The 862,993-nt window shown below is 46.5% G+C and overlaps 1 protein-coding gene across 5 annotated transcripts; it reads right to left on the bottom strand.

The window, feature by feature from the left end:
* Positions 1–181,427: 181,427 nt before the first annotated feature.
* Positions 181,428–798,987, bottom strand: PRDM4 (PR/SET domain 4). Of its 5 annotated transcripts, none has more exons than XM_069628794.1 (13): positions 798,903–798,987; positions 680,458–680,550; positions 680,245–680,343; positions 640,769–640,902; positions 613,940–614,125; positions 570,839–571,633; positions 566,319–566,468; positions 526,086–526,204; positions 488,153–488,238; positions 487,084–487,211; positions 404,346–404,660; positions 271,333–271,501; positions 181,428–182,086 (listed from the first exon to the last, which is right to left on the bottom strand). In XM_069628794.1, the coding sequence occupies exons 3-13, from the start codon at positions 680,253–680,255 to the stop codon at positions 181,768–181,770; spliced, it is 2,412 nt and encodes an 803-aa protein (XP_069484895.1). In that variant the 5' UTR covers positions 680,256–680,343; positions 680,458–680,550; positions 798,903–798,987; the 3' UTR covers positions 181,428–181,767. The 5 variants fall into 5 exon arrangements, with proteins under 5 accessions (XP_069484895.1, XP_069484894.1, XP_069484896.1 ...); XM_069628793.1 differs by having other exon boundaries at positions 680,245–680,285; XM_069628795.1 differs by lacking the exon at positions 680,245–680,343.
* Positions 798,988–862,993: the final 64,006 nt, after the last annotated feature.

Below are 862,993 nucleotides of genomic sequence, written 5' to 3'. Positions count from 1 at the left end.
AACGGTACGCAAAGCAATGAGTTTGCTGGGCATGATGGCGTCATGTTATTTACCTGGTCCCCCAGGCGCGCCTGCGCATGCGACCCATGCAGGAATGGTTGGCGAAACAGTGGTCTCAGGCAAGTGGTCAGTGGGACGATCTTGTGGTCGTTTCGCCAACACTTGTACAAAGCCTTCACTGGTGGACAAGAGAAAATCTGTCCAAGGGAAACCCTTTTACGATCCCGAGATACAGGCGGCAGTCACAACCGATGCATGCCTGACAGGGTGGGGAGCTCACCATCTCCACCACACAGCTCAGGGTCTCTGGTCTCACTCAGTGGCCAAGAATCACATCAACCTGCTAGAGCTTCTGGCAGTATTCAGAGCGCTTCAAGCGTTCAAGCCCCACCTACTAAACCTGTCTGTGCAAATCCGGACGGACAGCACAACAGCCATGTTCTACCTAAACAAGCAAGGAGGGACTCGTTCGCCAAATCTGTCCAAGCTTGCCCAGAAAATCTGGATATGGGCACTCAGACGGAACATCTTCCTGTCATCACAACATGTTCCAGGGGAGCTCAATTCCCTAGCGGATGCTCTGAGCAGAGACTCCCTCCCAGAAGAACACGAATGGGTTCTACACAGAGGGGTTGTAGAAAATATCTTCTGAGTGGGGTTTCCCCACTATAGACTTATTCGCCGCAAGCGAAAACAGACAATGCCCAGGATTTGCATCCAGGTTCCCCCAACCAGACTCCCAGGGTAACGCCCTGTGGATGAACTGGTCAGGGATGTTTGCGTACGCTTTTCCACCAACATTCTCTCCAGGAAGGTGGTCAACAAGATGAACGGAGTCGATGACGCTCGTCCTAGTTGCTCCCATGTGGGCAAGACAACCGTGGTTCCCACACCTACGCAGGATGGCGGTGTGCGAGCCCAAACTTCCAGCCTGGTACAATCTACTGTCCCAGCATCAAGGTGAAACAGTGCATCAGCAACCCAACTCAATGAACCTGGCAGCATGGCTCCTGAGGTCATAGAGTTCGGACACCTCAAATTACCACAAAGGTGTATGGACATCCTAAAGGAGTCTAGGAAACCAAACACAAGGCACTGTTACTTTGACAAGTGGAAGAGATTCGTTATCTGGTGCCAGAGTAGACAAATCAACCCAGTTGATTGCACTCCTTCCACTATTGTTACATACATGCTCCACCTGCTAGATGCAGGATTGGTTTTTAACTCGCTGAAAGTACACCTGGCAGCCCTGTCGGCATACACCACTTCCCATAACAAGGTCTTGTGGTGGAAAGTACCAGTAGTTAAAGCCTTCATGGAAGGAGTAAAGAGACTTCACCCTCCTATTTCAAACCCACCTCCAGGGTGGGACCTTAATGTGGTGCTATCTAAGCTCATGGGCCCCCCTTCAAGCCCATGCATAAAAGCAGTCTCAAACACCTGACTTATAAAACGGCCTTCTTAGTAGCTATTACTTCTATAAGAAGGGTCAGTGAAATTCAGGCTCTGTCAGTGCAGGATTCCTTCTTTACTGTCCATAAAGACAAACTGGTTTTACGCACACCCTAGGTTCTCACCTAAGTTTATATCTAAATTCCACGTAAACCAGTCCATCGAGCTTCCGGCTTTCTTCCAGGACACTCAAAGCTCGGCTGAAGTGAAACTACACACCCTAGATGTGCGTAGGGCGGTCCTCTATGTAAATAAAACCAGATCGCTAAGGAAAACGGGTCAACTGTTTGTCTCCGTAGCTACAGGCAGAGAGGGGGATCGCGTCTCTAAAGGTGCCATCTCGAAGTGGATTATTAACTGTATCCAGCTGTGTTACTCACTCTCTGGAAGAACTCTGCCTTTCACGCCAAGAGCCCACTTATTTGCTCATGACCCTTCTCACATCCAACCTCCTTCGGGTACTGCTCGCTAATCTATGCACAGCATGTGATCTAAGCAGATTCCACAAGCCTCAGAAGGGATACATTACTCACCGTAATCGTATTTCTGATGCTTGTATCTGCTTAGATTCACATGCAACCCACCCTTCCTCCCCTCTGAGAGAAGGCGCATGGTTGCTTGTAGTCTTACCTTTCTATCTGCTTGGATTATCTGTACTCGCGCTACTCCTCATGTCAGAAAAAATACAATCTGAGGATCCTAGACGCGCGAGGGATCTTGGGTACAGTGGACGTCACACTAGGGATAGTATTACTGGCACGCCCTGTGTCGACACCCATTTTCGAGTTTCGAAAAACAAACTGTAATACTCCGCAGCTTCCACTAGATGTCGGCCTATGCACAGCATGTGAATGTAAGCAGATACAAGCATCAGAAATACGATTACGGTGAGTAATGTATCCCATATATCGCATCGCCCCATGCTTTAGTTTCTTTTTTCCGTGCGCTTACAAGCTGCATCGGGAACATGACTCTAGTTTACTCAACTTTTTTTGTACCTAGTTGTAAGTTTTCTCAAACCTTGACGCAGTGTTGTCTCACAGGGTATCGGGCTTCAAGCGATGCTGCGATTGTGAGGCCAAATGTCTGTAACCAACCACCACGTTGTGTCTGTGGTGCCTAGGTGTGGTCACGACATGGAGGCCTGCATGTTGTGCGCAAAGATGCACCCCAAGTCCCTATGTTGGAGGGCTGGGAAACTGGCTTTGGGCCACCCGGTCGACCAAATCTCCGGCCAGGTCTTCTCAGACCGAGACTGAGAAGCCCACCCCCTACAAAGCAAAGGAACAACATTGCAAGAAAACAAACTGTCGCACCGCAGGAGCCATTGATCTTCCCTGTGGAAGAAGCAAGTCCAGCTCTTCGTCAGATCGAGGTAAGACCTCAGTGGGGCAGACCACTCGGGAAGAGTGGGAAAGATTTAGGACTTCAATGCTTGAAATGTTTAGGCAACAAGCTGCTGTAGGTGCGGCTCCTGCCCCTGACCCGCAAAGCTTGGCGGCAAAAGCGTCGCTCGGTGGTCCCAATCCAGTTACTGACGTCAACCGCCTTCGGAGTCACGCCTACCAGGCATAAGTTGTCGGAGGGCCATAAGGCCGAGGCCAACGACGCCCATCGGTCATCAGAGCGTCCCTCTGCATCGAAAGAAACTTCGGCATCGACGGCTTCGGAACCCATCAAGCCCTCTGTACTGACTGTTTGTTTTGTGCCGCTTTCAAGACTGGTGTTTCTTCGACTCGATGCAATCCATATTTGGCGTTGATGACCCAGTTTACATAGGAGTCTGCTACGTTTGTTTATTGTTTCCGCCGACAGGCCGATTTTATTGGCTATAGCAACAGGGTCTACAAGACACCAGTGGTATGGATACTTCCCCAGACTTTATATTAGCATGGGTATAGGGCTGGTTCTGTTGTAATGCAAAGTTCAGGGATCTGGTTCACAGGGTTGTTGACACCTTTGGGTTAAAGGTGCCCACCACACTTCTTCAGGGGTATGAGCTCCCTGACATTTTGGACTAGGGTCCCACAGTTGAGCATAACCTGCCATTCAACCAGCCATTGCGGACCCTTTAGCCACCTTCTAGCAGCACCCTTGTACTATTCCCCCTGTGAATGCCAATTTTACAGGGGAGTATAGGCTGGCAAGAGGAGACTCTTGTTTCCTTGCCACACACCATTCCCTAGAAGGGTTAGTCCTACAGGCTGCCACGATTTCCGCCAGATCAGCGGCATCCACTTCAATCTGCCTACAGACAGAGGGAAAGAAATCTGATGCATTGGCCAGAAAGGTATTCAGATCTGGCAGCATGGCGCTAAAAGCCACAAACATAGCCTGTGGATTTGCCAAGTACTCCTTTTGGCTATGGAAGGCTATGCAACATGCTGCAGAATACATCCCAGGGGGTGCCATGTAGGACGTTTTGTTTACAGCTTGTGGAGGATGGGAAGGAGGAAGCCAAGCAGTCATTGCAAACTTGCCTGGACGTAGCGGACTGCGTTGGCAGAGCAATGGGTTCAGCAGTAGTAATGAGATGCCAAGCCTACCTGAGAACTTCTGGTTTCTCTCCGAATGTTCAGAATAGGCTGTTGCACATGCCCTTTGAGGGAGATCGGCTTTCCGCTCTCAGTGGACAAATCCTTGGAAAAATTTAAGGAATCTAAATTGGCTGCCAAATCATTGGGTCGGCCTTCAGCTTGTCCTCTAGACAGGAAGGCGCAGCTCCCACAAGCAAGGAAAGGGAACAGGCGTTTCTCTGGTCCCATAAGGGCCAGAAAGGGCAACAACGGCAGGGACACCCTCTAAACCGCTTTGATGTTCCCCTCCCACGATGCACCGGTTGATGGACGTTGGCCCCAGTGGCCGGAGATGACCTCTGATGACTGAGCCCTGCAGTTGTTCGTTGGGGTTATTTGCCTTTTGTAAAAAGGCCTCCAGACAGACTCCCCAACACCCCCAATCCAACCGGGACAGGAGCTCAAGAAGAACTGAGCACCCTTTTATTGAAAGGTGCCTTGGAAGAGGTACCTCCCTGCTCAGCGATTGGTCTAGTTGGTATTTACAGTATTTTCTGGTGCCCAAGAAGGGAGGAGGTCTCCATCCCATCCTGAACCTCAGGGCCTTGAACAAGTTCCTGGGGAAAGACACATTCAGGATGGTGACGTTGAAAGAAATTATGCATGCTCTCGAACTTCAGGACTGGCTAGTGTCCATAGATTTACAGTACGCTTATTTCCATGTGCTGATGCACCAAAAGCACAGCAAGTGCCTACGGTTCCTTATAGGAGACGGTCCTGGTCAGTTCAAAGTGCTTCCCTTTGGTTTTACCTCCATGCCAAAGGTCTTTGCCAAGCTCATGGCGGTAGTTGTGGCTCACTATGTATTTTCGTACCTGGACGACTGGCTGATTCAGCAGAGCAGGTTTTGTCTAATCTAGAGGACCCCTGCCTGCTACTGCACAGGCTGGGTGGCTCCAGTTCATTGGAGCAGTCCTTGAGACCCGGGTAGGGAAGGTTTTTCCTCCCAAGGATGGCGTCGGCAACATAGCCCAGATGGTACATTTGTTTCAGAACCCCACCACCCTTCCACCGGCTGCCTTCCTCCACCTCTTGGGTCTCATGGCCTTCTGTATTCTAGTGCCAGAGGCCAGGCTGTATGAGATCCCTCCAGTGGCTCCTGAGGGACCAGTGGTCTTTTTATCTGGGAGCACTCGCAGATCACTTTTCAATGTCCAGCTAGGTAGTCGCGAATTTTGCTGGTGAACATGTGCAGCAATCTATTGGCGGGGAACCTTTCTGGCCTCCTTGGCCCAGGCTCGGGTTGTCATGGATTTGTCCCTGAAATGTTGGGGCGCCCACTGCAAGGATTTGCAGGTGAGCGGCCTCCATCAGAAGGCAGGTGGCACATCAACCGGCTGGAGTTGCAGGCCTTCTGGTTAGCCCGGAGGGCTTTTGCCCAGTATCTCAGAGGGAACCATCCCCTCATCCTGACGGACAACACAGTGGCCATGCACTACCTCAACAAGGAGGGTGGTGTGCCCTCTCGCCCACTCTGCACTGAGGCAATTCAACTGTGGTCCTGGTTGTGAGAGAACCAAATCTCGGTCTCTGCAGTTTCTCTGGCGGGGGCAGAGAATACCTTGGCAGATGCTCGGGGCAGGCAAAGCACGGTCTCTCACGAATGGGCAGTGTGCCAGGAAGTCCTGGAGGAGGTCTTCGCTCTCTGGGGTATCCCAGCAGTGGATCTGTTCGCCACAGGAAGTGCAACAGGAAGTGCAAACAGTTTTTGCTTGAGGAAATTCCAGCGAAGGGTGCACTGGGGGATCCGTTTCCGGTGGATTGGATTTTCCCTCTCCACTACCCCTTCACCCAGATTCCCGTCATCCCTTGGATTTTCAGGAGGTTGAAGAGATTTTGAGCGATCTTGATCGGGTGAGGAGAATGTGGTACTCCGTTCTTCTGGATCTGACCATCTGTTCACCTCACCGGTTGCCTCAGCGTCCAGATCTCCTAATCCAGATGGAGGGTTGAGTGCTCCACCCACCCCAGATTCCCTCAATCTAGATGCGTGGCTCTTGAAAGGATGAGGACTGGGATCGCGAAGTTACTTGAGGTGTTGCTGTCTGCAGGCAGACCTACAAGATCTCTGTACGTGTGCAGGTGGAGAAGATTTGAGGCATGGTACAAGGAACATGAGACTGACCCATTCTCTTGCCCCACCACCACAATAATGGAGTTCCTTCTGACGCTGTCCTCTTCAGGCCTCCGGGTTGCCACAATCCAAGGGTATATGGCGGCCCTGTATGTGTTGAAGAGGTCCCAAGACCAAGGTTCCTTTTTTACTATTCCGGTCATGGCCTAGTTCCTGAAGGGCCTTCTCAACAAGTTTCCGCCAACCCCATTTGTTGTCCCGGATTGGGATCTTAATCAGTTTTTTTTTTTTTACCTAACTGATGGCGGCTGTTTGAGCTTATGCACTCATTTTCCTATGTTTCTTGTACATCTGAGTTTAGGAAATCAGACCAGTTGTTCGTGGCCCATTCCTTGTCTAGGAATGGTCTTGCCATCACTAAACAAACCCTGTCATGTTGGATTATTTTGTGCTTATCCGAGTGTTACTAATCTGCAGGCAAGGAGCTTCCAGCGGGCATCAGGGCCCGCTCAGCCAGAGTGGTTTCAGCCTCTACAGCCCTCCAGAGAGGGGTTCCTGTTAGGGAAATATGCAGAGCAGCCACTTGGCCATCCTTCCATACATTCACCATGCACTGTGCCTTGGATGTTGCACGGGGAACTGCTGCAAGGTTTGGTAGGGCGGTTCTACAGAATCTACTTGTTTAAATCTTTCTGCCCTCCTCCATTATTCTAACTGCTGTGGGAGTGTATCAAGATGAGGAATTTGCGGGAGGAAAGCAATCCATTGAAGGAGAAACTACTCACTGTAATCTTTCTATGGATTCTTCTCCCGCAAATTCCTCATCAACCCTCACATTCATACCTGCTCAGTTCTGTAAATTGTCGCTTCTGTCCAAACGAAAAGGCATCTGGTGATGACTTTTTGATGACCTTTCTGTCACATTTGTTTAAAAAAATAAAATGTTCAATCTTTGTTGGGGGGGGGGGGGGGGGAGATCACCGTGTTGTATGTATCCTTCTTAAAGTTTTTAATGGCTGATCAGCCTCCTCCTGTGGTTTATCCTTCTGCAGTGTTGAAACGAGGGGCAGGGGGAAACTGAAGCATGTGTGTGTGTGTGTGTATATATATATATATATATATATATATATATATATCCATCCAAGTCGAGGTCCACTACGCCCACTGTCAAAGTTTCTGAATAGAGCTGGATGATGGATATCTATCAAGATGCATAATCTGCAGGAGAAGAATCCATAGAAGGATCATTACGGTGAGTAATTTCTCCTGCACTTTCGTCGTGTCATTTGCATCAAGCACTATAGTGGTGCATTTGCAAGTGACATGCAAGTCTTGTGTTGTGGTGCTGTCCGGTTGTTTCCAAACTAACTCTTAGCACGTTATTGAAACCTGCACAGTAAGCGTGCACGGAATAAAATGAATACTTGTCATCTTTGTTAATCTCTTAATAGAGCTTGTAAAGCTGGCTGAGGATCCACCAACAAGACCCAGATTCGCCAGACTTACTGGTTTCTTTTAAACCAGTACAGTATTTTAGTACTTGGCTGCGTTGCACGGAGTACTACTAATGATTCCAGCTATGAGCTGACACACATTTACTCGCCAGTTACTCCAGGCAGCACTTTAAAGTGAATACCTCTCAAAGCTACAGGGCATTACCCTGGTATTTTCAACCTGGTCACTCCTGTGGGGTCCATTTGCGCTACAGCCAGGGACACTGCCTTAACATTGCCCTGTCTGGTTGTCCCTCTCACCACTTGCTTAGGTTTAAAAACAGCCCCAGTTTCCAGCTGCCCCATTCTCTAGATGACATCCCACTGAATGTTGTGGGCCCTCCTCTAGAAGAGCCCCTAAAGTGTTTCTGAACACCCGGTCCCTAAACAAACATGTGTGGACGTTCATGACTACATCCTAGACTCAGATATTTTGTGCCTTACAGAGACTTGGATAACTGAGACAAGTGGCACCATGATCTCTATTGCTGTCCCAAACGGATATTCTATTACCTGTCAAAATCGTCCACAAGGCCGTGGGGTGGCGGTTATCGCCCAAAAAGACATTTTTCACGTCCTTTAGCCACTGCCAGAATTGCAAAATTTTACATCTAAAGACGAATCCCACACCGCAGAGCTGTGTAAATCTGTCTTTCGAATGGATTGTGTCCTTCCACGTATTCCTCATCTTATGATAAGTCGTTATCTCCAGCTTCTGAAAAAAAATTCTCGGCAGAGGGCGCTGTGCTCGAGGTTGTGGTGCCGATTGTCCCTCAACGGACTCCGTACTCTGTCGACGTCATCGAGGGTATAAATAGCTCGAGCCGCGCCCGTTGCTTCAGTTCCGTTTTTGCGATCGCTTCGCTATTGAGAACGGCGCGCTTGACATTTTCTGTGAAGAAAATGTTGTCTTCTTCGACACCCAAGACTGGGTGCAAGAAGTGCGTAGATTGTGGATCGAAAATGTCGATCACGGATCCCCACTGAGTTTGTCTCTGGTGTCTCGGTTCAAGTCACCGAACCGACGACTGTGGTTCCTGCCAATCCATGACCGAGAAGGCCCTTCGTGAGAGGAGAGGTAAACTGTCGGTGGGGAGGGAAGCCCCTAAGAAGGCTATGTCCAAAAAACATTAAAAAGCAACCGATTCGAAGGAATCGATCACCATAGGCATTCCAAGAGATCTCGATCTAGGAATAGATCGAGACACTTCTTCCTCGTCCAAAAAAATGAAGAGACATAGATCTCCATCTTCTGAGTCGACCGAAGAAATTGGATGTCCGACAAATTGGGATTCCCCCAGAAAATGGGAGGAATTTCGTAAAAAGATGGAGGTATTCGAGAATGCGGCCCGACCGCCTCTAATGAACCTCGGAAGAGCCAGACGCCTAAAGTCGCTCCATTGGACGACAAAGGGAAGTCTAAAACTGCGATGGTAAAAGCCAGTAGTGTCGAGGATACTCGAGTCGACAAGTCGTCGAGGTCTCTTCGAGAGTCGAGTACCTCTCCGGTGCCACATAAACAGAAGTCGTTGAAGGCTTTGACGACTTCATCGGCGTCGATCGTTTCGGCATCGTAGCCAAAAGCATCCTCGACGCCTGTATCGAAGTCATCGAAGATTCCTTCGACCACTTCGAAGGATTTTTCCATTCCTTCGACGCATATTTTAGAGGAAGAAAGGAGATTTACTCCATTGCCCAGGTCAGACTTTTTTTTAAATCCATGTCCTCAATTTATGAGGAATCTGGCTCGGAGGAAGATGAAGTCACTCCTTTCGTGGTTTCATATGGCACAAAATAAGTTCCTGAGGAACTCATTGATCAAGAGTCTAAAATGAGACCTGAGTGATATTCTACATTCTGCTAGTGGAATCGACACCTCCCCAGAATTAGTTTGCCAGACCTGATCCTGCAGAACATGCAGACTCAGGGTACAGGAGTCTTATGACCAGAGTGATTGAGTATATGGGTTGGGGTAACACTTCACCCGTTTTCGAACAGGACGACATGACAGATATAATGGTCAGAGGTCCTCAAAAAGATCCAGTTCTCCCTTTCCACAGTGCTCTTCAGAGGACGGTGGAGAAAAACTGGGAAAATCCTGAGAGCATTGCTGCTGCAAATAGTAATTTCCCCAAGAAATACAGACCAGCTGGTACGGATCCCGAATATTTAAACAGGCATCCGACTCCAGAGAGTCTAGTTAATCAGGCAGCATCCACATCAAAACAAACTGCATATCCCTCTATCCCTCCGGATAGATAGGATAAAAAAGTTGATGCTTGGGCCCATAAAGTTTTCACTTCAGGCAGCATGGCCCTTAAATTGACAAATGTCACCTGTATCCTGGCCAGGTTTACCCATACCCTGTGGGACTGTATTTCGGCGGCAGCTGATCATATTCCGGAAGGCGAGGAAAGGGAAGGCTTCCTGAATATAGTCAGACGGGAAGGAGGCAATGGGGGAATGTCTCCAGTCTGGACTGGATACTGCTGATAGCATCAGCAGATCCATGGCTGCAAGCATTGTGCTACGCAGATTTGCGTGGTTGAGGAAGTCGGGGTTTGCACCAGACATGCAAGCCAGACTCCTCAACATGCCCTTTGATGGCTCGAGGCTGTTTGGCAGTAAGGCTAAAGCCTAGAAAAACTTCAGACCTCGAAAGCGGCAACTAAATCGCTTAGTGCCTCCATGCGCCAGCCTCAAAAACCCTATTCCGGCTCATCTTCCTGGAGGGGTCGTTCTTTTCGTTACTACTCCTCATTTGGTAGAGGAAGAGGACAGGCTTCTCAAAGAGGCAAAAGAAATTTCCCTCGTGGTGCACGAGGAAGAGGTGCAAAATCAGCCTCAGGAGCGGCATCTTTACCCTCAGCCGCCTCCAAATCCCTCTGAGACCTTGTTGCACAAAACACCAGTGGGAGGCAGGATCTCTCAGCATCTGAAGGAATGGCGGGGCATTACCTCAGATGCTTGGGCACTGGAAACAGTAGCTCAAGGTTACTGTCTCCCCTTCCAAAAAAGGCCTCAGAATCATCCACCGGGAGCCAACTCCTTAAAAATTACAGACCCGCTCCTGTTGCAGGAAATTTTAACCCTGCTAGAGAAAGGTGCCATAGAACAGGTACCTGTAGCGGAGAGGAGCAGGGGTTGGTACTACCCATATTTTCTCATCCCAAAAAAGGACGGAGGATTGAGACCCATCTTGAACTTAAACTTGAACAAGTTCCTCAGGAAGGACAAGTTGAAGATGGTGACCCTTTTTCAGATCCTTCAGGCTCTCCAACTCCAAGACTGGTTGGTATCATTAGACCTTCAGGAAGCTTACTTTCATGTGCCAATCCATCCAAAGCACAGAAAGTACCTGAGGTTCGCAATTGGCAACTCTCATTCTCATTATCAGTTTCGAGTTCGGCGATTCGGGTTGAACTCCGCCCCGAGGGTTTTCACCTGTTGGCGGTTGTGGCAGCGAGTCTCAGGAGAGGGGGTATTCACATCTACCCCTACCTGGACAATTGGTTGATCAGAGCAAGTTATCCGAAATAAGCTCAGGAACATCTTTCGATCACCTGCCACTTCCTCCACAAATTGGGCTTCTCCCTCAATTTCAAGAAGTCCCATATGATACCATCCCAAAAGCTCCAGTTTATCGGAGCAGTCTTGGATACTTCCTCAGGAAAAGCCTCGCCCCCCGAGGTGAGAGCTCTCCACATTCTGCAGATGGTAACAAAGTTCCAGAATGCCCAACGTCTACCGGCCTTCAATTTTCTCAGGTTGCCTGGCCTCATGGCATCCTGCATTTTCCTAGTACCAGAGGCCAGGTTGAGAATGAGATCCCTTCAATGGGCACTCAGAAATCAGTGGTCCCAGTTCTCAGGGAATATGTCGGATCTTCTGCAAGTCCCGAGTTCAGTTGCTCCGGATCGTCTATGGTGGGCTTGCAACAACAAAATTCTCAAGGGAGAATCTTTTTGGCAACCATGGCCGGAGATAACATTAGTAATGGACGCCTCACTCGCGGGGTGGGGAGCACACACCAACGATCTGACGGTCGTTGGTCTCCATCGGAGTCCAAACTACACATCAACCTTTTGGAGCTGAGTGCAATCAGACTGGCGCTGAAGGCCTTTCTGCCCTTTGCACAGGGAAAGAATGTCCTGATAATGACGGACACCACAGTGGCCATGTACTACCTTAACAAGAGAGGTGGTGTAGGGTCACTACCACTGTGCAGAGAGGCAATGCAGCTCTGGTTCTGGGCAATCTCTATCGGCAGGTCACCTAGCCGGAGAGCAGAACACGGCGGCAGATGCTGAGCAGGCAGAGCACAGTCTGTCACAAGTGGGAGCTAGCTCAGGAAGTCCTTCAAGAGATCTTCGCCCTTTGGGGAACCCCTCAAGTGGATCTGTTTGCCACTGTAATCAATCGTACGTGCAAGCAGTACTGCTCAAGGGAATTTCCTCAAAGAGGAGCTCTGGGAGGCGCATTCGTAGTGGAGTGTTATTGTCCACTACTGTACGCGTTTCCCCAGTCCCCTTGATTCCTCAAGTAATCAGGAGGTTGAGAAAGTTCAGGAAAACCATGATTCTAATTGCCCCAGATTGGGCCAGGATGACGTGGTACTCGGACCTTCTAGACATGTCCATCTGCCCTCCAGTACGTCTTCCACAAAGAGGATCTTCTCTCGCAGGAGGAAGGTTGGGCTCTCCAACCAGTGGTCAAGACACTCAACCTTCACGCATGGTTTCTGAGAGGTTGAGATACAAGGATTGGGATCTTCCGGATGACGTAATGGAAGTCTTGCTTTCAGCCAGAAGGCCAGCAACAAAATCTTTGTACCGATGTCGCTGGAACAGGTTTAGTAACTGGTGCAGAGATAAGGATGTGGACCCTTTTCAATGTGGTACTCCAGTGCTTTTTTTCTATTACATCTAGCCAATTTGGGGCTCCAGATAGGAACAATAAAAGGGTACCTTGCTGCGCTGTCCATTTTCAAGCGCACCTCGGAAGAGGTTTCATATTTCAAAATACCATTATCATTCAGTTCTTGAAAGGGCTTACTAAGGTATACCCTCCAGTACCTTTTGATGATGATTTAAATTTAGTACTAAAATGTTTGACTTGCATACCTTTTGAGCCTCTGCACTCCTGTCCATTGAGGCTTCTAACATTAAAACTCCTTCTTGTGGCCCTATCATCAGCCCGCAGGGCAGGGTTAGTGAACTTTAGGCTCTTATGCAAACCACCATATAAAAAAAATAGTATAAGTCCTTAAAGTTAAACCTTCCTTTTTACCAAAGATAGTTTCGGACTTCCCATTTGTCACAAAAAAATAGTACCAACATTTTATCCTCCTCCTCCTCGTTTGGGCAAGGAAGAGGAGAGACTGCATAGACTAGATCCCAAGAGGGCTCATAGTTTTTTCATCTCAAGGATGTCTAAATTACGACAAGATGACCAACTGTTTGTGGGTTATACTGGTCATAAACTGGATTTATCAGTAACAAAACAGACCATATCCCGCTGGATCATTTTGACCATAATTGAATGCTACAGATTGGCGGGAAAAGACCCACCAGATGGGCTTCGAGCCTATTCTACAAGGGGAATGGCTACTTCTGCGGCTCTAAAGAGGGGAGTCCCGGCAGCAGATATTTGCTCAGCTGCAACTTGGAAAACAATGCATACTTTCATCAAGCATTACTGCCTCCTCCAATGAGGGGTTATTTGCCAGGGCAGTTCTACATTCTGTCCATGAAAACTGTAATTAGTACTCCCACCTCCAAAATTGCCACTGCTATGGGAGTCTATCATAAAATGAGGAATACGTGGGAGGACACAATCCATTTGAAGAAAAAGTTACTTACCAACTGTAACGTTCTTTCGACTGGATGTTCCTCCCACGTATTCCTAATCGACCCTCCCGTCCTACCCCACAGTACAATTTACGTTTTCTTATGCTTTCCTCTCACAAAGAAGGTAGCAGTCATGGGGCACGCCTGGGTGTTCCTCTTATATGTTCATCGAAAAAACAGAACTGAAGCAACGGGCGTGGCTCGAGCTACTTATACCATCGGTGATGTCGACAGAGTACGGAGTCCGTCGAGGGACAATCAATCGACGCCTCGAGCACAGTGCCCTCTGACGAGAATTTTTTTTCCGAAGCTGGAGATAACGACTTATCATAAGATGAGGAATACGTGGGAGGAACATCCAGTCAAAAGAACGTTACAGTTGGTAAGTAACTTGTTCATCTGCCACCTGTTGACATGCCAGAATTTAACAAGGAAACATCTCCATGTATCTGCTCAGATCACTACATAATCGACTTTCTTACTCAGTTTCCTGGCCCTCAGCCGAATCCAGAGGTTTCTAGCTGAATCAAGAATCCAGAGGTTTCTAGCTGCAACTACAGTAAAGTACATGCCCCTGTCCTACAGGAATGTATGAACAACATCATGGCCTCTACACAGAACACTCGACTCCGCAGAAGGTCTTATTAATGTATTTAACGCCACTCTCAGCTGCTAGATAAACACACCTATAAAGACAAACCGTTGGGGATAACTGTTTTCGAAAGAACTTAAACTACTGAAAAGAAAAGGAAAGCAGAGTCCGATTGGCTCAGGCAACAGTATGAAATAAACCAGAACAAACAGAAAGACCTGGATATAATCTATAAATCCTTACAATTTTTTTTATTGTTATTGGCATTTTGAAATTATAATCACAAACAGTACCTCAGCCACCCGTAACCCCAACAACTCCCATGCCCCCCCTCCCCACTCGCCATCTGCTTAGCAATCCGCTTAATTCAGTTGTATTGGTTAGACCACTGTACTGCTTTTCCTTAATTTGGCATATCAAGCAATGCCCAACAAGTTCAGTCTCTGAGGGCAGTACTGGATATTAAAGTATTTATTTAAGAATTTCAGCACTACATTCCAGTCTTCAGTAAATGAGGAGTGATTCCCCCCGTAAGGCATGTCGTCCATTCTAAAATTCCACGTCTTGGAAAACCATTCAGAGACTTGGTGGATCTCTTTGCTTCCAGTTCTGAGCAATAACAAGTATTGCTGCTAACTCCAATATTGCATACGCCTTCTGAACAGCTTTCTGCCTTGGTCTGAAATCTTCGTCAAACATGACTAGCAGACAAGCTCTTGGTGAGCGGGGTATGCAAATGGAGAAGGTTTTAACACAGATATGGATTCATATGGAATTGTTTTCCATAGAGTGCCATCCATGATTAGTGACCTCTTCCCCCACAGTAGCCTGCCAACGTTTTATAACTGATCATCGTTTTGGGTGTTTCTTCCCCCAATATTTTATATAAATTAGAAATAAGGGCCTTGTTCCCTGGATTGGATGACACGTATTGCTCAAAGTATGTTAATTCCCTGGTGGCCAAGGCCTTGATCGGGGCAGCTAAAATCCAGTGTCTCCTCTGGAAATATTGAAACCTGGATTTTTCAGGTAGCCCTAACTCTTGTTTGCATTGTGTAAAAGGTGTTGGCGTTTCCCCTGAAAACATCTGAGATTCTTGCACCCTGCCGCCTTCATTCCCTGAATGCGTTCGGTTCTAAGCCTGACGTGAACTAGGGCGTGAAGGTGAGGGAAATGTTATGCCATGTTTAACTGCTGTGTCCCAAGTATTTTCCAATGTTCCTAATTTCACTTGCGTGTAAATGGGCAGAGCGATCTTTTTCGGTAACCATAATACTTCTTTAATCTGGGCCCCACCCCTCTGCTTGTTCCATCTGTACCCAACGCTTCTCGAGTGTACCCATGGACCATTCCTAACAGGAAGTTAGGGAGGCCCATCCCTCCTTTTATCCGGTGGCAGCATTAACGTGGTTAGAGCTATATGCAGAGTTTTATTTTGCCAAACAAAAGCAGAAACTGCCCTATGTATTTTATGGTAAAATGATTGGGGGACTGTGGAAATGGTCACTCTCCCCAGAGCACTCTACTTATTTCAAGCATTACCCACCCGAGTTGATTCTGCCCAGCCATGTGATCCTAAGTAGATCCCATTTTAAAGAAAAAATGTATATTCCATTTCTTTTTTTAAACTTTGGTTTTATTGGCATTTTATTAGTTTTACAAACAGGGCTGAGTAACCCATAAGGCACACAAGGCGATTGACTGTCCCATTCAACCCTTAAACCCCCCTACCCTCCGCCCCCCCAACAAAGCCCCCCCCCCCCGCAATCCTGCAATAACTTCAAACGAGAAAGACAATGAGCGGCTTTATCCTCCCCTGTGCTCAGGAGACGATGTGGTAGGTGACCATTCTTTCTGGCTGTGGTCGATGGTGCCGTTCCCCCCGGTCGTGGGCATTCAAGGCGGGCCCAGCTGGGCTCCGAGCCCTCCTCCCCTCCCTCGGTGTGAGCCAGTGTCTCAGGTCAGTGTACATCCCATCCCCAAGATTGTTGCACCCCATACCAATGTGCCATGAAAGGCCCTGAGTCATTGTTCACCATAGCTGTGAGTTTGTCCATCAAGAACATATTCTTTACTTTCTTCAGCCAATCCTCCTTGGAGGGGAGTTCCGGGCTCTTCCACTTCTGAGCCAGGGCCACCCTCCCCACCCGCAGCATTGTTTCCATCATCCTTGGATATCTATATTTTTCCAAATCTTCCGGGGGTACCCCAACAATATTGACAAAGGGTCCTGGGGGAGAGGTTTGTCCGACACCTCCGCGATCCAGGTCCGTACTCTTCCCCAGAAGACCTGAACTTTCAGGCAGAGCCACCACATGTGCTTCCTGGATCCCCTCTGGCCACAACCCCTCGGGCACATTGGAGTAACCCCTGGGAACATTTTAGACAATTTTACTGGGTCCCTATGCCACCCCTGCAATACCCTGAAGTTATGCTCCATGTCTGCGGTGAACAAGTTCCCATGGAAATCGATTTTGAAAATTCTTGACCAGGTGTCTTCCGAGATGACCTCTCCCACCAAATTGTCCCAAAATGAGCGGAAGCCCCTTCTCCCGGGGAGGTTCAAAGTGTTCAAGATTTTATACATGTTCGACACCGCGCCCTTTCTCGAGGTCGCTGTATATAAGAACTTTTCAAAGGGGGTCAGCTGCCTCCTCAAGTTTTGGCCCCACGATTGGTCACACAGTATGCCCTTGAGGCAGAGGTATTCAAAAATGGTGAGGGACCCCCGGGCGAGAGCCTCCCTCAGGTCCTCGTATGAGAGAAACTCTCCCTCCCTGAACATCTGCCCAGCCCATTCCATCCCCAAGTCGGACCAGATCTGGGAATTCCGAAACCCCCTCCCGCCCAGGTCAAGTGGGAGCCCCCAAAGGGAGGACATCGGGGACGGCCATGTAGTGAGGTAGGCTGTCTGTGGGCCCTCCTTCCAGATTTCCCAAAGGACTCCCAGAGTCGGGTGACCTCTTAACTTCCCCGGGATAGATTTGCGTGGGGCCCACAGGAGATCCCTAACCTTCAGGGGGTGGGCGTCCATGTCCTCTAAGTAAGACCAGTATGTCCCCATCCCTTCTTTCATGTGTTCCAAGAGTACCCTCCATTGTGCAGCCCGGAAGTACAGGCGGAAATCAGGGAGCCCAAATCCCCCCTCCGCCCTCGGCAATGTCAGGGTCGCTCTTCCGGTCCTTGGGGTTTTCCCCTGCCATATAAATTCTTGGCCTGCGTTTTGTAGGACCCTGAAGGTCTGCTCTGGGATGATGGTGGGGAGCGCTGTGAACAGGTACAAAAGCCTCGGTAAGACATGCATCTTGACCGCTGTCATCCGGCCGTACCAGGACAGGATCATCTTGTCCCATCTCCTCAAGTCCGACCTGATCCCTGCAATTATGGGGTCATAGTTAGTGGAGGCTAGTTTAGATAGGTCCCTAGTTAGCAGGACTCCCAGGTATCGGATGAAGGTCTTTCCCACCGCGAACCCCTCGAACCTGTCCAGGGGGTCCAACTCGGGGTCTCGTACTTTCATTGGGAGCAGGACTGATTTGGTTGTGTTGATTCTCAGTCTGGAGAAGCGGCCAAATGTGGACACCAGGGACAAAAAGGGGGGGAGCGAGGTGGCTGGGTCCACCACATAAGCAAGGGTGTCGTCTGCAAAGAGGGAGAGCTTAAACTCTACGTCGCCTCTGTTAATCCCCCTGATGCCCGCATGCGCTCTGATCGCTATAGCTAATGGTTCTATCGTGAGGACATATATCAAGGGGGAGAGGGGACAACCCTGCCTGGTCCCTCGTGAAAGTGCGAAGGACTCAGTCAACCTCCCATTCACCTGGACCCTCGCTGTGGGGGCTCTATAGAGTGCCGATACCCAGCTCCTGATGTGCGACCCGAAGCCCATTTTCTGGAGGAGTTCCATGTATCTCCACTCCACCCTGTCGAAAGCTTTTTCGGAGTCTAAAGAGAGGACACATGCGTCCAGGTCAGATTCCTGTACGAAGTGGAGCAGATCTATTGTTTTACGGATATTGTCCGACCCGTCTCCCTCTTATGAAGCCCACCTGGTCCCCATGAACCAACCTCGGCATTATCCCCTCCATCCGCCTCCCCACCACCTTAGCCAAGATCTTGACGTCCGTGTTCAATAATGATATTGGGCGGTATGAGGAGCACTCTGCGGGGTCTTTCCCCTCCTTGGGCAGTACTGCTATAATGGCTCCCATCATGGAGTCGTGGAGAGTGCCTCCCTTGAGGACAGAATTGAAGACCCTCTCCAGATGCGGGGCCAAGCTGGAGCGGAACCTCTTGTAAAAGTACACTGTATAACCATCCTCCCCCGGGGAGGTTCCCACCTTCATCCCACTAATCACTTTGTCTATCTCCTCCTCGTTGACGGGACCCTCTAACCCCTCCGACATCTCTTTTGTTTGGGCCGGGACTTGAATAGACTCCAGGAAGCCCTCTATCTGGGCATCGCCCTCGTCATATTCTGAGGTATATAGTTTCTCATAGAAGTGGCGGAAGGCCTCTCCTATGTGGGGAGCGTCATAGCCTATCGTCCCCTGGGCGTCCTTCACTGCCTTGACCATTCTGCTTCGTTTGACTTCCCTCAGTTTCCAGGCTAGGATACTATCTGCCTTATCCCCTTTATCGTAAAATTTTTGTCTCACCATCTGGAGGCTCCTCTCCGTTTTGTGCAGGAGGAGGTTTTTAAGTTGGAGTCTGTAATCCTCCAGGGCAGTGACCTGGTCACGCTCAAGTGGCCGTTCCGGAAGACAGCCAGGCCGATGCTGGGCTATCTTATCCCTTAGGGTCTTTTCCAGGGTCTCCCTTTCTCTTTTCTTCTGGGCTCCTATTTTAATGAGCACACCTCGTAGGGTTGCCTTGAAAGCATCCCACAGCGTGTGTATGCCGACTTCCCCATTGTCGTTCAGGTCAAAGAACTCTGTTATGGCTTCTAACACTTCCTGTGCAACGACCTCGCCTTTGAGAAGGGAGTCATTACATTTCCAGCGGCCTCTGCGTTCCGCGTGCCAGCCCTCAGCTATAGTGACGCGGGACATGTCATGGTCCGTCCAGGGGATCGAGTCCACACTGTAGCCCGAGACGTGTGGGCGAAGCGTCTCGTCCACCAGAATATAATCGATTCTGGAGAATGAGGTATGAATGGCCGAATAGTACGTGAACGTCGGACCTGGGGAATGGAATCGTGTCGACCAGGCCCAGCTCGGTGTTGACCCTCCGGAAGCAGCGTGCTGTGGCCTCGTCCACCGGTCTGACGTTCGGAGGGCCAAGTCGCTTCCTATCTAAGGCCGGATCTAGGACCATGTTGAAATCCCCCCCCCCCCTACCACTATTTTGCCGTGAACAAAGAGTTTAAGCCTGTCCCTTACTTCCTCCCAGAACTGGGCTTGGCCTTCATTTGGGCCATATACAACTACGAGGGTTAAGGGGGCCCCCTGTAGTGAGCCCCTCACCATTAGGTAGCGTCCCTCGGGGTCCTTCAGGGTCGCCTCCTGCTCAAAGCCTACGCTCCTTGCTAGCAGAATTGCCACTCCCCTCTTCTTAGACTTATGTGATGCACAAAAAATCTCGCCGATTCCTCCTCCCCTCATCTTGGGTTCCTTCCCCCGGGCCCAATGAGTCTCCTGCAGGAAAAGCAGGTCTAGCTTAGCTCTTCTGAACTCCCTGCAAACCAGGGACCTCTTTGTGGGGGTATTCCGACCTCGCACATTCAAGGTGCCCACCCCCAGGGCCGGCAAGCCATCGGCCATTATCTATGTAATTCTCCCGGCTGGCCACCCACGTCATGTCGAAAAACCTCAATCGCTTCATTTGTCTCGCTTCTGGATTGCTTGGATTCTCCCTACCCCCTTCCCCAGGTGCCCTAAAACTGACCCCGAACATCCCCTCCTCCCCCCTCCCTGAAAAAACAACCCCCGCCAACTTGAAAGAACCCCCCCACCCCCCTACCCGACGTCCAGCCAGTAAGTTCCGCCATCACTGGCATGTGGCCGGACCACCAGCATGACCTCCCTGGCTAGGCCCACAGTACAATGCTCATCTCCTTGAGCCCCCCCTTCCCCGGCCTCTTCCTTGTCGGTTGCCCACTGTATACTTGCTGTTCCAGGGGACAGAGTCGTCACTAGGACCTCACGTACTTCCACACCTGTCTCGCAGCATGTCGGGGCTCCCCTGCCGTCAGCCCTCCGAGTCCATTTGCCCTCCCTCCTGGGCGGGAGGTGGAGTATTCAATTTTTTTGTATTTTCGTGAAGCTGTTTTCCTTCTCCTGGGTCCCGACTGACCTGACCCACCCCTGGCCAGAGCCTCCGGGCCGATTGGGCTTCTTCGGGGGGCTGGGTCTACCACGTAGTCGTGTATGGCTCCTCTAATATCCTCTTCTGTGACCAACGTAGTGCGCTGGCCCATGCGTTCGAAGGACAGGGAGAAAGGATACCCCCACCTGTAGCGCACCCCCTTCTCCTTGAGTAGCTGCGTCACGGGACGGCACATTCTGCGCTTCGCCAAGGTGTAGGCGGAGAGGTCCTGAAAAATAGTGATCTGGGCATTGTTGTAGGTGATCACCCCTGCCTTCCTCGCTTCTTCCAAAACCTTGGTCTTTTCCGTATAGTAGTGGAATCGGGTTAGGACAGATCAGGGGTTCCCCGCCCTGCCCCCAGCTCTATGCACCCTGTCGAACGTGGGTTCCGTGGTCATCTCCGCGAACAGAAGGGTGATAATGTCTTTCACGACTCGGGTTAGGTCTCTCTCTGTCTCCCCCTCCGTTTCCGGGATCCCGAAAAATCTTAAGTTATTCCTCCTTTCCCTGTTTTCAAAGTCGTCAAACTGTCTGGCCTTCTCCTCGTCCCTTTTCTCCAAGGCCGAGAGCCTCATGTCAAATTGGACCTCCTGTACTGTTGACGAGGACTGGTTGGTTTCTACCCGTTGCAGCCTCTCCTCCACTTTGTCCACCCTCTGTTCCATTTTTTTCGAATTTCTGGGCGATGTCTGATCGCATTTCCCTAATTTCCTGAAGGATGGAGGCGAAGCCCCTTTCCATCGCTGTCGAGGATTCCGACATGTTTCCCGGGTGGGTCGGAACACTGGAGCCCGTGTGGCTGTTGTTGCGATCCCTGTACCTAAACGCTTGCAGAGATTCTAGCCAGTTCATGCGATTCCCCCCTCTGTGCCCCCCTCGGGGTCCGCTGCTGGCCCAGAGCCCCCATGTCTTGGTGCGGTCCTGTGGGGAGGGGGGGGGCTGCCAACGTTGTGTTCCAGCCTCTGTCTGCCGTCCGAGTTCTCCACCCGGGGGGGAGTCAGGCGGGCACACGCCCCGGGGTTGTCACCGGGGGCCACCACCTGATTAAGCCTGGTCTCTGTACCTCCGGGCTCGCTGGGTTCCTTGTTGGGTGGGAGGGTGATATCCCCTCTCCCCAGCGTGTTTGCGCTGGGCGGCAAGGCCAGGGCCCCAATGGGTCTGTGGTAACGGGGGTGGGGTGTGCTGCGGGGGTCGACTTGGCAGCTGCCAATCCCAGGTGTGCTCCCCTTTTCCTGCGACTGTTTCCTGGGGGGACAGGGGGGGTGACGTTTTCAGGCCCCGGATGCTGGGCTCGGGGCCGCCGGCTGGTTCGTCCCGGCCCGGTGCGGGAGCAAGAGCTGGGGGTCCGGTTCCCCTTTCGGAAGCTGTTGCCCGGGGTGGGCCCGGAGTATGGAGCTGGTGCCGGCGGGAGGGGCTGTTCCTTTTCGGGCCGCTTCCTGCCGCCGGGGTCTGGCAGGGGTGGGCCCGGGCCGATCCTATGAGGCGGTCCGCCGGAGTCTGCCCGGGGATGGCCTGGCCCGCGAGCCGCCTCGCTGCCCCCCTACCTCTTCCGCCCGGTGTTGGTGGCCATCTCCGTTCGCCCGCCCCCTCTGGGTCAGCGGGGCGCTGCACTCCAGCTGGCGGTCGGGATCCTCTGCTGGGCTCCGCACGTCTGCAGGCCTCTCCCCGTCCTCACTCGCTCGGCCGCGGCTCCAACTCCGGTTCTCGGGGGGCGGCGAGATCCGCTCCTTCGTGTCGGCGTCTCCCGGGGGGTCACCAATCGATGGCCAGTTAGCTGTTCCGTCTGGGGGGGGGGGGGGGCTCAATCCCGCTGAAAGGCCCTGTCCTGGCGGGAGCTCAACACTAGGCAGCCATTGCCTCTGCACCCCCTGGTGGTCCCTCTATTCCATTTCTTTTAGTAGGGGGATAGTTAGCTGTATATAAATCTTTGAGAGATGGGGTAATTATTACCCCTAATGGTGTGATTCTCTTTCACCTATCTAAATTGTCTCTGTCCCTGCAAGTAGAGTTTCCTCTGGAGATGGTGATAGATTTAAGATCTCAGATTTATGCATGTTTATTTTCAAACCTGCCACTGGCCCAATTTCTCAAATGCACATGTGGCCTCCAGTATTATGCTTAGTGCTTCAGTTGCTGTAAGCAACAGATCGTTGGAGTAAGCCATTATTTTGTGCTGGTCTCTGCCGAACATCACGCCTCTGTGATTTTTTTTTTTTGCCAGTAGGGGTTCCAAATGTAGTGCATATAGCATGGGGGGGGCACCCCAGCTCGTACCACACTGAAGGGAAATTACAGAGGATAGTTGTCCATTTGTTGATAGTCTAATGGTAGGATTCTGATAGTTTGCCCTGTTCCACCTTCTATAGTTGTGTCCAAATCCCATCTAGTGTTAAAAAGAGGAATGAGCATTCTATTCGATCAAATGCCTTTTTGGCGTCTATAGAAAAAAGTACTGCAGGGATCTGTTTCTTCTCCACTTTCTCCAGGATATGGCATACTTTTCATATATTGTCAAGCATTTTTCTAGATTTGATTAAAGCAGTCTAATACGTATGTATTAATATTGGTAAAAGATCTACTATCCGGTTAGCCAACTCCTTAGTGAAAATGTTTTTGCGGCTATAAGAAGACCCCTCGTGGTGGCTTTAAAAGCATCCCAGGTGATATTTAATGAGGTCTGCCCCAGCCCCCACCTTAAAGTTTAGGTCAAAGTATTCCCTAATGTGTGCAGAGATCTCCTCTCTGAAACTTGATCTTGTAATGAAGTGAACGGAAATGTCCAGGACCAGAGCTTTGGATTGTCATTTGTGATCTCTAATGTTAATGTGATTGGGTCATGAGCTGAGGGAATAATTGCATGTGGAGTAATTTGTGTAATTGTTCCCAAAAGTGGGGTGGAGGACCAGGCATGATCTGTACGGGAGAAGAACCGATCCACGTGTGAATAAAGAGTATCCCTTTTCCTCCCCCTTAAGGGCAAACCAGATGTCAACTAGGGAAAGAGCTGCAAATGTATGTTGCAGCCCACTTGAGGGGTAAGGTGGAGCCCATTGTGTAACCCTGCTTCTGTCGAATAGGAACCCACGCCAAATTGAAATCCTCCAGTATTAATAGTTCGTCATCCATATATTGTCCCTATGAAAAACATCCTGACCTGTATTAGGGACATATATTGATGCTACAGTTAGTTTGAGGGACACCTTTAGGACCGCAAACGCATATCTGCCATCCCTATGGGTTTTGGTGCAGATTACTTGGAGACCACATCCCTCCTTCACTACGGTCAGTGCACCGGCTGTTTTACTCTGCTCATACCTGTATTATTGTAGGGTAATACTGTAGGAAGAGTTTTCCTCTTGTCTGATTTGCAGATATGGGTTTCTTGAAACGTCACCAAGTCCGGTTGGTGCTGCCTCAAGAGAGACTCCACTTTTCTGCATTTGTGGCGTATTAAGCCCCCTTATGTTCAATGTCAAACACTTGAATTGTGGTTGTGTATGATGTGTGCTAAAGGGAATTGGTATATTGCTGATTGTATACTTAAAGAAATTACTTTCATTTGGGACCCGCACCCCCCCAAATTAAATACCCCCCACTACCCCTACCAACCCCTTAACATAACTATCTAGTATGTCCCTCCCCTCTCTCCCTAAAGACCCACCCTCCCAAGAGTGCCCTGGTGTGAATCACAGTTCCTAACATATTCCAGGAAGAACTCACCCAGCTGCAATCCAACTTTTAACCCTGGGAGAAGTGCGGGATGTCCTAGCTCCACCATCTGTAGTGTCGCGCTCCGTCTTGCTGTATGGCGGCGCTCCACCGGATGATGATTTAGGTATCGGGCCTCTTAATCGAGATCACCAGTCCTCCTTTTGCAGATCCCTGCGATTTTGCCATGTGCTGATTTTGCCATTCCTCAGCGTTGTGTTTTTTTTTTTTTTGCCTTTTGTCGCTCTGTGAAGCTGGGCACTTTTAAGATGACACCCCCATTGAGTCTTCTATTTGTAACAGTCATTCCTGCCTCCCTGGACGTTATTCTTTGCTGCCTGTCTCCCTTCCAGGGTAAATCCTAGTCCAAAAGGAAATGTCCATCTATATCTTATGACCCTGGCTTGAAGGACTCCCACGATTTCCAGCATATCTCTGCGTTTTTTGGAGGGTTATCCTAGAGAGATTTTGGTATAATTTAATTTCTGTCATGTTGTATGAGATCATCACAGAGGCCCTCGCCTCCTTGATAATACGTTGTTTTTGAGGATATAGTGTGCATGCAGCCAAGACATCTCGGAGGCGGGAGCTGGGTTTGAGACTCCTCGGTCTGACCCTATGAATTGTCTAACTGGATGTGTATAGGTTCTCCTGCAAAAAAGTTTGCGAATATCCAGACCAATGTTCCCTCTAAGCTGTGCGCTTGCCCAGCTTCCTTCTGGGTGCCGCTCAGAAGATTGTTAGCAGCGCACACAGACAATTCTCACCTATTCAGAAAGATTTATTAAGGCATCAAGCCACAGCAATTACCTGAAATTGTATTGCTTTTAAATTAAGCAACCAGTCCTGATATTCTGCTAATTTGCATTACACTACTATGCCTGGGTGACAGTAAACACCAAAAATCCTTAACAGCAAAATACACACACGAGGTGAAAAACTGGCTCCATGAACAGAAGAATCCAACCAAGATATGCCTGCACACATTAACGAAATAATGTTCCCTCTCCACCCATGACTCCTAAACCTGACTCTACCACACTTTTACCTTATGACTAACTTCGGCCCCAGAACACATTAAGAAACTACCGGACAACCTTGACGCTTTCTCTCTTGGATCTGCGAATGTTAAGCAGACTTGTACCTGCATCCACTTATGTAACATGAATAACTTCATGCGCCAACATTTCTGTTACTCATTGTGCCTTACCAAAAGCGTCACCCACAATATATAATCGCACGACCATCTTAAATATTGGATACTGACTGTAAGTAAGCAGGCTTCTCCAGCATGGGGTCTGCCATGGATTCACATGCTCATGAATATTCCCCGTCGTCAGGCTGGGAATCCTCGGTAAAGAAAAAATCAGTATCAGTTTCGTTTCTGATCTGTCTTTCGTAGTAGTAACCAATCACTGATCTCTGCGTCATACTGACCACAGCCAATGACTGCCATCTACCTAAGCCCTGCCTCTGGCAGCCATCTTCAGATTTTTACCGCACTTTCAAGTGTTGGGATCTTTGTGCTATTGCTCTCGAGACTTAGTGCTATTTTTCACGTTTTTTTCTCAAAAAATTTCTTTTTCGGTCAAAAGAGCCTCAAGCTCCACCGTTTCTTCATCCGATCAACGGGGACCCGTGTCGGATTCGTCTACGCCCCTCAAGGGTGAAGATTTCGTCGAGCCACGCTTTTGGAGGACTCCAGAAGTTTCTCAGGCCCATCTCGGACATGGCCCAGGAGAAGGGAAGCTCGACGCCCGGAAAGCTGTTCAGGGTCTGCCCTGGATGCCAGCTTCAGAATGTCTTAAGGAGGACGAACACTCCCTTTGTCTTTACTGCCTACATGAGGACAAGACGCCGGGGAGAAGGACTGTGCGTTTTGCAGCAATATGTCGGAGCGGACCATGAAGGACCGCCATCAACGTCTCGCCAACTGGCTGGAAGGAAAGAGCCCGTCAGGCGAGAAGAAGAAGTCCGAGCGGTCTTCTAAGACCTTTGAGGGCGCCCCGGTGACAGGGGTCCAACAGAAGGCCAAGCACCGCGAGTCCGCTGGCACCGGGAGCGCTGAACCTCATCACATACTTCCTCTTTTTACGAATGTGCTTTGAAGCGGCCCCTTTCAAATTAACGCATTATAAAACTCAAATATTAATTTGCCCTCTAAAGATTTTGAGAAGACAAATGTGATGCTTAGCGTCTCCTATTTTATCATTGCTAACATTACCCTATACGTGGAGAGCAACATTGTAATATTATTTACTTAGCCTCCAAGGGATCACCGGCTATTCAGACAGGAGATTGGTTTTCACACAATCTGCACTGTTTCCAAGTGTTAGAGTACCTTTGGGCATAGACCTTACATTATATTGTAACTCGCTTCTATACAAAAACGGTTTCACTGAGCACTTGTGTAATCCTTCACAAGTGGGGTATGTTGCAAACAATCTAGTATGCACTGCAGAAGAATTTGGAGCCATGCCATTCTTAAAATGCAAATATGTTGAGGCATGCAAAGTATTGTGGGTCTGCAAATATCCCAGTGATAGTATTGGAGGCTAGCACAGGGGCTGGGGAAGGCTGTGGGTGGAAGAGCACAGAATCACTCCTTGCGGGAAATGAACTGTTAGCCAAAGTTTGAATGCAGTACCCTCTGGGAACACTACAAGCAGCTATGACTACAGATATAGGCAACCCAACCTTTGTATCGTAGAAGCATATACCAGTTTTGGTAGCGTGTTGAGCAGCCAGGCTTATCTCAAGAGGGGAAATGTGGGCAGTAGTGGAGTTGCACAAAGATTCACAATTACAGGTATTCAAATCAACTCTTACACTCAAGGTTTCTTGCATAAACAATTATTTATCAGTCAGTTATAAAGCCTTCTTTAGAAGGGAGCAATATACTAGTAATATACAAATACACTTCATTACTGTACACGCTGAGTATCTGAATCAGACCAGACCCTTTTGGGATGGCCCACAGACACAACCTATACCCACAGGTGACTTCAGTAACAAGGGTGCTGGGGACATTAATATCTTACTGTTGGCATTCAGAACACTCTTAAAACGTTGGTAAAAGGCAAAGGTTATTAGAACACAAGAGATCATCAATTTCCTAAGCAGGGCAAATGCTTTAAGATAGCAATAGAAGAGTCATTCAATTCAATAGGCTAAGCCAATGTCATTAGGCCAAAGTCTTTGTATAGGATGTGGCACTTCAGATAAGTAAATGGAAAAGACTTTGCACAAGTTCTTAGGAGTCTTTGATTAAAAAAAGAAGCATTAAATGTAGGGCCACAAGCCGATTAGACCTGTGAGTTGCAGAAGTTACAAGCACTGCCACAGTAAGGGGTAAGTTCTCTTAGACTTGTTTTACAGTACTTGAAGAAGAAAAGATGCAGCTGATGACTTCTGTTCCTGGGCAGCTCTGCAGATCTCACTGTTCCTGGGCCTCAGTCGTGGGGACAAGAGGGAGGACGTCGGGGGGGGGGGGGGGGGACTGGCTGTCAAGGTGGACTGTCCTTACTTCTGGGGTCCCGCACTCTGCTGAGGGGGCTCACGCTTCGTCAGTCCTGCTTCCTGGGAGTCCAGAGGATCTTCCAAAAGCTTTAGGCCAGCTTAAAAGTAACACACACAATCTTGTGTCCCTCTCACTGGCTATACAGTTCCTGCAGTTACTCTGAGGAAAATCAACCAGCTCCGAGATGGGTGTCCAGGTGGCTTACTTTGGAGTTTATTGGTCCCACCAACTCAATGAGAGAAGTCGTCCTTGCAGGGGCTTCTCTGTCATGCGAACTTGCCGATTCAGACCTGCAGCAGGGCTTCACTGGGCAAACCAACGGTCCAGGAGTTGCAGCAGCCGTCCTCTTCAAGCTCTTCTTCGATTCCTTCCTCCAGTGGTCGGCTCTGCCTTCCAAGCCAAAAGGCTTGCCTTTTATTCAGTTCTCTCCCATTCATTCCAGCCTAGCTGTCACTCACCCAGCAGGGTGGCTGTCCTTGCCGGACAGTCAGCCAACCAATCACCACAGAGTGCATTCGGGTCTCCTAGGAGACTAAGCACAGTGAGTTTTGGGCACTTCCCTCACTTCCTGCCTACCCCAGACACTCTGGAGCCAGAGGTGGGTTAAGAGACCAAACCTGGTTTGGCGTGCAGAGAAAATCTCTTGAAGGACATTTCCAAAAAGACCTGGCGACAAAAGATCGGGCACCATTTTAGCAAAAATGGCTGGATGCCATTTTGAAAAAGATGACTCCCACGGTTCCTTTACCGGAGCCGCGAACAGTCATGGTAAATGCAAACCAAGGTAGTTCAAAACGAAACCACTGCCACCAGCCAGTCATTTGAGGGAAGGTAAACATAAAAAATGTTACATGATCATTTAGACACGGGATACTAAGTAACCCCTCCAGCACTCTTGTAAAATGGGGTGTGCTCGGTCTAGCAGTACAATGATAAGTAAAGTCAATTTCACTTTACTGCCCTGGGAAACAGTTGATCCCAGAGAAGGTATTTAAACTTTGGGAAGTCTAAAAGACTTCTCTGTGCCACTGCACTGAAGGTGCTTTGGGACATGATTGTAAAAGATGATGCCTATGGAGTTGGTTAGACTCAATAACCAAAAGAAACAAACATAGAAAACACATTGAATTGAAAAGTTCAAAGTTTAGCAATAGAGCTGGAGGGCTCCAAGGTGGGAGGAATTGGCACATTTTTAAGAATTCTCCCCAACATGAACAAAGCAGCATATTTCAAAAACCAAGGCAGATGTTTCGGCAGTACACTGAAGGACACGTGTTGCTTGGTTGCTAAAGGATAGGAAATTCTAGTACCCGTCTAGACCACAGCACCTTCTTTTTCTTTCTATGCTTAGCTGCCGAGGGCTTTTCAATATAACCTTGTGTTATGTGTGTATCATCTATAGCAGCTCCCTGCATCTTATTTAACTGATCACAAAGAATTACAGAAGAGGGATCCATAGTTACAGAAGAAAGCACTCCACCAGTTGCATCTGTGATTAAATTGATGCTATTAACTTAAAAGGCATATATTTGATTTTCTTCAGTAAGGCTCTTGTTCGAATTGCATCTAGGCTGTGGTGTGGGAAGGTGGGCAAAACTATACACTTTACTATGTGCCCTGTCATTTCACTTCCTATGTAGGGGTTCAAGCAGGGCTCTAATCAGATTCTGCTCACTACTTGGAGTCAAATTATTTTTCTGGGGGTAGAATGTAATTCGCTTTGCCAATAGGGATACTACCTGCTTATTAAAAGATGTTCTTTCACCTTAAAATTCCACTTGAGATTGGGCATTAATATTAGAATTCCTTCCTATGCTGCTGCTCTAATGGGGTCACATTTTTGATCCTCATATTCTGAGGGGCAGTTATTCTGATGCAATTATCAACCTTACACAAATTATTAAAAGCATGTTCTCCTGGCCCTTGAATCCTTCATTAAAGTGGCACTTTAACTCCTATCAACATGTTTTTTGACACATTGCTTTTAATTGACATTAAGCCATCAGCAAATGTATTCTGTCTGAATTTCTTGACAGCCACATCAGATATGCCAAGAGGTATTTGTTTTGTAATACACACGAGTGATTTTCCAGTGGCATAAAACATACATTTTTCTCTGCACAGAAGTACGTTTGCAAGTTACTGTGGCAGATGTTGAAGTCTTGTACTGGTTGAGTTTTCTCTATAATCACATATGACACTGTTTATTTTAGCTTATGTGTTTGGAAAAAGTGTTGTAAGATTTGTAAAGAATTGCAGTGGCTTGGAAGAGGAAATTACTTTCCAAAACTCTTTTCTGCAATTGTAGCTCACAAAGTGTCTTACCTCATTAGGCCATTGCGCAAATGGAAAATAATGTGCACGCAACAGCCAAGCAGTTCCGCACATAGAGAAAAATAATGAGGGGGAACATTGATCCAGACCATTGCTTCTTTTAGTTCTGAGTCCAACACCGTTTCCGGGAGATTCTTGATCCGAATATTGGATCGTTGAGATCTATTTTTGAGGTCCTCATATTGAAATTCTAAATTGTGATTCTGGACAATTCTTCCATTGTGATATTTATCTTCAAGAGTTTGAATAGTTTGTTCATCCAGGTCCACATGTTCAGCTAATGATGTGATTTCTTTGCTAACTTCAGCTAGCGAGTGTCTTATGTCGGACGTGAATTGCGATTGAAGGTTCGAGGTAAAGCGTTCTGAAACTCCTGAAAACCTTTATTAAAGTCTTCCCTGGAGGCTGCCATGTTGGGGGCTGGGGGGGTTCTCGTAGCAGTGTTGGTGGAGAGGGGTGCGTTGGTGTGGCAGTGGGCCCAGGGAGGGTTTTGTTGCTTGCCCAAAGTTTTTTCCAGTGATTTTATTATTTTATTTTTTGCGGAGGCTGGGATTGCCCCGCTTGACTTCTTTTATCTCTGCTACCCGACATATAACTATTGGTGTTGGATTCTTGGTGATGTACTCTATATTACTCTGATTGCCTGCACACTGCCTGTCCCCTTCTGGGGTCTTATATCGCAAACATTGATGCCTATGGAGGTATATGCCTGTGTACTTCAAACCGCCCACGGGTCACCTGTGCTGTCCTCATTTTCAATTATGAAACACCCCTTTCACTTGTGTGCACTGATGCACGTGTTCCTTGTGGCCGATTGATGTCGCACAAACTCGGTTTAATGCCTTACTTTAGAGGACAGCTGGCAGGAGGTCACAGTTAGCAAGGAGTAGTGTTTTCTCCCTTGCTGGAGAGAGCTCTAGTTAATCTTGAGTGGCTCGTGTTGAAAGAGGCAGCTACTTACAAGAAGTTGGTTCCCAATGGAACTTTCATGACGGGGTGTGCCCCGGTTCATGCTTTGCCGGCGCTGCTAGTTTGCAGATCTTTGGGCTGGAATCTCCTCACTTGCGGCGTCTTTGTGCTGCCCCCCCCCCCCCCCCCAGAATGTTATCCGAGCTTCGTGCCCTCGAGATTTAATACTGTCTCTGTGGTTGCGTTGTGAATGCGTTTAACTTGCTGTAGTCCCTTTTTGTCCGTGGAGGCCTGTTTCCCCTTGAGCTGTGAGGGATAATGCATGGGGCGTGCTTCCCAGATCCCGCCGGGGCGCCTGTGTTTATTATGGACTCAGTGTTGCTGCGCGGCCCCTCGTTCTTGGGCGTGGTCGATAACAATGCTGTTCGGCAGTATTTGATACCTTCTGCAGTGTTGTGGTGTTGGGAGGGTGTGGCAGTTGTCCCCTGCTGTAGCTTCCCTGGGGCTGGGGAGTATTTCTGCAGTGATTTCTGGATGGGAACGTTGTTAGGAAGACGGAGAGCGCGCCGACATGTCTTCTCTATACAGCAGCCATTTTGGAATCGTAAATCCTTAATTTTTGATGCAAAAATACTTCTTCAATTTGCAGATTTCCAAGGCCAATAACATCCCAAAAAGCTTTTTGAAATTCTTAAGTCCCTGGAAAAGCCAGAAGCTTTACTAAGACTTTACTCTGTGTACCCAGGATTGCACAAAGGCCCAATTAGATTTTGAAAGAAAGGTTGCAACAGCTCGGGGGAGGATTAAAAACAACCTTACTAAGGAGCCTCCTTTTACCTCTTCTTCCTCAGTCCGCTGCGGAAGAGTATTCCAGCTTGTTATTCCTCCCAAATTTGGGAGATTTTGCTATTTGGGAGATTTTTGCTCTGTTCTTTGCTCGTTTTGTCAACTCCACTTTTCTTGGAAACTGGTGCCTACTTCCATAAAGGCAGTTACTGTCACTCCCCTTGTGAAGAAGCCTGGCCTGTAACAACTTAAGACCAATTACGAATTGTAACTTCTCGCGACAAGATCGCAACCACCCAATATCAAGCTTTTATTGAAAATGTTGTGTTTTTACACCACAGACCATCAGGTTTCAGACCGTTTTATAGCACTGAAACAGTCCTCATTGACTTGCAGTCTCATATGCTTGACACTATTGACAGGGGCAAAGCAGGCCTCTTTGTCCTCTTGGACCTGTCAGCTGCTTTTGACCTTCTGGATCATGAGCGGCTAATCTCCACCCTTGGAAACGTTGGCAGATGTTGTGAAGACTCCACTTTGTTACAGTCTTTTATATCAGTGTGCTGGGGTGATGCCATGTGACCGTTGTCTCCTATTACTTGTGGTGTTCCACAAGGGGCCTGTCTGTCTCCACTTCTTTTCAATTTGTACGTCAAACCCCTTTGTGCAGTCTTGGAAAAGAACAAGATCTTTTTTACGAACTATTCTGATGACACCCAGCTAGTCCTGGAACTAAAGGAGGTTGGTAAGAACCTTGAATATTATGACCAGTCCAGATAGCAAATGTATGCCAATAAAGCAACACTTCTAACACAACTGCAAGACTTATCATTTACTTGTGCCTGACGTACTATCTAAACTGGTCATAATATTCAAGGTCCATCGCCGTAACAGACTGGGTTCTTATCAACCTCCTTCACCTCACAATACGGGACTCCAGGGCATTGTCCTGCAAGAACTCAACAACTGGCAGCAGGACATAAACAGCATATTTGGTAAGATCAGTGCAGGGATCCATTTTCCTAAATGCTCTCCCCATTACCCTAAATAGTTCTGGGACTATGTGGAACCTACCAGCAAATCGCTAATCTCCTCAGACAGACATGTGCTCAAATTGAGTCGTGGGTGAACCACCATTGGATGTGCCTTAATGGCAATAAGATTGAGCTACTGATTTTTGGCCTTTCCCATACAAGAGATAAGCTACACCCTGATTACCAATCCTTTGTAATTCCTAACTGCACCATCTCAGTTGCAGGAAAAGTAAAGACTTTAGGACCCTACCTGAATTCCACTCTCAGTGCAGACACTTGGGTTAACCAAACCGCTAGATCCTGCTCATATCATCTTCGCCTACTTGTGAACATTCGCCCGTATCTTTCGGAGACCAATTGTGCTTCCATTGCACGTGCCACCATCCTTGCGTTTTGATTACTGTAATGCACTGCTACTGGGCACTAGCAAGAAAAAATTGGCTAAACTACTAATCTCCCAGAATGATGCTGCACGAATTTGTAAAGGCAAATCTAGGAGGGATCACATTTAGAGTAGTCTGAAATCTCTCCACTGGCTGGCTGTCTGTGCACCTATACCATTCAAATCTGCATTGCTTGTCCACATATGTCTTTATGGACATATGGCCCCAGTATATTTTAAGAACTTGGTGACTCCTCACCTTCCAGCAAAGAACCCTTTGCGCCTCCAATTAGGCCCTGTTGACTCAACCTATTTTCAAACGTGTAAATGGCTTAAGGAAGGCTTTCCCAGTAACTTCAGCCGACTCTGGAATTCCCTACCTTTTTGTCTGAGACTCGAAACAAACTTGCCCAATATTCGATTAACCTGTTTTCTTCCTCTGGGGTAATTTTCACCGACTTCTCCTATGTTTAGTTTGTCGTATTTGTAAGTGTTCCCCCGCCCTGCACCCTGATGCCTGCAGGCTTTCGGCACAATACAAATAAAATAAGTGAGTCTATTGGGTAATTGAGGGTGTAAAAATAAATGAATGGGAAGACCGGTAGCTAGTTTGTTTTCCTGACTGCTCCAGAAGTTTAGTAACTCTTGCCCTGTGCCACCTGCAATGACCAGCGCATAAAGGCAGCTTTAATCCTTGCTGTGAAGGTCCTTTCTACGGAGTGATTTGTTGGCGAACAATCCCTTTAAACTTTGGCATGGTAGAAGACCCTTTTGGAGTTGCATTTCTTGGCTTCATTAACAATAATTTCTTTGTACTAGAAAACCCAAAAGATGTGTTGCATTTTAAACCTGCCAGTCTACATGATATTAAACTGAAATTCACAAGAATTTGCTGAAACATGGACCCCCGTCCCCAATAAATCAAACTATTGTTTGATCTGACATTGAAGAAGAGGGCCGCTGCTGCTCCTGTACATCTCGCTCCTTTGTGGCTGCAGCCAATTCAAAACTTCAGTCTCCTGCCACGGGGAAAAATACTGCATGCACATTAGTCTCTGCCCCTCTTCACGTTTCGAGAGGCATTCTTCAAGCCACCCCTTTACCCACGGCCCCACATAGATGTGAGATGCTGCTGGGAGTGGCGGTGACTCAAAATAGTCTGTTAGAAGGAAACCACTGTCCCAGAAGAGCACTTGGGCCAGAACCTTCCCTCCCCTTGGCCAAAGATGGAAAACATGCAGCAGAGGGAGGGTGTGCAGAGAAAGCAACTCTACTAGCATTGGCAAAGCCAATAGTTTTGACATTGTATTGCATTTGACATGTATAGTTAACAATGCAGTAAATAATTGGGCTTTACTTACCCTGAAATTACAAAACTGTCTGTAAATTAGTGCTTGAAGAATAATAACCGGGCTAGACATAGTAGAAAGGCTTCATGTAGGTGTATGGAAGACTTTGCTAAACGGACACTAAGTTTGGACATTTTAAGTTTAATAGTGGCTGTAAGGGTGAAAGAGTGGGGGGTAGGGGTGAGCGAAGGGGTGAACTAAGGTGGGAGGTAGTGATCGGGTTAGCATGGATGTACTAGGGTAGATGGGTGTGCAAGGGGGATTGGGTTGGTGGAGATCGGCACAGGTGAGGCAGGGTGGGTGCACAGTGATTGGGGATGATATAAGATTAGTGGGGGTAGGCAGATGTGAGCTTGGGTGGTTTGTTGATGGGCACGGGTGAAGTAGTAGGGTGGGTCGTGGTAGATTGAGGTGGATAATGGACTAGAGTGAGGTAGCATGGGAGTATACTGGTGGCTGGGTTAGAGTGGGGGCTTAGACTGGTGGTGGTAATGAGTGACTGAGTCCACTGAGGAGAGTTGGAAAAAAAAGAACAAGAGCAGGACACGTGCCTCTGCCGGCACTGGGCTGTGCTGCAGCATGCCTAGAGTGAGGCAGGGGTGGCGGGGGGAGGGGCAAATATCTGAGTAAGCAGTGGCCTCCCACACCCTGCAGCAGTCACTGATCTGATCTTACTCCAGGTCTGTACTTTCAGGGTTACCATGGTTACCTCAATCATTCCCAGTGACAGGATTGACCTTCCCTTACCTCTCCACCTTGAAGGGCGATCGCCCAGAGTACACTCATTTTAAGTGCCATTTTCATGCCAGAGTAAACCTTCAACCAAAACTCCCCACTTCCCACCCCAAGCCCTCCCCCTTCCAACACTCCTCTACAGTCCGCCACCTGGTAAAATCATCATCCCAGAGCCTTCATGGGCCAGATCCTGTACACCACTCCCCTCCCGCACCGACAATCCCAAACAGAACAATCGGCATACACCCTCCGACAAACACCCTCAACCCCCCAGTCATGCAAGCAGAAACTATAAACGGCTTCCTTCATGATGTTCTAGGTTTTTCCACCGTAGTCAATGCGTAACCCAAAGGGAATGGTCCAGCAGTAATGCACATCCACTCCCGCAGCCAACCAGTAACCAGCCTTCGCCTCTTCCGTAGTATCATTTGGGCCAGATCATGGAAAATCTTCATGGAGGCATCTCTAAACCAAATCACTTACGGATTTCTTGGAGCACCCATAATTCTCTCCTTTGTTTGAAACAAATGGACCCTAGTCAACACATCCAGGAGCAAATTCTTATTCTGCTGATATCTAGTGTACACTTGATGCGTGCGGTCCAGTAATATCACCTCTTCTGCAGGGGCATTTAATCTTGTTGGAACAATGCACAAGCCATAAGCCTTCCAGTCCGCATCTGCTACAGATCTAATAATCCCCCCATAGCCGGATGTTACGTCTTGACCTGTTTTCTGCATACACTTGTTTATTTATTGCTAGTTCCAATTGTTGTTCCATTTCCTCCATGCATTTCGAAGTGGTCTCCTGCTCAAATCCCTGTTCACCATGGGGTAGATTCCACCTTGTCCACTCTTTTCCGCCACCACCTCGTGTTTGCTCAGATCTGCAATTGACTTAGAGAGCGTCACAATACTATCTTTGATTGCTTTTATTTTATTTCAGACTGCATCAGCTGAAGATCCCATCTTCTCATGGGCGGATCCTCAAGATCAAGCTGTTGAGTAGTAGGTAAAGTTAGTGAGTGAATTTGGGCCCCTTCAGACCCTCCTGCCCCTGCAGTAGAGCTTTTATGTCTCCAGCTGGCAGTCCCTTGGCTTTGGTTGCCTGCTTGTTCATAGTTGTAGTCAGTACACACTCCCCCTCTTCCCCCCACCCCCAAGCAGGCAGTTGTATACAGGGCAGAGGGCCACCCAAACCCTCTTGTTTGCCGTCAGATAATGGGCGGGAAAGGCGCTCCTTATCACACAGGGCCCCTCAGAAACAGACCCCCTGTGGCAGCTGAAGTTTCTGCCACTATTGCCGCTTCAGTAGAAAAACGTTCTGCCAGGCTCTCCTGGGCAGTCTACTCTGCTATGCAACCAGGAGCAGTCCTTCCCACAAAGTCCACCAGAGAGCGCTGGTCTCAGATGCCGCCTCTCATGTGCTGCCCCGTGTTCTCAAAGAGTCTCCCTGCCGTGTGGCTCTGATCCCATGCCAACAGGTCATACTCACCAGACCAGTGCTCGGCCTCTCGCACTCCCAATACGTTCATCCCCATTAACGGCAGTTGCCGTGCTCCCGTCCCGCTTTGCCACAGCTCCTGCCGCCATCTTGGTCACCAGGGGAGTCACGCTGCAAAATGTTTCCATAATTCCAGGGCCGGTGCAGCCCTTCAGACACCCGCTGGGATGGTGATGTTAGTCAGTGCTCACATCGGAGACTGCGTAGTACGGAGCTCACCCGAGCCACGTCTCCATGGGTCTTCGGTCAGCCATGCCCTCCTTGACTTGTCTTTATGATTTTGTCTTATCAAGGTAAAACATCATAGCTCTGTGTAAGTCCAATGTGTGTAGAGCTCTTTCTGCCCTACTCTGTGGGTTTGTGTTAGGAAAGATTTTCTTTTTGCTGCTTTCCTCTCATAGATTTCTATGTGACACCCTTTCTTTTTGCTTTGTTTAGACTCCTGTTCTTGACTTTTTAGAGGAAAGTTTTACTACCCCTGTCAGTTCGCTACTTCTTGTGGGGAAATTGATTAGTCCAGAAAGCCATCAGTAATGAGATTTTGTTGGCTCTTATTGGATTCCTTGGTATTGTTACAATTGCACAAAATCACCCTAAAGTGAAGCACAGTTAGGATAATGTGTATCCTTATAACTTTTTCTATAATGGATTTTTGGTTACTTTTACAATGTCCCTAGGATGAGCTGGTGGCAAGCAGATCTTTTTCTGCTGTGTTTTTAACCTTTTACTCAAGCACTTTTGCATTTACTGCAAAAGGGTGGCTAGCACCCTAAGATGGCTATGCCACAAGGTTTTTGCTTGTCCTTTGGCCATATGGTTCTTTGGATTTCTTCTTGCCTTCCCAGGTCCATATATGGAATGCCCTTTTCCAGAGAAAGCTGTTACTTTCATGAGCAATGAGGCAGTGTGCGAGGCCCGATGTAGAGGCTGGGACTGTCTGGTCCCAGTACACATCTTGGTTCCTGAATGGCTTGAATAGCCACCGGCAGTTTGAATGGTGCAGATCCTTACCATTGGTGGACCTGGGCAAGCTTCCATTCCAGATCTTGGATAAAAGGAGGACATCTCCAGCCATTCTTCAGATGATCGTTTGAGCCACATCCTCTACAAAGAATAGCACCTGGCTGACGACCCCTGCAGCTTACCAGTTCCAGTGAAGTCCCGGGTTAAGATGGATTTGTAGAATCTGGCCTGGTGGACAGATTTTAGGAGGCCACCTTAGTTCTATTGAACAGGAGAACTCTGAAAGGTTAGCCAAACCCAATCCCAATCGAGGTAAGCGTGGAGAGCGGTCAAGACTTAGTCTCAGGACAGTGTGAGTGGGTTCAGGGGCCCACAATAAGTCCACACAGTGAAGCACACAATAATTAGACGGGTAAGTACCAAATACTATATTATAGGCCCAAAACACGCACTAAGAAATGAAATAAGCAGGTAGTAATATCACACAATACTCAGTTATAAAACATATACAGTCACCTCTGGGTTATTGGGAACGTAATCAATAACTTAGACAAAAGAATGAAGGTAAGTAGTGAAGCAGCAGAATGACACCAGTTCACAAGAATTATATGGGATACATTACTCACCGTAATCGTATTTCTGATGCTTGTATCTGCTTAGATTCACATGCTGTGCATAGGCCGACATCTAGTGGAAGCTGCGGAGTATTACAGTTTGTTTTTTGAAACTCGAAAATGGGCGTCGACACAGGGCGTGCCAGTAATACTATCCCTAGTGTGACGTCCACTGTACCCAAGATCCCTCACGCGTCTAGGATCCTCAGATTGTTTTTTTCTCAAATGCACATGTGGCCTCCAGTATTGTGCTTAGTGCTTCAGTTGCTGTAAGCAACAGATCGTTGGCGTAAGCCATTATTTTGTGCTGGTCTCTGCCGAACATCACGCCTCTGTGATTTCTTTTTTTTTTGCCAGTAGGGGTTCCAAATGTAGTGCATATAGCATGGGGGGGCACCCCAGCTCGTACCACACTGAAGGGAAATTACAGAGGATAGTTGTCCATTTGTTGATAGTCTAATGGTAGGATTCTGATAGTTTGCCCTGTTCCACCTTCTATAGTTGTGTCCAAATCCCATCTAGTGTTAAAAAGAGGAATGAGCATTCTATTCGATCAAATGCCTTTTTGGCGTCTATAGAAAAAAGTACTGCAGGGATCTGTTTCTTCTCCACTTTCTCCAGGATATGGCATACTTTTCATATATTGTCAAGCATTTTTCTAGATTTGATTAAAGCAGTCTAATACGTATGTATTAATATTGGTAAAAGATCTACTATCCGGTTAGCCAACTCCTTAGTGAAAATGTTTTTGCGGCTATAAGAAGACCCCTCGTGGTGGCTTTAAAAGCATCCCAGGTGATATTTAATGAGGTCTGCCCCAGCCCCCACCTTAAGTTTAGGTCAAAGTATTCCCTAATGTGTGCAGAGATCTCCTCTCTGAAACTTGATCTTGTAATGAAGTGAACGGAAATGTCCAGGACCAGAGCTTTGGATTGTCATTTGTGATCTCTAATGTTAATGTGATTGGGTCATGAGCTGAGGGAATAATTGCATGTGGAGTAATTTGTGTAATTGTTCCCAAAAGTGGGGTGGAGGACCAGGCATGATCTGTACGGGAGAAGAACCGATGCACATGTGAATAAAGAGTATCCCTTTTCCTCCCCCTTAAGGGCAAACCAGATGTCAACTAGGGAAAGAGCTGCAAATGTATGTTGCAGCCCACTTGAGGGGTAAGGTGGAGCCCATTGTGTAACCCTGCTTCTGTCGAATAGGAACCCACGCCAAATTGAAATCCTCCAGTATTAATAGTTCGTCATCCATAAATTGTCCCTATGAAAAACATCCTGACCTGTATTAGGGACATATATTGATGCTACAGTTAGTTTGAGGGACACCTTTAGGACCGCAAACACATATCTGCCATCCCTATGGGTTTTGGTGCAGATTACTTGGAGACCACATCCCTCCTTCACTACGATCAGTGCACCAGCTGTTTTACTCTGCTCATACCTGTATTATTGTAGGGTAATACTGTAGGAAGAGTTTTCCTCTTGTCTGATTTGCAGATATGGGTTTCTTGAAACGTCACCAAGTCCGGTTGGTGCTGCCTCAAGAGAGACTCCACTTTTCTGCATTTGTGGCGTATTAAGCCCCCTTATGTTCAATGTCAAACACTTGAATTGTGGTTGTGTATGATGTGTGCTAAAGGGAATTGGTATATTGCTGATTGTATACTTAAAGAAATTACTTTCATTTGGGACCCGCACCCCCCCAAATTAAATACCCCCACTACCCCTACCAACCCCTTAACATAACTATCTAGTATGTCCCTCCCCTCTCTCCCTAAAGACCCACCCTCCCAAGAGTGCCCTGGTGTGAATCACAGTTCCTAACATATTCCAGGATGAACTCACCCAGCTGCAATCCAACTTTTAACCCTGGGAGAAGTGCGGGATGTCCTAGCTCCACCATCTGTAGTGTCGCGCTCCGTCTTGCTGCATGGCGGCGATCCACCGGATGATGATTTAGGTATCGGGCCTCTTAATCGAGATCACCAGTCCTCCTTTTGCAGATCCCTGCGATTTTGCCATGTGCTGATTTTGCCATTCCTCAGCGTTGTGTTCTTTTTTTTTTTGCCTTTTGTCACTCTGTGAAGCTGGGCACTTTTAAGATGACACCCCCATTGAGTCTTCTATTTGTAACAGTCATTCCTGCCTCCCTGGACGTTATTCTTTGCTGCCTGTCTCCCTTCCAGGGTAAATCATAGTCCAAAAGGAAATGTCCATCTATATCTTATGACCCTGGCTTGAAGGACTCCCACGATTTCCAGCATATCTCTGCGTTTTTTGGAGGGTTATCCTAGAGAGATTTTGGTATAATTTAATTTCTGTCATGTTGTATGAGATCATCACAGAGGCCCTCGCCTCCTTGATAATACGTTGTTTTTGAGGATATAGTGTGCATGCAGCCAAGACATCTCGGAGGCGGGAGCTGGGTTTGAGACTCCTCGGTCTGACCCTATGAATTGTCTAACTGGGTGTGTATAGGTTCTCCTGCAAAAAAGTTTGCGAATATCCAGACCAATGTTCCCTCTAAGCTGTGCGCTTGCCCAGCTTCCTTCTGGGTGCCGCTCAGAAGATTGTTAGCAGCGCACACAGACAATTCTCACCTATTCAGAAAGATTTATTAAGGCATCAAGCCACAGCAATTACCTGAAATTGTATTGCTTTTAAATTAAGCAACCAGTCCTGATATTCTGCTAATTTGCATTACACTACTATGCCTGGGTGACAGTAAACACCAAAAATCCTTAACAGCAAAATACACACACAAGGTTAAAAACGAATATGAAAAACTGGCTCCATGAACAGAAGAATCTAACCAAGATATGCCTGCACACATTAACGAAATAATGTTCCCTCTCCACCCATGACTCCTAAACCTGACTCTACCACACTTTTACCTTATGACTAACTTCGGCCCCAGAACACATTAAGAAACTACCGGACAACCTTGACGCTTTCTCTCTTGGATCTGCGAATGTTAAGCAGACTTGTACCTGCATCCACTTATGTAACATGAATAACTTCATGCGCCAACATTTCTGTTACTCATTGTGCCTTACCAAAAGCGTCACCCACAATATATAATCGCACGACCAGCTTAAATATTGGATACTGACTGTAAGTAAGCAGGCTTCTCCAGCATGGGGTCTGCCATGGATTCACATGCTCATGAATATTCCCCGTCGTCAGGCTGGGAATCCTTGGTAAAGAAAAAATCAGTATCAGTTTCGTTTCTGATCTGTCTTTCGTAGTAGTAACCAATCACTGATCTCTGCGTCATACTGACCACAGCCAATGACTGCCATCTACCTAAGCCCCGCCTCTGGCAGCCATCTTCAGATTTTTACCGCACTTTCAAGTGTTGGGATCCTTGTGCTATTGCTCTCGAGCGTTAGTGCTATTTTTCACGTTTTTTCTCAAAAAATTTCTTTTTCGGTCAAAAGAGCCTCAAGCTCCACCGTTTCTTCATCCGATCAACGGGGACCCGTGTCGGATTCGTCTACGCCCCTCAAGGGTGAAGATTTCATCGAGCCACGCTTTTGGAGGACTCCAGAAGTTTCTCAGGCCCATCTCGGACATGGCCCAGGAGAAGGGAAGCTCGACGCCTGGAAAGCTGTTCAGGGTCTGCCCTGGATGCCAGCTTCAGAATGTCTTAAGGAGGACGAACACTCCCTTTGTCTTTACTGCCTACATGAGGACAAGACGCACGTGGAGAAGGACTGTGCGTTTTGCGGCAATATGTCGGAGCGGACCATGAAGGACCGCCATCAACGTCTCGCCAACTGGCTGGAAGGAAAGAGCCCGTCAGGCGAGAAGAAGAAGAAGTCCGAGCGGTCTTCTAAGACCTTTGAGGGCGCCCCGGTGACAGGGGTCCAACAGAAGGCCAAGCACCGTGAGTCCGCTGGCACCGGGAGCGCCGAACCTCATCACATACTTCCTCTTTTTACAAATGTGCTTTGAAGCGGCCCCTTACAAATTAACGCATTATAAAACTCAAATATTAATTTGCCCTCTAAAGATTTTGAGAAGACAAATGTGATGCTTAGCGTCTCCTATTTTATCATTGCTAACATTACCCTATACGTGGAGAGCAACATTGTAATATCATTTACTTAGCCTCCAAGGGATCACCGGCTATTCAGACAGGAGATTGGTTTTCACACAATCTGCACTGTTTCCAAGCGTTAGAGTACCTTTGGGCATAGACCTTCACGCATTATATTGTAACTCGCTTCTATACAAAAACGGTTTCACTGAGCACTTGTGTAATCCTTCACAAGTGGGGTATGTTGCAAACAATCTAGTATGCACTGCAGAAGAATTTGGAGCCATGCCATTCTTAAAATGCAAATATGTTGAGGCATGCAAAGTATTGTGGGTCTGCAAATATCCCAGTGATAGTATTGGAGGCTAGCACAGGGGCTGGGGAAGGCTGTGGGTGGAAGATCACAGAATCACTCCTTGCGGGTAATGAACTGTTAGCCAAAGTTTGAATGCAGTACCCTCTGGGAACACTACAAGCAGCTATGACTACACATATAGGCAACCCAACCTTTGTATCGTAGAAGCATATACCAGTTTTGGTAGCGTGTTGAGCAGCCAGGCTTATCTCAAGAGGGGAAATGTGGGCAGTAGTGGAGTTGCACAAAGATTCACAATTACAGGTATTCAAATCAACTCTTACACTCAAGGTTTCTTGCATAAACAATTATTTATCAGTCAGTTATAAAGCCTTCTTTAGAAGGGAGCAATATACTAGTAATATACAAATACACTTCATTACTGTACACGCTGAGTATCTGAATCAGACCAGACCCTTTTGGGATGGCCCACAGACACAACCTATACCCACAGGTGACTTCAGTAACAAGGGTGCTGGGGACATTAATATCTTACGGTTGGCATTCAGAACACTCTTAAAACGTTGGTAAAAGGCAAAGGTTATTAGAACACAAGAGATCATCAATTTCCTAAGCAGGGCAAATGCTTTCAGATAGCAATAGAAGAGTCATTCAATTCAATAGGCTAAGCCAATGTCATTAGGCCAAAGTCTTTGTATAGGATGTAGCACTTCAGATAAGTAAATGGAAAAGACTTTGCACAAGTTCTTAGGAGTCTTTGATTAAAAAAAGAAGCATTAAATGTAGGGCCACAAGCCGATTAGACCTGTGAGTTGCAGAAGTTACAAGCACTGCCACAGTAAGGGGTAAGTTCTCTTAGACTTGTTTTACAGTACCTGAAGAAGAAAAGATGCAGCTGATGACTTCTGTTCCTGGGCAGCTCTGCAGATCTGACTGTTCCTGGGCCTCCGTCGTGGGGACAAGAGGGAGGACGTCGGGGGGGGGGGGGGACTGGCTGTCAAGGTGGACTGTCCTTACTTCTGGGGTCCCGCACTCTGCTGAGGGGGCTCACGCTTCGTCAGTCCTGCTTCCTGGGAGTCCGGAGGATCTTCCAAAAGCTTTAGGCCAGCTTAAAAGTAACACACACAATCTCGTGTCCCTCTCACTGGCTATACAGTTCCTGCAGCTACTCTGAGGAAAATCAACCAGCTCCGAGATGGGTGTCCAGGTGGCTTACTTTGGAATTTATTGGTCCCACCAACTCAATGAGAGAAGTCGTCCTTGCAGGGGCTTCTCTGTCGATGCGAACTTGCCGATTCAGACCTGCAGCAGGGCTTCACCGGGCAAACCAACGGTCCAGGAGTTGCAGCAGCCGTCCTCTTCAAGCTCTTCTTCGGTTCCTTCCTCCAGTGATCGGCTCTGCCTTCCAAGCCAAAAGACTTGCCTTTTATTCAGTTCTCTCCCATTCATTCCAGCCTAGCTGTCACTCACCCAGCAGGGTGGCTGTCCTTGCCGGACAGTCAGCCAACCAATCACCACAGAGTGCATTCGGGTCTCCTAGGAGACTAAGCACAGTGAGTTTTGGGCACTTCCCTCACTTCCTGCCTACCCCAGACACTCTGGAGCCAGGGGTGGGTTAAGAGACCAAACCTGGTTTGGCGTGCAGAGAAAATCTCTTGAAGGACCTTTCCAAAAAGACCTGGCGACAAAAGATCGGGCACCATTTTAGCAAAAATGGCTGGATGCCATTTTGAAAAAGATGACTCCCACGGTTCCTTTACCGGAGCCGCGAACAGTCATGGTAAATGCAAACCAAGGTAGTTCAAAACGAAACCACTGCCACCAGCCAGTCATTTGAGGGAAGGTAAACATAAAAAATGTTACATGATCATTTAGACACGGGGTACTAAGTAACCCCTCCAGCACTCTATTGTAAAATGGGGTGTGCTCGGTCTAGCAGTACAATGATAAGTAAAGTCAATTTCACTTTACTGCCCTGGGAAACAGTTGATCCCAGAGAAGGTATTTAAACTTTGGGAAGTCTAAAAGACTTCTCTGTGCCACTGCACTGAAGGTGCTTTGGGACATGATTGTAAAAGATGATGCCTATGGAGTTGGTTAGACTCAATAACCAAAAGAAACAAACATAGAAAACACATTGAATTGAAAAGTTCAAAGTTCCAAAGTTTAGCAATAGAGCTGGAGGGCTCCAAGGTGGGAGGAATTGGCACATTTTTAAGAATTCTCCCCAACATGAACAAAGCAGCATATTTCAAAAACCAAGGCATATGTTTCGGCAGTACACTGAAGGACACGTGTTGCTTGGTTGCTAAAGGATAGGAAATTCTAGTACCCGTCTAGACCACAGCACCTTCTTTTTCTTTCTATGCTTAGCTGCCGAGGGCTTTTCAATATAACCTTGTGTTATGTGTGTATCATCTATAGCAGCTCCCTGCATCTTATTTAACTGATCACAAAGAATTACAGAAGAGGGATCCATAGTTACAGAAGAAAGCACTCCACCAGTTGCATCTGTGATTAAATTGATGCTATTAACTTAAAAGGCATATATTTGATTTTCTTCAGTAAGGCTCTTGTTAGAATTGCATCTAGGCTGTGGTGTGGGAAGGTGGGCAAAACTATACACTTTACTATGTGCCCTGTCATTTCACTTCCTATGTAGGGGTTCAAGCAGGGCTCTAATCGGATTCTGCTCACTACTTGGAGTCAAATTATTTTTCTGGGGGTAGAATGTAATTCGCTTTGCCAATAGGGATACTACCTGCTTATTAAAAGATGTTCTTTCACCTTAAAATTCCACTTGAGATTGGGCATTAATATTAGAATTCCTTCCTATGCTGCTGCTCTAATGGGGTCACATTTTTGATCCTCATATTCTGAGGGGCAGTTATTCTGATGCAATTATCAACCTTACACAAACTATTAAAAGCATGTTCTCCTGGCCCTTGAATCCTTCATTAAAGTGGCACTTTAACTCCTATCAACATGTTTTTTGACACATTGCTTTTAATTGCCATTAAGCCATCAGCAAATGTATTCTGTCTGAATTTCTTGACAGCCACATCAGATATGCCAAGAGGTATTTGTTTTGTAATACACACGAGTGATTTTCCAGTGGCATAAAACATACATTTTTCTCTGCACAGAAGTACGTTTGCAAGTTACTGTGGCAGATGTTGAAGTCTTGTACTGGTTGAGTTTTCTCTATAATCACATATGACACTGTTTATTTTAGCTTATGTGTTTGGAAAAAGTGTTGTAAGATTTGTAAAGAATTGCAGTGGCTTGGAAGAGGAAATTACTTTCCAAAACTCTTTTCTGCAATTGTAGCTCACAAAGTGTCTTACCTCATTAGGCCATTGCGCACATGGAAAATAATGTGCACACAACAGCCAAGCAGTTCCGCACATAGAGAAAAATAATGCGGGGGAACATTGATCCAGACCATTGCTTCTTTTAGTTCTGAGTCCAACACCGTTTCCGGGAGATTCTTGATCCGCATATTGGATCGTTGAGATCTATTTTTGAGGTCCTCATATTGAAATTCTAAATTGTGATTCTGGACAATTCTTCCATTGTGATATTTATCTTCAAGAGTTTGAATAGTTTGTTCATCCAGGTCCACATGTTCAGCTAATGATGTGATTTCTTTGCTAACTTCAGCTAGCGAGTGTCTTATATCGGACGTGAATTGCGATTGAAGGTTCGAGGTAAAGCGTTCTGAAACTCCTGAAAACCTTTATTAAAGTCTTCCCTGTTGGGGGCTGGGGGATCTCGTAGCAGTGTTGGTGGAGAGGGGTGCGTTGGTGTGGCAGTGGGCCCAGGGAGGGTTTTGTTGCTTGCCCAAAGTTTTTTCCAGTGATTTTATTATTTTATTTTTTGCGGAGGCTGGGATTGCCCCGCTTGACTTCTTTTATCTCTGCTACCCGACATATAACTATTGGTGTTGGATTCTTGGTGATGTACTCTATATTACTCTGATTGCCTGCACACTGCCTGTCCCCTTCTGGGGTCTTATATCGCAAACATTGATGCCTATGGAGGTATATGCCTGTGTACTTCAAACCGCCCACGGGTCACCTGTGCTGTCCTCATTTTCAATTATGAAACACCCCTTTCACTTGTGTGCACTGATGCACGTGTTCCTTGTGGCCGATTGATGTCGCACAAACTCGGTTTAATGCCTTACTTTAGAGGACAGCTGGCAGGAGGTCACAGTTAGCAAGGAGTAGTGTTTTCTCCCTTGCTGGAGAGAGCTCTAGTTAATCTTGAGTGGCTCGTGTTGAAAGAGGCAGCTACTTACAAGAAGTTGGTTCCCAATGGAACTGTCATGACGGGGTGTGCCCCGGTTCATGCTTTGCCGGCGCTGCTAGTTTGCAGATCTTTGGGCTGGAATCTCCTCACTTGCGGCGTCTTTGTGCTGCCCCCCCAGAATGTTATCCGAGCTTCGTGCCCTCGAGATTTAATACTGTCTCTGTGGTTGCGTTGTGAATGCGTTTAACTTGCTGTAGTCCCTTTTTGTCCGTGGAGGCCTGTTTCCCCTTGAGCTGTGAGGGATAATGCATGGGGCGTGCTTCCCAGATCCCGCCGGGGCGCCTGTGTTTATTATGGACTCAGTGTTGCTGCGCGGCCCCTCGTTCTTGGGCGTGGTCGATAACAATGCTGTTCGGCAGTATTTGATACCTTCTGCAGTGTTGTGGTGTTGGGAGGGTGTGGCAGTTGTCCCCTGCTGTAGCTTCCCTGGGGCTGGGGAGTAGTTCTGCAGTGATTTCTGGATGGGAACGTTGTTAGGAAGACGGAGAGCGTGCCGACATGTCTTCTCTATACAGCAGCCATTTTGGAATCGTAAATTCTTAATTTTTGATGCAAAAATACTTCTTCAATTTGCAGATTTCCAAGGCCAATAACATCCCAAAAAGCTTTTTGAAATTCTTAAGTCCCTGGAAAAGCCAGAAGCTTTACTAAGACTTTACTCTGTGTACCCAGGATTGCACAAAGGCCCAATAAGCTTTTGAAAGAAAGGTTGCAACAGCTCGGGGGAGGATTAAAAACAACCTTACTAAGGGAGCCTCCTGTTACCTCATCTTCCTCAGTCCGTTGCGGAAGAGTATTCCAGCTTGTTATTCCTCCCAAATTTGGGAGATTTTGCTATTTGGAAGATTTTTGCTCTGTTCTTTACTCGTTTTGCCAACTCCACTTTTCTTGGAAACTGGTGCCTACTTCCATAAAGGCAGTTACTGTCACTCCCCTTGTGAAGAAGCCTGGCCTGTAACAACTTAAGACCAATTACGAATTGTAACTTCTCGCGACAAGATCGCAACCACCCAATATCAAGCTTTTATTGAAAATGTTGTGTTTTTACACCACAGACCATCAGGTTTCAGACCGTTTTATAGCACTGAAACAGTCCTCATTGACTTGCAGTCTCATATGCTTGACACTATTGACAGGGGCAAAGCAGGCCTCTTTGTCCTCTTGGACCTGTCAGCTGCTTTTGACCTTCTGGATCATGAGCGGCTAATCTCCACCCTTGGAAACGTTGGCAGATGTTGTGAAGACTCCACTTTGTTACAGTCTTTTATATCAGTGTGCTGGGGTGATGCCATGTGACCGTTGTCTCCTATTACTTGTGGTGTTCCACAAGGGGCCTGTCTGTCTCCACTTCTTTTCAATTTGTACGTCAGACCCCTTTGTGCAGTCTTGGAAAAGAACAAGATCTTTTTTACGAACTATTCTGATGACACCCAGCTAGTCCTGGAACTAAAGGAGGTTGGTAAGAACCTTGAATATTATGACCAGTCCAGATAGCAAATTTATGCCAATAAAGCAACACAACTGCAAGACTTATCATTTACTTGTGCCTGACGTACTATCTAAACTGGTCATAATATTCAAGGTCCATCGCCGTAACAGATTGGGTTCTTATCAACCTCCTTCACCTCACAATACGGGACTCCAGGGCATTGTCCTGCAAGAACTCAGCAACTGGCAGCAGGACATAAACAGCATATTTGGTAAGATCAGTGCAGGGATCCATTTTCCTAAATGCTCTCCCCATTACCCTAAATAGTTCTGGGACTATGTGGAACCTACCAGCAAATCGCTAATCTCCTCAGACAGACATGTGCTCAAATTGAGTCGTGGGTGAACCACCATTGGATGTGCCTTAATGGCAATAAGATTGAGCTACTGATTTTTGGCCTTTCCCATACAAGAGATAAGCTACACCCTGATTACCAATCCTTTGTAATTCCTAACTGCACCATCTCAGTTGCAGGAAAGGTAAAGACTTTAGGATCCTACCTGAATTCCACTCTCAGTGCAGACACTTGGGTTAACCAAACCGCTAGATCCTGCTCATATCATCTTCGCCTACTTGGGAACATTCGCCCGTATCTTTCGGAGACCAATTGTGCTTCCATTGCACGTGCCACCATCCTTGCGTTTTGATTACTGTAATGCATTGCTACTGGGCACTAGCAAGAAAAACCTGGCTAAACTACTAATCTCCCAGAATGATGCTGCACGAATTTGTAAAGGCAAATCTAGGAGGGATCACATTTAGAGTAGTCTGAAATCTCTCCACTGGCTGGCTGTCTGTGCACCTATACCATTCAAATCTGCATTGCTTGTCCATATATGTCTTTATGGACATATGGCCCCAGTATATTTTAAGAACTTGGTGACTCCTCACCTTCCAGCAAAGAACCCTTTGCACCTCCAATTAGGCCCTGTTGACTCAACCTATTTTCAAACGTGTAAATGGCTTAAGGAAGGCTTTCCCAGTAACTTCAGCCGACTCTGGAATTCCCTACCTTTTTGTCTGAGACTCGAAACAAACTTGCCCAATATTCGATTAACCTGTTTTCTTCCTCTGGGGTACTTTTCACCGACTTCTCCTATGTTTAGTTTGTCGTATTTGTAAGTGTTCCCCCGCCCTGCACCCTGATGCCTGCAGGCTTTCGGCACAATACAAATAAAATAAGTGAGTCTATTGGGTAATTGAGGGTGTAAAAATAAATGAATGGTAAGACCGGTAGCTAGTTTGTTTTCCTGACTGCTCCAGAAGTTTAGTAACTCTTGCCCTGTGCCACCTGCAATGACCAGCGCATAAAGGCAGCTTTAATCCTTGCTGTGAAGGTCCTTTCTACGGAGTGATTTGTTGGCGAACAATCCCTTTAAACTTTGGCAAGGTAGAAGACCCTTTTGGAGTTGCATTTCTTGGCTTCATTAACAATAATTTCTTTGTACTAGAAAACCCAAAAGATGTGTTGCATTTTAAACCTGCCAGTCTACATGATATTAAACTGAAATTCACAAGAATTTGCTGAAACATGGACCCCCGTCCCCAATAAATCAAACTATTGTTTGATCTGACATTGAAGAAGAGGGCCGCTGCTGCTCCTGTACATCTCGCTCCTTTGAAGTTTTGAATTGGCTGCAGCCACAGTCTCCTGCCACGGGGAAAAATACTGCATGCACATTAGTCTCTGCCCCTCTTCATGTTTCGAGAGGCATTCTTCAAGCCACCCCTTTACCCACGGCCCCACATAGATGTGAGATGCTGCTGGGAGTGGGGGTGACTCAAAATAGTCTGTTAGAAGGAAACCACTGTCCCAGAAGAGCACTTGGGCCAGAACCTTCCCTCCCCTTGGCCAAAGATGGAGAACATGCAGCAGAGGGAGGGTGTGCAGAGAAAGCAACTCTACCAGCATTGGCAAAGCCAATAGTTTTGACATTGTATTGCATTTGACATGTATAGTTAACAATGCAGTAAATAATTGGGCTTTACTTACCCTGAAATTACAAAACTGTCTGTAAATTAGTGCTTGAAGAATAATAACCGGGCTAGACATAGTAGAAAGGCTTTATGTAGGTGTATGGAAGTCTTTACTAAACAGACACTAAGTTTGGACATTTTAAGTTTAATAGTGGCTGTAAGGGTGAAAGAGGGGGGGGGGGTAGGGGTGAGCGAAGGGGTGAACTAAGGTGAGAGGTAGTGATCGGGTTAGCATGGATGTACTAGGGTAGATGGGTGTGCAAGGGAGATTGGGTTGGTGGAGATCGGCACAGGTGAGGCAGGGTGGGTGCACAGTGATTGGGGATGATATAAGATTAGTGGGGGTAGGCAGATGTGAGCTTGGGTGGTTTGTTGATGGGCACAGGTGAAGTAGTGGGGTGGGTCGTGGTAGATTGAGGTGGATAATGGACTAGAGTGAGGTAGCATGGGAGTATACTGGTGGCTGGGTTAGAGTGGGGGCTTAGACTGGTGGTGGTAATGAGTGACTGAGTCCACTGAGGAGAGTTGGAAAAAAAAAAGAACAAGAGCAGGACACGTGCCTCTGTCGGCACTGGGCTGTGCTGCAGCATGCCTAGAGTGAGGCAGGGGTGGCGGGGGGAGGGGCAAATATCTGAGTGAGCAGTGGCCTCCCACACCCTGCAGCAGTCACTGATCTGATCTTACTCCAGGTCTGTACTTTCAGGGTTACCATGGTTACCTCAATCATTCCCAGTGACAGGATTTACCTTCCCTTACCTCTCCACCTTGAAGGACGATCGCCCAGAGTACACTCATTTTAAGTGCCATTTTCATGCCAGAGTAAACCTTCAACCAAAACTCCCCACTTCCCACCCCAAGCCCTCCCCCTTCCAACACTCCTCTACAGTCCGCCACCTGGTAAAATCATCATCCCAGAGCACCGACAATCCCAAACAGAACAATCGACAAACACCCTCAACCCCCCAGTCATGCAAGCAGAAACTATAAACGGCTTCCTTCATGATGTTCTAGGTTTTTCCACCGTAGTCAATGCGTAACCCAAAGGGAATGGTCCCGCAGTAATGCACATCCACTCCCGCAGCCAACCAGTAACCAGCCTTCGCCTCTTCCGTAGTATCATTTGGGCCAGATCCTGGAAAATCTTCATGGAGGCATCTCTAAACCAAATAACTTACGGATTTCTTGGAGCACCCATAATTCTCTCCTTTGTTTGAAACAAATGGACCCTAGTCAACACATCCAGGAGCAAATTCTTATTCTGCTGATATCTAGTGTACACTTGATGCGTGCGGTCCAGTAATATCGCCTCTTCTGCAGGGGCATTTAATCTTGTTGGAACAATGCACAAGCCATAAGCCTTCCAGTCCGCATCTGCTACAGATCTAATAATCCCCCCATAGCCGGATGTTACGTCTTGACCTGTTTTCTGCATACACTTGTTTATTTATTGCTAGTTCCAATTGTTGTTCCATTTCCTCCATGCATTTCAAAGTGGTCTCCTGCTCAAATCCCTGTTCACCATGGGGTAGATTCCACCTTGTCCACTCTTTTCCGCCACCACCTCGTGTTTGCTCAGATCTGCAATTGACTTAGAGAGCGTCACAATACTATCTTTGATTGCTTTTATTTTATTTCAGACTGCATCAGCTGAAGATCCCATCTTCTCATGGGCGGATCCTCAAGAACAAGCTGTTGAGTAGTAGGTAAAGTTAGTGAGTGAATTTGGGCCCCTTCAGACCCTCCTGCCCCTGCAGTAGAGCTTTTATGTCTCCAGCTGGCAGTCCCTTGGCTTTGGTTGCCTGCTTGTTCATAGTTGTAGTCAGTACACACTCCCCCTCTCCCCCCCCAAGCAGGCAGTTGTATACCAGGGCAGAGGGCCACCCAAACCCTCTTGTTTGCCGTCAGATAATGGGCGGGAAAGGCGCTCCTTATCACACAGGGCCCCTCAGAAACAGACCCCCTGTGGCAGCTGAAGTTTCTGCCACTATTGCCGCTTCAGTAGAAAAACGTTCTGCCAGGCTCTCCTGGGCAGTCTACTCTGCTATGCAACCAGGAGCAGTCCTTCCCGCAAAGTCCACCAGAGAGCGCTGGTCTCAGATGCCGCCTCTCATGTGCTGCCCCGTGTTCTCAAAGAGTCTCCCTGCCGTGTGGCTCTGATCCCATGCCAACAGGTCATACTCACCAGACCAGTGCTCGGCCTCTCTCACTCCCAATACGTTCATCCCCATTAACGGCAGTTGCCGTGCTCCCGTCCTGCTGTGCCACAGCTCCAGCCGCCATCTTGGTCACCAGGGGAGTCACGCTGCAAAATGTTTCCATAATTCCAGGGCCGCTGCAGCCCTTCAGACACCCGCTGGGATGGTGATGTTAGTCAGTGCTCACATCGGAGACTGCGTAGTACGGAGCTCACCCGAGCCACGTCTCCATGGGTCTTCGGTCATGCCCTCCTTGACTTGTCTTTATGATTTTGTCTTATCAAGGTAAAACATCATAGCTCTGTGTAAGTCCAATGTGTGTAGAGCTCTTTCTGCCCTACTCTGTGGGTTTGTGTTAGGAAAGATTTTCTTTTTGCTGCTTTCCTCTCATAGATTTCTATGGGACACCCTTTCTTTTTGCTTTGTTTAGACTCCTGTTCTTGACTTTTTAGAGGAAAGTTTTACTACCCCTGTCAGTTCGCTACTTCTTGTGGGGAAATTGATTAGTCCAGAAAGCCATCAGTAATGAGACTTTGTTGGCTCTTATTGGATTCCTTGGTACTGTTACAATTGCACAAAATCACCCTAAAGTGAAGCACAGTTAGGATAATGTGTATCCTTATAACTTTTTCTATAATGGATTTTTGGTTACTTTTACAATGTCCCTAGGATGAGCTGGTGGCAAGCAGATCTTTTTCTGCTGTGTTTTTAACCTTTTACTCAAGCACTTTTGCATTTACTGCAAAAGGGTGGCTAGCACCCTAAGATGGCTGTGCCACAAGGTTTTTGCTTGTCCTCTGGCCATATGGTTCTTTGGCTTTCTTCTTGCCTTCCCAGGTCCATATATGGAATGCCCTTTTCCAGAGAAAGCTGTTACTTTCATGAGCAATGAGGCAGTGTGCGAGGCCCGATGTAGAGGCTGGGACTGTCTGGTCCCAGTACACATCTTGGTTCCTGAATGGCTTGAATAGCCACCGGCAGTTTGAATGGTGCAGATCCTTACCATTGGTGGACCCATTCCAGATCTTGGATAAAAGGAGGACATCTCCAGCCATTCTTCAGATGATCGTTTGAGCCACATCCTCTACAAAGAATAGCACCTAGCTGACGACCCCTGCAGCTTACCAGTTCCAGTGAAGTCCCGGGTTAAGATGGATTTGTAGAATCTGGCCTGGTGGACAGATTTTAGGAGGCCACCTTAGTTCTATTGAACAGGAGAACTCTGAAAGGTTAGCCAAACCCAATCCCAATCGAGGTAAGCGTGGAGAGTGGTCAGGACTTAGTCCCAGGACAGTGTGAGTGGGGTCAGGGGCCCACAATAAGTCCACACAGTGAAGCACACAATAATTAGACGGGTAAGTACCAAATACTATATTATAGGCCCAAAACACGCACTAAGAAATGAAATAAGCAGGTAGTAATATCACACAATACTCAGTTATAAAACATATACAGTCACCTTTGGGTTATTGGGAACGTAATCAATAACTTAGACAAAAGAATGAAGGTAAGTAGTGAAGCAGCAGAATGACACCAGTTCACAAGAATTATATGGGATACATTACTCACCGTAATCGTATTTCTGATGCTTGTATCTGCTTAGATTCACATGCTGTGCATAGGCCGACATCTAGTGGAAGCTGCGGAGTATTACAGTTTGTTTTTCGAAACTCGAAAATGGGCGTCGACACAGGGCGTGCCAGTAATACTATCCCTAGTGTGACGTCCACTGTACCCAAGATCCCTCACGCGTCTAGGATCCTCAGATTGTTTTTTTCCGCCATACTGGTCGGAAGCATCTTGCGGAGTCCCCTGGCCTTAGCCATACTTTTGATAAAATTATAAAATAATAATCTATTGACATCCTTCCCCACCCCAACGTCGAACTTCGACACTCGACGCCGGCTGGAGAAGAAATCGACCGTCGGCTGCTGCACGACGGATTTGGGCCTCGGAAGGCCGCTGGCCTCGGCCCGGGCCTGGTAGGCCACTTGTCTCGGCCCTGCAAGTAGGGAGAGTGGGGGGTGGTACATACTCTACACTCTTGGTATATAGGTACACCTTATATATTTCCTACACTTAACAGCCCGCTGCCTCAAGGTGCGTATGGAGGGTACCACTTTTCAATTCTGCCCCAAGTGCAACCGCAAATACCCTTGGGTCGACAGGCACGCCAGGTGCAATCTCTGCTTGCCGAGGGACCACCCCGAAGCGAACTGCAGAGCGTGTAGTAGGTTTAAACCTAAGACACTTAAGGACCGTTCGACGAAGCGTTGGGCCCACCACATCAGGCAGGCGGCCATGGCAGCGGAGGGCGCCTTCAGCGATGGCAGCGACGCCGTACTTTCGGACGGCGAGGGCATTACGGCATCGAAAGACAGCCGAGCGCAGGTCCCCGACCTCGGAAGGTCATCCGGCAGGGCGGCTATGGGGAAGACCCCCGGCGACGCAAGCGCTTCACATACTACACACACTAAACACACTAAGTCCAACCGAGACTCGACGACGTCGAGTTCTCGGAAAGAGGCACAGACAGAACGGTCCGACTCGGTGTCCTCTGGGCGCTCTCGATCGAGATCGCCGCATGACGCCAGGCAATCATCCACTCTTGCCAATAGTGCCTCGCTCCCTAGGCTAACAGAAGTTCGATCGTCGGGAGACGAAGACGACTTCCACCCCCAGGCCGCGCTCCAGGAGGCGGAGCCCGCAATTAAACCAGCGAGGCCCCACGCTCGAAGGACAGGGGCACCTCTCCCGATCCTCGACGCCAGGCGTCGAAGAACTCCGGAGCCACTAAGGGACAGGGAAAACATTATTCTACGCACAGGGAGGGGGGAAAACAGCACAAGAAACTATCTGTACATTCTTCCACACCTGTGAGACACTCCAACCCCCCTAAACAGACAGACAAGTCCAGGTCTGCTGATAGGTCCACAACCAGCAAAGCTACTCAGGAGAAATCCCATAGACTTGCTGAGAAAGTCATTCCCAGTTCCAAAAAATGGTCCAGTGAAGACATAGATAGGGTCATGTCAAGAATGTCTTCCTTGGCTGATTTTTATGATAAAAATCCTGAGCATTTCCTCTCGTATGATCCACAAGGGGCCACACCCTCAGGCTCTACTGATCCTATCCCCCCGAGTAAGAAGGCCCGGTTTGAAACCCTGATGAGGTCTGAACCCTTCGAAGTACAACCTTACGCAACACCATACTCTCGGTATCAAGGAGAGGCTTCCTTTGTTGGAGACCAAGAGTTTGAGATGATAGAGGAGCAAACCGAGACGGGATTCTATGGGGATGATGAGGACCAGGAAAAAGAAGAGGATGACCCGGAAACATACAGAGTACATTCCGCGGTAGAGAACGAAGCCCCGGTTACTGACTCCCTGGTCGATAAACCAGCCCCATCTAAATGAGGTTCTCGCTCGTGCAGCAGAACATTTTCACATTGACACCCATGGTGTACAGGAGGAAAGGAACTTCGCAGAAGAGTTAGTGGGAGAAAGGAGGCCGGTTGCCCAGACCATCCCTATCCTTAAATCCATTCAGCGAAGAATAGATCCGTCCCTGGTGAACCCTAACCTCACCAGAGCAGTCAATCCCAGGGTTGAAAAACTTTTCAGGGCAGCTCAGTCTGACCCTTTCTATATAAGAGGACATCTGAAGCCAGACTCCCTAGTTGTTACCAACACTCGTAAGAGGGCTGGAACACCCTTGTCTTCGTCAGAAGCTCCTCCCGACAAGGAGAGCAAAAAACTATACAGTTTCGCGGGAAGGTAGCCTCAACGTCCGCCTATCAAGCAAGGATTGCTAACTCCACCACCCTGTTGGCCAGCTACAACTGCCATCAGTGGGAAGAAGTTGCGGCTCTCATAGCCTCTGCTCCTGAACCATTAAAGGGCCAATTAGCTCGGATTTCCGCAGAGGGTAGAGCCGTGTCTGGTTGCATTTTGAAAGCAACCTTCGACGCCGCGGACAACGCAGGCAGATTGATAGCAGAAGGTACTGTTATCAAGAGACATGCGTGGTTACGGCAGTCTGGTTTTAAGACAGAAACTCTGGCATCTTTGTTAGACAAACCGGTGGAAGCCGATCTGTTGTTTGGGAAGGCGGTCGAAGACGCACTGAAAAATGCCAAGGACGAATACGAGACACTCAAATCCCTTGGCCAGTTAACCAATAAACACCCCAACCTGAGAGGGAATAGTAATTTTCGTCGCCCACGCGGCCAAAATTCCCAGAGAGGATCTAACTATTCCCAGGGGCAGGGTACACAGTGGAACAACAACCAACAGTCTACCCAGGGTTACGGCAGAGGTAATAGAAGAGGTTGTGGTAAAGGCAGAGGCAGCCCCAGCAAGGGAGGCGGCACGCCTCCACCAAAGCAGTGACGCTCCGTTCAGGGTCCCTTCTCACGCAACCCCAGTAGGGGGACGCATTTCAAACTTCACCCAGGCTTGGGAAGGGATCACATCAGACAGATGGGTGCTGTCAACAGTATCCACAGCATACTGTATAGAACTACTGCAGCGTCCCCGGAACCATCCTCCACGACAAAAAGTACACTCCCTAGAACATCAGAAGATTCTCCTCGAGGAAATCGCCATTCTTCTACAAAAGGACGCGATAGAACTCGTCCCGGGACACCAGGTAAACAAGGGTATTTATTCAACTTACTTCCTTGTGCCAAAGAAAGACTTGACAATGCACCCAGTATTAGACTTACGGCCTGCCAACAAGTATGTCAAGCCCCAAAAATTTCGTATGACCACGCTACAAGAGGTAATCCCCCTCCTAAAAAAGGGGGATTACATGGCAACCTTGGATATGAAAGATGCTTATTTTCATATTTCCATGTTCCCAGCGCACAGAAAGTACTTGCGCTTCAAGGTGGACAGTCGCCACTACCAATTCAAGGTACTGCCCTTCGGGATAGCTTCAGCACCAAGGGTATTCACCAAGGTACTGGCGATGGCAGCTGCACACCTACGCAGGGAGGCAATCCCAGTGTACCCTTATCTGGACGACTGGCTCATAACGGGGGAAACCCCAGGAATTTGCAGGACAAACATTCAAAGGACTATCGACCTCCTCCACGAATTAGGCTTCTCTATCAACGAGAAGAAGTCAAGCCTAGTGCCAAGCACCTCAAAACAATTCCTAGGAGCAATCCTGGATACCCAGGAGGGGTTGACCTTTCCTTCAGAAGAAAGAATTCGGAATATACTACTGCAAATTCCGCATTATCAGTCCGGTCAACAAATAACAGTACGCAAAGCAATGCGGTTACTGGGCATGATGGCGTCATGCATTTACCTGGTCCCCCACGCGCGCCTGCGCATGCGTCCCATGCAGGAATGGTTGGCGAAACAGTGGTCTCAGGCAAGTGGTCAGTGGGACGATCTAGTGGTCGTTTCGCCAACACTGGTACAAAGCCTCCACTGGTGGACAAGAGAGAATCTCGCAAAGGGGAAAACCTTTTATGATCCCGAAGTACAGGCAGTAGTCACTACAGATGCATGTCTGACGGGGTGTGGAGCTCACCATCTCCACCACACAGCACTAGGTCTCTGGTCTCACTCAGTGGCCAAGAACCACATCAACCTGCTAGAGCTTCTGGCAGTATTCAGAGCGCTTCAGGCGTTCAAGCCCCATCTACTAAACCTGTCAGTGCAAATCCGGACAGACAGCACTAAAGCCATGTTCTACCTGAACAAGCAAGGAGGGACTCGCTCGCCAAATCTGTCCAAGCTTGCCCAGAAAATCTGGATATGGGCACTCAGACGGAACATCTTCCTGTCATCGCAACATGTTCCAGGGGAGCTCAATTCCCTAGCGGATGCTCTGAGCAGAGACTCCCTCCCAGAGGAACACGAATGGGTTCTTCACAGAGAGGTCGTAGAAGATCTCTTCTCTCAGTGGGGTTTCCCCACTATAGACTTATTCGCCACAAGCGAAAACAAACAATGCCCAGGATTTGCATCCAGGTTCCCCCAACCAGACTCCCAGGGGAACGCCCTGTGGATGAACTGGTCAGGGATGTTTGCGTACGCTTTTCCACCAACTCCTCTCATCAGGAAAGTGGTGAACAAGATGAACAAGGAATCTATGACGCTCGTCCTAGTTGCTCCCATGTGGGCAAGACAACCGTGGTTCCCACACCTACGCAGGATGGCGGTGTGCGAGCCCATCAACACCAAGGTCAAACAGTGCACCAGCAACCCAACTCAATGAACCTGGCAGCATGGCTCCTGAGGTCATAGAGTTTGGACATCTCAATTTGCCACAGAGGTGTATGGACATCCTAAAGGAATCTAGGAAACCAAACACAAGGCACTGTTACTTTGACAAGTGGAAGAGGTTCGTTATCTGGTGCCAGAGTAGACAAATCAACCCGGTTGATTGCACTCCTTCCAACATTGTTACATACATGCTCCACCTGCTGGATGCAGGATTGGTTTTTAACTCACTGAAAGTACACCTGGCAGCCCTCTCGGCTTACACCACTTCCCATAGCAAGGTGTCGTGGTGGAAAGTACCAGTAGTTAAAGCCTTCATGGAAGGAGAAAAGAGACTTCACCCTCCTATTTCAAACCCACCACCAGGATGGGATCTTAATGTGGTGCTAGCCAAGCTCATGGGCCCCCCTTTCGAACCCATGCATAAAAGCAGTCTCAAACACCTGACTTATAAAACGGCCTTCTTAGTAGCTATTACTTCTATAAGAAGGGTCAGTGAAATTCAGGCTCTGTCAGTGCAGGATCCCTTCTTTACTATCCATAAAGACAAACTGGTTTTACGTACACACCCTAGGTTCTCACCTAAATTTATATCTAAATTCCATGTAAACCAGTCCATAGAGCTTCCGGCTTTCTTCCAGAACCCGCAAAGCTCTGCTGAGGTGAAACTACACACCCTAGATGTGCGTAGGGCGGTCCTCTACTATGTAAATAAAACAAGACCGCTAAGGAAAACAGATCAACTGTTTGTCTCCGTAGCTACAGGCAGAGAGGGGGATCGCGCCTCTCAAAAGGTTCCATCTCGAAGTGGATTATTAACTGTATCCAGCTGTGTTACTCACTCTCTGAAAAGACTCTGCCTTTTACGCCAAGAGCCCACTCTACTAGAGGCATTGGGGCCACTCTGGCTTTCATTGCAAATGTTCCCCTTGACACCATTTGCAAAGCAGCTACTTGGAGCTCTATTCACACTTTTACTCGGCATTACTGCATTGACACCCCTTCCAAGGCAGATACACAAGTGGGACAAGCGTTTCTAAGACACTTATTTGCTCATGACCCTTCTCACATCCCACCTCCTTCTTCTGGTACTGCTCGCTAATCTATGCACAGCATGTGATCTAAGCAGATTCCACAAGCCTCAGAAGGGATACATTACTCACCGTAATCGTATTTCTGATGCTTGTATCAGCTTAGATTCACATGCGACCCACCCTTCCTCCCCTCCGAGAGAAGGCGCATGATTGCTTGTAGTCTTACCTTTCTGCCTATCTGCTTGGATTATCTGTACTCGCGCTACTCCTCATGCTACCTCATGTCAGAAAATATGCCCTAACTTTATAAATCCAATCCCTATGATGTATGGGGCCTTGGACCCAAAAGTCACAAAGCTTCTTAGGAGAAAGGTCAGGTTTAGGAAGAGTTCTTCTGGTGGTGAAATGTTCCAGAATATATTCAACAATATTACAGGTAGCTAAAATGATATTCCTATCTTTCAGATACAAGCTTTTAGATCTGATGATCAAAAAGCAGTGGAATGGAATAACAAAGGTTTATTCGAAGGAGAACAGGAGGGTGTGAATGCGTGGCAGTTATTTAATCCCAAACTCAGATTTTCCCAGATGACTATGCGAGTTGACTGGGAAGGCAGGGAGGGGAGGGGGCAGCAGAGAGGGAGGGGTCACTGGATGCAGGTTTTCCCGCAGTTTGTTCCTATGCAGGATGTATATGTGTCGCAGGCCCAAGGATTGCTCCGGTCAGCTGCTGGTGCAGAATGTAACCCCTGGCGAAAAAGCCAACCAGGATTCACTGATGCAGGACTCTTCTGGACACCTTACAGGGAAGCAACTTCCACTGATGGTCACCCCACACCAACAATGGCAGGCGTCTCTCCAGTCTCAGTTGAAGGCCTTTTAGAGAAGGATCTCTAGAAGCTGGGAAGCTGAACCTTGGCAGGAAGGCGAATTGTGGTAGGAGTTGGCGACTTCCAAAGTTCTGGCGAAGAATGCAGAACAGTGACTAGTCTATCGAGGTACCCCACTGGAAAGCTAGTCAGTCCACAGGATGGTCCAGGGACATTTCTAAAGGCTGAGGACAGCTGCATCCAAGACTAGTTGGTCCCACCAGTCCAAGGGCTAAAGCACTGCTGGGGCCTGCTCAGATCAGGAAGTGCAGCAGGGCTTCACTGGGCCAAACGCAGGAAGGGGATGCCAAGCCTCTTCGGGAGTCATCTACAAATCTTCAGTCGGCTGCTCTTCTACATAGGATACTTGGCTTCAAGGCTGAACTGAAGAAATGGCTGCAGGAGTCCCTCTTTTTATCCTAAATCCTGGCTGTAAGCAAGTTTACATCCACCAATGGTAAGGATCTGCACCATTGAAACAGCTAGCAGTGGTCCAATCAGGGACCACTGCAGGTTTCACTCATGTCCCACCCTCAGACTTTCAGGCACCAGGGATGTGGAGTGGGACCAGACAGTCCCAACCCTTCTTGGGCAACACACAAAGACATCACTAGCCTGCGAAAGCAGCCGCTTTTCTGACCGTTTATGGGATTTCCTGACCCAAGAAGGCCAAACAGTAACCGGGTTCCAACGCTGTACTACAACGCCGAGGGAAAAACAAGTAGACTAAAGCAACGATATTCGCCCAGATATGCAGCAAGCAGACTTATGTGGATCAGCTTGTCTCATTTCGTAACGGCTCTTTGTGAGTCCATCCACTCACAGAACTACATCCCAACACTGGGTATCAATAACTGTGACATGCCCAGCAATCCCAAGCTCGCCTGTGAGCACATCCATACATTGGACTACGCTCTACAATGGGGATCCTTTCGTCTTGGTGAATCTGTTGGGTTACTACTCCAAAGACACAATACACATTTTCTGTGTACTCTAGAAATTGTATTCCGTCCTGATGAAGGCTGCATAATTGTGACACCGCAGTTGGTTGAAGAGACGGCCGAAACACACTGGATCGACTTTAGATACAGCTACTACCAACACTGCAAAAGCTAGGGCAGGTCAAATACAAAGAAAAAGAACCTGAGAAAGGACCCTGGAAAATACCAGAGTCTGGAAATTGTACAGTGACAAGAAGGATCTACGTAGTTCATGGAGCATAACTGTAAACATTGGTTCAATGTGCGTCTGTAACAGATATGTCTTGTCATGAGTGTTTAAACATTGTATGAAGACCCTTGTAGACTAATGCATGTGTATACATGAATTGTTTTAAAAGAAAAATGTATTATCCTGGTACAAAATAAAAAAAAAGATGTTTTTATAAGAAATAGAAAAATCTATGCTACCGGTCTGAATAACTAGATGGTTGGAGTGTGACATAATAGCCTTGGCAATTGTTGTTTTTGTTTTGCAAACAACAATATTGCCAAAGAACAAGTGCAAAATCTTGTAGCATGGCCATTTTAAAGCAGAAGACACATTTAGTAACCACAAGTGGTAAACCCAATGTGCACACTAAAAATAATGCAAAAATGGTTAAAAAAAAAAGGCATCAGCCACCACCAATTTGTCTTCATGCACATATAAAAGTAACCAAAAAAAGTGTAAAAGACTAGGGTGATACAAAAGTATCTTCACTGCCCTGCATTGTAAGATGCTGTGTGCACTGTCAAAAGGGTATCTGTAGATGCACCAGACCAGTCAGAGAAGTGACAAGCAGTTTATTGATAGCTTACATATCACTAAGATAGAGACCCCCAACCCTCTGCCCAGCATAACATCAACTGTCTCTCCTCAAGCAATAACATTCCATATGATGCTACAGAGTGTATGTCATGGCATTCTTCTTACATCATTCTACTGATAAGATCTGCATTGTCAGCCTGCACTGAGACATTACCATAACACTCCCCCTCCCTTCTCAAATAAAACTATATACATACATGTTAAACATTTCAAGCAAAGCAGAAAAAAAAAACATATAAGATTGTGGGTTCGCCAAATGTTAGCACACCTTATTTCCTCACCTTGGCAACCCGCGACAGATTCCACACTTGCCCACTCTCCAATTTCACAGCACCCTCAAAAACCTGAGCCACCTTAACAGGATCTGAATACAGAGGATCCCCTTTCTTTGCTATGACCGCCTTTCTTATTCTGATCTTGTCACCTACTTCAACATTTGTCCTCTTTCTAGGGAATTTCTTATTGACCTTTTCAACCCACTTACTTTTCCGCTCATCCATCCTTTTTTTTTTTTTACTTCTTCCACTACCTTATCTGTCTCTCTTGCCCGGCCCAACCAAGCTGGCGACAATACTGTGTTTCCCTTCCGCCCTCTCATCAACTCAAATGGACTAACTCCTGTTTCAGTATTGGGAGCCATTCTCAGAGCATACATTCGTTCTTTTACAGTCACCTTCCTGTCCAAACCACATGCACTGCCTCTTCCGATACCCTCCATAATGCAACGGTTGATCCTCTCAATCATGCCGTTGGCTTGGGGATAATACAATGCCGTCTTTTTGTGCTTAACACCACACTTGTACATGTACTCTTGAAAGAAGCTTCCTGTGAACTGTGGACCATTATCCGTCAACATACTCCTAGGTAATCCTTCCCTTTCAAACACTTCCTCCAGAAATGCCACTATGGACCGTCCTGTGATGTCCCTCATTATTTTAAACTCCGTCCACCTCGAGAACATGTCCACTAGTGCAACAATAAAATTACCTCTACCCTTGCCCATGTCTACAGGTCCTAAAATATCCATTGCCAAATCCTGCCAAACACCCTTGGGACTTCCAGTACCCTTCACTGGCTGTGCCACCGCTGATATGTTCCCTGACTTGTAACAATCAATACAATCTCCAATTACCCTCTCAATCTCACGGTCCAGCCCCGGCCACCAATAATCGGCCTTAATCACCTCCTTGGTCTTATACGTACCAATGTGTCCTTGATGGGCAATATCAATACGTTTTCTCCTCAGGCAACTCGGCACAACTAACTTGTCCCACCGATATATCAAACCATCCTTCACAGATAATTCACACCTCACCTCCCAGAAGGCCCTTTCATCATCCGATAACCTTTTTTCTGGCCATCCCCCTCTAATGAATGACATTATGCGCTTCCACATGTCATCAAGAGCAAATGCATTGTTCCATTCTTCTTTGTGAATTACACCTCCTCCAGTGGTAAAAACCATAGACTCAATATCCGCATAATCCTCGATGCCATGCTCATCTTCCACTCTTATTCTTGACGCATGATCAGCTTGTACAACCTCTATACTAAACTTATGACATTGTAGTCTGGTTACCCAACATGCAACCCTTCTTGACACTTTGTCCAGTCCCTTACTTTCAAATATGGCTTACAAAGGCTTATGATCTGTTCTCAATACAAAGTCTTGGCCCCACACAAAGTTTTTCAACTTTTCAATTCCCCAATAACATGCTAGTGCCTCTTTTTCCAAGACAGAATAGTTGAGTTCAGCTCCCCTCAACATGCGTGAAGCATGTAACACCGCCATCTCTGATCCGTCCTTTCCAACTTGAGACATCACCACACCAATTCCAGTTTCACTTGCATCCACCGCTAGTATCGTCTTTTTCCTAGTGTCATACATGGCCAAAGGTTTGGCCATGTCAATTTTCGACTTAATCTCATGAAATTCTCTTTCGCACTCCAAACTCCAATCAAACTCTACACCCTTTCTCAATAATGCCCTCAGCGCAGTAACATTATCAGCATAATTCTCTATGAAACGATGATAGAATTCTATTGTCCCCAAGAAAGACTGTAGTTCTGCCTTATTTTTAGGGGATTGCATTTTCTTTATACCATCAACTAGCTCTCTTCTTGGTTTCAATCCTTCTTCAGATATTTGATGAGCTAAATATTCCACTACCCGAGTGGAAAAGACACATTTCTCCCCCTCTCAAAGTAATTCCACAGGCTCTAAATATTTCCAATACTGTTTCCACTTTTTTCTTTAGATCCTCTTGGGTATTTCCACAGATTAACACATCGTCCTGGAAACACCACACATTGGTAACACCCTTGAATAACCCATCCATCACTTTTTGGAAAACAGAAGACGGTGAAATTAAACCAAATGGCATGCGCCTAAACTGGTAAATACCGTTATACGTAATGAACGCTGTCAGTTTGCGTGACTCAACATCTAGGTTAATCTGATGATAGGCGCTAGCCATATCTAATTTGGCAAAGAATTTGGCATTGCCAATACTGCTCAACAGCTCCCCCATGTTGGGTAGAGGGTGTCGATCTGCCACCACACAACGGTTCAATTCTCTCAGGTCGATGCATACCCTCAACTCCCCACTTGGTTTCTTAACAACAACTACAGGGGAGATCCACTCAACCGCCTTGGCTGGTTCAATGATACCAGCTTTCATCAATTTCTCCAATTCTACACTCGCAGCATTGCGTATCGATAGCGGCAGTGGTCTGAGTTTAGCCGCCACCGGTTTGCTACCATCCTTTAGGACAATTTTATGAATCATACCTTTGAGGCAACCAACACCTTTGTTGAAAACATCAGGATAATCAGCAATCAGACTGTTGGGAATCACTTCCGAACCCTCACACACAGATTCCATCCCTACATTTAAAACCTGTTCTTCGCTATTGGGATCTAACTTGATACATAGACCCCTTTGTTCCTTCCATCCTAATATCGTCTCACCATTCTTTGTGACATACAACTTGCCATACGTAACTCTGTCTTTAAATTTGAACCTTGCCGTACAACACCCTAACACCTCAATTCTGCTACCATTATAGCCACCAGGTGTCTTGTCCGACGGGCTCAACTCATCCATCCTTCCACCAACCACATTCCCATATACAGTTTTTGACATCAAGGTAATTTTAGAGCAAGAATCTGCAAGCATCTTAACCTGACACCCATTTACCTCAACCCATGCTGAAGGGTGCTCGCACTCATCTATCTCTTTACACTGAACCATATTCACCGTCACAATTTCATTATCTGAGCCTTCACATTCCTCTGATTAAGGACCATCAACCATTCCTCTGATTAAGGACCATCAACTTCCTCAATTAACATTATACTTTACCCCGCACCAATATTATAATTAGAACAACAGTTTTCGAAATGCCCCCATCTTTTACAAATGTTACACTTTGACTTCCTCCCTGGACATATCGGTGATGAAGATAGACTTCCGCATCGATAGCATAAACGTTCATCTCTCTTTTTTCCCAATTTCTGTATAGCTTCCCTTTGGGGAATTCTATTAGATATCTGGGTCGCATTGCCACCTTTCCCTTGGTACACATCACCAGATTTTGATGTTTTCCCTTTCTGTCTTTTCTGTGTTTTGGCCGCATCCCTTTTTTTGTCACTCACTCTCAGAACCTCAACCTGTTGCTGAACTTTGGTACCCTTCGTCCCCAACTTTGCAACACACTGTAGAGTATGTTCAATTCTTTTCGCTATACCGATAACCTCATCCAGGCAGGGATCATCCTTTAGCCAGACTTCCTACCTAATCTTGTCATTGGAGCAGTGCAACATGAATTAGTCTCTAATGTGTTCATCTAGGCTTTCCCCAAATTTGCAATTCAGAGATAGATGCCTCAGAGCGGTGACGTAGTCTTCTACCGATTCGCCCTCATGTTGTGATCTCATCCCAAAATGATACCGTTCCAAAACAGTACTTATCTTTGACTTGAAATGTTTATCGAGTTTGGCTAGTGCCGCATCAAAATCGTTCATGCCCTCTTCAGCATCCAACTCACTGACATTGGGTAAAGTTTCAAAAATCTGCTGCCCCTCATATCCCAGCAAGGGCATAAGCATAGACACCTTCCTTTCCACTGACATGCCATTCCCACAAGTGGCTTTCACGTAGTGGAGAAAACCCTTCTTCCAGGGTCCCCATTTTATCCTTGGAAGACCAGGGGAGGGCAGGAACATCTGTGGCCCCGGTATGCCTGACAAAGCCATGCGTGCTCAGCACGGAGTCTGACACTACAGGAACAGGAAAAACCACCAATATACACACTACTACACCCCCAGGCGGTGCTGGGACCCCCAGGCAGTGCTCACCTCAGTTGGAAGTCACTGTATCCACTGAAATTCAAATGGCAGGAGTCGGGCTTCCAACCAGCTCCACAAGCTTTGGCTCGCAATGGAGCCTTTCCCACGGGTGCGTAGTTCAGCTTCTCTCCGTGCAGCACGTGCACACTCCCTTCCACAGACCCGCCAATGAGCCTGCCGAGGGTCCTTTCCACACACGCAACGAGGGGGGTCAGCCAGCCAAATCCTCCCCCCTCGGCCGTGCGTGTTCACGCACCACTTCCGCACACGTGATGTGCACAAGCGCTGTCCGCGGATTCTCTCCACTCGTACGCTCAAGTCCATGCGCCACTTCCGCACACGTGATGTGCGTGTAAAATCGGAGGGTGCGCGCCTCGCGACAATGCCACCCTCCTCCCGGCCTCCTCCCAATAAGATTGGGACAGACAAACGCTTCCCCCGCTCACCTCACACGGGACTGCATCCGCGAATATAGCGCCGGATGGCACAGCGATCCGGGGAGCGGCGCGCTGGGAACCGCTCTGTTCACTAGGCAGGTGAGCTCCGCTCGGGGTCGCCGCTCAGGCTTGCACACGGCTTGGCATCCGCGGGCCGGCAAGCAGGTGTGGAACCGCAGATACACAGTTCAGTCGTGCGAGGTGGTGGGACGACCTCTCCTCATCAGGCCTCCCGGCTGGGTGTCTCAGAGCCTCGGGACCGCTTTCTTTTGCTGAAACGCGGGTCCGTTAAATGGGCGGCAACAGTCCTTTTCAATGCGCCAGCGTGCCACATCCCATCCTCGTCGCCATATGTAGAGGCACCAGACCAGCTAGAGAAGTGACAAGCAGTTTATTGATAGCTTACAAGTCACTAAGATGGAGACCCCCAACCCTTTGCCCAGCATAACATCAACTGTCTCTCCTCAAGCAATAACATTCCATATGATGCTACAGAGTGTATGTCATGGCATTCTTCTCACAGCATTCTACTGATAAAATCTGCACTGAGACATTACCATAAAAGTATCAACAAGGTAAAAAGACAAAAGGCAAAACTAGTTTCCCAGTACTGATTGTCTTCGTTTCTCCACAATAAAATTAGTAAAAGGCCAGAGGAGTGAAGCTGAAGGCTTTTCTTCCCTATAAAAAAAATATGACCAGTTCGAAAACAAAAGCAAAAAGTTTGGGGGTCCACGGAAAAAGGAGGGAAGGTGGCCTAAAGAGAAATCTTTCCTAACAGCAGGGGAGGAGGAAACGGGAGTGGGAGGGATCATCATCATCTGGTGACACAATGACAGTCCTGTGGGTCTATGACGTTCTGGTATCTCTGATGAAAGTCGGTGTCCCCTGTATGACCATGGTATTCCAGACCTAAATATAGGGCAATTTTATGGCTAGCTGTGCTTTCTTTTTTCAGGTCGACCTTGTGACAAACCTGTCCATTGCCTGTTCTTTTATGATGTTCCATGAAGGAGACCATTTTGGACATGGTTTCTTTAAAATCCCTCATGGACTACTCTTTCTTATGTTCAGGAGTATCCTCTGACTGAGTCTATTGAAATTTGGGGTGCCTGTTTCAAAAAGCCCCAGAATGGTACGGATTCCCTTCCATTCCTCTTTGGCGTCTGTAATATCCATTAGGGCCTCCTGCTGTATTACCACAAAGTGTTTTACCTCTCTGTGAAATCTTCCTGAACCGGTTTATTTTGCATAGTGGAGGTGGAAACGGCTTAAGTGTTTTGAAATCTGTGCTTTTGTGTTGACTGTCCTACTGTGCTCAACGTCCGGGAAACTGTTGGCTTGCCCTTATGGGTCGATCCTGGCCCTTCTGCGGCTTTGCTCCTACTTCGGTCTTGCTGGTGTTTTTGTTTGTGTCTCTGTTTTTGCAGCCTTGTGATCTCCAGGCGACTTTACTTTAATTCATGTTGTTGATTGACTGCGGGTCCTTGCCTTTGTTCAGCTGTTAAGGGTTGACTGCGACCCCGGCATCCAAAAACCCTGACCTTGAATTTCGAGATGTGCGTTTCGGACTCGGCCTGGGCCGATTCTGTCTGCATGGCGTATCCCTGACCGGTGCACAGAGTTTTGGGTTTACATTTCAGGGACACGCGGCAGCGATCCCCGGCATGGTCTTGGGCACTGTCAGACTGGGCCATAAAATTGTCTAGGGCACCATTGAAAAAGTGGCCCACAGTTGCAAATGGCAATTCATTCCTTTTGTGACACTGTTTGAATGGTACCCAAGGGGGGAGTTTTTTGATAAAGTGTGATGCAAATTGTGCATTTCAAAGAATTTGTATTCAGCAACAGTGGTTAAACGTACTAGCTGCAGAGTCAATGGCCCACTTTGACCCAAAAAAGTGGCCCACACCAGAATTTTCTGTTTTTGGTTAGGCCCAGGGCGTATTGCCCTATAGGCCAGTCTGAGCCTGGTCTTGGGGTAAAAAAATGATTGCACACTTTATGTATGTCCCGTCAGATGAATTTGGAATTACATCGCAATCAAAATTTAAATGGGGTATTTTCCATTTGGACCTCGAGAATTGGGCGTAACCTTAATATAGAGGGGAAGGGAGAAAAGGCGTCCTTTAAGCTTGGAAAGTGAATAAAGTGTGTGTGCCCCTCCCCTACCCTACTGTATGCCTTGTTGCAGATCCAGTACCAGTCGGCACTGTAAAAGGCGATCTCACATCACATGGCATCAAAATGTTCTTCAGTCACAAAGCTGCTGCCAACCAATGGCAGGAAAACAAACCAGAGGACGTTGATGCATGAAGCATCATGGGCCCCTCTAGCCATAGTGTGACAAGAACGCCTGTCGACTACCTGTTTTTCGAATTCGAAAAAATATATAATCCTCTGAGCCAACCACTAGATGGCCTATGCAAAGCATGTGCACATAAGCCGATTCACAATCCCATGATCTGGCTTTTCTTTTCATTATTTTAGGTACAGTTGTACGCCATACAAATCACATTTGTGTGGTTTTTATACAAATATGCTATGTGCCGCCATTGAAAAATTAGACCGCGAAATAGATGGGACACTGACATGAGTCTTTAGCTTACTCACATCCTGCAGTGTAGCGACTACTTTTTAAAAAAAATGTTTCAGGACAGAGAGAAAATGACTCTCCTAGTGAGTGGTTTACAAACTAAAGCTACCCATGAGGGATCAACCTGTGTCAACAAAAGAAACAAAACAGAGGTAGAAGTCTTTAAAGTGATAGAAGAAGGGCTTCTTTCTCCGCTGAGACTACAGAGATCACTCTCTTCATTCAGCTTCACCTCTCAGACACAGGGCCCTAAAACAGAACCTTGCTGTGCACACCTCGAAAGGAGGGTAAAGTAATTGTGAAAACAAGGTGATCACTGTCTCTGCGCTCTATTCAAATGTTGTCAGAAGCAACTCGAGTGAAGAAATACATCACACCTTTCTTACAGCAAAGGAAGCCTTTTCCACGTAGAGATCACTGCCAAGGGTGTTCCACTGCTCAAACCCATGTCTCCTTGAGACCAGTGATGTGTTGAGAACTCAGGAGGCACGTAAGGAGCATTGGCATTAACCAAACGTTGTACAAATCTCACAAGGCCCCACTTTATTGAAAAAAACAATGCAATTCTCCAATCCTATCAAAACACGGTCTCTACAAATGCAAACAGAATCCAAGCTTTTGGCAAGTGGAAGAGAATGGATATTAATGAAAGGCAAATAAAAGACCGCGCAAACACCACTGAAAGTATCAGGATGACCTCTTTTGACAGGAAACGAAAGCATAAGATGTAAAAAAAAACAACAACAAAAAACAAACACTCTCTAAGATCTTATTTCAAGATTCTTGGAATACCTGCGAAGGCCGACACATTAGATGTTAAGGAATTGCCGCTTGCTTTACTACAGAAAGCATCTCCTTTCCTGCCAGAGAGGGGTTTCACATATTAAGTAAAACAAATGACATCATTTTAATCTAGTTGTGGCATTCCTTGCATAGAGTGAGTCCGGCTGCGAGTCCAGTCTTTCTCCAGTTTCACGTTGATTTTCGCTGTGTGGAGTTGCTGCGGTCCCTTTAATGCAAAGAGACTGTCTTCATAAGCTAGAAGTGGCGTGTGTAGCGCCGGCATGCGAGTCCAGTCTTTCTCCAGTCCTTCACGAGTCATGAGCAGAAGTCCTGCCCTTCTTCTATTTTGGAATACTTCACTGCGGCATTGTGTAGTGACCTGGTTCAGTCAGTGTTATTAACTAGCTAGGCTGGGTGTGATGTCACTGGGATGGAATGTTGGTGTGGAATGTTTAGGCTGGGGATTTGAACTGTGGGCAGTTGGTGGCCAGCCTACACAGGGGCTGGCGGATGTTTCCTTGTACCAGACTGGTGTCGATGGCGACCGTGCTTCAAGCGACGATGACGAGCTACAGGACAGACCCATGGTCAATGCCCTCCACGCCATCACAGAAAAGCCCCACTGCACCATTAAAGTGGACGGCATGGAAACACGTGTCATGGCAGACTCAGGATCAGACCTCACAATCCTTCCCATAGACACGTATAAGGAGATGATGGGACAAGCAAAAGTGGAGATCAGAACGACCAGGCAAAAACCGACGGTCTTCGGAGGTGCAACCGTCGACCTACTGGGCTACATCAGAGCCCAAATTGAATTCAAAGGGAGGTCTACCACCACCAAGGTGTACTTCTCACCCAAAGGCCAAGCAGTGCTTGGATCGGACAATCAACACAGACTCAGCATTAAACTAGACCCCAGCACTCCGGAACAGGTACTCATGGTCTCCTCAGGAGCAGCGCAAAATTTCAGGGAGATTTTCCCAAGCCTGTTTTCAGAGAAACCGGGGAAAGTGAGAAACTTTGTCCACAAGATTCGTTTGAAACCCAATGCGGTGGCTGTGAAACAAAGTTAGACTGGTGCCTGCCACGGCGAGGCCTGCATTAGCTGCCCATCTTCGGAAGATGGTCGTAGAAGGAACCATCGAGACAGTGGAATACTCAGAGTGGCTGAGTCCGGTGGTTCTAGTTGAGAAGAAATCCAGCAACGACCTCAGTATATGCATCGTCCTGAGAAGTCTGAATCTAGAGGTTGTTACCGACAGCTTTCCACTCCCCAGCATCAGCGAAATTGTCCTCATGATGAAAGAGGCGGCAATCTTCTCGAAGCTGGACATGCGTGACGCCTATCACCAGATTCCACTACACAAATCTTCGCGCCCCCTAACGGCGTTCATCACTCCCTTCGGCACCTTTCAATACACCCGCATGTCGTTTGGGCTGTCCTCGGCAGCGTCCGCATTTCAGAGAATGATGAATTCCCTACTCAAAGGACTCACAAACATCTCATTCTTTCAGGACGACATCCTTGTGTATGCCAAGGACAACGAGACCCATGACAAAGCACTCAAGGCAGTCCTGAGCAAGCTTCAAGAGGCAGGCGTTCATCTTCGCCACAAGAAATGTGTTTTTCGAGTGAACAAGGTAGAATACCTTGGGTACTGAATCTCAAGCGAAGGGGTGAGCCCCAAGAAGAACCTTTATGGAGGCCATAGCAGACGCCCCAGCCCCGATGTCCAGAGAAGAACTCTGCTCGTTCCTGGGCCTAGCGGAGTACTACGCAAAATTTGTCCCAAGGTTCTCTGAAACCACGTCCCCCATGAGAGGACTTCTGAAGAAAGGGGCACCTACTCCTGGGGGTCATAGCAAGATAAAGCCTTCACTGAAATCAAAAGAAGGATTCTGCACGCACCATGCCTAAAACCCTTCAACCCTGAATGGGATACCTGCATCACTGCAGACGCCATCGCGTACAGACTGGGGGCCACCCTGACCCAGAAGAAGGGCGACACTGAATATATCGTGGCATTTGCATCAAAAGCTCCATCATCAGCGGAGAAGAATTACTCCACCGTAGAGAAAGAAATGTTGGCTTGTGCCTGGGCCGTTGACTACTTCAAATCTTACATTTGGGGCACGAAATTTAGATTGGTCACTGACCACAAACCCCTCATTCACATGTTGAACCCGGGCGGCACCTAGACTGCCACCCCGAGACTGGCCAGGATCGCCGCAAAACTTCAAGAGTACGCATACGAAAGGTCCCACGAGTGCACAATCAGTGACAGGCCCCTGTCTGTGAGACAAGCACCATTGCTGCCCACCGAAGTCGCCAAAGGGGTGTGGCGCAAACTAGGGTTGGACTTCATCGGGCCTCTGGACAGCATGCCCCCAGATCATAAATACGGGATAGTCACGGTCGACTATTTCTCAAAGTGGGTCGAAGTTGACTTCACTTCAGACATCACCACAAACACAGTCATTGAAGCACTCACCGCCATATTCCAACACGAAGGCCTCCCCGAGGAAATTGTGACGGACAATGGTGTCCAGTTGGTCTCTCGAAAAATTGAGAAATTCCTCAAACTCAACAATATTCAGCAGCGAAGAGCAAGTCTCTACCACCCACAGGCCAATGGCCTGGTTGAGCGGGCAAACCGCTTCATCAAAGGAGCGCAACTAGCGCATGCCTCGGGCCTAAACCCGTACAAGACTGTCAAGGAGGCCGTCGCAGCCCACCGCATCACTCCCAACGCCGTGTCACCATTTCATCTGGTAAGGGGGAGAAGGGCAGCATCCACACTGGTACCACCGTGGCTCCATCAAGTGAGGGCTAACGAAGATATGGACATGGAAGACGTAGTCTTTCGCATGCAGCGGAACAAAGAAGACATGAAGGCTCAAGGGGACACGCAGCGGGCTGCTCGCCACACAGCAGTCAACAGAGGCGACCTGGTCAAGATACGTCTTCCCCACAAAGACAATTTGACCGGCTCCAGATACAGCAGTCCCATAGAAGTCATTACGAAAGGGTCAAACCACATTTGCACCAGCGACGGAAGGAAATGGAATCTAGAAAGGGTGGCCATGTACCGCAGGAAAGAATCTATTGAACAGCCACACTGGGAAACCAGAGAAGATCACGACCAACAAGAGCCATCTGAAAACCCTCGCCAGTCAGAAAGAGATGCCTCGGAGTCACCCTATGGCAGCGAGTTCTTAAGCACCAACTCCCCTACCCCACTCAGGGAGTTACAGCGAAGGGCAAGACGAGGAGAACCTGAATCACCCGCACCTCCCCAAGAGTGCTCCCGCAACCCTGCCCTGCTTCCAGATTAAGGTAGACCACAGAGAGAGAAAAGGAAACCCAGCAAGTTTGCAGAATGACCATCCATACTTTTCCCAGCAAAGGAGGTGTGTGGGGATGTCACGTGATCGCGGTCTCGCGAGATCTCGGCATAACGAGATCTCGCGGACCTGCGCTCCGCGATAGACCATTGACGCCAGTGAGAGGCTGGCAGAGCGCCAGACAAGTCGGTCTGGAGAGCGCTGCTCCTGATAAGGAGCCAACGTAGGTGAGGCCCCAAGAGCCTGTGCAGCTCAACTTCCAGGGCATAAATCCAATGCCACAGGAGGCCTCATGGGGGCCCTGGAAGTTTACAGCGTGCAATTCACTTGCGCATCTTGCCTCCAGTAAAGTAACTGGGAGGCCTGCCCCGCACATGGACAGATGAAGTCACTTGTTTGTTAAGTAATAAAGGCAGTTAGAATCTCTCCAGGCGTCCTGTTATCCTTAGAGGCCAATACACAGACTTATACGCAAATATATGTTCTTGTACAATCAGTAAACTCAAGAGCATCAATTCTGCCTCCGACTCTAATTGAGACAGTAGTCCTTTCACATTGCTTGCAATCGAAAATGGACCAACTAGGACCAAGAACACGGCAACAGCAACGGCTGCATGCTGTTTTGCCGAGGCACAAGGAAATCGACTTTTCCCACAAGGTGAGTGAGCAAGTGGCGCCAAATACATATGGAAACTTAAATGTCTCAATTTATCCTACACCCTTCTCCATAAGCAGACTATGAGTGACACACGCACAAACATGACTCACAGTGTAATGAGGAGTAAGACTGATATGGGAAACAAAGTGACGACTTTGGACGTAACTGACGCTGAACTTCTGCAGGTCGATACACTCTCGGAATGTACAAACATCCAACAGCAACAGAGCTCGACCTTAGTACGAGATGCTGGAAGTCAGCATGAAAAGAACAGTTGGCAAACAACATCTCAAATAAATAACGAGATCCCTGAAAAAGTTAAGAAATCCACCGGCTTTGAATGTGGAGCCATGACGGAGACGAGATTTGAAAATGAAAACCCGCACAACAGATCATCGCTTGAAAGCATTGCTTGTGAAATTGAGCATCTGAAAAAATCAGAGCACGGGGAGCATGGAGGCCTTTGCAACAGGTCCCTCCAGTATAGGTGTAGAGGTTAATAATAGCGAGCAAAAGGAACGAATGGACTGTGAGCATCTTGCTGCAAATTCTGAAAAAGCAATAACAAAAGACCTTACTAATGAGAAACGCACCGCTCTAGATTTGACACAAGATGCCGATATGGAACAAGGAAAGCATACTATGGCTAAATTAAGAGATGACGCAACAGAGATCCGAAAGCGCATATGCAAACTGTCCCTGCGTTTCTCTTTTGAAGAAAGGTGCGCAAACAAGGATGGCACTAATTACATCTCAACACCTACCTTCACATCCAAAGGAAAACAACATTGCATGGCAGGCGTAACTGCCCGGAATGCTCTGAACAAAGCCTTGAGTGGTGTTACTAAAGAGATGGGTCACAAGGCGGAAACTGCAGAAAACGTGATCAGACATAATGATGATGATGTATCCACCGGAGACATTAGTGACACTAGTGACACACATGCCGAAGGCATGTTCACAGGCATTGAGTCACCTAATGTGCAGTGGTCACTGATCTTTTCACCACTAAATAACCAATGCTGGGAGAATGAATCAAATCTACACAGACCGCAACTCCCAAACAATGTGACACAGATCAATGTGATGGCAGCTCTTACAATATGGCTTGCTCCTTTTTTAAAGTTATATGAGGACATCCATATCAGTTTGAAAGATCACAACACTCTGTTCGCTCTGACACACTCAAAACTTCTACATCTAGAAACATTTACGACGACGATTCGAGGCAGACTCGACACTGAAGCAGAAACCTCGGGGAGATGGCAAGCTCGTCTAAGTGACGTGGCACATGGTGAGCATATAGATTACAAAAATATGATGGAAGCATTGCTAGAATCTCTAAAATGGATGAGAGCAAATGTGAAATCCTCATCCACCGATTTGATGTACGATCAAAGAATTAATTATACTAAATCAGCTCTGTGTGACAAAAGGATATATAAAGAACCAAGGGAAGTAAAGAAAATCAATGGAAAGAAAACTAAGGAAGTGTCCCTACACTCCATCATTGACCAAACAACTGAAGTGGTGAGGGACACAAGTATGGCAACAACAGAACCACTATGTGAGATCCAACTTAGACAATGAGCAAAAGAGTGCAACTTTGAATAATAAACCTCAAAAGGTCAGCACTCAAATTAATCATAAAGCCAAAGTCCAATTGGCCAGCTCTCGGAATAATGTGCCCACAAAGAATTCAACAGAATCTAATCATGATGTCACATCTAACCTGAACAATCACCTGAGTAGGAACAGGACTATGTGTCCTGAAAAAGTGAAAATATTTGACATATTTAAAAGACAAACAAAAAGAAACACGGAGTAAAGCCCAACAAAAGGATGAAGGACGACATGACAATGAAGGCTAATCCAAAAATTTGAAAGGAAAAACTAGAAACAGAGCAAATGGTCGCAAGCCTTCTTAAGAAATCTCCATATACCCGCTCTACGGCCTACAGATGAGCACAAAATGAGAAGAGAAGTACAGTACAAATCAATGCATACTGATATATTCCACAACGAGACAAAAACGGATATGGAGCCTTTGGTGACTCAATGCGTCTTTCAACACAAATAGTCACATGATACAAAATGGTCTGGCATCAAGGCAAGACTTCAGCAACATAGAAGAATACCATCCGCTAGAAGATCGGATGCAATTTTTTGAGGATAGCGAAGAGATAACAATAAGCGGTCAAGATATTACACTAACATCTGCAATCCAACAGAATATTGCCTAAAAGAGGAAGCTAGAAATAAGCAAAAGCAGATAGCCGAAAACCTGAAGAGAGATCAAATGCGAGGTGTTTGCTCACACTTTTTGACTATCTCACAGAAACAGAAAAAAAGGATGACCTAGATGACACTAAGCCCTAGACTCAAAGGTGCTGCACCGAGATTGAGGTCTGCTAGATCTCTTAATCCTATAAAACCTCATCCTAGAAGTCAAAAACAGACAACGAAAGGCCATTATTGTCACGACCCTCGCCCAGAACCCCCTCTGGCCAGGTGGAGTCAGGACTCGGGCCTCTAGAGCCTGGCATCCTCTTCAAAAGCCCTCATGTTGCCAGTCCTGGCACCTATGGGCCAGGCTCATACACCATGAAAAACAATGTGCTTGGGAACTACTTTATTGTATTGTCAGCCAACATGGAGGCATCCACATAGCTTGGGTCCTGAGAACCAAGCTATGCGGTCTAGTGTTTTGGGTGTGGTAGCTAGGGACTACTTTTCCTGGACTATTTTGTTGGGGCTATTTAAACCACACCCGAGCAAGACAACACGCTTCGCGTTACTTTGCAGCTTGCAACATGACGCTCATCGTGTCCAACTATTCCCTCGAACCTCGGAGAAGCGGAACCTGCAAGGAGACAAAAGGAACATCATTAGCAGCAGCATCTTACCTGCAGTCTTCATCTTTAAACACTCGCAGCTACTGAGAAAAGCTTCCTCGAATCTGCACGCCTCCCGGACAGAACGACCTGAAAGAGGAAGATAGAGGCAACATTAAAGAAAGCAGTAGAGACATTTACAATTACGAACTGCTCAAAAGGCTTACCTGGCTGGTCGCCTCTCGGCTGGCACCACTCCGGACATTCCACTCGATAATACCGCGACCTACAAGGAAGGAAAACACAGGTTAGCAAAGGGAAGACTTCGCAGCGCTGCGCATAGCGCTTACTTTCCGCATCATAGCGCTCTTAATGCGCCATCATTTACCAGCAGGGCTCAACCAAGCCAGTTTGCCACGCTGAAGCTCTGCATACCTGAGGGAGAAAAAAGAGACATTTTAAACAAAGAAAGGCATGCAGGATAGCAACAAAACTAAAGAACAGCAATAAGACCTACCTGAACAATATCAAACGGGCTGGCGTCAGTGAAGTAACTGGACCGCACTCGCCCATGAAAGACAACGCGCCCCTGCAAAGAAGGCAGGACGGAGAGCACGCCTAATTCTACCAGAAGGTGAGGAGAGGGCACCAGAGGGACTCAAATCATAAGAGGGTGGAGGGAGGATACTTACCCCAGTCGTTCAGTCTTGAACACAGTCCTCCTGTAATTTCAGGCAGAACCTTCCCCGCAGACCACATCAGGGCAAAGCTGAGAAGCATACCAGCGAGTAACCCAGCTGGGTGGCGTCCCTGTGGATACCAGGTGAGTAACAATTATCACAAGAAACGGGTGCACGAGTCAACAAAACAATGGAGCAAAGTGGTCCTTGAAAACATACTCCCAACACAAAATGAAGTGAACATGAACAAAACAAATGTAATGCAATTACTACACTCGGTTCCATCTTTAAGAACTGTCTCCTCGGATGACATTGCAATCGTTGAATATGCAAAAGAGAATAGAACAGACTGGGTAATTTTCCACATGCAATTAGAACTGGTAAAAGACATGTTAACTGCTAGGACATCAATTTTATCCTTTGGATTTGAAGATAATGTATTTGGGCCAATGACCATACTAATAACTATAACCACAAATTTGAAGCAAGCAATTCCAAAGGCTTAGTGGAGAAAGAATAATATCTGAAAAGCATCCATAATTCTCCAGCATGGGGTCTGGCATGGATTCACATGCTCATGAATATTCCCCGTCGTCAGGCTGGGAATCCTCGGTAAAGAAAAAACCAGTATCAGTTTCGTTTCTGATCTGACTTTCGTAGTAATAACCAATCACTGGTCTCTGCGTCATACTGACCACAGCCAATGACTGCCCTCTACCTAAGCCCCACCTCTGGCAGCCATCTTCAGATTTTTACCGCACGTTCATGTGTTGGGATCCTCGTGCTATTGCTCTCAAGCGTTAGTGCTATTTTTTCACGTTTTTTCTCAAAAACTTCGTTTTTTCAGTCAAAAGAGCCTCAAGCTCCACCGACTCTCTATCCGATCAACGGGGACCCGTGTTGGATTCGTCTGCGCCCCTCAAGGGTGAAGATTTCATCGAGCTACGCTTTTGGAGGACTCCAGAAGTTTCTCAGGCCCGGTCATGGCACAGGAGAAGGGAAGCTCGACGCCCGGAAAGCTGTTCAGGGTCTGCCCTGGATGCCAGCTGCAGAACGTCTTCAAGGAGGACGAACACTCTTTTTGTCTCTACTGCCTACATGAGGACAAGACGCACGTGGAGAAGGACTGTGCGTTTTGCGGCAACATGTCGGAGCGGACCATGAAGGACCGCCATAAACGTCTCGCCAACTGGCTAGAAGGGAAGAGCCCGTCCGGCGAGAAGAAGAAGAAGAAATCCGAGCGGTCTTCTAAGACCTTTGAGGACGCCCCGGCGACGGGGGTCCAACATAAGGCCAAGCACCGCGAGTCCGCTGGCACCGGGAGCGCCGAACGGTCGGGCTCTATGGGCGCCAGGCAGGGCGCACCCTCCCCGGCACCATCAACCACGAGCCAACGCTCTGGGTCGGGTAAGAGGAAGGCCGAGCACCCGGCGAAGCTCCTGGAGGGGCCCCGGTCGAGCTCGAAGGCGGAGGGGGAGCGAGGCGGTGTCCCCCCCCTCAAGGATAAGGCGGTGAGCGCACCTATGGTGGTGAAGGCCTTAATCCATCTGGCCAAGCCCTCTATCGAAACTGTCGCGGCGGCCCTGGCTCAGCCTGTGCAGGCTACACCAGTGGTGGCGACCTCGGGGCTCAGAGTCTCCCTGCCACCTCGGAGGGAGTCCTCTTTTGTGCCCATCGATAGGACCCCCGTGAAATCCCCCGAGGGGAAGAGAAAGGGGGGGCAGGGCGTCGTTGTAGATTCGGCTTCAACCTCGGAGGAGGAACTGGTCGAGGTCTTAAGCCACGGCCTCGGCGTGGAAGAAGACCGGCCCGTCGGGATGGATCCCGACGCAGGTGACAACGACATCGTCGAGGGTACCGACGGGGCCCCTGATCGCCCGTCGGATTCCCCTCTGCCAGCACCGCAAGACAACTCGGCGGCCATTTTGTTGGCTATACAGTCCTTATGCTCAGAGATAAGGACGAGACTACCGTTGCCGACGGAGGAACCTCTCCCGTCGGGGGACCCAGAACCGGGACCTTCTGGTGTTCCCCCTACTAAGAAAAGAAGGATCCACCCTCCACCTCCTTTTCAGCCGTCGCGCCCCGTCCAGTCCTCCTCCCCGTCCACCCGAGGGGATGATACGGGGACTGACACGGCAGCGACGGGTACGGACGACGAGGTATACGACGAGGATGTACCGTCGTCGCCTCCCACCAGGGCTTCTCCGCCCGACGAGATTGGATCGTTCCACTCCATGATCACCAGGGCATCCGAGCTTTTCCAACTCTGCCCTGAGGAGAAGAAGAAGGAAGGTTTCCTTTATCAGCGGCGCGAGGCCAAGAGGAAGACGGTCCTCTCAGTGCCTCTATTGGACGACATTTGGGATGAGGGCCTCACCCTCCTCAAGAACCCTTCCACGACGCCAGCTAGAAGAGACCGGTACGAGAAGAAGTACCGGGTCCCGGACACGGCCCCCCTGTGCCTCTGGGCGCAGCCTACCCCGGACTCCGTCGTCTCTGCGGCAGCCAGGAAGAAAGCGGGGGGGGGGGTGCGGCCTCCACATCGACTTCCCCACCGGACGGTGAGGGAAAGAAATTGGACGCTATGGGACGCAGAGTCATCTCGTCGGCAGCGACGACGATTAAAGCGGCCAACGCCTTGGCTATCGTGGCCCCCTACGACAGGGAGCTCTGGTACAAACTGGCTCCCCTGCTGGACTTCCTGCCGGACGACAAGAGGACAGAGGCCCTGGAGATCCTGCAGGAAGGTGAGGTGGCTTCGGACCACGAGTCCTGGACATGCCCTTCGATGGGAACAACCTGTTTGGGAAAACAGTGGACGATTCCCTTCAGGCCATTAAAGCGGACACTGAGACGGCCCGGGCCCTGGGAGTTCTGCAACAACGACGGACGCCCTTTCGGAGCAGCGGAGGCAAGGGCGCCTCCAAAGGTTCCGGCGGCGGTTTCTCCACTTACCGTCAAGCGGCCCGCTCGTCGTCTCAGGAGGCCTACAGAGGACGAGGCAAGTCTGGCGGACCCCGCCGTCGTCGCCAAGGAGGTCAAGGCGGCAAAGCCTCGTCGAAGCAGGATTGAACCGGCCGTGGGGTCGGGCCCCCACCGAAGCACCCCGGTGGGAGGCAGGCTGGCGAGCTTCGTCAGCGTGTGGGAGTCCATCTCCACCGACCGTTGGGTGCTGGACGCCTTGGCCCGGGGCCACGCGCTCGAGTTCCAGAGAAGGTGCCCGCGCGTCCCCCCCGTGGCCAGGAAAGAACTTCACGTCCCTCAACTTCTCCTGGAGGTAAAAGCGATGCTTAGGAAGGGCGCCATCGAACTCGTCCCAAAGAGGCTTCGGGGCTCCGGAGTCTACTCGAGATACTTCCTCGTGAAGAAGAAGACGGGGGGATGGCGCCCCATCCTGGACCTGCGACGTCTGAACAAGTTCATCAAGGCGCAGAAGTTCCGGATGGTCATCCTCCAGCACGTCCTGGGTCAGCTGGAGGAAGGAGACTTCCTGTCGTCTTTGGATTTGGAGGATGCCTACTTCCATATTCCCATCCTAAAGGGGCACCGAAAATTCCTCAGGTTTGTGGTCCAAGGGCGTCATTACCAGTTCAAAGCCCTCCCCTTCGGACTACGGTCGGCACCCAGGGTATTCACCAAGTGCCTCGCACCGGTGGCGGCGCAGCTGCGCCGCGAGGGGGTCCACGTCTACCCCTACCTGGACGACTGGCTCATCCGAGCCAAGACGAGGGAGCTCGCCGTGGTTCACACGGCAAGGACCGTCCAACTTCTCACGGACCTGAACACAGTGTCCCTTCTGGCCTCCCCGTCGCAGGAGAGGACCAGGACCATCCTGGGCAAGGTGCAGCGGATGTTGGTGGCCGACGCGGCCAAGGTGAGGTCCATCAAGTCCCTCCTCGGAATGATGTCTTCCTGCATCTACCTCATTCCCATGTGCAGGCTCCGGATGCGCCCGTTGCAGGAGTTCCTGGACGCGCGCTGGATCCAAACGACGGGCAGCTTCGAGGAAAGGATCACACTCGACAAGAGTTTCCGATGAGCGATCCGGTGGTGGGGCACCCGCGCGCATCTGACGGCGGGCTTGGACTTCCAGACCCCAGCCCACCAGGAGACAGTGACCACGGATGCCTCCCTGGAAGGGTGGGGAGCGCACACCGAAAATCTGCACGCGAGAGGCCTTTGGCTCCCGATGGAGAAATCCCTACATATCAACGTCCTGGAGCTCCGTGCAGTGTTTTGGGCCCTCAGGTCCTTCCTTCCGTCCCTCAAGGGCAAGGTGGTGAGGATCTTCACCGACAACACCACCACCATGTTTTACATCAGGAAACAGGGCGGAACCAGGTCCCCAGCACTGTCCAAGGAGGCGCAGGACCTGTGGCATTGGGCCATCGCCCAAAGGATATTTCTGGTGCCGTTTCATCTGGCAGGGATAAAAAACACCATCGCCGACTCACTCAGCAGGGAGCTGCGCTCGTGCCACGAGTGGGAGCTACGGCAGGATCTAGTGGATCGCCTCTTCCGACGGTGGGGCACACCCCAGAACGACCTGTTCGCGACGGCGACGAACTCCAAGTGCCGGAGGTTCGCCAGCAGGTTTCCCCAGGCGAGGAGCATGGGTGATGCTTTCTCGTTCCCCTGGGAGGGCCTGTTCCTCTACGCGTTCCCTCCTTTGCCACTGCTAATCCGGCTCGTCAACCAGCTCAAGAGGTCACGGTGCAGGATGATCCTCGTCGCACCTGCGTGGCCGAGGCAGATATGGTTCCCGGACCTTCTGGACTTGTCGGCGTCCCCGCCAATCAAGCTGCCGGTGTACGCGGATCTACTCTCCAGAGAAGGAGGGGCCGTCCTCCACCACGACCCGAAATCACTGAACTTGCAGGCCTGGCTCCTGCAGCGCTAGAGTTTGGAGGATACGACATACCGGCCGACTGCAGAGAGGTTCTTGCAAAGGCCAGGGCGTCCTCGACTCTTAAATGCTACAGACACAAATGGAAGAGGTTCTCTGTCTGGTGCCACGCACAGAAGATTGACCCTCTACGGGTTACGGCCCCCCAAGTACTGCCGTACCTGCTGACGCTGGCCAAAGCTGGACTGGCACACGGGTCCATCAAGATTCATCTTGCTGCGATCTCCCGATACACCAGAACCACGGGGCGGACGTCCTTGTGGTCTCATCGTCTGGTGAAAGAGTTCATGAAGGGACTGTTCAGATCGTTCCCGCCGGTGAAGGCTCCGGCCCCGGCGTGGGAGCTCAATGTGGTGCTGACCAAGCTCATGGGACCTCCGTTCGAGCCTCTGCACTCAGCTCCGTTGAAATTTCTGTCGTGGAAATCAGCGTTTCTTGTGGCCATCACCTCCGCACGACGAGTGGGAGGGATCCAGGCCCTTTCCTGCAAGGCCCCGTACTTGACTTTTCACGACACGAGGGTAGTGCTCAGGACGCACCCCTCCTTCATCCTCAAGGTACCGTCGGACTTCCATCTCAACGAACCCTTGGTGTTGCCTGTGTTCTTCCCGTCGCCTTCGTCGCCGGCTGAGAGGACTTTGCACTCGCTGGATGTGGCTAGAGCGCTGAAGTTCTACGTGGACCGCACGAAGTGTTTTCGGAAGACATCACAACTCTTTGTGAACTTTGGACCTGTCAATCAGGGGAAGGCTCTCTCGAAGGCTTCCATTTCCAGATGGCTCTCCGGCTGTATCATGTACTGTCACCGGTTGGCAAACCTACCGCTGCCTGGCCGTCCGAGAGCCCATTCCACCAGAGCGATCGCAGCTACCACGGCGTTCCTATCTGGTGTGCCCCTGCTGGACATATGCAGGGCTGCTACGTGGAGGTCGACTCACACCTTCACGAAATTCTACTGTGTCGACCGGGATTCCAGGGAGGAGTGCAGGGTCGGCCAAGCAGTGCTGCGCAACCTGTTCGCCTGAGGTGAGCCTGGTGAGGAGGTAAGATGCTTAATGTTGAGTTTGATGTGATGCTTAATGTTGAGCCTTTGCCACCTCCCGTGGTTGTGCATGTGTGTACTGCTATGTATTCTTTATTCATGAGCATGTGAATCCATGCCAGACCCCATGCTGGAGAAGGAACAAGTTACTTACCTGTAACTGTTGTTCTCCAGCATGGGTCTGGCATGGATTCACATGCGAACCCTCCCGCCTACCCCTCTGCGGCTCTTCACTTGGTCATACTGCCACTTCACGTGCTTCCAAATCTGAAGATGGCTGCCAGAGGTGGGGCTTAGGTAGAGGGCAGTCATTGGCTGTGGTCAGTATGACGCAGAGACCAGTGATTGGTTATTACTACGAAAGTCAGATCAGAAACGAAACTGATACTGGTTTTTTCTTTACCGAGGATTCCCGGCCTGACGGCGGGGAATATTCATGAGCATGTGAATCCATGCCAGACCCATGCTGGAGAACAACAGTTACAGGTAAGTAACTTGTTCCTTCTCAAACGAGGGAAAAATGACTAACGGTCACGTTTGAGAATAGATCTGTGAGAAACACACAAGCCTTGCAACTCAAATCAAAAAGCCTAGACGACTCTGAAGATTGGACCTAGCTATCAAGAGCCCTGGTAAAAAAGGCCTCTGATTACCCACAAGAAAAAGGCACATACATATTAGGCCTATTTCTCTCATTTAATACCAGAGGGTTGAACACCTCTTTAGAAAGCATATAAACAAACAAGACCAATATGATATAATCTGTCTACAGGAGCCATGGCTCCATGAAATACCATCTCGAGACGGGTATACTACACTACTTAACCCTGCGTTAAAGGCAAACATGGGAGACTGTATGCTGGATTGTTAACAAAGATCAAAATGTATCTCGGATGTGCGATCAAAAAAAGTGAAAACAATCACACTGCCTATTCAAGTAACGACCCTTCAACACTTACTTACAGAGAGTGACATTCTAATTTACACAGTGATCGTTAATTTATACTGGAATCCGGGTTTAATCTCCACATCAGACTTTATTCAGAGAATAAACAAAGTGATTGACAAATGTAATGTGACTCGTAAATGTTCATCTTTTACTATGTGGTGATCTAAACATAAGATCTATAGACCAAAATGGTATACCAATTGATTTTGAGCATAACACAGTGATTAACAATTAACACAGAAACTTTTGATGGCATTAAAAAATACTTCTCCGAAATTGCTACATGCTAAATGGGCAAACAACCGGGGATATCCCACCAAACCAACATGTAAAGGGACAAACAGCACTTTGAGTACTGACTATATATATAGTTTGTGTAACTTTCAACATAACATCGAAAGACTAGAAGTGATACCAATGGACCAAAGTGATCATGACGCAATCTGCCTAACTTGGGAGGTTCATAATAAATCTGTAACGAGAATTCATTTACTGGAATCACTGGTAAATCAAGGAAGAAACAGGCTAAAATTCACAACGAACGATAATAGAAAGTTAACGGAAAATTATATAATTTCTCTAAAGAAAACTCTACCGGAGTTTGTTACACTCCACTATTAGCAGGGTACCAAGTGACACAAACGGGACTAAAAACTCCATATGATAAACAAAAATATCACTGAGATGGCACAACAAAAAAAAAGTTCTAAGGAATAACCTTAAAAGGGCCAAGAAGATCAAAGAACCAAGGAGACAAGCTGTGATTAGGCACATAAAGAAACGATATCAAAATTGGATCTCTGCATTCCAAATACATCGTGAACAAGAACAAGGATAAGAGATGCTTAGGGTAATATGTAAATCAAACAGCACACACACATGGGCGCTGATAAACAAAACTACACTAAACCAGCAGTTGGTCATGAGTAAGGGTGTAACTGAAGATCGATGGATAGAACTTTACACCAGATTATTCACAGATGGCAACAAAGAGGCAAGTATATGTACTCCAAACCACCAGGGGCCTTGGAATATAAAAATTGATCAAATTGAAGTAAGAGACGCCATCAGAAAATTGAAAGATTCAAATGCACCGGGACCTGGCAGGCTTACAAATAACATCTTAAGAAAAGCACCGGATGAGTGGGCTAAACTTATACATGAAATATTCATGACGACACTGACAACTGGCAAAATACCTCAATCTTGGGCGGCTGCCATCATAGTCCCAATCTTCAAACAAGGGAATGAATGGAACCCTATAACTACTGACCCATAGCCCTATTCGATGACATCAGAAAATTGCTTGCTGCACACATTCAAAAACTCCTTGTAGGCTGGGCAAATACAAATAACATTATGGACAAAAGGCAAACCGGTTTTACAAAGCGAACAGGTACTGATCTCACCCTCTTCATTTTAAACATATCAAAACTACAATCAATCAGAAACAAGACCAATCTACACCTGGTCTTCATCGATCTTCAACAGGCCCTTGACAGTGTAGATAGATTTAAACTATGGGACAAAATGCGAGCTTGGAATTTTCCTGAAGTACTGGTTGAAATTACAAAGGAATTCCATACTAACACTTCAATCCGCATACGATTAAACAAACAAGCAGACTTGTCCTCTGAAATAAAAACAGACAAAGGTGTGAAGCAAGATGTCCGCTTGCATCTACACTATTTAATCTTTACTTAGCGGACTAACGGCTAAGTCTTGAAGAAGTGGCCAACTTCCCAGCAAAAAGTAACAAACAGCATATTGCATGGATTCTATACACGGAGGACCTAGTGTGGAGGGATCACACTCAAATAGGTCTCCAACGAAAATTAAACCACCTAGAAGAATACATGACCAAGAACGATCTAACGATCAGTAGCACAACATCAAAAATCATAACCTTTGTACGGGGCTCCAAGAGAACAAGAACATTTGTATGGAAAATAGGACATGAACTGTTGGAACAAATTGACTATTAAATACTTAGGCATCCAATTTAACAAAGCGCTGGGGCAGGCAATCCGGATACATTTGTTTAAATCAAAAATCAGATTGCTCGCCTCACAGGGTGCCATACTTCACGCACAATATGGAAAATGTACAATGCTGTCATTACTAAAGTTTCATAAACAAAAAGTGATTCCAGCATTGACATACGGCAGAGAGGCTGCCTTAAGTTTAATTGGGTCAACATGGAACGTGCTTGAAGAAGCATTTTGGAAATCTGTACTACAATCGAAATGTACCCCAATGAGTTATCAGAAATGAACTAGACGTACAATCTTTATATTCAGTAACACTGTGGAAAAGCTCATCATTCCTTAGGAAAATCATAATGAAGGAATCAGCAGTCCCATATAACATTCTATTCAAGCCAAAAAAAAAAGGTACATAAATGTGGACCATGGATGTTTGGTATAATGCATGCATAAAACAACTTGAAGATCTGGATGTAGATCCTGAAACACTGATAAAGAATCCAAACCTGCTGAGAAAATAAAAGTACAAGAGAGAGATTGGATTGAAACTCTGAACCAAATAGCAACATACAAATCCCTGTCTCTCTTTCCAAATGAGACAGTAAAATTAAACACACTGCCTAAATATTTGCAAACATTTCCGAGTCAACATCATCGGAACCAATTTTTGATATTAAGACTCAATCTATATTATTCAAAGGAAATCATGTTCAGAAGAAACTGTTAGAGACAATATTTGTCGATTTTGCAACTCCTCCAAATACATAGAATCCTTGAAGCGTCTAATAACTGCATGCCCAGGTCTAACAGCACAAAGGATTCTATACTTGGGAAAATACTTCAACAACATGAGCTCACTGACCATTAACGAATGGTGGAGATTATTCCTTCTAGGTGAAAAAACATCTTGGGTATGTGCTCGAATAAACTTTGTAGACAAAATTCTGAAGCGATAAGTGACGTTATTGGCTAAGATGAGAACTTTTGTTAATAGAGATCATGATGATAAATAATCCTGAGTGGAATAGTTCTGAATTGTCTTCTCTGTGTAAAGAAAGTTTGGACCAAACTGAAACATATTAAATAAAAATAGAAACATACTGATCTTAAAAGAAAACGTAAGAGTTTTGAGTTTATAGGTCAATTTCATATGTAATGTTCCTCCCTTTTTCTTGCATGAAAATTGAGGGACTTGACTTGGTGGCTAGTTCACAAGTTGTATAATGGCCTCTCTGATGGGGCCAGCGTGAACTTCGCAGGGCCATCTCAGCCTTTCATCCTCCAGGGTCGATACATTTAGTACCACTAAAAGGGATAGTTACGCCGGTCAGGAAATGCAACATGCAGGCCAAGATCAGAGACGATGAAGGAAGTGTAGTGCTGCAAGGATACTTAATGTCCAATTTACGTAACTTTTGTTGCCGTATATGATGTGCAGTGAATCTATTTTTATTCTACAGTGCACTACTGTGCACCCGTCCTTGCTCTTACTGTGAAAATCCCTTTTGAGTACCATATACTCAAAGTGACAACTCCTTCTGCTATCTTGCCTTTTGGCTTTCATTCTGCTCTTTCAGGATGGAAATGGCCATATTTGGTCATGAATATTCATGGGTTGGCCATAGACTCTCAATCAGTACTGTGTGTTTCTGAAATGACATACCTGGACTTGGAGCTGTGTGTCCCCTACCCAAATTGCAGCCAGGGGGATGTCTGCTGCTGGGGAGACGTGGGGGCAGCTGGCTCTTCATGATTGGAGGGCTGGGCTAGCTCCCATCCTGAGTTTGTGATATAAGGAGAGTATGGTGCCATTCTGGAAACCACCCACTGGAACCAAGAATCCAAAGACTGAGGATATCACAAAGGAATGCAGATGACTGCCGGTGCAGACAAGTATTGTCAAAGCTATCCACAGGGGACCCTCTGGACTCTCCGCTACTAACAAGAGGATACTGACTGGGTATCTCACTCTATTAGGCTACTGGGCTTAAGCAGTCAGAAATCCTGCACACATTGGACCTCAGAGGGGCGACTGCCAACATTGTGGGAGTCAAACTGTTTGTCCTTCATAGTAGTCAGCCCTGTTCAGCTTGTGGGCCACTAAACAGGTGAGAGGCCGGAAACTCTGCTAGCCCCGCCCAAACCAAACACGGAAAACAACTGCACCCACGAAACCTGGCCTGACACAACTAGACCAATTGTGTGACTAGTTGTCCCCAAGGGTCCCTGTTGACCGGGGGGTTGTTTTTCTTTCATTCCGAGTTCAAAGCTGAGATAGCATGTCAATGCAGGTAAAGTCCTATCCCTTTAACTACCGCTACTTGAGCATGGGCAGTGCCGTTCTGGTCTAGGATTCATCAGTGGTTAGGAATTGGGAGCTGCACCATCCCATTTTCTGGTGCATCACTATCCAAAGACTTACCACTTGGCCACTTTATTTGAGGGGACTTTATGACTACCTTCTCCAACTTTCCAGGTACTTCCCACTGAACTGGTCCCAATGGCACTCATAGTTTGAGTATTGACTGTACTTGCATTAAGGAATATCTCTGTGCATATACTAAATTGGGGAGTACACCTTGTGTAGTTTACCAACTGTGTATGTATATATGTAGATTCTGCTTTGACCTTCTGAGTAATATTAACACATCTGTGTGGCCATTCAAATACGTGTCAAATGTATTTGGTGCCAGCTCTCCCTGCCGTCAAGCCGCTGATCTCCTAAGTCTTACTGCTCAGCCTACACCACCCAGAGAGTTTGGTTAGAGCCTTGAAAAGCCCTTGCAGATACACTAAATTGACTTCCCAGAAACCCACACCAGTGTTTGTTCTGAGACACTCTCCTAACAGCAGTTTCGTGGTAGTTTCTACTCTTATTCTCTTCAGAAAGTGCCGACACGTGTTTCGACCAAAAACAGGTCTTTATCAAGGCTGGATTCCAATGGTGGCCGGTTGCCGCGGGGCACCATTTCGAAACAGGACCCTGCGGCAACCGGCCACAATTGGAATCCACACGGTCAACAGATGTACCCATCTGGGAGCACAATCCAAGCACAGGGCCAACCGGCCGTCTTCACCCTTCCACCCTTTCAATTGGACCAGAGTGTAAGGCTACCAGCCCCCACAACTATCTCTCACAAACCCAGAATCTAACTTCCAGCCTTGATAAAGACCTGTCTTTGGTCGAAACATGTGTCAGCACTTTCTGAAGAGAATAAGAGTGTAATAAAACACAAGTTATACATCTCAAGCAAACTTGTGGACTTTACCTACATCACCCAAAAGAGTGAAATAAATCAGTGTTTATGACCTGAGACACCAACGCCATATGAGTAGAAACTACAACAAAACTGCATTTACCTATACCCTAGGCACCAAAAGCGCGGGCCCAGCAGTTTCTAGCAACGGGCTGCAGGTGCAACGGGAACCTAACTATTGAATAGCGAGTAAGGCGCGGTCACCACTAGTTCGTAGTTCTCAAACTCCCCCCTCTGAACTCTCCTAACAGCACTAACAGCAACTCAGTTGTGATGTTTGGGCTAGTGTCTGGGAGTGTGTTCCTGCGATTTTATGAAAAACATTGCTGTTGTGTTGTCTGTTCTTATGAAGACTCCCCTTTCCTTGTATGCGTGTGTACAATCCTGCCAAACCACAATGCCAAGATATTGATTTGTAACTGTGCTGCTAGATGTGCCAAAGTCCTTTAAGCTTTGTAGGACTTCAGGCGGGCTCACCGTCACATAATGGAGGAGTCTTTTGTAATGTATTACTTGTATGAGTATTTGAAAATGGGCATCCTTTCACCATGTTTGGTTAGCGTCAGCATTTTAGGGCCTGGGCAGCCTTTTGGATTAATAACAACAGATATTTGCAGTCCTCAGTTGCTTGTGAATATTGTACACTATGCCATTATTCCAACAGTCTCCTGTGCAGTTTTGTGTGTGGCACCAAATATATATACGATGCCATTGTTACTAGAAGTTTCATCACACAAAAATGTTGATTTTGTGTGATGGCTGATAAAATGAAAGTCTATATTCTTTCCTTGGACAGAAAAGCTATGGCCTGATTTGTGTCTAACTCTTGGACAGAAAAGCTATGGCCTGATTTGTGTCTAACTCTGCCCTTAGAAGAAAAATTAGTTACCCCTGATAATGTTCTTTCAATTGGATGTTCCTCCCACGTATTCTTCATCTTCGATATCTCCTACAGAATTTAATTTCACTCATAGGGCGCTGTGCATCATTCACTCGATGCCCCTCGATGGCCTACGTCTGCCGAGCATGGCACCACCGACTGTATATTTAGCACGCACTGTGCCTGTTAGTTCAGTTCTAGTTTTTTCTCTCTCTTGAAAAGCAGACATTCACTAGGCCAAAATGACCAGACAGTAAAAGAGATATATACACGGAAATTCTTCTGAGGGGCAGAATGGAAGGGGCGATGAAGAATATGTGGGAGAAACATCCAATTGAAAAAAGAACATTACCAGGGGGAAGTAATGTGTTCTTTGAATGGATTGTGTCCTCCCAAGTATTCCTCATCTTTGAAAACACTGCCAAAGCAGTATGATGTAGGAGGTGGGACCAAAAACAGCTTTCCCAAATGTTGCCTCCTGTCCCAACGCAGAATCCAGGCAATAATGTTTCGTAAAAGTATGCAGAGAGGACCAAGCGGCCACAGCACAAATGTCCTGTACTGGTGGTACTCTTTGTAAGGCAGATGAAGTGGCCACACCCCTACTTGAGCGCACCCGTAAACCAATAGGAATGTCTTTACCTGCTAAATTGTAGCATTCTGATATGCCTAGTATAATCAAGCGGGACAAGGTTTGCTTTGTCACAGTCATTCCTAACTTATATGACCTGCGTAACCCACAAAAGGTTGGTTGTCTTGCCTAAGTTTCACCAGCCTGGAGATGTAAGAAGCTCAAGGCTCTCCTCGGATCAAGACAATTAAGTCTATCCTCCTGCTTGGAGGTATGCGTGGCGGGAAAAAGGTAGGAAGTACAATTTGTTGAGCTAGATGAAATTCAGAAACTACCTTAGGTATAAAGGTAGGACAGACCCTCGAAACAACCTTATTCTTGTAAAAGGTGGTAAAAGGAGGCTTGCACTAGAGAGCCTGCAATTCACTGACTCTACACGCTGATGTAAGGGCCATTAGGAAAACAGTTTTGATGGTCAACATCCATGAATGTAATGGTTCAAAAGGAGCATCTATAAGGAATTTCAGAACAAGGTTCAGGTCCCAAACTGGTATAAAGAAAGGGACTGGTAGGCATATATAGGTAAACCCCTTTAAAAAGTGGACTACAATGGGGATCTTAAAATAGGATCCCTGCTCTGGCGAGAGCTTAAAAATAGATAGCGCTGCCAGATAGCCTTTTACAGTGGCAACCTGAAGACACTGATGGGCCAAATGATGCAAAAAGGACAACACCACTGGTGTGTTGTAAGCAAAAGGATCCACATTCTTAGCTCTGCACCAGCTGAAAAATGTAATGCAACGGCAGCAGTACAAAGACTTTGTTGCTCTCTTATAGCCGAAAGAAACACTTTCATTACATCTTCCTGGAAATCCCAATCTTTGTACCTCAACCTTTCAGGAAGCAGGCATGACGGTTGAGAGTCCTGATCTCTGGGTGAAGAATGAGACAAATTGGAGTGCAAATGTACATGTCAGAAGTTCCGGGTAGCACGTCCTACTGGCCCAATCCGGAGCAATCAGGATCATGGATTTCTTGAACTTCCTCAACCTCCTGATGACCTGAGGAATGACTCGGGCTGGAGGAAACTCGTCTCTGAGGAAATTCCCTGGAGCAGCACAGGTCACACTTCCACAGATCCACCTGAGGGATGTCCCCAAAGGGCAAAGATCTCTAGAAGGACTTCCTGAGCTAGCTCCCACACATGGAAAACTGTGCTCTGCCTGCTCACATCGTTTGCTGCCATGTTCTCTTCCAGCCAGGTGAACGGCCACAAGAGAGATCCTTTCTTGCAGTGCCCAAAACCAGAGATGCATTGCCTCTCTGCATGGTGATAGTGACCCTACACCACATCTTTAGTTGAGGTAATGGATGATCACTGTTGTCCGTCATTATCAGGACATTCTTTCCCCGTACAGAGGGCAGAAAAGCCATCAGCCCTAGTCTAATTTCCGTTGGCTCCAAAGGTTTGATGTGCAGTTTGGACTCTGATAGAGACCAACGACCGCTGATCATCAGATCGCTGGTGTGGACCCCCCAACCTGTTAGGGAGGAGTTCCGAACTACTGTTCACCGGCCATGGTTGCCAAAAGGGTTTCCCCTTCAGTACATTCTCCTTGCAGGCCCACCACAAGAGATCCTGTGTGACATTGCTCGGGACCTGAATTAGGTCAGTCATTCTGCCAGAGAACTGAGACCACTGGGATCTGATGGCCCATTGAAGAAACCTCATTCTCAGAAGGGACTCTGTCACCCGAAAAATGCAGGATGCCATGAGACCAAGCAACCTCAGAAAGTCAAAGGCTGGTAGATTTTGGGCATTCTGAAACTTGACAACCATCTGCCGAATGTGTTGAGCCCTCACCTTGCGAGGCTTTCCCTTGGAAGCATCCAGGAACGCTCCAATAAAAACAACCTATTGGGAAGATATTATATAGTACTTCTTGAAAATGAGGGAGAAGCACTGTTTGTGGAGAGTGGCAGGTGATGCCAAGTTCTTCCAGGACTTGTTCCGTAGAACGGGCCCCGATCAGCTAATCGTCCAGGTAAGGGTAGATGTGCATCCCTCTCTCCCCTCCAGAGATTTGCTGTCACTACCGGCATTAACTTGGTGAAAACCCTCGGGCAGAGTTGAGCCCGAACGGCAGAACCCGAAATTGAAAATGAGAACTGTGAATTGGCGAACTTCAGGTACTTCATGTGCTTGTGATGGATAGGTACATGGAAGTAAGCATCCTGAAGGTCCAATGAGACCATCCAATCCTGGAGCTGGAGGGCCTGGAGAATTTGAGAAAGGGTAACCATTTCGAACTTGTCCTTCCTGAGGAACTTGTTCAAGCATCTGAAGTCCAACATGGGCCTCAATCCTCTGTCCTTCTTGGGGATAAACAAATAAGGGGAGTACCACCTCCGGATCCTGTCTGCCGCAAGCACCTATAGCATGGCTCTAGGGCACCTTTCTCCAGCAGGATGGAAACCTCCTGCAGAAAGAATGATCTGGAACTTTGAGGGAGTGACTTCCTGGTGGATGATCTGGAGGCCTTTTTAAGGAAGGGAGATATTAACCCTGGGCTACAGTTTGCAAATACCAAGCATCGGAACTAATACCCCGCCATTCTTCCAAATGCTGATAGAGCCTGCCCACGCCCCTCGCATCCCACAACAGTCCTGTTGACGAAGGCCTCAGAGGTTTTGGTGTAGTTGTGGTAGTGGTTGTCTTTCCACCATGACCTTGTTCACCTTGAGGAAATCTTCTTTGACCCCCCCTTGGTTGGCCTGGCCCCTCACCTTTCTGAAAGATGAATAATTTCGAAAGGGCCAACCTCTCCAACCTTGAGGAGTTTGACGGGGCTGTTGTGGTTGTCTTATTGCCACTCCAGGCGATTTTGCTGCCACTTTGGATGATTGGAATGTTGCCAAACTGTCATCTGCCTTCCAAATAGGTGGGAACCATCAAAAGGCATGTTCAATAATCTAGATTGAACATCAGACGCAAAGCCAGATTTACACAGCTTTGCGAACCTGCCGAAACAGTACGGGCTGACACTGTCAGCAGAATCAAGGCCAGACTGCAGAGATTCACACATGGCCTCCTTTCTACCCTTAATGATGTTTAGGAAACCATCCCTTTCCGCCCCTTCTGGGATATGTTCCGCTGCCATAGCTATGACATCCCATAGCGTGAATGTAAATTTGGCCAGGGCACAAGTGGAGTTAATGGATTTTAACACCATACTGCTTGCAGCCAAAACTCTTGGCCAATGTATCAAACATTTTGTCATCTCTCTCAGGTGGTATAGTCGGGTAGGGAGCAGCCCTAGATGATGAGGTAGCAGCCTGCACGACCAAACCTTTGGGAGTCTGATGTTTAGACAAAAAAATCCACACTAGATGGTTTGTATTTTCTAGTGAGGATTTTACAAACTGCAGGATTTGTATTTGGGGCTTCCAGATGGTCATTATTCTGCTTTTTAAGGCAGTGTGGAATGGTAAAATAGGATCCTTTTCTGGACCTTTATCTAGAATATCAATACGGTCCTCCTGCTGGTAAACAGTGGCAGGTCTTCCCCATACTAGATGGTCTCTAACCCTATTCATAAGTGACCTGTAAGAGGCCTCTACATGATCAGTAGAGTCTGATGAAGCAAACTCCACCTTAGGAGAGGTATCTAGGCCACTTGCATCTTTTAAAGTGTCAATTAAAGGTTCCATCCTAGCCTCCTCTAAAATCAGAGTCTCAGGAACATTTGGGGTGCCAAACGTGAGCCCAAAAGGAAGGGTGTCCTGGTCTGAAGACTCATTCTCTTCAAAAATAGATATCGACTTAAAGTCTTGTTTCGGTAGAGGTTTGAAAACCTTTACTGGCTCTGTCGCAGACCTTGATGGCTTCGCCGTTGAAGAACCGGACTCGTGACTCGAGTCTATGCGATGGGGTCGTGGGCCGCCTTCGGCTCTTTGGAAGCGGTGGGAGAAGCTGCGTTTTCAAAAATCTTTAACATCTGAAGGCGAAACTCACCCCACTTGGCCTTAGCGGCCGACTTACCTGGGCAAGAGACTGTGTATGGGAGAGGAGTTGGAAGACGCAGAGCTGGACCTATGACTCCTTTTCTTGGCCTTCTTTCGAGAAGCCTAGGACGAGTGGCACGAACCACTCAGACCACGGGCACTTCTTGGAATGCTTCCGCAGTGGTGAATCTCCCCTCAAGCTTATTTAATTTGAAGATCTCTCTTTGAAGCAGTCGTCAGTGGGGATTTAGATAAAAGCCTACCCGTAGAGAGTTTCCCCTTCCACTCTTTTAGCACCTTCCCAGTCATGGATTGACAGGAATCGCATTCTTCTGTCTTGTGCTGAGCCCGAGACACCAGAGGCAAATGCAGAGGGTTTCAGTGATGGACATTTTGGCCTCACAAAGCCAGTCTTTGGAGTTGACATTTTGAAAATAACTGTTGATACAATGACATTTAATCGATCCGAAGCAAACTGTGCAGTGGAAAAACGGAACTAACGAGTGCAGTGTATGCTGTATATGGCATACCCTACTCACCGTAATTGTATTTCTGATGCTTGTATCTGATTAGATTCACATGCTATGCATAGGCGGACATCTAGTGATAGTCACAGAGTATTACATGATTTGTTTTCGAAACTCGAAAAGGTACGTCAACTCGGCGTGTTAGTAATAATATCCCTAGTGTGACGTCCTCTGTACCCATAGTCCTTCACGCGTCGAGGTCCTTCAGATTGTTTTGTTTCTGACATGACGTTGCATGAAGTGTAGTGTGAGTACAGAGATAAGAAAGCAGAAAGGTAGATAGAGCAAAAACATCTATGCACCTTCGCTCCAGGAGGGGAGGTGGTGTGGGCACATATGAATCTAAGCCTCAGAAACATATATGGGATACATTTCTCATGGTAATCGTACTTCTGACATGAGGTTGCATGAAGTGTAGCGTGAGTACAGATGTAATAAAGCAGAAACAGTGATAGACGAGAAAATATCTATGCACCAGTAGGAGAGGAAGGGTGGCTGCATGTGAATCTAAGCAGATACAAGCATCAGAAATACGATTACAGTGAGTAATGTATGCCTTCTGAGGCTTGTGGATCTGTTTAGATCACATGTTATGCATAGATTAGCGAGCAGTACCTGGAGAAGGTGGACTGTGAGAAGGTACAGCAGCAAATAGACGTTTTAGCACTGCTTGTCCCACCTGTGAATCTGCTTTCGAGTGTGTGTCAATGCAGTAATGCAGAGTAAATGTATGTATGGAACTTCAAGTAGCTGCTTTGCAAATTGTGTCTAAGGGAACATTTGCAATAAATGCTAAAGTAGCTCCTGTACTTCTTGTAGAATGAGCTCTCAGTGTAAAAGGTAGAGTCTTTGTTGATAGTGAGTAGCAAAGCTGTAAGCACTATACTATCCATCTGGAGAAGGTGTTCTTTGAAATATGAGCTCCTTCCCTACCGGGCGCTAGAGGAATAGGTTTAGTTTTGTTTATGTAGTACAAGAAGGCCGTCCTCGCATCTAAGGTATGGAGCCTTCTTTCAGCCAAGTTTGATGGTTTTGGGGAAAAAAGTATATAGTTCAATGGACTGGTTAATATGGAACTTACATATGAATTTAGTTGAGAACCTAGGGTGTGTTCTAAGAACCACTTTTTCCTTGTGGATGACAATGAAAGGGTCTTGTACTGAGAGTGCCTCTAGTTCACTGACTGGTCTTATAGAGGGGATAGCTACTAGAAAGACAGTCTTGTAAGTTAAATGTTTTAGGTTGGCCTTTGTGCATAGGCTCAAAAGATGGACCCATGAGCTTTGTGAGGACAACGTTAAGGTCCCAACCTGGTGGAGAGTTCAAAAAGGAGGGTATAGTCTCTTTACTCCTTCCATAAATGCTTTGATAACTGGTACCTTCCACCAGGATGTACTTTGTTGGAATTAAATACCAAACCAGAGTCTAGAAGGTAAAGTATATAATGGAGAATGTTAGATGGTAAATATTTGATCTGCAACAGACAACAAATCTTTTCCACTTGCTAAAGTAACATTGCCTGGTGGTGTGTTTCCGTGCATCATTGAGGATATCCAGTCCCCAAATTCTATGACTTCAGGATCCAAGCTGCCAAGTTCATAGACTGAGGGTGTGGATGGAGTGCTGCCCCTCGTGCTGGGACAGCATGTTGAAGGGGCATGGAAGTTTGATCAGTTTGCACATTGATAATTGAGTAGGTGAATAAACCATGGTTGTCGTGACCACAATGGAGCGATTAGGATATGGGTGACTTCCTGGTGCATCATGTGCACTATCCTCTTGATGAGTGTTGTTGGTGGAAATGCGTAAATGACCCTGACCAACTCATCCACAGAGCGTTCCCCTTGGAACCTGGTTGGGGAAACCTGGATGCGAAGTCTGGGCATTGTGTGTTTAGGATTGTTGCAAACAAATCTAGAGGTGGATACCCCCACCGGGTAAGGAGATCATTTAAAATATCCTTGTGGATTTGCGACTTGTGTTCCTCAGGTAGAGGACTTCTGCGTAGAGTGTCTGATAGAGCATTGAGCTCCCCTGGAACGTGTTGAGACTAGGAACATGTTCCGCTTGAGTACCCACTACCACATCTTCTGGGATTACCTGGATAGACTTGGATAAAACATGTCAGTGGTGCGGTCTGTGAGGACCTGTACTGTCCGACCTACTAGATGTTGTTGAAAAGCTTGCAGTGCCTCGAGTACTGCTAGGATTTCCAAAAGGTTTGCGTGGTTTTGGGCTGTAGTTTGTGTCCACATGCTGTCTGCTGTGTGATGAAAGCAATGGGCTCCCCACCCTGAGAGTAAGGCATCTGTTAGGCTTGCTTGTACTGGTGGATTGTAAAAGGGTTTTCCTTTTAGCAAGTTGTCCTTGGACCACTAGCAAAGAGCTTGTACTAAGTCTATTGAAACAACCACTAGAACGTCTAACCACTCTTGCATCAGGCGCAGGCGCATGGGGAACTAGGTAGATACACAAGGCCATCATCCCAACCAGGAATATTGCCTTGTGTATGGTTATCTGGTGACCGGCTAGTTAAGGAGGTACTTGAAACATGTTTCGTTTGAGGGCAAGACTAGCTCCTCTCGAGTCCCAGAAATTGTTTTACTTGATTGGGGACAAGACTTTTTTCTCATTGATGGAGAATACCAATTGGAACAGTAGATTGATTGTTCTTTGGGTGTTATATTTGCATATTTGAGGAGTCTCCCAGTCGTCAGTCTACATAAGGGTATACTGGGATTGACTCTGTGTAGGTGCACTGCTACCACTGCAAGTACCTTTGTGAATCCTCTCGCAGCTGAGGCTATGCTGAAGGGGAGTATCTTTAATTGGTCATGTTTTCCCGCCATCTGGAAGCACAGATACTTTCTGTGCACTGGGAGCATTGAAATATGAAAGTATGCATCTTTCATATCCAGAGTTGCCATGAAAGCCCCCATTTTAAGAGAGGGATTACCTCCTGGAGTGTTGTCATGCAAAACGTCTGTGGTTGGACATATATGTTAGCTGGGCGCAAGTCTAGTACAGGGCGCATAGTTAAGTCTTACGATTCCCTTGTTGATCTGGTCTGCTGGGACTATTTCTATTGCATCTTTCTCCAGCACAGTCTTTACTTCTTCCAGTATTAGGAGTCTTTCTTCTGGTGACATTTTTCTGTGTCCTGGCGGATGGTTGAGTGGTTTTGGAAAGAAGTTCTATGCAGTACCCTCCTCCCATGGTGGACAACATCCTCTTTTCCAAAGTCATCCCCTCCCATGTGTGAGTGAATTGAGCGATGCGACCTCCTACTGGAGTAGCATGGGAGAGGACCTGAAGCAGGGTGTCATTGTTTAGAGGTAGTGGAGCCTCTGGTGGTGGAGGCCCTACCTCTACTCCTGGATCTTTTGTATCCTCTCTGAAAACTGCCAGATGACTGTCCCTGTTAGTTGCTCCACAATGGTGACTGGCTTCTCTGACAATAGTTTGAGGAGTGATGTTGTCCACAAAAAAAATCTTCTGGTGTTAAACACTACTCTTTGGACAAAAGGTTTATTAGACATTTGTCCTAATGATTCTAAGGTGTCATTCTTTCTTGGCACATTTTAGTGCATCAACTGCCTTGCCAAACAAAGCGTTAGGTTTGATGGGCATGTTAAGTAGTGTGGCTCGCGTCTCCAGCTTGAAGCCAGACTGCCTTAACCAGACACCAAATTAAGGTGACTTCACCTATAATGCAGCCTGCACTGTCCGTGGCGTCCAAATAATTGTTTAGAATGCAATTAGCAATTTGTTTGCCTTCTGTAATGGTTTTTGCAAGCCTAGACTTAAGAGGCTTGGGGCGGCTTCAATCTGCTGTTCCGAGTCCCACACATGGTAGCAATAACTAGCCAGAATAATGGTATTATTGGTGATTCTGGTTTCCTGCCAAAAGTGTACATCTTTGTACTTTCCTTGTCATGCAGTGCCTCAGCAAAGGCTAGAGTTGTGCCTGCCCTCTTCCTGCTTGTGGCGATGACTAGGGAGCCAGATGTTAGCTGACCTCTGATATAAAGTGGGTCAGTTGGTGCTGACCTGAACACATTTTCAATGCAGGGGTTGATCACCCCTGTGAGGTTTGGTGTTAGTAGAGAGGGCAGAATGCACCTTCGTACTGACTTAAGGATGGAAATTAATTGTGTTGCAGACTTCCTGTCCCCCAAAATGTCATCCACAAAATCCTTGTCTTGTTGAACCTCTTGAGTTTCTATTTTGAAATGCTGGGGGGTGTTTAGCAGCTCGTTATACTGGAGCTAATTATCTATGCGGTTGTCAGCCACTGTCTGAGCTCGATTGTCTGGGAACTGAATGAGAGATATTGGGGTCAGCATAGTATTGATCCTGGTCTTGACTATACTGATCGCCCTGGGAACCTGGATCCTGTGAATCTGAAGGGTCACGCTATATAGCTCCTGTGAGGGATCTTGAAAATACAAGGTGACCGGAGTTTGGGTAGAAGTTCTGGGTTGGGAAGTGTCCAACCGTGGCACTTTAGAAGGTGGTTCACCCCTAGAGACCCTTTCACCCTGTGCAGAACCCTGTTGGTTTGTAAACTCATCTGGGTGGTGGTCCATGAAATCTACGAAACAAGATATCCTTCTCATCACCGTCAAAGCTTTCAGGTGTCCATTCAGTGGACCTTCGGAACACAGGGAGGGCAGGAGTATCCTGAAGGGGGAGGGTCTGCATTTTGTGACTTAGAGACCCTGATAGAGTGCCCTCAGAAGGAGTAAAGCCACTCTCCTGTGAAGGAGGGGGTTTAGATGGCATATCCGTCAACGTTTTTGAGGTTTTCTATGTCTTGGACTTTACCAGGACATGTTTTTAATGAACTCTTGCATTTTCAATGCGTTAGAAGAGGGCGTCTAAGGTTTTGGTTTCGGCGCATTCCCTGTCGACGATGTGTCCATCTGTCAAGAGGCGCCAAAGATGTTGGAAGCGGCAGGTGATGGGCAGTTGTACGAAAGAATAAAGTCTAAGGTTAAACTTTAGAATATCAAAGGTGTTGGCCTGAAGAACTCTGCAACTTGCGACAGACTCCGATGGTGGAAAAAGAAATCTGTGGGACCTCGACGCTTGAACGACCATGGGTACAGTAGATGTCACAGTAGGGATAGTATTACTAACACGCCCAGTCGCCGTCCCTTTTCGAGTTTCGAGAACAAATTCTGTAATACTCTGCTACTACCGCTAGATGTTGGCCTATGCATAGCATGTGATCTAAGCAGATCCACAAGCCTCAGAAACATATACATGGGATACATTACTCAACATAATCGTATTTCTGTTGATTGTATCTGCTTAGATTCACATGCTCTGCATAGTCCGACATCTAGTGGTAGTCGCAGAGTATTACAAGATTTGTTTTTGAAACTCTAAACCGGACGTCGACCTGGCATGTTTGTAATATTATCCCTAGTGTGACGTGTACTGTACCCATAGTCCTTCACACAAGCGAGGTCCCTCAGATTCTTTGTTTTTGACATGAGGTTGCATGAAATGTAGTGCAAGTACAAATGTGATCAAGCAGAAACAGTGATAGACCAGAAAACATCTATGCACCAGTAGGGGAGGAAAGGTGGGTGCATGTATATCTAAGCAGATACAAACATCAGAAATAGGATTACGGTGAGTAATGTATCCCTTTTGAGGCTTGAGGATATGCTTAGATCACATACTCTGCATAGATTAGCGAGCAGTATCTGGTGAAGGAGGTAGGATGCGAGAAGGTACAGTAGCAAATAGATGTTTTAGAACCACTTGTCCCACCTGTGAATCTGCTTTAGAGCGTCAATGCAATAATGCTGTGTGAAAGTATGAATGGAACTCCATGTAGCAGTTTTGCAAATGGTGTGTAGGCGGACGTTTGCAATGAAGGCTAACGTAGCTCTGGTACCTCTGGTAGAGCGAGCCCTGGGAGTGAAAGGTAAAACTCTTTTGGATAGGGAATAGCAGAGCACTTGACTATCCATTTGGTGATGGCGTTTTTTGATATGTGATCGCCCTTTCTCCCAGGTGCTATGGAAACAAAGAGCTGGCCTGTTTTCCTTAGATGTTTAGTTTTGTTCACATAGTACAAGACTGCCCTCTCTACATCAAGTGTATGAAGGCTTCTCTCAGCCGAGTTGGATGGGTTTTGAAAGAAGGTAGGCTGTTCTATGGATTAACATGGAACTTTGAAATGAACTTAAGTGAAAACCTAGGATGTGTTCGGAGGACAACCTTGTCTTTGTGGATTATGAAGAAAGGGTCTTGTACAGAGACAGCCTGTAGCTCACACACTCGTCTTATTGAGGTGATGGCTACTAGGAATGCAGTTGTGTTTTAGGTTGGCTTGTGCATAGGCTTAAAGGGTGGACCCAAGAGCTTTGAGAGCATAACATTAAGATCCCAACCCATTGGAGGGTTAGAAATGGGAGGGTATAGCCTCTTTACCCCTTCCATGAATGCTTTAATGACAGGAACTTTCCACCAGGGCACCTTGTTTTGTGAAGTGGTGTAAGCTGACAGGGCTGCCAGGTTTACTTTGATGGAGTTGAATACTAGGTGCTCATTCAAGTGAGCTACACGTGTGCTGTTGAGCTGTGTGGAGCACCATGCTGCGAATTCTGTTTTTCTGTTCAACTATCCATCTCCAAACTTATATGCACAAGGAGAAGTGCTGCTGCCATTAAAAAGGCGAAACGCTACCAACGGCCTTGACTTCCCTAACCACACCCCCACTGCATGATCTTACTATGCCCCTTAAAGCACCCAGAAGTGCTACTTCTACACCTGATGCAGCGCATTCAGCACGTGCATTCAAGTGTGCTGTTGAGCTGTGTGGAGCACTGTGCTGCGAATCCTGTTTTTCTGTTCCTCCATCTCCAAGGCATATGCACAAGGACAAGTGCTGCTGCCATTAAAAAGGCGGAAACGCTACCGACTGACCTTTCGTGGACTTCCCTAACCACAGTATTTGACTTTATCTTCATTTGTCTTACGGAGCGAGAAGTTGGGCTGGGCTGGGCTGGGCTTTAGGAAGTGGGCTGGGCCTCGGGCTTTTCCAATTTCCCTTTCCTTTAGTGCCCCGTATGCTCACTGTGCCCAGTATTCACCCCTCCCTGTTTTTTGCCTTGCAGACCCACTGCGTGATCTTACCACGCCCTTTAAGGCACCCAGAAGTGCCACTTCTACACCTGATGCAGCACATTCAGCGCGCGCATTCAAGTCGGCTACAACTGTGCTGTTGAGCTGTTAGGCTGAGAGGGTGAGTGGTTGCTTCACATCTATACCTTGATTTATAGTCAAATAAGATATTATTATACAGCAAAGTTTTTGTTTTTTAGATATCGTAGTTAGCCATTTCTTGGAAATTCCTTTTTTATTTTTTCCTTTCTTTGGTTGCTCTCCTGCGAAATGGCTACTGGATTACGTAGCAGTCGCTGCATTGACACAGCGCCGCCTGGTGTAACATGTAATACCATTGATTTAACAGTTTGTCCGGGGAATACCTCCTATGTTGATCTCATGTTTTTAGATGTAGCCATGTTAAAAGAAGCTAAGCAGCCGCCTCATTTGGGAGGCGAAAGGTAAACCTCTGAATTCACCAAGTGCAAGCTCCAAAGGGAATGAGGTATTTAACACAGGGCTGGAAACATTGGCGAACTTGGATAGACCAGTGCGCCTGTCTATTGGAATTTTAACCCATTAGTTGCGAGGGCATTGGAGAGGGCGCCCCAACCAACTACGTCCTTTGGTGAGGTCCCTTCTCCAACTCGCTCTGAACTACAACCTCAAGTCAAACATAACATTTATCGCATGAATGACAACATTAACAAACAAAGCATTTGTGAACCACTATGCTACTCACCTGAATTAAGTCAGCCTATGAACAACTACAGTTTGCAGGAGTCTCTTTTAAAGGTCCACTCCACCTTTAAGCCTGAAGAGGGAAAACTCTACACCTTTGCAGTGATAATTAGGATCTTGGATCTATTAGATAAAGGACATGATTTATCACATTTGGAATTAAGAGAAATTAAAAGTTCCATGAGTCAAATGCTTTCAAACATTGACAGAATAGAAAGATTCATACTAGCTAGGGAGTCCTTTATGACTCCAAATCCACTGCCTTCTAATCTACCTAGTTTTCCTTCTAAGCAGTCCACTTGTGAAAAAAGCACTCAGTTTCCCATATAGAAATCATTGTTACACCCTCGCACATTTCTGATTCCAACCTTAACCTTAAAGATTCTAAAAACTGCTTATGTAGTATGTTTGAAATCAATGTGGAGTTAAAGGCCTTGAGGGCCATTATAGATGAACGAAAGCATCATTTTTCTTTTTCACTGTTTGAAAATAAAGTGAATGTCTCTTCTATCCAAGCAACTGAGCATCCCGATAGTCCGTCTGCACTCCTAAAGGTAATGGAGCAAATTGAAAATAACACCTCATTCTTAGACACACAAGATGGTGCTGTTTTTATGTCATGCCATACAAACAAAATCCACTCACGTGCTATTAAACGGACAGCAAAAAGACAAAAAGAAGCACTGCTTTGCCCTAAAATAGGAAAAAAGAAACGAAAAGATGCTATTAATTCGACCATTGACAATCCTATTTGTTCTAAAGAGTTGCATATGGAAAAACCAATTGGAGCTATTGATGAAGAGCCCATTGATGTGGTTCTACTATCAGTAGATAGCCAATCGGTGTTATTACCTGCAGTCTCGAAACAGACGGAGTGTCCAACATTAAGGAGCGGTAGCAATAAAAACGCACTGCCTGTCCCCAAACTCCCCTTGAATGTCTCGCAAAACATTTCATGTGCTAAGGGCCTTCTACGGCCCTACCAAGCTTAAAACCACAAAAAAAACGTACATTCCTATTTCCCAACTAATGAAAGGAGCTGTACCTCGGCTTTCTTGACATCTCCCATTAAGGTACTGCCTGAGGTGCCCACTTCGGTTAAAATTCCACAATCGCTACCTGAGGCGCACAACATGCTTCAGAATAGAAAGTCCTATCTTGAAGCATGCCTAGTAAACCAACGTACTCGTGACCGCAATACCTCTTCTGATCACAGGGACTTTATTATAATTAATGGAGTTAGCAAAGTAAGGAATTTATCAGGAAATATCAATCAATTGAAAGCTGCAGACTCAATTAACCTACAAGGAAATCTTATGAACCCCCTTACTGACCACCAATGGTGACCATGATATTTATTCACACGGGGCAGGAGCCTCCAAAGAGTGTACTAACATCCTACTGAATTTTACGGATACCGAAAATCGCTCGCACATTTGAAGAACTTTGAGAAAGGCCTTAGAAGAGGGATCGATCACTTCCAAAGCTGTAATCAAGGAATTCGCATTAAAAACTCATGCTGAATTACCTCCACCTTCTCGTACAAATCCAATTCCTCTACCATCTAATGCGAACACAGCCACGGTAGTGAACAAGACTCCTAATACAGAGCGCCTGATTACAAATACCACAATAAATACTCAACTAACCTCAAATGAAATACATTTCATCGGTTTAGAAGGCAATGCTGAACTCCTTAGAAAGGCTCATATTAATTGTACATACTTCCTTGGGGTACGATCTCGCATTCCGCAGCTGAGAAGCCTGACAACCGCAGAACTTATAAGGATCTCACTGGCCAGGCATAACAATTACAGAATATGTTATCTTCCATCTCCAACGATTTTGAAATGTATTTGTTCATGTAGAGCTGAGTTTAAAGAACTTTGCCTCTCTCTACTCACTTTCGGTAACGAAAATAGTGCACAAGAATTTATCTCTCAATTATTACCAGGTCAAGTCTTCAATGTGGGTAATTCAATAGAATGTAAATCTAACACTAATGATGGGAACCAATCTTTTGCTCAATAGTTGGAACTGGCAGGGAACAACAAAGACATGATATGGGTTGAACCATTGTTAAGAATGATCTTGACCTCCAAAACGGCATCGCCAGTACCCTAGCCATCCGTAGAAAGAGTTTAGTATCATTTCATGGAACTCTCGTGGATTTCACAACCTCCAGAAATGGTACATTATTCTAACTCCGTATCAATATCCTTGTGTGATGATGTTGCAGGAAACTATGGAAATGGATCCACTGATACTTTCAGGGTATAGTACTTATTGTTCCTGTGCGACTAGGGAGAATTGTGGCCGCCCTTCTGGCGGACTTGGGATTGCTGTCAATAACAATGAATGTCACTCGCAACTCGTTTGGAAGTCAGATAACATCCTGGTTGTACTACTGAATTTGCAGAATAATAAACAAACCTATTCTTTTAATAAATCTATAATGGAATCCAGTAGCTACTACAATTGAGCTTATGCTCAATGAAATGGACAAATGTCTGGAAACTCTGTTTCTGGAGAGGGGCGATTGTGAAATCATAATTGGTGGGAATTTCAATTCTGTATGCAATCAGTTAACCACAGATTCCCAGGCAAGTAGCGTAGTAAAAATAGCTAAGAGGAGAGGTAGGGCCTGGATTTCATACTTCAATGATTGGGACATAGATTTTGTTGAGAGTGATGTTAAAGGACAACAATATACTTGGAGTCGGGGCTCAAAAACATTGTTGATAGATTATTTATGTCTATCCCATAACATCAGCCTCCTAGGGGGCCCATTGACCATCCACCCCATCATATATGGGGACCATGCCCTTCTATCTATATGTATACAAATAGATTACTCAAGGCTGGATGTTGTTCATGCACTAACATTCCCAGAGGTACATTGTGATACTATATCGCTACGATGGAACCCTTGGCTATGTGAACAATTTACTCAATATGTATCCATTAACATTAAAAAGAATTGTATAAACTACTATACCTCGCCTATCCAAAAGGAAGCTATTTTGACAAAAACAATCACTAATGCACTGCAATACTTCAGAGCCAAACGTGTTGCAGATGGTACAAACCATCTCCATCAGTTCGACCCTGTATGTAAAGTACTGAAAAGGGAAAAAACAGGGCATTGAGGAATCTAAAACACAATAAATTGTACACTCCTAATTATCATACGTTGCGGAAACAGCTATTGCTGAAATTTAAAAATAAGATGAGAGGTGTTTGTATATCGAACTACAACAACGTAAATTGTGCACTGATCAAAGCTATATGTAAACACAATACAAGGTTAATTTGGCAAACCATTAAAAGTTCACACCACAAGAATACAGTCCTATCCTCAAATCTCATTTCGGCAACAACCTGGTGTAATTATATCACAGCTAAATTGGAACTCCCGGTCAGATTTAAAACGCTTATATATCATCCATTGTGTAATGGAGAGGTGGGACAATTACAATGGACACTTCATGACATAGAATGGGCAATCGGCAAACTGACACTTTCAAAAGCTGCTGGTCCCAATGGCATACCGCCTTGTGTATTCAAGGCAGATCCCTCTCTATGGGCAAGCATCTTGAAAATGAAGTTCGATTCGATTATTTCAACTGGAAAGATTCCCCATTCTTGGGTAACCTCTAATATTATTCCAATCTTTAAAAAGGGGGATCCATCTTTACACAGGAATTACCATCCTACCTCTTTAATAGCTACGGAAGCAAAAATCTTTGCTATATTGATCTTATATAAACTCGAACAACATATTGAGCAGCATGGCCTATATTCAAAATTTCAAACACGCTTCAGAAAAGCTACGAGTACCACCATCATGTCACACATATTATCTGGAGCAAACACAATAGCGCATGCCCAGTATACATTGCACTTATAGATATATCTGCAGCCTTTGATTCTGTTAGAAACATACTATGGAGTAAGTTGGCGAAGTTGGGAATCCTGCCCTTACTAATATATCGGATCGTACAACTTCCTACTGATACATCCTATAGAATAAGGATCACAGGCGAAGGGGGGGGGCAGTAAAAACATATCTTGGATTAAAGCAGTGTTGTAACCTAGCCGCCACCCTCTTCAACCTCGATATGGCAGATTTGGACCACTGCTGTAGAGAGGAAAACCTCTTTGCAACCAAACTAGGTTAATTACGTTTACAATGGTTCGCTTTCGCTGATGATATTATCATCCTTGACCCAACTCCAGCTTCCAAACGAAATTGCATCTATTTGAAAAATTTGCCAGAGCTCACAACCTTAGTCCAAACCCGACTAAAATGGCTATTATGATATTTGGAAATAAGAAAAAGACTAAACAATATCATTTGGAAATAGTAAACACAACGATACCTCAGCTCACCGATACCTTTTATCTGTGGTGCTATATCTCAAATAAGAATTTGATTAAGCTCTGGACGGTCCAATTAAACTCAAGGGCTAGACCTCTTCTCTCGCAGCAAAAAATAATTTTCATGAAATACTGCAAATATTCCCTGCTGCCTCTAATCAATTTCTTTAATTTAAATGTCGAAAGTGTGCTCCTCTATTCTTTGGATATATGTTTATTGAACATGAACAAATGCCTAGATTCATTACAAGGACGGCTTCTGAAATCTGATCTGCATCTTCCACTGGCATTGCCCAACAGTAAAAGACGACATGAGTTAGGACTTATTTCGCTGTCCTCTAGAAGGAAATGGAGACAATTATCAAACTATGCCAAAATGAGTATTCCTCCGACTAACTCTTTATATCTTGTGTACTATTTTGTTCAGGAGTGTCGTCGAGGGAAAGCGTAAGCAAATTTCCCTGACCATTTCCATCCACAGCGTGTTCCCCTTGGACACTGGTTGGGGAATCCTGGACGCGAAGTCTGGCAATGCGCGCTTAGGTATGTGGCGAACAAGTCAGGGGTGGGGGGGTGATCCCATTGTGAGAATATTCATTCTAGGATATCTTTTTTGAGTTGCCACTCCCGTTCCTCCGGTAGATGGTATCTGCTTAGTGTCTGCCAGTGAATGGAGTTCCCCTGGAACGTGTTGAGAGGTTAGGATCATGTTCCGCTTAAGTGCCCACTTCCATATTTTTTGGGGTAGCTTGGACAGACTTTGAGAGTGTGTGTGCCTCGCTGCTTGTTTAGGTAGAACATGGCAGCAGCGCTGTCCGTAAGGACTTGCACTGTCTGACCTGCAAGATGTTGCTGAAAGACTTGAAGAGTCTTGAGGACTGCCAAAATTTCCAGGAAGTTGATGTGTCTTTGGGCAGTAGCACGTGTCCACTGGCCATGGGCTGTGTGGTGAAAGAAGTGAGCCCCCCATCTGGCAAGTGAGGAGTCTGTAGTTAGGATTGCTTGTGCTGGTGGAAAGGTTTCCTTTTGGCAGGTTGTCCCAGGACCACCAGCGAAAAGCCTGTACCAGGGTTAGCATTGGGCACAGGCGCACATTTGGAACCAAGTGAATGCATGAGACCATCATCCTGAGCAAGCGCATTGCTTTGTGTACAGTTATCTGGCGACAGACTTGTAGTGAGGTACTTGCAATAGCATGTTTTGTACACTCTTGTTTGACGGGAAAGCCAGCTCCTCTTTTGTCTTTAGAATAGCTCCCAAACACAATGAAGGGAGGGGTACAACGCCGGGTGAAGACTTGTTCTTTGTGAAATGTTTTAAGATGTACCCAATCCACCCTGGCCCCACACCTGGTGAAACTATTCAACGCAGTTTTGGAGGGAGGGACCCTCACTGAGAAAGTGATGGGGGCCATTATAGTGGTAGTCCCAAAAGAGGGCAAAGATCTGACACAGTGTTCATCGTACTAACCAATCTCCCTACTTAATACAGATGTAAAAATCATGGCGAAGGTATTGAGCAAGAGGCTGGAGGGGGTCATGCCATCTCTGGTACACTGTGACCAGGTCAGCTTCATCAGTGGGCGCCAGGGATCAGATAACATCTGGAAGACAGTCGACCTGATTAACTATGCGCAAGTGACCGACCTTGATGCATGCATCTTCTCGCTCGACTCCGAAAAAGCCTTCGACAGAGTGGAGTGGAGATACAGGACTATCTTCCTATAAAAAATGAGAATAGGGGAAAACATCTGGAAATGGGTGGAGGCGCTTTACAGGGCACCATGCACACAGATCCAGATTAACAGGGAACTGACCGCTTCCTTTTCGCTTACTAGAGGTACAAGACAGGGTTGTCCTCTGTCCCTCCTATTGTATGCTCTTACAATGGAACCCCTTGCAATAGCAAAGGAGTCCTCTTTTTTATATGGGGGGCTAGTGGATGAAGAGAGAAATATGGATAAACAGACAATATCCATGAAGCTAACCTGCTTTTACACAAAATGGCAATGGGTTCAATAGATGAAACCCTTGACATAGCTAAAGGGATCAATTTAGCTATGCCATCAATACATTTAGCCCAGGCCTAGACCACAGAAGAACAAGTTACTTACCAAGTGGTAACGTTCTTTCGACTGTATGTTCCTCCAACGTATTACACATCTCTGACATGTAATGTCCACAGCTGTGTAGTTCGGAAACTATTTCGGCAGAGGGCGTCCTGCGTCGGGTCGATGTCCCTCGAAGGCCTCCGTCAAGGGCGACATTACCGGATGTTATAAATAGGACGCACGGTGCCCGTAGCCTCAGGTTATGTTTTTTCCCCCATAACGTGTGACATGCACATATCCAATGCCTGCTTGACTGCACATAGCCTTGCGGAAACGTAAGCTGCAATCGCATAGGAAATTCTCCAGAGGGGCAGGCTGGGAGGGCGATGTGGAATACGTTGGAGGAACATTCAGTCGAAAGAACATTACCAGTTGGTAAGTAACTTGTTCTCCGAATGGATTGTGTCCTCCAATGTATTCTACATCTTTGACGGACTCCCAAAGCAGTACCAGAAAATGGTGGAGGGAAAAGAATTTAGAGTACCCAATCAGATGGCAGAATAAAGAACTGCCTTACCAAAGGCCATATCTTGACCATGAAGTGTATCAAGGCGAGTAATGTTTAACAAAGGTGTGGCTAGAAGCCCATTTGACTGCATCACAAATGTTCAGAATAGGAACTCCCCTATGCAGGGCTGTCGAAGTAGCCACGCCCCTAGTGGAATGAGCTTGCAACCCATCAGGAGGGCCCTTACCCGCCAAACGGTAACATTCAGTAATGGTGAGGACAACAGCCTGGTCCAATCGGTGACCAGCATACCCCACAAAGAGTTGATCATGCACTCTGATCCTGGACATCCTAGAAATATAAAAGCCGAGAGCTCTCCTAGGATCCAACCTATGGAGTCACTCCTCATCCTTCCTAGGATGAGGAGGATAGAAAGAAGGAAGAACCACTTTCTGGCTCAAATGAAATTCAGACACTACCTTAGGTAGAAAGGATCGACGTACCCTTAGTACAACCCTATCCTTGTGGAACACAGTAAAAGGGCGGCTTAGATGAAAGTGCCTGCAATTACCTCACTCTGCGAGCAGAAGTAACCACAACCAAGAACACCGTCTTGAAAGACAATAACCACAAAGGACTAGAGTGCAAAGGCTCAAACGGAGCACCCATAAGGAATTTCAAAACCAAATTCAGATCCCAAACCGGCACCTGGAAAGGGGATGGCGGGAAGACATTAGTGAGGCCTTTAAGAAATTGTGAAACCAAAAGGAATCTTAAAGTAACAACATTCTTCAGACGAGCGCTTGAATATAGACAATATGTGGGCCAAAGAAAGTAAGAAAAAAAAAACCATGGGAACGGAATACTGAAAAGGATCAATATTTTGTCCTCTGCACCAGTCGCAGAACTTACGCCAATGGTACAGGAATTTTGTTGCTGGCCGCCTGGCAGAAAGCAACACCTTCATCATGTCATCCGGGAGGTCCCAATCCTTATACCTCAACCTTTTAGATACCAAGCGTGAAGGTTGAGGGTCCCGACCTCTGGATGGAGAACCTGACCCCCGCCCTCACTCCTCCCCTTGTGCGCGAGAGCAGGTCCTCTCTGTAGGTAAGGCGGGGTGGAGGGCAGATGGACATTTCTAGAAGGTCCGGGTACCACGCTCTCTTGGCCCAATCCGGAGAAATGAGGATCATGTGGGATCCAAACCTCCATAACCTCCTTCACACTTGAGGAATGATGGGGACTGGAGAAAACGCATACAGCAGTGGGAATGACCAATCCACCATGAATGCGTCTCCTAAGGTTCCTCTCGGAGGAAATTCCCTTGAGCAGAATCTCTCGCACTTCCGGTTGGCCCTGGTGGTGAAGAGATCCACTTGTGGTGTTCCCCAAAGGGTGCAGATCTCCAGAAGGACTTCCTGAGCCAACTCCCACTCGTGAGTGATTGTGCTCTGCCTGCTCAGAGCATCCGCCGGCGCATTGTCCTCTCCGGCCAGATGAACTGCTGAGAGCTAAATTTCCTGCTGAATTGCCCAGAACCAGAGCTGCATTGCCTCTCTGCACAACGGGAGTGACCCTAGCACCCCCTTTTTTGTTGAGGTAATGCATGGCCACTGTTGTCCGTGATGATCAGGGCGGTCTTCCCCCGCACAGATGGCAGAAAAGCCTTCAGGATCTGCCTGATGGCCCACAGCTCTAACAGGTTGATGTGGAGTTTGGACTCCGTCAGAGACCAAAGACCGAAGGCGGTGGCATGTGCTCCCCATCCTGTCAGGAAAGCGTCCGTCACTACAGTCACCTCCGGCCATGGTTGACAAAAAAGTTCCCCCTGCATCAGGTTCCCCTCGCTGGCCCACCACAGCAGATCCTGGGAGACCGAGAGTGGAATCTGAACTGGATACGACATCTTGCCCAAGAACTGCTACCACTGCATCTTGAGGACTCGTTGCACGGATCTCATCCTCAGCCTGGCTTCTGGCACCAGAAAAATGAAGGATGCCTTGAGGCCGAGCAATCTTAAGAATTCGAAAGCCGGGAGACTCTGGGCATGTTGAAACGTGTTCACCATCTGCACAATGTGATGAGCCCTTCACTTGGGAGGCGAGCACTTCCACAAGGACGTGTCCAACACAGCCCTGATATACTGGAGCTGTTCAGAAGGTGTCAGATGCGCCTTCTTGAAATTGAGGGAGATGCCCAGCTTGTGGAGGGAGCAGCAGGTGAGACTGAGGTGAGCCAATGCTTGCTCTGGAGAGCATGCATGGATCAGCCAGTTGTCCAGATAGGGGTTGACGTGAATCCCCCCTCGTCTGAGATACGCTGCCACCACCACCATTAGCTTGGTGAAGACCCTCGGGCGGAAGTCAATCCGAATGGCAGAACCCGAAACTGAAAGTGTGAGTCGCCAGCCGCAAACCTAAGGTACTTTCTGTGTTTGGGATGAATCGGCACATGACAGTAAGCATCCTGTAGGTCCAGAGACACCAACCAATCCTGAAGTTGAAGGGCCTGGAGGACTTGCGAAAGAGTAACCATTTTGAACTTGTCCTTCCTGAGAAGTTTGTTCAACCAGCATAAATCCAGGATGGGTCTCTAGCCTCCGTCTTTCTTTGGAATGAAAAAGTCTGGGGAATGCCAACCCTTGTTCCTCTCCGCTACAGGCACCAATTCTATAGTGCCTTTCTCTAGCAGGGTCAAGATTTCCTGCACGAGGAGCGGATCCGGAAGCTTTAAAGAGAGATTCCCAGGTGGATTGTCGTGAGGCCGCTTTAGGAAGGCAAGGCAGTAACCGTGGGCTATTGTATCCAGAACCCACGCATCCGAAGTAATTGCTCGCCATTCTTCGAGATGCTGTGGCAGCCTGCCCCCAACCGGCGAACCATGGGACATGGCCTCATGACTGCTTTGGAGCAGCTGTGGCAGTGCATGAAGGCAACGAGGCAGCTGCCTGAGCGGCTTTTGCACCTCTGTTTCCCCGACCACCATGGGTACTTTTTCGCTGACCCCTTTGGCTGGCGGCTCCTCTCATTCTATCAAAAGAGGAGTAATAACGAAAACAACCTCCCCTCCAGTCCCCTAGGATGAAAAGGCGGAGGTTGACTGCAACCTGGTCTGCAACCTCTCAAGGCTCTCGTCAGCCTTGCTGCCAAACAAATGCATCCCATCAAAAGGGCATGTTCAAAAGACCGGCTTGCACATCCGGAGCAAAACTCAACTTTCGCAACCGCGCAAACCTGCGTATCACGGTGCTCGCAGCCATGGACCGGCTAACACTGACGGCCATGTCCAAACCCCACTGAAGGGATTCACACATGACATCCTTGCCATCTTGCACGAGAGCAAGGAACCCATCCCTTTCTTCCCCCTCGGGAATATGCTCAGCCGCTAATGAGACACAATTCCACAGTGTGTGTGAAAATCTTGCCAAGGCACAAGTGGAGCTGGCTGACTTCAACGCCATACTCCCTGCAGAAAACACCTTGCGTGCCCAACCGTCGAAGCGTTTGTCGTCCCTATCAGGAGGGATGGTAGGATACACCACCTGCCTCGAGGTGGCCATAGCCGCCTGACCCATCAAACTCTCGGGAGTGCGATGAGATGAAAGGTAGCTGGGGTCGCTACCGGAAGAGCGGTATTCTTTGGTTAATGACTTGTTAACAGCCGGAAGAGATTCCGGAGACTGCCAAGCAGCCGCCACCCTTTTCTGTAATGCCATATGAAAAGGTAACACTGGGTCAGAGGACGGACCTTGATCTAAAATGTCTGTTACATCATCTTGCACAAAATCTTCAGGAGGACTGGACCAGCCCAGATATCTGTGACCCTAGCCATGAGCCTCCTGTAGGAAGACTCAGCATGAGCCCCAGGCTCAGGCCTGCCAAATTCCGCTTCGGGAGAAGTGTCCAAACCACTGGCATCATGAAGAGTTTGCCTCAACTCTTCCAACTGGTTGAAAAGACAGGAGCTACATCAGGCTCAACAGGGTCCAGATCGAAGTCTGACCTCTCCTCCTCCTCATATATGTCATTCAGAGGGAGGTGAAAACCCTGCATTGGGACAGAAGAGGGTCTGAAGTCCACCACCGGCCTCACAGAGTTAGAAGTAGCCTTCCTAGGAGGATTCACAGCATCAGGGACCTGCATCGGTAAATACCCGAAGGCGATGAAGGCTTTGGCGTAGAGAGCGCCGCTGATGGCGCCGAGGGCTGGAACGAAGGCACAGCTTCGATGTCGGTATCCGACGGACACAGCACCGATGGAGTCGATGCCGCCCTTGAGCCCTTGCCCGGTTTCTGTGATCTCGCTGGATACGAGGACCGAGACCAGGAAGCACATCTCTTGCGAGTATCCTGAGCCTTGTCCGAACGGGACCTCGAAGGTTCCCGATGAGTCGCGTCGAGGACCCGAGCCCGAAGGCGTGCGAGCCACGGTACGAGACCGTTCCTTGCCGGCTTCGTCAGAAGGCGCGGACGCAACTGTGCCCTGCGATTGAAACATTGCCAACATCTGTGTCATGATGCCTGCCCCCGGGAAACCAGACCAGGCCCAGCAACCCCGGAAGAAGGCATCATGCCATTTGGAGCAAGCCCAAAAACCCCAGCTAGGGGCTGTTTGGGTGCACTCCTGGTGCCTATGGCACCAGGTTCATAAGAATAGAGTCAGTCCTGGCGCCATGGGTGCCAGGCTCATAGTAGAAAACCTACCTGATGCAGACCATGCTGCAAACATACCTGATGCAGACCATGCTGCAAGAAGCCACAAGCCAAATGAGGCTTAGGAGGGACTATTTTACCTAAGGGACTACTTTTTACTCGGGTGGGGCTGTGGAAGAATACTTACCTGGGACTACTTCCAAGGCTATTTAAACCACGCCCGGACAGCAGCACACGCTTCGCGTTATTCTGCATCCAGCAGCGTAACGCTCACCGTGTCTGCAGCAGCCTCCAGTCTTCAGCCACGCCCGCCTCGAGTCCAGAGCTCCTGGAAACAAGAAGAAAGGAGGAGGAAAGGTCAGAACAGGAGTTTTACCTTTAATCCTTACCTGAATCCTGATCCATCACGCCACGGAGCTGGAGAAGAAGTCTTTACAAACGCCTTACTTCGCATCCTGCAGCACCGCGCTGTACTCACCTGCCTTGCAGCACTTCAGCATTCCATCACGCTCTTCTCCATCTCGCGGCCGCTCTCCGACACCTAAGGAGACAAAAACAGCAAGGTGAGCCAAGGGGATACTCTAAGACTGTACAAGCTACCCCCCAAGACTTACCTGATTTACCACAGGGGGTACTTACCTCATTTCGGGTCGGCGCAGCCTCCGCTGCATCTCCGCCGTGCCCCGGCCCCTATGGGGAAACAACAGAACAGCAAGGCGCAATAACCTGGTTTTACCGCTGGAGGCATCAATCCCCAAGACCGCATACCACATCAGCACCTGAATGGGGGAAAAGCCACAAAGACACCATTTAATCGAAATGAGCCGGATAATATAAACCCTTACCTGCATCTTACCGGTTGCCACGTGGAACTCTTCATAAGGGCAATTCAGCAACCTAAAAGGAATTGGAAAGAGTGAAGGTCAGACGTTTTTTGAACTCTTACGAACTACAGACTTACGGCGTCTCACCGGCATTCTTTGAGTCAATATCGTTCTGGAACTCCCCAACTCCTCCACGCCAATGAAGAAACTGGTCATCTACGTGCCCCTGCGCTCGAAGCAGGAAGGAGAGCTCATCTTTCCAAACCATCAGGTGAGAGCATAGAGGGAATCCAAAAGTGACCTGTGGGAAGAACTACGGGAGAGGGGAAGGTGGGGTTAGCGCTCGAACTCCACAGGTAGTTAATTCCCTTTCTCCATTACAGAAGGATATTCCTACGAGCCAAACAGACGAAGCTGGGTGGGCCAGTCCAGTCCATCATCTCGGCACTATGCGTCTCACTGGTGGAAACAACAGCTGGCCAGTTCAGATCGACGCCCCCGTGGGAGCCAGGTGAGCGTAACAATCTGCTCTCGAAAAGCAGCCCATTCCTCTGAAGTCGAGGACTTGGTCAGACAAGCCACTTTCCTCGTGGCACCATCCTCTGAGGAGACAGCGCTTCCTAGAATGCAGAGACGAGGAGGACGAATCGTGGGAACCACTTCGGGACCGAGACCCCCGGGACTCCTCCCGACACGGAGAATCCTACCTGAAGCTTTCCTTTACGCTCCCGCAAGGCCTTAGCAGTCAGCGTCTGGCATTTTGAACAGTCGTCTGTGTCGTGCCTCACGCCCAAGTATCACAAACAAATGCGATGCGGGTCGGTTATTGACATTTTAGACTTGCAGTCCCGGCAAGTCTTGAAGCCAGACCGCGGAGTCGGAGGGGTCGAAGAAGAAGACATCTTCACAAGGTAAAGCACGAAGCGCGCCGAGTCTATGAAGCAAACCCGTTTGCGGAAAAAACTGAACTGAGGCTACGGGCGCCGTGCGTCCTATTTATAACATCCGTTGACGAGGCCTTTGAGGGACAATGACCCGACGCCATCGACACAGGATACCCTCTGCCGAAAAAGGTTCTGAACTACACAGCTGTGGACATTACATGTCAAAAATGTGGAATAAGTTGGAGGACACAAACCATTCAAAACCAAATGTTAGGGATAAGAAATGAAAAATCTGCGATCCCATACCTAGGGGTACAGCTCGCATGAAACAGTAAACTTTGAACCGCTGCTAGTGGCAGTAAAAGCACACTAGAAGCAGTGGGGCACCATGATACTATCCTGGTATGGATGCATGACAGCGATATAAATTAATATCCTCCCTCGACTTCTATACCTGTTTACGGCCCTATCCACAAGAATCCCAGAGACTTTCTTTAAAGACCTCCACCGCAGTGTACAGAATTTTGTCTGGCAGAATAAGACCCAGAGGATAAAGCGATCCACCCTCTTCCTGCCCCAACCTATACCATAAGGCGGCTCAATTGCAAGTGATCTTGGAAGACACGCGAGATGACCTGGGGACCTATTGGACATACCTAGACAACATGGACACACACCCGGCCAAATTTAGGGATTTACTCTGGGCCCCTATAGGAACATACTGAATAGGCATAAGGACCACCCTAGCCTGGGAGTAGTATGGTCCCTTTGGAGGGGGACGGGGAAAGACACACAGAGAACCTTTACACATGGCTTTCCCCGATGACCTCAGTTTGGGCCCCAAACATAGGACTGGGAGACAAAGGTTTCTGCAACGCACAAACATGGTCAGAGAGAGGATTGGAGAGCGTGGGACAGCTATTCAGCTGTCCAGGGTGGCAGAGGTCGAAGGGGGTGACAAGATTACCATATTCGAATATCTACATCTGAAGGGCATTTTAACCGATCACAAATGGGGGGGACAAATTAAGACGGCCGCTCACATCATTTGAGAAAGCACTGGACTCCTCACAAACGAGGAGAGGGATTGTGTCTAAGCTTTACAAGGTTGTGAAAATAAATGACAAGGAGAACAGGCAAGTTTTCAAAAAATTCTGCAACAAACTAGCTGGGGAGGACATTTTAGAAGAGGCTTGGGGGAAGATACACAAAAATAGTATTTCATGGGAACCTCTTTACAGCAGCATGGAACACAATTTCAAAATAATACAAGGGTGGCATAGAGACCCCCTGAAGATTTCACAAATGTTTGCAGGGTCGTCCCAGTTTTTCCCAAGGGGGTGTGGCTTGGTGGGGTCGAGAGAGCACATGTGGTGGCACTGTCCGCACATCCAACTGTACTGGAAGGACCCTCTGGTGTGGATGTCAGATTATAGGTGAGGCCCTCTCCCTGAACCTCCTTCAGATGCTATTGGGGCTCCCCCGAAGGACTCTGACACTTACAGATACTAGAGAATGTGGGAAACAATGTTAAGGGCGGGTAGAGTGGCATTGGCCCAAAAATGGAAGGGCGCAACAGTTCCAAATAAAAGTCAATGGATGCAGAAACTAAGACATGTATTCGATGGATAAGCTGATATGTATGGTGAACGACGAGATGAGTTTGTTCACAGAGGAATGGAACTCGGCCATATGCAAATGGGGATCGGATGTGCACTAGAGGGTGTGGGAAGCCTTACACTACGCCAGGGCAAGGGGAAGCGAGAAATGAGGGGGCAAGGAGGGATAACCATAAAATTATGTTTGGGGGAGATGAACGGGAAGATGATGGTCCGGCAACACAGGAGTAGCCTAAGGAGACTTGGGAGTTACTGGAGGAGCAAAATAGACTTGAACCTGACCCGCCTGAGAACTCAAAGGAAACATTGTTCACAACCAGGAAATAGAGACACTCGGCCCACAATGGAACACTGCATGAAACCACTTTTCTTTGTTTGGTGGGGGAGGGCGAGAGGGGGTTGGTGGTGAGGGGGTGTTTACATTGGAAACCTGTACGGCTACGCTGTGATATGTAAAACTGGTTACATAATACAAATTTCAAGTTTAAAAGAATAGCACCCAGAAATTATTTTATTTGGCTGGAGACTAGACATGATTTCTTTTCGTTGATGGAGAAGCCCAGATTAAAAAGAAGGTCTATTGTCTTTTGGGTATTTTGTTTGCACATTTGAGGAGATTCCCTGCTAATTAGCCAGTCGTCCAGATAAGGGTATATAGGGATTGACTCTCTGTGCAGGTGTGCTGCCACTACTGCAAGCACCTTTGTGAATACTCTTGGCGCTAAGGTGTCATGATGCCTACCCCCGGAGCGCCAGGCCAGGCCCAGCACCCCCGGAAGCAGGCATCATGCCCTCGGGTAAAAGCCGAGCGGCCCCTTATAGGGGCTTTTTGGACTCAGTCCTGGCGCCTTTGGCGCCAGGCTCATGTTGGACATCGCGCCAGGCTCATAAAGGGAGGTGTTTTGTGCACTTACCTGATGCAGACCATGCTGCACGCTTCAGGCCTCCCTGAGACCTGAAAGGGACTATTTTTTCACTCGGGCGTGGCCAGGGAAGGATACATACCTAGTTGGGGAAGGATACATACCTGGGACTTCTTTGGAGGCTATTTAAGCCACGCCCAGACAACAGCTCATGCTTCGCGTTGTTCTGCTTCCTGCAGCTTAACGCTCACCGTGTCTGCTCCTGCTCCTGGACTCCAGCCACACCCGCCTCGAACCTGGAAGACCTGCAAGGAAGGAAGAGAAGAGAAAGGTGAAAACCAAGGACTATTTCAAACTTCTTACCTGCATCCGGAATCTTCTCGCCAGCATCCCTGAAGAAAGACTTCCATTTAAAAGCATTGCGTCGCTCGCTGCAGCGCCACACTTCACTCACCTGTCCTCGAGACATCTCCCGGCACCATCGCGGCTGTCAGCATCAGACGCCACATCTCTGCACCTAGGTGAGAGAGGAAGAAACAAAAGGTGAGCAGAAGGAACACAGAAGGAAAGCCTGATTAACAGCCATAATACTTACCGGCTTTTCTTCCACATTTCGGGTCGGCGCCGCCCCGTTGGCAGGTACCGTACCCCGGCCCCTATGGGGAAAGGACAAGAGACATTTCTGGGGAATGATAAGGACATTTAGAGGGATCGCCCTCATCACTACTCACCTCGGCAGTTTAACCCCTCGACGCATCGCCTTCATTCTGCACCTGAAATAAAGGACAGATCACAGGTTAGAAAGACAACATAAAGGGGGCCTCACTTGAACTTTGAACTTTCATACTTACGGCGCATCGCTCAGGAAAGTCAAGTGGATTTTGCCAGCACCATTCTGAAAACCAGTGAAGTAAATGGACGAACACGCGCCCCTGCACCAGAAGCAGGGTGGAGAGTTCATCCTTCCAAACCATAAAATGAGCTTAAACCGGGGTTTGGAGGAAGTTAGAGAGGAACGAAGGGGGAAGGGGGAAAGGGTGGAGCTAGCACACTATTCTGCATACTGTTAATCCCCTTTCTCATCTGCAGAAGGATATTCCTATGGGCCAGGCAAGCACGATTTGGAGGTCCTGTCCAATCGGTGTTCCGGGTCCTGCGCATCACGCTAGAAGAGGCCACAGCAATCCAGACTAGACCAGCGCCCCCGTGGGAACCAGGTGAGCGTTACAGAACGCGAAGCCTTCCTACAAATTCCCACCCAGGCGCTATGGAAACTTCCGAAACTGACCAGTTGGCCCAATTACTGGGGAATTACGGGCCGAAGTACACGCCGCTCATCAAGAGACTAGTGCCCTCAGGAGGGAAGTGATTGTAATAAAGGATAGAGCTGATGACCTGGCTAGACAGCTTTTGCAAGGTCAAGCTGGACAAACTCCTTTACCCGGTTCCGGGGGGAACCCCGCTCCTGTGGTTTCCAGTAACCCGGTGCAGATTAATCTACCTGGAAACATGCCGCTGGCCCCACCTGAACGCTTTGCTGGGGACCCCAAACGATTCGCCGTATTCATGAATCAGTGTTGTTTGCACTTCCTATGCAGACCAGGGGCCTTCCCTAATGATCAGACCAAGGTAGCCTTTGTGTTGTCATATCTCAGCGGCTGTGCTGCCGATTGGTCAGTCCCACTGGTAACTCAAGATGACCCGATTCTTCGTGATTTTCAAGGATTTCAAACAAGCATGGAAAGGTTATTTGCTCAACACTCCCAGGGACAGGCTCTGGATGACGAACTTCTATCTCTGCGACAGGGCAATCAAGACCTTCTATCCTACATTGCAACCTTCAATAGACTAATTGTGGAAACTGGTTGGCCAGAGGATACAAGAATCACGTTATTCTATCTAGGTCTACGCAGAGAACTTAAAGATGTCCTGGCACAAGTTGTAAATCCGCTCCAAGAATGCACTGAATATATAGACTTAGTGGTCCAATTGGATCACAGGCTGCAAAACAGAAAAGCAGATCGGTCCAAGTTTGAAACCCGGGTGTTGGCCAAGACCCACGCTAACCCCAAGGGGGCTGATGCCTCGGAGCCTATGCAAATCGGAGGTGTTAAAGGACCCCCAACTCAAAAAGAACGGGAAAGAAGACGACAGATGCAATTATGCCTTTATTGTGGGTCCTCTGGACACTTTCTACGAGATTGCCCGGTTAAGCCGCCCAAGAAGGTGGTAGGAGCCGCTGATAAAATCCATGGAAACTCTGTATCGGGAAACGACCACGCCTGGCAAGCGTAGGGGTCCGCTTGCCGAGCTTGAAAACTAACTCTCAGACCTCGCATTTCATTGTGCTAATGGTCCTCGTAGATCCGGAACAGCCTAAACGGTTGCATGCTATAAAGGCATACATCGATAGCGGGGCTATAGGAAACTATGTGGATCGAGAATTGGTCTCTAGGATAAACCTCCCTCTGCGTCCTAAAACCAACAAAGATGTCATCACCACAGTAGATGGAACCGAAATTGCCTCTGGACCAGTAACACATTCCACAGCTGAGGTGACACTTGTAGGTCCGGATGGCCATCGGGAGGCAGTTGTGTTTGATGTAATCAAGGCTCCACAGTTTCAGCTTATTCTCGGAATCCCTTGGTTAGAGACACATAATCCTCGAATTGATTGGCGAGCGAAGAGAATAACCTTCCCGGATTGTGCACAAACCTGCTACCCAGAAAATCCAAAGATTAATCTAGCATCAGTAACCTCTGTCCCCGTGCAACTACCTCCAGAGTACCAAGACTTTCAGGACGTCTTCCAAAAGGAACAGGCCAACACGTTACCTCCCCATAGATCGTACGATTGCCAAATCGATCTGGTGCCCGGTGCACAACCCCCTTGTAGCAGGATTTACGCCCTTACTGAACCAGAGAATCTGCATTTGAGACAATATTTAGATCAATACCTCGCCAATGGTTTCATTCGCCCGTCAAAGTCCCCGGCATCCTCAGCTTTGTTCTTCGTGCCTAAAAAAGAAGGCGACCTTAGAACTTGTATCGATTACCATGCATTGAACCAGATAACTGTTAAAAATCGTTACCCTCTGCCTCTGATCCCTGAACTCCTTGACCAGGTGAAGGATGCTTGCGTATACACCAAGTTAGATCTCCGGGGGGCTTATCATCTAGTACGAGTAAAAGAAGACGACGAATGGAAAACGGCCTTCCGTACAAAATATGGACTATTCGAATACCAGGTGATGCCTTTCGGGTTGTGCAACGCGCCTGCAGCCTTCCAATTCTTCATGAACGATGTCCTTCGGGAACTCATCGATGTCTGTATTGTCGTGTATATCGATGACATTCTTGTGTTCTCCTCTTCGGAATCTGATCACAGAAAGCATGTCAGGGCCGTCCTAGAGAAACTGCGCCATCACAAACTGTTTGCCAAGCTGGAAAAATGTGTTTTCCATACCACCGAGGTTGAGTTTCTCGGATTCATCCTGACGCCTAAAGGGGTCCGAATGGATTCACAGAAAATGGATGCCATCCTCAAATGGCCATCACCTAATTCGGTGAAAGGTGTCCAAAGCATGCTTGGTTTTGCCAACTTTTATCGCAGGTTTATCCCAGAGTTTTCACGTGTGGTGCAACCCATCACTGCACTCTTGCGAAAAAATAAACGTTTTGAATGGACCGAGGAAGCCGAACAGGCCTTTCAGGAGTTGAAAGCTAAGTTCACGTCCGCACCTATTTTGAAGCACCCGCTTCCCGATCTCCCATATATAGTCGAAACCGACGCGTCCAGCTTAGCCATGGGAGCTGTCCTGTCTCAGAGAGACCCTGAAACCAACCAACTGCACCCCGTAGCATTTTGGTCCAGAAAGTTCTCGCCGCCGGAGATAAATTATGCGATCACCGATAAGGAACTATTAGCCATTAAGTCCGCCTTCAAGGCTTGGCGGCATTATCTCCTCGGCGCCCGGCATACCATCACCGTGATCACTGATCACCGAAATTTACAATATTTAAAAACTGCCAAGGCTCAATCGTCTCGACAGCTCCGATGGGCTTTGTTCTTTGCCGAGTTCGATTTTGTAATCACCTACCGCCCCGGCTATAAGAATGGTAAGGCGGACGCTCTATCCCGAATTGGAATGGAAGAAATAGACACAAACTCAGAACCTGTGCCGATAATTCCCGAACAAAGAATTTTGGGGATAACCACTTTACAAACCCTTGAAGACATTCAAGCACGAGTGAAACAATTCCTGGACTCTTCAGCCTTGCAGGATTGGATCAAAAGGGGGTCTAACTTTTCAGTCAAGGATGGCTTACCTTACTTCCAAGGAAGGTTATTTTTGCCAGAAAAGGAATTGCAAGAACTGGTTATTTCCCGTCATCATGATACCCTGATGGAAGGACATCCTGGCATTGCCAAAACAGAGGAAAAGGTTAAACGACAATTCTGGTGGCCTTCCTGGCGAAAGGATATTAAATCTTTCGTGATGTCCTGTGGCGTTTGTGCCCAAAACAAAGGTCAAAAGACAAGACCCGCCGGTCTTCTTCAGCCCTTAGACATTCCACCAGCACCTTGGCACACCCTGTCACTAGATTTTATCACGGACCTGCCCTCTTGTAATGGTTACAATACTATTCTGTTCGTGGTGGATTTATTTTCCAAAATGGCCCACTTTATTCCGTTGAAAGGATTACCTTCAGCCTTTGTTCTTGCCAAAGAATTCCTCGAAAATATCATCCGTTTGCATGGATTCCCGTCCATGCTAGTCTCCGATCGGGGAAGCCAGTTTATTTCTCATTTTTGGAAAAAGTGTTGTCAACTGGCACAAATCGACGTAAGACTCTCGACCAGCCACCACCCACAGACCGATGGTCAGACGGAGAGAACGAACCAGACCCTTGAACAATATCTACGATGTATGTTGCACCAATCGGAGGGTAATTGGAAGGACATTTTATGGGTGGCAGAATATGCATACAATAACTCGATACACTCTGGAACTGGTCAGAGCCCCTTTTACACCCTATATGGACATCACCCTCGTAATTCAGACTTGGACTCACCTCTGAGCCTTGAAATGCCCGCAGTGGACCATTTGCATTCTACGATTACTCAAGCCTTCAAGGATGCAACTGCACATTTGCAACATGCGAAAGGGAAATACAAAAAGAATGCGGATCTGCATCGAAGAGAGGCGCCTCCATACCAAATAGGGGATCGAGTATGGTTGGCTACCAAACACCTATCACTCAAGGGGCCTCGAACTTTTAATCCAAGGTATTTAGGCCCTTACTCGATCAAAGCTATAATCAACCCAGTGGCAGTCAAGCTCGATCTACCAGCTAACATGCGGATTCACCCCGTTTTTCATGTTTCACTTTTGAAACCAGTGCACCCAGGAACCAGATTAACAAAGCCACCAGAAACGATTCAGATAGATGGGGAGCCTGAATTCGAGGTGAAGAAAATTTTGGATTCTAAGATCTCAAAATCAAAACTTTTTTATCTAATTGATTGGAAAGGGTACGGGCCTCAGGAAAGGTCTTGGGAACCCAGTGATCACGTACATGCACCTCGGCTGGTAAAAAGGTTCCATCGGAATTTCCCAAACAAACCGAAACCTACAGAAGGAACGACCTTGGGAGGGGCCTTGGGGGGGAGTGCTGTCATGATGCCTACCCCCGGAGCACCAGGCCAGGCCCAGCACCCCCGGAAGCAGGCATCATGCCCTCGGGTAAAAGCCCAGCGGCCCCTTATAGGGGCTCTTTGGACTCAGACCTGGCGCCTTTGGCGCCAGGCTCGTATTGGACATCAGTCCTGGCGCCATAGGCGCCAGGCTCATAAAGGGAGGTGTTTTGTGCACTTACCTGATGCAGACCATGCTGCACGCTTCAGGCCTACCTGAGACCTGAAAGGGACTATTTTTTCATAGGGACTATTTTTTCACTCGGGCGTGGCCAGGGAAGGATACATACCTAGTTGGGGAAGGATACATACCTGGGACTTCTTTGGAGGCTATTTAAGCCACGCCCAGACAGCAGCTCATGCTTCGCGTTGTTCTGCTTCCTGCAGCTTAACGCTCACCGTGTCTGCTCCTGGACTCCAGCCACGCCCGCCTCAAACCTGGAAGACCTGCAAGGAAGGAAGAGAAGAGAAAGGTGAAAACCAAGGACTATTTCAAACTTCTTACCTGCATCCGGAATCTCCTCGCCAGCATCCCTGAAGAAAGACTTCCATTTAAAAGCATTGCGTTGCTCGCTGCAGCACCACGCTTCACTCACCTGTCCTCGAGACATCTCCCGGCTCCATCGCGGCTGTCAGCATCGGACGCCACATCTCTGCACCTAGGGGAGAGAGGAAGAAACAAAAGGTGAGCAGAAGGAACACAGAACGAAAGCCTGATTAACAGCCATAATACTTACCGGCGTTTCTTCCACATTTCGGGTCGGCGCCGCCCCGTTGGCAGGTACCGTACCCCGGCCCCTATGGGGAAAGGACAAGAGACATTTCTGGGGAATGATAAGGACATTTAGAGGGATCGCCCTAATCACTACTCACCTCGGCAGTTTAACCCCTCGACGCATCGCCTTCATTCTGCACCTGAAATAAAGGACAGATCACAGGTTAGAAAGACAACATAAAGGGGGCCTCACTTGAACTTTGAACTTTCATACTTACGGCGTATCGCTCAGGAACGTCAAGTGGATTTTGCCAGCGCCATTCTGAAAACCAGTGAAGTAACTGGAAGAACACGCGCCCCTGCACCAGAAGCAGGATGGAGAGTTCATCCTTCCAAACCATAAGGTGAGCTTAAACCGGGGTTTGGAGGAAGTTAGAGAGGAACGAAGGGGGAAGGGGGAAAGGGGGGAGCTAGCACACTATTCTGCATACTGTTAATCCCCTTTCTCATCTGCAGAAGGATATTCCTACGGGCCAGGCAAGCACGATTTGGAGGTCCTGTCCAATCGGTGTTCCGGGTCCTGCGCATCACGCTAGAAGAGGCCACAGCAATCCAGACTAGACCAGCGCCCCCGTGGGAACCAGGTGAGCGTTACAGAAGGCGATGCCGAAGGGGAGTACCTTGAACTGGTTTTGAACTCCTGCTATCTTCAAAAGCAGATATTTCCTGTGGGCAGGGAACATTGAAATGTGAAAGTATTCATATTTCATATCCAATGTTGCCATGTAGTCCCCTGTTTTAAGAGGGGGATTACTTCTTGAAGCATGGTCATGCAAAACATTTGAGGTTTGACATATTTGTTCGCAGATCTAATAATGGACGCATGGAAAGGTCTTTCTTTGGCACAAGGAAGTAAGTTGAATAAATACCCTTGTTTACCTGATTTGCTCGGACGATCTCTATGGCGTCCTTCTCCAGCAGTGCCTTTACTTCTAATAGAATGCGCCTCTCTTCTGCCATCATTTTCCTCTGTCTTGGCGGGCGGTTTCTGTAACAGTTCGATACAATACCCGCCTGACAGAGTGGACAACACCCACTTCTCTGACGTTATCCCCGCCCATGCGTGGGTGAAGTGTGAAATTCAACCTCCTACTGGAGTGGAATGGGAGGGGATATGTAGTGGTGTGTCATTGTTTGGGCGCAGTGGAGCCTCTCCCAGGTGAGGTTCTGCCTCTTCCTCTAGATCTTTTATTTCCTCTTTGAAAGCCAGAAGAGGAAGATTGTTCCTGTAATGGGCCCCAAGATGAAGGCTGTCCGCCCTGAGTGTATCCGGAAGAGCGTTGCAAGCCCTGACCCCGAAACCTTCTGGAGTTTGTCCAGGTCCAATGCTGTCTCCTCAGTGGCCTGGGGGCCCCCTCACTCCGCTGCTGCCACACCCTCCACTCTGCGGGCGGCCGTCCTGGCCACTTGACCAAGCAACACTCCCTCCACCAGTGGGCTGCCACTTACTCCAGCCCTCCAGGCCCGCTGGGCCTCTCCTTTATCCTGCGTTCCTACGCTCTGGGCTCAGCTCCCTCCAAGCTCCCAGACCCCCAGTCTGTGGGGGTCCAGGGGTATGCTCTGCTACCAGCCCTTAGGATCTGGAGCTAGTCCGCTACTGAGCCCCTTGCCCTCCTGCGTTGAGAGTGGGACTTCCGCTGTCCTTTGCTCTGCTGTGGCCCCTCCCTTGTCGGGGACCTAACTGTCCCCCGGGCCTCTGCTTCTTGATGCCGCACAGAGGTCTGCCGCTTGCTGGGGGCCCACAGTTCTGTCACCGCCCTCCACCCGCCTCCGCAGCGCGTACCGGTGCTTCCAATTTCCAGGCCGCTCCACCGGGTGCGCCCCCGCTCTCCTTACTTGCACCTGGGTCTGCACACTCAATGCCCGCCCCTCTCTGTCCTTCTCTGCTCCCCTTCTCCACTTCTGTTCGCTCCTCACCTCTGCTCTGTTGTTGTGCCCCGGGGCAAGACGCCCCTCCGCTGCTCTCCTTCTCTACTCAGTCATCAGCCCGCACCGCAAATCGGGCCACAGGTCCCTGCAGCCGCGCCCGAGAGGCCGCTCCTCTCGCCAGTCTTCTGCCCCCTCCCACAAGCAGGCTTGTCCCCGAGGTCCACTCTTCCTTGCCGGCTCGCACTCTCCCTGGGGAGGGGAGGTGTCAGGGGCCTCCTCGCTTCGCCGACCCGCTGCTGCTACCGGGGCTTCGTTGCCGTACAGATACCTCAGCAAGGTTCCCCAAAGACTCCTACCTCTGGAACCGTGCCTTAACTCTGGGGGGGTGGTGGGGCCGCCAGAACAAGGTCTCGGAGTCCTGGAGCAGCGGTAACTCAGCAACTGTCCTCTTATTCCACTCGAGGAAGGACGAACTGGAACTGCCTGTCGAACTATAACTGATTAGGACCCCCGGACCACTCGAGCAAACTTCCTCAAACTATCGACCTTTACTTCGCATTCAAGTCGTCTTCTGATCGTCTCCTACAATAGATGGAGAATAGATTGTGAGGGCGGGAAAATACTATCTGAACATTAAAAAATACCATACATAGGTTCAGATTGTCACATTTATCGGGTGGGATATAATGCTCGCCTCCTTGTCTTTAATAGAATGAAGACTTCCTGAGCTGTAAGCGTGGGCAATCTTTATTCTATGACAAGACAGGAGGCTTGCATTATGCTTGTTCAAAGCTCGCCACCACTGCTTTTGTTATATCAGATACAGGCTTAAAATAAAAGGTCTTAAAAGTTGACTCAGAAGACCAATCTGCTGATTTCTTTATATCCTGAAGTGACTCCCCAGCAGTAAAGGCTTTAGATGCCATAGCACCCCTCGCTGAATGCGTGCCAAATACGGACAGGTCTATCCCTGCCCACTGCATCACTTCGCGCACCCATCTAGCGATCATTGCCACTGCTACTGCATGGTAAGGCTTTCTGCGCGCTATAAGCAATTGGGTCACCCCTCGAGGTTGTTAGGGAGAATTCTCTCTTTAGGCTGAATTTCCTAACCTAGTGAGTCCCCCAGCAGCTTTGCTGGATTTTTGGAGTTTGTTTTTTCTCCTGCTAAGAGTGAGACTCTTTTTTTCCCACTCTTGGACATGATTTATGGTGTTCCTTTGACTGTTAATGTGTTTTATGGGCTATGGGTTCCTTTACTCCATAGGGTCTCATGTGTTTTTATTATGTGTGTTACACAGCACCCTCCGTTAAGTAACACAGGGGTGTCATAGTGACCCCCCACCATAGACTCCATACCCTGGGACTGACTACTGTCTCCCAGGGCCTGTAAAGTCACCATTGGCTTTATTAGTCCCAAATTATTAACAGAAACCAGTACAAACTATCATATTGTGGACGTACTGGTCGGGGCAATTCGATTGCCCCGGGGTCTGTTAGTCAAGGAGGCACTTCTCCGTCCCCCCTGATCGAGTTTTGGCTGGTGGCAGTGGAAACTACTTTTTATATTCGACCGCGAATATTTCCCTATGGGATTTTCCCATTGTTCGAGGCTACCAACTTTAATTATTTAATTCTCATAACCTCGAACATACCGCCGGTTTATTTAATTAATATTAATTTGCCGGTTGGTATTTTTTGCCAGGACTCGATTCTAAAATGGCATTTGTGTTCTCTTCTGTGACTCCAACCCAAGTCGAGCCCTTTGTTCCACTTTTTGGCGGGCTTCTCCACAGAAGCCTCCAAAAGTGGTGCCACTCTGTCTGGGTACCACATGGGGTATGGGAGGGGGTTTAGGCACCCTGGACTGAGTTACCTTGGTAACTCAAGTCGCACTCTTGTGTGATTGGCCCAAGTGGTGAGCCGGCCGGCTCACCACTTAGCATGTTTGATTGACAGCTAGGCTGAGTGAATGGGGGTATGCTGCATAAAAGCAGGGCTTTGGGGACTGGAACTTCAGAAGTCGCCACAGGACCTGAGAATCCGACGAGGGAGAAGCTGAGCCGACCTACCACGACGACACCACCAGTGGAGCCCTGCAGAATCGACTCACCACTTCCCGACGACAGAGAAGATCTCCCGGCAGGAGAGGCTTCTTCCCCTGACTGGTGGGCACAACCAGTTTACCTTCTTTCTTCGCACCCCAGACCGGTTTGTGGTCGAACTGCGCGTGCCAAGCACCCCGGCGGTCGGATAGCCACTCACCACTGAACCAAGAATCAACGGACCGCTCCTTGTACCTGAGAAACTCTGCAGCTGGTTTCTTCCCTGGGAGTGCAACGGACTCCTATCTTCCTCCACGACGAGATCCTCTGTTCCCCCGGATGAAGCACCGACTTGCATCCGCTGCCAGGAACAACTGCCCCTGCTGGAGTGTTCTCACCACTTTAAGGTACTGTGTCCGCCAGGCCTCCCTTTCTAAAGATTGCTACAAGGTAATAATAACCCCTCAACCTTCTGGATTGGGCTGGCCGCCTTGACCCTCTAACTGGTCCCTTTCTTTGGTCCAACTCCTTTTTGAACTGTTACAAGACTTTTGTGGCCTGCAAACCGTGTGACCTTGGACACATTTCGTTTTGATCCTCTTAAAGCGGATCCGGCCTACTGACTCTGAATTCACGGTGTTACTTTGCCTTCCTCCTTGTGTGTTCGTGAAAAACTGTTGGGATCTGTTTCAATTTATTCTCTGCTTTTCTCTCACTTTTTTAACCGAAGTATTAGAGTGCCATCTACGTTAAGCGCTCACCGCTGTCTGAAAATAAGTGGGACTTTACTTAAGACTTGTCTAATATTCTTTTAAGGGAGTGTATATCTTTTAGTGACCGTGTTTTTGAATTGCTTACTATTAGTGCCTGTGTGTTTTTCTAGATGTGGTTTTAAATAAATAATTATATCTCTTTTACACCAAGCCCTGGTCAGTGTTTACTTGTTCTATTGTGTCCTCTTGACCTATTGTGAATACTCTGTATACTGCCTAACTCTTCTTGAGGGAAGTCTGACTGCTCAGCCACAGCTACCAAGTGAATCTGTGTGGTACAGACTGCTACCAAGTGAGTTTACTGCCAAACACCTGTAGTCCTAAATCTTTTGCAGTGGTCCCAGAGGGAACTGCACAGGTTTCTGCCTAACACTGGTGTACAGCGGTGGGATTTGTATTGAGTATACACTTTAGAGTGCTTGTTGAACACTTTAGGACAACTAACCACAGAGTTTAGCACTAAAAAGCTGATTTTCTAACTATGTCTGCTATGGAGAGTTATACCCTAGAATCATTGTCTGCCAAAACTGCTAATTGCTTAAAAGTATTGTGTAGACATAAGAATCTCTCTGAGAAGGGCAAGAAAATGGAACATATAGAAAGATTGTTAGAAAACCAAAGTCTGGGTGGTACAGAGGAATCTACCCCCCCCCCCCCCAGCAAATGTAGAAAACAGTGATGGTATTGATCTGAATCAAAGTCTTGATAATGAGTCAGAAGAGGAAAGTGAACCTAATGAAGTTAGCCACTCTGAGCCTCTGTCTGCCTTACCTACTGTACCTACTGGCCCAATACCAGGTCCCACATGTAACCCTGCTTATTTTGAACTTGAAAAAATGAAGCTTGAATTAGAGTACAAACGTTTTATTGCTCAATCTGAAAGAAACCAAGAGCTAGAGTTCAGAAGAATGAATGCCCAGGCTGAGCAGAAGCAAGCAGAGTTAAGACTCCGAGAAATAGAGCTTAATCATGAATTAGAAAAGAAAAGGTTGTCTGTGGAAAATGCTTCTCTCCCCTCTGGTTCTTCTAGGAGTTTCAGTCCCAAAAGACCCCGGATGCCTAAGGAATTAGTGGGTATGTATGAACCTAGATTGGATGTGTTGGATTGGTTGAAAATGTTTGAGTACAATCATGGGCTCCAGGACATCACAGGGAATGAGTTACTTCCCTGGTTGTTCTCTAGGCTTCCCCCTGTTGCAACTGATGTGGTAATGGAGTTGGGGGAGGTGGATAAGAAGGATTCTGAATGTGTGAAACTAGCTTTGATAGCTAGATTTGGGAAGACCCCTTCCCAGTACCTTAAGAGGTTTAGGACCCTCAAAAAGCATGATGGTACCCCTTCGGCTACTTGGGTGAGTGAAAGTTTGAAAAACTTAGAGGGATGGATTAAGGGTTACAGAGTTAACACTTATGAAGGAATGAAGAATCTTGTAATGTTGGAGTCAATTTATGATACCTGCTCTCCTGAGTTCAGACAGCACTTGGCTGATTCAAAGGAATTAGATTCCAGGAAGTTAGCTAAGGCTGCTGACTTGTGGGTTGCCAACAGAGCCACTCACAAGGATTCTGGGGCTACTCAGAAAAAGGATGAGGGAAAACAGCCAAAAAAGGACTCCAAAGAGAATTCTAATAATTCCAATTCCAAAGAGGGCCCCAAACAAAACCAAAAGGGTAAGCCACAAGGGAAACCAAATCAGACTAGTGTACCTGCTGGTGCCAAACCAGAAGGAGGTCAGAACAAGCCACCATTCCAGAAAGCATTTGGTAAATGCTTTGTTTGTGGCTCTACTGACCATGTGAAAGGAGATCCCAGATGTAAGGGTAAACCTTCAGGGGTCCAGCGTGTCTCCTTAGCCTTCGCTCCAGAGGAGGAAGTACAAATGGCAAGTGGAAACTTTCTATTACTGGCTGATGAACCCATTGGAGTCTCAGCCAGTGTTTCTTTAGTATCTCTGGGTCTGTGGGAACAACAGAATTTAGATGTCTATAATTCTATCCCAGATAATACTAAAGGGTATTATAAGGACAGTGCCCAGGTAAATGGTCAGGAGACTCCTGCCATTAGGGACACTGGGGCCAGCATAACTGTGGTGGACAAATCGTTTTTTCAGGCTGAGGATGTTGCTAAGGCACCCAAACGCCTCACCAAGTTAGCTGGAGGGCCTGTGCAGATGCTTCCCCAATTACCAGTTCTCATCCAGTGTAATCACATGACTGTGAAGATACCTGTCAGCATACAAAGTGAGATGCCAGGAAGGGTTCTGCTGGGTAATGACTTGAAAACTCTTGGAGTAGTGTCACATACCCCCAGACCTCCTAGTAAAAGGTTACAGGAGCTCACCAGACCTGCAAGGGAGAGAACCATGAGAGGTACTCCCAAGGAGATGATGGAGAAAGAGATCACTCCTGCTCCACTGGAGATGTCAGATGATGTCTCTAAGAAACTAGAAGAAAAAGGGAAACCTAAAACTTCTAAAAAGAACCTCACAGCCAGCACTCCAGTGCAGCCAACAAGGACTTCCCCTAGGTTGTCCAAAGTTACACCAGTAACTCCCCCTCCAGCTGAGGCTGAGAGGGAGGTACAACCCTGTGTGGTTGAACTAGACTCTGAAGAAGAGCTAGTGGAAGGCCAGGAACTCATTGGAGATCTAGATCCTGTTAACCATCCTGAGCTGCAGTCTTTACTCGCAGAAGGTGGACCCAACAGGGCATACTTCAGTAAGGGACAGAGAGAATTTCCAACTCTGGAAGGTCTTCGCCACCAGGCAGATGCTCAGGCTGAAGGGCAAGAGCCTGGGAAATATAGGTTACACTGGGAAGATGGCCTCTTCTACAGTGAACCAACCGGGTCTGCACCTGGGGACAACAAACGACTTGTACTACCCCAAGAGAACAGACCACAGTACTTGCAGTTAGCCCACGAGATTCCTTTGGCTGGTCACTTGAGTTTCAAGAAGACTAAGGAAAGGCTCTCACTCTACTTTTATTGGCCAAAGATGGGAGCTGAAGTAGATAAATACTGCAGGAGCTGCCACACCTGCCAGACTTCTGGTAAGGTTGGCTCCAAGAATGTGGTACCTTTAGTGCCTCTCCCTGTAGTGGGAGTCCCATTTGAGAGAGTAGGGATTGACATTGTCGGTCCCCTTGATCCTCCAACTTCCTCAGGCAACAGGTTTATACTTGTTGTAGTAGACCATGCTACTAGATACCCTGAGGCAATTCCTATGAGGACTGTTACAGCTCCGGCTGTGGCTAAGTCCCTCCTTGGTATTTTTACCAGGGTTGGGTTTCCTAAGGAAGTAATCTCCGACAGGGGGTCAAATTTTATGTCCCACTACATGAAAGCCATGTGGAAAACCTGCAGAGTTACTTACAAGTTCTCAACCGCATACCACCCTCAGACAAATGGATTGGTTGAAAGGTTCAACAGAACCACGAAGAGCATGATAGGTGCTTTAGAAGACCCCCTTAAAAGAAAGTGGGACCTTCTACTGCCATGCCTTCTCTTTGCTTATAGAGAAGTCCCTCAGGAGGGAGTAGGTTATGCTCCCTTTGAACTTCTTTATGGTCATCCGGTCAGAGGTCCACTGGCCCTGATCAAGGAGGGGTTGGAGAGTGTTCCTTCCCCCAAGCCAGTCAGAGTAACTGACTATGTGATAGGTCTCCCGAGGAGAATGTCGCAAATGATGGCAGAAGCAAGTGATAACTTGAAAGCTGGACAAGCATTGGTCAAGCACTGGCATGACCAAAAGGCTAACATGGTCGAGTTTACTCAGGACCAGCTAGTTCTCATTATGATTCCAACAAGGCAGAGGGCCTTGCAAGACAAATGGATGGGACCCTTCAAAGTTGTGGGTAAACTTGGAGAGGTCAACTATCTGGTGGACTTGGGCAACCCCAAGGAGGCTCCAACAGTCTTCCACACCAACAGACTAAAAGCCTATGTCTCCAGACCTGATGTAGGAGCTTTGCTTCTAGCATCATCAGAGGAAGAAGAAGAGAGTGAAGCTCTTCCTGATCTCCTCAGAGGCTTACCTTTAGACGAAAAGATTGAAGGAGTAAATCTCTCTTCAAATCTGACACCTGAGCAACAGGAAGAGTGCAAGTCTATGTTAAATCAGTTTGCCTCTCTGTTCTCACTTTCACCAGGCTTGAACCCTTGGGGACAGCATGACATACTCACTGGTGACTGTCTGCCAGTCAAAAGCAGAGGATATTGAATGTCAGAAAATGTTAAGAACCCACATCAAAGGTGAGGTCAACAAGATGCTTGATCTCGGGGTAATAGAGCCCTCTACTAGTCCATGGTCTAGCCCAGTTGTGTTAGTACCAAAGGCAGGATCTAAAGAACTTAGATTATGTGTGGATTACAGAGCTCTTAATGCAGTCACTAAGACTGATGCCCACCCTTTGCCAAGGACAGATGAGTTGGTGGATAGACTTGGTGCAGCCAAGTTCCTCAGCACATTTGACTTGACGTCAGGCTATTGGCAAATAGCCCTGACAGACCATGCCAAGGAGAAAACTGCATTTTCTACCCCAGTTGGCTTATACCAGTTTAAGGTTATGCATTTTGGATTGAAAAATGCACCTGCTATGTTTCAAAGGATGGTAAACCAAGTTCTGAATGGGATGGAGGACTTCTGCATGGCATACTTGAATGACATAGCACTGTTCAGCAATTCCTGGGAAGAACATGTGGACCACCTGAGATATGTTTTGCAGGCTCTTGGAAAGGCCAATCTGACCATAAAGGCAAATAAATGCCAGCTTGGACAGAGTAAAGTGGTCTACCTTGGACATGAGGTAGGAGGTGGAGAAATAAGGCCTACTACTCAGACCCAGGTGAGAGCCTTCTTAGGTCTCACTGGGTATTACAGGAATTTCATTGAGAACTCTCCGCTGAATGTCATCTCCTCTCCTAAATTCCCTAAAAAGGTTAGGTGGAATGAGGAAAGCAATCGGGCCTTTGAAACCCTGAAAAAGGCTCTTTGCCAAGCCCCAGTACTCAGAGTTCCTGACTATCACCAAACTTTCATTGTGCAAACAGATGCTTCAAATGTAGGAATAGGTGCAGTCCTAAGTCAACTGGATGGGAAAGGTAGGGAGCACCCCATTTGCATCATCAGTAGAAAACTGAAGGATCCTGAAACAAGGGGGGCAACCACTGAATGAGAGTGTCAGAGCCTTCAGTCTTCTTCTCCTGGCACAGAGGCAGCACAAACGCCTCCCTTCCCGTTAGGTCTTGGGGCCTGGAGATTACACCATCGCAGGCTTCCGCGACCCTTCGGGGAAAGAGGGTTAGGGTCTGTGGAGTGGATAGGTTGAGGGTTGTAGGATCACCGGGAAGAGGAAGAGGAAGGAGTTGTGGATAGGAATGGGGAAATTAGGGTAACATGCTCCTTGGCTCCTGCTTCCTTTCGGTGGAGTTGTAACCTGTCAATCCAATACTCTTTACAACATCTAGTAAACACTCAATACGGGAGCCTTTGTGCTGGAGCTCCAACCAGTTTGGCCAACTGCTTCTGCAGAGCCAGTGAGTATGCCACTGTTGTTCACAAACACCTGCAAAACATTTCTCAGATTATTGCATGCAAGATTCCCACATTACTGCATGTAGAAATAAGCGCCCCCCACATTGCTTCATGTGAGATGCAGTCCACCTAGACGTGACTCACTAGGCTCGCTCTGTCATTAATTGCAACAAGAAACATAAACATGAACTTAGTTTCGTTCTCAGGTGATCTGCGGCGACTGCCGTCTTTTCTGTCCATGCACCGTTCTGTGGAGTCGTCGTCCACTAGAAACAAACGAGGAATGTCAGAACGGATGCGTGCGCTAGTTCTACCCTTACGGGGTTTATTGTTCTGAAATTGGGCGGCCCGTGTCTTTCGTTCCCCACACGAGTCCTAAGGAGTCTGGACCATGCAATGCCCCCCCAAGATGCATGCGGTAGTTATGCAAGCACTACCCATGCAGGATTAATAGTTTGTGCCCCAAGAGTTCGTTTCGTTTTGCACCCGACTTGGTTTTCGTGGTTTTCATGTTAGTTTAGGAAAATCCCTTCCATGCAATTAGCCGCTGCGCGTAGAGAACATGCGCTACTTATCTCAAATGTGACGTAGGGCCTGGGGTATGCTTTCAGGCGGGCTGGTGCCCCGCTGATGCTTGCCGACCGGAGCTCTGCAGATACACGTCAGCTCAGGTTGCCGGTCAGGATTGCGAGCGGCGCTCGTGGGGCACAGCTCGCGCATGCGCCCTCCCGTGCGCGCGGTTCCCATGTGTCCTGCCGCCGGGGTTGCTAGGAAACTTAGTTTCTTGGCTGCTCTCCACCCCTGGCCTTGTGACCTGCTAAAGGGGTGGAGAACACGTCTTGAGAAGCCAGCCGGGCGCCGAAGAGGCCCCCTTCTCCCTCCAAAACCCAACATAGGGGCCCTTTTCCCTGCCACCACCCCAACACTTGCCAGGGTCCTGACAGTACTTCCCCCCCTCCCTCCTGCAGGCCCAGGTTTAGAGGAATTCCTTCGGTGGAACTGGCGGAGGAGCCGAGAAGCATGAATATTAGATGCTGGTTCCCAGGACCTATCCTCAGGGCCATAACCCACCCAATCCACCAGATACCACAGTGCACCTCGTCTTACTTGTGAATCTAGGATATCTTGGACCTCGAATTCGGGGTACTCATCGATCTGGACAGGTGGAGGTTTCTTGGGCGGAATGAAAGACGGGGCTGGTTTGAGCAAAGCAACGTGAAATACTGGGTGCACTTTCATGTTTGCGGGTAGATCCAGTTTTGCTGCTACTGGACCTAGGCGAGCCCTGTAACCGAAGATTCCGTGTTGACAGCCAAACCTTGTCCCCAATCCGGTATTGCGGGCTGGGACGCCTTTTCTTGTCTGCCTGTAGTTTGTATGCCTGTTTGGCTTTATCCAAATTGTCTCGTACCTGTTGCCAGATAACCTCTAGCTGCTTCTTCTTTGTCTCCACTGCTGGTACCTCTGGATACTCGTATTGAGGCACCGGCTGAAAGCGAGGATGATGCCCATACATACTATAGAAGGGCGAGGTTTTTGTTGATGTGTGAAATGCGTTATTGTACGCCAGTTCGGCCAGCCATATCACCTTTGCCCAATTGTTCTCTAAATCTTGTGTCAAACAACGAAGGTATTGCTCTAAAGATTGGTTCAAGCGTTCAGTTTATGTAACGCTCACCTGGTTCCCCCGGAGGCGCAGGTCTTGATCTGGCGAGGATACTGTCTTCAGTGTTAGGCGCAGGGTTCGTTTTGCTCCCGGACTGGGCCCCCTTCCCACCGACAGTTTAAGCTGGAGAGTGAGATGTCTGCAAGGGTAAACCAAGGTATTAGTGTTTGGAAGGTTTGGAAAGTTCCTTGCCCCTCTCGCCCTTTCTTTCCCCGTGGAACTGGGTTGATATTGCGCTTACCTTATATAGGTAATTGCCGGGCTCTCCATCCTGCGTCCTGTGCAGGGGCGCTGGGTCCAGTTGCTTCACTGGATGCGAGCTCTGCCTCTTGATAGCAGAGGATTTGCTGAGAGCGAAGACGCCGTTAATGCACGAGCGTGCCTTGTAAGTAATAAAGTTCCTTTTAGATTGTTCTCTTCTCTTTCAAAAGTCTTAAGGTTTAAAGTCTATGTCTTTTCCCTTTTCAGATGCTGTGGCGATGAAGATTATCCTTCTAATGGCACGTTAGTAGAAAGACTGTTCTAGCGCTGTAGAATGCACCGTAATGTCTCTTTTGTCTTTGCAGGTGCCGAGGAGCCGCGCGAACAGATTGGAAGCAAACGTAACACAGGTGAGCAGTCTTGTAACTAAGCGTTACTAACCGAAGTATCTTGCCTTGCAGGTGCCGGAATGCAGCGCGAGCTGAGTTGGTATGAGCGTAACACAGGTAAGCAGGCTCTGTAGTTAAATATTACTGACCGATGTTCTTTCTCTTTGCAGATGTCGGATGCCGGAAGAGAAAGGCAGAAAAAGGCGCTTCGGATGCTGCCGTTGGATTAGGTAAGTAGATTCGCTGCCTTTGCTTTAGCCTAACCTGTGCCCTTATCTTGCAGGAGCTGCAGAAGACTGAAGGTTGGATCCCAGCAGGTTATTTCGTATTCACAGGATCTGGAGCTGGAGGTTTCCTGGAGCTGACACGGTGAGCGTCCTGCTGCAGATGCAGAATAACGCGAAGCACGTGAAACCAATCGGGTGTGATTTAAATAGCCTTCCGTAGTGCTTAGGCGTCTTCTTCCACGGCCCCACCCAGGTAAGAAAAGAGTTCCAGATTTCTAGAAGAGTTCCTGTGTTCTGCTTCCAGGGAGTGGCTCCTGCTCCACCCAGACAGAAAAGTAGTCCCAGGCAGACAAGGATCAGGAGACCAGTTAGCTGGTAAGTAAGCAGCATGGTCTGCTACAGGTAGGTCCACCAAGCACTCTTACCTAATATGAGATATGAGCCCGGCGCTTCAAGTGCCGGGACCGGTCACCATCATGAGCCTGGCGCCACTGATGCCAGGACAAGGTCCAAAAGGTCCCAATCGGGACTGGCTGGTTCCTGGGATCAGAGTTATGGGCCTGCTTCCAAGGTCGTGGGGCAAGTCCTGACCCCTTGGAAGCAGGGATCATGACAGCACCCCCCCTCAAGGCCCCTCCCAAGGTTGACTTCTCCGGAGGTCTTGGTTTGTTAGGAAATGTCCGATGAAATTTCTTGATTAGTCGGGGTGCATGTACATGTTCTGCAGGTTCCCAAGATCTTTCTTGGGGGCCGTAGCCTTTCCAGTCAATCAGGTAGTGTAGTTTTGATTTGGAGATCTTGGAATCCAGGATATTTTTGATTTCAAACTCAAGTTCTCCGTCGACTAGGATAGGTTCAGGAGATTTAGTCAATCGGGTTTCTGGTTGAACAGGTTTTAGTAGTGAAACATGGAAGACTGGGTGCATTTTCATGCGAGGGGGTAAATCCAACTTGACCGCTACTGGATTTATTATGGCAGTGACAGAGTAGGGTCCTAGGTATCTTGGGTTAAAGGTGCGTGGTCCCTTTAGGGGTAAATATTTGGTGGATAACCAGACTTGATCTCCTATTTGGTATTGAGGGGCTTCCTTTCGATGTTAATCTGCTCCTTTCTTGTATTGTTCCTTGGCCCTTTGAAGGTGGGTAGTAGCTTCCTTGAAGGCTTGAGTGATGGTTGAATGTAGGTGGTCAACTGCTGGTGTTCCAAGATCCTGAGGTGGATCCAGGTTAGAGGTTCGAGGATGATTACCATACAAAAGAAAAAACGGGGTCTTTCCGGTTCCAGAGTGGACTGAGTTATTGTAAGCGTACTCGGCTATCCAAAGGATGTCCTTCCAAGTTCCTCCTGTCTGTTGCAGCATGCAGCGTAGGTACTGTTCCAAAGTCTGATTGGTCCTTTCGGTCTGACCATCGGTTTGTGGGTGGTGACTGGTGGAAAGCCTCACATCAATTTGAGCCAACCGACAGCAACTCCGCCAGAAGTGGGAGATTAATTGACTTCCTCTGTCTGAGATTAAAACTGAAGGAAAGCCATGCAACCGAACGATGTTTTCAAGAAATTCTCGAGCCAGGATTGCTGCTGACGGTAACTCCTTTAGTGGGATGAAATGTGCCATTTTTGAAAATAAGTCTACGATTACCAGGATTGTATTGTATCCGGAACAGGGAGGTAAGTCGGTGATAAAGTCCATGGAAAGGGTATGCCAAGGATGAGGTGGGATTTCAATTGGTTGTAAGAGGCCTGCTGGTTTTTCCTTAGGACTCTTGTTCTGGGCGCACACTCCACAGGACATGACAAAGTTTCTGATGTCTTTTCTCCAAGATGGCCACCAAAAGTGACGCTTGACCTTTTCCGAGGTCTTGGCCATACCGGGGTGTCCTTCCATTAAGGAGTCGTGACAACAAGAGATGACTTGATTTTGTAAGCTGGTACAGGGTAGATAAAGTCGTTCCTTGAAGTATAATAAGTCATTCTTTACTGTGAAGTCTTCCCCCCGAAGCTGCCATTTTTGTATGTCTGTTGGAGTTACAAGTTGTTTAACCTGGGCTTCAATTTCTTCAATGGATTGCATGCCGATCAGACCCAGGATTCTTAGTTCAGGAATAATAGGTACGAGCTCAGGGTTAACCATGTGTTCATCTACTCCAATTCGAGAGAGGGCATCCGCTTTACCATTCTTATTGCCTGGTCGGTAGGTGATTATAAAATCAAATTCGGCAAAAAATAATGCCCAGCGAAGTTGTCTGGAGGATTGAGCTTTGGCTGATTTAAGATACTGTAGATTACGATGGTCAGTAATGACAGTGACTGTGTGTCGGGCTCCTAGGAGATAATGCCGCCAGGCCTTAAAGGCGGACTTAATAGCCAACAGTTCCTTATCGGTAATGGTGTAATTGATTTCTGGGGCTGTTAATTTGCGAGACCAAAACGCCACGGGGTGCAACTGGTTGGTTTCTGGATCTCTTTGTGAAAGCACTGCTCCCATAGCAAGGCTGGAGGCATCGGTCTCGACGATGTAAGTTAGTTCCGGGCGGGGATGTTTTAAAATCGGGGCGGAGGTAAATTTAGTCTTTAGCTCCTGAAAGGCTTGTTCTGCCTCGGTAGACCATTCAAAACGTTTGTTTTTTCTGAGGAGAGCTGTAATGGGTTGGACTACTCGAGAGAAGTCTGGAATAAACCTGCGATAGAAGTTGGCGAAGCCCAACATACTTTGAACCCCTTTTACAGATGTTGGTGAGGGCCTCTTGATGATTGCGTCTACTTTCCTCGAGTCCATGTGAACTCCGTTAGGTGACAAAATAAATCCCAAAAATTCGACCTCCGTGACATGAAAGACGCACTTCTCTAATTTTGCAAAAAGTTTGTGTTTGCGGAGCCTCTCCAGTACTGCGGTGACGTGTTTTTGGTGTTCTGCCTCAGAGGACGAATAAACCAGAATGTCGTCAATATATACAACTACACACACATCAATGAGTTCACGGAGCATGTCATTCATAAAGAATTGGAATGCGGCCGGTGCGTTACACAACCCGAAAGGCATCACTTGATACTCAAACTGTCCATACTTGGTACGAAAGGCCGTCTTCCATTCATCGCCCTCCTTTATTCGCACCAAATGGTAGGCTCCTCTGAGGTCCAACTTAGTATATATGCAGGCGTTTTTGACTTGGTCAAGTAGTTCTGGGATCAATGGCAATGGATACCTGTTCTTAATTGTAATCTGGTTCAGGGCACGGTAGTCTATACACGTTCTTAAGTCTCCCTCCTTTTTTGGTACGAAGAACAGAGCTGAGGAGGCCGGGGACTTCGAAGGACGGATTAATCCATTAGCCAGGTACTGGTCCAAATATTGCCTTAGGTGGAGATTTTCAGGTTCAGTAAGGGCATAAATCCGACTGCACGGAGGAGTGGATCCGGGAATCAGGTGTATCTGACAGTCGTATGATCTGTGGGGAGGCAAAGAATTAGCTTGGTCTTTCCGAAAGACATCTTGGAATTCCTGGTATTCAGGAGGCAGTTGTGGACTCTCAGAAACAGTTGCAGCTAGTTTGGTGGAGGGCTGAGGGTAGCAGGTAGAAGCGCATTCTGGAAACCGGATTGTCTTTGCTCGCCAATCAATTTGAGGATTGTGTTTCTCCAACCAAGGAACTCCCAAGATGACTTGAAACTGCGGGGCCTTGATCACATCAAACACGATCTTCTCTTGATGCCCATCTTGGCTTACTAAAGTTACTTCCATGGTGGTGTGAGTTACGGGTCCGGAAGCTATTTCCGTCCCATCCACGGTGGTAATGACGTCTTTCACCGTCTTTGGACAAAGAGATAGATTCATCCTGGCGGCCAATTCACAGTCCCAGTAATTCCCGATTGCGCCACTATCAATGTATGCTTTAATGGCATGCATACGATTAGGTTGTTCAGGACTCACGAGGACCATGGGCATGATGAAATGCGAGGTCAAAGAACTGGTTTTCACGCTCGGCAAGCGGACCTCTACACTTGCCGGGCGAGGTCGTTTCCCGGCTCAGAATTCTCGGTACCTTTATCAGACGCCCCTACTATCTTCTTCTTGGGCTTCACTGGACAATCTCGAAGAAAGTGCCCTGAGTTTCCGCAATAGAGGCATAATTGCAGTTGTCTCCTCCTTTCTCTCTCCTTTTGGGTTAAAGGTCCTTTTACACCCCCTATTTGCATGGGTTCCACAGAATCAGTTCCTTTCGTAGAACTTTGTGGCCTTGAAAAAAGTCGGGTTTCAAATCTGGATCGATCGGCTTTCCGATTCTGTAGACGATGATCCAATTGCACTACCAGATCGATATATTCGGAACAGTCTTGTGGCGGATTTACCACTTGAGCCAGAACGTCTTTTAATTCCCCACGCAGACCTCTGTAAAACAGTGTGATCCTCTTATCCTCCGGCCATCCGGTTTCCACCACTAGTCTGTTAAATGATGCAATATAAGTCAGAAGATCTTGATTGCCCTGTCGTAGTGAAAGAAGTTCATTGTCCAAGGCCTGTCCCTGATAGTGCCTTGCGAACAGTTTCTCCATACTGGCTTGGAAGTCCTGGAAGTTATGGAGAATGGGGTCATCTTGAGACACTAAAGGAACAGACCAATCTGCGGCACTGCCACTGAGATAAGAGAGCACGAAGGCCACTTTAGCCTGGTCCGTTGGAAAAGCGGCGGGTCTGCACAAAAAGTGCAAGCGACATTGATTGAAGAACACAGCAAACCTTTTCGGATCACCTGAAAAGCGTTCGGGCGGAGCCAAAGGTATATTTCCTGGTAGATTGATTTGCACCGGATTCGAGGAAGCTGGAGGAGCGTGGCCCCCACTTGGGGTTGGTAGAGGAGTTTGTCCAGCTTGGGCTTGCAGCAATTGTCTAGCCAAATCGTCTGTTCGCTCTTTGGAGACCACTAACTCCCTCCTTAGGGCATTTGTTTCCTGACGTGCAGCGTGTACTTCCGCCCTCAACTCCCCGAGTAATTGGGCCAACTGGTCTGTGTCTGAGGTTTCCATTGCGCCTGGGCGGGAATTATGTGGTAAGGCTTCGCGTTCTGTAACGCTCACCTGGTTCCCCCGGAGGCGCAGGTCTTGATCTGGCGAGGATACTGTCTTCAGTGTTAGGCGCAGGGTTCGTTTTGCTCTCGGACTGGGCCCCCTTCCCACCGACAGTTTAAGCTGGAGAGTGAGATGTCTGCAAGGGTAAACCAAGGTATTAGTGTTTGGAAGGTTTGGAAAGTTCCTTGCCCCTCTCGCCCTTTCTTTCCCCGTGGAACTGGGTTGATATTGCGCTTACCTTATATAGGTAATTGCCGGGCTCTCCATCCTGCGTCCTGTGCAGGGGCGCTGGGTCCAGTTGCTTCACTGGATGCGAGCTCTGCCTCTTGATAGCAGAGGATTTGCTGAGAGCGAAGACGCCGTTAATGCACGAGCGTGCCTTGTAAGTAATAAAGTTCCTTTTAGATTGTTCTCTTCTCTTTCAAAAGTCTTAAGGTTTAAAGTCTATGTCTTTTCCCTTTTCAGATGCTGTGGCGATGAAGATTATCCTTCTAATGGCACGTAAGTAGAAAGACTGTTCTAGCGCTGTAGAATGCACCGTAATGTCTCTTTTGTCTTTGCAGGTGCCGAGGAGCCGCGCGAACAGATTGGAAGCAAACGTAACACAGGTGAGCAGTCTTGTAACTAAGCGTTACTAACCGAAGTATCTTGCCTTGCAGGTGCCGGAATGCAGCGCGAGCTGAGTTGGTATGAGCGTAACACAGGTAAGCAGGCTCTGTAGTTAAATATTACTGACCGATGTTCTTTCTCTTTGCAGATGTCGGATGCCGGAAGAGAAAGGCAGAAAAAGGCGCTTCGGATGCTGCCGTTGGATTAGGTAAGTAGATTCGCTGCCTTTGCTTTAGCCTAACCTGTGCCCTTATCTTGCAGGAGCTGTAGAAGACTGAAGAAGACTGAAGGTTGGATCCCAGCAGGTTATTTCGTATTCACAGGATCTGGAGCTGGAGGTTTCCTGGAGCTGACACGGTGAGCGTCCTGCTGCAGATGCAGAATAACGCGAAGCACGTGAAACCAATCGGGTGTGATTTAAATAGCCTTCCGTAGTGCTTAGGCGTCTTCTTCCATGGCCCCACCAAGGTAAGAAAAGAGTTCCAGATTTCTAGAAGAGTTCCTGTGTTCTGCTTCCAGGGAGTGGCTCCTGCTCCACCCAGACAGAAAAGTAGTCCCAGGCAGACAAGGATCAGGAGACCAGTTAGCTGGTAAGTAAGCAGCATGGTCTGCTACAGGTAGGTCCACCAAGCACTCTTACCTAATATGAGATATGAGCCCGGCGCTTCCAGTGCCGGGACCGGTCACCATCATGAGCCTGGCGCCACTGACGCCAGGACAAGGTCCAAAAGGTCCCAATCGGGACTGGCTGGTTCCTGGGATCAGAGTTATGGGCCTGCTTCCAAGGTCGTGGGGCAAGTCCTGACCCCTTGGAAGCAGGGATCATGACAGTTTAGCCGTCTGTCTCCGGGTGATAGCTGGTTGAGAGCCTTATTTCCCTTCCCACTGATTTGCAAAAGGCCTGCCAGAACCTCGATGTGAACTGTGGTCCTCGATCCGAGATTACACTATAGGGTACACCATGTAACCGGATTATATGTCGTAGAAACAGGCCTGCCACTGTGCTGGCCGAGGGGGTACCTTGGCAGGGAATGAAGTGTGCCATTTTGGTGAGATAGTCCACTACAACCAAGATGGCATTGTAACCTTGACTTTGTGGTAGTTCCACTATCAGATCCATAGACACGGTATGCCATGGGGTGGGTGGTGTTGGGAGTGGTTGTAAAACCCCCGCCGGTTTCTGATGCTCCGACTTATTTCTCAAGCAGGTTTCACATTTGGCGATGTGTTGTTGAACTTCCTGGTTTAACCCTGGCCACCAGAAATGCCGGAGAAGAAGTTCTACAGTCTTTTTCTTCCCTGGATGTCCCACGAAGGGTGAGTCATGGCACCATCGAATGGCCTGTTGACGAAGAGGCACTGTTGGGAGATACAACGCTGATTTAAAGAAAGGCAACCCGTCTTTCACGGTTTTGTCCTTGTCTCCGGCTGTCCAATGCACTAATTCCTGTGCCGACATGGCCTTTCTAATATCTTCAAAGATAGTATCCACAGCTATGCTACCTATGACACGACTTGGGTCCAAAATCGTCTTTGGTGTTTCCATCATGAGTTCTGATTGGCTGGAATCCGAACTAGGTTCAGGGTACCGTGAAAGTATGTCAGCTTTCCGATTCTCTATTCCCGGACGGTACGTCACCACAAAATCGTATTCCGAAAATCGCATTGCCCACCGAAGCTGTCTTGGACTCAATGCTTTGGCTGATTTCAAAAACTGTAAGTTTCGGTGGTCTGTATATATCGTGACAGTGTGTCGAGCTCCCATTAAGTAGTGGCGCCATTCGTCGAAGGCTGTTTTGATAGCCAGTAACTCCTTATCTGCTATTGCATAGTTTTGTTCAGCTGGCAACAACATCCGGGAGTAAAAGGCAACTGGATGCAACTGACCGTGTTCATCTCTTTGTGATAATATTGCCTTAACAGCATAACTGGAAGCGTAGGTTTCCACAATATACGGCTTGGCTGGATCCGGATGTCGTAGAACTGGCGCAGTGGTAAATGCCGCCTTCAAAGCCTGAAAACCTTCCTCTGCCTTCTCATCCCACTGGAACGGAACTCCTTTCCGTAACAGTCGTGTCATGGGCTGCATCTTCTTAGCAAAGCCATCGATAAAACGGCGGTAGAAGTTGGCAAATCCTAAGACAGTTTGAATATCTTTCACTGAACCAGGGGAGGGCCAGTTTAGAATGGATTGCACCTTCTTCTTATCCATAGAGACCCCTTGAGGAGACAGAATAAACCCCAGGAATGCTACTGTTGTTTGATGGAATTCACATTTTTCTAGTTCGGCGTACAAATGATGTTCCCGTAGCCTTTGCAGAACGGCCTTGACATGACTCTGGTGTTCTTTAGGGTCTCGTGAGTAGATTAGTTTATCGTCGATGTACACTACTGTAAATACATCGATGTAGTCATGCAAAACTTCATCTAGAAAATGTTGAAACGCTGCTGGCGCATTGCAGAGCCCGAAGGGCATTACCTGATATTCATACAGGCCAAATTTCGTGCGGAATGCTGTCTTCCACTCGCCGCCTTGTTTTACCCGTACCTGGTGATATGCCCCACGGAGATCTAGCTTGGTGTAAATTGTGGATCCGCGTACCTGATCTAGTAACACAGGTATCAAAGGCAGGGGATAACGATTTTTTATGGTTATCTTGTTAATTGCCCTTTAGTCAATGCATGTTCTTAGATCCCCTGTTTTCTTTGGCACGAAAAACAGGGGTGAGGAAACCAGAGACTTGGAATGTCTAATAAACCCATTAGCCAAGTTCTTTTCAATATACTCTTTCAGATGTTTATCTTCTGCTTCCGTAAGTGCATATATTCGACTGCAGGGCAGTACTGCTCCTTCCACAAGATCGATTCGGCAGTCAAAAGGCCGGTGTGGGGGTAGGGTCTCGGCCGTGGCTTTGCTAAAGACGTCCCGATATGCTTCATACTCAATAGGCAGGTCGGTTTCTGAACTCCCTCCTACACAGTGAGTTACCTTCTCTGATGTCCCACAGTTCGCATGACAGTGAGTGGAATTAAATTCCAGTACCCCGGTGCTCCAATCTATGGTTGGGTTGTGCAGCCATAGCCAAGTCAACCCCAAAATAAACCCGAACTGGGGAGCCGCTATTACGTCAAAGCGGATCGTTTCCTGATGTGTTACTCCACAACTCAAGTGTAAGGGTAGTGTTTGCTGTGTAATCGGTCCTGAAACCCAACTGTGAACCGTCCACCGATTTGACTTCTTCTGGACGGGATTTGTCACACAATGGAATTCCCAGTTTCAAGGCCACATGACGATCCACGAAATTCCCTGTGGCCCCAGAATCCACCATCAATGACACTGATGTCCGTTTTTATTGCCATCTGAGGTGACCTGCTATCAAAACATGACCTGCCTGGCTATGTTGCACATTCGCTAAAATTTCAGGGGTGTCTTCAACTTTGCTCGTCCTTGCCACCCTCATGGGCGAGCGGTCACGTTTCCCGAAGGACTTCCCTTAACAGGCTTGTTCGTACATTCCCGCACAAAGTGGCTGGCTTTGCCGCAATATAGACACAGTTTCTCTCTTCGCCTCTTCTCTTTCTCTTCTTTAGACAGGGGCCCACGCACAGTTCCGATCTGCATTGGTTCGTCTGTTCCTTTTTTTTTTAGGAGTCTTTTGTTGGTCGAGCCTCACTAGAGGCTTGTTCTCCCACCTGCGCCGGTCTTGTCGCCGCTCATTTTGTCTTTGGTCCAATCTAAGAGCTAGATCAATCATTGTTGAACAGGTCTCTGGTTGTGGGTCAACCTGTGCTACTAGGTCTTTTAGATCTTCCCTCAGCCCCTGATAGAACAGAGCCATCCTTTTATCCTCGGGCCAATCGGTTTCCATAGCCAGTCGATTAAAGGCCGTGACATAAGTAACCAGTTCTCTATTGCCTTGTTTTAGTGTCAATAGTTCTCGATCCTTTACTAGAGTTGCAGCCCTACGATTGAAGATTTTACCAAACTCTTCGAGGAACAATTCCCAATCGTAGAGCAGACCGTCGTCCTTTCGGTCCAAGCTGGTGGCCCACCAGGCCGCATCGCCCGTAAGGTAGGAGATTACAAATGCGGTGCGCGCTTGGGCTGTCCGAAAAACTGCTGGTTTGGTTAAGAAATGCAGTTGGCATTGCATTATAAACTGATTAAAGTTCTGAGGATCTCCATGGTACCTCTCCGGGGCTGCTAGGGGTATTGGTGGTTCTGTGGACACTTGCACCTGTAAGGGGGTAGGGGATGACACTCTAGGGGTTGGTAGTGGCGTAGCTTGGGCCTGGCTTTGGATTGTTAAGGTATGGACCTGACCCGCCAGATTCTGATAATCCTGTCTGGCTGCGGTCAATTCCGCTTTCAATTCCTGAAGGAGTGTAACCACATCAGCCATGGTTGTACTGCCTGGGCGCCTGATTTACACGTGGGCTCGCAATTCTGTCAGAGCCTTCAGTCTTCTTCTCCTGGCGCATAGGCAGCACAAACGCCTCCCTTCCCGTTAGGTCTTGGGGCCTGGAGATTACACCATCGCAGGCTTCCGCGACCCTTCGGGGAAAGAGGGTTAGGGTCCGTGGAGTGGATAGGTTGAGGGTTGTAGGATCACCGGGAAGAGGAAGGAGTTGTGGATAGGAATGGGGAAATTAGGGTAACATGCTCCTTGGCTCCTGCTTCCTTTCGGTGGAGTTGTAACCTGTCACTCCAATACTCTTTACAACATCTAGTAAACACTCAATACGGGAGCCTTTGTGCTGGAGCTCCAACCAGTTTGGCGAACTGCTTCTGCAGAGCCAGTGAGTATGCCACTGTTGTTCACAAACACCTGCAAAACATTTCTCAGATTATTGTATGCAAGATTCCCACATTACTGCATGTAGAAATAAGCGCCCCCCACATTGCTTCCTGTGAGATGCAGTTCACCTAGACGTGACTCACTAGGCTCGCTCTGTCATTAATTGCAACAAGAAACATAAACATGAACTTAGCTTCGTTCTCAGGTGATCTGCGGCGACTGCCGTCTTTTCTGTCCACGCACCGTTCCGCGGAGTCGTCTTCCACTAGAAACAAACGAGGAATGTCAGAACGGATGCGTGCGCTAGTTCTACCCTTAAAGGGTTAATTGTTCTGAAATCGGGCAGCCCGTGTCTTTCGTTCCCCACACGGGTCCTAAGGAGTCTGGACCATGCAATGCCCCCCCAAGATGCATGCGGTAGTTATGCAAGCACTACCCATGCAGGATTAATAGTTTGTGCCCCAAGAGTTAGTTTCGTTTTGCACGCGACTTGGATTTTCGTGGTTTTCATGTTAGTTTAGGAAAATCCCTTCCATGCAATTAGCCGCTGCGCTTAGAGAACATGCGCTACTTATCTCAAATGTGACGCGGGGCCTGCGGTATGCTTTCAGGCGGGCTGGTGCCCCGCTGATGCTTGTCGACCGGAGCTCTGCAGATACACATCAGTTCAGGTTGCCGGTCAGGATTGCGAGCGGCGCTCGTGGGGCACGGCTCGCGCATGCGCCCTCGCGTGGGCGCGGTTCCCATGTGTCCTGCCGCCGGGGTTGCTGGGAAACGTAGTTTCTTGGCTGTTCTCCACCCCTGGCCTTGCGACCTGCTAAATGGGTGGAGAACACGTCTTGAGAAGCCAGTCGGGCGCTGAAGAGGCCCCCTTCTCCCTCCAAAACCCAACATAGGGGCCCTTTTCCCTGCCACCACCCCAACACTTGCCAGGGTCCTGACAGAGTGTTTTGCTATTGTGTGGGCTCTGAAGAAGTTTAGGCCATACTTGTATGGTTCTACTTTTGTCATTCAGACTGACCACCAACCCTTGAGATGGTTAATGCAAATGAAAGGGGAAAACCCAAAACTATTGAGATGGTCAATCTGCCTGCAAGGGTTTGATTTCACCATTGAGCACAGGTCAGGGTGTCACCACCAAAATGCTGATGGTCTCTCTAGGATGTATGTCATCGACTAGAGGTATGAGATTCATCCAGGAGTGGATTAAATCCTCCTGTCCGTTAGTCGGGGGGGGGGGGGTGAGTGTTAGGGAGAATTCTCTCTTTAGGCTGAATTTCCTAACCTAGTGAGTCCCCCAGCAGCTTTGCTGGATTTCTGGAGTTTGTTTTTTCTCCTGCCAAGAGTGAGACTCTTTTTTTTCCCACTCTTGGACATGATTTATGGTGTTCCTTTGACTGTTAATGTGTTTTATGGGCTATGGGTTCCTTTACTCCATAGGGTCTCATGTGTTTTTATTATGTGTGTTACACAGCACCCTCCGTGCAGTAACACAGGGGTGTCATATTGACCCCCCACCATAGACACCATACCCTGGGACTGACTACTGTCTCCCAGGGCCTGTAAAGTCACCATTGGCTTTACTAGTCCCAAATTATTAACAGAAACCAGTACAAACCATAATATTGTGGACATACTGGTCGGGGCAATTCGATTGCCCCGGGGTCTGTTAGTCGAGGGGGCACGTCTCCGTCCCCCCTGATCGAGTTTTGGCTGGTGGCAGTGGAAACTACTTTTTATATTCGACCGCAAATATTTCCCTATGGGATTTTCCCATTGTTCGAGGCTACCAACTTTAATTATTTAATTCTCATAGCCTCGAACATACCGCCGGTTTATTTAATTAATATTAATTCGCCGGTTGGTATTTTTTGCCAGGACTCGATTCTAAAATGGCGTTTGTGTTCTCTTCTGTGACTCCAACCCAAGTCGAGTGTAACGCTCACCTGATTCCCGCAGAGGCGCCGGACTTGACTGGGTGAATGACGTATCTTCAAAGGTGATGTGTAACACACGGTTGGCTCTTTAGGCTGGACCTCTGTGCACTGTATGTCTGACTCGAAGAGTAAGATGTCTGCAGATAGAAAATATGGGATTAATGAACTGGGGTTATTGGGTGCCTCTCTCCTCTTCCCTTTCTCTTCTCCTGTAGAACCCCAAAGGTTAACACCCTCACCTTAGGTAAGTGAACGCCGAGCTCTCCATCTGCCTCGGGGCAGGGTGCCGTAACCAGTTTCTTCACTGGATAAGGGTGCAGGCCTCTTGACCTCAGAGGACTGCTGTCCGTCGTTAACTGCACGAACGGTAAGTTCTGGGCACTTCAAATGTCTTAAAAGTCTTTTGTAATGATATCTCTTGTTTTGCAGGGTTCCGGCGATGGCGGATGGCGGGCTGATGAGAGTTGAGGATCGAACCCGCGTGAGGAATAGAAGTGCCTTGAAGCACGTAAGTAAGCGCTTGTAGCCTGCTTCACGATGCGCACTAACTGTCCCTTTTATCTTGCAGGTACAAGTTCGGAGCTTTAGAGAAGCTGAAGGGTGCTGGAATACCCACTGGATTCGGCGTGGGAAGGAGTAATGGCACGTGAGTAATAAAGTTGCCCAATGTCTTTAAACGCACCTTCTTTTGTCTTTCAGATGCGGGATGCAGCGCCGAAGGCCTCCGGAGCGTGCGAAGAGCTGGTAAGCTTTTGTCTTTCAGATGCCGGAATGCAGCGCGAGGCGTTGGTGACAGCCGATGGACCAGGTAAGAGATGCGCTGCCACTGAAGACCGTAGTGCTAACCTGTTCTTTCTTTGTCTTTACAGGTGCTGCTGAAGACTGGATTCCAGGATGGTAAGCCTTTGTTCCCTTAGGCCCAGGATCAGAAGCAGAAGACACGATGAGCGTTCTGCTGCAGAGAATGCAGAATAACGCAAAGCAAGATTCATCCATCGGGTGTGGCTTAAATAGCCTCCTGTAGTGCTTAGGTGTCTCCTTCCACAGCCACGCCTAAGAAAAGAGTTCCTGCTTTCCAGAAGAGTTCCAGTGTTCTGAACCTAGGGAGTGGCTCCTGCCCCACCCAACAGGAAAATAAGTCCCAAACAGAAGAGGATCAGGGGTTCAACTGGCAGGTAAGTAAGCAGCATGGTCTGCTGCAGGTAAGTCCACCCAAGCATTATGAGCCCGGCGCTTCCAGCGCTGGGACTGGGCATCTTTATGAGCCTGGTGCCACTGGCGCCAGGACAGGGTCCAAAAGGTCCCAATTGGGACTGGCTGGCACTCGGAACCGGGGTTATGGGTCTGCTTCCAAGGGAGTCGGGCAAGTCCTGATCTTTTGGAAGCAGAGATCATGACATCGAGCCCTTTGTTCCACCTTTTGGCGGGCTTCTCCACAGAAGCCTCCAAAAGTGGTGCCACTCTGTCTGGGTACCACAGGGGGTGTGGAGGGGGTTTAGGCACCCTGGACTGAGTTACCTTGGTAACTCCAGTCGCACTCTTGTGTGATTGGCCCAAGTGGTGAGCCGGCCGGCTCACCACTTAGCATGTTTGATTGACAGCTAGGCTGAGTGAATGGGGGTATGCTGCATAAAATCAGGGCTTTGGGGATTGGAACTTCAGAAGTCGCCACAGGACCTGAGAATCCGACAAGGGAGAAGCTGAGCCGACCTACCACGACGACACCACCGGTGGAGCCCTGTGGAACCGACTCACCACTTCCCGACGACAGAGAAGATCTCCCGGCTGGAGAGGCTTCTTCCCCTGACTGGTGGGCACAACCAGTTTACCTTCTTTCTTCGCACCCCAGACCGGTTTGTGGTCGAACTGCCCGTGCCAAGCACCCCAGGGGCCGGATAGCCACTCACCACTGAACTGTGAATCAACGGACCGCTCCTTGTACCTGAGAAACTCAGCGGCTGGTTTCTTCCCTGGCAGTGCAACAGACTCCTGTCTTCCTCCACGACGAGATCCTCTCTTCCCCTGGACGAAGCACCGACTTGCATCCGCTGCCAGGAACAACTGCCCCCGCTGGAGTGTTCTCACCACTTCAAGGTACCGTGTCCGCCAGGCCTCCCTTTCTAAAGATTGCTACAAGGTAATAATAACCACTTAACCTTCTGGATTGGGCTGGCCGCCTTGACCCTCTAACTGGTCCCTTTCTTTGGTCCAACTCCTTTTAGAACCGTTTCAAGACTTTTGTGCACTGCAAACCGTGTGACCTTGGACACATTTCGTTTTGATCCTCTTAAAGTGGATCCGGCCTACTGACTCTGAATTCACAGTGTTACTTTGCCTTCCTCTCTTGTGTGTTCGTGAAAAAGTGTTGGGATCTGTTTCAATTTATTCTCTCCCTTTTTTAACCGAATTATTAGAGTGCCATCTACGTTAAGCGCTCACCGCTGTCTGAAAATAAGTGGGGCTTTACTTAAGACTTGTCTAATATTCTTTTAAGGGAGTGTATATCTTTTAGTGACCGTATTTTTGAATTGCCTACTATTAGTGCCTGTGTGTTTTTCTAGATGTGGTTTTAAATAAATAATGATATCTCTTTTACACCAAGCCCTGGTCAGTGTTTACTTGTTCTATTGTGTCCTCTTGACCTATTGTGAATACTCTTATACTGCCTAACTCTTCTTGAGGGAAGCCTGACTGCTCAGCCACAGCTACCAAGTGAATCTGTGTGGTACAGACTGCTACCAAGCTGGTTTACTGCCAAACACCTGTAGTCCTAAATCTTTTGCAGTGGTCCCAGAGGGAACTGCACAGGTTTCTGCCTAACAGAGGTCTAAACTGCGCCGTGACGCTTTCGTAATCTTTAATGCATTGAGCGACGCATAACTTACTATTCTCTGTAAAATAGGGATATGAAATGACTTGAGAGCCTGTCTTAGTTCGCTTCGCTATGTTAAAGGCTACCCCTTCTGTATAAAAGATCTTCCCATTGATCTCCAGTGTTTTAACATCTGACACTCTTCAGCATGCCGCAAGGCACAATAACATCACCAGCTTGCCGGATAACTGTGATCGTGAAAGATTTTCGTTCGCTGGCCAATTAAGCAAAAGATCAAAAACTACTCTAACATCCCATAACACCGCGTACTTCGGCTGCAGGGGTTTTCTCATCTTCATGCCTCTCAGCAATCCCAGGACTGCGGGGTGTTCCCCTAGTGCGATCCCTTCAACTTTATCGTGACCAGCTGAAATTGCCGATCTGAACACTCCTATTGTTCTAAAAGCACTTCATGCTTGGAATTTGGCTGCTAGGAAGTTAAGAACTTGCACTACAGGGGCTGAAACGGGATCCACACGCTGTCTGTGCACCACTGAGACCACGCCCTCCATGCGCTGCTATAGCTCCTAATGGTGGAAGGCGCCCAGGAGTCCTTGATGCAGTCTGCAGCGAGCTGCGAAATTCCTGGCAACTCCCATTTCCTTCTGAAATCCTGCAGATCAACAATTGGAGCTTGCCTGATATTAATAGAGGATGCATCTGGCCGGTTGGTCCTAGAAGAAGGTCCGGCTGATGAGGAACTATCCTTGGAAAATCCAAAGAAATTCCATCGCTACTGGAAACCAGGGCTGTGACTTCCATAGCGGTAGCACCATCACGAGCTCGGCTCGTTCTCTACGCATCTTCGCTAGTGCTCTCGTGATCATGATAAATGGAAGGAAGGCATAATGGAGCGCTCCTTGCCATGTTTGTAGGAAGGCATCCGTACCAGCTGCACCCGGGTCTATCTCCAACTGAAGTACTTCTGCGTCTGAGCATTCAACCTGGACGCAAATAGGTCTGTGCGCACTGGGCCCCAGCGTTTCTGTAACTTCTCGAACACTCGCGGGTGTAGTTTCCAATCGCTGGAATCTATCAGATACCTCGAGTTCAAATCTGCTACTTCGTTGAGACTCCCGGGTAGATACTCTGCTGACACCGCAATCTGGTGTTGGAGGCAATAATGCCAGAAATCTTTTGCTAACTTTGCTAGCAACCTCGATTTTGTTCCTCCTAACTTGTTTATATAACGTACTGCTGAAATATTGTCAATTTTGAGCAGTACACAGCATCTCGCCTTGTCTTTCGTGAAGACGCGCACTGTAAAGGAACCTGCCAATAATTCGAGACAGTTGATATGCAGATGCAATTCTTGTTCTGACCATTTCCCTCCTGTCTGTATGTGCTCGCACCTGGCTCCCCATCCTGACCTGCTCGGGTCGGATTCTATAACTAGGTCTGGGGTGTCTCCAAATATCGCTCGTCCGTTCCAAGCGTCCATATTTTGGAGCCAACAGTGGAGCTCTGTAAGCACTTCGCTGTCTAAGGTCACCAGTTGGTGGTACCCCACTCCTCCTTGTAAATGCCTGATCTTGAGGCGCTGGAGTGCTCTGTAGTGGAGGGGACCCGGAAATATCGCTTGAATTGAGGCCGCTAGTAACCCCACTACTTTGGCTAGATATCGAAGCGAAATAACCTTCTTCGCTATTACTACTCTGAGCTCCTTCTTTATCACCCTCACCTTGTGTTGAGGGAGCTCGAGAATTGCTTTTGTTGCATCTATCGTGAAACCTAGAAACTCCAGCTCCTTAACTGGGTTTAACTGAGATTTGTCCAAATTCACTAAGAATCCGAGCGAGGACAAGAGTGTGAAGATCCACTGCTCATTTTTGGAGAGGTATTCTTGTCTGAAGGTAGAATGAGAATATTGTCTAGATATATAATGATACAAATTCCCCTCTCTCTTATGGCGGCCGCTAATGGCTTCATCACTTTGGTGAAAGCCCATGGCGCGGACGCTAGGCCAAATGGGAGACATGAAAAGCGCCATATCTGCCCTTTCCACTTGAAGCGTAGATACTTCTGAAATTCTTGCACTATCGAAATCGTGAGGTATGCGTCCTTGAGATCTAGACGCGCTAAGTAGTCTCCTCTTCGGAAGAGGTCTCGCAGTAGATGGATGCCTTCCATCTTGAAATGATTGTACTCGAGCCATGCGTTCAAGTTTTTAAAATTTATAACCAGCCGTGTCTTGTCCCCCCTTTGGACCAGAAACATGTTGCTGAGGAAACCTGGCCCCCTTTGCCAATCTCGCTCTATCGCGTTTTTCTGCGCTAAGCTGAGGAGCTCGTTGTGCAATAGTGCTGTTTCTGCGCTTGCCATGTATATGGAATGTGAATATGAGTGTTGGACGGATTTCCCACAAACTCTAGGCGTAGCCCTGCCACTGCTTGTAGCACCCATGCATCACGCGACAAAGCTCGCCATTCGCTTAAAAATTGGAGAGTCCTCACTCCTATTCTCATGTTTGATGTACTCCCCACCGACGGCACTGGGTTGCCGATAAGATCCTCTCACTCTACGGCCCCTCAGGAATCTGGCTCTGTACGGGAAGAAGGTATCCTGTTGCTTCCCTTCCCAGTATTGGGCATGTTGTCCTTGGGGTCTGCGATGATAGTTGTATCGACCGGACGCTCGACCCCTGTGTCGTCGGTCCCGGAGAAAACACGTCCCAGGAAGATCTTCTTTATTGATCTCTGGGCTCTCTCAAGTGCTGAGTATGAGCCTACAAATTGTGCCATCTCTTTTGTGAAAGCTTCATCAAACAAGAGACCTATAGCATTCTCGCCTGCCTCGTCAGAGGCTAGGTCGCTCAATTTCCCATCTAATTTTAACAGGACTCCTCTCCTCCTTTCGGCTGAGAGGGCACAGTTGGCATTGCCCAGAAGACACACTGCTCTCTGGGCCCAATTACAAAGAGCAAGGGGAACTACCTTGGTACCCGGTGTCTTGGGCTTTCTCTGCCAGGTCCATTATTTTCCCTAAAGGACCTGCCATGTCCAAAAGCTTATCCTGGCATCCCCTCCAAGCGCGGTCAACTTCCTTTCTGATATCACGCGCTCACTGTCACAAAAGTGACCATCTTGGGATCTAAATCTGGAGTGTCTGCTAGTCTTCCTGGCAACTCCTGTCTGGGACACTCTGAACTCATGCGTGAGCGTACCTCTCTATCCAGCGACTTCCGCATATGCTGGGCCATGTATGCTGCTACTCTGGGCGATGGTACCCATTCAGAAGGCTTTGGATGTCTGATGGCCTCTGGGTCAAACATATCTATGATGTTATTCACTTCTTGAGGGCCGACGTTCTCTTCGAAGTTCCTAGAGGTATCGTCATCTCCTTCTCCCTCATCATCGGGCGAATAGCCCTCATCAAGATCCCCTAAATTATTCACCCCTGGGGTGGGGGGTCTGTCCTGGCATTCTTTTGTTTCTCCAGGAAAACTCTTTTTAGCCTGGCGACAGGGTAGCTTATGTCTTGGGGAGCAGTATCCTCCCTTCCGCCTGTGCTCGGGGGGGGGGGGTCAAAAAGTGTTTACTCTTCCGAGCTATTTTACGCCCCTTAAGTTCAACCCCTTCTGGGGGGTGTCTGGCTGACGGCCCTTCATCAGGGCTTTCTGTCTGTCTTTTTCTGGCAGCAAGCTGCTCCTGTTGCTCTGCTATAATTGCCTCTAAAATCTCTAGCCTTTCCGTAATGGGCTTAACACCTAGAGATACTGCTTGTGTCAGCGAGTCCCCTAGCACCTTCTTAAAACTTTGTGACAGATCTGGCTCTATCTGGGAAGGGTTCTCTACCCACTCTTCTTCACTCCATTCTGGAGAAGTTGATGGAGTTTGGCCAGGGCTTTTATAGCTAGCCATCCTATATGTTGGCAGAGCCAACTCAGGGCTGTCAGCACTGAGGGGTGGAAGGCTGTAGCAGATATGGTAAAAACCTGCCTTTGTAAATTTTGCTAGCCTGTCCAACAGGTCTTATTCCCTCTATAAGGCAGAGCTTCAATTCCGTTTCACAAAAATTATTTATTTTTTTCTATGAGCAACTGTGGAGGCTCCCGTTACCCTCCGCTCTGCAATCACAATGAAAATATTGCGCGCGAGCGTTGGAGCTCCCAGGGGACACCGGGAGGTTTACCGCCTCCCGCTCCCCTGGATTTTAGAGCTCGCTGTGTTTTCGGTGATGCTTTCTCCACGGAGCGGGGCCAGCTGCCTGATGCGGGCGCATTCACTTGCGGCTCCGGCCCCCGCTCCTCATACATTACAGTAAGCACCTCCCCCCAAGCTGTTACATTAACATATATATATATAAACAGCGTAGTATGCAATAAACTACCGGATGCGCAAATATAAATAATAGCGCTTTCTACGGTTCTAAACACAAATAGAACCTCATAAATCAATAAAAAAAGGACATGTACTTATCTCAAAATGGCAGCAAAAAGAAAGAGGAAGATATCTAAGATGGAGGGTTCTTATACTAGGACCTGATCCCGGATAGGTGGAGGAGGAGAGGTCAGGATTACCAAGCCCCAGAGGATCATGCGTGGCGTAGTTTTGGATGGGACCTTGACTATTGACCTTTTTAAAACCTCAGATTTGATATATTTTTTCTTCAAGTTGGAAAAAAAGAGCACAAATGTTTCGGTTTTGAAAAATGGTTGAAATATAGCAGTATTAAAGAAAGCAAAGAATAATGCAAGCCTCCTGTCTTGTCACAGAATTGTGATTTTAGGGGTCCTGGAACCGCTTCAAACTGGTGCTCCAAGTCATCTTTATAATACTGTTAAATTGTTCCGGAGTATATAGTGACATGAAGGTGGGAAGCCTGACATTGTGGTGGTGGCCTGGGAGGGTGCCTGGTCCTTGAGAGGCATAGCCCCTGAGAGTTTGTCTATAGGAGAGGAAGAATCTATAACCTGAATGCTCTTGGAAGACAAAGGCGTCAGGTGACTTTGTGTTGAACAGGGTAGCAGGGACCAGTTTGTTAATTAATTCTTGCATTTTTGGCATATGATTAGGGGACCTGATGCGCCTTTAGCTGCCTGTTTTATGGCTCATGAAAGGAGGGCCTTTTTATGCGCAGTATCCAAACCGACCCTTGGGTCTGGTTTCATAGGCCTGTCGCGAGGCAAAAGCGTAAGCTATGGCCCAGAGGATAGGGGAGATCTAGAGGCTTTTTCTGGACACTTGTGTGGGCCTCGACGCTTGACAATTTCGTTGAATGCCATGGGGCATGTGCTTAATGTTCTTGGATGCATCGTTCTTGGATGCGTGTGTTCGCTATGGCCTCTGGGTTTCATCTCTGTCACAGAGCCGTCTGCCTGCTTATTGTAGTCGGGGGCGGCACATGAGTTTCAGACAAACGCTGCTCGCCTTCAGTGTCACCAAGGACATCGATACTGCCCTTGTAAAACTTTTTGGGGTGATCCCTAGGGAGACCGTAATTGAACACTCAGTGTGTTTCTTTCCATAGGAATTTTCGATGGCAGGTAGAGCAAAAAAGGTGTTTTATCCATTATTAACGAAAAAGGCAGTTAGGGGAGGAGAAGGGAAAGAGGATGGCAGAATATGAATTCTCTAAAAGAAATCACTATGAAGACCTCCCCTCTCTCTCCCTACTGTAAGGGCCGAAGCCCGAAGAGGCCCGTGAAGGCAGCACCTGGTCGTCGATTCAGTCAAGTCATTGACAATGGATTTGTCTGAAGGCTGTCGAGCAGTTGGAAAATGCAGTGGCAAAAGTGGACAAGAAAGAAAGAGAAGTCTACAAATAAACTAGTCAAAGGCATCAACCTGGAAAGGAACTCCGCAACTTGCGACCAACCACGATGGTGGAAAGAAACAATCCGAGGGACCTCAACACGTGAAGGACCATGGGTACAATACATATCACACTAGGGATAGTATTACTAACACGCACTGTCGAAGGTCCGTTTGAGTTTTGAAAACAAATCTTTTAATACTCAGCTACTTCCACTAGATGTCAGACTATACAGAGCATGTGATCTAAGCCTCAGAAAAATATATATGGGATAAATTACTCACCGTAATCTTATGTCTGATGCTTGTATCTGCTTAGATTCACATGCTGTGCATAGGCCGACATCTCTTGGAAGCTGCAGAGTATTACAGTTGTTTAAGAAATTCGAAAAGGGACGTAGACAGGGCGTGCCAGTAATACTATCCCTAGTGTGACGTCCACTGTAGCCATGGTCCTTCACACGTTGATGTCCCTCAGATTGTTCTTTTTCTGACACGAGGTAGCATGAAGTGTAGCGTGAGAACAGTTGTATCCAAGCAGATACGTATCAGACAAGCTCATAAGCATCCATATGCCTTCTCTCCGGGGGGAGGAAGGGTGGGTCGCATGTGAATCTAAGCAGATACACGCATCAGACATATGATTACGGTGAGTAATGTATCCCTTCTGAGGCTTGTGGAATCTGCTTAGATCACATGCTGTGCATAGATTAGCGAGCAGTGTTAGAAGGTGGTGGGATGTGAGAAGGTTCAAAGGCGAACAGATGTCTTAGAACCGCTTCTCCCACCTGTGTGTCTGTCTTGGAATGAGTGTCAATGCAGTAATGCTGAGTGAAAGTGTGTATTGAGCTCCATGTAGCTGCTTTGCAAACGCTGTCAAGGGGGACATTTGCAATGAAAGCCAGATTGGCTCCTGTGCTCCTTGTGGAGTGAGCTCTAGGCGTGAAAGGCAGTGTTTTGTTTGATAATGAATAGTACAATTGTATACATCTGACTATCCATCTGAAGATGGCATTTTTGGAAATGTGGTTTCCTTGTCTGCCTGCTGCTATGGAGACAAAGAGTTGGTCTGTTTTTCTTAGCGGTCTAGTCTTGTTTACATAGTAAAGGACGGCTCTCCTCACATCTAGTATGTGGATTTTTACCTCAGCTGAGCTGGTGGGGTTCTGAAAGAAAGCCGGTAGCTCAATAACCTGGTTTTCGTGAAATTTAGAGATGAATTTAGGTGAGAGCTTAAGGTGAGTACGTAAAACCAGCTTGTCTTTATGTATGATAAAGAAAGGATCCTGCACTGACAGAGCTTGTATTTCACCAACTCTTCTTATGGAAGTATTAGCCACTAAGAAGGCAGTCTTGTAGGTCAGGTGTTTAAGACTTGACTTGTGCATAGGCTCGAAGCGGGTCCCATGAGTTTAGCGAGTACAACATTGAGATCCCAAGCTGGCGGCGGGTTGTAAATGGGAGGGTGGAGTCACTTCACTCCCTCCATAAAAGCTTTGAAAATGGGCACCTTCCACCATGAGACCTTATTGTGGGAGGTGGTGTATGCTGACAAGGCCGCCAGGTGGACCTTTAAAGAGTTGAATGCTAACCATGAGTCTAGCAAGTGGAGCAAATAATTTAGAATTTGGGATGGAGAACATTCTATGGGGTTCATTTGTTTAGACTGGCACCAAATTACATATCTTCTCCACTTGTCAAAATAACAGTGTCTAGTGTTAGGCTTTCGTGCTTCCTTCAGGATATCCATAAAACTCTGTGGTAAATTAAGGTGACCAAACTCTATGACTTCAGGATCCATGCTGCCAAGTTCATTGAGTGAGGGTGCACTGTTAATCCCCCGTGCTGAGTGAGTAGATCGGTCAGCACGGGAGCTTGATGGGATCGCACATCGCCAGTTTGCGCAGATGAGGATACCAAGGTTGTCTTGCCCACATAGGAGCAACTAGGATGAACGTCACTTGTTCCTTGTGGATCTTGTTCACCACCTTCTTCATGAGAGGTGTCAGGTAAAAGAGTAAGCAAATTTCCCTGAACAGTTTATCCATAGGGCGTTCTCCTTGGAGCCTGGCTGGGGGAACCTGTGAAGTCTGGGCATTGCCTGTTTTCGCTTGTAGCAAACAAGTCTATTGTGGGGAAACCCCATTGAGAGAAGAGGTGCTCTACAACCCATGCGTGTAGTCGCCATTCGTGTTCCTCTGGTAGGGGATCTCTGCTCAGTGAGTCTGCAAGAGAGTTGAGTTCCCCTGGAACGTGCTGTGACGATAGGAATATTTTCCATTTGACTGCCCGTTTCCAGATTTGCTGCACAAGCCTGGACAGATTTGGAGTATGTGTGCCCCCTTGTTTGTTGATGTAAAACATTGCTGTAGTGCTGTCTGTCAGGGCTTGCACAGATTGGTTCGCTAGATGAAGCTCGAATGCTTGAAGGGCCTTGAAAACCACCAGTAGTTCCAGCAGATAGATGTGGTTCTGTGCCGCCACACGAGACCACAGACCCTGAGCTGTGTGATGAAGGTAATGAGCCCACCACCCAGCAGTAATCACTTGTACTTCCGGTTTCCCCTTCAACAGATTTTCTTTTGTCCACCAGCAAAGATTTTGTACTAGTGTTGGCGAAACGACTACTAGACTGTCCCACTGACCACTTGCCTTAGACCACTGTTTCGCCAACCACTCCGCATGGGTCGCATGCACAGGCACGCGTGAGGTACCAAGTAAATGCAAGATGCCATCATGCCTATCAAACGCATTGCTTTGCGTACGCTTATCAGGCGGCCGACTTGATAATGCAGTATTTGCAGTAACATGTTTTGGACTCTTTCCTCTGATGGAAAGACCAACCCCTCTTCTGTGTTTATAACAGCTCTTAGGAACTGTTTGATTGTGCTTGGCACTAGGCTTGATTTTTATCTCGTTGATGGAGAAGCCCGATTGAAAGAGAAGGTTGATAGTTATTTCAATGTTTTGCCTGCAAATTAGGGGAGACTCCCCTGTAATCAGCCAGTCGTCCAGGTAAGGGTACACTGGGATTGCCTCCCTGCACAGGTGTGCTGCCACCACCGTAAGTACCTTTGTGAATACCCTTGGAGCAGAAGCTATTCCGAAGGGCAGCACTCTGAATTGGTAGTGCTGGTTCGCTATCTTGAAACGCAAGAATCTTCTGTGCCCTGGGAACATTGAAATATGAAAATAGGCATCTTTGATATCCAGTGTTGCCATGTAATCACCCTTTTTTAGTAGAGGGATTTCCTTCTTGTAGCATAGTCATGCAGAACTTTTGTGGCTTGACATATTTGTTTGCAGGGCGTAAATCTAATACTGAGCGCATTGTTAGATCTTTCTTTGGCACAAGGAAGTAAGTTGAATAAATACCCTTGTTTACCTGGTTGGCCGGGACAATTTATATGGCGTCCCTTTGGAGTAGCGTGGCGATTTCCTCGAGGAGGATGCGTTGGTCTTCTTTGAAGTGGGTTTTCTGGCATGGGGGTGATTTCAGGGTCGCTCGAGGAGCTCTATACAATATCTGCCTGCTACGGTGGACAGTACCCATCTGTCTGAGGCGATTCCCTCCCATGCTTGGGGGAAATTGGAAATGCGCCCTCCTTCTGGAGAGGCATGGAAGGGCACCTGAAGAGGGATGTCACTGTTTCTGAGGTGGGGTACCACGTCTGGAGGAGGGACCCCATCCCCGACCGCGTGATCTGCGCGGTCCTCTCTGGTAATTCTGAGAGGCTTGGCCATGATCCCCCCAGGCCGTTCCCTGATTTTGATTATAGTTAGAACATCTCTGGGAAATTTGTCTGTGTGAGCAACGAAAATTGCTGTTTCCCCTCTGGCCAGGTGGTTTATTGGTCAATTGTCCCAATGATTTAAGTGCATCATATTCTTCCTTGGCTGTCTTCAAGGCGTCCTCGACGGCCTTGCCAAAGAGTACATTGGGCTCGACGGGCATGTTAATGAGTGGCCTGCGTCTCTAGCTTACACCTGGATTGGCATAACCAAGCGTGACTCTTAATAATGGTTCCCTCAGTTATGATTCTGCCGGCATTGTCTGTGGCGTAAAGACTGACTTTTAGCAAGCAGCTTGAAACTGCCCTACCTTGTGCAGCCACCTGTGCTAATTGAGTCTTGAGGGGTCCTGGGGCTGTGGAGAGTAAAGCTCAGACCTCATTCCATTTATGGCAGTTATAACTAGCTAATAAAGTAGAGTTATTAGCCATCCTGGTATGGAATATTATTATTATTAATGCAACGGAAAAGGCAACCTTCTTGTCCATTGTGTAGAGCCTTTTACTTTCTTTGTCTGGAGGAGCCTCAGAGGAGGCTAGGGGAGTACCTGCCCTTTTCCTTGTTGTAGTAGAAACAACGAGCGAGTCAGGCTTTAGCTGCCCCCTAATGTACATCAAGTCTGATGGTGCAGGTCTGAAAAGTTTCTCTATGCAGGGGTTTACAGCATGCGTCTGGTTTGATGTTTCCAGCGAGGGTTGCACCTTTCGCTGGACAGACTTTAGTAGGGGAATAAACTGAGTTACAGCCTTTTTATCTCCCAAGATTTCGTCAACGAAATCCTTATCCTGTGATCCTCTTGGGTAGATATTTGAAAATGTTCAGCCGATTTGATAAGTACCTCGTTCAGAAGAGGCTGATTATCTATGGGTGAGTCTACAACAGGGGGTCCTTATCAACTTGGGAGTCGATGTTGTACATGTCTGTATCTGGATCACCCTCATTGTCCTCATTATCCCCATAATAAGGGTTTGCGGCTTTTTGGAAATAGATGTCTTCAGGATCAGTGTCCGGGTCATATAGGTCGATAACAGTGGGATCTTGTTCTAGCTCACCGAGACGAGAGATTTTAGCAGGGGGTTGAACAGAGTTCTGAGACCCAGAGGCCGCTGTTGGGGGGTTGGGGGGGGGGGGAGTGAAAACTTGTGAAGTAGTTAGGGTCTTTTTAATAAAGATTTGCCATGAAGGACATTCTTCCCATGACCCTATCTATATCTTCAGCTGACCATTGGGCAGAACTATGAATGACCATTGGTTGAGGTGTGAGACCTAAATCTTCTGGAGTAGATGGAACTACAGTAGAAGGCGTAGCCATTTTCTTTAAAGCTGAAGACAGGGAATCCTGCACCTGAGGTACCTTACTTTTGTGAGGGGACCTATCCTTCTGTGATTTATCTCTATGGGTCTTAGAAGAATTCTTCTTAGACTCCCTTGATTTAACAATGCCTTCTAGGACATGCTTTTTAACTAAATGGGCTAGTGTATTTTTTTTTTACCGATATCAACGCATAACGTTGAATCTCAGCTACGGTCAGATCCGAAGTCTCGTCAGCTGCCGCACGACCTTCTGGAATATTTTTATCCACAACCTCTGTTCTGTCTTTCGACAGTCGGGACCTGTCATGTGGCGATCTTGATATGGAGTGCCCAGAGGACAGCGATTCAACAGACCTTTCTCTAGATGTCGTGCGTTGCCGTTTGCTCGACACGTTTGTCGAGTCTCAGGCCGGGGGTTGTGTGTTTGGTGGAGGAGTTAAGGAGGGCGCTTCCACCGCCGGGTGTCATCCCGGTAACCAGGCCGCTGGCCTGTCTGTTGGGGTCGGGGGCGTGTCCTTGGGAAACCGGAGTAACCCAGTCGCCTTCGGATACCATAGCGTTGCTGCCGTCGCTGAAGGTCCCCTCCACTTCCATGGCCTCGAGCTGCCTGGCGTGTTGGGCCCAGCATTTAGTTAAGCAGTCCTTCAATGTCTTATGTTTGAAGAGTCTACACGCTCGTGAGGTACCCTCGACGTGGTTCTGAGGGAGACAAAGGTTAAACACGAGGTGTTTGTCGACCCACAGGAACTTTTTATTGCACTTAGGGCACAATTTAAAAGGGGTCCTATCCATAATGGAAAGGCACAGCAGTTAGGCAAGTGTAGTGTACGAAAAGTGGTAAATACATCCTAAAATACCCCCCCCCCCCCCCTCTCTACTGTGAGGGCCGAAGCGGTCTTCCAAGGCCGGAACGGATCCGTCGACGGAAGTCTTCAACGGTCGTTTCTTTTCTTCACCGCTGTCGGATGGTCTCGATAGTCGGTGAATATAAAGGATAGTAAGCAAAAAACTATCATTCATTGGTAATAATAAATGGCGATGAGCCGAAAGGAGAACTCAGCGAAATAGCGTCTGTTTACGATGGCGGAAAAAAACAATCTGCGGGACCTCGACACGTGAAGGACCATGGGCACAGTGGAAGTCACACTAGGGATAGTATTACTTGCACGCCCTATCAACGTACCTTTTCGAATTTCAAAAACAACTGTAGGGGGGCGCTGTTGTGCACGAACGAAAATGGCTGCCTGATTTCGGAGCTCCTGCTCCACCGAGACATCCTGTGCTAAATTATCCTTTCAGAGGCTGCCTGAGAAGCTGGAAAGCTGAGTTACCGACGGCCCAGACATCTGAGCACATTCAGAGAAAGTCCTGGTCAGCTGCGACCAATATTCGCCAAGATATGTCCGTGGTGAGATTGGCCGACACCCAGCGCTGAGGCGATCCGGCAAATAGAACCGGGCAGATCCACCAGTTGGCCGGGGACGCAGAGGGACTGCAGGCCGCAGGTGGGAGGAGCCTGCAACTGCGGCTCGCGCCTAAGCCCAATACACGGATGTTGGTTGAGCCAAGCGGGGAAGACGGCTGCGACTGACACCAACCAACAGACTCTGTGCATGAACGAGACCCGTGGGGTGCTCCGGCTGACCGACAACGGAAAACACTTTCTTCCCTCCCGGACGCCGTGATCGGATGAGGTCCAGCAGCAAATCCCCAAGTAACACAACAGGCACTGCAACTTTCTAAGCAGCACAACACACGCACGTAACCCCAAGTAAGAGGCCGGGAGGTGGTGGGGAAGGTGTGGAGCAGTGTGTGGCGGACTTAACCCCGGCTGTTTGCAGAGCTCGCTGCTTGTCATAGCTCCCGCTCAGACCGCAGCTTAGCCTCGCGGCTGGAACGGCTGGGTATATTATTGACTAGAGAAGACAGCCGTCGCCTGTGCCTGGGATGAGGGATGCTAACAGGGCGGAGGTTCTGGGAACACAGATCCACAATTTAGAGTGACACTAACCTTCCAATACTCTGAGCCCACCAAACGTTGGCGCTCCGCGAGCAATACAATATCCTGATCTGAGGTGGACTACATAGCCCAGAGCTCACTGAGCAGTGGAACTCGGACCCCCGTGGCAGGCGCACGCGGTGCGCCCGGCCCTTAAGGACCTTGTGGAGGCGATACAGCGTGCTTGGGCGGGGGCTCATCAGTTTTAAGGGGCGCTGATGCCTCTGATTGTTCACTGGAGGGATACCACACTGCTGCTCAGCGCCTAATATATTACTGCCTCTTGATCACCTGGAGGCATGCAGAGGCTGCCCCCACGGCCCTTTATTAATAAAAGAAAAACACCTGATGCACACATAGGCTTCGCAAGTTAAAACGGAACTCAGTGCCAAGAGACATTACGAACTGAATACTACATACGTGGGAGGGCACAGTCCATTTGTGGCCAACACGCCCTGAAGACCTAAAACACGAAGAAGTGTGTTGAACCCCATTGCTCGCCGGCCAAACAAACCATATTGTGACGGTGTGAACGTTTACAGAAAATCATTGCCCTGAACATTGATAACAGTGAAATTGAAAGCAGCACACTGCTCTGTGCCACCATGGGGGAACCACATAAAGCAGGCAAAACATCTCAGACCCCTAGTAGCAAAAAGAAAGGGCCAATGGACACTTACACCAGCAGCCAAAACCAAGCTGTTGCAGTGGAGATGCATGCGGAGCCCACTGTGACTGGCGAGCCTGAAGGAGGGGAACGAGAAGACAAGCTGGCAACACTAGTGCAAAATGGGTTCCTGGCAGTTAACGTGATGCTGGATGAGATAGTGGCCACTATTGGCTCCATGAGGGCCAGAATAGATAAAGAAAGCGCCCGTGTCACGGAAACTGAAAATAGAATAAGTGCAAATGAAGATACCATTGCTCACCACAGTCGAGACATTACCCAAATTAAAGAAACAATGAGCAAGCTACAAAATAAATGTGAATACCTTGAATCTAGATCAAGGAAAAACAACGTTCGGGTGGTTGGCGTAGCGGAATCCTTCGGGAAAGGCCAAATGGAGAAGCAACTGGAAACACTGTTCAGATCCTTGTTTGGGCCTGAGTCATTCTCTGAACACTTCCCGGTCGAGAGATCACACCGTACACTGGCACCAGTACCCAAACCAGGTGCACCACCACACACGATAATTGTATGTCTCCTTAATCACAGAGACAGACACACAATCCTACGCCTGGCAAGGGAGGCTGGGACATTGCAGTATGAGGAAAACCGAATACACATATACCCAGACTTCTCCGCCGGGGTCCAGGCAAGCAGACCATCTTACGAACCAGTTAAGAAACTCTTGAAAGCACGCCAGATTACATAAGCCTTGATGTTCCCCGCCAAAATGAGGATTCAACATGCAGGAAGAGCACGCTTTTTTGAGACTCCGGCTGAAGCCATGGCCTATATAGAAACTTCTATACCCCTTTTTCCCAAGAGGGGGCAGACCGGTGCAGAACAGACCCCGTCCAGAGGATTAATGACACATGCCAAGTGAACTATGTTTGGGCTATCAGATCCTTTTTTGTCCGGAATTAGGCTGAACTAGCGTCGAAAGCGGCCCCATGGCTAGGTGGAGTGGGGAGAACCGGAGTTGGCGGTCATGTGAAGCAACATGGCTACCCCTGGAAAATTCCACAAGTTCAAGTGGGAACATCGTCAAGTTGGGGGTGATGAGGGAGGGTGGGTGGGAAGAGGGTATGAAGCATGTTGTTATATAGACTCATGGTGCGAAACGGCGACTGGGCCCCATGTTATGGAGCCTCGTGCCGAGGGGAGGATGAAGGAGGCAGAATGTTTGTTAATGGTTAAATCAGTGGTTAAACGGATGCTGGCACTACCCATGCTATACAAACAGTATATCACTAAGAGATGAGGTATCGTCGGAACATTTCCCTATGAAGCATTGGTGACGTGCTGAAGGTAAAACTGCTGTCAGTGGAATGTAAGGGGTCTGAATAACCGGATAAAGACTAAGAAAGTGGTCAATTATATTACCAGGCATGGTCCCCAGATCCTAATGTTGCAAGAAACGCACACAATGGATGCGAGCAATTTACACACATTGCCCAAATGGGGCAAATTAAGGTTCCACACTAATTATTCATCCCAGTCCAGAGGGGTCATCACTCTTATCCATCCAAGTGTGGGGTTCAAACTGGTGGGCCAAAAGGTTGACCGGCTTTGCAGATATGTTCTGGTGTGGGGTGAGATCACTGGCCAGCAACTATTGCTGATTAACACATATGGGCCTAATGTTGATGACCCTGCCTTTTACACTAATATGCATCAATTAATCGCTTCAATTAATGTGACCACTATAATACAGGGAGGGGATTTCAATGTGGCCCTGGACCCCAGACTAGATAGATCCAGGACTACGTCAGAGCACCTAATAAAACAGTCCTCACCCTGAAGCACATTCTACCACAGCTTTCACCTGTGGACGCCTGGCGTGTGCTGCACCCGGACAGTAGGGGATACACGTATTACTCCTCGGTGCATGACTGAGTCTAGGATCGACTATTGGTTCGTCTCCCCTGCTGTGGCCACGGCACTGAAGACATGCAAGATACTACCCCGCACACTGTCTGATCATTCCCCTGTGTTGATGGAGGTGGAGCGTCGCGATGCCCCTAGGCCCGTAAAAAGATGGAGAATGCCAGGAGGAATGTTGAGCAACCCTGGGGTTGTGGAGGAATTACACACAGACATTGCAGAGTTTTTTTACTAACAATGTCGGATCAGTTGATAGGTACTCCACTGTCTGGGAATCCTTTAAGGTTTGGACTAGGGGAACCTTGATATCTAAGTCCATAGGTCTCCTGAAGGGGGTCTGAGCTGAGCTAACTGAAACTGAACGTAAACTGGGGGAACTTGAAGAGACTTACACTCACACACAAGACAAGGCAATATTGGCTAAAATTCAGACACGTCTTCAAGAATATGGCAAGTTGGCCTCTAGAGAAGTGCGCTATATGGCGGTACCGGTACGCGGCCGTAGATATGGGGATGGGAATAAAGCTGGGAGGACACTGTCCAATCTGCTCAAACAGGATAGGCAAACGAACTAGATTACGAGCATACAAACACCACAAGGGGAGGTACTTCTAAGTGAAGAGGGGATCAATAGTGAATTTGCTAAATTCTACCAAGAACTATATAGAAACAAAGATAGCAAAACAGACACTGAAATTAAATCTTACCCAGAGGCACTTTCCATGCCAAAACTCTCTGAGGAGGTCCGACTGGCAATGGAGCAGTCTGTAACCGCTGAGGAAATAGCGGAGGAGGTTGAGGCATTGACGTCGGGTAAGGCTCCAAGGTCAGACGGATTAAGCGCCGAATTCTATAAAGAATTCCGCAAGGAGCTAGTACCAGTACTATTGTAGGTATGGGAGGAAGCCATTCAGACCAATATACTACCCCCGACAATGAGAGAGGCTGCTATAACCGTACTCCCTAAACCTCGTCGGCCACCCCAAGATATATCATCCTACAGGCCCCTTTCACTTATAAACACTAACGCCAAGATATTTGCAAAAGTACTGGCCAATCGACTTTTGCCGGCAGTCCCGACACTGGTTCATCCCGACCAAAACTGGTTTATCCCCGCTAGATCCACGGCCCTTAATCTCCGTAGACTTTTTGGCATTATGGCACAGATAGACTCGGGAAGAAATGCAGTGGCCATATCCCTTGACAGCGAAAAAGCCTTTGACTCGGTGTCATGGGCTTATTTGTTAGCAGTACTGGAGGCATTTGGGATGGGCCCTAATTTTATTAGATATGTGAAACTGTTATACACGGAACCCGGTGCAAGAGTATCAACTAATCGATCCATCTCTGAATTATTCCTACTGGGAAGAGGCACCAGGCAGGGGTGCTCATTCTCGCCTATACTATTTGCGCTGACCCTAGAGCCAATGGCAATCGCGATTAGACTTAGACACTCAGACAGGGGGATAAAACAAAGGCTCTACCCAACTAATCTCCCTATAGGCGGATGATACGCTCCTATATGTTCGTGAACCAGAAAATATTGCACCCACGATGGCGGATATTCAGGAATTTGCAGCTTACTCTGGATATACTATAAATAATGACATCCGAAATATTCCCACTTACACTGACAACCAAGTGTCCAGACACTCGGTGCGGGCTTAAATGGTCCGAACAAACTATTAGATACCTGGGGAGACTTGCCTCTAGGGATAGACATACACTATACACAGACAACCATGAATGCGGATTACACACTTTAAACACCAAATTACTGATGTGGGGGCACCTGCCAATCTCACTACATGGCACAGTCGCAGTTCTTAAAATGATAATCTTACCCAAATTACTGGGTTTTTTTGTGAACGTCCCTAAATGGGCGGGACGGCCCTTCTTTGCCAGGCTTCCATCCATGGTGGTAACTTTTCTGTGGAATGGGAAAACAGCAAGGATAGGGTGGGAAAAAAATGACTGAACCATACTCCTCAGGTGGCATAGCGGCACCCGATTTTGAACTGTATTATTACGTAGCCCAAGCTCAATTTGTGAAATACTGGTAGAGTGAAGCCGATGGCCCGCCCCACGCGTGGATAGAGGAATACACCACACATCCCAGGAATATACAGTCTGTAATTTTTGATACACAATATAGAGATACATGCTATTACAACCCAGTGAGCTGCACGGTCGGGGCATGGAAGGCTATATGCAAATGACTGGGCTTGAAAACCCCTTATAACCAAGAGTTGTCCCTCTGGAACTACCCAGGCATACCTCCAACACACGATAGCAGCCTACAGGAATCCTGGGATCCAAATAAAGAAAAGAAACTGGGCGACATGTTCATTAAAGGGAAATTCGCAACCTTAAATGACGTGTTGGGGGCACTGGGCGGGGGATCGCTTAAGACACTCCAATACTACCGCAGAGATCAGCTTTGCAGAAGTACTGGCCGCTCTTCCCAGATGAGCCCTTTGCACATCCATGTACGCAGCTGGCAACGGCTGGGGATAGCGTGGGGATTTCTAAACCATATGTGGCGGTCCAAGCACATACCCCCACAACAAAACAGGTCAAAGACAAGTGGGAGAGAGATCTACAGGCCCCCATTGATGATAAAACCTGGGACAGGTATTGCTCGCTTACCAAAAGTATATAATTAAATGCTGGCCTACGCTTAATCCAGTTTAAGATTTTAAATAGACTACACTACACAGCGAGTTCACGTTGGATGGTTCGGGTGAATGTCCCAAATGTAGGGCTCCCCAGGCGGGTGCATTTCACAAGTACTGGGGATGTCCGGTCGTGGCTGGATTCTGGAGGGAGGTGGCGGAGATGCTAGAAGAAATTACACAGGTTCCCCTTGAACTAACCCCACAGAAATACCTGTGTGGTGACATAGGCAAGTGCTCCAAAAAAAATCAGGAGACGGTTTAATATTGCATGTGCGGTGGCCAAAAAATGCATCTTACAAACTTGGAAAGGCCCTGGTCTGCCGAACATGAAACATTTCCTTCGGGAACTAACATATGTTAACAAATCAGAAGAACAATTTGTCCTGACCCAGCCAGCTGCAAGTAGGCCCAAAGACATATGGGGCCCTTACAGAATGTATTTATGCGACAGTTTCTGATGACGAGACTTTGTAATCTTTAATGTTCAAATGAGCTATGTGTCATATCATTGTTGAAATATGTGAAATGTGATGTGATAAGTGCTGTGTATCTTTTGTGACCACTAATAACAAGAGTTTAAACAAAAAACAACAACTATAATACTCCGCAGTTTCCGACATCTCTTGGAAGCTGCAGAGTATTACAGTTGTTGTTTTCGAAACTCGAAAAGGGACGTTGACATGGCGTGCCAGTAATACTATCCCTAGTGTGACGTCCACTGTACCCATGGTCCTTCACGCGTCGAGGTCCCTCAGATTGTTATTTTTCTGACATGAGGTAGCATGAAGTGTAGCATGAGAACAATGTATCCAAGCAGATGCGCATCAAACAAGCTCATAAGCATCGATGCGCCTTCTCTCCGAGGGGATGAAGGGTGGGCGCATGTGTATCTAAGCAGATACAAGCATCAAAAATAAGATTACGGTCCCTTCTGAGGCTTGTGGAATCTGTTTAGATCACATGCTGTGCATAGATTAGCAAGCAGTGTTAGTGGAAGGTGGTCGGATGTGAAAAGGTTCAGGTGCGAACAGAGGTCTTACACCGCTTGTCCCACTTGTGTATCTGTCTTGGAATGAGTGTCAATGCAGTAGTGCTGAGTGAAAGTGTGTATTGAGTTTCATGTTGCTGCTTTGCAAATGCTGTCTAGAGGGACATGTGCAATGAATGCCAGAGTGGCTCCTGTGCTCCTTGTGGAGTGAGCTCTGGGCATAAAAGGCAGTGTCTTGTCTGATAGGGAATAGCATCATTGTATACATCCGACTATCCACCAAGAGATGGCATTCTTTGAAATGCGGTCTCCTTCTCTGCCTGCTGCTATGGAGACAAACATCTGATCTGTTTTTCTTAGCAGTCTGGTTTTATATACGTAGTAGAGGACCGCCCTCCTCACATCTAGTGTGTGGGGTTTTACCTCAGCTGAGCTAGTGGGCTCCTGGAAGAAAGCCGGTAGCTCAATAGACTGGTTTACATGAAATTTAGAGATTAACTTCGGGGAGAACCTAGGGCGAGTACGTAAAACCGGCTTGTCTTTGTGTACAACAAATAAAGGATCCTGCACTGACAATGCTTGTATTTCACCAACTCTTCTTATGGAAGTGATGGCCACAAAGGAGGCAGTTTTGTAAATCAGGTGTTTTAGACTAGACTTATGCATTGGCTCGAAAGGGGGTCCCATGAGCTTAGCGAGTACAACATTGAGATCCCATCCTGGCGGTGGGGTAGAAATTGGAGGGTGGAGTCTCTTTACTCCCTCCATGAATGCTTTGATGACAGGTACTTTCCACCTGGAGTCTTTATTGAGGGAAGTGGTATGGGCTGACAAAGCAACCAGGTGGACCTTTAAGGAGTTGTATGCTAACCCTGCATCTAGCAAGTGGAGCATATAAGTTAGAATGTGGGAAGGAGTACGTTCTATGGGGTTAATTTGTTTCGACTGGCACCAAATTGCAAATCTTCTCCACTTGTCAAAATAACAGTGCCTAGTGTTAAGCTTTCTTGATTCTTTTAAGAAATCCATACATCTCTGTGGCAGATTAAGATGTCCAAACTCTATGACCTCAGGAGCCATGCTGCCAAGTTCATTGAGTGAGGTTGAGGGTGCACCGTTAGTCCCCCGTGCTGAGTGAGCAGATTGTACAGCCAGAGAATTTTGATGGGATCGCACATCGTCAGTTTGCGCAGATGTGGATACCAAGGTTGTCTTGCCCACATAGGAGCAACCAGGATGAGAGTCACTTGTTCCTTGTGGATCTTGTTCACCACTTTCCTCAGAGGTGTTTGGGGGGGGGTAGCATAAGCAAATTTCCCTGACCAGTTCATCCATAAGGCGTTCCCCTTGGAGCCTGGCTGGGGGAACCTGGACGCGAAGTCTGGGAATTGCCTGTTTTCGCTTGTAGCAAACAAGTCTATTGTGGGGCAAGCCCATCGAGAGAAGAGGTGTTCTACGACCCCTGCGTGTAGTTGCCACTCGTGTTCTTCTGGTAGGGGATCTCTGCTCAATGAGTCAGCAAGAGAGTGGAGTTCCCCTGGAATGTGCTGTGATAGGAATATTTTCTGTTTGAGTGCCCATTTCCAAATTTGTTGCACAAGCCTGGACCGATTTGGAGAACGTGTGCCCCCCTGTTTGTTGATGTAATACATCGCTGTAGTGCTGTGTCAGGATTTGCACAGGTTGGTTTGCTACGTGAGATTCGAAAGCCTGAAGGGCTTTGAATACTGCCAGTAGTTCTAGCAGATTGATGTGGTTCTGTGCTGCCACGTGACTCCACAGACCCTGAGCTGTGTGGTGAAGGTAGTGAACCCCTCACCCAGCGAGTTAGGCGTCCGTTGTGACAATCGCTTGTACTTCGAGATTGTAGGAGGGTTTCCCCTTCAGCAGATTTTCTCTTATCCACCAGCGAAGATTTTGTATTAGTGTTAGCGAAAAACGACCACTAGATCGTCCCACTGACCACTCGCCTGAGACCACTGTTTCGCCAACCACTCCTGCATGGGCCGCATGCAGAGTCGAAGGTGAGGAACCAGGTAAATGCAAGATGCCATTGTGCCTAGCTAACGCATTGCAGTGTGCACCCTTATCTGGCGGCCGGCCTGATAATGTGGTATTTGCAGTGACATATTTTGGACTCTTTCCGGTCATGGAAAGACCAACCCCTCTTGTGTGTCTGCAGCTGCTATGAACTGTTTGGTTGTGCTTGGCACTAGGCTTGATTTTTTCTCGTTGATGGAAAAGCCCAATTGGAAGAGTAGGTTGATAGTCCTCTGAATGCTTTGCCTGCAAATGAGGGGGAACTCCCCTGTAATCAGCCAGTCGTCCAGGCAAGGGTACACTGGGATTGACTCCCTGCGCAGGCGTGCTGGCACCAGCGCCAGTACCTTTGTGAATACCCTTGGAGCAGATGCTATTCCGAAGGGTAGCACTTTGAATTGGTAGTGCTGGTTCGCTATCTTGAAACGCAAGAATCTCCTGTGCGCTGGGAACATTGAAATATGAAAATAGGCATCTTTCATATCCAGTGTTGCCATGTAATCCCCCTTTTTTAGTAGAGGGATTACCTCTTGTAGCGTAGTCATGCTGAACTTTTGTGGCTTGACATATTTGTTTGTCAGGGCGCAAATCTAATACTGGGGGCATTGTTAGATCTTTCTTTGGCACAAGGAAGTAAGTTGAATAAATATCTTTGTTTACCTGGTTGGCCGGGACGACTTGGATGGCGTCCGTTAGTAGAAGTGTGGCGACTTCCTCGAGGAGGATACGCTGGTGTTCCTCGGAAGGGGTCTTTGTCGTGGGGGGTGGTTCCGGGGTTGCTGGAGGAGCTCTATACAATATCCGTCTGTTACAGTGGACAGCACCCATCTGTCTGTAGTGATTGCCTCCCATGCGTGGGTGAAGGTGGATATGCGCCCTCCTACTGAAGAGGCATGGGAGGGCACCTGTAGAGGATAGTCACTGCTTTTGAGGTGGAGTGCCACCTCTGGAGGAGTTGCCTCTACCGCGTCCCTGGGATCTGCCCGCTCCTCTTGGGTAATTTTGGGAGAACTGACCCCGATTGTTTCCCCAGGCAGTAACTTGGCTTTGGGTATAAGTGGAACACCTCTGTGAATTGTGGCCGCTTGAGCGACAAAAATTCCCGTTTCCCCTCTGGCCAGTAGGTTTATTGGTCAGTTGGCCCAATGTATCGTATTCTTCTTTGGCTGTCTTTAAGGCGCCCTTCGACAGCCTTGAAAAAGAGCACATTGGGCTCAACGGGCATGCTGATCAGGGTAGCTTGCGTCTCTGGTTTAAAACCTGATTGGGGCAACCAAGCGTGACGCTTGATAATAGTCCCTTCTGCTATTATCCTGCCTGCGTTGTCCGCGGCATCAATATTGTTTTTTAATAAGCAGCTTGACACTGCCCTGCCTTCTCCGGCCACCTGGGCAAGCTGAGACTTGAGTGGTTCCTGGGCCGATGCTAGTAAGGATGAGACATCATCCCAGTTGTGGCAGTTGTAACTGGCCAACAGGATAGAATTGTTTGCAATCCTAGCCTGGAATGCCACGGAGGAGGCCACCTTACTGCCCATCGCGTAAAGTCTCTTGCTTTCCTTGTCAGGCAGGGCCTCAGAGGAAGCTAAGAGAGTACCAGTCCTCTTCCTTGTTGTAGTGACAACTAATGAATCGGGCTTCAGTTGCCCTCTGATATACAGCGGGTCAGAAGGGGCAGATCTAAACAGTTTCTCTATGTGGGGGTTCACAGCCTGCGTAAGATTAGGGGTCTCCAGCAATGGCTGTATTTTTCGCCGAATGGACTTGATATGATATGATCGTTTATTTATATAGTGCCTATACACAATGTGTTTCAAAGCGCTTCAAGGCAAGGGAGGGAACAAGGGAAAATACAACCACATTCTTACAGGCCATGAACAGTAAGGATGTGAAATTAACTATCGTACTCGGCCTGACGACATTTCAGATAGTGCAAGAGTTAAGACATAGATAAGGAAGGGAGGGGGGAGAGTGGGACGGAAAAAGAAATAGACAGGCGACTACCGTACTAGGCCTGACGACATTTCTGGTAGAGACACTTGAGGAGAGGGATAAACTGCGTAACAGCCTTATCATCTCCTAGGATTTCTTCTACAAAACAGTTATCTTGTTGTACTTCCTGAGTTTCTATCTGAAAATGCTCTGCCGCATTGACGAGCACTTCATTTAGTAGGGGTTGGTTTTCAATGGGTGAGTGCATGACCCAGAGGTCCTGATTAACAGGAGAGTCCATGGGATACATGTCTGTCTCGGGGTCACCCTCAGGGTCTTCATCATCCCTGTAATAAGGGTCTGCTGCATCTTCCCTGTAATAAAGGTCTGCTGCCTCTTGAATAGAGAGGTCTTCATGGTGGGAGACCGGGTCATAGAGGTCAATGACTGTGCCTTGCACTGGATTTTCAGGGCGAGACCTCTTAGCAGGGGGTTGAGCAGGGATCTGCGACCCAGAATGTGCTGTAGTGGGGGTGTGGAGTGGAAACCTTTGAAATAGGCAGGGTCCTTTTCATACAAGTTGGCCATGAAGGACATCCTCCTCATGACACTGTCTATATCCTCGGCCGACCTTTGTGCAGAGCTAGGGATGACCAATGGTTGAGAAGAGAGACCTAAATCTTCATCTGTTGGAAGAAGTAATACAGGTTCTTTGGGCCTAGCCTCCTGAGACTTCTCCCTCTGAGAGGTGGGCCTAGCCTCCTGAGATTTCTCCCTATGAGGGGTCTTATCCCTATGAGGGGTCTTAGAGGACCTTTTCTTGGACTCCCTCTCTTTACCCTGCCCCCCTGAAGCGCGTTTCCCCGACTGTACGGGGGTTTGTACCTGACTAGACGCCAAACGCCGATTTTAGGTGTGGGCTGAACCAGAGCCTTGTCTGCGGACAATCGGCCCCCGGTGGGAGGGATCCGTCATGTGGCGATCTTGATCGAGAGTGCCCAGAGGACAGAGATTCCATGGACCTCTCCCTAGACGTTGTGAGTTGCCTTCTCGACACGTGTGTCGAGTCTCGGCTGTGGGTTGTGTTCTTGGTGGAGGATGAAGTGATAGCGCATCCGCCGCTGGGTGTTGTCCCCATAACAGGGCTGCCGGCCTGTTTTTCGGGGTCGGGCCTGCGCTTGGGTAACCGGAGCTACCCAGTCTCCTTCGCCGTCAGATACAGCGGCGTTGCTGCTATCGCTGAAGGCACGCTCTACTTCCATGGCCTCGAGCTGCCTATCGACCCACGGAAATTTCCTATTGCACTTGGGGCAAAATTTAAAGGTGGTCTTGTCCATAACGGAATGACACGGCAGCTAGGCGAATGTAGTGTAGAAAAGAGGGCATATACATTCTACAATGACCTCCCCCCTCTCTCCCTACTGTGTGGGCCAAAGCCCATTTCGGCCTGCCAAGGCCCAAATGGACTTGTCGCAGGAGTCTTTCGACTGTCGTTTTTCTTGTCCTTCACCGGCGCTGGTATTTCGATAGTCGGTGATATGAAGGATAGAAAGAAGGAACTATCGTTAATCGGATAATAGCAAATGGCTATCAGCCGAAAGAAGAACTCTGCTATAAGCACCCGTCTAGAATGGCGGAAAGAAACAATCTGAGGGACCTCGCCGCGTGAGGGATCATGGGTACAGTGGGCTTCTCACTAGGGATAGTATTACTGGCACACCCTGTCGACGTCCCTTTTCGAGTTTCGAAAACAACAACTGTAATACTCTGCAGTTTCCACTAGATGGCGGCCTATGCACAGCATATGATCTAAGCAGATTCCAGAAGCCTCAGAAATATATATATATATATATATATATATATATATATATATATATATATATATATATATATGCACACACACACACACACACACACACACACACAGTCTGACGTCATGCTCGAAAGTGGACGGAGGCAGTAGAAGGGCATTGAGTTGACGACGCGTGGCACCCTCAACTGAGAGAGAAGAAATTGCTGAAGCAGCCGACACTAGGAGATATCAAAGATGAGGAATACGTGGGAGCATGCAATACATTCGAAATGTCAGTTTTAATTGGTTTAGACAACTTTGGTGCACTGAACAGGAATCCAAAGGCAAAATGTTGGATTGTAACCTGTGTGTGCACTGTTCCCAATTATCAGCCAGTCGTCAAGGAAGGGGTCCGTCTGTACAGGTATCCTGCAACCACAGGGCACTTTTGTGAAAACATGTGGCGCCAAATATACTAAAATACACCTACCTTGAACTTAAGGTAACTTGTGTTCTTTGGGAATATTACATTAAAGTGTGCATCTTTTGTGTCAAACGTTGCCATGTCGTCTCCATGGTTTAAGTGTGGTATGACGTCTTGCAAGATGATCATCTGGAATTCGTTTGACAAATGCATTGCCAGAAGCAAGTCTAGTATGGGATGCAACAGTTTGTAATTTATTTGGTACGATGTAATAGTTTGAATACATTCCCTTGTTTTGACGATTTATAGGTACCTCCTTTATGGCCCGCTTCAGTAAGAGATTCCATGGTGGAATGTTGCACAGTGAAATCTGGAAATAGGTATAGTGCCTGTACTGTTGTAGCCAACCGCATTATATTTCTGGGAGGGCCTGGAAAATACATGAGACTCAAGTGCAGCATAACCGCAGTCACCGTTGGAAGAATGACTGGACAACACGGCCATGTTTGGTGAGGCGGTGTGGTGAAATGTCTCGGCTGGCTTGCCTATGCAGAAAACCATAATGCATAATTTCTGGGATGGGGATACTCTGCCAGTGTGCCTGTATACTTCTACCCAGCTGTATGGAAATAAATCATGTGTCTACTTTTGCCACCTTTGGTCATTTTTTAGATTACTTAGTGATTGGTTTTCTGATTGCTACAACTGGTGCCATCACGCCTCATATTCGTCATGCCTAGCTGAGACAATTACGGGAATAGCATACCGCTCCCACTCTAACTCCTGTGTGTACATGATGGATAGATATGGGGCCTAATTGAAACCTCTAAAAGGAATTTCGAAGCCAAGATGCCAATGAATGTTTGTGTTTATTCTTGGGCTGCACTTAAGCCTGCATTATTGTATCAAAAGAAGCAGCATGGATCAATAGAGAGGGGTAGACTAAATTGCAAGATAAAAAATAGTAAAGGGATAAACAATGTGGAGATATCAAATTGGTTGGATGAATTAACAGATTTAGGGGGAAAAGTTAGAATGGACCCGAAGGCAGAGGCTTTTAGAGCAATATCATTCTCTTCTCTTGGATGGGGAATATGGAAAAAAGTTACCTTAGACTTAGGTCAATAAGGTGAATCCAAAGTCTGTGTTAGGAGGACTCAAGGTAGGGGTAAAATGGGAAAGGGTCGGTCAAAAGGCCTTCGAACCCAGTAAGGGGCACAGCAGTGTACGTTATGTACATTAATTACCAACCTGAGACTTAAAAGAATTGAGAAAAATGGAGCTCCATGACACAGGGGGATAAACATACACAATTCCCTGGGGTAGGCATCTTTGATTTGAAAAGACATTTACGGAATGTGTAAAGTGACAATAATGGAAATATAAAATCATAAGAATGTGTAGATACAAATGTAAATTTCAGTTTACCACTAGGTGTCTCCTTTTCCTTGAGGGAACCCCCAGTACCCAGTTGTGGCTGTGGCTTTGGCTTTCTCACACCGCAAACACAAGGTTGGGGAATACCCTCCTAGCATCAACTATGAAGACTCCATGTTTTATTATTTTGTAGCTCTACTAAGCATTTTGTTTGCAACTGAAAATGTTAACCAGTCAATTCTGCCATTCAATTGCAGTAATGGCAACTATAGTACAAATAGTTTGCCTAACTAATTTCAATGTGCGATTCTTGGTAGCTCAAAAACCTGGCTCTGGTTGAATTATGTGGAGTCTTTGTTCTTCTGTGTGAATCAATAACATTCGAAAAATAAATAATTTCCAGTTCACGTTTTTTAATGTTTTGATTGAGTTAACAAAAACAAAGAGCTGCTAAAATGTTGGTTTCATTGTAGCTTTATCATCATGATTTTCTTTTTACATGCCATGAGCCCGCCTGTTGCCAGTTTACTGCACTGTACAGTTCATCCATTAAAGCGAGAAAAAAAAAACAATTAACCCAAATGACTGTATTCTACCGTATTATAAAAATGTGGTTATTTACATGATGGGCTGTTCGAATCAGTTCCCTCTAAATGAGACCCCCTAGTCTATTGACCAAAAACAGAATATACAGATAAATAAATAAATAAATATTAACATTAGGGACTGGCTCCTGTCACTCTGGTTCAGAGACAGCATTATTTGAGGCATATACATCATTGCCCTGTATAAGGTCCTCTGTATCTGCTGAACCCAGTAATTTTTCATCCTCCGAGTCCTCGCCATCCACATCCTCTGGGTCGTTGGAGGAGTGGCCTGACTTGTGTCCCTTGCATATGTTCAGGTGCCGGGTTAGATGGTACTTTGTCAAGAAGGCTTTGGAGCATTTCTCACAGATGTAATCCCGCTTGTCTTCATGAGAGTTCAGGTGCTTCTTCAGGTGGCTTGTCCTGCAGAAGATCCTGTCACACTTTGGGCACTTGATCTGCCGTTCCCTGCAGGAGACAAAGAACAAGTATAAAAAGTCTGAACACTCAGACTTTTGCAGAGCATTTTTTACCAGCACTATAGGACTTGTGCATTAGCTGGTCTCCTTTTCCAACGTGTATTGACAGAGCCCACTACAATCATCCTTCACTATTTATGATCAGTGAGACTGTGTGCCACACTCAAGTGAAATCACTGAGTAAAAGCACGATCGTGGACAGTCCTGCTTGATACAAATGCAGCATTGTTAACTTTAGACAACATGTAGCAATTATACATTTCATGTTTTTTCTCTGCACCAAAAGCCCTCTCGCCAATCAGTTTTTCTCAGATTCTCTGATTTCTCAGAGCTTGCAAAACATGACTTTGCCCTCAATAAATGGAATCCAAAGTGGTGTGAGGTTGGGGAAGGAGCCAGGAAACGACCCTACATGGGGAACATTATGGGGAGGGATGGGACGTAGATAGACCGACTAGATGGCATCGGGTAATCTCAGAATTGTGACCTGGAATGTATGGGGCCTCAACAGCTACCTTAAACGCAACAAAGTGATGATGTATTTAAAGAGGATGCGCGTAGACATAGCCCTGCTGCAAGAGACCCACCTCACTAGGGAAAGGCTGGAGGTGGTCGGGGGGGAAATGGAAGGGCACCGTTGTGGGGGCGGCGTACTCAGCGTATGCCAGAGGGGTTGTCACTTGGGTGGCACCCCACGTGCCGTTTCGAGTGCTTGATTCTATGGTGGACCCGGAGGGTAGAATGGTGGTGGTAACGGGTCTCTTGGAAAACAGAGAAATACACATCATAAATTTGTACGCCCCCAATAACCATACAGCGGCTTACTTTAGGACCCTCTACGGTAAACTTGGCCCCCTAGCGGGGGGTACGGTAGTGTGGGGGGGGCTTTAACTGTACCGTAGACCCCAGTATGGATAGGTCCAAGGACAGGGCAGGAAAAACGGCACCGGCGGCTAAAGCGCCGAGTACCCACTGAAAGACCTAGGCCTAGAGGATGCGTGGAGAAGGCTGCATCCCACGGTCAGACAGTACTCACACTACACAGCGCCACATGATTTGTACACAAGGTTAGATTACATGTTTGTAACAGCCGGGATAGTGAGAGAAATACAAGGAGCAGAATACAAAGTCCGAGTGCTGTCGGACCACTCGCCCTTGGTGGTAGACTGGAGACACCAGCCCCCACGCCCGCAGATCCCTACATGGAGACTTAGGACCGAGGCTCTGCAGGATGAGGGGTTTCGGGAGGGCATGAGGGACGCCATTAAAGAATATTTTGATACAAACACGGGAAGCGTAAGCTCTGTGGGCACACTGTGGGAAGCGTTTAAGGTGGTGGTGCGTGGGGTAGCTATTCCCCAAGTTAAGGGGCTACAGGGGGGGGTCGAAACAGAGCTCTGGGAGGCGGAAAGGGAGCTAGAGGAGCTCACGCGTTGCGTGAGCACCGCTCATGATAACAGAACCAAAGTAGAGGAGCTACAGTTGTCCTGCAGTGCACTCTGGGATAGACTGTGCAGACTCAGCCACAGGAAATATACTGAGAGGATACACGCAGGGGGCGATAAGCCGGGCAGATTGCTGGCTTGGCTGTACAAGAGTGAGACCCCCCGCTCAGTGATTAGTGAGATTCAGGGCGAAGGAGGTAGCATATGCAACACCCAGAAAGAGGTAAATGAGGAATTCCTTAAGTTTTACAGACACTTGTATGAGGACACGGGGGAGGATATGGGCCAAGACATACTAGACACATTGGGGGACATTGAGCTGCCCACCTTAGATGATCTAGAACGTTCTGAGTTCGACGCACCCGTCACCTCGGATGAGCTGGAGGTAGTGATTCGGAACTTGCCCACTTGCAAGGCGCCGGGTTCGGATGGGCTGCCCAGCGAGTTCTACAAAACATACCAGCAAGAGTTGCTCCAGCCACTGCTTGCCACTTTCAACGAGGCCTATGAGAAGGGAGAACTCCCGTTGCCCCTCCGTGAGGCTGTAATCATCCCACTCCTGAAACCAGGCAAGCCGGCCGTGGAGCGCGGGTCTTACAGACCGTTCTCCATGCTCAACCAGGACAGCAAAATACTCACGGCGGTGCTGGCTAATAGATTGAAGAGGGTGATTAAGAAACTGATACACCCAGATCAGACTGGATATGTTCCGGGCAGGAACATCACCGATAACCACCGGAGGCTACACAATGTCATAGACCAAACTGAGGAGGACACGGGCGAGGTGGCTATAGTGTCGTTAGATGTGGTCAAGGCCTTCGACTCGGTACGATGGCCCTGGCTGAAAGCGGTCCTGAAGGGGTATGGAGTGGCACCTGGATACCTCAGATGGGTACAGTTGTTTTACAGCACCCCGATGGCGAGGGTCAAGACAGGGTCCACGGTCTCAGATTCTTGGCAACTGGGCAGGGGGACCAGACAGGGATGTCCCTGGTCACCTATGCAATATATACTGGCATTGGAGCCGCTGGCAATATGCCTGCGTCAACAATATGGGGAGGTGGGCATAAACACGGCCAGTGGAGAGCATCTGATATCATTATATGCAGATGATATGCTCCTTTATTTATGCTACCCAGAAGAAAACCTACAGTACGTCCTAGAGGTGATAGAACGGTACGCCATCCTCTCCGGTATATCGGTGAACCCTGGAAAGTCCAGCCTGTTCCCTTTGGGTAGATATAGGAATGTCCCGGTGCAGGGGCTGCCTGTTCTGCCAATACCATGGCGGCCCGTAACATTTAGGTATTTGGGAATAAACATTTACCACAAGATCGAGACAGAACACAAGCACAACACGGAAAAGGCGATAGAGGGGATTAAGAACAGTATGGTATTTTGGTCCAGACTGCCCCTGACCATGATGGGGAGGGCGGCCTTGCTCAAGATGGTGGTCCTGCCTAGACTCTTGCACTTTTTTATAAACGTCCCGTTTCTGATACCCAGGAGCCTATTCGCGAAACTTCACAGTGTGTGTAGGGGTTTTGTGTGGGGCAGCTCTAGGAATAGGGTGGCCCTGTGGAAGCTCCAGAACCCGTGCGACGGGGGGGGGGGGATAGGCCTGCCTAACTTCGAACTCTATTACCTGGCGGGGCAGCTGCAGTACGTGGCCAGGTGGCTCTCGACTGAAGATTCGGCAGAAGCCAGGCTCCTGCGCGAAGATACAGCCCCATACTTTCTGATGGAAGTGGTGTGGTTGGGCAGAGATAAACTGGTGGGCAAGGGGCGGTTACTGAAGTTGGGCTGGGAGATCTGGCACAGGACATGGAAGATTGGGGGGGACTCGGAACCATACTCCCAGCAGGCCCCTTTGGCTGCTCTGTGTGGGAGCGACTCCCAACTACTTGAATCGGTCCGCAGATACTGGGAACAGGTAGGCCTAGCCACCCTCAGGGACATATGGCAGGAAAGGGAGGCAGTGGACTTTCAGCAGCTGCAGGAAGAGACGGGAGTACATGGTGGCCAATATATAACCTACACTGGGCTGGTGAAAAAGACTAGAGAAAGATGGCCGGAGACAGTGCTCGCGGAGGATCCAGATGCCTCCCTGGAAACCATGTATGATGTATCAGAGGGCGGGCACGAAATATCGAGGATATATGAGCTCCTGCGAGCAAGGGCAGGGAAGGAGTTGCTCCAATTGAGACAAGATTGGGGGGAGGAGGAGGTGGGAGGACCCATGAAGGATGGGCAGTGGGAACGGGCCCAGAGGGCCCAGAGGTACCATAAAAAGGTGTCCCGTAACGTGAGAACAGCTTCAATTGTACGTTACCCACAGGGCTTATTTAACCCCTGGGAAGTTTGCAAAGTTTGGGGGATCAGCTATACAGCAATGCCCCAGGTGTGGGGAGGTGAACGTGGGACTGCTACACATGTTTTGGGCTTGCCCGGAGGTGCATAGATTTTGGAACGAGGTCAAGACGAAACTGGCTGGCGGGGGGGTGGTGCTGGATGTGGAATCGGCCTGGTCATGCTTGCTTGGACTATTCCCTAGACCCCGGCATTTGAAACACATAAGCAAGATGAAGGACCTGGCCTATGTCTTGGCCAAATTTAGGATCGCCATGGGCTGGAAGGCGGCCCACAGACCTAGGGTGGAGCTATGGTGGACAGACCTCTTGAGGTGGGCGGAAGCTGAATCCGTAGTCTGGTTTGAAGCGGTCACCAGGGGGGGCGAAGAAGAAGTAGGGCCCTTGCTGGCCTGGCGGCAATTGGTGGCCTCGTTGGCAAACCCTCACCAGGGTGACAACAAAACAGAGGACCCGGTTGATGGCTGTCTAGGTAGTGTGCCACCCAATGATGTTCCCGTAAACGATATGTGAGAACTGGCTCTAGTTTAAAGGGGGAGGGGGGAGTTGGGGAGTTTGAAAATGTGTTGAAATATGATGCTTTCTATGTTTTGAAACAGTTGTAGTGTGTTTGTTTGACTTTAAAAAATAAAATAAAAATATATTAAAAAAAAATAATAATAAATGGAATCCAAGACCAGGCCCATTTGTCTAACCTAAAATCATTGTCACCTAACAGAGAATTGAGAACCGGGACAAGACTTTCCCAGGCATCAAGCCTTTTAATTTCCCTGTCAGGAGGTAAGGCAGAGAAGAACAAGTTACTTAACCTTCTTTCGATTGGATGTTCCTCACATGTATTGCTCGTCTTTGACCATTATCTTTCCAGCTTCACCTGTTCAGCTGCTTCAGCAAAAAGAATTTGACAGAGGGCGCTGTGTGGTAGTGTCGATGACTCGATGTCCCTCGAAGGCCTCCGTCTGATCGTCGTCATCCACAGTATATGTAGAATGTGAGCGCCCGTTGGCTTTAGTTCTTGTTTTCCCATGTTTAGAGGAATTACTAGTGCCTCCTTAGGCCTTAGAAGACCTTAGATGACAGAGCGTAGAGTGTAAAACATATACATTCTGCACCGGGGTAGGTTGGGAGGGGCGATGAGGAATACGTGGGAGGAACATCCAATCGAAAGAATGTTACAAGGGGCGTAACTTGTTCTTCGAATGGATTGTGTCCTCCCAGTATTCCTCATCATTGAAGTGGTTATCATGGACAGAGTGCAGGACAGCTTTCCCAAAAGCTCCGTCTTGAGTAGAGGAAGTGTCCAGGCAGTAATGTTTTACAAATGGGTGTATGGTAGACCAAGTGGTTTAATTGGTACTCCTCTCTGAAGAGCGAAAGAAGTAGCAATGCTCCTGGTTGAGTGAGCTCTTGGACCCTTTGGGGGATCTTTACCAGCCAATCTATAGCATTCTTACACACCCAGAACAATCCATCTAGATAGAGTCTGTTTTGTTATTGCTAAACCCTATTTATGACCTGTATATCCAATAATAATCTGTAAATAATATGTCGTCCTGGCAAAATTTTAACATTTGCGAAATATAAAAACCGAGAGCCCTCCTAGGGCCCAGCCAATGTAACCTCTCCTGCGTTCCAGGATGAGGAGGGGGATAGAAAGTTGGTAAAACTATCCTTTGGCACAAATGGAAGTCAGAGGCTATTTCTGGCAGAAACAAAGGTCTTACTTTAAGAATCACCTTATCCTTTTGGAAGACCGTATATGGAGGTTTACAAGACAGTGCTTGTAATTCACTCACCCTGCGGGCAGATGTGATTGCAACTAGCAAAACCTTTTTTAGTGTTAATAGTCTTAACGAACATGAATGCATGGGTTCACAAAAGGGATGCATGTTAAGAATTTTAATGCAAGATGTAAATCCCAAACAGGGACCTGAAAGGGAATAGGAGGAAACACATTAATCATTCAGTTTCTTAAAGGAATCACTAAAGGGATTTTAAAGTATGAGGTTTTCTCCGATGAGCGCTTGAAAATCGAAAGCACTGCCAGATAACCCTTTATTGTTGTGATCCGGAGCCCCAGATTTGCTAAGTGAAGTAGAAAGGATAACACCGTAGGTGTATCGCACTGAAATGGATCCACATTCTTATCCCTACACCAGCCGTTGAACTTGTTCCAACGACAGCAGTATAAGGATTTTGTTGCTGGCCTTTTGGCCGAAAGCAAAATCTTCATTAGGTCGTCCGGCAGGTGCCAAACCTTGTACCTCAGCCTCTCAGAAACCATGCGTGAAGGCTAAGTCTTTTGACCTTTGGATGGAAAACCCTCTCTTTGTGGAAGATGCATTGAGGGCAGATGGACATGTCCAGAAGGTCCAGGTACTGCGTCCTCCTGGCCCAATCCGGGGCAATTAGGATCATGGATTTCCCAAACTTTCTCAATCTCCTGATCACGTGAGTAATGACGGGGACTGGAGGAAACGTGTACAGCAGTGGAAACTCCCAGCCCACCACATACGTGCCTCCTAGAGCTCCTCTTGGGGGAAATTCCTTGGAGCAGTACAGTTCGCACTTCCGGTTAACACTGGTGCAAACAGATCCACTTAAGGGGTTCCCCGAAAGGGTGAAGATCTCTTGAAGGACTTCCTGAGCTAGTTCCCACTCGTGGGAGACTGAGCTCTGCCTGCTTAGAGCATCCACCACTGTGTTCTCCTCTCCGGCTAGCTGAACTGCTGATAGAGAGATTTCTTCTTGAATTGCCCAGAACCAGAGCTGCATTGCCTCTCTGCACAGTGGTAGTGACCTCACCTCCTCTCTTGTTGAGGTAGTACATGGCCACTGTGTGGTCTGTCATTATTAGGATATTCTTTCCCCATACAGAGAGCAGAAAGGCCCTCAGCCCAAGTCTGATTGCTCTCAGCTCCAAAAGGTTGATGTGTACTTTGGACTCCCATGGAGACCAATGACTGCTGATTGTCAGATGGATGGCGTGGGCTGCCCACCCCATGAGTGAGGTGTCCGTCACTACTGTTCTCTCCAAACATGGCTGCCAAAAAGGTTCTGCCTTCAGAATGTTGTCCTTGCAGGCCCAAAAAGCTGAAGGGAGCAGGGAAACTCTAGCCTCTGGACCAGAGTATTATAATAACATAGAAAAGCGGAAAAGATATGTGCAGAGAATATATATTTGAAAATTGTGTATCACAATTTATTTTCAGTGATACCAACAATTTAAGCAATGGTGAATCAATCACAAATAATTAAACACTGATCATTTTAGTAAAACAAAACAGCATATGCCTAAAATTGGCTAAAACATCGTCGCACATACTAGCCATTCATTGAGCACTCATTCAAACAACTCATCATACCGTGACATACATCCAAGAAGCTAAAAAACAAAGAAATCATGCTAAAATCCTATGAGGAGAAGGAATTCATAACTAGTCCCCATAATAACAGACATTGTAGTGTTCGCAATCAATACAAACAATTTAACAGATAATCTATTGTCAGGGTGGATCGGAAGAAGCAGTGCAAAAGATCACATCCCTGTAGGGTTTATCTCTGTGTGTGGTGTGGTCCGTCATTATTAGGATATTCTTTCCCCATACAGAGAGCAGAAAGGCCTTCAGCCCAAGTCTATTGCTCTCAGCTCCAAAAGGTTGATGTGTACTTTGGACTCCCATGGAGACCAATGACTGCTGATTGTCAGATGGATGGCGTGGGCTCCCCACCCCATGAGTGAGGTGTCCGTCACCTGTTCTCTCCAAACATGGCTGCCAAAAAGGTTCTGCCTTTAGAATGTTGTCCTTGCAGGTCCACCACAGAAGGTCCTGTGCGACGCTGCCCCGAACCTGAAGGAGGTCTGACATCCTGCCTGAGAATTGGGACCATGAGTCCCAAGAGCCAATTGGAGGGATCTCCTTCTCAGGCGAGCCTCTGAAACTAGGAAAATGCAGGATGCCATGAGGCCGAGCAACCTCACATTAAAAAAAGACAAAAAAAAAATAATAATTGAAGGCCAGAAGACGACGCTGGGCACTCTGAAATGTGGTGCCCATTTGCAGAATGTGAGGAGCGCTCACCTTGGGTGGCAAGGCTTTCCCCGAGGAGACATCCAGGACTTCTCTGATAAATTGGAGTCTTTGAGATGGTATCATGTTTGACATCTTGTAATTGAGGGAGAAGTCCAGTTTGTGGACAAAGTGGCAGTCACGCTGAGATGTTACAGGGTCTGTTTGGGAGAACGAGCCCTGATCAGCCAATTGTCCAGATAGGGGAAGACATGAATCCACCCTCTCCTGGGACTCGCTGCCATCAACTTGGTGAAAACTCTCGGGCGAAAGTCAGCCCAAATGGCAGAACTCAAAATTGATAATGAGAACCACCAAACTGCTAGCCTCGGGTACCTCCTGTGCTTGTGATGGATAGGCACATGAAAGTAAGCATCCTGCAGGTCCAATGATACCATCCAGTCTTGGAGTTGGAAGGCCTGAAGGATCTGAGAAAGGGTAACCATCTTGAACTTGTCCTTCCTGAGAAACTTGCTCAAGTTTCTTAAGTCCAAGATGGGTCTCAATCCTCTGTCCTTTTTGGAGATTAGAAAATACAGGGAGTACCCACCCTTGTTCCTCTCCGCCGCAGGTACTGGTTCTATTTTACCTTTCTCTAGCAGGATCAACATTTCCTACATAAGGAGCGGATCTGGAATTTTCAATGAGCTGTTCCCCGGTGGATGATCCCCAGGCCTTTCTTAGAAAAGGAAGGCAGTAACCCTGGGCTACCGTTTCCAGTGCCCAAGCATCTGAAGTAATGTCTCGCCTCTCTTTCAGATGCTGTGAAAGCCTGCCTCCCGCTGGGGTCTTGTGGATTAAGGCCTCAGATAGGTTTTGAGGTGGCTGAAGCAGTAGCTGAGGGCCAAGTTGCAGCTGCTTGGGCTGATTGTACACCTCTCCCTCATCCACCACGAGGGAATCCTCTTTGTCCTCTATGACTGGCTTGCCCTCTCCCTCTTTCAATTGAGGAGTAGAAACAAAAGGACTTACACCTCCAAGATGATGTACCAGAGTAGGAATGTTGAGGCTGTCTAATAGCGGCACTAAGAGATTTAGCAGCCGCTTTTGAGGTCTGCAGCCTTTCCAGACTTCCATCAGCCTTGCTACCAAACAGTCCTGAGCCGTCAAAAGGCATATTGAGTAATCTAGATTGCATATCTGGTGCAAATCCAGACTTCCTCAACAACGCAAGTCTGCGTAGCACAGTACTAGTCACCATGGATCTGCTAATACTATGTGCAGAATCCAGACCTGACTGGAGGCGCTCACACATTGCCTCCTTACCATCCTAAGGGATAGCCAGGAAGCAGTCTCTCTCTTCCACTTCGGGGATGTGGTCAGCCGTCATTGCTGCGCAATCCCACAGGATGAACAAACGTTTTGATAAGGCACAAGTGGCATTTGTCGAATTCAAGGCCATGATACCGGCAGCAAATACTTTTCGCGCCCAAGCATCCACCCGTTTATCATCCCTGACTATAGGAATGGTAGGGTAAGCAGATTGCTTTGTGGACGTGGCTGCTTGATCACCACATTTTCTGGAGTTGGGTGCTTGGTTAAGTAATCTAGGTCACTGCTTGATAGCCTATATTTCTTGGCAAAGTTCTTATTAACTGTGGAAATAGAATCTGGGGTTTCCCAATATATGTTGTAACCCTTTTTTGCTAAGCAATATGGAAGGGCAAAATGGGAACCCTCTGTGGGCCTTAGCCTAATACGTCCGTTAAGTCATCTTGTTGAAAAGGAGGAGCAGGTCTACTCCATACCAATTATTACACTATTTTGCTGATTATTTGTCTATATGAGCCATCAGCATGATCTGCTCGAGCTGGCTTTGTAAATTCCAGCTCAGGAGATTTATCTACCCCATTGGCTGATTGTAGTTTCTCATACAGATCTTTAAGCCAGGGTTCATCTGAAATAAATTCATCTGGCACATTTGTAGTGCCATATTGAAGGCCACAAAGTGTTTGAACACTATCAGATGGTTCATGATCTTCATAAATTGAAGAAAGGTTTGAAGAAAACATTTTGTGACAGAGGCTTATAAGATGTCTCTTGTGTAGCCTTCAATGGCTCTGAAAAAGTCTTCTGAGTAGGCCTCCAGGCCAAAGGTCTTGAACTCTTCGACTTTGATGGCTTCGATATGGGTGTTGAAGGTTCCGACGTCGAGGGCGTTGCTGGAACTGATTTTGTTTTCCTCGAAGATGTCTTTGACAAAGCCCTCGAAGGGCTGTACTCTAGACTTGTCGAGGTCCTCTTTGCCTTTTTACTCTTTCGAGGCTTCGAAGGCTCTCGATGTTCGTCAGGCGTGCGCCCCGGACTCGAGGGTGCACAGGGGTTTGTCTTAGACTTCCCTTTGTCATCTTTTTGCAGAGCGACTGGGACATGGTCTTTCTTTCGTTCTTTCGAGGGAGTAGAGGCTTCTCTCCCAAAGATTTTCATAATTTCCCTCCAAAACTCTTTCCATTTAGTTTAGGAGTCAGATTTCATTGGACAAGTGATTCTCTCTGGTGAGGAGTCACTCGAGGAGGAAGGAAGACTTAGACTTCCTGGAAGAAGATGAATGTCGCAAACAACTTCTCGATCGAGATTTCTTCGATCTTTTTCTACAAGGAGACTCATCAGAAGTAGGTTTTTTTGGAACAGAAGGGGATTTATGAATTCTACCCACTGTCAATTTACCTTCATGCTCTCACTGAGCCTTATCAGTCATCACCGGACAAGATTTGCACTCCTTCATACGATGCTCTGTGCCAAGGCACCACAGGCAAACGCGGTGGGGGTCGTTGATGGACATCTTTGACCCACAATCCTGACATTTCTTAAAACCCGTCTTGGGCGTCGATTGAGTTGACGGTGAAGACATGATCTTTTTTCCTTTAACGATCTGAAGCGTTCTTTAATTTATCTCGAAATGAAAGCTTCATCGGAAGAACGGAACTAAAGCCAACGGGCGCTGTGCATGCTACATATACTGCAGATGACGTTGACGATCGGACGGGGGCCTTCGAGGGACATCGAGCCATCGACACTACTGCACAGCACCCTCTGCCGAGAAATGTTTTTCAGAAGCAGCTGAAGCTGTAAAGATAATTATCAAATCTGCGTAATACGTGGGAGGACACAATCCATTTGAAAAAAGTAATCTTCAGTTTTGCAGTGGTGGCCCGGACTACTAGGCTCTCAGGGGAGGCGTGTACAGATAGGAAAGACGGGTCCGAAGGTGCCCCCCTGTGTTTTAGAAAGATTCCAGAAGCCTGTTCAACCATGATTGCAGGCCAAGGGCCTCGACTGCTGCGTTCAAGGGCAGGAGGATATCCCTCTGCAGACCTTAATCAAGAATCTCCATCAGTTGAAATTGGACCAGTGGTCTGGAAGGGACTGACAACACTAGGATGTCCACCTACTTGGCCATCAGGCATTGAAATGAAACCAGAGGCTTATCTGGAGTAGGTGCAGGGAGTATATCAAACTCTGGAGAAGTATACAAACCACTTGCGTCTTGCAAATGAGCCAGCAAGATCCTGTAAGTCTCCCCCCTCTCCATAAAACTCCACAGGGAAGTCCCTAACTTCTCTGGGGCATAAGATTCCAGTCTGAAGGAGACAGGATAACTATCTTCATCATAAAGGTCTTCCATTCGAGGCAAACATTTCTAGGGGGCAGGGTGCACTCCTGAGGGATCTATGTGCTTGGAGTGTGGCACTGAAGGCGGAGGATGGAGCAGTGCAACACAGAGACGGATCCTCACCCATAGGGGCCTTGGAAGAGCATGCGGTCATAGGCTTTTTCAGGGTCGCTGCTAGCTCGTCCAAGCAAAGTGGACCCCAATGGCACTGTCACCGCTGATGCCTTGGAAAAGAAGTCAAGCATTTTGTGCTGAAAGGTCTCCTATTCCTCCCACGTGAGGTTTGGGTCGGGAAAGGTACCTGTGGCACCTGTTCCTCAGAGAAGTCCCTAGAGCAGTGACTTCTTTTCTTCAAGGAGAGAATGCAGTTTCAACAAACCGCTGGATGAATGAGAGCTCTTGCAGTGATTTATTTGTTCTTGCGGACTGGTAACCATTCTCCGGTTCAGCACTTGTGATGAATCACAGGGCTTTGTCCCTTCTCCTCTAGCATCTAAAGGCAGCAGACGTCTGACGAGGAACAGAGAACAGGAAACCGAAGAACAGCAAATAGAGCGAGAAGCAGTGCCTGAGCGAGAGCAGTGTCCTGCAACCGTTCCCTGTATACCGAGGGGTACCAGGGAATCATTATCTACATCAAGGAACTAGCCCCAGTCATAAGAACGGAAGAATAACCAGAAAGTTGAATGATTGGAACTGTAAAAACCTATGCGAATGAATAATAAATAACCTGTTCATGAAAGTCCAGGAAGGAGAGGAACTCACCCCAATCCTGTGGGCAATGTATTATTGAAGACTCCAGTTAACAAAGGAATTGAACAAGATATAAGAGGAAGATTTAAACAAGCCAGGTGATAAGCCAACAAAGACTCAGAAGAGAACCCCTGGGACCAACAACAGCAACTCTATACATTCAAAGTTGAAGGCTTGAGAAAGTGTAACCCTGAATCGTATAACAAGAAAAATGAGATAAGGCTCTCAATTGAACAGGATAAAAACAGTGAGCCTCAGAGTATCAATAGAAAAGAAAGTCGGAGAGGAAATGCAAATAACTATAATTTGGAAAAGGCTAAGCAAATAGACTGCGAAGAGCATGTATGTGGTGACATGAGCGAGGAACTATTGTAAGAAAAAGTACTACAAAGAGAGGACCACAGAAAGCAAAACATCCAAGTGTTATCTTGAGGAACTACAAGAGTTGATAAGAAGGACTATGAAAGGAGATTACGCTAAAAAGTATATAATCCTAAACAAAACCTGTATATAAAAAGGACTATCCAGACCAAAGAGAAGACCAAACGTAAATTACATTTAGTGGTAGGGAAAGATCGGGTTAGTTTGGACAGAGGACATATTTACTTTGGACTTACTGACATCAGATGAGTACCTTAAATTTCTTTAGATAGGTAGGGTATTCCCTTTAGCCATACGGAGAGAGGAACAAGTTACTTACCTGTAACTGTTGTTCTCCAGCATGGGTCTGGCATGGATTCTCATGCTCATGAATATTCCCGTCGTCAGGCTGGGAATCCTCGGTAAAGAAAAAATCAGTATCAGTTTTGTTTCTGATCTGTCTTTCTTAGTAGTAACCAATCACTGATCTCTGGGTCATACTGCCCCCAGCCAATGACTGCCCTCTCCCTAAGCCCCTCCCCTGGCAGCCATCCTCAGATTTGGTAGCACGTAAAGTGGCAGTATGACCAAGTGAAGAGCCGCAGAGGGGAAGGAGGGAGGGTTCACATGTGAATCCATGCCAGACCCATGCTGGAGAACAACAGTTACAGGTAAGTAACTTGTTCCTTCTCCAGCATGGGGTCTGGCATGGATTCACATGCTCATGAATATAAGAATACATAGCAGTATACACATGCACAACCACGGGAGGTGGCAACAGGCTCAACATTAAGCAATACAACAACTCAACATTAAGCATCTCTTACCTCCTCACCAGGCTCACCTTAAGCGAACAGGTTGCGCAGCACTGCTTGGCCGACCCTGGACTCCTCCCTGGAGTCCCGATCGACGCAGTAGAATCTTGTGAAGGTGTACGTCGACCTCCACGTAGCAGCCCTGCAGATGTCCAGCAGGGGCACACCAGACAGGAACGCCGTGGTAGCAGCGATCGCTCTGGTCGAATGGGCTCTCGGACAGCCGGGCAGCGGTCGGTTTGCCAACCGGTGACAGTGCATGATGCAGCCGGAGAGCCATCTGGAAATGGAAGCCTTCGAGAGAGCCTTCCCTTGATTCACAGGTCCAAAGTTCACAAACAGCTGTGATGTCTTCCGAAAACTCTTGTGCGGTCCACGTAGAACATCAGCGCTCTAGTCACATCCAGCGAGTGCAAAGTCCTCTTGGCCGGAGACGAAGGCGACGGGAAGAAAACTGGCAACACGAAGGGCTCGTTGAGGTAGAAGTCTGACGGCACCTTGGGCATAAAGGAGGGGTGCGTCCTCAGCACCACCCTCGTGTCGTGAAAAGTCAAGTATGGAGGCTTGCAAGATAGGGCCTGGATCTCTCCCAATCGTCGTGCAGAGGTGATGGCCACAAGAAATGCTGTCTTCCATGACAGGAACTTCAACGGCGCCGAATGCATAGGCTCAAATGGGGCCCCCATGAGCCTGGTCAGCACCACGTTGAGCTCCCAAGCCGGGGCAGGGGCCTTCACCGGCGGGAACGATCGGAATAGTCCCTTCATAAATTCCTTCACCAGGCGATGAGATCACAAGGACGCCCGTCCTGTAGTTCTGGTGTATTGGGAGATGGCCGCCAGATGTATCTTGATGGAGGCGTGAGCCAGTCCAGCTTTGGCCAGCGACAGTAGGTATGGCAATACTTGAGGGGCCATAATCCGCAGAGGGTTAATCTTCTGTGCACGGCACCAGACAGAGAATCTCTTCCACTTATGTCCATAGCATTTGAGAGTTGAGGACGCCCTGGATTTTGCAAGAACCTCTCTGCAGTTAGCCGGGATATCGTATCCTCCAAACTCTAACGCTGCAGGAGCCAAGCCTGCAAGTTCAGCGACTCCGTTGCGATGAAGAATGGCGCCTCCTTCTCTGGAGAGAAGATCCGCGTCTGTCGCCAGCTTGATAGGTGGGGACGCTGACAAGTCCAGAAGGTCCGGGAACCAGATCTGTCTCGGCCACGCCGGTGCGACGAGGATCATCCTGCACCTGGACCTCTTGAGCTGGTTGATGAGACGGAGCAGCAACGGCAACGGAGAGAACGCGTACAGGAACAGGCCGTCCCAAGGGAATGAGAAAGCATCGCCCATGGTCCTCGGCTGCGTGAACCTGCTGGCGACCCTCTGGCACTTGGAGTTCGTCGCCGTCGCGAACAGGTCGATCTGGGGTTTGCCCCATCGTTGAAAGAGCTGATCCACCTGGTCCTGGCGTAGTTCCCACTCGTGGCACGAGCGCAGCTCCCTGCTGAGTGAGTCGGCGATGGTGTTTTTTATTCCTGCCAGGTGGAAGGAACCAGAAACATCCCCCGGGCGACGGCCCAGTGCCACAGATCATGGGCCTCCTTGGATAGGGCTGGGGGTCTGGTGCCTCCCCGCTTCCGGATGTAGAACAATCGTGGTGCTGTTGTCGGTGAAGATCCTCACCACGCGCCCAGAACACGGCTCGTAGCTCCAGGATGTTGATGTGGAGAGGCCTCTCCTCCGGGAGCCAGAGGCCTCTTGCGTGGAGATCTCCGGTGTGGGCCTCCCATCCCTCCAGGGAGGCGTCCATCGTTACCGTCTCCTGATACGCCGGGGTCTGAAAGTCCATGCCTGCCGTGAGGTGCGCACGGGCACCCCACCATATAATCGCCCGACAGAACTCCTTGTCGAGCGGGATCCTATCTTCGAAGCTGCCCGCCACTTGAATCCAGTGGGCGTCGAGGAACTTTTGTAGCAGACGCATCCGAAGTCTGCAAAGGGGCACAAGGTAGATGCAAGAGGACATCATCCCGAGGAGGGACTTGATGGACCTCACTCTGGCCACATCTGTGGCTAACAGGCGCTGCACCTTGCCCAAAAATGGTCTTAGTCCTTTCTTCCGATGGAGATGCCAATCGCTTCACTGTATCGAGCTTCGCTCCCAGAAACAGTGCCACCTGCGACGGGACCAGATGGGATTTGGGGTAGTTGATGGCGAATCCAAGCTCCGTGAGCAGGCAGACGGTCCTCGCTGTGTGTTCGAGGGCGAGTTCTCTTGACCTTGCACGGATTAGCCAGTCGTCCAGGTAGGGGTAGACGTGGATCCCTTGCAGGCGCAACCACGCCGCCACAGGTGCGAGGCACTTGGTGAACACCCTGGGTGCCGACTTTAATCCGAACGGCAGGGTTCTGAATTGATAGTGACGCCCCTGGACTACGAATCTGAGGAACTTTCCGTGTCCTTTTAGAATGGGGATGTCGAAGTAAGCATCCTCCAGGTCCAGTGACGATAGGAAGTCGCCCTCTTCCGGTTGTCCCAGCACGTGCTGGAGGGTGACCATCCTGAATTTCTGTGCCTTGATGTACTTGTTTAACCGACGCAGCTCGAGGACGGGGCGCCAACCGCCTGTCTTCTTTCTGACGAGGAAGTATCTAGAGTATACGCCGGAGCCCCGGAGTCTCTTGGGGACGAGCTCGATGGCACCTTTCTTGAGCATCGCCCTTACCTCCAAAAGCAGTTGAGGGATGCGATTCTCCTTCCTGGCCACGGGAGGAATGCGAGGACACTTCTTTTGAAATTCTAGCGAGTGTCCGCAGGCCAGGGTGTCCAGCACCCAACGGTCGGTGGAGATAGACTCCCACACGCTGACGAACTTCGTCAGCTGGCCTCCCACCGGGGTGCTTCGGTGGGGGCCCGACGCTACGGCCGGTTCAGTCCTGCTTGGAAGAGGCCTTGCCGCCTTGGCCTCCTTGCTGACGGCGGCGAGACCCTCCTTGATTGCCGCGGACTCTGTAGGCCTCCTGGGACGAGGAGCGGGCCGCCTGGCGGTAAGTAGAAGAGCCACCACTGGATCCCTTGGAGGCTCCCGGTCTGCCTCTGGAGCTCCGAAAGGGCCGCCGTTGCTGAAGGACTCCTAGGGCTCGGGCTGTTTCCGTGTCTGTCTTGATGGCCTGGAGGGCCTCATCCACTGTCTTTCCAAACAGGTTGTTGCCGTCGAACGGCATGTCCAACACTCTGGTCTGGACGTCCTGGCGAAAGTCAGTCGCCTTGAGCCATCCTCGTCGTCGGAGGCAAACCCTGTTGCCCAGTTGGCGAAATCCGGTATCGGCAATGTCCGTTGCCACCATTATGGCGTGATCCGACGCCACCTCGCCTTCCTGCAGAATCTGTACGGCCTCCGCCCTCTTGTCATCCGGTAGGAAGTCTAGCAGAGGAGCCATCTTGAACCAAAGCTCCCTGTTTTAACGGGCCACAATCGCTAAGGCATTGGCCACCTTAATCGTCGTCGTCGTCGCCGCCGACGAGATGACTCGTCGTCCAATGGAGTCCAACTTCTTGCCTTCGCTGTCCGGCGGGGAAGTGGAAGTTGAAGCTGCCGCACCCGCTGCTTTCTTCTTGGCCGCTGCCGAGACGACAGAGTCCGGCGTGGGCTGGGCCCTGAGGCACAAGGGGGCGGCACAAGGGGACGGCCCTGAGGCACAAGGACCCGGTACTTCTTCTCGTACCTGTCCGTTTTGGCGGGTGTCGTGGAAGGGTTTTTCAGGATAGCCAGCCCCTCGTCCCAGATGTCATCGAGCAACGACACCGCGAGGACCGTCTTTCTCTTGGCCTCTCGTCGTTGGTAAAGAAAACCTTCCTTTTTCTGTTCCTCAGGGCAGAGCTGGAAGAGCTCGGATTCCCTGGCCATCATGGCATGAAAGAACAAGTTACTTCGATGGGATGTTCCTCCGACGTATTCCTTATCTTAGATATCTCTTTCCAGCTTTGCTGGCCTCGGACATTTTTTCTCTCTAGAGGGCGCCTTGCGCGTCGACGTCCGCCGAGTCGATGTCCCTCGACAGCCGCCGTATCGACGTCGACGTCATCCTGCCTATAAAGGCCGCGCGCAGCGTCCGTTGCTCAGTTCCGTTTTGTAGCCCACAATAATTCTTTCTGGACTAGACTAATCAACCTGAAGGAGCGTAAGCTGCAACAACAAGTAGTGCTGCGGGGATGGATGGGAGGGTCGATAAGGAATCTTCGGCGTCTCCTTTTCGAGTGCTTCGATCTCGAAGAGTGATGGGACCCGCTTCGAGACCTGGAGCGCGAATGGTGACGAGGAGACGAATGTCTCGACTTCGTCTTACCTTTTTCTAGCTTCCCCCTACGCTCCTTCAGGGCTTTAGCTGTCATGGACATACAGTCCTCACACTCCGAACAATGGTGTTCAGCTCCCAAACACCACAGACAGACCCTGTGAGGGTCCGTTAGCGACATCTTTTTTCCATAGTCTCTGCATTTTTTAAAGCCGGACCGAGGGGTCGTCGGTTCAGACGAGGAAGCCATCGAGTATGGATCGAATATCTCGAGGAAAATGGAATAATATATCTACGAAACTGAGCAACGATATTCCGAGGCACTGAGTAAGCACGGAAAAACGGAACTGAACAACGGACGCTGCGCGCGCCCTTTATAGGCAGGATGACGTCGACACGGCGGCTGTCGAGGGACATCGACTCGGCGGACGTCGACGCGCAGCGCCCTCTAGAGAGAAAAAATGTCCGAGGCCAGCAAAGCTGGAAAGAGATATCTAAGGTAAGGAATACGTCAGAGGACACAATCCCTTTGAAAGAGCCAATTTCGTTGGGCGGAGAGGCCCGTGGGGGGGTTGATGACGGGATGTCCGTTGCATCATCACCGCCGTCGTCGTCGTCCGTCCCCGTTGCTGTATCCGTCGCCGTATCCTCCCGAGGGTCCGATGAGGGGTCCACAGGCCTCGCGGGCATGAAGGGCTGCGCAGGGTGGACTCTCCTCCGCTTGTTCGGAGGGCTTCCCAACGGTTCTGGTTCTGGATCCTCCGTCGGGGTCCGTGGTAACCTCGTCCTTATCTCAGTACATAAGGATTGGATCGCCAACAAAATAGCCGCCGAGCTATCCTGGGGCTCGGGTAATGGCTGCGACGGACGGGATGGCTGCTCCACTGAGCCCTTGTCGTCGCTATCGTCGCTATCTTCGATCACATCAGCGGGAACCTTCCCCTGGGATCGAACCTTCTCGAACCTCTCGTTGAGGCCTACGAACCTCTCGTTGAGGCCTTTCACGGTATCCACCGGATCCTCCTCGGAGGCTGAATCCGAGTCCGTAATGGCCACCGGCCCCCCCCTCTTTTTCCACCGGGGTCTTCACGAGGGTCTTAACGATGGTCTGGAAAGAGGATTCCCTCTGCGGTGGCAGGGAAACTCTGGGCCCCGAGGCCGCCTCCACTGGCAAAGCCTCTGCCGGCTTCACCAGGGCCGCTGCGACAACATCGATAGAGGCCTTTGCCGGTTAGATCAAGGCCCTCACCACCTTAGGTGCGTCCTGGGCCTTCGCTTTGGGGGGGAAGGTCATCGCCTCGCTCCCCCTCGGCTCCCTTCGAGATCGACCGGGGCCTCTCCAGAAGCTTACCCGGGTTCTCGGACTTCCTCTTCCCGAACCAGAGCGCTGGCTCGTGGTTGATCGTGCCGGGGAAGTCGTGCCCTGCCTGGCAGCCGAGGAGCCCGACCTCTCGGCGCTCCCAGTGCCCGCGGACTCACGGTGCTTGGCCTTCTGTTGGGCCCCCGTCGCCGGGGCACCCTCACAGGACTTAGAAGACCTCTCAGACCTTTTCTTCGCCTTCTCACCTGCTGTGCCCTTCTCCAGCCAGGCGGCGAGGCGGGAACGGCGATCTTGCTTGGTCCCTTCCGACAGGTTCTTGCATAACACACAGTCCTTCTCCATGTGCGTCGTGTCCTCATGAAGGCATTAGAGACATCTGGAATGCTCGTCCTCCTTGAAAACATTTTGCAATCGCATCCTGGGCAGCTTCTGAACAGCTTGGATCCGGGCGTCGAGCTTCCCTTGTCCTGGGGCCATGTCCGTTGAGGTAGGCCACAGATCGTCTGGAATCCTCCACGAAGCGTAACTCGACGAAAACTTCACCCTTGAGGGGCGTAGAAGAATTCCGAAACGGGTCCCCGTTATCAGAAGTAGAAACGGTGGAGCTTGAGGCTCGATAAAACTGAAAAAATGAGAAAATTCTCCTGAAAAAGCATGAAAACGCAGTAAAAGCTCGAGAGCTAAAGCACGAGGAGTCCCAACACTTGAACATGCGGTAAAAATCTGAGGATGTCTGCCAGCGGAGGTGCTTAGGGAAGGGCAGTCATTGGCTGGGGGCAGTATGACCCAGAGATCAGTGATTGGTTACTACTAAGAAAGACAGATCATAAACGAAACTGATACTGATTTTTTCTTTACCGAGGATTCCCAGCCTGACGACGGAGAATATTCATGAGCATGTGAATCCATGCCAGACCCCATGCTGGAGAATAGGTCTTATTCTTTTATTTTTATGACCAGTATAGAGAGAGTATAGAAAGTCCTCAAAGTGTCCGACTCCTCCTTCTGACCCACCACACACTCCCAGTAACCTCAGTCACATTTTTTCCTTATAGCGGAAGGTAAAGAGCTTTGCTGTCCACTAAGGAAGTGCCTTGAGGTGCATGGACTGACAACCTGCAATCTTGCGAGTCGTGTTTCTCCATTAGGCAGTACAGGCAAGTGTGGGTCGGAGACGTCATTGGACACCCACAGTCGATAAAGGGTTTAAAAACAGAGTACTTCGGCAGATTCAGCATGGTGTGAAATGAGTACATTAACACTGTAACAAAGCAGTTTCATGAAGTGTGCAGAGGAAAAAAGGAACAAACAACATGCAGCGCCAAACCTCTAAATATACTGGCTCGACAACATGTCCACCGCTAGGCGAGTAGAGGCATCGGAAGCGGGTGGAGCAGCGGTGCACCCCCTGCCAGCGGTAACATTTCCAAATAGCAGCTGTGCAGGGAGATGGACATCAAAGATGAGGCTATGTGGGAGCAAGGATTCCATTAGACATGTGTTTCCGTGATGAAGATGTGGTCAGCGATATCTTGAGAAATTGCATGTTGTGGAGTTTATTTGTGTCTTGGCCCTGACCTGGCATTTTAGAGTAAGCAAAGTAGGGCTTGCTGGGGTTTCATTTGGCAAGTGTAAGAAAAGCAGGTGTCCAAGGGTGCACAAGAGGGATTATGATGTGCAAGTGCTACAGCCAGTACAGAGGGTGTTGGGGGAGTGGGAAGGGTAAGGTGAAAAGGGCTGGGTGAGCTGCTGCCAGTCACTGGTGGATGGTAGCAGGATTTCTCTCTGCCCCCGTGTTCATGGTGTGAGAAGTATACCCACAGCTAGGCAACAGCGTTATACATCTCACTCTTTCATTTGTCAATGTGGCAGAGCAGCCAGTGCAGCACTCACAATGGTAGCAGGGTGGTTAATTGAACAGTCAATAGCAATCTATGCAAGGAAAAGGAACTGCATAATTACTGGAGAATACTTTTATAAAATGGACAGTTAAAGTCTTGTATGTGTGACTGTTGAACAAATTATGTCTCGGACTGGTCATATGTCCGAAGAGGCTGCGAAACCCCTGGTTGAATGAACCATAAGATTCTGGGGTGGCTCTTTCCCTGCCAGTTTAACATTCCAGAATGGCCAAAATAATCCACCTGGAAATGGTCTGTCTTGTTATGGGTAGTCCCAACTTGTGACCCGAGTATCCTACAAACAGTTGGTCTGCTTGCCTAATCCTAGCCAGTCTGCTGATGTAAAAGCTTAGAGCTCGCCTTGGGTCCAGCCTATGTAGCCTTTCTTCCTCTTTCCCCGGATGGGGAGAAGGGTAGAACGAAGGTAAGGTAATTTTCTGAGTGATGTGAAATTCAGAAACCACCTTTGGGAGGAAATTAGGCTTCACCTGTAGGACAACTTTGTCCTTATGGAAAATTGTATGGGGGGGGGGGGGTTTACACGGTAGAGATTGTAATTCGCTCATCCTCCTAGCAGATGTTAGTGCTACTAATAGGATAGTTTTAAGAGTGAGAAATCTCAGCGAACAAGAGTGGAGTGGTTCGAAGGGAGTACCCATTAGGAAATTTAAGACTAAATTTGAGTCCCATAAGGGAACTTGGAATGGTCTTGGGAGGATAAACATTAGTTAATCCCTTAAGAAATTGTATTACCAGGGGTAGTTTGAAATACGATGGTTCCTTCGCAGTGCGCTTGAAGATTGATAGCGCTGCGAGATAGCCTTTTACAGTGCCAACTTGAAGGCCTGAGTTTGCCAAGTAGAGCAGAAACGATAACACCGTTGGGGTACCACATGAAAAAGGGTCGATTTTCTCTTCTCTACACCAGCTGCAAAATTTGTTCCAATGGCAGCTGTATAAAGACTTTGTTGCTGCCCTTCTGGCCGAAAGCATCACCTCCATGACGTCATCAGGGAGGTCCCAATCCTTGTACCTTACCCTTTCAGAAGCCAAGCGTGAAGGTTGAGGGTCCTGATGTCTGGATGGAGAACCTGACCTCCCTTCTGCGAGAGAAGAATCCTCTTCGAGTGCAAGACGGATTGGAGGGCAGATGGACATATCTAGAAGGTCCGGGTACCACGTTCTCCTGGCCCAGTCCGGGGCAATTAGGATCATGGTTTTCCGGAATCTTCTCAACCTCCTGATCATTTGAGGAATAACAGGGACTGGTGGAAACGCGTAAAGGAGTGGGATCTCCCAGTCCACTACGAACGCGTCCCCTAGAGCTCCTCTCGGGGGAAATTCCCTTGAACAGAACAGATCGCACTTCCTGTTGGTGCTGGTGGCGAACAGATCCTCCTGAGGGGTTCCCCAAAGGGCGAAGATCTCTTTAAGGACTTCCTGAGCTAGCTCCCACTCGTGGGAGACTGTGCTCTGCCTGCTTAGAGCGTCCGCTGTCAAATTCTTCTCTCCAGCTAGGTGGACTGCCGATAGAGAGATTCCTTCCTGAATTGCCCAAAACCTGAGCTGCATTGCCTCTCTGCACAGTGGCAGTGACCCCACGCCTCCTCTTTTGTTGAGGTAGTGCATGGCCACCGTGTTGTCCGTCATTATCAGGACATTTCTCGACTGTAATGATGGCAGGAAAGCTTTCAGCGCTAGTGTGATCGCTCCCAGCTCTAATAGGTTGATGTGAAGTCTGGACTCCAATGGAGACCAACGACCGCTGATGGTCAAGTCGTTGGCATGGGCTCCCCACCCTGTGAGCGAGGCGTCTGTGACTACTGTTATCTCCGGCCATGATTGCCAAAACAGTTCTCCTTTCAAGATGTTCTCTGGATAGGCCCACCATTGAAGGTCGTGGGCTACCTTGTCCGGAATCCGCAGGAGATCTGTCATTCTTCCTGAGTATTGTGACCACTGGGTCCTTAATGCCCACTGGAGAAATCTCATTCTCAGGCGAGCCTCTGGCACAAGGAAGATGCAGGATGCCACGAGGCCTAGTAACCTCAAAAAGTCGAAGGCTGGGAGATGTTGGGCATTTTGAAACTTGTTGACCATCTGCAGAATATCTTGAGCCCTCACCTCTGGTAGCGAGGCTTTTCCCAGGGAAGTGTCCAGGACCGCTCCGATGAACTGGAGCCTCTGTGATGGTATCATCCGTGACTTCTTTAAATTGAGGGAGAAGCCCAGTTTGTGAAGGGAGTGGCAGACATAATCTAGCTGGATCTGAGCTTGTTCCGAAGATACAGCTCTGATCAGCCAATCGTCCAGGTAGCGGTAGACGTGAATCCCTTCCCTCCTTAGACGTGCAGCCACTACCAACATTAGCTTGGTGAAGACCCTTGGGGCGGAGGTCAGCCCAAATGGCAGAACTCGAAATTGATAATGAGAGCCGCCAATTGCGAACCTCAGGTATTTCCTGTGTTTGAGATGGATTGGCACATGGAAATACGCATCCTGGAGGTCCAGAGATACCAGCCAGTCCTGGACCTAGAGGGCCTGAAAGATCTGAGAGAGAGTTACCATCTTGAACTTGTCCTTCCTGAGGAACTTGTTCAATTCTCTTAAGTCCAAGATGGGTCTCAGTCCTCCGTCCTTCCTCCGTCCTTCTTCGGTATGAGAAAGTAGGGGGAGTACCAGCCCTTGTTCCTCTCCGCTACAGGTACCGGTTCTATGGCACTTTTCTCTAGCAGGTCTACAATTTCCTGCAAGAGGAGCGGATCTGGAACTTTTAGAGAGCTGTGCCCCGGTGGATGACTCTGAGGGATATGTAGAAAGGGTAGGCAGTAACCCTGGGCAACTGTCTCCAATGCCCAAGCATCTGACGTAATAGCCTGCCATTCCGTCAGATGGTGAGTTAACCTGCCCCCTACAGGTGTTTTGTGTGGAAAGACCTCAGAGTGGTTTGGGGACGGCTGATGTAGATGCCTAGGGTAAAGAGGCACCTGCTGCTGCTGCGGCCTTAGAACTTTTGACCCGTCCACCTCGGGTGGATCTCCTTTGGCCTCTTTGAGCCGGCTGTCCTCTGCCTTTCCCGAATGCGGAATAATAGCGAAAGAACTTTCCTCTCCCAGAGGTTCCTGAGGGGCGAAAAGGAGTTTGGCGGATTGCAGCTTCTAAAGATTTTGCTGCTGCTTTAGATGTTTGCAACTTTTCCAGACTGTCATCAGCCTTTTTACCGAATAAAGAAGAGCCGTCAAAGGGCATATTCAAAAGTCTGGCCTGTACATCTGGAGCAAAGCCAGACTTTCGCAACCACGCATGCCTGCGGATTGTAGTACTTGCCGCCATGGCCCTGCTGATACTGTCAGCGGAATCGATGCCAGTTTGAAGAGATTCGCACATGGCATCTTTGCCATCTTTAATGATGTTAAGGAAGGCTTCCCTTTCCTCTCTTTCAGGTATGCAGTCAGCCGCTGATGAAGCACACTCCCACAGTGTGTGACTGAACCTGGCGAGTGTACAAGTGGCGTTGATGGACTTCAACGCCATACTACAAGCAGAAAATACTTTTTTTGCCATAGAATCATACCTTTTGTCATCTCTATCCTGTGGGACAGTAGGGTAAGCGGATCTGCTGCTTGATGAAGTTGCCGCTTGAACCACCAGGCTCTCTGGAGTCGGGTGTTTTGATAAATATTCGGGGTCAGCCGCAGCTACCCTATACTTGGCTGACAATCTCTTATTGACGGCAGGGATAACCTCAGGAGTTTCCCAATTTGATGCAATCTTCCTTTGTAAGGCTGTATGGAAGGGGACCACAGGATCCTCCTGTGGACCTTTGTCTAGTATGTCTGTAAGGTCATCCTGTTGAAAAACAGGAGAAGGCGCAGACCAACCCATGAATTCAATAGTTCTTGCCATCAGGGTTCTATAGGGGGTTTCGGCATGTTCCTCTGGGTCTGGTTTGACAAATTCCACTTCTGGGGAAGTGTCCAGCCCACTTGCCTCATGTAATGATTCCTGTAGGTCTTTCAACCTTCTTTCCTCAGAGGTAAAATCCTCTGAAACAGGTGGTGTGGCCCTCTGCTGCCCGAAGGGTCTTTCTTGGTCAGAATCCTCCCCTTCTTCATAGATTGAAGATAATCTGGGGTACTCTGACCTCGGAAATGGTGTAAAACCCATTTCTAAGGCAGAAGGAGCCAAACTCGTCATTATTGGGCGAGAAAGCGTCGATGTCGTCGATGTGAAAGGCTTCGAAGGCGCAGAGAAAGGCGTCGAGAAAACTGGAAGAGGCCTCGGAGAACTCGAGAGGATCGGGATCCTATTCGAGGATGTCGACGACGTTCTCGGCATCGTGCTGGAGGCTCTGGGTATAACCGTTGGCTGTGAAGTAGCCGTGGTTTTCTCTTTTATCGGCGTCGATGTCGACGATGGCGTCGATTCAATCGACCGATGCGTCGAAGAACCCTTCGACAACGGCGTCGATGGCGCCGATCCATGCGTCGAAGATGGTGCCTTCCTACCCGATGGCCCGTGGTGCTCTCGGGTGGACTCTTTTGCCGGGTGCAACGACTCGCGGCGTTTCGATTTTTTGGGTTTTTCACCCAGGGTATCACTCTCAGCTGTCTTCGAGGGGGTCGAGGTCGCTTTCTCGAAGACGCTTAGCATTTTCTTCCTGAATTCCTCCCACTCAGCCTGAGAGCTGTGTTTTGTGGGGCAGGAGACCCTTTCTGGGGAAACAGAAGATGACGAGGAAGGGGATCTTCAACGTCTCTTCTTTGAGTGTCTAGATCTCGACGAGTGGTGGGAGCTACTTCGAGACCTAGAATGGGAATGCTTTCGACGGCGAGGAGACGAACGCCTCGACCGAAGAAACTTTCGAGGAGGTTTTGACAGTCTTACCTCTCTCGAGCTTCCCCTTGCGCTCCTTCAAGGCTTTCGCCGTCATGGACATGCAGTCCTCACACTCCGAACAATGGTGCTCGACTCCCAAACACCACAAACAGATCCTGTGAGGATCCGTTATCGACATTTTCTTTCCGCAGTCTCGACATTTTTTGAAGCCGGACCGCAGAGGAGTCGGTTTGGATGAAGAAGCCATCGAGAACGAGTCGGTTTTATCGAGTGAAATATAAGAGGTTTATCTGACTGAAATGAGCAACGATATTCCGAGGCCCCACGAAGCGCGGAAAAATGGAACTGAGCAACGGACGCCGCGCGTGGCTATTTATGGGCATGGTGACGTCGGCGCCGATACGGTGGCTGTCGAGGGACATCGACTCGGCGAACGTCGATGCGCAGCACCCTCTACAGAGAAAAAGATTTCCCAGGCCAGCAAGCTGGAGACGAATTATCAAAGATAAGGAATACATCGGAGGACACAATCCCTTCGAAAGTGACATTACTCAAAGGCATTATTTCTAGGGCCCAATATATTAAACTACTAGGCTTAATTTGAGCTCCTAGCCCTCCAAGTGGCAAAATGCCCAGTGCAGTCAAGGCACCCTTCCAATAGATGTGAGCTGTTTTAAAGGTACAGTAAACACTTATTGGGTTTTACAATCCCCCCATATCCCCAAAAAAGGCCACCCACATGAGTATGTTTCCCAGTAAATCTAGAGGGAATGCACTGGAGAAAAACTGCCAAGGTAAAAGGGAAGAGGAAAGTGAGCAAACAATAACTTACTTTCTTACAGTGACTTGGGTTAACATATGTTCAGAGCAAACCGCGGCCTCTGTTACCAAAGTAACGGTTAGGTTGCCCCCAGGTCAGTGTTTATTCCAAAGGTGATAAACCTCTCCCACAGAAGTCTATGTAGTAGTGTAGAGATAATAGGCACCTGCTTGAGGTCATAGAAAAGTAACAGCAATGTATCACAAAGTTTACAAATCGCCCGGAAAGTCAAAGGACACCGCTTTCAAAGAGTATTCAGTTTAAAACAAGGATTACGGTGAACACTGCAAAGGTTCTTGGTCATTCAAAGCATTGGTTATCTTTCTGGGCACCCTACCCCCCCTAAAGTTTCTCAGAAAGCACATTACAGTATAGCACCTTTAGTGGGGACTGTGAGTAGGGATTTTAGTGGGAGTAGAAGAAAAAAATGATCCTGGTGTTTGAACACTGCTTTTGAGGTTGATTCCAAGATGCTCACGCTGGGTGCTTTGTACACCCAGGTGTGTGTAGAAGTGAATTAATTAGGTGAAGGTGGATCGCAAGGGCTGCAACATCAGGCCAATGTATTAGAATGATTTTGAGGAAGAAACCGAGGTGACCCACTATGGAGTGTTGGCTGTCTATTTAAGCAAGCAACTCTGGAACAGAGATCAGGTTAAAAGAAGATCAGCAAGACAGATACAATAAAGTCCAGAAGGACATCTTAGAATTATATGGGATCTAATTGCATTGGTAAGCATTAAGTATGATGGGTGGTTTCTCGCCTTTCACCCTCCATCTTTTTCCTCTTCTTGGTCTTTGCCCTATCCTTCGCTACTTTTTTCCATCATGTTTTGCACAGGGTAAGGTAAAACATTGAGATATTATTCAATTAACAAGTTACTTACCCACGGGAAGGTTCTTTCGATTGGATATTCCTGCCACGTGTGCCTCAACTTTTGATATATCAATTTTCAGCTTTAGTTGCTTCTGAAAAAAAATTCAGTAGGGGGCGCTGTCGACTCTATGTCCCTTGAGGGCATCTGTCCCGATGTCACCACTGGTACATATAGCGCACACAGCGACTGTTGGCTTCAGTTCCATTTTGATGTATTCCCTCCATACTTTATGGTGTTACTTTCCGTAAAACAGTATTCTGCATTGAAAAAACGTAAAGTGTAACAATACGGCAATTCTACTGCGGGGTAGGTTGGGAGGGGCAATGAGGAATACGTGGGAGGAACAACCAATCGAAAGAACGTTACCATGTGTAAGTAACTTGTTCTTCGAATGTATTGTATCCTCCCAGTTACTCCTCATCTTTTGATAGACTCCCAAAACAGTGTATTGGAGGAGGGAGTATCAATTTAGGAGTTCCTTATGCGTTTGTAAGAACGGTATGCAACACTGCCTTCCCAACCCCTACTACCGGTCTGAGGAAGAGTCCAGACAACGAACTGATGACTATGTGGCCGCCACACAAATATCTTGGATTGGGACTCCTCTCTGTAAAGCAGAGGATGTAGCCATGCCCCTGGTCGAATGAGCCCTCAGACCCTCGGGAGGATCTTTTCCAGCTACTCTGTAGCACTCAAATTCCTAAGATAATCCACTTAGATAAGGTTTGTTTTGTCCATGGCATCCCCAACTTATGGCATGCATAACCAACCAACAGTTGATCGTCCTGTTCCAGGATAAGGAGGTGGATAAAAAGAAGGTTGTTCTGTTTTTTGTTTGAGGAACATTTGACACAATTTTGGGCAAACATGTGAGTTTAACTTTAAGGACCACGTCCTTGAAGAAAATTGTACAAGGAGGCTTGAAGTTCACTCACCCTATGAGCTGAAGTAAGAGCAATTAAAAGAATGGCGTTGAAGCTTAATCTAAAAGGACCAAAATGAATTGGTTCGAAGGGAGTGCACATGAGAAATGTTAGAACCAGATTAAGGTCCCAAACTGGAACCTGAAACGGGATTGGATGGAACACATTCGTCAATCCTTCAGAAATGGTATCACTAGTGGCATTTTGAAGAAAGATACCTCTACAGACGAGCGCTTAAAAATGGACAGCACTGCCTGATAACCTTTTATTGTGCCAACCTGAAGCCCCAGATTAGCCAGATGTAACAAGAACGATAACACCACAGGTGTACTGCACATAAAGGGTTCACATTCTTGCCCCTGCAACAACTGCAGAACTTGTTCCAACGGCAGCAGTACAAGGATTTTGTTGCTGGCCTTCAGGCAGAAAGCAAAATCTCCATCACATTATACGAGAGGTCCCAATCCTTATATCGCAACCTTTCAGAAACCATGCGTGAAGTTTGAGTGTCTTGACCTCTGGATGGAGAACCCAACCTTCCTCCCACGTGAGAAGATCCTCTCTTTCCAAACGACTTATTGAAGGGGCGGAAGACGTATTGGAGGGCAGGTGGGCATGTCCAGAAGGTTCGAGTACCATGTCGTCCTGGCCCAATCCGGAATAATTAGGATCATGGATTTCCCAAACTTTCTCACCCTCCTGATCACATGAGGATTGACGGTGACTGAAGGAAACGCATACAGTAGTGGAAACTCCCAGTCCACTATGAACGCATCCCCTAGAGCTCCTCTTGGGGGAAATTCCCTGGAGAAGTACAGTTCACACTTCTGGTTGACACTGGTCGCGAACAGATCCTCTTGAAGGGGTCCCCAAAGGGCGAAGATCTCTTGAATGACTTCCTGCGCTAGTTCCCACTCATGAGAGACCGTGCTCTGCCTTCTCAGAGCATCTGCTGCCATGTTCTCCTCTCTGGCTAGGTTTGTTTTGTTTGTTTGTTTATTTTATTTGTATGGCGCTCCAAACCCAGAGGTAGAAGGGCGCTTAAGAATTTGGTTACAGAGTTGAGAAGTATCTGTGTGTTGCATACTTCGTACAGGTTTATAATATATACATATATGGGATACATTACTCACCGTAATCGTATTTCTGATGCTTGTATCTGCTTAGATTCACATGCTGTGCATAGGCCGACATCTAGTGGAAGCTGCGGAGTATTACAGTTTGTTTTTCGAAATCGAAAATGGGCGTCGACACAGGCGTGCCAGTAATACTATCCCTAGTGTGACGTCCACTGTACCCAAGATCCCTCACGCGTCTAGGATCCTCAGATTGTATTTTTTCTGACATGAGGAAGCATGAGGAGTAGCGTGAGTACAGATAATCCAAGCAGATAGACAGAAAGGTAAGACTACAAGCAATCATGCGCCTTCTCTCGGAGGGGAGGAAGGGTGGGTCGCATGTGAATCTAAGCAGATACAAGCATCAGAAATACGATTACGGTGAGTAATGTATCCCTTCTGAGGCTTGTGGAATCTGCTTAGATCACATGCTGTGCATAGATTAGCGAGCAGTACCAGAAGAAGGAGGTGGGATGTGAGAAGGGTCATGAGCAAACAGGTGTCTTAGAACCGCTTGTCCCACTTGTGTATCTGTCTTGGAATGAGTGTCAATGCAGTAATGCTGAGTAAAAGTGTGAATAGAGCTCCAAGTAGCTGCTTTGCAAATGGTGTCGAGGGGAACATTTGCAATGAAAGCCAGAGTGGCACCAATGCCTCTAGTAGAGTGGGCCCTTGGCGTAAAAGGCAGAGTCTTTTCAGAAAGAGAGTAACACAGCTGTATACAGTTGATAATCCACTTCGAGATAGCGCCCTTAGAGACGCGATCCCCCTCTCTGCCTGTAGCTACGGAGACAAACAGTTGATCTGTTTTCCTTAGCGGTCTGGTTTTATTTACATAGTATAGGACCGCCCTACGCACATCTAGGGTGTGTAGTTTCACCTCAGCCGAGCTTTGCGGGTTTTGGAAGAAAGCCGGAAGCTCGATGGACTGGTTTACATGGAACTTGGATATGAATTTAGGTGAGAACCTAGGGTGTGTGCGTAAAACCAGTTTGTCCTTGTGGATAGTAAAGAAAGGATCGTGCACTGACAGAGCCTGAATTTCACTGACCCTTCTTATGGAGGTAATGGCTACTAAGAAGGCCGTTTTATAAGTCAGGTGTTTGAGACTACTTTTATGCATGGGTTCGAATGGGGGTCCCATGAGCTTAGCTAGCACCACGTTGAGGTCCCATCCTGGCGGTGGGTTCGAAATAGGAGGGTGAAGTCTCTTTACTCCTTCCATGAAGGCTTTAACCACTGGTACTTTCCACCACGAGACCTTGTTATGGGATGTGGTGTACGCCGAGAGGGCTGCCAGGTGTACTTTCAGCGAGTTAAAAACCAACCCTGCATCCAGCAGGTGGAGCATGTATGTCACAACGTTGGAAGGAGTGCAATCAACCGGGTTGATTTGTTTATTCTGGCACCAGATAACGAATCTTTTCCACTTATCAAAGTAACAGTGCCTTGTATTTGGTTTCCTGGACTCTTTTAGAATGTCCATACACCTCTGTGGTAATTTGAGATGTCCAAACTCTATGACTTCAGGAGCCATGCTGCTAGGTTCATAGAGTTGGGTTCCTGATGCACTGTTTGACCCTGTTGCTGGGACAGTAGGTTGTACCAGGCTGGGAGTCTGATGGGCTCGCACACCGCCATCCTGCGTAGGTGTGGAAACCATGGTTGTCTCGCCCACATGGGAGCAACTAGGATGAGCGTCATCGATTCCTTGTTCATCTTGTACACCACTTTCCTGATGAGAGGAGTTGGTGGAAAAGCGTACGCAAACATCCCTGACCAGTTCATCCACAGGGCATTCCCTTGGGAGTCTGGCTGGGGGAACCTGGATGCAAATCCTGGGCATTGTTTGTTTTCGCTTGTGGCGAATAGGTCTATAGTGGGGAAAACCCCACTGAGAGAAGAGATCTTCTACTACGTTTCTGTGAAGGACCCATTCGTGTTCTTCTGGGAGGGAGTCTCTGCTTAGAGCATCCGCTAGGGAATTGAGCTCCCCTGGAACATGTTGTGATGACAGGAAGATGTTCCGTCTGAGTGCCCATATCCATATTTTCTGAGCAAGCTTGGACAGATTTGGCGAACGAGTCCCCCCTTGCTTGTTCAGATAGAACATGGCTGTCGTGCTGCCCGTCCTGATCTGCACCGACAAGTTCAGTAGATGGGGCTCGAAGGCCTTTAGCGCTCGGAATACTGCCAGAAGCTCTAGCAGATTGATGTGGTTCTTGGCTACTGAGTGAGACCAGAGACCCTGAGCTGTGTGGTGGAGATGGTGAGCTCCCCACCCAGTCAGGCATGCATCTGTAGTCACCACGGCTTGTACTTCGGGATCGTAAAAGGGTTTCCCCTTTGCGAGATTCTCTCTTGTCCACCAGTGTAGGCTCTGTACGAGTGTTGGCGAAACGACCACTAGATCGTCCCACTGACCACTTGCCTGAGACCGCTGTTTCGCCAACCATTCTTGCATGGGACGCATGCGCAGACGCGCGTGGGGGACCAGGTAAATGCATGACGCCATCATGCCCAGTAACCGCATAGCTTTGCGTACTGTTATCTGTTGACCTGACTGATAATGCGGAATTTGCCGAAGTATATTCCGAATTCTCTCTTCCGAAGGGAAGGTCAATCCTTTCTGAGTATCTAGGATAGCTCCTAGAAACTGTTTTGAGGTGCTTGGCACCAGACTTGACTTTTTCTCGTTGATAGAGAAGCCTAATTCGTGGAGGAGGTCGATAGTCCTCTGAATGTTTGACCTGCAAATTCCTGGGGTTTCCCCCGTTATGAGCCAGTCGTCCAGATAAGGGTACACCGGGATTGCCTCTCTGCGTAGGTGTGCAGCTGCCACCGCCAGTACCTTGGTGAATACCCTTGGTGCTGAAGCTATCCCGAAGGGCAGTACCTTGAATTGGTAGTGGCGACTGTCCACCTTGAAGCGCAAGTACTTTCTGTGCGCTGGGAGCATGGAAATATGAAAATAAGCATCTTTCATATCCAAGGTTGCCATGTAATCCCCCTTTTTTAGGAGGGGGATTACCTCTTGTAGCGTGGTCATACGGAATTTTTGGGACTTGACATACTTGTTGGCAGGCCGTAAGTCCAATACTGGGCGCATTGTCAAATCTTTCTTTGGCACAAGGAAGTAAGTTGAATAGATACCCTTGTTTACCTGGTGTCCTGGGACGAGTTCTATCGCGTCCTTTTCTAGCAGAATGGCGATCTCCTCGAGAAGGATCCTTTGATGCTCTAGGGAGTGCACTCTTTGTTGTGGAGGATGGTTCCGGGGACGCTGCAGTAGTTCTATACAATATCCTGCGGATACTGTTGACAGCACCCATCTGTCTGAGGTGATCCCTTCCCAAGCTTGGGTGAAGGTGGAAATGCGTCCCCCTACTGGGGTTGCGTGACAAGGGACCCTGAACTGAGCGTCACTGTTTTGGTGGAGGCGTGCCACCTCCCTTGTTGGGGCTGCCTCTGCCTCTTCCACGACCTCTCTTGTTACCCCTGCCGTAACTCTGGGTAGACTGCTGGTTGTTATTCCATTGTGTACCCTGTCCCTGGGCATAGTTGCCTCTTTGTGAATTTTGGCCGCGTGGGCGACGAAAATTACTGTTCCCCCTCTGGTTAGGGGGTTTGTTGGTAAGCTGGCCAAGGGATTTGAGAGTCTCATATTCATCTTTGGCATTTTTAAGTGCGTCTTCGACCGCTTTCCCAAACAATAGGTCGGGTTCCACTGGCTTGTCTATTAAAGAAGCCTGGGTTTCTGTCTTGAATCCCGACTGCCGTAACCACGCATGTCTCTTGATAACAGTACCCTCTGCTATCAATCTCCCTGCGTTGTCAGCGGTGTCGAAAGTTGCTTTTAAAATGCAACCAGACACGGCTCTCCCCTCTGCCGAGATCCGAGCCAGCTGGCCCTTTAACGGTTCTGGAGCAGAGGCAATGAGCGCCGCGACTTCTTCCCATTGATGGCAATTGTAACTAGCCAACAGGGTGGTGGAATTCGCAATCCTTGCTTGGTAGGCGGACGTTGAGGCTACCTTCCTGCCAAACCCGTAAAGTTTTTTGCTCTCCTTGTCGGGAGGAGCTTCTGATGAAGATAAGGGCGTGCCAGCCCTTTTTCTAGTGTTGGTAACCACTAGGGAATCTGGTTTAAGATGTCCCCTTATATACAGAGGGTCAGACTGGGCTGCCCGGAAAATCTTTTCAATTCTGGGGTTGACAGCTCTGGTGAGGTTAGGATTCACCAGGGAAGGATCTATTCTTCGTTGGATGGACTTGAGGATAGGGATGGTCTGAGCGACCGGTCTCCTTTCTCCTACAAACTCCTCCGCGAAGTCCCTTTCCTCCTGTACACCGTGGGTGTCGATGTGGAAATGTTCCGCTGCTCGAGCGAGAACCTCGTTGAGGAGGGGCTGGTTATCAACTGGAGAGTCGGTAACTGGGGCTTCGCTTTGTACTGGGGAATCTACTCTGTAAATTTCCTGCTCATTTTCTCCCTCCTCCAGGTCCTCATCCTCTGCAAGGTAATCTGTCCCGGTCTGTTCTTCCATAAATTCAAACTCCTGGTCCTCTTCAGGGAAAACTTGTCCCTGGTAACTGGGGAGTGGAGTAGAATATGGAATGGGGTAAGGCTGAACCTCGAAGGGTTCAGGTCTTTCGAATCGGGGCTTTTTACTTAGCGGGATAGGATCGGAGGAGCCTGAGGGTGTGGCCCCTTGAGGGTTATATGAAAGAAAATGTTCTGGGTTCTTATCATAAAAATCAGCCAAGGAAGACATCCTAGACATAACCCTGTCTATGTCTTCACTGGACCATTCCCTGGAACAGGGTATTACTTTAGTAGGTGATGATTTATGGGACTTTTCAAGGGTAGACTTGTGTTTGCTTGTCTGCCTAGGGTGAGAGGATGGCTTTACAGGAGTGGAAGGCTGTGCTTTCCGCTGCTTCCCCCCCTCCCCGTGCGTGGAAAAATGTTTTCCCTGTCCCTTGGAGGCCCCAGAGACTTTCGACGCCTGGCGCCGAGGGTCTGGAGAGGTATCTGTGTGCTTTCGTGGGGCCTCACTGGTGTTAACCGCGGTCTCGGTATCTTGGAGCGCGGCCTGGGGGTGGAAGTCGTCTTCGTCTCCCGACGATCGAACTTCCGTTAATGTGTGTAGCGAGGCACTCTTGGCAAGAGTGGATGATTGCCTTGCGTCGTGAGGTGATCTCGATCGAGAGCGCCCAGAGGACACCGAGTCGGACCGTTCTTTTTGTGCCTCTTTCCGTGAAGTCGACGTTGTCGAGGTCCGGTTGGTCTTAGTGTGTTTAGTGTGTGTTAGGTGTGTAGCGCTTGCGTCGCCGGGGGTCTTCCCCATAGCCGCCCTGCCGGACGACCTTCCGAGGTCGGGGACCTGCGCTCGCCGGCTGTCTTTCGACGCCGTAATGCCCTCGCCGTCCGAAAGTACGGCGTCGCTGCCATCGCTGAAGGCGCCCTCCGCTGCCATGGCCTCCTGCCTGGCGTGGTGGGCCCAACGCTTTGTCGAACGGTCCTTAAGTCTCTTAGGTTTAAACCTACTACACGCTCTGCAGTTCGCTTCGGGGTGATCCCTTGGCAAGCAGAGATTGCACGTGGCGTGCCTGTCGACCCAAGGGTATTTGCGATTGCACTTGGGGCAGAATTGAAAAGGGGTACCCTCCATACGCACCTTAAGGCAGCGGGCTGCTAAGTGTAGGAATATATAAAATGTAACTATATATCAAGAGTGAAGAGTATGTACCACCCCCCACTCTCCCTACTTGTAAGGGCCGAGGCCAGCGGCCTACTAGGCCCGGGCCGAGGCCAGCGGCCTTCCGAGGCCCAGATCCGTCGTGCAGCAGTCGACGGTCGATGACTTCTCCAGCCGTCGTCGAGGTCGAGGGTCGACGTTGGGGTGGGGAAGGGAATGAATAAGAATTATAAATATAATAACAGCAAAAGTATGGCTAAGGCCAGGGAACTCCGCAAGATGCTTCCGACCAGTATGGCGGAAAAAAACAATCTGAGGATCCTAGACGCGTGAGGGATCTTGGGTACAGTGGACGTCACACTAGGGATAGTATTACTGGCACGCCTGTGTCGACGCCCATTTTCGATTTCGAAAAACAAACTGTAATACTCCGCAGCTTCCACTAGATGTCGGCCTATGCACAGCATGTGATCTAAGCAGATTCCACAAGCCTCAGAAATATATATACAGTGGTCAATAAACAGAACATATGCAGTACGTACAATACACAATTTGCAGAATAAATACAGTGTCTAAACCGGGTCTAGAGTTAGTGGTGTTATTCTTTGTTTAGCAGCCAGCTGATGACCTGCTTCCTAAAGATCTGGAAGGATTCGACAGTTTTGACGTTAAGCGGTAGGGAGTTCCAGAGTTGGGGGGCAAGCACTGTGAAGCTTACCCCTCCAGCTCTTTTTAGGTGGAACCTGGGCACTAGTAGGCAAAGAGTGTTGGAGGATCTGGTGAATCTGGTGGCAGGTTTCAGGGTGAGTTTATTAGCTAGATAAGGTGGTGCTAGGTGATTGAGGGCTTTGTACGTGTGGCAGATGATTTTTAGATCAATTTTTTGGCGTATGGATAGCCATTTGCAGGCTTTCCTAGTGGCAGAGATATGCTCTTGTCTGGGAATGTTGAGGGCTGCGCGCAAGGCGTTATTTTGTATTACCTGCAATTTGTTGAGTACGGATTGATTAGCGCCTAGGTACAGGCTGTTACAGTAATCCAGTTTGGATTGTATTAGGGCCCTGGCAAGGGTGAGGCAGCTGTTGGGTGATAGGAAGGCTCTGCTGGCCCTAATGAGCTTGCCGGTATAGGCAGCGGCTGAGGCGGTCATATTGGTGTGTTTGCTAAGGTTGGTGTTGGCATCTAGATAGAAGCCAAGGGTTTTTACGCTTTTGGCTATGGGAATGGAATGACCATCGATGGTGATGTTATTATAGCTAGGGTCAAGTTTAGTTAGAGTGTTGGGGGAACCGACAATTAGGAGCTCTGTCTTCTCATCATTCAGGCAGAGACCATGGGAGGCCATCCATGCCTGAATGATGGAGAATATTTTGTTGATCCGGGCGGAGTCTTCTTGGTAATTACCAGAGATAGTGAGGAGTATCTGGGTGTCATCTGCGTAGTTTGTGTAGGTGACACCCAGATGGTCCAGTTGGTCAAATAGAGGCTTTGTAAATATGTTGTACAAAGTGGGGGATAGACAGGAACCTTGTGGGACCCCGCATGTGATGGGGATGGGGTCTGCTGCAGCTGTAGTGGAAAAGACTCGTATGGTTCTGTTTGCCAGGAAGGATTGTATCCATGTGATGGCAGGGGAGGAGAAGTGGGCTGCGGTGGCAAGGTGATTACAGAGGACCTCATGGCTGACCAGGTCAAAGGCCGCTGAGAGGTCTAGGAGGAGTAGGATTGCGGCATTGCCTTTGTCTTTAATTTCATCAATCTGGCTTTTGAGATCAACAAGGGCGGTTTCAGTTCCGTGTTGAGGTCTGAAGCCAGATTGACGTATTCCTAGCAGTTGGTTGGATTCTAGGTATTCCTGAATTTGGATGTAGGCGACTCTGTCCAGGATTTTCAGTAGGAAGGGGACTGTGGTGATGGGCCTGTAGTTTGTGGTTGTGGCCGGGTCGAGGGATTGTTTTTTCAGGAGAGGGAGAACCCATGATTGTTTTAAGTTGCTGGGGATGGAGCTATTGGTGAAGGATAGGTCGATGAGTTTGGTGATGAACTGGTGATGAACAGTTAGGTGAACTGCCGATAGAGAGATTTCCTCTTGAATTGGCCAGAAGCAGAGCTGCATTGCTTCTCTGCACAGTGGTAGTGACCCTATACCACCTCTCTTGTTGAGGTAGTACATGGCCACTATCTTGTCCGTCATTATCAGGACATTCTTTCCCCATACATAGGCAGAAAGGCCTTCAGCACAAGTCTGATTGGCCTCAGCTCCAAAAGATTCATGTGGAGTTTGGACTCCAATGGAGAGCAACGACCGTGGGTTGTCAGATCGTTGGTATGTGCTCCCCACCCCGAGAGTGAGGTGTCCATAACTACTGTTCTCTCCGTCCATGGTTGCCAAAAAGGTTCTCCCTTCAGAACGTTGTCCTCGCAGGCCCACCACATAAAATCCTGTGCTACGCTGCTTGGAACTTGAAGGAGGTCTGACATTCTGCCTGACAATTGGGACCATTGAGTCCTGAGAGCTCAACCTCAGCGAGCCTCTGGCACCAGAAAAATGCAGGATGCCATGAGGCCGAGCAACCTCAAAAAAATCAAAGGCCCGGGAGACACTGGGCACTCTGGAATTTGTTGACCTTCTGCAGAATGTGTTCAGCCCTCACCTCGGATGGCGAGGCATTTCCAAGGATGAATCCAGGACTGCTCCGATGAACTGGAGCTTTTGAGATGGTATCATGCGGGACTTGTTGTAATTAAGGGAGAAGCCCAGTCTGTGGAGAAAGCGGCAGGTTACACTGAGATGTTCCAAGGCCTGATCGGGTGACCAAGCCCTCGTCTAGGTAGGGGTAGACCTGAATCCCCCCCTAACCCCTCTCCTAAGACTCGCTGCCACAATCGCAATCAACTTGGTGAAAACCTTCTGTGGGGGTCAGCCCAAAAGGCATAACTCGAAACTGATCATGAGAGCTGCCTACGGCGAACATCAGGTATCTTCTGTGCTTGTGGTGGATTGACAAATGGAAGTAAGCATCCTGAAGGTCCAATGATATCATACAGTCCTGAAGATGGAGGGCCTGAAGATCTGAGAAAGGTAACCATCTTGAACTTGTCCTTCCTGAGGAACTTGTTCAAGATGGGTCTCAATCCTCCATCCTTCTTAGGAAAGTGCCAACCCTTGTTCCTCTACACTACAGGCACTGGTTCTATAGCACTTATCTCCGGCAGGGTCCAAATGTCTTGCACAAGGAGCAGATCTGAAACGTTGAAAGAGTCGCTCCCCAGTGGATGATCCCGAGGCCTTTTTAGAAAGCGAAGGCAATAATCCTGAACTACTGTTTGCAATGCCCAGGCATCTGAATGAATACCCCGCCAATCTTGCAGATGCTGTGAGTGTCTGCCTCCCACCAGGGTTTTGTAGACTAAGGCCTCAGAGAGGATTTGAGGATGCTGATGCAGAGGCTGAGGGTAAAGTAGTCATTGCCTGGGCGGTCTGGGCACCTCTCCCCATTCACCATGGGGGAATCTTCTCTGACCTCTGACTCACCAGTCCTCTCGTTCTTCCAGCTGAGGAATAAAAAAAAAACAAAAGGACCTGCCCCTTCAAGCTGTTCCACTGGGGCGAGTGTGCGGTTGTCTGATTGCAGCACCAACGGATTTGGCTGCCGCTTTGGAGCTTCTCCAGGCTCTCGTCAGCCTTCCTGCCAAATAAGTGTGCGCCGTCAAAGGGCATGTTAAGAAGTCTTGATTGCACATCCGAAGCAAACATCACCATGCTAGCCGCCATCGCTCTGCAGATACTGTCTGCAGAGTCGAGACCAATTTGAAGGGACCCGCACATAGCCTCCTTCCCATCTTTAAACATTTTCAAAAATCTGTCTCGTTCTTCCCCTTCGGGAATATGATCAGCCGCCATCGCTATACAGTCCCATAAGGTTAATGTGAATTTAGCCAGTGCGCATGTGGCATTCACTGACTTAAGGGCCATACTCCCAGCCGAGAGGACTTTTCTTGCCAGGGCATCATAAAGTTCGTCATCCGTGTCTGGGGGAATTGTTGGGTAGGTAGTTTGTTTTGAAGTCGATGAGGCTGCCTGTACCACCAGGCTTTCTGGAGTTGGATGTTTCGACAGACAATAAGGATCGCTACTAGAGGTCCTGTATTTACTTCTCAATTTTTTTTATTTACTGCCGGAATTAACCCTGGCGTATTCAAGTTCACACTGACCCGCCTTTGCAAGGCTATAGGGAAGGGGAAAATGGGATCTTCTTGGGATCCCTTGTCCAAAATTGTAAGGTCATCCTATTCATAAGGTGGTGCCGGTCCCGCCCAACCCCAAGAATTCAATGACCTTGTTTTCTATACTCCAAGGCAAAAGGTCGATTTTCATCATCTGATGGCTCATGTTCCTCATATATTGCCGAAAGTGACTTGAAGAAGTCTTGCCTTAGCAGTGGAGTGAAGGATTCTTTAGACTTCTCGACCCCCTTCGACAATTTCGGCATTTTTGTCGACAATGGTGTCGAAGTTTTTGGCGACGGCTTTGACAACAATGGCGTCAAAGATTTACCCGATACGGATGTCGAGCTCTTTGTTGTTGAAGGTGTTGAAGATTTTTGGCTTTGACATAGCAGGTTCATGATTCAAAAGAACACTCGAAGGTTCAAGGTTTTTTTTCATGGACACACAGGTTTGAGGGTGCACTGGTTTTGTCCTTTGCCTTTTCCTTGTTGGGTTCTTCCTCGACAGGGGCATGGCTCCTACTCTTCTGTTTCAAGGGGGTCGTGCCGCATTCTCAAATAGTTGTACCATTTTCTGTCTGAATCTCTCCCATTCAGCCAGTGAAGCTGATTTCGTCGGGCAAGTTACCCGTTCCAGGAAGGAACTCTAAGTGGACAGTGAAATGTGACGCCTTTTCTTCATTAGTCATGAAGACAAAGATGAGTGGGTGAGATCCACTCCTAGATCAAGATCGTTTAGCTTTCTTCCGACAAGGAGAGTCGACCCTCTCGACTTGTCAGAGGATCGCTTTTTTGACTTCAGTCGTCAAAGGGGATTGATGTGTCCTACCTGAAGCCAACTTCCCTTTACGTTCTATCAGGATTTTCCCAGTCATCGAAAGGCAGGATCCAAACTCTGATGTCTTATGATCCGATCCTAAACACCACAGACACACCTGATGGGGGTCCGTAAGGGACATCTTCGCCCCGCAGTTGTGGCATTTTTTAAACCCTGATCTTGGAGTCGACGATGCTAGCGAAGATGCCAAATTCTCTGCCCACAAAATAATAATCAATCCTCGTGTGCATGCATGCGGGGTTGAGAAGTGTGAATAATGTCTGACGTCTGGGTGCAGAACCCTACAGGAGTCTTCCAACGCAAAGGAATCCAACAACGTCCGCAATGCCCTGACAGGCGGCGCAGATTTAATATATTTGGTGGCTGACCTGTCCAGGGTTGGGTCCAGAGGCGTTGCTAGGGGGTGGCTAAGGGGGCTATACCCCCTGGTGTTTTGGTTGTACTCCCGGATAGAATCTCAGGAGCTACAACCAAAAGGCCAGCTAGCCCCCAGTCCTGAAAGTTCCGACATTAGCATAGCCCCGGGTCTTTTCCAGACCTAGCAACACCCCTGGTTGGGTCTAGTGTACAGTTAAGATCTCTCCCCCATATCATGTTACTCTCTCGATAAGGGCCCAGTCTTCAGTTTAATGTTTGAAAAAACCCGGGCGCACCATGATTCGGGGCATACATATTAACCAGGTAGGTATCTTTTTGTTCCAAAAGGTCTTGTACCAGCACCATCCTACCCCCCATTGCCCGTTTTGATATGTGTAACCTTAAAGGGCAACGAGGGCGCTATCCATATCAAGACACTGCTAGCATAGGCGGAATAGGGGCAGCCGAAAACCTGCCCCCTCCATTTACTTGCCAACAATGCTTGTTTTTTCACTGTGAGATGCGCTTCCTGCAACAAGGCTATGTCAACTTTACATCGCTTAAAATATGTGAATACCCGGTTTCTCTTAACATATGCGTTCAGACCTCTCCCGTTCTAGGTTAATAGGTTTATGGTTCCCGCCATTTACTACTGACCTCTTCTGACCAGCTGACCTTTTGTAACATCCCATGAAGCTTTCCTTCCTGCGCTTTCAGTTTTCCCTCCCGTAATGCAGTGCAATTTATCCCATCTTCCTACATGCAGGCAACCCTTTCTCCCCATGAACTTCCCCAACTATAAACAACTGCCTAGCTTTGCTAAACTTGCTCAGGAATATCCGCCTCTCGCCTGCGCCCCTAGCAGTACTGCCTGGGGCTGGTGCACAGCAGTTGGGCACAGAAACAAGTGCCCTCGAAACATAGATCTTGAAGGGTGTGGCAGGCGCGGCCATTACATGGTCTCCACTTCCGTATTACATAGCATGGACTACTAGAAATAGACCATGCCATGTACAAATGTACAAAGCAACACCAGTTATGAGCATCTCTGACTGTTTCCTCTGGGAACTTATCTTACCACAAAAGCACACACTTCCCCAGGCGTACTTTCAATTATAGTGTTGCTAGAGCCCAGAGCTGTTTAGGCCAGCTAGCGCAGAGACCCTTAGCTATCTTTAGTCTCCAATTGGGTGGGGCTTCTCTTACAGATTCTGTGATTATCCCCATATTCGGTTTCCTGGGGTCTTATCTGCTCCCTGTCCATCCATGCCTGTGCCTTCTCTGGGAGGTCAAAAAACCAAGTCTTGTGCTCATGTACAATCTTGAGTCTAGCAGGGTAAATCAACATATATTTCAGACCAGCCCCCCGGATCCTAGCTTTAGCTGCCGTAAATTGGGCTCTGCTCTTCTGCACCTGAAACGTGTAGTTTGGATAGACCGGTAGATCCACGTTGCCTGGAGTAGGCCAATATTTTTTCTCTGTCCTTACAGTCCAGGACTTCAACTATGATCGGTTTCAGAGGTGCTGCTTGGGGGGCGCGGCGCCGAGTTAATGCATGGTGCGCTCCTTCAATAGTAAAGCCTTGTGTGAGGTTCCCGGTCCAATCTCCTGTAGCAGCATGTTCTCTATATATGCTGTCGGGTCTGCACCTTCTTCCCCCCTCGGGCAAACCTACTATGCGAATATCTTTTCTCCGGGCCCGCCCCTCAGCCTCTTCCACTCTGTGCTCCAGAAAGCTGACTTTTTGCTGCAGAACATGGACATCCACTTGGGTGTTTCGGAGCGCCCCCTAATTCTCCTTCACCTGTGACTAGTGATGCGCTCTGCCAAGCTCTACACATCCTGGCGGAGCAGTTCAATGTGTAATTTCACCTCCTCAATCTGTGTCCCCAACAAGGCCTTTAAGTCCGCTATGGCAAGCATGGTTTTGCATTTCCATTGCATGCACTTCTCTCTCCTGCACTGATTCCATACTTCCTGCGGATACCAGCTACATGGTTCTGGCAAAGCTATCCAAGGTTGGCTGATTCACCTTGGTCTTGGCTGACTTCGGAGGCATTCAGACAGCTTACGTTCCTCACAATTAGCCCGGGTACTCTGTTCAATCGGTAGCACTTATGAAAACCCACCTCTAGATGCCACCTGGGTCACTGTGCCTATGTGCGCAAAGCTGTATGTGGATCCTCAGCACGGTTGCACCCCCAGATAGGCCCAGTATGTAATTCCTCTAAAGGGAGTTAGTGCGTCCCTCCACCCCCAGCGCATGTGCCTTAGTTTGGTGCTCAATGTGCACAGCCTACAGTCCCTGGGGGACCTATTGCGGAGCATTTCCCACAGTGTTTGCCAAGTGTTAATACGCGTATTGAGAATTGAGATGTAATTGCCCACCAAGCAGCTTTCCGTGGCCTGTATAATTTGTTGTTCTTCCTCTTAAAGGATGCAGCCTTATTCTGTCGTCGTTGTACTGCCACTCTTCTTTGCCAGCCAAACGCAGCCCGTGTTGCTCATTGCTGTTCTTCACACAGCCCAGGTCTACTTCCGCCCACATAGAGCTTGCGACCCACTATTCTGGTGTTTCTTTTGGTTTTTGGGAGTCTGACAAACCCCATAGGCATCTTTTTACATTGTGGCACACAGCAACTTCAGTGCAGTGGCACAGGGAAGTATTTCAGAGTTCCCAAGGGTTTAAATGCTTTTCTCTTGGATAACTACTGTTTCTAAGAGCAGTGAAGTGAAATTGACTTTACTTAGATTTGTAACTTTCTAGACCCACCACACACTATCTTACCACAGGGTGCTGGAGGGGTTACTTAGAATCCCCTTTGTCTAGTTTCTCATGTGACATTTTCATTTTGCCAATTAATGGCTGGTGCAGTGGTTTACCTTTAACTACCGTTGTATGTTTTTACTGCGGGCTGTGTTCGCAGCTGCAGTACAGCACCCATGGGTGCCAATTATGTAAAAATAGCCCAGGTCTTCATTTTTCACCATTTCTTGCTTGAACAATCCTTCTTGAGATTTACTCTGCGTGCCAAACCAGGTTTGGTCCCTTTGTTCGCTTGGACTTTGACGGGATTCACGAGTGAAGCCTGTCTCTGGCTCTAGTATGTCTGGCAGGGGCAGGAAGTGAGGGAGGTGCCCGAAACTTCCTGTGCTTAATCCCCTTGGTTACAGGAATGCACCCAGGAGGTGATTGACAGCTAGGCTGGAATGAATGGGAGAAACCTGCATAGAAGGCGAGGCTTTTTGGCTTGGAAGGCAGAGTCGACCACTGGACGAAGGAATCCGAAGAAGAACTTGGAAGAGACGCCTGCTACAACTCCTGGACAGTTGGTTTGCCGGTGAAGCCCTGATGCTGTGACAGAGAAGACCTGCAAGGACTACTTCTCCCCTTGAGTTGGTGGGACCACACAACTCCAAAGTAACCCTCTCTGGACATCCTCTCGAAGCTGGCTGTACTTCCACTGCTGCTGCTCGAACCGAAGTGCCAGGGAGAGGAACACCAGATCGTGTGCATTGCTTTTAAGTCGGACCCGAGGTCCACAAAGATCCTCCGGACTGAATAAGCCTGAGCCACCTCAACAGAGTCCAGCACTCTGTTGAGGTGTTCAAAAGTACTTACCTGCTTCAGAATATTTGTCCAATTACTTGTTTTATTCTGAAACCTCTTTTCTTTGACACTCATCTAAGTAATGCTCTAAATGTACCAGTGATATATTAATGTCCACAGTGTCCTAGCTATTTAGGTTACCTGAGGGTGTAGGAAGTGTGTGTGCCATCCTAAATGGGTATTTGCTGATTTAGAGAAACTAAGAGTGTGTATTTTGGAGTGTATTTGTGTGTTACTATTATATTGCCCCTTCTGAAGAAGGCTTATTCAAACTGCTACATAAATTAATAATTATTTAAACAAGAAACCTTGAGAGCAAGTGTTTATTTGGATACTTGTCACTGTGAATATCTGTGTAACTGCCCTACTGCTCACATTGACCCCTCTTGAGATAAGCCTGGCTACTCAGCCACACTACCAACCTATATAGTACAGACTTATACCAAAGGTTGGGTTCCTATTGCCAGGAGGCCAAGGTTGTTGTAGTGCACCCTAAGGGTACTGCTCCAAATTTTGCATAATAGCCACATACTTTACAAGCTCACCCAGGAGCCCCAAATCTCCAACTCTGCCGCATAGTTCGTTCCTGGGACCTGCTCCTTCCCATATCACAGTGCTGCCAGCAAGCCCCTTACCCTGCTCCTCAGATCTCACCAGTCGCAGGGCCTCTGTCCCCTGACATGTAGCGAGGCACTCTTGGAATTGCATACAAGCTCTTCCGTTATTACAGGCTCTGTGTATTTCCAACTGCCGCTGCTGCCGGCTTTACACTATGCTACTGGACACGCTCTGCAGTATCACTGCGCAGCCCGGGATCTTCTGAACACCTGCCCAGACTGCGCCTTCTGCTCCTTGTGTGCCATGCCCCCAGTAGGCTCCACTAGTGTTCCTAAAAGCCTTCACGGCTTCCCTGCATGCTCTCCTTCGGTGTTCCGTGGGTGCCTTGTGTAAGGCGAGTGAGCTGCCGACAACTCACTGTCTCTACGCAGCCCGTAGGGAATCTGCCACTTCAGGAGAGGGGGGCCGGTGGGGAGCACAGACTGCACTTGCCTGTTGTATCTGCAGGAAACGCTGCCTCCGGATGATCTGCTGCCGACCCTCACACCATCCTTTTCACCAAGCGGATTGAGTCTGCAACGTTCTACTGCCACACTTGATCCCGATAGCCACACTAGCTGCTCCTCTCCCGATCCGTTCGCAGCAGCTTCTGTTGGGAACCTCAGCTTCATCAGGATCTCGGAGCTCTCCACTCTGCTACGGTGCCGTCTTTGTTATGTGGGTGCCATTTTGCCTCCAGGCTCAGCTATCCTCCTCCTTGTTTCACGCTCCGTATCTCAGCTTCCAGCGAACCTTCACTTTCCTCCTTACAGTGACGCACGCCTAGGAAGTTCATATACTCTTCAGCCCGTTTCCAGGCAATATTTCCTGCTCCAACTTGTAGTTATATCAGATCTTTCAGGATCCGGTGGGGAGAAGTCACTGAAGACGACCTACTCCATCGGCCGAAAGCCACGCCCCCCCTAAAAAATCTTTATTTCTGAGACAAACATGCAATAAGCGGTAAGCATAGCACTGCATAATGCTCATTCCAAAGTTCATGTATTGCGATACACATGAGAAGCATATTAAACCTTAAATAGCGAAACAACACAATCACAGAGATCTACATTACAAGTTTCACATTCCAGATTGCTCTGTAACTTCCCCCGTCCCACTCATCATCAGACCAAATACATTCTAAGTGGATTCCATATATCCTTGGATCTGCTTGCGACTGCAGTTGTAACCCAGCCTTCCTCATTTTCGCTAGTGCATATAAGTTTGCGCAGCCATTCATCGCCGCTAGTGGCATATTTGGACTTCCAATGCCACAGTATACATTTCCTCGCTACAGCACATGCAACGTTAAAGAAACAACGTTTTAACGGACTTCCCAATGTCCCCCTGCAAACATTAACAAGTTATCGATGGTGGGATATCCAATATTTCATCCACAATAGTCAAGATTTTGCACCAAAACAACTGAACGGGGGGGCACTCCTAACACATATGAAATGAGGCAGCTCGCGCCTTACCACATTTCCCACAGTCACCACTTACTCCCAGAAAGAATTTGACCATTTTGGTCGGGGTGTAGTGCAAATGGTTCAGTACCTTATACTGTATCAGTCTGAGACCTGCATTCATTGAGACAGTTTTAATCAGCCAACACCACCTACTCCACTGAACATCCCCCATTTCTAGCCCCAAATCATTTTTTTCATTGGGCGCATATCGTGTTTTTGGATTTAAGGCGAGTCTGAAGTAGGTTGTACAATCTGGACAGGACATGCCTAGTTCCCATCTCCCGCCATAATTGCAGTGATGCATTTGTGGGTTTCTGTCTCGGCCGGGAAAGAAGGCCATTGGCTACGGGATGCTGCCTTCATTCAATAATAATGTAGGACCTTAAGGGGCCACCACCCAGCTTTTGTACGAAGTCCTTCAGGGGCACAAATTGACCCTCCGGGAACATGTCCACCCCATAGTCAGCTGTCCTAACACATCCCAGGGCCTCTTCAGCTCCTTCAAATGCAGGGGGAATTCCGGGAAAATTCCCTAAGGATATATTGCTAGATCATGTTTTGATGCCCAATTCACTAAATATTCTGAAACAGGCACCGACTGTGGTTCTAACCAGGTCGAAGGTGCAGGAGTCAATATAGCGATCACAGAATATGACCGATCTAAGTTAAGTTGATTTATACCACGCACCGCTACTACCCAGGAGCAGTCTCCAGGCGCTCACGTGCCTCACATACCTCCAGGAACCACTCCAAGCGTTCTAGTGGTTGCCGTTTCCTATTGGTAGCCTCCAAGTAGAAATAGACGAAGGAACCCAGGAAGGGTTGTCAGTCACTCCCTGCAGGAGTCTGGAGCAAGGAGGACATGATGCTGCTGGACGAGCGGCACTGAACCAGAAAGCCGGAGGACCCTCGAAGGTCCAAGGGAGGGAGGAGGGGCCTACCTACTTGGGTGCTATAGGAAAGACTACCATCACCCAGCTAAGGCGGCAAGCTGGGGACCTGGGTTCACTGCAGAGGGCAGACCCTGGGAGAGTCAGTCCCTCCCTGGTGGACTTGCAAGGAAGCTGCTGACCTGCGATGAGCATGGTTCCTTAGTGTCCTGCAGTCGGCAGGACAACCACAAGGCAGAGACTGGCTGGGCCGCATGTAAGACTGCTGCTTCCAATTGCGGAGACGGAAGGATCCGTCCACCGAGCCATACGCCACTGCAACAAGAAGAAAAGCAAGCCAGGGTGCCGCCCCAAGGGTCTAGGACCCACCATTACCCAGGGCAAGCCTGCAAGCAAGAGAAGCAAGGCAGAATGCCGCCACCAAGGGTCTGGGATCCACCATTGGCCAGGGGAAGTCTGGGACCAAGGAAATCTGGGCTGAAGGCCATAACCTACCCAGGGAAGCCTGGGACATTTGAAATCAAGGGTCTGGGATCCACAACTGTCCCAGCAAGGCCTGGGCAACCAGAATTGAACAAAGAGAGAAACCCGAGGAAAGAGACCCCAACTCAGTAGTGTGTGTGATCTGGGAGATAGAAATTGTGAGACTGATGCAGAGGAACACACGAGGGGAAGGGAGACCCCAGTGTGTGTGAACAAACTAGTAGGAAAACAACCTCTTGTGGAGCTATTACTGGAATACACTAAGGCAAAGGGATCACCCTGGTTGTCCACAAGTTAACATTCTTTGTTTGTGCCAAGTTTTCTTTCGAACTGCAGTTAAACATTCTATCAGAAGGAAAAACCCTGGACTTCTACACATTCATAAAACTGTTCCAAACGTTATTTTGAACTATCTGTAAATATTCTAGGGGAAGGTAAGACCCCCTACGAATATACAAACTAGATGAACTGGAACATATTATGGGAACTTTGTGAAGATCCTGAAGCCTTTTCTTCCTGTTAGGACGACCCAAGAAGAAATTGCCCTTTTTTGAACATTTGTTGGAACACTGTTTGGAACTTTAACATTGGAACTGTTGCCTAAACAAGACAACCCTATGCACCTTTTTTCTAAAGATGACCTTGTAAGTACTGGCACGAGGGATAAATACAGAGAAATGAAGATTACCTCCAGGAACCACTCTAAGCAATCTAATGGTTGCCAGTTTCCTATTGGTTCCCACCCAGCAGAGGAAGGTAACCAGGAAGGGTTGTCAGTCACTCACTGTAGAAGTCTGTTCCCCTGAATGAGTGGAGACCTTTTTCCACACTCACTCATTTTTTACCTTATCTTTTGGGATACTTTGTATTTCTTTTGATACCTTTAGCCTGAAGTTATATTTGTGTCCACGTTTTATGACATATGTCCTTTGATTTTTGGATCATATATCAGCACCTGTGCAGTGTTGCAGGGAGCCCTTTGGGCATCACTTTTTATTTTCTGTTATAGGGGGCTATTTGTATCCTTCCTATCCTTTATATTTTGAGATCAACACGCCCAAACTTATGTGGCGTAATGAGGGGTTAGGACTGTATCCCCCTTCTCACTGCTCCTGTAACATTTTGGTTCCAGTGACAATCTAATCTGAATGGCTGGTTGCAGTGGTTTTATCATCCATAGTTGTGTGCAATTTTGACTTCCAGGCTGTACTTACAGCTTCGGAAGTGCAGAGACGGGTCACCATTGACTACCAATGGCGACTATTCTTTTATTGCCAATTCAAGATAGCTTGTCCCTCCTTGGTCCTTCTGCCGTGCCGGGTGGGGGAGGTCCTGGTTTGACTTTGCCTTCAGCAGGATCTCTATGTGAAGCCTGCCAAGGGACCTGTGTGCCTGTGAGGACAACAAATGGGAAGGACTGCAAAACTCTGCTGTTCTTTGTCTTCTGCTGTGCCTGCCTGGAACCAGTTCCAACTGGGAGGCTGACTGTCCTTAAAGGACAGCCACCACCCAGAGTTTGAATAGTGCATGGGTGCTGATTGGCTGGGTTCCTAAATAATAGGAATGGATCCTGAGGCTGAAGACAAGCTGACCCCTGGAACAGAAGAATTGATGAGGAGGAAGAGGAGATCTCTGCAGCCACTTCCAGATGATTGGGGATGCCCTCTGAGTAACTGCTGCTAACCGATTCCTTCTTCGAAGAGTCAGGAGAACACCGAAAAAATGACTCTCTCCCTTACGACTCGTGGGTCCAATCAGTCTGACGAGCTGTGACATTTACAAGCTGCAAACCGCTAATACCCTGGGACCTGTAGCCACTGTGCAGTGCATAGACGTTCGAAGATCGAATCCTCCTGAAACTTTGGTGGACTTCTTATGGACCTCCCGAGTTAAGATTCCACCCCTTGAAGTCCCCTCTCCAGTGTGCTGGACAGAGAAAGCAAAACAAATTGCCGGGGCAGTAATCGTTCTTCACTGGTGTCTTGAAAAGGGTGCTAAAATCCCAGAACCCCAAATAATCCTTTATCTGAAGCCTCTTTACTCGACTGCTGCTCCGAGAATTATTCCAGTGTCCCTTCTTTCGTCTGCCGGACCAAGAATCCAGTGACCAGGTCTGCTGCTGCTGGATCATGGGGGCATTGTGCTGCATCCGCTTCTTCACTACCAAGGTACTTTGAGACTCTTGATAGAACTTACCTAGAGCTGAATACCTGCCCCTGTGTTGCTGGAGTGCCGTGCTTGGGAGTTTGTCAATACACGTTTGCCCAGGCCTAACTAACAAGCCTGTGTGCCTACACGAAGCCTTCTCCGAAGTCCCTGACCCTTTTTCCCAACTAAAAGTATACTTACTTGTTACTGAAGACTTCCTCTGGAACTGTTGGACTTTCTACAGCTGGTGCCTTAACTGTTTTGCTCTCCAATCTAACTCTGAGACACTCATACATAGACAGGGGTGGACTGTTAGGCCTGAGAAATTATTACAAGTATTGACCTGATTTATGTTGGTTTTGTTTAATCCATTTGTACCTGAAACATATTCTGAAAGTTATTACAAAAATGTTACTTACCTTTGAATTGCATACTGCCCTTCTAAAAGTATTATAAAAGTGATTTACTTACTGTAAGATTGCATTACTTGTTCTAAAGTTACTTACTCTGTGTTATAGTATTTACCTTTCTGAAGAATTACTTTACCTTAGGGTATATATAAAATAAATGACTGTTAGTGTTTTTGGCCTATGTGTATACTCTAGGTTCTTTGTACTGCCTACAGCCCTTTCTCCATCCGAAGGTAACCTGGATGCTCCATCATTGCCACCATGAAAATGTGTGGTCCAGGCCTAAACTAAGAGTTAGAGCCCTGTATCCAAAGTGTGAATCTTCACAAGTACTCCTATTGGTGGACTTTGGTTAAACCAACACAGCCCAAGGTTGGTTCAAGAACCACCTGGCCATGGAGGGCTAGCTGCAGAAGATATACGAGGACCTGTTCCTGTCAATGGGAAACCACAAAGGTGGAGTGGGGTTGGCAGGGGAGGGGCACACTAAGATTCCACTACACCGGGACCCCACTGATGAAGCCTTTGGAGAATATATCAGGACCCGGGGACAGGCACTCAAGGTGCAGGTCAGGGCAGATTCGGGTGAAAACCTGGTAAAAAAAAGGGGTCCTGTTTATGTCTAGCTAATGGTGGCAGAGCTCCGAGGACTTTGGGCACTCAAACTCTCAACCAGCAAGGACCCAGACGGCTCAAAGGATCAATAACCTGGCTATCCAACGGGACAACCTACCAGGCAAAAGCAATTAGAACGATCCCATGAAGACTGAGGAAACCGACCAAGGGTTTTGGATGGCTCAGAGACCCGGAAGAGACAGCCAGCCAACAAGAGAACGGACCAAGGGTGGCAGCGGCAGAGGAGCAACAAAGCATCACACGTACAGGCCACAAACACTCTCCACAAGGTGACTGGACCAGGAAGATTTTTGACAGAAGGCATCACTGCAAAAGCAAGGAAAAATCTCACCAGTGAGCAACAAATTGAGCCAGATAGGATGAGTGGTGTGAAGCAAGGGAATAGACAAGTTCATGGATTCCACAAGCAGGACAATGCAAGGGGGGATTCAGGCAGAAAATGTACTGAGGGCCCAGCCAGTATGGACAGCCAAGGATCGTCAGGAGCAGCCCATCTACAAGAACAACGTTCAGTAGTTCAAGTAAGAGCAATAAATAGGCTGGGTCTCCCAGTGATTCCCTCATCCTCACAGGGACTGACTAAGTCAGCTAACCAACCTGAAACCAGGGTAGCATACAAAGCCAATCAGGCCGACTTCAAACACCATTACACACTGGTCCCACTCACACAGAAGAACAAGTTACTTTCTTACCTGGTAACGTTCTTTCGACGGGATGTTCCTCCGACGTATTCCTTACCTTTGATATACATTTCCAGCTTGCTGGCCTCGGAATTTTTTTCTCTGAAGAGGGCGCTGCGCGTCGACGTCCGCCGAGTCGATGTCCCTCGACGGCCACCGTATCGGCGCCGACGTCACCATGCCCATAAATAGACACAAGCTGCGCCCGTTGCTCAGGTCCGTTTTGTAGTATACGAAAGACATGCCTGAATTGGTTAGTAACCTTGAAGGAGCGAAAGCTGCAACCACAAGGGAAGTTATCACTGCAGGGATGGATGGGAGGGGCGATAAGGAATACGTCGGAGGAACATCCTGTCGAAAGAACGTTACCAGGTAAGAAAGTAACTTGTTCTTCGAAGGGATTGTGTCCTCCGACGTATTCCTTATCTTTGATAGACTCCCATAGCAGTGGTATGTAATTGGAGGAGGGAGTGATAGTGTTATATATCCCTTTAGGGATGGATCGAGTGTAATACTGCTTTGCCAAATCTGGTCTCTTGAGCAGTGGAGGAATCCAGATTGTAAAATTTTGTGAATGTATGTGCGGACGACCATGTGGCAGCCGCACATATGTCCCGGACCGGTACCCCTCTCTGGAGAGCCGAAGAGGCTGCAATACCCCTGGTTGAATGAGCCCTGAGTTTTTGGGGTGGCTCTTTCCCTGCTAGTCTATAACATTCCAGGATGGCCAAGATAATCCACCTGGAGATGGTTTGTTTTGTTATGGGTAGTCCCAACTTGTGACCTGAGTATCCTACAAACAGCTGGTCTGCTTGCCTGATTCTAGCCATTCTGCTGATGTAAAAGCTGAGAGCTTGCCTAGGGTCCAGCCTGTGTAGCCTTTCCTCCTCTTTCCCCGGATGGGGAGGAGGGTAGAATGAAGGCAAGGTGATTTTCTGAGTAATATGGAATTCAGAAACTACCTTTGGGAGAAAATTAGGCTTCACCTGGAGGACAATCTTGTCCTTGTGGAAGATTGTATGTGGGGGTTTACAGGAGAGAGCTTGTAGCTCACTCACCCTCCTAGCCGATGTTAGTGCTGCAAGTAGGACAGTTTTAAGTGTAAGAAATCTTAATACGCAAGAGTGAAGTGGCTCGAATGGAGTGCCCATTAAGAAGTTTAAGACTAAATTTAAGTCCCATAATGGAACCTGGAATGGTTTTGGAGGGTAAACATTAGTCAGACCCTTGAGAAATTGTACCACTAGAGGAATTTTGAAATACGATGGTTCCTCCGCAGTGCGCTTGAAGATAGAAAGCGCTGCAAGATAGCCTTTTACAGGGCCAACTTGAAGGCCTGAGTTTGCCAAGTAGAGTAGAAACGATAACACTGTTGGTGTATCGCATGAAAAAGGGTCGATATTCTTTTCACTACACCAGCTGCAAAACTTGTTCCAACGGCAGCGGTATAAAGACTTTGTTGCTGGTCTTCTGGCCAAAAGCAACACCTCCATGACATCATCCGGGATATACCAATCCTTGTACCTCAACCTTTCAGAAGCCAAGCGTGAAGGTTGAGGGTTCTGATGTCTGGATGGAGAACCTGACCTCCCTTCTGCGAGAGAAGATTCTCTTTGAGTGGATGACGGATTGGAGAACAGATGGACATATCTAGAAGGTCCGGGTACCACACTCTCCTGGTCCAGTCCGGGGCAATTAGGATCATGGTTTTCTGGAATCTTCTCAACCTCCTGATCATTTGAGGAATAACAGGGACTGGAGGAAACGTGTAGAGGAGTGGAAACTCCCAGTCCACTACGAACGTGTCTCCCACAGCTCCTCTCGGGGAAATTCCCTTGAACAGAACAGATTGCACTTCCTGTTGGTGCTTGTGGCGAACAGATCCACCTGAGGGGTTCCCCAAAGGGCGAAGATCTCTTGAAGGACTTCCTGAGGTAGCTCCTATTCGTGGGAGACTGTGCTCTGCCTGCTCAGAGCGTCCGGTGTCAAATTCTTCTCTCCGGCTAGATAGACTGCCGATAGAGAGATTCCTTCCCGAATTGCCCAAAACCAGAGCTGCATTGCCTCTCTGCACAGTGGTAGTGATCCTACGCCTCCTCTTTTGTTGAGGTAGTGCATGGCCACCGTGTTGTCCGTCATTATCAGGACATTTCTCCCCTGTACTGATGTCAGGATAGCTTTCAGCGCTAGTCTGATCGCTCTCAGCTCTAATAGGTTGATATGTAGTCTGGACTCCGATGGAGACCAACGACCGCCGATGGTCAAGTCGTTGGCATGGGCTCCCCACCCTGTGAGCGAGGCGTCTGTGACTACTGTTATCTCCGGCCATGGTTGCCAAAACAGTTCTCCTTTCAAGATGTTTTCTGAATAGGCCCACCACTGAAGGTCGTGGGCTACCTTGTCCGGAATCCGGAGGTCGTCTGACATTCTCCCTGAGAATTGTGACCACCGACTTCTCAGTGCCCACTGAAGAGATCTCATTCTCAGGCGAGCCTCTGGCACAAGGAAGATGCAGGATGCCATGAGGCCTAGCAACCTCAAAAAGTCGAAGGCTGGGAGACGTTGGGCATTTTGAAACTTGGTGACCATCTGTAGAATATCTTGAGCCCTCACCTCTGGTGGCGAGGCTTTTCCCAGGGAAGTGTCCAGGACCGCTCCAATGAACTGGAGTCTCTGAGATGGTATCATCTGTGACTTCTTTAAATTGAGGGAGCAGCCCAGTCTGTGAAGGAAGAGGCAGACATAATCCAGCTGGGTCCGGGCCTATTCCAAAGATACGGCCCTGATCAGCCAATCGTCCAGGTAGGGATAGACGTGGATCCCTTCCCTCCTTAGACTCGCCGCCACTACCGACATCAGCTTGGTGAAGACCCTCGGGGCGGAGGTCAGCCCAAATGGCAGAACTCGAAATTGATAATGAGAGTTGCCAATTGCGAACCTCAGGTATTTCCTGTGCTTGAGATGGATTGGCACATGGAAATAAGCATCCTGAAGGTCCAGAGATACCAGCCAGTCCTGGAGCTGGAGGGCCTGGAGGGCCTGAAGGATCTGAGAGAGAGTTACCATCTTGAACTTGTCCTTCCTGAGGAACTTGTTCAATTCTCTTAAGTCCAGGATGGGTCTCAGTCCTCCGTCCTTCTTTGGTATGGGAAAGTAGGGGGAGTACCAGCCCTTGTTCCTGTTCGCTACAGGTACCGGTTCTACGGCACCTTTCTCTAGCAGGTCCATAATTTCCTGCAAGATGAGCGGATCTGGAACTTTTCGGGAGCTGTTCCCCGGTGGATGACTGAGGGATGTGTAGAAAGGGTAGGCAGTAACCTTGGGCAACTGTCTCCAACGCCCAAGCATCTGACGTTATAGCCTGCCATTCCGTCAGATGGTGAGTTAACCTGCCCCCAAAGGTGTCTTGTGTGCAAAGGCCTCAGAGTGGTTTGGGGGCGGCTGATGCAGATGCCGAGGGTAAAGAGGCACCTGCTGCTGCGGTCTTAGTACCTTTGACCCGTCCACCTTGGGTGGATCTTCTTTGGCCTCTTTGAGCCGGCTGTCCTCTGCCTTTTCCGAATGCGGAATAGCAGCGAAAGGACTTTCCTCTCCCAGAGGTTCCTGAGGGGCGAAAAGGAGTTTGGCGGATAGCAGCTCCTAAGGATTTTGCTGCTGCTTTAGAAGTCTGTAACTTTTCCAGACTGTCATCAGCCTTTTTTCCGAATAACGAAGAGCCGTCAAAGGGCATATTCAAAAGTCTAGCCTGTACATCTGGAGCAAAGCCAGACTTTCGCAACCACGCATGCCTGCGGATTGTTGTACTAGCCGCCAATGGCCCTGCTGATACTGTCAGCGGAATCGATGCCAGTTTGAAGAGACTCGCACATGGCATCTTTGCCATCTTGAATGATGTTAAGGAAGGCTTCCTTCTCCTCTCCATCGGGTATGCAGTCAGCCGCTGATGAAGCACACTCCCATAATGTTTGACTGAACCTGGCGAGCGTACAGGTGGCGTTGATGGACTTCAACGCCATACTACAGGCAGAGAAGACTTTCTTTGCCATAGAGTCGTACCTCTCGTGATCCCTGTCCTGTGGGACAGTAGGGTAAGTAGTCCTACTGCTGGATGAAGTTGCCGCTTGAACCACCAGGCTCTCTTGGGTCGGGTGTTTTGACAGGTATTCAGGGTCAGCAGCCGCTACCCTATACTTTGTCGACAGTCTTTTATTGACTGCTGGGATGACTTCGGGAGTCTCCCAATTGGATGCAATTTTTCTTTGTAGGGCTGCATGGAAGGGGACCACCGGGTCCTCCTGTGGGCCTTTGTCCAATATATCCGTTACATCATCCTGTTTTAAACAGGTGAAGGCGCAGACCAACCCATAAACTCAATTATTCTTGCCATCAGGGTTCTATATGGTGTTTCGGCATGTTCCCCTGGGTCTGGCTTTACAAATTCCACTTCTGGGGAAGTGTCAAGTCCACTGACCTCATGAAGTGAGTCCTGTAGTTTCTTCAGTCTCCTTTCTTCAGAGGTGAAATCCTCTGCAGCAGGCAGTGAGGATCTCTGTAAACCAAAGGTTTCTTGGTCAGAGTCTTCTCTTTCTTCATAAATTGAAGAAAGACCAGGGTATTCTGATCTCTGAAATGGAGTAAAGCCCATCTCTAGGGCTGAAGGAGCCAAACTCGTCGTTATTGGACGAGAAAATGTCGAAGTCGTCGACACCGATGTAACCGGCCTCGAAGGCGCCGAAAATGGCATCGAAAAAACTGGAAGGGGCCTTGAAGAATTCGAGAGGATCGGGATCCTACTCGAGGGCATCGACGACGGTCTCGGCGTCGTGCCGGAGGCCCTTGAAAACACCGTTGGCTGTGGAGCCTTGATCCTCTCTTTCATGGGCGTCCACGTCGGCGATGGCGTCAAGTCGATCGACTGATGCGTCGAGGAACCCTTCGATAACAGCGTCGATTGCGCCGACCCATGCGTCGAGAGAATCTTCGACGACGGCGTTGAAGACGGTGCCTTCTTACCCGATGGCTCATGGCGCTCTCGGGTGGAATGTTTCGCCGGGTGCTGCGACTCGCAGCGTTTTGATTTTTTGGGTTTTTCACCCGGGGTATCACCCTCAGCTGTCTTCGAGGGGGTCGACGCCGCGTTCTCGAAGACGCTTAACATTTTCTTTCTGAATTCCTCCCACTCAGTTTGAGAACTGTGTTTGGTGGGACAGGAAACTCTTTTTGGGGACACCGAAGACAACGAGGAATGGGACCTTCAACGTCTCTTTTTTGAGTGTCTAGATCTCGACGAATGGTGGGAGCTGCTTCGAGATCTAGAATAGGAGTGTTTTCGACGGCGAGGAGACGAATGCCTCGACTCAGCCGACGAAACCTTCCAGGAGGTTTTGGCTGACTTACCTCTCTCGAGCTTCCCCTTTCGCTCCTTCAGGGCTTTCGCCGTCATGGACATGCAGTCCTCACACTCCGAACAATGGTGCTCGGACCCCAAGCACCATAAACAGACCTTGTGTGGATCCGTTATTGACATTTTTTTACCACAGTCTCGACATTTCTTGAAGCCGGATCGCGGCGTCGTCGGTTCTGATGAAGAAGCCATCGAGAACGATAAGGAATATTTGTCGAAATAGATTTAGATAAACCTGACTGAACTGAGCAACGACGTTCCGAGGCCCCACGAAGCGCGGAAAAACGGAACTGAAGAACGGGCGCAGCGCGTGTCTATTTATGGGCATGGTGACGTCGGCGCCAATACGGTGGCCGTCGAGGGACATCGACTCGGCGGACGTCGACGCGTAGCGCCCTCTACAGAGAAAAAATTCTGAGGCCAGCAAGCTGGAAACGTATATCAAAGATAAGGAATACGTCGGAGGACACAATCCCTTCGAATATTGAGTTTGGTTCAAATAGAGTTAAACTGGTTTAAGCCCCTCGACACCCCCAAACTAAGGCTGCACCGGTGAACTCACATCGGCACAACAGTCATTTTAAGCCACCCCTTTAGTACACAGAGACAGTAAAAGGGCTGGTAGTTGCTACTAGCCTACACCACACTGGGATCAAAATGGGCCCTTCCCTGGTAGCAATATGGTCTACTAGGGCTCTGCATCAGTAAAAGGGTTGCAGTGGTCCTCTGCACCCAAAATTCATTTAAACTTGACAAAGGTTTAGAGGGACTTACAAAGTGGGTCAGGAAAAGCAGCAGAAAGTCTGCTAAAGTGACACATTTTTACATACTGTTAATTTCTTCTTCAATATTTTTTATGAGATGTGGCAGCATTTTATTTTTTAGAAAGATCGTACAGAATTTCAGCAGTTAATATTAACCAATCCCTGAATCAACGTAAGATTAAAGCTACTGAATATACATCTGTTTTCTGGGTGCACACCCGAAAATAGATCAACAACTCCATATTTGCTGTTATTTATGTTTTGATCACTACGAGAGCACTTTTAGTTTCTAACTTTAATTCCAGCTTCACCAGAGGCTCCGAGACCTTTTATTTTACAATCCTCATGTTGCCACCTTGGAAGAGCCATTTGATGGTTCTGTGGAACCAGCACTTAATACCCATTTTATTATTAGAAGTTGTGCAAAGAGTCCATCAACAATAGCGCAGCACCCGAATGCTCCACTTCCTAGACCTCTATTGCAAACTATCCTTTTTTTAGAAAGGAGTCATATATATAGACAGTAGAACTATGCATTTCATTAAGTTTTTCTTGTTTGTGCTATGATTTAGGCACCAAAACTCTAAATTTACAAATAAACTGCAAAATTCTGTGAAAATGAATCTATATGAATGAAGTTAGATAGTTACCAGCTCTATAAATCAGTGTTTAGACAAAAGCATGTGCTCCCACTTTGCCCTTACATTGTTTGGAAGTGTAAGCACTCCAGTTTTCAACACACACTTTCTAAAATGCATAAACATATATAAATCTTGTTCTTAATGGAATTACCACCAGTTTCACGCACTGCCATAACATGAGTCTGGAGCTGAAGTGGAGGATTCATGTCCAACAAAATGTGGCAGGTGAATCCTTCACTCTACCTCCAGAAATGTTCAAATTTACTGCAGCAGAATTATCGCTCGAAGTAAATCCAAGAAAATCCCATGGGTGTCCTATGAACTCCAAAAAATGTAGATCTACAATGCGTTACCCCACTTGTGATCCAGTAGGAAAAGTAATGAGGCCCAGAGTTCTCGCTTTGGAAAGATGCCACAACCCCCCACCCACTTTTTCTTTCTTGATACAAAATTTGAGTTTTAATCCAGTCTGCTTCTCCTTGCAGAATTCTTTTTCCAAAGGGGATAACATTTCTTGCCTCCCCAGACCCTACTAATATCTTCAGTTTAGTGGTATTACATAAATGGATTACTTTATCCCATGTTAAAATCAACCCCAGGAATTCCAAGATGGCCGCCGGAAGGTAAAGCCACACTTCTCCAAGCTCTGTGCCAGCCGAAGACATAAGGTGGTAACTAAGCAAGCCAAGTAAACAGAATTGGCAGAATAACTTTCCCCTTCGCTCCCTACGGTGATTGGAGTCGTGGACAGCCTGGGAGAGCGAGGAGACTGCATTCTGCCCCGTAGGCTAGACGGAGCAGGGGAAGGCAAAATAAAAAAAGGAACGCCGACTCCCATTTCAGAGATTAGCTGAGATCCCCAGGAGTGAGGAGCGGATGAGCATGGCATCCTGTGAGCACGGAGAGGCATTGTCGGTACTGCAGAAGAAGCCCCTCTGATGTGCAACGGGTTGGCAAGGAGCGAGCAGCAGATGCATGGCCCATCGAGATGTGGCCCAGGATATAATGGAGGTGGCAAGGTGAGAGGCGCTGCAGGGAGAGCAGAGAGCTGAAGAAGCGGAGGCATCCCTGCCCCCAGATCACACCATGCGTACTTCAAGGAGACATAACGGCAAGGTGTAGACTTCACACCGGGCCCAGTGGAGGCAACAGGGCAGTGTAGTGACCCGCAGAGGCGGGGTGGGGGGGTGTGTGGGCATATAGCTTGTAGTCGGTGTGTGGCAGCTGTGGCCCACCCACTATCAGCAAAAGCCAGAGCAGTCAGCAGGGCTCAAGGAGCTCTTCTCCCCCCCCCCCCCCCCGGTGGCCCAGAGAGACGGGAAAGTATCCAGTACAGCCGCAAGCAAGGGGGGAAATTTAAAAAAGAAAACTAGGAGAGACGGGCGGAGGGGTCGAGAAAAATAGAACCTGCCAGGGAGATCTATGGAGACCCAGTCAGAGGTGGCACACTGAGTGTGCCTTGCATACAGGGCCAAAGGGCAGCAGAGCTGCCTTATGGCCTCAGACAGGTAGAGGAGAGGAGCAGCAAGTAACGAAGAAGGGGAAAGGCCAAAGAGCGCCTGCAGGAAGGCACACGGCACACTTCTAGCTGTGGGTACCCCCCCCCCCCCCCCCCCCCGTCTCCCCAGATAAAGATACTAGGTTGACAAATGCCCAGAAGCCCTGACAAGTGCTGTCTGGCTTGAGAGTTGCTCATAAAGAGCTTAAGAGGACCCTGTCCCACACTCAAAAGGGACACAGACTCTTGAACTACAGAGAGCAAATAAAGTCACAAAAAGGGACTAACTCGAAAGGTACTGGGGGCAGAACTCTGAAGGAAATTCAGTAAGTGAGGCAGAAAAGCATCATTAGAGGCAAGGGCCCCCAGGAGGACAGGGATATGTGCTCAGTAAGGAGGACTTTAAGGACTGTTTGAAGGGTATGAAGGAGAAGATGATGGCGACCTTTCAAGACCAGATGGCGAGCCTGAAAGAAGAGCTGAAAAAGTCCATGAAAGAGGTTAGGGAAGATATCAAGGCCCTGCGAAAACCGGGTAGACACTATGGAGCAGGGTTTGTCTGAAATGTGTAATGACGTCCAGCAAAACTCAGACCTGCTGGAACAGATTGCTACGGTGACACACAATCTAGAAATACAGGCAGAAGAATGGAAGAATCGGTCTAGAAGGTGAAATGTAAGAATTAAAGACCTGGCAGAGTCTAACACAGACACAGATCTGAAACTAAGAGTTCAACAATGCTTCACGACCCTTTTGATGGAGGCCACCCCAGAGGAAATCCGTATTGACCACATTCATAGGGTCAGCCCTAAAATATCCAGACCGGAAGACAGGCCAAGGGATTGCTGGCGGCACTGGCCTGCTACGAAGAAAAGGAAAGGATTCTCCGAGCAGCAAGGGGTCAGACTTCCATTACAATAAACGGGTTACAAGACCTCTTATACCAAGATCTGGCGGCTTCTACATTGCAGAATAGGAGGGCAATCAGTCCAGTGACAAAGGTATTAATAAATAAGAAAATCCCCTATAAATGGACATTCCACTTTTGCTCTGCTGTTCTCTTCGGAAGGAAAGCAACAAAGTCACCACGTGCACCGAAAGCCTCTCGGTCCTCAGGATGGAGGAGGTTGAGGATTACCCCAGAGGCAATAGGCGAAGGGTCGCTCAATAAAGGAGACGGTCACGGGACTGGTCAACAACATTGGTGAGAAGAGGAGATAAACTAAATGGCCCTTTCGCAAAACAGAGTGGTGACAAGGACTGAAAGAGAAATAAAGCCGACCACTAACTGATAGAATGACTTATAGGTGGCGCTTGGAGAATTTTGGATTGGGGGGCCAAAGCAAAAGTGAGGAGCAGCGAGGTGACAATAGCTCCAACAGGCTCAAGTTGGATGGGCCGGGCTGTAGTTTGAGAACAAGTTGGAATCGTTAAAGGTCAGTGGTATCTTACTTTCTGGGATAAAACTTGGGCCGGTTCCCAAGTATATTGGGATGAATCGTAAAATACTGAGCCTAGACTTGATGGGGGGAGAGTGTTGAGGCAGGGGGGGGAAGAGGGGAGTAGGGGTTGGGGACCAGGGTACGTAGTGTCAGATATCATCAAGTCAGGGAAGGGGCCCAAAAGAGAAAGTACAATAGCAAAGCCAATGTCATTAAAGTTATACTTTCATAACGTCTGGGGGCTGAACACCCCAGGGAAGCGAAGAAACTGGAAGCATAACTAAAAAGGGGGGCGGTGGATGTCATACTGCTACAGGAGACTCATGTTAAAAGGGGAGACCGCCCAAGGCTACACATACACCAGTTCGCACAAATATACCAGGCGAATGCCAAAAGTAAGACAGCAGGGGTCCAGATAGGCTTCAGGAATACGCCAGAAATCCAAGTACTCCACATCCAGGCTGACCCAAATGGCAGATATATGTTCCTCCAAATTACAGGGTATTAACTATTGGGACGCTATATGCCCCCAATTCGAGCCAGGAAGCGTTTCTATGTAAGGTTTTGAGGAAACTAGAAAGATTTTTGGGGGAGAGGAGGGAGATCCTTCTGACCGGGGACTTCAATGTAGCTTGGGACTCGGATAAAGACAGGAGTGGCACGGCGTCTACCAGTGGTCAGGGCCCGCCCAGCACCCTACGAGAGAAGTTCATGGGCCTGGCATTGAAGGACGTATGGAGAGCAAAAAAATGGGATGAGGTTGGGTACACGTGCTTGTCCCATGTCCATCGCACATTCTCCAGGATATATCAAGCCTGGGCACCCCCAGGGATACTGGGGCCTTGGCAGAGATCTGGACCTATCCGAGCTCTTTGACCACACTCCTATAGGTGTGCGATTAAAGGGGATGAAGCCCTGTAACATGTTGTGGTCATGGAAAATGCCCAGGGAGGTACTGTACAATACTGTAGCACAAGAAACGTTGAGGGACAAAATTAGAAATTACATTGAATTAAATAATACACAATGGGTTCCTCTGGACATCGTCTGGGACGCTTTTAAAGCAGTGCTCAGGGGAGAAATAATATCTCAACGTGCAGAGGTCGAAAGTGAAAGATAAGCTAGAAAAAGATCTGGAGGCTAATCTGAGAGAAGCCCAAAGAGAATTAGCATGGAGGAAGAACAAGGGGAATTATAACAGGTTAAAGGAGTGTATGAGACAATCAGAACTTCTCTGGATGAGTAGAGCAGGGAAATCTCTACTGAATCTAAAATAGCGCTATTACATGAAGGCAAACAAGGCAGACTGAATGTTAGCGAGACTCTCGAAGCAACAAAGTAGTAATCAAAATAGGTATGTGTTAAGCTAGCAGACAGCACAGTTTCAACCGCATCTAAGGACATTATAAACTACTCCTCGACATTTTATACACAGCTTTTTTCCTCAGAGCGACCTGATCAAGAAACTATACAGGATTACCTCGATAAAGTGGAGATGCCCAAGGTGACCCGGGAAGACAAGGAACCCCCTAGAAATGAAATAACAGAAGAAGTACAAAAGATGATTAAACTTCTCCCTAATAATAAGGCGCCGGGCCCAGACGGGTACCCAGCGTTTTTTTTTACAAATTTCTGCATAAAGATCTTGTACCCTTTCTAACCAGACTATATAATTCATTCCAGCAAGAGGAGAGAATTACTCGCTCAATGTCAGAGGCAAAGGTGGTCCTCTTTAGAAAACCGAATAAAGACCCAACACTTTGCAGTTCTGATCGGCCCATTGCATTATTAAACAGACGCCAAAATATATACCGGGATATTGGCGGACAGATTGAAATATGCACTGCCGTATGTGATAGGACAAGATCAGTCAGGTTTCATAGCAGGGAGACAGACATGGGACAATACAAGTAAGGTCATACACCTGATAGAGAAGTGTGAAATCAAACCGCTTCCAGCAATATTGATCTCCCTAGATGCCAGAAAAAGGCTTTCGATAGGGTAGAGTGGTCATATCTGTTCCAGGTTATGAAACATATGGGTTTTGGGCTAAATTATATGCAAATGGTAGAGGCAAACTATAAAGACCCATTGATATGTTTATTAAAACACATGTATCTGATATAACACAAATAGAGCGCAGCACGAGACAGGGATGCCCCCTCTCTCCCCACTTATACGCAATATACTTAGAACCACTATTATCCTCAATTAGATTGGACCAAAACATAAAGGGGATCCCATTTGGAGGTGAATACATAAAACAGCTGCCTACGCAGACTACATGCCACTGACACTGAGGGAACCAGAGAAGTCGATCCCGGCATTAGTAGCGAAATTGGGGAAGAAAAAAAAAATGTGGTGCTTAAAAGAAACATGGCCAAGTCGGAACTGCTAGAACTGGGCCCAACAAGAGGCGGCTGTGCATATGTACTCCCCTTTCAGATCTTTCGGAGGCACCATAGCATACCTCGGGGTAAGACTAACCAGTAAAATATCCACGCTGTATAAGGCTAATTACCCAGAGTTAATAAAGAAAGCTCAGGAAGATTTCATGAGATGAACGCCCCTGTGGATTTCCTGGCTGGGGCCAATAACAGTTAAAATGGAGTTTCAGACTTTCGCGATCGCAGTCCTCCAGACATTCTTTAACGTAATAAATGCAATGATGTCCAAATTTGTTTGGCCCGAGGGTGGCCCTAGATATGCTTACGTCCCAAAGGAATAATGGGGGCTGGGATTACCCAATGTGCGGAGATATTATGAAGCAGCACAATTGAGGGTGGTGCAGGAATGGTTTACGGTAAGCAGGGAAAATGTCTGGGCCCAGATGACTAGGGCAGTGGCAGGATGCCCACTAGCAGGGTTATTGTGGCTACCAGGGACAGATAGGCACCAGTGCGCTAAATGCAGTGTGGACCTCCGGACAACTTGTGACATTTTGGACAGATGGTTAAAGAATGGCCACCTCTCGTCCTGGCCTTCCCCATTTTCACCCCTGTGTGGGAATCCTAGCTTCACCCCAGGGATGGAGAAGGTCAAATTTAGTCCATGTCGGAAACAAGGGTGCAGCAAGATAGGAGACATGGTGTGGGAAGATGAAGTGGCTACATTTCAGGAATGCAAGACCGACATAGGTATAAAAGAGACAGACATGAACATATGCAGTTGAGGCACTGGTTAAGGCAACCAGATATCCGTCGGGCAGCGACTGGCAGTTGATGAAATTTGAAATGTATATAAGCACACACTCTGGGGACAAACAACTAACCTCGAACATATATTAAATTCTTCAGGAATATTCAGTTCGCAAGGTCTAGCCATATCAAGCAGCCTGGGAGGGAACAACCGGAAAGGATATTCTGCAGGATTATTGGGGAGGGTTGTGGAGGAACATCCCGAAGCTTACCAGGTCAATATAATTACGTGAGGCCTGGTATAAGATAATTCTTCAATGGCACTACACACCCAGTAAATTACACAAAATGTATAACAGTATCGGGGGAATGTTGGAGAGGCTGTAAGGGGGTGGGGGACTCGGGGCACATCTGGTAGGACTGCCCCAGGATAAAGAAATTCTGGGAGGTGGTATTGGGCCAGATAACATGTATGATGCCCGAACTAGATGTCCTTTCCCTGGGTGAAAATGTGTGTGGATTGTTCGACCGAGAGATGCATGTCATTTCGAAACCCCAAAGGATGGCCCCGATGACAATATTAATAACGGCTATGCTGGCAATAGCAAAGAACTGGAAGCAAAAGGTTCCACCCACATTGACGGGCTGGTTACATACATTTTGAGATATTGTGGCAATGGAGTGGACCACATATCGGATACAAGGAGATGCAGACAAATTTGGGAAGGACTGGGGAGAGTTGTTAGACTATTTGTAAAGGGAATACATGCAACAATCGTGTCCACAAAATCTGAGAAGACTCGACATAATGGTGATCTAAAGCGCAACACGGACTGGGCCTCTTGGTGATGGAAAGGGGGCAATCAAGCATGGTTTTAGGAATTCTTTATCACACACTGCATGATCTGAGGATGAGGGGGGTATGGTGGGGAGGCGGGGAGTTAATAGTGGTAATGTTGTAAAATGCCAATACAAATAATTTAAAAAAAAAATGTATATCAACCCCACAAGTTGACTTACCCAAAATCTTTTCTCTTACAGGTTACAATAACGACAGTGATTGCTCCCATAAATACAACAATTAATGTCATACATTGACACAGGAGTTTTCCGGTACATCAACGTGTAAATGTGGTGTGACCTCCTGGGCATAGAAGAACAAATTACTTACCCCGGGTAATGTTCTTTCGATTTAATGTTCCTCCCACGTATTCCTCATCTTTGATACCTCATTCCAGCGTCAGCTGCTTTGGATTTTTTTCTCAATAGAGGGCAGCATCTGTCGACTCGATGCCCCTTGACAGCCTCTGTCCGGTCTCTAGCATGACTTCACCGACTGTATATATAGTACGCACACCTCCCGTTACTTCAGTTCTAGCTTTTCCAATCTTCAAAAGAACAGACATTCGCGAGATCAAAAGGATCAGACAGTAAAAGAGAGGTAGGTGTAATACACAAATTCCTTTGAGGGGTAAGATGGGAGGGGCGATGATGAATACGTGGGAGGAACATCCAATCGAAAGAACATTACAAAGGGTAAGTAATTTGTTCTTCGAATGGATTGTGTCCTCCCAAGTATCCCTCATCTTTGATACACTCCCAAAGCAGTATGATGTAGGCGGTGGGAAGAATACACATCATTAACGCTGTAAAACAGCTTTCCCAAATGTTGCCTCCTGTCCCAACAGTCTAGGCAATAAGGTTGTGTAAATGTATGCAGGGAGGACTAAGTGGCAGCAGTACAGATGTCGTGTACCCCTCTATGTAATGCCGATGAAGTGGCCACACCCCTAGTTGAGTGCGCCCGTAAGCCAACAGACCGACTTTATGCGCTAAATTGAAGCACTCCGATATGCAAAGCACAATCCACCGAGACATGGTTTGCTTGGTCACAGCCAGTTCTAGCTTATGACCCACGTACCCCACAAAAAGTTGGTTGTCTTGCTTAAGCTTAGTCAACCTGGAGATCCAAAAAGCTCAAGACCCTCTTAGGATCAAGACAATGAAGTCTCTCCTCCTCTTTGGATGATGTGTTAGTGGGTAAAAAGTAGGAAGCACAATCTTTTGAATTAGGTGAAATTAGTTAGTTAGAAAGGTAGGATGGACTCTCAAAACCACTTTCTCTTTGTAAAAAGTGGTAAAAAGAGACTTACCCAAAAGAGCCTGCAATTCGCAGACTCTACATGCAGATGTAATGGCCATTATGAAAACAGTTTTGACGGTCAACAACATCCTTAGAGGACATGACCGAAGAGGCTCAAAAGCAGCACTCATGAGGAATTGTTGCACAAGGATCAGATCCCAAACAGGTATAATGAAACAGCCCCTTCAAAAATTGGACAGCAATAGGGATCTTAAAATAGGATGCTTGTTCTGGTGAGTGCTTACAAATAGATAGCGCTGCTAGATAGTCTTTACTGTGGCAACCTGAAGTCCTTGATGGGCTAAATGAAGCAAAAAGGGCATCACCACCCGTGTGTCACAAGCAAAATTATCCACATTCTTAGCTCTGCACCAGCTGAAAAACCTATTAGAGTGGCAGTGGTACAGAGACTTTGTTGCTGGTCTTTCTAGCCGAAAAGCAGCACTTCTATTAGATCTTCTGCAAGGTCCCAATCTTTGTATCTCAACCTCTCAGAAACCAGGCGTGAAGGTTGAGAGTCCTGATCTCTGGGTGGAGGTGAATGTGACCTCCCTCTGGCAGGCAGGTCCTCTCTTTGGAGAAGACGAACTTGAGGGCAGATGGGCATGTCCAGAAGGTCCGGGTACCACGTCCTATTGGCCCCATCGGGAGCAATCATGATTATGGTTGTGCCGAACTTCCTCAACCTCCTGATGAGGAGAGGAATGATGGGGACTGGAAGAAATGCACATAATAGTGGAAAGTCCCGGTCCCTTCTCCTCTCTGGAAGAAAGTCTCTGGGGCAGAACTGGTCACACTTCCTGTTGACACTGGATGCAAACTGATCACCTTCAGGGGTTCTCCAAAGGGCAAAGATATTTTTAAGGACTTCCTGATCTAGCTTCCACTCATGAGAGACTGTGCTCTGCCTGCTCAGAGCACCCGCCACTGTGCTCTCCTATTTGGCTACGTGAACGAGCGCGAGAGAGATTCCTTCCTGTAGTGGATAAAACCAGACCTGCATTGCCTCTTTACACAGTGGTAGTGACCCAATACCTCCTCTCTTGTTGAGGTAATGCATGGCCACTGTGCTGTCCGTCATTATCATAGTGTTCTTTCCCCACACAGAAGGCAGTAAAGTCATCGGCGCTAGCCTGATTGCTCTGATGACTCAGAGTCACTGTTGATCTCCCGACAGGGACCCCCTCCCATGTGGCCAGGGGACGGCATCTGCTACTCGATCCGGACCCTGGGGGTGGATATATGAGGGAGGATAACATGGGAGGAGACAGCCTCCGGGGAGATGTAATGGCTTTGTTTGATAAGACATGGTATCCCCATTTGCCCTTGAAGACAATCCTCTCATACCCAAAAACCTCATGGCCTATTGCCATATGTCTACACATCCCCCTAGGGCGAATAAGGAAAACATTTGCCATAATCAGATAGATCAAACTTCCAACTCTGCTGTACTTTGTGGAAATTACAAGACCGCATCTTCAGTTCTAATTTTACATCATCTAGAACTGATTTGCTATTTGGAACTATTGAAATTGATTATCCAAGCATTTTTTACCAACCATCAATAATGGACTTCTTTTCCCAGAATCACTTGAATACTGGGACGAGTAAGAAGGAAAGAGCAGTGCAGAGCAGAAGAAGCCACAGATCCAATGAGCGCTCTAGTTTTTTTCCGAAAACATCGGTGTTTGGGAAATTTAAAGGATGGAAGCCAAGTGATAGAGGCTGCTGCTGTCGAGAGAAAAGAACAAGTTACTTTCTTACCTTGTAACGTTCTTTCGATGGGATGTTCCTCCGACGTATTCCTTATCTTTGATATTACCCATTCCAGCTTGCTGGCCCCGGAATACATTTTCAGTAGAGGGCGCTGCGCATAGACGTCCCTTGAGTCGGTGTCCCTCGACAGCCTCTGTATCGGCGTCAACGTCACTGTGCATATAAATAGACTCGTGCAGCGTCCGTTGCTCAATTCCGTTTTGAAACTTAAAATTGCTTTGCATTAATTAGTTATTAACCTTGAAGGAGCGTAAGCTGCAACTACAAGGAAAGTTTTACTGCGGGGATGGATGGGAGGGCGATAAGGAATACGCCGGAGGAACATCCCATTGAAAGAACGTTACAAGGTAAGAAAGTAACTTGTTCTTCGAAGGGATTGTGTCCTCCGACGTATTCCTTATCTTTGATAGACTCCCATAACAGTAGTGTAAAAAGCAGGTGGGAGTAAAAACATGAAATATTTCCCTTTAAGAATGCACAGAATGCAACACAGCTTTCCCAAATTTTGTTTCCTTACTAGAGGAGGAATCAAGGCTGTAAAGTTTAGTAAAGGTATGTGCGGACGACCATGCGGCAGCCGCACATTTGTCTCTAATTGGAACCCCTCTTTGGAGAGCCGAAGAGGCTGCAATACTCCTGGTTGAATGAGCCCTAAGATGTTGAGGTGGCTCTTTTCCTGCTAATTTGTAGCATTCTAGAATGGTTAAAATGATCCATCTTGAAATGGTCCGTTTTGTGATTGCCAATCCTAATTTGTGCCCTGTGTATCCTACAAACAATTGGTCTGCTTGCCTTATCCTAGTAAGTCTGCTAATATAAAAACTCAAGGCACGCCTTGGATCCAGCCTGTGTAACCTCTCTTCCTCTTTCCCTGGATGGGGAGGAGGATAGAATGAAGGTAAGGTTATTTTCTGAGTAATGAGGAATTCAGAGACCACCTTTGGGAGAAAATTAGGCTTCACTTGTAAAACAACCTTGTCTTTATGCAAGATTGTATGAGGAGGTTTGCAAGATAGAGCTTGTAATTCGCTCACTCTTCAGCCACTAGAAAGACGGTTTTAAGAGTGAGAAATCTTAATGGACAGGAATGGAGTGGTTCAAAAGGAGTACCCATCAGACATTTTAAGACTAGATTTAGGTCCCACAATGGAACTTGAACAGGCTTTGGGGGATAAATCTCAGTTAACCCCTTCAGAAATTGGATTATCAAGGGTAATTTGAAATATGAGGCTCCTCAGCAGTACGCTTAAAGATTGACAGCGCTGCGAGATAGCCCTTGATTGTACCAATTTGAAGACCTGAATTTGCTAAGTAAAGCAAGAACAATAACACCATTGGTGTATTGCATGAAAAGGGTTCAATATTCTTTTCTCTACACGAGCTGCAAAATGTGTTCCAACGGCAGCGGTATACAGTTTTTGTTGCTGGCCTTCTGGCCGAAAGCAACACCTCCATGACGTCATCCGGGAGATCCCAATCCTTGTATCTCAACCTTTCAGAAACCAAGCGTGAAGATTGAGGGTTCTGATGTCTGGATGGAGAACCTGACCTCTCTTCTGCGATAGAAGGTCCTCTCTTTGCGGAAGACGAATTGGAGGGCAGATGGATATGTCCAGAAGGTCCGGGTACCACGTTCTCATGGCCCAATCCGGGGCAATTAGGATCATGGCTTTCCGGAACCTTCGCAACCTCCTGATCATTTGAGAAATGACAGGGACTGGAGGAAACGCGTACAGAAGTGGAAACTCCCAGTCCACTATGAATGCGTCCCCTGGAGCTCCTCTCGGGGGTAATTCCCTTGAACAAAACTGATCGCACTTCCTGTTGATGCTGGTGGCGAACAGATCCACCTGAGGGGTTCCCCAAAGGGCGAAGATCTCTTGAACTTCTTGAGCTAGCTCCCACTTGTGGGAAACTGTACTCTGCCTGCTCAGAGCGTCCGCCGTCAAGTTCTTCTCTCCGACTAGATGAACAGCCGATAGAGAGATTCCCTCTTGAATTGCCCAAAACCAGAGCTGCATTGCCTCTCTGCACAGTGGCAGTGACCCTATGCCTCCTCTTTTGTTGAGGTAGTGCATGGCCACTGTGTTGTCCATCATTATCAGGACATTCTTTCCCTGTACTGATGGCAGAAAAGCTTTAAGCGCTAGTCTGATTTCTCTCAGCTCGAACAGGTTGATGTGTAATCTGGACTCCGATGGAGACCAACGACCGCTTATGGTCAAGTCGTTGGCATGGGCTCCCCACCCCGTGAGTGAGGCATCCGTGACTACTGTTATCTCCGGCCATGGTTGCCAAAACTGTTCTCCTTTCAAGATTTTCTCCTGACAGGCCCACCATTGAAGGTCTCAGGCTACTCTGTCCGGGACTTGAAGGAGATCTGACATTCATCCTGAGAATTGTGACCATTGGGTTCTTAGTGCCCACTGGAGGGATCTCATTCTCAAGTGAGCCTCTGCTACTAGGAAGATGCAGGATGCCATGAGGCCTAGCAACCTCAAAAAGTCGAAGGCTGGTAGAAGTTGGGCATTTTGAAACTTGGTGACCATCTGTAGAATATCTTGAGCCCTCACCTCTGGTGGCAAGGCTTTTTCCAGGGAAGTGTCCTGGACTGCTCCAATGAACTGGAGTCTCTGTGATGGTATCATCTGTGACTTCTTTAAATTGAGGGAGAAGCCCATCTTATGAAGGAAGTGGCAGACATAATCTAGCTGGATCGGAGCTTGTTCCGGCGATACTGCTCTGATCAACCAGTCGTCCAGGTAGGGTTAGACGTGAATCCCTTCCCTCCTTAGACCTGCAGCCACAACCACCATTAGCTTGGTAAAGACCCTCGGGGCGGAGGTCAGCCCAAATGGCAGAACTCAAAATTGATAGTGAGAGTTGCCAATTGCGAACCTCAGGTATTTCCTGTGTTTAAGATGGATTGGCACATGGAAATAAGCATCCTGAAGGTCTAGAGATACCAACCAGTCCTGAAGCTGGAGGGCCTGTAGGATCTGAGAAAGAGTTACCATCTTTAACTATTGGGGGAATACCAACCCTTGTTCCTCTCCTCTACGGGTACCGGTTCCATGGCACCCTTCTCTAGCAGGTCTACAATTTCTTGCATACGGAGCGGGTCTGGAAACTTCAAAGAGTTGTTCCCTGGTGGAATACTCTGAGGAATGTGTAGGAAGGGCAGGCAGTAACCTTGGGCAACTGACTCCAATGCCCAAGCATCTGACGTAATAGCCTGCCATTCTGCCAAATCTTGAGTTAACCTGCCCCCTACTGGTGTCTTGTGAGGAGAGACCTCAGAGGGGTTTAGAAGACGGCTGATGCAGATGCCGAGGGTAAAGTGGCACCTGCTGCTGCTGCGGCTTTTCTACCTTTCCCCCGTCCACCACGGGTGAATCGTCTCTGGCCCCTTTGAGCTGGCTGTGCTCTGCCTTTTCCGAATGCAGAGTAAAAGCGAAAGGACCTACCCCTCCAGGAAGCTCCTGAAGGACGATTTGGAGTCTGCCGGATTGCAGCCCCAAGGGATTTCGCTGCTACCTTGGATGTCTGTAATCTCTCCAGGCTGTCATCAGCCTTCTTCCCAAATAAAGAAGTGCCATAAAAGGGCATGTTCAGAAGTCTGGCCTGTACATCTGGAGCAAAACCAGACTTCCGCAACCACGTAAATCTACGGATTGTGGTACTTGCCGCCATGGCCCTGCTAATGCTGTCAGCAGAATCAATGCCTGTTTGCAGGGACTCGCACACTGCATACTTTCCATCCCCGATGATGTTTAAGAATGCATCCCTTTCTTCTCCTTCAGGAAGACAGTCAGCCGCCGATGAAGCACAGTCCCAAAGTGTGTGGCTGAATCTTGCTAGCGTGCAAGTGGTGTTAATCGACTGAGGCGCCATGCTACATCCTGAAAATACTTTTTTTGATATGCCATCAAATCTTTTATCATCCCTATCCTGTGGAATAGTAGGGTATGCTGACTTTCTGTTAGATGAAGTTGCTGCCTGTACAACTAAACTCTCTGGCGTTGCAAGCTTGCTCAGATATTCAGGATCTGAAGCCGATATCCTGTATTTAGCAGAAAGTTTATTATTTACTGCAGGGATAACTTCAGGAGTTTCCCAATTTGCAGAAACGTTTCTTTGTAGTATGAAAGGGAACAACAGGATCCTCCTGTGGACCTTTATCTAAAATATTAGTAAGATCATCCTGCTGAAAAGCAGGTGTAGGTGTAGACCATCCCATGAATTCAATTATTCTGGCCATCAGAATCCTATAAGGGGTCTCAGCATGCTCTCCAGGGTCTGGGCTAGCAAACTCTACTTCTGGGGAAGTATCTAAACCACTTGCTTCATGCAGAGAATCCTGAAGGTCTTTTAACCTGTTCTCTTCAGAGATTAATTCCTCTAGCATGGGTATTGTAGTCCTTTGTAAACCAAAGGGTCTCTCATGGTCGGAATCCTCCCCTTCCTCATATATAGAGGACAAGGCTCTAAAGTAGTCAGATCTAGGATATGGTTTAAAACCCATTTCTAGAGCAGAGGGAGCCAAATTGGTTGTCAAAGGTTGAGAAAAGGTCAAGGTTGTCGATGTGGAAGTAAATGGCTTCGACAATCCTGAAAAAGGCGTCGAGAAAGTTTGAAGGGACCTCGATGTACTTGAGAGGATCGGAATCCTACTGAGCGTCTTCGAGAATGTCGATGGCATCCTCGACGTCATGGTCGAAGCTCTCGACACCTCTACTGTCTGTGTCGTAGTGACAGTTGTAGGTTTCTCTTTTATCGGCGTCGACAGTGGCGTCGAAGACGGCGTCGATGCAAACGATTTATGCGTCGAAGGACCCTTCGACAAAGGCAACGATGACGCAGATTTATGAGTCGAAGGAACCTTCAACGACAGCGTCAATGACGCGGTCTTACTGTTTTTACTTGAGGGTTCATGACGCTCTCGAGTAGTTTCTTTTGCCGGTTGAACGATTCGCTGCGTTTTGATCTTTCGGGTCTTTCACCCAGGGTATCACCTTTTGATGTCTCCGAGGGGGTTGAGGCTTTCTCGAAGACGCTAAGCATTTTTTATACGGAATTCCTCCCACTTAGCTGGAGAGATGTGTTTCGTGGGGCAGGTGACCCTTTCTGGGAGGGTAGAGGAAGAAGAATAAGAGGGAGATCTGCAAAGCCTCTTCTTAGTGTGTTTTGATCTCGAAGACTGATGAGAACCGCTTCGAGATCTTGAACGGGAATGCTTCTTTTGTCAACGAGGCGACGAATGTCACGACTCAGCCGAAGAAACTTTTGAGGGAGTAGAAGTTTTAAAACTCTTACCTCTATCTAACTTCCCCTTACGCTCCTTCAAGGCTTTCGCCGTCCTGGACATACAGTCCTCACATTCCGAACAGTGATGCTCCGATCCCAGGCAACACAAACAGATTCTGTGAGGATCCGTTAACATTTTCTTCCCACAGTCACGAAAGTTTTTTAAACCGGACCGTGGAGTTGATGGTTCGGATGAAGAAGCCATCATACTAAGATAATAATCTTCTAAGAATAAAAGATTTTTCCTGAAGAAAGGAACTGAGCGTCACGTTTCCGAGGCCCATGAAGCGCGGAAAAACGGAACTGAGCAACGGACGCTGCGCGAGTCTATTGATACGCATGGTGACATTGGCGCCGATACGGAGACTATCGAGGGACACCGACTCGAGGGACGTCGACGCACAGCGCCCTCTAAAGAAAAAAATGTCTGAGGCCAGCAAGCTGGAATGGGTAACATCAAAGATAAGGAATACGTCGGAGGACACAATCCCTTCGAAGTTTACCTCTCTGCAAGGCTCGAGATCCAGAGAAGCACAGACCTGTGTGGGGGAGCCGAGCAGCTCACCATACAGGAAGTAGGGAGATGCTGCAAGGTTGAGATGCACTGCAGAAATGCCAGGAGTCTGGGGAAGACTCCTGGGTGTTCACCGACCACGGAAACAGTACCTTACCTACTGGAGACCGAGGGTCAGCGGGCATGCTGAAGTGAAGCCGCGAGCGACTCAGGAACAAAGAGAAAGCAGTCAAGAGAGGAAAGCAGGTGGTGCACCCTTACCGGTTGGCCGTGAACGAGACCGAAGACGCCAGGAAGAGCCGGTGAGTTAACCCAAGAATTGTGGGGAGCCCTGGGCGTATCAGCGAGCATGCCAAATATGAAAAATAGTAAACAGAACCGAAGAAAGAGAAAAAGCAAAGAGACATAATGAAGCAAGAAAGTGAATTGCAAACAAGACCCCCATCAGTATGTGAATGTATAGAATGCAAATACATGGGGAACCCAAATCAGATAATATAGCAAGAGGATATATTATGCAACAAAGGAAAAGTGTGACTGTGAAAGTGGAGAGAAACATTGGATGAATATAAGAACCCATGACACGAGAGTATACCAGGCAAGTACAAGAAGCCTTGGCAGGAGAGAATACGGTTCCATGTGTTAATATCCCCGCAAAAATATCACAATACAAAAATATTGCCATATTTTTGCAGCAATATTGACCCATGGGCCCTGCGGCAGACTCCCCCGCAACCCCTGCATTATTTTAAAATGTGCGGGGGACACCCCCACAAAATATCCACCCCAAAAATATTGCCTATGGCGAGACAAACGCCCATATGTTCAGCGATATTTTCGGTGGGGATATTTTGTATGGATACCGAGAATACCAGGCAAGTGTATGGATACACGCCATTTTAAAAATAAATATTAGAACTGTGTTGATCAGACAAGAAGGAACAAAGTTCTGGCAGAAAGAAAAAAACAGGAATTCTGAAAGAAATAGAATTACAAGGCTCAGCAGCTATATTTATGACAGTGCTATTGTGGGCCAATAAAGACAAGGAACTGTTATCTGAAACGTTGTCTGTATTAAAGAGGAATTCAGGTGAAGCGAACCACCCTCTGGAACAATGACCCTCTGTCCTTGGAGAACTTTTGAGTTGGAACAATTTATTCTTCATTTTACAAACTCTTTTTCAAGCACCTAAGGTTAAAGACATTTCCATTTTCACCTTCTAGTTTATTTCATAGTGTGAGGGTCAGAATAGAACGTTTGGACACAAGGACAGTTTTGATTTTGACATCCTGACACAGACAGATCTTAGTTTTAGGTAGGGAAACTCCTCTGAGATCAGGGTCAGAGGTTTTATTTTCAATAAAGGTCTTTAACCAAAAACATGGCTATCTTGTGTCCAGGTTTCATTCCCGACTCCTCACATTGCCCTCAGCTCTAAAAGGTTGATGTAGTTTGGAATCCGATAGAGACCAACGACCGCTGATTTTCAGATCATTGGCATGGGCTGCCCAACCTGTGAGAGACGCATCCGTAACTACTGCTTTCTGTGGCCATGGTTGCCAAAAGGTTCCCGCTTTAGTACGTTCTCCTCGCAGGTCCACCACTGGAGATCCTGCATGACTTTCCTCTGGACCTGAAGCAGATCTGTCATTCTGCCAGAGAACTGAGACCACTGGGACCTGAAGGCCCACTGAAGAGATCTAATTCTCAAAAAGGCCTCTGGCACCAGAAAAATACAGGATGCCATGAGACCAAGCAACTTTGAAAAAATCAAAAGCCGGTGGACGTTGGGCATTCTGAAACTTGATGACCATCTGTTGAATGTGTTGCGCCCTCACCTCAGGCAGCAAGTGTTTCCCTGAGGAAGCATCCAGGACAACTCCAAAGAATTCAGACTTCTGAGAAGGTACTATGTTGACTTCTTGAAATTGAGTGAGAAGTCCAGTCTGTGGAGCGAGTGGCAGGTGATGCTGAGATGTTCAAGGACCTGTTCAAGAGAACTGGCCCTGATCAGCCAATCGCCCATGTAGGGGCAGGAGTGAATCCCACCCCATGTACTGCCATTACTGCCATCCACATGGTGAAGACCCTCAGGGCAGAGGTGAGCCCGAATGGCAGAACCGAAATGAGAATTGCCAATGGCAAACCTCAGGTACTTCCTGTGCTTGGTATGAATAGGCACATTAAAGTAAGCATCCTGAAGTTCCAATGATGCCATTCAATCATGGAGTTGAGAGGCCTGAAGGATCTGAGAAAGAGTGACCATTTTCAACTTGTCCTTCCTGCGGAACCCATTTAAGACTCATGTCCAACTGGGTCTGATGGTATTTTTGGTGGATCAAAAAATTAGGGGAATACCACCCCTGGTTCCTCTCCGCCACAGGCACCGGCTCCATGGCACCTTTGTCCAGCAGGATGGAAAACTCCTGAGGAAGGAATGGGTCTGGAACTTTTAGGGAGTGGCTCCATGGGGGATGGTCTGGAGGCCTTTTTAAGAAAGGTTTGCATAGCCCAAGCATCAGAAGTAATGCCCCACCATTCTCCCAAATGCTGAGTGAGTCTGGCAGCCACAACAGTCCTGTGGATCAAGGTCTCAGAGGGTTATTGGTGTAGTTGTGGTAGTAGCTGATGGCAGGGAGGCTACCGCCTGCGCAGTCTTTCCATCACAACCTCGTCCACCTCAAGGAAATCTTCTCTGGCCCCTTTGGTTGGCCTGGCCCATTTGGTTGGCCTGGCCCCTTGTCCTCCCGAAAGAGTTTAATAGCTAAAGGACTGACCCCTCCAAGATTGAGGAGTCCGTGCTAAGCGACTTTGCTGCTGCTTTGGATGATTGTTTTTCCAAGCTTTCGTCTGCTTACTTCCAAATCGATGGGAACCATCGAAAAGCATGTTCAATAATCTTGATTGAACATCAGACGCAAAGCCAGATTTACGCAGCCATGAGAACCTGCCTGAAACAGTACTGGCTACCATAGCCCTGTTGATCCTGTTGGCAGAATCGAGCACAGACTACAGGGACTAGCACTTTGCCTCCATACCATCCTTAATGATGTTAACATAAAATAAAAACACATCCCTTTCCTCCCCTTCTGGATGTTCTGCAACCATAGCTATGACATCCCATAGTGTGAAGGAAAACCTGGCCAGGGCACAAGTAGCGTTAATGGACTTCAACGGCATGCTACTGGCAGAGAACTCTTAGCCAATGTATAAAATCTATTGTCATCCCCGTCAAGTGGTATACTCGGGTAGGCGGCAGATTATAGCCTGCACTACCAAAACGGTTGGGAGATGGATGTTTGAACCAAAAATCCGGATCCGCCCTTGAGGTATTGTACTTTTTAGTGAGGTTTTTACTCACTGCAGGATTGGTAGATGGGGCTTCCCAATTAGACATTACTCTACTCTTCAGAGCAGTATGGAATGGCAAAATAGGATCTTTTTGAGGACCCTTATCTAAAATATCGGTAAGGTCATCCTGAGGTAAACTGTGGCAGGCCATCCCCAATCCCAGATACTCCATAACCCTATTCAGTGACCTGTAAGAGACCTCTGCATTATCAGATGTAGCAACCTTCACCCTGGGGGAGGCATCAGGGCCACTTGCCTCTTGCAAAGTGTTTATCAAGTGTTCAATCTGAGACCTTTCTGAAATCAGAGCCTCAGGAATATTTGGGGTCCCAAACACAAGCCCAAAAGGATGGGTGTCTTGGTCAGAAGGCTCATTCTCTTAAACAATGGAAGATATGGACTTAAAGTATTTTGGAAGAGGTTTAAAAACCTTCACTGGCTCAGTCGACGACAGACCCGACCAGTGACTCGATGGAATAGCAGAGGAATGAGGCCTAGACCGTTTTTTTGTTTCAAGGCTTCGAGTCTACTTGAAGGGTCGAAGGCTTTGAGCCCAGGCTCAAGGGCATGCAAGTTGAAACCTTGACAGACACCTTCTTGGCCTTGGCCTTACAAGGCACGATAGGGGTGCTTCTTTGCCTCTTTAAAAAGCAGCCTTTCACATAATTTTAACACCAGGAGGCGAAAATCCTCCCACTCTGTGTTAGAGGCCGACTTACCTGGGCAAGTGATTTTGCGGTTAGGAGAGGAGTCGGAAGACGTGTAGGTGGACCTATGATGCCTTTTCTTGTCGTTCTTTGGAGAAGCTGAAGACAAGTGGTGCAAATCACTTCTAGAGCTCAAGTGCTTCTTGGAGCGCTTCCGGGGCGGCAAGCCACCCCTCGAGCTCCTTTTGTCTGAAGATCTCCTCTTTGAAGGAGTCATTGATGGGGATTTTGATATGGGCCTACCCGTAGCGAGTTTCCCCCTCCACTCTTTTAGCGCCATCCCTCTGATGAACTGTCAGGAACCGCAGTCTTCCATCTTGTGCTTGATACCGAGACACCAGAGACAAATGCAGTGTGGGTCCATAATGAACATTTTGGCCCCACAATCCGCACACTTACAAAAGCCGGTTTTAGGAGTCGACATTTAGAAAAACATCCATCGATACGTCGTCAATGAACCGAAGCAAACTGCAGCGGAAAAACAGAATTGAATTAACGGGCACGTTGTGTGCTATGTATAGCCAGTGGTGTCATGCTTGAGCGTGGACGGAGGCCATCGAGGGGTATCGAATCGACAACGCACAGCGCAATCTGAGAGAAAAATAATCTGAAGCTGCTGATGCTGGAAGGATATTAAAGATGAGGTATACGTGGGAGGATACAATCCATTCGAATGAGTAATGTGTCTAATGATGTAGCTAATTTATTCTATACAATTGTTTATACATTGCTCAGCAATTTCATTTGTTCCTGAAAGGTATAAGCTGAAACACATGTCAACAGACCACTCGATCCTAGGAGCATAAAGGAAAATGGTCAATTTCTCTTCTGCAATTTGTATTAAAATGTGTTTTTTACATGATTTGCCATTGGATATGGTCAGTTAAAGGAGAGTTCCGGGACTTTTTTTTTATTGTCCCTACGGTTCGGCCATGTGTTTTTAAGCATAACTCGGTAGATCGTGGAAAACTTTCCTATGGACCTTACCCGACTTTTCGTCCATTAACGCACTCGAAATCAGCCGCCATTTTCTGATAATCCTATCACTTGCCGCATCGCCCTGGCTCACCTGCTTTTGCGGCACTAAATCAAATCCCCCGCCCCTGAAACAGACTTGATCAAAACATTCATATTCCCCGCCTCTATCCGTGACGTGACTGAGCTGCGTAGGCAAACGCGCCCAGGCGTCTTCTACGTGACTCCACACAGAACCAGGAAATCAACACAGATGAGCTCAAACAACACAGCGCGCCACAATTGGGAATATGAAACTGTACTTTTAAATTAAACCGCAAGATTGTAAATTTGGTAAAGTAAATTTATTTGACATCAAATGTTTTGAGAATATTCAGCGATTAGCATTTTTATTTGCACATGTTCCAAAAAGTTCCGTTTCGAGGCACACGATGTTCCTTTGCTGTACACAGGGTCTTAGATCATCTCACAATACAGCGCCACAATTCGGAATATGAAACAGTGGTTTAAAAGCAAACGGCAAGATTGTACATTTGGCAAAGTACATTTATTTGACATCAAATGTTTTGAGAATATTCAGCGATTTGCATTTTTATTTGTTCACGTTCCGAAAAGTTCGTTTCGAGGCACACGATGTTCCTTTGCTGTACACAGGGTCTTAGATAAATGAATTTTTATTTGCTCTCGATCCAAAATATTTCGTCTTGAGGCAAGCGATGTTCGTGTGCAGTAGACATGGTGTTGGTTTACGATAAAATAAGCTCTTCGGTCGCACTGATAATCGCATGGCTGTTCCAACAACGAGGCACTAGGCCACCACAACGGTCTGTATGTTGCATCTAGCCGTTAGTACCGCGTAAGGGCATACTTGTACTTGGCGATCGTCCCATAAAATGGTCAGGGTGGTAACGTTGTTCACGCGGAGAAGCAACTGGCGGTTAAAGAAGCCGTCCGCCGGTGTCTGGTACTCGTGACACATGCAGTAATGCATGATGTACCTGTTTGAAAAACATAAACAATGAAATTAGTCTCACCATCAGATCTTTATTAAAATTATTCATTTTATATATTCGGTCGGTAAATTATTTCATAGCTAGGACAGTGCAACTGGGTTTTAAACGTCAAGGGGGGGCTGTAGGATACTGAGACAGTCCCTCAGTGCAGGGGTTGACAGGGAGTGCAGGTGGAGAGTGGAAGGGCCCAGGACCGAGATCGCAGACAGTGGACCAGTTGTTGCAGGGGAGAGGGAGAGAGAAAGCAGAAGCAAAGGTTTTGAGGTGCTTCCGTAAAAGTAGACGGTTCTCCCCAAGATAGTGTGCGGTACAAAACAACATGCCACATAGAACGAACAAGTACAACTTAACCCGTCTTTAAAGCAACTGTATAGTAATTAAATTGCGGTATAAACTCATCTAAAGAGTTACTTACATTATATTTGCATTTTCCATTGCGTCTGTGCGTAGGGCAGCCCCGAAATACCACTCCTTCTATGCCGACGTTATTTCTTCTAATGAACGAACATGAAATGGCTTTCGTTTCTGAAATTATATTCATTATCGTTTCTTACGTGGTCCAGGCCTGTCAAGGTCAAAATACAATAGAACCTTATTCTGAGTCGTGGGCCATTCTGGCACCCGAGAAAAAATCAAAGCAGCTGACCTTCACTTCGAACGAGCACACATTCCAAGTTAGCTACATTCAGTGTAAGGCATTCTCACAGGACTTGAAATTTACACTCCATCTTTGCATTTTGTCTGCGTGCTTTGCAGCCACACAGAACCATAAATACGGAGAGATTCTATATTTATTGAAAAATGATTTATATTACTGTTTGGTTTAATTTAATGCGCAAATGAACAAGGGTGGAGAGACACATTGCATGTACACTGAGCAATCACTTTTATTTAGACAATACATAGATACACATATTCAATGGGCCTGCGACATGAGGAGACTTGAGAGAACAGACAATCAAATTACAATCATTTAAACCGTGATGTGTATTTCTCAATGAGTTCTTCTTTAGGTGGACATGGAACAGATGCAATGTTGGGTGGCAATGCAGTTGTCCCCTGCACAGGTTCGTTCACAACTCCATTTATGTGCCTATCTAGGACGTCAACAATAAGTTTCTCAATAAACTCATATTGCATATCCTCAAACACTGGTTTGATCACCCATTGTTTACTTCTTTTAGTGAAGGCCTTATTGTAGCGAAGCGTCCCTAAAGTTCCGGTCGTCCTACTTTGTTGACGGCCAACATTATGGTTATGTGCCAAGACCGCTAAAAGAGTCCGATTTATCATGCCCTCCATGCCAAAATGCAATCGTTTTGGCCTGTACTTTAGGCACATATTGTGGAACACCTCCAAATCTCCTGTGTGGCAGAATTCCGTGAGTCCCCTCAAAGCTTTTGTTATAGTTTTATCAAATACAATCTTTTCAATGGCTTTGTGAGTGGGTGATGAAGGAATCAACCACTTCTTCTTCCGTGCCTCCTCTGTGGACAAATGGCCATGTTCACAATTGTGGAAATGTTGGTTCGTGTTCCATCGGTGAACATTTGTACAGTGTGGCATTACTGACCGCCATTTTTCCAGTAGAATTTCCAACGACCCTCCACATGTTTTTGAGCTCCACCAAAGATGGTTGCTGATTGACTTGGACCACTGTGAAATACCTTGCAATTCTTTTTTTTTACCTGCAGCCGACAATTTTTTATTGATTGATTTTGCAAGATGCCAAACGTCAAATTGGTGATTTATATTTTTGTACTGTTCTCTCATTGTCTTGGCAATTGAAACGTGTCTGTCCGTGGCTATCAGGTCGATCACCATTCCCCGCGATTGTAGTTCTTGCAATGATGCTACAAAGCCAACTTTCTCCATGGCCACTGAGGATGTACTTTGTGACACCTGCACGACCACCGAACTCACAATTTTCTTACTTTCCATGTCCTGAAAGTGGTAGGTGCAGTACTTGGCTGAAAATCCTGGGCTGTCGCACTGTCCATCACCGGCTAGCCTGAACCGTTTGCCCGCGAATGTACTATCAATAGACATTTTTTCCATTCTCCAAGCTTCGCTAATGGCTGGAAATAGATAATCGGTTTGGTATTTGTAGAACTGAGTTTTCGCAATGAAATGGATTCCCACAAACTGAAAGAAAGACTCTAATTTTTTAAAACTTGAACCACTAAAAAGTGCAGCCGCTGCACAAAGTAGATTGCCTGCTGGCAGTTGTCCCAGCATAGGTTGTGCAGACCATGTGAAAGGATGATATTTTGTACAGGTGGCATGTATTTTAAGGTTAGTGCCTCGAATTGCACGAGTCACATTAATCAATGGCTCCCCACATACTTCCCCACCTACCAAATGCCCACATTTAATCCGAATAATAATATCAATCAAACAACTATCGAATACAATGAATTTGGCCTCTTTCCTTATACTGTCACTCTGCATCCCAGCTGGTTCGGCCTGTAACGTTGAGGACATGTCACTCACATGAAAGGTAGAATCTCTGATATCGTCTTCCGCTATGTTCAGTGATATTGATGGTGTTTCATTGTCGTCTACTTCATTCTCTTCCATTGCAACATCTGTTCCTTCTCCGGCGATGGGTGAATAAAACAATTTCTTCAACTTTCTCGCCGTCTTAGTTTTTGCGGGTGTGGATTCTGTGAATTGATCTCCGACTGCATCCGAACTACCAGGAGGACATTCACTATCAATGGCTGGTGGTGGTATAGCTCCGTTGTCAATCACTTCATATTCTTCCCATTGGCACGATGCTTCTCCAGTCTCAAGTCCCTGCCAAAAGGTTTGACAAGCAACATCTCTCGTTCGCTTCACTGTCTGTGTAGATCTAGTTCGTACACCCACTCGCAACTAGAGGACAGATTGGAAAAGGGGTGTTCAGTTTAAACACAACTTACAGTATTGAACTATTAACAGTGAAAAACAACATAATATAGTGACCAGGACACTAACCTTCTTTTGCTTTCTTTTCTTTGAAACTTTCTTGCCTCAAACTTCAACATCAGGACGCTGTTGCTCCGACTCGTGTGTGCATGTCTCCACTTCCTCTTGCGCTGCAACGACTATGTTTTCCTGATAAGCACATCCATCACGCACTGACGCTCCATGGACTCCCTGAAACATAGAACTTTCATTAGTATGTATAATAATATCGAAAACACAAAATGTACTTGGGGACCAATACCCACGTACATCTCAATAGCAAAACACGAATGAACGCTTTGTGTAGAACATTCAAACGACAATTATTCACGCATTGTTGATCTAGTTAGATGGAACTGTCAAGATCCATACCTCGGGCTCCTCATAGACTTCCATTGATGATATTATTGAAGATGATGCTTCAGTGACTCCCTGAAACACAGTAATTGCATTAGTATGGTTTTCTATTTTGATAAAAAGAACAGAAAGTTTGTGCAGGCGTGAACGGCTCATCTAAATAGACCTGCACAAATGATCAGTTGTCTAAAATAAATAATGGATATCTAAATATGATTCGATTTGCTCGATCGTTGGAAGTGTCACCACCCAGAAATCTGCATCAACTACTAGGGGTGATGTTCTTGTAGAAGAAGCTCCGTCATCTCCCTGAAACATAGTACTTGCGTTAATAAAGAAGGAAGTATAGCGGATGTAATCACGTCATATGATCTCGCTTGATCGAGCTGTCAGTATCCATACCTCGAAATGTATAAGAACATCAAGGGACGATGTAACTGCGGTGCACACTTCTGCAAGCTGTTGCGCCGACCCGTAACTGCACGCTCCCCCTTCTTCTTGGACTAATGCTCCATCGACTCCCTGAAACATAGGACTTTCATTAGTAATGAACACAATATTGAAAAAAGAAGACACATAGGAGGGCGACGACAGAAGGACATATCAATGGCTAAAAACGAAAGAAACATTGTGTGTAACAATCACGCTACAAGAATGTAAGATCTGATGATCTCCATCGATGGAACTGTCCTGAAACGTACCTCGAGCATCTGAGTGACATCAACGGTAGTCGTCAATACGTTGGACTCCTCAGCATCTCCCTGAAAGACAGTACTTGAATTATTTTGGATAACAATAATTATAACTGAAAACAAAGACTAGAGGACGAGTACAAGGGTGTACCATTAGGTAAAATAATTACACGATAAATTAAAACTATTGATTTACATGCCTAAAACAAGTCAGTGGCAGAATAGCCAAGTAATATTACCCGATAGGCGCTTGAAGTGGCTGATGACTGCAATAACGACACGGATGGAGAATCTTCCGCCTTCATATTGAGTGGATACATAAATGGGGAAATTATTGTTAGCTAATGCTACACACTACCGCAAGGCCGAGAGATAAATACGTAAACTTGACTCACCAGTGGAGGGATGTGGACGAATAGAGTGGGAATAGCGGTTGAGAGCAATTTTCACCTCGCTCGCGGTGTGTTCTTCTTTATTAGCAATGATGTGGAGTACATGTCAGAGGTAAAGTGCCTGCTGCAGATGCGGTATCGATCACCCCTCTTGTCCGCAAAGACTTCTAGGACTCTACTTTCAAGCTCAGAGGGTGGATATCCGCAATATCGGACCCATTCTCTTATCTGATCTATTGTCTTAGGGAAAACATGCATTATAGTACCTTCAGATTTATTATGGGTCTTCGAAGGACAACCGCCAATGGAACAGGCAGGCATTGTGGAAAGTTCTGAAAAGTAAAGATCAACAATTCTCTATGAATCCCAATGTGTTAAAAAATTAAATACATAAAAGGTTCAATGCAAGGTATGTTTTGGTTTTTGGAACTATACACGGTATTCACATGCGGATAAGTATTTGAATAACTTTAAAAAAATACAAAAATAATTTGACTAAACTCAGAACATGTGACTAGTTCCTTGCATGTACTGTCTTGAACGAAAAGAAATTGGACGCAAAATGAGTATGGTACATGGCCTTACCTTGACGAGCAAACAGTTAGATGCAGGGATCAGAGTAGTTTCTTGTCGTAGAACAGGGAGCAGATCACAGGTTGCAAACTGATGAGTTTGCTCAAAGTGGTCACGGAAGTTCACAGAGACGAAGAGCAGACAACCAGCACCTTCACGGGTTGACTAGCAAAGCGCAAAGAAGTTCTCATTAGAAATATGAAGTGGGTTATAAAGAATTCGAAACAGGGGTGTGTTTGTGAATGAATGACGTGTGGGGAGATGCTTGGCAGGAGACACGGGGTCTGGCGGTAGACATGGGAACAACAACCCATGCTCTATAGACCACTTTGAAGTGTACATGGTCTTTGGCACCTCTTGGCCTTTATCGCTCCCTGACAGCTCCACTTGCCAGCGCAAGTACCCCGGTGCGAACTGCCTTTGATAGGGCGGGGGGTGGATTGGGGCGGTGGTCGTGCAGACAAGACACAGGAAGACTCGTGAATGGAGACACACTTATGTGGATTGCAGGGGGCCGTCCAGCGTGAGGGGAGATGCTTGGCAGGAGACACGGGGTCTGGCGGTAGACATGGGAACAACAACCCATGCTCTATAGACCACTTTGAAGTGTACATGGTCTTTGGCACCTCTTGGCCTTTATCGCTCCCTGACAGCTCCACTTGCCAGCGCAAGTACCCCGGTGCGAACTGCCTTTGATAGGGCGGGGGGGTGGATTGGGGCGGTGGTCGTGCAGACAAGACACAGGAAGACTCGTGAATGGAGACACACTTATGTGGATTGCAGGGGGCCGTCCAGCGTGAGGGGAGATGCTTGGCAGGAGACACGGGGTCTGGCGGTAGACATGGGAACAACAACCCATGCTCTATAGACCACTTTGAAGTGTACATGGTCTTTGGCACCTCTTGGCCTTTATCGCTCCCTGACAGCTCCACTTGCCAGCGCAAGTGCCCCGGTGCGAACTGCCTTTGATAGGGCGGGGGGTGGATTGGGGCGGTGGTCGTGCAGACAAGACACAGGAAGACTCGTGAATGGAGACACACTTATGTGGATTGCAGGGGGCCGTCCAGCGTGAGGGGAGATGCTTGGCAGGAGACACGGGGTCTGGCGGTAGACATGGGAACAACAACCCATGCTCTATAGACCACTTTGAAGTGTACATGGTCTTTGGCACCTCTTGGCCTTTATCGCTCCCTGACAGCTCCACTTGCCAGCGCAAGTACCCCGGTGCAAACTGCCTTTGATAGGGCGGGGGGTGGATTGGGGCGGTGGTCGTGCAGACAAGACACAGGAAGACTCGTGAATGGAGACACACTTATGTGGATTGCAGGGGGCCGTCCAGCGTGAGGGGAGATGCTTGGCAGGAGACACGGGGTCTGGCGGTAGAACTGGGAACAACAACCCATGCTCTATAGACCACTTTGAAGTGTACATGGTCTTTGGCACCTCTTGGCCTTTATCGCTCCCTGACAGCTCCACTTGCCAGCGCAAGTACCCCGGTGCGGGCGGTGGTCGTGCAGACAAGACTCGTTTGCCGTAGGGCCTCACCAAGGAGAGGCCATCTAACTGCATGTAAGAGGCAGGCTGCAGGATCTAGTACATGGAAGGCAGGGGGGTGAGTTTATAAATACCTCAGCCTCCCAGGAGAATATATGGGTGCAGTTCACCCTGGAGACCCTGAACAAAGTGGTGTGGTAAGTATTTTTGGGGGAGGAGGCAAGGCCGGGAGGCTTGATGCCAACCCGCAAAATAACATATGTATGTCTGCTGCATATGGGTTCAACGGTTATGTGGATTGAAGGTGGGCGGCCAGCGTGAGGGAGGATGCTGGCCGGAGACATGTGGTGTGACAAGACAAGGCACAGGAAGACTATTCAATGGAGACACACTAGATTCATTTAAAAAATCAAAACAACCATTGTTAAAATATATGTTGGGTTTTATTTTAGATCTTAATTTCAATTGAACATAAATAATAAACATTACACATTGTAAAGTTGCGGTTGCAGCACATCCCGGGAAAAGCCGCGGTATTGTCCACTGTCGCTGGGGAAATGTTGTCTAATGGCAAGTACCGCACAGGCAGGTATTACTCTCCGAACGCGGTGTCCGAGCCTCCCGTGAAGCCACCAAGTGAAGCAACGATAGGCCACCAGCCTGTACCACCTGTGAAAATGAAAGATGCAAACTGTATTAAAATGACAACTTTCTTATCACTGTCGATTCAGGTACAAAAATGTCATTCTGCTTTGAAAAAAATTCTATCTAGAAAATGCACAACATGGAACCAATTTACATGCATTCGAATGATATGTAGATGTAGTTTTATATGTGGGAGACGACCATGAAATAGTAGTGGCATCACTGACATCACAACCAGAGTATACTTACTCGTTACTCGGATTACGCGGACGAACAGTGCCGCAAAGTTCGTGCATAAGCACCATCATCATCCTCAACACTGTCCGTGAGAGGCAGGCTTCCCTGAACTCTGGCAGCTCGGTGATGCATTGCGGACTTGGCTCGCCTTCCGAAATGTAGGCCAAGCACCCGGAATTTTCACGGCAGCAGCAGTTCTCCTCCTCAGTTGGCATTAGCTCGCAACGATTGCATGTGCACCAGGTGGAGACGCCGTCCATGCGACATGGTCCAGGCTCTTCATCCGTTGACTGGTCCTCCCAACTGCCGTCCGAATCCCCATCGTTTTCGCGTGCTTGCCTTTCCAGTAGTTCTTCCTCGGTGTACTCGGGCTCGTACATATACGGCATTATTGTAGCCATTGTGTGGTAAAGAAAGTAAAATAATTTATAGCGGTGGTACTGGTATCTGTTCACACGGGCTACAATCAACGAAGGTAGCTGACCAGAGCACAGAAACGAGTCACAGAATACTCAAAGTAACACAGCGAGAGTAATGGAATCGAAAATCTGCTGCTGTGTGTTGTGAAACGGTGTGTTTATACTTATTGAGGAAAGAGGCGTCCTGCCGTTTCCATGGCGACACTTCATTAGCTGAGGCGCAGCGATTGTTGACACGAAACGTGCTTTGGCGTTGGGAAATGGGCGGTACGCGTCTGCTGATGTCAGCCTCGGGGGCGGGGGATTTGATTTAGTGCCGCAAAAGCAGGTGAGCCAGGGCGATGCGGCAAGTGATAGGATTATCAGAAAATGGCGGCTGATTTCGAGTGCGTTAATGGACGAAAAGTCGGGTAAGGTCCATAGGAAAGTTTTCCACGATCTACCGAGTTATGCTTAAAAACACATGGCCGAACCGTAGGGACAATAAAAAAAAAGTCCCGGAACTCTCCTTTAAGACAAAAAAGTTATTACACACCCTTGAATACGATTTACGAGTCATATCCCCAAAATGAATCTTTCTAGCAATTGTTTTGGTTTTGCTTCTACAATACTTGTAATTGTTTTCACTGTAGTAGTCACTTTTCGTTTAGTTAGTAATGCAGGGACATTCAAAATAATGCCTACGTGGCATTTTTCCAAATTGTATTCTTTAGGTCTTTAAATATTTTGTCTGGCATTATCTACTTTGAGTTGCTTTAAAATATGATGGCAGTAAGCGGCTGCCCAAAATTTTCTTGAAAGCTCTAAATAACTTGTTTTAAAAATTCCAACAGAACCGCCTGTCTAGAATTGCCAACTGGACATCTCTGCTCCCTGTTGAAATAATCCTTCAAAATAGAAGGCAGGCTAATCCCTGGGACAATATGTAATTAGACCAACGCCTGCATGGGAAGCTCATCGAAAAGAGTGTCATACTTTTCTGCATTCTCCACAAAATCTTCCCCAGTACAAAAACCTGGACACTTATCCAAGAATCTCACTAGCCGAAGGCCTGGATCACTATACCAAAAAGCTGCTTCTATAGCTTTTCCCGCTCAACTGAGTATTTGTAATAATAGAAGGCCGGACATCTGCACCACTTCAGACTTGCTTCCCTTTTACAGTGCTGCACATTAGTACAAAAAGATCGAACAAATGTTTATTCTAGCTCCTTGCAAGCTGATGTATTGCTAATTACCTTGTGTGGATCAGCACATGCTGTTTCAGGTCCTGACGTCTCATAAACATCTTATCGCAGAAGTCACACTTCATGTTCTTTTCTTTAGTGTGAATCACCATGTGCGATGTCTGGTGAGACTTCTGGGTGAACGACTTGTCACACATTCCACAGCGAAAATTCTTCTGACCTAAAATGCAAACAATTGGACTGTCACAAATAGCAGCTTAACTTTTGTCCGACATCAAACCTCATTTAACCCCCCCCCCACACTCTGAAATCAGGCAAACATATAATGCCCCAGGAAACCGCCTATACCGTGGAACTGCAGCAGGTATTACTACCACATTGCGGGCTTGCAATTAATGCAGGTGCCAGGAAGTAGGATGTGGACATCCATGTACTCTGCAATACAAAGTGATAGTGTAAAAGACGTGGGCGTTCACATTCTCTGCATATAAGTGGTTAATAAACAGCACTTGGCGACTGCTTGCAGGACGTAGTGCTTTTAAAGAGTTTCAGTGATCCCCTAGTTTAAACAGATCAGCAGTTCCGTGCTAGATAGGCCTTGTATCAATGACCAGGCGGAATAGTTGCAATAGCAGCTACATGTGGACAGAGTGGCATTCAGAGAGGCCGGTTCCCACTACACAATACCCAATCAGGACATAGGACTGTCAAGATTGCACAAACATATTTTCCTCTTCCCCTCCTAAATATTTATATACGCACATCCTCAGTCACTGGGCTGATTTATCGTTCCTCTGCTGTGGACATAGACATTTACTGCTCATCACTGTTGACCAAGGGCCTACCCAGCAGAGATCAATAGGACTTAATGTGCATGCTGTTGCAAAATACATTTGATGGAAATACTCTAGCTGTTTATAACTCTAATATGCCCATGTCAGCACCCCAGACCATAAGTTAACGGATTCAGTAAACCGTAAGGAAGAAAGTTGAACATGCCTAAACAGTTGTAAATTACAATTATTTTGCAGGTCGGCTATGATACTAGATATAGAGAATCCGGCTCTTTAGGAAACAAATCATACAACAAACATTCACACTCTAAATAATTAACTGGCACTTTCCCCAAAGCCAGTCTCACATATGATGGTCTAGCCACCTGGGAAGGTTTACTAACAGCAGGGCAAAATTCTCGTGTTGGAAATGACAATGTACAATTTTGTTACACTCAAATGCTTAAAGCAAACTATCCCGCATGATGCTGGTAGCATGAATACATGAAGATTTACATAATTACCTTTATTGTGCAATGTGAGACAGATTTTGGTTCCTAACATAATCCCGATTTTTTTTAAATATTCAGAGACATTGAAACTTAGAAACCTGGGCACAGTGCCGAGCAAATTTAAGGCGAAAGCCAGATGGTAAACAGGTAAGGAAAACAAACCAGAGATATAGATCCAGATGTGTAATGTCTAAAGCCACAGGTGTACCTACTTGCCACAAGAAGGCAGCACAAAGCTGCCCAACGGGGTCTACATTAAAGAACCTGCAACTTGCATGTTAACTTTTGCGAAGGTGTAGTAACAGATGCAGTGCAGTCTTACAGCTGTTCTTTTTAGATTGAACTCGAAAACATGTTCACCCAAGTCTTGGGTTAAAAAGTAATATTTAGCACGTTCGTTACCTTAAGCATCAATGTGCCGGGAAGGATGCTAACCTGAATTGTGTCAGGATCTTGATACTGATGCTGGAAACTCCTGGAATGCTGTAGACAGGAACAATTGAATACCTTCCTATATATATAGGTTAAGACATACTATATACCTATAGGGTATAGGTTAAGACAACTAGTCATGAAGTCAAAACTTGCAATCAGGGAAAAGAACTCAAGACCTTTACTGGCAAGAGCTTGTTGTCAGAGGGTGGTGGGGACATTAATTATTTCTCATCTGGGAGCCCCGATTTAACTCCAAACCCAGCAATGTGTTAAATGGCAAAGTAGGGCGGTAAGGGTTGTACATTTTCTGCATACCCTGCACAGCGGAGGAGGCATGGGGCCCCATCTGCCCATGCGCACTGCCCCAACCCCCCACGGCAGGTGCACGGTGCCCCCATGCACTTCCCCCCAACGTGTGTGGGTGCTGCCCCCCGAAGTGCGCACTGTGCCACAGCAGCCCGCCATCTCCATCCCCACCGCCCCCACCCAATCCCACCAACCACCACCCGCCGCCACCTCAGCCACCCCCCCCACCACGGCTGCCGCCCACCACCCCACTTCCCATGCCACCACCCGTTCCTCTCTCACTCGCACCCTCTTCCACCACAACCTATCCATCACTCTTCCCCTTCACCCTTAACACCTCCCCCCCCCCATTCAAACATTTGGCAGCTATCCACCTAGTGCTTGCGTCCAGACAAACATTTGTGGGCATCCACCCACCCACCCCCCAGGCAAGCTCATGGGCCTGGATACCAGAAGAATCCTACACATCCTATCTATGCAATCACTCCCAAGTAACCCCACACATTCCATGTGAGGTCATGACTGAAGTTCATGTCGGTAACATGAGCTTACATAGTCATTTCCTGTCTTTACTCAATTACACTGAACAAGGCAACTGTTGTTGCATTTATCGGATTTAATGACACTAGAGGCACCATTTTGGAAGCCTCAAGGAAGAAAGGTTCTTGTGGGCTGAACCTGATGCAGCCTCTGCCATCAACCAGAACCTGTCTCTAGGGTACTGACAGAGACTAAGGTGTACCTTGGCGGTAGCTCCACCTTTGGGATCGATCATGGCTTATGCTCTCATTTTGAAGTAAAGCAGAAGTGGTGTACAGTGCAGCATGATTTGAGCCTCTTCCGGAAAAGCAGACGGCTGTGCGCTCCTGCAACAAACACCTTTGCCCCCTGTCAGGGGCGTTGATAGGGGGGGGCTAAGGGGGCTATAGCCCCTGATCTTTTGGTTGTAGCCCCGGATAGAATCTCAGGAGCTACAGCCAAAAGACTAGCTAGCCCCCAGTCCCAATAGTTCTGACATCAGCTTAGCCCCGGGTCTTTTCCAGACCTAGCAACTCCCCTGCCCCCTGTCATATAGTACACAAGAGGACATGGTTCAACTTAGAGGTTTAGTAAAAGAAAAAGAATGTCTCTTTTGGCCCTACAAACTATGACGTTGATCTCTACGCTTCAAAAAAAAAAAAAAAAAAAACAGTGCTTGTGAGTATGCCTCACAAAAATGCAGTCCAAATCTATTCTATCCTATCTTCTCCTTACCACCAAAGCTAAACACCAGACACAGCCTAAGTAAGTTGGAGCGAAGAGCTCAAGAGGGGAGGTATTTGCGAAGGGATAGCTACACTGGACTCCTGGTGTATGGTCTCTGACTGCCACCTTCCACCCAATTGTGTCTTTGGTCCCCTTTTTCCTCAGGCCTCAGCTTGTTGACAGTGCAGAGTTCCAACTGTTCTTTCAAATTCACAAGTATTCTCTCCGCTAGGAATAATTTGTTTCCTCAACATATTCTGTGCACCGTAGCACAATGATTTACAGTTCGTATTGTTCTCTGCTGGTGTTCAGCAGCTTGCCTATTCTTTCTGAGTCTTTTATATCCCTCTCTGGCTTATTAGGTGCTTATGTACAGCATGGATTGTCTGGCCATGCAGGTCTTCTGGATAACATGGAATATTTTCTGGGTCAGTCAATCGGGGACTACTAAGCCATGCCCCCGTGAGGTAGTCACTGGGTCAGCACCACATGGGCTATTCTGGCACCTCACCACCCTCCTCTTGCTTTTTTTGTTCGTCTCTGTACCAGTTCTCCTGCACCATGACTCTTCAGGGCCGACGGCTTCTCTGTTGAGGAACCATGACTCGGAAATCTTTGCAGTCGGGTCTTTCGCTTCAGTTCCTCCTGCCTTTGACTAGCAGGACTTCAGCATCCGGACTGCTGGACACCAGTGTGCAACTGCAGCAGCTTGCATCTCCCGCAGTTTTCCTGTGCTGCGTTTCTCAGGCTATTTTCCTGAACTCAGCAGCATTCTGTATGCTCCAGATTTCTTCCACCATCCACGCACTGAGATCGTACCTCCAGGTCCCTCAGTAAAGGGAAGCGTCCCTTCCTCTGAGTTCCCGCACAGGTTTCCCTCACTTGCCGTTATTCTAGCACACTATGAGGTGGTTCCTCTCTTCAGGCATGATGGGATGGGGGTGGCAATAACACTGGGACAGAAACCAAGCCGCTTTAAAGGGCCCTGTACATGTTGATACGGGTCAATCCCCATACATTGGGAGCCTGAATAATAATAATTTACTTGGATATTCCCTATCCCCAGGGGACACTCGGGGAGTTTCACTTGTACTGTCCCCTAGGGGAGTTAAGCGTAGCAGGCTCACCTTGTTCGTCCCAATGGGGGGTGAGCTCCTGGATTTGTTGCACCCCTTCTCATCAGTAAGAGCAAGGAAGCGTTCTGCACTTTTGTTTATATCAGTGCAGCTCTGGAGCAGTGACTGTTATTCTAAACATTTCACTCTTAAAAGATGCAGGCACGATGCATAATGTTTGGACTTGGGGCTAAAGCATGAGAGGGTAAAATGGCAAGCTAGGGTACAGGTTGTAGGATTTAAAGCCAAGCTGTTTTACAGAAACCTGATGGTTGAACTTACTAGTTTCCTTGCATTAATGTACCTGGCTTGGGGCTGCGGCACAACTTCTACCCAGATGAATAGGTATGAATAAGTATGAAGGCCTGTAACCTGTTACGGGCTCTGGGGAATCCCCCGCCTCCCTATACGGTCTCGTCTCATAGCATGGAGGCATCCCTGGTGCTCAAACCCATCAAGACTTAAAACAAGGGCCGATTAATGCAGCTTTGTCATATATGCAAAAGCAGAAAAATTGAATGTGCATACTTCATATTTCTACGTATTATTTACATAGCTTTAGCAGAATTGAAAATACAGCGTGTTAGGTAAGAATTGGTGCAGTCACATTGTGTGAGACTACATAACGCTTATCTGCTTGGTATTAGGTAACCCACCTTTTGGTATGGGTCTGTAGTATAAATGTAAATGTGAGCTGTTGCAATGAAATTTGTCAATACAAGTAACCAAGTAACACTTGCACTCAAGGTTTCAGTTATAAATAGTTATTTAACATCAAGTTTTAAATAAGCATTCTTTAAAAAGGCAATTCATGAAAACATTTAAATATACTTTTAAATTACTTTTAAGAATCAGCACAAGTTAGTGGATAAACTTTGGATATGCTTCTTACACAATTCCTACACCCCGAGGTGACTTCAATCACAAGGACAGTCATGCCATTTATATATCACACTAGTTCTACTTTGCAGATTCTGAGGTTGCAGAAAGGAAAGGTTTAAGGAAGAAAAAGGTTAAACAGGTTCTCACTATATGCAAGGACACTTAAATCTTCCAATGAAATCTAGACAAGCCTTTACCAGCAATAACAGTCTAAAACATGTTTCCACCTATGAGGACAAACAATACCAAAGTCAATGGGCTAGAAGAGTCTGCAGGGAGCCAGGGTAGCCAAAGTTAATTTGAAACAGTCTATGGAGCTGAGGCAATTCTTAGAATCAAAGTCTTGCACAAAGTTAGAGAGTTTGTAGAAACCCACAGCTGATCCTTCTTGTCCAGCTAACTATCGCCCAATTTCCATTGCTCCCTTTCTTGGCAAACTTCTGGAAAAGTTGGCCATCTCTCAGCTTAACCTTCATTCCAATTCTGTTGGCTGTCTCCATGACCACCAGTCTGGCTTCAGAGCTGCACGGAAACTGCTCTCCTGAACATCTGTGAGGATCTGCTCTCCATTCTTGACTCTAACATTCCCTCTGTCCTCATCCTCCTCGATCTCTCTTCTGCCTTCGTCACAGTCAACCATACCATCCTGCTCAACTGTCTCCGTGAAAACCTGGGTATCACTGATCAGGCTCTGGCCTGGCTGACCTCTTTCCTCTCAGATCGACCCTCCCAGGTCCAACTTGGGTCCTTCCTTTCATCTATCTTCCTCTCTACCTGTGGTGTTCCCCAGGGGTCTAACCTCTCGCCCTGGCTTTTCAACCAATACCTGGCAACTCTCGCCCACTGCATTGCCATTTTCTGCTCAAATTTCCAGTGCTACGCTGATGACACTCAACTCATTTTCAGGCTGCCCTCTGCCACCTCCTCTCCCTCTCTCATCTCTGATTGCCTAACTGCCATTCAAGATTGGTGTGCCGCCAATGATCTTTGTCTGAATGCCAGCAAGACGGAGAACCTCCTCATCGGCACACCTTCACAATCCTTTCCCCTCACTCTCTGGCCGGCCTCCCCTGGCCCTCCTCCTACCCCCACCTGCGAGGCTAAGAACCTTGGGGTCATCTTTGACTCCACCCTTTCCTTCTCTGCCTGCATCTCTGAGGTCTCTAAAAAGTCAAATTTCTGACTGCACCTCCTCAGAGGTACTCTGCCTTTCCTCTCCTTCCCCCAGAAGCTCATGGTATCCCAAGCTCTGGTTCTCTCTAGCTTGGACTATTGTAACAGCCTCTTTCTAAATCTACCTGCCTCTACTCTCCGCCCTCTGCAACTAATCCAGAACAGGACTGAAAGACTTGTCCTTGGCCTCCAGCCCTGGGATCGTCTCTCTCCAGCTCTGAAATCTCTCCACTGGCTCCCAGTGGATGCAATGATTAAATTCAAAACCCTCTGCATTGTCCACAAGGCTTTCTGGGGCCTGGGTCCAAAATACCTTCAGCTATCCCTCCGCAAATACCTTCCCTCACGAGCTCTTCGCTCTACCTCCAACTCCCTCAGGGTCAGTCGTTATTCTAAGAAACAACCTGGGGTAGATCTCTGTCTTCGGCTGGGGCCTCCCTCTGGAACAGCCTCCCTGCCACTCTAAAACTTGAGGAGAACCATCTCCGGTTCCGGAAGCACCTCAAGACCTTCCTATTTTCTTCTGCCTTCGCTCCCCCTCTCCCCTGCTGATCTGTTCTCTCTTGGCACCGTGCACCTGGCCACCCTCTGTCCTTATCTGTACCCATACATCCCCCCCTTTTTCTTCCTGCACTTATCAGACCTACCCTGTCTGCTGCCTTAAACCTAGCACTTGCAAATTGCTGGCTGCATTACCACTGTTTGTTGCCTTCATTATTTATTTATTGTTATTTATCTGTTTCTCTGCTTCGCACTTTCCACTTCTCCCCCCTTCCATGCACTTTTCCCCTCCCCCTCTCCCATGCACTTGCGCGTTCTCGATGTCACTGGGCCTAGTAAGATCGCTGTTTTGTTCTCCACTGCTCCCCTCCCTTGCCTTGTCCCGCTCGGAAACACTTGTGTACGAGCGCGATAGAAATAAAATATCAATCAATCAAAAAACATCACTTGTAGGGTCAAACTGTCAGCTTTTGAGAGTTAGAATCTACTCTAAAGGCAAGCCAATGCAATTCCCAACTGAGAAAAGCACAGCTAAAAAGACAATGAGGTAAGCACCCCAAGTCTAAACAGTACCTCAGGTTTGAAGAAGAGTGCTCCAGCTGGATTCTGTCCTGTTACAGCGATGTAGTCCCTGTGTTCCTGAGCCTCAGTCGTGGGGACAACAGGGAGGACATCTGGAGGGCTCCTGCAGTGGTAGTTGAAAAGTAGTCGGCAGCTTCGGGCTCTTTTCGGTTCAGTGACACTTCGCGATTTCAGCACTTAGCAAATAACACCGTCGCAGATCTTGGATACCGATTGGGCTTCCTTCACTCCTTGGGTCTTGCACTCTGGTGAGGGGACTCTAGCTCTGGTCGTCCTACTTCTGGAGGGTCCTTAGAAGACTCCTGGAGCTTCTAGCCAAATTTCAGACATTGCACTCGACTATGGATTTCTCGACCGCTGGCACTCGTTCTTGCAGCAGCAAAGTACATCCAGTCGGGGAAGAAGGTCAAGTGGAGTTTGTCTCGGGGTTAGTTGGTCCCACTAACCCAAGGAAAGAAGTCGTCCCTTCCAGAGCTTCTCTGTCGAATCGAAAAAGGAGTTTCAGCACAGCAGCAGGGCTTCACCGGGCAATTCAAAGGTCCAGGAGGATGCAGCAAGCTTGGTTCACGGTTTCATCATTGGGTATTTCTCCCAGTGGTCGACTCTGCCTCTAGTCCCAAAACCATCACCTTTTAAGCAGATTTCTCCCATTCATGCACAGCCTAAGCTGTCAATCACACAGCAGGGTCGCTGTCCTGAAAGGCCAGCCAGCCAATCAGGACGGATTGCATTCAGGCATTCCTAGAGACAAAGGACAGGGGATTTTTCAGGAACCTCCCTCACATCCTGCCTTTCCAGACACACTGGAGCCAGAAGCAGGCTTCAGGGCTGACGCCCACCAAAGGTAAAACGAACAAAGGGCTCAAAACTGGCAACGCACAGAGTGAATCCCAAGAAAGACTTCACTAACAGAAAATGGCAAAAAAACAAGACCAGGGACATTTTGACAAAATGGTCACCCATGGGTGCTGTACTGCAGCTGAGAGTTCGGCCTACGGTATAAAAACCCTGGTAGGAAAAAAAAAACACTGCCACCAGCCATTTGAAGTAGTGAGGGTAACATAAAAATGTTACATGAGAATGTAGGATAAGGGGCTACTAGGTAATCCCCCAGCACTCCACATAAGATGGAGTGTTCTGGACCTACAAAGAGAAAAGGTAAGTAAAGTCAATTTCACTTTACTATTCTTGGGAAATGTAGTAACCACAAGAAAAGGTATTTAAACCTCACAAGAAATCTAAAGGATTTCTCTGTGACACTGCACTGAAGGTAGTGTGTGTCACCATACAAAAAGTAGGTGCCTATGGAGTTTGTCAGACTCCAAAAACAGAGGAAACGCATATCCAAATCAGGTAAAAACGCATGTGAGAGTGAGAAAAAGGTCCCACTCATTCTAGGGTTAAAATGAAAAAGTCCTTAAGTCCAGCAAAAGAGCTCGGGGTCTCTAAGGTTGAAGGGAATTAGCACAGCAATTATGATTCTCCCCAACACAGTCTTCACAATTTAGTAGCTTTCCAGCATAGTCTTTGGTGCAGTGACTTCCACAGAAGAACTTTAGAAAACCCAATGGTTTCCTACAGCACAAAGAGTCTCAGTACAAGTACAGCAGTGCGGGTATTGCTTTTACCACCGCAGTACTACACCGCTGTACTACATGTTTGGTGGTAATTAAGGATTTTCCACCAACAACCGGCATTATTACCTGATGTACTCAAAATAAAATGGGGATTAACACTGCCCTACCACCACTTGTAATACCAAAGGAACAATTGGCGGTCACTGTAATCAAGTTTGGTGGTAATTCAGCAGATTTACCTCTGAATTACCACCAAACTCATAATGAGACCCAAAGTCATTAATGAAGCTCTGTGGTTATGGTAGAAACAAATAGACATAGTGGGTAGAGACAAATATCACAGTTGTGCTTAGCTTACATCCCAATTCTTTCCTATGTGCCAATGTTGTACACTGGGACACAGGCAAGTGGAAAGCTTCCAGTTGGCATGAAAAGGAGCGGTCATCGCCGTGGTGCAGCTATGAAGGTGCAGGCTGTGGTGCCAGACAAGGACAGCAACACAAAGACACTGAACAAAGTTGTTGGGAGCAACAAGGAAGAATCAGATGCTGGGGATCAGACTCTGGTAGCTCAGATGGCAGACTAGTATGCCTAGCAGCTCAAAGGAGATAGGATTAAGTCTTGACCAGTTCTATGTCCTGGACACTGCTTACAGTCTGTATGTTGCAGCAGTGGGACTTCCAGACACAAGGTTACCAGGACAGCGACTACAACTGCGAGTCAAATTGAACCTCGAGTCCTGATGGCAACTACACTCTGCCTACTGAGGTCAAAGGAAGAGAGCACCAGCCGGGTTACCTTTAAACCTGTGGAGAGATCTGGAGTATGCAGGTCCCAGTAGCACTTTCACATCGGATTGTTGAGTGCAGTAGCAATGCCTCTGTATTTTTTGGGAAAGATGCACTTCCTGCTGCTACAGGACAAGCCACAGCAAATGAAAAATGTATGTGGAGGGGGGCGCTGTTGAGCAGCCAAGATGGCTGCTGAACTAAGAGCTCCCGTTACAGTGCCTAAAATAAACAGAGCCGTTTTAACTACATCAAAGAAGGAAGAATAACCAGCCGTGTGTTCGTGTGGATATCCTGTGTGACCTGGGAACATTTTATGGAGCTACTTCCAGCCGTCTCCGAGCTGTGTGCTTCTGTGGCGGCCTCCCGTCCTCTCGTAATAAGAGACTGATGCCGGACTACGCGACGGTTTGAGGGATGATATGGCACCTCGATCGAGAACACACTGAGAAGATCGCAGAAGGATACAAGAAGGCCGGACGAAGTGCGAGCTGTTAAATATAAGAAAGTGAATGGACACGCGGTGTCCCCCTCTAGAACAGCCGTCGGAAACACAGCCTCCGCAACAGCCGCCCGAAGACAGGCCCTGCGAAGAGTGAGGGAACAGCAGGTCGACACGGGCAGACACAGGAAAACCTCAAGCACAAGGTAACGGAAATACCGCAAGGCCCGTTGTAAAACCGCACACTCCTCCCTCCTTCCCCCATTGTCACTTTGGGGTATATGAGCACGCCGGGGGCTGTTAAGGTACCATCAGTAAAATCCTTGATATTGAACCCGGACAGAGGGATTTGGGCTACCTCCCAGAAATGGTAATGCAGCTCCAAACTCTGCAAGGCACCACATACGCCCGCTGCTAGGAAACGCATAGAGCCCTCTGACAACGGCTGCCGTGACAAGCATACATCTGTGTCTGACACAGATAAACATCGGACATCAACTGGAGAGTGAACTGATCTGGGGTGTTCCTGTGAATCCTGGGATCCTATTCTCCCCCCCCAACCCCCTGGCTACCTCCAAGCGCCCCATGGGGATAAACAGTGCATAAACCTGCAGTAAGACTAACTCTCATACTAAATATAAACATTGAGCCCGAGTCCACTTCGCAGCCCTCAAACACAATCGGCATAACTGTGCGCCCTGGACTAACTGCTGCATATAAACCATTGCAGGAAATACTCAGCTAGATGCACACTGCGTCACTCCCGGACATCAGCACGGTTGAGGATGATGTACACACTCTTAAATCGCAGATGGTGACCGTAACTATAGACCTGAAGAAAGCCCTCCCCAAATGTGACTACTTGGAATCTAGGTCCAGGAGAAGCAACATTCACATACTGGGCCTCCCTGAAAACTTTGGATGTGGCCCCATGGAAACTGCTGTGGAAGGGCTACTAAAAGAACTACTGGGCGACCAACCATTTTCTCCAAGGTTCGTAGTGGAACGGCCCCATAAACGCCTACTGTAAGGCCTAAACCTGGAGCCCCATCCAGAGCAGTAATAGTAAAACTCCTAAACTACTGCGACAGAGATACGATTATCCGTCTGGATAGAGAAAAGGGCCCATTTTAGTACGACAACCCGTCTCTACATATATACCTAGACTTCTCTGCGGCAGTACAGCAGGAGTGAAAAAGCTTCATGGGTGTCAAGCGCATGATGCAGGAAAGATCTATACCATATGCTATGCTTTTCCCAGCAGAGACTCCGGATACAACACAGAGGGAAGTCTATTTTTTACAATACCCAAGGAGGCAGCCTCTTTTTTACAATACCCAAGGAGGGAGCCTCTTTTTTACAATACCCAAGGAGGCAGCCTCTTTTTTACAATACCCAAGGAGGCAGCCTCTTTCATCAAAGCTCACATACCTATTGAACCCCAGACGGGGGAGCTGGAGGAAGTGGGAGAATCTTCTACGTCTACCCGACTGTGACAATGGGTACAGAGAAGTCAACTCTATCCACCCACAGGTCATTTATTGAAATTCATGTTGTTGGTACCATTTATCTACTCTAGCACCAAGATACAGAAATAAAACCTATGAACTTGATACAATGCAGGCTCACTAATCCTTAGTTTACTGGCATAAGGCACGCCGTTTTCGGAAGGTCCACATGCATAGGCAGCAGCCCCCAGGCAAGGGTGCAGCTGTTTGTTCTAGTATTTATGCACAAGTTGGGGTTAAGTGCAGAAGAACAAGTTACTTACCAAACTGGTAAAGTTCTTTCAATGGGATGTTCCTCCGACGTATTCCACATCTATGACAGTTGTGTCCCACAGCTGTGCACTTCGGAAACCTTTCAGCAGAGGACGTCTTGAGTCGATCCCATGTCCCTTGAGGGCCTCCGTCGAGGGTCGACGTCACTGGATGTTATATATTGGACGCACCGCGCCCGTTGCCTCAGTTTTTTATTTTCCCTCAGAACATGTGGCACCAGTCTCCTGCCAGTATAACAGCCTACAGCCTTGCGGAATGGAAGCCGCAATCACAGAGGAAATTCTCCAGAGGGGCAGGCTGGGAGGGCGATGTGGAATACGTCAGAGGAACATCCCATTGAAAGAACGTTACCAGTTTGGTAAGTAACTTGTTCTTCGAAGGGATTGTGTCCTCCGACGTATTCCACATCTATGACAGACTCCCAAAGCAGTACCACACTATGGAGGAGGGAAAGAATTTAGAATGTGAAATTTAGAGTGCCCAATCAAATGGCTGAATAGAGGACTGCCTTACCAAAGACCAAATCCTGCCCATGGATGGATTCCAGGGAATAGTGTTTAACAAAAGTATGGACAAAAGCCCATGTGGCTGCTTCACAAATATTGAGAATAGGAACTCCCCTTTGTAGAGCAGTGGAAGCAGCCACACCCCTAGTGGAGTGAGCCCGTAAGCCTACCGGAGGGTCTTTCCCCCCCAAACAGTAGCACTCAGTGTTAGTCAAGATAATCCATCTGGACAAGGTCTGTTTGGAAACAGCCTGACCCAACCGGTGTCCAGCATAACAAACAAAAAGCTGATCGTCCACTCTGACCCGGGACATCTGCGAAAGATAGAAGCTTAAAGCTCTCCTAGGATCCAACCTATGGAGCCTCTCCTCTTCCTTACCAGGATGCGGAGGAGGATAAAACGCCAGAAGAATCACCTTCTGGCTCAAATGAAATTCAGACACAACCTTCGGAAGAAAAGAAGGTCGCACCCGCAGGACAACCCTGTCCTTATGGAAAACAGTAAAGGGTGGCTTGGCAAAGAAGTGCCTGCTATTGACTCACTCTGCGTGCGGAAGTAACAGCAGTTAAAAACACAGTTTTAAAAGACAACAGTCACAATGGACAAGAATGTAAGGGCTCAAACAGAGCTCCCATTAGAAACTTTAACACCAAATTCAAATCCCAACCCGGCACCTGGAAAGGTGACGGTGGAAACACATTAGTTAGTCCTTTTAGAAACTGAGAAATCAAAGGAATCTTAAATTAAGAACACTCCTTAGACTAGCGCTTAAATATGGACAGCGCCACCAGGTAACCCTTAATGGTACCCACTTGAAGGCCCTTGTGGGCTAAAGAAAGCAAAAAAGACAACACCAGAGGAATGGAACATTGAAAAGGATCCACATTCTGTTCCCTGCACCAATCGCAGAACTACCGGCAACGTCAACGGTAAAGGGATTTCGTTGCGGGCCGCCTGGCCGAAAGCAACACCTCCATCACGTCCTCGGAGAGGTCTCAATCCTTGTATCTCAACCTTTCAGATACCAAGCATGAAGGTTGACAGACCTGATCTCTGGATGGGGAACCTGACCCCCCCCCTTCCATGAGAGCAGATCGTCTCGATAGGGAAGACAGCGTGGAGGGCAGATGGACATGTCGAGAAGGTCCGGGTACCACGCTCTCCTGGCCTAATCTGGAGCAATGAGGATCATTCGGGAACCAAACCTCCATAACCTCTGCAACACTTGAGGAATGACGGGGACTGGAGGAAACGCGTACAGCAGTGGGAAGGACCACTCCACTAGGAACGCCTCCCCTAATGCTCCTCTTAGGGGAAATTCCCACAAGCGAAATCTCTCGCACTTCCAGTTGACACTGGTGGCGAAGAGATCCGCTTGTGGGGTTCCCCAAAGGGCGAAGATCTCCAAAAGGACTTCCTGAGCCAACTCCCACTCGTGAGAGACCGTGTGTCCGCCGCCGTGTTTTCGTCTCCGGCCAGATGAACTGCAGAGATCGAGATTTCCTGTTGGATGGCCCAGAACTAGAGCTGCATCGCCTTCCTGCACAACGGGAGTGACCCTGCCCCCCCTTTTTTGTTGAGGTAATGCATGGCCACTGTGTTGTCCGTCATAATCAGGACAGTCTTCCCCCACACAGACGGCAGAAAAGCCTTCAGGGCTAGCCTGATGGCACTCAGCTCTAACAGACTGATGTGGAGTGTGGACTCCGACGGAGACCAACGACCGCTGGCTATCAATTCATTGGCATGAGCGCCCCATCCTGTGAGGGATGCATCCGTCACGATAGTCACCTCCGGCCATGGTTGCCAAAACAAATCCCCCTTCATCAGATTGCCTTCATCGGCCCACCATAGAAGATCCTGGGCGACCGAGGTCCGAATCTGAACGGGATCCGACATCTTGCCGGTAAACTGCGACCACTGCATCTTGAGAGCCCACTGCAGGGATCTCATCCGCATTCTGGCCTTGGGCACCAGAAAACTGCAGGATGCCATGAGGCCGAGCAACCTTAAGAATTCAGAAGCCAGGAGACTCTGGGCACGTTGAAACTTGTCCACCATCTGCAGAATGTGATGAGCCCTCACCTGGGGAGGCGAACACTGCCCCAGGGACGTGTCGAGCACTGCTCCGATGTATTGGAGCCGCTGGGAAGGTGTCAAATGCGACTTCTTTAAATTGAGGGAGAAGCCCAGCTTGTGAAGGGAATGGCAGGTGACAGAGAGATGATCCAGGGCTTGCACCAGAGAGCGCGCCCTGATCAACCAATCTTCCAGGTAGGGGTAGACGTGAATCCCCCCATCTCCGAAGGTATGCTGCCACCACCACCATCAGATTGGTGAAGACCCTCAGGCTGAGGTCAATCCGAACGGCAGGACCCGAAAAAGAAAATGCGAGTCGCCAGCCGCGAACCTCAGGTACTTTCTGTGCATGGGATGAATCGGCACATGAAAGTAAGCATCCTTGAGGTCCAGAGACACCAACCAATCCTGAAGTTGAAGGGCTTGGAGGACTTGAGAAAGAGTGACCATCTTCAACTTGTCCTTCCTGAGAAGCTTGTTCAACCAACGCAGGTCCATGATGGGTCTCAATCCCCCGTCTTTCTTTGGGATAAAAAAATAAGGGGAATACCATGCCTTGTTCCTCTCCGCTACAGGCACCAGTTCTATGGCGCCTTTCTCCATCAGGGATAGGATTTCCTGCGCAAGGAGAGGATCCGGACGCGTCAAAGAGCGCTTCCCCGGTGGATTGTCGTGAGGCTGCTGAAGGAAGGGAAGGCAGTAGCCGTGGGCTATGATATCCAGAACCCACACATCTGAAGTAATGGCACACCATTCTCCAAGATGCTGCGCAAGTCTACCCCCAACCGGCGAACCATGGGATGTGGCATCATGACTGAGCTGGCACGGCTGCGGCGGTGCCTGAGAGCAAAGAGTCAACTGCCCGAGCGGCTTTGGCACCCCGAGTACCTTGTTTTCCAGCATGGGTACTCATACGGTGGCCCCTTTGACTGGCAGCTCCTCTCGATCTACCAAAAGAGGAGTAGAAATGAAAGGAACCTCCCCTCCATTGCTGTCCCCTAGGCCGAAAAGGCAGAGGTTGACGCACTGCAGTGCTTAAAGACTTTGCTACAGCTTTGGAGGTCTGCAACCTCTCAAGGCTCTCGTCAGCCTTGCTGCCAAATAAATGAACGCCATAAAAGGGCATGTTCAGAAGACAGGATTGCACATAAGGAGTCCAACCCCGACTGAAGGGATTCACACATAGCATCCTTGCCGCCAAGCACGATGGGTAGGAAACCATCCCTTTCCTCCCCCTCAGGAATATGCTCAGCCGCGTAGTAAATACAGGTCCCACAGAGTGTGTGTAAATCTTGCCAGAGCACATGTGGAGTTGACAGCCTTAAGTGCCATGCTCCCTGATGAAAAGACCTCCCGAGCCCATCCGTCGAAGCGCTTGTCATCCCTATCCGGAGGGATGGTAGGGTACGCCTGCTGCCTTGAGGTGGTCGTAGCCACCTGAACCACCAAACTCTCAGGAGTGGGGTGTGTAGACAAATAGCTGGGGTCGTTAACAGATGGGCAGTACTTTTTCGCCAAATTCTTATTGTCCGCCGGAAGGGATTGCGTGGTCTGCCACGCCGATGACACCCTTTTTTGCAACGTAAGATGGAAGGGCAATACTGGGTCAGAGGGGGGGACCTTGGTCCAAGATGTCAGTAAGGTCATCAAGAATAAAAAAATCCCAGGAGGACTTGACCACCCTAGGTATTTGCAAACCCTAGACATGAGCCGCCTGTAGGAAGGGTCTGCATGAGCCCCCGGCTCAGGCCTACCAAACTCAACCTCCGGAGAACTATCCAGGCCTCTGGCGTCATGTAGGGACTGTCTCAATTCCTCCAATGGGCTGTCGCCCAACAATCCCGGAGCCTCATCCTGAGAACCAGGATCTCCATTGTTTGATCTTTCCTCCTCTTCAAAAATGTCAGGCAAGGGCTCGGAAAACCCAGCCAAAGCGACAGAAGAGGGCCTGAAGCCCAACACCGGCCTTCCAGATGTAGAGGAAGCCCCAGGAAACTCCACAGACACAGTACGCCCAAAAAACGCTGAAGGCGCCAAGAGCCTCGACTCCGAGGGCATCGAGAACATAGACGTTGAGACTGTCGAAGGCTTTGACCCTGGAATCCGCCCCTAGGGGTCGACGTTGCTACAGCCATGGGCTGCTAGGACGGAACAGCATCATCTGAGTCCGACTGGACCGGCGCCCAATGAGTTGATGCCAGCGTCAGTACCTCCACTGGCTGCACCGATCTCGCTGGGGTCAAGGGCCGAGACCTGGATGCACGTCTCTTGCGACTGCTCTTATCCGCACGGGACCTCGAGGTCTCCTGGTGCGAGTTGCGGCACAAGCCTGAGCCCGAAGACATGCAAGCCTACGGATCGAGAGCCTTCTCTGCTGGCTTCGGGAGAAGGCGCGACAGGAAACGTGCCTTGCGACTGGAAAAATCACCATCATCTGCTCTTTAAACGCCGCCCACGCCTCCGGTGTCGAGGACTTCGTGGGACAGGCGACCATACGCACGGCACCATCCTCCGAAGAGGACGGGGAAGGCGAACGGTGGCGGCACTTCCAAGAGTGCCGCGAAGACGAGGAATGGCGGAAACCACTCCGGGACCGAGAACCTCGAGCTTCCTCCCGACGCGGAGAGTCGCCCCTCTAGTCGTCAGTGGAAACCCTAGAATTCGATCTGGTTTTACGGGACGTTTTCGATGGATTACCTGCACGGAGATTCCCCTTCCTTTCATGCAAGGCCTTGGCTGTAAGAGACTGCCATTTGAAGCAGTCGTCGGTGTCGTGGGACTCACCCAGGCACAATAAGCAAATACGGTGCGGGTCGGTCAACGACATCTTGGACTTGCAGTTCCGGCAAGTCTTGAACCCGGACCTTGGAGTTGGAGGTGTCGAAGAAAGAGACATCATAAGAGATTCGAAGAATCCACGAGGCGTGCCGAGTTTCACGAAGCTAACACGTTCGCTGTCGGAAAAAACAGAACTGAGGCAACGGCACCATGCGTCCTATATATAACATCCGGTAACGTCAACCCTCGAGGGACATGGGATCGACGCCATCGACGCAAGATGCCCTCTGCTGAAAAGCTGTGGGACGTAACTGTCATAGATGTGGAATATGTCGGAGGACACAATCCCTTCGAAATAGATGGGTTAGGGAGGGGGGTGGTGGCGATTCACATAGCCATAGTTGGGAGGGCAATGAGGGTGGGGGAAGGGAGGAAAGTTGGGAAATCGAAACGTTTGAGAGAAAAAGGCCAGTCAACCACAAAGCTCAATATCATACATGCATCTATATTAAAAGTAGTACATGGATCCATTCATATTGGTGGTACATCTATTGTTAATTGCAATGTACTGGGTATGCTTAATATTTTAAGTTGGAATGTGCGGGGCCTAGGCAACTTTATTAAAGCGAGTAGGGTGATATCCTATATTAATCGCCAAGATGCCCAGATTGTATTCTTACAAGAAACACACGTAAAAGGAGGAGCAAATATCACATTCCCCAAGAACCTGGGCCCAAACAGATTCTTTACCAATTACTCCACACAATCTAGAGGAGTATTGACACTAGTCCATAGAGAAGTAGCCTTCACTCTGTTACACTTACATAGTGACCCGGAGGGTATATATCTCCTAGGTCACGGCAAAATACGCACTAGTGAAACACTGTTAGTGAAATCCTATGGTCCCAACCTGGACGACCCAAATTATTATCGGCGGACACTGGCAGACATCATCATGGGCTACCCAATGATCCCGGTGATATGGGTGTTGGGGGAGAGGGGTTCTGAACACAATCCTTAATTTAGACCTAGACCACACAGGACGAGCGCCCAGGCCATTATCAAAAGTGGCTGATTGTATAATAGACTCATACCCTTGGTTTACAAGATATATGGAGACTACAACACCCATCTGAGAGGGGATATACATATTACTCCACGGTACATGATATGTCGTCCAGGATAGATGTGTTATTCATATCGGACCACCTGGTACGGTCTAATATACTACCCTGCACCTAGTCCGATCACTCCCAAATAAGCTCTCCCTATATGGGACAGAGTAGCTCGCACCCGATACCCCTGGAGATTGAAGCCACTATCTCTACAAGACCTAGTATTTCGCACTGACCTAGAAAATGATATACGTACATACTTTGCTTTTAATGACAACGGATCAGTGACACAAGCTACACTCTGGTAAGCCTTTAAGGTATACATCAGGGGACTGGCTATGTCGCGCGAATTTGGGGTACTGAAAGATATACGCAGAGAACTAAAAGCGAGAGTAAACTCCAGGAACAAGAGACTGAATATGCAGAAAACCCTGAACGCAATAAACTAGCAGATATTAAAACACAATTAGAGACCTATAGGGAACTAGCATACAGGGAAGTGAGCTATTTTGCTAAACTGGCCTTGGCTTGGTGCTACGGTGAAGGTGAAAGACCGGGCATGGTGCTATCCACATCTGTTAAATTAGATAAGGGGTGTGGGCACATAGTGGTGATTAAATATAAAACCTCAAACTGCAGTACTCTGAAACAGAGATCAATGAGGAATTCACAAGTTTCTAAAAGGAACTATACCAAGTACTAAACCCAGGAAGCGGGCCGGAGCACGGGACACTTCTCGACTCTATCCCTCTATCCGAGGGAAGCCAGAAATGAAATCACTTCCCCGTTCAGGACTGAGGAAATATTCTGAGTAATAAAAGAACTGAGACATAAAGCCCCAGACGGCCTCGCAGCTGAATTTTATGCAGAATATGGAGTCCACTTGGCACCTCACCTACTTAAGCTGTGGCTGGAGGCAGTTGTGGAAGGACAGCTCCCACAATCTCTCAGAGAAGCGGTCATAACGGTCCTGCATAAAGTGAACAAACCGCGTCATGAGTGCAGCTCCTACAGACCACTGTTGCTAATGAACGTCGACAGTATAATGTATGCAAAGATACTGGCAAATATATTACTGCCACTCATGCCACCATTAATACATCAAGATCAAGCCGGCTTTATACCTGGAAGAGTGACGTCACTTAATCTTTTAATCTTAGAAGGCTGTTCAATGTCATGGCCCGCATATCCGAGACTCACGCATTGGCCGTAGCCTTGGATGCCCAGAAGGTGTTTGACATGGTGTCGTGGCCGTACATATTCACGGTCCTTCAAAAATGCGGACTGGGCGAGTCTTTTATTATCTATGTTAAAATATTGTACACCAAACCCATAGCTTCTGTCCTAACACAACACAAACAGCCCCATTTGAATTGGGTAGAGGGACACGCCAGGGGTGCCCGCTGTCACCACTACTTTTGCCATGGTAATTGAACCAATGGCAGATCTAATCCATGCCAGAGTTGTGAATTAAGGCATACGAATAGCCGGCAACCCAGAGATAATCTTGCTGTATGCAGATCACATCTTACTTTATGTTAGAGACCCACAACATAATTTAGATCCTATCATGCAATATGTGGCCCGAATCGGGGCATACTCTGGATTCACAATTAATTTTGAAAAGTCAGAGATGTTCCCTCTTGCAGAGGTAACTACCCAACCCTTGATACAAACCCCACTAAAATGGAAACCAGACAAACTGGGATATTTAGGAATAATAGTCTCTAGATCCAAGGAGGTATTATTAACAGAAAATGATACCGCCCTGATGAAATATGCGAACCCAAAAATATTTGCATCGTTACGAATCCCCCTTTTGGCAGCAGGTAGTTTGCTAATAAAAATGATACTAGTACCTAAAATGCTGTACACCTTTGTAAATGTGTAGTTCTGTGAAAAATCTGGAGCCTGGCCAGATGGGCAAAACACCTTATAGCTAGGTTCCTATGGCACTCCGGTTGTCGTACACTAAGGGTGAGTTCAATGGACCCAACCTGGAGGTCTACTGGATGGCATCCCAGGTGCAATTTGCCTCATACTGGTACAATCTGAGCAAAACCCCATCCCATGTTAGGCTAGAGAAATCAGCGGCAGAAGGACTAGAAATGAGGATACTTATAATGGACAACACATTCAGAGACGACTGCCCATACGACCCTGTCTCCACTACATTAAACGCCTGGAAGTGCATATTTCACAGAACGGAAGGGAAGAACCCATATCACTGGCTGCCACTGTGGGACTTTCCACATCTCTCCCCCACACAAGATGTTAATATCCGCAGACGATGGGAACCCCTCGGGTATAGATGCATTGGTGACCTGTTTCCCAAGGGACGTTTTTGACGACTGAGGGACTCAACTGAAACATGTAAACGCTAATGGGGGCTATTGCCATACTATAGATTACGTGCAGCATATATAGTATCAAAAAGATGTATACTCCGAAAATGGAAAGCTAGCTGCCTGCCGTCTAACACAAGAATGGTTGAAAAATTTAACCTGGGTGAATGAAACTGAAGAATTGTATACATCATTGACTCTGCGTATGTCTCGACCTAAAGATATCTGGGGAGAATTTAGAACCTATCTGGCTAAAGACTAAAACCACTGCAGAAGGTACGAACTGATGAGCGCACTATTCATCTCAATTGCACCACTTGGACTATATTATGCATTGAGATAATGTATGCTTGGTTATTGCACTAGATATTCTCATGTTTTCTTTCACTGTATTCACTCTGATTGCTGACCTGAAAAAAATTAAACAAAAATAAAATAAAGAAAAAAGAAAAATGTGTGAGATTTTTGCACAATCCACTTGTGAGGGCCGTGAACCTAACCTAATGGCAGAATCACAAATCTAACCAAAAGGGAAGCCAAACATCTAAAGGTAAGTAGTGAGGCAAAGCAGTCAGGCTTAACTTCAGGGGGGGAAGAGGACTGGTAGGGAAGATCAGTTGGTCCACAGTGTTAACCAAAGAACACATCCAACATTAGTATACTGAAAATAGACATCTTGGGTTACTTTAAAGTGTATATAGCGGGTTAAAATAATTACTTTAGGCACAGACCACAAGACAACCAATGTATTGTGTCGAAACGAGTAAATGTCAATTAAGACACTTCTCACTCCAACTGCTTTGATGTGAGCACCATCTAGTGGTATGCCCTACAAATGGTCTATTTAGTCTAAGGGTTGGGGAGGACAAATGGCCTAGACAGTGAAACACTGCATTTACACAGTCATTATCAGTATCCACGTGGAACACAATGATTATAGTAGGGGAAAATATTTCGAGCTTCAAGGAACCAGCCAGGCTTAACAATTCACTTCCTTCTGAATTCTTCACATACACAGCACTTAATTTCATACTGACAAAGATTCAATTATCACTAGCCAACGGCTTGTGCTGAGTGCACATTTTGAGTCCTGTTTACAGTATTCCTAACCCATAGAAAATAATGGCTAAGACTACACATTACATATATATGGGATACATTACTCATCGTATTTCTGATGCTTGTATCTGCTTAGATTCACATGCTATATATAGGCCGACATCTAATGGAAGCTGTGGAGTATTACAGTTGTTGTTTTCGAAACTCCAAAAGGGACGTTGACAGGGCGTGCCAGTAATAATATCCCTAGTTTGACGTTTACTGTACCCATCATCCTTCATGCGTCGAGGTCCCTCAGATTATTTTTTGATAAGCTCATATAAACATCCATGCACCTTCTCTCCAAGGGGAGGAAGGGTGGGCGCATGTGAATCTAAGCAGATACAAGCATCAGAAATACGATTACGGTGAGTAATGTATCCCTTCTGAGGCTTGTGGAATCTGCTTCGATCACATGCTGTGCATAGATTCGCAAGCATTGTTGGGAGAAGGTGGTGGGTTGTGAGAAGGTGTAGCGGCAAAAAGATGTTTTAGAACTGCTTGTCCCACCTGTGTATCTACTTTGGAAGGAGTGTCAATGCAGTAATGCTGAGTGAAAGTATGTACTGATCTCCATGTAGCTGCTTTGCAAATGGTGTCTAGCGGGACATTTGCGATTAAAGCCAATGTAGCTCCTGTATCCCTTGTGGAGTGAGCTCTTGGTGTGAAAGGCAGTGTTTTGCTTGATAATGAGTAACAGAGCTGTATTCATCTGGCTATCCACCTGGAAATGGCATATTTAGAAATGCGGTCTCCTTCTCTGCCTGGTGCTATGGAGACAAACAGTTGGTCTGTTTTCCTAAGCAGTCTGGTCTTGTTTACATAGTAAAGGACCCCTCCCTCCTTACATCTAGTGTACAGAGTTTGTTCTCAGCTGAGCTTGTTGGATTCTGGAAGAAGGCCGGTAGCTCAATGGATTGGTTCACTTGAAATTTAGAAAATAATTTAGGTGAAAACCTAGGGTGTGTACATAAAACCAATTTGTCCTTGTGTATGACAAAGAATCGGGCCTGCACAATGCTTGCAGTTCACTAACTCTTCTTATGGAAGTAATAGCCACTAAGAAGGCAGTCTTGTATGTCAGTGTTTAAGATTGGATTTATGCATAGGGAGGTCCCCTGAGCTTTGCGAGTACTACATTGAGATCCAAGCCTGGCGGTGGGTTTGAAATTTGAGGGTGGAGTCTCTCTACTCCCTCCACGAACGCCTTAATGACTGAAAATTTCCATCACGATACTTTACTCTGAGAAGTGGTATAAGCTGATAAAGCCGCCAGGTGGACCTTTATAGAGTTGAATACTAATCCTGAGTCTAACAAGTGGAGCATATAGTTAAGAATGTGGGATAGAGTACATTCTATGGGGTTTGTTTAGACTGGCACCAAATTACAAATCTCCTCCACTTGTCGAAATAACAGTGTCTGGTGTTTGGTTTACATGCCTCCTTGAGGATATCCATACACCGTTGTGGAAGACTTAGATGTCCAAACTATGATCTCAGGAGCCATAATGCCCAGTTCACTGAGTGAGGTAGAAGGTGTAGTGTTATCCCCCTGTGTTCGGTCAGCAGGGGAGTTTGATGGGATCGCACATCGCCAGTTTGCGCAAATGTGGATACCATGGTTGTCTTGCACACATGGTAACAACTAGGATGAGCGTCATCTGTTCTCTGTGAATCTTGTTCACCACCCTGCTCATTAGAGGAGTTGGGGGAAAAGCGTAAGAACATTTCTCTGACCAGCTCATCCATAGGGCAGTCCCCTTGCAATCTGGTTGGGGAAACCTGGACGCGAAGTCTGGGCATTGCTTGTTTTCTTTTGTAGCGATCTAATCTAGCGTAGGGTAACCCCACTGTGAAAAGATGTGGTCTACGACATTTGAGTTTAGTTGCCACTCGTGTTCTTCTGGTAGGGGATCTCTGCTCAGAGAGTCTGCTAGAGTGTCGAGTTCCCCTGGAACGTGTTGGGAAGATAGGAACATCCCCGTCTGAGCGCCCATTTCCATACTTTCAGTGCTAGCTTGGAAAGATTTGGAGAATGTGTGGCCCCCTGCTTGTTGATGTAGAACATTGCAGGGGTGCGGTTGGTGAGGATTTGTAACAACTGATTTGTCAGCTGTGCTTTGAATGCTTGAAGCGCTTTGAATACCGCAAGAAGTTCTAGCAGGTTGATGTGGTTCTGTGCCGCGATGCGAGTCCACAGACCATGTGCTGTGTGGTGAAGGTGATGTGCCCCCCACTCGGAGAGTGACGCGTCTGTTGTAACGACTGCTTGCACCGCTGGATCGTGGAAGGGTTTCTCCTTTGTCTGCCAGCGTAGGTTTTCTACTGGTGTTGGCGAAACAAGTATAAAAAATGTATAATACAGGCTCTAACCACCATTAGCGCACCTCCAGGCAGCATACGCTTCATTGGATCGGCCAATCTTTGAGCTATACAAACTGGTTTAGCTCACAGATTGTGGCAAGCGTCATAGCGACACACACTGTGGAGCCGTTGGCAACACCCAGATTGTATACAAACAACCACTAGATCATCCCACTGACCGCTTGCCTGAGACCATTGTTTTGCCAACCATTCCTGCAAACGTGCGTTTCGGACCAGGTAAATGCAAGATGCCATCATGCCGAGCAAACTCATCGCTTTGCGTACGCTTATCTGGTGACCGGCTTGATACTGAGGTATTTGCAGTAGCTTGTTTTGAACTCTTTCCTTTGATGGAAAGACTATTATGACAGCTCCTAGTAACTGTTTGCTTGTGCTTGGCACAAGGCTTGATTTGCTCTCATTTATTGAGAAACCCAATTGGAAGAGAAGGTTTATGGTTCTTTGAGTGTTTTGCCTGCAAAGGTGGGGTGACTACCCTGTAATTATCCAGTCGTCCAGGTAGAGGTACACTGGGATTACCTACCTGCGCAGGTGCGCTGCCACCACCGCCAGTACCTTAGTGAATACCCTTGTAGCAGACGCTATTCCAAAGGGCAGCACCTTAAATTCGTAGTGCTGGTTTGCTATCTTGACACACGTGTTTTCTGTGCGCTGGGAACATTGAAATATGAAAATAGGCATTTTTCATATCCAATGTTGCCATGTGGTCCCCCCGCCCCGCTTTATCAGAAGGATTACTTTCTGTAGCATTGTCATGCAGAATTTTTGTGGCTTTACATAAGTGTTTGCAGGGTGTAGGTCTAACACTGGGCCCATTGTTAGATTATTTTTGGCACAAGGAAGTAAGTTGAATAGATACGCTTGTTTACCTGGTTCACTGAGACAATTTCTATGGCGTCCTTGAGTAACAGTGCTGCGACCTCCTCGAGAAGGATGCAGTCTTCCTTCGTGGTTGTTCTTTGTCACGGGGGATGGTTTGAGGGTCGCTGAATTAGCTCCATGCAATAACCACCCGCTACGGTAGATAGCACCCACTTGTCTGAGGTTATTCCCTCCCATGCGTGGGTGAAGTGTGAAATACGCCCTCCTACTGGAGAGGCATGGGAGGGGACCTGAAGTGGGTGGTCATTGTTTCGGGGGTGTCACTCCATCTCTGGAAGTGGAGGACTTCCCCCGGCCATGAGATAGACTCTGAAACCTTGCAAGGCTTGTCCCTGATCGTTTCCCCAGAATGAGCCCTGACTTTGGCCATAACCCAAACCCCTTTGTGAGCTTTGACCTCTAAATCGATGAAAACTGCTTCCGCCTCTTTGGCCTGGTGCCTTATTAATTAGCTGGCTTAGTGATTTCAGAGTTTCATACTCCTCCTTGGCAGATTCTAAAGCATCCACCACGGCCTTCCCAAACAGGACATTGGGTTCTACTGGCATGTTGCAGAGTGTAGCCGGTGTTTCAAGTTTGAAACCAGACTGGCAGAGCTATGCCTGGCGTTTAGTTAAGGTACCTTCGGCAATGATCCTGCCCGCATTATCTGCAGCATCTAAGTTGTTTCTTAAGATGCAGCTGGATACCGCCTTGCCATCTGCTACTGCTACGGACAGTTGAGATTTGTGGGGTTCAGGAGCTGAAGCTATTAGGGGTGCCACCTCGTCCCATTTGTGGCAGTTGTAGCTTGCCAACAGCGCTGTGTTATTTGCAATCTTTGTTTGAAAGGCTGCTGAAGAGGCCACCTTTCCCCCCAGAGTGTACAGTTTCTTACTTTCTTTATCGAGGGGCGCTTCCGATGAGGCTCAAGGTGTTCCGGCCCTCTTGAGTTGTGGTTACCACAAGAGAATCCGGTTTTAGCTGCCCCGTGATGTACAGTGGGTCTGTGGGTGCAGGACGGGACAGTTTTTCAATACGTGGGTTGACTACCCGCATTTTGTTAGGGGTCTTCAGAGAAGGTTGTATTATTCTTTGGATGGACTGAAGGACTGGTATAAAAAGGGTGGCGGCTTTCCTGTCCCCCAAAATATCTTCCACAAAATCCTTATCTAGCTGAGTTTCTTGGGTCTGAATTTGAAAGTGCTCAGCTGCCTTCATGAGCATATTGTTATACAGCGGTTGATTGTCCACTGGTGAATCTGCCACTGGTGAGCCTAGGTTAACAGGAGAGGGTAAATTGTACACATCCTCTTCATCATCATCGTCGTCGTAGTATTGGTCTGCTTCCTGTATTGTATCATTGTCCTCCGTGTCTGTATTTAGATCATATAGATCAATATGGACTGGATCTTGCTGAGGTGAAATAGGAAGGGTGTCAGGACGTGGCCTCTTTGCTGGGGGCTGAGAGGACGAAGCAGCAGCAGTTGGTGGCGTGGTTTGGTAATTTTGGACAGCCTGGGGGTTTTTCTCAAAGAAATCTGCCAAGAATGTCATCTTTCTCATAACCCTATCAATGCCCATTGCAATGAACTGGTATGGATACAGGGTTCTGAGATGTAGTCTGTCCCGGAGGTGTAGGCTGGCCCTCGTTCTTCAAGGCCTCTGTTATGGCCTCCTCTACCTGGTAAACAGAGTGTCTTTCCCTGTGAGGTGTGCAAGACTTCTCTTTGTGAGCGTGGCTCTTTGAGGAATGTTTCTTTGAACTTTTTTGCCTTAAGAAGGCTTTCAGGGACATGCTTTTGCACCAAATGGGAGATTCCCAAGCTTTTGGTGTCTTTGGCTGTTTTTGACATTTGGGCGGAGTATCGAACTACGGCGGTGGTGAGGACCATAGCCGTGTCTTCCGACATTCGGCAGATGGTTTGGACATGGCGTCTGCATCGTCTCTCGACTTTCGGGGCATGTTGTGTGGCGATCGGGACCTTGAATGCCCACAGGACAGGGAATCAGTGGACCTCCCCCACAATGCAGTGTGCAGGCATGTAGACGACATTGCCGTCGAATTCTCGGCCCTTTGGTTTGTCTATTGGGGTCAGGGGATAGCACGTGGGAATTGATTGGCTCCCCTTTGCTGTCTGAAAAGACTGCAATGCTGGCATCGCTGGAGGCCCCTTCCACGTCCATGGCAACCTCGGCCGGCATGGCGTGATGGGCCCAGCTCTTGGTTTTTTCAGTCCTTAAGTGTTTTTCGGCTTGAAGAGCTAACAGGCTCGACAATGGCCCTCTTCGGGGTCCCGTGCTAGACAAAGATTGCACACCCGGTGCTTGTCTACCCAAGGGAACTTTTTATTACAACTAGGGCAGAATTTAAATGGAGTTTTTCCATTCTTAGAAGAAAAGGCAGCCAGGCGAGAATAGAGAGGGTAAAGGGGAAAATGCATGCTCTTAGATCCCTAAGAAATGTCTAAAACTCGTCCTACTGTCTGGACCGAGGCCCGGTGCGGCCTTCCAAGGCCGAAGGGGTCAGTCGAAGCAAGGTCTTTATTCAACGTTCGTCCTTTTCACCGCCGAAGAGGTTGCTGAAAGTCAGTGAGTAAAAGGATAGAAAGAGTAACTAACTATAATCTAAAAATCAATGGCGTCAGCTGAAAGGAACTCTGCGATTAAGCATCCGTCTAGGATGGCGGAAAAAAACTATCTGAGAGACCTAGCTGCGTGAAGTGGAGGTCACACGGGGTAGTATTACTGACACGCCCTGTCAACGTCCCTTTTGGAGTTTCTAAAACAACTGTAATACTCTGCAGCTTCCACGAGATGTCGGCCTATGCATAGCATCCTTCCTTCTCCTGCTGTCCCCGCTCTTCCCACCGCGGCTTCCTTGCGCCCCCCTGCTGTCTCATCCTTGGCTACCTTGCCCTCTCATCCTTCCGCTTCTGTCCCCCCTCAGGCTACTTCTACACCTCTGCAGGGCATACCTCTGATTTGTACCCCTCCCCGGAAGTCTTTCAAGGACGGCAACCTTCTCCATATTGCAACTCTAAACTCTCGCTCAGCTGTCAAACACTCCTCTGACATCTGCCGCCTCCTTGAAGAACTTGACCTTTATGTCCCCGGTCTCAAGCTTTGACACTCCTCCCTGATAGCTACAAGATCCTCTCCGCGCCCGGGTTAAACTGTTCCGGAGGGAGTGTAGCCCTGATCTTCCCTGAGTGTATTCCTGCCTCTGTCATTCCTACACAGGCCTACTCCTCTTTCGAATGCCTCGCCTGCATTCTCTCTCTGTCCTAGCCATTCCCTTATTGTGGCGACCATCTATCGGCAACCTGTTCAGATCTCCTCCTTCCTCTCCGAGTGGGCGGACCTCTCCTCCTCCCTCCTGGTCTCGACCACTCAACTCCTCCTGGGAGACTAACATCCACCTGGATGCTTCCTGTCTTTCCTCTGGACTCTTTCGCGACCTCTGCGGCTCTCTCACTCTCCATCCTCCCCTCTGGCCCGACTCACTCTGCAGGGCACACTCTGGATGCTCTGATCTCCTCAGACCTTCCCCTATCTATACCTCTCACCACTCCTCTCTCCTGCAGTGATCACTTTCTCCTTTCCTCCCAGCTCACTCTCTCCACCCCTCAGGCCAAGCCAACTCCAGTACTGCCACCTACCTTCTCGGTTATCCAACCTATGAAGCGTGTGTCAGTTGAGGCCTTCGCCGCCACCTTCTCACTCCCCATCCCCCTCTGGCTGACTCACACCCTGACACAGCCCTCTCCATTCGCCACTCTGCTATCTCTGACACTCCTGATGTTCTTGCCCCTGTCATGAGGATCCGCTTGAAACCCAGAGCCAAGTGCCACTCCTGGTACGACTCAGACCTCGCCACCCATAAACTTAAGTCTTGTGAGGATAGCTCAGAAGCAACGTGCTCGTCTTGGAAGCAAGACGACACAGAGCACCACAGGTTCGATCCCCGGGTCTGTGCTTAGAAACCTCTGGGTATTAAGTGTGTTATAAATAACCTATCATATCATATCAAGTGCAGGGTGGCTGAGAGGAAATGGCATGCTTCCAGTACATCCTTTGACACACTGGCCTGCTGCCTGCTCCAAAGGCAATGCCGGCTCTCTGTCCGCACCAAGAAGAGAACCCAGATCCAAGTCTGCGTCTCTGCGGCATCTAACAACTAGGCAGAACTCTTTAAAATCTTCAAGGATCTGGACAATCCTGCTGCAATCTGTACCTCTCCTGTTCCTCTCCCAGTCCCTCAGCGCGGCCCTGGCTTCTCATTTCATCTCTAAAACCCAGGATATCATGTCTTCTCTCTCCCTTCCTCTCCCCGTACCCCCTATACTCCCTGCCCCTCCTCTGGCCCCCTTTCGGCCACTTCTCCTCCCTCCTTCTCTGCCTTTCCCGTGTTCTCCCCAGACAAGGTTTCTAGACAAGTCTGATCCATGAAAGTCTCGTCAAAAAGGTTCACTTCTGTTCCTCAAAAACCATCCATCAAGGACCATATTGACACATTGGCCCCTGCTCTGGCTGACTTCTGCAACCACTCCTTTGCCACTGGGGTCTTCCCTTCCCACCTGAAGCACTCCCTTGTGCGCCCTCTTCTTAAGAAACCCTCTGCCGACCCATCCTGCCTGGCTAATTATGGCCCATCTCCATCACTCCTTTCCTGGCCAAACTCTTGGAAAAGCTGGCCATCTCCCACCTTAATCGTCACACTGAATCTGCTGGTTGTCTCCATGACCATCAGTCTGGCTTCAGAGCTGCCAGAAGCAAGGAAACTGCTCTCCTAAACATCCATGAAGATCAGCTCTCCAACCTCGATTCCAACACCCCCTGTGTTCTCATCTTACTTGATCCCTCTTCTGCCTTTGACACGGTCAACCATTCCTGGCTGACCCCTTTGCTCTCAGATCGACCGTCCGAGGTCCGAATTGGGTCCTTCCTCTCCTCTATCTGTATCTCTACATGTGGTGTTCCCCAGGGATCTAACCTCCCTCCCTGACTGTTCAACCAATACCTGGCACTTCTTGCCCACTGCATTGCTGCTCTCTGCCCCAACTTTCAGTGCTATGCGGATGACAACTCATTTTGAGGCTTCCTTACGCCACTTCTTCTCCTTCTCTCATCTCTGACTGTCTGCTATCCAGGAGTGGTGTGCCGCCAATGATCTCTGCCTTATTGCCAGTAAGACTGAGATTCTCCTCATCGGCACACCTGCTCCTTCCTTTCCTGCCGCTCTCTGGCCGGCCTCTCTTGGCCCTCTTCCTGCTCCCACCTGTGAGGCTAAAAACCCCAGGGTCATCTTCGACTCCACACACTCCTGCTCTCCTCACATCTCCGATGTCTCTAAGAAGTCACAATACCAACTGCACCTCCTCAGAGGTATTCTTCCTTTCTTCTCCTTCCCCCAGAAGCTCACTGTCTCCAGAGCTCTGGTTCTCTCTAGGCTGGACTACTGCAACAGCCTCTTTCTAAATCTGCCTGCTTCTACTCTCCGCCCTCTGCAACTCACCCAGAACATCACTGCGAGACTTGTCCTTGGCCTCAAGCCCAGGGATCGTATCTCTCCAGGACTGAAATCTCTGCACTGGCTCCCAGTGACTGCAAGGATTAAGTTCAAAACCATCTGCATTGTCCACAAGGCCTTCTGAGGCCTCAATACCCTCAATTTTCTCTTCCTAAATATCTTACTTCTCTAGCTCTTCGCTCATCCTCCTCCAACTGCCTTAGGGTAAGTCGCTTCTCCAAGCAACAAGTTGGTGGTAGATCTCTTTCTTCGGCTGGGGCCTCCTCTGGAACAGCCTCCCTGAAACTTGAGGAGAACCATCTCCGGTTCTGGAAGCACCTCAAAACATTCCTCTTTGCTTCTGCTTTCTCTCCTCCTCTCCCTTTCTGAACTCCTGGTTGAAACTGAATCTGCACTGGTCACATGGCCACCCTCTGATCTCTGGCCCAGGTCTCCTCCCCCGTCAGTTGCATCCTGGCACTGCCGCCCTGGCAACCCCTGCACTTGGGGACTGTATTCGGTATCCCTACAGTCCCCTACCAGCACTTGGCACTGATATATGCACTTACCAGCTGGCCGCACTTTTTACTTATTGTTCTATTTCTTCTTTTTAATTTTACTGTCGATCCCATGTACTGCACTGGCCCTCTCCCTTGTCCCCCACTCTTTACTCCTTCCCCTGCACTTGCATGATCTCATTGTCACCTGGCCTAGTAAGATTGTTGACTCGGTCTTCCCTCTTGTGTATAGGCGAGTTATAATAGCGATATCATATCATGTGATCTAAGCAGATTCCACAAGCTTTAGAAAAAATAAATATATATATATATATATAGCGAGAGAGCGAAAGGAAAACAAGGTCTAGACTATAAAACACAAATCCACGTGGCAACGTTACTCTTACATCACTAGCCACAAGGACTTACTACATTCCAAGAAAAAAAAGATACACATTTAGCAACAGACAACACATATTAACAAGGCATTTCAATCACATGAGTGTAAAACAGGACTCCACAAATCCAGCACACAAGGGAAGACAAAATCAGACTGACAGTAATAGTCATTAGGATGCCTTAAATTCATAGGGCAAAGATTGATACATGAGTGAAACACTGTAACAAAGCATTTCCTAAACAAGAATGTAATGCAGGAATTCGAAATTGCAGAGAAAATAAGGAGCACCAGCTAACATTCTAATCTTTAAGCAGCATAAACTCCAGGGACCCAGAGGGAAGCCAGGAAATTCACATGCTTCAATGTTAAAGTCAGATGCAAAAGAGTTGAAGGAAAGTGGTTAAAGTTACCAATGAATAAAGGACACAAATCAGTAGACAATTCATCAGCAGAGGTTTAATTTGTTTTTGTTTTTAAAGCAGTAAGGCAAGTCCCAGTTTTAACCCACTGGTGCAGAAATGGCAACAACATAGTACAGGGGGACAACAGAGAAGACACCCTTGAAGGCCAGGTTCAAGAAGTGGCAGCTCCAGGAGATGCAACCAAATATTACTCCGCTCCCAATGCAAGCCATTGGGGACACAGTTGAAGCACACATGCAGAGATCTACTACAGACCACAGGGACCCCCCCAAGGGTAAGTACCAAGAATAACCCATCAACCCAAGGGACACAGTCAAGTACTTACAGTCGTTTCTGAGAATAAAATTCAAGAAAGACTAAACAATCTGGGTAGGACAGCTCTCGACTCGCAGGGCAATTTAAGAGATATTGTCACCCAGGGACTATAAGCCCAGACCAACCATGACCAACAGCCAAAAAGAACAATCAGTAGGAGTAGGAACCCTCTCCTCCCCCACCAGCCAGATGGAGGTTGTCCTAGGAGAAGCCAGTAAAGGAGGTTCCAGCAGCTCGGTGAACAAAGGAACGCATCTGCATAAAGTGAACCCAAGAAGATCCCAGGGGTCCCAAGGGGAAGAGTGCAACCCACGACAATCCTGACAAGCAGATGAGCGAACACCTTTACAGGTGGCAGTAGCCTCACACACCCAGGCAGAAAAAAAGGAAAGCTGTGGTAAACCAGTCCAGAAACATTGTATGAGCACAGAAAGCCTGGGCCAGCTGATGAGGACCAGGAGCCAAATATCTGAACCGTGGATAAAGCCAGGAGGAATCAACCAAAATTACAGAGATTAAAAGACTGAATGGGAGATTTGGCCGAAATTCGGCCGGTCAAAAATACAGAACGGCCGAAACGTTAAACCAAACCCCACATTTGGTGGCGGGGTCCTCCCCCGAGACCCTTGCTCACTATATTGTGAGTGGGCTTTGCTGGGGAGTGCCCCGCAGCCAGTCACGGAAAATAAAATACTAATAAAGGAAAGGACCCTATGGCGCTGGTTCCCGATCACAGAAGTGAAAGGGAACAGGCGTTTCAGGGACACAGCGAGTCAGCAGTAGCGTAAGTAGGGGGCTGGGGTTGTGGGTGGGGGCCAAGTCGGAAATGTTCAGGGGAGAAAAGACAGAAGGTTATTTCGGAAAAATACTTCCATCTCAGGCTTTCAACCCCGATCCAGCCAGGACACTGGATCCAGTCAATATGGGCATATCTGGTCCTAAAAAAATGCAGCAACAGCCAAAATGGTGAAAAACATCCAGCAGGTAAATAAGCCTGCTTCTTCTGAAAATTCAAGAATAATTGTGTATATTCCCTGGTTATTCCACGCACACTGGGGCTGGCCTAAGCTAGTCCACCAATCACACAAAGGGTCTCGAAACAAAAAGCTTGCAGTGATCCAAATAAGCAGGCCCCAAAAAACACCAAGGACCATCCCGACAGGAAGTGTGAAGGCATGCCCAGGGTCAGCAACTGGTCCAGACTAGTACAAGCCATTTTGCAGGGTGCATAGCTGGAGGACTGTAGGCACACAACAACCATTTTAGGTCTGCCTCATGGTTTCCCTAGACAAAGGAAGCACAAGAAACAAAATTGCAAAGGGTAAGAATTACATTGGTACCCCAATGGGTATCATAAAGGTACATTGGGATACCAATGTGAAATAATCTGCTTGAACCCCTGGTGAAGCCACATCTAAATGAAAGCTGCCACCAGGCTACCCCCAAAAATCAATTTAGGGTGATAAAAAAACTAAACATGGGGGGCTTAAAAACACCCCTGACCCAGGGGACTTATGGGCTACTGTTGAGAAATATGTCCTTTTTGCACTTTTCCCTCCATAGATTATTATGGAACCCAGAGACATCTTAATGGGAGGGCAAAAGGGGCCCAAACCCCGGGAGCCCAACTGGCTGTCAATTTCAAAGAAGTCGGTGCCCATTATTTACAAAACATGTCAGGAGGTTTATGGTGCTCTGCTAGAGCTCTTAAACTGCAGCCTGAAAGGTGTCCACAACCACATTCCTTTCTGATCAATTAACCATGTAAAGCTTTCTGCATTCAGTGGGCCTGATTCTCAAACATCTTTTGGTCGCAAGTGAATAAATGCACTAGCTCATCTCATCACTTGCAGCAGAAAAGGTGCACCCAAATCCACAAAAGTCCTCTGAATAGGTGCATCTTAGATGCTCACATTCGGATGTCTCCTTTCACACCCTTTTCTCATTTGCACAAATAAGGGGCATTGTTGCACATTTCAATGCACGTGCCAAAACCACAAATAGGATGTGCTTTCAAATGTGGAAAAATTATGCACCTGTTTGGACTAAGCACAGGGGAAGTACCAATGCACAACAGGTTAATTTCTGATCTTTTCATGCATTTACTTTTAAGTGGGAGCGCAGCGGTGTTAACCTCTGCTCTCCCACTTGCATTACTATCCTTCAAAGTTCGATAGGAATGTATCCTTTTTTACAACATTTCAGTGACAAGAGCGCCCGTCACTCTGAAATACGCTCCAAGCACCCTTGTGGGTGCTGGAAGCCTGTAATGTCAGGAGCACACCCCTGACACAAATGTAAAAAAAGGGGGCATGTTAGTGCATATTTTGCACATTTCAGTGGTGGCTGAACAGTAGCGGTCCACTTTTAGCATACAGTGACCTCCACATTTCTGAAATGAGCACAAATAAAAAACTGCATCCTCTTCACATTTATCATTTGCACTCAGTTTCGAGAAGCTGCCCCGGTTTGTTCATTCACTATAGCAGAACTCCTTTAGCGTTCTCACTCTTCTGTGCGGCCTATATTGATCATTTGCAATCCTGAAAGCTGAAATAAATATTGAGACACATGAATTAATTTATTATTATTATTTTAGAAGATCGCTCATTGTGTTTAACATTCATTACAGAGATTTGCATGCATATGCCAGATCAAGAGTACCAAATTTCAACTAGGTAGACTCAGCCTTTCCAATGTCTGTGGTTTATAAACTTTCATGTTAAATACGTATGTGATAGTGACACCGACTTTGCAACAAAATAAAATGGACCTCGGACAGTGCTAGCTATAAAAAGTAACAAGTATGAGAGAAGGCAAGGTTTGCCTTCGCACATATTAGAGCCATTGTTTTTTTTTCAAATATGTTTATTTTAAACCAAGGCAGGGTGACAATGGTACAACATAAATCAAGACATGTAGATCAAAACCAATAATACCCTCCAATCCCACAACCGCCACCCCCCCATGGCCCTTAGTCTGGAGTCGCTTCCCATTAGTTTGTGTTTTCTGTGTCTGATTCCGGTATGCTTCCCTCTCAGGGAGCATCCCGATCCCTCAAGGCCCACCGGATATTGGTAGGCTCATAGGTCAATGCTGGGAAGTTCAGGTCATATTCCAACAATAGGGCCCAAATGTTCTGGAAACGATGGAGGAGTCCGGCCCTTGCTGCCGTTACCTTCTCCGCGATCAGAATGTCCCATATTTTCCCTCACCATTGGGACAAGAAGAGGCTGTCCGGGGCTTTCCAGGAGTGGGCTATTATCACTATTAAGGCATTGGGTCAGCAGTTTGGCTTTGTTTCCGGAGCGCGGATAGATCCCGGGGACCGGGACCCCCAGGAGGACGGGTTCAGGCTCCAGAGGGAGAGCTGCCTGGGTGATCTGCTCAATGGTGGCTAAACATAGTTTCTAGAACTGTTGGATCTTTGGGCATGCCCACCACATGTGGAAAAAGGAGCCCTGTCGGCCGCACCCTCTCCAGCAGGCGTGGTTGAGAGATTGGTTCATGAGCCTGGGGGAGGCAGGGGGGTGCAGTACCAAAGAAGCTGAATTTTGTACGCGCATTCTCTATTGGTGACACAAGCGGATGTGTGCGTTCGGTTCCAGATATCCACCCAGGCCTGGTCCTCAATCGGGTGTCCCAGATCAGCCTCCCACTGATGCCATACACCGGGTTTTTGAAGCAAGAAAGTCCCCTAGAAATCGTCTGCATAAGGTGGAGATCCTGCCTCGGGCTGGGAGGTCCTTGAGAGTTAGTTCGAGAGGGGTGAGGGGGCGCGTGGCAGCTTGAAGAGTTTGGGGGTGGGAGCACCAGTGACATAGCTGAATGTACGTGAATCTGTCTCTTTCTTGGAGTAGAAAAAGCTCCTTACATTGTTCAAAAGTGCGAGATAGGTCTCCCACATATAGCTGATCCAAGGTTTCAATGCCTCCCGCTATTCAGTTCTTGAAGTTCGGGGGGTTCGCCCCGGGCGAGAAAATCGGATTGTGAAAAATTGGAAATAGGGGGCTCAGTCCCCTCTGGATTCCCTTATGTTTCAGCTCCCAGTCCCAGTGTGCTTAGTCGCCAGCCTTCCCGTCGTTCTCAGAGAGGGAAGAATGTGTGGAAGAAACCGCAAGGGGAGCGGAAGCCGTGATTGTTCTAGTTCCACCCATCTAGGGCGGTCAGTGGTTATTTTCCACGCACGAATGTGCGCTAATTGCGAGGCCACCCTGTAGGATTGCAGGTCAGAGACCCCCAGTCCGCCCAATCTTGCGTTGCCTACCATTGTTTTTTGGGGGATCCTGGCTTTCTTTCCCCTCCAGATGAATTAGAGCATTTTCCTCTGCAAGTCGCGGCGGGCGGGTGCTGGGATTGCAACAGGGAGGGAGGAGCAGGCGTATAGGAATCTTGGGAGCAAGTTCATTTTACAGGCCGTTATGCGTCCCATCAGTGAGATTTCTTGGGTCGCCCAGCGCTTCAAATCACCTTCCAATTCTTTAAAGAGCTGGGGAAAGTTAGCGTGATATGTGTCCTTCAGGTTAGCAGGTACTTGGACCCCCAATTAGGGAATAGCCCTCACTTTCCATGCAATTGGACACATCAGGACTAGTGCCTCCTGTTCTTCCGGGGAGAGTCCTACACCTAAGGCTACAGATTTGTTAAAGTTGAAGGAGAAGCCGTTGACCTCCCCATAGCTAGTTATTTTAGTCAGGGCATGCCTTAGTGAGGAGCGGCCCTCTGAGATCGTGAGCAAAACGTGATCTGCATAAAGGGCGATTTTGTGTTGAGATGGGCCGACCTGGGGGCCCTTAATGTGGTTATTCAGTCTGATCTTCTGGGCGAAAGGTTCCATGATAAGGGCTAATAGCAGTGGGGATAACAGGCAGCCTTGTCTGGTTCCACAGGTCAGGGGGATTGAAGCAGAGAGTGAGCCATTAATCCTAAGGAAGGTTTTCAGTGATTTATAGTTGGCCAGGACCATCGCCTGGAACGCCGGGCCAAACCCAAAGGCCTCCGGTATAAGGCTCATGAAGGACCAGTCCACCATATCAAACGCCTTGGTGGTGTCTAGGGCCATCAACACCAGCCCCTGGGAGCTTCGGGAGGCGACGTCTACCAGGTCCAGGGCTCTGCAGATGTTATCTCCTGCCGATCTGTTCATAATAAAGCCTGCCTGATTGGGGTGAATTATGTCGGGTAGTATGCATGATAGGCGGTTAGCGAGAATTTTGGAGTATATGTTAGCGTCAATATTCAGCAGGGCTATTGGCCTGTGGGAAGCCGGGTCTCTCGGGTCCTTCCCTGGTTTGGGCAAAAGGATGGTGGTTGATTCTTGCATTGAGGGGGTCACTGTACCTGTCTCCCTAAAAGAGTTGAAGAGCACCACCAGGGGGGGGGAACCAGCTGTGGTTTAAAGATTTTGTAGAACCTAGAGGAAATTCCCTCAGGGCGCGGACTTTAAGGGACTTAATGGTCTCTTCGACCTCACCTGTGATCAGAGCTTCCAGGCTCTCCCTAGTCGAGTCGTGCAGTCAGGGGGAGAGGCGCTTCCTGTAGGTATTCTTTTTGTTTATTCAAATCCCGCGGTCGCGCATCCATTACCTGGGCCAGGTGGTCCACCGCTAGCTGTTGCTTTTTTGGTTCTGCGTATTGTATTACTCCATGCGGGCCTCGCAGTCCAATAATGGTGCTGCTACGCTTTGCTTTAGCCAATTTAGCTACAAACAGCATGTTTGCCTTATTGTTCTTCACATAATAGAATTGTTTGGCTTTAGCCAAAAGCTGTGCATTGTGTTCGGCGTAGTGGGCCTCTAGCTTCTTTCTGGCAATGCGGATGGCTCGCTGTGTCTTAGGGGACCAGCCTTTTTTCTTGTGAATTTCCTTTGTTGCTTTGAGTTCCTCCTCCTACTTCGGAGAAATACCACTCCCTGTGCGATCAGTTCTCCCCTGATCACCGCTTTCAAGGCATCCCAAGAGTTTGCAGGGGAGGTTTCTTTGACCAGGTTTTCTCTGAGGAAGTTTTTATTCGCTGTTGCAATCATGTCCCTTAGCGGCATTTCATTAATAATTGGATCGTAAAGAGTCCATCTGCATGGAGAGTTGGGCTTGGGTTCATGTGCGCGGATCTCCAGGATTACTGGGGCGTGATCGGACAGAATCCGTGGACCGATAGATACATCATTGGTGTAGGCAAGCATCTGGGGGGATGTCAGGAGGAGGTCAATCCTTGAGAAGGTTTGGTGAATGTAGGAGTAGAAGTAGTAATCTCTTTCGGAGGGATGGAGCACCCGCCACGAGTCTACCACTTCTAGAGATCTGAACAGGTGTAAGAGACTGAGCGCCTGAGTGAAGTTTCGAGGAGTGCGGGGGGGGTGAGATTTATCTTTTGTAGGGTCTGGTACTCCATTGAAGTCTCTCCCAATTATGACTTGGCCTCCTGTGAAGAGGGAGAGGGAGGAGCCTAGTGAGTCACAGAAGGCGGCTTGCCCAGAGTTGGGGGCATATACTGAGACAAATGTGTATAGTTCTCCCAGCAATAGACATTTGGCTGCCATAAATCGGCCGTCCAGGCATGTTTTTGTTTCCAGAACCTGGGGGTTCAGACCCTTCCTGAAGAAGATTGCGTGCCCCCCTTCTTTTAGCTACCTGAGGTGAAGAGTTGGAGGGGGTAAAATCGGGAGCGGAGACACCCAAAGTCCACCGGTAGTAGGCGAGTCTCCTGGAGCAAAGCTACAGCTACATCTTCGTCCTGAAGCTTTTGTAGAATCGACTTACGTTTGGCGGGGGAGATCAGTACATTGACATGGAGGGAGAGAAATGTTAGGGTTTTAGCTCCTGGGCTAGGTCCCTCCCCGCTGCTATGTGTGTGGGGGGGAAGAGGTCAGAAGGGTGTGAATTAGCCGTCATCTAAAAGAAATGCTAGGAATGTGTCACCCTGCTCTTGGGGTTTTAACACAAGCCCCCAACGGGATGCCGTAACTTTAGCTGGGGGAGTGGTGGTGGAGGGGGGGGACCACCCCCCAGGACGTAGCGTTGCGGAATGGGTCCGTTCCGGAGCCTCAGGGGTGCTGCCCCACGAGAGGAGCCTGGGCCGGGCGGGCCCACATCCGCAGTCACGCTGCGTAGTGCAGGCTGAGGCCGTGTCCCAGGTCGATCCCCCTCCACTCGAGTGGGGGGAGTGGGGAGCAGGCCTGAGGAACGTGCTTGATGCTGGGCCGTCGTTCCGCGAGAAGCTGGTGGAGCGGTCTACCAGAGCTTGAAGCAAGGGGGGGGGGGTGGAGGAACCTCACCCCGCTGCTCCGGCGCCTCGACTTGCGGTCAGGGTGCCAGGTGCCACCGGGAGGGTCCCTCTACGCAGCCCGAGCCGGAGCTCTCTGCCATGAGAGCGCTGTGTTCTGTGCTGGGTGCCCGGGGCTGACGGGCTCAGAGCTGCCAATGTGTCCAGCGGTAAGGGGGTCCTCAGGCAGGGGTCGCAGTCCCCCCAGGGGAGTGATTAAGAGGGGGGGCAACGTAGCTTGGGTCATCAAGGTTTAGGAGGCTCGCCACCGGGACTTTATCTTGCATCGCTGCGAGCTCTGCTAGCTCCGCCCGCCATTTTGGAAGGAGGCAGCGGAGGGGCCGCAGAGTTTGAAGGCTCGTTGTGTGGCTTCCTGGGGATCGGCCAGTCCTGATTTTTGTTTCCTCAAGTGCCGCAGGGCTTCCGACGTCCCAGGTAGGGTTCTGTCATGGTATTAATGGCTGTAACTTGACCAAATTCGCTTGTGCAGCGGGCCCATCACGGAGGCCTCTTAGAGAGCGTCTGCATTGCCGGAGCTCCAGGCCACGCCCCATATTAGTGCCATTGTTAAGTACATTTCCTGATCTTACTTTTTATTAAGCCATTTGAATGAAGGAGCTATATACAGAAAAGAGCTACCCATGGTCACCTGCCTCTGGTGGGAATATTTTCAGGTGTGCTTATTTAGCACAAGAAATGGGTTGCTTTTTCTTATACAATTTCAAAAGTACCTCTGCGTATCATAAATGACAGTCAACAAGTGTGTTCTGGGTATATTTAAAGCTTTAAAACACAAAAAAGTCCATATTAAATGTTTTAAGCTCACACCAATTAATATTCTTGCACGTGTATACTTAACTTGGAGAAACTGGAATTATTCTTTTGCATAACATGCTTCTATAAAGTTGTTTTCAAACATTGTCAAGTCAGCTTATTATGTGATTTATGTACTTACCAAGTAAGTTATACAAAAACAGGGTCTTATTTTAATTCATGAAATTCAAACATGCACAAATAATAGTACCTTGCTCTATGTTACGAACTGGTAAACAATGTGTCAATTACAGACTGGCTCAAATCCCTGCTTCCCATCATAACCAACTTGTGTGATCCAGAGCAATTCTTTTAATCATGTGGTGCCTGTCAAAATTACCATCCTCTGAAAATATCAGGTTGTCAGCCCGTGACTAAATTTTCAAGGTAGTCTATTCAAAAAAAGTCTCACTCATGATTTAACAAGACAGTGCTGCTTCATTTAAAAGAACAGTGGCCTTGATATATTGCACACCACCAAGTCATGCACACCACCAAGTTATTTGTTTCTTCGCTGACTAATATCAGTACAACTTTAAAATCTTAGCTCTCTTCTAATCTCAGTCTTTGTTAGCATACATACACCTTTCTGGTAGCATCTAATTTATAGCCACTATCAATTCTATTCAATAAAACACCCGTCAAGTGCAATAAAGCACGCTTCGCCCTTGCTGCAAAGGAATACAAAAAGGCCATAATCTAAGAAAAGAGCTCCACCTACGATGTTCGAATTGACAAATCTAACTCCGGTGCCAGAGAGCTTGTTGCTATACTTAGTGAGCTTGAAGCCCCAGCGCCCCCCACCAACCAACAAACTGCACTCAGGATAGCACCGTGTGTGCTAATATTCAAAATGCCCTACTTCTCAAAATTGACAATCTAATATAAAATAATGGCAAAAAAATGAACACCACATTGGGCATCATAACACCTACCATTCCCAGTGTCGGGCCCCAAGCGACCCCACATAATCCATCTCCCTTTGACTTCAAACCAGTCACAGAAGCAGAGCTCATTCAGATCATCCAAGATCTCAAACCCTCTCACTGCCAGGTTGACATCTTCCCAGCAGCAGTCAAAGTACTGCACGGAATCCCTCACTCCGTCCATGGCCACCCTCATCAATACACCCTTTTCCTCATGTTCGGTGCAGAATAGCCTTAAAGATGCATGGGTCCTTCCACTCCTAAAAACAAAAAAAGCTACTCTTGATCGAGCCAGCCCCACTAATTATCGCCCTATAACCACGGTCCCCTTTCTTAAAATTCTGGATTGTGCAGCGTACCTAAAGATCCAGCTCACTTGGAATATAACAACCTCCTGGGCAGGCCTATGTAAATCTCGGCCCCGACCTGGTTTTGCCACTGAATCTGCATTGCTGGATCTCAAAAATCGATTAGATGAGATCAAAGATGTCATCAAAACAGCCTTAGTCCTGCTACTAGAACTGTCGGCTGCCTTCGACCTGGTGGACCACCGTACCCTGTGTTGACACCTGGCGCCAGCAGCACACTTCTCACCTAGAGTCATCTCCTGGATCGCTTCCTTTCTATCTGACAGGTCCATGAGAGTGCTCTCCGCTTATGTGGCAGACCCACCAGGCCCTGTCACGTGTGGTGTCCCGCAAAGCTCTCGTGTCTCCCTGACCCTCTACAATATTTTTACAAAACCCCTATTCAACCTGCTTGATGACATCTCCAACACCAATTACGTGGATAACATGCAGATCCTCTTCCACCTCACTGGTGACTACGCCACAGATGCCAACAACCTGCATTCAGTCTACCACACCATCCAGGCATGGATGGCCTTGCACCTTCTATGCCTTAATGACGTTAAGAGAACTTTTCTTGGTCGGCTTCCAAACCTCACTTAGTAAGCTTGACCATTCCTACAAAACATTCACCATAGAGGGTAACATCATCCAGCAACATCAAGACACTGGGTATTTACCTCGATGCCACCTTGTCTTTATCGAGACAAGTCAATGCAATTACCTCCTACGCTGCACACACATCCAAACTAATCAATGCATGTAGACCTTTTCTAACCCCAGATAACTGCCACCATTGCCAGTGTGCTTATTGGCTCTAGATTGGATTATTGCAATGCCCTATTCATAAGTACTTCTTCACGCAACATTAAACTCCAAATCATTCAAAACAATGCCCTCAGAGCCGCACTCAACATCCCGAAGTGTGAACACATTTCAGCGGCAAGAAGAAGCGTCCTCTGGCTACCTATATGCAAGCGTATTAGTTTTGAACCCATACACGTAGGGTCCTTTAAGACGAGGCAGCAATACTTAGAGGTGGATGGGGATGCAGAAGTTACTCAAACATCAATACGTTTCAAGAAGTTGGCAAAATCTTGGTTCTGTTTTAATATCAATTGTCTAAAACAGGGAGTACAATGGACATCATCCGACATCGCACAGGACGATCTCAACACATATTGCAAAAAAACATATCTTTTATAGCAAAAAATCATCATCACTGACATCATACTACGTGGCAAACTACAAAAACCTACGAGTAACAATGGTTGGCTGCTAGAGGAACATCTAAGTGTACGTTCTATATAGCCGGGGGTTGTGATTGGGTGTCTAAATCAGGTGGGCAAATAAGCCCATCCCAAGTGAACAGTCACCTTCATTGTCACTAAATACACAATGATTAATTGTTTACTCAAACTATAGGGGGCTCTCTACATCGTGGACCTCTACAATTGGTTTGTACCACTTGTACCCTTTCTGGAATATTCCACACGCTAGCAGCACGCAGGCTAGCATCCCAGGTACATGGATGTTTGGCATGGTCTTGCCTCCCCACCAATTAGCCCAACATCTAGCATCACTCCTACAGTCTGCCAGTAAATTAAGGCTTTGAACTTGGCCTTGCAGAAGCCGTTTGTGCCTGAGAAATAAAGGGAATGTGGCATCGTTCTGTCTTCTGGTTTCGGTGTAGCTTGACCCAAGCTATTTTTGATCTCGCCATGTGACTGGAGACCACTCTTTTGAGACTTTTCCTGCATTTAATACTATTAAATGATGAACTCTTGACGCCATCAGTTTTTTTTCTTTCTGCTTCAAACAGGAGTTTGTTCTTTTCTCACGATCTTTGTAGCCTTTTTGACAGACACCCAACTCACTGGGGCCTCTACCTTTTTGGTGCTGGGCCAGCCAAGCCTTTCTTGAATTTTTCCTTCGCCATCAGTTATTTCCAACTGCGCCACACTGAAATCCTTCCCAATCATGGGGTTTCAAGCCTTGCAAAAGTGTATTGTGGAATATCCAGGTTCGGTACATTCCTATTTGTATACATTGGCGCATCACCACAATCTAATTCACTACGTAGCCAGACTTTATGATTACTTTACCATACTAGCGTTGCTGCATCTGTACAAGTGTAAAATTACTCTTCTTCAGTGCTTCTTTGTACGAGCATCTTCATTTCGATCCTGAAATACTTCATCTTCAGTTTCTATAGAGTGTCTATATCTTATCTTGCGTGTCTTTTCTAGGTGCGTTAGTTCTTACTTCGCATGACATCTGTAACGCTCACCTGATTCCCGTAGAGGCGCCGGTCTTGACTGGGCGTATACCGTATCTTCAAAGGTGATGTGTAACACACGGCTGGCTCTTTGGGCTGGACCTCTGTGCACTGTATGTCTGGCTCGAAGGGTAAGATGTCTGCAGATAGAAAATGTGGGATTAATGAACTGGGTTATTGAATGTCTCTCTCTTCTTCCCTTTCTCTTCTCCTGTAGAACCCCAAAGGTTAACGCTCTCACCTTAGGTAAGTGAACGCCGTGCTCTCCATCTGCCTCGAGGCAGGGTGCTGTAACCAGTTTCATCACTGGATAAGGGGAGCAGGCCTCTTGACTTCAGAGGACTGCTGTCCGTCGTTTACTGCACGAAGGGTAAGTTTCGAATAATTCTAATGTCTTTAAAGTCTTTAGTAATGATGTCTCTTGTTTTGCAGGGTTCCGGCGATGGCGGATGGCGGGCTGAAGTGAGTTGAAGATGGAGCCCGTGTGATGAATAGAAGCGCCTGGAAGCACGTAAGTAAGCGCTTGTTGCCTGCTTCACGATGCGCTCTGTCTTTTTATTTTGCAGGTACAAGTTCGGGGCGGCTGCCGGGTGCCGGAATACCCACTGGGTTAGATGTTGAAAGGAGTAATGGCACGTGAGTATTAAAGTTCCCCAATGTCTTTAAACGCACCTTGTTTTGTCTTTCAGATGCGGGATGCAGCGCCGAAGGCCTCCGGAGCGTGCGAAGAGTTGGTAAGCTTTTGTCTTTCAGATGCCGGAATGAAGCGCGAGGCGTTGGTGACAGCCGATGGACCAGGTAAATGAAGAGCTGTCACTGAAGACCGTAATGCTAACCTGTTCTTTCTTGTCTTTATAGGTGTTGCTGAAGACTGGATTCAGAATGGTAAGCCTTTTTCCTTAGGCCCAGGATCAGATGCAGAAGACACGATGAGCGTTCTGCTGCTGAGGATGCAGAATAACGCAAAGCAAGATTCATCCATCGGGTGTGGTTTAAATAGCCTCCTGTATTGCCTCCTGTAGTGCTTAGGTGTCTCCTTCCACAGCCACGCCTAGGTAAGAAAAGAGTTCCTGCTTTCCAGAAGAGTTCCAGTGTTCTGAATCTAGGGAGTGGCTCCTGCCCCACCCAACAGGAAAAGTAGTTCCAAACAGAAGAGGATCAGAGACTCAACTAGCAGGCAAGTAAGCAGCATGGTCTGCTGCAGGTAAGTCCACCCAAGCATTATGAGCCCGGCGCTTCCAGCGCTGGGACTGGGCATATTTATGAGCCTGGTGCCACTGGCGCCAGGACTGGGTCCAAAAGGTCCCAATTGGGACTGGTTGGCACTCAGAACCTGGGTTATGGATCTGCTTCCAAGGGAGTTGGGAAAACCCTGACCTTTTGGAAGCAGAGATCATGACAACATCACAAGTCTCCTTTCTCGTTCAAATGCACACTTCTTCCGGCACCCCAGACAGAAAAGCACTGTTTCTTTGTGCTTGTATGTAGGGTTTTCGCAATGGATTCCGTGTCTGGAAGATTCTTTGTGGTACAGGCATCCTCACTGGCATTGCTCGTGTAGCCATTTTCAGTTCCGAGCATATAGGCAACATGGGTGTGTAGCTTTTGATGGGGGTACTTGGCTCCTCCTCTACACTCCCCCCCCGCTCACCCCTCTAGGCGATTCATCAACCTTCACATCAAGGACATCCTCGTCTGAAGAAATGCTTCTTTGGGACCCATATCTTCATGACTCCTTTCAAGCATCCAGCTGATTTCACATGTTCATCAACACACCAGGTTAGTCATATCTTATCACATGATTTCCTGTGAATGTCCTTGCTCTTGTCTTCACGTCTTGGACATAATCATCTTTATCTAGGCTTGACCATTATGTTGCCCATACCAATGATGCTGTCTGACCCATAAACTGACCTCTTGTCCGGCAGAGTGCTACGTGAGATAGGCAATGAGCTGTTTGGACATCTATTTTAATAGCTATGAATACCTTGGACTTTCCCATTGCATAAGGCAGGAGTGCACATACATAGCATTCCTCTTCAGAAGTTCTTTTGCCCACCTCTTTCATATGTTGATACCACATAGTACTGCACATTTGGGCAACAATGTCTAGATAATCATTTAATTCATAATCATCCTTCCTTGCTCTTCTCTTGGGTCTCTTTCCCATATAATGAGTGTGCAGCCAAAGATCATGACAAATTTCGAAAGCGGATCTCCCTCTAAAGGGAAGCCCAGAACTATTTGTCACAGAATTAGGTGCTTTCTCATGCACCACTGGTGTCAGGACAATCACATAGGGCCTAGGCTGTCTCACAATGTCTAGCTTTTCATTAGTTACTGAAGTGTGAAGAACGAAGGAACTTTTCCCTTCTTGGGCCAACATACACAGCATGAACTAAACATTGAACAAGCATTTATTATGCACCAGTAAATTATGCTCCACCATCGCAGTGTCTCCACTCGACGTGGTCTTTGCTCACTGGTTGGAAAGCTAGGTGGTTTATGGACCACGACTGCCTGTAATTACTTTTAAGGAAATGTATTCAGGCAATCTCAGGAAACACTCAGGTAGCCACTGAATTTGCTCCACAATCTCCACAAGTAGCTGACTGATTGCAGGACAATTGATAGGATTTTGTATGAACACATAACTGTTATCTTTACGTCAAACAATATGAGGATGTACTTCAAGCAAATAATAAAAGATCACGGCAAGTAAATTGTGAACATCGTTGTTAGAAAGAACCATTTGTACGCTTAAAGTGATGCTCAGGTAATTGCCTAATCTGGACTAGAACTGCTGCCAGAAGCCGTCTTATCGATGGGCCATTCTTAGGATCTTAAACGAAAGTGCACACATCAATGCGGCGTCCAACAAGAGCGGGGTAAGCTCCGGGTATAAAAACGAAGACGCAAGAAGTAGTCTGTGTATGTCGACATCAGCGGGCACCACATGGCCCACCAACGAGAAACTCGTCTTGAAATAAGTCTGGGAACTGCTCCCTCTTCCAGTCGTCAAACAGGAAGTCCAAATCTGGCATCCTTAGCTTTACTTTCACACTTCAAAGTCTAATGTCAACACACTTCTGTGGCTTAAAAACAGTAACTTTCTCACTCCTTGCTGTAGCAGTTACAAAGAGTGTTTCCAGGAAAGCCACAGTCCAATGTCATTGAATTCCTGTGGCTCAAGAACAATTGCTGTTTTGCACTCCTACTAAATATCTATAAGAGTGCCCATGAAGGAGCCACAGTAGAAAGTACTCTTTATCTACTGGAAAGTCTGTGCATCCTTCTTCCTCGATCTATTCTGCATGTGCCTAACTACTTTTTCTTGACTTGCTTCCGAATGGGTTGGGGGTTTGATGGTCTCTCCAGCGTAGGCTTTAACACCACCTTGGTAAATTCAAGCTCGTCTTCCTTGGACTTTGACTGCTGATGGAGTGACGTTCTCTACAATGAACGGGACGCCAAATCTAGGCTTGTGCCACTTCCTCGTGAAGTTCCTAATTAAAATGTGATCTCCTGGAATGGGTCTAGGTACAGGAAGTTCTTGCGCTCTGGTTGCTGTATGGTCTTCATCTGTGTTCTGAGACCGACACCACGTCAGCTTGATTTGATCTGAAATGACAGCGATACTAGCTGTCATACACGTTAAGTACTCACGTAGCTCAGTTCCTAACAATTCTGCAGTTGTCTGGGCATCACTCCTAGTCCTCGATGGAGGAGTTAGAGGTGTTCTCATTTGCCTCCCTGTGACTAGTTCATGGGGTGTGAGGTGGTGATCTGAGCCAGGCTGATTTCTTAATGCATATAATACAAGGGGCAGGCAATGCAGCCACCCCTTTTTCAGGGTTAATTTCAACTTTGCTATCCTCTCTTTGAGCAGACTGCTGAGTCTCTTACATATCCCGTTCGCATGCGGGTGATTGTCACGCGCCTGCCTTCTTGGCGCTTGTGGCATTCCTGGAGGCTTTGCCGCCATTGACTCTCCCTTCACGTTTGTCACGTTTTGCTTTACTACGCTCTAGTCTCTGAGGTCGGGTGCCTGCTTTCCCTTCTTAGCCCTGCTTCTCTTTCTGTGCTTAGCGTTGCAAACACTGTGCTTTTGCTTTGGGTCCGAAAGCTAGCAAGTTTTTTCCTCTAGCGGCTGCTGCCGCCAGTCTATCCGGTGTTCTTTTCTCCTGGGTTGTTTCGTGTCCTTCTTGCCCTCGTCCCAGCTCTCAGGCGGTCTTTCTAGTTATTCTTCTCCACCTAGCGTTCACCATGGTATTCGCCCGGTACCGTGGTGGATCTTTTTCTCTCTGCTTTCGGCTTTTCTAACTATCTCCTCTCCGCCTCTCTGCTGCACCTGTGATTGCCAGGTCACCGATTCCTTTTCAGTGGACCGCCTTTACTTTTCCCGCTGGTCTTCTCTACCGCTCCTCTGTATGCTGTTTTCTCTCTCCCTTACCACGGTTTTCCGCTGTCTCCTTTTCCTCTTGTTCTTGTGCGCTCTCAAGCATTGTAAGTACCGCTCCTGCAGGCTTCTTGCCCCTCAGAAACTTCTGCTTGGGGCTTTATTTTGTCCTTTGGAGATTCTGCATACGTAAGGCTTTCTCTGGAAACACAGAACTCGTATTCCCAGAATCCTTCAACACCGCTACCAACTATGAAGCAGCTGGACAATACACAAGAGGGTTTTTTTTAGCCATTGGCTTTTTCCTCTTGCCCCAGGCGTTCTCGGGCGGGGGTTCTCTGTCAGCTGTGCTTAGTACGGTGACAGTGTGGTTTCCTTCCGAGGAAGGCCGTACCTCTTCCAAAAGGAAAAGGCATCACGAAGTAGGAAAGAAAAGAAGCATTCATCTACAACTGAAGAATCAGGTGAGGAGAAGGAGGAAGGGGTGCCTGTTGGGCAATGTGATTCTACAGAGGACATTTCTGACAGTGATAAGCAGAAGAAAACTTGTATTTTATGAGCAATAAACTAATTTGCTCGAATACCTCATTCACAAAATGGGGGCGATTATCTGATCTCAGCACCTCACATACTCCCCATCTAGGAAATACTTCTCAGACCACAAACCTTGCAGCGCAAGTGGCATCTGGGTGTGCACATGGACCAGCCTCGATCCACCTTGAGAAGGGGCAAACTAACACTATCATATACATATAACCATTACAGACCTGCAGTATAACAACATAGTCAATATGTAAATGCTGAAATGGACCATTCAGTCGAGGAATAACTCCTCTGACTGTTTGCAGTGTGTGCTCAGCAGTAAACCTTTGACATACAATGCAATTTACTACATAAAAAGCAACGTGTTCTAACAGGTTCGGTACGAACCAGTCCTCCGCAATGGTTGCCGCAAGGCTTTCCCTAGTGACATGCGCAGGGTAGTGTAGCTGCTCTAACGCCACCCTTAATAAGGCTACAGGCATCCCCGGTTTACCAGTGCTGTCTTGTCGCCACAGTGCTTTGGTGAGGGATAAAGAACACCCCCTCCGTGTCCATAAGTCTTTCTCTTCCTGTGGGGCTCCACCTTGAATTTCCATTAAATGAGTCTTTGGCAAATGGTTAAAACCTGTTTTCATTATTACAGCCATGATTACTCCCTTGCTTACATAAGGAGTGTCAAAACTCAAAATCTTTGAAGAAGTTGCAACTCTTTTGGCTTCATCATCTGCGGCTTGGTTTCCACGTGAAATAAAGTCAGTTCTCTTAGTATGTGCTGCGCATTTAACTATCGCTATTGCTGCTCGGAGCTGTAGTACTTTTATGAGTATGTCCAATAATGCGCATGTTGCACTGGAGGGCCATCCGCTCGGAGGTAATCCTGCGTGCACGGTTGACGACACATAGGCAGAGTCACTGTACACTGTCACTTCCTCTCCTTCGTATTTCTCGAGCGCGATAAGTGCTACCAATTTTGCAGCGTGTGCTGAAAAATGAGATGGCAGCCTTATGCTTGCCACAATGTCAAATTCACGATTCTCTCTGTAGCCAACTACAGCTGAGCCAGTCAGTCTTTCCCCATTCCTTTGATCAATTTTTCAAAGAACCATCAATAAAGAGGGTCTCTCCTTCAGGTAACGCGTTTTCTTTACACCCGGTACGTCTTCATATGAGTCTTCATAACTAGCGCAGTCATGCACATGTGCACCCTCTGCCAAAGGTTCGGTTACAAACGTAGCAGGGTTCACTATCCTGCACCTGACTATTTAAATGGCAGGATTTGATATAACCGCCTCATAAGCAGAGGCTCTTTGAGATGTCAGCGTACCTTTAGGTTTCTCCAAAACAGCAAATAGTGCATGTTCCACAAACAATATCATAGAACACCACATTACTATGCTTGCAGATTTCTCAATGGCGGACGCGGCTGCTGCCAACTATTGTTCGCAAGGGAAGTGACCCCTCATTACTGGGCCCAAAATCCCACTGTAATATGCTAAGGGTTTGTATCCCAATGTAGTTTCTGCGCGAGTACTGCTGTCATGACTGTTCCATGTGAAAAACAAAAAACTTCTCTGTATAATTGGGAATTCCTAAAACTGGAGCTGTGCAAATTGCTTTTTTCAACTCATCAAACCCCTCCTCCATCTCCTCAGTGCATTCAATCTTTTCCTTATTCACCGGTGCCTTCTTTAGGGCTTGCAACAAGGGTATAGTTTATGAACTACAATCAAATACCCATGCTCTCACATAATTACACAATCCCAAAAACGGTTGCATTTGCTTAATCGCATGCGGTTTTGATGTTTTCATAATCACCTCAGCTCTTTCAGGTGTAACCTTCTTTCCTTCATGCGAAATTAACTGTCCTATTTACAACACCTCTTCCTGGAAATACTGCAATTTCTCCTTATCAACTTTATATCATTTGTCTGCTCGGATAATCATTAACTGAATCCAGTCCCACCTGCACTCTTCCTCTGTCATGCTGCAAACTAAAATGTCATCTACGTACTGCAACTACACTTGGCAAATCAATATTGCTCAGGTCCATCTGCAGGACCCTATTGAAAATCGATGAGGACTCACAGTATCCCTGTGGTAAACTTGTGCTTTTCAGCTTTGTCTGACGAAACGTAAATGACATCAGATCTTGGGAGTCTTTATGCAACGGGATCGAGAAAAATGCATTTTTCAAGTCAATCACCGTGAAATATTGTGCTTCTGGGGGAATACTGCACAGAATTGTTGCAGGATTCGGGACTAGAGGAAACTCTGCCTCTACAATCTGGTTAATCGGCCTCATGTCCTGAATTAAACTCTACAAATCCCCCATTGATTTCTTGATCTGATACACCGCGGTATTGCATGGCGACTGACGTCACTAAGATGACTTGTTCCATCATAGCCAATAGTCTTAAAAATCCCCTCTTCTGCCTCTCGAGACATGGTATACTGCCTTGCTTGAGGTTAAATTGCTCCTGGCTTGGGGGGGCACTGTTGAGCAGCCTGAAAATGGCTGCCTAGCCATGGAGCTCCGTGTGGCTGGAACATATAATCCGGCAACATCAGCGGATTGCTTTATTTTCGCTACACTGTGCTGGCCCTGATTGAAGCCACACACTCTGCTGCTTTTTCGGCCCGAATCGGGCTCTGGGAACCCCACCATCCTGTCTTGGAGCTTCGGCCCGCTCTTCTGTGTAGGCCTCGCCGCTGCCTGAGGCCCGGCAGGGGTCCTGCCTCCGTTGAGGCTCCCCGCCGCCTGGCTGCGGGTCGTGGGGGCGGCGCCCGTAGTGACCGATGCTGGCGGGTGACGACGTGTGAGTCTTCCGGCCATCAGTGTGCGGGGGCCTCCCCTGCCTCTACCACGCAACTCCGGAGGACCGGAGCAACGTCTGGGCCGGTGCTGGCACCTACCCTGCCCCCTCACCTTGACATTGTGGCCCGCTCTGGCACTCGCGAGGACCGGAGCCCTACAGCCGTGGAGCACCGCTGGCTGGCCGCGCCTGAGGCCCTGGAGCGGTCGCAGGATCCAGCATGATCTGGTATCCGGCGGTCTGCCTACTAGCGCCTGCGGACCCGCGGCGGCTGCCCGCGGTTGGTGGCCCTCGCCCACGGCCCAGGTAAGGAGCTGGGTTGTGGCGAGATTCGCCCACGTTGAAATTCTGCACTTCCCTGCCTCGGCGCGCATCCCGCGGCTGCCTCTTCAGCCAGCCTGCCCACACTGCCTGCACTACGGCCCACTCCTTGGGCCCACGTGGTCATTAGGAACTGCGGCAAGCACGGGCGAACTACGCCACCAGCCCACCCGGCTGCAATTCACTGGATTAGGGGCTCCATCTCCCACGCTCCCTCTTACATGCTACGAACTGCCCATATTACACTGGAGCCCTGACACCTGAATCCAGGCCCCATACACATATGTCACAGGCTGGTGACCGCAGACTGCCGGCCCTGGCCAGTGCCACTCTCGGTCATCCACTGGCAACGCTTTACTTGGCAGAGGCCATCCTGCCTACTCCATTTGGCGTAACTTCACACTCGCAGTGCCCTGAGGCGGCTTCCCCCGCCAACTCTTGCACCTCCTACGCTGGGGGGCCGCGCTGTCCGCTGTTGTCATCTTGCTCATGCGGCGGCCTGGTTGCTGCCTAAACTACGGATACGGCAGCGGGGTAACCGCCCATCACTACCCTCGCTCGACCGGGGCGACCTGCTGCGACTGGAGAGTGCGCCCATCCATTACATCCCTCCTCCTCATAATACATCTGACCTGACCTGCTGGGTTCCCCCTCATCACAAGCACGATGCCCAACAAATCCAGGGGGACGAACAAGGTGGGCACCATGGATAAATTTGCTAAGGTGGCCCCGCGTGCGGACCAGGGTGCTGCATCATCCGCCCAGGAAGATCCTGAATCTGAGCTACCCCCTGGAGTAACAGCCCCAGACCTTACTGCTATGATGGAATCTATGGCCAAAAACTTCGCCTCGTTCCATGAAAAATTGGACGACATCAATGCCAACGTCGCTTCCCTTAAATCCCGAGTTGACCAGGCGGGAACAAGAATAACCGAGGCGGTAAAAAGAATTGGGGCTAACGAAGATCAGCTTCTCACCTTGCAAGATGCTGTGGCCACCCAAACCCGCAACATGAAGGTGGTGAAATTGAAGTGCGATGACCTCGAATCCCGCTCGCGCAGGAACAACCTGCGCATAATTGGGGTCCCCGAAAATGCCCTGAAGGGGTGCATGGAGTTGGCAGTTGAAAATCTGCTTAAAGACCTATTGAGGAACCCTGCAATATCCCCCTTCTTTACGGTTGAGCGGGCTCACAGGGCCCTGTCCCTGCGTCCCAGGCCGGGCGACTTCCCTAGACCCATCATCGCCGGGATTCTCAATTATAGAGACCGGGACCTCATCCTACGCCTGTCACGTGAAAAGGGTGATTTATGCCTCGACTCAAACACCATCCGGATATTCCCCGACTTCTCTGTCGGGGTGCAGCAGGAGAGACGTCAATTCCTCGGAGTCAAGAAACTGCTAAGGGAGCGTAACGTCCCATATGCCATCCTCTTCCCAGCCAGGCTCAAAATCACCTTCAAAGCAAAGCTGTTCTTTTTCACGGTGCCTGAAGAGGCGGTCAAATGTATAGAGTCACAGAAACCGCTGCCAAATCCCACTGGCAATCCCATTGTTGATGACTGAACTCAGGCCACGTTGTATCATAACTCCTTGTTCACCATGGCTGGTCTTTCCATGTGCTGATAGAAATATAGCCTTACGGGCTCACCAGTATACACGTGTTGAATACCTATGTTGATCACCTATGCTTTAATTACTACCGGAGACCGGGGGCGGCTCACCGCTGTGCAGTCTGGCCTGTCGCTACTGAATGCTCCACCTGATGGGCTGCTGGCCAGCTTGTATCTACAGGCCTGGACGTGGCGTGCACGGCATGGCGGGCCTCTCCCCCGGCCAGCTTAACCCTTCTTCCTCACTCGCTCGGGCCCAGCCACGGGTGCCGAGTGAGATTTGCACGCATATGTGTTGCTTAAGGTACCGCTGGTATCCTATTGCTATTCCTATTCTTCTAAATGTCCACCACACGGCAACGGCGCACCCCACTGCGATTGCAATGTTTAATCTTGTCCATTTAAAGTTGGGAGTTGGCTCACGTTGGGCCAATGAGTTTTCATACCCACGTTGGGAACCGCCTGTTGTCCCCCCTTTCGGGGGATGTGTTGGTATTAACTGGGAGGGGCAGGGGGCAGTACACTGCCTGCTTGGATGGGGTGGCGCGGGAGGTGGGTGGTGGGTGTTTGTTGTGTGTTATGGAAAAAGGCAGAGGTGGATCAGCAGACCACAGAGCATCGGGGGGGGCCCCGGTGGGGGCAGTTCTCGCCCGGGATTCACTTTACGACAGTGGTGGGATGTTACTTAGATCATTGAAATGCCTGTAACAGTGATGTCCTGGAATGTACGGGGCCTGAGCAATTACACTAAGGCTCGCAAAATCATGGCGTACGCCAACAGACACGGGTGTAAAATACTGCTTCTGCAGGAGACACATTCAAAGGGCCCTCTGACCCAAAGCATAGCGCCGACATGGGGCTCACACAGGTATTTCACCTCATATTCCACGCGTGCCAGAGGAGTGTCTGCGATGATCCATAAATCACTAAAGTTCGTTCTTCATAAGATCTATATTGACCCCGAAGGGAGATCCGTTGTATTGCATTGCGCCATAGCCAACAGGGACTACTTGCTGGTGAATACCTACAGCCCCAATGTTGATTCTCCCGACTTTGTCGACCAGGTGGTATCCATTCTGCTGGGTTGCGTGGGGGAACAGATCATCTGGGGCGGGATATGAACACTTGATACCACGATGGATAGGACTGGCATGGCCCCTAGGCCCCTGTCTGGCGCAGCGCGTAAACTGCAGACCCACAGCGCGACACTTGACATTCACGATGTGTGGAGGGCATTGCACCCAAAAGCACGTGAGTTTACTTACTACTCTTCGGTGCACGATAGTTCCTCCAGGATCGACATGTTTCTGCTGTCCGGTCCTATGATGCGCAGGGTAGTTGAAACACAGATACTCGCACGCACGCTGCCGACCACTCACCAATTTTGATAACCCTGGAACTGGGAATACTTGCCCCCACTATCAGCACATGGCCATTCAAATCATCCGCTCTGCAGGACATTGTATTTAAGGCAGACAGCCTCGCCGACATGCAGTCCTACTTCGAACACAATACGCCCCAGTCCACCGCCCTAGGGGTCCACTGGGATGCTTTCAAAGCCTTCATTAGGGGTGCGTCCATCTCTAGAGAATCTGGCGTCCTCAAAAATATAAGAGCCACCCTGTCCCGTGCCGAAATTAAACTACGGGACCTGGAAAGAGCCCACCCATCCTCGATCGCCCCGAGTGTCCTATCCCAGATCAGCAAGGAGCTCAAAATCTTTAATGAACAAGCCGCTAGGGAGGTCCAGTACTTCAGTCGTCCACAAGCAGCGCGGAAGAACGGCGAGGGTGATAGAACCGGCAAAACGCTGGCCGCATTGGTAAGGGGAGAGTGGGGTCAATCTCCAATTACCTGTGTCAAGGACGGTCGGGGGCGATGCAGTGGTCCGATCAGCAAATCCTTGAGGTCTTCACAGGCTTCTACTCGGAATTATATTCCCAGCCCACCGAACATAGTGAATTCCAGATGCGGGAGCTCCTGGAGCGAATACCCACCACCTGTGTCTCCCCGCAACGAGGGACCAATTGGATTCCCCCATCACACAGGATGAGATAGTGGAGGCTATATCTAGTCTCCCTAAAGGAAAGGCACCCGGCCCTGACGGGCTAACAGCCGAATTTTACCAGCCCTCGAACTGCTCGGGGTGTGGAATGAGTCACTCCGGCTAGGTTCACTTCCCCCGACACTACGTGAGGCCGTTATTACGGTTCTGCTCAAGCCTGCTAAACCTAGCGATGAATGTGGATCCTACCGCCCCTCTCACTGGTGAATTTGGACACCAAAATCTTTGCTAAGGTGATCGCTAACCGCTTCTTGCCCGTCATGTCCTACATGGTGCAGGATGATCAGTCGGGCTTCGTGCCCGGGAGATCCACGTCCCATAATATCAGAAGGCTTCTAAATGTTATGGCATGAATCGATCAGGGTGTGAGTGCAATTGCAGTCACCCTGGATGCTCAGAATGCCTTCGACATGGTGTCCTGGAGGTACATGTGGCTCGTCCTTGAGACCATGGGCATAGGGCCCAGGATGATTGCATACATTAGATTGCTATATACCTCTCCGGTTGCCAGGGTCCGTGTCAACTCCCAAACGTCGGCTCTGTTCCCTCTCTTCAGAGGCACCCATCAGGGGTGCCCGTTCTCCCCGATCCTATTTGCCCTTGCTATCGAGCCCATGGCGGACTATGTCAGGGAGCACCACTCACGCAAAGGGATACGGCTACAGGATACCCCTGAAATTATTTCACTCTACGCGGACGATGTGCTGCTGTTCATAAGAGACCCCAATGTCCACTTAGATCCGATCCTGCGTGACATCACCCGCATCGGTACATACTCTGGCTTCACATTCAATTATACCAAATCCGAACTCTTCCCTCTCACAAGTTCCACTGTACAGCCTGCTACTGAGTACCCGCTCTGTTGGTCCCCCGACAGGATTAAATACCTGGGAATCCAGGTGTCCCTGACCAAAGACACTCATGTCCGACAACTACCTGGCCGTGGCGGAACAAGCAGAAGCTAAGATAGCGCGCTGGCGCTGACTCCCGCTATCACTAGCGGGGAGACTATCACTGGTAAAAATTATTCTGCTCCCTAAGCTGCGGTTCATATTCACTAATGTGCCTATCTGGCCCGGTAAGAAATACTTTGCAGACTTACACAAACTGTGCGCCCAGTTTCTGTGGCACTCGGGAGCCGTGCGTAAAAAATGGCTTGGTATGACACTTCCCTACAATAAAGGGGGGTTCACTGCCCCTGGTATGCTGCGGTACTGGATCGCAGCGCAGGCACAGTTTGCCTCCTACTGGTACCCTGTCCCCCCCCCCCCATGCCCTCATGTCAAGCTGGAAACCCTTGCGGCATCTGGCAGCAACATAATTTCTCTAATATTACATAGACGTTACGAGCCAGAATCCACCATTGACCCGGTCCGAACCACGGTGCATGCATGGGGGCGGATATTCGCCATATGCACTGAGGAACATCCATATTATAAGTGGCTCCCCGCCTAGCGGTTTCCTGGGCTGGAACCCACAAGCGACATAGCCCTGGCACGACACTGGCAGTCCTTGGGATACCTAGCCCTAACTGACTTCTATCCGGACGGGCAGTTCATAACATCGCAGACCTGGAGGCCGGGCCACTCGGGCTCACCGCTGGAGCTTTTACAATTCTACAGACTCCGAGCTGCCTTCCGTAGCGCTTGGCCTGAGTTTCCCAATGAACCCCCTGACTCACCTGGGATTTCCTACATTGCCAACTCGGGGCGTGCCCGCGGGGTGGTATCCTCATTATACACATTTCTCAAGACTATCACCTCTCCACGGCCCTCCAAGACCCGGGATGACTGGGCATCCGAACTGGAGCTGGAACTCAGACCAGCTGTGGGTGAAAATGTGCTCTCACACTAGTAAAGTCTCCCTGAACTTTCGCTACCGCACCATTCAGTATAAGTTATTGAGCAGGCTATACTACACCCCGCGCAGGACCTTCAAGTTTGTTCGCTCTGACCCACGGCTCTGCCCTCGAAGCAGTGCAGAGGGTGCAGGTCATTTGCATATGTTCTGGGACTGTCCAAGACTGGCCTCGTTCTGGGATGAGATCCTGAAAACTTTCAGAAATCTGTGGGACACTGCTGCACTATCACCATTCTCTGAGCAACTTCTAGCTTTTCTGTCCTAATCCAATAAGTGATGCTCATCTCAAATAGCACTTCATCATCTGACGGGTCGTCTCCAAACATATCCTTGTCGGTGATATCAATCAATCTATATCCCTCCCCAATGGCGAACACTGTCCTCCATGGCCTGCCCTTATCCCATCCTTCGAGCATGGGCAATTCCCCTCGTGCTACAGCTGCATGTAATTCCAAGGGAAAAACGTGTTCCCCTCTTTGTCCATGGGTATCTGTGGCCCGAACAAAAATTAATCAGGTATTCTCTTAACTTTACCCACTAAACCAGGTAGCCATGTTAACAATGTACGTACCCCATAGTGAAAAACCTCAGGCTCTAGTGGCTTCCCTCACAAAGCTATTTGCGCTGTAAATGCCATGATGAATTCACTTACATTTAAATAATGTATTCCTGGTGTCGAACATACTATGCCTTCATCAGTAAAAGAAATCGTCATATTTAACTTTGCCATTAAATCTAGTCCCAGTATATTAACTGGAGTCTGTCTGGAATACAATAATTAAACAGACATATCACATTCTCCTATAGAGACTGGCAATTGCTCAGTAAAAGGAACTCTGCTTGTAGCTCCAGAGAACCCTTGGGCATTCATGGCATTTGCCGACAATTAACATTTTCCCTCTAGTATACATGAGCGAGTTGCCCCAGTGTCTACTAAAAAGGAAAAGGATTTGCCTCCTATCGTAACGTCAACCCTTGATTGCTATTGAAGATTTGGCATCACAGACAGTTCTGAACACATCAAGTCACCTTGTGAGTTGTTCTATTGTGGGTACATACTTAGTCACGTACCTGTGAAAGGATTCCGACCCTCAACGGTGACACCTCATATTTTAGGGGTCAATAACTGCCCTGAGTTTGCACTCAGCTGTATCTGCATAGGTGCGTGCTGCGTCAGCCCTTGCGGCGGATTCAATGGTGCTTGCTGTGATTGCAAAGCTTGTTGTGCTCGCGGTTCTTGCGTCTGATACACTGTCTGATCTTGGGCGAACTCATCCCTGCTTTGTGGGCTACATGCTGGAGGATAAACAGTGCCGCCTCTTGAGAATTGCCCGTTCTATACATACCCCTGGCCCCCACGTTTGTGCTACATGTCCTGTCATTCCATACATCCAACATAGAGGAGGAAGTCTCCCAACCTGTCCTCCCTGCATGCCTTGGTTATCTTTCTGTACATTTTGAAAACCACCTTGGTTATTCTGGAAGCCTCCCTGATTATTCCGGAAGTCTCCCCCTTCCTCTGAAACCTGTTACTCTGCCTCTTGGCATAAACCCATTTCCTCCTTGATCTGACTGCCGTTGGTTATTCACCTGCAGAATACCTGCTGTCTGTTGTGATCCTGACCCTTCTCCACTAGGCAGCATTGTCCCTTCTATAGCATGTTTAGACAGTTTCTTCTGCACTAATTTAGATTCCTCGATCTTGCTAGTATCCTCTTTCTTCCGATTTTTCTCTTGCAACAATCGCCAATGGTGCACGATGGTCAGTTGTATTTCTGGCCACAGCTTCGCTTCCATACCCACCAGCTTCTTAAACTGTCTCTCTACTTGTTCTGGCAATTCCCGACATAGAATATGATAAAATACCGGTATAGATTTCCCCCTTGGTTCTCGAGTTTCCAGGGACCACTGCTCTTGAAAACTCTGAATATACGCAAGCAGATCTTCGCCATCCTGCATTTTGCGTGCCATGATTGCTCCCATATCTGACGTATCAGGATATTGTACTGTAAGCGCTTTCCAGACAGCAGCTCTGAAATTATTAAATGGTGAGACTCTTAACGTCCCCTATGGCCAGAGTATTTCCTCGGGTCATCTTTTCTAACTCATATCCATTTTCCCTCACCCGACATTAGGCTGGTTAACTTACATCTTAAATTGTCCTTATCCATCTGAGGCCATGGTATATATTGCGGTCTGGCCCCTCCTTTCTCTAATAAAGGAAATTGTGAAATCCCCAAATCGCAATCGGCTGCCATCGTCTGCCTATCCATAATAGGGACAATGGTCCCTGATCGCCTTCTTCCCGGCAATAGTCTGCTCACGTATGGTGGGGATTCCCCCCTCTCACTATGGGATCGTCCTTTAGATCGTACAAGCCATAGGCTCTGGCGTTCTTTCTTTAGGTAGGTCCAGATCCGACTACCTAACTTCCTTGTCTATCTGAAAACAATCCCTCGGAACCACATGCACCAAGTTTTCCCTTTCTTCGTCTGACATGTCTTGCCCCCAACTCGTATGGCTGTCCTAGAGTCAGCCTGTCCAAAGACAAAGCTCGGTGCTCGATACTAATGAGACTTCCCTCCTTACCCCGTTGCTGGGAAATCTCAAATTGATAATCTTTCCCTTTGCTTTATAATTCACTTTTCGTTCTCATCTCGTGATCTGCTTTTGCGATTCTGTTTTATATAGTTCCTACCTCAAAATCCTCCTCTAGGTCTACCCTAGAAGGCCCTGGCATTGGTTCTTGCGGTGGGAAGAACTCCTTAATGTCCTCCCATGCTACTACTGGATTTGGTTCCATTAGCTCTTTTTCAATGTGATCAATGTCGCATGCTCTCGGTCTTCCCTTTCTTTCCATTTCCTCATCAAATGCCCTTCGGTCCTTTGCTTCTTCTCTAACCGTCTCTTCTTCCTGCCTCTTTGCTTCTCTTCTCTATTTTTCCCTACGCACCTCTTCATCTCGGCCTCTTTGCATTCTCTTTTCTCGTAGTTTCTGCTCTTCCTCTTCTTTTCTAGCCTGTCTCGTTCTTCGATCGCTCTCTGCCTATTATCATATTTTCTTTGCTCTTCTGATCTTTCTTCCTTTAACTGTTCTTCCTAACACATTTGTTCTCACCTTTGTCTACTTTTTCGTTTAGACTCTACTTCTTTCAATCGTTTCTCTCGTTCCCTGTCTTTTTTTTTATCTTGCTCGTCCTGATCTTCTCTTTGCCGTACTTCCTCAATGCTCTTCCCATCAAGTTTGAGCAATTGTCTGACCACTCATTGACTCGTTCTGTATGAGCGCCATCTCGCCAGTTTTATCTTTCTCTCCTTTCCATCTCTTAATTTCTCTTTCTATATCTAGGTTCACACTTGGTCGCTCACTTTTCTCTTTGTCCCGTGGGACTTTAGAGATCACATCTTTTTCCGGAGCTTTCTCTGGGCTCTCGTCACCGATATAAGCAGGAAGTTCATACGTTGGATTGCTATATCCTGCCACTGCTTTAAGCTCTCTTAGCAGATTTACTCCATCTTTTGTACATTGCCATTTAATTCAGGTGCGGTAGGTGGAGCAGAAGGCTCAACACTCCCCTCATTACACTGGTTAAGCATCCAGTCTACAGGAGGCGGATCTTCCCTTTCCCCCTGGTACATCTTCCAAAGCTCCAAGCTAGTTAACCTCTTTATCAATTTCTTTCCTGTGTACGCAGCGTGAAAGTACTTGGTCATGTGTTGCAAAACTGCCTTTAACAGCGATCCCCCTTGTGGCCATGGCATGAACATTTTATCTGCTGTTCCCTTAACCCATTCTGCACTGTACTGCTAAACTTGGGTGTGTGTTTTGGCAACTGTTTGCACAGCTGTATGAGCGGAGTAACATCCTCCATTGTGACAAGTCTCAGTTGACTGTCGATATTTACCGTTCTTTTTACAGACAATACTTTTCAAACAAACAATACAATATGAGCGTGCACCAACTGTCGCAGCTGCAAGCCTCCATATCTCGCTTTACTTTAATCTACCTAGTCAATCAACGCTCTCAATGTCTAAAAAAAAATGAATATATTTTTACTCTCGCCTCTTTAAACACAATCTGCTATTTGTCGCTCTTCGTCATTTCACTTTTTTCTTTGCACATAAAAATAAATAACATATAATACACAGACTAACTGGCCAGCCCACATATATCTCTGCCAACGCTCCTCGTGGCCACTCTATGCCCCTAAAGTGACTCCTGATAGGGAGTTTAGATCGTTTCCTTTAGCAAAATCTATTTTGCTCGTCGCCTAAAATATCCGCTTCGGATTCTGAAAAAACCTCTTCTGACGTTCCTGAACTGGGCTTTCCTATGGATCGCTCCTCATCCATATACTCTTACTTGACACTTTGTTATCGTTAAGCTAATACCCAACCAACCAACCAACCAACCAACCAACCAACCAACCCCAAGTTACTTTTCCCCCATTATCATTCTTTCCATGCAATGTACTTTTGCCACATTTCTCAATCTACTCACCATTCGTTTTTCAGCTCTTAACTCTCGGGATCGTCTCCTCCTTAATAGTCCACTGTAGCCTTTGGTCCGCTCAGCTGTCTGTAGAAACTGGGAGGGGATTCTGTGAAAGAGGGGCCCGTGCCACCTATTTTTAGTGACTTGCAAGTTCTTTACTACTGACAGCTATCCACAGGGAGCCTCACGGTCCTCCAGCTAAAGGGCGGAGGACGCCCGATAGTCTGAGACCCTTAAAAGCTTACTGGGCCGATGGGGACTCTAACCATCCTCTGCTACCATGTGAACCCATATACCTAGGGTCCTTTAAGATGAGGCAGTAATACTTAGAGGTGGATGGGGATACAGAAGTTACTCAAACATCAATAATCAAAACGAGTCAGGAAGTTGGCAAAATCTTGGTTCTATTTTAATATCAACTGTCTAAAACAGGGACTACAACAGACATCATCCGACGACGTACAGCACAATCTCAACACATATTGCAAAAAACATATCTTTTATAGCAAACAATCATCATCACTGGCGTCATACTACGTGGCAAACTACAAAAACCAAAAACCTACGAGTAACGATGGTTGGCTGTTAGAGGCACAACTAAGCCCATCCCAAGTGAACAGTCGTCTTCATTGTCACTAAATATACAACGATTAATTGGTTAAACAAACTATAGGGATCTCTACTAGTGGTCCTCTACAATTTGCTTGGCACACTTGTACCCTTTCTGGAATATTCCACACGCAGGCAGGTGCATGGAGGGTTGGCATGGTCTCGACTCCCCACCAATTAGCCCAACATCTATCATCACTCCTACAGTCTGCCAGCCAATTAAGGCTTTGAACTTGGCCTTGCAGAAGCAGTCTGTGCCTGAGAAATAAAGGGAGTGTGGCATCATTTTGTCTTCTGGTTTCGGTGTAGTTTGACCCAAGCTATTTTCGATCTCGACCATGTGACTAGACCACTCTTTTGAGCCTTTTGCTGCATTTAATTCTATTAAATGATGAACTCTTGACGTCTTCTGTTTGAAGCAGAATGAAAAAACACTGGAGTTTGTTCTTTTCTCACTTTCGCTGTAGCCTTTTTGACAGGCGCCCAACTCACTGTGGCCTCGACTTCTTGGGGCTGGGCCAGCCAAGCCTTTCTTGAAATTTTCCTTCGCCATCACTTATTTCCAACTGCGCCACACTGAAATCTTTTCCAATCATGAAATTTCAAGCCTGTGCATCGTGGAATATCCAGGTTCTGTACATTCCTATATGTATACATTGGCGCATTGCCGCAATCTAATACACTATGTAGCCAGCCTTTATGATTACTTTGCCCTACTTGCGTTGCTGCATCTGTCCAAGTGTGAAATGACTTTGCATTTTCTTCAGTGCTTCTTTGCACAAGCATCTTCATTTCGATCCCGAAATGTTGCTGAACTTCGATACTTCATCTTCAGTTTCTATAGAGTGTTTATATATTCTTATCTTGCATGTCTTTTCTAGGTTTGTCAGTTCTTACTTTGTATGACGTCACCAGTCTCCTTTCTCGTTCAAATGCACACTTATTCCAGCACCCCAGCCAGAAAAGCACTATTTTTTCGTGCATGTATGTAGGGTTTTCTCAATGGATACCTTGTCTTGAAGATTCTTTGTGGTACTGGCATTGCCTTGCTGAACTTCGATACTTCATCTTCAGTTTCTATAGAGTGTTTATATATTCTTATCTTGCATGTCTTTTCTAGGTTTGTCAGTTCTTACTTTGTATGACGTCACCAGTCTCCTTTCTCGTTCAAATGCACACTTATTCCAGCACCCCAGCCAGAAAAGCACTATTTATTCGTGCATGTATGTAGGGTTTTCTCAATGAATACCTTGTCTTGAAGATTCTTTGTGGTACTGGCATTGCTCATGTAGCCCTTTCTGGTTCCCAGCATATAGGCAACATGGGGGCGGAGCTTTTGATGGGGTACTTAGCCCCTCCTCTACACTTTCAAAACTTTAGTAATCACTCATAAATGCCTCTCCAACTCCGCGCCAAAATATCCCTTGCAAAAACTCTCCAAAGCCCTAACCTCTAGACTCACACGCTCCTCTTATTCTCCGAACTCACCATCCCTCGATTCAAGCTTAACAGAGCAGGGTAGGGGAGGTCCAGTTTCCCAGTCAAAGCCTCCAAGACTTCAAATTCCTGAATGTTGATACTGAGATTGGAACAATTTAAAATGCTTCACAACGAACATACCTCTTGTCTGAGTGCAACCATACCACCTGCACCTGCTCTTAATCTTACCTGTTCAAATGTATGTAACCGGTGCCTTATGTTTTCTGCTGTATGTAAATAGCGCCTCGATGCCTGCGGGTTTAGTGCACTTAGCAAATGCAAAAATAAAAGGTATATGTACCTTTCCTACCACTCTGTCTGCATGCTTTAGCAGAATTTAAGAGTATGTGTACCTTTTCAATCCTTTCCACACAGATCCCTGATAATAACAAGAATGAACTATGCAAACAGTCTACCTAGGAATGCCAGAAAGAGTCACCAAGAAACTTGAACCGGTCCAAAATGCTCAAGCCTGAGATTAAACAGAAGAGACGCATCAAACCAGGTATGTGAAGCCTTCATTGGTTACCAGTAAAAAAAAAAAAAAAACACAAAATTCAAAGCCCTCTGCATTACCCAACAATCCCTGCACAGACAAGGAGCCGAATTCCTCCATGCCAAGATCAGCCGCTACCAGGCAAGAAGGGACCTAAGATCAAGCAACGACCTACAAATAAAGACAAAACAATACCAACATTGGAAATTCGGAGGAACAGCATTCTCACACCTAATTGCTAACCTATGTAACACCAAGCCCAAAGAAATTAGAAGACCAGAAGAACAGATCACCTTCAGGAAATGGCTAAAAACCTGGTTATTCAACGGACAATGACTAGCACAAAAGGGACAACGTCAGCAAAACATTGAGGACCAAAAGAAACACTAAGGGATGTGGTCACAGAAAACGGCGGCAAAATCAAGAAGGACCACAATACTCCACTGCCTTCCTTCGTCCCTCCCTCCCCCAGTCATGCGCCACAGCTAGAGAGACCAGTGAAGAGTAGCACATCCAACAGCAGACAGGGAAGACACCCCACTCGCAAATGTATGCACTCAGGAACGCACTTAATCGAGGTACCAGACTAACCATGTCTCACCTAGATAACCAGGGTAGCGCACCACTTCCTCAAATGTATTGCAACACCAGCCATGTGTCAATTTAGCAGCCAACCGCACAATAGGCCAAAACGCAACTGCTCCGACTAATCATAGGTAATCAGGAACACACTAGGTACAACAAACCTTCTACCCTTGGAAAAAACGTGGGGTAAGATATCCTCCATGCTTAGAGAGGAGTCAGGGCTGGCCGATGGACCACAACCAAGAATGTTGTAAGATACCAATTCCTTTTCTAGTTTCCCCACACGGGAAACTAGAAAAGAAAGTGGCAGCAATTATGAAAACTCTGCCGGATGCCGGCGAAGTATTTATAATTGCTCTGCCTTACATTTTATGCTTTCTGTGCTTCCCTGGGCTTGGGGAGCACCGAAAACGTGAAATGAAATTGAAGGCAGCCTCTTCCATGTTCAGCTCTGCTCTGGCTGCAGTAAGCAAAAGCTACCATTAGGGGGCTTTTGATGCTTGATTAGTGCTGCCAGGGCAGAGCTTAACATGAACTGAGGAGGCTCTTGAAACGACAAAATGGATGCTCCCATGTAAACACTTTGAGCCTCGTTTAATATATGTTTTTGATTATTGCCCATCTTTTGAACAATCACATTTTTAGAATGAACGATTCCTTTAAGTATTGCTCAGTTTAAGAGTAGCGTGAACAATGTTCCTGTACGCCAATCTAAAATTAGTTGGATCTGATAGGTCCATAAAGTTAGGTAGGTATCCTGGCTGCAGTAACCTAACTAAGACTGATATTCGCTAAGTCAGAAAATGATTAAAAAAAAGAAATACAGAATAGTTAGGTGCCGTACTGCACCAAAGATAATAGAAACTCAAAACAAGGTTTGTATATAAGAAAATAGATTTAGTTAACAATTTAGAGTCCTTGCGCACTGAACCCCAGACTATAGTAATTGTAGGCCTTTTTAGAAACCTACCCTAAGCCAACATTATCCTAATGGGGTCATGTGCAAATGTTTCTCCCGTTACTGGGCTTTGTCAAGGCGTAACAAAATCAAATCAAACTTAAAGAGAGTAGCCGGTTTTGTATACATCAATCGATTTGTCAGTCTTTTCTTAAATTGTTAATTCACAATCTACAATGTTAGTAACCATTGAATGGTCTGGTGGTGTCCCGATTACACGGTTTGTGCATCGAATCTGAATACATTGTCAAGTTTGATGCAAATCAGTACTGTTACACATTTATGTGTGAGTCACAAAATCACTTTACAATCAGCAATTGCGCGTAATATACACCTGTAAATATAAGAAGAGGGGTAGAGGGAAGAGAAATAGGAAGAAGTGTGTTAGGGAAGATGGTCATTGTTGTATGTATCTTATCGTCCATATATCCTGGATGAATTTGATATGGGTGTTCAGGCAAGCACTCTGCTTACATATGAGCAAAAGAGAGGGGTAGAGGGAAGAGAAATAGGAAGAAGTGTGTTAGGGAAGATGGTCATTGTTGTATGTATCTTATCGTCCATATATCCTGGATGAATTTGATATGGGTGTTCAGGCAAGCACTCTGCTTACATATGAGCAAAAGAGAGGGGTAGAGGGAAGAGAAATAGGAAGAAGTGTGTTAGGGAAGATGGTCATTGTTGTATGTATCTTATCGTCCATATATCCTGGATGAATTTGATATGGGTGTTCAGGCAAGCACTCTGCTTACATATGAGCAAAAGAGAGGGGTAGAGGGAAGAGAAATAGGAAGAAGTGTGTTAGGGAAGATGGTCATTGTTGTATGTATCTTATCGTCCATATATTCTGGATGAATTTGATATGGGTGTTCAGGCAAGCACTCTGCTTACATATGAGCAAAAGCACATACTGTTTTAAATATGGTCAATCTAGTAAATTAGCAGGTAAGTGAACTTAAGTCTAAGTATATTGTGGAGAGGCTGAGGTCTCCTGGTGTCTGTCAGAATTTTCTTGAGCTAGGACATATTGTGCATCACTGCAGTGTCAATTTATTAAGGCTTGAAGTCAATGAGCTGGGACCACTGTAATAAGCTGTTGTGAGATTTTTTTCTTTACTAAAAATACTCTTCACATTAGTTTTACCTCAGCATTCCATGCAATTGTGCGCTAGCAAATTCCTGTTCTGTAGTAGAATCCTTGTTTCGGGTCTTTTATCAAAAAATCTGTGTAGTAAGAAACCTTATTTAGGTACCTGATGCATGTGTTTTGTAAAGGGACAGTGGCTCTCTAGCAAAAATTGCGGGTTGTATTAACATTGTATAGCTGATCCATTTATCTTAAAATAACACATTTGTCATTCCATGGTTCAGTGCCCTTCAAACTGCTAACAAGTTTAATCATATGTAGGGTCCTATAGGATTAAAGGAGAGGAGAGAGGGATGGTCTAATTTACCAAGTGTTACTCATTTGAAAGTAAAATGAGTGTAGGCGCCTATCTGTACGTTTTCTTACTTGGTTAGGATGTTGAAGATCTTGAAGGATGGCGGTGCTCCGCGTGTGTGTTGGAGCACCGCCATCTTGGAAATGACTATTGCTGAATAACGATGACGTCACGCGTTGATAACGTTATGACGTCAGTTTCCTTTCACACCTGTGTAGGGGCATTTCAGTCAATTACAAGCATCATAAGCCTGTGGAATGGGGATAGTAGTGCCGGCATATATTTTTAGGTAACATTAAGAGTTTATTAAAATGCACATATCAAGTAAAAATAGGCAATCCTTGTTAATAAATCTTCCTGACCTGTGTCAACCCCAGAACTTTTTTGCTGGACCGGTAGATTATCTTTGCCTATACCACAGTGAGTGGGAATCTTTTACTCTTTTTATGGGTGTCTTTTAAAAGTTATCCTCTTTGACAACATTTAGGCAATAAGTGTCTATTGTTGATGGGTTGCCTTAGGGGGCTCCCCTTTTAACTTTCTCTGGCTAACCTTGTGAAAACTACTGTTCCCAAGGTTAGAAAGGATCTTTGGATCCCTTTTACATTTTATTAGGTGAGACCAGCAGCGCTACCTTATGTGGAGTGCTGGGAGATACCGGGTAACCCCTTTCTGATTTTAAATGTAACAAACTTACCTTTAATGGCTGGTGGCAGTTAATCTTTTCGTTAATTCAGTGCACCTTTACCGCGGGCGGTTTGCACAGCCCCGGTAAAAGCACCCATGGATGCTCATTTTACCAAAATGACCAGTCTTTTTTTCGCCATTTTAGCATTTCTTGTCCTTTCTTGTTTCTTCCCCTGACATCCAGGGCAGGAAATTCCTTTATGTTAACTTTGTCCAAAACTCTGCAGCCCTTTGTCTTCCAGCCTGACTGCGAGAATCCAGTTCAAACTGGAAGGCTGGCTTGTCCTGAAAGGACTGCCAACCCCCCCCTCCAATCCCCTAAATTTGAATGTTGCAAAGCTGTTTGATTGGCTGGGTTCCTGCATAAAAGTCTGATCCTGGAAGCTGAAGAAGTAGTCCATCATTGGAACCAAAAACGAAGAAATAGATGAAGAAACAGCAGCTGAGACTATTCTGACACCGGAGAGCCTGCTGTGTAACCGGAGCCTGCTGTAACCCTTCCTTCCAATCGACCTGGGGATTCCGAAAACGACGACCCCGACCCAGAGCCTGGCGAGACCCACTAGACTTAAGAAGACCTGCATATTGAGCCATTCCACGTTGTGCTTCGACCTTGTAGGGCTGCAATACCCAAATGCCCTGGGACCTCAAGCCCTCTGGCCGTGCACTGTCTTCCGAATTCCGAATCTCATTGAAACTTCGTGGGCATCCTGCTGGATCTCCAGAGGCACGGTTCAGATCCGAAAAGTCTTCTGATCCGAGTGCTGGACCTTGCAAACGGCGAGAATCTGACCAACGATATTCTGTCTTCTTCTGTGCTCCTGAAAAGGCACCAAATCCACAGAGCCGCATACAGCTGCGAGGAAACTCTTGCCTGGAGCCTTCTCCTGTGATCCCTGCAGCAAACAAAGTCCTGTCTTCCGTCATCTTGACAAAGGATTCCATTGCAGGGTTTTTGGCTGCAGATCCTGAAGTCTTCCTGCTGCAACTCTTCTTCTGTTCTGAGGTACAGTGTTGGCTAGGGTATTTTACCTACCTGAATCCTTTGTGATTTCTGTATAGCTTCGGGGTGTTTTCTGCGATTGGGAAGCCACTCATCCAGTTCACACAGGCCCCTGCGGAATCATCCTACAGTGTCTTCTCTGAAGTTCCTGGACCATCAACTAACTTTAAAGTGAAATACTTGTTTGAACAGTCTCCCTCTAGACCTCTGACTTTGCCTGCAACTGAAACCTATCTCACTCTGCCTACAGATGGCACCTAGACCTCTACGGTGCCTCTAATGCCTCGGAGTGAACTCATGCTATAGAATAAGGAAAGGACTGGATAAGAAAAGGGTTCACCCTTGAAAAGAACAAGTGTGCAAAAGTTACTTGCAAAGAAAGTTGGTTGGTAACTGCAACAGTTACACATGTTCTTACTCACTATGAATGAGTGTTGCACTATTCTAAAAAGTATATATATATAAAGGTAATTTACTCACCTGTGAATTGGTTGCGTCTCTTACCCAAAAGTAATGCTGTTGGTTTCACTGTATTATTCCTGTTAGGGTAATTGTAGGAGTGTCCCCAATTGGGTCTCGCTTCCCCTGACTTGCTGTTGCCTGTCCAGAATAAGTCTGCCTAGGTCATACTTACCGTTAGGTTGCTGGTAGCTCCTTACAAAAGTATATAGGTTTTACTTACCGTGAGTATAACTTTGTTATTCTAAAATATGTTAGAGGTATTGCTTCCCTTAGTCTGTGAACTGAAAAGCAACTGCACTTGAATATTACACCCCAAGGTCCAACTCCCTCAGAATAACGGTTATCCTGAATCAGAGTTATAGGTTTATACTGTTCCTAGAATCTGTGTTTCACTAGAGCAGAAAAGTATATGGTCCAATTGATATTACTATGTGATTTCTTGCTGCGCGTCACAGTACAACTAATAAGGTCTACTACCCTTGTATTACTGTAAAGTAATCTGAAAGTAATTTATGGTTTTACCACGCCCAAGAATAGGTTTGCCCTATTCTGAATGTGTGTACATTGGTTTGCCTTCCATAGACCTCCCGTTAGGTGTTCCAAATAAGGCTATATGCTTTGGTCTGTGCACCTTCAAGCATAGTGTGTTTTTTATAAATGTGGCGATACAGAATGTGATGGTAGTTACTCTCCCCAAGATTTATCTGGGCCTAATTGTATTTAAATAAACCATTTATTTTGACAATACATAGTGTTTCAGTGTTTCTTTCGACCATATGTATACTACCATTTCTTTGTACTAATTCTACAGCACTCTCTCCCTCCTAAGATAATCCTGGCTGCTCTGTCTACGCTACCCTGAACTCAGGTGGTACAGCCTTATACTAAGAGTGGAGTCTTGCACCCGAAGTGACGGCAAGTGAGAGCTGTTTGGCTGGTTGGACTGGAGGACTGCCGTTTGCTCTTCATTCCGCATTGGACTCACATTGGAGTCTCTTCCTCAAGAGAAAGTTCTATGTGTGTTGACACGCGGTGCTCTGACTGGGACGTCACTCAAGTAATCATTGAATTTACTCTAATCCTGGTACTTTGGGCTAAACGCTTACCGTTTTGTTTTTCTTCTCTCAACTTCACAGTCTCTTCCCCGCCCCGAACCCCTACTCCCAGCAGCCCTACTTCAGCCATTTGCGCGTGCGCACCCAAAGTGACCGCAAGTGAGAGCTGTTTGGCTGTTCGGCTGGGAGGTGGGAGCGGGTGTGGGACGATCCTGGTTGTATACATCACGATTAGTAGGTACCTTGTCAGTGCTTGCCTACTCAATAGAATAGTGTATTTATGTGAACTCATTACGCTCTTTTCAGTGGTAATTTAAATGTTGTGTTCTTTGATCAATACACATTTGCTGTCTCGGTGAGCCAGGACTTGCCTTTGGTACCCAGGTGTAAAGGGGTTTACTTGTAGTAAACGCGAAGGGTGGAGTCTTGTACTGCCTCAGGTGAATAGTTTTACTAAGCCCTTAGTTGGACTTCAGAAAAACTGACCTAAGAATCAGTGCACGTGATAGTGTCACATTGCCGGTCATTGGAGCAGAAAAAAAAAAGAATATATCTGTGCTTAGCAGTAAATAGCCTTATAACATTATAAAGGTGCAGTATCAATTACACTTTGCACCAAAGAACATCAAAATTGTACTTGATCAATTTTTAAATTAGTATCTTATTGGTATTGCTGCACAAGTGCACATTGTTGCTGCCACTCTGCCCATGCCGTTTTGTCGACTTATGTTAGCATATACTCATGCGTGTTAATGCACAAAAACATGTAAATTACTAAATAAATGTTTACAAGCTGCTAATGCGCTGCAGCCCCTCCCTTCACTTGCGGCCTCTGCTTTGCAAGGAGATGCAGAGGGAGGGGCCAGTGGAAGAGGCCCAAGGACCTCACACAGCAAAATAAACAGTGTGTTCATTTTGGTGTCTGATATCATATGAGCGAGCCACTGGGAAGATTCAGGCGAGCTACCAGTGGCTTGCGATCCACGGGTTGGCGACCCTGGCTTTAGAAACATAGTTAGGAAATGTTCCTGTGGGTGTGAAGAGTAGTCCAGAAGTCTTTCAAAGGGATTTAGAGGTGAGTAAATGGCTTATTCCTTAGCTTTTAGAGTACTTTTCTCACAAACTTTTTATTGGCGGAAAACAAGACAACGGTAAGTATTGCGACTACTCACTGCCCTTATTCCGAGGGGGCAGAGGGGAGAAAAAGAAAAATCACTGGAGTTAGGTTTTCCCACCGTTGGATCAAGTAGAAGATGCCCAGGAGCTGAGGGTGCAGGCATGGTTTTGGTCGGGTCCAGGAGCAGAGTGCAACCCTTTCCAGTGGAGAAACACAGCAGGCACCGATGCATGACTCTTCAGGACACTCTACCAGATGGTGGATAGCCGGTTCCAATGACAATCACTGCACACGGGCGACAGCAACCATCTCAGTAATCGCAAACAAAGGAAACCTTCCATAACAGGTCGATGCTGGAAAGCTTGACCTTGGCAAGGCGGCTACCTGCAGGACTAGCTGGAGACCCCAGAGGTTCCAGGCAAAACACAACGGTAACGCTTCTAGCATGGTAACCCGAGATGGTCAGTCCACCGAGTGGAAGGATCCAGGCTGCAGGATCGCGAGAAGGTGTGGAGACTGGCTGGTCCCACCAGTCCAAAGGGTCTAACCACTAGCAAGGGTCTTCTGAGATCAGGTAGTCTAGCAGGGCTTCAGCGGGACAGCAGCAAGAATGGTTGCCAGGACTTTTCAGGATTCATCCTCTGGTCTTCAGTCATCCGCACAGCTACACAGGATACCTGGCTCCTCTTCTGATCTGCTTGAATGGCTGCAGGACTCCTCCTCTTATGCTAAACTCACCAAGGTGTGGGTCAAACCCAACCCTTGTTAGGGAGAATTTTCAGTTTCTGGGAACTTTTGACCACTCTTTCTTTTTTTCTGACTGTGATTTTTAGTGAACTGTTTTTATGGAGTCTGGTAAACTCCATATGTTTACCCTCTGTGCAGCGTCACTGAGGAGTCCCTTGGACTTCTCTTAATGTTTAATTACATTCTCTTGTTTGAACTACAGTTCCCAAGAGTAGTAAGACAACTTCTTACTTTTTCCATTGTGGGTCCAGCACACACCACCTTATGTAGGGGGTGGTGGTGGTGGTGGTGAGGGGGGCGGTGTTATATTGTAACTCCTTATCCCACAACTCCTGTAACTTTTTGTTACAGTGACTATCTTAAATGGTTGTTGGCAGAGGATACTTTTTCTACCTTTTGTGCAGGTTACTAGCATGCTGATTTCTCAGTTGCAGTAGCCGGCTGTCCTGGAGGACAGCCAACCCCGAGGTGACTACAGCTCCATGGGAGTGAATGAATGGGTTCCATCATATAAGGCAAGGATTTTTGCACTAAAGGCAGAGTCGACCACTTGAACAAGGAATCCGAAGCAGAAGACTAGCAGAAATGCCAGCAGCACCTTCAACAACCACGGAAACAATGGTGAAGCCCTGCAACTGTGCTGACCCTGTTTTCATCTGGACAGTGATGACCCGCCAAGGACGACTTCCTTCCTTAGGCTGCAGGGACCAACTAGTCTCAAGACCTTCATTTTGAGCCATTCCCTGACGTCCTGCGACTTTGCAGAACACCAATGCCTGGGGTACTTGGACCATTCAGAGTGCATCGTCTGGCAAAGATTGAATCCGGGTGAAACTTGGCAGGCATCCCGTGTGGATATCCAGAGGCAGGAATTCTTCACCAAAAGTCCCCTCAAGAGTTCAGGACCGAGTAATCAAAGAGAATCCAACCAGCAATATTAGCTTCTTCTTGGTGCTAAGAAAAAGGGGCCAAAACGACAAAGACTCATTGGAGTGAGCCGAATCCTTTGCTGCCGACCCCTTCTCCCGATTGCTTCCACAGAAGCCAGTCTCAGGTCCCCCCTTTCGTCACCACGACCAAGGAGCAGGTATCGGGGTCTGCATCGTTACCCCTAGAAGGCGGCCAGCTACATTTTCATCTTCACTCTAAAAGGTACTGTGGGGCTTGGGTTGTACTTACCTTAGGCCATTGCCGGTGCCCTCTGCTTTGGGACTGCTATTTTCTTCAATTGGAAGTTGACCTCAACTCCACTATGCAGGTCCTATAGCCTGTGTGCTATCAGCAAGGCTCCTCTTGAGCTCCTGTTCAGCTTTCCTCTTGAGGATTTTCATCAGAACTGGTGGCGTCCATTTGACTGTGGCTTTGCTTGTTTCTGTAAAGTCCATCTTCTTGATCCTACTGGCTTTGGCAATGCGGATTCCTCCACAGACTTTAATTGTAACACTTTTTTTAGTTAGGAAACACACCCTCAGAGAGTGTACTTGTTATTTAACAGTTGCTAGCTATGCTCTGTCTAACCTTTATTTCCCTCCAAACTCAATTTTGCAAAGGTGATACATACAAGTTATTCTACTTCCCTTAACTGACGTCACTCTGTGTGCTGGATATGTAAAGCATATAAAAAAGTCACTCAACTGCATTATTTTTCCTTCTCTAACTTGATTCCATTTCTAATGCATTGTTCTTGTTAGTTGCTGCATTTTAGATGTTCTTGTGTGCCTTGTGGATATATAAATAAACATTTAGTGCCCGCAAGTGTCAGCTATTAGGCTGTTATGCTTTGACGTATAACAGCATCTTTTCTGACATTCAGCTTTCCGTCTGCGTGGTAAAGAAACGCCCTAGTGGAAACACTGCCACCCATTGGACTTTGCTACTGTAAGTAAATATAGTAGCTTTCTCTTTTGGACTTAGTTATGAATGATAGGCTTCTTTCCATTATGAACGCCTAATCTTCTTTGTTCTTTTTATACCGTGATTAGTTCCAACCCTTGCTCTGACCACTTCTGCCCAGCCTCCCTTCATCTGCAGTGTCCACACGCACCCGGAAGTGCCCCGCAAGTGTCGGCTGTTAGGCTGATTGGCTATGAGGCGGTGTGGTGTGTGCTTTCACTTACACATTTAGTTATCTCATTCTTTTCATTTTCTTCAGTTCTTGAATCATTTATCACCGTTTCATTTGGCTATTTTAGCCTTTGCCTGCAATAATTGTTAAAAGATTGGCTTGTGATTTAAATTTTGTTTGTTAAACGTGCTGAACATTTGTTTGCTTGTGTGCAGCAACATTGTTTCTCATATCATCTGTCCATCCCTGTTTCATTTGGCTCTTTTAGCCTCTGCATGTAATAATTGTCAAAATACTTGATTGTAGCTAAAATTGTGTCTGACAAATCTGGTGCACACGTTTGCTTAGGTGCAGCAACGCTGCTTGTATTATAACTTTATTCAGGTACTGTGCCTTATTCTAGATTAGCTCCGTGTTGTGCTTCTCGTAAATATATGAGTTGGGACTAAGTTTGAAATGGTTGGTAGTCTTCGTAGTGGCAAATGCCTAGGCAAACAATCTGCCTGCCTGCAATTAAATTAATCAATTCCTATTCAATTTCAGGAATCATTTTCTCCAACTGAAAACATTTCCTCAAGGGTTTTAGGTGATCACGAGCATCCAATAGATTCACACACAGCATCATGTAGTATGCAATCCATGGCCGCAGAACCCAACTCGGATGGTGACCCTGTCTCGCCCTCGCTGTGTCCTCATCCGCTATATACTCCTTGCAATCCTAGACCACACCCAAGTGCTTTTTCGGGGCTTGATGCCAGTGTTCAGCAGGGCTGCAATGTCGCCTCCACCATTTTTCACCTTTACCTGTGCGACCTGGATGTATTGTGGAACTCTTAAGATTCTTATCCTCGCCAGACTGGGCTCTCTACAATTACATTGGATGGCATATGCGGATAATGTCATATTTTTTGATGACCCCCCTATGGTCTCCAGCACAAATAAGATCTGCTTTCAACTTCTACTGCTAACCTTAATTTTCAAGCCAATTCAGCCAAGTCGCAAATAATCATCTTTAGGAATAGACAAAAATTGAAATCTTTTTGTTGGTCACTTTCAGATTCCCTTCTCCAACGTTACTGTTCTTTACCAACTTAACATCAAGGCCAGACCACTCATTTTCCGAATGAAGATTATATGTAAAAAATTCAGCACATTTTCATTACTACCTTTAATCAATTTTTATAGCTTGAAAGTTGAGCAGACTTTATTATACATTTTAGATACCTGTCAGATGTCCATTCCTTGCTTAATAAAATTCAAGGAAGAACATGGAAAGAGACCTTAGGTCTAGCTATGGCGGTACCTAATTCCATAATACGCCAATAATTAAGTCTCATATCCCTCTCAGCCAAGTATCAGTGGCGTATGCTTTCAACTTACAACAAAATGTTAGCACCTCCGTGTAATTCTTTGTTTCAAGATTTGAACATACTTATAGCTAATGGAAACGTTCAGTCCATTAGAAACTTTAAGACACATATGACCCAAATCCTAGCAAACATTTCCACTTCCAAAGAAGATCTTAAGTTAGGATTGTCTAATGTGAAAAGAAAGCTATATAAACTGGATTGGGCAAAGACAATCGATTCTTTCAGTACATACAAGATCTGTACTGAATATGACTTATTCTCCTGAATAATTCAAGAGAGGTCAACATACATTCATCTGTTTCTATGTGACAGAGCACGACGGATTTATTTACGTTTTAAGCTGAACCAGTTTCCTACCAAGGAACGCACCAAACATTGGTCTAAATTTAGCTCTACTTACGATCATGAGTACTGTCGGTTTTGCCCGCAACAGAATGAGTCAGAAACACAAACATATTGTGTTATTCTGTGCACATTTCGAACAGACCAGAGCATTATCATTAGGTGTCTTTTACACTGAGGGAAATTTGATGTTGTGACAAATGTTTTGGGAGCGATGCATGTGGGGTACCAATCTTGTTTTGGTTTTAGCCCTAACTAAATGCTTGTTTATCATTGAAGATTCTTTAAACACCTCGGTATGTTATGTTAGGTGCAATGCTGTTGATATACAATTTTGTGACCGTGTTTTTTGATTGTTACAAAGCATGTTTTTTTAAAATTATGATCTAAAATTAAAATGAAATATTGATTTGATTTAGAAGCTTTTAGATGTACAAACGAGATGCGTGTTTCCATTAGTTTACGGCAATTAAGATATTACATGTTCGTTTAATTTTTGCAAAACAGGTATGCTATGTTAGGTGCAATGCTGCTGATATACAATTATGTGACCATGTTTTTTGATTGTTACAAAGCATGTGTTTTAAAAAAAATTATGATCCAAAAATAATTATAATGAAATATTGATTTTGTTTAGAAGCTTTTAGATGTAGAAACGAGATGCGTGTTTCTATCAGTTCACGGCAATTAAGATATTACATGGTATGTTCTATTTTTCATTGCCTATTCCTTCTCATTTTAATGTTTTAAGCATTATCAGAGAAAAAAAACATTTCTGTATGTAACTCACTGTTGAAAAAGTTGCAATCAACTGAAACAATAAGAAAAAAAATGTATATATTGTTAACAATTTGTTTATTAGCATTTTTCAATAAATGACAACCAAGTAAACATACTAACCCCCCCCCACCTACCAACTTCCCCCTTTTCCCACTCCCCTCCACACCCCTTTGGAGCGTAACTATTCCCCCCAGCACACATAGCAGCGCTTAATCCCCAGTGTCCGACCATGGTGGCAACATCATATAATGTCTAAAATCTGTAGGTTTTGCAGGCACATTTGAAGCCGATAGTCCTCCCACAGGTATGTCAACACCAACCCCCTATCCTACGGGAATTTTGTATGTGACCCACTCCATTGCTAAGATGTGCCATAGCTTAAGCAACCACCCGTGAAGGGTGGGGGCCTCCTAATTTTTCCATTTCCGCATTGCCACCTGCAATGCCAGCAATACCATTACCATGCATGCCTTGAACTGTGCCATCCCTTGTGGCGTCTCTTCCCCGCAGGCACAGCATGCAGACCTCCATCCCCAGTGGCAGATCAACATTTCCTTGATAGATTTTGCACCTGCTCCCAAAAAGTTAGCATAGTTGGGCATGACCACCAGATGTGGGCCAAGTCCCCCTATCCCAATCTGCATCTCCAGCAGTCCAGGTATGCCCCTGGGTACATTGCCCTAAGTCCCTCCGGTGTATAGTGCCACTGCAAGAGACCCTTATACCGCACTTCCCTCAGGTTTGATAGACCGGGTAAGCCTGGGGATATTTTTTCTACATTAATTACCATTCCTCCTGCGGGATTTGCCGTCCCACCGTTCCCGACCACTTGTTCCTGTAAGACCACAAGCCCTTCGTCGCACTCTCGTAAATTAAAACATAGTGCCGAAATGAGGTGTGTCCCCCCTGTGCTGGATCTGATCTATTTCTCGAATGCAGTGAACTCTTTGCCGGCTGCTAGTTTGTTGAGAGGGTGCATCACCCAGTGCCTGGGCTGGTAATATCGGAATCTATCGCCCTTGCACAGGCCAAAAGACATTTTACACTGCTCAAAAGATTTAAGCAGCAGGGAAGGCCCCATCACTGCTCTATCCATACACACCCACAGTTAGCTATCATCCCGTCAGCCAGTCACTGCTTCAACACCCGTGGTTGGGAGGCCTGGTAGTATTGTCTAAGGTCTGGAACCTCCAGTCTCCCCCTTACTCCTCAGGGCCATGAGTACCCATAGAGCTACCCTCGTTTTTTTGTTACCCCCATATGAAGGTGGAGAGAAGCTGATTCAGCAACTTAAAGAATCTTCTGGGAGCATGGGGGATTGGGGGGAGCGAATGTTGATGGTGGGGCCTAAAAGTAATAGAGGAAGCGCGGAAGTGAGTCACCATTCTGATCAATGCCATCCACCCCATCCAGGATATGTAAAGAGGGTTCCAGCATGTCAGGTCAGAAATAAGTGCAAAGAGCAGTGTGGGATGGTTCTGTGTGAAAATACCTAATTTTAAAGGTCTCAAGAGAAAAAGACTGATTTACAATGCCCGATTTTATAATTCTCAAGACCTTTAAAATGCGTTTTTTTCAAGAAATTTCCGGGCCTCATGGACTGGTCTTTTATAAATCGGTATTTTGGTGAAAAGATCTTTTCACCTAGAAGAACAAGTTACTTTCTTACCTGGTAACGTTCTTGCGATGGGATGGTCCGACGACGTATTCCATATCTATGACATGTAATCACCACAGCCGTGCTGCTTCGGAAACTTTTTTCGGCGTCTGCGTCCTGCGTCGATGCGCCATCGTCGAGGACCTCCTCCGACGTCCGACGTCATCCGATGTGATAAGTAGGACACACGACGCCCGTAGCCTCAGTTGTAGTTTTTTCCCCCAGAACGTGTGACATTAGTCAACTGCCAGTCAGACACAAAGCCTTGCGGAACGTAAGCTGCAATCGCAAAAGAAATTCTGCAGCGGGGAAGGCAGGGCGGGAGCGATATGGAATACGTCGTCGGACCATCCCATCGAAAGAACGTTACCAGGTAAGAAAGTAACTTGTTCTTCGAGGGGATTGGGTCCTCCGACGTATTCCATATCTATGACAGACTCCCAAAGCAGTACCAGAGCAAGGAGGAGGGAAAGAATTTAGAATCAAAATTTAGAATAGCCAATCAAATAGCAGAGCAAAGGACCGCCTTGCCAAAGGCCAGATCCTGTCCTCGGATGGAATTGAGGGAATAGTGACGTACAAATGTATGTACTGAAGCCCAGGTGGCTGCATCACAGATGTTGCGAATAGGAACACCCCTCTGCAGGGCAGTAGATGCAGCCATACCCCTGGTAGAATGGGCCCGCAAGCCAGCCGGTGGGTCCTTACCCGCCAAGCGGTAACACTCCGAGATGGCCAAAATAATCCAGCGAGACAAAGTCTGTTTCGTAACAGCTTGCCCCAAACGCTTTCCAGCGTAACCAATAAAGAGTTGATCGTCCACTCTGACCCGGGACATGCGTGAAACATAAAAGCTTAAAGCTCTCCTAGGATCAAGCCTATGGAGCCTCTCCTCTTCCTTACCAGGATGCGGAGGAGGATAGAATGCCGGAAGAACAACCTTCTGGGCCAAATGAAATTCTGTCACTACCTTCGGAAGAAAAGGAAGACGAACTCTAAGGACAACCCTGTCCTTGTGAAATACAGTGAAGGGTGGCTTAACTGAAAGTGCCTGTAACTCACTCACTCTGCGAGCGGAAGTAACCGCAACTAAAAACACAGTTTTCAGAGTTAACAGCCTCAAAGGGCAAGAATGTAAAGGCTCAAACGGAGCACCCATAAGAAACTTAAGAACAAGGTTTAAATCCCAACCGGGCACCAGGAAAGGTGACGGAGGGAACACATTAGTGAGCCCTTTCAGAAACTGTGAAATTAAGGGATTTTAAAGTAAGAACACTCTTCAGACGAGCGCTTAAAGATGGACAGCGCCGCCAGGTGACCTTTAATGGTACCCACTTGCAAGCCCCTCTGGGCCAAAGAAAGTAAAAAGGACAGAACCATGGGGATGTCACATGCCAAAGGATCCCCATTCTGAACACTGCACCAGTCGCAGAACTTACGCTAACGGCAACGGTACAGAGACTTTGTTGCTGGCCTTCGGGCCGAAAGCAACACCTACATCACGTCTTCAGGGAGGTCCCAATCCTTATACCTCAACCTTTCAGAAGCCAAGCGTGAAGGTTGAGGGATCTGACCTCTGGATGGAGAACCTGACCCCCCTCCCGTGAGAGCAGATCGTCTCGGTAGGGAAGACGACGTGGAGGGCAGATGGACAAGTCGAGAAGGTCCGGGTACCACGTCCTCCGAGCCCACGCCGGAGCAATGAGGATCATTCGGGAACCGAACTTCTGTAACCTCCGCAGCACTTGCGGGATGACGGGGACTGGAGGAAACGCGTACAGCAGCGGGAATGACCACTCCACCGCGAACGCGTCTCCTAAGGCTCCTTTTGGAGGAAATTCCCGCGAGCAGAACCTCTCGCACTTCCGGTTGACACTGGAGGCGAAGAGATCCACTCGAGGGGTCCCCCAAAGGGCGGAGATCTGCTTGCTCAGAGCGTCCGCCGTCACGTTTGCGTCTCCGGCCAGATGAACTGCCGAGATCGAAACTTCCTGCTGGATGGCCCAGAACTCGAGCTGCATCGCCTCCCTGCACAGAGGAAGTGACCCTGCCCCCCCCTTTTTGTTGAGGTAGTGCACGGCCACTGTGTTGTCCGTCAGGATCAGGACCTTCTTTCCTCACACAGTCGGCAGAAAAGCCTTCAGGGCTAGCCTGACGGCCCTCAGCTCCAACAGATTGATATGGAGTCTGGACTCCGACGGAGACCAACGACCGCTGACTGTCAGCCCGTTGGCATGAGCTCCCCATCCCGTGAGGGATGCATCCGTCACGATCGTCACCTCCGGCCAGGGAAGCCAAAATGGAGCCCCCTTCATCAAGTTGCCTTCGATGGCCCACCACAGAAGGTCCCGGGCGACCGAGGGCGGCACCTGAACCGGGTCCGACATCCTGCCGGAGGACTGCGACCATTGCATCTTGAGTGCCCACTGCAAAGATCTCATCCGCAGGCGAGCCTCTGGCACCAGAAGAATGCAGGATGCCATGAGGCCGAGCAACCTCAAGAACTCGAACGCTGGGAGCGTCTGGGCATGCTGAAACTTGTGCACCATCTGCTGAATGTGAAGAGCCCTCGCCTGGGGAGGAAAACACTGCCCCAGGGAAGTGTCGAGCACTGCTCCTATGTACTGGAGCCGCTGTGTTGGCGTCAAATGGGACTGCTTTAAATTGAGGGAGAAGCCCAGCCTGTGAAGGGAGTGGCAGGTGACGGACAGATGATCCAGGACTTGCTCGGGAGAGCTCCACCTGATCAACCAATCGTCCAGGTAGGGGTAGACGTGAATCCCCCCTTGCCTGAGATGCGCTGCCACCACCACCATGAGCTTGGTGAAAATCCTCGGGGCGGAGGTCAATCCGAACGGCAGGACCAGATACTGAAAGTGCGAGTCGCCAACCGCGAACCTCAGGTACTTCTTGTGCTTTGGATGGATCGGCACATGGAAGTAAGCATCCTTGAGGTCGAGAGACACCAACCAGTCCTGAAGCTGAAGGGCCTGGAGGACTTGAGAGAGAGTAACCATCTTGAACTTGTCCTTCCTGAGGAGTTTGTTCAAACTGCGCAAGTCCATGATGGGTCTCAATCCCCCCCGTCTTTCTTCGAAATCAAAAAATAAGGGGAATACCATCCCGTGTTCCTCTCCGCTACAGGCACCAGTTCTATGGCGCCTTTCTCCAGCAGAGCTTGAATTTCCTGCGCAAGGAGCGGATCCGGACTCTGCAAAGAGAGGTTCCCCGGTGGATTGTCACGAGGCCTGTGCCGAAAGGGAAGACAGTAGCCATGGGTTATGATCTCCAGAACCCACACATCTGAAGTAATGGCACGCCACTCTACAAGATGCCGCGCCAGCCTTCCCCCAACCTGTGAACCATGGGACATGGCCTAATGACTGAGTGGGAGCGGCTGCGGCGTTACCGGAGGGCAAAGAGGCAACTGCCCGAGCGGCCTTGGCACCACGGGTACCCTGTCGTCCACCTCTGGTACCCCTGCGTTGGCCTCTTTGACTGCCAGCTCCTCTCGCTTTACTGAAGGACGAGTAATAACAAAAAGGAGCCACCCCTCCACTGCTGTCCCCTAGGACGAAAAGGCAGAGGTTGGCGAACTGCAGCGCCCAACGACTTCGCTGCAGCTTTTGAGGTCTGCAACCTCTCCAGGCTCTCGTCAGCCTTGCTGCCAAAAAGGTGTTCACCGTCAAAGGGCATGTTGAGGAGCCGGGACTGCACATCAGGAGCAAACCCCGACTTCCGCAACCACGCAAACCTGCGTATCACAGTGCTCGCCGCCATGGTCCTACTGACGCATTCAGCTAAATCCAAACCCGACTGAACGGACTCACACATGGCATCCTTACCATCCTGGACCATAGCAAGGAAACTATCCCGTTCGTCCCCTTCGGGAATATGTTCAGCCGCTAACGCAACACAGTTTGTGTGTGAAATGAGACAAGGCACAAATGGAGTGCCATACCACCAGAGGAAAACACTTTCTTCGCCCAGCCATCAAAACGTTTGTCGTCCCTATCAGGAGGGATGGTAGGGTATGACGCCTGCTTTGCCGGGGCCGTGGCCGCCTGCACCACCAAACTCTCCGGAGTGGGGTGCCTGGTCAAGTAGCAGGGGTCGCTACTGGCTGGACGGTATTTTCGCGACAAGGATCTGCCCACCGCCGGGAGACTCTCCGGAGCAGTCCAAGCCGCCGCCACCACCCTTCTCTGTAAAGCCATATGGAACAGCAGTACCGGGTCAGTTGGGGGACCAGCATTAAGGATGTCCGTTAGATCATCCTGCACAAACTCCCCTGGGGGAGCAGACCATCCCAAGTACTCAGAAACCCTAGCCATAAGGCGCCGGTACGAGGAATCGGCATGAGAGCCAGGCTCAGGCCTACAAAACTCCACCTCCGGAGAGGTGTCCAGTCCACTGGCATCATGCAGTGACTGCCTCAAATCGTCAAACTGACTATGGCCCGAGACAATTTCATCTGGAACCTGACTAGGAACCAGGCCATCAGAATCCTCATCTGCCTCTGAAATATATTCCAGGTGGCGAAAAGAAGGCACCCGAGAGTGCTTGCTCTTAACAAGAGCCTTCCTAGCGGGTTCCCCCGTGCCACGGGGTACCTCCGACACGAAAGGCGTTGAGCGAATCGGCGCCGGCGTCGAGAGAACAGGCATCGGCGCCGAGAGGATCGGCGTCGGCGCCGAGGAAATTGGCATCGATGTCAGATGCAGCGCCGCCAGCAATCGGCGGCGTCGACACAGCCCTCGAAGCCGGAGCCCCGAGCGTGTCCTTCGACGACCTGAGCGTCGACGGCTTCGACGACTTCCTCGAAGCTGGAGCCTCGAGAAAGCCCGTCGACGCCCTCGACGCCTCAGACGTCGATGTCTTCCTCGAAGACCTCACAGGTGCACACGGTCTCGAACGCGTCGAGGACCGGGACCTGGAACGGGTACGTCGAGAACGAGTCTCCTTGTCCGAACGAGACCTCTCCCGTGACTCGTGCCGACCACTCTTGCGAGCGGTGTCTCTCGACCTCACACGACCGACCCCACTCGGGGGCGCGGACGGCTTAGTACCCTGCGACTCGAGAATCGCCAGCATTTTCTTCCCGAAGGAAGCCCATTCCTCTGGCGTCGCACGGCTGGTGGGGTAAGCGATGTGCCGGGCAGACTCCTCCGAAGAGGACCTGGAAGACGACCGGTGTCGGCGCTTCCGAGAATGCCTCGAAGAGGCTGAGGAGTGGCGAGACCGACTCCTAGAAGGAGACCCATGAAACTTCTGACGATGACGCGGAGAGTCACCTCTCGAATCATCCGTCGAAAGCCCCGCAGACTTCGACTTCCGGGGCTTGGACACCCGACCTACCGACAACTTCTTCTTACGTTCGCGTAAGGCTTTGGACGTGAGCGACTGGCAGTCGATACAGTAATCTGTGTCGTGGGCCTCCCCGAGGCACCAGAGGCAGGCGTCGTGCGAGTCCGTCACCGACATCTTGGACCCACACTCCCCGCACTTCTTGAAGCCCGGACGCGGGGTCGAAGACGAAGTAGAAGACATCTTCACACGAAGGATTTTCACAAAAACGAACAGGTTCGAAGAACAGATCTCCAAAGAGTCGAGGCGTTAACCGAGATTCACAAAGCAACACGTTCGCGGAAAAAACGGAACTGAGGCTACGGGCGTCGTGCGTCCTACTTATCACATCGGATGACGTCGGAGGAGGTCCTCGACGACGGCGCATCAACGTCATTGACGCAGACGCCGAAAAAAGTTTCCGAAGCAGTACAGCTGTGGTGATTACATGTCATAGATATGGAATACGTCGGAGGACCCAATCCCCTCGAACGGTAGGGATAGTTCGCTCCATACAGTGCATCTAAATAATTTGTTATATAAACTCCCAGGTACTTAATTCTCTCCTTCGCCCACGGGAACAGAGTGCACCCTTGTGCCTCACACAGGGCCTTGCTCGGGATGGTGAGGTTCAACACCTCCGATTTGTGCACATTCATTTTTAGCCCTGACACTACCCCAATAGATGCAATCTCCGAGGCCACTGCCTCGAGAGAAGCCACTGGTTCTGAGGGGGCCAATAGCATGTCACTGGGAAATGTTATCGTCTTGTGGGCCATTCCCCCAAGGGGATACCCTTCTCTTCTGAAGTTCCTTGCAGGCGCTGCAAGAAGGGTTCTTGGAATATTGTGCAGAGTAAGGGAGATAACGGGCAGCCCTGTTAGGTTCTCAAGGATAATGGGGTTTGATAGCTGTCTGTTTATAGATAGGCGCAGGGTAGGTGCTTGATAGTTAGCCTGCAGAGGCCGGAGAAACCACTTCCCGAATCCCATGTGTTTCATGGTGAGGAAATTAAACGTCCATTCCACGTGGTTGAACACCTTTTTTCGGCATCCAAGGCGAGCAGGACCGCCGGGATTCCCCTCTTCCTGACCTCCTCCATCAGATGGCAAACCCTCCTTGTGTTATCGAAAGTCTGGCGGGACTTGATAAAACCCAATTGATCTGGGTGAACAAGGTGCGTGTCAGGTCCCAGCTCATTGTTCCTGCAGGAGTAGATGAAGCTAGCCCTTCAGACCCCATAGAACTACTCACCCAACAATCCTTAAATTAAAATTGCTGAGCAATCAAACCAGAGGAGAAAGGGGAAGTGGAGAAAATTAAAAAAATCAAAAGACCGCGGAGCAGAGCATAGTGGTGAGAGAGTGGACGCAGTCTGTGCAGTCCCTGAATCTTTCGTGCTGGTGCCCGTTTTTCAGAAGTCCCTCTACACTATCTATGGTATTTGGAGAAGTAACAGTTAAAAACTCAAAAGACCGCAGCGCGGAGTGGAGTGGTGAGAGAGTGGACGCAGTCTGTGCAGTCCGTGCTGCCGACTGAGGGCACAGACAGGAGTCTTCCATCAACCCCCCTCCCCCGCGTAACGCCTACCGCGACCTTTAGCTTTGAAACCCGCTAGTGTCTTACTAGGTGGATTGTGTGTTTCCTCCGTGTGAACTCCTCGTAAAGGTGAACGCTCCCTGCGAGTCAGCGAGTTTCTTTGTGAGTCCTGGCACTGGGTCAGCCCTCGAGCCTGTAACTCTCTCTGGCCGTTTGATCAGAGGTTGCTGTGCTAGCAAGGGGGCCCGCCGGAAGCTTGTGCAGTGACTGCGGGTCTCTGGCCTTTGAGCCGCACAACTTGTGCTTTGTTTGTTTTGCGGGGGGAGAACGTAATCAGTGCACGGCGGAAGACCGGAGGTCTAGGTCCAATAGATTTTGCCGGGGTGTAAATAATTGCTACTTTGGAGCGATAAAGCTACGTAGTGAAAATAACTTTTTAAGGAACGTGACAATTTTTAAAGATTTCAATTTAGGCTCCTGGGAGCCGTAAAGGCCATTGAAAAGTAGAAATAAGAGGGTAAATACACTTTTGGGCCAGTGTTGTATTGAAGGGCCATGAAGCTGCGCAGCAACCCGAGGAGCCCAAAACGGCCAGCAGTCCCCTTGCCTGAGGTTCAGAGGGGCCCTTGGAAGCCACTGGGAGGGATTTGCTGCAAAGGGTCGGGAATCAGCAGGTTCAAGTTCAAATCCATGTGGACTCTTCTCTTTCTTCCCTTTCTACACCGGTAGGATCTAGCGGAGGGCAGGAAGTTGAACCCCCTTTGTCTGAAAACTGGAAAAAAGGACTTGAATTTACAATTACCACAACAAAAATACAACAAAAAAAAATAGATGAGCATTTTAGAGAAAAAAAGACTGCCGAGTGAAGTTGAGGCTAATAGGGATAAGGACTGCTCATTAAGCCCTATTAAAAAACTCAGGAGGAAACAACGATCATGCTAGGTCATTATAGGATTTGGATACAAGTGACCAAATGTTGGGCAAGTTGGACCTCTCTGGCACGGGCAAAAATCAAGAGCCGACAAATATGGGGCAGGAAGGAGTCCCGGCAGAAGTACAAACATCTTTGGACATAAGGGACGCTCACGTTGAATTAGCTCAAGAGGGGGTGCAGCCAAATGAAAATACACTGAGTGCACTCAACTATGTGCTGAACTCTATATATTCTCTGTCTTGGAACTCCTGAAGGGCGAAGTGCAACTTCAATCTGGCTCCATTCTAGAATTGACTAAGGAGGTAGCCGCGCAGGATGGGGCAGTGGTTGGTTGTTGCAACACATCAACACAAATGTGATGCAAAAACTGCAGGAGTTGAAGTTTGAATCAGTCAACCAAGGTCTGGACATCTCAGCGATTCAAAGGTCCCTGGCAACTAAAAACAAATTGGAGGAGACAGGGCAGTAAATCAAGCCTTATTGATTAATTACAATCCCTGAACCAAAAACAACTGGTATTGGATCATAAGGAACCAGAAAAGGTGGATAACCCACAGATGGATGATACCCCTCTTTCTGAGTCTGTATTGGAGGAGTATCAGAGACTGGCCAATGTGGGGAATGGGCTCCAAGATGAAGATTCAGTCGAGAAACACCTATTGGGTAACTCCCCAGGCCAGATGGGAACACATGTAAAGGAGGACAAAGAAGTATGTCGGCAAGGTGCCAGGCTTGGTGGAAAAAAATAGAGAGAAAGAGGGAAGCGAGAAGGTTTAAAAGACTAAAAGGAAAAGTAGTAAAAAAAAAAAAAAAGGGGAAAAAAGTTAAAGAATCAAATGAAAGTGAAACATAAGAACTCGGACACCAATTCCTTCTTGAAGAAACTAGTCAACATACAACTGTCTGTAGCAGAGAAGGATCAAGTGATTGTTGAGCTCGACTCATTGGACAGCCCACAGGGAAAAATGGGAGGAGAAAAAAAGAAAGATGAACAAGAGAAGGCTTCCCAGGGGGCCGTAGAAGGAGGAAGAAAAGCTTGTTTAAAAAGAATGAGGTTAAGTCCATTATGACATCAAGAGGTTTACAAACAGAAAAAGTGACGAATAAGCAGGATACGGCTATAGCCTCAACACATTTGAAGAAAGGCCTCAAAATAGCCCCCATATTCCTTAAGGCTAGGTCGAAAATGGGGTCAAAGCCACTACCAGTTAAAGATGCGAGTAGTGGAGAAGCAAAAACAAACCTAAAGATTGCCCCCATTTTCTTGAAAAAAGCATCAGCTCAAGCTCAGAATAAAACCCCACCCCAGGCGGTTGAAATAAAACTGGGTGAAGGTAAATATAGGAGTCTGGGGGAAACCGGATCCGGAATAGAAAAGCTTAAAGAGTTGGAAGAAAATTTGGATCTTGTTCCTGGTGCCTCACTGATAGAGGAATAAATGCCTCCGGAAGATGGTGAAAACACTACTACTGGATCCCGTTTTGCGATGCCGATCATTTGGTTAACATCAACTGCAACAACAAAAAAACACGCAAAATTTTTAAATCGTGGGGCCATACCCTCAGTATTAAAAAAAAAGTACAGAGTCTTTTTCTAATCAACAGCAAAGACATAGAATCTGCAAGATTCCCAGATCCAAACAATCCTTTGATGGCAGAAATGGGTTGTGCCTCAAGGGAGGTGTTTACGGCAATTGATGAAGCAAAAAAGGACTTGAAGAAACTGGACTTATTAGTCTCAAAAAACCAACCAGAGCCTGTAACGCTCACCTGATTCCCGTAGAGGCGCCGGTCTTGACTGGGCGTATACAGTATCTTCAAAGGTGATGTGTAACACACGGCTGGCTCTTTGGGCTGGACCTCTGTGCACTGTATGTTTGACTCGAAGGGTAAGATGTCTGCAGATAGAAAATATGGGATTAATGAACTGGGTTATTGAATGTCTCTCTCTTCTTCCCTTTCTCTTCTCCTGTAGAACCCCGAAGGTTAACGCTCTCACCTTAGGTAAGTGAACGCCGTGCTCTCCATCTGCCTCGGGGCAGGGTGCTGTAACCAGTTTCTTCACTGGATAAGGGGAGCAGGCCTCTTGACTTCAGAGGACTGCTGTCCGTCGTTTACTGCACGAACGGTAAGTTTCGAGTAATTCTAATGTCTTTAAAGTCTTTGGTAATTATGTCTCTTGTTTTGCAGGGTTCCGGCGATGGTGGATGACAGGCTGAAGTGAGTTGAAGATGGAGCCCGTGTGATGAATAGAAGCGCCTGGAAGCACGTAAGTAAGCGCTTGTTGCCTGCTTCACGATGCGCTCTAACTGTCTTTTTATTTTGCAGGTACAAGTTCGGAGCGGCTGCAGGGTGCCGGAATACCCACTGGGTTAGATGTGGAAAGGAGTAATGGCACGTGAGTATTAAAGTTCCCCAATGTCTTTAAATGCACCTTGTTTTGTCTTTCAGATGCGGGATGCAGCGCCGAAGGCCTCCGGAGCGTGCGAAGAGTTGGTAAGCTTTTGTCTTTCAGATGCCGGAATGCAGTGTGAAGACCTCCGGAGCGCACGAAGAGTAGGTAAGCCTTTGTCTTTCAGAATGCAGCTCGAGGCGTTGGTGACAGCCGATGGCCCAGGTAAGTGAAGAGCTGTCACTGAAGACCGTAATGCTAACCTGTTCTTTCTTGTCTTTATAGGTGTTGCTGAAGACTGGATTCAGGATGGTAAGCCTTTTTCCTTAGGCCCAGGATCAGATGCAGAAGACACGATGAGCGTTCTGCTGCAGAGGATGCAGAATAATGCAAAGCAAGATTCATCCATCGGGTGTGGTTTAAATAGCCTCCTGTAGTGCTTAGGTGTCTCCTTCCACAGCCACGCCTAGGTAAGAAAAGAGTTCCTGCTTTCCAGAAGAGTTCCAGTGTTCTGAACCTAGGGAGTGGCTCCTGCCCCACCCAACAGGAAAAGTAGTTCCAAACAGAAGAGGATCAGAGGCTCAACTGGCAGGCAAGTAAGCAGCATGGTCTGCTGCAGGTAAGTCCACCCAAGCATTATGAGCCTGGCGCTTCCAGCGCTGGGACTGGGCATATTTATGAGCCTGGTGCCACTGGCGCCAGGACTGGGTCCAAAAGGTCCCAATTGGGACTGGTTGGCACTCGGAACCTGGGTTATGAATCTGCTTCCAAGGGAGTTGGGAAAACCCTGACCTTTTGGAAGCAGAGATCATGACAGAGCCTTTGCGGATGCTGAGCCCGGATGTCAGAAAGAATGTGCAACGACAAGGTGGGGCCTCCAATCATCAAACCCTGACCCAGAAGTCTACTGGTGCCGGTGAACCATCGAGTGAGTCCAACAAGGACAACACTTTAGCCCTATTACTGAGCATCCTAACTTTCAGAAACTTGGTCTAGGCCCTCAACATCTTTGAAAATGAAGGGCTAAAAGTTATCTGTTGGAATACACGGGGCCTAATAACTGTACATCAAGGGCAATGAAGAACTATCTTTTTGGGGTGGGTAATGTCCTAATGTTACAGGAGGCTTGGCTGGTCAATCCAATAGTAGTAGAAGGATACCTCATAAAGGTACAAAGGGCCACTCGGATGTTCATTGCCTTTAAAAATTCTAAATTTGAGGATGTCATCTCTGCATAAGTGAACATACAGGGTTTACAAATATGCAAAGCAAAACTCAGAAATGGGGGTAGTGACCTGGTGATGATCTTCTGCAATGATTATTGGAATCCCTCAAGTGTTGAGCTCCGTATATTCTTGGATAAGTTAGCCAAGTAATTAGGGGACAAGAAGTTAGCATTCCCAGGGGCAGACATAATTCTGGGGGGCGATCTGAATGCACAATGCATTGATCTCTCAAGAGATCAAACAAAATCAACTGGGAGAAGAATCACTAAAAATGGTCAGTTGTGGGTGGATTCCCTAAACGACTGGCATTTGAAAATGTCAAACAGGAGTTTTCCGCGAGATATCCCGGCTAAACCCTCCAGGATCAAGGGCACCTCGGCCTCGACATTGGACTACCTTTTCTTATGTGGTAGTCTTTTTGAACATCAAGTTAGTCTGACTATTAAAGAAGGGGGTGGGAGTGACCATCTTAGGCTCGAGCTCTTCTTCCCAGAAATAACATCAGAAACCCTGTTACTAAACACCCAGAGGATAGTAGCTAGGAAGGGCAGAGTTTGCCTACTTAAATATAAGGCAGGGGAAGCAAATTTGAATGAAAAGCTGTCAGTCTTGCCGGAAGATCTTCAATAGGAGAATTGCTCGCCTTCAGGCTTTATAAAATTTATTTGGCAAAATTGTCCACCGAATTTTAATGGGGTGGGCCCAAACAAGTCCATCGGCATGTGTATGATGAGTAAACTATGGCAAAGAGAAAAAAACTGAACAGGACGCCGAGACTCATAAAAAAGATTCTTCTCTCTCTAAGAATGAACAAGAGGCGGAAATAAGATTGTAAAAAACAAAATCACAAACGATGGTCAGTGGCTAGGAATATAAAAAGATTCCAACAAGATGGGGAGCATATCCTAGATGTACTTGGTAAGAGGGATGCAAAGGGGTTTTGGGCCACAATGCATGAGATGGAGGGGACCAAAACAACTCAGCTTTGTAATTTGGTCTCCGAGAGTGAATGGATCAAGCACTTAAGTACAGTCTTTGGCAAGCCTGAAAGAACAGTCTGCCATTATAACACAAAGGCCGATTGGCTTCTTGATTTCAATGCCTCGGATATCGAAAGAACTCATCCTGAAGGGCTCCTCCTCGAAAGCGGCAGGTCCCAACGGTTTGACCTATCAGGTACTGAAGGACAGTCCGGGCCTGTGGGCCAAATTGCTCAATTGGCACTTTAGGAAAATTCTGATGAAGCAACAACTGCCGACATCATGCCGTACCGCTACGGTCATCCCACTTTTCAAGAGGGGGCGATAGGGAGGTGGCTACAAACTATCGCCCCATCGCCCTATTGGATATTGACAGCAAGATTGTTATGAAAATCTTGTTTGGGGAAGTGGAAGCATGGGAAAAAAGAGTTGGAGTGTTGTCCAAGTGTCAAACAGGTTTCAGGAGGGGGCTCTCAACTGCAGTGAACGGCATGGTGCTAAACCTCTTGCTGTGTTGTTATATGGTCTTGAAGCCAAACCACAGCTATGGAATACGTCTTGGCAAAATGGGAAGGCCTATTGTGGAAGCATGCCTTGGGTCTTCCAATGAGTCTGTCTATGGACAACCTCAGATTCAGACTGGGCCTTAGATCCCTAAAATGCCAAGCGGGGTGGAAAATGATGATATTGCATCATCATAACACCACAGCCCAAGATCACTCATTATATTCAGACATGAGAAAACATCTGGAGGCGGGTAGATCTCAACATTTGGGCAGGCTAGACTTGCTGGTGAAGGAGCAGCTTCTGAGTGCAGACATAGATACAAAATTGATGGAGGAAAATCCAACAAAGGCTAAAAAAAAAAATAGGAGGAAATGGATTGGATCCAGACTCTCGAAAAAATAAGATCAGGGTCGAATCCTAATCCTCTTCAAATGTCAGAAAGAAAGCTGGGCTTCCTCAGTAAATATCTAATTAAGTTTTCAGACTGGAGACTGAGGAATACATTCTTGAGACTAAGATTAAATATCTTACATTCGGGGGAAATCCTAGCGGGAAGAGGGATGGGTGCCCTGGCATTGAATCTGTGCCAGACCTGTTCTAACCCAGAAAATCAATCCATCAAACATCTGATGATGGAGTGCGAAGGCACGAGAGGTGCCAGACAACAGTTCTTCAGCAGATTTGTCTCTGAATCAACGTATTGGGTACATGACCACTTATGGGAAAGTTTGACTGATGGTCAATCCCAACAAGAAACGATTGCAGTGATTAAGATTCTGGAGGACTGTAAGTTAGAGCTGTAAGTTCTGGCAAGTGCGCCCCCCCCCCCCCCCCGGGGGCTTGACGATAAACACAATTCCCTTGTAGGAAGATCTTGAGGGCTCAAAGTGTGAATAGATTCGGGTCACGGAAAGGAGCCACAATTGTGGACAATTGACCATTTGTGGAAGTTCTTTTCTTTTTCTCCTTTTCTTACCCTCCTTCCTTTCTTTCTTTGCTTTTAAATATTTTAAGGTTGAAAAATTGGCTTATTAGTATCAGATTTATTTTTATGGGAAAAATTGTTTATGTTCTTGGTTTTTTTATTCATTGTCTGAAAATGTTGCTTTGTTTGTGAAAGGTTCATTTTGTAACCATACACAATGAATTAAAAAAAAAAAGAAAAAAGAAAAAAAAAGAAAATTAAAGACAGGTCTTGCTTGAAGCCTCGCAATTTTGGACTTTCCTTCTGGAGAACTACTGCTCGACTGAACTACAAAGAAACATACACATTATTAAAACTTCTTGCTTAACAGACTCTAAGACTAACTAAATTGTATACCCCCTTTAGAATTATTCCATATACCTGTGACCTTTGCTTATTTGCTGAAAGGGTTAATTAGCACTTGTGCTGGAGATTGCTCTCTGCTGCTCTTCTAAACAACTTTTGAATTCCTGTTGTCTTTTTTTTGGCTTGGTCTCACTTTCATTGATCTTGCCTTGTTGAATGCCTTTTTAAATCTTTAATGCCCTTTTTTCTGTCAACTTTTACTTTTCTAAAAGTCTTTCTGTTCTTTTTCTTAAACAAAACACAAACTATCCCAAAAAGCTCCAAGCATGGTAAATCGCGCAATAGTGCACATTTACTAAAGGTCTCTTGCTGAGAACAATCGCGCAGCCTATTCAGACACGGATCGCCTTCTTTTAAAGGAACGCAATATTGCCGCTTCTCAGAGTCACTCCAAATGTAGTTTGTTCTTTTCTCTCAGAGAAGGCTTCTGGAAATAAACCTGTGACAAGCACAAGTTGGAAGGTCCTAATTTCTAAAGGCCTTTGATAATCCAGAACCGTTCAGAACTGTGATTTTGGTTCGTACTGCCGGTTACACAGGCGCATGAAAGAATAAACTCTGCCCCCCTCGCACGACCAATTAGTATTGTTATGCGCACGTTTAATACGTTCCTCTGTAAATAACAATCGGCTTTAATAAACAGTTTGCTTGTAACACAATGTTTTCTTTTAAAATGTATTGTCAAACCCTTTCCAGGACTAACTATATTACATCTGACTTCCCAACGTGTATTTCTTTCAACTATTCTTTCTTTATTTCACAGAGATCAAGCTTGAAACATTACTTATCTTGTTTGGGGAGTTTTCCTAAAGTCTAACTGGCAGTAAGCCTATAGTAAGCTATCCCCGTGGTTTGTAGATCCTCAACTCGTAGTATCAGTCTGCACTTGCTCAGGACCTCGGTAGTGTGGCAGAGCAGTCAGGCTTATCTTAAGAGGAAGATGTGAGCTGTAGGTAAGTACTCAATCTTAGACAGGAGCAGCAAAGAAGCACTTACACATATTTCTATAAAAGATATATATTTATTATATTTACACCAGAATCACTTTAAAACCTTCAGACGATAATGGTAAAACACTTAAGAATACTAGATAATACACTTCAAAAGGGCACTTTCACTTTTGTGTTTGTTCGCGGTTACATTTGTAGCAACATTAAAAAGGGAAAAGACAAGGTTATCATATTATCGGTAACTGTGCACTCATGCGGTTTTCAACAGGTTATACGGTAATCCATTTACTCTGCAAACACATATAGAAAAGTCACTTAGAGGGAAGAAAATAAGTGGCTAGTGCAACATGTGCTTATTTCAAGGTTCGAGAGACGGTTTCTTTGCCTGGCAAGTCTTTTAAGTCCAAAAATGCATTCTAGCTAAAAGGCAGTTTGGAGAGGGCTCGAAGTCTTGGCAAATAGCGAATAATGAAGAGTTCTGGCGGATTTCTTCCAGTGTCTAAAGTTATTGAAGCAGCAAGTTAGCAACTAACAAAGGAGACCTAAAAACTGACTCAAAAAGGGGACACAAGCAGCAGCTTGGGTCAGGGGTAAGAGGGGCTTGCCCTGGACACCTCTATGTGCACTCCAATGCTCTGGAACAACTTCTCAGAATCAGGTAAGCAATACCTTTTTCCCCACAGTACCTTGAGTTTGAAGAAAGTGTTCGTGTTGGCTCATCCGCGATGTGGCAGCTCTGGACCCGACCTCCGATTCCTTGGTCAGGTGACGAAAGGCAGGACACTGGACGGTGTCTTCCAGCAGCAGTCTCGAGGGGGGGCCTGCGGCACAACTCAGCAACTTCTTGTTTCACTGTGTGGTTCTGGTGCCTTTTCAGCAGCACCAACAAAGGACACAGATCGTCCGGTCAATATTCTTTGCTTCCTGCACTCCCAATCTCAGGGAAGGGGATCTGGGTAAATTGGATCCGATATCTGGAGTGTCCTTACGGGCTCAGCACAGTTTTGGACAGATTCAGCCTTTCCACTACGATGCACTCAAAATGGGCAGCAGGTCTCCCGGTATTGGGGTTCCACCGCTCTGGAAACTCCTAGGACCTCAGGAGATGGCTAGTTTCAAAGTTTGTCTTAGGACTGGTTGTTCCCACGAGCCAAAGGGAAGGAGTCGTCCTCTTCGGAGCTTCTCTGTCGCACCAAAAACAAGGTCAGGACAGCAGTGGTCCCTTCACAGTATTGCAAAGGGTCTGCAGGTGTCTCTGTTCATCGTCTTCTTCGGTTACTTCCGTTTCCTGTGGTCAACTTGCTTTACACTCCAGAAGCCTCACCTTTTATACAGTTAAAGCACACACTCCTCTGCAATCTCTCTCAGCATTTCCAAGAACGGGGCATTTGGCTATCCAATTAAGCCAGACCACCTGTGTTTTAGGGAGAATTCTGATTTCTGTGCTAATTCCCTTCAAACTTAGAGACCCCCAGCTCTTTTGCTGGACTTTAGGACTTTTTAATTTTAATCCTGCAGTAAGTGAGCCCTTTTTCTCACTCTCTCATGTGTTTTGACCCGATTTGGATTATGGGTTTCCTTTGACAACCTCCATAGCCATCTACTATTTGTATGGTGGCAGCGCCTTCAGTGCAGTGTCACAGAGAAATCCTTTAGATGTCTAAGGTTAAAATACCTTTTCTTGTGTGAACTACTGTTCCCAGGAATAGTAAAGTGAAATTGACTTTACTTACCTTTTCTCTTTGTAGGTACAGCACACATCATCTTGTGTGGAGTGCTGGGAGGTTACTTAGTAGCACCTTATCCTACCTACACCTGTAAAAATGTTTATGTTGGGGGCGTGGCCTGGAGCGGCAGCGATGCACAAGCTCCTCTGATGGCCTCCGTGTGAAGCCCATAGTTCTGATAATCTTTAGATGTTCCTGTCGTCGCTTTGAAGGCCTAAAGCTAGCTGCAGCGAGCTAAACCCCAAGCCCGTCTTGGATGGCAATATGAATCCCTAACGTACTTCGGATCCCCGAATCAGATCCTCCGAACCCTACCGCTGTGTCGTCTCAAGATGGAGGACAAGCCAAGGGCTCACCGTTGCAACGCCGCACCCAGAACTCGCAGCGGTTTTCAGCAATGGGATCTCACTGAAGCGTGGGTGCTCACTCTCTGATGCCCCTTCAGCGTCCTGCTTGGGTCAGCACACTGTGACCGAGTGCCGCCCACGACCACCACAACAGAACAACTCGCTGCTCTGCCGAGTGAGAGCGTGCCGGCCCTTGGATGAAGCAGGCGGCACTTTCATCTTCTAAATGCTGCCGGGTGCGTGGCGGGGGCTGCCGACCTCTGATGGTGGGCAATAGCTTCTTCCAGCTTCAGCCCGGCCCGCCCTGCTCGGGCCGCCCTTCCCCAACCCAGCGGTCTGACCTGAGTGCCCCGAGCGCCACAGAACATTGCAAGCCCTGGAGGGCCTGGCGCCCACTGTCCACGCCGAGGAGGGAATTTGTGCCCCATCCTGCCACTGCAGCCCGACCTCGGCCCAACCCGCCACCTGGGGCGACTGTCTGGCTCACTTGCAGTGTGCCGCAGTGAGGGGCCACCTCCTCCCAGGGAGAGTAGCACAGCAGGCTTTCCTCCTCTGTGTGCTGTGGAACGACAACAGCTTCACTTCCAGTGCGGCCACGCTGGCAGGGCTCTCTTCCCTACGCCGCCTTCCCTGGCTTCACTTGCTAAACCCTCTCCCGGTCCCACACCCTCCTGCTGAGGGGCCCCGGCCCACACCACCATTCCTCCCTGGACCCTCAATACCCCGCTGCAGCCGTTGGAGGCAATTAGCCCCCTCTTAACTGGAGGAGCACCTGTGAGATTTCTTCTAGGAATTAACTTCCCGGCAGACACCTTCTCCTTGAGGTTGCCGTCAGGAGCCTGTCACCACTGAGCCCTCAGGTGACTAAAGAGCTTTTGCCTCATTTTGCCTCATTATCGCCCAGGCTTCTCCAATGCAGGGTGACCCGGAGGGCCCAGACTCACATCACTGAATGCAACCCTCCATCTACCGGGGGCCCGGCTCTGCAGCCATTTCATCAAGTGGCCCTGCCACCCACCCAAGCTCTGACCTAAACTATGCTTTTCCTGCCCAGATTGCGGCTACGCTTGAAGGGCCCTGATTTTTGCTCCACTCGCCCTGACTTTACCTACCTCCAGAGCTCCTTTCTACTCCTGGGGCGCCCCGGCCCACAATTCTACCACCCCTCCCCCCGAAGCTACAACACCCTACTGCACCCATCTGGGGTAATCTCGGCCCCTTGCTCTGAGGGGGGCAGCTGCTGGCTTCCCATCAGCTCGAGTCCGCTGCTGGGTGTCAGGCGCCACAGACCCTCCAGGTGGGTGAATACCCCGCGCCACACATCGCGCTTGCTGTTACCTCTGCCCCTACCATCAGCGTGTGGCCCAGGGGACTCCAACTCGTATTATCGGAATCGATCTTCTAACCACTGGTAACCCAGCCTAACGGCGAATTCACCAAATGGCCCGGTCACCCACCCAAGACCTGGACCAATTCATGCTCTCCCCATCTAGCCCTCAAATCCACATTCAGGCGGCTCTACTCTACTCTCAGTGCTGCGGGAGACCTGGTGGCCCTCTTTCCAACCCCTGGAGGGACAGACATCTCTGGCCCCCTTCCTCCCTGGTCTCTCTTCCCCCGAAATTACCAGAGAATCCCTCAACGAAGCCTGAAACAATGGCCAAACACCTCAAACCTCCCAAGTACTCCGACATTGCCACCATGCTGCTTTCAGCAGACAAAGGGAAAAAAAATCAGAGCCACCAAAACTTATGTCTCAGAAACCCTTGGAGGACAGAGGAGTCCTAGCGACCAAGGATGACATCCAGGGCTTTATGTTAGACATCAAGGCAGAGTTTAGATCATGCATGTCGGAGCTCACTACGAAGCTTTAGCGGACAGACCAGAGGGTTACAGACGCAGAGCAGAGGCAGGGAGAGGTGGAGGACTTGACTCGGGAACACTCTGCAACACTGTTGGAAGTCCAACGCTCAATCCAAGCTCTTTGTGATAGAAGTGAAATCCTTAAATTCAAACAGGAGGATCTCGAAAAAAAGGCACGACGCAATAATCTGCGGCTATGAGGGGTTCCCTCCTCGGTGCTGGATAAAAATTTTGATGAATACGTGGACAACTTTTTTCAATCGTTACTACCACACTTCAAGTCCCTGCTTATTTTAGATTGCACCCACAGATTACGCCCTCGACGTGGCGTGGAATCGGACCCCCCATGCAGATGTGATAACAAGGGTGCAATTTTACACTACCAAAGAAGATATAGCGGAAATAGGGCGATCTGGGGACGAGCTGACATTTCAGGGCTCCACGCTTCAGATCTACCAGGACCTCTCCCTTCTGACGCTGCAGAGGAGAAGGGCTCTTTGGCTCCTCACGCTCTTCCTCCGGAACGCCAGATCCAATCCATTATCAAAGACTGCGCCGGAGCGCTAGCTCCTTTCCTTACAGCCTTTGTAAACGACTCCTTTGCTACTGGGAAAGTCCCTGCCTCCCTCAAGGAAGCCTGGGTCCGCCCTCTCCTAAAAAAACCTACTCTCGACCCCACATCCCCCAACAACTATAGACCTATCACCACTGTCCCTTTCCTCCTCAAAATACTGGACAAAGCAGCCTACCTGCAGGTTCAACACTTTATTGCAGAGAACAAACTTCTAGGACTCCGCCAATCAGGCTTCCGCCCTAGACACGGGACTGAACCCGCCCTACTTGACCTGAAATACCAAATGGATGATGCCAGAGACCAGCACTTCTCTTACTTCTTGACCTTTCCGCGGCTTTCGACCTCGTGGATCATGACGTCCTATGCCACCACCTCTCCTCTACTGCCAAATTATCCCCTGAAGCCACAGCATGGATCACTTCCTTCCTACAAGACAGAACCATGCAAGTATTCTCGGACTTAGCATCCGCATCACCAACCATCATTCTCTGCGGTGTGCCCCAAGGCTCCTGCCTTTCACCCACCCTCTACAACATCTTCACACAACCACTTTTTCTAATCCTCGATGCCATGGGCATTTCATACACTAACTACGCCGACGACACACAGATCCTCCTCACTCTCACTGGCAACTATGACACTGACTCCATGACCCTCAACAACCTCTACAACACCATCCAAGCCTGGATGGCAGACAATGGACTATGCTTCAACTCAGACAAGACCGAACTCCTTCTGGTAGGCTCACCCGACACGCTGAAAAATCTAGACTCCCAATTCAGTCATTTCACCATTGACTCCATCAAAATACTGGTCTCAGAATCAGTCAAAACCCTTGGAGTCTACTTGGTTTCCAACCTATGCATGGATAAACAAGTCAACGCTATAGCCTCGGCAGCTGCATACCATGCCAAACTTATCAACGCAGTCAGGCCCTTTCTCTCCAGAGAGAACTGCACTAACATGGCCAGAGCCATCACTGGATCTAGGCTTGACTATTGTAATGTACTATTTCTAGGCACCTCTAACAAAAACCTAGAGAGGCTACAAATCATTCAGAATAGTGCTCTCCGGGCAGCCCAAGGCATTGCCAAAAGAGAACATCTCGGAGGCTAGAAAACTAGCACACTGGCTCCCAATAAAAGAAAGGATCATCTTCAAGACTCTGACACTGACCCACAAGTGCATTCACCTTACTGCCCCTGACTACCTCTCCCAAAGGATCCATCCCGTCTCTTCTACGAGACCAACCAGATCACCATATACTAACATGCTCTCTGTGCCATTAGTAAAAAAAAAGTCAGAGCGGGCGGATCCAGCTTCCCATATCTCGCACCCACTCACTGGAACGCCCTACCGCCGACAATCCGAGGTGAGGCCTCTCTCAGCACCTTCTGCAAAACCATGAAAACCATCTTATTCACATAAGATGCCTCGCACCAGTCGAATACATCTCATTTGTTCCTAATGCATAAACTGTACTGTAATGACCAACTGTACCAACCAAAATGTCAGCTCTATGCTTTGTCGAATGCATAATGTACCACTGAATGACTCTATGCCTGTAACTAAGCTCTTGCAAGTAACAGCGCCTCAATGCCCATGGGTTACTTGCGCGCTATATAAATTTAAATAAATAAATAAATAAATAAATACCGATGGCTGTTCCCGACGGCCCTCCAATACTCATACTATGGCACCCCCCATAGGATCTGCAACCTTGAAGATGCCGCTACAATCCTCCACCTGGACTCCCCTAGTTGGGCTGGTGACCCTCCCACCTCCTCGGCGTATTGCACTGATGACAAAGCAGGCTCCTCTCTCCCCAAACCGAGTCGCTCGTCCTGGATGAGGGTCCAGAGGAATCGGAAGGTAAGATGACCACCTGCAGCCCTACCACAGACCAGACAGCTGGAAACGACAAACTGCAACACCATTGCTGCAGGCTTCACACGGCCCATGCCAAACTCCAAGGTGTATGTCACCAAAACTCTCTTGGAGCAGAACTCAGACACTGTTACCTGACCCAGCCATGTTGACTGTATGGAAAGGTACTGGCCCCGTTGGCCATGGCATATGCCGGATTAAAAAAAAATCGGCTTCCCAATCTTCTACAAACTTGGCCTCTCAACCTCCCATTGGAGGTTAATGCTAGAAGTTTTGCCCTACCCTTGGAGGTTGTTGATAAAACCCCAGCCACACTATGACACTATTCTCATCAAACCCTCAGACGATGACGGAGCTCCACTCTGCCTGGTCCCCGCCCCGGGGAGCCATGGAGTTCCAGGACACCCCCCCCCCTCCACATCAGAAACTGAAATTCGTTCTGCTAAATGTAAGGGGTCTGAACTCCCCCCCGCCCCCTAAAAGGAAATTGATCGAACAACGCTTACAGGGTGGGGAATCCGCTGTGGTTTTCTTGCAAGAGACTCATTAAATCTCAGCGGACTTCACCCGCCTCTGCAGCAGACTTTTTCCACTGCAATTTCTGGCCTCTAATGGCACCAAGAAAGGGGGCACTTGCATTCTTTTCACAAGTTGCCTCAAACCGCAAATTCTGGAGACACTGAGTTGCCCCGAGGGCTGCTTTATGGCGGTCAAATGCCTGATTTATGGACAGCTCTACTCCCTCACCTCAGTCTATGCTCCAAATGACAATCAAGAAGGGTTCTACAATGACTTGGAAGGATCTCTCCTCCCATTCATCAAGGGTGAGACTATCATCGGAGGAGACTTCAGCAGGGTCCGGCCCACTTAAGGGCAAATCGCATCCCCAAGCCCACAGAGACTCTAGGCTAGCGGCGGGCCTTCTTCACCTGTTCAGGATCCTGGATGTGGTCGACACATGGAGAGTGCTCTATCCCAACGAAAGAGACTTCTCTTTCTACTCGTATGTCCACAGATCTTATTCCCGGATCGACCTTCTGCTGGCCTCCCCCCAGGTTTTGGCCTTCGCAGATGACATCATTGGCCCCAGGGTGCGTTCTGACCACGCACCTGTCGCCCTGACGCTCCAGGCCCATGACCCTGACCCCCCCGCCCCATCGCTGATGGAACATATATGACCCCGTCCTCAACGATATGTCATGAACCTATATGACCCCCATCCTCAATATGTCATTGAGGGACTCCATAGCTAAGACTATCAAAAATGTCTTCAGGGAAAACCGGAACGAGGACACCTCCCTAGCGAACACCTGGGATGCCATGAAAGCAATGGTGCGAGGAGAAATGATCGCCCAGGGAGCAGCCTTTCATAAACGCAGGCCGCCAAGTACAACTCAAGTACTGTTTGCTGGGTTTGCTGCCTGCCTTTTTGGATTTACTGTGGGTCGTTTTGCGTGGAATACGAGGGAGCACATTGAAGACTCGAACGTGTGGAAGGATCCTGCCGACTGGAGGACGTCTTAGGCTGATACACCAGATCCTGCCTGACTTCCTAAGAACTAGGTTCCTTCCGGAGCGGAGGCTCCGCCTCCTGCAAGGGAACGCCCCTTTCTGCCTCCACAAGTGGACTGCTCCCAGCGCACCGCGCGCGCACCGCCAAGTACAACTCAAGTACTGTTTGCTGGGGTTGCTGCCTGCCTTTTTGGATTTACTATGGGTCGTTTTGCGTGGAATACGAGGGAGCACATTGAAGACTCGAACGTGTGGAAGGATCCTGCCGACTGGAGGACGTCTTAGGCTGATACACCAGATCCTGCCTGACTTCCTAAGAACTAGGTGACTTTCTTAAAAAAACATCCTATTCCGGAGACATGGCACCTACCACCCTGGCTTAGTAAAAGGGCGGCATAGGGTGTAGGTGTGCACAGTGCACACAGTGGGCACAGTGCGCACAGGGTGCACACTGCTTAACAACCTGTGGAGTTGTGTTGTTTGTATAGAGTGTGGACCTGCACGGACTTGAAGTGTGTTGTTCGTATCAACCTGACATAAAGTTGTTTGCTTTTTACTTAGGTTCCTTCCGGAGCGGAGGCTCCGCCTCCTGCAAGGGAACGCCCCTTTCTGCCTCCACAAGTGGACTGCTCCCAGCGCACCGCCAAGTACAACTCAAGTACTGTTTGCTGTTCGCGGTGCGCTGGGAGTGGGGAACTGGGAGGCTGGGAGGGCATGTCCCAGAGTTTTGTGGGTCGAACACCCCTCCTTAAATGACTTGTGCCTGTAGGTGTGGGGGTCGCGCGATTATAAGAAAACCGTGAGACTTAATCATTATCGCACGTGGCACTAATCTGCCTGGTTTGGGAGGTTAACCCATTCACTTAGAGGTTAACACTCCTGAATTGCTAAAAAATAGATTAAGGCCAATACTCCGGCTTGTGATCTAACATTACTTTGAATAAGACTTGTGATCCTTGCTGCATGCAAAACTATGTCTTCTCGACTACGGAGTGGGCTAAAGGAAACGATTATCACTCCGAAAATACGTATCAATGAGGCCACAATGAAAAAATTGGATGATATGTATGGAAATAAAAAGCCTATTGCACCGAATAGTGATAATACGAACGACAATCTAACGCATGAAATCAGTGTTATTAATAAGCATGGGAACCTTGTCAATCCAAATACAACAAGGAGAAGTTTCTTAAGTGTTCCAGAGTTAGAAACTGTGAACAATCACGCCTTGGGTAGTATGGAAGACACTAATATAGGGCCACCATCTGACATTTCGATCCTGGCTCCTGCTGTACTAATGGAATTGGAGAAGCGGATCGTAATGTCCGATGGCCCGTCAACACCAGTGACAGCACGGCTGATTGACAAACACCAAGTACATCTTCATTGTGATATCCCATGTAACTTGGTATCAGAATCTGTCAACTCTTATAATCTAGAAAACTCAGCCTCTGATCAGGTCCCTATAGATTTGCATAATGATGGCCCTTCCCAATTAAAAAGGGGAGTGGTATGTTCTTCACCTGATATGCGAGAATCCACTCATAATAAACTATTGAAGACTGAAATACATGAGAATTTTCAACCTAAATCTACTTCTGATGTAGAGGATCTCCTGAGCTTTGAAGCCTCCTACCCCGTAATGTCAAGGATTCTTAACTTACTTGACAAGGGTCACGAGTATACGCATTACAAACTCCGCGATATAAAAAGAGCGCTGCTCAGCATATCCTCCAAACTCAACAAATTGGAGGGTTATATCTTTGCTGAGAATTACAAAAAGGAGAAAGGCTGTTACTCACCTAGTATTCCGTGTAGATGCACTGTTACAACGGCATCTCAAACAGAGAATTATAGTAGACAGCCACAGGATCTTTCCGAAGAGAATGGGGGAGATCCAGTTTATAGCTTTCCCTCGACTTTTGCCCAGATAGTGAATGTACCAAAAAACGCGGATATGATACAAATTTATTCACACGCGCAGCTTTGCCAAATGGTAAAGCTGAACTCAGAGAAAATTGATCAACTAATTTTCTTCAATCAGCCTAATGATGTGATAATAGAACCAAACGGATTAAACCAGCTGATTGAACCGAATAATGTCTCTGGGCAATCACCTGACAGTCCATCCGACCTAATAGAACTAATAAAAGAGGAAAAGGTGCAGGAGGGCGAGAAATTGGTACCCCCCCCCCAACAAGAGGCACACACTGAGCCGCAAGGGTTAAAACAATTCCTATCACGTAAACAAAAAAGATTGCATATTCGTGCAATAAATAGATTAAATGCAAGAAATGAGAAAATATTGGATAAACAAAACCTTAATCAAAAACAAAAAAAAGTAAAAAATTATGATCAAAATGCTAATCTGGATCCAAAATTGAATGCTAAGGGGAAAGGAATTGAGGAGAACATTGATGCCTCTGCTGGCAATATAGATCTAGATGCAATGATTGATGTAGATGAACTTACCATTGCAAGTCGTCTTGCATTGCAACTTCAATTGAATGCTGCTCCCAACAATGAATTAATCCAAGTATCTGTGACTGATAAATCTATCTCAGCCAAACAGAAGGAATTTGCGGCTTCACTGTCCTCCTCCCAACAATCGCTGTTATCAGCATTCTACAAACCCATTCCCAATAAGAAAACAACCGAACGGACTACTACGGGAGTAGACTCATCAGAAGACAATAGGTTACCATTGGGAAAGCAAAATGACAAAGTCATACCCCCACAAATGCAAGCTGACCAAAACTGCATACCGTACTTGGAGGGGTTGACATCAAATACAATAAAAAATGTATCCCCAGTGCAATTGGAGGAAGACAGAACAACAAAGCAGTGGAAGCCACAGCACCTGACTGGGCCTGGAAGAGGTGGTGCGGAAAAAATCTGTCATTACGGAGATCTCTATCGAGGAAGATATATCCGCAAAGCCGACATCAACTATTTTGGGCTGGATTAGTACTCCTGAAATTAATGGTGATCAAGATCTGAACAGATCATTTATATTACACACCTTTAAAAAAATCCCCGCACTAAGAACGCTGGTGTCAAATGACATTATATGGATTACTCTTCCATCCATAAAAAATCATAGGATGGTCTTAGAACTTCAATCCCCAATAATTGCTGAATTAATTTGGAATCATAGACGAGAGCTAAAAATGTTGGGACTGGCAGTATTCCAAATTCCTACCATTGATGAAGCTAAAATCTTTATCATGCATCTATGGACAAGGTAGATAATTTAACGGATAAGGCAGTCTTGGCACAGTTGGTTGCTATTTCCGCTGTATCTAAAGATTGGTCCTGGCTACCGACAATATTGGGGAATCGAAAGGAGGAAACAACTATAGAACACTCGTAGTAGCAAAAAGCTCCTTCGAGTGATATCATGGAATTCATGTGGCCTGAAAAACTTAAAAATTTGGGCAACTAGATATGCCCCGCATGAGTTTGTTGATATTGTGTTATGCCAGGAAACCATGACTCTTAAACCATTCGAAATCAGAGGCTTTACAGCATACTCAAAACCTGCAACACAAGTACATAGAGGGAGACCATCAGGGGGGATCTCCATTTTGGTAAACACTGCTCTGATGTACTCCCTGTTATCAACCGTTATAACTACATCCTATATTGCAATTGTAATTAAGACAGGACTATCTTCTATGGACTATGTTTTATTAGTATCAGTATACTTTAACCCATTAGGTACCGCAGTGGACTCTTTACTGAAAGATCTGGATACCCTGCTTGATGAAGTTTTTTGTAAGTGGTCTAATGTAAAAATAATCATAGGGGGAGATTTTAATTCAAATTGTATTGAAACTCCTCTAAATGAAACTTAAATTAATGTACAAAGTCAACCCCTGACCTCAAGGAGACGGGGAATATGCTTAAACCAATTCTTTAAACGTTGGAATATAGACATCTTACCCTTTATTACAAAAGGAAAGGCGACCACATGGTCCCGAAACAACAGAGCCTCATGTATTGATTACATTGCGGTATCTGGGGAACTATCATCTGATTGCAAGGGGTAGAGATTGCGACGATTGAATTGAGTGACCATTGTATTTTATATGCAGATTTTCAATTAATGATTCCAAAATTGCCATTAGACCCATTTAGCATATTTATATTGGAAGATCGACCAGGTGCTTCCCTACGATGGAATACTAAAACCTGTAAAAACTTAAATGTAACCATCAAGATGTTAATATATAGCGACAGAAATAATCATGATCTACAAACAATTGTTTTAACGATCAGACAAATTTCACTAATTATTACAATAGCGCTCACATATTTGGTATTTCAAAAAACTAAAGAAATAACAAAACCGCCGGTAGCCGCCTTAATGGCTACCAGAATTGCAATTCTAAAGAAACAAAACAAAAATGAAATCTTGCAATTAAATGGAATGTGTCTAGCTAACAGTGAATATCACAAACAGAAACGAAAAGTACTTAATAAATATGGCAATCATATAAAAAATTATAGGATTTACCTTCATAACTCAATGAACCAAACAATGATAGCCGCATTGTGCAAAAATGACAGGCGTTCTATATGGGCATTCCTAAGGAGTAATGACTTGCATCAAACGGTGAATCAAAGCTCTACTATAAGTGCCGAAATATGGATACAATATTACAAAAAAAAATTTGCTTTACCGGAAAGATTTAAAGCACTTGCTGACAATTTTACCAACAAATTGCTGAATGAATTTGAGGGTTGGTCACTTGAGGATATCACATGGGCACTTGGAAAATTGAACAAATCAAGAGCGCCTGGTCCAGATTGCATTCCACCATGTGCCTTGAAAGAAAACGTCCAGTTATGGGCTCCGATATTAAAAATTCAATTTGACGAGATTATTCGCTCTTCTATTATTCCTCCATCCTGGCTTCAATCGATTAAAGTTCCAATTCACAAGAAAGGTGATAAAACAAATCCAAGCAATTTTCGCACGATTGCCTTGATGGATGCAAGTGCCAAGACCTTAGCTATCTTGTTGTTACAACAGCTGAAGGCGGTTATTAAACAACGGGACATTTTATCGATATTTCAGATTGGTTTTTGCGCCGGAATGGGAACTGCTTTAAATGCAACTGTTTTGGCGCACCTAATTGCACAAACGAATTCTCCAAACACGGGTCCATTATTTATGGCATCCGTGGATTTAACAGCAGCTTTCGACTGTGTAATTAGGACTCTTCTCTGGGCAAAGATGGATGAAATGGGGTTTCCGACTCATTTAATTGCAATGTTGGCCAAATTGCATTATAACCCCTCATATTTGGTCCGTATTAATAGTTCTGGTTCAACAACAGTCCCGATTACTACCGAAGTGGGGGTCAAGCAGGGGTGCAACTTGGCAGCTACCCTGTTTAACCTATACATCTCTGATATTGAGACAATATGGAATTCGGAATTAAGCTATCCAGCAAGACTGGCACACTTGCGTATCCAATGGATTGCATTTGCAGATGATGTCCTAATTTTTGATCGAACCCCTTATGTCCTACAAAGGAAACTGGAAATATTTGCAGCATATCTTTTTAAAAACAACCTTACATGTAACGTCGAGAAGTCAAGTATCTTCATACTAAAAAATCTAAAAAAGAAATTTCCCAAAATGCAATGGTCAATAAATACTATCCATATGCCCATTGCACTAAATATGAGATATCTGGGGTATGATGTTATTTACTCACCTTCTAGAAAAACGTGGTTCGCAAACTTAAATGCAAAAAAAAATGTTCTAGCGACTCAAATGCGGATGGTATTTGTAAAGCATTGTACATTTTCAATGGAACCACTTTTGCAATTCTATATGCTGAAAGTGGAAGCAATTCTACTTTATGGATTGGATTTATGTCTATGTAACAGACTCAATATTAGATCAAATCCAAGGGCAATTGTGGAAAGCGACTTTGAGATTGCCAAAATCACTCCCAAATTGTATTTTACGACAGGAGTTAGGCATCTCTGCTCTATCAACCAGGTTCCATTGGCGACAGCTAACAAATTACGGAAAGATGATCTTTCCACAGCAACAGTCATTGTATGGGGAATTTCTAATCATGATTGGGAAACGAGTATCTAAATCGTTGTTGAAGTTCTCAGAATGTATGATAAAAAAGCTGGCCGAATGTGGTTTGAAACCAATAGATTTAGAATGTCGTATGGGACATGCAAAGAAACGCTTATACGAGCAGGATTGGTTACTAACAATAGAAGATATGCAAGAAAAAAAATTATATTCTGAAGCGGCAAAATTTGCAACACCAAGACTGCCTCGCAAATCTTATTTGATTAAATTCCCGGCAAACAAACAGAGACACTTCTACCTGAGATTTAAACTCAATCTGTTTCTCACCTTTGAGAAAACCATTAAATGGGATAAAAACTCTAATGTTGGACTCAAACCATGGTGTAGATTTTGTGAGGGTAAAATCTGGATAGAAAATCTGAAACACCTTACAGTATACTGTGAACACTTTGAAACCTTGCGATATACGTTAATCGGTCCACAGGTTCTAGGTATGACTCAGGAAGCAAGGGAATGGTGTTGGAAAAAATTAATGTGGGGATACTCAACGAAGGTAATTGTTCTATTGTGCGCATTTCTCGAAAAACTGGAACTTGAATTAGATGAGAAAGAAAATATGAAATAAATCTTAACGTTGAATTTGTCAATAGTTTAAACGTATGAGAAAAGTACGAACAAGCTTTATCTATTAGTAAGTTAAACGCATGAGAAAAGTATGAATTTGGCTTATCCACTAGGATTTATTCTATAACACGTATTATGATGTATAATGATGATTTCAAATTAACATACTGTGAATATAAATTAATTTTCTATGTAATGATTTTAATAACTGAACTTGACGATGTAAATGTTTGTTAAAAAAATAAACGCAGGCGGCAAACCTGCATAACCCTGGTGAACCGAGGTCCATTTCCTGGTGGATTTCATTGCTACAGCTCACATTTACCCCTCTTGAGATAGGCCTGGCTGCTCAGTCACACTACCAACTTCTGTAGTACAGGCCGATACCAAAAGGTGGGTTACCTAATACCAAGAAGACAAGGGTTGTGCAGTCTCCCACAGGGTTACTACATCAATTTTTGCCTAACACTGTGGGAGCTGGTCCTATTCAGGCACTCTGGCAGACAAAGGACTTGGAGGTGGAAGACTCCTCCCTGACTTCCTGCCTGCCCAGACAATCTGGAGCCTAGGCGGGGATACCTACTGGTTCCCACCAAAGGCAAAACACACACACACACAGACCCATCTCCCCCCTCGGAATGGTAGCAGAAGGGCTAACAAAGAACAACCATGCTAGTAATGGAGAAAATAGAAAGGAGGCCCCCATGTTGGAACCTGGGTGCCCCTAGTGTGCACTACCGAGGCTATGGACATAGCATGCAGATAGAAAATACACAATAGTTGTTAGAACAAGTCCACTGCCACCAGCCATAACTAGGTGATTGTCTATGTGACTAAAAAGTCACTGGAGCAGAGAGAAGGGGGATACTAAGTATCCCTTTAGGACTCCACTGAAGGTGGTGTGCAGGGGTGTTGCCTGGTCTGGAAAAGATCTGGGGCTACACTAAAGTCGGAACTGTCAGGACCCGCGGATAGCTAGCCTTTTGGTTGTAGCTCCTGAGCTTCTATCTGGGGCTGTAGCCCCCTTAAATCCCTATCAACGCCTCTGGTGTTGTGTGCCAATCCCTCAAACTATAGAGTTTTGGGAGAGACACTAAGTATCTATCCTTAAGAACTGTAGTTAACTTAAGGATATAGGAAAAAGAATATTAAAGGAGGACCCTAAGGGTCCCCAGCAACACTTCCCATAAGGAGCTGTGTACTTCGGCAGTAAAACACAGATGCCTTTGAGAGCTATGGGGCAGACAGACATCATAGTACAGGTAGAATACAACAAATAGCGTCCCAAAAGACAGAGACCATAAGAATGAATGAGTGGAAAAAGGCTCCACTCATTCAGGATTTAAAGAAAAAGGTCCAGAAGTCCAGCAGCAAGCACTGGGGCTCTCACTAGGAGAGGGGATGAAGCACAATAATGAAAAATCGTCCTAACATTTGTATTTGTATTTTATTGAATTTATATAGCCCTTTAATACAAAGTGCTTTACATGAGAACACGCAAAATACATCAAGCATAATATAAAATTGAATCATAACTTGAAAACAGTTTAAAGAACAATTTACAATAATGCAGAGGCGAGGAGGGAGTATGGAGGGGCAGAGGAGAGAGAGGGAAAGGGAGATGTTAGTGGGAGTAAGATCAGGAGTAAGAGGGAATGTATGAGTGTGAGAGGAAGAGGAGAGAGAAGAACAGGACTAGAAGAGAGGAGGGAGTGGGGGAAGGAGGTAGGGCGGGATAGGGAGAGTAGTGGTAGGAGGTGAGGAAAGAGGGGGAGGGGGAAGAGCGAGAGGAAACGAACATCTCAATTAATTGCTGGGGTTGTCTTTAACTTCCTGCTTTCTCTCTACCTTCTCTGGTTACAATATTTGGATCTTTCTTGGATCGTCTTCTGTATTCTTTTTTTCTGGAGCTCCAATTGCTGTGACCTGCTCTGGCTGTAGTCTTGACTGGGACGACACCAGATTCCTGGAGTAAAAGGAACAAGACCAACCCAGGAGTCCCAGACTACAAACCCATACTCAGTAGGCAACACACCCCCTGCGCCTCATAACTGCCTTGAACACCCGGACCCTCCTTCTGATTATAAAACACTGGGGAACCCCGAGAACGTGGGAGCCTGCCCTCGAGCCTAGTCGCCAAGTTCTTCGTATAGATCTTGGCATCGATGTTAATCTATTCTATTGGGCGATATGAGCTACAGTTCGTCGGGTCCCTGCCCGGCTTTGGGAAAACCACTAATTTAGCTTGGTTCATGGACTCCGTAATGCCTGTCACCTCAAAGAAGTTATATAGCTGCATCAAGTGCGGGGTGAGAATAGATTCATATTTTTTGTAAAAGGCGGCAGTGAAGCCATCGCGGCTGGAGCCTTATGCGGCGGAGTTTGCCTATAGCTACTCAAACCCCCTCCTCTTGGATATCCCCTTCTAGTGCCTTCTTGTCCTCCCCTGACAGCGCTAGCAGCGTGGTGTCCCAGGTATGCTTTCTGCATAGTCCTCTTGAGGCCTATCAAGGGTATAGAGATCTCCATAGGAGCACTTGGAGAGCCTAAGAATTCCCCCTGCTTCCACCACATCCCCTCACCCACTCGGTTCTGGATTTTCAAAATGGTCTGGGCTGCCACCTTCTGCCTAAGTTGCCTCGCCAAAAATGTCCCTGCTCTATTACCCTAATGTAGTACTTCTGCATCACGTTCAGGAGACCTCTCCACCTGCTTGGCCCTCAGCAGTTCCAACAGGCCTTGAATTGCCCTGCAGCTTTACAATATGGCCCTAGTTGGGCAATTCCCCATTTTAGGCATAATGTCTAAGTTGGGATTCCAGCTCATCTTCCAGACTCCTATTTAGTTTGTCCCTGGAGGCTTTGAGAGCCTTCATTACACCCCTAAGAACTGCTTTGAAAGAGTGTCACCATTTTTCCAGGGAGATGTCCGACATGGCGTTTACCCTAAAGTAGATCAGAATTCCCCCTCCACGGGTGCGAACATTACTGGGTCCGCCAGTATCCCTTCCGGAAGGGATCATTGCCAGAGTACTCTGTCCTTGGATCACATCTATCCTCACGCTCAAAGGGGCATGATCGGACAGTACTATAGTCCCCAGGGAAACCTCACTAACTCACCCCGCCAGCTGGGCTGACACCCACATGTAATCTATGCGAGATAGTGTCCTGTGGACATGTGAGTAGTATGTGTGTCCCGCGTCTGAGCCTCTGTATGTGTGGCAGACATCCACTAGCCCCATCCCAAAGAACCTCTCTTTCAATTTTTGAGATGGTGCGCCCTGGGTTGCTTCGACCACGCCGCTGCGATCCTCCCCCGGTATCCATGCCACATTCAAATCTACATGTCCCTCCGCCACAACTTCGAGTTCTGCCAGTACCATTCTAATAAACCCGTCCTGCCCAGCGTTCGGTGCATACACCGTCGCTAGGGTGCACGTGTCAGCGTGGATGCAGAATTTGCCACAGAGGTATCGCCATTGTTTTTCCCCCTTCGATCCCAGGACCACCACATTGGGGATGTGCTTGAAAGCTATCACAACCCCTGCTTTCTTGTCCTCCGCATTTGCCCGATATACATGGGGATACATCTGCAATCTGAACCTCATTTTGACCTTCTTACAAATGTTGATCTCTTGGAGCACGAGAAAGTCTGGTTTCTCACACCTCAAGAAGTGGTCCACTTTGCGCTGCTTTGCAGGGGACTTTAATCCTCTAATATTATAAATGAGGACTTTGAACCAGATAATCCCCCCTCCCGCTGCCCTCCACCGGTCTTACCCCTTGACCTAGTTTCTCTGCCTCCTTCAGAGAGCATCCAGGGAGGATCTGCTCCCCCCACCCCCCTGAATCTGCAGTGGCCGGCCCTAGATTGCTGGTCCCTTTCACGCCTTTCCGCCCCTCTTGACCTCACCGTACCACCAGGAAATGTCAAGCTAAATGTGCTGCATCTCCCCCCCTTCTCCCACCCCCTTCCACCTCCAGTACATGGACTCAAGAACTGCTGAGAGATAATTCCAAGTCTCTCCATAAGACTCCAATAGGCCGAACTCCACCAATTGGGTCCCTGCCCACGACAGCTGAACTCGCTGCACCAAGTCCTTACGTTATAATCTTAGGATTTCTATTTTTCAGGCTCCCACCTTTGCATAGCACATCTGTTCCAGTGTCTCCCTGCAGCCTTGACTGGTACCGCCCCTCCATCTCATCGCCCCTCCCCACTCCCCATCCTCTCTTGAGGAACGTCTGCAGGCTTGTTCCAGCCTTTTGGTGCACGGAAGCACTTGTCCTCTCTTACTACCATTGACCATTCCCACTGCCGCCTTCTCTGGAGACAGCCGCCCGTGTCCACCGGGGCCGAGGCCCCATCACCACATTTGGGAGCCAAGACATTGAGTCACTCTTTGCACGTCGTAACCGTGCATTGCCTTTCCTTCCAAGTGAACAGCAAGCCAAACGGAAAGGTCCACTTGTACCGTATCTTCTCTTGGTTGAGAATTTTAACAACCAGCCCATTAGTTTCCTTTTAAGGAGAGTGGATTATGCCAGGTCTTGAAAGAGTTGGACCTCTGTGTCATTGATTTTCAGTGCTGTGGCCATACTGGCTACTTTCAAAATGGATGCAAATGCTGCTAAGACGTCTCTCGGGCAGGGCCCAGCTCCCTCCTTGTAGGGCCCACTCTGTGCATCCTGTCCAAGCGGACCCCGTCCGGAGGAAATTCCGGAAGGAGTTCGGCAAAGGACTGGATTGTCGATTTAAGGTCTCTATCTGCGACCTCTTCCGGGACATTCTTAAGGCGTATATTTGATTGTTGTGACCTGTTCTCTAGGTCTTCGCACTGGAGCTCTCGATTATGCGACATCTGCACCAGTCGTTCCAATGTCTCGTCATTGTTCCTGGAGTCCTGTGCCAGTTTTAGAAGAGCCCGCTCATTCATATCTACTCTTTCTCCCAGTTTCGAGAATTCCTCCTAGATCTCCTGTACACCCCCCTTGAAGACCGACCGCAAGGAGGAAAACTGTTCTTGGAAGGATTCAGTAATCCTTGTCTACAGATCTGCCAGACACTGCACCAGGTCATCCTAGTTGACTGCCATGGGGTTTAGTGATGACCGGGTCTCTCCTCCTCCTGCAGCGTCTTCTGGCGGTAGTGTAGGCTTAAGGACCCTCTGCCTGTCCAATTGCCAGCACCTGCTTAGGGTCCCGTTACGTGAGCCGGGGTCTCCTTGTTCCTGACCCTGGGTTTAAACAGGTGCTCCTTTGAGTGTTTCCTCTTCGGCTTGCCGCCTGTCATCCTGGCCTACTTCCTAATCACCAGCCTGCCTTCCCCCGATAGTCCGAGGTCGCACTGTTGACGGTCTACAATTGGGCTCTTGCGTCCTGTGCTGCGAGAGCGCCCCCCCCCCCTAATGGGTTGGCCAGGTCTGATGTGGGCTTAGCGGGATGTAATGTCGGTCCAGCGGCGCAAGGGCCTCCATGACCCCTCCACCAGGATTCTTCCAAGCCTTGGGTCTTGTGCTATTCGGGTCCCCACTCTCTTCCAATCGGGGAGACAAGCCTTAATGTCCCTGTTGTGCAAGCCAAAAGTACTTGGCCCGTGGGGGGGGCCCTCTTCCAGGCCCCTTTCACTGCCTGTGTCTGTTGGAGACAGTCCACTTAGTGACTTCAGTCTGATGGCTGGGGGGTGTCCACCGGGGGAGCCCACCCCCTCTGTCTCCTGTCAGTGTGTTAACTGATGGAGGGTGGCCCCCGCCACTTCTCACATGGGGTCTGTCTCCCCATCGGATTGGGGTCTTCAGCAAAGCAGAGTCACTGATGCTGATGGGAGGCGGCGATCCTGCCTCCTCCCCCTCTTGCTGTGTAGGGCCAGGCATCAAACTCCGTTCGGAGGCCTCTGCTCCCTCCGGGCACCCCAAATACAGGTAAATCCTACCCCCCCCCCACGCCAGTCAGCCCGCGTAAGCGCACCCAGCCTCTGGATCTTGCTGTGTCAATGTCAGGAGCAGCTACTGCGCTGATCATCCGCTTCCGAGCAGTCGCCCTCCTTGCTGACAGCTCGTAGGGCCTCCGCTGACACCAGGCTCGCAGCTACTTTTGTCACAGCGAGGGCAGCGGCTGAATGTTCTGGGGGCACGCCGCACACCAGTCCACCTCATCCCCGCTCCTCGTCGACTTTCTCTCTGCCGCCATCTTGGAGGACTCGCCCTCAGCTCGCCTTTGTTATGGGTGCCTTAGCTTGTGTGCCCACACTCCTGTAGTGTCTCTGCCAGTAGAAATCGCAGACACGGTGGATTTGGGAAAGTAAGTATTTATTATACTCGGCAGTTATGAGTATCTCTATCAGGCCCCACCGACTGGTGCAAGCAGCTGTTGGTGTTTGAAACACGCATCTCTCTCCGGTCCCCGGCGCCGTCACGTTCCAGAACACGCTCTCTTATCTCGTGCGTGTCCAGCTTACCACATGGTTGTTACATCCAGTGAAATGTACGATACTACACATCTCCCTTTCTTAACTTATCTAATACTACAAAATTAATGTCCAACATATATACATTTTCTATTGACTCAATGTTCCCACACAAAGTCTGTCAATCCACAAGGATCACGAATGATTCTTCCTCTGCTTGATTTGCGTGAGATATCTGTTTTGGGCTTTGGCAAGGAAACACTTTGCAAGTTCTTCTTACTCTCTACATTCCTACCACGTTCTTTCACATCACTAGAACCATCATTACCAATGACTCTCTCATCATTATTATGTCTTGGCACATTCGCTTTAGGCATATCCCAGACACATACCATCTCCATATTCCAAACTCTACCATCCTGAACCCTCACTGCATGCTTAAACACGTCAACCACACCGACCGGTTTTGACCACTTGCACGGACCATTTCTCAAAACAGGTGGAAGCTTGATTCTCACTAAGCCTCCGACCACCAATGGTGACTTCTTCACATTTCTGCCTATGGATCTATCATAAGTTTCCTTGTTCTTCAATTGCATAGTTCTGATGTTCTCACACACATCTCCAAAATCCTTCTTTATTACAGTCATCCTTTTCATCCAGGATGGCGTCAACTTAGTGTTGGCCTTCCGACCTCTACTCATTTCAAATGGTGACAAACCTGTGGTACAGTGCGTCGTGAAACGATGAGCATTAATCTTTTGTCTGACAGCTTCCTCCCATCTCACACCATTTGCCCAAGCCCATCTCACCGCATCTTTGAGCACTCTGTTAAAGCGCTCGACTACTCCATTTGTCTGCGGGTGGTATATTGCACTTCTTTTGTGCACAATGGAATTTTCGGCACAAAACCTTTGCATTTCTTTCGAACGGAACTGGACACCATTGTCTGTTAATATACTCTTTGGTAAACCTTCCCTTCCACAGACCTCTGCTAGAAATTCAACTACCATTTTGGCAATCATGCATGGTTTGATCATAACTTCAACCCATCTAGTCAACAGATCAATGATTACTAGGCAATATTGTTGCTTACCCTCGCTGCAAATTGGGCCTAATATATCCATACCCAGCTCGTCCCATACATTACTCGGGAGATCTGTAACTACCATGGGGCATTTCTCATTCACACACCCTCTATCACTTTCTTTGCAAAGGATACAATCCCGTATAATTCTCTCTATTTGCAGATCATATCCTGGCCACCAGAATTCATCACGTATTCTCCTCTTTGTCTTCACAACACCCTGGTGACCTTCGTGGCCCAATGTAATGATCCTTTGGCGCAGACTTGCAGGTGGAATGATTCTGTCACCTCTCATAATTCTATTATTCTCCACCTTGAGTTCATTTGCTACTTTCCAAAATTCTGACAGTCCATTTTCTTCATACTTGGCTTTGATCAACGGACTACCACTTAATATGATTTGTCTCAATTTCCCAAAGGATATGTCTGATTCCTCCGCATCTTCCCATTCCTTCTGCGATATGGATAAATCTTCAATATTAAGTACGACTTCTGAATTCATATCTTCGTCATCACCTAGCTCAGAAACATTTGTGAGTCTTGAAAGACAGTCGGCAGCACGATTTTCCGTTCCTGGTACATACTTCACCACACAGTTGTATTCTTGCAGGAGTATGACCCACCTTTTTATGCGATTCGAAAAATTTTCCAAACCTTTATTCATTATGACATGGACCAAAGGCTTGTGATCCGTGTGGAATTCCACTTTTGCACCCCAAATAAAATTTCGAAATTTTTCTGCAGCCCATTTGATAGCCAATGTTTCTTTTTCAATGGCTGCATATGTTTTTTCTGCGCCTTTCAACAGTCTGGATGCAAAAGCTATTAATCTCTCCTGGCCATTGATCTCCTGTGTGACCACTGCACCCAGGCCTACATTGCTGGCATCCGTTGTAATGATTGTTTTCTCTCCACTCCTAAAATTTTTTAGTGATGGTGCCTTATTCAACTCATGTTTTATCCATTCAAATTCTTCTTCGCATTCTGTATCCCATGCAAATGACTTCCTCTTCAAAAGTTCTCGGAGTGGAATGGTGTGTATAGCAAAATCGCGCATGAATTTTGAATAGTACTCGGCCATGCCAATGAAAGTACGCACTTCTTCCTTAGATTTGGGTCTTGGCATATTTTCTATAGTATCTAATAGTTGTTTCTTCGGCCGTACCCCTTCAGCTGATATAGTATGTCCTAAATATTCAATTTCGCAACAATCAATTTTGCATTTTTCTTTACTTAAGGTCATTCCGGCTTCATAAAGTTTCTTGCACACATATTGCAATCTCTCATCATGTGTCTTTTGATCAGTAGCATGTACTAGTATGTCATCCTGGAAACATATGACACCCTGGTCTTCTGCAAACAGGTTATGCATGATTTTCTGAAAGACAGATGCAGCCGATATAAGCCCAAACGGTAACCTCTTATATTGATATAAGCCATCTGGCGTGATAAATGCTGTCATGCACCTAGATTCTCTATGTAACTTTACTTGATGGTATGCTGAGGTAAAATCAAGAGTGGAGAAATGTTTCGATGGACCAATGGTGGAAACTATTTCTTGAATGTTGGGGAGTGGGTGTCTGTCAGGAATTACACATTTATTAAGCTCCCGCATGTCTACACATATCCTCAATTTCCCAGATTTTTTCCTCAGGACAACTAATGGAGATACCCATTCACTGGCATCAATACTTTCTATGATACCTTGTTCTTCTAAGCTTTTTATCTCCTTTTTTACTTCCTCTCTCATGGATAAAGGAATGTTGCAAAGTCTCTGTGCTACTGGAACACAATCAGGCTTCATCTTGATTTTATGCGAGTAACCCCTCAAACATCCAATCTCATTCTTGAAGACACTTTTCAACATCTCCTCGTTATTTCTTTTTTTATTCATTCTTATGTGTATTCCTGACTTCACATTGTCAATGTTCATTACTGATTCATCAGCACCGGCATCCAACTTAACCTTGAGTTTGCCTTGATGAGTCCAGCTTACTAAGGGAATTCTTCCTGTTCTTGTAATATAAATTTTCCCATTAGCCTTCCTATCTTTAAATTTGAGTGCACCCCAAAACCATCCGATAACATCAATTTTTATTCCACCATAGGCTCTAGGCCTTATGTCTGCTTCATGTAAGTATTCATGCCTTCTTTTGTCCCACATATCTTGCGGTATCAAAGTGTATTTGGCACCAGAGTCAATCATCATGTGCATATTCACTCCATCTACACACACCATAGCTTTAGGACTTTCCAATTCTTCTTCATGTTCTTCGTCCATTATGACAAATACGCACTCATCATCACCATCATTGCTGTCATTATCATCACCGATCCAATTCATGGAGGTATTTTGTGCTCTGCAACATCTAGCATAGTGGCCCTTGCCTTTGCATTTTCCACATATGATCTTCAGTGCTGGGCACTCAGGATTGTCTGCCCAATGATCTGTACTATCACATCTAAAACATTTCCCCGTATTCCTCCTCCTTGGACTGCTCCTTTGTCTTTGTGAGGGGGAACTCCTCCTTCTCGTATGTGTCTTGGGTACTCCTTTACCCCTTCTGTCTTCATTCCACGAAGGTTTGCGAATTTTGTCCCACTTGTTCTTCCCTCTGGTTACATCCATCACTTGGGCTATTGATTCATTATTCTTGTTAATGTTCATATTACCATTACTCTTCGGCGCATCATGTTTGACTGTACTCTGTTCTCTAGTTCTTGCACACATTTCTCGGTATGTTCAACTTCTTTGGCTATTCTTAAAACTGTATCGAGGGGTGGATCGTCTTCAGCCCACAATTTTTCTCTTACCTTGCTGCTTCTGCATTCCAGCATAAACTGATCACGTAATCTCTCATCCAATTGAGCATTGAATTTGCAGGTCCTGGCCAATTTTCTTAAGGTGTCACCTTCTTCTTGGACTCTTTTCCCAAACTTGTAACGTTCGAGGATGGTGCTCAATTTTTTTTCATAATGTCTGCTCATCTTTTTTACCGAGCACTCATATTCATTCAAATCTGCACTATCTTCCGGCGATAGTTCAGGCAAGTCTTCAAATTTTTCTTGCCCAGCTGGTCCTAGGCAGTGCAATAAAAGTGACTTTTTTTTTTCTATGGTGCAATTTTGGCCACACACCACCCCTGAGTAGTGCTCGAAAGCTTTAATCCACCTTTTCCATGGAATTGATGGTTCTCCCACTTCTGACAGGAAAAACATAGGGGGTGGAACACCACTGAATGCCATGGTGAACTAAGTATATAGATTTAATCTTTATTGGGCAATGCAATTTAACTGTGTTGAGGTTTCTACTGTAGCAGCACCATGTATGTGACAATAATTCTCCTTTTTGTTACTCTGTATGTCTTGAAACGTTGAAAAGGCGCCTTATGAGATGTGCTCTCCTTGAATTTTTGTTGTAAAAATATGTGCTCAAATTGTTATGTTGGCTCAAATCACGTATTTCTCTCAGTGCGCCTCTATACTGGGTTCTCATAAGATATATATCCAGAACTTCCCTTAGTGCTCTTCTATACCATGTAATACGGTCGTTTTCATATCAGTATTATAGGTAGTGATAGGCTGGCCTCTAAAAGGCGGAGCTACGGTCCGGAAAGGAGACTTACTTGTATTGGCCGCTGCAACGCTAGGGGAAGCGGAGCGGCCACCGTAGATCAAGTCGTTCTTCCGGGGCTGAGGATTAATTAATGTGGCCGCTGCAACGCTCGGATAGGAGAAGCGGAGCGGCCATTGGGGATGCAGTACTTGTCACAGACTCGTGGTTCTTCAGGGGGCGGTGGAGCCTGAATCCTCGCCGCCACTTGTAGTGTCTCTGCCAGTAGAAATCGCATTCACGGTGGATTTGGGAAAGTAAGTATTTATTATACTCGGCAGTTATGAGTATCTCTATCAGGCCCCACCGACTGGTGCAAGCAGCTGTTGGTGTTTGAAACACGCATCTCTCTCCAGTCCCCGGCGCCGTCACGTTCCAGAACACGCTCTCTTATCTCGTGCGTGTCCAGCTTACCACATGGTTGTTACATCCAGTGAAATGTATGATACTACAACTCCCAATATGCTCGTCCGCAACCGGGAAGGGAGTTCTTTCATTTTACCCGATGCTGTTATGGCTTTAAATCACAGGCAGGGGACGAACTGTGATCAGCATGTCTTTACCCAAGTCGCAGCCATCTTGGAATCCAATAAATATATTTTAATGTAACTTTAAGTGAGTATGTGCTTTCTTGGGTCTATGCTTGTACTGATTTGTTTGTACTGCTCTACAGCTCACATAACTCCCTCTTAAGATATGCCTGGCTGCTCAATCACTCTACCGACTTGTGTAGTACAGGCCTATATTAAGAGTTGAGTCCCTAATACCAAGAGATAAATATTATGAAGTCTAACCCCAGTTGGACTTCAGAAAAACATACCTAACAACCCTCCAACGCACCTGGAAAACAAGCAGCCTACTAACCTGGTTGTTTCTCCGTGCAGTAGCAGTTTGCCGAAATTACTGATGTGTGTGTACATCTGTGGGGTGGGTGATTATTAAAAGATACTCACACTTAGAGGTCCCTCTGGTCCGGTGTTGAGATTCTCTTGGAGGCGAGTCTCAACCACGTTTCCGACTCAATTCCATTGGGGCACCTCCTGCTCTGCTGCATCTTCCTTTGGGGATTCCATTTATTCCTTCAGATCTCTTCATTGGCATCTTGCCTGTTTTTCTTTGCCACAGAATTGGCACTTGTGGGGTAGAACAGACTTACCTCAATTAAAGCTGATGGGCCATTGACTAGCCATTTGATTACTATGTCAATTAGGAGGTACTTACCTGCCCCTGGACATTTTCCCTGTACCCACAAGGTGTTCAGGGAGCTCTGCATCAAGAACATGTATTTTAAGACTTCTGATTTCTAATCCAAGTCATTCTCTGCACTCATCTCAAGATATGCCATTCGCTAAGAAAGCTGTAATTTTTGCTGTTTTTCTCCCATAGACATCTTTGGTACGCCCTTTCTTTTTGCTATTGTTTGGCTGCTGACCTGACTTTTTGGAGTGAAGTAAAGCGCTCTTCTTTACTTTCCCTTGCTTTGTGCTCATTGGTATGGAGAAACTGATCAGTCCCCAAGACTATCAAGTACTTGGAGACTGTCTCCTTTAGCAGATTTCTTGTATTCGTTTTTTAAAGCTGCTCACATCACCTTAAAGTGAACTGCAGTTAGGCTACTTTGTATCTTTATGGTTACAATGTTACAATTACAATGTGTCCAGGATGGGCAAGTGGTACTGCATATATTTCTACTGTGTTCTTACTCGTGCACTTATAGAGAGTATCATATACCCTAAAATGGCAGCGCCACAAGATTTCTGCCTGTCGTTTGACCATTTTGTACTTTGGTCTTCTTCCTGCTCTCTTGGATCTGGAATGCCCAAATATGGCAAGCCTTTTCCGGGGCAAAACCCCTGCATTCCCAGGCAAATTGGTGATCTGTCTGTGTGGCTGGATGCAGGGGCTGCAACCGTCTGTTCCCTGTCCACATCAGAGTCACAAAGGTTCTGTTGCTGGACAGAATGTTTGGCCAGTGGCATCAAATAGTAAACCTACTCTTAGGGTGAATTCTCAGAAATGTGCTAATTCCCTTCTACCTTAGAGACCCCTGGCACTTTTGCTGGACTTTAGGACTCTTCATTTTTAACCTGGAGAGAGCGAGACCTTTTTTTCAATTCTTTCATGTATTTTTCAGTGATTTTCTATATTTCCTCTGGTTTTGGAGTCTGACAAACTCCATAGGCATCATCTTTTTACATTGTGGCACACAGCACCTTCAATGCAGTGGCACAGGGAAGTCTATCAGATTCCCCCAAGGTTTAAATACCTTCTCTTGGATAACTGGATAACTACTGTTTCCATGAACAGTGAACTGAAACTGACTTAACTTACATTTGTAACTTTCTAGACCCAGCACACACTATCTAACAATAGGGTGCTGGAGGGGTTACTTAGTATCCCATTTGTCTAGTTTCTCATGTAAGATTTCTATGGTACCCTTTCTACAAATTAATGGCTGGTGACAGCGGTTTACTTTTTACTACCATTTTGTGTTGTTAACGCGGGCTGTGTTCGCAGCTGCAGTAAGGCACCCATGGGTGCCCATTGGGTCAAAATGGCTCTGGTCTTTTTTTTCACTATTTCTTGCTGGAAAGGTCCTTCTTGAGATGTACTCTGTGCGCCAAACCAGGTTTGGTCCCTTTGTTTGTTTTGTCTTTGGCAGGATTAACTGGTGAAACCCGCCTCTGGCTCCAGAGTGTCTGGCAGGGGCAGGAAGTGAGGGAGGTTCCCGAAACTACCTGTGCTTAATCCCCCTGGATATAGGAATGCATCCGAAGGTGATTGGCCGGCTGACTGTCCTTGGAGGACAGCCACCCTGCTGTGTGAGTGACAGCTAGGCTGCGAATGAATGGGAGAAACCTGCATAAAAGGAGAGGCTTTTTGCATGGAAGGCAGAGTTGACCATGGACGAAGGAATCCGAAGAAGAACTTGGAAGAGACGCCTGCTGCAACTCCTGGTTAGGTTTGCCCAGTGAACCCCTGCTGCAGTGCTGAAGCTCGGAATTCGCCTTGACTAGAGAAGCCCTGCAAAGGACGACTTCTCCCCTTGGGTTGGTGGGACCAATCAACCCCAAGATAAGCTCACCTGGAAATCCTCTCGGAGCTGGCTGTACTTCCATTGCTGCTGCAGGAGCCGAAGTGCCAGGGCGAGGAACACCAGAATCAAGTTAGTGTCTAAGTCGGACCCGAGCTTCAGGAAGTTCCTCCGGACTCCCAGGAAGCAGGACTGACCAAGCCTGAGCCACATCAACAGAGTGCTGCACCTCAGATGCAAGGAAAGTCCATAGTGGTACATGAGAACCTCAGTGGTGCTATTTGCTAGAGACGCGAGGAGCTGAAACCGCAAAGTGCTGCTGAATTGAAGTTTGCCCATTGCTGCCGCTGATCTTCGATTTGCAGTGCAGGAGTCCCCAGATGTCCTCCCTCATGTCCCCACGACTGAGGACCAGGGACAACAGGATCTGCATACCTATTGCGTAGGGGGCAGGCTTAGCTTCCCCTCCCCTCTGTCACCGGCATTTAGTGCCGCTCGTTCCAGCACTCGTGTGGAGAGGTAAGAAGGCTCCTATGAGCCTGTCATTATAAAGCCTCCTTTATTGTGAATGCTGTAAATACTGTTTTATTGTGTTGCGGTCTATGACCGCAATAATTGCTACTTGAGCTACGCTACAATATTAATTTAACTGCTTTACCTGTACACTTGTGTGTTTGGGTTCTTGCCTTGAGCAGTCCCCTTTTTACTTCGTGTAGGGGGTGGGCTTAGCTTCCCCTCCCCTTCGCCACCGGCATTTATGTGCCTTCTTCAACCGAGGCGCAGCGGGCACGCCTGCAGCGCACCAAAGGCGCGCTTAAGGCAAGCCCGTCTGTGCCCGTCCGTGTCGCGGCGGGGGAGGGCAGCTATGGTATTACTTGGCGCAGAGCTGATTTAATTGATCTGGCACCAAAGGACACTGATTTCCCCTTGGGATGGGCTGGGAATTCCTCAATTTCTATATTGGCCCTATATCTACAGCCAGTAAAATATATGAACACATTTCAGTATTCCTGTTAAATACTTGCTCTCTTCCGGCACATGCTGATGAACTACGCACCTTACTAGAAGATCGCTGCCCTACTATGCTGTGTCTTACGGAGACATGGCTCCAGGCTAGCTCTGGTCCCCATCTCCTTCAATATCCATCAAGCTATCCCCCCTGGATATTGCATCTTGCATGTTGATCACAAGCCAGCGCAGATTGGAGGAGGGATCGCAGTTATATTTAGGGAAGAGGTTAGTGTTACTCAAATAGACTGCTCCCACAACATCCCGATGGAGGCCTTATTATTTCGTTGTGAGAGTCAATCCATTAACATCTGTCACTTTTTGCTCGCATACCGTCCTCCGGCGCTTTCTCGAGAAATTTCCTGATCTCGTGGCTAATCAGCAAATTCTATACACTCATCTGGTGGTTCTGGGGGACTTTTATTTAAAATACTGTCCTCCCAGGCCGCCTGTTCTCGACCTATTTGCTGAAAGTATGGTTGATCTTCAATTCCATCAACATGTTAATAACCGACTCATAAACTGGGCAACATACTGGATTTGGTATTTGCGCACAACTCCCTTTTAAACACTTCAGTCTATTGAACCTATCCCTTGGTCTGGTCTCTTGTAGACTGGAAGATATAGGCAAACCTGGTAAAACTCCCATAGAGAAAATTTGGCAGTGCTCCTGGCGTGCTGTGGACACCTCAAGTTTGGCTACTTTGATCCAAGCCAAATGCAGCCACGAGTCAGCAGTGTCACTGTCCTCTATGTTCGAGGCTTTTCTCGAGGTGGCTAACTTGGTAGCCCCTCTTCGGCTGATTCAACCTCGTAGATTGCCTCCTGAACCATGGTTCACTAATCTTCTGAAAGAAGAACGCCTCAAATTACGCCAGTCGGAATGTAAATGGCATAGAACATATGACCCTGCTCTTATAACTCAATATAAAATACACTTTGCTCCATATTGAGCTAAAATCAAAGCTGCTAAAATGGCACATTTCACCACCAATATTGAGTCTTCTCTCTCTCAGCCAAGGGCCTTAATCGCTGCTGTCAAGGATCTTACTTCAGTGGAGAGGCTCACCCCTATTGTGACACCCACCCAGGAACTCTGTGATGCCCTGTCTCACTTCTTTATTTCTAAGAATGACACTATTAGACAAACCATCGCTTTGGCAGTGACAAGGGCTGGACCCATTGATAACACCACCCCTTTTCTCGCTGTCTCTGAACCCACCACTGCTAATATATGGTCCACCTTTCTGACTTATACAGAGGAAACCGTCCTGATGGCTATCTGAAAAATCAAGTCATCTTCCCCCTTGGATGCTATCCCTTTACGGGTTATGAAGGACATTGCCCCTGATCTGCTATCAGAGATTACTAAAGCTATAAATGGCTCCCTTCAAACAGGGTCTGGCCCCCGGGAGCTGAAATCTGTTAAAGTGATCCCTCTTTCGAAAACGCCCACCTTGGACCGTACTACTGTATCTAATGTTCGCCCTATCTCACTTCTCCCTTTTCTGGCTAAACTCTTAGAATCACTGGTGCCCCCCGCCTACTATCTACTTTCCTAGAATCTATTAATCTTCTGGACCAGGTTCAGTCCGGCTTCCGTCCCAGTCGTGGCACGGAGAGTGTTCTGGTCGCCGTTTTGGACAATATGACCAAGCTGGTGGATGCAGGTGGAGTGGGTGCCCTGATTTTAATGGACCTATCAGGAGCTTTCGACACTGTCGACCACTCCATCCTGCTATCTCACCTTGCCCCGTTTGGTATATCTGGACAGGTACTGGCATGGTTCAGTTCGTTCCTTGCGGACCGTACTCAGACCCTCTCGATGCCCCCTTTTCTCTCTGCTCCTGGTCACCTCAGCTGTGGAGTGCCCCAGGACTCCTCTCTTTAGCCTATACTGTTTAACATCTAAATTTGGGCCCTTGTGTGTCTGATCCACTCCTTCGGCATCAGTTGGAACTCCTATGGCGCCGACACCCAGATACTGATCAGATTAGACCCAGTCTGAGGTGTCGTCATGCCTGCGGGGGTGCCTAACTGCTGTTGGAGATTGGATGAACCACAATGGGCTCAAAGTGAATGGGAATAAGACTGAGGTGATGGTGGTGTCCTCCTTCTGGCCCTTTTCCCTGTGACCCCTGCTGATTCCGGTTAAGAAAGTGAAAAACATCTGCATCTTTGTCCATGGACCAACAAGTCTGAGGTCTGTCAGGCTGGCCATTTTCAGCTGAAAATTCTGAAGAGAGTACTACCTCTGATCCCGGTCCCATTGCACCCCCCAGTGGTAGCAGCCATGGTTCTATCACAAATAGATTATTGCAATCCCTGTATCTAGCCCAACCCAAGGGCCTGATTAAACGGCTGCAGAACCTGGCCGCTAGGGTAGCCACAGGTACCCCTTTTGGAGCTAACATCTCCCTGTGTTACGGAACCTGCAATGGCTTCCTATGGCTCAATGGGTAGAATTTAAGGCCTTGTGTATTGTACACTGTGCCCTCCATGGTCAGGGAGCAGAGTACCTCCAGTCCAAGTTCATGCGTTATCATCCCACTCGTAAGCTTCGCTCAGCCACTTCCAAACAACTTGTTGTTCAAAAGCATAACAGACATCGGGTTGGCGGCCGGGCCTTCTCTATCGCTGCCGCAGTTCTGTGGAATAATCTTCCAATCACCATCAAGAAAACCCCTAACTACTAGTTTAGAAGGCTGGTCAAAACCTAGCTATTTTGAATTTTCATGGGGGCTGACTCCATCTCTCCTAGCGCCATGATGCCTCTGGGCGACCGTGCGCTTTATAAGAATTATTAACATAACATAGCAACCTACACAGCAACAGAAGCCAGCTGCAACACATTTCTTCTAACCAAAGGTACTGTAAAACTAAGGGGACTTACCTCTTGGTGTGAGATCTTGCTAGTTCTCAGTTGAGATTTGACTTGGTTGCTTTGCTGAGTGGCTTGCAGCTTTGCACCTCACAAGCCTCCCAGCGTGTGGACCTACAGTGATTCTACTTTTTCTACAAAGACTTCGACAAAATTGTGCAATACTTTTACTTACCTGCAAGAAGTGCTTGAGCTCACCTAGACTTTTGCTAATTTAACATTGGCTGTCCTGGCTCCCTGAAATACTCTTCTTCCCTCTGACTTTGTGCTTTACCTTTCCTCCAGGAAAGGGTAATTTACTTTGCATTAGGGGTTCAAAAGTACTTACCTGCTTCAGAATATTTGTTTAACCTTTGCTTTATTCCCAAACCCTTTTCTTTGACACCAAACTCAGTATTGCTCTAAATGTACCAGTGATATATTAATGTCCACAGTGTCCTTGTTATTTAAGTCACCTCAGGGTGTAGGTAGAAACTGTGTGCCACCCCAAATGGGTACTTGCTGATTTAGAGAAACTAAGAGTGTATTTTGAGATATTTTTGTGTGTACTAATATATTGCTCACTTCTGAAGAGGGCTTATTCAAGGCTTATTCAACTGACTGTTAAATTAATAATTGTTAAATCAAGAAACCTTGAGTGTAAGAGTTTATTTGAATACTTGTCACTGAATCTCTGTAAAAACCCTACTGCTCACATTGACCCCTCTCGAGATACGCCTGGCTGCTCAGCCACACTACCAACCTATGTAGTACAGACGTATACCAAAGGTTGGGTTCCTATTGCCAAGAGGATAAGGTTATTGTAGTCTCCCACAGGGTACTACATACAATCTTGCCTAACACCTACCCTAACAGGACAACTTGTGGAACGTGCAACCCTAGGGCACTAGTTCTCATTCCATCTCGGGGATGGACTTACTAAGGGTTATGGATATATTTGTAGGATTGTTCATTAGAGCTTTAACAGCAATTCTCTGCTTCAATGCTTACTGGTTTTGAATCTACTGTTTTTATGTCTCTTTACCTGCGTACCCCACACAGGTATTGACAGAGTTGCTTCCAAATATGCTATTATTTAACTGTTGTAAAGGAAAAGTGCAGAGGTCCATTCTAGAACTTATCAAATGCATATATGCAGTCTATTGAGATCAGTTGTTTGATAATACGTATGGTTTTCATTGCTTAGTGTGCATTTTAAAGGCCTAATTGTATATTTGTGTCCCTCAGTCTAACTGGAATTCTTGGTCCACACTGTGTGTCACTGTAGCCCTAGAACACTCACATCCCTCCTGAGCCTAAGCCTGAACGCTCTGCTACCCTACCTTGACTGGGTTTGGCTAGACTTCAGTATCTTTCCTGTTGACCACAATAGCTTGGGCTCTTAGAATCCACTCCCAGGGTTGATTCTGAAAATCCATCTTAACATGTTACATAACAAATGCATATATTTTTCAGTTTATTTGTGTATTTTCTATGGATAAGTGAGTGGACTAATTGTACCTTTGTGTCTGCCTGTTACCCCCAAATGAGAGTTAAGCCTCATCGCTCTTTGTTAAAGGAAGAAGTGCAGAGGTTTTGCTTCCCTTTCTTGCCCAGTGTGTTAGCCCCCAAATAAGTAGAGTGGTTGAAGATCCCACAAGAAAGGGTTGTACCAAAACGCTGTAAACATGTTCAAAGTTTACAAAAGTCCATGGAATGGCTTGCTGGGCGAAGATTTCTTCGCCTCAGTGAAGGAGAGATTAGCAAGCGCAAAAGAATCATCACAGAGTGTGCAAGGGCCACACATGATCAGTCCAAAATATTGGCCAGGAAAAGGTGGTGCAGGTCCTCATTTAAAATTCCCATCTCAGAAGTGACATCAAATTTGGTGCACAGTTGCTGGAAACCGGTAAAACAAGACAACAGCACCTGACCAAAATGGTGTTTGGTGAAATTTCTACATGAAAGGCTGGCGAGCATTCCTTCCTCATCCATGCAGAGAAAAGGACAGGTGTCTGGGAGTCGCGGAGCATGCGACAGGAGACTGGAGGAAAAGGAAGAAGGAGTACTAGTCAGTCACCAAAAGGGCCCCGAGGAAGGACTAGCAAAATGGCTATGAGCAGGAAATGTAGCCCAATTGACAGGTGAGGTGGCAGCAGAATGCCATTTCACAGGAGACAACTATATGGGAATCTCGTACATCAGAAAGTCACTCGGGAATAATCTGTATAATAGCAAACAGCTGTTCGTACCGGATACTAAAAAAACAACCAATACATTGAAAATAATGTATACGTTTTTGGTACATTTTAATTTGTTTCATTAATCGTTTCTTGGTACAAATTCTAACAAGTCAAAAATCTGACAAATTGACAATCACTACCACATCACAAGAGACTAACATTTGTATCACTAGCCTTGGCTAAAGGCCAATAAGGCTTACATAGTTTCAACCCATTAAGCAGCGATATAATGAAGACAGAATTTCAATTGTGGACATTCTGTAAGCCCTTTAGTGGTTAGAACCTTGAAGTCCACTTGCCATTACAATGCTTTTTTACTCACTTAACAGTATATATGGTTCTGGGTTGCCTACAAGGCTACCAGGTCAAAGGGTGCTTCTTAAGCAATACATTTGTGTTCTTTGGTGAATTTAAAATCAATGCAAGATGATAGAGGATAGTGGAAGCGCTTTAGTTTTTCCTTCAACACAGGTGCAAGCACAGTTACCACATTGGTAGCCTAATGTACCTTTTGATAACCTTTGGGGTACAGATGTATTTTGTAAGTCCTACTTTCAACCATTTTGTTTTAGGGTCTTCATTTGTTCAGTGAAACAATGAAGGACACCAAAAATTGCTGTTGTGCAAACGTGGACTTTTTGGGAGCCCAGCCAGATACCCTCTATAGTGGTTCCTAGCCCTGCGCAGGTCATCTCCCATCATATCAGGGTGGCCTTGGTTTAGTGGCAGTTCTAGAAGCCAACCTGACTTGCTGGCTGCCTAAGCATTGCTAAATATTCCCCCACCATAGTGTTCACTGCAGGACTGTTTTTGTGCCTGGGCACCCTTCCTTTGTTGAACCACTGGAACACGCCTTGCCTGGGTTCTCCCAAATGTTCAGATTCTTCCCTCCACTGCTTTTGCTTCTGGCCAGAGGGGCATTCTCAGTGAAAGGTGTTTTTTTAATTATTTTCCATTGTTGGATCATCATTGGCCCAGGGTTGAAGACCTTAGGATGTTCCATCCTGTAAACCGCACCTGAAAAATATGTTTTCTTCTTATTGGGTTGTTTAGTTTCCCTGGAACAGATTTTTCAGGGACCAGCACATTGAGGAGTATATACATCTGGGCCCTGGGATGGTGAGTTATTCATGATACTGATCCTCATGGGTCTCCATAATTGCAGTAGGGCCTCAACAACTTTTTCCCATTGGAGAGTTTCCTTTTGTGCTGCATTCACCTCTGGGGCTCCTGGCTCTCGAACCTGCCCCCACAGACCTTCATTGCGGTGACCACTGGTCCTCCCTGGGGCCGTTTAACACCAAATGTGCACGTATAAGGTAGATCTGGAACTTACCAGACTATTCTCCATACATCCAGATTGCCCATCGACTTTGTAGCATTGTTTTCTACGGGGAACGTTTTACTCGATTGAAACTCTGCAAAGTAACTGAGTGTACTTACATGCCCCTGGACATTTTTCCTGCATGTACTTTGGGTGCAGTGAGTTTTTTGGGACAAAGGCTGGCGTTTGAGCGTTGCATCAGTGATTTTTTATGTTTTAAAGATGGGTATAACACTGCTAAAGTGAAGACCTGTTTAAACTGTACCCAATTCTGGCGACATTCCATGCAATTTTCCCTGAAGCATAATACCGGGGTGCCTTCGGGCTAAATGTAGCTGGCCTTCTGGTAGCCTCTGGCTGTGTTTCAGAAGTGGTTTCCCCTTTACACCCTGTGTGTTTTGTGGAGTTGTATATTCCAAATACTATCTGCTAGGAATCTAGGCTTACTGTGACTTTGTTAGTGTTGGCATTGGGATCCTGTATTGACTATTTTAACTGTGTTTTAATGTCCGTTTTCCTTCTTTTGCCGCCCTCGTCTTTATATGCAATGTGCCTTTCTCCAGATACCTGCAATATAGGAGTGGGGGATGTGCCGTCATGGCATGCACTGTTCTTAAAATACACTGGGTATATTTTTACTGTGTGTGTTTTGCATACTAAAGTTCTTAATTAACTGATAGAGGTATAGAGAAGTGTAATTAAATAAAAGGTGTTCACGTGATGTACTGTGCTGTGGATACATATGTGGATAAATTGTACTTTTGGGTCAGCCTACTTTTCCTTCCTAGAGTTAAACCTGACTGATCTGCCCCTCCATCATTTAAGAGAGGCTGGACTTCTCTTGGAGGCACGGTGCTCTGCTCCACCTTCTGGTTAGTGATTGTATACCCTTACCTTCCTCTCTGACATCTTTTTCTCAACCTGTGGCGTCCCCCAGGGATCTAATCTTTCCCCCTGGCTGTTCAACCAGTATCTGGCACTCCTTGGCCACCGCATCGCCGCTCTCTGCCCCAACTTTCAGTGCTATGCGGACGATACCCAGCTCATTTTCAGGCTACCCTCGGCCTCCTCCTCTCCTTCCCTCATCTCTGACTGTCTGTCTGCTATCCAGGAATGGTGTGCCGCCAATGACCTCTGCCTTAATGCCAGTAAGACTGAGATTCTACTCATCGGCACACCCAGCCCCTCCTTCCCTGCAGCTCTCTGGCCGGCCTCTCTTGGCCCTCTTCCTGTTCCGACCTGCAAGGCAAAAAACCTCGGGGTTATCTTCGACTCCACACTCTCCTTCTCTCCGCATATATCCGACGTCTCTAAGAAGTCACACTACCAGCTGCACCTCCTCAGAGGTATTCTTCCCTTCCTCTCCTTCCCCCAGAAGCTCACTGTCTCCCGAGCCCTGGTTCTCTCGAAGCTGGACTACTGTAACAGCCTCTATCTTAATCTGCCTGCCTCCACTATCCGCCCTCTGCAACTCATCCAGAACAGAACTGCGAGACTTGTCCTTGGCCTCAAGCCCAGGGACCGTATCTCTCCAGGACTGAAATCTCTACACTGGCTCCCAGTGGCTGCGAGGATAAAGTTCAAAACCCTCTGCATTGTCCACAAGGCCTTCTGGGGCCTGGGGCCTAAATACCTTAAACTCTCTCTTCCTAAATATCTTCCTTCCCGATCCCTTCGCTCATCCGTCTCCAGCTCCCTCAGGGTCAGCCGCTTCTCGAAGCAACGTGCTGGGGGTAGATCACTCTCTGCGGCAGGGGCCTCCCTCTGGAACAGCCTTCCTGCCTCCCTGAAACTTGAGGAGAACCATCTCCGGTTCAGGAAGCACCTCAAAACCTTCCTCTTTGCTTCTGCTTTCTCTCTCCCTCTCCCCTGCTAATTCTTCGCTGAAACTGCACTGAATCTGCAACTGGGCCACTCCCCGACCCTGGGCCCAGTCACTCTCCACTTGCACTGACTCCCTGGCAACCCCTGCACTGCGGGACTGTCTCTGTATCCCTCCAGCCCCCCCTTCCCAGCACTTACCTGCACTTACCTTGCACTTGCCACCAGCTGGCCCTCCTTATTTATGTATTTATTATTTATTTTATTCTACTTACCTTGTACTGCACCCCCCCCTTTTTACTTCCCCCCTCCCCCCTTGCACTTCTTCCCTTCCCCCTACCCCTGCACTTGCGCGATCTGAATGACACCTGGCCTAGTAGGATCGTTGTCCGTCTTCCCCCTGCTCCCCCCTCCCTGCCTCGTCGCGCCTTGAAACACTTGTGTATAGTCGCGTTACAAATGCCATATCATATCATATCATACCAGATACCTTTGCAAAAACCGCCATGATAATAGATAGAACATGAAGGGTTTTGTCGGCTTTACCACATTTTAAACCTGCAACTGCAGATTGCACAGGGAACTCTGGCAAGTGCTTAATATGCTGAGGTGTCTCACCAGGAAGAAGGTTAAGCAAGTTAAATGCTGGTTGGCCCTTCAGAGATCCTTGTGTACATGCAGGTTGCAGGTTCAAATCCCAGCAGTCTTATCTTTCAGAGCTTAATTGAGTAATGAAAAATCTATGTTAGCAAGTTCTATATGATTCAGTATTATCATTCACTTACTTGCACCTTCAAATTTGATGTACATATTTCTGTAGTCAATAGTGGCCTTTAGAAGAAGCCACTTACCAGTATGAATCCTTAGGTGCGTGCGCAGGTTGCTGGGGTCACTGAAGGCCTTGCTGCAGAACTCGCACATAAACGGCTTCATTCCCATGTGCCCCATGAAATGAACATTCAGTTTGGAAGGGGAAGAGAAGGCCCGCTGGCACATGGGGCATTTCCACTTCCGCTCCTTGGGGTGGCCCGGGCCGTGGCCACTGTTCTGTGCCTGTCCAGCCTCGTGACTTTGGACATGGCTGTTTAGATGGGATTTGAAGTCTGCATACGATATGCACTCCTTCCCACAGAGACAGACATGCACATCTGGCTGCTCGGGTACACCTGGAATGCAACAAGACTCTTGGTTACAGATTGGTTTGTTGAACATACAGTGCAAGAAATCATAATGAGAGAACCGAAGTGTAACTTCTTCCTGAGACTATTACACTGTTTAGGTGAACAGTCATGGACAAGTATTTGGAGAAGGCATAGTGCTGATTATTTAAGTTATAGTCTATAAATATATAAGGCGGCAACCCTCAGATTCTCGGGGGTTACACCTGAACTGGAAGACGCCACCAGTAACAATATAATTGAAGACACACAAAAACATTACGTGTGTAAAAACAAGCGGCCCAAGACATAGAGAAGCAATGAAAGATGGGGGGGCAGCTGCAGTCTTTAGGTTGTATACACAATGGTACTACCTTATGGTCAGTTTTTTATATTCACTATGTCTTTGTAGCGTCCTCCCTGAGAGATTCTCCATAATTTGGAAATCTACCAGTCTTACATCGCCTCGTGCTGGGTGTCCTGAAGAAAGCCCAGAGGGATAAATTTATCCTGAACTGATGCAAGACAGTCTGCCCCCCCTCCCTGAGCTAGAAACATAATGTGTCAACCGGTTTAATTTAATATTTGCCACACTGTTACTAACCCCACGTTAATATACGGTATGCATATCATCCTCACTATACCCTCGAAATAGGTAATGGAATACAGCCGCCTTCAATGGTTGTCGTGAGGCACCATTAAATGTTGTGTTATGCACATGTTAATGTTTGATATGTGTTTTTTGATACTAGACTTTGAAGATTCTTTTTAATTAATAAAACTATAAAACTCATCTGACCATGTATATTGCCGAATAATCACGTACAATATTTTCTGTAGCTATTATGCATCCACTCACTTGAGAGTGGCCCCCATTAACAAATAAGAGGGAATTACACAGATCTTTAAGATCTCTACAAATGCAGCCAGTGCCACCTCCCATAGTATTCCGATTTTGTACAAGAAGGAATGTTGCTATTTTCTTTTTCCTTTGGGCCAAAATTGATTATAGTCACCAACTTGTTTGCCTTTGATCCCAAATATAATATCAATTAGTTTCTGGCATTTGAAGGAAAGCAGCGTTCTGTGGCCATCTGAAATTTAAATAGTGAACACTATGTAAAATGTGTATGTTTAATTAATCATGAGGGTTGCTGCCTTATATATTTATTGACAATAACTTAAATAATCTGCACTATGCCTTCCCCAAATATTGTTCGTTCTATGTGCAGTTGCAGGGGGCCACAGCAGAAATAAAATCACAATGCAGAAAGTACTTTCATGCAACAGTTAACAAATATCCTTCATACTGTCTCTGTGTAAGAGTTTGCTTTGAAAATTAACAAATCCTTGATGAGCCTGAACATGACAGTTTATATACTTGCATATCATCATCAAATACCATTAGAAATAAACACTTATTGCTATTTTCCAATTTATTCCATTCTTTCATAGCTTCAGCATATCACATGCAGTTCATTTCAGGGTCAGAAAAGGGGCAAATCAGTTTGGTTGCAGACAAATAAGGATTCTGCCAGACAAGGATACATTTTTGTGGACAACATTAACCTACTTCATTGACCTTTTCAAAGTGAGACCGTAAATGGCAGAGGTTGTGGGAAGAGGAACTCCGTATTATCCTCTGCATTGCCTGGTGTGTGTCTTTTTTCCAATCTTTCCCTCCAGTGACATCAATGGAACCCCCACCCTTTTGCTAGTATTTGAATCCTATCCAGAACTTTTGAGACATGTAAAGCTTTTCTTTTTTTTGCTTTACTTTCATGCTCTGTTCACCTCTTTTGGGGAACTTGTCAGTCCTTAAGGCTACTAGAGCACTGGTATCATGTCCTCCTCTGTGAGATTCCTCTGTGGTGACCACTGGATGTCGGACTATATCCACAGCATGTGAATCTAAGCAGATACAATCATCAGAAATGCTTTTACGGTAAGTAATGCATGTCTTACTTTTGTGACATGTCCAAGATTGGAGTAGATATTTCTCTTTTGAGTTTCTCCCCTTCAACTCCCCCATACATTTGCATTTTACTGCAAAATACCATGTCAAGTAACATATGCTAATATATACAAATCGGTGGTGCCATGCGTTTTTCCCTTTGGCCATCTTGTCCCGTGGCCTTCTCAGGCCAGGAAACTCCTGATATGGTCTCAAAGATTTTTGCACAACCCCCGGTTGAGGATCACCCAAAAAGAAAGCCCAGACTTTCCAATGATATCCGTAGCAGAGCGGTTTGGCTTAAACTCAGGAGGGAAGAAGGCTAGCAGGGAGGCACAATTCCAATATACACCACAAAAGAATACACCACACTGGTATACTGAAAACATATACAAACATTTTTAGAAGGTGTCACAAAATATTTATAAAGGCGAGACAGAACACAAAGCAGAGCATAGTGCAAGTAAAAACAAAAACAGTAAATGACCAACTAAGGCCTACTTCACTCTACTTTGAAATCTAAGTCTCACACCGGTGGCAGAAACTATATAGACATGCTTACAGTAACTTAAAGAGTACATACCTAGAACATATTACAGAGTAATCCCCATCATGTCGAGTATCCAAGGGTACCAAACAGAACTTAGCACAAGTTTCCTATTACTTTTTTTAAAAATGTAATTTTATTTGTTTTATTACAAACCTTTAAAATATATTTTATCATTTTGCCACATTCCATACTGTTTCAACTAGTGCTTGCAGATAATATATTTTAATTTTTCACAGATTTTGACAAATGTGTACAATGTAGTCTTACTATAAAATGTTATGAGCTTTTGCTGTTAGCAATTTTGCCAATTGTTCCAGAAAAAACGTCAAAGCAAATGTTAATTTTTTATTTGTTTAGTTGAAACAGACGAACCACCAGTCTTCCCTACTCCTAGTTGGACTCTGTTATAACAAGCCCTAAATATTTGGTTCTCATGGATCTTAACGCAGGGCAATACAGAGTCAAGTGCTTCAGCGTTTCCTCCGCCTTGTTACAGAATCTGCAGCTAATGTCTTTGTTTGAATTGCTTGCCCATCGACTAAGGACCTCTTTGCTAAATAGCTCTTCGATGTCTATCAGGGAATTTCTCCAGGTATTTCGGCATCTTTTTCAAAGCTTTAGCTACGCTGGGTACATTATCCTCTTCCCTCGCCTATGCAATGTAATGGGTGTGAAATAATCATGCTAAAAATGATACGCACAAACAGCAGTATCAACTTTATAGCCATTTACAAGCCACCGTCACTGATATCTGACTTTAATGACGAGCTAGTCCACCTGCTAAATACCCTAAAGGGACCCAATACAGGGTCAATTCTGCTAGTGGACCTCAACGGGTGGAGAGGAAATCCCCAAGACAAGGATGCTATATCCCTCAAGAAAGAACTTAATTCAATAGATTTCGATGTATTAAATACAGAACCCACTTCTAACAAAGGCAACAAGCTCGACTGGGCTATCTCCAACAACGTGAATACCACAATTCTCGGTACCTACCCCTGCATTTGGTCCGACCATTATGAAATCGAGCAAAGGCTCACACCTAATGAAAATGTCAAGAAATTGAACAACTCCCCAAATACAACGCAAAGTAGAAACTTTAAAAAGATTACGCCAGCTATCCTCACACAAGGTGTAACCAACATCATGAACACTGCGAGCGAAGAAAGGATACCTGTGAGGAATTAATAGCCAATTTCAATAATCACTTTACAAAAAATCCTCGACCAACACGCCCCCCTTAAACAGAAACTAGGAAGGCCAAACAAAAACCACCAAAACTGGTTCAACGCAGAAACTTGAAGACCCAAAAAAGTAAATAGGAAAGCAGAAAGGAAATGGCAAAAAAGTCCCTTCTACTAGTAATAAGGAAAATTTGAAAAAGTTAGAACATGCTTATAAAGAAAAGTTGACAATAGCTAAAAAAAACCTTATACAATTAACAGATTACCTCTGCCTCTAACTCTACAGGTAAACGGTTCCAAATCCTAAAATAAGTTGAAAAGCCAGCAACTCTGTCCCCCCCATTCCAGCCTTCACAAGGAGATTGCTAGACCGTACAAGGAACAAGTTACTTACCTATAACTGTTGTTCTTCAGCATGGGTCTGGCATGGATTCACATGCTCATGAATATTCCCTGTCAAGTCTTCAGGCGAACAGGTTGCGCAGCACTGCTTGGCCGACTCTCTGGACTCCTCCCTGGAATCCTGGTCGATGCAGTAGAATCTTGTGAAGGTGTGCGTCGACCTCCACGTAGCAGCCCTGCAGATGTCCAGCAGGGGCACACCAGACAAGAACGCTGTGGTAGCAGCGATCGCTCTGGTCGAATGGGCTCTCGGACGGCCGGGCAACGGTTGGTTTGCCAACCGGTGACAGTGCATGATGCAGCCGGAGAGCCATCTGGAAATGGAAGCTTTCGAGAGAGCCTTCCCTTGGTTCACAGGCCCAAAGTTTACAAACAGCTGTGACGTCTTCCGAAAAAACTCTTTGTGCGGTCCACGTAGAACTTCAGCGCTCTAGCCACATCCAGCGAGTGCAAAGTCCTCTCGGCCGGCGACGAAGGCGACGGGAAGAAAACTGGTAACACCAAGGGCTCGTTGAGGTGGAAGTATGACGGCACCTTGGGCATAAAGGAGGGGTGCGCCCTCAGCACCACCCTCGTGTCGTGAACAGTCAAGTATTGAGGCTTGCAGGATAGGGCCTGGATCTCTCCCACTCGTCATGCGGAGGTGATGGCCACAAGAAAAGCTGTCTTCCACGACAGGAACTTCTAATGGCGCCGAATGCAGAGGCTCAAATGGGGCCCCCATGAGCCTAGACAGCACCACGTTGAGCTCCCACGTCGGGGCAGAAGCCTTCACCAGCGGGAACGATCGGAACAGTCCCTTCATAAATTCACCAGGCGATGAGACCACAAGGACACCCGTCCCGTAGTTCTGGTGTATCGGGAGATCGCAGCCAGATGTATCGTGATGGAAGCGTGAGCTAGTCCAGCCTTGGCCAGCGACAGTAGGTACGGCAGTACTTGAGGGGCCGTAATCCGCAGAGGGCTAATCTTCTGTGCACAGCACCAGACAGAGAACCTCTTCCACTTATGTCCATAGCACTTGAGAGTGGAGGACTCCCTGGCCTTTGCAAGAACCTCTCTGCAGTCAGCCGGGATATCGTACCCTCCAAACTCTAGTGCTGCAGGAGCCAGGCCTGCAAGTTCAGCGACTCTGGGTCGTGATGAAGGATGGCGCCTCCTTCTCTGGAAAGAAGATCTGCGTCCGTTGGCAGCTTGACCGGTAGGTACGCCGACAAGTCCAGAAGGTCCGGGAACCAGATCTGCCTCGGCCACGCCGGTTTGACGAGGATCATCTTGCACCGTGACCTCTTGAGCTGGTTGATGAGTCGGAGCAGCAACGGCAACGGAGGGAACGCATAAAGGAACAGGCGGTCCCAGGGGAACGAGAAATCATCGCCCATGCTCCTCGGTTGGGGAAACCTACTGGTGAACCTCTGGCACTTGGAGTTCGTCGCCGTTGCGAACAGGTCGATCTGGGGTTTGCCCCATCGCTGGAAGAGTCAGTCCACTTGATCCTTGCGTAGTTCCCACTCATGGCACGAGCGCAGCTCTCTGCTGAGTTAGTCGGCGATGGTGTTTTTTATCCCTGCCAGATGAAACGGCACCAGAAACATCCCTTGGGCAATGGCCCAATGCCACAGGTCCTGGGCTTCCTTGGATAGGGCTGGGGATCTGGTTCCGCCCTGCTTCCGGATGTAGAACATCGTCGTGGTGTTGTCGGTGAAGATCCTCAACACCTTGCCCTTGAGGGACGGGACAAAGGACCTGAGGGCCCAGAACACTGCCCGATCCTCCAGGATGTTGATGTGGAGCGGCTTCTCCTCCGGGAGCCAAAGGCCTCTCGCGTGAAAATCTCCGGTGTGCGCTCCCCACCCCTCCAGGGAGGCATCCATCGTCACCGTCACCTGGTGGACCGGGGTCTGAAAGTCTGTCCCTGCTACTAGATGAGCGCGGGTGCCCCACCACCGGATCGCTCGTCAGAAGGTCTCGTTGAGAGGGATCCTGTCCTCGAAGCTGCCCGTCGCTTGAATCCAGCGGGCGTCGAGGAACTCCTGAAAAAGGCGCATCCGCAGCCGGCACAGGCGCACGAGATAAATGCAAGAGGACATCATCCCGAGGAGGGACTTGATGGACCTCACCCTGGCCACGTCCGTGGCCAGAAGACGCTGCACCTTGGCTAGGATGGCCTTTGTCCTTTCCTCCGACGGCGAGGCCAGACGTGCCACTGTGTCGAGCTTGGCTCCCAGAAACAGTGCGACTTGAGCGGGTGGGACTTGGGGAAGTTGATGGAGAACCCCAGGTCCGTGAGCAGCTGGACGGTCTTCGCTGTGTGTTCTACGGCGAGCTCCCTTGTCCTTGCGCGGATGAGCCAATCATCCAGGTAGGTGTAGACGTGGATCCCTTGCAGGCGCAGCCGTGCCGCCACTGGAGCGAGGCACTTGGTGAAAACCCTGGGTGCCGACTTCAATCCGAACGGGAGGGCCCTGAACTGGTAGTGCCGCCCTTGGACCACAAACCTGAGGAACTTCTGGTGTCCCACCAGGGTGCTTCGGTGGGGGCCCGACGCCACGGTCGGTTCAATCTTGCTTGGAGGGCACCTTGCCGCCTTGGCCTCCCTGACGACGACAGCGGCGTCCACCGACTTGCCTCGTTCTCTATAGACTTCCTGCCACGAGGAGCGGGCCGCTTGGCGGTACATAGAGGATCCACCGCCGAATCCCTTGGAGGCACCCTGCTTGCCTCTGGAGCTCCGAAAGGACGGCCTTCGTTGCTGGAGAACTCCTAGGGCCTTAGCTGTCTCCGTGTCCGCCTTGATGGCTTGGAGGGACTCATCCACTGTTTTCCCAAACAGGTTGTTCCCGACGAACGGCATGTCCAAAACCTTGGCTTATACGTCCTGGCGGAAATCCGTCGCTTTGAGCCACCCTCGTCGTCTGAGGCAAACGCTGTTGCCTAGCTGGCGGAAACCGGTGTCGGCAATGTCCGTTGCCACCGTTATGGCGTGGTCCGACGCTACCTCCCCTTCCTGCAAGATCTCCAGGTCCTCAGCCCTCTTGTCGTCCGGTAGGAAGTCCAACAGTGGGCCATCTTGTACCATAACTCCCTGTCGTAGCGGGCCACGATCGCGAGGGCATTGGCCGCCTTAATCGTTGTAGTCGCCAACGAGATAACTCGTCGTCCCATTGCATCCAGCTTCTTTTCTTCGCCGTCCGGCGGGGAAGTTGACGCTGCGGCCATTACCCCGCCTGCTTTATTCTTGGCCACCGCTGAGACGACCGAGTCAGGGGTCGGTTGCACCCTAAGGCACAAAGGGGCCGCGTCGGGGACCCGGTACTTCTTCTCGTACCGATCCCTCTTGGCAGGCGTCGTAGACGTGTTCTTGAGAAGGGTGAGACCCTCGTTCCAGATGTCATCCAACAGAGGCATGGCGAGGACTGTCTTCCTCTTGACCTCACACCGTTGGTAAAAAAAAACCTTCCTTCTTTTCTTCGGGGCAGAGCTGGAAAAGCTCAGATGCCCTGGCGATCATAGCGTGGAAAGACCCAATCTCGTCGGGCGGGGAGGCCCGGGCTGGAGGCGATGGGAGCTCTGTCCCGTCATCACCGCCATCGTCATCTGTACCCGTTGTGGCCGTGTCCGTTCCCGTGTCATCCCCAGGTACGGGGGACGTGGGCAAAGGCTGAGCAGGCCGCGAGGGCTGAAAAGGCGTGGCTGGATGGGTCTGTCTTCTCTTGTTTGCTGGACTTCCCGACGGGCCTGGCTCTGGCTCCTCTGTCGGGCCTGGTTCCGGCTCCTCCGTCGGTGGTAGGGGCAATCTCATCCTTATCTCCGAACATAAGGATTGTATTGCCAACAAAATGGCCGCTGAGTTGTCCTGCAGCTCCGGAAGCGACGGTTGACTAGGAACCTCGCCGGCGTCGCCGGCGCTCTCGTCGTCCCTGTCGTCGGGATCCCTCCCGTGGGACCGGGCCTCTTCGAAGCCCTCATCGAGGCCCTCCAAGACTTCGACCAGTTCCTCCTCGGAGGCTGTGTCCGTGCCCACAATGGCCACCGGCTCCCCCCCACCTCTTTTTCCGCCGGGGTCTTCACGGGGGTCTTCTCGATGGGCCTGAAAGAGACTTCCCTCCGCGGTGGCAGAGAAACTCTGGGCCGGAGGTTGCTTCCACTGGTGTAGCCTCCCCAGGCAGCTCCAGGGCCACCGCGACTTCCTTGATAACGGCCTTAGCCGGGTGAATCAAGGCCTTCACCGCTTTCGGCGGGCCTGTGGCCTTCACCTGGGGGGAGGGTCACCGCCTCGGTCGCCCTCGGCTGGATCCATCGAGATTGACCGGGGCCTCTCCAGAAACTCCGCCGGGTTCTCGGCTTTCCTCTTCCCTGAGCCAGAGCGTTGGCTCATGGCTGATGGTGCTGGAGAGGGTGCGCCCTGCCTGGTGGCCGAGGAGCCCGACCGTTCGGCGCTCCCGGTGCCAGCGGACTTGCAGTGCTTTGCCTTCTGTTGGGCCCCCATCGCCGGGGCGCCCTCACAGGACTTAGAAGACCGCTCAGACTTCTTCTTCATCTTCTCACCTGACAGGCTCTTTCCTTCCAGCCAGTTGGAGAGACGTTGATGTCAATCCTTGATGGTCCGTTCCGACATGTTCCCGCAAAACGCACAGTCCTTCTCCACGTGCGTTTTGTCCTCATGAAGGCAGCAGAGGCACTTCGAATGCTCGTCCTCTTTGAACACATTCTGCAGCTGGCATCCAGGGCAAACCCTGAACAGCTTTCCGGGCGTCGAGCTTCCTTTCTCCTGGGCCATGTCTGGGGTAGACCACAGAAACTTCTGGACTCCTCCAAGAAGCGTAACTCGATGAAAACTTCACCCTTGAGGGGCGTAGAAAAATCCGAAATGGGTCCCCGTTGATCGGATGTAGAAACGGTGGAGCTTGAGGCTCTATTTGACCGAAAAATGAGAAAGTCTCTTTGAAAAAGTGTGAAAAGGCAGCGAAAAGCTCAAGAGCTAAACACGAGGACTCCCAACACTTGAGCGTGTGGTAAAAATCTGAAGATGGCTGCCAGAGGCAGGGTTTAGGGAGAGGGCAGTCATTGGCTGGGGGCAGTATGACCCAGAGACCAGTGATTGGTTACTACTAAGGAAGACAGATCAGAAACAAAACTGATACTGATTTTTTCTTTACCGAGGATTCCCAGCCTGACAACGGGGAATATTCATGAGCATGTGAATCCATGCCAGATCCCATGCTGGAGAAACGGCATTCTCCAATAAAATCTTGAAGGCAAGGGAAAATATGAAATCCTGTACGATAGCCAATCATCTACCTCTCCAATCTGCCTGTATAACAGAGCAGGATCATTCGGAGATGGCGAAATTCCACTTCTCCCCAATCTCAGTATATGAGATGATTAAAACTATCATCTACTAAATGTACTTCTTGCTTAGAAATCATTTTACCCCCAAAGCTGATTCTGATTCTGTCGAAGGGTCAACTCCTCAGAGACCACAAGGTGCCCACTCCCATTAAAACCATTACTGTGGCACCATTAGTTAAAAAACCCGGCATAGACCAACGCGACCCAGTTGTCCTTCGCCCCATCACGAACTGCAACTTTTTACTAAAGATCATGGATAAAGGTATCCACAGGCCAACTGCAAAAATACATTCATCAAAACAATGTATTGCACACCCAACAATCCGGCTTCAGAGAAGCCCACGGAACGGAATCGGCCTTATTGGACCTTCAGACCAAAATGCTGGGGATAATGGACAGGGGCACATCTGGATTGCTGATCCCCACTGGACCTCTCGGCAGCTTTTGATCTGCTGGATCACCAGAAGCTCCGAGTGGCCCTGGACAAAGCAGGTAACTGCTAACAGGAAGCCAATGAGTGGATCACCTTGTTTCCTGGAAATAGGAGTTCCAGGATTCAATGGGGCAATCAGCCTCCCAGCCAGAAGACTGTGGAATGCCACAAGGAGCCAGCTTTTCACCCTTCTTATTTAACATCTACATGCGTTGTCTCTGCACCCTCCTTACCAACCTGGGAATATTCTTTACTAACTTTGCAGATGACACACAGTTGGTTATAGAATTAACTGGCTGCCACACCACTGACAACAAGCTCAATTCTATCTAAAACGTCATTGAAGCATGGATGAAGACCAACTGGATGTGCCTCAATGGAGGGAAAACTGAGCTCATAGTCTTTGGTTCCCCTCAAACCAGAGCCAAACTCGATCCAGCCTATGCAGCATTTAAAATCAAAAGCACAACAGTGAAGGTCTCAGACAAAGTAAAGACTCTAGGCGTATACTGCTTACTCTGGGAGCAGATGCACACGTTGCATATCTCAAACAAACCTGCCAGTACCACCAAAAACTGCTGAGACAAATTAGACCCCATCTAAGTCAGCAAAACAGCTCCACCATCAGCAGAGCCATCATCCTATCTAGGCTAGATTACGGGAACTCTCTCATGATAGGAGCCAGCAATAAAAGCATCAATCAATGCCACATCGTTCAAAACAATGCTGCAAGGGCAATCACTAGCAAATCAAAAAGGGATCATAGCACCAACGAGAGAAAAGCCCTTCATTGGCTATCGATTGAAGATCGAATTACCTTCAAGTCAGTGTCCCTGGTTCACCATTTGTATATACAGAACTGCCCCAGAATATCTGAAAAAGCAAATCAGCCCATACGTGCCTGGTCGGACCTTAAGGTCCAAAAACAAAGGGCTTGTCAAAGCAGGACACACAAAAAAAGCAAACTGACTGGGACGGGTCGTTCCCTACCAGAGCTTCCATGAGATAGAATAACTTCCACCCCATCTCACACTCTAATCAAACTACCTCAAGTTTAGAAAGAACTTGAAAACGGCTCTCTTTAGATAAGCCAGACACTACTTGACCCTTACCAATTCTGACTATTAATACCCGTACGTCCTGTCTTCCATCTGTTGTCCTGGTCTACTTGTTAAGCGCCCTGATGCCTGCGGCGCTCTTTAAACATAAATAAATAAAATAAATAAAATTCTATGTTTGCCTCTTTGGTCTCCAGTATCTATCCAATCTTGCAGCCAGAGTCTTTTCTTGGCCAGATTCTGATTAATTTGCAGAGTTTCTGTCAATGTTGATGTCTTCTAGAATTTTGTCATAGCGTTCTGCCCACTGGGTGAGGATATTTTCCTTCTTTCCACTATTAGGGTTATGCAAAATTTGAAACTGAGGCAGACCATTTTTCATGATAATTTTTTCGATACAAAGTGAGCATGTTCCATGTTACTATAGCGTTTATCGAGCTGAGGCACAGTTCATATCGGATGCATGCCATCGGGACCCCTTTCGGAAGCCAAATAACTTTACGCCAAAATATGTTTTCCAATATGGCCCATAGTGAGCAGGGACAACCCAGCATGCGTTCCGCTCCATGGATCAAAGTAAAAGTCAATTGGCGGTTTCAGTGAGAATTTGCCATACTTTTTGTTTATCACAGCAGCTTGTACTGCCAGTTGCTGGCATTTAGTTTTGATTTTCTCTGCCCAGGGAGCGTCATTCAGGTTTGAGTTGATCAGCATTCCAAGGTATCTGGTGTGCATAACACGCCTTAAGGTTTCTTTTTCCAAATACCACTGAAACTTCTTGTTCGACTGGGTCTTTCTTCCCCTCAAATCTTGAAGAATAAAAATTTCCGATTTGACGGGATTGATGCTTAATCCATTTTCATTAACATACTCTTCCAATTCCTGTAGTTTGCGTTGAAACCCAATGGGTGTTACGCCAAGAAGCACCAAGTCATCCGTGTATAGCATCCAGCTTAGAATGCACCCATGGATTTTAGGCGGAAAAGAGGCCCCATTTTCAAGCGTAGCGCCAATATCGGGTATCAACAGGTTGAACAAGATTGAGGCCAGGGGACATCCCTGTTTCACTCCTCAATAAGTTTTTATTGGGGTGGATACATTTCCAGCCTGTTCAAGTTTGATTTTTATTTCAGGGTTTGTCTGCAGCTCTTTCAATGCCAAAATCAGACTAGACAGACAGTTCGTTTTTCAGCTTTGTCCAAAGAAGCTCTCTATCCACGCTGTCAAACGCGTGGGCCAAATCAATAAAGGTGAGGTAGCTTTTCATTCACCGATTTATGGTTTCTATTTTCAGGAGATTGATTAGTAGTAAATTTAAACTACAGCCAATGCCTTTGACAAATCCGGTTTGTCTTGCATCAAAGTGGCCACTAGATGCTATCTAAGATGATATCAAGAAAAGAGTTCAACACATTTTGGGAGAAAACTACGATGCAGGAATACGCTGAACAAAAGAAAATCCTGGGAGGCTTAAGAATTCTCATCTTCCTGGATTTCGATGTCCCACAAGACTCCGATCTAGCTGATGAGTGGGAAACAAACCTTATACAGAGTTTAACAACAATGATACACCTACTAATAGAGCATGCCAAAAGGAAACATGCAAGAGTTGTTATTCTCATTGAAGACCTCAAAAAGGAAATTGAAGACTACAACGCACCCAAATCCACCCAGGAAAATAAGTTTAAAACAATGTACAAAATACTCAAAACCCACCAGGACGAGGTCAAGATGAGGAAACTACACACATTTTTTATATATGGCAAAGACTACAGAGAAGATAAGGTATTTACCTATCAAGCAAAATACGACCAGGATAAACCAAAATCACACAGTACACCAAATAGCTCACCAGGAAGCGCCAACATTGACAGCGAACAAGAAGAAACAGCAGAATCAAGAGAACAAGCAACAGACAGACAACCAACAAAACTCTCTTTTTTAGAGCAAATAATAAAACACAAGAAAGCAAATTGCATCAAACCGCAAACAAATATAATTGTAAGGTTCGCGGTACCACTTACGGATACAAGAACCCAACTAGAAGAGAGAGGCAGAAGACCAGGCAAGCGACACAAGAGAACTGGAGGAAGAAATGGAGCAAAGACAAACACAATCCCAGTCCCAAAAATCACCGGGACTGAAGAACGACAAAATCTAGTTATGAACCTTTTGTGCAAAAAAACTAATGACAGTAGAGATTGAAGTACTAAACAAGGGACTCTCCTTCTCGCCATCAAGCAACAATAACTTTGTAGACATTCAGATAGACCTTTTCAAATTCACCCGTCGTCTCAAATTGACCATATTCTTTGCCACCAAACCTACGAGGTATAAACCCAGAGAGGAGACACTGCAACCAAGCTCTCTCACCATAGGTGACCTAGAAGACATCCATCTCTTAAGCACACTTGAAGATCTCACAAGCAAAAAGGACTGTATGAGAGAGCTTGGGATCAGTAATGTGGCAATGAATATTCCAGACCTCAAGAACAAATCCAAATTTACACCCCAACTCTTTGCAGAAAACTATATTGACAACTTCCAGCGGGCAGTCCCCAATGACTAACATAGATTAGAAGACCAAAGAAGTCACAAGCAAGACAACAAAGACAACCTCTCCAAAAACGAACTTACCACCTTAAAAGAGCTTCAGAATGAAGAAAGAATCATAATCAAGGAGGCGGACAAAGGTGGGAACATTGTTGTAGTGGACAAAGCAGATTATATCATAATGGCAGAAAACCACCTCAAGACCCCAGGTAGTTATGAGAAACTTGGCAATAACCCAAAACAAAGAATTCTGATTTAGCACAAAGAACTACTGAAGCATTATCAGACACAAGGGCTCATCACGGACGAGGAACATGACTTCCTCAGAACAGATCACCCGATTATGGCCACCCTCTACTTTTTGCCAAAAATTCCCAAAAACTTTGACAAAATCCCAGAAGGACGACCAATCATGAGTGGAATAGGAGGACTGACAGAAACACTTGCAAGATACATTAACGTCATCCAACCACTAGTCATCCGGATACCAACATACCTTACAGATTCCATGCACACCTTGGCCATACTTTCACGGATCAAATGGGAACCTAACTTCATAATGGCCACACTAGACGTAAAGGCCTTATATACGTCCATCGACCATGAACTGGCCATCACAAGCCTAGGATATCTGCTAACATATATATCAGCATCGCACCTGGAACAAGCTGAAATGACAAAGGAATTTCTCAAATTTACGCTGACTAACAATGTATTCGTTTTCAATGGCGAATGCTATAAGCAAACGAGGGGAATCGCAATGGGAGCAAGCTATGCTCCGGCATTTGCCAATTGCTTTATGCATTCATACGAACAAAAACATGCCATGCGAGAGACAAGCTTCACAAACCTAATCGTCAACTGGTCACGTTACATAGATGATGCCATCATCGTATGGAAAGGCACACCAGATTAACTAAAACAATATGTAGACTACCTCAACCAAAACACCTATGGAATAGAACTAACCAGCCATGTTAGCACAGACCAAATATATTTTCTGGACTTGAGACTCACAATCCAAGAAAACAAAATCACCACGAGAACCTTCCGGAAACCAACTGAGGTCAACTTGGTACTGCATGCAAAGAGCTGCCACAGGAAAAGCGTGATCCACAATGTTCCACAAGGTGAATATATACGAGCTAAAAGGAATTTCAACACACAAGAACACTTTGAAGAAGAATGAACTCCTTGACCTAAGATTCAGAAACAGAGGCTACTCCAACAAAAACCCCACAGAAGCCAAACTAAAAGCAGCCGCCACACCAAGGGAGAGACTACTTACCCCGAAAACGAAAGCGGCAACTACAGAGTCCACAATCAAATTTGTGACCCGGTACAACATGGACAGCTACAAAATACAAAAAATACTAGCCAAACACTGGAATCTGCTACTAATGGACGAACACATTAGACCTTGTCTAAAAGCATCACCAAGCCTATCATTCAGCAGAGCCCCAACTTTACGTAACATACTAAGCCCGTCTTTTCTATCAGAGAAAAAGATCACAGCTAAGGACTGGCTAAGCAGACAGACACCAATTGGCTTTACAAAATGCGGCACTTGCTCAATGTGCAAATATGCAACACAAACCAAATGTGCAACTTTCAAAGGCTGTCCACCATTCAAAATCACTGACACCTGAACTGTTAAACAAAATACGTGATTTAAGCATTAATATGTGTACGTGACAAAATATACATAGGGAGCACTATCCGGAAGGTACGGATCCGAATAAGAGAACATTTGAACAGCATTCACTCCCAGGACCCAAAGCTGCCCCTGGCCAACCACTGGCAGAAAAACCACCAGATGGAGGACAAGAACCAGATAAGATTCATCGGACTACGAACCGTCAAGATGGGAGCGAGAGGAGGCAAAAGAATGCTTAGCCTGCGACAGGAAGAAGCAAGACTCATCTGTCATTACAGATGTGTTAAAAATGGCCTAAACAGCGATCATGACTAATGTATTTCTGTGAAAGTCACTGCCTAAAAATTCCCATGCACATGCCTCCTACCCTGCTGCCCTTGACTTTCCCTGCCGTGCTTTCCAGCAGGACACTCCCCAGGACACCCCTTCCCTGGACTTAACTACACCTACCCTACCCAAGGTATGGGACTAATCAAACCATAGGCCCAGTCCTATACAGGTACAGCCCATAAAAGGCTATTTACCTCATCACCACAAACTCCAAACTGGCCCACATGCTCACAGCACGCAATATTTGCCATTATACTATAGAGGAGTCAATTAGCACTCCACAACCCATACGCTCCAGCCCCCATTGCCTTGAGATGGCCGTACCCCGGCCGTCCCCTTCCCCATAGCAATTAATCACACAGGTTCATAAGAACCACAACTCCCATAAGTGTCCGCAATGCTAGAGAGCACGTGTGAGAATCAGGAATCTGATTCTGCAATACGCATGCGCACATGAGAGATGACTCGACAGTCACCCTGTGTGCACGCACCGTTCACCGCGGAGGTAATTAAACACTGCGGCGCACGGACGTGCCATTAATCACAGGACTCGGAACTGACAACGCACAAATTGGAACCCAGGTAAGCCCCACGCTATCTGGCCAGTCCCCCAAAGGCTCCCTCGCAGGACAGTGAGCCCCCACCTTACCCGGGGAGGATCGCCTCACACAGGGTTCACGCACGAGTAACATGGGCACCCCCCTAATATGGGCTTACCACACCAGGGGGTAGATCACCTAGAACACCAGGGCTCAAGCCCACCACCCAGCAGCCGGCTGCACAGTTCACCCAATGCCCTTGCAAAACACTGATCCTATTACTTGGGTCAAAACCTCCCAAGCCACACTCCTGCCGTAACATAAGTCACCAGCACCCAACTATCGTGCCATACCATTAGATTAACTATATAATTAGCCTCACACGCCAAGCTTCATAAGCACATTAACCCGGACCACGTCACATGCCGAACCGACAGCAGGCTCCTCACCCCAACCAGGGGCCGTCTGAAATCAAGGTGGCCCATCACGGCCTCGACCAAGAGACAACACTCAACTCCGCGCTCACCATACGTGCGGCACCCACCATGCAACCAGGCACCCTACCACACAAGTAGAGTACCGCCCACACGCCACAGCACAATGATCTGATCCATGCTCCAGGCTAAGTTCACCGTCAATTAGGCAACCACATATTGCAGGAGCCTGACACCACTGTATGGCTAAAGCACAGCACAAGTCAACCAGCATACATGGCTAGGGATCACCCTGACCCATAACTGAACCCAATTGTCACTCCTACCTTCACAGGGCCCAACTGGAGCCACTGTACCTACAGAACCATTCCAATCTTACACCAGAACCCCATAGGGGGCGCCGGACTGCAATCCCTAGGTAAGAGGAAACCATATCCCGACATAACGACTATCTGAAGCAATCCAGATCCCATGCTTACCTTGCCTTGCCTTCTCTCCCTCTCTCTTTTCTCTCCCCCGCACAATCTATTCTGTATGTTGGAACTTATTGAAACATGTACAACATGTATGATACACTTTAATACACCAAAGCTCACCCAACACCATGCACCTTGCACATATGTCAATACGAAATGTCACACCAATGTGTCACACTTAACACTAAAATGTCACTTTATATGGTTTTGAATATGTATAAGCCTTGAGAAGGACCTACGGGTCGAAACACGTGTCGGCTGACCACGTGGGCACTTCCAGGATGCCAGGAATTGAAAATTCTAGCGCTATCGCAGAGAACAATAGAGCACAGATTTCAGCCCATTCTTCCGGATTTTTCTTCAGCATGCAGTTAGTAATTCTGTCGGGGCGCGGGCCCTCCAAGTACTAATTGATATGATGTTTTTGAGGATGTCCTCTTTTCCAAAGCGGATGTCCCAGTGATCTAATTTTGAGAGAACCAGGTTTTCCGTCTGTCCTTTTTTCTTGTAGAATTCACTGTAATGGATTATCCACTCTTTTTCAGCAACAATATTAGATTGTAGAGCTTGTTGCGAGGAGTTTGCATCATTAATGATTTTCCAAAAATCCCTTGAATTTTTGCTTGCTAAGGTGTTCATCATGGTTTCTGCATCATGTTGTTCCGTCACATGTCTGTGTGCGATCAACCAGTTTGTTATATTTTTGTCCTGCTTTTTTTTATTTTTGTAGCATCGCAGATATCTTTTGGCACTTTCAGACTGAGCCTGATTTCTTTACGGCACTCTTCTTCTTCAAGATCTGTGCGTCGTACACACGTTTTGTTTTAAATGCGCACTTTCGAGAGCCTGGATTACTTTCAGCATATTGTTTTAACAAATGGCCATATTCTACCTTGTTACAGTTGTTTCCAGCAAGTCGCAGGCAGAAAGCTTCAACGATTTTTTTCCCCATCATTGTCATTTAGATGCAATCTGATCCTGCTGGAATCAAAAGACACCACGGCGTCCCATATGTCTTTCCTAGCTCTTTCAGAACTATAGTGTATCATTTCTACCCGGTCCTGGTCACTTTCTGCCTTGGGCGCGACTCGAAGAGATACAACACATTGGGCCACTTTGCAAGAGAAAAAAAAGTAGTTCAGGATGGAGTTTTGTGTGTTCCTCCTCCAGGTCGCTTGAGGAAGTAAGTCTCCTATTGTGTTCCCATTAAGCATGGTCCAGTCTCTTATCTCCATCTCTTTGAACCAAAGAGTTCCTACATGCTGTTGGACATTTGTCTTTTGAATGTTGTCTTGCCTGATACTTAGGCAACTTGTGTTGAGATCACCCCACAAAATTATATTAGGAACTGGCCGCCAGGGGGCACGCGGATGTGGTCTGACTTCGCGTGCGCTCCGCTACTTTGGGTCCCTAGGAGGGATTGAGCCCCCACTTTGAAGACCCCCCCCCCCAAGATTCTACACCTGTGTGCTGCTAGCTGAGGACCCCCCCACCCTGGTCGGTCGAAAACAACCCCTGCAAACCTGAGATATACGACCTTCCAAAAGACGTCACACATAATGGTTCCGCGGCCCGCACGCAGGAAACTGCGCAACAGTCGGAGGCGGACCCTGGGCCTGACGAATGAAGAAAGTCTGAAAGAACCTGATCCCCGGCCACGGAATTCATACTCCCGATGACGTTCCTAGCAGCAAAGGGGACGTGACAGCCTCGGTCGAGTCGGCGGAGCTTCCGAAGAGCGTGATTGGACTAGGCCTTGAAACAGCGCTGAGCGGGGAGACGGTAGGCCCATCCCATCTACCCCATGAACAACGGGTGGTGCGCCATCACCGCGCAGCGGCGGTTCGGACTTCTCCCCCCCTGAATGTTTACCCCCCGCATCTCGCACAAGAGGAAAACACCCCCAAAGCGTTGGCTGACCCGGACACCGCTTAAACGGCACCCCGGGTGACCCATACACATTACTGTGCCGCCAGTATCCTGGGCATACCAACAAACACTCCACGGACACCCCTCCCAACACCTAACGAACTTCCCGAGACCATCAACGTCAGAGTGCAGAGGGTAGGGCCCCCGACCCAGGGGCATGAGCCTCCTCTGCCCCCGACCCCATCTCCCAGTCGAACAGCACTGGTGACACCACGGAACTTTCTTGAGAACCAATGGACATAAGGGAGAAACTAGCTACATTCTCCTACGTCTCGACCCCTGCCGCAAATTGTGACCATACCATGGCGAACCAAAACACCTCGGGGAGTGAATCAGCAGAAACCAAAGGGGACATTGCCGCCTTGCTGGGCGAAATAAAGAATATGGGTGCCAGCATTGGCTCCAAAATTGACAAGATCACCCAACGCCTAGATACCATGGAGGAGAGGCTTGAAGGGGTTGAGAACAATCAAGCGTCCATAGACACCCTTGAAGCACAACTCAACCAGCGGATGACCGAACTGGAGCAACGAGAGGAGAGCTTCAAACTCAAGCTTGATGACTTGGAAAACCGGGAGAGGCGGAACAACTTGAGGATTTTCGGAATCCCGGAACGAGAAGGGAGACGGAGAGCGATCTGAAGAACACACTGCACGACATCATCAAACGCTTAGTTACCGATGACGCGGTTGATGAACCTAAGACAGAGAGGATACACAGAGCCGGAGGGCCTCCAGGCAGACCAAGATCTGTCCTTGCTCGATTTCACCGCTTTCAGGACAAAACACGGATCCTCGAGAAAGCAAGAAGCAGCGATTCAATTACCCTCCAAGGATCCCAAATCTCGATATACCAGGACCTATCATCCATGAACCAGGCACTCCGACGCATGTGTGAGCCTATCACCAAACATTTGAAGGAAAAGAATATAAGATACAGGTGGGGATACCCCTTCTCTCTGTCCTTCGAATACAACGGAAACAAAATCAAGCTAAGCTCAGAGGGGGAGATCAAGGCGTACATCTCTGACCTCCTTGGATCAAGCGCAGAGGAACACGATCGGGGAGACCCACGTCGAGAAGAAAGAGGATGGCGTATACAGGGCCCTAGAAGGAAACATGTCAAGGGATCGAGGACATTTCGGAGAGGTAATACCCCCCCAGGGGGAGAGAACCGATGAACTGCAACACTGGTAAGATGACATATATTCTAATACATATGTCCATGGCCTGAACTGTGTAAGGATGTATAGGCTCAAAAGAGACTCAGGCCATGTAAACGAAGGAGGGAGGTGAAAGGGGGCTCAATCAAGATTATGATGTTATAATAATCTTGGGGACCCGAAGTGACGGTCCCTAAAGGTGGTTCGATGCAGGACCAGTGTCTTTACCTGGGTCCGCACGGACGCCGTCAATGTGGGAAGGGTGGAGGGTTGGGGGGCTGGGCAGACAAGAAATGTACAGAGGATGAAGCATTATCGGCAATACAAAGGATCATTCAAGACGACGTGAGTCCTTATGAACAATATATCTACTCGACACGGGTCACAAATCCACAACCAAAATACTCTGATAATGGCACCAATTGAAGAGCAGAAGGTAAGAATAGGAACACTTAACGTGAAAGGCCTCAACTCGCCGACCAAGAGATCACTACTGGCAAGGGAATTCCGTAGATCTCAAATAGACATTCTCCTTTTACAAGAGACAAAGTTTGCCAAGGGGGAGGAGAGAAGCATACTAGGAAAAAGAGGGGGAAAGGAATTCTGGGGCTCGGGCCCACTCAGGAAGGGAGGAGTTGGAATCCTGATCAAGAAAGGAATCAATTTCGAAGTAGATAAGACCTGGTCCTATGTAAGCGGGCGTGCCCTCCTGATATCCGGGACAATCGCAAAGGTTAAAGTGACAGTCGCAGTAATATACTCTCCCAACGCAGGACAAGCCAAGTTCCTAGAAAAGACAATACCCAAAATAATGTTAGAAGCATCCGGCCAAGTTGTTCTCAGAGGAGACTTTAATCAATGGGCAGACCCGACCAAAGACTGGGAACCAGGTAATCCCGAGATAAGAAGCCAAACGAGAAGTGATCGCACTGGGCTTTCCGACATAATGGAGATATATGACCTGCAAGATGTGTGGAGAATTTAACATCCTACTGAAAAAGGCTACACATTTAACTCCAATCCGCACAAAACATTCACCAGGATTGATTACGTGTACCTCACCAAGGACCTCCTTGACACTACAACGCTATCAGAAATAATTCTGATAACATGGTCAGACCATGACATGGTCCTGTCAGATATAAGATGGGCAGACTTACCTGTTTCAGGAGGGAAGTGGCGCTGTTGAAAGATACAGTATTTAAAATTGAAATGGCAACTGAAATTGAGGAATACTTCGAACTAAACAACAACGGGAAAGTCTCCAAGCAGACAATATGGGAGGCGGGTAAAGCCACCTGGAGAGGCATCCTGATACGAGAAGGATCTACCAAAAAAAGAGAGAGAAAGATCATTGAGCACAGACTTAGGTCCGAAATATGCCAACTGGAAAGTGAGAACAGGGAACACCTGGGCACGGACTGCGACAACATCAACATAGCACAACTTTAAAGGGAAGAACTAAGATTATTGGAGCACGAACAAATTGTGCGTAAACTTCGATTCCTCAAACAGAAATTCTATGAGAAGGGGGACAAGGCCGACGCACTATTGGCAGCCAGACTCGGAGAACAAGGAGCGGAGCGGAAAGTTAAAGAGATAACTGAAGAACACCCTACGACCCCCCCCAACCCTCCACACTATCCCAGAGTTTTGCCAACTTCTACGAGGCGTTGTACACCTCGGAAGTGACTCCAGGACAATCAGATGCAGATCACTATCTCTCCCAGATAGACATGCCCAAAATCTCGTACCCTGAAACTGAACTCTTAGAATCCCCGATATCTGAACCTGAGGTCCAAGAAGCAATTAAAAGGTTAACTGTAGGCAAATCTCCCGGAGAGGACGGATATAACGCTGGGTTTTATAAAACCTTCAGCGACCAGCTAACACCATTCCTGATGGAGCTCTTTAACGAGATATTAGAAACAGGGACAGCCCCCGACTCCTTTACGAAGGCGCTCATTACAGTGATCCCAAAGGAGGGAAGGAACCCCAAACATTGTGGTTCATACCGTCCAATTTCATTGCTCAACTTAGATGCCAAAATTTACACCAGGGTACTAGCCGCCTGATTGGAAGTACTGATCCCTCACCTCATACACAATGACCAAGTCGGATTTATATTGGGTACGCAAGGGGCTGACACCATGCGCAAAACTCTCCATCTCATCCACTCATCACCAGAACTACCAGGTGACCCTGCCCTACTGTCAATAGATGCAGAACAAGCCTTTGATAGAGTGGAGTGGGAATTCCTGAGGGCAGTCCTTCGCAAGGTGGGGATTCGGCCGAGATTTAGGAAAGGAATACAAGCAGTATACACATCCCCAAAGGCATCTATCTCTGTTAATGGGGAATATTCCATATGGTTTGATATGGGACGTGGTAATAGACAGGGGTGCCCCCTCTCTGCAATACTTTTTGTGCTCTCCCTAGAACCCCTGGCCCAAAAGATACGATCCGACTCCAGAATAGAAGGCATGCGACAGGGAACGAAAGAATATAAGATAGCACTCTATGCTGATGACATACTTTTACACATTACCAACCCTTCTGTATCTGTCCCTCATGCTCTCCAACTATTAGAAGAATAAGGCAAACTCTCTGGGTTTAAGGTGAACAAGACTAAATCAATATTGTTCCCTTTGCAAGGAATGAAAGAGGAAAACGAAACCAAGTTCTTGCCCTTAGGCCTCAAACTCAAACACTCTTCGTTTAAATACTTAGGCATCCAGATCACTAAAAACATAACGGAACTATATGAAGCTAACTTCCCTCCCCTCCTCCAGAGCTTCTCGGCCGATCTGAATAGGTGGGACGAACTCACGATCTTGTGGTTAGGTCGGATTAACGCCATTAAAATGGTATGCCTCCCCCGATTCCTGTACCCTTTCCAGATGTTACCTATTGAGATAACAAATGCGTTTTTTGAAGAGGCCAAAAAACATATCCTTAAGTTCCTCTGGCAGGGAAAGAAGGCGAGGATTGCATACGACACTCTGACGCTTTCCAAAGACAAATGAGGAGTAGGTCTCCCCGACATGCGAGCATACTACAAAGCCTCACAACTACGTATCCTTATCCCACACCTATGTGATCACAACCACTTCCAATGGGTCCACATGGACAATCATTACTTCTTGCCGGCCACTGTGTCAGAATGGCTATGGACCCCTCATAAAAGAATACAACGGAAAATTAAGGGCCACCCGATACTGAGTACCATCTGGAACATCTGGCAACCAAGCAAAGCAATGAACAAGATCACCACCTGGCCGTCCCCACTTAACCTCTTATGGTCCCCTGGCATAAACGATCACATACCCGAGGTAGGAAGATTCCAATCCTGGTACGAGGCGGGACTCGAAAGGGTAGGGCAACTCCAGAAGAAGGACAACTTCATAACTCTTCCAGACCTAACTGAAGCCCTAGGGACAGGCCCATTATCCACCTTCCAATACATCCAGATAAAAGGAGTCCTCACAAAATCTTCATGGAAGGAAAAGCTGCAGAGAGAACTCACCCCATTCGAACAACTCTTTGATTCTAAGTCTGAAATGAAGGGTTTGATATCTGCTATGTACAAATAACTTATTGAAGCAGGCACCGGGTCCAAGGAACATCTCAGAAGCAGATGGGGGAGAGATTTAGGAGAGGAGATAGATCCAGAACAATGGGAAATGATGTGCAAAAACGCATCCAAAACATCCTTATCCAGTCAATATAAATCACACGCCATTAAACTCCTACATAGATGGCAATATGACCCACTCAAATTGTCCAAGATGTTTCAGACTCTGAGCCCGAGATGTTGGCGAGAATGTGGAGAAACAGCCGACTATTGGCACATGTGGTGAAGCTGCCCACGCATTAAGGTATTCTGGGAGGAAGTCCTGGCATGGATCAAAGACATAGACGGCATACGAAGAGACGTTGATCCACGTTTGGTTCTCTTCGGAATGGAAAAAGACGAGGATGAATGGTCTAGACTCAGGGGTCTTGCCCCACACCTATTACTAGCAGCCCGTACACTGCTAGTAACAAAATGGCAATCCAAAAAGGTTCCAAGTAAGAAGGAATGGATCAATTTGTTAACCAACATTTTTACAATGGAATTGATCACGGCATCCCTACACAATAAAGCATCGCAATGCGAGATCTTATGGTCAGATTTTCAAGGCAAACACCTCTCAGAGATGACGGACTCCCAACCCGGAGACACTACAGGATCTTAAATTGAACCAAGAACCTCAAAAACTCTCAATACAGGACAGTTATGACCCAAGAATCAAGGAAACCTCACAATAGTGAACCGAACATTACCCGCTATGAACATGTCAACAGAGAAAAGATGCTGCAATGATGTCTGCCCAAACAAGGGGAGGGAGGTGGGTGGGTATGGGGTATGTTATGTTGACTGTTATTACTAGAGATCCGAAACGAACACAAGTATGATTGATTGTATAATGAGACTCTAGTTTTGTTCTTTTGATGTAACCATATGCTAACAGAGTTGTAACAAGTGAACTGCTCAAATCTTTTGTTAATCTTTTGTTTTTCTTTTTATTTTTTGTATCAAAATCAATAAAACCAAATTAAAAAAAAAAAAAAATTATATTCGGACATGGTTCCCCATAGTTGATGTCATCAATTAATTTAGACACTTGATCAATGAACATCATTGTCCCAGTGGCTTTATGTTGCCAGTTTAGATTAATAATATGAGTCGTATGTTATTCACAGGTATGTTCACTTATCAATCCAATCGTAGTGATTTGGATATAGGGGGAGATATTATTGGTGTTGATGACTTGGTATCCAGAGCTCTTTTTTATGCATGTTAGAAGACCAGCCATTGAGCGGCCTTTCAGTTTTCTAATGGCAGGATTCATTGTTGTTTCAAAGCCTTCAATGATCGGACATTCTGCAAGCCAGGTTTCATGCAAGCACAGTATATCAAAATGGTCTATTTCTATTGAGTTATTGTTGAACAAGTGCACAAAACCCCTTGTGTTCCATGTGCCGATGTGTTGTAAGACCCTTCCCCCTATTTAGTAACCTAAGGCATTTGCTAAACTATTCCACTTGTCAGTCTTTGTAGTTTCAGTCGGAACGTCATTTTCGAAGGGATTGTGTCCTTCGACGTATTCCTTATCTTGATAGATTACATTCCAGCTTGCTGGCCTCGGAAATGTTTTCAGTAGAGGGCGCTGCATGTCGACGTCCTTCGAGCTGATGTCCCTCGACAGCCACCGTCTCGGCACCGGCGTCAACATGCGTATAAATGGACTTGCGCAGCGACCGTTGCTCAGTTCCGTTTTTCCGCGCTTCGTGGGCCTTGGAATCGTGTTGCTCAGTTCTTTCTTCAAGTAGTTTCTACTTACTCCTCGAATATATCATCTTTATCCGATGACTTCCTCATCCGAACCGTCGACCCCAAGGCCCGGCTTCAAAAAGTGTCGCGATTGTGGGAAGAAAATGTCATTGACGGATCCTCACAGGATCTGTTTGTGGTGCCTGAGAGCAGAGCATCACTGTTCAGAATGCGAGCACTGCATGTCCATCACGGCGAAAGCCTTGAAGGAGCGTAAGGGGAAGCTAGAAAGAGGTAAGACTCTTAAAACTTCTATTCCTTCAAAAGTTTCCTCAGCAGAGTCGAGACATTCGTCTCCTCGCCGTCACAGGAACATTCCCGTTCAAGGTCTCGAAGCAGTTCCCATCAATCTTCGAGATCTAAACACTCGAAAAAGAGGAGTCGTAGATCTCCCTCTTCTTCGTCTTCTACCACTTCCCCGGAAAGGGTCACCTGCCCCACAAAACACAGCTCTCCAGCTAAATGGGAGGAATTCCGTAAAAAAATGCTTAGCATCTTCGAGAAAGCGGCCTCGACCCCATCGGAGATGGCTAAAGATGATACCCTGGGTGAAAGACCGGAAAAATCGAAACGCTGCAAGTCGTTGCACCCGGCTAAAGAAACTGCCCGAGAGCATCATGAACCCTCGAACAAAGGCAGTAAGACCGCGTCATCGAAGGGCCCGTCGACACACAAATCAGTCGAATCGACGCCGTCTTCGACGCCGATGTCAACACCGATAAAGGACAGACCTACTGCTGTTACCACATCTCAGTCAGTAGAAGTACTGAGGGCTTCGACCATGACCTCGAGAATGTCGATAAACCCGACGACTCAGAGTAGGATTCCGATCCTGGTTCTTCGAGGCCCCTTCATACTTTTTCTACACCTTTTCGGTTTCATCGAAGCCTTTGATTTCCGCGTCGACAACTTCGACATTTTCTCAAGCTGTGATTACAACCTTGGCCCCTTCTGCTCTAGAAATGGGTTTTTAACCATACCCTAGATCTGATTATTTTAGAGCTTTGTCCTCTATATATGAGGAAGGGAAGGATTCCGATCATGAGAGACCTTTTGGGTCGCAAAGGACCACAACACCTATTACTGAGGAATTTTTCTCAGAAGAGAACAGGTTAAGGATCTTCAAGACTCCTTACATGAGGCAAGTGGTTTAGATACTTCTCCTGAAGTAGAATTCGCTAAACCAGACCCTGGGGAACATGCTGAGACCCCTTATAGGGTTCTGATGGCCAGCATAATAGAGTTCATGGGGTGGTCTACACCTTCACCTTCTTTCCAGCAGGATGACCTTACTGACATCCTAGATAAAGGTCCACAGGAAGATCCTGTTGTTCCCTTTCATTCTGCACTAGAGAAACATTTCTGCTAATTGGGAAACTCCTGAAGTAATACCGGCAGTTAACAAAAAACTATCTGCCAAATACAGAGTATCTGCCTCAGACCCTGAATATTTGAGCAAGCATCCAACTCGAGAGTTTTGTTGTACAAGCAGCAACTTCATCGAACAGTAGATCTGCATATCGTACTATTCCACAGGACAGGGATGATAAAAGGTTTGACGCTACGTCAAAAAAAGTATTTTCGGCATGTAGCATGGCGCTTAAATCTATTAACGCTACTTGCACGCTTGCAAGATTCAGTCATACACTTTGGGAGTGTGCTTCATCTGCGGCTGACTGTCTCCCGGAAGGAGAGGAAAGGGAAGCATTTTTAAACATCATTAAAGGTGCGAAAGATGCAATGTACGGGTCCCTTCAAACTGGCATTGATTCTGCTGACAGTATCAGAAGGGCCATGGCGGCTAGTACTACAATCCGCAGATATGCGTGGTTGCGAAGTCTGGATTTGCTCCAGATGTACAGGCCAGACTTTTGAATATGCCCTTTGACGGCACGTCTTTGTTTGGTAAAAAGGCTGATGACAGCCTGGAAAAGTTACAGACATCTAAGGCAGCAGCAAAATCTCTTGGAGCTGCAACCCGTCAGACCCCGAATCGCCCTTCAGGAACCTCCTGGATGGGTAGGTCCTTTTGCCTTTACTCCGCATTCGGAAAAGGCAGAGGACAGCCAGGTCAAAGCGGCCAAAAACGATTCACCCGTGGTGGGCGGGTTAAAGGTACAAAAGCCGCAGCAGCAAGTGCCTCTTTACCCTCGGCATCTGCGACAGCGGCCTCTAAACCCCTCTGAGGTCTCTCCCCACAAGACACCAGTAGGGGGCAGGTTAACTCAACATCTGGCGGAATGGCAGGCTATTACGTCAGATGCTTGGGCATTGGAGACGGTTGCCCAAGGTTACTGCCTGCCTTTCCTACACACCCCTTAGGGTCATACACCAGGGAACAACTTCCAGATCTGCTCCTTCTGCAGGAGATTTTAGACCTGCTAGAGAAAGGTGCCATAGAACCGGTACCTGTAGCGGAGAGGAACAAGGGTTGGTATTCCCCCTACTTCCTAGTACCGAAGAAGGACGGAGGACTGAGACCCATCTTGGACTTGCGAGAATTAAACAAATTCCTCAGGAAAGACAAGTTCAAGATGGTAACTCTTTCTCAGATCCTTCAGGCCCTCCAGCTTCAGGACTGGTTGGTATCTCTAGATCTTCAGGATGCTTATTTCCATGTGCCAATCCATCTCAAACACAGGAAATACCTGAGGTTTGCAATTGGCAACTCTCACTATCAATTTCAAGTGCTGCCATTTGGGCTGACCTCCGCCCAAGGGTCTTCACCAAGCTAATGTCGGTAGTGGCTGCAAGTCTATGGAGGGAAGGGATCCACGTCTACCCTTACCTGGACGATTGGTTGATCAGAGCAGTATCTTTGGAACAAGCTCAGATCCAACTAGATGTCTGCCACTTCCTTCATAAACTGGCCTTCTCCCTCAATTTAAAGAAGTCACAGATGATACCATCACAGAGACTCCAGTTCATTGGAGCAGTCCTAGACACTTCCCTGGGGAAAGCCTCGCCACCAGAGGTGAGGGCTCAAGATATTCTACAGATGGTCACCAAATTTCAAAATGCCCAACGTCTACCAGCCTTCGACTTTTTGAGGTTGCTCGGCCTCAAGGCATCCTGCATCTTCCTAGTGCCAGAGGCTCGCCTGAGAATGAGATCCCTCCAGTGGGCTCTAAGAACCCAATGGTCGCAATTCTCAGGGAGAACGTCAGATCTCCTTCAAATCCCAGACAGAATAGCTCGAGACCTTCAGTGGTGGGCTTGTCGAGAGAACATGTTGAAAGGGGAACAGTTTTGGCAACCATGGCCGGAGATAACAGTAGTCACGGATGCCTCACGGGGTGGGGAGCCCCTACCAACGACTTGACCATCAGCGGTCGTTGGTCTCCATCGGAGTCCAGACTACATATCAACCTATTGGAGCTGAGAGCAATCAGACTAGCGCTGAAAGCTTTTCTGCCATCAGTACAGGGAAAGAATGTCCTGATAATGACGGACAATACAGTGGCCATGCACTACCTCAACAAAAGAGGAGGCATAGGGTCACTGCCACTGTGCAGAGAGGCAACGAAGCTCTGGTTTTGGGCAATTCAGGAAGGAATCTCTCGATCGGCAGTTCACCTAGCCGGAGAGAAGAACTTGACAGCGGAAGCTCTGAGCAGGCATATGTTACGCTCACCTGGCTCCCACAGAGGCGTCGATCTGGACTGGACTGCTGCGTTCTCCACCAACGTGACGCGTAGGGCCAAGATGACGGACTGGACTGGCCCACCTAGCTTCGTTTGCTTGGCCCGTAGAAATACTCTTCTGCAAGTGGAGAAAGGGAATTAACCACCCATGGAGTTGAGCGTAAATCCCCCCACCCCGCTGTTCTCCCCACTGATCACCTTGGATGTTCCCTCTTATAGTCTCTCCTGATGATTTGAAAAGATGAGCTCTCCATCCTGCAGTGAGCGCAGGGGCGCATAGATAACCAGTTGCTTCACTGGCTCGAAGGAATTGGTGAGTTCCAGGACAATATTGACTCCGATATTGACGCCGTAAGTATGTAGTTCGTAAGAGTGCAAATGCCTGACTTTCACTCTTGTCAGGCATTTGTCTTTCACTCTTGTCCGATTCCTTGCAGGTTGCAGCATGACCCTACTGAAGAATTCCTCGTGGCAACCGGTAATGTTCTGGTAAGGATTTGTATTATCCAAAACAGTTCGATAAAATAATGTCCATATGTACCCTGTTGCTTTCTCCCTTATTCAGGGGCTGAGAGAAAGTATGAAGTCTCAGGGAATAATGCCTCCGGCGGTAAAATCAGGTAAGTCTTTTGTGGTGAGGAGGGTTCCCCTTGTTAGTCCCTTGTTTCACCTTTGCTGTCCTTTTGTTTCCCCTTAGGGGCCGGGGTTCGGTTAGGATGATGTGGAAGCTGCGCTGACCTGTGAAGAAGAATAGTACCCCCGGTGGTAAAATCAGCTAAGTCTATGGGGGGTATTCCTCTGTGTATTCCCTTGGCTCACCTTGCTGTTCTTGTCTTCTCCTTAGGTGCCGGAGAGCAGTAGTAACAAGCTGGAGGATGCGGTGAAATGTGAAGATGCTGCGAAGACCGGTGAGTTCAGCGCGGCGCTGCAGCAGGCGAGGCGACGCGCATAAAATAACTTCTTTCTTCCAGCTCGAAGGCGCGATGGATCGGGAATTCAGGTAAGGATCAAAGGTATTGCTGTTGTTCTAACCTTTTCTCCTTTCTCCCTTTTTCTAGGAGCTCCAAACTGGAGGCGGGCGTGGCAGAAGACTGGATGCAGACTTGCAGGCACGGTGAGCGTTACGCTGCTGGATGCAGAATAACGCGAAGCGTGTGCTGGTCTTCGGGCGTGGTTTAAATAGCCTCCAAAGTAGTCCCAGGTAAGTATTCCTCCCCAGCCCCACCGGAGTAAAAAAAATAGTCCCTAGGTAAAATAGTCCCTTCCAAGCCTTGTTTGGCTTGGAGCTCTTGCAGCATGGTCTGCATCAGGTAAGTTTGCAGCATGGTCTGCATCAGGTAAGTTTAATTCTATGAGCCTGGCGCCTATGGCGCCAGGACTGACTCTCCATATGAGCCTGGCGCCATAGGCGCCAGGACTGCACCCAAATAGCCCCTAGCGGGGGTTGGTGGGCTTGCTTGGAGTAACTTGATGCCTGCTTCCGGGGTTGCTGGACTTGGTCTGGGTCCCCGGGGGTAGGCATCATGACAGCAGAGCACAGGCTCCCACGAGTGGGAGCTAGCTCAGGAAGTCCTTCAGGAGATCTTCACCCTTTGGGGAACCCTTCAAGTGGATCTGTTTGCCACCAGCATCAACAGGAAGTGCGATCAGTTTTGTTCAAGGGAATTTCCCCCGAGAGGAGCTCTAGGGGATGCATGCGTAGTGGACTGGGAGTTTCCACTTCTGCACGCGTTTCCTCCACTCCCTGTCATTCCTCAAATGATCAGGAGGTTGAGAAGATTCCGGAAATCCATGATCCTAATTGCCCCGGATTGGGCCAGGAGAACATGGTCCATCTGTCCTCTGATTCGTCTTCCGCAAAGAGAGGCCTTTCTCTCGCAGAAGGGAGGTCAGGTTCTTCATCCAGACATCAGAACACTCAACCTTCACGCTTGGTTTCTGAAAGGTTGAGATACAAGGATTGGGACCTTCCGGATGACGTCATGGAGGTGTTGCTTTTGGCTAGGAGACCAGCAGCAAAGACTTTATACTGCTGCCGCTGGAACAGATTTTGCAGCTGGTGTAGAGAAGAGAATATCAATCCCTTTTCATGCGGTACACCAATGGTGTTATCTTTTTTGCTCTATTTGGCGAATTCAGGTCTCTAAGTTGGTAAGATCAAGAGATACCTCGCAGCGTTGTCAATCTTCAAGCGCACTGTGGAGGAGCCATCATATTTCAAACTACCCCTAGTGATCCAATTCCTGAACGGATTAACTAATGTCTATCCCCCAAAGCCTTTCTAAATTCCCTTATGGGATTTAAATCTAGTTTTAAACTTCCTAATGGGTACTCCTTTTGAACCACTCCATTCTTGTTCATTAAGATTTCTCACACTTAAAACTGTCCTACTAGTAGCTTTAACATCTGCCAGAAGAGTGAGCGAATTACAAGCTCAATCTTGCAAACCTCCTCATACTATTTTTCACAAAGACAAGGTTGTCTTACAAGTGAAGCCTAATTTCCTACCAAAGGAAGTCTCTGAATTCCAGATCACTCAGAAGATAACCATACCTTCATTCTATCCTCCTCCCCATCCAGGGAAAGAGGAAGAGAGGCTACATAGGCTGGATCCAAGGCGTGCCTTGAGCTTTTATATCAGCAGATTTGCTAGGATAAGGCAAGCAGCCCAGCTATTTATAGGTTATGCAGGACACAAATTAGTGCTGCCAATCACAAAACAGACCATTTCAAGATGGATTATATTAGCCATTCTAGAATGCTACAAATTGGCAGGGAAAGAGCCCCCTCAACATCTTAGGGCTCATTCAACCAGGGGTATCGCAGCCTCTTCGGCCCTCCAAAGAGGGGTACCGATTCGGGACATATGTGCAGCTGCCACATGGTCGTCCACACATACCTTTACAAAATTCTACAATCTGGATTCCTCCTCTAGCCAGGAGACCAGATTTGGCAAAGCTGTGTTACATTCTGTACATTCTTGAAGGGAAATATTCCAATTTTACTCCCACCTCAGTTTGTACACCACTGCTATGGGAGTCTATCAAGATAAGGAATACGTCGGAGGACACAATCCCTTTGAAGAACAAGTTACTTATTACCTTGTAACATTCTTTAGATGGGATGTTCCTCCGACGTATTCCTTATCGCCCCTCCCATCCATCCCCGCAGTAAAACTTCCCTTGTAGTTGCAGCTTACGCTCCTTCAAGGTCAATAACCAATTCATGCACAGCTACATTTTCAAGCTTCAAAACGGAACTGAGCAACGGTCGCTGCGCGAGTCCATTTATACGCATGATGACGTTGGCGCCGAGACGGTGGCTGTCGAGGGACATCAGCTCGAAGGACGTCGACGCGAAGCGCCCTCTACTGAAAAAATGTCTGAGGCCAGCAAGCTGGAATGTAATCTATCAAGATAAGGAATACGTCGTAGGAACATCCCATCGAAACAATGTTACAAGGTAAGAAGTAACTTGCTCTTTGCTGGTATTTACTGAGCTCAATTTATTATTCCACACAACAGTCATTTTTATGCGTTCTCCTAATTGAGCTTCGCTTAGAGGATCTTCAAGCTCCTTGATGGATACATTCAAAGGATTAGCTCTCATCACTCGTTCCGCAGATCGTTTAGATGTATTTTCTCTCTGGCATTCGTTAGTCTTTTGCTTGCTTGGAGGACCTTGGTCTATTTCTGATCTGTGTTTTTCAACTATTTGTTCCTCTTTGCGTTCTGAATTTCAAAGATGTCAAGAGGTCTGAGAAATGGAACAGCACCCAGAATAAGATCACAGATCAGTCTCGAGTTGATATATAGCCGCACTCGGTCATGATCACCCATAAATTCTACGATAGCAATATCGTTTGTCTAAATCGTTCTTAAAGTCGGTACATGCTGCAGCAAGCGAAGAACATTCTTTCTATTTAGAATTAGTCCGTCTTTGATGGTCAAAATGTGTTCCAGTATTAGAAAGTATTTAGCCCGTGTTTTTTTTTTTTTTACACTAAGTTTTTTGGCAATTGGAGGTTTCACCCATTGCAGCACTGCTTTCCAGGTCTCTTGTCTCTGTGTTTTTATTTCGGACCTCCTTACCAGATCACACCCCAGCGTACTATCCGTCAAGCTTTGTGCACGAGTGTGCGATTCCCGGCCGGAACCTGGCCTATTGAGAAAAATGCGGCTTTCATGCTCTTCACTCGCCGTGATTTCTTGTTTTGGCACTTCCATCTTCGCCCTCATTTGATCAAGCGTACCAAAGCTTTCTGACCCATATTTAGGTGATCTGTCAAGCATGTCATCCGTCGGTGGGATGGTCTTACACACCCGCAACAGACTAGTCTCTCGGATTCCTGAGGTCAGACCACTATCATGTGTCTCTGCTTCTGTGTGACTAAATTTGACACTTGGGTCCTGTTGTTCAAGTTGATTTTTACCCTCATGTTCTTCATAGGTTGATAAGTTTATTAACTCTGTTATGTCATCGTTGTCACTAGCAGGCTCATCGACCACAAGCGACTCATTGATTGTTTTAACAGGGGCCTGGTTTTTCATGCGGCTGTCTGGCGAGTTTACTTGAGGGTTTGAGTTGATGTTAACATTCAGGGCCTTGATATTTCTTAGACATTTTTCGTGAGTTGTTAGCATTGCACCCCTTTGTTTTGGCTTGATTTTTAGTATTTTTTACTTGTAGAGGTTTGTTTTGACAACTCATGCTTTGTTGCCAAGTGCTTTTGTTGAATGAAATATTGACTAATTGCCATCGTTTCAATGGATTTTATTTGCTGACTCGCTCACCAGGCTTTGATGGTTACCAAATATTCCCTCAGCATTAGCTGAGGTGGGTGGCTTAGAGTTTGGTGCGTCCTCCGCACATAAGTCCTGAATTGCCTTAATATTGAGAGCGCAGGCGGTCACCCTTGAACTTAAGTCACCTTCTTGGATCCGCATTGTTCTGATCACTTAACGGCTGTGTTGGACCCACGCCATTTTCACTCGGAGTAAGTTCATATTGTGTGCCAGTGTGCCTGTTTGGACTGCAGCGGACCACTTCCTTCGAGGTTCCTAGCCCTTCAGTAGGAGAGGTTTTTTGTTAGGTTTTAACAGACCAAGAGCTTCCCTTGCGACTTCTGCAAGGAGTCTTTTGTCCTCGCTGTTGTTTCTTAATTGCTCCATTAGAAGGTTGAGCGAAGATTCGGTTTGTTTGTCCTTGTCCAGTATTCTCCGTTTGTTCAAATTAGTTTCGACTTCAAAGCTTACTAACTTGGAGTTCATCATGGCAGATAGAGTGGTCAGGTCCTTTACATTGTCATTGATTTGTTCATACATTTTTAGAAAAGGAGAGACTGCAATCGTTAATGCAGCCATAATGCTGGAGTTTAACTCTTGCAGTACTCGTTTGGTCATGTCCATTTCAACCGGACCCATGTCTTGTTTCCTTGAACTTCCTTTGTCCAGGGTGCGTCGTACCTTGGGGAACTCCCGTTCAATAAATGAGGAATCTGAGGATGACTCATTTGAAGATGACTGCGATGCATGTAAATTAACCAAACATACGCTGACATTGTCCTTTGTTGTCCCTTTATGATAATCAGAGCATCTCCAGAAGGCTTGCTCTTCAGCACATTTTTGCAGAGATTTATTTCTTTGTTGGGAGCAAATCAATGGTTGAGAGACACTCGAGTCCAATCTTCTTCGTTTTAGCGCTCTCACACCCCACAATTGTCCTTTCCCCTCATCTGAACAGAGTGCAGGTGCAATTTTCGAGACCCATTTCCGTGGCTCCATGTTTAAGTTTTTCACTGTCACATCTTAACTTTTATTGCCTATCGCGCTGTTCAATTGCGTTAGGTCCCAAAGAAGTTTATCCACTACCGGCAGGGAATTTTTCCATTGTTATGGACTCGGCTCTGCATGAGGTTACGCACAAGCAGTATTATGCGGGGGATCTATGTGATTATTGCGACGGCCGAAAATGCCAACTTTTTTTAAAAACCCCTTTACACCACATATATATATGCGGGGGGCGAACCCCCACAGCCCCCCCCATATTAATATTATATTCTATACCCCTCACATATATATGTGGTGTAAGGGGGGTCCAAAACAAATAATTGTGAGGGTGACATTTTGGTACGATTCCTTATCCGGGCATACAAGGTTATGTAGGCAACTCACAGGGTCTCCAAAGACCTCATTCATACCTTCCCCATGATGGCAATCAGACTGTGGAGTAGCTTTCGTTGATACAGGTACAAGGGTCTGCGGACCCGCAGTATTAAAGAATCAAAAGGTAATCGGTTGGCAGGCACATCCGCCTCAGCAGTTGGTACATTCAACTGCCAAGCATCATGCGAGATCTCCAGTCCATGAGATTTACTTGCAACTTCACAAGACGGAGACTCAGTCTGTATGGGAGATGCCCACAGGTCCAGCTGCCCCAGCCAACTTCCCAATCCTGCCTGCTCATGGCACGATCGGGATGGAGCGAGTATTACTCGCAAAGCTTCCGCCACTCGCCAGGCTAGTATGCCCAATTGCTGTTAGGGAGAATTCTCAGAAATGTGCTAATTCCCTCAACCTTAGAGACCCCAGGAACTTTGCTGGATTTTGAGGACTTGATTTTTTTTTTACCTGGAGAGAGCGAGACCCTTTTTCCCACTCTCTCATGTATTTCAATGTGATTTCTGAACTTTGTGTTTCTTTTGGTTATGGAGCCTGCCAAACTCCATAGGCACCATCTTTTACATTGTGTCACACAGCACCTTCAGTGCAGTGGCACAGGCAAGACTTCCAGATTTCCCAAAGGTTAAAATACCTTCTCTGGGATAAACTACTGTTTCCCAGAGCAGTAAAGTGAAATTGACTTTACTTACATTGTAACTTTCTAGACCCAGCACACACTATCATACAATAGGGTGCTGGAGGGGTTACTTAGTATCCCCTTTGTCTAGCTTCTCATGTAACAGTTTTATGTTACTCTTTCCTCAATGAATGGCTGGTGGCAGTGGTTTACTTTGAACTACTATCGTGTGCTTTTACCGCAGGCTGCGTTTGCAGCTGCAGTAAAACACCCAATGGTGCAATTTTTGTAAAAATGGCCCGGTCTTTTTTTGCCATTTCTTTGTGGAAAGGACCTTCTTGAGATTTACTCTGCGTGCCATACCAGGTTTGGTCCCTTTGTTCGCTTTGCCTTTGACGGGATTCACAAGTGAAGCCTGCCTCTGGCTCCAGAGTGTCTGGCAGGGGCAGGAAGTGAGGGAGGTGCCCGAAACTCCCTTTGCTTAGTCTCCTAGGAGACCTAAATGCACTCTGTAGTGATTGGCCGGCTGACTGTCCTGCTGGGTGAATGACAGCTAGGGTGGAATTAATGGGAGAGAACTGAATAAAAGGCAAGGCTTTTGTCTTGGAAGGCGGAGTTGACCACTGGACGAAGGAACCAAAGAAGAACTTGAAGAGGACACCTGCTGCAACTCCTGGACCGTTGGTTTGCCCGGTGAAACCCTGCTGCTGTGCTGAAACTCCAAATTCGTATCGACAGAGAAGCCCCTGCAAGGACAACTTCTCCCTTTGAGTTGCTGCAACAACTCCAACTCCAAAGTAAGCCACCTGGACATCTTCTCGGAGCTGGTTGAATTTCCACAGAGTTGCTGCTGGAAACCGAATAGCCAGGGAGAGGAACATCAGATTGTGTGTGTTGCTTTTAAGCTGGCCAAGAGTTCCAGGAAGATCCTCCAGACTCCAAGGAAGCAGGACTGACCGAGCCTGAGCCCACTCAACAGAGTGCATGACCCCAGAAGCAAGGAAAGTCCATCTCGAAAGCAAGGAACCGCAGTGTTGCTATTTGCGGTAGTGGCAAGTAGCTCAAACACCAAAGTGCCACTTGTTTGAAGATTGCCGGTTGCGAGCGATGACCGTCCCATTGCAGTGCAGGAGTCCCCAGAAGTCCTCCCTCTTGGCCCAAAGACTGAGGCCCAGGAACAGTGAGATCTGCACAGGAACAGAAGTCATCTGCTGCACTCTTTCTTCAATCCAAAGGTACTGTAAAGTCTGAGAGAACTTACCCCTTATTGTAGAGTTGCTTGCATCTTCTACTACTCACAAGTCTAAACAGCTTGTGGCCCTACACTGATTCTTCTTTTCTTCAAAGACTTCTCAAACATTGTGCAAAGACCTTTTCTTACTTACCTACCAGAATTGCTTCAGCTCATATAAACTTTTGCCCTTTGACTTTGGCTTAACCTATTACACTGAATGACTCTGCTTAGGGAATCTGAAAGTATTTGCCTGCTTAAGAATATTTGTGATCTCTTGTTTGTTCTAATAACCTGTTCCTTTGACCAATTCCTAAGAATGTTCTAAATGCTACAGTAAGATATTTTAATTTGTAATTTTGTATCCATAAGACCTCTGGTCTCATGCATATCTGCTGAATTAAGAATCCAACACTTACTTGTAACAGCGCCTCGATGTCCATGGGCTGCAAGTGCGCTATACAAATGCGAATAAATAAATAAATAAATATTAATGTCCCCAGCACCCTAGCTATTGAAGTCACCTGAGGGTGTAGGTTGTGACTGTGGGCCATCCCAAAAGGGTCTTTACTGATTTAGAAACTAAGAATGTGTCGGTTTGGAGTGTATTTGTGTGTTGCTTTCATATTGCTCCCTTCTAAAGAAGGCTTACTCTAACTGACTGATAAATTAATAATTGTTTATTCAAGAAACTTTGTGTGTGTTTATTTGAATACTTGTCACTGTGAATCTCTGTGTAACTCCCCTACAGCTCACATTCACTACTCTTGAGATAAGCCTGGCTGCTCAACACGCTACCAACCTGTGTAGTACAGACTTATACCAAAGGTTGGGTTCCTACTGCCAGGAGGTCAGGGTTGTTTTAGTGCACTCAAAGGGTACTGCATACAATCTTGCCTAACAATGGTGGCACCACACCACCCCGCTGAAAATGCATAGAGGAGGTCCTACCACCCTCACTGCCAGTGTTCCAAAGTCCATGAGCTGCACATGACGCAGAACATGCAGAAGGGTCCATATCCAAACATGCCCCCCCCCCCATCCATACACTGTTCAGCGGCCGCCGACATCCTACTTATTTCAGGCACACGATTACACTGAGTTTTGTGAGCCGACTCAGAATTGTACAAGGCATTAGTCATAGTCACAGTCGCATCTCCATATACCCAATTGCTTTCAGGGGCTCGGAACAGCAGGAGGAAAACAAGGGGAATGAAAACGCTTGCTTACTTGGCTTAAGTGGCGGTCAGCTCTTCTACTTTGCAGTTCTTTCGGCGAAATGCTCAATAGCATCAGGGCGCCGTTCCATAATTGCTGTCTTGTTAGAGGCGGTTGAGACTGCGAGCCTGGCATTGGGGTTGGGGGGAAATCAGGATTCATGGTAGCAGAACTTGCGATGGGGCAGCCCAGTGTCTCCGGCACACCAAGGCACACCAAGGCACCCCAAGCAACACAAGTAACACTCCCCACACTCTGCGACGCTCTGCGTAGCACAGGGGAAGGGTTTAGAAGTCTTTAGCTCCTCCTCCTTGGCAGTAAACAGCAAAAAGACACTCGCCAAGAGTAACGCTGTCTCACACAGTTCAACAGGAGACAAATCCGGCAGCAGGGCAACACAAGTAACACTCCCCGCACTCTGCGTTTCCTATTACAGTCTAAATAACCCATTATAATTAATGCATATAGAACACATGGGGACATAAATGTCCGACACAGCCGGGAGGGCTACCAAAGTGCATGGTATATTTTAGGTAGACAAACCTTAGGCCCGGAAGGGCATATTATATATCAAATAGGGAAACAGTAGCAACACAGTGATGCAATGTATATCTTATTCAGAAGTGTAATACAAAGATTTAAAAATCCCTAAAAAAATCAGGGAAAGTCTCTAAAAACCCAGTGCTTGGTGGCGAATTCCAGGTACCCTAGGGAGGCCCTTGAAAAATGCCAAAGTCCAGGTAAGTACCGTGGAAGGTCACTGTAGGAGTTTGTGTTGCAGAAAGTTCCCTACAGGGAACAGGAAAAGCCAGACAGGTGGCAGTTTCTTCCCACGGGCACCCAGAAGATAACAATCGACCCAAGGTGGAATCCCGAAGAAGAGATCCAGTAGTGTTCAAGACCCAGAAGGGCCAAGGGGGAAAAGGCAAAGTAAGATTCAGCCCCTGTTAGGGTAGTTTTCCTAAAGTGCTACTGGCAGCAAGACTTTGGTAAGCTATCCCATTGGTTTGTACATCCGCAACTCTTAGTATCAGTCTGCACTAGCTTAGGACTTGAAAAACCAGCAGGCTGCCGCCGGACCAGTAATTCCATTGCGCCTCTGTGATTGCTGGAATCACCGGGGCATTACAACCCCGTTGACCCGGTAATTCTGGAGGTGGAATTCTGTTAAACCCCATTCCCATGGAGTCCCATAGGACTCCATGGGATGGGGACCATGGAAACACCGGTTCCGTCTATGGCAGAGCCAGTGTTTCCATGTCCGCCTACAGGCGGGTGCTGTTACTCCCGCCAGGTCAGACCTGGCAGGAGTTATACCTCCCGCCTGCAGGACTCGGAATCAGCCAGTCCGAAAACAACGGTGCCGGCGGATTTACCGCCACCGTTGTTTCCGGACCGGCTGACTTGTAATGAGGCCCAATGTTATCGTATTATCGGTAATTGCACACTCATGCGGTTTTCAACAGGTTATACAGTAATGTATTTACTCTGCAAACAGATATAGAAAAGTCACTTAAAGGGAGGAAAATAAGTGGTTAGTGCAACATGAGCTTAGTTCCAAGGTTTTAGAGACTGTTTCTTCACCTGGCAAGTCTTTTAAGTCCAAAAATGCAACCCTAGCTAAAGGAAGTTTGTAGAAGGCTTAAAGTCTTGGTAAACAGCGAATGCTGAAGAGTTCCTGCAGATTTCTTAGTGTCTAAAAGTATTGAAGCAGCAAGTTAGCAACTAACAAAGGAGACCTAAAAAGGGACTTGAAAAGGGGACACACCAGCAGCCTTGGTCAGAGGTAAGAGGGGGTTGCCCTGGATGCATCTACGTGCACTCTAACGCTCTGGAGCGACTTGCTGGAATCCGGTAGCAATACCCTTTTCCCCACAGTACCTTGAGTTTGAAGAAAAGTGTTCATGTTGGCTCCTCCGCAACGTGGCAGCACTGAACACTACCTCCGGTTTCCTTGGTCTGGTGACGAAAGACAGGACAATGGACGGTGTCTTCCAGCAGCAGTCTCGAGGGGGGTTCCTGTGGCACGACTTTCAGCAACTTCTTGGTTCACTCTGCGGTTTTGGCGCCTTTTTCAGCAGCACCACCAAAGAACACGGATCACCTTGTCAATCTTCGTCGCTTCCTGCACTCCCACACTCTGGTGAGGGGGTCTGGGCAGAGTGTCCTTACGGGCTCAACACAGATTTGGACTGATTCAGCCTTTTCTACAACAATGCACTCGAAATGGGCAGCAGGTCTCCTGGTATTGGGATTCTGCAGTTCTGGAAACGTCTGGGACCTTGGGAGATGGCTCATTTCAAAGTTAGTCTTGGGCCAAAGGGAAGCAGGAATCCTCTTCGAGGAGCTCCTCGGTTGCATAGAAAACGGGGTCAGGACAGCAGTAGTCGCTTCAAGGTCCTGCATTCAGGGACCTGCATATGGTCTGCAGGAGTCTCAGTATGTCTTCTTCTTTCGGTTTCTTCTGTTTCCTGTGGTCGACTTGCTTTACACTGCAGAAGCCTCATCTTTTATACAGTTCCAGCACACAATCCTCTGCTATCTCTCTCAGCATTTTAAAGAAAAGGGCATTTGGCTGTTCAATCAGGACAGCCAGACCCCCTGTGTGAGCTGGTACTATTCAGGCACTCTGGCAGACAAAAGACAGGGGGTGGAAGACTCCTCCCCCACTTCCTGCCTGCCCAGACACTCTGGAGCCTAAGCGGGGATACCTACTGGTTCCCACCAAAGGCAAAACACACAACCCTGCACCCTCTCCCAGAATGGTAAAAGAAGTGCTAACAAAGAACGACCATGCTAGTAATGGCAAAAAAAAGAAGGAAGGCCCCAAGTTGGTACTTGGGTGCCCCTATTGTGCACTACCGAGGCTAGGGACATAGCTTGCGGTATAAAAAATACACAATAGTTGGTAGAACACATCCACTGCAACCAGCCATAACTAGGTGATTGTCTATGTGACTAAAAAGTCACAGGAGCAGAGAGAAGGGGGATACTAGGTATCCCTATGGCATTGCACCAAAGGTGGTGTGTGCCAATCTCTCAGACTATACAGTTTTCTAGTTATCTAGTTAACTTAAGGATATCGGAAACAGAATCTTAAAGGAGGACCCAAAGGGTCCCCAGCAACACTGCACATAAGGAGCTGTGTGCTGCAGTACTAAAACACAGATGCCTTTAAGAGCTATGGAGCAGACAGACTCCATGGTACAGGTAGAATGCAAAGAATAGAGTACCAAAAGACAGAGCCCATAAGAAAGAGAGTGAACAAAGGCTCCACTCATTCAGGATTAAAAGAAAAAAGGTAGAAAAAAAGGGGGGCAAGGGAGGCCGCCTTTTTTTGTTAATGGGGGGCTTGACTCAAAAGGCGTTTAAGCATAAGGAGGAGGAATGGAGTCATCAGCTACCTCAGATCAACCGTGTAGGATAGGTAGGTAAAGACAGGCAGGAAGCTAGTGTTGAAGAACTAGCTAGTTAAGGTCATATAATAGTATTAGGTTTAGTAAACATATTCAATTTATTTATGGGTTTGTACACATCTATGTTAAAAATTAGTTCACAAAAAGAAAAAACATGAAGAAAAACATGAAGAAAAACAAATTATAACTGTCACATATGAGCCTCATTCGGCTTATGATGGAAGGTGAAAACAAATAAGAATAAAAAACTGTTGTTAACATCACAGTTGAGTTGAGTGAGGGTTAGTAGCTTAAGTGTATCGTATTTGTTCCAAATACTACTATTAGATTTTAGTAGTATGGTATCACAGTCGGCACATATAATATGCAGGTTTTCTGGTTCAGGGAAAAGTCAGCCTTCACTGAGTAGAGAATGTTCACAGATGAAGGGTCCGAACTGTCATCAGGACGTTGTTTGGGACTGCTGAACGCCTATAGAGACAGGTAACACATAGGGAAGTAGGAGTGTTATCAGAAGATAAAAGGGGAGACCATACAAAGTGAGTGCTGTATCAGGACTGCGTGCTAGACACATACCTATATTGATTTACGGATGATCATAGATTGGATGAAAAAACAGCACCTCAGTTGGTTCGGGCGTCTGTAGCAGGATGTCTATAGGGGAAAGGGTAACAATTACTTAACGTAATGATACGACAAATCATGAGTGACTTATTAGATGGTGGAAAAAGGCATACCTTAATTAGCAGGTATGCAGTCCAGCGATGGTGCTGGAATTAATTTCACAGGCAGGGTAGCCGTGAGAAAAACAGGGCCTAGGTCAGGTAAGAAAGATGGCCATGATCGCTGTTGGGAAAATAGGTTGTGAAAGTTAGGTTAAGACAGGTGATTGATAAGTTGCAGTAGGGACTTGCACAGCCAGAAAGGGCTTCTAGTAGAGTGCTAGAGGCTGTCCAGGTGCCTTATTGATCAATGATTAGGAGAGTGGTTGAAGAAGTGATGTAGTTTGCATGCATTAGTTTAGCATCTAGAACGGTAAGTGAATACCGCCAAATCCGGTGCAAATCGTGCTAGTACTATGGTGGCACGGTGGCAGAGTTTTGTTGGATGGGGGACGTGTTTAAGTGTTACCAAGGTCGTTTCATGATCTTAAAGAACTTCGAAAAAGTATTGGAACATAATACCAGTATATATCCATATAAATAGAAGGAAATGTAGGCTGTTTTTCGAGGCCTTGGTAACGTGATGGTATCATATGTGATTATTGTTAAGTGAGCTCTGGGTGTGGTAAATCTAATTATTAGAGAGTCACAAAAACGTCTAAATGAACGTGCACAGCGTGAAGTCTAACGATTGAAAAAATGCTAGACGGCCCTGTGTGATAGCGTGGAGATCGATTAGCTTGCTTTCTCACATGATATATTCGAGCATGAAGGTCCTCGTACGACGGGTCTCAGAACTGCAGTGAGCAGTGGACTCGAAATGGAGGCATTTCATTGTGCCGAGTGGCCAAAAAATGCCAGAAATGCGCATGCGCCGAGGTTTCGCAGCTGATGATGCTAGCTACACTTGGAGATGCGCATTAGTGATTAAGGCAGCCTGGTGATGGCGAAATATTGCGCATGCGTTGAGGGGAGTTAAAAGGAACACTATGCGCGCAGCTATGTGTTCAAATGATGTTATCTATGCGCATGCCGTAGTTATTGTTGTATGTTTAGATTACTTCACAATTGGGCAACCGGGAACTTAGAAACAAAGCATGATAGTACAGTTTAGGTCAAAACAGAACAGTATCAAAAAGACACGTGTGTCACACGAACCAAAGGAAAGTGGTTCCGAACAGTTAGTGTTAGAAAGTTTTGCACATTGAAGTGAAATTACTTGCATAAATATGGTATAATAATGGTGCTATGGGGATGACTATTTCTCTGCACAATTTAAAAAACACATGTACCACACAAACCAAATGTATGGGTTTGTACAGGATTAAAGCGGAAAGACAACAGAATTGAATGTCTTAGTGTGACGTTATAGTGGTTTTATGAGGATAGTTCAGGCAGTCTCATGTATCCTCTGCACAGTTTCCACGGAAAAAACACAAGTAGTAGATTTCTCTGGCATACGGACTGAGGTTGAGGGATGCGGGTGGACAGCCGGGCTAATGGGCTGTGAAGGGTGGAAGGCTTAGAGCGGTACCACACAATGTTAGTGACCAAAAAGGAATCATTTGAAAAATAGATTCCATTCGATTGCTACATTGAGGCCTTGCTTGACTGAGTTTAAACGAAAAACCCATTGTTGCTCTGGTTTACGAAGGGAAAGGTCCCTGTTGCCACCTCTAAAGGGGTTCTTGGCTATTTGAAGGACAACCCAGAACATGTTGTTGTGGGTGTGGTGTTTTCTTGAAAATGAGACACCATGGGCTTGTCGGGGATGCCATTTTTTATGCATGAACGATGTTCGCATATTCGCTGTCATACTTCTCTTTTGCATTTACCAATGTATATTAGTTTACATGGGCATTGGATTCCGTATTCAGTCCATTTGCTTTTGCAATTAGTAAAGATTTCAAAATTCCAGTTCTTTCCATTTAGGTCGATGGATTTCATGTTTTTTGTAAGACAGCACACTGAGCATGATCCACATTTGTAGTATCCTTTGACAGAGGGTTGATTCCACAGGGTGTTTTCTGGTGGTTTTATGGGTTCTGCGTACGTATTGACTAGTCGATCTTTCAGGTCCCTACTTTTTTTTAAAGCAAATCTGGGTTTGGTAGGTACAAAGGATTCGGTGTGGAATTTACCAATGTTTTAGGATGGTCTTTCTTATTTGGTTGCTGAGTGGTGAGAAGGTGGTAACACAGATAGGTTTGTTTTCACAGGGGTCATGAGTAGTAGGGGAGAGGCATGATTCCCTACTTTTGTTTTTGGCTCGTTTTTGTGCTGAGCGAATTATGTGGCTAGGGTAGCCTCTTTCTTTCAGTCTTTTTGTGAGGTCTTTGCTAGTTGTTTCAAAGTCTTCTCGGGTGGTGCAATTACGTCTCAGGTGTAAGAATTGGCCGAAAGGTAGGTTTTCCTTGAGAGCTGCTGGGTGAAAACTTTGAAAATCCAAAAGGGTGTTCTTTGCAGTAGGTTTACGATAAAGAGTGGTGGCCAAGGTATTGGTCATGGTTTTGTAGATGGTAAGGTCTAAAAACGGAATAGACTGTTTGTCCGATTGGATGGTGAACTTGATGCAGGCATCTTTATTGTTGATTCAGGTGAAAAAATCTTGTAGTTCAATTTCGTTTCCTTTCCATGTCATGAGGACGTCGTCTATATATCGGATCCAGAAACCTATCTGTTCTTTATAAGGATTGTTGGTGTCATAGACGGAGTTAGCTTCAAAATGATCCATGAATAGGTTAGCTATATCTAGTGCAAAGGTCACTCCCATAGACGTGCCATGGCATCCACGTCCCCCATCCAACAAAACTCTGCCACAATGCCACCATAGTACTAGCACAATTTGCACCGGGTTTGGCAGTATTCACTTACCGTTCTAGATGCTAAATTAATGCATGCAAACTACATCACTTCTTCAACCACTCTCCTAATCATTGTTCGATAAGGCACCTGGACAGCCTCTAGCACTCTACTAGAAGCCCTTTCTGGCTGTGCAAGTCCCTACTGTAACTTATCAATCACCTGTCTTAACCTAACTTTCACGACCTATTTTCCCAACAGCGATCATGGCCATCTTTCTTACCTGAACTAGGCCCTGTTTTTCTCACAGCTACCTCTGCCTGTGAAATTTGTTCCAGCACCACCGCTGGACTGCATACCTGCTAATTAAGGTATGTCTTTTTCAACTATCTAATAACAGTCACTCATGATTTGTCATATCATTACGGTAACTAATTGTTACCCTTTCCCCTGTAGACACCCTGCTACAGACGCCCGCATCAACTGAGGTGCCGTTTTTTCATCCAATCTATGATCATCCGTAAACCAATATAGGTATGTGTCTAGCACACAGTCCCGATACAGCACTCACTCTGTATGGTCTTCCCTTTTAACTTCTGATAACACTCCACCTTCCCTATGTGTTACCTGTCTCTATAGGTGTTCAGCAGTCCCAAACAACGTCCGGATGACAGTTCGGACCCTTCATCTGTGAACATTCTCTACTCAGTGAAGGCTGACATCTCCACGAACCAGAAACACCTGCATATTATATGTGTCGACTGTAATACCATACTACTAAAATCTAATAGTAGTATTTGGAACAAATAAGATACATTTATGCTACTAACCCTCACTCAACTCAACTGTGATGTTAACAACTGTTTTTTATTCTTATTTGTTTTCACCTTCCATCATAAGCCGAACGAGACTCATATGTGACAGTTCTAATTTGTTTTTCTTCGTGTTTTTTCTTTTTGTGAACTAATTTTTAACATAGATGTGTACAAACCCATAAATAAATTGAATATGTTTTCTAAACCTAAAACTATTGTATGACCTTACATAGCTAGTTCTTCAACACTAGCTTCCTGCCTGTCTTTACCTACCTATCCTACACAGTTGACCTGAGGTAGCTGATGAGTCCATTCCTCCTCCTTATGCTTAAAAGAAAAAGGTCCAGAAGTCCAGCAAAAAGTGCTGGGGGTCTCCCTAGGAGAGGGGATGAAGCACAATAATGATACATCTCTTTAATAGCCCCCAATGTTAGCCAATGAGGAAATGTGGTAGAAGGGGACCTGCAGAGGTCAACGACTATGGTACCCCCAAAGCTCCATCCATGGTGCGCATCTTGATTAAAGAGCCATCCCAGAGTGCTCAGAGAGTGTTTGATTCCAAAAAGTCAGTTCCCAAAAGGCGGAACTGTTAGAGTTGTACAAAAGTCCACCTTAGGTAGGACTTTAGAAGACTCACTAGTGGGACACATGGCTCCAACTCCTTGTATAGACCCGAAGCACACAGGTTTTGTTGGTAGCAATGGCTGAGCAGCCAGGCTTATCTTAGGAGGAGGGAAGAGCTGTAGGAAATACAAAGAACTTAGAGTATACACATAGGCCAAAGAAATACTAACGCATTAAAGGTTATATGAAAAAAAAGGATTTACTTACTTTTTAAAACGTGTAGAATGGCACTTAGCAATTAAAATGTAAGTAAAACACTTTTGTAGTAACGTTCACAATATCTGGTTCAGTTAAGAAGGAATGAAACAAAACTAACAAAGCAGGTAAATACTTTGCAATAATTTCACAGAGGCCTTAGGGTTTAGGCGTCAATCCCTATCTAGTAATGAGTGTCAGAGTCAAATTGGAGGGTCAAACAAGCAAGGCACAAGTGGATAAAGTTCAACATTTCCAGAGGAAGTCTTTAGTAGCAAGTAAAGCTTTTGTTGGGGAAAAGGTTCACGGACCTTGGGGGAAGGCTCCGTGAAGGCACACAGGCATTAGGCCTTGGCGAACGTGTATGGGCAAACTTCCAAACACACAACTAAGCACTCCAGCAAGACAGCAGCAAAGCAACTCTAGGTAAGTTCTACCAAGAGTCTTACAGAAGCTTAGACGTGAAGAGGATGCAGCAGAATGCCCACACGATGCAGCAGCAGACCCGGTCACCGGATTCTTGGTCAGGCAGACAAAAGAAGGGACACTTGAATGGATCTCGCAGCAGCAGCCGACTGACAAGGCTCCAAGCAACTGATTATTTGTGGTTCTGTGATTTTGGCATCCTTTTCAAAGCACCAGTGAAGAACGGTTACCACCCGGTCGATTCATCTCTTACTTTCTCAGTCCAGCACTCTGTTGAGGAGACTTCAAGGAGTGGGATCTTGCCTTTGGAGGTCCGGAAGCAGTCCACCAAAGTTTTGGGAGGATTCGATTTTCAGAAGGTGATGCACTGCACACTGGCCACAGGTGCCAAGGTATTAGCGGTTTGCAGACGGTGAAGGTCACAGCTTGTCGTGGGATGGCTCGAAATGCAGGTCATCCTGGGACAGATTGGACCCACCAGTCGGGAGAGAGTCGTCCTTTTCGGGGTTCTCCTGGCGCTTGGAAGAAGGGGTTGGACAGCAGCGATTACCCAGAAGACATCTCCGGTGTTAGGACATTTTTTCTAAAGTTCAACTAAGGGCTTCATAAAACTATATCTGAGGCAGTATGAAAACGCCACTCTTAGTATAAGGCTGTACCACCTGAAGACATTTGGTATCTTAGACAGAGCAGCCAGGCTTATTTTAGGGGGGAGGGCTGTAGCTTGGTACATAGAAATGTCGCCGGTTTAACGTTGGAGAGGTGTGTTTGTGCTTTGTGCCAGAAATCAAGAATTTTCTCTTGGACGAGTTATTCATAGTCTGTTTCCAAGGAAATCTGGGCACAGCAGTTCCAGTGTCAATGAACAGTTAACTACAGGCTCAACATTGCAGTCTCCAAAGAGTGAAACTCTCTAGGATGAATGTTTCCTCATGAGCTAAAACAGAAGGCTATGCTGTTTTGGATTCGGATCTCGCATCGTGAAGGAAAACATTAAGCATTCCCACGGACAAACGTGATCTCAACGCCTCGTCACGCCACTTAAGTGCCGGAAGTACTAAATATTGAGGAAGCACGCGCTTTTGAAAGCTGCTTGCAAGTCGCTGTTTGGCTGTTCGGCTACTCGGGGGATGGGGGCTTTAGGTAATAGGTTTGTGGCAGTTGGCTTTAATATTATTGGTACATTTTAAATTTTTAAAATATCATTTTGCATTTAGGTGAAATGGAAAAAGTGGGTGTTTTAAGCAGGTCATTGTATTGAGATTCTGGTTGGAAATTTTTGGAAAGTATATTTTGTGTGACAGAGTCACGCTAGATATTCTAGTGAAGACATCACTCTCACAATAATCAGGGGTGCAAATAACCTTTGACTGTGTGTCATTGAAAGTTGCGAGTGGCAAAATTAACTCCGCATTTATTGTAATTGTGGGGAATTGTTGAATATAGAACATCTGTGGGAGTATTGAAATTTGCAGGTACACAGCTTATTGGAATTGTATATAGTAGGATGGCACCGAAATTAAGGTCACACAAAGGGAAAAGGAATAAGGATTTTAAAGGTACTTCTTCAGCTAACATTTCTACTACTCAAACTTAAACTTCCAGGGGGCAACCAAATAAAGGGGTAAAGGAGCAACCTAGGCTGAACAACCTATAATTCTGGATTTGTTGACACAAAGGGATGCTGGGAAAGAATGTTGAATGAAGGGTTGGCATCCTTGCCTGAAAATAGCTCAATGGTTAATAACTCCCTTTTAAACTTTTACCATGACTTCTGTCGACAGTCAATGGGGCCGTCAATTGAATTTGGCCCCTTGTTAATGGAAAAAAGCATTGAGAATTTGGGGCACATGAGAAATGTGATAGGGACAAACCCATCTATTATCCCAGATTTAGAAAAGCTAGCACAAGATAACATTACAATACATGATGGGGATGTAGAGTCAGGTTCATGGTGCGGCTCAGAGTTCGCTGAGGATAGTTCTATAAACATGAGAGGGCAAATTGACACCTTGATAACTACAGTGGACATTCTGTTAGGTATTTGTAGTAGGTTCATGAATAGGCAACAGACATTTAAGTATTTGATGGATGGAGATGATGAATGAAAATGTAAAAGCAATAAGTATTGGGAAACCGTTGACTGATGAAACTCAAAAGGTATTTCTTGAAATTAAAGATCTGACACGGGAGAGAATGGATGATTAGTGGAGTAAATTGTGCATGTTGGTAAATGAGGTGAATGAGGAAAAGATTGACGTTGAACTAGAAATCTTGGGATTACATGATATAGCAGAGCAAGAAAGTAGTAGAATTGTGGATAGGGGTAGTGAGTGAGAAATGACCCACTCACAAGGGCAAAAAAGGCGAATTCATCGCAAAAGAAAGTATAAAGTATAAAAAAGGTAATAAAGGCAACATAAGGAAACCAAGAAAGAAAACCACAATTAAAAAGAACAGTATGGCTTTGGCAGAGATGTCCTTGAGAAGGGTAGTTGGAAGGGTGACGTTACTATCCTTGTGATTGAGAGTGATATTCCTGCCCTTGTGATTGACAAAGAGAGAAATATATTGGAGTGTAATAAGACAGAGGTGAGGTTTCTGGATGTGCCGATGAATATGGAAAGGGCGTGATTAAACCCCAGAGAAAAAAAGATCATAAGGGGGGAAAATGGCGAGATTGGCAAGGAGTAGAAATAGGAGAGGAAAAAAGGAAGGAAGTTGGGAAGGAAAGGGGGAACTGAAAGAATTGGTAATCGAGGCCAGAGCATTAAAATAATTGAGAAGGATCCCAAGAAAACAGCCCTTATTTAAAACGTAATTGGTTGCTTGAATGACTCAGGCTACAATGTATAAGGAGCTCTGATATTGAACGAGTCATTCTCCCAGAGTTTGGAAGTTGGGAAAATTGGGCAATCATACAATTTGGAACTGCAGTGATTGATGAATTAGTTAACACTCAAGTGAGCTTTGGAATAAAGATTTTGAAATCATTGTTTGTAATAATATTGGGAGTGTGATGGAGAAAACAAGTGACAATTTGAGACAAATTGAAAGTACAGAAATAAGGCAGAGGAGCAGAAAGGAGACCAAGAGATGGATGCCAGATGAAATCTACTTATTAGAATGTTGAGATAAGGAGGGTGAGCAAGATATAATTATAATCTCCTGGAACAGTAGAGGCTAACGCTCATTTATGCATAAAGATGGTATCCCCCTATTGAAAAGTTGTGATATTTTTGCCCTGTAAGAAACGTGGGCTCAGGGCACTATACTCTTAGATGGGTATCATATTTTTATCAAACCTGCCATAGCTGGCGAAAGAGGAAGACCAATGGGGGGATTGTGTATAGGAGTAAAAATACCCTTAGCGATTAGAGATTATGGAACATTTGGAAATTCAGATTTTGTAATGTACATAATCGTAGGAAAATGTGGTTTCGATGAGGAAATGTTATTGATAAATGTATATTCACACCCAGGTGGGATAAACTTAATAGAGGTAGGGAAGATTATAATGGACACAATAGAGGGATGGCTAATTGAATCACCAAGAGGGAATATTATGGTAATGGGTTATATTAATGCCTACTGTGATGTGGCTATGGGAAGATTGGAAGAATGGAATGACTTATTTGGGGAATATGAAATCCCTACCTCAGGGGACCTGGGAAATCTGGACATTAAGAAAACACATTATCAAATTTCCCATGGAATTACTTGGCTGAATATGCTACAGCGTTGGGGGCATAGCTTCTTAGAACCTGGCATGGTGGGTGGTAATTATGCGACTTGGACTAATGGTAGTGTGAACTATCGCTTGGATTATATGTTCGTTAATAAGGAGGTGCAAAACTGAAAGGTTTCGAACATATATTTACCACCCATAGTGATTATAACATTTTAAAATATATATTGCATAGTCTTCTCTTGTATGGAGGTAGAGGTGGAGAAAGGTTGAATATTCAAAGCAATGGTAGCGGGAATAGGATATGTTGGACAGAAACAAATTTGGCAAAATTTGTTGAGATGTTTAATATTCTACCCATAAACTGACAAGCAATAGCCCTACATCACCTTAACGTGATTGGGGATCTATTGGGGGATGATACAAAGTACAAATTGCAGAATTACCCTAAATTTACCATCAGGGGAAAAACATAGGAATATTTATGACTGTCAGATTAAATGCTAGGAAAAAAGAAGCAAAAGATGAAATAAAAGGGATGAAAGGTGATGAGAATATGAATGAGGATGATAAGACAAGGAATTTCCATGATTCGCACGAAATATAAGAATTGGCTTAGGGTCTATAAGAGTAATGTTCAAAATGCCAATTGGAAAATGATATTCAATCTATATAGAACTCATGATGCAAAAAAAATGGGTATTTGTACAGACAATACATTACAGAAGAGGAGAATTTGGATGTAACTGTCATATCAATGGACGCATGGACAGATTATATATCCTTAATTTATTTTGAGGATGATAAATTTAAACCCGTTATTGAGATAAACTGGTCCATGAAAGAATTGATATTCCCCTTTGGTCTAGAAGATAGCTTAAAGATTATAAACAATATGAAATCTTCAAAGGGTCCGGGGCCTGATAGACTGGCAAATATAGTATTAAAACGCAACCCGGGAAAATGGGCAGGTACCTTGTTGGAATTATACTCATGGGTATGGAAAAAGGGCAACATTCCAGATAGTTGGCCAGAGGCCATATTTATCCCTATCTATAAACAAGGGAAAAGACGTGTCCCAAGAATTACCGGTTATTAGCCATGGCAGATTCCAGTTGTAAGATTTTCTGTTCGTTACTGTTAAAAATTATAAGTCAATGGAGTAAGTACAATAAACTTTTGTCCCTCCTGCAAACGGGTTTTAGAACAGGATTCAGCACCATAGATAATTTGGTGAGGCTAAACTATATATTGTTGCAGATACTAAAAGGAAGAAGACAATTGTATGCTTGCTTCATTGATTTTGTTTTAGAGCATTTGATTGTGTAGATAGGGAGAAATTATGGGGGAAATTGGCTAAATGGAAAATTGGACCCATAGGATTACACTCCTTGACAGAAATGTATAGGGAAACAACGGTCACCATTTGTTTGAACAAAGGAGCGGATAGGTCTGTACCTATCAAAACAAATATTGGCCTTAAACAAGGATGTGTGACATCTCCTGTTTTATACAACTTATATGTTTCAGAAATGGGAGATAGACATCAATAATCCCCCTCCTAAGATTGGGGGAACTCTTTATTAGTTGAATGTCATATGCAGATGATACTGTCCTAATGGATAAAACCCCCATTGGACTTCAAAGGACGTTAAATGAGTTATATAGCCATACCAAAGAGAACAACCTTAGTATAAATGTGGGTAAAACTAAGATCCCGATATTCAGGGGCGTGAAAAATAAGAAAGAAAATTGTAAATTTAGATGGGAAATTGATACCAAAGCTACTATGAGGAAATGATTTGTTAAAAGTTGGAATGTTATTAGAACGTATATGTCTACAAAGGGTGGTCATTCGGAGGAATGTCTGCTGGAAATATAGGTGCTGTATAATACCTGGAGCTCTATATGCATTAGAATCAGTGTCATAAAAATGTACAGAAGACCAGAGTAAAATAGAAGGGAAGTTGTGGAGACAGGCATTAAGACTAGCCAAATCTACTCCTATTGAGGTAATCAAATGTGAATTAGGGTTTACCTCCCTGCTGACATTTTAGAAAATCAGATGTTGTAAACTATATATTAAATTGACATTGGATGACAACAAGGAGGATAGTCTGATGAAGGTGATAGGCGGGCTCATGAGTACGACAGAGCTAAGTAATGACGCCATAAGGGATTTGGCAGATATTTCTCATACTTTTTTTAATGAAATGAATATGAAATTACCAAAGGACACAGGAGATGTGAATCGGCTGTATAAAGACTTATAAAAAAAAGAAAGCTATACAATGGGATTTAATAAAACATCTTGATTTGTTAGCTGCAAAGAGAAGGTATGCCATATACAGCCTACAAGGAATGTTAACCTATAAACCTCGTAGTTATTTGTGGAAGGTTAAAAAGTAGGGAATTGTCCAGATTCATAATGTTATTAAGGTTCAATATATTACCCTGTTATGAATATCTGGGAGCTTGGACTGGAATCCCTGTAGAAAGAAGAATTTGAAGGCTCTGCAAATTAGACATTGAGACTACTAGACATCTATTAACAGCCTGTGATAAGTTAGAAGAATGGTATTATAAAGGATACAAGGACCTGGTTAAAGAGAGGAGAATGGAACTGGCTACCAGGGGGCGCACGGACGATGCCAGCCTCCGTGTGAGCGCCTAACCCATGGGCCCCAAAAGTGAGTTGAGCTCCCACTTTGCCCCCCCCTGTGCCCAACAACGACAGCCCGAGCCACTGGAAGCGCCCCCCCACCCCTCGAGCGAAAACCCGGCGGAAATCGGACCTTCGGTCCGTGAGAAAACTTCAGCGGAATCAGCCTCCCCCCCACCTGTGGGGACGCCGACGTGGGAGAAGGACGCGGCCCGCGGCGCCTGACTCCACCTCTGGCTCTCCTCGCGGAAGACCAGCGTGGCACGGGGGCTCTGGACGGAAGAGCAGCGGACCACCGCCTGCTTCGGAGCGCTTTGAGGGCCGGCCCCCCCAGGCTTCCAAAAAGGCAGAAACTCGAACGGCCGACCCCACATAGCAGGGGACCGGCCCTGCGGAGGTGAGTGCTCGCTCAGGCCTAGGGGCTTCGGAGCGCATCGGTGAGCGCCTGCTCCGCCCCCCCTGGATTAGAACAACCGCACGGGGCGGCCAGGACCCCCCCCGCACCAGAAGATCCGAATCTGCCACACCCAGGGGAGGCCTGCCGTGAGCCTGACCCCCGTGGCGCCCCCCTCCGAGAGCCCCCAGGGAGCCCCCTAATCAGTGCACAAGGGCCAACCAGAAGGGGCCCTAATTTGGTAATGGTGCCGCGGTCCCGGCATCCTACGCACCGGCCGCAACGCGGGTTCCCGCGCCGCATGGCTCGTGGCCCACAAGGTCACGTTCCCCGCCTAGCTGCAGGGCACCCGTACATCAGCAGAGGAGAGGGGAGAGGAGGAGAAAGCGAACGTCTCGACCTCCAGTGTTCTTGAAGGGACATAATCACACACCTACGGAGGACCCCGTCGCCGGGGGTCTTTCCCCACGCAGCGAACTCGCCTACACACGAAAGGGGGGGCGGAAGGTTGGGCCCCCACTCCTGGGACGTGTGCCCTCTTCTGACAAGGCCCCAATTTACAAACAGAACGGAACAAGGACAAGAGGCCCTGCAATTGAGAAACAGTGCAATACATGGTGGCACTCGCCTCCCCCCCCTGCATCTGCACCTCGAATCCTCGCCCAGAGACCTGGGCCCGCATACCTCCACCAGTGCCCTGCTACAGGCCGATATCGACACCTAACACTCTCCGAAAAGACGCTGGATTCAACGAAGGACACAGACCAGTGCGGAGGGTAGAGCCCCTGGAGACAGGGCGAGTGCCTCCTCCCACTTCCACCAAAAGAACCTTCGCTACGAGGACAACCACCCTGGTGCTCTTTTCGACATTCCTTACGTGCCTTTCAACACACTAGTCCCGAGGGTACGGCCCCGATCCCGGGGCGTGTGCCTCCTCGTTGGCTACTGCTCCATGAACATACCAAGCAAGCTTGCCAAATACGCCTACATCCCACTATCTCAGGCTCCCGACCCTAGATCAACAATGTCAGTAGAAACCATCAAAACGGGTGCAGCTGCCACTAAGGGAGACATCGCCGCCCTCCTAGCCGAAATTCGAAACATGGGCGCCAACCTCGGCGGCAAAATGGATAAGATGACCCAAAGGATAGATAACATCGAGGAGAGACTAGAAGGGGTCGAGAACAACCAAGCCTCTATTGACACTCTAGAAACCCAAATGGAGCTTAGAATACGAAACAGAGAGGAAGGAGGATGAGATTCACCTGAAGATAGACGATTTAGAAAATAGAGAGAGAAGAAATAACCTACGGCTTTTCAGAATCCCGGAGAGAGAAGGGGAGACAGAAGAAGATCTCAAGCAGACTATACACGATATCGTCAAAATCCTGACCGCGGACGAGAACATTGATGAACTCAAGACCGAGAGAATCCACAGAGCCGGCGGCCCCCCAGGCGGCCCGAGATCAGTCCTTGCCAGATTCCATAGATATCAGGACAGAACGAGGATACTAGCTAAGGCCAGGTGTGGAGGCACTCTTACCCTTGGGGGAACCCAGATTACTATTTTCCAGGACCTTTCATCACTGACGCTGGCATTGCGTCGCTTATGCGGTCCTCTCACGAGATGGCTAAAAGAACAAGGCACAAGGTACAGGTGGGGATACCCCTTCTCCTTCGCGTTTGAACATGGAAGCAGAAAGTTCCTACTCCGCTCTGAAGAAGAAATTCGAGAATGCATTGCCGACCTCCTCGGTCAGGCCCCGGGGGAGGGGACTCAGGGAACACCAGCGCAGGACAGAGCACGATGGGAACTTCAGGGCCCGAGAAGGAAACGAGTAAAGGGCTCCAAAAAGTACAGGTGGCCCAATGACACACCTGAACACAACAAATGACATAGTGGCTTCAAGCTCCAAATCCTGGCGAACCAGGCTTTCAAGGTCCTGGCGGGGGACCCGCTTACATCACGGATCTCGGCACTCCTAAACTGCGGTTCCGTCACTCGACGGGTAAACTGCCAGTCCAGCAAAAGAGAGCGGCCGAGTAAGGAAGACTCCTGAAATCGCACGTATCATAGAACATACTAGCTTATAGTTAAAATTCCTGTTTGACACACCGTTGTTTGTTACACAATCTCATGAGAAGGGGGGCAGGGGCTCAAAAAAGTTATTTTGTTGTTATTAGTTAACGGGGTCGTACGGTTACGAGCCTTACTGGTGGTCCGAAAGTAGACCGGTTGTTTACATCCAGTCCAACTCAGACGCCACCACGGACAGTCACAAACCCTCATTGTAGAACTAAAGATCAACACGATAGATCAGAGGGTGAAGGGTATGAAGTTCAATACCCTACGGGGACGGGTGGGGGGAGGGAAATGGGGAATGGCACAGCCTCAGACAAAGCCTCTGTTAAATAGAGGCAGCTACAATACTACTTCCAACATGGCAATCTCTTACAATGGGCTCCAAGACGCTGCGAAGGAACTCCACAGACGCACTGATGTCACACAGATATGATGAATCAAATGACACGCAGGGTAAGCTTAAAATTGGCACACTGAATGTTAAGGGTCTTAACTCCCCCACCAAAAGATCGCTGGTGACGAGAGAGTTCAAGAGGGCTGAATTGGACATACTCTTCATACAAGAAACTCGATATAGCAAGGGAGAGGAGAGGAAAGTTCTATATGCCAAGCTAGGGTCGGAATACTGGGGCTCTGGCCCGCTGAAGAAGGCAGGAGTTGGCATATTAATCAACAGAAAGATCCAATTTGAACTCTTGAAGTCATGGACGGACGTCAGTGGAAGAGCACTAGCCCTGGTGGGCAGGATACAGGGCACGGTTGTTACCCTTGTGGCAATATATGGCCCCAATACCGGACAAGACAGATTCCTACAGAGGATAATACCTAAAATCATGTGCGAAGCAGAAGGCGACGTAATTATCGGAGGTGATCTCAACACGTGGATGGACCCGGAACAGGATAGACAATCAGGCCGCCCCTCTACGCCCCCGCTCGCCGGTGATAGACGCCCCATGGCTTTACTTTTTTCTCAGCGCCACATGCAACCTTCTGCAGAATAGACTATATATACTTAACCGCAGACCTCATCACGGCAATGACCAAAGTCGTTATAAACCCTGTCTCATGGTCGGACCATGACATGGTCGCGGTCACCCCTTGACCAAATGGCCCTGCCTCGAAGATGTTCCAAATGGCGCTGTAATGAAACCCTCTTTAAGGACCCCATCTTTCGAGAACAACTAGAACAGGACATTACCCGATACTTTGACATCAATAACACAGGCGAAACTTCCATGAACACAGTTTGGGAGGCAGGCAAGGCGACCTGGAGAGGGCTACTTATTAGAGAAGGAGCAGCCAAAAAAAGAGAAAGACAACTAATAGAAAATAGGATCCGGAACGAAATCACACAACTGGACCACATGGCACAAACGGCGGATCAAGATAGACCACAAAAGATTAAAGAGGCCAGCGATAAGAGAGAGGAATTGAGACAACTAGAGGCGGAAAGCATAGCGTGCAAGCTACAGCATCTGAAGCAGAAACACTATGAACATGGGGACAAAGCGGGCGCCCTGCTTTCCGCAAGACTGTGAGGCCAACGCCAAGAGAGGTGGGTGCCCACGATTCAAACAGAAGAGAACGCTTGTGACCCACTTTCTCCCAGTGTCCCTGAAGCTTTTGCCGATTTTTACGAAAAATTATATTCAGCGCGCGCCCCCTTGCACACGGAAGCTATAAATGAATATCTGGATCGAGCGCCCTTGCCCACTCTCTCAACTGATAAAGCACTTACATTAGAAGCCCCCATCACAGGAGAAGAAATTGAAGAAGCTATCAAAAGGCTTCCAACGGGGAAAGCCCCCGGAAACGATGGATACACGGCAGGGTTCTATAAAACTTTTAAAGATGCCCTTCTCCCATTCATGGTCGCTCTATTTACCAATATCCTAAATTCTGGCGTGGCACCCGACTCCTTCTCTGAAGCGCTGATAACAGTCATCCCCAAGGAGGGCAAGGACCCAAAGTTGTGTCCCTCCTGCCGCCCAATATCTCTATTAAATATCTATGCCAAAATCTATACGAGAATCCTGGCTGCACGACTGGAGTCACACATGCCTGCAATAATCCACAACGATCAAGTAGGTTTCATTTTAGGCAGACAAGGAGCAGACTTCACCCGGAAAACTCTTCACTTAATCCACAAGGCCCAAACTTCGCTGAGCAACCCAGCGCTACTCTCAATTGATGCCGAGAAGGCATTCAATAGAGTCGAATGGCACTTCCTCGAGGCCACATTGCAAAAGATAGGCCTAGGCCCCACACTGCGCCGAGGGATCAAAGCAATCTACAAGTCCCCAAAAGCATTGGTCTCGGTGAACGCCCAATTCTCCCGGTGGTTCCCCCTCAGCAGAGGTACAAGACAAGGCTGCCCCCTGTCAGCAATACTGTTCGCACTGTCCCTAGAACCTCTAGCCGTGATGCTGCGAGCTGATCCTGCAGTGGAAGGAATCCAGGTGAAGGGTAAAGAATATAAGCTAGCCTTATATGCGGACGACATTCTGCTCCACCTGTCAAACCCAACATCTTCCATTCCGAGAGCGATCCAGCTGATAGGAGTACGGCGCACTGTCGGGATTTAAAATCAACAAATCCAAATCTACTCTTTTTCCACTCCATGAACCATCGTCGGAACACCAAAGCGCGCTCGAGCATCTCGGGCTGATCATCGGAGGCCCGACACTGAGATATTTGGGAATTAACTTAACGCGACATCTCGACTGCCTCTACGAAGCCAACTTTCCCCACCTCCTCGAGGCCCTCAAGACCGATCTCAAGAAATGGAAACCGCTAACAATATCCTGGATGGGACGCTTGAATGCAATCAAAATGGTGTCCCTCCCACGGTTTCTCTACCCCTTTCAGGTCTTGCCTATCACAATTCCGGACCAATTCTTCAAGCAAGTCAGAAAGGCCATCCTAGACTTTTTGTGGAATGGGAAGAAACCCAGAATCCCCTACGATGTCTTAATACTACCAAAAGAGCTAGGAGGGGTTGGCCTACCGGACATAGAACGCTATTATCAGGCCACACAGCTCAGAATTTTAATCCCACATCTGCGGGATAAGAAGGACCTCCAATGGGTCCAGCCAGACAACAACGTTCTATACAATGTGACTCTGGCAGAGTGGTTATGGGTCCCCAGATCGAAGTTATCGAGGAAGCTGCGCAACCACCCGATACTGGGCACGTTGTGGAACATATGGAGGAAGGGGAGAGCAATGTCGGGGGTCACCACATGGCCTTCGCCACTGAGCCATCTTTGGTCCCCTGGAATCAGAGAGAAAATCCCGCAACATGCTAGATACCAATCCTGGTTTGATGCCGGCCTCGAGAGGGTCAGTCAGCTTTGGAGAAAGGGGAAATTTATATCGATAACGGAACTGGAGGAGCCCCTCCAAATCCACCCGATACCAGTCTTCCTGTACTTACGTCTGAAAGGAGTCATATCCAGAAAGGAATGGAAAGATACCACGCAAAGAGAACTAACGCCCTTTGAGACGATCCTAGACACAACTACTACCTCTAAATGTCTCATAGCGAGAATGTACAAAGCCTTAATTACCAAAGATGACGCACCAAACCATCGTCTCAAAGCGAGATGGGAACGAGACTTCGCCAGAGAGTTCGACCAGCAAGTCTGGAACAAAATATGTGAGACACCATCCAAAATATCAATCGCGGCCCAGTATAAATTGCATGCCATAAAATTATTACATAGATGGCAATACGACCCACAAAGACTGTCCAAAATGTTCCAGACCTCCAGCCCGAGATGCTGGCGACATTGTGGGATGAACGCCGATTACTGGCACATGTGGTGGGCCTGCCCCAAGGTCCGCATTTACTGGCAGGAGGTCCTGGGATGGATCAAACAGCTGGATGGCATAGATAGGGAGTTGTCACCCCTCCTGATCCTATTTGGCCTAGAAGAAGAAGAGGACGAAATGATAAGGGTAAAAGGTCTGATATCTCCCCTCTTACTTGCGGCAAGAGCTGCCCTCGTGATAAAATGGAAAGCCCTTCGCCTACCTGATAAGAGGGACTGGATACAGATCGCTACAAATATTTACACTATGGAAAAAATAACAGCAATACTCCATGACAAAGCCGCGCGACAAGAGGAAGTATGGTTCGATTTCACTACGCAATACATCTCGCGTTCAACCATGGAAGGCTCGACACAGCAAGGAAACTAGCTCCTGACCCATGCTACCAATGACTGGAAAACCGAAAGACCCTTTGTTGGCAACCCTCGCATGTCACAGACCATATAGGAGATCAATGATCTTAGGACGATTCAAGATGCGCGTCACGCAGCTCACTACGATTCAGAATGTCAATGCCCCGAAGGAAGTGGACTTGAGAGATGGGGGTAGGGAGGGGGGAGGGGGTGGGGCTTTTCGTTTCCCTTTTTTTTTTTTTTTTCTTCCCCTTGCTGGTTTTCTTTCTTTTTGCTTTTTCCTGGAATAATGAGCATTAATGTTGTTAACTGTTGTTAGGGTGGACTTGGATATTCTAATGAAGCAGCTCGCAATGCATAACGTGTACCCACCTGTATGTTCACATTCCATGTTAAAATCAATAAAAGTCAAATTTCAACAAAAAAAAAGAGAGGAGAATGATTACGTTTGATCAGTTCTGGTCTGCAATTTAACTGGCAGAGCCACTGATTTATGTAGGAGCTGCTTATCATGTATGGAAAAGAATTGTATGTGAATAGGGAAAATTGAATCTGGTGAATTAGAGATGAAGGAGGTGGGGATTTAGCTGTTGGTTGGAAAAATACTGGAGTTATATTGGTACTGAATTACCCTGAATCAAGTTGTACTAATGTCATGAGATCTAAGAAGAAATCAAATGAAATGATTTCCCCCTTATTTAGAGTTTTAAATGAGTGGCGTATGAATTTTAGAGTTTGTATAGAGTACAACTGGAGGGAATAACGTGTAATGATTTTGAATAATGTTTGTTAAATGAAGATGAAATGATATTTTTATCTTTTAATTATTTGATGATATGATGCAAAAGATAATAAGGGCTTTATTGTATGTTTATAATAATAATAGCGTATTGTGATTGTAATATGATTAGTGAAAGTAATTTTGTAAAGTGTTTAAGGTTTTAACTAACTAATTGCACTATAAATAAATAAAAATAAAAACGATGAAATTATAGCCTACATATGGTCCAAAGAAATAATGAAAAACTATTTATTGTAAAAATAAAGGGTTTATTTAAATACACAGAGGCTAAGATAAATCTTGGGGAAGGTAAGAACTATCACATATCATAAAAATAATTATAAAAACCAACTCAATACTTATGGTATACAAACCAAAGTATAACCTTTTTTAGATCACAATAAGCAGTCATTGAGTCAAACCTATAACACATTCAGAATGGCATTAAGCTATTCTTGGGAAGTAAAACCAGGTTAGGTATACTGTCAAGTAATTAAAGACAGTAGGCCCTGAAGGCTGCATTATGACATGCATTACTTACCGTAATAGCATTCCTGATGATTGTATCCGCTTAGATTCACATGCTGTGCATATAGTCCGATATCTAGTGGTAACCGCAGAGTATTGCATCTTGTCTTTTGAGGATCAAAAGAGGACATCGGCATAGGCGTGTCTGTAACACTATCCCTAACGTGACGTGTAGTGTACCCAGAAATCCTCACACGTCGAGGTCCCTCCGATTGTATTTTTTCTGCCGTGAGGGAGCCTTATGACTATCGTGAGCGAATACAGAAAGAGAGAAGTAGTAAGATGTATATGTTCCTTCCATCCGAACGGGGAGGAAGGGTGGGCGCATGTGAACCTAAGCAGATACAATCATCAGAAATGCTATTACGGTAAGTAATGCATGTCTTCTGATGCTTTTGAATCTGCTTAGAATCACATGATGTGCATAGACTAGCGAGCAGTACCTGGAATTGGAGGTGGGATGTGAGAAGGAACAGTAGTGAAAAGATGTCTGAGTACTGCTTGTCCCACCTGAGAATCAGATTTAGAATGAGTAACTAGGCAAAAGTGTTTTGTAAAGGTGTGTACAGAACTTCAGGTTGTCGCTTTGCAAATTGACTCTAGGGGAACATTTGCAATGAATGCTCTGGAGGCCTCAGTGCCCAAAGTAAGGTGTGCTCTAGGCTTGAAGGGCAGTTCTCTCTTGGCAAGAGTGTAGCAGAGTGTGATGCAGTCGAAAATCCACTTCGAGATGGCTGATGTAGAGACAGGGTCCCCTTCTCTACCAGCTGCCACTGAAACAAAAAACTAGTTTGTTTTCCTTAGTGGTTTAGTTCTTTCCAGATAGTACATGACTGCCCTGCGCATGTCCAGTGTGTGTAAGCTTCTTTCTGCCACCTTGGTGGGGTTCTGGAAGAATGTAGGCAGTTCTATAGACTGGTTCACATGAAACTTTGAAATGAATTTGGGCGCATACCGTGGTTGAGTGCGCAAAACTACCATACCTCTGTGAACTGTGACAAAAGGGTCTAGAATAGAAAGGGCCTGTAGTTCACTCACTCTCTGTATTGAAGTGACTGCCACTATGAAGGCGGTCTTGTAAGTGAGTGCTTTGAGGCTTGCTTTGTGCATAGGTTCAAAGGGAGACGCCATAAGTCTGGTTAATACCACATTTAGGTCCCATCCAGGAGCCGGGGTTGGAAATGGCTGGATACATTCTTTTAACCTCTTCCATAAAAGCTTTAATTACTGGGATCTTCCAGCATGACACTTTCTGCTAGGACGTAGTGTAGGCTGAAAGTGCAGCCAAGTGGACCTTCAGGGAATTGAATACTAGACCTGAGTTCAGCAGGTGAGTCAGATCTAACACAATAAGTGTAGGAGAACATTCAATGGGATTGATGCCTTTGGGATTACACCATATGACAAAGTGTTTCCATTTATTGGAGTAGCAATGTCTGGTGTTAAGTTTTCTTGATTCTCTACGTATATACATGCATCTCTGAGGAAGCTGGAGATGTCCAAACTCTATGATTTCAGGAGCCAGGCCGCTAAACAGAGTTTGCGGGCATGGATGGAGAGTTTCCCCCCTGTCCTGAGACAACATGTTGTAAGGGCAAGGCAGTTTCATCGGAGTAAAGAGACATTTCCATCAGATGGGAGAACCAGGGCTGCCGTGCACACAATGGGGGCCACCAATATCATGGAAAATGGTTCCTGGTGCATCTTGTGCACAATCGTGTTGAGTAGGGGAGTTGGGGGGAAAAGCGTAAACAAATTTCCCTGACCATGTTATCCAGAGACTGTTAAATTGGTTCAGAGGGTAACTGGAGGCGTAATCTGGGCATTGTGAGTTCTCCAGAGTTGCGAATAAATCGATCTCTGGGAATTCCCATTCTGCGAAAACATTGGAGACAATGTTTCCTGTAGTCGCCATTCGTATTCTAAGGGCAGTGGGAAGTCTCGGCTGAGCACATCTGCTAAAAGATTGAGTTCCCCTGGAAAGTGTTGAGACAATAGAAACATCCTGGTTTTGAGAGCCTACTTCCAAATGTTCTGTGATAGTTTGGACAGCCCTGGAGAACGAGTGCCCCCTTGCTTATTCAGGTAGTACATGGCTCTGGTGCTGTCCGGGAGGACCAGTACTGTCTTTCCCTGCAGCTACGACTGAAAGGCTTTCAGTGCTTTGAACACTGCTAACATCTTGATCAGGTTTATGTGTTTGGAAGCTACCGGTGGGGACCAAACCCTGTGCGCCGTCTGTTGAAGAATGTGAGCCCCTCACCCGTGAGGGAAGCGTCTGTCGTGAGAGTGGCTTCTACTACGGGAGTGGTGAAGGTTTTCCCTTTCAAGAGGTTTTCCCTCGCCCACCACTGCAGAGAGAGAACGCGGGCTGCGAGACAACCACTAGATCGTCCCATTGTCCGCTGGCCTGACACCATTGGCTGTTTAAAAAAAAACAGAAAATCTCACGAGAAAATTATATTTTTTAAACCAATTCAATAGATTCAAATGTATGGAAGGAGGGGATAAGCTCGGTAAATAAAGTTTATACAAACATTTTATTAATATCATAACCATAATTGCACCTAAAATGTATACAAAAATATGAAAATACTATAAAAATGTCTAAGTTTAAATCCTGCCTAAACAGCAATATATAATCCATGAGTGAACAAATGTAACTTTAGACATCGCCCTAAAATAGTATTGGATAATTAGTATTGTCAATTTTTGTGAGCATTTCCTCTGCTTTACTGCTGATATTTTTGTATCTCTATCAATGAAATTTGCAGAAGTTATATATTTCAATGTTTTGAAATTAATTGAAACATAGTTACTAGCCCTAATGAATTTTGGATATTATTAGAATCCAAGGCTTGTCACTATTGATGCACTTTAGCACCTATTTTTTTAGGGCGATGTCTAAAGTTACATTTGTTGATTTAAACTTAGACATTTTTATAGTACTTTCATATTTTTGTAGATATTTTATGTGCAATTGTGGTTATGATATTAATAAAGTATGTTTGTATACACTTTATTGACCAAGCTTATCCCCTCCTTCCATACATTTTAGTTTATTGAATTGGTTTAAAAAATATATTCTCGTGTGACCATTTTCTCAGTTTTTTTTTTTTTTACTATAAACGCTCCCCAGGATCCTTTTCTCAGACCGTGGGTGATGGTTTTGAGCACCCACTGGTCTGATGTGATCCCCCTACCATGCATGCAGGAATGATGTTAAGCGTCCCCCGACTGGTGAGGCATGGGAGGGGACAAGGATTCGAGAGTTATTTTTGACCAGAGGCTGGGGAGCCTCTAGGGTGGCATTACGACCCCTTACCTTTCCCTGTAGTTGTCCTCTGGGAGGATAAGTACTGGGGGTGTTAGATCCTTGTCCCAAGGACCAATTGTTCCCTGACCTATATTGATTATGTGTGGAACGTTGATAGGATTTCCCGCGAAAGGAGCAGCAAGAATTTCCCCCTCTCTGTTGAAAAGGTCTTTGAATAATCTGATTCAAAGATCTGAGAGTCTTGTGTTCCTTCTTGGCAGCCTCTAGCGCCTCGTCAACTGCCTTTCCAAACAGATTGGAATCTTCCACAGGTTTGTTGATAAATGACGCTTGAGTTTCGGGTTCGAATCCGGAGTTCCTCAACCAGGCATAGCGCTTTAAAAGGGTACCTTGTGCCAGGGTACGACCAGCTGTTTCAGCAGCCTCCAAGGTGTTCTTGAGGATGTTGTGATTGACTGGTTTACCCTCCGACACGATTGCCAATAGGCAGGGGCGCACTGGTTTGGTGACCTCCTGCAGGCCCTCCTCTAGTAGGTTCCATTTGACATCCAAATAACTAGCCAAGAGCGTGGTATTATTGGCTATGCGCGTGTTGTAAGCCGCAGCAGTGTTGATTCTTTTCCCCAAAGCATACCATATTTTACACTCTTTAGCGATTCGCCTGTAGACAACGGGACCCATGCCCTCTTCTTTGTTGTCGTGACACCAGAGAATCTGGGGTAGCATGGCCCCTAATATATAGGGGGTCAGTCGGGGAAGGCCGAAAAAGCTTTTTTACCCTAGGGTTCACAGCTCTGGTTTGAGAGGGTGTCAATAAGGAGGGGGCGATGAGCCTCTTGATGGAATTAAGTAAAGGAATAGCTTGGCTAGCCGGAGGATTTTCCTTTAAAATGTCCTCTACAAAATCTGAGTCTACCATCGCCTCCTGTGTAGCTATCTGGAAGTGCTCAGCCACCTTCCTAAGAATGGCGTTAAATGCCATTTGGTCGTCCACAGGAGAGGCCTGACGCAGAGGAGGAGACGAGGGAGGGTCAAGGCAAATGGCATCTGGGTCCGGGGTATGGGTAAGGGATAGCCAAGGTAGGTTATCATCCGGCTGGTCATCTTCCCAATCCGGGGTGTGATCAAGAGGATCCTCGAAGGGATCATCCCCCTGTGCATAAGGGTCAAGAGGAAACTCTTCGGGATCTGTTAGGCCGAAGAACTCATGGAGAGGGTCTGAGGTTCTCTGGTATTAAGTTATTGTAGGTACATCAGAAGGGATCTCCTCACAAGGCCTTTTTGGAGTGAACCTCTCCTAAAAATCTACACATTTTTCTAGCCTGTTTATACAACCCTCAAATGTTTCCCTAGTCCATATAGATGATACAGAGGTGTCTAAAGGGGGGGCAAGGGCTCCTCTAGAGGATCCTTCAGCCTAGAACGTTGAGATTTTTCCCTGAGAGTCTTAGACAAAGACTGGTGACTCTCTGAAGTCCTGCCGCTTTTTTGGGCGTTCTGGGTCTCTTTCTATGTATTCTTGGGGCTATCCCGCCCTTTCGGGCGTTCTCATATCTTTCAACTTATCTTTGGGCCTGTCCTTGTGTTTACTAGCCACTGAGACAATCTTCACAAGGCTTTCGCTGATGCTTGGCGTTGTGATATGATATGGCATTTATAATGCGCCTATACACAAGTGTTTCAAGGCGCCAAGAGGCAAGGGATGGGGAAAAAGAGGGAAGACAGGGAACCTACTAGGCATTCAGATCGCACAAGTGCATGGGCAGGGTGAATGGGGAAAAGTGTGGGGCCGGGGGGAAAGAGGGAGGGACAGTGCAGTACATGGGATGATAGAATAAACAACAATAAGTAAAAGTAAGGCCAGCATGTGGCAAGTGCATGGGTAAGTGCAGGCATAAGGAGTAAAGTGCTGGTAATGGGACTGTAAGGATACTGAAAAACAGTCCCCAAGTGCAGGGGTTGCCAGGAAGGCAGTGCAGGTGTGCGACTTGCAGGGGAGCGGACCTGGGCCCGAGATCAGAGGGTGCCCAGGTAGCCAGAAGGTCAGCAGGGGAGAGGAGGAGAAAAGGCAGAAGCAAAGAGAAAGGTTTTGAGGTGCTTCCGGAACCGGAGATGGTTCTCCTCAAGCTTCAGGGAGGCAGTGAGGCTGTTCCAGAGGGAGGCCCCAGTTTAAGACAGATCTATCACCAACTCGTTGCTTGAAGAAGCGACTGACCCTGAGGGAGCTGGAGGCGGATGAGCGAAGAGCTTGAGAAGGAAGGTATTTAGGAAGAGAGAGTTGAAGGTATTGAGGCCCAAGCCCCAGAAGGCCTTGTGGACAATGCATAGGGTTTTGTCCTTAATCCTCGCAGCCACTGGGAGCCAGTGCAGAGAATTCAGTCCTGGAGGGATACAATTCCTGGGCTTGAGGCCAACGACAAGTCTTGCAGTCCTGTTCTGTATGAGTTGCAGAGGGCGGAGAGTAGAAGCAGGCATATTTAGGAAGAGGCTGTTGCAATAGTCCAGCCTAGAAAGATCCAGAGCTCTGGAGACAGTGAGCTTCTGGGGGAAGGAGAGGAAAGGAAGAAGACATCTGAGGAGATGCAGCTGATAGTGTGACTTCTTAGAGACGTCAGAGATGTGAGAAGAGAAGGAGAGTGTGGAGTTGAAGATGACCCCGATGTTTGTAGCCTCACAGGTGGAAGCAGGAAGAGGGCCAAGAGAGGCCAGCCAGAGAGTGACAGGAAAGGAGGGTGTGGGTTTGCCGATGAGGAGAATCTCAGTCTTACTGGCATTAATGCAGAGCTCATTGGCAGCATACCACTACTGAATGCCGGACAGACAATCAGAGATGAGAGAGAGAGAAGAGGTTGCTGAGGGTAGCCTGAAAATGAGCCGAGCGTCATCCGCATAGCACTGGAAGTTGGGGTAGAGCGCGGCAATGGGGTGGGCAAGAAGTGCCAGGTATTGGTTGAACAGCCAGGGAGAGAGGTTAGAGACCTGGGGAACGCCACAGGTAGAGATAGAGGAGAGGAAGGACCCAAGCTGAACCTGGGAGGGTCGATCAGAGAGGAAAAAAGTCAGCCATGCTAGGGCCTGACCGGTGGTGATCCCCAGGTTATCACAGAGACGTTTGAGCAGGATGGCATGGTTGACTGTGTCAAAGGCAGAAGAGGGAGAAAGTAAGATGAGAACACAGGCAGTGTTGGAATCGTTTGAAAGCAGGTCTTCAAGGATGTTCAGGAAAGCAGTTTCTGTGCTTCTGGCTGCTCTGAAGCCAGACTGATGATCACAGAGACAACTTACAGATTCAGTGTGAAGATTGTGCTGGGAGATGGCCAGCATTTCTAAGAGTTTGTCCAGGAAAGGAATGATGGAGATTGGGCGATAGTTAGCCGGGCAGGAAGGAGCGGCAGAGGGTTTCTTAAGAAGGGGTGCATAGGGAGTGCTTCAGAGGGGAAGAGAAGACTCCAGTGGCGAAGGAGTGGTTGCAGAAGTCGGCCAGAGCAGGAGCCAGGGAGTCAATGTGGTCCTTGATGGTTTTGGAGGAATAGGGATGAACCTGTTTTGATGAGACTTTCATAGATCAGACTTGTTTAGAAACCTCATCTGGGGAGAACAGGGGAAAGGCAGAGAAGGAGGAAGGAGGGGTGGCCAGAGGAAGAGCAGGGAGTAGAAGGAGGGGAGAGGAGGAGAGAGGTGACAGGATGTCCTGAGTGTTAGAGATGAAATGAGAAGCCAGTACCGTGAGAGTTCCTGGGAGGGGACAGGAGAGGTAGAGACTGCAGCAGGATTGGCCAGTTCCTTCGAAATAAGAGTTCAGCTGAGTTGTTAGATGCCGCAGAGACGCAAGCTTAGATGTGAGCTCTCTTCTGGGTGCAGGCAGAGAGCCGGTATTGCCTTTAGAGCAGGTGGCAGGCCAGTTTGTCAGAGGATTTACATGAAGTACGCCATTTCCTCTAAGCCACCCTGCACTTGCCTTTAAAGGTGACGAGGTCTGAGTCGTACCAGGAGTTGCACTTGGCTTTGGGCTTCAGGCAGATCCTCATGACGGGGGCAGGAACATCGAGAGTATCAGATATAGCAGAGTGGAGTATGGAGAGGGCTGTGTCAGCGTGTGAGTCAGCCAAAGGGGAGGTTAGGTTAAGAAAGCGGTGGCAAAAGCCTCAACTGACACGCGCTTCATGGGTTGGATGACCAAGAAGGTGGGTGGCAATGATGCGGTTGGCTTGGCCTGGGGGGAAGAGAGGGTGAGGTGGGAGGAGAGGAGAAAGTGATCACTCCAGGAGGCGCGGTAAGAGGGATAGAAAGGGGTAGGTCTGAGGCGATCAGAACATCCAGAGTATGCCCTGCAAAGTGAGTCGGGCCGGAGGGGAGAATAGAGAGTGAGAAAGGCTCGCAAAGGTTGCAAAAGCATCCAGAGGAATTACAGGAAGCATCCAGGTGGATGTTGAAGTCTCCAAGAAGGAGGAGTTGAGTGGTCGAGACCAGGAGGGAAGAAGAGAGGTCCGCCCACTCAGAGAGGAACGAGGAGATCTGAGCAGGTGGCCGGTAGATAGTAGCCACAGTAAGGGAATGGCTAGGAGAGAGGGAGAGAGGGATAGGGGGAGAGAGGGAGAGGGAGAGAGAGACTGCAGACGAGGCATTCGAAAGAGGAGTAGGCCTGCATAGGAATGACAGAGGCAGGAATCCACTCAGGGAAGATCAGGGCTACACCACCTCCGGATCGGTTGGACCTGGGCGCGGAGAGGATTTTGTAGCCGTCAGGGAGGAGAGTGTCAAAGCTCGTGACAGAGCTGTCCGTGAACCATGCCTCGGTGAGACCGAGGACTTCGAGGTCAAGTTCCTCCAGAAGGTGGCAGATATCAGAGGAGTGTTTGACAGCTGAGTGAGAGTTAAGAGTGGCAATATGGAGAAGGTTGCCATCCTTAGACTTCCGGGGAGGGGTACAAATCAGAGGTACGCCCAGCAGAGGTATAGAAGAAGCCCAAAGGGGGGGGGGCAGAAATGGAAGGAGGAGAGGGCAAGGTAGCTAAGGAGGAGGCAGCAGGGGGAGGCGAGGGAGCCGCGGAGGGGGAAGAGGGGACAACGGGAGTAGAAAGAAAATTGATGAGGCACGGGAAGCGTCTATCAAAGAGGAGAAGGTTGGCCTGAGGGCCTTGGACCAGGACGGTACCATTCCCATAAATATCGAGGACCTCAGAGGAGTGGAATGAGGACAGGAGGGCCTCCCACCTGGTGTCACCATTAATGGGAGAAGAAGAGAAAGGAGAGAGCACAGAGACCATATGTAGGGTCCATAGGTCTGGTGAGGGAACGACAAAGAGGATGTCGGTGAAAGTTTGCCTGGAGGAGGCACTGGTATAGGTGTCAGAGATAGGGAGGCCTGGGTTGGAGACCAGGATGTCCTTTTTAAACCTCTTCCTACCAGTTTTAGTGAGGAGAGCAGGATAGTCGATAGAGAAGCAGTTAGAGAAAATAGGAGACACAGAGAGCACCATAGAGTGAGTAAGGAGAGGAGAGAAGAGGAAGGGAGAGGGAAGGGAGAACACTAGGGAAGGTCCTAATAGAGGGGAAAAAGGCCTAGGATTCACAATGCAATTTTAAATACTTTCACAATGCAATTCTAAAATAGGGGAAAACACAGTTTTAGAGTCTGCTAGGTGGACAGGGGTAAGGGTAGCATGCGGGTTAACCCTCGGGGATTGCTGGCCACTGGCTGCCCCGCTGACACCTGCAGACAACGCCACAATGGGAGCCGCCCTTTGCCTGGGGGCCCTTAGCTGCAGGGGGCTGCCCTGGGAGGGTTAGTGAAGACCGGACAGGGGAACAATCAGGGGGCAGTGGGAGGGCTTTGGAGGCGGGACTAAGGAAGTCAGGGGTCGGGGAAGGAGAGGGGTGCACACGGGCCTGGGGGTCACAGAAAATGCCACAGATTGAGTAAAAAGGCCGAAAGGGTCTACCAGAAGGTTCCCCTCACCTGCTCAGCATGATGGAAGGTGACGGGGAGGTGTTTAGGCTGGGAGGGCGGTTGCGTGGAAGATTTCAGCGCAACCAGGGCTTTTTTAAGTGTCGGAACCCTCTTGGAAGGCGCGTCGACGGCCTCGAGGGATTTGGTGCTGGCCAGACACATGCCGCTGGCGCGGTTGCGGGGAGGGCTGCCGATCATGCAAATCGGCGCATGTCGTCGAGGAACCCGAAGCACCCGTTGGCGCCTTGAACCGCTTTGACTGAGAGGCCGCGGCGGTTCCAGGGGTTGTGTATTTAGTCCCATGTGAAGTGGGTGTGTCCTCGTAGTCAGGGTGTATCTTCCCCATAGCAGGACTTGTGTCATGCCTAGCGGGGCCGGAATCTTGGAGCGAGTCTGCACCATCGTAGGGTCAATGGTGTCTGTGTCAGAGCCATGGTCGTCGTTAAGGGTCTCATCACTTTCGGCGGCGGTGGCGGCGGCAGGGGAGCTACCGCCGCCCACAGTGCCTCCCACAGTTTCACACAATGCTCCTTTATGGTTTTAGGACGTAGGAGCTTACAGTGCCAATAGGACACCTTGTTGGGATTGACGGGGAGACACTTATTGCATCGAGGGTGCTTGTCTTTCCAGGGAATTTATCCCTTACAGGAAGGGCAAAATTTAAAGGGAGTCCTGTCCATTGCTCATGTAATTAAAAGCGACAACACCAAAGGGGCAAAGAGAGGGGAGAAGGAAATACATTCTTGAAAAGAAAGGGAATCCCCAGACCCCACTCTCCCTACTGTGTAGGCCGGCCAGAAGGCCCGGCCACGCTGTCGACAGCGTCGACCGGAACGCCAGCCGTCGAAGTCTGTTCTTCTGTCTTCAGTTTAGTAATCGTCGAAGAGGGGACGAATATTATTTAAATGACCAAAGGTCGGAATTTTAACAAATTTGCAATTTAGGTGAGAGCTCTGCATAAGGCGAGCAGCTAGCTGGGCGAAAAAAAAACAATCTGAGGTACCTCGACGCGTGAGGATTTCTGGGTGCACTACACGTTACGTTAGGGATAGTGTCACAGACACGCCTATGTCGACGTCCCCTTTCGATCCTCGAAAGACAAGATGCAATACTCTGCGGTTACCACTAGATGCTGGACTATATCCACAGCATGTGATTCTAAGCAGATTCACAAGCATCAGAAACAGTGATATTCAGTTATAGGCACACTTAATTAGACTAACACTGTTACAAGTAAATCTTGCAATATATGCAAGTTTCTTCTATTATGAATGGTTGCAGTTACACACCAATTCTATATTTTAGAACATAGTTCAGAGGGAGTAACTTAACTTGTATACTTTCTAGAGGGGCCTTAAGCGACTCAACGATGAGTACAGACAAAGTAAACTATTTTAGAAGTGCACTAGAGCAGTTCTGGGAAAGCAAAACCCAATTATACACTTTAGGAAAGCCACAATGTTTTTCAATGTAAGTAAGGAACCTATTATTCTTGTAAGAATGGCATCCAGTAATTCATAGATAAGTAAGAACTCATTTTTAAGAGGCTACAAGCATCTAAAAGACAAGTATTAACTTCAAGACTGTTTTAGAACTGCACTAAGCAGATCAGGGAAAGCAAAACCCAATAACACACATTTAGAAGAGCACACAGCCCATTGGAAGGTATTTGCACTCATTCACTTTAGAAATGATAAAACAGTACCAACACTTATTACTTTTTATAAGGGAGGAAACACCATTAAAAGTACATAAAGTAACATATATACTTTTTAAAGGGGGGCAACGAGCAACTTAAAGGTAAGTATAAACTTCAGGACACTTTGCAACTCATGTTATTACAGAGATAGTTAACTTACTAACTTCTTTAGCATGTAAGTACTTTCCCCAATTGTTATAGTTTTCAAGACAAAAACCTTATCTTTTAAAGTCCTTCCCTAGTCTATAGCATGAGTTTTGTCAGATGTAGAAGAAGGACCCTAGTGGTCTAGGAGCTGGCGGTAAGCAGGTCAAGATAGGGGTCAGATTCAAGCAAATCAGTTCTATTCTAGAGAATTCTTTTTATAGTGCCAGCACGCTCGCAGGCCTCAGGGCGCTCAAGAGTTCCAGATGATAGCTCTACAGACAAGTAAGAATTTACTTTAAAGTTTGTTGAAAGTGTTCAGGGACGTCACAGAAGACTCCCTTATATGCGTTCCAGCATTAGTTCTGGGCAAATGGTATGGGCAAACTGCCAACCAAACAAATCACCCACTCAGCCTCACGGAATTCACACAAGACTCAAGGTAAGTATTATCCAAGCCAACACAGTACCTCAACAGCAGAACAGAAGAGCTTCTGGGTGGATGCCTTCAGGATGAATCAGCAGAGGATCCGGTCCTTGGTCTGGAGACTGAAGACATGGACACTTAAGTAAAATTGGCAGCAGTCATTGATGGGGGAGGCTTCCAACAAAGGATTATTTACAGCTTCTCACGCCTCTGTGGATTTGGCGCTCTTTTACAGGTACCTGATGAAAAACTAATATCGCTGGTCTGATTCTCTTCACTCTTTCGGCCCTGCACTCTGGTGAGGGGCTATAAGGGATTCAAATTGTGTCTCTAGAGGTCCAGCAGTAGTCAACCAAAGTTCTCAGCAGGATTCAGACTTTGGAAGACATTGCACTGCACTCAGCTTTCAGGATCTGATTATTTCTTAGGAACTACAGCACAACGTCTGCAAACTCTCCCTGCAGTTTACAGAAAGGGGCGGGTGGCTGTCCAATCAGAACTGCTAGCTCCCCAGTAGGAACTGGTTCCTTTCAAGCAAGGTGAAAGACAAAGGGCTGCAGAGTTCTGGACTCCTCCCTCGCATCATGCCTTCAAAGACAGTCTGGAGCCTTGGCGGGGAATACAAAGGATTCCTGCCGAAGATAGAAACTTCAACCAAGGTCCATCCCACCGAGGACAGTAGAAGATCTAAGAAACAACAATCAAACGAGAAATGGTGAAAAATGAAGGAGCCCACCATTCTACCAAAATGGTGGCCCTCCTGTGCATCAACGCAGCTGATTTGACAGCCAGCGAGTAATAATGACAAAGTCATAAAAGTGGTTTCACTGCCACTAGCCATTCAAGTTAGTTTACCTTTTTATTACAATTGTAAGTGAGAAAGGGGATACAGTGCATCTCCCCAGCACTCCACATAAGGTGGGGTGTGCTAGCTCACTACATAAAATATAAAGGGGATGGGAATCCCACTTTACTTCTTGGGAACACGATTTCACCCAAGAGGTAATAAGAGAAATTAAAAAGGGAAGTCCAAAGGGGCAACCCAGCCTAAGCCCAACAGTTATAGGGAACTAACTTCAAGCACACACTATGGAGAGGCATAAAAAGGTTACCCATAAAAAGTGCAAAAGACTAGCTGAGAGGGAAAAAACAAAGTCCCACTCACCTAGGGTCAATGAACAATAATCACCAAGTCCAAGCAAAAAGTTCTGGGGCGGACACAGGTTAGGAAGATTTGTCATAAATATGAAAATCTTATCCAACATCCAGTCGTTTGGAAGTGGCTGCGGCGTCTCTCCTTTTCCTCCAAGTCGATTCTTCAGTTTCAGTGGTCAACTTGTCTTCAGTCTCAGATCCATGACTCTTATGCAGGAATCCAGCCAATCGGCACCCACGCACCATTCAAACTGTTGGTGGTGGATGTCCTTCCCAGATGAAACTGGTTCCAGGCAGGCACAACAGAAGACACAGAACAGCAGAGTTTGAGTCCTCCCCCTTTTCCTGTCCTCACAGACACACTGGCGGGCTTCACAAAGGGATCCTGCCGAAGACCAAAGTTACCCCAGGACCTCCCCCACCCTGCGCAGAAGGACCAAGAAAGGACAAGCCATCTTGAATTGGTCGAACAAAGAACACTGCCACCATTTTGGGTCAATGGTGACCCTTCTGTAAACTAACGCGGCTGCTAGTACAGACTGGGAGTAACAATTGTGCCAAAGGAGGTAGGATAAAACCACTGCCACCAACCATTCAGATTAGCTTGTCGCTGTAACCAAAAAGTTGCAGGCGCAGTGAGAAAGGGGATAAAGTGTAGCCCCTCAAGACTCCACATAATGTGGGGTGTGCTGATCTCACAATGTTAAAGGATATTTGTACCGCGCACTGTCACCATCTCTCTGAGCACAGTGAGCAGGGAGTCCACGTCGGGTTGCCCGCAAATATTTTGAAAAAGGTAGCAGGCACTCCTCTCCAGAAAGAACATGGCATGATAACCTGTTCTGAGATGAGAGTTTGCAGCACACGCTTTTTGCTCACTGTACCTTTCACAGATGGGAAGTATCCATTTGCATATCAGTCTTTGTCCCGCTGTGAAAGGTACAGTGAGCAAAAAGCGTGTGCTGCAAACTCTCATCTCAGAACAGGTTATCATGCCATGTTCTTTCTGGAGAGCAGCGCCTGCTACCTTTTTTGAAATGTTTGAAAGGAACTTGGGGTTGGTCACCCTGAGTTACCTGGGGGCAACCAGACGTGGACTCCCTGCTCACTGTGCTCAGAGAGACAAAGCTTCACCTAACTGATGAGGCCCAACAAGGCTGAAACACGTGTATGCGGTTGCTTTTGGTACACTTGTTCTGGAGAGGAGCGCCTGCTACCTTTTTTGAAATAATTCAAAATTCTGTCTATATGTGAGGAGGCTAGTGATCATGATTCCACCCGGGTGTTGCCCTTGTCATCATTACGGTTTCATCTAAGTGTGGCATGTGCTAACATTCATAATCCTGTCTAGATGTGATGCAAGCTAAAATTGAGAATTCAATCTAAGTGTAGTACATACTAATATTCACATTTCTATCTAGATGTGGCACAGGCTGCATTGAGAATTCCAGCTAAGTGTTGTACATGCTACCATTCACAAACCTATATAGATGTGACGCAAGCAAAAATGGAGAATTCATTCTAAGTGTGGTACATGCTAACATTCATGATCCTGTCTAGATGTGACGCCGGCTAAGATTGAGAATTTCATCTGAGTGTGGTACATGCCAACATTCACATTTCTATCTAGATGAGGCGCAGGCTAGATTGAGAAATCCAGCTAAGTGTGGTACATGCTACCATTCACAAACCTGTATAGATGTGACGCAAGCAAAAATTGTGAATTCCATCTAAGTGTGGTACATGCTAACATTCACATTTCTATCTAGATGCGTCGCAGGCTAAATTGAGAATTCCATCTAAGTGTGGTACATGCAGCAAAGCAGATGAAGCACTTGCAGCAAAGCAGACGAAAAAACCAAGAACAGGTTCAAATTTTGTACAGGACCAAAGAAAATAATTTTGATTCTTATGTGCAGCAACGAGTCAGGAAAAGCCTACAAGTTAAATGGGCTGAAAAAAAGCCAGAAACAAACATTTTTTATTATCAGCAAGGAGAAAGGGTTTAGGTTAGGAAGAAACTTGACCCCCTTGCCCGTACCCGAATGACAAAGGTGAATGTGTTTATTGAAAACACACCAGGTCCCGGTATTAGACAGAATACAGTAAGAAAAAAGTTAATGGGTACGCAAAAGTCGCTTTTGCATAAAAAGAACCAAATGATATGATAAAGTTTTGTTTTAGGAGGCAGGGATGTTCAAAAATCTAATGGAGGTTGTTTAGCAAGAAGGAATGTTTAAAGGTAACACATAAATGGGTTTTAAAGGATTGGGTTGAAAGGAAAAATATTGACGATAGAGACACTTATTTTTCAAAGGAAACTCATTCCGTTTTAGATTACAGGTGGGGAGAAAGAGAACCCTATATACCCGCAGAATTGGCGGCACTCGAACCTATGAGCAGAGAGAAGAGTCAAGGTACCTAACCAGATGCCCGTACACAAATGTGTCTGCTGTGTGGTTTTGACAGTGGACAAACTCCTGTGAAAACTCCTATATCGTTGAATTCCCCAAGAAGTGGCCGAACGCTCTCCACGTTTTAAAATGGTATGCAAAAAGACATTAAAAAATGAAAAGTAATGGACTAAGTGGCCTGAGCAGTGAAAGTCCCAGGAACTTGCTGCAAAGCACGCCTAAAAAGTGGACAAATACGACCGGACAGACGATCTATTGAGTCCAAACCAAGATGATTTGGGTGGAAGAAATACAGAATGAATAAATAGAGGGAAAATCAACATGTAAAAATACAAATGGGGAACCAGGAAATGTTATGGGATGGGAGCGATGGAACAAATGTGGAGTATAACCCGCACGTGAATAAAGTGTGACAAACGGGCTGGTGGGGTACCTCAAAACGTGACCTTCTTTCAAATTCTCATAGTGGCTGTAAAATTATCTGAGGCATATAGTTAGTTTAAAGTTAACTGGGTAATAGAGGTGGGATTTAGATAAAAGTAAACAAAGGTATTCTTTAGGGACACATACATGTTTAGACTAGGAGAATATAATGTGTTAGTACTGATTTTGTAGAAATGTTGTAGGATACCTCCCATATTAAAATAAATTCTATCACAGAAATTAGGCGATTATATTTTTATAATATAAAAAAGATAAAAACAAAACAACGTTCATACGTTCAATTACAAATGCATATGTCATCCATCATAAAAGTAAGAAAAATGACACCTAACAACAAAATACAGTGATTCCAATACATTTGTGTTTGATATCTGAACACCATGATCACAAACTATTTCCGTAAGAAGCTGTATAAAGTATAAGACAGAGCACATAATTTCCCACCTGCATCAGATCATGCAATTGTTCGCAATTTCAAAATTTCTAACAAAACATGCTGATAGTTGTTTGGATCAATGCCACTGGGAGCCCATGATTTCGACTTAGTGGATCTTGCACATGTACAGGGAAAATGCAAATTATATCTACTTCAGTTCGAGCTCATTGGTGTTCTCCAAGGCCAGAGCCATCAAGAAGTTTGCAGTTGCAATTCTAATGCTGATGGAAGGTGAGGCACGCCTCAAGTGGAGGAAGCCTGAATGGTGTTGTCTTTTCCAAGACACAAGTAAATTGGGTGTTGCATGAATTGAGAGTCTATGGGCCACTTTGTAGGAAAGATGGGCATTTCAGGAAATCACTTGATCTCCCAATATTTTTTCTTAGTATGATACAAAGCAAAGCAAGGCTGTTGGCAGAGGGCTGGCTTTGAAGGGCATTGGGGACAGTACACCCGAGTATTCCTCCTCCTTCCTTGTTTTGTACACACCTTACATCTTCTGTATGGTTCTGTCTTCCTGGGTGTGGCAGGCACATAATCAGCAAAGTGCTGTTCTTGCAATCTGGCTACATCCTCTACTTCTGCAAAGTTGGGAGTTGGTACATGCACAACGGTCAGTGAAGTTAAAACTGCTAATTCAAACTTCAAAAATGTCAGTTTGTTTTCTAGAGCGGCTGCACGATATACAACACATGCATTGTATGTAGCTAGATGCATAAGGTAAACTGCCAACTTCCTGTACCACGTGGAAGTCTTACGCTCTACATGGTATAACTCAAGTAACTGGTCTATTTTGTCTACCCCCCCCCCCCCCATGTACCTGTTGTAGTCCAGAATACACTTGGGTTTTAGCACTTGCTGAGCCTGCCCGTGTACAGTGACAAGGGAAGTACTTTCATCATGAATAGTACTCAACATGTGCACATCCCTTCGGTGGCAGAATTTTACTGCCAACAGTTCATCATGCCGCAATGCCATGCATGCTCCCTTGTCCAGCTTCTTAAAAACAAGTTGTCTGGGGAAGCCTTTGCAGTTACTGCAGATTCTACCACATGCCAGTGTGCCCATGTTGTACAATTCCTTGAACAGTGGTATTCCTGTGTAGAATTTGTCCACATACAATTGGTGACCCTTGTGGAACAATGATATGGCAAGATCCCACACAATCTTCTCACTGGTCCCTAAATGGGCTGGGCAGCCGGGAGGATTTATGCTAGAGTCTTTTCCAGTGTAGACTTTCATGCTGTAGGCATACCCAGTGGTACTTTCACACAATATATAAACCTTGATTCCATATTGTGCTCTCTTGCTTGAAATATACTGCTTGAACAGTAGCTGTTTTTTTAACAATACCAAAGGTTTATCAATTAACATGCTCTGGCTAGGAACATACACCTCAGAAAATCGCTGTGCAAAGTGCTTCAGTAATGGCTGAATTTTGAATAGCCTATCACAATTTGGGTCAATCGAAAAAGATAGGAAGGATACAAATATCCCCATGCCCTTGAGAACATGTGTTCCCATAAGAGCAATAACAGAAAATTAAAACGGAAACCCAAGTGGCTCCCAGCAACACTGCACAGTGTGTGCGGTGTGCTGCAAAAGTCAAAGACGGGTGCCACAACACATGGAGGAAAGCATTACTCCAAGAAAAAGGTATAAAAAGAAAAGGGTCCCAAGGATAGGATAAAAGACAGAGTGAGTGCGGGAAAAGGTTCCCGCTCACTCAGGGGAACTGACCCAAAATCCAGTAGTCCAGCAAAAAGTGCCAGGGGGACTCACAATGTTAGGACAGTTTTCTGAAGTCCAACTAAGGTTTTAGAAAAACCATTCAAATGAGACAGTACAAGACTCCACTCTTAGTATAAGGCTGTACTGCCTGAGTATATGGTAGCGTAGACCGAGCAGCCAGGCTTATCTTAGGAGGGAGAGAGGGCTGTAGGAATGTACAAAGAACCTGTAGTACACAAAGGGTTCAATAGAAACACTGACAACCAGCAGTATTATGAAACAAAGGTTTATTATAAATACAAGTATGCCAAGTTCCGTCCTGGAGCAAGTACTGGTTACAGAGTCAAACACATTATAAAAACAAAATAGTTGAAGGTACACAGACCAAAGCATAAACTTTCTTCAGAAAACAAACAGTATTTCTAGGGAAGTCAAACCTTATAAAACACATTTAGTGCAGGACACACCTATTTATCGGGAGTAAAAACCACCAGTTACTTTTAGATTGCTTTACAGTAAGTCAAGGGTAGTAGACCCTGTCAGTTATGAAGTGACACTCAGCAAAGAAATCCCACAGTAAAGAAATCCCACAGTAAACCAACCTACAAGTATACTTTTTTGATTAGGAGAACACTCATTCAAAGAACAGTAACAACCTATAACTATTATTCAGGATAACACACAGTTATACTGGGTGAGTAAGACTTTTTGGTGTAATATACAATTACAGTTGCTTTTCATCTCAGTGGGACAGACTGAGGTAAGCAATAACTAACTTATTTTAGGATGGCACACAGCTAACTCAAGTTAAGTAAAACCCATATACGTTTAAAAGGAGTCATCAGCAACTTAAAGGTAAGTATAACCCAAGATAGATTTATTCTAGACAGGCTAACAGCAAGTCAGGCAAAGCAAGACCCAATTGGGACACTCATACATTTATATCCTAACAGGAACAGTAAAGTAAATCCAACAGCATTACTTTTGTGGAAGAGGCACAACCAATTCACAGGTGGTGAGTAAAATAACCGTATATATACTTTTCAGAATGGCACAACACAAATTCAAGGTAAGAACATTTTGTAACTGTTCACTCTCAGAGTAACAATTACCAACCAACTCTGTCACAAGTAAGTACTTTCAAACACTGGTTATACTTTTCAAGACAGAATCCTTTACTTGTTCATTCCTTCCCTGTTCTATTGCACAAGTTCACTCAGAGGCAGAAGAGGGACACTAGTGGTTTAGGCGCCAACTGTAGGCAGGGTGAGATAGGGTTCAGTTGCAGAAAAAGTCAAGAGTTCCAGTGAACGACTATTCAAACAAGCAGGTAGTTCACTTTAGAGTTGGAGTCCGGGCACTTCTTAAAAGACACCCTAGGAGGATTCCAGCATTGGGCCTGGTTGAACTGGATGAGAGGACTCCAAATCACATGTAACACCCCAAAGCTACACAGAAATCACCCAGGCTTACGGTAGGTAAATACCGCAGCCAACACAGTACCTTAGCACGGAAGAAGAGTTGCAGCAAGACGACTTCAAGATCTGCAGCCAACAACCTGGTCACTGAATTCCTTGTCAGGAAGACTGAAGACCGGACACTGGAAGGGCTTCTGCAGCAGGGATCAACGGGGAAGACTCCAGGAAAGAGTCTCTTCATGGCTGGATGGGGCTCTGTGGTTTTGGCACCCTTTTCAGGAGCCAGAAGTTGACTGAATATCACAGATTGGATTCCCTTTGTTTGTAAGGTCCAGCACTCTGGCGAGGGGACTTTTTTCGGACTATTCACGTCTTTGAGGACCAGCAGGATGCCACCAAATTACCAGCTCGAAGGCCGTGCCACGCTCACTGGCTTGAGGTCCTAGGGTACTGGGGTATTGCAGCACTGCAAGTTCGCAGCACAACATGGGATGGCTCAAAATGCAGGTCTTCTTGAGTCTAGTGGATCTCACCAGGCTCTGGGTCGGGGTCGCCCTTTTTGGGATCCCCAGGTCGATTTGAAGGAAGGGTAACAGCAGGCTCTGTTTAAACAGCAGGCTCTACGGTCACTGGAAATCGCTATGGCAGTTGTTTCTTCATCTTCAGTTTCATCTCTAGTGGTCAGCTTGTCAGCAGCTCCCAGTTTCAGAGTTTAACAGGAACTACAGCACAACTTCTGCATTCTCTCCCTACATTTTACAGCAAGTGGTGGTCTGGATGTCCAATCAGGACAGCCAACCTGGGCGATTGTTCCTTTCAGGTAAGGTGAAAGAGTTTGGCTCCTCCCTCGTTTCCTGCCTTTCCAGACACTGGCGCCTTGTTGGGGAATCCACAGGATTCCTGCCGAAGACAAAACAGCCTCTGAGGTTGTTCCCACCTTGAATGGCAGGGTAAGACCTCAGAAACAGCAAGCACACAAGAAAAAGCAGAAAAAGGAGCCCACGATTTTAGCAAAATGGTGGCCCTTCATTGCATTACCAAGGCTGAATTAACAGCCTGCGAGTAATGAGGACTTAAGTCATAAACGTGTTACACTGCCACCAGCGACTCAAGGAAACTTGCAACTGTAACAAAATGTTACCAGGTAAGTATGAAAGGGGATACATTGTATCTCCCCAGCACTCCACATAAAGTGGGGTGTGCTGGCTAACTATAGAAAATGTAAAGGGGGATGAAAATACCCCTACTACTTGGGAACTGTAGTTCACCCAAGAACATGAAAGATAAATTAACAGAGGAGCCCATAAGGCAACCCAGGCTAAGCCCAAACCTTGTAGGAAACTATAACGTCAACCATACGCTAGAGAGAGAGATAATAAAAAAGGTCACCCATAAAAGAGTAAAATAGTAGGTGAGATGGAGAAAAAGATTCCACTTCACCGAGGCACAAAAAATACTAGGTGGGAGGGGGGAAAAGGATTCCACTTCACCTAGGCACAAGGTAAAATAGTTACCTAGTCAAAGCAAAACAGTTCTGGGGTTGACACAGGTCAGGAAGATTTATAATATATATGAAAACCTTAACTAACACACATGTGAAGGGGATTTCACATAAAAATGAACATCTACCTAATTACTTAACATGGAACACCCAAACTATGAATGACAAGTAATGTGGGTCAGCCAATGCTTTCTAATACTAAGCTTCTAAAATCCTGAATTCAAGCATTTTACATTTCTGTAAGTGTTATTTTGGAAAGACTTTAGCCTGACTTTCCCAACTCTTTCCTTACCAATGTTCCGAGCGTAATCACGGCTGTAATAGAAGAGAAGCTCTTGTTCAGGTGCAACATCGCGTGAGGTGCAAAAGTAAATCTTTCCATCGTGGGGATAGGCAACCAAATTCTGTTCCTCTGGATTCCTAAAACAATAATTGGAGAACTTCAAGAATGAAGTTATATATATACGGGAATCGAACAGTCCAGAATCCAAAGACTAGAGTCTTTGATTCTACCCACATTAATACTACACAAAAACCACAATATAGAGCCAAAATGGAAGAGCAGTTAAGAGATCTGATGAAGTCTGAGGCTGCAATCGTGATCCAAGCGTAACACAGCAGAGGGACTATCGTGGTGCTAGGATGTGCAAGTCTCACACACTAGTGCTAGAAAGTGTGTGAGGGTAGCGTGGGAGACCTGGGGCGAGATTACTTGACATTTGCACCAGTGATATAAATTGAATAAACAATCAGATAATACAGAATGGAGGAAACCGGTTTTGTCACCGTCTAAAATGTTTGCGCTATGGTAAGAAAGGTAATTAACAATGTTTGCTGCATAGCATACAAATACAAGTGTTCACTACTTTTCTTTTCACGTTACTGAGCAAACTAAACGAAACACTGCTTCATTTTTGGTCCAGTGAAAACGGTTTTAGATAACACCGATTATGACTAAACCGGTAGCTCCATTCTGTGTTATTAAAACAGCAAATTTAGTCATGTGACACTTTTAGTGCGGGGCAGTAAGGTTGTCATGGCACCCATTTTACCAAACAGTGTTCTAGGTTCACATTATGCTACCACTGCTCTGTGGAAGTGTGACATGACATTGCTGCTTCTGGACAGTTTAGGGTGGGTAGCATGGCATGACTGGAGCTGGATGTTTGTGAGGTTTACATGGCACCCGGTGCAGTGCACTACGCAAGCTTGGTGATACAGTATAAAGTTGGAGTTGGTGCCCTGTCCAGGTGTAAGAGCATGACCTGTAGATAACAAATATATCATCACAGGGCAGTTGAGCTGGCGGGTCCATGGCTCTGATAAAAGTGTCATGGCACAAGCAAGAAGTGACTGCTCACCTAGCTTTGCGTACAAACATCATCCAGTTACACTCATTCTCGTCAGCGGTCACGACACAGAACTCCAGGACATTATTGTGGTAAATCTAAAGCAAAAAAAAAAAAAATATTTACTCATTAAACTTTCTACCATAACATGCTTCTCACGTTTACTCAGGATAATTCAAGCTACACATGTCTATTGTTGCATGATTTATTCCCTTTTTGAGGTTTAATATTCGGTTACCACATTAATAAATCATATTAACATTAATGAAACAACAATACTATAATTCTATAGTTAATACACAAGGTCTTAAACATTACTTATTTTCATGGTCTACAATTCCCAAGTTTTCTTCATACAATTCCAACATGGTTTTGCTATATAAAGCCTAACTCTAATATTAGGCAAGATTTGGAGCAGTACCCTTAGGGTGCACTACAACAACCTTGACCTCCTGGCAATAGGAACCCATCCTTTGGTATAGGTCTGTACTACACAGGTTGGTAGTTTGGCTGAGCAGCCAGGCTTATCTCAAGAGGGGTCAATGTGAGTAGTAGGGGAGTTACACAGAGATTCACAGTGACAAAGTATCCAAATAAATACTTGCACAAAGTTTCTTGATTAGACAATTATTAATTTAACAGTCAGTTTGAATAAGCCTTCTTCAGAAGGGGCAATATATAGTAACACACAAATATACTCCAAAATAAATCAGCAAGTACCCATTTGGGATGGCTGGCACACAACTTCCTACACCCTCAGGTGACTTAAATAGCTTGGACACTGTGGACATTAATCTATCACTGGTACATTTAGAGCATTACTTAGAGGAGTGGCAAAGAAAAGAGGTTTTCAGAATAAAACAAGAGATCACACACATATTTTGAAGCAGGTAAGTGCTTTTGAACCCCCAAATGCAAAGTCAGTTAACCCTTTCCTGGAAGGAATGTGAAACACACAAGCAGAGGAGAGAAGAGTCATTCAGGGAGCCAGGCCAGCCAAAGTCAATTGGGCAAACATCAAGGTGAGCTGAAGTACTTCTTGCAGGTAAGTAAAAGTCTTGCACAATGTTTTAGAAGTCTTTGTAGAAAAAGTAGAATCAATGTAGGGCCACAAGCGGTTAGGCTTGTGAGGGGTAGAAGATGCAAGAAACTCTACAGAAGCAACCAAGACAGATCTCAACTGAGATCAAGTAAGGCTACAGCAACAAGAGGTAAATTCTCTAAGACTGTACAGTATCTTTGATTAGAAGAAATGGTTCCATCTGGCTTCTCTTCCCGTGCAGCTCTGCAGATCCTGTTGTTCCTGGGCCTCTGGCAAAGGGACGGGCATTGGCAGCAAAGGACAAACTTCTATTCAGTGGCACTTTGCGGTTTCAGCTCCTCGCGTCTCAAGCAAATAGAACCACTGCGGTTCTCGGATACCACTTTGGACTTTCCTCGCATCTGGGGTCAAGCGCTCTATTGAGGTGGCTCAGGCTTGGTCAGCCCTGCTTCCTGGGAGTCCAGAGGATCTTCCTGCGGCTCGGGTCAAAACAACGCACTCGATCTGGTGTTCCCCTCCCTGGCACTTCGGTTCCAGCAGCAGCAGAAGTACAGCCAGCTTCGAGAGGATGTCCAGACGGGCTTACTTTGGAATTGATTGGTCCCACCAACACAAGGGGAGAAGTCGTCCTTGCAGGGCTTCTCTAGTCGAGGCAAATTCGGAGCTTCAGCACAGCAGCAGGGCTTCACCGGGAAACCAATGGTCCAGGAGTTGCAGCAGGCGTCTCTTCCAAGTTCTTCTTCGGATTCCTTCGGCCAGTGGTCAACTCTGCCTTCCCAGTCAAAAAGCCTTGCCTTTTATGCAGGTTTATCCCATTCATTCCAGCCTAGCTGTCAATCACACAGCAGAGTGGCTGTCCTTGCCGGTCAGCCAGCCGGCCAATCACCTCTGTTCGAATTCCTGTACCCAATAGGTTTAAACACTGAGTTTCGGCACCTCCCTCACTTCCTGGAGTCAGAGGCGGGCTTCACTCGTGAATCCCACCAAAGACAAAACAAACAAAGGGACCAAACATGGTTTGGCGCACAGAGTAATTCTCAAGAAGGACCGCTCCAGCAAGAAATGGCGAAAAAAGAAGACTGGGGCCATTCTGACAAAAATGGCACTCATGGGTGCTGTACTGCAGCTGCAAACACAACCCACGGTAGAAAGACACAATGGTAGTTAAAAGTAAACCACTGCCACCAGCAATTATTTGCAGAAAGGGTAATATAAAAATGTTACATGAGACACTATACTAAGGGGATACTAAGTAACCCCTCCAGCACCCGATTGTAAGATAGTGTGTGCTGGGTCTAGAAAGTCACAAATATAAGTAAAGTCAATTTCACTTCACTGCTCTTGGAAACAGTAGTTTATCCAAGGGAAGGTATTTAAACCTTTGGGAAATCGGAAAGAATTCCCTGTGCCACTGCACTGAAGGTGCTGTGTGCCGCAATGTAAAAAGATGCCTATGGAGTTTGTCAGACTGCACAAACCAAAAGAAAAACAGTTAAAATCACAGAAAAATACATGAGAGAGTGGGAAAAGGTCCCACTATCTCCAAGTTAAAAATCAAAAAGTCCTAGATTCCAGCAAAATTGCTGGGGGTCTCTAAGGCAGAGGGGAATTGGAACATTTCTGAGAATTCTCCCTAACATCCAACAAACACAATGAGCCATATTACTGGTTAGGAAAGATATCTCTTTTTGCAACTTTCACTTCATAGTTTCTATGGACCCCTCAGTCTTTTTTGCTTTTGAGCATGTTCTGACTTTTTGCGCGAAGTTAAGCCTTCAGCATTACTTCCCCCTGCCTTTTGCTCATTTGTTATGGGTAATGATCAGTCCTTCAGGCTATCAGTACTGAGAAAAACTAGGTTTCCCTTTTTTAATATCTTTCATCTTTAGTAACTTTAACATTGCACACAGAATCACGGCAATAGGGATACATTAGTATCCCACTAGCCTTTTACACTTGGCATTTTTGGTTACTTTAATATACGCGTAAAGACAAGCTTGTGGCAGCAGATCTATTTTTATGATTTTGTAGGTATAAAAACAGTTGTGCAATGCCAAACTCATTGTTTGGGAGTTTTTCACAAGTTGCCGTCTGTGATAGAACTCGCAAAATCCCACCTTAGGTGACAGGGTTGTACCACATAGGTTTAGCTTGAACAACCCAAAGGTTTGGTAGCCATGACTGAGCAGCCAGGCTTAGTAGCCAGGCTTAGTCTAGGAGGGAGAAGGGCTGCAGTGAGGCACACAGTACTTAGAGAATATACTTCAAGGAAACACGGACACACTAGAAGATATGTACAAATAGTGATTTATTTTATATACACTAAGGCTTTAGAAGTAAATCAAGTCAGTACTATTCACACAGTAATATCACAATAGAATAAAAGGTAGCCCACTTTAAATCAGGATAAAGCAACAAAAAGTGAGAGAAACTACTGATACAGAGTCAGCATACCTTAGATCAACTCTTATAACTTCAGTTAACCTCTATGTAACAAATCTTCAGAAGTCCATCTCTATACTAGGTGATTCTCACCGAGTCAAGGGGACACGTGGGGTCTAGTGACCAAGGGCTGAGGCAGAAAGAAGCAGGTAAGCAGCAGACAGAGCAGTCTATCGAGGTTTCTTCAGGTATGCAGTAACTAATTATCGGTGTCCAGTCAATGCGTTGAATACATTGTTACGAACTGCGATAGTTTTGAACCAAAAGGACAGAAAAAAAAATATTTGAATGCCTTTTTTTAAATGTATTTTTTTTTGCCTTCGTATAGGAAAAAAATATGCGTTTCCCCCCCAAAAACAGGGGTTTTGGGGGGACCCCCTCCCCCCAAAAAACAAAAAAAAACGTGCATTCAAATATTTTTTTTCTGGTTCTTTTGATTCAAAACTATTGCATTCGATCCTTTTGTATTCAAACCTTTCGCTATAAACCAATTTATCAAGTTAGGACCCAATGGGTGGTTCACCCCAATGAGACTCAGGGTAGCCTGGAGAGGGGTGCAAATAACGGCTTAGCTGCAGCCCTCCAAGAAAACAAGAACAATGCAGCGAGATTGTTAGGCGAGATTGTATGCACCCTTTGGGTGCACTACAATAACCCTGACCTTCTGGCAATAGGAACCCAACCTTTGGTATAAGTCTGTACTACACAGGTTGGTCGCGTGTTGAGCAGCCAGGCTTTTCTCAAGAGGGGTCAATGTGAGCTGTAGGGGAGTTGCACAGAGATTCACAGTGTCAAGTATTCAAATAAACTCTTACACACAAGGTTTCTTGATTAAACAATTTTTAATTTATGTATCAGTCAGTTAGGGTAAGCATTCTACAGAAGGGAGCAATATAAAGCAACACACAAATATACTTAAAAAATACACACTCTTAGTTTTTGAAATCAGCAATTACCCATTTGGGATGACACACAGACACTACCTACACCCTGGGGTGACTTCAATAGCTAGGGTGCTGTTGGCATTAATATATTAATGTTGCATTTAGAGTATTCTTGAGAGTAATGTTAAAGAGAAGGGAGTTCAGAATAAAACAAGTATTCACAGTTATTCTTAAATAGGTAAGTACTTTCAAAACAACCCCCTAATGCAAAGCCAGTTAACCCTTTCCTGGTAGGAAGGCAAAACACATAAGCAGAAGAGAGAAGAGTCATGCAGGGAGCCAGGCCAGCCAATGTTACGTTCGCAAAAGTCAAGTACTTCTTGCAGGCAAGTAGAACATCTTTTCCAATGTTTAAAAAGTCTTGGTAGAATAGAAGAAATCAAAGTAGGGCCACGAGCTGGTTAGGCTTGTGAGGTAAAGAAGCTGTAAGCAACTCTACAAGAGCAACCGAGACAAGTCTCCAGCGAGGACAAGCAAGGTAGCACAACAAGAGGTAAGTTCTCTCAGACTTTACAGTACCTTTAGGTTGAAGAAAAGTGCAGCAGATGACTTCTGTTCCTGTGCAGCTTTGCCGATCCTGGTGTTCCTGGGTCTCAGTCGTGGGGACAAGAGGGAGGACTTCTGGGGACTCCTGCACTGCAATGGGATGGTCACCGCTCGCAACCGGCAGTCTTCAAACAAGTGGCTGTTCGGTGTTTCAACTCCTTGCGTCTACCACAAATAGCAACACCGCGGTTCCTGGCTGTCGAGATAGGCTTTCCTTGCTTCTGGTGTCCCGCACTCTGTTGAGGGGGCTCAGGCTTGGTCAGACCTGCTTCCTGGGAGTCGGAGGATCTCCCTGGAGCTCTTCTCCAGCTTAAAAGCAACGCATACAATCTGGTATTCCTCTCCGTGGCGTTTCGTTTTCCAGCAGCAACTCTGTGGAAAGTCAACCAGCTCAGAGAGAATGTCCAGGTGGCTTACTTTGGAGTTGATTGGTCCCACCAACTCAAGGGGAGAAGTCATCCTTGCAGGGGGCTCCTCTGTCAATACGAATTTGGAGTTTCAGCCCAGAGAAGGTATTTTAACCTTTCGGAAATCTGGAAGATTTCCCTGTGCCACTGCACTGAAGGTGTCATGTGACACAATGTAAAAGTTTGCCTATGGAGTTCGTCAGAATCCACAACCAAAATAAACACAGTGTTAAAAAAAATCACATTAAAATACATGAGACAGTGGGAAAAAGTGTCTCACTCTCTCCAGTTTAAAAAAAATCAAGTCCTCAAAATCCAGCAAAGATGCTGGGGGTCTCTAAGGTGGAGGGAATTAGCACATTTCTGAGACTTTTCCCTAACAGTTACTGTGGCTGAGCAGCCAAGCTTTGCTCAAGAGGGGTCAATGTGAGCAGTAGGGGAGTTACACAGAGATTCACAGTGACAAGTATCCAAATAAACACTTACACTCAAGGTTTCTTGATTAAACCATTATTAATTTAACAGTCAGTTTGAATAAGCCTTCTTCAGAAGGGGCAATATATATTAACACAAATACACTTAGAAATTCACACTCTTAGGTTCTCTAAATCAGTAAGTACCCATTTGGGATGGCACACAGACACTTCCTACACCCTCAGGTGACTTAAATAGCTAGGACACTGTGGACATTAATATATCACTTGTACATTTAGAGCAGTACTTAGCTGAGTGTCAAAGAAAAGAGGTTCAGAATAAAACAACAGATAACACAAATATTCTGAAGCAGGCAAGTACTTTTGAACCCCCCAATGCAAAGTAAGTTAATCCTTTCCTGGAAGGAAGGTAAGAGGCAGAGGAGAGAAGAGTCATTCAGGGAGCCAGGCCAGCCAAAGTCAATTTGGCAAAAGTCTAGGTGAGCTGAAGCACTTCTTGCAGGTAAGTAAAAGTCTTGCACAATGTTTTAGAAGTCTTTGTAGAAAAAGTAGAATCAATGTAGGGCCACAAGCTGTTAGGCTTGTGAGGGGTAGAAGATGCAAGCAACTCTACAGAAGCTACCAAGACAAGTCTCTGAGATCAAGTAAGGCTACAACAACAAGAGGTAAGTTCTCTAAGACTGTACAGTATCTTGGTTAGAAGAAATGGTTCGAGCTGGCTTCTGTTCCTGTGCAGCTCTGCAAATCCTGATGTTCCTGGGCCTCAGTCATGGGGACAAGAGGAAGGATGTCTGGGGACTCCTGCTCTGCAATGGGACGGTCAGCGGCAGCACGGACAAACCTCTATTCAGTGCCACTTTGCGGTTTCAGCTCCTCGCGTTTTAGCAAATAGCACCACCGCAGACTCTCGGATACCACTCTGGACTTTCCCCGCATCTGGGCTCCAGCACTCTATTGAGGTGCCTCAAGCTCGGTCAGTCCTGCTTACTGGGAGTCCGGAGGATCTTCCACAAGCTCATGTCCGACTCAAAAGCAACGCACTCAATCTGGTGTTCCTCTCCCTGGCACTTCGGTTCCAGCAGCAGCAGAAGTACAGCCAGTTTCGAGAGGATAACCAGACGGGCTTACTTTGGAGTTGATTGGTACCACCAACTCAAGGGGAGAAGTCGTTCTTGCCGGGTTTCTCTAGTCGAGGCGAATTCGGAGCTTCAGCACAGCAGCAGGGCTTCACCGGGCAAACCAACGGTCCAGGAGTTGCAGCAGGCGTCTCTTCCAAGTTCTTCTTCGGATTCCATTGTCCAGTGGTCGACTCTGCCTTCAAAGCAAAAAAGCCTCGCCTTTTAAGCAGGTTTCTCCCATTAATTCCAGCCAAGCTGTCAATTACACAGCAGGGTGGCTGTCCTTGCCGGACAGCCAGCCGGCCAATCACCTTTGGGTGCATTTCTGTAACCAAGGGGATTAAGCAGAGTGCGTTTTAGGCACCTCCCTCACTTCCTGTCCCTGCCAGAAATACTGGAGCCAGAGGCAGGCTTCACTCGTGAATCCCGCCAAAGACAAAACGAACAAAGGGACCAAACATGGTTTGGCACGCAGAGTAAATCTCAACAAGGACTGTTCCAGCAAGAAATGGCAAAAAAAGACGACCGGGGCCATTTTGACAAAAATGGCACCCACGGGTGCTGTACTGCAGCTGCAAATGCAGCCCGCTGTAAAAACACACAACTGTAGTGAAAAGTAAACCACTGCCACCAGCCATTAATTGTTGAAAGGGTAACGAGTTTGTCAGACTCTAACAACCAAAAGAAAGACAACAGAATTAAAAGTACAAAGTCCCAAAGTTCACAAAAAGAGCTGGGGGTCTCTAAGGAGGGAGGAATTAAACACCAAAAATGGAAATTCTCCCATACATGTGCCAACCCTGTTTTTCTTTCGACTGGGCTGGTGGGACCAACTAGCCTTAAAACGAGCTTCAGTTTGGCACAACCCCCGACTTGCTGTGACTTTCCAAGGCTGCAGAATCCCAATGCCCAGGGACCTCTGACCATCATCAAGGGCATTGTCTTCGGAAGTGTGAATCCGGCCAAACCTTTGTGGGCATGCAGAGGACCCTATAGAAGCAGGAAATCTTCACCCAGAGTCCCCTCACCAAAGTCCAGAACCGAGGGATCAAGTAACTTCCAAACAGAGCTGTTCGTTCTTTGGCGCTTAGAAAAAGGCACCAAAACCACAAAAGGCGACTGAATCAAGGAGGATCCATTGCTGCCGAGTCCCTCTCTCGAGTGCTGATGTAGGAGCCCGCCAGACGTCCTCCCTTTCATCACCACGACCAAGGACCAGGAACAAGGGTCTGCTACACTGCAACAGGAAGGCATCCAGCTGGAACCAATTCTTCAATTCTCAGGTATTGTGGAACCTTGGGGTACATGTACCATTTACCAATTGTGGTGCTTCCTAATGGGGAGTACCATTTTAAACCCATTTGAGTTGACAACTGGCCTCTCAGCTTTGTGCTTCTTCAAGGTAGCTTCTCTTGAGATTCTGTGATTTTCTACTGAACTACCGACTATTTTAAAAACATTTTCTAAGAAGAGCGCATCAGAACTGTGAACTAGCCCCATTGACTTTGGCTGTCCTGGCTCCCTAAAGGCCCTCTTCTGAACCTATTGGCTTTGGAAGTGCTTCCTCTCTCACAGGTTTTGATTGTTGAACACTATTATTGCTGGGATAAAATACTGCCTACATCCCTCTGGGAGAATCTACCTGCGTTTCTACTTAAGAAGTATGTTCTGATCAGACTAACATTTCCCTACTTGAAACTCAATATTGTAATGGTGATCACAAATCAGTGTTATTACTGTCCTCAAATGACATCACTCAGTGTGCTGGAATATGTATAACATAAGAGAAGTTTACTCACCTACTTTATTGATCTTGTTGAATTGAATCCTAACTTTGGGATTAACGTTACTATTAGTTGCGGCTTTTTAAAGATTGTCTAATTATCCTTGTGTGTATATAGATATGTATACTAAAACTTTAAGGTGTGTCAGTGTTTACTTGGATACCTGTATTTACTAATTTCATTGTACAGCTCTACAGCGCACATTACCCCTCTTAAGATAAGCCTGGCTGCTCAGTCACTCTACCAACTTGTGTGGTATAGGCCTATATTAAAAGATGGGTTACCTAAAACCAAGAGCTAAGTCTTGTAAAGCCCCACACCAGTTGGACTCTACGAATTCTTACCCAACAGCCCTTAGTTGGACTTTAGAAAAACTGTCATAACATTGTGCACATTCAGGGAACCTTCTCCAAAGTGCCTGAACCATTTTTATTAACGAAAGCTTGCTACTTACTTGTAACTGAAGAATCCTCTGGAACTTTGGCTTTTCTACAGCTGTGCCTCACCTGCTTTCTCCTCCTATCTGACTTTTAAGAACTCGTACATCGATTGAGATGAACCGCTAAAGCCTTTAAACCTCTGAAAAGTATTTCAAGTCTTAAAAAGTGCTTACCTGCTATTGTTGCTGTTCATTCATTTTATTCTTGCAACAGAATATTCTGAGTTACTATTAGAGAGAGTAGTTTTATTTACCTTTTAATTGCATTCTTCAACCGTATAAGGTTTACATTGTGGTTTACTCACCTGAATTAATGCATTTGTTTTCTATTGTGTTTAATAGCTTTGAAATAGTAGTTAACTATCTGAAGATTTAGCTTTGCCTTGTGTATATATAAAATACATTCCTATTTTCATATAACAAGTGTGTAAGTGTTTCTTTGGGCCTATGTATATTCTAAGTTCTCTATACTGCCCTATAGCTCACATCTCCCTCCTAAGGTAAGCCTGGCTGCTATGCCATACTACCAAAACCTTGAGGGGTACAAGCCTGTACTAGAAGTTGGAGCAGTGTATACCAAGCGGATAGTTTTGTAAAGTCCTACCACAGGTCGACTTTAAAAAAACTCTCCGACAACTATTACCTCGAAATCACTCTTGGGGGCTGACAATACTGAAATTAGTTAGGTACTGGCAAATGTGACCGGTTAATTCTGTTGTCCAGGATCAGAGACTAAGAGGTGAAGCTGGGATCTGAGCCCAATGTACAATTTCTGCACTAGACCAAGCATTTTTACAGTTCTTGTCAAAGTGCAAATGCATGAATGTTTGAATTTCATAACTAAAAGAATACCCTGTTTTGTAGAGCTGACCTGGAAAGTACACATTATCGCATAACCCAATGCTAAACTATGATTCCTATTTTGGGATTCTAGGGCCACTTTCTGGGACTCATCTGTGTTTTGCTTTTTCCATTGTCATGTTCTTCCTAAACGTTTTTTTTGGTGGAAAGGAGGGACTTCTCCTGAAGTCTCTCTGCCATTTTGCCCCTATTTATCCATTATGAAGGTATGTGGTATTGCGTACCCTGTGATGTGGTCCGTTTCTTTGCCCTAGCTTGATTGGGTCACTATAAATTGGTTTTAGGCAATGGGTATGTGGTAGCAGCGCTTTAATTTCGGCTTCACCAAGGATGCAAACCATTATACTGAATTGGTAGCCCAATACACCTTTTTGGTAGACATTGGGGTACCACTTGCCTTTATATTCTGCTGCCGGCATTTAGTTTTAAAGGCCTTTACTTTGTCTAGATGACGACATGGTAGGCTCAAAATGGCTTTTCTGACCATGCAGGCTCTTTGTGAGCCCATCATGCCCCAAATGGTTTAGGCTAGTTGTGAGGAACTCATGGTGGCAACAGTAAAGAGACAAGTGATCACAGTTCAATCAAGGGTGTTTATTAAACTGTATACAAGTTAGACAAACGCCTTATCTAAACCTACATCTAAGATGGGAGCAAGCATCGACCATCAAATGAAAATAAGGCAGTCCTAGAGGCGTTGTATCAAAATAAAAAGGGCCTATACTAAAAAACCTATTGCCAAACCCTACAACTAATGAAAATAAGGGTTTGGGATGATTTTCAAGAAAGGAAAGAAGTGCCCGAAAATAATATGTCAGGATGCAGTAGCCTGGAACTCCCTTCCTCATGTTTTGAGCACAGGGTAAGATGGGAGCTTGGAGCACAGAAAACACTCAAGTTTTCTCAGCACAAGTCGACAGATCCAGTTGCAGCTGTCAGGACCGGCGATGGCCAAGTCTTGTTTCCCTTGAAAGTCTCTGGTCTTCGTGGGCCTGACTTACTTAATAACAAAATGAAAGTTTGTGTCCACGGTTCACGTTGGGTAATCGCTTCACCCCTGGCTCCCCCTCTTCCAGGCGCAGACTCCTCTTTACTTTCAACCTCCCTCTGCCAGGTTCACTATGGCTTTTCCTCTCACTTCTCTTAATGTCCTTTTAAACAGTTCCAGTGGACATCCCTCGGCTGGGTTCACCTTTGTAAACACAATGTTTCCTGGGACTTTAGACCTAGCCCCTTTCTGATTGTACTGGTAAATTTTTGTTACAAAAGCAAGTTAACTTTAATGGCTGGTGGCATTGAAACTCATGACTTTTTGTCATTACTCCTCGCAGTCTGTCAAATCAGCCGCGGTTAATGCACAGGAGGGTCACCAGTCTGCTAGAATGGTGGGCTCCTTTTTTCACCATTTCCCGTGTGCTTGTTGTTTCTTAGGTCTTCTTCTGCCGTCCTGGGTTAAAGTTTGTCTTTGGTAGGAATCCTTTGTATTCCCCGCCGAGGCTCCAGAGTGTCTGAAGGCAAGAAGCTAGGAAGGTGTACAAAACTCTGCAGCCCTTTGCCTTCGATCGTGCATGAAAGGAACCAGTTGACACTGGGTGGTTGGCTATCATGATTGGCTTTCCCTTTCTGTAAACTGCAGCAAGAGTTTGCAGAAGGTACGCTGTAGTTCCCGATAAATACTCTGATCCTGGAAGCTGCTGACAAGTCGACCACTGGAACCAAATCCAAAGAGGAAGATGAAGAAAAGACAGCTGTGACAAATTCCAGCGACCAGAGAGCCTGCTGTTTAATGAGAGCCTGTTTTAACCCTTTCTTCCAAGTGGCCTCGGCGTCCCGAAAACTAGGACTCCTACCAAGAGGCTTGTGAGATCCATTAGTCCCGTGAAGACATGCATTTTGAGTTATCCCTCAACGAGCTGCAACCTTGCTGAGCTGCAAACCGTCAATACCCAGGGACCTCGAGCCGGTGCGCGATCCTCTGAAGTCCTATTCACGCCGAAACCTTGGTGGACACCTGCTGAACCTCCAGAGACACTATTCGAATCCCTGAAGTCCCCTCACCAGATTGCAGGACCGAGAGTGTGACAGGAATCCGACCAGCAATATTCGTTCATCAGGTACCTGTAAGCGGGCGCCAAATATGCAGAGCCATTAGAAGCCATAAAAAAATACTTTGTTGGCACCCTCCCCTGTCGACTGTTGCTGCCAGTTTCCCTTCAGTGTCCATTTCTTTACACACCACACCAAGTATCCAAGGACCTGGTGCTGTGCTGCTTCAGGAAGACAACCATCTCCAAGCTCCTCTTCAAAGCTAAGGTACTGCGTTTGCTTGGGTAATAATTAACTAAAATCTTGCGTCGATTCTGTGTGGCTGAGTGGGCGAGTCGTGTGTCGAGTTTGCCAATACCATTTGCCCAGGCCTAATGCTGGAACGCATATCGGGAGTTTTCCGTGAAGTCCCTGAAAACTTTCATTTAACTCTGTAGTGAATAATTACTTGTCTGAGGAGATATCCTCTGGAACTCTCGACTTTCTTGCAACTGAACCCTATCCTGACCTGCCTACAAGCTGGCTCCTAGACCACTAGGGTCTGTCTTCTGCCTGTGAAAAAACTTGAGCTCTAGAATCGGGAAGGACTTTAAAAGACGGGGCTTCGGTCTTGAAATTCTAACAAGTGTGAAAAGTGCTTACTTGCTAAATTGGTGTGGTAACGATCTCTGTAATAGTATACGTTACAAAAGGTCCTGAAGTGTATAGATACTTGCCTTTAGTGTTTCACTCTTCTTAAAATAAATAGTGTTGGTACAGTTTTATTATTCTTTATTGAATGAGTGCTACCCCAAAAATAAAAATAAAAAAAATAAAGTGTCTTTTTTTAATGTAAGCTGCGGAGCTGTGGCCAGCTTTCTTGTTCATGTGGCTCTTTGCTTCTGGAGTGGCTAGCTTTCTTGTTCAGGCTTCTTAAAAAAAATAATAAAAAAAAACTTTTAAAAAAACAGTGGTTCCACAAGTCTAACACTTTCAGCAGTGACCCTAAAGAAAGAACAGGAATTCCAAATGTGTCTTTCTGGAATGCTATACAATAATTGCTAGACTAATTAAAGGTTTATTTCAGGCCCACTTCAGGAGGTGAGTCACTGATTTAATCTGTTCTTAAACACCTCAACTCAGTCGAAGGAAACAACCATTTTTTGACAAGCTCGAGACTCGCTTCTGGAAGCGGGTATTACATTTGCCTAAAAGTACTCCTTCTGCTATTTTACAGTATAAATTGGGGCTACTGTCATTGTATGTTCAAGTACTGTGGAAAATGTGCTGTTTGTTGAGAAAATGTTTAATGTGAAGCAATGCAAATAACATTCTAAGTGTTCTTGCTGCATATTTATTAACATTCAAACATGGTTTTCCGAGGCAATGGCAAAATGTCATATTAGATGCCCTTGCTGATGCAAATATATCGATTGAGCTCTTAACTGCAAATCCAATAAGAACTAAAAATAAACTGTACCAAAACAATTGGATTGGGACACAAAATAGATGTAGCTCACATGTAGATTTTGATATTGCATTATTTGGACACAAGAGATGTCATTCTATGCCTGACTATCTAGAAAAGAGTCCATCTTAATACATTAGAACTCAGTGCTTGAGATTTAGATTAAATCTCTGGCCGACGAATGATATATTGGCAAGGAGAGGATATAGATCGATAAGGATATGAATTTTTGTCGATTTTACAATAACAAAGATCTGAGAGAAACATTGCAGCAGCACATAGTTGTGGATTGTCCAGCTTTATTGTTGGTGCGTAATGTCTTTAGTACGCCAATTAATTCATATTGTCCGCTAACTTTAAGTGAGATCTGGCAGAAGATTTTTAATTCCCCAAGAATAAACAGACAAAATTGCTCTAGTTCACGTTTTGAGCTTTGTACTCAAAGCTGAATATAAGTAATGTTTTCTTTTTTGCTATTATACTATCAGTTTGGAACCAGGTTTTTTTTTTTTTAAATGTATGGTAAACAAGGGATATTCGTTTTTAATTCTCAGGTCTTTCTGTGATTGATAATTGTGGATTTCAGCTCAATCATAAGTTTTTTTTAATAGGTCATTCATTCTGTCCTTTTGGAAATATTTGTTGTGGGAAATAGAATATTTTGCTAATAAGAATTGTATCAAACATATGAAATATTTGTGAAATACGATTGAATTATATTTAAGTTTTAATGTACAAGATTTTATGATGATGGCAATCTTTGTATAATTTTGAAAGGTTGAAATATGATCGAACAATCAAAAAATACAAGAAAAAGAAAATACAAAAAACAGGGGTCCACAAGTCTAACACTTTCAGCAGTGACCCTAAAGAAAGAATAGGAATTTCAAATGTGTCTTTCTGGAATTCTACACAATAATTGCTAGACTAATTAAAGGTTTATTTCAGGCACACTTCAAGGGCAGAGTCACTGATTTAATCTGTTCTTAAACACCTCAACTCAGCCTTTCATCCTTCTGCGGCCGATAAATGAGTACCAACACAGGTTGGGCAGTAGTGTATGTATATTTGTTCTATATAAAGCGCTTAAGCGTAAGTGCTATATAATAAACACATTTTCATTTCACCATGGACGTCCGCTTGCATTCACAGTAATTTGGTAATATGGGCCTATACACACTGATCTTAACGATACATATGTCGATCCATTCTTGCATGAAATGTATATCACATTATAGTGATATCGAAACCATATTTTTCATAGAGTACTGAGGAACAATGCTATGTGATGCTACTTCCTGTTTTGTCAAGGGGTGAAAGGTTGTGTTCCATCGCTTCCTGCAGTATAATTTTGGTTTGAGGGCAAATTACATCACTTCCTGTGATGTTAGAGGTCAAGGGTTGTGTGATGTTTCTTCCGCTACCGTGGCATTTTGGGGAAATTATATTCCTGCCAATAGTGTTTACCTACCTTGAATAGCTGTTGCTCTTAAAGTGTACCATTGCGTTTTGCTTCCCCTAATCTGCTTTAGTGCACATCTAAAACACTCAGAGTTATCATTTATCCTTGAACTGCCGATTGCCTTTCTTAAAAGTCGGCTAGAGTTCTTACTTACCTTAGAACTGTATTCTACACTTCTGAAAAGTATCCTTGGTATAACTCGCTATTAGGTAGCGGATGGTCCATTTACCAATAGGTTATACTGATCTTGAATTGATGTTGCCCGTCTTAAACTGTAATGTTGGGTTATGCTTTCCCAGAATTGCTTTACTCCACTTCTAAAAGTTTCACTAGGTTCTTACTTGTCCATGAGTAGATTAAGGCCGCTCTAGAAAGTATAGGAGTTAAGTTACCTCCTCTAAACTGTGCTCTTAAAAGTAACATTGGTGTTGTAACTGTATCCATTCGTAATAAGTTAGATATGCTGCAAGATATACTTGTAACAGTGTTGGTCTAATTAGGTGATTCTATAACTGAATAACACTATGTTATGACCAATGGGCTCTGCTGCCCTTGAACTACTGATGGTATTCTAAAAGTGTAACTACTGTGATTTTACTCCCTGCTAGGAAAGATTTCTTAATTGTGGGTAATTTTCCTTCCATGTGGCAACCGCTAAACTTTTTGCTGTTGTTTTCACCATGATCTAGACTTTGCCAGAGAAGTGCAGCCTTCTGCCGCACTCCTCTGGGCTTTCGCTCCATTCTTACGGGGAAACTGACCCGCTCTTAAGACAGTCAGTACCAGGAAACGCTGTTTTCCTTAGTTTCTTTATCAGGTTGCAGCTTTCACGCAACATGGCACAAGAGGGCACTGTAAGCTAAGTTACTGCTCTCTTGGGTCTCTAGTCTTCGACAGGCCCTAGATACTCTCTTTGGATTGTAAATGAACGGTGCAAGTGAATCACGGACGGGATTGGTGGCAGCAATCGTTTCTTGTGTTTTTGAGCTCCTTTTGGCGTTTTAAGTGCGTTTCTCGCGCTTAGCCCAAAATCGTGGCCTGGCTCCCAAAATGGCCAGACCACGAGGCTCTTTGTCCTGTCCGCTGACCGTCTTGCCCCCTTCACCTCCCCCAGGTCGAGCCGGCCCGGGGCCTTCCTTATTTGGGCATGTACTTTCCCGCGAAACACAGATGCTTTTGCGGGCTTCTACAGGCCTGGTGTGTGCCTCCAGGATGGGGGCTGGGATGTCTGGTCCCAATACACATCCTGAGCGCCAGAGTGTCTAGGGTGGTGTGAATGCCTGCGACCCCAGTGGTCCGTGATGAGGTCCACAGATGGTGTGAGTGTTTTATGAGCGGATCTCCCATTGGGTCCCCTCCGTTTTGGCGCGAAGGGAACTGTGGATAAGAGGGGGCTGGAAACGCCACTACCAGGTCGATCCCCTGAACAAAGGAATACAGGAGCCAAGTATCCTGCAACCACGAGGCTGAACCGAGGAATCGCTGGTGACCCGCTGAAGGACTACTCCTCTGCACTGCTGTCGCTTGGTGAAACCCTTTCTACCTCGGATCGAACGAGAAGGCCTGTACTGGTACTTCGACCCTTGGAATAGTGGGAACAACTATTCTCGGCATCTTCACCATCTCCTGCACGTAAGCCTTCGGAAGTGTCTTTGGCTCATCCAGCAGACTGACCAGCCTACCCAGGAGTCTTACTCTGTAACCGCTGTCAGGTTGTGTTGTATTACGAGTCCTTGTCACTCTCACACGATTCGTACACTTGGCATTCCCAGGTCTGACGTGAGGAGTGTACATTTGGCTGGAATACACACGGCCGCTCCGTTGCCCTAATGTGGTAACAAACTGTGCGGGTTCACTGCGTTTGGGACATCAACTCAACTTCTGCTGCTGCGGAATCTACACGACGACGAGACGTCCCCGGCTCCTATCTGAACCTGCCAGCACTGAAACTGACGCAGAGAAGCCTGGGTCTGCTTGCATCGGGGACCGGTGAGTAGCATCGCCAGGAACTGGTCGCCTTCCTGCAGGAGCCCATAGCTTTTCCCCGCTGTGTCTAACAGCACGCCTTTCCGTACTCGCGCTCTGCTTCTGCCCCCAGTGGAGGCTGCGCTTGAGTTGCGGAGCTCTGTTCATCTTCATTTGTTCACCGAACTAAACTGCCCGATTCCCTCGAAGAGACTCCCCTTTTTGCCCGTTGGCACCAGCGTGTGCAGGTACTTTTGAGCACAAGGCTCCACTCTTCGTAGGGTTTGGACTTCCTTTTAGTTAGGTGCCTCTGAAGGCGGACTGGGTCTAATTATTATTCGCACTGCCTGTTTCACTCCCCATCTAGGTGGACTACACATTTCGTGCGTCTAACTCGTTAGACTCGTTTGTATATATATTGTATTGGTTTGGTATGTGTTGGTTTACTTGAGTTTTATTGTGATTTCTCGCTACGGTCAATGTTACAAAGGCCTTGTAATAAATGTGTATATATTTTTAATATAACACCTGTTTTGAGTAATTTGTAAGCGTCCTTGCTTTGGGTGCTCATTGCGGGCTTTCAGTCACCCTCACCCCTCTTGAGACCTAGTCTTGACTGCCGCAATCGCTACCCTGATTGGTCTGGCTTGTCCAGAGGTTACCCTGTTCCAAGAAACTAGGCTGGCCTTCTGAACCTCTGCGCCTCCAGGACAGAGTTCAGAAATCCGTCTTAACACTCCCCAATACTAATGCCATTCTGAATGTGTATCTTTAGGTTTGTTTCACCTTGAACTACTGATTGCTATTCTTAACAAGGATACACTTTGGGTGGTATACCAGAAGTATTACATTGTTTTTTTTATAATTGTGTTTATAAGATATGTGCTAGATTTATCTTGACCTACATGTATTTATAATACATTATTATTTTTTACAATACATAGTGTTTGTTTTTCTTTGGACCATATGTATGCTACAATGTCTGTGTACTAAGCCACTGCCCTCTCTTTCCTCCTAAAATAAGCTTGGCTGCTATGTCCGTGCTGCCACATTCTCAGGTGTTACAGTCTTATACTAAGAGTGGAGTTTTGTACTGCCAAAGATATGGTTTTATGAAGCCATTAATTGGACTTTAGAAAAACTGTCCTAACAGTAAGCGTTTATAAACTTTCATTGTAGGATTTATTTTTACCGTAATAAAGTACTGATTGAATGTCTAATTTCATCCAAAGCTTCACACAGGGTTCACTACATAGCAAATAGCTGAGGGTTCTACGGGTGCCAATAAAAGGAAAGTTGCAAAAAGAAAAATAATTTCTAGCACCAACCATAACATTTTTATATTACAGGGAAGCTGCACTATTATCAATGCCCACCTGACAAGATTGCATAAATAATAAAATATGCAAAAGGTCGAAAGACATTAGATGCACTTTTAAATCGGGGAATATATTTGGTTGAATCAAAATAGCTTACATTTTTCATAAAATTGAACTACACTATGTATAAACCTCATGCAACTTAGAAACTAATAGACAATAACACTGAACATTACTAGGTGTTCATGTAAATAAAAACAAAAAAAAAAACAATCTAACTCCAAATTCTACTGAAGTTGTAGAGAAAAATCGGTAGAAGCTGTAAACTGGAGAATTGAACAATGGATTGTTATTTGGATCCATCTAAGGAATTCTATTGGAAATATCGTACAAGTAATCGGAAAAGTCTAAACTACATTATTATACATATCGACAGTGTTAGGACAATCTTTCTGAAGATCAACTAAGGGCTTAGTAAAACCATTCAATTGAGACCGTACACAACTCCACTTCTTAGTATAAGGCTGTACCACCTGAGTATACGGTAGGGTATCTTAGGAGGGAGAGAGGGATGTAGGAAGGTACAAAGAACTTGTAGTATGCCAAAGGCTCAATAGAAACACTGACAACCAGAAATATTAGGTTTATTATAAATACAAGTTAGGCCAGGATACATCTTGGGCGGTAAGTACTTGGTCATAGAATTATAAACACAATATAAAAACACAACAGAATGCTTTAAAGTACACAGACCAAAGCATAAACATGGTTTAGAAAACGAACAGTATGTCTAGGCAAGTCAGACCTTATCAAACACGTTTAGTATAGGACACACCTATGCATGGGGGGTACAAAAGTTACTTTCGGATTAATTTCAGCAATATGGGGGTAGTAGATCCTAGCAGTTGTGCAGTGACACTCAGTTGGGGAACCACTTAGTAAACCAACCTGCAAGTATACTTTTCTTAATAGTGGAACACTCATTCAAGGAACAGTAGAAACCTCTAACCACATTCAGGATAACAGACTATTATACTAGGTGAGTAAGACCTTTTGGTGTAGTATACAATTACAGTTGCTTTTCGGATCAGTGGAACACAGGTTAAAGTAAGCAAGAACGCTTTACACTAATTTAGGATTGCACCAGGCAGACCAAGGTCAGCTACACCTACAGAAACACTTTTTAAGAACGGCACACAGCTATTCTAGGCAGGTAAAACACCTAATGTTGTAATATACTATTAGAGTTGTTTTTCAGGTCAGTGGGACAAATACTAAGGTATGCAATATCTTTCTAACTTATTTGAGGATAGCCCAAAGCAGACCAAGGTAAGTAAACCTCATATACTTTTTAAAGGAGATATCAGCAACTTAAAAGTAGGTATACAGCTAAGACTGCTTTAGCATATGTATGAAACAGACCACGGAACGCAAAACCCAATGTTACACTATAAGAATGATCAATGTTATTCCAGGTAGGTAAAACCCACATCCAATTTAGTTTAGACAGGCTATACAGCACGTTAGGAGAAGCAAGAACTAGTTGGTGAACTTACACACTAGTATTTTGGGAAGAGGCAAAACCAATTCACAGTTCAGTAAAATAACCTTACATATACTTTTCAGAATGGCACAACACACATTCAAGTTAATTAAGAACTTTTGAAACTGCTCACTCTCAGAGTTACAGTTACCAACCAACTCATTTACAAACAAGTACAGTTTTAAACACTTGTTCTCTTTTTTTAGGCAACAGGCCCAACCCTTAGAAAGACGTTCCCTTATTCTTGGAACATGAGTGTTCTCAGTGGCAGAATGGGGGTGTGACTAGCTCTAGTATCCAACAGACAGTTCTGGAAGGGACAGAACTTGCAAATGTCAGAGTTCCTAAGGAAGACTGTTCAAACAGGTAAGTATTACACTTAGAGAGGTTGAAAGGGTCCAGGGACTTCTGAGAAGACACCCTAGGACGATTCCAGCAGTGGGTGTGGGTGAACTGGATGAGAGGACTCCCAATCATAAGAAACCCCCCCAAAGCTACACAGGAATCACAAAGGCTTAAGGTTGGTAAATACCCCAGCCAACATAGTACCTCAGCACGGAATAAGAGTTGCAGCGGGGGAGACTTCAGGATCTGCAGCCAAAAACCTGGTCGATGGATTCCTTTGTCAAGAAGACAGGACTTTGGAATGCATTTTGCAGCAAGGATCAACGGGTAAGGCTCCAGGCAAGAGTTCCTTCGTGGCTGGATGTGGCTCTGTGGCATTGGCACCCTTTTCATGAGCCAGAAGACTGAATATCGCTGGTCGCATTCTCATCACTTGCAAGGTACAGCACTCTGGTGAGGGGACTCTTCAGACTCTATTCACATCTCTGGAGATCCAGCAGGATGCCACCAAAGTTGAAGCTCAATTCAGAAGACAGTGCGCCACACACTGGCTCGAGGGCCCAGGGTATTGCAGCCCTGCAAGGTTGCAGCACGAGGTGTAATACCGCAAAATACAGGTGTCCTCGACTCTAGTTTATCCCACCAGGCTCTTGGTCGGGGGTGCCGTTTTTGGAGTCCTCAGGTCGCTTGGAAGGAAGGGTAACAGCAGGCTCCGGTTACACAGCAGGCTCTCTGTTTGCTGGAAATTATCTCAGCTGCGGTTTCTTCACCTTCCTCTTCGGATTCAGGTCCAGTGGTCGACTACCTCTTCAGCTTCCAGGATCAGACTTTTATGCAGGAACCCAGCCAATCAAACAGATGTGCAACATTCGAATTTGGGGGAAGGGAGGAGGAGGTTCGGCAGTCCTTTCAGAACAGCTAGCCTCCCAGTTTGAACTGGATTCTCGCAGGCAGGCTTGAAGACAAAGTATTGCTGAGTTTTGGACTCCTCCCTCGCTTCCTGCCTTCACTGACACTCTGGAGACTGGGTGGGTTTACTGAGGTCTCCTGCTGAAGATAAAAATCACACAAAGGAATGTCCTTCCCTGGAGGGCAAGAGAAAGACCAAGAAGCGCGAACATGAAAGAAAAAAAAAAGAAGACCGGGGGCCATTTTGGTAAAATGGGCACCCCCATGGGTGCCTTTAGCGCAGCTGTTAAGACAGCTTGTGGTAAAGGTGCACCGAATTAGTAAAATGGGCACTGCCACCAGCCATTTAAGGTAAGTCCCTGTTAAAGAATTGTTACAGCGCTAGTGAGAGGATACATTGCATCTCCCCAGAACTCCACATAAGGCGGGGTGTGCTGGTTTCAACTAACAAAATGTAGAAGGGATAGAAATATCCGTTCTACCCTTTGGAACTGTAGTTCTCACAAGGTTAGCCAGAGAAAGTAAAAGGGGAGGCCAAAGGGCAACTCTAACAATAAAAAGGTATATACCAAACGTTTTCAAAGAGGATAACATTAAAATGACACTATGGAGAGTCTTAGAAAGGACACCAAACAAAAGAGTAAAATGAACTGGGAGTGTGGAAAAAGGTTCCCACTCACTGAGGAATGGGGAAAAATAATCTATCAGTCCAGCAAAAAGTTCTGGGTTTCTCACAAGTGAGGTAGATTTACCTCTAAAGTTAAAATCTTACCTAACAGACTGGATGTGAATTACAATATTCAATTTGAGACACCATTCATATACAGAACACGATATACACCATATGAAAATAGAGGAATTAGTCAGTTTCTCAAATAAGAATAATATCTGAAGGATACATGTTAAGGAACCGCAAGTGGATGTTGGGGAAAGTTTTTCTTTTGCAACTTTCCCTCCATGGTTTTATATGGAACCCCCATTCTTTTTATTTTTAATCCTTGTTAGGGAGAATTATCACCCAGGTGCTAAATTCCCTCTACCTTAGAGCCCTCCAGCTCTTTTGCTATATTTTGGGACTTTGAACTTTTCATTTTCAATGTGTTTTACTTTTGTGTTCTTTGGATATGGAGTTTTTAGACAAACTCCATAGGCATCCTCTTTTTCTTGTGCGTCACCCAGCACCTTCAGTGCAGTGGCACAGGGATGTCTTACAGACTTCCCAAGGTTTAAATACCTTCTCTGGGACCGACTACTGTTGATGTTAAGTTAAATTGACTTTGCTAGTCTTTTTAAATCAATAGAGCCAGCACACACTATTGCTGGAGTGGTTGCCTACCACCCCCTTTGTCTAAACACTCATGTAACTGTCAAATGTTACCCTTTCCTCTTGAAATGGCTGGTGGGCGTAGTTTTAGAACAAACTACCATGATTTTTCCCAACCGCGGACACCGGTAGCTAAAAATCGGGTCAGCCATTTTTTCCAATATGGCGCCCAAGACCCCTCTGTAAAAACAGACACCAGTCATCTTTTTTTGCTGTTTCTTTTAGGAAAGGTCCTTCTAGTGTTTGTCTCTGCGCGCCAAACCAGGTTTGGTCCCTTTGTTCGATGGCATTTGGCAGGCTTCATTGCTGTCTGGGGTGGACAGGATGTGAGGGAGTTGCATGAAACTCCCTGTGCTCAGTCTCCTAGGAGACCTGAATGCACTCTGGCGTGATCGGCTGGCTGACTGTCCGGCAAGGACAGCCACCCTGCTGGGTGAGTGACAGGTAGGCTGTAATGAATGGGAGAAAACTGTTTAAAAGCAGGTCTCTGGCACTTGGAAAGCAGAGTTGACCACTGGAACGAAAGAACCGAAGACGAGCTGAAGGAAGACCACTGTTGTAACTTCTGGACCGTTGGTTTGCCCGGTGAAGCCCTGCTGCAGGTCCGAAATGCCTGAAACTCCCTCGACAGAGAATCCCTTCAAGGACAACTTCTCCCCTTGAGCTGGTGGGAACAACCAACTCGCAAGCCACCTGGACACCGTCTCTATACTGGTCAAATTTTATTCAGAATGCTGTTGAAAACCAAATAGCCAATGAGAAGGATACCAGTTTGTGGATTTGAAGGGACTCACACCTTATAACCAACGTTTAGCCAAGCTTGTGGCTTCTTCCCTGGGCAGTGCAGGAACCTCCTAACGTCCTCCTTGTCCCCACGACTGAAGCTCAGGAACAGCGAGATCTGCAGGAACTGCCAGGAACAACTGCCTCAGCTACAGCTTTTCTTCATCCATAAAGTACTGTGCAAAAGTGGTGTGGAAATCCTTTCTGCCGCGGTGAACGTTTGTGAAACTTTCCCAACTTTACAGTCTTGTTCGCTCCTAAAACAACATATAACTCTTTTTCTGGCAAACTACTTCTAAGAACATAGGCAAAGACTTAACCATTTACTACCAGAACTGTGCTATGCTATCCAACACACTGAACCATTGACTTTATCTAGGCCTATTGAATTGAGTTGCCTCTTGTAGTGAACTGAAACTATTTGCCCTGCCTATGAATGTAATTGTGTTTTGATTCTTATAACCTTTGTCTTTCTACCCCTTTTGAAAGTTACGGAAGTGCCATTTTGCTCCCACTTCAGGGGAGCCTAACTTGTTCAGAAATGTATTGGTTGTGTACTGTAGTGTATTATAGTGTGATATTGAGCTGCTTCTTGCTTGTGGAATGTTATCTAACTAAATGTGTAAATAAATGTATATTCTTTTACCAAGAAACCTGGAGTAAGTGTTTGTTTGAACTACTGTGATTTCAAGTCCTTTGTGTAACATCTTGTACTGCTCACATCCCTTTTGAGATGAGTCTGGCTGCTCAGCCACTGCTACCACATAACTTTGTGTTACGGGCTTGTACCAAAGGTGAGATTTTGCCTACACGTGTAGTCTTAATTGTATGTAGTGTTCCCAAGGGTACTGCATGTAATTCTGCCCAACAATCCTGCCCTTACAATAGCTTCACTTCCCTTTTTCTCATTTGTTATGGGGAAAACGATTAGTCCTGTACACTGTCAGCACAGCACTGAATTCTTGGATTTTTACATTGTACACAGCACCTTCCAGTGCAGTCCTATGACGATACTTTTGTATCCCCTTATCTTTTACACCTGGAATATTTGGTTACTTTTATATGTGCCTAAAGAAAAGCTGGTGGCAGCAGTTACATTTTTACCATTTTTGCTTCACCTGGATTTCACAGAGTTGGTGCTGATCATCTGCAAGGGTCGTCAATGAGCTAAGGACTTGGCTCCAATGATTATATGTCTATAGGCTGCAGTCACCCCCCCCTTTTATCTAAGATTTGGGTAGGGAGCGTGCCCAAGCCCACTGCCAGATGCTGTTTCAGTTTTATGTGTAATCCCCTCTCCTACTGAAACCCCCAGCACTTTTTGCTGGACATCTGGACCTTTTCCATGTTCTCTTGAATGAGGGGAGGCTTCTTCCCCATATTCATTCTTTCATTGATCATGGAAACCCTGTTCTTGTGTTTTACTTTATTTTATGGAGTCATGCTTTCCGTCATACCTTTTTTAGGCATCTGTGTTTCACATTTTGCAGCACACAGCACCCTATTTGCAGTGTTGCTGGGAGCCCTTTGGGCTCTCCTTTTTATATTCTGTTAAAATGCCTTAAGAACGACTGTTCTCAAGGTTAGGATACTTTTTATCCTTAGCTTTTCCTTGTGAGAGATCAGCACACACCACCCTATGTGGAGTGCTGAGGGGTTATCTAGTATCAACTTCCTCTCAGCTCTTGTAACATTTCTGTTACAGTAACAACCCTATAGTTATGACCGGTGGCAGTGGATGTGTTCTACCGACTTGTGTGCTATTTTGTATTCACAGCTGCGGCTATGGACAGGGGATCACCTTTGTTGAAACATGGAGGCCCTTTTCTTTTTCTGCCATTTCTTGTGTGGTTTCTCTTTCTTGGTCCTTCCACCATACTGGGAGTGGGAGGTCCTGATTTGAGTTTTATCTTCAGTGGGAACCCTTTGTTTAGCCAGCCGAGGCTCCAGTGCGCCTGCGAGGACAGGAAGCATCGGAGGATCCTGAATTTCTCTTCTGGTGTGACTGAAAAGAATCCGTTTCCACCGAGGGGCTGGTTGTCCTAATTTCTTTAAACTGCTGGGAAAGTTGCAGAGGATGAGTGTGAAATCCTGATAACAAGTCGACCACTGGAAAAGAAGATCCGAAGTGGACTAGAGAAGCCTGCAGCCCCTTCCATTAACCGCAAAGAGACCACTGTTGTTGTGACCGAGTTCTTAAAATCGACAGAGGAGCTCTGAAGAGGATGACTTCTTCCCTTTGGCTGGTGGAACCAACTAGCCATGAGACGACCTGCAAAACGAGCAATCCCCCGATGCGCTGTGACCCTCCTGGGCTACAAACCGTCAATACCACGGGACCTCTGACCCAATTGCAGTGCATCGTCTTCCCGTGAACTAATCCTCACAGCACTTTGGTGAGCTTCAGTTGGACATCGAGAGACAACACTCCCTTCCTCAAAGTCCCCTCACCAGAGTGCAGGACCGAAGAATCGAGGTAGATTGACTGGGCGTTAAACATTCCTACTTGGAGCTTGCAAAAAGGTGCCAAAACTGCAGACCAACGTGGGAGTATGAAGAATTCCTTGCTGAGAGTCCTTTCTCTCGAGTGCTGCTGCAACATCCCTTCCAGAGTCACTCCTTTCATAACCACAACCAAGGAACAGGAGACCGGGTACACTGCTGTTGCACGGTGAAAGAATCCAGCTGCGTCTCCATCACTCCTCAGGTGCTGTGGGGCTCGGGTAATACTTCCCTCAAGCCATTTCATCGCTCCTGTTACTGGAGTGCTGATTCGTAATGCTTGCGCACCTGTAGGGAGCCCTTTCCAAGGTCCCCAGATAACATTTTGACCAACAAAAGTATTCTACTGATTTATAATCAAAGTACAGAACTTTACCTAGTCTGCTGCTGTGTCTAACCTGCATTCACTCCAAACTGACTCTGAAGAACTCACAACTAGTTAGGGACGATCTGCTAAAAGCCCTGCAGATCTTGAAAAGTATTATGAGCCTTATGCCTATAACAGAACATTTTCTGTGTGACTATAATTATGGAGTTTACTTACCATTGAACTGTGCTCATAACCTGTACATTTCATTATTACTGGAATACTCCCCTGAAGTTTTGCTGATGATTTCTATTGTGCTGATTAGTTTAAATAGTACTTACCTACCTGCAAATGATTTTGCCTTGTGTATATACAATAAATGTCTATTTTACTATAACTGCAATTTTGTGAGAGTTTCTTTGGGCCTTTGTATTGTGTATTGTGCTCACTGTACTTACCTGCAGCTCACATTTTCCTCCTAAAACAAACTTGGCTGCTCTGCCATTCTACCAAACCTTTGGGTAGTACAGATGTGTACTAAGAGTTGGGGCCTGTATACCAGGGATAGTTTTATAGCGTCTCACCTGTTGGTAAACCTTAGGAAAACTCCTCCAACACCCACCAATGGTAAGGATCTGCACCATTCAAACTAGCAACGCCTATCCAGCCCTGGATAGCCACTGGCCACAATATCTGCCCAGAAACAGACTTGCTTGCCGTGATGTATACTGTGACCAGTTAGTCCTCAAACTCCATATCCAAGCTCCCACACAAACAGCCCTTTTGCCCGTCAAAGGAGCAGCTTTCCTGTGAAAGGGCATTCCATATTTGGAATATCCTGACCTGAGAAGGCCAAAGAACAAATATGGCCAAAGGACCAGTGAAAACCTCATGGCATGGCCATCTTAGGGTGCTAACCACCCTTAGTAGCCATTTGTGGTAAATGCAAAAGTGCACGAGTTAAAGTTACTGTTAAGATGGATTTCAATAACCTGGCCTGGTGGACAGATTTTAGGAGACCACCTTAGTTACAGTGAACAGGGGAAGTCAGAGGTTAGCCAAAACCCAATCAAGGTAGCAATGGAGAGCAGTAAAGGCTGTTTTCAGGAGTGTGAGAGTGGGGCCAGGGGTCCACAATGAATCCACACAGTGAAGCACACAATAATTCAATTTAGACAGTAATGTATAAAACTACAGTATTTATTATTGGTGTTGCTAGGGTGAATTCTCAGGAATGTGCTAATTCCTCTCTACCTTAGAGATCCCCAGCACTTTTGCTGGACTCTAGGACTTAATTTTTAACCTGGAGGGAGTGAGGCCTTTTTCCCCACGCTCACATGTATTTTTTCTGTGATTTAAACTATGTGGTTCTTTTGGTTTTTGAATCTGACAAACTCCATACGTATCTTTTTGCATTGTGTCACACAGCACCTTCAGTGCAGTGGCACAGGGAAGTCTCAGATTTTCCAAGGTTTAAATACCTTATTCTTGGATTAACTACTGTTTTCAAGAGCAGTGAAGTGAAATAGACTTTACTTACATTGTATCTTTCTAGACCCAGCACACCCTATTTTACAATAGGGTGCTGGTGGGGTTACTTGGTATCCCCTTGGTCTAGTTTCTCATATAACATTTTTATATTACCTTTATACAATTAATGGCTGGTGGCAGTGGTTTACTTTTTACTACCGTGATGTGTTTTTACCGCAGGCTGCGTTCGCAGCTGCAGTGAAGCACCCATGGGTGCCATTTTCATCAAAATGGCCCGGCCTTCCTTTTTTGCCATTTCCTGTTGTTTAGGTCCTTCTTGAGATTTACTCTGCAAGCTAAACCAGGTTCGGTTCCTTTGTTCCTTTTGTCTTTGGCGGGCTTCACGAGTGAAACCCGCCTCTGACTCCAGAGTGTCTGGTTGGGGCAAGAAGTGAGGGAGGTGCCCGAAACTCCCTGTGCTTAGTCTCCTAGGAGACAGGAATGCACTCTTATGTGATTGGCCGGCTGGCTGTCCGGCAAGGACAGCCACCCTGCTGGGTGACTGACAGCTAGGCTGGAATGAATGGAAGAAACCTGCATAAAAGGTGAGGCTTTTTGGCTTGGAAGGCAGAGTCAACCACAGGATGAAGGAATCTGAAGAAGAACTTGGAAGAGACGCCTGCTGCAACTCCTGGACCGTTGGTTTGCCCAGTGAAGCCCTGCTGCTGTGCTGAAGCTCCAAATTCGTCTCAACTAGAGAAGCCCTGCAAGGATGACTTCTCCCCTTGAGTTGGTGGGATCAATCAACTCCAAAGTAAGCCACCTGGACATCCTCTCGGAGCTGGTTGAATTTCCACTGCAGTCGCTGCTGGAACAAAATAGCCAGGGAGAGGAACACCAGATCGTGTGCGTTGCTTTCAAGTTGGCCAAGAGCTCCAGGAAGATCCTCCGGACTCCCAGGAAGCAGGACTGACCGAGCCTGAGCCACCTCAACAGAGTGCTAGACCCCAAAAGCAAGGAAAGCCCATCTCGACAGCCAGTAACCGCTGTGTTGCTATTTGCGGTAGATGCGAGGAGCTGAAACACCGAAGTGCCACTTGTTTGAAAATTGCTGGTTGCTGTCAGTGACCGTCCCGTTGCAGGAGTCCCCGGAGGTCCACCATCTGGTCCCCACGACTGAGGCCCAGTAACAGGACTGCAGAGCTGCACAGGAACAGAAGCCATCTGCTGCATTTTTCTTCAACCTAAAGGTACTGTACAGTCTAAGAGAACTTACCTCTTGTTGTAGATTTGCTTGCATCTTCTACTCTCACAAATCTAACAGCTTGTGGCCCTACATTTGAACCTACTTTTTCATCAAAAACTACTGAAAAAACATTGTGCAAAGACTTTTACTTACCTGCAAGAAGTGCTTCAGTTCACGTATACTTTTGTCCATTGCCATTGGCTTAGCCTGGTTCCCTGGATGATTCTTCTCTTCTCCGTTATTGTGTTGCACCTGTCCGTCCAGGAAGGGGTTAACTTACTCTGCATTGGTGGGAGGGGAGGTCAGACATTATTTGCCTGCTTAAGGAATATTTGTTATCTCTGTTTTGTTCTAATAACCCTTTCTTTTGACACTCTCATAAGCCTACTCTGAATGCAATAGTGATATATTAATGTCCAGTGTCCTAGCTATTTAAGTCACCTGAAGGTGTAGGAATTGTCTGTGTGCCATCCCCAGTGGATCTTTACCGATTCTGAGAAACCTAAGTGTGTATTTTTGAAGTGTATTTGAGTGTTGCTATTATATTGCTCCCTTCTGAAGAAGGCTTGGTTTAACTGACTGGTAAATAAATTCATAATTGTTTTATCAAGAAACCTTGAGTATCAGTGTTTATTTTAATACTGGTCACTGTGAATCTCTGTGTAACTACCCTACTGATCACATTGACCACTCTTGAGATAAGCCTGGCTGCTTGTCCACACTACCAACCTGTGTAGTTCAGACTTATACCAAAAGTTGGGTCCCTATTGCCAGGAGGCTAAGGATGTTGCAGTGCACCCAAAAGGTACTACCCCAAATCTTTACCGAACACTGGTAGCAGGCGGTGAGGATCTATTGTAGAGTTGTTACACTAGGAATATGCTTTGCTTTTGCTCAACTAAAACCTTCACAAGGCTAAGCTGCACTCGAATAGCAATTGTAACATGCCAAATATGGATAACTTCAAGCAGGAAGCCCTGATCATTCTAACAGTAGAGCAACTGAAAGAAATGTGTAAGGTCAGGAATCTCGCTGTTAAAGGAAAGAAAAATAAATTGATTGCAAGATTGTTGAATAATCAAAGTTTGGGTAGTAGGCCTTTAACACCTACTAATCCAGGAAATGTGGAAAATGATAATGAGGATGATAATTCAAAGTCTAGCTCTAATGTCTTAGAAGAGTCAAAGGAGGGAGAGGAGTCTCAGGAAGAGAACCCCTCTATGCCCTAGCCTGCTCTTTTGCCTCAACCTGTATCAACTGGGACACCACACGGTCCATCAACGAGTCCAGAATTTGTCCCTCTTGAGAAAATGAGACTTGAATTAGAGTTCACAAGATTCCAAGTCCAAGCTGAAGCCAGACATCAAACTCCAGGAACTAGAAATGCAACATGCTCTTGAAATGAAGAAATTGTCTGTGGAAAACATTTCTATCCCAGAGTTCTCTAGGTCTTCCAGTCCAAAAAGGCCATGTATGCCAAAAAAAAGCTGTGAGTATGTATGATGCTAAACTTGATATTTTGGATTGATTGGGTGCTTCTAAATATAATTATGGGATTTAGAGTTACACAGGGAATCAGTCGATACCTTGGCTTTTGTCTAGGCTCCCCCAGGTTGCAACTGGTGCTGTAATGGAGTTGGGTGAACTTGAAAGATTGGAGTATGAAAATGTAAAGCTAGCTTTGATATTTAGATTTGGGAAAACTCCTTTCCAGTACCTTAAGAGGTTTAGGACCCTCAAAAAGACTGATGGTATCCCTTGGGCTATCTGGGTATGTGAAGGTTTGAAAAACTTAGATGGTTGGGTTAAGAGATACAGAGTAACTACTTTTGAAGGAATGAGAAATCTGTTTTTGTAGGAATCGAATTTTGATGCATGCTCTCCTGAGCTGAGACAGCACTTGGCTGACTCTAAAGAGATTGATCCCAAATAGTTAGCAAAGGCTGGTGACTTGTGGGTTGCCAACAGGGCTACTCACAAGGATTCCGGGGCCACTCACAAAAAGGATGAGGGGAAGCAGCAAAAGAAAGATGACATAGATAATTCTAAAACCTCCCATCCAAAAGAGGGCCACAAACAGAAAAAGGGTAAATACCATGGGAAACCAGGTCATTCTAGTGCTAAACCAGAGGGAGGTCAGCAGAAGCCCACATTTGTCAGAACATTTGTGGTTCAACTGACCCTGTGAAAGGGGATCCACACTGCCTCCTTAGCCTTCATCCCAGAGGGAGAAGTCCTTATGGCAAGTGGAAACTTTCACCTATTGGCTGAAGACCCCATTGGAGGCCCAGACAGCGTTTCTTTAGTGCCCCTGGGTCTGTAGGAACAGCAGAATGTAGATATGTATAAATCTATTCCAGATAACACAAGTGAATATTACAAGGACAGCGTACTTGTGAATGGTCAGGAAACCCCTGCCATTAGAGACACTGGGGCCAGCATTACAGTGGTGGATGAAACCTTTTTCAAAACTGAGGATGTTGCTAAGGCACCCAAAGGCCCCACTAAGCTTGCTGGAGGCCCTGTCCAGATGGTTCCAATACTACCAGCTCTCATCCACTGCAACAATATGACTGTAAGAATACCTGTCAGTGTACACAATGAGGTGCCCGGGAGAGTCCTGTTGGGGAATGACTTAAAAGCTCTAGGAGTTGTATCAAGCACCCCCAGGCCTCCCAGCAGCAAAATGAAGCTGGAGCAAACTAGACTGGCCAGAGAGCAAACTTTAACTGATTTTCAATCGGAAGTTACAGAGTTACCTTTAACTCCCAGTCCACAGGAGGAACAACCTTCTGATTCCAGGAAGAAAGAGACAAAGGGGAAACCCAAAGTCTCAGGAAGTAAGAAACCCAAAGTCTCAGGAAGTAAGAAAAGTGTCACCACTGTGCACAAAACCAGGACATCCCCTAGAGGACAGTCCAAGGTCACACCTGTGACCCCTCCACCAGCTGAGGCTGAGTGTGAGGTTCAAACAGAGGATGGTAAAACAGCTACTGATGACTCAGAGCTGGAAGTAGCTCTTCCCCCTATTGGAGATCTGGATCCTAAAGACCATCCTGAGCTGCAGGCGTTGCTTGCAGAAGGTGGAGCCTGTAGGGCAGACTTCAGCAGAGGTCAAAGAGTGTCCAACTCTTGAAGGACTTCGCCAACTGGCAGCTTCCCAGCTGGAAGGGAAAGAGCCAAGAGAGCACATGCTGTACTGGGAAGACGGCCTCCTTTACAGTGAGGCTATTGAGACCACCCTAGGGGACTACAGAAGACTTGTAGTGCCTCAGGAGGTGAGACCTCAGTTTCTACAGTTAGCCAATAAGATTCCTTTAGCTGGTCACTTAAGTTTTAAGAAGACCAAGGAAAGGCTTTCTCTTTACTTCTACTGGCCCAAGATAGGGTCTGATGTAGCTAAGTACTGTAGAAGCTGTCACACTTGTCAGATGTCTGGCAAGAGTGGAGCCAAGAACGTGGCACCCTTGGTGCCTCTCCCAGTTATAGGAGTACCTTTGGGTAGGGATTGATGTTGTTGGTCCATTAGATCCTCCCACGTCTTCAGGCAACCAATTTATATTGGTTGTGGTAGACCATGCTACCAGGTATCCTGAAGCTATTCCTATGAGGACTGTTACTGCTCAGACAGTGGCTAAGGCCCTCCTTGGTATTTTATTACCAGGGTTGGTTTTCCTAAGGAGGTTATATCAGACAGGGGGACCAATTATATGTCCCACTACATGCAGACCATGTAGAAAAAGTGTGGAGTGACCTACAAGTTCTCAACAGCCTACCATCCCCAATGGGTTGGTGGAGAGGTTTAACAGAACTATGATGAGCACGATCGATGCGCTAGAGGAACCCCTTAGAAGATAGTGGGACCTTCTACTGCCATACTTTCTCTTTGCTTATAGAGAAGTGCCTCAGGAAGGGGTTGGCTTCAGCCCCTTTGAGCTTCTCTATGGTCATCCGGTTAGAGGTCCAAAGCTCTAATCAAGGAGGGGGTGGAGAGTGCTCCGACCCACACGCCAGTGAGAGTCACAGACTATGTTAGGTCACCGAAGGAGAATGACACACATGATGACAGAAGCTTCAGATAACTTGAAAGCAGGTCAGGCTCTGGTGAAGCATTGGCATGACCAGAAGGCCAACATGGTTGAGTTTACTCAAGACCAGCTAGTTCTAGTTATGGTACCTGCAGGGCAGAGGGCCTTACAGGACAAATGGATTGGACCCTTCAAGGTTGTGGGAAAACCTGGAGAGGTCAATTATTTGGTGGATTTAGGCAATTCTAAGGAGGCCCCCAGGGTCTATCAAACCAACCGCCTAAAGGCCTATGTCTCTAGACCAGAACTGGGAGCTTTGCTTCTAGCCAGTGCTCAGGAGGAAGAGGAGAGTGAGCCTCTAACTGACCTCCTTATGGGACAACCTTTAGATGGGAATTAATCTCTCTTCTGATCTGACACTGGAATAACCAGAGGAGTGCAAAATTCTGTTAAATCAGTTTGCCCCTCTGTTTTCACTGGCACCAGGCTTGACCCAATGGGGCCCGCATGATATTCTCACTGGTGACTGTCTACCTGTTAAAAGCAGGGGTTACAGAATAGACCATATAAGAACCCACATAAAGGAAGAGATCAAGAAGATGCTTGATCTTGGGGTAATAGAGCCATCTACAAGTCCATGGGCTAGTCCAGTTGTACTAGTGCCAAATGCAGGAACCAGGGAGTTGAGATTCTGTGTGGACTATAGAACTCTTAATGCAGTAACCACGACTGATGCCCATTCTTTTCCTAGGACAGATGAGCTGGTGGTTAAACTTGGTTCAGCCAAGTTCCTCAGTACATTTGACCTAACCTCAGGCTATTGGCAAATAGCTCTGACAGACCATGCCAAGGAGAAAACTGCATTCTCGACGCCAGCAGGCCTCTACTAGTTTAAGGTAATGCCTTTTGGACTGAAGAATGGACCTGCTACATTCCAAAGGATGGTTAACCAGGTTCTGAATGGGATGGAGGACTTCTGCATGGCATACTTGGATGACATTGCAGTGTTCAGCCCTACTTGGAAAGAAAATGTTGACCACTTGATATGTTTTGCAGGCTCTTGAGCAGGCCCATCTGACCATAAAGGCTAGTAAATGTCAAACTGGTCAGAGTAAAGTGGTCTACCTTGGACATGAGGTAGGAGTTGGTGAAATCAGGCAATTGCCTAGCAAAGTACAAGCGGTACAAAACTGGGCCACCCCTACTACTCAAAACCCAAATCAGAGCCGTCCTAGGCCTCACTGGGTACTATAGGAACTTCATAGAGAACTATGGGTCCATAACGTCTCCCTTGAATGTTGTCTCCTCTCTCAAATTCCCTAAAAAGGTCAAGTGGAATGAGAAGTACACTCAAGCCTTTGAAGGCCTAAAGAAAGCCCTTTGTCAAGCTCCAGTCCTAAGAGCTCCTGACTATAACCAAACCTTCATTGTGCAGACAGAAACTTCAAATACAGGTATAGGTGCAGTTCTGAGTAAGCTGGATGAGAAAGGTAGGGAGCACCTCCTCTGCTTCACCAGCAAGAATCTGAAGTAACCGGAAACAGGCCTACTACCCAAACTTTGATTATTCAACAGTCTTGTAATGAGTTAATTTCTCTTTCCTTTAACAGAGAGACTCCTGACTTTACAAATTTCTTTCAGTTGCTCTACTGTCAAAATGATCAGGGCTTCCTGCTTGAAGTAATCCATATTTGGCATGTTACAATTGCTATTCTAGTGGAGCTTAGCCTTGTGAATGTTTTTTAGTTGAACAAAAGCAAAGTAAATTCTTTGTGTAACAACTCTACAATAGATTCTAACTGCCTGCCATCAGTGTTAGGCAAGCGTGTATGCAGTACCATCTGGGTGCACTACAACAACCCTGACCTCCTGGCAATAGGAACCCAACCTTTGGTATAAGTCTGTACTATACAGGTTGGTAGCGTGTTGAGCAGCCAGGCTGATCTCAAGAGGGGGCAATGTAAGCTATAGGGGAGCTACACAGAGATTCACAGTCACAAGTATTCAAATAAACTCTTATACACAAGGTTTCTTGATCAAACAATTTTTATCAGTCAGTTAGAGTAAGCCTTCTTCACAAGGGCAATAGAACAGTAACACTCAAATCCACTTCAAAAATACACACTCTTAAGATTTCTAAATCAGTAAGTACCCATTTGGGTTAGCCCACAGACACTACCTACACCCTCAGGTGACTTCAATAGTAAGGGTGCTGGGGATATTAATATATCGCTGTTGCATTTAGAATCAGTTTTTGGACTATGTAAAAGGAAAAAGATTATTAAAACAAAACAAGAGATCACACAATTATTCTGAAGCAGAAGTACATTTGGTAACCCCAATGCAAAGTTAGTTAACCCCTTCCTGGAAGGAAGACACAACACCTAAGCAGAGGAGAGAATAATCATTCAGGGAGCAAGGCCAGCCAATGTTAAGTTACCAAAAGTCAAGGTGAACTTAAGCACTTCTTGCAGGAAAGTAAAAGTATTGTACAATATTTTGGAAGTCTTTGTAGAATCAGAAGAAATTCAAAGTAGGGACACAAGTTGATTAGACTTGTGAGGTAAAGAAGCTGTTAGCAACTCTACAGGGGCAACCGAGACAAGTCTCCAACGAGGACAAGCAAGGTGGCACAACAAGAGGTAAGTTCTCTCAGACTTTACAGTACCTTTAGGTTGAAGAAAGGTGCAGCAGATGACTTCTGTTCCTGTGCAGCTCTGCAGATCCTGGTGTTCCTGTGCCTCAGTCGTGGGGACAACCAGGAGAACTTCTGGTGGCTCCTGCACTATAATGGGACGGTCACCACTCGCAATCAGCAATCTTCAAAGAAGTGGCACTTTGGTGTTTTAGCTCTTAGCGTCTACCGCAAATAGCAACACCCCCGGTTCCCTGCTGTCGAGATGGGCTTTCCTTGCATCTGGGGTCCCACTCTCTGTTGAGGGGGCTCAGGCTCGGCCAGTCGGGCTTCCTGGTAGTCCGGAGGATCTTCCTGGAGCTCTTGGCCAGCTTAAAAGCAAAGCACACAATCTGGTGTTCCTCTCCTTGGCTATTCGGTTCCAGCAGCAACTGCAGTGGAATTTCAACTAGCTCCGAGAGGATGTCCTGGTGGCTTACTCTGGAGTTGATAAGTCCCACCAACTCAAGGGGAGAAGTTGTCCTTGCAGGGGCTTCTCTGTCAATACAAATTTGGAGTTTCAGCACAGCAGCAGGGCTTCACCGGGCAAACCAACGGTCCAGTTGCAGCAGGCGTCCTCTTCAAGTTCTTCTTCGGATTCCTTCTTCCAGTGGTCGACTCTGCCTTCCAAGCCAAAAAGCCTTGCATTTTATGCAGGTTTCTCCCATTCAATCCAACCTAGGTGTCAGTCACCTAGCAGGGCGGCTGTCCTTGCTGGACAGCCAGCCGGCCAATCACCCAAGAGTGCATTCTGGTCTCCTATGAGACTAAGCACAGGGAGTTTCGGGCACCTCCCTCGCTTCTTGCCCCCGCCAGACACCCAGGAAGCCAGAGGCGTGCTTCACTCGTGAATCCCACCAAAGGCTTAATGAACAAAGGGACCAAGCTTGGTTTGGCACGCAGAGTAAATCTCAAGACGGACCTTTCCACAAAGAAATAGCGATAAAAGAAGACCAGGGCCATTTTGACAAAAATGGCATCCTTGGGTGCTTTACTGTAGCTACAAACGCAGCCCGTGGTAAATGCACACCACGGTACTTAAAAGTAAACCACTGCTACCAGCCATTCAGTGAGGAAAGGGTAACATGAAAATGCTACATGAGAAGCTAGACAAAGGGATACTAAGTAACCCCTCCAGCACCCTACTGTAAGATAGTGTTTGCTGGGTCTAGAAAACGAAGTGTAAGCAAAATCAATTTCACTTCACTGCTCTTGGAAACAGTAGTTTATCCAAGAGAAGGTGTTTAAACCTTTAGGAAATCTGAAAGACTACCCTCTGCCACTGTACTCAAGGTGCGTTGTGACACAATGTAAAAGATGATGCCAATGGAGTTTGTCAGACTCCACAACCAAAAGAAACACAGTATTCAAAATCACATTAAAAATACATGAGAGAGTGGGGAAAAAAAAAAAAAAAAAAAAAGAGTCTCACTCTCTCCAGGTTAAAAATTCAAGTCCTCATAATCCAGCAAAGTTGCTGGGGGTCGCCAAGGGAGAGAGGAATTAGCACTTTTCTGAGAATTCTCCCTAACAGTTCCCATTTTCTTTGAGGAATCTCGACGCCCTGTAGCTCCTGCTTTAAAGTGAGTCCACTCTCAAGGGATCTGTCGAAGAAACTCTGCTAAACTCAGGTACGTTGGTGTAGTAGAACATTTTAGCAGGAAACAAAACTATTTTAAACATACATGGCATGGGCTTATTGATACACTGTATTACAGGTTGCCCAGGTGGGGGGGATCCTCCCACAGAACTGTGTCTTGGTAGTTGGACAAAGTATTCTGCCATTATTTAACCTAACTTGTCTTCCTTCCTATGTCTTATGCTGATACACGTTACTGTTTGATTTGTATGCCATTAGAACAGTCAGCAGTTGGTTCATTTTAATAAGTGTGGTACCACATAGACATTGTATATTTTTGCCATATTAGATTTACCAAAGTACAAAGTGTGTTATTAATTGTGTATATATCTTTAACCTTATTTGCATATAAAGAACTGTGTTAGCACATAACAGTGTGCAGACATTCCTTTGTGGGGGGCTGGGGGACTACACTGTACTTAGGAACCAGCCTGCATCACCTCCTGAGAGCTTAAGCCTTGGTTGCCCATCCATTCTACCATATAGAGAATCTTGGCTGGGGTGCTCTGTGCTTCTATTCTGCCATATCGAGGGCAGGAGTACAGACAGCCCCCTCCCCCCAGTCTTTATAGTGTTGCCAGCAACAACTTTCAGAATAAGTGGGTCTACGATTTCCTCAAAGAACTCTGCAGTGTGTTGCTTGGATCACTATACTAGCACCTAAGAATTTGGCCTCATCCAAAGATCCTACATGGACCTCTGGACATTTTCAAAGCAAGCCCATGCTATCATGCCAAAGGTTAATGTACTGTAGTTGCAATGCACACATAAATCACAACACAAGTAGTATGAACGTTCCACTGAACTGTAAGAACTCTAACACTTTCACAACACTTGGGGCAGTTCCAAAGAACAAACTAATAACCTCCAGTCTTTTGCAAAAAATATTTTAAAAAAGAACCTACGGACAATGTCTTACCTTCCACATGTGGCTGGCTGCCTTATCCGGCCAGTCCTGAATATCCAGTCCTTGACTTTCGTGCCCAACCAGTGGCCCAAAGCAAGTCCTCACAGGAATGCTTTCTTCTGTCCAGACACCTTAGGGCAGAAGAGTATGAAATCAGCAATACTAAAGAGAATGGGTGCCACTTGTAAGAATTCTTTAAAATATCATATCTACTCTTCTCAGTGCTCCCTTGCCCCTGCCCTTATCCTAATCTGAATGCTCCAAGAACTGTGTTTCCTCACCATTGTCTTCGTCTCCACTACTCCCAGAGGTGCCACAAAGCAATTGGCATGTTACACAAACAATAAAAACAGACCGTCCTTAGAGTAGCGTGTAGTGAAAATGGATAACATGAATGCTGGATAAAGTGGAGAAAAGGAGTCAATTAAAAGGACTTATAAAACCATTTTATATCAATGGAAAATCAAAAGCAAAATGAAAGAAAATGCAGGTGCTGGTTCAGGGTCATCAGCTTTGGGAAAGCGGGACAATTACAGCAATAACCATGTCAGATTACAGGGATGAAGAGCAAATTGAATACTTGCAGGACGGGTAACTTACATATGAATGTTTTGATATAGTCACATATATGCGAGAAGATGTTCAAGGCATTTGTATAAAACTTGTAGATTAGAGAATTGCCAAATGTGGTTCTGAATTACTGCACCGCAGTCAATACAACAAAGAGTTTAATTGGTGTAAGCAGTAGGAAACCTCTTCTGCAGATCATTTTCACTTAGGCTGGCTACCAAATAAGGAAAAGGAGCTTGAATCCATCAACTTCAGGAGGGTCACATGTGCTTATTCAACCCAAACAATGTGAACTTGGAATTTAGGTAGTCTTGACGATTCACCCACTTGTGTCACTTCTCCCCACAGGGGAACCCCTTTCCATGAGGCTAGGGAGGCAAGACCACTACCCGATAGTCCCTCTAGGGGTGGTTTAATGCCGGAGGACCTCATGTGGAGGGACTCCCTAATGCGGAAAAGGACAACCGCCTGCGTTATAACATACCAAGTCACACCAGCCCTCCCCCCAAGCTTCTCTAGCTCCTTTCTAATTTCAGTCTTGACCTTGACTCTAAAACGATCTATTGCTGTACAATAGAAACTCTTAAAGCGATGGGTAGTAGTGAGGCGAAGAAGACCAACCAGAGTACTAACCATGTTGATACCGAGAAGAGGTGGCTCCGTGGACATTCAAGGATTACAATATGGAAAGAAACAAAGGAATCCTGTGGTTATCAACTGCAAAAAAGTATAAAGAGGCAAGGGACTGTATCCTTGTTCAAGCCAGCCCCCACAATATCAGAAGGTGTGGAAGCAGTCAGAGGCGGAACAGTTGCGCAGAAAAGACCGGAGAGCAAAGAACGCTGGTAGGAAGCGAAGGTGGATCTCTAGGATCCAAAGTAGTCTGGTCCAGCAACATACAGGAAAGGCAGTGGTACGAACACCGTAAGAAAAGGGACCACGCGGTTCCACCCCAATATCGATACTGCAGGGAGCCAAACCACGCAGAGCAGACAGCCGCCGAAGCAGATGACCAGAGGAAGCAGGCAGAAGACCAGTTCCAGTCCCGGGAAAAACCTCCACCGTATGCAAAGTTCCCTGAAGCTAAAAGGAGGTAGGAGCACGCCGGCAGGGGAGCATCTCTGGAACACGCTGCAAGGGTCGATGGACTGAGGAAAAGACAAAGAAGGGTCTGGGACCCTGAGAAACCGACAACTGAATTAAGAGGAAAGCTTCCTCAATGGGGTGGTCAAGTAAATCACACTAACCAACATGGAAGGGTCGGAAAGACCCAGAGAAAACGCATGATGAGTTATCTTCCTCATGGCAGTCCTTGGCTGGAGAGGGAACCAAGGGGGCTGGGTTAAAGAGAACAGGGGTTGGGGACCCCAAAGAAAAGTTGCATTACAAGTCTTCTTTCTCATGGCAGTCCTTGGCAGGAGAGTGAACCAGGGGCAGGGGATGGTAAGTGGGCGGGTAAAAGAATAGAACCAGGGGTCGTGCACCAAACACTAAATCTTCAATGTGAGAAGTGCTGGATAGATTTTCATTTTTATGTGAAACCCCCTTCACATGAGAGTCCCCCAGCACATTTTTCTGGACTACTGGATTTTTGAATTGTTGACATGAGTGGGAACCTTTTTCCACACTTACTCATTCTTTTAGCCTATCTTTGGGATGCTTTTGAATTCCTTTTTATACCTTTTTCTTGGAGGCATGCTTTCCTCCATGTTTTGTGGCATCTGTATTTCACTATTGCAGCACACAACATTCTCTGTGCAGTGTTGCTGGGAGCCCTTTGGGCTTCCCTCTATTTTCTGTTATGGGGATATTTCTATCCTTCCCATCATTCCCTAGTATGAAAGCAGCACACCCCACCGTATGAGGGGGTTACACTGCATCCCCTTTCTCACTGCTCCTGTAACTTTGTGGTTACAGTGACAAGCTTATCTGATTGGCTGGTGGCAGTGGTTGTATTCCACACACTTCGGTGCAATTTTTACTCACAGCCACAGTAATAGACTGAAGGGTCACCATTGACCCAAAATGGTGACTGTTCTTTTTTCACCAATTCAAGATGGCTCGTCCTTTCTTCATCCTTCTGCCGTGCAGTGGATGGTGGGGGGGCGGTCCTGGTTTGACTTTTGTCTTCGGCGGGATTCCTTTGTGAAGCCTGCCAAGGCTCCAGTGTGTCTGAGGACAGTAAATCAGGGCGGACTCAAACTCTGCTGTTCTTTGTTTTCTGCTCTGCCTGCCTGGAACCAATTCCAATTACAGTGGACAACAAGGACAGCCACTACCCCACAGTTTGAATGGGGCATGGGTGCCGATTGGCTGGGTTCCTGCATTATCTCATGGATCCTGTGGCTGAAGACAAGCTGACCCCTGGAACAGAAACATCAAAGGCGAGATGTCCACAGCCGCTTCCAGATGACAGGAAATGCTTTCAGAGTAATCGCTGCTGTCCGACCCCTTCTTCCAAGCATCAGGAGAATCCCGAAAAGGATGACTCTTTCCCTTAGACTAGTGGGGTCCAATCAGTCTGAAGCCGACCTGCATTTTGAGCCATCCCATGACAAGCTGTGGCCTTCACGTGCTGCAAACTGCCAATACTCTGGGACCTGTGACCACTGTGTATCGCCTTTCCGAAGATTGAATACTCCTGAAACTTTGGTGGATTCCTTCCGGACTTCCAGAGGCAGGATTTCACTCACTGAAGTCCCCTCATCAGAGTGCTGGACCGAGAAAGTGAGACAAATCGACCAGGCGGTAATCGTTCTTCACTGGTGTTTTGAAAAGGGCGCCAAATCACAGAACCCCGAACAATCCTTTGTCTAAAGCCTCTTCACTCGACTGCTACTGCGAGATCCATTTAGTGTCCCTGCTTTCGTCTGCCTGACAAGGAATCCGGTGACTGGGTCACCTGCTGCTGTACTGTGATGCATTATCTTCTTCACTTCTAAGGTACTGCAAGACTCTTGCAAGAACTACCTAGAGTTGCCTTGCTGCTCCTCTGGTGCTGGAGTGCTGATTAATGTGTTTGGGAGGAGTTTGCCACTACACATTCGCCCAGGCCCAACACCTGTGAGCCTCAGAGAACCTTCTCTGAAGTACTTGACCACTTTTCACAACAAAAGCTTTACTTACTACTGAAGACTTCCTCTGGAACATTTGAACATTGTACAGCTTGTGCCTTGCCAATGTGACCCTGAGACTCTCATAACTGGATAGGGAAAGACTCCTAAAGCCTAAGACCTCTGTGAAATACTTGCCAAGTATTTACCTGCTTTGTGTTGGTCTGGTTTCCTTTAATTTACCCAAAACAGTTATTACAAAAGTATTCTACTTACCTGTTGAATTGCATACTGCCATTCTCAATGTATTCCAAAAGTGTTTTACTTACTGTAAATATTGCATTCGCTTTTTTAAGTTATAGTACTTACCTTTCGGAAGAATCACTTTACGTTTGTGTATTTATAAATATACCATTATTTCTATTTAACCGTTAGTGTTTCTTTTACCTATGCTTATACTCCAAGTTCTTTGTACTGTCTAGAGCCCGCCCTCCTTCCTAAGGTAAGCCTGGCTAGTCAGCCATTGCTACTAACAAACCTTGTGTCATTCAGGCCTATACTAAGAGGTGGAGCCCTGTGTCTCAAGAGCAAGTCTTCAAGTCCAACTTTTTGGTGGACCTTTGTAAAAACTCCCTAACAAAAAGTCCTTTTCTTCGTGGCAGTACTGGGCAGAGGAGTGAGCCTGCTCAATTGCAAAGAAGAGAAGAAAAGGAAGATGTAGGGGAAGGGAGTAACTCCCAACGGTCTTGGCGATAGTGGCTAATCCTATCTTTGTCTTTGGCGGGATACATGGGTGAATCCCGCCTCTGGCTCCTGAGTGTCTGGCAGGGGCAGGAAGTGAGGGAGGGAGGTGCCCTGTGCTTAATCCCCAAGGTTACAGGAATGCACCCAAAGGTGATTGGCCGGTTAGCTGTCCTTGGAGGCCAGCCACCCTGCTGTGTGATTGACAGCTAGGCTGGAATGAATGGGAGAAACCTGCATAAAAGGCAAGGCTTTTTGACTTGGAAGGCAGAATCGACCACAGGACGAAGGAATCCGAAGAAGAACTTTGAAGAGACGCCTGCTGCAATTCCTGGACTGTTGGTTTGCCCGGTGAAGCCCTGCTGCTGTGCTGAAGCTCTGAATTCACTGCGACTAGAGAAGCACGGCAAGGACTTCACCCCCCTTGGGTTGGTGGGACCAATCAACCCCAAAGTGAACTCGTCTGCACATCCTCTTGAAGCTGGCTGTACTTCCACTGCTGCTGGAACCGAAGTGCCATGGAGAGGAACACCAGATTGGGTGCATCACTTTTAAGTTGGACCCAAGCTCCAGGAAGATCCTTCGGACTCCCAGGAAGCAGGACAGACCAAGCTTGAGCCACCTAAACAGAGTGCTGGACCCCAGATGCAAGGAAAGTCCAAAGTGGTAGCCGAGAATCGTGGTGGTGCTATTTGCTGAGACGCATGGAGCTGAAACTGCGAAGTGCCACTGAATTGAAGTTTGCCCTTTGCTGCTGCTGACCGTCCACTTGCAGTGCCCGAGTCCCCAGAAGTCCTCCGTCTTGTGCCCACGACTGAGGCCCAGGAACAACAGGATCTGCAGAGCTGCACAGGAACAGAAGCCAGCTGGAACCATTTCTTCTAAACAAAGGTACTGTAAAACTAAGGGGACTTACCTCTTGTTGTGTAGCCTTACTTGTTTTCAGTTGAGACTTGTCTTGGTTGCTTTTGTAGAATTGCTTGCAGCTTTACCCCTCACAAGACTACCAGCTCGTGGCCCTACATTGATTCCACTTTTTCTACAAAGACTTCGAAAACATTGTGCAACACTTTTACTTACCTGCAAGAAGTGCTTCAGCTCACCTAGGCTTTTGAAAACTTAACATTGGCTGGCCTGGCTCCCTGAAAGACTCTTCTTACCTCAACTCAGTTATTGTGCTTTATCTTTCCTCCAAGAAAGGGTTAACTTACTTTGAATTAGAGGGTTAAAAAGTACTTACCTGTTTCAGAATATTTGTGTAACTATTGTTTTATTCTTGAACCCTTTTCTTTGACACCAATCTCAGTATTGCTCTAAATGTATCAGTCATATTATAATGTCCACAGTGCCCTAGTTATTTAAGTCACCTGAGGGTGTATGAAGTGTCTGTGTGCTATCCCAAATGGGTACTTGCTCATTGAGAGAAACTAAGAGTGTATATTTTGGAGTGTATGTGTGTGTTACTGTTATATTGCTCCCCTCTGAAGAAGGCTTATTCAAACTGACTGTTAAATACATTAATAAGTGTTTAATCAGAAACCTTGAGTGTATGTGTTTATTTGGATACTTGTCACTGTGAATCTCTGTGTAAAAACCCCAGTGCTCACATTGACCCCTCTTGAGATAAGCCTGGCTGTTCAGCCACACTACCAACCTGTGTAGTACAGACTTATACCAAAGGTTAGGTTCCTATTGCCAGGAGGTCAAGGTTGCTGTAATCTCCCAAAGGGTACTGCACACAATCTTGCCTAACAGGAGTCATTTCCTCTGGTTACCGTGGTGAACTATACAATGGCCTTTCAGCCAGCGAAAGGGAGATATTTCCCCCTGGCTAGTTAACTGAACTAGAATTTTATGATTTTCAACGAAGGGAAGGGAGTCATTCCCCCTGGTTTTTGCCTGGAAGAAGAAACCCCTTGTTTGAATTGTGACTTTTGGAAATCTAATACCAGGCAAAGGGAGCATTTCTCCTCGGAATGGAACTGTAGGTTGTTAAGACTTTAGTTTGAAGGACTAGGGACAGAGATAGGATTTGGCAAATGACAGTGGACTCTAAAGGTACTGACATTCTGACAGATCCATTAGTATTAAGTTGAGGCGGGGAAACCCTTTTAGAGTTATGGAAAGTTTGGTTTTCTTTTGCTTTCTTTGGCTAATAAAAGTCTATAGCCCCAAACATGCCACCTTTGTGTCAGTCTCCTTCTGCACCCTTACAGTAGTTAAATTATTGATAAATCTGCTACAGAACAAGTGTGGAACAGTAAAAGGGTCAGAGTTTGCTATGTGTGACAATAAAACTCAGAAAGGGGATAATCAATTTGCATTAGGAACCCAACCAGAACATGCTGAACCCTGCCCATCCTCCTGCATCCTGTCACTAGCTGCCCCATTCCATAGTTTACCATCTAAAACTTAGCTATGCCATTGACTTTAACAAAAAATGCTTTTTGTTTAACCATTATGGAAGGGGGGACATGGAAATTTAAGAACGCAGCACACGACTCTGAAGTAACTAGCATCTCTACTCCTTACCCTGACAAGCAATGGAATTGTATTTGGGAAGGGCAGCCAGGTCCACCCCAAACCCACTCCCCTAAAATCTCTGCAAAGATCCAAAGACACCATTAATTACATATATCTATATTTGTTTTGCAAACAATGCTGGCAAAGATAATATTCATATATAGACTGCCACCTGGTAAGATTAAAACTTTGTCCTGTAAGTGCAGCTTTGCAAGCTACAACAATAACCAGATCCAAATAAATGAAGTATTAGAGGTAAACAAACCTTATTAAGTAGCCATCAGTGATTTGTAGGATTGTTTTGCTAATGTTCCTTTTAGTTCTGGCTAAAGAGTTTTAGCCGTCTCCCAGAGGTCTAGGAATCTGACTTTAGAGTTGTGTCAATTGGCTACTCCATTATGCAATGTTCCTCTCATTGGCCCATTGCATCTTGCTTTCAGCTTTGTCCATTCCACTATTTGCCCTAATCCCAAAGTCCTTCAGTCCAAAAATAAAGAGAGAAAAAAAAAGTCTACGATTCGGTGGGGACTGCAGTACCCTAAAGGCAGTACACACAAGATCTTATAAGGATTAATAAGCATTTGTTCAAGATTTTGTCCGGACTCCTAGAAATGCTATTTTGTTCTGTTTCTATAGTTCTGCATGAAAACTTATCACATGTTATAAGATTATATTTAGGACCTCACAGGGAAGGCAAGCTACTGTATAGCAGTAGGCTTTTTTTGTTTTAATGTCCTGACAGTTTACCATATGAAATAATGTGTGTTCTATTATTAAAGTAGAACGGAGCGTCCTTACGAAGGTCAACAGCACTGCAGCCGACCCAGTTGAAACAATTTATTGTTTGGGGTCTCCGTAAATAATTATTTTTTTCATAACTACTGCTCCAATTATATTTTTGGTCCTGCATTGGAGATCAGGTCCCTGCAGGTTTTCTTTTATAAAAGACAAAAAAAAATAATCGCCTCAGACACAAAAAGAATACTGCAACAGGTCCAGGTGGGTCCTGAAACAAGCACTGACATGAGCAGCAAGATGAGAAAAATACCATTTGTTTGGTGTTCATCTGGTAGTGTATGGTGCCGATAGCAATTATTATCTGGGGCTTAATGGATTTTGTTTGTGGGGCAGCGAAATTCAGTATTTCAAGTATTTTTCTTTCTTTCGTTTTAATTTGCGTCAAATGATTTGAAACACACCTTAACACATCAATATTCAGATAAAGAAACATTCTAAACACATTCAATTATACAAATATCAAATTTCTTACATATGCATTTAAACATTTTCAAAATTGTACATAAATTAAGCCTAAAAAGACATGTATTCCATAGTCATAAGGAATTGGTATAAAGCAATCAATATAGTTGTGGAGCAGTGATTCATAAAAATTCTTGAACACGTTTGTTAAAAAATGTACTACCAAGTTCTAACGTTGCACTGCATTCTACCAACAGGTGATATAAAGACTTAACTGAGCAAAAACAACATTCGGTACTCTTTATCTCGGGATCTTTTCACAAACCGATTTTCTGATGTCAGAAGAATATTCAGTCGTAAATGTAAAATGGACCTACCAAATCTCCACAAAGGATATTTAAATAGGAGGCTGGTGTACCCAGTAATCCGTGACATTTTCCAAGGTTTATACCTTTTGTATTTATTAAATCTAGGAAATGTGTTGCACCAGTCTTGTCTCCAAATATGTTTCTTACATTTTGAGGCATATTTACTCCCTTGTGCTAAACATATCTTATCTAATGGTTTGGTAATTTTTGAACTATTATTAAAATCCTTATAAAATGAGTTAGACAGAGGGATAACAAATGTATCATACTGTTGGACCCTTTTCCATAAAACATTTGAGTTCCTAGGACCATCCCTAGTTCATATCTAATAATTGACATTGGCATAGCTTGCAGTAAATCAAGTATTCCTCGAAACGAGATGCCTTCAATAATATCAAAATCGAAGTGACTCAAATGGCTTTATGGAAATATTTCGAGGCCGTAACACAGAACTGAAATGATTTTGGCCTCATACAATTTAACTACGGGTGTAAAAGAAAACTTCAGAATCTATTTTAGAAATCTTTTAATTGCTGAAGCAGAGGTCTTGTTTTGTCCTGTATGTATTTAATTATCAAACTCTTATCCATTCTAGTATATTTGGAAGCTTAACTATTTCAATTTGTATGTTTCCTTTAGAGGGTAACCATTCAGTTTCCATATTTGATTCTGCAATTTCTTTCCTGCCCCAAACACTAACATTTTAGTGTTTTTATAGTGAGTTAATTGGCTGATGAATAATTTTTAAAGGCTCTTAAATAGGCGATTAATTCCCACTTTAGTAGACTCAAAAAGTAAAATGTAAACTCCATATGTAATACAGAAAATGTTCTGTGAATATGTTACTAGAGATACAAATGCAGATTCCAAAAGGGGCCACTCCTGGGCCAGCCATGTATAAATTAAACAAAAAGGGAGTGAGGACACATCCTTGCCGTAGTCCACTAAAAGTGTATATGTCCCGAGTGGTGTTCCCAGACTGACAAGGTAACCTTCAGAGAGGTTTGTTTGTTTGTTTATTCGTTTTATTCACTTTTTATGCGTGCCAGACCCAGGGGTAGCAGGGCGCAGTGGTCAGGAAAATGCGAAACTTACAGGTTACATCATAGCAAAATGTACATTGGAGATTACATAGGGTCACACAAATCAGGCATACAGTAATTACAGCAATATACAAGTTCAAGGAGGTCAAAAATACACGTGGGAGGTGGGAAACACCGGTCAGCAAAGGTCAGTCGAGGTAAGGAGTTGGATAACTTTTTTCCTGAAACAACGGTAGGGCAGGTCTGCTCTCAAGTCTTGTGGTAGTGAGTTCCAGGTTTTAGCCGCCTTTACTGGGAAGCTGTTTCCTCCAATAGTGTTAAGTCTAAAGTTCGGTATTGTCAGGTAATTGGAGTTGCCAGCTCTAGTAGGTCTAAGAGATGTTCTCCTATGGAGTTTGTCAGTCAAGTAACTAGGGGCGGAGTTATTAAGGGCTTTGTGGGTCAGGGATAGCATCCTAAGTTTTATTTTGTCCTCCGTAGACAGCCAATTGTAATGTCGTCTGGTGGAAGAGATGTGGGACCTTATATTAATGCCTAGTGCCGCTCTCAGGACATTATTTTGTAATGTTTGTAGTCTTTGGGTTATTTTTTTATTAGCTCCAGAGTATAGAGCATTACAATAATCTATTCTGGAAAGAATTAGGGCTCTAGCCAGGATTAGGCAGCTCTTGTTGGAGAGGAATGGTTTACCGGCTCTAATCAGTTTGTACGTGTATGCCGTGGAGGAGGCAAGGGATTTTAGCTGTTTATCAAAAGATAGGGTAGAATCAAGATAGAATCCCAGGGTTTTTACATCCTTGGATACTTGGATGATGTTCCAGCCTATGTTGAAGGAGGAGAATTCCTGTCCTAGTTTTTTGATATTGGCTTGGGTACCCATGATAATCAACACTGTCTTATCATCGTTTAGACAAAGGCCGTGAGTGGCCATCCATGCCTGGATGATAAGGTATGACAATGCATTACTTACCGTAAAAGCATTTCTGATGGTTGTATCTGCTTAGATTCACATGCTGTGCAAAGGTCCGACATCCAGTGGTCACTGCGGAGTATTGCATTTTGTTTTTCGTAGTCGAAAAGGGGACGTCGACAAGGCGTGTCTGTAACACTATCCCTATAGTGACGTGCATTGTACCCACAATCCCTTACGCGTCGAGGTCCCTCTGTTTGTATTTTTCTGCCCTGAGGGAGCCTTCTAGACGTGAGTGAGTACAGAAAAGAGAGAATATATAAAAAAGGTGTCTATGTTCCTTCCATCCGAGCGGGGAGGAAGGGTGGGCGCATGTGAATCTAAGCAGATACAACCATCAGAAATGCTTTTACGGTAAGTAATGCATTGTCTTCTGATGTTTGTTAATCTGCTTAGAATCACATGCTGTGCATAGACTAGCGAGCAGTACCCGGAGTTGGCGGTGGGTTATGAGAAGGAACAGTAGAGAAAAGATGTCTTAATACTGCCTGTCCCACCTGGGAGTCAGATCTAGAGAGTGTATCTAGACAGTAGTGTTTTGTAAAGGTGTGCACAGAACTCCAGGTAGCCGCTTTGCAGATGGACTCAAGGGGAACATTTGCAATGAATGCTATGGAAGCCCCAGTGCCTCGAGTGGAATGTGCTCTTGGCTTGAAGGGTAGTTCTCTCTTAGCAAGAGTGTAACAGAGAGTGATGCATAGAACAATCCATCTAGATATAGTGGACTTTGAAACTGCATCTCCTTCTCTTCCTGCTGCCACAGAGACAAAGAACTGATTAGTCTTTCTCAGTGGTCTGGTTCTTTCCATGTAGAACATGACTGCTCTGCGTACATCTAGTGTATGCAGACTTTTTTCTCCCAAGCTGGAAGGGTTTTGAAAGAACGTTGGTAGTTCTATAGACTGGTTTACATGAAATTTTGAGATGAATGTTGGTGCAAACCTTGGGTGTGTGCGTAGAACCACTTTATCTTTGTGAACTGTTACGAAGGGGTCTAGTACAGAAAGAGCCTGTAGTTCACTTACTCTCCTAATGGAGGTGATAGCTATTAGGAAAGCAGTCTTAAGAGTGAGGTCTTTAAGAGTTGCTTTGTGCATGGGTTCGAAAGGGGGGCCCATGAGTCTAGAAAGTACCACATTTAAGTCCCATCCGGGAGCTGGGTTAGCTATTGGAGGGTGTATTCTTTTTACCCCTTCCATGAAGGCTTTGATAACTGGTATCTTCCACCACGACACTTTAAGTTGGGAAGTGGTGTATGCAGAAAGTGCCGCTAGGTGGACTTTAATAGAATTGAACACTAGACCTGAATCCAGTAAATGGGTCAAGTATAGGACAATGTCAGTAGGAGAGCAGTCAATTGGGTTGATGCTCCTATTTGTACACCAGATGACAAATCTTTTCCATTTGCTAGCATAGCAGTGGCGAGTATTTGGTTTTCTGGCTTCCCTGAGGATGTCCATACATCTCTGAGGGAGTTGTAAATGGCCAAATTCTACGATCTCAGGAGCCAGGCTGCTAAGTTCATGGTCTGAGGGCATGGATGCAGTGTCTTGCCCTTGTCTTGTGACAGCATGTTGTATGGGCAGGGAAGTTTCACTGGGGGAGATAGGGACATCTCCATCAAGTGAGCGAACCAAGGTTGCCGGGCCCACATTGGGGCCACTAGTATCATGGTAACCTGCTCCTGGTGCATCTTGTGCACCACTTTGTTGAGAAGGGGAGTCGGGGGAAAGGCGTAAACAAATTTCCCTGACCATTGAATCGACAGACCGTTCCCCTTGGATTGGTTCTGGGGGTACCTGGAGGCGTAACTTTGGCATTGTGAGTTTTCCATAGTTGCGAACAGGTCTATTTCCGGAAAACCCCATTGCGTGAAGACGTCTAAGACGATGTTTTCGTGCAATTGCCATTCGTACTCTTCGGGCAGTGGGAAGTCTCTGCTGAGCTTGTCTGCTAGCAGATTGAGTTCCCCTGGTACATGTTGCGATAATAGAAACATGTTGTGTCTGAGAGCCCACTTCCATATATTCTGGGACAGTTTGGACAGTCCTGGAGAGTGAGTGCCCCCTTGTTTGTTGAGGTAGTACATGGCTGTGGTGCTGTCTGTGAGGACCATCACTGTCTTTCCTTGCAGGTGTTTCTGAAAGGCTTTCAGTGCCTTGAACACTGCTAGAAGTTCCAGTAGGTTTATATGTTTGGATGCTAAGCTCGGAGTCCACGCTCCGTGAGCAGTCTGATGGGATAGGTGAGCCCCCCATCCTGTGAGGGATGCGTCTGTGGTTAGAGTGGCTTCTACCGCGGGTGTGGCAAAAGTCTTCCCTATTAGCAGGTTTTCTTTTGTCCACCACCTCAGCGAAAGAACTAAGGCCTGCGAGACCACCACTAGATCGTCCCATTGTCCGCTGGCCTGACACCACTGGCTGTTGAGCCACTCCTGCATTGGGCGCATGCGCAGACGTGCGTGAGGTACCAAATAAATACATGACGCCATCATCCCTAGCAAGCGCATAGCTTTGCGTACCGTCACCTCCCGACCTGTTACATAATGGGGGATCTGAAACAGCATGTTTTGGACCCTCTCGTTGGAGGGGAAGACGAGGCCGTCCTTTGTTTGAATTAGAGCCCCAAAAAATTGTTTGGTTTGGCTGGGTTCTAAGCTGGACTTCTTTTCGTTGATGGAGAAGCCCAGTTGGTACAAAAGGTTTACGGTCTTTTGGGTATTGGAGAAGCATGTTTCGTAAGAATCCCCGGTTATGAGCCAGTCGTCGAGGTAAGGGTATATTGGGATGGATAGCCTTCGCAGGTGGGCCGCTGCTACTGCCAGTACTTTTGTGAATACTCTTGGAGCAGAAGCTATCCCGAAGGGTAGTACTCTGAATTGGTAGTGTTTGTTCTCTATCTTGAACCTGAGGTATTTTCTGTGTGCTGGCAACATTAAAATATGAAAGTATGCATCTTTCATGTCTAGCGTTGTCATGTAATCCCCCTGTGATAACAGTGGGATTACTTCCTGCAAGGTCACCATACGGAACTTCTGTGGTTTGACAAAGTTGTTCGCTGGGCGCAGATCTAATACAGGGCGCATGGTTAAGTCCTTTTTGGGTACAAGGAAGTACACTGAATAAATACCTTCTGTTACCTGAGATAGGGGGACAGGTTCTATTGCTTCTTTTTTCAGCAGTTCTTTTACTTCTTGTAAAAGAATGGTGAGGTGCTCCGGTGATCTGCGTTGGTTTCGTGGGGGTTTGTACTTCGGGTAACCGTTGAATTCTATGCAGTATCCGTGGGTTATGGTTGATAATACCCATCGGTCTGACGATATTCCCTTCCATGCTGATAGGAACGATGTTAGGCGGCCCCCGACCGGTGATGCATGGGAGGGGACCCGAATCTTCGGGTCATTTGCTGGTATTGGGCGTGGAACCTCTGGGGCTGGAGCCACGACCTCTTCCTCTGCCACGCCGTTGGCCTCTTTGACTGAACTGGGTGTTACCCTGGTTAGAGGGCCAGTTGGTAGCAGAGTAACATTGTTGTTGGTTTTGCTGCTGTCTTTGGCCACGAAAGGAGCGTCTATTACCATAGCCTCGCCTGTTAGGGGGTCTAGATATTTGATGAAGAGTCTTGATGGTATCAAACTCTTTCTTAGCATGTTCTAGTGCCTCATCAACTGCCTTCCCAAACAGATGCGTCTGTTCTATGGGTTTATTTATGAGGGAGGCTTGGGTTTCGGGTTTAAAACCTGAATTGCGTAGCCAAACGTGTCGTTTCAGAAGTATTCCCTGAACCAGGGATCGGCCAGCAGTTTCAGCGGCATCTAGGGAGTTCTTAACGATGCCCTGGTTTACAAGTGTTCCCTCTGATATTACAGTTAGCAGACGTGACCGCAGGGGTTCAGGTGCGTCCTCTGCCTCGCTGCGCAGCTTGCTCCACTGTGCATCTGCGTAGCTAGCTAATAGGGAGTTGTTATTAGCAATTCTAGTAGAGAAGGCGGCGGAGGTCGTGATTCTCTTCCCAAGTGCGTACAGCTTCTTGCCTTCTTTGTCAGGTGGTGCTTCACTAGTGGATAGTGGTACCCCTGCTCTTTTCCTTGTGTTGGTAACTACAAGGGAGTCCGGAATAGAGTGTCCTCTGATGTATAAAGGGTCAGAGGATGAAGGGCTGAAGAGCTTTTCTATTCTAGGGTTGACCCCTCTTACTAAAGCTGGATTAGAAAGGGAAGGAGAAATTCTTCTTTTAATAGAAGCCAGGAGTGGAATAGACTGGCTAACAGGGGCTTTTTCTTTAATAACTCTTTCTACAAAGTCTATGTCTGGAAGAGCTTCCCCTGTGTCAAGCTCAAAATGCGCTGCTGCCTTGCGCAATAGTGCATTGAGGGAAGGTTGGTCATCTATGGGAGAGGAGTTCCCAATATGTGAATCCTTGAGAGGAGAAGGGTGAAAGGCATCAGGGTCTGAGTGCACTGATGGGGATTGCCACGGCTGCACTGACGGGGATTGCCAGGGCTGCGATGTAGCTGTATCCTCTTCGAAATTAGTGTAAGGATCTTCTTCGAACCCCTCTTCCTCAAGTTCTTCTTCTTGCCCACCCAAACACTCCTCATCTTCCTGAAGGTATTGCTCCTCCTCAGTGAGGTCATATACATCTGTGGAAGGGGGAACCAGCCTAGGAATCTTGACTCTAGGGTCATCCTGGGGCCATTCTCTTTGTCTTTTGTGAGTGGGTGGGTCTTGGTTTCCTAGAAACCTTTCCATTTTTTCCATGCAAGAATGGAGTCTTTCAAGGGTCTCATGGGGTACCCCTGAATAGTCTAGAGGGGGGAAATCTGTGTTTTCACCTTCGAACCGCTTCGAACGCTCCCACAACGTCGACGAGAGGTTACCGTCTCCTTCCGAAAAGCCCTCCGGTAGTTCAGAAGCGTCCTTAGATGAAAGGGTAGTTCTTGGCTACCTTTGTGCTTTTTCGTCGCGGTATTCGACGTTTGTTTCGTCGTCCGCGCACGTTTGTCTTCGGAGACAATTCTCGCTAGGCTCTCGACAACGAGTTTGTCAGTCGAGGACTCTGGTGTCGACGTTGTGTGCGTTGCGCGTTGTACCTCGACGGCCGCTCTATGGAGCGTTACGTCGGATGTTTTTGGGGTAGCGCCCGTGTTAGATGAAAGCCCAATCGCTGGTCGCGGCTGCGTTTGCGGGTGGGGCTTGAGACCTTTACGGTCTGCGGTAGACGCCGGAGTGCCCTGTGTCCCCTTCGGCGCTGATGGATCCTTCGTTCTCGACGAAGAAGAGCCGTGGGTTGTATGTTTAGCCTTATGGGGTTTATGTGCGTCCTTGTCGCCGGGGTGTTCATCCCCATAAGCAGGGCGTGAGCCGAGCCCGTCGGGGCCGGGGACGGACGTCGAGGAGCGTGAACGCTCCTTCTGGGGGTTCATGACTTCCGTAACGGACGTCGAGTTATCGCCCTCCTCGTCACTTTCAGTAACAGCGGCAGCGGGTGAGGAAACTGACTTCGACATCGCGTAGTCCGCCCACCTTTTAACCCTTCGTTCCTTAAGGGTTCTAGGGTTTAAGAGCTTGCAGGCTGCGCAGCTGTCCTCTTTGTGATCGAGGGGCAAGCAACGATTACAGAGCTTGTGCTTATCCTTCCAAGTATATTTCCCCCTGCAGCGTGGGCAGAACTTAAAAGGTGTCCTCTCCATAGCTGAGGCAATAATAGCTGGCGATAACAACCCCAAGGGAAAGAAAGGGGAGAAAGAAAGACATTCTCAAAGAGAAGATAAAAGTTCGAACCCCCACTCTCCCTACTGTATGTTGGCCGTCGAGGCCAGGCCACGTGTTCGGCAGCGCCGAAGGATCTCCTCCGCTCTTCCTCTCCGTCGAAAATCTGTTCGGCGGAGAAACAGCTTCACAGCTAACGTCGAGGGGAGGGATTGTTAATAATATATTAAGTATAACAAAGGACCGAGGTCCGTGGCAAGTATTAGCAATGTCTCTCTAGGAGCTCCGCGAAAGGCGACCAGAAACTGGGCGGAAAAAAACAATCTGAGGGACCTCGACGCGTGAGGGATTGTGGGTACAATGCACGTCACTATAGGGATAGTGTTACAGACACGCCTTGTCGACGTCCCCTTTTCGACTACGAAAAACAAAATGCAATACTCCGCAGTGACCACTGGATGTCGGACCTATGCACAGCATGTGATTCTAAGCAGATTAACAAACATCAGAAACCTTGTTCACCAATTCCGTGTCCTTAGCATGATCCCCAGAAAGCGGGAGGAGGATCTGTGTATCATCTGCATAATTAGTGTAGGTGATACCAAGATGGTCCAGATCGTCAAACAGGGGCTTGGTGAAGATGTTGTATAGAGTTGGGGATACGCAAGAGCCCTGAGGGACACCACACGAGATCAGGGTGGGATCTGCCTCCGCTGAGGGAGAGAAGACTCGCATCGTTCTCTCACTCAGGAAAGACTTGATCCATCCAATGGCTTCTGCCGAGAAATGAGCGGCGGAGTCCAGGTGACTACAGAGGACTCTAGGATCCACCAAATCAAAGGCCGCTGAGAGGTCCAGGAGTAGTAGGAGTACTGTTCTCCCTTTGTCTCTTAGCTCATCAATTTGGGCCCTGAAGTCTATGAGGGCAGTTTCTGTTCCGTGTAAGGGTCGGAAGCCCGATTGTCTTTCTCCTAGTAAGTTGGGTAGTTCCAAGTGCCTTTGAATTTGGATGTAGGCGGCTTTGTCCAGAATCTTAAGAAGAAACGGTACCGTAGTAATAGGGCGGTAGTTAGTGGGGATGAGGGGGTCTAGTGTCTGCTTCTTTAGGAGAGGGAGAACCCAGGACTGTTTGAGGTTGGCAGGGATCGTACCTGAAGCGAAGGATGTGTTGATCAGTTTAGCAATAAAGGGGGATAATTCTCTGGCAGCGTCTTTTATCAGCTGTGCTGGCCAAATGTCACCTTTACAGTTTGATGGTTTAAGCGACAGGATAACTTTTTCTACTTCCAGGGTGGTCATTTTGGAGAAGTGGAAGGTGTTACTATGCATCAATGAGTTGTTGGTATGAGGCGGATCCTGAATTTTGAGTGCTTCTTTTTTTTTGCTGGATTTTATTTTGGAGTGTGATAATTTTATTTGTTAGGGCTTGCTGGATATCCGTGCACCAAGGTTTGTCCTTGGTACAGGTGTCCTGAATGGCAATGGGAGACTCGAGTTCCTTTAGAATGGAGAAGAGCTCTTTCATGCTAGAATTGGATTTAGCTATGCAGTCATCATATGAATTATGTTTTGCCTGGCAGACTTCTTTTTTATACAGTGCGCAGAGAGTGGAAATTTTGGCTTTATTGTCAACTGATGGGCAAAGCCTCCAAGTGGTTTCACTCTTTCTTTTTAGGATACATAGATCTTTTAGCTGTGGAGTAAACCATTTGTTTAGATGAGCTTTCGGCTTACTTGGTCTGAGTTTGAGAGGGGCCACTTTATCTAGGGTAGTGAGCATGATAGTGTTGAAATCTTGCACTAGGATGCTGGGGTTTAGGTTAGCTGATAGCGCATTAAGGGTCGGTAAAATGGCTGGGATTACTTTCTCTAGGGTAATGCATTTTTTATTTCTAGTTAAACAAGGTGGCGCTAGTGGAAGGGCCGTAGGGTTGGGTCTGGCGGTAGCTAGATTAAAGGGCACCAGGGAATGGTCTGTCCAAGGTAAGGGCATTATGGATGAAATGGTGGTTGTACAGTTGCAGTCAGCTATCCAATCCAGAGTTCTTCCCTTCAGGTGCGTATGCTTATCAAATCTTTGAGTTAGGCCGAGTGAGCGAATAGTGTTAGCTACCAATGTAGCATTAGTATCTGTAGTGTCATGGATACCTAAATCAAAATCCCCAAGAAGGATCGATTGAGAGCAAGGTTTAAGATTATTTGTGTGTAGGTTATGGAGGTTATCTTCGAAGGTGTCTAACGGGCCAGGGGTCTATATGGGAGGTAAATGATAAGGGTTTGATTATTGTTTAGTTGGAGTTTAGCAGATAGAGTCTCACAGGATTGAATCGATTGGGTGGGTACTAGTCTGAGTGAAAGGCTTGTTTTAGAGATTATCGCGATGCCGCCACCTCTAGCACCTACTCGGTCGTGTCTAGCTATCATGTAGCCATCTGGGTTGGCTAGCATGAGCGCTGGTCCTGCTGCATTATGTAGCCAGGTCTCAGTGATAGCGAGAAAGTCAAGGTTGCCTTCTATTATTATGTCGGCAATGTCTAGGGCATGGGCAACAAGCAATCTCACGTTGAGGAGTGCTCCAACAATAGTTGGGGTCTTAGTGACCTCTATGACTTGAGGAGGAGGAGTAGTAGTAGACATATTAGGTGTATTTGGGATATTGATTTGAGTTGGACAAGTGTAGGGATTAGGTTGTAAGGGTTTGCAAGTTTGCTTGAAGTTTGTTTTGATATTGCTAGAGGGCAAAGATCTGCGGGGGGGTTCATGCAGATTCAAAAGTCTAGCATGGAGTCTAAGGTTCCTACTGGGAGTGACACATGGATGAGATATCACGGTAGCTGTCACAAGGGACTCATGACTTGGGCGTAGATAAAAGTCAGGAGAGTTAATGTTAAGGTGTACTATGGGCTTCAAAGGTGGCAGGGAGTTAAATACGTTGGTATCTGGCATGATGAGTAGATGTAGGATAGTCCTCAGTAAGGTTGTGTAAATAGCTGGTAGATACATAATTGTATGGAGGTGACCTATCTAGAGTACCACGTTAGTGATTCGTGTGCAGGCGATCAATGACTGAAAAAGGCATTACTTAAGTATGGATAGTTCAGTGGGTGCATGTGCAGGCATTCAAAGGCATCGGAGGCATTACTCGCAAGCAGTGCGGTTGTCACGTGGTGTATGGGCAGCTACCGTGATCAAAGTGTTATAGACCAGTGGCGGTGGGTGTATAAGGCAGTGGAATTGTTTAGCGCCTAGGGGTACGACTGACCAACTTGGGAGCAGTGGGCGCACATATTATGCAGCTAGTAGGCTTACCCAATGATTTCAAGCGCTGGTGGGCACTAGTAAGTGGTCCTGCGGATGTGGGTCCTCCGTGCTGGATCTTTCGTGAATGGGCCAGGGGGACTTGCAGAGGCAGAATCGGCACGAAACAGGCTGCAAACAGGCGATGTCCTTAGGCTGTGGTCCTTGGTGCTGGTGGGCCGGCTTCGCCTGCTGGTGACCAATGGCCACAGAAAATGGAACGGCGGCCAATCAGGGGTTGCAATGCAGGGATGTGAGCCTAGTTAGTCTTCCATAGTCGGCAACGTAAATCGGGCGGCCATATTGGACTGCATCAAATACCACTTGTATTGTAATGGCGAATGCACACTTGCCTCGGTAGAAAGACCTGATTACAGGTCGAGAGGCAGTCTGCTTCTTTTTTAAAGGCAGCGTGGCGGCGACTGGCACGGATGATGGAATATGGAGGGATTTTCAGGAAATGAAGCGCAGCGAGGGCAGCGCTCCTCCACATTTTGGCAAGGCACAGTGGCCTTAGTGCAGGGTGCCTGCTGCTCCTGCAGGGGTCAAACCTGCTCAAGGAGCTCTGGCTCCTGGACGGTGGCAGCGGGAGTGGCAAAGTTAAAGTGAATCGCACCTGTGACTGTCTGCACCCAGTAGATACCAGCACTAGTGCCACTCCACACTCGAGACAACCAAGAAGGCAGACACACCTGTGTGGGTTTGCTGGCACAGCTCTCAACTTGCACGCTTTTGGCGGGTGTCACCCACCTTGTAAAACACGACTCACCCACCAAGCCTCCTGCACGCCCACTCATTTCAAAGGGCTCTCACCCGCCAAAAACAAAATCGGGTTTTCACCCGCCTTGGCTACACAAATGGTTGAGAGCTATGGTTGCTGGTGGGTGGGAATTGCCCGGCATTTCGATACTTGCAAAGAACGCTGGGATATGATGGTAGACCCTGCAGAGCGGGCACCACCCAGGTTATCTTTTCAGCTGTCTTCTCATGAAGCGCAGCGAGTTACTGGAGATCCGTGAGCCAACGGTCGGGGATCGAGTCCGCCTTTCCGTAGTTCATAAGAATGCAACGCATCTTCATGACGGCACTCGCAGCAGTGGCGGGCGACCGCCCCCTGGCGTCCCCCTGGCACGCAGAGGTATACTCCGACTTGCTGCTGGCAAAGGGTGCACAGGGAGTCTCTATGAAGGGTGCACAGGGAGTCTCCCACCTTTGCAATTTACGCCACAGCAGATTACGATTCACCTTATCAAATACTAAAGGGTCTATGCTCACGGCATAAATTACCAGAATGACCTTCTGCCATGCCAACTGTTGAATGTGATCGACCACTAATCATGCAGTCATCATACGCACACCTTCTCGAAAAATCCACCTTGTAGGGTTTAAGAATGCCACAAGTATCGGCCCATGCTTTAACTCCTTTGAAACCAGGGAGGAGAACATTTTTTAATTCACATCTAGCAAAGTTACTTGGATCACATGTATTGCACTTTTTGTAAATAGGTACTATATTTGCGGTTTTGCCATGCAACAGACATTTTCTGCTCACAAAACTATTTCTTCAAACAGGTCGCATAAGGCGGATGCCCAAAAGCATGGCCCGTCTTAAGCACCAAATTGCAGTCTGTTTGGCCGTGGGCTCAGGACAGACTACACTTCTTAATCAACAACTCCATGTCAATTTGGTCAAACTTTAGGTCCCAGCTAACGATTAGATTTTGAATAAGGTCTGACCGATTTCAGGCAGCATATACATTCTCAAAGTCTTGAATTGATGCTTCTTCTAATACTGGGCTTTCCTGCGACAGCTGCTGATATTTACCACCCGAGTTGACTAGTAACTAAGGTCCGATTTTTGTATTAAAGTCTGCAGTGTAACTTCCCCCTGTAAATGATGTGTAAAGCAGCGTCTCGCCTTGATCCTATTTGTATACTTCTATCTTACGAGGCGAATAAGCTCTATTTCACAGCATCTGCCCCACAGGGTTTCATAATTTGCCAGATGTTTCACCTCATATCCCGTTTTAACTCTTGTATTTCTAGATTGAATCCGAATAGTCTTCGTGTTTTAGAGGATACTGTAAAAGCACTATAGATCGATCAATTTTGTACACAGCAAACCCTCAGCTGAGTAATTAAAAAAATCTTTTCTTGGTTTTGGACATACAATTTCTAACTACATGTCAGCCCAGACTAACCCATTCTTTCCAGCATTGACCTTAACACTAGCCAGAGTAATATCTGATGGTCGCTTGAGGCACCCACATGGACCCTAAATTGGGAACACATTTCAAATCGGTACCCAGGTACAAAAATAAAAATCGATCCTAGAGCATTTAGAGCCACGATTCCAAGTGTACTATCCCTCCACGCTCGCGTTGAAGAGCCCCACGTCCCATTTTTGAAGGAAGGTATCCAAAGCCAAACCCAATTTATCCTTGGCAGCGTTCCCCTCTACGCAATAATTTGTCACATAATACTGTAGACAATGTTAAAATCCTCAGCTATAACCACAAAGAGTTCATTATGACAATTATGCCACTCAAAAAGAATGCCTTCAATTTTTTCTTGCCAAATTACTTGAGACTTCAGGATAGTTGCAATATAGATTTATCGCCAACATTTCTCTGCTATGTTTTTCTGCATCGCCAAAAGGCAAGGGGGTTGAGGGAAGAGAGATTGAGCAGTGGTGTGACATTCATCGCCCACTGAGTACTTACAGCGACTAGGAGGCCAGCCCTTGGTCTCCCAAAAAAAAAAAAACCTTAAAGCCATTTGTTGACTGACCTAATGCCAGTCAAGTCACACAGAGTCTAAAGGTTTCTTGCAAGAAAATAATTTCAGCTCCTTCCAATTTAGCAATGGGATTATTTTCTCTGGTAAAATGTTGAAAACAACGAGAGTTCCAGTCTTGCACCAGCCGTAGAATTAGCGGCCATGAGAACCCTGCCAGTCTAGACCAGTCGTGAGGTGGAGGTATGGTATCCCCTCTGACAACACTACCCTTGCTCCTGAATTATTCCCAACTGTACATGATGCTGACAGTGACTGAGGTAGGCTTTGCAACTGTTTTGGAAAATGCTAAACACTTTGTTAGGAAAGGTTTCTCTTCGTAGTACCTTTCCCTCCATTTTTATGGACCCCCAAACTTTTTCGCTTTTTATTTTTGAATCTGACCAGAACTTTTTACAGTGCATTGAAGCCTTCAGCTTCCCTACATTGGCTTTTGCTCATTTGTAATGGGGAAACCAACATGTCTTTCAGGCTGTCCTTACTGGGAAACGTTGTTTCCTTTAGACAAACAAGTTACTTATCTTACCTGGTAACGTTCTTTTAATGGGATGGTCCTCCGACGTATTCCACATCTATGACAGTAATGACCACAGCTGTGCTGCTTCTGAAAATTTTTCGGCGTAGGCGTTCTGCGTCAATGACGTCGATACGCTGTCCCTCAAGAGCCTCCGTCGAGGGTCGACTTCACCGGATGTTATATATAGGACGCACGGCGCCCGTAGCCTCAGTTGTAGTTTTTTCCCAGAACGTGTGGCACCAATCTCCTGCCAGTATGACTGCAGAAAGCCTTGCGGAAACGTAACCTGCAATCGCTTAAGAAATTCTGTAGATGGGCAGGCTGGGAGGGTTCGATGTAGAATACGTCGGAGGAAAATTCAATTGAAAGAACGTTACCATGTAAGATAAGCAACTTGTTCTTCAAGGGGATTGTGTCCTCCGACTTATTCCACTCAGAGATCGTCAAAATGATCCATCTGGACAAGGTCTGCTTGGAAACAGCCCGACCTAAAAGCCTTCCAGCGTATCCAACAAAGAGCTGATTATCCACTCTGACCCGGGACATCCGTGAGAGATAGCAACTCAAAGTTCTCCAAGGATCCAACCTATGGAGCCTCTCCTCTTCCTTACCAGGATGCGGAGGAGGATAAAAACGCCAGAAGAATCACCTTCTGGCTTAAATGAAATTCCGACACAACCTTCACTCATCGTGCGGAAGTAACCGCAACTAAAAATACAGTCTTAAAGGACAACAGTCTCAGCGGGCAAGAATGTAAGGGCTCAAACGGAGCTCCCATTAGGAACTTTAAAACCACATACAAATCCCATCCCGCCACCTGGAAAGGCGATGGTGGAAACACATTAGTTAGCCCTTTTAGAAACTGAGAAATCAAAGGGATCTTAAAATAAGAACATTCCTCAGACGAGAGCTTAAATATGGACAGCGCCGCCAGGTACCCCTTAATGTTCCTACTTGCAGGCCCTTGTGGGCTAAAGAAAGCAAAAAAGACAAAACCAAAGGAATGGAACATTGGAAAGGATACACATTCTGTACCCTGCACCAGTCGCAGAACTTCCTCCAATGGCAACGGTACAGGGATTTCGTTGCGGGCCTTCTGGCCGAAAGCAACACCTCCATCACGTCTTCGGGGAGGTCCCAATTCTTATACCTCAGCCTTTAAGATATCAAGCATGAAGGCTGAGAGACTTGACCTCTGGATGGAGAACTCTACCCCCCCCCCCCTCCCGTGAGAGCAGATCGTCTCGGTAGGGAAGACGGCGTGGAGGGCAGATGGACATGTCTAGAAGGTCCGGGTACCATGCTCTCTTGGCCCATGCCGGAGCAATGAGGATCATTCGGGAACCGAACCTCCGTAACCTCCTCAACACTTGCGGAATGACGGAGACTGGAGGAAACGCGTACAGCAGTGGGAAGGACCACTCCACTACGAATGGTCCCCTAAGGCTCCTCTTGGAGGAAATTCCTGTGAGCAGAATCTTTCGTACTTCCGGTTGACACTGGTGGCGAAGAGATCCACTTGTGGGGTTCCCCAAAGGGCGAAGATCTCCAAAAGGACTTCCTGAGCCAGCTCCCACTTGTGAAATACCGTGCTCTGCCTGCTCAGAGCGTCCGCTGCCGCGTTTTCGTCTCCGGCCAGATAAACTATTGAGATCGAAATCTCCTGCTGGATGGCCCAGAGCTGCATCGCCTCCCTGCACAACGGGAGTGACCCTGCCCCCCACCCCCCCTTTTTGTTGAGGTAGTGCATGGCCACTGTATTGTCCCTCATAATCAGGACATTCTTCCCCACACAGATGGCAGAAAAGCCTTCAGGGCAAGCCTGACAGCCCGCAGCTCTAACAGAATGATGTTGAGTCTGGACTCCGACGGAGACCAATGGCCGCTGGCTGTCAGCTCGTTGGCATGAGCTCCCCAACCCGTGAGGGATGCATCCGTCACAATCGTCACCTCCGGCCACGGTTGCCAAAACGGAGCACCCTTCAACGGCCCACCACAGAAGATCCTGTGCGACCGAGGGCGGAATCCGAACGTGATCAGACATCCTGCCGGAGAACTGCGACCACTGCATCTTGAGAGCCCACTGCAGAGATCTCATCCACAGCCTGGCCTCTGGCACCAGGAAAATGCAGGATGCCATGAGGCCGAGCAACCTCAAGAACTCGAACGCAGGGAGACTCTGGACACATTCAAATTTGTCCACCATCTGCGGAAAGAGATGAGCCTTCACCTGGGGAGGCGAACACTGCTCCAGGGATGTGTCTAGCACCTCTCCGATGTACTGGAGCCGCTGGGTAGGTGTCAAATGGGACTTCTTTAAATTGAGGGAGATGCCCAGCTTGTGAAGGGAGTGGCAGGTGACGGACAGATGATGCAGTGCTAGCTCGGGAGAATGCGCCCTGCTCAACCAATTGTCCAGGTAGTGGTAGACGAGAATCCCCCCTTTCCTGAGATACGCTGCCACCACCACCATCAGCTTGGTGAATACCCTCGGGGCGGAGGTCAATCCGAACGGCAGGACCCTAAACTGAAAATGCGAGTCGCCAACCGTGAACCTCATGTACTTCCTGTGCTTTGGATGAATCGGCACATGAAAGTAAGCATCCTTGAGGTCTAGAGACACCAACCAATGTTGTAGTTGAAGGGCCTGGAGGAATTGAGAAAGAGTTACCATCTTGAACTTGTCCTTCCTGAGGAGCTTGTTCAGCCCCTGCAAGTCCATGATGGGTCTCAATACCCCGTCTTTTTTCGGAATAAAAAAATAAGGGGAATACCATCCCTTGTTCCTCTCCGCTACATGCACCATTTCTATGGCGCCTTTCTCCAGCAGGGATAGGATTTCCTGCGCAAGGAGCGGATCCGGACGCTTCAAAGAGAGCTTCCCCGGTGGATTGTTGTGAGGCCTCTGCCGAAAGGGGAGACAGTAGCCGTGGGTTATGATCTCCAGAACCCACACATCTGAAGTAATGGCACGCCATTCTCCAAGATGCTGCGTCAGTCTGCCCTCAACCGGTGAACCATGGAAAATGGCCTCACGACTGAGCAGACGCGGCTGCGGCAGTGCCCGAGGACAAAGAGGCAAATGCTTGAGCGGCTTTGGCACCTCCGGTACCTTGCTTTCCACCTCTGGTACTCCTACGGTGGCCCCTTTGACTGGCAGCTCCTCTCGATCTACCAAAGGAAGAGTACTATCGAAAGGAACCTCCCCTGCATTGCTGTCCCCTAGGACGAAAAGGCAGAGGTTGACGTACTGCAGCGCTCAAAGATTTTGCAGCAGCTTTGGAGGTCTGCAACCTCTCAAGGCTCTCGTCAGCCTTGCTGCCAAAAAGATGGACACCATCAAAGCGCATGTTGAGAAGCCGGGATTGCACATCAGGAGCAAACCCCGACTTCCACAACCATGCAAACCTGCGTATCACGGTGCTCGCAACCATGGAACGGCTGACGCAGTCTGCCATGTCCAGACCAGACTGAACGGATTCACACATGGCATCCTTGCCATCTTGCACAAGGGCTAGTCAACCAACCCGTTCTTCCCCTTCGGGAATAGGCTCAGCCGCCATGCCTTCTTAGGCCTCAAAGGTTCCCACAGTCTCAAGGGCATCGAGGATCGGGATCTGGCACGGCTATGGTGATCAACCTTGTCCGATCAGGACCTCGACGGCTCCCGATAATCGTGCCCACTGCCCGAGCCCAAAGGCGTGCAAGTGGTGGCTCTAGCTCATTCCTAATTGGCTTCTCTCGAAGGCACGGACGGAACGGTGCCCTGCGATTCGGAAATCGCCATCTGCTGGCGGAATGCGTCCCATTCGGCCGGCGATGAATACTTGGTGGGACAAGCCACCCGCCGTCTGGCGGAGTCCTCCGACGAGGATGGGGAAGGCGACCAGTGACGGCGCTTCCAAGAATGCCTAGAAGAGGCAGAGGAATGGCGGGAACCACTCCGGGACCTAGACCCCCTGGACTTACGCCCACGTGGAGAGTCGCCCCTCGAATCATCGGTCGAAAGCCCAGCAGATTTCGACTTATGGGTTTTAGAAATCCTACCTTCCGATAATTTCTTCTTACGCTCCAGCAAGGCCTTCGATGTCAGGGACTGGCAGTCGTCGGTGGCGTGGCTTTCACCAAAGCACCAGAGGCAGACGTTGTGCGGGTCCATGATGGACATTTTGGAACCGCAGTCCCGACACTTTTTAAAGCCCGACTTCGGGGTAGAAGAAGACGAAGACATTTTCGCAAAGTAGAAGAACCGAGCGCGCCGAGATTCCGAAGCGAACACGTTTGCAGAAAAAACGGAACTGAAGCTACAGGCGCTGTGCGTCCTATATATAACATCGACCCTCGAGGGACAGTGTACTGACGTCATTGACGCAGGACGCCTACGCCGAAAACATTTCCGAAGCAGCACAGCTGTGGTCATTACAGTCATAGATGTGGAGGACACAATCCCCTCGAATTATTGCTAAGTTGCCACTTTGGGTAATTTATTAACATTGTACAATGCATTACAATGGGGTACACTTTTGTTTTGCCCTAGACTAACACTCGGGATTTATGGTTTCTCTAGGTGTGCCCAAGGGTCAAGCTGGCGGCAGCAGTTCCTTTTGGATATTGTTTTAGTCTTACCGCATCTGGCTACCTACTGTGGCTATTGTCCAAATGTAAGGACAGTTTTTCTAAAGTCCAACTAAGGGCTTCATAAAAACTATATCTGAGGCAGTACATAAGCTCCACTCCTAGTACAAAGATGTGCCACCTGAGAATTTTGGTAGAATAGACAGAGCAGCCAGACTCATTTTAGGAGGGAGAGAGGGCTGTAGCTTGGTACAAAGAAATTGTAGCATACAAATGGTCCAAAGAAACACCGAAACACTATGCATTGTAAAAAATAAATAAAAGGGTTTATTTAAATAAAAGTAGACCAAAATAATTCTTGGCTAATTAAGTACTATAACATCATATAAACACAATCATGAAGACCAACTCAATACCTATGGTATGCAAACCAAGGTATAACCTTATTTAGAAGAGCAAGTAGCAAGTCAATGTGAGTCAAACCTAAGGTTGTATATTGAGGATAGTAATATACTATTCTTCGGGAATAAGACCGGTTTAGATATACTTTGAGAATACAATCCGTATTTCAATAATAATTGATCCAGTCAGTCATGCAGTGACACTCGGTTATGAACTCAGGTAATAAACCAACCCTGTTACAAGTATACTCCTTGCAACATTACTTTTTAGAACTCAGTTCAGAGCTAGTAAATGAACTAATACATTCTGGAGAGGCCTCAAGCTACTCAATGATACGTATGAACACTCAATAACTATTTTAGAATGCACTAAGCACAATGTATTTCCAGATAGGTAATTGACCTGTTGGTACATAACTATCCGCTACCTAATAGCTAGTTATAACCAGTATACATTTCAGAAGTGTACAATACAGTTTCAAAGATAAGTAAGAACTTTATGAAACTATTTTAGAGAAGCAACAAAGCAATTCAGGGAAGCCCAACCCAAGGTTACATGTTTAGAAAAGCAGCAGCTATTCAAGTTAAGACCTATATACTTTTAAGAGGGGCTATCAGTAACTCATAAAACAAGTATTAACTTCCAGATTATTTTACATCTGTATAAAGCAGACCAGGGAAAGCAAAACCCAAGGGTACACTTTAAAAATAACACAATGTTATTCAAGGTAGGTAAAACCCTATTAGTAAGCTTTTACACTCATTCACTTCAGAATATAAAACAGTGCCAACATTTATTACTTTTCAGAAGGGGGGGAATACCATTTTGATTTAGTAAAGCAACATATACACTTTTTAGAGGGGCAGAATGCAACTCAAAGGTCAACAAACTTAAGGACACTTTGTAACTTCGTATTTCACAGAGATTCAGTTCCCATACCAACTTCCTTAGCAAGTAAGTACTTTCACTCTTGATATACTTTCAAGACAGAATCCTTTTCTTATCCAGTCCTTCCCTAGTCTATTGCATGAGTTCTCTCAGAGGCAGAAGAGGGACCCTAGTGGTATAGGTGCCAGCTGTGCGCAGCATGAGATAGGGTTCAGTTGCAGGAAAGTCAAAGTTCCAGAGGATATCTTCTCAAACAAGTATGTTGCAGCTTCAGTGTTAGTTAAACTGTTCAGGGACTTCACAGAAGGTTCCCTATATGCATTCCAGCATTAGGCCTGGGGAAGTGGTATGGGCAAACTCCCAACCACACAAATCACCCACTTAGCCTCACATGATGCATACCAAACTTAAGGAAAGTATTACCCAAATGGTATCTTAAGGGAGCTTCGGAGTGGATGCCTTCAGGATGCAGCAGCACAGGACTCGGTCCCTGGATTCTTGGTCTGGAGATGAAAGAACTGAACACTAATGGGAACTTGTAGCATCAGTTGTCAGAGGAGGTATCCAGTAAAGGTTTCTTCAGCGATTCTCGCGGGTTTGTGGATTTAGTGCCTTTTACAGCAGCCAGATGAAGAGCAAATATCGCAGGTCAGATTATCTTTGGTAATCTGTTCCTGCACTCTGATGAAGGGACTTCATAGGATTCGAATCGTGTCCCTGAACATCCAGCAGGAGTCCACATTTTCTGACGGATTCGGACTTCGGAAGACCATGCACTGCACGGAGGCTCGAGGTCCCACGGTACTGGCGGTTTGAAGCCCAGCAAGGTCGCAGCACATCGGGGATGGCTCAAAAGGCAGGTCTTCTTGAAACTAGTGAATCTCACCAACCTCTGGGTAGGTGTTGTCGCATTCGGGACCCCCAGGTCAATTGGAAGGAAGGGTTGCAGCAAGCTCCAGTTCCACAGCAGGCTCTCTGGTGGCTGGAAATGGCTACAGATGTATTTTCTTCATCTTCCTCTTAGGTTTCAGCTGCAGTGGTCGACGGTTCGGGAGAATTCGCAGAAATGTGCTAATTCCTCTGTACCTTAGAGACCCCCAGTTCTTTGCTGGACTCTAGGACTTTTTCAACCTGGAGAGAGTGAGACCTTTTTTCCCCACTCTCTCATGTATTTTTCTGTGATTTGAACTCTGTTTCTTGTGGTTTTGGAGTCTGACAAACCCCATAGGCATCATCCTTTTACATTGTGGCACACAGCACCTTCAGTGCAGTGGCACAGGGAATTCTTTCAGATTTCCCAAAGGTTTAAATACCTTGTCTTGGATAATCTACTGTTTCCAAGAGCAGTGAAGTGAAATTGACTTTACTTACATTTGTAAATTTCTAGACGCAGCACACACTATCTTACAATAGGGTGCTGGAGGGGTTAATTAGTATACCCTTTGTCTAGTTTCTTATGTAACATTTTTATGTTACCCTTTCCACGATTAATGGCTGGTGGCAGTGGTTTACTTTGAACTACCAATGGGAGTTTTTACAGCGGGCTGTGTTCGACGCTGCAGTATTGCACCAATGGGTGCCCATTTTGTCAAAATGCCTCTGGTCGTCTTCTTTTTTGCCATTTCTTGCTGGATCAGTCCTTCTTGAGATTTACTCTGCGTGCCAAACCAGGTTTGGTCCCTTTGTTCGTTTTGTCTTTGGCGGGATTCACGAGTGAAGCCCGTCTCTGGCTCCAGAGTGTCTGGCAGAGGCAGGAAGTGAGAGAGGTGCCTGAAACTGCCTGTGCTTAATTCCTTGGTTGCAGGAATGCACCCAAAGGTGATTGGCCGGCTGGCTGTCCGGCAAAGACAGCCACCCTGCTGTGTGATTGACAGCTAGGCTGGAATGAATGGGAGAAACCTGCATAAAAGGCCTGGCTTATTGGCTTGGAAGGCACAGTAGACCACTGGACGAAGGAATCCGAAGAAGAACTTGGAAGAGACGCCTGCTGCAAATCCTGGACCGTTGGTTTGCCCGGTGAAGCCCTGCTGCTGTGCTGGAGCTCCGAATTCGCCTCGACTAGAGAAGCCCTGCAAGGACGACTTCTCCTCTTGAGTTGGTGGGACCAATCAACTCCAAATCGAACTTGTTTGGACATCCTCTCGGAGCTCGCTGTACTTCCACTGCAGTTGGAACCGAAGTGCCAAAGAGAGGAACACCAAATTGAGTGCATCACTTCTAAGTCGGACCTGAGCTCCAGGAAGATCCTCCGGACTCCCAGGAAGCAGGACTGAGCCACCCCAACAGGGCTCTGGACCCCAGATGCGAGGAAAGTCCAAAGTGCTAGCCAAGAACCACGGTGGTGCTATGTGCCGAGACGCGAGGAGCTGAAACCGCGAAGTGCAGCTAAATTGAAGTTTGCCCTTTGCTGCTGCTGCTGCTGACCGTTCCATTGCAGGAGTTCCCAGAAGGCCTCCCTTTTGTCCCCACGACTGAGGCCCAGGAACAACAGGAACTGCAGAGATGCACAGGAACAGAAGCCAGCTGGAACCATTTCTTCTAACCAAAGGTACTGTAAAACTAAGGGGACTTACCTCTTGTTGTGCAGCATTACTTCTTATCAGATGAGACTTGTCTTGGTTGCTTCTGTAGAGTTGCTTGCATCTTTTACCCTCACAAGCCTCCCAGCTTGTGGCCCTACATTGATTCTACTTTTTCCTACAAAGACTTCTAAAACATTGTGCAAGACTTTTACTTAACTGCAAGAAGTGCTTCAACTCACCTAGACTTTTGCTCAATTGGCATTGGCTGAATGACTCGCCTTCCCACTGATTGTGTGTTTTACCTTCCTTCCAGGAAAGGGATAACTAACTTTGCATTGGGGGTTCAAAAGTACTTACCTGATTCCGAATATTTGTGTGATCTCTCGTCTTTGACACCAACCTCAGTATAGCTCTAAATGTACCAGTGATATATTAATGTTCACAGTGCCCTAGCTATTTGAGGGTGTAGCAAGTGTCTGTGTGCCATCCCAAATGGGTACTTGCTGATTTAGAGAAACTAAGAGTGTGTATTTTGGAGTGTATTTGTGTGTTACTATTATATTGCCCCTTCTGAAGAAGGTTTATTCAAACTGACTGTTAAATAAAATTAATAATTGTTTAATCAGGAAACCTTGAGTGTAAGTGTTTATTTGGATACTTGTCACTGTGAATCTCTGTGTAACCACCCTACTGATCACATTGACCCCTCGAGATAAGCCTGGCTGCTCAGCCACACTACCAACCTGTGTAGTACAGACTTATACCAAAGGTTGGGTTCCTATTGCCATTAAGTAAAGGTTGCTTTTGTAGTGCACCCAGAGGGTACTGCACCAAATCTTGCCTAACATCGACTTGTCAGCAGCTTCCAGGATCGGAGTATTTATCAGGAACTACAGCACAACTTCTGTAATCTCTCCCTGCAGTTTACAAAAAGGGGCGGTCTGGCTGTTCAATCAGGACAGCCAGGCCCCCATTGGGACTTGGTTCCTTTCAGGCAAGGTGAAAGCCAAAGGGCTGCAGAGTTTTGGACTCTTCCCTTGCTTCCCGTTTTCTCAGACTCTCTGGAGCCTAGGAATGGAATACAAAAGGTTCCTGCCAAAGACAAAACTTCCACTTAGGTTGTTCCTGCCTAGAATGGCAGGGGAGACTTCAGAAACAACAAGCACACGAGAAATGGCGAAAAAAGAAGGTGCCCACCATTCTAGCAGAATGGTGGCCCTTCTGTGCATTACAGAGGCCGGTTTAACAGCCTGCGAGTAATAAGACTAAAAAGTCACTAAGGTAAAACCACTGCCACCAGCCATTCACGTAAACTTGCAATTGTAACAAAAATGTTAACAGATAAGAAAGGGGAAATATTGTATCCCCCTCAGACACTGCACATAAGGTGGGGTGTGCTGGCTCACTGAAATCAATGTAAAGGGTATGTGAATCCCATTTTACTTCTTGGGAACAGTAGTTCACCCAATAAATAATGAGAATTAAAAGGAAGACACTGCATTTAAAATGATGTGTCCTGCCATAGTATATTACAGCCAGTCAAAAGTTATAGGAAATTGTAACTCCAACCACACACTATGAAGAGACATAAAAAGGTAACCCATAAAAAGAGTAAAAGCCTAGATGAGAGTGGAACAAGATCACCACTCAGCTAGGGGCAAGATAAAATAATGACCAAGTCCAAGCAAAAAGTTCTGGGGTCGACACAGGTCAGGAAGATTCATCACAAATATGAAAATCTTACCCAACACCAAACATGGCCATGCCACAAGGATTTTCGGTTGTCACTTGGCCATCTTGTCACTAACCCTTCTTCCTGACCTGTGGAGACAGGAAAATACAGAACCCAGTGATTTCATTGCTGAATAAGAAACAAAAATAAAAGGAGGGGCACTTAATATTTTTTTCAACCCACTATCCAACACTTTCACCAAATATTCTAGGACTGGACTTTTTTATATATATTTGCACCAGTCCTAAAATGTTGAGAAGGGTGTTTAGTGGGTTAATAAAAATATTTAGGACCCCCTCGATGTTTTTTCCAGCGATGAAATCACATAACTGAAAATCCTTATATGGTCTTCCAGTGCCCGGGAAGGCTGAGGCCTTTTCGCAGACAGGGCGTGCGTGGTTGCTGACAGGAAGTGGGTTGGGGCTGTCTAGTCCCAATCCACAAACTGGTTGCAGTTTATCTGAATGGTATGCATGAGCTGTGCCACCAGTGGTCCTGAATTGACCACTGCTGGGGAGTGTGAGACAGATCTTAGATTGGCTAGTGGGAGTTTTGACTCTTACCTTCTTTTTGGCTACGAAGAGGACCACCTGCACCAATTCCAGAGAGATCCTTGAAGAAACCTGAAGGAGCCAAGTATCCTGTCCAGCTGCAAGACGTGTAAGGAGATTGTGGATCCATTGGAAGAACGCCTGCCAACCAACTTCTGCTGCTGTTCTGGAAGAGCTCTCTCTTGTGGGTGATTTCCAGAAGTCCTTAGAGGGAAATCCGACTCCTTGGAGTGGAGGGACCATCCAAAACCTGACGTCTAGCTGGTGTTCTGCGAAGAAAAGCGTTCGGAAGGGCACCTGGACCAATCTGGGCTGACCAGCTCGGAGTTCGGGCTACTGTGCTGCAACAGTCGCCATTCCGCGTTGAAACCCAGAATGTTGGAGGATCAACAGTTTATGCAACAGGAGTCATCTCTGCCAAATTCCCTGGCTCCAGGATCAAGGGGAACCGAGATAGGAGGCGAAGTCTGACCACAGCAGTTGTGTGCCCTTGTGTTGCCATGCACTGTGGCAGTGTCCAAAACAGCTTTCCTGCATCCAGAACTGTAAGGAGAGAGGCCCTGCATCAAGTTCTTCTGCATTCTCCATACTGAAGACCTTGCACCAACATTTGTCACGACCGGAGAAGTGCTAAAAAATGCAACCATGGGCATCAAGGCCCAGAGCCAATGATGGGGAAAGCGACCTTGGACCCTCTTCTGAAGACCTGCCAAGTCCTAAGTAGAATCTGAGTACGGAGGCTGGGGGTAGGGGTGAGTTGCAACTGTTTGGTAACTTTTCAAAAGTGGTGTAACAGTTTGGCTTTGCCACTGCTTGCTCGTGCAAGCATTCCGCAAGTGGTGAACACATTCAGTAGAACAACTTGACGTCTACCCCTTGCAATACTTCATTGGATCACAGAAGCTCTGCACTAACCTTTTCTCCCCGTCTTAGAAAACGGTTGAAACGTTGGTGAACTTTTGGGCACAAGGCCCCATACATCTTAGGGATGGACTTTTAAAGTTAGCATGCAGCACTAAAGGTCCACAGAGATACAACACTAATACTTACCTTCCTTTGTAGGGGATCGTTATGTATTTTGCCCTACTCCAGTGATTGTATATATGTATCATTTTTTTAGTTTGTGAAATAACATTACATGCTAGTATTTTTCATAGTGTGATATGGCCATAAATAAATATTTTTATAACTGTTGTCAAAGTGTGTTCCTTGACTTTTCACTGTGTGTACTCCTTGAGGACCCCTTACCAGGCTCACTCCGCCTGAGACTCAGCCTTGACCACTCGCCCAGCTACATTGAACTGGTTTGGCTAGAGCTCCCAGAGTTGTCCCGGTCACTAAACTAGGTTGGCCTTCTATACATCTGTCCACCAGGCCAGAGTATAGAAATCCAGTCCCAACACACCTTCATCCCCCTAAAGGGTGTATCTAATAAACCCCCTTGTATCAAATCGTCATTTGACTTTAGCAAACCTTTCCCGACTAGGGGCGATGTAATTTAAAAAAGCTATATCCAGCCTGTCGTCAAAAGGGTTCTCCACACTGGCTATATCGACGGAGGAGATTATTCTCAGAGTGGGGATATAAAGAACAGATAAAATAGCACAGCGATTCATAATATTGTCTTCCACTGCGAATAAAGTTGAGGATACAACTATTTATGTCCAGCCGAGAAGTTCCTGGTGACAGTTCACAAGTCTGGCAAAGGCCAGTAGAGGCTTTAATGTGGCTACCAACCAGTGCCTCCCTGGTGAGGCCAGTTTTAGAGACATGGTTACTTTGAAGATCCAACAGGGGTGCTGATGTCAAGTCTCCACCCCTGTCCTGACATGAAGTGCACAACATCCAAGCTCCTGTTGTTCATAAGTGGTCCCCACATCATACAGAGGCATCATGACTATGGACTAGGGCCTTACTTGGTTCTCTGTTAATTCTGCCATAGTGATATGAAAGGTCAAAAGGAGAAATTTCCACCCGTCTATTATCTCCCATGTCTGGCCTATTCTAGTCATGTACAGGGGAGGACGGCTTGTTGTTTGAATTTGTTAGTGAGGCTGCAGGTTCCAAATTATACTGAGGCACATGTTGCCCGGATATTCCCCTACCTTTCTTCAATCTCTGCCGTTCACCTTTATGTTTTAAAAAGGTAGGTGCAATATCTCTTTCTATTATCGTCACCAACGGCATCTGAGTGTGAATCCTCAAAGTCCTCTTCTTCTTGGGTTTGTTGCAGATTTAGTGCCCACAAGAACTTGGATGACCCTTTTTTCTGATCTTTGTTTTTCACGTTAAGACTTTTAAATCTGCTTCCCACTGGTGGTCTTCCCCGCTTTACAGGTTTTAATACTCCACTCCTGTACAGGCGTGTCCACAACAATTACGGGGGTAGGAGGGTGAATGTCATTCTCTAAAGAAGCCGACCTTGAGAACTGCTCTAAAAATTCTTTAGAGGGTGGAGTGCCCACTTTGTAGCGGAATTTCGATGTCAGCTTAATGCGTTTCTACCTCTATGCTCTTAGAAGCAGTATTCCGGACATATGACAATTTTGGCTTGTAATTCAGTTTAAGACCTTGAGCGGAACTGTACCTCCGCTCTAATTGCCTCAAAAACCTTAACGAGGGAGTGCAAAACAAAGTATAAAGTTAGGGCGGTATCCACTGAGAAAGAGGAAATATGTGAATCCAAGGAAGAATGTACTGGATCCTGAGTGACAAATAATTCTTAAGTATCTAATAGGGTACTTCGTGCCAGCAATTTCACTTGATCATTTGTATGACCCTCCTTATTTTTTTAAGGGTCATTTTCAGTTGAGTCATTTACACTACTTGTATTCTGATTACCCGTGGCCGCACCCCGATTGCTGCGATCCAGAAAGGATGAAATATAAATCATATGGATGTCTCCCAAACCAACACTTCGTCCGCTCAGGAATAAATCTGTAATTTTCTTCTTGATTGAGCTAAAAGACAAGGTATAATCCAGAAGGGGATGTGGGGGTAGATGGATTTCATCCCAATAGAAAGGAGAGGTTCACATTGCATGCGCAAATTAATGTTATGATGGGACAAGAATGGATGTGATATTGTTACAATGTTGCAGTTTCGCATGTATCTACAATAGTTAAGGTTTGCTAAAGGTTACTTTTAGTGTTACTTTGTGTCTATTACGATACATTTAGATTTGCATACACATAGCAACATAATATGGGGGAACATTGTGCAATTTGGTGCAATGAGATTTAAAGCGTAGAGCTTCAAAGTGGAAAAAGGCTCTTGAATGGGAAACGCATTATGAGGGGCTGCAGCAGTTTTGAACACACGTACATAAATATAAACATGCACACATGGGAAATACACAAGGAGATTGGATGCCACAGATTTGGTCCAGCTTCAACAACATGGGAGCGGCTATTTGAAGCTGAAATAGAATGAAGAGCGATGGGCCCTGGGTTTTGAGCTTGGAAATTGTTAGAGTGGCCAAAGAAGTATCTGCCACCTGGCAGGGTCAATCTGGGGTTAGTGGCTAAAACTGTAGACGAGCGACTGGATGCGAAGATGACCGCAGGACTAAGAGGGTCAAATGGATAGCAAGAAAAAGAGTATAATGGGACCGGAGGGCAGATGAATTGAAATGGTGGTCGCATAATGAATGGGCATGCTAGGACGCCAAGAATAAATATACAGGATGTCAGAGTGTTTGAAGAAACTAAAGAGTTATTGCCCAGTCAAAGAAACCTTTTGTTAGCTCTCTACAGCCTCAAAGTAAAGTGCCCCTACATAAACCATGCGTGTCAGATTTAGCGTTGCAGGTCTGTGACCAAGTGGAATCAGCACAAAAAATATATTGTATGCCCAAGTTAGGGTTGCAGGAAGGAACCCAAGAAGAGGGTTAAGTTTGTATTGGCAATGTCATGAAATTGTATGTCTAAGGGGATGGTGCCACAGTGAAAGCAGCCAATGAGATTGTGGGGACTAGATTTCCATGTATGGGACTAAACCATTTGTATTTTGGGTGATGACTTTGTAAGGGAACATGAGGGAAATGTGGCAGTGTGTGAACGGTTCTGTAAATGAATATATACTATATCTGTTTTGTGTTTCAGGGAGACTCGGGTTAGTTCAATCTCCAAGGGGTTGTCTAGCCTTTCCCCAGTGGCTGTTTTGAAATAAATGTGGTTTAATGACAACGTGCATTCACCTCTCGAGAGGTGGGCTATTTTAGAGTGCAGAGATCGTAGGTCAGCCCTGACAGGGAGCCAAGGATAGGAACACTGAAATGTTTGCGTTGACCAGGCTCACCTCCAACAAAGCTACAGACATTTCCTGGTCAAAGCCGTCTCTCCATTTTCAACTATATAAATTTCGATGGCCCCGGGGGTCATTTTGCAAGTGTGCGCTGCATAGAAAGTAAATAACACCTCACAGTAGTGAAAATATTAACATGTTCTTAACCGCAGTTCCGGGTAGCCGAGGATTCCCTACTGCCAACAGCCAATAGCTGCCACTTCACTTAGCCCACACGCCACACATGTTTTGCGTACTCGCCCGTGCTTTATGTCCCAGTGGCCGGGCCAATCAACTCGGCACACCAATGCAGATAACAGAATGTTTCTTGCACAACCTTGCACAGAACGTCAAGAGTAACAACTGTCGACTGTAGCCACTTCACTTAGCCCCTACTAAGTCGTATTTTGCTCATTCAATTATTTACTGATTGCGACACTTTGCTCCAAGAATCTCAGGACAAGACTAAGTTTGAACTTTTATTAGAAAGGAAATGGGTATTTGCAAATCAATTGGAGTTCCCAGATATGGGGTGGTCTATATCGCTTACATTGACCTCCAAGTGGGCTCCCACCTTCTAGCCCAGGCTTTCCTATTCCCCCACAAATAATCACTAGTTTATCACCAAAAGATCCCTACTGCCTGGATCTATCCCTCACAAGTACAATATCCTAACTTTAGAAGCCCAAACCCTAAAATGAATGGGGCCTTGTGCCAAAAAGTCATACGGTCCAACACAATGTCTCTCACAAGTAGGAGTTTTCTTCAAAAAGGATGCAATGAGCTTGTAGTGAGGATTAGATTCAAACTATTTAAAAGTTCAACAACAATTTACCCAAGGTTAGGTAGGTTCTCTCCTTTCTTTCAGACCCAAGACTAACACAGGGGCAGGATACCTGAACCAAGTTAAATAATCAAAGTTCAGTGCAGGGAGAGGAAGACGGGAGACAAAAGGGACCTGTTCCCAATGCTATCCTATGGAGGACAAAGAAATGCAGAATGCAACGATGCAGACCTTTTCAGGAAATTTCACAGGATGGAGGAGGGAGAGTTCCAGGGACAATCAAAGTTTGCAGGCAATGACAGGTGGCCTTCCAGTTGCATTCACAGTAGCTGCTCCATGACCGGTTCCCTTGAAGATAGGAAGCTGACATTTGGGGAGAAGGCATCTTATGACACAATCTGGAAACCACAAAAGGTTCTGGCCTTGAACACGGAAACGGCAACGGTTCTGGCGAGGTTGCCCACGAGAGTGGAGTGCTTATCAGTTCACTGGGCAGTCTAGGGACACTTCCCAAGTCTCCTCGAGAAGGAGTCGAGAATAATTGGTCCCCACTAGTCCAAGGGCTAGTGCGCCGCTCATGGTCTTCAGAGAGGAGCAGTCCAGACAGTATTCAGTTAATTTCTCCCAAAAATATGTTCAACATGCCATTTTTTCGAAACAAATATGTCAAAAAAAAATTCTGAATTTATTATTTTTTTATTTTATGTTTTCATTTTGTTTCGTTATTAAAAAAAAGTGTAAAAAAACTGGGGGTTAAAGGGGGGGACCCCCCCCCCTTTAAAGTAAAATAAAAAAATAAAAATTCAGATTTTTTTCCCTGACATATTTGTGTCGCAAAAATGGCATTTCGAAAATATTACATTCGAAAAAGTCACTATGAACCGTCCAGACATTGGAGGGGATGCTGGGCCACTCCAGGAGTCGTCTTTGGTTCATCAATGGTCTGATTATCTTCAAGGGGATTTTTGGCTCCAGCGTAAATCTGAAGAAAAGCTGCAAAAGTCCTCCTCTTACATGTGTTTTAAGCCAATGGTGATTAGGAAATCAGACTCTGCAAGACTTCTACACCATTGAACCAGGCCCAACAGTTACTCAATTTGCCATTGTGTTTGCTCTGCTACACAGAAAAAGGGTATAGCAATCTATAGCACACCAACAGTATACCTTTATAGAACAAAAACATTAAAATAGGAATGTCATCCTAATAATTTGTATTTAAATCACAGATTTACAAGACTCTGGTCCACTGCTGGAGGCTCCAAATATCTTAAAACCAATGAGACGAAAACATTTCAGTGGTTGCCTGTATTCCTCTTGAGGGGTTGGGGGCCAGGGGAAGGGCAAAGGGAGGCCTGCCTTTTCGGATGGACTGAACATTTAAGTTCGGAACAGAATGCTATCCAGTGGAGTTTGTCAGTCAAGAAATGTCCACACAAGCATTTCCTATCCATCACTTTCACTTTTCTGAGAGCAAATAGTAGCCAATGTAATTAACTGTAATGCAATCAATGAATTATACAGACTTCAGTGACATCATAAAAATCTGAAAACACTTACTATTGGGGAGAGACCCGTCTAGCACAAGATTCTGCTCATCTGTCATACTCGAAAACACCACTGAAGGAGTCATTCAGATGACAGCATCACAAAACATTACAACACTACTTGCATTATGGAGCAGTACAAAACATGGAAATAGGATTTTGCTTTTATCTTACCTACATCACCTCCAGTCACAGACTGGCGGAGAATGAGCTGTTTAGGAAGGGAAAGCCTCGCCCGGCTTTGGATGGGTGTATCTGGGATGAAGGTAACTGGTCCATGATCAGGACAGTCATAGGGGTACGCCCGGTCGCACAGAGTGCACCCTAGAGTGGGAAAAAATAGGACGCCCTAGATAAATTGTTATAAAACAGAATGCAGATCTTTCAAAAGAACAAGAACATATACTTGTGGCAAATATCAAATATAAAGCCACCAGTGCAGTTGTGAAACACTGGCAATCAACCAATATTAGTGAAATAACTGCAGAATAGCCTTAAAAAGTACTGCTGCCCTCACTGTTCAGTGTCAAACACTAAGTCGCACACAGACCTGCAAATTCACCTTATAACCAACAACCAACATCAACAACCCCTTATATTTCAGTTTGCATTGCCCAACCAATCCACTTCAATCCTGCTTGGACTGACTCCAACAATTCCTAAAGTACAATATGATAATTCTTGAATATGTTAATGAAATGTGGGAAAAACTTAAAAGGACATCTAGATGACATCGCCAAAGAAAAGCCCTTCACCCCATCACGTAAGAAAACAGCAAAATGGTTCACCCCACTACTCAGCGCCACAAAAAGAAAACAACGAAAACTAGAATCTGAATGGAGGACCAACACCACCACTGCAAACAAATTGAAATTCCTGCAACAGATCCGCTCATACAAAAAGGAAATACAAAAAGCGCAGAGGAAACACTACGACAACCGAATCTTCAAAGCACCAAACACCCAAAAAGAACTCTTCAAAATCATAAACGAAATAAAAAACCCACCTGGTTGCAACAACACTCCAATTCCATCGATGAAACTATGCGATGACCTCGGAGACCACTTCAAAAACAAAGTAACTTCCATCCAGCACACCATACAAAACAAACCAAGCGATCACACCTCAAACCCCACTGACACCCACGAGGAACATCCAAACAAACTAAAAAGTTTCTCAGAAATATCAGTGGAGACTTTCGCCAAACTGTTAAACCAAAGCAACAAATCAGGCTTTCCTGAAGACCCCTGCCCCCCGGACATTTACAAAACAATTCTCAAACAAGGAACCCCCCATGGAATACCACAGGAATCTCCTCATCCACTCAATCTCAACAGGTAAAGTACCACAGGCCTTCAAATCGGCTTACATCAAGCCGCTACTCAAAGACACAACAGGAAACGTACAGGACGTATCCAACTACAGACCCATTTCCAACATACCTTACATAGCCAAACTGCTAGAAACGTACGCCTACAAAATAACCTAAGAATTCATAGAAGAGCACAGCCTACTAGACCAGGCACATGTTGGATTCAGACCAACAGAATCAGCTCTCCTCCCAATATGGGACGACCTAAAAACGAACGCAGACTCGGACAACAGTACCGCCCTGATTCTCCTTGATCTATCCGCAGCTTTCGACATGGTCAACCACGACATCCTCATAAAGAGATTAGAAGGACTAGAAATAACAGACACCACCCTACTATGGATCAAATCCTTCCTAACAAACAGAACCGAAACCATGTGGATGAAATCTTTTAAGTCCAAACCTAGAGATTCCACATGCGGAGTACCACAAGGATCATCTTTCTTCCCGCTTCTATTCAACATCTACATGTACCTATTAATGAAACTCATCAAAAGTCACAGCCTCACATGCTACAACTACGCTGACGATACTCAAATAATCTTCAACATACAAGACACCCGAGAAGAAAACACCACACTAGAGAATTGCCTTTGTGGTATATTCAACTGGATGAACCTCAACCACCTCAAAATCAACCCAGGCAAAACAGAGAATGATTGTTACAAAAAAAGGAGGAGACATCAGCTACATCCCCTGGCCAAGAGAGCTCTGCACCATCATCAACTGTAAAAAAACTAAAGGTCCTGATGGACAACAACCTCACTCTGGAGCCACAAGTAAACGCTCTACTGAAGAAATGTTTCTTCCTCCTGCAAGCGGCAAAAAGGATCGTACCGTTCCGGTCGCTCGCCAACAAAACACTTACCATCATCGCTCTGATCATGTCCAGAGTATATTACGTCAATAGCCTATACCTGGGCATGCCCGAACGACTTCTAAAAATCTACAACGCATACAAAATGCGGCAGCCAGACTCCTCCTCAAGCTACCAGAAGAGAACACATTACACCCGCGCTAAAAATACTACATTGGCTACCATTAAAACAGTCAATAAAGTCCAAATTCATGTGCATCACGCACAGAGCAAAATACAAACAAGGCATAGAATTCCTAAGCGATAAACGACGCCTACATCAACTGAGAAGAACACTGAGATCAAGCACCAACACCCGTCTGGAACCAAAACCCTATAACAGAAAAAAACTCTGAGGATCCTCTTTCTCGCACCAGGCACCGAAAACCTGAAATGACCTACCTAAGAATATACGGAACACAACAAACCACCTGGCATTCAGGAAACTCCTCAAATTATGGCTCTTCACAGCGTAACTACAACAGCAATGCACAAGAATGCCCACCCCGCTAAACAACGACGAATAAAGATACCAACCTCTGTCACTCCCAAAATGGACATACACAGAACCCAAAGAACGGACCCCACGACAGACCATAAGACATTATGAGTAATGGCCACAAAAGGAGGACACTACAGACTGATCACATACTCAGACCTAGACGAAAGCCCTTAAATGACTCATCCACTGCCTCCCAGCAGACACATTTTGATAGAAAGTTTGTAAGAGGAGACCACAACACCTGCTCCAACACCCAAGGAGGAGAATAGACACCCAACCCACATTAATGAATCCATCAGAATTAGATCACTTACAGAGCTCACTAGAATAGAACGGCGAGCGCGTTGCACCAACCTAAAACCCAACGCACAACACTTACTCCATCAGAATTAGAACACTTACAGAGCGCGTTAGAATAGCACAAGGAGCACGTCACAAAAACCCAAAACCCTGCCAAGCGTAACCCCTTCGCCCATCCGGACGGGACTGGGAGGATTAGCGAGCGCCACACTCGGACAGAGCTCTGAATGTTAGCATTTTAAACTTCATATAACCCACTAACAAAAAAACTCATTTCTGCAGACTTATCTCACTCAAAAATCTCACACAACCATCTCCCGCACAACAACCCACATGCACTTCACAACACTGCAACAACACATAAGCCACAACAGCACACGAGGACTGACATCGATCCGATACTCGCACCAAAGCTCAGCACCAGGTGTATACCGAGTTGAAGCTGCCAACAGAACACCACTCCTCTCACTATCCTACTCCCGCTTCAACTACTAACCCATCCCACCTTCTTGTTTGCAGATCCGCCACTGCGCCTGGGGACCAACTCCATTGGTGACGGTGCGCGGTACAAATACCTCTAACATTTAACATGATGTAAATTTCATTTTTCCTATGATAAACTTTTATGACCTATGTACATTCTTAGCCAATTGTCCGACGGCATATTTTACATCAGCCCTTTTTAGTTTGCTTTTATTTTTCATAGGGCTGTTTTAAATTTTTGTTGTTGATATATGTAAAGCATTTGTTGGCTGAATGCATATGAATGAAATAAAGTACAATATGCATCTCTTCAAGTAGTCTTAAATCACAACACCAAACACTAGAAAAAAGCGCAGGGACCTAGATACAGTTTGAATAGCGGGAGCCAACAACACTACTAAGACACTTAAACTTAAATTACCACTAGGAAACCCAGAATCGTGGACCACAAAACTCTATCAGTGAAGTTGAATACCATTTTGTGGATAAGGATAACCATACGTTATCTTCTGATCCTTAGTTCCAAGATTAGCCTTTGTTCAAATACACTAAATGTCAGAAGAAAGCTTTTCTCCTCAATAATGGGTGTTTTTGGTCACAAAGGAAAAAGCCCATCCCGGAGCGCACACATACAAATAAAAAACAAAGGACACATCTCTATTTACCATTTTAACAGTTTAAACAAACTTCCTGCAACTAAGCCATCGACACAGACACTCACATCCCCTTTTCTGGGATCACTATTAGAACCAACTTCTCTCCCCATCCTTTGAGAGCTGCTCTATTCAGGATGGACTTGCATTTATAGTTTAGAATGCATATTTTTCAAAACAAGATGTAAAGTATTAACCAAGATTTTCAAACTGCATGGAGAAATTCAGGGTCAGTACCAGCCAACTAAATGTATGTGTACTTAGCAGGACATGGATTGGTTCTACCATTAATGTGGCAATTTGTCAAGGGATGGTTTTGGGCTGTGTTTTGAATGTGAAGTTTCAGGTCAGGTTGAACAAGCACCCAAATAGGGATAGAATGTGTTTAAAAAGAAGCCATGACGTCAATGACCTTATGTGAGATGTCGTCCTTAAAAACATTTTCCTTTTGAGTGGTGTTTGATGTGGATGCCATACAAATCCTTTCATTACAAGTTATTAGCTATGAAATTGAAATTTCAAACTTACAGACTGCAAACAAGTTAGTCATATTTTCCTTGTTTGAATTTGAGTCTTCCAGTTTAAGGGAGGATGGCGCAAATGTGAGTGTTTCAGATGTCACATTCAAGTCACCAGGCTCCATGGACACCTCTGGGGGAATAGGAGATACAGTCACTGGCTCCAAACTTATGCCACCTCCATGAAGAGAGACCAAGGTCATTGAAGAAAGTGGGTGTGTGGTAGCAAGTGCCACACTCACAGAGTTAGTACTCATAGCCACGGTATGAATAGAGTCATTGAGTGTGCTATCCGAGCTGCTCACCCGGCTAGCAATGTGGTGGTGCTCTTGCTCCAAGACAACTGGGAGCTCCAGTGCACCTCCTTGGATTGGCAACACATTGTGTTGCCCTACCACATCTGAATCCATGCTGCTGCCACCTACAGAGTCTACTGGCAACGGCTGGTTAGTCCTGGAATCTGTTGACACCTGCTGATGGTCCGCTGTTACGTTGTCCAGCATCAGCTCCTCCGTCATGTGGTCTGTTGAGATGGGACTAGCAACCCTTGAGACACTCTGCAAACCCATTCCGGCATCCAGTTGGACTTGGTGGCCATCACTGGGGTGCAAACTGTGAGATCCATGGGAAACGGAGCGGGAATCCAGCGACACTATTCCAGTCTCCAGATTCACGGTTGCACCTGGGTGGTAGTGATCCATGCCAGAGTGGTTATTGGGCATTGGTAATCCCGAATTGTCCACATTTAGCGAGCTGGGGTGTATGTACTGAGGAGGGGGCCTGTCCGCCAAATATGACAAGATACCTGGTGGAAAAAAAGGGCACAGGAAATCAATGAAAATAATACAGCATGGAAATAAAATAGCATAAACTACTTCATGTGTAAATTTATACTTTATATACTAAAGGGATACACATGGTATTGAAAGACTAATAATTTCACATAGCTGTGTTAGCATCCACAGGAAAAGGAGAACTAGGTGAAGGCTTGCAAGACTCAATACGTGAATAAATGGTACATTAAATAGAGTTATCAAGTCAACAGAAATAAGTAGTCCAACTATTGTCTGTATCTTTCAATCACAGAGGAAGCTTGTTCTTCAGAAAAACTTGGCTAGAGGAGCCAAAAAAACAAAAACACAAGCTATTTACGAACAATGATTTTCCATATTTAAAATGTTTGGTATATGTTAGGTAAGATTTTTATAGCAATGATAAATCTTCCTGACCTGTGTCAACCTCAGAACCTTTTGCTTTTACTGGTGGATTATTTTTCCTTATACCTCTGAGTGGGAACATTTCCCCACACACTCAGAATCTTTTACTCTTTTTATGGGTGTAATTTTCAAGACCTCCATAGTGTCTTTTAACAGTTATCCTCTTTGACAACTTGTGAGCAATAAGTACCTATTGTTGCTGCGTTGCCCAAGGGGCTCCCATTTTAACTTTCCCTGGCTCACCTTGCGAGAACTACAGTTTGCAAGTAGAAAGGATCTTTGGATCCCTTTTACATTTCATTAGGTGAGACCAGCACCCCCCACCTTATGGGGTGTACTGGGGAGATACGGAGTATCCTCTTTCTCATTTTAAATGTAACATTTACGTTAGAAGGACAAACTTAGTTTTAATGGCTGATGGCACCCATGCTTCTGTGTTTTTGTCCGCTCTGTTACGTACCACTCTGTTTTGTTTGCAATAAAATGACTGGATACCCTACAGCCCTCTCTCCCAAGGTAAGCCCGGCTGCTCGGTCTTCGCTACCATGATCACAGGTGGCACAGCCTTTTCCTAAGAGTGGTGTCTTGTACTGCCTCAGTTGAATTGTTTTACTAAGCCCTTAGTTGGACTTCAGAAAAACTGTCCTAACAGTGTACAACCCAATGATTTGTGGGGGAGGATCCTGGAAATATTAGAGTACACTTTCATAGTTTCTTAGTATCACTGGGACCAAGTAACAACTTCCAATAGGAGGTCATAAGTCTATTAAAAGCCTAGTGTGCCCGGTGGCATCTGTGTAGGATGACTTGAGTTTTTCTTAAGTCCAACTGGGGTTAGACTTCATAAGACTTAACTCTTGGTAATAGGGTCCCAACTCTTAATATAGGCCTGTACTACAGAAGTCGGTAGAGTGGCTGAGCAGCCGTGTGTTAGGGGAGTTTTCCTAAGGTCCTACTGGCAATAAGACTTTAGTAAGCTATCCCAGTGTTTTGTAGATCCCCAACTCTTAGTATCAGTCTGTACTAGCTCAGCACCTTGGTAGTGTTGCAGAGCAGTCAGGCTCATCTTAGAGGAAGATGTGAAATGCAGGTAGGTACTCTGAATCTTAGACAGGCACAACAAAGAAGCACTTATATATATATTTATATAAAAGATATATATTTATTATATTTACACCAGAATCACTTTAAATACTTCAGACGGTAATGGTAGAACACTTAGGAATACGAGATAATATACTTCAAAGGGCACTTTCACTTTTGTGTTTGTTCGCGGTTACTTTTGTAGCAACGTTAGAAACGGAAAAGACAACCGGTGGAAAAGCCACCCATCTGATGAGCATAAAGACGGCTTCCTCCTCGCCTCCCTCATTTATAAAGACGCCATCATCATTGCTAAAAAAGAATCGCTTAATAATCGTATCACACAAGCCGACTCTAATTCCAAGGAACTCTTTAGAGTCCTAAAAGAGCTCGAAACCCCAGTATCCCCGCCAGACACTTGCACAAAAGACAGCAAATGGTGTACTAACATTCAAGCAGCCCTCCTAAACAAAATCTCTATGCTCCAATCTAAAATAAAAGATAAGCAGGACTGCCTGAGGCGTGACAACCGCTCATCCTCCCCCACTAGGCCCACCCTCTCCAACTTTGCCAACATCAAACCCTTCACCTTCGTACCACTCACTATCATCGAAGTAGAAAATATCCTCAGGATGAAACCTTCCAACTGCCAAGGTGACCCGTGCCCAGCTCCCATCATTAAGGACTCCGCCCAGGACCTAGCCCCATTCATTACAGCCTTCATTAACTCTTCCTTTGAAACAGGTATTGTCCCGGACAACCTTAAAGACGCCTGGGTGATCCCGCTACTAAAAAAGCCTTCCCTTGACCCAAGCATACCCACGAATTTCCGACCTATTACTACAGTACCATTCCTGCTGAAGATACTGGACCGTGCAGCTTACCTGCAGATCCAAAACTACCTTGAATCAAACAATCTGCTAGGTCTACGACAATCCGGATTTCGGCCCAGACACGGGACCGAAACGGCTCTATTAGACCTAAAAACCCAGATCGAAGTCCTGAAGGACAAGGGCAAATTAGCAATGCTATTACTCCTCGACCTTTCCACCGCATTTGATTTGGTTAACCACCAGATCCTTTGCAGGCACCTCCACTCTGCTGCCAATGTCTCTCCCTCCGCAGCAGCCTGGATCAAATCCTTCCTGAGCAACAGATCTATGAGGGTCTTTGCACCCTCCGCTGCCGCAGCTCCCTCCCCTATTCATTGCGGTGTTCCTCAGGGCTCTTGCGTGTCTCCTACCCTTTACAATATCTTTACGAAACCACTCTTCAATGTGCTCGATTATCTGGGTGTCTCCTACACCAACTATGCGGACGACACCCAGATACTCATTCCCATCTCGGGTGATTATCTTGCTGACACCAAGGCCCTCAATGACGTCTACTCGGTCATCCAAGCCTGGATGGCCCAGCACCAGCTATGTCTGAACGACGATAAGACGGAGCTACTTATTCTGGGTACTTCACAACGCCTGAGCAAACTGGAGCCATCCTATCAGTCATTCATCATAGACGGCAACTCCATACAAGTCTCGAAAGACACCAAAACACTAGGCTTTTACCTGGATTCCACCTTTTCCCTGTCAAGACAAACTAATGCAGTCAGATCCACCTCCGCCTACACGTGCAAACTCATTTCAGCCTGCAGACCTTTCCTCACCACCCACAATAGCGTCACACTAGCAAGAACACTTATCATGGCAAAATAGATTACTGCAGTGCCCTATATCTAGGCACCAGCCAAGAAAACCTGTCCAAACTCCAAACCACCCAGAACAATGCAATTAGAGCGGCTCTGAACATCCCTCGTAACCACCACATCTCTGAAGCCAGAGCTAGCCTTAAGTGGTTACCCGTGAAGCAGAGAATTTCCCTAAAAACACTTGCCCTCACGCACAAATGCCTAGCCAACAAGGCTCCGATCTATCTCTGCAGTCGGCTTTCACGCCACTCCACTGCCCGACCACTAAGAATTGCTCAGACTCACTGCCTTACTATCCCTAGGTTTAAGCTCCAAAAAGCGGGAGGCACTAGCTTCCCTGTCCTAGCCTCCAAACTTTGGAACACCCTCCCCGCTGCCATCAGAGCTGAAGACTCCTTCAACGCCTTCAAGAATAAAACCAAATCTTGGCTCTTTGACCAGCAATAGCTGTGTCAGACATTTGGTCCTACTTACCCAACCCGCCTGTTCCCCTGCACGATTTCCGGTCTGCTACCTTTCCCAACTACCTCAGGGATACTTCCTCTGCAGAGCCTAGGGACACTGTACCATGTGTAAGATATGTAATTATTAAGCTTGTTTATTATGCTGTATTGTTATACTTTTTTGTAATTTATCTCCCTGTATGTTCTTTTCTTGCAACCCTGTACAAATTGCGCCCTGATGTCCCCGGGCCTGATGGTCTGCGCGTTATAAATAAACAAACAAACAAGGTTATCGTATTATCGGTAATTGCGCACTCATGTGGTTTTCAAAAGGTTATACAGTAATGCATTTACTCTGCAAACGCATATAGAAAAGTCAATTAAAGGGAGGAAAATAAGTTGATCACTGTGTCTGCTCATCTGGACTGCAGTGGCCATTGTGGCCTTATAGCGTGCTACTCAGCAGCACCATTATCAAAAGCTCTCCACAGGGCACTCATCAGACTTACCAAGCTAACCTGATCATATAAATTGCCTTGATAAAGACCCATGTGGGGTCTAAACACGTGCCGGCACCTTGCACACTAATAAAAACAGTAATGCAAACCAACCCTAAATATGATTGATCCTTCTCTCATGGGTAATCTCAATATGAAGCACTGGTTTCTCTCGATGCCCACTACAACTTCATCCTATAAAATATTTGGGACAAATGAGCACTGTCCAATGGGAACCTACAAACTGGCAGCAGGACGTATGCCACACAAAACTCTGATCAGCGCAGGATCCCTATGTTCCCAGTGCTCTAAACTTTGACAACGAGGAAAATAAGTGGTTAGTGCAACATGAGCTTAGTTCAAGGTTCCAGAGACTGTTTCTTAGCGTGGCAAGTCTTAAGTCCACAAACGCAACCCTAGCTAAAGGCAGTTCAGAGAGGACTTGAAGTCTTGACAAATAGCGAATAATGAGTTCCTGTGGATTTCTTTCAGTTTCTAAAGTTGTTGAAGCAGCAAGTTAGCAACTAACAAAGGAGACCTAAAACCAGACTTGAGAAGGGGGCACAAGCAGCAGCTTGGGTCAGAGGTAAGAGAGGATTGTCCTGGACACCTATGTGCACTCCCAATGCTCTGCAGCAACTTCTTGGAATCCGGTAAGCAATACCTTTTCCCCCACAGTACCTTGAGTTTGAAGAAAGTGCTTGTTTTGGCTCTTCCGTGATGTGGCAGCTCTGCAGCCGACCACGGGATTCCTTGGTCTGGTGACGAACAGCAGGAAATGGACAGTGTCTTGCAGCAGCAGTCGCAAGGGGGTCCGGTGGCATGACTCAGCAACTTCTTGGTTCAATCTGCGGGTTTGGCACCTTTTCAGCAGCACCAAGGACACAGATAGCCCGGTCAATCTTCTTCACTTCCTGCATTTCCACACTCTGAGGGGGTCTGGGAAAGTTGGATCGGATCTCTTGAGTGTCCTTACAGGCTCAGCATAGGTTTGGACGGATTTAGGCGTTCCACGACAATGCACTCGAAAAGGGCAGGTCTCCTGGTATTTGGGTTCAATAGCTATGGAACTCCTAGGACCTTGTGAGATGGCTTGTTTCAAAGTTCATCTTGTGACTGGTTGTTCCCACCAGCCAAAGAGAAGGAGTCCTCTTCGGAGCTCCTCTGTCGCATAGAAAACGGGGTCAGGACAACAGTGGTCGCTTCACAGTCTTGCAAAGGGTCTGCAGGCATGTCTAGTCATCTACTTCGTCGGTTACCTCCGTTTCCTGTGGGTGGCTTGCTTTACACTCCAGAAGCCTCACCTTTTATACAGTTCCAGCACACACTCCTCTGCAATCTCGCTCAGCATTTTACAGAATGGGGCATTTGACTGTCCAATCAGGACAGTATCAAGTCCAACTTGAGATTTCCTGCAGGAGTGATGATGGCCCTCCAGATCTCCCCCCGCCCTCCAATTCTGCCTGCGCATCAGTCTCAGAATTGATATAACTACAGAGCGGTCAAACCCAAGGCGAAAGGGGAAGTCGAGAAAATAAAAAACGCAGATCTTGCCTTGCACTCTCTGCACCTTCTCCTTCTCGAACTGGATTGGATGGTCCTGTGCTGTGCTGATCTATAAGGTAATTACAACAAGTAATTACTATCTGTGCTAGACCATTTCTAATGCACTAAAACTGACCTTACCTCCCACCTTCCTTAATTACCTGCTGCCTATGCTTCCTTGCTGATAGGCTCTTATTTTAAAATGCTACTGTATTGGTTTCAATTAAAACCTTTAAAATAGTACACAAAACACACAACAGCAAACACAACAAACATCCCTACCATCCCATCATTCAATGGTATTGCAGCCACCCAATGATAAAAGTCTGTCTTGCCTCCACTTAAATTGAATCGCACTGAAATTGCTCACACAAGTTTAACCTGGCTTCAATTATACCAAAAAGGATGTTAGAGGTATTATTAGTTTCATGTCAATACCATTACACATTCTCAACCACCATTCTTCCGCACACAAAGAAGGATGTTCTTTGCTCCATCTTCCCAAATGAATTGATCGAGCGTCTCAATTTCGGGCAGAACACCACCAAATGTTTGAGTGATTCAACTTCGCTGTCACAAAGTCGGCAAGAAAGGTTCAAGCCTACATTACATGCCCATGTCCAATCCGCTCTTTGGTTTTCAGAGCATTTAAGCGAAACAGCATGAAAAGTCTTCGCGCTTTGGGATTCGGAAACAACTGTAGATATTTTTGTAGGACATTGAAACCTCTTGCCTCAACGGGTGAATTGTCCATCACTCTAGCAGAAGATCTCTCAGTACACGTGGACTCCCAGTCGGCTCGCCAGATCTTCAATTTCGCTGCCGTGGGATTGGAGTGAAGAGTTTCCACGCTGATGTCGTACTCAAGTAATAGCTTTTCACAGCGTTTTACCCACGGAGAGACAATGTCCGTTCTATTAGAGGGAACATCATGAAGAATTTGGAATTAAAAGATTTTCTCACTCGCTCGTGATTTTCGAAATAGTGCCAGCAAATTCCAACTGATCCGAGCGTGCAAAGAAATTAGAGCCAATTCGTATCTTATACATGCAGTCGGTATGCCGATTGGTAAACTTAAGGCTTTAGACCAGAAAGTGTTATAACGATGCCCAGTGATTGTACGAGCAGCCCAAGGCGTTCTCTGCTCCATACGTTAGAATAGGCGACACCTTTTGTTCGTAAAGATTTCTCAAAGGTCGCATTGAGAATTTTCCAAACCTTCTGTGCAAAAGTAGAGCCTGACATGGCAATTGACCACATTTCATCTTTGACTCTAGAATCCATGGGCCATCACAAATGCTGGAATTCAGCGTTATGCCCAGGTACTTTACACTTTTTTGAAACGCGTAAAGAGTCGTGGCCTAGCTTCCATATAAACTTTGGAACTTTTGCATGTTGTAAAGCACTTAAGTTGTTGAACACCAAGATTTTGCTTTTAGCTACATTAATTTTCAGCTTGTTGAGGGTCACATAATTTTGGACTGCCTCAAGTTTTTGTTGTAAGCCAATCGGGGTTACATCCAAGATGACCAAATCATCTGCGTAAAGTATCCAGCTGACATGTGACAGATGGAGTTTAGCTGGAAACGCTCAAGCACCAATGTCTGAAATAAAAAGACTGAAGATTGCAGCTGCCAACGGGCAACCCTGTTTCACCCCCTTGTGCGTCTTAATCAGGGTAGACAGGTTACCCATTTGATCTAAGCGGATTGTGATTAAAGTGTCCGTGTGCAATTTTTTGATAGCCTCTAACAGTCCAGCCTGGCAACCCAAAATGCTCAGCTTTTGCCAGAGTAACTCCCGATCAATCATGTTGAATGCACATGAGAAGTCAACAAAAGCGAGATATAATTTCGTGTTCGTGCGTAATGCTTCCATCTTCAGAAGATTTAAGATTAGCAAGTTCAGAGAGCATCCGACGTTTTTCACAAAACCCGCTTGTCTTTCATCAACTCGATTTGCTAATTGGGCCCAATTGATCCATTTTTTTTTGGAGCACAGAGGCATAAATCTTTCCCAAAACATCCAGCAATGCCACTGGTCGATAATTTTTAGGGGAGGTTCTGTCGCCTTTCTTAAAAATTGGGACAATTATCCCAGTTTTCCATGAAGCGGGCGTATGTTGGTGAAGATTAATTCTCTCAAATAAATCGAAACACAAATCCGCCCAGAGATCAGGGAACTGTTTGATGGTGAAATTTGTCAGCCCATCGGGTCCGGGTGCCCTGGAGTTTTTAGCTTTCGTAATGATGTCTCGAATTTCTTCTCTCGAGAATGTTAGGTCCCACGGTGTTACCTCCTGCACTGATGTTAAAGTGCTGACCTTCTTTTTACTGTATTATGTCTTGAAATGAGACACCCACTCCAGCTCTGTCACCAGGCAATCTTGTAAAGCACTCTGCAGCGTTTCCAGGTCATTTATAATTCGCCAAAACTCCCCACTGGTGTTATTTTTAGGGTCTTCAACATGGCCTCAACGTCTTGCTGTTGTAGAAGGTATTTGTGGCTCTTTATCCAGTTCTTATAGGATTGTTTAGACGCTCGGTTTCTTGACAGTCTTTCACCCAGTGGCCCTTGATTATTTCTACGAATCTCAACACGCATCACTCTCTTACGCTGCATCACCTTCAGATCGAAACAATGAGTCTTTCGAAACGACAATTGTTTTAAACCAGTGTTTTGTGCTTTACATTGGGATAATAATGAGGCATATCCAACCTTCTTAGGTTTGGTCTTAAATTGATTACAGAGATGACACCTCATGTTCATCCAGCCTCAGTCTTCGTCAATTCGCTTTGACCTGAACCTTCGTTGACCATTTTCGATCTGGGTCAATTTCGGATGCTAGAAATTTCAATTGCAGCATTTTGTTATCACTATTCTTCATGACAAGAACTTTCAAACATTTTACGAGCGCATGCAGAGAGTGAGATGTAAAGATGTAGTCAATTGTTGAAGATTGGTCGTCACGTTGCCATGTTGACTTCGCCGGGATGTCGCCTTGAGTACAGCCATTTAACATCGATAGCCCTCGTGCATTTAGTTCTTCCGACCAGTCTTTCGCTAGTTGCTCTTTGCCTGGGACTTGAAGAGATCGATATTCAAATCACTGCATACTATTATTCCGTCCCCCTTTTTCGATTCAATCAAGTTATCGATAATCATTGTTGCTTGGTCAATGAAAGGGTAAGTCCCTGTACAACGGTGATTCCAATACAGGTTAACCACCTGAATCACATCCACATCGTTTTTCAGGAGATTGATCTTACCTATCTCTGAGACTTGAATGTACGGCGTGTAGTTGGTAGATTTTATTAGGCGATAGCCTGAAGAGCGCTTGATCATACTTAGAAAGCTCGCCGTCGGCCGGCCCTTCTCTGCCTTATTTGCCGGATTCAGGACCCATTCAAAATCTGAGGTAACAGGAATCTCACTCATCCATGTTTCCTGGAGACAAACTAGCTGAGAATCTTGTAGCCAGTCATTATTTAGCAAGTGGAGAAAGCCACGCGTGTTCCATGAGGCAAAAGTGCAAACTTGCGCGGCTCTATCCATTGGGCATTAGCTTCGGGGTTTGTGGTTCAACACTTTTGAGAGCCATTTCCAGTCGCGATTGTTTTCCTTAGATATAGGACTGTTTGACAAAACAGACGCACTGTCGTCCACTGATCTGCGACTGTTTATGGTGATACGAATTGTGTCCATTGGACTGGATCTCAGAACAGAAGCCGGCTCGACAAACGTAACCCTATGAGTGTCAGATGAAATTGGCCCAGCTTGTTGTACAGGCTTACTCATTAAGTTCTGAACTGTCGGCGTCTGGACCACCAGAGAGGTTTGCTGTATAGTCGCTGGTGTGCCTAATTTGGTCTCCTGTGTGGCTGAAACTGCCAATATTGCAGATTCGTTCTCTGGAATTTTAGTGCGTGCATTATCCATTATTTTAAAAATGTCAAATCCCAAAGACAAAATGTCTTCCCCGGCTTCAAGGATTGTGTTTGCAATTATGTTGGATTGAATTCGACAATTTTTATGTCCTGGGAACCCAGTGCTCATAGACGTGGAATGTGATGAAGCAATCTTAATACATTTGTTCGATTCAAGATTAACTTATCGCGTGACTCTAACCTCTCCAACATCAGTTTGACCAGCGAGGTGTAATCCAAAGGTCGGACTGTCTCGTGCCCTTTACTACTTTTCTGTCTCTTACCCGATACTTTCAGCTGTCGATTCTGCTCTTTCCGTGAGTCAGATGAAACAGTTGACAGAGTTGCAAAACTTGGATCGATACTGTCTCTTTCCAAGCTGGGGGCATTAACGGGCAAATGGCTTGCCCTCCAAATCTCTGGTTGTTTCATTTGTAGATTAGCCGTTAATCGCTCTCTTTTTTCCTGCAGAGTAGAAAACACAGGGCTCACAGGCGCAGAGTCCCTTTTAGCTGGTGTTACAGCAATCGGGATTATGGAACAGGTTCTGCGCCCATTAGGAGCTACAGATTTGTTTTGTTGATCACATACAGCAAGGGGCCGATTCTTTTCGGCATTCATCCAAACTTCTTCAGAACCCCTTGCGGGGTTAACCTCCCTCTGTGTTTTGGGCAAAGCCGTTGCTCCTGTCATGTTAGACTCATCGGCTTATCATGTAGCTGGTACGCTTTCTCCGCAGTAAAAGTCCTCAAACAGATAGTTCCATAAACTCATCTTGGTCTGCCTTTGAGGCATCGCCAGTCTGGCATGCTCCCTCTTGAAGAGAGCTGACCGTTGGGACAACAGGCAGCTTGTTACTTTCCTTTGTTGTTGCACGCGATTGCAACTGTGTATTGATTGCCTTGTCGAAAATCTGTAGCACGTTAATATTTCTTAAAAATGTACAGGCACCTTTTGATAATTCTTCTTTCGCCCTGGCAGATTTCTTTGCTTCTGATTGCAGTGGTTGTAGTTTCTTAATTTCCGCATGTTTTAGTTGGGCAACTTCAGGGCCACTAAAAATGGGAAACAAACCTGCTGACTTTGCAACGTCAACAACCACAGCTTTATTGACAGTGATCAGTTTGGGAACTGTCGTTTGAGGGACCGAACCGGTCGCAGTTTGAACGTCCAGCTGTGCAAGGTTTGCTAAGCTTCTAGATTGGAGAAAAGCCGTGTTAAATGAAGTTTCTGCTAGTGGTTCCAGTATGGTAATCTCACAGGTTAAGTCCCCGGTGCTTAGGGGTCCTGACAAATCAACTGCCAAGGGACAGATTTGTACTTCTACTTCAGGCTCAGTAGGGCGTTTGGGTGCCGATAGAGTGCTTTCAGGGACACTGGTCATCTGGCCAAGGTTGCGTATGGGTATAGTTGGCTGAACTTTTACTGCTTCATCCTCCGCTACCGCTGCACTAGTTGGCAAGAGAGACGATACCATTGGCTGCAGCAGAGGCTCAATTGATGGTATATGAGGAGTGTTTAAAGATCCAGACTGCTCACATCCTCCTATTCCCATATGGGAATGCGGAAGAGGGCCAGTGCCTCCTTTGCCACTTCAGCAAAAATCTTTTTGTCGATCGTGTCATTACATTTTAGATCATTTGCCGAGGCGAGGGCTGCCAACAGTTTATGTGTTACTTCGTCTTGTTTATTACTATGCACACTGTGCAGTTCCTCTAAATGCAGTAGTTTTGAGTCCATTAAGGTGACTAATGTTGTTACCTCCTTCATGTTGTCATTTATCTCCTCAAAGTTTGGTAAAGGGTGCCAGTGAGATTGCCATCGCAGAAGTCAAGGACACTTGTAAATCATTTTGTAGGCACATGCGCACATGGGGCGACACAAGCATCCTTATCGTTTGACACATCATTTGCATGTGCCGCATGACCCGTGGCCGTACATGCTCTTCTAACTTTAGGGAAAGGACGATCCAAAAAGGATGAGTCCCTAGATGACGTCTCGTCTGATGTATAGTTGGTGTTTAAGTGCTGAAGCGAATTTTTTGGCCGGCAAGGACTCGAGCAGCGATTTACAATGGTATAAGATACCAACCTTTTCTGTGATTCCAGCACATTTCCAACAGATGTTTACGATGAATCCCCAGTGGACACAGCTTCTGTCGCTTTTGCACGTTTGTAATTCACTGACCCCCCGATGTCTTGATTGGCATCTGTCAGTTTGTTACAATTTCTTTTCAGAGACATTTTTGTCATCACATCATGTTCAGGGATGGGCGCTTTAAACTGTTTACTTGAGCGTGCTTTGTTTATATCAATTAGATTTTGTAAGACATTTGATACAACTTCCAACAAATTTCTTCTATCAGGATAAGAGAAACCCACTAATTCATCAGCCTGCCAAGCCCCGCTTAGCAGTGCAGCTGACTCTCCACTAGTTGCAACATGGTCATTGAGGGTCATTCTGTTTGGGACTGTACAAACATCCGAAGGAGAAACAAATGCAAACACCTCGTCATGTTGTTGCAGCTCATAAAACTTTTCTGAAGTGAGAGCAACTGGACTTGATGCCAAATAAGCTTTGTTGCATACTTCCCACTCTTCCCTTTGGAGCACTCTTTGTCCATCGCCTCCACCCGCTGGATCGATTAAACGACCGGAAGCCCGGTCCGCGTGTGGCGCATGGGACTGGGGAGGACTCACCACACGTCCATCCGAACACCGGTCCACCAGATCCAGCTGCACCTACACCGCGGCGACTCCTTCGCCGCCATCCCACGAGTAGGCTGCCTCCAAGCCCCGCCCCTCCGCATCATCAACCGCGACCGTGGAGGCCGCCGTAGCAACAGACACAGATGCCGTCGGGGAACGAGGGGCTGCCGCACGCGCCATGGATTGCAAAGACGCAACAGCAGCCCTCGGGGGCCCCTCACCTCCATGCAACCCGGCCGCTCCTGCACCATCCAGCTCCACCAGCGGGCGGTCACCCGCCTCCACAGTAAGTCCGACCGCAGCAGCAGCATCGAACATGCAGGGGGCTATTGGGGACAGGTAGGGCATTGATGTGAACGGTTGCAGTGTCTTCCCAGTGAGTTCCATACCGGGGGTTACCTGAGGTAATGAGTCATCTAGGACAAATACCACAGTTCCTGTTGAACTGTTGACTCAGACTCGCCTTTAGTCTCAGGTGTGTATAAGTCAGTTTTACCATCCGCTCATCTTGCCTACCGGGGAGTTCTATTTGGGCTCTGGTCCTTGGTGATGACATAACGGGATCCATTTCGCCAGTCCTCATTGGAGTGTACACTCCTCACTGGCGTCGAACGTCACTCGGCAAACAGCCAAACAGTGTCTCCTCGCCCTTGCTCCTCAGGGTTTATGCCGCAAGGGCGTAGGAGGCGTCCTTTTATGGGCTGACTCACTAGGAGTCTTAAAGGCACACGCACCTCCAGGTATCACAAATTGGAACATAGGAAAGCACAGGAAGCTCACTGGTAGAGGTTTGGAGGGTAAGCACAGACCTCCACTCGCCACAGCCAAACAGTGTCTCCTCACCCTTGCTCCTCAGGGATTTTTCTTCCTCAGATCTACTGATACTTCCATTTAAAAGTTCTAGTATTCAAGTAGTCCTCTAAACTTCTGTGGCGTTTAAACTTTGAGCCTTTTCTCTTTTAAACTCTTGAAGAAGAAGCCTTCTCAGTTTATCAATATTCATTCTTTTCCAAAATGTCTTTATATATCCTCTTGGGTAGTGAGGGTTGCTGTGCGATGCATGCTGCCTCTCAGAAGTACTTTAGTTTCTTAAATGAGAGAGACAGTGCATATGTGTCTTCATAAGCATAGCGATTTGGATGTTGTCTCAGATGCGTTCAATTTCTAGGAACTGTGCACATGAACGCGCTGCAACTTGCCACCAATATATGGGATACATTACTCACCGTAATCGTATTTCTGATGCTTGTATCTGCTTAGATTCACATGCTGTGCATAGGCCGACATCTAGTGGAAGCTGCAGAGAATTACAGTTTGTTTTTCGAAACTCGAAAATGGGCGTCGACACAGGGCGTGCCAGTAATACTATCCCTAGTGTGACGTCCACTGTACCCAAGATCCCTCACACGTCTAGGATCCTCAGATTGTATTTTTTCTGACATGAAGTAGCATGAGGAGTAGCGAGAGTACAGATAATCCAAGCAGATAGACAGAAAGGTAAGACTACAAGCAATCATGCGCCTTCTCTCGGAGGGGAGGAAGGGTGGGTTGCATGTGAATCTAAGCAGATACAAGCATCAGAAATACGATTACGGTGAGTAATGTATCCCTTCTGAGGCTTGTGGAATCTGCTTAGATCACATGCTGTGCATAGATTAGCGAGCAGTACCAGAAGAAGGAGGTGGGATGTGAGAAGGGTCATGAGCAAATAAGTGTCTTAGAACCGCTTGTCCCACTTGTGTATCTGCCTTGGAATGGGCGTCAATGCAGTAATGCTGAGTAAAAGTGTGAATAGAGCTCCAAGTAGCTGCTTTGCAAATGGTGTCAAGGGGAACATTTGCAATGAAAGCCAGAGTGGCCCCAATGCCTCTAGTAGAGTGGGCGCTTGGCGTAAAAGGCAGAGTCTTTTCAGAGAGTTAGTAACACAGCTGGATACAGTTAATAATCCACTTCGAGATGGCACCTTTAGAGACGCGATCCCCCTCTCTGCCTGTAGCTACGGAGACAAACAGTTGATCTGTTTTCCTTAGCGGTCTTGTTTTGTTTACATAGTAGAGGACCGCCCTACGCACATCTAGGGTGTGTAGTTTCACCTCAGCAGAGCTTTGCGGGTTCTGGAAGAAAGCCGGAAGCTCTATGGACTGGTTTACATGGAATTTTGATATAAATTTAGGTGAGAACCTAGGGTGTGTGCGTAAAACCAGTTTGTCTTTGAGGACAGTAAAGAAGGGATCCTGCACTGAGAGCCTGAATTTCACTGACCCTTCTTATAGAAGTAATAGCTACTAAGAAGGCTGTTTTATAAGTCAGGTGTTTGAGACTGCTTTTATGCATGGGTTCGAAAGGGGGGCCCATGAGCTTGGCTAGCACCACATTAAGGTCCCACCCTGGCGGTGGGTTTGAAATAGGAGGGTGAAGTCTCTTTACTCCTTCCATGAAGGCTTTAACTACTGGTACTTTCCACCACAACACCTTGCTATGGGAAGTGGTGTAAGCCGAGAGGGCTGCCAGGTGTACTTTCAGTGAGTTAAAAACCAATCCTGCATCTAGCAGGTGGAGCATGTATGTAACAATAGTGGAAGGAGTGCAATCAACTGGGTTGATTTGTCTACTCTGGCACCAGATAACGAACCTCTTCCACTTGTCAAAGTAACAGTGCCTTGTGTTTGGTTTCCTAGATTCCTTTAGGATGTCCATACACCTCTGTGGCAATTTGAGATGTCCAAACTCTATGACCTCAGGAGCCATGCTGCCAGGTTCATTGAGTTGGGTTGCTGGTACACTGTTTGACCTTGGTGCTGGGACAGTAGGTTGTACCAGGCTGGAAGTTTGATGGGCTCGCACACCGCCATCCTGCATAGGTGTGGGAACCACAGTTGTCTTGCCCACATGGGAGCAACTAGGACGAGCGTCATCGATTCCTTGTTCATCTTGTTCACCACTTTCCTGATGAGGAGTTGGTGGAAAAGCGTACGCAAACATCTCTGACCAGTTCATCCACAGGGCGTTCCCCTGGGAGTCTGGTTGGGGGAACCTGGATGCAAATCCTGGGCATTGTTTGTTTTCGCTTGTGGCGAATAAGTCTATAGTGGGGAAACCCCACTGAGAGAAGAGATCTTCTACGACCTCTCTGTGAACAACCCATTTGTGTTCCTCTGGGAGGGAGTCTCTGCTCAGAGCATCCGCTAGGGAAATGAGATCCCCTGGAACATGTTGTGATGACAGGAAGATGTTCCGTCTGAGTGCCCATATCCATATTTTCTGGGCAAGCTTGGACAGATTTGGCGAGCGAGTCCCTCCTTGCTTGTTCAGGTAGAACATGGCTGTAGTGCTGTCCGTCTGGATTTGCACTGACAGGTTTAGTAGATGGGGCTCGAACGCCTGAAGCACTTTGAATACTGCCAGAAGCTCTAGCAGGTTGATGTGGTTCTTGGCCACTGAGTGAGACCAGAGACCCTGTGCTGTGTGGTGGAGATGGTGAGCTCCCCACCCCGTCAGACATGCATCTGTAGTGCCTACTGCCTGTACTTCGGGATCGTAAAAGGGTTTCCCCTTTGCGAGATTCTCTCTTGTCCACCAGTGGAGGCTTTGTACCAGTGTTGGCAAAACGACCACTAGATCGTCCCACTGACCACTTGCCTGAGACCACAGTTTCGCCAACCATTCCTGCATGGGACGCATGCGCAGGCGCGCGTGGGGGACCAGATAAATGCATGACGCCATCATGCCCAGTAACCGCATTGCTTTGCGTACCGTTATTTGTTGACCGGACTGATAATGCGGAATTTGCAGTAGTATATTCCGAATTCTTTCTTCTGAAGAAAAGGTCAACCCCTCCTGGGTATCCAGGATTGCTCCTAGGAATTGTTTTGAGGTGCTTGGCACTAGGCTTGACTTCTTCTCGTTGATTGAGAAGCCTAATTCGTGGAGGAGGTCGATAGTCCTTTGAATGTTTGTCCTGCAAATTCCTGGGGTTTCCCCCGTTATGAGCCAGTCGTCCAGATAAGGGTACACTGGGATTGCCTCCCTGCGTAGGTGTGCAGCTGCCACCGCCAGTACCTTGGTGAATACCCTTGGTGCTGAAGCTATCCCGAAGGGCAGTACCTTGAATTGGTAGTGGCGACTGTCCACCTTGAAGCGCAAGTACTTTCTGTGCGCTGGGAACATGGAAATATGAAAATAGGCATCTTTCATATCCAAGGTTGCCATGTAATCCCCCTTTTTTAGGAGGGGGATTACCTCTTGTAGCGTGGTCATACGAAATTTTTAGGGCTTGACATACTTGTTGGCAAGCCGTAAATCCAATACTGGGCGCATTGTCAAGTCTTTCTTTGGCACAAGGAAGTAAGTTGAATAAATACCCTTGTTTTACCTGGTGTCCCGGGACGAGTTCTATTGCGTCCTTTTGTAGAAGAATGGCGATCTCCTCGAGGAGAATCTTCTGATGTTCTAAGGAGTGTACTTTTTGTCGTGGAGGATGGTTCCGGGGACGCTGCAGTAGTTCTATACAGTACCCTGTGGATACTGTTGACAGCACCCATCTGTCTGATGTGATCCCTTCCCAAGCCTGGGTGAAGTTTGAAATGCATCCCCCTACTGGGGTTGCGTGAGAAGGGACCCTGAACTGAGCGTCACTGCTTTGGTGGAGGCGTGCCACCTCCCTTGCTGGGGCTGCCTCTGCCTTTACCACAACCTCTTCTATTACCTCTGCCGTAACCCTGGGTAGACTGTTGGTTGTTGTTCCACTGTGTACCCTGCCCCTGGGAATAGTTAGATCCTCTCTGGGAATTTTGGCCGCGTGGGCGACGAAAATTACTATTCCCTCTCTGGTTAGGGGGTTTATTGGTTAACTGGCCAAGGGATTTGAGTGTCTCGTATTCGTCCTTGGCATTTTTCAGTGCGTCTTCGACCGCCTTCCCAAACAACAGATCGGCTTTAACCGGTTTGTCTAACAATGATGCCTGAGTTTCTGTCTTAAAACCAGACTGCCGTAACCACGCATGTCTCTTGATAACAGTACCTTCTGCTATCAATCTGCCTGCGTTGTCCGCGGCGTTGAAGGTTGCTTTCAAAATGCAACCAGACACGGCTCTACTCTCTGCGGAAATCCGAGCTAATTGGCCCTTTAACGGATCAGGAGCAGAGGCTATGAGAGCCGCGACTTCTTCCCACTGATGGCAGTTGTAGCTGGCCAACAGGGTGGTGGAGTTAGCAATCCTTGCTTGATAGGCGGACGTTGAGGCTACCTTCCTGCCGAAACCGTATAGTTTTTTGCTCTCCTTGTCGGGAGGAGCTTCTGACGAAGACAAGGGTGTTCCAGCCCTCTTACGAGTGTTGGTAACAACTAGGGAGTCTGGCTTCAGATGTCCTCTTATATAGAGAGGGTCAGACTGAGCTGCCCTGAAAAGTTTTTCAACCCTGGGATTGACTGCTCTGGTGAGGTTTGGGTTCACCAGGGACGGATCTATTCTTCGCTGAATGGATTTAAGGATAGGGATGGTCTGGGCAACCGGCCTCCTCTCTCCCACTAACTCTTCTGCGAAGTCCCTTTCCTCCTGTACACCGTGGGTGTCAATGTGAAAATGTTCTGCTGCGCGAGCGAGAACCTAATTTAGGAGGGGCTGGTTATCGACCGGGGAGTCGGTAACCAGGGCTTCGTTCTCTACCGGGGAATCTACTCTGTATGTTTCCGGGTCATCCTCTTCTTCTTCCTGGTCCTCATCATCCCCATAGTATCCAGTCCCGGTTTGCTCTTCTATCATATCAAACTCTTGGTCTCCACCAAAGGAAGCCTCTCCTTGATACCGAGAGTATGGTGTTGCGTAAGGTTGTACCTCGAAGGGTTCAGACTTCATTGGGGTTTCAAACCGGGCCTTCTTACTCGGGGGGATAGGATCAGTAGAGCCTGAGGGTGTGGCCCCTTGTGGATCATAGGAGAGGAAATGTTCAGGATTTTTATCATAAAAATCAGCCAAGGAAGACATTCTTGACATGTCCCTATCTATGTCTTCACTGGACCATTTTTTGGAACTGGGAATGACTCTCTCAGCAAGTCTATGGGATTTATCCTGAGTAGCTTTGCTGGTTGGGGACCTATCAGCAGACCTGGACTTCTCTGTCTGTTTAGGGGGGTTGGAGTGTCTCACAGGTGTGGAAGAATGTACAGGTAGTTTCTTGTGCTGTTTTCCCCCCTCCCCGTGCGTAGAAAAATGTTTTCCCTGTCCCTTAGTGGCTCCGGAGTTCTTCGACGCCTGGCGTCGAGGATCGGGAGAGGTGTCCCTGTCCTTCGGGCGTAGGGCTTCGCTGGTTTTAATTGCGGGCTCTGCCTCCTGGAGCGCGGCAGGGGGTGGAAGTCGTCTTCGTCTTCCGACGATCGAACTTCTGTTAGCCTAGGGAGCGAGGCACTCTTGGCAAGAGTGGATGATTGCCTGGCGTCATGCGGCGATCTTGATCGAGAGCGCCCAGAGGACACCGAATCGGACCGTTCTGTCTGTGCCTCTTTCCGAGAACTCGACGTCGTCGAGTCTCGGTTGGACTTAGTGTGTTTAGTGTGTGTAGTATGTGAAGCGCTTGCGTCGCCGGGGGTCTTCCCCATAGCCGCCCTGCCAGATGACCTTCCGAGGTCGGGGACCTGCGCTCGGCTGTCTTTCGACGCCGTAATGCCCTCGCCATCCGAGAGTACGGCGTCGCTGCCATTGCTGAAGGCGCCCTCCGCTGCCATGGCCGCCTGCCTGGCGTGGTGGGCCCAACGCTTCGTCGAACGGTCCTTAAGTGTCTTAGGTTTAAACCTACTACATGCTCTGCAGTTCGCTTCGGCGTGGTCCCTCGGCAAGCAGAGATTGCACGTGGCGTGCCTGTCGACCCAAGGGTATTTGCGGTTGCACTTGGGGCAGAATTGAAAAGGGGTACCCTCCATACGCACCTTGAGGCAGCGGGCTGTTAAGTGTAGGAAATATATAAGGTGTACCTATATACCAAGAGTGTAGAGTATGTACCACCCCCCACTCTCCCTACTTGCAGGGCCGAGGCCAGCGGCCTACCAGGCCCGGGCCGAGGCCAGCGGCCTTCCGAGGCCCAAATCCATCGTGCAGCAGCCGACGGTCGATTTCTTCTCCAGCCGGTGTCGAGTGTCGAAGTTCGACGTTGGGGTGGGGAAGGATGTCAATAGATTATTATTTTATAATTTTAGCAAAAGTATGGCTAAGGCCAGGGGACTCCGCAAGATGCTTCCGACCAGTATGGCGGAAAAAAACAATCTGAGGATCCTAGACGCGTGAGGGATCTTGGGTACAGTGGACGTCACACTAGGGATAGTATTACTGGCACGCCCTGTGTCGACGCCCATTTTCGAGTTTCAAAAAAAAAAAAAGGGTAATACTCCGCAGCTTCCACTAGATGTCGGCCTATGCACAGCATGTGATCTAAGCAGATTCCACAAGCCTCAGAAATATATATATGATACATTACTCACCGTAATCGTATTTCTGATGCTTGTATCTGCTTAGATTCACATGCTGTGCATAGGCCGACATCTAGTGGAAGCTGCGGAGTATTACAGTTTGTTTTTCGAAACTCAAAAATGGGCGTCGACACAGGGCATGCCAGTAATACTATCCCTAGTGTGACATCCACTGTACCCATGATCCCTCACGCGTCTAGGACCCTCAGATAGTATTTTTTCAGACATGAGGTAGCATGAGGAGTAGCGCGAGTACAGATAATCCAAGCAGATAGATAGATAGATAAGACTACAAGCATCCATTCGCCTTCTCTCAGAGGGGAGGATGGGTGGGTCGCATATGAATCTAAGCAGATACAAGCATCAGAAATACGATTACGGTGAGTAATGTATCTCTTCTGAGGCTTGTTGAATCTGCTTAGATCACATGCTGTGCATAGATTAGCGAGCAGTGTTAGAAGAAGGAGAAAGGATGTGAGAAGGGTCATGAGCAAATAAATGTCTTAAAACCGCTTGTCCCACTTGAGTATCTGTCTTGGAATGGGTGTCAATGCAGTAGTGCGGAGTAAAAGTGTGAATAGAGCTTCAAGTAGCTGCTTTGCAAATGGTGTCAAGGGGTACATTTGCAATGAAAGCCAGAGTGGCCCCAATGCCTCTAGTAGAGTGGGCTCTTGGCGTGAAAGGCAGAGTCTTTCCAGAAAGAGAGTAACAAAGCTGGATACAGTTAACAATAAACTTAGAAATGTCACCTTTAGAGACGCGATCTTCCTCTCTGCCTGTAGCTACCGAGACAAACGGCTGATCTGTTTTCCTTAGCGGTCTGGTCTTGTTTACATAGTAAAGGACCACCCTACGCACATCTAGGGTGTGTAGTTTCACCTCAGCCGAGCTTTGTGGGTCTTGGAAGAAAGCCGGAAGCTCGATGGACTGGTTCACGTGGAATTTAGAAATAAACTTAGGTGAGAACCTAGGGTGTGTACGTAAAACCAGTTTATCTTTATGAACTGTAAAGAATGGATCCTGCACTGACAGAGCCTGAATTTCACTGACCCTTCTTATAGATGTTATTGCTACTAAGAAGGCCGTCTTATAAGTCAGGTGTTTGAGACTGCTTTTATGCATGGGTTCGAATGGGGGGGCCCATGAGTTTAGATAGCACCACGTTAAGGTCCCATCCTGGTGGTGGGTTTGAAATAGGAGGGTGAAGTCTCTCTACTCCTTCCATGAAGGCTTTAACCACTGGTATCTTCCACCACGACACCTTGTTATGGGATGTGGTGTATGCTGACAGCGCTGCCAGGTGTACCTTCAGTGAGCTAAATACCAGCCCTGCATCCAGCAGGTGGAGAATGTACGTGACAACTGTGGAAGGAGTGCAATCAACCGGGTAGATTTGCTTATTCTGGCACCAGATAACGAATCGTTTCCATTTGTCAAAGTAGCAGTGCCTCGTGTTTGGCTTCCTAGATTCTTTTAGGATGTCCATACATCTCTGTGATAATTTGAGATGTCCGAACTCTATGACCTCAGGAGCCATGCTGCTAGGTTCATTGAGTTGGGTTGAGGATGCACTGTTTGACCTTGGTGCTGGGACAGTAGGTTGTACCAGCCCGGGAGTTTGATGGGTTCGCACACCCCTAGTCTGCGTAGGTGTGGAAACCACAGTTGTCTCGCCCACATGGGAGCAACTAGGACGAGCGCCATCGACTCTCTGTTCATCTTGTTGACCACCTTCCTGATGAGGTGTTGGTGGAAAGGTGTACGCTAAAACATCCGTGACCGGTTCATCGACAGGGCGTTCCCCTGGGAGTCTGGTTTGGGGGGACCTGGATGCAAATCCTGGGCACTGTCTGTTTTCGCTTGTTCCAAATAGGTCTATAGTGGGGAAACCCCACTGAGAGAAGATATCTTCTACGATTTCCCTGTGTAGACACCATTCGTGTTCCTCTGGGAGCAGATCTCTGCTCAAAGCATCCGCCAGAGAATTGAGATCCCCTGGAACATGTTGAGATGACAGGAAGATCTTCCGTCTGAGTGCCCATATCCAAATTTTCTGGGAAAGCTTGGACAGATTTGGCGAACGAGTCCCTGCCTGCTTGTTTATGTAAAACATGGCTGTAGTGCTGTCCGTCCGGATCTGCACTGACAGATTCAGCAGGTAGGCCTCGAACGCTTGAAGCGCTCTGAAAACTGCCAGAAGCTCTAGCAGGTTGATGTGATTCTTGGCCACTGAGTGAGACCAGAGACCCTGAGCTGTGTGGTGGAGGAGGTGAGCTCCCCACCCTGTCAGGCATGCATCGGTTGTGACTACCGCCTGTATCTTGGGATCGTAAAAGGGTTTCCCCTTGGACAGATTTTCTCTTGTCCACCAGTGAAGGCTTTGTACCAGTGTTGGCGAAACGACCACTAGATCGTCCCACTGACCACTTGCCTGAGACCACTGTTTCGTCAACCATTCCTGCATGCGCAGGCGCGCGTGGGGACCAGGTAAATACATGACGCCATCATGCCTAGCAAACGCATTGCTTTGCGTACCGTTATCTGGCGACCGGTCTGATATTGCAGAATTTGCAGCAGTATATTCCGAATTCTTTCCTCTGATGGAAAGGTCAACCCCTCTTGCGTGTCTAGGATAGCTCCTAGGAACCGTTTGGAGGTGCTTGGCACCAGACTTGACTTCTTCTCGTTTATTGAGAAGCCTAATTCGAAGAGGAGGTCGAGCATCCTTTGAAAGTTTGTTCTGCAAATTACTGTGGTCTCCCCTGTGATGAGCCAGTCGTCCAGGTACGGGTACACCGGGATTGCCTCCCTGCGTTGGTGTGCTGCCGTCACCGCCAGTACCTTGGTGAATACCCTTGGAGCCTAGGCTATCCTGAAGGGCAGTACCTTCAACTGGTAGTGCCAACTGTCCACCTTGAAGCGCAAGTACTTTCTGTGCGCTGGGAACATGGAAATATGAAAATAGGCATCTTTCATGTCCAATGTTGCCATGTAATCCCCCATTTTTAGGAGGGGGATTACCTCCTGGGGAGAGGTCATGCAGAATGTTTGGGGCTTGACATACTTGTTTGCAGGCCGTAAATCCAATACTGGGCGCATTGTCAAATCTTTTTTTGGCACAAGGAAGTAAGTTGAATAAATACCCTTGTTTACCTGGTGTCCCGGGACGAGTTCTATCGCGTCCTTTGCTAGAAGATTGACGATCTCCTCGAGGAAGATCTTCTGGTGGTCCAAAGAATGTATTCTTTGTCGTGGAGCGTGGTTTTGGGGACGCTCTAGCAGTTCCATGCAGTATCCTGCGAACACTGTGGACAGCGCCCATCTGTCTGAAGTGATCCCTTCCCAAGCTTGGGTGAAGTTGGAAATGCATCCCCCTACTCGGGATGTGTGGGAAGGGACCCTGAACGGAACGTCACTGTTTTGGCAGAGGCGTGCCACTGCCTCTACTGGGGCTGCCTCTACACTTACCACGCCCTCTCTTATTACCCCTGCCATAACCCTGGGTAGACTGCTGGCTGTTGTTGTTCCATTGTGTACCCTGCCCCTGGGAATAGTTAGACCCTCTGGGAATTTAGTACGCTTGGGCGACGAAAATTGCCATTCCCTCTCTGGTTAGGGGGTTTATTGGTTAGATGGCCTAGGGATTTGAGTGTCTCATACTCGTCCTTGGCATTTTTCAGCATGTCCTCGACCGCCTTTCCAAACAATAGATCTGGTTCCACCGGTTTGTCTATCAATGAAGCCTGGGTTTCGGCTTTGAACCCAGACTGTCGCAACCAAGCATGCCTTTTGATAACAGTACCTTCTGCTATCAGTCTGCCGGCGTTATCCGCGGCATCAAAGGTTGCTTTTAATATGCAACCGGACACGGCTCTTCCTTCCGCTGAAACTTGTGCCAATTGGCTTTTTAAGGGTTCTGGGGCGGAATCTATGAGTGCTGAGATTTCTTCCCACTGGTGGCAGTTGTAACTCGCCAGTAGGGTGGTGGAGTTGGCAATCCTTGCCTGGAAGGCGGAAGTGGAGGCTACTTTCCTGCCCACGCCATAAATCTTCTTGCTCTCCTTGTCGGGAGGAGCTTCCGACGATGACAAGGGTGTTCCCGTCCTATTACGGGTGTTAGTAACTACCAGGGAGTCCGGTTTCAATTGCCCTCTTATGTACAGTGGGTCTGTTTGGGCTGCCCTGAAAAACTTCTCAACTCTGGGGTTTACCGTCCTACTGAGATAGGGATTAACAAGGGAAGGGTCTATCCTCCTTTGTATAGACTTAAGGATAGGGATGGCCTGGGCAACAGGTCTCCTTTCTCCTACTAACGCCTCGGCGAAATCCCTCTCTTCCTGTGCACCCTGGGTGTCAATGTGGAAGTGTTCTGCCGCTCTGGACAGCACTTCATTCAAAAGAGGCTGGTTATCGACAGGGGAGTCGGTAACCGGGGGTTCTTTATCTACCGGGGAATCTAGCCTGTAGGTTTCTGGGTTGTCCTCCTCCTCCTATTGGTCCTCGTCCTCCCCATAGTAGCACGTCCCAGTTTATTCTTCCAACATGCCCAAATCTGGATCCTCATAAAGGGATGGATCCCCCTGATATTGAGAATAGGACTGTATACTGAAGGGGTCTGAAGTATGAGCTTCAACCCGGGACTTCTTACTTGAGGGTATCGGATCCCTAGAGCCTGAGGGAGTTGACCCGACTGGGGTAAAAGGGAGAAATTGTCCAGGGTTTTTGGCATAGAAATCTGCCAATGATGACATCCTTGACATTACTCTCTCTATGTCATCAGTAGACCACTCTCTTGAACTGGGAATGATTCTTTCTTGAAGGCCTTTCCCTGTCTTATCTAGACTAGACCTACTGGTTTGAACAGGGGTCTTTGGGATAACAGAAGACCGAGACTTGTCCATTTGTTTAAGTGGGGTAGAAAGTCTTTGAGGTGTGGAAGTAGGCCGAGACTGCTTCCTCGGTTGTTTTTCACCTTCCCTGTGTGTGGAATAGTGTTTACCCTGTTTTTTGCCCCTCCGGAGTCCTTCGACGCCTGGTGCCGAGTTTCGGGGGTAGTGTCCCTATCTCTGTGCAGTGGAGGTTGGGACTCGGGAGCAGCCGTTGCGCGGCCTGTTGACGCCGACTCCTGGAGTGCGGACTGGGGATAGAGGTCGGCTTCGTATTCTGACGATCTAACCTCCGTTACCTTGGGGAGCGTGGCCCTTCTGGCAACAGTGGATGGTTGCCTGGAGTCATGCGGCGATCTAGATCGAGAACGCCCAGAGGACACCGAATCGGACCGTTCTGTATGTGCCTCTTTCTGAGTACCCTGCGTGCGCGTCGATTCGCGGTTGGACTTCATGTGTTTTGTGGAAGTGCTGTGGGTAGCGCTTGTGTCGCCGGGTGTCTTCCCCATAGCTGCCCTGCTGGACGACCTTCCGAGGTCAGGGACTTGCGCTTGGCTGTCAATTGACGCCATGTTGTCCTCGCCGTCCGAAAGCACGGCGTCGCTGCCATCGCTGAAGGCGCCCTCCGCTGCCATGGCCTCTTGACGCCTGGCGTGGTGGGCCCAACGCTTGATCAAACGGTCCTTGAGTGTTTTCGGTTTGAACCTACTACACGCTCTGCAGTTAGCCTCGGGGTGGTCCCTCAGTAAGCAGAGATTGCACGTGGCGTGCCTGTCAACCCAAGGGTACTTGCGGTTTCACTTGGGGCAACATTGGAAAGGGGTACCCTCCATACGCACCTTGTGGCAGCGGCTAATAAGTGTAGGAATATATAGGAATGTACCTATATACCAAAAGAATGTAGAGTATGTCCACCCCCCACTCTCCCTACTTGCAGGGCTGAGGCCAGAGGCCTTCCTAGGCCCGGGACGAGGCCAGAGGCCTTCCGAGGCCCAAATCCGTCATGCAGCTCTCGACGGCGAATCTTTCTCTGTGCCGGCGTTGAGTGTGGATGTTCGATGACTCGACGTTGGGGCGGAGAAATATAACAATATTTTAGCAAAAGTATGGCTAAAGCCAGGGAACTCTGCGGAATGCTTCCAACCAGTATGGCGGAAAAAAACAATCTGAGGGTCCTAGACGCATGAGGGATCATGGGTACAGTGGACGTCACACTAGGGATAGTATTACTGGCACGCCCTGTGTCGATGCCCATTTTCGAGTTTTCGAAAAACAAACTGTAATACTCTGCAGCTTTCACTAGATATCGGCCTATGCACAGCATGTGATCTAAGCAGATTGAACAAGCCTCAGAAATATATATATATATAAAACAAAGATATCTTTTCACTGTCGAAAGCTTTCGAGACTGCGAGGAATTTACATAGACCTCTGCATGACCACTTCAACCTCTATTTCAACAATCCTTCCATTCACAATCTTCTCCTGCAGCACCAATGCCTCTTGGTACTTGTAATTCTTATTCTCTTTCACTTGCCTTCTTGGCCTTTTTCCAAAGGTCTGATATTTAACTTTTGCTCTCTTGGCATATTTCACAGTTCACAAATGTTACTTTCCTCTTATTCAACTTTCTTTCCTTATCGCTGTTTCCTTTGATATCCACTCATAATATCTTTCAATATTCATAACATTTCACAAACTTTTGAATGTGCAACTTCCTATCGCAGGACCACTGTGCTACTTTGTATCCTTGTCATTCAGCAATTGTTCTTTCATCCATGTTTTATCGGCACACACAAAACCTTCAACTTTCAGATAACAGTCACTTTCCCTTGAATATCAACCAGACTTTTGTTTCCCTCGATAACTCACCGGCTTTGTTAATTGGATATCTTTCATCTCTTTTCTGCATCTCAAGGCCATTACCACCGCCTCTTCTGCTCCTCCCCAACTCTGCCGTTCACCCAGGAGGGTTGCATGGTGCTTTCTGGCAATTTGAAAGTTTCTTTCCTCCGCTCGCTAGGCTTTACTTTTCTAACGCTCATGGCCTCCCAAAAGTATGGAAATCTTTCTGACTTACTCTTGATCCTCACAACTGTCGATCAGCCTATTGCCCTTCCACAGCCTGGTTCGCATCAGCCTCGGAAGAACTGTTCCGTCTCATACCCAGCCTCATTCAAAGTGTGTCGGTTCGCACCACCTTTTATCTTCACAGAGTGTTAATAAGTGGCAGATGTACATTGTTAGAGCTACATGCCTGACTCTGCCTGGTCTCATTATAGGGACAGGGCCAATGCAGGTCAAGGTAGTGAATCCTTCTAACCTCAGTACTCATCTTCTTTGGTGCAGTACATTTGTCAAGGTAAATTGGGGAGGAATTCTGGGAGTTGTAGTTTCCCATAACATAAATGGGGATAGGCGTTAGACGGGTTGTGGAAAAAGGGGAATACTGTGTCTCAGCATTGGGTGCTTCTCCCTCACTCCGAGGACCCCGCACCCAGGTGATCCTCTCTCGCTTGTCCACCCCAGTGATGGCCCTTCCTTGGCCACCAGAGTAAGGGATCCCCGGGACTAGGTTATGAACCACCCTCTGGTTTTTCACATAAATCAGGAAGATTTATCACAAATATGAAAATCCTACCCAACACTGCCTAACAGAAGGAAAGAAAGTGGTATGACCCTTCTCAACCAGACAGCAACACCAGTGCCTGGAAAGGCAGAGACCGTTGAGTTGTACAAATGCTTGGAGAGGCAAAAAAACTGGGCCCTAAAGGAGGTAGCAGGTGCAACTTATTGCTTTGGTTGGGCCTCTGTAGCCTTTCCCCCTTGAATGGACTGTCTGCCGCCATGCTGCTGTCATTTAAGACTATTCACACAAGTCCAGGATTAGGAGTGGTAGCAAGGACTGGAGGCAACTGGCAAACCCACCTCCAGAGGATCCACTGGTGACGATCATTGGGTCATATTGATTGAAGTAGTTGATTGCATTAGTACTGGTATTGAGCTCCCCAGCAGTAGCTCTCTCAGCTTGTAACGATAAGGGTGGTTGAGGCAGGGTGTCAGACTTCACCATTAGGGTGTTCCGACCACCTTACCTTTAATTTTTGAATTGGTATATGTTGTATATATATGTATTGCAATTGTTCACCTTTTGGCATTTTAAGCTTTAATACAGGAATTTTTACTTGCACAGGTGCACTTTAAGCTCTGTTTTGCACTGACACTTTATATTTTACAACAGAACTCATTTCTGTCATACAATCTGTATGATATATGTAGCCTTCTTCCTCCCGTTCTGAAAGAAAAAGGAAGGCAGTGGCTGGCACCTCACCTTGTGGAAAATTGTGTAAATAAATGGCTAAAGTCATTGCTCCTATTAATGATGCTACTATTTGAATTAATATATTATCATCATCAGCGACTTGGGTGATAAAGTATTAAATGACCAGTGTAATAAAAATAGAGTAAGAGGGAAAGGTAAGATCCCCAATTAAACGTAAACCCAGTGGGCCACTGCCCTCAACCAAACAAACCATTAACAGACCTTAGCGGTACAAAGTTTGATAGCCATAACAATCAACCTAGTATGACAGATCAAGAAATCAGTTTTGCAAAATTCAACTGCCAACTCACCAAGAAAGAGGGAAAATGTGAGCCATGGATTTCTATCGCAGTGGCAAACCAAGTACAAAACCCACCATAAACAAAACATTAATTGAAAAAGATCAATAAAATAACCAATCCTGACATCACAGGAGGATGCCAACATTAGTTGCATTACCCAAGAGGAGCTACTAGACTGCTTAATTAACCCTATAATTCTGCGCTCAAATAGATTTAATAATGGAGAGCGCGCATCCAATGATACCCAGAGTTGTTAGGGAGAATTTTCAGTTTCCGTGCTAATTCCCTTTAACCCCGAGAGACCCTCAGCACTTTTGCCGGACTCTGGACTTTTTTGATTTTAAATCTCCTAAGTGAATAGAACTTATTGCCACTCACTCATTCTTTTTCTATGACTGGGATTTTTATTTTTTACTGTTTTAGGTAGTCTGGTAAACTCCATATGTTTAAAACAAGCATCTTCCTTTTGCTTTGTGAGACCCAGCACCCTATGTGCAGTGTCAATGAAAGGTCAATTGGACTTCTCTTTATGTTTAAATACATTTTCATTTGAGAAATACAGTTCCCAAGAATAGTAAGGTAACTTTTATCTTACTTACCTTTTCTTTTGTGGGTCCAACACACTACCCTGTGTGGGGTGCTGGGGGTTACCTTGCAACTCCTCCTCTCACTTATGTAACTTTTTGTTACAACTCACTAACTTCAAGGGCTGGTGGCAGTGGTTACTTTTTACAACCTTCTGTGCAGGTTAATGGCAAGCTGATTTCTCAGCTGCATTACAGCACCCATGGGTGACCATTTTCTCAAAATGGCCCATCTGCTTTTTTCGCCATTTTTCTTTTGTCAGTTCCTTCAGGGCTTTTCTTCAATCCTTTAGAGTAGATTTGAGTCCTTTGTGCGTTTTGCCTTTGGCGGGCTGAAACCCTGAAACCTGCACAGGCTCAAATGTGTCTGGGAAGGCAGGAAGCGAGGGGGGAGCCTGAAACCTCACTGTCCTTTGTATGTATGCCTGGCTGAAAACAGTTCTAACTGGGCAGCTGGCTGTCCTGGAGGACGGCCAACCTCCAGGTGATTGACAGTTCTATGAGTGTGAATGAATGGGTTCCAGCATAAAAGCTGAGGATTTTGGGACCACAGGCAGAGTCGACCACTGGAACAAGGATTCCAAAGCAGAAGACGAGCAGAGACGCGAGCAGCACCTTCCAGCACTGCAAAAGCACCAGGGAAGCCTTGCAGCTGTGCTGACCCCATTTTCACATTGACTGGGAAGATCCCCCTCCGCCCCCCCCACACACCAAAGGACAACTTCCTCCCTTAGCCTCAAGACTCTTCATTTTGGGCATCCCCTGGCTTGCTGCGACTTTCCTAGGCTGCAGAATCCCAATACCCGGGGTACTTGAACCATTATAGAGACTGCATCATCTTCCGAAGCTTGAACCCGGCTGAAACTTTGCAGGCATCAGTGTGGACCTCCAGAGGCAGGAATTCTTCACCTAAAGTCCTCTCACCAGAGTTCAGGACCGAGTAATTGAAGAGTATCCAACTAGCGATATTAATTTCTTCTTGGCGCTAAGAAAAAGGTGCCGAAAACCACAAAGCCGCTGGAGTGAGCAGAACAGATTGCTGCCGACCCCTTCTCCAGAGTGCTTGTGCAGAAACAGCCCCCCACCCTTTCATCACCATGACCAAGGAGCAGGAATCAGGTTCTGCAGCACTGTATCTAGAAAGTAGCCAGCTACAATTTCTTCTTCCCTTTCAAGATACTGTGGGGCTTGGGTTGCAATTACCTTATGCCAGATTCGGTACTGCCTGGGCTTGGGAAGTGCTGTTTTCTTCAATTGAGAGTTGACCTCAACTCTTCTCTGCAGGCCTCGCAGTTTGTGCACTATCAGGTAGGCTCCCTTTGAGCTGTGTTTCTTTAAGAACCACTGACTGGTTAAGTAACTTTTTTCTGAAGATCTTCATCAGAACTGGAGCTGTCCATCTTCTTGATCCCATTGGCTTTGGCAATGCTGGTTCCTCCATGGGTTTTAATTGTGAACACGTATTGCTAGGAAATAGACTGCCTATATCCCTCTGGGAGTTGTGTTCTACCTAACTTTGCTAGTTGTGTTCTACCTAATTTTGAAACTTTCCCTCCCATCACAATTTTGCAAAGGTGATTTATATATGGCATACATTACTCACCGTAATCGTATTTCTGAAGCTTGTATGTGCTTAGATTCACATATAGTGCATAGGCCGACATCTAGTGAAAGCTGCAGAGTATTACAGTTGTTGTTTTCGAAACTCGAAAAGGGACGTCGAATAGGGCGTGACAGTAATACTATCCCTAGTGTGACGTCCCCTGTACCCATGGTCCCTCGCGCATGTAGGTCCCTCAGATTGTATTTTTCTGACAAGAGGTTGCATGAGGAGTAGCGTGAGTACTGAAGTATTCAAGCAGATACGATAGACAAGCTCACAAGTTTATGCGCCTTCTCTCAGAGGGGAGGAAGGGCGGGAACATGTGAATCTAAGCAGATACAAGCAGCAGAAATACGATTACGGTGAGTAATGTATCCCTTCTGAGGCTTGTGGAATCTGCTTAGATCACATGCTGTGCATAGATTAGCGAGCAGTCGAAGGAGGAGGTGGGATGTGAGAAGGTTCATGAGCGAATAAATGTCTTAGAACCGCTTGTCCCAGTTGCGTATCTGTCTTGGAATGAGGGTCAATGCAGTAGTGCTGAGTGAAGGTATGTGCAGAGCTCCATGTAGCTGCTTTGCAAATACTGTCTAAGCAGACATTTGCAATGAAGGCCAGAGTGGCTCCTGTACCTCTTGTGGAGTGAGCCCTGCGAGTAAAAGGCAGTGTTTTATCTGATAGGGAATAGCACAGTTGGATAAATCTGACTATCCACCTAGAGATGGCATTCTTAGAAATGCGGTCACCTTCTCTGCCTGGCGCTATGGTGACAAACAATTGATTGATCTGTTTTCCTTAGCGGTCTGGTCTCGTCTATGTAGTAGAGGACTGCTCTCCTCACATCTAGTGTGTCAAGTTTTACCTCAGGTGAGCTTTTGGGTTCTTGGAAGAAAGCCGGTAGCTCAATTGACTGGTTTACATGAAATTTGGAGATTAATTTAGGGTGGGTACGTGAAACCAGCTTGTCTTTGTGTACAACAAAGAAAGGATCCTGCACTGACACTTGAATTTCAATGACCCTTCTTACGGAAGTTATAGCCACTAAGAAGGCAGTTTTATAAATCAGGTGTTTGAGACTACATTTGTACATGGTCTCGAAAGGTGGTCCCATGAGCTTAGCGAGTACCACATTGAGGTTCCACCCTGGCGGCGGGTTAGAAATTGAAGTGTGGAGTCTCTTTACCCCTTCCATAAATGCTTTGGTACTTTCCATCATGAGACCTTATTGTGAGAGGTTGTGTAGGCTGACAAAGCCGCCAGCTGGACCTTTAGGGAGTTAAATACTAACCCTGCATCTAGCAAATGAAGTTAGAATGTGTGATGGAGTACATTCTATGGGGTTGATTTATTTAGTCTGGCACCAAATTACGAATCTTCTCCATTTTCTTGATTCTTTCAAGATATCCATGCATCTCTGTGGCAGGTTGAGATGTCCGAACTCTATGACCCCATGAGCCATGCTGCCAAGTTCATTGAGTGTGGCTGCGGGTGCACTGTTAGTCCCTCGTGCTGAGTGAGTAGGTTGTACTAGCACGGGAGTTTGATGGGATCGCACATCGTCAGTTTGCGCAGATGTGGATACCATGGTTGTCTTGCCCACATTGGAGCAACTAGGATAAGCGTCATCGGTTCCTTGTGTATCTTATTCACCACCTTCCTCATTAGAGGGGTTGGTGGAAAAGCGTAGGCAAATATGCCTGACCAGTTCATCCATAGGGCGTTCCCCTTGGAGCCTGGATGGGGGAACCTGGACGCGAAACCTGGGCATCGACTGTTTTCGCTTGTGGCGAATAGGTCTATTGTGGGGAAACCCCACTGAGAGAAGAGGTGTTGTACGACGTCTTTGTGTAGTCACCATTTGTGTTCCTCTGGAAGGGGATCTCTGCTCGTGAGTTGAGTTCCCCTGGAACATGTTGGGCTGACAGTTAAATCTTCCGTTTGAGTGCACATTTCCAAATTTGTTGGGCGAGCATGGACAGATTTTGAGAACGAGTGCCCCTCCTGTTTATGTAAAACATGGCAGTTGTGCTGTCCGTAAGGAACTGCACTGACTGGTTCGATAAGAGGGGTTCAAATGCCCGAAGCACTCGGAATACTGCTACAAGTTCCAGCAGATTGATGTGGTTCTGAGCAACCTTGCAAGACCAGAGACCCTGAGCTGTGTGGTGAAGGTAGTGAGCCACCCTCCCTGTTAAGGAGGCATCTGTTGTGACGGCGGCATGAACCTCTGGGTCGTAGAAGGGTTTTCCCTTTTGTAAGACTATCTCTCGTCCACCAGCGAAGATTCTGTACTAGTGTTGGCGAAACGACCACTAGATCATCCCACTGACCACGGACTTGCCTGAGACTACTGTTTCGCCAACCACTCCTGCATGGGTCGCATGCGCAGGCGCGCATGGGGAACCAGGTAAATGCAAGACGCCATCATGCCTAGCAAACGTACTGCTTTGCGCAACCTTATTCGCCGACCGGCTTATTGATATTGAGGAATTTGCAGCAACAAATTTCGATTATTTCCTCTGACGGAAAGGCCAACCCATCTTGAGTATTTAGGACAGCTCATAGGAACTGTTTGGAGGTGCTTGGCACGAGGCTGGACTTTTTCTCGTTGATGGAGAAGCCCAATTGAAAGAGGAGGTTGATGGTTCTTTGGATGTTTTGTCTGCAAATTAAGGGGGACTCCCCTGTAATGAGCCAGTCATCCAGGCAAGGGTATACTGTGATTGCCTCCCTGCGCAGGTGTGCTGCCACCACCACCAGTACCTTGGTGAATACCCTTGGAGCCAAGGCTATTCCGAAGGGCAGCACCTTGAATTTGTAGTGCTGGTTCGCTATCTTGAAACTGAAGAATCTGCTGTGCGCTGGGAACCTTGAAATATGAAAATAGGCATCTTTCATATCCAGTGTTGCCATGTAATCCCCCTTTTTTAGTAGGGGGATTACCTCTTGTAGCGTAGTCATGCAGAACTTTTGTGGTTTGACATACTTGTTTGCAGGGCGCAAATCTAAAATTGGGTGCATTGGGAGATCTTTCTTTGGCACAAGGAAGTAGGTTGAATAAATACCCGTTTACCTGATTTGCCGGGATGACCTCTATGGCGTCCTTTGATAGCAGAGTTGTGATCTTCTCGAGGAGGGTTTTCTGATGTTCCTGCGAGTGTACTTTCCGTCATGGAGGATGGTCGTGGGGGCGCTCTAGTAATTCGATGCAGTAGCCTCCGGACACTGGACAGCACCCATCTGTCCGAGGTGATCCTCTCCCATGCGTTGGTGAAGTTGGTAATGCGCCCCACTACTGGGGATGCATGGGAGGGGACCTGAAGTGGAATGTCACTGTTTGGCATTTGGTGTACCACCTCTAGCGGGGCTGCCTCTTGGGTAGCCCTGGGAAGATTGTGACTGGTAATTCCCCCACAATGAGCCCTGGTTTTGGCTATAGTTTGACCCTCTCTGGGAATTTTGGCCTCGAAAGCAGCAGAAATTACTGTTTCCCCTCTGTCCAGAGGGTTTGTTGGTGAGTTGACCAAGGGATTTTAAGGTGTCATACTCACCTTTCGCCGTTTGGAGTGCATCTTCGACGGATTTGCCGAATAATACGTTAGACTCGACCGGCATGTCTATCAGTGTCACCGGAGGTTCCGGCTTGAATCCCGATTGTCTTAACCATGCATGCCTCTTAATGATCGTACCTTCAGCGATTATTCTACCGGCATTATCAGCTGCGTCGAAATTAGTTTTCAGGAGGCAGCCTCATCTTCAGCCTACTGGTCCTCATCATCCCCGTTGTAGTAAGGGTCTGCAGCCTGTTCCTCCTTGAATTGAGGGTCAGGTTATTCATGGTAAGAATTTGGGTAATAGGGCTCCACTACAAAGGGGTCTATGACTAAGTCCTGAAAGGGAGTATCAGAGCGAGCCCTCTTAGGAGCGGGTTGAGGAGACACAGGAGTGGCCCTGGAACCAGAAGGAGCTGAGGTGGGAGGGGTTTTCCTATAACTGAAAATAGTTTGGATCTTTTTCACAAAAATCTGCCATAAAGGTCATCCTTTTCATTACTCTGTCTATATCCCGAGAGCTCCATTCTTTGGAACTTGGTATAATAACAGAATGAGGGGTAAGGCCCATGTCCTCATCTGTGGGAGGTGCAACTTTGGTCTCGGGGGCTGACCGAGATTCTTTTAATTTTTTAGCAGCCTTGTCCTCCCTATGCTTCTCCTTAGGAGTGTGGGTATCTTTAGATTACTTTTTGAGGTGCTTACCACCCCCTCTCCCCCATGGCTAGAAGTGGTCTTACTAGACTTTTTGGGGCCTTTTGCTTGGTCCGACGCATCGGGTCGACTCTCGGAGGTGTCATCCAACGAGGAGCATCGAATTTCGGGTGTAGGTTTAGACGCAGAGTGTCCAGTTTCGGTAGTGGGTCGAGACACAGTGTCGTCGTCGGACGACCGGGTCTCGGCGGTGGTTTAATGGACGACACCTTTTCCGTCCGAGGACGGGTGTGCCTTGTCGGGAGACGATCGCGAACGCCAAGAGGACAAGGATTCGGTGGCCCGCTCTCTAAGTGTCGACCGTTGCCGATCGCTCGACACCAGTGTCGACACTCGCCTGGGGCTAATGTGCTTGGTGGTGGATGTACGTGTTACACTTTTGCCGCCAGGTGTGGTACCCACAACATGGCCGCCGGCTAGTCCTATGGGGTCGGGGTCTGCGCCTGGGTAGCTGAAGCCGCCCTGTCGCCCTCACCGTCCGATTCGGCGGCATTGCTGTCATCGCTGAATGTTCTCTCTACGTCCAATGTTTCAAGCTGCCTGGCGTGGTGGGCCCAGCGATTAGTGGAGCGGTCATTTAGGGTTTTAGGCTTAAATAGTCGGCAGGCCCGAGAAGATGCCTCAAAGTGGTCCCGAGGGAGACACAAATTGCAAACAGTAGGTTTATCCACCCAGGGGAACTTTTTTGTTACATTTGGGGCAGAACTTAAATGGAGCACTCTCCATAAGGTCAAGGTATGGCAGCGGGGCGAATATATGTAGGAAAAGAAAAGAAAAAAAAATGTTATATATATATATATATATATCCATCCTCCCCCACCACTTTCCCTACTGACTGGGGTGAGGCCCGAGGAGTCCTTCCAAGGCCTGGGGTCCATCACAGCAGTCTTCGACGGAAGTCTATCTGATCATCACTGGCATCGTTCTTCAGCGTTCGGTGAGTCAAGGATAGGAAGAGATGTAAGAGTAATTGAAATATAGATAAGGCTCTACGCCAAAAGGAACTCCGCACACATGCGTCCGACTAGTATGGCGGAAAAAACAATCTGAGGGACCTACACGCGTGAGGGATCATGGGTACAGAGGACATCACACTAGGGATAGTATTACTGGCACGCCCTATTTGACGTCTCTTTTCGAGTTTCGAAAACATCTGTAATACTCTGCAGCTTCCACTAGATGTCGGCCTATGCACAGCATGTGATCTAGGCAGATTCCACAAGCCTCAGAAATATATATATAAGTGCTGATACAGACCTTAATTGACGTCACTCTGTGTGCTGGATATGTAAAGCATAGAAAAAGTTACTCATCTGCATTATTATTTTATATTAATTGATTCCATTTCACATTGAATGCTATTAGTAGTTGCTGCACTTTAGATTTGCTTGTATTATATATATTCTTTTACTATAACTAAGTGTTTACTTGGATACCTGTATGAACGGATTTAATTGTACTGCTCTACAGCTCATATAACTCCCTCCTAAGATAAGCCTGGCTGCTCAGCCACTCTACCAACTTGTGTAGTAGAGGCCTATATTAAGAGTTGGGTCCCTAATACCCAGAGGTAAGCCTTATGAAGTCCCACACCAGCTGGACCTTAGAAAGAATTTACCTAACACCAGTCACACTTCTTCTAGTCTCAGAGGTGTTCAATCTAGAATTCCTTGCATAACACCTACACAGCCTATGTGTAACAAAATCCCTCATATGACATCAGAAATCAATTATATTAGAGAACTTGTACATAAATTACATACAGATATGGCGGCATTAAAACGTATCATAACAGGTATTGCCTGCTAGGGACCAATTCTGATAACCTAAATATAGTTGCAGTTAAGACAAAATAAAACCAGCCACCAACATAAGGTTTTTAAAGACGCTCGCCTGGGTCCTGGGGAAAAGACAGGCATTGATTGGTAAAGGAAGTCAGATGAGCACTGCTGCCAATGGGGAGGGTGGCACCAGCCCGGTGGTGTGGTTCTCGGAAATCTTATTCAGACTGTAGTAAGGCTCTTCATCTTGGCAGAGCAACTGAGTCTAGGTCCCATAACGAGTGTGCAATGCAAGAGTCACAACCCTATAACCGTGTGAAGCTGTTAGGCAAGATTGTTTGCAGTACCCTTTGGGAGACTATACTAACCTTGTCCTACTGGCAATAGGTAACCCAACCTTTGGTATAAGTCTGTACTACACGGGTTGGTAGTGTAGCTGAGCAGCCACGTTTATCTCAAGAGGGGTCAACGTGAGCTGTAGGGTTGTAACAGAGATTTACAGTAACAAGTATTCAAATAAACAATTACACTCAACGTTTCTTGATTAAACAATTATTTATTAATTTAACATTCAGTTGAATAAGCCTTCTTTAGAAGGGAGCAATATAGTTAACACAAAAATACACTTCAAAATACACACTCTCAGTTGCAATTAATTAGTTGATGCCCGTTGGGGATGGCACACAGACACTTCCTACACCCTCAGGTGGCAAATAACTAGGACACTGTGGACATTAATATATCACTGGCACATTTAGAGCAATACCGAGTTTGGTGTCAAATAAAAGGTTTTAGGGAATAAAACAAAGGTTAACAAATATTCGTAAGCATGCAAGTACTTTGTAACCCTCCAATGCAAAGTAAATTAACCCTTTCCTGGGGGAAAGGCAAAGCACAAAGTCGGAGGTACGAAGAGTTTTTCAGGGAGCCAGGACAGCCAACGTTAATTAAGCAAAGGTCTAGGTGAACTGAAGCACTTCTTGCAAGCAGCTAAAAAGTCTTACACAATGTTTTAAAAGTCTTTGTAGAAAATGAAATCGCTGTATGGCCACAAGCTGGGAGGCTTGTGACGGGCAAAGCTGCAAGCAACTCTGCAAAAGTAAAAAGGAAACAGTAGTTATCCAAGACAAGGTATTTAAACCTTTGGGAAATCTGAAAGACTTCACTGTGCTGCTGCACTGAAGGTGCTGTCTGCCACAATGTAAAAAGATGATGCCTATGGCGTTTGTCAAACTCCAAAACCAAAAGAAACAGAGTTCAAATCACAGAAAAATACATGAGAGAGTGGGAAAAAGGTCTTACTCTCTCCAGGCTAAATATTAAAAGTCCTAAAGTCCAGCAAAGGTGCTGGGGGTCTCTAAGGGAGAAGGGAATTACCACATTTCTGAGAATTCTCCCTAACAGAAGCCCAGGAAAAGGAGTAGTGCCCATTAACAATGCAGTGTGCCAGCTACAGTCCTCAACTTCTCAGAGCTCCAGGAGAACAATCACAGCAATGGAGGACTTAGAACAGGTTAAGGCCACCAGTTTGAGAAGTAGCACTGTGGAAAAGATCACCTGTTGAAGAAAAGCACAGAGCTTTGCCTTGCAATCTTTGGGTTAGACAAAGGGTGTCCTAGCAACAGCTTCTGTCTCTCTGGCTTCCTGAGGTCATATTCTTCGCTTCCGGAGGTCATTAAAGAAAGCTCCAGATCCCCTCCTGATGAACAGAAACCCAGGCTCGGGACCCCCAGTCCACCTATTGGGGGACCTGCAACAAACTCTGCACAGCTGTCTAATCATTAACAGCCAGCTCTAGTACAGTAATCACCCAGATTTTAAATGTTTATTGGGGCTGTCTGCAGCCACTTGCCCAAACTAGATAAACAATCTCACTCACTTAGTCTGCAGTCAAAGACTAAAGAGAAGGATCATTTCCTACCTGGGAAAAAGATGGCAAACAAAGACAGTGGGCCTCATTATGAGTCCGGCGGTAGCCGTGCCGGAAAAACCGGTAAGCTGCCGTCGGACCGGTAATACCATTCCGCCTCCGTGATTGCCGGAATCACCAGGGCATTACAACCCCAGTGACCCGGTAATTCTGGAGGTGGAATTCTGTAAATCCCCATTCTCATGGAGTGCCATATGACTCCATTGGGATGGGGACCATGGAAACACTGGTTCCGTCTATGACAGAGCTGGTGTTTCCATGTCCGCCTGCAGGCGGGTGGTGTTACTCCCGCCAGGTCAGACCTGGCGGGAGTGACACCTCCAGCCTGCAGGACTCGGAATCAGCCGGTCCGGAAACAACGGTGGCAGGAGATTTACCGCCACCGTTGTTTCTGGATCGGCTGACTTGTAATGAGTCCCAGTGAGTTTAAAAAAATTGGCCCAAACAACAAGCCTAGCCATTTTGGCCACTGTAGTGGTAAAATGGCTTCCTCGCAGTAAAAGAAACAAGAAACAAAAAGAAAATGGACACAAAAAAAGTGTAAAGATAAGCTAACAGTGCCAAAAGCCTACCTGGGCTTCACTTAACATGAGACAAACATGTACGGTGACATTTTGTTTTTATGCTAAATCTCCCTCACCTGCAAGACCCCCAGCATTTTTTGCTGGACTTGTGGATTATTTGTCTATGTTCCTGAGTGAGTGGGAATATTTTTTGGCCGCTCACCATTTCTTTTACTCTATTTATGGGAGTCCTTTTTATGACTCTATACTTTATTTGTGGAATTATGGTTTCCTATAACTTTTTGGACATCTGCATTGTTCTATTGCAGCACGCAGCACTTTCTGTGAAGTGTTGCTGGGGTGCCCCTTGGGCTTCCCTTATTTTCTCCCTTGGGTTCCTTGTGTGAAATATTTTTCAAAGGTAGAAGGATACTATGTATCCTTTCTACAATCCCCATTGTGATATCAGCACATCCCACCTTACATGGAGTGCTGAGGAGATCCACAGTATTCCCTTTCTCAATGCACCTGTAACATGTCTGTTACAGTGACAAGCTTACAATTATAACTGGTGGAATTCGACGTGTTCTAGAATGGGGTCTTCGTTCTTTATTCGCCATTTTAGTTTGCTTGTCCTTTCATGGTCCTTCAGCCATCGTGGGAGGAGGTGATCGTGGTTTGATTTTTGTCTTCGGCAACAACCCTTTGTGTAGCCTGCCTAGGCTCCAGAGTGTTTGTGAAGACAGGAAATGAGGGAGAGTTTCAAAACTCCATAGCCCTTTGTCCCCTGGCATGTCTGCCTGCCTGCCTGCCTGGAGCCAGTCCTAACTGGGAGGCTGGCTGTCCTCAAAGTACAGCCATGCCATGCCGATTGTCTGGGTTCCTGGATGGGCCTGAATCTGGAAGCTGAAGATACGTCTACCACCGGAGCTCAATACGATAAGGAAGAAGAAGAGAATGCGGCTATAGCGGATTCCAGCGACCAGAGATGCCTGCTGTGTAACCGCTGCCTCGGCTGACCCCTTTTTCCATGCAACAGAGGAGTCCCTGAACAAGACGACTCTGACCCTTACATTGGTGCGACCAATCAGTCTTAAGAAGTCCTGCAATTCCAGCCATCCCATGACAAGCTGTGACCTTCCTGGGCTGCAAACTGCAAATACGGTAGGACCTTGAGGCTGAGTGCTGTGTAACATCTTCCCATTAACGCATCTTGCTGACACTTTGGTTGACTCCTGCTGGACCTCACTAGAGTGTTGGACCAAGATAGCAAGGCAAATCGATCAGACTACGACCGTTCCACATCTGGTACCTTGAAAAAGATGCAAAATCCACAGAGCTGCGACAAGCATGAAAAATCCTTTGTTGGGAGCCTTTTCTGTTGACTGCTGCTGCAAGTTCCCATAGCACTGGAACACATCGAGGGAGCCTTCTAAGAAGTCCCTGAACACTTTGTAAAACTCTAAAGTCTGTGCTTACGTGTTGGACAAGAAATCCTCTGGAACTCTGATTTTCCTGCCTCTGTGCCTTATCCTGACCTACCCACGTTGGCCACCGGACCACCAGTGTCCCCCTACTGCCTCTGAGAACAGTCATGCCCTAGAATAGGGAAGGACTTCTAAAATATATAACTAGACATAACAAGTGCTGCAAAGTACTTACAATACTAACACATAGCAAGTAACTGGTTATCTCTAAAAAAGAATAAGTTACAAGTGTTACAAAGTCCGTTCTTACCTGTGAATTGCTTACTGCCATTCTGAAAAGTATACAAAGTTATTTACTTACCTTTGAATTGTGTTCCACTATTCTAGAAAGTTATTTTTGTGTATATTCCTGAAACAGAATAAGTTACATGTGTTGCAAATTACTTACTATTGTGGTAGGATAACTGTATTATTCCCGAAGTTACTTAGTATTGTAATGTACTTACTTGTAACATTGTTAGTATACCTATATTATTCCTAAAACTGAATAAGCAACAGTTTACTACCAATAGAGTCTGCTTATCTCGAATTGCTGTTTGCTATTCTAAAAGTCTACTAATGGGGTTTTACTCCTCTTGAATTGCATATTGCCATTCTAAATATGGTTTATACTTTGGTTTACTTACCATACATATTTTGTTGGTTTTTAGAATTGTGTTTATGACTTATAATAGCACTTCCTTTCTATAGAATTCTCATCACCCATGTATATATAAAATAAACCATTATTTTTACAATACATCAGTGTATAAGTGTTTCCTTTGACAATATGTATGCTAAATGTTCTTCATACCTTCCTACAGCCCGCTCTCCCTCCCAAGATAAGCCTGGCTACTCTGCCATTGCTACCAATATACCAGGTGGTACAGCTTTATACGAAGAGTTGGAGTTTTTGTATTGCCCAAGGTATAGTTTTATAAGGTTCCTTTGGGTAGACTCTAGAAAAACTGCCCTAACAAAACATCCATAGAGTAATAAGGAAGAGGTACCTTGTTTCCCCTCCACTAGTGTCTGTAGGTCAGTATACCATACAATACAATACAATACACCTCAGCTAGGAGTGGATTTCCCCTCTTTCCTTGCACTTGTAGTTTTAAGGGCTGGTTAGTGTCCCCAAAGCAAAACTATAAGGTAATGGTTGAGGCTAAGGAGCCCTTACTAACATAGATCTAGTCAAGATCACACAGTTTGTCAGCAGATACAACAGGGGTCCCTTTGTAAGTCAGCAAAAACGTTCTTTTTGCAGCTTTCCAAACAATGGACTTCCAGAAGGGTAAAAGGAGGCAACAATATAAACCCAATCACAAAGGTCGGCTAATAGCAGAATGGATAAAAGATGGGGATGGAAACAAACCTTGACCTACGGAGTTGCATGAGTGATGGGCAGACGGATGGTCTAGACAGTCCTCCCTTGCAATTCAATTCTATGCATTTTGGTTAGGTAGAAAGTACAATGTAAAGATAGATCACAATTATCCTTTTAACACCGATTTGACCCCTCTTTGAGATCCCAACACACTTCCAGATTTTGGTGCATAGCTTGGCTACAAGGAGTTGACCAAACATAAATGATCAAAAAACGTCTTTGGTTAACTAGTACCTGAACCCCACTGTGCATTGGACCTCAAATTAAGTTTTCCATGTATGTTTTGTTGACCATTTTAAATACTTTGCAAATCTCAGATTGTGAATTACTTTCGGCCATCTGTAGAATGAAAAATATTCACATAAAGAAAAGACACATTGCCATGGTATGACACCACGGATGACCACTGGCTCCACCCCATCAGTCATAATGCTACTGGTTCTCTTTACTAAACATGGCAGGGAAAAATAAATTGAAGAAAAGGGCATTGCTTCCTTACCAGGCAGAATGTGCCGAAAATAACTGCTCTCAAGATGTGGGTAGGGTGGAGGAGGCAGAGGGTAGTTTCTTTCTGGTAGGCCACACATCACCCCTCGATCCCCAATACCCATCGGCAGCATCAGAGACAGGGCAGATGGCAATGAGCTGAGAGAAGTGCCCAAACTTGGAATGGTAACAGGTAACCCTTAGGGGAAAAACAAAGATCAGCACAACAATAAATCCATCAGCAGGAGCAGAGCATTGCCTCACAAATGTGACAGGCACCTTGCATGGGGCGTTCCTTTGAGAAACATGAGCTGACTGGAGTCAGTCTGCAATCAAACATTCACAGGATGGTGCCCAGGACATACACTGGTACCTTCCCAGCATTCAGACATTACCATGAACATTTGGGGGGAGAGACCAGGAGGGTGAAGGGAGTAGAGAGATGAAAAGGGGGAAGGGAGGAGAGATGAAAAAGGGGAAGGGAGGAGAGATGAAAAAGGGGAAGGGAGGAGAGACAAGGGGGAGAGACTGAAGGTGGGGGTGGGAGATGAAAGGGGGACACCAAAGGGGGAGGCAGAAGAGAGTGTAGACAATGCTTCTAATCTGAAGCACAGCTATCTTGTATTCAGAAGCATGCTTAATAGTTAACCTGCCCTGTGTAAAGAAATCACTGTTTTGCTCATGAGCCAAACAGGCTCTTGTTTTTCTTGTTCTGTTACCTTGCATTTGTGTAGCGCCTCCTGCCATAGTTTATGGCTTTGAAGCGCTTTGCCTGTTAGAGAGGCAAAGGAGGAGTACAATAGAACATGGAGTAGTGGTAGGGTCAAGCAAAGTCAGCTAGATAGTTGGGATGAGGGCGAGGGATAGATAAATGCACAGGAAGGCATGAGAAGGAAAAGGAAGAGTAGCCATGTGTACAATTGGACCGAAATTATCATGGTACGCAGCACCAAGAGAAGAGATAGCTGGAGAGGAGGTGTTCTCTGCACAGGAGCAGGGGGTATGTCTGGAAATCACATTGGGTTGACCAAATCCAGGCCTCAATGGCCAGACTGACAGGTTTTCAGGATATCCCTCAATATTCAGGAGAAAAAAAATGTACATACATTTAGAATCATTGTATGCAAATCTACCTCATGAATATTAATGAGGGTTATCGTGAAAATCCGAAATGTTTCCGGCCCTCGAGGCCTGGGGTTGGACAACAGTTTACAGCATGGTGAGCCTGGGCATGCTGAAGCTGGCAAAGCGTTTACCTCCCTAGGCCCCAACAACATTTGGGAGGGGTTGTATGTCAGAAATCCGAAATTGCCAGGTTTGTAAAAGCTCCCTGAAAAGAGCAAAAAATAAAACTCAAATTTTTTGGTGTTAGGTAAGAATTAGTACAGTCCAACTGTTGAGGACTACAAAAGACATATCTGCTTGGTATTAGGTAACCCACCTTTTAATATAGGCCTGTACTACACAGGTTGGTAGTGTGACTGAGCAGCCAGGCTTACCTTAAGAGGGGTAATGTGAGCTGTACAATTGAAATCAGTAAGTACAAGTAGCCAAGTAACACTTACACACAAAGTTATATATATATATTTATAATATACACAAGGTTTAAATAGCGTTATTTAAAAAGCGTCATTTACTAGTAACATTCAATCAAAGACAAGAAAAGTTTATGAATACTTTTCTTATGCCAACACATATTTCAGCACTTGGTGTGACTTCAGTTAAGGTCGATATCGCACTTATTTTCAGTTACCAATTCAGTTATTGAGTTGTTTAAGGAATGAAAGGTTACAATAAGATTTAGAACTTACTTTCAACAGTTTGTAAAACAATTACAATCTCCTAAAGTGAGGCAGGTAAACTTTTATCACTGCATTAATAGTGTCAACAATTATAACCTACGAGTACTGCCAAAGCCAGTAGGATCAGAGGAATGCCTTTAGGGAGCTAGGACAGCCAAAGTCAATGGACAAAGAAAGTCAATAGTTCTGATGCACTTCTTCTTAGATAAAGTCTTGACAATGTTAGTAAGTTCAGAAGAAATCACAGTAACTCAAGTGAGCTACTTTGTAGAGAGCACAAGCTGTTAGGCCAATGAAGGCGAGTTGAGATCAACTCCAAAAAGTACTTCGCAAGATAGGAAGCACAACTTATGGCTAAAAGGTGAACACCCCAAGCCCCACAGTACCTGCGATTCGAAGAAAAAATGTTCCAGCTGGATTCCTCATTGCTAGAGCTTGGCAGACCCTTGTTCCTGGACCTTGCTGGTGGTGACGAAAGGGAGAACTTCTAAGGGGCTCCTGCAGCAGTACTCGGGAGAGGGACTCCTCAGCAATGGATTTCCTTTGTTTTAGCGGCACTTCTGTGTTTTTCCGCCTTTTCCTCTGTGTCAAATGAAGAACGAAAACTCTGGTCGGAAGAAGCTTGCTCCCTTGGTCCGGGATTCTTCTGGTGAGGGGACTCTGGATCAAGATTTCCTGCTTCTGTAGGGTCCTCTGGATGCCCACGAAGATTTGGACGGATTCGGACTTCGCAAGACAATGCACTTGTCAATGGTCACAGGAGCCCTTGCATTGGGCTTCTGCAGCTGGTGAGGCACAGCGAGTCGGGGGATGCGCCAAATGGAAGTTTGTCTTGAGGCTAGTTGGTCCCACCAGCCCACGGGAGGAAGTAGTCCCGTACGGGTCTTCCCAGTCGATATGAAAACGGGGTCAGCACAGCTGCAGGGCTTCACCAGGCACTTCACGGTCCAGAATGGTGCTCCTGGCATCTCGTCACATCTTCGGATGTTCCTCTCCAGTGGTCGACTGCCTCTAGTCCCAAAAACCTTGCTTTTTATGCGATTTCCCATTTATTCACAGCCTATGCTGTCAATCACACAGCAGGGTGAAAGGACAGCCAGCCAGTTAATCAGGACGGGTTTCACTCAGGCGCACCTAGAGACAAAGGACAGGAAAGTTTCAGGACCCTCCCTCACTTCCTGCCTTTCCAGACACACGAGAGCCTGGGCAGGCTTCAGGGCTGAAGCCCCCCCAAAGGCAAAAAAACACAAAGGACACAAACCGGCTTCAACTAAGAGTAGAAGCCCAAAGAAACTAACAAACAGAAAATGCTAAAAACAGAGGACAGAGGACATTTTGGGAAAATGGTCACCCATGGCTGCAGCCGAGGGTTCAGCCAGCAGTAACAATACACACTAGTAGTACAATTAAACCACTGCTACCAGCCATTTAAATGTATGTTAGTGTAACATAAAATGTTAGATGAGAAGTGGGATAGGGAATTACTAAGTAACCCCCCAGCACTCTGTTAGGGAGAATTCCCCTAGTGAGTCCCCCAGCAGCTTTGCTGGATTTTTGGGGTTTGTTTTTTTCTCCTGCTAAGAGTGAGACTCTTTTCCTCCCACTCCTAGGCATGATTTGAGGTATGTCTGACTTTTTGTGTGCTTATGGACTATGTTTTTTTTTACTCCATTGGGTATCATCTGTTTTTGTGTGTGTGTTACACAGCACCCTCAGTGCAGTAACACAGGGGTGTCATAGTGACCCCCAAGCATAGACTCCATACCCTGGGACCGACTACTGTCTCCCAGGGCATGTAAAGTCACCATTGACTTTACTAGTCCAAAATTGTGAACAGAACCAGTACAAACCATCATATTGTGGAAGTACTGGAAGGGGTTAATTCGATTGCCCCTGGGTCTGTTTCCAAGGGGGCACTGACCAGTCCCCCCCTTGTCGAGTTTCTGGCTAGTGGCAGTGGTTACCACGCAAAATATTCAAACGGAATATTTCCTATGGGATTTTCCCATGGATTTTAAACGCACCACTTTTTGGTGCAATGTTAAAGATACCGCCGGTTTATTCATTTAATATTAAATTACTGGTTGGGTCTTTTTGCCAGAACTCTCTTCTAAAATGGCGTTCGTGTCGGTCTCTGTAACTCCAACCAAGGTCGGGCCCTTTGTTCCACTTTTTGGCGGGCTTCTCCACAGAAGCCGTCCAACTGGTGCCACTCTGCCTGGGTTCCACAGGATGTGCAGGTGGGGGAATTGGCACCCTGGACTGCGTTGCCTTAGCAACCCAAGTCGCACTCTGTTCTGATTGGGCCACTGGTGAGCCGCCCGGCTCACCACTTAGCATGTTTGAGTGACAGCTAGGCTGTTGAATGGGTTTTTTTCTGCATAAAAGCAGGGCTTTTGGGACTGGAACTTCAGAAGTCGCCACAGGACCTAAGAAATCCGAAGAGGGGAGAAGCTGAGCCATCTGCAACGACAACACCACCGGTGGAGCCCTGCTGCAATGACCTCCCCACCTTTCCCGACGACAAGAGAAGATCTTCTGCTGAAAGAGTCTTCTCCCTATGAGCTGGTGGGATCAACCAGTTCGCCATTTCACCTTCCAGGACGTCTCTTGGTCGAATCGCCCGTGCCAAGCACCCCGGCGGCCTGATAGCCAAGCTGCACCACTGTGACCGTGAATACCAGGAACGCACCTTTTAATCGACGAACTCCGCGGCTGGTTTCTTCCCTGGGCAGTGCAACGACTCCAAGTTTCCTCCTCGACGAGTTCCTCTCTTCCCCTGGTCGAAACCACAAACTGCACCTGCTGCCAGGAAGAACTGCCACCGTTGGAGCTTCCTCAACTTTAAAGGTACTGTGTTCCACCTGGCCCCCTTTCTTCGGTTTGCCCAAGGTGACCCTTAAATCCTTGGCTTTCCAACTGGGTTGGCCCCCAAACCTTCTACCTTTATCTTTTGAACCACCCCAACCTCTTTTGAACATTTCTAGAAAGACTTGAATGCATTTCGCAACTGTGTGATCTTGGGAACATTTCTCCTTGCTCCATTTAAAGTGGGCCTGGCCTATGAACTTTGGCTCTACAGTAGATTCTGCCTTCACTAACTTGTTTTGGTCTTTTAAAAGTGTTGGGAACGGTTCTATTTTTATGACCTGCCTTTTTCTCTCCCTTTTACTTAATTATTGGTGTGCCATCTAAGTTACGCGCTCACCTCTGTTTTGATTAAAAGTGGTGTTTTGACTTAGATTTGTCTAATAATTCTTAAGGGAGGTGTGTATACTTTTCTGATTGTGTTTTGAACTTGCTTTGATTAATAGTGCTAGTGTATTTTCTAAAGTGTGTGTTAAATAATTATATACTTTTGATACAAAGCTGTGGTCAGTGTTTGCGTGTTCTACTGTGTTTTTGGCCCTATTGTGTATCCTCTGTATACTGCCTAACTCTTCAGCTACCAGGTAAATCTGGGTTGTACAGACTGCTACCAATTGGGTTTACTGCTTACTCCTGTAGTCTTAATCTTTTTGCAGTGTTCCCCAGGGGAACTGCACAGGATTCTGCCTAACACACTCCACATATGGTGGTGTGTGCTGGTCCCACAAAGAAAAATGTAAGACAGGGATTATCTTACTATTTTTGGGAACGGTAGGTCAAAGAAAATGTATTTAAACATTCAGAGAAGTCCAATGGAGTTCAGTGGCACTGCAACTAAGGTGCTGTGTGTCACAATACAAAAAGCAGATGCCTATGCAGTTTTTCAGACTCCAAAAAACAGCAACACAAAAATCCTAGTCAGGAAAAATACAGAAGGTCCCACTCAGGAGGATAAAAATCACAAGCCCCAAGTCAGCAAAAGAGCAGGGAGCGGTGTCTCCAAGGTTGATGGGAATTAGCACAGAAATGAAAATTCTCCCAAATATTTGGTTTTTCATGTATGTCATGGTAACCAAAACCCTAGACACGTGTGCAAAGTGCTAATGTCCAGACTTTGGGCCTTCCACAGTGTCATGGGGAGCCAAGGCATGTAGAAAACCATGCCCAAGAAAACACAGCATGCAAAGCCCATCTTACTTACTCCCCTATGCCAGATTCTACATATGGGAAAGCTGGAAGGAAAATATGGGCATATTTAACTGAGGGTGGAATTATCATTATGGCCTTATTGGGAGCAGAAGCCCAGTCCAGCCTTCCTAGAGGTTGCAGAGTCTGCCTAGGGTTGGTCAAACTAGTGAATCTTCCAGTGTCATGATGAGCATGTTGAAGCCTGACCAAGAAAATAGAAATGGCAAAGCCCTTCTGCTTACTTACATAGGGCCCAAACAATGTTTGTGAGGGGTTGTATGTCAGAAGCTGTAAATTATGGGTGTTTTATTTTTGTTGCAACAACTCTCGTAAACTATGCTCGCCCTTGTAGAAATATACTGAATTGTGAGACCCCTGGTAAGATTTACTGTGTAATCTGGAAAGGCTCAGTTTAATGTACATGCTCTCTTAGGAATGCAAGCCCTTCTCAATGATAGGCACATGGTGTTGTTCAGAGGCGTTGCTGTGGGGATTGCAGGGGGGGGCTAAGGGGGATATAGCCCCGGGTGTTTTGGTTGTAGCCCAGGATAGAATCTCAGAAGCTACAACCAAAAGGCCCCTAGTCCCGACAGTTCCGACATGGTGGTGTTTATGCTACAGAATTCTCAGAGACTAGGAGACATCACAGCACGCCCCACCCAGATACAGCGTGGCACACCATTGATAAGCTTTTTCTGATGTATATGCACTTTTCTCTGCAACAGCAAATATTTACGCATTTAATTAAACACTTGTTGGACGCAAATATGATGCACCATCCGACAATAATTTCTTATTGTACGCCCATGATGAGGACTATAAATGCAGATGCATACGTTTAATAACGAGAACTTTATATCGATTCCAGTATACTGGTCTGGGTATTAGATTTCTTCCATCCTTTGTTAGAGCAGGCATTGTCAGAGGTCCACAGCAAGAGGAGATTTCCTCAGGGACTCGAACTGGTGCTTTGACTCTGATGTCTGAAAACGCAGTCTGAAGCATCTGCTTCGGGACGGTGTTCTCCGTTGTGAAAATCGTTTCCACGGTTAAGTAATAGGCACAGAGTGCTTGTTCTTGCTTGCAGGATTGGTAGTTGCCCTAGGGACTCCATAGGATGCTTAATAAGGGTTTAAACTCTGATCTACCTGGCTCATCTTTTTCCTTTAACTCACAACTATACCCTGCCTTTGTCTCCTTGTTTTCTTTGGCACATTAGTGAAAGACGAGCAAGGGAGTGAAGTTAAAATGTTAAAACCTTGTGGAAAGCCCTTTCTTTACCTTCACCACCTGATGAATCAGAGACTGCCCCAATGTGTATTTATGAGCAGTGTACATGGATTATGGGTTAAGAAATTGAATGTTCAGTGGCACAATGATACCGATCACCCATTCAAGTGGTTGATTACTGGGCCTTTTGACTGGCAGAGAATAGGCGCAGTTGTGGAAATGTTGAGGATTAAAAAATGTCAAAAATATTACGCTGCCCAATATCGTGTTGCTACAATATGGAAGAAGGAAACAGTGAAAAGGAGGGATACATTAAGACATTTTAAATGGTGTGATAAAAAGGTTGGGAAAGAAAAACAAGGATTAAAAAGATGACCGACGTTTGCCAACCTAGTCAAACCTCCATATGCAAACACTTATGGTACCAATGTGACCACAGATCGGGTGGAGGTCGTCCTCCCCTTCCTAGCGCTCAGCTTCTAGACACACATGGTGGGGGCAGCTTGCAAGAAGTCGAAGCAGCGTTGCAGGCGACCGCATCAGTGCAGGCACCATCATGACATGTAAACAAAAAACTGCAGGAGGTAGAATGTAGGACAGCAGTTTGACCCTTAGTGCTCCAGCGAGGACAACAGGATATCAAGATCCTTCGACTAGTAGACAGCCTGCTAGAGAAACAAAGTGCATTTTAATTTATTATTGCTTGTAGATCACAACTCACGGGGAAAGAAAGAGGGGGTGCCCATTTTAAGTAAAGAAACAGGAGAGAAGACTCACCCTCTCTTCACCCAATAACAGAATAGTGATGGTGCTGGCTTGAAGCCATAGGAAACGCTTACCAAAGAACAGAGTAAGCTATATAAGTGACAGGGAGGACTATCCATCCTCTGCCGAAAATAGGGCATCACAACATTCGCAGAATGTGACCAGTCTTAAGCCACTAGGGAAATTAATAAAGTAGTGGATGATATTGAAGTAAAAGTTTACAGCGCATGGGCAGTGTGGGATTTAATGACAACCCAGATAAATGCATTACTCAGTTTATAGATTATTTCCTCACCACTTTACAAGGACAGAGATAATTGGGCTTAAGACAAAGACATTACCTCAACAGTTATTGTTGGCTCCAAATTATAGGGACTTAATGGCAAAATAGGTACCGTACAGCAGCTAAATAACAGATTGTAATGAACTATTTCCAAAGAAACCCCTGCAGCACTTAGAAGCCTGTGTATTTAGTAAAGAGGATACAGCTCATCTTTTTATAGATAGATGTATGGGTGAACCTACTACTGCAGAGGACTCAAAACTTCATCCTTTTGTTTGGACTCATCGGTTGAGCACCGTCCAGCACCAATAACACAAACAATGCCACAGTCGGATGCGAGGACTGGTGTTAGGACAGTTTTTCAAATGTCCTAACAAGACTTCATCAAAACCATACCTGAGGCAGTACATTAGCTCCACTCTTAGTATAAGGCTGTACCACCTGAGAATGTAGGTATCATGGAAAGAGCAGTCAGGCTCATCTTAGAAGGGAGAGAAGGAAGCAGCTTGGTACAAAGAAATTGGAGCAGTACAAAGAAACACAAACACTATGTATTGTAAAAAATAAATGGTTTCTTTTAATACAAGTAGGCGCAGATAAATCTTGGGGGGGGGGGGGGGGGAAGCCTTAAGATACTCAATGACAAGTATTAACACACAATAACTATTTTTGAATGCACTCAGCAATTCAAGGAAAGTAAAATCCAATTACACTTTAAGACATAAGGTCTTTCAAGGTAAGTAATGGACCCTTTGACTATTTTGGAACTGCTCAAAGCAGTTTCAGTGTTAGCTTAATAGCTGCTGCTCTTCTAAACTTGTAAGTAACCATTTGCTTTTAAGAGGGGCTTCAAGCAACTCAGAGGCAGTTATTACCTCAAGGACAGTTTTGGGTCTGTATAAAGCAGATCAGGGAAAGCAACACCGTATGGTACACCTTGAGAAGAACACAATGTTATTCAAGGTAGGTAAACCCCATTGGTAAGCTTGTACATTCAGTTAAGCAATGATAAAACAGTACCAACACTTATTACCTTTCAGAAGGGGGAAACACCGTTCAAAATAAGTAAAGCAACATATACACTTTTTAGAGGGGCAGAATGCAACTCATAAGGTAAGCATAAACATAATGATACTTTGTACATTTTTGTTTTCCAGAGATAAAGTTACCACACTAATTCTTTAAGCAAGTAAGTACTTTTAAACTGGTTATACTTTTCAAGACAGAAGCCTTTTCTTATTCAGTCCTACCCTAAGTCTATTGCACAAGTTCTCTCAGAGGCAGAAGAGGGACCCTAGACGTCTACGTGGCAGCTGTAGGCAGGGTGAAATAGGTTTGGTTTCAATTGCAGGAAAGTCAACGTTCCAAAGGAGATCTTCTTTAACAAGTGAGTCTTAATTTCAGAGTTAGTTACAAGTGTTCAGGGACTTCTGAGAAGGCTCCCTGTAGGTGTTCCAGCAATAGGCCTGGGCAAGTGGTAAGGGCAAACATCCAACCACACAAATTAACTCCTCTGCCTCACAGGAGGCACACCAGACTTAGATAAGTTATACCCAAGCCCACACAGTACCTTAGGAGAAAAGAAGAGGTGGATGCCTTCAGGATGCAGCAGCACAGGACCCGGTCCCTGGATGCCTGGTCTGGAGACGAAATAACTGGACACTGGAAGATAACTTGCAGCAGCTGTCATCAGAGGAGGCTTCCAGCAATGGATACTTCATGGATTCTCGCAGCTCTGTGGATTTGGCGCCTCTTTACAGCAGCCAGAGGAAGTACTAATATAACGTTGGTCGGAGTCTATTCACTCTCTCGGTCCTGCACTCTGGTGAGGGTTCTTCAGTGATTCGAATTTTGTCTCTAGACAGCAAGGAGGAGGCCACCAAAGTTTTGGACGGATTCATACTTCAGAAGACCATGCAACGCACAATGGCTCGAGGTCCTAGGGTATCACAGCCCAGCAAGGTCGCAGCATGTCATGGGATGGCTCAAAATGCAGGTCTTCTTGAGGAGACTTGGTGGATCTCACCGGCCTCTGGGTAGAATTAGTCGCATTCAGGAGCCCCAGGTCGATAAAGGAAGTGTTACAGCAGGCCCCTGTTACACAGCAGGCTCTCTGGTCGCTGGAAATCGAAACAGCTGCCCTTTCTTCATCTTGAGCTCCAGGAGGTCTACTTGTCAGCAGCTTCCAGGTTCAGAGTATTTATCAGGAACTACAGCACAACTTCTGCAATCTCTCCCTGCAGTTTACAGAAAAAGGTGGCCTGGCTGTCTAATCAGGAAAGCCCCCTCCCCCTTGGGACTTGGTTCCCTTCAGCCAAGGCGGAAGACAAAGGGCTGCAGAGTTTTGGACTCCTCCCTTGCTTCCTGCCTTCTCAGACACTCTGGAGCCTGGGCGGGAAATACAAAGGATGCCCACGAAGACAGAGCTTCCACTGAGGTCGTTCTCGCCAAAAATCGCAGAAGATGATCTCAGAAACTACAGGCAAACAAGAAATGGCAAATAAAAAGAAGGAGCCCACCATTTTAGAAAAATGGTGGCCCTTTTGTGCATTACTGAGGCCGATTTAACAGCCTGCGAGTAAGACTAAAAAGTCACTAAAGGTAAAACTACTGCCACCAGCCATTCAACTAAACTTGCAATTGTAACACAAATGTTACAGGTAAGTAAGCAAGGGGATACATATATCCCCCCAGCACTCCACACAAAGTGGGTTGTGCTGGCTTACTATGTAAAATGTAACAGGGGATGAAAATCCCTCTTAGCTACTTGGGAACACTAGTTCACCAAAGTACATGAAAAAGAAATTAACAGGGGAGCCCAAATGGGCAACCCAGCCTAAGCCCACAAGTTATAGGAAACTATTACTCCAACCAAACACTATGCAGAGACATAAAAAGGTCACCCATAAAAAGAGTAAAAGACTAGGTGAGAGGGGAAAAAGATTCCCACTCATCTAGGGACAAGGTAAAATAATGACCATGTCCAAGCAAAACGTTCTGGGGTTGACACGTCAGGAAGATTTATCATAAATATGAAAATCTGACCCAATAACTGAGACTTTGTGACAGCTTACTTGCATGCTCATCATCATCATCTTAAACAGAATTTTTTTACGATAAAGAGGAAAAGAAAGACTTTGCATTTTAGATACAGGCTTACAAACACAATGAAAATATAGGTTTCTAGCAGCAGCTGGCTGGACACCCAAGGGCAATTAAATATAAATGGGGCACCAGGATATCTATTACTTCAGTCATTCCTGGTTATATACAAGATAAATAGGGTATGCTAAGGCCGAAAGTAAATTCTCTAATACACAGGAAGCTAACTCTTTGTCAACTATGCAGAGAAATAATTCAATTCTCTCGATTCAAAGCACCTTCTTCAAACTGAAAACATTTTATCATTTAGAATCAATAAAATTTTCTATTTTATAGACAACTGATATGTAAATTTATAAAACCTAGTATGGTTAAAATATATAAAAACTTTAGGCATAGATAGACCTTATAGAGAAAAATATATATTACAGAAACTACATATACACAGGATCAGACAATATTACAACATTTAAATCATTCACAGATTTGGTACATTCTTATACATAACAATTCATAGTGATGAAATAACAAACATGAACAGATCCTTAATTATCTTTTTCATAGTCTACTGTCCCAATATATTTCTTTGCTTTAGACTGGTTCTCAATTATTTCAGGAAATTCTTCATGGGGATTTCTGGTTCTGTAAATAAGACAATTGGGAGGGGTGGGGGTACTCTCATCTGCTTCCTTATTTTTTAGTTTCCTGTGTTAGAGATACAAATGAACTCTTATGCTGAAATGTTCATTGTATTTATTTGAATAATTCAATTACTCTTTTGATCACTATAATTAGTTCAAATCTAATATTAAATCTCCTCTCTCAAAAAAGACTAACATATCCACTTTGTAGATATTCGAATTAGGTTTTGGTGAAGATAATATCCTTCTTAATATCTCTTCCTATAATGATGTGTTATTTATATAGCACCTTAATCCAAAGCGCTATATAATAACAAAGGAATCCGATGGAACATCACTACCTCTTAGGATTGTAGCTTGGACAAGTCAATTCAGTTATTTTAACATTCTCACTTTGAGTGGATTTTCACTTACTTTGAGATTTAAGGTGTGTAAAGTCATACCTTTGTTGCTTGAAGGTGAAGCATTACCTTCTAATCCTTCAATGATAAATGTAACCTTGTTTGCGCAGCTATCTGTAAGCAAATAATAGTGCTGATCAAACACTGACTCTTAATAAAGGACAGTGCACTATTCTTACTACGTATAAATATGTGTCTGTCATAACTTATTGCAAAGCTAATTGCGGATTTAAAATTGGGCTGCGACTTACTTCCAATGTATAGCCTTTGCTAATCCATATATTCCATTCTGTAGGTATGTAGTAGCTACTAGATACCTCTTAATTTAAGTCTTCTGTCACTTCTTGATCGTATACCGCACTCTCCATTTTCACAGAAGTACTTCGCTTCTGTGAAATAAAACCAAACAAACGTTGAGAAGGATGGTCAGAGTCAGTATCTTACTGTATGGGTATTGCTGCATAAGCAATTGATCTAGTGCAAGGATTCAGAATATCGCTTTACGCACTTACCTTAGTGGTGAGGTTTAATTTGCAAACTGTTGATCTTCGCACCGCCGGAAGCGCTAATGCTCAGCTTTCCATGTCTCGTGTTACTGCACTAAATAGTCCCTTTTTGCTTTCTCTACTGTTGAACTAGCAGTGGCACATGGAGGTCATCTTTAAAGGTCTCAAAGATACTGAACCTTATTAAAATTCTTTATTGACTCAACAAAAGGGTGTTAAATCTGAGTAAATTGTTTCACTTATCGCTCTAATTGCATTGTACATTAAGCTCAAGAGGCTTCCGAGTGAATATTCTTTGGTAATAAAGATGAATCGTTGCATCTATGTTTTCACTAAGCCAATCAAGGTTTTCATTTAGTTGTATGTCTGCTTGTAAGGTAAATAAGGTTCATGTCTTTCTTACTTAATCTTTTTTATCTAGATATTTGTTGCATTAATTTTCTTAAGTATGGACCATTTAAGGTCCTCACTTTTATGGTTAGCCATCATAAAGTGGCCTACCATCGGTGCAGTGACTATATTGTTCCTTGTACAGCTCTTATGCTCTCCTATCCGTACTTTGATTTTATGCTCTGTTTTGCCAATGTACATTCTCTTGCAAGGACACCATATAATATAGATAACCCACAGTGTTACAATTAGTGAAGCTACATTGGTGCCAACAGTCTTTTAGTTCAATATCTAAGACTGTAGTTCTTTCTGTTTGTGCACAGCATCTACAGCTACTGCATGCACTGTGTCCAACAGGTTTTTTCATGCCCCATTGTTCAGTGATGGTCTTCTGTTTCTTTGTTTGATCCGAGATATCGTTGGAGGTCAACATTTCTTTATGATTTTTGCCTCTTCTGTAAGCACATAATAGTGCATGTATTGGATTTAATCCTCACAAAAGAATATGCCAATTTTTTAATATTTTCTTTACTTGGTTTGTTTTAGAGTTTAATGTGCTCACAAAAACAAATGTCATCATTCTTTTGATTGTTTTTATTGATTCTTTGATGTTCTAATAGGGCTCCACGATGATTGTTGGATGCACGTTTCGAATGCTTGTTTGACTACCTTTCTTGGATAACCTCTGTCTTTTAAATTGTTACTTAGAGACACTGCTTCTTTGTCAAATTCAGCTTTATTCAAACTATTAAGTTTTAAGCGTAAAAATTAAACAAAAGGTAAATTATCTCATAGATGCTTAGGGGCTTAGGGTGGAAACTACTGTATGTTTATGTAAGTGCTTTTATGGAATGGTTTGACCTTCAAAGTATTATTTTCAGTGTCTAAGTAGATCGTTATATCCAGAACGTCTATTTGTTCTTTACTGTCATTAGTACATTTCAGAAATTGATTTCGATTATTGAGCCACTCTAGGAAAGATTGCAGACTTTTGTCATCGCCGTGCCAGATCATTAGTAAATCGTCTATATATCTTTCCCACAATTTAATAGGCTCTCGGAATGGATTTTTCCGTTTCAAGATTACGTTGCTTTCTAAACTATCAACATATAAGATAGCTAGTGTTGGTGCCACTGCCGACTCCATGGCAGTACCACGGATTTCTTGATAGGAAGTCTCGTTGAACTGAAAATAATTTTCTGTCAATGCCATGTTAGTGCACCATAAAATTAACGAGTTAGGGGTCATTCCTTCCTCTCTGTTGCTTAGTAATAGCTCTTCCACCATGTTAAGTGTATCCTCCCGTAGAATCTTTGCGAACAGAGAGATTATGTCCAAACCCACTAGTATCTCCTTTTTGTTATCAAATGGATACTCTTCGATAAGATTAATTACACTTTTGGTGTGTTTTATGTAAGAAGTCATTTTAAACACAAATCCTTTTAGGAAGTGGTCGGCCAATTTAGATAAAGGCTCCAATAAGAGACCTGTACCTGAGACTATAGGTCTACCTGGCTGTTTCTCTAAAGTTTTATGGACTTCAGGCAAGGTGTAGAACTTGGGAATACTAGGGTTAGGCGTAACCAAAAATTCAGACTCTTTTTTAGTTATTGATCGCCGTTGGTATGGTTTCCTACTTTATTAACTATCAGGGGTAGTAGTTGCTCTGTCGGGTCTGTTTCTAACTTTTTGTAAACAGTGGTATCGCAGAGTTGGTTCAAGCATTCTCCTAAGTAGACTTCACAACACCCAAGGGGACAGCACAGGGGTGGCGGGAGCGCAGAGGGAATAGAAATTGGAAGGTCTCCCCCCCCCCCCTTGATACCTATGCAGCTGTCTCCTCAAATGCTTTCCTTAAACACCTTTTGGTCCACCACAGTTTAACAGGGGAGGAAATGGAACACAGTGGGATACATGTCTCTGATGTAGTGGAAGAGGGAACTGGGCTTGCAGCTGTACAGCAGTCATCCCTTGCAACAGGGTGGATCATTCATTACCCCTGGTCAAAATCCCTTTTCCCAACCTTTTAACCCCATTCCAGATTCAAACCACACCTTAACTTGGTTACCAGATGCGGACACAGGCACAAGCTCCGCAGCAACCCATCCAGATTAAACAAGCACACAATCATCAGGCCGCTGAGTCAGCGCCCAGATTTCTGCAGATTGTGACGGACACCCAAAGAATATGCTTCTCACTGAAGGTTGAGGGGGAAATATAGAATTGCATTAGTTGGCACAGAGGCCATCAGAAGTACCCTGAAATATGTCAAACCTTTTTCTTTTCAATTCTCACCTAACACGGTGTGCACCATGGGGGAAGAAGGGAATAGAGTATACTTGGCTGTTACAATGCTCCTTTCAAAATCCTGGAACCATTAACTTGTGGGCATACATTTTTAATTAGTCCAAGTGTCCCGGGTTAATCTAGTCGGTATAGACTTGCTGTCAAGGGTGTGCGTCACGTTAAAGTGCACACTGATTTCTAGATACACTTGCCACAATACCATTGTTACAAGAAACACCTCTAGAGCCTTTTTTTTAGCTGATCTTGCACATTTGCCCACTTCTCTCTGGGCATGGTCTGATTTTGATGTGGCCAGACTAAAAGGGGTGCAGCATGTTAAAATAGCCCTTTAGCAAGGTGCCATGCTGCCAGTAATACAATACTCTCTTAAGCCCGAGAAAATAAATGCCTTAGTACCCATCAAACCAACGTCGAGCGAGCATTTTAAAAACGAGACTGGGAGATGGGGAAGATGGCCTGTTGAGGGTTGTATTGGTAGTCAGAAGAAAGAAGCAGACAAGTTTTTCACATGTTTAGCAAGTGATTTATTTAGATTGTAAGAAGGAGGCCTTCCTAGCTCTATTCTATGGGTTTCCCTATCTAACAAAACCAACTAGTGTGCTTGTCTTTAGCAATCAAGTGTAAAAAGTAAACCATCTGCAAAGCTAATCCATACTGGCCCTGCCACTAAGAAAACAACAAAATCAGGCGAATGAATCCCTTATCTACTGTTTTGGTTTTGACCCCTTCGTACATTCATTTCTTTAAGTGTCTCTTTAAAGCGACCCCTTTCCAATACTTGCGGGGTACTGAAATCCTTCTCTACTAGGTATTGGTGCTCTAGTCCTCTGGTTCCTTACGAGCAACAGGTTTCATCCCAAATTCCTATATCTGATAAACTAACTTTCTTTTTTGGGATGAATACAGTAGAGCAAACAACTAGGTTTGCTCCTCGATTCAGTTTCCGTTTTGTTGCAATGAGTAAAACAGGTTCCATTGTAATTTTCCTTCTGGTGGGTATTTGATGATTCATTTGGACGAGTAAACTGAGCCCCTGAGTATTCTCCATCTTATGGACACTTGTCCATTCACTGGACGAATAGGCTCTGTCCCATTGTTATTCTCACTCTTATGGATGCTTGTCCACTCACTGGGACTATTAGGCAGAGTGTGCTCTTGATCCCAAAATCCTGTCCCGGGGTCTCCCGCTGCTCCAGTTACCTTTGTTCTCACGGACCAGCGTCACCGGGTCTTTTCTCCAGGATCGGGACGACATTCTGAATAAGAGCAGCTCCGATGGTCAATCTGACTCTTGGTGGTTCTTCGTGGCTCCGCTGAGACAACTCAGCAGCGATCTCAGCATAGTTTCTAGACTGGACAGTCCACCTTCAACAAGTCACGCCACTGCTCACTTTGGTATCCTTCGCTAGGGGTTCTCTTCCCCTGCACGACTCAACTCTCTGCTCTCTCCGTGCTTCCTGTGTACGCCAACTGTCCGGATCCTCCCGACATAGGATCTGCCAGTGCTCGTCAGCTTCCACCTCCTGGCTGATTTAAACTTCCCGGGTTTCACACACCTTCCGTAGTCCTCCCAAGTGACTTTACAGCCAATGTCAAATTAGCAAAAGTCAAGGGGAGCTGAAGCACTTATTGCAGGTAAGTAAAAGTCTTGCACAATATTTTAGAAGTCTTTGTAGCAAAAGAAGAATCAATGTAGGGCCACAAGCTGTTAGGCTTGTCAGGTGTAGGAGATGCAAGCAACTCTACAGAAGCAACCAAGACAAGTCTCAACTGAGAACAAGTAAGGCTGCACAATCAGAGGTAAATTCACTTAGACTGTACAGTACCTTTGGTTAGAAGAAATGGTGCCAGCTGGCTTCTGTTCCTGTGCAGCTCTGCAGATCCCCTTGTTCCTCGGCCTCAGTCGTGGGGACAAGAGTGAGGACTTCTGGGGACTCTTGCTCTGCAATGGGACGGTCTGCGGCAGCAATGGTCAAACTTCAAATCAGTGGCACTTCGCGGATTCAGCTCCTCGTGTCTCAAGCAAATAGCACGACTGCGGTTCTCGGATACCACTTTGGACTTTCCTCACATCTGGGGTCCAGCACTCCGTTGAGGTGGCTCAGGCTTGGTCAGTCCTGCTTCCTGCGAGTCCCGAGGATCTTCCTAGAGCTCGGTAATGACTTAAAAGCAACACACTCGATCTGGTGCTCCTCTCCCTGGCACTTCAGTTCCAACAGCAGCAGCGGAAGTACAGCCAGCTTCGAGAGGATGTCCAGACAGGCTTACTTTGGAGTCGATTGGTCCCACTAACTCAAGGGGAATTGTCCTTGCAGGGATTCTCTAGTCTAGGCGAATTTTGTAGCTTTAGCACAGCAGCAGGGCTTCACCAGGCAAACCAACGGTCCAGGAGTTGCAGCAGGCATCTCTTCTAAGTTCTTCTTCGGATTCCTTTGTCCAGTGGTCGACTCTGCCTTGCAAGCCAAAAAGCCCCGCCTTTTAAGCAGGTTTCTCCCATTCATTCCAGCCTGGGTGTCAGTCAAACAGCAGGGTGGCTGTCCTTGCCGGACAGCCAGCTGGCCAATCACCTTTGGGTGCATACCTGTTACCAAGGGGATTAAGCAGAGGGAGTTTCGGGCAACTCCCTCACTTCCCGCCCCTGCCAGACATACTGGAGCCAGAGGCGGGTTTCACTCGTGAATCCCACCAAAGACAAAACGAACAAAGGGACTAAACTGGTTTGGCGCGCAGAGTAAATCTCAAGGACTGTTCCAGCAAGAAATGGTGAAAAAAGAAGACCGGGGCCATTTTGACAAAAATGGCACCCATGGGTGGTGTACTGCAGCAGCGAATGCAGCCCGCGAAGTGTAACATACACATTTTACATGAGAAACTAGATAAAGGGGCTACTAAGTAACCCCTCCAGCAGCCTATTGTAAGATAGCGTGTACTGGTCTAGAAAGTTACAAATGTAAGTAACGTCACTTTCACTTCAGTGCTCTTGGAAGAAAAAGATATTTAAACCTTTGGGAAATCTGAAAGACTTCCCTGTGCCACTGCACTGAAGGTGCTGTGTGTCACAATGTAAAAAGATGCCTATGGGGTTTGTCAGAGTGCAAAAACCAAGAGAAACACAGAAAACACAGAATTAAAAGTACTAAGTCCCAAAGTTGAGCAAAAACAGCTGGGGGTCTCTAAGGAGGGAGAAATTAAACATCAAAATGAAAATTCGCCCAAACAATGGGTCTAATATCTAAAGGCGCGCATACAACATAGTGGGGTTGTTGTATCTTTAAAAAGATACAACAGGGTTAATCTCTAGATATATAGCACCTTTTGAATTTTAATATTCTGACCGTCAGTGAACAAACCCACCTGGACTTGATATGTCGGTGAACAAAAACAAGTGGCCCAGATATGTGATGTCATCAGTGATGTTATCAATTTCATTTGTGATGTCATCTTTGATGTTGGGGTGTTTGGCAGTGCACGGTGGTGCCGTGAGTTATGGTTGCTTAGCTTACCACAACTGGTGAATTTCTGAGGTTTTTCGGTTTCATTTGTAACCATAAAGTCCATTTAACAAAGTTTTTTTAGTGAACGTCATGGGGTTTTTACCAGTACATGCTAATTTCCTACAACTTACTAATATAATTACCCCAATATAGCAACATTGTTGTCCAATTTACAAAGTTTCACCTTAAAAGTCTGACATTTCCCACCTGCTAGCATAATTTGTAACACTTCTATACACTTTTTGCAACTTTCACTGTTTTTGCGTTCGAGGTCTACAAACGTCTGACATAATCGTGGACTTTACAGTATCACGAGACCACACGCTTGCGCGTGGCATGATGACGCATCCGTACTTCGGAACTGCACTGTTTACTGATCTAGGAACCTTCAAGCTCAAAATTTACATTTGCACAGCTCCTACACACCTATTTTTACTCATTATCCATTAACAATCTAGTACGGAGCACATACTTGGAAGAATATTAGCAAAACTGCTATTTAGCTTAAAAATGGCTACTGCTATTGCCAGCCCTCCTGCCACAATACTGAGAGGAAAGGCAGTGATTACAAACAGCAATGGCAGTCCACAAGAATAACAATCATACGTCTGCGCCTGGCTACCCAAGGGTTTGGCGCGCAATACCAAATAAACAAACGTTCAACCCTACAATGACTGGGGTCTTGTACCTAAAAGTCATGTGTTTCCAGACGTTTTGGGAGCTGGGATGGGTCTGGATGGGATAAAGGTTCCAAAAGTCAGAAGAGGATGTATTCTAGCGACAACAGGTTTTGCCATTGCCAAACAAATGTAAAACTTTCCAAAAGTATTAAAAACATACACAGTTGGAGATAGGCGTGCAGATAGGTATTGCTTTAACTCACCATCGGTACTCCAGTTTCTCTTCAGACTTGCAGGTTCTCAGAGGTCAGTTTTCCTGTTGTTTTTTCTGGTCTCCAGAGCCGAGGAGTTGCGGGTGCAACCTGTTCCTGTTGATGAATGCAACTCACACCGGTGCAGCTCTCCTCTAACCACTCGGCCAGACACGGAGAAATGACGTTTACACTGGAGTCACCAATGCATGACGACAGAGCTGTCGGAGTCAGCCTTCTATCTCGGGTCCTGTTGAGACTGGTATGCCAACATTTCACAAGTGGGACTCTTGCAGAATAAGCTGTTCCCCAAAATTCAGAGCCGAAACTCGGAACCACAACGCCGCTTCCGAAGACTCCAGATGGCTGGGAACCAAGCAGATGCTGGGAGTGGTTGGTCCCACCACCGAAGGCCTTCTAAAGATCATCAGCTAGACAGGGCTCCACCGGGACTGCAGCAAAAGTTGGTTGACAAGGCTTCTTAGGACAAGTGCACAGACCTTCAGACGTCTTCACAGCTGAGCAGGATACTTGGCTCATCGCAGGATCTCTGGGGAATGGCTGCAGAACTCCTCTTATCCAGAAAATTAAGTGATATATATATATATATATATACATACATACACACACCTCACTCACTCACTCCGGATGGTGAAACTCATGCATACTCTCTAGGCATACGTTTGTGGATTGCAACCAGACAATCACAACCCACTTTCTGGCAGCATATACACATGGCCCTGCACTAGCCTGCAAAAAGCATGGCTTTCCCAGTTAGTGCATAACCAATAAAGGAATTTCCTGACCTGGCAAGGCAGGAAGAAGTTAACAGGAAAAGATGGCCAAGGAACAAACAAAAAAATCCTTGTGGCATGGCCATGTTGGAAAACTAGTCACTGTTAGTAGCCAAACGCAAGAAGGCTAACAGAAAGTACAGTAAAAGTCATTAAAGGGATGGTCTAGTAAAAATTTTTATTTAAAAAATAGATAGGCCACATAAAAAAAAAATACTAGCATCCTCCGTTTTAAAACTTCCTATGTAAAATTTTGAGCTATTCAAGCTCAAAATTCGAAAAAGCAAGCACAGGGGCGCAGCCATTTTGTGAAATGGAGGCCCTCCTGTGCTGGCTTTTGCTTTTGCGGCACTAATGAAGGAAAAGCCAGCCAGCTGTAGTAAACAAAGTCTACCGCTGGGTGGCTTTCCCTTCATTAGTGCCAGGACTCGGAGGACGCGGACCGGAGACCAGAGCAGGAAAGCTGCAGCTGAATCTCGGTAAGTGCTATTTATTTTTTTTACAAAAAATAAGCACTAGCTGCGGTTTTTTTTCTAAGTTTTCCGCAGCTTTAAAAACGTTGTATTTATGTTTGCGGTCGCTTTTGAAGCGACCGCAAACATAAATACGTTATTGTGTTGGAAAACGCTGCGGTTTTTCTTTCCGAGTTTCTCAGGCTCCTCCGGCTCGGAGGAGCCTGAGAAACTCGGAAAGAAAAACCGCAGCGTTTTCCAACACAACCGCGTTGTGTCTGCCTGAATCTGCTTTACCATTTGGGGCTCCCCATGGGGAGCCCGAGAGCCCCAAATGGAAAAGCAGATTCAGGCAGACAACGCGGCATTGCGGAAAACAACCGCGTTGTGTCTGCCTGAATCTGCTTTTCCATTTGGGGCTCTCGGGCTCCCCACAGGGAGCCCGAGAGCCCCAAACGGGAAAGCAGATTCAGGCAGACAACGCAGCATTTAGCATTTCCCATTTGGGGCTCTCGGGCTCCCCACGGGGAGCCCGAGAGCCCCAAATGGGAAATCAACTGCAGGTAGAAACACTACGTGGCATGTAAACATAACCTCATGTGTTTCTGCCTGCTGTGGCTTTCACTTTGGGTCTCCGGTGCTCCTGGGAGCACCGGAGACCCAAAGTGATAGCCACAGCAGGCAGAAACACACGCGGTTGTGTTGGAAAACGCTGCGGTTTTTCTTTCCAAGTTTCTCAGGCTCCTCCGCGCCGGAGGAGCATGAGAAACTTGGAAAGAAAAACCGCAGCGTTTTCCAACACAATAACGTTGTATTTACGTTTTTAAAGCTGCAGTTTTATTTCTAAGTTTTCCGGGTTCCTCCAGCCCGGAAAACTTAGAAAAAAAACCGCAGCTAGTGCTTATTTTTTGTAAAAAAAAATAAATGGCACTTACCGAGATTCAGCTGCAGCTTTCCTGCTCTGGTCTCCGGTCTGCGTCCTCCGAGTCCCGGCACTAATGAAGGGAAAGCCACCCAGCGGTAGACTTTGTTTACTACAGCTGGCTGGCTTTTCCTTCATTAGTGCCGCAAAAGCAAAAACCAGCACAGGAGGGCCTCCATTTCACAAAATGGCTGCGCCCCTGTGCTTGCTTTTTCGAATTTTGAGCTTGAATAGCTCAAAATTTTACATAGGAAGTTTTAAAACGGAGGATGCTAGTATTTTTTTTTTATGTGGCCTATCTATTTTTTAAATAAACATTTTTACTAGACCATCCCTTTAAAAAGCAACTGCTGCAAACAGTTTTTCCTAAGGCACATCTAAGGTAACCAAAAAAATCCCTTGGAGTGTAGTCTAGGGTCATACAAAAGAAACCCCATTGTAAGATGTATTGTGCAATGATAAAAAGTTACCCGAAATAAAGAGCACATGTCAAAAGAAAAGAGAAACAGTTTCACAGTACTGACAGTCTGAAGGACTGGTCATTTCCCCTATAACAATGAGCAAACGTGCAGTGAGGTGAAGCAGAAGGCTTCACTTCACTGAGAAAAGTCAGGACAGTACAAAAGCAAATGGTTTGGGGGTCCATAGAAATGAAGGAAATGTTGCTACAAAGAGAAAATGTTCCTAACATGAAGCAGGAGCCCCAGAAGAAGATGCAGCACCACAGGAATGCCCCCCAAACCCCGTGAAAAGCATTAAAGACTGACTTCCAAAAAGTCTTTACCATGGACCATAGAAACCACTAAGGCCAAGTATCAAGAATGATTCACCATGCCAGGACCCGGCTGCATGTACTCTCAGCAAATAATCTGGTACGTACAGGGCTTCTTTTGTGATGTGATAGGTTATTTATAATGCGCTTAATACCCAGAGGTTTCTACACTAGCAAGGAACACTCTAGGAAGGCAGGAGAACCCAGCAAAGCGGAGCCAAGCAGCTTAGCAGGCAAAAAGAGAGTGACCCAGCCGAAGACTATCCCAGCACAGAAACAAAAGTGGGGGCAGCAGGTGCTGCTCAGGGCAATGACCAGCTCCAAGGTGGGAGAGCCTGTGGCAAATGCAGGAAGCAATGGTAACATGGCGGTTAACTGGTCTGAAGGCAGTGCCAGAATGGAAGGCATAACCTGCGTACAAGTAGATGTTCAGCAGCAGAAAACCCAAACGGGAGATGTGCTACGTTCAGTGTCTCAATGCTTCTCCCCAGAATGTATCTGTTGCCGACAAGTTACTTGTGGTGGCAATTGTTCAACAAAAGAGAGGCAACAAAGTTATTGAGTTAAGTAAAATGTGTTCTCATCTTTCAGGTTTTACTACTCTGATTCGTAAACCAAAAAGCAAAGAGACTTGTTCTCAATGTTATCCTATGAAGGACAGGGGGAGACACATGCTTTGCAGTTTCTTACCCCAGACTCGATTTTTGCAGATGACTGGATGGGCCAACAGGGGGTCGGGAGGGTGGGGTGAGAGGGGTGTGTAGGAGGTTGGATTTCCCTCTGTTGGTTTCGAGAGAGGTGCACAGGAGCTGCAGGTGCAAGGATTCTTCCGGTCGGGTCAAGGAGCAGAGTGCAACTCTTGGCGATGGAGAAATACAGAATACACCAATGCAGCCCTCTTCAGGACACTTCACAGGATAGCGGAAGGAGAGTTGCAACGACCGCCAAGGCACACAGACAACCAAAGGGCATCCTGTGTAGCATTTATATCATGTATCTGCACTGGGTGCCCACTGTGCAGATAGTAGAATTTAGAATCACAGGGGATATGAATGTTCCAATAGCTAAAGTTGGGATTACAGGATGGGAAAACCGAACTGAAGGATGTTACCTGTTTAGCTCCTGCCTTTCCTAATCAACTTGCCCTGTAACTTATGAATAAACTTACTCCATTTATATACTCAAGTCCGCAGTGCCTTACCCGATTCCTGATGATTTCTTAACATTCTCCAATACTATAACGGACGACGAGGATGGGATACAACAGGTGTTTGCTGGTTCCAGATAAACTGATATATTTATAGCCTGTTGATCCCAAGATTAAAGGACCCCATGGAGTATGCTGATGGTCCATAAATATACTTGAAAGCGTGATGAGGAGAATGATCTGAGAGTCTGCTTATTCCTGATTTGATGAGCTCAGCTGTAATTATGCCCTGCACACAGAGTGTGCTGTCCATGAAGAAGCTCCAGTCAAACTGTGCAAGGTATAAATCCTGCAGTGTATTGGCAGGCAGCCCGCACGCAGTGTTTGCCGAGGGATATGCTGATTAGCCTGTTATTTATGGTACTGTGCGTGGGCTGGGCCATTGCAGTAGGGTTTAACTATGGGCCACATCGCGTTATTCAATGAAGCTGCCAGTAAAGTACTGTGTGTGTATGAAGGACAGGGGGAGACACATGCTTTGCAGTTTCTTACCCCAGACTCGATTTTCGCAGATGACTTGATGGGCCGACAGGGGGTCGGGAGGGTGGGGTGAGAGGGGTGTGCAGGAGGTTGGATATCCCCCCCGTTGGTTCCGGGAGAGGTGCACAGGAGCTGAAGGTGCAAGGATTCTTCCGGTCGGGTCAAGGAGCAGAGTGCAACACTTGGCGATGGAGAAATACAGAATGCACCAATGCAGCCCTCTTCAGAACACTTCACAGGATAGCAGAAGGAGAGTTGCAGCGACCGCCAAGGCACACAAACAAAGGGAATCCTTTCCAGTCACAGTTGTAGAAGTCCTTCCAGGACAGGGTCCCTTGAAGCTGTGAGGTGGAAATTTGTCTTTTAGGCGGCTTATACCACAAGCTGGAGAGCACCAAATTTCTGGCTGCAAATGCGCAATAACTGCTCCAGCGTAGTGGTCCACTGGAGTGCTGGACAGTCCTCCGGTTGTACCAGGGACATTTCCAACACGTTGAGACTGATTGGTCCCAACAGTGCAGGGATTGAAGCACCACACAGGGTCATTTCAGATCTGGCAGTTCAACAGGGCTTCACCAGGCCAGATGCAGGAAGGGATGCTGGGCCTCTTCAGGAGCTTCTTCGGATCTTCAGTTGGCTGTTCTATGAGGGATTTTTGGCTCCAATGCTGACCTGTAGAAATGGCTGCAGGAGTCCTCTTTGTATCCAAAATCCAGCCTGGAAGCAAGTCCAAGCCCAACAATGGTAAGGCTAGGCACCATTCAAACAGCCAGTAGTTGTGTATTTTTCCTGGGCAAGTTTATGACCTTATGTTTAATCTCCTAACTTGGAAAGTCAGGTAGAAGGCCAAACAACAATATGGCCAAAGAACAAGAAAATATCTCATGCCATAGCCATTTCTAGGGCACTAGCCACGTTTAGTAGCCATACGTGGTAAACACGACTGTGCACACTAGAAAGAACACAAACATTGTAAAAATAGAATTGCTGCCACCAGCTTGTTTTGGGGAACATATAAAAGTAGCCGAAAATCCCAAGTGTAAAAGGCTACAGCGATACAAAAGTATTCCCATTGCACTGCATTGCAAGATGCCGTGTGCAATGTTACAAAGTTACAGAAAGTACAAGGCAAAGAGGGGAAACTGTGCCCCAGTACTGAGTTTCCACATAACAAATTAGCAAAAGGCAGGGGAACTGAAGCTAAAGGCTTTATTTCCCCTCAAAAAAAAGTCAGAGCAGGTTAAAAAAAAAAGCAAAACAAGATTGGGGGGTTCAAAGAGACTATGGAGGGAAAGTTGTCAAAAGAGAAATCTTTCCTAACACCCAGGCTGAAGACTGGAAACTAACAGCCGTTTGACATACTGGTCTAAACCAGTAAATGCCAATAGAGAGCCTGTAATCGGGCTCAAATAGCCCAACAGTGCAGAATGGCAATTTTAAGCCTACCTCATGGTTCCCTAATGGAAAGACATCCCCTTCCGACAAAATGGTAGAGAGCAGACAATACACCAAAAAAGAAAAAGCAATACATTGGTACCCTTGTGCCTACTAAAATATACACTTGACCAATGTGGTAAAATGGCCTAAACTCTATCTAAATTACAGCTTCCACCAGCCTAATCCCCACACTAATGTAGGGTGATAATCTGTTCGGAATCCTAGGACTTGGAGCCTTATGGTAACTCAAGAACATATATTCAAAATGAATGAAGAGGGTTGCAACGGCAGTAGAATTCAGTCTGACCCCCAAAAACTGGTCAGAGATTCAAAACAAAAAAATAAAGGGGCCCTAAAAAGTAGCTCTAGAATCATTCAATTGGAAATACTGCCTTTGCCTTTAACATATGGAGGTTCCCTTACCATATTGCAGGGATAACAGTTTTAAGTTGCAAACTACTAGTCGGGCATCATTATAAAAAAAAGAAAAAAAAGGAAAATACACCCCCACCCCCTCACCTCCCGCCAGTTCTCTTTCTTTCTTTCAAGGATCAAATTATCACTATCCAACAGCTAGTGGGGAGTGCACATTTTGGAGGTCACTTATTGAATGTTACAGTGTTATGAATATACCTTTAGGCCAAGATTACGATTAGGAGAGTCAGGTGGAATGGAGGGAACAATGTTGCCCAGCTGGGGGTAGGTCTCCCACAACTTGAAGGGTAGACAAAACATGCCCAACAGAGTGCAAGTACTTCTGTGAAGCACACCAAGTGATGCAAGACTCGACACCAGCCACACCCTTCACAATGACCAAGACCAATTAATTAACCAAACAGTCAACAAGGCCCTGCGGTTTCTATGCTCATTGTGATTTTTCACCTATCTGATCATTTTGTGATAACGTGAACTAAAGTAAAATGAAATTACCTGCTGCTGGTATAGGGTTGTGAGTGGGGGATCCGGAGAGTCCCAACTGGTTTCCCGATATGGGCAAAGCATTGCTGACAGAGGAGCTGGTGAGCTGATCTATACTCACAGGGCTGAGATTGATTTCATTCATTCTGGAAAAGGATAGTTTCACCACCATTAGTCTTATTTCCATATACCAGTAACAGTGTGAAAATAATTACATCCAAAGAGCCTTTATTTAATCCACATAATAAATACACAGCATATTCCGGAGCATATCTGAAATTAAAGGAGACTTCAACGAGAAGTACATTTGAATTGAAGAATTTAAAATGCACCAACCAAATTAAAAGTAGTAATTTTAAAAGACCCAAAGATTTGTTTTGTGTGAATATTTCCAAGCATAATTTCAGTTAAATACAAATTCCTAGCAATGAGCATTCTAGACACAAAAAAAGATTTTCTTCCTTTCTGCACATAGCAGACATCTTGAAGTTTCAGCAAAATTAGGTAGAGGGAACAGAAATGAGACAGAATAGGAATAGTGATTGTAAGAATGTTTATCGGAGAAAAAGCAAATGGGTCAAGACAGTATCTAGGGCAAGAGAAATTACTAGGATAACGGAACCGCAGAGACACATTTTGAAATCATTCTTCTGGAAAAAGGATGAGCCTTCAAATTGCCAAAGTGCAAATGTAAGAAAAAAGGAATTGAAAAGAAGTTGGGCAGTAACATCACAGTGATAGCTTATGTTGGAGACCCAAGGAGTCGAGAACTGCAATTAAGATGGGAGAGGATATAGGTATGAAAATGAAGATTAGCAGAATCAAAAGAAATTGAGACAACCAGATAGGTTTAGTAACTGATGCACCATGTAAGTCAGCGATATTCAAATATTTTGTGCAGAGGCCCCCCTAACATCAAATATTGTTGTTTCGACCCTGCTAATGGCAACATCCCTTATATTTCCTAGTGAAGCAATCGCATAGCTCCTTTTTGAAGGGCCTGGCTCCTCAGGCCCCCAGGAATTCCTTCAGATCACCCTAAGAGGGTCAGCCCCACAGTTTCATGAGCAATTAATTGTACGTGTACGCAAGATGATAGCCCATACTAGAAAAGGAAGGCTCAAACATAAGAATGCAGGTAGTAACTGGGCCAAGAGGGGTACAATCCATGCCTCCCTCCGAAAAAAAGAATGTGCAATTATTTACTAGTGAGTTACAGAAAAGTAGTAAAACCTCATTACAATAAGAGACCACATTAGAGGAATTCCTATATCCAGATATTTTAATTGATCCAATACCCAATAAAACCTACTTAATATTGTCATTAAAAACATAGTATGCACCATCAACCTCGTTCAGTGAAAAAACATTGTTAAAAGGGACGCTATGGTTAAGTTGCACTAGTAAAAACCTATGAAATTCAATGGAAAACAGTTCTACAGGGACTTTATGGTTACTGATCAAACTGAAAAACCTCAGAAATTCGCCAGTTATGGTAAACTGAGCAACCATAACCCACGCCACCACCGTGCAGTGCCAAGACTAACACCCAGGACATCAAAGATGGCGTCACAAATGTCATTGATGACATCACATATCTGGGCAACTTGTTTTTGTTGACATATGTAGGCCAGGCGGTTCTGTTCACTGGCAGTCAGAATATTAAAATTCAAAAAGGTGCTATATATCCAGACGTTAACCTTGTCATAAATTCTTAAAGTACTTTCCTTGGGGTTTGGTCTCAGGTCATGGTGCACATACATGGGACAATAAGAAGGCCTCAAACACACAATTCATTTGTATACATAAAGATGAACTTTAATGTTATTAACATTTTCTGATGATGCCGTTTCTTTCTTCCTTCCTTACTTACTTTAGTTTCCCTTTATGTGCCTCTGATTTGTATGCATTGTGGGTCTTCATGTGTATTCATCCAGTGGATGCAAGGATTAAATTTAAAACCCTCTGCATTGTTCACAAGGCTTTCTGGAGCCCGGGTCCAAAATACCTTCAACTATCCCTCCGTAAATACCTCCCCTCTCGAGCCCTTCGCTCCGCTACATCTAACTCCCTCAGGGCCAGTCGTTTCTCAAAGAAACTCGCTGGGAGAACATCTCTTTCTTGGGCTGGGGTCTCCCTTTGGAACAGCCTCCCTGCCACCTTGAAACTTGAGGAAAATCACCTCCGGTTCTGGAAACACCTCAAGACCTTCCTCTTCGCTTCTGCCTTTTCCCCTCCTCTCCCCTGCTGATCTGTTTTCTCTCTCGGCACCGTTCATCTGGCCACCCTCTGCACCGCTCACCTGGACGCCCTCTTTCCTCCGGGCACAGGTACCTGCTCACCCTGCCACCCCCTGCACTGCCTCCTGGCCACCCCCTGCACTGCGGTCTGCATCTGTAACCATACAGTCCCCCCCACCCACTTCTCTTCTGCACTATCAGATATACCCTATCTGCTTAACCTGGCACTTGCCACTTGCTGGCTGCACTACCACCTTTAATTATTTATTTATTTCCATTTATTTTCTTCTGTTCTCTCCTCTGTTCCGCACTTTCCACTTTGCCTTCCATGCACTTACCCTTTTTCCCTTTCCCATGCACTTGCGCGTTCTCAATGTCACTGGGCCTAGTAATATCGTTGTTTTTGTTCTCCCCCGTTCCCCTCCCTTTTGCCTGGTCGCGCTCTGAAACACTTGTGCATGAGCGCGATATAAATAAAATATCAATATCAATATTGTTTGTACTAGCACCAGTGTGTAGTAAGTCTTGAATTGTTAGCTAGTTATTACATGTTTAACATTACTCAAAACTCTGTTAAAGTAGCATTCATTTTTGTACTTTCCAAAATTACAAAATTATAAATATTGTACTTCTATGGTGCATGCTGCAGCCATTGCCTATGTTTATTTAGGATTAGGTTTCTGTATTAACAACAACACTGAAATACAATGTTGTTTAGATGAGTACATTCTTTAATAGATTAAGTAGTTCATGATAGGTCTCACGATCACCCCTGACATCTTGTTACCAACATCATAAACACAACCCCTTGTAGGGACTTTTCATCAAAATTAATTCCTCATGTGATGTCATCACTGACATTTGTGATGTCATCTTTGATGTCATGGGTGTTAGTCTTAGCAGTTTACAGTGGTGGCACGAGTTATGGTTGCTCAGCTTACCACAACTGGCGAATTTCTGAGGTTTTCCGGTTTTACCTTTAACCATAACGTCCCTGTACAAACGTTTTTTCACAGAATTTCATAGGTTTTTACCAGGAAACCCTTAGTTTGTAAAGGTGTACATTACAACATACTGAACCCGTTGTTAATGCGCACAGCAGTCGCGAAGTATGCGTCTGGTCGCGGACTTCGGGTGGCATCCAACCTGCTCAGAAAGGCAGAGGTTCTCTTACATAGTGGTACCATTCAGCAAACACACAGAACATATACAAACAGCATCATGTACGTGAATTGCAAGGGAAAATAGAGTAGGTCTGGAAAACTGTGTACTCATGAAAGAAACAGAACAAAGGCATCGGGAGTGCACCATACCATAATGCACCAATAAGAGAAGTGACGTCTGCCTTCAACAATCATACCGCACTGCTGCTTTACATGGGAACAAAGAAACGGCCACAGTAAGGACTGGAAAGTACCAAGACCAGAACATCACTACAAGGTAGTGAGCACACTAAAGTTGGTCTCATAATTGCACAGGTGGTGTACAAATGGTAGATAAGCATAATGTTTCTTTTTTGATAATGTTTCTTTTTGTACGCAGCAATGGCAAGCACCTTAGAGTGGCTGGAAAAGAATTTCCCTCATGACTAAATCACTCACAATAGTAACCCCATTGGTACGCACTGCAGTCTGAAATGTGAAATATTTAACATCTATTGCTTCATGTACACCCAACAGATTTTCTTTTCTTTAAGACAACATACTCGAAAGGAAAGCAATGCAGCACAAGCGGCACCCCTTCCACAACAACATATGGACACAGGAAAGGAAAGACACTCTGTAAATAGCAAACTGGACAGCCTGGAAGCCAAAATGGAAGAATTGTTGAACAATTTTGCTGCCTTAAAATATTACATACAAGGAGAGATTATGGACTAAATAAAATACCAGTGCCCGACCTGCACGTGTACCCCTTCCCCATTTCATAGCCCGCCATCCCATCAAAATCTGTGTGATCAAAGACGTTACAATAATACCTCAAACCCTTCCTCCCCTCATGACCAACTTGTGCAAATGCCGAATTCCCCACAATATTGATCCACTTTTGCTACCCCTTCCCTTTCCCAATAGTATCTACGAATGTGTGGAAATGAAGGTTGCTATGTAAATTGTTCCTGAGCGTATATGTGGCTTTTCCTTTGTTTTTAAAATCCTGTTATGACTCAGCGGCGCACAGTACTGGTTGGAATGACTGCAATTAAGCAAAAGGGAGGTGTCCTACGGACACCGCACCTGCCAGGCCTACCCGCAATCACAATGGAGGCATCCGTACTATGCAAGTAGGAACTGCATGTCTGCATCTTGTGACCCACCTATAACTAGTTGTGCAACGGACAAACGTCCGCTCCCACAAGTACGCGCATGCGCATCTCTTCCTCAGTCTCTTTGTAACAGCGCCCCTGTCCAGCATATGCAAAGAAACTTGTGACAAACTTGAAGTAGTTTGAGGCGCCCACCCACGTCCTAAAGGTAGCTGTACACAAACATCCCACTTGCTATAACCTACAGACAACCAGCTTGTCCCAAAATGGTCAGCGCACGTGTGTCGCACTATTAATCAATCCAAAGATCCCAATGGTGTGCATAGGACACCTATGCACATGCGCACAAAGTATTCTGCCCAAAACACGTCCTGAAGACAGCCGTCCCAATCGAGAACATTCGCGACATCACCATGCGACAGCACCCACGCTGCGCGTGGGCCCTTATATCGCGGACACGATCCGGACCCTCAGACAATGGAAAAGTACAATCTTCTGTAACCTACAGAGTGTTATTGGGAAAGTACACGCTTACTAACCCCCTCAATGTACCATTGCACATGTATGTATTTGGTTCAACGATGTAGGCCTCTTTGCCAGTTGCAAGGTCTCTGCAGCAGCCCTACAAAAGGTCACACCCCAGAACTGCTCCGCATTCTGTTTGTAGCTTTTCAGAACAGAGTAGGGGCCCAAATAGCTCTGAGATGTAATTGATTTTGGAACAATTTCTGCTATGCTACATTACCTTTGCAAGTAATGGCAACCATGTCTGCCCGGCTCACTACACACAGTAATGGAGAAAAGTATTTACCCCTTCCTGTGACCCACACCCTCAGTACCAATAATCCTCACTGTACCCTTCCCATCGGCAGCATGCTGAAAACAGTATGTGGCATGTGTGCTTCCCCAAGTACTGCGAGGGTCGCGCCCCAGTAAAGCAGGAACAGTCCTTCTTCCCTTTCCACTATCTTCTTTCCAGCACCCCCTCATTCGATACTGGTAAATAGTCACACACATACACATCCACCAATCACATTAAAGAGCTCTCCATGTAACACTATCAGTTCTGTACAACGTTCCTCTGCGTAGACACCACACCTCGAAAAGTTATTGCGCAATCCCTTAGCCTCCACAGTCCCATTTCTATGTCCACCATACTCCCCCGGATGTGGCTTTCGTGCTGTGTGCAGGCGTGAGGGATTTCGTCTTTAGTCGTGGCTCTGAAAAGAGCCTTTTTATTTTTAGATGCTTCTAGAAAAACACCTTTATATTCGGTTTTTATAGGGTTTTCTGTTTCCTTCTCCTCCTCACATTCTTACAGTAAACTTTTCAATGCCTCCTGTAGATGGGCAAACAAAAGAGCATCACCAATGCTGGACAAAGAAATGCCATTTGCATGGAAAAACTCTGCATTTCGAGAATTAATGATGTCATTGTTTCAGAAGAACATCCCACGAGCAGACAAAAAAAAAAATGAAAAATCATACATGCTTCTGTTGATGAAAACCCTTCCAGCCTCTGACTGGGAACATACATTAGGATAGTCCCATACTCTTCTTGGTGGTATTTCTGAGAAAACCACCTGGGCAGTGGGAAAAAGCATCTTCAGTTGATGGAACAAACGTGAACAAGCCATGTGACCCAAATGCATGCAGCCATAATGCACAATGACAACATGAACAGCAGTGAAACTGGCCACTTGTCTGCAAAGTGCAAGCATAATGCCGAAACTGCAGACATGAACACCGCACCACAATGTGTCCACTCCTTCCAAACCGAAATTGCCATCAAAGTGTCTTTCCTGGCATATCTAGGGCATACTTTTGCAGATCACAAAGGCATCACCCAAAATCAACACAATGCGTTTCGCCATGTCAGCCTGCCTCACTACGCAGAGTAATGGAAAACAGTATTACTGCCCCTTCCTGTGAACCACACCCTCAGTACCTCATTGGATAATCCCCAAAGTCCCATTTCCATTAGCCAGCATGGTGAGAAGCGCAGAATGTGGCACGTGCGCTTCCCCAAGTACTGTGAGGGCCACACCCCAGTAAAGCAGGAGCAGTCCTTCCCTTTCCACTATTTTTGGTCCAGCACTACCTCATTGGGTACTGTTAAATAGTCACACATGCATCCACCAATCACATCCAAGACGTCAGCATCTAACACTGTCAGTTCTGTACAACACTTCATATCAACACTTCATATATACCATTACACATTCAGACTGCAAGTGTCTTGGGATTCGAAAGCACGTCCAGTAGAAAGTTCAGTAAAACTATGCAAGATTTCTGCATCCTCATTCATCCACTTAGGCACCCATCACCACAAAGTAGAGGCACGAATACTTTTTTTGCAGTATGTTTACAACTCGGTTGTAAGTGCCTCTGAGCATGGTTTCTGCCACTGTACGTCTATTACATACGTCCCATCACCTACCATCAAGTGGCACTTCAATGGTATATGCTTTCAACGTTTTCATTTACCCATATCAGCCAGTGTAATATCCAAACAGGAACTCTCTTCTTTCCTTCCGACAATGCTACAAATGATTTTCCTCACTAACCCATCTCCTACATAAATCGTAAAAATATTGCACACAAGCAGCACTGAATGTATCTTACCAACCTAAACCAAGTTCCCAGAAGCTCACTCTCCACAGCTGTGGTTCTCTCTAGGCTGGACTATTGCAACAGCCTCTTTCTAAATCTGTCCGCCTCACTCTCCGCCCTCTGCAACTCATCCAGAACAGGACTGCAAGACTTGTCCTTGGCCTCAAGCACAGGGATTGTATCTCTCCGGGACTGACATATCTGCACTGACTCCCAGTGGCTGCGAGGATTAAGTTAAAAACCCTCTGCATTATCCACAAGGCCTTCTGGGCCCTGGGGCCTCAATACCTTCAACTCTCACTTCCTACATATCTCCCTTCTCAAGCTCTTCGCTCCTCATCAGCCTCCAACTCCCTCAGAGTCAGTCGCTTCTCCAAGCACCCAGTTAGTGGTAGATCTCTTTCTTCGGGTGGGGCCTCCCTCTGGAACAGCCTCCCTGCCACCCTGAAACTTGAGAACCATGTCCGGTTCTGGAAGCACCTCAAAACCTTTCTCTTTGCTTCTGCTTTTTCTCCTCCTCGCCACTGCTGACTTCCTGGCTGAAACGGATTCTGAACTGGTTACCTGGTCACCCTCTGATCTCGTGCCCACCCAGGACCCCCCACACCCCTGTCAGTCGCACCCCTGCACTGCCTTTCTGGCAACCCCTGAACTTGGGGACTGTTTTCTGTATCCCTAACAGTCCCACCACCACATGATGTCTGCGCGTATCCTTGCACTTGTCATCAGGGGGCTGCATTTTTACTTATTGTTATTTATTCTTTTTCCGCAGTAACCCATTTTCTACACAATTTGCAGAAATATTGCACAAAAGCAGCACTGATTGTATCTTAGCAACTTAAAACAAGTACATACAGTGCATGCATACGAACAGGATGCCCGCCCCTTATCTTGTACACTTCAACCATAGCCTTCCGCATTTCTCTGTACAAATAGACCTTCTGCCACAGTTTTTGCGCACACCAAAACCAGAAACCTTATTGAGCAATGCCTTAGCCTCCGCAGTCCCATTTCCATGCCTGCCATACTGAAAATGCCCGGATGTGGCACGTGTAATCCTGAAACTACAGCGGAATCTGCAGAGTTATCATGCGAGGAACCGAGGGTCGGGAGGGGGGAGAGATTTCAAACGGGGTAGGGGATTGGGTCTTTAGTGGTGGCTCAGAAACGTTTTTTCTTCGTGTTTTCTTTTTTTACATGCTTGAAATCAACCTTTTTGTTTTTTCTCTTTATATGACTTTGTTTGCTTCTCCTCCTCACATTTTTACCGAATTCTGGTCAACGCTTCTTGCACAGAATGAAAGAAAATAGCATTGCCAATGGCGGTCAAAGAAATGCCATTTGCATGGAAACAGTGCATATTTTGCGACTTCATGGTCTCATAGTGGGTGGAGAACATCCCCATCAGTGCACATACATTCACACATGTTTCGGTTTATAGTACACCTTCCGAGCTCTGGGTGCGGACGAATTACACCAGCATAGTCCCATACTCCTCTTGGTGGTATGCATGAGGAAACGACCTTGGCAGTGGGAAAAATCTGCATCACTGCATTCATCAACTTCTTCAGGTGGCATAGCAAACGTCCACATGACATGTAACCCAAATGTAGACTTCCATAATGCACCACGACAACATTGACAGTAGCGACATAGGCCACATATCTGCAAAGGTGAACCATCCCGCCGAAACCGCACTCATAGAGACTGCGCCACAAAGCCTCCACTCCTTCCAACCCGAAATGAGCAGCAACGTCTCTTTGCACGGCATACCTGTGCAGATCCTGCACAAAGCTATCAACCACGACCAGCACTGTGCGCCTCTCCATCTCTACCAACCTCACTACACAGAGTATTGGGAAAACAATAGTGAACCACACGCTGAACACCCGATTGGATAATCCCCACAGTTCGATTTCCATGCCCACCATGCTCAGAACGGCAGGATGTGGCACATGCGTTTTCCCAGCTAGAGCGAGGGCCGCGCCCCAGTAAAGCAGGGACATTCCTTCTTCCCTTTCCACTATTGTTTTTGCAGCACTCCCTCATTAGGTACTATCAAATAGTCACACTGGCATGCAGCAATCACATCGAAGACGTCTTCATCGAACACTATAATTTCTGTACAGCACTCCATATGTACCGTACTACACTCAGAGTACACGTCTCATGTGATTTGAAAGCACCTCCAGTTAAATGTTCTCCAAAAGTATCCACGCTTTCAGCATCCATATTCACCCAGAGCGGCACCCATCACCACTAAGTAGAGGTAGCAATATTTTCTTTCCTCCCAGCACTCCAGTAAGTGCAAACAACCAATACCTCAAAGTGCAGTACAGTAGTCAGTAATCTGCACAATGCACACTACCCAAGCACATAAAATATCCAGTTCAACCCTATCCACTTCTCTACACACAGTACTTCAACACAGCACTCAGTGGACACACTGCAAGAGTGTTCACGCCATAAGCTCTAGCCATGGACTGAAAACTAGTATGTGATAGCAATCACCACACCCATGGAACCAACAATGTATGCAATGCTCACAAAACTCAACAATGGAAAACCCACTTGCAAGCATATATATTTTATGCAACAGGTTTAATGGACCAGGACCTGGAGTGCGCGCCTCGCCTTCCTTCATTTTTTACCTACTGTTATGGGAGTTCCAGGTTCCAGAGGCAGCGGCACCGGGGCGACTGTGCCCCACCTTGGAGAATCATAAAGGTGGTTCTCTCCCCTCCCCCAAACTTGGGAAGGACTTGTGCTATTGGAGGGGTGTCGTTTGCTGGTCACCTGTACTGAAAAAACTTTTTCACTACAACTACCAGAATTCTTTGAGACTAACCAGTAACACCTGCTAATGAAACTCAGCCTGCCTGATGATTATTTGAGATAAGAAAGCGCTTGAAAGAGTACAACTACAGACAACAGAACTGCAGCTGAAGGGATCTAACCCTGGTAACACTGAGCAACTTGTTCATCTTGGGATTTAACCCAGATATATATATTTTTGGCAACAGGTTTAATTGACCAGGACCTGAGTGCGCTCCTCGCCTTCCTTCATTTTTTACCTACTTTCAAGCAGGCCACATAGCTTGTGGTGCAATGGCGCCAGCCATGCATCCAAGGCGCTAAGACCTCACCACACACAACACACCGTAGTACACCCTATGTTTAAATGCTCATGTCATGTGCAATGCACTCCCCCATCTACAATTGAGCCTGCCAACTTTCACCTTGTCCACATGTTTGCATGCCTGGCTGTATGACGTTGCGTTGGGTGTGGGGAACGGTATATGGGTGGCTGTGTACATTGTCTATATTTTAAATGTGTGATGCGTAGGACTTCCTTTCATGGCGCAATATCTTAAAGCACTTCCTACAGCAAGGGTCTTATAAGGGGCCAACCATAGCAAACGCAAATGCTCACATGTGGCTCCCTAATGTGAAACACATGCAATGACCTACACCTTATGGTAATGTACGCATATCAGCTCACTTCGAGTGTTCTACCAAGTCTAAAATGTCCTCCACAACCATTCTTTAAAGGTCACCACCATCGCAGAGATGCAGAGTGAAACCTGCATGGCTGCATTATGTTGTGGTGGCTATCGTCAAGGTCTAGGCTCTTTGGTGCATGGCCTACTGTCTACGGCCTTTGGCCATGCACCCAAAAGTGGAGGCCTTGCCCACACCCATCACAACATAATAGAGCCATGAATGCGAACATGTGGCCACGTACCACAATCACCAAACGTAAATGTCACACTCACCTGGGTCTCTGCGGGAGCGATGAAGTCTTCCAGACCCTTTCCCAGGAGTAGTGGAGTGGTACTACAGGTATCTGTTGAGAGAGATGTGAGCTGCTTAGTTTACCCGGATATGGGCCCCCAATCCCCCTTTCTCCCTCCTCCCCGTGTGTGCTGTGATGGAAGTGTAGGAGTATGGCTCACCTTTAAAATAGATTGGGCGAACTCTCCATCCTGAACTAGGCAGGGGCGCCATATCTCTGAGACCCTTGGAACTTCCTTCGGTCCTGGTTAAGTCTCTGTTCTGCCATTCACTGTTTTTCTTCACCCAGTGATGAGTTCTAGTTCCAGTTGCTTCACTGGTTTGGATTATTTGCAGGTGAGTTCTAGTTCCAGTTTGCAGGTAGGTTCTAGTTCCAGTTACTTCACCGGATCAGATATATTTGCAGGTAAGTTTCTAGTCCCCGTTTGCGGGGTGGTCCTGGTTATTCTGCACGTCACTAAGGGACCTTGATATGCGGCGAGTTCTGTGCGCGGTAGACAACTTTAATTACCAGTTCTAATCCGGTTTTCTTTCTTCACAGGTAATTCTCAGAGAGAACCGCCGAAATAAACATGCGCAAGAACTCTGAACGCTACCTCCAAGAAGATGCGGGTAAGTGATGCTGCTAACTGCGTGCGCGCTTGCTGAAGAAGTTGGATTGCAGCGAAGGCGCTTACAGGTATTGCTTTTCTTATGCCTTCTTTCACTTCCAGATGCTGAGATCCAGGACAGGCAGGCGGATGAAGCCGAGGAAGGAACAAGTCTAGGATATTGCGGTAAGCGTGTTGCTTGAAGTCACAGTTGCAACACAAACCACGGGTCTGCCTTTGGGCGTGGCTCATATAGCCAAGTACGCCCAAGGGCTAGAAAGTGCTTTTGCATACTCAGGATTCACAGGACGTCTGCCAGGGGCCATCTTGAGTGTATAGGAAGTGTGCCTGAGACAATCAGATTCCCCAAAGGGGGCCGGGACTAACTGTGAAATGCACCTAATTGCAAGAGTGTGGTAAATGGATGTTGGATGCCTGAAAGGCGTGTTTAGTCTGCCAGGCACTAACCCATCTTGCCCCTGCCTATTCTCCAGCATACATGACAGTCTTCCCCCTCAAGGCCCCCCCCCTAATGGTGTACCTCCTGCCCCGGGTTTGGTGGGATTGTCCCTGTGGAATTTGCAGAGTAAACGAGGGGCGTGAATGTTCTCTGGGTTCCCATGACCTATCCTGAGGTCCATTCCCCTTCCAATCTACCAAATAATATAGGGTTTTCTTGACGATTTTAGAGTCCAGGATATGTCTTACCTCGTATTCGGGTTCTTCTCCTTCGTCCACCATTGGTGTCTGGGGAACCTGTACTTGAGTGCCTGGATGTACAGGTTTTAATAACGAGACGTAAAATACTTGGTGTATTCGCATATTAGATGGTAGGGTTAGTTTCATGGCTCCGTGATTGATTACTTTTGCAATGGTAAACGGGCCAATGTATTTTGGCTGAAATTTCCTGGGCCTTTTCAGGGCCATATATTTAATCGCAAACCACACATAATCCCCTACTTGATAATCTGGCGCTTTCCTCTGATGTTGGTCTGCATTTCTCTTCTGTGTAGTCTTGGCTGCCAGTAAATGTCTGATTGCTTCTTGTGCTGCTTGAGTTAATCGCTCATGTAACTTTTTTACCGCGGGCATTTCAATCATTTCCGGTGGGTCGTACACTGAGGTTCGTGGATTACGGCCATACAAAGTATAAAAAGGGAGTCTGCTGTGTTGAAGCATGGATTGAGTTGTTATAGGCATATTCAGCCATCCATAGGAGTTCGGTCCAAGCTAGATCTGTCTGATGTAAGAGGCAGCAAAGATACGGTTCGAGGGTCTGGTTAGTGCGTTCAGTCTGGCCATCGGTTTGGGGATGGTGACTGGTTGACAATCGGATTTCGGTCCCTGCCAGAGTGCAGCATTTATTCCAGAAGGAGGACACAAATTGACTTCCCCTGTCCGAAATAATCACAGAGGGGGATCCATGTGCCCTTACGATGTTCTCAAGGAAAACCTGGGCTAAGGTTGATGCTGAAGGGATTCCTTTGAACGCTAGGGAATGGGCCATCTTGGAGAAGAGATCAAAGTCTACTAGTATAGTGTTATATCCAGAGTTCGAAGGTAGATCCGTAATGAAGTCCATTGAGAGGTTATGCCAAGGTGCCGGTGGTATTGCCATGGGTTGTAACAGACCAGCTGGTTTCTGTCTGGATGTTTTGTATTGAGCGCAGATGTCACAAGAATTTACGAATTTAGGGGCTGATTCATGGAATTTGTGCGCCGAAAAACGGGGATTTGTGCGCCATTCTGCCCGCAAATCCCCATTTGTTAAACAGGGATTTGCGGGCAGAACGGCGCACAAATCCCCATTTTTCGGACCCTTAGTCACATCTTCCTGCCATGTTGGCCACCAGTAATGTTTCTTGACCTTCTCAAGGGTCTTTGTAATTCCTGGATGGGCTTCCAGAGGTGAGTTATGGTAGTTGGTTATAATTTCCTCTCGAAGAGCACAAGTTGGGAGAAAAAGACGACCTTGGTAGTAAGGTAGACCATTGCGTATAGTGAACTGTTCTCCTCTTTTGTACCAGGCCTTCTTTTCGTCTTCCTGGAAGGTATCTCTAACGGTTTGTTGGAGGAGCTCTAACGACGTGGGAGATCCCCCACAAAGCCCCAGAATTTTATGACCGGGAATGAGATCCCAATAATAAAGCCCAATGATATCCACCGGATCGGGGGTGATATAAGCGTCTTCGCCCTTGCCTATGCGAGAGAGGGCATCAGCCTTGCCGTTCTTACCTCCGGGTCGATATGTAATCACAAAGTCGTACTCGGACAGGAAGAATAGGGCCCATCGGAGCTGCCGGGATGACTGTGCTTTTGCAGAGCGTAAATACTGTAGGTTTCGGTGATCCGTTATGATGGTGATGGTGTTCTTAGCCCCAAGTAAGTAGTGTCTCCATTCCGACAGGGCGTCTTTAATGGCCAGTAGTTCTTTGTCGGTAACTGCGTAATGAAGTTCTGCTGGAGTAAACTTCCTGGACCAGAAAGCTACGGGGTGTAAGTACCCTGTTTTCGGACTTTATTGAGATAGGACAGCCCCCATAGCTACAGTAGAGGCATCTGTTTCCATGATGTATCGAAGGTCTGGTTGTGGGTGTTGAAGACCGGTGTCGAGATAAACTTGTCCTTCAAGGCTCGGAAAACTTCTTCTGCTTCTAGTGTCCATTCAAATGTTCGTTTTTTGCTTAGCAGGGAGGTAATTGGATGAACAAGATGCGAAAATTCAGGTATAAACCATCTGTAAAAATTCACAAAACCAAGAAAGCTTTGCACTCCCTTTACTGATGTCAGTGGCGGCCACATGACAATTGCCTCCACTTTTTTCGGTTGTTTATTTTAATTCCACCTGGTGATAATACAAAACCAAGGAACTCTACTTCGGTGATATGAAATGAACATTTCTCGAGTTTGGCACAGAGATTGTTTTCCCTTAACTTTTGAAGCACAGCTTTTTACGTGCGTCACGTGTTCTTGCACATTGGGTGAATATATAAGGATGTCGTCGATGTATACGACTGCACAAACATCCAGCAGTTCTCTGAGAACATCATTCATGAAGTGTTGGAATGCTGCTAGCGGGTTGTAAAGCCCAAAGGGCATCACTTGGTATTCAAATAGACCGTATCTGGTCTGGAAGGCTGTTTTCTATTCATCGCCCTCTTTGATGCGTACTAAATGGTAGGCGCCGCGAAGATCTAATTTCATGAAAATCTTGGCTCGTCGCACCTGGTCGAGTAGTACTGTGATCAACGGTAATGGGTACCTGTTCTTTATCGTTACTTGGTTCAAAGCCCTATAGTCTATGCACGTACGTAGGTCGCCCTCTTTCTTGGGAACGAAGAAAAGTGGCGAGGCTGCGGGGGACTTAGAGGGCCTGATGAAACCGTTTGCCAGATATTGGTCTAAATAGGTCTTTAGATGAGCGTTTTCCTTTTCGGTCAAGGCGCAAATCCGGCTACAGGGCATCTGTGCCCCAGATAGCAAATCAATTTGGCAATCATAAACCCTGTGAGGAGGTAGGATGTTGGCTTGCCCCTTGGCAAAAACATCCTGGAATTCTTGATACTCCGTAGGTAAGGTTCCATCCTACCTAAGCCTGAGATTTCCTTAAAGGATGCTGGCAGTGAGCGTCTCACTTCCCGGTCCTGGTGATAACAGTGAGTGCATTCCCTAGAGAAGGTTAAGGTTCTGGCGCGCCAATCTGTAAGTGGATTGTGCAGTTCCAACCAGGGAATGCCGAATATCAACTGGAACTGGGGAGCAGCGATAAGATCAATGAGATGCTTTCCCTATGACCGCCTTGGCAAATTAACGTGATATCGGCGGTGCATTGAGTTACTGGGCCAGAAAGCAATTGAGTTCTGTCCACTGCTGTCACATTCTCAGCGTTCCTCTTTGTGCAAATGGGCAACCCTATCCTGCCTGCAGTCTCTAGGTCCATGTAATTCCCGATAGTGCCACTGTCAATAAACTCTTCGAGTGCATGTATCTTGTTTGGTTGTTGCTGGGATGCCAAGACCACTGGAATTGCAAAGTGGGAGGTCAGATGAATCTTTATTGTGCTCGACAAACCGAACTCTAAGTCTGCGGGCATCAACGTTTCCCGCCTCCTCATCTTTCCATTTGGTACGGTCCGTAGCACCTACTGTCTTTCGTGGAGGCTTTACAGGACAGTTTCAAAGAAGGTGACCTGATTGGCCACAATACAAACATTTGTTCCTTTCGTCTTCGTTCGCGTTCAGCCTTAGAAAGAGGTCCGCGAAGAACCTCCAGTTGCATGGGTTCGGAATGTGATTCTGTGTGTTGCAGGGTCGAGTTTTCTTTAGGCATCACGTAAATGGTCCGACTTTCCGTACGGGCCCGATCTGCCTAACGGTTCTGTAGGTGGTGGTCTAGTTGCATAGCCAAATCTATATACTCAGCACAGTCATCCGGAGGATTAACTACTTGGGCAAGGACGTCTGATTTCTCCTTGTAAACCCCGGTAAAACAACGTGATACGCTTTTCCTCAGGGCAGTTCGATTCAGCAATCAGGCGATTGAAAGTGGCAACATAAGCGATACGTTCCTGGCTACCCTGCCGGAGGGACAATAATTCCTCATCAAGTGCATGACCCTGTGTGCAGCGGGCAAAGAGTTTCTCCAATTCTGGTTGAAAACTAGCATAGTTCCGTAGTAAAGGGTTGTCTCTACTGACCAATGGGACCAACCAACCCGCTGCATGACCCCCTAAATACGAGAGCACAAAGGCCACCTTTGACTGATCCGTAGGAAAAAGTCTGGGCTTGCACAAAAAGTGTAGACGACACCGATTCATAAAAGTTCCAAACCGTCTGGGATCCCCTGTGAACCTCTCTGGGGGGGCCAAGAGTATATTCCCCGGGATGACTACTTGTACAGGTGTTGCCGATGATGGTATTGGGCTCGGCCCTTGAGGAACCCCAACCGGAAGAGGGGAAAAACCTGCCCGAGTCTGCAATAGCTGCCTAGCCAAATCCTCAGTCTTATCTCTATTCACCACCAACTCTCGTCGCAATGAGTTGGTCTCCGAACGAGAAGCATGCACTTCGGCCCGCAAGTCACCTAACAATTGCACCAACTGGTCAACCTCGGAAGTCTCCATCGCTAAGGCAGAGTGTTTCGAAACGGCTTTGTGTTCTGTCACACTCGCCTGTGTCTCTGCGGGAGCGAAGAAGTCTTCCACATCCTTTCCCAGGAGTAGTGGAGTGGTACTACGGGTATCTGTTGAGAGAGATGTGAGCTGCTTAGTTTACCTGGATATGGGCCCCAATCCCCCTTTCTCCCTCCTCCCCGTGTGTGCTGTGATGGAAGCGTAGGAGTATGGCTCACCTTTAAGATAGATTGGGTGAACTCTCCATACTGAGCTAGGCAGGGGCGCTGTATCTCTGAGACCCTTGGAACGTCCTCAGGTCCTGGTTAAGTCTCTGTTCTGCCACTCACTGTGTTTCTTCACCCAGTGATGAGTTCTAGTTCCAGTTGCTTCACTGGTTTGGATTACTTGCAGGTGAGTTCTAGTGCCAAATTGCAGGTAGGTTCTAGTTCTAGTTACTTCACCGGATCGGATATATTTGCAGGTAAGTTTCTAGTCCCCGTCTGTGGGGTGGTTCTGGTTATTCTGCGCGTCACTAAGGGACCTTGCTATGCGGCTAGTTATGCGCGCGGTAGACAACTGTGATTACCAGTTGCAATCCTGTTCTTTCTTTCTTCACAGTTGATTCTCGGAGGGATCCTCTGAAAAAGACGTGCACAAGAACTCTGAACCTCCAAGAAGATGCAGGTAAGTGATGCTGCTAACTGCGCACGCGCTTACTGAAGAAGTTGGATTGCAGCTAAGGCATTTACAGGTACTGCTTTTCTTATGCCTACTTTCATTTCCAGCTACAGAGATCCAGGACAGGCGCGTGGATGAAGCCGAGGAAGAAACAAGTCAAGGATATTGCGGTAAGCGTGTTGCTTGAAGCCACAGTTGCAACACGAAGCACAGGTCTGCCTTTGGGCGTGGCTTATTTAGCCAACCTCGCCCAAGGGCTAGAACGTGCTCTTGCATACTCAGGAAGTCTGCCAGGGGCCATCTTGAGTGTATAGGAAGTGTGCCTGAGCCAATCAGATTCCCCAAAGGGGGCCGGGACTAACTGTGAAATGCACCTAATTGCAAGAGTGTGGTAAATGGATGTTGGATGCCTGCAAGGCTTGTTTAGTCTGCCAGGCTCTAACCCATCTTGCCCCTGCCTGTTCTCCAGCATATATGACAATAACACAGGAAGGGTGTTATAAAGGGCAAACCATAGCAAACAGTCATATGTGGCTCCCTAATGTGCAACACGTGCAATAACCTACACTAAATGGTAATGCACGCATAGCAGCTCACTTCTGCTGTTCTACCATGTCTAAAATGTCCTGCGCAACCATTCTTTAAAGGTCACCACCCCCGGAGAGATGCAGACTTAACATTACATGGCTGAATTATGTTGTGATGGCTGTGGTGAAGGCCTAGGCTCTTGGGTGAATGGCCTACGGCCTATGGCCTTTTGCCATGCACCCAACAGTGTAGGCCTTGCCCACACCCAGCATAACATAACAGAGCCATGCTGGCAAACATGTGGCCAGGTACCACAATCCACAGACGTAATATAGGCAGCAACGCGTCTACCCAACCCCTGCACCATAATACAGCGATGCATGCACGCATGTAACAGTTACCAGAGTCCACAAACATACCAGTGTCCGGCACCCCTACCCACTTCTATTCACAGAGCATTGTATTACTGCCAACCCAACCACAAAATCTTCACAACAGTGGCCCTGCTCCCAGCACTCTATTAAGTGCACAAAACCAATACTTCATGGTGCAGTACAGTAGCCAGCACTACGGGCAATAGACAGTACCCAAGCTGATAAAATATGCAGCTCAACCCTATCCACTTCTACGCCCACAGAACTTCAACACTGCACCAATTGGACACACTGTAGGACTGTTCACTCCACCAGGTCCAGCCATGGACTACACACTGTAGGATGTTTTAACTATCCCCACACCCATGGAACCAACAGTGTATGCAATGTTGACAAACCACACACACAAGACAACAATGTGAAATCTACTTGCAACCAGGGCACATAGTTGTCGGTGCAAGGCCTCCAACCATGCATCGGAGCAGCTACGGTCTTACCACATGCAACACACCATAGTACACTGTATGTGAAAATGTTCATGTCATGTGCAAGGCACTCCCTTTCTGCCATTCATCTGCCATCAGTCACCACGGAAATAGTTTGTCGCACCAGCTATCGTGCTGTAAGGCAGGCTGCCTGCATTCACCACACAAGGTAGTTGCCTGTGGAGGTACCCGTGAATTGGCGCAATACGCACGGATACTGCAGGCACATCACCGTCTTCTTCCACCAAATGAGATATATCAGATGACCCACTTGTCACCCCCCCACCCTTTCCTTCCCTTCTTCCTACCACCACATGGCGTAAAGTATGTTTTCCAGGCCCTTCCGGCGCTGTCCTCAGATACACCATGGCAGTGTTTCCCCAAAATGTTGACGCACAGCACGCTTACCCTCCAGCCAACCACCGGCAGCATCCAATGTTTGCCGACATCACAGCGTACTGCAAGCCAATGTGACTTTTGTCCGCGGAGCGAACAGGGAAATGGGTCCGCTGAGCGGAGCCAGATATCACTAATTTTTTGAGACGTATATTTCAGTTCTTTGCAACAAAAGAACTGGTTGGATTTCCACCGAACACACAAAAGCACGCTTTTGGAACTAAGACCCCGCACCTGCCCCAAATTTGGTTAAAATCTTCCCCACCGTTTGGCATTTAGGCGTGCGCAAAGTTTTTTCCCATTCAGTCTATGGAAAAAATATATAATTTGGGTCGCCCCTATACCTTTGCCCCCCATACAGAAAACCTCACCAAACTTACCAGAAGAATTCAGTGGCAAAGTTTTATCCAAATTCGTCTACGGGGAGCAAAGTTATAAGCCGCCCAAAAAGTGGTCTTCCTATGGGTTTAGCAACTTAACTATAACTACACGCCCACTACCGCGGGCCGTGTAATGATACATTACTCAATCGTATTTCTGATGTTTGTACCTGCTTAGATCTGCAGAGTGCGAGTGAGTGCGAGTGAGTGTGAGGTTGTATTTTGTTACATGCATTCAGCAAGATACATAAGCAGAATGTAGAATTGCAGGGGGTTGGAAAAAGAGCTGGCTGCTGAGAAACAGATTGTGCTAATGCAGCAACATCAGATGAAATTTATCATAAGGCAGGCAAATATCAGGGAGTGGCCGAGAGAGCTGCTTTAAGGGTTGCCCAATACAAATATCGAAAGAGAAGCAGGAGAGTGAACACTCACAAAGTGGCAACAGTGATTGCCTCTGCAGGGGTTGATTGGGATCCCAGTGGGACAGGGATGTATTTGACAGCACTAGTTCACAGAGTGGTCCAGAAAGGGAAATACCATCTAAACCGGAGCTGGACAGGAAAGAGGTCACCGTTAAATCGGTTACGCGTAGATGAGCTGGGCCACATCCGAATAATCCTAGAGGTGGTCTGGTGGATTTGACAATATTGGAGGATTATTCTCAAAAAGAGGTTGGGGAAATCATTAATTGATTGAGAAAGAGGGCGGGTGAGTCTCTATTATCGTGCATGGTCATATTGATGGCGGTGCAGAAGGCCTTCTTGTAGATCCAACCGATTATCAAGGTTTCTGTCATTGTCCCATGAAATTCATTCAGGAAATATTGTGTGCAGAACCGCCTCCTGGTGCCCAGGGGAGAGATTTGCAAGCGTCTTTGTTACAGTTAGCTGCTCAAGGATGTAATCGCAAGTATCAGATTACGTCGGACTGTCCTAGCGATGAGAAGTGGTACACACAGAGAGGCAATTCAAAAACTTAGGGAGCATGCTATGAAAGAAACCATCCATATTGATGATCCAGAAAAAATGGGGGTGGTGGTATTATCGGTTTCAGCCCAAAATACAATTATTCGAACTGCTCCACCTGCTTATATAAATGTAATCATAACTTTGCTGGTGGGGGTGACAGGTAAATTAACAGATGAAGTGGTCGATGCTATCAGGCCTGGGGGAATATATATATAAATAAATATATATGAGAGCGAAAGAGAGAGAGAGAAAGAGAAAGGGAGAGAGAGAGACAGAGAGAGAAAGAGCGCACAAGAGCGAGAGAGAGCGACAGCGAGAGAGAGCCAGACCCCTGGAAAGAGGTTTGACTGCAGGGATTCTCATGTATCGAGAAAAGACATGTGTACCAGTTATATAAAAAGCGAGGGCTTGAAGGAAAAGAGTGGTACAAACAGGTGAAAAGAGTTGGGGACAAGTCCCAGTTTGCGCCACCTGAAGCGGAAGTGGATGAGGAGTTCATGAGAATGGCTTTACCTTATCAGCCGACTTATGCCGACTTGCGAAAGGTGGCGAGTGCGATGTTGGAGACAGAGTCCAAATATACGCATTCAAAATACGAATAGGATTGTGGTCAAACTCTGGTAGCGTCTACCTGGATTAAGGTAGACAGACGGACTGGGAGGAAGAGAGACCCACGCAGTTCAAACAAAAGTTGATATTTATTCCTTTTCCAATTACCAATTTTCATATCAAGTGTTGATTGCTCCCCTGAATATATTATTGGCTTTGATATTCTGGAGGGATTGACTTTAGGACTTGGAGGTAAAACGTATCAGTTTGGAATAAGTGCATGGACGTGTACCCCCATTATTGTGGGAAAATTGAAGATGCCCCCAGGTTCCTTTGGCAACAAAACGTGTTTCGAAGCAATATCGAATTCCTGGGGGGCATAAGGAAATCTCAAATACTGTCAATGGATATGTTGAAGCGGGTGCTTTACATCCTGTGACTACTACTTGGAACAATCTGGTATGGCCGGTTAAGAAGCCAGATGGCAGTTATGGAATGACTGTGGACTATCGCAAACTGAATAAATACACTCACTCCCTTAGTACCCGCAGTCCCAGATGCCGTTACTCTGAGAATGTGCAGAGGTTTGAGGGAACTCGGTATGCAGTGATAGATTTGGCAAAAGCCTTCTGCACCATGCCAATTGCTGAAGAGTGCCAAGAGCAATTTGCATTTTCTTGAAATGGGAGGCAGTATACGTTTCAACGTTTACCCATGGGGTACGATGGGGTACGTGCACAGTCATACTATTTGTCACCAGCTGGTGGCAAAGCATTTGGAGAAGATACCGTGCAAACCCGATATACAGATTTCACACTACACTGATGACATTTTAATTCAGGGAAAAAAAGAGCAAAGTGTGCTGATGCACCTAAAAATAATCATTGAGGGACTGAGAAAAGAGGGATGGGAAATTAATAGGACTAAAATTCAGTGTCCAGCTGGGACAGTGATGTTTCTGGGAATTCAGAGGCATAATGGGCATCGTGAAATCAAACAAAAGATCCTTCATTTCAACACAACTGTGAATAAGAGACAAGCTCAACAATTTATAAGGTTGTTTGGATTCTGGAGACCGCATCATAACACATTTGGGGCAGATTCTGGCGCCTCTTTACAAAGTGACACGAAAGAAGTTTGAATTTGAACGGGGCGATGCGCAAGAGAAAGCATTTCAGCTAGCGAAGGATACGATCCAAAAGGTGCTGGATTTGTGCCCATTTAGAGCAGATGAAGTTGAATTAAATGTGTCTGTCCATGACAATTACGACAATTGGAGTTTGTGGCAAAAACAGGACAGGAAGCGTGTTCCTTTGGGATTTTGGATTCAAAAGTTACCCGAAGCTGGTGACAGATATACTCCATTTGAAAAGCAGTTGTTGGCATGCTATTGAGCTCTTGTGGATACAGAGCAAATGACAGTGGGTCATGATGTATTGATCCAACCAGAAATTCTGATCATGCAATGGGTATTGAGCTCTCCTAAAACGAATAGGAAATGCTCAAGAGGCTCGCATCATTAAATGGAAATGTACATTCAAGATTATGCCAAAACAGGGAAGGGTGGAATTGCAAGTGGCTGGTGTTCCACTAGTTGATTTGGAATCACCAGATGTAACAGAAATCTGTGAATCTCCTGTAAAACGGGGAGTCCCTTTTGGGGATTTGACGAATGAGCAAACTGAACATGCTTGGTTCACTGATGGTTCAGCTAAATATGTAGGGACTGAGCGACACTGGAAGGCTGTGTCGTACAATCTCAAAACAAAGAAAATATTGACATCAGGAAAAGGAAAGAGTAATCAGTTTGCGGAATTCTATGCAGTTTATCAGGCATTGAAGCAAGATGTGCCTGGTCAATGTTATGTATACACAGACTCGTGGCCTGTGGCTAATGGGCTTGCTGTTTGGCTGCCGACATGGCAGAATAACGGATGGAAAATTCATGCCAAAGAATTATGGGGAAAAGAACTGTGGCAATATATCGCTGAGATGTTGATGCATAGTAAAGTGATAGTGTATCATGTGGATGCACAATAGCACAACAGACTCATTGGAACGTTGGTTAAATTCGGTTCCAGATGAACATGCCAGAATTTCTGCTATGGACACGAGGTCTTAGGAAGATGATCTGGAAGGGCTAAGTGGGCACACCAGAAAAGTGGGCATCTTGGAGAAAAGGCTACTATCAGGTGGGCACAAGATCGAGGAATTTGCGTTCCTTTAGAATTAGTGAAAACAGTGATTTTGAAGTGTCCAATATGTCGGCATAAGATACAGAGATCCATTCCACATGTGATTCAAGGCACATTGAAGAGAGGTAAATCACCTGCACAAATTTGGCAGATCGATTATATTGGTCCAATGCCAATCAGCAGAGGTTGTCAATATGCGTGTACAATTGTGGACACTTATTCAGGATACTTGATGGTATTACCATGCAAAAGAGCTACACAGTTGAATACCATCAAACTGTTCGATCAAATGGCAGTATACTATGGTGTACCATTACAGATTCAAAGTGACAATGGGTCACATTTTAAAGGAAAATTGATTCAGGACTAGTCCTGAGAAGGGCGTCAAATGGATTTTCCACGTCCCTCATCACCTGAGGCTTCGGGATTGATTGAGAGAATGAGTGGTATGTTGAAAGAACAGTTGCGAAAGATGGGTGATGGTAACCTGAAAGGGTGGCATGAGCCCATACTGGATGCGGTGCAAGTATTGAATAACAGACCAATTGCAAATGGTGAAACTCCATTAATGCATATGTTAACGCCAGCTTTACAAATTAAACCAAGCAGGGCATTTGAAATGTTGATGTTCTGGGAAATGTTACCTGGGGCTCTAGCTCATTATTGAGCGACACCAGAGTCCGCAGGGTGGATTTGCATGCTATGGAGGAGATTAGACTTGAACCAAGAGGGATCAGTGGTATTGACAGGATTGGAGTACAAATTCCATCAGAACATATGGGATTGATTGCCCTTAGATCTGGGTTAGCACTGAGAGGGATCCAGGTACTTGGAGGGATCATGGATGCAGATTATCAGGGAGAAATAAAAGTAATTCTGATCAATAGTAGAGAGAAAATGTTACCAATTCATAAAGGCAATCGAGTCGCACAACCGATTACTGTCCCTGTAAAATTATCCATGGTAAAAAAAAAAAGGAGAGCCGCCCACAGTGGCAACTACATGTGGGGAAGATTTTGGCTCATCAGACAAAATGGTTCCGGGGGCGAAAGTTTGGAGTGAGAAAACCTAGTGGCCCGCCGGTTCCTGCAGATGTAATTGCAGTGGGAGAGGATCAAGAGGTTTTGGTAATGGAACCAGGAACGAGGAATTGGAGTCACATTCCTGCTGACAAATGTTATTTACGTGAGTGATGTACTTCACTGAGATCTTATATTTTTCTGCAAACATTTTTTTCCAGACCCGGTTTGTAATGTGTGCGCTTGTGGATTTCTGTGGAGTCTGTTTGGGAGGGTCCAGGGACATGCAAAAAGATGTGACAAATGTCACAATGATACAACAGACTTCGATGATCTGGATGATGACTGACTGTTTTAATGTTGCTTCGTGGCCTGACAACGATTTGGCTGCACTATACTGTGGTTTGTCGAGAAGACGTCATGAACATGGGTGCAATGTTTTGCACCCTTCCTCGACTTCCAGGTCTTTTGTGCGGCATGGATATTCTGCGATTGTCAAGCAACCTGAAAATATGTGGGCTTTTTTAGCCCGTCGAGGGCTGAACATCTCACACTTTTGATCGGCTGATGTTCATGATGCTTCAAACTTGATTTCGACGTATCTTGTGGCCGTACCAACACCTGCACCTGTGCTGGGACACGTGTTTGGAGTACTGCATAATGATTCTGTAGTGCAGAATTCAGATGTGAGGGGTTCTTTTTCCGGTTTATGAGTACTGCAAGTTTTGTCCTGACACTGATCGTAAGTGGAGGAATAGGATGCGTATTGTCACTTACGACATTGCTCCAGCAGATGTGTGTTCTGTTATGTCTTGTGATCCTCAGCACGTTGGCAATGGCCAGCAATTGGACTTATCAAATGATATGACCAGAACTGACTTTGAGAAGCGTTTATGTGTGCGTCCTGATAATGCATGCACTAATGTTTCTAACTCGATGTTGTGTCATTTTACTGTTGTGGCCGCCAGCCATCTTCGACATGTGAAACTTCCTACGGGTTAGCTATTTTCCTGTGGTAACTTTACCTACATCTACATTCCTGCAAATATTTCTGGTGGACCTTGTGCTTTCACACGGCTCGGTTTGATCTTTAATAAGATTAGCTTGTGTAGTGGTTAAAGGGCTTAATGAAACCTTTGACAGAGCTGCTTTTAGACAACAGTCATTTTAGAATGGCTATTTTGCAGAACAGAGCTGCTGTTGATCATTTGTTTTTGAAGCAGAATTTGGGTTGCAATACTGTTGAAGGGATGTGCCATTTTGATTTAAATGACCATTCCTGTTCTATTGAGAAACACATTAGTAATTTAAATGACCCGATTTCCCGATTAACTCAAGACCAGGGCAGGAGTGGGTGGGCTCAAATGTTTTCTTGAAGCATTGCCCTATGTTTTTATTTGCATTTTGTTGTTATTTTGATTATATGTTGTATTTCATTTATTACTAATTTGTTTGGGATCTTTCGTTGGTTTCAGAAGAGAGTGTGTGTGTGTGTGTGTGTGTGTGTGTGTGTGTGTGTGTGTGTGTGTGTACACGTGTGTGTGTGTGTACACGTGTGTGTGTGTGTACACGTGTGTGTGTGTGTGTGTACGTACACCTGCTCAGGAGTGGTGTCTGGGGGGAAAAAGCGTAAGCAAATTTCCCCGACCAATTCATCCACAGGGCGTTCCCCTTGGACCCTGGTTGGGGAAACCTGGACGCAAAGTCTGGGCATTGCGCATTTAGGCTTGTGGCAAACAAGTCTAATGGGGGGATGACCCCATTGGGAGAATATTCCATCCTCAGATATCTTTGTTGAGTTGCCACTTGTGTTCTTCTGGAAGAGATTATCTGCTTAGAGTGTCTGCCAGAGAACGGTGTTCCCCTGGAAAGTGTTGAGAGGTTAGGAACATGTTCCACTCGAGTGTCCACTTCCATATTTTTTGGGACAGCTTGGATAGACTGCGAGCGAGTGCCTCCCTGCTTGTTTATGTAGAACATGGCAGTGGTGAATTCTGTAAGGACTTGCACTGTTTGACCTGTAAGATGTTGCTGAAAAGCTTGAAGAGCCTTGAGAACTGCCCAAGTTCCATGACGTTGATATGTTTTTGGGATGTAGCACGTGTCCACTGGCCATGGGCTGTGTGGTGGAGGAAGAGACCCCCCCCGCCTCATCCGGCGAGCGAGGCGTCTGTAGGTAGGATCGCTTGTGCTGGTGGAACGCAGAAGGGTTTTCCTTTTAGTAGGTTGTCCCTGGACCATCAGCGAAAAGCCTGTACGAGAGTTAGCGAAACAACTACTAGATCGTCCCACTGACCGCTTGCCCGAGACCATTGTTTCGCTAGTTAATCCTGCATTGGCCACAAGCGCACGTGTGGAACCAAGTGAATGCATGAGGCCATCATCCCGAGCAAGCGCATTACTTTGCGTACAGTTATCTGTCGAATGGCCTTGTAGTGAGGTACTTGCAACAGCATGTTTTGTGTACTCTCGTTTCATGGGAAAGCTAGCTCCTCTACTGTCTTTAAAATTGGTCTCAGAAATAGTTTTGTTTGGCTGGGAACTAGACCGATTTCTTTTCGTTAATGGAGAAGCCCAAATTGAAAATAAGGTCTATTGTCTTTTGTGTATTTGTTTGCAAATTTGAGGAGAACCCCACTGATTAGCCAATCGTCCAGTTAAGGGTATATGGGAGATTGACTCTCTGCGCTGCTGAAGGGGAGTACCTTGAACTGGTAATGAACTCCTGCTATCTTGAACCGCAGATATTTCCTGTACACAGGGAGCATTAAAATATGAAAGCATTCATGTTTCATATCCAATGTTGCCATGTAGTCCCCCCCGTTTTAAGAGGGGGATTACCTCTTAAAGCGTGGTCATGCAAAACTTTTGGGGCGCATATATGTTCGCAGGGCGCAGATCTATTACTGGGCACATGGAAAGATCTTTCTTTGGCACAAGGAAGTGCATTGAATACCCTTGTTTACCTAATTTGCTGGGACAATCTCTATGGTGTCCTTTTCCAGTGGTGTCTTTACTTCTCCTAACAGTATTCGCCGCTCTTCTGCGATAGTCATCCTTCTGTCACGGTGGACAACACCCTCTTGTCTGACGTTATCTCTTCCCAAGCATGTGTGAAGTGGGAAATTCAGCCTCCTACTGGAGTGGCATGGGAGGGAACCTGCAGCAGTGCATCATTGTTTGGGAGGGGTGGAGCTTCTCCCAGGTGAGGTTCTGCCTCTTCCTCTAGAGCTTTTATTTCCTCTTTGAAAGGCAGAAGAGGATGACTGTCCTTGCGATGGGCCCCAAATTGAAGACGGTCCACCCTCAGTGTGAACCTTGACCCCGAAACCTTCTGGAATTTGAGGAGCACCGTTGTACGTAGGGCTTGTTTGTTAACTGGCCGAGGGATTTAAAAGTGTCATACTCCTCCTTTGTGCTCTTGAGGGCGTCTTCCACAGCCTCACCAAAAAGTACATTAGGTTCCACCGGCATGTTAAGGAGGGTGGCCCGAGTCTCTAGGTTAAAACCATACATTGCTATTCCAGCTTGATATGCCACTGAGGAGGCAACCTTCCTTCTGAAAGTGTAGATTTTCTTGCTTTGTTTGGTGGGGCTTCAGCCGACGCCAGAGGAGTGCCAGCCCTCTTTCTGGTAGTGGTGACGACTAGTGAATCAGGTTTTAGCTGACCCCTAATATACAGGGGGCCTGTGGGCGCTGGCCTGAATATTCTCTATTCTGGGGTTAACCGCCCTTATGAGGAGAGGCGCAAGTAGGGAGTGCTGTACACGTCTTTGTACAGACTGTTACAGTGGGATAAACTGAGTGGCGACTGTCTCCCAGAATGTCCTCCACAAAGTCCTTGTCTACTTGTGCCGCTTGGGTGTCAATACTTAAGTGTTGGACAGCCTTCAGCAGCAGCTCATTGTATATGGGTTGTCTACAGGAGAATCTGCTACAGGCTGGTCTTGGTGGTCAGGCGACTGGATGACGTATGTCATCATAGTTGTAGTATTGGTCCTGACTGTATAGGTCCCCTTGAGACGCCAAGAGATCCCCACCATACATGTCCAGAGAGGGATCTTGGTAGGTGGAGGCCAGGAGCCCTAGGGCAGAAGAGCTAGGCTGTGGGTCTAGACAAGGATTTTTGGCAGGGGGTTAATGTTTTGAAGCCTCTGGCTGTGAAGCATATCTAATGGACGTTAGTACTTCTGGATGCTTGTGTAACAAAGCATGATATCCTTTTTATAATTCTGTTAAATTGTTCAGGGGTATAGCCGTGAAGGTGGGAAGCCCGACACGGTAGGGGTGGCTTGGGAGTGTGCCTGGTCCATGTGATACATAGCCCCTGAGAGTTTGTCTACAGTGGAGTAAGAATCCATAACCAGAGTGCTTTTTCAGGACAAAGGCGTCGAGGACTTGGACTTTTTTTCGGTGACTTTGTCTTCAACAGTGTAGCAGGGACGTGTTTTTTAATTAGTGCTTGCATTTTCGGCATATGTTTAGGGGACGCTGATGCGCCTTTCACTGCCTGTTTTTCGCGTGCAAAAGGAGGTCCTTTTTGTGTGCGGTGTCTGAACTGACTTTAAGTGCCGGTTTTGGATGCCCATCGTGAAGCGAAAGCATAAGCAATGACCCAGAGGACAGGGAAGATCTAGAGGCTTTTTTTTCCACAGACACTGCGTGGGCCTCAAAGCTCAACGATTTTGTTGAGTGTCGGCCATGGGATATGTGCTTAATGTTCTTGGATGTGTGTGCTATGGCCGCCGGGTGTTGTCTCCCAATGCCGCTGGCCAGCTAATTGGAGTCGGGGGTCCCCATGTGGGGTTCCGACGAACCCTTGTAGCCTTAGGCGTCACTAAGGCTACAATGCTGTCAAACATTCCTCTGATATCTGCCGTCTTCTAGAGGAACTGGACCTTGATGTGCTTGGTCTCACTGAGACATGGTTCACGGCCAGTTCTGTCACCAGCTTTGACACACTCTTACCAGACGGCTACAAGATCTTCTCCGTGGCCAGGCCTAACCGTGCTGGGGGTAGTGTGGCCCTAATCTTCCCTGAGTGGATTCCTGCCACTGTTACTCCCACGCAGATCTACTCCTCTTTTGAATGCCTTGTCTGCCGACTCTCTCTCTCCTAGCCATTCCCTTACCGTGGCTACTATCTATCGGCCACCTGGTCAAATCTCCTCCTTCCTCTCTGAGTGGGCGGACCTCTCCTCCTCACTCCTATCCTCAACCACTCAACTCCTCCTTCTTGGAGACTTCAACATCCACCTGGATGCCTCCTGTCCCCCCTCTGGACTCTTCCGTGACCTCTGCGACTCTCTCTCACTCTCTATCCTCCCCTCTGGGCCGACCCATTCTGCAGGGCACACTCTTGATGCTCTGATCTCCTCTGACCTTCCCCTATCTGTCTCTCTCTCCACACCTCTCTCATGGAGTGACCACTGTCTCCTATCCCCCCACCTCACCCTCCCTACCCCACAGGCAAAGCCACCCTCATCACTGCCACCTTCCTTCTTGGTCATCCGACCCATGAAGCGCGTGTCAGTTGAGGCTTTTGCTGCCACCTTCTCGCCCCCTCCTCTCCCTTCGGCTGACTCCCACCCTGACACAGCCCTCTCCACTCTCCACTCTGCTATATCTGATACTCTTGATATCCTTGCCCCTGTCATGAGAATCCGCCTGAAGCCCAAAGCCAAATGTAACTCCTGGTATGACTCAGATCTCGTCACCCTTAAACGCAAGTGCAGGGTGGCAGAGAGGAAATGGCGTGCTTCATGTGCATCCTCTGACAAACTGGCCTGTCACCTGCTCCAAAGGCAATAACGGCTCTCTGTTCTCCCCAAGAAGAGAGCCCTCATCCAAGCCCGCATCTCTGCGGCATCTAACAATTCGGCCGAACTCTTTAAAATCTGCAAGGAACTGGCCAACCCTGCTGCAGTCTCTACCTCTCCTGTCCTCTCCGAGGCCCTCTGCACGGCCCTGGCCTCTCATTTCATCTCTAAAACTCAGGACATCCTGTCCTCACTCCCCTCCTATCCCCCCCCCCTCTATTCCCTGCTCTCCCTCTGGCCCTTCTGAAGCCACCCCTCCTCTCGCCTTCTCTGCCTTTCCCCTTTTTTCTGCTGACGAGGTTTCGAGACAAGTCCGATCTATGAAAGTCTCGTCAAAACAGGTCCACCCCTGTTCCTCCAAAACCATCAAGGACCACATCGACTCCTTGGCCCCTGCCCTTGCCGACTTCTGCAATCATTCTTTCGCCTCTTGAGTCTTCCCATCCCCTCTCAAGCACTCCCTTGTGCACCCCCTTCTTAAGAAACCCTCTTCCGACCCCTCCTGCCCAGCCAACTACCGCCCTATCTCTATCACTCCCTTCCTGGGCAAGCTCCTGGAGAAACTGGCCATCTTCCAGCTTAATCTCCATGCTGAATCTGTTGGCAGTCTTCATGACCATCAGTCTGGCTTCAGAGCCGCCAGAAGCACGGAAACTGCTCTCCTGAACATCCGTAAGGACATGTTCTCGAACCTTGATTCTAACATTCCTTGTGTTCTCATTTTGCTTGATCTCTCTTCTGCCTTTGATACCGTCAACCATACCATCCTGCTCAACCGTCTCCGTGATAACCTGGGAATCACTGGTCAGGCTCTGGCGTGGCTGACCTCTTTCCTCTCTAATCGACCCTCCCAGGTCCAACTGGGGTCTTTCCTTTCTGACATCTTTTTCTCTAACTGTGGTGTCCCCCAGGGTTCGAACCTCTCTCCCTGGCTTTTCAACCAGTATCTGGCACTTCTCGCCCACCGCATCGCCGCTCTCTGCCCCTACTTTCAGTGCTATGCGGATGATACCCAGCTCATTTTCAGGCTACCCTCCGCCTCCTCTTCTCCTTCCCTCATCTCTGACTGTCTTTCTGCTATCCAGGACTGGTGTGCCGCCAACGACATCTGCCTTAATGCCAGTAAGACTGAGATACTACTCATCGGCACACCCACTCCCGACTTCCCTACGGCTCTCTGGCCGGCCTCTCTTGGTCCTCTTCCTGGTCCTACCTGAAAGGCAAAAAACCTCGGGGTCATCTTCGATTCCACACTCTCCTTCTCTCCTCACATATCTGACGTCTCTAAGAAGTCACACTACCAGCTACACCTCCTCAGAGGTATCCTTCCCTTCCTCTCCTTCCCCTAGAAGCTCACTGTCTCTAGAGCCCTGGTTCTCTCGAAGCTGGACTACTGTAACAGTCTCTATCTAAATCTTCCTGCGTCTACTCTCCGCCCTTTGTAACTCATGCAGAACAGAACTGCGAGACTTGTCCTTGGCCTCAAGCCCATGAACCATATCTCTCCAGGACTGAAATCACTACACTGGCTCCCAGTGGCTGCGAGGATCAAGTTCAAAACCCTCTGCATTGTCCACAAGGCCTTCTGGGGACTTGGGCCAAAATACCTTCAACTCCCTCTTCCTAAATATCTTCCTTCTCGAGCTCTTCGCTCATCCACCACCAACTCCCACATGGTCAGCCGCTTTTCCAAACAACGAGTTGGTGGCAGATCTCTCTCCGCTGCAGGGGCCTCCCTCTGGAACAGCCTTCCTGCCCCCCTGAAACTTGAGAACCATCAGCACCTCAAAACCTTCCTCTTTGCCTCCGCTTTCTCTCCCCCTCTTCCCTGCTAAAGTTACTAAACTGCACTGAATCTGCAACTGGGCCACTCACCATCTTGGTCCTTGGCACAGCCACTCTCCCCTGCACTGCCTCCCTGGCACCCCCTGCACTACAGGACTGTGTCTGTATCCCTACAGCCCCTCCTTCCCAGCACTTATCTGCACTTACTCGCACTGCCACTAGCTGGCCCTTGTTACTTTCCTGTATGCTATTAACCTGTACTGCACTCTCCCCTCTCCCTTGCCCTTCTCCCTTTCCCCTCCTCCCTTGCACTTGCGTGATTTGAATGAAACCTGGCCTAGTAGGATCGTTGTATGTCTCCCCTTGTTCCCCCCCCCGCCTCGTCGCGCCTTGAAACACTTGTGTATAGGCGCGTTATAAATACCATATCATATCATATAAGTACATCAATACTTCCGTCAGTGGAGTCCTCTGTCACGTCGATGAGGCTTCGGCCTGCATTGGGTGGATGGCCCAGCGCTTGGTGCGACGATCTTTGAGAGTTTTCAGGTGGAAAGGTTTGCAGGACTTGCAAAGCTTTTCGGGGTGATCCCATGGGAGATAGTAATCGCACACTTGGTGCGTGTCTTTCCACTGGAATTTTCTATGGCAGTATTGGCAAAATTTAAAAAGGGGGTTTTGTCCATTGTAAATGGAAAGGGCAGTTAGGCAGGGAAAAGGGGTGGCAGACTATGCACTCTCTAAAAGCAGTCAGTATGAAAGACCCTCCCCCCCTCTCCCTACTGTAAGGGCTGAAGCCTGAAGAGGCCCGCGAAAGGAGCGTCTGGCCGTCGACGAAGGAGTTGTCCATCAAAGGCCGTCGATCAGTTGGATGACGCTGCAGCAAAAGTGGACAATAAAGAAAGAAAGCAAAGTCTACGAATAAACTTTAACTAGTCAAAGGCATCAGCCTGAAAGGAACTTTGCAACCGACCACTATGGCGAAAAGAAACAATCTGAGGGACCTAGACGTGTGATGGACCATAAGTACAGAACACGTCACACTAGGGATAGTATTACTAACATGCCCTGTTGACATCCGTTTGAGTTTCAAAAACAAATCTTGAAATACTCTGCGACTACCACTAGAAGTCGGACTATGCAGAGCATGTGATCTAAGCAGATCCACAAGGCTCAGAAATTATATGATACATTACTCACCGTAATCGTATTTCTGATGCTTGTATCTGCTTAGATTCACATGCTGTGCATAGTCCGACATCTAGTGGAAGCTGCAGAGTATTACAGTTTGTTTTTCTAAACTCGAAAATGGGCGTCGACACAGGGCGTGCCAGTAATACCATCCCTAGTGTGACGTCCACTGTACCCAAGATCCCTCACGCGTCTAGGATCCTCAGATTGTATTTTTTCTGACATGAGGTAGCATGAGGAGTAGCGTGAGTATAGATAATCCAAGAAGATAGATAGAAAGGTAAGACTACAAGCAACCATGCGTCTTCTCTCAGAGGGGAGGAAGGGTGGGTCGCATGTGAATCTAAGCAGATACAAGCATCAGAAATACGATTACGGTGAGTAATGTATCCCTTCTGAGGCTTGTGGAATCTGCTTAGATCACATGCTGTGCATAGATTAGCGAGCAGTACCTGAAGGAGGTGGGATGTGAGAAGGGTCATGAGCAAATAAGTGTCTTAGAACCGCTTGTCCCACTTGTGTATCTGCCTTGGAATGGGTGTCAATGCAGTAATGCTGAGTAAAAGTGTGAATAGAGCTCCAAGTAGCTGCTTTGCAAATGGTGTCAAGGGGTACATTTGCAATGAAAGCCAGAGTGGCCCCAATGCCTCTAGTATAGTGGGCTCTTGGCGTGAAAGGCAAAGTTCTTTCAGAGAGTGAGTAACACAGCTGGATACAGTTAATACTCCACTTCGAGATGGCACCTTTAGAGACGCGATCCCCCTCTCTGCCTGTAGCTACGGAGACAAACAGTTGATCTGTTTTCCTTAGCGGTCTGGTTTTATTTACATAGTAGAGGACCGCCCTACGCACATCTAGGGTGTGTAGTTTCACCTCACCCGAGCTTTGAGGGTCCTGGAAGAAAGCCGGAAGCTCGATGGACTGGTTTACGTGGAATTTAGATATAAACTTGGGTGAGAACCTAGGGTGTGTGCGTAAAACCAGTTTGTCTTTATGGACAGTAAAGAAGGGATCCTGCACTGACAGAGCCTGAATTTCACTGACCCTTCTTATGGAAGTAATGGCTACTAAGAAGGCCGTTTTATAAGTCAGGTGTTTGAGACTGCTTTTATGCATGGGCTCGAAAGGGGGGCCCATGAGCTTAGATAGCACCACATTAAGGTCCCACCCTGGTAGTGGGTTTGAAATAGGAGGGTGAAGTCTCTTTACTCCTTCCATGAAGGCTTTAACTACTGATACTTTCCACCACAAGACCTTGTTATGGGAAGTGGTGTATGCCGACAGGGCTGCCAGGTGTACTTTCAGTGAGTTAAAAACCAATGCTGCATCTAGCAGGTGGAGCATGTATGTAACAATAGTGGAAGGAGTGGAATCAACTGGGTTGATTTGTCTACTCTGGCACCAGATAACAAATCTCTTCCACTTGTCAAAGTAACAGTGCCTTGTGTTTGGTTTCCTAGATTCCTTTAGGATGTCCATACACCTCTGTGGTAAATTGAGATGTCCAAACTCTATGACCTCAGGAGCCATGCTGCCAGGTTCATTGAGTTGGGTTGCTGATGCACTGTTTGACCTTGGTGCTGGGACAGTAGGTTGTACCAGGCTGGAAGTTTGATGGGCTCGCACACCGTCATCCTGCGTAGGTGTGGGAACCACGGTTGTCTTGCCCACATGGGAGCAACTAGGACAAGCGTCATCGACTCTCTGTTCATCTTGTTCACCACCTTCCTGATGAGGAGTTGGTGGAAAAGCGTATGCAAACATCCCTGACCAGTTCATCCACAGGGCGTTCCCCAGGGAGTCTGGTTGGGGGAACCTGGATGCAAATCCTGGGCATTGTCTGTTTTCGCTTGTGACGAATAAGTCTATAGTGGGGAAACCCCACTGAGAGAAGATATCTTCTACGACCTCTCTGTGTAGAACCCATTCGTGTTCCTCTGGGAGGGAGTCTCTGCTCAGAGCATCCGCTAGGGAATTGAGCTCTCCTGGAACATGTTGTGATGACAGGAAGATGTTCCGTCTGAGTGCCCATATCCAGATTTACTGGGCAAGCTTGGACAGATTTGGCGAACAAGTCCCTCCTTGCTTGCTCAGGTAGAACATGGCTGTTGTGCTGTCCGTCCGGATTTGCACTGACAGGTTTAGTAGGTGGGGCTCGAACGCTTGAAGCGCTCTGAATACTGCCAGAAGCTCTAGCAGGTTGATGTGGTTCTTGGCCACTGAGGGAGACCAGAGACCCTGAGCTGTGTGGTGGAGATGGTGAGCTCCCCACCCCGTCAGACATGCATCGGTAGGGACTACTGCCTGTACTTCGGGATCGTAAAAGGGTTTTCCCTGTGCAAGATTCTCTCTTGTGCACCAGTGAAGGCTTTGTACTAGTGTTGGCGAAACAACCACTAGATCGTCCCACTGACCACTTGCCCGAGACCACTGTTTCTCCAACCATTCCTGCGTGGGACGCATGCGAAGACACGCGTGGCGGACCTGGTAAATACATGACGCCATCATGCCCAGTAAATGCATTGCTTTGCGTACCGTTATTTGGTGACCGGACTGATATTGCGGAATTTGCAGTAGTATATTCCGAATTCTTTCCTCTGAAGGAAAGGTCAACCCTCTTGAGTATCTAGGATTGCTCCTAGGAACTGTTTGGAGGTGCTTGGCACCAGGCTTGACTTTTTCTCGTTGATTGAGAAGCCTAATTCGTGGAGGAGGTCGGTAGTCCTTTGAATGTTTGTCCTGCAAATTACTGGGGTTTCCCCCATTATGAGCCAGTCGTCCAGATAAGGGTACACCGGGATTGCCTCCCTGCGTAGGTGTGCAGCCGCCACCGCCAGTACCTTGGTGAATACCCTTGGTGCCGAAGCTATCCCGAAGGGCAGTACCTTGAATTGGTAGTGCCGACTGTCCACCTTGAAGCGCAAGTACCTTCTGTGCGCTGGGAACATGGAAATATGAAAATAGGCATCTTTCATATCCAAGGTTGCCATGTAATCCCCCTTTTTTAGGAGGGGGATTACCTCTTGTAGCGTAGTCATACGAAACTTTTGGGGCTTGACATACTTGTTGGCAGGCCGTAAGTCCAATACTGGGCGCATTGTCAAATCTTTTTTTGGCACAAGGAAGTAAGTTGAATAAATACCCTTGTTTACCTGGTGTCCCGGGACGAGTTCTATCGCGTCCTTTGCTAGCAGAATGGCGATCTCCTCGAGGGGAATCTTCTGATGTTCTAAAGAGTGTACTCTTTGTCGTGGAGGATGATTCCGGGGACGCTGCAGTAGTTCTATACAGTACCCTGTGGATACTGTTGACAGCACCCATCTGTCTGATGTGATCCCTTCCCAAGCCTGGGTGAAGTTGGAAATGCGTCCCCCTACTGGGGTTGCGTGAGAAGGGACCCTGAACTGAGCGTCACTGCTTTGGTGGAGGCGTGCCGCCTCCCTTGCTGGGGCTGCCTCTGCCTTTACCACGTCCTCTCCTATTACCCCTGCCGTAACCCTGGGTAGACTGTTGGCTGTTGTTCCACAGTGTACCCTGCCCCTGGGAATAGTTAGATCCTCTCTGGGAATTTTGGCCGCGTGGGCGACGAAAATTACTATTCCCTCTCTGGTTAGGGGGTTTATTCGTTAACTGGCCAAGGGACTTGAGTGTCTCGTATTCGTCCTTGGCATTCTTCAGTGCGTCCTCGACCGCCTTACCAAACAACAGATCGGCTTCCACCGGTTTGTCCAACAATGATGCCTGGGTTTCTGTCTTAAAACCAAACTGCCGTAACCACGCATGTCTCTTGATAACAGTACCTTCTGCTATCAATCTGCCTGCGTTGTCCGCGGCGTCAAAGGTTGCTTTTAAAATGCAACCAGACACCGCTCTACCCTCTGCGGAAATCCGAGCTAACTGGCCCTTTAAGGGTTCTGGTGCAGAGGCTATGAGTTCCGCGACTTCTTCCCACTGATGGCAGTTGTAGGTGGCCAACAGGGTGGTGGAGTTTGCAATCCTTGCCTGATAGGCGGACGTTGAGGCTACTTTCCTGCCAAAACCATACAGTTTTTTGATCTCCTTGTCTGGAGGAGCTTCGGACGATGACAAGGGTGTTCCAGCCCTCTTACGAGTGTTAGTGACAACTAGGGAGTCTGGCTTCAGATGTCCTCTTATATAGAGAGGGTCAGACTGGGCTGCCCTGAAAAGTTTTTCAACTCTGGGATTGACTGCTCTGGTGAGGTTTGGGTTCACCAGGGACGGGTCTATTCTTCGCTGAATAGACTTGAGGATAGGGATGGTCTGGGCAACAGGCCTCCTTTCTCCCACTAACTCCTCTCTGAAGTCCCTCTCCTCCTGGACACCGTGGGTGTCAATATGGAAATGTTCTGCTGCACGTGCGAGAACCTCGTTCAGGAGGGGTTGATTATCGACAGGGGAGTCGGTAACCGGGGCTTCCTTTTCTACCGGGGAATCTATTCTGTAGGTTTCAGGGTCTTCCTCTCCCTCTTCTTGGTCCTCATCGTCCCCATAGTAGCCCGTCCCGGTTTGCTCTTCTACCATGCCAAAATCTTGGTCCTCACCAAAGGAAGTCTCTCCTTGATACAGTGAGTATGGCCGTGAGTATGGTTGTACCTCGAAGGGGTCTGTAGACCTCATCAGTGTCTCAAACCGGGGCTTCTTACTCGGGGGGATAGGATCATTAGAGCCTGAGGGTGTAGCCCCTTGTGGATCATATGAAAGGAAATGGTCTGGATTTGTATCGTAAAAGTCAGCCAAAGAAGACATCCTTGACATGACCCTATCTATGTCATCACTGGACCATTTTTTGGAACTGGGAATAACTCTCTCAGAAAGTTTTGGAGATTTATCTTGAGTAGATTTGCTGCTTTTTGAAATATCAGCAGACCTGGTCTTGTCTGCCTGTTTAGGAGGAGTGGAGTGTTTCACAGGTGTGGAAGAGTGCAGAGGCTGCTTCTTCTGCTGTTTTCCCCCCTCCCTGTGAGTGGAAAAGTGTTTTCCCTGTCCCTTTGTGGCTCCGGAGGTTTTCGACGCCTGGCGTCGAGGATCGGGGGTAGAGTCCCTGTCCTTCGAACGTGGGGCGCGCTAATCTTGTCTGCGGGCTCCGACTCCTGGAGTGCGGCTTGGGGGTGGAAGTCGTCTTCGTCTTCCGACGATCGAACTTCTGTTAGCCTAGGGAGCGAGGCACTCTTGAGTGGATGATTGCCTGGAGTCATGCGGCGATCTCGATCTCGAACGCCCAGAGGACACCGATTCGGACCGCTCTGTTTGTGCCTCTTTCCGAGCACTCGACGTCGAGTCTCGGTTGGACTTCATGTGTTTAGTGTGGGTGGTGTTTGAAGCGCCTGTGTCGCCGGGGGTCTTCCCCATAGCCGCCCTGTCGGACGACCTTCCGAGGTCGGGGACCTGCGCTCGGCTGTCTTTCGATGCCGTAATGCCCTCGCCGTCCGAAAGCACGGCGTCGCTGCCATCGCTGAAGGCCGCCTGCCTGGCGTGGTGGGCCCAACGCTTCGTCGAACGGTCCTTAAGTGTCTTAGGTTTAAACCTACTACACGCTCTGCAGTTCGCTTCAGGGTGGTCCCTCAGCAAGCAGAGATTGCACGTGGCGTGCCTGTCGACCCAAGGGTATTTGCGATTGCACTTGGGGCAGAATTGAAAAGGGGTACCCTCCATACGCACCTTGAGGCAGCGGGCTGTTAAGTGTAGGCAATGTATAAGGTGTACCTATATACCAAGAGTGTAGAGTATATGTCCAACCCCCCCACCCCACTCTCCCTACTTGCAGGGCTGAGGCCAGAGGCCTTCCGAGGCCCAAATCCGTCGTGCAGCAGCCGACGGTCGATTTCTTCTCCAGCTGGCGTCGAGTGTCGAAGTTCGACGTTGGGATGGGGAAGGATGTCAATTAATCAATATTTTAGCAAAAGTATGGCTAAGGCCAGAGGACTCCGCAAAATGCTTCCGACCAGTATGGCGGAAAAAAACAATCAGAGGATCCAAGACGCGTGAGGGATCTTGGGTACAGTGGACGTCACACTAGGGATAGTATTACTGGCACGCCCTGTGTTGACGCCCATTTTCGAGTTTCAAAAAACAAACTGTAATACTCTGCAGCTTCCACTAGATGTCGGCCTATGCACAGCATGTGATCTAAGCAGATTCCACAAGCCTCAGAAATATATATATATGTGACTTGGCCCAAATGAACATATATATTTAGTAATGCACAGTATTTAGCAAACACTCAAGTGGTCTACATAGATTCAAAGAAGAAATGAGGTTAAAAATAACATGCATTGTTGGGCACTGTGAGCGAATCAGAAAATATACCCACTTTCCCAAACTTCAAAAAGTCTGAGCCAAACAATAAGTTACCATATATGACCATGTTAACCAGTAACAGGTTAAGTAAATACTGACATTACAAAGGACAAATTAAAAAGAACAGCAAGCCAAGTCAACATCATGACAAAATAAAACAAACAGTGCGATTATGGGCGGGTTTACCTGAAATGCATCACATCGCCTTTCCCAGACAAGGTGGACAGCTTTGTGAGAGAAACCGAAAAAGACTGTTACAAAGTCGCGCCAACAAGAGGACATGACCTGGTTAAGAAAGGTGTGCATATGTACACACACATTAGAAAACAGAAACCAGTGATGTAAAGAACATACCTGAGCAAAAGCAACCACAAAGACAAGCAGGAACAAGTACACTACCTGGTGAGAAAATCGTTCAGGTTCAAGGTACTCTTCCCATCATCATCATTTCAGTGATTGTCTGCTCAGCTTGAGGGCTCCATGACGAGGACGCTAGATTAAATGAAAACAGACGTAAGGACACCAAATAGAAGAAAACACGAGTGACTGCTTCTGTGCAGGGTTTTGCATACTTCTGGGGCATAGTGTATGAGATAACAGTGCCAGCTAAGCATGTTAAGATCTCAATGCATCTGAATGCCGGGTTTCCCCCTCTATACTTCCCAGCTCTACTTTTCATGCAAAGACAGTGAAGCGAATATCCTGCTGTAAAATACCTGCCCCTAAACCCAAAATGGCTGCAGACATGGGTAGTCGCCTAGAAGAATATAGACATTTTCAATTGTGTACAGCAGTGTTTTTATTGAAAGATGGGCATTATCTAACAGACAGTATTCATCATACGATTTGAATGTGTACTTTACACGATCAGACCTAGTTGTACTTCACAGCAACTGTCAGAAAGCTAAAAGACAAAGAGCCTTGACTTCACTGGAATGCAATGTGCAACCTTAAATTACAGTGTAAACACACACATCAAAGACATAGCAAGTCCGATCCATAAAAAGCCATAAAAGAATAATAATTACAATTAGACAAGCTAAATAGTCAACCCTGAAAATGATCCATGAACATTCACTGGGGACCCAATTCCATTAGGACATGCTACTGTTTGGACATGCAGAAAACAAAACTGCTACTATTGAAGGAGGGGAGGAGGTGTGGGGGTATGGAGCAAGGGAGGGGACAGGAGAAAAAGAAGAGCAAGAACAAGTCAAGTTAGTTGCTTGTTGATCATCAATTACGGGGAAAAGAGTTGAGAAAGCATACCAACTTTAACAGACCATTCCCTTGGTCTTCTCCATCCCTCACCAATTACCAGGGCTCACGTCGAGGTTGCACGCGGGTGGACAGAGTCCACCAACACTTTCCAGAGGATGGACTCAGTCCCCCTCAGCTAAAATGACAAACAATGAATGTCCACTTTCAATTTATGAATTAAAGCCGACCTCGGGGATCGAACTGCAGTCTTCAGGTTTGCAGGCCGGACATTTCACCACTGCACTATATAACCCGATGAAAAATTGCAAACAACTAAAGGTGAAATGTTCAATTTTGGTACTGCAAGTTTCAGGGAAAACATTTGTATTGGTTCTTGGAGTTTAACACATGCACACATTTTAATGTTTTCAAAAACACTATCAGAAGAAAATATCCTCTCGTGGTTTTGTGTGTGTGTTGATTTTATGAAAGGCAAATGCCATTCGTCCTGTGCAATTTGGGTGATTATGCAAAGCCAATTTAATGAAATGTGCATATTTCACCTTGGTATGTTAATTTCTGGTGACGTCACATCCCATTGCGTTTAAAGATTTCCCCCCACTTTAATTTTTAGGACTTGACCCCTGCCCTTTACCCTCTCTCTGCATGTACGTGCAAACAAATCGATGCTCTCTCTGACACACTGTTTACAGCAAGGATCTGAAAATCCTCATCAGATGAGCGGGCAATGACCATTACATATCCCTAATGGTCCGGAAAAGGAACTATGGTTTATGGTGAAAGGGCACTGGCCAGATGCTGGCATATATGTCCAATCCTCTCCTTGCATAACATACAAAAGGGCAGACTATTAGCAGTCTCTAGCAACGATCTGCCTTGCTCAGGTTTCATGCATAGTTAGGTCATCTAGGTCCTATACCACCCATCGGAAAACTGGCATTCGTCCAGTGGCCAGGGTCAGAACCCCTGGCTGCTCTCGCTCAGGAATCTGCTCAAACACCTGGTCCTCTCGACCAACAGACAGAGTGCAGGCTGACGAAAAAAGAAGGGTACAGAGGGAAGACAGCAGGAGGTTATGTTTGCACAACTTGGACTATCTGATGGAAACAGGGACAAGAGGACTTGACACAAGAAAGAAAACTACAGCCAGTTTAAGAAATTTCAAAGACCAACCAAGACTGTACATATTAATAACTTTTTTATTTTTATTTTATTTTGAATTTTTAAAGCGCTCACACAGCCCACGGGCATCGAGGCGCTGTTACAGGAATTGTATTTTTTTTTTGTTGTCTTAGTTGCGCATTTATAACGCGCTTAAACACCCAGAGGTTTCTAAGCACAGACCCAGGGATCGAAACTGTGTTGCTTCGTGTCATCTTGCTTCCAAGGCGCGCACGTTGCCGTTAAGCTATCCTCCCGGGATAAATAAACTACAGAGCCAATAATATAGCCCAGGAGAAGCGAGAACCATTAGTAGGAATGCCATTCTTGAATAAAAATACAGCATAAACCTTCTATCTTTATGTATTTGTAGAGCGCGCCTGGCTCAAAGGCATCTGGGCACATATCATTTGTTACAGTTACATATGGACAACTATGTACAATTACACAGTGAACAATACACAGATTTACAAGAAGCATGAGCAAGGGTAAGCAGTCAAGATAAGCAGTACGCAAAAATACATACGACTGTACAAAAGTGAGGCAACACTTAGAAAATTAGGGCAGGCCACGGGACGATAAAAAGATCAATAATGTACATGCAGAGTTAATGTAGAGTGAACCGGCTTAGACATCTTGGGTCGCCAGCCATGTCTTGGCTTTGTGCTTGAAGGTGTGGAAAAAGGGTTCGTTCCCGATAGGGATGCGCAAAGAGTTCCATAATTTAGCTGCGAGGACAGGGAAACTCACCCCATCTGCTTTTTGAAGTTTGTATCTGGGTACGATGAGTCTGTGAGTTTGGGCGGATCTCTGTGGGCGCGTCGAGGAATGGGGAGCAAAGCGGTTAGCCAGGTATGTGGGGGCCTGCTTGTTTACACATTTATATGTGAGAGCAAGCATTTTGAGCGATATTCTTTGGGTGACCGACAGCCAATGAAGGCTTCGCCTAGTGTCCGAGATGTGTGAACATCTAGGGAAGTTAAGGGCGGCCCTAATGGCGTTATTTTGAGTAACCTGGAGTTTGTTTAAGTTGCGTTGGCTAGTCCCCAGATATAGTGCATTACAATAATCCAGTTTGGACATAACCAATGTCCTGGCGAGTATGGTGCAGTTGGAAGTGGTGAGGAAAGGGCGACAAGCTGAAATCAATTCACAGGTGTATGCAGAAGCTGAAATGACAGCCTTAGTTTGTCTGTTGAGCGAGAGTGTGGAATCAAGGTGGATTCTGAGGGTTTTGGTATTGTGAGAGACTTGGGTGGTGTTACCATCAATGTTAAAGGCTTTAAAGGCTGGGTCCAGTTTGTTAAGCCGGTTTTGTGAGCCGAGGATGAGGAGCTCTGTCTTATCATGAAGACAGAGCTCATGTTGGGCCATCCAAGCCTGAATGACTTGATAGAACTAATTCAAAGCCTTAGTGTCTATAGTGTGGTTACCCGTAATAGGAATGAGTATCTGTGTGTCATCAGCATAGTTGGTGTATGTGACACCCAGATAGGCCAATATGTCAAAAAGGGGTTTAGTGAACACATTATAGAGTGTGGGAGAAACACAAGATCCTTGGGGGACCCCACATAGGACTGGTGAGGGTTCGGCTGAGGCGGAAGGGGAAAAGACCCTCATGGACCTATTGTTCAAAAGTGAACTGATCCATGTGGTAGCTTTGTCCGAAAAGTGAGCAGCAGTTTTGAGGTATTGGCAGAGGATCTGGTGGTTGACCAAGTCAAATGCCACTGATAATTCAAGAAGGAGTAACATGGCTAGTTTGCCATTATCTTTAATTACCTCAATTTGTGTCTTGAGATCGATAAGCGCAGTCTTAGTTCCGTATCTGGGGCGGAAGCCAGGTTGTCTGAGGCCAAGGAGATGGTTACATTCCAAGTAGTCCTGTATCTGCAGATAGGCCGCATGATCAAGGATTTTGAGTAAGAAGGGGACAGTGGTGATGGGTCTATAGTTAGTAGGTATACTTGCACCAGAAGGTTTTCTTGTGTTTAGCATAAGAATAGCAACTAAACTGAAATGTATTTGGATAATGACACAAAAGGAGATGCAGGTTATGTGGACAAGGTTCCCTTAACCTGTTTCAATCAAAACACAAAGACACAGGGCAATATGTCCCAAACTGGACAACCCCAGTAGCTTTGTGTTATGTTGTGCTCAATGTTATTAATATATTTTAAGTCTTAGGAATGTGGGGCAGCTTATGATGTATGGGTTCTGGAAGGTTGGTGTGGAAGACGAGAGATTGGCGGTTGGTGAGAGAGGTGGAAGCTGAGGAGAACGCTCTGCGGGTCTTCTCACCCACTAATGTGTACAAGGTATTTATCGCAATGAATAACAGCAGCTTGCCTCCTGAGATTCATTACCAGTACATACCTTAAAATACTGGCAACCAAGGTGTTGGCCCCATACAGCGGTGTCATAGACACAAAAGCAAAGTGTCAGAGACAGAGGTGCAGTGAGGAGTCTTGTCAAGTGGCAATCGAGAAGGCTTGTAGCCTGAAATGCAGTACTGCAAGTTTCACCACAAATAGCAGTTGTGCAGAAAAACAGCTGATTGAGGAATCAAACGTATTGCTTCACTGAAATGAGCGAGTTATTGTTTGTGTGCGCTTGCCTGGAAAGATTGAACTGTGCAGGAATACTGAGCGGAGGCTGAAAACTGACGGCCGTTCACACAAGCGCGTAACGGCGCCAACTTGTAGTCAGGCAAGACTGGAGGACATTGTGGGTGAGCACTTATCAAGACTAGCAAGATTTGATTTTATAGTTCGGTAGAGATGCAACATACACACCAGAGAACGAGGTGCCATTGCTTAGTCATGTGAAGGATGCAGAGACATTTCTTGCCCTAATTTGTTCAGAAACTAAGTGGTTGACATTAGGAGTAGTTCCTACACGGCAAGTCTGTTTTGTCTGGTGAGAGGAACAAGTAGGTTGCACTGCAGCATGAGGCCTCATTGTTGCAGACACAACCTACTTCATCAAGAAGAGTAATTTGCCATCACTGTTTCTGCCATCATCTGGTGAACTTTTCATCAAATGGAATGTTTGGAAGGAGGATTTTCATGACTACCTACTGGTGAATCTTCCTGTTGATACTGTATTTGGGACCATGAGAGCATTGTTAATATACTGTCTGGGCTTTGAAGGGAGGCGGGTGCTGAAAAGTCTCCCAGAACTGCCAAGAAGTAGGCTTTGAAGGGAGATGGGCAGGCCTATGAATAAGCATTGAACCAGGCCTTTTTATGCATTACATTCTTGTAAATACAACAGCTTTATTCTTTCCCTGCGTATCATTTACACACCAAGACAGAGCAGAGGGCAGTGCAAAGGTTAGGTTCTTGACAGTTCTTTTGATTATGGAGAAAAGCCTCTGAAACAGATATTTCTCTGAAGCCTTTCAGAAAGGAAACGCACACAAGGATATAAGGAATGGTTTCTGCCTGTTCAGCTTCTGCTGCGTTTTGGGTCTAGATGCTCATGGAGCAAACAGACATATTTTGGATCATATCATTAATAAGATGGAAAACTGAGCTACAATTGAGAATTATCTTTTGTAACAAATTATTCTTTTTTCAGTCAAAGCAAATCTGTATTGCACAAAGGCCTCATTTGCTGCGTGCAATGATCATCAAGATACATCTATATGGTGTAGGAGAAGGTTTTCCACCAATGTTAGAAACTGTTTGAAAAACAGACGACTTTGCTTAACAACTGTTTTGTTTCTAATGGGCCCTACTCTCCTTTTCAGGTGTTTTCATGTTTTGGTTGCTTGCTGCATACTTGTTATACTCTTGCAGAGGGAAAATCATTTTGACTTTTCCTATTCAATTTACACTCAGTTATAAAATGGTCTGTAAAATACACCCACCTCAAAATCCCACCACAAAATCTTATGTGGGGCACCAATAGGTATGCAACATCTAGTTTACATGCATTCGACCTTAACTTGCAGTCAATGAGGTAAATTACTATAAATGGTCAGTGGCAGTTGAGTCCTTGCTCAAGAGCGAGTGATTGTCATTACACCAACCATAGGGGTCAGAGCCGCTTTCAAATGTTCAAGACTACAATTAAAACATTCAAAACCTGACTCTCGAAGAAACGCAAACGCTGTTCAAAAACAAACAACAATGAAGCCATTACATTTGTAATTGAAACTCTGCAAAACTTGTCCCTCTAGTGATAATCCAGATGGGTAACTTTATATGTAGCGCTTCATGCACGGTTCATACAATGTCTAAGCACTGCCATTTTTATACCTCTGAAGGATGTTGGCTGGCATGATAGGTCAGCAGGTTCATCGCTCGATGCTGCGATCTGTGCAGGATCTTCAAATCACAGGTTGGAAACCCAGTAAGGCCAACTCAGCCCCTCATCTTTCCGAGGTTAATAAATAAGTACCAACTTCGGTTGGGTGATAATTGTAGGGTGATAATTGTATGTAAACATGTTCCAAGTATAGCGCTTTTTCAAAAGCACTACATAAATAAATTATAACAAATCATTAACTCTGTCCAGCCAAAATAGTACCATGTGATTAGATACAGAATTTCGCATTGAGCCCTTACCTCTCGGCATCATAGCATTAGGATACCATAAGGTAGAACTAGTTCCTAGAAATGAGGACTTTCACATCAAAAGACAATTCTCTATCGAACCTCAAAACACACAATACAATTCAGGGTGGCTTTGCTGTATAATTGGTCAGGTTTGTGTGTCTTAAAAGTTTAAATATATACAGAAATCAAATGGCCAGAACTAATGTGAAAGGCGTTATTGAGTGATTTAACGCCCTGTATTATATTAATATCCCATTCTGCAACATCTTTTAGGTAGTAAACCAGCTATAAAGTGGCTGGGAATTGGTATAGAAATTCTTTTTCTAAGGCTGTATTCCTTCTTATTATAGTTTACTGAATTTCTACCATACAAAGCTTTTCTGATTCGAGTAAGCCAAGGTATTATAGCTAGTCGCTATCAATGTTATATTAGATCTATCTTTGAAGATCTTGCGCTGCGGAGGCTATTGACTGTTCTTGTTCTAGGTGGGTTGTTCTCCCACTGCTAGATCGGTGAGGCACATGCTGGAAATGTTCGTTTTGACAGTAATTTGAACTGCTGAAGCCTATGATTGCCCAGTTATAAGTGAATATAGCTTGCACTGCTGTGATGAGGCCCTTAAACGTACCCCTTCAGTGTTGGGGTGCTTGCACTGCTCAATCCAATGCAGTCCTGCTCTATGCAATTCGAACATATACTGTTGTGACACACAATTAATATGTTCCCAGTGTGGTAATCTTGCATTTTTGAGACTCAGAACGTTCCTGTTCTATGTGAGGAAAGATGGTCTGCTCAGAACCATAGTATACCTTTTCTATATTAGGAGTAGAGTGCACTACTGAAGACTAGGTTACAACTGATCCAGACCAGGCCTCATATTTCAAAGATTGATTAGACCAGATTTCCTTGCTTCCGCCTCCTATCTCTGCAATCTTTGTTTTGTATGTCCTGTTTTGTCTTTTGTTCTCTTTGAGGCAATGGGCGAGTAGCGTGTTATAAAAAATAAAAAAATAAAGTGTTTTACATGAGAGGAGCTTCTACTGCAGAAATACATTCCTGATATCGTCCCTGTGTGGGAATCTTCTACCTTTGCATTAGACCTTGCACCAATTGCCTCCACCTGTTCTACATGATTAAAGCTAGCATTGGGGTTGTCCAGATTCACCTTTTCCATTTGCGTGGGTTAAGCCTGCACGGTTCCTACTCCAGCTGAACTGCTCTGTGAGAGCGAAGCAGTAAAAAGCGTATACTGCTCGTGTACCCTTTCTTTACATACAAAGGAGACTGAGTGTTTGTGCTCATCAGTTCCATTTGTGAGAGAGTGTTTGTGCCACTGCACCATGTGCTTTATCTGTTATTGTGAAAGAAACACAATTTTGTGTCACAATGCGATAAGCTGCTGCATGACAATGATTTCTAACAGCTTTAACTGACATGCATCTGACGTGTGCAGATACCCTTTACTCTCTTGCAAAGGACAAAACACATTTTTACTCACTTGCAATCAAATTTACTTTCAAAGTTTAAAAACAGGGAGCAAAATATTCCCACCTCAAAATCTTATCTGAAGCCCTGGAGGAGGGTGCTGAAAAGTTTTCCAGAACTGCCAGGGAGCACAGAAGTCCAGCCCAGTATTGGAGCACCGGTGGAGAATGTTCTGACGCAACAGAGAGTTGGCGAATCGTTGCAAATTTTGAACATCATAAAATTAAAATGTCAGGGGCCAATTCATGTTACGTGTAAGGGTACATAAAATAAGGGAGGAGAGTTTGTATGAGGTGCTTGACATTGCCAAAAACATGGAACATGATGAAGTGTGTGAAGGAGTTGGAGACAAGGGGGTAAAAGGTGAGAAGAGTGTGCGGTAGACCAAGCACAAAACAAAGCAGATAAAAAGCATCCTCAGGGCTGAAATTTCCACATTAGCAAAGGTGTGGAAGAGAAACGAGAAATGCGAGAAGGAGGGATGGGAACAAACTGGGCTGGCGGTGAGAGAGTATAAAAGATGCTTTAGGTGTGGTAGCACCATCCACTTTGCCAACTCAGAAAAATGCCCTGGTTTGAATGTTGAGTGTCAGAAGTGCAGAATAAAGGGCTACTGTGCTAGATGCTGGAGTCATTTCTCCTCAAATGGAGTTAGAGATTTCACAGTGTGAAAAGGCAGAGTTCGAAGAATGCAAGCAAATGAGGGGTGTGCGAGGAGCGAGTTCCTCAGTAGTGAGTGTTGGAGCGAGATCAAAGAGTGAAGAAACCACAGTGAGGGGTCAGAAATTTGAGACAGGCAAGTAGATAGAGTTTTCTCACGAGTAGCCATTTTATTAAATAAGGGTGAGATAAACACCTTGCTTTCCCCAACCTAGCAAGGATTTCCCTACCCGTCAAACTAAGACTAAAGGAAAATAACTATCAAAAGGTATGTCCCTCACACTTATACATACAACACAATAACACAGGTGTCAGATAGAGGTTTAAACGCAATAAAACAACAGTTATATTCAAACATACTTTGTAAACGTGTATCCCTTTTACCTGGGTCGGATCCCCTTCTCCAGGATTAAATCAGGATATATCAAACCAGAGTTCAAATAAAGAAATTATTTTCCATGGCCAAGGTCCATTCCAAGTACAACACAAGGTTCTTCTCATTCCATAGGTATTGGCACTCGGATGGTCTTATTGGTAAACGGGTTTTATTAATCTTTAAATTTATTGTCAAAGTTTCCACATGCTCTTGCTTGATAAACCAAAAAGACTAAAGTCTTCACACTTCCAGTCAGTACTCAATATAACTTTTCTTCTTCGAAGAATAACCACTTTCACATTACTTTATAAACAAAGTTTTGTCAGGATGGTTTTACCACAGTTCATCATAACACCTTAGTGGACGTACCCGCTTTCTTTCAACCACAACCTTCTACTACACTGCAGTACTTCAATTATCTTCTTCCTGGACCACCAACCTGCCAGGACTAACCACTAATAGTCCCTTTCCTGGTATACTCGCCTGCCAGGATAAAACTCCTACCACTACTACAAGTACTCTGTGGTTAGGTTTGCTTCAAACTGTCCAAACTTAGCTACTCATTGTCGAAAGTTAATCAACAAAAACTGCTTCTTGAAAAAGTCTTTGGCTTTCAACAACAACAGGGTTTACAATTTCTTCCACAAGTGCACAATAAACATCAACATTGTTTTTCCCACTGGTTTTGTTTGCCACATGCAATGTAGGTTATATTCCTCGCCCCCTTGATTTCTACAAGGAGGGCTTTTTTCCTGCCACCTCTGGGTTCCTTCTACGCCACCAATTAGCCACTGGTAATGTTTCCTTTTCAGGTATTCCTCATTAGGAAAGCTATATCCCGTTTTATTTATAATTGCCTTTCTTTGGCTTAGGCAATGCTTGTTATTATCTTCCCTTTCAGGTATTCTCCCTTCATGTAGATTACAAACACATTGTTTCAATATTGCCCCCTCTTTACTTTGGAAATGTTGGTTACATTCACTTTGTTTCACTCAGTCTCTCACAACCTGAGAGTTCCGTCAAAAATGTTTTAGTTCAATAGTTTTTCATTCAAAAAGGTTGCTTTGAGCCTGCAGTCTATTGCAGAGTGCCCCAGGGTTAACTCGCGAAGGCCAACTCGCCTGTTTTTCCGTGCGCTTCTGTTGGACACAATGCTGGCTGCCTTAACTACTTATTTCCTCAGGACCATTTAGGCGTCTGACAGCTACGGTCACACTCCCGTAGCTCGCGTCGCCTGGGAAAGGAGCCTTCTTTGCTCCTCACATACTCCAGTTAATGCCACTCACCAGAGTACAATGCAGAACTCTGAGAGCTTCTCTCTGCTATGGGACAGCTCATCAAAGCAAAGCTGTGTGTTCTCTGCATTCAGGATTCCCAAATCTTGTCCCGATGACAACGCAGCATAGTTTCCGGTGTCCTTTCTTCTGCTGCTGCTCCCACTGCTTCGTTCTAAAGGCTTGCACCTGAAGGGGCCTTAAAAATTTTAAAGTCCTGCTCAGGTGTGGGTCATTACAACCACTAGACGGCACACTACATTTCTGCAACTATGAGCCCCTCTTCCTCGTCTCAGTATTCAGAGCATTATGGGATTTGAAGTCCCCAATGTTCTTATTTTCTTTCACATCAAAGTCTTCAATTTTACAATATGCCATTAAGACTGTGGGATCATTAGGGAAGTTGTTTAGAGGGTTCTCCCAATTCTCCTGACCCAAGTCTATCCCCCCTCCCCCCTATGTGATCCTCTAGCAGAACACCAACACCAGGGTCAGGATCAGGTAGCGGCTGCATTTCCCTGGCCATATGAGAAGGGTCCCAGGCCAGGGTCTTTGGGATGATCACCTCGGATTCATCACAGGAGATACGGTGGATGGGTGTCGTTTTCCCATGCTGATAGATATTGGTCAGATTACACCATAGTCGATGGGGTGAAATGGCCAAGACGTCTTGGTAGGGAAGAGAACGAAAACTTAATAAGCCCAGGTTGAGGGTCAGTGTATACGGGGGAGCCAGACTGCGAGTTCAGATGCAAATTGGAGTGCAAGGGAAAATCAACTGATGCAGAAGTTTTTGCGTCACTGTGTTGAGGGTGTCTTGTCGGGTGGTACAATCACTCTGAGATGGGGCTTGTTCTAGATCCTAGCGTGCCGGGATTAGTCTCAGTAGTTGACCAAGAGTTGAAGGAAGAGAGTGATTCTTGGGGCATTTTGACGACTGGCTAGAGGATTTGAAGGGATATCAACAGAGGATATGACTGAAGCCGGGAGTAGTACTTATAGTGGGCAAGCTCGGCATGTTCCCCATCTGTCTCAAGGAGGATGTGAAGGAGCTAGGAAAGCTTGAAAAGATAGGTGTGATTGAGAGAGTTAAAGGAATGGTTCGGTCAAAAAATGTTATTGCCCCTACGGGTCGGCCATGTGTTTTTAAGCCTAAGTCGCTCGATTTTAGAAATATTTCCTATGGACCTTACCCGAGTTTTCATCCATTAAACGCACACGAAAAACAGGCACCAGGGTGCTGCCATTTTGTGATAATCCTATAATTTCCCCCATCGCCCTGGCTGACCTGCTTTTGCGGCACTAAATCATATCCCCCACCCCTGAGCCGGTCATCAGCAGACACGTACCGCCCATTTCACAATGCCAAAGCACGTCTCGTGTCAACATTCGCTGCGCTTCAGCTAATGACATGTCGCCATGGAAATGGCAGGACGCCTCTTTCCTCAATAAGTATAAACAGACCGTTTCACAACACACAGCAGCAGATTTTCGATTCCATTCCTCTCTGTGTATTACTTTGAGTATTCTGTGACTCGTTTCTGTGCTCTGGTCAGCTACCTTTGTTGCTTGTAGCCCGTGTGGACAGATACCAGTACCACAGTACCACCGCTATCAATTATTTTAGTTTGTGCAACACACAATGGATACAATAATGCCCTACATGTACGAGCCCGAGTATACCGAGGAGGAACTACTGGAAAGGGAAACACGCGAAAACGATGGGGCTTCGGACAGCAGTTGGCAGGACGAATCAACGGATGAAGACACTGGACTTAGTCGCATGGACGGTGTTTCCACCTGGTGCACATGCAATCGGTGCGAGCTAATGCCAACCGAGGACGAGAACTGCTGCTGCTGTGAAAACTCAGGATACGTGGCCTACATTTCTGAAGGCAAGCCACGACCGCAATGCATCACCGAGCTGCCAGACTTCAGGGCAGCCTGCCTCACACGGTCCGTGTTGAGGATAATGATGGTGCTTATGCACGAACTTCGCGCAACTGTTCGTCCTTGTAATCCGAGTAATGAGTAAGTATACTCTGCTTGTCATGCCACTCCTATTGCATGGTCTTCTACTATATCCAAAATTACATATACATATCATTGTAACGCATGAAAGTCGTTCAATAGTGTGCAGTCTCTAGACAGCATTTGTCCGAGCAGAATGCCATTAGTTACAAGAATTGTCGTTGACAACAAACGCTTATTAAACTTATCTTGGTCATTTAAAAACAGTTTGTTTCATTCCTTTTCACAGGTGGTACAGGCTGGTGGCCTAGCGTTCCTTTACATGGTGGCTTCACGGGAGGCTTGGACACCGCGTTCGAAGAGTAATACCCGCCTGTGCCGTTCGTGCCATAAGAGAAACGTTCCCGAGTGACAGCGGTCAGTACAGGGGATTTTCTCTCGCTGTGCTGCAACCTGAACTGTACAATGTGCAAAGTTTTGTATTTTTGTCTCATCAAAATAAGCTACAAAATAAAACACCACATATATTTTAACAACGGTTGTTTCGATTTTTTAAATCAATCAAGTGCATCTCCATTCAAGGATGGACATCAGACACCTGTGCTCAGAATGGGTGAAGTTCAGGTCGCTGTGAAGAGGGGTGGTCACTATCTAAGCTAACATAATATATTATCAATAATGCATGCACTAAATAACACTTGTTCAAAGTCTTTCAGTCGGTTATGTCTCTATAAAAGTCACACATATATCAATACTATCAATTAACATTGGATTATACAGGTCTTAGGTCAAGGGTCTTGACCACTACAATACACTGTTTGAAGTGTGGGTCTGTGCTCACAAGAATCTCCGATATTTGGCATTTGTTATTGAAAGGCAACGATATACTGAAGTAGGGGTCTAATGTTAGTTGGGGATCTACTAGGTGGCCATCATGGCGTGGTCAGTGGTCTGGAACATGAAGAGAATACCTTGCAGGGACACAGGGTCAGAATGGCAGTAACTTTCCACTGGCGAGGGTGCGTGGGCAAGGACACGTTTGTGGAGATGAACGAGCCATGTGCTTGGTTCAGGCCGGTTCACATGCAGGACCGTGATCTCAGAGAGTGATGTGTTACATTTATTAGCTGTTACAAATACCTCTGGAGTTTTCCAGTCAGAGTGGGAACGAGGCTGTGGGCCATGTGCTCTGCGCGCTGTACTATCGCAGTGAGGCCTGGTCACCAAAATGGAGTGGAAAGGGGGTACACAAAAAGGGATGCCCCGTGTCCTGCTCAGTGTTCCCATCTACGCGAATGTAATGCGAAGTTAACATCACATAAGGGCAAGGGACGGGCGCAAACGGCCAAGGTGCCAAACAGCATGTACACTTCAAAAGGAATCCCACGCCCAGGGGCCATCGCTCACATGGCCTTCTCAGACCCCGTGTCTCCAGGCAGGCCGCCTCCCTGCAATCCACATAAGTGTGTCTCCATTCAGCAGTCTTCCTGTGCCTTATCTGCACGCCCCATGCCCATCCATCCCATACCCCTCTATCACAGGCGGTTCGCACCCGGGGATGAGCGCTGGCATGGGGGGCTGTGACGGGCGCAAACGGCCAAGGTGCCAAACAGCATGTACACTTCAAAAGGTATCCCACGCCCAGGGGCCATGGCTCACATGGCCTCCTCAGACCCCGTGTCTCCAGGCAGGCCTCCCCTGAGGCAGGCCGCCCCCCTGCAATAAACATAATACCACGACATACACACGTCATTCATTCACAAACACACCCATTTCTAATACTTTATAAACCACTTGATATGTCTCATGAGAACATCTTTGTGCTTTGCAAGTCAACTCCTGAACCTTCTACCTGAGAGGCACTGAGATCTATGCTAATCTGCTCGTCGCCGTGCTATCTGTGACCGCTTCGAGCAAACTCGTCAGTGTGCTACCTGTGGCCATCTACCTGTTCTCCTGCAACATACTGCTCGGCCTGCTGAATCCAACTGTTTGTTGGTCAAGGTAAGGCCATGTATCCTAGTCATATTTCGGTCATTTTTACATTTCAATCTATTTGCTATTACAGTACCCAATAGAGCTATGGTCATTGGTCTCATTGCTATTGACTTGAGTTTCAATTGTTATGCTATCAATAGATCCATTTATTTTCATCTGTGTCAATTGTCATCGAATTGCATCCTTCGGGGGTCCAGTCTATAATGTAAGCATGGTTCCTTTTCGTGCAAGACAAAACAGAAATGTCTGTAATTTATGCAAATACTAAGCCGCACATGATGAACTGGTATAGTTCCGGTGACCAAAACAAACCTTGCATTGAGCATGGTATGGTTCATTTAATTTTTTATTACATTTTTATTCATCAAGGTTTTATAATATTTACTTTTCAGAATTTTCAACAATGCCTGCCTGTTCGATTAGAGGTTGCCCTTAGAAGACCCATGCTAAATCTGAAGGCACTACAATGCATGTATTCCCGAAAACTGTTGATCGAATAAGAGAATGGGTCAGACATTGCAGATATCCACTGGATGAGCTGGAAAGTAGAGTCCAACAAGTCTTTGAGGACAAGAGGGGTGATCGACACCGCATCTGCAGCCGGCACTTTCCCTCGAACATGTACACCACATCTTGGGTAACAAAGAAGAACAAAAGGCGATCGACACGAAAATTGCTCGCAAACGCTATTCCCACTCCATTCATCCACAATCCGCCACTGGTGAGTCAAGTGTCTGTTTTTAGCTTTAGGCCTTGCGGTAGTCTGTAGGTAGCCGAATGGATTCATTGATATTTTAGGTGTTGTTTCCAATTTGTAATACTTTCGACATTGATATGAGTGTATAGCTTTTTGAATAATGACATTTATCAATATATCATATTTAGAATTCATAACCCACAAACGAAATCTATATATGGGCACAGGGAACTGTGCTATATTGCGCATTACTTAAGTATTCTGTCTCCTTACATGGCAATTTAAAATATTGGCATTTCATTATCAAACAATAATTTACCTTTACAACTTCTTGACTACCCCTTGAATCTGAAGCAAGAACATTCTACTTTCGTCACATGCTCGCAGTTATCAACCACTTCTAGCGCGTATCAGGTAATCATACTTGGCTATTCCGCTACAGACTTGTTTTATGCATGTCAAGTAATAGTTTGTATGTATCGTGTGATTATTTTACCAATTGTTTGGTTAGTGCTTTCCAATTGATAAACACCTTAGTTGTCATCCCCTGGTGTTTGTTTTCAGTTATAATTAGTGTTATCCATACTAATGCAAGTACTGTCTTTCAGGGAGATGCTGAAGCGTCCACCACATTGACAACAGCCCTAGATGTTCTTCAGCAGCCTGAGGTATGGATACTGACAGCTCAACTGATCGTGATCATCAGGACAGGAACACTTGTCGTTTGATTGTTCTACACCATGTTTCATTTGTGGTTAGCCGTTGATATGTACCTGTGCGGTCGACCCCAAGCGTGTGTTGTGTTTTCAATATTGTAATCCTTACTAATGCAAATACTATGTTTCAGGCAGTTGTTGAATCGTCAACCCACGCACTTGATGCGGAGCCCGACATTCAAGTAATTCCGGTGGAAGCGGGACCATGCGGATACGAATCGGCGCAACAGCTTTCGGAAGTGCGCACCACATTGACAACAGCCCTAGATATTCTTCAGAAGCACGAGGTATGGATACTGACAGCTCCATCGAGCGTGATCATATAACATGATTCCATTTGCTATACTTTCTTCCCTATTAACGCAAGTACTGTGTTTCAGGGAGACGATGGAGCTTCCACTACAATCACAAGATCCCATTTAGATGATGCAGATGTAAAGAAATCGGAGAAATAAGTTGATTAAATCAGATCATTTTTAAATATTCCTTGATTCTTTTAGACAATGCAACATTTGTGGTTATCTCTTTATATGTACCTGTGCCGTCGACCCCAAGTGTGTGTTGTGTTTACGATATTGAAAACCATACTAACGCAAGTACTGTGTTTCAGGGAGTTGCTGATGCCTCCTCTTCAATACAATCATTCGTGGCAGTCCATGTAGAGCCAGAGGTATGGATACTGACATCCCCATCGAACTAGGTCATCAGAGCTCGAATACTTGTCGTTTGATTGTTCCACACAATGTTTAAATTGTGTTTGGCTATTGAGATGTACATGTGTGTTCGTCCTCACGTGCATTTTACGCTAACAATATTTTGATACACAGTAATGAAAATACTATGTTTCAGGGAGTCGATGGAGCCTCATTCCGTGCTGTCTATGCGGATACAGAAAATATAGTTGTTGCAGCGCAAGAGGAAGGGGAGACATGCGGATACGTATCGGAGCAACAGCGTTGAAGGTCAAGTCAAAAAAGTTGCAAAGAAAAGAAACCAAAATAAGGTTAGTTACAAACAGTTCATACATTTTTTTGTGCTGGGGACTATTTTATGTTTTTTTTTCCAGTCAATTGTACTATACTTTAACTGAACATCCCTTTTCCAATCTGTCCTCTAGTTACCCGTGGGTCTACGAACTATACATACACAGACAGTGAAGCGAATGAGAGATGTTGCTTGCCAGACCATTTACACTATGGAGGAACTATTAATTCGGACGCGGCACGTTGAGTCTCGGGATGCTCATGTCCAATGGCCAGAACATGAAATGAATGTGTCCGGAGAATCCAGCAAAGTTTTATTGGACCATAGCTACAGTACGACCGCACCGCCGCAACAACATGATACTGGATGTATTGAAGATAGCTCTGAAGTAGTCGCAGATCAATTCACACAATCTACACCCGCCAAAAAATTGCCACCAAAAAAGCTGTCGATATTGTTGTATTCTCCCATCAATGTTGTGGTAGCAGATGTTGAAATGACAGAGAATGAACCAGCAGCAGCATTCACTGACGCATAATAACTTGATAGCAGCGATATTTCTTTCAAATGTGGTGATATGTCCTCAACGACACAGGCCGAAACAACTTTGACGCAGGATGACAGTCTAATGTAAGAGGGCAAATACATAGTATTCGGCAGTTGTTTGATGGATATTATAAGTACGCTGAAATGTGGGCATTCCGTCAGAGCGAAAGTATGTGGGAAGCCATTGATTCATGTGACTCGTCAAAAACAAGGCAGTAACGTCACAATACATGCCACCTGTAGATTACATCATACGTTCTCCTGGTCTGCACAACCGATGCTGGGTAAACTGCCAGCAGGCAATCTACTGTGTGCAGCTGCATCACTTTTTAGTGGCTCCAGTTTTAGAAAGTTAGAGTCTTTCTTTCAGTTTGTGGAACTCCATTTCATTTCAAAAACGTAGTACTACAAATTCCAACATGATTATCTGTTTCCGGCCATTAGTGATGCTTGGAAAATTGAACAATTGTCTCTAGCAAGTACATTCGAAGGCAAACGATTCAGGCTAGCTGGCGATGGACAGTGCCACAGCCCTGGATTTTCTGCCAAGTACTGCACCTGCCACTTTCAGGACATGGATAGTAAGAAAATTGTGAGTTTGGTGGTCGTGCAGGTAACACAATGTACATCCTCAGTGGCCATGGAGAAACTAGGATTTATAAAATCAGTGGAATATCTACAATCGAGGGGAATGCACATCGACCTCATAGCCACGGACAGACACGTTTCAATTGCCAAGACAATGAGAGAGCAGTTCCCACATATTAAACATCAATTTGACGTATGGCATCTTGCTAAATCAATCAATAAGAAAATCTCGGCTGCAGGGAAAAAAAAGGTTTGGAAAGTATTTCAGAGTGGTCCCAGTCTATCAGCAACCATCTTTGGTGGAGCTCCAAAACTTGTGAAGGGTCAGTGGAAATACTACTTGAAAAATGGCGGTCACTGATGCATCACTGTACCAACGTGCACCGCTGGTCAGAAAACCTACATTTCCGCCAATATGAACATGGCCCTTTATCCCCAGGGCTCTACTTGCCGTCTTGGCCCTTAACGAGAATCTCGGCCGTGAACAATCTAGGACTAAGGGTAATGTAAGGATGCCTCGCTACACTAAGGCCTTTTCAAAAAGAAGTAAGCAATGGGTGATCAAACCAGTCTATGAGGAAATGGAGTTCGACTTTGTCAAAAGCCTTATTGTTGGTGTATTAGAGAAGCACAGATATGGAATTTTGAACGTTTCTGTGCAGAGCACTGATCCATTGCCACCCAACATTGCAACTGTGCCATGTCCACCCAAAGGAGAGCTGGTTGTGAAGTACAAATCCCGGTTTAAATAATTGTAATACCATTGTCTTTTTGTAAATAAATGTTATTGTACAGTGTGCATACAAAGTACGCTAACCCTAACCTCACCACCCTGGGTGCCAGCTTTGAATTCTCTCTCTATTCACCTCATATTGCTGACCTTGTGTATATGTGTATGTATATATTTTTGTTGATGTAACTAATTTTCGCAATCTCTTATAAATGCTGGGCAATGATAACCGAGGGGAGGCTTGCGTATTGCAAATAATAAAACAAACAAACAATAAATCTCACTTTCAACTCAACTCCTCGGGTACTTTATACTTTCCCTGACCTTCCCCAAAAAATTAAAAGTCTCAATAGTTATGGTTCTTTGGGGCTTCAAAACTCGCAGACAAGGAGGACAAAACTGAGGCCTTAGAACGCGCCAAGCGAGCCGTTGCAGATGGGAGAAGCCAGTTCGCATTTGCACATTGAGGCGCAATACATAGATGGATTCGAAACTTCAAGTTCTCACAGATGGCTTTACTACGGGATGTTGCTAAGAAAGAATGTATGCTCATTTCTAGTGAACGTCAGCGGCTTTGATTTTCAGCTCCTGCCCTGAAGAGGCCCACAACTCGCACTGGCAGTATAAGGTTCTATTGTTTTTTGACCTTGAGAGACAGGAACCATGCAGAAAGAACTTCATTTGAGGGGGGGGTTAGAGGGTGCAATAACATTTGAGACGATAAGGCAGAAAATTCTTAAACTAGACCGAGTTTCATGTTAGTTCAGTATACGAAAACCCTTTGTCAAGCGCACAGTGGGATTTACGGACTGCATTACGCAGAGACACAATGGAAATTGCAAATATAATGTAAGTAACTCTTTAGGCGCTTTTATACCGGAATGAAGAATGAATGAATGGATGCATGAATGAATGAATGAATGAAGAGCTTTGAAAAGGTTTGTGGGATCGTCCTTGTAGCGGGTACATGGGCATGCAGGTCCACATTCCACACGCATGTAGACAAAAAGTCGTTTCTCATTGTGTACTAACCTCGATTTATTTCGTTAGTTTTCGCATTGATTTTAGAGCCGAACATACTCCATTGCACTATCCTTGAAAGTGCATAGTTTCAGCTCGGCCGTAATAAATAAAATGAATAATATTAATAAAGATCGGCTGGCGAGACTAATTATAAATGTTATGTTTTCAAAATAGGTACATCCTTCCCTTTTGCCCCTGCCACCAGTTTCAGACACCGGCAGATGGATTTTTTAACCGCCAGCTGCAGCTTAATGTAAACAACTGCACCATTCTGATGATCTTATGGGACGATCGCCAAGGGCCCATATGCCCTTACGCGGTACTAGCGGCTAGAAGCAACATATCAACCTTTACGCTAGCCTAGTGCCTACTTGATGGAACAGCCTTGCGGTTCAACGTGCGACAAAAGTGCTTCTTTGAACGAAAAACACCTTGTGTACCATAAAGGAACAGCGCGTGACTCACGATAACATTTTACTGATTTGCGGATAGAGATAAAAGAAAATAAATGACTTTCGGAGTTCGTATGGCAATTGCAGAATATTCTTTAAACATTTAATGTCAAATAAATGTACTTTACCAAATTTAACGTGTTGCTGTTTGATTTTAAAGTACAGTTTCATATTCCGAATTGTGGCGCGCTGTGTTGTGAGCTGATCTGTGTTGGTTTCCGGGTTGTTTGTGAAGTCGCGTAGAAGACGACTGGGCACGTTTGCCAACGCAGCACAGTAACGTCACGGAGAGAGGCGGGGAATATGAATGTTTTGATAATGTCAGGCTCAGGGGCGGGGAATATGATTTAGTGCTGCAAAAGCAAGTCAGCCAGGGCGATGGGGGAAATGATAGGATTATCACAAAATGGCAGCTCCCTGGTGCCTGTTTTCGCGTGCGTTTAATGGACGAAAACTTGGGTAAGGTCCATAGGAAATTTTTCTAAAATCGAGCGACTTAGGCTTAAAAACACATGGCCGACCCGTAGGGGCAATACAAAATTTTGACTGAACCATTCCTTTAAATTCTCAGAGTGGGTCTCCCCTATTGTTGCGGCAAGGAAAGCGAGTGGGGAGATCAGAATCTGAGTCTAAACCGGCATGTCATGGCAGACAGATTTCCGCTACCCAACATAAGAGAAATGGTGAGCTTGGTTGGTGCGGAGTACTATTTCAGTAGGTTAGATTTGAGGTCCACTTATCAAATAAATCTACACCCTGACTCTAAGGAAATGATAAAATTTGTGACATCATAGAGGACATTTAGGTATTGCAGGATGCCCATCGGTTAGTCTCAGATGTGGTTTCCTTTCAAAGGATGATGCATGCCTTGTTCAGTGAAGAGAAAGGTGTGTTCTGCTTTACCCAATGACATACTTGTCACAAGGGGAATGGAAGGAGATCACAATGAGAGGTTGACGAATGATGGTAGGATTGTACAGAAGCCTGGGTTGGCCCGGGGAAGGGACAAGAGCAACTGAAGAAAACATCCATAGATTATCTTGGGGCACACTTTGACTGAGGGAGGGGTGAAGCCCAAGGGTGACTTGGTGTCGGCGATTAAGAAATTGTGTAGTCCCAAGGACAAGCAAAGGTCAAAGGTTCCGGCCGCAAGCAGATTACCTCGTTATTCCCACCATATCACTTCACGAGAGATAAAATGGAAGGCAGCACACAAACATGCACTGAATGTATAGAGCTGCCAAAAGATGAGACAGCATGAAACAACAAGTATTTGCCAAGAGTCAATGTGACATGCACACAGGGGTAGGTGCCAGTAAGTAGGCCCACGAGACAGGAAGCACAATAGGAGATTGAGCAAACATTTATTAGACAAGCAAGCCAAGATTGAAGACAAAGCCCAAGCCATTTGAATAACAGGCCTCAAAGCATTAGATATCTTTCTACACAGCAGAGGCAGTTAGTTTAGGACATTGCAAAGGAATGCAGTGGAAAGGCCAGCAGCCTTTAACACAGTGTAAAGTCATGCAGCAACTGGTCAGAAGTGTGAGGTGAAGCCCTTTCCCAGCCAAAAGTACAAGGAAGCATGACTTAATCAAATGTTGCTAAGGGAAAGGGTATAATGCTGCGCAGTGATTGACTGCAAAGGAGAAAGTTGAATCCGGTGCAATACATTCAGCAAGTGAAACAAATAATAAATAAAAGTTCTGGCCATGCTCTCAAAACTAACCAAGACAAGGTCACAGCCCTCGTCAGAATCAGACCACGTGCAAAGACAGGAATAGGACAAAGTAGGTTAGACGGAAGAAACGCATTATCCCATATAGGAAAATATTCGCCCAAGACTGGAAACACAATAATGGGATAAGCCCAAGCGCGAAAAAGGCGAGTGACATTACAGCTGACTGTTTGGCCGTCTGCGTTTGGAGCCTGCTGCAGGAGCACAGCGTGTGCTTTTAATCCCTTGCTGAATCCCCTGCAGCGAGCCGTGAGCCGTAAGGAAAGCGGGAAGAAGAAATGCGGCCACGCCCCCTGTGAGACCACGCCCACACAAGAAAGTGGAGCTGAAAAGGAGCTCCCAGTCACCGTTGCGGTGATAAGCCAGAGCGCGAAAAGGGCGAGTGGCATTACAGCTGACTGTTTGGCTGTCTGCTTTTGGAGCCTGCTGCAGGAGCACAGCTTGTGCTTTTAATCCCTTGCTGAATCCCCTGCTTTTCCTCTGCGGCGAGCCGTGAGCCGTAAGGAAAGCGGGTAGAAGAAGCGAGGCCACGCCCCCTGTGAGGCCACGCCCACACAAGGAAGTGGAGCTGAACAGGAGCTCCGATAAGCCCGAGCGCGAAAAGGGCAAGTGACATTACAGCTGACTGACTGGCTATTTGCTGGCTTGCTGATTTAAAAAATACTAACCTAACATAAACTACAGGCATTCACGGACCATAGAGGAGCTGCACGACGGGAAATAAATGGGCCGCCTGACGAGAGAACCTACTGACTCAGCGAGGTGGTGGTGAAAACGAGGATGCAGGTAAGGCAGAGGCTAGCCTCCCATCCTGCCCACTTGCTGCCTGCATCACCCTCAAGACCCCGAAAAGTAAACCCATGCCCCCTCTGAAACAATCACGGTTACCATTTACTAAAGAGAGACTCCTCCAGGAGATGCTAGAGGATGTCCATACTCAACCCCTATCCCAAGAACCAATCAACACACTCACTCTACCTGAACCACCTGAGAAGGATCAGGTATCGAAAGAGTGTGAGCAACTTGGGAATATAATAGGCAAAATTAATAAGAACATGGAAGCCATGATAGGGGGCGAAGATGAGCAACTACCCTTAAGGCCAATGTGCTTAGAGGGAACCTCTAGGGAACTGGTCACGGGTAACACACTTAAAGCACTACCAAGCAATTTGACACCCCCAAGGAAGCCAGAGGGGCCCCCGCTGACACCACAGCAGAGGGTCACTGACACGGAACAGGAGGGACATAAGAACATGGCTGAGATGCCTAAAATAACTCTCCTAGATACGACAGGCTTGCCATGCAAGGAAATACTGAATACAAGCTGGAGAGGTGAGGAAGCACAGAACCCAGAGACTATTAGATCTGCACAACAAGATCATGCTCCCCATACCCATCATGAGACCTGACTTATTGGAGCAGTCAGAAGATTCATTGGATACCAACAATGCCACGCCTACTACAACTCCAGTAGCCATGACGGAAGTGGGAATAAACTCCTCTGATACTTAACTCTAACCTTGAGGTGGTTTCTCACAGGGAGAAAACCACTGGTAGCTCTTTTGAAGAACCTAGTGCTAATCTTGAATCAAATGCCAGCGAAAAAACTCACAGTACTGACCTTCATACAAGCCCTCAGAAAGCATCAGATGTAGCTATTCTAGCTACTCCCACTCTGAAAGAAACTAATCAATCATCAGAAGAGCAAGCACTCTAGAAAGGACGCCTTCGAACCATATGAAAGGCGAACAGGAGAAATTAGTGAATCAGAGTTAATGACCTGGCAGGATGAGGCTTTCTGGGGAGAAATGGACATATCACCCCACGCCTCGATCCTAATTAAATCTAAAATGCCAAGACACTCCAGGCCGGCAGAGGTATCCTGGAGCTCAGCTAGGGAAAGTCACTTAGGGACCAGGGAGGATCACTAAATCTCACGGTCCCAAATGAAGGGAAAATCATAGAGGAAGAAAAACGCAGTAACTCTGCTCTGGCACAGAAACTTGTTCAGGATATAGCAAACCTCACTGGAAAAATAACCACAAAAAAAGGAAAAGTGTGTCCTTTATTAAAGAGAAAATAGCTGCGCTTGATGTTGAAGATCATGAGGAATGAGAAACTCAGAACCGACAAAAGGAAAAGGATACAGGGTTCCCTTGGAACAAAGGGACAAATAAGACGAATAAGGAGACAAATCAGGGACAAAAAAACAAATCAGAAGTACGGATGGATGAATATTCCCTTGGAAAAATGAGAGATGTGCAATAAGGGGAGAACGGACGACCTTGTCAACATGCAGAATGTGGTAATGGCGGCTGCAAACATTACAATGGCCCCTTTTGCCAAGCTGTACGAGAACATCAACGAAATTATGCAAACGGTTTATTCAGTAAACTCTACAACAAAGGATCAGACAACTGAAATCGAAGGAAAGTTAAAAAGATTAGAGCTGAGAATGGACAAAGAAGCAGATCAATCAAATAAGTGTCAAGATCGTCTAAGCGATTTAGCACGCTGTGAAGCCAACGATACACAACATTTGATGGAGGCGATCCTAGAAGATCATAAGTGGATTTGTACCATTTATCAATGAGACACTTGCAATCCCCTCAGATCGAGGCCTCTGGAGAAGGTAGAGGGGAACAGGAAGAAATGAAAGCTCCAACTCTGGTTACAGCAGGAAAACAAATTATGAAACAAGATAAAGGGGGACCCATGAGATTAGGAAGGGGTCCCAATAAAATCAAAGCAAAACAAGATGGCGAAGAAAATGTAGCTAATGATCTCCCTCGAAAGTCTACGCTGAAAACGAGCAAGGACGAAAGGGATAAATCAAGCTATGCAATTTTTGGTGAAGTACAAAATGAGACTAAGATCGGAAAAGAAAATACTTCAAAGGGACCACCCAAAGAACCGCAAGACAACCTACAAAAAGAGCCAAAAAATCAAAGCATCAAACGAAAGGAATGTGGCTCAAGATCCTTCCTAAGAAATATAAAAATCCAGGCAAGGGAAGAACAAAACTAGCCAGCAAAGAAACCAAGGCTGGAAATGAAGATCTGTAACTCATCTAGCAAAAATGAAATTTCTAGAAAACAAGTTTCCTCTGAAACCGAAAGTGATGAGGACGCAGATGGATACTTGAGCGACTTAATCGAACTGAAAAATGAAAATAATGAGGACGAAAAATGGCAAAATATTAGTAAGTCAGATTGGCAAGCAACTGACAACCAGACCGATCAATACGAAACAGAAAAAAAGACTAAAAGGTGATGAAAAACAAAAACAGCCGAGAGGAAAGAAAATAGGACGGATGATCGAAGGCAACAGGAGCCCAGGAAACAATCCCGTAGTAGAGAAATGAAAAATGAAACAGAATGCAAAATACTGACATTTTGGAAATCGCTAGAAGAGAGACGGAAAAAAAAGATCTCAATCTGTAGGACTAGCACAAAGAAGAACCCTGCAAATAAGACAAGCCAGCAAAATAACGAGACAAAGGAGAGGAAAGAAAGAAATAAGAGGGACTACGTGGATGGAAAAAAAAGGTACGCAAAGTCCCTATAAACTGAAGCTGGAAAGAGTAGCAAAAGACTCAAAAAGATCATCCTCAATAGAAACAAATCTGATAACTATTATGACACAACTCACATCACTTAGAAAGATCTCGGCGGACGACATTTTAATAGTCGAATTTCCAGATGAAAGGAGGCCAGATGTGATGATAATCCACCTGCGATCGCAAAGAATTGTAGATCTCATGCTAAAATCTAAGGGTAAGCTCGCAGATGCAGGCTTCAGATTAACAGAGGTGGAAGGAGATGAAATAAATCACAGAAAGGAACAACTGAACCGCTCATCACCTAAAACATATAAATCAAGGGCGGAATAGGCCAACACCGAGGCAGTGAGGGGGGGAAACCCCTACTGGCCTCATGGAATACAAGGGGCCTTAATCATCTTTACTCGGGAGACAGTGCCTTTCTGGGGAAATATGAAATAATCTGCCTTCAGGAATCCTGGATTAGATCGATTCCCTTATGCAAGGGCTATGAGGTCTATATGAACCCGGCAAATAAAGGACTGGGCAGACCCCGTGCCGGTCTCCTGACATTTATAAAAGGGGAATGTGACCTCCAAGTACTGAGTCACTGAACTCCGAACCCCTATGTCCAGATTTTAAAGATTAAGAAAAGGTATAACTCTCAGGACATCAGTCTCCTTACAATCAACACCTACTGGAGCCAAACTGACTGCGATACCGAAATATATCCATCGGATATAATGAAAGCAATAGACGAATCCATGATCGAAGAAAAAAAACAATCCATTATTATATGCAGCGACCTGAACTTAAAGCTGTTTGACAAGACGGGAAAACTAAAATCTAATGAGCAGCTGGAAGGAAATGAAAAACGATGGTCGGATGAAATGGAAATTTGAGAGATGAAAATCTTAAATGGACAGACAAAAGGAGACCTCGAAGGAACAATCACATGGTCAAACAATTTAAGTAGTGCAGTCCTAGACTACTGCTGTTTCAGGAAACACTCAAAAGTGGAAAAATACATTCACCGTGAAAAAGCAGAAATCTAGCGATCACGCTCTATTAGAACTGGAATTCAATTGGGAATCTGTTGGTGCAATAAATCAGGCACTACCGATACTAGAAGTTTCGTGGGGAAGAAACCGGCTTGGAATAAAAACTCAGGCAATTGCTAAAGTAACGATGGGTTCAACGACCAGGTAAAAGAAGCCCAGGAGAAGTAGATTACAAATGTTTATTAAAGGAATACGTGGTACAATGTGATGGAAACAAAAATCGGTCCATCACTAGGAAACACGCGTATAGTGCCGATCTTGTGACCAGACGAAAGATCCATCATGCAGAATTAAGAAGCATAAGAAAAAGCCCAATGGCCAACAAAGAACATCTAATACAAAAGTGCAAACAATCTTATAAAAATTGGCTAATTTCATCGAAGGCCTGGAGAGCCCAATGTGATGCAGAGAAGATGCTAGCTGCAATCCAAACGGCAAATGCACGTAACCTGTGGGAGATCATTAATAAAGGCGATGATTTCCAACCGGCCCTAACCATCTCGCCAATCTCAAAAGACTTGTGGGTTAAACATTATTCTACCCCGTTTCAGCAAATTTCAACTACAGAAACGATCATAAACTCAGGGCGAACAACACAATGGGTCATAGAATGTGATCTTGATGACATCCTGGGAAGAATAAAGAGGTTAAGCACCTCAAGGGCGGCCGGGCCGGACAGCATATCAAATTAAATGCTAAAAGAAAATGGGGAAGCATGGGCCATCTTTATCCTGCAACTCTTCAACCAAAAAAGGAAGACAAGATCTATTCCATTGTCATGGAAAGAAGCACTGATCGTCCCAATATACAAAAAAGGAGACTGGTGAGATCCCAGGAACTATAGACCTATAGCTCTCCTGGACTCCATAGGGAACATATTCTCCTCCATTCTTCTAAGAGACTTAAAAAATTGGGCCACAAGGGAGGGGCTTCTGGACAAACGGCAAACCGCTTTTGTATGTGGAGTCGGCACGTCTCTGAATCTATTCATTTTGAATTTACTAAAGCTCTGGGCCCTCGAAACAAAAACAACGGTGTACCTGGGATTTATTGACCTAGAGCAAGCCTTCGATGGAGTCAGCAGAAAGCTTCTTTGGTAAAAATTGAAGAAATGGGATTGCCCAGTCGATCTTATGGAAGCCATTCAAGAACTATACACCGACACATCAATTCAAATCATAACCACAAAAGGAGGTGCCACCACGGAAAAGATCCCAACATTCAAAGGAATCAAACAAGGCTGTGCGCTCGCGCCTTTTCTGTTCATCTTATACCTGGCGGGTATGTGGCAGAGCAAGATCAGACCCTTTCCTCCTATGATTGAAGGGGAGGTGCTCCCCTGAATCTTATACGCGGACGATGTGGTCTTCATTGACAAGACGGCAATAGGACTTCAGCGATGTATCAAGGAGTTTAAGAGCTACCTTGATAGAAACCAAATGAAGATCAACATAAAGAAGTCAGTCGTCTTAGTAATGAAGTCAGCAAAAGGTCATCAATCAAAAAAAAGGAACTTCGTATGGTCAATAGAAAACCTAAAACTAGACACTGTAGACTCAATACTCTATCTAGGAACAAGAATCAACAAAAATATAAATGAACAAGGTCAATATACTCTAAACTCACAAATCAAGGGCGAGTCCTCCACCGCAGATATGGGGCATACTCTTACCAATATTAACCTTTTTCAAGCAGAAAGTGGTGGTGGTGGTGACCTACGGAGCAGAGTGTCTGCTAAATCTGCGATGGGAAATTTGTGACATGGTGGAAGCCTACTTTTGGCGGAAAATCCTAAGACTCCCTCACTGCCTGTCCATCTCAACAATAAGATATGAACTCAGACTCCAATCAATGAGTTCGATAGTCCTGTGGAAAACTATTTCTTTCTACATGAAATGTATCCTGGACCCACCCCCTCCCCCATTTGAGATCCTAGTAAAACCAACGGGGAGGAAGCAAGATTCTAACCTGCAAAAGTGGAAAACGAAATGCCAGGAGATTCTACTGTATTACAATATCAAAGGAGAGATATTACGAACAAATCCTGACAAGGCAAAGAGAATAATGCGAGAGCATGACTGGGATGAAACCAGCACATTAAAACTGGCGAACAAACTATATCACAATATTATCTGGGAGCGGAAGGCAGTCAATGATCCACCTCCATACTTGAGGAAATGTCCTTCTTCCCGGCTCTGGAAGCTGTTGTTACGATGTAGGTTAAATATTCTTCAAACTAAAGAAGTACAACTTCAAAGAAAACAAATTATACAGTCTGAAGCTGGATGCAGACATTGTGGAAATGCCGACTTAATAAAAACAAGTAGACATCTGTTATTATCCTGCCCAAAGCTCTCCGTTCAAAGGAGCAAATACTTGGGAAACTACGCTTGCTTAATTAACCCAAGCACTGAGGCGGAATACTGGGAAAGGCTGTTAACAGTGGAAAAAACTGGAAGAACTCTCGATGCACTTACATTTATTTAACAACTCCTATGGCTGAACAGTGAGTAAAGCGTAGCTATCTTGCCCAAAATTAACCCCAAAAGATCACGGCAAAAGAGGTCAACCTAATCACGCCCATCAACTTGACACCGGGGACTTATTTGTTAATCGGCTTATTGGTTGCGGGATCCTTCGCTTCTCTGAGATTGGAAACTATATTAAAGGTTTATATAAAAAAATAAAATATTCTTTTGTAACTAATAAAACATATAAATAAAAAAATAAAATAAAAATAATGGGAGGTCAGCTTCCCGCCAAGGTAGAACTTAATAAACAGAGGTTCAAAGGCCCTAGATCAACACTAAGGATACCATGACGATTGTGAATACAGTAGGACCTCTCAACAAATTATAGGAATGATTTACGTTGCCATATCACTCGTTCATATAGAAGTAGAACACACTGTCTCGCACCAAAGCAACAGGCCTAAGAGCACAGCATATAAGCCATGCACATCACCCATGAGAAAGGAAGGAGCAAAGTTCCAGGTTTCCAATCAGAGGATGTAATAATATGCTGCCGGTTGACACAGCTGGAAGGGTAGAACAGTAAGATGGTGCCAGAGTTTAATTCCCATGAGACTAGGATGTAAAATATACAAATGTTGCCACACCTCACAATGTAGTTGGTTAGCGATCATCGAAATGGCCCACCCCAGGATGGCTACAGGAACTCCAAAAATTAAACACCAAGGACTGAATGAAACAATACTAAAACTTCGACTGTTCAATAGCTAATCTGGAAAAGTAGTTAAGATTAATAGGAAGTCATTTTTCTGAAGTCATTAACAACATGGTGACAAGGGTTAGGATCAGCAAATATGGCAAGGAATCTTACAGATTCAGCTACAGAGCAAACAATCAGGGGATAACATTGCCTATATTTTCTGAAACTCTGCACATCACTATAAAAAGCCATCTTTTTGTATTGAACGCTGAATGATTTCTTTGGAAGTGCCACTGTTGCATGTAATACATTTTTGTTTTTCTTGCTCCCGTACACTTTGACTCATCTGGATTACTTTCATTATTGATTTTTGGGTCTTACCCGACAGGGTCATGTCTTTTCTTCGGCTGGTGGAATATTACGCCAAGTTTGTTCCGCATTCTGCTGAAAGATGTAAGAATATCCAGAGCCTATGTAAGAAACGGGTGGTTTTTGAGTTGAGTGAGGGTGTCAACATTTGTTTGATGTCAAGGCCCCTGGCGGTGGCAAGTTTTGATACCCTAATGACCCACGTGGGTCATGACTGATGCCAGTGATACTGCTCTGGAGGCTGTGTTATTACAGAAGCAGTACGGTGTGGACACAGTAGTGGCCTCTGCCTCAAGGGCATCACAGGAGTTTGAGAGGAGGTATTCAGTCATAGAATTTCTTTACCGCCCAGACCACACTGGGTGCCTCCTTTCCTGCGTGTTTCGGTGGGGCAGGAGCTTAATCGTGCTGATTGACCACAAGCCACTTGTCGGTGTGTTCATGTCTAAAAGTCTTGAAGGAGTTTCAAGGCGTTATCATGAGGTGGGTGACATCGATGCAGGGTCACAATTTTGAAGTTGAACATGTTCCTGGGAAGGAGAATGGTGTGGCCGATTTCTTGTCATGAGTGGAAAGTGCAGTTGGGAAGAGTGGATGAGAGAACAAGAGAGGGATATCACGCTTCTGAAGATCATGAGACGAGTGCAGGGAGATTGGAGGGAACAAGGTAATGACAATGAGATTGTGGGGCATTTTCTATAATGTCTGAAGAGTGGAGGGTTGTAGTACAAAGGAGGGAAGATAGTGCTGTTGTTGATTGAAAGCCAGACTGTGAGCATTGGCGTACAAAGGATATTTGAGATGACAAGTGCAAGGAAGCTTGAGAGGGGATTACTGGAGGCCTAAGATTGGTGTTGAGGAAATGGCAAAGTGCTGTGAACAGTGTGGAGAGGCAGTAAGATTTTGAGGACTCATGTTCAAGTTCTTAGGCCGTTCAAGTTGCCTTCATGTCGTGAGAATATGTGGCTGTGGATGTGCTGGGGCACTTGGTGACAACAGAGGGAGGAAGACGTACATTCTTGTTATGGTTGTGGTTGGAGCAGATTGTAGGGTTCCTTGAGGAGGTGTTTCAGAGAGAGGGGCTTCCCACAAAAATATTTCTTACTGAAAATGGTGTCCAGTTTACATCTAGCCTGGTGAAAGAATTTATCATGTGGGCGGGGGGAATTCTCACATCATAAAGCATTGTTATACCACCCTGAGACAAACGGGGCGGTGGAGCAGTTCAACCCACCATCATGCAAGTGTATCATATGGCCAAGTTGAGGTGCCAAGATTGGGAGGAGGCGGTAAGTATAGGTTATCTCCTCATGTGACGGCCGGGTTGGAGAAGCATCACAATGCAGTGTGTCCGTGGTTGGGGAGAGCAAGGTCTGCGGTCTGGGATGAGGAGAATTTGAGGGAAAGTCCAAGAGAGGGTGGATGACATGATGGGGCGGTACAATCTACTTCAACGCGTCAGGAGAGAGTTTGTTGTGAAGGATCAGATTAGTGTGAAAAAGGGCAGGAGTGTGGGGAAGGGAGACCCCCAGTTTTGGGGGGCACAATTAATTGTGAGAGGGTTCCAAGATGCTTTGGTAACAAGATGATGGTAGGGTCTGGAACAAGGCAAAGCTGGCCAAGACCGGCTAAGGCCAGGACTTTAATTGCATCATTCAAGAAGCAGGAGCTACCACCGGTGAACCGGATGCAGTTACATCGTGTTTACACAAATGTAACACACATATAAAATGCAAACGTGGACTATATCGTTTGAAATTCCAGAGCTGGAAGGCATACAACAGAATCAAATAGCATTTTAAGCTTGGTTACCATGTGTAGGCATACTGAAGAGTTCAGGGCCCAGGCCAGTGGGAAGTGGGTAGAAAATAATTACAGGTTGCAGTAGGCCAGATGTCTTAAGACCACTCTGAAATGCATTTAAGAAAGGCTTTCAAAGCATGAAAAAACCAAATTGTCTTCAGGCAAGCACTAATGGCACCAGGCCTTGCTTCAAACAGATATCACAAGCTTTATTTTACAGCAACTCAAAATGAATCCATTAGCCTATGAAGAGGTCAGCAAAAAGGTTCACTGGCATTAGATGCAAAGCATCTGCAATCTACTTTTTAGTCAAGGTTAAAGATCATTTAGAATAAGTTCAACCAAGACCAATCACTAGTTATAGTGAACATGGAGAAAGAATATTTAGACAACCTGTCTTTCATGCCCTCAAGGGAAAACTGTTGCAAGTGCACAGCAGATAAAACAAAACTCAATGCATTCAAGTGAATAATACAATAAAAAGTGAAAAACTTAAAATTAAGCCTTGCAATCACAGGAAAGCATAGATGTATCTGAGCTTTTGATATATTGTAGCTAAAAGAAAGCTCTCATAATATATGTGGTCATTTTGCAAGTGGCTCAAATTTGGTTAAAAGAAACGTTTAACATTATCAAAATTCAATACTTCAGGATATTAAACTCTTAAGCCTCGGCCTGCTGGAACTGCACATTTTATCAAGGTAGCACTGAGTCAGAAGACCATAACAACTAAAGTAGCTGCTCTACAGAAAGAGCAGCAGTCGCCACCTGCCGAGTTCTGATTCCATTTCGTTGCAGTATAAAATGTCAGCCCGCCACTGTTCTACCTTTGGGGGTTGGGATCTCCCGCCCCTCCACCACCGCGCCGCCACCCTTCATTTAGCCAGGACCAGCAGTAAGCTGGTAAGTCTCCTTACGCCCCTGGGGATATGTGCTGTGTATCCCAATAGTGCGGTCAGCAGGTGCAGGGCCACATCTTCTCTGGCTATCAGGCTCAGAACATTAAAGACCCTTCGCCAGAACTCGTGGACCCTGGGGAAAGTCAGCTAGGGTTGTGCCACATCTTGCAGAACCCCCGGGGGTTTCCGGATAGAACCTATGCAATGAGATTGGGGTGTGGTAGAACTGATGCAAATATTTGAAGTGTGACAGCTTAAATTTGGCATTAATGGCAACTCTCCTCGTTTTCCCCACAGCAGTACTTCCAAGTCTCCTCCAGTAATGCTTGCCCCAGCGTCCTCTCCCATCTACTCCAAGAGGGGCGCTCCCCTGCCTTAGTGGCTATACAGATCTGATACAACGGAGACGTCACTCGTCTCTCACTGGCCCTTCGAAGAATTTAGTCAGGACTGGGGCTACCTCCGGCTCCCGAGGGAAGCACAGGAGTAACGGTTTCAATGAGTTTCTCAGTCGGGTAAGAGCCACCCTCCCCCTCAGTGCCTCAGTGTTGGGAACTGTCCCCCACGGAACATATGTCAGAAGTAAGTCATGCCTGCCCACTGCATGCATGCATGTCACGTAGTGCCTCTCACTGGTTAGCGGTATCCCAGGTATGTAAGTCACTGGCAGATCTGGAGATCCGGGCAGTAAAAGACCTCCTCCCGCCCCTCTTGCTATTTTCTATGCGGACCCATGCTCTGCAGGTTACCTCAAACATGTTAGTCACCCCGGAGGTCCTATCTGGGTCCGTCAATATGATTGACCGAATGAAGGAATGGGGACGCCAGTGCCCACTCTACCGCCACATGCCTTCTAGCCTTTTGGTCCCCATACCAGTATAAGAGGTATCCGGCCTGACCCCGCTTCAAAGTACGTCTCAAAATTGGGGATTGCTAGTCCCCCTACAATGGCACAACCAGTCTCTCATAGGAGACCCTAGCTTGTTTCCCGGCCCATATGAATCGCACTATCGTGGATCTCAAGACGCAGACGTAGCTACCCAGGACTGCCCGGGGGACATTAAGAAAGACGTATGAAGACGCAAGGTAGTAACGGCGTTTTGATCAAGGAGATTCTCCTTTATAGATTGAGCGGTTGCTTTATCCACCTGTCTATTGTCGAGCTAGCCTGTCTCAGCACCTGCTGGGAGTTCTGTTCATAAAGTTACCCGGGGTCCTAGCTATGGTTATGCCCAAATATTGTGTCTCATGCCATTGAAACCCAAACCTGTCCCTGAAGAACATCGTTCCCTCCATTAGTGGGAAGAGGACCAACTTTGTGGTGTTGATTCTCAACCCAGCAAATTTTCCAAATTGGCCTATATCCCTCCATGATTGGTTTGAGGTTCTGTTGTGGATCCCTGACGTAGAGCACCATGTTGTCTGCTTAAAGTGAGACGTTAGCCTTTGGATACATAGGTGCATGCCCCTTTCCAGATGGTGGCTCCTTATCGGTTCGGCCAAGGGTTCAATCGACAGTGCGAACGGCAGTGGAGAGGGCACCCCTGCCATGTCACCCCGACACCTTTCCAGTGGTATCACCTTGTGGACATGCCATTCACCCTAATATTGGCTCTCGGTAGGGTACATAGTAGCGATACCAGGGAGATAAACCCCCCCCCCCATTCTGTATAGAGATGTGTTCAACTGAGGTCAAAAGCCTTTGTAGCATCCAGGAGTCCCGCCATCACAGTGTCTTCGCGTTTTATTGCGGACATCAGCACACAATGTATCCCGTGCGAGGTGGACTGCCCCGGGATGAATCCTATCTGGTCCGGCCCCACTAGCTTGTGCATCAGTGGCGCCAACCTGGATGCAAATATCTTGGCCAGGATTTTGTCCAGGTTCATAAGGGAGATTGGTCGGTAGGATGAGCATTCGTTTGCCGCCTTGTCAGGCTTCAGGAGGACCACTACAATAGCCTCTCTCCGGGTCCGGTAGTCTGCCATCTTTCCGTCCCTGGTTATACACCTCTAGCAGGTGAGGGGCCAGTTTCCCAGCGTATTGTTTATAGAATTCCGCTAGCAGTCATATGGGCTGGGAGCTTTCCCGGTGGCAAGAAGTTGATTGCTGCCACGACCTGGGTGACCTAGGTGTTCCTGCTCCTCATCCCATACCAGTGTAACGCCACCTGATTTAGGTATCCATTCACCTCTTGCTGTACACTTGTGTCTGAGTGGCATATAACCGACCATAGAACACACCGAATGCCTGGATGATGTTGGTCCCCAAATTTCTCAGCACCTTGCTCGTCCTTGACTGATGTAATCTGGCCTCCAGGCTCTTTCAGCCTTGCGGCCCTGGCCAATAACCTCCCTGGTCGTTATCCCTACCCATACTGTCTCACTGCTCCCTTCCCCTTCATGAATTTCACCTCTCTCATTGCTAACTCTCTGAACTCCTGTAGCTTCTCCTTAATCTCTGCATCTTCCCTTGACATAGGTGTTGTTTGCTGCTTATGTTGAATGTGTGCTTCCACTTGCGCTAGTTGTCTACGTATTCAACACCCCTGCTTCTTTCGCAATACTCGCCCTGCATGACACATTTGTAGCTCTCCCATAGTTAATTCGAAAAAGGTGTCTATCGCTGTAGTCAATTCCTGACGAAATGCCCCATCTGTCAGCCACTCGCTCTTGAACACCCATGGTCGTCTCCCGCCTTCCTGACCCGGGCCCTACAGAGCCAACAGAACTGGGGCGTGGTGCGACGGTGTGCATGCTAGGAGCGATATCTCGGACACTCAGCTATGAGTTAGAGATCCGGAAGTAATCCAGCCAGGAAGCCGAGTTATGTACGAGTGAAATGTGTATTCCGCATTCCCAGGGTGTCTAACCCTCCAGACATCCTCCACCTCCCATGACAAGCACATATTGTTTAGCTTGTCTGTCGCTTTAGGTGATGAATTACAGGCACCTGTTTTCCTATCTCTTGCTGGGTTTGAGACTGTTGAAATCCCCACCCCATATAATCTCCCCAGGTGTAAGTCCCTCCAGTTGGCTGTGGATCCACCCCAGGGCCTCCACCGTATCTTGGCTAGAGCCGTAGTAGTTTATTAATGTGGTCAGGTGACCCTGTATTGTGCCATGAACCAAAAGGCCGCTCCCCTCTCGGTCTTTGATCATAGCTTTCGGGCAAAACTTCACTGAGCTGCGCATAAGAAAATAATGCATACCCCCCTAGAATACAAAGAGTAATGCATACCCCCCTAGAATACAAGGAGTAGGAGGAAATCTATGGCATCCCCAGCTTCTCCCAAATCTTGATTTCCCCAACCCCCCCCCCCGATCTTCCAGGGGCAGTTGTGTCTCCTGAAGGAGTGCTACGTTTATGTGGTGGCGCTGCATGTACATCAACACGCTGCAACACTTGGACGAGCAGTTCAGACCCCTAATGTTCCACGTCACATACCTAAGTGACTGGGCCATAACGCAACAAGTGATTCAAGATGGTAACATGACCTTACCGATAGTCATCATGAATCACGTTTAAGGCTTGGTGATGACCTGGTTCTGATGATCACTCTCCAGGATGGCTCCCAAGTCCACCACAATCCCCTAACAGAACTCTCTTCAATCGTACATTTCCCCACCCCCCACCAGCAACCCCAATCTGCTAGTTATCCCCCTCCCCATTACCCACAAAAACCATCTTTTTGCTCCCGCTGCGGGGCTCGCTAAAGCCTTCGCAGCCTGCAGCTGTGTCTGACCCCATCCTGTTTCAACAAATAAACACCCCACACTCCCCAATATGTTGTGGTATAGGCATGTCTTGGACGGGAAACCTGTTGCTAATGTGTCACTAATTTTCATCACTGTGGTTTTCTGGTTAAAGTCTCCAGGAAGGAGTTTGCCTCTTCCGGGGTTTGGAAGAAAAGCACCCGGTCATCATGTTCCACGTGCAGTTTAGCTGGAAAAAGCAAAGCGTACATCAGGTTTCTTTCTCAGAGCCTTCTCTTGACTTTGATGAATGTCTTCCTAGATGACAACTTTATCCGAGAAGTCTGGAAACAGGCAGATAGGGGAGTTCAGGTATGACAAGGGGCCCAACTATCTTGCTCTGTGTAAAGGTAGATCTCTGTCTCAGTAGTTGAGCAGGCAGGTGATGAACGGGCATGCCTGGGCGCCAGGAACAGGCTTCCTGCCGCTTGGTATCCGGTGGGCCTTCTCCGCGATTAACACCGTCAAACTCTTCTCCCCCTAGGACCTCTCAGGAGATTTTCCACCATTCTCTCTGTGTCTTTCTGATCTGCTGATTCTGGCACCCCCACAATGCGCAGGTTGTTTCTCCTTGACCTTGATTCTAGATCATCATGTTTCTCTGCCAGTTCTTTAACTGCTTTTTCGGTTGCGGCCAGGTCTCTTGTGGCAGTGTTGCACTGTCTGTGGCATCGCTAGGCTGAGTGTGATGGTTAATCCTCACATTCTTGTTGTTCATGGCCTGGAAGAATGTTTTTATGCTTTCCCCTGTTCCCTCCCTTGTCGTGGGTGCTTTGAAGCACATTGTGTGTGGGCACTGTGTGAATAAACCATCATAACACTATGCTTATTCTCTACTCTACACCATCACACAATTGGAGTGCAGCTACAGCCCTCAATTAATTTGGCCTAGCTGCTCACATATGAACATTATCCCATGAACACCTCATCATTCTAATAAAATGCAGCTATATCCCATGACAAACCGGCCTAGCTGCACAGATAAGCGTCCCACAGGCCTAAAGCAGCCAGAAGCTTGTCTTGGTGTCCACCCACCAGACTGCACACATTGAACCGATATGAATACCAAACACCTAAGGCTAGGATGCAGCTAACATCACCCAATTACATCAGCTGCACACTTAACTGGTGCACCCAAGCACCCTTTGACACCCTACTCTTTCAACTGACCTGGACTACGGTCCCAGAGGGCGTTCAACCTACCAGTGCTTTGAGGTCATACCAATAATATATAGAGCGCTATATAAATGCCAAACAACATAACATGTGTTGGGAAACCATACTTCTATGCTTAGAGTAGGGGTGGGGAAAAGCCTAGAACAATAGCATACAGGTCAGATATGGTAAACTGAATTCTAGACTATTGAGTGAGGTAGAAACAGAAGGGGAAACAAACTGGAGATTGAGGAGAACAAGGACAGATTCCACCCAGAAGGGGACAACTAGTCCTTTGAAAGAGGGAAGACAGAGCAGCCCATTGATGGGCGACCAGTTTGTACAGGAGGACTAACTTCCAAGCTAGCCAACAGAATTGATGGTTTTTGATGACAGAATGTTGCCTGCCTTACTGGGTCCCAGTATAGTAATCCTAAAATCTGAAAATGCATCTTAAAAGGTAAATCAAAAGAAACCCCTACTCATATCCCTAAAAATGTTCTAACTTTTATCAGGGTAAAATATGGAGAAGCAAAAGGACTGGGAATGCAAAGGTGGTGCAATTCGAAATTAGGGACACAGGTGCTCATATGCTAATAAACAGTGTTTTGTCATTTATATTATCAAATAAAAGGCGAGATGTAGTTTCTTTCCGGTCCACTCCACTTTGTAATGAAAAGGGAAAATCTAAACGGAAAACATTTTTGCCCTCACTTTAAAGTGGGGTTGTCTTTTTAAAGTTATTAGTTGCGAATATAGGCTGTGGTTTGAACTGGTTCTGAACCACATCATGCCATCGCATGAATCCATTGGACTATTGCTTGTAGGGACATCACACAGTTAATGCCACAGAGAGGCATAGTACAGTCTGTATGTTTACACAACGAAATGTATGCTGAAAGAATTAATTTGATTAAGAACTGTGCAAAGTGCAAAACCTCTGCATTTTCCTGCCTGTCAATGCCTATGCAGAATCGGCTATAGTGTGGGGGGGGGGGGGTGGGGGGGCAGAGCAGGGGGGGGGGGAAATGTCAAAAAAATATCTAGAACGGGGAAGCATACATCTCCAGCCTGAAATTTAAAAGGAGGCTGAAAACCTTATATACAGCCCCTTTTAAAACTATTCATGTTTCTGGATAGAAAGGTATTCATTCCTGTGCAAGGGAAGAAATGCACACTCAGATACATACTGATAAATGAAAAAACAAATCCTTGTTTAATGAAAGTCCCATTTACATGTCTATAGAGAACTGCACCCACACATGCAGGAAATATAGTGTACATGCAATAAAACCCTTGAAATTCAGCGCATTGGGAAACTCAGGACCGACAACTCACGCATTCCTGCCATAATGCCATTCCCACATAAAACCATTTTGTATGGTATTGTGAATCCCTTCTCTTATAACATGTGCTCTTGGCCTTTGCAATGGAATCGTGGGGTGTTAAGCCAGTCCAGAATTTCCCAATGCGCTGAAATTCAAGAGTTTTGTTACAATCTGTTTAGTCACCTTAGCTGCTACATTTTTTCCTTGAATTTCAAGCGTTTTGTTGTACTTAGTCCTCCAGATAAGATTTGGAAGCAAGTAGTTTACTCCCTATTTTTTTACTTTGAGAGTAATATGATTTTCAGGGAGTAAAAATGTACATCGATTTCCCAATGGTAGTATTTTACAAGGAAAAAATATGTTTGGAAAACAGAAATATTATAATCATTTCTTTGCACCTAGCTATTCATGCACATTGCAAGATACTAGTTCCTTCCTGTGGTACTATGTGCATTACTGGTCCAAACATATCCGTGGAGCTGTGTTGGAGAGAAAGTAGGGGACAAGTTTCTACATGTCGGTTTCCTATTTTTTGTTGGGAGTATATGTACTCTGCATTTTTATTTTTTGGGAGTATTTGAATATCTTTAGGGAGTAAAAGTGGCTGATACTCCCCTCATCTGTAGGGCCGGTTATACCATAGGTTTCTTTTCAGCACCACTGGCCATGGTCTTAATACGCCACTGGCCATACCCTTCGACCAGGGCCAGGGGGACCAGCCGTGCCCACTGTACATTGTACAGCACTACCAGGCCTTCAGCAGTTTAAAACGCTACCAAGCCACTGGCAATGGCTGGTGATTTTTCACCCCTGATCCCACTGTAGCTATATAAAATACCGACCATCCAGTACTATAAGGCAAAAGTAGTCCCGTCATTAACATATGGCATGGACTCAACTCCTGCAATCCCTTCGACGTTGTGGACAAAACTGGAAGCCTTCATCTGGACAGCAGTACTTGGTCTTCCAAAATCTACATCTTCTGCAGCAATAAGATGCAAACTAGGATTACTTTCCCTAGGCGCAACTGTGGCTCAAAGTTCAATCCAACTCTTCAGAAAAATTCGCCATCCGGAAAGCCTCGAAATTTACCACATGATTGCAGAGGAGATCGATAAAGGAAACAACCAATCCCTCAACGACTGGGCAAACATCCAAAAACAAACATTACACGAGATAGCCTGCTCAGAAGACAAATTACTCCATAATCCCCTACGAATTAAAGCGAAAATGGAATGGTCAGACTGGATAAAAACCAACAAGAAAGCAGAATCGACTAAACTACTAAGTCATCTGCCACCCGTCTTCAACACACTAAAAGAACACATGGAGTACTGCGCAAAATATCTGAGTAAGCTCTTAATGATAACTTTAATGAAAGCTTGCCTTAACCTGCTACCTACCTGAGAAATATTAGCAATCAGAGCGACCACTAAAGAAAAAACCTGACGACTCTGTAAAGACTCGCAAGCTTCAGAATCAATCAGACATCTCCTGATGATTTGTCCGGTAATAGAACAAGACAGAAACATCTATTTGAGCCAGCTGTTTACTAACACTTTTGTTGAGGATGAAGATACATGTTGGAACTGCCTTATTACAGGAGCCCAAACTAGATGGCTAATACCAACTGCAACATTTCTAATTATCACCATGGAAAAGCTCAATCAACTCCAACAGCAACCCAAACTGAGATAACAAACTAACTAACAAAACCAGAACATGACCGCAGAAACTTGGAATTCTTGAAACCTAAAAGAATTTTGAAAATGCCGTCTGTCTTACTTCTACGAGGCGCAAACAGCAAAAGAGCCCAAAAAATCCACGAGGCACGAACAACAAAAGTGGCAATTATATTCTACTTTCTGAACTTCACAAACTTTTCTACGAAAATTTCTTTGTAAAAATCTAACAAGATTATACACAAATAAATAAAAAAATCTCTTTTTTAAAAACGTTCCCCATAAATGCGGCTATAACACCAATGCACTACATATAGCCGCGATTATCAGAAAAAGAAAGTTCCCCTGGACCCTCACTCATTCACTCACTCACCAAGGCCCCTTTGTTTGGGAGTTTTACTAAAGTCCACCTGTGATAGGACTGTAGAAGACTCACTCTTAGGTGTACAGTGCTCCAACTCTTACGGTTGGCCTGAACTACCTGAAAGGTTTGATAGCTATGGTTGAGCATTCAGGCTTAGTCTAGGAGGGAGGAGGGCTGTAGGTGAGTACAAAGACCTTTGAGCACACTTAGTCAAATAAACACTTACTTAAACACTGTAGTTATATATATATATATATACACACACACACACACACATATTTACTCAGTAGGACATTTGCTGTAACAATACTCAGGTCAATGGTAGACCTGATCAAGAGTAGCTTCTGGATAGCAAATCGTTCATCAACCAACATGTACTAAATAACAATACTGGTAGGTTAATAACTTTGAGGAAGCCTTATTCTTAGAGGTCCAGCCCTATCTGGGGGACGAGAGTCTCAAGTCAATGGGGTACTCGGGGGCAAGCGACCCGTTTAAAGTAGAACTGCCATTACTGTAATTTTCCTACACAATTGCGGGTGCGAGCCACTACTTTCCAAGCAAAGTGTATGTTGGTACAGTTTTATTATTCTTAACTGAATGATATGATAGATTATTTAGAACACGCTTAATACCCAGAGATTTCTAAGCGAGGACCCGGGGATCGAACCTGTGTTGCTCTGTATTGTCTTGCTTCCAAGACGAGCACTTTGCCCCTACGCTATCCTCCCGAGACAAATTGAGCGACTGTAAAAGCTTACCAATAGGGTTTACCTACCTTGAATTACAGATTGTCATTCTTAATGTGTACCATTGGGCTTTGCTTTCCCTGATCTGCTCGGTGCATAATGGTCTTTTAGTTGCTTAAAGTCCCGGTCTTAATCACCTTGAAAAGCTGCTGCTCTGAATTGTAACACAGGGTTGTGCTTTCCCTGAAGTGCTTAGTGCTCTTCTAAAATAGTTTCATAAAATTCTTACTTACCTTGATAACTGTGTTAAACACTTCTTAAATTTATACTGGGAATAACTAGCTATTAGGTAGCGGATAGTTATGTACCATGTCAATTACTTCCCTTGAAATACATTGTGTCTTTCTTAAAGTGTAATTGGGTTTTGCTTTCCCTGAATTGCTTTGTGCATTCTAAAATAGTATTGAGTGTTTATACTTATCATTGAGTAGCTTGAGGCCTTTGCAGAAAGTATACAAGTTGTTTTACTAACTCTGAGCTGTGTGCTAAAAAGTAATGTTGCAAGGTATATACTTTTGCAGCAGGGTTGGTTTATAAATTATTTCTGTAACTGAGTGTCACTGCAGGACTGAGAGTCTACTACCCTTGAAATACGGATTGGATTCTTAAAGTATATATAACCTGGTTTTAATCCCCAAGAATAGCCGACTGCCCTTCTGAATGTGCTGTAGCTTTGCTCACCTTGACTTCTTAGTGTATTCTTAATAAGGTTATACTTTGGGTTGTAACCCTTAAGTATTGAGTTGTTTTTTATAAGATATGTTATAGGACTTACTTCCCCAAGATTTATCTTGGCATACCGGTGTTAGGGAGAATTCTCTGTAAGGCTAATTTCCCAAACCTAGTGAGTCCCCCAGCAGCTTTGCTGGATTTTTTGGGGTTTATTTTTTTCTCTCCTGCTAAGAGTGAGATTCTTTTGCTCCCACTCTTAGACATGATTTGAGGGGTTCCTTTAACTTTCCATGTGTTTTATGGGCTATGGGGTCTTTTACTCCATAGGGTCTCATGTGTTTTTTTGATGTGGGTTACACAGTACCCTCCGTGCCGTAATCCAGGGGTGTCGTAGCGACCCCCCAACATAGACACCATACCCTGGGACTGACTACTGTCTCCCAGGGCATGTAAAGTCGCCATTGGCTTTGCTAGTCCCAAATTATGAACAGAAACCAGTACAAACCATCATATTTTGGACGTACTGGTCGGGGCAATTTGATTGCCCTGGGGTCTGTTCGAGGGGGCACGTCTCCGTCCCCCCTGATCGAGTTTTGGCTGGTGGCAGTGGATACTACTTTTTATATTTGACCGCGAATATATCTCTATGGGATTTTCCCATTGCTCGAGGCTACCAACTTTAATTATTTAATTCTTATAGCCTCGAACATACCGCCGGTTTATTTATTTAATATTAATTCGCCGGTTGGTATTTTTTGCCAGAACTCGATTCTAAAATGGCGTTTGTGTTCTCTTCTGTGACTCCAACCCAAGTTGAGCCCTTTGTTCCACTTTTTGGCGGGCTTCTCCACAGAAGCCTCCAAAAGTGGTGCCACTCTGTCTGGGTACCACAGGAGGTGTGGGAGGGGGTTTAGGCACCCTGGACTGAGTTACCTTGGTAACTCAAGTGGCACTCTCGTGTGATTGGCCCAAGTGGTGAGCCGGCCGGCTCACCACTTAGCATGTTTGATTGACAGCTAGGCTGAATGAATGGGGGTGTGCTGCATAAAAGCAGGGCTTTGGGGACTGGAACTTCATAAGTCGCGACAGGACCTAAGAATCCGAGGAGGGAGAAGCTGAGCCGGCCTGCGACGACACCACCGGTGGAGCCCTGCTGAACCGTCTCACCACTTTTCCCAACGACAGAGGAGATCTCCAGCCCGGAGAGTCTTCTTCCTTCGACTGGTGGGGATAAGCAGTCTACTTTCTTTTCGCCTTCCTGGAGCATCTCGTAGCCGCCTTGCCTGTGCCAAGTACCCCGGCAACCGGGATACCACGTTTTCACCACTACCGCAAACCAAAAGGGTAGTACCTTTGTACCAGAGAACTCCGCGGCTGGTTTCTTCCCTGGCAGTGCAACGAGCTTCATCTTTCCTCCACGACGAGATCTTCTCTTCCTTTGGACGACGCTGTGACTTGCACCCGCTGCCAGGAACAACTGCCCCCGCTGGAGGATCCTCTCCATTTAAGGTACCATGTTCCACCTGGCTTCCCTTGCAACCGTTTGAACGGGGTGTATTAAATCCTCGTCTCTTGAACCTGGGTTAGCCTGGGACACCTTTGCTAACTTGTCTACACTGAGCTAAACCTTTTTCGAACTACCTCCACAAACTTCGAAGACTGTGTAACTGTCTGATCTTGGGCATCTTCTGCCCGACTCCCTTAAAAGTGGGCCTGGCGCCTAAACTTCCTTGCAGTAGACTGTGCCTTCCTAAACTTGCTGTGGTTCTTTAAAAAGTGTTTAGTGTGTATGCTTCCATAGTTCCTGCTTTTCCCTTCCTTTTTATTTAACTTGTTGGAGTGCCATCGAACGTTAAGCGCTCACCTCTGTCTGGTAATAAGTGGTGTTAACTGTGACTTGTCCAACAAGTAATCAGGGACGTACATGTGATAATAGTGATTGTGTTTTGAACTTATCTTACCAATTTAGTGCTAGTGTGTTTTATAAGTGTGTGTTAAATAAATAATTATATACTTTTACACCTAAGCTCTGGTCAGTGTTTGCTTGTGCTACTGTATTTCTGTACCTATATTGTATGCTCTGTATACTGCCTAGCTCTTCTTGAGGGAAGTCTGACTGCTCAGCCACAGCTACAAAGTGAATCTGTGTGGTACAGACTGCTACCAAGTGGGTTTACTGCCAAACACCTGTAGTCTTAAATCTTTTGCAGTGGTCCCTAAGGGAACTGCACAGGTTTCTGCCTAACAACCTGTATTTAAATAAACCCTTTATGTGTACAACACAGTGTTTCTTTAGACCATATGTATGCTACAATGTCTTTGTACCAAGCTACAGCCCTCTCTCCCTCCCAAGATAAGCCTGGCTGTTCTATTTGTATAGAGTGTCACAACATTTAGGCAAATCATGATTTGTCTCGCGAGAAATGCATCCCTTCTATTTCTTGAATCATCTGTGTTGTATCTTTAATGTATGATGTCATTTTCTTGACTAGTGGTTGCATAAAACTATCAGCAAACGTGGATAGAGGTTCTAATACCGAATCTTGGTGGTCTAGTCAGGGACTTATGTATCTTAGGAAGGATGTAAAACTGCAGTATTCTTGGTGTTTCCATCTGTAAGAAAGTTACTTATTTTCTCGAGATCCATCCTCTTTCCAATTTCTGGCCTATCATACTTTCTAATTTCTGGGTAGGAGCTTCTACCAATTGCTGATAGTTTTCTGTGTTGTCTAGTTGCTCATTACATTCCTGGATGTATGCCAGTGTCTTGGACCACAATGGCACCTCCCCTGTCTGCTCTGAGGATGATTATACTCTCTTTTATAATAGCGATTTTAATGTTGACTGTCCGCTCTGCTATTTTGGAATCCCTTATCATTCACTTTCTTTATACTGTAATGCTCCATTTTTATTACTCCATTTTCAAATACTTTGGCTTATGCGCTCTATGTCTGAGGTGTAAATCTTGATTAATTCCGCAGGCCACTGTCTTCTTCATTCTCATATTCTTAATCGTCGAAAAATTGTTTCATGTGCATCTTATGCATGAACTGTGAGAATTCTTCTCCAAACCCAAATCGATTGCATTTGTTGCTGTGACGTAGCCTAATCCTTTCTCCAAAGTTTTCGTTTCATTTTGCGTTAAATGGTAGGTGGATAGATTCATGACAATGCTTTCATGCTGCGGGTTATCCTCGGCTCCAAATCCCAATCCTGTGGGTCCCGCTCTAAAAATGGTTGTCTACTGTATGCCCTTCTGTTGCTATTCCTCCCGTTTCTTCCTTGTCCAGCTCTGGCGGCTCTTCTCCTTGATGAATAATTGAAGTTCTGTCCTCTTCAGACTCCACTTGTGCCCTCATTAGTGCTCCCCTCGCTTGAGTTTAATGAAGTCTCTCTTAATCTCACTCTTCATTTGTCATTGGATTGTTTCTGATTTTGTGCCGTTTCTTCTTGCTCTTTTAGATTATAGTCTTCTTCGGTATATCTAAATGCTCTCTCATGTGTGAGGTTTTGTATATCTTTCTTCAATCTCCTAATCCGCTCTTGGGTCAGATCCTCCCTAAAGTCTTCCATTTCAGACAATAGAACCCTGCTCTTTTTTTGTACAGGTCTATTTGTACTATTTTTTTTATTTCTTCTTCTAGTGTTTGTAGGTCGATTGAGATTTTTTCCATTACTTCTTTTGCTGTGTCTATAATTAAAAAGACCCAGTCTCTCCCGCATTTGTTTGTTATATAGCTCCATTGGACTATAAAGTTCTCATTGTCTAAAGAGTCTGGGTTCATTTCTTACCACCAAGCCTTGGGGAGAATGCCATTTTCGAACATACTCTAGCATTATTGAGCCATGCAGCTCTGTTCTTATCAATCTTTTCTTAGTTTGTGATGTCTCATCCAGTTGGTTAAGTTTGTGGTGTTTTCTACTTCGCCTCCGAAAAGGGAGGAGTTACTTAATCATTCTGTGATGTAACGGTTATCATAGTTTTTACAGCATTCTGCTGCCATTTTCATGTTTCTAGGTTGAGTTGGTTTGTTTTTGATGCATTCAAATCTGCACAAAGCTTTATTAAGGTCTCACTACCAGCAGCCATAATAGAAATGCAAAAGACATGTGTGGAGACTAGAGGGGATATTAATAATCAGACCTTACCAAACAATCCCTTCTTCTTTAGACTTATAGCACAGTTAAGGTGTTTGGATGGTCCTTAGTCATTTCAGGTTTACACTTGTTAGTTATACAGTTGTATTTATATTTCAATGAGTGTTCTTATTCCCTTCGGATACCTCTTCTATCTGCTTAGGGACACTTATCTTTAACCACACAATTTTCTTTTTCAAAAGTATCAGTTTTGTCATTTGTCTTTAAGAAAATATATGTTCAGTATCTCGCTATACATTTACAACATTAGACTGTTTGATGGTTTAGCAGTGCCGCTATTATTCAGTCTAAAAAACATTTTATTCTCTTGTATTTGTTTATATAAAATTATAAGAGAACGATTTGCCAATAAAAATATGACTCCTACATTAGTTTATACTTCAGTCATACGATCACATTTGTTCTATCACTCATTCCACTCAACCCAACATGTTCCTTTCCACTTAACCACTTTCCTATCAAAATATTAATATAGGAAATTCATCAGAGGTGTGCACTCCTACCAACAGTCATAGCATGGTACTGTTTGAAATACAGCAGGTCTCTAAACTCTTTCAGGTTATTTGTGCTCAATATCTTGTCTGGTGGGTTATGTTGTCAATCAAGTGTTTGCCTGGAACGACAAAAAACAAGCATGGTTCTAACTTTATTCTGTGCTTATTCTACATCTAAATTATATCAGGGGAACTTCAAATGTTTCAAAGGAGATTCATTCCTTAATTTTGTCAAGCTTTGTGCCTGCATGCATCATTACTTTCATCAGCTCTCTTTACTTTATCATGTACCTCTTTTTTAAATGTTTGGGTTTTTCATGTCTTTATCTTTGTCGATTAATCGATGCAGGGGCATTCAAAAGCTGCTCTAGACTTCTCACAGGGCATTCAGAGATTGCAGGCATGGAAGGTTGCAGCTTGTTGTGGGATGGTTCAAACTGTACCCTGTTTTGAGACTGTTTAGGCCCACCAGTCCAAGGGAGGAAGTCGTCCGGTCTGGATCTTCCCTGTCTCATGGCTTTGGCGGTTACTGGAGGCGGCTGCAGGCCTCGTCCTTTCTTCTTTTTCAGGATGGATCTTCAAGCGTTTGACTATGGCTTTTGCATCAAGACCCTCGCCTTATATAAAGAAACCCAGCCAATCAGCATGCATGCTACATTCAAGCTTTCGGTGCTGGCTGTCCCAAGGGGACAGCCAGGCACCCAGTCAGAACGGGATCCAAGCTGACACTGGAGGACAAAGACCTCCGGGATTTCAGTGTCCTCCCAGGTTCTGGTCCTCCCAGACACACTGGTGCCTTTGGGTGGGCTTCATAATGGGAAGCCATCAAAGACATATGAGGCACCCATACCAGCAGAAGAAGGGTCAATAAAGGACATGCCATCGTGAGTTGCTGAAAAAAGACGACATGTACCATTTTGGGTCAATGGTGTCCCATGCGTCCCTTACCACAGCTGCGAACAGAGCCTACGTGTAAGTTTCACAGAAATCAGTAGAAAATGATCCACTGCCACCAGCCACTCGGACTTGTCACTGCAACTAGAAAGTTAAAGGAGAAGGGAGAAAAGGGATATAGTATGTCCCCTCAGCACTTCACATAAGGTGGGGTGTGCTGGTCTCACAAAAGAAAAGCATAGACAAGATAACAAGTATACCTCTATCCTGGTAACATTACGTTAGCACAGGGACATGAAAGAAAACCAAAGAGGGAAGCTTAAGGAGCATCCAGAAACACTGCACAGAAGATGCTGTGTGCTGCAATAGGAAAATACAGATGCCTCAAAAAGATGGAGGAATGCATACTCCAGCATAAGAAACCCAAAAGGTTTATCAGAGTCACAGAAAAGAATGAGCGAGTGAGGAAAAAGGTTCCCACTCACACAGGAGAATGAAACAAAAATTCAATAGTCTAGCAAAAAGTGCTGGGGTACTCACCAAGAGGGGAGAATTGCACACAATATGAATATTCTTCCTAACACTCCCACCTAACCCCCAAACTAATGGACAGGAGGATCTAATCCACTCCTGGATGAACTTCTGATTGCAGTCGGTCAAACATGCTGGGGAATCCATCAACATACTTATGTAGGGACCCTGACCTATGCTCTATGGTGAAGTCAAAGTCTTGTTAATGTTAAACGATATTTGTACCGTGCACTATCACCACCAGAGTGGTACCCTGGCGCTCTGGCGGATCAGAAAAGGGAAGGGGGGTGAGTTAGTGGGAATGATTGGGAAAAGTGCAAGAGAGCAGTGATGTGCTGTTGGCAGCTTCAGTCCGGTTAACACCATTCGCTGAGTTTAGGGTGCTTTCCAGTCGGTAGCCGTCGTGTAATGTTGTGCGAGGCTATGTGGGGTTTGTTTTGTTGTTGCGGTGTAGTGAAGTTTGTGCGGTTGGTTGTGCTATAAGCTTGTGTTTGGTTAGAGTTTGAGAGGTGTATGCAGAGGGGTGAAATTGTTAGTGGGTTGGTTATTGGCATCGCTGTCTAGAAGTGATGTGCTAAATTTCCACGTTCTTTCTAAATGTGGCACGTGAGTAGCTCTGCATTTCTATCTAGATCTGTTACTGGCTAATATTCACAAGCCTTTCTATATGACGCCCACCGATATTTGCAACTGTATCTAAATGTGGCACTGGTCCATCTTTGAAATTCTGTCTATATGTGGAGCAAGTTAGAATTCGCATTCTATCTAAATCTGGCCACCATATTATTCCCAATGCAGGCTAGATGTGGAACTGGCTAACAATGGCTATTCTATCTAGATGTGGCACTGGCTGACATTCACAAACCTATCTGGTTGTGACGTAGGCTATTGTTCACAATCTTAAATGTGGCACATGCTAATATTCGCAATTCTGTCCAATTTTGGTACTTCCTATGATTCACGATTCTGTTTAGATCCGGCGCAGGTTAATGTTCACAATTCTATCGGAATGTGGTACTTGCTAGCCTTCCTAATTCTAACTAAGCAACTATGGTCTTTAAAAATTACAGAGGGGGGTGGTGGCAATCAACATGGGGGTCAAAGTCCTTACCTGCTGCCTGGAGGAATTTTAATGCAGCGAAGGCTCGAGTGCAGAGGGATACTTCCCTCTGAGTGCAGAGGGATACATCCTCAATGTTTAGAACTCGGTGTGACCAGCCAATCAGGGCCTGGGGGCCGCCTATGTAGGTGGGATCACAGCAAAGCAGGAAGGGGAAGAGGAGAGAGCCATGCGGATCATGCACGGTGCAATTATAGCCTTTAAAAATGACAGAGGGGGCTGGTGGCAATCAACATGGGGGTCAAGGGTCTTACCTGCTGCCTGGAGGAATTAAAATCCAAGGATTATGGAGCACCAGAGCAACTTAGAACCTCCACAGTCCACCTATCATCTGCATCAGCTATCTCAGAGGTTGCTGGTCAGTTTGAGTCCTGAGAGTAGTCCTGTACAAGTATGGTCTAACCTTCAATGACCACACAATGGCAAAACATTCACATTCAATTGTTGCCCACTTCTTTTCCCATCTTTTAGTTTTCTGCTGATGAAACAGACTGGGTGCTCCCTGCACTTGTCATCCATTTGGTGCAAGACTGCCCCAATACCTGTACTGGATGCATCAGTTTCCACAAGGAAGGCCCAAGTTTAATCTGGAGCTCTCAGCACTGGAGCTTGGCACTAGGTATCTTTCAGCCCCTGAAAAGCGTTCTGGCATTCTTCTGTCCATTTCACCTTCTTTGGGTGCTTGGGAGAGGAAATGGCATTCAGGGGTGGTACTGCTATTGTTCCATAGTCAGTAATGACATTTCTGTAGTATGCTGTGAGACCCAAGAAGGATCTCACTTGTGTCCGAGTAGCAGTGGTCTCCCAGTCTTGGTCACCTTGTACTGTTCTGGGTAAGGGCTTTAGTTCACCTCCTCCTACCTAGTGTCCACGGTAGACCCACTTTGCTCTGGCCAACTTGCCCTTTGCTTGATTTGATGGTCGGATTGGCCTGCTGAAGTGCCTGCAACACCTAGGCAAGATGGGAAAGCGGTTCCTCCCAAGTAGGGCTGAACACTGCAAGGGCATCCAAGTATCCCATGTAGAAGTTCTCTAACACAGTCAGAACATGGTTCACCTAGCTTTGAAAAGGTGGCAGGTGCATTTGTCAATCCAAAAGACATCACTCTAAACTGGCAGAGATGTCCTGGAGTAGAAAAGGCAGTTCTCTCCTTGGCATGGTCTGTCAGAGCCATTTGCCAATAGTCTGGGGTCAAGTCAAACGTACTAAGGGACTTGGCTGAACCAAATCTGTCCACCAGTTCATCTGTCATTGGTAAAGGATGGGCATTGGTCTTGGTGACTGAATCCAAGGCCCTGTAGTCCACATAAAATCTAAGCTCCTTAGATCCTGCCTTTGGCAATAGTACAACTGGACTAGGCCATGGACTGCTGGAGTGTTCAATTACTCCAAGGTCAAGCATTCTATTGATATCTGTCTTTATGAGATTCCTCACATTATCTGACATTCTGTACCCACTGCTCTTCACAGGGAAACCATCACCAGTGTCAATGCAGGGTTGAAAAGTGAGGGGCGCTATATAGCTCCGGCTTCTAGCTTAGGAGAACCTCGTTAGCTTCGAAACAGCTAGCGGGAGCTAGTTTTGGCTCCTCAGGCCAATTGGTGCCTTTCAAACATGCATATGTGACTTTATTAGCAGTACACATTTAATGAATCCTACATAACTGACAAATTAAATTGTGACTGTTAGGTGGATTTTAAATTTGGGGTGCACTTGGTACTTCTGGTTCGTCAGCAGCAGCTCCTGCCTACTGGGGTATGCCCAACACCCAGGAGCTGGTTTCAGACTCTGCTCATCAAATCTTAATTTCGAACCCTGCAATGTCATGCTGGCTCCAATGAGTCAGGCCTGATGTAAGTGAAAACACAGGGGCAAACTGATTTAACAGAGCTTTGCACTCTCTCTGTTGGTCCAGAGTCAAATTAGAAGGGCGTTGGACTCTCAATACAGACCCATCTGAAGGGTATCCCCTAAGGTGGACAGGGATAGATTCATTCTCCTCTTCTTCTTCTTCTTGTTCAGAAGCTAAGGGCAAAGCTCCCATTTCTGCTCTGGGAAAATAGACCTTCAGACGGTTGTTGTGAAAGACCCTAGCGGCTTCCCTGGGGTTGCCCAAGTGCACCAAATAATTGACCTCTCCAGTTTTCCTACAACTTTTAAGGGTCCTGTCCATTTATCCAGTAAAGCTTTTGCCTTTACTGGAATCATAACAAGAACTTGCTGGTCCGGAGTAAACTCCACCATGTTAGCCTTCTGGTCATACCAATGTTTTACCAGGGCCTGACCAGCTTTCACGTTTTCAGTGGCTTCCATCATCATTAAGTGCATCCTTTTCCTAAGGCCTAGCACATAGTCAATGATGTTCACTGGCTTAGAATGTGGAGCAGCCTCCAGGTCTTCCTTAATCCGGCCAAGGGGCCTCTGACTTGATGACCATAGAGAAGCTCAAAGGTGCTGAAGCCCACTCCAGCTTGAGGTACTTCTCTATATGCAAGGAGAAGGCATGGCAGTAGAAGGTCCCACTTCCTGCAAAGGGGATCCTCTAAAGCTACATTCATGCTCTTCAGTGTATGGTGAAATCTCTCTACCAACCCATGTGTCTGTGGGTGGTAGGCAAATGAGACCTTGTAGGAGACTCCACAGGTTTTCCACGTGGCCTGCATGTAGCAGGACATAAAATGTGACTCCCCCTTTTCAGAGACTTCCTCCTTAGGAAATCCTACCCTGGTAAAAAGAAATATCAAGTAGAGCCTTGTCAACTGCCTTAGTGACAGTTCTCATTGGGATAGCCTCAGGCCAGTAGAAGTACAGTGAGTCTTTCTTTTGTCTTCTTAGTGCTTAAGTGACCAGCCGGAGGGACTGCATGTGCTAACTGCAAAAACAGATTAAACTCCTTGGGGTACCACCAGTCTTCTGTGGTCCCCTGGGGTTGACTCTACAGGTTCATTATATTATTTAGTTTTATTTATTTGCATTTGTAAAGCGCACAACTGCTCTCGGGCATCGTGGCGCTGTTAAGAAGGCTTGCTTGGTTACAAAGTGCTTGTGAGAGGTCTTAATTACAGAAGTGCTAGCAAGGAACAGTACAGTACAGTTAGCCTGACCCCTTTTAGATGGGGGACGGTAGCATGTAATGCAGAGAGTCAAGATGCGTGGCACAGACATGGACATGAAGCATGCCTCAACTTGAAGGGCGGTCTCAGCATAGAATGCAGAGAGTCAAATTATGTGGCACAGATGTGAAGCGCATCCCATCTCAAAGGGTGGCCTCAGCATACAATGAAGAGAGTCAGAAATATGTGGCACAGAAATGAAGCGCCCCCCTTCTTAAAGGGTGACCTCAGCATACAATGCAGAGGGTCAAAAATATGTGGCACAGACATGAAGCACACCCCATCTTAAAGGGTGGCCTTAGTATACAATGCAGAGAGTCAAAAAATATATGGCAGAGCCATGAAGCGCACCCCATCTTGAAGGGCGGAATCAGCATACAATGCATAGCGTCAAGATATATGGCAGAGACATCAAGCGCACCCCATCTTAAAGGGTGGCCTCAGCATACAATGCAGAGGGTCAAAAATATGTGGCACAGACATGAAGCGCACCCCATCTTAAAGGGTGGCCTTAGTATACAATGCAGAGAGTCAAAAAATATATGGCAGAGCCATGAAGCGCACCCCATCTTGAAGGGCGGAATCAGCATACAATGCATAGTGTCAAGATATATGGCAGAGACATGAAGCGCACCCCATCTTGAAGCGTGGGAGCAACATAGAATGCCCAGGGGTCCTTTTATTATATAGTGTGCGTGGGTAGGGGAAGGGCGAGCATACTCACTCACAGGCGACTAAGGGGGGGTGGTGGGGGCATACTCAGACACACGGGTAGGGGACTGTACAGTGTACCGTGGTGGACCGGGGTAGACAGGGCCTTTGTTGTGGGTCTTAGGTGGATGGCCAGCTTATCAAACCAAGTGCAACCAATGGGAGGGGGAGCAGGGCCAAGCCACAAGACTGCAGTTGTAATGGTGACAAAAACGAGCAGCCATGTTGAAGTGCAGTAAAGAGTCCATCCTCGGCAGGTGCGATGGAAAGATCGAATTTAGATGCATTTTTTTTCAAAAAAATGCTGCACCACGTGGGCTAGTTGTAGAAAGCACCAGGCTTACCCCAGCAGTTCTGTGGCAGCCCCCATGAGACAGGTGGAGAGCCCCAGCATCAGGGAGGTGCTCTGTAGGCAGGAGAGGGCAGGAGAAGTGGCAAAGAAAGAATGGCATGTGATGACAAGCTTGGCGATGTTGGCAGCTTGGCAGACTGCCAACTGTCCATTAATTAGCATTAGTTTGCGAGTGAGGCATGGTGTTGGAGATGTTGTGTTGTGTTAACAAGGGCATATGAGATTCAGAGTATTTGTGGCATGCTTGTGTGGCAAGCATTTCTAAACATGTGTCATCACGAGTGTAGGAATGGACTTCGGCTGTAGGAGACACATTGTAATGTCTGAATGACATTGGAATGAAGGGACTGGGAAGCTAACAGGTAAAAGAAAAGGCAATATTCTTGTCTTTGTTCTTAGCTGAGGACGGCAGCAATGGGCACATGTAGTGAATGCTTGTTATAAGGAAAGACAGGTGGCACCTAATTGGCGGGTGGGCTAGAGGCAGCGGAACTGGTCAGGTGACCAGAGCACTCCTCTGAGCCTGGTGGAAAAGTAGTGACAAATTGGCACATAAAGCTAAAGGAGGAGGAACTAGTCACATGGCCAGGGACATTCCTCGGATCCTGGTGGAAGAGCACTGCAAGGACAGGAAAAAATCAAGTCCTAAAATAGTCGCAGTTTGGTAGACAAATCTGGAGAAGAAGGAGCTAGTCACTATTTTATGTGAATAAATGGAGTAGAGAGCTGGTCATCTGACAAGGGACACTCCTCTGAAGGTGTTGGAAGAGCACTGCAAGGGAAAGAAAAAACACCTCAAGTAGTCACAGTTTGGAGGGAAAGGTTGTAGGAAGTGGCGCAGTCTCTGTCTCGAAAAGCTTAAGGAGGCGGAGCTGGTCATGTGACCATGGACACTCCTCTGAGGCTGGTGGAAGAGCACTGCATCAGTTTCTATCAGAAATGGCTGAGCAGTATCTATTTGTGCGAATATGGGTGTTCTTGTGAACAGTCTTTTCAAGATCTGGGAGGCTCGTTCAGCTTCCATAGTACAAACAGACCTTTTGGCTCTATTCAGAATAGCAGTGATAGGAAGGACAACCTGGTAATATTAACAGATGAATTTCCTACAAAAAATTGGCCAGTCCCAAGAACCTTTTGACTTCTTTCACTGAAATGAGGAAGACCTCTCAGGGATGGCAAGACCTTCATGGGATCAATTAAAATACAACTAATATAAGCTATGGGTATACCGTTCTGCCTGGACACGGACAGGATTTCTGACAGTCATATCACTGCATCCGATGGTGACAGGCACTATTGAGAGCGTTTGTATAGGCCCTCCTGCAAGTTTAGTGGGCCTTCTAAACACCTTAGTTACAACTAGGGGATTGAGAAGACTCATCTACCACTGTAATGATGGCCCGTGCCTCTAATGGCAGGGGTCTCTTGACCATTGAGGAGTACACTTCTCTTAAAGTATTCGTCTGTGTTATCTGGAATCGAGTTATAGATATCCTTGCTTTGCGGTTCCCAAGACCAAAAGGGACACTAAAGTAACTCTAGCTTCAACTTCAATGGGTTCTTCAGCTAGAGAGTGAAAGTTGGCACCCGTCATTGGAGCTTCTACCTCTTGGGTGAATGCTAAGGAGACAGACGGGATCCCTTACATCTGGGATCACCTTTCACATGGTCACTAGACCCACAAACCACACATTTACCAAAGGTTTTCTGGAATGGGGGTTTCTGGTAACCACCCTCTGGTTTGGCTCCAGGGGAGTCACTAGCCGTATTGAATTCATGGGGTTTCTTGTTCTTGTTACTTTTGTAGGCCTCTGAGGATGGGGGTCGGTGGTGTTCAATTCTCTTTTCCTTCCTTCTTGCGCTTCTTCCCTTCCTCCTGGCGTGGAGACCCATAATCCTTGCGAGTGTGCCCTGTTGGCTACCCACAAATCATCAGCCAGTGAGAGCTGCTTAGGCTCTAGCTCTTGAGTCAGCAAGGTGCTGTCTCAATTCTGGGGACCTTGCATCAAATATGCTTTCTAGCATGTAGAGACTTCTCATGCCATCCAAATAACACCACCCTGTTCTTATGTTCCCTAAACCTTTTTAGATATCAGGAAGGAGTCTTCCCATATCTAGCTATGAGAGCTAGCTTGACCAAACTGTAGTCCCTTCCATCAGCAACATCCATCTCCAGAAGCACGTCACAGCCATTCTAGGAAAGCCTAGGAAGAACCCAAGGTTCAAGTGCACTATCACTCACCTCTTGCATTTCACAAACAAATTCAAATGCCATTAACCATCATTCATATCATCCTTATATGAACTCACCAAATCGTTGGGGAGCTTTGGCTTGGGAATCCTTTCAGTTATTTTTCTCTGAGCTCAAATTTTCTCAATTCCTAAATTCACTTCATCTCAATGATTCTTGTTTTTTGTTTCTCAATTGCCAAAACCACTTCAGGAGGTAAGGTAGAGGAAGGGTTAGGCCTGGGGGCTTCAACAGGAGGGGGACTCTGTATTGGTACAGGATGATTCTCCAACTGGATATCAGCTCCTAAATTAGTCTGCTTCATCCTCCTCTCTCAAGTCAATGTCAATAGGATACTTAGGTGATACTGGCCTACTTTGGGACTTCTGGAGGTCCACTCAGGTTTTAAACAATTCAGGTTTGTTTCCCTTACAGCTAAGGCCTCTTTCCTTACACAATTCTTTAAGGTGGTCTATTTGGAGGGAGGCAAGAGCCTCCACCTTGTAAATATCCATACTGTAATACAATTTCCTCACAGCCAGAACTATATGTGAAAAACAGCCATAGTGGATGGTTTTCCTGACCACTGGTGTCTCTCAGACTCAGTGTATCTCAAACTGCACAGTATCCCACTGCTGTAACAGCACTGGTTAGGGAGTTTTACTAAAGTCCACCTGTGGTAGGGCTGTAGACGACTCACTGTTAGGTGTACAGGGCTCCAACTCTTAGGTTTGGCCTGAACTACCCAAAACGTTTGGCAGCTATGGTCGAGCCAGCTTAGTTTATGATGGCTGTAGGCGAGTACAAAGACCTTTGGGCACACTTGTAGTCAAGGAAACACACTGTCGTCATCTAAAAAGAGGGTTTATTATCCCCCAGGTCGATTGGAAGGAAGGGTTACATCAGGCTGTGGTTACAACGCAGGCGCTCTGGTCTCTGGAAATCACTACAGACATCTTTTCTTCATCTTCCTCTTCGGACTCAGCTCCACTGGTCGACTTGTCAGCAGCTTCCAGCTTCAGAGTATTTATCAGGAACTACAGCACCACTTCTTCAAACTCTCCCCCCAGTTTACAGAAAGGGGCAGTCTGGCTGTCCAATAAGGCTAGCCAGCCCTCCATTGGGAACTGGTTCCTTTCCGGCAAGGTGAAAGACAAAGGTCTGACGAGTTTTGGACTTCTCATTCGCTTCCTGCCTTCTCAGTCACTTGAGACCCGGCAGAGAATACAAAGGATTGCCACTGAAGACAAAACTTCAACCGAGGTCGTTCCCACCTAGAATTGCAGAAGACGACCTCAGCAACAACAAGCAAATGTGAAATGGCGAAAAAATAAGACGTGCGCCATTCTTACAGAATGGTGGCCCTCCTCTGCATTACTGAGGCCGATTTGACAGCCTGTGAGTTATGACTTAAAATCATAAAAGTAGTTTCACTGCCACCAGCCATTCACATACACTTGCAATTGTAATATACATTTTACCAGGTAAGAAAGGGGATACATTGTCTCATAAGGTGGGGTGTGCTGGCTCACTAAAATCAATTTAAAGTAGATGAGAATCCCACTTTACTTCTTGGGAACAATAGTTAAACCCCAGAAATAACAGAATTAAAAGGAGGCCAGTGCATTTAAAATACTGTGTGCTGGCATAGCACTTTAAAGTCAGTCCAAAGTTCCAGGAAACTATAACTCCAATCACACACACTATAGACATAAAAAGGTCACTCACAAAAAGAATAAAAGACTAGGTGAGAGGAAAAAGATTCCTACTTACCTAGGAATAATGGAAAAATAATCCAAGTTCAGCAAAATGTCCTGGGGTTGACAAAGGTCAGGAAGACTTGTCACTGAAATTAAAATCTTATCTAACACTTTTCATTTCCGAAAAAGGCTCTCTGCTGCAAGGCATCATGGGAATATCACTATTTTTCTATGTCAAATATTTAAAAAAAACGACTTTAAGTTGTTTCAGACCTGGTCCAAATCCGCCCTGTGGTTTTTGCAGTACACTGAAGCAAATGTTGACTTTTTTTGTCTATGGGAAAATGAATAGGAAGTAGCCCGAAAGTGATATTTTTGTTTTCTTAATAACTTTCCGGTCCGAGGGGCCCGTGCGTACAAAACTCACGACTCAACTTAACTGGGCAGCAACCGCCGCCCTAACTAAAACACACACACACACACACACACACACACACACACACACACACACACGTGTAGTGGGAGCCAGGGTAAAGCTGGAGACCCAGTTGTCTAAAATGTATCAAATTCTTTTAAATACATTTCGAATTTCTTTGCCCTGAATTGTGGTGTGGGATTGTATAAAAAACAGGGGCGTGGGGGTGGTTTGGCATGTGCCCCATCTATGTGAACCTAGACAAAACATTATAAAAAATACACTTCGAAGTGAATCCCGGATCATGGCACTAAAAGCATCAAGTACAATGTCTGCAGTGCCCACATTCTTTATTTAAAAAATGTCCATTATCTGTCACTCACACATTCCTCATCTTGAAACATGGCGGTGCAAAAAGTCTCAACACATTTTATTTTAGCAAGGATAGGGTTGGGACAAAGCCCTGCAGGAATTAGGGGCTTATCTACAACTGAAAGGGCAGTTCCAATCTAGGGGGCGTTTCAAGTCTTCTCTGGGGAGGTCAAGTTACGCCTGGCTCACAGTGGTAGCAGTGGCTCAGTTAGACTGCACTTGTTGGAGGGGAGCATAGTGGTCACAAAATAGTTATCTCAGGCGTCAAATTGTGCGCTAGCCACCGGCTAGATATAACCAACTCTTGTCAAGTAAAAAATATAGTGAGGTGTGAGGAGACCTGAAGGGGTCAGTGACTTTGTATGCCTGGCAGTAAACTTGTGACTTGAAATGTTTACCCCTGGTTCATCAACCCACAAGCACACAAAGGAAGGTTCACACAGTATATAACTGACAGTAATGTGTTAAAGTAAACCATAAAGAAATACACATTCATGGGTAAGTTGTTTAATTATATAAAACAAGCTCAAAGAAAAGCATCTTCAAAAACCCTAAACTATGATGCAAGCAGGTATCCAATAGTACCACAGGTAAGTGATACTTTACCCTTGTTTCAAAAGTTGAAAAAAGGTGGTCCTTAAAACTGGCAGGTCCAGATGATTAAAGTAAGCGTGACACCAGTGTTTTCGGAGTTCCCGGGGAGCACCAGAGGCTGACCTTTCCTTCCTCTGGCAAGGAAAGGAGAGCAGACCCCACAAGATGGGTTTCAGGTGCAGGTTTGATTACCAGAAGCCCAGAAGGGGAAGAGAAGCATGGGTAACGCACAAGGTCAGAAGCAGACAGTCGAGGTTGTGGTACCTGGAAAGATGGGTCATTACACAGAGCCCCCAGATAGAAATGACTGGGCCTCAAAACTGTTGCTGGTGGCAAAGACCCTAAAGCTATGTAAGAAGCTGCCGACCTTGAGGAAAAGGCCCACGGTTTGAAGATGCAGAGAATAGTTGAGACGCCAGGTTTTTGTAAGGAAAGATTTTCTTTTTGCTGATTTCCTGCCATAGACTTCTATGTTATGTTATGTTAACGGTACCTATATAGCGCACCGTCACCAACGGAATTGGTCCCCAGACGCCCTGGAGGATCTGTAAATGAGATGGTGGGATGGGTTAGTAAGGTGGAGAGGGAGTAGGATAGTGAGAGGAGTGGTGTACTGTTGGCAGCTTCAACTTGGTATACACCGGGTGCTGAGCTTTGGTGCGAGTATTGGATCGGTGTCAGTCCACGTGTGCTGTTGGTGAGACTTATGTGTTGTTGTAGTGTGGTGAAGTGCATGCAGCATGTTGTGCTAGAGATGGTTGTGTACGTTTAAGTATGCAGAGAGTTTGAGTTTATATTGGTTAGTGGGTTATGTGACATTTAGCATGCAAGCATTCACAGTTCTAAGTGTAGCACTTGCTGACCTACATAATTCAGTCCGAGCATGGCACTCACTAATCTTCCTTCACTTCACTCTTCCTTATTAATTTCTTTTAGCTTCTGATGTAACTGGAGGCAAGTAAAGCCTTCAGCTTTACTTCCTGGTGCTGGTTTAACGGAGAAACTGATCAGTCTTTAAGACCATCAATACTGGGAGACTGTAATGGGAAGCTAAACTAATCACCTTAAAGCAAAGTGCAGTTAGGATACCTTGCATCATAGTTTTGTTTGTAACTTTGTGGTTACAAATGCAATGTGTCCAGGAAGGGTTGATGGCAGCGGATATTTTTCTATTTTGTTTTCGACTTTTTACTTATGCACTTTTGTGTTTCACTGCATAAGGCCATAAAGGGTATCATTCTCTAAAATGGCAAAGCCACGAGATTTTCACCTATCCTTTGGACATTTTGTCCTTTGGCTTTCTTCCTGCCCTCTCGGGTCTGGAATTGCCATAAATGGAAACTCTTTCTGCATGTGAGGCCATTTATGGGGGTTGGTACTGTCTGGTCCCAGTCCACAGTCGTGCCACTGAGTGACACATGCTTGGCAGAATGTTCCCCACCGGCTGTCCATGACTGGACAGCCTCTGCCAGTTTAAATGATGCAGATGCTTAACATTGGTGTACCTGGTAGCAACTCCAGTTCAAATCCTGAATAAAAGGAGTTAACGCTGCAACTATTCAACAGATTATTGGGCCAATTTGGGGCCAAGACCCCTACGAAGAGGTGCAGCCTGCTGTAGACCAGAGGACGCCCTTTGCAGCCAACCAGTTCTGTCTCCAGCCAAGTCCTTCTGTCCTGATCTCAAGAATGCCCTTGTTGGTGCTTCAACACCTAGAACGTTGGGAGCAACCAGTCTCAACCCTTGCTAGACGATCTGTGCCTGATGAAGCCTTCCAAGCTTCCCTGGACCACCCATTGAACCGGCCAGCTTCCTCCTGCGCCACCTCGCTGCAGTCATCGCTGGTCAGAGTGCATCCTTGCAAATTGGAGAATTTTCAACTTGTGCTACAATACACCTGTATTTTCAGCCGTCTGGTGCCAATGAAGTCGTACAGTGCCTGCCTCTTTGTTTGCCAACTAAAGTTTGCCCGTCACTTGATCATGGCAAGTTCTGTTGTTTCCTATCTTCTTAGCTCCTTCAGGTTGCCAGCTCTGCAGAAATAGTTTTCCATTCATGGCAATGGTGATCTCCTGGACAGTACCTGGAACTGTAATAGTTACAGTGGCTGACAAACTAAAAACTGTACCCAAAATCATGCTCTGCGACCTGGGCCTGCCTCAACTGGACTAAGCGCAAAAGTACATGGCCCCAACTGATTCCAGGAACCCTGAAGTTGCCTCTGGCAAAAAATTTAATCTGAGTAAGGGGGTACATTTACATACATGTTTTGTTCCCACCCCCTGCATAGGGTCACATGGGCTTTTAGTCCTGTCCCTATATCTCCCTTTCCTGAAGTAGATCAGTGGTGGTCTAAGACAAGGATCCTCCTCTGGTCCATCCGTATAGTGGCTGGGACTGAGAGAGGCACTTACCTGAACTTTTTGAACACTTCAAAACCACTGGCATTACTCAATCCAATAGTAAACCTTCTCAACAGTATATCTTTTGGAACTGGCGACTAATGCAGTAGGTCCCATTCCATCTCAAGGCTGGAATTACTAAGAGTTAGGGATCCAATTCTAGGTTTGCACATAAGCATTTTAATCTCAGTTTTGTAACACCGATTACAGGTTTTTAATGAACTTTTTTCTCTTCACTCATTGTACTGGACAGTTATTGAAAGTCTTGCTGATGCTCTCCACTGCTTAACCGGCTTTAATAGGTTAAGTGTAGGGGTTCTAGTCGGGACCCTCAATCATGGATATATTTATGGGTTTATATAGTAGGTGTGTGATAATGGTAATTGATTAGTGTGGATTTAAAATTCCTCATAAATCAGCATATACTTGTGTACCTCTAACTAGAATTATTGGAGTGCTCCGTTGTGTCTCACTGTAGCCGAGACCACTCTCACACCCCTCCTGAGTCCAAGCCTTACTCCTCTGCTATCTACCTGGATTGGATTTAGCAGAAGTCAGTGCCATTCCTGTTCACCATAATAGGTTGACCTCCCAAAATCCAGGTCCCTTCTATTGGCACCCTATACAAACATAGAGCCATTTCCTTATTTATCAATGATTATTCAAACAGGGTCTGTCCAGCCATTGCCTGCCCGTTTCCAGTCACTGTCCTAGTAGGTTTCCTTCCAGTATGTGTTCACCCTCAGAAACTTACTGGGAGAAAGGGAAATCCGACAGCAGTCACTCCACAACTGATCTTGGATGTTAACAGCTACTACTGGACTGACACATAAATGACAAACTTCCCAAAGGATAAACACTCAATGCCAAACAACATCACTAAGGAGAGAGACGGGGAGCAAGATGTCCATGGTCAGGACTCTGCCAAACTATTCAGTCCAGGTCAATAGTACACATTCTTAATCCTTGCAATAGATCCTCCTTCTCAATTCCTCTTGGATGCCAGTCACACTTTTCAAAGACTCCTTGCAAGATTAGCTTACCCTTCTCCTGCCAAGTAAACCGCAACATAGTAGCATGTACTAAATTCATAATGGACTAGGGTTCAGTCGGGCCAACCCTTGACCACATGCTCCATTGCACAGATGGGCTCTTTGTCCTTGGCCATTACAAACAAATACAGCTGATGCCACACTAAGAGGACATTTTCGATCTTGCAGCCAATGACGACCACTGGAGATTGAAACATGTGCATGTCGTGGCATGCTACCAACATTAGCTGCCTCAACAAATGACATACTATCATAGGACAGTGTGAAAATCGTTCAGTAAATGAAAACACTAATTAAAGAAGATTCAGTAAAAGACAAGCAGTTGTTCCTTAATGGAGTGCTACAAACCGTCTCATCACTTAGGAACTGCTTTTCGTAGAGTTTTATAAAAATCTTGGCCATTACCTGCATTACCCTCCTACTCACAAGTTCTTATGAGGCACCAACCTCCAGGATAGAAACCCAGGTGTTTACTCTTTTAGTTGACCTGCCCCTTCTCCAACACTGACCCAGCATGATCGTCATTTTTTTTCCTGACTGAAGGGGATGATGTGAGGGGTCAGAAATGCGAGACAGACATAAAGGTAAAAAGTTTCTTCAAAGTTTGACAGTTATTCCAAGTAAAAACGGTTTTGATAAATGCCTAACTTTCCTTAACCTAACAGAAAAGTCCCTACCTCGCAAACTAAAACTAAAGAAAAGATGACCTAGTGTCCAAAATACCTCTGGCCCTAACACTAATGTACACAATCAGATTATACAAGGAAATAATGTTCAAGAAAACAATTTTGGAATTCAAAAACAAATGTTCTTGGAAGTATTCCTTCCGTCCAGGGTTGTGTTCTTTCCCCTGGATCAATTCAGGAATACTCAACTTATAGTTCTGGTTCAACAAAGTTCTGTTCAAAGAATTAGAAAAGTATTTTTCAACCACAAAGGCTCTAAGAGAAACAAATGTTCTTTCCACCATAGCTGGTTGGGAGTCCAAACAACTCCATATCTTCCACAATATCTCTCTTGCAAGGGAAGATTAACTTTCTCCTCCAAAATACAGGTTCCAAAACCAAATGCAATTGTTCCATTATGATACTTTCTTCAAATGAAAACTTTGTCAAGGTAGCACAATACTCTTTTGTGGAGGAAGTCCCGGGAGGATAGCTCAGCGGCAATGTGCTCGCCTTGGAAGCAAGATGACACGAAGCAACACAGGTTCGATCCCCGGGTCTGCGCTTAGAAACCTCTGGGTATTAAGCGTGTTATAAATAACCTATCATATCATATGTCAATACTTCAAGAAATAAAACTTTTGTCAGGATAGCAAAAAGCAATGTCTTTGTTGATTCTGTTGCTTTTCAGTAAACGTTGATGTACATAAATTCTCTTCATTCATCAAACGTTATTCCCACATATATTTCTGCCACAATTTTAGCAAACCATCATCTTCTTTCGTGGTCCACTAGCCTGCCACGACTAACTACTGTAAGCCATTTCCTGGTATACTAGCCTGCCATGAAGGGATCTCCTACTACTAATTTCAAACTTGATGGTATGATTGGTTGCAATATTCTCCACACCAATCTCGCTTGGAAGGAGGGTTAACTAACAATTGTCTCTTATTATACTCTTTTGGCTCTTGGCACCTTGTGTTCCAATTATCTATAAACTGGGAACAACATGTGCAAGAATTATTCTTAAAAAGGTTTCTCAACGGCCAGCTCTCAACTGTTGATAACAGTTTGGGTTACAAGATTACTCCAATTTAAAGAGGTGCTCCTGTGTCGTCTTAGTCTAATTTCACAACTGCTTCGCTGTTGAGAGGGCGAGGTATAGGGTTTTCCAAAAGTATCTCTCTCAAAAGGGGTCTTCTAATTCAGTTGCTTACTTAAAGGTTTTTAACAACTTCTTGGCCGATGGAAATGGTGGTTGTGAACTTTTCCCAGTGTTTGTCTTAATACATATTTCTCATAGCCTCCTGGCTGTAGGAAGTATTGGTTTAAGGCTTCTTCCACTGGTTTTCTACCCAAAGACTTTTGACAGCCTCCTGGCTGTGGGTAATGCTGTTCACAAATGTTCCCCTCTTATATTCCATTATGAAGAAACTTTCCTCTTTGCCATTTTGTTTCATCTTCTTTAACTGTTTGATAGTCTTCAAATACGTTATGCTTCAGTTTAGTAAAAGTTTGGTATTCAAAACTCAGTTTCTGTAACAGTCTTCGAGCAGTGAGCGCACTGCCGTTAGCATTATCTCACAGCCAACTCACTGGTTCTCTGTGGTGGCTCCAGCTGGCTCTTCTGCTTCGCAGTGGCCCTCCAGTCCGCTTTCTTCCTCACCTCTGCGAGTCTCTGGTGAGTGATCGGTGGACTCCAGGAGCGTTCACCCCTTGAACTTCCACTGCAACACCCGTCTGCTGCACGTTGTTCGGCAAGCGAGTTGTCTCAGCTCGGTTTCCTTTTAGTACGCTTTCTTCTGCTGCGCGTACTCTGCAGTCTTCCTAGTTTTCCCTCGGTGAGGTGGCTCCTGCAAGCAGGCTTCTCTCCTCGGCTACCTCTGCACCTTGGATGGTGGTAGCTTTACCATCAAAGATTCCTGTATGGCCATCAACAAATTCACAACCACCTTCCTCCGATTCACCATCAGCATCATTCTTCTCACTCTCCGGCTGGGTTTCAGAGTTTAAATATCTGGCTCAGGCGTTTCAAATAGCAACAAATAGACTGCACCTTTGAGTATTCACCATTCGGAGTCGTCAATGCCTCCAAGTTCCTCTTCTTCATCCCAGTACTATTAGCATTGTGGGAATTTAAGTCCCTTGACAAAGGTGCAAAATTAAGTTGGTCTATGTTATTTCTATGTTGTTTGTGGAAAGAGACTGCAATATCACATTAGAGGCATTGGTACATTGATAATATGCCAGTAAATATCTGTGAATGATTTCATCTTCATCCCCAGAGGAAGATGAATACTGCAGCTCTCCTATTGGAGTCATCCCTTCCCCTAGCTAGCCTCCTCCACCCATGTGATCCTTCCACCTGATTACCAAGTGGAGTTGAGTGGGGACAGCTTGTTTTGACGAGAATTATTCAGATGTTTCTTATACTATATTGTTGGTTATTTGGTCCCGTCGCCAGATGACTGCATTTGCACAATGGAGTGATAGCTCAATATTTGTCTGGGTATGGTAACCCAGAAAGCTGGAAGGACCTGCGTGTATTTGCACTTTACATTCTTTGTATTTTGATCTGTGTTCTATTCTTTAAATATTGAAAAATGATACTGTGTTTCAAAGAAGTTCAAACGTTTGTAAAGTATTTTATTCCAAAAAAGGGTAACGAAAAGGCCTGTTGAAATTTATGTCCAACGGATTTCGGTCGATATGACCACCTTCAGGGACAATTTCTAAACAGAAAAAGACATACAAAAAAAAAACACATCTAATATGAACATATTCTAATATGAACATATTCCTAGATTTATATTGTTCGTTTGGATTTCAAAAGATATTGTAAATTAATTCTTGGTTGTCCACTCATATTTACCAGGCTTCTGTTTCTTTAGCTTGGCATTGGCCATAATATTGCTTTCTCTGATCTGGAGCCCTTGGATAGATCTGTAATACATTTGTGTTTCACTGATATAATAATTTCCTAACATTTCTTAATTTTCTCAATACAAATGTTATACATTATGAAGACTTGGGTATTCATCATACGTTAATAGTTTGCCGTCTGTATTATCCAAGGGTTCTTGCTCTGGTATCCTGTGTATAGAAATATTACTAACTAGGCTGATTCCTTAAGAGTACATAATTTCTATCAGGAGTGCTCAATTTTGGGCATAGTGTTAGTAAAGAGTATCAGTTTACCTTCTTTAATACGGTTTGGCAAGACACCAGGTTGGAAAGGATGCTACCGCCTGTGCGCCCTGCTGGTATTTATGTAAAAAAATGGTGCCGGCATACGCAGCGTGATAACGTCATCCTGTGCCGGCAGTCATTTTGGATTGGTTTTGATTTGCAATGATCCCGTAGAACACAGAAAAAACTTCATATAAAGTACACAAATGAAATAAAAGGCGGAATCTTATGTGTTCAAATGAAGCACATAATTGGTATTTCGCAGTTTTAGTCATTTAAGAAAAAGATCAGAAATGTGTTTGCTGGAAAGGAAAAGTAATAGGTTAGTAATTAGAACATTCTGAGAAGGCACACCATGGATTTTCTTTCTGACTGCTGCATTGAATTCTTCTTGTTGCTCTGTTTCTTCATTGGAGGTTTCTATATGATGTACTATATGATGTAACTCCTACTTTACGACTGCTTTTATGCACCAGTTATTGCTTTCTTGATCTTGGCCACCAGTGTGTCAGTCCTTGAATAGTTTGGAACTACATTTGTACAGTGTAACTTTCATGCCTTCTGGAGAAAGCTGGTTTAGAGAAAAATATGCGTAGTTGCACTCTTCGTTCATACCCCCTGAATGTAGGGAATTCAATTTCTCTATCCAGTAAGTCTCTTTTTGTTTTAAGAGTTTGATGATGTCGATGCTCGCATTTAATTTTTTCATTTGCGAGATATGATGTTGTGTAACTGGAGATTTGAGGTTTCCTGTGCGGATGTTAGAGCGACGCTCATTCCAACAGATTTTGGCTTTTCTAATGGTCTGTCCAACATAATATTTTTCACATGGACATTTGATGCAGTAAATAACATTATAGGTGTCAAATGTTGCATATTTCTTCAAGTATTTTTTTTGCCTGTGTTTGGATTAAATATTATATCTCCTTTTTGTACCAGATTACAATTTGTGCAGTTTGAACATGGGTACGTTCTACGCTTTCTTGGTTTCTCAGCGGGTTGTCTTGTGTCGCTTCTTACCAACATGCCCTTCATGTAACTGCGGTGTGTGTACGCAAACACTGGTGGTGTAGCATAGAGGTTTCCCAAAGTTCTATCCTCGGATAGAAAGTGCCAATGTTTTTCTACAATCCTTTTCAGCTTACTGCTTTGCGTCGAATATTTAGTTACATATATTAGAGGGGGGTTGTGTGGTGGTTTTCTCTAGTATAGTTTTCCTACTAATGTTGTCAGTCTTAAGTAGGGTGCTCATGATTTCTTCCTCTTGATATCCTCTTTGTTTGAATCATTTTGCCATTTCATTAAGTAATCTGGTGCATTCAGTTTCATCCTGTACAATTATCTTAGCTTGAAGAAATTGACTATATGGTAGACTTTTGATGGTATTTGGTGGATGAAAGCTCAGTCTATGTAACAGATTGTTTGATCACTTGGTTTCCGATGCAAAGTTGCCGTCAGTTTGGCGTCTATATTTCTGATTGCAACATTTAGAAAGTGTACTTCGTTATGACTTCTGGTTGTTGTGAATTGGATCCGGTCATCTTTGGTGTTACGGTAGTTCTCAAATGTATTAAATTCTTCTTCTGTGCCTTTCCATATGCCAAATACATCATCAATGTATCGGCCCCAGTATTGTAAATGCTTCTGCCAGATGGGGTGGTTAATGATGTGGTCTGTTTCAAACGTATACATTAATATTTTTGCGTAGCTCAGGCCATAGTTGCCCCCATCGATATTCCAGATACTTGAATGTAATTCTGTTTTTTTAATCTGAAGTACGAGCTTTGAGCAATGAAGTCTAACAGTATCATTAGAAATTCTTTAGATGTGTGCACGTTCTCGGTGCGTTGGAGTAGCAACTCTACTGCTTCTTATCCCAAATTGCAGGGTATCCAGGTGTATAGACTTCGTACAACTGCTGTGAAGAGAATAATGTTGTTCGGTACCTGTAGTTTGTCCAATATATTCAGAAAGTGTGTTGTTTCCTTGATGCACGTTTCAGTAGTTTGTATTATGAGTTTCAAAAATGAGTCCAGATAAGTTTCTAAAGGTTGAAGAATGCCATTTGTGGCTGAGAAAATGGGTCTTCCTGGAGGTTTGACCAATCTTTTGTGGATCTTTGGTAACGTGTAAATATTGGTGTTCTTGGAATGGGTAGCTGTGAGAAAGTGACTTGTTTTGTCTGGTATCCATCCTTTTTCTTCTGTGGTTATCAATAGACTTTCTAGGTTCTTCTGAATGTCTTATGTCGGATCTGAATTTATTGCAGCGTATGTTCGTCTATCTGCTAGTTGGTTAGCACATTCTTCTTCATAGTCTTTGGTGTTGAGGATGACTAGTCCTCCTCCATTGTCTGCTGGTTTGAACATGATGCTCTCATCCGAGAACATGTTCTCTAAAATATCTAGTTCTTTTCTGTGAAAGTTACTCCTTTTTGGTGGTGCATAGGATAATTTCTTAAGGTCAGCAGTGATCATCATCCTTTGGAAAAGATCTATGATTGGATAACCTACTGGTGGAATAAAGGTGCTCTTGATCTAGATTTCTTTGTACTCTGTTCTTCTATAGATTCCTCTGATCTTTCATTGTCAAAGGAGGCAAAACATGCTTTTAGTCTCACTTTTCTTGAGAATTTGCATAACTCTACTTTTCTTTCAAATAAATTGGCACTATATGTGGGAACAAAGTTGAAATCCCTTTTGTAATATCGTCTCTTCTGTTTTATTGAGTGATCTGCCCGATAGATTGATTACTACGTTTTCTTGGGATTCTGTCGTGTGATCAGACTTCATGTTTCTCTTCCTTCGTCCCCTCCTGGTCCTTTGCTACACTTCCTAAAACAAAAATTCAAACAATAAATAAAAATGGTACTTCTGATGTTGGGACATCTTACTGGTGAGGTTCTGGTGCTTGTTCCTTCTCCTCCCCCTTGTTGATCGTTATTGGTCGTTTCTGGTCCACTGCTCTCCTGGTGAGAGGAATTGTTTGAGTTACAAGGTGTTTTACTCTGTCTATGCTTGTCAATCCAGCTATACACCTCGTCATTTAAATAATCGTATGTGTCTCAACAAAATGTCCTTTGTTTTTTATTCTCTAGTTCTACTCGATATTCGAATAGGTTATTGTTAATATCGTCTAGGATTTTCGAGGTCTACTGCTGTTAGTGCATTTGTGAGTTCTGTTTGGATTTCGGATATTTCACTGGTAAGTTTGTCTAATTCTTTTGAGAGATCTTGTACTGTTAGTAGAATCAGATCCAAGGAACACATTTAATATTTGCTCCCATTTATATACAAATTTGCGACTCTTTGCACAATGTTGGGTGGAGCAGTATGCATATTCCACAAGGAATTGTTTGGGCATCATAGTGACGGTCACAGCATGTAATTTTCTATTAATTTATTTGCGTATTAGTCTTCCCAGGTTCTTCATTTTCGTATTTGGACCAATATTGGACAAACTACAGATAGAGAACAACATAATTCTCTTCACAGCAGATGTACAAAGTCTATATACCTCTATACCCCATGATTTGGGACAAGAAGCAGTAGAGTGGCTACTCCAATGCACAGAGAACATACAAGCATTTAAAGAATTTCTAATGCTACTGTTAGACTTCATTGCTCAAAACTCATCCTTGAGATTCAAAAACCAGAATTACATTCAAGTATCTGGAACATCGATGGGGGAAACTATGGCCCTGAGCTACGCATACATACTCATGTATAAGTTTGAAACAGACCACATCATTAACCACCCCATCCGGCAGAAGCATCTACAACACTGGGGCCGATACATTGATGATGTATTCGGCATATGGAAAGGCACAGAAGAAGAATACATTTGAGAACTACCTTAACCCCGTAGATGAGCATATCCAATTCACAACAACCAGAAGTTTGTTTGTTTATTTTATTTATATAGCGCTCCGGACCCAGGAGTAAATGGGCGCTTAAGGAGAGGTTACACATATACAATATATATAGCGAATGCAGTTAATATACAATATATACAGTCAAAGGTAGTTTGTGCGTACAATTCAACATTAGAATGGTATATACAGTGAATATAGTAGACAGGGTCTTCGACCCGCTTGGGATTAGTTTTATCCAATAGCTAACCAATGGCTAGTTTCCTGAACTGCTGGAATGATTCGGTAGATTTGATATTCAATGGTAAGGTATTCCAGAGCCGAGGGGTCGAGGACCATGAAGCTAGAGCCGGCGGCTCTTTTAAAGGAGAATCTGGGAACCATGAGGCAGAGAGTGTTGGAGGATCTAGTGATTCTAGTGTTTGGTTTCAGAGTGAGTTTATTAGTGAGATAGGGGGGGGCTAGGTCGTTTAGGGCTTTGAAAGTGAGGCAGAGAATTTTTAAGTCAATTTTTTGTTGAACGGAGAGCCATTTACAAGAATTTCTGATGGGGGAGATGTGCTCTCTCCTAGGAATGTTTAGTGCTGCTCGCAGCGCGTTGTTTTGGAGAACCTGAAGTTTATTGATTATACCTTGGTTGGCGCCTAGGTACAGGCTATTGCAATAGTCAAGCTTGGATTGTATAAGAGCCCTGGCCAGTGTGAGGCAGCTGTTAGTGGATAGAAATGGTCTACAGGCTCTAATTAGTTTCCCAGTGTAGGCTGTTGTTGAGGCGGTCGTGTTCACTTGTTTAGCAGGGTTAGTGTTGGCATCAAGGTAGAACCCTAGGGTTTTCACATGTTTGACGATGGGGACGGTGTTACCATCAATGATGATGTTGGTGTGGTCAGGGCTGAGTTTCTGTAGATTGTTGGGTGATCTGACTAGGAGGAGCTCTGTCTTCTCATCATTCAGGCAGAGGCCGTGTGTGGCCATCCATGACTGAATGATGGAGAAGATTTAGTTGACCCTGGTGACGTCAACAGTGTAGTTGCCAGTGATGGTGAGGAGTATCTGGGTGTCATCTGCGTAGTTGGTGTAGGTGACACCCAAATGGTCTAGCCTGTCAATGAGGTTTTGTAAAGATATTGTAAAGGGTGGGGGAGACACAAGATCCTTGTGGGACACCGCAAGTGATGGGAATGGGGTCTGCTGCAGCCGCAGGTGAAAATACCCTCATGGTTCGGTTGGCTACTCCAAACTGACAACAACTTTGTATCGGAAACCAAGTGGTTGCAGCAATCTGTTACATAGACTGAGCTTTCATCCACTAAATACCATCAAAAGTCTACCATATAGTCAATTTCTTTGAGTTAAGAAAATTGCATAGGATGAAACTGAATGCACCAGATTACTTAACAAAAAGGCAAAAAGATTCAAAGAGGACAAAGAGGAACAAACCAGGAGCTCCCTACTTAAGACTGACAACATTAGTAGGAAACCTATACTAGAGAAAACCACCACGCATGCCCCTCTAATATATAACTAAATATTCAACACAAAGCAGCAAGATAAAAAAGAATTGTAGAAAAACATTGGTACTTCGTATCTGAGGATAGAACTTTGGGAAAACTCTATTACACCACCAGTGTTTGCGTACACACACAGCAGAAACATGGAAGACAGGTTAGTAAAAAGCAACACAAGAAAACCCTCTGAGAAACCAAGAAAGTGTGGAACATGCCTGTGTTTAAACTGCACACATTTTAATATGATACAAAAAGGAGATACATTTCATCCAATTATAGGCAAAATAATATACGACATGCAACACCTCCAATGTTATTTACAGCATCAAATGTCCGTGGAAAATATTATGCTGGACAAACCATTACAAAGGCCAAATTCCATTGGAACGAGCATCCCTCTAACATGCACACAGGAAACCGCAAATCTCCAGTTGTATGACATTTTAAAGAGGCACAACATCATATCTCGCAAATTAAATTCCAAATACTAGAGACCATAGAAAGAAAATGAGATGCAAGCATCAACATCAAACGCTTGAACCAAAAAGAGACTTACTGGATAGAGAAATTGAATTCCCTACATCCAGAGGGCATGAACCAAGAGTGCAATTACGCATGTTTTCTCTAAACCAGCTTTCTCCACAAGACATGAAAGTTACACTGTACAAATGCAGTTCCAAAATATTCAAGAACAGACACTGGTGACCAAGCTCAAGAGAACAATAACTGGCGCATAAAAGCAGTCAAAAAGTAGGAGTTATATCATATAGAAACCTCCCATGAATAAACAGAGAAACAACAACAATTGAATGCAGCAGTCAGACAGAACATGGTGAGAAGGCACACCATAGATTTTTTTTATTACCAACATATTCCTTTTCAGGAAACAGATTTCTGATCTTTTTCTTAAATGACTAAAACTGCAAAATGACATTTATGTGCTTCATTTGAACACATAAGATTCCTCCTTTATTTAATTTGTGTACTTTATATGAAGTTTTTTCCATGATCTATGGGACCATTGCAAATTGAAACCAATCCAAAATGGCGGCCGGCACGAGATGACGTCATCACGCTGCGTATGCCGGCGCCATTTTTTCACATAAATACCAGCAGGCCACACAGGCAGTGGCATCCTTGCAAACCTGGTGTCCTGCCAAAGCGTACTAAAAAGAAGAAATTAAGCTGATACTCTTTACTAACACTATGGCCATAATTGAGCACTCCTGATAGAAATGATGTACTCTTAAGATATGATATATACCTAACTCTTCATAATGTATACCATTTGTATTGAGAAAATTAAGAAATGCTAGGAAATTATATCATCAGTGAAACACATATGTATTACCGATATATCCAAGGGCTCCATATCAAAGAAAGCAATATTATGGTTACTGTCAAGCTTAAGAAACAGAAGCCTGGTAAATATGAGTGCACAACCAAGAATGAATTTACAATATGTTTTGAAATCCAAACCAATAATATAAATCTAGAAATATGTTCATATTAAGTATGTTTTTTTGTATATGTCTTTTTCTGTTTAGAAATCATCCCTTAAGATGGTCATAGCAACCGAAATGCATTGGACATGAATTTCAACTGGCCTTTTCTTTACCCTTTTTTGGAATAAAATGCTTTACAAACTTTTTTACTACTTTGAATCACAGTATAATTTTTCAATATTTAATGAAGACAACATCACAGATCAAAATACTAAGAATTTAAAGTGGGAATCCACGCAGGTCCTTGCAGCTGTCTGGGTTACCATACCCAGATTTTTTTGTTAGCCAATCCTTCCCCCTGATATCACACTCCGGGTTAGGATCAGGTAGCGGCTGCCTTTCCTTGGCAACATGGGAGGAGACTTCAGGCTGGGGTTCAGAGATGACTCCACAGGATTATCACAATAGTCAGACTAGTCCCTGGCACAAGGCTCCTTTCAGGGCTTTCAGGGGCAGTGTTCACTCAGGACCTCATGCACTATGTCTCCTCGGGGGGCACAGGGGAGTGATTAAGGTGGAATAGCCTCTGACGGCCCCTACTGGTTGAGATGCTTGAATGGAGGGGAGGCAAGATACAGCAGACACATGGGGACACTGCATGTGTTAGAAAGGAGACTCGCTGCAGCTCCAAGAGTGCAGCAGCTGAATGAGTCTGCAGCAATAGCCCAGGGTAGAGAGCATAAGTGGCAGTTAGGAAGATTGCGCACTAAAGGGCGGGAAGGTGGCAGTGCAGTTACTTTGGCGCGGGCAACCATCTTGTTATGGGAGGTTGTCCTGCATACCCAAGCGTGGGCTAGTGTTCATAACAAAATAAAACCGGAAAGGCAATAAAAGGGGGGGGGATTTCCAGTGGAGGCGACAGTGGTTAGCAAGTATTGGCATAATGAGTTCCAAAGGCAAGAGTAGAGAAAAAAAAGAAAACTGGACACAAAATCAGATTCATCAAACACCTCAGACAGAGGAGCAAGGAGAGGGCATAAGAGAAGGAAAGGAGAAATACACTTCAGAAAAAAGGACGATCTAAAATATTCCAAAAAGCGGGGATTGGGAAAAGGAAGAAAGAAGAGAGATCTCCTTCACTATCTTCAATATGTTGCTCCTCAGCATCAAGTGATTCAGAGTCATCACATGAAGCGGAGCAAAAAGACAAATCCCTGAATAAGTAGAACGGTCCAGGTCAGGGAATATATGGGTTTTAGGAGCTGGATGAAGCCCAGGTTGGAGATAAGGAGACTAGGGCGCACCCTCAATAGGTCAAGCATACCCTGAGGGCAGACATTACACTCTTGCAGAAGTAAAGGATGAGGTGTTGAAAGAGTGGGGAGACTCAAAGATTATCTGTGCCCAAGAATCACTGCCACGATCAGGGAAGGATCCTGTGGGCAAAAGGTGGATTTGGGGTCTTAAATTAAACATGGGAACACATGTCTTTAAGAGCAGTCACCTATGCTTCCTACACTGCACAAACAGCACTGGGAGGTTTCAGGCAGAAGTCCAAAGTCCTACAAGAGGGCATAGATGCGGGTCCAGTGTTGCAATGAGGGGACCGGCAGAATTTCTATGACCTGGCATATGATGGAGTGAAGGCACTCTTAATGGCCACTTGCTCAACCATTTCAGGTTGAAAGCACTAGCGAACGGAAAAAGAACCAGAATGCAAAGCCATGAGAATTCCTTTTGAGGGGTAAATGCTTTTTGGAGAGGCACTTGAAGAGAAAATTCATAAACTTTGTCAGAGCAGATTTGTGTGTAGGAAAGCTATGCAGCATATCTGACATGGAAAGCAAAGCAGAGCTACAGCTCTGGAAGATCGAGCAGGTTACATAAGTTTGAGAGGGGCTTAAGGATAAACACTGGCACAGAGACAAGTAGAGATGGGCCCAGACGTCAAGAACATACATTTCGCACAATAAAATGCAGAATGACTGATTCCAGAGAACTGCTCACAAAGAGGGCTAGTAGACTGGTTCCCAGGCCAATTGGAGGAAGGGAATGTGCGCCGGTATCTTTCCAGTCCCCAAGTCTTTGGGGAGAATCACACTGGCGTTAGCCCGGGAGAGTTTGAAGCCAGCTTAGTGCAACAAAAAACGTCAGATGGAAAGTCTGCAACAAAAAAAAAAAAGAAAAATGTCCACTGATCAGGGAGAATCTTGTATTGCGGACTTGCAGGATGTGTACTTCTATGTACCAATTCGATGGTAGCACAAGACATTTCTATGGTTCATAGGAGAGACAACATTTCCAGTACAGAGCCATAATCTTCGGGCTGAAAACGGCCACTACAGGTGTTCACAAAGGACCAAGGGCCAGTATGTCCTGTGCTGCCCAAGATAGGATAGGAATGCTGACATTCCCCTACTTGGATAATCGGCTTTCCAGAGGTTCCCCCACCCCTCTAACCTCCTCCCCAGAGCAGCTGGACAGGCATGTGGCAACCACATGCAGGAATCTGGAAGTGGTGGAGTTCATCCGGAACAGGGAAAAGTCCCACTTACTCCCCCAGCACCCCTAAAACCCGCTATGTCCTCAAATTCATAGGGGCTCACTTCTGAACAACCATAGGCAAGGTAATCTTGGCAGAGGATACTGCAGTCAGGCTACAATTGTCAATGTTGAACCTCCTTGGGATGGAGCAGGCTTTAGCCCACACATTTCTCCATGTTAAATGACACATGACTTTGTATGTTTGTGTTTCTGGTGCCATGGGCAAGGCTAAATTTGAGTCAGTGATTGTACCTACATGGGAACTGGGTGACAAACTCCCAGGACTTCAAGAGGTTGATTCCACTTTGCCAAGACTTAACACTCAGGCTAAAGTTATGGTTACAAACAAAAACACCATTTGAGAGGGTTTCTGACCACTTAGCCTTTGCTGATCACGGTTATCATAGATGCCAGCAGTCTGGGGTGGAAGGGCATCAGCATCAGTAGAAACTGAAAGATCTGGAAGCAGCGCGATCATCCAACTGCTACAAATATACAAGGAAAGGCAGTGGTACTGAGAACGGGCAGCATGCCATACATCTGCATATAGGGTGGGATGCTGGAGGGGCTGGGTGGAGATCTAGAACAACTTGAAAAATTAGCTGGGGAATTGGCAAAATTAAACTTCCTTTCTGTCAGGGCCAAACACATCAACGGTAGGGACAACGCAGAATCAGAGACCAAGCAGGATGCTCCCATCAGCAGCATGGGAGTTGTGACAGGAACTCTTTTAGAAGATATGCAAGAAATTCAGGACGCAGTTCTGTGCCTCGGTGCTTCACAGCAAAATATGAAGGAGCCCTACTTTTGCTCCAGATTAGGGTGCATGGGGTATAAATGCAATGGTCTCCTGTATTATTATATGCATTAGCTCAACTGCCTCCGACACCCAAAGTAGTGGTCAAGAACAGGGGCTCATCAGTGGAAGTGATTAGACTTTGGCAGTAAGCTTAACTGGTAGGGTCACAACCTTTGAACATCTATTTTACTTTGATGTTTTATCTAGTGGACAATTGCAGCAGGCTACTACGGCGCACTCAGGTAAGAAAATACAGGCTGGTATGAAAAAGGAAACCCAACACGCATGTTCAATTAGGGTTACTTATTACATTGGAAAAAGGTGGACATAACCATGAACCCAACATTTGTCTTTGGTAACAATCACAGTACAGCAATATACATACCTACAAGATCAAACGGATAGCAGCAGCTGAGGGAAGGGGTGGGGATTTTAATATCCAACAAGAAATTATTATAATTAGTTTTTTTAAATAGCCCTCAATAGGGAATCTTTCACTTGTCAAGCCAGGTACAGTGACAGGAGGGTAGTGAAATGACAAAGTTTTGCAGTGAACATCAAGGCTGCAGACACTGGGTGAATGCAGACTGACTTACAATAAATATACCGTTTCTTCTTGAATCTGGTGAAGGAAAGTTCCTGCCACATTTCCAAGAGGAAAGATGCTCCAAACACTGCCCTACTATGTTGCTATTTTGGTAAGAAAGCACATCAGAAAATTACGAGACGCAGAATATTCTGACACACAAACTTTAGATTGCCGTTTGATGGAGTTGTGGAAAGGTGGTCCTGTTGGTGCCAATGTTTCTCGAATATGGACCATTGTCTTCAATAGCATTTGTTGTTCCTAAACTGACAGTCAATGTAAGGCTTTCAGTGCCGGTGAGCTAGAACCTCGAGACCTCAGGGAGAAAATAAACCTGGCTGCATTTTTTTGCATGAAGTGAAGTTTAAACATTTATTCACATACAGGTGATATTGCAAAAATCCAGTCCGGACATATGAACCTGCATCAATCCAATGTTTTATTAATCTCCAGGAATGTATCTATTATTAGAACACGATATGTAAATTCGTTTTTCGTGAGGAGAGGTTGACCTGGGGGATGCAAGATAGCTGGTCATCACATATGATTGCTACTTTTTTTTTGCTTTGGCTACAGGAGCAGGATATTTTCCCTTGGCTGGTGGGCAGCCAAATGGGACTTTGATTGCTGTTTCGCTGAGATACAGACCGCTTCCCTAGCCCACCCCCCCACCAGAGGGCTCCCCCCCAACTCAAATGCTTCCAATGCAATTTATACTCACCAATGACAAGCAAAAGCACCACACAGGTGGCTACAAATGGATAACTAAACCTCACTGCAATCCCCCCCAGCCCCTGCCCAAATGTAGTATAAGCAGTTTCCAATAACCAACTTAATCATAAGTCACTCAGAAGAAGAAAGACGACAGGCACCTTACTCCTTACAACACACAGGCAGCCCGTTCAGATCCCATCTCCCTGTACATCAATCACATAAACCACACCAAAATGCCTCACTCATGAAAAGACTGCTGGAAAAGAACTACACATAAAAGGCACAAGCACCAGTGAAGCAAGCCAGAGAACGCAAACAACCACTTCATGCAACACCAATACGTTGGACAAACTCATGCAGAACCACCCCAAAGACCAGAGTCCATTTGTGACATCAACCAAAACCTCTTTTTCCCACAATACCAATCTACCGACAAAGTCTTGCAACCTGCCAAAACAAGACATCACACTCACAGCAGTAGAGAAGCAACCTCCACCAGCAGTCTAAGAAATGCCCAAAGGACAAGATGAGAAGCAACCCACCTGAACACTTTATCATCAAGGACTGGTGAGACAGAATACTCGCTCCCAAAATCACCTGCACCCGCGCAAGTGTCACTGAACTCTACATAAACAGCAATCTCAATGAAGAACCAGAAATAAAAAAAACTTTAAAAAAAAGTTTCTGAATCACCATCAAATTAAAAAAAAAGGTTTCCCATTCAACCATCAAATCAAAATCAATCAACAGATCAGGAACCCAGTAGCAATCACCCTACTGACATGCAACCCCAATTAAAAAACAGAACCCATAAAATTCACCGCAATCTGAAGAACGCCTGATCAATGTCAAAACATAGCACAGAGATAAACAAGCTCCTTAGCAAAGGGGGAACAGACACGGGTTTCCGCACAGAAACCTGGCTAATGGAGGACTACGGTAGTTGCACATGAATCCCTGCCTAGCAACCACATACTCAACAAGCCAACCAAAAAGGAAAAATATAGGGCATAGCCATAGCTTAAGAAGAATTCCTAAGAATCACAACTGCACCATCACTAACCATCCTAGACTCAATCCCTTCCTCCACCGAGAACTAGACCATCAAACAATCTATCCTTCCTGCTCATGCCACCCCACAAAAGGTATTTGCAGAAAGCATAACAGCATCAGAGTAGAACACAAGCACCTGATCATACTACGAGACTTGAACATCTGGTTCGAAGAGGGTAATAGGAACTCTACCAAATCACCAACCTCCAAACCTGTCAGCAGGCACCTACGACGAATGGTGAAAGGAGCAACCCAGGCTGCCAGGCACAAATTTGATGCAATTTGCTGCAAAGAAATTAACAACTGCTCGCAAAGTTCACATTTTCTGGAGCAACTATCTTAAGATACCTTTTATTTGCGATTTATGTTCCAGTGGAAGTACGCACCACCCACAAAATTCTAGCTCCAATCAAGAAAATATACAGCAGAGCTAAACACCATATTGGGATCCTCAAAACCTCAACTCTCTCCTGGACACACTCCAGCCAGAAATAATGGCGACACTCCAAAAATGGATCACAGAACCCCTGGACTCTGTGGCATGGAAGAAACTAATTACCGCCTCCCAAAAGAAACTGACCACAAAATGGTTTATGCCACACCATCAAGCTTTAAATACTACAAACCTGAAATTAGAAAAAGCATGGAGGAAACAAACCACAGTACAAATTAGAGCAGCAAAACAGATATAACTGTATAAAACAGAAAACCTAAGAACAAAGAAAATGCTATATGCCGAATGAATCTCAAAAGCAAGCAATACACAGAAAGATGTTCTAGATCATTAATAAGAAAGCATACATCAAGCAATAATGTCCCCACTCCCTCGCAGAATCTAAGTGGCGACCTCGCAAACCTCTCTAAAAACAAGGACCTAAGCTATATCACCACCCATGCATCCCCAGAAGCAACCACAATGTTAACTGTTTCACAGCGATCTACACAGAAGAGTAAGCAACAAAGCTGGCTCCACAGCATACCTCTGCCCACCACACATCTACACGAAGGACCTCAGCAAAGGAACACCTGTACAATACTCCTGAAAGCTCATGAACCACTTGCTGGAAACGGGAAAAGTCCAGAGGAGCCTCAAGTAATCCTACATTTAATGCCTTCTCAAAGATCACAACAGGAAGCACAGACAATCCCACCAACGAATGGCCAATTTCAAACATCTCTCATTCGGACAAACTCCTAGTAACTTACAAATATGGACAAATGCTAACAGGCATGAAACCTAGCCCAACTGAAATTAAGGATCGGCGAAGCAGGAGCTTAAAGCAGCTCCTGGGTATCAAGCATTAACCAGTGACCAGGAGCTACCACTGGGGAACGAGGAGCTAGTACATAGAATTCCACAAATCAAACTTCCAAATAAGATGGAAACATAATTTTGACCCTTATTTATGACCGCCTTATGCTTTATATGTTGTAGAGATGTGTCCTAAAGTTTATTTATACATTTTCACATAAGCAAGAGTTAAATTCACATAGGTGTGTGTTTTGCATCCGGTGGCATGGGGAGCCAAAAGTAGTTCCTGGTAGCTGTTGCGGTCAAGCTAACCAGGATCTTCTAGGCTACAAGCAGGAGTTAATTAGCTCACAGATGCCCTCCATTTCAAACACTTCAACCATATGCTGGCCCAGGCACAAGTCTGTTTCGGACCTATGAGAGGGACTTAATCAGCACTATTCTCCATCTGGGACAACCTGAAAATGAACTCTGATGCCAACACCGCCTCTGCAGTGATACTTAGCAGCTTTTGGCACGGTCAACCATGCAAGAATAGAACAACAGGGGTAAGCAACATTGTACTAGAGTGGGTGAAATTCTATCTGACAGAAAGAATGGAAAGCACCTGGCCATCTCTTTTCAGAGCAACCTCACACACACATGTAGTGTTCTGCCAGGCTCATCCCTCACCACTATTCTTCAACATCTATATGTCCCGCTCATGAAACGACACTGACTTACAGGCTACTACGCAGATGACATGCAAATCATCTACAAAATCACCACCAACAAGGACAGTGCACATCTTCGTCAATTGCCCCTCACAAATCAACGCATAGATAAGCAACAAAATTCTTAAACTCAACCGAGATAAAACTTAAATCGTGATCATGACGAACGACCTATCCAACTGTCCATAACCATCATGCTCATGAGAGAAGCCTCAGGACCAAGGCAAGGTTTTACTGTTTACATTTGAAAGTGGATATGGTGAAATGGTTTGGACAGCCAACTGATAAAGGCTGCCCATTATGTCAAGTGGCATGAGGATGATCTGAGCCACTTGATAGCAACAACTATAAAACCGATCCGGTGAGAAGCGCCTTTTGCGCATGGTTGTCCAGTTCTGGTATATTTGCTGCAAGCACATACCAGAAAACTGGCTGGGCACTACTTTCATATCTTAGGCAGACCCTGAAAACAAGGAAACAGCTACTTGACCAGGTGGTGCATCATTGATTGGTGCCATTTAGCTTTAATGGAACTCTATTTAAATTGTATTCTTTGGATTTGTACGAGTAATTGGACCCCTCATGTGACTTTGTACTTGGAGACCTGATGGGCAATGCCAACACCAGTACCTTAGGTTAATGCAGTAGTAAAGCAATACTGCTTCAACCTATGATCAATCAGACATATTACCCTTTCTCACTTTTCCATGGAGAACTCTTTATCTCACTTGTCATGTCAAGAATAGACTATGCCAACAGCATCTACCCAGGCATGCCAGACGTACCCCACTGAAATACTAAAACTATTCCAGAATGCAGCAGCAAGACTCTTAATACTCAACAAGAGAGAACACATGACCCCAGCACTAAGATCACTACACTGCCTACCAGTCAAGAAAATAACCCATTTCAAAACCTGCTGCATTCATCAAAAACCAATTCATGGATAAGATTTGTGTACTTTATATGAAGTTTTTCCATGATCTACGGGACCATTACAAACTGAATCCAATCCAAAATGGTGGCCGGCACGAGATGACGTCATCATGCTGCGTATGCCGGCGCCATTTTTTCACATAAATACCAGCAGGCCACACAGGCAGTGGCATCCTTGCAAACCTGGTGTCCTGCCAATGCGTACTAAAAAGAATTCCTGCAAGAAACAATCTCCACCTATACACTAAATGGAACCCAGAGGCCTAGTAATGACAAGCCTTGAACTCAAACATTATTCGAAAATGAAACATGGTGGATCAGAATTGTCATTCCTCTCAAAGAAACTCTAGAACTCCCTCCCCAAGGGAATAAGCGCAATAGAGGAAAACATGACCTTCAGGAAAACCGTAAATACATGGCTGTTTAATAAACAATTTCTTGATGTATAAACGCCTTAAAAAATGCACAATAAAATAAAGTCGCAAGCCATAGGTCATTGTCAAAGGGAGCAACTATGTCGGACCACGGCACACTGGGTTTCAGTTAGCCAACAAGACATCTGGGTGACAAGACCTCAACCTGATGCCATGAGGATTGCACGCTTTCCCCCAAATGAGCCCTTCATACTCCTGCAAACATACAACATGCAAACCAACTATGCCACACACACGCCACCTTTAATAGCTCCCCCACAGTGACACCAAACATCAGAACTCAACACTCCCTCCAATAACTGACACTCTCAACATGGCCAATGCACCCTTACACCATGGCACACCAAGTCCTCCCCATATGGAGGCAAAAAACCTTACACGCATACCAACCTAGTGCACCGAGAAATAAACCCACACAGTGCCCGTTTTTTCAGAAGTAAAACTACCAACACTACAGCAAAAAGCACTTGTGATCTCTCCCACTCACAAACCCACTCACAAACCAACCCCCTCTTATTTTGAGATCTGCCAGGGCACCTGGAAACCATGCAAATGGCAGTAGTGCCCGGTATAATTCCCCCCACTAAGATACATGTTTTCTAGTCTCCAGTCTGGGATCCTTCAGAGGCATTCTGGGACTTTCCTTCCCCAAAAGACAAATAACTGTTTTACATAATACCTTTAAATGGATATTCCTATATTGGAGGTTACAGGTTTGTTATGGTGTATTCTAATCCACCCTGCTACATTACGACTAGTCATCCTTGACTGCTCAGCCATGGCTACTAATAAGTGAGCTAGCTAAATCTTGGTGGAACCCTTTTGTGTAGCTGCGGGAAACATAAAAATTAATTGCTCAGTGCGACAAAATAGCTATCTTTTGAAGGCAGAATATCCTGTACTTTAACCTGGTAATCAGCCCCCCTTTCATAACTGCTCCATTCCAAAATAAAAGTGCATACATGTGCCCAGTGCAGCAGATAAGATTTAGAAGTATATTTTACTCCCTATTTTTTTTAAGTTGGGAGTCAAATTATTTTTTAGGGTGTACAAATGTAAGTCCAATTCCCAATGAGGGTATTTTATGTAGATGAGCTCAATGTGTAGAATCATTTGCGTATTGTTCACTCAAGGATGAGCCGAGAGGGGAGACCGAGATGTGCATGTGCATTGATAAGGGGTGCTGGGAACGAGAGCGTGGAAGACGATGATGGGTTTTTCTACTGTCTGGATGTTTCCACTCTTGCCTCCAATGCTTGCTGTCGATCCTTCTGGCCGTGGGCAGTCTGCAACCTATGAGGGGCGGAGATTTGTCCCCTTTAAGAGCAGAAGGTCCCTGTGAGGAGACAGAGAATTGGAACCCCGGGTGTTGAAGTCTCGCTGAGAGGGAGGACGCTCTGCTCCGGACCCCGTTAGTTGATGCGTGATCTCTCTGCCTACCTGCCTTGGGACTGGGTAGTGTTGTCGTGGCTGAGATGAAGCTTTGTCCTACAAATGCCCTAACAGTGATGCATACCCGTTATGTTCGTTCTTGTTCATGTATTCATGTATAATCCGTTGCATTTACTCTATAGTTCTATATATGTTTATAAGAGGTGAATAAAGGGCCTTTAAAGAGCCAATTATAATGGTAGAATTGTGTATTATTGCCTTACTGCGTACAAGAACATTTAGTCCGTGTAATAGGGTGAGTAATTCTGAGGTCATTACTCGAGTCTGAAAAGTAAAACACGTATCTAGAGCAGTGGTTAATTTGTGCTCCAGATTGCAAATGTACATTATTCATGTGATTGACTGATATCTGTCAAAGTGGTGTTTAAAGAGTGTGGAGAGTTGTGTTGGTTCATCTGTGGTGGATTAGTGTGGTGTTTAGGGAACTTTCATGTAGACATTAGTCAGTTGGTGTGCATTACTTTGTGTAACCGATGTTGTTTTGCTGCGGGAGTTGTGTGTCAAGATGTTTTGTTAGGTTAAGGGATGCTATGCCAGGTGTCATTACGTCATGCCACATATTCAAAGAACACAATATCTAATCGGTTTCACGGGACCTTCCATCTGACTGATTGCTCAAAGGCACAGCAACTGGAGTGCAACTCAGTCATACATGGGATTATGGTACAGTAAAGCTGGATACCCAAGAACTGATAACAATGCAACCATGCACGTCAACACAACTACTGCAAAAACAATGCTGGCAGCTACCGTGAAAATGCACATTTTGCTTTTAAAACCAATGTTTTGGTTCTCTATCCCCCATTTGGAATAATTCCGACTTCTCACCAGGCATGCCCCCGCTCAGCTTTCAACCCTGGATGGAGGGTGGCTTGAAAAAAACTAGCGACTTTCTAGAAGAGGGATCTCCCATCTCATTTGGGAGATGCAGAACAAAATTCGGGGTAGGCGAGTGGGAAAGATTCCGCTATGCCCAAATCAGACACTGGATGTCCCACAGGGTAAACCGGGAAAAATGCGTTAACGGCGTTGGAACTTTTTCTAACAACCCCAACCAAAAGAGGTAGAACCTCAACCATTTACCGACTCTTAGACAGGGCAGACCCCTCTAAAAAAGAAAGATACATGCTTGAATGGGAAAAGGACTTGGGACGAGAAATGGAGGTTGAAGAATGGGGAAAAATATGGGCCAGATTGCACAAAAGCTCACAATGCATCACAAACAGGGAAGAGGGGTACAAACTCTGCTATAGGTACTATGTCACCCCAGCTCAAATCAATAAGGCCAACTCGAGCATTCCTGTAACCTGCTGGCACGGTTGCCCGGTCCCCGGCACATTATTCCATATGGTATGGACCTGCCCGAAGGCAGAGGCATACTGGAGAGAGATAATAAAACACATCAAAGAAATCTCCGGTCTCTCCATCCCTTGGGATCCTGGAATTATCCTTCTGGGCGAAACAGGAGACGGTGTATTCCCAATCTCAGGTCAAATCCCCAGTCTATGCACGCACCTACTCCTAGCAGCAAAAATTGCAATGGCTCGGTTGTGGAAAAACAAAAACGGACCCTCAATAGCACTATGGTGGTCCAAATGTTGGAACATAGCCGTGGCCGAAAAGATCGCTGCAATCCGAGCAGGCTCACTGAATAGAGCCCTAAACATATGGGACACATTCATGGACTATGCTACTAAATTCCCAGCCCTAACCAGAAGACCTCCACTTACCAGATGGCTCCAATGCAGCCCGCTTTATTAAACAATAAACTCCATCCAGATCATCCCAGAAATCGGGTTCCCACCTGTTCACCACGAACAGAACGGATCATGGACAATGGCGATAAGATCACCAACATTCCCCTCACCCACCAAATACCTCGAGAGACACTTTACTGTGATACGACTATTAATGCATTGTTGTTAATGTTGTGCTCATCTGCAAAACCCAATAAAATGTTGTTATGAAAAAAAAACAATGTTTTTGGGCAGTGTCACTGGCAATTGCACCATTGATTGCCAATTTGACACTACCTCCCAAAAACATTCCTCTGGGAAAACGGAAGTGGGGCATCGTACAAGTACATTTGCCTCTCGCACACAGTCTCTGAAGATAACCCCTCCCTTACAAATTGAAGCAACAGCCTCCACCCCAAGCCCCACCGTCCGAATTACGGTCTTGTTGCGTCCCTGGGTTTGATTGAAGGGTGGCAAGTGATTGACCTGTGCCTTTACCGTTTTGGTAAGGAATGAAATGCCAAGAGTTTGGTATACGGAGAATGGACGCAATGGTCAAACCTATTTTAATACGACCAAACGTAATTGCGTTAAATCACAAGCGTTATAGATGCAAAGCAAGACAAAGAGAAGCCGTCTCGAACAATGAATGTCACAAATTGCTTTTTAATATGTGGTTGGTCAATAAAGATTCAAGTGGGTCTCTCCGTTGCCCCCAGCAATGCTAATTTATATATGGATTCCTATGAGAAGAGTTTTGTCCATAACCCACAAAATAGTTTCATTCAACACAATGTTGTGGAAAAGTGAATTGATGATTTTCTCATTATCTGGGAGGGAACACATGTTGCTTTAAGAGAGACGTTACCTGCATAAAATCTTTCCTACGCGCAGTCTTACATCTTGCGCTTTGCCACATGGATCCTGCCTTTCGCCTATACTTTTCAATATTTATACTACACCTCCATTTGATTTCCTGGATAGCTTAGGTGTTAGGTATACCAACTAGTCGGATGATACTCAGATACTCCTTGAGTTATCAGGCAACTATATTCAAGTTTGAGTGTCCATGAACAGAATCTACTCATCTATTCAATCATGGATGGCTATCAACTCCCTAGCCCTTAACAATAATAAGACTGCACAATTAATAGTGGGCCCACGACTAAAAAACCAGGACCCCTCTATATACTCATTTTTCCATCGCTGTTTGCTCTATCATAGTGGATAATTAAGTAAAGACTCTGGGAGTGCATCTAGACTCACAGCTCTCAATGAAAACTCATGTTTCCCACCTACGTTCATCATGCACTTATGTCATCAGACTGCTGAGGCAGATCAAGCCTTTCCTATTTGAGGAAAGTAGAGTCTTCTTGGCAACAGCCGACATTAATTCAAGATTGGACTATTGCAACAGCCTGTTGGCAGGCACTAACCGAGCAATCCTGTATGCTCTCCAAACCATTCAAAATGGAGCAGTGAGGGCTGTCTGTGGCCTCTCCAAGCAGGACCAGGTCACGTCTGCTAGATGCTCTCTGCATTGCTTGCTTGTGGAACACAGGATTTCTCAAAATCCTCTCAATGACCTATAAAACGTCAATACTGCATGGCACCTCAATACCAGATGATCGACTGAAGCCTGCATCACCGATAAGGTCTCAGTGCTCTTATAACGATATGAAGATCTCACAGCCACGTTTTAAGCTCCAAAGATTTGGAGGCAATAGCGTTGACGTTTGTGCCCTCAGGATTTGGAATTGCCTTCTCTAATCTCCTTTAAGAGATCAGATAAAAAGCACACCTTTTTAATATGGTATTTGGTTAATGTTCATCCATCCAATAGGTGTAGTTCCTGATCTTTTGTAGCTTTAAGTCTTGTGAGTCTTGTGTGCGCCACAAGGCCTATGGGCGTGTGGCACCATACAAGAAATAATAATCAATTGTTAAATTTCGTTGATTGGCTGTGCATCTCACAACCATTTCACAGTGCAATATGACAGAGAAAGGATTTAGTTTCTTGACCTGGTAATCTGGAATGACAGTAAAAAATGAAAGACCAAAACATTCACTAAACGCAAAGACAGAAAAACGTTACTGCATTGGGAAGCTTCCACCCCGAGAACCTACGGCAATGCCTACCTTATGAACCATTTTTAAGGCACAGACCAGGGCTTGCAAAATCTACTAGCCCACTAGCATTGGTGAGTAATTTTTTTTATAAATGACGACTACCATTTGTATGATACTCTACCTTGCTGGCGAGTATAGGGATGTTAGAAACGTATTATTCATTTACTGCAATCACACTTTGTTTGCAGTAAATGGCAAATACAGGTTTCAAAGTGCATGCTTGACCGCATTGCAGCAAATATGAAGTGTGCTTATGGCACCATGCACCATTTTTCAAAAAGCACTGGTAAGTATTTTGTCACCAGTCATCTTGTGGGAAGTGCATTTCTCTTAGGTCAGGAATGTAAACTAAGGAACTCGCCCCTGCAGGTCTAGTAGGACTTAAGAATTTGCAAGGTCTGCAGACACAATTGCACCACTCAGAAGGACTACACTACAGAAGCAGACAAGTTACAATACAAATTAAGTGAAAGGGGATACCCTACTAAAGAAATGTCAGAGATGCACGAAAGAACAAACAATGCACACAGAGAGGTCCTTCTCCAGAACAAGTATAGAAAAGATCAGACAAAATCACATGTGTTACGATGTACTGCCCCTAGAGTAATATATTAAGATGCTCCATTATGAAAAATTGGCATATTATACATCAGAATTCTCAAATATAGTAAAGTCCCCTCTTTGCATTTAAGAAAGGGAAAAATCTGCTCCAAAAATTGGTTAAAACATACTTGGAAACACAGGAACAAAAATAGTGACTGAACTTGGGGATTACCACAGATTATGAGGCATTACCCTTGTGGCCACTGCACTGCCTGGGAGATCACTACCATTACCAAATTCTTCATTCATGCTAAAACAAGATGGGAACTTCGGTTCCACTAACTGCAACACGAAGAATGTAGAATATGCCCTATTTTGCCCATTCAATTTGATATACATAACTCAAAGTCTCCATCCGACTTACTGAGCACTTCTCTCGCATTAGGACAGGTACAACATCGAATAGGATCATCCAACATTTCAATGAAAAATGACACGCTGTGGGTGAATTGCAGTGGACAATCAGAGAAAAAGTACAAACATCATGCAGGAAGGGCGACATCACTACACAACTCAAGCAAAGAGAAACGGATTGGATAATGTTAACTGTCAGACGAGGATTGAATGAGCAGGATGAGTTGTCCTTCATGTAGAATTAGACATACACAATTGATCACTGTATCAGCATAGCACAGTTCTTGGTCAAAACACACCAATTTGACCTCATCAGCGTTTCCTCTATGTTTGAATATGACATTCACAAACATAACTAAATGTTAGACATTATGGAGTTAGTAACCCATGCGCTATATACTAATTTTGTTCTGTGGCACATGCTACACTTGTAATCCATCTTTCCAAGCAGGGAATAATGTAGCACATGTTTATCTCGCAGCCTGCGAAATTCCTTTAATAAGGGCAATTTAAGCTCTACGGGGAGGCTTGTTCTCTACACATTGAGACACAAGTTAATCAGTTGCTAAGAAGCATCTCTGTCCTCATTAGGCAGATGTATATGAAATATGCAGCATTTTTACTTATCTAATTTTCTAACCTGCTGGATACTGATGATTCATTGTTTAACTATGTCCATCCTTCACAAACGTTGGACATGATGATGCCACACTGCCCCCATATTAACTCTCTATAAATGGCATGTCCAGCTCCCTACCTGACTTGTGGGACAACAGGACATGAGAGCACACACGTAAACCATGTGGTAAGGAGGAGCTGTACTGGGGAAACTCGTTTGGGAGACACCGTTTATCTCAGAATAGCTACTTATCACATTCTTCTGTGCAGGCCTACCCGATTGAACACAAAGGCCAAGTGCGCTTGATGTGACTGAGCGCTGTTGAGGCACAGTAATTTACTATACGATGCCTTAGGTTATAAATGATCTGAATAGGTGAATGTCTTTTAAACTTAACTCGTTAGCATTTCAGCAGGAGGCTCACTTAGTCCGCTTCAAGCTTTAAAAGAAAATAAATGTGTCTCAGTTTCTAGAATGATCATGCAATACTTAAATAGGATCTATGATAGACAGTATGTCCATTTAAATAATTGAAGTGGGTAGCCTTTTTGTGGGCACCACATAAAGGGAATGCACCCTTTGGGGCACTATATACTGTTAGAAACCAGTTGCCATCCAAATATTCACACAATACATATGCACATAATGTTTTGCTAAATAATGTGAGCTCCTCAAAGAACTCTGAGCAACCTGCCAACAGCTAATCAACCCAGCCAAGGCCTCCTACTATCAGAATACTGTAGGAGAAGCCAATAACAAAAGCAGAGCCCTCTTCAAAGCGGTCAAGCACTGCATCAACCCGCTACCCAACCCTGCCACACCACACTCCATTGAAAAATCCACCGCCATCAACACCTTCTTCATCAAAAAAATGAATAAATAAATAAGCAAGATTTGCCAGCACAGACACCAGTTCTGCATCCACAGACCCACCTCACTTTCCGCCTTGCGAAATCTCCACACCCTGGACAACACTCAAGACACTCTCAACCTGGTAGAAACCCTGGCTGCCCTCAAAGTTGCATCCGATAGAGACATCCACCCAGCATCCATCCTCAAGACCCTCCCCACAGAAGCTCTGCTTCCCTACCTGGAGATCATCAACAGCTCCCTAACTCAAGGCATCTTCCCATCGACCCTAAAAATATGACAAATCCTCTCTCTACTAAAGAAACTCACTCGGGAGCCCAACAACCTCAGTAGCTATCACCCCATCACCCATCTTCCCAGGTAAGATCATCGAGAAAGCGGTAGCAGCACAACTGCAGCAACACATCGACATCAACAATCTACTCCAATCCTACCAATTTCGGGTTCAGACCCAGATGTAGCACAGAGACAGCAACCATACAGGTGGTCGACGACCCCTGCCTCATGGTTATACTCGACCTCTCGGCCACTTCCGACACAGTACACTTCCAGTGACTTACGGACACCCTACTTTGGTGCATGAGGGTCAGCAACCTTGTCCCACACTGGTTCAAGTCCTACCTCGCCTATCGCCAACAGTTTGTTCAGATGGACTCCTCTCGAGCGCCAATGCTACCCGTCGCCTGTGGAGTCCTGCAGAGTTCCATATTCTCACCAGTGATCTTCCATCTATACATGGAGCTGCTGGGAGCACACCTAGCTACACCCCACAGCTGTACATCAAGATTGACTCCATCAAAGACATCCATAGGCTCAAAACCTCCCTCTCGCTGATCCAGTCTTTGATGTCCAGTGCATACTTGGAGCTCAACCCCTCCAAGACCTACTCATCACCAACAACACCGAACACCCAGAAATACAGACCTGTCTATCAACCATAAACTCTGAGGGCTTCACACCAGAGCTCATCTCCTGCGCCAAGTCCCTCGGGTTCCATATCGACAAACACCTCTCCTTCAAGACACACATAGCTAAGAAACCTCAGAGAGCACGGTATCTGCTCTCACTCTTGCGGAAATTCAAGCCTGTCTTCCCTCCAGACAGCTTTAGATCCACTATATAAGCACTGGTCCTATCCCACCTGGATGGGGGCAATGCACTACTAAAAGGCCTACCGTCATCCTCCCTTGTGCCCCTGAGAAGTGTCCTAAACGCAGCCGCACACCTTGTCCAGAGTCTACACAGATACGACCACATCACCCCGGCACTCATCGACTTTCACTGGCTCCCACTGCACGCACAAATCACCTTCAACTCTTGCTGTATCATCTATAAGGCAGTTGCCCTCAAGTCACCAAGCTACCTCGCAGAGAAACTCCACATCCCCAGCAGACAGTGCACCACCATAAGCCAGGACAAGTGCAGACGTGAAATCCGCCGCAGCAAAAAGGAAAGGACAAGAAAACCAGCCTTCTCTGCCTACGCCCCAAGACTCTGGAACCTCCTCCCAGTCAGCAACAGACCCACCCCCAAGTTCCTACAATTCAGAAAAGAACTCCATACCCACCTCTTCAAGGAGTCTCTCCTCAACACCCAGGCCATCACGTCGACCCTCGCGCCACCTGACTCGCTAGATGCCACCCACCTCTCTCCTCCCAACCACTGCTGTACCCCACCTCTGTATCCTACCCCCTCTGTATATCTGTTCTGTTACAACTGAAAAGCACTCGATTATGCATCTGTACGGTTGTATACCTCTGTGAAGTGCTTCGTTATGTATCTGTATTGTTGTATATCTCTGTAAAGTGCTCTGTTGGTTCTCAAAGCTAGATCCACGCTCAATAAATACAATAATAAAAGTAAGATTGGTGTATGATAGAAACCATTTTGTGCAGTGTGCAGTGTAAGAGAGAAACCACGATGTTAAGGTGTACAAGAGAAAACATTGTGTGCAAAAACAATTCAACGTTGTTCAAGTGAAGAAGAGAGACCATTGCGTACAGTAATGCGAAGGAGCAGAGTACTCCAGGAGCAGAGTACTCCATGTTCACATACATGTTTAGCAAATCTAAATGTTTAGCACGTTGCAAATTCCTCCAATACATTATTTAGAAACATTGACTGTTATTTGTTGTTACAGTGTTGGTTTCAAATGACTCAAAACTTTCATTTTAAATTGTTTTTAAACATACAGCGCAATTGCCGTCCCTGGTCTAAAAGGATGACTTAAGACCATCCTGGGGTCATCTGATGATCATCGAACTGCACTAGAAGTCATTCCCACATCATCAGACGTCATCACACGGTTAAAGTCATCAGCAAATATTTCAGAATGGTGGGTGAGGATTTGGGGAGGAACTTAGGATGACAATGAATATGCTAACATCATCCCCATTTTAGAAAACTCGTTCCTGTTGCTTTTAGGATGACTTGCTGATCACTTCAAGGAGATTGCACGTTTATCCCTGTTGATTTGGGGATGATTCTGGGATGACCTGCTGATTACCTCAAGAGCATTGTCATGAAACATGTTTGTTCTTGATGATTTGGGGATGACATACTGATTACTTCAGAACATAAGAGTTCGTAGGATGGTAAGCGGACCAATACAGATTGTCATTCCGCTTTTGCTTATTTGCACTTATGCTGAATGACACCCCACTGTGGCTTAGGGATGTAACGGTATACCGTTAAAGATACCGTGAACCACTTAATTGAACAATAATAACCGTCACATTGTTTATACCGTTATACCGTTCATACCGTTAAGTGTGCTTTTCAATCTGATTTGGAAAGGCTGCAGTAAGCAATTGCTGTGCAGTCTTGGTTTTGCACTGTTGGATGTGTCGTCTACCAAGTAGTTTCAGTTGGAGCAGTTTTTAATGCCATTACATAAACCACACGTGCCTTACACAAAATCAATATGTTAGCAATAGGAAGAATAGATACAGGGCCAAGAAGGAATAGGGTTTACTTTGGGGTGGCGGCTTTGGGGTTTATATATTTATAATGGATAATATTCTCTAAACATATGGCAATGGGGGATTTTGCTGGTTCTATCATTGAATTTACATATGATAAGTCACACTGCGAAATTCACTCATCTCTGTGGGTATTCCCTGCTGCCATACCAAAGGGTAACATGTCAGTGATTACTGAACACCTTTTGGCCCGCAAGTAAACTAAAGGCTGTAACGTAAAGAGAAAGTGCGTGTGTGTGTGTGTGTGTTTGTGGTGTGTATGTGCACAAGCGTATACTACCATCAACCTCCATTGATCTGTGGCATGCAGGTTATCAAGATGGTAACATGTTCATCTTCACCAGTAGCCAGTGGGGAAGCAAAAAGCCTAAATGACCACTTAAGAAAAGCTATTCAGTTTGCTTTGCAAGTTGCAGCAGGCCTCCACCCCACCCCCACCTCGCCACACGTGTGTTTGTGTTTGGTGGAAGCAAGGCATTTCAGTGGAAAGTATGTTGAAAAGCCCAATTCTGGCCCTGGGTGCCTGGTTTTGTTTGTGATGATACATCTGTCAATTTATGACCTTTTAGAAAATATTTGTTAAGATCAGTTAACTCCACCTGCTATACCGCGATAACCATGATATACCGTCATTTGGCAAGAAGGTTATTGTACCGTCATAAAACGAATACCATGACCCCTACTGTGGCTAGGGTAAAGCTTGAGACTATGTTGGGCCCAGAGGCCTAAACATAGTATGCACACCCTGGGTGAGAATTCTTTGCCATCCCAGTCAAAGGCAGGCACCTAGCACCCTCACAATCCCAAATGTGGCCTGGGTAAAGCTTGAGACCATGTTGGGCCAAAGTTGAAGAAAGAGGCCTAAACTTGGCATGCACCCCCTGGGTGAGAATCCTTTGCCATCCCAGTCAAAAGCAAGAACCCAGGACCCTCACAATCAATACATTATCATGCTGACTTGTTGTTAGGTAAGAATTGGTGTAGTCCCACTGTGTGAGACTACACAATACTTATCTGCTTGGTATTAGGTAACCCACCTTTTGGTATAGGTCTGTACTACACAGGTTGTTAGTGTGACTGAGCAGCCAGGCCTATCTCAAGAGCGATATATGTGAGCTGTAGAGTTGTACAAATGAAATCCATAAATACAAGTAGCCAAGTAACACTTACACTCAATGTTTCAGTTTGATGTTAATTAAATAAACAACTTCCGAGTGGATTGTGTCCTCCAACGTATTCCTCATTTTAGATGTAATTCCATCCAGCTTTGCTGCTCTCTGGAAATTTTTTCGGCAGAGGGCGACGATGTCGTCGAGTCGATGGTCCCTCGAAGGCCTCCGTCGAGGGTGACGTCATCGGGTATATAAGTAGTACGCGTGGCGCCCGTTGGCCTCAGTTCCATTCTTCCGCAGTATACGTTGCTTCGGAGACTCGGCGCGCCTGGAGTTCTGTGGAGAATAATAAATAATACAAACGAAATATGTCCTCGTCATCGACGCCGACCACGACCCCCCGAGATCGGCATTCAAAAAGTGCAAGTCGTGCAGCTCAAAAATGTCGATCACGGACCCCCACCGAGAGTGTTTTTGGTGCCTCGGAGAAGGCCACCACATGCAGGCCTGTACGAAGTGTCAGGCGATGACGGGGAAGGCCTTGCAAGAAAGGAGAGGAAAGCTACAGGTAGGTCGCAAAACCGATCGTAAAGCCTCTAGCGTCGAGTCGAGATCCCGTGAGGAGAAATCTCCTCGACGCGAAAGGCATCGATCCAGGTCCCGAAGTGATTCCCATCGCTCGTCGTCTTTGTAAGAAAAATAAAATATCCCAAAAAAAAAAAAATCAAAGAAACGACGCCACAGGTCTCCCTCCACCTCGTCGTCAGACGAGTCTCCGAAAAGGATGAAATGCCCCACGAAACATTAATCTCCCGAAGAGTGGGAAGCATTCAGGGTAAAAATGATGGAGGTGTTTGAGAAAGCAAAGCCTCGGTCCGCGCCTTCTTCGGAAGCCGGCCGGGAGCGTCATCGCTCCGACACTCGCGCACCCTCGAGCCCGGGTGATCGAAAAAGGAAGGATGGGGAACCTTCCAGGATGGCGAGCGAAAAACACTCGAGTCGAGTCGACCGCTCGAGGTCACCGACGCCATCTGAGATCCATCACACCTCGAAGGGAAAATCTTCGAAGACCGCCTCGACGCCCTATAAGCAGACCCTGTCGACGAGCACAATGTCGAAGCCCTTATCGACGTCGAAGCCCTCAGCGCCAAAGGTTCCAGCCAAGCCAGGAAAGCCAGAAAAAGAGAAGGATAAGGTTACAAAACCTGTAATATCCTCAGAGCCCTGTAATGCACCTCTTCCTCCTCCTCTCCCAGAGAAGGTTTTCAAACCTCTCCCCAGGAAGGATTTTTTCAAGTCCCTGACCTCAATTTTTGAGGAACAGGAGAGATCTGATGAGGAAAAGGTACCTTTTGGGCTAGAATATGGCACCCCAAATGTCCCAGAATGCTTGATCTCAGAAGAAAGAAGGAGGGATTTGGTGGAATCTTTACACAATGCAAGTGGCATTGACCCATCTCCTGAAAATAACTTTGGCAGACCAGAACTAGGAGAGCATGCCAGTCCATCATACCGCCAATTAATGACGAAGGTAGTAGATTACTTAGGATGGGCTAGACCACCAGCCCAATCCATCCAGGATGATTTAACAGATATATTGGATCATGGTCCCACCGAAGACCCAGTACTACCCTTTCATGTAGCCTTGCAAAATAGGGTGGCCAAGTATTGGGAACCCCTGGATTCTATTCCTCCGGTAAATCCCTCACCTCAAAATACATCAGTAACGACCCGGCTATCTGTCAAAACATCCAACTCCCGAGAGTCTGGTCATACAGGCAGCCACAGCTTCTAACAAACTTGCGTACCCTTCTATCCCTCCAGACAGGGACGAGAAGCGTGTGGATCGCTGGGCACGGAAGGCATTTTCAGCTGTGAGTATGGCTTTAAAATCCGCCAACTCCACATGTGCCTTGGCAACATTTTCGTACACTCTGTGGGGGTGCATCGCAATGGCGGCAGAGCACATACCAGATGGGGAAGAAAGGGAAGGGTTCCTAGCCATCGTTAGAGATGGAAAGGAAGCCATGCAGGAATCCCTTCAATCTGGATTGGACACTGCGGATAGTGTAAGCAGGTCCATGGGCACTAGCACGGTAATGCACAGATTTGCGTGGTTACGGAAGTCGGGTTTTGCACCGGACGTACAGAACCGCCTTCTGAACACGCCTTTTGACGGGTCTCACCTTTTCGGCAACAAGGCTAATGAGAGCCTTGAGAGGTTGCAGACCTCAAAAGCAGCTGCCAAATCTTTAGGAGCTGCTTTAGGCAACCTCAGCCTTTTCGTGCGCAAGCACTATCGTGGAGGGGACGATCCTATCATTACTACTCCTCATATGGAAAGGCAAGAGGAATGGCCAGTCAAAGGGGCCAGAAAAAGGCCACTCGCGGTGGACGAGGAAAATGTGCAAAGCCAGCTCCAGCTGCAGCCTCTCTGCCATCAGCGGCTGCAACAACCGCCACAAAACCACTTTGAGGACTTGCATCACAAAACACCTGTAGGAGGCAGGCTGTCACAGCATCTGCAAGAATGGCGAGCCATTACTTCAGATGTTTGGGCTCTAGAAATAATAGCCCAAAGCTACTGCCTTCCTTTTCTAACGCAACCTCAAAGCAATCCACCAGGGAGACACCCATTGAAGTATTCGAACCCGCTCCTACAGCAGAAGTTCTAACCCTACTGGAGAAAGGTGCTATAGAACCAGTACCTGCAACGGAGAAGAAGGGATGGTACTCCCCGTATTTTTTGATCCCCAAAAAGGACGGAGGACTGAGACCCATCTTGGACTTAAGAAACTTGAACAAGTTCCTCAGGAAGGACAAGTTCAAGATGGTTACCCTTTCTCAGATCCTTCAGGCCCTTCAACTTCAGGACTGGTTGGTGTCCTTGGACCTCCAGGATGCTTATTTTCATGTGCCGATACATCTCAAGCACAGAAAATACCTGAGGTTCGTAGTTGGCGACTCACACTATCAGTTTCGAGTCCTGCCATTCGGATTGACCTCCGCCCCAAGGGTTTTCACCAAGTTAATGGTAGTGGTGGCAGTGCACCTCAGGAGAGGGAGGAATTCAGGTCTACCCCTACCTGGACGATTGGTTGATCAGGGCGCGTTCTGCTGAGCAAGCACTGGATCATCTGAAAGTCACCTGCCCCTTCCTCCACAGACTGGGCTTCTCCCTCAATTTCAAGAAGTCGCAAAGGACACCTTCCCAACAGCTTCAGTACATAGGAGCTGTATTAGACACATCCTTGGGAAAGAGCTTGCCTCCCAAGTCGAGGGCTGAAGACATTCTTCAGATGGTTTCCAAATTCCAAAATGCCCAAAATCTCCAGGCTTACGACTTTTTATGGTTGCTCGGCCTCATGGAATCCTGCATCTTTCTGGTGCCAGAGGCACGCTTGAGGATGAGATCCCTTCAATGGGCTCTGAAGACTCAGTGGTCCCAGTTCTCGGGTCAAATGACGGATCTTCTTCAGATTCCAAACAAGGTCCGACAAGATCTTCTATGGTGGACCTATACAGAGAACATCCTAAAAAGGAGAAACTTTTTGGCAACCATGGCCGGAGATCACAGTAGTGACGGACGCCTCACTCATGTGGTGGGGAGCTCATGCCAACGATTTGACAATCAACGGTGGTTGGTCTCCATCGGAGTCCAAACTACACATCAACCTTTTAGAACTGAGGGCAATCAGACGCCTTCCTGCCATCTGTCAGGGGAAAGAATGTCCTGATAATGACAGACAACAAAGTGGCCATGCATTACCTAAACAAAAGAGCAGGTGTGGGGTCACTACCTCTGTGCAGAGAGGCAATGCAGCTCTGGTATTGGGCAATTCAGGAGGGAATCTATTTAACGGCAATTCATCTAGCCGTGGAAGAGAATATGACGGCAGATGCTCTGAGCAGGCAGAGCACGGTGTCCCACGAATGGGAACTGGCTCAGGAAGTCATTCAAGAGATCTTCGGCCTTTGGGGAACCCCTCAAGTAGACCTGTTTGCAACTGCTATCAACCGAAAATGCGAAAAGGTATTGCTCAAGGGAATTTCCCCCGAGAGGAGCCCTGGGGGACGCGTTTGTGGTAGAGTGGAATTTCCCACTATTGTATGCTTTCCCTCCGATTCCCATCATTCCTCAGGTTATCAGGAGGCTGAAACGCGGGAGCCGCATGATCCTAATTGCCCCGGATTGGGCCAGGAGAACGTGGTACCCGGACCTTCTAGACATGTCCATCTGTCCTCCAGTAAGTCTTTCTCAGAGAGAGAACCTTCTCTCTCAAATGGAGGGTCAGGTTCTCCATCCAGAGGTCAAAACACTCAACCTTCATGCTTGGTATCCGAAAGGCTGAGATACAGGGATTGGAACCTTCCAGATGATGTTATGGAGGTGTTGCTTTCGGCAAGAAGGCCAGCAACAAAGTCTCTATACCGTTGCAAAAAGTTTTGCAACTGGTGCAGAGAAAAGAATGTCAATCCTTTTCTATGTTCTATTCCGGAAGTACTGTCTTTCCTTCTGACCCTAGCACATAGAGGTCTGAATATTGGAACAATAAAAGGTTACCTTGCGGCACTTTCCATTTTCAAGCGCTCAACGGAAGAATACTCCTACTTCAAAATTCCTTTGATAATACAATTCTTAAAAAGGACTCACAAATGTGTTTCCTCCTCACTCATTTCAAGTACCGATTTGGGATCTCAATCTAGTCCTAATATTCTTAATATGTGCTCCTTTTGAGCCTATGCACACGTGTCCATTAAAATTACTAACATGGAAAACTGCCTTCTTAGTTGCTTTAACATCTGCAAGAAGAGTGAGCGAATTGCAGGCACCGTCTTCTGGGCCACCCTATACTGTGTTCCATAAGGACAGAGTTGTGTTGAGGGTTAAACCATCATTTTTACCGAAAGTAATATCTGATTTTCATTTAAGTCAGAAAATATTTTTACCCGCATTCTATCCTCCACCCCATCCTACTAAGGAGAAGGAAAGATTACACAGGTTGGATCCAAAAAGAGCTTTAAGCTTTTACATCTCTAGACTTTCCAGACTTAGAGTGGACAACCAGCTGTTTATAGGTTACACAGGAAGGAAACTTGGTCAATCGGTGACAAAACAGACAATTTCACGCTGGATTGTGCTTTGCATTTCAGAATGCTACAGACTAGCACAAAAAGACCCACCAGAAGGGTTAAGGGCTCATTCCACCAGAGGCATCGCCTCTTCGATAGCCCTTCAAAGAGGTGTTCCAATAGGGTCCATTTGTGAAGCAGCAACTTGGTCTTCACCACACACCTTTTCAAAATTCTATAGCCTGGATGCTTCCCAGCCTAAGGAACTGACTTTTGGAAAAGCAGTGCTTTATTCCGCCATCTAAGGGCATTGAAAAATCTAACCCCTCCTCCAGAGAAATTATACATACTGCTTTGGGAGTCTATCTAAGATGAGGAATACGTTGGAGGACACAATCCACTCGAAGAACAAGTTACTTACCAACTGGTAACGTTCTTTCGATTGGATGTTCCTCCAACGTATTCCTCATCGCCCTCCCAGCCTACCCCTCTGTAGATTTTTCCGGGTTATTGCCAACTTAAATCTCGCAAGGCTGATACCTGTCTGCCGGCACAATCTACACAGTACAAGATCAAAGATAAAAGGGGGAAAAACAGAACTGAGGCCAACGGGCGCCGCGCGTACTACTTATATACCCGATGACGTCACCCTCGACGGAGGCCTTCAATGGACCATCGACTCGACGACATCGACGCACAGCACCCTCTGCCGAAAAAAATTCTGAAGAGCAGCAAAGCTGGATGGAATACATCTAAGATGAGGAATACGTTGGAGGAACATCCAATCGAAAGAATGTTACCAGTTGGTAACTAACTTGTTCTTCTATTTTTAAATAAGCATTCTTTAGAAAGGCAATTCATGTAACAATGTAAATAAACCATAACATTACTTTTCAGAGTGGATAATCTTTGGATATGCTTCTTCCACAATTCCTACACCCTGCGGCGACTTCAATCACAAGGACAGTAATGGCACTGCAGATTCTGAGGTTGCAGAAGGGAAAGGTTTAAGGAAGGAAAAAGGTTAAATAAGTTCTCTGTATACGTGAGGACAACTAAATCTTCCATTGAAATCTAGACAAGCCTTTCCCAACAGTCTAAAACAAGTTACCACCTATGAGGGACAAACGAACAATATCAAAGTCAATGGGCTAGAAGAGTCTGCAGGGAACCAGTACAGCCAAAGTCCATTTGAAAGTCTATGGAGCTGAGGCTCTTCTTAGAATCAAAGGTTTTGCACAAAGTTAGAGAGTGCTTTTAGAATATCACTTTCAGGGTCACAAGCCGTTAAGCCTGTGATAACAGAATTGGAATCAACTCTAGAAGTAGGCCACTGCCTGAGAAAAGCACAGCTACAAGACAGTGAGGTAAGTAGCCCAAGTCTAAACAGTACCTTTGGTTTGAAGAAGAGTGGTTCAGCTGGCTTTTGTCCTGCTACAGCGATGCAGACCCAGTGTTCCTGAGCCTCAGTCGTGGGGACAAGAGGGAGGACATCTTTAGGGCTCCTGCAGCGATACTTGGGAGGTCGTCGGCAGCTACGGGCTCTTTTCGGTTCAGCAGCACTTTGCGGTTTCAGCTCTTAGTAAACAGCAACGTCGCGGATCTCGGATACTGGTTGGGCTTCCTTCACTCCTTGGGTCCTGCACTCTGTTGAGGGGACTAGAGCTCTGGTCTTCCTACTTCTTGAGGGTCCTTAGGAGACTCCTGGATCTTCTAGCCGGATTTCAGACGTTTCACTCGACTACGGATTATTCGCCCCCTGGCACTCGGTTCTTGCAGCAATGAAGAGGTGGGCTTCAGGACTGAAGGCTGCCAAAGACAAGACAAACAAAGTGCTCCAATCTGTTTCGATGCACAGAGTAAAACTGAAGAAGGATCTCACAAACAGAAAATGAAGACTGGGGCCATTTTGATAAAATGGTCACCCATGGGTGCTATACTGCAGCGAAGGATTCAGCCTGCGGTAGAAAAGCACAATGGTAGGAAAAGTAAACCACTGCCACCAGCCATTTAAACAAGGGAGGGTAACATAAAAATGTTACATTAGTATGTAGGATGAGGGGCTACTAGCTAGCCCGCTAGCCCCCTCGCCCCTGTCCCTCGGAGCACTCCATATAAGAGTGTGTGCTGGATCCACAAAGAGAAAAGGTTAAGTAAAGTCAGTTTCACTTAACTATTCTTGGACACAGTAGTTCACACAAGAAAAGGTATTTTAAACCTTGTGAGAAATATAAAGGATTTCTCAGCGACACTGCTCTGAAGGTGCTGTGTGTCCCCATACAAAAAGTAGATGCCTATGGAGTTTGTCAGACTCCCAAAACAGTGAAAACACATAATCCAATTCAGGTCAAAGCACATGGGGCGGGGGGGGAAGGTCTCACTCACTCCAGGGTTAAAATTAAAAAGTCCTACAGTCCAGCAAAAGAGCTGGGGGTCTCTATGGTTGAAGGGAATTAGCACAGAAATGAAAATTCTCCCTAACACGACTGCACCAATATATGCCAGTATTCACATGTACTCCTTCACACAGTATTCATGTTTGCTTTGTGCAAAAACCAATAATCAACAACCATAACCAAAAGTACCTCCAGGATAGAAAAGAAAAAACACATAGGATCCAAAAAAAAGAAGCAATAAACAAACGGAACCACAAACTCCCATCAACCGAGGTCTCAACTACCCACAACCTACCAAATACAAGCAACAACAAACCACAAACAGCAAAGACTAACCCCAGGAAAAACACTAATCGAAAGAGCACGCCCACTAAGGAACACAACCCACACATCATGCCTCGACACAAGAAAGACAAAGAAGCCAGAAAAAGACAACAGAAATAATAAGAAATCCCACACCATTCGGGAAGGCACCGACCAGCATGATCCCACAACCCCAAAAAAACTCGACAAACATCTGAGATGGCCCAAGGAGACATACAAATAACAGAGCAAAGACAGACTACAATGCTCGCTACCTGTCCAGATACAACGTGGTAAACAAAAACAGCACAGCAACAACAAACCGGCAGCCAGCAATCGTCACGAATACAGACCCAACCAGGACACCTAACGGAACACGACAACTAATAAACAATCCTAACTTGGTCTCCACCATGGACAATACCCCAACCAGAACAAGGAACACATTGGAATCCATCACACACTATACGCCCTGTATCACCAAGACTGACACAGAGGGGTAACTACCCTATTTACCTCCCGGAATGAACCAACCCCGCCATAAACTTCATCAGTCTACTCGACAAAGAGACTGAACAAAGAACCACCCCACCCAAAAACCCACCTGGAACAGAAACCCAACCAACACCACACTGGTCAGAACAAACAATACTAATAACAACACGAAAGGGAAATCAAGCAAACTACACTGCAGCCTCCTCAATGTTAGATCCATGGCAAAACACTCAACAGAAATCAATGACCTAAGCGAGGGAGGCTCAGACGTGCTCTTCCTTACAGAAACCTGGCTATAAAGCCATCACGAACAAAGCTATGCCATACAAATATAAATTAACACACACCAACAGAGAAAAGCAAAGAGGAGGCGGAATCGCAACAATACACAAAAAAACACGCCCGAGCATCTTGAATCATCACAACCAACGCAGAAGACTATGAATGCCTCCTAATCAAGATAGAATTCAACGACCAATCCAACATAGTATTCCCCCTGATCTACAGACCATCTTCTTACAACCCCAACTTTGCAACAAAACTAGCAGACAAGGCCGCCATGCTATCAACCTACCACGACAACCTAGGCGAAAGAGATCCCACCGATACAAACATAGATACAACAAAAGACACTCATCAATTGGATCAGCAAGGCCCTTGACCAATTAGCAAAAGCTAAAACATTCAAAGCGACACCAAAATAACTGGCACCAAATTGGTTCACAGAAGAATTGAAAAAATCCCAAAAAACAACTGAAAAATGGAAACAATGGAGAGAACAATACACCAGCACCAGACAAGACCAAATAAAATACCAAAGACAACTCAAACGGTGCATAGCAACAGTCCTCAAAGCAAAAAAAAAAACTCTACTACGCCACAAGAATAGAATCGTCAAACAATTCACAGAAGGATCTCTCAAAATCATCAGAGATAAAAAAACTCTTCCTGCAAAAATGCCATCACCCCTACACAAACACTTCGTGACAAAATCACCAATCACCTGAGAGCAAAAATAGACAATACAGGAGACCATCAAACTAGCCGGGGCAAATACAACCAATGGACCACAGACACCAGACGAAACACAGATTAAACGCAAAACTCATCTGCCTAGGACCAATCACAGAGGAAGCTTTCACCACACTGATCAAGAACACCAGCCTTGCAGGATCTCCAAGGGACCGCTGCCCCCCAGACGTCTTTAAAGGAATCCTCAACCACAGAACCCTAGTGTCATGATGCCTAACCCCGGGCATCCAGACCAAGTCCATCAACCCCGGAAGCAGGCATCCTGTTACCTGGAGCAAACCCAGCAACCCATGTTAGGGGCTATCTGGGTACAGTCCTGGCGCCTATGGCGCCAAGCTCATATGGGACATCAGTCCTGGCACCATAAGCGCCAGGCTCGTATGTTAAAACTTACCTGATGCAGACCATGCTGCAAGGGATCCAAGCATCCAAGCCCATGCGAGGCTTGAAGGGACTATTTTATCTTAGGGACAATTTTGTTACTCGGATGTGGCTGTGGAGGAATACTTACCTGGGACTACTTTGAAGGCTATTTAAACCACGCCCGAAGAGCAGCACATGCTTCGCGTTATTCTGCATCCAGCAGCGTAACGCTCACCGTGTCTGCAGTCAGCATCCAGCATCCTGCCACACCCGCCTCGAGTCCAGAGCGCCTAAGGGGGACAAGAAAACAACAAGGTGAGCCAAGGGAACAAACAAGGACAACCTCTTGCCACCATATGCTTACCTGATTTTACCGCAGGAGGTATTATCCACCAGCACGCCAAATCTTCCTACGCTGCACCTGCAAGAAAAGAGAAAGCAGCAAGTTAAACCTTGGCATCATTTACCGGACAGTGTTACAAAACACAGACTCTTACCTGAACGCTTTCAGCTGCCACAAGACGATCATCTTTTGGGTCTAAGCTGCAAAAGAAACAAGGAATTGGACAAGAGTGATCAATCGGACATTTTGAACTCATTAGAACTATATACTTACGGCCTTTCGCCCGGAGGTTTGGAACCACGATTTGTCCGGAACTCTTCCAATATCCTCAAGCCAGTGAAGTAACTGGCCATCAACGCGCCCCTGCATTCTTCGCAGGATGGAGAGCTCATCATACAAAACTATAAGGAGACTACTTCTACGGGTCAAGAAGACGAAGCTAGGTGGGCCAGTGCAGTCAGTCATCTCTGCACTACGCATCACGTTGGTGGAGACCGTGGCTGTCCAGTTCCGTTCGACACCCCTGTGGGAGCCAGGTGAGCGTAACACCTAGCAACAAGCTTCTGGAACCTAACAAATGTATCTCTCAAAAGAGGAATAGTACCGTCCTCCTTCAAATCAGCATACATCAAACCACTGATTAAAAAAAGGTCAGAAAGCGCAGAAGACCCAAGCAACTACAGACCGATAGCCAACCTGCCCTACCCAGCAAAGATCCTGGAGAACCACGCCCACAAAATCCACCTTAAACAAATCAAAACAAACGGAATACTCAACCAATCACAAGTTGGTTTCAGACCGATGAGAGGAACAGAATCAGCACTTCTATCAATATGGGACGTCCTGAAAATAAACGTAGACATCCAATCTGCCTCCTTCTAGTGGACATTTCAGAGGCTTTTGACACAATCAGCCATACAACACTAATAAAAACATGGATGGAATCTGGCATGCAGGAATCCGCACCAAAATTGATTACCTTATTCATAACAAACCAAACCGAAAGAACCTACCGACCACCGCTCAACTCAAAACAACAAAACTATATCCTGCGGAGTCCCACAGGGCTCCAGCCTCTCCCCTCTACTTTTCAACATCTACATGTGCCCACTGATGAAAATCATTCGATCTTCCCGACCTACCACCTACAACTACGCAGACGACACAACTGATTGTGAAAACAAACAGAACACAGGAACTAAATAAAATCCCTCAACAACTGCCTCACATACATATACAACTGGATGACAACGAACAACCTCAAACTGAACCCGGCAAAAACTGAAATAATCCTCTAACCAATCAGCATGGGAATGCAACGGGACTACCAATGTAGTAAACAACCTAGGAATACTCATGGACAACGGACTATCACAGGAACCACAAGTCAACACAATCCCCAAAATATGCTTCTTCCTCCTACAACTACTCAGATCCCTGATACTCACAAGAATTAACTACACAAACAGCCTCTACCTAGAAATGCCAGAAAGACTCACCAAGAAACCCCAAAGGGTGTAAAATACAGCAGCCAGGATCCTATTAAGACTAAACAGAAGAGACCACATCACTCCAGCACTGAGAACCATACAATGGTTACCAGTAAAAAAAAAGTGCCTCAAATTCAAAGCACTCTGCATCACCCACAAAGCATTGCACAGACAAGGAGTGGAATTCTTCCAAGACAAGATTAGCCGGTATCGCCCAGGAAGGGAACTAAGATCCAGCAACGACCTACAAATAGAGGGAAAACACCCCGAAAAAAGAAAATTCGTCAGAATAGTGTTCTCACGTCTAATTGCCAACACATGGAACAACATGCCCAAAGTAATTAGAACCAAAGAAGACTATCATCTTTAGGAAAATGAAACCTGGCTGTTCAGCAGACAATGACAACCTAGAAGGGACACCAGCAACAACAACACCGCAAACAAACAACTAGAGAGAAGACTAGAGGGGCCACAGAACTGCAAACAAGAACCTGGCTAGATACCGTCAAGCAGCATCCAAAGAGCTGCCCCAGAAAGACCACAACAAACTGACAGACTTTAGTAACCCTCTTCCCTTCCTGCTTCTCCTACATAACTGACGCCTCTACACCAGATCGTGGACTAGTCACACTCATAAGCATACAGAGAACCATTACTATGCCGACATCCAGAGTGAACCACCCACATAGCACAATATCATCTAAAATGCAACATCACACCAAGATGCCTGACTACCTTACAGCAAAGACCACCCTTATGGACACTATCTAACCAGTGCACACAACCAACCCATCATAACCACACAACACGAACACCAACGCACAACACTACCACACACCCGAGGAATGGAATCTTACCCATACGTTTACAATGCACGAGGCCGCTCACAAGTTACCACATGTAAAACACTCACAGAGAATAGTTCCTCCTGGTTCTGAATCTATCCTCTCAACCTTTTCCCCCACTAACCCCCACCACCCCACTTTTTTGCAGATCCACGTGAGCGCCTGGAGACTGCCCCTGGGTGGCAGCGGTGCAGTACAAATCAACTGCACATAACATAATGCCAGTAATCATACTATGAGAAAACAAGCCCATCATGGCTCTGCCTCACACTACGTTGGGTTTTCCTTTAAAAATGTCTTGTCACAACAAAAAAACATTTCCAAACTGGCTACACAATGCAGGTGAGTCTACATGTGTAATAACGCTTATCATGTTTGCTTTACCCTTGATACCCAGTGAGAAAAGCCACGCCACAGTAAGAAATGGCTCGACTGGCTGCCCTAAATGCCAATCTAGACACATATTAACACTCAACATGCTTGCTTTGTGAAAGAACCGCAGTAAAAAAAAATGTCATGCCACAGCAAAGAATGGCTAGACTGGGTGCCCCAAAATCCCAGTGCAGCCACATAAAAGCACAAATCCTTTCTAAAAAAACCAGCGGGAAGATCTGAGGCGGGACCGAGCCGTACCCACGCCGGCGAAGCTGCATCTCATCAGAGAGATCAGGAGGACCCGGAGTGGCCATACCCGTAGCCCACTGCTCAGAGCAGAGAAGAGCAGCCAAGAGGCCCAAGAGGGGCCGCACAGTGAAGAGGCAGGAAGGCGGCGACCCCGAGAGGCTCGACTCCCTCTTGCCCCCCCCTTCGAGGCTCGACTCCCTCTTGCCCCCCCCTTCGAGGAGAACCATCACAGGTCAGCGTGCGCCCTGGGCCAAGGAAAGGGTGCAAGCAGGCAGAGGCTGGCCAGTGCAGGCAGTGATCAGCAGCTTTGAGCTGAGTGACATTGAGGAGTGGGGGAGCGTGGTGGGAGCGCCCCTGCCCAAGCTTTGAAGCAAGCACTTTGCAGAGAAGACAAGGGGAGGCCCTGTGGTGTCATAGCCGGGGCAGCTGGAGGCCCATTTGAGGTAAATTATGGAGTGCCTTAGCCAGCACACCACCATCGAGAAGCACAGCAAGGAAGACGAGGAGCAAGAGGCGCACTGCGCATAGAAGACATTGAACGGTGGGGCCCCGGCCAATCCTGAGGCCGAATAGAGGGCTAAAGAGTCCATCTACATCCGTGGTGGGCAAGGAAGAATAGAGGCCCTTTGGTCTGGTTTGTTCAGGGCAGAGTGATCCTGTCACCAAGGCCAGAAGGAGGGTCATTTGAAACCTGAGGAACAGTGGCTCAACAGCGCACAGTTAGAGGGGAGTTCCAACCCCCCCGCACAGTCAAGGCCAGACCCACAAAGCGGCAGAGAGGAGGTTCAAATGCGCTGAAAACAATTCCACAAGAGGTCCAAAGGATGAGAAACAATATCAGGGAAAAGAGGCAGGGGTAGGGCTCCCCCCATCAGACCTGTCTACGCACTATGTCCAAAAACAAGGGAAAGGACATGCAAGCTGACCCCCAGTTTGTGAATAAACCACAGAAGGGCAATCTGCAGAGACTCTGGCGCAGAGACAGCGATGTACCGGCTGGGGGAGATCACGGTCCCGGGGCAGGAGAGGATCTGGGGGTGCTGGCAGGCACTTCAAAAGATTAAGTGATCACCCAGGAGGTCCTTCGCCAATGCTTTCAGGATTTTGGGGACAAGATAACGAACACCATTCAGTCGCAATTGAGCATGATGCGAGCGGGACTGTCCCAATCATTGCAAGAGGTGAAGGGGGACATAACGAAACTAGAGGAGCTGGAGACAGTACACGTCTGCAATCATCAGCCTGTGCAGGTATTATTATCAGGGCAGTTTCTAGTCCATTTGGTGCCCAGGGCGAAACACTAGAAAGCGCCCCCACAGCCCACCCGCGCGCCACTCCCAAACTACACTGTTGAGTAACTCCTACCCAAGGTCAATAAATCACTGCTAAACAAATTAAATCAGTTTTATTACTTCATGATTCAAGAACTTTGCAGTAGTTCCTCAGACAAAGCACAGTACACCATCAATATACTACTTTTAAAGTTTTGTGTCCATTTTTTGTCTATGTTAAGGGCACTCTCCTTGACTTTGCTGCTTTATTGCTGCTGCATAATCAATTCTTTTCAACAAGTTCACTCTCAATTGAACGTATTGCAAGGGCTGATGGCCTTTCCTCTGCCATTGTGGAGCGCAAGTATGTCTTATCAGTTTCAATTTACTAAAGCTCCTCTCACCACTTGCCACTGTAATTGGAATTGTTAGTAAGAGCCACACATTGGTTGTTTCCAAATGTGTGTTTGTATGATTATTGTGCTGCAAAACCTGAAGGGGCATAATAGAACTCTTCTGAAGCGATGACTGGATATGTCTCAGTTCCTCGACCAACTGGGAACCATCTATATCAGATTCTGGTGCATTATCACCACCATCTGCTAACAATTGCTCCAGGTGCTTGCACAGTTGTATCAATTCTTCTTTTCCGGGCAAGAGCTTTATGTTGTACATGAAACCCCAGCTTGTATTGTGCGCAGACAACTGGGAAAAGCGCCTTTCAAGCGAAGTAGTTATGACGTCAATCAGGGTATAAAATATGGTTACTTTAAAAAGTTATTCCTCATTCTCAGGGTTTTCCTATGCTGTTCAGTTGCCTTAAAAGTAGAGTGCCTTAAAAGTAAGGCTCTCTCTTTTGCTGCTGTTACAGCAGACTCAAAACCAACACTCCTATAACATTTGACAAAGGCAATGCCATTCTTAAGCAGGTCATTGCAGGCCGGCAAATCAATTTGTTTGGACTGCATGAATTTGGTTACAATGTTCACCTGAAATAGAATGACATACCTCACAACTTAAGTACAAATAAAACTGAAATCTTCCAAGTGTAAAGCAAGGGACTTAGCCTATGAGGACAATGTCGGGTCATTGACTTTTTCTTCAATGCTCATGAGTGCTGTGTGTATCTCAACAAATTGATACTGCACAGCTCTCAAGCTTTCAATTCTACATTCCCATCGTGTATCACAGACCTTTTTCTAGGAAGGATGTGTTACATGCACACTGAGAATGCTCCAGCATTTGGGTAGAGCTGCAAACAGATTCTCTGAAGTACACCAAAAAGAGAAACAGATTTCACAGAGGATTTGGAAGCATCGCCAACCACCAAATTTAAACTGTGGCAGCCACATGGGTTAAAAAATGCACTGGGGTATTGCTTGAGAACTCGCGCTTGGACTCCTTTGTTTACCCCAAATCATGTTTGCACCATTTTCATACCCCTGACCATGGCAGTTGTCCATCTCTAGACCGCATTCTGAGATTTCAGAATACAGAAGGTTTGCAAGTCCTTCACCAGATGTGTCGTCTGCGGGGCAATACCCTATAAAATATTCTTTCACAGAAATGTCTTTGCCTGTAATATCCACAATTTCTACAGTGTAAGACAGTTGCTTGGTGTGGCTGATATCTGGGGTACAATTCAAAATAACAGAAATATTTAGCAGCCTTCACCCTTTGTAAAATTACATTCTTTACTTGAGACCCCATTAAACTAATTAGTTCATTCTGAATTACATTTCCGCAATAGTGATTGTGGATCTCTTGCGAGCTAACTCAATGTAAATGATCCATCATGATCGGAACAAATGTCCCTAGTAGTTCAACAAGGTCTAAGAAATGTCCATTGCTTGGAGTAAGTAACTTGTTTGAAGAGCCACAAAATGCCAACTTATTTTTGGACAGAAAGATAACAACATAATTCTTTCAAGCACAGCCCGTCAACTCTTGGTCTCTGCCTGTATTTGATCTTGCATGAGAGAATCAATACCAACAAGTCCTGTGAGGCAGCTTTCAGCACCCACCCACTTGCCACTGGATTTGGCATGTTCAGGAGACGCTTCATGCATTTTCAAATAGTTACTAACATGTTTCAAGTTATTAATGCCATCACTACCATGTTTTGATCTTGGCATAGGGTCGAAAAGCCTACAGCAAAAACAGTAGACTATCAGTGAAGATAGAATATTGCAGCCATGGCCTGGAGACTGTTTGTTAGGTAATACCATGAGCACATATGAAGAAGAAAAGGGCCTATTTCTGTCATCCTTTGTGTATGAATAACTAGGTGGTGGCATAGCCTGTGGCCCTGTGGCCCTCCCATTACAATTTGATCACGCACATGTCCAGACATTGATTTAGGCCATAAAGAAATGTCTATAAACCAACGGTTTTAGTGCCTTGTTCCTCTTTGTCATCACTGCCCTCTAGTGCTTGGGTTCTTGAGGCCTCATCTCTTGAAACTTGTGGCATGACCACAGGCAGTATGGTTTCCTATGGAATGCCTGTTGCCTGGCCTTGGGGAGGGCGCTAATCTACTTGTTTTGAAGAATGAAGACAGTACTTGGCACTTTTTTTTTGTTTAAATACTTTATTTATAGTTTTCCACAAAGTATATTACAACCAAACACTGAGCTTGAACAATAGTTACATTTAAAAAAATGATATATAAGAAATATAAACATAAAACCATAATAGCAAATCCAACATCTAAACACCAAACTCAGATTCTCTAAAGTACAATTTAACACCACGTAACAACAACATAACAAGACAAGACGAAGGACAACACATAAAACTCACACCCACATCCCTAACCCCCCCACCTTTCTTCCTAATAGAAATACACAACTCACACCTCAATATTAATCAATCAATTTCCATATAATTCATTGAAAGGTCCCCACAGTTCTTCATATACTGCTTCCTTTTGCTGCCTACACAACAAGCATTTCTCATACTTTGAAAGAATCTTCATATCATAAAGCCATCCCTCAACAAAAGGCTTCTTCCTTGTTTTCCACACCTTTAACACCTGTCTAATCGCCACCAGTAAGCTTCTGTTAATCCAATTCCTAGTTACAGAATCAACATTTCGCCCGCATCTTGGACATTGCAGAATCACAGATAAAGGGCTTTGTGGAAAATCGATGGTCCAAATTGCGTTAATGCTATCCAGCACATCCTTCCAATAGTCCATTACTTTATCACAGTACCATAACATGTGCAACAGAGAACCTTTTTCCTTCCGATACCCCCAGCAACAATCATTTTCCACCAATCCTAGGCTACACATACGGACAGTAGTCCAATAAATTTTACCCAAGAGCCTTTGGTGAATGTAACGCAAGTTTAAGTCAATTTTCGCCTGTTCCCGTTCCTTCACCGAAATGTCATTGCCCAACTCTTCCGACCACATCATTCTTAGCTTCTCCCATGAAGTCAACCAAGCACTCTCCAAAGGTATAAGGCTCATGATATCCGACACTTTCTGCTGCATTACAGAAAACAACCCACATATCTCTGGCTTCTACATAAACTGCGAGTCTAACATCTGCTGCAGTTCAGAAAGCAAATCCTTCAGTATTCTATACCGTCCCTGTTCCCTCCCACTCAGTCCATATTTATTTCTCAGATTATCAAAGGAAACCATTTCTTCATCATCATTCCAGACATCACCAATCACCAGAACACCTCTATTACTCCAACTTCCCCAATTCAATATTTTATCATTAACCTGCAATCCCAGATTACACCATAAAGATGCATCTTTATACATATTCAACCCCTGACCATTATCTGTTATCAACTAAACCAATGCATCTTTCGAAACAGCAATTGATTTTAGATTCATAGTTTGTCGAAGTAGCTTCCCAAGAGAGTATAAGCTCTTCACATGATATGGTTACAACAATTTTCTCTCTATCTGTACCCACCAAGGCACCAAGTCTAAATCATCATTTGGAAAAAAAAATGTTTTAGTAGGAAACCCTTACAATAGTTCCCCAGGATAGGGTAGGGTAGCCAAACCCACCATCCTGAACCTTTCGAATCATAATATAACGTGGAATCCTAACTCTTTTCCAAACACCCCACAAAAATTCTTGAAAGACTGTCAACACGCCCAAGTATTCTCTTCGTGAACTTCAGAGGAATCGATTGTAAAAAATATAATTCCTTCGGAAGCAACATCATTTTCATTGCACTAACTTTTGCCCAGACACTTAAGATAGTACAACGCCATTTCCTAATGTCCTTTTGGAGAATCTCTATTATTTTATTCACATTATATTCAACAAGCTTATCAATATCCCGAACCAAATAACTCCCCAAATACTTCACACAATCGCTTTCCCATTTACAATCCCAACCCAACAATCGATCACAATTAGCAGTAACTCTCACCGGAAAAACAACCGATTTTCCCCAATTGATTTTATAACCCGACAACCTCCCTACTTCCTCAATCATATTCTTCAAAACAAGTCCACCATCCCCCGCATTATTCAAGACTACCACCACATCATCCGCATATGCCAAGACCTTAATTTCATCACCTCCTATACATAACCCTCTAACATCAATATTCTGTCTGATTTAGGACAACAGGGGTTCCAGAGCCAAATTAAAAAGGAAAGGAGATAAGAGGACAGCCCTGTCTTGTACCCCTAAATAACTGAAAGGAATCAGAAAACCCCCCATTCACCCAGACCCTGGCTGATATATCTGATTGCAGAGCCCCTATAGCATTGATAAATAGTGGCCCACATCCCATCTTCAATAGAGTATAATTCAGAAATGTCCAATTTACTCTATCGAAAGCCTTCTCGGCATCCAAAAAAATTAACAAGGTCTCACTAACTTTAGACTCTGGCAAATTCATAATATCCAAAAGAGTCCTAATATTATCTAATAAAGTCTATCAATCAGCCCTCCTATATGTTTATCTAGTTTATTTGCCAAAATCTTAGTAAAAATCTTCATATCTACATTCAGCAGCAATATAGGGCGATAATTGCAGCAGTGAGCCGCATCCTTCCCTGGTTTTGGAACAACAGTTACTACAGCCTCCCTCATTGACGGACACAGAATACCGTCCATTAAGAACCGATTGTCTAACTCACAATTCCGTTGCTAGGTGTACATCAAAACATTTATATAATTCAGTTGGTAAACCATCTATACCTGGGGATTTTCCATCTTTTAATCCACTTATTGCTAATAATACCTCTGATACAACAATTGGTGCATCAAGTAAGTTCCTACCCTCTTCATGCAAGGATGGAATATCAATCTTCCCAAAAAACTCTTCCAGATCCTGCAAATGCGGTGTAAGCTCCTCAGTGTATAATTCTGTATAAAACAAACAAAAGCATTCACCTATCTCTTTCTTCGTTACCACTACACCCTCAGTTCCTTTATCTATTTTACGTACATGAGATCTTTCCGAAAAACCCTTCAGTTTGTTTGCCAGCAGCTTACCCCCTCGATCTCCTCCTTCCCAATACTTTTGTCTCATATAAAACAAACCTTTCTCCGTTTGAGATTCAATCTCAAGTTTCAGGGTGTTCTTTTACCATATTCAATTCTACTCTATCTTTATTATTTTTTGACAAAGCGTATTTCTTTTGCAGACTTCCCAAGTTAGTCTCAAGCTCCATCAATTTTGTCTCCCGTTTCTTCTTGCCCTAGCAGTCCAGCTCATCAGTTCCCCCTAATGAAAGCTTTAAAGGAATCCCAAACCAGCAGACTATCTAACAAACCTTTATCATCAATGAAAATCCAAATTTATGGAATCATTCAATGCTTTGGAAGCGCTCTCCTCCTTCAAAATGAAAGGCTTGAGTCGCCACCTACAATTCCCTTGTCTCTCACCATTAAAATTCATCTTAATTCCCACAATCGAGTGATCAGATAAATTACCTTCCCCCATACTTGCTTCCAGCACAGATTCTACCAATACGTCAGAAACTAAAACATAATCCAGTCTCGAATATGAATCATGTGCCGGGGAATAAAAAGAAAAATCTACATCTCTTGGATGTAGGTTCCTCCAAGTATCTACAAGGTCATAAACATCTAAAAAGTCCTTAAATTCCCTGCGTGATTTTTGCCCAGAAAAATTACACACAGAGGACCTGTTTTAAAATCTAAAATACAATTAAAGTCCCCACCGAAGAGAATAGATTCTCCTCTCATATCATGTAACATTGCTTCCAAAGACACAAAAAAAATTACCACTATTAACACGTGGACCATATACGGAACCAACAGAGAGTAATTTTCCCTCATATTTTAAATCAACCAATATAACGCGACCCTCAGTGTCCATACTCACTCTATCCACACATATATTCAAACTCCTTCTAAACAGAATTCCTACACCTCTTGACTTTGATGTGTGACAATTCAACAGTATCTTTGTATATTTAGAGTTAGTCAACAAATCCTCAGATCCCAGATACAAGTGCATTTCTTTGAGAAAAACAATATCTATCTTATCCCTCCATAGCTTAGATAACACTTTTTTCCTTTTCTTTGGACAATTTAGACCTTTTACATTCCAGGTTCCAATGGATAAAGTCCCCATTACAATCTACTCTGTCATTATCATTAATACCTTTCCATATAAACCCCTCCATCTAGCATAACCTCAATACATATTCATCAATGACACTCGCACAGTACATACTCATGAATGTCAAGTGCGCTTTTTTCAACATGCTGATATTCCTTTTCCAATCGCACAGGAAAACCTCCATCACAATAAACGAACAAGGTATGAGATAATACAACCCCTCCCACACAGACAAACATAGAAACAACATAAGAACAAGAACAACACAAAGAAAGCATTGTTTGATCAAAGTCCGACCAACTACGGACCTAACTATTAGTCTATTATATACATTAGAAACAGTATTCCTATCTATACTCCCAAAGACGTGCACCTCAATATTTGAATCTAAACTTACTTCCCTCCAATTACTTACAGTGAGATAAGCACATTCCAAATACAGAGTACAAAAAATAACAATCTTTATGGTTCCCTAAAAACCTCAGAGCATTACAAAAGATATTCTAAATCTGCATACAGAGCCAATACATCAACAAACCCTCTAGAATAAACAAACACAGTGGACATGTACCGTAATCACATTCCGTACCCTTCTACCATGACCCAACCACATGTCTCTGCATCTTACATATTAAGTTAAAATAACTCAGTACCATCCTCCCACCTCCACCATAATTCAGAAATACCATCACCCATATGTTTAATTACTAATCAAGATCAAGACCTAAGCACTCCCATTAAAACATCTAATCCATTGCAATTTTAAATTTTAATATGCACCAAGTGCTGAGTATTGTGTAGCTCAACCACATATATATTTCATATTATCGAAACGACATACTAATGCATTCCTCTCCAAATAGTGTTTATATATGTTGTCAGCATGAAGTATAGATTGTGTACCAGAACCATTAATCGTGTTTAGCCCATAACCTTTCATACTATCACCACACATGTCCAGTACAAGTCTTTTATTTCAACACAGGATACTTCTAAAATTAGATTGTTTCTGTTGAAGCAGCCATCACTTCATTTACTTTCACACACCAACTCCAAGTTAAAAACTCTCAATTATAGTGGCTTTCTACGTGAAACAAAGCTCCTATTCAATTGAGTTGCCACAAATTGGCATACAAGAGACAAGTTCCACCCATAATTCGCAAAACCACTATTGGACCACATTTCTATGACTCACTCCTGACATGTGCTGAACAGATTGTAATCCAATGATAACTACAAACAGTTATCTTCCTGCATCAGTGTCTTCTCCCTTGCCTATTATCATCAAAAAGAAGGCCTTTGACTTTTTAAATTCAAATCCCAGTCACCAGAAATATAATAGCATTCAGTATCGGAGCTGTAATATTAGTTGCACCAGTGTTCTTTTGATCTCCGAAATCAGCATTTTCAGAAGTCTGATAAGCATTCCACAATGATTGCAGAGGGCCTCATTGGGCACAGTCTGTTAGAAGGAGTCATGTTGTGCAAAGATAGTGCAATCCCTTGTTGTCCCCTTCATTTGCAATGTTCTTCTCACCAACCTGCAGAATCACATAGTGCCCTCCTGGTGGTATGGGCAGCGATAGATGTCTTTCTGGCATCGACACACAATGGGGGAAAGCTCAATGGCCTAACTGGTCACTCATATACCTGGGGCGCCTAGGACTGAATTTCTTACTATGGTGGTATGTGATGCGCTGGCGCAGCGGGAACCTCAGGGCATGAACCAGCCTCTATTAATGTTTAGTGACAAAGGCATTTCAACTCTCTTACATTAGAAGAACACAAATATAAACAGAAACTCAGGCCTAAGAGAGGTCTGCAGGTCTACTGACAGGTCACAGACAGAGGGGGACAGCCTCCAGAGGACTGAACTCCCCTAAGAACTCTCTCGCCAAAATGGCTCCAGCCTTTTTTATTTTTCCTGAAAGACAGGTTCAAAAGTGCTCTGTTGCTGTGACTGGGACAATTCCCCTTTGGGTTCCATCAGGACAAGGATGGAAAACAGCAGCCCGAAGGGAGTGGAGTTGCACCCTATGTCGTCCGGCGACAGGTCTACAGTCCGGCTCCAGGGTAGAGAGGCCCAGCATTCTAGCCCATGGTACACAATACCATGTCATTCCATATTCAGAATGTAGTTTGTTCGTATCACTGTCGTCCCTCAAAACGCGTGTCTCTATAACGTAGCACTCCTTTGTAAACGCCAATGCACGCGCGCTTTATTTACCAGTAGTGATTCAACACGAAACTAGCGCTAAGTAGAAGCGGGGCGATTTTGATGGTCGTACATCACCAATGTACAGGGTGTATTCAAACGAGGGAAATAATCGTCCACTTGCAGGTAGCAGCAGAAAAGTATGTTTGGGGGATGCAAAACCGTAGTTGTAGAGGTGGGTCTGTACATCATGATATCACATTTCCAAAATAAAAGTTTAATAACGTTTTGCCCCAGAAGTAATCAGAGATGAGTCGGACGTGCTAATTCGAGTACCATTCATAAGGGAGCCATACAGTTGTAGACATTTGACTATAACGTATAAAGGATGTAGCGCTCGACAGACCGGCACATACCCGTGGATTGAGCCACAAGTCCCAAACAAAAGGCAGTCTCACCTCACACTACTGCAGCTTGAAAACAAGCCAGAAGCAATCCCAAAACAATCCAAAAAGTGGATTTCTTTACTAGGGCAGCCGAACGATATGTACACAGCTTTAAGGAACATTTTCTAAAATGTCAACAGAAGCATCGGGCTGCATCTACCTTCTTTCTGCACACAAGAGTCAATGCAGTCTTCTTTCTTTGCGCACGGGTCAGGGTAGAAAGGAATTGCGAAATATTTTATTCAAATCAAAAATCTGGGTAGAAAGCAATTGGAGTGTCGGGTGGGAAGCCGGGAACGCTCAAAGGCAGCTGTCTTTTTTCCTCTGTGGTGTGTTGCTTGATTACAAAGGCGGACGTCCACCAGGAAAGGCACCCTTTTATGTCCCCATCCCAGGTGGCGCGGATGTTCAGAGAGCCTCTGACTTCCATAACTTTACTCAAGTACTATTCGACTGCCAGTCAGCAGCTGTCGCTACTGTGTTGCCGCTACTCTCCCCACAGCAATCGCGCCCCACACCCAGGGAAATTTTGTCCTCAGGGGACCGGGGCAGTTGCACACCATGGGGCAATTGCGACCCGGGCAGTCGCCTGCTTCAAGAAACAGATCTATTATTATGTATGTAGTCACTTACACCAGAGCAGGGTCTGTGTAGTACCTGCACAGCAGTTACTGTGTCTGCGAGCATTCCATGACCTGAACCATACCGTAAATGAGCTTCGCAGCAGCTACTGCGTCTACAATACCAACAACAAAAGGCTGCCATGTGTAATTTAAAAACCAGTTGTTTAGAAAGTCACGTACTTATAATGTTTAATTTCTACATGCGGTAAGTAGAATACAACGAATTACAGCTTCAACGTACATTTCCAGAGGTTGCAAAAGGGCTCCTCTTAACAATATAACAAAAGGGTGAGAACGTCTAAGTGAATGGATGCTAAAAGAAATGCATATAAAATTCACTACAAAAGCTGAATCGCATGCCCTCACCTGATGCTGCCTGGAATCGGGAGATGACGTTCGTATAGGATAGCGTCTAGTTCCCATTCGAGAAACGGACCCTAGCAACGCTCCGCATTACGTCATCACGTGCTCTGCATCACGTGCTCTGCAACGTTCACTTCGTCATTTTTTTTGTACGAGCGGGAAGCCAAGGCTCCTAGGCAAGGCGTTGCAGCTAGTACTCGGCGGCAGATATTCCCACGTTACAAAGCACATTTCATATAGTTGATTGTTATTTGGTGCTTGCGTTATGTTTATGGTAAGTCTTACATGTATCTCATGTTGATTGCTACTTTAATGTAGAGCGGGATAAGGGGGTACATAGCTCTCAACCTTTTTCGATGCAAAGGCGGGTGAAATCACCCGATTTAGTGTTTGGCGGGTGAGAGGCCCATTGAAATGAATGGGCGTGCACGAGGCTTGGTGGTTGACTCACCTGTTTACAAGGCGGGTGACACCCGCCAAAAGCGGTTGAGTTGAGAGCTATGGGGGTATTTTCTGTCTATTTTGTGGGTTTGCAATGTGCCTCACAGGGCTGAGGCAATATTGGGAAAGGTGTATTTCTGTTTATTTTGGGGGGTTGTAATGTGCATTAGGGGTGAGGCAATATTGGGGAAGGGGTACGTCTGTGTATTTTGGAGGGTTTGTAATGTGCATCAGGAGTGAGTTTTACAAAAGTACGGGCAAATTGTTCTTTTTTGGGTTTTCTCATGCAGATGGGCGATTTGCCCCGGGGAAATGTGTTTTATGGAGTGGGGCAGCAAGTTCCTCCCTTCCCAATGGGATTTCCAGTGAATAGTACAGTGAATAGTTAGTTATCGTCCCCGCTGGAGAGGGGAGGGGGTTTGGAGGATTTATATGCAGCAGATGGGGATATGTGTTTATGCAGACGCATCTTGGTACGAATTTCCAGCATAACAGTTCAGTTATTTTTTTCTTCTGCATGGGTTATTTTGGCATTCCCCGGGGGTGGGAGGCGTTGTTCATTTGCCCCTTTGTAATGTGTGGAAGAGAAGGTTAAAGAGAGGCCTTGTATTGCTTTCATTATCAATCACACATTTAAAGTCCCTATGAGACCCGATAGCATGATGCGTTTGTTTAAAAGTGCTGGTACTTTCTAAAATGCCTTTACGGCATCATGATGTTTTTCACGTTTTTCTGTTAAGTCGTTGGGAAGTTTTCATGTAGGACGTCTATACGTGCTTAGGAAGAGAATCACGGAGGAAGCACCATGGTTGATACTAGTTCCCATCTGAGAAACGGACCATTGGTTGCTAGGGCCATTTCTCAGATGGGGAAATAGCTGCTTCAGTGTGAGTGGGCTAGTTCCCATTAGAGAAATTGCCCTTTTTGCCCCTAGTGGCCAAGTCCAGCATAATAATGGGAATTAGCCTACTAACACTGAGAAGGCTAGTTCCCATTAGAGAAATCACCCTTTTTGCCCCTAGTGGCCAAGATTTGCATAATAATGGGAACTAGCCTACTCACACTGAGAAGGCTACTCACACTGAGAAGGCTAGATCCCATTAGAGAAATTGCCCTTTTTGCTCCCCTAGTGGCCAAGTCCTGTATAATAATGTATAATAATGGGAATAATGGGAACTAGCCTACTCATACTGAGAAGGCTAGTTCCCATTAGAGAAATTGCCCTTTTTGCTCCCCTAGTGGTGAGATCCTGCATATTAATGGGTTGTAGATTACTCACACTGAGAAGGCTAGTTCCTATTAGACGTGAGTGGACTAGTTCCCATTAGACGTGTGGACCTTTCTGTCATGCCACAGTATAATGAAACAGAAAAGCACTAACCTAGGGAGATGGCAGGATCTTAGTGGCAATGAAAAATCCCCCTGAAAGTCCTGCAGCCCTTCGCCTGATGAATACCAGGACAGAGGAAGGCACAACTCCCAGGGAAACCCTCTGGGGAAGAAAACCCTGATTCAGGAATAGGGTGCGATGTTCCTTTGTGACTCCTATCTCTTCGCAACCATTATGGCTGGTCTCGATATAAGCTTTGAAATGGAGAGTCCTTCACGGAAGATCTGATTGGCAGAATGGTAAGTGAATAGAAAACAGAGTCATATCAATGCACTGGAGTAAGAAGCATTTCTTACATAAAGCAGGAGCTGCTATCGGTTTAGATGAGTGTTCTTGGATTTCTTGCAGCATTCTGCACCAAGAAAAGGGTAAGATGAGAGATGTCAGTATGATAGCAGAATCGCCATGGAGCAGAAACTGTGAGTTTCTTGGAAAACCTACGTGTAGTCGAATATTGTCGTCCAGAGACTACAACGAAAGGTGTATTGGGACCTAATGCAGGATGATCTGAAATGGACAGAGTTCGGGATGAATGATTCCTGAGATCAAGGATTATAATTTACGTTCAGGCGCTTAGAATGGTAAAGCGGCGTTAACGGTTGGAATTTCCTATCTAAAAGGAGTAGAGGGAGTAAATACGAGCGTATGGCTCAACTCTGTGATTCAGCGGAGGGAGGTATCTAGCGGTGCTGTGCTGGCTCCGATTCGGAGGCGGCAGCGCGGGTGGCTTCACGGAAGAAAAAGACCTAAAGAGACACAAAGTTAGTTTCAGAAAGGCAAGGGAAAGGGGAAGTAAGATCCTAGGAATTAACTCACGTAGCGTCTTTCAGAGGAGTAGCAACGCGAGGAGATGCATAATTCTTGCATCTAAATACTGTCACGTGACCGCATGAACGCGGAAGTACAGAATCGGCAGAGCTTGACCGTTCAGCTACACTAGAATGGGATCCTTTGGCGGCCGTTTTAGGACTGGCAAGGAATATGGCATAATAAGACCTACCACAGCGCCACAAAGACCAGTGCCGGTAGTGAGATACAACACTTTCTGCCTCTCCAGGTTGGAGGGCCGTTTCTCTAATGGGAAATGGCTGCTTCAGTGTGAGTGGGCTAGTTCCCATTAGACAAGGGGACCTTTCTGCCTCTCCAGGTCGGAGGGCAGTTTCTCTAATGGGAAAGGGCTGCTTCAGTGTGAGTGGGCTAGTTCCCATTACACAAGAGGACCTTTCTGCCTCTCCAGGTCGGAGTGCCGTTTCTCTAATGGGAAATAGGTCTTCAGTGTGAGTGGGCTAGTTCCCATTAGGCGAGAGGACCTTTCTGACTCTCCAAGTCAGAGGGCCGTTTCTCTAATGGGAAGTAGCTGCTTCAGTGTGAGTGGGCTAGTTCCCATTAGAAGAGGGGACCTTTCTGCCTATCCAGGTCGGAGGGCCGTTTCTCTAATGAGAAATAGCTGCTTCAGTGTGAGTGGGCTAGTTCCCCATTAGAGGAAAGGACCGTTCTGCCTCTCCAGGTCGCAGGGCCGTTTCTCTAATGGAAAATAGCTGCTTCATTGTGAGTGGGCTAGTTCCCATTAGACAAGGGGACCTTTCTGCCTCTCGAGGTCGGAGGGCATGTTTTCTCTGCTTCAGTGTGAGTGGCCGAGTTCCCATTAGACAAAGGGACCTTTCTGCATCTCCAGGTCGGAGGGCCATTTCTCTAACGGGAAATAGCTGCTTCAGTCTGAGTGGGCTGGTTCCCATTAGACAAAAGGACCTTTCTGCCATGTGTGCATGTTCCTTTTTCCCATGTGTCCACCTAGAAACATGGTCACATTTCTCTCCTTTTTTATGCTGTCACTGAGTTCATTGTTGTACTCGATATGTAATTCTTTTCATTGACGGCTTCATGTTTTCAGTCATTTATATTCCATGAAAGTATTTATATTGTTAAAGTAGGCCTTATTTTCATTTATTACTAACAATAATCAGTTCATGGTTCTTACATATTTATCATATTCAAGATTTATTATAACCATTTAATTGGACCAAACTGTAAGATATCTTAGCCAGTGGCATAATTATGGATCTGTGTTCAAAATGAACCTGAACCAGTTGGATTTTTCCAAATGCTTTGTACCTAATATTTTTTAAATGTCGGATTGTGGGGTAGGTCACCCCTCCACCACCCACCTCCCACCCTTACACTATCTAATGTGGCCTTTGGTGGCATAAAAAATGTTTAGAAAAATTGAGGTGGAGGGGGCAGGGAATTTTCAACCAGTTTGGGGGTGTGGTCGACCAAAATCCATAAACCTATAATTATACTGTTAACTGGTGTTATGGTCATTAATATTCTTAATAAAAATCTGCCCCTAGCAAGGGGTAAATGTGTTTTTACTGGGGTGTGAGGGTCACCACCAGGGATTGCTTGAAAGGGAGGGGCAGTGATTGGAGCGTGATAGTTATGATTTGTTTTTTCTGGGCTGAACATAGGTAATGAATATTTTTTGTTTTGTTCACAGGGTTTTTTTACACGAGGAGCTGCAACGTTATGAGAGTAATTTTTTTATTCTACAGGATTGGCCAGTCTGGGGACGTATTTTGGTGGGCTGGGACACAAATGCAGGGTCTGGCCACAAATTGCCCCCCATGCCAGCAAAACATTGGTGTTTCCCTGGCAGCGGCTGTCTCCCATGTGGGTTGACTGTCCGCAAGCCCAAGCTGCACCTCTGGCTGTGCTGCATTACATATTTTGCCTTATGGGAGGAATGGGGGCCCTTTACATCTGGAGAGGAATGGGGACCTTGCCCAGGCTCCCCATAACTACCGCTGGACTTGGGGACGGTCGACCCCTATGGGAGACAGCCACCCAAGTCCAGGGACAGCACCCCTGACCATGCTGGAGCTCTGGGCTGGCCTGCATTATACAATTCTGCTCTGTAAAGGGAACCCTACAGGGCTCCCTGCGGCTGCCGCTGCACTTGGGGATGGTAGACTCGCGATGCTGAAAGCCGGGGACATCACCTCCAGCCGTCCTGGAGTTTTGGCTGGGCCGTGTTATAGGTTTTTCCTCTGTGGGAGGTATTGGCACACTGCCGAGGCTCCCTTGTTGGGGGAAAAGCTGTACCACAGGCCATCCAAAGCTCCAAGATGGTTGGAGGTGATGTCCCCGGCCTTGGGTGGCTGTCTCTCATGTGGGTTGACCGTCCCGCAGTGGTTCCAGGAAACCCCGGCAGGGTCCCACACCCTCAGGGAAGGGGACCCTGCCGGGTCTCCCTGGGACAGCCGCTGCACTTGGAGATGGTCACCCCATATGGGAGACAACTGCCCAAGGCCAGGAACATTACCCCCAACTATCCTGGAGCTGTTACAGTTTCTACGTCCGGGAAAGGTCGGAGACCCTACCGGGGCTGGGAGTGCCGCTGTGCTTGGGGATGGGGGACCCACATGGTAGAGTCATCCAAGGCCAGGGACATCACCCCCAACCATCCTGGAGCTCTGGCTAAGCAGCATTACAGATTTTTTTTTTGGGACGGCTGGGGACCCTGCCGGGACTCCTTGGGACTGCTGTTGGACTTGAAGACGGTCGACACTTTTTCTTTTTCAGCCAGGTAGGTGCACCCACACATGAGGTACGAGTCTGCTCTCCCAGAACACCTGGGTTACCAGTGGTTTAGCCTTTTCCCTTTGCGCCCAGGCAGGTGCACGCACACATGTGAGGTACAGTTTTCGTCGGGACACCTCTGGGAAGGTATGACATTCGTTTTCACTTGGTTTTAATAACGTTTTCATACATTTGCTACTGCACTTTGTTAGACAACCCTTTCATTTCCCAAATGTGACCTACATTTAGTTGCTGATTTAGGTAATGTATGATTTTGTAACCTGCACAAGTCACCTACCCTTCAAAAAGTCTGCCTGTGCTATTTCAAAAATGGTATACTTGCCATTCCTCACGTTTATTTTCCTTATTTACACATGCTAAGTATGTCTGTTTAGGCCGTCAGCATAACATCCTGTGTACCATGGCTCAGTTTCTGACTTGTAGTATTGCTTGTTTTGTGAACCAATACTAAAAATGTGTGAACTCAGAAACACTTGATAATTTTCTGAAGCACACCTGGAACCCGGCGACCCGAAAAAGGAGCAATAAGCAGCGGTAAAAACAAGACCCCACGGCAGCAAAATCAAAGGGAACAACCCGAGAACCAAGTGGCCCCCAAGAATCCACTGCAGAGTTTGAAGGTAGAGAGGGGCAGAGTGAGCGGACCCAAGACCGCCAGCAGAGATGCATGTTTGGAGACTGGCAGCTGAGCCGGAAGAGATCTGAGAGAACCCCCGCAGGTGCTGCAGAAGAAGCGGGTGCCCGTTCAGCCACAGCAACATAGGCGAGACTGGGGAGTGTGAGCGAACCACAGCGGAGCCCTGGCATCTGACCGGGGGAGACAAGGCTGCCGGACCAGTGCGCCCGCCAGGACGCGCTAGCGCACTCACCACAGCTCGGTGCGGCAATCCAGCAGAGCCGGCACAGCCTGGACACCGAGCTACAAAACTAAGGAGGGGGAGCAGGTAGTATTCCCCTGAAATCCTGTGCCCGCTTCGGCCCCATTCAGCAAGCCAGGCTCCATGTGACGCAGGGCCTCCATGAGCTGTGATGCGCCCCAGCTGGCCGAGGGTAAGCAGCCACAATTGAGGGAGTCGGAAGCCACGAAGCAGATGCACGCAAGCCGCTCCCCTCCCAAACAACGGACATGGAGGTTTATGAAAGCATCTGTCCCAATGCTCCATAACCTATGCTTGGAAGGGGCCCCCCTATGGCAGAGAGACCCGCAGCATACCCGGTCCCCGTCCCTGGCAAAGGCCCAAACCCATACCATTCAGCAACATCAGAGGCAAACTGCAGTAATAGAAGGGCGACAGCACTAGGTCTCCTGCAGCATCCCCCCGGCCAACGGGCGGCGCGTGCCCCCATCCCCCAGCATAGGACTCCGCAGGAGAGCGCTGCTCCGCCCACCCTCATGAAAACTAACCCTGCCATGCAAGATTAACTGAGAAGGAACACCCAGGGGGTCAAGAGCGTACTTGGAGGCCCAGGAGCGGTGGGAGCATGGGGGGCACCCCGGGAAGAAATTCAAGAAGCTCCTGGGCTCCCGGCCAGTGTGACACCACGACCTTGACCACTTCAAGGTCACCTTTGATCATACTAGCCCCACGGCTACCAGCGGGCAACCAACCCAGGCTCTAAATGGGACCTAGACCCCTGCGGCGCACAGAATGGAGAAAGGAGCATCCCCTTCATACAGAACAACTGGCCAATACCTCAGGGTCAAGATGAACCTCAGAGGCCTGGGGGGGAAGCCCCCCACAGTAAGGTGCGGACAGGCACTCTCCATCACCGGCAATGTTGCGCAACAAGCCCAAGGAGGCCAAAGAGGGTCCCCCCAGGAGGGGGATGCCCTGGAGGAAGAGGATCCAGCGGTGACGGAGAGGCAGGTGTTGGGGGAACCCCCAACGCTGCCACGGGGGCAAGAGGTCACCAGCGAGGTGCTGCAACATTGCTTTAAGGCATTCAGTGACCAAACGACGTCTACCCTTAAAACACAGTTAAGCCTAATACACACAGAACTTTCACAATCCCTGCAGGAAATCAAATGCGGCATAGTTGAATTGGGTGACAGTTGATACAAATGAAAACGCCATTCAAGAACTCACTGAAGACACCCGGAACATGGATGTATTAGCGTAGCAGCTGGCGGTAGCGACACACAACCTGGAGTTCCAAGCAGAGGACGTGGAGAACCGCTCGAAGGTCCAACATCAGGGTGAAAGGGCTGCCAGAAAGTATGAGCAAAGCCAACCTCAGGGAAACAATGCAGCACGTGTTCAAAGATTTGCTGGACATAGAGCAGGGGTGCACAACTGATTTTTGACTGAGGGCCGAAAGTAGCTTACAGTCATGATCACAGGTAAAGAATCACGTTTAGCCTCTAAAAGGACTTGGACATCTTTGTATCACTCTTGGCTCATGCACAGATTACACAGTTCAATGGAACTCAATGAGGAAAGTAATACTTCCTGATTACCTAAAATGGCCTCCTAGTGGACACTCTGTAGGTGGCTGTGTTGTTCTATGCCTTTCGCTCAACTCCCTATTTAAGCCCCTCCCTCCGTGTATTCCGCGCTTCGCGTTGTTTCTGCTTCTCAGCAGTGCAACGCTTACTGCGGTTCCAGTCATATTCCTGTCATCACAGTTTCCACAGAATCTTTCAGTTTTTTCTCTCTACTGTCCTCTCATGTTTTCCTATTAGGTCAGTTGTTCTTGTCCCGTATCTATTGTCACCCATTGTGCCCTTAGTCCATTCATTGTCGCTCCGTATTGTATTCCTCTCAACTGTCAGCAATCCAGCACTCGCATCGTTGAAGTCAGTGCAACAGAATAGCAAGTATCATTTTTCATTCAGTTTCTTCCGGAAATTCGGCAGAAATCACTTAATTCAAAAGCCTCAAATTGTTATATCTGGAAACGATATTTTGGAATGTTTTATCTTCAAGGTTAATTGTAATTGTTTATTTCCGTGTGCGGAAGTGTCATACGGCTCTGCCGTTCATTGAACTTTAAAGTAATCTTCCACTTCACCGAATGCAGCGTTCGGCAGCCACAGAATTTTAGAAGTCTGAGTTTGTTCCAATTCATGAACGCATATTACTGCCTCCGACATTATGAACTGCAAAGAAAAAACTCTAGTCAGCTTGTGGGGTTTTGGCATTACCGCTTTCTTCAGTTAATAAATGCAAAGGCTTATTTTCAAGTCCACTCAAGCCTGTTCCTCGCAGGATTTTCAGTCCTAACTGCAGTTTAAGTTCCTTTTCATCGCCTATTTGAATATCCCTCACAAGAATTATTTATTTATAAACCGAATTCTCAGAACTACGTTGTATATATATTTCTGCTTCTACATTACTCAGTGTTCACTGCAATCTCTACAGTACTGAGATTCTTCTCTCCACGGCAGTAAATTACTGAAAGACATTTGCTGCCTTCTTGTGAGTCTTATTCATTCTTCACAAATTCAAACTCCCCTCCTCACTGTGTAGGAGCAAGGGGTTCCATGATTCCTATATTGGTAAAGAGTTCCATCTAATCTACACCCACCCTTCAGAACAAGCGCCCCTGCCCAGATGCAGGATGGAGAGCTCACCATAAATATTCTACAGGTAAAAAGAGTTCAGTTCTTCCATAATTATAAGCAACCAGCTTTAATCATGTATTTACAATTGTGATTATCATTGACATTGAGTTTCTTCAGAGGGACATTACTGTTTTACCATTTCTGGAGATATCACCACTGCAACCAAGAAGAACCCTTGGAAGACGTCTCATTGTACCACACCAGTAAGAATGACTCTCAGTGAATGCCACAGATAGTGTCCCCGCAGAGTTCAGGTAAGCGTTACACTTACATGCTGCCTATAGTGGGCCGAAAAGTAAATGTGGGCCAGGCGGTAGGCGTGGCGGGCGTGGCAAGAGGCGTTTTCAACCCCCTATTTTTATTAAGCACATGGAAAAAGAATAGGTCTTTGAGGTGTAACGTTCTTTATTTGTCAAATTACATTTTGTACTACACATTTTCCATTGTTATTGTTTATTTCTATTCAGTAATTCCATATTGTCTGTTTAATTAAAGTATATATATTGACCTTGACCCTTGATTGGACATTGCCTTATTTTGGACTGCTTTACTTTTCTGTTTAGGTTGGCCTAGAGGTGGCCTTCGTTGAGTCAGGTTGCCACAAAAAGCAAAGGATGTACATCTCCCAACTGCCTGTTTTAGCTTTACTATTGGGATCACTATTGCGGAGTGCAACACTATTCCCCATGGCCCTCACCCCTCAACCAAACACTATGCCCCCACACCTCAACCAAACACTATGTCCCATGGGCCCCACCGCTCAACAAACACTATGCCTCATATGCCCCACCCCTCAACAAACGCTATGCTCCATGGCCCCCACCCCTCAACCAAACCCTATGCCCCATTGGCCCCACCCCTCAATCAAACACTATGGCCCACCCCTCAATCAAACACTATGCCCCATGGGCCCCACTCACCACACCCATCTCAGCATACAAACTAACAAGCATACACCATCCACCCATACAGACCCGAAACCCCAACCCAGCATACAAGCTAACAAGCATACACCATGCATACATACACCCATACAGACCCCCCCATCCACACAATAACAAACACACAGGCAGACCTGACACCCCACCCACTCCCACATCTCAACATACACTGCACATACATTCAAAAACAAACACCCATACAGACCAGAACCCATCCACCCCCATCTCAGCATACACTGCCCATCCACACAATAACATACAGACCCGACGCCCTCCCACATCTCAACATACATACAATAACATCCATACAAACCTGAACCCCTCCCACCCCCATCTCAGCATACACTGCCCATCCACACGATAACAAACATACAGACCCGACACTCCCCACCCCATCTCAGCATACACTACCCATACACACAAAAACACAGAAAGACGCAACACCCCACCCACCCCCACATCTCAACATACACTGCCCATCCACACAAATACAGACAGACCTGACACCCCCCTCCCCATCTCAATATACACTGCACATACATACAATAACACCCATACAGACCCGAACCCCACCCACCCCCATCTCAGCATACACTGCCCATCCACACAAATACAAACACAGATCCGACACCCCCCACATCTCAACATACACTGCACATACATTCAAAAACAAACATGCAGACCGACCCGACACGCCCCCACTACCCATCTCAACATACACTGCACATACAAACAACCATACAAACCCGACACCCCCCACATCTCAGCATACATACAAAAACAAACATACCGGCTGTTAGGCAGAATCCTGTGCAGTGCCCTTGGGGACCACTACACCTGATTAAGACTACAGGTGGCAATACAAGTTTTACCTTTGGTACAAGCCTGTACTACTAAGTTATAGTGGTAGCAGTAGCAGAGAAGCCCGGCTTATCTCAAGAGTATATGAGCAGTAGCAGAGATTACACAAAGGGACCACAATTACTCTGACTCAAGCAAACACTGACTCAAGGTTTCAGGTAAAAAATATAAGTACATTTATTTTTAAACCATCAGTTATAAACGCAACACCTCTATTAAACTGTAAGCAAAACCACACGTTAAATATTATACAACTAACCAATTCACTTTGTATAGTAAGTCTCAAGATAAGTACCCTCTGTTTGAATTAACCAGTGTTATGCACAAAACACGATACCGTGGATACAGTTGCAAATCACTTTTTGACAGTTCGGTCTACTTAATAAACGCGTATCCTTTGACATGAAATGCTACCGGGGCAAAAACACACTTGGCACCTGAGATACCCAGAGGGAGTTGGAGGCAAAAAATCACAGGCAATATTTAGGTTAGGCAGACAGGATCGAGAAACACTCAGAAACAGGAGTTCAAAAGTCAAAGGGTCGGAGCCAGGTTTAGGTGACACTGGAGACCTGTGCCGAAGATCACACCGCTAGACAGTTCACGATTCAGTGTAGCCAAAGAGTACTTGGATATTGTCAAATGTTCAGAAGCAAAAGTTATAAGAAGGAGGGAAGACAAGGACGAGCCTTGAAGATGAAGAAAAGGGATTCACCCAGTTTCCTCGAGTAGAACACAGTACCTTATTCCAACGATGCAGCTGGTGCCCTGGCAGTTGTTCCTGTTGGTTTCCCTCAGACCCACGATTCCTGGAGCTTCGTTGTGAAGGAGGACGTCTGAAGGGGGGTCTGCACCACACAGGGATGAAGCCGGCAGAAGCGACAACGAAAAGGTGTGCTCCTTAAAAACAGGAGAGGCTCAGCAGGTGGCTATCCGGACCACTACAGCAGTGTGCAGCGATTTCGACCACTGCAGAGATCTCTGGCTGAAGAAGATGAGCTGGTTATCCCCACCAGGCCCAAGGGAAGAAGACTCAGGACTGGATCTCCTCTTAGTCATTGAAGGGAGGATAGCTCAGGACTGCAGCAGGGCTTCACCGGGATGGGGTAGTTGCAGCAGTCGTCGTTCTTTCCGCTTCCCTTCGGTTCCTTCTAGTTCCAGAGGCGACTGACTTCTAGCCCAAGAGACCTGCCTTTTATGCGCAAACCCCCCATTCACACAGCCTGGCTGTCAATCACGCAGCAGGGGGGTTGTCCATCCGGGACAACCACCTCAGCCAATTGTGGCAAAGTGCGACTCGGGTTTCCAAGGATACCCTGTGCAGGGGGTGACTACACCCCTTCCCCACATTCAGTCTACCTAGACACCCAGGCGCCAAGAGAAGGGCTTTTCTGCAGAAGCCCGCCAAAAGACGGTGAACAAAGAAGGCGAACCAAGTTTGCCGCGCAAAGTAAAACACAAGAAGGACTTTAACAAAAAAGAAATGGTGAATAAACCCAACCGGAGCCAAAAGAAAGACGATTTGGACAAGCGGGTTTATGTTCGAGGCTAATATAATAGCCAAGAACAGTACCACGTTTATCTAATATAATCGCGGTAGAAAAGTTAGGGTAGATACCACTTCCACCAGCCAAGTCTAATTGTTAAAAGAGCAAAACAATGCTCAGGGAGGTACAGACAGCAAAGGGGTACAGATTAGCCCTTTCCAGTACTCCATGTAAAATGGGGTGTACTGGGTCTGTGTTAAAAATGACTATGTAAAGTAAATGGCAACTTTACCTTCCTCTGTGGGACAGTAGTCAGCCCCAGGTAAATGGAGTCAGAGGGAAGTCTAAAAGACAACCCTGGGTTACTACACTGAAGGTGCTGTGTAACCCATACAAGAACAGGGGCACTTGGAGTGGTGTGCTCCAGTGCCTAAGATCACACAATGAGTAAAAACACATAGGCCAAAACACATGTAAGAGTGAAAAAAAAGGATGTACACTCTTACCAGGTGGAAAAAGAAACTCCAGAAATCCAGCAAAGCTGCTGGGGGATTCACTAGGGGGGGGGGGAAATCTCTCTCTCTCTCTCTCTCTCTCTCTCTCTCTCTCTCTCTCTCTCTCTCTCTCTCTCTCTCTCTCTCTCTCTCTCTCTCTCTCTCTCTCTCTCTCTCTCTCTCTCTCTCTCTCTCTCTCTCTCTCTCTCTCTCTCTCTCTCTCTCTCTCTCTCTCACTCACCACCACCCCCCCCCTTGCTGACCATGGCAGCTGCAGCACACACGCACTACGTGGCTCGTAGGAAAGACGTGGTGCGTGTGCACTGAGCCAATGAGGGTTAGTGTTTTGTACGGCCCAAAAGAATAACAAAATCTTTTCCTAATGGAGGGCGGCCAATGCTGCTTGCGGGCCACCCTCCATTAGGAAAGTCTTTGTTGCTGGCGGGCCGGACAAAATAGCATGGCAGGCTGCAACTGGGCCGTAAGTTGTGCCCCCGTGACAGAGGCTTGGGCAGAAATGATTATAGACAGAATTTACTCCTTGGGTCCACAGCAAGAAGAACCCGGGGCCAGGTAAGAAGTGGAAATGGCTTTACAGCGATATGACCTAAAAGAAGCGATCCTCCAAGCGGCGAGGAAAGCAATCCTGATAAAGGTGAACAGCACCGTCATATAACTTTTCCAGGACCTAACCAAATGCACAATAACAAAGATGAGGCAAAAGGGCCTGGTGACCAAAGCCCTTACCAAAGCTCAGATAAGATACAGGTGGACATTCCCTTTGTAATGGTCTTCAAGTGGGAAGGGCGCCAACACCACATCACCATGTTGGATGAGGAACTCAAGATCCTGAATATTGAAGAAGGTGAAGACATAATAGGAGGCCAAAACATGAAAGCCATCAAGAGAAGCCATGGGAGTGGACAAAAGTAGTAGAGGGGTCTAAGACAAGGCGCAAGCAATTGTGTGACACAGGGGGGCAGCAACCGAAGCCCCCAGGCAGAATAGGCCATCCACTTAACAGCAGCGCTGGGGATCACGAGACGAGGGTTAAGACCCGGTGGGGTTACAAGAGGAATGTGAGCCTAAGGGTCGATTCGGGGAGACGGGGAGGATGGTGACGGATCTTGGAAACTGGGGAGAGCAGAGGAATGGCTCTCCCGCACAGTTATTCTCCGGGATGGGAACGAGACCCGGCAACCTAGGACAACGTTACGGCCTAGGGAAGTTGAGCCGAGTCCAGCCGGAAGGGTGAGTGGGGGGGGGAATGGAGGGGGAGAGGGAGATCGCTGCAACATGGTTACTCTAGGGCGTTACGGGGTATCGGTAGCCAAAAAGGGATCCAAATACTAACACTCGATGTTAGAGGACTAAACACACCGGCTAAGAGACGGAAACTGGAGAACCTCCTCCAAGATACAAAGCTCAACATTGTGATGCTCCAGCAGACCCATATCCATAAGCAAGACAAACGCAGAATGTAGTTCAGAGGGTACCCCCAGGTTCTGCAGGCCAATGACCAGAGCAAGGCTTGAGGGCTCCTCATAACGTTTAGACACCTACCTGACGTCCAAATAATAGGCGCAAAAGCCGACAAGGAAGGCAGATTCCTCTTCGTCCAGCTACAATGGGATGGGGGGGGGCGAGACTCTCACAATCACCATGGTGTACGCCCCCAACTCAGGGCAGGACGGATACTTGCAGGGGTTTTTGGAGAAGCTAGACCAGTTCACAACAGGCCAGCTAATACTGACAGGATTTTAACTTGGCGTGGCAGCCATCCACAGACAGAAGCATGGACAGGACGCCCACATCTAAAGGCCCATCTAGTAAACTACAGGCTAGCATAAACATAATGGCATTACCAGATACATGGCATGAACTAAAGGGGGACTCCAAGGGGTATACTTAGTACTCACATGTGCACCGATCATTCTCATGGGTATGTGGGAGGAGGATAGGTACCGCTATGCTCAACTGCGGCACTGGCTCTCTTCCCGAGATATGAAACAATCCACCACCAGAGAATTCACTCCACTAGAAAGGTACTTGCTAACAAATTTTGGTGATAGACAAATGATTAGTAAAATGTACAAATTATTCACCATGCCAGAGGCACGGGTCCAGTGGCTCTATATGAAACAATGGGCAGACACGCTGCCCCTCCCGATCTCCGAAGAACAGTGGTGGGAAGTGTGGCAGGGAATCCCCAAATTGATGAGAGGGATGCAGGTCAGGGAAATGTGGACTAGGATACTGGTGCAATGGCACCTAAAAAAAAAAAATATACCCCTCGCTATCCCAGATGTGTTGGTGGGGCTTCAAAGAAGTGGGCACGTGGCTCCAAGTCTGGTGGTCCTGCCCCATCCTAAAACCGTTCTCATCTTTGGTCCCCAAATACAGAGAGAATATGAAGAAGCTATGCTGGGCCTAAGTGACGTGCTGAACACACTCCTGACTTAACCACAGAGGAAAGCATATATAGTCCTAAGCATGGCGGCCCTCTCCCTAAATGTGCAAAAGTGGAAACAAACCGCGATCCCCAGAGAACAGGAATGAATAGCAAGGATTTGGTATTACACTTCACTGGAATGGGTAACATGCACTATACAGGATTACGCTAAATTCTAGAACGAGTGAGACGCCGTCCTGAACTTCCTGCACAAAGACTACCATGAAATATGGTGTCCTCAGAGAGTAAGACTATTGAATATACTACAGACTACGACCCGTTATACCCTGTTAATTTGCCTCAGAAGATATTCAGCGCAGTGATCCAGGGCAGACGGGGACGGGGAGGCGAAAGGTCGTCGGGGAAGAGGATTATTAATGTTAATGTTCAAAACTTTAAAATGGCAATAAAAATAACGTTAAAAAAACGCTTCATAAGAAATTGAAGAAGCAAAATGGAACGAAAATTTGCTAGGACAAGAGGCCAGTGGGGAGGCAGTGCCACGTGTCCCGCCCGCCGCGGCGAGACAGTCCAGCGCCCCGTCTAGCTTCCCCACTTGGGAGTCGGCTGAGACCATCATCAGAGTTTTAAAACAAAATATGTCCAGGCGCTCAGCCCGGGAAGCCTGCCCGCCTGCCATGGCGACGGAGGCATGGCGCTCTGCTGCCAGCCCGATCCTGCTCATCCTTCCCTGACCCCCTCTGCCACTCCCCTTTTGGGGGCCAGACGGAGAGGTGGGCCAGAGATTGCACATGCAGGGGGGGGGGTCGAGTGGTATCGCTAGAGTCTTCAAACACCAGCTTGACCGCATGTGGGTGAGCTCCAGGTACCTGGGCAAGAGGGAAGGTCGCCCACTATGCCAGCGGGCCTGGCCATCGCTCGCCGACGGACGTGGGCAGCCAGAATCTCGACCCCTGTCTGCACCATGGCCCAGGGATCGCCCAGCATGCCGGGCCTCTATCCGCCTGGGGAGGTGTCCCGCGCTCACCAGCACTCAACTGCTGGCGGTTCAGGGTGGAGGAGCACGCCCATGTCTGGCACCGTGGTTCAGGGGCCAGCTCGGTGAGGAGAGGATGGGGGCCGCTCAGGGCTCCCTCTCCCCAGTCGGGGGACATCCCCAGCAGACTAACCCAACCTGTACACATTTTTTACTCGCTCTGCCGGGGCCATTGCCGACCCCGGCGGGGCCGATCTGAGGACCTCACTAAACCATCCAATAGGTAGTAGCGACGGGCGGTGTGTACAAAGGGCAGGGACTTAATCAACGCGGGCTTATGACCCGCACTTAGTGGAAATTCCTCATTCATGGTAAATAATTGCAATCCCTATCACGAACGGGGTTCAGCGGATTAGCCGCACCTGACGACGAAGGGTAGACACACGCTGATCCGTTCAGTGTAGCACGCGTGCAGCCGCTGACATCTAAGAGCATCACAGACCAATTATTGCTCAGTTATTGCTCAATCTTGTGTGGCTGAATGACACTTGTCCCTCTAAGAAGTCGAACGCCAACCGCTGGGAGTTGCGTAACTAGTTAGCATGGAGGTGTCTCGTTCGTTATCGGAATTAACAAGACAAATCGCTCCACCAACTAAGAACGGCCATGCACCACCACCCACAGAATCGAGAAAAAGCTATCAATCTGTCAATCCTTTCCGTGTCTGGCCATGGTGACGTTTCCGGTGTTGTCAAATTAAGCCGCAGGCTCCACTCCTGGTGGTGCCCTTCCATCAATTCCTTTAGTTTCAGCTTTGCAACCATACTTCCCCGGAACCCAAAGACTTTGATTTCGCGGAAGCTGTTCGGTGGGTCATGGGAAAACACTGCCAGATCGCTAGTCGGCATCGGTTATGGTCGGAACTACGATGGTATCGGATAATCTTCGAACCTCAGACTTGTGTTCTTCATTAATGAAAACATTCTTGGCTAATGCTTTGGTTTGTCTTTCGCCAGTCCAAGAATTTCACCTGTAGCGGCACAATACGAATGCCCCCGGCCGTCCCTCTTAATCATAGCCCCAGTTCCGAAAACCAACAAAATAGAACCGAGTCCTGTTCTAATATTCCTGGGTGAAGTATTCAGGCTACCGGCCTGCTTTGAACACTCAAATTTCTTTCAAAGTAACCGCTTTGAACCCCCAGGACACTGAGTCAAGAGCATCAAGGGGGCGCTGAGGGGCAGGGGCTGGGACAGGCAGTAGCTTGCCTCGCGGCAGACCGCCATCTCGATCCCAAGATCCAACTACAAGCTTTTTAACTGCAGCAACTTTAATATACGCTATTAGAGCTGGAATTACCATGGCTGCTGGCACCAGACTTGCCTTCCAATTGTTACTCGTTAAAGGATTTCAAGTGTACTCATTCCAATTACAGTGCCTCGAAGAGTCCTGTATTGTTGTTTTTTGTCACTACCTCCTAGAGTCGGGAATGGGTAATTTGCGCGCCTGCTGCCTTCCTTGGATGTGGTAGCCGTTTCTCAGGCTCCCTCTCCGGAATCGAACCCTGATTCCCCATTACCCGTGGTCACCATGGTAGGCACAGAAAGTACCATCGAAAGTTGATAGGGCAGACATCCAAATGCATCGTCGCCGTTACGGGTCATGCGATCAGTCCGAGGTTATCTAGTGTCGCCAAAGCGACCGGCAAGCCCGGATTGGTCTTGGTCTGATTAAATGCACGTATCCCGGGAGGTCTGCGCTGAAAGGCATGCCTTAGCTCTAGAATTACCAGAGTTATCCAAGTAACAGTTGGCGTGATCAAAGGAACTATAACTGATTTAATGAGCCGTTTGCTGTTTCACTGTACCGGCCGTGTGTACTTACACGTGCATGGCTTAATCTTTGAGACAAGCATATGCTACTGGCAGGATCAACCAGGTAGCCACACCTGCGGGAGGGTGCCAACGAGGGCGCCACGCACCCACCTCAGAGCTGACTTTCGCACCCTCTGGGGCCGTCTGCGGGAACCGGAGCATTAAAGAGCATCCCCCGACGCATGCGGATTGGGTTGACAGGTTGGTCGCATGGGCGCCGGCGGTTCGGCCTCCTCCACCATGCCACGGCGTGGGTGGGAGGGAGAGGCCCAGGCACAACTTGAAGCGGTAGGGGGTTTGCCCGCACACCACCACCGGTGTGTTGACAGAAGGGGTTAGCACCCCACATAACAGCACCCGAGCAGGCCGGTCTCTGCAGGGGCATCGCGTGGGGCACGCCCCCCACGCCCTGGTTGGCCTGGGGTGTTGCAGTGGTTTCGCCACCGAGCCCGGCTTCAGGCAGCTAGAACCAAGAGGAGCGCAGACAGGTCCCTCTCACCCAGTCTATAGTAATCCGGAGGAATGTGACTAAGCTTTCTTATAATCTGTGTACCGATAGTCACAGAGTGGGACCTCTCGGCAAAAGCGTCCGGGCTCCTTATAGACCCAACTGGAGAGAAATTTCAAATTGACGCCCATTGGGACTTCCAGAGCAGCCCGGCCATCTAGTCCTTCGTTCCTATGGCCAACGACCATTTGTCAGGCGGGGGGCCAAAGGCCCTTCACGTCCAGGCCCATTGGAATGCATTGCCTGACCAGATGGCCGGGCTTGGAGAGCGGCCGTCTGGTAGGGCAATGCATTCCATTGGGCCTGGACATGAAGGGCCTTTGGCCCCTCGCCTGACCGAGGACCGGCAGGTGCCAAAGGGCATGGGCCAGCACTAATGATCATCCTCGAGCTCTGGCCAGGCCACCATAGAGCTTTTTCCCCCCATCCACATAAGAGGTTTCTCGCCTGCCTTGGACAGTCGACCCACAAGTGAGACAGGCGCCCAATGCTGGGGTGGGGGGACAGCACCCACCTCTTCCCCCCCCCCCCCCCCCCCCAGCTGGCCTGGAGCTTTAGCAGGGCACCTTTAGAGCTTCTCCCTATATGGAGGGATGGGGACCCCACTGAGGTGGCCTGCGACTACTGCTGGGATTGGGGGCTCTCCACCCAAACACACGAGGCTGGCGCCCAAGGCCGGGTGGGACAGCAGACCCAGCCACCCTTGTACTCGGGCTCGTGGCAACCTTGGTGCTTCTCCCACCACATTAGAGCTTTTCCGTCTGGGGCGGGACAGGACTCCCACGACCAGCACCAGATTTGGGGGACAGTCGACCCAGATGTCAGACAGGTGCCCAAGGCCGGGGGCCAGCACCTCCCCACAGCCACCCTGGAGCTTTAGCAGGGCCCCTTTAGAGCCTTTCCCTGTTGGGAGCAATGGGGACCCCACCAGGGCTCCACGCGACCACCACTGGGCTCTGGGACTTTCAAACCCAGGCTTGAGACAGGCACCCAAGGCCGGGGCAGCAGTACGGCCATCTCCCTTGATCTCTGCCCGGGCCCCCCTTGGAGCTTTTCCTATCACATTAGAGCCTTTCCCTCTGGGACTAGCCCACAAACACTGTGGAACTCGGAGGCGGCCACTGCGAGCACATTTACCGCCAAGTGGAGGAAAGGACTCGCTCAGGGTGCCCCTTGACACATGCACCCCTTCTTGGACTTGACCGGACACGGGTGGCACTGGACTGAGGACCGGGAGCAACCCACAAATGCCATGGAACTCGAGGCCATCCGCTATAAGCGGTTATAGCCCTGTGGAGTTAAGGGGCCCTCTCCGGACAGCCCTTGACACACGCACCCCGTTTTGGACCTGACCACACACGGGTGACAATTGGCCGAGGACCGGGAGCAACCCATGAACACCATGGAACCAAGGCCGGTAACTGCGCCCAGGCCGCCTTGCAGGCCGCAGGGTGGCACTTCCACGCCAACTTTTAAGCCCCTATGCAGTGCGGATTTATGGACCAGGGACAAATGCAGGAGCCAGCCGTAACTCAGGTCATCTGATCCGCCGGCCACAACTCGGGCCAACTGGGCCTACTACCCGGGCCAGATTGCCCGGCAGCCCACCGGCTGTGCCTGATCCGATCCCACCGTCCAGGGGCACTGGCTTAAGGTACCACCCCCGCACTCTAGGGAGGGGGTTTAAGCTGTCGCGTCTCTTCCCCGCCCTGCCTGGGGCTTAACACGCCACATCCGCGCACTCGGGCTGGTGCCTGGCAGACACTTCCACGGTGACTATTAAGCCCCCGCAAGGTGGGGGCTTATGGAACCCGACCAGAGACCAATGCAGGAGTCAGCCACAACTCTGGCCATCTGGTCCACCGGCCACAACTCGGGCCATCTGGGCCTACTCCCCGGGCCAGTTGGCCTGGCGGCTGTGCCTGCCCCAATCCACCATCCAGGGGCACAGGCTTAAGGTACCACCCCTCACACCCTGGGGTGGCTTGCAAACCCCTCTTCCCCCGCCATGTGGGCCGAGGCCATCTGGTCCACCAGGCTGACCAGGAAAGGTGAGAAGAGCGCTCCCCGCACGCCCCTGTAGGTGTATGGGAGTTTCCTGTGCGCCCCACGGCACAGCAGGAGGAAAGATGGAGACCCTTGGCGGCGGCGCCTTGCGGCAAAAGCTTGGTTCAGAGGATGACTTTCAATAGATTGCAGTGAGGTAGCTGCCCTGCTACTTACGAAACCTTGAACCAGAATCGGGTCGTGTACGAATTATTTAGCACCAGGTTCCCCATGAACATGCGGTGCACTGCGGGTGAGAGAGGTGGCCCCCTTCTGTCGACACTCGAGTCCCGAGGCGAGCGGCTCCACGCACCGGCCCAGAGGCCGGCTATCCTAGGCCAACCGAGGTTCGACAGTGCTGCAGTATTGTTACGGTTTAGGGGGATTCTGACTTGGAGGCGTTCAGTCATAATCCCACAGATGGTAGCTTCGCCCCATTGGCTCTTCAGCCAAGCACATACACCAAATGTCTGAACCTGCGGTTCCTCTTCTAGTGAGCAGGATTACTATTGCAACAACACATGATCAGTAGGGTAAAACTAACCTGTCTCACAACGGTCTAAAACCACCTCACGTTCCCGATTAGTGGTGACCAATTCAACGCTTTATGAATTCTGCTTCACAATGATAGGAAGAGCCGGCATCGAAGGATCAAAAAGCGACGTCGCTATGAACGCTTGGCCGACACAAGCCAGTTATTCCTATGGTAACTTTTCTGACACCTCCTGCTTGAAACCCAAAAAGTCAGATGGATCGTGAAGCCCTGCTTTTACGGTCTGTATTCATACTGAAAAATCAAGATCAAGCAGGCTTTTCTGTCTTCCCTGAGCTCGCCTTAGGACACCTGCCAGGCTAGAGGCAAGATTAACAAGGTATTCTTTCCCCGTAGATTCTGCCAAGCCTGTTCCCATAGCTGTGGTTTTTCTAGATAGTAGGTAGGGACAGTGGGAACCTCGTTCAAACATTCATGCGTGTCACTAATTAGATGATGAGGCATTTGGCTACCTTAAGAGAGTCCTAGTTACTCCCGCTGTTTACCTGCGCTTCGTTGAATTTCTTCACTTTGACATTCAGAGCACTGGGCAGAAATCACATTGATTCAGCACCCACTGCAGGCCTTCGCGATGCTTTGTTTTAATTAAACAGTCGGATTCCCCTGGTCTGTACCAGTTCTAAGTCAGCTGCTAGGTGCCGGCCTAGGCAGAACGTCTGCTCCGAACCCAGGGAGGGGAATGGAGAGAGGCGACCACTGAGGCTGAGGCGATCCCCAGCCAGGGCCCGGCTTGCATCCAGAGTCAGCGCCGCCCCTGGGGGTAGGGGGGGGAGACACCTTGTCCAGCAGCGGCGCACGCCCAGCCCTGCTTAGTGCCCCAGCCCGACCGACCCAACCCTCAGAGCCAATCCTTATCCCGAAGTTACGGATCTGACTTGCCGACTTCCCTTACCTACATTGTTCCAACATGCCAGAGCCTGTTCACCGTGGAGACCTGCTGCGGATATTGGTACGGCCCGGGACGAGATTTACACCATCTCCCCTGGATTTTCATGGACTAGCGAGAGTTCCGCACGCCGCCGGATCTGCAACGCTTTCCAAGGCTCGGGCCCTTCTCTCAGGGCGAACCCATTCCAGGGTGCCCTGGCCTTCACAAAGAAAAGAATACTCTCCTCGGGGCTCCTTGGTGGATTCCGACTTCCAGGTCCAGCGTCCTGGTGTCTATTTCAACCAACACCTTTTCTGGGGTCTGATGAGTGTCGGCATTGGGCACCTTAACCCGGCATTCGGTTCTTCCTGCAGCGCCAGTTCTGCTTAACAAAAGTTGCCCACTGGGCACTTGCATTCAATGCCCGGCTCCACGCCAGAGAGCCAGGCTTCTTACCCATTTAAAGTTTGAGAATAGGTTGAGATCATTTTGGCCGCAAGACTTCGAATCATTCGCTTTACTAGATAAAACTGTGGTTTCCGTGCGCCATCTATCCTGAGGGGGAAACTCCAGAGGGAACCAGCTACTAGATGGTTTGATTATTCTTTCGCCCCTATGCCCAGGTCGGACGACCGATTTACACATCAGGACTACTACGGACCTCCACCAGGCCTAGTTCACCATCTTTCGGGTCCTATCACACACGCTCATGCTCCATCTCCCTGACAGAGCGGCCGAGATGGGTTGGTGGTGCTCCTACACCAACAGGATCCCATTGCAATCGGCATGCTCCCCCTCACCTTCTTTACACCACAGGGTTTCATTCGGCCCTCCGACTTGCGCACGTGTTAATACTCCTTCGCCCGTGTTTCAAGACAGGTCGAGTGGTTAACCGACATCACCTCAGACCCATGGTGCCCTTTGTGGGCCTCCCCACCCAGCACCTTGGCGTGGTCGGGGCACACTGAGGGCAGTCCACCACAGTTGTATCGGGATCCCTGTCTAGTGTCGCCACCCCGTTGACCCCCAACAGGGCCCAGGATGGTTGCTGGAGAAGTGCACGGCAGCGGTCAATCTCCTTCGGCCCTGTGGACACAGCAAAACTGCTGTCAGGGGGCTGTAGCACTCTCTGCTGGAGCAAAGAGCCACCTGCCCCCTGGGGCCTTCCCAGCCATTTGCGGTGCACCGCCACAGAGGAAATGCACCCTGCTGGGGCCGGGTTTGTCCGGCCCGCAGTCCCGCGAGGGCATCCACCGTTCCAGGCGACCGACCTGACTGCCGTGTTGAATCCTGCAGGTGGACTGCACAGACCCCACCCGTTTACCTCTCAATGGTTTTACGCCCTCTTGAACTCTCTCTTCAAAGTTCTTTTCAACTTTCCCTTGCGGTACTTGTTCGCCATCTGTCTCGTGCCCGTATTTAGCCTTAGATGGAGTTTACCACATGCTTTGGGATGCATTCCCAAGCAACCTGACTCCAAGAAGACCTGATCCTGGCATGCCAGAGGCTGCTACCGGCCTAACACAGGTTGGGCAGGTTGCTCTGCCACCAGCCCACCCGGCCTGATCCATTCATCCTTCCCTGACCCCCCCCCTCCGCTCCCCTTTTGGGGGGGAGCTGAGGGACAGATGGCGAGGCGGGCCAGAGACAGCACAGGCTGGGGGTCGGATGGGACCGCTTGAGCCCTAACCCTCCCTCCAGACCTACATCACTGTGTCCCTATCCCTCCCTCCAGACCTGCACCACTGTGCCCCATCCCTCCCTCCAGTCCTGCACCACTGTGTCCCCAACCCTCCCCCAGACCCACACCATTGGGTCCCCAACCCTCTCTCCAGACCCACACCACTCTGTCCCTATCATTCCCTCCAGACCCACACCACTCTGTCCCTATCATTCCCTCCAGGCCCACACCAACGTGTCCCCATTCCTCCTGAACCACATCACTGTGTCCCCAAACCTCCCTCCAGACCCACATCACTGTGTCCCCAACCCTCCCTCCAGACCCACACCACTGTTTCCCCAACCCTCCAGACCCACACAACTGTGTCCCTATCCCTCTTTCCAGACCCGCACCACTATGCCCCTATCCCTCCAGTTCTGCACCACTGTGTCCCTATCCCTCCCTCCAGAACCACACCACTGTGTCCCTATCCCTCCCTCCAGAACCACACCACTGTTTCTATCCTTCCCTCCAGAACCACACCTGAGTGTCCCTCTCCCTCCAGACCTGCACCTGTGTCCCTCTCCCTCCCTCCAGACCTGCACCTGTGTCCCTCTCCCTCCCTCCAGACCTGCACCTGTGTCCCTCTCCCTCCCTCCAGACCTGCACCTGTGTCCCTCTCCCTCCCTCCAGACCTGCACCTGTGTCCCTCTCCCTCCCTCCAGACCTGCACCTGTGTCCCTCTCCCTCCCTCCAGACCCGCACTTGTGTCCCTATCCCTCCCACCAGACCCGCGCCACTGTGCTCTTATCCCTCCCGCCAGACCCGCACCACTGTGTCCCTAACCCTCCCGCCAGACCCACACCACTGTGTCCCTAACCCTCCCGCCAGACCCACACCACTGTGTCCCTATCCCTCTCTCTAGACCCACACTGCTGTGTCCATATCCCTCTCTCCAGACCCTCACTGCTGTGTCCTTATCCCTCCCTCCAGACCCGCACTGCTGTGTCCTTATCCCTCCCTCCAGACCCGCACTGCTGGGCCCCTATCCCTCCTTCCAGACCCACACCACTGTAGCCCAACCCTCCCTCCAGACCCACACCACTGTGTCCCTATCCCTCCCTCCAGACCCACACCACACCCAAGCTGAACATGATTTTGAAAGTAAATGTAATTTTCCGCTCCCCGTCTCAACCTGGTGTTTTGCAGGAATGTTTGCGGTATACCGAAAAAAATTCAATCTTAGCCAGCCAGTGCCTTCCCGGTTCCTGCTTTGAAAAATGACTAGGGATAAGACTAAGTCGAATGCTCCAGGGTCTTGCAGAATCGTTACCGGTATCCCGATGAAAATGCCCACTTGCACCTGCAGCCACAGCCTTCCCGCTCGCCGAATCCCGCTGAGCACTCACTGAAAATGCTCCGGAACCGCTTCACTGCTCCGGAAACATCACAATGATGATGTAGGAAGTCTCGTGAAGAAGAGTGGGTGGGCCGTTGCTATGGTCTGTTTCTCGGATGGAACTAGTAGATACCGAAGGACCATGCCGTGTATGGGCAGGTATTTTTTCTTTATTGCGTATTCATAAGGTGCTTATACATCTCTGAAGTGTTTCGAAGCGCCAGGTATATTTAGGTGCCGGTGGGTTTGTTTTTCCTATTTTGATTTTGGTTACAGCAACAGCGGATCTTTGTGTGTCTTCTTGGCTGGTATTATCCCCATCCCGGCTCCCTTCGCCCCCAAACAGAAGTGATTTGTGGCTGTGCGGTGCATGCAGAGGGAATTTCAGTGCAGATGTTTTTTCCAAATTCGGATTATGCGCCAACTTTCTTCACGCTTATCTGCGCGACACAGCTTTCACTGTTCAAACAGCAAGGCACAGAAAAGAAACATCATCATTGGCTATGAACGCAAAAATATCAGCATTCAAGAAGAAGCTGGAGCTTTGGAGGAGGAGGAGGGTTGATGTCTGCATTCCGATGCGTTTCTATTAGTAGCAGATGCTCTTGAGGAGACAGAGTATGATCTTTCACGTGTTGCTCATCTAATAGGAAACCGTCTCAGAACCAGTCTCAAAGTACTTTCCTGAGGACAATTGTAGCATCATTAGTGGTTCAGCCTTTCCTAACAGACGTAGGGGCCCACCCCCCAATACACCTCCAGGAAGAATTAATGGAGCTGAGAGCCAATTCAAAAAATTATCTTTGGGTGGATTTTGGCAAAATGCAGAGTTTCCAACTTTATCCAAATGTACTGTTATCCTTTCAGCACCTCGTACCTTTTGCGAGATTGAATCCTCAGCACCAAAGACTAAATATCAGTCAAAGCTGGAAGAAAACATGTGGTTGGCTATTGCAAAAATTGAACCCAATAGTGACAGGCTGTCTGCTGAACGACTAGCCCACCCTTCACACTAGTTCTCTAGTATGCCATTGTCCAACATGCAAGTGACTGCATTGATAGTGATGAAGTTGTTGTACTTAAGAAACAAATTGTTACATGTCAAACGTTACTGTAGAAATAAATATCCAGCATTGCTTTTTGTCAAGTCCTCCACCCACACCTCTATTTGGGGTACCATTCTACACCAGCGGGCGATAACCATTCGCAACCGAAAAACATTTTGGAGTCCATGTGTACAGGGGGGCCCAAGCCAGGTACCTTTTTTCTTAGGGGGGCTCGGGGAAGACCATCGCTGTAGAGTGACTATCTTATCAAGAAATTGTGTGTTTAAAAGGTAAAAAACCTAATTGCTATCTTGCTGGCACTGCTATATGTTTATATATATTTTGATTGCTAGTTTGGAAGAGCATTTAGACCCTCCCCTGTCCCTAGGGGACAGTGAACGTGTGGGCTTGAATGGCGGAAACTTAATGCACTAAACAAACCTTTCCCTGGTTGCTTTTTAAAGTGGTCCATTATCCACATGCTTGCGGTGCGCCTGTGTGCGATGTTGCTATGTGTACGTTACGGGGAAAATTAACTCATGCACATGACCACACCTTCAGTGGTTACGAGTGAAATCCCTCCAGTGCTTTGCTGTGAAGGAAAGAGTTGCATAGGCCCATCGATACTAAAGATTTGGCTCGGTCGTCTTGTCGCATAGCCCCTGTGAGAATGTCTATTGTATATAAAGGGCACAGCTTAAAATGTTCAATAGGTTGCACAGACAGCTGCATGCCGGTCGTTGCACAGACGCCCGATGGCATAGATTTCCCTTGAGTGGGGATTGTTGATGTGTAGGTTGTGGGAAGCGTGCCTTACTTTCGCAGCATCTTTAATATTGCTTAATTCTGAAGCAGGGTGCCAAGTGGCAAAGTTTCGTTTGGCTGGCATGAAGGTTGGCTAAGTTAGTGTGTGGCAGACTGTTTCAGTCGCTGTGTGGTATGGGGTGTGCTGCAAATGCCGCCAGGTGTAGTCTCAGGCTGGGGATGGTTGAAATGCCCTAATGAATGCGTTCTTTGATTTCTGCATTCTTGCTTCTGGGCACAGGGCACTTTGGGCTTTACTTTACAAAAGCTCTGATTTAGATTTTCTGTTCTGATTCTGCGTACAGAGAATGGTTGCAGATATTGGCTATCCAAACTCTCATTAAGAAGGGTGAGAGAAAGGCTCCTCTAACCAACAGTGGGCAGATACCCCCTGCCCCCATCTATTTATTTTTCTTAACAATACTTGCAACCTGCTCATTGCTTTCACTTAAGCCATTGAACACCAGCCAACTAAAAAAAAGAAGCATCCATTAATTGTCCAGCAACCTAAGTTGTATTAAACGAGAGACCCGAACACCCCTACGCCCTACCCCTGGGTTCAAGCTGGGGAAGATTGTTTACAGTATGTGCATCAGTTTGAGATTTGTGTAATGTGAAAAGTGTACAGGACAGGTACTCTGTTGTTGTCCACGCACCCCCAAAGAGGTTCTGTAAAGCTGCCCCCCATAAAGGCGAACTGTCTGGCATTCAAAGACTGTCATTTTGTATTGTAATCCTTTTGAATATTATTTTTTCACTGCTGGAAGTTACGGATCCTGTACCTGTGAGGCAGAGCTTTTTACGCCATTTATTATATGGGCTTGTTTACCCCCGTTTACCTGTGCCTTTTCAGTTGACAGTAGGGCTAGTTGTGCTAGCCTTTATGCATGGGGGACAGTGTTCTAATTCCCCCCCCCCCCATGACTCGTGCTCTACTCCATCTATGTTTAGTTTGTTCAACATTTTGGTAAATTGCTACATGATTTAATATATACAAATGTAAGTTTCAGGGACTCAGGATTACTGCATGTTCTAGTTATACTTATAGTTCTCACATTCACTATATAGGGGAGGTTCCCAGAGGGATTTTATTGCCCTTTCAATGCAGTTTGTTTTTTCCAACCACTTGACATCAATAGTTAACTGAAGATAGTTTGCCTGTAAACTTATTGAATGCTTGCTAGGGCTAGTGATCCCTGTCATTAATTTAGAACATTTCTTTTTGATCTTGGGTGAATGCTTTTTATGGTGATGGTTGTGTGTGTGTGTTTTTTTTTTTTCTTTTTTTCTTTTTCCCCCCTCTAATGAGGAGACCAGTTCATCCTTGTTAGATGTTGTGGAGCTTGGAGCGATGTTCTTGCTTTTCCAGATTTTTCAGCAGCTTTTTGTAGCAGAGGACTGGTGCGGTAGCAGGAGTTTTCTGACCTAGGTGTAAAGGAGTACTGTTAATTGCTTTGCAATTTGAAAGTGGGAGGTCACTTTATTCCCTTAAGGCAGTGGTCTTCAAGCCTTTTTATGCCGAGCCCCCCTTCAGTAGAATATAGTTTCTGCCCCCCACCACAAATGCTTATATTTTCTATTCAAAACAGTTACCATAATCCTTCAAGCCCCCCCCCCCTCCACAGGGCATCCTTCAGTCCCCTCAGTTTGAAGGCCACTGTCTTAAGGCACACTAGCTGTTCAGCATACAGAGCCCCCTTTTCGTGGGTGGGACGACTCCTTCCCAGTTCCACACTATTTATTTATTTAGATTTGTAAAGCGCACAGCAGCTCGGAAGCATTGTGGCGCTGGTTACATGAAGGGGTGAACAACTTAGTTACACGGGTATCAGTAAAAAGAAGTCACGATTTAGTTACAGTGGTTGTAAGCAGGAAGAGAACCCGGGAGTATCAGACAGTCATTGGCGCGAATGATGGAAGGGTTTAGTTAAAGAGAGCTGTTTTGACTTTTTTGCGAAAAGCAAAGAGGGAAGTTTCTGCCCTGAGTGCAGAGGAAAGCGCATTCCATAACTTGGGCGCCAAGTATGGGAAGCCTATTCCTCCTGCTTTGGCTCTGTGGATGCGTGGGATGGTCAGTTGGTTTGTTTAGTAGGCCTAGTTGAGGTGTGGCTAGATAGGGTGTCCGAGAGGTATGATGGTGCGGTGAGGTTGATGCATTTGTGTGCAGTGGTAAGAATTTTAAACGTGATGCAGTCTTTGACTGGGAGCCAATGTGCATCTTTTCTTGCTTGCGAGATGTGATCTCTTTTTGGTATGCTTAGGGCAGCTCTTAGGCTCCAAACCCTTCAAAACAACGCTCTATTTAAATTTTTTGTGGAGGAGCCAGCGAGTAAGGCGTTGCAATAGTCAAGCTTAGCTCCTATAGTGGCTCTGGCTAAAGAGAGACAGTTGACCTTAGTTAGGAAGGGTTTGATGGCGTTGATGAGTTTGGTGCTATGGGCGGAGGCAGAAACTATAGCACTAACTTGCTTGTTCATTGACAGCGTGGCATCTAGATGTACCCCTAACGTTTTAACAGATGATAGCACAGGAATGGTGCAGTTTTCAATGTTAAAGTTGGTGTAGAGGCTGTCTAGGTTAGCTAAGGTGGATTTTTGGCCAAGCATAAGGATCTCGGTCTTATCCCCATTGAGGCAGAGGCCATTGGTGGCCATCCATGCTTGAATGGTGGCGTAGATTTGTTGAAGGGTGGACGCATCTTGGGTGTAAGAGCCGGTTAGAGGAAGGAGCACTTGGGTGTCGTCAGCATAGTTGGTGTATGCAATCCCAAGTGCGTCCAGTCTGTCAAAGAGTGGCTTAGTGAAAAGATTGTACAGCGTGGGGGCAGTACAAGATCCTTGCGGTACGCCACAGTGAATGATGGTGGGCGTGGCATGAGCAGTGTTGGAAAAGACTTTCATCGCTCTCCCTTCAAGGAAGGGGGTGATCCACGTAGCAGCATGCTCTGAGAAGTGGGCATCATTGGTTAGATGTGATGTGAGTGTTTTGTGGTCAACCAGATCGAACGCTGCCGAAAGGTCAAGCAGGAGGAGTAGGGAAGGCTTACCTTTGTCTAGGATTTGAGTTATTTGATTTTTTTAGGTCGAACAGTGCGGTTTCCTTTCCGTGGCCTTTGCAGAACCCTGACTGCCTTTTACCTAGGATGGAGTTGTTTCTAGATAGAGTTGGATCTGGGTGTGAGCGGCTTTGTCTAGTAGTTTCAGTAGAAATGGGATGGTTGTTATGGGCCGGTAATTGTTGGTTTGGGAGGGGTCTAGTGTGTTTTTAATTTTAGGAGGGGGCGCACCCAAACCTCTTTAAGGCTGTTGGGGACAATGCCTGATTTAAATGAGGCATTAATGAAGACCGAGAGGAGAGGGGCCAGTGGCTCGGCACAATCCTTGATAATGTTGGGGGGGGGGGGCATACATCGCCCTTGCATTGCAATGGTTTGAGATGTTTAAGAATGTCAATGACTTCTTTTTCCGTGATGTCTTTAAATGCGAATTTGGGAAAATTGGTATTTTTACTATTGCGTGAGGATAGAGCTGGCTGGCTGGCTTGGGTTTTGATTGAGAAGAGTTTGGTAATGCGATAGAACTTTGTTTTGTAGCATGTCAATTTTTTTTAGCATAGCAGATTGTATGCTGTTGCACCATGCTTCATCCTTAATAATGTCGTCTGCACAAATCGATGGGTCTTTAAGTTCCTTAAAGATATTGAAGAGTTCTTTAGATTGTGAGTTGGCTTGGGATATTTGGTTATTATAGGCTTCAGATTTGGCTATAAAGATGGCCTCTTTATACCCTTTAGCACTAATTTTAAAACTTTCTTTAGCTGGGTCAGAGGGGTTTGCCTGCCAGTTTTTTAAGGCCTGTCGTTTGAGGTTGCACAGCTGTTTGAGCTCTTCCGTGAACTAGGAGTTTGAGTGTAGAGATTTTTTTTCCTTCTTTTCTTCTAGAGGGGCGACCAAATTGACTACTTTGGTAATAGTGTCCTTGAATATATCAGCTAAGGCATTTGGATCTTGCGAGAAGGGAGGTGCAAGGCAGGGGATGTTGAGATGGGGGCGTAGGTTGTCTGCAGTGAGGTATTTAGCACTTCTAGCTAAAGTGGCCAGAGCAGGAGTGATTATTTTAGTGTGTGGGGGGGGCTATGGGTATAGTGAAATCTATACAGGTGTGATCTGTCCAGGGATGGGATGTGTTAGCGGTGATGGACGAGCCACAGTTGTGGTCAGCCACCCAGTCGAGGGTGCGGCCTTTGATGTGGGTGGGAGTGGTGATTTTCTGGGAGAAGCCTAGATCAATCAAGTCTTTGGCCATAGAGGTGGCGGATTTATCAAGGGGGTCATTATATCCTAGGTTGAGGTCACCTAAGAGTAAGGTTTTAGTGGATTTTTTAATATTTTGACTCAGTAAGTGCATGATGTGTCCTTGGAGATCGGCCATAGGGCCTGGCGGTCTATATATAACGTGCACGTTGATGGATTTTTTTCGGTGATGGAGATAGTTTGGCTGATAGTATGTCAGCATTACCCTCCCAGTTAGTGGGTATGATCCTGAAGGCGAGTGTCTCTTTTGAAGATCAAGGCGACCCCGCCTCCTACTTTGGTAGGTCTGTCCTGTCTGAGGATATTATATCCAGGCGGTAAGGCTAGTGCTATAGTGGGGCCAGATGCTTCATGAAGCCAGGTTTCAGTAATGGCCAGTATATCTAGATCATGGCTTAAGATAAGGTCATTAACTTCAATGGAGTGAGCAGTGAGGGAGCTTACATTCAGCATGGCACATTTATAATGTGTTGCAGCATTATTTTTGCTAAATTGGGTGTGTTCTTTAGATTTAGGTGTAGGCTTCTGAGATTTCGTGGGGCGGTTTTGGTTTAGTTTAACTTTGGGGTTGGGGTGTGACCTAATACTGCAATAGGTATTGTATGTTTTTGAGTGGACACGGTTTTGTATGCCAATAGTGCGAGATCCTAGTCTGAGGTTCCTCCCTATTGTGTGCAATGGGCTGGAATTGATGTGCTGGGATGAAGTGTGAGATCTGAGTCTGAGGAGTCTAGCATGGCAGTTAGGCGTATGTGTGAATGAGGAGGTGAGGTGGTGCGTGGGACAGTTGGGCTCAGGGATGTTGGTCATGCTCGTACTGTATAGGCTGAAGGGGTTGTCTTGGTTGAGTGGCTCAAGCTGAGCAAGGAGCAGTAGTATTCTGGGGATAAGCAGTGAATATAACATACTGTGGTAGAGGAGTGTGATAAGCATGCTAGGCCTATGGTATAGCGTGAGTATTCCTAGGTATGAGGCAGGCTGAAATTAGCTGCAGTTATGAGGGAGTTGAGCTGGGTAAGTGATGCTTAAGAAGTAAGCAGAGGGTAAATTCAGCAGCATTGAGGGCTAGCAATAGAGCACAGCAGTTGGCAAGATCGAGCAACCTCTTGGCACATACTAGCAGATCAGCAGGTAGAATCACTACACACAGTTATCATAAACAAGGCAGTTGGCAAAGTCAGCGGGACGACTACAAGTACATAATAGCAGGTCAGCAGGCAGAAACACTACACATGGTTAATCATAGCACGGGGCCGCCTTGCAACGTCTCATTTACAAAGGTAAGAAGTTAAACAGGCCGCAGATGCGGAACGGGAGCAGGGGATCAGCAAAGGTGTTCCAAGTGTCTAGCGTGCAATGCGACTGGCTAGAGACCTTGATTGGCGCACGCTGCTGGGTATGGTAATGGCTTGCGGCGAGAGCAGAATCGTTATGATTTATAGGTTGCTTTAGTGGCGCTTGGACAGGGGACCACAATTATTGGAGTAGTGAATGTGGGAAACGCGCTGTAAAACATTGAAGATACAGGTAACGGCTTAATATGCGACATTGCATAGACATTAGTGAGTAGCGGATGTAAGCAGCACAATGGCTGTGGCGCCTTTAGGGAGTGAAGAGAGCTGGTAGCGGTAGAGGTAGTGGACAATGTTCTAATGTTAATCGGCAGGCCAGCGAGGGCTAAGTGTTTGCCGAGCAGGAGGCGCCGCTTAGGGCGTGCTGCTGGTAGAGATCAGCTGATTGGTCAAAGGTATGTAGAAGTGGTGCTGGCAGTGAGGCTGCGGGCTGCAACTCACCGAGGGGTAATGTAGAGGTGCCAGATGAGACTGCTCGGGCACCATCTTCAGACGAATGGGGCAAACGGGCAGCGTGCCTCCGCCGAGCGCCGGCTGCGCTCAGTCAGCTCCGTCAGCAGTAGCCTTAGATCCTCGGCCTTGGGGTACGAGGCCGGCTTCGCCTGCCGGCGGCTGCTTATTGGATGATATGCCAATGATTGTTCTACTGGTCAGGCTGTTCGCTTTCAAACTGTCGCCAAGTAGGGGATACGTTCTCCTACTGGTTGCCCCTGTTGGCTTCAATGCCCCCATAATGTTGCACACAAATAGGTGCACCCGGCCCTCTTAGTAATATGTTATCTACGTGTATCAGGCCATGGCGTATGTGTGAGAAACCATGCCTCTGCAAAATGTACCCATGGCTTGGTTTAGTTTTTTGCAGGGTTTTTCCACTATGAGCGCTGCACTAGTTCAGCTGTAATGCATAATTTATGGCACAGTAGCGATGCCTATGAGGGCGGGGGGAGACTTCTGACCCTTCTGGAGGTTAGTACCAGGCTCATATTAGCAAAGGCCTTCCTGCTAAGGTGTTTTACTTTTTGTTCCCCCCAGTAAACATCGCTTTGGTCATGGGTGTTGTCCCTGCATACGCTCCTATTTCTGGTCCCTATCATTTCCTGTGCATGTTGCTGTCTGCAAGCTGGGACTCTCTATGGTTGATAGTTACATTTAAGAAACTGAAACAGGTGCTTGTCTTTTAAAGGGCACACACAAAATGACTGCAGCATTTTAGGTACAAGAGCTCTGCAGTTAAGAATGTATTGCCTCTCCAGAACACCCAACTCTAATTTTATTAGCGAGCAGATGCAACTAGTTAAAGCCACAATGAGTGAAGTCTTGGAGGAAGTTACTGAGCACCAAGAGACGCTTCACTCACAAATCAGGACACACCAGGCAGGAACATCCATAGCAAGCCCACTATAAATTGATGGTTTTGGGTACAGACCTGGTTCACAAAAACTTGGAGCATACTAAATTTACTTTTTTTATTTCTTCTTTTAGGCAATAACTCAAATCATGGCACTCTTTAATGTGCTTTTCTTTGATTCCGACAATTCTCTGTGTATTTGAAAGGATGGGGAATTTGAGTCTATTGCAATTCCTCGTAAATTAATTGTAAATGGCTGATAAGAGGGTATTGATGAAAGTAGAAGAGAAATACGTGAGGAAAGGGATTTGAAGCCAGTCGTGCTTTTCTAGTCAAGTAAGCAATGAATTCGTTTTTTTGTTCATTTGTTTGATGTTTTGGCGGGGAGGGGTGGGGAGGTACATCTGACGTCCCTATGCAGAGGCATTCCCTTTTTTTTTACACGTACAGATGAATGCGGCACAATGCGCACCACTCTTTTACAGCATCTCTTTCTTCCCTCTAGAGTAACTCTCTAAAGTATAAAAGGTAAACTGATTCCTCTTATGTTATTGGCAAAGCGCTATGGGGTGAATGCCTTCAGAGACCGTAGGCCAGGTCAGTGTATCTGTGCAGCTAGACTGAGTTGTGGGTAGCTGCATTGGGAGGGTGAGAAAGCACCAAGGAGAGTAAGAATAAGCAAAAATCCAAGGGGACAGATAGGATCTCGCTTAAGGGGAGTCACATACCCCAGTGTACAGCTCAAGCAAAATGTTTGTTGTATTGGCAGTCATATTATGAAGTTTCAACTTGCCTTTTTCATACCTGCAGCCAAGAAACCATATTAAGAGAAAGAAAACATTTGACGAAATATTGAAAACATATTGTGATGCAGAGGGACTAATTGAGGCTTTAAAAAGAAAGGTAGAGGAGTAAAAGCAGCTACTGGTGGAATCTGGAGTGAACTACAAGAAGAAGATGCAGAGAAAAAAACAAAATTATATTTTAAAAGCTGATGGGTGGAAACTGACTATTCCAAAACGTATTAATGACTGTTCCAAAAAGCTGGGAAATCTAAGTCTTTTGGCAGGGATGGCTAGTGTTCTTCATTCCTTCCTCAGAGCCTGTCTTTTACTTCACCTGGACAATTGAAAGACTAAATCGGCAGATATCTCGGTGTAATGTTGCAGTTCCCAAAGATGTAGCTGCGCAACAACTACAAAATATTGGACTATAAAGTAACAGTCAATTGTCTGCTACAAATGTTTTGTCGGCCAGATCAAATTTGGCAAGCTCAACTCTTATCACCATGACTTCTCAACAGTATGTCTTTGTTACAGTATGACGGTCATGCTTGTTTGGACAGTGAAGTGACACCTACATGTTCCCACACACCTGCGCAATCATTCAGATTATGGTTTTAAAAGAAAACAATGGAGTTGGAACATCCCCACAACCAAGTTTGTTTTCTACGTCAGCCCTTGCGACTATTCGACAAAGTAATTGTAGCTCACATGCTGCTCTGAAGGTGTAAGTGCTCTTGGGTGTAGAACGATATAGTTGATCTGGTGAATTTGTAGGTCGGTGCCAAACATGTAAATGGTACATATTTTTGTGCTATTAATTCCTGTGGCGGAGGGGGTCAGCTAGTGTTTTCTTGGGTGTTGTGAATGGTTGAACTAATTGGTAGCTGCTCATAGTGATATTGGGTGAAGTGATCGGCAGTCTGTCATGCAGGTAGACCTTTAATGGATTCTGTTTACACTGAAAGTGTGTATTTCAGTACAGTGATTTGTAATTGTGGGAGTTTATTGGGTGTGATGCCATGTTAGCTAGAGGTGAGAATTGAAATGAGGGAGGTTACAGGTTGGTCCGTGACATTGTGGGCTGGATTTGTAGTTTTGTATACTAAATCAGTGATCCTTAGTTAAAGATATTTGAGTGCTCTAGCAAAGATGGAAAGTAACGGCTCCAAATCCCCTTGAGGTTTTCCAGTACACTATCCATAAGTCTAACTAGACTCACCCAATAGTAATACCACCTGTCTTGCACACAAGGAATCAAAATCCTTTTCATAACTCATTTGGAAGCAACATGAAATAACCCCTCCTGAAGTTGTCTGCAATAATTGTTCACAATTTCAAACCCATCCTAAAGTTGTCATGGGGTCATCCTGGAGTAATCCCCCCCCCCCCCTGAAGTTGTCATGGGGTCATCCTGGAGTAATTCCCCCCCCCCTGACCCTCTTGCCCTCACCCCCAAGTAGTCATGGGGTCATCCTGGTGTAATCCCCTCCCATCCTGAAGTTGTCATGAAGTCATCCTGGAGTAATCCCCACCCATACTGAAGTTGTCATGGGGGTCATCATGGAGTAATACAGGATGATCACTGGAGGTAATCGGAACTCATCCTGGAGTAGTTTTTGTGATAACTCTAAGAGTCCTCTCATTTAAATATTTTGCCCTATACACATACTTCGGGATGGTTTCGGATGATCTCCCTAAACTAGCCATGGATGACTCTTGGATGGTGGCACCGGATGACTCCAGAATGATTCCAGGAAGATCTTCCTTTTTGACTTGGGGTACTCACTGGTTCACCCATTTATTTCTGTTCTGTCCTGCCATAAAACAGAGTCAGAAAGTGATAATGCAACTTCATTCCTCTCGAGGACCCCCCTTCCTTAAACTGTCACCAGTCTGTCCCCCACCACAGATCAACTTCTGGACCACAGACTTACACTAACCCTAGTGAGCCTCCCACGCCCTCTCTTCTATCTCTCTGTCGCCCACAAAAACCCTTTGAAGCTGCGTGGGCTATATCTGACGCCTCACCAACCAACTCCGTTAATCAGTGAAGCTTGTTAAACTTTCCTGTCTGCTACACTGCCAGCTCTCAAGCCCCACTGCCCACCATATGAAGACTAGGCAGCCTCAAAACAATCGCACGTGCTCTGTAGTCCCCCTAGCGCCGTTACAGCACCACAGACATATTCAGTCAGGCTGTGCCTTTCCGGCACGAGCACCATTGATTAGCCTTCCCTCCCCCCACTCACCGTGAGCAGAGAGTTACCGCTGCGGCCCGGGCCTAATATACTCTCGATCGAGCGTTCCTTAGTCAGCGGGCACCTTGTCAGCACGTGCGGCCCAGGAACCTCTGTGACGCTGTCTGCTCTTCCACACGGGAGACAGCCTTGTCCCTAGCATCCGCTCCTCGACTTTGTGGGCTTCAGCACATCCAGTGTGGTCCCTTCGTCGCCAGTGTAGAGGCTGGCCAGGTGTTCCAAGCGCGCACACAGCAGCGCTGCTAGGATGCACAGACACAAAGCTTCTCAGTAGAATGCCATACTTTATTCCTTTCCTTCTCGAACTAACTCGAACCTGCCTCCCTGCGTCACTTGCCTCCCCTTATCACAACACTAGAACGTCAGCATGACAAATATCAATAAATAATTGCTATATGTGAAGCTTGTTTCATTACATTGTAATGCAAGTACTTTACAGAAGAATTCTAATGTGAAAACACAGCTGTTGCTGTCCAAGTAAATGTTTTTTCTGTCACCTGCTCTTAGGGAAAACCTTGCCTGAATGCAGTTTCAAACTGTCCGTACTGGCACACTGTGGTTGAACAGCCTACCGGGGTCTGAGGGCCCACTGACCCGGCCCTGTGTTGCAGGTGTTCTGTTCGTACCACCTCACTTGTATTTCGCAAGGTTCAATACTAGACTAACCATATGAACGATTTTCTGATGAAGGTTATCATTCCAATATGGACAATCTGGTGCACTCTTATAGTACTCTTTAAAAATACCTCTGAGAGTGGGAAAGGGGACAAATGGCACCAGTGAGGGTTCCTGTAGGCTTTGCATTTCAGGACTAGAAGCGCTAGACTAGAACAGTGATCAGAGATATCTATATTAGATAAGTCTGTGATAAAAAGGATTGTATGTGGGAATCTCTAAATTCATAACAGATGCATGGCTTGGTGCTTGCACCACAGTTCACAACACTCACCCCAACACTAAAATGTTTGTAACCATAAACCATACATATTCATTTGGACAGCTTAGTTTTTGGATGCTGGTATAAAATGGCTGCAACATTAGACACTCTAATGGGGGTGCAAGGGCTCTTTTGCTTCTTGTTTCTGAAGAATTTTAGATGAGGAAGGGATGAGTCTCCGTGTGAGCATGACCAACCCCCAATACAGAAACATCTTTTGGGAATTATATCTATAGACCGGACAGGATACGGTGGAAGAGGGACCCAATAAACAATGCACAGAAAGGCTACACAGAATGGATTATACCACTTACAAACTTTAGCCTTACAATTAATAAGCCGATGAAGCGTTTTAAACAAAACCGGCTTCTAATGCATGTTAAAGGGTCCACAGTTCCTCAGCCACTACCTCCTCGCTATTACGCAGGCCTCGGGGGGGGTTATTTATGAAAAAACTAGCAGGCCCATGCTTTATCTAACAGAGTGGCATTAGCATCCCTCATAAGTGCTGGCCTGCATCTAGTGAAAATCTTTATGTGGTAGTGTAGAAAGGGCGTTAGGCCTAGTGGATGTACAATTTGAGACAACTTCTTTGATTGCTTTATGCGTTTAAGTGTGGGCACAGTACGGCATGCTCGTCAGAGCCACATACACAAAACGTTCCAGTATGCTACTGTATGGACATTGGAAACAAGTATATATGCTGTTACATATGGGACCGCCACACAGACACCATTAACCAACAGGGTGGTGGCTTGTGCAGCACACAAAACATTGCTGCACACATATCGCTGCATTGATTTGCCATGGACTACTGTCTGCATGGTGACACAATGAACTCTACTTTCCTAATCAAGGTGCAAAGTGACATTGAGGTGCCATCTGGTGTGCGCGCTAGGCAGTGGCTGGCTTCTTTAGAATATTAAAAGACCTTTGATGTTAAGTGCATGCATTTAGTCTATATCCCAAAGCAGCCACTAGAATACTAAAGCAAGAAAATGACAGTTAACCTTCCCAGCGATGTGCCATATGTAACTAAAAAGTATTATACAAAAACGTTTGTTGTGTCAAATAGAGACCTGAAAATAAAGAAAATAGTTTTGTGTGTCATTTTAATTCTCTTTGAAGAATGCATAGGTTTGGTCAGCTGATACTTGAGCTGGCCTGGTGAATAAAAATGACCCATGTTCAGTTTTGAACACTGACCTGTTAAGCACATACTGTGTAAAAACAATGGCTTGTTAAATGAGCAATCACTTATAAATTGCCCCACTTGAAATCATGTCAACACAAAGAATGAGGGCCACACTGGGTTTTGAATATGCATTCCTTTGTTTTCATGTTCTGAACACATCACAGTCATCCACAAGTCTGCAGAGAGAAGACAGCCGAAGAACGCAGAGGAGCACCCACGGCACAGCAGGCTGCTTAATCTTTTGTCCGGGAAACTCTGACTCTGCTTTCTGGGTGGGCCACTTACTGCGCCCCCCCCCGCCTCAGCTATTTAGATCTGCTCCCCAGACTGTCACCCGCTCTGCCCGGGCCAAGAAACGGGGCTGTGCATCAGTGTGGTAGGATTTGTTATTTACTTTACAAAGGTACAGAGTAGGGAAGTTGCTCTATGCAGAAAGTGGAATTAGATGTCCCTGTCCTGAGGGGGTATTTGGAGATTTGCCCTGTGCAGTGGAAGGATGGGTTGTTATTTGTCCTGTGCAGAGTGACATGTTGCAGCAGATTTTTCCTGGTCCTGTGCAAAGTGTGGATTTTCCCTGGACGTAGGGGCGGATTTCTCATGGTGTTGTGCAGCGAGGCGAATTGCAGTAAACCATGTTACATTTTGGGTTTGGGTTCTGTGCAGAGCAGTCTCCGAGGGACTAGGAACAAGTTGAAATGTGAAAATGTAGCATCTGTGTGTGGATTTGTAAAGGGTTCCCATTGTGTTTGTAGGGTTCGAAATTAATATTGGATAAGCAGGAGCTCCAGAGTATGCTGCATTAACCGGTGACCAGGAGCTACCACTGGAGAATACGGAGCACTAACACAGCGTTTCGCAAACCTAACTTCCACATAAGATGCAAACCTATTACTTTGTCCATTTGTTATGACTCCTTATGCTTTAAATGACGTGTTGATTTGTCTTAGTGTCCATTAAAAGTGTAATGTGGCGGCGAGGAGCATTTTCGTGTTGACCAGTGGTTTAAGTGGCCTGCAAAATTAAGCCAGGGTTCTTAAAGAGTGTGGCCGGAATTGGCGTGGCTGGCAGGGGGTTGGCACCACAATTAAGACGCAACACTTATCTCACCCGAATGCTGCCTTTTAGGCCACGCCCCCGTAAGCACCCCGGATCAATTTTGCAAAAGAGCTGTGGTCTAACAGGCAGCATTCGATTCAGGTAAATGTTGCCTCTTAATCGTGGCGCTGACCCCCTGCCGGGCACCCCTTTGCATTGATCGATCATCACCCTCTTACCTGTGATGCAAGGGTGATGACCCCTGCATTTCTACTGAAAGCGGTGTCTGGTGGGGGGGACAGTGACACAATGAAAAGCCATGGCTTTTTTCTAAAGCCTGAAGCTCTCGCTTATATCTGAGAGCTTCAGGCTTTAGAAAAAAGCCTTGGCTTCTAGTGGCCTGGGGTTAGCAGGGTACTTTAGGAAGCTGGGGCAGGGCCCTTTATCATACACATTTTTCAGAGCCTGCCGGGCCTGTACCCCAGCTAGTCCTGGCCCACTGAAAGCCCTGTTGGTGACATACACTTGGGCGGCTTCCCAGCGCCAAATTTATCATTTGCATGAAGGAGTGCAAAAGGCAGTGTATACGTGTGTATGCCCCCCTTTTGCCCTGCACTTTTGCACTTTGCTCTCACTCCCTGGCATGCTCTCATGCCAACCGGTACTTGCTTTTAATTGTGAGCACCGCTTGCCAAGCTCGCATGGCAAGCGGTGCACACAATTACAATTGAACCCTCCACGACATGCGAGTATGACGGGCAGGGTGTAATAGTATTTTTACATGCTGCCTGCCATGCGAGCAGGCAAGCAACTTGTACAATGGACCCCATAGGGGTCTGAGCATTTGCACCAGCATTAAAATACATGCCGGTGCAATTGCTGGAGTATTAGTATGGTGGAGACAAAGGGATGCAGCGGAAACACAAGTTGCATTCACCCCTTCTCTCCATCATACAATTGAGTGAAAATTAGCCCTAAAGTGAATGAATGTTGGAAAAGCCTTAGACAAGACTGTTACGTGATTCATTTATGTAACATACTCGTTGAACATGAGCCCCACAGATTTTAATTCACATAGGTGTGTTTATTCAGCATCAGTTGGCCTGGAGAGCTAAAAGTAGCTGTGGTAGCTAATAGCAAACCAAGCTCTTCTAGGCTACAAGCAGGAGCTAAATAGCTCCCAACTCCCCTCAATTTCGTCATCTCTCAGTACGTGGATTTGTTCCTATGGTCCATGGGACTTTACATTGCCTGTGATGGCTCGCTCCTGCAGCTCTGTGAGAACTTCTGTGTGACTACGTAGCTCGGCTGCTCCTCTCCCCCTCCGGTGTGCAGTACTGGTGCTTCTGGCATTGCGTTGGCTCTGGTTGGTGGTTTTCTCACACTTCAGAACCCATGTTGTCCTATTGGCAGCGCTGAATTCTCTTCTGTTGGGGCTGTGACCTCTGGTGCAGGTTTTTCCAAAAACAATAGAAAGGACCTTGCGAGTATCTCTTTTACGAGGTAAGGCTGGAGATAAGGGTTTGCAAACAAGCATGCTGGCACTGGCGAGAAGGGGACAGGAACTGGAGACCTCTCTGCTGCTACCTCCGACCAACGGATGTGAGGGGTTCCCTTCCCCCCTGGACAAGGCCAAATTTGTGGCCTGGTCACACAGCAAAGTTGCTTGAGGATGTTTGCCTAGATAATGTCGTCCTATTAAACAGTGGGGTTTAGAGAGATTAATGTTTTAGAAAGATCTTCAGGTGATAGGATGGAGAGGCCTGTCTAGGGTTGTATGGATGGTGGGGGATTAGGTGAGGTCCGATTGCAGAGGTGACTCAATGGGCCTCATTACGCGGTAGGTGGTAAGGGATTACCGGCACCGGTAAGGTCACCGGTGCCGGTAATCCCTTACCACCCTATTCCGAGGTCCCTTAGCGGGTCCCTTCCTCGATGCCTGGTTTTACCAGGCGTTATGGATGGGCCCCGTTAAACGACTTCAGAGCGAATAACGGTACTTCAAATTGTAGTACCGTTTCTAGCTCCATCCCAATTCCCATTGAGCCCTATGGGGGCTCGAATGGGGAATGGTTCCCGGAATGGGGATTTACCGGGTCCTCCAAGGTTGGAATGACCCGGTAAGTCCCTATTTCGGGAACCCGGACCCGGGATGCGGTAAGGGGGTAGCCATGGTGATAATTGCACCATGGCTACCTCCTACCGCGTAATGAGGCCCAATGTATCCTGATGGTGTTGATTTTGTTGATGAAGTCATTGATAGCCTCACATTTTTCTTGGCAATCTGCTACTGTTGGATCTGGTGTCTGGTTAGAGCATGGCTTGATAGCTGCCAAGAGGGTTTTGATCCAGTTACTGGCTGTTGCAGTGGTGTTGGTGTAATAGGTATCTTTGGCTGGGAGGTTGGACCATAAGGGGCTAGTCTGGTCAGAAATTGTATTGTCCCAATTGATCGGGCATTTTTTTTTAGAGCATACATCGATCATTCTTAAAAATAATTGCAATACAACTTACACATGTTTTTCTCACTTTAACACGTGAAAATGATGGGTCGGGTACCACCTTCTTGTGCTAATCTTATCCGTTGATCCATTGCCTTAAGTTCAAGTGCCCTCGCGGCACTAATTCACATCACCGCCCCTAATGCTGACATCACTAGAGGCTCATGATGAGCTCCACCTATTTTAATGACGTTAGTGGGCAGCGTAACCAAACATACCGTCATCACTTTATCTAAAGCAGAACCAGAAACATAAACACACACATCCAGAACAGATGCAAAATGATAAAAACTGTTTATTTTGAAGAAAACAGTAATAGTCGGGAGCGTAACAAGCACTTCTAATTTGAACATGTTAGGGAGAATTCTCTTACAAGGCTAATTTCCCAAACCTAGTGAGTCCCCCAGCAGCTTTGCTGGATTTTTGGGGTTTGTTTTTTTCTCCTGCTAAGAGTGAGACTCTTCTCCTTCCACGATGATGATGTGAGGCATGATGTGAGGTATGTCTTTGACTCTTTGTGTGCTTATGGGCTTTGGGGATTTCTTTCTGCTCCATTATCATCTATTTTTTATGTGTGTGTTACACAGCACCCTCAGTGCAGTAACACAGGTGTGTCATAGTGACCCCCAAACATAGACTCCATACCCTGGGACTGACTACTGTCCCCCAGGGCATGTAAAGTCACCATTGACTTTACTAGTCCTAAATTGTGAACAGAACCAGTACAAACCATCATATTGTGGAAGTACTGGAAGGGGTTAATTATATTGCCCCTGGGTCTGTTTTCAAGGGGGCACTATCCAGTCCCCCCTTGTCGAGTTTCTGGCTGTGGCAGTGGTTACCCTGCAAAATATTCCACCGGAATATTCTCTATGGGATCTTCCCATTGATTTTAAACGCACCACTTTTTGGTGCAATGTTAAATTACCGCCGGTTTATTTATTTAATATTAAATTCACGGTTGGGTCTTTTTGCCAGAACTCTTTTCTAAAATGGCGTTTGTGTCCGACTCTGTAACTCTGACCAAGGTCGAGCCCTTTGTTCCACTTATTGGCAGGCTTCTCCGCAGAAGCCCTCGAAATGGTGCCACTCTGTCTGGGTTCCCCAGGATGGGTGGGGAGGGGAATTGGCACCCTGGACTGAGTTGCCTTAGCAACTCAAGTCTCACTCTGTTCTGATTGGGCCAGTGGTGAGCTTCCCGGCTCACCACTTAGCATGTTTGAGTGACAGCTAGGCTGTTGAATGGGGGTTTTTCTGCATAAAAGCAGGGCCTTTGGGACTGGAACTTCAGAAGTCGCCACAGGACCTAAGAATCTGAAGAGGGAAGAAGCTGAGCCAGCTGCAACAAACTCACCACTTTCCCAACGACAAGAGAAGATCTTCTGCTGGACGAGTCTTCTTCCTCTGAGCTGGTGGGACCAACCAGTTCGCCCTTTTTCGCCTTCCAAAGACGTCTCTTAGTCGAATCGCCCTTAAATCCTTGGCTTGCCAACTGGGTTGGCCCCAGACCTTCTAACTTTACCTTCTTGAATCACCCCAACCTCTTTTGAACATTCTGCAAAGACCTTTAGTGCATTTTAAACCGTGTGATACTGGCCACATTTCGCTTTGCTCCCTTTAAAGTGGGCCTGGCGTATGAACTTTGGCTCTACAGTCTATACTGCCTTTATTCCCTTGCTGAGAACTCCTAAAAGTGTAGGGACCTGTTTTATTTCTATGCTCTGCTTTTTTCTCTCCCTTTAACTGAACTATTGGAGTGCCATCACGTTATGCGCTCACATCTGTTTAACAAATTGTGGTGTTTTAATTCTGACTTAGTTATTAAGGGAGGTGTGTATACTTTACCTGACTGTGTTTTAACTTGCTTTTTATTTAGAGTGCTAGTATATTGCCTAAAGTGTGTTTTAAATAAATAATTAGATACTTTTTATACAAAGCTCTGGTCAGTGTTTGTTTGCTCTACTGTGTTTTTAGCCCTATTGTGTATACTCTATATGCTGCCCTACTCTTCTTGAGAGGAGTCTGACTGCTCAGCCACAGCTACCAGGTAAATCTGGGTGGTGCGGACTGCTACCAATTGGGTTTACTGATTACTAAAGGGAACTGCACAGAATTCTGCCTAACCGGACATAACGCTGAAAAGAGGTAATTGGCGCCCACAAAAACATGGGTAACTTTTTCCAATAGAGGTTATAGCTAGTGAACATCTCATGGTTCTCATTTTTTTGTTTAACTGTGAACGGTGATCTTATAATGCTGATTCCTTTCATCAATCGATTAATCCCAGTCTTTGCATTCTTCACAGAAAGTTATCTTCCATCACCGTTTCCTGATCGAGGCACCTAGCATTCCATTCCCGAGAAGAAATTAGTGGTTTATATTTCAAATGCAACACTTTCAATCAATCAAAATTTGTTTATTCAGATAACAAAAAAAAATCCATTGTCGTACATACCATTAGAATTTACAATAATAACAACAATCGGTTAAAAACGGATCTGAAGAACATAAAAACAGCACAACGGAATAAGGAAGCTTATCACATTACACGGTAAACACTTATTTAGTACACTTACGCCAAAACTCCAGCAATATGCTTTCTTACATTCCATGCTCTCTTCAAATATGCAAGGAAGCACCAGGCTACAGGACATGATTTAGCATTGTGGATGGAGCGCATAGAGTGGATGGAACAGATAGATCGATGGAACGAATGGTGTGGATGCAACGGTTGAAGTGGATGAAACGGATGAAATGCATTGAATGGATGGAGTGCATGGAACAGATAGAACGGATGGATTGCGTAGAACGGAGGGAGTGGATGGAACGGAGGGAGTGGATGGAACGGAGGGAGCGCATGGAACAGGGAGCGCATGGAACGGATGAAGTGAGTAAAACACATGGAACAGATCGAATGAATAAAAATGATGGAGCAGACGGAACACACTAAACAGATGGGAAAGATTAAATGGATAAACAGATTGGATGGAGTAGTCTATGTGGATGAACGATCCAATAAATGGAAAGGCTAGTAAACTAGATGTTGAACCAGATGAAATGTATGAACAGATGAAGCTGAATGAACTGACAGTGTGAATAAAATGGATAGAATTGATGGTACTGACGAGCGCTCGATCTAAAGCACCTTACTGAAAAGCACCATATCAAAACACCACGCTTACTCTCTCCTATACACCACCACTCAACTAGAACACAGTGATACTCTGACACATTCGGTATAGCTGTTCTCATACTAAAACCTGCCTCATACTCCTCATCATCCTAATTAAACACAGCTAGCTGATCATTCACAGTTAGCCTAAGCGTCTCCTCAGGCCTAACGCAGCCAGAAATCAGTCTGGGTATCAACCCACCAGAATGAACATATATTTCTGACATCCCAACCACCACACCTACCGCTAAGAAGCAGCTATCATACAAGTGCCACACCAGCTGCACACACATCCGGTGCACCCACGCACCTTATGGGTCTCTCTCTACTGACTTGAACTACGGTTCCCAAGGACGTTAAACCTACCAGCGCTTTGAGATCATACCAATGATACATACGGCGCTATATAAATGCAAAGTAACATAACATTCAATAAAAAGACAAGGGCCGGCCAGCATTGAGTAAATTGTGCCTGATTCAGTAATGGCACAATTGTCTGTTTTCTGATTTCCTTGTAGCAGGGACAAAAAACACAAAATCCAAAAGGTCTTCTACTGCTGCACGATCTACTGACTTATTACTAAATGTCAGATAGGCTTGCATCTAGTCCAGTTTCGTTATAATACCATGCTTCCTATTGGACTCCAACACCAACCCTATCGATTCTCGTCTTGCTTTAGTAAAATAACTAAAATTCCTTTATACAACTTGTCTCTCACACCAAACCCCCCGCCCCGCGCCTTTCAACAAGTTCCCAGGGCACAAAAGATTCCGTGCATTTACCTGGTTCTCATGAATGAACCATAGCCACAGGATCTTACTCTAAAAAGCACCAGACATCAGGGCTCTAATTATTCCTTGAGTTACTAAGGCTCTGCAGTTTGACCAAATACCAAGCCAGTGCATAATTGGGGCCTCGTACCAGTCATCCTTGATATACTTTACACCAAGCTCCATGTGTACTGCATAATTCGGGGCCGAGCATGGTAATACCAGCAGTTTCTTAAGAAATCTACTTTCATTGATTTCAATCGCCAATACATTTTCAAACCCCCACAGGGATGTGCCGTAATTCGTGAATGCCTTTGTCTGTGCACAATACACTTCTTTAATCATAACCAACGGTTGCCCTTGACACATCTTGATAAAACCTAGTTCACCCCCCAAAAGCCTAACGCCTCTTAGTGCTGTGTGTGTATGTGAGCCATACACTCCCAGTTCTCAGTAAAGTGAACACCCAGATCATCAAATGCTGTTACCCGTGGAATTAAGGAACCGAATGCCATGCATCCTCAGCTTTTTTGCCTTTCCAGAGGTGCATGCTATGACTGCTGATTTGTTTGTATTTATTTTCAAATCTAGGCTTATCATAAAATTGGTAAGTACATTAATAAGCTTCTTGAGGGCATTGCTTGTTTGAGCAATAATGACTGTGTCGTCAGCAAATGCTAGAAGTGGGAATGGTTTATTGCCGACCCGGGGAAAATCTGCACTTGAGTCAGTAGTGGCCTTATGTAAGCCATTAATATATAAAGTGAATAAAACCGGGGCCAGAACACAACCATGGCAAACGCCTGATGACGCCTCAAAATATCTGGTGCATTGTCCCTGTTCCCCAAAGCAAACACATGATCGCTTAATTATTCAAGCGGGCAGCCCATGAACCCAAGCACCTGCCATAAGTTTACTCTGTTAACCTTGTCGAATGCAGTGCAGTCAAGGCCAAATAAATCGGTACACCCCTGACAAAAACAGAATTCACCCCACCAGATACAAATTCAGGGCTTGTTCTCGAGTCCCCAGACCAGGCCTAAAACCATATTGCACATCTGCGAGAACCGCACCAGTTAAAATCCATTCTTCAACATACTTTAGTAGGTACGAGCAAAGATTTTAATGGAAGTGTCCAAAAGTGATGTTGGTCTGTACGCTAGGGTGCTCCAACAATCACCTTTTTTTTTTAAATGGGGTGCATAATAGCGTTTTTCCAGGATTGCAGGAATACCCTTGTTTGAAGAAAACGGTTGAAGCCGATTGTGAGGACAGGGGCCCACAAATCCACTGCTCCCTTCTCCAGGTATTGCATCTGGGCCTGGTGCTCGATTTTGTGCCTTTTGGTTGATCGCATCCTCGACCTCTCCTAATGAGAATCGCAACTAAAAACCTGGTTCTCTACCTGTGCATATAGTTATAGGACCCTCGTATAGAGAGAAGTGATTCATCCATACTTTAGCTTCAACATGATTTTCCAATTAGTGTCTGTGCTCTTTTATAAAGGGGAATCAGGAGGGCTTCCCATGCTTGCTCTTCCAAAAGCAATTTCCTCAATTTTACAGCCCGTTTATACTCGGCCCTTGCTGTGATGATCTCTCCTCTAAGTGCGTCTTGTTCGCTCAGAACCCTCAGCAGGTTCACCTTTGCAGTCCTGCAGGCCTCATCAAACCAGTTTATCTACCCTCTTTTCCCGTATTTAAAATCAAGCTGTAGCAAATTGGATGTGAACCCCTTCAAATCATTAATCAGCGTTATAACCTGGTTTGACTGTGGTTCATGATCAACAATTGAGAAAATAAAACAGATTTTTTTTATACCACTTCCCATTGGAGGGCCTTAGTATCGCGCTTTGCCCATTTCAACCTGCGTTTACAATTGGGATTTACCTCACAAAAGTCTGAGGGAAAAATTGTGCAATGGAGTCATCAGTGAGCAATACCACCTAAGGGTCAAACTTGACGGGTAATGGTCACTACAGATTTCCTGGACTATCTTGAAATCTTTTATCAGTCTCCAGTGTTGGACATGCATAAAAACATAGTCAATTGTGGATAACCCGTGTGTTTCTAAATTTTAATGCGCCTGGTGCATCCAGTTTAATACGTGCATTTACGGTGCACAAACCCCATTCTAGTAACCATGTGCCCAGTTGTAGACCCTTTGGACATGTGCAAGCATCAAGCATCTGGGATTGAGGAATACCATAAACATTGGGCCTCATTACGAATATGGAGGTAGCCATGGTGCTATTAGTGCCATGGATGCCTCCATACCAGGCTCCAATAGCGGGGTCCTGCAATGAGGAATTAGTGGGTCATTCCAACATTGGAGGACCCGGTAATTCCTCCTTGGAAGAACCCTTCCCCATTCCCATTGAGCCCCCATAGGGCTCAATGGGAATGGGGAGGGAGGTAGTAATGGGCACATTACAAATGGCCCGTTATTAGCTCCCTCTTCCTCTTGCAGGACCCAGAAAGGATGTCTGGTTTTACCAGACGCCTGTTCCGGGTCCCGCAAAGGGAACCTCGTAATAGGTGCTTCCGTAATGAAGGGTGCCGGTCCCATACTGGCACCCTTCAATACGGGAGCGCCAGGGTCGTAATGAGGCCCATTGTCTTCAGAGATGTCATACTGGTCTGCTGGGGTCCCATTGCCCAGTTTAGCATTAAAATCACTCCCAATATTAATACTGTATCACAATCAATACTAACCAAAACGTTATAGGTCATAGTACTGAATCAAAAGGATCGAATGACAAAAGGGTCGAGTCAATTCGACCGAAAAAAAAAAGGAGACTTTTTTTTTTTTTTAAAGTTTTGGGGGTGGAGGTACCCCCCCGAAAACCCTGTTTTTGGTTTAAAAACACCCCAGGTAAACTAGAGCAAAAATATTTTTTTACTTTTTTTCAATCCTTTGGTTTTCGGTCGAATGCACTCACCTTTTGCATTCGATCCTTTGGTTTTTGATACTTTAACTGGACACCTCACCAAAATAGTGCCTTCCATTCATTCTTTCAGGGCCCCAAGCCTATTAGTTTCTGAAATATGTAAACTTATAAAAATTAACAATCAAGAGGTTGCCTCCTTTCTCAGGGGTCACAGTAGCATGTTGTATACAACTAGAGGTAGTTTCCATTTCCCTGATTCGGTAATTAAAAGATGACCTTAGCAGCATCGTCCTCTTTTGTTCTTAGTTGCTCTGGTTACAAAGGAGACAAACCCATCCAATAACACATCTTCTGTGGCCCACATTTCTTGCAAAAGAACAACATCGTGTTTTTTCAAGAAGGCTACAATGTCGGAATCCCCTGAGCGTCCCCAGCTATATTCCAACAGAGGATGGCTAAGGTAGTCACTGGGTAATGGTTAGTTGTTTCTACCACTCGCAAGGGGTTTAATAACAACCCCTTCTGGTTTAGGCCTACTATAGGAGCGGTCATTAGTCAATCTATTTCTTCAATGGTTGACAGGGTTTCAAAGCGATTTGATGTTATGGTCGCCCTGTTCTCATTCTGAAGTTCCCTTCCATTTACACCATTACCACTTCTAGTGTTAGCATTGGCCTCTCATTTGACCCTTTCCCAAGGACCATTCAAAAGTCCAGCTCCAACAGATGAGTTAGGAGGCACGCTAATGTGGCCCCTATCTGGTTGCAATGGATAGAAAAAGGACAAAGGGGCAAATTTACTTGCCCAAATGGGGCTGTTTTTATCATGGTGTCTGCTGTCTAACGCTGTCACTAAATCATTAAGTATGGCCAGGTTAGACGCTGTGACAATCACGCAGTCACCATTCACACTTTTTCTCATTTTACCAACCCACAAGGCTCTTCTTGCCAGGAGGATACTACTCTGATTGATTTTCAGGCCAGATAGGCGAGTGTTTATCCAGTGGCCTGTCTTATTAATGAGACTGTCCTTTCTACAATGCCGCTCACCAAGGCAGGGAGGTCCATAATAACCCCCACCAATGAAGCTGCCACTGGCGGAAGGTCAATAACTACCTGGCTTGCCACGGCAGCTGAATTGATTTAAATATGGGGGTGTCTTTTAAGTAAGTAGGTTTTTTTAAATACAAATGAGCAATCCTACACCAATGTGAGTAATCGGCAGGTTTTCAGGAATGAAATACAATGCCTAGAGTTATAGGCAATCCTCCCTCCCACACAAGAGAGACAACCTTATTTGGGCAAATGACACTTTGAAATGACAGGTGAAAATGGCTTGGTGAAATACTACAAAATGGTCAAAATGCTAAAATGGAGACAAATTCTAAAGAAGCAACACTAATCGGGTCCTAACAGGCATGGGGCATAATATGAACCACAATATACACTTCAGATCATGATGGGATGGAAAAAGCACTTTGAAATGGGAAAAAGACATGTGTACTTTGGCTGAAATTGCAAATTCGCTGCAAACTTTTTCTATGCGATATTGAAGAAAAACTGATCCAATACACTGTTCCGCGAATTTTAGTTGTGGAGATAGCTAAGGATGTTAGGTATCGGCGAGAGTTGAAATTTCGTTTCTATCTTTAAAACTGAGGGAGTTATAGAGGTTTTAGTGAGAGGTGTTTTTCAAAAATAAAGACACAAATTTAGACAAGAGCTTCAGTTTAAAACCAGAAAATATGGATTATGCTTTTACTCAAGACCTAGAGCATTCAGAGTAGACAACCAGGTTGGGACGAAATAAGCTCTGAGACCGATTCACGACTTGAGTAACAGATCCCCAGCGCCTTCCCCGGCGGAACCAGTCCAAACACTCAAAGTGGGATTTATGGATAAGAGTTACACAAATAAAAATGACTATGAAAATGACGATTTAGCAAATAGACAGGATAGGATGGCACTAAAGATTTTGACACTGTTACTGGTTATGAAAGTAAGGATAGTTCAGAGATTAGGGTGGAACAAAATAAGGCAAGGTATACAATAGTTCTCTAGCATCCTGTTAATACTCACAATCCAATGGGATTTAAGATTTTTGGCCCGTCAAGGGCCTGGTCAATTGGATCGGATCGATCAGGGAAGGATAACACATCAGGCGGGACAGGATCAGCTAGGCCGGTCGCCGGAACTGCACAGGATCTGGTGGTCTTGTTTCTGGATATTTCAGATCAGCGGGATGCGTAGTTCAGCAGGCAAGCATTTATGGTAGCAAGCCAGATAGTTTTAGGATGCTTCCCCCCCACCACAGCACTTCACTGGGTTGTGATGATTAGTTGAGGATTGAGGCCTAGCTGAAAATGGTTCAGCTACTGCTTGTCTTGGTGGTTGGCATGTGGATCGAGAAAGGATGTTGAAGACTGGATGTTGAATGCTGGATAAAAGTGCTTCGCTGGAATCAGAAGAGAGAGTTCCTATGTGTTGTCAGATGTTCCTATTTATCCTGTCAAATGACATCACCAAAGGGGTGTATGGGCCGGCTTAACTAAACTTGCCCCTGTGAAATTGGATTGGATCAGAGCCTCATCTCTGCCTTGCATCCGGGTGATTGGATCAAAGATAGATGATGTCAGATTTATGGTTTGATTTTTACAATACTTAGAAACCTCCCCTAGCCACTAGAATCAAAATCGAATTTTGTCCTAAACACATATTTATACATTTGTAACCTCTACGAGAATCACATACAAGGATTACATATTTTTATGGAGTATCTGTTCATCAAAATCCCACAGCTGTGAGACCTTATTTAGCCTTTCTGCAATGTTTTGATCATTTCGCCATGAAAACATTTTGCCAAATTTCCACAAATATGCGCGTTTACCATAGGAATGTGTGTGCAAAGTTTCAGCATAAATAAAGTTCCCATAAAACCACATATATTGCCATTCCTATTCAGAATATGCTACACAGTTCCACCAAATTTTCAAATGTAGGGCCAAAAATTAGATTAACAAATCTGCCCGTTTAATATTTTTCACTGCTTCTGATAGCGAGTATAAATCTCTAGGAGGCAAGGAGCAGCCTCCACCTTTGGGATTTCCTTCTGCAAGCCTAGTTTATAACCTCTTCACACGTCCATTTCCTGGCCTGGAGAATCTGCCATTGTTCAGTCCCTGGTAGTAGACACAAGTCTGGCATACCCCACAATTATCATGCGTCAGTGAGCATCTGCTGAGAGAAATGCCCTCCCCTTAAGTAAAAACCTGTTTGTCAACCCCCTGCAGGCCCAGCCACCCTAAGTTAATTATTAATTTCTTGACCTGAAATCCAGCATTCTTGTTACATTCTAGATTTAAACCTGTGGGATCAAAACAACTGAGATCTGTGTTCCTTTCAGCAACAGTCCTTATATATTTGCTAATCCAGCAGACCTTTAGTTTAGACAACTTTAAAGTTTAATCAGGAGAGCCAGTTTGACAGGGGCTGTCACTCACAGGTAGCCCAGTGTGGCTGCACAAAGATGTTTTGACGAGTTGTCATTCACAGGCAATCCACTTTTGCTGAGAAGGTGTTTTGCTCTTAACATTTCAGGACCTTGTAAATTCACAGTGCTTCATTAGATTAATGAATTTTAGCGCCAAGCAAGATTTTGAGTGTTTGAAAGTGTTATGTACAGGCATTTTGAAGTTTCAGCAGCAAAGTAAATGTCATTTACAGGTAAATTTGGGAGTTTCACTTGCAAAGCGCTGCTTCTCCCTCTGCACTCCGTTTACTTGTCATGGAGCCTACTGGCACTTTTTCTGCAGCGTGTGCTCTGTTCCACCACACATGCACCATAGGTGGCAGGTTGTGCAGCCATCTTTTTGTGTGTTGAAAAAATGCGGTTTTGGAGGTTTTGTCGCGCACAAGGGTTTTGCCGCCATTTTACTGTTTCTCGCACCATAGATAGCAGAGCGAGGCCGCATAGTATTGCAGAGTGGGTCAATACATCCAACATGACAAATTAGATAGTCTTGGGGTAGATATAGGAATTGATCCATTGTCTGCCTCCTCTATTATCGTATTACACCCCTTTACAGTATCTTGTCTACGGGTAAAAGGACCTAGGCCATTTACGGCCTGTTTTAATTCCAATAGATGGGTTTTTATCCCTCTGATAAGGTCATCCAGGATAGTAAATGCAATGTTAAATGATTTTTGAACTGGGAGATTCCTTCCAAAATTGGGGCAAGTTTCATGTCCAGGACATCTTCCTGGGCCTTCATGTCACTCAATGCTGAGGCACAGCTAACATCCCCCTGTAAGTCTGATAAGCCGCTACTTTCGGCTGCTGCCTGCATGTTTCCCACTCTTGGCTGATCTTTATTCACTAATATGGGATCGGGCAATTGATTAAAATTCAGATTGAATGATGGGCCACTCCTATTACCAATAGCGGTCGGCTCATGAGAGTTGGTAGTTTGTGTTACAGAGACAGTAGGGATGCCCATCGGAGAACCTGTCCTCTCTCTAAGGATTGAAGCTGCTTCAATGGCCTTTTCCATATTTTGTATGTGTCCCTCTAGTTTACCCACCACCTGCTTTAAATACTCATTCAGTGTTGGTTGTAGACCTATGGCAGTAGTTTCAGTGGGCATTTTGATTCTGCTTGCTCGTTTTTGTTTGCCTAGCTGCTGGCTGCTCCTCCCTTGCCTTGCGCTTCCCCATGGTATATCCAGCAGCCAACGGGTGCCAACTTTACAGAGTTACCGGAAAAGAGCCAAAATCCTCATCCCCTGAAGAATACCAGGCAACAAAGGTTCGCTTGCAAATTGCAGTTGACCGTTAACAAAATAAATCTCCAATATCAGAATTTAACTGTATAAAATATAAAATAAAACTGCAACAGTTCCCAACATTTAAAAAAAATATTTAAAACTTTAAAAGTCTTAAAGTCTTTAAAAGTACATTTTCAAGAAAAAAGAAGAAAAAAGAATCATTCCACTTAAGATGTCTTTCTTTGTGAAGATCTGAATGAAAAATAACGTGTTGATTTAGTCCAGTTTGGAAAAAAACAGAGAAGCAGTGGGTCGCCTTGGGCACCCCCGATTGGCTTGATGGGCTGCCTTAGTCTGTCTCCCCTCCCATTAGCACCTCCACCAAGACCCGTAACCCAAGTTCCATAGATTCACAGGTTAGCTTCATCCACTTTGCTAGAAAGCCATGCTGCGGACGAGAAACTTTCACCAGCACCAGAAGGATCCTGGAAAGCACAGCCTGATCACGCAAGCACAACACAATGTTTTACCCCTCATCCTATATGAGTGCAGGTTTAGTGCAACCAAGACGTCGGGCACCTCCGCCCCACCACGAACCACCAGTAACCACTTTACTCCCCACTCCACGTCTGCACTGCGCTTCGCGCCGTGCTGGCCTTTTTAAGTAAATGTTCACTGATGCAGGTCAACAGCTTCAACTACCCCACAGTAGAACTAGGAAAAAGACGGCACACAAGGGATGGGCACAAGTAACTGCTTTACGGCCCGCTTCACCTCTGCCCGTTTTCAGAACCCATAGGCTGCCATGTTGCTCCTTATTACTGCAACTGCAAAAGGACAGATTGGTGTCTGGCGATTGTCCCAGATAATGGAGATGCGTTGTTAATGATTATTGTCCAATTACACTTAAAGACGCTGTCAACCAATAAACTGTACCCATGGCAGGCGCACATCGGTATAATATAACCCAATTTATAATTGTATATACACAGTACATATTTATGTTAACTGTCAATTAAAGGTACAATTAACACGTACAATGTATTATTTGCGCCAAATGGAACATTTATCTGTCACAACGTAAATCATGTAACCTACACCACAATTGCCATCCACAATTGCATACATATTATTTAAAACTTTGCTTACATTGTGTCTTGTGTTTCCATTCTCCTTATGTGATTGATGACCAGCCGCCTCAAAAGACAGATCTCAGTAATAGAAACTTAACATTCCCATGTAAGCTTTCAAAATAGTGAATCTTACCACTTCTTTGTGGATAATCAACACATTTTGGCCTTCAAATTGTTAATGCAGTAGATTCAAGGACACATAAAAATGCAACCCTTCATCCAGCGTTCACAGCGTGTCAGAGGGAGTTTTGTTTTGGGAACACATACCACTAAATTAAACAATATTAATGGCAACCTGTGCAGTGAAAAACAAGAACTTATTTAAAGTATCCCATATTTGAAAATATTTACTTCCATTTGAACTGTATCGATGCGCTACCTGGTCCCACAACATTTACGCATTCTTTTAAAGATGACCCTAGGCGAGGTGCAGACCGGCTCCGATTTCCCTGTACTTCAATAGGGCAATGCATAGTGGGGGAAGTTTTTTAATGCCAAGTGGGCCACTTCTTTTCTGAAATAACCAGAATTTGAATACAAAAGCGGTGGGTTAATATATAGAGACAGCACGGACGGACTGGGAAAGGGGGAAACGTGATTTTGCACCGGGCTGGGTGGACGGGTGCAGCCAGAGCAACACATGCAATGAGCAACAATAAAAAGAAAAAAAGTTTCCCATCACTAAATTTCCAGCATGCCTCCAATGAGTGCACTTTTGAAAGGTTTACTGGCTTCTGTGTATATCTATTCCAGCAATCATATTGATTTCTGCATTGATGCATGCGTGCCTGGTTGTCCTCTACATGTGGACCTCCACAGTAAGTTGTAAATGTGCGAAGGCCACAGGCGCACGTTCATAGTGGACATTGGCAAGACATGGGGCCTCATTACGCCCTGACGGAATGGGTATAACAGCGCCGGTGCCGTTAAACCCATTCCGCCCGATTTACGAGGTTCCCTCGCGGGACCTGGTAAGGACGCCTAGTAAAACCAGGCGTCTCGCGAGGGGACTAGGGAGCTAACAACGGGCCCCTTATTAACGTGCCCGTTAATAGCTCCCTCCCCAATCCCATTGAGCCCTATGGGGGCTCGAATGGGGATGGGTATTTTGAATGAGGAATTACCAGGTCCTCCAAGGTTGGAATGGCCCGGTAATTCCTCATTCAAGGAACCCGGACCCGAGTTTGGAGGCAGCCATCCCCTTATTAAGGGCATGGCTGCCTCCAAACTCGTAATGAGGCCCATATTCTTTTGTTCGTTATTTCAATGTTAGCTAACACTGCCACATAAACCTTTGGTCTATTGCTATCAGCAGCCAATTATTATCATGTCCTATTTTCCAGCAAGTTTAGACTTTATTTTATTTATTTAATGGTTGTTTCTAAAGCGCGTATACAAAAAATGGTGTTTCACGGTGCCACTAGACAAAAAGGGGAGACGGGCAGGGAAGAAAAAACCAATAAAGTTCCTAATAGGCCCTGTGTCATTTGGATCATGCAAGAGCAGTAACAAGAAGTGTATGGAGGAGGGAGTGGGGGGAGGTGTAGGTCGAGGCAGAAGGGAAAATGCTTGGGTGGGAGGGAGGTGCGTGGCAAGAGGAGGTAAACGCGTGCAGGGGAGGAGGAAGAGGAGGAATAGGAGGGGAAGAAGAGGGCCGAAGTGGCTAGGCAAGTGCTAAGGGGAGGCCAGGTGGGCAGGTGCCGGGGAAAGCAGTGAGTGAGGACCAAATGCGAAGCGTGAGGACGGGGGTGGACCAGGCTTTTTAGGGAGGCAGACCCCGCCAGACTTGTCAGGGTAAAGGCGCTCGGAAGGGCACATGCAGGTTGTGGTGGCACAGGAAGACGGGGGGCTGGTTAACACTGGGCGAGGAGGGCCTGGTGCCCTGTGGAGCTCAGAAGGGACCAGGCAGCCAATCAGTGTGACAGAGGGGGGCATTAGCACGGGGTGAGGGGGAATGAAGAAGAGAAAAGTTGAGTCTTGAGAATCTACTGGATCTTTAGGAGATCAGGCAGAAGGCTGAGAGGGGCAGGGAGGCCATTGCAGAGGGATGCTTCTGCTGACGAAAGAGATCTACCCGAAATTCTCTGCTTGGAATAGCGTCTGATCTACAGAGAATTGCAGCTAGATGACAAAGGTCTCTAATAAGGAGGTATTTAGGGAAAGAATCGAATGTAGTAGGTTCCCTGGCCCCAGAACGCCTTGTGGATGATACAGAGGGTGTTGAACTTGATCCTTGTAGCCACTGGGAGCCAGTGTAGATATTTCTGGGCTTGAGAGATGCTTTCCCTGGGCTTGAGGCCAAGGATAAGTCTTGCAGTCCTATTTTGTAGTAGTTGAAGGGTCAAAGGGATGATTTAGGCAAATTGAGGAAGACGCTGTTGCAGTAGTCCAGCCTGGAGAGGACCAGAGCTCTGGAGGGATTGAGTTTCTGTATTTTTCCCAGGGGTCTAACCTCTCTCCCTAGCTTTTCAACCGATACCTGGGACCCCTTGCCCATTGTGTTTTGCGGATGACACTGTGCTCATTTTCAGGCTCCCCTCTGCGACCTCTTCTCCCTCTCTCATCTCTGACTGTCTGCAATCCAGGAGTGGTGTGCCACCAACGACCTCTGCCCTAATGCCAGTAAGACCGAGATCCTTCTTTTCCTGTCACTCTCTGGCCGGCCTCCCTTGGCCCTCGTCCTGCTCCCACCTGTGAGGCTAAGAACCTTGGGGTCATTTTCGACTCCACACTTTCCTTTTCTCCTCACATCTCTGACATATCTAAGATGTCAAACTACCAAATGCACCTCCACAGAGGTATTATTCCTTTTCTCTCCTTCCCCCAGAAGCTCACCGTCTCTAGAGCTCTGGTTCTCTCTAGGCTGGACTACTGCAACAGCCACTTTCTAAATCGGCCCGCTTCTACTTTCTGCCCCATGCAACTCATCCAGAACAGGACTGCAAGACTTGTCCTTGGCCTTAAGCCCAGGGATCGTATTTTCCTAAATAGGGAACTCCAGACCTGAAATCTCTTCATTGGCTCCCAGTGGCTGCAAGTATTAAGTTCTGGGACCTGGGTCTGCAATACCGTCAACTCTCCCTTCGGAAATACCTTCCTACTCGAGCTCTTCGCTCCTCCACTTCTAACTCCCTCAGGGTCAGTTGCTTCTCCATGCAACAAGTTGGTGGTAGATCTCTTTCTCCGGCTAGGGCCTCGCTCTGAAACTTGAGGAGAACCATCTTCTGTTCTGGAAGCACCTCAAGACCTTCCTCTTTGCTTCTGCCTTCTATCTTCCTCTTCCCTGCTGATCTGTCTGTTACTGCACTGGGCACCTGGACCTGGTTACCCTCTAAAATCAGGCCCAGGTCCCTGCCCACCCAGCCGCATACTCGCACTGCTTTTTGGCAACCGCTGCACATGGGTCAGTATCTGCAACCCTACAATGCCCTTACCTGCACTTATTAGACACCTATTGTCTCCTCTTAACTCTTGCACTTGCCACCTGCTGGCCACACTACCTGTTGTTGTTTTGATCCCTTGTTCATCAATTTCCACTCCTCCCCTGCCCCTTGCACTTCCCCCTTCCCTCTCCTCTGCACATGCGCGATCTCAATGTCACTGGGCCTAGTAAAATTGTTGTCTTGTCCTCCCTTGTAGCACCTTCAAACACTTGTGTATAGGCGCACTATAAAAAAAATATCATATCATGTCTGTTGCTCCAATTTTCTGCTTAGATTCTTCAACTATTGGGAGTTCGTTACAAACCGGGCTCGGAATTAGGATTGGATAAATAGGAATTACAGGCAGTGCCTCGGTATCCAGCATTAACCAGTCACCCGGAGCTACCACCATGGAACAAGGAGCTAGTTTATAGTGTTACATTAGTTGGCCTGGGGGACCCAAAAGTAGCTCCTGGTTGACTGACTGTTGGTTTTAAGCTCACCAGTCTCTTCTCCATTTGATTTGATTTGTTTTGATTCACATACTTGAAATAATTGGACTGACATTTATTGTTGTAATGTAAATCAATTATATTGATGGTAATAAATACACAAATCTAAAAAAAATAGAAATGTTAAGGCCCATCTAGTGACATTACTTCACAAATAGTAATTAATTAAAAATACATTATTTAACAATTACATCTCAAGTGACATACTATTCCATTCATTGTACAATGAAAACAGTTTCCAAACACTGTGCAAAATCTTGAAATTGGCTTTGTTAAACATTGTGAAGAGAGCCACACATCATTTGAACTTGAAGTCAACCTTTCAACAATTCTAAGCAGATGGGTTCCATGTAATAATGTCCCCACAAAAATATCGCCAAAAAATGGGCGTTTTTTGTGGGGACATTATTGCATGGAACATGTGGGGGACAGCCCCGGAACCCCCTTTTTTTTTTTGGCTGCCCCAATCCCCATATATATATGGTCACCCATATAATATCGGCACAACCTTTTCCCGGCGATATTATGTACGGCGACCATATATATGGGGATAATATTACCTGATACCAGCAGATGAGGGAATCTAGTCCACTCTACATGCACTATGGCAGCAGGGCATCATACAGACATCCACATCGCCATGCAACACGGTTATGTACCCGATAAAGAAATCAAAGGGTGGGTTGTGCATATTCATATAAGATTTACGCCCCCTTAACTATTTAGTTGATGCAGTTTCCCCTGGTACCAAACTCTGCTACAATACTGTGCCATATCCCAACTAAGGCAAAGTACTTCACGGTCATGGACCTGAAAAATGCCTTCTTTTTCTTCCCACTTCACCCAGATACTATATTCTAGATATAGATAGAGGCAATTGTCACCAGCATCCGGCAACTTTCTACTCCAAAATCCTAAAGGCACACTTTTTCTGTCTTGTTTTTGCCATAAACTCCAGTTGGCATAGACCTCCTGTACAGATAAATTTAACTCCACTTACTCATCTCTCAATGGCCACAAATCAGGTACTTTCTGAATGGTATCTTTAGCTAGTTGGAACGCTCTATCTTGCTCCTCACCCTATTCAAAATGGAATTTCTTACGTGTCACTTTATAGAGGTGCCAAAATCTGTCCTAGATGCAGTATGTGCTGTCTCCAGAATCCAAATAGCCCAATAAACTGTTGAGCTTGTTTCTTAGTCTTTGGTGTTAAAAACGTGAGGATTCTTTTGCTGAGCTTTGGGCACCATCTCCCGATGCCCGTTACCCATTGTATTCCTAGAAAAATCACAGTCTCTGCCGTACCTTGAGGTTTAGCATTATTAATCTCCCACCCTTCTTTGCATAAACCATCTCTGATAAATTCCAAGTGTACTCGCACACTATCCTCGTTTTTACCTTGAATCGATATAATGCACAATTGTTACATCTGGTTTGCAAGGAATTTTGTCTAAATGTTCTTCCACCAGCCGATGACAGATCGTCGTGCTATGCATGTAGCCAATTGGTAAACGTTTGAATGTATACTGTCACGCATTCCAGGAAAATTCAAACTGTTCCTGACATTCATCAGCAATTGGTGCTGTGAAGAAAGCATTTGCTAAATCCAACACTGCATACCAAGTGCCTTAACATTTTTGCACATTTTCCACCAAAGTTACCGCATCCGGTAGCGCTGATATAAGCGGAGGAGTATGTTTGTTCAATTAGCGGTAATCAACCGTCATCAAGTACCCACCGTCTGATTTGCTTTTTTTTGACAGGCCAGATTGGATTGTTCCAAGCCATGGTTATGGGATGTAACACACACCGACTTCCACATACCGTTTAATGGTTTCAGAATTTTCCTTCTGGCCCCTGGGAATTCAATATTGTCTCATGAACACCCTTTTTGTGGTTATCAGAACCTGCACCGCGGGCATTCTCAAATGTCCAACTATTACGGGTGTGCAAGTGAAAGCACTTACCCCAAACTAATAGATCGTACCTCCTAGTCCAAGGGTCAACTCTACTAAGATGTCAAATCCAATAATGTATTCAGGAAGGCGAATAATTAGTACCTGATGGGTGTTTTTCCGCAAATGACCAAATTTCATATCGGTTTTTATTTGGACTGCAGGGGTCTCTTTGCCTCCCAATCCCGTAATAATAAAATGTCTTACCTTGAATCTAGAAGGATTCCCATGTATCAATGAGGCCTCCGCCCCTGTGTCAATTAAGGCTCGAACTTCTTGTGCGTTTCCCGATTGCCAAAATAATTTCACTTTTACATGAGGCCGTCTATCCACTTTGATGTGAGCTACTGTTACCAGAGTTTGACCCTCATCCTATTCGTACTTAGAGTGCAAGTATTTGGATTCTCGTTCTACCATTGCACTCACCATTTTCCTTAAAACTGCATAAGTTGGCTGGGAGGGGCAGAATTATTGGGAGACTCATCATCTTCCCCCCTCCGGAGGTGGTCCGAACGGATCCTCCTCTTTCTTTGGCTTAAGTACTTCCTGCCGTTTCACTTGTTTATAACGCTCCTTCCCATTCAGGCCCTATTTTTTATATAGGTGATGCATTTCCCGCCTGTCAATCCCATCAATATCTTCCTGTGGTACTCCATCTTTCAGTAAGGCTAAAAACATATCCTTTCTGGATATGCGAGAGTCTCGGCTATCAAACCTCTTGCCAGGAGTGCGCCTTTCACTACGCCTCTCCTTCTCTCGCTCTTTAGGTCGTTCCTCTGGTTTTTCCCATTATCCTAGATCTGCCAGTTGTCTAATAGCATCTACCACCTCGTCCGTGACTTTGCCAGTGATTCCTACTAGCAACGTCATCATAACATTTTTATATGCTGGAGGGGCAGTTCGAATAAGGGTTTTTCTAGCCGAAACAGATAGATTTACCAACCCCATATGTTCTGGAGTCTCTACATGAATGGCTTCTTTCATATCGTGTTTGCTTACTCTTTGAATGGCCTCCTTCAATGTATACCACTTTTTCTCCTTGGTCGGGCAGTCTGACGTAATCGAATATTTGTAATTAAACCCCTGGGCTGCTAATTGCAGGAAGGACATTTGCCCCTCATCTCCGTTAGCCTCACGAGGGGACCTACCTGTAGGATTTCCTGTATCTGGACTTAATGTGTCAATGGTAGAAACCTGTCGCATCTATCAGGGTACCTGCTGCCCCTCCATCAAATAATATAACAATCCATGCTAACAAACATTTATTGGCTCTCTGTTTTAATCTGGTGATTATTTCACCAACTTCTTGTTGTCAATCTTCAAGCACAGTCAAATCCACTACTTCTCCCCCCGGCATCATTGGATGACGACCCATCCTTCTACCTACCACCGGCTTAACCATTACCTCTTTCTGGCTACGATCCAGTTTGGATACAGCCTCTGGCTCGGAACCACTATCAGTGCTGGTGTTATCATATACATCTACGTCCCACTGATCAGGGTCCTAATCCATTCCTGCGGAGGCGATCACAGTTGCCACCTTCCAGGAGTTTACCCTTCCCCATCGATATTTATATCAGGCAACCCTCACCACAGCTCGTTCAGCTACTGCTTGATATTTATCTGCCTTATCATAATACAATTTCATGTGGAGCTGCTGCATCAGTGCAATCTGTTTTTTTCAGCGGCCAGCTCCTTTTCTAATCTTTGAACATTTGCCTGTAATTCCACATTTTGCTGGTGCATTTTCCGAAAGGCAAGCAACAGAATCCAACCTCTTCTTCCTAGAGCCGAACACTCTTTCCCCTTTTCTACTGACACCTGTAATAGGCATTTTACCACCTCATCTGGACTTGCCTCCCCTACACCTGTGTCCCAAGTCTCACCCAAACCCGCACCACATGCCCACGTATGTGCAACATTATCATAGGGAATCTTAGTCCACCCTGGAATAGTCACCTCGGGACAGTCTTCCCTTTTTCCTAAATAGGGAACTCATTATATCAAATGGATGTTTCACGTTCCTTATAATTAATACCTCAACACACATACCCTTTCTTTCGTTCAGAGTCTAATGACTTTTGAATTCAAATTAGCAGGACCTCTTGGCATCAATATCAGCACAAAGCCCCTGCTCACAGCATCAAAATGTTCTGCTTTTGCTTGGCCATGTGGGGAAGAACTCCGATTTACCTTCCCCTGGCCCTAACAAAACGAAGTATTGGACTCCGACAGGCAGAAATAAATCGCACTCAAATTAAAAGCTGTAATAAAAAAAAGTGATTGGCTCGTTATAGACCCTTTATTCACTCCTCATATATGGAGACAAAAAGAGGAAAGAATGAACCGCACTCTCTGCAGTCAACTGAAAGACCATGGTCAAAGAAAAAATAGCACGGCTCACAACACAGTATGGGTCTGAAGGTATTTAATGTTACCAGAAAAAACAAAAGTACAAAATACGGCTGAAAAGCAGTGGCAAAAACAGAGGCAGGACGCCCGTGAGCACGACCCGCACACAACACGTTTCGCACTCAACTGAGTGCTTGATCACGTGAAGAGAAGAAAGACTGGAGCACCTTAATAGTTTGGCAAGTGCAGTCCTTTTTCTGTTTCAATGGAGCTCGATGGGTGCCTGGACAAATGGAAAGAGCGGCGGCCATGATGGAATGGAAAGGCAGAAATAGGCAGTACTGTGAGCCAAGTGGCGCTACAGTAATTAAAGCACTATAAGCACATATATGGCAAAAATAACCATGACACATACTCTGTTGCACGCATTCCATGCCAGGCGAACCCACTGTTCCATATTGTCCCCAATGTAGTTT

The sequence above is a fragment of the Ambystoma mexicanum genome, chromosome 12, assembly GCF_040938575.1.
Source record: "Ambystoma mexicanum isolate Mex_15411 chromosome 12, UKY_AmexF1_1, whole genome shotgun sequence".
NCBI classification, from domain to species: domain Eukaryota; kingdom Metazoa; phylum Chordata; class Amphibia; order Caudata; family Ambystomatidae; genus Ambystoma; species Ambystoma mexicanum.
Note: the sequence above shows the minus strand (reverse complement) of the source record. Positions and strands in the feature narration are given on the sequence as shown.

Coding starts and splice junctions, on each gene's coding strand:
- PRDM4 (XM_069628794.1), bottom strand. Junction 571,634..613,939: donor TTTTCGGCACATTCTGCCTG/GTAAGGAAGCAA, acceptor TTTTTCCACCAG/GTATCTTGTCATATTTGGCG. Junction 182,087..271,332: donor CATGTGCTGATCCACACAAG/GTAATTAGCAAT, acceptor TGTCTCCTGCAG/GGAACGGCAGATCAAGTGCC.